We start from the raw sequence: 1,038,719 nt of genomic DNA, 5'->3' as shown, positions 1-1,038,719 counted from the left end.
GGCCATAAAAATAATAGTTTATCAATAACAAAACCTTTAAACTACTCTTATGTAATTAGATTGTATAAAGATTCTATTGTCCCAACTTAGTTTTGAATCCACCTTTTTTTTTTTTTTTTTTAATGTATCAGAAATCACAGCCAGAGTAAAATACAGGCCACTTTAAGTGACTATGGCAACACTCTCCATTCAGAACCTAACTTACAGCAGGAATGACTTTCCCACATTGAGATCTGCCGTCATCAGAGCTGTACTCAGAGAAAACAATGGGGCATTTATCAGTAGGAAAACAGAATTTTCATCAAACTCCTCATTTTGCCCAAGGGGCCATTTCCTTTGTGCAGACTGATGTGGGTGGTAAAGAATAGTCAGGCTTTATTAGACTATTACTCACATAATAGGATTTGAGGTCTGCTATTCAGCACCATTTCTAGTGTGCACTTTCCCCAAGGCTGAATTGCTGCCTACGGCCATTTTTTATTATCAGATATAATTGAAAATAAAAGAGAACAAATTTCCCTTATTTTCCTTGGCCCCCAGTTTAGTCCATCTTCTTACCTAATGCAGAAGGTTTATAGAGCAAGCATGCAACTATGTGCAACCTTCACATGTCCCATTATAATCTAGAATTCCTCCGACCTTCCTTCCACCTGTGACAAGTTCCTGGGTAGCTAACTCTTCAGATGACACAGACATAACTATGTGAGAAGGCACTCCACCTTGAGAACATGAGTTATTTGACACCTTGTATTTCAGATAGTCTCAAACATTCAGAAACTGCATACCTAATTCCCAATAAATCCGAGCCACCGACCCATTGTTCATCAGTCCTCAGCTGTTCCTGCCCAGTGTAGCTTTCTTCCATATTCTCTCCTTTGTGTTCCTGCATGGCTCTTTGCAAACTCTGTTGTCCTTCTAATTCCACTAACAGGTAACTCTTATCTCAGTACAGCTTGGATTTTAAAATGATCAAGTATGTTTTTAAATAACACACAGGTGACCACTGAATTTTAAATGCAAGTCCTGACTAAAGGAGGATATGATAGCATGGCTCTTACCACCTTTGTTACAGGGTCCCATTGCCCCTGAGCACAGTATGCTGTGATGGCTGCCTCAAATGCCCACTCGGTCGGTCAGCTACTGGGTGTACACAGCCCACCCATCTCAGCTCCCTTCACCAGAGTACAGGGAAATATCCAGCTCTCTCCCATACCATACTCAGGCTGTCAGGATAGTCTCTGCTTGTTCTCATGTGGACAGATTTACTCACATGAGAACAAGCAGAGACTATCTATTCAAAACTGACTATAATAAAGAAATCACTTATCATCACATGCATTTGCCAGTCTTAAAGACAGGTTATAGATTGCATAACTTCATAATAAAATTAAAGGAAGAGAAGGGATATTGATATGCCCTGATTGGAAATTGCCTTCAGGAAGATAGAGGAAGGCAAGTAAATCTGGGCATCCTATATAGTTTATAAAACTATTTGACTTTTTTTTTTGTGGGGGGCGGCATTGAGTTGAGTTGAGTGAGTTGAGTAAAAAGTGAGACCAAAAAATAAATAGATAGATAGATAGATAGATAGATAGATAGATAATAGGGAAGCTGACTGTCAGTCACCAGGTTTTAACTTTTTGGAATAGATCTAATCTATCAAGAGATGGATGGCTAGGACTGTAATATAATTTTGTCATTCATACATTCAATCTTTTTAAGGAGGAAATTACTTCTCTTTCTTTTGTATAAGTAAGAACTCTTTCTAGACTAAAGACACTCAGTCTTTCTCATATATATTGTAAACAATCTAAAAATGTTTAATGTACTTATGTAAATTTTGTACAAATATTCAGTTTTCACAGTCTCTGCTCTATTATTTTTTTATGTTCAAAAATAGGAAATTTGTATCCTTGTATTTCACCTGTATTTTCTTCTAGTACTTCTAATGGACAATTTTATTTCTTGCTTGCATTATTATAGTCTATATGGAATTTACACTGGCTAAAACTAAGTAGCAGTAAGTAGCTTTCTCTTTCCTCTGGGCCTCCCTTGGCTGTCCTACCTTCAAGGCAATCTTCAGGGGACCACTAAGTTTACTTGCTAGAAGGTGCAGTAAGTCCCTATACTATTGCTTTGTCTGTGGTGCTTGTTGCACTCAGTGAAGATGTTTGGGGAAGAGGTAGGATTCTTTTTGGCCATGAATCCTCAGAGTTCTCATCTGTCTGTCCAGCTCTTACCCCACCATTGAGGGTTTTCTTTATTTCCATCTAAAATGGATCTCTCCTTCTCCCTCTGCTACTGATGAAGGCAGCCATGAATCCCTTCTCTCCTATCAGATATCAGTTTATTAAATTTAGGTCACTAGACTTCTTTTAATCATCATATCTATAATAGGTTCAAAAAACAGTTTCTGAAAGCTTGCATTTTTCTACATTCTAAACAATAGAAGAATCCTCTTTTCAATTTTTATCCAATTGAATAGTGAATAGTCACAAAGTTATAATCTCTTACAAGTAGATATTGTAATTGTTTTTCAATGCTCTAATGAGTATCTAAGTTTAGAGTTATCTAAGCTGATCCAGGAGACTCTCATCAGAGCAGAACTGAACTTGATTTTTAGATTTTTATTATTAATGGGATGACTAGGATAAATAAGCAGGTTAAAGAAAAGGAAATATTTTAGGCGCCTTGATGGATCAACCTTGAGAGCATCATCTCATTTAACACTAATCACAACTCTGCAAGCGTACATGACTATGCTTCTTTTCTAGGTGGAAAATTAGATTTCAGATATTAAATTATCTATGATTAACACAGTGTAAATTGAGGAGATGGAATTTAAGTGCAGTTTTCTGTGACTTCAAGCCTTCTGCTATCTCTCCAAGTATGTCATATGTGTGAGACAGAAAAGTGTACGGAGACTGGGAAGGAAACTGTTCAGGAAGCAGTGGCCTACCACATGGATAAGATGGGATCAGCCCATGTGACCCTGGTTATTGATGTAAATGCTCAAAACTGCCCTTGAAGGCAATTGGTATCATTGCGGTTTCCTGCATGACAGTGGGAACCCAGGGAAAGTCTGTCTGAACACAGGGACAGAGATAAGATGAGATTGATTTTCTCTACACCATTATTTCAAGCCCCAAAGAACATACAGTTGAATGAGTGGTATGTGTTTCTTTTCTAATAAAGCTTGGACAACTTCCCCAACCCATCCAGACCAGAGCACACAGGCTACATATATGTGGCACTCCAGAGCTATCATTGCCTGGCCAGCGAGCAGACCAAAGCTCTGTACATGGACCTTTGCCAACATCTGGGGTCCTGACCTTCTCACTAGCAAATGCACGAGAGCTTCCCTGGGCTTTATGAGTATGCTGAGATGAGGCACATACTCTTCTTTAAACCAAGTGCAGAAATTATAGCTGCTATTGTAAATACATGCTGGGCTTAAAATTTGCTTTCACGCATCCCCAAATTGGGTGTCATTTTTCATACAGTTGAAACCAAAGAGGCAAAAATCTTAAAATTTAAAAGGATTTTTTCCACATTGTAAAACTCTTACTAAACACTTTTCCTTATGTTCGTGGAGAGTTAATGAACTTAATTATTAATATTTTGTAGCACAATTCAAAAACAATAACCCCACGTTTCTAAGTACTTCTCTGTGAGCAAAAAATAAAGCTTTCAAGTGCATTGTACATACCTTAAAATTGTATGTGCCCTCTGGGAAAATATATGTACTTATTCCCTCTGCATTCAGAGGCCCCCAGAAGCCATGTGCTGTGTTTGCCACTCTCACCATCTGCTAGCTGACACCAATCCCCTCTCTGGTTTCCTCCAGCAAGGCAGCCTTATAAGAACGTTTGCAGAACATTTGATAGGCTTTGGCAGCACAGTGAGATTGGGCTTCCTTCCTTTATGGCCTTGCCTCTGTACTAAAACTTTCTCAAAATTTGGACACCTTACACTTGGGGATGATAATAGCTTCTTGAGAAAGAAGTGAACAAAAACAAACAAACAAACAATCATTCTCCATGGGCCTGCTCTTTCTTAGGTGTTGTGGAGGTCAGCAGTGATCAGGATACCCCTCCCAGGTTGGTGTGGTATCAGTCAGTATACTGTCAGTGTGTGCCTTATTCTTTAGTACATATATTGATTGCACAACTGGGAAGCTGTGACAGAACTGATACTCTAGCAAACCTTTGCATTAGTGACTGAGGGACAGCTGCTGCTCTCCTGAGTACTGATTACTCTTTTATACAGAAGCCAGATGCTCAGCTTTGAGAAAATGTTTTTCTGAGTGGACCAGTGGTAGGTCAGATTCATTTCAACAAGGAGTGGGAGTGGAAGAGCTGAAGCATGAGGAGACCACACTCAGAAACTGTCACTCTTATCAGAGTGAGACAAAGGACAAATATGGACTCTGGAGAAGGGGCAGCTGGCTTCCAGTCAACCCCTTGCTCTTAGTAGCGATGGGTCTTGGCCAGGAACTCTGTCTCAGAAAACCTGGTTTTACACTTGCAACATGATGTGAGAGCACACACCTGGGGTTGTGATGAGCACTAACCACAATATGGTGAGGTGATGGAGTGAAAACTTGATAAAATGTAGTTAGGTCAGGGCACGTTCGTAAAATGATGAAATTACAGCAACAAAGAACAGATTAGTAGTTGCACAGACTGCCAAGGAGGGTGAGGGAAGATAGAGGGGATGCACCCCAAAATGACCAGCAAGAGGGACACTGGCACATACATAAACCTACCTGGCTGGTAAAAGCATGACACACATGCATGCAAAAGACATACAGGAAAATCAAGATGAGAAGCCAGCTGGATTAACATCAGTATCCTCGCTAAGATGGTGGGGTCTTCTGCACCAGCGTTAAAAAAACATCACTAGCAAAGGGAAGTGAGTGTCATACACAGTGACTCCATCTCCTCCACTAGTTCTTCCCAACAGTCCCAATTGAAATTAAAGATTAAGTATGTTGTATGTTTTTATTGCAGGGAATTTGTTAGATAACAGAACTTCTCATTCCTCACTCAGATGCCCTCCATTATCAGAGGACAAAATGTTCAACGCTGAGCCCAGAGCAAAGGCATAGACAGCTGTTTACCAGAAGGTATAGATCCGAGGCAGAAAATTTCCTCCTTTGGAGGCAAGCAACAATGTCTCCAAGATTTCTGGGACATCACCCCTCCCCCCACTGCTCTCTTACACACACACACACACACTACCCATCCACTTTCATAGGGTGATTTTGGAAGCAAATATTTTGAGATCCCATTTCATGGGTTATTAACTGAAATAAATTGTTTAGAATTGTGTATTTCTAAGATTGGTCTCATTCATAAACATTCAATATTTGTAACAAAAACGAAGCACTGGGCGCCCATCAAGAAGGAAGGCAGAAGACCCAGCCATCCATCAGAGAGATTTGCATACTACCATCAGTTTGCAGACACTCTAGCCTCTTGTGCTTACACTGGAGTGTCCAGGCCATGGGTTGGTGATTTTACCAGTGCACACGTGGGGTTGTTATTTAAAGCTCTCCAAGGCATACATCTGCATTACCGTCTGCCATCTCAGTTGCAGTTTTCATCTGTCTTGAGAGTGGGGGAGGGACACGATCAATTGGAGGGTGTGCCGAATGTGTGTGGAGGTTATAGGGAAGTCCGCAGCAGCAGCATCCTGAACTTGGGAGTAAATGTGCCTATGCAAAGAGATGTAGGGATACACATGATCTGATGATAATCCCTTTGGAATGTGAGAAATTAAACAACTAAAAAGTTTATAAAATTCCACCGGCTAGAATATCTTACAATAAATGAGTCTCAGAAATATCTCAGTTACCTATGGTTTAAATTTAGTGATAAATTTGACTCTGTAAAACTTTAAAAATCTAAGAGCTGGAGAGGACAAGAACTCCACAAGGAGAGCAACAGAACAAGAAAACTTGAAAACATGGAACTTCCCAGAGACTCATACTCCAACCAAGGACTATTCATGGAGATAACCTAGAACCCCTGCACAGATGTAGCCCATGGCTGTTCAATGTCCAAGTGGGTTACATAGTAATGGCAAGAGGGACTGCCTCTGACATAATCTGATTGGCCTGTTCTTTGATCACCTCCCCTGAGTGGGGAGTAGCCTTACCAGGCTACAGAAGATGACAATGCAGCCACTTCTGATGAGAACTGATAGACTAAGATAAGAAAGAAGGAAAGGAGGACCTCCTGTATTAGAGGACTTGGGGAGGGGCATGTATGAAGAAGGGGGAGGGAGGGTGGGATAGGGACAGGAGGAGGGAGGGGCTTATGGGGGATACAAAATGAATAAAGTGTAATTAATAAAAGTTAAATAAAAAAATTTAAAAAAAATCTTTCTTTTGTGAAGGTATCTACTAAGAGGTTAAAAAATAAGCACAAATTATGAGTAAACATTTGCAAACTAAATTTCTAATTAAGGACTAGTATCTAAAATATGTAAAGAATTTTGAAAATTCAACAATAAAAAATCCAATTAGAAAATGAGTGAAGACACAAAGATACACTTCACAAGAAAAATATATATGTGACAAATAAGTACATGAAATATGTTTAATATCACAGTCCTTTTAGGTGATGCAAATGAAAATCACAATAAGCTATCACTACATAATGAGAAGAATGTTTAGGAAAGTTGTGCTAGTACAAAATACTACTGAAGATAAGAGACCAGAACATTCACACTCCAATAGTGGGGATGGAAAACTAGACAGCTGCTGTATGGTATCATAACATTCAACATCTGATTGCCAGAAATTGTACTTCTGGGCACTTATCCAAGAGAAACAAAAGGTTTTGTTCACACAAAAGCCTCTACACAAATGTTCAGAACAGCTTTATTTGTAATAGCCAAACACTGGGGACAACCCAGGTGTGTTTCAGTAGGTGAGTGGTTAAGTGCATTGGTACCACAGAGTATCACTCCATAATAAAAAGGAAGGAAGTACTGGTGCAGGCACGGATGCATCTTCAGAGAATATGCTGAAAGAAATGCCTTTCCAAAGCCGCCTTCTGCAGGGCTCCATGCTGATCACATTGTTGAAACGACAGAGTCACAGGAGTCCAGAACAGATTGGTGGAAAGGGAATGGGTGAGTGAGAGGTCTACTTACATACATGCCTGATGAGGGAGCCATGTGATGTCAGATATGTCCTTAATATGATGACATCAACACCATGTGGTAACTCTTTTGATACTGTACTGGTCTGTCAAGGTTCTTCCATTGGCAGAAAACTGCCTGGGGATTATAGGGGTTCCTTCGGAATTATTTCTTAAAGTTGTATGCTAATTTACAGTTACCTTAAAAAAGATACTTGAAATGAAATCTTGAGCATTTTGGGAGAGTGGATCTCTTCCACTCATGTTTGGAATGAGGACACTGCTGATAGAGTGGGCAGCAAGGCTGTTGGTGAGGCGACAGGCAGCTGGCAGTAGGGAACTGCTCACTGTGCCTCCTCACGAGGACTTTTCACAAGCAAGCCTTTGGCAGCGCCATCAATTTCTGTTTGTTTGTTTAGTTGGTTGGTTTTGTTTTTATTTTGGTTTCGTTCTTTGCTTGTTTTTGTTGTCATTGGTTTTGCTTTTGGAGACAGGGTTTAACTGTGTAGCCTCAGCAATCCTGGAACTCATGTTGGAGACCAGGCTGGCCTTGAGCTCATAGAGATCTGCCTGCCTCTGCCTCCTGCTGGGATTAACGGCCTCCATCTTTTTACAGGAAATTTTTGTTGTGGTGGTATTTTGTTTTGTTTTGTTTTGTTTTACTATTAGCAAAGGGCATAAGCTGACCCAGAGTATAGGGCTTTCCTCTCCATAGGTCAGTGTGTCTTACCATCTTTGTTGGGCCCATGCCTTTCATGGTATACATGTACTTTCTTGGCTTTAGAACATCTTGTTTGCTTTCTTTGAAATAATACAGTTCTCTTGGCCTCCAAACAATGTGGGCAGAGGCTACTCTCCTTTACTTGGTGCTGTTTGAAATGCTCTTTGATAAGTAGTAGGACAGAGTGGCCAGGAACAGAGACTTAGCATCAGTGGCTAGATCCGAACCCTCCCATTGGTGATTGGTAACTGTAAAATCACTTTCATGTGAGTCTTCCAAGGTTGATGAGGTCCTGAGTTCTATGTGGCCTCATGTCTCCCTGAGCAAATCTGTAAATCTTTGAGACAAATGTGGTGATGATCTGGCACCTCGGTTTCACTCTCCTGTTAATATGGCGATTGCTACAGACGTTCATTTTCAGGTTGCTGGAGCTAAAGGGATTTGGAAGAATGCCTGGCACTGGGGAGGGTTAACAGTCTGTAAATGTTAGTGAGTGGCACTATCATTATTCCTTTCCTCATCATGACATTGTGCTCTGACTTAACTGACACCAACATGTGTATTGAAATTTGCTGTGGCCCCTCAATGACAAGCTGCTAAGCGTCGTGCCTCAGTGTCCATATTTGTGAGGCTAGGTGATCCCACCCGTGGAAAAATAAAGGTTTTAAAATCTGCCACTGAATGTTTAAGAGGATTCCAAGGTAGAGTTGGTTTGTGTAAATTTCCCTGACACTTACACTAAGAACTCAACATAGACTTCCGGGTGCTGTTGTTTGTAATATACAGTCATTGCTGCAGAGAACAGGAATGACCAAGCTAGTTATCGCTCCCTCTCCATCCCCCTTGCCCTGGTGCCTGAGAAACAGAACATCCCCATGGCAACCACAGCAGCTGGTCCCTAGATAAGAGGAGCTGGAGCAGGGCAACAGCAGCCAGTGCTGCTGAGTAGAGCCCCAGCCCAGGGAGGAGAGCTGCCTCTACCCTCTGTCTTCTCAGATCAGCACCTGCACTGATTGGTAAGTGCTTGGGATTTTTTTTACCCCAGAAACTTTGGTGATGAGAAAAAGCAAGCTTCCAGTAACTTACTGCTTCCTCGTGTTTGGTGGGACAAAGCAAAGTATGCTGGCGGCACTGAATGTTATTTATGGAGCAAGGCTAAGCTGGGGCTCCGTGGGGCAGACAAAGTCACAATTGTCACATCAGTTTTCTGAGAGGTGTGGTATGTCTTGGGTTCTGTGGTGGTCTGTGTTCTCCCAGACAAAACCATGAAGGTTGGAGCTGAATGTGGTGGGTCTTCTTACTCTCTTGAAGTCCTCGCCATCTGAGCGAAGGTGCTTGTCTCAGCTCATCCTCACATCTTACTTCAAGGCACAGCCAGTCCTTGAGGAAGACTGCAGGTTTAAGTCTTTCAAATGAAGAAATGCTATTTGCAGATGTGGTGATCTGGGGCTTGGATACAACCCTCAGTTCAAGAGAGGTTGGCAAAGGATATGAACTGCTCAAAGCCAGAGGGAAGGCTAACCAGATGCTGGGCTCTGGATACATTTTTTTTTCCAAAGCTTTTATTGCATCAAAAAAAGATAGACCTAATTGTTTGAGGATGTCCTTTAGAAAGTTATATGGTTAACAGAGTGTCCACCTACTCCTGAAACTTGCATCTTTTCATCCTGAGGCCTAGAAATGTGTGGTCTCCTTTTGGTTAATGTCTTTAAGTATGTTAATCTTATTAGCAGCTTTAGAAAAGGCTGGAACTAGGATGATATTGGTATGACAATTTAGATTAATTTAAATAAAGGTATTATACTTACGGGGACTAAGTGAGCAAAGAAGGCATAAAATCACAGAAGGGTCAGTATGTGACTGGCTTCTGGCTGGGTGCTGACCCTCTTAACAGCCCCAGGGAAGAGCCCCCTGCACACCTGCCTGCAGATATGAAAGCTCTCGCTTCTTGACATTTTGGCTAAGATCAAGAGTACAGACGTGAAAGCTATCCTTCACCTCGCTGCCCAGCTAGAGAGTGGGGAAAGTAGCCAAGACTGTTTTTGCCTAGAGCTGCCCCAAAGTGTGTCACCTTTGGAGCAGTTTTTTGTTTTTTGTTTTTTTGTTTTGTTTTGTTTTGTTTTGTTTTTGCTATGGGTTAAAATGTGTATTCTTGTGCTCTTCAGAGAGCAGGCAAGTGTCTGGGCCAGATTGTGATCGCAAACTGAGCTCCAGAGGCAGCACAGCTGTCCCCTTGAAAGTAGCCTGGGTGAGCTGAGACCAGCCTCAGCGAAGTGTGTGTCTGAATTTTCATAGCTGCGCCAACAGACAACTGGCCCCTGTCTTTTCCACAACTTAACGAGATACCTTCCTTGGTGCCTAACTCCTTAGGCCTCTGTTTCTAGTCTCCAAAGATTAGGTGACAGCCGTCAGCAGCACTGGCTGAGAAGTGTGATAACAGTTTATGGGTCTCCACTCCTTAGACCATCACTCCTAGTGGTGTTCAAATTTATAAGTATTCCAGTGAAAAGAAAAGCAGGGTCCATTACGAAAAGATTTGGTAAGGAAGTTGCAAGATTTTAACATGTGGAGTCCTGGAAATTTCCCCAAGGTCCTAAAGTTATACTGTTGATCTAGTACGCTTTCTATGGTCTTCCCACATTCTCTCAAATGTCAGCCAAGAAAATGATTCTGATAATCAGCCTTTTGTTCTCTGAGACATCTGGAAACTGAAAAGCAGAAAGGACGAAGGATGTTGCTGCTGTTGTATATAGTTCAGCATAAACTCAGTAACAACACCTGACCTGGAAGGATATGGATCTTCATAGAGTCCATCCTTGCACCCTTCATTGTGAATACTCGAATTTGGCTGTAGAAATAACACATGAGATTTCTGGGGAGATTTCTGGGGTTCCCCAAGGCCCTTCTAGGAGTCTTACATAATGAAAATGTCCTGATTTCCATAACACATTTGGCTTCAGGTGAGGGTGGGTGGGCCAATGCCAATACTCATCACTGAGTGAAAGTAAGAATTTAGAGACCCTGCCGAGGAAGTATGATGCAAGAAAATGGCAAAGGATTCACAAACCGCTTGACTAAAGAAAACACCCCCTAGTGTAAAATCTCCATGAAGAAGTGCCTCAGAAGGCCTCAACATTGGGGTTGGAATCTGAGCACCCAGGGGACCAATTATTTAGGTTTGAAAAAAAAAAAAAAAACTGGTTCCCCAGAAACTCCCAAATTACAGAAAGCAGCCAAGGGAGCTGTCGGAACCTTCCCTGGGCATCGTGGCAAATGCAGGGTCCTCCATGAAAACTGTTAGGGACACAGACAAAGCTAACAGGGAGATGTATGAGTAGGGTGGGGACCAGGAATGAAATAGATCCTCATCTTACCATTTAGGGAGCTTCCTTTTCCTCTAAGAATGAGAGTGACGAGCAGGGCAGGGCTGTGGTCACCTCACACTAAGACTCAACAGCCAGTGACGAGTGACTTCCATCAGTGAGATGACCCTGATTCAAGACACTCCATCATCATTATTGTTCTTTCTTTTTGTTGACGATTTGGTGACAGGACAGTCATAATGACATCAACCAAGATTAAAGTGTCGTACAATTTATTCCCGGTCAAAACACACCTCTGTCAAACATCTCTGATACCATTGTAACATAAAAATCCCAGATATGAACCGTGTCTCCTTTCAAAGAGTGTTCTAGTTCAACACATTTTAATCACACTGGCTTAAAATAGAATTGCTTCCTCTAAAGACAAAGCAACAGGAGTTATCTTTGAAAGGAGCCATCATCAGATTTGTAATGGGGCATTGCCTGCCCCAGCCTGTCTAGGGGATTCTGAGATTCCAAGCTGATCCTCTATGCTTCACCAGCCAAGGGTGGTGTGTTCCTGCTGTGATCCACAGCTGACGCAACTGTGTATCTCAGATGAAATCAGCTTTTCTCCAGCTCAACAGCTACATGAGAGTGAAGTTTCAATCGTTTCTTGGGATTTTTTAGTTATGCAGCTGGTCCTCACCGAGGGTCATAGACAATGGTACATGATAATAGCTATGGAATAGAAAGTGCCTTCAATGTGTTAAAAATGAGGCAATCCATCTTCATCTTCACAGGAGTTCTATGGGGAAGATGTCATTACTTCAAGTCAGTGTCACTTAAAAAACAGAAGTTCAAAGTAAATAAAGAACTACTGGGCTCACAGGACATGTGATTCCAGTACAAGGAGCAATTTGCCTTAGGGTGCAGAGGAGAAGGGTAGCATCATAGAGCCATCTGGGAAGTGTACAGTAAGGGCCCGAACTTTTGCAATGATCTAGTTGTGAGCACATGACTAATTGTAGGTCAGTTTATACTACCATTATTCCTACTAGACTTCAGTTTATTTTGAGTTTAGATACTTATCAGATCACTATGGGCTGATTTTCAACAGGCTAGAGATATTGCAGAGAGGAGGGAGTTTTGTTAAATAGGACCATTTTGAGTCTATCACATTTCCAAGAGCTCTCAGCATAGAACCCCTTTTTTTCTGGATGACATTCTCCTTTTCAAAAATACTAGCACAAAAATGTAGCTTATGGAAGGTCACAACTCACTTCCTTGTGGTTCCAAGAGTTGGCACTCTTTACCCAGACACTAAGAACAATGGGCTGAATTGATTTCTGCTGAAGGCACTCACACAATCTGTCTGTTAAGAGTGACACTAAAAGCCAGGCTCAAGTGATGAGCTAATAGCCCATCTGCTCTACAATGACCTCAGCTCATGGGGGAGAATCCCTCTGCTTCCCAGGGAACAGTGACTTAAACTTCAAAGGCTTCAAAGGCTCATTCTGAACTCCCAGACTATCACTGTGGATGATCTGTGGACCTGCCTGTTGCAGGTCCCAGTCTCTCATGAGAAGGGAGTTGGCTTGGTCATTTTAACCTTTTTCATTTTCCCCCACCCTACCCTGGCTATTATGGACAACCAGCAATAAATTATCCGAAGGGAACACAGGAAACAGACTCTCATGAAGACTTTCTCGAGACTCAGCTAATGCATCTCTCACTGTATCCATGCAGGGTTCCGCTTCTCCTGGACAAGACTGTAGCTAATGGATGTGAAAGTTCATAGATTTGTATCCCAGGAAAGATAGAAAGCTGGGGACAGGAAGAGACTTGCTTTTATTTCAGGAATCCCTATGAAGAGAATAAAAATATTCACAGAGATCAAGCTTTCCCTCTCTGGATACCTGCTACCCTCACAGAATGCATGAAGAGGCAGCTAAGTTATTTTATAAGTGGCAGTTATAAAGAACCAAGAGCCTTAGCTAACTCTGGGTTCAGAGGATTTGCTTTGTTTATACTAAAGTGTCTAGAATTAACTATGACTATATTTTGATCTAAACTTAACTAAGATATGTGACAACTAAACAAATTAAGTGAGCTTGTGCACTCCCATTCCTCATTTGTTATGTAGATACAATCATACTCTGCAGAACTCAACACAGAAAATACACATGATGTATGGCTGATGTTTTCTTTAACTCTTAGACAGCTTATTTCTAATTCACACTTGACTACAGTCTGCAACTCTTAAGTAGTCAAATAATGACAATTGATATATAGCACTTTATAATAGGGAGAGACACAAGTGTGTGTGTGTGTGTGTGTGTGTTGTTTGATTTTGGCTTATATTTAAAATTTAGTAATTAACTATAAGAAGAAGACATGAAAAATAGGATTGAGCTGGGACCTACAATAATAATCACTTGGTACTCTATATATTTATTAACTAAATGAGCCAATGAATGAACAGAAGATATGCTTATATACTTAGATACTGTTTTTAACTTCTCCAGTGCTAGAAAAGACTGTCTGTCTCTGTCCTGTGTCTGTCTCTATCTGTCTCTCTGTCTGTCTCTGTGTCTCTCTCGTTCTCTGTCTCTCTCCCAACGAGGATGTCCACTGAGATGATGACCACTGAGCCAGTGCAGCCTCTGGAGCTTCCAGAAGACATCTTGGTCAAGCTGGATCCTCACTGCAGCCACTCAGGTAAAAGCTCCATTGGGAATGTCTGTTCTGTAAGCCAGAGGAGCGTTCTTTGCCATACTGCTTCAGGCAAGTCAGAGAGAAGGCCCCCTGAAACGTGATAGCCTGTGCCTTCTGGTGGCAGTCTAGACCAGATGGACAGGCAACTAGCCACGGGTCTGTGGGGTCTGCCACGTAAATATTAGTTGAAGTGGCGGAGAGAAGTTCATTCGAATTAGAGACAGAGAAGCAGAGAAGCATTGTCCTGTGTTTTGGATCTGACAGAGTCCCAGGCAGAGCATTTTTGAGGCAATAAATGGAATGTGGCAATATAGCTTGTTTCCAGTATTTTCCAGCACACTTAAACCCCATGTGCAGTACCAATAAAATATTTCAAATATCTCTCTTTGCCTATCAAGATGGAATTTTAAATAGCCCTTTTCTGCTTTATTGTCAATCTGTTTCCTTTCCAGAACTGACTTTTTGCATAACCTTTGTAATGAAAACACCAGAAACATTTCTGCCTCTACCCATTTCTAAAAATGAGACACTCAGACTTTTGATGGATGGGCCTTTTGCATATTCATAGCCTTTGTTAATGCCTCATCTGGTTATGACTCCTCTCATCTCCCCTCTCCTCGATTGCCTTCAAGATATTTTATGTTCAGGATTTCTCCAAAAAAAAAAAAAATAGGGAAAATTACAATTGAAATGAAAGTCAGAATTGAAACAAATGTCTTGCTTTCTGCACTAGGTGTTAAGCAGCTCCTTGGTTTGGGATGGTAGCCCACCCCTAATATTGTCAGATACAAGCTATGCCTTCAGGATCCCCACAGCCGGGCAGCTCCCATCCTAAGCACCATCATTCAGTCAGCACCTATAGTTTGTCGAGCATGGGGAAGGAGTGATGTGGTAACAACTTTGAAGAATTTCAGTGTCAGCCAGGCTGACTATACAGCTGAGAAGTAGCTCTAAGACTTAGCTTGATCCTTATCAATAAACTGACTACATCTGCAAACTGGAGATGAAAGTGGAGTAACTGCCGGCTTAGTGTGGGGATTAAATGAAATTTGTTCCGGAATGGAATGAGTATTGAGCAACTGGCAAAACCAAGTACTGAGAAGCTGGGATAGACCACATGTGCAGCAAAATCAGTGAAATCTCCCCACACCTCCTTTTCTTATGTAGGTGAACTTCACACATCTCAGTGCCCTCCCGGAGTTCAAACTCAATAAGCCTCGGTTAGGTTGAGGCTGTTGGGTGACACTGTCAGTGCCTTCCACTTAAAGGAAAAGCTTATGTCTCAGGATCATGGAGAGAACCATCACATGTGATTATTGCAGTGCTTTTCTATGGTGATGGCTGATGATACACACACAATGGTTTGTGTTTACTGAACATTTCTAGTGTAATTCCTTAAACATGTGGACTATGAAGGCGCTTTCCAATAAACAACAAGCAAAAAGGCTATTACTATTCAGAAAATGAGAAAGGAGAGTAAGCGCTGGGTTAAAAAAAAACAAAACAAACAAACAAACAAAAAAAAAAAACTGCCAATGCTGGGGCCTCCTGCAGGTCTGCTGGGGGTTCCAGGTGAGCAGTGGCATACTGGGTACGATACTGAGCAGGTGACATGTATCAGACATACAAAACACATGCACACTGATTTAACATCATCTTCACCAAAACAATGGGGATGATGTCATCAGCATGTCTAAAAATTAAGTCCCAAATTCTCAGAATCACAGATTACTTGTTTCAGAACAATGGATCAGGGCTTGAACAATGGCAGAGAAATGCAAAGGAGAGTGGAGCAGACAAAGATGCCTGGGTTTAACACATAGCAGGAGTTTTCAGGAGCCATGTCTGGAGTCACCACCTGTGAGAACCTCTGATTATTTAACATAGAGGCTGGGCTGGAAGGGATCTAATAAAAAGAGGCTGTTAAAGTAAAGCGATCAGACAGAAAGCAACACCATGAAGAGGACACTTGCAAACACACAGGCAGAGGAAAGGTAGATGCTGAAGCCTGAGTGGGGCTTTTCAAGAGGACTAGGCAGCCCACAGAGGTACAGAAGGAAAGAGGTTCACTGTACCCTAGTGAAAAGTTGTAGGATCTGGGAGCATCTGTTGCCCATGGCTTATGGGCCTTTAAGGAAAGTGATTCCTGAGCAGAAGAGAACTGAAAAACTTCAGTTCAAGCCTGGTCACATTTTTCTGCTTGTCTTTGCCTTCATAAGTATCTTGATTTCTCTAAATTTAAAGTTTCACCAGGGGGCTGGAGAGCTGGCACTGGCCTCAGCCAGCACATAACAAGCAGTTCACAACCATCTGTAACTTCAGTCCCAGGGGACACCAATGCCCTCTTCTGACCCCTGCAGGCAACGCATGCACAGACATACATGCAAGCAAAACACCCCACACCTAAAACAAAAATAAATGTTAAACAGTTTTTAAGCCTTACCAAGTTCTAATTTCCTATTTTATATATAAACACATGCAAGTGAATCCAAGTCATCTACTGATAAGATAAAAAATAAACACTTTTCTATTTAGACCAAATGAGCTCTGTCTCTAACATCAAATGTGGTTAAAAACCAACCAGTTGTGATTCAAGAATCACTCATGTTATTCATTTTCCTCCTTGAAACCAGATGAGGTTTCTGACCAGTTCATAAAGGATTGTGACCTCAAAAAGAAGCCAAGAAAGGGGAAGAATGTACAGGCTACTCTAAATGTTGAGTCAGACCAGAAGAAACCCAGAAGGAAAGATACACCCGCACTGCACATCCCACCTTTCATACCAGGTAAGGAACAACCAAGGACCATGCATACAGATAACTTAGAGCCCCTGCTCAGATGTACCCATGGCAGCTCAGTCTCCAAATGGGTTCCCTAGTAAGGGGAACAGAGGCTGTCTCTGACATGAACTCAGTGGCTGGCTCTTTGATCAACTTCCCCTGAGAGGGGACCAGCCTTACCAGGCCACAGAGGAAGACAATGCAGCCAGTCCTGATGAGACCTGATAGGCTAGGGTCAGATAGAAGGGGAGGAGGAATTCCCATATCAGTGGACTGGGGGAGGGGCATGGGAGGAGAAGAAGAAGGGAGGGTGGGATTGGGAGGGGACAAGGGAGGGGGCTACAGCTGGGATACAATGTGAATAAACTGTAATTAATAAAATAAATAAGTAATAAAATTAAAACATATAAAGTCAAACAAACAAAAAAGAAACAAGACACACAGCACTCTGCATGGCTTCCAGGGCAAGCTGCCAGGTTGCACTGATCTCCAAAAACTTTTCTTTAAACCTTTGAGTTAAATTCTAAAATATAATTGGTATAGTGTGGTAGCATATGTGGAATACAATGTAGAAGTTTTCTCCCAGTAGCAGTGGAGGTTGGTGACAAAGATGCTAGGGATAAGGAGTTTCCCTGGGCTTTGGAAATTCATGGACAAAGGCTCACAATATCTGAGATCATCAACACAGAGAGAATAAAGTCCCCACAAGCTTCCAAAGGTACCATGAGCATCTTTAGCTAGCAGGCATGGAATTCCATCAGGATGGAGGACTGATGGAGAAGGCCACAAGAGATAGGTCTCCCCCAGTCAGTCACTGGACTATGGAAGAAACCTGAATATCAATGGAACCCCCAGACTTCACTGAGCAAGGAGCCCAGCAGAAAAGCTACAGCTAGCAACAATGTAATAGAAGGTCTTAGATCAAAACATTGGGATATGAGTCTGAGGAGTAATTGTGGAACCATTCATAAAGGGAGATATTAAAGAAATATGAAATGATGGTGAGAAGCCCAGCTCCTCTCCCTGTATGCAGTAGAGGAAGCAGCTTGGTGAGAGCAAGTGAAGGTGGACAAATAATTAAGGAATGGGGATGAACACATGTGACTCAGATCTTGCAGGCCAGAAATATCACCCCTCCTCTCTGGCTTTAGCTATGAAAAAGTCGGAGGTATTTCTCTCTCTCTCTTTCCTGAGATAGATAATAGTGGTGGCAATATCAAATTCTTTGGGCAAAATGAAATCAAGCATTAAGAACATCTAATAATAAAACTATTCTCACAGGAATTTTTTCTCCTCCTCCTTCTTTTTTAAAAAGCAAGTTTCAAAGGCCACATCATTTGCCTTCTCCAGGTACCAGCGCACCAGGTCCTTGTGCCCAAACCCTCGGCAGTAGGCTCGGCACACTTGACCCTGTTCCTCTTTCTGCTCTTCTTACCCTGCAGGTGTGATTTCAGAACACTTAATTAAAAGATATGATGTCCAAGAGAGAGCTCCAAAGGGCAAGACAGGCCCAGCTCTTCATAACACTGACACAGAACAGAAAAGGCCAAGGAGAAAAGACACACCTGCCTTCCACATGCCTCCCTTTGTTGCAGGTAAAAGGGGAAAAAACAAACAAACTGGTATAGAACATTCAGAGGAGGGCTGGGAGCAGGCTGGAGCCTTACCATCTGGAGGTGTAGGGGGCATGGCCCGGGTCCTGGCCTAGCAGGCTGGGTTGAGCTCATATGCCCATGTACTCACACTTACTGCTGCCTTCCGGGTTTTTTGCTCATTGGGAGTTCCCCAGGGGCTGACTTGGGGGTGGAAGAGGCTCAGAAATAGTTTGTGCTTCAGCAGACCTGGTCAAATTCACTGAGCCAGTGAAACAGAAATGTCAGTGGGACCTTGAAAGGGGCTGAAATTCCTGCTTCACCACCTTGCATGGATTGTGTGTGCTATGTCTGATGGAAGATTTCCCAAATTGTATGAACTAATTTTTAAGACATGAGACAAAGATGGAGGAAGAAAGATAAGATGGGTGTCAGAATACATGTCAGATAACACACAAAAGAAACGTACTGGGATACTGTCCTTGTCCCTGAGAACATCATTCACAAGTTGAGGAATGAGTGGGGAATGAATCAAGTGGCCTCACAGTTAAACCATGACCCTACAGACTTGGTGAAATTCCTCAAGTCAGTGAAGCTCTGCTGTAAGAACCTTCAGTGGGTGACATTGCTGCATGCTCCCAGCTGCCCTTGCTGTGTTAGCCGAGGTGCTTTCTTTCTGGAATCCTTTAGTGTGTAAAGAATTGGCAGTAACTACAATGCTAGTTAAGCTGAAAAGGACAGAGCCTTTGGCAGGCATTCAGAAAGACTCCTGCTAATTCTAATAAGGGTGCTGAGAGGAACTACAGACAAACACACCACAGAGACACCTCTCATTAACCCTTGGCAAGGGGAAACTGGACAAAGATTCCCTTCTATATCTCGTGCTAACTATATTACTCCCTTACATTAATGAGCTTATTTGACAAGTCCAACTGCCTGAATGGACCCTCCACAGAGAGTCCTCTAAGGCTTCCTTGCCAGGCCCAGGCTTTGTTAAACTTGGCCCACAGTTGCCAGTAATCCATCTTGAAAATTGCATGGCAGGGAGTGTTGGTTGATTGGTCAGAAACAGGTACCAAGACTGCTTAAAAGAGAAAAAAGTACTTAGTCAAGATTGGTGGCAAAAAGAACCAAATGAAATAAGGACAATGAAGCAGGAAATATTGAACTTCAACAGGAAAGTTTGGGGGTCAGAAATCAAAACAGTGCACTTACACAAAGAGAGTAGGACCTCCTTTGAAAATAGCACATGTCTCTTCTGCTCTGAGACAGCAATCCCTTAGTTTGGGTTATGAAGACAGGTGCCACCTTTGCTAGGGTTCACAAGGTTTGAGGAATACCCACTTAATGGAGATAGCTAAGTTTGGATGATGTCTAGGTAAGATCTTGCTTAGAATCAGCATTCTGAGCACCTCACAAAGACACAGGACTGGAAACCTGGCCTAAGACCAAGGTTTCTTGGCCCAGTGCAATAATACCTTACAAGGAGCCAAGTTCCCTAAACTCTAAATTCTGCTATACACAGAAAAAAGAGGTATTGACATTTGCTAGATCTTTACTATGCCTGAGTCTTGTGCTAGATGTTGGATGTGTAGGATTGCTGGGAATCTGAATGTTGCTCCAGAATTCCTACAGTGCAAACCATGATTTTAGTGAAGTTTTATAGGGTATTGGTAGAGCATTAAAGAATGAGGGCCTGAGATTGGGAGATGGCTCAGTGGATAAAGTGTAGGGCTTGAGTTTAGATCTCCAGACTCCAGCTTTTTTATTGTTATTATTATTTAATCTGGGTGTGGACATGGAGTCTGTACCTCCAGGACTCAGGAAATAAGAGGTGAAGGATGTCAAAGGCAGCCAGACTACTTAGCCTGGCTGAATTGTTAAGCTTCAACTTGAGACCTTACCTTGATATATAAAGCAAAGAGTGATGAATGGAAGACACTTGATATAAAACTCTTGCCTCCACACACATGCACATATGTACCTGCAAATATGTAGAATCACATGCATGTATACATACACATGAAAAATTAAAAGGATAACTGAATCAAAGGCCTCAGTCTCTCTTGCAGCATTGATTCCTGTAGGAAATGCAATTTTTTTCTCCCAACTGGGTAAGCTATAATTTGGGTGGGTTGAGTGAGCTCCTCAGTGGGGCCTGAAGACCAAGGGAAGAGCTCTGGCTGTAGTGTCCTCCCACGGACACAGTTCTTGCTCCTCAGGCCAATAGAGATCAGGAGAAAGACACATCAGGTCACTGGTTTGACCTTATATCCTCAAAGCGACAAAGACAGGAGAAGTGGTGGTGCGAGCATATGCCCATCCCTATAAGGTTTCTCTGAACGGGGTACCCAGAAAATAAAGACGGCTATTCTGAGCTTCTGTACTAGGCATTTTTTTTGACACTGTGACAAAACACTGGAGAAAATCAGAGTAAAGAGAGGAAAGTTTTGTTGGACTTAGATTTTCAGAGCTTTAGTCCATAGTGGCTTGGCTTTGTTGTCTTTGAGCCTGTGGCAGGACAGAGAGAGCATCCCATAGTGAGGTGCATAGTGGAACAAAGTCCTTCACCTTGTAGAGGCTTGGAAAAAGACCAGAAATATGGGATGGACATGGGAGGCCAATGTCCTTCAAGGATATGCCCCCCCCATGAGCAATACACTTACTTCTTGTTGATAGGTCCTGTATCCTAACAGCTCTACCCCTTCCTGTCATCAACAGCAATCAGGAGCCCCTTAAGAGGCCAAACATAATCTATTCCTTATCTGTTACTTGTACAATATTACAATCAGTGTTTCACTATGTTGATAGAAAATGCCAGCTTATTTTACACGTAATATTATGTTCTGTGCCCCTGTGGCAGTTTGTTCCACTTTACCATATAACATGATTCTGCTATTCTTGCTGTTCCAGGGCCTCTTCTTCACCCTCTGGCCCAGATTTTCAAGGACGACATTTCAAGGGCACCTAAAGTAACTAGAAAGTTGCTGAACTTAGGAATTTAAAGATTTTTTATTTTTGGCAATTTTAAATTACCCTAAATTTGACCTAATGTAAAGAGATATCCAGAAAGGAAGGATGGAAAGTTTCACCCATCAACATGACTAATTTTACATGCTCCTTAGTAAAAACGGAATTCTATGCAGCTGTTATAAGAGAAACTATCTCCAACTGTGATTTATAAGTGATTTATACAAAAGCGTGAGCCTCAGCCAGACTTGAAATTGTTTTTTCTCCTCCAATAAATACTAGCTAATTGGTTAAAAATATAAACAAACTAGGAATTGAATCAAACGAATAGTCATTAAGAGCCACACAGTCTTCATTAATTTGTTGCTGTTGAATGGAGGCCAATGCTGTAGAAAGGCCCCGTGTGGAGCACAGCTTCCAGTCCCCAGACTCAGATCTTTAGGAAGTGCTGCGTGGACTGGAAAGTCTCTAACGAGAGGAGTGGAGGCAGGCAGTGCAAGGATGTGGTGGGAACAAGACTGGGGACTAGAGAAAAATGACAGAAATAGCCAAGGACTGGCCTTGACTCAGGTTTGTCATTTATTAAATTGGTTCTACTTTCATGAATGGGAAGGAGCAACAAAGTTTACTTTGCTGGCCTTTTCTGAACTGATCAGCTCTGAAAAATGATAAGAAAGAAAGAAAGAAAGAAAGAAAGAAAGAAAGAAAGAAAGAAAGAAAGAAAGAAATTAAGTCACATCTGAATTTCACAGGCCAGTAAAGAACAACTTCATATTTTTGCCTAAGTAAGGATTCATCTAACATGTCTACATTTTGTAAAAATGGGGTTTCTTTAATTCTGTCTTCAAATAAAGAATTGCTCTAAAGTGCTCTAAATTGTGTGTGAAAATGCACAATACTCTAGTATCATGTCTTTACTCTGAAATGTGTGGGCTCTGTCATCCACGGGCTGACACTGGTAGTCGAAATTCAGAGCTCAACATTTTCTCTGGTGCTTTAAGGTTTGAATTTATTAGGCTGACTGTTCCTTTCAAAAGAGGAATAAACTAACAAATTGTGGAAAAACAAAATGAAAAAAATCCACCATGATTTAGTTGATCATAGGCATAGGCTTTAATTTTTTTTTTTTATACAGTATGTCTTTATGAATGTGGGTGGGCAGGCCGCAATGGGCCTATGGATATCAAAGGACAATATGTAGGAATTAGTTCTCTCCTCCTGCTGTATGGAGCCTGGTGACCAAACTAAGGCTGTTAGGGTTAATGACAAGCTCCTTTATTCCCGGAGCCATCTCACTGGCCCACAGATGTGCCTTTTGGCTAGGTATGTTACAAACATCTTACTTAAGTCTCTTCGTAGTAAGTGCTAGTGTCCCATTTTACACTTGAAAACAGAACATTTAGGTGAAACATTACCTTGCCCTGTTTAGATGAAAAGAGTGGCTAAACTGAAGCCCCCCAAGGTTGGCCTCCTAAATCTCTGTGCCTTCTGTCCCACCATAGTGCAAGGAAGGGAAGAAGGTGGCCTACAGGTTAGGCCTCTGCCTTCCCTGTGGCCAGAGTGGTGTTCTCCTAAACACCTTCTGCAAAGATCAAATAAGGCCACCTGGTTCTTCCCCCACACGGAAGCATTTCTGGGTCACTGTGCTTTTGAGAGCAGTCTTGGGGCTCCAGGGATGTTTGATGTTTCAATTGGACGTTTGTAATCGCAGGCCTACATTTTGTTTCTGTAGGTTTGACTCTGCTTGGAGATGAGAGCCCCAGAGTGATTATGGAAGATGAAGAAATGGAGGGTGACAAGATCACTATTTAAAGATACCTCCCCCGAGATCGTGTGTAAATAGGTTAGCTTGGTTCCCTATGGTGACCTAGAGGGAAAAAATAGATTTGTCTCTGCTCTCATTTTGTCCTAGTCTGACTCTAAGATCTAGATGCCTCCTCTCTAGGAGACTTACAAGTCAGGCTGCCGATCACCTGCTCCTCTTTCCTCGTGAGTTGCTTTCCAGCTCCACTTCTCAAACTTTCATTTTTCCGTGCAGTAAGAAGGAAAGTAATTTTTTTTTTAAGTAAGAGAAGTGAGAGTTCAGCTCTCAGTGTCTGCAAGCAAAGAACACAGATCAAGGGGCCCTTTCCTCCTGGCTTAGTAGTGGGAAGAGTCTGACTCAGTACGAACCATGCCAGCGTCCAGCAGGGCCACTGTTCCCAGCTAGACTGGTGAGAAGATTTGGTCTCTAATCGATAGAATGTTCTTATGAAATGGTTTTTCATTTCTTCCTTCCTACCATGAGAGTCCAACTGTGGCCACACTCAGAAGACCCTCATTACAGATGCTATAAAAGTTCACAAAGAGACAGCAGCCCACCAGGCCATAGCAGAAAACATCAGAGACAGAGAATGGTGGTCTATGTAGGAAGTCTGATATTTTATTGTTAAAAATGAGAGTTCCTAACTATATTGCTTGTCTTGACATTTGTGAACTGTGTCATAAGTGAGTCATCCCTAATAGTAGGTAAATAAATACCAATGACTGTAAGGAATTTATTTTTAAAAAATTTAAAGGCCAGTTGAAGGTTGTTCTGATATTTTCAGCATCTCATTTCTTTAGACTCAATACACTTTCTTGTATAGGAGATGGTGTTGACTGGTGAACATGGCTGTGCATTTAGCTACTGTGCAGCTGGCAATCGCTGAGTGTCTGTGGGGGCCTTGCATATGGACTTCCCCTATCAGACAGCAGACAGGGCAAAGGCAAGGAATATTACAGGGGAGAAAAGCAGAGGATCTAACGTTCAGACCAAGAGAGGGAGCATGGGACAGTTCCGTACATACTTGAGCTCCAGCTGTCAGCCTTACTGTCTTTCTGTCCCCCTTACGAAGGTGTAAAAGATACAATACATTTCAGAAATAAAGACACTTCTGCACACATCTCTGGGTCCTGAAATTTTTTCCTAGCACTCCACTTACACAGAATTATAAAAAACAAAGGTTGGAAACAAGAAGCCACAAACCTTGCACAGTTTGGCTTTCATTTGTTTGCATTTTTGTTTAGCCTGTAAAAAAAACTTTTAAATCCTTGAATTAGCTGTTAGTATTCAAGAATCAAATCCAAAAAATATCTATATGAAATTCTTGATTTTTATTTTCTCTTGGGAAAACGTTTGGAGAGCTGGCAGTCTAGGGAGGCTGGGCTCTAACCAAGGCATACCAACCCTACGACTATCGAGTTCTGTACTACAAAGGTTTCACACTCCCCATTTGGAGACCTGTCCTACCCTACTGACCCATTGACTTCACACTCCAACATATCTGGACATTTAGCGCCTTGGCATTAAAGACATAAAACATACCCCCAGGGATTTCTTGTCTTATTAATCCAAGCAATTCTAGTTTGGGGGAAGGAGCACAAGACTGTGACCAGATTTCTGACTGAAGCATAAGTGATGAAAAAGGCCACTCTAAAGATTTTTTAAGCAGTGCAAAGCAATTACAGGTAAGTGAATAGCAGCATTGGTGCACCAACAACAGTATGATTTGCAGAAGGTTTTGCACTGAGAAAACACAGATGCACTCTTGTCTTATTAGATTTTCAGTTTAAACACAGGGTACACCAGCAGCCATGCCTGCAAGGTATGCTTAATAACTCTAAACACTTGGCAAAGCACCCGTTATTTCTGGTGGAAATAAACTGGCTACTCTATGGGCGTGGACCTTGGATTCAAGTCCTAACTGTGTGAGTCTGAGCCAATCCCTGAAGCTCTTGAGCTTTAAAATTAGGATAATGGTCCTTATTTTATCTTCTTTGTAGTTTGAGAATCAGCCTGTAGACAAGGGGGATTGTAAGCTAAATTCCAGTCTACTGTGAGCTGGGAGGATTTGGGCAGGGACAGTGCCATTCTGTGGACAAACCTCAGTTGCCTTGGTGTTGAGGTGTGGGCAGTTATGAATAACTGATTTAGAGTGTAGAAAGGATCTTAAGTGAGGAAAGGCTGTCACCCGCGTAGCCTTCATTGAAATGTCTGCTTTCTCTTCTCTTCGTGGGAAGCTGGCCCTTGTGACAGAGATCCAGCCTCTGTGTGAATGGACAAAGCCAGAGAAAGTGCAGCCAAACCTGGATGCCACTGTAGTGATGTGGGTTGAAGCCAAACATCCGTCACAGCCCTTGTCTCATGTGGCCCTTTTCTCCCTAGTAGACTGGGCATTTAGTGACTAGAATTGTGAATCTTCTTGTGATTAGTTTTCTATTACAATGCACATTCCCTCTAATCAAATGATGGTGCTCATAGCAAATGTATTTCAAGCACCATTCAGAAAGCAGTCTCAAATTGGAGAAGCCATTGGCCAAGCATTCTCTCTGAGGTATCTTCACTGAACCCTAACTCACTGAGATAAGGAGACAACACACATAAGAGTTAGTTCTCTTTCAATGCACCATCCAGACATCTTTTGATGGTTGCTGGCTGAGGTCACATAGCCAGCTTCTAATGCCTAATTATTACTTGGAGGGATAGGATGGTGAAGAAAGAGAGCAGGGTTTTTTGTTTGTTTGTTTGTTTTGTTTTGTTTTTTGTTTTTTTTTTTTTTACTATAATTGGGTCAGTATCCAAGTTGTCCTCTTTAAAGAAGAGGGGCCTGAGTTAGCAAGTGATTGTGAAATAAGTTATTAAAGCAATTATTTCTACTAGATAAGAGGCTTGTCACATGACGGGTTTGGTGGAAACTATCATTTCTGTAAGTGAAGCTTCTTGCTACCTTGATTCATGGGTGTGAAAGTGAAACTCACAGGAGTATCAAAGTGAGTGGATGAAGCACAGGAAGAGGGCAGCTGAGAATGCTCTTGGGTTCCCTGACACCTGGAATCCCCTTCAGTCATTCATCTTTGCAGATTCCAAACACGCTCTGAACCCCAAAATCAAGCCAGAAGGCTGTGCTCATGTCTTCTTTGTCAAGGAGTCTCCACTGGTCCCAAGTTTACCGAGAAAAGGAAGCACCCCTCCTGAGGGCCAGCTCTCTTTCCGTAGCACCAGCCAGAGTCTTTAAATCCAGACAGCCTTTCGTAGCACTCAGAGAACTTAACTGCTGTAGGAAACAAGTTCTGCCCTGGAAGAGCCAAGATGTCAACTTACCTTCTCAAAGAGGAAAGAATAGGTGTTTCTTAAGATGAGAAAAATTCCAAGATACCCTAAATCTAATTCTAACTGCAGGAAAGTTTAGGAACAGAGAAAAGAGTCAATCAGCTAACAGTTCCAGGCAAAAACAACAGACGGCTATCCCATACTCCTGAATATGTGTTAAAACCTAATTTCCTATCCCAGACTGCATGTCAGGAGCTGTTATCATGTCTCAGAACTGTAACTAATCCAGAAAAGGATCCCATCTCCTTCTGAATTGTCCTTTTGTCCATATCTTTTACTTCATGCCCAGGGGCACCGCTGTCTGTCTATACAGTCAGTGCAGGATAGATTTCACGTAAATAGTACTTAGTTTTCAACTGCAAGTCTTCAATGCAGAAACATTCTTTTTTAAATTATTTTTATTACATTTAATGAGCTTGTGTGTATGTGTTTGTGTGTGTGTGGGGGGTGCCATTTCACCAACCCTTTAGAAACATTCTTACCTAGAAGCCCAAGGCACAGCTTTCCAACCCATTTTACCCTGTAGCTGGTAGCAGACAGAACCTTGCCCAGAACCAATTTATATATCAGCAATTTCCCCAGTCCTTCTGCCTTTTGGATCCTAAAGTAGCAGGTCCTTCAAGCAAGGTAAGATTCCTCAAAGAACTTATACACACTCACACACACACACACACACACACACACACATACAAACAGAAAATGAAAGGCAAATTTGTACTAATGCACCTCTTCTTTTTGATACTAAAGATCTGCCTTGTGAGCTGGCAAATAAAAAAAAAGAGAGAAAGAAAGAAAGAAAACAAAACTAAACTAAACTGTAGTTTTATGTCCTTGTAATTGTATGTTAGAGATACAGAGAAATAATATGTACCTCAATACATATCAGTGGAATTGCACACACTGTATTTCCTCTCAGGAAAGAAACTGTTCTCTGAGACCTTGTCTGCTCTTTTCCTACGCTTCTCGTGTACTCCTCAATAGCAATTTGTAAAAAGTCAAATAAGACCCCGGACACTGAAAGTCAAGAAAGTCAGGTGAGAGTCCAGGTCTCTGAAGTAGCTCAGTGTGGTCCATCTGTCTAGACTGTGTATATACTGTGTGGAATTCTGAGACCCTTCCTTTGAAGAGGGGCCCAAAGTACAATGGAGGCTGAAAGGGTCTTTCTGTGATCCAGAAAGAAGTCAGTTATGTAAGTGGCTTCTAATAGTAGCCCCCAGTTGGATATAAAATGCCCCCTATTATGGCTAGGTTGAATGCTGCATCTCCAGGAGGTGGCACTACTTTGGAAGGTTCTGGAAACTTTAGAAGATGGGGCCTTGCCCAGAGCAAGAATGTCAATATTGGTCATGCCCTTGGGGACTGTTTCTGGCTTTGGCATCTTCTTGTTTGCTCCTTTCTCTGGTTCCCATCTGTCATGAGGTAAACAGCCACCTGTTTCCATAATCACGATGATTGGCTTCACTATGGGCCCAGAACCAATTCACTAAGGATTTAAAACCCATAGTGAGTATGGGACCCTAAACAAGTCTTTCTTCCCTTGGGTGTTTTGTAAGTGGGGGAAACAACAATGAGAAAGGTAGCTAATGCACACTCTATGTCATGATTTTTTTCCTCTTTTTTATTTTTATTAATACGTTTATTCACTTTGTATCCCCCCTGTAGCTCCCTCCTTCCTCCCTTCACAATCCCACCCTTCCTTTCTCTTCTCCACCCATTCCTCTCCTCAAGTCCACTGATAGAGGAGGTCTTCCTCTCCTTCTTTATGATCCTAGTCTATCAGGTCTCATTAAGAATGGCTGCATTGTCTTCCTCTGTGGCCTGATAAGGCTGCTCCCCCTTCAAGGGGAAGTGATCAAAGAGCAGGCCAATCATGTCAGAGACAGTCCCTGTTTCCATTACTATGGAACCCACGTGGACACTGAACTGAACTGCCATGGGCTACATCTGTGCAGGGGTTTTAGGTTATCTCCATGAATGGTCCTTAGTTGGGGTATCAGTCTCAGAAAAGACCCCTGTGCCCAGATTTTTTGGATCTGTTGTTTTTCTTGTGGAGCTCCTGTCCTCTCCAGGTCTCACTATCTCCCACTTCTTTCATAAGATTCCCTGCACTCTGCCCAAAGTTTGAGTATAAGTCTCATCATCTGCCTTAATACCATGTAGGGTAGAGCCTTTAAGAGGCCCTCTGTGGTAGGCTCCTGTCCTAGTCCCTGTTTTCTCCCTCTTCTGATGTCCATCCTCTTTGCCTTTCTGAATGGGGATTCAGCATCTTAGCCAGAGAACTCCTTCTTGATTAGTTTATTTAGGCGTACAGATTTTAGTATGTTTATCCTATATCATATGTCTAATGTCCACTTATGCATGAGTACCCTGTGTGTCTTTCTGCTTCTGGAATACCTCACTCAGGATGGCTAAGATCAAAAACTCAAGTGACAACACATCCTGGAGAGGATGTGGAGAAAGGGGAACCCTCCTCCACTGCTGGTGGGAATGTAAACTTGTACAACCACTATGGAAATCAATCTGGCACTTTCTCAGACAATTAGGAATAGTGCTTCCTCAAGATCCAGATATACCACTCCTAGGCATATATCCAAAAGATGCTCAAGTATACAACAAGGACATTTGTTCAACCATTTTTGTAGCAGCCTCATTTGTAATAGCCAGAAGCTGGAAACAACCCAAATACCCCTTAGTTGAGGAATGGATACAGAAATTATGGTACATTTACACAGTGGAATACTACTCAGCAATTAAAAACAAGGATGTCATGAAATATGTCATGAATTTTTAATGCATAAGTATACAAGTAAAGGTATCAGAATTCCCAAGGGGTCAAATAGAATCAGTGCTGCAAGACACTGTATTTTTAGGATATGACAAACCTTCTTTTGTCTTCCGACACTATACTAGCTCTGGAACATCCATTCTTTACTTTGCAGCCAGAGTGAGACTTCCCATGCACAAATCTGATGTTGTTGGACCCCCTGACTGCCTTCTCTTGCTTAGAATAAGGGCAGGTATCTCAAGCTTGGGTCATGTGCCCTTGGCTCTGCTGTGAACTCTGCTGTGACATTGACCACTGTAGAGGATCCTTCTCTTTCTCTGCTTTCCTCCCAATCCTGCACCCGAGCTCCTCACCTCCCCCTCCCCCATACGAAGTCCTGGAAATTCTCCAGAGTCCAACAAGCTTCCTCTTCCTTTTCTTTTGACCAGACTAGGGTTCATGAATTTGCACAGTCTTTACTTCACAGTTCCTACTGCAGTTTGTGATTGCTCATTACAACTGGTTCACATTTACCTCTATTTCAATTTTCCACTATTGAAAACAGACGGAGAGCGGAGACACTATCTGCATTTGCAGCACTTGCTCCTATACTTGGGAAAAGATTTAGGGTAATGTAATCACTTAAAATGTCATCCAGTGAGTAAATTAATAAACTAACATATAAGAAACCAGGCCGGGTAGCTCCAGGTTCTATTACCATCTGTACAACTGCAGGATCACAAAGATGCTAACTCCTGCTATAGCCTTGATCATCATTGAGGATCTGAAGGCAAATGCCAACCAGAGCAAGCTGGTCTGCCTCCTGAACCCTCTGTCACCTCTAGAATATCAGAACGTTCACTCAGTAAATGGTCCTATTGAGAACATTTTCTCGTCAGGCAAATCTTCTTGCTCTGGGAAATCAATGATGATGCAACCTACCAACTTGAGGGCTCTGGTGTCATGGCTGAAAAATATTATCCCCAGCTGAGATGTGGCCCTCACATGTATTTCAGTTAGAAAAATCCAGTTAGAAAATTTTAGCACGGGATGAAAGGGAAGGGTGCAGTATCTAAAGCATTTGCTGTTGAAGGCTATAATTATGTAGCATTAGGATCAAAGGCCACTAGCTGATATATCAGAACTAACACAATGACAAGAGAAGGCTTAAGATATTGGCTTGACAATATAGAACTATTACAGCGATGTTAGTTAATTTTACATAGCTAAACCTAAAATATCTGATAGAACAACCTCAAGAAGGGAAAATTTGTCTTGGTTCTTGGTTTTAAAATGCTTGGTAGAGTTTTCTTGGTCCGATGTGCTTGATTAAATATTGCAGCAGTGGAAGCATGAAGTAGAGGAAGCTTTTCATGTCACAACACACAGGAAGCAGAGAGATAGCAAGGGACCAAGCTTTCTTTGGCAGATATTCCACGTGCATAGTATTTCTCCTCATCAGGAGATCTGTACTGCCCTGAACGTTGCACTCTCAAGTTCCACCCATTGCCTTCTCAGTAGCTTCATACTGGAAATCTAACCATGTCCCATGTTGCTTGAATCTCCAGGCATTCCTTTGAACCCTGACTGAAATTCTCTATGATACTACACCTCCTGCAGTTTCGTGTCCCTACAAAACTAGACTCTCATAACTGATTGCAAGCTCTGCATGTTATGAAATGTAGCCTAGGGAAACAACTTCCTGGGAAGCTGGTGAGGGCAGGGCATTCTGGAAGTGTGGTAAACTCAGGGGAAATGGGTTCATATTTTCATACCCTTGAGCACTCAGTGGGTGGGGTTTGGCCAGTTCATAAGATTCCTTAGAGCCATCTACCCATTGTCATAATCCAAAGTATTTGGTTTCTCTTTAATGGTGCTAACCTCTTCAGAAACAATTCCTTCCTTAGCTGCGTCTGTGCACAGGATTTTATGATCAAGACACAAGTTTTTTCAAGTTTATCTGTTCTACTGCTTTGATCCAAAATATCATAAATGTGGCTAAAAATAACCAGCAATAACCACATTACAGCCGGAATGCTGGTTGCTGTAACATTTCCTCCATCACATTAATTAAGCCATCAAATGTAAGCTTAGCCTCACACAAAATATCAGGGCAAAAAAAAATATAAACAAGTTCTGAGATACATAGTAATACTATGATCTTTAGTTTCTAATAGAGTTCTCATTCCTATCTGAACCTTCATAAGCCTGGCCTTCTATAGCTGCATTTCTAGTTGCATTCTACTCTTCTGAAATTTCACCAAAAATGTCCATCAAGGTGTTCTTTTTGAAGTATTCTCAGCTTTTTTTTTAAATTTATGCTGCCAAATCCTTCACATTCTTCCTACAAATTCTACCTATAAACCAGCTTACAAAGGGCTTATGAACCACATAGTCAGGTTTAGTCACAGCAACAAATGTGTTCTCTGATACCAATGTTATGTTTTGGTTGCTTCTGTATAGCTATGACCAAACTGTCTGAGAACAGAACTTAAAGGAAGAGCAATTTTTGTTTCAAAGGATTTAGCTCAAAAGTTTTATGGGTCTTTTAAGCCAAGTTTCTACTGAGAATTGGGAACAAAAAGCCAAACAGAAAGACTTGATTCTATACTGGTAGGCAGACCATTAAGGCAGCAGAAGTGCATGGTCGGAGATTCTTCACCTCATGATGGACAGGAAGCAGACATATTGGGAGAGATAGATAGGTTGTAACCTTCAAGGATACAGTTTCACACCTAACCCAGTGTTCTACTAAGCCTCACCTCTTACTTGTTGCTAAACATCCTGGAACAGCACCAACAGCTGGGAGCCAAACACCTATTACATGGGGCTACTGAAGAAATGCCACAGTTAAACCATGGTAACACTTTCAATTAAAGTCATACATGAGAACAGCTTATTTACATGTTATGTTACCACTGCATTAGCGAGTAGAGCCATCATTTTGTGTGTGTGTGTGTGTGTGTGTGTGTGTGTGTGTGTATGTGTGTGTGTTGTGTGTGTGTGAAAGCGCCTTTGTTCGGGATGCTCTGTTTCAAATTACAAACTGGTGGCTCCCCTGGGTCTCAGAACTCGACTCATGGAGTTGTAGCCCTAGACTGTGAACATGCTCACCTGATGGCGGTGGTCCCAAAGCAGTTCCTGGACTGCACAGCTGTAGATATACCACATAGGTGAATATCTAGAGCCCTTGGTAGTGTGTGAAAGAAAGGCACAGGATGGAAGCTGGAAGGGAGACTTAGTCGATGGAGATAGAAGAGTAAGTTCACCAGCAAATGGACGGGGGGTTTAAGGGTCACAGTGTACAGGGGCAGCAGATGGCAGTTACTGGGCTTTCTTTTGCTACACATGAGGACACACAGACAGAAGACAAGCTAAAGAGAAAATTCTGGTCCTCTTGGGATGAAACATAAGGAAAACTCCCATCATTTTCATCTTGGAGTTTGATGTGATGGTTCAGACACAGCATAAGGGAAAGAAGGTTCTAGGCTGTCAGTAGACTCCTAAGGAGACTATGAGCACGAGCATCGTACTGGACGCAGGACAGATGGGGGCATCTTCCACTTGTCCTCTCTGCAAGATGTGTCTAAAATGAGGAGGGATGCCTGTCTTTTGTACCAACTGCCTTTCAGTCTATGCTGGGAGTGAGAAGAAAGGAACCCAGGGCACAGACCTAGACAGGCACCTGAAGGAAGTGGTACTGTGTGCCATACTCTGCAGTTGCTAGCTGACTCTGGACACCCAGAATAAGCAAAATTCTCACAGCAAATGAAATTAGAAGTCATGCAGCTCTTCCCGGTTCCATTGCTCTAGAATTCTACACAGAAAGCAAGCAAGTGCCACACCATAGCCAACCTTATTCCACACCACTAACTTCTGCCTCACAGTGAAGCTTTTTGCTCCATTGTCAAGTGCTGGGGGCTTCTTTTGTTCAAAAGAAATCACATTTAGAAGTCTAACATGTGGAGTATATAAAAGCCAAGGTACCAACTTGGAGAAATGGGAACAGTCCCAAGCCTGCCCTCCATTTGGTTCCCTCCATACATACTTCATTTGGTGGCCTTTGAGGAAATCCTTAGCACTCTTCAGAGGGGACCAGAAAGCACCTCACTGGGTAATTAGGCAGATCTGTTCTTTCCTTCACTGACTCCAACCTGAGCATCCTCAGTTCACACACAGCCCCAAGCCTCCCATGTGGAGTGGGATGTGGGTTTTCATTGTGTGTGTAATGTATGGGTTTTAATATACAAGTTTGCAATCTTTGTTTTTGATCTACCATGTGCATTTCTGAATAGGAACAATGTCCCTGGTGACTCCTCACTCTGAGTAGCAGCCAAATCTGCAGCCAGTCTCCTGTAGAGCAGCGTAAAAAGCCAGCAATAAAAAAACTAACTAGCAAATCAACAGGGTATAGTTGTTGAACGAATGCACATTCATAATTTGTAACTGTGTAGCTATAAATTCCCTCCCAGAGCTTTGCTCTAACGACCTGAAACAGAGAGGATGTTTTTAGTTTTTCTGCATTTAGGTATTTGGTGAAGAAACAATATACATTTGCCAAAGGAAAAATATTTATACCTTTTATTACCTTAAGGAATTGCCTCAGATGACAGAAGCTGAAAAGAACTAAGGCCAGATTTCACTAAACCCTAAAATAGAGTTGCTATCAGTCCTAGATCATTTTACAGAAAAGTGAATATATTTGATTTGCCTCAGAGATTGAAGGACATAAGCCCTTTCAGTAAACCCTCAAGGCACAACAGCAGCTGCATGGAACATCCCACTAGGAGTTCCTCAACATCAGTGCAAAGCACAAGGAGGTTAGCAAAGAGGAGAATAGTCTGGGTCTTTTTAATCTCAAGTTCAACATAGGGACAGGAGAAATGGTCAGCAGCAGCGAGAACATTGCAGAGCAGAGGTTGTGTGAACTTTCCAGAGATGATTGACTCTCAACAGTACTTCTGTTATTGGAATGCTCCGTGCATTTGAAACAATAGTGATTAATAAGATTCTTCATTAGGGCAAAAGTGTTCTAATCAGTGCCGTCCAATACAGTAGGCTAGTAAGACTAAAAACTCAGAGTTTAGTTACAGTTAATGTTAACTTAAGTAACCTCATGTCAGAAGTGGTTACCATACTGCACAATGCAGATTTGGGACATAACTTGAGATTCTGTGGCTTGGACACAGAATCAGATATACAAGCAGTAGGTCTGAGAGAGTGTTTAAACACAAAGGACTTCAGGTTGGAAGGTATTTTAACATCCACATGTCACGGCATGTTCAGAAATGTCATTCGAAACACAAGAGAGGAGACAATAATGGAGTTAGGTAGGAGTAATGGCAGTGGCTGTCAAAGCTCTAAGGGAGGTGCACCAAATCTCACATGGATATGTGTTGAGATGCTCCTGGTCTTCGGAGATCGGGGACCAGACACTTTTAGGGTTAAATAATGAAAGTTAAGTCAAAAGAAGGTAATGCAAAATTAAGCTTCCTGATCACCTGCCTGGTGGTAACAGGTGATTTCAGCAGTGGGATAATGATTCTCCATTACAGGACCACACCCAGAGAGGAGGAAGGAGGGAGAATCTTAGGAAAGAAAAAGTTCTTGGCTTACACTTTGCAAATCAAGGTTGGGTAATAGGTTTACTAAAGCCCCTCAAAGTGCAATGTCATTCTCATAAGAGCTTCCTGGGGTGGGCCACTTCTGTAGCTGGATCTCTTCTCTCTCTTCCTTTCTTGTTCCTTTCAAATGTACATAGTTGTAATTCTAGACCCCTTATTAACCTGTTTCTTTCCAGCACTCCTGCCAGTGCCCACATCCTACTTGGATACTGAGGGCTTCTCACCTCCTGCTCAAGATGTCAGGTGTGAAACTATGGTCTCATCCATCTGACTTCACGGATGATGATCTTGTACTCAGAGTACTAAATTCTACTAGTAAGTCTTGCTAGCCATATCCCTTCAGCAAATATTTACAGAGCTCAAAGAATAGATACATGCCAGACAAAGTGTTATGAGGTAAACCAGGTAGACAAGCACCTTGCCTGCCAACTGGGCAGCTATCAGGCAGAAAACAATTCAGGGTACTGAAATGAAATTCTGCTGGCTACACAAGGGTTATGAGAACTCATAAAAGAAGGGTCAGACCTGTCTGGGAAAGGGAGGTAACCAGAAAAACCTTGCTTAAAGGATTAATATTCTAATGGGGCGCTCAAGAGTACAAGAGGTAAAGGAGGCGCAGTGAAGAGTAATTCCAGGTGATGGAAGAGCAGGTATTGAGGCCCTGTGAAAGAGGGAACTTCAGGGAAAAAGCCAAAGTGGGTCAGCCTGGCTGAGTCCAGAAAAACAGCTCCAGTGAGGCAGTCCAGGGAATGAAAGAATGAACTGGGAGCAGCTCCTGCAAACCAGGAAAATCTTTATCATCATTATTGTTAAGCTCTTTTCTAACTTCCATTTTCTCCCTTTCCTCTTGGTCCCCTATTACAAAGACATTAGTCTTTTTCACCCCTGTGCATCTCTTAGTGTGTAGTGTTTTTTTTCATTATAGTCACTCTGCCTTGTGCTTTGGGAGAATTCCTCAGTCTCACCTTTCGCCACTAATTCTCCCTTTGCCTTTTTATACCTATTCACCTGTCTGGCTGGAAAGAGCTTTTACGCCAACTCTGCTGTACTTTTCACCTGCTTTTAGAAGAGCTTCTACCTCAGCTCCTTATTGCTTGTCTTCTTGGGCCATTTATTAGCCTTGTTTTAAAGGCAGGCTCTGCTCATCCCTTAGCTTTCTTAAGCGGTAGAGGGTGATGCTTTTGTGTTGGTTGGTAGCTATTGTTTCTTGGTTATTGGTCAGTTGGTTTGCCTTCATCTAGTGCCTTTCTCTCTTCCCATGGTCTCTGCTATAGTCTCCTAGACAGAATATACTAAGAGCCAATTACAAATACCCAGCAATGCCCAATTTAGAGAAAATTAAGCTCCTGAGAGCTCTCTTCAAGTTATTCATCACAAGCCCAAATCCTGTAAACCCCTTTCACCTTATAGAGATCCACACAGTTCCCTGTGGTGTGTTCTCTTTCTTTCTGCAGTAAGTAATAAACCTCTAACTTCTTCAATGGACAGTAGATATCTGCCAACTTCTGCTACAGGACATACTATAAACATTCATCCTATCATGCTCTAACACACACTTCTTAATTCTGCTTTGTAATATAACTGCTACACTGTATTCCATTCAATGGATAGTTCACTTGGCGCTAAGATTTAGTTCTCCTTCAGATTCAGCAGTTTGTAAGTAATAAAATGGCGACTATCCACCCTCTTGGGTAGTAGATATTTTTGGTTATTTCCTTGGATAAGATTGATTCAAGTAGAATAACCAATACAAATCATGTGAGTTTGTTTTAAGATATGTTTTATATGTATGAGTGTTTTGCTTGCATGTATGTATCTGCAACACAAATACAATGTGTACAATGTGTACAATGCCCTGCCCTTAGAGGTCCGAAGAGGGTGTCAGATCCTCTGGAACTGGAGTTACAGATGGTCGTGAACCATCGTGTGGGTGCTGGGAACAGAATCCCAGTCTTCTGCAAAAGCAACAAGTGCTCCTAACAACTGAGCACCTCCGCAACCCCCTGTGAATGTTTACAAGGCCCCTAATGCATATTTGTCTTCCTCTTCCTTTTTTTAATCATTATTTTATTTTTTACAATTTATTCACTTTATATCCCAATTGTAGACCTCTCCCTAAACTTCTCTCAGTCCCATCCTCCCTCCTTCCCTCTTTCCCTCCTCTTTCCCCGATCCCGTTCTCATAATCCACTGAAAGGGGGAGTTCTCTCCTGACATTTGACCCTAACTTATCAAGTCCATCAGGACTGCCTGGATCCTCTTCCTCTGTGGCCTGGCAAGGCCAGGGGGAAGTTATCAAAGAGCAGGCAATTGAGTTCATGACAGAGGCAGCCCCTGCTCCCCTTACTCAGAGATGCACATGGAGACTGAGCTGCCTATTGGCTACATCTGAGCAGGGGGTCTAGTTCCTCTCCTCACATAGTCCTTAGTTGGTGCATCAGTCTCTGCAGGACCCCTTGGGCTGAGAATTTTTAGCTTTGTGGGTCTCCTTGTGGAGCTCCTGTCACCTCTGTGTCCTTCGATTCCCCCCTTCTTCCATAAGACTCCCTGAACTCTGCCCAAAGTATGGCTGTGAGTCTTAGCATCTGCTTTGCTCCCCTGTTGGGTGGAGCCTTTCAGAGGACCCTCTATAGTAGGATCCCACCCTGTTTCCTCTCTACCACTGTGTTTGGTGTCTTTCTTGTTTGCTTTTCTGAATGAGATTCAAGCATCCTCCCTAGAGTCCTCATTTTTGCTTAGCTTCTTTAGATCTGTAGATTTTTAATGCGGTTATCTTATATTATACAGCTAATATCTGCTTATAAGTGAGTATATGCCATGCATTCTGCTTCCTTTTACCGAAGAAGTAAGAAACAAAGATAGAAAATGGCATCTGCTAGACTGATAACTGTCTATAAATAGACACAAGACACCAGCCTCTTGACTCCGTGGTTTTCAGCCTACAGCTGATGGTGCAGGCATATGAGCCAATAAATAAAACTTTCCACATTGTATTGATTTCTGCTGCTGCCCCATCGCACAGTGGTATAGTCCATGAGCAATCCTCACGGACCTAGTTTCTCTGAAACCATGTGGCACTATAACCTCCCAGGCAATGGGGTCTAAGAACTATTTCTAAGGATTTTAGATTCCCAGGTTGCTTCAGTAGTAATCCTAGAGTCTGTGGTCTGGGGGAGGAGAGCATATAATTGTTATCTCTCCTCTGGGAAGGAAAACAAGCTAGCATTTTTCTCTCTGTGAAGACAACCAGGGCTCCTAAAGTATTACCTAACAGCCTCTGGGAGAGTCACTATCCTGCTTCTCCCATTGACTAACAAGAGTCATTCCTGGTTTACCTCAGTCACAATACAAGGACAGTGCTGCATTTCCTGTACAGATGTTTTTCACGCTTTTTTTATGTAATTTTAGTTATGCCAAGCAATTCTCAAAGAGTATTTAAGAGGCTTGTAACATAATTTTAAATAACAAATAGGCATTTGTTGCCCATATAACCAATGACTTAGTCTGACATTCTTATATTAACTCACTCGTGTTTATTCTTTTAGCACTTGAGTATGTATGGATTATTCCCCAATCATGCATTATTTAGAGGTGAAATAAGACACAGTCTCACCCTGAGCTCAGCTTAGAGGGGACCACCATGAATGCACTGAAGACAAACTATGTTTTTTTTTCTTTATTAATTACACTTTATTCACTTTGTATCCCCCCCCCCGTGGTTCCCTCCTCCTCCATCTCAATCCCTCCCTTCCTCCATCCTCTGCATGCATGCTGCTCCCCAAGTCCACTGATAGGGGAGGTCTTCTTTTCCTTCCTTCTGATCTTAGTCAATTAGATCTCATCAGGAGTGGCTGCATTGTCTTCTTCTGTGGCCTAGTAATGCTGCTTCTCCCTCAGGGAATCAGTTCATGTCAGAGACAGTCCCTGTTCCTATTACAGTGGAACCCACTTGGATACTGAACTGCCATGGGCTACATCTGTGCAGGGGTCTTAGGTTATCTCCATGCATAGTCCTTGGTTGGAGTATGAGTCTCAGGAAAGACCCCTGTGCTCAGATTTTTTGGTTCTGCTCCTCTCCTTGTGGAGTTCCTGTCCTCTCCAGATCTGTTTCCCACTTCTTTCCTAAGATTCCCTGCACTCTGCCCAAAGGTTGCCCATAAGTCTCAGCATCTGCATTGATAGTCTGCAGGGCAGAGCTTTTCAGAGGTCCTCTGTGTCAGGCTCCTGACTTGATCCCTCTTTTCTCCGTCTTCTGATGTCCAGACTCTTTGCCTTTCTGGATAGGAATTGAGCATTTTAGCAAGAGTCCTCCCTCTTGATTCGTTTTTTTAGGTGTACAGATTTTAGTAGGTTTATCCTATATTATATGTCTATATGAGTGAGTATATACCGTATGTGTCTTTCTGCTTCTGGGATAGCTCACTCAGGATGATTTTTTCCAGATCTCACCATTTACCTGCAAATTTCATGATTACCTTGTTTTTTATTGCTGAGTAATATTCCATTGTGTAGATATACCACAATTTGTGCATCCATTCCTCCACTGAGGGGCATCTGGGCTGTTTCCAGCTTCTGGCTATTACAAATAAGGCTGCTACAAACATGGTTGAGCAAATGTCCTTATTGTGTACTTGAGAAACTTTTGGATATATGCCTAGGAGTGGTATAGCTGGATCTTGAGGAAGCACAATTCCTAGTTGTCTGAGAAAGCACCAGATTGCTTCCCAGAGTGGTTGTACAAGTTTACATTCCTATCAGCAGTGGAGGAGGGTTCCCCTTTCTCAACAACCTCTCCAGCATGTGTTGTCTCTTGAGTTTTTGATCTTAGCCATTCTGATGGGTGTAAGGTGAAATCTTAGGGTCATTTTGATTTGCATTTCCCTGATGGCTAATGAGGTTGAGCATTTCTTTAAGTGTTTCTCTGCCATTCGATATTCCTCTGCAGAGAATTCTCTGGACAAACTATATTTATTGCTAAAAAAGTAAGATAAAATAGTAAGTTCTGGAACCTGAACGAGAGGTTGGATTGGAGTTACGTGCTACCAGGAAGGTCTCCACAAGAGAGGTGGGCAATGAGCTTGGCTTGAATAATTCAAATGAGTGAAGAGTGGGAAGAAGATTTAGTTCTTTCAGACTGAAGGACAGCTGGGTAGCAGGGGACTGAGGGATGCCTTTGCAACCTTTGGTGACACACCCTTTGAGGCTGGGCCTGAGAGTTTATACTCTGTGGTCAGTTCACACTGATGCTACTTTAAGCTTCTGATGTTGGATTTAGATTTGACCTTCGGCATGCATCTGAACCTTTCTAGAGTCTTGCTTGCTTTCCAGAAAAGAAAAAAATTAAATGGTCAAGATAAACTTCACTGGGCTACTGTAAAGACTACCTGTAAAAGCATGGAAGTATTTCCAACATGGGAAACATGGAGGCCTGAAATAGGCAAGCAGAGCTTGTAGGTAAGGTCATGTTCTATATCCTCTTGGTCAAAGGTAGCCTTACTCTTGAGCTGTCTTGGAAAATGTCTCTCCAGAGAGCCATGCTGTGGTTCCTTTATGGGGATGGCTCAGACTGGGTAGATTCCTCTGTTCCCCATCAAAGATTTTGCCCTGGCAATGAACCAAATTCAATAAAAACATAACCCACATTACATCACAAGCCTTTATAGAGAAGGCAATTATTAAGGGCCCGGGAACAGAGCAACAACAGCAGTATTTTGCATCTTACTAAACCAAACACTGCATTCTAACATTTTAAATTCAATAATAGCAGCAAAACCCCCTTAGCCTTGTCCTAAGAGCACCATAAAAGAAAAGAATGAAACCTGAAAGATTTTTATCTGGAACAGTGACTCTTCCACACTGAAAGCTCAAGGTAAGTACTTAGGAAAACAAGATAAGCTGGGTAAAAGATGCTTGGGATAAAGAGTCATGTGAGATCCTCCTCCTCTAAGCTGAGCTCCATAGCTATATGGGAGGAGGTTTTGTGGTGACTGAGCCCATTCAAGGATGCAAAGTATTCTAAATTTTCTTCAGGACTTTTCATTAAAAAAAAAGAAGAAGAAAGAAAGAAAACACATGAAAACAAAATTTGAGAACACAAGTGTGTATCTAGAAAGAACGTGCGTGCTGGAACTTCATGGTGAAACGAGGGAAGTATAAAGAATGACTCCTTCAGCCCAAAAGTGGGGGAGCTGGAGAAAGGGCTGGGTGGCTAAGAGTGCAAGTTGCTCTTACGGAGACCAGAGTTCAGTTCCCAGCACCCACACTGAACAGCCCACAACCATCTGCAACTCCAGCTCCAGGAGAGCAGACACCCACTGTACCCAAATGCACGAAATCCCACACAGACACATAATTATAAAATCCAAATAAAAAGAAAAAGCCCGACTTTTCCCACTGTGTGACAAATTACTAAGCTTCTCTTTGTTCTGGTGTCCTCCTCCATAAAAATGATTTTGTACTGGGTGAACTGAGGACACTTGGTAAATGTAACTGGTCATAAAGATGAGGTCTTCTACACTATGACACAGTAATGACTCCATGTGACCTATGTTTCAGAAAGTCAAGGCAGGTAGGGTGGGTAGGCTGTGATCTAAGCCTGGGGGAGACAGGTGAGGACATCAAGAAAAAAATTAGTAAGCCATCAGGAGTCTGGGTCTATAGGAAAGGAGAGCTGAAGGACAATGAGCCATATGTTTACTCTTCCAGGAACCCCAAACAGTCACTGTAAGAAATCATCTCCCAGACCATAAGTAAAGCACTGGATAGGAGAAAGACTGTGAGCTTTCAGGCAAAGCAGACAATGCAGGAAAATAAACCTTTCTCTGATTCTGCCCCGTCTCTGTGTGTGTTTGTATGTCAGGGTGTGTGTGAGTGTGTGTACTAATGGTTCTATTTCCCTGGAGGACACTAACTACACATTGACAAGACTTAAGAGTTTTCAGACCCACCACTTCTGTTTGTTCTGTTTCATGTTTGACAGTTAACATGGCTAAAATCAATAAAAAAAAAAAAAAAAGAAAGAAAGAAGGGGGAAAAAGCCTTGGGGATTCACAAGCACATGTTCTTGGATCCTATCCTCAGGAAAAAGGGTTTGACAAAGCCCTGGGGCTCCTCAGCTCAGTGAATGATAGCTGCCGAGTTAGGGAAGAGACCGGCCATCACTAAGATGAGGTTGCAGGTGCTCTAACTGTCTCAAGGGGGAAATCTCGAGATCTGACCTTAGAATTTTCATTTGTAAAGGTAACTTAGTGTGTGAGGTTATCTCAAGAAAAGGAAATTAGGAGGCTTCCCACCATTATCCACTTTCTTTTGTTCTTGGATTGGGGTGAGTGGTTCTGTCCCAAAGGACACATACATATTTATGAGATAAACTGACTTACGATGTCTAATTTGTTAGCTCTCAAATGCATGGAGATTGAGTGTCTCCTTGTTCTCTCCTAATGGTTCCTTTCCAATTACCTGCACCACATCTGAGCCCCGTGACCAAAGCGATGGCTTTGGGATGAGAGACACTCATTGATTAGAGATTTACACAGAACACTGTAAAGTTCATCCATTCTGTGTGGAAGTGCCAGTGAGAAAACTATGAAGCAAGTGATGGAAACAATTCAAAGGTCATGTTCACATTTGGTATCTTTTTGATGTTCTTCATTGAGAGAGAATTGCCATTATGGTTCATGTTAGACAGATGAGCAGGAGGCACAGGGAATCAAGTGACTTGTCCAAGATTGCTGAGGAAATAGGCAGTTATTCTGTAATTGGAACCTAGGGTTTTGCTTGTGAGTCCTAATGCATTACCACTTATAGTCCCACCTTTCTGAAATTTAGAGTGGTCCAGTGTGAACCCTTATTTCCTTAAAAAAAAAAAAACTATTCAAACCCTGACTATTAAGATGCATCTTTAATGCATACAAATTGTTTGGGATATTATGGAAACAATAGAAATACCCTGCCACTGGGAATTAGTGTACAGCTAATTTCAAGGGCTTTTATTGTACAGCTCTCCCCTGAGTGACTACTGAAGAAGTCATAGTGTGGTCTGACTGTAAATGAAGAAACATAGTTCCTGCCTTTAACAGCTTTGAGGGGAGGGGGAAAAGAAGGACATGGAGGGAACAGGAGCTCCACAAGGAGACCAACAAAGCTAAAAAATAAGAGCCCAGGGGATCCTGTGGAGACAGATGGACCAACCAAGAACATGGAGAGGACATAGCCAATAGGCAACTCAGTCTCCATGTGCGTCCACGAGTAAGAGGAGTAGGGGCTGCCTCTGTCATGAACACGATTCCTTGCTCTTTTATCATGCCCATGGTGATATAGCCTTGCCAGGCTACAGAGGAAGAGGATCCAGGCAGTCTTGATGAGACTTGATAAGCTGTGGGCAGATGGCAATGGTGGAGAACTCCCCCTTTCAGTGGACTAGGGGAAAGAGATAAGGGGGAAGAAAGTAGGAGGGTGGGACTAGGAGGAGTTGAGGGAGGGGGGCCTCAATAGTGATATATATAATGAATAGATTGTAAAAAAAAATAGAAAAATTATTTACTTAAAAAAAAAGAAAGTTAAGGTAATTCCTGTTGGTCAGAAAAACTCTCAGGATGCTGATCACCTTCTGAGGTCAATTAGCAGTTCAGCGAGAGTCTCCTGGCTCCTGCTCAAAGCACTCTCCACTGGTCCTTTCAATATAAGTCAAAGTACAATGATAATGTTGTTCCCAAACTGGACACTGTCACCCACTAGCAGATACTCCAACCAAGGACCATTCATGGATGTAACCTAGAACCCCTGCTCAGATATAGCCCATGGCAGCTCAGTATCCAAGTGGGTTCCCTAGTAAGGGGAACAGGTACTGTCTCTGACATGAACTCAGCAGCTGGCTCTTTGATCACTTCTCCCTGAGGGGAAAGCAGCCTTGCCAGGCCACAGAAGAAGACAATGCAGCCAGTCCTGATGAGACCTGATAGGTTAGGGTCAGATGGAAGGGGAAGAGGACCTCCCCTATCAGTGGACTCGGGGAGGGGCATGTGAGGAGATGAGGGAGGAAGGGTAATTTCGGGAGGGAGGAAGGGAGGGAGGAGGCTACAGCTGGTATACAAAGTGAATAAACTGTAATTAATGTAAAAAATAAAAATTAAAAAAAAGGCAGAGCTCCACAGTGCAATCTATGCAACTTGAGGATCCCCTCAGAGCCTCGAAGACATCTGCTCAGTCACAGCATGGATTCAGGACAAGTCAGAGGGGAGCAAAGTTACTGAGTTCACTAACTAGGATAAGGGACAGATGGACTTGAGAGGCAGGCATAGGGCAGCCTGTGTCCTGAACAGTGTAGAAGCTACAAGAGTGCCTGTGGGCTTGCGGAGTTTCTTCATTTAAAAGAGATGATCTATAACTAAGGATGAGGCCGGAAAGTGTGTTCATCTACACATTACCTTGTTGGGATGAGGTTTTCCTTTAAATAAAATAATAATGTGATTTGCGTGTAATAGGTAGGCAAAAAAAAAAAAAAAGTGTAACTGAGGTTAAAAATGTGAAGAGTAAATTGGTTCTGTTATACCAGTGCCACACAGCAGTTAAGAAACATGCTCTTATCCAGAGCACTGTTCATTGGCCATCAGGATGGACTTGTTTGCAGTGTTTTCAGGAATGAAGTATGATTTCTGTGTACACTTTTTTTTTTTTTTTGTTTAAGCCAGTTTCTCTATAGCTATGCCAAAAGTCTTGACTCAGAGACCTAAATTAGACCCTGTTGGGTGAAGGGCCTTTTTTCTTCCCCCACTCCATTGATTTTTTTTCCCAATCATTCTACCTTGCCTTAGTATTGTGGAGCCATGGGGTGCCACACAATTCTAAGTGAATAATTCTAAGGGAAGGAAAGACTGCGGCGGTTTTTTAGAGATATTCACTAGAATCCATGTGAACTCTTTGTTGTAGAAATTCCCCATTTTTAACAAGCACCATATTTCTTCTGATGACCCAACTCTCAAGGAGAAACCCATGTTCCATTAGAAAATAATTGGCTCAAGCTAAGGAGAAAACAAAACCCTATTTTTTCTTTCCACGTGTGTATACATATATACAGAAAGTTTTTTTTTTTTTTTCCAGATGACTGCTAAGTGTTTAAGATAGAACGTAAAATCTTAGGTTGTTTAGAACTAACTGGTTAAGAAATAGAATGTGAATTGCTTTTGGCTTGGAAGTCTGAGACAATGAACAGATTTAGGAACACCTAAAGATGGAAGCCTTGCTCCTCAAAGGAAGCACCTTTGCTATCAAAGATGAGCACAGTGGAAATGCAAAAGTCCCTGCCTCGGCAAAGTCATTGTTTCATTGTCCTAAGAACTCTGCAGTGCTAGAGGGTATAATGGCTTTTGCCATATATTCAGGGCGTTGGTGAACGGAAGTGAGGCAATGCTTACAAAGTAGAACTCCTGCCTCTGAATATAGACGGTCAATTTTCCTCTTCCTTCCTGGATCTGTCTTTGGGCAGGTATTTGTCTTATTTTCTTCTGCATCTTTGCTAGGTCATGATGGCCACAGAAATAACACTGTACAGACAGTCATCTGAGATGAACATCAACAACAAAGCCAAACAAACTTCATTTCTTCCAGGTCTTACACAGAGCGGTACTTTTCAGCCTCTGACCATGTGTGGTGGATGCCTTCAGGGGGTAGCACTTCTATTAATGCACACTCTAAGTAGTCTTTTCTTTACTCATGACTAAAGTTTTATAATGCAAAAGCTCACCATGCCTGTGTGTGCCTGGTCCACCATTCAACCATCTGAACATGGACTCCATGATGTTGAGCTAAGTGTGCTTCATAGTGTATCTGCTATCATTTATTTTCATTAGAACCTTATATTGTGCATACTCAGGACTGTAGCCCTTAACTGAGCATGCCCAGGGTCCCTAACCCTGAAGTGTTGTGTGAACATGTGTATCTACCTGGGTAGAGGTCTCTAGGCTTGCCTTTGAAGCTCCTTTTGTCATTATGATGGCAAAAACTGAAGATCCCCAGATAAAGAACTGGTTGTGAAGTTGATTTTTCAGTTTGTTTGTTTGTTTTTTAAGATGATGGACGAAGACGCATTATTCTTTAACTGTAGATTCCACAAGCTAGAACACCTTATCTCCCTCCTATTGAATAATCACATACATATCTGAAATGGTGTCTAGAGATTGGAAGGGCTAAAAACTCATTTGCTGACTTCCGTGGAACATCCCAAGCCAGCATCCATTCATGACCCTTGTCAAAGCACAGCTTTTCTTCCTACACATCAGTGCCACCTGCTGGATATATTATCACATTACACTTCTAATCTCCTGCTAGTGCCTTCGGTTAATGTTTGATAAACTGATTTGTAATTCGTAATTTCAGAGTACTGCAACCCTTAGGCAATGTTAAGGTTTATTTTGCTTTTTATAACTCCCAGATAAAATGTCATGGTGTGTGTATGTGCGGAGTATGTGTGTGTGTGTGTGTGTGTGTGTGTGTGTGTGTGTGTTTAAGAGAGCCATCAGGGTGAGATTCCAAATTATGAGAGTTGCTTTAGGGAAGATGCTCTGTGAAAAAAAATGGGGGGTGGAGGGAAGTGTGGTCAAATGGGATAGTGTTATGAATAGACACAGAGGTCAGGGCCAGACCAGTTGGAGCTGTAGGCATTTTAAAAGTGGACACTAAATGTAGTCAATGTTCTAATTACAAGCTAGATGATCATTACAACAACTCTCCAAATTTTAACCATAGCTGCGGGGAAAATAAAGGAAGCCAGCACCATTAACCTAGTTTAGTTTCTTTTTGCTCATATTCAATAGAATTGTTCCATTTGAAACTATCATCAGGAATTCGGCTTTTCAGTAGTTTGAGCTGACCTCTCAGAGTAATCGAATTTCCAGACTCCACATGGGAAGCCTCAGCTAACTCCAAAGTCATTGTGGAAAAAGAAGTCTGAACCTGATTTGCAGCTATTTCTCTGAAATGACCATAGCAGAGTATGATTTTAATCGTTACTTAATAGGGCACGATGAATGGAAGAGTTCAGCCTTGCTGAAGGATGTCATTTCAGAAAATGAGGTCATAGAAAACCTGAAAATCTCAGAAAATATGCAGTAGAAACTTGTCTCCTCCTCCAGCAGGCTGGACTCTTACTGCTTTCCTCGGGTCTCTGCAGTACATCCTGGCCTCTGTCACCTAACCCTGCTGGGTGCCTGGCATGACAGTGTTAGAGGATGTGGTGGCTTGAATGGGTTTGGCCCCCATAGATTTAATGTGTTTTCAATGCTTGGCCCAGGGGGAGTGCCGCTATTAGGAGGTGTGGCCTAGCTGGAGACATCACTGTGGCCTTTGCAGTTTCCTATGCTCAAGCGCTGCTCAGTGTGAAATGACAGTCTCCTTCTGCTGCCTGTGGATCAAGATGTGGAAATCTCAGCAACTCCAGCACCATGTCTGCTTGCACGCTGCCACACTTCCTGCCTTGATGATAATGGACTAAGCCTCTGAAGCTGTAAGCCAGCCCCAATTAAATGTTTGTCTTTATAAGGGTTGCTGTGGTCGTGGCTTCTCTTCACAGCAAAGAAACCCTAAGACAGAGGTTTTCTGGTCACACCTCCTTCAACTAAAAAAGCTGTTCAACAGGAAACCAGGAAGAGGAGTGTGTGAGGGAGGGGTGAGGCAAGCTGGATATGCAGCGTGCCCCCAAAAGCAAGCACTGGTTGAAAACAAATGAGGTCAGGGGAGGTGTTTCTGGGGAACTCGTGTCTACAGTATAAAATACCTTGAAAAGAAATCACAGGAAGCGATGGTGTATACCTGTAATTTCAGAACTAAGGAGGCAGGAGAAGGATCAGACATTTGAGGGCAGTCTGGAAAACTTAGGAAAACACTAACAAAAAAAAAAAAAAAAAAAAAAAACAAACTACCACAGTGGGGGAAGGCAATAATACCTTCAGTTGCTTAGGGAGGTGTCAAAATGGCGAGGGAGAACAAGGGCTTCAAAACAGGAAGACAAGTGTCCCCTGGCCCTGGTTTGCCTCCACAATTTGTGCAGAGCAGTGGAAAGCAGCTTTACTTCTGCAAGTGGTGGAGACACAGTGAATGAACGTGTGGAGCCCTGTCCTGTGGCAATCTCACGGGAAGCCCAGGAACTGTGTCTGCGTTCTTGAAAGAAAACAGGTTTCCTTTCTACCCTCCCCCTTGTCACACCTGTACACACATTCCACCCCTGTGAATGGCTTCAGTCGCTGTGAGAAAAGACCCAACCTGCCATGAGCACCTCAGAGGAGAAAACATTTGCTCTGGCTCCTGTTTTCAGCCCATGGTTACTTGACCCCACTGTACTGGTCATGAACTTTATGTACATTTTGTAATGTAATAAGCCCACCTATTATTGGATGTATTTGATCCATAAAAGCAATCTCAGGAAGGATTCATTCATCCAAAGTCACATAGTTCAGGCAAGTCATAAGCCACAGAACTGTGGACCCAGTCCAGCGATGGTGTGCTAGGGAGCTGAGGAAAGTAGCGGGACCCACCCTAGAGCCACCTGAGAGCACATTAACAGTGCAGGATCCGCAAACCATCCTATAGCATCTGCCTTGTCTTACTGAGCACTGTTGGTTTAGAGCCTTGACTGGCAGTGACTCCATTGCTCTACCTAGAGCTCACCCCACTCATGACTTTGGAAAGCCTCAGGACCGTCCAAATGTGTGGGTTCCTGCTCCATTCCAAAGCCAATCCTCTTTCACCAGCTGGCCCTGATCAAGGATGGGACACGGGATAGGAAAGGACCTAAGAACAGCTGGGCTATGCAACAGGTGAAGCTCACGAACATGATTGGGGGTGAGGGAGAGTGTCATGAACATGAGTGGGTGTGGGAGATGGTTCTCAGCCCTCCTAATGCTGTGAGCCTTTAACACAGTTCAGGTTTTGGTGACCCCGAACCATAAAATTATTTTTGTTGCTACTTTATAACTGTAATTTTCCTACTGTTATGAATCATAATGTAAACACGTATGCTTTCCAGTGCTCTTAGATGACCCCTGTGAAAGGGTCATTCTATCCCCAAAGGGGTCATGATCTACAGCTTGAGAACCATGGCTCTAAGGAATCTGAGAAATAAGCAAAGTTAGCAGCATAATACCAGCACACTGTTGTCTTCCACAAACCCTAAAATACAAAGATGATGTAACAGGCCTGGCAGAAATGAAGATGTTCTGGAGGAACGTTTGTGTCTCTCAGTCTATCAGACTGCTGAAACAATGGACCCTAAAGAAATGGGACTTACTCCCTGAAATCTCATTCTGGGAGAAGGACAGGGCTTCAGCTTTGTGAGACCACCTACAGGAAGAGACTGAAGCCCAGAGAAGGATGGGTCAGTGGTGGGCTGCTTGCTCTCTGTGCTCCATGGCTTTCCCGCAGTCTGTGTTGCTGCAGTTTGTGCTTACAGTTGTCACATCCTTCCTGACCACAAGTCCTTTTCTGTGCACAGTCTCACCCATGAGGGTATGAGCTGAATCTCTTGGGTAATAAGACACTCCCTTGAATGGAAGGTCTTTAAACAGAATAAATAAACCAATCAATCCTATCCAGTTTTACTTTGAACCTGGATAAAATTTGGAGAAAAAAAAAAAAAAGATCAGAATCACTGTCACAGCCAACATTTTCACCAACCAACAAACCTTGCAACCTGGGTCTTTGTAGATTGACCTAGGAGATTACCCAGATTAAACACCTCAAAGATACCTGTCAGCAGGAACTGTATTTCAATTATTTCCGGGTGTGGTCCCAGGAGAGACAACACAAGTAATAATTCGAGCCCAGGCCAGAAAATAAGGCCAGAAAGATTGGAAGTTCAAATCAGTGTTTCTAACCCTCCCTAGACTGTGTTCAGGCTTACCAGGGACAGATGACAGTTTGATAGAATTTGGAAAGCCTCTCACCCCAAAAGTCTTCTTGAGGACTTTGTCATGGGTAAGGGAGGTACCTACCTCAACTCAGAGGCCTTTCTTGTCTTGTCTCTACCTTTGGGGACTTCGGTTTCTTCTGACTTTCTATGTAGTGCATCCTCAAGAACTGGAAAAGGTTGAATCCAAATGGGGGGAAATGGCTAATATTTTACTGTGACATCATCATCTAGACAAGATGATGCAGATTTGGACAAAGGAAGAAAAGTTCTGTACTTGGTCCTGCTTGTTGTAATACCTACGAGGAGAAACAAAAGGCCTAGATCAGCAGCTCACTGTTTGAGGCTACAGCACCTTAGCAGGGATTCATAGACAGAGGCTGATAGTAAAGAGGCTGCTGGCAGTATAAACATGAAATTCACAGGCAAATGGAAGGAGCTAGGCAAAACCATCCTGAATGAGGTAATTCAGACTCCCCCTATCCCCCCCAAAAAAACCCAAATGTGATATATATTCGCTTATATGTGTATTGAATGATTATTAATATTTAATATTGATTCATATTATTAGTAATGTAGCAGTTACTCTTTAACCAGCTATTTACCCAAATAGACACACAGAAAAACTAGGATTTATTTAATTAGCCTAGAGCACAATACTGAGCAGTAATCACTCCATCCTAAAACCTCCAAGCTGGTATGGCTTCTTCTCATTCAGATTTCCCACATTATACTTGCTTTTTACTCATACCCTAGGTTGGGTTTATTTCTCCTGATTTTCCAGTCCTCTACTCATGGCTCTGTCTTCTACTTCCTCTCCTCTTTCTCCTCCCCTTGCTGGACCTGTCTGTCCCCCACTATTTTCTGCATTGCTCATCATTGGCTGCTTGGATTTTTATTGTCAATACAAAGAACAAATGATGGAGATGTTTACACAAACCTGAGACAGGAGATACTTAGAATAAACATCACAATGCCATGTCCTGTTGAAACCAGATAGTGGGGTAGAGAAATCAGCGTTTGAATAAACAAAGGTAAATGTATATTGTCCACACAAACATTATGCCAACATATGTGCTGTGAAGTCTTCAATAATCACGCCACAATCTGTGTAGACATAGAAGTTATGTATAAAGTAAAGGACTAGTGGGGAAGGATGGATCTCCCTAGAAAGGGGTAGTTATTGTTGGACAAGGGTGGGGAACAAGAACTGGAGGATCAAACAGGGAGGAGGCGAGAAGAAGTGAAGGAGAAACAGAAAGGGACATCTAAAACAAAGGGTCATTTGAGGGGTTATATGGAAGTCTAATACAGTAGAAGTTTACTGAAAAAAGATATATATATATGAAAGAAATCTAAATGGACTCTTCAAATAACAGGGAGATAGAGCTCAAACTCTTATCACCAAATGGAACTTCCATTTCCAGTAACAGGTTACATCTAATTGAGTTGTTGATCAGAGGGGCCCCTTTGGAACTCCCAAATAACCCAGGTTGTCGCTCTTCCCAAAGTGATGGTAAGGCCCTATTGCTGATGACAACACATACATAACTCATTAAGCATGGAGAAGTTGAGCTGATGCCTACCTAGAGCCTTCACCCTTACTGAGTAGTGTTCATGCTCCTGCATGCTACCAAAGGGGAAAGGTAAACACTAACACAACTACAAACTCTTCTACCTACAAGGGTGACCTGCATGCAAGTTGTGCTAGTGCAATGTGGCATAAATATTGTGGGAGCAACCAACCAAAGGGACTGGAAGACATTTAAAAAAAACAACCCCCCAAAACAAAACAGTCCTTCTAAGCATAGCAGGACTAAGGCAGCATGCACAGGGCTTGAACAAATCAGGCCAGATGGAGTCCCAGTGCTGAGAGGAGAAGAGAATGTAAGGCCCCAATCCCTAACTTTTAAGCTATCACCAATAATAACTCCTTTCAAACCAAAATATTAGCTTTCTCCAACAGTCTCACTGGGTATATAAAGCACTCTTAAGGGCAAGCCCAATGCCCGGCTATAGAGAGCCGTCAGAAAACAAACTCAAAGGCATTTTTGGAGATGTACTGTCTCATCTTTTGCCAGGGCTTTTGTAATTTTCCTTACAGGTCTTTTGCATAGATAGTATGGTTTCCAGTTTAGTGGGGTTTTAAGTCTGTATGTAAATGTGTACGACTCTGCCTCTCTGTTTCTTATGTTTTTTCTTCAGCTCTTTGTCTTCTGTTTGCCATCTCCTGGACCAGCTTGTCCAGTTTTGTTTTATTTTATTTTATTATTAATTTTAGATATCTTTGTGTTTTCTATCAAGAGAGAAAGAGACAGTGTAAATTGGATGGGATGGGAGGTTAGGAAGATTTGGGAGTAGCTGGTGAAGGTAAACCATAATCAATATATTTTATGAAAAATAATATATTTTAAATAAAAGAAAATTTTTAAAAATTAAAAAACAAAACCCCTGCTATTGGGACCACATGATGGCTCAACAAGTAAAGGTATAGGTCTCTCTACCATTTCTTCACCAACGAAAAATATCATTTTAAGTGTGCCTAACAAACATCACTCTTGACATTTTTTCTTCTTATTTGGTATCTACACAGGCCTAGATATTGTGTTGTTGAGGCTTAAATATTTTATTTTGATCTCATTAAGCATGCTAGCTTGGAAACACAAACTTTGAGAGGACTCCAGACACCCCAAGTTAACTTTTAATTTAGCTTTTGGGGATTCAACAGCAAAAACAAAATTATGTGGTTCAAGGGTCTCACAACCAATCATTATAGACACAAGAATAAGGCTAATTTATATACTTAACCATGGAAATAACTTATTTTCCCAATCATATAATAATCTATATCTTGGAGAACCCCCAAGCTTATGAAAGAGGGTTCTAAAGGGTGCTCACTGTGGAATACCAGAACATAGGAAAATAACTGCCCTCCATGGAATTCTAAGAAATAAAGCTTTCCTCCTCTGCAAAGAGGGAAACTACTGCAAGGGACAACGTCTAACCTCTGAAGAGAGGATGGGGTGTCAACCTGATGATGACAGCTCTTATTTAATCACTGAAGCTGCTCAAAGTTCCCTATGAAGCCCCCACTCCATGAAAGTGACTGCACATCCCCAATGAGGCACCTTAGGTAACTCTTGATGTGGCAGCTAAAATGGTAGGCGTCCCCCAACATTGGAGCCTTACTCTCTGTTTTAATCAATAGCCCAGGATCTTGTTTTAAATAAGCTTGTAACCAACCTTGGTTGGAATGCTCTTAAACCAATGGAATTGTTATTGTCATCCCTAGCCATGGTGATTGCCCTATAAGCAGCCAAGTAATAAAGCATACTATTGGGAGTCCTCATTTAAAATTTAGGGTATATTCCTAGACATATATTTTATTTCTCCAGCTAAAACTTGTAGCATGTAATTATTCGGGAGGCATATAAACTACAGCAGCTAAAGCAATGCTGCTAGATTAGACTCATCAAGGATATAAATATTGTGTGATGTTTGCTGATACCTTCTCAGAGTAGATAAAGGTTTATCCCAACAAAAGTACTAGAACTCAAGAACTTCTCTAGAATAAAATTCTGTCTTTGACTCTTCACATCCTTAAGAGCATAAGACACACTGCTTACACCAGTGAACTACAAAAGGGCAGTCTCTTCAAACAACAGAACAATGTCTTACCTTCTTACAGGCAAAGATTTACACACTGTCAGTAGTTGTAATCTTACCTTAGGTCTTGGTTTTTCTTCATTGTTTTTACTCTGTCATTTCTAGTATAATCCATTTTCAATAATAGCCATCTCATCCTAGTTGATTTCTTCTTAACATTAAGCATGTGTGCTTTGCCACATTCTCAATCAGGAGTCTAAAACCTTTGCTTCAGACAGCAGTCTTGAGATGAGGTTTACCCACCACAAGCAACATGACCGTTCTGAGGGGTACATGACATAGCACAACTTAAACAATCATTTCCTGAGTTTTAGTCATACACACTCTCTCCTTCTTTGAAAAGGGGTTGGCCTGAGACCTCATCCACGTGTGGCAGAGTTTCATTTCCCAGATCTTCCTTCCCCACTCTACACATGGACCTTCTCACAGAGTATCAGCTGTGAGAGTTCCAGGACAGAAGAAGGACATAAGCATCCCTAGGATTTGTCTCTCTCCAGAATCAGCTTGGTAGAGGGTTTCTATGAAGGCCAGGACACACAGCAGTGGTGATAGCCCAGGATACATCCTTGCAGCCCACTGGAAAGTGCTCTTTTAAAACTCTCTGATGTGTTGGAAGAATGTGGCAAAGAAGTCGGCTACTAGCTATTTCTCTAATATGGCAACAGAAAAAAAAAAAGCAGTCTTGATATAGGTGTATTATAACACATTTTTCTTTGCAAAGTAAATTACTATAGATAGAGACATAGATACATAGACAGATAGATATGTACATATACATATGCTAATGTATATCATCATTTGTTGTATCTAAGTAAAATATATTTGTATACTTTTAAAAAATTAAGGAAATAGTTGCCTCAGAAACCCAGATTATAAATCTTTTTCTAAAACATGTAGTTTCCATTTCTCCAGTTATGACAAAAATTGCAATACACTCTAGTTAAGCTGACAGAACCTTATTACTGTGCTGATTTGGGACACACTGCCAAAAAGGAGTTCAAAGACATAAGAAGCATTGCTAATATAAAGCCCATTTCCACATGTTTGCTTATCTGAGTTTTCTCAATGATCAAAATAAAACATATCACTCCAGTGGTGACAATATTCAGCAAGGAGAGTTAAATCGGTCAGGGACTTGCCTGGCAAGCATAAGGACCTGAGCCTGTGTAAAAAGACCAGGCATGGTGGGGTGTGTTTGTATTCAGACACTAGAGAGGTGGGGGCAGGTAAAAAAAAAAAGGCAGTACTCAGGGCTCGGTGGTCACAATGTCTACCCTTTAGGTGAACTACAGGCTGGTGAGAGACCCTGTCTCAGAAATAAAACAAACAGACCAAAAAAAGTGTTAGTTTGGACAACACCAAAGTTGTCCTCTGTCTTCCATATGCCAATGCGTACATGAGTATGCAGACCTGTATACACACTCTTAACAGCACACACACACTATAAAATAAGATAGATAACCATTTTATCAAGCATATGTATTTCTTGTGAATTTAACAATTTGCTTACCAAAATTTGTAATGTAATTTTGTTCCATTTATATTCATGTGGTAGTTTGCCTCCCATAGGCCCATATATTTGCATGCTTAGCACACAGTTGGTGAAACAGTTTGGGAAGGATTAAGAAGTGTGACCTCCTTGGAGTAGACGTGTCACTTGGGACAGGCTTTGAGGTTTTAAAAGCCCAGCCCAGTCTGAGTCTTGTCTCTACCTGCTGCCTGTGGATCATGATGGAAAGCTCTCAACTATTGCTCCAGCGCTGTGCCTGTCTGCTTGCTGCCATGATGATCCTGGACTATTCCTCCAAAACCGTAAGCAATCCCCTAGTTACATGCTCTCTTTTATAGGAGTTTGTTTAGTCAGGGTGTCTCTTCTCAGCACAGTACTCAGATCAGCAAATAAGACAACTCATCTCTTCGTAATTAGCAATACTGTTCTAGATTCTGCAGTCTAAGGTCTTTCAGTCCCACATTTTGTGGCACTGTGACTTTTGACCTCCTTTTGTGCTCATACATTGTCTTTTCTGGGTATAATTTCTGAGAAATTTGAAGCATTTGTATGCTCTCTTGGTAAACAAATTAACTATCTTTCTCTTAATTTTATAACTCTTCTATTCCACAGAATGTCTTAAATCATCAATCCTTTGTCACATTTTAACCTCACATTTTTAAACTCTAAGTTTTAACCTTTCTGTCCCAAAATTAATTCATTTAGGAATTTTTTTCAACATTGTTTTCTCATTCCTTTACTTCAATAATACATATCTTTCACATTATTACTTTCCCTTTTCTTTAAATTACATGTTCCCAGTTTGAACTGCTCTGTATTCTATCTTTTTGGTTTTTTGTTGTTGTTGTTGTTGTTTTCTGTTTTTTTTTTAAACTTTCATCTGGTGAGTTTATTCTCAAGCCATAGATTTTTGTTTCCTCTGTTTCTTCTGGGATACCTTTTACTTCTGTCCAACTTTCTCTTCTGGCTTTGGAATAATTTGTTTCTTTTCAGTAAAAATTATCTCAATGTGGCCAGGTTAAGCCAGCCATGAGTTCTGTAAGTTTATCGGTGCATCTTAGGAGCTTTGTTCACTTCGATATGTTCAATAGGCAGAGAGTCTACATCTAAACCCTTAAATTTAGCATTACTTTCTGCATTTTTTAAGCATGTGCTGCAAAAAAAAATGCAGCACTGTTTTGGCACCACTGATCCTGTGTCCAGCCCCACTGTTTGGCCTAGGTGTACTTACCAACTCTAACTCTATCTCCATCCCTGGAAGTGCACACATGACCCTTTTAAAGTGACATTGTTCAGACATTAGTTCAGTGAGAGATGGCAAGGAAATTTGGTGTAGTTGGGTTGAATGGCTTGGAGGTGGGAAATGGCAGCCAAGACATCAGAGAAGGAGGCACATGCGCATGCCTGATTCTCTCCCTATAAGACACCAGGCACAGTTAGCAGTTCTTTCTGTTCTCCCAAGCCTTCTTCATGTGGTCTGCCAGGTATTATTTGTTCTGAAGCTCGCTACACAGAAGATTACCATATAAATTCTACAATTGTCAAATAGATTAGTTGATTTCCATTCTGTCCTAAATACTGCTGTCTCTTTGCCTAGCTGCACTGCATATAACCATGTATCCAGTACCTTCTTAAGACATCCTCACCAGCAGCAACATCTTTCTCAAACTTCCTATTCACTTTCTGTTGATTCTACTTTCCAAGTTTAGAGCTCCACATACACTTCCTCCTCTGGTCTCAAGTCCTCCCTGTCTCTGGGAACTCCTTGCTGAATTGTCAGTTTGGTCTTGTTTCAGCTTCTAACACAATTTCTAATTGACAGCCACATGACTTTTGTAGCTTTGAATTTTATTCTACTAAAACTCTGTTAATATTTTTGTATAAAAAATCTTTTAATTACTTTTACTATCAAGTCCACAGACTCCAGTATAGCATTATCAAACATACCTACTTTTGTCTTTGCCGAACCTGAGGGGCTCACCTCATGCCAACATCTTAAGTGTTTACCACTCCAGCACGGTGTCTGCCTTTTCCTGCTTTCTCTTTGCTTGTGCTCTTTCTCCTCCTTAGAATGTGCTCCCCTCTTCTCCAGATGCCCAAGACTACAGATCTGTACTAAGATGAGGAAGATCATCAGGAATATAAGAGTTTATGATACTAGACCAATGGGGTCAACAACTGGAGTCAGTTGTATCAAATCACATCAATATCAAACAGCCACCTGGAAGACAACACACACACACTCACACTTCAGCACAACTGCAAACCTGAGTCTCTTTAGGAAATGTCTTCCAGGATCACAATACAAATAGTAGACTGACAGTAACTTGATAAAATAGGAGTTTATTTTTCTGTTACATAACAGTAAGACCCAAGAGATCAGCAGTAAGACCCAGATATTGGTGGTTCAGTAACATAAAATCAGGCTTTCTGTCTCGATGTTCCGTTTCATGCAATAAGCTACACTCCCAATTCCAGGTTTATCATCCTGTGTGGTCCTCCTACATCAACTGGATGAAAAACCTCAAAGAAGTAGACTGTCTTGCAGCTTTTCTAGAAAAGGAAAGCATGGGCAAAGGCTTTTAGAAATGGTGGCCGTGCTGGTATGGTGGAACAGGTTCTGGCATTCCACAAACCTGGAGGCCAACCCAGAAGGATCAAGAGTTTGAGTCCAGCCTGGGCTACACAGTGAAACACTGTCTCAAATCCAGAGACAAAACAAAACAACTCCCACCTTCAGAAACAGTGCTTGAGCTGACATGTCATCATACTAGGAATGATAAAAGAGAATTAGTGATAGTGTGTACAGTTGTTTCTATTTGTTTCCACATACATATATATTGTGGATAGTTTGTCTATTTGGAACTTTGTCTACTATATTTCTTTTAATTTCTATGGCTTATCTTCTACTATTTTCTGAAAATCAATTTTGTGAATTAATAGTTCTTCATATACGTGCATGTAAATACACACACACACACACACACACACACACACACACACATACACACACATTCAATAGCAGCTTCTTAGTGGAATAAATTCATAGCATTTGCACTATTACCAGAAATGCCAGCTAAGATCACAGGAACCCATTTCTCTGAAAAACACCAGGTGGCAGTAAAGCCTAAGAAGTGGCTGATTTGTCAGGTTCGTCCTGCATAATTGAATCCTAGCCATTTAAATAAACCAGGTAGGTTGGGCAAGTGGGTACATTTGCCAATTCCTTGAGCCACTAATCATTGTGGCTTCAGCCTCACTTCCAGAAATGAGAACAGCCTGAGTGGTGTCCAAGGATGACATTTTATTTGGCTTATTGACAGCCCAGAGGCTGCTGACCTTAAACAGGTGCCTATGTCCTATGGCCTCACTCGGTCCATTCAGGAAACGAGATTGCACAGCAACACTCTGGATTACTGCAAACCTCCACACACAGGCACCTCCTGAGGTATACACCTAGACAAACCGTCCTGTCAGTGGACTAGGATGTCCTGCCTTCTTGGAGGAATTTTGAATTTTAAAAAACAAAGCAGAGGAATATGGAACTTTTTTTTTTTTTTTTGACATAATGAAAGTAACCTGGCCAGTAGAACAGAGTGTTACGATAAAGGCAGAATCCTTTCTTGGATTGTGGGTGTTGATTGACTTTAGCAGATTGAACACTGTAGCAGATAGGAACAAGCGGCCCGGAGCTCTGCCGTGGGAAGACTTCTGTAGTGGTCTGAATGAGAATGTCCCCCGCAGTTCGAGTATTTTAATACTTGGACTCCAGTTGCCAGGACTATTTTGGTAGGTTCAGTGGCTATGAGCCTGCTGAAGGGAGTATGTCATACAGGGTGGGCTTTAAGGTCTCACAGCCCTGTGACATTTCCGGTCTGCTTTCTCTGGTTGGGGCTTGCAGCACAAGATGTGATTCCTCAGCTTCTGCTCCAGCCACCATGTCTCCTGTTTGTGCCCACACTTTCCCACCAAAGAAATTATACACAGGGAAGAGTTAAGATCTGTGAAATTCACTGACACCGTGCTTAACTCTGTAATTCAGTAGCTCTGAAGTTGTGGATCAGGACCCCTTTGGGGGTCACATATCAGAAATCCAGCATATTGCATATTTACATTATGATTCGAAACAGTAGCAAAACTTCAATTATGAAGTAGCAGTGAAATAATTTTATTGTTGGGGGTCACCACAACATGAAGAACTCTATTAAGCGCCATAGCATTAAGACAGTTGAGTGTACACCCAGTGCTCAGGAGGCTGAGGTAGAAAAATCTTAAGCGCAGGCCAACTTGAGATACATATAGGTACCTTATCTGAAAAAAAAAAAAAAATCAGCCAGCTCGCTAAAAACAAGCAAGCAAGCAAGCAAACAAACAAACAGAAAACCTGTCACTTAAAGAAAAGCAATAGGCTCACAAAGAGTTAAACACAAATCAAGGAAAACACCATTTTTACCTGAGAAAGTAAGAACCCATAGCCAAGAGAAGGTGAGTTTTCTGTTGCATTTTGGAGAACAAGGGGTTACAACAAGCAGAAAACAGAAGACAATTTAGAAAAACATTCATGTAAACAGAAGCAAGGACAGATCTCGCTCAGCTGAGAAACTTCTCTATGTGAAGGTTGAGCAGGGGGATAAAATACATATGCAGCAAGTAATAGGTGTCATCACAAAAAAATCCCTGCCCTTCACGGAAGGCACAGTGATGTATTCGCCACGTGTTTATTCACTACCTGGACCTGCCTGCTTTCCAAGCTTGTTAGTAACTGGATGCAAATGTTTCCTCTCTCATTTTTCTTTCTTTATGCTGGGTATGGTAAGGAAGTAGAGGGCAAGCGAGACCCTATCTGAGGCATCAGGATTACCCAGACCTCTCTCAGAACTTGAGAATGTGTGGTCAGGTGCTGCTTCTCAATCTATGAGGAGCCGACTGGATGAGGCAGCAGATGGCACACTTGTCTCTTCAAATGCAGCTTCTACCATCAGTCATCGGAAAATATATTTTCTGCTTCTTGGGAGGACTTGATATGTGCGCCATCCCTGGCAACAGAATGTTCTAAATTCTAAGGTATAAACTGAGAGATTGTGACAGAACCCTAGAGAGAAGAATCTTGACCAACGACAAATGTGAAGGCTAAGAAACATAAATGATAACATGACTTTGTGAATAAATAGCAAGGACAACGACAGTATCCAGACATGCAGACACCAGGATGAGAACAGTGTGGGATTTAGAGATGAATCTAGAATGAGGCTCCTATCCACTCTAAAGTTCTCAGATGAAGACATCCAACCAGTCGTTAAGGCAGATAGAGAACTACAAAAGTCAGGAGAAGGACTCATAGGTTTGGAAATCAAGAAAAATTAAAATTCTATGAAAGGATGCAATTTGTGAGGAGAAATTTGAAAGGAAGAGGGAGAGACATGGCAACAACACAGAGAAGAAAGGAGAGAGGAGACATGGAGAGTGTATTCGACATTGTCAAATAAGAGTGAGGGCTCACTAAGTGACATCATGAGGGCAACCTTGGAAAAGGTACAGGACAGTAAGTGGGAATGTGAAGACACTGTTTTTTTTTTTTTGGAAGGGTATTTATTCAAAAGTTGGGTTGGTTTTCTAGCTGATTCTCTGTGAAAGTTAAATGCAAGAACATTTTGGCAGCAGATATGGGTGATTGACTAAATGACAAAGACTGGCTTAAGAAAAAACATGACACCTCTGAGATGCTGGAAAGGGTGCCACAAAGTCATCTATCCAGGGTGGGAAGACAGAATCCACAAACAATGTTTCTCCACATTGACTGTATTGAGAACACTGGGAAAAGAATCACTCATTTGGGTTAACAGATGAGTAAAATACATTCAGTGGACAATGGCATACAGAAAACACATGCAAGATTTATATATGGCAGTATTAGCACAATCCAAGGCCTCAGCTCTGTACCTCCAAAGCACTGGTTCCTTGATGCCACAAGGAACCAGGATCTGCCAGTGATCCAATCCCATAGAAAAAGATACAACATTTACATGTAGTTTACATGATCCTCCAAAATAATATAAATTATCTCTAGATTACTTAAAATGTCTACTGTAATATAAATCATATGTAAATGGTCATTATATTTTATTGCATAGAGAATAAATTTTTTTTAAAAAGGAAATGTGCACATGTTTAGAATAGGCACATTTTTTTCCAGAATGTTTTCACTCTAAAGCTGGTTGAATCCATGAAAGTAGAACCCACATATACAGAAGGCTAAGTGCACAGCTTTAATAAAGGAGACAGTCTGAGTAAAAGAGTGAGAGAAACTAGCTGTCTGTTCTATAAGGGAGAAAAAAAACAGGTTCTGAATTTGGTGCTATAATGGTTTGTGTGTGGCTCAACTACAGAAAATTCAGGATACTGGCAAGCAGGTCTGCTACATGCAGAGGGACAACATGAAGACTGTGAAGCAACATTTTGGCATGGAGCCATGCAGTGGGAAGATCTCCATTTGATCTACTCTTTAACTTTTCTCTGAAAAATACCTATATATACAACTCTGTAGATGTATGTCCCTGTTATAGTGAGGTGAATCAAACCTAGAACCATATGCATTCCAGGCACATTCTATACCACTGAGCCACATACCCCACTCAGCCTGCTACAAAAATTTTGGAGTCTCAATTTACTAATCAGCAATTAGAGTGGTAAATCTTCCCAAACAGATTTACTTGTAGAAATTAAATATGTTAGTATATACTATCAACCTTGGATCCTGGCTGATACTCAGAAACAATAAATAAGCTTAAAATCTATTGCATGAGAGCTCTGTTCTGTAATTCTAATCTCTAGCATTTTGAGCATATTTATTTTTGCAGTTATATATGATTAGTATTCGTTTTCTTTAATGTCTTAGTGTTTCAGGTCTTTTAAACAGTGTGCTATGAAAGATATGGCTAAAAGGGTAGCAACTTATTTTTAGATGTATTTCTGTATGCCAAGCATGCTACAGGAAAGTCACAGAGAATTACAGCTGAACATGAGTGCGCAGGTCAGAACAGGACGCCATAGTTACCATCCCTTATCATCCCTCTAGAGCTGCTTTTTATAGCCTTTGATTATATTAAATGAATAATTAATACTTATAACTTATATCAGTCTTGAAGAGTGCTTCTTTCCACAATCCCATTTCAACCCTAGCATTAAAAATCTGGCTCTTGTTTCAGGTGGTTTTGCAGTGGTCACTGTGGTGTATACCCAAAACCATACAAGGAAGCATATCACTGTTCTTTCATGAAATCCCAAACCCCAGTTCTAGGACATCCTTCCATCTATCTTTCAACAAACTTCTTATAAAACAAGGCATTTATTCAGTACGATCTGTTAATTAGAAACAAATCAAAGATAATTGATCAGCAAAGCTGGCATCCAATGGGAAACAAGCTGGGGCCTTGCAGAAAAGTAACTGACCTGCCATTTGTCTCAGGAATAAGGGTGTAGATGAAACCCTGGACTTGAAATTAGGAGTTATCAACAATTCGACTATATCTTACCCCATGAAGAAACTGAAAACCATGACAATGGGAATCTGGAGTGCTTAGCATGTGGGCACATGCATGACAGGGTTTAGGCAGCTATGTGAGAAAGAAGATCAGTGTTCTTTTAGTACCTGTGAGTGGTGGTCACGGACCTGTCCTTATGTATATTGCTATACTAACTAGATGGAAAAGAAACTATGAGAATTTCTGCAGTTTATGGTGGTCAGAGGCTGGGAACAGAAAAGGGAGACTCTGGTAGTTATTCTGCTATTTTGTTTCAGGGTCTAGTCTTACCTAAGAACTGGATCATAGTAAAGGGAAAACTGCCATTGTGGAGATTCTGGGAATTCTTTGTTCTTTCAGAAATGAGACCTAAAATTATATCAATTGTTTTCTAGAGTATGCGTGTGTGCTCTAAAAATACCCAGAACTTGTGTCATGTGATGGATGAAAAATGGGTCATTCTACACATTCATGAGAATTTCAGGCTTAGTTTTGAAGGAGACAGGTGACAGTAGAAATCCTAAAAGGTAGAGGCAAATCCATCCCTAAAAAAAACCACAGTCAGTAAGACATCCTGCCCAAAGGGAGACTGTTTTTACTGTTGTCTGAATCATGCTGAGCCTTCAGGACAAGTCCTAAGCAGTAGACATGTGGGGAGCCTGGGAGAAGCAAGGCAACCATGTTGGGATTGAATACAGGGAAGCATGGATACTGTAGAAGACAATATGCAGGGAGGTGGTAAGGGATTCATAGGGAGCAGGATGTGATTAGTGACACACAGCTGTAACAGCTGGAAGTTCAAGAACTCTAAAATGTGTGAGACACATAACAAAGGAGTGTTGGGGTGGGGACATCATGTTTCTACCATATGGAGCAATTCATTCAAGCCTTAAATACAGGATGATATTCAAATAGCCACATGGGCATCAACTCTCTGTAATAGAAGGTGAAGATGATCACCTGTGTCATGTCAGAGAACCAGTGAGGGACACTGTTCCCTAACTGAAGGTCTAGTTTTTTTCCCTCAGGCTGGTTCTCCTCTCTTCTCAAGAAACAATACCTAATAATTGCAGCATGTTCTCTCTGGCCAATACCACACTATGCTGGTTGAGGTTTTACTATTATCCTCACTTTATAGTCAATGACAAGTATATGGGTGTTCCCCTGTTGAGTATTCCTCATTGCTGGGCACTGATGCTAGCAAATTAACTTATTGAGTCTGCATGGATGAAAAGATTACACGGATGGAATCATCTGCATACACAAATTCATAAACTGAAAAGGGTGAGTCTCACTATTCACTTTAACAAAAGAAGCAATTCTGAATACTGCTAAACTGGGGGTGGGGAGATATTTTTTAAGAAAACTTCAGAGTTCTAAAAAAGAAAAGGATGACTCATACACAAGAAGGTCCATTCAAAGTATCTTTTTTATTTGCTGTAAGAATATAATCTTCATTTCTGCATGTAAAATATCATAGGCATTTATAAGCAATGCAGACTCTCTACATGTGTACATTTGTTGAACTAAAATTTTAGCCAAGGTTGAAAATAAAATCACATCTTAAGAGAAAAGAACACAGAAAGAGCAAACATCCTTAACCCCCTCCCCCAAATAAAACAGCTATGAAAGAACAGCCCCACGGAAGCCTGAAACCTAAGGCTGAGAGTGTTGAGAGACAGGGAAGAAACATCCATAAACCTTGTCAGTAGCTCTGTGCATTCAACATGAAGCTCCTTCCTAGCAACAAGCAGGTATTACCTGTGAGTGAAACTAATAGAGATAAAAGTACATTCCAGCCTGCAGCTAGCTTTTCTTGCTCAAATACTAGGCAGGAAACTAAGAATTGTAATTGTCTTCCATAACAAAAAGTCACAGTGATTTCTAGCTTATATAACAATTACCTCAATAAACAACCTTGTATATGAGCTGCCCGACTGAACAGTGTCACTGAACTCTAGAGCTTGTTTCTTGGGTGATTATGGTTTATGGGAATGACCTAAACCTTCTGCAATCAAGTCAGGAGCCTGTGGCTACCACATAAAGCTCCTTGCTTTCCTAAACGTAGAGTGCTCTGGACTAATGCCACTCTGTAACTACTATTACTCACCAGGAGTGGCAATAGCATCCCCAAACCCATAGCACGAGCCCATCACAAAAGAAGAGGTTAAAGAAACTGTGACTTTAAAGCATCACACCACAAGGACCTAAAGCAAGTCTCACTCTGACCAGGTAGAGCTTAAACTTGCCCTACAGCAAACCTGAACCTTCTGATGACACTGTACACTCTGGAGGGATCAAAAGTTCTTCAGGCATGGGACTTCCCTTGTATTTCTATGATCTTAGTCTCAAAGTAAAAATTCTTGGGCAAGTTATAGAAAAACTAACAATGGCACACCAACAAGAGGTGGCTTAGAAAGAATTTTGCCCCACCAATAGTGAGGAGAGCAAGCAGGGACCCCCAAGGGCTTTGGGTAGGCAGGCTGCAGACTATATGAGCTGAAATTTAATTTAAAGGCATATTTATACTTAGGGTGACAAAGTTGGAAATAGGAATTAAAATCAGACTCAACTTGCCTCAGTTCCGACATAACCCCCTGTGGTAGATCTGGAGTCTTCAAGTCAGGCACTTTGCTGATGATTGGCTACTCTGACAGAAAAAAATAGATTGAATGAAATGTATGCCTAGAAATCCTCCAAAGTGCATTGAAGCTGCTAGCAATGAGATGTAATCAGAAATCTTTCTCTCTCTCACCTGGATCTATTTTGTTGAGCCTGAATTCTATAAAATCCATGAAGAAAACTACTCATTAGCCATTTTTCCTCTAAGATTGTTATGCTCACAAGCACAAGATTTGTTTTGAATGTGTTTGCACTGAAACCCACACATTTGCTTGAATTTTGACTATTTTAAATTTTAAATCAGTGGATTTAAAATTGGACAGCACTAACAGACATGTTAAGGTGGAACAGAGAAATTTCATGGGGTTGCAACCCTAGACAAAGATCTATAAGCAATTAAAGAATGCTGAGAGTGGGAGAAACTTTTTCCCAGGGAAAAGACACCAATTGATTACCCAACACCAAAGAGTCTGCTCTGAAAACATATACATGCAAGTAACATAGGGACTGAGCAGAGTGTATTTATATATTTAGGAAAATAGGTAATAAATGGTATATATATATGTATATGTATATATAATCAATTAAAATAAGAAAGGCCATGATTTTAAGAAAGAACAAGGGTATCTGTGTACATGAGTGTTTGGAAGGAGGGAAAATAATATATTTTAATTCCACAAAATAACATCATTTTAATTGAAAAAGTTATTTTTAGAAGAACATTATTTTTTACCCCTGATAGTTATTGAGGCAGTGTTCGAATAAGGGCAAATCATCTCTTGTAGATGAAAAACATGGCAGTAGGAACAGTTTTATTTTTCAGGACAAGATACATCATTTTTAATTTGGGTCCAACTTAAGACCGTTAAAAACTTATACAGTAAAAGCAAATAAATCTACCATTTACTAGCTTCTTGATGTAGTCTGTACAGTGACTGGCGCATCTGTAAGAACGAATAAGGGGAATCTCAAGCAGCCTTCACTTTGCCTCTCAGGGTCAGCTAGAGTAGTGCCAGCTGTGTGACACCCAACGCAGGTCCTGGTGCATCTAGCAGATGATGAGGGACAGGCAGGCAGGCAGGCCCTCCTGTGATCCCTCTGTTCTCCTACCTGCCCTATTTTTTGTTCCAGTGATGAGAGATGTTCTGGATCTTTTTCATTTTGATCCGCTGATCCAGCATCTTGTACCTTGCAGGATGGTCATCAGTTTTCTTAGGGACTGAAGGTGCATAGGAGCTTGATGCATAAGCAGGACGTTTAAAGTGACGCAAAGGAGGCTTGATGACTGGAGGCCATGGAAAGGAAGACAAACAACCATTAGCTTCAAAGAGCCTTAACTTGACACAAACATGTAGCTGCCTGCCTCTTTGGCTTGTATGTCTCCTCCAAGCCAGAAAACAAACAGGCTTGGATTTCTAAACTGATTGAAGAAGCCCAATATCATCTTAGTTGTTGACTTAAAATTCAATAAAAACAAGAAAGTGCTAGAGATGAGCCATGGTGGCCCAGTACATGAAGTTCTCTTGATAATGAATGGATGAACTTAGGGAAGGCTGTCGGGATGCTGGGATCACAAGTGGAAGCAGATTGACCATGGTGAGCTGTGATGTATTTATTTACAACATTTAGCATTGTGTGGGAGCTTAGTGGCACTTACTCCCAAAGCTCTAATTAAAAGCAGATCACTGAAAATACTTGCAGAATACTGATAAAGGTCTAATATCCAAAATGCACAAAGAACTCTAAAAATATAACAGAGGAAATCAATCAAATGCAAAAGTGGACAAAACAAACATACTTCTTACTACAGAAGATACACATACCAAATAAGCACAGGACAAAATATGAACAATGAAAAATTGCCATTAATACAACAACAGTATTTTACCATGTTCTATGTAAAGCCAAAATTCAAAACCCTTCGAATGACCCCTCCTGCTGATGGGAGTGAAAAACATTACAGCTGCTTTGAAAGACAGTAATTTCATGGAGCTAAAAACAATCTTTACCATAAATGTAATAATTATACTCCTATGATTACTCAACTAGTTTAAAAATCTATATTCACATATCCTTCAATGGTAAAAAGCCCAAATGACTTTTAATAGGTTAATGGATAAATAAATTATAATAGGCATGTATAATGGTACCTTAACTGATAAAAGTAAATGAGTGATCGAGCCATATGAAGAGGTGGACACATCTTAAATATACATTGCTAAGTGAAAGCAGTCAATCTGCAAAGGGTAAGCCTGCAGAGAAAAAAACTCACAAAATTATACAGACAATTAAAAGATCTTTAGCTACGACAGAATTAAAGTGAGGGGACAAGAATAAACAGGCAAGCAGCAGGAATTCCAGAGCAGTGAAACCATTTTATAGGATACCAGTAGATTCTGACACTATTTGTCAACACTCATAAAGTTGAATGGGAGGAACTCCTAATTTTTTTCAATTTTAAAAAGCTATAGAGGTTATGCGGGATCCCAGAACGCAAGTGCAATCTGGCAGTCCTGCTATGTAAGTAACAATGAACCTACAGGGGATAGGAGGCAAAAGGGTTACCTGAGTAGCTTCACACACAATCAGGCTCTAAAAGACCAAGAAGGCCAGAGTTGCTAAACACAAGCTCTATATTCTGGCTGATACAGTCACTTCTCAGACAAAGCTAGAGTAACAGTTCAAGTACCACCCTACATGTCTCTGAAATTGAAATTTTATATAAAAGGTGAGCAGGTGGTGAAAACTACTCACAAGGATGCTAGCAACTAAGCAAATGGAGGAGACTTGAATGGTCCACACATAATTGATTAGACTTGGAGACATCAATGTAGACTCATTGCCTTAATAGCAATATTGATGGCTACATAAAAAGGTGTTTATAGATCAGAGCACTTACACAGATTAGTGCACGCACATGCATGTCTTTATCAGACCTAGAAAAATTGCAGGCTTTAAAGCTATAGCAGCGGAGAACCCGCCTTGAATGGTTATTTTTACTTCAAATACTATTCTCCAATGAGGGAAACAGGCACTTCCTATAGCAATAGCTTGTTCTAGACCTAGGCACAGTGTACAAATGGCAGACTTGGAGGTTATTATAGAAACATATAATTCAAAAGGGGAAAAAAAAACCAGAAAGGTGGGGAGAAGAAGAGGAGGAGAAGAAAGAAGAGAAAGAAAAAGAGGAGGAGAGGAAGAAGAAGACAAAAAGAAAATGACAAATAACTCTAAATGAAAGTCACTTGGAGCAATGAACCGAAATGTGGCGTCAAAGCCATCCAAAATATGAAATACAGATATGTAAAAATGGGTTACACCAAAATTTGTGGGAAAACAGATGAATCTACTAGGAAAATTGCCGAACTATTTATATAGATCACTTCCCTTAAGGAGATGTAGAAGTTGTCAGTGTGGGCTGGACATGTGACATCCTTCCAAAAAAATGTATGGTCTAAGAAGGGACAAAAGAGCAGTCAACAGTGAAGAAATGTGACCAACATAACTAATCCGGAGACTAAAGTGACATACATCCTGTTAACAGAGCATACCCTTGATTTTATGTGACAGAAGTTAATATTTTGTGATGAAAATAGAATTTATACAACCCCATTCTAACAGTAAGCAAACAGCAGATAATCCTAACTGGTGGACAATCACAAAATACCTGACTGGTAAAGCAAAGAAGCCCAAGAGACTGCAGAGGGAACAGGAGCCTTAGTAGGCACAATGGCTTCATATAATGGGTCACCCTGAATGATCCTAGAACAGAGGGAACAGGGCAGCAAGTGACAAGCAGGGAGATGTGAATGGACTGAGATGATGATGGTGTGCATCACCTAGCCTGCAGTTCTGTGAGGAGAAAAAAAGTAAGACTGGTTACCTTCTCTCCTCCCCTCCATTTTAGTCTCCCATGACTCTTTCTCAATTCTCCTGAAAGTCTGTTTAGTTTATGAACACAGGGAGATAGATTATGTTGTCAGTAAGAACAAAATTAACATGATAATTAGGTAAAAAGTGTACAAAAGCAGAGTTGGTGCCAGCCAATTGCCCAAGCAATGACCCTGACTGCAGCCCACTCCACCCTTTCCTAAAGAGCAAAGGAAAATGGTACCAAATTAAGAGGACTGGGAGGACTTAAAGCCGAGGGACACTTCTGTTACACACCTAAAGCCATTCTCTGCAACACCCCTCAGCAAATAGCTCCCAACAGTGAGTACGTGCCTGCCTTTTCTGATGAAGCAAAATGGTTACACTCAGGGCTGAGCAGGTGGCACGGTGACCAAAGCTCTTCGAGTATTAGGACCAAGTACAGATCCGTAGTACCCACAACGAAGTCTGGCACAGCTACACACATGTCTATAACCCCAGGGCTGGTGGGGCAGAGACATGTCAATCCCACGGTCTCCCTAGCCTAGTCTAGAAGGAATTGCTATTCCTAGATTCACTGAGAGACCCTGCCTCAAAAAGTAATGTGGAAAAGAAGTGGAGGAAGAAAACTCAATGTCAGTCTCTGGTCTCCACAAATGTCTGCATGATAGGTACCCCCCCACACACACACACACACATATACCACATATACTCACAGAGAGTGAGACATGTACCATCAAATACAACGCATCAAATTGTCATGTCCAGCAAGATGGCTAAGCTACCAAGCCTGATGGCCTGAATTTAATCCCTGAAACCCACAAGGTAGGAGGAGGAAACTGACTCCTATAAGTTATCATCTGACCTCCATACCTCTGCCATAGCGCGCGTGCACACACACACACACTCTCTCTCTCTCTCTTAAATAAATAAAGAGAGATACATTTGAATAAATTCTCACATTTTATTTAATAACACACACTACTGTGACACCTTGGAAAGATGGAAGCATTTATTAGTAAAAATAGAGGTTTGTATTACAATATAATGAAAACTAACTCTGAATCTAAGCTAATTTTTAAAATTATTATTTTTGTTAAATGTATAACTGTTTTTCCTGCATCCATGTATGTGTAACACATGTGTAGTTGGTGCCCTCGGAAGCCAGAAGAGGTCATCAGATTTTCTAGAACTACAAATACAGACAGTTGTGAGCTGTCATGAGGGTGCTGGGGCTTGAAACTGGGTCCTTTAGAAGACTCTTAACCTCTGAGCTAATTTTCCACTAATTTAATCTTATCAGTATAAAGCATATTACCATGTGTAGAGGAAAATCTAAAAAAACAAATATTAGCTCATGACAGTGATTATGTCTGTGTAGCATGAACATTTGTTTTGATTGGCTAATGTCATTTTCTAATGTTTTATATAATTAGCTATGAGTGATATAATTTTACAAGAGAAACAACCAAGCATTTCTTCTCCGAAATAATCTATCAACTCTACAAGAATGCAGCTGAGAGAAAATTTGATAACCCAATGCTCCTGCCGTGTTCCCACTAGACCCCCAGAAAGTCTTATTTTTAAAGTTTTTGAAGTCTAAGATTTATATTTCCCCACAGTTTGGGGGAAACACATGCTGTGTGCTGCTTGTGTCACTGAAAAGAGCAGAAATTCCTGCTCTGGTGAGCAGTCATTCTGGGTCTGCCCTGAAACATGTGAGTCCTTTACAGAAAGGATACTGTGTAAGAGCTGCTGCTCCTGGGCTTCCTAACACCAGACCGAAGCTGCCTTGGAGTTATATTCACACAGCGAAGGCTGTCAGCAAGGGGCTCTCTCATAATGAGAAACCGGTCAATTTTAAGCTCTCAGAAAACACTTAATCCTATAGTAAAGTACCATAGTCACCACTATTCCCATTCCCAGCACATCTAGATCAAGTATAAAATATGACCTAGGAGGATGGAGAAGGGAGGGCTGAGAGCCTCACCTCAAAATCTCAGGCTTGGGCTCAATAATTTATGTCATTCGAGTCACAGTCCCTCTTCATATTCATCCTATTTTCCCAACTCAGCATGAACTCAACCAAAGTATTATTGAATTTCCCACTTCTCAGCATGAAGGAACATTTACCATTTGCTGGAATTCTTATTGTCAGAACAAAAACTCTGCTTGCCACTAGACTCACTGCAAATAGCTTGAACCTACTGACAGAGATCAGCTCCCCACCGAGCTATGAAATATGCGCATGCCTGCTGCTGTCACCTCCACTCAATAGGGGGTAAGGGAGGAGCTGTGCTCAGTGCTGTTTGCATACACTTCTTGCTTTTCTCCTATGCAGGGATGAAGATTTGGTGATAAGGCATGACAGCAGGGCAGGCACAAGGGTACCATCTTGAGTTTGGTGTGGACCTTTCTTCTGGGGTCTTGGTGTCCTCCTGAAGTTTTGTTTGTTTGTTTTTCTCATTGTTGAAGTGTTTCTTGGGTCTTCGAAGGAGCCTGATGCTCCTCCTTCCAGTAAAATTCCCTACAGCTGAACCCAATAGTACAGCCTCCCTCTCTGGATAGAAACGAAACAAATACAGGAACAGAACTCCACTACCCACGTGCTTTATCAGCATGGTGAACACTTCCTCTACCAGTGGACACAGAGAGTCCTTTCTTCTCTTATGGCAAATGACTTGCAGAAAAATATAGAATCAGCTTGCTGACGATTTTGACCAAGGCTTATATACCCGCACACAGTGTTAACTTAGGAGCCACTTCTGAACACACTTAGAAAAATACAACCCCAAGACAAAAACAACACGAACAACCATTATCTGCCATCCTTTATTTTACAGTTGTATGTGATCTTTGAATTTCATAAAACAATGCTCTTTCAGGAGCTTGAACTCTCACCTAGCCCTCACTGTTTTCATCAATATTACAATTCCTCCTTTACAATGACTCCCTTACAGCTTTCTTCTCTTCTACTACCAGCACTTTGTATTCTTTCTCTCCTTTCCCTCCTCCTCACTCTCTCCTCTTCTCTCCTCTCATAAACTAGTGCAAATAGTTTTTTCTCCAGGAAACAAATTTAGATTTGTTCACACATCAAAATGATACAGCTGTTGTATTCAGATATGATTATAAATGACACATAATGTCTAGTGATTGTACTAGGTAGCATGATGAGAATTTAATGTGAAGTAGCTTAATCCATGCTTCAGTTTACACCTGCCTATCCAGAAGCACAAGCGCCACTACATTACCAGGAGGGGGAACTGAGGTTTAATGGATTTATTTCGCAGATATGATGTGAAGGAAGTCTGGAGTCTTGATTCACATCCAAGTAGACTTCAGATCCTTCCTGGTACATGGAACATTATTTTGGCCCCAAATTTAGCTTTAACAATGGCAACAACAGGCTTAAAATGTCAAGCTAAAGCTGCTTGATTTAAGTATCACTGTTTGAACCTACATAATATCTGTGGCATACGCTGAGATCTGCCCTAACAATGCCTCCTTACAACAAAAGTCATCTGTGTATATGGACCCAAAGATCCTGGTGAAGGCCCTGAAGTAACTGTTTTCTTCTGGCACCTCACCTGTACAGGCTAGAATGCAGGCAGGTGTTACAAAGTCTAGGCCAGCAGAAACAAGTCACCACACCAGGCAAGCTTGAGAACTTTGGTGAAACTGTCACTGTTTTTCAGCCCTGTCTGCCAGTGAAAGCCACATGAAGGGTTCTAAAACTCTTCGTGTTCAGGTTTAGTTCAAGCACATAGAGCAGAATCTGTGGGGCAGAACTGAGCCTCCAATGTCTTTACACCACCACAACACTGGAGTTTGAGAAATACTATCTTAATCTCTCCAGGATTCTTCCCGATTTTCATCTTTTCGATCTCATTCTTTTGCAGTTCCACAATCTTTAGAAGGTGGCCAGACTGAGCTTTTGTTTTGTCTTCATGTGGTATGACTGCTCGGTTTCTCTTTCTCAGTAATGAAGACAAATTAACACTCACTTCAGAAGCCAATAATGAGAATGAAAAGAAGCAGGAACCCGAAAGCAGCCAGCACAGGGAGTGCTTTTTCCTGTCTGTGTCTCTGACTTTCCTGAGATGAAGATCTGGAACTGCCAGGAATATTCAGTAGCAGTATTCTTTTCAAATCTGGGAATTCACATACATCCCAAGATGTGAAAGCATTTGCATGAATCCAGGCTGAGTGGAATCCTGCCCTTTTGTAGACAAAGGATTTTGCAACATTAACCCAACCATAAAATTACTCTTAATCAACACACATTATATGAGGTATTGTCCAGAGTGACATACTATTTTTAAACAGTTTGAAGTGTGTTTCATATTAAACACTAGAAGGACCAACCCTGTTATCTATATTTTAAAAGATCCTGCTTTCCAAAACTACCTCAAGAAAACAAGAAGGCAACATGGTCTATTGCTTTTTATTTTTATTTTTATTCTTTTTTTCTTATCAGAGAAATGAAAAAGCTCTGTGAGGTTAAAACAGAAAGCTTGCACTCTGGGAAGCTATCTAGTGATTCTCATGTTGAGCCATGTTTAAGAGGCACGGTTGACCTGAATTCATTTTGAAGGAAAAGAGTCATCTGTGACACAGTCATGCATCGTGTAATGAAGCTTTAGTCAACCGTGGACTGCATATGGAATAGAATAATCATGCGGCCAAGGTATGTAGGAGCAGGCTGTACCATTGAGGTTTATGCAGGCACACTGTATGATAGTCACACAATGAGGTCACTTAATGGCATATTCCTGGGGATGAATCCCCATTGTGAAGTGGTGTATGGCAGTATTTAGGGTTAGAGAGACCTTTGAGGTGCAAAAGACTAGGTTTGCTTCATGCATTCAGATCTGCTCTTGTTGCTGATCACCAACACTTACATGACATAGGTTCTGTGCTAATAATTGAAACGGCTGGTGCTGAGAAATGTTTAATGAGTGAACTAACTACTGTGCCTCACACTCAATAATCTTCATAAATGTTGCCTTTAAAAAATAAATGGCTCACTTCAAATACACACTAGCTGGCAAGGTTATCTGTGTCGAAAGAAGCTAGTATTTTTCCCTTATTTCTGCAGTGTCTCCATACCTACAGTCATTGCCTATGTTTGCTTCAGAAGGAGGTCATCGAGTCCATTCCCTCAGGAGCTTCAAGTCTAGGGCTGCAGCAAACTTTTGCTTTACACAGGTATCGAGACCTGGCTTCTCTCTGCAGGTCTCAAAATAATATGGAAAGGCACTGAGGTAGAGTTCTCGAGCCCCTCCCCTAATGTACTGGTGAAGGGGAGGGAGCTTCATAAGGCTGGAAAGTAAACAGTATTCTAGCAACAGGGACCTTCAAACACTATGTGCTGCTTCTTATTTTTTTAAGGTAAGAAAACCTTCTCCAAAAAGCTGAGCATTTTTTATTTCATTTTCTGTTCTCATTTTGTTTGTCCTGGTACACACAAAGCCCACCTTCCACACTTTGACAAATGGAATTGTTCAAAATTTTTCACTCAATTTTTCTCATCAATATGTAGATTGTTTTCCCAGTTGGTTATTTAGATTGGAAATGTAAGGCTAACCAGGCCCTACCTTGTCCATGCTAAACTATTTCAGAAGCTTGTAAAGGGAAATTCTCCAGGGTTACACAGCTCTGGCCACAGAAAGGCATAAACTGTGAGCCTTGACTCAGATTTAGTGAGTGACAACTGCCAGCCTTCACAGGGAACTCAAGGTAAAAGTCAGCTGCATAACCAACAGTCATTTGATAGGACGCTTCACTCCAGAGCTATAAGCCTTAAAGTCACAGGTGGAAAAATGATCTAAATCTCCTGGCAGAAGACATGTGTGTGCAAAAGTGGTTCCAAGCACGGAATAGTTACCTGTAGCCTTTGCTGACAAACAAATCCACCGGTAATGAGAACAGGCTTGCCACTGCCAATAACAACTTTGGGCAAGCTATTCAGGCATTCATGCCTGAGTTTCATGAGCTGCTAAAGAACATGCTACTACCAATGTCCTCAGATAATTATCTGGTTTTAATATATGTTATTACTTTAGCCTTGTCCCTGAGGAATGTAAGTCTGTAATACATATGAAAGTACCTGTTTTTAAAAAGCTGTATTGGGAAGATCAAAAGTGACCAATTGAAATTAAATACTCAATAACTTACAATACATGTAGGTTTTGTTTGGGGAAAAGAAATATAAGCTTTCCATAATGTCTTCAGACCTTGGAGATGGTCAGGGCTCTTCGAAGGATGTTTCTACATGGATGCTTTATCCGTAGTCCCCTGCAACAGGACACAATAATGTCATTGGGAGCTGGATAGCATTTGATAAAGAAACTGTTTCTACAGCAGGCAGCAGGGATCAAAAGCAGAGCCAGATCTACTGCAAGACTACTGTGCATGCTGCAGTGTGTGCCAGGAGCAGCCGGCTAGATCTGCATCAGCAACCACGAGGCACCATACCTGTCCCCTCAGATCACTTCAGGAGGCACCCGAGGGAGATGCTCAGAGGTCACTGCTTTGGATAGGTAACAGTTAAGGCTGGTAGTGGTGGTAAACCTCTGAGCCATTCTTCAGGCAAAAGCCAACAGTTCCCTAGTTCTCCATCATGGATGTCCCCCACCGACAAACTACATGAAATTCAAAATTCTCATTGGGCAACAAATGAAGTGGGCTCTAGGGGAAAAAAATGTCTGCATGTGCTAGTCTTTTCAATGACAGCTCTACTCTGGTTTAGATGTGCAAGGGTTCCAGATGATGACGCCAAGCAGTTCTCTTGTGCTGAAGCTGAAGGATGAGCCTGATAGATAACTTCAGAACTGTACAGTCTTTTCTTTAAATGATTGTTTTTGGCCTGTTACAAATAACTTCCAGAATTCCTAGAAGACTCAGATCCTCATAGACCAACCATATCCGTAGGTTAGAAAGGGAACATGTCAAGGTTGTCAGGGAACATGTTAAATAACAGCGTGAATGAAAGCAAACACAATTGTTTTGCAAACAGCCATAGCTTTACGTAAACATTTTTTAAATGCATGGAAACATATACATGCTAACAAAACAACTGCCTATACTCTCCATACAGCTTAATACAACCAATGTTTTAAATATTTTTTAAGAGATTAAATACACGGTATATACTCACTCATATAGACATATAACATAGGACAAACCCACTAAAATCTGTGCATCTAAAGAAACTAAGCAAGAGAGAGGACCCTAACTAAAACGCTCAATCCCCATCCTGAAAGACAAAGAGGATGGACATCAGAAGAAGAAGAAAACAGGAAACAACCTAGGAAACTTCTACAGAGGGCCTCTGAAAGCCAGAAGAAAACAGGAAACAAACTAGGAACCTACCACAGAGGGCCTCTGAAAGCCTCTGCCCTGCAGACTATCAAAGCAGATGCTGAGCCTGATGGCCAACTGTCCGGCAGAGTGAATGGAATTTTACGTAAGAAGTGGGAAATAGTAAGAGCTGGAGAGGACAGGGTCTCCACAAGGAGAGCAACAGAACAAGAAAATTTGAACACAGGGAACTTCCCAGAGACTCATACTCTAACCAAGGACTATTCATGGAGATAACCTAGAACCTCTGCACAGATGTAGCCCATGGCAGTTCAGTGTCCAAGTGGGTTACATAGTAATGGGAAGAGGGACTGCCTCTGACATAATCTGATTGGCCTGCTCTTTAATCACCTCCCCCTGACGGGGGAGCAGCCTTACCAGGCCACAGTAGAGGACAATGCAGCCACTTTTGATGAGAACTGATAGACTAAGATCAGAAAGGAGAGGAGAACTTCCCCTATCAGTGGACTTGGGGAGTGGCATGCATGCAGAAAGGGGAGGGAGGGTGGGATCAGCAGGGGAGGAGGGAGGGGCTTATGGGGGGGATACAAAATGAATAAAGTGTAATTAATAAAAAATTTTTTAAAAAAGAGATTAAATAGGAGCTAGGGCTATGCTCAGTGGGAAAAGCGCCGGCTGCGTAAGTCTGAGGCCTGAGTTCAGATCACTAGCATCAGTGTAAAATGCCAGATATGGTGATATATTCCTGTAACCCTAGTGCTAGGGAGGCCTCCAGAAGAATGTCTAAGGCATCATAGCCAGCCATCCTAGCTCAGTTGGGAAGTTCCAGGTTCAGTGAGAGACCCCATCTCAATAAATAAGGTTGAAAGAGACAGGAAGACACCCAAAATCAACCTTTGGCCTCCACCCTCCCCCACGTCTGTCATCCACCCAACAGATTAAACACAGGTAGAATTAGTATTTCTTCTCCATTACATCTCTTTACATCTCCAAAGCCATCATCTAAAATTTGTTTATTTCTGTGCATATGTGCAAAAGATTACATTTATAGTCATAAAACAGTAAATATTTCTTCATGTTTTAAAATAAGACAAATTATTCTGGGTGTTATATAGCTCAACATCATGTGACACCATTTATAAACAGTCTTGTAACAACAGGAATAGAAAATAACTACAACAGGAAGATGATCAAATACCACGTGACACACTTGTACAGTAGAGTTATATACAAATGGTCTCCAGCAAACCAGCTTTGTATTTGAATAGTTTCTTTTGCCATAAACGAATGTAATAGGACTATAGTGCTAATGTGCCCTAATATACAAATGTAAAAGCAGAATGGAACCAGATTTGTCTTCCCCATCCAATCAGACGATCTCTGTATTTGAAAAGCCAATTTAAACAGAAGGCGATTAATCAAGGATTGCTACCTATTTACATTTATGGGCTTGTTTTGACACTATGAGCTTGTGCTGTACCAGCCATTCTGTATCCTTGACTATTTCCCTTCTCTGTCTACTGACTTCTTGCTTGTTATGTTTTTCATTTGGATCCCTGTTCTAGAGCAGGCTATTAGGGCCGCAGCGACTGCTGGGGTAGCTTATAAAGACCAGAACCTTATTTCTCATGGTTGTAAGCCTTGAATTTTAAGATTTGAGTTCCAGCACTGTTGGGTCTACGTAAACCTCTGCCTTATGTTTGGACTTCTTGTTTCATTCTCATTTGATGGTTTCAAAGCCCCTATCCCAACCATGGGGGTTCCACCCTTGTGACCTAACACTTCCAACTATCATATTATAAATTAGACCCCAACAAATAGAAGTGGGGCAGGACCCAAAAGTTTGGTTCATAAATATATTATAGATTGTATTTTAATTACTTTAGTGATGATCTTTTGTGTTATAAAGTCACAAAATTACCCAATTCTTTTCAAAGAAAAAAAAAGTAATTAGGACTCTCAATTTCACATTGCAATGGCTTCATGCAGTTTCTTTTTTCCTGTCTTACCACAATATTTCTATAGTTGCTCACACTTAGTAACATGTGTACTGACTCACGGAGTTATGTAGTTTCTGCACACTGCCCCCTTCTCCCTTCTTTCTGATATGTGCCCCTTCACACTCAGCAACGATGTAAGAATAAAGATTAAAGGCGTTTTTCCTCTCCTTCACTTGTTATGAATAAATGAGTTACTTTAGCTATCTTATATTGCTTGCTTCCCTTTGCCTGTAGAAGGTACATCTTCATTGCCTTCTGACATCTGCTGTATCCAGGTGGTTGTCAGTTGGTACTTGCAGCTTCCCTGAACATAACCAACCTCTGATTGCACTTAAGGTTTTTTCTCATCATTGAGGTCGTTTTGGAAACTCTCCTACAAAGGCCTTAATTTGACAAAAACAGCATTTGGCTGCTGTTCTTGTTGTTTTGGGCCTATTTGAATTCAGGTCTGTTGAATGTTGCTTTCCCATTAGCCTGTCTATCCTGACACATGTGCAGTACATCTTCTCTCTTCTATCTTTTATCAAATGGTAAATTATTTATTATAGAATTCACCCTTTTGATATCTGCCTCTTGTGGTTTTTCACATCATCACAGAGTTATATAATCATTACCATAATCTTGTTTTTGAGAGTTTAATCACTTAAAAAAAAACCATGCCCTTGAAAAGTTACCCAATGAACTTCTCTCCTTAACATCTGTCATCACTACCCAACTCAAGTCTCTGAATATTTCATACAAACAGAATCACAGACACATGGCTTTTGTGTCTGGCTTCTTCTACTGAAAGAAATATTCTCATGGATCTTCAGCACTTCATCAGCACTTCATTCATTTGTAATGGATGTGACATTTTGTTAATGCATTCTTCAGTTTCTGGAAATGTAGGTGGTGTCCACATTGGGACCATTATGGGAAATATTACAGTGAACATGTAGGAACAAGGTTTCCTATGCAAATTTGCTTATAATTCTCTTGTCTATGAATCCAGAATTATGGAGCCATTTGATGACATATAAGCTTTAACCTTTGCTTTTTTGTTTTTAGGTTTGAGACAAGGTTTTACTGTGTAGCCTAAGCTGGCCTGGAACTTGCTACGGGGTCTGGGTTGTTTCTAATACTTGATCTTGATCTCCCTTTCTGGGCCCTGTAGGTGCCAACCAGCATGTACAGCATACCTGGATACATTTGACTTTCTAAGAAATTGTAAAACTTTCTCAAATAACCTTGTTGTTATCTGGTCCTGCCAGCACCATGTAAGGATTCCAGTTTTTCTTCATCTTCATCTAAATGTATTCATCTTTTTTTCTTCCATTATATCTGAAGTCAGATTTCATTGAGTTTGATTTCTATTTCTCTGATTAATGATACTGATTAATCATCTAGTTATATATTCATTGATCATTTGTAGATCTGTGAAAAACTGCTTATTCTTTTCCTTGGTCCATCTTTGGCTTTTACTGTTGAGCTTCTGATGTACTGTGTAGATTCTAGAAATTAACCCCTAATCAAACATATTATTGTCAATATTTTCTCCCATTGTATAATTTGCCTTTTTACACAGTTAGTAACGTGATTGCTTATTTTGATGAAGCCCAATTTACCTGTCACTCCTTATGTTATCTTTGGAATTCCTGTGTTCTGTACTTCTTTCCACTTCACCTGCCCCCTATGGCAGGTCTGCATCCTGTCTATGGGTCGTAATTATTTCCATTTGATCCCTTAAACACTTCTGTCAGAGTGGGGCTTATGATGATGCTTTGCTTCTAAAGCCCCAATCATAATGGGAGGATTGCAGATTCACTTCCAGTGCTGGCCTTGTCTATTAAGAAGGCACTTGCCTGTCAATCCATTGCTCCAGGTCAGTAGCTCAAGCTAGAGCTCCAAAGAAAGGGCAGCAGCAGGATTTTACCCTGCTTGTCCCTGTGCTGTGTTCTGATTATGTCCCTCTCTGGATTCCTGAGTCTCAGAAGATTTTTTTAGTCCCTTTTGTATCTTCTTGACGCACCCTGCCTGGTCTGTGGAGCACAGCTGTCCTACTACATCAGCCCTGTGGAGTCAGGTACCCTGTGTGAGTCCCTTTTGTTTCTGGTTCCCAGATCTGTTTGTCTCTTTCTCTGCCTTTCAAGACTTTAATTGGTTTTCTGTTTTTCCATCTCTGTGTGTGTTTGGAGCAGAGGAGTATATATCAAGGAATGAACATCTCAGGTTATCCTGGCCAGAATTCGCAAAAGGAGTTTCACCAGATAATGACTGAAATGACTAAATCAAATAGTCTGCAGCTGATTGGTGTGATCATGCTAAATCCAGCCATGAAGATGGTATTAATGCTTAAACCTTAAAATCTTCAGTTACGTCGATTCAACTGACTGTATGATCAATGCTTTTTAAACTACTCTTTGTTGGTAATAGTTAAGAATTTTCTTTAATACAGCTATGATACCATCCTAAGCTCCTTAAAGTGGAGCTTGACAAGACACCAGCCAGATTTGAGTAGGGAGCCATAAAGCCATCTAAGTGAGAAGGAGGAAACATTCATAGCTCTTGATGTAGGAAGGGGCTGATGAGAGCTGACGATTATAATTAGCAAGGTGGAGGTATCTGCTAGACAATGTACCAACAACTGTGTCGTGGATTTTGAGAAGCATTTACTATACCCCATAGCCTTTAGAGATGGTCAGAACTAAGAAGTTAAGACTTTGGGACAAGATTAGAATAACAAACTCAGGTGAAAGACAAGGCATCATCATGGCATTTTGCAGGCTATCTTGGTGTTCAGATGAGCATGTGAGACCATGCCAGGTCTGCATATTCTTGGAGATGGCCAGAAAGACTCCTGACATCCTTCCTGGCTCAAGAATGAGATAACTTCTAAGGAGCAGACATGATCACTTTCCACTGGCATTGCTGGTATAAAGCTAGCTTCCTCCTGATGCTCAGAATTCTGAAGTGCATAATAACCAACTACACCAGGAACATAAGATAGTTTCAAACCAATTAATAAGATAGTTTCAAACCAATTAATTCTGAGAGTGCTCAGTCTCTCATTCTCAGAAACTTCATGGATACTGATGGGCATCTCCCTATCACCTTGGTAGTCTGGGGTCAGAAAAGAGTAAGATGGGTTTCACAGCAGAAAAGCTACCTATCAATAGGTAAAGGCACTTTAAATATAATCACTGCCATGTATCATTAATTCTACCAAGATGGTTTGGAGAGAGCTGCAAAGAGAAATGAGCCAAGAAAAATTAGTTTCAGGTAGTCACAGAAACAAGAAAACTCAAGGCTCCTCAGCAGACAATGACTGAATCCACAGGTCAGGCCTGTGCAGGGAGTTATGGAACATAAAGTGAAAAACCAGGACAAGGTGGATTATGTGTCATCTGTCTAGAATCCCACTAATCAGGATGTGAGCTATTATTCCACCTACAAGCAAGAAAACTTGTTAATTAAATTATTATACACCATGAATTACCAACCAGACTAATTTCAGAGGGATAAAAATATAAGACAATATGCTTCTCACAATGGATGAAATATAGTAGAAATCTAGAAGATAATTTCACATTAGTATACAGGTATTTGTAAGAAGATAAAGGCAAAGAAAAATGTGGATGAGATGTCAATTGTCCCATTAAAGTGGTAAATTATGGAACACATTATTCAGCATTGGCTAAAAGATAGTGAAACATACACATTAATAAATTAAGTATAATAAGAAATAAAAATTAATACTACTAAAAGGATTCATGACAAGAGCGCAAGTATCTACACATCTTAAAGCTCAGATTTCTATCCTAGAAATGTCATTCACTTCCTACTTAGACTTATGCACAAGAATGTAACATGATTATAATAATAAAATTCAAGCAGCACAAATGTAAACTTGTCACTACACATGTAAGTAAACTGATGTAATCATATACCTATTAGCCAATTATCAAGAAATTTGGTAAATTTACTAACATATAGAAAAATCCTCTAATATAACAGTAAATTTCAAAAGGGGAAAACAAAATTCTATATAAGATACAAATTGAACTCAAGAAAAGATGTGTAATAATACCTAGAAGGAGAGGGGATCTTAGTTCATGGGTAACATTAACAAGCAACACTAAGCATCTTTCCTTCCTATAGTGTTTCCTATTACTGCAAAGAAAGCTTACACTGACCATGTTTACCTTTTTACCATGTTTACTTCTCTTCCTCAAAGCAAACCCAGCTATGATTAAAATTATAATAGGGAGTGTAAGGCTATGCATGTCTCAGGGAAGGTAGGAAGTGCTAGTCTTCCCTTGCACCTACCAGTGATTATCATAGGTGAATATCTTCCTAGGAGGTACTAGAAGGGATCTGGGTCATATATAATTCCATATTTGCAACAGTAGGCCTTCACTGTGCCTGCTGTTAGCTATGGCACTGTGTCAGAGTGTACTAAAGTTAGAAGTGTCATTTGTAATCCTTAAGAGATGACATGGATGAGAAAACCAATGTTCCAAGACAAAGGGGCACAGATGAGGTTGCAAAGTTAATATGACAAGGCTGGATTTGAATCCAAGTCTGTCTGTCTATCTATCTATCTATCTATCTATCTATCTATCTATCTATCTATCTATCATCTCTATCTCTCTCTGCCTATTCATTTTCCCTGCTCTACCTGAATCTCAGAAGCAGATACTTCACAGCTTGTTCAATCTGTCCATTGCTGAATAAAAACAATTATCATTGTCTGGGAAACGGCTTGGCCACGTCTGGAAGAAACTTCCAGATGAAGGCAACAGACACAACACTCCTGAAAAGGTGGACTTGAACAGAGACTCTACTACAGCTGCTGCTCCCAACTCTTGCAACACTAGTGCTTTGTGTTGTCTGTGGTCATTGACATAATAGGACAATTATCTACCTACCAGGCAAGGTAAGGCGACTTGTGGAACTAGTGCTTGGAGCAGGTGAGTCATGAGAACGCTTCTTTGTACCTATGAATAGGAAAAAGAAGATAGGAAAAGTAAACATATGGGTCAGTTTGTACCAGCAAATGTTCATCTGACACAGAGGTCTGTGTCTGAAAATAGCATGTAGAAGTTGGCTGGTTAAGGTTACAGGTATGTATTCTATGGAGCAGAGAAGCAGAAGTTCAGCTTGTGTCTTTACTTAGTACCTCTGGATAGTAGCTTGCCAGGCTGGCTATCAATGCCCTTGAGCAGGCCACCTCAATATTAGCAGGGATTATTCCTAAATGTGTAGTTTCTAGAGATGCCAACTTCAGTGTTCTAGAGTGGATCTTATGATACTTTCAGGCCCCAGGTATTTATAATATGTATGTAGGGTGGAAAGCAACAGTTGGGATATGGAAAGTTTGGTATTTAGAACTGAGGAATCAGGGGTTTAAAATCTGTTTTGGCTTTGCTTTTTGATCACTTCTTTCTGGCAGGGCTACCTTGCCCATTTTCATTGGAAGAGGATATGCTCAGTTCTAATGCAATTTAATGTGCTAGGGTGGGTTGGGGGGGCTCCCCTTTTCTGAGAAGTACGGAGGGTGGTGGAAGGGGAAGAGAGAGGAAGGATAGGACAGGAAGGAGAGGAGGGAACAGCCTATGATCGAGATGTAAAGTGAATTAAAAAAAAAGGCAGAAAAAAAGAGTAAATGGTAGAGGGAAACCTTAATCAGAATATATTGAAATTAAGAAATCAATTTAAAAATCTGCTTTAGATATAGCTTATCCCTTCAATTGGACCTTAAACCATGAATGGGATCTGAGTCTCAGATCTTCACCTGGAAATGAATGAAGTTAACAACTGAATCCAAGTATTCTGTCAAGCCAAAGTATGTTAGGGCACTCAGAAACAGAGGAACAAGACTTACACTATGTTAGTAAGGTCCTGGAGCTTCCAGCAGATGGTGACTGACTCTCATTAGGAATGTCATTATCTTTCTTCATAGCAACAGTTGAATATGTTATGAATAAATGAAGAGGCAGCCTCCAGGATGAGGTAAAGGAGGAGGAGAAAGAGGAGGAAGAGGAAAAGGAGAAAGAGGTGGAGGAGAAGGAGGAGAAGTAGGGATATCAGAGACAAAACAAGGGAGACAGAACTGTTTGGCAAAAAAAGCACATTTCTTATACACATATATCTAACACATGTACATATCCACATACATATATATATATATATATATATATATATCAAGTGATACAGACATATATGTGGATATATAATGTTAAATATTATTTGCTTAGAGTTTTTTGTTACTTTATTTTGTCATCCACATTGAGGAGAAAGAGGCATGGAAGCCATAATTCAGTAGTAACCCTTCACTGAGCTGGCAGAAATGTAAGGAGAATTCTCATTGGTTGAACAATGAAATGTTTCACTGATTGTTGGTATAATGTTCTTTTGAAATGTATACATCTTACATTCAAATGCTGATTTCTCTCCCCCCCCTCTGGTTTCAATCCAGATATTGCATTATGATACTTATTCTAAGCATCCTATCTCAGCTTTGTGTAAACAGGCCAAAATAAAGCAACTAGCCACAATGTTGTGCAATGGGAGGAACCAGAGGACAGGAAAGAGGGGAGGAGCCAGAGGGCAGGAAGTGAGGGTGAGGAGAAAAGGGTGAGGGAGAGCTAGGAGAACAAAGCTAGAGGAGAGATCTTGGAACTACGTGGAGAATGAACCAGACCTAAGATTTCACAAAAAGCAAGTATAATGGGTAAAATCTAAATGTTAGGAAACTATGAGGGCTTGGAGGTTTACAAGGGAGTAACTATTGCCCAGAATTGTGTTCTAGGTTAAATAAACCCAGTCTCTGTGTGGTGATTTGGTTATACAGCTGTTTAGGATTAACAGCAGCATACTAAAAGATAAACCAATAGTAAATATTAATTGTCGTTTACAACAACTGATGTAACTCATGCTGGCCTTGACCTCAGTATTTCCTGTCACAGTCTCCTAAGAGTTGTGTCACAGATGTGTCACCATGTGAATCCAGAAAATAAATTAAGCAAAGAAATAACATAAGCCAATGTTATTCCTGTTGTGAGTTCCTGCAATTGCCTAAAATCTTGCTTTTCTATTGCTGTAACAAAACACCATAACTAAGACAAGTTATAAAAGAATGCATTTAATTTGGCTTACAATTTCAGAATATTATAGTTCATGATGGTGGAACAAAGGTATGGCAACAGAAATAGCTGTGAAGTAATATCTTGATTCTCAAGTAGAATGCAGAGAAAGAACACTGAGAATGTAAGTCTTTAAAAACCGCAACCCACCCTACAGTGATGCACCCCTTCCAACAAGCCCTTAATTCTTAATTCTTAATTCTTCCTAAACCATTTCACAAACTCCAGACCATGTATTAAAAAAAAAATGGGTCAGTGGCCCACTCATTCAACCACTACACTCATACTATTAGTAAAATCATACAAAGAGAACTGGGTGACTAGATGTTATGCTAACCAACTAAACCCTGTCATCACTGTCCAGGTAAAGATATCAAGATTCTCTGCTAAGTGATCAGCATCAAAAGAAATAGGACTTCTTCTTGATGTGTGGGTAAGCTGTGAGGTTTTCCTACCCTATAATATCCTGGCAAGGTGATAAGACATAGATTTTGGATGGTGCCAGGGACTGTTGTTTTGTTTTTAAAATTTTATTCTACCTTCCCTCAATTTCCCCAAGATACTCACACATCCAATATCATGTGTTCTCTCTCTCTCCACACACACACACACACACACACACACACACACACACACACATACCTATCTCTCAAAAGAAACAAAACAAACAAAAAGCATGGAGCCCAATTTGTTTTGGTTAGCTACTCCTGTGCATGAGGCCTTCCCTAGAGTGTGGTTGATACACTCCTTGTCCCTCCACTGATGAAAACAGATTTTTCCTCTTCCAGTAGCTATCCATGACATAGAGATGGCACTCTAGGCCCACTTCTCCTTTTCCATGCTTGAGTTTGTAGGTCTTGTGCATGGTGTCACAGTCTCTGTGAGTGGAAATGTGCATATATTCATTTGTGTCTAGAAAACAATTTCTTTTTTTTTTTTTTTTTGACATGTTAGAAAACAATGTCTTTCCTCGAAATTGTCTCATCTCTGGCTCTTACAATCTTTCAGCCTCCTCTTCCACATTGATAAACTGATGGAAGGGAGGAGTGACAATCCATTTAGGACTGAGTACTCCAGTGTCTTTCACTCTGTACATTGTTCAGTTGTGAGTCTCATGGTTAATTGCCATCTACTGTGAGAAAATGCTTATTTGATGAGGGTTGAGTAATACACTGATCTATATGTACGGCAATTTATCTTTAAGAGTTATTTTATTATTATGTTCACTTAGCAGAAAAACAGTAGTTAGTTCTTCCCTGTGGTTTGGAACATACAGAGTTTCAAATTTTTGGATTTATTAACAATGTCAAGTATTTGTTCCATCTCATAGAGTGGGCCTTAAATCCAATTTTTAAAAGTGGCTGGTTACTCCCACAACATTCATGCCCCTATTGCGCGGGGGGATATATCTTGCAGGCATAACAGGGCAAGACAGCGCATAGGTCCCTTCATCTTTTATTCTTGCTGGGACCATTTCAGGTTTAACTAGAATTTGATCTCCTTGATGGAGAATTTTATGGAAAATTGCCTTCCTCTATTCAAATAACCCACAGTCAAGATGCCCCAGCTAACGGATCTTAGCTTCTATTAAAATGCCTACTTCTGCAAACCTCCTCCTCCAGCTAGCCACTTATCTCAGCTTCTGTTAAACTGCTTGCTTACACAAAACCTCCCATGGTAGCTCCAGAATAAAATACCAAGATATGGCTTTGTCTTCAAAAGTCCCTTGCTCTAATCATTGGAGTATACACTTCGGTTCTGAATACCTGATTATAACTGAAATAAACACTTCTAGTTGGCTATAAACTATGTCTGAGTAGTCATGTCTGGTGGGATCCCCATCACACTGGCAGGTCACTATTGTAGCTTGCTGGTGAGATATGTGGGTGAGACGAATAATTACTTTTCTCCTCCAGCAGCGTGTATAGTGCCTTCCATCACTATCAGTGGAAGTCAGTAGAGGTGAAACTTCCAGTCATTATCAGCTCAAATTTTCCATGTTCTGTTACATAAGTATTGTGTTGTGTTTAGCCTTACCATCAGTTGTAGTGAGTAACCAATACTTTGACAATAACCTGTTATATTTCAGGCATCAATTCAAAATAGCCACCAATTAAAAATTATGTAACCCATCATGGTACTAGTGGTTTTATTTGGTAGTATATGATGGGTATCATCTCCCCCATTATATGGTGTGGTGGGACAGCCCCAGGCTGTGGTTCATTTGACCATCCCTGAGCATCTCATCCCTCCCTTAGATTCTGTCTCATGCCAGTAGACATGGTACCAGAAACTGAAAACTCATTCAGCCCATTGTCCAGATAACCTCTCTCTGGAGGCCTGGCCTTCTATCATGGCTATTAGAAGCTACCTCTTTACCACAAAAAAAAGGCACCTCTTTTGACAAGCAGAAAATATCCCTAGGCATGGTCAACCATCACATGTAATCCTTGACACAGGGCAGGAAGCCCTAGACAAGGCTCAGCAAGCACCCTCACATCCACAATGATAATAACTGGACCTGAACTACATGGAGAGGAAAGTGAGGGCCAGGATCCAATTGTGTGACAGGACTAAACACATTATATTTTGGAATGTGTAAAACCTTAGAACTTTGGACTTCAAAAGTGGTTGAATGCTGATTGTAGGACTGAAAGCTCCATCCATGAAGGAGCTTAGAAGACTGTAGTTCTGAAAGCAACATGGATGATGGAGGTCCAGCTTCAGAGGTTTCAGATGGGAACAACAGTAACAACTGGGTTGGAAACAATTCTTATGATATTTTAGTAGACACTGTAAATGCCCCTTTTTCTAAATATCTGCTGAAGGCTAAATTGATGACTTTTGGATTAAGTTTCTTAGCTGAGGAGATTTCAAGATTGTCTAATATTTACTGTGTCATGTGGTTATTAGTGATGACTCTTATGCAGTTCTACAATTTAAAAAAAAACAACAAGAAAAACAAAAATAAATACAAAATGTACAGTTAAAGGAAACCAGGAAATTTAATGTTGGAGATAAATTTTGTGCTCAAAGTGAAATACTTTTTTAAAAAAAGTATGATGCAAGACGTAATAAAGGAAGAGGTGCCTTTTGGGTAAGACCCCACTCAGCTAAGTTTCAAACTTAAGAAGCCTAAGAATGAAAGAAAAGAATCTTGGGGGTCACTTATGTATATTATCATGATCATCTGTCAATAGTGATACTTTGACTTCGCTTTCAATTTCTATCCCTTTCATCTCCTTTACTTGTCTTATTGCTCTACCTAGAACTAAGTACTATAGTGAAGAGATATGGTGAGAATGGGCAGCCTTGTCTTGTCTCTGATTTTTGTGGGAACACTTTAAGTTTCTCTCCATTTAACTTGATGTTGGCTATTGGATTTCTGTATATTGCCTTTATTGTGTTTAGGTATGTGCCTTGTATCTCTGATATCTCTAAGAATTTAAACATGAAGAGGTGTTGGAAACTGGAAGCAACCTAGATGTCCCTCAACTGAAGAATGGATACAAAAATTGTGGTGCACTTACACAATGGAATACTACCACAGCTATTAAAAACAAAGAAATCTTGAAATTTGCAGGCAAATGGGTGGAGCTAGAAAAGATAATCCTAAGTGAAGTAACTGAGACACAGAAACATGCACATAGTATATACTCACTTATAAGTGGATATTAGACCTATACAACAGGATAACAACAGGATAACCCTACTACAATCCACAGACCAAAAGAGCTAAGTAATAAGGAGGGCCCAAGGGAAGGTGCTGGAATGTCACTCAGAAGTGGAAATAGAATAGACAGCAGAAGTGATGAAGAGAAGGAACTGGGCAGGAAATGAAGTGGGGAGGAAAAACAAGAGTGGAGATCAGATGTGGAGAGAATAGGGGGGTGGGAGGTGAGAGGGCTGGAAATAAGAAGGGAAACTGAAGCAGACATCTCTTTGTCAAGCTGGAGGCCTGTGACAGGGTAGGCTCTGGGGAGAATCTGGATGTGACTCTAGCTGAGACTCCTAACAAGGTGAGGAGGGGGCCATGGAGACTGAAGTGACCACCTGCAAGCCAGGCAGAACTAGTGGAAGGAGAGGAACAACAACTGACCAACAAAATCTTTGATCCAAAAATTACCCTGAGACTTGCAGCCAAGCATGGGGCAGAATTTGGGGTTCCTGCAGAAGTGTTGGGACAAAAATAGAAGTTGCTGGAGGGGACAGGAACCTCACAAGAAGACCAACAGAGACAACTAACCCAGTCCCATGGAGGCTTTCAGAAACTGAGATATCAACTAAGGAGCATGCATGGTCTGGATCTAGACCTCCCATATATATTTGGCCAGTGGGAGGCTTGGTTTTCATGTGGGTAGCCTGGCAAGTGAAGTCGGGGGGGGCTGTTTCCATCATGGACTCTATTGTCTAGTTTTGGATCATGTCCACCTTTAAAGGCTGCCTTGCCTGGACTCAGTGGATGAGAATATGCTCAGTCCTGATGTTATTTGATGTGCTGGGGAGGGTTGATATGGGGGATGAGCTTCCCTTTTCTGGGGGCAAAGGGAGAGAAGGGGTAAGGAGGTAAAGGGGTGACTGGGAGAAGAGGAGGGAGGGGCATCCTTGAGATGTAAATTAAATAAACTGAAATGCACATAAAAGAAAGAAAAGTAGTATAAACAGGCAGAAAAATCAATACTAACAATTACAAATTAAATATATTTAAAGTACTAAAAGTCAATAAAAAAGCAATCAAGTTTAAAAAAAAAGAATGAAAGAAAGCTTATGCAACAAAATAGTAAAAAAAAAAAAAAAAAAAAAAAAAAAGAAGAAGAAGAAGTCAAAGTTTATGCAAATACATGGAGTGGGCCAAGTTCTACCCCAAGCAAGAAGAGCTTAGCAGGTTCCAGCCCAGTGAGTCTATGAGTGCAGAGTCAAGGACACCAGAGGAAAGAGGTCGTAGAATCTTCCTCTGCAGCTAAGGAAAGCCACCGACTGAGGCCAAGCTTGAGGCAGGGAGCCTCTTGCATGGAGTACTGGAGAGGCTGTGGCCTGAAGCTGTGAAAGTGAAGCCTTGATTGTGTTGGATATGTTGGAGATGACCAAAAAAGAGAATTGTGTAATTGTGTTGCAGTCAACAGAGCTGGAAGGAGTGGAAAATCCAAGGCCTTTGATTTGTGACTTTGGACTTTTAAACAGTCTTGAGACTGTGAAAGAACTGGGGGCTTTTGAAGTAGGACTAAATGCATTTTGCTTTATGATATGACTACAAGCCTCTGGGTGCCAAGGAATGAAATGTTGCCGTTTGAATGGAAAGGGTTTGATAGATTCACATATTTGAATGTTTGATGCCCTGTTGCAGTTTCCTCAGGGACTCCATATTCACTCTATCAGTGTTGTTCAGTCTTGGCGAGAGCTAGGTTGTTCAGTCTTGGTGAGAGCTGGGATTACAGTGCTGGATGCAACATCTGAGCCTTTTAAGCCCGGATGCAGTATCTGTGGGATGTGCTTGGCCTGGCACTTCGAGAGTGAACACTTAGTTAAGACACTGTTTTGAGCTGTCCAAAGGAGCTGTCTTTTTTCTGAGCCACTAATGTGCTTCGGCCTCACAGATGTTATGGATTGTTAAATAATTTCTGCTCATATATATTTAGGTTTCCAGAAACTCAGATCCAGTTTACAACTTATTGCTGAGAACTGGGAAGGCTCTTTGCCCTGCATTTCAACATTTCAACACCCCTCTCTCTCTTTCTATATATAAATGCATGTTCATGTGTGCATATATACATGCATGCATACACATATATGTGTGTAAACCAGAGAACAAAATTGGGTATCATTCCTTAATCATTGTCCACCTTGGATTTAGAGCAGAGTATCTCAGTGGTCTGGAATTCACTGAGTAGGTATGGTGGTTTGAATGAGAAGAGCCCTCATAGTCTCATATGTATAAACACTTGGTCTCCTGGTTAGTGAAGCTGTTTGGGAAGGATTAGGAGCTATGGCTTTGTTGGAGTAGGTGGGGTCTTGTTATAGGAAATGTGTCACTGAGGACAGGTTTTTGAGGTTTCAATACTTCACACCAGACCTGGTCTTGATCAGTCTGACTGTCTGTCTGTCTATCTATCTATCTATCTATCTATCTATCTATCTATCTATCTATCTATCTATCTATCTATCTATCTACCTACCTATCTACCTATCTATCTATCTAACATCTCTGTGTAGCTCCTTTCTGTCTCTCTCTCCCTCCCCTTCTCTCTCTTTTTCTTCACCAGCTGTCTGTGTATTGGGATATAAAGCTCTCAGCTACTACTTCAGTGCCATACCTATCTGCTTCCTGCCATGCTGGTCATGAAATCTACTACCCTCTGGAACCCAAATGAAATGTTTTCTCTTATAAAAGTTTCATTGGTCATCATGTCTCCTCACAGCGGTAGTAGGCTAGGCTAGGCCGGCCAGCAATTCTCAGAGTTCCACCCATTTTTACCTCCAAGTGTTGAGCTTAAGCATCATGTACCATCTTACCCAGCTTTTCTTTAACGTGAAATCAAACTCATGTCATTGTGTTCTCAAGGTGAATACTTTACCAACCATGCCATTTTTCCAGCTTTTATTCTGCTTTCTTAATTTAAAGAGTGTATTCAATTTATAACACTTCAGAATTCTCAAATATTTTATAAGAAAGATACACAAGAGAATAAGCAAGTACATTGGCACAAACTTTATTTCATTTTCTTCAAGCATTAAGCTTCAACAAATATCAATTTTTGGACATGATTTTGAGGGTCAAGTAAGAGCACTCATGTAAGAGTGTTTTGTAAACAATAGGGTATAATAGTGTTTGTCACTGTTTGGTATCTATTCAAAAGGATGTGTGTGTGTCAATGCTAATAATGCAATGCACATACAGAGATGGAAATATGTCATCTTTGGAAATGGAGAACTTTAAGGCTAAGAATGAAACTGTCCTTGATCTACAGGGAATGTTTAGAGAGTAAACAACCTAATCAGTCAGCTCAGGGCAGAAATGTCACCAGGGTAGCTTATGTGACAAACGAATAGCTTTCAGATATTTCAAATTAATGTCCTTGGCTTGTTCAGCTAAAAGGCAATGAATCCAATTATTCAGGAGACTGAAAATGGGACAGAGATGGAAGTGACAGCCAAGGCCTGCCACCCACAAGGTGAACACAGATATCTAAGCCTGAGGTTAGTGAGAAACCCCGGTGATTTGTGACTTAACTCAAGTAACTCATTTCCTTTCTACAAAACTGGGTAGCACAAGCCTGCTGAGAAAAGAATGATTTAAGTGCCCTGTGAGTCCAAATAGCATCATTATGAACAGTCTGACAAAAGCAGTATTGTTATAAATACAGCCAGATCCTACAGGGGAGCATGGGTACAGAAAGCCATGGTGGGAAAGGATGCTGCCATAGTGCACATTTTAAATCAATTTGTTTTACCGTGTTATATATCCTTATGATAGTCATAATTTTCTGGTCATTGTTGCTAAGCATATCTCCAACATCTCCATTTGGGCTATGGTAGTAGGCTGACATCTCGGAAAAAAATGATCACCTGTGCTGTTTTTATATCCTAAAAGAAAGGGCAGCAAGTCCTTCTTCTACTGGGGCGTCACTGAAAGTTTGGAAGGTCTCAAAGTGAACTTCTGAAAGGGTTGTTCTCCAACAATATATACCCAGAGCTCAACCTGCAGTGTATTTTCTCCACACTATGCTATCAGTTCTATGTTTGCTCTCACAAGACTTGTCTTCTCTGAATAAGAACCAGAAACAAGAGCTCTTCAGACAGCAGCTGAAATACAGCTTTTTAACATTTGACCGTGCTCTGGAATTGGACACCCCCACAATATTTGCAACTTTTGACCCTATAACTGAACATCTAGCAACTTGTCCAATGATGATGTTCTAAAATGTAACAACCTTTAATATACAAACAGATTCATTCTTGTTATTTAAAATACAAAGGATAAAATAAAAGCATCAGTAACAGTGATCAGTAACAGTGGTGGTTAAGTAAGCTGTTCTAGAGCTACAAGATGAAATGTTGTATTATGCTTATACAGAAATTATATTAATGAGGAGGTTTAGAAAACAGGAGATGCTTACACTCCAGTATTAGATGAATGGGTCATAAAGATAATTTAAGTGCACTGAATCTGCACCTCACTGTGTAAACTTGCACATTCCGGAGACCTTAGGGAAACATGGTGAGATACTGACAGTAATTAACTGTGGGATGAGATAGCACAAGTGGCTTTAAGTTCTTATCGATGATCTGATAACAGCAATTTTATTATAAGAGAAACCGATCCCACAGGGCAGAAGTGCATTGTTAAAGGCTATAATTCACAAGGCAAGTAGAGCCACACGGAGTAGTAATTGTGCGGTACACTCCGTCACCAGAAGGGGCGCCTCTTGGTGGCTGCTTTGCAGTTAGCAGCTGGGCACAGAGAAAGAGAAAGTTTAGAATTTGAAAAGTCAGCAGTCAGGAATATAATATCATTGTACTCAGTGAAAATAACTTGGAAGCCAGCCCAACTCAAGTATGGCAATCTTAACTTCTGGTAACCCACTTAACAGAAATTCCACCCCCATAAGGACTACACTGTCACAGCAGCCATGCTTTGTGAATATATAAATGTGTAGGAAGAGTAATTGCTCCTTGAGCATTAAATTACTCAGGATTCAAGAGAGTACAAGTGATGGAGCACAGAGTGGGCTCTGGCGGCCCCAAATTTGGCATAGAATGTGGACCACAACAACCAGCAACTGCAAGAAAAGAAGCAGCCCTTTCATCTTTTTTTTTTCAAATTTCAATTAAGAGGTTAACTAATAATTTTATTTGACAATTAGAGGAACATACAATTATTTATTACTAGATGCTAGCGGGAATTATACAGGAAGGATTATCAGGCTCTTTTGTGCAATAAAGATTTGCAATAAACAGATTTTTTTTTTTAACAGAAGTTTGGCACTCTGTTTTACATGAATCCCGTGCTTCAATTTTGCATTTGGAGATGTGATGTTACAGTGTGCGAACAACTTTCAGCACGCAGCAGCAGCACCATAGGGGACAGAACACTCTTCCTTAGAATGGATGGCCGTTGCCTTGCTCTGTGATTCAGACACGAAAGCTGAAGCCGGCATTATGGCTGCCTGAGACTCATTCACATCAGGAAAGTACATGCTGTTACACCACGAAGTAAAGACAAGCCATTTATTCTCTACCTTCCTTTTTAGAAAGGCGTCTGCAGTTCACAACCATAAGTTCCTTGGTTTCCCCCAATAGCTAGATATGTGGTGCAGTCTGGGGAAAAGTGGAAGACTGGCTGCCTTCCTTCCTCAGAGTTCTGCTAAATGATCCTGGCACTGTCTCAGACACTTGCTACAAGCCTAGATCTTTAGATTTTGCTGCCTGGATCTGAACACCAGCAAATTCTAAAGCTTAGGAGGAGTTTCCACCTTCCATTCCCTTACTACCAAGGCCACGGCAGCCCCCTGCAAGGAATGAGTCTACAGACTCGTGGTGAGGATATAACATCCAGAGGAGGAAAACCCTGTGATAGAAAAAAAAAAAAAGTTCTACAGTCAAGGAAGACAAAACAGTATATATTAACCTAGAAGGATTCAGCTTGCTCTCCCATTCAGATTTCCTTTTCCTTTGCTCCTCTTTACCAATCTATCCCTTCCTCCCCACGTACTTCCACCTAGCTTTAGACACTTAACACTTTGCTATTTGGATGACACTGGAAAATATGACACACCCACCCACCCCCATTATTTTGTGTTTCGTTATTTTGTGTTTCCTGTGTGCTCAAATGACAGTGCAAGTAGAATGGCTTATCTGAGCAGAAACAAGTGAAGAGACTTAGGAAATGCCAGAAAATTTGAGACAAGAGAGGAACCACAAAGGAAAGGACATGGAAGCAGGGATAAAATACTTCAAAAGTGAAGCTGCGGGTGTCGCTGAACAGGGGGCACAAGAGCTGGCAAAACCCTAGCCAAGATCTACAAATGAAAATAGCAAAAATATTTCAAAATTTTACAGCTTATAAAATTGTATAAAATAGAATCAGAGCAAGAAGAAAAAAAAAAAAAAGAAAGGAAATTCTCTACAGCCTGTTGCTAGACTCAATCACTGGATGATATGTATGGCTGTAGATTTTTACTGTAAAGCTATATACGCTTTAATGTGTGGGTTATTTTTTATATCATCACACACATTCCTGTTTGAAGACGAGGGTAGCAGTGTACAAAGCACCCTCCCTAGTGTAGAGCCCCTAAGAGGAGCAAATCTAAGCAGAGGTATGGCCCACCGAGCACTTAACAGCTACTCTAGTCACAGGGCTCTGGGGAGCTCACCTGTGAGTGCTTCTCCGAGTGTAGACGGCCACTCCCGTGAAGAGTGAACACACGTGGGAGCCTCAGAGGCAATGGCTCACACTGAGTACTCCTGAAAAGATGTCCCAGAGTGACACTGACTGCAGACTGTTACAGTCAACAATCACCCAGAAGGGAGGGGGATCCCCAGGAGAAACTGGGCAAGTGTGCCCCAGGTGAGCTGAGAGGTCCCTCCATTCTCACGGTGTCTGATTGCAACAGACACTTAGTTTGGGAGCGTGTGTGCCAGGGAAGCCTGACACCGCCAGTGTGAAGCTGCTTCCGCTTGAACAAAAGCCAGACTTAACGGTAACTCATGGCTGACATGTGTGCCAACGTTTTAAGTGAATATGGAAAACGGGCAATATTAGAAGATAAGCAGGACTTAATCTTTAGAGCTGACCACTCAGACCAAGTCTCTCGCTGCCCCTCAACCTTGCTACCTGAGAAAACAAGTTCTTAAATGAAGCTGTTCTTGCTCATCCCAGGAGACCTGGGGAGCACCTTCTGCATACAAATGTCCAATGAGAACCCACTCTTCTAACCTCACTAGACTCACAGTTGTTAAGCAATCTATTAAAATCTGTAGCTGGCCCTGGTTCCACCTTGACTCCAGTGCCACCTCTGTACCCACCAGTGTCTCTGCTTGGACATAGGGTAATGAGTCTCCTGGTTTGACAGGAACATTGTTGCTGTCATTACTGGTTTCTCATTATGCTCTCTTTCTCAGTGATAATGAGGCCTTTAATCACGGATCGCTGTTGATGGATTACAAGTATAATTTCCCATTTGTTCAAGAATAAGAACCAATAAAACATCATTATTGAAACATTATGTTCTGTAACACTCAGCCTCACTGCAGCTTGGCGCTGTGCCCACCACACTGGCAGAACAGACCATGCAGGGGTTTCTCTTGCTACGTGGATAGTATTTCCTATTTGTTCCAAGAAAGTACAAGTTTCAGCTTGGATTCTAAGTGGAGTCATGAGGATTTTATGCAGGACTGTGCCATCACCCCTCTTGGTTCATCATTCTCTGAAAAACTGCATTTCATTGGTTTGATATTTTTTTTGTTCTTTCTTAAATTTAAAGGCCATAGAAAATATCTTAATCTACTTTCATGCGCTTTTTAGCTCTAACAATTTCCCCTAATATAGCCTGATGTTTTCCATCTCTTGTGATAAACTATTGGTGTGATTAAAGTATGTCTGCCTTATGCATTTGCCATAATGCAAATCTCATGAATGCAGCTATGTGGAGAGAAGAGATGGTGAATATGTTGCAAAGAAAATGTGAACCTTGTTTGCTTTGAAGGGGACAGTGTCAGTGTGATTCTACCTGACAATTCTGCCCATGCTTCATGAATGTTGGCTGGGTGCCAGACACTATGACAGACCAGAACTGTAATTTTTGCAGTGTATGCGGGCATCTCAGAGTTAGAATGGAGTGTCCTTCAGGGAATGAAGCTACTCCCTCAGTCTCCTTTATTTGAAATATTATGCTACACTCAGGCTTCCAATTCTGGAACCTTCTCTGTCTTGTTATGAGAAAGGATTTTCTGTTTTTTATTATTTGTTTTTCCCATGTTCAATTGGGAGAACATTACAAAATATTTCTCATTATCAAAATATGTACTTAGAAATTAACAAAAACCAAAAGAAAATATACATTATCTATCCATCCATCCATTTACCCAACCATCTATATGTCTATCTAAGGCGAAGTGATCTACAAGAGAAGAGGGGGTTCAAACACCCAAATGCCAGAATGTGGGCCACAAATTTGTGCCCCCTGCCCTCTCTCACATTATATGACAACAGTACCTTTTCTTTCTCATGTTTGCCTTTTTTAAAGGCATGGCTAGAGGTGGGAAATACAATGCCTGAGATTCTGAATCTCAGATGAATGAGATGAATCTATAATACTAGATTGCCTCAGGCTTTGGTGTTAAGGATGACTTTAACAGTTAAGGGTGTTAATGTTATAGAATCATGTCAGGTTTCTTCAATGGTTTTTAAAAGCTCCAAGAACCAAACAGCCAGTTGAAAAATGTCCATTAATGGTTTAGAAATGCATCTCTTAATTGCTGCCATTAGCTATAGGCTAACTCACAGACTAGGAAAGGCAAATAGAAATAAGAAATAAAATACATAACTCTGTAGGGATCAGTCCTTTGGCCCAAGATCAGACTACAGTGACATAACTTGGATATAGGCTTGCTTGGTAATGTGAAGATGCAACTCAAATGTTGACTCCAGTTATCATGTTACACCTAGGAACTTGAAAAGCTGTAACTTATAACACCAGGTGTTATAAGTGAGCATGAGGCTACTGCTGTGTCCAGTTTCTCACTGTAACTCTGGTGTTCAACACTGTGCCATGTGCATAAGCCTGAGCCTGAGCAAGATGATTGATTGGGGCAGTGGGATAATGCTGCTTGCCTGTTGATGCTAAACTTAGAAGAAGCTGTTTCAAGAAAAGTAAAGCCCAGAGAAAACATGCTTTTTCCTGTGAATACTGACCTGGAATAATTATTCTAATGTGTTATCAGGTCTAGGAACAGTTCAGAACATAGTGATGTGATTTTTATGTTTTTAAACAAATGTCTCTGTGTTTTTATTCAGTGTGCCTTAACAATTGAGAAATTGAAAGATGAGACTAACTTAGCAGAGCTTTTGTTCATCCTGAGAGCTTGAAGAAAAGTGTGATGTGTGAGGCTCTCCTCCCATTCCTTTTCAACCGACTAATGGCTAACAACAAATTTAAATCATTTCCATTTTTTGTGGATTTTAGAAAAAATGGCTATATTCCTATTTTTTTTTCAAATATTGTTTAGTGCTATTTGCTAGCTTATAAAATGAAGCAGTAGGCATTCTGTACCACCTGCCCAAATGTTTCACATACAAAAATACAAAATAGATGTGAGGTAAAAGGCCCACATTTCAAGGACAGAAGCTGGCATACACGTGATTGCATTTAATTGACACACAGAGCCATTCTACCTTTAAGAGCACAGTTTGAAAGCCAGTGGCCCCTGGGTGCCATGCAGCTCACGAGCACGCTTTGTTTGACCAGTGCAAGGTAAGCATCAGAGTTAGATGCCAATGTACAAAACTCTGGAGGAGATTTACACAAAATCCCGCGTACCTGGGATCCCTGCTCGCACACAGCAAAAGGATATCCCATGATAGTGGGCTGCTGCCTTCTGAGAATAGCATCTCCCTCACCAGTTCCTCACCATCCTCACTCTTCCCTTACATCCAGCCTCACCAACACCTGACTATTTCCCTGCTTCCCAAACACCCAGACTCACTCTTCCTTAACAGCCACCCTCCCCAATATACAAGCATTCTCATACTTTCTTAATGTCTCACTGGTTTCAAGCCCCGGTTGTCCTGTGTTACAATAATTAGAAATTACATGGCTTCTTTTAATCATACATTTGGCCCTCTTTTCTCTGAAATCATTTTAATATGAAATCTCGTGTTTTAGTTAGGAAAGCAGGCAGAGCCATAAAAAGCATCAGTGTTGTGATGAGGCCAAAAGTACAACCAACAGAGAAAAGGTGTGTAAAGATCAGGTACTGTGTGCTCTAGGCAACAGCTTTCTCACATCTCCTGCTGAAGCCTGTTTCTGTCATGAGGACCACATATAGTCTTCTTTAATCTCTGAAGAAACACCAGTAACTTATTTTAGCAATATAGATACTATAAAATATCTAATGTAGAAGTGAAATCTGTGGAATTCATCTAAGTCCGTCACCTGGTTGACTTTCTTCCTGACATGACATGCTTTACTTTCAGACGGAACCTAAACTACATAATAAAGACATATCCAGATCAAACTATACGGAAAAATAATCACATTTTCCTTGCATTCCACTGGGTCCCACTTTCTGTTTGGCTTAAGGATAAACTATTTTTCATCCTTCCCTGTCATACCTTTTATCCTTATTTTCAATTTGTGCTATTCATCAACTCCTTTGTAGTGTTAAAATGTCACTAAAATGAAAAGTATTACCCAACTCACCTTTCTGATTCTGGGTCCCTTATCGCTTCCTTTTGTAAAGGTTTCTGAACTAATGAAGTTAACTTACAGATATCCAAAAGAAGAGGACCCGGCAATGGTCAGCATTTCAGTGACCTTTTAGTGATAGGTGCTTCCCAGTGGAAACACCGGGGAACCTACCTGGCAGTATGGTCAACATCTAACACTTTCAGGTTTAGATTCATGACTTCACAGATAATAAATTAGGCAACAAATACAGATTCCTATGGGATAATCTCCTCTTAAAAAACAAACAATTTCATATTATACAAATGGAAAAAAAAGCACATGAACGGATTTTAAGTCTTAAAGTAAATTGGAGACAATGAACATTCTGAACTGAAGAAATAAAAAAAGGTGCAGAGATTTCACTTTAGTTGTGATGAAGGCCAGCCTGGCTATATTCACCACCAGAAGCCAGTGTGAATGGCAACATTCTAAGTTAACAGCACTAACAAAAACAGAGAATCAGTCACTGGGGGGAGGAGGACTTCTCCAGGCCTTGTTCAGCACATCCAGGATGTCAGTTTTTCACTATGTGGAGAAAGCCAAATAATTAGTAATGGATTGTAAAATGGCTATTCATGTTTGATTTCTGCTGAGGTGAGGGTGGGGCAAAAGCAAAATAAAAACAAGCAAAACAAAGCAAACCTCAAATGGTTTTTTTTTTTTGTGTGTGTGTGTGTGTGTGTGTGTGTTTGGTAGAAAAAAAAATCCCTCAGAATTCTAAGACCACAAGCCAACCTCCAGAGGTCCCTGGGAGGAGACAGTATGAGAGAAGGCCAAATGTGGGACTTGGTTTTGAAAGCTGTACGCCTTCCCCAGTTATGAGTCTTTGTGGAAGAAGGAGCATGGAGAAGCTCAGCTAAAATGGCGGGAGACACACTGGCAGCCTCAGTCTATGTGGGGTCTTTTCTACTCTTCTGGATCTGAAAGAAAGAAAAAGAAAAAGAAAAGTGTCAATGCTGCCTTCCCTCCCACTCCACCCTCAGGCCTCAGAAGAAGGAAATCTGAGGACAAAAAAGTCAAGGATATCCATGGAACATTTCAGACTAGTCATGGCAGAAAACCAGTTGGGAGATAAGAGAGTTTCTCTCTCCAAAACAAGGTTCACTCTATTCACAGGGAAAATCTCAGAGGAAAACCTTAAGCCCTGATCCTGTGTACTTATAAAATAAGGGCTGTTTAAACTGGATCTATCGGCATTCAGCTCAGGCACTGTGGTTATTAAGTCGCTTTATTTTATAATGGAAAGGACAGTGGCTTATGAGTTTGGTAGTCAGAAGAAAATCAGATTGCTCTGATCTTGTTTTCATGCAAAGAGGAACTTTCTTGGAATATTTGCCCCATTTACAGAAGCTTCCCAAAAACATTCCAAACAAGAAACGCCCAGCCCAAGTCATCATGCAAATGGATCCAGAGTAAGAGCCTAAGAGAAAAGAAAGATGGAAACAGAATGAAATTAGTGGAAATAGACAACAGTGGGATTTTTTTTCACCTGGTGTACTCTACCCCATGTAACCTCAAGGGTCCTGGGGGAGAATTTTAAACAACAGTACCTCCTGCAGGACTGGCAGGCCCTGGTGTTACAGCAAGGCATTCTTCCCTGTGTAAAAAGTTGCCTTCTGTTCAGGGCCCCAAAGAAATGACAGTGTAGGGTTCTGGACTTGGAAGGGTAATAGCCTCCTCTACAGAAGGCTTAGAAGTAATCCCAGGACAAGGAAAGCTTCCCCTTCAAATTTAAAGATCCTTTCCTAAATAAGACTTAGCTGAAATTAGGCAGAAAACTCTGGGAGATAGGACAGCCCCTCTGATCTATTGTAATTACAGCCAATTCCCAGTTTTTCAGGGTCCATTGATCCAGACCTCCTGCTGTTCCTCTTTATTCAGGGCTTGATGTTTGCTCTGTTAACCCTCCATTAGCAACTGTACCCACTTAAAAGAAATTATAGAAACTCTCCCCACCAAAAAAATAAAAATAAAAAATAAAAAAAGGGCCAGTCCCTCTCCTCTGTTGGTAAGCACTGAAGACTTGGCAGAAAGGGAAGGAGACATGACAAAAACTAACATTAAGGATTAGACTTTTTCCATCGCTCGTACAGTTTGATCTACTAGGGAACTGAAAAAATAGATCCCTTGTCTGAATGCTCATTCCCTATCATTATCAGCTTAAGGTCATACATAAAAAGGTTCCCTGTATATGATCTCTCTAGCACTCATCACTTTAACAGATATCCCTGGGTCCTCTCATATAAAATCCAATTTTGTTTTGATGGATGATATAAGGTTGACGTTGATTGTTTTTTAATAAGACACCTTGGTTGGAAGGAAGCTGAGGACAGTTTTCTCAAAAGCATCATCATTAAATCTAGCAGTCCCTGCTTGGCCAACAAGGAGTGTGTCAGCTCCTGCTATTCCAAGTAGCCTGGGTTATCAATGGCCTGCTCTCTAGACGTGGTGCAGAGAGGAAAGAGGTCCACTCAGGGTTTTAGAGGATGTCAAAGGCCTCCAGGAGACCTACCCACCTTTCTAATCATTGCTTAAGTGTGAGACAGGATTGGGTGTCTCCTCAGGGGCTGGATTTCCACCTTCCTCTACTTTTGGGCCAAAGTAGGGGTGAGGGTGCAAATAAAGTGAATATGTCTAAGCTCTATGTGAGTTTGTTATCATTATATGAGACCAACAGCAAAAGACCAAGGGGTTACATTATCCGGCCATCATCCTGGCTTCAAACACATGCTTGCTTAGGGTAACTTCTGTTTAAGTTGTTTTACCCTAAGCTGCCCGCTTTTATAGCTACTCAGAGGATGGCGTTCTTTGACAAATTTGACTCCCTGAGAGGAGAAAATCATCTACTTCTGTACACCCTTTTGTCCTTTACTGCATGATGTAAAAGAACACGATGTGATATGACGATATTTTATATTCCCGTATAAAGGAGTCTTAAATTAGTCCATGCAACTAATCTCTGGAGACTGGACGCCTGCCACACGGGCATCTTGGATTTGTCAGTCACACCTAAGCCTCTCCTCTATTTCCTGTGTGTGCCTATGCATTTCAGATTTGTGTATTTGTTTTCAAATTAAACTGAGATTGAGAAAAAATATCAGCAGGACCATGAAGTGTGTGAAAAGAAGACCCCAAAGACACATTTTTCTCAGAAAGGTTGCTGAGGTTGGTGTAGTGAATCGTAATTACAATAGTTGCTTTAAATATCACTGACCCTAAATCCATGGTTGGCCCTTTGAAGGCCTGAAAAAAAAGTGTTAAATTCACTTGCTTTAAAAGGAATTATTTATGAACTAAAATGGAAACTAGGTCCGTGTTGGGATAATTAAAGGAAATATTTAGGCAAGCATTCCCTACCTGCTCCTTGATCTAAGACTTCTTAAATCTCACAAGGGGAAGCTTTGGTTAGCTTTTAATCCTGAAGCACAAACACGTGGCACAAGTACTCAGGTAAGTGTATTTGCTGCATGATGGCGGATAATGATATGTCAGCAAGTTCTTACAGAACTTGGGGGTGGATTTGCAATAGGGTGGCTTGCCTATTACCCTTCTTCAGCATTCTGTGGGCAACAGATGGCAAGTATGGCTCTTACAGCCATTTGGGTTAAATATCATGCTTTTAGGGAAATGCCAAAGGTTCAAACGAGTGTGATATAGCTTTAACAATGTGTTTACCATTCACATTGTTTATTCTCAGGTCGTCAGCAGAGCCTCCAACAGGCAGATGTCGTAAGAATCTGACCCTGGCTTTAAACAAAACACTGTAAACATAACTCATCGCAAACATATTTCTTTTGCATTTTCCTTAGTTTTGGGTGGTTTTCAATAGCCTGGTACTTCTCAGACCCATAGATGTAAACGGGGTTGGCTGAGGACAGATCACTGCCAAAATCCATATGTTTAAATGGAAAAATACCATGGCTGCCTCCATATGGAACCAACAAAATTTTCAAAGCCATGTAGCAAGTGACTGAAAGATCTACAAAATGTTAAATAGAAAAAAAAATGGAGAGGATAAACAGTAAAACAAAACCTGATTTTAACTGTCAAATAGAAATTTTCTGGGATATGAATAAGCATTTATTTTATGTTTTAGTAATAAAAATACTAAAAAAAAAACCCCATTATTTTAGAAATAGGTTTTAGACTCTACCCAGGTGTCTATTTCACTGTTGTACTCTATTGTAGATGTTTTAAAGGGTTATTTCCAGTGTGTACATTTTCTCTTGTACCCCCAGTAAAAGCTAAGACTGTAAGAGAATTATTCTAAATTAATTCAAGTGCATAGACTATCAATGTCACAGCACTGTCCAAACCAAAGTGCCTTGATCCCATATCCTAGGAGAGCAGTCTGACAAATGGATAGATGGATCAGTAGATGACAGAAAAAGATAAAGATGGGTAGATGATAGATGAATGCAGGACAGTGGCTTTCTAAAGGCTGACCTATGCCATTGTTCCACAGAATGCCCCATCTGACCCCAAACACAGAAGATTCTACAGTTCTTACACATGGGGGGTTCTTGGGTCTCATGCTTGCTCCCACTTCGTCTTTCTCTTTAATCTATGGCACCTGTCACACTACTGTAACTAATGATGGTGTTAAGCTTTCCTTTCCCTTTTTTGTTTTCACTCTTCCTTTGTGTAGCATGTTGTTTCTTTGAAAATCTAAAATGTCACTTGTCCATGTTCTGTGACAGGATTCAATGTGTCTTTTCCCTTTCTTTCTCTATCGTAAGTAAAGTGCCACATTTCCACTTGCCAAGCCCTAGCCACTCTCGCTGGGTCAGTAAAACCCGCTGAGCCCCACATTCACACCTGTATGCATAACACACAATCTCCACATAAGACAGTTTTCTTTTTGATGCTTTTGTGAAGGTTATTCCAAAGCACAGAATAAAGCTACAATGTATTGTAGCAATCTAGTGTTTAGAAACCCACATGCCCTCACTTGGAAATCTCCTTCCCATGATAGCTGTAAGATAAATACCAGGCTTGGGCATTGACATAGGTCTTGAGAATGTGGGTATCTAGCCAAGACATGGCATTAAAAATGTAGACAGCCTTGTGTCATTATATGCTATTTCAAAAGAAGCTGTTGTTTTAAAGGACTTAATCAAATCAGTAGAGTTCCTCTGGGAAAATGTACTGTTACTCTAATTGTTTGCACAGAACCTAACAAAATATATTTTTTCTAGAGGAAAAACAAATAAATGTGTATTTTGCTATTACTATTTTTTATATGTTCTAGACACCAATATTAGTCTTAAAAAAGGAAAATTTCCATCAAATATTTCATCTTCCCATACTGTCCTTTGCCACATACAGACCCAGAAGCTTAGATCCACATCCACAGCTTAGGAACCCTCTTAGGTCACCTGCCACCATTGCCTGGTAAGTTACTTTTTTATTACTCATCCTTCAATTCACTTGTTGCCATCTGTTTACTCAGAGGACTAGCTCCATGGCCTTTGAACGTGCTTTGTTTGCAAGCCACCTTTGCCTGTTGAGACACTCCTTTCCTCTCTCATCCTTCCCTCTGCCTGATGCCATCTCTATGCCAAACTTTAGTCCTGTGCTTTAGGAGCCATCTTTTCCTGGTCCAGTTAAACAGCTCATCCACCAGCTTTATCTGTCTTAGCTAAAATCATATAGCCCTAAAACACATATGTTAAAAAATCAGAAAGAGCACAAATAAATAAGTTAATGATTTACCATAAGAATTTGGGAAAACAAGAACAAACCAAGTCTAAACTCAGTAGATGGAAAGAAATAATAAAAGCAGGAATTAATAAAATAGAAACAAAGACACAATGAGAAGAATCAATGAATGTAAGAAACGCTTCTTTGAGAAGATATGATCAACGAAATTTTGGCCCAAAAGAAAGAGAGTACCCAAACCAACAGAATCAAAACTTGACAGGCAAACACAACAGATACCAAAGAAATAATATTATAAGGGAATACTTTAAAAACATCTACTCCAATAAGTTAGGAAATTTAAAATAAATTTATGGATATATTGATTTCTCCAAGCAACCAAGTTAAACCAAGAAGATATCAACAACCTTAACAGTTCCATAGCAAAGGATGGCATTGGAAAGTAGTAAAGGCCTTCCAGATTAAAAACAAAACAAAAACAAAAAGAAAAAATTTACATGCAAATGAATTCACAGCAGAGTTCTATCAGCTTTTCAAAAAGATTACAATGGATACTTTTTAAATTATTTAAAAACTGGAAACAGAATGAATACTTCAAAATTCATCCCTTGAAGCCAGTATTGTTCTAGTACCAAAACCAGGTAAAGACACAAATAAACAGTCACTACAGACTAATATGTTTGATGAACAGGGATGCAAAATTCTCACTAAAGTACTAGCAAACTGAATGCAGGCACATATGAAGAAGATTATCTATCATGATCAAGCTGGCTTTATCCCAGAATGCAGAGATAGTTTAACACATGTGAGCCAATAAATGTATCAACAGATATATAAATATATAACAATATACATATAATTTATGCATAATTTACATAAAATATAATGATAAATACATAAATGAACTTAAAGATTTTAAAAAATCACATGATCATCTCAATAGATGCAGAAAAGCCCTTGATAAAGTCCAATATGCTGTCATGATCAAAGCTCTAGAGAAAGAAGGCCAGGAGGGAATAGACCACAACATAATAAAGGCTATACATGACAAATTCGTACACAAAATCATCCTAAGCAGAAAAAAACTTGAAGCAATCCCATTAAAGTCAGGAATGGGACAGGGCTGTCCAGTAGCCCACTTCTTTTTCAGTAAGTGCTGATAACAATAGCCAGAGCAATATGACAAAGGAGGAAAATTAAAGGACACAGTTAGGAAAGGAAGTTAAATTTTATCTACTTGCAGACAACATGATATTATATATAACAGATCCAAGAAATCCACCAGGAAATTTCTAGAAACAATCAGTAACTTCAGCTAGCATTGAAAACAATAAATATCTTGGGATGAACTTCAAGACATATTATAGAGCTATGCTAATAAAAACAACATGGTATTCGCACAAAAACAGACATGTCACCCAGTGGAAGAAAATACACCCAAATATGAATGCTTGAAACTATAGTCATCTGATACAGATAAAAAGCATCTCCAACAAATGGTGCCAGAATAATTCACATGCAGATGAATAAACTTAGGCCCATACTTAGCACAAAAATTAGCTCCAAGTAGGTCAAAAACCTCAATTTGAAACCTGAAATGTTAAAACCTCTAGAAGAAAACATAGGCAAAATATACATGTACAAAAGAATTTCCTGAATAGGACTCTATTTGTTTAGAAATTAGGCTAACAATTAACAAAAGGGAACACATAAAACTAAAAAGATTCATTAAGAAAACAATCATTCAAATAAAGAAGAAGCCCACAGGATAGGAGAAAATTTTTAGCAGCTACATATACAACAAAGTATTAATACCCAGATATATTTAGAACTCAAAAAACAAAGAGTTCAGGAAACAAATAATCCAATTAAGAAATGGGTTAGGGATCTACACAGAAACTCCTCAATAGCAAAAAGAAAAATTTCTATGAAATATCTCAAAATGTTCATTATACTTAGCAATTAGGAAAATGCAAATTAAAACAACTCAGGGTTTATCCCTTCCAGTCAGACTGGCTGAGATCAATAAAACAACTGACACCAAATGTGAGTGAGGCTGTGGGGAAAAGGCAATGCTCATTCACTCTTTGTCAGAATGCAAACTGGTGCAGCCGCTCTAGAAATCAAATAGAAAATGATCCGAAAACTAAAAATAAACCCATGATATGGTCCAGTGTTGGGGCTTGGCCTGGTGCTATGTATTTTAATGTAAATTTCTGCCTCCCAAGATCTTGTCCCTGCTCAGCATATTCTCATGTATACCTGTCCTTGTTGTGTGACCCTTGCTTTACCTAATTTAAAACTGATTAGTTAATAAAAAAAAAATTGCTGAGGCTTGGGATTTGGCAGAAGAAAGGGAGGTGGAATTGGGGTTCACAGTCTGGAGTCTGGACCTCTAGAAAGACAAAAGGAGTCAGGATCAGAGGAGGGAAGGAGGAGGAGGCATGATTGGAGGAGAGGAAATGGACTGGTGCCATGGGCTAGCATGGGAAAGGAGCACATGGCCAGATCAGTGTGGATGGAGGAGGTGGAGACCATTTATAAGTATTCTGGGTCCATGGATAAGAGATAGCTCAAGATTGGGGGCTTGGAGGTGAAGTTAGGTTAGAGCGTTAATATCTGCAATGCCCCATTTTATAAAATGTTGTATTTTATAAAATACAACAGGTGTCTGTGTCTTTATTTGATTGATAGCACATTAGATAATATTGCCATAATAATTATAGCCTAACAATAAACATTTATTAGCACATACTTTCTAAATTTATCACAACAGTCCAGCTATATCAGCCTTTGGCAGATGCCCAAGGTAGTCAACATCCTATTACACAGATACTTGCTCAGCGATGTTAATAGCTATCTTATTTACAATAACCAGGAAGTGGAAACAATCTAAGTTTCCTTCAACAAGTGAATGTATAATGAAATGCAATATATATATACATTTATGGAGTAGTGTTCAGCTGTAAAAAAAATAAAATAAAATAATGTAACTTGAAGGTAAATGTATGGGCCTAGAGATGTTTATATTAAATGAGGTAACTCCTACCCAGAAAGACAAACATTTCATGTTCACGCTTATCTGTGGCTCCTGGTTCCAAATCTTCAGATATGAGTATATGATATGGAGTTACCCCAGAAGTCCAGAAAGTATAAAGGGACTGTGGGAGTGCTTGAGGGGGGAATAGCAGAATGTAAATGATATTAAAGGGGAAATGGAAAGGGCCTAACTAGGCAGATGGTCAATACAGAAAAAAAAGAAACAAAAGCATCAAGGTTGTTTGATAAAGCCTCAAGGAATTATTTTATATTACACACACACACACACACACACACACACACACGAACTTATGGCACTTGGGTTGACAATGTTCCTTTTAAGAACCATACACTAAGCAAGACCCCAATACCAGCTACAAGGACATCCTCTCATGTGGCTGCTCAGGATAGTCCAGATGGCTTCCAAAACAACATAGGTTATTGTTGTCACTGGATGCCTCTCAGAGGTTGAATGTAAGTTCCCATAGCTAAAGACACCACACAATTAGGACACAGGACTTGAATTAGTCAAGCTGGATCTAACCTGAAAGTCTACTTCCTATAGTCAGTCTAGCTTCCACAGTGCCAGAAACTATTAGGAAGGTGCCAAGGAAGGGAAGCAACTAAACAGTTCTACTCAACTTGTGACACATATGAACCACAATAATGACCATCATGGCACAATAGTGGTACTCATATGTTGATGTAACCAATGGCTTTTTAAGTGGACTTGAGATCTATTTACCATGAGGAAAATCATACCTATTCATAGAAACTTAGCCAACCACCTGGAGCTAGTTAGATCCTGGATCTTAGGAAAGAATGTACTGTTGCTACAATGGCGTAATTCCTTGACTACATTCTAAGTCCCATTTTCATGCACACTGGTAAGTGTAACTATTTCTTCTCATAAAATAAGCTTCTCTTTAAATAAAATGAAGACCAACCACAGAAAACCAAAACTGTACACACACAAAGATAAATGGTTTGTGGGGTGCTTAGCCCCAATAGATATGTCTGCAGCACAGCGGCTGCATCTATGGCTCAGGGAACATCACAGAAAAGAAAAGAGAAGATTGTAAGGGTCAGAATTCCAAGAAATCTTCAGTGTGATTGCCTCTGCTAGAAATGGATAGATAAATAAACCCAAATAATGATAATATTCGTAGATCTGCCAACACAGAAAAGGGAGAGTCTCATGGGGCTTCACCCCTAGATAAAGAACTCCAGACAATTAATGTCTACTGAGAGATAGAGAACTAGCCTCTTCCATGGATGAGTTCTAGTAATGGTTATTCAAGACAAAGTTGTCAACCCTGAAATCATGCAATAAGAACAACAAAAATGGGCCCAGCAGGTTGCATTTACATATTTCTGTGTATATATACAAACATATATATGTATATATATAATGTAACATTAATAATAAAAAAGGAGGCTATCAATTTGAGAGTGGAATGAGGACATGGGAGGATTTGAAGGGAGGTGACATGGGAGGAGCTACAGGGAGGAAAGGGAAGGGGTAATATAACTATATTTTAATTAAAAATGTAAAAAGTCAATATATATTTTTAATTTTTTTCTTTCAAGCCAGGCTCCTTAACAAATATAATACTTTTGATATATCAAAAGTATAATGAAATGCCAAGAAGATAAAATGAAACAATGAAGGTTTATATAACAATAATTGCAAAGTAAAGTGTTTTGAAAAGATTAATTTTGTCTTCAACAAAAAACACGCTATAGACTTTTGTTTGAGTTTTTTTAACTACACAGTTATTTGATAAGAGACTGAGTTCTAAGCTCTGGGACAAAAGCATGAATGAATGCTGTCTATTTTCCTTCCTACAACACGAGTTAGTTTTTAAACCACTAATCTTCCATCATACAACATACACACACAGACACATATATGCAGTGTATATACACTATGGTTATACATTTCTAAAGTGCAGATTCTACAGGGGAAAAATGTGTGCCATCTTCTGTTGTATAGTCTACCATTTATTCAATCTAAAATCATATTCACAATGCATTGATTTGTGGTGATTGTTAGCTCTAAAACAGCGGATGGGTCTGATTCAGCATGACTCATCAATGCTATGGCCAGGATTAAGTGTCAGCCCCACGTTCCTCTGATCCTAAGAGGGAATTCCATCACTAAAATAAGCTAAGAGGTTTTGCAGTCTCTGCCTGGCTACTTCTCACCCACAAACATATTGCTCATAGGTTTCTCAAAGGTTATCCTCAAACCACCAAAAGCAGATTTGTGAGTAACTGAGCACATGGCAACTCTTATTGCTTGGTCAATGTACAGTAGAGTTTCCAAAATGAATTAAAAAGTAACTAACAGTGATCTATACAAACAAAAATGTTTAGGCAACACAGTCCGGTAGAGACTCATTATTGAAGCATTGTCCTCACGCACAGCAAGCACCTAAAATCACACTGCAGTTCTTCCCTCCATTCACTGACAGGATGCTGGAGCACGTGTAGATATTAGCTATAGTGCTTGAGAAAACAAGACTGTAAAACACTTTCTAAAAAAAATAAAGTATTTCATGCTTTTTCATGGAAAAGCACAGCTTTCACTTACTGACAGTATCTTTAATTAGGTCAAAGGAGCTTTCATGGGAAAATGGCTAAGGGAATAGGATATTAATCAGAACATGTGTTGTCATGATGGCTTATCTTAATTGTGACACAAAGCACTCCAGATGTTTGTTCCCTCAGCCCACAATGATGCTGGCTTCTCGTGCTGAGGGAAACTCATTTATTAAAGAAATAAGTCTACTTTTTCTTTCAATATATAGAAATCTACAGCAAGACACTTCCTTAAAGTAAGAAATAGTTTTACCATCTGAGGAAGGTGCATGCTTCCTATTTTTAAAAAAAATTAAAAGATTGGCATAGCTGTTTGTGGAAAATAACTTAGAATATGTTTATCTTTATGGAATGTGCAATAGTGCAGAGTACTGAAAATAAGCTGAGTGCTCAAGTTAGTAACGGCTAATTTGCTAATTTTAAAGTAATTAGAAAGGATTCCAGGTCCCTGCTGCAGCAGCACCACCTTGAATGTGGGAGAAAAGGTCAGGGAACAGCAAGAGTTCCCAAACTTCTGTCATGTTGGCCTATTTCACACATCATATGATCTGAAGACACATTTATGGGGTACAAAGTTTGTGACAATATGGTCAGTAAAATCTCGTGGGAATCAAAACATCTGAGAACATCTGCCTTAAAGATAGCGAATTTTCATCAAGATTAAAAACCAGGAAATAAATCAAGAATGACTAAAAGAAGAAATAAGCAACACATTTGTACGAAAAAGATATCAGAAGGAGGTACAGAGGAGGCTCATATTCAGGACACTAGCACACAAGATGGCACAACCTCACTCTTCCTAGCAGGTGCATCTCAAAGGTAGAGACAGATACTGGGATATTCATCTTAAGGCCACCAGCGGTTCTCAGGAGTGAGGATGGAAGGAAGGTCCCCAAGAAGTTCAGTCAACTCCCTTTGATTATCAAATATAGTAAGATCCACTAAAAAGAAATATTTCTAATTTTATTTTCATATTTTAGGTCAAACTAAGTACTGATCTACATATTTCCTTGCAATTGATTCTCTAAATGTAGGGCTTTCATGGCCAAAAGGAAAGCGTAAGTGAAAACTTCAAATTCTTTTCCATTTCATCCTACCAAGAAGTGGCTTTAGTCCTGGTAAGAATTTTGAACCAAAATAGCATCAAATCTCTGAAACTTAATGCTCTCAGTCTTGCTAATTCCAAAGCAGGGATGAAGAACATGAAACACAGCTACTCAGCCTGTTTTTCTACAAGCTTACAAGCACAAGAGCATACTGAGTCCCTCTTGAGGCTCTCGCTGCTTGGTGTTAAAGTTGGATGTCAGGGACAGATGGTAGGGCTTGTCATTATTTACTGCAGGCAATGCTGTGTGACATCAGATCAAATTAATCACTGTGCCAACCAATTCAATTATTTTAAATACTTAGGAATAATTCAGTTTAGGAGCACAGTTAAAATAAGAAGGCTTTATAAAAATGATGAAATTTAACCCACAATATACTTGTAATGGCATCCTGCCAGTTATTTAAACACAAGTAAAATGGGGATTGGGAAGCAGCTCACTGCTAGAACTCTTCGCTAGAATGTACAGGCCCTGGGTTTGATCCTCAGCAATGATATTGATGATAATTATGATGATGATGATGATGATGATGATACCTATGCAGTTCAAATTCCCATATTAAAATTTAGGGGCTTGATTTGATTCTAGGAACTTGCTGAAGAAACTCAGATGGGAAGCATGGTCAGCTGTTAATTGTAGGGCTGGGCATGTGTCTGAGTGTTGTGTTTACAGGAGACACTATTCCTCCACAGGGGAAAAAAAGGCCTCTAGTATTCGAGCAATCTTTCTTATAGAGAGTTTAGCTGCGAAGTCACCATTTTGAATTGTACTTTATTTCTGCATAATTCACTTCTTAGGCACAATTATTCAAAGAAGGCTCACTCATTAAGCAAGTACTTTTATGTTTGCATGAGAAAGTTGGTGAGAAGTTAGAGGTATGAGTTCCCTAGGTATTATATAATAAGACAGCTGGAATGAATTTTCTGATTGCTTTAAAAAAGGAGCAGTTTAAAAACCAATTTCACATATAAAAGTAACGACAGTTGTCATTGTGGTTATAGCAAAAGGGGTTGACTCCCTCCCCAACCTTTATATTTATTTTTATTATTTTATATGTATGTATGTATGCCTACATATATGTGTACTCCACATGCATGCAGGACTTGGAAATGCCAGAAGAAGGTGTCTTATACCTAGGACCTGAATGGTGAGCCAACATATGTATGCTGGAAATCAAATCCTGGTCCTCTGCAAGACCAAAGTGGTCTTAATTGCTTAACCATTCCACCAGCCTCCATTTATTTTTTGAGACTGTGTCTTATATAGCTCAGGTTAGTCCTAAACCCAAGGATGACCTTAAACTTCTTTTTATCTCTTTTTCAAAATATATTTTTGTTTATTGTTTGAGTTTTTTTAACTTTATTTCATGTGCATTGGTTTGAGGAACTGGAGTTATAGACAGTTGTGAGCTGCCATGTGGATGGTGGGAGTTGAACCAGAGTCAGCTTTTAACCACTGAGCCATCTCTCCAGCCCAACTGTTTGAGACTTTATGTAAGTATACAAAGTACAAAGTCAAATCCATTCCTAACTCTTTTTAATAGGTATTTAAATTATTGCACTCAATATTTCTTCCTATTCCTCAATTTGATTACTCAGCATTTGTTCTTCAAAGACATTCTTTCAAACTATTCAGGAAACAGCTTATCATCAAATAGGATGTCATTAGAGAGATAAAATGCAAAGAAAATATGGCACCCTTCACAAAAACCACTTCCTTTATCTGAATATCTTGTCTATATATGAAAGGATGATCAGAACAGATACTATGTTACAAGCAAAACAATAAAGTTTGTATAACAGGTGAAGGTAAATGTGTCCATCTAGTAGATCCAAGTGGGAAAGGTAATGTAATTACAACCCCCAGCTTTCAGATGAGTGGAAAGCGGTTTCTGAAAGTTAAAGCTGTACCCATGAAATGCCTCACATAACAGGCCCATTCATGACAGTGCAGGCCCATTGATGAAATGCCTTGTATTGTAGGTTTATTCCTAACACTGAAGGCCCATCCATGACAGTGCAGGCCCATTCATTTGTGAAGCCACTCTACACCACAAACTCATTCATGATGTACATTGTGCTGCAGACCTATTCATGACACTGCAGGCTCATTATATTCTATCCTGCGTTGTCACTGTCTTTGGCACTTGTTCTTGATAGTGAAAACTGGAGTCTAAGAAAAGTGCATTGTGATTCCCAACCCAATGCTGTACAGATTTTCCTGTTTATTTTTACCAAAAGTAATAACTTATTCAAGCTTTAAAAAATTTGAAAACTGAAACATTAAATGTGTCCTACTTATGCAGCACGATCAATGGTTCCAAGCTCATATATTAGCAGTGTTACTCCACTAAATGACAATCATCAGTTCTAGGGCCAAGTTTTTATGAAGTTTGCAATAAAGACTGTTAGGCAGGAAGAGGAGGCATACAGAAAATGTGTGTGATGAGAAAGTATGCTGGAGAGCAAAAGACCCAGTGGGGATTTGTAACTTACTACAGAGAGATGATAGGGCTCTTTAACTGCAATGAGGTCGCATCCAGGGTAGAACGTGAGCAGAAATTAACAGAACCGCTTCCCTCCTGGCACAATGCTAACAAGTTTGCAGTAGTTGCACACTCTACGGCAATCGTGATGCGAATGACACTCTTACCATCTGTTTTCTTTGACTCATTTCCGGTGTTGGAGTGATCCTTCTTGTCTGCCTTATTTTTACCATCTTTCAAGTCACCTGAAAGCAGTAAGCATGACAAACTGAATGTGTGCAGCTGGGGAGGCAGAAACACTTAGAATCTGCCAGGATGAGACACAGTGCAGCAGAGAGGTGTGAGGGACTCTGCACCCTGGTTTCAGTATCTTTTGTAGCCAGGTGATAGGTTCTGAAAATTGGATGACAGTCAGAAATTAAAATTAAAATACTCGGTTTAGCTGTTAAGCTGTGAAGTGAGGGAAAACCTGGAACAGAGGTACGTTCTACTAATTAACAGCTAGCTAACTATGTTAGCTAACAGCTATGTTTTAGTTTCTTATCTGCAGAATGGGGATAAGAATGCACCTGCACCTGAGCCATCTAAGTGCTAAATGGGGCACGTGGTATATTGCTGGAAGGCCGTGCTCATGATCCTACCACAGAGCTGTTCTATTAATGAGGTTGTCAAAATATCATTTCCAAGGTTAAAAATACTACTCTCACAAATGTGAGCAAACATACGTAAAGAGCATATATAACTCACTGATGAGGGAATGAGAGAAACAAGATAATTTTAAGAACATCCAAGGAAGAGGGTATTTATGAGTACTTTAGAAATGTGTTAAAACATGTTTGCTCGTAACCAAAGAATAAGGCACAGGCTCTTCAGGCAATCTATATAAGCCAAAATCTCTTACTTAGAAAATAGATTTACGAATCAAGTACCAAGTAAATATTTTAAACACAATCGCATTCTCCAAAACCACGGGTCAGGAAGTTTTGGGCCAATGTGGTCAGCCACTGTAGAGCCAGTGACATTTTACTGGCACCTCGCCAGTATGTAGAAATGACATACCCATATCTACATATTGTCTGTGGCAATTTTTATTTTGTAACAACATTGTTGAATGGGTGTGGCTGAGAAAAGTTTCTTAGAAATATTGCTTATGTGGTCATAGGCAATACTACTAACAGAACAAGGAGATTTCCCTCGTTGGGGATAGTCACCGTTGCGGATCTGTTGGTAAGAGGAGCAACACTGATCAGGAGGGATGCTTTGCACCAGCCTTATTTCCAGGTTTCTGATATTTTCCTTACTAGTTTTACTAATGGAGCCTTTCTTTTTTGCCTGCATTCAGCCAGGAATACTTTATGACTCAAATACTGTGAAGTCACAGAAGCAAGAAGATCATAGCAATAAGTGCAGTGAGGAGAGGTGGCAAAGTACTTGGTACATATGCATTGAAATCTTATAACAACCCCCTTGTGAAGGAGCCACAGTGGAGAGTGGAGGAATGCACCACAGATGCCTCCTTCAAGTCAGAGACTAACCAACCTCACATTAAGGCGTTCCTTGGCAGCAACGTAGCCATAAGGGTAAATGCTAGCCAGTCCATCTGTGTCACACAGAGTGAACTGCCACCAGCACACATTCCAGACATGCTTCTGGCCTGACCCCAGATGTGTATTATCATAACCAGTGAAGCAATAACAGGCCATGTATATGGCCCTGATTCCAGAGGCCCAGGTCTAGAATATGATCTCTGAAGGCTCCCTGAGACACTCACACTGTTGGCTCTCTGTTGGCTCACACTAATGGCTCTCTATTGCCATTTTCACTTTAAAGGCCTTTTGTTTATAGATCTAGGAAGAAATACTAGGATAATTTGAGGGTATTTTTGGTTATATATTCTATAGAGTATATACATTTAATTTGACTAATATAATTAAATGAATTAAGCTAAACTAGTTAAATAAATTAGGAATCAACTAACTTGTAAGGTTTGCCTTTACTCTTAATTCTGAAATGAGAGAGACAGAATGGCTGGAAGGACTAAGAAGGGATGTTTGGGTCTGTTCAGGACTGGTTTAAGTGGAAGACATGATTATTATCCTTTGAATCACCAGTGAACCAAAAAGAGTTCCTCAGATTCCTATGAAGGAGCCCAACTTTTAAGAATGTTAGAGATTGACTGAGCATCTCAAGTCCTATGGTTAAATTAGTCCTTGGCAGTTTTCCACAATTCATCTTCCTCAGATGAACTTTGAATCTTCACACTCCTCATGGTCTGTGAAGTCCAAAGATTTACCATCTGACCCATTACAGAAAGTGTGTACCATCCCTGTCTTCTGGACAGCAGACAGGGCTCTGCATTCCCCTCATCTCCACCTCTTTCTAGTAGCACTGGGAGTGACAGGTAGTAAGCAAGAGCTGGCTATGGAACAGAGAATGTGGATTCCCAAAGCCAAGGATCTCTATTTGGTGATTTTTTTAAGTCTTTTAATTTTTGAGTTTCAATTTTTCATCTGTAACATGAAACTATGTTTATATTAGAATCTGTATGTGTACCTGTGTATACATGTATATGCAGGTAGGTACATGGAAGCACATGTATGTACATTCCTATGGAGGCCAGAACTCAACTTTGGGTGTTTTTCAGGCACCCTCAAACTTATATTTTGATTCAGAGCCTCTTACTATCTTGGCAACCATGATTATTACTGAAATCTCAGAGGAGGCTGAACAGGCTTGAATATAGTTTACACAGAGATAGAAAGGTTATACAGTTTAAAGTCTCCAAGAAGGGAGAAGAGTTGTGACTTGAATCCATATCTGTTTGCAAAGTTGTCTTCTTCTCCAGTCATAGCGTGACATTTGTAAACTCTACTTTCTGTCTATCTGTAAACAAAGGAACTGATTCCATGCCTTGACACTATCTTAGCCTCCTTGGCTGAGAAGCTTCTCTCCCACCGGACCCACAAACTAAAACTTTGAGAAACCAGAAACCACCTTCTTCTGAAGGCATCTCAACTACTTTCCTCATTTCACTACCTCAACGGCCAACAACCATCTCTTCCTTAATGTAGGAGTCTTGGGCATTTTGTCTGCTGCTTTCCTCTCCCTCATCTCTGCATGATGTGCACATTCCTTTAGAATTACATTTGAGCATGTCTACATCACCATAACATGACAGATGTCCCATAGCCTTCCCACTCCTAATACAGAGCCTCTGGACCTAATACAGAGTTGACATAAAGTTGTTAATAAATGTCCACTTCATTGAATATAAGAACTCACCAGTTGCCTGAAAATGATGGTGGCTTCTTGCCCTCAGTTCACCTGGACTATTTGATTTTAGAACTGGAAATCTGTATCCCAGGAACCCTTCATCTACAGCCAACCCAGGCTGACTTGATCATTTAATGTCTGTGGTTAGGCCCATGTCAATACATAGATACACAACATGGGAACAGGCCTCCTGCTGCCTGGAGCCTGGCCTGGTTAAAAATGGTGGAATATGTATTTGGGAAGGTTGACTTTTCAATACTCATTTTAGCATTTAGCAACTCAGGCTGTGCTAAACCTGTTAATAGAAATTTATATCACCAGGGCATCAGGGAAAGATCAGAAAAGTGTGTGCTCTTTCAGAAAGAAAGGTAAGCTAAGCTGGTGGCCATAGGACAGGATCCTGAGTCTATCTCTAGAGCAATGGGGAGCCATGTTAGCTGCCAGCAAAGGGAAAGTAACACCAGTTTCAATTTGCCACATCATTATCACCCCAAAGAGAGCCTTTTCCAGGCAGCCCTTCTCACCATTCTGCTGCTTTTCTCCTGCCTTGTCACCTTTGGGGTTCTTTCCACGAGGGTTGTCACCCTTGTTTGTACGCGTTCCATTGACTTGACTCTTTGCTTCTCCTGATGTCTTTTTCTCAGCTTTGCTGGCTGTGCCTTGTTCAGCTTGGCCTTTGGCCTCCAATTCCTTCTGCTTTTCCTCAGCAGCCAGGCGGGCCTTCTCTTCAGCTTCCTTCTTGGCTTTCTCCTCTGTATCCACAGCAATGAGAGAAGACAGAGAAAGAGAAAGAAAGGTCCACTGTTAGCAAAACTGCCTGTTTGGAAAAATAACCAACAACAATGATGTTCATGGGAACCAGTCCACTGAAATGGTGTAGGGGGTTTATTGAACATGTTATTTTCTTGGTTAATTCAAGTCAGATTTACATGTGTGTTTAGAATATCAATAAGATAGGACACTTGTAAAAGTACTGAGTTAGAGGAGGGTACCAGACAACATAATCATGGCAACGTAACAGGGATGACATGCACACTGCTGTTCTCACTGCTGTTAATCTTTAGCGAGTATGTCCTGATGCCAGTTACTATGGTCAGAAGTCTTCAAAGTTTGTTTCCATTCACCTTAAGATTTCCTTGTCACCCCATGTTATCGTCACATTGTAATCAAGGCAAAGAGACAAATACCGTCATTTGATGAAGTTTGCTTGGAACCCAGAACATTTACATTGACAAGTGGCAATGGACAAAAAGTCAGAGCAAATAACCATCACTAGAAGAATACAAACTCAAGGCAGAGTTTATGAAGTTAAAACTAGGAAGGGGTAGGTTATCTCTCCCCAAACTAAGAGAAAACTCCAAACTTGATGCCGAGGATCTGGCAACAAGCATGACAGAAGCATGAAAATGGTTATAATGAAGTAAGCAAATGGCTGAGATGATTTTGAGCATTGAAAGAATACTGTAGTAATTGAATACAAAGAGACAGGAAAAGATGAAACATAGTCAGCACAAGGCAGGAAGTGGCTTTAGACAGTGGAGTGGAGAAGGCTTTCTTGAGAAAACAGCATTTGACCAAATCCTGAGTGATGGGAAGCAGACCAAGAAATGAAATCCTGTAGAAACTTTAGTATGGAAGAAACTAAACATATAAATGCCACAAGAGAAACATGTTTGTTGTGTTCATGGATGTCAAACTGGTCCCCAAAAGGAGATTTGTCATAGTAAAAATGGAATAACCAAGGACAAGTACAGATCACATAAGAGAGGATGGAGGGCAAATAATAGGTCTGGAGTGAAGAGAAAAAATACATATATTATATATGTTATATATATTATATATATATTAAAGCCCCCTAACATAGCCAAATCCCCTGGAAGGGACTCTCCATATGGAGCTCATTCTAAAGATATATCTTTAGCTTCCTCTGCAAAAAGCATGATTGTATTTTTCTCTAGATAAGTGATAAACGTCTTACCTCTCATTACCAGAGGCTCTCTGTCTTCCCCCTTGGGTTAGTCTGGTTCTTTGAACATTTTCATGTAGTATGATTGCTTTAACCTAATAAATGTTTATTATATGATATTTTCTTTTGTGTTAGCTGTTAAAGAATTTGAGGTCTTGGACAGGCCCAGTTGTTAGGTTCACATAACTCTATGATTTGTATGTTATGGATGTTCATGGTGCCTGGCTTTATTTTTACTTTCCAGGCCTTGCATTCATTTATACCACTTCTCTTTTTTTTAATATAGTATGACATTTTTATCCATCATTTCATTGATCCAGCATCCATCCATCTCTAACCCATTCATTCTTTCATCCAAATCAATGACCTGGACTCATCTCAAATAAATTAAATCAGATTCTAAAAGGAGAGGGATAAGGATAGGCTATCTCACATCTTCCCTCAGGACCTTTGGCACACAGCAAGTACTAGGAAGTTCTGCTGTGAAGTCTAAGTATTTGCCATTTAGTGTGTTGGTCTGTCTCTTCAATAAGCTGTTTTACAATTTACAATGAAAAGGTATAAAAGTATTTCTTTATATAGAACAATCATAACCACATGTAGTATAATGTGTGTTTTGACTTCCACAGAAATGTACACTAAAAAGTGAAAGAATACCCTTTAAACCATGGTTGCCAAGCATAGGGCAGTCCTGGAACATTCATTCCTGTTTCCTTATACCTTTAGGTGCTTTGAGGATAGGGCCAAATGTCATGTTCACCACTATATACTATGCTTGGCATAGTATATAGAACACATGTGCTCCTGAGGTTTTGATGAAGCCCTGAGATGTTGTTCATGCATACAATTTACATGAACTACCAATATAACCCAACACCTTAGCCTGATAGAACACCAATGTATGCAGAGTCTCTGGTCCAATTCCAAAAGGAATATTTGGCAAACATTAGCTTCCTTGACTTATAATACAGATAAATAAAAAGTTACTGTTTTTTCCTCCTGCTATCAGTGCCTTTCTCAGCCATCATTAGAGAAGCTTCCTACTGTGGTGGGAACCACAGCCAGGTATCACGCAGAGTGAGAGACCTTGGAACATGAAGCCCTAAATGGGATGGCTCCATCAAATCCCTTCCCTCAAGGCTCAGGAGGAGCCAGAAAGAGTGTAAGAGCCAGAGGGCATAGAGGACACGAAGAAAACAATTCTCTCTAACTCAACATGAACAAAGTTTATACACACTCACAGAGACTGTAGGCAAATACTTTGCCTACAACAGTCTTTTCCAGGTCCTTTTGTCTATATTATGGCTCCTACTTTATTAATTTTATGGGATTCCTGAATGTAAGAATGGGTAGTTCTCTGATGCTTGTACCTTTACTCGGGCTCCTGTCCTTCTTTTTTGTTTGTCTTGTCCAACCCCAATGTGATAGCTTTTATTTTATCTTATTAGATTTTATTTTGTTATGTTAAAAAAGATGACTGTTTTTATTGTACAGAGGGAAATAGAAGCAAGAAGAGGCAGAGTCATTCATATATAGAATGTGCTATCAGGGAAGATTAGCTATGGCTACCTTCACAGAATCCTTACTGAATACAAGGCAAACTTCCAACACTCAAAATATCTCCAAGCTGAAAATAATTTAAATAAAATCTGAAGCTGTTAAACTTTAGTTTACTATGAAAGACCATAAAATATTATCTTAGAAAGAAAAACTCATTTGACAACTGAGTCAGACCAATTTTCTATGGGAGACATAGAAAAACAACTGAGAAGAAGGGGAGGAAACATTTGGAAGGCAAATCTGTTTTTGCTCAAGTGCAGCTGACATGAAAAAGTTATTTTAAATTAACAAACAGCAGTTCTTATTACATTATGATCAAATCAGATATGATCCTAGCTCACAGTATGAGTCCCTTCTTTGCAACAACCTTCTAGTAAACTCTAGCCATGATCCCACAATTCTCTTTGGCTTGTCCAATCACCTTCTGCCTCTCTTGCTTGTGCAAGTGTCATCAACCAGACTACACAAAGGGATAATACTAAAGCTAGACAATAGCAAACATACATAAGACTAAATTACATCTACAAGAGGTAGGAAATAGGAATCTAACTAGTCAACATAAGCATATATATATATATATATATATATATATATATATGTCAATTCCACTCCATACAGAAACAAGGAGGTCACTGAGAGCATGCCTAAGAGCTCAGAAGGTGTTCTTCTAGCAGCTGAGAGAAAATTTCAATCAATATTAAAAATCCAAAACCGAGAAAATATGTCAGTAATACATAGTGAAAGTATAATTGTTCAAATTGTAATGGATGTTGAAGATAAAAAACTTAGGTAATTATTTTAAAATAATGTTCTGGCCTGGAGACTTGATTCGGTGGTTAAAAGCACTTGCTGCTCTCACAGAAGAACATGTGTTGGCCTACCCTCACCCCTAACTCCATTCAGGAATCATTTCGAGGGGACCAGGCTCTCTCTTTAGATCCTTGAGAGCACCAGGCATGCACATGGTGCAAGACATATACACGGTCAGAACACGCAAGTACAAAAATAAATCCAGTAGTTAAAGAAAAATGCACAAAGTTAAACTGAAAGGGAAACAACACAGCTTTTCCAATCACTAGGCTGGAAACTTCATAGTATTCAACAAAAGCCAAGTGATAATAAGCAAACAAAAATGAATTCCCCAACAAGTGCAGAGGTTTTCACTATATATTGTGTATGATATATTATCGTGTTTATTGGGACTCACTGTCCCATAAAGAAACTTAAAGCAAGCGTATGGGAGAGTAGACGTAGGTGGTATAACCAGAGACTCACTAAAGTAAATGGCACATGACAAACAGGAACTGGGTAGAAACTGCAGGATACTTTGACAACTAAAGTACTATCTATATGTAAAAACCATTAGCTCAACCATGTTCGTAGCAGCTTTATTTGTAATAGCCAGAATCTGGAAACAACCCAGATGTCTCTCAACTGAAGAATGGATACAGAAATTGTGGTACATTTACACAATGGAATACTACTCAACAAGGAAATAATGAAATTTCCAGGCAAATGGTGGGAACTAGAAAAGGTCATCCTGAGTGAGGTATCCCAGAAGCAGAAAGAAACACACACACACACGGTATATACTCACTTATAAGTGAATATTAGACATATAGCATATTAAAATCTGTACACCTAAAGAAGCTAAGCAAGAAGGAGAACCTTGGGATAGACATCAGAAGGTGCAAACAAAGAACAAGACAGGAGGTCTCTGAAAGACTCTACCCAGCAGGGTATTAAAGCAGATGCTGAGACTCATAGCCAAAATTTGGGCAGAGTGCAGGGAATCTTATGAAAGAAGGGAGAGATAGAAAGATCTGGAAGAGTCTGGGGCTTCACAAGAACAACAGAGCCAAAATATCTGGGCCCAGGGGTCTTTTTCTGAGACTGATACTCCAAACAAGTACCATTCATGGAGATAACCTAGAACCCCAGCACAAATGTAGCCCGTGGCAACTCAGTCTCCAAGTGGGCTCCCTAGTAAAAAGAACAGGAACTGTTTCTGACATGAACTCAGTAGCTGGCTCTTTGATAACCTCACCCTGAGTGGGGGGACAGCCTTACCAGGCCACAGAGGAAGACAATGAAAGACAGTCATGATGAGACCTGATAGGCTAGGTTCAGAGGGAAGGGGAGGAGGACTTCCCCTATCAGTGTTCTGGGGAAGGGGCATGGGAAGAGATGAGGGAGGAAGGGAGGGCAGGATTGGCAAGGGACAAGGGTGGGGCCTACAGCTGGGATACAAAGTGAATAAACTGTAATAAATAAAAAATTATATTTAAGAAATCATTATGTAAAAATATCATTTGTAATTATATATAAAATCATTATGAATCATCAATAAGAATGTAGATATCTTAACGGGAAATGATAGTAGAGAGAAATAGACAGTTTTATTGTTCTTGTATCTGAGGGAAAAAAAAAAAAAAAACATGGTTTTTAAAAAGAGCCAGAGGGGAATTTGGTGTGAAAATATTTTAAAGTTCTTATCCTGTTGACAGAAGAATCCTATGCAGTCTTTTAAACTTTCACATTTATAAAAATATGAAATGCAGCAATGGCCTGGTACCCTAACACTCAATAGCACAATCATTGTATGAGATACAGTATCTGGGGACAACATTACATCAGAATATCCAGCAACAGGACAGGAAGTACACAGCAGGAAAAAAGCAGTAGACTGTAGGTGGCACTGCATTATAAACCTGACTTGTGGAGCAAAGTTTACTGTATCTTTATGCAGCTGAGCAAAACTAGGTTGGTTCAGAGTATCGGCAAGGGTTATTGACATTTGGATAGGGTGAAATGATTTTGTTTCCTTCTGCACATATATTTTAAAAAGTTCAGCATTTGCTGTCTAAACTTATTATTCCATTAGCAGGCAATCAATGTGTAAAAAGTACTAAATACAGTGTATAAATTAATAAATATAAATACAGACTAAAATTATCAAATTTTGTACCATAAATTTTAGAGTGAAAATGATACTTGACCTAGAAGAAAAACTATTCAAAATACAAATTAACTCTTTCCTAATAATTTGTTGGTTCTGGTCCACATAACTTTGTAAGGTTGGATAACGTAACCTAAACTTTATCCCATTCCCTAACAATATGTGTACACATGTCCCTGGAAGGGAGCTTGTCTCAAAATTAGAGTCCTTTTGGAAAGGAAAAAATCAGTAATAAGAACATCTTGAGATTATTTATTCAAATTGACCATTACCAATGTAACTGAAAACCAGATTTCTCCTTCATATTAGTTGGTCCATGAACAGCACCACTTTGAGACTGAAAGGGTGAGCTCACTTGAATGACACTATCACAACCAGTGTTTTAACGCTGTCACACGCAGCCAACCTTCCTCTCTAGTGTATTTAAATAGCAGCTACCTCTTACCAAGCACAAACTGGGCCAGCTTTGCTCCGAGTACTTTTCCGTGTATTCTTCAGTTCTTGGTACTAACCCTGAAATGTACATGACTGTGTCCAGAACAGAGTCTCAAAGAACCTCCCAGAATGAAACCAAGCAAGTGGAGATTCAGATTTCCATTTCTCTGCTAACTAAATGTGGTCCCCATAGCTAAGCTACATGACCCTAAGTATCTATAACGTAGGGGCTGAAGCTTGTTTGTTGTAGGATATTTAATCCTATTGCGAACCCAGAAACTGTAAACTGAAAAACCCTGTTTTTTTGTTTTGTGTGGTTGAGCCCTCTCACACACCTTTAATCTAAGAACTTTTTATTGTAAGCAGGTGATTATAGTGTGGTTCACACAGCCCTGGCACACAACTTTAATCCAAGAGCTTCTGTACACAGGATTTAAAAAAGTTAACCCTTGGTCAAGATGTGGAGCAAGAAACCAGCTGGCAGAGATTAAAGAGTAGGGGGGACTTTGAGTTGAGGGGAATTTAATACAGTGTGGAAAAGAAGAAAGAGCTTTTAGCTTAAGCTTTAGCATTAGCTTAATCTCTTTGGACTTTGAGCTAGCAAGCCTTTGGCCTTGGGTTTTTTTGGCCTTTTCTTCCTGGGCTGTCAGTTGAGCTAGTGAGGTGTTTGTTTTTGTTTTTGTTTTTGTTTTCCATCTGGACCTGAGCTGAGAAGGAAGGTCAACTAGGTGATTTCTCTGCCTCTCTGAACTAGCAGGTTTTCACCCCAGCATCTGACTCCTGCATCTTTATTGGTAAAATAGAATGGTTAGGATTTTCATTTTTGTTTATAACAATACTTGTTCCTTTTGCTTTAGTGTGCACATTATCTTTTTTCTTTTATATGTGTGTATGCATCTATGTGTGTTTGTATATGTGTGTAATTTCCTTAAGTACTATCCACCCCTACCCCAAGACAGGGTATCTCACTGATGTTCATGTGGGCTAGGCTGGCTGGCAGTGAGCCCAAGTAAACAGTCTCTGCCCTCCCACCACTGGGATTACAAATACTACCAGGAAAGTTTCTTACCATGTGGGTTATCTTCTCTGCCCCTCCTGTTCCTATTTTTAACATCCTTCAGCAAATCCCAGTGTCCTTCAAATACTACCCACTGGAAGTCTTCCCAAAGGCCCCAAGCACAGTTAGGGACAAGTCCCTTCATGCTGCTTAAAATAGTTTCTGTATCTCTACCTGCAAAGCTAGTGAAGTTCAAAATGATGAGGTGTTTATCTATCCTTTTGAAAGGAACAGTTATTCTTTGGAAAAGAAGCCATCTAATGTTTCCCCAGGTGAATAGTTCAGAAGGTAATTTCAGTAATGAAGATAATTGCAAACAAATGATTTTGAATGACCTCTTTAAATTGTGTGTTGTCACAAACTGGATGTTCAAGTGTAATGATCATGGTATAGTGTTCTTCCAACGGTGCAGTAACCTGCCAACACGGAGGATTTAAATGCTTGAAGTATTTGAATAGACCCTGAATGCTTACAATTAAAATATAGAACAGGTGTTGGCTCCTTCCATAGCTCAGGGTACAACATCTGTCCCCAAATGATAATGCTTTCATTATGCCCCAAGAGCCCATAAATCTAACCCCCTTGCCTTACCTGCAATGTTTTGTTTTTGCAAGATTTTGATGGCAAGTGTCTGGTCTTTGAAATAATCCAGCTACGGGGGGGGGGGGGGCGGGGGGGCGGGAGGGCACAGAACCTGCAGCTCTAATGTTAGGACTTAGAGTTGTCCCCTAGCTTTCATACACTGAAACCTCAATCCCAAATTTAAATGCTGATTGGAAGTGGGAACTTTGGGGCATAATGAGGACTAGGCCAGATCCTGAGGGTAGGGCCTCCATAGAGATTCAAGTTTGTACACTGGCTCTGTCTCTTCACAGGTTTGCCTTCTGCCAGGAAGCAAGCAGACTAGGTACCAACATCAGTCTCTTGATTCTTTGTAAACTAGTGAGTATCAAATATTTTGTTATAGCAACAGAAAATACACCCAAATATTGACCCTCGTACCCTCTTTCTGTATATGTTGACACAGGCAGTATAACAGTGCAAGTGCTGTTTAAGGACAAAGTCTCAAGAACCTTGGCTGCTCTGAGGGTTTGGGGCTCAGGGATGTTGATAATAAGTACAAGGTCTTGACTGAGTTCTTTCTTACCCATTGTATCAAGCTCTAACATAAGAGCCCCTTCCTATGAACCCAGCGGATGGGGATATCCATGACATCCTTTGGCACTGGGCATGGAATCTAGAAAATGGAAAGCATACAACAGGTACCAACAGACACTGACTGCTATTGAAGGCTCACCTCTGCAAAGCCCACTGCCAGTAAGCCCCATCACTGAATGTCAAGAGCCACATCACATCTTTGAAACCTGAGATCTGGCATCACAGATTCACATTATTCATAGCAGCCTCAGGCTGCCTGTGTGCATGTGCCTCTCCACCTAAATAGTTTGATCATGTCATGTGTGCCAATCATGCTCAGTAATGAAAGCAAACACGGATATTTGAACTAAGCCATGAATTTTTATATTTTCTGAACATAATAGCTGGAGTCACAACTTTTCTGGTCTGACTTTGATGAGATTTGCTTCAGGAAATTTCAGTTTACTTATAAGCTATTATCACCTCTCAAAAAAACAAACCACCACCAACACAACAACAACAACAATCAGTTCCATGGTTGGAGCAATGAGTGGAGGAAAACCATGAATATGGCAGGAAGCTCCTTTTATTTTAACACAACAGGCAGTAGCAGTTGACAGAGCTTTACCAATGTGAATAAGAGCAGAAAGGTTTTATGTTGTGGCAGCTGGCATGAAGGGTAAAACAAGGTAGCCTAGCAGAGACCAGGTAGTAGTAACCCCAGCCCCTGTAGAAGTCCACACTGGGCAAAGAGGTTTAGCTGTGTTGCACAAAGGCACAGGAAGGATTGGCTTGGAGGTCAGCCATATTCTGCCATACAGCCAGTGTTTGAGAGAATGAGAACTGTCACATAGGAGTACCAGTACCCAGCATCCAGCGCCCCAGTCCCTGGAGCAATGTGCTATACCTAAAAGGCCCATGAATCCCAGCAGGTAACCACTTGCCTTCAAGTGAATACTGGATTTGCCTGGATAATATCAGCACAATCTTCCTGAAGAGCACATTACCTTTGGGGACCTTGGCCCGCCACCGCTCCCGATTGATGTGCACCACTTCAGTCCAAGTGGCTTTAAAACTCTTATAGTCAACAGGGATGACGGAGTTGTTGATGGGAGCACTTCCTTCTGAGCCAGAGCTCTTGACACCTGATCGCTTTGCATCTGATGAGTTGATGCTGTTCAAACTGGAAAACAGAAGAAATCACACCAAAGATGAGAGTTAGTGTCAGTGTCTGCAGCATGCAAACAGTGAGAAAGGCCACAGAAGACTGGGTAGTATTTCCTGAGTTGCCATCATGAAACTCCTTGGCCCTGGGGTTCATGGAGATTCTGTTTCACATATAGGATGGTATAAAATTTTAAGCTTTGGCAGGGATAAAAAAAAATACCAACACTGTGTGTTCATGTGTCCCAGCATTCCTTACTTCCTTCTGTGTTGACTTGGCATTCTCTTGTCTGGTAACTAGGATCCCCTGGCATTTGTTTGTTCTGTACTTTGAAATGAATAAATTTAAACTTGGACTTTTATTCCCTTCAGGATGAATCTACCTCCCATCACACTGCTCTCTTTTCCAAGCTAGTCAGCAAACTGATCCTTTTTTTCTAGTCCTTCCCTCCTCCTGGACTCAAGATCCTTCTAATTGTGTGTGTGTGTGTGTGTGTGTGTGTGTGTGTGTGTGTGTGTGTGTGCATGCACGTGCCAGGGCAGACATGCGTAAGTCACAGGACAATATCCAGGAAATTTTTCTTTTTTGACCATGTGGATCCTGAGGATCAAACTTGGATCATCATGCTTAAACACACTGAGCCATTTTATTTGCCTTTAGAATTTCTCTAATTTCAGTTTCTCAAGCTCAGAAAATGTAATGATTTCCTTTTGCTTCTTAGAGATGGTGGATGACCAAACCAAACCAACGATCTAATTTTAAATGGGATATGTTGCATGTATCAGAAGGTAACAGTCTTCTGATAAAGTATTGCATATTCCTAAATAGCTATAATAGGTACTGTAATGAACCAGATCCACTGAATGATGGTGAAGAATCATTAGAGTTCAGTTTAGCCAGTGCCTGAACAGCTAAGATGGTATGTGGAATTACCAAGGGCTTCACTCCTCATTTTTAGCATCATCGATATAGATTCATTCATCTTAAGCATCCTTAGTTAGTTCAATTGCACATCTAAAATCACCTGGGAAAAGAGTCTCAATGAGAAATTATCTATGTCAAGTTCATCAGTTTGCTTATCTGTAGACATGTATGTGGGCGATTATTTTGACTACATTAATTGATGTGGAAAGATGGAGCCCATTTTGGGACTTCCATGGGCTTAGGTCCTGGGCTGTATAAAAGAGAAGAAGGGGAACTGGATATAAATATCCATGCATTGAGTCTCTTTGCTCTTGAGTATGGATATGGCAGGTAGCTTCAGGTTCCTGCCTTGCCTCTCCTACAATGAAAGACCATAATTGGGAATTATAAACTAAATAAACTCTCCCTTATAGTTGCTTTTGTCAGTGTTTTAGCACAGCCACAGGGAATGAAAGTAGGGCGCTGAGCTGACTTGTCAGAGACTCTGCTGGTTAATAAGCAGTGGGGTCAGGATTTTAAGCCTGAACACCGGCTATAGAGCATGAACTTTTCCTGTTCTATTCTGATGTTCTTATGCTTTATGCTGTGACCCATAGCACCTGAAAAAAACTTAAGTTTGAGGCAATTTTATATATATATATATATATATATATATATATATATATATATATATATATAATCTGTGCTCCACTTTCTTCCTGAGTTTAGAAATGAACTTCAGCCTCATTTCTTGCAACAACTCTGATCAAAAACGTGTTTGTCTGAAGAACCAGGAACAAGGGCTGCCGGTGCACAGCAGGAGCAGTGTAGCAGTCAGTGCTACAGGAAGCAAAATCTGCAGACAGTGGGGGCATCCCACTCTGGCCTTGTACCACCAGTTATGGGCCAGCTTAGAGAGCACAGAGAGCATCATTTCCAAATCCTCCAGAAAAAAAAAAAGTAGGAAACGTACAGATCGTTGTGATACCATGAATGCCCTCCACAAGAGATTTGTGTCCCCACTCAGCTCTCAAACTTTCCTACTGACCTTGAGCGCCTCTGGCCTGTCCCACCAGTCTGGGAGCTTTCATCGATTAATGGACTCACAATCTTTTCGGTCATATCGGTGAGCACAGTGAAGGTGGGTTCCACAATAAAGTCAATGAAACCTATAGAGAAGCAACAGTTGCTAAGATAACAATATGCTATCTGAGGGACCAGCCCAGGTTTTCTACTAGAAACCTACTAGTCTTTCCTTAAAACAAACAAAAAACCCAAACCACCAAAGAAAACACCATATCTATGTTTGAGCTTCAAATCAACCAAGAGCAAGTTGGTCTCATTCTTATTGGATGTCATGAGACAGTTTCATTTCCCCTATATAATTTCCTTAGAACTTTTCAATAAGTGATTCAATTAAATGCTTAAAAAATATAATTTAACACACTGTGGTGTGTTTTGTAAAAGGTTGAAGATAAATAATGGAATCCAGCAGCCCTCAGGGAATTTATAGGTAAGATGTAATGGGCACAAAAATGACCCTTAGAGTTCCTGCAGGGTTAAAGGAGAAGCCCAGATGAAGGTTCCTAGGAAAAAAATAGAAGAGAATGGAGAGGAGGCATTTGCTCCTATAGAGACGAGTGAACAGGAGTGTAGAGGTTGTGATAATTGAGCTGAGCTCTGAAGAATTGGTGGCGAAAAAGATGTGGCTATTCACTCTGGGTGGAGGGGGCTTCAGAGGTAGGAAAGCATGCAGAAGGTGTCTGAGCAATGATTAGGTGTACTAATGCTTCAGACTTGGGGAAAAACAGCTTGGAGAGGCCAGTTATCCATAGATCGAGAAAGAAAGCTCCTGGGGTTTAGAATCAGAGGAGTCCTGGGCTAGCCTGAAGAATTGTGAGTATCTTTGTGACTTTTATTTTTATATTTAAATTTTCTTTACTACAGTCCATGCAGTAAGAAGCATGGGAAGACAGTGAGGAGGAAAACATGAGGAGGGAAAATCTTACTCAAACAGAAGGGAAGAAAGCAAGAACCAGAGCTGTTGTAAACTGGGTACCAAAGACACACACACTGCAGACAGGAGGTGGCTTTGCTCTAGGGGGATTCCTCCAGGAGGCTTCACCAATCAGGCAGAAGAAATGAAAGAAGGCAGAGGACAGGCTGCAAGCTGCTGACGTGAGACACAGGAGGCAGAACCAGATGGGAAGACTTGATAGTGAAGGGCTGAAACTGGGTTAGAGTCATTAATGAAATGACACCCTTTAAGATGGCCATGCTGAGGAGATAGCAAAAGTTGGCCTAGAGTTATTATCTTAATAATTTAAAAAACCTAGGTGATTATTTGTGACATACTGAGCAAAAATAACATATACACTGGTACTGACAGGGACTGCAGTAACTTATCCATAGCTCTATACAAGGAAGAAAATTAAATATTAACCAGGGGAGACTGCCCACTCCTCTGAGTGGGTGTCTGGAAGTGCAAGAATGAATCTTTAGTTTTCACATTACTAAGGGGATAGTGATATGGTGCTGATACTCAACAGAGAAGGATGCTAAATATCCGGTAATATAATCCACAAAATAAGAACTGTCCATCCAATAAAGAAACTCTGGTAACAAAATCTGTTTTGTAGTTCACTACAATTTAATTGTGAACTCAAACTTCAGTATTTGATGACACACAGAATTCTTTGGATATGACCCCATTTCTTACAGGAATGCATAAGCATGTGCTATTCTTGGCCCAATATAAAATCCCTGCCTAATTCTCTCTATAATGTCTCTTTATATATCTTATTCCCTACTCACTATTTCTGCCATACTAGAGCTATTGAGAATTCACTGACCATATTAAACACCTTTACTCACTCTGCTTTCTCTATCTCTCATCAGTAGTGTCATTTTATCCACATCTAACATGTACCACTATCTATCACGACTTGCCTAGCTCAACTGTGACCCTTTAATAAATTCTCTGTGGATCACGTAGGCCTAATAGCTTAATCACTGTCTTGGTATTCCATTGTTAAATGTTAAGAACTCAACCTTAGCACCCACAATGCTCTAATGCATTTTGTTTTCCTAACATTTCACTACTGTCTAAGAGTAGTTTAATAATATCTTTGAGAGCAAGTACCATGTCTAGTTAGTTTTGTTGTTGTTTTTGTTTATAGCATCTATTTTAATTCCTAGCAGAGCCAAGTACCTAACAGGAATCCAAGACATATATCATGATGAAACAAATGAAATAATGAATGATCACACAAAGTTCCAGCAGAGGCCAGGCGTCGTGGCACACATTTTTGGGCTTAGCACCTGGGAGCAAAAGGCAGGAAAGTCAAGAGACCAAGATCCTTAGCTATACAGTCAATTCATAGCTGACCTGGGCTCAAGGTTAATTTTGGCTAAATGGCCAATACGTGCCTAGCCTAGATTACATAAGACCATATTTCTGCTCCCAAAATGCACAAGTAGAAAAGGCAGCAATTCCTTATTAAATTGATTTTCTTTTTAGTGATAACACTCTTTTAAAGTAGAGTTCACTCATGACATTTACTTCATGTGTCACTGTTTTCCTCTCCAGGGTTTTGGTAATGTGTGTGTTATGATGGTACTTTTTCTCTTTTCTCTCTTTCTTTCTCTCTCTCTCTTTCTCTCTCTCTCTTTCTTTCTTTTGGGTATGGAAGAAAAGGAGTGAGGAAACCAAAACAACTTAAAAGAACCCCCATCCCAGAAAGAAGGGTAGTCCAAAATGCAGGCAGATGAAGCATCAAGAAGTGAAAAGGCTGAGGTGACTTCTAGTATTGAAGCATGATGGGGCTGAAGCAAAATGGGTTTTCTCCCTATGGTATTCATGGTTATCTTCTTGGGAAGTTGAGGCTCCATTTCCTTTTTGGAGGAATAATGGGGACCCCAGATCATATCTGTGTAATCTCTCCTAGAACCATCCACAGTCCAGAAGGATGACAGGACTCCACTCTGCCAGAGGCTGAGAGCAGTAAGCCAGAGCCCCAGGGGAAATCCTCTGAGCCCAGTTGCCCTATCCACCACATATCTGTCATCTGATGCCCCTTCCAAGCAGCTGGCAAATACCTACCCACTTGTGACTGAGCAACCATGGTTGACTTTCTGTCACACAGAGGAGAAAATGGCAACCCCAGCTCTGCTTCTCTGTCACCCTAGAAAAATAGAAGGTCACAATAAACAAAAGAACAGTGGGTTGAGCTGCCCAGATTTTATTTAGCAAACTTAGCTACCACTTAGGCCATTTATCTTTATTTTAATTATTACAATTAAATTGTATAATAAGTCCTGGTGAGGCCTGCTCCTCTAAACAAAAGACACCAAGAATTGGTGGCTTCCGGAGAGCAATCATTCCTTCTGAGTGCAAAGGCTCATGCTGTCCTAAAGAAAGCTTCAACTGGGCAGCAATCGGTTCCCCATGGAAAACCAGGCAGCAGTCCATGTGTCCTGTGGCCTAGAGCCAACACCACAGTTAAAATGGCGGTGTTCCCTGCAGTGTTCCTGTGGCTACCTGAGCTCTTATTCTAGTCCAGTGGTGAGCAGTATTCAAAAAGAAAATTCAAACTCACTGATGTGGCTTTGTCCCCCTAACATCACCTAACTAAAGACACACACAACAACAGTTACGTGCTTATGTGTTTCCAGTCCTACTGCTTTGTCTATGGCAAAAAGTGGACTAAAAAGAAGCAATTATTAGACAACAATACAGCATAATTGTTTGGCCAAAATATTCATCACAGCAGCCAAAAAGTGCCACTCTGACACAAACACTGTGGGATGGAGATGGCTTTTAAAAACATGAAGCAAAAGTTTGAACTTTCTGTCATGTGCAGAGGAAGGAGAAGAATATTTCCCACATCCATCAGTGGGCTGTGTGCTTTCTTTCTTTTTTTTTTTTGTAGGAAGAAACTCGCTCAGGATAACACCTGTGAGTCTGTGCTTGAATCCTGCCTTGTTGCTGTAGGGTGTACAATCCTAGGAAAGTTGCTGCCCTTTGCTATTTCACAGTTTTTCATGTGTTAAATGTGGGATAATAGTCCCAATCTAAAGTGCTTATCATGAGACAAAAATGACAAAAATACATACAAGCAAATAAAATAACCAAAAGAATTGTTGTTTCCATAGAAGTAGCCATATTTGAAGTCAAGCTTGAGAAACACCGTGAATTTGTTCCAGCTGGCACACTCTAATTGTAATGAACATTACCAGTAAGTTAGCTGCACTCAAAAAAAAAAAACAAACCTTAATAGCAAGCAGCAAAGACTGCATCAACACCTAAATGCCTATTTCTAAGTAATGCAAACAAGGAGTTAGATAAGAATTCTCGTAAAGGCATGAGGTAGATTTTTCAAGAGGGGGCTTTATATTGGTCAGGGATATTGCATACTATGAGAGCCTAATGCCTACAAAGAGCCAAAAATCACATGACACTAATTCAGCATTTACAAAGCAAAAATTCCACTACATTAAAAGGAAAAAAAAATTATCAAAATACCTCTCAGCCCAAGACAGCTCCCATATTTAAAAATTACCTATATAATCTAAGTTATTTAACTGATACAATGGAGAAGGCAGATCGCCGTGGCTGAACATAAAGCATGTCGGTCAAGTGGCCCCCGCCAGCACAATGGACTCAGCTCTGATGACTGCATAGATGAATGGGCTGGGAGGGAACGGGTCACTAAGGGCTCATCTTTAAAAGGTATACCTCTCGTTTTCCGAACTTTCTTCACTGGTTCTCTTGGCTTCCTGATGACCGTATGGGAGCAGCATTCTTTTGCCCTGACAGCCTACCATAATGTTTCTGCTTTGAGAGAGAGGCCTAAACATAAAAAGCCAGCTAATCGTGTACTGAACCCTCTGTAACAAGGAGTCCACATAAACCTTCCCTCTTTTACATTTATGTTCTTAGGCATTTTGTCACAGAAGCAGGAGATTAACCATCACACAGATACATCTGCTTGTACACTGAAAGAAAGATGCAAAAATTTTCTATGATCCACAGACGTTCACAAAATGCTACATAAATTTAATTTAAACTCTAAACAATGAAAAATGAAGAAATACATCACTGAAAATATAGATAAGTTTGGAAAATATTCTATTTGAAGTAACTCTCGGTTAAAAAAAAATTTGAAAGAATAGCTATTAAAGACTGCTCTATGTCAGAAGCAGCAAGCTTCCCAGAAATAAACAATCACTTCTCAGTTTTTGTTTTCTAAACAAGCAAAAATGAAAGCAAATGAAGTGACTATCAAACTCAGAGAGTTAAAGAAAATAAAAGTAAATGAAATGAACAAAGACAAAAACAGTCATTAAGGTATTGCCAAAGAAAAACAGAAGCACTAAAATAACAACACGATCTTGAAGAGGAGAAAGGGAAAAAAAATCAACAATATATATGAAATAAAACAAACAGAGGAGGAAACACCCACAGACACAGAAAAAAATGAGACTAATTGGCTAGATGTTTCCAAACTGTAAAAGTGCACAGCAGTACAAGGGAAACAAACCCAAAGCTTTTCAGGACAAGATGGATTTACCAAGGCAACATACTTCTTCAAAGTCAGTGTTTCATCTAAAAGCACCCCACGACTGTGCTGTGGATTTTGTAAAACATTGTTATGAAGCTGAAGATGGAACTCTCTCTCTCTCAGAAGAGCAAGAATGGCACAAGGGCTATCTTGTTATTTTGATATATAGCCTAAGTTTCAGAAAATAAATATTTAAAGGCTCTCTGGTTCTACTGAGGTTTCCCATGTGAACTGTCTAATCTTAAAGCCATCATTAAGATCTAGGGAAGCATCAGTCTCAAAAAAGACCCCTGGGCCCAGGTATTTTGGTTCTGTTACTCTCCTTGTGGAGCTACTGTTCCCTACAGGTATTTCTATCTCTTCCTTCTTTCATAAGATTCCCTGCACTCTGTCCAGAATTTAGCTATGAGTCTCATCTATACTCTAACCAAGAACCATTCATGGAGATAACCTAGAACCCCTGAGCAGATGTAGCCCATGGCAGCTCAGTGTCCAAGTAGGTTCCCTAGTAATGAGAACAGGGGCTGTCTCTGACATGAACTCAGTGGTTGGCTCTTTGATCACCTCCCCCTGAGGGGTTCAGCCTTACCAGGCCACAGAGGAAGACAGCATGTATTTGTATTTGTCTTAAAGCAATGCATACTCATTAAAGACTGTCTATTCTTTTAGATAGCACACGACCCTGGATTAAAGGTGTAGTTAAATTTAAATGCACTTGAACAATAACTCCTAATGATTTCTTTACTCCAATTTGCCACATCTTAGTTTTGGAACATTGTTTCATGGCTCATCTAAGAAAGGATCCATTACTTAATAATGAAAGACACGAGTCAAAGATGATCAACTTAGTACTACAAGGCGCTACCAAAATAACCTTTTTGGTAACTCATTAGGGAAAAAGGGAAAAGAAAAAGGCCTCCTCAAATGACACTTAAACAAGAGACTGACACACAAAGTAGAAATGCCTAAGACAGAATGCATTTCACAATGTCTTAAGAATAAAAACTGAGGTAAAATTCAAGCATTACATATAAAAAAAAAAATAAAACAACTGGGGCCCCTCCCTCCAAACTATGTCCTCAATTGTCCTTGCCAGAGAGGTGCTAAAATAATTGATTTCCAAAGGATCACCAGCCCTGATGAGCAGCAAGAGGCAGGGTACCTGTCTGAAGAACTCCTCCAGGAGGGACATGGTCCAGCGGTGGTGCAGATCCCATGCTTTCGCAGGATGGCTGATGTCTGCTGTGTGCAGCATCAGGGATAAGGCTTTCGGCTTTTCAATTCTGCAAACCCAACACATGCAAGCACGTGGTGACCACACACCTCAAACACCGGACGTTCAAAATCTTCAGAATCCGCTCTGCTTCCCCACCCTGAACCCAGCTGGCACTGATGAGGAAATAACTATTTGCCTCTAAGCACTGTCACCACGTTGGTGAATGAACATTTCAGCACTAATTCAGCACTGAATCAGTCACTTCTCATTTGACCAGTTCGTAGAGTGGCTGAATTTTTCAATCAGGCAACAGAAATGTGACCAACTCTTTTTCTTTCTTCCTTTTTTTCTTTACCTCTATATTTAGCAGACCTTTGATCGTTTAATTACTAACAGGGTAATGATGCAAATTGGGGCTGACTGGCACCATGTCATATTTACCCCAACTCCAATTAGCCTCTAACTGGTTGTGAGATGATGTTCAAATTCTTTGCTCTAGACATCCCTACTTTCTGAGATAAACCAACACTACTTTCTGAGATAATACCCTGAAGGTGATGTGTTTTCAGTGCGTAAAATGTACAGATCTCAGTTCAAAGCCCTATGAGGACACGATGTCACAGGCTACTCACGCTTCTGGCTGCTGCAGGGCTGTCTTCATGGCTTTGATTTGCTGGAAATGACAGGACATATCTGTGGCCATTACCATCTCAATTACCAAGGTTCGAAACTCCCTTTTGAGAAAAGGCATGAAAGCAAAGAAAAAAAAATACAAGCTATTTTTTTTTGTCACATTTAGTCAAAATCAGTTGTTTCAGACATTTCAAATCTAATGTCAGTATTTTCAGTGTGTTTTTTTTTTTATGATGTGGGATATAAATGAAGGTTAAGGAGTACAGAACAATTTATTAAGAATATGATAGAGGGGGATAGAGAACGTGCTCTGTGGTTAAGAGTATTAATACCCCTGCAGAGGTCCCGAGTTCAATTCTAAACGCCCACATCTGGACGATCACTTCCTTGAATACTTGCACTCACGTGTGTGTATTCACACACAGACACATATACATGCACATGATTTACAAATAAAATAACCCTTTACAAAAGAGTAGGATGCATCTGTCATTTGGAAAAGTACCCTAGAGAGAAAGTTACAGTGAAGCTCTCATCTGAATTAAAGTGTTTGCTTCTCAGGTGGCCATCCACATACTAGGTGATGTAGATCTGGTTTCTTCTACACTAGTTTAGGGTGAGTACAATAAATCTTCTCTCAGTATCCGTGTGGAAGTCTCTGTATGGACATGGCCTCATTGTTTGAGAGGAAATATCCAGGAGTAAAATGGCTGCTCTGTTAGGATCCCAAGCATTTAGCTTTATAAATAACTGCCAAGCTCTTTGCAGAATGTCTGTTTAACTTTATATTTTTGACTACTGTGTTAAATTTTATTTTTATTATTCTTGCCTTGTGTCAGCCTTTAATTCTAGCCATCTAGTGGGTAGCATCTAGAGGGTGTCTCACTGTGGTTTTAATTTGCATTTTTGACCAAATGCTATCAATAAATATCTCTCATGTACTTTTACCATTTGCATATCATCATTTTTGGAAACAATGTTTCAATTATATTTACTTTACAGTTTTCTTTTCTTACTTTTAATGTACGTTGGTGTTTTGCCTGCACGTATGTCCGTGGGTGTATCTTAGCATTACAGACAGTTGTGAGCTGCCATGTGGGTGCTGGGAACCTGCATCCTTGGAAGCACAGTCAATGCTCTTAACCACCAAGCCATCTCTCCAGCTCCTACAACTTCTTCTTACTGAACGGTTAAGATGTATTATGCTCTGCATATAAACCCCAGCAGGATATGCATGGTACACACATTTATGCATGGTGCTCACACTTCTTCACTTTCTTCACTTACATCAATTCCCAAAAGTTTAGTTCTTATTAAGTTTAATTTATTATTTAAAAAAAAATGCTTCTTGCCTTTTGTGTTCTAAGAATAACACCTGTCCTGAAGATGTTGCTGTGCTTTCTGTAATGTTCTTGCCACTATCATTGCCTCTGTAGTACTGCGAACAAGCCCGGGATGCCTACTACTGAGCTGCGTTCTGGACCAAGTAGCCATTTCACCTGTTATGTTTTATTCTTCAGTCTGAGGCTTTCCCAGTTGGGCTATTACAGATTGCTTAGATGTTATGTTCTGCTTTATGACAAAATTTGAGTTGATTTTTGAGCATGGTTTGAGTATGAGTCAAAATCATTGTTTTCCACTGATATCTACCTGTCTTAACACCATTTGCTGAGAATAGTTTTCTTTCCCCACTGAAGGGTCTGGAGAGATATGTCAGTAGGAACAGTGCTCGCCAGGAAAGCATGAGGTTCCACGTGCTGGGTTTAACGGGTCATGTTTGTAACTAGCACTGAGGGAAGAGGGACTGGGACAGGAGGATGCCTAGGGCTTGCTGTCCAACCAGTACTACCAATTAGTGATCTCCAGGTTCAAGAGAGGGGCTGACTCAGTAAACAACCAAACAAACTGGAGAACTATCGAGGAGGGCATCTAACACTGACCTCTGACCTTCCTACTAAAGGATATTTAATTAGAGTACAAAGTGATAGCTGTCAGTATGGCCCTGTGTAAATGAGCAGCAGTGCACTTAGATTGGTTTTTAACCCACCCTACCCCCTCTTGCTCTTCTTTCCTCCTTTCCACATGGAGACCTCCTTCTACCTTTATGTCAAATGTGTGTTTTTGTAATCTAGATTCCACAGGCAAGAAAAAAGTTCAGTATCTACTTTTCCGGGTTTGGTTTATTCGATTTAACATGATGCTTTCTAATTCAGCTATTTTTCTATAAATGCCATAATTTCTTGCTTTTTTGGAGATAATACTCCACTGAAGGGGCTGGTAAGATGGCTTAGTGGGTAAAGGCACCGTCCACCAAGTCTAATCACCTGAATTTGATCCCACAGTGCATTGGGATCAAATGCACCCCTCCCACAAGTTAAGAAATATCATCCATTTCCTTTATCCATTCACCAACATGTGTGTCCAGGAGGATTCGTAGCTTGCCTCTGCGAACATGGTCACAAATAAAGGTTAGGGTGCAGTCTCTCTGTGCTAGTCTCATACATTTCTTTAGGGGTGGATCCATGAGTTGGAAAGCTGAGTCATATAGTTGTTCTGTTTTTAGTCTTCTTAGAATTTCCACACTGATTTCAATAAATCCAATCCTTTATCTACTTTCCTGTGCAAAAATTCTGAATGTAATTTCCTAATGGCTAGCCACTAGTCTATTATTTTTCACATCAACCTCATATTTAGTGGCCTTATAAAATTCATTAACAGTTTTAGTGGCTGCTGTAATAGTCTTAAGACTTTATGTGCAATCACATTTCATTTCTTAAAAAAAAAAATACTTTATGTTATTTAATATAGGATTAGGCATCCTAATATTGTTCCCAGTCTTCAGAGGGAAGTGTTCAGCATTTTACCATGACGGCTGTGGCTTTACATAGCTACCCCGTATGTAGCTAGAGATGCAATATGCTCCCCTTTGTTTCTCATTTGAAGAGAGTTTATATTGGATGAGTAATGACTTTTGTCAAGTATTTTGGATAGAGCTATTGAAACAAAAACAAATACATTCTTTGTTTTTTGTTGCTCTTTTGCTTTGTTTTGTTTTGGTTTTCTTGTTCATGTTTTTTTTTTTTTTTTTTTTTTTTTTTAATGGATGGCTCACTATATGGCTCTGGCTGGCCTGACATAGTTCAGTTTGGATTCCAACTCAGTATCCTCCTGTTTCAGTGTCCAGTGTGCTGGAATTACAAATATTTACCAACAACATTTGACTTTCTGTGCTTGCTCATTTGCTTTTAATATGGAGAATCATTTTAATTTTTTTGAGTGCCAAACTAACCTTGTAGTCTCAGGGTAAATTCTCTATAGTTATCAGGGCTCTCTGATGCTATATGTACGTGTGTGTGTGTGTATCACCATAAAATTCATATTTGTTTGTGATACAGGAAAGAGAGATCACATGTACTCTTTATAAAGATGAAAAGCCAAATTAGCAAGCTTTGGGGCAGTACAATGTTATGTTCATATGAGAGAGCAGTACAATGTTTAGGCATGGTATATTTCCTCAGTCCAAGCATGCCCCATCTGTCCACACTAGCCCTCTGTGGCTTCCAAATCTGTCATCTCACATTACCTCCAGTCATCCTTTGAGAGGTTGACGAGAATATTCATCTCTTCGTCTTCCTGCAGAAGGCGGTAGGCTGCACTCAAGTGGTGATTCTCCAATACAGATCTGTCATTGTACAGGATAGCTGGATCCGACCTGAACAGGGAAACACACTGTCCTTCATTTGGGATATCACTGAGAGCCTTTGCTTACTTTGGCAAGTTACTGTGTGTTACCAGTCTTTCATGTGTTTAGAAGTAATGTTGTCCCCATGCATTTGAGTCACTGACAACTCAAACTAGCATCCCACATGATCAGTAGATCACTATATAGGTGTGCCGTGAGCATGCTGAAACCTGCTTTATAGCCAGACCTCAATGACCTGCATCAGTGGCAAAAGTGACTTTTAAAAATGTCAGTGTGTTAAACTTCCTTAGGATTTCTGGAATAGCTTAATTTTTTCAAATTTTATTTAATTTAGTGAATACTCTGTTGAATTTACTTTAGTTGTAATTCTGTAAGTACATATCATCTGGTGGTTACTACCTGCAATCTGCCTCTGTAATTTTATTTTAAATAGATCTTCCACAGAAATGTCACAGATGGGTAGTTGAAGGCAAATGATATAATTTTAATATATCTGCAAAGATTATTCTGCTTTTAAGTGTTACGTAGTCCAGGATCGCACATCATTTTAATATCTCCATTATAATGAAAGCTTGGATTATCAGAGCTCATTTGTTTCTCAACTAGGCTACCATATTTATAGTGTTTTCTTACAGTCTCAGAACAACTAAGTCACAGGACTGTAAAGGAAGCCACAGTCTTCTGACAATAGGACTGATGCTCCCAAAGATAGCAAGTTACTGTTGATCCAACCGAGTCTAGGTTATCTTAAAAGTCCTAGGCTTAATTGACATCTTGTCTGTCAAAAAAAAAGGGGGTCTAACCACATAGTTTTCTACATGGGGATCACATGCGCTCAGGCAAACTAGACAAAGCTTTGCTGAGGGCCAATGTGTCAATGTTTGAATTTCTTTCCAGAGTTTGATAACGGTAGACATGTATTTTGTGGCACTAAGCTCTTGTTCTTGCTCTCCAAGCAAGCTCCATGAAACTGTCTTACCCACCCCTCCTCCTTAGACAGCTCTGAGTCACTGCAGTCTCTGTCCTTCAAGAAAAGCTTTCACCCTGTCTTCTGGGAATCTGCCTATATTTAAAGACCTTGGAACAGATGACGAAAGTAAGTTTCCAGCACCTCAAACTACTCTACCTGGAGAGAAGGAGTGAGGACTAAATAGAATGGCTTAAGTCCTTTATTTTGCTTTTACTCCCCTTCTGAACACAGCACAGAAAAGACTATCTTCTTATGCCATGGAGAAGGAAAGAGATAAGAGCATAGGCAAGAGTACCTCACCAGAAGCTCAGGGAGCAGAGAGTGAGAAGGCACCCATATTGTTAGCATCATAGAAGCCCTCCCGTGATTATCTGAGCTTAGTGATGTCATTTACATGACATCTGGGCCTCTATGCAACATGTACCACACCCAATAGAAACAGGCACAGTAGGCACAGAACATACATAAATAACGAGTAAACACCACAATAGTGAAGAGAGCAGGATCCACTTCAGATCTGAATAAAACATGAGAAAGATCAGCAGATGGCTTTCAAAGTGCAGTGTGCTCAATGAAGCCACCGAGTAAACACCACAATAGTGAAGAGAGCAGGATCCACTTCAGATCTGAATAAAACATGAGAAAGATCAGCAGATGGCTTTCAAAGTGCAGTGTGCTCAATGAAGCCACCCAGGCTTGTGTCTTGTTTATAAATTAATCCTTTCAAAATTCAAAACAGAGAAACCACATAAAAGGAAAATGACAAGCACAGACCCCACTGTCCTCTAAAATGACATCTCAGCGCCTCCTGCCTGTTCTACAAACACTTCTTCCCCCTCACCGAGTCTGAATGTGGAAGTTGTTGGTGGTTCCGGTGTGCTCATAGTCGTGGATGGCAGCCGAGAAGATTATTGCAAAGATCTCCAGCTCCGTCAGCCAGTTCTGAAAGGGAGATTCACAGCATCAGATAATCTGTCCTCCTCACACTGTGGCAGCATGCGAACCACACACCCATGCTGCTGCCTTCTACCCTGCAGCTGATGCTATCACTAAACAAGGTTTCTTACACATAGAGGTAGTGTGAGCTTTCCCTCATTGAGGAAATTGTGAACTTGTGGCTTGAGCATAACATGTGAGGTTGAAAGAACTATTTCTCTGATCTGACTTTCCAGAAAGGCAATGACAGTCAACATGATGAACTTTTAAATGCCCTCAGCAAATATCCCTCCAACTAGAAAATAAAATTCTTACTTCTCTTCCCTTTCCTCTTCCTCACCCTTCCCCAACCCTGAGAAAAATTCAACACATCACCCTCTCTCTTTCATTCAGGCAGGCATCATTAATAAATTTTAACATAATAGCAAGCACCAAGAGTAGAGGCCCTCAAGTCCAACTATGGGAGAAGCATCACTACAAGGTGCGAAGCTACATGTGCAGGACGAATAAGACAGTTGTTTGGTTTTTTTTTTCCCCGTGGATAAAATGATGCTTAGAGGATGTGACTCCAATCACACCCCTGGTAAAGGAGTTGATGAATTCTGTCCAAAGACAGCAGAATTACTAATGCCTGGAAACTCCTACAAGTACAAGCAAATTCTCTGGCGCTGTGCATTCCCAAGGAATCGAAATGTATAAATTATGGCTCAGCAACGTGTACTCCATCAAGTCTTCTAGATACTATTGATGCACATAGGTGTTTAAGAAGCTCTCTGTTGCCTCTGAAAGACTCCACCCAGCAGTGTATCAAAGCAGATGCTGAGACTCATAACCAAACATTGGGCAGACTACAGGGAATCTTATGAAAGAAGGGGGAAACAGTAAGATCTGGAGAGGACAGGAGCTCCACAAGGAGAGCAACAGAACCAAAAATTCTGGGCACAGGGGTCTTTTCTGAGACTGATATTCCAACCAAGGACCATTCATGGATATAACTTCAATAACCTAGAACCCCAGCTCAAATGTAGCCCATGGCAGCTCAGTATCCAAGTGGGCTTCCTGGTAAGGGGAACAGGGGCTATCTCTGACATGAACTCAGTGACTGGCTCTTTGATCACCTCCCACTGAGGAGGGAAGAGCCAGTCCTGATGAGACCTGATAAGCTAGGGTCAGATGAAAGGGGAGGAGGACCTCCCTTATCAGTGGACTTGGGGAGGAGCATGGGAGGAGAAAAGGGAGGAAGGGTGGAATTGGGAGTGAATGAAGGCTGGCTACAGCTGGGATACAAATGAATAAACTGTAATTAATATTAAAAAAATAAAAATGCAAAAAATAACCCCTCTGTTGATCATTTACCCAGGGTCCTCCTTCTTGCTTAGCTTCTTTAGATGTATAGATTTTATTATGTTTATTCTACATTATATGTCTAATACCCACTTATAAGTGAGTATATACCACATGTGTCTTTCTGCTTCTAGGATACCTCACTCAGGATGATCTTTTCTAGTTCCCACCATTTGCCTGCAAATTTCATAATTTCCTTGTTTTTAATTGCTGAGTAGTATTCCATTGTGTAAACGTACCACAATTTCTGTATCCATTCCTCCATTGATGGACTTCTGGGTTGTCTCCAGGTTCTGGCTATTATGAATAAAGCTGCTATGAACATGGTTGAGCAAATGTCCTTGTTGTGTATTTTAGCATATTTTGGATTTATGCCTCAGAGCTGTATCTTGAGGAAACACTATTCCTAATTGTCTGAGAAAGCACCAGATTGATTTCCAAAGTGGTTGTGCAAGTTTACATTCCCACAAATCCTCACTCAGAAAGGCAAACGGGATGGACATTGGAAGTGGGAGAAAACAGGGAACACGCCAGGAGCCTACCACAGAGGGCCTCTGAAAGATTCTACCCAGCAGCATATCAAAGCAGATGCTAAGACTCATAACCAAACTTTGGGCAGAGTGCAGGAAATCTTATGAAAGAAGGGGGAGATAGAAAGACCTGGAGAGGACAGGAGCTCCACAAGGAGAGCAACAGAACCAAAAATCTGTCCCAGGGGTCTTTTCTGAGACTGATACTCCAACCAAGGACCATCCATGGAGATAACCTAGAACCCCTGCACAGATGTAGTCCATGGCAACTCAGTGTCCAAGTGGGTTCTCTAGCAATGGGAACAGGGACTGTCTCTGACATAAACTCAGTGGCTGGCTCTTTGATCACCTCTCCCTGACAGGGGAACAGCCTTACCAGGCCATAGAGGAAGACAATGCAGCCAGTCCTGATGAGAGCTGATAGGCTAGGGTCAGATGGAAGAGGAGGAAGACCTTCCTTATCAGTGGACTTGGAGAGGGGCATGGGAGGAGATGAGGGAGAGGAGATGGGATTGGGAAGGAATGAGGGAAGAGGCTACAGCTGGGATACAAAGTGAATAAACTGCAATTAATATAAAAATAAATTAAAAAGAACCCCTCTATTGTCCCACTAAATGGACCCCCATCCCTGTGTACCCCTTGCTTACAACCCAGTACACACATCATCACCTTCAGGCCTCATAGGCCACCTGCTTGCACTCTCTGCTCAGTTTTGTAACTGATTGAAATGATGTTTGCCAGATTCAGCATAGTTACTCTAAACCCTCTTTTGATTAGTTGCAGTCATTATAATTTCTTAAGCAGGTGTGATATAAACCATTTAATTATGAACAATAACATATGAAGTAGGTGTTTCTATAGAACCCAAGTTGAATGCCTTGGACAGTCATTGACACCATGGCTGTCAAAACACATGTGACAACTGTGAATCCATAGAGAGCTGTAAAAATGTACACTGATGGTGTGATTTGCACTCTTTGGTCTCCAGTTGGTGGCACTGTTGGGGAGGTTTGGGAGGAGAGGCTTTGTTAGAGGAAGTCTATCCCTGGATTCAGGCAAGCTTTGAGAGGTTAAAGACCTGCACCATTTCCAACTGCTCTGAGGCTTTCGATTGTACATTTGCTCTGTTCTCCTGGTCTCATCCCCCAAAAGCATGAGCTGAAATAACTAAGTTGCCTCTGGTCCTGGCATTTTGTCAAAGCATCAGAAAAGTCACTAACATGCTTTGTATTTGTAAGTTCCCACTTCACTGCAAAGAAAAGAATGTCAAGGGTTTACATAGGGAAAGGGCTGGTAGGAGACAAAATGAGGACCCAAATCAGCCAACTCAGAAAAGAGCTCACAATGAGTGTATGAGATATATTTGTGTTACTTAAGTTCATGCAAAGTGATTCACTATGATCATGTACATTTTATAGTTCTCTTCTTTAAGTATTTCTTTCAAATAGTTAATTTTAGTTATTAACTAAGAAAATTCCTGCAATCTATGAAAAACTTGACTTCACATTACAGAACACGAAGTGGGAGGATTTAGTACTTTAAAAAATACTTCTAATAATTTGTAGCATGAAATTCCAAAGCAATTATCCTTTACATATTCAATAATATCCCTGACAAGTACACACTATGGTTCAAAGGAATGGAAAGACAAAACAAAAACAAAAAACAGCAGCAAAAGACTAAAAGAAAATTATTGAAATGAGATGAAAAAGCTATGCAGATGTGCTGGTAAGTGGCCTTTCGGGTGAACGTGCCCACTGCAAAGCCTGACAAGAGCTCAATATCTGAGATCCATAAAGGGAATTATCCTCTGATTTCCACACATGCACACACAGAGGCACATGCCCTGCCTAAGTAAATTAGGAAGTAAATGTAATTGATAAGGTATGGATGAGAAAAGGTTGCAGAAAACCTGAAACTGCCTTTCCACCTCCTCCCCTTAGAAAAGTTCAGCTGCAGAACTTATCCTAGGTGCTTTTTAAAATACTGTTTTTAAGGACCATGTATGGATGCAACCTAGAGCCCCTGCTCAGATGTAGCCCTTGGTAGCTCAGTGTCCAAGGGGGTACCCTAATAAGGGGAACAGGGACTGTTTCTGACATGAACTCAATGGCAGGCTCTTTGACCCTCTCTCCCAGGGAGAAGCAGCCTTGCTAGGCCATAGAGGAGGACTTCACAGCCAGTCCTGACGATACCTGATAAACCTGTATCAGATGTAAGGGAAGGAGGCTTTCCCTTATCAGTGGACTTGGAAAGGGGCAGAGAGGAGATGAGGGTGGGAGGGTGGGGTTGGGAGGGAAAGAGGGAGTGGGATACAGCAGGAATACAAAGTTAACAAACTGTAACTAATATTAAAAAAATAAAAATTAAAAAAAAAAGAAAATACTGTTTTTTTCCCTTTTTTTTAAATTTTTCATCAATTACACTTTATTCATTCTGCATCCCCCCATAAGCCCCTCCCTCCTCCCCTCCCCATCCCACCCTCCCTCCTCCCTCTGCATGCATGCCACTCCCCAAGTCCACTGATAGGGGAGCTTCTCCTCTCCTTTCTGATCTTAGTCCATCGGTTCACATCAAAAGTGGCTGAAAATACTGTTTTCATTCTTTGAAAATTCCGTATACTTACACAATAGGTTTTGATTATATACATCTACCACTACTTCTCCACAATTTCCTCTAACTCCTTCTACCTTGTCTCTCTTTTGCTATCATGCCCTTATCTTTAAAAAGATTTATTTTTGACTACATGTGTGTTGTCTGCATATGTGTTTGTACACTGCATGCATGTACTGCCCACAGAAGCCAGAGAGGCCATCAGATCCACCAAACCTGAATTTCAGACTGCAAGCCATCATATGGGTACTGGGAATCCATCCTCAGTACTCTGGAAGAGCAGCCCATGTTCTTAACCACTGAGCCATCTCTCAGGCTACCAAATCCTCTTTTCAAATATAGAAAGTCATTTATCTTTCATATCTTCATGACAGAACTAACTGTGCAGTTGTTATTCTCACTTTACATATTGAGAAAATGAGGACAGGGAAGACTCAGGATCTACCCAAAATCACACAGTTGGTCATGTGACAAGCCAAACAATGAGACTTTAGAATTCTCACCTATAATATCTAAGTTAAATTTCATTCATTTATAGTCTCCATTCATTTAATTTTCTCTATACTTATGTATGTATAACATTATACCACACCTCTTCTTGATTTATTTTTCTTTCTTTTCCTTGATAAAGAGTCTCAAACCACAGAACAGGCTATCTCAAAATTCACTATGTGGTGGAGTCTGGCACTGAACTCACAGAAATGTCATATTTTAAAATAAGGTGGTGGATGGGAATTATCATAGTGCCTAAGCAAGTCCAAGTCACAGATCATCAATAGTCCTGGCAGCAGAAAGCCTACAAAAGAACAGTTCCTACATTACAAACATGAGGCACACTTCGCTCCCACCCAGACACACTAACAGCTATTCTTAGTTATCACTTAGCTTTTAAGAAACCCAAACAGCAAGGGATCAAACAGGCACATAGCAAAATCCAAACTGTACTTTGAAACTCCTTGTAAAACTCAAGCTTTGTCAGTATGCATACTGACTTGGGGATAAGAAAGGTAAAAAAATGACATTTGGGGCAACAAAAATGATCCTTGGTGATGGGGAGAGCATGAAGTGGAGAAGGGCATTTTTCAGAAGCACCTGTCCATCTTGAGTAATGAAATGAGTGCCTGTACTGAGTGGCAATCAAGGCAGAAGCATCCTAGGAAACATCGGGAATTAAAAGCCAGAGTGAGTGAGGAATGTAAACCAACTCACCAGGCAGTGATGTTTACATCCCAGAGAGTAGCAGAGCCAGACCAACACTCTAGGAAGAACATTTGTCTGAAGAGGGAGGAGGGATGAAAAGGTCTTACAGCATGTGTAAATGACACAAAGGTAGAGCCTTATGACTTAGAACTGAATGGATGGTATGTATGGATAAAAGAAGTTATAGTCATGAGCATAACAGATTATGCATGGCCTCAAAAAAACTGAGCCAGTAATTAAATGTTCTCTGCGTGGTATCAGATGCTATCCTTGGTAAAAGTAAAGATAGAGAAGGTGGAAGAAGCCATTTTGAGCCAAATTTTAATATGGCTCAAATTTCCTTGTCTTTTCCAACTTAATTACTGTGAATGTAGAGGTTTTGTGTCAAAATATAAGCAATCAGAAATTTAAGTTCCATAGGCATTTTGTTCTAGGATTATCTGACTGTGATGTTTTCATGTCTTCCAAATTGGTGTGTTACAGCCAGTTCATTGACAGAGCTGCCTTGACACGTGAAGATAGTATATTTTCGACTGTGACATGCATGGCTCAGAAATGAAAGCTGTGTGCTTAGGTGTATTGGTGGGTGAGGAGAACTGTATACAACAGAGGCAATATGAAGGAAATGGACACAGGTCATTTTCCACTGCTGCAGGACATATTACTCTAAGGATGTCGTGGCTTTGTTGTGTGAACAGCAGTTTCTACTTCTACATTCTTACTCACTAATCACCACAAAAGATGGCTTTAAAAACATGAGGAAGTGGGAAATAATAGTAAGAGCTGGAGAAGACAGGAGGTCCACAAGGAGAGCAACAGAACCAAAAAATTTGAGCACAGGGGTCTTTCCTGAGACTCATACTCCAACCAAGTACCATGCATGGAGATAACCTAGAACCCCTGCACAGATGTAGCCCATGACTACTACCCACTTCAGTGTCCTAGTGGGTTCCATAGTAATGGGAACAGGGACTGCTTCTGACATGAACTGATTGGCCTGCTCTTTATCACCTCTCCCTGAGGGGGGAGCAGCCTTACCAGGCCACAGAGGAAGACAATGTAGCCAGTCCTGATGAGACCTAACAAACTAGGATCAGAAGGAAGAAAAAGAAACCCTCCCCTATCAGTGGACTTGGGGAGGGAAGTGTGTAGAGAAGGAGGAGGAAGGGAGGGGTTGGGAGGGGAGGAGGGAGGGAACTAGAGGAAGGATACAAAGTAAATAAAGTATAATTAAAAATAGATAAATAAATAAAGTGCAAGGTATATGTCTTCTCAAAAAAAAAACATGTAATGCACACACACACACACACATACACACACACACACAGAAGTGGTAGGTCATGAAAATATGTATGGTGAGATAAAATGTTTGTTATACAAACACAAAGACCAGAGTTCCATTCCCAACACCCAGGTTCCATTCCCAAAAGCCAGGTGTGGTGGCTGTAATCCCAGGGCAAGAGTGGTGGAAACAGGCAGATTCCTCCAGCTCACTGGCCAGCTAGTTTAGCCTAGTTACAAGCTCTAGGTCAGTAAGAGATCCTATCACAAAGACAAGGTAGATAGGATCCACTGAAGGGCACCTGACGTCCTCTGTCCTCCACATACATGCACCTGCACACACATTTGTGCATATATGGATACACTGCAAATAAAGGAGCACAGTACACCATTGGCTGTTATACCATTGAGGTTGGTGTTGACTTGCATTAGCATAAATGCTTCAGATTCTTCCTTTCAAGTCGATGAAGCTGTTTGATTCATGTTTATATCCTGCAGGATACTATGCACAATATGTACTAAAAATAGGCTGAATAGATGAGCTCAAAGCACTGCTCTGCCTCTGCTTCAGTCTGCACTACATTACCCTCGAGAATATGTCTGTGAGGATTATGAGGTACAAGGATTTCTCTTTCACCAGTGAAGTTGCCAAATTATGGCCAAATACTTAAATTCATAGCCATAAGAGTCATGTGTGGGAGACTAGAGACATTGGCTCACTGTTCAAGAGTACTTGCTTCTTTTGCAGAGGACCTAGGTCCTGTTCTTAGCACACCACCAAACTAAGCACTTAGTTCAGTTTTTTGTTATTCTGGATCCAGGAAATCTAAAACCCTCTTCTGAATGGGCATGCATGGGTACCAGGAATGTACTTGGAATGAATACATACATGCAGTGAAACATTCGTACACATAAAATTAAAAAAATAAAAGAAGTCAGAAGTCAGAAATGGGGCCAGCTTGGCTGTGCTGCTGTATTACTTTTCCAGGACTACCATAACAAAATACCACAGAAACTTATTTTGTATAGGTAGGAGCAGTTTTCCCAGGCTGCAAACTTATTTACATGAAATTATATTCTATTTTACATGCCAGGGTATAATTGTATAAACATTTAAGAAGACAATGCGCAGTTGTAAATGCTGTTTCTATGCCCTCAGATGAGGAGATGAGATGAAAACTGTTCACAAACCTTTCCAGTTCGTTCTGAACACTTTTTGGCTGGTTCAATTCAGCTCTTCTGGTCCAAATTACTTTCCAAGCTAACTGATTCAAACTAGCTTCTCTCAGAATCTCACTGAATTGCTCTACAGGGCCTCAAATGAATCCTGGCAATATGTTCTAATCTTCTGGCTACTTCTCATTCTCTGGCTCATCCTGTGTTCACCTGTATCTAGCTGGCTCTCTCTCTGTAACCTGTAAAACTCTCCCTGTTTAAAAAACAAAACAAAACAAATAAACAACAACAACAAAATCTTGGTAAAAAAAAAAAAACTCTATTCTTTCTCCCTGCACTGTTCTTAAGTATTCTCTCTTTCCTGAGAGTTGATTGTATCCTATCTCTGACTCATTCGATCAAATCTTTTTCTGAGTCATCACTTTGTCTACCCTTCAATTAGACATCACTTTCAAACATGGCTGCTTTTTTGTGTAAAGTAACCTTACATTCATTATTTGGGATTAAAGGTGTGTACTAAGGGTGTGTCTGTATTCCAGCCAGATTATATTGTAATCCAGAGTATGTCTGCATTCAGACAGATCACATAGCAAGTCTTTGGATGTTGTTCCTTGCCAGAACAGCCATGTTGCTGGATCAAAATTCCTCTTCATGCAGTAGTTCCTTTGTTAATTTCTATTTCTATGACAAGTATGCAAGATAAATCAACTTAGAAAGAGAAAAGTTTGATTTGTTCTCATGAATTTGAATCAGTTCATGACTGATTGACAGTTGTTTGAAGATGGTGACATACCACATGACAGGACAAAGCTACACACCAGTAGAAGAGCAAAGGGCCAGGAAAAGAGAGGAAGGGAGTTCTGGATCTCCTTTGTAACAACACTAATCCTGTTTCTGTGAGCTTTGCCCTTATTTTCCCATTATTTCTTAAAGTCCTTACCACCTAATACTGTCACCATGGGGTGGTTTAACCAAGTACCGAGCTTATCATAGTAAATGTTCAGTCCCTGTTCCTATTACAATGGAACCCACTTGGATACTGAACTGCATGGGCAACATCTGTGCAGGGGTCTTAGGTTATTTCCATGCATAGTCCTTGGTTGGAGTATCAGTCTCAGGAAAGACCCCTGTGCTCAGATTTTTTGGTTCTGTTGCTCTCCTTGTAGAGTTCCTGTCCTCTCCAGATCTTACTGTTTCCCACTTCTTTCATAAGATTCCCTGCACTCTACCCAAAGGTTGCCCATAAGTCTCAGCATCTGCATTTACACCCATAAGAATGGCTAATATCAAAAGCTTAAATGACAACACATGCTGGAGAGTTTGTGGAGAAAGGGGAACCCTCCTCCACTGCTGGTGAGAATGTAAACTTGTACAACCACTCTGGAAAGCAATCTGGCACTTCCTCAGACAATTAGGAATAGTGCTTCCTCAAGATCCAGCTATACCACTCCTAGGAATATACCCAAAAGAGGCTCAAGTACACAATAAGGAAATTTGCTCAACCATGTTTGTAGCAGCCTTATTTGTAATAGCCAGAAGCTGGAAACAGCCCAGATGCCCCTCAGTGGAGGAATGGATACAGAAATTGTGGTGCATCTATACAATGGAATATTACTCAGCAATAAAAAACAAGGTAATCATGAAATTTACAGGTAAATGGTGGGATCTGGAAAAGATCATCCTGAGTGAGGTATCCCAGAAGCAGAAAGACACACATCGTATATACTCACTCATATAGACATATATTATAGGATAAACCTACTAAAATCTGTACACTTAAAGAGACTAATCAAGAGGGAGGACTCTTGCTAAAATGCTCAATCCCTATCCAGAAAGGCAAAGAGGCTGGACATTAGAAGAAGGAGAAAAGAGGGAACAAGTCAGGAGCCTGATACAGATGACTTCTGAAAGGCTCTGCCCTACAGACTACCAATAATTATGCTTTTTAACTTGTAAGAACATTCTTTTTCTTTCATACTTATTAATTTCCAACACATGGAAAGCTCTTTCAGTTTTTCTTAGTATTCTATTCTTTTAAAATAGCATATTGCAGTCCATGGCATCTGCAGAAAAATGTTCCGTACTCATCTGAGGGTGTCAGGCCTGTCTTCATAGGTCTTTCTTAGTGTAAGGTCTTCTGCATCAGTCCATCAAACATCTTAATGTGAACACTTCCACATCAACCCATGTCTTCATGAGTCTGTTTTGGTGTGGAGAATTTTGTTTTCCTCATGTTTTCATGAAATAATCATTTAGTATGGCTGCTCTCCTGGGTAGAAACTCTTTTATTACATTAAACAAGTTCTCTCAGTAATGTTCCTGTGATTTTGAAATGGCTTTTTAAATAGTATTTTTCTAAAAAGAGTCTTTTAATAAAAAATAATATAGTGTTAATACTCTCTGAGTTGAGGCAAAGAAAATACTCAGAATTTTTGATATTTTATTCCTAGTCATCTTCAAGGTAAAATCTTTCTCACGTTTCAGAAGAAAGGAAATCCAGGCCCAGAGATCCAAGTGTTTTCTCACAGGTCATAATATCTAATAATAATTAGGCAGGGATTTATATCTAGCTTGTCTAGCTCGAAGGCCTGATCCTCCCACTGTATTCCAAGTTTAATTCAATGAGCTACTAGACAAAGCCTCCCAACAGACAAATGTACACTGGGTTGTGGCTCATTGCCACAACTAAGCAATTTCTATCTTGTGTTTCCTATAAACGGCCTGAAGAGACCTAAGAAAATGGATTGCTACTCTCTTGACCCAGAAAATTATGCAAATCAAGAGGTTCAAATCTTTCATTTTAAAGACACACCAAACCATCCTAGGTGACCAAGTGTGTGCCTATCCAAAATGCTATCTGCATCTGAAAGACGTCATTCTAAAGGAGCTATGTGAGCCATTCCTGCAATGGGTTTTCTTTGTTTTTCTAAGAACTGACTTTAATATTTCCAAACTTTCTTACTATTTCAACTTTTTAAAACAGTATATTGCATTCCTTGAGCTGTGTAGAAAAATACTCAGTTTCCATCCATAGGATAGTCTGAGAATCACATACTGGTGAAGTCAGAAGCCATGCTCAAGTCCAAACAGTAGGGTTTGACTTGTTGTCACATGGTGGGGTTGGCCTTGTGGCCACTGAACCATAAGCAGTGTCCAGTTTTTGCTGTATGTATTTAAAAATGCATGTGAGCTTACGGGGTTAAATGCAGATTTCCAAATTGTTGAATATAGCCAGGTCAATAAGATGTATACCAAACATACAACATTCATGGTCAATTTAACCCATGCCACACTAAGAAGAAACGAACTGTTCCTAAACCAGAGGAGAGGACCTAATAGAAGAAAAATATGACCCTGAGCAAAATGCAGAAACAAAAACATACAGCATGGGGATACATTCAGTGCACTAGAAACTGAAATAGAAGTGAAAGTGAGTAATTTCGATAGGTTTCTGAAGGTGATCTCAACAGAGAAAGGCATGGAAAGCCATTTTATTTGTTTACTTATTTCAAATTTTCTTTTTTCCACCAACTTTTATGCAAATTAAAATCAGTGGCTTATATGGAGGTAAAGCAGGCAAATGGGGCTGGTGGGATGATTCAGTGGGCAAAAGTGTTTCCTGATGAGCCTTAAAAGCTAAGTTCAATCCCTGGCCTCTGCAAGGTAGAAGGAGAGAAGTGACTCCTACAAATTATCTTCTGACACATGCACATGAGAACCTACACATGACAGATGGATGATAGATAGATAGATAGATAGATAGATAGATAGATAGATAGATTGATAGATAGATAGAAAGACATACAAACATAATAAAAATGTAAGGGGTCAAAGGCTCAGATAATTAACTCAAACAAGTCAGTTAATAAAATGGATTAGAGAAAAGACATCTAAAACCATCTAAAGAGCTGAAAGGCAGAGCCATTATAATGGTATTTCAAAAGATTAGAAGTAAAGATTGACCCTTAGCTTTAAAAAGTTCATAAGATGTGAATAACTAAAATGCTTCTGGAAAAGACCTTAATAGTTTAAGCAAATATCAGTCGAAGTTATGGTTGGCAAATCTACTGCACATAATTTCAGAATAAGTAAATATCATTGTTAATTAAAGGTTGTCACAGGTCAGGATGATTACTCTCTATGTGTGGAGATATATACTTAGTTCTAGTAGTTCTTCTTTAATTGGTCATGATCTGTTTCATTGGGCTCAGGAGGAGGGAGGACATCTCAGGTACCCCAAGGCTCTCTACAGTGATCAGGGGAGTACATCAGAGAACCCCAAGGCTCTCCATGATGATCAGAAGGACACTCCAAAGCTCCCCATAGTGATCAGGGGATGTCGGGAAATGGGGAGTTCACAAGGCAATGCATTCATTCCAGGCTCACCCTCAATCAAGCTGGAACACCCTCCAATACGGTGACTGTCCATCTCTTACTTACCGCTACTCCTGTCTTATAGAGGAGGTAATGCACAGTTTGTGTGACGTCAGCGGCATGCATCAGGTTATGGTAAGGATTTTTGTGCTTGCTGTACCCCACCTCTAGGGCCTCCACAAATGAGACAAGTGCAGAAATGGGGATCTGAAAGAGAACAGTAACAGTCCACTCACTAGGGACAGAATTACCTTAGGAAAAACACTAAGGTCCCTGCCTTGCTCATTCTGAGGGTTGTTGCAGATCACACAAGGAAGCTACAGTGTTTCACAGTGAATAAGATTCCCTGGTGAAACTGTCAGATACTCTAAAGGTTTAACACCAGGTCCCAGGTTAAAGGTCAGTCTTACAAACTATTCTTTGTTCCTCAGTTCAGGCACAGAAAGAACTATACAGATTCATCTCAAAGACATTTTGTTTAAAATGTAAATCAGTAGTTTTTCATGTGCACATAGGCAATCCTATTATTGGTGACTACTAAAGTTCTGTATTTCTCTGTCATGTATGTTTTGACCCTTTTTCCAGTCCCAAGAAGGGACAGATGCTATGCAGGACCCCAAAACATGTAATAAACCATGTTGAAGAGCTTATAAATAGCAACCATCTTCACCAGCAAAAGAAGGCATTCTGAACTGCAAGTCACCAATAATAAATATCTCATTGGCTGATTTTTAAAAATAGCCTGTTCCCCTTCCATACACATGGACTACCACATTGTGTTTTCCCATATTTCCAATGCATGCAATGACCCCTTGGGAAGAGCATGGCTTCAAGGAGTCACACCACCGGCAGCTTGCATGTGTTTCACAGTCATTGCATAGCTTAACTTCTTTGTGTCCTTTATACTTTCTCACAAGTGAATTAAGTACACTGCACATTATGGGTTCATTTCTCTTGAGACAAAAAGATATGCATACTTCCTCAGAACTACCAGTCCACTGGGACAGTATTTTCCACTGCCTTTAATTGTGTTTCCAGTTTAAATATGTGTAATATGCACGCTTTGTTTTCCCATATGACAGAGTGAAGAACTGCAAGTCTCACATACATGTAAGAAGACCCTCCAAACATTTATTATGCTAGTTGAGAGATTATAGTTATGATTTGGGGTAAAAATCTCCATTTCAAGGCTGGGGATGAAGGAAAGGCTGTGTGTTCCTAGAGACTGAAATGATTCAAAAGAAAAACCAAGAAAATTCAACTATAATAACCAAATGAACTCTTACATTTTATTTATTAGTGGAATTTTAAAAATGTAACTATGTCCTTTAGCTATAGAATCCAGGAGGCAAGAGAAAGGACTATCACCGAAAGTTCAAGGTCAGCCAGGGTTACTTTGCAAGATCCTTTCTTAGGAAATCAAAGTAATTGGGTAAGTAAATGTCTTTAAGAGAAGAGAAATGCTTATATAGACCTACAAGATATGATAAACATAATGAAATCTATACACCTAAAGAAGATAAACAAGAAAGCAGACACGGGGGTAAGATAATCAATCCTCACTTAGAAAGACAAATGGGATGTGCATTGGATGTATGACAGGAATCTACTGCAGAAGGCATCTGAAAGACTCCACCTAGCAGTGTTTCAAAGCAGATACTAAGACTCATAACCAAACCTTCGGCAGAGTACAGGGAATCATATAAAAGAAGGGGAGTTAGTATGATGTGGAAAGGATAGGAGTTCCTCAAGGACCAAATATGTCTGGGCACAGGGTCTTTTCTGAGACTGACCCTCCACCAAGGACCATGTATGGTTATAACCTAGAACCTCTGCTCGGATGTAGCCTGTGGTAGCTCAGTAACCAATTGGTTTCCCATAGGAAGGGGAACAGGGACTATTTCTGACAGGAACTCAATGGCAGGCTCTTTGACCTCCCCATCCCCCAAGGGAGGAGCAGTCCTGCTAGGCCACAGAGGAGGACTTTGCAGCCAGTCCTGAAGATACCTGATTAAACAGGGTCAGATGAAAGGAGAGGAGGTCCTCTTCAATCAGTGGACTTGGAAAGGGGCAGGGAGGAGATGAGAGAGGGAGGGTGGGATTGGAAGGGAATAAGGGAGCGGGATACAGAGTTAATAAAATGTAACTAATAATAAAAATAAATAAATTACATTTAAAAAGAAAGAAAAAAAAGAGGGCAGAGAAAAGCTCATTATCGTGAGCTTATCTATGGGATCTTGGGCTGCTCTGGAAATCTATGCGCCAGTGAGAAGCTAAGTAAAGATGGACATACAGCCTTTGTTCCAAGAAAAGTGTCTCTGGCACCTATATTTTCTTGAAGGCTTCTGGTACAGGCACAATGAAGAACAAAAGATACTGCCATAAGTTATCTATGGTCATGTAGAAAGCATGTGCTTCAATACAGCCCTTAAGATAGACTTCCTGTGTCCAGAGATCAACATTTGTGCTTTAAACAACGTGCATCTTCCAGAGACATATCCATCTGATGCATGAAGTATGAGATCAACTGTAGAGAGGCTCCCTTGAGGACCTAGCCTGACCTGAAGAGGCCATACAGTATGTTGGCTTGAGGGCTGACCCTGGAGGTGATTTATTCTCCTTATTTAAAGCAAAAAATTAATGTGACGTATGGGTGGCTGGGAAACACAAATGATCTGTCAGGGATGATAAGTGGGAGTTTTGTGCGAATGAGGTGTGGGTGGGGGAAGTTTATGAAAGCTGCTGAGCTTTCTGTCTCCACTGCTACCTCTCTGCCAAGAGTGGTCAGTGGTACACATATTTGTGATTAAATGAGATTGGTGGGCAGCAGCTGAGGGGAACTCAGCTACTGCAGGCACTAATTCTGAGAAGATAGGTCTCCACACTTTTCCAGTCCCTGCCTCCCAGCAAGACACACCATGCATACTGTAGAGAAAAGTGACCTCCACAGGGAAGAAACTACAGCTCCATTGGAATAATGTCCACAGTTGCCCGCAGCAGTTTCCTGTCTATTGAAAAGGATTCCCTTGGTCTTGACACAGAAGTTACATAGGGATGGACAAATGTGTTCATTTTCTCTTTTTAATGAGGTGCTGACCTTAAAACGGCTGATCAGGTCATAGCGCGTGAGTAATTCATAGAAAATGAATTTCAATGCATGATCTCCACTAGCTTCATTCAGGGAAAAGACATCGAAGGACCAGTTGTCCACATCCTGCAAGAGAGAGTAGGGAGAAAGCATATGAATTCACACCACCTATAGAACTGGGATGTTTGAGACTTCCTGTAGCCCACACCTGCAATGAAATAGGTCAAGACTCTAAAGCACTCTCAACTGCTTTCTTGTGTGGTAGCACAAGAACATTTACTGTTAAAAACATCAAAGACCTTTATTATCTAGCAGAAATATTGACAGGCGTTCTGACTGGAATCAGACAATTCTTAGGTGGCATTACTTGTTACATTTTACGGAGAAGAAAATGGACAGTTACCTAATTCCTCAAAGCCCTGTTGGAAGCACCAGCCTGAGACACAAGTGAGATGGGGACACATATGCTTTCCACACTGATGCCTCCTCTTAGGTTCCTTCCTTTAAGCTCATCAGCTGCCACCCCAAGTTCAAACCAGCTGGGGTACATCTCTCATCTAAACACTCCCCATTCCACTAATATATTATGTAATGACATCCCCTGGGCCCAGAGTTGGCACCATTAACTCATTTGAAAGTTCAGAAGCATGCATGATACAAAAACTGAATGCAACTTAAATTTTAATGGGTAAGCTGAAACCAAACAGAAAATATTCATTTCGTGAACAGAAAAAAAAAAAAAAGTTCTCTGGGGCCATAAATCTGGTGATATATTTCTCCAATTAGTATAACACTTTGGTGAAAGAAGTAAATGTAAAAACTGAACTGGACACACACCTCATATGCCTTCATAAAGTTCCTATTTGTTCATAAATACTGGCTCCAGAATAAATGTAAGCATTATCTTGTGTGCTTTTTGGAACAGCAACACCAGCCACTTGTGGACATAATAAACAATTGTGTGTTTAAATCATAGTTAAATCAACAGGGTGTTTCCAAAACATCCTGGGTATTCCTTCTATAGTTACAAGATGCATATTGACTTTCTCTTGATAAGACCCATGAGAGATCACAAAGACTGAATGAAGACCTGGAGTTGGATGGACCTCAGGTGTCAGAGACTATCTATATGGAAGGCTCAGTGTATCCTACAATGGCCCTGCAATCCCATCCCTGTGCTCCTGTCACACTAACTACTCCAGCCATCATGTTCAGCTCTAGACAACTGAGGATTCTCTCATGGAAACCAAACAATATAAAAGCAATGATAGAAAGGTTTTGTTTTAATGCCAAAAGATTTCAGATGGATTGTTTCTATTCATATTTAGTGGTCAACTCACTTCCCTTAACAACGATTACCCTTCAATTAAAATAATTAAAGCTGTGATGTGAAGTGTTAACACACAAAGCTCAAAGCTTCCAACCCTGGCAAAATTATACCTTCCCCAGTGTTATACAAGACAGCTTGAGAGAGACAAAGGGTCCAGTGTCAGGTGATGGAGGAACTACTTAATAGTCTCATTGGCAACCTCTTCTATGACCTCACTGCCTACAGATGACACTTGTAAACCCAATGAATCCAGCCTGTGATTCTTAGGGTACATCTCCTAAGTACCCAGTGAAGACCCAGGACATAGATACCAAACTTTACCCACAGTGTGAAGCTTTGCATAAGTATTATAATTGGTTTGCTGTGAGTCACAGCCATTGTCTGATCCAGACTTGAGGAAAAGGACACTGACAGCTCTAGGAAATGGGAAGGAGAGTGGGTGTTCTCTCTGGGCCTTCATTTCAAGGAAATCTTAACTGTTACTCTTGAATTTTATTCTTCTTCCAAGCCACTTATGGACTAGCTGAAAATACTAATTGAGAATGCTATAGGCCTCTGAAGGATCCTGAGCCTGGAAATTGCATTTTAATGAGCACCCAAGTTAAGTGCCTTAAACATGTTCTCTTTTACCAAAATTTGCCCAGGGACAATTCTAGTCTGGAAAGGTGGAGAGCATCTCAGTTAGCACAGCCTAAAGGAAGCGGGAAACTGTTCGCTTCTTCCAGTTTCAAACTGATCCAAGAGGCTGCATCCTGGGTCGCAGGACAACTGCTCTTCTAAAGAATGGGTCACTTCTACACCTCCATCCCAAAGGCTAGAGATAAACTGAAATTAGAAGGTAAGATGTTTCAGGTTGAGAAAGTACCAAGAGTGACATGCAGCCTAATTGAATTCTAGAACAAGTAGTTGTTAATTATTTGCTTATTTTGATGTTGTTTTATGCCATGTGCTTAAAGTAACTGCATCAGTTAACATGACATGACACAATGGTTATTTTAGTGAACAGAGATTTCTCAGTCTTTGAGAATTTTTTTTGAACTAGAAGCAGTCAGTACTGATTTCCATATAAACTTCAGCAGCTCAGTGCAAATAATCTTTTCCTCAACAGGTACAAGAAAGGAAAGGAGACTCCATCTCTGTGCTCCCTAACCCACTTCAGTCTTCTACCAATAAAAGGCAAGTATGGAGAGCTTTGTTCATGGTAGGAAGGACTTGAATTTTCTTGATCAACAGGAATGGTGTCAAGGGCAAAATCTTTGGTCTTAAAGCACACATCAACTGACACATGAAGGGCCACCATTTGGAGCTAACTGATCCCTGCTCTGACTAGTCCAAGTATCTTTCTCTTAGAAAGACCATGTGTACTTCTGAGAGTTCCTTTTTCTTAAGTGTCAAATAACAATTTGTCTACATAACAGGTTGCTCCACTTTTTAGTCTTTAGTTATTCATGGAAAAGAGACTCAAATTAGGAAAAAATACTCCCATTAACAGCTTACTATGCGTACTATCAGTGAGTGGCCTCATCTGTGTTTATGACAGAGGCAGAAATAAAGCTTTAAATAGTCCTCTAATCCTCCTAAGATTTACATTGAGTGTTTCAGTTCAATTATAAAAATCAATGCAATTTCATTGTGGGTACTAAGAAACAGGTCTCATGAAGTAGTTCTGCTGCCAAGCTGGGAAACATCACTGCAAAGTACAATGATGGGTGCATGTTTGAGGGCAGGGGGAGGAGGAGGGGCTCCTCATAGTATCCTTCCTTCTCTTAAGATAAGTCGAGGAAAGAAAAATGTAGACAGTAAAAAGAGAAACGTGAATCCTATAAACACAGTCAGAGAATGTCTCTGAACAAGAGGAAAAAAGCATGACTATATACTCAGAATGGCCCCTGTGGGGACTGTTTCTTACATGAAGCTATTTATAAAGCACTCACCACACCTACTTCCATGAATGGGTAATGTATCTTCTGAAAACATCATCAAATTATACTTGGTGCATGTTTCAGAGAAAGACAATACTAGAAGTCAGAATTCCACAATGCCGCTGCACAAAGGGACGGGTGCTAAGTGCAGACAGCATGAAATACTAACCAGCCCAAGATGCTGAGCCCTAGCAACCCCACCCTAGAACAAAAATGCACAAAGAACACTTCAGACCCCTGAATCTGACTCCATCCTTCCTAAAGGAACATGTCTCTGTGGGGCCTAGAAAAGTTATCATTTTCAGGATGGCTGGTGAGGGTTATCATGCAAGTTTCCTCCTGCTTAATTCAAAACCATATTTAAATGACTTCTTATGGAACCTTGGCTCCGTGAAAGTTTGGAAAAACAGCAGGATATCTGAAGAGGACAAGGGCTCTGGAGCAGACGATCATGTCATGAAATGTCACTGAGAACACACCAAGTGCTGGGAATACTGTGCTCAGGCCTCAACTCTAATCCTTGATACACTCTGATTTTATTTTTCTTCAAATTTTCTGGGTTGTTTTTTTAATGGGCTTGGAGTGAGCAGTATTGATATAATTACAATCAAAAAGTTTCTTCCTATGTTTAAATACTTTTCCTGTAATGTACCAGATCTCCTGTGGCTACTGCTTTATGAATCTCATCATTGCACATCACTGTGTAAAACCAAAATTCACACAGAGTTTAATTTAAAACAAACAAAAAAAAATGGGAGGTTAAAAACTGAGAGCACAGAACTACTATTAGAACTGATAAGAAAATAATAATGAAAGGTAGGAATAACAGAAAAGTACAGAAATGAAGCTCTATTGGTTTCTAAGGACAAATTTAACTGTAATCTATGTTTGTTTCTATTTACCCTAGATGCCTTCTCCTCAGTCTTACCTTTAATGCATCAATAACAGCTGGTGGATAGCTCAACCCAACCATGTTTGAGGTTCGTCTGTACATTCTGGCAAAGTTGGAAGAGAAAACAAAACGTGACAGCTTACAGCGACGTTTAGCACTTCAGAGATCTGCACACATAATGATAAGCAACAAACACTCAGGGTATCTGGTGACCCAAAGATCTTTAAACTCGAAAGTTACTCAAGTACCTCTGATGATGAATTCAAAAGAAATTAAGGCAACCTCAGACATACAAGCTACTGGAAACAAAATTAAATTAAGATTATGTGCCTCTTATTGAGCACAACAATACTGAAATGATAATGTGCTCTGGCAGCACTGGCTGAGGGATGGCAGGGACAGGGTACAGTACTGTATTTGATGATGGGCAAATGATCTGTGTGGAGGACACAACGGAAATGCTTCTTTCTAGAACCTCTAAAGGCAGCTGGTAAATGTCCCAGGTCAACTTTGAAATCATTACCATGAGATTTCTAAAATGTGTCACTGTGTAATAAAGAATAGAAAAATCAATGGGTCTATTTCATGTAGGGAACAATTAAGCATCAAAAAGCTGGTAAACAATGTCACAGAAAACTCAGAGCCCTTAAACAAACTGTGTTCTCCCTGGTTCAGCGACCTCAAAATACTACTGGTCTGTTTGGATGCTATCCATGTATTTGAAAAACATGGATCAGATGATTTCTGACTTTAAAAATGAGGTTGAACTTAATCTAGAGCTTCTTAAAATGTGAATTTTGAGCAAAGAGGAAAACTTGTCCTAGTGAGGTCATGGAGATTAAAATACCTGTTTCTACTCAGAATTTTGAGTTTTTATGAGAACGTATCAAAATTACATAAAGGAAAGGCTTGCAGTCACAGGACCTGGTATTCTTCTTGTTGTTTCAGCCCTTGCATAACAATGAGTTTCACCTTTACCTCTCCACAAATATTCCAGCTTGCACAGCATGGACGATGCTCTTGAACCTGGGCTTCTCATCGCTTCTCCTGAGCATCAACCCCATCTGCCGTGTAAAGGTAGAGGCCAGCCAGTCTCGGACCTCGGAAGGCACAGCATCTGACTGAATGTCACTAAGCTCATCCTCTGTGTCCAGGAGTCGCCTGGAAACAAAACACACAACCCAGGTATAGAGACTGAATCTCAGTCCAGAATTCTCTGTTGGAAATAGCTACCTTTCTCTACCCACCTGAAACTCAGGTACAAAAAAATGATGTAAAATGGGACACACCACAAGATCCAACTACACCTCTCTAAGCATATATCTGAAATATGTCCAGCTATATTGCAGGGACATTTGCTCAACCATGTTTGTAGCAGCTCTATTCATAATAGGCAGAATCTGGAAACAACCTAGATGTCCCTCAATGGAGGAAGTGATATAGAAATTGTAGTTGTAGTGCATTTACACAACAGAATACTACTCAGCTATTAAAAACAAGAAAATCATGAAATTTGCAGGCAAATAGAAAAGATCATCTTGAGTGAGGTAAGCCCAAAGCAGAAAGACACACATGGTATATACTCACTCATAAGGGGTTATCAGACATAAAATATAGGATAAACATACTAAAATCTATACTCCTAAAGAAGCTCAACAACAAGGAGGACCCTAGGGAAGATGCTCAATCCTCATTCAAAAGGGCAAACATGATAGACATAAGAAGCAGGAGAAGACAGGGAACAGGACAGGAGCCTTCCACAGAGACTCTCTGAAAGACTCCACTGATCAAGGTATCAAAGCGGAGTCTGAGACTCAGCCAAACTTTGGGCAGAATGAATGGAATTTTATGAAAGAAGAGGGAGATAGAAAGACCTGGAGGGGACAGGAGCTCCAAAAGGAGACCAATAGAGCCAAACAAACAAACAAAAAACACCACCACCACCACAAAAAAAAAAAAAAAAAAAAAAAAAAAAAAAAAAAAAAAACCCTGGGCACTAAGGGCCCTGCAGAACTGATACTCCAGCCAAGGAATATGCAGAGAGTACGTACAACCCCGGCTCAGATGTAGCCAATAGACTTGCTCTCCAAGTGGGGTCCCTAGCAAGGGGAGCAAGGGCTGTCTCTGGCATGAACTCAGTGGCTGGCTCTTTGATCACCTCCCCCTGATGGGGTAGCAACCTTGCCAGGCCACAGAGGAAGACAATGCAGCCAGTCCTTATGAGACCTGATAGGCTAGGGTCAGATAGAAGAGGAGGAGGACCTCCCCTATTAGTGGACTAGGGGCGGGGCATAGGAGAAGAAGAGGGAGGGAGGGTGGGATGGGGAGGAGATAAGGGAGGGGACCACAGCTGGGATACAATGTGAATAAATTCTAATTTATAATAATAATTAATATAAATATTTTTAAAATATTTAAAAAATGGGATACACATACACAGGTAGTAATGGACACACAGAGAGAAGGAGAGAAAGAGAGAGGTAGCAGTGTTTTGGCAAGGCCTGTGAAATCTTACACTGGTATGTCTCCTTTGCCTGAATTGGATATAGCCTAAAAGACACAAGTGTAAAAAAGTGCAAAAAGCTAAAAGCCAATCAATGTTAGTGTTGAGAGAAATGCATGAAGATAAAAATACTGTACAAATCACAGCACCTATGTACTTTAAAGCAATTATTTTAGATGATACCAACTGATTCCCTTTTAATTCGACCGGATATACTAGAAACATGAACTTCTACGTTCAAAGAAACTTTCCCAAACAGTGCAGTTCTTCACTTGATCCCCATGACCTAGGCTATCTGTGAACGTAGTGATCTGCCTGGCTTATTCAGACGTCACAGACTAGAAAGGAACAAATACAGTTATAATAAAGCCCCCCCCCCCCCCCAGTGAATGTCATCTACTTAAGCCCTACTCAAAATAAGCAGTTAAAGTGGACACCAATATAAAGCAGTTTTGTTGTTGTTGTTGTTTTTGTTGTTGTTTTTGTGTGTGTGTGTGGTTGCTGTTTGTTTAGATGTACTCATTTTGGGGAAAGGGGAAAAGATTGTGGCATCAAATTCCTGAAATTAGTAATGAATTGCATCATTAAATAATTTCAACAACTCATAGACTATAGTGAAATCCTTTCAGATTGAGTTCAGTGAAGCAAGACATCACTGATTCTGAGGAGCCTTGTTGGACTGGAGACTTTTCACAGTTGACATTCAACAGCTTCCAAAAGGAAAGTGTTTCCATTTCTTTCAAAAATATCAGAGATCAGACCTCTACTCTTGCCTGATGCGTCTAAAACAAAAAGGGGGAACTGTAAAGAGCTGCGGAATGCTGTGCCTTAAAGATGGAGCTGGTTTCCGCCTTCCACCTTCCCGATGGTGAGTGCTCTCTGTCACAAACAATTCCACATTTGGCTAAGGCTGAGGATCTGGCTTGCTTCCATGTATGTGGACCTATCTGCATTGCCCATGTGGCACGCCTGGGTTGGCTACCCAGAGGCTATTTAAGCTGTGGGCTGGCTTTCCCCAGGGTCAGATGATTATTCAAGGTTCCTGAATAAACTGCATTGAAAAAATAAATAAATAAATAAATAAATTTCAGTGCCTACAATTGCTATAGTACTTGTATAATTCAAGTGGAAATGTTTGCTGTGAGAAATACTAGGAACTTGATCACTTCAGGAACCTCCAGTTGCTGACAGAGATGATGGATTCAAACACACATTTTAGACTGACATGATGAGTACATAGACATCATAGTGGGACTCTATATCTAGGAAAAACTTTGCCAGGCTTTCCTAGCTGAGACTCCTAGATGCAGAGGACATCTAGGATGAAGGGCCACCTCAGCCACTTCCTAATCTGGTGGGACTTCCAGTGGATGGAGGGACAGCAACTTACCCACAAATCCTTTGACCCAAATCTACCTTGCCTCCAGGATGTGCAGGGATAAACAGGCCGGGGTAGGTTTGTAAGGTGGGGGTTTCTGTTTTCTGAGGAGAAGGGGGAAAAGGGTGGGAGGGTGAGACTGGGAGTAGATGAGAGAGGGGGCTATGATGAGGATGTGAAATGAATATATAAATAAATGTAATAAAGAAAAGAATTGCATTTTCTGCTGTTACACCATTTTATTGTCTATGTTGTAAGTTCTGTTGGACCTTTAATAGCTGAACGAGTAACAGTTCAAGTTCTTTCCCATTTCTTTGTATAAACTAATGTTTCAGAGTCAGTGATCTCAGTTTATGAGAGATTTCATGTCTTTTCACCCCCAGATCTGCCACAAGGGTAGGGGAGGGCGACTGGATGGGACACAGGGATAGGACTGTTTGGCAGAAAATCTAGCATTACTTTCTTAATCTCTTTTCTAACTTACCTTGTTTCATCGATATATACAGATTCAAGCACTGTGGCTGCATATTCCAGATTCTTCTTGAGATCTACCACAGAGGCCTCCCCTCGCTCTAACTGCTTGACCAAAGACCGTAACCTACAGGGGACCAGAGGACTTCATTAGAATAAAGGAATCAAAGAATAAATCTAAAACTATGATGACAGATTCTTTATAGTTTTGAACATCATTGTTTACTCCACTATATCTGAAAAAAAAGTTACAGTGCTAAAGTAGCAATTTATGAAATAACAAAACAAGAACAAAAATGTTCTCTAAACAGGCCCTGACCACACCCAACATTTTGCAGTACTCATTCATTGTTCTGGAGGTTCTAAATTACTGACAATTTTCTTCTTCTCAGATATGTACCTTTTAGTCCCTAATTGGCTATAGGAAAGACTGATAAGCAGCAAACACCACCAGACAAGATTCTCTGTTGAAGGCACTTTGTTCATCAGGGGATACAGAGAGCCATACCCCACAGCCTACAGATGTTTCAAGACTTATGGGAAGGTATGGAGTTCCACTATAGTCACAGAAGGCTATGAAAAACTTACATGCAAGCAAATTAAGTTAGAAGACAGGAAGAATGCCCCTAAGAAGAAGAGCAATAATGCAGTCATCAAAAATGGGGATGAGGAGGGGAGTAAACTGAAGCTTCCAGATCATTCAAGAGAAGAGAAGCACTTTCTCCCTACACAGAAATCACTGGAACAGAGAAGGATACTGTGTTTAAAGTTAACAACAGGCCTGCAGGTGATCAAAGTGCAATAATTGGGGCTGTAGAGGACAAACACCTATTCAGGTTGTTTGACAGACAATGGTATTAGAAAAAAAAAAAAAACAAACAGAACTGGAAGTCAACTGCGGGTTTGAGTTTTGCTTTGCAAAGTATCCACTATGTACATCAACTAAGCTAGATAACTTCTTTGAGGATTATAAAATAGAACAACATGCAACACAGTTTGAAAGTTGACCTAAAGATCAAATGTCAGTGATAACAGATAGACTCTGAAATTCTTGGTAATTCTGTAAGATGCTATTGATATAATTATTCTCATTATTGTTAGTCAAAGGTCCTGACCCTCACAGGTAACTAGACAAGAAAAGTCTTGGCGAGACACTTAAGATTTGTGTCACATCTCCATTTTATGTAAGTTTATGCAATCTCCCTCTCCTGATTTCAAAGTATCTACAAGCTTGCATTAGCAAGAGAGGATAGGTGATGAGGCCTGCCCTTGAATCTTGAGACTTAGGACACTTTGGCTATCCTAACACCCCAGTACTTGGCAGGCTTTACACTATTCTTCACATGATGTTTATGAAAATGACTCAATTTTTTTGAGAAAAAAATAATCCTTAAATCAAGCTTGAAACGTGGGCAAAAGAACTGGTTATCCAAGTATTAAGTATCCCAAGAATTTCAGTAGTTGAGGGTCATCTCTACTGTGCTGGCAGTGTCCAACAGACAGAGAGATCTCTGCAGGTCTGAAGGTGACCATCATCCTTGTGAGCTATACTTGTGAGCAGTATTAGGAAGTATACTAGACAGTCAGCACAAGACAAGATGTTGGCATGGGAGGTACTCTCATTCATACCCAGTGGACAGCCTGTCTGCCAAGGGATAGAGAGATTTCCTTAAGGAAAATCCTTAAGGAGCCCAGCTACTTTTGACTAAGACCAGATACTCTTTAGCAAAATACATTCCCAGCTAAGCCTGCTTCCAATGCGGATTCTCTCTCAGGATCTCAGACATGGAAAAACTGTTCCGGCTCTTAGCTGGAACAGTAAACTGAGAAAAAATTCAAACTTTAAAAACATTCTGCTTTGTTTTGGAGATTAAAGATTCTACCAAGAATTTAGCATGAATGTTTTGTTAGGTCCCATCTTAATCCTTGAAACCTCAGAGCAAAGGATAAAAATAGAAAAAAATGAGGGGAACTGTGACTAATAAAATAAAACCGGAAAGTAGCACCTTCTAGCAACATTTTCCAGGGGATTAAACAGAAGCAGCTTTAATGAAAATAAAAATGTGGTAGGCTAAAGAAAACACAGATAAGCAAGTAAGAACAGATCAAGTAAAACCATCCCCCCAAGAAAATGAAATGAAAAAAAAAAAAACCCTCAACATACACCATTATACTTTTTTATTCTAAAGAATAAGGACAAGACAGAACTTGGACAGGTTTAAGAAAAGAAAACATAGTACTTTAAAAGTAGCAAAATTTCAGGACTGAAGAAATGTCTCAGTGGTTAAAAGCACTGGTTGCTCTTGCAGAGGAGCTAGGTTCAATTCCCAGCACCCACATAGAGCTCACAACTGTTTACAACTCCTCTTCCAGGGGATCCAACAACACCCTCATACACACATACATGCAGGCAAAACACCAATGCATGTAAAATAAAATAAAAAATTAAAAGGAGAAAAATAATAATAAAAAGTAGCAAATATTCAAGCTGTCCTTAGGCTTCTACCCTATCACACACCAGAAAGCAATTTAACAGTGGCACCAACTTTTTTGAGGACAATGTGGTGTAATTAAAGACACCCATATGCTTGTGTAGAAGGATCGCAGTGTATATGTGTGGACAAATGCAAAATGTGCTAATTTCATATACTTTCCAGAAAAGAAACAATCAGCTGTAAGGCACGCTCTGCAAAGTGCTTTGCAAGCACAGTATGCTAGTGGTGTTCAGTTAAACGGCTCGTGGATGCAGAGCCTGGATTTATCTACAAACTTTAGTAAGCAGACGACTTTTGTAGAAGTGACCAATGAGACAGATGCTCCAAACACAGGGACAACGGAAGAGGAAAGTGAGCAATGTGAAACAAGCTCCCATTTCTATTAAAAACACCACCTGTGCAGCCCTTGTGGGGTAAATAACCAGAGCACAACTGAAATAGCGAAGTGTGTCAGAGAGATTGTGGCTCATTCCCCTCTTTTTAACCACTCTTGCTTCCAGGAAAGCACAATATCAAGAGACTCAAGCAGTCAGGAGCCTCCGGTTGCCCTTCCTTGGGAAGCAGCCCCAGCTGAAGGCACCCTTCATCTGAAGGCACCCTTCATTTGAGAGTAAAAGCACCACTCAGAATCGTCCCAGCAGGCACACGTGTGGGAAGCCCCAAGCTTTGCCCCAGTGTCCGCAGAAAGTCAGCTGTGCAGGGGACCAAGTTATTGAACTTCACACATCCAGAGAAGAATTCACACACAACGAAATTCTAGAACTCGAAAGGGTCCAAATATTGACATCTTCCCTAGTTTTCTAGGATCTGAGCTAGGCTGAAGATGCATCCTGGCAGAGATCATGAGGAACCTGGCAGGACCCGCAGGTTTGAAAAAAAAAAATCATCCAGCTGACATTCACCTCTTTGGATTTAATGATAAACAACACAAGAATATCCGACGGAAGAGTCAAAAATGAAGCTTTGTTGATAGCACACAGAATGCAGAGAAGGCGCTCACTGCCAGAAACAAGAAAACTTGCCAAGGGAACATCTGCTAGGAACTCCATAAAGTTCAGGAAAGCATAGATTTGTGGAGTAGGATTGATGTAAAAAAGTGAACATATTGAGACAAAAGAAAAACTTAAAGGGGGAAAAAAGACCATAGAAAAGACCATAAGAGGGTGTGTTTTGTTTGTTTGTTTAAAGAAATGGTTAGCCCTTGGTTGGAATATCAGTTTCAGGAAGGACCCCTGTGCTCAGATTTTTTGGTTCTGTTGCTCTCCTTATGGAGTTCCTGTCCTCTCCAGATCTTACTGTTTCACATGGAGATAACCTAAGACCCCTGCACAGATGTAGCCCATGGCAGTTCAGTATCCAAGTGGGTTCCATTGTAATAGGAACAGGGACTGTCTCTGACATGAACAGATTGGCCTGCTCTTTAATCACCTCCCCCTGAGGGGAAAGCAGCATTACCAGGCTACAGAAGAAGACAATGCAGCCACTCCTGATGAGACCTAATTGACTAGGATCAGAAGGAAGGAAAAGAAGTCCTCCCCTATCAGTGGACTTGGGGAGGGGCATGCATGCAGAGGGTGGAGGAAGGGAGGGATTGGGACAGGAGGAGGGAGGGAACCACAGGGGGGATACAAAGGGAATAAAGTGTAATTAATAAAGAATAAACATCCTATGTTTAGCAACTTTCTAAATGGCCAGCTCCCATTTGATACAACACCCAGAGTAGACAAACGCTAGACAAACGCTAGAGCTTCAGGCAACCGGGCTCACATAGTGTTGAGTTGGGACTGTTGACCCGTTGGCCCCTCGGTCGGTCTACCTCCTCTAGCTCTGTATTTCTCTCACTTGAAATGTGCTACATTGATGAAGCTGCTCTTCCTTAGGTAGAATAGCTTCAAAGTAGCTTCTCAGCTGCTAAACAAAAAGGACCACTAGTCTCAAAAATTAATATAAAGTTGCTTTAAAAACGGACCTTTCTTCATCTCATAGTGTAGGTTTCTTCTAGACCTGAGTCTGTTTCACCACTGGCTGTCTCAAAAGTAACTGGAAGCTTTTATACACCCATTTAAACGTATTTCTGTTAATCTTAGAGGCAATTTATTGGCGCAGGAAAACTTGGATAGCCTCATGTGTTTTCCTTCTGAAGTGTATCTGAACATTTTTTTTCATAGAAATTTATTCCACAAAGAAGCTAAAGGCCAGGTCCCATTTTAGGGGGCAGCCTATATTTTAAGAAAGATGGATATCCAGTCCATCTACAGGCGAGTGAATAATAAAAATGTGCTACATTTATACAATGAAATATCGATCCACTGTTTGAAATATGAAATTCATAAGTAAATGGATGAGCTAGAAAAATAATCAACCTGAGTGAGGTAACCCAGACCCCAAATGATAAATATTGTATGTTTTCTCTTATTTGGCTTTTAAGCTTTTAACATATGTGTTACAATGCAAACAACCACAAAGGTTAGATACACAGTAAGCGACCAGCAGAGAGTATGGTATGTCCAAGGAAGAAGAAATAGAATGTAGTGTTCCTGAGAGATATAGGGGAAAGTAGAATAGGAAGATTAAATGAGGAGGTAGATGGGAGAATGGGAGAGAAAAGTAAAGGTGGAAATATGGAAAGTGATAACTGATATTAAAGGCCTTATGAAAAACCATGCGGAAGCACATGTCTGTAGAGGCTTCCGTGTGTGTGTGTGTGTGTGTGTGTGTGTGTGTGTGTGTGTACTGTGCACACTTTAGGGGGAGAAAGGTAATCATCCATGTCACAAATCTACAAATGCTGAGGCAGCAACCTGCCTGCAATATGTATTGGTGCAACAGTGGCACAAATGTTACAGGAGTAACCAACCACTTTTAAAAAAAAATCCCATTTAAGGCCTATTCCATGAGATCGAACCCATACCTGACACCACTAAAATTTCCAAGAATCTCAACCCTTGCTTTCTTTTTGCCGTAGATGGGGAATTAACACAAATACCCACAGCTTACAATGTATAACAAGTGAGAGACTTGGGAGTACTCGGTCCTAAATGAGACGTCTTTATTGGTCACCCTCCACCCCCTCCACCCAGCTTTATGCACCTATACAGAAAAGGAGGCAGGAAGATTTTTAAAGGAAACAGAGTCCTCCAGAAACAACAGGACTGATACACACACAAACCCACAGAGACTGTGGCAGCACGAACTAGACCTAGGCCCTCTACAAAGATATAGCAGATGGGCAGATTAGGCTTCATGTGGGTTCTTTAGTAAGGGAAGTAGGGACCGGACATGGGCTCACTTGCCAGCGTTTTTATCACTTCCCCCTGGCAGGACTGTGTTGCCAGGCCACAGAGGAAGAGGACACATTCGGTCCTGATGCAACTTGATGAGCTGGGTAGGATGGGAAAAGGAGCTCCCCTTTTCTGAGCAAAAGGGAAGATGGAGGGGAGGTAGAGAGAAGGTGGAACTGGGAAGGAAGGAAGGATGGGGCTACAATCAGGATGTAAATTTAATAATAAAAAAAAGAGTTTCCACCTAGCAGTGTATCAAAGCAGATACTGAGAGTCATAACCAAACCTTCGACAGAGTACAGGAAACCATATGAAAGAAGGGAGAGTTAGCATGACCTGGAGAGGACAGGAGCTCTACAAGGACCAAATACATCTGGGCACAGGGGTCTTTTGTGAGACTATATCTCCAACAAAGGCCCATGTATGGAGATAACCTAGAACCCTGCTTGGATGTAGCTCATGGTAGCTCAGTATCCAAGTGGGTTTCCCTAGTAAAAGGAACAGGGACTATTTCTGACATGAACTCAATGGCTGGCTTTTTGACCTCCCCCCGACTAGAGGGAGAAGCAGTCTTGCTAGGCCACAGTCTTGCTAGGAGGACTTTGTAGCCAGGTCTGAAGAAACCTGATAAACTAGGGTCAGATGAAAGGGGAGGAGGTCCTCCCCTATCAGTGGACTTGGAAAGGGGCAGGGAGGAGTTGAGGGAGGAAGGTGGGATTGAGAGGGAATGAAGGAGCGGGATACAGCTGGGATACAAAGTTAATAAACTGTAACTAATTAAAAAAATAAAAATTTAATTTAAAAAAAATGTTAAAAAAAAAAAAAGACTGTGGCAACATGTGTAAGGTCTGCACAGGTTCAAGCCAGATGAGGTCCCATGACTAAGAGGGGGAGGTGGACACAGGGTACTACCTGTAAAATTTTATTTGTAATTGATACACGATACAAACAAAACAGTTTCCTAAATAGAATCTCATGGAGTATATTAACCACATTTTAGGGCAGGCCTCATGCCCAGGAATAGTTGGATAACACAATTAACATACACACACACACACTCTCTCTCTCCTCTCTCTGCGCATGGGGCAAGGATGTGACAGAGCCTTTTCTTTCTTTTTTACATTTTTCTTCAATTTTTTTGTTTTGATTTTCGTTTTTGTGGTTTTACCTTTTGTTGTTTTAAAGAGAGAGAGAAAACCATCAAGTCGGATGAGGATAGAGGTAGGGAGGGATCTGGGAGTAGTCAGGAGAATTGGAAAACAACTATTCAAATACATTATATGAAGATTTAAGAAGGAGAAAGCCCAAGCGAGGGAGGGGAAAAAGAAAGAAGGAAAAGCTATTGTCTTGTACCGAATCAGCATGTCAGTTATTTTTGCCTTTTCTTTATGCTTCATCCTTTTTTTGCAGAATTGTTAAAAACTGCTTCATTAAAAAGGAATAAGTAAGGACAAAAAAACAATATAAGTATGATTCAGCATATTATGTTCTATAAAAGATCTGAGATGCAAAACTATATGCACACACCTCAAATTATATTGAAAGATTCACTGAAGCAAAATCTTGGAGACTGGAAATACTTGAAGGTTGGAGCAGGTATTGATTGCAAGTGAGTAAGAGATATATTTTGAAGTTGGGAAAGTTGTAACTTTTTATTACTTACTTTTATTTCTTATTAGATAATCCCCAAGAAATAAAAATACAATATTCTTCAGGTGTGTGTAAAAAACAGAAAGAAAGAAAAAAGAAAAGAAAAGGAAAGGATATACAACTTTTTACTAGTTCTCAAAAAACTTCTAGTCTAAGTATTTAATTAGAATTTATTTCATGAGAACCCAAAATGAATTCATGAAGTAAAGAAAAAAGGATGGAGGGAGAAGCAGGGGAAGGGAAGATTAAAGGAGAGAGGGAAGGAGGAAGGAGAGCAAAGGAAATATACAACAATAAAAATAGTCTGTCAGTATTCATAGTTTCCAGCACTCCATCCATTTCTGTCATTGTGGCTGCCAGGATAAATGTACAACACCATTTTAGGAAGAGTTTGTGTTTTCAAGCCTTGGCATCATGCCTCTGTGTGGCTGTGCATCAAGTCGCTGAGGATGAGCTACTGCATCTTCATATGGGTTGTCTGTTTCTTTACACAAACCCTCTGCTGGCTGTGAGCTGCTTTCTTGCAAAGCATTTGATGGCCTGCAGCATCAGCTCAGCCCTATACACATTCAAGTCCAGAGCAAATTACAGAGACCCCTGACCTGAGCCAGTATGTGTGATGCATGAAGTTATCAGAGGGTTTAGATATAATAGGAGTGTGCACAAGGCCCTGTATACAAACGCTAGCAAGATAATGCTCATAATAATAATAGGGTATGTGAGAAGTCTTCACTAATTCAAATAATCAGTAAAGTATGCCTTCTAAAAAAGACATTAAAATAAGAAAAATACGTGAGAATAATTTTTTTTTAAACTGAGTTTCTCTCTGCAGCCTTGGCTATCCTGGACTCACTTTGTAGACCAGGCTGTCCTCCTTCTCATAGTTATCTACCTGCCTCTGCCTCCCTCAGTGCTGAGACTAAAGGCATACAGCACCACCATGCTCAGCTGAGAATAATTCTTAGAAAAGATTTAAAAGTTCTAAATATGGATCAGCAAAATGACTCATGCCCTGAAGGTGGTTGCCACCAAGCCTGATAGAAGAGGAAGAGAGGAAACCAAAAAGAGGAAAAGAAGCAATTTTATCCTATAGAGCTAGCAGGTAGAATGAGAACTCTCTCAATTTATCCTCTGAGGTCCACATACATGTTATGACATGCCCATGCACACTCACAAAAGAATAATTTATGATAAAAACACATTGCATAGACTTCTTAAAGAATCAATCAGCAAAATATTTTAAACATGAAATGATAAAATCCTGTATGTATAAGAAAACTGTAATATCTTACCAAAAGAATTTTAAATAGTCTAAGTGGAGTGATAATCCATGTTTATAGAAACATACCATGTTAGAAGAAGGAAGTCACCCTAAAGTTATCTGTAGATTCAATGGAATGCCTAGTACAGTTCATCTGATGAAAACTGAGAGAGTAAGTCTAAAATTCATTGAGAAATGCAGAGAAACAGACAATATATTTTAATTTATAAAAGAACAAAGTTGAAGGATTCAAATTCTCAAACATTTAAGATTTACTACATATCATTTAATTCTGGGCCTGATATCTCTGCCACTTCATTCTTTCAGTTTGTTTTACTCAGCACCAGCTAGTGAGTCAGTAGATACACATACTTAGTTCTGTACTAATCCAAGTACAATGTGAGGAGACAAACAAATCTGCTAAAGAAGAAAGAGAAAGAAGAAGAGGTAAAGGAGGGGGAAAAGGGATGGAAGAGTAGGAAAAAGAATATGAAGAGAAGAAAGGAGAGCAGATAAGAAGAGATGGAGCAAAGGAAGCAGGAGGAGAAGAGGGTAAGGAAGAAGGGGGAAAGGAGGCTGCTGCCATTACCAGATGTAAATTACTTTTGAGTTACCCTGTCTTAAAGCGATGCCTTGTGGGTGGGAGAATGAGGTGCATTTGTGTACCAGCTGGACACAGTGAGCAGCAATCACAGAAATCACCATTTGCTCCAAAGCAGCCCCACAGTCTTAGAGATTACAGGAGGTATTACAAGCCACTTAACATGTTAACCCATCTCGAGTTTCTAGCACTGATCCCACGCTTTGGACCTCTTGTGAAACACAGTGAGTGCTGTGGTTTAGACAGAAACCACCACCAAGTCATTTTGGGCTCATTTTGGTGAGGATGTGTTCCAGAACGTCTTTGAACTCATCACAATCATCACCTCTGTGCCTCTGGTTTCAAGTTATTTACCACACCCGGATTCACTGTTGGAGAAAGCACACTAGCATTGATCTGCAAGCCTCTGTCCTGAGGGCTAGCTCTCATATTATCAGAAGGTGCAATGCAGATGAATATTTGAAGTAAATATGCTGTACATAGACAAGGGACTTTTCAGCGATAAAGAATGAAGTTATGCCACTTGCTTGAAAAATAAGTGCACCTGGAGGTAGTTATATTAAGTGAATTAAGCCAGTCTCAGAAAGAGAAATGCATATTTTTCTCATCCTATATTTGATATAGATTCATTAAAATAACATGTTTATATGACATGATAGAAGTGAAATTGTCTAGTGGAACAAAGGAGACTAATGGGGAAGAAGAGCGAGAAAGGAGGTAGGAGGTCAGGGGAGCATATGCTCAATGAACAAAATGTACTTGCGTAAAAACATTCTTTTTAAGTAAAAATATTCTTATCTAACATAGTACATACAATGAATATACACAATGAAAATTTTTAATTAAAAATTACATGTATATACCCTGCTGATTTGAAGATGATTACACAAAATGTGTAAATATTCTTACATTGCTTTTAAACTCGCATGTGTGCACACAGGGTTAGAAGTAATTGTGGAGAATGGCAAATTCTGAACTTTCAGGTAGAAGATGAATGTCCTTGTTCAAAACAGCAAACAATATGTGTGTGTATGTGTGTGTGTGTGTGTGTGTGTGTACCCTTTAAAAGAGGTGTCATCTAAGATAACATACAAGGAAATACAGGCTTCATGATCAGCAATCCTGTGTACAGCTCCTTCCCCAAATATGCAGGCCTCCACCTATAGGGCTGAACCTGATTTACAACTCACTGTCTGCAGGCTGTCACTGAGAAAATCAGCAAGCCTTATCAGGACTGAAAAACTTCACAGGAAGGTGTTTGAGTCCATTTTATGATGTGAATCTATGACAGGGCCTATTCCATTGAAAGATAAGGCACTGTAACTGATTGTATACCACCCCACCCCTCCATCCAAGTCACTATTTAATAGAAGTTTTATCCGGGGCTGAACCCTACATGCTACAATACCAACTAGGCAAGATGTGGCAACTAGTGCAACAGTGGCTTGCTGTTCTAGGAGTAACCTGCTGTTCTGTTGATTGGATTTGAGCCCTGTTCCACAGGAGGAAAATAATGCTTGGCACTGAAAACATGGTTAAAACCTGTGGCTAAAAAAAAGCATAAGGCTGATGGGAGAACCTTTTGGTGTTGATGATATTCTCAAACTGCCTCCTAAGTATCTACGTTTTTATTCATGAAAACTTGTGTCGCTCTCAACCTTGGGCAAAGAAGCTTCTTACTCTGTTGGATAGTGGTTAATAAAGAGATACACAACTGTTCCATTCTCTGGAGTGAACTTATTTGCTACCCAAGTTAATTCCCATGTCACCACTACTGCTGCATTAGACTCCAACCTGTGGACTCTGGGTCTACCTTTTACTTAAGATTCCACCTCACAGCATGAGGGTTGTGTTTTCCAGGTCTAACCTCAGCAGTAAAAGGCCATGCTGAGTTCTGCAATAGCCAGTCTTTGCCTTGTTCTCAGTGTGGCAGCACTGAAGGTTCATCTCCCAGTATACAGTCATTGCACTAGGCCTCATAGGGTATCTGCTATGACTTTTTAAAGCCCTGGCTTTGGACGTGTCCTGCTTCCCATCACCAATTACCTTGCCCTGGAAATCTACACATATTTGATTTATCAATGAAAAGTCTGGTGTAGATTGGTATCTACATGTACTTTTTAGTCTATTGAATCCTTTGAGGGCAGGCGTTCTTAGGTCCAAAGGATACTATGAAGATATATACATGTAGATAAGATTTAGACAATTGCTACTAGGTAATACATGTTATATAAATGTTATATTTATTTTCCTCAACAAACATTGATAGTATTTTCCTTGAATCTTAGTATCATGGCTGCTGCTCTTTAATTACATACAGATGAGCAAGGAAAAGCATGCAGATTTATAATAATAATAGCACGGGAGGCTTTAGAAAAGAAGATCAAAAGAAATGCATTCTGCTAGGGTGTAACGAGGGGTGGACGTAAGTGGAGAAAGATGACTAGTGCACACAAAAATATGGGCTGATGGTCACAAACTGGGAGGACTTGGCTAGGCCAGAATGCTCCAGTTATTCTCTGTGTCTTGGGAGAGAATGAGCATTTTCCCCCTTCTGACAAAAGGAAGCAGCTTCTTGAATGAGGTTCCTGTGACCTGGCCCTGGGGAGGAAGGAGAGAAAAGTCTATAGAGCAACATCCCTGCCATTTCTCAGATGGAAAAGTGTTGTTATTTCATGGTCGATATCCTGAGCTGGGGTTATTACCACCACTACTTTATAACTAACATTTCTCCAGTAAGCAAGTTATAGGATCTCTGAGGATGAAGACTATGTCTCAAGCCAAGATGATCAAACAAAACTAAATGATACGGTACTTCAGAAAGGCAGCTGGAAATATTATGGGGACAGTTATACACAGGTAGAAAGTAAGGTCTCAGAAATCACATTGACTGCTTTGGGGTATAAAGTCAGTTAAAAGTCAGGAAATAAAACAAAACTGTCATCTACCCACAGTATAGGTTCTACAGTCTATTTTTCTTAATTATTATTACTCTTCTGAGGTGAGAAAAACCTATGTATTTATGCTGAATTAAGCTTATATTAAGTAAATTAACATCTGTGTAGGCACAAACAGGATAGCAGAACCTTGGCACTGTTTGTTTGTTCTTGTATTTTCAGTTATCCATGAGTCTGACTCTGAGATACAACAGAAACACAGACAGAGCCCACTGCCACACACTAGCTTACATACTAGAGACTGTGATAGGGAGTATTCCCTATTTGAGAATCAAAGATGTGTTTGATAATGCACTCTAAATTCCCAGAGGTTGGTTTTGAGGGGGAAAAAATAAGATTTTAGTAGCTATTGATTGCATTTCAAGGTCTGGGAGCTCCTTTCAGGATTCAGTGACTTTTCACCAATGCAGCCATCAAATGAGTTTTGCTCTTTAAAGCAAATTAATGTCAACCTAAGTATGAATGAGTCAGACCTGTGACTCTCCCAGAACCAGGCTTTATTATGTTGCTGACAGCAAGCCTTGGAGAACCCATTTTAGGCTTTGTGAATATGCTGTGAATAAGCCTGCTAGAGAAATGGTTTATTTAATGACTTAATGACATTTTCTCGAGACTGGGTTGGGATAAGTTTTTTTTTTTAACATAATGAATACAAAAAAATGATCGAGACATGGAAAAATCATGAAAATTGAGCAATAATGTCTTTCCTTCCAGCCATTATTATATTGAACGTATAGCAGAGACCTGGCACGCCATCAATCCTGATCCACACTGTCGTCCTCCGAGTTTCTTACTAGCAAACACTCTTCAGTAAAATACTCCCCTTCAGTCATGAAGCCTTATCAAGTAAACTCTTAAAAAAATACCTACACCTGTGCTCTGGAAAAATCCAGCAGGAAGGAAAAGAGTGAATAGCTAAGGTTCAAGTCATTATCTCACTTAAAACCTATAGTAATAACATAATAATGTTGAAGCTACCCAAGCCCCATTGATCTGTTAATGACATTTAGTATCGAAGACATATCCATTAGTAAGTCACGGAGATTTTATAAAAGTCAAGGTGATTAGACCCCCTTAATTAGAATGTAAATTTATTTATTGATATATCAAACAGATCTATGAGTTGCTGCTGATTTTTCAGCAAGCTCATTTTCTATTTCAGTGATATTAAATATTTAACAGAATCCCCTACCTCATTTGCAGTTACTGTGTGCTGAGCTCAAATGAGAGATGGTGAGGACAGCTGTTCACAGGTTCCTTTCAATCTGATTTCAAAGTTTTGGAAATGGAATAATTCATATTAAACAAAATTTACAACTAAGTGCCAACTGAGGTGAAATGTTTGAGTGTGTATTTATTTATACATATGCACAGGTTAGTTCTGTAGGCTCATAAACACCCATGTAATTTCTCACACATCCTGTTGTAGAGTATGTGAGGAGGCAGGCCTGAGAGAGAAAAGGGAGGGAAGGAGAGAAAGGAGAGAGGAGAGGAAGGAAGAGAGAAGAGAGGAAGGGAGAGGGAGACAGACAGAGACACACAGAGATAAACAGACAGACAGAATGAAAGACCGACACTGAGTTGAAAAACAGCTCTTCTTGTTGAGGTAGGGGAGACATAACGCCCACTGAACAAGCCATTTTCTTTTTTACGCCTCTAACTCCCAAGGCTCTTTTCTCCAACCTGGGGTGTTAGTCAGGTTAATCAACACCAGCCCGTGTCAGTTAGGCTTTCTAATTAGCATTGACATTTCTTTCCTCCTGTCATAACTTCTCCTCTATTGTTGTTGTTACATTGTCTTTTCATTTGTTTATTTTTTTCCTATTGCTAGGTAGAAAGGTTTTGGAGAGGAGCAAAGGTGAGCCCATGGGCTTAGTTTATTTAGTTTATTGCATGTAAGCAAGGGGCTGCATACAGAATATGGGGTTTCTTCTATTCCAGTTTGAGCTGAGACAGCTAACATCCAACTGGAGCACAGATGAGATAAGCTAGAATGGCATCACTCCTCTCATCTCCTCTCTCTTGGACCAGGTTATAAACAAATAATAATGATAATTAACAAAGATACAAATAAATTAAGCTGATATGAGACTGGAACTCAGAACTGGGTTTACATCTACTGCTCAGGCATGGAGGTTGACATGAATGTAGGAGACACAAAGCACTCTTGGAGACAAGCCCTCATAGCAGCTTCCTCTTCTTCACACTGCAGCATCCATGATATAATCTGAAAGGTACCTGTAGTTGTTGAAATGTGTTTTCTATATTAGTATGTGGTCTGTTTGATTACATACAGATGAGCAAGGAAAAGCATGCAGATTTATAATAATAATAGCACGGGAGGCTTTAGAAAAGAAGATCAAAAGAAATAGGTGACATTCAAATTCTTCATCTTGAGCGCGACAAAGAGAGGTATTCCCTCAATGGCCAGCGGTCTGGTGTTATCTGCTGAGTCATTCCTGGAAGTTGAGCTGACAGCCTACTCTTCCCACACTTCCAAGAATACATGAACACTTAACACTGTCTATCAGATTCTCCTCTTCTTAAAATAACTACAGGATTTTTTGCTGCCTGTAACTTAATTCTGGAGCAGATGTGGAGTAATGAATGTGAAAGTGGAAGAATAAAGTTCATTAAAAAACAATACCAATAGTCTCACAAATCCATGGAACTTTCCCTAAAACAGACCACATACTAATATAGAAAACACATTTCAACAACTACAGGGAAATTGAAATAACTCTTTATATTTTCTCTGACCACAGTAGTATAAAGCTAGACATGAACAACAAAAGAAACCACAGAAAATATACACAGTCATGGAATTTAAAAGCACATTATTGAATGGTGAATCAGTCATTGAACAAAAAAATCAAATGAAAATTAAAAATTCCTATAATTAAATGGAATTGAAAATATAACCAAATCAAAATCTGTGCCTACAATGAAAACAGTCCTAGGAGAAAGTTTATAGCTCTAAGTGCTTACACAAAACAAACAAAAACCAGAGAAAATCTACATTTTAATGATATACCTTATAAAGCTCTGAAAAACAAGACAAGCCAAAATCTCCAAACACTATATGAAGATAAAATAATTGAGATCACAGAAGAAAATCAATAAAATAAAAACAAACAGCCCCCAAAAGAAAAGAATACAAGGAGCTAATGAAATTAAGAGCTATTTCTTTGAAAAGAAAAATGAAGATGACAGACCCTTGGGCAAATTAAAGAGGAAATAAAGAAGTAACAATAAAATTGGAGATTAAAGGAGAGACATTACTATTAACAGTTACCAACAGAAATCAGAAAACCATAAAGACGTGAATGAAAAATCTATATTCCACTAAATTGAAAAAATTAAAAGAAATATATAAATTTCCAGATGAATGTGACCTATTAAAATTAAAACATAGATGGAATAAATGATTTCAACAAATCCATAACCATCAAAAAGACTAAAGCAGTAATACAGTTATCTCACCAGAATTCCACCAGAACTTCAAAGAAGAGCTAATGCCCATATTAATTAAATTTTCCCATAAAAGAGAAAGAAAAGGAATACTCTTCTTATAAAGTCTGTATTACCTTCATACTAAAGCCAGATAAGAGCCAATAAAAAAGAAAATTACATACTGGTCTTCCAGATGAATACAGATGCAAGAGTTCTCAAGAAAATATTTAGAAGCTGAACTCAGGACCACATCAAATGTTCATTTGTTATGATCATGCTGGATTTTATTAAAGAGATATGGGGATGATTCAACATATGCAAATGAATAAGTAAGTCATTGCAAAAATGGACCCAAGGATTAAACTCATGTGATGGTCTCAACAGACAATAAACATAGTAGGCCATTAACAAAATCTAATATCCTTTCATAATAAAAGTTATGGGTCTTAGGGTTGAGTCTGACATTTGGTTGGACATTCTCTCAGTCCCTGCTCTATCTGTTCTATTTTTGTCCCTGCAGGTCTTGTAGGAAAACACTAGGAGACTAAAAGACCTCCTGAGCTCATAGATCAGAAGGTTCACTGTAGTGAAAATAGTCATCCTACCAAAGCAATATTCAATGCAATAGCAATCAAAACTCTAGTGATATTCTTTATGGACAGAAAAACAATGAAAATTTATATGACAGGAAAAACAACAAAGGACAGCATAAACAATCTTGAAAAAAAATTGTGGAAGATATTGTCATACTACAGAACCATACTAATAAAAACAGCATGGCACAAGTAGAGAATCAGACACATAGACCAGTTGTGTAGAACAGAGGATCTACACAATTCAGCTGCCTGATTTTTTTTTTTCAAATGATTTCAAAAACACATAGTGGAGAAAAGACAACAGCTTCAAAATGATGCTGGAAATACTGGATACCAACATGTAAAAGGATGAAACTAGATCCTTTTCTGTAACCTTGGACAAACCCAACTCCAAATAGATCAAAGATCCCAACATTAGACCTCATACTTTGAAACTGCTAGAGGAAAAAGTAGAGACTATGTTTCAGCTCATAAGAACATCAATGACTTTCCATTTTCAGAATGTTTGCCTGCATTACATCTACACAAGACTGGATCAGTAAACATTCAGTAAACTTGACTGTGGAACTCATAAGGCTCTGCTCTGCCTGACTCAGGGGGCTAATAGCAGTCAGGGCTGTTGGATGAGAGGAAGTCACTGTCTTCAGTGATAGAGCCACAGGTAGTTTGAGTGACTTGCTTTAGTGAACAGCCTCAAATCCATGTCCAGGTTAATCCCGAGTTAAATTCAGCATGTCACAAAGCAAAACAAAAAGATATGAATGTGGGATGAGGACTTGGTAAGAAGGGGGATTTGTAGGAAGAATGAGGGTAAAGAGGGAGAAAAGGTGGCAGGAGGATAAAGATGCCGTGTGGGTAGCAGGGATAAAAGGAAATGATCAAGTGTAGAAAAAGGATGAGGAGGGTGGAAAAACCAGTGTGACTACAATGTGTAATTTCATGAAACTTTCAAACAACAACTTAACATAAAAGTACTCTTTTTAAAAAAGTATTAAGGTTTTGCCAAGAAAGCAAGATAGAACAGGTCATGCATCTACTTTAACCTAAAGGTTTAGTTACAATGTTGGACAATATTGCTGCTTAGTATTAGTAATGATAATAGTAATGACTTTAATTACCCAGTATCATTCCATGCTGTCTTTTCTGTGGAGTGTTTATTTGTGTGGGCACTGTATCAAATAGTTCTTGTGGGTACCTTGTTTAATACAAACATCTAAGATAAATATCAGTCTGATGACAAATGAGTGTTAAAATGCATACATATTTTTTCCAGGTTAAAGAATAGATGGGTGTTGTGTAGAACTGGAATCATGTCAGCCCTCAAAGCTCACCTCTGAGTGGCTTTATTATCTCACTTTTTTTCGTAGCTTATGAAATTCCACAAATGAAGAAAATCTGATTTGATAATATTTAACTTTTCTTTAATTACCTTCTTATGTGATTGCCTTGGCCTCTTCTAAAATCCTTCAGATTATATTGGACAGACTGAATTTACCAACCATGAGGAAATTCTCTGGCAGCATCAACAAAAATGAACCATGAAATGTAAAATCTCCCAGATTTTGCTTACAATTAGTTTGCCCTCATCATTTGCATAGTGACACTGTTTTTAGAGAGTTCTAATTCTGAATTTATACTGAAGAAATGTCAGCATAGAAGGTGTAACTTCACCAAATTTTCTGAAAGCCCGTGTGTGTGCATACATGTGTGTGTCTGTGTGCCGCTTATGTATGTGTGTGCATGTGTGTGCATGTGTGTGCATACACATGCATGCATACATGTATGCCTGAGTGTGTATGTCTATTTCCTTTAAGCAGCACAGTTCAAGGCTAAAATATGTCCTGAAAACTTTAATCTACAAACCAGACTTTATAAAACTTCCTTGACATCTTTTCCCTATAGTTAATCAAATTATATATAGGTTTTGAAAGTGAATGAGGATAAAACAAAGCAATGTGGGTGGACAAAAATGCATGAATTACATCCTATTTCTGGAACATTTTCACAGTTTTATAGCTGACAGCTTTACTTAGAGAAAAGGTTGAAGAGGCAAGTGAAATAGGGGTTTATAGTGAATGAAAAAAGATGTTAACCTTCAAAATATTAGTGCAGGATGGTTTATGAAACCAAGGTGTGGAAAATGATGTTAACCTTCAGGATAAGAGTGTAACATTGAGGATACATTTTCTAAGAAAACAATCTTTGTTATGAAAAGTCTTTGAAAGAACAGCATCCCTGGATTGCAGAGTTCTGGGACTTTGTTCACACACATAAAATCTCTGTTCAGTCTGAGGTTATGTGGTGACTGAAGCCAGAGGTGATGTGCTTTCCCCATTAGCTTAATTTGAACTTAAAATCACCGGTTCCCTTTCTTGCAGTCACCATTTTAAAAGTCAGTATGGTGGAAATTAATAAATCCAAGTTTTGGGAAAATAGAAAAAGAACAGCTCATCCTGGAAGACTATTGGCATTTTAAAGTACAGATGTGAAGGTTTCTACCATCTTGGATAGCATGACAGGAGATTTCCCTGAGCAGATGAGCAAGTACCAACGTTCTGTGAAATCAACAGTGTCTCCAGCTAGAGCAACCTGAGCACCTTGCTTGTTGCCCACAGGCACCATGCCTGGCAATAACCTAACCCTTGCCTTGAATCATATCAGGATGTTTTAGCAGGAGCTACATGAGAGCCACAGGCACCTGCTTACATGAAGGACTTTTCCTATTATTGGCATTCCTGCACTCATCAGCAGCTGTTCCTGACTTTTGGGAGCTCTGAGTTAACAGTGTTCCACTCTGATGCTCCTTCTTAAGGAGCACGACAAGGGTCTGTGCTCTGTCTGCTGAGAATCTAAGCACCACATTATATATGGTTACCTGCCCTAGGAAGAGCATATGGTCCCATTATTAAAATAATTTTTAGAATGCCAAGTATGAATTTGAAACACAGAACCACCAATAGTGATTGAGAAAAGCTTGGCACTCCTGGAAGTTCTTCATACACTGACAGAATACCCTTGGAGAAAACATCTATTTGAATTGCATTTGCTAGTTCAGGTAATATATACCTTACCCTAGTGCAAAATGCCTTAGCGATAAGAGAAAAATGAATACGATAGAAGTTGGTGCATCAAGGATCTAAGCAACCTTTGAGACATGTGAAGGAGGACAGTGAGGAGTTTAGTTAGGGCCAACCAAATTGCAGTGGCCATTTTCAGGCATGCTTCCTCATTCACACAAAATTAGAGCCAAGAAAAGAGAGAACAGTTTAATCCAAATGCTAATGGGAAATTTCCAAATATATGGCTCAATATGCCAGACTTACAGAAATAATCTGGTAGAAAATTTATCCTATCTTCTTGAAACATTTAAGAACAACATTTTCTGGTGTGTGTTTGTGTGTGTGTGTGTGCGCGTGTGTGTGGTACAGTGCATATATCCATACCTATGTGTGTATATGTCCACATGTATAGGTGAATATAATGTGTGAGCCTGTGCATAGGTGTTGTATCTCATTATTTCTGAGATGAAGGCTAAAATATTTTTTAACCAGAGTAGATGTCAAATCATAAGTGTTTCTAGAATCTCACTTAATTATACTTAGTAGCTTTACTTTCCTTTGAATCTGTCTGTTATTTTCAGTCACATGCCTCTGCCCATCAGTGAGGGAAATATTTAGTATGTTAAGTCAATAAATACTTATTACCTCTGTGTGACATACTAGTTAAGAGACCAGTTCATCCATATAATAAAATTCCATTCAGTCAAAAAAGAGAAAGAAGAATATTTCTACAGGATGCTTGGAAAACACTCCAAAAATATCTAACAATTCCCATGTATATAATGCTTGCATTTGTGTTATTAAAATTATTTATATTTGCATATGAACATAATTACGTGGAAACAGTACAATATACAAGAAACAACTGATAAACTAGGGGGTTGAAGAAAGCTCAATCTCTATCAGTATACCTGCAGTCTTTCACCATGTGCATCTCTTATTTTAATTAGAAAAAAATTATTCAAGTCACAATACTATTTTTCTAGGGCAAAGAAATAATTTTCACTAAAAAATAAAAGTGACTTCAAAGAACCATGTGGAAATGTCATAATTTTGAACAAGCAATCAAACATTTTTAACCTGAGGCATATATATATTCAAACAAAATTAGTATTAATGAAATAACTAGAATTCAGGAAACATTCAAGTAATCTGTCAACATGATCTATCTAACTACTCCAGGCCTGTACATTCAAAACTAGTCCTATCTTCATGAAATCTCTCTCTCTCTCCTCCTGCCCACCCCAGCTCACCTCTGGAGGAATCCATTCTTCTCAAAGTGGGAATCGTGTGGTGCACAAGTATTCTATTACACACTGTAATCTATAAGCTGAATATCAGGTTTTATACTCACAGTGGACAAACAGGAAACACTGTAATGGCCCTGCATGGACACCTATGCACATATGTATAATCATTTGTGTGTATGTTTCAATTATCTGTCCTCACATGATCTTTTCCTTCAGTAAGGTATTCACTGGCCTGTGATAGATTATAATGCTCATGTTCAAACCCACATATGGCACAGTTGTGAAAACTAAGGAAACTGAAGTACAGAACAGTCACAAATGTTTTTAAAATGAATCTTCTATGAATCTGTACATTGCACTGGACACAAAAAATCAACCACCTTATAATCACACGAGAAAATAAACATTTCACTAGTTTACTAGAAACTCTTGTCTGTGTTGTATAGAACACTGATATTTTCAATTTAGCACATTCAAAATAGGACCAGAAGTCAGCAATTAGATTTGCTGGAAGAAAAACCACAAGCTTTCTCCTTCAAATAAGTTGTGCCAGGAGCACAAAACAGTTTCAGTGAAAAGCATGTTACATAGAGAAGATTTTCTCTGTAGGGACACATTTCAGGGCACAAGATGTCACACAAAGAAGATTGCCACTGTTGGACACATGCTAAGAGAGAGCATGTCACTTGGAGAAAACTGACTCTGTGGGGCCACATGTGAAAGCAGAGCTTGTCACATGGAGAAGGTGGCCACTGTTAGGCACACACTAGGACTTAGGTTAACTATGGTGTCATGTCTGTTATACTTAACAATAAAGATGCTGATGACCCGAAATGAGGAGTCTTAGAAGTCCGCAGCATAAACTCTTGATTTCAGAAAGCGTGTTAACACAAAACTGAATCGTTATTCGAGTCTACCTACTTCTCTCAGCAAAGAAGTACGCCAAAACAGATGAAGAGCTGTTCTGTTTAAGTTTTTTACTTAGTTAGTTATTTTGTTACTTGCTTGCTTTCTTATTTACTTTTTTGGTATGTTATGTGCATGAGCGTTTTGCTCGTATATGCATCTGTGTGCCGCAGGGATCCCTGGCTCCCTTAGATGTCAGGGAGTCGCATTTCCTGAAACTGAAGTTATAAACAGTTGTCAGTCACCATATGGATTCCGGGATTCGAACCCGGGTTCTCTGCAAGAACTAAACATGGTCTTAACTACTGAGCCATAGCTGTAGCCCCAGACTGCTGTTCCTAAGTTGGAGAAATCTGCATTTAATGGTGTTTAACATTGTAACAACTGGACAATGTGAAGACATAGTGGCTCTTAGCAGAGACAGATCCTGGCACCGATCTTTCCCAGAAAAAGTCTTTGGTTTTGTTTGTTTGTTTGTTTGTTTGTTTCTGTACCATTACTTGTGTACAGTATTGTAGAAAAGGATCAAAATAGAATAAGAGTGTCATAAAGTAAAACTCATCCTTAGGGTGCTGCTCTCTTGCATAACACCAAACATTTGTTACACACTTCTTCAGCGTGGTGTCTATGCTTAGCACTGAAATTTGATATTTAGATGGAAACTTTCTTCTGATGGGATGGTATTTGATGCTGAAGTTAAAAAGACTGCTCACGTCTTGGGAACTTAATTAGGAATTGCTCTTTGCACGACCAAGTTGTTTTTTTATTTTTATTTTTTCTTAAAGTCCCACTACCTTGAGTTGAAGCCAGTCTCATTCATACAGCAAATCATCTGACCTTATCTAAACTTTAGAGTTTAGATAACTGGAGTTATTTGACTTGTATTACTGTGCTACATATAAGGACATATATATACCTCTTCCTTTGCCACTATTCTTTCCTTCTCTTCCTCTCCTCCTCCTCTTCTTCCTCCTTTTATTTCTTCTTCTGCATTTCTAATAGTTTTCTTGCATTTTAAACCAGACGTATAAAAGAATAAGTAAATCAGCTAAAACCACTTTCCCCATCAGAGAATAATCTACCCTTATAACAAAAGCAACAAGATCTTGTTCCTTTGTTCTCTTGTGGTTTATGGATGAAACTGCCAAATTCCCATATAGGTTCACAGATTCTAGGATATCTTGACACAAAGTAATGAAGACAAGACATCCTGTATAGCTAAAAAAAACCGAAGAGAAGTTTTACATATTGACCCAAAAACTCTTATTTTAATTGAAAGCAATGCTTTTAATAACTATTTGGCTGACAGTCATAGGCCGAGGGCCATTCCTTAACAAATCAAGTCCATCATTTTAGCTCTTCCCCTTGCCCCAGGGTACACTGTGCTACATTATGATATCTCTCTCACTGATTCATTCTCCTCCAGATTTGAGTTTTATACTCAAGTTCATACCCTTGAAAAGAAAACCTATAAACCAGTTTTTGGGGCAAAAGAAAATCATCAGGAAAGGCGAGGTCAGAGACTTCTAAAGATCCAAGGGCACTTCCATTCTTATCTTTTTTTCTCCAGCACCCACTCAGTGGCAGGCCCAGTACTTGATCGTGGAGGCAGATATGATAATAACTAAGACTCAGTCTCTTCTTAAAGAGATAGTTAAATCCAGTTAGGAATGAATAAGATTAATTGGTTAAGGTGCAATAAGATAGATGCAAATAAGATGCTAGGGAGGTTAGAGAAGAGAATTGTGAGATCCTCTGCACTGAAGCCTCATGGCTTCTTGGATTTTTCCTTGAGGTCTAACACCATCAAGAGGCCACTGTCATGCAATAGACAGCTCCAGAAGGAGTGGCAGCTTCACAATGTTTGCTGCACAGGGTATGGCTCAAGGAGAACTGAAGAAGTCTACACCTAACAGTGAAACACTTCTCTCTTCCTGTTTGGCAGTTTTGTCTGCATTCAACCGTTACACATTCCCTGTTTCACAGTGATCATATTCGATAAATAAAAATTAGCACATATGTCTCTTTTCAAGTGAAAAAGTATATGGAGCTTATTAACACTTGCCTAGAGGTATAATGACTATCTGGCTTAAGAGCTCACAGCAAATTAGAGTAAATTGAAAGGGCACAGTCAGAAGAACTAAAGTTAGGATGCAAGCAGCACAGGCACACAACAGGGACACTGTAAATATGTGTGCCATGAGTTAATAAATGACAAGACAGTTAATTATATTGCAATAAAAAGACAACAATTCATTTAAAGCTGACCAAAAGATGTCCAAGATCATATGTACCCCTTAAAGTTTCCTACAAAGCTAGCCTCACCTACATCTAGCCTTACCACTATTTACCAACACTAACGACACTAACCATCAAGGAGCTCAACTTTTTAAAATAAGTTATTAATTATTTGTTATTTCATACATGCACACAATATAATTTGATAATGTCCATGCTCCATGATTCCTAACTTCTCCCTTATCCACTCCCTCTCATTCCTCTCCTGATTTGGTAGTTTTTTTTTTTTTTCTAAATAACTTATGGAGTCCCAATTTGTATTGACCATATATGCATGAGTATGGGACCATTCAATAGAGAATGAGTGAATAATCTGTGGTCACACCCCTAAAAATTTTAAATTTTATTTAGCATATTTTACTTAAAGAATATGAAACTGATACCGCCAAGATTTTCCTCTATAAACTTTGTTTGTAAAATTCATTAAAACAGGTCCTTTACTTCTAAATAATATATCAAGAAGGAAAGTGTATTTTTTTTTTGCCTCAAAATCCTTTTTCCTTCTTCTTTAAACAGGTTATGTACTCATTTAAAACAAAGCTCCTAAGACCAAGAAGAAGGCTCTTTTAGTCTCCAGCCACCCAGATTGAGATCTGACTGAGCACCCTGGCTGTTATTCATCAGTCCATTTCAAGCTGTACAGTCAGAAGCCAACACCTATCAGAGGACTTACAAGCAGCATTAAAATTCTTACAAGAATGTGATTTTGAAAAATGGATATATTTTGACTGAACAGGGTCTATCCAATATCCTAAATAAAAATCAATGTGCATCTAAGATGTGTTAGCTCATGACAGAGAAGGAATGTGGCAAAGCAAGAAATTTATATCACAGCTATCAGGAAGCAGAGAAAGGGATATAGGAAGAACCAGGGCAATCTACAGCACCAAAGATACACACAATAACCTACTTCCCCAGAATCTCTACCTCCTTTTTTCAAACTTCCCACTGATGTCATCATATTATAAATAATCAAGGGGTTAATAAACGTACTAATCAAAATTTCTCACGATATAATTGTCACTGAGAATATTCTCACAAATACATTCACAAACATGTTTTATTGAGCTTCCTGGCATTTCTTAATCTTACTACAGTGATAGTAAAAACAACTCTATCGTAGCCTGAAGAGAGGGAGATGGCTAGGACAGGAGAAATTCCAGGGCGGGAAGTATGGAGCCTCCCTGAAGTCCCTTGTCACTATGTAGATGGACTGCAGCACTGTTTTCCCTTGCACTACAGCGAAGCCATAACCAGCTGTCTGCACCAGAACCAGACCCTATGCATACCTCCCTCTCTGGCCTGGTCTTCATGGACTGGGCACATACTCGGGCCAGGCTTTCTGATAGACAGGTGTGTGACAGCTGCTCACCCTCTGTGGGGAGGTGAATCCCCACAGAACACCTAGAACACCCTGGCTGGGTCTTCATCCTTTAATGACATAGACCCACTGGGTCACTTCCTTTCTCTTTTTCAAGGTTCCTTTGCCTTGCTCACTCTATCTCCCTATATAAACAGAACATGAGTACCTCTCCCAAATTATACCTCTACACATGAAGTCATTGTAAATCTCAGCTAGAAAATTCATTCTAGCTAAATCTCATTTATGAACATGTCAGATAATAAGCACCACAGAGGATATTTCAAACCAGAAATGTGATCTCAAACTCTAAACGCCCTCTCATCTACACTATCAACTGCACAAGAGCACCCATCCATAGCACTAGGCGTCTGTCCACCTGAAGCTTTAGGATGGAGATCTTAAGATGTCCTACAGTGATGCTCTGAACATACCAGCATAACACTAAAAAAAATGACAGCAGGTAAGTGAAGGTGGAGCCAACAAAGAGAGCCACTGTCATCAAGGTCTTGGAGAACAGAGAGGCCCTCATGGCTGTCACTGTCTCAACCCAGGGACAAGGCTGCTCTTCCTTTAAGGCGCTAATCTATTTGCAAAAGAAAGGAAAAAGTCTAATGGTCTAAAACCCACAGAAGTTAAGTAAGAAGATGGAAAATGTCATTTTGTTGAAGCAACAGAAGTCTGTGCAGGTTTAGCAGGCCCTATCCTCTGCTTCCTTGCATCACTGTCCATTGTAGTCTCTTCTCTGAAAACAGCATCAAGGCCTGTGTTCCTGCCATTTTTTATGGATCCAGGAAATAGGAACCATATACTGTTTGTGTCTTTGTTAATGTGAAAATGGCAAGTTCTTTGTCACACCCTTACGTTCCCCTCCTCGTAATGGTTCTTGATCTCAGCCTTTCAGAAATTCTGGGAAAAGGATGCTAGGAGAGAGTGTTGAGGATCTGGTTTTAATTTTTTTTCTCTACTGCTCTTTAAACCAGTGACATGGGCACATCCATGACCTGCTCAAGAGGTCATTTGTGATCTCATAATGAAACTATATTAATCATTCAGAGTTCCAAATTACTCAAAGATGCTATATAGAAACGTTCTAAAATTTCATCATACCTAATTTTGCTAAATTATGTCTTACAGAGCATGGGTTGTTTTTTTTTTTTTTTTAATGATACAAACACATACAAAATGTGAATAAATATTTAAGTAACTCTGAAGACCAGCAATCTACTTTTGGAAATCATCTAAGGAGACTAGACAATTTTCTTTTTGTACTCACCTCTTAAGAAGGTTGTGAAACATGGCTCAGTGGTTATGAGTACTTCCTGCTCTTGCAGAGTTCCCGGGGAGGTTTGCAGCACCCACACAGTGACTTACAAATATCTACAACTTTAGTTCCAGAGAATCTGATGTCTTCTTTAGATCTCCTCAGGCACCAGACATGCACATGATACACATATATACACACAGGCAAAACATTCATACAAAGAAAACTATATAAATTTAAAAGAAAATGTTAAGGAATAGAGCAAACATCCCACTCTCCTTTTTAGAACAAGGCAAACTGTCCTGAGTCTATTGAAGCCCCCCTTTCAAAGTTTGAGAGAGAATTCTACAGACATCAGGAAGTCTGCTTGGAGAAAGAAAGAAAGAAAGAAGGAAAGAAAGAAAGAAAGAAAGAAAGAAAGGAAGGAAGGAAGGAAGGAAGGAAGGAAGGAAGGAAGGAAGGAAAAAGAAAGACATACTAGAGTCAATTGTCCCACCTAAGTTCTCCTGTCAAAATGTCCATCCTATGTCCCTAAAATAGCTTTTCACCATTTCCAGCTTTCTCATACTGTTTTCATAGTTGCTCTTGAACTATGTGCAATTCTTTAGTTTTTTTAAACAGTTTTACTGCATTTTATTAATGTGTTTATGTATGTGTGAATGTGTGTGTGTGTGTGTGTGTACATCCATATGCACATGCCTGAGCTACAGAATATGGAGAGGGGTCACAGGCCAGTTTGTGGGCTCAGTTCTTTCCTCCTGCTGTCTGGCTCCTGGGGATCAAGTTTAGGTCATCACACTCAGTGGTTGGTACCTATATCCCCTGAGCAATCTCCTCAGGCCATGAGGTACATTTCTAAATTCATAACCCTCATAATTTAGAAGCCTAGGATGATATTGCCCAAACCACCAAACTTGCCAGATGAAACAGAGTTATAGGGTCTTAAAATAGACGCATATTACCCTCTTCTTATAATGAATGACACTGTACAAGTAAAAGATAGTTCAAAACGTTAGATGAATGTGAAGCAGAAACCGGAGTTCCTTCTTCCTGGGGCAGCTTATTTTGAAGTGTAGTAATGAGAAAGCAAGGTTTCACCTGGAGTAAAATTTGTTTTGATGGACAACTGCTAGCCTCAGGGTGTGTCCCAACATGAAAACACACAAATCTCTGAGTCCTCATTTAAATCTCATTCAGTAGGGTCTGCCTTCCCCTGTGATGGAAACTCTCTGTTGGCAACAACTTACTCCCGTTTTGAAGGTGCTAGTTTTACAAAAAGTACCTCATGAACAATTATAGCAGCAAGGTTTCTGTAGCACTTAAAATAGAAAGGGCCATGGGGGTGAAGAGCAAATGGCTGTAGCTTGGAAGTGATTCAGACAGAGCTGTATGAAAATTCCCTATGCTAGGGGTATTTCTTCATCACCACTACTTCTACCACCTACATATGCATATATGCACAAACACACACAAACACATACACTCACATGTCTACACACACACACACACACACACACACACACACTTAGAAAAAATGTGTCCCCTAACAGTCTAAAAACCTTTAAGGCTCGGGTCAAGAACTATAAATGTTGCAGGATTGGTTCCAGGTAAAGTAACAATTGAGAGCCATCTGCCAGGACATGTCTCCCAAGGACCCACAGTCTTGCTGTGAGGCTCACAACACAGACCTGACCTTGCCATTCAGTCATTGCTTTCCACACTTCTAGCCACTGGAAGTCTGGGAGTCCCTCCAGGGGACGGCTGCCATAGGGAAGTCTACACCAGATAGAAGTTGCACGGACACTTCATTGACTTACAATCTTTATGCAATAGATAAACAAACCTATTTTGTGTTTCTCCTAGGCAATAAACCCAGAGAGAGCTGTGTTTTCTTCAGAACTGAAATGATCAGTTACGTCTCAAGGTAGAAGCAAGCTCACCTGTAGCGGGTCATAGTCAACAGTAACTAGGAAGATAATTTTTAACTAATGACAAATTCTTCCAAGGAACTTCATTCTTTCCTTGGGTGTGTCTGTATACCCAGAGGTCTCCTTCCCAAAGGCATGTGGGTAGGGATTTCCATTCAATGAATAGGAAGCTATGCAGCTATCTAGCTCAGGATCAGAATGCAGATACTAAGATCAAAACCAATTCAAGGACTTTGTTGAATGAAAGAAAAGAAAACCATAGTGAAATGTCTCAGGTACCATAGATACCATTTCTTAAAGCTATGGTTGATGAGATTTAAAAAAAAATTTAAAAAAAGAACCTAAACAAGAACACAGTGTGTAGGATAAAGTTCACATTTGTCAGATCTCCTCTACTCTTTACAGGTGATCACACTGTAAAGACTAGTCAGGGAGTAGTCTTTTGGGGGTGGCTAAGTGGAACCCAGAGGAAGAAGATTTGAGACATTGTCCTGGCTATGTGAGATAGTGGTTGGCCATGTCTGTTCTGTGCCCAAGTATGGAAACACAGAATTACAAACATGGGCCTGTTAACCTTCATACCAGAGGATTCTTCAGCATGACAACAGTGGGGAAAGAAATCAAGGGAACCCCACCCCCTCACTCTGTGGTAACTTGACATTTCAGCTGTTGCTGTCCCTGCCCATGGGCACAGACCAATGGCCACTTCTCAGGCAAGAGCTACTCCTTCTTACATGGGTATTCAAAGGTGTTGGAAAAGACAGCATAGCAGTCAGGAGTGCAGTCTTCCATTCCAGGGGACCTGAGTTCAGTTCCCAGAACCTATGAGGTAGTTCCCAGCACCTATGAGGTAGTTCACAGCCTCATATAACACCAGTCCCAGGGGATCCAATGCTTCTGGCATTGTGGCTACTCAAACACACATGTGCATCCCTCCCCCACATACATATACAAATAAAATATAAATCTTTAAGAAAATTATATTGAGGACAAATCTACTCAGCAGCTCAAGGTCCAGCTTAATCACCTTCAGATTCCTTAAGAGATTTCCTCAAACGCCTGTTTCCTCTAGTTTTCATTCCTCATTAGTCATGCAGAAGAATCCTCTGGGCTGAAGGTTAACATACCTGTGTGTGTAATTCTGTGTTCCCATACTTGAACACAAGACAGACACGGCCAATGACTCTGGATTCTTCTTCAAACAGCCAGGACAATGTTTCAAATCTACCTCCTCCAGGTTCCACTTAGCCACCGCAACCAGACTACTCTCCCGTGGCTGGTAGTAGGAGGATGCTTGCTAAGTGAAGGCTCAGAGCTGTATCATATGCCAGCCAACCTCTGAAGCTCCCTTTGCTTCTCTGGCACAAAACACAGCTCAACATGAGCCTACAGGACATTCTGTGTCAATCAACACAGGCCTATAAGACGTTCTTGTGTCCAGTAGCCACTGGATTAAATATAGGCCTGTAGTTCAATTTTGCTTTTACAACCTAAAAGAATTTTTTAAATACTGTCCTTTCCTTCAAATTTTACATAATTGATGCCTCTATTTTCATGTTGCATGGATTTAAGCAGTTTCAAGAACACAAATGTCTACCATGTTTCAAATATTATTAAAGCTCCTATTTTAATACAGAAGATCAAACTTAGATATCATAATGCTCTAGTATCAATCAGCAATCACCAGCAACCAGATTTAATAATTGCCATCATGCACTTAACAATACACAACCTGCAACATTATTAAATAAACTTACTTTAAAACAGTTTTCAGTTTACGGAAAAACAAAAAAATATATAAATACAAATACAAAGAAAATAATTACTTCCCTTTTTATTATTTTATTTTTTTCTTATTTTAATAGGCATTTTATATAATTCTACCCATCTTCTCTTTTACATACATTGTGTTTTGTAGCACTTTAAGCCTTATTATAGATTTAGTTCATTTAATTGGTATCCATTTCCAAATAACCTGCCACAGTGTGTGGACCATGCTATTCACAACCGAGCGGAGCATTCCCATCAGCCCTGAACTACTGAGGTCATTCTTTTCACCTATACTTCTATTAGGATAACTCAGTACATTAACTGACACTATTATCGCATTAAACAGTTATCTTTTTATCAACTGAGAGTGAGGAAAATATTTCATTTTGGGCTCATAAATTCCTTCTTTGAACTGATTCCTTAGTGTTATTTGGAGTGCCTAACCTAGGTCCTTTTCTTGGAAAGGAGGAGCTGTTGGATATGAAAGCTTCACTCTGTCTAAAGAAGACTCTATTTTTCTACTTTAACTATCTTTATTTATTTTCTTTGTCAATAATAATGAGAGTCAAACCCAAGGGAATGAGTACTAGATAGTCCACCCTTTAGCAATCTCCTGGCCCCACCTTTATGTCTGAAGGATTATTTCACTGAATAAAAATTTCAAGGTTGATAGTTCACCGATTTAACAGTTTCAAGTATATAAATAAATATCTGTAAATGCAGGATAATTAATGTTTTCCTCACTATTCTCTGCGGAAAGAATGATACGCTCCTTCCCTTGTTCCTGTATATCTAAGTGTTCCTACAACCCTGCCCCAATTCTTTCAAGATTTTCTCTGTCCATCGGTGTTTCTTACGTTTGGCTATGACATATGGGTGTTTTTTTCTTTTCTCATTTGCTCTGCATGGCTTTCTCTCCACTCCCTGAATGACAGTTCCATGTCCGTTATTGTTTTTTTTATAATCTCCTCAGACATTCTGAGTTCAAATGTGTCCTCTCTTCATTCTTTCCTATCGTTGTCCCAATACCCCTGGACATTATCTCGTGGCTCTAGAATGTTGTACTTCTTCTCTTTTTATTTGGGAAGATTTCTAATGACCTATCTTTAAGTTCACCAGTTCTCTCCTTGAAGAGGTTAGTTTTAATCTCAACCAAAAAGACTTTATTTCTTTTAATGTGTTTGCTCCTAACATCAATTCCTTTTGGACCCCTTTAGTTACCATCTCTCTGCTTATATTGCCCATGTGTTCTTATAACGTAGCTGTGTTTTCATTCCCTATCCTGCTGATCTCATATGATGATTTCAGTACCTGTGTCATATATGAGACTGGTTCTAATGGTTGCTTTGCTTTGGGCACACTATCTCATTTCTTTGGTTTAAAGCAAAACATACTGTTACAGGAAGTAAGGGATGTAGTGAGTGGGCTTGCTCCTCACAGCTCTTCCAGCTTTAACTTTGTTCCTCCTGCCTCTTACTCTCTTCCCAAGCTGCAATGCTATGGAATTATTTCCATGACTCCACCTTCCCAACACACACACACACATATACACACGCAGGCCTGTTGGACATGGGCTTCCCCATGCGGGAGGGCCTGTGTGTTTTACATAGACTACTCCTCTTCTGCAGGAGGCTCTCGGGGATCTTTCTTCGCTATGAAAGCTTTTACCTTGTTTTATTATATCTGGTTTTGGGATATTTGCTTGTTGTCTTTTGGAGGCCTGCTCTATTCTGAAGTAATATGAAGTTGGCGTGTATCTAGGGGAGCAGAGAGGTAGAGGGAAGCTGGGAGGAGTGGAGGGAGGAGAAACTGTGGTCATGTTGTATTGTATGAGAGAAGAATCTATTTTCAATTTAAACAGGAGTAAGAGGAAGAAAAGGGAGAGGAGGAGAAAGAGAAGGAGAAGAAGAAGGAGGAGGGGGATTCTAGACGTAAAGGCAAGAAAGTGGAAAGGACCATGAGGCCTGAAGCCTCTAGGAATTTTTTTTTTCACCCAGCTCTGCACCCAATAGCCAGCAAGCCAACATATTAACCACCCTGCTTGGAGCAGTTGTAATCCAGTAGCTTCTACACCTGAGGACAGAAAGTCAGCAGAGACTTTCTGGATGGGCCTTCTCCTGTGGTTGCCAAGTGCTGTGTGTTGGAACAAAACCCCAAAGTTTCTCTCTTTAACTCCTTAGATCTATTCTCCTTTCCATCAATAGCTACTTATTTTACAAATTTTTGACAAATTTATATCCTGAAGTAATTTTATATCTAAAAGTGTTGATGTAAAGGCAGATTTTGTGATAGGTCATTTAAATTTACTGCAAAATAGTAATATTTAATAACTGATAATTCTGTTGATACTATAAAGCTGTGAAGATTTTCATGTAAGATGCTATACTCAGTTATGATTGAAATATTAGATGTTTATATAAAATCGCAGATAGCTGTGAAACATAAAACAAACGTTTAAGCCATAACACATAATGAGTGAAACAAACTGTTCTTATGCGTTTAATGGAGGGGAAAAGAGTGTATCGCTGAAAACAAGCCAGCCTGTGGCTTCTGTCTTAACTTTATTTACTATTTGAAAGAGGAAGGCAGTTTTTGAAAAGCTATTTCTGCACTCACTCAAAACACTGAGCCACCTCCTATTAGAATTAGGTCATTGGTCAGAGGTACAAAAGCAAATCACAGTTGAAGAGTTCAGCATGTTTTAAGGACAAGATCAAGTCCAGATACTGGTAGATTCATCTGAGTAAGTCCATTCTAGCTGTTCTGCTGAAAAAAAAAAAAAAAAAAAAAAAGCTATAAAAATGTGCAGGCAGTGGTGGTAAAATGAGATGGCCGTGCTATGAAATTTAACTCTGCTTGAGAACTATCTCCAAGTCTGAAAGGCTAACCCAGCAGTCTCCAGGCCAGCCAGGAGGTCCTGGATTTGTTGCTCCCCTCGAAAAGTACCTTCCAATCCTCAATCACAACATCTCTGATGAGTTCTTAATCATCTAGCTCACCAGGAAAGCACTTGGCATGTTTTCAAACATTCAATTTCTGAACAGTGAGTCTGGCTTTTCTAGAGTTACCAATTTTAGTGGCTCCCTTCCTTCTCAATAGCTTCATGGAGTTTGGAGTTGACTAACAGGAACCTTCTTATTCAGTGAGCACAGACACTGTAGTTGATTGGAAACCAGGAGAAGAAGCTTTAACTGGCAAACTGGGCACTCATCCTTCAAATTCCCTTCAATAAGAAGTTCGAAAAAGTATCCTTGCAAGTCCAAAACAATAAATTATTTTTATGTATTATTATTATGTATGTGTGTGCGTCTATGTGCGTGTCCATGTGTATGTGGAGTCCAGAAGAGGGTACTGCATTCCCTGAAATTTGAATTACAGATTCTTGTAAGCTGCCTGATATAGGTGTTAGGAGCCAAATTTGAGTGTTCTCCAAGAGCAGCAAGCACTCTTAACCATCGTTCTTTACAGAGCAGAAACAACAAAACAAAACCAACAACAAAACCCCAACATATAAGTTGTGGTTAGATTTGGATCTTTATTAGTGTCACTTGGAAATGATTCACCCTTCACATTTACTTAGGTTTGCGTAGGCTAACTGTTCAGCAGCCCAGGAATTTGGGGCATAAAACAGAGAGTCATTTGAAATGACCACTTACAGGACCTAGTTCTTAATGGTGAGCTACACAATGAGCTCACTATTGGTCGGAGGTACAGAATAGTGAGCTACAAATGGAGCGTCCACAAAAGCTTGCAGCTGTTATCCCAAACAACTGATAATTTATGTCTTAGTAGCTCTCTGCCTAGTTCTGCTCTCCCTGATTAGCTAGTATTTGAGTTTCCTGGGTATTCAAAGACATGGTGCAATGAAGTATGGCAGCTTTATACACCTGCACATGGAGCTTCTCAGCTTCTGCAAAACATAAAGGCTTTTTTTGTTTGTTTGTTTGTTTGCTTGCTTGCTTGCTTGCTTTTTGCTTTTTCAATCTCAGTAAAACTCGTATCCTTGAGCAGAGAATATTCTTTGGCTATTTCATTTGCTTTATTTTGGTTATTTTAGTTAGCCAAGTACTCAAGCTATCCTTTTACAAGTTAAAAAAAATTTAAAGCCCCCATTTAAAGATTTGAACCTGCCTGTGTGATCGGTGCACACCCAGAACAAACCAAAAGCTCCACAATTCCCTCACGGTGTTCACAGCTGAACAGAGCCAACAAACCTCATTGCTGTGGCTGCTAACTGTATGTTGACAGGGTCTTCCTTTGCTCGGCAGTCTCTAATAGGTCTTTTCCATGGTGGAAGTCTTTAATCTTACTTGACGTTGCACCAAACTAAGTCTCCTTTTTCTCTTCCTTCCTCTTCCTCTTCTGAGCCATCTCATCCTTGGCCATCTCTGTGAGGGATCTGGATTACCCCAGTCATGGGAAGCTCCTCCCACTTGTCCTGTGCCACAGGAAGGAGGCTCCATTGTCAACTCTCATCCTTCCTTTCTTTAATCTACCACAAAGAGAAACCAATGTCCAACCTCACTTGCCTCATCTGTTACAGAATCAGAAACAACTTGGAACATTAAAATAAAAGAATGGCCACAAGTTCACAAGTGCTGACAGCATGCTAGCTCCTGGGCTGAGTGGTTTTATCATTCCATAAATCTTCAAAGCAAACCCATAGATTTACAGATATCAGGGAGGGTAATCATACTCCCCCAATTGTACACTAGCAAGTAGCAGGGTCAGTACGCCAGTCTCTGCCTCCAATAACCTTGACTGATGAAGGCTGGTACTCAGCTCCATTCATTCTTTATATTCTGTCCCAGACCTCAGCCCATCGAATGATGCAGCCCATATTCAGAGTGGATCATTCTGTCTCAATTAAATCTCCCTAAAAATGCCTCACCATAGGTATGTCCTCCTATGAGAGAAGGAAATAAATCTCTGAGGAGTTCCCTAACCTCACCATAACTATTTGGGTTTCATTGGTTTGGCCTTTTTGTTATTGTTATTTTTATAGCTTTTAATTTAGATATATTCCAGTAAATCTATTCCATTATTAATAACAAGTTGACTCTCCAAGTTAGTCCTGTGCTTTATATACTATAAATAACAAGTATCAAGCCTCTGGCTTCCTAAATGAATTATCCACCTGTTATTTTCTCCAATCTATGTCACAACTTGGATTAGTATCCAAGTCTTGACTCTTTCATGGAAGAAATTAGAACAGACTTGAATAGAGTGTAAACAAGCCTGAATGGTAGTTCTTCATAAGCTTGGCCAAGTTACTGACTACCATCAAGCTTCAGTTTCCCCCATTTATAAAAGAACATCAACACATGTAACTCTGCCTTGAGATTTCATCTCAGGTCTCAGAGTCTCTTCACAGTTTGAATTTCTACCCAGCATACCCAGTGATGATTTGGTGAAAAGGAGCCTCAACTAAAGAACCTCCTTATCTAAGGAACCTCATCTCACAAGCAGATAAACCTATGTGGGAACAGCTGTGGTTGATGAAGCATGAGGCAGCTTGCCTTGGCAATCCTTCCTACTTGTTTGGATTATGTTATGTATAATTTTGTGAGTCTGCTGGTTTGTCACATATGATTCATCAAGCTGATATCATTTCATTAGGTGTTTTCCATAAACAGGGAAATAGGATGAGAGGCTTTCCCTCACTGATAAGCTGCTAACCTGCTAATCAAAACAAAATACTAAAACCCTACATGAGTCATTTTAAGTTTGGCCTTTGGGAGGCAAATCCCAGACAGAAGGTTCAAAAACACATTTTTTTTTCTTGTGTCTAAAATGCAGTGGGAGAATATGAAGGATACTGATTAGCTGTCTTAAAACAAAAAGCCCCAAATCCCAAGACATAACTCTACCACTCTAGCCTGATGTGCAACTTACTGAAAGGGCATCTAAAGGGAAATACCGGGACCAGATGGGATCTTGCTCAAATGTCTCATTTTGACAGAAGGATATTGAGGGCTAGAAAATTTGCATGATGCACTCAAGTCACTTTAGTATCATAGTAATTTACTATGTGGGGGTCCCAAGGGGCTCGCCAACCTAATGTTGCCTCACTAGTGTCAGAAGTTCAGTGTCTGCTCTTCTCCTCCACCATCTGTGCAATCATCCTTGAAGACCAAATGACTTACTTAGGTCACTGGGAGCATGCATTTCTGAGTTTACCTAAACACTGGGCCCCTTAGAATTTACAACAGTGACTATGTCAAAGGCCTCCTGCAGGGAGTTCAGGATCCTCTTTTCATTCACTTAATATGTTTCCAACAAGTGTCCATGTTTCCTTCTTTGGTGCATCTGGTCAGAGACAGTATTGTAGTAGGGCAAGAATCTTCTTGCTGATGTATTTCCTTTTTCTACCATAATAAAGATTATTCTGCTTTAGAAAAACAATACTGAAACTTATATACAGAAGTGTCCATAGGCAAACAAGCAAAGAAGTCTGTGTGGGCTTCACACTTTTAGAGATAAGAATTTGGGCTGGAAGAAAAAATAAAACTGACCCTACATGAGTTAGAATAGCTTGTACCTGTGCCTTTACTCTCATAATTCAAGATGAGGGTGATGAGTTCAATTTCAGAATTATTTTTAAGCTTCAAGTAGTTATATGTTTATAATCTGTTAAGCATGTTAAAATATGTTCAGTCAAAGATTTACTAATAAATGAACTTCTGTGAGTGAGTTTGGCTGTTCCTTTCATGAACAAGGTCCTATTTGATCTTCTCAACTGATAGAGACAATTTATGGGCAGTTTGATGACTGGAAGATGCTCTGGGCTTTCTGTAACTAGTAAGCATCACATTCGCCTTCAACATTATGCCAACTCCTGTATGACCTTAGTTTGCTCTCTGGTGACTCTTCTTTTCAACATTCTTGTCCATGACTCTGGCAGTAACCAAAGGGAGTAAAATTCAGATTTAAAAACAAAGTAAAAACAAAACTAAAACTTAACTCATGTGTTTTCCAGGAATATTAGAATCAATGACCAAATCAAAGCATGTACACTTTATCCCACCTATCTGTATTAGAGTCTTTCAATTGTGTAGACTAACTTGGGGCATAAGGTTAGTTCTTCAAAGGTCTGGTAAAACTGTGATGAATCTATCTGTTGCTTTTTGTTTTTTGTTTTAATTGGAAGATTTTTAATTATTACATCTATCTCTTGGATATTATGTCTATTTATTTACTGTATCCTCATTTAATTTTGGTAGCTCATATATACATAGAAATCCATCAATTTTTAATATTTTCATATTTATGGAATATAAATATTCAAAGTATATCATTAAGATTCTCTGAATTTCCTCAGAGTCTATGGTAATATCTCTCATCTGTTTCATCTATAATTTTATTCACATGTACCCTCTCTTTTTGGGTTAATTTGGATAAACATTTGTCAATCTCATTGATCTTTTCAAAGAAGCAACTTTTTGTTTCACTATTTCTTTATATTCATTTTGTTGTTGTTTCTATTTCATTCATTCTGTTTCTGATTATCTCTTCCAATCGACTTGTTTGGGATATTAGTGTTTTTTTGTCTTTCTAAAGATTTTGGGTGTGTGATTAAGTTCCTAATTTCTGATCTATCAAAATTTTTGATATAGGCACATACTGCTATAAATTTCTTCTTAGGGATACCTTCACTGTGTCCCATTGATTTTGGCATGTTATATTTTTAGTTTCATTCAATTTTAGAAATTAATTTTTCTTTCCTGACCAAACTATCATTAAATAGTATATTGTTTAGTTCCCACAAGTTTATGATATTTGTTTAGTTTCTTTTTATGTTGGCATCCAGTTTTTAGTCCTGTTGTAGAGCTGTACACCAGTGAGGTCCTATAGGCACCCATACATTAAAGCCCATCACCCATGCTCTTCACTGACCTCTAAACTTGGCAGTAAAACCCTGTTGCTGGAGACATATTTGAATCATGGAACATGAATAACTCAAGCTAGTACTGACATGGACGCTTCACCTTTAGTGGTTACTTTCACAGTGCTCGAAGGTACTATGCATACTAACAGGAGAGAGAATAATAATCAGTTTTACCCAGTTATGAACCTTGTAAACTACAATAATGACCAACCTTCCAAGGTATGCCCACTGATACACTAAGGGCCTAGACATAACAGGAATAAACAATGACTTTCTGATAATATTTAATGCCAGCTTTCTTCACAAGATGAAATGTTTACTTGGTACAGTGATTGGAGGCAAGAACCCGTGGCTAAACAGTTTATGGGCCATCAAGGAGAACCTACTAATCTCCTAGTATTACTCTGCTAGCGGAGAATAATATTATTACACGAATTCCTAATGACTTATTGTTGTATCTGTAGATTAGTGTATCTCCCAGCCCTTATCAGAAGCTTCTGTTTGCAATAGATGGCAGTTAGCACAGACCACAACTACTAGCCAAGGTACAGAGAATAAGATACTGCAGAATGGTCAGCCCTTAATGGGACACTGATCATACCCCCTCCTCCCAACATGCAGGATCGTCACAGAAGAGGAGGGAGAAAGACTGTAGAGCTCAAGGCAATGGATGACAAGGAATAGTGCCTGATGAACACAGCAGGGCAGATGCACTTAGAAACTCATGGTGACTGTGACACCATACACAAGACCTGTACAATGTAAGCCAGACAAGATCTCCGAATGAAGAAGGTAAGTGGGCAGAGTCCCTGTCTTAGCTATTTTTCAATTGTTGTGACAAATCATCTTAACCAAGGGAACCATAATTCCACCATTAACTGAGGAGCTATTGGCAATTGACTGCAGCTGAGAACACCTGAGTCAGTTTTCCTTAAGACTGTGACCACCTTGTAGGTTGACCATGCCCCATAGATGGCCATATGCTCAACAATATATGAGCAGCACAAATTGGACTTGATAGGCTTTTTTTTTTAAGTGTATGGGAAGGAAATGAGGATGGATCTGGCAGGGGATGGGAGAAGGCGTGAATACTCCCAAGGAATTAAATGAAAATAAAAATATTTCAAAATATTTATGAGCATAAAATTGAATGTCAGCTTGTCAAAAGCTTGTGCAGATGAAAAGTAGGAAACATTTTTTACTTCGGCTGTTCTCAGCTAGCATCTTATAACTGACATGTCCAAGTATGTAAAAGACATTTTTTTTCCTTAAGTACAAGTGCTATTCTTTTCTTTCTTTCTTTTTTCTTTCTTTCTTTCTCTTTCTTTCTTTCTTTCTTTCTTTCTTTCTTTCTTTCTTTCTTTCTTTCTTTCTTCCTTCCTTCCTTCCTTCCTTCCTTCCTTCCTTTCTTTCTTTTAACTTTATTTATTTGTTCACTTTACATCTCAATCGTAGTCCCCATCCTCCTCATCCTCCTAGTCCCACCCTGCTTCCCTCCTTCCCTTTTCCTCTCCCCCCTCCCCTACTACTCAGGAAATCCCCACCCCTCCATTAACCCACCCCAGCACTTCAAGTCAGATCAGGTCTTAGCATATCCTCTTCCATGGTGGCCTAGCAAGGCAGTCCCACCATGGAGAAATGATCAAAAAATATGCAACAGAGTCCATGTCAGACACAGCCCCCGCTCCCCTTACTAGGAAACACACAAAAATATCAAGTTGACCGTTGGGTATATATGTGTAGAGGGCCTAGGTCCAGTCCATACATGGTCCTTGGTTGGTGCTTCAGTCTCCACAAGCCTCCCCTGGGCCCAGGTTAGTTGGCTCTGTTGGTCTTCTTGTGGAGCTCCTGTCCCTTCCATGTCCTTCCATCCTTCCTCCAACTCTTCCATAAGGCTCCCTGCACTCCACCCAATTTTGACTGAGTCTCAGCATCTGTTTTGATTCTTTGCTGGGTAGAACCTCTCAGAAAACATCTATATTGGTCTCCATTTATGTGTGTCTTCTTGGTCTGGGTCACCTCACTCTGGATGGTATTTTTCAGTTTCATCCATTTGTCTGCATAGTTAATGATTTCCTTGTTTTTAATAGTTGAGTAGTATTCCATTGTGTAAATGGGTACACATGTTTCTTTATCCATTCTTTGGTTGAGGGATATCTGTTTTTTTTTCCAGTTTCTGGCTATTACAAATAAAGCCACTATGAACAGAGTTGAGCAAATGTCCTTATTGTATGGTAGAACATCTTTTGGGTGTTCAGAGGAGGTATGGCTGGGTCTTGAGGTAGAGATATTTCCAATTTCTGAGAAAACACCAGATTGATTTTCAAAGTGGTTGTACAAGTTTGCACTCCCACCAGCAATGGAGGATTGTTCCTCTTTCTCTACATCCTTGCTAGTATGTTCTGTCACTTGAGGCTTTTTGTTCTGTTTTGTTTTAATGTTTCCATTGGACATGGTTAAACTACACTTTATTTGGTACCAGAGTAAAAGGATGACTCCAGGGCAGACAGGGAAGTGGTAGCATAATTTGGCGTTTGGCTGAATTTCTGGAAGGCCATTAGTTCCTCTGCATCTTCTTTTTCTAGTTGTTACTTTTTATTTTTTTTATAATTTATTCACTTTTTATCCTGATTGTAGCCCTCTTCCTCATCTCCTCCTGGTCCCACTTTCAATCCCTCTTGCCCCATCCCCCTCCCCTAGTCCACATAAAAGGGGAGCCTCCTCCCCTACCATTTGTCCCTAGCCTATCAAATCTCATCAGGACTGTCTGCATCCTCTTCCTGTGTCCTGGCAAGGCTGCTCCTCCAGGAAGAAGTGATCAAAGAGCAGGCAACAAGCCCATGTCAGAGATGGTCCCTGCTCCTCTTACCAGAGAACACTTACCCATTCTAATGGGTGTAAGATGGAGTCCTTTTTATTTGCATTTCCCTGATGACTAAGGACATTGAGCAATTTCCTTAAGTGTGTCTCAATCATTTGAGATTCCTCTGTTGAAAATTCTGTTTAGCTCTGTACCCCATTTTTTTAAATTGGATTATTTATTTTGTTGATGTTTAATTTCTTGAGTTCTTTATATATTTTTTATATTAACCTTTTGTCAGACATAGGGTTGGTTAAGATCTTTTCCCAATCTGTAAAGTGCCATTTTGTTTTGTTGATAGTACCTTCAGAAGCTTTTCAGTTTCATGAAATCCCATTTATTAATTGTTGATCTTAGAGCCTGAGCTGTTGGTGCTCTGTTCAGGAATTTGTCTCCTGTACCAATAAGTTCAGGGCTAACTTCCACGTTCTTTTCTCTTGGTATAACTTTAACAACAAAGTAAAAGACCTGTATTACAATAACTTCAAGCCTCTGAAGAAGGAAATTGAAGATCAGAAGATGGAAAGATCTCCCATGCACATACATTGGTAAGAATGACATAGTAAAAATGGTCATTGTACCAAAATGCAATCTACAGACTCAATGCAATTCACATCAAAATACTAACACATTTTTTAACAGAAATTCTCAACTTCATTTGGAAAAAAAAAAACACAGAATAGCTAAAACAATCCTATACAATAACAGAACTTCTGGAGGTACCTCCATTATTGACTTCAAGCTGTACTACAGAGTAATAGTAATAAAAACTGCATGGTACTGGTGGAGAAAAACTGTCAGTCAATGGAATTGAATTGAAGACCCTGAAATAAACTCACACACCTAAAGATATGTGATTTTTGACAAAGAAGCCAAAATCATACAACGGAAAGAAGATAGAATCTCCAGTAAATGGTGGTGGTTTAAGCAAATATCTTCAGTAGGAAAATGCAAATAGATCCGTATTTGTTACCCTAAATAAAATTCAGGTCTAAGTGGATCAAAGACCTCAACATAAAACCAGGAACAAGCACTGTTCTTAAGATGTCTACCTAGTCTGTCAGTTCACATCAAAAGTGGCTGCATTGTCTTCTACTATGGCCTGGTAAGGCTGCTCCCCCCCAGAGGGAGGTGATCAAAGAGCAGGCCAATCAGATTATGTCAGAGGCAGTCCCTCTTCACATTACTATGTAACCCAATTGGACTCTGAACTGCCCTGGGTTACATCTGTGCAGGGGTTCTGGGTTATCTCCATGAACCCGCCAGAGAGGGCCTCTAAAAGGCTCTGCCATGCAGACTATCAAAGCAGATGCTGAGACTTATGGCCAACTGTTGGGCAGTGCGCATGGAATCTTATGTAAGAAGTGGGAAATAGTAAGATCTGGAGAGGACAGGAACTCCACAAGGAGAGCAACAGAACCAGAAATTTGAACACAGGGGTCTTCCCAAAGACTCATACTCCAACCAAGTACCATGCATGGAGTTAACCTAGAACCCCTGCACAGATGTAGCCCATGGCAGTTTAGTGTCCAAGTGGGTTCCATAGTAATGGGAAGAGGGACTGCTTCTGACATAAACTGATTGGCCTGCTCTTTGATCACCTCCCCCTGAGGGGGGAGCAGCCTTACCAGACCACAGAAGATGACAATGCAGCCAGTCCTGACGTGATCTGATAGACTAAGATCAGAAGGAAGGAGAGGAGGACCTCCCCTATCAATGGACTTGGGGAGGGGCATGTATGACGAAGGGGGTGGGAGGGTGGGATTGGGGGGATACAAAGTGAATAAAGTTAAGTAATAAAAATTAAAATTAAAATTAAAACAAAAAGATGTCTACCTAATTCTTCACAAAGAGATCTGGAATTAAATGTGTGAATGGCACTGGCCAAACTATATGGTCAGGTGCTACTGTTTGCATTGGTCCTGACTTCCTGCTGGAGCCATTAACTGGTTTATAGCTACCAGGCAAAACTGTACCCCTTTGCTGTGATCCCACTTCATCCCATTTGTCATTCAAGTCTCAGTTTCTTGAAAGATCCCACTTTACAAGAGCCCATTTCTTGCTTCACTTTTTGTTGTTGTTTGCTTTGATTTTTTGAAACAGTTGCACATTGTTTAGGTTGGTCTCTAATTGGTTCTGTACCTAAGGTTGACCTTGACCTTTTGATCCTCCTGCATCTTCCTCCATCATACTTCTCTGCCTGGCCCAAAATGTTTTAAAAGCAACTGCAGATGACACAATTTACAAGGTCAGAGTGTTTAAGGCTTGGTTGCCTGTTTCTCAAACTGTTTGGAGGTAGTGGAACCATAAGGAAGTGGAATTATTAGAAGGAAGCTAGATCATTGGTGGAATGCTCTTAGAAAATATATCAGGACTCCTCTCCCCATTCTCCTTCACATGTACTTCCCATCATGATATTACTTGTATTAACACAGGCCCAAAGCAACATGGCCAGCTGGCCACTGGCAAAAATATCTGAAGCTGTCAGTCAAAATAAACCTTTCCTCCTTTTAAGCTGATTTTCTCAAGTATTTTGACACAGTGACAGAAATCTGACTGATACAGCAGTGTTCTCCTTCAAAGCTAGGAACAATAGAAAGTGATTTAGCCTGGTAACTGTGCTGTCACTGGCAAGTTGAAATTGCTCCCTATAATTGATGACAAAGGAATTCTGTCTTTTCCTCTTAATGTGGTCACATGTTAAAAGGAAATATATTAGCTCAGCTTGCATACTACATTGAACACATTGGGCAGCTTAGCAAAGGTATGTTTTCTACAATTTGCTTCCAGAAGTAGCTTTGGTTGGTATGTGAGAATGGGGCAGAAGAAGGGCACATAACAAATAACACGTCAGCAAGCCATGCAGAAGCAACCAGGATGTGATACACACTTTGTCATATTTAACAAGTTGCCATTCAAAGGCTGAGTGATTGTGGGGAAATTTATTGCATATTACTTAAAGCACTCTTGCAGCCACCAAGCTCCAATGTGCTACACAGGAGTGCTAGATATACTAGCAAGCCACTGCTTTTCTAGTCACTGAGGCATTCTACACCTTAAATAGGTGTCAATATTTCTGGTGTAAAAATGTTTTCTTTTTTTTTATGGTTTTTTTTTATTTTTTTATTTTTTTTATCAGTTACATTTTATTAACTGTATCCCAGCCGTGTCCCGATCCCTCATTCCCTCCCAGTCCCTCCCTCCCTCCCTCATCTCCACCATGCCCCTTTCCAAGTCCACTGATAGGGGGGACCTCCTCCCCATTCATCTGATCCTGTTTTATCAGGTATCTTCAGGACTGGCTGCAAAGCCCTCCTCTGTGGCCTAACAGGACTGCTCCTCCCTTCGGGGGTGGGGAGACCAAAGAGCCAGTCATTGAGTTCCTGTTAGAAATAGTCCTTGTTCCCCTCACTTTGGGAAACCAATTGGTTACTGAGCTACCACAGGCTACATCTGAGTGGAGGTTCTAGGTTATATCCATACATGGTCCTTGGTTGAATGTCAGTCTCAGAAAAGACCCTGTGTCCAGATATATTTGGTCCCTGTGGAGCTCCTATCTTTTCCCCATCAGACTAACTCCCCTTCTTTCTTATGATTCCCTGTACTCTGCCAAAGGTTTGGTCATGAGTCTTTGCTTTGAAAACACTGCTAGCTAAGAGTCTTTCAGATGCACTCAGTCGACTCTTGTCATACATTCAATGCACATCCCATCTGTCTTTCTAAATGAGGATTGATCATCTTACCCCATGTCCGCTCAATTGATTATCTTTTTTAGGTGTATAGATTTCATTATGTTTATCATATCTTATAGGTTTATATAAGTGAGTATATCCCATGTTTGTCTTTCTCCTTCTGGGATATTTCACTCAGAATGATCTTTTCTAGATCCCACCATTTGCCTGCAAATTTCATGATTTCCTCCTTTTTGATTGCTGAGTAGTATTCCATTGTATAAAAATACCACAATTTCTGTACCCATTCCACCGTTGATGGACATCTGGGTTGTTTCCAGGTTCTGGCTATTACAAATAGAGCTGCTATAAACATGGTTGAGCAAGTGTCCTTTTTGTGTACTTGAACAAACTTTGGGTATATACCTAGCAGTGGTATAGCTGGGTCTGGAGAAAGCACTATTCCTATTTGTCTTAGAAAGTGCCAGATAGCTTTCCAGAGTGGTTGTACCAATTTACATTCCCACCAGCAGTGGAGGAGGGTTCCCCTTTCTCCACAACCTCTCCAGCATGTGTTATCGCTTGAGTTTTTCATCTTGGCCATTCTGATGGGTGTAAGGTGATATCTCAGGGTCGTTTTGATTTGCATTTCCCTGATGGCTAATAAGGATGAGCATTTCTTTAAGTGTTTTTCTGCCATTTGATATTCCTCTGCCGAGAATTCTCTGTTTAGCTCTGTTCCCCATTTTTTAATTGGATTACTTGGATTGCTGCTTTTCAGCTTCTTTAGTTCTTTGTATATACTGGATATTAGTCCTCTGTCAGATAAAGGGTTAGTGAAGATTCTTTCCCAATCTGTAGGCAGTCGTTTTGTTTTGATGACGGTATCCTTTGCTTTACAGAAACTTTTCAGTTTCATGAGGTCCCATTTATTGATTGTTGCTCTTAGAGCCTGTGCTGTTGGTGTTCTGTTCAGGAAGTTGTCTCCTGCGCCAATGAGTTCTAGGCTGTTCCCCACTTTTATTTCCAATTGATTTAGGGTATCTGGTTTTATGTTGAGGTCCTTGATCCACTTTGACTTTAGTTTTGTGCAGGGTGATAAATATGGATCTATTTTCATTTTTCTGCATGTAGTAAAAATGTTTTCAAGATAACACTGAAACGTGAATAAATTTATATAAAAACATTGGCAGGGCAAATTGTCTGATACTCAGGCTAGAGCCAAGTCACAAGAACAACCATGTCCTCCATGTCTTCTTTAGGGCTCAGTTTATTCTGACGGTCCTCTAACATTCACAGTCGACTCCTTTATAAATTATGCCATATTCAGACACAGTTTAGACTTTATTAAACACTGGCTTCAAACATATGTCCATCTAATGTTGTACAGCCAAAATGTTCCTAGAGATCTCTCTACGAACTGGTGCTTTTTTCATAATTTTTATCAGTTCTTTGTAAATTTCACATCACGTACTCCAACCCCACTCATTTCCCAGTCTTTCCATATCTGCCCTCTACCTTTTTAACCTCCTCCCCCCAAAAAAGAAAATAACAAATAAAGAATAAAAAATAATAAATGAACCATCTTGCAGTGGAAGCTGTGGGACGTCATGGTGTATCACACAGTACACGGTTTTGCCCAAACAGCTTTACTTGGCAAATGTTCACTATTGATCTGGTTCAAAGCCTCTGTCTTCCTCTACACTATCAATACTGGACCCTTACTAGGACTCCTGTTGAATATCCTGCTGTCCACCTGAGTCATGAAGCTCCTTCATCTTTGGTTCTACAGCAACTTAAATAAGCAGTTCAAAACACACTGTTTACAGAATTTTTGTGGCCCAATGCTTTGGCAAAGTTTCCTTTTGTAATCTGAGTATCAGCTTTGGTTTATCTACCTTGCATCTCCCTTCATCATTGAGTGTATCTGCTGTGTGTCCACCATAGCACCTGGGAAATGTAGACATTCAAAAGTGTCCTTTCTAGGATTTTTAAGTTTGTCTAAGAGTTTGTGATCATTTCAAAATAAAAATTAATGAACATATGAGAACTCCTTAGAAATTAAAATAAAAGATTGGAGTAACCACCTAATTTTGCCCAAATTGTATCAACTATATCAGTCAAAATACTGTAAATACTGGAATGTTGTTTTTGTTTTTTCTCTCTGGAATACTGTCCAGGAATACAGTCTTGGGGCTTGAGTGTCTTCTGTTTACACATTTCCCAGGAACAAGATCAGTGGCTTCAATTTTATCATCGCCTTCTTTGATTTGATCCAACAAACTGTGGCTTTGTGTCTGATACCTCCCCTAATTCACAAACTGCTAATTTCTGTCTGAAAATCAGAACCAGTTTGCCTTGAGAAACAAGGAACTAATTAAGTTTAAAAATGATATACTATTAATGTAGCTCAATTTACATCATCAGCATATGGCAAAAAATGAATTCAATCATTCATAACTATCAAATCATTTTAATTTATATCCTATATATAATATTACTACTAATTATATAGATAATATATATATACATAAATAATTGAGTACCCTAAAAATATCTAATAGAATACAGAGAGCATATTATTGAAATATCACTTTAAAATTAGGTAGGTCTAATTGCACACTATATATTTATTTCACTTGTAGTCTCAGTGTGTGTGTAATATACACTTTATTATTCCATTTCCATTATTCTGAGGAAATCAACCATTAATCCCATTTGGTGGATAAGAATGCTGGTGACATGGATGAGGAATTCAGTCAGTTGAACTGAGAAATGAGGAAACTCTTCTGTCTATCCAGAGCTCTATCCTGGATCATGCTGAGTTTGGCTAACACCTCTACTTATGATTGTCAACTTGGCATAATGAGGTACCACACTAATCTAGCTTCTACAATCGTACCACCACTAACCTAGCTTCTTTCTGCTAATTCCTTCTCTTTATAATTCTGTTACTTCTGAACAGTTTGAAGGGCAGGCAACCAAGCCTTTAATAGATGTCTAGACAGAAGTATTTCATAATGTATATGCACACATGATTATATATAAAAATACATATAACTTTTCTCAAACCCACCCAAGAATATTACGAATAATATATTCCCAGAAGCATTTTCTTTATCTATGCTGTCATCGATAAGCAGCTAACATAAATGGAAGGAGTTATTTACAAACCAAGTCTCCATTTGCTAACATGATCTTCAAACCACAGTTTAAAGTTCAAACCTCAGAGACTAATTTACAGCTAGCAGTCTCTATGAAACCAGGAGTAAACATAAAAATTAATTGATGGCCTGCTGCCTGTCAGCTTACAGTGGCCCCAACTTCATATACAGCTACCAGACTCCAGGTCCACAATATTCAAGATACCTTTTAAGACATGTTTCCTATAATATAACCCAAAGTAAAGACACATTTTATTCCAGCCGATTTCTGAGGACTTCTGAAATCAAGCTAGAGAAGCCTGGATAATATGTCAAAGTGTTACTACTTCTAAAATCTACACCGCTGATGCACCTGAGTACAAATGCCTTTTGAAGCAATCTCACCTTGCCTGCTAAATGATGATCCCAGAGAGGCTGTTCTGACAAATAAGTTTTTGGGTACAGTTTGAAACAGCTGAAACCCAAAGATTTTTAGTTAAGACATGTCAGGCTGTCGATACAATACAGAACGTAAAGACTACTGGTGATGGGGAGGACGGGCACAGGGGCCACATTTTCCATCCACAGAGAAGTGACTCACTTCTGTGTTTATTGCAACCTTGGAGCCTTGAGCAGGGGAGTCACAGAATTGGAACTAAATGGAGTTGTCTGAATTCTCTGGTGAAAACACTAAGGAAAACTTCTACAGAAGGAAGAGGAAAACATGCTTATTTCAGTAATCCTCATCAGGGCAGATAGCTCTGCTATAGATACCAACAGCATAAGGGTTTAGACACCATTGAGCTCTCCTTGTTTTGGTCTGTACCACATGATCTCACTTCCACACATCCAAGGGGCACAGTCTAAGACTGTACTGTGCTTCTGTGCTTTCTGCACATAAATATCAAGGGTGGCTAGAGGAGAGATCCACCTGGGTAGTAAAAAACAGAGCACTATCAGGCTACTAACATACAAACAGGCCCCTGAAGAGATAGCTCTTTCTTCCCTAGGAGCAGAGAAAGCCTGCTGATTCTCTTACCTATTTAAAAACTGTCGTGTTCATCTCCACAAGAAGACCAACAGAACCAACTAACCGGAGCCCGGGGAGGGGGACTGAAGCACCAATACTAAGGACCATGTATGGACTAGACCTAGGCCCCCTACACAGATGTAGCCAGTGGACAACTCAGGGTTCATGTGGGTACCCCAGTAAGTGGAACTAGGGCTGACTATTACATGAACTCTATTGTTTTTTTTTCCTCACTCCCTTCGGGGGGTGGGGAGGTGGGGCTGCCTAGCCACACCACAGAGGAAGAGGATGTGTTCAGTCCAGATGCAATGAATTGCTGGGGTGAGGGTAGGGGCTCCCCTTCTCTGAGGAGTAGGAGGGGGGATAGGGGAGACAGGAAGGGAGGGTGGGACCAGAAGGAGAGGAGAGAAAGAGGTTATGACTGGGATGTAAAATGAGAAAATTAAAAAAAAAAGTGTCTTGTTCATGAACACCTTTTGTGTTCTCCCTCTTCCTGAATGCAATGTTTTCTAAGTTCTTCATAGAAAAAAAATTGAAAACAAAGAGAAAAAATGTTCATTAGAAAAATAACTATTATTAATCTTTGACATATTATTAATTTGACTATTATTAATCTTTGAGAGTAATCACAGAAAAAACACAGTAACTGTCAAGAGTTATTGATCAACTGTCAAGTGCCAGGCATCCCACTAAGCATTCTATAGATACTGTCTTGTTCAGTCCTCACAATAATACTTGCTTTTGATAGGTATTAAGTGTACTTTACACATATTTGACAACCAGTGTCATATGCATTAACAGGCTATACTGCCTAGAAAATATTCTCTTGTTTGCCTATGGAATAGTTGATCTTCTTTAATGTGACACAAGTTAGTTTCATCTGGGAGGAGGGAACCTCCACTCTGAAAATGCCTACATCAGATTGGCTTGTAGGCAAGTCTGTGGGGATATGTTCTTGATTAGTGATTGATGTGGAAGGGCCATCCTACACTGATGGCCCCCTAGGCACATGGTCTCTGGTTTTTATAAAGCAGGATTATAAACCCATGCACAACACCTGCCCATGATCCTGTGGGGGTGCCTAGGTGGGTACCACTTTGAGAATAGAACGGGTGACAGAGAGGTAAGATTAGACCTCAGCAAAGGACCATAATGTCCTTCACTGCTGCTGAGGGCCATTAGTGGGTCAATGCCCCTAATGTAGCTGAGATTTGGGTTAAAGTCCAAAACCTGTGTTGTCACCTGACGACATGTGTATATTTATGGCCTGTACCAAGGCCTGAATCTGTGGCCATGTCTGTGGGTTGTTCCTCTCCCGGGGATCACAATGATATGAGCAGCCTGTGCTACCATCTGAGACCTTAGCAGTGCTCTAGTTTGGGTTGCTGCAGAGGGCCATGTCTGGGTCCATGACCTTAATGTGATCAGATCTGTGTTTAAGGCCATGGCCTAAGCTATCATTGAAGGTCATATAGATGTCATGATATGTGCTGCAGCCTGAAGCCATGTTAATGTCCTAAAGCCATGTTGATGTCCTCAGGCAAGGCTGCCACTAGAGGCCATAGTAAACTGAATGGCCTGAGCTGCCACCTAATGCAGGGTCCTTGATGCCACAGCAGGACATGTCTGGGACTGCAGTCTTATTGTGGCCAGGTCTGTGTTGATGTCTATAGCTGGTGCTACCACCAAAGGCCATGGATGTCTGTAGTCTGTGCTGCAGCCAGAAGTTATGTTGGTGTCCATGATCCCAGCTGCATGACAGGGCCTTACTCAGGTCTGTGGCCATACTGTAACTGGAAGTTCTGCTCATGTTCTGTACTGGTGCCAGAAACCATGTGGAAGCCCATGATCCATGCTCCTGAGAGCTATAAAAAGCAAATAAGCTACTTTTGAAGTGATATCAATGACTGCAGGTGCACAGCTGAGAAAAAGGGACATCAAAGACTTCTGTGATGACCCCCAAGAACACCCCAGAGTGCCCCCCAAAATAGTAACAGCCCAGACAAGAAGCCACCAAAGAGAACTCTTAAAAACTGTGGTAGGATGCTGGGATGCACCCTCCACAGTAGATGACTTCCAGCGGGGATGCAGGGAGGGAAGGACTCAGCTTCATTTAGGAGGCAGCCACTGAGAGTTGACCATACCCCAGTGAACATACCGACAACACAGATTGGTTTTTTGTTTTGTTTTGTTTTGTTTTGTTTTGTTTTGTTTTGTTTTTTTCTGAGGGGAGATAAAAAGAGTTGGGGACAGGGAAAGACTTGGAAGCAAATGTGATAGAGGTGTATGATGTGAAATCGCCAAAGAACCAATGAAAATATTTATGTTGGGAGAGGGGAACGTGGAGAGGAAGCCAGTTAGCATTGTTCTTCCATGGCCTCTTTTTTGGTTTCTGCATCCAGGTTCCTGCCTTGGGTATTTTCTACCACTTCTCCTCATTAGATACTTTTTTTCTATGACATCTAGTGTACATAGTTATGTTGCACAACATAATGCTTAGTATGTCTACAGGTGCGAGAAGATTTGATATATACTCCAACTTCTAACTCCCATCAGATTTGTAAGCTCCCAAGGGTCAAGGTTAGATATCACCAGAGTCTACCATAACAGTTTCGGGCATAATTCAATTTTAGACTGAGTCAGGATGTAGATACTGGCTGATAGTGACTATATTCTGACACATTTTTACCTCTTCCAAGGAAAACAATGGCAATAAACTAATAGACATCATCTTCTCTATCCTTAAGCTTTTAATCTTCCCTTGGAAATGTTTTGTTTGTCTTCTAAAACATTGTAGGCTACTGTCCAAATTATACTGAACTCAGAAGACTACAATACAAGAATACAAGCAAGTATTCAATTTGCCAAAAGAGTTTAGATACAATTATGTTAACAAAAATAAACTCAAAAGGTATGGCCAGAGCTTCTATCATTACTAGCTGCTGTGTTCCTTCATTACTTTTTCATAAATTTTATTTATTTAATCATTTCACATCCTGATCACAGGCCCCGCCTCATCTCCACCCAGTCCCATCCTAATGTCCTTTCCCCCTTCCTCCTTCTCAGAGAAGAGGAGGCCAAGGGGTACCAACCCACCTAGTCACAGCAGGACTGAGTGCATCTACTCCCACTGAGGCCAGACAAGGCAGCTCACCTAGGGGAAAGGGATCCAAAGGCAGGGAACAGAGTAAGAGACAGCCCCCACTCCCATTGTTCAATGGTCCCATATGATAACTTTGCTACACATCTGCTACATATAGGCAGGGGGCCTAGATCCAGTCCACGATGTTCTTTGGTTGGCAGTTCAGTCTCTGTCAGCCCCCATAGGCACAGGTTAGTTTACTCTGTAAGTTTTCTTGTGGTGTCCTTAACCCCTCCAGCTCCCTCTATTTTCCTCCCACTCTTCCACAAAATTTCCTGAGCTCAGCCTATTGTTTGGCTATGGGTGTCTGCATCTGTTTCCATCAGCTGCTGGATTTTCTATTGATTAATTAAATTAAAACATAGGAAAGGAGTCAAGGCAAAGTAAAAGCTTATTAACAAGAGACACAAACCCCTCCAGCAGAAGAGCCTCACAGCTGAAACCACTGACTCTAAGGCATCTGGCTTTTTATTTGGGTTTAGGTACTCTCCTGGTGACTGTCCTCTTCTTTTCTGTTGGTCCTAAGATGTCCACTATTCTAGCACAGGGATTGGGTCTCCTGTTTCTGATTCTATTTTCCATACTGATAGGGTCTCCCACACTGGAAAACAAATACAGAAGTGACTGCTGGCCCATTAAAAAAATTGTTGTTCTCTGTGGCAGGCTCCTAACTTGTACCCTGTTTTCTCCTTCTTCTGATGTCCATCCTCTTTGCCTTTCTGGATAGGAATTGAGCATTTTAGCAAGAGTCCTCCCTCTTGATTAGTTTCTTTAGGTGTACAGATTTTAGTAGGTTTATCCTATATTATATGTCTGTATGAGTGAGTATATACCGTGTGTGCTTTCTGCTTCTGGGATAGCTTACTCCCTGGAGACTATCAAAGCAGATGCTGAGACTTATGGCCAACCTTTGAGCAGAGTACAAGGAAGCTTATGAAAGAAGTGAGAAATAATAAGATCTGGAGAGGACAGGAGCTCCACAAGAAGAGCAACAGAACCAAAAATTCTGAGCACAGGGGTCTTTCCTGAGACTCATACTCCAACCAAGTACCGTGCATGGAGATAACCTAGAACCCCTGCACAGATGTAACACATGGCAGTTCAGTGTCCAAGTGGGTTCCATTGTAATGTGAATAGGGACTGCCTCTGACATGAACTGATTGGCCTGCTCTTTGATCACCTCCCCCTGAGGGGGGAGCAGCCCTTACCAGGCCACAGAGGAAGACAATGCAGCCACTCCTGATGAGACCTAATAGACTAGGATCAGAAGGAAGGAAAAGAAGACCTCCCTATCAGTGGACTTTGGGAGGAGCATGCATAGAGAAGGGAGAGGAAGGGAGGGTTTGGGAGGTACTACAGGGGGGATACAAAGTGAATAAGTGTAATTAATAAAAAAATTAAAAAAAGAAAAAGTATCAGGGGAACATAACAAGAGTTAGCAATGTATTTAATTTTTTTTTCTAAAATGAAACTTTAGGGTCAGATGTTAGCTACATTGGTAGAATACTTTGCAAACATACATGAAAGCCCTGAATTTGATGGCTAGCATGACAGGGGCATACAGGGGGAGAAAACAAGCATGTTGGCACATGCCTGTATTCCAAGAACTCCACAGGCTAAAAGCAAGATAATCAGAAGTTCAAGGTCATTCTCAGCTATATAGTAAGTTCAAAGCAAATGTATGCTACATGAGAACCTCCATGTTAGTAACTGATTAATTCATTAAAAATAAAAAATTAAAATTAAAAATTGTTGTTTGTTTTCAACCAATCATGGTGGACCCCACCCACTTTTTGGTATTGTAACTACTGGAGAAGAGAAAATTCAAGTAGAAAAGAGAAAATGTAAACTTACTATTATCCACTCATCCCCTTTCCAGGAGACCACAGCCAGAATCCCCTATCTGAGTGGTTCTTCTGGCTCCATAGGTAACCCTATCTCTTTGAGTCAAGAGATACTTCTTTACAGTTTCTGCCCTCACTGCAAACATCGAACCCTGATCTTGTTCCGATAGGAGTAAACATGGCACTATCTTCCATTTATGAAGCCTCTGTGTGCCTCACAGTCTTGGCAATCACTTTATTCTGCCCCTGTACTTATGAAAAGTCCTTGCAAAGTTCTTTGAACTATCTCTGTTTGAATCTGCCTATATCTGACTGATATTAAAATTTCTAAATCACATGTTGGTAAATAAGAGACACAGACACCAGTGTAACCCTTTGCCGATGTTTTGTAAAGCCCTCACTTGACAGTGGTAACCTAAGTGGCAAAAGTAGTTTATGAACAAGTACAACTAAGAAACTTCTTATTACAAAGGACAAGAGTATCTTCCACATATCACTGTCAAATTTAAACTGAGCTCCACCTCAGATTGGTCCAAATGCAATCTTGCAATCAGCAACAACTACAACTCAACTTTTATCTCTGAGAAATGTCTGTCTGAATTACTCTGATGAGAGTAAAGGAACACTACAGCACTCTTTAGAGAACTCTCTTAAAGTGTAATAGTTCAGTTTTCTTGAAACTGTTTATCACCAACTCCCAAGGTTGGCAAACAGCCGTTTTGAGATACCACCAGAGCCATTTCACAAACCATTATGTTCCACCATATTCAGTTAGGTTTGACAGAAGCCACTTGAGAGGTCTCATTTTCCCCTAGGAATTCCAAGTATAATTAGTAATCACTCATAGGGCACGAATAAGCGTGTAATCTCTAAGTTATATAGTAATTATATGAACATTTATTTGTACCCAAAAAGCTTAAAGGACTGAAAACATAATCCCAAATGGATGTGCTATATGTTTTTAAAGTCCAAATTCCTGTTTCTCCAGTTTTCATTTTCCCATTTTCTGCAGATTTCTTTTATATAGCTTTTGTTTTGGTGCACATTCTTGCCCTTTGAAGCTTAGGTGCCTTTAAAGGAACATTCAGAGTAATGTGCCACAGTGGCTCCACTTGACGGTGTAGGCAATCCTGATGATTTAAGGCAATTCCATAAGTGACCCCATTTTCTAGTGAGTCATTGCAAATTCCCCATTTTGGAATGGAGCCGTAAAACAGTAGTCTCGACAACTTCTCATCATCTAAGAAACTTCAGGCTGACAACAGGCACAAAGCATGCATTCTGAGAGCCTGACAGCTGCCATTTTCAGTAATTATGTTCTACCCATCTTAATTTCCAGCTGCAGTGTCAGCTGCATATAAAACTCCTACCTACTTCCTCCCCTGAACCCTGCACTGTATATGCATATAGCTGTAGAGTTCTACCCCAGATGCAAGAATACTCCTCCAGCAGTGAAATAAGTGTTACCCATTAGGAAGAAGTTCCCATAAGAACCTATGTAATCACATAGGTTCATGAAGAAAGAGGTAGTGACAGGCCTAAGTCATTGTCATCCAGGCCTCTTCCAATGAACACCCTGTTCATCTAACAGTCATGGTATTTCCTCCTGTGTTTAACATTGTCTTCCCAGTTGTCACCCCCTATTTAGTTATGTTTCTTACCTAAGACATAGTAGGCTCAAAACAAATATTTCACAAATGAACTACTCAACGAATTCAATGATAAGTGAATCCCATGGGAGTTCTGAAACATTGCTCATCTTCCATGTGATAAGCAGCTCTCTCAGTACTCCACACCAAATGTTACAGGCAGATGTTGCCAGGCCTATTTGGTCTACAAATAGACTAAGAAGCCGGGTTTTGGGTCCACTTAGCATTCTTGCTATTGGGACCCAGGCAACAAGATTGGTTTCTGGCTTATTCTTCCTCAGTTTTATATCTGTTTCATGTTGATTCTTTATGTTTTTAATTTCCCAGATCCATTTCAGACAGATCCCACTAAAATAACAATACCTGACATATAGTAATGTCTGGTAATCCCAGTAAGTGTTCACTCTCATGACTATGAACAATTTAACACACTGTGCCCTTGTCTGAGTGCTATGATAGAGATTTAAGTTGCCTGTTAACATTGCCATATGATTTTCACAAAATTATTTGAATTTGGATAGAATTGTAAAATTAAGTAATTGTAACAAACCAAAACATAAGGAGAAAAACAAACAAACAAAAAAAACCAGTATAGATAAGCCAATGAAATTATGGACTTATTTGTAGTAAAAAAAATAATAATAATAAGTATGAGACATAAAGTCCTATTTCCTTCTTTACAAGAGGAAAACCCAGGCCCACAGAGGACACACTCCTGAGCAGAGTCTGGATCACATACTTCCAACCTTCTAGGCTTGTAGAAGATAGGGAAGAAAAGAACATATGATGAAGAAGAGTAAAGATGAGGTTTGATGTAATCACTCCGTGGTGGAAAAAATCAAAAGATGACAAAATGCCCCCCATCAGTACTCTGTTTACAAAGCATCCCTTCTGTGGTGATTGTGATGTCCAACAGTCAGGATTTGTCAAAAGGTAGTAGATATAGCTCTATAATGGGATAATTCTGTCTCCTTCCCTGAATTCCTATGTCAAAGCTCCATTCTCTGTAGCTCCGAATGTGACTATATTTAGTAAGAACAATTTTAAAGGTATGATTAACTCAAAACAAGCTGTTAGTGTAGTAAATATCTTAACCCAATATAACCAGAGTCCTTTCAGATACAGGAAGCTTGAGTTTATAAGGGGATGACTGTGAAAGCAAGAGCGCAGATACCCATAAGCCAAGGAGAGAGATTCCAGAAGAGACCAATCCTGGTGGCTCTTTGGACTCCTGGAATTGTTAGAAGAACAACAGCTGCTATGTAAGCCTCTAGACTGTGCTATTCTGTTCATGGCAGATGTATACAACTAAAACACCTTAAATACTGTACCTCAAAATGATGCAAAAATTCCAAGTATGTCCACTGGACAGGAATCACTATAAAAAACAATATCTCTAAATCCTAGTTTTAAAGCCCTGCAGTGCTGACTCTCATGTATGCATATGACTAAACAAAAGTCCTTTACGATCACTGCATGCTTAATCCTTCCTCTTTGATATAGAAATGCACTATGAACAGCATTTGTTACTGAAAGGACCTGTGCAATGGCACCCTAACAATTACAGCATCACTTATACATGCTGTACACTTTATACCTATGTCAATGCTAGTTTGTCTTTAAATGTCACTTTTAAAAGTGTATATGTTCTCAGAGCAAGACCAGCTGTCTGGATACCAGTGTGGTTGTTGAGACCATAGCAAAACTCCCCTGTGACGATGATAATATGGAAGCTTGCTGGAAGACCATTAAAAAGAACTCAATGGATGGTGGGATTTGTAATTGTTGTGGTTCTGGGAATCATTGCACGATACTGCTACCTACAGCTGAAGTTGCTTTTCACAAAGAAGCTCTCATGAACTTTGGATTCAACAAAATAAGGTAAATAGGGAAATAGTAGGTGATATAGCTGAATTGAGATAAGCTGTAATACCCATTGGAGATCAATTAGAATTCTTGAGAGAACAAATGAAATTGAAATGTGATTGACATATTATTTCTTATTGTATTATGCCTTTAAGATTCAATGACAGCAAATATGAATGGGAAAAGGTTAAAATGCATTTATTGAGTCATCCCAATTCTTCGCAAATGATTTATGGTCTGTAGCAAGAAATTATATAAACATTTTCAAAGAAGCTGCCCGATGTAACAGAAATGGATGTTATAGAACATCCTGCAGATGCTTGTAGCTTCATTTAGTCTTATGAATCATTTTGATAAGTTTCTTGGTCTTGTGATTTTTATAATTCTCTTTGTTGTGATAACTCTACTAGCTTTGAAATGTATGCTGACTTATTTACATAAAACGGTTAGACAAAAGGCCACATATACTGTTAACTCTATAATCTCCAATATAATTGTTAGCTCTAACAAATCTGCTTAAAAAAAGAAAGTGGGATAATCTAGTAAAATGTATAGTGAAGCCTTTGTGTCTGACTTTGAGCAAAATGTTTCAACAAAACCCTTACTGTGTTTGAGTTAATCAGTAGAAGCTGAACAATTGTTTTGAGAGTGTTTGAAGAAATGTTGTCTCCCTGGAAAGTCTTCACTTGGTGCTTCATGAGAGCTTGCAGCTGCACAAACCTTGATCCTAAGACACTCCTGGCAAAGCTGGACTTCTTAATTTTGATTACGGCTAGCCATGGTAGAAAGGGACTGAGTTGTGTGAGTTGTCTGATATCTCAAGCAGCGAGGGCAAGATAACTTCGAACTTTTCTCAGTCCCAATTAATCTTGTGTATTTATTGAATAAAGTAACTAGATTGAGCTTGCCAGGGGTCAGTCTTTTCCAAGAAGGCTGAACCCATGTTCCTTTAGAAAATGAAGGCTTAGCATCTTGGTGAGTTTCCATCTCTCCTCTGGCACCTACGACCAATACCAATACAATACAATCAATATGTATCATACCAACCACTTCATAGATCCGTTTCAGCATGAAATGGTGTCATTGGATTTCTAAAATGTAAAGTCTAAAGTTTAAAGCTACATACACTTTTCTTTTTCCTCCTCCCTCTTAAGAACAATTAGAAACAGTCACAAGAGGACTCTCAAAGTGAGAGGAAGCAGACTAGCCTGAAACTTGAAAAATAGCACAAAGGACCATATCCTCCTGACCACTTACACAAACAATGAAGATCTTCCTCTGCAGGAAAGACCAAAACAGAGCCCATTAGCATTCTCTGTTCCTGGAGGTCTGATTCTTCCAAACTTCCATTTGATTTTGCCTGGCACACAGAAGAAACACCTTCTGTGTGTAAGGGTAGCATGGTCAGAAGTGAGCATATTGCCTAGTTTTGTTTTGATTTTGTTTTGTTTTGTTTTATAATTTGACACAAGTTTGAGTCATTTGGGGAAAAGGAACTTCAGTTAGAAAATACATCCATTAGAAGGCATACAGGCACGTCTGTGGGACATTAGAAATTTCCTAAAGTGTAAGTTAACTAAAAATTATGAATTGTGTACTTATCTGCATTTTATGATATGTCAATTGCTCCTCTAGAATGCTGTTTTCAAGAAAAAAAGTACGATAGATAGGGTCTTCCTGATGTCTTGGGATAAAAAACAGCTTAAGTCCATATAGAACATGAAGAACCATTTACAGCAGGTTCCTGCTTATCATCTTTTCTTGGCTAGTTCTGTGTTAAGCCACCTTTACGATCTGGGGGCCATTGTACTGTATTCAGTCAAAACCCTACAGTTTCCAGGACTACTTGTTCTACCCAGCTCTCTTTCTTATCTGCTCTGGAACCTTCTTGACTACAGTTGCCTGCAAAATATCAACAGAGGGGTTCAGTTTAACCTTGTCTTTCCATTCTAAGAAGTGTTATCAGACCCTGTGGATAGAATTGGCCATTCCCTCTTGTATTGCTCTAAAGCATCCATTCTTTTCAATGGCAGTAAATTCTTTGAAGATACCAAGAACATCTGCAGTTACATCAAAATGTCTATGTAGTATCAATTAGATTTGTCTCAGACCTATTATACAATAAATTAGTGAGAATGTATTGAGAACAAGGAGGTAATCTATTGTGGAAGAGAGGCAGAAGAATAAAGATACATCCTCAAAATTACACACTAGTGAAACATGTTGACAGCAGTAAAAAGAATTACTTTTACAAAGAAAAGTAACCATATATAGAAGAATGAAGGTAAGAGTCATAGCCAAGTGGTCCTGAGTTCAAATCTTGCTGTACTGCGTCCCAGGTGCCTGACTATTAAAGTTACTTAACTTCCTTACTGGGGTTGTGCTTTTGTCATGAGTGGAGTGAAACTGCATCTACCATGAAGATTTTTATAATGAACAGTTGATAGTAGCTAAATAATGCTGTGCCTTGTCTTCCTGTGTTTTGTTTTGTCATGTTTGGTTGTTGTCTCCTGGAGGCCTGTTCCTTTCTGAAGGGAAACAGAGAGGTTATGTTTCCAGGAGAGAAGGGTGGAGGGAGAAAACTGGGAGAAGTCAAGTGAGGGGAAAACGTGGTGGAGATATATGGTATGAGAAAAGAATCTTTTTTCAATAATTAAAATAGTAACTACAAAAAGACTCTTTACCATCAGCAGCAATCCATTAATGAGGGAGGAGCCCTAATAACCTAATATCAGTACTTGGACCCCACTTCCCAATACTGTCCCACTGGGGTTTAAGTTTTCAGCATACTTCTGGGGGGGGCATTAAAAAAATAGCTGTTATAATCAACTACCCCCAGTAGACTCCCAATATAGTTTACATATCTAAAGTGGAATAAAAACAGAGGCCCTAGGATTAAGTAATTCGATATATAGCTGTTTTATAATGTTGTGCTAGTTTTATAACATTGCTCTGGTGTTTTTCACATATTCACCCATTCCCTCCTCAACCATATGAAAGAGAAAGTATCACTGTGCTGTTCTTAAAGCAGCAGCCACCAGGGCAGTAAAGCATGTGTCTATGGCTACTCAGCCAATAAATAGCAAAGTCAGCGTTCCTACCCAGATAGACTTAGACTGAGTGTAAAGTCTATCTTATGTATTATAAGCAATACATAAGCAGTTCCTATGCTTATAGTTCTTGCTATATAATGTGTTATTTTCATACAAGTATGTCAAAATATTCACAGGCCTTGCTCTAATACCTGAGAAACAGAGACAAGAACTTTGTGATCCTAAGCATGAGCCACAGACAAGAAAAAGCAGGATGTGCTCAGTGCTGCCTGGTTATGGGACACAGTGCCTGTTGGAGGTTGGCCTGATGTATATTACCGGTCCTTAAGATCTGGTTACACCTATCTTTGTTTTCTAAACCTGCCTAAGACATATCTGATTGGTTGATTAAACAGCTTATATCTGGGCAAGGCAGAATGGGGTAGGCATGGCTAAGATTACTAGGCTTTGGGGATTCAAGAGAGAATAATGAAAAACAGAAAGACGAAGAGAGGAAGAAGGAGGAGGCCATGATGAGTGAGCCTGGAGAAGAAACCTTGTGGGGCTGGGAGGAAGGACTCCAATAATGACATGAAAAGGTCCACATGAAAAATAAAAGATTTATAAGATTATGGATGGAAGATAGTACGGTTAAGGAGGATGACATTGGATGGGGGCTGGGAGATAGATGGTGAAGTGATTCAGACAGTGTAGGTAGGAATACCTGCCCACCCCAAGGTAAATAAGGCAATTATAAAATCTAACAAGTGTCTGTGTCTTGTTATTTGTGATAGCAGGTTAAATAATATCACCATGATAATCTTAGGGTTAATAAACATTATATAGCACAGCAGCTTTTATTTATTTATTTATTTATTTATTTATTTATTTATTTTTATACAGAACCATGGCTCTAGCTGTCCTCTGTTCTGATGACCAAGAGCCTTATAGTTAGCCAGGGACTGGCTGCTTCTAACCATTTCTGTCATGTTCTACCAGTTCCCCAGGGCTGGACAGGTCTAATTCACTATTAAATTCTAGATGAGTCACACGGAAAAAAGCAAGTCTCTAGTACCCAGGATGAGTAATATAGGAAGTAATTAATTTTTAATAACTCATTTAATTTGAAGAAACATGAAGACTTAGCATGTGTAGATGATTTAAATTCTGATTTAATTTCTACCTATTAATATAGCTATGGTGACTAATATTCACACACGTACTTTGAAACAGCCTGCCACCTCCAGGTATTTGAGTTTTCAAGAGACTCAACAAATCTTGAGTAGCAAAATTACTATGTTTTTCCTATACTTTATGAGACCTTGGTGTTAGAATTCTAAAAAACAATCTGCAAATAGGTTTTGACTCTTGATCAAAACCATGATTAGATTTGCACACAGCTTGTTTCCTGACCAGCTTTGTCCATTTGTTACTGCCCATCTTTGTTCTTCAGTTTATAGCCTCTTGCATGGTGCAGTCAGGCATGCATCAGGGTCTCCTCTAATCTCTTCTAATCCCCCATACTTCTGTCACCTTCATATGAAAAACCTTGAGATTACACTGTGCCCATACAAATAATCTAAAGAGTCATACCACCTCCTGATCGCCATGTTTTTATCTATTATTTATTTATTTATTTATTTTAATAATTATAGTTTATTCACTTTGTATTCCAACTACAGCCTCCTTCCTCACCCCCTCCCAATCCCACCCTCCCTCCTTCTACACCCATGCCCCTCCCCCAGTCTACTGATAGGGGAGGTCGTCCTCCCCTTCCATCTGATCCTAGTCTATCATGTTTCATCAGGAGACGTTGTATTATCTTTCTCTGTAGCCTGGTAAGGCTGTACCCACCTCAGAGCTTTAAGATGCAAGATCTTTTTTGTTTCATGGGAGGCGAGGTAACATTCACAGGTTTCAGGAATTGGAATAAGACTAACTTTGGGAAGCCATGTTGATTCTTGAGACTTTAAATATTTATTTCCTCAGTGCTAGGGATTGAACCCAGGGTTTCGTACATGCTAATCACCAGCTCTATGGCCGAGACATATTCCTAAACCAAGAGCATTAGTGTCTAGTCTTTTTAGGTTCACTGAATGTCAGAAACACTGGAGACTGGAGGGAAAGCTTAGCTGGTAAGGTACTCCATGTATAAGCAAAACCAAAAACAAAACACTGAGTTTAATCCACAGGACTCGTGTTAAAAAGGAAAAAAAAAAATCAGGCATGGGCCCCTGATCTTGTAACCTCAGCTCCAGGAGAGGAGACAGGTGAACATAGGCCCACTGACCAGGCTATCTGGGCTATTCAGTAGCCTCAGAGCCCAGAGACAAGCTGTTTCTCCAACACCAATGTGGCTGGCTGCCTTCTAACAACACCTGGGATTGACCTCCCACTTCCACACGTATGTGAACACACATCTGCACACACTGTCCAAGTTTCTTCTCTACTGTGACAAAACTCTAAGCAAAAACAGTGGGAGTAGTATTTGGTTGACAGATTATATTGCCATTGGAAGCCAAGGCATGAACTGAAACAGAAGCCGTGGGGAAATGCCTCTTACAGGTTCACTTCCCCTAGCTTGCTCAGTTAGCGTTCTTATATAGCCCAGGCCAACCTGCACACGGATAGCCCCACCTGAACTGGCAGGTCCCTTTTACACCAGTTAACAATCAAGATTGGACCACAGGAAAATCAGATGGACGTGATGCCTCAACGGAGGCTCCCTCTTTTACTTGAGTCAACTTTACAGAACCTAACCGACACACACACAACCCCACTGAATGTTCAGTTAGTTTTGTAACTACGTAAGGCTTTAAGCTTACATAGTACCTCTTAATAAAAACTCATTCAGTTGGCATGGGAAGTGATTTAAAATCTTAAATGGACACAGGGATGGGCAATGCCCCTGTGATCCTAGAACTAGGGAGGCTGAGGCTACAGAACTTAGTTCAAGACCAGCCTGAGCCATGTACCAAGCCCTTGGCCATCCTGGGTTACAGAGGAAGACTAAGACTCAAAACAAACAAACAAACAAACAAAAAGCCCCACCACACAACACTTACATTTACACTATGCTTGTGAATATATAGATTTCTTAATCATAGAATTTTTTGGTACATAGGCCATAAATAAAATTGGATAACATGTATCACTTTTTTTGCTTTTAACATGTATCACATGTATTGCTTTTAATTGCTTTACCTTATTTTTAGATTGTAAAAGTTTTCCCTAAAAAAACTTCAAGTCAAATTATTTTGTTTTCCGCCAAAATATTTCAATAGATCCATGAGTTTAAAACACATCTTCCCAGATTCTAACTGTGGTGTTTTTAGTCATTAAAAATAATAACTTGGAAAACACAATTTACAGCTCACTCTGCTGCCTAAAACAAAGCCATTTTATATGTTCTCTTTAAAAGCACCTTGTTAAAATAATTTTTCTAGACAGCTCTGCTTGTTTGTTAGTTTAACTAGGTGACATTATGCATGGTTCTATCGTCACCATGTATCACACAGGAGATATTAGGGACTGTTCATCTGCATGTGTCTGCATATGCATTTATGTGTGTATATACAATCTTTTGATAGTACCTAAAAGTAAACAGGATTTTTTTCTAAATTTATATCTTACGGAAGAGATTTGACAGAACATTTTTAGAGCACATTTCACGTGCAAGCTTTTGTTCTGGGTCCCTCCCTTGAACAGCTATTCAAATGCACCATCACTTTGTTAGTGCCTTAAAACTTGCCTATTATGCTACCTAGGATACCAGCTGCACAGTGTAACTGTCACTGGCTCACCAGATGTTCCACTAAAGTGCTGAGTGGAACTATGGCTTCCATTTTCATCTACTAAAAATTATCTGGAGGCTGAAAGAGTCTCCTCTGGGGTATCCAAGATACCTGGGAGTGATTCTCACTAAGACCCCTGACAGGGTAACCTAGAAAATAGATGCTGAAGCTTGAAGCACCACAAACTCTAGAGTATAAATGAGTAATCCAACAATAATATCCCCATTATGCATTAAGCAGATGTTTAACCCAAAGCCCACCTTGTAGTTACAGCAAAGTATTTGGCACCGGAGACAACTGAGCAATGGAAAGACAAGGCTATACAGTCAACCTAACATGTTCCCAGGTAAGAAAGGAGAAGACACAGCATAGGTAAGTACCAGAAACAGACTCTGTTGCTAAAGACGCAAAGGAGTAATCTCTCTCAGAATTTGTCCAAGCTGGAGAAAAATAGGTTGGGTATTCCTTATTTTAAATGCTTGGGACCAAAAGTGTTTCCAATTTCAGACTTTTTACTTTTATATTTGTATAGACATAAGGAGATATCTTTGTGATTCATCTTAATTCTAAACATAAATGTTGTCTATATCTTAATTATGTTTCCTGAAGACAATTTTGTACTACATTTTTAGTGTTCTTTTATTCTGACTTGTCACATGAGGTTACGTGCAGAATTTTCTAATAATAGTATCAGATTAGCACAAAACTAAGATTGAATTTCACATTTATGAATTCAGATTTTTTAATTATGTCTATGACCCTATACAGGGTTTTCTAGGAGGAAATACTTGAAACGATACAGTGGGAGGATGGGAAAGTGTGGAAAGAGATACCTACCTAAGTATAAGCCTCACTGAAGAACCAGTATGCAACTCCTGGATGATCTGCAATTTCTCAAGTATACCTCAGGATCCCTACTCAGTGGAAGGATGCACAGAGGACTACACGACTTTTCAAGCAGGAGGCTGTGCTTGTGAGAACACCCCAGGGAAGAGAGGACAAATAGTACCATGGAGGCAAGTGGTGCCGAGCCACACCCGGATAACTCAGCCCTCTCCTACCCTCATCCACACCATCCTTCCTTAGTCTTTCTCCTTCCCTGGAGTGCGAATTTGCTACACTGTGGGCCCCTTCTTCACCTTTATTAACACCCTAACACTACATAGGAGAGAAAACGGGATAGAGGGGAAAAGGGGTGTAGTTTTTGTTAAAATACTCCCTGCTGATTGGGTCATTGAGTTCCTTGGGGCAAGTTTCATCTTCTCTGTAAGGATTTCTAATTTCTTCTTTCCATTTATTTGCAAATGGATACTTGACAAACAGCAACCAACAGCATCCAACCATGAACCAGCCAGCAATAGCAGCTCTGCTTCTTGGGGCCCTAGCACTTACACATCCTCTGAAAAGTTCCCAGTACTCCAAATGTCACACAATTGCAGAAACTATCTACAGCTAGCAACTCAATGCCTCTGCTAGCGCAGGTGGCAAATCATAGTCACCTGCCATAAAGCAGCCTCTTATCTCCACACCCATAATATTTCTGTGTTTTTTAAAGAAATCAAAATTCCCACTATACTTCTCCTGTTGTTGACTCCTTCCTTGATTTTACTTCTGGTTCTTTCTTCCCCCTATTTATTTGTTCCTTGTAAACAACCAGAAGCAACTCTGGTTTCCCTACCACCCCTTTCCCCTGCCCCTTTCCGACTTCACTATGAATCATTATTACCTTTGAATCAGGATTGATTCAAGGGCTGGATCCAATAGCCTGTGCTTAAACAGTGAGTGCATTTAATATTAGCATGTAGGGCTGGAGAGAAGTCTCAGCACTTAAGAGTGAATACTGCTTTTACAGTGGATTTGAGCCCATTTTTCAGAACTATAAGGCAGGTCAGAACATTACTCTAAGGGATCTAATGCCTTCTTCTGGCCTTTATAAACAATGCATTCATGAACACATAACCCACATACAACCTATATATATATACACACAATTTAAAACAAATTTTTGTCATACTAGTATATTGCTGTCCTGAATTTCTTAAATATTTATGATCAATCCTAGTTTTTCCCTGCAGCATTAGACTATGAGTATTACAGGCAGCCCTGCCTGGAAGATTTACCACACTAGATGGAGAAATCTAGAAACTTATTATTTGGGAAGGTCACCTTTGGGGTAATTTCTTCAATATTTGATTATGTACAGATCCTCTGTTACCTCCATTCACAAAAACACTGATGGCTTCGTCATATGGGAATATAACTTATTTTTCCTCCTTAAGAAATGCTGGTAAACCCACACATGACTATATTTCTCTGTTCAGAAATCCAGGAAGTCCACAAAGCCTTCATGTTAGAGAGCAAAGGCTCACTCACCTTCCCTCTCCAAGCTCATTCCTCAGACGTTCTCAAAGAAGGACGAACTTTACTTCAGACACTAGAGAGGGAAGTTCATGGAATCAGTAATAACTAATTCTTTTACTGGTCTCTAGGAAACTGCAGTCAATAGATGGGAATCTCTCTTCTGAGGACAAATTTACTGGTCCAGGTCCAAGAGCAAACCTGTCAGTCAACACCATCACACCAGCTTGATGAAGCAAGTCTCCATTGGTTCTTCCTCTGGGGTGGGTTTTTTCAATGCTTTCTGTTTAGAGTTCTGTGACAAAATGGTTCCTGGTCACATTTTTCACAGCAAGGCTCTTTATGTAATCTGATAAATTTGTAATTGACCGTGCTCAGAAAAATTAGTTTTCTAGAGCTTTAATTATTTTTCTAAAACTTCAAAAATATTGAACTTGAATTAAAAAAAAAAAAAAGGTATCTCAAGTCCCTGCTCTGGTCTCCCTTAGAACTCAGCCTCTCCTTTACATAACAACAGCTCCCCTCACAGCGTGTACAAAGTGTCTGACTAAAGTTTCCCCTCCCAACTCCATGACTACCTGGAAGCCTAAAGTGTGACTGTATTAGATTCTTGGTGGTACAGAAAGTTACCACAAACCTGGTGATTTAAAACAACAACAACAACAAAAAATTTATCTTGTTGTGGTTCTTGAAGAAATAAAATTACGTCATGTTCTGGGTAGACAAAATTGGGGGGCATCACTGGACCATTTATTTTACCAACTACAATCTTACCTGGGTATAAGATTTTTTATATATATATAGAGAGAGAGCTACTTAAAGACCAAGCTGTGAACATAGTGGACTATATGATACACTAATCCAAGAATTGATATCCATATAATTAATGGATGGTACTCTCCCCACCCCCCCCCAAAAAAAAAGACCCAGGTGATGGAGACGAAAGAAACTAAAGTGATGCAGCTGCCAGCTAGGAAAGCCAAGCCTCACTGAGAGCTGCCAGGGACTAGGCTAGGCAAGAAAGGGTTCCTCACTAGAGCTATCAGAGGAGCATGGTGTCTTGATTTCACTGGCCTCCACAAGTGTGACAGAACACAGGGAGCACCTAGGGAGTAGAGAATTTTAGATAAAAACTGACAATTATGTTGTATAAGCTCCCATTTTTCAAAATAAATAAAAATAAAAGTGTCCCAGTCTAAGACCAACTCTAGCCTGTCTTTAATGACAACATTCATGAAATCAAAGCAGTGAGTCAGCACTGTGTCAGCTGTTGAATGTTTGCCTTAAACAGCTCTGTGGACCAGAACACTCTCGTGTGGACTAGGTTGAACTCACTGTTATTTCCTTTACTTATTCATTCATTCACACACTTGTTTATTTTGTGAAATACAGGTTGTTGGTTTGTTTTGTTTTGTTTTTTTTAGTGGAAATTTAAATTACTTATTAGGAAATTCCCTATTAAATAACAACCAGTTCTTAGTAAACCAAGGATTTCAGAGGAACTTGGGGAAAGTAAACAGAGATACCCCTGGGACGAGCAATGTAAAGCACCTGTTTCTAGTGGGAATTAGGAACAAGAGCAGAATACAGGTCAACCTTGCCTCAGCCTCCCTCTGCCAGCAAGTGTCTGTGTCAAGTCCTCTCAAAGACCCCTTCTCCAAAGACCCTTTCTCCAGGAGTACTGGAAGTCACCACAGAGATCTGGAACTTCTAAAGTAGACTAAAAGAAACCACCCAGGAGATATATATGCATGAACTTGGGAACTAGGAAAAGGTCTCCAGCTGCAACTCCTCTCATCTCAACCAAATACCTGGTTGAAATATCTGAGAAAGCAAAGTGGGTAATAAAGCATCCATTCCAGTAAAACATCATATTTTTATTGTCCTGGAGAATGGTGTAGTAGCCCAGGGATAGGAAAGTAGCTTAAATGAAGTTATTTCTGGCATTATCAGTAATAAAATCCCCCTGATTGAAGCCAACTCCAGAGGTACCTCTTTCAGGACTTTCATGTCCACAGGTATGTAATGGACTTGCAGATGAAGGCTGGGCATCTGTGAAGGAGACTGACATTTTAACTCTGTCTTTCACCCTCCCCTGGTGCCCAGTTGCCTCCAGGACTGCCCATCACTTTGATTCTCTGGCTTCCTACCAAGTTCTGTTGTACACAGCAGACTGGGAAGAGTTGGACATTGGAGTAGCAGAAATTGCCCATCCCCATCCCTGTAATGGGATGACAGTGGCAGGAAGGGTCCTCTCCTGAGACAAAGACCCATCTCTAGCTCTGGGACTCTACTTCCTCTGGGGCTAGGGTAGGGGTGTAACAGATCCCAGCTATGTCTAGATCCTGGTCACTCAGATCCTTAATTCCCTTAATTCTGCCCAGCCTGAAAGTTCTCCATTTTGCCTTGAGGCAAGTCCCTGGACCCTTCAGGCAGGTCAGCTTTGATATTCCACCTCCATATGTGTCAAAAAAATGACATTAACGCACTAACCTGAAATTTGTATCTGAATATCTGTCTTCTACTTGGCCTTTTTGGGTAGACAGTATAAATGAGTTTTTACCTTTGTTCAAGTAACTTTGGATCCACCTCAGAATTTTTTTTAACTCTTTGAGAATTTCATGCACTGAATTTTAATCATATTCACTTTATAAATTCTTCACAATATTCTCATTATTCTTTCAGGAAGAATTCAGTTTCTTCCTTGCTCCGTTTCCATTTTAATAAGGCCCCAGGATGTGGCTCCTCAGAGCAGTCACCAGACTCTGCTTTCTCCGGGGTCTCTTGCTTACCATAGTGAAAATGAACTTAGAGACCAGCATGTGTGTATCACAGCCTTGTTCTGGCCAGCACTGCGTGGAGAGATCACAGAACCAGCCAGCATATCAGATTGCCTGTCCTGTCATACTTCCTTCCTCAGCAAAGAAAACTCAGGGATGAATTAATTCCACACTGGCTTGATTATTTAATAAGTATTTATTACAGGTTGTCCACTGGCTGGCTGGAAGGATGCATTTGATGACCTGATGCATCTCAGCCCCTCTGGGACAAGAGGTGTTCCTTTTTTGTTTTTTTCTCCAAACATAATACTTTATTGATTATTTGGTAATTTCACATAATGTATTCCGATCACACTCACTTCCCAATCCAAAATCCTCCCAAGTTGGACCATCCCTGATCTTGTGACTTCTGCCAAAAGAAAAGAAGAAAAAAATGGACACTAAGTACAATTTGTGTTGCCCATATACTCACTGGAGCAAGGTCAAACTTCTAGTGGCCAGCCCTATAAAGAAAACCGAGTCCTTCTCCCCATCTCTACCCTTCCCAGAAACCATCAGCAGTGGAGAGCTACACTTCAGCATCCCTATCGAAATACTTAAGGGCTCTTTTCAATGGCTTTTTCTCGGGGGAGTAGGGGGTGTCTCACATATTTTAATTAGTTAATTGATTGATTGATTCACTTTACATCCATATCATAAGCTCCTCCCTCTCCTCCCCCTGGTCCCACCTTTATGCCTTCTTCTCCCGTTCCCCCTCCCCTACTATTCAGAAGAAGGGAAGTCTCCTCCCCCACCCACTTCATCAATTTGCATCAGGATTGTGTCTTCTTCCCCTGTGGCCTGGTGAGGCAGCACCACTAGGAGGAAGTGATCAAATAGCAGGTAATAGAGTCCATGTCAGAGATAGTCCCTGATCCCCTTACTAGGAAACCCACATGAAGCCTGAGCTTCCATTGTCTACATCTGTGTAGGGGGCCTAGGTCCCATCCATGCATGGTCCTTAGTTGGTGCTTCAGGCTCCTTAAGCCCCTCTGCACCCTGGTTAGTTGGTTCTGTTAGTTTTCTTGTGCCTCCAGGTCCTTCTAGCCCCATCCCTCCCCCCGACTTTTCCACAACTCCCTGTGTTTCACCCAAAGTTTAATTTGAGTCTCAGTGTCTGTTTTGATCTGCTGCTGGGTAGAGCCTCTCAGAGGACAACTATCCTAGGCTCCTGTCTGCAAGCATAGAAGAGCATCATTAATACTCAGAGGTTGGCTCTCTCCCATCGGTTTGTCTCAGGTTGGGCCAGGGTTGGTTGGGCATTCCTTCAATCTCTGCTTTATCTTTATTCCTGAACATCTTGTAAGCAGTGTCAATTTTCGATCAAAATTTTTGTGAGTGGTTTGGTGTTGCCCTGTCTCCACTAGGAACACCTAGTTAGGTGATATGGAAAGTAGGGGAACAGAAAGATGTTACAGGTCAGGATAGATGCTGGGTAGATCAAAGAGGCAGGAAATGCTGATGGGTTAATTGGAAAGAGGCCAGACAAGACTTTCCAGAAAGAAACACTACACTGAGACTTGATTCTGAGTTGGATTTATACAGATGAAGAAATTCCCTTGATACTCAACTAACTTGGAGAAATGGCTACATCAGTTATAGTTACCAACAACAGAAAGATGTTTTCCATGACTGAATGAATACAAATTTGACTTGAATTCTACTACTCATAAGGAGAAATTATGTGCTTTGGTGAGTGTGACTATAGAATTTTATTCAATTTCAAAATTAAATGATCCTCTGCTACAGATTCACACTGAGCAGCAAGATGTGGGGAAATGAATTTAAATTAAAACTGTGTTTAAAAATCCAACACATCACTGCATCTTACTATGACATCTACTTAAACTGAGACTTCACAACTCTCTTCTTATACACAGGAGCCTCTAGCATAGTTGTTAAGAGAGCCAGCACCTCCTAACTCTCTCCAGACAGCTACTCAGGCTTTCTGCTCCTCAGTTCTGTCACTCCCCCCAAATAATGCTTAAGAATTTAGATGGAGTCATTTTAATAAATTACTTTAAATATACAAATGTCCTACTTCAAATTTGCAAAATTTATAACATATGTATGTGGATATGTATTATTGATCTCTGTTTATTTGTAAGCCATTTATTTTGAATGTGACAGGTATTTTCTTATGAACCTGATAATATTGCTGAGAACCTCAGACTGTCCTCTAAAGCCCATTGCATCACAGGATCTTTTTCACCACATAGCACCTCTCCAAGAGGAAAATACAAGCAACACAAACTCAGCCACTAGGTCGGCAATCATCATGAGCTTATCTGCAAAAGGGAAAGTCATAGGGGCACTGTAAAAGTCAAACAAAAGAACCTGTGTGGTGCTCTCCACCAGGCTTGATACAGAGCAGACACTCAGAAGACCATGTCTCCTTTCCATTCATCCCTTTTATTTCTGTATTGATTATTCATTATGGTGGTTGAGAGGAACTAGACCCCCTGCTCAGATGTAGCCCATAGGCAGCTCAGTCACCATGTAGGTTCCCTAGTAAGAGGAGCAGGGGTTGTCTCTGACATGGACTCTGTAGCACACTCTTTGAACACTTCTGCCTGGTTGGGGGTGGGGGGAGCTTTCCAGGTTACAGAGGAAGATGATGCAGGCAGTCCTAATGTGACTTGATAGGCTGGCATCAGATGGTAGGAGAGGAAGGCTCACTCTTTCTGAAGAATAGGGGAGAGGGATAGGGAAAGACATTGGGAGGGTGGGGCCAGGAAGAGATGAGGGAGGGGCTACAATCAGGATATAAAGTGAACAAATTATAAGAAATAAATTTAAATTATTTAAAAAACAGAAAACAGGTTGAGCAAGCCATGAGGAGCAAGCCAGTAAGCAGCACCCTTCTGTGATCTTTGCATCAGCTCCTGCCTCCAGGTTCCTGCCCTGTTTGAGTTCCTGTCCTAACTTCCTTTAGCAATATGAATAAATCCTTTCCTCCCCCCCCAAAAAAAAGAGAAAATAGCCCCCATAGGCACATTATGATTGAATGCTGGTCACAAGTTGATAGAGTTGTTTGGAAAGAATTAGGAGGTGTGGCCTTGTTGGAGGAGATGTGTTACTGGGGTGGGCTTTCAGGTTTCAAAAGCCATGCTATTCCAAGTTAACTCCTTCTGCCCCTGTCTTGTACTTATTGCCCCAGCACCATGCCTGCTTGTATGTTGCCATTCTCCCTGCTAGGATGGATAGGACTCTAACCCTCTGAAACTGTAACCCCAACATTAAAAGCTTTCCTTTATAAGCTCCCTTGGTCATGGTGTTTTGTCACAGCAATAGAAAGTAATTAAGACACCCTTCTTGGACTGTGTGTATGTTGGTAGCAACAATATAACACTAAAAACAATATAGTATTGAAAATAAAAGTGTATGTCAATGTGTGCACTCATGAGTATGTATGTAGTTATATATCAGTGATTTTGAATAAGTATAAAAGTGATAAATACATGATATGATACATAGAAAGAACTCAGTAAAAGGTTCTTGTCCTTTATTTTCCTGCCATTTCCAAGTGCCATCCTGTTTAGTTTGCTTCATTTTTCTCTGATACAATGTGAATCAAAAATGTTCTCCAACAAGCGTGGGGTGTTCATTTTTATGGATGGTGATGTGTTATATGGTTCTTAATTAATTCCATTACTGTTGAGGATAGTATGTACTGGCAGAGGAGTGTAATCTGCAAACACCTGTTTCTCTAAGCTGATAAATATAGTTTTGTTTTTTTTTTTTAAAGCCCCAGGGATAGGGATGAGTATGAAGAAAACATCATACTCTCTAGTGGTGTCTTACACAAGCCTTAGGCCCAAAGAAAAGGAGTAGCTGGTAGATGTTGTAAGACTAATTTCTCAAGGCTGTTCTAGGCACCAGTATATGCAGAGGAGAAAGTCTTCTCATATATGAATAGGATACTGGTGGATTCAGCTTAAAGACTCTAAGAAAACATAGCAGGATTCCAGGTTAGGCAAGAACAGTAATGTTTCCCAAGAGGACAAGGTACTAGTCATGGTATCAGGATGTTTCCAACATCAGGGTAAATTCAGCTAGCAAAACCATGAGAATTGCTTTCATCAGACATACACACATGGCACCCCTGAGAATGGCCGAAATATTTTTAAAAAGAACTTATTTGGACACAGGAAGGCAGTGTTAATACCTAAGTGGGTATGCAAGACAGAAAAATGTGAATTTCTTTGATGTGATTTCCTTGTGACTCCACAGGCTGATGAGACCCTAGCAGACTGCAGGCAGAGGAGTGTGCCTAGTACCACTGTATCAGGATGAACATAGAAGTGGTTTTAGTCATGAGAGGAGCTGGTTCTCAATGGCTTCAAGGCAGAACAGACTAAATGACTTTAAGTATAGCTGTGAACATTACTTTTTTAAATACTGTGGCACCACTATTAATAAGTGTGACTTTTAAGCAAGCGTACTGAATCCTTACTATTCACTGCTACACAGAGATAAAAATTAAGGCTTGTCAGTGCTTTCAGGATCTTAGATAAAAGATGCTGTATAAATATCAATTAGAGGCAACAAAAGTTCTACTATCTTCTCTTCTGTCTCGGCCTTGTATGTGGAACATAATGGTTTTGTTCTCTAATCCTTATACCATACAGTCAGCGTCCACTTGATGCATCATCTACAGTAATGGTACCTTGATCAGCTTCTTTTGACCATAGTTCTGGGATATTTTACTAATTTTATTTTTCACCCAACAAATACACTTTAGGGGGGTCTTCTAATACAATTCAAAATGCACCAGGTAGTATGTGAATGGTTTCACACTAAGATGATACAAAATGACTGCAAATGTCACCAATATAGAATTGTGTGTAAGTACATGTGTATCTATATATGATGATGCTATTTTCAAAATGACATTTGTATTGTTTGCTTTAAAGATTCTTTAAAGAATTTGGGAATATGTAAACAATCCAAGATTCAGCTAGACTGAGAAGGAGAACAAAGAATTTAAGAAGACTAGGATAAACCTACTAAAATCTGTACACCTAAAGAAACTAATCAAGAGGGAGAACTCTGGCTAAAATGCTCAATCCCCATCCAAAAAGGCAAAGAGGATGGACATCAGAAGAAGTAGAAACAGGGAACAAGTTAAGAGCCTGCCACAGAGGGCCTCTAAAAGGCTCTGCCCTGCAGACTATCAAAGCAGATGCTGAGACTTATGGCCAACCTTTGAGGAGATTGCAGGAAATCTTACGAAAGAAGTGGAAGTTAGTAAGACCTGGCGGGGACAGGAACTCCACAAGGAGAGCAACAGATCCAAAAAGTCTGGGCACAGGGGTCTTTCCTGAGACTCATACTCCAACCAAGTAGCATGCATGGAGATAACCTAGAATCCCTGCACAGATGTAGCCCATGGCAGTTCAGTGTCCTAGTGGGTTCCATAGCAATAGGAACAGGAACTGCCTCTGACATGAACTGATTGGCCTGTTCTTTGATCACTTCCCTCTGAGGGGGGAGCAGCCTTACCAGGCCACAGAGAAAGACAATGCAGCCACTCCTGATGAGAACTAACAGACTAGGATCGCAAGGAAGGAAAAGAAGACCTCTCCTATCAGTGGACTTGGGGAGGGGCATGCTTGAAGAAGAAGGAGGAAGGCAGGGGTTGGGAGGGGAGGAGGGAGGAAACTACAGGGGGGATACAAAGTAAATAAAGTGTAATTAATAAATTTAAGAGAAAAAAAAAGAAGACCTCCATGGGAGTTGGGAATTATAGAGAGTTGGGGCATATCTCACACCTCCAAAGTGACCATCTTTATATCAAGAGGGCAGGTATTCAGCTCTACATGCCTACTAATTCCCTGTTATAAGATGTACTATATACTATGGATCTGAGATATTAAAAATGAAATCATGCCAGGAGAGTCTTATGAAATCTTGAAAAATTAAGAATTATTACTGAATAACAAATATTGAGTAACAAATGCAAAATATAAAATTGATTAAAGTGACTGGAATAGAAAATTAGAAGACCAAGTTCTGCTGACAGAGCTCATAGTTAACTACTGCACAAGCTCAATATATCTTTCAGTGTTTCTTTATTTCCTTCCTCACAAACAGAGGAAAAACTCATGGACCAAAGCATCTTTTATAAACAAAGGAGAGTCTAGAAAAGGGGTAGAAAGCACCAAGGAGATGGAGGAGTAACACAGGCATTCAAAACAGAAAAAAAGAAGAGCAGAAGAAACTGAAGAGTTAAAACCAAAGCCTGAGGGAAATGCTCCTGGCCACACATAAAATTAAAAAGTCAGTCAAAAAAGTAAGCTGTTCTTTATGCCTATAATGGTGGTAACTGTGCCTCCCATTCTTGTTTAAACATCTGGATTCCCCACCATGATAACTTTTGCCACCTGTAGCTAGAAGATAGATTATAATGTTGTCTTATAATCTGTTGCACATTTAAATAAATTTTATAAAAATGAAAAATTGAAAGAAGAAAAAAAGGAAGAACACCTGCAGAAGGGCATTGGGTGAGGAAAGAGAGAATGGAAAACAAACCACTTGTAGAGTCACCCTTTTGGTCCCTATATTCTTTATAAATCACACCACGCTGTTATCATTATGCTTTTCAATTTCCTCACATAGAAGACATAATAAATTACTAATATCCATGGATTCGTAATGTAGCTGAATTAAAACTGAAATTAAAACACAAACCTATCCTGCTGTTTCCTCAGTGTTTCCAAAAACAATAGCCAGTGCTCCACACCCAAGCAGGCTACACACAGAGGCAGGAAGCAGTTATGAGATGCAATCTAAAGACCACTGCCACAGTGTTTCATCCCGAATTCTGTTTACGGTCCTGAGTAAGCCAACAAATCACCCTATATACCACTTATTTTTTTTTCTAGCTATATAACAGATATTATCTAACTACCTGTCATAAGAAGATAATGAAAAAAAATTTTTTAAATCTCAGGACACTACAGAACAAAAATTACAGAACTACTCTTTAAAAACAATCAAGCAGAAAGTGTCCATCTTGAAATTTCGCCACCATCTAAGCCAAACACAGGCTGGTGGATTTTCTTGTGGTTTCTGGTTGGTTTGTTCTGCCTGTGAATGGCTTGATCTACCCTAACACAGATACCCTGAGCAGCCTGCTTTATCCTGAGGGGGATATATGCTCAGCAGGATGGTCTTACTCTGTGCCAGGCTTCAGGGCCATCTGCCTCTTTGTGCACACACATACAACACACTCTCTACATCCATACAACTCAGTGCATTCACTGAGGGTAAAACCCAAGCTGAGAGTGCGAAGATGGAGACATGAGACGTCTCCCCTCCTGCAGAGAAGAAGACAACATATCGAAAGCTGTCATGATTCCTAGGAAGGCTTTTTGCTCCTTATGTGAGGAAATGATCTTCTTGCCCTTTTCACGGCTCATTCCAGTGCCAGCTCCGTGCTGGAACAGTGACTCATAGAATGAGGATATCTTGTCCTCCTTTGTCACAGCCTTTGTTGGTTATAAAATCAGCAAACATTTTCAAAGGTTCTTTTAAGAAAAATTTAAGAGACGGGAGGATCATGCACTGATAACTCAGTAAAGATTTCTCACACTATTGTCTCGAAGAAACTTCAGTGGGAGTACCAAAATGAGGCTATTTCACATCAAGGAGTGAAAACAGAAATGTCCTTTTGGAGCACTTTGACACAGAACAAGCCTAAAATTGAATCTCTACTTCTTTCCCTGTTCCTTCCATCTGTCTGTGTTCTATAGTCTGTGGGTTGTCTGAATTGCCTGTGTGAGTGTGTGTGTGTGTGTGTGTGTGTGTGTGTGTGTGTGTGTGTGTTGCACCTGCCCTCAGAAAAGGGCTTTTCTCTGTGTGGGGGAAGGGGTGAGTACTTCTTTACAGAGAGCTTTAGAAGTAGTTTACAAAGGAAGAAGTTACTTTGTTGACCAGAACATCAGTCAAAACCACAAGCAGATATTATCAACCTGCATACACACATTGCTTCCAACATTTACAGGGTAGTTGTCATTCAAGCTTACAACATGTTGCCTACTTTCAGCAAACAATTACCACAATGCCCACACAGGCACACATACATTATTCTGGGTCAGAGAAATGGAAGAGTACATGACTTATGTTTAAAGCAATGTCTTTAGCTTAAGTTGTAAAAAGCTGACTTCATTGAAAAATCTAAGGCATAGTAGGGTTAGTTACACTGTTTTCTTAAAGGCAGGCTAACTTTAAACACGTTAAGAACACAGCAGGAGAGCAGGCTAAGTATTTAGCTGTACGTGATTTTCGGTGTATTATTAACTTGACTGCAAGTACAGCAGGAGTTCTCTTTGAAAGTAAGAGATATTTTCAGAAAAATCTATCATTATAGGGAGGTGGGAGAATCAAGAAGGAAAATATCTTCTGGGTGGAGGAAATTTTAGTGACAATCATGTGTTAGCCAAACAAGGATATTCTGGGGCTCCTCCTACTAGTATCATCCATATATACACATGAAAGGATGGGACAGAAACCTTCTGTTCAAATTGCTTTAGAAACTCTCTGTTGTATATGGTTAGACTGGTGTCCCAGAAAAGAAATCTGTATAACTGTTTGAAAACTATTATGATTTCATGATTGGTATTTCACTTAAAAAAAAATAATCAGAAAGCTTCAGAAACAGTCAATGAAAAAACATGGGAACCACAGCCATTTTCTGGAGCCCCTCATCCACCTAGTTATTGTGTGTTTTATTTACTTTACATATGTTGTAATGACATGATTTCTTAAATTAAATTTGTTCTTTGACAAATCCAGTCATATACATAATAAACACTGATTATTCTCACACTATCTTATCTCCTCCAGTCCCTGTTAATCCCTTCCCTTCTCCACAATCTCATTCCCACATTCTTGCCTTTTTGTTTTGTGACCCACTGAACTTAAGCAGCCCTCTGATTTATAGATGAGGAAATAGAGGGAAGATCAGAAGTCAAACGTGCCTGCTACAGTAAGTAATACCAGTGTGTATACAAGGGAAGACAATGACTCCTACTCTTTCAGTCTATCAGTATCTTAATTGCTCATCAGTAATAGGAAAGGCCTCAAGATATTCTCCTCAATCCATGACTAACTGTGGACAGGGCCAGTCTGGTGCATGCCCAGTGCACACAAGAACAACTGCTGTCAGTAATGACTGTCATGGTGGTGCCACATCAGGAGAGAGTATTGTAGACCCTCTAACTACATGTTGGCTCTTATGTTCTTTCTGCCTACTCTTCTACAAAGAGCCTTGGACAGGGAGATATAAATATCTTCTTGCTTAGTACTAAGCCCTCAATTGGCAATTCTGTCAGACATGGACTACCTCTTCCTGTGGAGCAGACATTGAATTCAATTAGAAAGTGCTTGGTTAGCCACATAGCAATCATGCCACTATTGTACAGGGACACATGTCTTGGCTGGTAGGCTAGTGTTGTGGTTGGTAAGGCTCATGGCTGAATAAAAGCATTGATGCTTTTTCTCCCCCAGTACCCTGCACAGCGTCTTCTGCCACTTTGAAATCTAGTCAGCAAAAGAAATTTCCCAGCTAGTCTTCTTCCTTGGAACTAAAGTGTGTGATGGCTTCAACACTAGGGTAAAATAAGCAAGTTCTGGTGGATAACTAAGAAGGATGGCAAGAGCCAGTATTATTTTGAGGGCCTTTGGGAACAACAACCCCCATGGAAGTATCTAGTATCTGGCCCCAGGATTTTAGTTTAGTAACTACCACTTCTGGGAGCAGCATTATCTAGCCATGGAGGGCTACCCCTAATTCTTTAAGAAAGTGCGCTAATCTTTAATACAAATGATGAGTTTGTAATTTATATTCTTTTTTTGCAGAAGGAAAGTGGGAAAAAAGAGAGAGAAATGAGAAAAACATAGACATAGATGCAGAGTCAGAACTCTAAGAGATAACATGATTACAACTGAGAACATAACATATATGAATGTAATGCCAATAAATAAAAAGTTTTGATGATACAAAAATCTTGTTACAGTAGCTTTTATTTTTCTTTAGAGTTTAGGACTCATAAATCAACACTAGAAAAACTAACTTTTCAATTGGCCCACTTTTATAGGGCTTAACTTTACACAACCTGGCAGAAGGTAAGGATTAAATAAAAGTAATTCCAAGTTCATAGTGAACTACTTGTCAACTGTATTTGCATATAACATAGATATTATAATCTGTATTGGTGCTGTATATTAAGGGTGTTCATGCCCCTCTATGACTCCAGTATGACTGCTCACACTAGACAACACACACAGCAATCATCATGGCAGTGGCCAAAGTAGCTAGAAATCAATGTCCTAGCACACACATATATATGAGGTTACAAATGCACTATTACCTCTGTTTTGTAAATGATGAAAGTGAGAGTCAATGGTGTCATACAACTGGTTAAAAGTTAAAAAATGAAAACAAAAACATAGGGGAGGAAATCAAGCAAAATCCAATTTCCCACTGCTCATAGGCTTATCCTCAGTACCAGTCAGTTGATCCGACTTACTGCCAGACTGTAGTTCTGAAAATTCAGCGTGAAACTGTAATGGCAATGACTAAAAAGTAAAATTTCTATCAAATTTCAGCAGACTGTTGTAGACTGGGAAGGGTCTCATGGCCTATCCTTTACTACTGAGCTATAAGCTACCGACAGACTCTGGGAGAGGGGGAGCCATTCTTTTGCCTTGTATACACACTGGTACTACTTACTGTGACAAGCATGTTAGCCTTCTAATCTTCCTTCCATCTCCTCATCTATAAACCAGATGGCTGGTTAAATACAGTGGGTCACAAAACAAAAGTACAAAATGTGGGGATGAGATTTGTAGAGAATGGAGGGGATTAACAGGGGCTGGAGGGAGGTAAAAATAGGCTGAGATGTGAGACTAATCAAGTGAAACACAATTTCATTTCATGCATCTTTCTCTTCTGAGACTAGTGAAATCATCCTAGAGACACACACTTATGTCCATACATTCAAAACAAGAAGCCTGTAGGGAAACACACACACACACACACACAACACTCTTCAATATGCACAGAGAACTCAGCTAACCAGCATAAGAACAGGAGGCTTGGGACTGCTAGACAGCTGAGGACTGACAAAAAGTCTTGTAGCAGATGATAGGCTTCACCACATGATTTTGGCCCAATTATTGTTCCTCTGTGGGCTTTAGTTTCCTCGCTTGTGAAAACAGGATGGCATAGATATTTACCCCAAGGCTCTACTTCAAAGATCAAATGAATGCCGAGTAATCAGAATAGTAGCCAGCATAAACAGCAGTTGGCTCAGTGACTATTAGTTGTACGTTTGGTATTTGCATAATTCTTACATATAAATTACAGAACTTAAACACACAAACATACATACCCTAGGAATGATTTGCTGCCTCTTAAAGATAGTTTGCATACACTCCTACTGTATATTATATCGTTGATACTAAACTTAGTTGTGTGCAAATCTGTCTATCTCCCATCTAAATGGGAGATTCCTGAAACCAACACAGAGGTTGTTTTATACAATTTTGTATCCTCAGTTCATAAGTCTTGGAAAGTGCTTATGTGTGATTGTTAAAAATATCAAAGTAGAATGACAAATTTTAAGCCAGTTAGACCCACGGAGTAGTAACTGCAGGCAATATTCTGAAAATTGAAATTCAGTTTCTTTTCATTCTGTTGATACCTTTTTACATAGCTCTCCATAAAAGCAATATCTATAAATAAAGCTAATATATGCTTGGAGATCTGCTAATGTGATAAACCATCAGCCCTATAGCCTTTCTTGATATTCATTCAACTTCATTTCTGAAAAAGTTTAAGCCTGCACAGTCAACCAAATAAATTCATTCTGTCAAAGTACCCAGCCTGCCACAAACTTATTCAGACCCAATCAACAGATCTCTGAACGGGGAATGAGGATCCCATTAGCAAGTGCAATCACTGGACTAAGTTATCTTATAAAAGATTACTTTTATAATCTTATGAAAGATTACCTTAAGGCAAAAATACATAGAGATGCTAGCAATGGAAACTCAATTGTAGGCACTGTGGCAAATTCTACTGGTGTAATTGCTTTGATGTGTCTGTCTGGAAAATAGTGAGGTTCTGAGTTCTGAGAGTGAATTACAGACCCCATTCCATTTCTGAACAGGGTAATCACATTGGTTCTCTGCTGCAATTGTATAATTTGAGATAAAACACCCTACAGTACAAAGATTATTGTCTTTAAATGTGTCATTCATCATAGCAGCCAGACTTGTGTCTTGCCTAAAGCTAGTAATATGTCTTTTGGATAAAGTACAAACTTTGGAAGTTAATAATTCCATTGCATTGCATGGCCCATTCATTAAAGCATAGCCAATGGCTGGATTCAGCGGTCGTAGTGACTGTATCCAACTTCATTTACAAAGTACAGTTTGTGCCTGCAGAGGCAGGAGAAAAAAAGTGGTTCTAAAAGTTATTAGTTCATTCACTCATTCATTCATTCACGTGTTAAAGGTGTTTATTAAATGCCTGCTATGTATAGAACTATGTATAAATTCTATTGCCACTGAAGAAAACAAGACAGAAAAAAAAAAAAAAACCTGATCTTATTGAATTCATTACTGTTGACAGGTTAGTAAAAGAAACAGTGGAAAAAAGCACGCCAGTTTCGGGTGATGTGCTATTTCAAAGGAAGAGCTTTCTGAAGAGAGTGGGATGGTGAAAGGGCATCTATACCAAGACAGCCCTCTACATACAATTTTAAAAGATTTAAAATATATATATTTCTGGAACTGTGTGTGTATGTGTGCTTGAGCTTGTATGTATTTGTGTGTACGTGTGTGTGTGTGTGTGTGTGTGTGTGTGTGTGTGTGTGTGTGTTCACATGAGTGTAAGTATATTCAGAGGCCATGGACAGCAGATCCCTCTGCAGCTATAAAATTACAGGTAGTGATGGGCCAAACATAAGTGCTGGGAACCAAATCCAGCTCCGTAACAAAAGCAGCCTGTGCTCTTAACCACCTGGCCATGGCTCCAGCCATCTACATAGAATTTCGTATAGCTGTAGATTACGTGGAATACTGTGGATATCAAATCAGTCAGTTTGCCAGAAAGTCAGAATGGACCATAGGAACTCCTGCATGCATCTAAACACTTAGAACTTCCAAAAGAGATTGTCAAATTCCTGAGTGTAGTTTAGACTACAAAGTCTCAGAGGCAAAGTCTCAGTTACTCAGTTACCAGTGAATATCAGCTGCCCCTTGAGATATCTATAAACAAGGGCTGTTGAGATGATTTAGCAGGTAAATTGCTTGCTATGCAAGCCTGCACACCTGGGTTTAAGCCCCAGAAACCCCATAAAGAAGGAATGAGAGAAACAACTTTACAGTAATGCTCTCTGATCTCCACATGAAAACTACAGCATGCACAGGACCCCTGCCTACAACACACACATGAGAAAATCAAGCACAGCTGAAAATAAATTAGCACTAAAAGATTTTTTTTTTTTTGTCGCTCACAGGTTTTTTATAGGCAAGAGGGTCACAGCAAAGGTCAAGTTATTGAAACACAGAAGCCTCAAGCTGTCGTGCCTCTCCCTAAGGTCGGAGTCTACATTATTGAAGTCCGAGCATACGGTGAAGGAGGGGATGGAACACCTAGCTCCCAAATCAGGGTACCTTCATATTCAGGTAAGTTTGACATGGCAGGGTCAATTTCATGGACTTCACTGATGCTGGAGGTCCTAAATCTTCTCAACATTGAAGGATAAATGCACTAAAAGATTTTTAAAAATAGTTTAGGAGCTATAAATATGACTTAGTGGTTAAGAAGAGCACTGGCTGCGCTCCCCAAAAGACCTGGGTTTGATTTCTAGCACCCCCATGACATCTCTGTAACTCAAATCCCTGGAGATTGGAGGCCATCTTCTGGCATCTGCAACCTTCCGGCATGCATATATGCAAACAAAATACCCATGTACAAAAAATAAATATTTAAAGAATAGTCTTTAGAATGCTCATGGTCTCACTAAAGATAAATCCATTGGTTGACAAATTTACAGGAAGAAGTATGAACTCCAAAGGCAACTGAGAGCTCCTTACCATAACCATGCCCCATTTTGGGGAATGGAACCCTCATCTCTCTCATTCTCAGATCACTTATCTGGCAAGACCCTCCTTCCAGCTCCAAGAGATTGCCTCACACAGACCTGGTCAGAGTGAATATCAGGCACTGTCCCCTTTCATACATGCTGGAAAGGGAAAAATTTTTTGAAATTATTGCTGAATAAAGAACTGGGTCAAGTAGGGCTTCACTTCAGCAAGGAAACCTGGCTAATGGGAGAGACTGGGCCAGGCAGGAGCAGAAGGTGAAGTAAGATAGAAAAATTAATGTGATCTTCACTGGCCAACGACTTTGGAAGAATAGGCTAAATTCATCCTGAAACACAGTATTTTTTCTCTCCCTACACTATGAAAAGAGTGAAAGGTACACTCCTCTGAGAATAGAGCATGTCTCATTCCAATTTATTACCTGATTCTCATGAATGTATTAATTCATTGATTAATAAATTATCTTTTCATTTCTTATCATAATACAAGGTATATATTTTATAGTATGCCACAGAAAGGGTCTAAATACATACAATAAGTCAATTTCCCTTTAATATTATGAAGAGGATAATTCTCAATATATGAAGAAAACAATTCTAAATTTCCTCATAAGAGAAAAGCAAGGTCTCTTGATTTCATTAGTCAACATTTGTTTCATACACATCATCTTTTCAGCTCCATTAAAATATTCCTCTTCCCTGGCCTCTAAGTCAATATCCTTCAATCCATCACTGTGACCTAGGTCTTGCTGGTCCATAATACTTTAACAGGATTCAGGGCACTCCTAAAACATTTGAGTTTAGGACCACAGAATGAGGGCCATCCATTTAAAGTCCTTGGCTCATGAACTGTTATCACTGTCCCTACCTCGTCCTTTTTTGTTTCTTTAACTAAGTGTCACAAACAATAAGGTGATATTTTCTTTTTGCAGATCAATAATAGGTCCATTGTGCCTTTCCTGATTCCATTAATTCTTGGCAAAGCCAGTCATGTAATAAAGACAACAAGAGTTTCATTATGCAATGGGAAAATAAAATCACCTAAGAAATTACTTTTCAAACTTTTGTAGATCTTGAAATCTACTTCTTTACCTGAAATTCCCTTCCTCCTTTTCCCTGGCACATTCATTGTGGGAAGCAGCTTCACTTTATGGGAACAACACTCTCTAGAAAAATTAATGTGATCTTCACTGGCCAACAACTTTGGAAGAATAGGCTTAATTCATGCTGAAACACAGTATTTTTTCTCTCCCTACACTATGAAAAGAGTGAAAGGAAAGAAATGTTCCTGTAGTATTGGTGCTTACATAGGATATAAGCCATGGCTTGGATCCCAGATTCTTTAAACAATACAAGTAGATGAGCCAAAAGCTCTGCGTCCAGGCAGTGTCCCTCTGCCAGGCCTGTCATAGTTGGTACTGGTAGTACAAGATAGATTGGTGGCATCTTCTTTAAGATGATAAAAGTGCAATGTTGGAATAGTGTCCTCCTATTCACAGGTATAATAGGAAATGAAATTCCATAAATGAGTAAGCTAAGCCTAGAAAGGGAGGGAACATAATCAATGTTGAGAGGGTGACTTTGTGGCCAACAAAGATGACAAAGGAAGAGAGACTGGTGTATGCTTTGGAAACCCAAACCAGAGTGGGCCAGCATCAATTACCTTTACTCTGCCACTCTCCAGCTATAATATTTTAGTAAAACAAAAGTACCAAGAGTGTATTGTCAGGCAATCAGTACTGCAGGAAGAGCAACCTTTCTTTCTCCCCTTGCTGCATTCTGTCTAGGATGGTCCTTCATTCATTCCTTCTGTGACTTATCTTGGGTTTTCTGCTGGTTTGAATGAGAATGGTTCCTCTATAGGGTCTGTCATAGGAGATTTCAAGACATCCCAATATTGATTCTATTATGTGATTATTAGTAATCACTGAAAAAGAGCAAGTGGAACAAAAAGAAATATAAAATGTACAGTTAAAAGAGAAAAGGAGTACCAGTAAAGAGCACCTGAGGCAAGACTTGTGTGCAAGACATGAGACTAAAGAAAGGCCTGGTCTGAAATGAAACAAAAGGAGAGGTGCCCCCAGAACAGGACACCACCCAGCACAGCTTCCAACTTGCAAAAAAGAGAGGCCTGAGAAATTTTCTGTTCCTAGAATGCAACAACAAAGGAAAGCTTCTGCAAATGTAGAAGGCCAGACTCTACCCCAAGCATGCACTCGTACTTGGCAGTATTGTTCATGAGCTTCTGTCTTTATCCATTAGTGAAGGGTGTACATGTAAACAGGCAGTAGAATTTCCCTCCAGGGTTAGGGAGAATCATGGATGTCACACATGTGGCAGAGGAGTCTCTGTATGGAGACCTTGAGAGAACATTGTATAAAATTGTGAAAGTGAAGCTTGAATTATGCTGGAGACCCCAAAATGCTGGAGATGCTAGAGACATTTTCCAAGGAGAGCTGAAAACAGGGAGTAGAGCCAACCCAAGAGAAAGAAGTAAGTTACAGGCAGCAAAATTGGAAGGGTGAAGCCATCTATGTCCTTGAACATCGGACTTGGAACTAGAGCATTTGTACTTTGCCCTGAAGGGTTTCAGTCTTGCTTGGGTTCAGCACTTTCTCACTATTCCTCTATTCCTCCCTTTTGGAACAGTAATGTATTTTTTTGTGCCACTGCATATTGGAAGTATAGAATTTGCTTTGTATTTTACCGAAGATTACAACGAAAGACTAATTTAATTTTCAGACCAGACTTTGGAATTTTACACTGTACTGATCCTGTGGAACACTTGTAGACTTTTGAAGTTGGGCTAAATGTATTTTACATTATCATATGGACATGAGCCTTGGGGCCATATTGAGGGAGTGGATGCACTGGTTTGAAGAATGCCTCCTATAGACTCATGTATTTGAATACTTGGTGCCCAGTTGATGGAACTGTTTAAGGAGAATTAGGAAGTATGACCTTGTTGGAGCAGGTGAGTTACTGGGGTTGAGTTTCGAGGTTTCAAAAGACTCATGTGATTCCCAGCACTCTCTTTCTGCCACATGTTTGTGGATCAAGATGTGAGCGCTCACTATTCCTTCTCTCCGTCATTATAGACTCTTACCTCTTAATACTGCAGGCCAAATTAAGTACTTTCTTTTATAAATCTCCTTGGTTATGGTGTTTTAGCACAGCAATAGAAACGTAACTATGACAGGTTTGATAATATTCAAGCACATAAAGAAAGACTAAACTGGTGAACACAGAATTCTGAACGTCTTAAACAACAGTTTTTCATTAAATTTGTCTAATTTAACTCTATTGAGATCTAGGGGGCCATAGGATGAAAGTTTTAGAGAGTGCACAAAGATAATATCTAAAGCAATATATGCTCCAGAGTAGACACTAAAAATTATTTGAGTGCTGAAAGGTCATATTTAGTGTTTTTATAAACAACAACAAAAATATTATTTCTTTGAAAAGAATATCATAAGAAATAAAATGTAATAAATAAAAATAAAATGATCAACATAATAGAGAAATGTATAATAAAAGATTTCAGAGAAACTTTCAAAATAAGTGGTGGAAATGTATTGTTTAACTAATCATTAATTGAGGAATATCTACAATCAAATTATCAAAATACCATAGATCATCAGTTTTAGCCCGGGCTTTTAAAACAACTGGAGATCTGAGCCTGTGAATTCATGTGTATATAATGGTTAAGCAAAACAACAACATGGTTATGTAGTTGTGTCAATTAGATGTTAATTTACAGCAAAGTATCAATGACATGATATAAGTTATTTCACATAATATATATATATATATATATGCATTTATGTATGTATACACAGACATTAAATGAGAAGTCCAAAATTGTTTGATATGTAAGAATCCCTTCAAGTCAGGTAGTGAGGAATATATTTTCTTAATTAAGGTGTTTTTAAAAACAAGGTTATGGGGAATAATATGACTCCCTCCATTTTTGACCAAAATGGAAATTCATGGCAGAATTTACCCCATAAGAAATACCAAATACATAAAGGGCTTGTTTTCAAAACATTGGGCATTAGACCACTAAGAACAGATAATGAAATGTTTGTCTGAGACACATAAGACAAATAAGAAGAACACTGTGGCTGCTTCAACTTATTTCCTGGAGAACACTTGCAGGGTTTGGTTTAGTCACAAATGGGTAACCAAGGTAAAGATTAATGATTTCTAGGAGAAGATGACTGAACATTTCAAGGTGACTAAGATAGTCAGAATTCCCAAGGAAGAGTCCTTAAGAAAAGAGAATGACGTGAAGAAAAAACAAACATGAATATCAGCAAAATCTTCTACTCTAAAATATACCTAAGTAACAAACAGAAGTGTGTGTTTTGCTCATGTTCTACAGCAACCAAGCTGAGCAGAAATAGAGAAACTTTGCTCAAGCTAAAATGTATTTTTTTCTTTTTTTAATTTGTTTTTATTTATTACATTTTATTTGCTTTGTATCCCAGCTGTAGCCCCCTCCCAATCCTGCCCTCCCTCCATCTTCTCCTCTCTCCCTCTTCTCCTCCCATGCTCCTCCCTCAGTCCACTGATAGCAGGGGGCCTCCTCACCTTTCATCTGACCCTAGCCTATCAGGTCTCCTTAGGACTGGCTGCATTGTCTTCCTCTGAGGCCTGATAAGGCTGCTCCCCCTCAGGGGGAGGTGATCCAAGAGCCATCCACTGAGTTCACTTCAGAGACAGTCCCTGTTCCCTTCACTAGGGAACATACTTGGACACTGAGCTGCCATAGGCTACATCTGTGCAGTTATTTCCATGCATGGTCCTTGGTTGGAGTATCAGTCTCAGAAAACACCCCTGTGCCCAGATTTTTTTTTGTTCTGTTGCTCTCTTTGTGGAGCTCCTGTCCACTCCAGGTCTTTAGATCTCCCCCTTCTTTCATAAGATTCCCTGCACTTTGCCCAAAGTTTGGCTAAGAGTCTCAGCATCTGCTTTAATACCCTGCTGGGTAGAGTCTTTCAGAGTCCCTCTGTGGTAGGCTCCTGTCCTGTTCCCTGTTTTCTCCATCTTCCAATATCAAATGGCATAGAAACACTTAAAGAAATGCTCAACGTCCTTAGTCATCAGGGAAATTGCAAATCAAAACGACCCTGAGATTTTACTTTACACTCATCAGAATGGCTAAAATCAAAAACTCAAGTGACAACACATGCCGGAGAGGATGTGGAGAAAGAGGAACCCTCCTCCATTGCTGGTGGGAATACAAACTTGTACAACCACTTTGGAAATCAATCTGGCACCTTCTCAGAAAATTAGAAATTGTGCTACCTCAAGATCCAACTATACCACTCCTAGGCATATAACCAAAATATGCTCAAGTATATGAGGACATTTGCTCAACTATGTTCGTAGCAACTTTATTCATAATAGCCAGAATCTGGAAACAACTCACATGTCCCTCAACTGAGGAATGGATACAGAAATTGTGGTACATTTACACAATGGAGTATTACTCAGCAATTAAAAACAAGGAAATCATGAAATTTGCAGGTAAATGGTAGGAACTAGAAAAGATCATCTTGAGTGAGCTATCCCAGAAGCAGAAAGACACGCATGGAATATATTCATTTATAAGTGGATATTAGGCATATAATATAGGATAGTCATACTAAAATCTGTATACCTAAAGAAGCTAAGCAAGAAAGACCCTGAATAAGATGCTAAAATGTATTTTTCTGTTCCTTACAGAAATATGTGCTAGCATCAGATTTATCAGACTAAGACTAGCTGCTTTCTTCTCAAATTCCAGAATAAGACAACGATTCTATTCTTACGCATGAAGAGTCATGCACATTATTCTAAAGGTTATATGCAGTCCATGAAGGCAACACAAAGAAACAAAAAAAGCATACATATTGAATGGGAGAAACTAAGCCTGTGTTTTATTTACAGTCAACACACTCTTTTATATAGAAAGATTAATGGCACAGAAGCTACTAGAACTAATCAATTCAGTTAGCATACATAAAGGATATGAGATCATCATATTAAAATAAATTTCATTTTTGCATACTATAAAGAATTAGAAGTTTTAAAATAATTTGATTTATCCCTTTCCAGCCCCTTATTACCCAGGTCACCCCAAAGCCACACAGTTCTTTTACAGGGACCACCAACTCTTTGAAGCTTTTCTCTCTTCCTTTGGGACTCACCAGGCCCCAGAGGATTCCCAACCAGGGGCCCTCCAGCCTGCCCAGGTACTGTGGGGATAAAGGCATACTACCTGTACTCTCCTTCCCAGCCCCCTCTATTTGAATCACCCTAAAGCTTCAAAGCTGCTTCCTAGGGACTGCCACTACATCCCAGTAGCCCTGTCCTTCCTGTTCCCCACAAGGGACTCTCATCAAAGGAGAAACAAAATAATAGGCTATTTCAATTTTCTTGTATCTGTTGAGGCTTTCTTTGTACCCAACTATATGGTCAAATTTTCAGAAGGTTCCATGGGGTGCTGAAAAGAAGGTATACTCTTTTGAGTTTGGGTGAAAAGTTCTGTAGACATCTATTAGGTCCATTTGATTTAGGACCTATGTAAGTGTCATTATTTAACTTCTGTCTAGATGATCTGTCCCTTGGTGAGAGTGGAGTGTTGAAGTCTCCCACTCTTAAGGTGTTAGGATCAATGTGTGATTTAAGCTTTAATAATGTTTTGTTTACAAATGTAGATGCTCTTGTATTTGGGGCATAGACACTCAGAATCATGGTGTCCTCCTGGTGGATTTCAACAAAAAGAATATAAAAGAATAATTATAACTATGGCTAAACAATTCAAAGAAGATAAAGTCAGAGACAAGAATAAGAAAGTTAATCCAATATGAAAATGGATTTTGAATTTTTAAAGAAAATACAACTGGAAACAAGGCTGGAAATGAAAAACCTAATAGGCCAATCAAAAACCTCAGTGGAAAGCCTCACCAACAGAATGGATCCTGTCAAAAAACAGAGATTTATGGATAAAAGTCAAAGTAGAGGATTTGTCTCATTCAATAAAAGTCAATGAGAAGGTTTTTATAATGTAAATAGAATATGGTAGAGTTTTAGAACAGCGCTGTGTTGGCTAGCTTTATGTCAACTTGACATCAACTAGAATCATCTGGAAGGAGGGAACCTCAATTGAAACTGCCTCCATAGGATCTGGTGGTAGAGCATTTTCTCAATTAGTGACTGATGGAGAAAGGTCCAGCCCATTGTGGGTGGTGCTATCTCTGAGCAGGTGGTCTATAGGAATATAAGCTAAAAACTATATCCTCTCCCACTTGATTTTAGTCATGGTGTTTCATCAAAGCTATCGTAAATGTAAGAAAAGGACTTAACCTCCAAATTATGGGCATAGAAGAATACCACAGTTAAGGAATGGAGAGCATCTTCAGTAAATTCATAGAAGAAAATTCCCCAAACATAGAAAAGCAGGTACAAGAAGACTACAGCACACCAAACAAAAAAGAAAATCTTCACAAAATATTATAGTTAAGATATTAAAAAACACACAATAAAGAATAGGTGCAAAACCTGCAAAAGAGACAATCCAAGTTACTTACAAAGACAGACCCAATTAGAATAACAACATATTGATATACAGAAACTTTGAAAACTTGAAGAGCCTGGCAAGATATGTACTCCAGCTCCTGAAAGCAACATCAATCAAATGTATACCGAGAAACACTATCTATTAAATTTGAATATAAAGTAAAGGATTTATGACTACTATGATAGCTCTTCAGACAACATTAAAGGGAATACTTCAATTGGTTCTTTGAAATATGGAAATATTAACAAACCTTTAGCCAAGTTAACAAACAGATAGAGGATCCATTATTTTAAAAATATAAATAAAAAAGGAGACTACAAGAGACAATGGGAAAACTCAGAGAACCATAAGACCACACTTTAGAAATCTATTTTCTACCAAAGTTGAAAACAAAAACATAAATGATTTTGATGAATTTCTAGATATATAGTCTTCTTAAAACTGAACCAAGATGAAATAAATAATTTAAATAAACCATAACATCCAATAAGATAAAAGCAGTAATAATCTCCCAACCAAGGCCAGAAAGATTCAGTACAGATGCCACCAGGCCTCACAAAAAGAGCTAACACCAAATATTCCTCTTCATTTCATAAAATAGGAAATGAAGGAACATTCCTAATTTTGTTTTATGAACTTTTATTACCCTGAAAGTAAAACCAGACAAAGATTCAATGTAAAAAAAAAAAGTTTAGGCCAAGATCTCTGATAAAGATGAATGCAAAATTATTTTTTTTTAAAGGAAGCATCAAATTTAAAGAAAAACAACTTGAAAGTAACTGCAAACAATGGGCAAAGCAACTCCTGAAAAGTGCAAGGTGGTTACACTGAGTAGAGGGCTGGAGAAAAGGAACATGCCATTTAGCTGGGGAGGTTATAAATTACTTGTAAATGAACTTCTTTGAGGGTGGAGGGATCCTTGGGTCATTTCTGACAATCAGAACACACGTGAACTTCTCTCTGTGAATGTATTTGAGATGTAGTCAAATTGACAGCCAAGACTATCCAAAAAATACCCAGTGTTGTGGGTTAGTCTGGTGTTTGTATTTTGGTGCTAATTATTGGCCCTCAGGTCTGCTTACTGCTCTGTCCTTGCTGTGTAAACCTGCCTAAAACCTTATTCTTGATTGTTTGATTAAAAGGCCTAAAACCTGAGCAGGGCAGAATGGGGTAGGTGTGCCTAAGTTTTCCAGGTTTTGAGTTCAGGAGAATCACAGGAAACACACAGCCAGGGAAAGAGGAAGAAGGAGGACATTACAATGGGTTAGTGTGGAGAAGAAACCATGTGGGCCAGGAAAAAGGGCTCAATAATAGCATGGAAAAGCCCAGATGAAGAATAGAAGCAAATATTCATAAGATTATGGATGAAAGGTAGCCAAGATAAGGATGGTTAAGGCAGGTGGCATTGGATGGGGGCTAGAAGGTAGATGGTGAGGTCATAGAGATATCGTAGGTAAAATATCTGCCCAGCCCAAGGTAAATAAGGCAATTATAAAATCTAACAGCTGTCTGTTTATTGATTATTATAGTGAGTTAAATAATATCACCATAACAATTATAGGACTAATAATAATAAATGTAAATTAGCCCAATACCATTAATATTCAACAACACCACAGATAGAGTCCCTCTCATTTCGCCCCCAGGAGCCTACCCTATTTATGTCTCAAGCTGGTCAGAGAGATGCCCTTACCAACAGTTTCTCTTTTTTCTACAGGCCTTTTAACCTCCCATTCCTGCTCTTCCCAGGTCTGATCTCCACCCTCATATTTTTCTGTGTTTCCTCTCCTACCTTGTTCTCTCTCTCCAATTCTTATCTCTGTCTATGCTATTTCCTCTTCTGAGTGAGATTTAAGCATCCTTCCTTGGATCCTCCATGTACTTATCTTCTTTGGGTATGTGCCTTGTAGCATGTTTATCCTGGACTATATGGTTAAAACCCATATAGGCAGAAGAGGACACCCTCTAACTAGACAAGTTTCCTAGCAGAGGGAGGGGGAACACCAATCTACCCACAAAAACTTTAACTCAAAATTTACCCTGCCTACAAAATGTGCAGGGATAAAGATAGAGTAGATAGAACAGAGAGTGAGGAACATTCCAAACAATGCCTGACCCAACCCAAGACCTACCCCATGGGAAAGAACCAACCTCTGAAACTAGTAATGATACTCTGCTCTGCTTTCAGACAGGAGTCAAGCAGAGTTGTCCTCTGAGAGGCTTCATCCAGCAGCTCCTTGAAGCAGATGCTAAGACTCACAGCCAAACATTGGGTGAGGTATAGGGAGCCTTGTGGAAAAGTGGAGGGAAAAAGGGAAGGACCTGGAGGTGACAGAAGCTTCACAAAAAGACCAATAGACACAAGTAACCAGGCCCAAGAGGGGCCTGCTGAGACTGAAGCACCAACCAACAACCTTACATGGACTAGACCTAGGCCCCAGACAAAGATGTAGCTGATCAGCAACTCAGGCCTCATGTGGGTTCCCTAGTAAGGGGAGTATGGGCTCTCTCTGACATACACTCTTTTGCCAGCTTTCCAGCTACCTCTCCTTGGAGGGACTGCCTTGCCAGGCCACAGGGGAAGAGGACATGCTCAGCCGTAACTTGATGAACTGGGGTGATGGGAAGGGGGGGCTCCCCTTTTCTGAGAAATAGGGAAGGGGGAGGGGAGGCGGAGGGAAGTTAGGACTGGGAGATGAGGAGGGCTGGGGCAATAACTAGGATGTAAAGTGAATCAATCAATCAATCAATTAATTAATTAAAATAAGAAGAAATACCCACATATAAGTCTACACTCCTACACCCATCTAATTTTTAATAAAGAGACCAACAATGCACATTTTAGGAAAGACAGAATCTTCGACAACAAATAATGCTGGTCAAGCTGTATAGCTGCATGTAGAAGAACAAAACTAGATTCTTATCTCTCACCTTGCCCAAAACGACTCCACTGGGGTTTTTTGACTTGTTGGCCAGAGAGGAGCTAAAGACTCCCAAGCATTATAGGCTATTGAGAAATAGCCTAGTTTCCCTCAGAACTGGACAGTAAGACCCTAAGACATGGCATACTCAAGGCTTAGAAAGCAGAGAAATCAAACAGGTAACTCACCTGCTGAATATCTAATTCTGGATGGTGCTATTCACATTGCCAGAGAAGAAAAGTACTTATCAGTCTTACCTAGCTATGAGCCCTGAGAGCTTCAATCATGACTGTCCTAGCAAGTCACTCTCACCGGTACGGTGGTGGCATGGATATCATGAAAGTAACTAAACACTTTCTGACTGTATTGAAGTCCTGTTCTACAAGATGAAACCCGTATCTAGTACCACTATCAGGTAAAGAACTCATGGCTAGAAAGGATACATCATAAGGAAGAACAACTACTGTTTATGTTGCTAAGTGAACATGGTGTCACATTAACTCCTAATGAATTTATCATTACAAGAAAGATTAAGTATCTCTCAACACTTACTAGAGGCACATCTGTTGGCACTAGATGGCAAATAACATAGAGACCCATGACTGGACATGGGATGTCTATGTCATACACTCTCTTCTCAAGACTCAGAGATCTGTGAGGAAGAGGAAACAGAAAGAACATAAGAGCAATAGATGGTACATTACTACGAGAAAATAAAATAAAATAAAACGTCTTCTGGACACAAAGGGGCAGCTGCACATATAAACTCAAAGTTGTTGGCACAGCATGTACAAAAACAGTGAAAGCTCAACACAATCAAAGGCCATTGTGAAGAGGGGGGAGGTGACAGGAAATCCCACCCCTAACAGAGAGCTGATAGCAACTGATGGCTGCTGGAAGAGGGACATCAGTTCTCTTTAAGAATGTGGTAGAACAAACTCAATGGCCTGCTCTTTGATCACCTACCCCTGAGGCTTACCAAGCCATGGAAGAAGACAATGTAGCCAGTCCTGGAGAACTGATAGACTAGGATCAGAGGGAAGGGGAGGAAGACCTCATCTATCAGTGGACTGGGGGAGGGGCATGGGAGGAGAAGAGGGAGGAAGGTGAGATTGGAAGGGGACTGGGGAGGGTGCTACATACACCCTCGGATACAAAGTGAATAAACTGTAATTAATAGAACAATAAATAAATTTTTAAAAAAAGAATATCACAAAAAAAAATGAATGTGGTAGATAGGTCTACCAGTGTACAGCAAAAGGCCACATACCCAAGAGCATATGGACGCATAAACTATACTCACTTGGCTTCAAAAAAAGAGTGGGAGGAACACAGTGTTGAGTGGGTTAATGGGAAGAGATTTGGAAAGATCTGAGGGAGGTGTGAAAATGACCAAACCTATCGTACAAAATTCTCAAAGTCTAGTTTTTAAAATTAAATTAAAATATATATATATCTAAAATCTAGAAAGTTTTTTAGAAGAATTTAAAATGACAATTACTCTAATAATTATACCAGATGGTGAAAAGCAAGGAAGTAAGTCGGTGAGTTTTACTAAAAGTTCTAGAAAATCTTCCAATGTAAAAATAAATCTGTTTTATAACATCAAAATATAAAACGTCAATTAAGAAATATAATAATTTACCAAGCCACAGAGGAAGACAATGCAACCACTCCTGATGAGACCTAACAGCCTAGGATCAGAAGGAAGAAAAAGAAACCTTCCCCTACCAGTGGACTTGGGGAAGGGCATGTGTGGAGAAGGGGAAGGAAGGGAGGGATTGGGAGGGGAGGAGGGAGGGAACCAGCGGGGGATTAAAGTCAAGTGTAAAACAGTGCAACTTCATTTCAGAGACAATTTAAGAGGCAACTACAATGATGGTAGTTTAATGTTTGTGTTAATGTCCGTGGACCAGAATGGAGAGTGGTAAACAAACAAACATGCAGAGAAAAGTGTTTTTAACACAGGATAGGTTGCTGGGAAAGGATAGTCTTTTCAACAAACAGGGACAGATGGCTTTCCTGGTATTCTGTAATTAAGGTTCACCCTAATGACCTGATGTCCTTTTCAACAAAGGAGTTGAGACTACTGATATCCACATGTGAAAACTGTGTTTCTGTCAGCGTTCCATTAACATGAATGTCAACTCAACGGAGCATAGATCTGACCTGTGTCCCAAACTATTCATCCTTCCTTGTTGCCTATCACAAAGTATCAAGTCCTTAAGACACAATAGAAATTATTTCTCTCTGTTCTAGATATCAGGAATGAGAAACCACGGTGTTCACAGGGCTGGTTCTTTATGAAGGAGGTAGCAGGCACATATGCTACAGGTGTCCCTGCCTGGCTGGGACAGAGCCAATTCCTCTCCAGTCATCCCAAATCTTTGCATCATTTTCTGCAAGTGTCATTGTCCTTAAATTAACACGAAGGTATGTAGTGAAAGTTTTAGTGTCTTTAAAAACTCAGTTATGTAAACATGTTTTTGTTTTAAGTCTAGATATAGGATAAGGCGCTGCTTTGGACTGTCCACAGCAGCATACTATTTGCCTCATGCAGGCTTTGAGAGGGGCGTGATCTTTGCCAGCTGTAGACAGTTTAATTCTGGGGACTCTGAGAGGGAATAAATGCCAGAGCCCAGAGAGGGACAAGGGGGCTCCAAGAAAGAAGTAGGCTGCTGATGACTCCCTTACTGCTTCTGGCTGCTATTGATGCAGTTTGATGACAAGAACTTGGAGATCTCCTAAAAATGAAGGAGATCCTTGCCCCAAGGAATTGTAACCAGCAGGAAGTAGCTAAAGAGAAGTACAACCCCTCTCCACACTAACCTTCTTTCTCTACTACCTAGTGTTGGGGTGCTGTAAAGTATTGGGGTGGTGTAGAGAAAAAGAGATAGAAGAGAACCACAATAAAATAAAATAGATCAAAAAAGGCACCTTCAAAGTTATATTGGTTTAGGGTCACCCTAATGACCTGATGTCCTTCATTATATCTATAAATAATGTTCATTACATCTATAAATAAATTACTATCTCTAAATAATGTTACATCATACAACTTGTATACAAGATGGACAACAATAACCTTTTTTGCAGATAAAACTCAGAACAAACACAAAAAGTACAATCAATATTTTTTAGAAAAGTTGAAGTATGGACGATCAAATTTAACAACTTCAGCTCCTCAAGAAATAGGAGCAATGTGTGTCTTTCTGCTTCTGGGATACCTCACTCAGGATGATCTTTTCTAGTCCTCACCATTTGCCTGCAAATTTCATGATTTCCTTGTTCTCAATTGCTGAGTAGTATTCCATTGTATAAATGTACCACAATTTCTGTATCCTTTCCTCAGTTGAGGGACATGTGAAATGTTTCCAGCTGGTTGAGCAAATGTCCTTGTTGTGTACTTAAGCATATTTTGTATATTGGATAGAAGCAGAAAGACACAGATGGTATATACTCACTTATAAGTGGATATTAGATATATAATATAGGATAAACATACTAAAATCTGTACACCTAAAGAAGCTAAGCAAGAAGGAGAACCCTGGGTAAGATGAACAATCCTCTCTCAAAAGGCAAAAGGGGCAGACATTGGAAGAAGGAGAAAACAAGGAACAGGACAAGAGCCTACTACAGAGGGCCTTTGAAAGACTCCACCCAGCAAGGTATCAAAGCAGATGCTGAGATTCATAGCCAAACTTTGGGCAGAATGCAGGGAATCTTATGAAAGAAGGAGTAGATAGAAAGATCTGGAAGGGTCTGGAGCTCCACAAGGAGAACAACAGAACCTAAAATCTGGGTCCAGGGGTGTTTTTTGAGACTGATACTCTTAACAAGGATCATGCATGGAGATAACCCAGAACACCTGCACAGATGTAGCCCATGGCAGCTCAGTCTCTAAGTGGGTTCCCTAGTAATGAGAACATGGACTGTCTCTGACATGAACTCAGTGGCTGGCTCTTTGATCACCTCCCCCTTGTGGGGGAGCAACTTTACCAGGCCACAGAAGAAGACAATACAGCCAGTCCTGATGAGACCTGATAGGCTAGGGTCAGGTGGAAGGGGAGGATGACCTCCCCTATCAGTGGACTTGGAGAAGTCCACTGGGAAGGAGATGAGGGAGTAAGGGTGGGACTGGGAGAGGATGGGAGAAGGGACTACAACTGTGATACAAAATCAATAAACTATAATTTATTTAAAAATAAATAAAATTTTAAAAAAGAGATAGGGGCAAGAAAATAAAAGGAGGCTAGAGAGGCAGCAACTTACTGGCAGAATATGGGCCTATTGCATGTGGGGGGCTGGGTTTGACCCCAGCACTACAAAAGTAAAAAGGTAAAATTTAAACCAATCTACAGACAGATTGAATGAAAATATTTTGAAATCACATGTCTGATGAAAGATTCATATCTCAAGCACTGAACATTCAAGAACGTTTACTCAAAGGCAGAGGTGTACATGAAAGACAGAACTAAAAGATGTCACAGAAACACAAATCAAAGTCACACATAGTCAGAGATCCCTGGTCACTGATTACAATGGATAAGATGGAAAACTCTGGCCATGCCAAGCACTGACAGTGACATGGGGCAACTATAGTTCACCAGGACTTGTAATAGCATTTAGGGGGATGAAGCTTAGCAGCTGGTTCTGTGTTTTATTTGGGTTCCTTGTTTATTCATTTGTTTATTTGACCCTTCTGGGTATTTAACCAAGACCATCAGGCATGCTAAGGAAGTGTTCTAGCACTGAGGCATATCCCTAGTCTAGGAATTTCTTAAAATGTTAAACAAACATGTTGTTGCTACAAGATTCATTCTTTCTCCTTTTAGGAGTTTACTTTACAGACATGAACATTTATATCCAAACAAAGATTTACATATGATTTTTATAATAATTTTATTTATTATAGTACCAAAGTAAAAACAACCCAGATGTACACCAACAGTAAATTAAGATTCCATACTACAAGAAGTGAACCAACGATTCACGTTACACCTAGGATGACGCCTGAAACAGTTACCCTGCATAAAGGCAGCAAAAAGAGAACACATGCTGTGTGAATCTCTTTGTGTAAAATTTCGTAAAATGCAAGTAGTCTGTATTGCTAGGAAGCACATAGATGTTTGCCTAGAAATGGCTATATCAGAAAAGTGGCTCATTAAAAATGGTCAGTGGGGACTGGGGAGATGCTCGGCAGGTAAGAGCATATGCCGCACAAACATAGGTACACAGCACTCACTAAAAGATAGGCATGGCTGGGACATGTAACTACAGCATGGGACAGACACAGGAAGATCAATGGGGTTTACTGGTCATAAACTTAGCTCCAGTTTAGACAGTCTGTCTCAAGGGCATAAAGCACAGAGTGAAAGAACAGGGCACCCAGTGACCTACCCTAGGACATGAGAATGTACATGCATGTATATCCATGTACACACATATGCAAGGGGGAGGGAGAGTGTCACAGGAAATCTTTGAAAGTGGTTGATATAGTCAATACATTAATGGTTTTGATGTCTGTATATGTAAGAACTGATCGTATTACATATCATGTTCTATATATTCATATACATTCAACATTGATTTAATTTTTGGGTGGGGTGCATTTGTTTTTACTGTTTAAGAAAAGGTCACAGTACATAATTCAAGCTGATCTGGAATTCATTAGGTAAACCACATTGGCCTCAAATGTGTAATTATTCTCCCATCCTCTACTTTCTGAATGCTGGGAGCACATGTATGAATATTTACAGTGACACTGACTGAAAATATGCATTTCATACTCAGATGGACTATAGTTTCAAATCCTGGCTCTACCTTTTTCTAGTTTTGTTGTATTAAGCAGATTATCCTTGAGTCTCAGTTTTCCAACTATAGGTGTTAATTCAGACCATTCATTTTACCTTGTATTAATGATAATTAATTCAGATTCTGAAACCTAGACCTAGTAGATTATAGTTATTACTAATAAAACAATTAATAAAGCATTTGTTCCAATGTCCTGTACAAATAATTTGAACCAAATATGTAACTCATATCTTTTAGGATCTAGAAAGCTAACTATCTGAAGAGTCTGGTAGCACAGAATTATATTACCAGCACCCAGAAGTGGAAGCCAGAGGAGCAAGAGTTCAAAGTCAGTGTCAACTACACAGTAAATTACAAGAGACGCTGTCTCCATAGAACACAACTGAACAACTTGTCTCTTGCCAAAAAAAAAAAAAAAAAAAAAAAAAAAAAGGAGAAAAAGAAAGCTGAGTGAGGTTTACTCTTTCAGTGTTTCAGACAGTGCTAATTTCAATGAACTGTGTTAGATCAAAGGTCCATGGGCAGAAAGTAAAAAACATACATTAATATGAAATGTTTCCAAATCTGAGTTGTGACAGCCTCCCCCTGCTGGCTAAAATCATATGCTTTCACAGTTATGCAATCTCAGGAAATCCTGCTTCTTATATGCTACAAACTTTCTTCCACTTTTTCTTTTTTTAAATTTTTTATTTAATTTTTATTAATTATACTTTATTCATTTTGTATCCCCCCCATAAGTCCCTCCCTCCTCCCCTCCCAGTCCCACCCTCCCCCCCCTTTTCTGCATGCATGCTCCTCCCCAAGTCCACTGATAGGGGAGGACCTCCCTCCTCTCCTTCTCTCTGATCTTAGTCTATCAGTTCTCATCAGAAGTGGCTGCATTGTCATCTGTGGCCTAGTAAGGCTGCTTCCTCCTCAGGGGGAAGTGATCAAAGAGCAGGCCAATCAGATTATGTCAGAGGCAGTCCCTCTTCACATTACTATGTAACCCACTTGGACACTGAACTGCCCTGGGCTACATCTGTGCAGGGGTTCTAGGTTATCTCCATGAATAGTCTTTGGTTGGAGTATGAGTCTCTGGGAAGTTCCCTGTGTTCAAATTTTCTTGTTCTGTTGCTCTCCTTGTGGAGTTCCTGTCCTCTCCAGCTCTTACTATTTCCCACTTCTTACATAAAATTCCATTCACTCTGCCCAACAGTTGGCCATCAGGCTCAGCATCTGCTTTGACAGTCTGCAGGGCAGAGGCTTTCAGAGGCCCTCTGTGGCAGGTTCCTAGGTTGTTTCCTGTTTTCTTCTTCTGGCTTTCAGAGGCCCTCTGTAGCAGGTTCCTAGGTTGTTTCCTGTTTTCTTTTTATTTTTCAAAAAATTATATTTTCAGCTATGCTTGTTTGAATAAAGATAGTCCTCATCAACTTCTGTATTTGAGTACTTAGGGAATGGCACTATTGCTGGAGCGGATGTGGTCTAGTAGGAAGAAGTGTGTCACTGAGCAAGGGCTTCGGAGTTTCAGAAGCCCAAGCCAGGCCCAGCAGCTTCTTACTCTCGTCCCACTGTCTGTAGATGTAGTTGTGGAACTCTCTACTCCTTCATGCCGACATGTTTCCTGCCATGATGACAATGGTATAAACGTCTGAATATGTAAGCCAGAACCAATTAAATGCTTTCTTTTAAATAAGAGTTGTGGTCGTGTGTCTCTTCACAGTAATGGAACACTAACTAAGACACCAGCTTTGAAAAATATACATATGCATGAATTCTTTCAGTGTATAGTTCTACTTTTTAAAATTTAATTTCTCAAGTGTGTATTGATGTGTGTATACCACTTTGAACATGTAAGAGCCAGAGGGCAATTATAGGAGTTGATGGTCTCTTTCTACTCTGTGGATCTCAGGAAACAAATCAGGCTTGGATGCAGGCTCCCTTGGCCCTGAGTCATGTTAGCGACCCCATTAAAGTTGTAGTTCATATGAAGTTTAATTTAAGCTCTGACCAAAGAATGCAAGAAAGTGCTAATTTCTCTTCCTCTGATAGATGATTCAGGTGGGCCATACTCTGTGCAGAGAAGAACCAGCCTAGCAGCACCCTCCTATTTGTGAGTGGATGGAAGCCACATCTGGAAAGCTTTCTAAAGCTTTGCAATAATTGGCAAAGCAGTAAGACTCACAGTTCCTATATTCCTAATATTCTACTGATATCTTGAAAAGTGAAATTAGGAAAACTGCCATACAGAAAGCATTAAACATCAAGTCAGTAAATAGGTTAACCTGAAAATACTGAAAAGTGATAGTCAACAAAACAAAAGCTTTGTGTTACAATCTGATGCAAAAATATCACCCATGCCAAAATAGTTTCTGAAGTAGCACTGTTTTAAAGCTCACAAATATGGTTTAATTGCTAGCAAGCCTCTTTAAGACTTGTCATTTACAGTGATGTCTTTAGATATACATTAAAGGCCTTCTTTTTAACCGTGACATCATAAAGTGCACATTCATTCCTATCACATATATTTTGGAGCTGGAAAGTGTCAGAGACAATATCCTAAAGACAAGCTGATTTAGAACTCATTATGGAGGCTGGTTTCAAACTCACAGCAATCCTCCTGCCTTCGTACTCCTGAATGCTGGGATTCAGGTGTTAGGTCCCACATATGGCTCCCTGTCACACATTTCCCAGATTCAGTGACAGAGAAACAAAGTCTGCATAGCTGTATAGAAACCTCAGTTGCTTACACTGTAGTGTGTCCACCCATGCATTTACAATTTCTGAGTCTAACTATACCTGAAATAAGCAACAATAGACATATAGTAATATTCTGTATTCTTACTCGTTGTATTTTATATGCAGAGAAAAATAGAGATAAGTTAAATTTACAAATCCTGAATTCATTCTAATAAACTAGTAATTCTTATGAAATACAAAGACTTCCAAAATGTCTCAAAATTTTATGTCCTCTCAAAATTTGACACTAAATCCCAATGAACCAAAGCAGAGAAGAGTATAGATGCCTTAAAATCAAGGAAGTGAGAAGCACAGATACTTGTTTTACAAGATACAGTTGCTTAGTATAAAATTTCGGTTATGGTTTTGAAAAGCATGCAAGAACCTCAAGTTCTGGAAACTGCACAGTGATAAACTGTACTCAAAACAAGGCCCGGAAGAGTTCAGTGTGTGTCAGACTAATTTCACACAAATCTAAATTGTACTCTGGGGAGAAATCCAAAGCTTCCGGATGACACACAGATCCTACAGCAGTTGTTTGTTGTTTTCACTGCAATTGCCAGGAACACAGACTCCACGCCTGCTTTGCCCTGCAGAGCCCTTCAGACCTAAGTCTGTGAAAATGCTTGACAGCAGGGCAGCATGCCTCCTTGTTTCCACACACTCTGCTGTAGAAATGATAGGAAGGAGGGAAAAAACAGGAAAGCAAGGGAGTGCTGTGTGTTTACACCTTGGTCTCATTTCCCAGCTTGTAGTTTCTCTGAGGCTAACACCGAAGTTTTAACCCCCACAAGGAAGCCTGTCACTAAGACTACCTGGCTCTCAAGATCCTCTACCTCTCCGTGACAGTTCCACATTCGCAGTTTGAAAGGTTTCTTCCATTATGTTAAAATGAACACATCCCATAGACTTTGCTGGGTGGAAATGAATTCCCTCACACTGAATTTTGCACAAAGACCCAGGACACTCAGTTTCCAACAGCTTTGACAGCTTTTAAGGAAAATCCCCATCTGGCTAACTCTTCTCTAAACAAATTACACTTAGTGGAGATTCCCAGCCTGAAGTATAGTCTTTCCACAAGAACTTTTTCTGAGCTAAGAAGGGAGCAGAGATAAATTAAGAGCATATTAGATGTGCCATTTTATCATGTCTCTCTGCCATGTTCCAAGACACAGATTTAGATATGGCCTGGGTAAGTGAGCAGCAAACCAGCACTTATTCTCTGCTTCTGCACTCTTCTTAGAGTACATTTTTAAACTCAGAGACACATTCTTGGCTGAAGTACTATGCACACCAATCATTAATTACTTGGATGTATAATTGAATTTGAGCCCATCTCACTGTTCTCAGTTTATATCATGCAGACAGCTATATCTGTCAACACAATTTGGAAGACCATCTTTTGTAGATTTGAAGAGTTCTAGATCAGAAGCAAAAATGGGTCCTTTACAATGTGTAGCCATAAAGGTATACGTGTTTATCTGGCCCTGTCTTGAAAATGAAGGCTAGCTCACCTCCCTTTAAAATTTCTGAAGACAAATATTCAAAATAATTTCTGAAGATATACTTCATTTCCTAATGGTCTGGAAGATCTTTTAATTCCTCACACTCAACTTCAATATTAGATCAAATATCTTAGAGAGCTAATGTGTGCTTACTTCCTTCTATCTAAACCTTTGATAGCAGTGTTTGATGCGCGGGAGGAACTCAGAGGGGTGGCAGATAAGGAGGGAGAAAAGGAAGAAAAGGCTGAAGATAGAGAGTGAAAGAGGAAGTAATACAGGGAAGACGTAAGAACAAACATTGCTAAGAACCAATCATGAATCTGACTCTCAAGAAACCAGCCCTGGAGTAGCAAAGACAAAACTGTAACTCACCATCACATGGAGTAAAAATGTATCAAATGAATACAGAGCCAAAGTCTGAGGCAAACAGAACACAGCTATGTGATTTCCATCTGGGAAATGACAGAAGCAAGTGAGCAGAGGAGATGATAATTGAGGTGAGCTTTGAAGACTAGGTAGAGTTGAGGCAGGCCATCCTGAGAGACAAGGGTAAACTGTGGAGAGGTAGTAAACATGGGATAGACATGGCATAAGAAAAAAATAGGAATATGGATGAAGCTTCAATAGGATCCAGACTCAACTAGGAGTATTAGTGACTAACTAGAATATTATTTCAAGAAATAAATGAACCAGAACACAAGAGCAAAGAAGTGGATTAGCATAGGCCTGGCTCCTTGAAGGTGAAAAGAGGGTCCTAAATAGTATCTTCCCCAAAGCCCACCATCTGCTAGTGTCACTTATGAATCATACCTCTATCCTTGTATATGGCCTCATGGACAAAGTCTTCTCCCTTCAAAAATAGATGTATTTGAAAAGTAAAATTAATACAAAATTTTAATCTGTTTTGACATTTGCATATCACTTTAGCTTAATCCCAAAGGATATGGGACATCAATTTAAAACCCTTTTTAGTTTTGGTCTTCTTTTCTTATTACCAAAAAGTAATTGATGTAGTTTTGTTTTCTTTGCCTTTTTTTTTTTTCTGTTTCTGATATGTCTAACATTTAAAAGCAAATAAAACCAGGACTAACCTTGACATTTCCTTTTCTTATTTGTTTTATGAACTATTACTCAGTAATAAACAAGAAAGTAGTAATATGCACCCTTTTAATGGATTTAGCCTCAAAGACTGGCCATCCCGCTGGCTAAAGAAAGAGCAAAATACAAAAACAAAACAAAAATCCCACAAAAAAAGGACCCTCTGTCACACAACTGAATCTAGCAAAGATGTCAACTCTGAAACAAGACAAACATGGAGTCAATGCAGCAGGCATAGGAATAGGTGGCAGTCCTGACATTCAGCTTGCAGCTGAAGCCTCTTGTGACCTGTTTTGTTAAAGACTGTACTTGGTGTAAAATACCTCAGCTACTGGCCTTGCTTTCTGTTTCCTCTCTACAACGGCCTATCTCCCACCACACAGGTTGATTCATACGTAAGCACAAATGAGTGTCTAGACGTATACCAGGAGAACATAATCATTTTTTTCACACCAGAGCTTGTGCACAAATTTTTTTAGCTGTCTTGACAGTGATTAACTTCAGACTAAAAACAATCTACATGTTCTTTAATGAGTCAGTGAGTGATTAAACAAAAAAATATGCCAATACCATGGACTACTACTCAGTAATAAACAGTAAACAAGGTGTCAGCGTACATAAAAAGATAGAGCATGAAGAAATTATACAAAATGGGTTGAAAATATCTTATATATCATATGACTTCATTTATGTAAATATAGGAATTTTTTAAAGTATAAATGAAGAAATAAACAATTTTTTTTTTAGAGATTAAGGATGAGGAGAGAGGAGGAATGTGGTTATAAAGGAGTGAACCAAGTGAGTTTCTCAGGTGATACTGTCTTAGAGTCCTTTACTACAGAATGGATATTCAAGGTTACAAATATATGACAAAATTCTCCAGAGTTACACACATCCCAGTGAGCATGTGAATAGCCAGGAAAATATGTATAAAATATTTAAATTTTATCAATGCCAATTAATTGGCTTCGAGAATGCACTATAGTCATGTAAGCTGAAAACTCTTGGGAAGCTAGACAATGCTCAGAACTTCCCCATGCATCATTTTTTTAAAGGTAAAATATCCCAAAATACATCACCAATTAGCTTCATGACCCAGGAGGTTTCTTTGTCCTAAGATACACAGTGATCATTTACAATAAAACTGATTACAAAATAAGGACCATGTTGATCATTTTCTGAAGGAAAGAATCAAAAGGAGGGGGAAAGGTATACCATTATATGGCAAATAAAGTCAGTGAAAACCTGGTTTGGGTAACTTTTCATAAAATTGTCTTAAGCTTTCAATATACCTTTATATAATGGGGTCTTAAAAATTAACTGTTAGGTGATTATGCACATTAAGGAAACATATATGTCCTATATTATTGTGTACAATTTCTAGTATATGTAAATATACATATATATGTATATATATGCACAAAAAGAAGGAAGGGGAGCAGCAGGGAACAGTTAAGGGAGAGGGAGAGAAAGAGGAGAGAGAGAGAGAATTTTGTGAGAGGAGCCTGAAACTTAAAAACATTTTTAAAAAGACAAAACTTTCTTTTTTCTTAGCCTTCAGCTGCTACTGGACAGTACAGATTAAGCACAAGGCAGCATTCTTGTCTAGGTACTTCTGCAGAACATCTTTGCATAGTCACAGAGCTCTCAGAATCATGGAACCCATGTGTACATCAGACATGGGGCTGTGATGCTGCGTAACAAGACACATACTTTGTGCATTTAACACTAAAACAAACAAACAAAAAACAAAAACAAAAGCAAAAAAAAAAACCCTCTCAGTTTGCTGGAAACTTCTACTTCCCTTAGTAAATGTAGTGTTTCATCCAACCCTGTCTTGTGTATGGTTGTTTGGCCTGCGCTTTTGTCTCTGTAGCATGTGCATGCAGTATACACAGAGGTCAAGAGAAGATAGCGGATACACTGGAACTGGAGTTACAGGTGGTTGAAAGCCACAGGTGGGTGCTGAGAGTCAAACCCAGGTCCTCTGGGAAAGCAACAAATGTTCTTAATTGTTGAGCCATCTCTCCATTTTACCCAGTCCCCTTTTATTGAACTTCATGAACTGAAGCAAAGAGAACACTTGGAAACTGCTGTCTTCAAATAGTGGCTTAATGAAGGACTCCAACCAAGGGGCTTAAAATGAGACAGCCATCCAGGACAATGGCACCAAGGAAAAAATGACTCCAGAAACAGCAGTTGTCCCCATGGTAGGGGTGAACAGAGGAGAAACTCAGGAGCAAGCTCATACCAACCTCATGTAGGGTGACCTCCTTTTATAAGAGGTTTCCAACCTCTCAATGTGCCTACTTATTTCTATGAATTTGTGTGCCAGATATCAAAAAGACAATGGGTTGTAAGAGAGTAGACATAAAGACAGTCTGAAACCCAAGGCCAGGTCTAGGTAGGGTAGAGAAGTGGAGATGGCAGATAAGGAGACTCAGCAAAAGCCAACATGGTGTGGAGTACAGAATTTGGAGCTTGAAGACATTAGAACAGCTGCAAACCACTATTCAGGAGCATAAGGCCAGTTATTGGCTGTCTCAAACTGTCTTTCCCATAATTACAGTATCTATGTTATGAACAGAATTCCAGTCCACAACTGTGACATCAGAAGGATTGATTCCCCTCTACTCCTTTGTTCCCAAGTTTACAGTTTCCTTCCATCATAAGGAAAATAATCAGGGCACCTAACTAGTTGTACCATTTCTAGTCAACCAAGCTCTGGCAGCTTCCAATTCTTGGAATGTTTCCCCAGAATCTGCTCTGGTAGAAGCCCTTCCATCTGAAAGCTGGCTACACAAGCTGCCATCAGAAAGAAAAACATTACATGTTAAGGAATCCAGTATTCCCCACCACTGACAATTCACACACGCACACACACACTTACTCACACACATACCTACCTCAGTAAAGTTCAGAAACTATGATCAGAACCAAGCACTGAAGAGAAACAATAAATAAATTCAGATAAATTCTGATTGAGTTTTTTCTAGTTTAGACTAAACATTGCTAAACTTTGGTTTACCAGACTGAAGCATGTATTGTTTCTTACAGGAGGCCAAACTACTCATCCCTTCCAGCTTTAATGAAATTCTGGCATCCAAACCAACAAGTTATCTTGTTCTCGATAATCACATTAAGAATGGCTCAGATTTCCTAGAGCTGAATTCTATTGGATCAAAGAATTACACAGGCTTGGTTATATCAACGCAATATTGACCATTGTACATCTTTGAATGGCCAAATCCAAATACTGAGAGCACTAAACACTGGAAAAGATCTGGAACAGTAGGAGCACCACACACTGATGGGAAGGCAGAAGGTGGCAGCCATTTTGGAAGACACCTTGGCAGATTTCTTCAAAACTAGATTTAAGCTTTATCATATAATGAAGCAATTATATATCTTGGTATCCACACGATCTGAAGACTCAGATGTACACAAACCCCTGAACACATATTTTATAGAAGCTATATTCACAAAAGACAAAGCATGAGCTCCAGCACAATGTCTCACAGGCTAGTGAGATGATGGCTTGACCGGCAAGGCTTTTGCTGCCAAGTCTGATACCCTGAGCTCCATTCTTTTTTTTTCATTATATATGTCATGTTTTTATTATTAATATTTCATGAGTGCAATTACCAGTCATATATAGAAGACACAGTCTTGTAGGAAATAGCCTTGTCTTCTGGATCTTTTATTATTTTTTTTTTAAATTCTTTATCAATTACACTTTATTCACTTTGTATCCCCCCTGTGGTTCCCTCCCTCCTCCCACCCCAATCCCTCCCTTCTTCCACCCTCTGTATGCATGCCCCTCCCCAAGTCCACTGATAGGGGTGGTCTTCTTTTCCTTCCTTCTGACCCTAGTCAATTAGGTCTCATCAGGAGTGGCTGCATTGTCTTCTTCTGTGGCCTGGTAATGCCACTTCCCCCTCCCAGGTGCCCCTCAGTGGAAGAATGGATGCATAAATTGTGGTATATCTACACAATGGAATATTACTCAGCAATAAAAAACAAGGAAATCATGAAATTTGCAGGTAAATGGTGGGATCTGGAAAAGATCATCCTGAGTGAGCTATCTCAGAAGCAGAAAGATGCACATGGTATATACTCACTCTATAGAAGACCTACTAAAATCTGTACACCTAAAGAAACTAATCAAGAGGGAGGACTCTAGCTAAAATGCTCAATTCCTATCCAGAAAGGCAAAGGGGATGGACATCAGAAGAAGGAGAAAAGAGGGAACAAGTCAGGAGCCTGAATCAGAGGATCTCTGAAAGGCTCTGCCCTGCAGACTCTCAATGTAGATGCTGAGACTTATGGGCAACCTTTGGGCAGAGTGCAGGGAATCTTAGGAAAGAAGTGGGAAACAGTAAGATCTGGAGAGGACAGGAACTCTACAAGGAGAGCAACAGAACCAAAAAATCTGAGAACAGGGGTCTTTCCTGAGACTGATACTCCAACCAAGGACTATGTATGGAGATAACCTAAGACCCCTGCACAGATGTAGCCCATGGCAGTTCAGTATCCAAGTGGGTTCCATTGTAATAGGAACTGAGCTCCATTCTTAGGATCCACATGGAAGGAGGGAACCAACACCCACTAGTTGTCCTTTGACCTCCACGTGTATATTATGACATGTGTGTGCACACATACACACAACGTATATGCCCACATGCACAAGATAAATAAAAGTTTAAAGATGTCCTGCAGTAGGTAAGAAATTAAACTATAATCATCCAGACAATGTAATATGATGGCACATCTAAGAAAAGACCTTCCAATCCATGGAGGCACAGAGGAAACCTCAATACACATTACTGAGTAAAAGAAGCCAATTTGAGTGGTAGAACTATAGGACTCCAACTGTACAACATTCTAGAAGAGGTAAAACTATAGAGCCAAGAAAAGCTCAGTAGTTACTGGCAGTTATAAGTAAGGAAAGACAGATATAGCAGAGATTTGGGGCAACGATTCTTGTCTTGGGCATGTACAGAAATAATTTTCTGGCTTCGCAAGACTGGCCACAAGATATGGAAAGAGCCTTGTGCCTGACATTAGAGCAGGCTGTGAAAGATGCCTTCTACACAACCAGAAGAAAGGTGCAGTCATATCGTGAGATATGTAGACCCAGAGGGGAAAAAAATCACAAGACATGGCTTGTTCCCAGTTTATTATACCATTCAGCCATTTATCCTGCTAGGCTCCACAATTTACCTCCCTCTATCAACCTAAAAGCAGTTCCTTAAAGTCATTCTTTCAGCTCTTCACTTTCTCATGAAAGCTCCTGTGTTATGTAAAACACATATCAAGTAAATCTGTGCATTTTTCTCTTGCCAATCTGTCTTTTGAGACAGTAGCTCCAGCCATGATTTATGAAAAGAAAGTATTTTTCCTCTCTTATACTGGACGTAAATCAGATCTTGGTAATATCATGAAATAAACATAAAATGAAGCAATAAATCATGTAGTAACCTTGATACAAAGCTACAACTATCATTTGAAGCCTCTCCTCTTTCTTTGGCCAACTTCATAACAAACTTAGTTAAGAATTTATAATAATCCTGATTTAAATGAGTAAAATAAATGCAAGATGTGGTAGAAGCTATCGTCAATGGCTAATGTGAGTGCCCCTGTCCTTTCTCTTCCTGGGGATTCCTACAGGGGCCAACCTACTGGTAGTAGAGTTGGCCATAAGATGTATTTTGTGCAGAAAATTTTGAGTCATGATATAAGCTAAAACCAAGCAAAATCTTAAAAGGTAAACAACAAGTGAAATTTTTGCTTAGGTTCTCTGCCACAAAGAGCCACACATCCCATGTATCCTATGAGTTATTTTACAGCCCTGTATGTTGCAGATATAGGGGCAATGCATAGTGTTTGTATCAGCAGTCATGCAAACCAACTCCACCTGAGGGAGACTCAGTCAACAGCCTTCCCCCATGCTGGGAAAAAGTTTTATGTATATCTGCACATTCTTGATCTACAAATTTTGCTGTTCTTTGTGCTGCTGCAACTGGTTAGATATCAGTCCCCTCAGAAATAGTGAAATAACATTTTTAACATGCATCCACCTTATATTGACATGACAGTATAGTTTTACTTCCTTTTGAAGTTTATCTTTTTTATTTCAACTAAAAGATAATTACAGCAGACCCTCCTTTCCTTTTTTCTTTCCAGCCTTACCATGTCACCCCACAACCTCTACAAATTAATGGTCTTCCTTTCCACAAATACAAAAAGATAGGGGAGAGAGAAATGAATGAATAAATACAACCTGCTGGATTGTTTAGTGTTGTTTGTGTGTATATGATTTCAAGGCTGGACCACTTAGTAGTATAATGGATAATCAATTAGGGGGCTCATCTCTGGGAGAGACTAATTTTTCCTTTCTCTATAGTCTAGGGGTATTTTTGATATTTATATTATCCACATCATTGTTCAGCAATCATATTCTTGAGGTATCGTGGGCCTTGTCTACATTTAAATTTTTTCTTAAACATGTTAGATAGTTTTAACTATATACATTTTATCTCTTCCAACAGAGTCAATCTTGGCCCAGGGTAGCTCACAGAGACTGATGCACCAACCATGGACTCAACCTAGGATCCCTATATATACATAGCTGATGGGCAGCTTGGTCTTCATATGTGTCCCATAGAAAGGGGAAAAGGGGCTGTCTCTGACATGGACTATGTTGCCTGCTTTTCAATCATTTTCCCCTGGTGGGGCTGCCTCGTCAAGCCACAGGGGAAGATGTACTCAGTCCTGATGAGAATTGATGTGCTAGTGTGGGTTGTTGGGGGAGGACTCAGTTTATCTGAGGAGTAGGGGAGGGGAATATGGGGAAGAGGGAGGGGGAACAGGAGGAAAGGAGGGAGGAGCATATAATCAGGATGTAAATAAATAAATAAAATTTAGGAAGTAAAAGAAACCATCAAATTTAATGAATAAAAAACTTTTTAAAATAAAAAGTAATAATCTCATATTTTTCTAAAAGGAAAATGAAGGTCTATGGAGATTAACATCAGGCTTAAAACTTCACACTGAGTAATGATTCAGCTTCCGTCTAAGCTTTTTGTCCAGCAGACACCTTTTCTACCGTCTAAAGAGCAACTATTCTGAGAAAGGAAAGACCGATCAATGTGGAATTCGGATATTGTGAAGTCACAAAACCTGAAGGGCCTGTTCCCTTTTTCCATATAGAGAACTGTGGGACAAAAGCATACATATTGTGCCCACGTTGCACCCCTATTTATGAACCGAACGAGGAATGCAGCATTCTTACTCACATCTTGGAGTCCTGGGTTCAAGGAGAAAGTCAACATGAATGAGGGCCTTGGTGAAAACACAGAATCAATATACTGTCAGGACCCAGGAAATGGGCAAGGACACACTTCAATCTCTCCGGGCAATATAGAAGCATGGGCCTCTGCCACAAGGTCCAAGAGATTTGTACAGCAGAAAGGAGACGAGGAGGTAGAGTAAGAACAGAAGGTCTGTGTGGGATGTTATGAGAGACACTGGCCAGCAGATAGTCCTGCAGAGGTGGTACTGCTGTGTGGAGGAATTTCAAGCAGTGAAATAAGTTCTCTCTATCCTACACATCTGCAGACTGGGTCCTCGGCCTTTTAACCTTGGGAAATCCCTTTTGCTACTTGAGCTCATGGTTTCAAGTGAACTAAGGAGGAACAATATGGTATGTAAGACAACGTCCAGATCCAATAGCTACAGAAAGTCAAAAGTATGTCAAAGACATACTTCCTTGTATGGTGATCATGCTGGTATAGAATATAATCCCACTTATGACAGAAACCCAGAATACTGCAACAACTTAGGAAACCTGCAGGTAACTGCAAAGAGCAAAGCATATCAGGGATGTTTTCAGGTAGACCTCACAGACTAAAGAGAAAACAAAGGTATTTTCCATCACCTGCAGATGTTTAGGACATAACCCAAACAGGGGGAACAAAGCATAGGTTTTCCTTCATTTGTTCTGTTTCTGGTTAGAAGATATACTCCTGTCAAGAATTCTTCCCACTCTGAGAGTTTTCCCAACTTTCTGTCCTTGGCCGTTAACTACTTCTCGTAATTTCAAGACAAGAATCAAGTTCCCAGTGAATCTGTTCTCTACCGAAGATGTGTGAAAAAAAAGCCATTGACAGGGAACAGTAACATTTATTCCCAACACAGACATCTAAAATATAAGATGAAGTATGGATGGTGAGTCCCAACCATAAAGTTATTCTATTGCAACTTCATAATTGTAATTTTTCTACTGTTATGAGTCATAATATAAATATCTGATATGCAGGGTAGTCTGACATGTGTGAACCCCCAAAGCAGTTGCAACCCAAAGGTTCAGAACTGCTGTCCTAGAAGGAACCATGATTTCTGATTCCTTGATAAACTCTAACATTCATGTTCACATAACAGATATCCTTAAACAAACAGATAAGGACCTCTTAATACCTCCACGCAAACCCAGAAGGTTGGGGATAATCTCTACTCTAAGAATAGCCAAGGACCCAGGGCACCAGCGTCACTTATTTGAAATGCAGAAACCCACACCCCAAGCCTTTTGAGTCAGGACCCCCATATTCAAACCTGAGAAGTGCTGTTTATGAAAGTCCCAGGAGTAACACAGCAGAGAGCTGGGGAGGGGGGAAGAGTCCATGAACTACAAAACACAAACTCTGTTAGCAACATAGTAATTTAGAAGGCAACTTTTCAAAACACATTTTCCAGTCAGGTCACCTAGCACCAAAACTTCCTCAGGATGAATAAAGTACCGAATTCCCAGGCAGAGAGAAGTGGGAAGGAATAGCAAACCCATTTGATAGCATCATCAAAGGATTAAATACTGACTTCCAGAGCTGTCATAGGATACAGGATTCTCTGTGGTGATTTTACTGCTTTTCTGACTCACCCACAAGGAATGATCTTACAGAAAAGGGAGAGGTGACCCATGAAATATAGTCAATTACAGCTTAATCTTCCTCACCCTGGAACCCATTCAATAGCTTTAATGAACTTAAAGTCTGGAAGGCAGGGTGAAGAATGCATAACCTAATACAACTCATGCCACCCTGGCACACGGAAGCCCTGTTCCCTTTGTTATTAAGAAGTGCTCTCCCTCTAGTAAGTACTTTGGAAAGGGAAAAATACAAGAACCTGTTTTCTGTTATCATTGTTACTTGTTATAAAGCTCCAAAGAATGCATATCATTAAGGGCTAATTATAATACATGGCTTACAGCACCACAGTGAGCCTTCTTGACTGTTTCTACCCTGCAGCATTGCAAGAGCTATCCTAGGTTGCTTTCTGGTGCTATTATAACACTGACCAAAAACACCATTAGGAAGAAAGGGGTTTATCCATCTTACATTTTTCACATCACAGTCCACCACTGAGGAAAGTCCGGTCAGGAGCTCAAGGCAGGAATCAGCGGGAAGAACTGGAGAAGAGACAATAGAGGATGGCTATGGACTGTCTTGCTTTCCTGGCTTCCTCAACTACCTTTCTCATGCAGCCCAGGCCATCCTCTTCTGGAGGGTGACACTGCTCGAAGTGGTCTATGCATTCCTAGACAATTAGCAAATAAGAAAATTCCCCAGAGACCAATCTGATAAAGGCAGTTCCTCAGTTGAGGCTCCTTCTTGCTAGGTGATTGTAGCTTGTTCAAGGTGACAAAGACTAACCTGTATAATAGGCAAAGACCAAAACCCTTAACCATCACCTTGAAACCACACCAGGTTCTCTTCCCTTGTGAGAAACTGCTTTTTATGGAACATAGAGACTCAAGAGTCATTCATGTGACTTCCTTCTAATTCAACGTAGAAGAAAACCAAAAACTCACAGACGGATATGAGTTAGCCTTAAAAAGTAAACTATGACACTTAGCTTCATTGGTGCATTTCTGTGTGCTAGCTTACATCTAGACTGGACTTAATACATATGTTCCAATACTCAATACCAATACTTCTTATTAATCACTATTTTTAAATTATGGGTTGTTTGCACTAGAGGATACTAAATGCAGATGATCAGGTCAGAGCCAACATTTTTATGTTAAAAAAATATTATACTATTATCCACTTATAATTGAGTATATAGCATATGTGTCTTTCTACTTCTGGGTTACCTCACTCAGGATGGTCTATTCTAGTTCCATCCATTTGTCTGCAAATTTCATGATTTCCTTGTTTTTAATTGCTGAGTAGTACTCCATTGTGTAGATGTACCACAATTTCTGTATCCATTTCTCAGTTGAGGGCCATCTGGGTTTTTTCCATATTCTAGCTATAACAAAAAAACCTGCTATGAACATAGTTGAGCAAATGTCCTTGGTTGTCTCTGACATTAACTCAGTGGCTGGCTGTTTGATCATCTCCTCCTGGGGAGTACAGCCTTGCTAGACCACAGAGGAAGATGATGCAGCCAGCCCTGAAGAGACCTGAGAGTCTAGGGTCAGATAGAAGGGGAGGAGGACCTCCCCTATCAGTGGACTAGGGAAGTGGCATAGGGGAGAAGAGGAAGGATGGGTGGGACTAGAAGGAGAAGAGAGGGGATACAGCAGGGATACAAAGTGAATAAATTGTAATAATTAATTAACTAATTAATTAGTATACCATAGAATAAGACAGAGTAGACTTGGTTATGGCTAGTAGAATGAGTATTGTTTCACCAAAGTTTTATTGTCGTGTGTGTGTGTGTGTGTGTGTGTGTGTGCGCGCCTGTAAAAAAAAAAAAAAAAAAAAAAACTATAATTTTTTTTTTTTTAACCATAGGTCACAGAGTAAAAACAAGTGTAAAAGCCACTTGTTGCCCCATAGCGTTTGGAGAATTGTCACCAGGGGCCCACATATTTGAAAGCTTTGCCCCTACCCCCACTCCAGCTGGTTTGTGCTATTTAGGAAAGTTGAGGAAATGTTAGAGGCAGAGACTCACTGAAGAAAGTGGGTCACTGGAGGTGAACCTTGAGGCTTTATAGCCTAATTTGTCTCTCCTCTCCCCTCCTCTCCTCTCCCTTCTTCTCCTTTCCTTTTCTCCCTTACTCTCCCCTCCCCTCTTCTCTCATTCTCTCTCTCTCTCTCTCTCTCTCTCTCTCTCTCTCTCTCTCTCTCTCTCTCCTGCCTATGCAATGCTACTTTCTGCTTCCCACTCCTCTGGTCATACTCATGCCTTCCCTAGAAGGACATACCATATCTCCTTGAAACTGTAAGCCAGAATAAACTTTTTGACTTAAGATTTTTTGGTCAGGTATTTTTTTTTCCCCAGCCATAAGTAAAGTTTAATTAAGAGACACCTTTCATTAGAAAGGGAACGTTGAAGATCACAAGACACAGCTAGAATACCCAGATGGTCTATGGGTTTTAACAGCAGAAGATGAACAACTCAAGTCTTCTCATGATCCAGCAGAAAAGGCTAGAGTGTCTGGATACCCTTCTTCCTCCTCTTAGCCTCACCCCTAGTCATGACTCAACCAGGAACCATAGTGAGGAAGAACAGCATGCACATTTGCATCAATAGAAATGAAAATCTCGTATAAGGTTTCTGATTCGCATCAAAAGACCTGGTAGAGCAATTTGGACAACCTTTTCCTTGACACTGTTTTCACTAAGATTCTAATTATCACAAAGAGCAATTTCCTCACCTCCGTCCCACAACCATGCACAGCAGGTCCCTGCCATGTGTGACTTAAAGCAACACAAAGGAAAGGCACAGGGTTTAATCAGATGTACAAATCATCCTCCTCAAAATGGGTATGATTCACACTGATGAACTTCAGTGTAAACATCAAGTTATGGGCACACTTTCTGTTTCTTAATATCTTCAAGGTTGAAGGAAATCAAGGTGTCATAAGAATTAATAGTTGGCATCACAAAGTAAATCAGCCTCAAGTGAAGCAGATTCCATTGTTGCCTGACGCTACAAACTTTTACCCAAACTTTTCCAAGACTCGGGATTTCTTAGTTATAAAATGAAAATGATAATATATCCACCACCACAGAGGTGGTAGGAAAAATCAGATGAGGTAAGTACATAAATCATTTAGCCAATGACAAAAACACAATGGTCACCAGCAGCTGTGATTGTTACTGCCACAGTCATTGGTATTTCAAAGCAAAGTTTAGTTTCTCACCAGGTTAGTTTATTTTATTATTTTGCTTGTTTTGCAATCAATACTACTAGTATAGATTTTTTTTAAAAAAAAACTACATTTTGTTCCAAATGTTTGTTTTGAATAACTTGCAAATTAACAGATCCCCAAAATAAATTTTGTCAGGAACACTCCATTTTCTCTGAGGAGTATTATAATTCTTCTCCCTTTAAATGAGCTGCCAAAAGCCCAAACCAAAATTTAATGATAATAATAATAATAGCAACAGCAACAAAGAATTAAAAAAAAATCTAGACATGTATGAATTTTCATCTCTCGAGGCTTAGAAATTCAAAGTCACTAAGGAATCCAAGTGTTCTAGTGTGTCACAGCTCTTGTCTGTGACAGTGGTAGTTGCTGCTATGCTAGGAAAAGAAAGCACAACCCCATGTCTTAGCTGCATGAATCTGGTCAGTTGTGAAAGCCAAGTACAATGCAGTCAAGGCCTCTGCCAGTAATGAGCAGGAAGGGCAGCCTGGACTCCCAAGAAAATAGAGAGAGAGACCAGCTCTGAGGGAATTCAACTAGTTCAGAAGGGGGGCCTTTCTTACTGCTTTTTACTATAACCTTTTCCCAAAAAGATTTGCTCTGGAAACGAATCTTTGAAGATAAAACTTTCCTCCTTATGTTTTTTTTTTTTGTTGTTGTTGTTTTGTTTTGTTTTGTTTTGTTTTTAATGACTTTTCTTGTGTGTCCTTCTGCTTCTGGGATACCTCACTCAGGATGTTCTACTATTGTTCCCACCATTTGCCTGTAAATTTCATGATTTCCTTGCTTTTAATTGCTGAGTAATATTCCATTGTGCAAATGTACCACACTTTCTATATCCATTCCTCAACGGAGGGACATCTGGGTTGTTTCCAGACTTTGGCTATTTCAAATAAATCTGCTACGAACATGGTTGAACAAATGTCCTTTTTGTGTACTTGAGCCTCTTTTGGATATATGCCCAGGAGTGGGATAGCTGGATCTTGGCATAGCACTATTCCTAATTGTCTGAGAAAGTGCCAGATAGATTTCCATAGTGGTTGTACAAGTTTACATTCCTACCAGCAGTGGAGGAGGGTTCCCTTTTCTCCACAACCTCTCCAGCATGTGTTGTCATTGAATTTTTATCTTGGCCATTATCATGGGTATAAGGTGAAATCTCAGGGTCGTTTTGATTTGCATTTCCCTGATGGCTAATGATGTTGAGCATTTCTTTAAGTGTTTCTTTGCCATTCCATATTCCTCTGTGGAGAATTCTCTTTTTAGCTCTGTTCCCCATTTTTTAATTGGATTACTTGGTTTGTTGCTTTTTAACTTCTTGCGTTCTTTATATGTTCTGGATATTAGACATCTGTCAGATATAGGGTTGGTAAAGATCCTTTCCCAATCTGTAGGCTGTTGTTTTGTTCTGACAACAGTGACCTATAATATAGGATAATAAAACTAAAATCTATACACCTAAAGAAGCTAAACAAGAAGGAGGACCCTGGGTAAGATGCTCAATCCTCATTCAGAAAGGCAAACAGAAGAGACAATGGAAGAGGGAAAAATAGGAAACAGGGCAGGAGGCTACTACTCTCAAAGACTCTACCCAGCAGGGTATCAAAGCAGATGCTGAGACTAATAGCCAAACTTTGGGCAGAATGCACGGAATCTTGTGAAAGAAGGGGGAGATAGAAAGACCTGGAGGGGACAGGAGCTACACAAGGAGATCAACAAAACCAAAATATCTAGCACAGGGGTCTTTTCTGAGACTAACAAGGATCATTCATGGAGATAAACCAGAACCCCTGCACAGATGTAGCCCATGGAAACTCAGTGTCCAAAAGGGTTCCCTAGTAATGAGAACAGGGACTGTCTGGGACATGAACTCAGGGTCTGGTTCTTTGATTACCTTCCCCTGAGGGGGGAGCAGCCTTACTAGGCCACAGAGGAAGACAATGTAGCCAGTCCTGATGAGACCTGATAGAGTAGGGTCAGATGGAGTGGGAGGAAGACCAGAGGGGCATAGGATAAGGGAGGAAGGGTGGGATTGGGAGAGGGTGAGTGAGGGGGCTACAACTGGGATACAAAGTGAATAAACTAATTAAATAAAAATAAATTAATTTTTAAAATGGCACAAATTAAAACACACACACACACACACACACACACACGCATGCACAAAATGACTTTTCTTCCTATTAACAGTGTTAGAGGAGCTCCCTGAGAGCATGAATGTCAGGAAGGCTAAAGGAAGATGACTCCAGTCTACCAATACCATTAAGTCATCCTCATTCACTGGCTTCCACTAACCCAAGCACTATGATTTTCTTCTATGAATCTACTCCTAGTGTCCTCTATGTAGGAGCATATATGATGACTGGGAAGATAACAGTTTTCAAGTGGTTTCTCAGTTATCAGAAAGTTATATAAAAAGGTCTTGAACCTCTCCTCCCACAACCCGGCTCAGATTCCTAAGTATGAGATGACACTGAAGGATCAGCTTTCCACACAGTTCCCATTGTTGCCTCTGGGTGGTTCATCTAAGCTATGAAGCTCACTGGTATGTGCCTTTTTGTAAGGCTGTTTTTTTTTCTCTCAGGTGTCTGATACAATGCATCATGGAAACCATTTAAGCCTGGATTTCCTAGTGGGAAAATAGAGTGCTTAAGAGAACAGAACGGAGGGCTAGGGGCAGGCTGTCTCATCTAGGTGGTTAGCCTTTTCTTCCTTCACTGAAGAAATAGGTAATTCTTTTTATCTGTCTATACTTGGAAAAGATTCCTGGTTTCCTTGGGATGGACCATTCTAACAGACACATAGACTATGCAGCCCAAGTGGCCAGAATTTGCCTTCCCTTAGGCAAAGGTCTTTATCCATTGTCCTCTTTACTTTGCTTACAGTCCTTAGGAGAGTGATAATCTACTTCTCTCTGAGATAGCTGAGGCAGTGAGCCCATGACTAACAAATAAGGACAGCAAGTCATTAGTAAAGAAGTGAATCTTCTTTAGTTCAATATAACAAACCTAATTGAAGCCAGAGCAAGGACTGGGCCTCAGTTAATAAAAGCAGCATTATAAACTAACTACTCAGACATTGCTTCCCACATCCTCCCTGTGCCATCATCATGTTCTAGGGACTAGCTCTGGACATAGCTCATGCATTGAGCTTTGCCTGGTGAGCTCCCCAAACCTCATTGTCCTCATATCATCTTCACACTCTCAGTCTAGTTCCCAGTCAGCAGCTCCTGCACTGGCTGTCCCTACCCTAGTTCTACTTATGCAGCTTTTGTATCAGCCTAACCTGAGGCATGCTAGAATCTCATATATGTTACATACCCAAAGAAAGAAGCACACATGACCAGGTCACATTGCAAAAAACACAAACAATAGCAGAGGCCAATGCAGTATATCCCTTCTCAAACCCACTAGTCCTATAGAAATGTTCTCAGGTAAAAATTATCTAGATGGACCCAGAGCACAGACTTTAAAAGGACAAATTACAAACAAGAGAGACAGCAAAAATCTCAATAAACTTCAAGAAGATAATAACAAATGCCTGCATAATGTCCAAGAAAAAAAAAACATATGGCTGAAGTAAATGACTCAGGATTTGAGTAAATACTTGAAGACAAATCAAGTCAAAATTAAAAACTCAACAACATAATTAGAAAACTCAATGGAAAGCCATATAAGTTGAATGGATCAAGGAGAAGACAATATATGAGGATTTGAAAGTAAAGTGGAGGCATTAGACTACACAAGCAAAGAATAAGACAGTTTTAAACAAAAGATTTAAAAAAATACAGAAACTGTGAAACACCATGAGAAGATCAAATGCTTGATTTACATGCATGAATAAAGAAGAACTTTAGGTCAAGACCATACACTAGATCTTCCAGAAGACACAGAATAAAACTTCTCCTAAATCAGACGATAAAATACAGAAAAGATACACTTCTACAGAAAATATCCTAAGTAAATTGGACCAAAGAGGAAGCATGCATCTTTTTCTTAATATATAACAATAGAGACTAAAGAGAATAAAAATAATCAGAGAGGCTAAAAAAATGACATCTCTTTCATATCATGGAAACAATTAATCAAAAAGATATTACATTCCTAAACATACATGCACCTAATTCTGCCACAACAAAATTCATTTAAAGCATTCTGCTGGACTTAGAGATATAACTCCATCTCAGTAATATTAGGTGGTATCAACATCTCACTTTTCCCAATAGACAGCTAATCTGAACAAAAACATAAATAGAGAAACATGAGAACTCAATAACACTACACGTTTAATGGACTTAAGCAAATTTACAGAATATTCTGCCCAAGAACCAAAGAGTGTGCATTCTACTTTCAACCTATATTTTTGCTTCTCTAAAACAGATCAATCCCAGGACACAAAACAATTTTAATAAATTTAAAAAATGAAATAAATCTACATGTTCTACCTGACCACAATGCAATAACAACAACAAATTAATCTCTAGTAATTACTCAAACTCAGGATATTAAACAATACATTACTGAATGCTGAAAGGGTCAAAGAGGAAATTTTTAAAAACTAATTCCTAGAATTAATGAAAATGATAATGCAACAAAACCTCTGGGATACATTGAAAGCAGCCATGAGAGGTCAACACAGCATATATTTAAAAATGAGAAAGAGCACAAATAAAAGATATAATGATACATCTCAGGAATTTAGAAAATCAAGAACAAGCCAAACACAAATGAACAGTGTACAGCAATGGATAACAAAAATTAGAGCAGAAAAGAATTAAATAGAATCAATAAAAGAACATGAAGAATCTGACTCTAACTGCTAATTCTTTGAAAAGAGAAACAGGATGAATCGAACTTTGGGACAGTTAATAAAAATAGAATGAAACCACATTGTGATTTTTGCACTGCTTGAAAGATTTTGCTGGGATATATAATCTGTGAGAGAAAAAATAAACTTGGAGCCTGTATGTTGGAATTTGCTCCATCCACCCAAAAAAAAAAAAAAATGAAGACGTCACTGGCTCAGCAGAATCCAAAATGAACAGGGAAATAAACACCAAAGAAATTCATAAAACTATAAGGGAATACTTAAAACCAGACAACAATACTCTTTAAATTAGAAAATCTAGAAGAAATGAATAAATCATCAAATAAATATCCACCAAACTTGTTTATTTTACAGCCCATTCACTGTACACTATGAACAGCTAGTCTATTAGGAATAGTATGTACTTAGTAGCTGAAGAATTCTGTTAAAGAATGGGAATTGGATTTTAGCTTAGATCTCAGACTCCGAACCCACGCTCTGAAGGCCATCATGGCAATACCTTGTTTTTGGTCTCTTGGAATAATTATGCTTCTCCAAAGCTGCATAGAAGCCAATGTCACAAACAAGCCACTGATGCCAAGGATGGGAAATCACTTGTCCCATCGACCTAAAGCCACAAGTATTCTTTAAACAAGATTCTACACAAGAGACTAATGTGAGGAGATTTTCTTTTCATTCAAAATAATGGTGCCAAATGTGGAGCAATTTAAGCTTCACAATGGCTTCATCAGACCTCCTCTTAAAGTCCCCAAATCTTTCTTGCTGTGGTAAAATCAGCAGGGGAGGCAGATGCAAAGCAAACAGGTAAAAGCATAGAGTTAGCCTACCCGGTCGGGCACAACAGTTTTAATGGGGGCTGTGTTCACGGGCTCCCACAGCACCATCCCACTGTTAGCAGCGCTGGTATTATATATGAGGATCTTCCATTTCCAAAGAGGAGCAGCTATCCCCTGAAGGAATGGGGCTTCTGTTTATACATCAGTTGGGCACGCTCGACTTTATAAAAAAGGCTAGTTTTCTCCTTCCTTCTCTCTCTCCCCCATTCTTTCTTAATAACAGGCCAGGAGTGAGCATCACTAACTCTTGAAGATGGTGCTGTTACTAGCAACATGCCATGCTAGTAGTTATAGCATCCTCATGGCACCTCAACAATGGTACCTCGGATCTGGAACTACTGTGGATCCAGCCTAAGAGCAGAAGGAGAGGATTTCACAAGTGTATACTGAAGTTATCATCTTAAGCTCTTTAGTTACTATGCTAATTCTATAGAGCACTTCATAATGATCTGTTGATAGACACATCCTGCAGAGGAAGGGGATAATTATAGAAGTCAATACACGTGACTTCCATTGGCACTTAAAGAGGCAACAAGGCAACAGTGAGGATCAGTACCCTAGTGGAAGAGCATGCTGGTCATAGATTTAAGAGCCAAGAGCAGCTTGCAGGATGCCCCTGTTAGTCCTGTTTTCAATGGGACCAATCTTGAGCCCCAAGGAAGTGGGACAGGCACTAATTTCAACAGATAATTTTGTAGCCTGGGTATACTAAGGAAGAATCTGCTTAGTTTATATTTTGGCTTGCTTTGCAGCTACTAATCTTTGCTGAAAGTATTCTGGTAATATCCTTTCTGTTCCCCACATGTATAGGATGCTTTGTTTTATTGCCTCCTTGGTGAATATGCAATACTACCAACTGTTTCTCTTAAGATCTGTAATTTTATGCTTTGGGGAAACAAGCAGCCTAACATATGGAACTCAGGATTTCTGATTTTTTTTTTCAGGATAGAGTATGCAGAATGTACATAAACCAAAAAACAGTGTACTTTCAAATTACTTGAAAATCCCCTTTTGTGCATTATAAAAGCATTTAAAATAGTTTTTGTTGTGAAATTTAAGTGCACTTACCAAAACTTGAAAAATCTTATATTCTGCTACATAGGCTATGGAATATAATCAATCAATGTGATACATTGGGAAAATTATAAGCTAAAACAGAACAATTAATAATAGCTAAAATACTATGCATTTATTAAGTCATGAAGGTACACATAGTTTTGATCTTCATTCGTTTAAACTCATTACAGTTTCATAAGGTAAATTCTCTCTCTCTCTCTCTCTCTCCCCTCTTCTTCTCTCCCTCTCTTCCCTCCCTCTTTCTACCATCCCTCTCTCACATTCCTCCCTTTCCTTTCCTTTTCCCCTCCCTTTCCTTCTCTCTCCCCCATCCCTATGCTGTTTCTCTTAGTTGTGCATGTTGCTGTTTTTAGACAAGGTCTTGAATTGAGCCCAGGCTCAATTCCCAAGCTCCTACAATTCTCTCTTTGCCTCCCAATGAAGTGGGACAGTAAACATGTACCATCATGCCTTATTATCATTAAATTTTCAAATTATTAAAGTGAAGTTTCATTTTTTCATAATCTTGAATGTTCAAATGTGTGTGTGCAGGTAAGCAAACAGTATGTGCTTGTATGTGTGGAAGCCAGAGGGTAACAATGGGTGCCTTCTTCAATGGTTCTCCTCCCTACATATTGAGATAGGATCTACCACTTGATCCTAGGATTCTGTGATTCAGCTAGTCTAGCCAGCCAGTTTGCTCTGGGGATTCTTTGCATTCACCTTCAGGGTTACTGGAGTTACTGGCGGGCCACCAAGCTACCATTTGGGTACTGGGCATTTAGACTCTGCTTCTCACGTTTGCATGGTAAATGCTTTACCCAATGAGCCATCTCTCCAGTCCCAAAGTGAAGCTTTAATCAAGGTTTTCAACCTCAGCACTACTATATTTTATATAATTCTTAATTCTTTTTTCAGGCAGGGTATCAATACACTAGGTGCCAGTAGTCAACCTCAGAAGAGACAACTGGAGTGCCTAGTTGCTCTCTGACCTCCACATGTACATCACGGTACAGGCGTCCACCTACACATATTAATAATAATAAGTTAGGCTTAAAGAAAAGTGACAACTAGAAATGTCTTTACACATTGCCAAATGTCCTTTGGGATGACTTTCTTCACTCAGTTAAAAATTATTGACTTAAAGAAAGCAAGTAATTCATAAGGCCATGTACTTTATGAAACATAGGTCCAGAAGCTAAGCATCCTGATTCTAGAATTTATTCATGGACCAGTGAAATATAATTCTTTTTACACTGTGAAGAGTTAAAGGATATAATTTCTAGTTTAAAAGTAGAAAAGTATCAGAGAACATGGCCGCAAGTGCCTTCCCTTATGGAGATATCCTATAGCCAGATCAGCCAGGGCTCTGGAAAACTTTCTTTCCTAGGATAGGCCCCATGTAACTTATTCTCCTGCCCATTCTTTGGCTGTCTTTTAGTCCTATTCCATGTACCCTGAGCAATTTATTGAGGCTGATTTTATAGTTTAGTAAATGAGACTAAGCCCCTGCTCTCACAGAGCCACTAAACTTCAAGGCTCTCTTAGGTGGCTGGAGACAGAACACAGGATTGCTCAGGAGCTCTTGAATCCTGTGGCTTCTGAGGAATGGCCTAAGCAGTAAGAACTAACCACTATCCATGTACCAACATGGTGGTTTATATGTGCTATTTCTATTTCATTCTGGGCTCCTGAGAACCCTAGAAAGCAAATACATTTGCAGATGAGAGAAAAGAAAGCAATTCCAGTAGTTAAAGGGAACTGACACATCCCTGACATCACACAGGGTTACTGCCAGGACTCAAATTTCAGCCCAAGTGTCAAAAACGCCAACATCCTTATCATTACCCCCAAAATTTTACCCTACTAGTTTTGTTTTGTTTTGTTTTGTTTTTCTGAACAATTCCACAGATGTCCCTTTACTAAAACACATCCTCCACTTACACAACTCTATGCAGCTTGCTTGGAATTCTTCATTCTGATTCCCTCTCTGGCATCCAAAACTTAAAGCAATAAATGGTCTAAATTCTACCTGTGGTGAGAAAATGAAAAAAAAATCCAAGCAATGGTCTCATGAGTGTTGAAAAGGTGGTAATACATCAAACAGGATAGAAAATACAGTATAAATTTCCTTTTCTCTGTTTCTATTTCTATGAACAAAGAGTTATGTATTTTTGGATGGCTGATCACATGGCTCCAAAATACTTAAAGATGTTAAACAAAAAAATAGATGACTTGTAAAAATTAAGATGAAGTGGGTGGAGAGGAGAAATTTCCTTTGCTTGAATCACGTTGTGCAAAAATAGCTCTTAGAAGGTACCATCATTAAATTTTCCTGGGGGTTTCAGCTTCTAGGTTAAGAACAAATACAAAACCATTTCAAACATAAATTGTTCTTTTAAGGAAAGAACAAAGGAGGCGAGAGTGAAATGCAAAATAACTCAGCAGCATGCAAGAGGCCCTGTGTTCAACTCTGGGTGCCATACCAACTAGGCATGCTAGTATATGTTTGTAATCCCAGCACTGTAGAGGTGAGTGAAAGAGGAACAGAAATCTTCATTTACATAAAAATTTGAGGCCATCCTGAGATACTTGAGGCCCTGTTATTTAAAAAGAAAAGAACAACAGGAAGAGGAGGGAGATGTAATTTCAAAGAAACATCCTTCTGATCTTTAAACTTTCTATATATTTAACCTGCCTAATTTGAGGAAGGAAAAAATATTGTTCTAGTTAGAGTTGCCATTGCTATGATGAAACACCATGACCAAAAACAATTTGGAGAGGGAAGGGTTCATTTGACTTAGGCTTCCACACACAGTTCCTTGAAGTACCAGTTGATTCCACCCTTTCATATCCCAGCTTCTTCAGAGCTGCTGACAATCTTAGAGATATGCTTTGGGCCTCACTATGAAACCCTAAAAGAATGATTCTGAAATTCACTGTACAAAACATCACAGAAGAGCCAAGCGTTACAGAAGAATAGTCATGAGTTCCAACATTCCAAAGAATCCTCCTCAAATATGTGAAACACTGTCCTGAACATGGCCTCAGCTTGGTGGTCAGAATGAAGGAAAGTAAAGCCTGAAGCATTGTGGTATAGCAAAGGCCCTCTGAATTTCTACCCACCTCTTTTCATAGCCCCACAATGGAGAAACTGAAAGAGAAAAGCAAAGGCAATGATCCAGGCAAGGATACACTTCCACATTCTTGCCATGCCTGCCATCTGTCTTGCTGACCTCACAAGCCACCATGCTGGCCAGTGTGAGAGCCAAAGGAGAGTTTGGGTGTAGTTTTATGAAGTAAAATGCAAAACTATTTGCAAGCATGAGTCATTTGTCAGCCTGAGTTTATTTATACACAGAATCACTGACTTTAGTTCTGACCCATGATAAAAATGTATATATACATGGAGGGTTCCAACCTCATCCTTCTTAAAATCAAACATTTAAAAAATAACCCCAGGGCCAATAAGATGGCTTAGCAGGTAAAGGTACTTGTTGCCAAGCCTAATAACCTCAGTTCAGTCTCCAGGATTGACATGGTAGAAGGAGAGAGTCAATCACTACAAGCTGTCCTTTGAATTCCACATGTAGATCATTGCACATATATGTGCATGCTTCTGTATGTGTTCTCTCTGTCTGTCACATACATTCCCATCACCACCACCAAAAACATCAACAAATAAAATATAACAAATTTCTAAAAATAAATACCTGCAATGTCCACCATATTTCAGCACAGTACAATTCTCACCCCAAAATTTTAAATCTTGCAATTGTTCAGAGAACAACAAACCTTTAACTCTTGTACACAGGATTCAGTTGGCAAGAAGTGGGAGAGCAGGATACATTTTGGGTGGAAATATTTAAGAAGACTCTAAATGGGGGCTGGAGAGATGGCTCAGAGTTAAGAGCACTGGCTGTTCTTCCAAAGGTCCTGAGTTCAATTCCCAGCAACCATATGGTGGCTCATAACCATCTGTAATGAGATACAGTAATCTCTTCTGGCGTGCAGGCACACATGCAGGCAGAATACTATATGAATAACAAATAATCTTTAAAAAAAAAAAGGAGGACTCTAATTGAAAGACCATGCTTCTAAATTGAGTCCTGAAAAAAATGTAATTTAATCAGCTAATTTTTAAAAAATCAAAACTCTAGAAAAAAGGAAGACAAATACTTCATGTTTTCTCTCATATATGCTTTTTAATTCATTTTTTATTTTAATTCTTTATTAATTACACTTAATTCACTTTGTATCCTCCCTGTGGTTCCCTCCCTCTTCCTGTCCCAATCCCTCTCTTCCTCCACCCTCTGCATGCTTGCCCCTCCCCAAGTCCATTGATAGGGGAGGTCTTCTTTTCCTTCCTTCTGATCCTAGTCAATTAGATCTCATCAGGAGCAGCTGCATTGTCTTCTTCTGTGGCCTGGTAATGCTGCTTCCCCCTCAGGGGGAGGTAATTTAAGAGCAGGTCAATCAGTTCATGTCAGAGACAGTCCCTGTTCCTATTATAGTGGAACCCACTTGGATACTGAACTGCCATGGGCTATATCTGTGCAGGGGTCTTAGGTTATCTCCATGCATAGTCCTTGGTTGGAGTATCAATCTCAGGAAAGACCCTTGTGCTCAGATTTTTTGATTCTGCTGCTCTCCTTGTGGTATTCCTGTCCTCTCCAGATCTTACTGTTTCCCTCTTCTTTCCTAAGATTCCCTGCACTCTGCCCAAAGGTTGCCCATAAGTCTCAGCATCTACATTGAGAGTCTCCAGAGCAGAGCCTTTCAGAGGTCCTCTGATTCAGGCTCCTGACTTGTTCCCTCTTTTCTCCTTCTTCTGATGTCCAGCCTCTTTTCTTTCTGGATAGAAATTGAGCATTTTAGCAAGTCCTCCCTCTTGACTAGTTTCTTTAGGTGTACAGATTTTAGTAGGTTTATCCTATATTATATGTCTATATAAGTGAGTATATACCATGTGCATCTTTCTCCTTCTGAGATAGATCACTCAGGATGATCTTTTCCAGATCCCACCATTTACCTGCAAATTTCATGATTTCCTTGTTTTTTATTGCTGAGTAATATTCCATTGTGTAGGTACTTCCTGTTACCAGTAGCTGGCCATACCAGTAAGACTTGATCCAGCTACTACAGCCCAGGGACCTTGCTCTCACTGCCTAGTTCTTGTCTCCTGCTTGCCAGCTTCTCTGGGTCCACATTACATAGACTCCTGTTGATGGTTCAGAGGGGCTCCTGTGTGACTGAGTGGTGGTGGCCTGCTATTCAGAACTGTGACCAAAGCTGTCAATGCAGACTGCCCATCTTCCTCCGCTCTCTCACGTTCTGCTTCACCCAAAGTTATGAACCCTGTAGGTATTTTTCCTATGCTAAATGACTCAGACAGTTTCCTCTGTAGGTGAAGCATCATGTGAATCCATGATCTGTACTCTAACCAGAACCCCCTCCTGCCTCTCTCTGATCTGTCTGATCTGTCTATACTTGCTGTAATTGTAACTGTAACCCCAATTCTGTTGCCAATCTTAAAATATAAAGTAGACATGCTGTTGTGGATAATACACTACCTAGCTCATGCTACTTTGAGAATCAATTCATCATCCTCAATATGGGAAAATACTTTATGATATTTTAAAATAATTAACAAATATTTTACCTTTAAGAATATCCTTTTGGCTCTAGTGTCTCCACTAATTTGTAAGATCTAAATATCAGTACTACCAAATAAGCTTCAAAATGCAAGATTAATTATGCATATGTATAGAATCATGGGCCTTGATAAATCCTGTGTCATCTCTCCTACCTTTCCAAAAATCATTTCGGTTCACTGACATCTTTATTTACAAGGACACAATATAAAAGTCCACCAGTCTTTTTTTAGGATATCAAAATAACTCCAGTATTTACTGAAGGGCCATATTAAACCTGAGGAAGGATACCAGAGGCATCTGCTAACACTAGGATACAGCTGCTTAGCTGGGAGCCCTTCCCAAAGACTGCAAGACACTCACCTGCTCCCCTCCTCAGACCGGACACAGCAGCGAAGGTGACAGCATATCAGTGGATGACTCATAGAAGGAATGGATCCATGAAGGCAGAAATGGGCAGACCTGACTAAGGGCATCATTTTCTAGATGTAATCACTTACTGAACTAATTAAATTTGATTACCGAGCTTCATTGAAGTCCAGGAGGAGGAAAACACAAGACACTGGGAGGGAGTGACCCTTGATTAGCCCTGCAGAGGACAGAGGCCCCTCTTCAAGCTGATACAGATGTCGATATCCTGGGAATTCCAGAATATTTTAAACCATTTGCCTCTTTGAGGAAAGATCGAAAAATCAGGGAAACATACATTTGAAATATAGTTGAAAACAGGAAGAAACCAGAAAAGAGTCTAACTATCCAATCGAACTGCACTATGCCCACACTTTGAAGCCCCATGTGTGTTGTTTGTGATCTAGAGAGATGTGTATGTTATCAGAAATGCACCAATAGAGAACCAGCTATTCTAATGCCCTTCAGTCCTTTGACCCACCATATTCTATTCTAATTATTTTTGCTTACTTGTCTCACTTACAAAGTACACAGATCTGTTCAGGAAGGCGTTTTATTTCCAGGTTTTAGTAAGTTAGCAGAAATATCATTTTTAAATTAGAAGATTTTTATGAAGTACAATATAGTTGACTACAAATATGATTGTCAAAAATGTGAGGTTACTAGCTTATTAATTGTTTTGATTTATAAGTCAGATATAATCAGAAGCAGAACTTCTATCTAAAGTACCTAAGCAGAGGGGCAATTAACAACAAACAATAAAAACTATTACGGTAAATGCTACAGGTTTTCTATCAAGGCTGAAAAATCCAAATCTAATCCACCCTGGCCAGTCTGAACAGATAAATCCTGTGTCATCTCTCCTACCTTTCCAAAAATCATTTCGGTTCACTGACATCTTTATTTACAAGGACACAATATAAAAGTCCACCAGTCTTTTTTTAGGATATCAAAATAACTCCAGTATTTACTGAAGGGCCATATTAAACCTGAGGAAGGATACCAGAGGCATCTGCTAACACTAGGATACAGCTGCTTAGCTGGGAGCCCTTCCCAAAGACTGCAAGACACTCACCTGCTCCCCTCCTCAGACCGGACAGGATTTATCCTGTCACAGTGTAGACAAAGATTTGCCGTGTAGATACTGAAGGCACCTGGGTTTTACACATGCTTCTCCTCTTAACATTCTGACCAATCACAGATTAGATAATATCCTATAACATAAGAAAAGGAAAATGTGTGTGCCATGTGTGTACACACATGTGTTTGTTGGAACACTTCTGACACAGAAATTTTTACCAGGAGATGATACTCATCAGAAAATGTGAGATTAAAATGACTATCTAATTATATGGTTAATATTCACTTATAGGTGAGTATACACAATGTGTGTCTTAATTAAAATGCTTCTGTTGAAACCTCTGGAAAATTTTAATTTTATTAATAATTAATGCCTAAATATAACTATTTACATATGTATCAGTAAAATCAGTCATGGATTCAGCATGTTATATTGCATAGAAATCCCATTTTTCAAGGGCAGCCTAGGAGTACCAAATGATTTCTAGGTCTCTGTAATTATCGTCTCTATGATCTGGCATGCTGCCTCAAAGATACAAACTTCTCATCCTGATGACTTGAGGCTGACTTTTTTCTTTTTAATATTTAATTTTTATTTTTTCACAATTTATTCATTTTATATCCCGATTGTAACCCCCTCTCTCATCTCCTCCCAGTCCCACGTTCCCTCCTTCTTCCCCCCTAGTCCACTGAAAGGGAGAGTACTCCTTCTTTGCCACCTGACCCTAGCTTATCCAGTCTCATCAAGACTGTTGAGGCTGATTTTGTATTGAGAACAACCACATGAGAATTTTTCCTGAAAGCAGGTGACTCTATAGTTCTCTCCAGCTGAGCCTCCTGGCTAAGCCTTGTTCTAACAGCAAAAGGGAGAGGGAGCTCACTTTAATGGTGATGAGTCAAAATGTAATCCAGTGAGGCTTTCTGTGCAGAGACATGCTTTCCTCTGGCCTATCATGCCTTGCTAACCCATAAGGAACACTTCTAAGGCCATACATTCTGTTGGGATTTTGGTCTTGGAAGTGCTGAGCACCTTCCCATTGATGCTAAAAATGACACTGGGAACATTGCTTTGGACTAATATTTGCCTTATACTTTATGAACTACTTCAAGAACAATAACATCCTCTATTGAGCTAGACTGGGGTAATAATTATTTGAAAGCAAGTGTATGATTTTTTCTTTGGTATAGCTTTGAGCAATAAATGTGTAAGTGAAATGAAACAGCAAGAAAATTCTAACAAAAATGATTATTCATGTATGCTTGGGTACCTTCGTTGGGGTACAAATCCCACCCACACAACAGAAAACTTGAAAATCGTGCAAACCATTTAGTTTTCTGACATTAAACCATCAGTCTTGTTTGACTAAAAGTGCAGTGGAGATGAGGGACCAAGGCTGGCAACACAGCTCAGTGGATAAAGGTGCCTGACAACCCAAGGTCAATCCCCAAGGTACACGTAACGGAAGAAGATAGACTCTTACTGTCTTCTGGCCTCCACATGAGCACCATGCCGTTTGCATCTCCGTACATATATTCACAAGTAAAGAAATGAATAAAGTGTAAGGTAAGTAAATAACTACATTTAGAATTCAACAAGCCACTGTCACCCACAATGATACATTTGTCCCTAATATGATTAGAAAAGTTGATGAAAAATGGCTGTCTGAAATATTTTGTAGAAAACAATTGGAAATTTTTATTGCACTAACCGTTTTTATCTTGATGTAATCTGTTTAAATCTGTAATACTTAACTCAAATACCATGAAATGTCAACCCTAGTTTTCTAGGCTGAATTATAGACTTTAAACATTTGGCAAACAAGTGGCTCACCCATATCTATTCTATAGAATGTACTTTCCAAACTCAGTAGCATAGAACATTTTGGCACATGTGTGAATTATATCCATAATGATTCTCCTTAATGAAGGCCACTAAGACAGGAGTAGTTGATGACATTATTTATACAAAGTGTACTTGTTATAAATGTGAGCAATTTTTCATTGACTTCCATTCCATGAGGACACCCCAAGCTTGGCCCTTTGAGCATTAATTCATATTTCCTGGGAAAGGCCTAGGAAAATCCCATGACATCATTTAGTATATAAAATAGCAAGCCTATAGTTATGAAAAAAATAATTTCTGTTTCTATTTTAAGTAACTTGAAGTTTAAAAGCATAGGATACCATGGGACGTTCTTCCTGGTGCCATCACCAATAGCCTGGGGTGGGGGAAAATCAACTTAAAGGTTCAGTCTTTAAGAACAAGTTAGCAATACTTCATTCAGCATTTGCTAGGAGGAAACAATATTTCAGGAATATGGCAGATGAAAACAAAATACCTAAATTATTATACACTAGACATTTCCCACTAAATAAGGATGAAGGAGAAAAAGATGAAGCAGCTATGCCACATACAGAAGGCAGAAATCTCAGAGCACTGACTAGTATAAGGACCAAGTTTTGATCTGAGAAGAAGGAATGGCATAAGCCAAGACACAGAGGAAAGTGTCAGCATGTGCACCCAGCACAGCCACTCTCACTACATGCAGTATCTATTTGCTCTCCTCACTGTCTTCCTGGGAAATTTTACAGTTAATCTGTTTTTTTCCTACATCAGTCTAGAAAAGCTCCCTGACACAAATGTGGTCTGTACCCTTAAATAAGCCTCAAATAAACACATGAAAAGATCAGCAAACTCTTCTTAGGAAAGCATCCACCCACAAGCAGCTACAGCTACTTTTAGAACTACAACTAGAAAGCCACAGAGAATGTTTAGAGAGTCAGGAAGAACGTGGCAAGATATGTTGCTAGAGAAGTGAAAGAAGTCGCAGAAGGCCTTAAGTGCCACAGTTGTCCAATAGTTTATGAAAGCAAAACACTCAAAACTATGCTAGATGAACCAATCAGGCATGGTGGCTCATGGCTCTAATCCCAGCACTCAGAGAGCTAAAGCAGGAGGATGGTCATTAGTTTAAGGGCAACACCCACTGCAGAGTGAATTCCAGGTCAGCATAGTCTACAGAATGAGACCTTGTCTCAACAAAACAAAACGAACCAATGAATGAACTATTATGCATATAAAGTAAAGGATATACTAATTTTCTTGACTGTAGTACATTTTTTACCACTCATTCATATATCAGAACATCATATTGTACACTTTAAATACATATCATAGAAAATGTAAATCAATAAATCAATTCAACCTCAGCACACATAACAAGTTCAGTTTATTATTCCATTATTTAGAGGTTCCACCTATTTTCCCTGTGTTCATCACTTGTGTACCTGCCCAAATAATGCTGCCCTTCTGCATTAGGAATCATCATCTACTGAAGACCATTTCAATAGGAGATGCCATCACATATGCCTGTGAGAACTGGAATACACTCACAGACTGATAAGTCATACTGGAGCTTGCAAAGAATGCAGGTTAGAGTGCTGTATTTACATATATTTACCAGAGAGTACCAAATAGCTTCAGGATTCCTCACTGAAGTGCTTGCAAAGCACAACCCAGAGCGAGGCCCTTGCGCATGCAGTGGGTACTAGGAAAATATGAAAGATTCTTCTTCAAATTACCCTTTCTACAGTTAAATCAAAGGGCTCCCACTGCTCCAAAGAACTCTGTCCTTGTGCAGCTTCCTCAGTGACTCAGGCAAATGAGAATGCAAAGTGGATTTAAAGTGTCTGCGTTCCTGACCCAGGAAGCATCAGCTCCCAACTGCCCTTTCAACCCAATCCCTCCTTGCTCTAAGTTCTGGCAAAAAATCACCAGACAGCACAGCAGTGAATCCACAGGATCGACCCCCATGAGCTGTCTACAGACTGAGCAACACTACCACGCATGGTCAATTTCAGTTTACAGCTGCAGCAGAGATTGACAAATAAGGAAGACAACTCACTGAAGAGGACTCAGGGACTGTTTATTATAATTCCAGTGTGTCGCAAGCCAAACCTGGGAAGAGCTGAATCACAACTCAGCCAACCGCAGCCCCGAAGGTTGCCCTCTCCCAGAAAGGTGAGCTTACCTCTGGGACGTTTTCTTATATTTCCTCCTGTAGGAAGAGAAGCATAAATACATGTCAGAAAGAGCCTCTGGCAGACAGTAGAGGAAGGGATATCTTTAGCAGGGACAAGTATGTGTGTCAACAATTCTAGGGTTTCCTTTTATGTTGTGGTTTCAGAGTCTAGCTGCTAGTCTATGATTGTTGTCATGTTTTGGACACGCAGAAACACACATAGCTATCACAGTGAAAAGCAGAATTCCAGGAGCTCAATGGCTCTGCTCTCATGTGCTTCCCTTCTTCCTTTTGAAGACAATGTGAGATCAGGATCATGGTCAGACTTAAAAATAACAAGATTTAGCCTTTTCATTTACAAAATCTGTGGGGTTGGAACACAGTTAGTAGAGGCTTATAAAAAGTCTTTTGTCTTGTACACTTAATGGCCAATGAATATTAGTTATTTGTATTTTTTCCAATTGTTATCAACATCCCCATCATCAAGCAGTAAGTCCTTTAATGGGATGTGTGTGTGTGTGTGTGTGTGTGTGTGTGTGTGTGTGTGTGTGTGTAAATCACACTTAGGACCTCAACCATAATAATCATAGGTATACTACTGAACTTCACCCCAACCCCAAGACATGCTACACAGTTAAGCTATAAGATCAGAAATAGATTTTCAACAAAAATGAGGCAGCAAAGAAAGTCTAGATGCAAATGATAAAAGCACCATCCATGCTTGCTGAAAGTTTGGTTGAGGCTTTACTGGGAAACAGAATAGGCCCAGACATAGTGTATGCCTGCTACATCCTTGTCAGTTAGCACTGAACAAATCTCATGTGCCTTGGTATTCCTGACCCATCAAATAGAGATATGACATCTGCCTTGACTATTTCACCTACCTCATAGTGACACCCAAGAGGAAAATGGCCTTGAAAATATGCTGACCCAATATCCCAATGTTATTCATGATTGTGACAGTTTCTAAGACAGGAAAGAAAAAAAGAAGAGAGAAAGATCTAGCTCATCACAGCATCCCTAAGTTTTTCCTTTCTTGTCTCATCTATTAGACACTTCCCCAAATAAAGGCAAATCGAATACAAATAATGTCCTGGTGTTTGAAAGTAAATATTTAAGGCACAGAAAACACTCCATGGAGTCCATGGAGAAACTAAAGTAAGGCTGAAAAGTCACCCAAAGGCAAATAATATTAATAATAAGACAGGGACTCTTGGTCTCTGCTTAGAATCCCAACTAATTCATCAAAGACTCGAATCACCAGAGGGTGTCTTGGGAGATCTGAAGAAGGTAGCCTGTGCTGCTGGCTCTCACAGTACCTTGTGTTTTCTAAGAATTGTACAAAGGCACTGCTGGGAGGGGTGAGAGAATCAAAGGGAAATGGAAAGAAGGGCTTCATTTTCAACATTCTACTCAAAAATAACCGCTTGTATCTTGTTAATCCCCCATAACTTCCTGAAAGACTTCATTCTAGAAAGAAAATAAGGTGTGCATCTAAAGTGATATTTTATAATAGGAGTTGTAAAACACAGTTTAAGGGGTTTAAATATAATTTAATAACCTCACTGGCTAGGAGGCCTCGATTTCAGCTCTATTGTAAATTACATTTTAGTGTCCACATAAATGAAAAGGACAGAATAATCTCAGCTGGAAGTCAGATATTTAATTCCCCATGTACTGCTCCTGCCACATAGTGAGTATTCTAAGTATTTGGTTTTCTCTGTCACTGTGTTTGAGCTTGTGAGATTAGAAACCTTGTCACATGGACCTTTGCATCTATCCCAAAGGCTTGCACATCAACTGACACAGGGTCAGTAGAGTACAAATATCCACTGACCAAGCAAGGGATTCTTTGCAGCTGTCATCCACACATGTCCAAATGTGGCTTCTGCATTTGTTAGACCTATGGAGAAGGAGACGCAGTACCACCCCCTTCCTGACACTGCTCAATTCCAGAGTACTGTTCTTGTCCGTAAAGAGACAATGAGGTTTTCCTTTCTTGTCTTATCTATTTAGGCACTTTTCCAAATCAAGATGAATCCCACACAAATAATGTCACAGAGTTTGAAATTCAGCATTTAAAGCACACACATACACACACACACACACACACACACACACACACACACAGCAAACAAATAAACAAACAAAAAGCCCAAACAACCTTTCAAGTCCACGGGAAACACTCCAAGTCCAATACTCAGGTCATCATGACAGCATAGCTGGTAACCACACATTGAATCCTGCATATCCTCCAGGTCTTGGTTGAAGAATCACCTTCTCACAGGTGATACCTCACAGTCTCCCAAGCTGGTTAAGTGTCCATGCTCCTAATACAGTTCTTTAAGACTCCAATTGGTCCTGATGTATTACAATGATGGCAAGAATCTGTTCACTGCTTGCCAGCATCCTTCCCTTGCCTATCATGGCAGCTGTCTACAATGTTTTAGTAAAATGAGTAACAAGAAACTAAAATGCTTTTATTTCACTCCTTCCATGTAGTGAGGACAACTACATGGAAGGACAACTACTATAGCCATAGTTTCCTACACATAGGAGAAAAGTAAGGAGGGCCCTGGGAGCTAGCTCAGAGTTGGTGAGTCCCATTATTCATTCCATTCCTGGAACTGCAAGTAACTCATTCAAACCCTAGAGAGCTTCAACCTACTCCATACTCCATTGAAGTGCTGCTCAAAAAAAAAAAAAAAGTTACTAAATAACCAGTTAAATAACTAGTTCTAAGGCTATAGAGACTTAAAGAGGTTGATACAGACAAGAAAATTCTGAAGCTTTCAAAGATTGTTGAGGAGAATTATGCAAAGAGGTTAAGAGATTGCAGCAGGAAGCTTATATACTAGCAGAAAACAAGCCCAACAGGAGCAAAATACACAGGGTATTTCCATTCAAATGCAGGAAATGAGCTGGAAAAGAAACCTACGTTATTCCTGGCCTTTTGTTTCTGAAGAACTTCAGCAGAATTCATCCCTGACTCACTGCTTATTAAGAATGCTATTGTTTTGCTTTATTGAGTTTACTTTAAACACGAGTTGTGGAAACTTGAAACAATACGGCAGAATCTCACACTTCACACAGCTGTAGCTAAACTGAGCTGATGTAGAAGGGAGAGAAGGGCATGCTCTTCTTTGCCTTTGCTCTGGCATCTGGCTGAGCTGACAGTAGTGTGGGAGATGTAGAGCCCAAAATGCAGCAGGGCATCTTCATGAGGCCAGGCTAGGAAAGAACTCAACTTCATAAAAGTCCCAAGGGTGTTGTTATGCAAACTCTGCTCCACGGTCCACACCGCCCAAAACACACACACACACACACACACACACACACACACACACACACACACACACACACACATTAGGCAGAGAGACAAACATACATGAATGCCTAAACACAAGTTAGTTTCATTTGTTTGCCTGCTGTTATTTTATTCTTTAAGAGGCATTTAAGGTAATGTTTACGACTACTTCTCTATGCTCAAATTCTTTCTTGAACATAATGTGTTAACAGTTTATATTATTTTCCAACTACCAGTTTCTTTCTCCCCTGAAAAAAATCTAGGTAATATTAATAATATTTAATTTGCTGTGTGGCAGAAAGTTCAATATAATAAGTCCCATTAAGCAGGTGGCACAGAGCTGCACATTCAGTACATGCTCAAGAAAGGGTCAGCTGTTGTAGGAATAGCAATAATGTTGCAAAACTCATAACAGAATTATGATGCAATGTGCTTTCAAATTTTGTTCTTGGGGAGGATTGTTCAGTGATTAAAATTTTTAAGAAAAAAATTGAAAATTGCTTTTCTGGAATGGAAAAACTGAATACTTCATCCTCATCCTGGAATACTAGGCCCACAAAGAAAGCAAGTATTAATCTCAGTCCCCCTTGGAACTAAAAGCCTTCCTGGCCTTCACCCATGCTGAAAGGACCCTGGACCCTGCACACCAGTTCTGGCAATGTGCTGTAGCCCAGCAGAGCTGTACATCTCCCTTTGATCAGAGGTAGGCCATTGTTCAGAGGTATGTAAAAGAAAGCAAAACTAGACCTTTCCAATATGAAAAGAAAGTTTTAACAAACATTCATATTGTCAATAAGTCTCTAGACACTGAGCTTAGCATCTTACCTACACAGCAACCTAAAGTGTTCTCAGGAAGCTCTCACTCAATGCACAGTTGCCATGCACGACAAGAATGACTGACTAGTAAACCCCCATTTGCCTCTTACACAAACTGAAAGACCCCTGATGTTCACCAAAATTCAATGTTTGCTTAAGTTATATTTCAGTGAAACTGTGCTTTGTGTTATCAAAAGGTGGTGGTGGTGGTGGTGACGTGTGTGTGTGTGTGTGTGTGTGTGTACAAAACAGCAGAAGTAAGCCCCAAAACTTCATCTTGAAGGCTTTAGTTCATTTGGATCCAGCTGAATGGAAATGGAAGGTGAGAACATCATCAAAGAACAAAACACATTGATCTCAACAGTTTTGAAGGATCCCCAGAGCTCTTCATGACTGTCATACAGCAGGGTCATCTAGACTCTGAGCTTCATTTTTCCCTCTTGGCCTCAATCAAGAAAGTGGATGATGAAGCTGCACAATCCTAAGGTTTCCTTCTGATCCTAGTAAGAATGGACCTTCCTGGGGCCCAGTAGAGACAAACACCCAAACAGCAATAAACAACAGCTCTGACAAGGAGCAAAGAAGCTCTAAAATAATTTTGTTTGCTTGCATTTTTAAAGCTGGGAATTCCCAAAGCCAAAGGCACAGCTTTAGTCAAAAGAAAATATCAAGTACTCCAAATTCAGGCATATGATTCGAGAATGCTTTTTCAATACCCTATATAAGTGAGAATGATTGACGTTGTTGTTAAATTATGGAGCACCTGGGAGCACATTTCACTCTTCTAAAGTGTGTATCTGAGCAGAAACCATATGGCTACCTCAATAATGAGGTTTTAAAACAAGCTTAATATCTGAACAAGCTGAGTTTAAACGGCTGAAATGTTCAGGATTCACTTAAGGTTAAGAGCAAGGTGCCACCCATTTTGGCACAGTAATGTTGGGGGCATGAGAGATTGAATACATAGCCACACACCTACTAAGAAGTCAAATTCTGTCCTCGGAACCCTAGGTTTTCTTGGAGAGGGACTCCTAGCAGAAGGGATCGTGTCTTCATCTTTCCCTATGGACACCACAGCACTGTGGACAGACAGATATAGAGATCTTACTTCTCAGCCCTGTTTCCCTCGAGGTGGCAGAGAGGCAAACTTGGAAAAAAACAAAGAACATTAATAAGTAACTACATGTTCTCACAAGGCTGGATCACACGTGTGTCACTGTGGGAAAGTGAACTGAGACAGGATGTCACAAATGGCTGTGAAATGAGCCAAGACTAGCCTGGCCATCTGATCCTCTGGTTTTGTTTTGCATTGGCATGCCTGGTACAGACTGAAGAGAAATGAATATGACCAGATCCTTCTGTTGTTTTCTTAAACCATTTGTACAAACACTTTCTGGGTTTCTGATCATGAAAAGCCTGTATACATTTCTCTTTTCTCCCAATAATTCATTTCCAGAATGCACTCATTAAAACCTAGGCTTTTACAACTACATATACTGATTGTCTTCTGGCCTTTCCACGTTATGTAGCAAAATGCAGGTGAAAACGCAAGTGAATTATGTTTTCTCACACTTCCAAGTACCTAGAGGTGAGAGGTAAGATAAAAAGGAGAATCTCTTTTCTAGCGCAAATGTCTCTTTTTAATTTGTATTACCTTTGCTTATTTATTCATCCATGTGTGGGAAAGACACCGTTGCAAACAGTACATGTGTGGAAGAGGAAAACTGCTAAGATTCAGTTCTCTCCTCCTACAACGTAAGTCTCAGGGATCAAACTTAGGTCATCAAACTTGGCAGTTAGCATCTTTTCTTACTGAGCCATTTCTCCAGCCCCTAGTAAAATATATCTTAGCTGATGAGCTACAAAATGAAATTCTATGTGCCCAAAGACCTAAGGCAGGACAAATGATAAATAGTGAAATGACTGACACAGATTCACTTCAGCCTGGAGTAGCACTATTGTTAGTAAAGGGTCTTGGTCTTTGTTGTTTTCTAGAAGATATTTCTGGTGAGTTTTCTATAGGAGGAAAAAAAATGTTCTTAGAATTCATGCCCTCAAACTCAGCCCATTTAAAAAACAAAAAACAGATGCTCTATTCAGGACAGATGTATCTCTCATATAAAATTCTAACATGATTAGTCAAATGAGACCAAACTCAAATGAAGGAAGCTGTTACCTTTGTGGCTTGAGGTTTGGGATAGTTAAAGAGATGAATGGAGAGCTTATCTTAAATGGGACTATAAATAAGAAAATCAACCAGTTCTCTACTGGTAGCAGATCCTCTGGCTAGTGGTGGCCAGACACTAGATAATGAATAACCTTTGAGGAGAAGCTAATATATTCCAAGTTAAACAGCCACCCAGGAAGACTGTGTATATGTACCAGTTCAAACAGTGACTCCACTGTGTCCCTGTTGCATCTCCTACCCCTCACACAAGCCAATCTCTTTATTGTTCACCCCCAACAGACCCTCATCTGTCTTCAGACAGCTGGCCAGACACTGAAATCCAACTCCATTATTCACGCCTGCTTCTCTCCTGATCCTGGGTCAAAAAGTCTAGCTCTTGGATTACAAGGAGTCCCCAAATGAGACCTCTGCTCATAGAAAGCTGAGATATTCCCTTGTTTGGAGTAAGCTTTTCAAACAGAGCAAGCTGAAAACTGTAGCTAAAATTCTGTTGCTTAAATCTGGGCAGAGAGCTAATGAGTGGCACTAGGGATGAAAAGGGTTCTTAACTGAGGAAACAGAAAATAAATGCCATACTTGTAGAAATCTGGTAGTATATCTTTTTCATACATGAGTTGTACCACAACCATATATTTAAAAACACTTGATGTGTCATATGTGCAGTAGAGTCAAGAGGAAGGAAGCAGATATTTCAGTGACCTCACCCCCAGGAGCCTGGATCCTACTTAAATAACTGTCAGCAGGAAGGACTAAAAAGTCTGTTTAATATCTTTCATGGCACTGTCAAAGTGAAGATCAATCGAAGGGATTAAGACAAAGTCTTGATCTTCGAAGACACACCCCTAATGATGGAAGTATGGGTTTGTTTTTATTGAATTATCAGGAGCTGTGCTTCCAACTTCTACTTTGTTTTTCTCTCAAGTAGATTTTGCCACAATAAAGGCTATATATTCTGACTTTAGTCACAGACTAATTTCCTTAAGACTTTTTTGCCCACCCACTGGTACACCTGTCTTCATATTCTTCTTCATGGTCTTTATTAAAGCCTGCTCTTGGCTCAAATGCATTTCTGAGTAAGTTCCAGTGAGTTCCATAGGTTCTTAGAAGCAGGGGTCCTTCCAAATTCCTCTAAAATATTTGCATCTCTCTGGACACAATTCTGTAAATCTCAGGTTTAAAATTGGCAAAATGAAGTGATTTGTCTAAAACATAGGAAGCTAACAGAAGGATTCCTTGGACCCATCCAAACTCTTCGACCAAGTGGGATCAGGAAAGCCATGAGACCAGCATCTTTGGTTCTGACTCCACTGAAACCGTGCCAAGTGGTAGTTTGAAAGTTCTATCACTTTTGGAAACAACTCATTTCATACAGTGGGTATACAAACTGGTTGATAAGCCTAAACAATGTTCATGATAATCCCTATCTGATAAATGATTTCAAATTGAGTACACAAGACCCTAGTATTGGATGTATATACAGTCTTTATAGTTAGCAAACAGGGTCTATAACAGCAATCATTCAGAACTGTATACATTACTGAATAAAAGCTATTTCATTGAGCTTAAGCTGAAGGTATTACTGAAGCCTTCAGAGTCATCCTTATGATAGAGTCAGAGAGATGGAGTGAGAGTTTCATGACATCATCCAGACCTTTAGAGACAGATGTAGGGATATTGCTCATAGATCAATTCTCACGTAAAAAGCACTGAATTACTAAACCATAACTCAGGATGAATCCATATTTGGTATGGGAAAGCTAGTCAGATTTAAATATGAAATCAGTCAGGCAGAAATCATCATTTCTGAGAATACTAACTACATAGTATTGAGAAGAATGGAGGATTGGACTGATACATACAACCTACCTACATTAACAGAATCCACTCAGAAAGTACATATTAAACAGCATTAAAAACCATAAAGCACCAGAGAATGAATTATAAAAATTCACCATCAACACTTGGTTCTTTCTTCATATAAACAAACAAAGAAACAAAAACAGCAACAAAAAAGAGTCAGAAAAGTAGAGGACAAAGATGTTGGGCTATTAGTCTAGATTTAAACCCCTCTTAGGACATGTCTGAAAGTAGTAGCTTTCAAATATTAATCTTTCACAGCAGTATTGGCTAGTTGTGTTTCCAAAAATGTAAGAAGTATGCTGGTTATTTAAGAGTTTGGATTGTCTGGAATCTGGATAAATTAGATTACCTAGACCCCAGCTAGCTTATAAACCACCAGGCTGTTCACAGTGTGCTGGGCTCTGGGTTTCAGGCCTCAGCTGCCTGGGTCTTGCCCTGTACTTCCCAGAAGGTCCCTGATAAAAGTCTCATCCTTTCATTTCTTGGGTCAAAGTCTCCCCCTGCCCTTAAAATGCTAGAAAGGCCTCTGCCTTCTTCTAGGATTCTGTCTCCACTCCAAAGCTATGTTTGGATGGGTATTATACCAAGTAGATAATACAAGATTTTTCAAACAAGACTATGTGGTGTGGATACATCCCAGGGTTTCACATTATTTTGAACAAGGAAATGCCAATGAGAAATTATATATAATCCATAACTTCCTATATCCTATGTTAGGCTAAGCTATTGATTTTCAGCATATTCTCTCTTATTGTGATATCTACAAGAATAGTCCTTGAGCATCTTTCAGATAACACAAAGTTTTCTTCCTACCTTGTTGGGTTGTGCATTATATAACCAAACTGGTTATTTGTTTTAATCTGCCGACTCACTTATTAGCTCTTCATGTTCTTACTCACTATAGCTCCCTCAGTGATGTCCTTGAATTGCCTCACATTCAGTATACTCAAAAGTGATCCCATCACCTGTGTTCCCCATTCAGCCTGTTCACACCCACAACCAAGCCTGCAAACTTGAGCAAGTTCTCAGAGATTCTTCTATAGTGAAAAACAAATAGAGATCAAGATATAAAACTGGCTTCATCCTTACCCCCATATCCAAGTCTTATGGAGCAGAATGTCCCAGTGTCTTCAGGTCTATCTGTATAGATAAGAGTTTCCTATGTTAATGCTGAAAGATGACGCTAGATCTGGTCTTTCTGGTGTGTGGCTTCCCTACAGTCTTCTAGATCTCTATGCTGTAGCACCTTGTCTCGTATTTCCTTTTCCAAAGTGTCAGTTTTTGAGAAACTGAACTTTAATTCCTTCACATACTCTTCCCTGACACTTTTACTCAACCAGTGTCTACTTTGTAACTCAGATTGAATTTCAGTTCTTCACAGACATCTTCTCTGATCTTGGAGCTGGGTGAGATCCTTTTAACCATTTTCATGCTTTCTTTCTTTGTGATACTTATCAGTGTAAATAGCTATTTCTGGAAATCTTGCTAACATTTCTCTCTACCTTTAGACTGAACACTCAGGAAGAAAGCCATCTCGTTTCCTAGTAGATCTCTGTTACCATGCACACTGTCAGGCACAAAGGGATAAGACAATGCTTTCTAAGTGAATGAGCGATTGCTGAGTTCTCTGCAGATAGATGAATGAAAGCCATTATCTATGACTTTTAGTTTCATATCTTGTCTGAATTACACTCAAGCTTTTTCATAATTTTACCATGTAGAAAACTTCACATTGTGCTTTTTAAGGTTCATTAGTATTGTTTAATAACAGCTGTCAAGAAAACTTTAAAGAAGACTCTCCAATAACAGCATGAAGAATGTCAATTTCTTACATAGATTAACTATTCTTTCTACAAAAACAGTGTTCCCTTTGTTGCAAAATTCATCTTTTATTACTAATGTCAAATGGTGGTGGCCACTTTCAAAGTTGTTACAGACTGTTTTATATGCCTCATGTTGATCAATGATCTATAATTTTCAGTTCTCATTAAGCCAAGATGAAGGGTCTTAGATGCCTTTTCCTTCCATACATAAAAAACAGCAACAAAAAGCCATTTTTCTATATATACACACAAAATTACAAAATGTAAAGACAGAAAACTAGAACGGAAATACAGAAACCTCTCTACTTAGAGCTGCTTCCCAACTGAGAGAGTCATGTGCAAGTCATTGTCAAAATAACATGCACACAGCTGCCAAATATTGGGCTATAATTAGCTAATAAGACAGCACAAACAACTTATGATAAGAAGCAATGATGTACTACTGAATAGCATTAGTATTCAAGTGAAGAAAATGCACTCTTAAATGTGAGCCTCTAGCCTCACACTTGATAATCGTTCCTTTCTCCACTGGTATGCAGGAAGACTTCCTTTCCAAGTCCTTACTCTATTAGCAAGAGGAAGCCTGCTGTGAACCTCGCTTTGGTGTCAATATCATTCACTTAGCATGTAGCTATTGCCTTCTCTTTTAGGGTTGCTGTTTTTAACATTTTGCATATATAAGAGCTTTATGGGACTTGGACAAGGCATCTCAAACTATAATCCCAGCACTCGAAAGGCTGAAACCGAAGGATCAGGCATTCAAGGCCAGTTCTACCTACATAACAAGTTGCAGACCAGTCTGTGCTATATGAGATTTTTTTTTAATCCTTTCTGGTCACCCTAGCCAGACACTTAAGTTGTGTGAGGGCAAGGTTTTCTTTCTGATATCCTCATATTACCTTCCTAGACTGGTGCAGAGGATAGATCCAGTAAAAATATGCCAATCTACCTGACATTTTCAGTTAAGTAGGATACTTGGGGGACACATTCATACACTGAATACATGGTCTGGGAACAATAAACAACACATTTTTAACTAATCCATAGAATGGCTTCTCTGATGACAGCTAGGTCAGGGCTCGCTTCCCTGGGTCACTTACTTGAGTGGCTTTGATACAGACCCAAGAGTCTCAGAACCACAGCTCCAAGTCAGTTCCCTTCATATATATTCTAGGTTGTGGCCACCAACAGCCACCGGGACATTTCAGAGGCTACCAGGCAACATGTCAACACTCAAAGTAAGCATTCTTACCTACATGTATCCCAAGGCATATCCCAAATTTCCTAACATACCCAAGCCTGACAGGCTCAGGAAGTAATTGCTCCTTCTTTATCTCTAATCTAAATCTAAATTCTGTCAGTTCTCATTACTATCATGTGCCTCAGTGCAGCCATTGATCCCAGATGCTCTCCTGACCTCCAGTCTCACCTCTAAGCCCTGTCCTATACTTCACCCAGAGTTATTAACCTGAGAGTCGAATCTCACTGTGTTACTCAGAAGCTTCAAATGCATCAACACTTTGTTATAAATGAGGAGATAAAATATAAACTTGTTTCAAAACAAACAAAATGATTTCTCTTTGTGGTATGAAAGTGGGGAGAGCACAACTCCTTAAGTAGTGCAACCCATTCAAATATACATTTCTCTAAATTACAATTATGTTTAATAAAAAGTAATATTTTAAATTCCATTCTGCTCCCTGCCCAGCATCATCTCTCACTCCTTGATATGTCCAATAAGACTCCATTCCTGAATTCTCTCTATCCCTCATTATGCCATGATCCACACGAGGATGCATCCTACCTTTTAAAGCAAATAATAAGGCTTTTAAGGATCAATATGCAGAAGAAGTTATCTATGTTCTCTTCTAGGAGAACAGTGTTCTAGGAGCTTTCTGTCCAGTAGCTCCATGATAATGACAGCAAGGAAATCCAGCAGTGACCAGTCTTTTGAGAATTGCCGCTGGAGGAGAAGCAAAGAGAATCTCACTAGGTTCCATACTACATCTCTAAATGTAGCTTTACCAGAAACTCAAAACTCAGTCAAGCTTATTCCAGGCTGAAGTAAATTTTTGCCCCACATTTTGAAAAAGTCTTCTCTGAATCACTGTCAAAAAGCTCACATCAATGAAAGGAGCTTTCCTTGTGTTTTTTGAAGGCTCCCCTGATCTTAAAGATCCTCCTTGGCCTCCATGGCAGAGGTCACTGTCTTTGCATCTTCTTGTACTTACATTCATTACCCTGGGTATTGGTGCCAGTCTCTTTATGAGCTGTTAAGGTCCGATTGGAATCTTACCCACTTTTGCAAAGCAGAGCACGGCAAATGGGTTGGCACATAACAGATACCTAGTAAATGTTAGCTTAGCAACCTCCCGTTCCCTAAACACTAATCACACCATTAAAAGAAATTCAGATGAGTACAAAGAAAATACGTTTACACTAATCTGCAAATGAAAACACCTAGCTATCTTTGCCGAAGGCTTGCTCCCCTTCTACCAATTATCTGTGAGGTTTTAGTGAAGAATATTTTAGAAAAAGCAACCTCAAAATAACCTCAGCAAAACAGAACTTGACTGTTCCATGATCCAGGGGTCCCCACCCTACCTTTCCATTCCTGCTTCTCCCTGAAGGTTAGCTCATTGTTTTCTAGCATAAGAAAATTCTTCTCACTAAGATAACAGGAAATGAATCATGGCGGTCCACTAAAAAAGTCCAGAAGTGGACAGTATCAGTCTTACAGGGCCAATACAGAATGTCAGCAAGGGACTTCATGTCCCTGCTTAAGATCCATAGTTATTAAGACCCACTGACCCAGAGACATAAGATTCTAGGATTTATAACCCATGCTACAGGAGCCTGATCCTGTGATGTGGTCCAGGAGCCACATCCAGAGTAGGAAGCAATGCCTGTTACCATAGAAAGGGAGTGGAATATTGTGCTGGAGAGACAAAAGCTATAGTTGCCCTAGTCTACTAATGCATTTACCTGACTTTATAGCCATAAGTTACTTTAACCAATGCAAAAATACAGTATAAGACATTGCATAACAATAAAATTTATTATATTCCCTAATAGTTGAGCAAGATTAATGAAAAAGGGGTTAAGACATTATAATCTTGACAGCAAGTACCAAGGAATAAGTGAAATGTGTCCTCTTACATTCAGTTAAAACAAAGTGCAGCACAGGGGCACCTTCTTGTCATTGTGTGGCAATTTGGCAACAGAAAACTCTTGGTCAAGACCCAAGGTGCTGGTCAAGACTCACTTGCCCAAACTCAAGCGGCTATAAGGTCTCTCATATCATCATGGCACAAAGATATCCTACACTTACCAATGGCAGAGCCATTGTCAACAAGGGGACTTGGGTGGTGTGTTGAAATTCCATATCCACTCCTACATGGGCCAACAGCCTTTGGGTGCAAATGAAGTTTATGGAAAAATGAAAACGAGGTGACTCTCAGATGAATAAACCAACACCAACAGGCAACCAGATTGACTTATGAAAGCTCAGGTGTGCAGCATTTCATCCTTCTGACTTAGAGAGATATGAACCTTTGTGTAAGAGGTGGTAAAGCTGCAGAAAAAAGTCTAAGGAACTAAAATCACTGTGGACCTCTCTGCACTTCCATCCATTCCTTCTCTAGGAAAAGAGAGCCAACCATAGTAGTAAACGCTATAATCACAGATAGGATAAATGATATTTAAGACAGTTTCTAATATCCCATGAACTCTTTGTGTATTGACAATATTATAATGTTGGACTAAGAGTTTTTGGCTACTTTTGTACGTAAGAAACATACAAAATTTGGACATAGCAGCCAGCAAAATGAACTAAAGGAAAAACCTCCTTTGTATAACTTATATTCTAGCTTGAAAGGTAGACAATAAACACATCAAATGAATAAACACTATTCAGATGGAAATAAGTAGCAGAGGTGCTGGTGGCATTGACATGAAGAGTGCATTGTCCTCTGGATTTCCTGCATGGTGGCTTCTTTGCAGATAGCAGACTCAGCAACTTTTTTCCTGCTGGTAAAGACCACTTCCTCAGCAATTCAGAAGAGGGTGGTAGGATGGGCCGGAAAACACAAGCATGGGATTCATCCCTTAACCACAGCTTTGCTCATCTTATAGAGTTCTGACCCAAGTTTGGACAGTGATGCTCATTAAGCTTGTTTCCAACTAGCTCAAAAGACAGTATGTTGAAGACTGAGTCAAGTATATATTTGCTTTCATTTTGCACATTAAATAGTTCACATTGTAGTCTTTCTGGTTTTCATCATCTGTTGATTGAATACTTCTGTGTGTCCTGAACACAAGCAAGGACCAGATACACAAGATGTCTATCCTGGTGGGTCTTATACCTTAATGAAGGAGATGAAAATCTCACTCAAAATCAAATAGGGAAGGAAGCACCATGGAGATGAGTAAGCACAGATAATCCAGAATTCACATTGCTTTCACACCAGTGGAGTTAAATCTCTGCCCACCTGTGGTCACTTACAAAGCCCTGTCTGTAAGAGTGCCATGCTAATAAATTGGTGTGAAAATCTAACCATGGCTACTGGCTTGTTCTTTTTTTTTTTTTTTTTTTTTCAAAATGTTGGGGCAAAAAAAAAAACAGCTCCCTTTTTCTTGCTGACAGTCTGTAGTGTGGGCAAACACACACACACACACACACACACACACACATTCTATCACGGATTTCTATGGTGTAGATTATAAAGTATTGTCCCGAATTGTAGAAATGAGTATAATATTTAGATTGCCAGAGTCCTATAAACTCTTTTAGAACTACTTCTTTGTTTAAATAAATAGATAGATAAATAAGTAAATGAATGTGGTAGGATGAATGGTAGTAGAATCAGCATAGTGGTAAAAAAAATACATTATAGTAATAAATACCTTTTAAATTGTAAAATGGAACTAAAGAGTTTAGAGGGTTGCTGCTGAGCAAAAGGTTCTCCTCAGAAAAGGTGGCAAAGAGGAATTAGAAAAGACACACTAAGTGAAGAAACAATTTACACCTTCAAAGGCACCCCAAGGTTTAGTCTGATTTGAAAAACTAGAAAATCCAACTTGGGCTATATCACACATCACACTGTAACACTAAGGAGCGAAAGCTCTAGAAGAGGAAACTGAGAAAGCTACAAAGACGGTATGGTGTAAAGCTAAATGCTTGACACATGAGTTCCCACCTGAGCTATGCTGATCTGGCCAAACACTGTCTCAAGCCCCAGTAGCTTTGTGGAATGGCTTTAGTTCATAAAGCATCTAGAGAATCAGTTCTGGAGATGTGGCCAGGAGTCCCTCTGGCTGGAAAGGCAAGAACACCAGACTAACTCTGCTTTCAATGTGCATGCCTCAGCCTCAGCCTTGTTGTGTGGACATAACAAGCATGCTGTGTGTGGCACACTGTAACAGGCTAATCCCTCAGGACACTGACCATGAGCTTCCTGTAAATATAACTCTGAAAAGATCTTCCATATAAGCTGTCAAAAGAGCCTTCCAGCCAGGGACCACCTTTCTAAGTAAGCTGACAGTCTCCACTCACATCAGCTATACAAGCAAAAAACAAATTACTCGGCAAGGTGTCCTACAAAAATCAATGGCAATGAGCTTGCTTCTGTTCTAGGTAGAACAACTCTTTTCATAAAATATACCTCTGAATAGGGACCCTTTAAAGAAATGAACATAAACTTTACTTTCTTCCCCCTGGTAATTCCGAATATTCTGTCAGGATGTGTTCTCTCCTCAGATGAACTTCTTGGTTTGTTTCCTTTTGCTTCTTGACTGTGTATGCATGCTTTCAAAAGCAATGGTGGCAGTCACATGTCAAGGAGTCGTTTTCTCTCACTGTCCTTTTAAGTTCAGAAAACCTGCGGGAGGTTTTTTAAATTATGCCAGATCACTGAAGTCAACTATCCAATACAATAAGCATCTATCTGCTATGAACAGCATCAATGAGAGCTGTGTGTCCACTGAGGAGCAATCACAGTGGCTCCAGGCTGAAATGGCCAGCCTCACTCATCATTTATGAATGTTTAAAAAAGAAAAATCCTCTCTGAAGTCACCTCTGTCCTCAGTAACTAAACCAGAAAGAATGCAGTGAAGTAACTGAAGTTCAGAGCTCTCTATGTATTAACTCAAGTAGAATTCTGGCCAGTGGATTGAGAATAAACACCCTTTTGTACTGTTCCCATGTGCATCTGATGTTCACTTTCTCTAAAACAGCCCACCCTTCTCTTAAGCACATTCTGCCAGGAAGATTCCTAAGAAAATATCAGAACCTGGAGTGAGCTAGGGAGAGGGCAGAGAAAATTATCAACAAGAGTGTGTGTTAAATCTGAAGACTGGATGATCCACCAACATGTTTGCAAGCACTTTACAAAAAAAAAAAATCTAAATTCTAATTCAAACTCTCTCACAAAAGTTTTCTCCCTGAGTAAGTGGACTGGAAACACCCCATTGCTACTTGTACTAGAACTCTCTACTCTTGAGGGTATGCCCAGCCGCTTCCCAAAGGAAGCAGGATCTGGAAACAGCAAAGCATCGGACAGAAAAGCCGCCCTTTCTGCTTAGGAGGCAGGAGCCGTGACTGTAGTTTATACAGACAGTTGTGGAACTTCTACAGCTGAGTTCAACGGGCATGCAATGAGGGGTAAGAAGGCGCGACTACGGATTTGTTGTAAAATCGGGATGAGAGAGGGAAAGAGGGCAAAGGGAGTCAGTAGGTTTACTTACAGCCCGCGGAGACGAAGCCAGATTTTCTCGATCTGCTCAGGTTGCAGGTGTTTCAGAGAGTTGCTCTCGAATTCTTCAATCTCCTTGGTTGGAGACTCCATAGCTGCAGGTTTTCACTGGGGGTGAGGTGGAGAGAGTTTGTGTGGTCCCTTCCCAGCCTCTTCTCCTCTCTGAGTCCAGCCCAGCGAGTCTTTCAGCCACTTTGTCACTTCCCCTGCAGCGTCCCCCAGAGGGCTCAGAGCCGGCTGTGATCACAGCGGACTCCAGCCCCAGGTGCGCACTGGAGGCAGCCGTGGAAACCAGCCATGATACCCGCTACTGCCAGGGACAGAAACAAGGACTGTGGGTCCGTCCGGGAGAAAGCACCTCCGGTCTGTTCAGGTTCTTTCCCCTCTTAAACAAAGCCGCGGAAGCTACCGGCGGCCCCTGGAGGATTTGGAGGTAAAAGAAGAACTGGGTGGTGAGGAGGAAGGAGAAAGTGAGGAGCTGGGTGGAGTAGGATGAGCCTGAGCTGCAGGATGAGCCCCGGGTGCTCAGACCCCTGGCCAGCTCCGCCCTGCGCCCTGCCTGCCCCGCCTTTGTGCCCCTCACTTACCAACAGCCCTGCTGACAAGCAAGAACTGACAAGTGAGAAAAGTCTTCTGTCAGCACGGGGCTAGTGGCAAGGCTGGCGCTCCGGGTGCGGAGGGAGGGGACAACACTATCAGCCCGGCAGGAGTTTCACACCTGCCCCCAGCAGCCCTTGGCCACCCAGCCCTATGCCCTGCAATGATGGCTGCCTGGCCTCACTGCAAAAGGAACAGGGCTCCGCGCCCGAAGGAAGGGAAGAAAGAAGTCTGGAGCTTCCCAGCACAAAGACCTGGTGTGTTCTTACTAATGGGATTGATTCACGTTCTTATTCATATTCATATTCATATTCTCTCTCCCTCGCTCACTCATTCTCTCTCCCCTCCTCTCCCTCCCTCCCTCCCTCCCTCCCTCCCTCCTTCCCTCCCTCCCTCCCTCCTTCCCTCCCTCCCTCTCTCAAAAAACACAAATATTACAACAAAAGAGTTTCTTCAAATAGTGCCACACGCCTCCTAGGCGTCTCTGTTGGGCGCTGGCTAGGCAGCTGTTGAGTTTGGCAGTGTGTCAGCTCCACGCAGCTGCACCACTCTGCTAGATGGTCCCCTTGGTCATGCACAATGTCAATAACATAATTGCCCAGCAGAACGGGACCAGGTTGGCAGGAGGAAAGCACCTAGAGTTAGGAATCAACTTAAAGGCGAGGACAGCTTTTCATTGGTCAAGTAAAGCCCCATTCGTGTGACTTCGGCAAAGGAATGAAACGATGCTGTATCTACCTTCTACTAGCTCATGGCAACTAGCAATCATTTTCAGTAATTGGCCATATACTCTAGCAAAGATACCTAGATAGATCACAACAAAATCCCCCTCATCTGCCACAGATTCACAGATCATTGCATTAGTCCATCCTTAAAGGTGCTCAGGGAGTGCATCTTCACTGACTTAAAGCATTATTACTAGGCAAAGAGAACATTAAACAGCTGTGAAAAACATTAAACATTAGTGTGGAGGCCATTTTCCTGAATAATACAATTGCTTATTCACATTCACCCAGATGATAACAGTGACTTGGGAAATAATATGCCAAAAAGGAAAAAATGGGTTGGTAACTTGCTTGGGGGCTAGGAGACAGAAATGTGGTCCTAAAATATGGTTATTTCCATTAGCAGGGGCTGTCCAAACTCAGATATATAGTGATCATTCCAAGTACAGGAAACTGCCTCTGGTCCAAACACTGTGCTAACAGTTCTCTGCTCACTTAAGTCTGTGGGTCACACATTATCATCCCTTCACAGAGAGAAAATGGAAACAGCAGGACTTTACCCAATAGAAAGAGAACCAAATTAGAAACAACCAGAGTTGGAGCTGAGGATTATTATCCCGTCTTCACAAATGTGTCCCCAACACAAGGTTCCATTTTCTGCATGTTCAAAGTGACAGTTTAAGCAAAAATATTTCCTGTGTCCCTTCCACCTGTATAATCCTTTGAAACCATGCAACAACATTTAGAAAAGGGAAAGCAGATACTACTGGGTTTGATTAGGTCAAAGAAAGCCATTTTTAAAAGGAAAATGAACATGCCTTCCTTACAATCTAGCAGATGAGAAAAAAATACGAAAAAACTTACTAAAAATCTTCCAAGACAAGATTTTGTGTCATGTTAGATATTTTTAAAACTACATTCACATTAGAAAGTTGGTAAAGTACATAAATTTGCCTTATTTTAGGCCAGTGATGATTTTTGAAACTGGAAGTATCCTGAAAGATAAGTTCATTTAAAAAAAAATTTAACCAATAGAGTGTTTTAAATAACATTGATTTTAGAGGAGACTCTGATCTATTCCTTAACTTCAAACTGTAAAGAGGGAGCCACAGGAATTTTGTCCATTCTGTCTCTCTTAGCTCTCATTTCCCACTCTGACATACCACTTCACAGATGTGAAACAGAAGCCAAAATACCATAGACAGACTCAGGAATCCTTTCCTCTTTTATCCTAATTACGTTTTCTCTAATCCATAGTAGGAAATCTGTTTTACTTGACAAGTTCATGTTTTCTGTGCTCTGTTCTTTTCTCAACTTTAGCCGACTCAGAATGGTGGATAGCTGCAGCAACATGAGAATCAAACCTTCTCATGATTTTCTATATGAAAGAAAGTAAAGAAATAGATGCAGACTGACCTGAAACAAAGGTTTGGAAGCCATAATACTGCACACAACTTTATATCAGAAGTTAATTTCTGTCATGAATTACTAACTTAGCTTTGTAGTTGGACTCTGAAAAAGTCTCACAGAGGCAGCTCTTACTTAAGCACACTCACACAGACATCCAAATACAAATATATACGAATGTACATCATGCACATGCGTAGCTATATCCATGCAGAGAGCCAACGATTTAAAGCACTCCCCCAGTAGTCACGCAGTTACCCAGGTAAGCGCTAGCAAACATTTACACTAACAGTATGCAGTACCATAAACTAGTAGAAAGCTCCCTAACTTTTTTGTTCCAAACAAAGTTCAAAGGGGAGTTCTACAAATACTCATCAGGTGAGAAACCAAGCTTTTGTAGGCATGTGGGAATGATCTCCCAGATCACTTTCATCTCTAACATGTTATAATCATGAACATAGCACCTATCAGTTATTGAGAACTAGCATTTGCTATGCAGCTTGCATAGCAAGTTGCTCATATGCTCATTAAAACATCTATAAATTGAAACTACATTGAGGCTCCATCTCATCACTGATGGAATGGAAGTCATCAAGATAAAACAAAAACAAAGAATAGCAGGGAAGAAGAGAAATAACAACCCTAATATACAGTCACGAGGGAAATCAGTGTGGCGATCCCTCAGAAAGAGCTACTACACGACTCAGCTGCCTCAAATTAACACATCACATAGTACGTCTTTTTACTTTAGTGTTATCAATAAGAGATAGGACCAACCCACGTGTCCTTAGGCAGAGGAATAGATGAAGAAAATTTGAGATACATATGTAATAGAATATCACCTTCCAGAAAAAAAAAATGGATCAAGTAACTGGATATTATCATAATAAACAAATTAAGTCAGACTCACGAAAAGAAATGCCATGTTGAATCTCATTTGAGAATGACAGATTTCATACAGAAACAAAATTTTGTATGTTTATGTAAAATGAAAGCAAAAGCAAAACTGTCTGGTGGGATGGAGTGGACTAATTCGAGGGTGAGTGAAAGCAGTGAGTGAAGAGGACCACGGACAACTGAAATGTGAAACCTGGCAAGGTCCTTAGCAGTGTGTACAATGAATACATGCCAATAAAATGTTTCTGCATGGCTTCATTGTGCCCACTGACAGCAAAGCGCTGCCAAAGTTTTCGGAAAGATTGCAGCCAAGAATTTGAAGACCCAGAGCAGAAGGGAAAGCCCATGATTTGTTCTCTGCGTCAGTGTGGCTCCATGTGGATATGTAAAGAGACTAGTGGAAGGATGCCTGTCAGAGAACGTGGCTGCTGCAGCAGCACAGGTGAGAAAGCTCACTAACACTGTGGGGAGGATAGAGAGCTACATGACGCAGGTAACGTTTGAACTTGAGCTTAAATGTGGATAAATAAAAGTTGTTTTCGTGCAAGGTGGTTGAAGGCAGATGACTCCATAAACAGGACACATCAGGAAAAGAGGTGTGAAGAGCTATAGACGTAACCACTGACACAGCATAGACTACTGGGAAGGTCTGTCAACTCTTGCAGCCAAGAGTTGAACTTATGTCCTGAGCACTCTAGAAGCCAAGGGTGGTTCTCGGGAAAATTGTCATGTCATGTGTGGAGGGTGTCTACTAGGCACAAAGAACCTCACACACCTTCAACTGAGCTCAGTTCTTGAGGAACTTCCACAGGGTATGCTACAACCTCAGAGCAAAGCTCCGTTAAGAGGATCCAGCTATGAGATAGAAACAAGATCCTCAGCTAATGGTTGTCCATGAAAACACACACGCAAGTAGCATTATACAGACTGAGTAGCCTATAGTTAGGAAAAAAAAAAAAATATATATATATATATATATATATACACACACAAACAGCAATTAATGAAGAAAGAGGCCAAGAACTTTAAGAAGTCCAAGAAGGGGTATATGGGAGGATTTGGAGGACAGAAAAGGAAGAGAGAAATTACAATCTCAAAGATAGATAGATAGATAGATAGATAGATAGATAGATAGATAGATAGATATAAAATAAACAAATGTCAGAAAGGAAGGAAAGAGAGTGAGACAAAGAGTCTCAGAACCAATCAGAAAGTGCGAAGCACTACCTACCATGAGCCACAACAGCCAGCTACAAGATTAAGCCTGCTTGCTTAGACCACCTGAAGCCAGCCTGCATCCTTGAACCATTTTTACAGTTAGCCAGCGACTTACCAAGAGTACTGAGGAGGAGATTCTGAAGACATTTGGAATGTTGGAAGTAACAGCAGGCACCACAACAGCCCTCCTTTCTACACACACCGCGTGTGAGCCTCATTCCCGAGGCTCTTCTCTCCAGCAGTTCCCTCCTGGGACAGCCGGTGCCACCGCTGTCGCACAGACTTCCCCTCTGACATCTTTTCTGTTTGATTTTAGGATTCAGAAAGAACGGTGTCCCAAGAAACTATCACTACAAAAATGATGTAGAGAGGTAGTTCCCTGAGCCTAGCCCTCATGTGAAATGTAGCTCTGAACACATGCCTGTAGAGTGGCCCAGAGACAGGAGAAAGGAGATGGAGTTGGCACTGGGGTGATGGATCAATAGGTAAAGTGCTTCCCACACAAGAATGGAGACCTGAGTTTGAATCCCCAACATCCCTGTTTAAAAGAGAGAAAAGATAGGCGCAGCAATATGTGTCTATAATTCCAGCACTGGAACAGGAAAAGACCCACCTTGCGATTAAGGTGGAGAAGCAACTGCGTAACAAACCCCACATCAGTTTCTGGCCTACACACCCACACTCATGTGCACACACGCGAAGAACACCATGCTAAGCCCACATTCAAATAATTCTGTCCCATTTCATGAGTAATGTTAGGGACTTACAAGGCCAAAAATCTGTCTTAAGTTTTCCCTCTTCTCTTTAACAAATCAAGTGACAGGATGAAACATAGCATGTGACCCACACATTTTCCTTTCTGTGACAAGATGCTGCCCCTCTGAGGGAGATCACATCTCTCTAACAGGCTGTGCGGGCACATTACTACATCACTGTGCTACTAAGACAAATTTCTCTTCTCTGGCCTTAGCCAGGCTGAGCTAGTGGGGTCTGTGCTCACTTGCCCTGACTGGAGCAGCCTAGCCTATATTAATCAGGTGGGGTTTTTTTGTTTTGTTTTTTTGATTGTTTTGTTTTTTGTTTTTTTTTTTCCTGAACTCACCATGCTGGATCTAACCGTAGGAAATATATCCTTGGCTACTCAGGTTATCAACTCTTTTCCTCTGAACAAAGCATTTAGCCAGGGAAAACACATGACCTACATAGCCCCAATCAGCTCCTTTTAGGGAGTTTGATGTCATTACTTGAAGAAAAGGTATATCTCTTTTCTTTCAGATATAATGTAGGCTTGAGGCTGTCTTAGCACTGCCATAATAGATTCCATTCATGTAGAATGAGTATTTAAGAAAATTCCATCTACATATAGAAACAGAGAGGAAGACTGATGAAACAAAGAAAACAAAATGTGAAAGGTATTTCAGGACTCTTGATCCTGTCATACCTAAATCCAGAATTACCCCTGGACTTTGAAGTTGCATGAACCAGATTATAACCCCTTCTCTCTCTCTCTTTAACATTTACTAGCTCCAGTCAGATCCTGTAAAGGACAGTCATAAGGAGTAAAAGTAATGTCTGACCAATGCCAGGAACCCCAAGGCTCTTGTGAATAAATAGTCCCTCCCTCATATGACAGAATGCCAGAGAAGGAAACTGGAGAATGTACCCAAGGCAGATAAATTTAAGGACCCTTTGTTTTTTAGGTGGTAAGATGAATCTGGAATTTTGTCTCTTGATAACACCCTATCAAGCTATTGCCATGGAACACTGGCTTCTCAACACTGAATGAGTCACTTGTGACTCTCATCATCCTTGTGAGATCCTTTCAAAGTGCAATGGCTGAGACATCACCGCTCTACCCCTGCTCTAACTGAGACTGGGGCTTAGCTCCTCCCTATGATCCTCCAGCTACTGGCAGGCAGTACGATGGTGCCCTGTGGCCATTCTGCCTCTTGAAATACACTGCTAAGCCAGCAGAATTAACTTGGCTGTGCTAATGAAATTGAAATTTTGCTCATGTAAAAGTGCTGATGCTACTACAGTCAGCCGAATTCTGGTCCAAACGTACATAAATCAGCCAGTTGTTCCTTGTACAGCTGTAAAGCAAGTTTGAATATGGAAAGTCTTGGGGCTGCTGAAAGAGATCATGTCATCCATTCTCCTGAGTCCTTGGTTCTGCTAGGAAGTAAGGAGCATCCCTCAAGTTAAGTACCTACACAAGAGAGTGGGTAGTAAAGCTGGGGCAACAATCCATGTTCTAACCCTGGGTTCCCATGCCAAGATGGCTTCACATCCACCTAACACTTGGGTTAAATGGCATGCTCATAGGTAGGAAAAAAAAAGAAAAAAGAATGTCCATCGAACACGTAGGCCATTAGCAAAGGCTGACAGAAGTCTCTTGGAAAATAAGTAAACTGGAGTGTAGGGGTTCCGGGGAAGTAGGCGCTCATGACTTTGAGTAGGAAAGAACCTTCTGTGGTATTCACAAGTGGGTCAGGGCTTTGACAAGCCTGGACTGCCATGTTAAAGGTGATGCTTTCTTTGCTCTTGCCAATGAGCAAGCATTAGAATTAATTGAACAGGTATGTAGTCTAGACAAATTAGGAAAAACAATAAAAATGGTTTTCCATAATTTTCACAAGTCTACTAGAGGTAAAAATTTATACATTTTTACCTATATATCTGGGGGGAAATACCCTTCAAGAACACTGAGCTCTTTTAAATTAATTTGTTAATTCAAGAAACTTTTCATAATATGATCAATGCAATGGTCCATAAAAATGTTCCAGCTTTTATTCTACATAGCTTAAGTCTACTTGTATTAATAGGCCATAGGCAGATAAGAGGGCAACAGACAGATCATTGCAAAGGTAATAACTGATAAAATAAAAAATAAAGAATGTTAGGCATTGCACAAGCCTTTAGCCCCAGCACTAGTCAGGCAGAGGTGGTAGATCTCTATGAGTCTGAGGCCAGTTTGAATCTACATAGTGAGTTTTAGGCCAACCAGGAGTACACAATGAGACACTGTCTCAAAAAAAAAAAAAAAAAAAAAAAAAAAAAAGAGAAAACATAATATAAAGAATAATGGTAATGTGACATATCTATGAATGAGGTGACATTTCAGAGGTGGTTTTGCTATGTACTGGGTCAAAAATAAATGTCTTCAAGTATAATATCCAATATGCTTTAGTGGTTACAATACCCAGTTTAATTTCACTGTCATATCTGATGCTTTGGTGGGGATAGCTAGATGCCCTCCCCTTCCCTCCCCTCCCTCCCCTTCCCTCTTGTACCCCCCCTTTTTCCCTCTGGCATATTCCCTCCATGTATTGTAAAGATGTAGCTGGCTTAGACTTTCTTACCTTGCAGCTTGTTTGCAAGAAGGAAGCAGAAGCTGCTAGGCCTCTTAAAGTCTAGACTAAAAAATGGCATAGCATCTTTTCGGCTGCATTTGGTTAGTTGAAACAATCAGGAAGTTAGCTCTGGTTCACTGAAGGAGAAATGCACCCCCTTTCTTGATGGGTGAATATGAAGGAAGAGTTACTGATTTTGCACTGCTTTCTGATATACCTGGGCATCAAGGATGGCCCGTATGAGTGGCTAACATCCAAAAAACTTGGAGAGGGAATTGGCGGGATAACAAGTAGGAGGAAAGTCTCTGAAAAAAAGAAACAACATGTTTAAGGATCCTGAAGCAGGAAGAAACTTGATGAACTCAGAACCTGACCAAGGTAAATTGTATGCAAGGATGTTGCAAGTAGCCAGTAATTGGGGCTAAAGAAGAGACTTTTGAGAAATGGCTTAAGGATCTATTCACCAGAGGACTCCTGAGAGTAGGGTTCATGAATGCTCTGTCCATCACAGTTCATCCTGGGACTTCAGAGAGAATGACTGGGAAATTCATTTCATTTAAGGGCAACCGTTTCATTTACTATTAAGGTTGGCACATGAGAGACTCAGCAACAAAAATCTTACATTGGCCCTAGGGTTGCTGTGGGGCTACTCAGGGAAAGACAGTGAGTGACTGCTGCCCAAAGTCATCTTTCAGGGAATAAAGTTAACTTTCAGCTCTCTGGCAGAAGATGACCAGTCCTTAAGTCTTCCAAATGAATTAAATGTTAGTCTTCATGTGACTTAGCAAACAGGGAAATGGGAGATAGTAACTGCTCCAGACAGGTTTGTTTGTTTGTTTGTTTTGTTTTTCAAAATTGTCCTTAGGGACCTGTCAGTGGTCTAAACTAAACTCCAAGATTCTCAAAAGTAAAAGGATTTTAAAACTCAGTATAAAGGAATTAGATCTCATTAATCTTTTCCATATGCATGCTTGTAACAGGCCCTTGATAATAATAATAATAATAATAATAATAATAATAATAATAATAACAAACTCACAAGGCACCTTAAACATCTATAATCCTTATCACATATACATTATTAAAGTTGGTATTCGTGGCTATTTCTTCTTCTGGAAAAGAAGTTGTTGCACTAAGCAGGGACTGGGACTTGATTTGTGGAGAAAAACGGAATGTTCTAGGAACAATTAAAAGTAATTTGTATGCAAAGTGAATCTCAGCTGAAGGCTCTGAAGCTGTTCATACCACCAATACCAGCATGAGACCAGGGGGCCTCTCACATATAACTATATAGCTTTCTGCCACCTCAGCTAGATGTTACAGAGAAATAAAGTCTCTACAATGAGATTTAGGAAGCAGTTAGGGATTCCAACCAAAGCACTGAAGGGAAAGAGTGCTGAGTACTTAAAAGAAGCTCATATCGAGTCGATGACAACGCTGCCAGAAATCATTCTGCTCTCATTGGACAAAGCAAAGAGAGCCTCTAAATCACGCGAAAGCTCTCGGTTAACACTTCTTCTCCCTTACCCAGGCACAAAGAACATTTGTAAAAACGAGTCCTCATATATCACCTATTCAAATAACATTGTAGAAGAGCCCTTAGGAAATTATGTGGAACTCGGCCCCATCTGCCCTAAGTGTCCATTTGCAATGGTTACATATTTCCCATACACTCCTATTCCATACGTAACTCGACCCATCAGAAGCCAACCATTCTGTTCCCTAAGTCTGCTGCTATCATTTTGGACTTTTGACCCCATTTTCTGTTCGTTGGTTGCAGGTTGAACAGAACAACAACTAACTGGTCAGAGAGTAAATTCTAATACATGATTATTTTAAAGCTCCTGCACCAGTTAGAGTGAAAAGCAAACTCCAGAGAGATTTGGTGACAAAGGTCATAACTTAGGAGCTACGTTCATGGCTTTCAGAAACAACCTTCCCAACAAACTGAAAAAGTGCTATGTCAGAATATGGCAGGAAGACTTACATCACTGAGCCTGTCTGAAATTTTGATTAGCATGTCACTATGAGCCTGCCTTCTGTGGGTACTAGCTAGGTCTTGAAGCCATACCTGTAAAAGCATCATCATAAACTGCTTAGAACGTTAAAAAAAAAAAAAAAAAAAAAAGAAGAAAAACTTGCTCTGTAAAAAGCTGTGGAATATTTTACAGCTTAACGATTTCAGGAAATGATTGGGTTTCTTTCTTTTTAAACCAATTAGGCAGGTGCTTAAATCTGAGAGCTTATCAAAGCTTGCTCTTTAAAGTACCTTGTAAATGCCTGATTCTGGGCCTTCAGGCAGTGCCTCATACCACATCATTTTACACTTGCAGAAACTCAGATCTGCTGGCTGAGGCCCTTGCTTGGCATATTTTTTTCTTTTTGCAAACACTCGGGGCCAGGTTTTCTAATCAGCAGGGTACATATGCCATGGCAGCTGGAACCCCTGTGCAGCAAGGAGGCCTCATTTGTCCCAGCTGCAGCTAACTGTGGCACCAAATCAATATCCTGTCAGAGGGTGCTTTCTTGGCAGCAACTGCAATCGCAAGCACTCCAGTGACTCTGTGACGTAGCCAGGTATTTGCACAGCAGAGGAAAATCCCTCTTTGTGCCACTAGCTCTGACCTCACTCCAGAAGAGAGCACCCACCCATCTTAAATCACCCATGAAATGCTGCAGAAAAAAAAGCAAGGGGTGCCGAGTTCAGGCTAGGGGGAAGCAGCCCAGGGGGATGATGAAATGTGACTTGTCTCTTCACATTTCAAGAAAAGCTGGATCACAGGTTGGCTTGCCTCCAGGGGACAAGAAGACAGAGAATATCTTTCTTGTTCCCAGTAGACAAAAGACTGAGCAATGCAGCTTAAAGGAAAATTGCCAATATCAATAATGCATCGGGATCCATGGCTGACGTATTTTTCAGCTATCTTGGTAACTGGGCAGTTGTCAAAATATAGCTCTAAAAGGCCACGTGTGGACAGAGCCTCTACTGTTACTGAAAGGGCAGGTTAACCCGGGCAGCATCCAGAAGACACCTCTGTCCTGTCCTCAAGCATAAATGCCTTGACAAACACAAGTGGTGACAATGAGAACCATGGTAATAATCACTGTAGCCAGTTTTTATGCTGGGCACATTGTATGTACTGCTCTTTCTGCAAGCAGATTGGCCACAAAGTTCTCACACTGAACTTTCTGAAGCAGGTTCAAGGTCACTGACACAGTGGTGGAACTGGACATAACCCAAAAGCTGCATTGACCTACGGAACACTAGTGCCTCTCAGAAGCAGGCATTTTGGGTGTGAGTTCACAAGCTGATCTGATCACCCAAGTTCTCCATCCATAATGGGCTTTGTGATTACTGACCACTGCAGGCTGCTTTTAAACTGCTTCACGAACAAGAATGAAGAGACTAGCCCAAGGTTCCAGCTGTGGGCAGCAACCGTGCTGAAATTAAAAGGCAGCTGCAGTTCCTGCTGTGGGGACCATTTCAGTCATTTGCATGAGGCTCTTGAAATAGGCCCTGGGAGTCAGAACTCCACAGAGCAGCCTTGATGGTCTGAGGGACCCAGGGGATGTAGGCTGCACACCATCCATCGGGAAGTAACACACTCTGCCCCACAGTTTCCAGTAATGCAAAGAGTACAGAAGCATGGCAACTGTGAGTGAAACCCTTAAAGCAGAGTTGGGAACCTGGGTTTCAAAAAGCTCTGTACATCACTTACCGAAGACATTCTCTATCACCACAATTCATTTCCTTACTACTGCCTCAAAGCATTACTCTTCCTCCCCTGAAGGCCCGGGAACCACATACAGAAATTTTTGCTTGCTTCTATAAGGTAGAACAAAATAGTTTCTTAATATTGTCTTTGCAACTCTTCCCAATCAATCCATTTATGTTTTCTCTCTGGATGTCCACAAGAAATTAAAAAAAAAAAAATAAGAAAAAAACATGTTCCTAGAATGACCCCCTGGAAGAAGACAAATGAGGAGAGCTGGATTAAATGCTACAGAGCTGAAAACAGTACAGAGCCTTACTGTTAACAACACTGACCACAATAATTACAAACTATCTCCCTCTGGGGCAGCCCTGTCCACAGGCTTCCCAAGTTAGGACACAGAACACATTGAGTTCCCAAAGGCTTTGGCCTCTATGATCCAAGCTCTCTGCAAATTATTGAAATATTCCTTACACCTGTGCCTGAATTTTTTTGTCCTGTCATTCTAGCCATCTCAGAGGTGGTTTCATTCACATGGTGACAAATTTTTATCCCAGAGATGCAGATGGTAATGACCTTGATATGTATAGGCTTTCTTCTCATCACCCAGAAGCTGAGGGGGCCCAGTGTCAAAACCAAACAAAAGCTGTTGCCCACCATTTTCTATGTACTGATTCCATTTCCTTTCAGTACATACCAAGGATAGTGGTTCATTATGGTTGTTCTAATTTTAGATTTCTGAGGAATTTCGATACTGTTTCCTATAGTTGTAATAAATTCCTTCTACTCCACAGCCTTACTAGTGTTTGATGTATTTTTTTAATAGTTGCTATTTTGGCTTGAGTGAGATAGAATGTAGTTTTGTTTGACCTTTTCCTGATGATTAAAAACACTCAGCATTTTTTTCACATACTATTGGTCCTTTGTACTATTTCTTTGGAAAAGTGTCTGTTCAGACTGTTTACCCATTTCTTGTTTGGTTACTTGTTTTGATGAGGTTTATAAAAAAATTCTTTATGAAGTCTGGGCATTAATATTCTGTCAGATAAACAGCTGGTACAGATTCTCACCTACTCTTTGGCCTGTGTCTTCACTACAGAGTTCCCATCACTTTAGAGAAACTTTTTGATTTGGTATAATCCATTTATCAGTTCTTACTATTTTTACCCCTCGGCTACTGGATTTTCACTTAGGAAATCTGTTCTATTATCTTGAAATGTTTCTTTTGTAGTAATTTCAAAGTTGTATGCCTAGCATTAAGGTCTTTGATCCATTCTGCGTTACTTATAATATAGGGTAAGAGATAGGAATATAGTTTCTGCCTTCACCTAGCTATCTAGTTCAGTACACCACTTTCTGAAGACATTTAATCCTCTTTACAACTGTGGAGCCACAAAGACTGTGATCTTCACCTCTAGCCCCAGTGCCTTTCCTAGAACTTTTGTATTGAACACTCACTAGAAAACTTACTGTTATTTATAGATGAGGAAGCTGTGGACAGCTAACAGAAGAACTGGAATTTGAATTCAGTGCACCTTGATGAATAGTTGGTCAGATGCTCTGAGAACAAAGACACAAATAAAAATAAATTCTATGTTACACTGGTACTCAGGTCTATGGGGAAAGGGCAAAGTAAAGCCGGGACTAAAAATGTGTGAGGGGGCTTCGCAGAAGGGTCAAGAGGGATGGCCTCAAGGAAAAGGTGAGATGTGAACAAAAACTTGAAGAAAAGTAGAGAGTGAGCAGAAGAGCACAGTAGGTGTTAGTAAGAACTAGGCGTGCATGACAGTTCAGGGAACCAAGGGACAAACAAATCTGGGTCTGGAGGAACCCGGGATGTGTACAGAAAAAAAGATTGAGAAATAAGAAGACCGTGATCATGTGTCAGTCATTGCAAAGACTTGGGCTTTCACTCAGAATGGATAGGGGACTCCTTGCAAGGTCAAAAGCAGAGCAGAGACAGAATTCAACTTGGATTTGATTAAGACCACTTTGAGAGCTACCAGCAATCAGTGATCCTTGAGACAGAAACAATCAGTTTTTCCCAAGGAAACACCCCCTGACAGGTTATCCAGTCCCAAATGGTCAACCCTAAACAGACCTCAAGCAACACTAAATGGACTCATTGGGTTGTATGTATACATATGTTTATAATAATAACAATTAAAGAAGAAATTATCTTGAATTTGAAGGGAGCATGGGGGTGTTGAAAGAGGGAGAGGTGAAAACGCAGTGCTCATCTGAAACACTAAAAACAAAATAATTAAAAAAAACCTTTGTTTGCATTGCTTGTTGAAAACGGACCATGCCAAAGGCACAGGGCAAGAGCAAGCAGATAGGACAGTGACAGCATGCGGTCAGTCACAGGCAATGGAGGCTCAGCTGGGGTGGTAGACATGGAGATGAAGTAGTCTATCCGTATGTATAGAGAAGAGAGGAGAAAGAAGCTCAAGGAACAACCCCAGAATCTTTTTTGGCTTATCCCTGCACCCTGGAGGCAATCCTGGAAGCTGCTCATTCACTTGCAAGGCCTTGAGTCAAGGAAAGAGAAACAGCATGGTGTATAGCTTCCAGAGAGAGGCATTTGATGCTTCCTTTGGGCAGCTCTGAGATGTGAGGGGCTCTTTTAAAAGCCTGCTTGCTTCACTGGACTTCATTTGTGTAAAGCAAGCTTTGGGAAGTCCTCCTTTTGTGATGCCCCCCCCCAGCCTTGCTGCCTTCCACGCCGCACAGTCTTCTCTTCTGAGTTGCCTGGAATCACCCTGCTTGCTGCTGTACAGTGTGGCTTTTGCTCCACTATCTAAAGCAAGAAACACTGGAGAGACACCGAATTCCAGATGACAAGCCTCTTCTCCCGTCACTAACAAGACCAGCATTTTTGGATAACCTAGGCTACATACAAATGCAAGCCATCAGGTCTGAGCCCAGTCAAGTACAACTGTTGAAGTCCCTGCCAGAACTCCCTGATTGGCCAGGGAGACAGCATCTGGGGTGAAAGCAGAATTTGTGAGGCTTTGCACATGGTAAGTCTCCATTGACCTTGCTTTTAGAAATAGAAAAATGAAAAGCCAAACATGATAGAAAACATATTTCTACAAAGGAAGATTTTCTAACACATGTGCTGTGTACAAGGCACTGTGCTGGGGATTTCTGAAAGCATCATCTTGCACAATCTATACACCTTCCTGGGAAACCAGCATTGTTTTTCGCCGTTTCTCTGAAAAGCTTTGAAAGCTAAGCACTTTCCCCCAAAGAGACCCACTAGTCAGAGCAGATATCTGACTTCAAATTCCAGCTTTCTGCCAGCTACCTCTTACATGACCAACTGTCCATACCTTCAGCTCTATGTGGTTCCTGGGACTTTTGTTTTTAAATACATGGAGGTCTTAGGAAACAAGGACAAGACAGCCACCTCGCTGCCTCTTAACACTTGAAGTACATGTGCAGAACAATGCAATAGCTTCTTAGGGTCCCAGAAGATGATGTAAAATAAGTAACCAGGGGGCTCACCTTTCAGAAGAGCATATTAATCCACTCCATTCATGTCCATGTTCTGAAATCCCAAGAGCTGAGCCCCGAAAGGAAAATTCTACTGCAAGAAATTAACCCTTGCTTCCTGCACCATGATCCTCCAATTGATTCCTGCTAGCAAGCTTGCCAGTTGTGAAACAATAGGCTCTCTTGCTCTGACCATAATTTATGCTTCTGTTGAGTTGACTCCAGTCCAGGAGTCTAGCCTGGGATTGCATAGAAGGGTTTAGTAACAAAGGATCAGATTCAGATGTTTAGGGTTGTATTTTACTTCCTTGGAATTTGAGTCACACCACGGCCTAGGACTCCTCACTCATTCATTCCAGAAACACTGATGTCTACTTGTGCTACAGCTGGGGTCTTCACATGAGCTCTGCTACATAGCAAAAGGCTCTACTTTCAGGAGTGTTGTTGAAAACCTGGGGCCTGGCACTCTGAAGATAACACAGAAGCTTTTATCCTGCAATTTGATCAAAGAAACTGAGAGTAGATAATAAGACAAAGCCGACCATGGAAGTGCAGCCCTGGACACTCCAGACTTTAAGTAGCCAGCCCAACTCTTCTGGGAACAAGAGATCCTTGAAATAATGTGTATGCTCTAGAAGACCAGGGATAAGGTAGGCCCATACAGAATCAAGGCCCTCTGTTCTTGTCAAACACTGGGCAGACAAGAAGATACAAGCTGCTTGCTCCTCTCAATCCTGGATCACAAATTCAAGCTTTTCTAGGAGTTAAATCATTCTAAAATACACGGAAAGTGAGTCTCTCTGACTCTCCTTTTTATGTTCAGCCAAGTGTCCCATTGAAGTCCTATGACAGTAAATGGTTAACAACTGACTCTGGGCTGAGGCCTGGGCAGACTTGACTTTCAATACTATTTGTTTCCTGTAGTGTAAATACTGTATTCATAACCAGCTCCAAACCTCCAACCTAATCTAACTTGTCTTTTGCTAAATGAGTTCATGTGCATTTCTTAAGAGCAACTTAAAACTGTTGTAAAAGAGGGAAAGCCACTCTTTTGCATGAATAAAACAGCCTAGTAGGGGTCAAGAGACCGCCAACTGAATGACTCAAGGTGAGGTGCTCATCCTCAAGCCCTATAGATTATTCATTCATTTGTTTCAGTATCCTACCATGGAAAAGACAGCTCCACAGGCTCTGTCTACTACACAAGTTCAATAAGGGTATTACGTCTTTATTCGAGGAATCCCTATTCCCTGTAGTGTGAAATCACCAGTAACAACATAACACCGAAACCATCTTGGTCCAGAGCCGACTTTATCTCCAGCCTGTTGTCATTTCCACCTCTGCTATGAACTGTAAAATCGTATATAATTTGTAGCCACATTGTTTTGGAGTTTCCTTAATGCAATATGGCCCTCACCTACAGTAACCCCTCTTTGGAATGTTTCACTTTGGTGCCAAAAAAGCTTTTCCAGCTAAGAACTGCATCCCTAATACCTTATTGGCCTTAAAGTACATCCCCCTTTCTCCCTGTTTTCACTTTGTGCAGGATTACATGATCGTCATGTGTTATGAAATTATTAAATGGAGAATTCCAGAAATAATTCATAAGTTTTAAACTGTGTCCTAATCTGAATAGTATGATCAAGGCTCACACTATCCAGCTCCATCTTTCTGGCACACAAATCTTTTTCTCAAAATATATCTGCAACTTGTGTGAAATATGCATAGAACAATAAGATAATTTTTAAAAGACTTTATATAATTTTTACTACTTGTTCTATTTTTATATTTAACTGTTCATGTTAAATTATTGAGCTAGGATGGAAGGGGAGGAGGACCTCCCCTATCAATGGACTTGGAGAGGGGCATGGGAGGAGATGAGGGAGGGAGGAGGGGGATACAAAGAAAATACATGGTAATTAATATAAAAATCAAAACTAAAATTAAAAAAAATATATTGAGCTGGGTTTGTAGCTCAGTGACCAAATACTTGCCTTGAATGTAGTTTCCAACTTAAACTTTATCATAGGTATATATATACTGTAAGAGACATACAATAGAGAGGGATTTTAGTGTTATCTGAGTCTTTAAATATCCCGTGGCTGCCTTGGAGCCCCTACAGATAATGGCAACCACTGTTTCTTTAGAAGACAATCTATATTTATAGACTGTGAATAAACTGCTTGGAGACAAGAAGTAGGTTAAACTTGTCCTTCAGAACCCAACATGAAGTGAGATCACAAAACTAAGTGTGGATATCACAAAAACATTGGCAACAACCACTAAAAGGTATCTGAAGGCACAACAGCCTAAAACAAATCAGAATCAAGCATGTCATGACACTCAACAGTGTTGAACCACTCTCTCTCACATAGTCTCTGGGTGAACTCACCATGTGTGTGCTTTGACCTCATGACGTATACCACAAGTGACTATGGCCTCTATTGCCTGTGCTCAGATTTAAAGCTGCTGTAGTTATGAATTTCCATGATTTTACTGAAAATACAAAGTTTTCTGCCCTTACTAGAAACAATTATGGTGCAGTTTTAGAAAATAAGGGCATTTAAAGTTTCTTTTCTGTCATTCCTCAGACCTTAAGTATCAAATTTGTGTATTGTTTTGCTGGGTTAAATACTTGATTTTATAAATTGTTGTTTGAGTTGCTGACTTGAATTTCATTAAAAAAGATGTTTAATTGATTTTGGTTTAGGTTGAGTGCAACACTCAACCAATTCCTTTTTTCCCTCTTATAATTGTTTATAATTTATTCATTTTATATTCCAGTTGTAGCCCCCTCCCTCATCTCCTCCAGGTTCCACACTCCTTCCCTTTCCCCTCATACCTCTCCCCTAGGAAGGGGGGAGTTCTCCTCCCCTACCATCTTACCCTAGCCTATCAAGTCTCCTCAGGACTGCCTGGGTTCTCTTCCTCCTCATCAGGGGGAAGAGATCAGTGAGCAGGCAACCGAATTCATGTCAGAGGCAGCCCCTGTTCCCCTTACTAGGGAACCCACATGGAGACTGAGCTGCCTATGGGCTACATCTGAGCAGAGGTTCTAGATCCTTTCTATGAATGGTCCTGGTTGACCAATTTCTTAAATGGCCCTAAATGCATATACTTTGGCCAATTTGTACTATATGTTTATGCAAAGAAGCATTTTCCACAAATACTGATCAACTCTGAAAAAAAAAGTTGCAGATGCTCTGTACCATGCAGAATCAAGTATTTATCCAAGATCCAACTTTTCATGGAAAAGTAAACAAGTGCATCTACCCAATAGATTGCAAATTTGATTTTTACTTTTTTATTAATTTAACTTTTTTCTCTATTTCTGAAATTATAATTTCATTACATATTTCTCCTTTTCCTTTCTCCTCTCACAAACCACACCATTTTTCCCTCCCCACTCTCCTTCAAACTCACAGCCTCTTTTTTCTTTCTGTTATTGTGTGCATATGAGTACAGGTATATAATGCTACCTGCATATATTTTTATGGATGTCTTCTTGTCACTGGACAATTGGTGTGCTCTTCCCTGTAGAAGGCTACTTCTCCCAATCCCAGGTTTCCTCAGTTGCCTATACTTCTTTGTGAAGAATGGAGGCCACATGGGCTTTTCCCCATTCAGTTTGCTATGTTAGTGTGTGTCATCCTTGTTCAGCTCATGTTTAGGTGGTTATATTGCTGAGACTTAATGGTCATAGCTTGTGACATTATTAGTAGTAAACATAATCGCACAGCAAACTCCCTTATCTTCTGGCTCTTACAATATTTTTACCTCCATTTTATAGATGTATCCATTGAGATTAGGCTCTACAACTCTGCATTTTGATTGGTTATGGTTTTGTGTACTGGTTACAAAGAGAAGATTCCTTGATCAGGAGTGAAGACTACACTTATCTGTGGGCATAAGGCCAAATGTTTATAGATTGTTATTAGGGATTGTGCTGCTTTAATAAATTATTGGTTGTAGATTCTCCTTCAGTAATCATGGTTTCACTATATTTTGTCTTTAGCAAATGATAAAATCACATCTAAAAATAATGTTTTATGATTTATTTTTAATACTTATTTTACGAACCTATATGCCAGGTCAAGCAAAACTTTCTCCAATGAAAAGGGATGACAAGTAGTAAAAGTTAAAGCCCTGTTATAGAACATGTAGGAAGGTATAATAACTGCTTATGAATTTTCTTGGTATTTAAGGAGAAAAACAGACCCACTGTTCAAAAATAATTTCTCATATTCCTTGCCTGAAGATGGAAAACCTTCCCAGAAAGAAACTAGACAACATATAAATTTCTGATGAGGCTTCTCAAGGGTGAACATGGTGGAGTATGAAGAAATGCAAATTGTGCTACCTATAGAGGTGTTTCTGCTGACCTTTTATGAAAATACATAAAACTCCACCCTCATCTTCATGTCTTCCCTTTGGGGAGGGTGCTTGAGCTCCTTCCATTGAGGCAAGCCTCCTCTCTGGCCTTCTGTTGCTGTCACAGGGCACAGCTTCAGAGCTTGGACAAAATCACAGATGTCTTGACAAGTCAGATACTACCAAGTGGGACACAATTGTTTATCATCATAGTTCAAAAGCTTGATTTGGGTCTTAAACACATACAACTTCCTTTTATTCCCTACCCAACGCCTATAACCAAAATAATCTATAAATAAACAGAACCAGGAAGAACATCTCAGAAGTTTTTGTTTCTGGAACTTTAGAACAGGTAACTAACTCAAACTGGCTTTCCATATGCAAGTGTGGGTACATTCCCCAAGCTTTTCCCTCAGATGGGGACCTAAGCAAGTTAGTATCTAAGTCAACTCTCTACAGAAGAATAGTGCAAAGTCCCTCACATCTGGCTCTTCTCTAAAGTCAACATGGTCCTCGTGGTTATCAAAACTTCCCTCAATATTACACTACATAGAATTATTAACTAGGATTGTAAGAATAGTCTTTGCTCAAGACAGTCATAGAAATGCTAGGTTATAAAGTATGAAGATAGTGACTTTACTGACAACACTTGAGAGCTTAAACTTGAGGGTCCACAACTGGGCACAGTGTGAAGCATTTCCCACACTCCAGAAACTGTGGGAAATCTCCACTCATTCTCAAAAATGGAAAATCATCTCCAGTCCTTTTGCCTGTCTACCTTTATGAGCTCCTTCAGTTACTGAGCAGTGATGGCCTTTTGATCAATACTAGAAGAGAAATATTTGTGATTTGGAAAAATAAAACTCTAAGCCTGCATCAAAAAATGCTACGATGTTAAAGAGAAAATGTTAAAATATATCCAAAACAAAAATATTAATCCATAATTTAACAACTGTAGAAAGCATAAACCATCCAAATAAACTATTCATCCCACACACACACATTATCAATGCTCATATGGTAGAATGCGTGAAAGCTTAGAATTAGAAATACCTGACTTTCTTACTTTTCCTTTCACTGACTCCAAATTGGCCTTGTGGGACTTTTGTGAGAATCAAAGACTATTTCCTCAATTACAAAACTACCCACTGTGCTTTTCCATGCTATTCCAGCTGCCTGGAGCCACTAGCCCCCCCTCTCTGACACCCTTCCAGACATAGGTGTATCCTCCCTAGCTCCACTCTGACACTTCTATTAACCAGCTCCATCACCACTTCTGGGGGTTAGGGGAAGGTCTTTTCTGACCTCCATCTTCCTTCTCATGCCCTTCATCACAACCATCAGCGAGAAAGCAGTCATTTTACTTTTTGCATCTCCTTTTTACTGCATCTCATTATCAATTATGCTTACATTGAGAGAATTGGGTTGGTTTGATTTAGCTTTTGTGGTATGCTGTCTGCTCAGAAACTGTATCTTAACGGAGAACATTCCTTAAGCCCTGTCCCTCCCCGGGTGCCTAGCATTATAGAAGTTTCTCAGCCATCTCTGTATGTTTATAGGAAAGAATCAATCAGTAGGGAGGTGAGTCAACTTTTTCTTCATTCCATCAAACATTGGGGCGTTCTCTTTGTCATTCCTAAAGAAAAAAAGTCTCATTTGAAGAAATAAGTGGTATAAATTTTGCTGTTTGATGGGAAAATAAATCCATTGTTCTGGCTGCTACCATTAGTCACCCAGTGCTATAATTTAAGCTGTGGCATAGTGGCTTACAAATCTCCCTTACCTTAAAGTACAAACTCAACCATAGGCTTTGAGCAGCTGATCTTTGTTGCATTAAAGAAAAAGTAAAGATGGTATTTTACTAAGTTTTTCAGAAAGTTACATGAGTATGCCAGTTTTGGCTAATGCACAATTCTTGTAGACTCAGTACAATTCTACCGCCTTTACTCTGTACGACCCATCTGTAACACAGGACTTTTCCCCTTCACTCTGTATAGACCCATCTGTAACTCAGGACCCTTCCCCCTTTACCTACTCAGACCCATCTGTAACCCACAACTTTCCCCTTTGCCTGAAAGACCCATCTGTAATCCACCTCCTTACCATCATAAGGAAGGAAAAGCCTGAATACTAGGCAGTGAGCATATACACATACTTGTTTTTCTGCATCTCCTATTTCCTGTCCCAACCTTCATTTCTGCCTAGAGCCAGATGCAACAATCTTGCATTTTTCCCAGCACTTGAGTAAATGTGCTGGAGGAAAGAAAGAGTTGTAAAAACATGCTGAGATGAATGCTTTGAATCACCATTGCTTTGCTCTAACTAGTGAAATACCATGTGGCACAGAATACTGAACCGCCTGAGTGTTTTAGTCATAGCTGATGTCACTTCTCACTCTGAGACGTCAGTCTAGTAAGACATCAAGATGATTTCTTTCACCCTCTACACCACTTACATCAGTTGTTTCTTTCTTCTTGATGAAACATTCTTTTACTCTTTCAACAGTTATTGCAAACTTGCTTCTCCATACAAATTTAATATTAACCAGAAAGGTGTTTTTTCATAATGGACTCAGACACATGATGAAAATTTAATTTGGTCATTATTACAAACTCAAGATACAGCTCTTAGATAAAGGAAATGGAAAGCTGATTAAGTATTCAGATTTCTGAATCTATGAGTCAGAGTATGGTTGAAGATGTAAAAGTAGGCAGGAAAGGATAGTCCTTCTTCATCACATATTCAGTACTTCACACTAAGTGAGTACCTGCTGGATACACTTAGCACAGAGCATGGCCCCTTTGAGGTTTCTTGGGAACAGAAATGACATGTCAAGCACATCCAGGGCCTGACTAGGGGGCATCTTAGGAACGAAGGAAAGACAGACAGACATATGAATACATAGAAAGCCAGGGTCATGTGGTTTAGGCTCTCAACTAGTGAAAACACAGAACTTCAGGAGCTAGGCATGTTTACAATATAGAGTTAACTGAGAGGCAGGGTTATTGTTATTGCATACAGTTGAACAAGGAGGCAGTATTATTGCTTACAGCTGAACCAGGAGGCAGTGTGATTACATATAGCTGAACAAGGAGGTGGAGTTTATGGTATATAGTTGAATCAAGGACACTGGTTTAGCTATGTTGTTAGGAGCACTCTCTATGGTGGAAAAGTCTTCAGGCCATAAACCAACATGAGAAAGCTATGGTGGATTTTCTGCACTCACTGTCAACACTTACACTCTATTCCCAGAGGAAGGCTTTGCCATCTCTCCAAACCTGAGGCTAAGAGGTTCTTAGCATGGCCATGACTATGTCAACAATGCATCCACCCAGGACCTCATTTACTCAAGGTTTCTTCCACTCACTATACATAGTTCCTCCTAATCCAGAATGCTCCAGTGAAGACCCATTCATCTTCCAGGGTAGACACCCTTGGATACGGATTCTCATTCTGCCACTTTTCAGCCATTTCCTTGGTAATAAGGTTAACACTATCTTCAAAGGATTGTTACAAGAATGGGGTTAGCAAAGCCATGAGAAGCTCTTGAAGTGATGCCTACCCCACTAAATGTCAATATCTTTCTCAGTTTAGTGCCCATCTAGAAAAAGGAAACTGTCTAAGAGAGATCAGACTCATTCCTAAGGGTCTGGAAGAAAGACTGCTTCTACACTGTGGAATGCTACATAAGGGAGGCAGAGGGGCCAAGATGACTTTTGAGGTGATTGCTGTTTGGCCTTTGTGTTCTCTGGTGCTGTCCCCTGGAAACTGCAGGCAGAGACACTGCTGGCACAGGCCACTGAGAATCTGGTTCATTATCAGCAAATGCACTCTCTATGAACACAGACCACTCTGCTCTCCCTGGGTCGCTGCAGGTTTCTTCCAATAATCAAAGCAGTCAGGGCGAATGGTTCCCAGTGGAAACTGAGAAAAAACAACAAGGCAGACAAAGCCATGTCCTATTCAATAAAGGGAGGGGGTTCTACCTAGCCAGGTGCCAAGTGAGAAAGAATTGCTTTGGGCTGAAAGCAGAGGCTCCCGGAACGCTGGTTAAAAATAATCAAGTCAATTCAGGGTCATTTCACTTAATCCCTCACCCAAAAGCCCTCAAGAATAAAAATGGATGAAAGAATATGGGGACATCAAAAAGTGAGTGATTCCAGGGAAAGAAGCAGACAGTAAACTTTGGCCTCCTGCCGGGAAAGAGAATGCTTCAGTATAAATGCTTGTTCCTCCCCAGATAGGGAGGAGGCTTAGTCACACTGCACAGTCCCATGCAGACTTGAGACTGGGGGAGCCAATGCCAGTGGAGATGAGGGTGAGCATGAACTGAGGAGTGGAGTTTCAGCATGCCTGTTGTTCCCATGATGCTGGCAGACAGACAGAATGTATCCCCCACACACACCGTGTTCCATTAGAAAGGAGACCCAAACTGAGGAACAACAGCGAAGACGCAAAAAGGTGATGTGACTCTCCACAAGGAGACCAGCTAAAAATGCTGCCTAGCTATCTTACACAAGAAAGCCCCAAAGCTGATGGGTCCTACCCACAGATAAAGCACTCGAAATTAGCTTATGTTGCCCTTAAACACGAATGAACCATGAGTGTTATGTACCAAGAAAATTATTCGATATGTCAAAAACCAACAACAACAAAAATAAATAAATAAGTAAAATGAAATTTGGGGAGGAAAAAAGTCAATACAATGTAAGTAAGAAAGATAGATTTAAAAAAAAGCCTTTATAGAAAAACAATCACATCTATTCAGATAAGTGAAAATATTTCAGACAAGAAGCAGGAGAAAGACATTTTAAATAAAAGAAAATGTGAACTGTAAAAATTAAAGATATTGTACACAAGATAAAACATACCCACATAATAAATAGACATTAATGGGTTTAAAATCTAATATAAAGGAAAACAAAATCAAGCATGGAAAATAGTCCAAATGAACTCAGGGCATCAACATCTGACTGAGAGGTAATCCCAAGCAAATATGGAAGGAAAAACTTGTCACAGGAACCCAGCACAGTCACATGTCCCAGAACTAGGCTTGAGTCTCGAAGAAGTCTTCAGTATGCCTAGCATAAGAAGAAATAGGCCACCCTTAAGGAACATCAAAAAAGTTTAGAACACCAGAGTAAAAGAAAATACACTAAACTTTTTCCAAAGAAAAGATGTAGACGTTTCAATTTTAAAGATCAGGAATCAGAAAGCATCATAGCTCTCAACTATACCCAAACCTTAGAAGCAATAAAACAGAGGCCAATTGTTTTAGGAAAAAGATAATCTTTCTCACATAAAACTCAGTGCCTAGTGAAAATTTAAAAACAGAGATATGGATAGAATAAAGACATTTTCACACATAAAAGGCTTCAAAAACTGTACATGAGGGTCATAAGAGGGCTCAGTGGATTAAGAAAGGAGCTTGTCAGCCAACCTGGTTGACTCCCAGGACCTGTGAAAAACTGAAAGGCACTAACTCAACAAAAGTGTCCTCTGACTTCTACATGTGTACCATGTCATGCATGACCTAGCATGTGCACTTACCCACACGCACATACATCACGTGCACACACAATAATAATACATTCAATAAAGCTTTTTTAAATGCCTTCTTTTTCTTAGGTATCTATAGAGGATACATAGACTCAATCTTTTCCCTGAGTTAGATTTCCTACTTCCTCGGTGCTATGTTGATATAATAGAAACACTAAATAGTAATGAGTGTACCAGAAAGATACCCTAGTACACTGATCTTCACCCAAACAAAATGCCAATAGAAGATATGAAACATTAAGAAAAAATGACAATGATTCTAAGCGTGCATAATTGTGAAGAAGATGAATAAATAAAAAAAAAACTGAACTTCAGGAGCCCCTACAGTTCCAAAGCTCTCAGACATCCCTGTGGCTGCCTTGGTCAAAAGATGGCAAGACACACAGAAAGAAAGCATCTCTAGCCAAGCCCACACTATTCTTGCTCTCAAATTTCTAAGAAAAGTAGACATAATTTATTTCATTTTTCCTGAGATGTCAGACTGCAATGACAATGCAAGTGAGTAAAGATACACTAGCAACGGCCTTCAGGACGCTGGGGAGCAGACACGAGGGGCAGGGCAAGGACAATGTGAGTGAGTGGGGATGCACGATAGGCCTTCAGGAAGTCGGAGAGCAGATATGCGCAGTAGCTGATGCTGAATCCCCAAAACAGTGCCGTTGAGACCACGGGAAGATTTTCCTCTGAGAATTCAAAACTAGGCCAGGAGAAATAACCTACTATATTTTTATCAGTAATTCTGCCCTAAACAAACCTGATATGAATAAGACCAAGGGTGTTGTGGTTGTGCAGGGATTGTTAGTATATTTTGCAATATGAGTATCTATACAATGAAATATCTTAATGACAAGACAGCTGTCAAAACGTAAAATTCACTCATGTTTCACATATAGCTTATTCATGTGGCCTGGAGATAGTTTTATACAATTTTTTTTTACTGTGTATGTATTTTGCCCATGACCTGCCACATAAAGTCATATGTAGAACATCCTACATACAAATAAGATCCATGCTCAAAAATTTCAGATTTGAGAGCATTTCCTATTTCAGATTTGCGGTTAGGGATATAGAATCTGAAGACACCAAAGCTCTCAATCAACAACCACCACCACCACCCCCGCTCATCATTTCCTCTCCTCTAGTATTCAAAAAAGCAATTGAAATTTTAAATATGAGAGCCAATCAAAGAACAGCTTGGGAGAGAGAAGGAGGAAGAAAGAAATTAAGACAAAAAAAAGAATTCCTAGAAAATGAAAACAACGAAAAATCTATCACCTGCATACCTTACCATCTCATTAAGAGGATCCCTATATAATAGCAGGGGATCAAGTCTTAAAAACCACAGGTCTCAAACCCATTTAATAAGTGTCCAAGAAAACCCAATAACAATATAAGAAATACAAACAAAGACATTAGAGGACAGTTTAGCCACAAAACCACAGCAGCAATAATCACATCCAATCTCCATTAAGAATTAAAAGGCATCATAGTTCCTTGGACCTGGTACAATCATGCATTGCTCTCAGACAATTAGAAGCAATAGTAAAAGGTGAAGACTGCAACCTGCAGTAGCTAAGTAACTCTTAGAGCCAGACGCGGATAGGTCAGTGGTCTTGTAAATAGTAGATAAAGGATTGAAATACCTAATATCAATGTTTTGGGAGCTATACCAGCTTAGCATTTTCAAAACACAATGTCTATTACAACATATTGTGCTCTTAATATAAAATATCTAATATTAAATAATAATGAATAATTATCATTTAATTAAATGATAATGAATACTCAGAGAAAGAATCAAAAGGAAATAATACCCCAATCAAAAGTAAAAAATACCCCAATGAGGGAGAAGTGTTTTAAAGGACTTGTCAGTACAGGCAAGGCCAAGAAAAGAATTGCTGAGCCTGAATATGCACCTGTTAGTAGAGACTCCCTAAAATGTAAAACAAGGACCAAAAAGAATGAAGAGACTGGGACAGACCTGTGGGACAATTACAAAGGGTACAGGGTGTGAGTGATGGTGATGTCAGAAGTAGAAGAAGGAGGGAGAGAAAGAGGGGGAAGAGGAGAGGGAAAGGAAAACCAAAGTATATTTGAGTTAATAATAGCTGAGACCTATCCAAAATTTACGACAAACATCAAACCTTGGAGCTGAAAAGCTCAGAACATGAAGCAAGAGAAATGCAAAAACCCATACCGGGGCATGTCATAGTCAGGGTGCTCACGACAGAAAGCAAAGAGGAAAACCTGGAAGGAAACAAGGAGGAAAAACATCCTTACTTCCACAAAAATGGGAATGAAAACTGTATTGGTTCTGTTCCTCGCATAGAACCAAGAAGAGTCTGGGGAAATATTTGAAGCATTGAGTGAAAAAAAAAATGGGAAGACACCAACCTAGAACTCAAGAGCCAGAAAAATTACTGTCTAAAAATAAAGGGAAATGAGAATTCTTTAAACACGATACGGTCACCATAGACCTGCCTTACAGGAAACATTAAAAGAAGTCTCCAGAAAGAAATGATGTAGTCCAGAAACTCAGACAGTCAGACCTGCCTTAAGCAGGAACACTAGAAATATATAAATAAATATATAAATGAAGCTAGAACAGTAACTCCATTCTTATTCTTAATTGATCTAAGAGGCAAAATTGTTCCTATTAATAATAGTGATCCTATACATGGTGACTTCAGCTTGTGAATACAGGAAATGGATGGCAGCAGTACAGACAGCTGCAGAAGGGCAGAGCCAGGGCAAGGTATCTTCATGGCAGAGAAGATGTACAGAGTAATCTTCGGGGGGGAGGTGCTCGGACTAGTTGGAAACATACACTGCAAACTCATGGTCAAACACTAAAAAGATGTTTTGTAGTGTTGGAAGGTTATACCCATCCACGCCAGGCAAGTGCTCAACTGCTGAGAGAAAGCCACAGCACTTAAAAAGAATGTTTAAGAAGTAAAGTGGTCATACTAAGACAAGGGAAAAAATGAAATCACAGAAACTGTCCAACTAAACTCTGAGAAGACAAATAGGAAAGTGGGTCGGGCTGGGGAGACCAAAGCTCTAGCTCAGCTCATAGAGTGCTTGCATGGTCTGAACAAAGGCTAGAAATCGAACTCCAGTTCACATACACCTCCTGTGGCAACACACGTCTGTAATCCCAGCACTCAGGCAAAAAAAAAAAAAAAAAAAAAGAGAGAAGTGAGAGAAGAAATAGAAAGGGAGAGACTACAAGGAGGAAAGGGGGAAAATAAAAACACTAGCCAGAAGTAGAAAACAAAGGCAATGGGGCCAGGGAGGGTGAAGGTGGATGGGCACAGAGACAGACAATGGCCAATCAACCAAATTGATAAGCTACAAGATCAACGAGAAACTCTGTCATCTTGCACTGTCAGACTTCAATTTGGGTCCCCTCTGGTTTGGTCCATATGACTGAGCCTAGCCTGCAAAAGATGGCAAAAAAATGACATCTGAACCACTCAATGCACCATGCTGGCAAACTCAGGCTCAGGCCTTCCCTTCTGCCCAGCCTTACCCCCCGGCACATGAATTTTCAGATTCACCTGAACTTAACTCCATTACCTAAGGCAAAGTAAGGTCCCTCAGGCAAAGAAACATGTGAAAGATTAACCACAAATACTGCCAAAGCAGAGGCATGAAGAACAATGGACGCTCAGACTAGAGATACATTTACTCTGGGTAGTGTAAGTCAGTGAGATGCAAAGTTAGGAGAACACAGACACATTTATGAATCAGGCATTTCTTAACGAACATGTCTGTGACAAAAAAAAAAAATGGGGAAATACATAGATACCTTAAAAAAAAAAACTACTTAAACTATGGCACAGAGACATGACCAAAGAAATAAGCGTGACTTGAACAGGGCAGAATTTATAGGAAGGTATAGGTGCTTATCAGAGAATGGGGGAAAGACTATGAAATATTTTCTACTACTTTTCTTTTATGTTTAAAAGCACCTATTCCCACCTAAAGTCCTAAACCAGGGTTTCTCAATTACTATCGACATTTAAAACCAGATAACTGAATGGTGAGAGTTGCCCTGTTCATTGAAAGATTTTTAACATCACCCATGGCATCTACTGAAGAGGTGTCAGAGGCAACTCCCTATCTGAGATGACTCTAAATGTCTTTTGACAGAGTCAAGTATCTCTGAGGGGTAAAGCTTGTGTTCTACAGGAATTCCCTGTATTTGGCATATAGATGCCACCATGCAGAATTCATCCAGGCCATAAAGGTGCTAAAATCAAAGAGGACTGGTCTTTCCTTCTCTCTGGAAAGAGAGCCTTTGAGATGTATCTTTCAACATTTTAGGGTGTGAAAATATTTCTTGAAAAATATTTTTTGTTATTGATACAGTAGTTGTACAAATGGGTTTCATACTGCTCTTACACACACATACATATATATATATACTAAGATATTCATATATGTAAGTGATTTCACCTTCCTGAAACAATATTAACAGAGCCATTTTGGCTGGAAAGTAGGCATATATTTTTCCCTACTCTCTTGAGAAGACATTGACATGCTCAACAAAACACACTCCTTTCTTTTTAACTTTGCCTGGTCCACACTTGATCCTACAAAAAGAGAGTAACAGAGAACAGACTAGCACCCTCTGCAGGATCTTACATTTATATACTAGGACTTGAAGAGAACAGAGAAGCAGCCACACAGAATCATGAGACCATTGCATTGAAAGGGCAGGCAAAGCTGTAAGTCACACATAAAATGGAAACATCTTAAAAGGACCACACAAGCACGAATACAGAACTGAGACGGCACACCCATGCCCAGGTCAAAATGAGTCAATGGGGACCCTGAAACAAAGCTACAATCAAACACCTACCATGTGCTAGTGGATAGCTAGCACTATTTCAACCATTCAGAAAAGGGTTGTAGATGAAGAAACAGAGGTTTAAAAGAGCTACTCTTGGTCACAGTTCAAAAGTGATAGGCCCAAATGCAGCCATCTTTAACTCTTTATGCCAAGTGATACAGCCATGTATTGTATATGAACACACACATAGATGAGAGAGGACACAATTATTTCGCACACATATATAAGAAAGAGAATGCTTAAAACAGCACCTAACGTTTAAAAATACATGCTATCAGTATTGTCTCCACTAGGAAGCCGTGCTGCCATCACATAATGAAATGATGACAACTAAAGAATAATGAATGTTTCTCTTGGCTGGATAAAGGGAAAGAGAGGACAGCTCCACCGTTGTCCACACTATCCTCCCCTGGGCTCTTTCAGTCCTTACTTCTTTATTTCCCCACCTTCTACCTCAACCTACTTTAAAGTGGAGGACTAACCTCAGCTACAAACCACTGTGATTGGGGCCTATACTTAAGTCACTGCCAAAACAACTACCTTTTCGAGACATCTGCTTAAGCCGCTGAGAGGTTTCTGAACAGCTCAGCTCTCAGAAGCAGGTGGGGATGTAACAAAAGCACATTAGAAGATGACTTTAGTTGACTTTAAAGAAACTTGAAATCTTGAACTCTCCAGAGCAACTGCAGAAACTGCAAAGTAGTAACAAGCATAACTACATATTGGTTACAAATAAAATATCTCCTAGAAGAGAGCTGTTGTAGGATCCAAGAGAAGGCAGTGGGCTGACAGAAATTAATTTCCATAGGGAGCTCTTTCATATCCACCACAGCAGAGAGAAGGGTTTATGACCAGACTGTATGACAGGACTCCTGAGGGTGATGAGCTATGCCCATCCTTCAAGATATGACTCTCCCCCTAACGCTGGCAAGAGAAAATTCAAGGGCATCTTTGAAGCAGTATCAAAGGGAAAAACTTCTCAAAAGCCCCTAAAGACATAAGAAAATGAAGTTAATTGGAACATGTTAAAAGCATGTCACTGCTGTCCCACTGTCTCCAGATTTTCCAGCTTTGAATGGTAAGCATGAAGTGAGAACAAGAATATACATCTGCGATAATGAAGCCTTTAAGTAAGAATCCATATTCCAAAAACCTTCTAAAGAACAGTGCCCCCTTCAAAGCATCTGTGTGAGCTTATAATTGATTTTATTAACCTTGTTGGAACCCCTGTGTTGTCATAGGAAATGATGCAAGGAATGGGACAAGGCAGGCAAAAATAGCTTTATCCCAACCAGTTAATCTGATTGGGAATGCATGGTTGGCAGTTGGGTTCTTCTGGATCCACACAGACATTGAAAGCTGGCAACACAGCCAGTCAAAATCTCTTGAGAAAACTGAAGCTGTAGCTGAAACTTGGGGGAAAAGTTCATAGCTGAAAAAATAGGTGATGTGAATGCTCACTTTCCTAGCTAGCACAAGGACAGGGTATGTCACACTGACTTAAAAGGTCAGAGAAAGGGTAAGCAAAACAAGAGTCAGTATTAAACTCTAATAGCACATCTAACTGTCTATATTATAGGATAAGATGGGTGGACAAATAAATGGAAATGATTTTCCATTAATGTGTTCCAAGCCTTTTAGTGGTATCTTCCATAAGTGAGAGCCACTTACACTATTACTTCAGCCCAGAGAAGCTTGCAAATATTCTCCTCTGATTCTGAAATCATAATTCCACTTCAAAATGGGAGGGCAATTAGAAATCTAACCTTTCTAACATGCTGGGAATCCCAGTGTGGTAGAGTCTCCTGAGCATCTGCAGGTTTTCTCCTGACTTTGGATGCTTACTCAGATGCTGGGAGTACCGCCAGCCAGGTGTTTTCACCTCCAAAGTGATGTTTCTCTCCTTATTCTTCCTTATTACTTTTCTTCTTCTGTTTGTCAGCTTTTTAGTTTTTTTTCCCTCATTCTTCTTTGTACTTTTTTCTTCTAAAGTTTCATATGTGAATGACATAAATGGTCCAATCTCATTTTTACAGACATTTTGTCTATGGACCTAAAACATTTTGTTGAATTATTTACCTTTTTTCTATAAGGAACTAATTTTTATTATGTATAAAGCCATTAAATGTACTTGGTCAATTTCTGGGATTTCCCTTGGTTTTATTTATTCTTCACCCTTCTATACCTGAGTATATGCACTGTTTCAATTATTACCCTTTTTATAATACATTTTCCCAGTAACACAATCTCCCTCATTTGCCTATCTAGCTCTTCCTTGATAAGAGATCCCTGCAAAAATTTGACAATTTTTTTTTCAATAAACTTATGTAATCATTAATTTCTAGCATTGGGCTTATTCTCAATCCTGCTACATTTACTTTAGTAGTGGTTTTATACTTTTTGTGTGTATATTCTTAAATTCAATTGGTCAGTAGTTGTCTTTGAACAGCAATCATAACCAAGATTTGCAAAGCTGAGTTGACTGTGTCTTCTAATTTTTAACCCAGGAGGTCAAATAGTCTGAATGAGAAAAATGATTGGTCAACGACACTGTCATTGAATTTCTAACAGATACAAGTAAGCTTGTCAATTGTTTCTTGACCTTTGAGCTTCTTGCTTACTCTAGCTCTCTGAAGAAAGAAATGACAAGAATCTACACAAAACTAAAGAAAACAATTGCAAGAATTATGCCTCCCAGATGCACATAGTGGCACAGGCCTATAATCCAACCACTAGGGAGGCTGAGGCAGGAAGATGGCAACTTTAAGGCCTGCCTGGACCTTGCAGAGACTTTAAAGCCAACCTGGGATACATCCAAAAGGAAGAAAGAATGAGAGGAAAGGTGGAAAAAAAGGAAGGAAGGACAAACTATGCCTACATCTCCTCAAGGACTTTGCCAAATAGAAAGATAAGGCTTAAAAGAGGTCAAACCAGCAAGGCTATGCATGACTAAGCTGCCTACATGGTAGGGATGAACTGGAGTGGGTGAGAAAAATCCCCAGAGAATGGAATCCTAAAAAGAGATGAATGAGAAATTCAAGAGATTCCTTCAATCAAGAAAGAACCTGGGCCATGAAAAAAAGCATGAGTTCAGGATTAAATTCACCCTTTAATATGGCCAGAGGTGCTTAAAATGTCAAATTGATGTTTTAATTAAACATCACGTTAGGCAGCCCAAGTGTTTTGTAATTTCTGCACCCATATCTGCGGTGGGAAGCTCAGATGCTATTCAGTTTATAGAACATTTTTATATGCATTCCATCCCCTAGCACAGAGCTAAGTCCATGTCATTGCCGAAGGTTGCTCCTAACCTCCTAACTGTGCTCAGCAAAGCCCATAAGCACCCCCACTGCTCTTCTCAGGGCTGTGAACAGGAAGCAACCATAGCAGATGCATAGTACCCAGAGGCAGGTGGGGATCATCAGATTTACGCTTAGTACACACCCTAATGGGCTCCTCAGATGGCAGGGGGGCTGTTGATTCTCATATACATATGTAAAACAGCAAAGAGGAAGTGCCAGAATGTTTCTGGTCTCTGTACTTTCCTTTCTTGATTCCATCACCTGGGGTGAGATGTTGAAAATGCAGAAGGTATAGTAAGTTTCCATCTGTGAGAAGGATCCTTTACATTTCCATCTCCTTTGACATAGTCAACTTTTCTTCCTATCCAACCCAACATGGAAATTTAAAAACTCAAAAGAAAGGTATGGATCTTAAATAGCTTGGGAACCTAGGCTTCCATACTCTTTGGCCAAACTTCTCCGTTGCTAATTATGTAATCATCAAAACCACCTCAGATGTGATTCAAATTGTACAGTCCAACAGTGATTTCATGCCTGTGCTTCCTTTGAGACCTGGAAGCCCATGAATCTGTTATCTTCCAGATGATAAAACTGAAGTCAACACAAGTTGAGAGACTTGCTAAACATTGTGATCAAAGCCATAACTGGGACCTAAGTTTTTCAATGCCTAATAGCACTCCCTCACATTCTTAGGCCTTCAAGTCTTTCAACTTTATTGAACAACTGGTCACTTTATCAAATATATGGGTACACACACGTACATATTCATATGATGCCACCTCCATTCCTTATTCTAGCACATTTTCTCCACATTATCATCTTGATCATTCTAGCTAGAGGTCTATTTCTAGAGACAGCTAATATTAAGAGTATTCAAACTCCACTACTCACCTTCCCTTAATGACTAAATAAATTCTGGGACAATCCAGAATTTGGGGCGTGGGAAAAGGAACTTAGTGAATTAAATATCTAGCTCAGTCCTTCTTTCCTTCCCTTCTCAAGAGAAATGAGCATGACTTTACATCACTGGGGTTGGTCCTAATATCTCCTGGTAGGATCATGCTTTGGGAGACATTATCCAGAAGCAAGACAGAATGGACAGTGTGGCAACAAGAGGTTTCTACAACAGTTTCTTATCCAGATCCTTGGAAATCACATGAGTGCTTTGGGAAATAAAAGGCAGGGAGGACAAAGTGGAGGTTACTTGGCATCACCATGGCTGTGCATTCTGTCAGTAAAGAGGGATCCTCTAAGCCTCCCCAGAGACAATGTAGAAGCAAAGCCTAGTAGACATGATAAGCCAGGTCTTAACCAGAGCATTTATGAGAAGATAGATGGGTAGTGGCAGCTGTGGACACAAACCCAGGTTATTCTTCAACTGTTCAGGAAACACTTGGTGTTTATGTCCATGATCCTTGTAATAATACAGCAATATGGCCTACTTATCTACCCAGAACTCTTTTTAGAAGGTCTCTTCCAGGATGTGTGGGGTAGTACATGCCAAGTCAGACAGTATATGTATGAATCCTGAGGAGAATAAGGTACCAGCCTCAATGGAAGACTGAAAGTGATATTTTTATTTTGTGCTGTCTTCTCTCATATTTAATGCCTGCCTTTCACAGTGAATACAGAAATCTTTGGGCATCTTCTGTTTATATTTAATTTCCAAAAACAAAAACTCAAGGGTAGTCTCAAAAAAACTGGAAGCAAAGAAGGAAGATTGAAAACACTCCAATTACAGAGCCAAAGCTGCCAGTTGGAAACATACATTGTGACATTGAAAATCCCCACATTAAGCCAATGTCCTAAGTACATTTCCAGACTGGCCTCACTTTAGTCTCCCACTTCAACAGACAGAGCCATCTCAGAAAAGAAACAGTTTCATGCGAAATGTCACAGTTTCCATAACACCCAAAACTAAATACAAACAAACATTGTAAATTTTCCAAATATTGAAAGCTACACCGTTAAAAAAAAACTGACTCTCCCTCCCCCAAGGACCATCAACTGTCAATAGCTACTCAGCTAGGGGTTGGGACTCTCTCTTCTCTCTCTGACCTGGAATGATAATTGTCTTAACCTTATACAGTTCTTGTGCAGGAAACCACAACTGCTGTGAGTTCCTGGGAGCTGTGGTCTTGCCATGTCCAGAGGATACTTTGTCTCATTCTCCCTCACATTTGGCCATTACACTCTTCTGCAAAGGTTCCTGAGCCTTGGCAGGGTAGAGAGGGTAATATTTAAACATCCCATTTGTGGATGCACACTCCACAAACACTTATTCCCTGAACTTGGAGAATTAATTACCATTCACTGCACAGAAAAACAACTCCAATGAGGTCTGAACTGCACAAATCTCCTGGTAGAGGAATGCAAATTTAGAAAGATATTTGAGATTATGTCCATTTAGGGAAACAATAGTAATAGATTAATTTTACGAGCCTGTAAGCTTTCTAACAATGGGTTCTTGGGCAGATTTATACTGCCAGGCATGCATTTCCTCCTATGAACCAGGTCTCAAATCAAATTAGAAAGCAGTTGGTTACCCCCATAACATTTACACTATGATTATTGTAGATCACAGGGTTCACAGCTGGGTAAACCTTTCTCCAGAATCCTGCATAATCCCTGTTGGAGCTACACAGCTGGCCAGCTGGAAATTTCTAGCTGATACCAACTTAATTTCTCCAGGTTCTATGACCACTGTGTCTTTAGCAACAGTCTTGCCATCAAGTTCAAGTAGACAGCCGAGACTAGTTGCAATATCTATATGGGGAGAAGGAAGTCTCTAGGACAGCACAGACTGAAGAACTAGGATTCTAAGCTAGAGGGTCTGATTAGGAGCTAGGGTAGTCTGGTGTTACAGTCCTAGCTTGGACATAAACAAAAGTGCAATTTTAACTCCATGAATTTCTCTCTTGTTTCTCAACTTCAAAGTAATCGCAGCAGTCCTTTACTTTCCTAGCTTCCGATGGTCCATCAAAAACTCTGGTACAAATCACCCTCCAAAAATCCAGCCAGCAGGAAATAGACTCCTTTGTACTCTTTCTTTTTTCCATCTACCTCTTGTATAGGAGATAATGTAAAACTTAAATAGCATTATCATGCACATTATCTTGAGGGGGAAAAAGAGAGAGGCTGTAACCCGCAAAATAATAGTTTCTCAGCCTTTAATGCCTCCCACAGGGGAAGTGGTGACAATAAGCATAAGGACATCTCCTCAGCTGTCCTCCTTCAGTTCACATTGTAATGAGAATTATAATAAGTACACTATTGTCACTCACCTTTGTTGGGCATTTATAACTGTTTTATAATCGGAATTCTCTTCAAGTTGAGAAGGTCAGAATAAATCTGTGTAAATCAAAACTACCACATTCCCCACAGAGTGCTAAGATTTTCCATCTTGAAGGTTCCTCTATGTGGATCAGTGCATGTGCCTTTCCCTTAGGTACAATCAGTACCTATGGAGGTCTGATTGTCCTTCAAATGTTGCAACTCAATATTATTTCAGGGTGCTCCAGAAACTTTTACACTCACTCTCACAGTGAAAGCAATGTGGTACTGAATGATAGACAGATTTTTTCAATGAATAATTTTGCTCTTCAAGAGAGACTTTTTAAGTTATTTTTATGTGTGTGTGTGTGTGTGTGTGTCCCTGCATGTATTGGTAGTTGGGAGCTGCCTGATGTGTATGCCTGGAACCAAACCATGGTACACTGCAAAGCAGTAAGTGTTCTTAACGTCAGAGCCATCTCTAGCATTTGTTTGCCCTCTCTCTCTCTCTCTCTCTCTCTCTCTCTCTCTCTCTCTCTCTCTCTCTGTGTGTGTGTGTGTGTGTGTGTGGTGTGTATGTGTTTAGCACAAAAAACAAGTGTGCGAGCTGGTTCTCTCCTTCTACCTAATATATAGATTCCACAGACTGGATTAAACTCAGGTCCTGAAGCTTCACATTGCATGACTTTACCCACTGAGTCATCTTGCTAGGACCTAAGAGATATACTTTGGAATACCTGTTTCAAGACCCAGTTGGCGGTAAGTTTTCAGTAACAATTTCTTTCTTGTTTGGATAGGGATGGAAAGAATGGTTGAAAATTTAAAACCTGAAGTACTTATAAGAAATCAAGTGTTTGAAAAATAAAGCCGAGCCATGAGTTCTCATTAGCAAGTCTATCAGGAGACCAAGTGATTTCCTTAAACTCAGAGAGGATTAATTCACTCACTCTTTGCCTTAGACTAACTTATTTACAGCTATTTCAAACTGATCAGAAGCTGTGCCACCCAGCCTATCTTGTCTCTTGATTCTCACTACCCTACCTCAGTTTCTTCTTACCCTACCTATAGACCATAAACATTGTGCTCTAAATGGTTTTATAGCCATGTCTTCACTCATTCAACAATTTTTCAGCGAGTGGAGAGAAATACGTATTACCCCGTTTGTTGAAATGGTCTATCGGTACTTTCTAAAGTGTTCAACTTAGCCACCAGGAAATAAACATCAAAACTACTTTGAGATTCCATCTCGCTCCACTCAGAAACGCTATCATCAAGAAAAGAGAACAGCAAATGCTAGGAAGGATGTGGAGAAGAGCTCTTATTCACTACCTGGGGAGTAAACTCAGCACAGTCCTTACGGAAATCTGGCACACAAGATATACAGCTGGGGAACTTGGTTTGGAATATACTTTATTTCAGTGAGTTTCGATGTTAAGTGACTAACCGGAGTTGTTTCACAAGAAGCCATTCAGCCATGTTTTCGGGAGAAGGCTCTATAATCTGGTGGGATTGCAAAAAAGAGCCATCCATCATTCCTTAGTCATGCTTTAGTGAGACCTTCAGATTCTAAGACTCTACGGTGTTAAAGAATGACCCAAACATTCATTGTAAGGAAGTTATTTTCATTTTAAGAAAAGAAAGGTCATTTGGCTACTAAGAGCATATTAAGGTTTAAACTCCTACATGCCTGATAGCAAACCCCAGGACTTCTATGACCTTTTACAGCCCCTGACTCTGCCTCAGTGAGCATATGGCTTAGTAGATGAGTTGGAAGGTAGCCTGTTTCCTGCACTCAGCAGCTCCTTTCATATCAGCTGAAAAATAAAGTGATCTGCCTAGATGATCTCACCCAACACGGTTATAAATGGAAAACAATTAAAGCCATGACTCATTGCAACTTTTATTTTGAAAGAATTCCCTTCACACTTCATCTGACAGACAAGAAAGCAGACTTTAGCAGAAAGCCTGAAACTCCATCCCCATCAATCCAGGCCTCCTGCTGCCTTGCCTGACATACTAAGCTGGCTGGGAAAGAGGAGCTTGAACCACTATAGGAAAAACACAGGCCTTCCAGGCCTCTTCCTACCCAAACAATGCAGAAGCTGAACATCTTGACTTGCCCAGGCACCTCACTGCATCTACCTCAGAGTGGAATCTCAGGATGGCAGAAGCCAACCTAGCACCATTCTGCTGTTTTCAGCAACTCCAAGCTCTGCTACCTTAGAGAATGGTTAATTTGCTTGCCCTGTCTTGATTCTCATGGTTAATTCCCTCTCCTATTGATATGATAAGACTATGAAAGAGAGATGAAAGGGGAACATAGAAGAAGAGAAAGGGGAATTACAGGAGGATGAAGAAGAGGATAAGAAGGCACAGAGGTATACTTATGGTTTGTCCCTTCTTAAGAGCAACTAAACAACATTAAAATGGAAAATGACAGTAAGCTCAGTACTCCCTGCACAGGTCCTCAGGGTGGCAATTTCACTACTTCCTGAGAAGTTTACACTCAGGACTTCAGAAACGGCTGAACAAACTTCTTTAATAAGTGAATAAAAGCAAAGGCCAGATACTCATCAATGCAATTTCTCCACCCAGGGCCTATCAGAAAACTGAACTTTCCACCCATCCTTGCTCCTACCTGGGCATCATATGACTCACATCTGACCACTGACATGTGAACATGTTGAAAGAACACACACCTTTTCTTGATCCAGTCTCTAAAATATTTCATGCCTTTTATCATCTCTATTCTTTTGTTCTCAAGGAGCAACTAAGGCCTCCAAGATGGCAAAGCCAATTTCAAAAGACACTCAGACTCTTGAGTCCCTGCTCACAAGTAGCCACAGAGAAAAGAAGCTCAAACCACCTGGATGGTAAGCAAGTAATAAATAAGGTTTAAGTGTTTAAGTCAGTTGAATTTTACAACCGTTTTACATCAGCTATCTTGTCCTAATACAGAATATGGACAGATATACAGATAATGAATAGATTTGTGATGATGATGATGATAATGAAATAGGAGGAAGCTACATGATAGATAGATAGATAGATAGATAGATAGATAGATAGATAGATAGATAGTCATATGATCAACACATTCTAAGGCTATAGTGAAAACTGCAAGGTCCTATCTAGATGTGACAGAGACACAGCTGCATAAATTCTTAGCAACTGTGGCTACTTATATAGGTACTACACACAACTGGCCCTGTCAAGTCAGTCATGGTGGAAGAAGAGCTCATAGTGCCTTATTCATTTCTGAATTGTTCGCTACTGACAGACTCTGGGAGACAGAAAGCCATTGTCCTCATTTGTATCCTCATAGACTCTAGGAGATGGCAAGGCATTGCCTTCACTTGTACACCCACTGGTGAACTCAACAGACTCCAGAAAAAACTTCTAATCTCATAGATGTCCAGAGGGACACAAATAAAAACAAAATATATAAATACAGGGAAGAGATTAGTAGGTACGAGGAGGAGTAGATAAGTGGGAGGGGAGATAAAAAATGTGCCATATGTATTAGAAGCAATAAGAATGTATTATATACATATATAAAATGTCAAAGAACAAATTTAATTACAAAAAAAGGTAAAATGAAAAAAAAAAACAAAATAGTTTGCGTGCCTACAGTTTGTAAGGAAAGATATCAAGTCATAGCTGAACTTCAGAATCATTTTCTCTTAGTCTCTTTCCTTCCTTTATTACTTCCCTTTTCTGCAAAATTGAGACAATGAATATTTGTCTGTCACAGAAACTCTGCAACATGTTATATCTATACACTTAAATAAGAAAGTAGCTGGCCATGATGGCACACACCTTTAGTCCCAGCACTCGAAGACAGGGACAGGCAAATCTCTGTAAGTTCAGGGATACCCTAGTCTCTATAGGGAGTTTCCTATAGATAACATTATTGTATTCATAAATACATATGACACAAATATTATGCTGTCTCATAAAACCTAGTTGGAGCTTCAAGTGAATTCAGGAAGCCAAATGATGGCTTCAAGACGTTGTGTCCACCTGTCTCCCAGTACTCCCAACTTCTGTGTTAGCTTCATACTTGATAGGCTTTTCCCAGCATATAACAGGGCTCCAAAAAGACTAGGTATGCATCCTACATACTCAGCAACCTTACTGAAAACACAGTACTTCTTCCTCAGTAAGTCCCATAAACCTATAGGTTATTTCTGATGGGCCCAGCTAGAAGTGTTTGTCCATCTGCAATCAGTCCCCATGGCCAGTAGAATTCCATACTTCTACTGGTCCATCATAGGACCAAGGGGTGGGGCTGTGACCAAGTCCTATGGGCTGAAAGTCAGTGGACCACACTTCTCCAGATGGAAGCCAGGTTGTTGTTAAGATATCAAGCAAAGATACATTCCGGGTAGGAAATAAAGGTCTGAGAAAACAGAGGAAGTGGAATTGGAAGAACAGATGAAGGATAGAACAAAATGATGGAAAATAAAAACTAGGTACTAGGCCCTAATCCTTTAAATTATGCTCCAAAAAGCATGGATTTCACTCTTCTGGTTCCTACTTTTCAAGTATTTTCCCTACGCTATAAATGATGAATGACAATGTGAATGGGCATATACAGTGCTATTCACCGTTGTCTGTCCTTACCTCCCACACTAGACAGCAATGAGCACAGTGAACATTGCTCTAATTGGGTTTTAAAGAGTAAAACAAAAAGAGAATAAATTATTCACAGACTTCTGCTCTCTAATTATTAGGAGTAACAAATTATTTCAATTCCACACTGCCTCTCAATGCCTCTGTTGGAAACAGATGTTACAGGCGATGGGGAGCCAATGACGTCTTTTTAAATAGTAGAATCTTTTTTGTTTGGTTGGTTTTTTTTTAATAAAGATAACTCGTGGTAATGACGCGTAGTTGGACTGGACAAGGGCATTCTAAAGGCAGAATAGTCAGTGAGGAGGCTATTGCAGGCGGAAAGTGGGGGATGCCAAGGACCTAAGTGAAACAGATAGCTGGAGAGAGTGGATAATTACAGAGGTCTCACATGGGCGGTAACTGCTTACTGAATAAAGAACAACACTAATGCTTACATTTAGCCAACAGCTTCCAAAACATCCATTCTCAGCCCCTCACCCACTCACTGTTTGCATTGCCTATACACTTCCAAAAGAAAATGAGAGTACCAGAGATAAGGACTCCATCTAAGCAACTTCCATATCTAAGTTCAAAGGAGTGCTTTTTTTTACATCTGTTTATCAATTATACTTTAGAATAAATCTTAAAATAATTTATGATGATAATTATATCATTTAGGTTCTGGTTCTGCGAGCATTATCAGTATACTTATCATTGTAATTATAACTGAATTATTATACTGTTTCTAATAATGTCATAACAGTGCCTTCCATTTAATAGCACTTTCTTCTAGCACCTCTCATTTTATTTTCACCATAATTCTGAAGAAAGTATTAGTGCCCCATTCAAAAACTACATCAAGACTGGATTGCTCCAAACATGAACATAGCAGAAGCTGGGTAGAAACGGAAGGCTCTGACCATTAGAAGCTGTTGTTTCCATTTTGTTTTACTGCTCCCTGTTTGCAATGAAAGACATCTAGATCTTCAGTGTAAGAACTGGTTTGTCATCTAGCTTACATACAGTAACTGATGCTGGAAGCAATTAAGCTGTGTGCTTGGTCGCATGTAATAGGCTCCTCGTTCTTGGTCTGTTTCCTACTAGGAAGTGGATTAAAGCAGAAATGACAGAAATTTGAAGACACATGATGGAGATTTCATCCTTGTCTTTGCAACTTCTTTAGTTAGTTAGTTAGTTAGTTAGTTAGTTAGTTCATTGTGAGACAAGGTCACACTGTGTAACCCTAGCTGGCCTCCAAGGTGGACCTCATGGGATCAGCCTGCCTCTGCCTCTCAAGTGCTGAGATTAAAAGTGTGTACCACCATACCCAGCCTCTGCAGCTTCTAAACTGGGTATCCTTTGGTGGATCATGTTATACTTCTGAGCCATGTTTTGCTAAGATGTAAAAGAGGAATGACATTGATTCTCACTGGGAACAAAGCAAAAAGTATTCATGTCCCTACTTCAAGTAGGATGTCAGCCTCACAAAAGGCACACACAAGACCACCATAAGCACTGTCTGATTTAATGAAACAGCCACTTACCAAAAAGAAAAAAAAATCATAAAACTAGTCCACTTCAGCAGAAGCAGATAAGCACTAATATTCAAAACACAAAGAGTGCAACTCAGACACTCTTGAGAGGGGCTTCTCTCTGACATTTTTGGCAGCAAAGAGGTAAGTTTTATTTGAGATAATATGTTTGTTCATGAATCACTGTTCTTTCTGTAGCATTGTTTTCTGGAAGGCAAGTCCCCTTTGACACGAAGTTTCTATTTTCTATCCTTATGATTCTGTGTTAAATTATCTATATGCACAGAGATTTTTTTTTAATCATAGCATAATGGATAAGCATGAACAACATAGAATAAGCCAAATGTCAAATAATTGTGATGTGAGAAATTAAAGTCACATTTACATATAATGTGGTAACATGGAAAATATAAAGATCAAGTCTTCAGTAAAAACATTCGGATCCAATGTCTTTATGGCATAATTACAAAAATAAGAAGAGATGATAAAACTTCATGAATGAGGCCAGAATGACCACAGAGATCATAGGTAGGACATTTTCTCTGTTAAAAATGTTGTTTTATGACAAAATACCATTTTAAAAAAAGATAAACAAAAGGACTTGTGAAGCAATGCTTCCAGTCAGCTAATTTGCAGCATGACAAAATGTGGCAGCCATTAAATTGTAAGTAAAAATAGTCAGTGCCTCACAGGCTTTTGAAAGCATCCACATAGCACATTCCCAAAAGAAAACGTGATTTGCCTGCATTCTGTTGAATTGGCTTTTGGAGAAAAATGACATAAGGGACATTTGGTAACACTTCAGATATCTAAAATGGTATGGACATATGGCATCTCAAGAGGTGGGAGAGTCATTCTATGACCTTTCGAAGACTCCAGACACCTGCCCCAGATATACTATGCCCTGTGAGGAGCGGGCAGCAGAAACCATATCTGGTGGTCATGGTTAAGAAAGGTTTTTGTGATCCTTTAAAGAACGGTGCCTAGTGACGGCAGTGCACATCATGGTGATGTGAATGTAGGAGAAAGGAAAGCCAGAGAAGGCCAAAGCAGAAGCTGGTACAGGCCTCAGTCCTGCCACATAGCAGGTGGTCCAAAAAATCTAGTAATACACGCAAGGCTGAGTGCCAGCATGGGCGTTGGTTGAAATGTTACACAGCCTGGGTGAAGAACCACTGGAACAGAGGGAAAATAATAAATCCGAACAGTTAGACACCACAAGGTAGAGTCAAAGGCAAGGTTTCTAAAAGGGGAACGACAAAATTATATTCACTGGTGACTGCTGACAGCTGGTGGTGTGAGGGGTGCTGTTTCCAGTGTTAACAATTCATATGGTCTCTTCTCTCTCTCTCTCTCTCTCTCTCTCTCTCTCTCTCTCACACACACACACACACACACACACAAGCCCTTTGAAAAGGCAAACTCAATCAATTAATGGCAAAAACTTTAATTAATGGAGATGTTATTTTTAAACCTTCTATTGAAGTGATTATAACCATCCTCCTCCACTGTGTCCTCATTTTTCACAATGTGACCAGTAGAGTCTCAGCATCACAGGAAAAGGGTCCTGGCCAGTAGGGCAGTGCAGAAAAGGTCCATAAGTTGAAGACAGGTGCTCCCTGCTGGGGGAAGTGTATCTTGGCTTCCTAACTCTTCATCCCCACAGTTGAAACTTCATTCCTAAGCTAATAGCCAGGGAATGTTGGGCAGTAAGGGACTATGGCCCAAGACACCCTGTCACCATTGCCACAGTGACACTGGTATCTCAGAAATGATAGGAAAAAAGGCAAGCAGACTGATCCTGGCACCCAGCACAAGATGAGATTGTAAGAAGGAAGGCAGGAAGGAAGACCCCCAGCTGAAGATCTGGCCCATAACAACCACAAACCATAAAACTAAACACTACCACCAGGGAGGCAGTGTGATCCAATGGCTATGTATGGTTCTAGCCAGACTACCTGGCTTTGGATCTAAGATCGATGGGTAGTATGACCTTGGAGAGATAAATGTCTTTGTGCTTCATTACATATTATAGGAAGTTATAAAGTTATAAAAGCAAGTTATAAAGTTTTATTTTTTTTTATTTTTTTTTGACTTTTTTTTATTTTTTTATTTTATTTTTTTTTATCAGTTACATTTTATTAACTCTGTATCCCAGCCGTGTCCCGATCCCTCATTCCCTCCCAGTCCCTCCCTCCCTCCCTCCCTCATCTCCACCGTGCCCCTTTCCAAGTCCACTGATGGGGGGGACCTCCTCCCCATTCATCTGATCCTGTTTTATCAGGTATCTTCAGGACTGGCTGCAAAGCCCTCCTCTGTGGCCTAACAGGACTGCTCCTCCCTTCGGGGGTAGGGAGACCAAAGAGCCAGTCCTCGAGTTCCTGTTAGAAATAGTCCCTGTTCCCCTCACTTTGGGAAACCAATTGGTTACTGAGCTACCACAGGCTACATCTGAGTGGAGGTCCTAGGTTATATCCATACATGGTCCTTGGTTGAATGTCAGTCTCAGAAAAGACCCTGTGCCCAGATATATTTGGTCCTTGTGGAGCTCCTATCCTTTCCCCATCAGACTAACTCCCCTTCTTTCTTATGATTCACTGTACTCTGCCAAAGGTTTGGTCATGAGTCTTTGCTTTGAAAACACTGCTAGTTAGAGTCTTTCAGATGCGCTCAGTAGACTCCTGTCATACGTTCAATGCACATCCCATCTGTCTTTCTAAATGAGGATTGATCATCTTACCCCATGTCCGCTCAATTGATTATCTTTTTTAGGTGTATAGATTTCATTATGTTTATCATATCTTATAGGTCTATATAAGTGAGTATATCCCATGTTTGTCTTTCTCCTTCTGGGATATTTCACTCAGAATGATCTTTTCTAGATCCCACCATTTGCCTGCAAATTTCATGATTTCCTCCTTTTTGATTGCTGAGTAGTATTCCATTGTATAAAAATACCACAATTTCTGTACCCATTCCACCGTTGATGGACATCTGGGTTGTTTCCAAGTTCTGGCTATTACGAATAGAGCTGCTATAAACATGGTTGAGCAAGTGTCCTTTTTGTGTACTTGAACAAACTTTGGGTATATACCTAGCAGTGGTATAGCTGGGTCTGGAGGAAGCACTATTCCTATTTGTCTTAGAAAGCGCCAGATAGCTTTCCAGAGTGGTTGTACCAGTTTACATTCCCACCAGCAGTGGAGCAGGGTTCCCCTTTCTCCACAACCTCTCCAGCATGTGTTATCGCTTGAGTTTTTCATCTTGGCCATTCTGATGGGTGTAAGGTGATATCTCAGGGTCGTTTTGATTTGCATTTCCCTGATGGCTAATGAGGATGAGCATTTCTTTAAGTGTTTTTCTGCCATTCGATATTCCTCTGTCGAGAATTCTCTGTTTAGCTCTGTTCCCCATTTTTTAATTGGATTACTTGGATTGCTGCTTTTCAGCTTCTTTAGTTCTTTGTATATACTGGATATTAGTCCTCTGTCAGATAAAGGGTTAGTGAAGATTCTTTCCCAATCTGTAGGCAGTCGTTTTGTTTTGATGACGGTATCCTTTGCTTTACAGAAACTTTTCAGTTTCATGAGGTCCCATTTATTGATTGTTGCTCTTAGAGCCTGTGCTGTTGGTGTTCTGTTCAGGAAGTTGTCTCCTGTGCCAATGAGTTCTAGGCTGTTCCCCACTTTTTTTTCCAATTGATTTAGGGTATCTGGTTTTATGTTGAGGTCCTTGATCCACTTTGACTTTAGTTTTGTGCAGGGTGATAAATATGGATCTATTTTCATTTTTCTGCATGTAGACATCCAGTTGGTCCAGCACCATTTGTTGAAGATGCTGTCTTTTTTCCATTGAATGGAATTGGCTTCTTTGTCGAATATCGAGTATTCATAGGTGTGTGGATTTATTTCTGGGTCTTCTATGCGGTTCCATTGATCCTCCTTTCTGTTTCTATGCCAGTACCATGCAGTTTTTATTACTGTTGCCCTGTAGTACAGCTTGAGATCAGGAATGGAGATACCTCCAGATGATCTGTTGTTGTACAGGATCGTTTTGGAGATTCTGGGTTTTTTGTTTCTCCATATGAAGCTGAGAATCTTTTTTTCAAGGTCTGTAAAGAATTGAGTTGGTATTTTGATGGGAATTGCATTGAATCTGTAGATTGCTTTTGGCAGTATGGCCATTTTCACAATGTTAATCCTACCAATCCATGAGCACGGGAGATCTTTCCATCTTCTGATATCTTCTTCAATTTCTTTCTTCAGAGACTTGAAGTTTTTCTCAAACAGGTCTTTCACTTGCTTGGTTAGGGTCACACCAAGGTACTTTATGTTATTAGTGGCTATTGTGAAGGGTGTTGTTTCCCTAATTTCTTTCTCAGCCTTTTTGTCTTTGGTATATAGGAGGGCTTCTGATTTTTTTGAGTTGATTTTGTATCCTGCCACTTTGCTGAAGTTGTTTATCAGCTGAAGGAGTTCTCTGGTTGAATTTTTGGGGTCGCTCATGTATACTATCATATCATCTGCAAATAGTGACAGTTATAAAGTTTTAAAAGCGAGTCGGAAAATGCTTAACTCACAACCCCAAATTAAGTCAGCTGGTACCATCATCTTATGTAATATATATGTCATGGGTTAAGATGAGAAGGTTAGGAAAGAGAGACAAAAAGACCAATAGTATTGGACTGGTTGCTCATTGTTGAGGAATACCTCAGCATAGATGTCTAGCTGGAATAAAGCTAATTCCCTCACACAACACAGATCTCAGCTATACCTGTGCATCTTCCAAAAACATGAAACAGGATATTGGTGCTAAATTACATTGCCTAAAATTACATAGCACCTGCCAAAGCTACACATGGTACCCATGTTCACCAAAGCCACATATGGTACTCATGCTCACCAAAGCCATCCATGGTACCCATACTCACCAAAGACACACGTCGTACCCATAATCATCAAAGACATATGTGGTACCCACACTCCCAAAGACACTTGCCTCCCTCTGGTTAGTCTCTACAGACTTTGTAAATAGCCACCTGGACTCTAGCAAGGATAAACACACACACAAAGAAAGAGAGAGAGAGAGAGAGAGAGAGAGAGAGAGAGAGAGAGAGAGAGAAGCTTACACTGATTCTAAAATGAAGAGGAGGAAAGGAAACCCTCTTTTATGCATCCAAACCCTCTAATAAATAGTGAATAGACAAATATTGACATTGATTCCAACAGAACTCATCAGCTAATACTACAACTTTGTATAATTTCATTGAGAAAAAGTACTGGAGTCTCAAAATTCCTCCTCAAAGATAATTTATTAGGATTGAAAAAAGGTTGTGAACAAATGGTGAAGATGCCTTAATCAAACAATTGAACTCAGTGTCATAAGTAACGGGACCAACAACTAAGAAATATGTAGCATCACATGTGCATGTGCCATATTCCTGATGAATGGGATGACCATAACCAGACAAACCCAGCCTGAGGGAGATTCCAGATGAGGAACATTCTGGAAAAGAAACACATCACTAGGTTGCTTCAAAATGTCAGTGTCATGGTTCCAGAGAGGTGGCTAAGCAGTTAAGAGGACTTTTTGCTCTTTCTGGAGGACCTGAATTCAGTTACCAGCACCTGTATCAGGTGATTCACAACCATCTGTACTCACCTACACATACTCACATACAGACACATACAGTCACATAATGAAAATAATAAAAATAAATAAGTTATTATAATGTCAGTATCATGAGACACAAAGAAAAGATGGACAAGTGTTTAAAGGATTAAAGGATCCTAAAGAGACAAAACTATGGTGACACATCCAGAAAGATGCCTGGATCAAAGGAAAGCAACATTTATTTAAAAGGTATTATTGGGGCATTTGGTGAAATAAATGTTGAATGTACATGAGGAACTAAGAGTATATCAATTATTGAGGTCTCTGATAATGTAATTTGCCTTTAAGGTGCTACTTTATTTTTTCTGAAGAGATAAAGTTAAAACTGAAAAATTATACTGTCTACAGCTTTGGGTCAAGTGGTTCCAGAACCAGAGACAGATGAACATATGATGATGGATCTAAAACAAAGGACAAATGATAAAAGCCAGATCCAAGAATATAGACAGCAGTTGATTTCATCAGTCTTACAGTGTTCATAGATTTTTAAATATTGCCAAAATATGTTTTTGGGAAAAACAAACACAGAGCATTTCTTACATACAGGATGACCCAGAGTTAAATTTTATCACTAGATTATACACTGCCCTGGGAGACTCAGCAACCCAGGGAACATAACCCAGACTGAGGCACACACAATGCAAGCTCCTGTCAATCCTCTTGGCTGGCCCCTATTGCTAGAGGATGATATCATATTACAGAAGGCACCACACACCTTGGCTGTAAACTATAGAAAAAACAGACTGGCACTGAGCTAGAAACTCTTTCCAAGCTGGCTAGCAGTCAAAGGTCCAGAGGTTGCTGAATGGGCTGCTTATAGGGAAAAGACACCATCAGTTTTCTCCATTCAAGTGGTGAACTCTGGAAATGAGAAGTCCAACCTTCCAAGTAAGATATGACCATGTGCACAATAGTGGCTTGATTGTGGTAGAAGTGACCAACTGGTCTCTGATTGGATCTGATAGCTATTCCATGGAGGAGGCAGAGAAAGGGATAACCCATGCTTGGCCGATATAAGCCAGACCAATAGCTCAACTCTGGAGAGGTTGTTTACCAAAGCAGAGAGCTCATTACTGATGGTGAACTAAATTGACAAAGCCGCAAACTGACTTAAAAATATCTATGTTTATGCCCATAGACAAAAGCTGCTCCCAGTGCTAGTCAGAGAAGCCCTGACCTACAAAGAATGGTGCTGAACGAAGCAATTCATGGCTACAAGATGCAGAGAACAAGTAGTGATTGTGAGCTCAGCCTTGCAAAAAACATGTATACAACCCTCTCTAAGGCTCAGGGAATGTTGCAGAAGAGAGGTCACACTATATCTTTAGTGTGAACTCACTGCCAAGCCCACAAGGTTCCAACAAATAGGTCCAAACCCACAGTCACACAGACAGCTCAGATTAACCTCAGTGGATTATAAAACAAAAGGAAACAAACATGAGAGGGGAGGGGAGCAAACAAGACGGTTGGGAGATGGGCTGAGAGTGGTCAGTCTGTGTTGTACACATATACAACATTTTCTAAAAACATATTCAACTTTTTAAAAACTAGAAAATCATTACAAAAACACATACTTAAACAATGATAATTCACAACCCCACACATGCTGTTCTTATTCAAAGCCTGAGCTGTTTTTCATTAAATGAGAACAATGAGCTAATCTACATTTACAATCTTGGTTCCCCAAGCCAAGGTGGCTGTCTGAATCACACCTTCTTCTTCTTCTTCTTCTTTTTGCCTTTGGAAATAACACAACTCATTCTTTGGAGATGTTTATGTAACACCTGCCTTCAAGTACTTGATCCTTACTACTGAAACCTAGGTTGTCAGTGCTTCTAAATAGACATACGTGTCTGCAGCTCTGCAGCAGGTAGCAGTGCTCTCTCAACCCAGTATTCCTGAAGCCTGAAGACCATGCAGCCCTAGAAATCTACTTTTTGCCACAGTTAATAGTAATCAATAAGCAGGGAACTATAGCAGGGTAACAGGGAGGTCTAGTCGATGACTGTTACCTACTATGAGCTCTGCTCCAATCTATGGAGAGGTACCACTGCTTTCTACCTAAATCCGTCTCTGCATCTCCTCTAGGTACCACAGAACACACAGGTCACCAGACCCTGGGCAATTCTGCAGCTCCACTGCTGCCTAAGAAACCTTTATTTTGGGGCTGCATGTATAAGGTAAATTTAATTCCAAGCCTAGAAAAAAAAATCACAGTCTCCTTCCTGCCTTCCCAATGGTCTCAAAGAACAACAAAACATTTCTTTTCATGGAATAAAACTTTTCTGTGTCAGTCCCTGGAAGCATGATTCTAAAACCCTGACCAGGGGTGGCAAGGGAACCAAAGAAGGACTATTGACACTGAAAAAAACGACACAGAAACGCCAGAGTCGGGGAGGGGTGTGGCTAAGCCTACTCTAATGGACACAACAAACTGGAATGGCAGCGTGTTGTTCTATATATCACTGGGCATGGGTGGTACCTGGTCTTGGTAGGAGATGGCTATAGGTGAGCAGACTCATGCTAGAAAGATCTGGAAGGAAGAAGCTACAGTTGCTAGTTTTTGTATACACTTGTTCCCTCTCAAACACTCAAGGAAAGCTTTACCATCCATCTGTGCCTGACCTGGGGAAGCCTTTTCCATTCCCATGGGGCTGAGGAAATGGAGCCCTTTGATAGGGCTTTGCCTGTGTCAACAATATACATTCATTCAAGACTCCATTCACTCAGGCTAACTCTGCTCTCTACACTCCTTCCCTGGTAACTCGTCTCTACATTCCTTCCCTGTTACCTTCACTTACTTTACTTTCCCTTTGATTGTCTCTAGACTTTACAGGCCTCCTTTTTTATAACTTAGACACAAGTCAACAGCTCTTTCAACCTATACCATTTTCCTGTCTCCTGACTGTCTCAAACTATTCATCTTGCTCTGCCCTTTATGACAATCCAGAGCGGACTCATCCATACACCAACTAAGGTCTATTCAACTAGTTCACAGATCTATGTGAGGCTAGGAGAATGGGGCATACACTGTCTATGATCCAGTTCACTGTGCATCCTCACTCCTATACCAAGAGAGGATGCCACTGTGGAGGAGGCCTTGAGCACATGAATGGGGAAAAGCACAAGTGATGCAGAAAGACCCTAAAAGGGAACCTGCTTCTTTCTTCTAGTTAGTCAGATAGCTTTCCATAATGCTGTAGGAACCAGCATTTCAACTAAATAAAGCATTTGGTCCCATTATTACAAGGCTAACAACATGACTAGATCTCATGATGCAGAAGACAATTCAATTGCCAGTCGAGTGATAGCCAGATCTTCATTATCACAGAACAGAGAACTAAAGGGGCTTATTTTCTTAAATGGGAAACCTTAATTTCATCACACACACACACGCACATACACACACACACACACACACACATAAAAATATGCAGAAAGCTGCTAGCACTAACATATGGTATTGTTTGAGATATTTCCAGGGGCAGGTCCCTAATCATCAGGCCAATCTGTTTGTTTACCCATCCACCATTGTGACTTAGCCCTAGGCCTGGTGCTGGAAAGGGAAAGGCAATGATATGGGAGAAGTAGAGAGCCAGAGCCACAGCTTCTGTCTGAGGAGCTGCAGGGAGACTGGGAAACTGACTGAAGAGGAAAGTTATGGTTGAGGTCTTCTTATCCTCTCTGGAGATATACCTGCCCCCAGACTGGAGGCCCCACATCAAAGGAATCCAGTTTCATATACACTATTCAATATCTTTTTTTTTGGGTAATACCAGAAGCCATTCTTTAAGTATAATTTAAAATTCTCCTCCTTTATGTTGTTCTTTCTTTTCAATCAATGCTTTTAAAATCTCCTGTAGGAAAGAGAAGTGTAAGAAGTTGAAGAAAGTTTCAATCTGGTAATAATGCTACAGCCAATAAGATGCAACAGCATCTAATATAAAATATAAAAAGTAAATACACAGCATGGCCCAGGATTCCTACGACTATGGCCTTGGAGCTGGGCCCAAGATGCTGAGCTACAAGTGGCAGAGTGGTCCAGCAGAGGATCACAGCATGGCTGGTTATAAAGTCAAGATGAAACACATAAGAAATGTATCAGGAGGAGAAAAAGTGAAAGGAGCTGTAGAGTCTGGGAGAAAGTGGGAAGTGGATTTGACTCCTAGCAAAGGAGAAAAGGAAGGGTGGATGGATGTGACCTAGCTGCTGTGCTATACTAAAGAGACACACCCCCCCCAAGCCTCCTATGGAAGCCTGAAGCCAAATCCTCATCAGAACAGCATCTGCCAGAAGCTGCCATGATCAGTACTCTTGGAACAATAGCCTTAGCCATCATGGAGCCAATTGTTCTGCACAGAACAACAGGATCATGGCCTAAGCATGTTCCTATGCTGAGAGACGTGACAGCTAAATTCCACAGCAATAACAGACAAGGTCCTTCTTTTCCAAAGCTTCCAGTGCAAGGACCAAGAAGAACGCAAGGGGAGCAATGACTGTGATAGCCACACTTTTCCAACTTTTAACTGAAAAATCAGTAAAATGTCCTTAGGAAAAGAGACCTAAACCAGCATCACAATAAACACTTCTCTGGCCTTTGGAAGGCTCTCCCATGGGGAACCTAGATTTAACATTGTGTGTGCACAGATGTGTGTGTACACATTTACATATGTGTGCCCATGTACAGGTTACAAAAGTAAAAAGGTAGGTCTTAAGGGAGGTGAGAAATAGAGAGGGTAATAGAATACACTAACTGGAAGCAGAAAGTGGGTCTAATTGGTGGAAGAAAGAGAACCAGCTAGAGGAGGGAGGACAGTGGTAAAAGAACAAAATAAGAATAAAGTATAATTATATGTGTTTATATATGTGTGTATATGGGCAAAAAAGACATAAAGACATTACTTTGCATGCTTACCATAAGAAATTTTTATAGATAAATAAAAATGTTTTAATATCCTCAAATCTTTCTTTCATATCCTCTCTTGGAAAACTTGAGAAAGACCCTTCTGGTTACAGAAGACCATAGAGAAATAGAAATTCTTGAAGGCAACATTAAATCAGGGAAGTCAATGTCCCTGCAAATCCCTATAGGTAGCCAACACATGATGATAAGAGAAATCCGTGCAGCCAGACTTCCTGTGAACTAACTGGGCACACTAATCAGCGATTCACCTAGGGGTGGGGTTGGAAGCCCTAGGAACTCAGCCACATGCCATGCCCACCATCAACCGCATTTCCTGAAAATAATCAAGTCAGAAAATGACTTCTTGGCAGGAGTCCCTAGTGGGAAAATGACTGCCAAATGCCAAAACAAGGGGTTCAATGATTTCATTCAGAATGGAAAACACAATGGCATCTGACAAGGCCTTAAGCTCCTCCCATACTGAAGGGTTGGCTCCATGGGACTCTGCTTTTGGGAAATTCTTAATAGCCTATGTATAGAATCTAGGAAGTTAACACCAGAACCCAAATACATCCAGTGGGAGAAGCTCAACAAGCCCATGGCAAGTACAGAAAGTAAATGGGATCCTCTTCTGAAAGCATAGCCATTCAAACCCAGGAACTCAACACTAGGAGCCACATAGTTCATCAGATAACGGAGATGACTGGTACACACGGTGGCTTCCAGACTTCTACTACTGCCCAAAACACTGGGTCAGTATCCAACCTTACTTGTAAAGCACCAACAAGGCTCATAGCCCCAGGACCCAGGAACAGAAGAAAGAACTTGGGCATACAGCGTCAATGCAACCTCAAACTGTGTTTGGAACTCTGGGAAAATAAAGAACAGGAGGTTGTTAGTCTTGCTAACCCACTTCATCATAACAATAATTGTGGAAGCTTGTGTTTCCATTCAGAAAATGAGGCAGCAGGAGAAAAGGACTCCACACAGGTTCAAAACCACACTTTACAAACTCATGCTTGTGATATTCTAGGTCTTACCACTGGAAAGACAATTCTCAGATCACACCATCTCCTGGAGCTTGTTGGGAACACAGCCTCTCAAGCTAAATCAGGGTCTTCATTTAACAAAATTCTTCAAAGAATCTCTTTAGACATAAAGTTTGAGGGGCAGTGGGCAGTGCCTAAAAAGGCTTCTATCTAGAAGGAGGTGGGTGGAAAGCATAAATCTAAACTAGAAAAATACCACATGCCACAGAGCAGGTAGGGTCTGCATAACAGAACATTTGGGACAGCAAGGTATATATTCAAAGATCAACTCAGACTAGTACCACCAATCACATTGTCTTAATTCATAAAAGTTCCCAGGACCTGAAGGTCATGGTGATATGGTAGTGGCTGGAAATGGTAGAGAGATCTTGCCCCAGAAGGGGGACCAGAAGGGGATGGGGGAGGGTATTACTTCAATTCTTCAGCTCTGCTACTTGCTGATGACTTTGAACATATGATTTGGTCTCTCAACTTCTTGACATGTGCAGCTTAGATAACTACTCACTTTGATAAGGCTTGAGAGCCTTAGATGAGCAAAGGACTGCCTAGCAGCATGCAAGTGACAGATCAGACTCATTAGAATTTCCTGTTATTTTGGGTCCTCTAGTGGCAGGTACTGAAAAGTTTATTCAGACACAGTCCCTCTAGTCCTCACTGATTAGCCCCAGGTTCTATCTATTCTCCATTCACCTTTAAAAACTGCTAGGGCAGAGCATCAGACTGAGAAAGAGGTCACAAGGAACTTGGAAGAGAAGATCTCAGGCAGAGCTCCCAAGGAGTGTTGCCTTTCATGTTTCTACTGTCTTCCTCTCAAGAGTCTGGAGTTTTGAAAGTGGAGTTCTACTAAATGCTCACTGAGCTTTCTAGACATAGTAATCTAAGTCTGAAGCCACAGCCTCACCTTTGATCCCATCACCATGTATATTGTACACTCAAGGGCATGCAAAAGGTCCAGGAAACACTCAGCAGGAATAAAAACTGTCCTTTGTGAATACATGTTGGATATTACACACAGCTTGCCACCCTTGTGTATGCTCACTTAAGTCCTCACAACAATCCTGGACCCTATCCCCAGTGTGCAAATTAAAAGTTAAGGCCACTATGACTTTCTCCTTCACTTTTAAAAGGTTCTTTTTTTTTTTTTAACACTACTCTTAGTTCAAGATTGGCACGAGGGAAGATGTTGGCAACACCCCCCACTTACATGGTGTTTTCTTATTGAAGCAAAAATGAAATGTTAGGCTGGTTAGTGGTGGCATTCACCTTTAATTCCAAGAGGCAGAGGCATGAGGATCTCTGTTCAAGGCCAGCCTGGTCTAGAGTGCAAGTTTCAGGACAGCCAGGGCTACACAGTGGAACCATGTCTCAAAAAAATAAAAAAAGAAAGAAAAAAGAAGAAAACAACAAAAACATGAAATGTCCACATATTCACTAACTTCAGTTTGACAAGTAGAGAAAGAATGAAGAGGGAAGGGGAAAGAGGACAAGGGGAGGGAGATAAATGAAGAACCCCAAACAATAAAAGTGTGAAAGTAAAAAAAAAAAAAAGTTAAGTTAAGGCCAAATTATTAAGTGACCTATTCAGTAACAGCTAGCTATTTTCAAGTTCAAAAGGCTATGAACTCCCCCATCTTGTCCCATAGTTTTGGTGCACCCAACTACCAGTATCACCATCCTTGAAGCTTGTTTTTTAAGAAAGTGCATGGTGGGTCCTAGTTCACTCCACCATGGTGTAGTAAGCCCACAGTCCAGTTTAACAAGCCATACAGGTGTTTGCAAGGCACAGTCAAGCTTAACCTGTCAGAGTGGCTAAAGCGCTGACCAACACCAGCTGTTGTGGTTAAGACAGTGAGGTTCACCACACACACATACACAGAAAAAACATGTGATGGGTGTGTTGAAGGACTTGAATTAATCATCTTCACAGTTATATATCAAAATCTGTTTCCCCTCCCCCAAATATCTCTTTACATAAAACTGAAGTGAAAGAAGAAAAAAACCTAAATGACAGAAACAGAGGCTGGAAGTTATGAAACAATATGCCAGTGGTGAGAGCATAAGCCAAATATCCAATACAACTATAAGCTAACATCCAATACAGACACACCAAACAATGAATCTGTCTAATTAGTACATGACAGTGTCCATTCAGCTATGATGAAGTCTGCATCCCTTAGCACAAGTAAGAGCTAAACCATTGCACTTACCAGAGACAGCTAGGACTTAGATTTAGACAAGGAGTAACACTGCTTCCCTTCAAACCCTGGCACTTTCTTCATAAGACTACACTGAACTGTCTTCTGCAAGACACTGAGAATCTATCCTTCAGTACCCAGCAGAGAAGGACAAGACGAGGGTACCAGGAGATGTACTTAGACCTGAGAGGGCATTTGCACCCCCTCAGCTAGCAATGTACATCCTAGAGAGAGAGGAAGGGTGGTCCATTCATTTTCCAAAAATCTTGCTTTCTAAGTCTGAATGTCAAAGTTTCACTTTCAATGACACATTCTGTCATCATCACTAACTGACATAAAACATGTTGACCTTCAGTGGCAGTCCCAGGCTGTTTGCAGGTCAGGCTTGAGGTGGTAGATCCAGGAACTTGTCTTGAAGGTAGATTGCATTTATGAGCATGCTTCCAATGATCTGGTTATTTAAGGTGAGATTCCAAAAACTTGTAATCACTAGGACCTGAAGTAGGATCCTAGCTTCCTCCTGGCTACTGCCATTAGTGACAGCCATCACCCAAGTAAGCATTCCTACTAGCTTATATTTGAATTCAGTCCAAATCATAGGCTCTGCATCTCTGAGACAGTTTCTTCTTCTCTGCTGTAGTGTCATTGCTACTTTTCTATTGCTGTGGTAAGACACCGTGACCAAAGCAACTTATAAAAGACAGCATTTAATTTTGCTTATGGCTTCAGAAGGCTAAGGTCCATGATGGTGGAGTGAAGGAAGAACTGCAAGCTCATATCTTGAGTCCCAATCATGAGACAGAGAGAGACCCCAGGTATGGCATAAATCTCTTTAAACCTCAAAACTCACTCCCAATGACATACCTCCTCCAACAAGGCCACCCCTCCTCCAATAAGGCCATACCTCCTAATCTTTTCCCACTGACTGAAGACAAAGTGTTCAACTAAATGAGCCCATTGGTACCATTCTCCTTCAAACCACCACAAATGGGCAACATCTTTTAGGTTGGTTGTAAGCTTAAAGCAGAAATATGTCCCCACCTGAATGAGAATTCATGCCACACACTTAGGAAAAACAAAGGAAAGGCTCTTCAGTAATAGCACCATCTGCCTCTGGCTAATTTCTAAGGGAGCCAGCTTTCAATGGAAGATTTCAAAGATCTCGATAACTAATATCCACCTTAGGCTTACAATTCTACATATTCAAGTCTGGCCACTCAGGCAGATAGGACATTTACATAATTAAAGTATAGCCACAACTGTTTTTAAGTATGTCAATGCTGTTCTTTTTCAAATAGTTGCTACCCAGGGTCATCTTGCCCACTTACTCGGAAGAATTATGATTTTTCTTAAGAAGAGCACCAGGAGCTTTATAGCAGCCAGAACTTAACAAAGGTTGCCACCCTGCACTGCCCCCTTGAATTGCTCACCACAGACATATTTTCTGATAGAGAAACAGGTCAAATGACTGGTTGTGAGTCAAGCTGTCTCCTTCTGTTAGGAGAATGGAACCTAACAGCTGGTCAATCCTGATAAGCATGCACAACCCAGCAGCCTAAATATTACTTATCTCTAACAGGCCTGGTTAGCACACTCATTGTCTTTGGGATATGTCGAACGCAGTGCTTCTTGAACTAAATACTACTTTGTGTGACTTAATGTCTTCTATACAAATCTATTAGGAAATCATCTATGACATCAATTCTATATTTTAAGTTTCTTCTACATCGGGGTCATGCCTGACAGTATGAGGATATTTGTTATTGTAACAGGAAGCCTGGGAAAGACCAAAACACACAAACTTTTGAAACTTTTCTGAAAAGTCCCTATTCATAACTGCATGAACTCTTGCTAATTTGGGGAATGGATAATAAATTCTGACTTTATAGTACACTGTCCTTTTGGTCTAAGAAGAACTATTTGAATGAACACATTATACATCTACCAAGCAGATGTTGACTCTTGTCCTGGAGGTAGCATGTGTGTGTTTGCCTCCTCCTATTTGGAAAGAGCAAGGAAAGCTTGGGGGAAGGTGGAATTAAGCAGCTTCATTTTGAGTATCCACTTTATTTGAATATGTCTGAGTAAACATGTGAATTGCCAAATGCAAGGAACAACAAAAGCACTGTGAAGAGGATACGTGGATTTGGTTGTGTCAGCTAATAAGGTCATGAGGTCATACATAACATAACACTCCCCTCTTTCTGGCAGGTGGTGGAAAACAGAGCAGGATTAGAGCTGACACTCAGACTGTCAGCAAGCATGAAGCATCATGAAGAGCCCCAGGACTTCCTGAGAACTTGTCACATTAGGCTTATTGCCATTGCAGCTTAGATATTGTTTGATAATAAGGGCTGGTAACCATATTTCACGGCTCTGGATTCCAAAGGGAAAGAAATAATAGAGCAATCAAATCATCCTAAAGGATTCAACAGTAATGACACTGCGGAATTCTTGGAAGGATGGGTGTTGACAGTTCCTGGACATCATCTCCTCCTTCTCAGCAAACAAGACCCTCAGGTCCTCAGGTGAGAACCAGCAACCATGTATGTTTCCCTGAAGTTGAAAACTATGTGAGTATAAGGCGCATTTTCCTCTAGGTCACAGACACTGTGAATCAACAAGTTTTAGGTTTCCTGGGGACAAATATATTTTACATTTTTTTTCAAATAATTCTTATTTATTCTAGACAATAAGGTAACTTTTAGAAGAAAGCCATTTCCAGGATAGTGCTAGAGTTGGGCCAGCATGGATAAGGTGCTGGGACTGATCCCCCACAGAGAGAAACAGGGACAGACAGAGACCTAATGTTTGCCATTATGACACTGCTTAGAAAAGTTTGCCTCTTGTACGCGTGTAATGTGGTTTCTGTCCTTCTCATATCATTCATCACGAAGTTGGCTATCACACCTCCAGGTTGCTAGTTTTATTCTAAACAAAGCTTTAAGGTATCTATGCTCTTCAGAACATTCCTTTGAGCCACCTTAATGATTTCTTTTTTTTTTTTTTCAATGCAGTTTATTCAGGAACCTTGAATAATCATCTGACCCTGGGGAAAGCCAGCCCACAGCTTAAATAGCCTCTGGGTAGCCAACCCAGGCGTGCCACGTGGGCAATGCAGATAGGTCCACATACATGGAAGCAAGCCAGATCCTCAGCCTTAGCCAAATGTGGAGTTGTTCGTGACAGAGAGCACTCACCATCGGGAAGGTGGAAGGCGGAAACCAGCTCCATCTTTAAGGCGCGGCATTAGCCAGGAATCATACTATGCAGACTGCTCAGACCCTGAATAATCTTTTATCCAATGTAGCTCATGCCTTAGATGTACAAAAAGGAATTAATGCTCAACTAAAAGGAGGCTTAATGGTGTTCAATCAGAGGATTGACCTCGTGCAGGAGCAAAATGATACCCTATTGCAAATTGCTCAACTTGGCTGTCAATGAAAGTATGCTGGACTTTGAGTCACTAGCATACAACATGAGAATTTTCCCTGTGCTGCAAATCTGTCTAAACAATTGTCGAGCTATATTTTAGGCAATTGGACTGGAGAATTCGATACTACGATGGAGCAGCTGAGAGTGGCCATTGTCACAGTAAATTCTACCAGAGTGGACGCAGGACTAGCCACAGGATTATCATCATGGATTGCTGCAGCCATGAATCATCTGAAGGAATGGGCGGGCATGGGAGCGTTAGCAGGCCTTCTGGTGTTGGTCTCCTTGGTTTGCCTGTGGTATATATGCAAGATTAGCGTCTCACAACAGCGTAATGCAGCCATGACCATTCAGGCCTTTACAGCCATTGAAGCAGGACAGTCTCCCCAAGCATGGTTGGCTACCATAAAAAGCTAAAATGTTACGCTCAGGATGCGAGGCTAAGCACTGCACTCAGGGTCAGCCGCTTTCGACCCAGAGAAGAGCATGTCTGATTGCATGCGGGTTGATGCCCCAGGTCCTGCCTCTGAGAAAAAGGTATCGGACGGGTCTGATGCTCTTTGGGTGGATGACACCTAAATGAACATCAGTACAAAGTCCCAATTTATTTCTAATATCAGAGATCAGACCTCTACTCTTGCCTGATGCGTCTAAATATTTTACATTTTAAATTCATCTATAGTTTCTTCCACTATTTGAAATTAAAAAATGTGTATTTTTTTAAGTGGCATTATCTACAGGGTAACCCGATACTGCTTAGGTACCAATTGATAACTAAACTGAGTATTTTGAGTATGCTTGACAATTTATATGCAAAAAAAAAAGGTCTCACAACTGAGCCTATACCCACAGGTAACAACTGCACAAGGAAATGTGTTCCATTTAATATGACCACAGAAGTCAACCATCTTTAGAAGAATGGTTGCAGAATACCCAAAATACCACAGAACACCCACCCAAAAATGACTGGTTAATGCCAATGAATTTCTACCCTCAACTGATACGAAGGTGTCCTCTGTTCTGTAGTTACTAGGCCAAGTTTCACAAAGTACCAGAAATAAGTCCCAAACTTAATAATTTATTAGTAATCTCTTTCAGAAATGAAAACATTAGCATGGGCTATAACCAGTAAATCAAGTGAAAAGCCACAACCAATCTATACTTTTTATTTAAAAGCTTAAGGAACTACAGAAAAGAATAGGTAATGGCGATGAAGATGAACACACAAATCAGATGGTCCTTCTATGAGCTTAACCCTTCAATAGGTAATAAACAAGGCAAGGACCTGTTTTGAGATGGAGGAAGTGGTTATAAATACGCTGTTTATGAGCAGACAGGCTCCAAGGCAAGACTATATAACTAAGAAAGCCAAACAATGTACATGCTTCACTGCCTTCATTTGCAGAAAAATGCAGGTTCACAGGGAGAACTTCTCTTTCATTCAAAAACCTTAAGATGCAATAACTAAACCTTTTATGGAAATAAGAAAATCATTTGCCTGCAGTTTTTTCTCCCCAGTGTAGCCATTATGTTACATAAAAAAAATCCAGACAAAACCCCTATTCACACTTCTGTTCAGACTCATCTATAATTCAATCTACATAAGAACCTGAACACAATGAAATGGCTTTAACTAAGCCATTACACACACTACATCTATGCAAAAGACAGCTCATTTAAAAAACACTTCATAGAGTTGAAGAGTTGCCAGAAGTGAAGTTTACATGTTCCACTAACTGTTTGGAGATCAGGACAGTTTATGGTGACAAGAAAAGTGGAGCCAGTAAAGTTACTGTAACAGAGAAAAAGCAGGGAAGGAAAGACAGTTGAAAGAATTATGAAATCTCGGGAGGAGCAGTCCTGTTAGGCCACAGAGGAGGGCTTTGCAGCCAGTCCTGAAGATACCTGATAAAACAGGATCAGATGAATGGGGAGGAGGTCCCCCCCATCAGTGGACTTGGAAAGGGGCACGGTGGAGATGAGGGAGGGAGGGAGGGAGGGACTGGGAGGGAATGAGGGATCGGGACATGGCTGGGATACAGAGTTAATAAAATGTAACTGATAAAAAAAAGAAAAAAAAGAAAAAAAAGAAAAAAAAAGAATTATGAAATCTCAATTCCTGATACAAATAGCAGTGGATGTTTCGAGTCCCATTCATAAAAATGAATCCCTTTTTCATAACACATTCATACCCAGATTAACTTTTATTACAATGAATGAGAAGATCATAGATAGGATGTAATGAAACTGGAGTATGCAGTTAAAAGAAATTTTTAAAAAGGCCTTTCCAAAGAGATTTCAGGCTAAGGGGACAGGCACGGAACATCCAGCTATCTGGGGAATAACACAAGATCATATTTCATTTACCTCACATATTTCATTTATAGCACTTATGTCTCTCACAAGTAGAAACCTCCTCTGAGCAAGAGACAACAAAGACATAAGGCTAAATGAATCCCACCACACGCTTCATCTCTCTGCATTTATCCAGAGGCATCACTGTCCTTTAAAGCAAAATCATCAATTAACCCAATTCAAGTGCCAACATCACTGAGACCTGAGCCTCAGCACTGACATGCCAATACCAATAAACTACCAACAGAAATAAACCACAGACTTGATATTCACTATATTTGGGGAATATATCTGGAAAGTCCAACTAGCATTAATTTCAATAATACTTCAACAATGCTAATTCATACAGTACAGAAAAATAGTCATTTACTGCCCCTGAGTAGGCATCCAAGTGGACTGAGATAGCTCTCAAAATCATTAAGAAGGAACAAACTGGATTCTCATCCACCAAACCTGAAGGATGTCTTCACCAAAGCTTCTGGGCTATCCAGCTGTGGCAATTCATCTGCCAAAATTTCCTCTGGGGGTCGGGTATCCTGGACAATCGTTGGCCGTGGCTTCTCCTTGACATTCCCAGTGAGCCCATCAATGAAGGAGTTCCACAGACAGTTCTGTGACTTAGACCCTAAGAATAAAAGAGAAATGAATCACAGCTAACTGTGTGCTTATCATCACCACTCAAGATATACCAAGGAAGAGCAGGGGATGTAGACATCTCACATCACCACCTACATCACAGGGCTCCAAAAAATGCTTGGCAGGATATTTGTAGATAATCGAGAAACATTTCATTTATTAGTGCTAGCAGAAGACAGGCTAGCATTAGATACATAGAATTATAGTTGTTCATTGTGGGCATCCCGTTTCAGTACAGAGGAATCAGCTCCACGTGTTGGGTGGTACCACATGCATTTATGAAGATATGTGTTCAATAATAGTACTGCCATGTTACAGAACAGAGGGATTTTTAGACACAAGTCTCCCCTATGAGTTCAGCTTGCCTGATACCAGGTTTTGACACACCATTCTAAGGAGATACCTATCCAAAGAGTACCCAGCTCTAGAAACTATAACTCACTATCTTCTACAATATCAAGATTTGAGAAAGGCTATTTTGCATACTGATTGACTGACAGTCTAGTCTGCAAACATGTCAGACATGCAAGTTATGTGTAAAAGGTAAAATCAAGTAAAGATGAATGATGTCATGGTGTAGAGTTGAATTGGCTGAAAGATGAAGGTCAATATCACCATGCTAACTGTATGACACTATGATAAAAAGATCTCTTACAATTCAAAGAGATTAGAACTTTTGCTAGACCTCAGAGCCAGAATTAAAACTGCACCTGAGGTCACTTAAGACTTAAGACTAACTCACTGTGTACTCAGCCTGTTGTTTAATCTGCCTTGGAGAGAAAAAGATAATAACCAGCCTTACTTGCCTTGGATTTCCCATGTAATCAACTTTCCTAACCTAAGCTAAAGCATGACTGTGATCTCAACTTACGCTCTCTTTCATGCCCCTGTCTCAGAGAGTGATGCATATGTGTATGCATGTCATGAAAATCATTTGCTGAAAACAGAAAGTAAAATAAAAACAGCCTTATAAAATTAATATCCATTATAAATGTTGGCTGCAACATATGAATATTGCTTGATAAACAATGATGATTATAATATCGTTTGTTATCTGGGTCTGTTGGGGTCAGTTAGGGTCAGTGATTTAATCTCTTGTAAAATTCTGTAAACTGGTCCTTATTCCTTCCCCAATATGATACTTTCTGTGCTGTTTAATTAAAAAGAGAGCAAAGCCCTTTGTTAAAGACACCCACATAAGCACACATGCACACAAAGACACAGAGCCAGGAACAGATAGATCCACATGACAGCATTCATGCAGGCATAGTTTCAGACTGACACAACAGACAGGGAACAACAAAAGACACATACAGAGAGAAAAAGTAAAGTCAAATCTGGGTTCACTCTTGGTTAAATTATACCAAGTAAAAGTGCTTAATGATTCTTTTTCAATATTGCAACACTGATTGGTGACTCTGTTTATTATTAATGTATTCAAGCCAATACACTAATAGAACACAGCCCTGGTAGGATGTGACCAAAAATGTTCCTCTACCTCTGCTAGCTCTTCCATAACAATATGGAATCCCTGTCTATTAAGCATGGATGTAGCATCTGGAAACTCTGTGCTTCGACATCTGCCCTTCTGTCCCTTTATCATCTACTAACACCAACTTCCTCTTTACTGAACTTTCATGTTCCTGATCTCTATTTACTGCCCTAATAACCCCAACTCCCTAATCACCCAGGGGACAGGTCACATGGAGTTAAGTCTAAGCAACCCTTCTGCTCCATTGACCACAGAAATCACTCAATCTGGCCAACCCTGTGACTGCTTCCATGATCTCACTTCTTTCTCTCACAGAAACCCAAATCACAGTCCCCACTCACAGGAGCCTCTTCTCCTGCATCTGCCCCGTGATCCAATGCTTCCCCATATTGCTACATCGGTATCTATGAGTATAATGACAATTGTCTATACAATGTCAGTTCTTTCCTAATCTGTTGACTTCATCATTCTAAAAAAATAAATAAAAACTGTTAAAATACATAGACTAGTCATGGGATAAATATCAGACATCTGAGTTGAGGAGCCTTTTACAAAATATCTGCCTAATACTCTTTAAAACTATCACAGTTACATAGCATAGAAGACCTGAGAAATTGCCATTGTCAAGAGGAGTATAATGGACAACACTATACTATAACATGATTCTATGCAAAAAAAAAAAAATCTAAATACTATTTTTACTGCAGTTAATGATAACATGTTAATATTGATTCATTATTTTTAAAATATATATCATAGTAATGGAAGAGGATAATAACAGAAGAAACTAGCTATGGGTTCTATGCAGTCTTCTATATTATTTTATAATCTTTCTGTAAATTTAAGACTACTTTAAAATTTAAATTATTATAAAACTAAGTAAATAATTAAAATAGTAAGCCAATAAATAACTTTATGAGAAAAATCTTTAAGGAAATCTAGATTTTCCTCATTTATTTTACCTGAGAGCTAGATGCTTACACAGTGACCATTAGCTCACACGGGTTATGCTCTTCACAAAAGAAAGATTTTTATATTTGCGCCAAGACACTGTCAGGTGGCGCAGTCTTGCTCCTGAGGAATTACATTCATCTAAGAAAGCTTATCTTTTAACACTCCACCTATCAGAGGAAATGCTACTCTGATTCAATAAAGCCTCTTGATGGACCTTAAGTAATGTACTGGGAGGTGTCTGAGATACATCAGCTATGCCCATGCTGTGACAGAAAGATAGAGAATAGGCATGTATTCTCACAGAGCTATTTAGACCCTTGAAGACCCTAACCAGCCACCTGCAGCCCTTCACAGAAGAAATACTGGCTTGCTGTGTCTGAAGGATGTCTTTTGACATTAAGGTGAGAAGAATAGCACCCATCTGAGGGAAAGTGTCTTGTAAAGCTCCCTGAACCTTTATCAAGGACACCCATGACAGCAAATAGTTCTATTAATAACCATTGTCATCCATGGTGATCCCCTTGGGGTGTCAATTCCAACTGCTTTCATATCAGTCAAGAGCACATTAGGAACAGGAAACAGACTCACGTGCCTCTGAAATACAGAAGAGTTTTGAAGCCCTAACCATATATCTTAATATGATCTGGTTTATTAATGAAGACTGGTTCTATGTTAATTATATGTTAATGAAGCTCTGGCTCCAGGAGAAAGAACAAGAACAGCAGCTGCTACATAAAGGTCTTCCAATCAACTTCCTGGGCATTTTTCTCCATTCTTTCATTTTCTCATTCAATAAACATGCATTAAATTTCATCAGTGTGCCAGATCCCATTCCAGACCCTAACATAGAGAGATGAATGAGGAGTTAGGGATGTGAAAGGAAGTATTGGAAATCTTCAGTGGATCCTATTTATAGCTCTGACCAGACTTCTTTTTAATTTACTGGTGTGTCTTTGTAGCTCTGACCACTAGCACTAAACAGAAAAACACCATTGCTAGAAAGCAAACAAGGTGTAACAGGAACCCAAAGAAGGTTCACCTACGCAGCCTCAGGGACCTGGAAGAGAAACAAGAAAATGTGAGATAGGACATGAGGCTAAGGCCAGAGCAGTGCAGCAGCCAATCGAAAAAAAAAAACACATGCAGCAGCTCCAAGGCGTAACAGATCCATGCACTGAGGCTGGGACAGAGATGGGGATGTTGTCTAGAGGAAAATCCAAAGGCTTCCTGGGCCCTTTGTAAAGTTGCTTGAATAAAATGGTAATAGCCAAAAAATGAGCAAAGGGTGTTTTCGTAAGGTTGCAGTATCCTATCTGTCTTTCAGGGAGGAAACTGGTACACTGCAGAGCGGGGCTAAAGGAAGGTCTCCATGAAAACACACAGAGGTATGCTATGTGTAAGCAAAATAGCAAAGCTTAAAATGCATAAATGACTAATTTTTAAGTATAAAAAAAATGAATAAAAAATTCATAATAGCTTTCTACCATTTTGGTGAATCAAAAGGATCATAAAATCTAAGCCATTCTCTGTCCAGGTCCTGAGGGGAGAAGCAGTGGTGCCTCCAAAAACTGCACCAATAGAGAGAGGCACAGTGACGAGTTTAAGGGCAGATACAGTAAGATCAACAAACAGGGTTCACCTAACTTTCATCAGCAACTCACAGATCACCTGCCTTTCTCTCAAAAAAAACAAAAAAAAAAAAAAACAAAAAAAAAAACCCAATATATACTATTCCCCAGCTTTCCTTGCTGCTGTAGCTAGCTTTGTATTATAATTCTGCCCCAATTAAATATAATTGGAAATTCCCAAGGTTATCTCTTTCTCAACAAAAAGTTCAAATACTTAATACTTTAAATTTCTGTTCCCCTCTTTTCCATTTCTTCCTTCTTCCAAAAAAGTGAAAATAGTATTAGATGAGACCACCTTGTGAGCATGAGGTAATAAGCATTATAACAGAAGGCCACGTCTTGCAAGGGTAGTTTGGGAAACAAAAGAATAAAGTAGAAGCAACCGGAAGTGATAGTTGATTAGGCATAGATGAAGAAGAAGAAAAGGTCAAGACAGAAGCACTTTCTTTCTGGACAGCCAGGTAGATAGAGGTGCCATCTGACAACCCTGGGGCAGAGCTGCTTTGATACCATAGTGAAGGAGTTCTCTGAAGGGTTGTCCTCCAAAAACAGTTATGAAGCCTGAACATGAACATGGGAGTACAAGCGGAATATCTTCTCAGTAAACATTTCCAAGACAGCTGTCATTAAGATGTTCACATTATGAAGTAGAAAAAAAAAAAGGCCTTTCTAACAAACACAAACAAAAAGTTAGGAAGCAAAAATAACAAATAAACCTTTCAAGGGAGCATCAGAGCCCATTCTGGGGTAGTCTAGCCATTTTCTCACTTCCACAAGCTACAGTTAAGTAGCACTTGGGCTCCATTCATCCATGAAGATTTAGCTGTAAGACCTCAGCTAAGGTGCCAACTCCAGGGAACTCCAGGAAGCGGGTGGTATATGGAAGCTATAGGATTGTTTTAAATTTCTCTCTTAATTTCCTTCAGAAGAGAAAGAGTAACAGTGGCCTGTTTCCACTGAATACCAGGTAACACAAAATGGGGAGGCTTAGAAATCTGATGGCACCTGGAAGATGGCCACTGACTCAGTAAGGATCAACAGAAGAGGGACTTGTGCTTGTTCTTGGGAAAAGGGATGTATGCCTGGGTCCCCTAGTGCTTTCACACAGTGCTGAAGCATGTCACACTTCTGTTATGAATGTTTCAAAAACACACAGAAAACCTCATGCTCTCCCTTGCCTTCAAGAGAACATGACAATGCAGAAAACACAAGACAGCTACAGCTGGTTCAGGCTTTAGCCATTCTTGGGGAAAGTGAGCTGGGTTTCCCCTGTTCTTCATTTCCATCCTCTCCATAAACACTGTCAAAAGTGTTAGTTTTTGAAATTAGTAATGTTCCGTGGGTATCCTGCATAGTTTACCCAACCCATGTTATCACCTCTTTAATTATCTTGAACCTATTTTATACCCATGAAATTAAAGAAAACAGATGGGTAACATGATTTTTGCCTACAGAAAAATAACCTTGTCAAATGAAATACAACTAATTACTTCCTTGCAGATACTGACAAGTCTTGACAGTTTAATGTCTATTAAGCAAACTCATTTCTGCTTTCCTGCTGGTCTTAATTATCTTTCTGCCTTAGGTTTCTTCTCTGTGCTGGATACCTACATCATCACTACGACAGATTATCTGACATAAAGAACTTAAGGCAGAAAAGATCTGTTTTGGCTCATGGTTTTGTAGGGTTCATCCATTCCAACAGAGAAGGCACAGAAAAAAATTAAATTATGGTAAACAGGAAGAAGACGAAATGAAATATAGAAAGAGACTAGGGCAAGATATAGTTACATACTTCTCTTAGACTTGGAAGTAGTCATGAGGCAGTAATCCTAAATTGCATCTCATGTACGCTACAGAAAATTAGCAGCTGTAATGAGGATGCTGGGAAATTAAAGCTTTTATTTCAGAAGGAAAATGGCATAGGAAAAAAAATGGTGAAGGAAGAGAAGAGGCATGCAGCTCTCTCAGTATGAACACGTGATCACATTCAGTAGAAATTGAGAAGATGTTTGATGACTAATTTGATTTAGTAAAGAGTGGACTATTATTCAGAAAGAAAAAACACAAAATAAAATGTGAGCAAAATTAGTTTAATTTTTTTTAAAGTAAAACATGTATTATAGGCAACATAATGAAGAAGAATCAGGGATGGCCAAGTACATCACAGGAAACATAGTAAGAAAAGGACCAGGGATGGCAAAGTCAATCTCAGAAAACACAGTAAGGAAAGTACCAGAGATAGGCAAATATATCACAAGAAATGCTGTAAGAGGAGAACCTGAGCTGGCCAGATGCACTTGGCCGCCAAGAGGGAATCCTACCTAACACAAAGAAATAGGCCTTTTTGGTTCCACTAGTATATGTAAATGGGATGATTTCTGTGAACCAGAGAAGCCCTAGGCTAAAACAGGGCACTTGGACCACATTCAAATCTTGAATTGCTTTAACATGTAACTTTGCTCCAATTTCCTTTTAGAAAAAAGGTAGGGCAACAGCAGTGATCCCCACAAGCAGCAAAAGGTGGTGAGGGTAAATCATGGAACAAGAATGAAGCAAAGATATAAATACATCAGGGAATTGCCATCGTTATGGGAATTTTCAAAAACAGTATTGTACTTTTGTACTTTTCAAAAACAGTATTTTAGTATCTGCCTATATTCATCAATTAGACATATCTCTCCCAGACAACTTAATAATGTCTCTGAGTTGCCCTATCTCAGTCTACCACCTCAGTTTTCAACTAACCCTGAGGAGAGGTCCTCCCATCTGAGGTGTTCTTTTCAAATATAAGTCAAGAAATGCAGACATTCACCAACAAACTCCCATCTTAGCATCATACAGTCAAGGTAATTGTTATCTAGCCTACTCAAAGGCCAGATACAGAACAACCAGGAGCATCTCTGATATTCCAGGATACATTTCTTTTTTTAATATATATTAAATATATTTTAATATATTAATATATAATTAATAAAATATATTAATATATTTAATATATTTTAATATATAAAATATTAAATTATATGTTAAAATATATGAAAATATTAAATTATATATTAAATATTATTACTCACATTTTATTAACTCTGTATCCCAGCTGCATCCCACTCCCTCATTCCCTCCCAATACCATCCTCCCTCCCTCATCTCCTCCCTGCCCCTTTTCAAGTCTACTGATTGGGGAGGACCTCCTCCCCTTTCATCTGGCCCTGTTTTATCAGGTATCTTCAGGACTGGCTGCAAAGTCTTCCTCTGTGGCCTAGCAGGACTGCTCCTCCCTTGGGGGGTGGGAGGTCAAAGAGCCTGCCATTGAGTTCATGTCAGAAATAGTCCCTGTTTCCCTTACTAGGGAAAAACAATTGGTTACTGAGCTACCATGGGCTACATCCAAGCAGAGGTTCTAGATTATATCCACACATGGTCCTTGGTGGAGTATCAGTCTCAGATACTGTGCCCAGATATATTTGGTCCTTGTGGAGCTCCTATCCTCTCCATGTCATAGTAACTCCCCCTTCTTTTATATGATTCCCTGCACTATGCTGAAGGTTTGGTTATGAGTCTTAGTATCTGCATTGATATGTCCATCGATGGAGGAATGGATACAGAAATTGTGGTATTTTTACACAATGGAATACTACTCAACAATTAAAAATGAGGAAATCATGAAGTTTGCAGGCAAGTGGTGGGATCTAGAAAAGATCATCCTGAGTGAGGTATCCCAGAAGCAGAAAGACACACATGGTATATACTCACTTACATAGACCTATAAGATATGATAAACATAATGAAATCTATACACCTAAAGAAGATAAACAAGAAAGAAGACCTGGGGTAAGATGATCAATCCTCACTTAGAAATACAAAGGGATGGCCATTGGACGTAAGAGAAAACAAGTAACAGGACAGAAGCCTACCGCAGAGGGCCTCTGACTCTACCTAGCAGAATCTATTTCAAGCAGGCCAGTCTACATCTGTTTATCCTGCCTCTCTTACTCCTTCCCAGAAAAAAACACAAGGAGGCTCTTGTCCATAGATCTCATCTTCTTCGGCCATTCGACCAACCCCAGTATTCCCTGTGTGGCCCCAGAGTATGAGGTACCCTCCTCTCTTCTCAAAGTGTCTGTGTCCATAACTATTTCCTTTTTTAAAACTTATTTTTCTTCATTAATTTATTTATTTAATCACTTTACAACCTGATCGCAGACCCCTCCCTTCTCTCTGTAGGTCTTCTAGTGGTGTCTTTGACCCCTCTGGCTCCTGCAATCATTCCTCCCACTCTCTGCTGAACTCTTGAGTAAAACCATAATGTAATTAAAGGTATCAAAAATAGGGCAAGTAGGGCTAGATTCTAGGAAGATCTTCAGAGGATTTATCATTTTCTGAATTAGCCCTCTGAGAAACAGGAGAAGCAGCATCTGTATCCAGGCTGCCATTGTCTGTGGGCAGGTGAGCCACTCAGGTAACCCCTTGGCTACTGTGGTTCATGAATGGGCATGAGATAATTCCTCCATGGGTCAAGAATCTCTAGAGGGGGCTGGAGAGATGGCTCAGAGGTTAAGAAACTTGATGCTCTTCCAAAGGTCCTGAGTTCAAGTCCCAGCAACAACATGGTGGCTCATAACCATCTATAGTAAGATCTGGTTTGCAGGCAGAATGTTGTACAAATAATAACCAAATCTTAAAAAAAAAAAAAAAAAAAAAAAACAGAAAAGAATCCCTAGAGAAAAACTGAAAGAAAAGTGCTAAAAACAGGGCCCAGCAGAAGCAGAGCCAGGTCCAGTACATAGAGGTCCACAGTTTTACATTCTAGAATATAGTCAGATCCTCCCTGTTACTCTGGTCTTCCCTAAAAAGAGCACAGTGGGTCTCCACACTGTGTTATCCAAGCTCAGTCTGGTAGGAACTTTTTGGACATCTCTGAGAGAGTGGAAGCAGCTGCTCCTCTGTCATGAACGTGGGCAGAACAGTCTCCAGGGACACTGGATGGAAAGTCGTCTCTGACAAAAACGAGAACTAAAACTTCCCCCACTCCAATTTATTTTAAGCTGATTTTTAAAGCATGAAATGCTTCTGACTAAATAGAGACAAAAATACAGAAATAAAATCACGTGGATCTTTTCCAATAATATTAAAAGCACCGTGAGGGAAACCACAGGTAAACTAAGCTTTCAGGATACCAAAAATAGTGTGGCTCAGGTGCAGGAGGCAAGCAGCTCCATGGTGCCCACTCTATCTCATCTGCTCTTCCTGCCCCGACACCCAGCTGCGTGCTCCCCAGTTCAGTACCTACTCATCCCCCTGCCATAAATCCTTTCACTTACTTCACAATGACAGCTTTTCCTGTATCCCATAGCCCTGCCAGACTGACTGTAAATCCACTTGACTCATAAACTCCATTAACAGTTACCTGTAGCCTTAAGCACGGTAAGAGCTGTCAGATTCTGATGTGACACCATCCCATACTCTATATGCTAGGGTGGGAACTGCCTTAGTGACCCTCGGAGGATGGCTTGCTCAAGTGGCTGTTGAACATTAGCATGCTAAAGTCTCCAAGAGACTGAATAACCTAGACCTCAGAATGAGGGGGAAAAAAACTGACCATTTTAACCCAAAATTTTCCCTTTCCTCATCCCGGGTTCTGTGAGATATAGCATGGTGTTTACATTTTCACAGAAGAGCAAACACAGACACATAGTGTCTATCAAGAAAACGGTCTATGCTTCAGAAAGTCATTTACAAGGAGAACAAGGTTCAATGGGCAGATCCTTGACTCAAGCCTTGAGGAAATACTTTATAGCTTTAGAGAAGGGAGTGCACCTACCAGGAGGAGGAACCATGCAGGGCAAGTGTGATGGGCTAGGAACAGACATGGGTGGAAGCAAAGGAGAAGAATAAAAATCAGGAGTAACCACAGATTCCTTTTTGTCCTGTACTTAACAGAGGCAGCCTAATAAACAATCCAGAGAATGGAGCCAAAGGTAATATGGTGATTCTATTTAATTTTGACTTTCAAATTGGTTCTGAGTAAACAATTATGTTTAAAATGTATAAAATGTCTGTTGGCAGGGGCTGAGAATTTGGAGACTTGCAAAGTGCAAAGAAGGGAGAAAATTTAATTCCCCAGAAAGAGGATGAAAAATGCCTCAGTGGTCCCCAAAGTATATGCATTTGTATCCATCCTCTCCCTGGGATAAAGTTCCTCTCTGGGATTTTACTCATTAAAACTGAAGGGATAGTACAGAAAGCAGGAAAAAAGAAAAGCAATGGGAAAGTGCTGAGCCCCTGGACTCGACCAAACTCCTACAGCTCTGCCCAGAAATCTCTAACACCCCTAACACCCACCCAGCCAATCCCTGGTCGAGCTTTGTTTTTTAAATCAATTTAAGTAAGCCTACAGAGATAGGAGCTTCTTTACAGCATTTGTGTACTTTCCCAGTTGTCCTCCTCCCCACTTGCCTCCCTGTCCCCTGCCTCCCTCTTGCTGTTTCCTTGCCTTCATCCCTAACCACCTTCCATCTGCTGACATATTCCAGTATTCCATTATCCTCCCTGTTCCATCCCTTTTCCTTAAGATCTCTTCATCTCTTCATATTGTCTTCTTCCTAGTTTCATAGCCACACACACACACACAGAGAGAGAGAGAGAGAGAGAGAGAGAGAGAGAGAGAGAGAGAGAGAGAGATGATCATACACAAAATCTAGGCTCCACTAATCCTGCTGCAACTTGATGTGCCAGGGTGGGTTGGCACCCCTCAAAGAAGGGGAGGTCAAGTGGGGGAGAGAGTGTGACATTGGGACTGGGAGGAGAGAAGGGAGGCTGTAAAGAGATAAAATAATAAAAAAAATTAATGAACAAAATCTGCTCCATATATGGCAGAAACATGTGGCATTTTTCTTTGAGTCCAGATTATTTTATTATAATGACTTCTAGTTCCATCCATTTTTTGAAAGTGTGAACATTTTATTTTTCTTTACATATGGATAAAATATCAGTATGTGTATGTACCACAGTTCGCCATTTATCTGTTGAAAGACATTTAAGGTGGTTCTATTTTTCATCTACTATGAATCCTGCAACCGTTGACATAGATGTACAAATCTCTCTGTAGGGGATACAGGTGCTATAAGAGAAGAAATTGAGAAAATAGGTGAAGGGACTTTAACTGGGGAGGGGAAAAGTGAGGAATGGGAAAGATATAAACAGCACTCATATATGAAATTCTTTAAAATTAAAAATTAAAAAGAAATGTCTCTGTGGCAGGCTATAGTTTTTCAGGAACATAACCAGGAGTGGTATAACAGGGTCATACATAGGACTACTTATTTTTTAACATCTATATTAATTTCTATAATGACTGCAATAGTTTCTTTTTCCCAGTGTATGTGGGCTCCTCTTTCTCCCCATTGTCACTAGCATTTGCTGTCATTTGATTTTCTGATGACAACCACTCTAGCAGAGGTGATGTGGGATCTCAAAGCAGTTTTACTGTGTCTCCCTGATAGCTGTGGAGGTTGAACACGTTTTCAGATATTTTTGGCCAGTTGTATCTTTTCTTTTGAATGCTTTCTATCCAGCTCAATATTCCATTTACTTACAGGAAAGATTTTTTTTTTCTCTACGATTTAATTTAGGCAGTTTTTCCATGTATTCTAGGTATTAACCCACTGTCTGACAATATGGTGGGCAAATTTTCTTTCCCCATTTTGTAGGCTGTTCTTAACAGCAGTTGTTTTCTTTGCTGTATAAAATCATTTTAATTTCACTTAATTCTATTCATCAATTCCAGGAATTACTTCCTGTGCTATTAGTATCCTTTTCAGAAATTCCCTGCCTCATTATGGATCTTGAAATTTCTTTTATGTGTTTGTTTGTTTGTTTCATATTTTCTCTGCCAGTTTCCAACTTTAAGGCTCACATCAAGGCCTTTGGACCATTGGGAACAGATTTCTGGCAGAGTGGAAGATCTATCCAGTTTTAACAATGTTATGTTTTAAAGAAACTATCATTTACTGAAGTATGTTTCTTACACTATTGTCAAAAATTAGGCAGCAAGAAGATATCATGCTCTTGTTATGCCCGAATCGTAAGACACCAAAAGACCACCACCAAGAGTCTAGTCCGTTGCAAAACACATGAGGATCTGTTTAATTGTATGCTCGATGGAACATAGGATGCAAACGCCCTGTGGAAGCCTCCCCTCCCCCACCCTTGTCTAGGGAAGCAAGGTTTTTATGGGGCAAAACTGAAAGCAGGGACTTACATGCTTTGGCGTTACATGATTGGGTAAGGGAAATTGACTTTTGAAATGATTGGTCCACTTTAGGTGCCAAGACTGCAAACAGTTCTGGCCTGGTCATATGGGCCGGTTTCCTAGCAACGGTATAATTAGTGGGCAGGAAAGAATGAAGTAAGTCTAGTTATTTCCCTCAGGGCATTAAGGCTAGTTCTTCCCCAAAGGTAGCTGGACATGTCTCCACCTAGCTAGCCTTCATTCAGGCTTCTGCTTTAAACTTTAAAACAATGCCCACTGCTTTTTAAGTCTTCAGTCTCTCACTCTTGAGACACAGGACTCAGGGACCCTGAGCTGGACCTGACCTGAATGTCTTCTCCCTGAAGACTAGATTTCCTGGTATCTGGGAAGCTTGCAAAGGAGGGAAGCAACCAACATCCTATCAAGTTATGTGCGTATAACTACAACAACCAGCATGGCAAGATCACCCCAAAGGTGCGGTAGTGGTATGCATACCTTGGTGGTAACCATCTCCTCACTAATTGGACTTAAGATCCACTCAACCAAAGGTAAAATGTGCCTGGTACTAAAAACTTAGCTAACTACCCAGTGATAATAAAGTTGTGGATCTTGGAGGACAAACTACAACCACCAGTTTACTAAACCAGCATAATCCCTAACTATACTCTAAATATTTGTCCTTATGCCCACAAATAAGTGTAGTCTAACCTGCTCATCAAGGAAATTTCTCATTGCAACAGAGAGGCCATTACAGAAAACCAGACCACTCAAAATACACAGTTGTGAAACCCAGTCTCAATGGACAAAACAACTCCCTCACCCAAGCCTCTAAAGACATTGATGAAGATGGGGTATGAAGATTGTAAGGGCCAAAGGGTCAGAACTTTACTGTTAGACTGGGTTTCCTAGTATGTCAGAAGCTATGTCCATAAAGTCTCTTCAATATGACCATGAGCATGAGGCCTCCATCTTATACAAAGAACTACTGGCACCTAAGAAATGCTAAGAGTGGGAGGAATAATCTTCCCTGAGAAAGAGCATTCCTACTGGCTATCAAATACCAGCCCTGAAAAACTGCATACAAGTAATATTATACAGACTGAGAGGTTATATTTAGAAATATATATATATATATATACATATATGTATATAACACAAATTAATAAAAAATGAGACCACCAATTTGAAAGAGAGCAAGAAAGGGTATATGAATGGGCTTGAAGGAAAAAAAATGAGAAAGGAGGAAGGTATGCTTATATTATAATCTTTAAATTAAAAGAAAAAAATTTTGAGGATCTGGCTTGCTTCCATGTATGTGGACCTATCTGCATTGCCCACGTGGCACGCCTGGGTTGGCTACCCAGAGGCTATTTAAGCTGTGGGCTGGCTTTCCCCAGGGTCCGAGGATTGTTCAAGGTTCCTGAATAAACTGCATTGAAAAAAAAAAAAAGTAATGGCAAAAAATGTCTATACATATTCAGCACAAGCACAACTTTTATAAAATACTTTTGATCTTTAGTCACTTAACCCTGTGGGTGCTGCCTGCAGTTATCGAGGGCAGACTGTATAGATGTCCGTATTGTTAGTGGCATAAATATGGGTGATATGTGCTTGTGTGAAATGAATCCACATATGTAAACGTGTCAAGAGTACAGTGGAGTGGTCAGTATTCCCTGTCTTCAGCCATGACTCTGTTACTTGGATATATGTTCCCTTTTACTTATTTTATTGCAGTTTTGTCATTAGCATACAAGACATTAGATTAAAACATTTTTGAACGAAAAAGAAAAAGAAAAAATTTTTAATTTAATTTTATTTTTTTATTATTAGTTACATTTTATTAACTCTGTATCCCAGCTGAAAAGAAAAATTTTAAACGGCCCCTGTGTGTATACTTATTTCTGAACAGAAGTCTGTGTCAGTTTTCATGGCAGCACTCTACAGTTTTGTTTTTTTTTTTCACTATGGCTCTGCAGCCACACATAGAAGAATAAAAGGAGATCTCTCATTCTCACCAAATGTAAAAGTCCTAAAACTCTGAAACCATTAGAGTAAACAATAGGGAAAAACTTTAAGATACAGGTATAGGCAAGCATTTTGCCAATGCAAAACAAGGGAAACCTCATAAAATTAAAAAGTGTCTTTATGTAAAGCAAGCTATTAAATGAAGAAAAAGCCTACAAAGTGGGGAAAAAAACTTTTATGAACTATTATACATCTTTCAGGTGACTAATATTTCACATGGAACTCAAAAAAATAAAGCACAAAAACTCAAGTACCCCAGTCAAAGAATAGACTAAGGAAGCTTACAGTTCTCAAACGCTGAAATAGAAACCACCAGTAAACCTATGAGATGTTCAACCTCACTGGCCATCAGAGAAGTGCAAATTAAAACTACAGTGAGGGTCATCTTACCTTGGCAGAATATCTCACTAAGAAAAACAAATAACAAATTCTCTTGAAGATATGGACTAAAGGGGACTGTTTTGCACTGTTGAATCCGTTTGCATTCCAACCAGGAGGGTTCTCTCCAGCGTTTGTTATTTAGAAGGTAAACTTGTCCAGCCACTGTGTGACTAGAGGTAGTGTGTAGAAGAGGACCGGTGTGCATCATTCCACCATCAGAGGACAACCACTCTCTTAACAACGGGTGAATCTCATTACCTTTTTAATGAGCTCACTCTGAAATTGATTAACTCTGTTACTTTTCTCATCACTAATTTGTTTTTGTTTGCTGAACTGGCATTTGAATTCCCTACTTTCAGTAAGTTAGCATTTCTCTTTTACACTATTTTTTAATGGAAGAACATGGCTGTATGTCACCACCTAGGCATGTCAATTTAACCCTAAGGCTGTTTTCTAGAAGAAAATGAAAATGTCCTTTAATGAAAATGTCCTTCCCTATCTGCCCAAAAGCTGTCTATTTTTATATAACATTCATTAGAGTGGTGGTGAGGGGGTATATGTGTGGAGTCAGAAGACAACTTATGGAAGTTCATTCTTTCCTTCGACTAGGTAGGTCCTAGGGATTGAACTCAAGTATTCAGGCTTAGTGGCAAGCTCCTTTACCCACTAAGCCATCTTCCCCAGCACCTAGAAATTATTTGATTTTGAAAAGATATTTCAAATGTGTCTTTTCTTTTCTTTCCATGTGAGAGTTGCTGTCATCATTTAGCCTTTTCTTACTGTCTTTATAGGCTTTATTTTTTAGGCAGCAATATGCTTACATAAATGATCACTAATACGTAGTATTATGCAACCATTCTATGTTAACATTATTGTTAAAGACTAGTTAAATGGGGTTGGAGAAATGGCTCACAGTTAAGAGCACTGACTGCTCTTTCAGAGGACCTACGTTTAGTTCCCAGCACCCACATGGCAGCTCATAACTCTAACTCCAATTTTGAGCAGCTACATAGATGCAGGGAATTGAACTCAGGTCCTCTGAAAAGGCAGCAAGTTCACTTAACTGTGGAACCATCTATTTATCACCCTTGTTTCTTAAAATCATACATAAGGGTAAAAATGCTTTACTCTGCACCGAAGAATTATAACAGTTATCTTTAATTTCAAAAATGTATATTCCAGTTTTTAAATCTTTATATCAGCATCAGTAACTTACTAATATCCATTACTCTTGAAGTGAAGTGAATGGAATTACTTCCAACGTCTCCCCTCTCTGTTAACTGTTACTCTATGAACTTCTAGATTTTTGTTGTTGAGTTCTATGAACACAGAGATGCTTCACTGCTAAGAATTGCATTTTGCATTATACCTGTTTACCTGGTATTGGTGCTCAGTGGCTCTTTAGCATCATAATTTATATTCTATAGCAACACTATACAATAAGACAGATAAAAGCTACATGTGTCATTTTAGATTTCCTAGAAGCTACATTTATTAAAGACAAATAAAACTAATTTTAATGGGATACTTTCTTAAAGGCAATAACATATAATATTATCATACTAACATATACTCCTAAAACTCAAATATATTAATAATATTTCACAGTATACATAAATATACTATGCATATCTCAATTAAGACTAGCCAAATTTTATATTCTAAATAGCCATAATGTACAGAAAATTACAGCCTGTAGAATTTACTTTGATACATGCTATGATTCACCAAAGCATAACTTTGAGTAACTCTTTCCAAGAATGACATGTAACTAATGAGATATACACAAATAACAACTTAACCACAGATTTAGTAAATTTTAATTAAGTTCTGGTATGTATGTACTGTAAACTGAAGAGAGGAGTTAGGAGCTGGCTCTCGTGGGTTTTTTCTTTGTAGTCAGTTTCTTTATCCATATTAATGATTTATTTGCATTAGTTCTTTGTCTATGATCTCCATCTTTCTATTCTCAACATTTCTGATTCCTCATTTTATTCCTCACTGTCTTCCAGGTCATTCTCTACTTCAGTGTGGATTTAATCACTACACTGGGAACTTGTGTTCTCTGCATTGTTTTGTTTGTATCATGTCTAAAGACACTTGCTTCTTTTCTTTACAGACTTTTGCTGGTCAAGGGGCTGTGTCCTTCTGCTTCTAACGGAGAATACAGAAAATATCTACACATTTCTTTTGGGTCTTCTGTATTAAACCATTTCTGCATCAGTCTATCTTCTTCCTCATGATCGTTAGGATGGCATTTAACTCCCCTATTCCTTTATATTTTTGTTTCATTTTGAATTTATTACAATCATCCTACACTCTTACTTGTCATAACAGTTGTTTTCCACAAAGCAAAATTGCTCTGGGTTCTAATCACTACTTCATCTGCCAGATAAAATCCACAGAAAGAACCATGAGTAAGGGTGAAAAGCCAAGCCCATACATTGAGCAGGAAGAACAGAGATGGAATGTTTCAAAGCACAGCTTCACGGCCCTTCCTACCATGCAGAGATACAGTGTCTTTAAAGAGGTACGTGGTCCTACATTGTCTTCAAAGTCTATTTAAAAACTAACCTGAAGCAGCAGAACATTAGACAATGAGATCATCAACTCTAAGAGGAAAATTCTTGATTGTTCTTTATCTATGAGTTCATAGATAAAGTTGTTATTTGTGTATATCTCATTAGTTACATGTCATTCTTGGAAAGAGTTACCCAAAGTTATGCTTTGGTGAATCATAGCATGTATCAAAGTAAATTCTACAGGCTGTAATTTTCTGTACTCTTTATCTATGAGTTCAACAAAGTAGAGATGCAGACAAGATTAAAGGGCTATTGTTTCCAATACCATTCTAAAACTCTACTTGATAGACTTCTGTTAATGGTAGTGTAATATTTGAATGCATTGATTAGATAACTAGTTGAGAGTTACTTGAAAGCATTTTTTAAGGTTTTCTACAGTTAATATTTTCACTTGTATTTTCATTAATTCAGACACCGACACACCACCCCCAACATTTAGTGAAAAAATTTTAATGCATAGCTATCTTGAACATGTTAATGTCTGCAAAGCATGCAAATATCTAAGTCTGATCATCTGCTAGCTGACTCATTGGTAAATCTACCTATATTCCTTTGGGAAGTTTTGGGGATAATTTTTAAGTTTGTTATAAAAACTTGGTGGGAATAAATTCAGAGATATGGTACATTCAAAAGTACTTGGAAGAACATGTCACACTAACTCTAAACCTTAAATGCCATGTGTTCTGTGATCAAAAACAAGTGTTAGAAACTGAATGCTTGGAAATACTGTAAAAGAGACAGCATCTTTTTCTCCTTTTGGTCCAAAATTATATATTACTGATAACAAATTAATAAAGTAGGTCATATGTTGAAAATAAGCTACTTAACAAAAAGAATTGTGACTTACTCATCTTTGTACATCTAAGCCCAAGGTTAAGTTTTTTCCTATTTCTAAGCTTCCTGAATCTCAGACCATAGGTGCCACATGAAAATCTTGTATGAACATCTCATCAGCCTTGTCTTCCTCTCCAGCAGCTTCCAATATACTGGATGTACTCTCAGTTTCTTACTCAATCAGTTCGCCCCTTGTCCTGAATTCCTACCTGCCCTATTAGATTAGGAAAGTGAACTTCATGAGATTTATTGACTTGGAAGATAGACTGTCCTTTCTCCAAGGACCCCAAGAACTTCACCTGCCAATATAAGAATTTCAACAGTGCCCTTAATTGTATGAGCTAGTCAGCAAGCTGTTCACAGCTTAGCCAATGCAGGATGGGGTACCTCTGCCAACTAGGCTTCAACTCAAGCTTGGCCAAGACCTGATGTATGCCGTGTCAGGAACCAGAACAGCACTTCAATCTCCTGTCTCCCAGGGGAAAGAGCTGGTCAGAATGCTTGGCACATAGAAGATGCTCCATAGAAATGTGATCTTTTTAAAAAAGACATAACAGAAGGATCTATAACTACCAAGTCATAGTAATCCCATGAACCAAAGTAGCCAAGTGTAAACTTCTCAAAACTACTGAGGGCAGGAGTGAGTGGATTTCTCCTTTTGTTTAAAATCAGCACAGATCTGCTATTGCTCCTACTGAACATTTTTTTTAATCACATTAACCTGAAGCAGTGGCATAGGCCTGAAGTCTTGGCTACTTGGGAAGATAAGGCCTATGCACTTGATATTCAAAGGTCTCCATTGTCACCAAGATCCCTTGTTTCCCTGTAAATCTCTATTATCTTTCCATTCTACCTCTCCCATTAGCCCCAGCAACCTTGGCTCAGTGTCCTGTTTCTGTCATCCAACACTTCTAGATTGCTCTAGACATGGAGAACATTTGTAGTTATGCCTCCATACAGTGGATCAGCTTGTTTTAACCACTGTAATTTATTGGTGGAGCATCAAAGTTGTTGCATGCATCAACAGCATGCCCCTCTTGATTGCTAAATAATAAACAGTCTGTGGTATGAACTCCCAGTTTGCTTAATCACTCAGCCACTGAAATATCCCAGAGCTGCTTCCAAATTTTGGCCTGCTCTGGAGTGTGGTCAGTATACCAAGTGTCACACCATTGACTGAAACTGACTTTCCCTATCTCAGCACTAATAAAATGTCAGTAGCTCCTCAGCTTGAGATGGGATTCTATACCTACCTCACCTCTGCATGCTGAGATTTTATCTGTCATGAGCTTGTTCAGGTCTTGTAAACTGTCTCAACTGCTGGAGTTTATATGCTCATCTACCTGTTGTATCTGTAAAACAGTTTCCTTATAATCACCAACCATCTGTGGTTCTTCACAATCGTTTCACACCCTCTTCCACATAAATTTTTGAGCGTTATATAGGCTTCCAGTTTAGAAATGAGCTCTGTGAGGTCTCTTGTTCTCTGCAGGCTGACCAGTTGTGGGTCTCTGTGTTAACCACCGTCTACTGCATGAAGAAGCTTCTCTGATGAGAGTTGAGCAATGCACTACTCTATGGGTACAGCACAAAGTCATTGGAGTCATTTTATCACTGTGTCCATGGAGCTCCCCTACAGATGGCCAATATTCCAGTACAACTTGTTGAAATCATGGTGTTTCTTCCACTGAATTGCTCTTGAAGTGCTGTTGAAAACAAGTTAGGTGAGCTCCTACAAGTCCATTCCTGGATTTGCCATTCTCCTTGGCTGACTTGTGAATTTATCCCCTCACCTGCACCACTGGGTCTTGATTATTAACTCTTGCAATCAAATAGACTAGTCCTTGAGCCTTCTCAAAATTATTTCACTTTCTAGTTTTGTTGATTTTTCTAGATAAATTTCAGAATATATAAAAATCTAATTTATATCTATATAAAATCTTGATAGTACTTTGGTGGGAATTTTGTTAAATCTGGGTATCAATACAGGAACAACTACTGTTTTTAATATGTTATATCTTTCCATCTATGAGCATAGCATAGCAATGTGCCATGTAACAGTTTCATTAGTAACAGACTGCAGATACAATGGCAGTCCTAGGAAGGAATACCATAATGTCATCATTGTGTACACATCTTCAAGGTATGTGTCCACACAATGACAAATCGCCTAGCAGTGTGTTTCTTGACCACGTACTTATAGTTAAGGGGTACATCATTTGATGTCATGCACTTTGAGACTCTAGGGTTCTTTTCAGGAGTGTTTCAGTGTCTGTGAAAGTCTTGGGTCTACATCTTTGCATTCCACCTGGTTAGAGTACTTGCAAACATCATTGTCCCATATTTCTGTCTAGTGTACATCAATACAATGGGTTTTGTGTCTTAATCTTGTATGATATAACATTATTGAACCTATTAAATAGCTGTTGAACTTTGAATAGATGGTCCAGGGAGTTTCCTCTTAGAAACAATCATGTCATTTGTAAATGGAAAGCCTGTATTTTTTTTTTCTGATAGGCTTTTAAAATTTGTTTTTCATCCATCAAGGCATCAGCTATAACTTTTAAAATAATGTTAAATAAAGATGGTATAATAGGACATTTATTGTTATTATTATTAATTTATTCCTGATTGTAGCTCCCTCTCTTATCTCCTCCCAGTCCCACCATCCCTCCCTCTCTCTCCCTTATCCCTCTCCCCTAGTCCACTGATACTGGAAGTCTTCCTCCCCTACTGTCTGACCCTAGCCTATCAGGTCCCATCAGGACTGCCTGGATCCTCTTCCTCTGTGGGCTGGCAAGGTCACCCCACTATGAAGTGATCAAGAAGCAGGCAACTGAGTTCATGACAGAGTCTATCTATTTCCTCCTTATTAGGGAACCCACATGGAAATGCAGTTTATGGGCTACATCTGAGCAGTGCGTCTAGATCCTCTCTATGCATAGCCCTTGATGTATCAGTCTCTGCATGCCCCCTGGGCCCAGATTTTTTTTTTTTTCCTTTTTGGTCTCCTTGTGTGGCTCTGTCTCCTTCTTGTCCTTCTATATACCCCTTCTTCCATAAACTCCCTATGCTGTGTCCAAAGTTTGGCTGTGTCTCTGCATCTGCTTCAATATGCTGCTGAATGGAGTCTTTTAAAGGATATCAGTGGTTGGCTCCAATCCTGTTCCATCTCTCCTACTGCTCCTGGAGTCTATCTTGTATCATTTTCTGAATGAGAATTAATTTATTTTTTATTAATTACAGTTTATTGACTTTGTATCCCAGCTGTAGCCCCCTCCCTCAGCCCTTCCCAATCACACCCTCCCTCTCTCTTTTTTTTCTATACCCCTTCCATCTGACCCTAGTCTATCAAGTCTCATCAGGACTGGCTACTTTGTCTTCCTCTGTGGCCTGGCAAGGCAGTTCCTCCCTCAGGGGGAGGTGATTAAAGAGACAGTCCCTGTTCCTTAGGGAACTCTCTTGGGCACTGAGCTGCCATGGGCTACAGCTGAGCAAGGGTTCAAGGTTATCACCATGTCCTAGTATGGAGTATCAGTCTCAGAAAAGACCCCTGTACCCAGATTTTTTGGTTCTGTTGCTCTCCTTGTGGAGCACCTGTCACCTCCAGGTCTTTCTCTCTCCCACTTCTTTCATAGGATTCGCTGCACTCTACCCAAAGTTTGGCTATGAGTCTCAGCATCTGCTTTGATACCTTGCTGGGTAGTCTTTCAGAGGCCCTCTGTGATAGGTTCCTGTCCTGTTCCCTGTTTTCTCCCTCTCTTCCAGTGTCTCTCCCATTTGCCTTTCTGAATGAGGATTGAGCATTTAACCCAGGGTCATCCTCCTTGCTTAGCTTCTTTAGGTGTGCAAAGTTTAGTATGTTTAGCCTATATTATGCGGCTAATATCCACTTATAAGTGAGTATATACTATGTGTGTCTTTCTGCTTCTGGGATACCTCATTCATGATGATCTTTTCTAGATCTCACCATTTGCCTGCAAGTTTCATGATTTCCTTTTTTAATTGCTGAGTAGTATTCCTTTGTATAATGGTACCATAATTTATCTGTTCTTTGGTTAAGGGACATCTTGGTTGGTCTAAATGGATGAAAAACCTCAACATAAAATCAGACACACTAAGCCTGTTAGAAGAAAAAGTGGGGAAGAGCCTGGAACTCATTGGCACAAGACACAACTTCCTGAACAGAACACAAACAACACAGGCTCTAGGAGCAACAATAAATAAATGGGGCTTAATGAAATTGAAAAGCTTCTGTAAAGCAAAGGACACTATCATCAGAACAAAACAACAGCCTACAAATTAGGAAAGGATCTTCGCCAATCCTATATCTGACAGGGGGCTAATATCCAGAATATTTAAAGAACTTAAGAAGTTAAACACCAATAAACCAAGTAATCCACTTAAAAAAAAAAAACAGGGTACAGTTCTAAACAGAGAATTTTCAATAAAGGAATATTGAATGGCAAAGAAACACTTAAAGAAATGTTCAACGTCCTTAGTTTTCAGGGAGATGCAAATCAAAACAACCCTGAGATTTCATCTCACACAAATCAAAATGGCTAAGATCAAAACTTCAAATGACAACACATTCTGGAGAGGATGTGGAGAAAGGGGAATCCTACTCCATTGTTGGTGGAAATGTAAACTTGCACAACCACTTTGGAAATCAGTCTGGTGCTTTCTCAGGAAACTGGGAATCGTACTACCTCAGGACCCAGCTATACCATTTCTGGGGCATATATCCAAAGATGTTCTACCATTCAACAAGGACATTTGCTAAACTATATTCATAGTAGCTTTATTCATTATAGGACATTTTTGCTTGTTCCCAATTGTATCCCTCTTTTTGTTTTTCAGTTAACCATGGGTGGGGGGGCGGTTGTACATACTCTTATATAATCAACAGCCACCCTAAAATCTGAGATTATAGTGAACTATACTGACTGATTTTTAGAATAATCAATGATCCTGAGGCCCCCAGAATTAAACCCATCTGGCTGAAATCTATTATTCAAATGCATATATATTATTAGGGCTATTTGCTAATACTCTGCTGGGAATTTTTGCATCTGTAGTCTCTTCTAGTACTCTCTTTATGTGCTTTTGGCATCAACACAATGCTGATTTCATAAATTAGTCTTCATATTTTTTAAGAAGTGATGGAGAGCTGATGCTTATTTGCTTTGGTTTACAGCTTTTAGCCACACCATGTGTACCTCAAAATTTATATTTTGGGAGTTTCTAATGACATAATAGTGATAGTGCTATTGAATGTGTTTAATTTTTGATAAGTTTTGTAGTTCTGTAAGAGCAAAGCACATTTCATCTAAGCTCTGGAATGTATCTATGACAGAGATGCTTAGAGTATTCTATTGTCCTGATACCTACTGGTCATTATATTTTGTTTCATTTCTTATATTTGTGATTTTCTAGAAGTTTCTCAATCTTACAGATCTTTCAAGGAACCGACTCATTGTTCTATTGACCTTTTTTTTCTCACAGTCAAGTGTGGCTTAAAACTTGTAGATTTGCGGTACAAAGTCCCAATTTATTTCTAATATCAGAGATCAGACCTCTACTCTTGCCTGATGCGTCTAAAACAAAAAGGGGGAACTGTAGAGAGCTGCGGAATGCTGTGCCTTAAAGATGGAGCTGGTTTCTGCCTTCCACCTTCCCGATGGTGAGTGCTCTCTGTCATGAACAATTCCACATTTGGCTAAGGCTGAGGATCTGGCTTGCTTCCATGTATGTGGACCTATCTGCATTGCCCACGTGGCACGCCTGGGTTGGCTACCCAGAGGCTATTTAAGCTGTGGGCTGGCTTTCCCCAGAGTCCGAGGATTGTTCAAGGTTCCTGAATAAACTGCATTGAAAAAAAAAAAAACTTGTAGATTTGTTCTTATGAATAGAATTAGTTTGTTTCTTGACTGTGCCAACATCATAAAGCGTACTAAAGCAGCTATGTTGTCATTCAGTTTTAAATATAGAAGCTATATCCCTACTAGGACTGCTATCATAGATGTGATTTATCCTTATACAACACATCCACGTGTCTTTGTTTTTAATGTCACTGATTATTATTTCCTCTATGGTGTTTGATTTGGGTTTGTTTAGCTCTTCTTCAAAGTTCTTATGATTGACTTTGGTCTTTTCTTTTTTAATACATGTATATATTCAGGTTCAACAAACTTTCCTCTCAACCCTGTTTGAGCAAAGTATATCTTTTTTGTTTCTCAAAATGTCGCTTTTGATAACAAACTTCATCTTTATCCCAACTCAATAGGGCACGATTTTATTCTTCTTAAGACTTTATCATCATAATGGAAGTGTGTGTTAACCTCCAGTTCTTTGAAAGTCTGCCTCTTAGGTTTCTCTTACTGCCTCCATTATACTTAGAGATCACATTCTGTATAATTTCTATTCTTTTAAATTTCTAAGGATTCCTGTTTTGTGACCTAGGGTCAGCCTAACTTGGGATATATTTTTTGCATACTTTAGAAGTAAATGCATATTTGGAAGCTGCTGAATGAACTATTCACTTAACAATTAAATCTTGCCAATTGTTGGCAGTGTTAAGTTCTATAAGCTTTTTTCTGTATATTCTAGGTATGGTTCACAGAAGTATATTGAAGTTTGAAAATATGATTGGGTAGCTAGCTATCCATTCCTCATTTTAGCTCTGTCAGGTTCTGCTTCACAGATTTTACATCTCAGTCACCCGTACATAGACATATGAGACTGGTATCTTCCTGGTGGTCTGGGCCACTCCCATGACACAGTGTTTCTCTTAGACTCTTGATTGCATGTTCTCTAATGTCTCTTTGTGTCTCTTTCCTTTGCCTAATATGGCTCTATTTTTCTATTATTGACTTTCAACTTGGTTAAATGGTTACATTTCTTATAGGTAATACATAGTTGGTCATGTTTTCTAATCTGCTATGAAAATTTGTTCATTAATTGCTGACCATTTTCATACTGGGGACTTACAATTGTTTTGCTTGTTTCATCCTTCTATTCCTTGTATGACTTACTTGAATGTTTTTACAATTCCATTTTATCAATAGTTATCTTTTTTAATTTTTTTATTTATTACAATTTATTCACTTTGTATCCCAGATCAATAGTTATCTTTGTGTATAGGTTTCTAAATAGGTGTACAGGACATTGCATTATATATTGGATCTATAATAAATACTATAAATATTTTTTCTAGAGTAATTGTTTTGCCAATTCAAGTAGGAAACCCTTATGTCCACTTATATTCCTTTGTTTTCCAATTTAAAATATAATTATATATTTAATAGTACACAAAATAATTATAATATTTGTTTAATATACACAGAAACAAATCAGGCAATTTTGCAATTTTTCTTCAAATAGCATAAATAATTTAGAAAACTCCAAGATGAACCTTTATATCCTTGGACTTGGTATTTTCTGTCCTTCCCTTCCTGGTCTTACATGGCTCTCTATTTAAGTTTCTTTTGTTTAGGAACTTTCTTTAGCCTTCCTTCAGCCTGATTTTTTTTCTTTATCTTTTAACATGTAGATTGTTCCTTCATTCCTGGGAAACATCCTGTTGGTTGCTGTTTTTTTTTTTTCTGCATTGGCAGTTGTTGTTTTTTTTTTTGTTTGTTTTGTTTTGTTTTGTTTTTTTAATACTTGAAAATATTGTTTCTATGGCTTCTGGTAAATAATCTGCCATAATTCAATTGCTTTCCCTCTACCAGTCAACTGTCTGTTTTCTCTGGCCACTTTCAAGATTCCTCTTGAAATTGTAAAAGATTGATTAAAAGTGTTTTGGCATGGATTTCACTGGTCTTACTCTCTGACACACAAGCAGAGAAAGACAGGATGCTGCCTCATTACTGCAAAGTGAATGAATAAGCCCATGAGCCTCTCTGGGCTTCCACTGTTCCATTGATACCAAAAAAAGAAATAAAATTCTTTACTCCATGTGTGGTCTCTACTGATACAATGATAAGAATGACACCAAAGCTGCTGGCAATGACGTGCTAGCTCTTCACCAGCACCATCTGGTGGCCCCCAGCAGGAAGGCAGAGGGATGCTTGGCTCCTTTCAGATAGAACTAGAATGCAGAGGAAAGCCACAGCTTCTCCAGTTGATTTGCTCTGAGGCCACCTTCAAAATGGTGCTGCTGCACATTGCTACAGCTTTGTGAGGCTGGACATCTAAGGTTCAATTCACTCAGAATTTTTTGAATGAGAACAGTGGATGGGTGTGTAGGGGGGTATTTGACTACAACAGAGTGGTTATTTTCTCAAACACTTTTTTTTTTAATCTTACTAGGCTTTCTCTTTTCCACTCCTCACAGCATGGTGGTAGTGCCCTAAGCACATCCCAACCTGCAGCAGGTGGAAGCCACATTGTCCTTGATGGTACAGCTTACCAAGGTTCCTCACACAGTTTCTGCTACATTTGCAGGCCACCCGGTTTAAAGGAAGAAGACGCAGGCTTATGTCTCACTTGAACTAGAACATGTGGGGTGGAAAATATGAGAACACTTCTCTATGTTTTAAAAGTACAATTTAGGAGGTTTCAGATCCAGTTCCCCATACTGCATAACCCAAATCTTTTCAATATGTGGGCATTAAAACATGATGCCAGAGGGCACAGAAAAGATGTGGAATCTGTGAGTTACATGGATATTAAATTCTTCCTTCATTCCTAGAACCCATGAGGTTCTTTCTCTTTATTATAAAGTACTTTTAAATATTTTATTCAGTATTTCTTTATATGTGTAAAAAATGAAGGAGTTTTTAAGCTATCCAAATTTATCTCTTTCTGAAACTTTAAACATTGTTCTAATTTTTTTACATACCAGGAGGGTAGAAGAACACAACTAGGAGTGAAATAGTCAGATCATGAGGGCTAATATCCAGTATATATGAAGAACTAAAGAAGCTGAAAAGCAGCAAACCAAGTAATTGAATTTTAAAAAAAAATGGGGAACAGAGCTAAACAGAGAATTCTCTGTAGAGGAATATAGAATGGCAGAGAAACACTTAAAGAAATGCTCAACGTCATTAGCCATTAGGGATATGCAAATCAAAATGACCCTAAGATTTCACCTTACACCCATCAGAATGGCCAAGATGAAAAACTCGAGTGACAACACATGCTGGAGAGGCTGTGGAGAAAGGAGAACCCTCCTCCACTGCTGGTGGGAATGTAAACTTGTACAACCACTCTGGAAAGCAATCTGGTGCTTTCTCAGACAACTAGCAATAGCGCTTCCTCAAGATCCAGCCATACCACTCCTAGGCATATAACAAAAAGAGGCTCAAGTACACAATAAGGACATTTGCTCAACCATGTTTGTAGCAGCTTTATTTGTAATATCCAGAAGCTGGAAACAGCCCAGATGCCCCTCAACTGAAGAATGGATGAAGAAATTGTGGTACATCTAAACAATGGAGTATTACTCTGCAATGAAAAATAAGGAAATCATGAAATTTGCAGGTAAATAGTGGGACCTGGAAAGGATCATCCTGAGTGAACTGTCCCAGAAGCAGAAAGACACACATGGTATATACTCACTCAAATAGACATGTAATATAGGATAAACCTACTAAAATCTGTACACCTAAAGAAACTAATCAAGAGAGAGGACCCTGACTAAAAAGCTCAATCCCCATCCTGAAAGGCAAAGAGGAAGGACATCAGAAGAAGAAGAAAACAGGAAACAAGCTAGAAACCTGCCACAGAGGGCCTTTGAAAGGCTCTACCCTGAAGACTATCAAAGCAGACGCTGAGACTTACAGCCAACTGTTGGACAGAGCGTATGGAATCTTATGTAAGAAGTGGGAAATAGTAAGATCTGGAGAGGACAAGAACTCCACAAGGAGAGCAACAGAACCAGAAATTTGAACACAGAGGTCTTCCCAGAGACTCATATTCCAACCAAGTACCATGCATGGAGATAACCTAGAACCCCTGCACAGATGTAGCCCATTGCAGTTTAATGTCCAAGTGGGTTCCATAGTAATGGGAAGAGGGACTGCCTCTGACATAATCTGATTGGCCTGCTCTTTGATCATCTCCTCCTGAGTGGAGAGTAGCCTTACCAGGCCACAGAAGATGACAATGCAGCCACTCCTGATGATATCTGATAGACTAAGATCAGAAGGAAGGAGAGGAGGACCTCCCCTATCAGTGGATTTGGGGAGGGGCATGCGTGAAGAAGGGGGAGGGAGGGTGGGATTGGGAGGGGAGGAGGGAGGAGCTTATGGGGGGATACAAAGTGAATAAAGTGTAATAGATAAAAATAAAAAAAAAGAAAAATATTCAGATCGTGTCTTCCTTGACCTCTTGAGGTTATAAGGCACACTCAAAAAGTTCTAATCTGATACACACACACACACATACACACATATGTATATATATATTTGAGACAGTGTTTCTCTATGTAATCCTAGCTGACATGGAACTAGCTCTGTAAACCAGGGTAGCCTCAAATTCAGAAATCAGCCTGTCTCTGCCTCCCAAGTGCTGGGATTAAAGAAAGGCATGCAACACCACAACCTATACTGTTTTTCTTTATTACACATCTTTTAATTTCACATGTATATCTAAGAGCAAATACTGCTATTTCCCTTAGGGGAGCATAAACTGCTCTGCATTTAGGCAGAATGTAAGTTGAAAAAAGCAGAAGGTAAGATGCTAAGGACAAGGGAGTCTATAGACACCAAAGCAATGAAGAAGCAGAGAAGGGTGCTCTGCATGGGAGGACTGCAAGAGTTTACTAAGAAGGTAGAAGTAAATAGTAAGGCATGGAAGAGGGTGAGAAGAAATCAAGAGCTGGTGGGTAGCTAGTCAATGCAGCACTTTAAAGTGTGCCAGGTGGTAGGGCAGCCAAATGGACTATTAAAGAAGAACATCGAATGGCAGAGACACACCTAAACAAATGTTCAACATCCTTAGTCATCAGGGAAATGCAAATCAAAACGACCCTGAGATTTCACCTTACTACGATTCAAAAACTCAAGTGACAATACATGCTGGAGAGGATATGGAGAAAGGGAAACCCTCCTCCATTGCTGGTGGGAATGTAAACTTGTACAACCACTTTGGTAATCAATCTGGAGCTTTCTTAGACAATTAGAAATAATGCTTCCTTAAGATCCAGCTATAGTAGTCCTGGCATATATACGAAATATGCTCAACTACACAACAAGGACATTTGCTCAACCATGTTTGTAGCAGCTTTACTTGTAATAGCCAGAATCTGGAAACAACCCAGATGCCCTTCAACCGAGGAATGGATACAGAAATTGTGGTATATTTAACCAATGGAATACTACTCAGCAATTAAAAATAAGGAAAACATGAAATTTGCAGGCAAATGGTGGGATCTAGAAAAGATCATCCTGAGTGAGGTATCCTAGAAGCAGAAAAACACACATGGTATATAATCACTTATAAGTGGTTATTAGACATATAATATAGGATAGTCATACTAAAATCTGTACACCTAAAGAAGCTAAGCAAGAAGGAGGACCCTGGGTAAGATGTTCAATCCTCATTCAGAAAGGCAAATGGGATAGACATTAGAAGAGGGAGAAAACAGGAAACAGGACAGGAGCTGACCATAGAGGGCCTCTGAAAGACTCTACCCAGCAGGGTATCAAAGCAGATGCTGAGGCTCATAGCCAAACTTTGGGCAGAGTGCAGGGAATCTTATGAAAGAAGGGGGAGATAGAAAGACCTGGAGAGGACAGGAACTCCACAAGGAGAGCAAAAGAACCAAAAAAAAAAAAATCTGGGCACAGGGGTCTTTTCTGAGACTGATACTACAAACAAGGATCATGCATGGAGATAACCTAGAACCCCTGCACAGATGTAGCCCATGGCAGGTCAGTCTCCAAGTAGTTTCCTTAGTAATGGGAACAGGGACTGACTCTGACATGAACTCAGTGGCTGGCTCTTTAATCACCTCCCCCTGAGGGGGGAGGGAGCAGCCTTGCCAGGCTACAGAGGAAGACAAAGCAGCCAGTCCTGATGAGACTAATAGACTAGAATCAGATGGAAGGGGAAGAGGACCTGACCTCCCTTATCAGTGGACTTGGAGAGGGGCATGGAGGAGATGAGGGAGGGAGGTTGGGACCAGGAGGAAATTGAGTGAGGGAGTTACAGCTGGGATACAAAGTGAATAAACTGTAATTAATATAAAAAATTAAAATTTAATAAAAATAGTTCTATGGTTCTAAATTGTCTATATACAAATACCAGTGTGTTACTCTATCTTAGTCATCCTTTAATCTTCAAAAATGGTGTATGAAATTCTGCTTTGACAAATACACTTCTGTTACTCTTGAAGAAGAGAAGGTGGGGCTTTTGGTAAGATAACAGAGGGCAGCCAGCATATGTGATAGCAACCATGTTATTGAGGAAGGGGCCAGGATGAGTTCCTATAGTCTCCACCATCCTTGAAGCCCTCCAGTGTGACTAAAGTAGTAAAGGGGAGCATGCTGCTCCTGCTAGAGACAACTGACACTTGTTCCGTCCTATATGTAGCTGCACTCCTATGTGGGCTCCTATGCTCTGCTGCAGGCTGTTTGGCATACCGCGCTGTAACATACAAACCAAATAAAAGCCTACCCTGCTCGGCATCCCAGATCTGTCTCCAGCTCCACCAGTGTGTGGGCCTTCCAGTGGCCCCACTGACTGTTGGGCTCTGCTATGATAACATCCGCTAAAATTATCAGGGCCCACCCCAAGAGTCTCCGAGTCGGCGCATGTGGAATGGGGTCCAAGAATCTGCATTTCTAGAAACTTCCTGGGGTTCCATATGAGAGCCATGGAGCTGCCATGACCCTCAACTGTAGACATTCTAGAGCCACCATTGGAAACAGAAACTCAGATCCTGAAGAGTGGTGAGGAGAACCCAGGGTTCACCACAGGAATAGAAGTATTTAGAAATACTTTGGGGTGTGTGTGAGACATCAAAAGATCTCAAATGCAGCTCCTTTTCTCCCCTTCCCATACCTGTTTAGGGAATAATCCATCAATATAAGAGAATGCACTGATTCAACATTTTGACATTTGGGTCATAAGCATATACCTATGAGAGCATCATCACCATCAAGGTACATGCCCATGACCTCCAAAGTGGCCTCTTGTCCATCTGGACTTTTGTTTGTTTGTGATTTTTTGGTTTTGTTTATTTCTTGGGATTTGTGGCTTAAAAATGTAGCACTAGTTATTCCTTAATATGCTTTAAGTGTGTGCTACTATGCTGTGAAGAGCAGATCTCAAAGATTTGCTGATGTTTCATAATTGAAACTTTATACCCACTGAAAACTGCTTCCCACTGTCTCCTCTCCCCATTGCCCAGCAGTCAACTTCTCATCTCTGTTTCTATGAGTCTGTCATTTCAGCCCGTATAAAGCCTTACATGCAGCTGAGGCTGTCTTCCCTGGGTCCTTCATATCTCTTCCAGAACACACACCCCTCAGAATTCTGACAGCACAGCCACTAACTGCAGCCCAGATCTCAGTCTTCCTCTTCATCTTGTCCTCATTATCCTGGTTCCAGAATCCATCCCTTCCCATCTCGAGCTCCCATTGCTTATGACAGTCCTTCCTAAAGTGACAATCTAGAAAACTTCTCTGTACCCAAACATTCTCTGCCACCATTTGAGCATCAACATGTGGTAGGTGCCATCTTGGTCTCTGTCTCAACCCTGCCCCAGTGCTCACCCCCACCGCACCCTGCTGCTTCTCCTACACACTGGTGCCAGAGAAGGAGATTATTCATTCACAGCAAAGACCCTCAGTGTTTCCTCTAATTTCACCAGCCACCTCTCCTGATTAGCCTAGCTCCTCAACAAGAGATCTATCTCTATTAACATCTATACTTTTCTCTCCCAAATAAGATGTGTCAAATCTAAACATATTACTAACTGGCTTCAATTTCTCCCCCTGCTTCTGAAATCACCATTTTTCTTTTTATTATTACTTCATGTTTGAAGGTGTTTTGCCTGCATGTATGTCTGTGTGAGGCCAGAAGATGGCATAGGGTATCCTAGAACTGGAGTTTACATGCAGGTCTGAGCCACTACATGGGTTCTAGGAATGAACACAGGTCCTCTGGAAGGACAACCCATGCTCTCTTATTCACTGAGCCATCTCTCCAATCCAAAAATCACTGTTTTCTTTTTATGATTGCTCATCTCAGAGAGAAATCATTCTCCTCTCTTCTAGGGAAGCAACATAAACTGTAGAATAAGTGTCTGACAATGTGAACTTTGGGACCACTGTGTCCTCTGCATGTCTCTTGAGTGCCCTGGACTCAGCACTAGTCCAAAGCAGCATGCAGCCTCTTGGGGCTCCTGGACTGCTGAAGCACATGACAGTCTGGGCTTGTTCTGCCACTCTGTGGCTGTGCCTGAACATTACAAGTGGCCATTATTTCCTGACATGGGGAGGAGCTTTTGTTTTCTTAAGATTAAAGCTACTTTTCTCTACACATCCACCCTTCTGGTCCCTCTATACTGAAGATGGAAGGGCCAGGGTAATGGTGATAAAGCTCCAGCCTCAAGATGGCTACCCTCATGACAGGAGCTACTCTAAAACTATGACCTCAGCACTACTATTTATAATAAGCCACAGTTACTAGGGAGATACTCTGATTGAGGCCGGGTTGAACAAAAGTCAAAGATAGAGCTTGAAATGATGGGGCAGATAGAATCTGAGGTCTCCTAGGACCTATTCCTTGCTCCAGTGCTTCTCTGTCCCTCTGGATGGGTCCAGGCCTCACAGGAAAGGCTCCTGTTTGCAGTTGCATTGGATAATATGCCCTAGCTGGGCTTTCCACCTAGCTCTGTCTTGTTAAAGACAAATTCTTGTCTTATTAAAGAAAAGTTCCCCATCTCCAGAGAATCAGCCAGGTCCTCCCATCATCCCATATTGAATGCTTCATCCTACAGCTTTTCCAGCATGGCACACTAAGAGTGACAATTCAACCATGTTGCATCAAGAATATTCTTCCCTTCTAAATGCCACCCAATTTCCCCTCTCTCTAGTGCTTGCTACAACAAGAGGCAGCACCTAACATGCCCTCTGACTTTCTCCCAGGATATTGCACTCTGTCAAGACATTTTCCTTTTCTTCTCTGAGTTTGGCCTCAACTCACAAGATTGCTGCCAAAAAAAATTTCTTGTATAGATATTCCCCACTGGTATCCTCATTTGTCTTTAGCTAATTATCTGTCATGTGACATGTCATCCTTCCAAATCAGTCATATAGCTTAGAAGTTGTAGAAGTTGCCTACAAGAGAAATCACCCTTTTAGCCCATAAAGGGACTTAACTGCTTCAGGTCTCCTGGCTACATGGTTCAAGGATCCCCTTTTCTCTTTCCACACCTGTGACAAGTGTCAGGAACTCCCATCGAGGTATATCCTGCACAATCAATTTTCCACTCCAAATTATCTGTCTCCTAAACTGTTGCTCAAGAGAAGAAAAATACAAATAAAAGGGATAAAGACATATCCATCACCCTTACAGAAACACTTGCTTTGGAAATAATAGTTCCAGGTAGGAGGACAGTGAAAAACAGGTCCTACAAGAAGTGAGCTTTCATTGCAGTGTCCACAATGCAAGCACTTAGTGCTCTGTCATTAGCAGACATCATTACAGCTCTATAAAAACCATCTCTGGGAAATCCACCCTAAAATCTGAAATTTTCTGAAAAGAGTGAAAAGGCAGAGTTAGAGGAATCTCTATAAAAAGAAAAATCTTTTAATTTAATGTGTTACCATCACTCTGGTCATGTCACGCTCCGATCTTGTCAACCCCACGGGGGTAACACAATGATGAGATGGGATGTCAACATTTTTGTAAATGCTGTCACTTTCATTTTTCTTATTGGAAATCCAGGGATCAGAAAAACATAAATAAAATTAAGAAAAACCAAGTAATGCAATAATAGTGTTAGGGAAAAGAGGTCCCTACCTATTTTTATTTAAGATACAACTATTTCTCAACTTTGAAGCATAGAAGGTTTCAGAACTTCTCTACCCCCGCCCCCATGTTCTGGATCCAGCACTCCCCTCCCTGGCTTTACTCATACTCATTCATTCCAGGGCATCTGCAAACTTGCTGTGGAATTTACTGAGGGATTTAGTGATCACATGTCCATGGAAGCCTTTGAGAAGTCTTTTTTTTTTTTAACATTTTACCATTTTACAAATCTTTCATATACATTCTCTCATGTAACCTCACAACAACCCTGTGAGGCAGGCAGCAAATGTTTTCATGGTACAGGTGAGGAAAGTGAAACTCCAAGCCATTAACTGATCTGCCCAGGGTTCTACAGTTAGCAACAAATCTGTATGTCAGTCTTTGGCCTAAAATTCAGCACACAGCCTCCTTTTTATTCACCCCACCTACATCACAGGGATAATAAAGTGAGTGTAAGGCTCAAAACATAGCTTTGAGGGGAAAGAAATCCCTATATAATTACATACTGTAATCATCTGTGACTTAATTGCTCATCCCCTTTGCCATCCCAGCTTGTGCATGAACTCAGAATTTCATATTATCTCTCATCTGTGCTCAACTAGGGAAGGAAGAGAGGGAGGGTAAGCGTGTGATCCTTTAGAAGCTATGTAAATGATAAACAAGGTGACTGTAGCAGTAAGCAAACTGAAAACAACACCAGCAACCAGAATGCACTAAAGCACACACATAGCAAGGCAGCATTATTTTTTTAATTTTTATTAATTACAGTTTATTCACTTTGTATCTCCCCTGTAGCTCCTTCCCTCATCTCCTCCTTCCCCAAGTCCACTGATGGGGGAGGTCCTCCTCCCCTTCCTTCTGATCCTAGTCTATCAGGTCTCATCAGGAGTGGCTGCTTCCTCTGTGGCCTGGTAAGGCTACTCCCCCCTCAGGGGAGGTGATCAAAGAGCAAGCCAATCAGTTCATGTCAGAGACAGTCCCTGTTCCTATTACTATGGAACCCACTTGAACACTGAACTGCCATGGGCTACATCTGTGCAGGGGTTCTAGGTTATCTCCATGAATGGTCCTTGGTTGGAGTATCAGTCTCAGAAAAGACCTCTGTGGCAAGCACTTATTAGATGGGCATGATTGCATAGAAAGAAAACATGGTATCAGAGTTCATACTGGCACACACAATGGTATCTAAGGCAAAATGGTGGCAAAGAAGAGTTATTTGTTCTACATTATATAAAGGAGCAGAAGATGGATAGAAACCCATGAAAAAGCATCATACATCACAGATATGTCCAGCTGTCTACAGGAAATATGTGCTGTAAAGAATGAGTATGCCTGCTCTGCTCAAGTCCTAAACCAAGGACTAACACCATACTAAATTTCCTAACTAAACTACAACCAGCACCAAATGAAATGTCTTTTAAGGTGAAAAGTTATGTGACTCTTTAGCTTTTCTCTGAGATCTACTTTGGATTCTCCTGCTTTAAGAAAGCTATATTGAGTTTTTATTGGTGATTCTATGTGTATGTGTTTATAACATTAAAGTGTGATGAGTGAATTTAACATATTAAAACTTTGTGGCATCTTTTCAGGAAAGATTCTAGCTATACAAGCCATTCAAGTGATACAAAACTACTTTCAGCGTCTTTTCAACTAAGAAGAATCCTATTCAGCATGCTTCTCCTCCTGAGGTGGCTCCTACTGTGTGAGAGTTGCTTGCAGTTTTTATTTTCTTCTACAGAAGCTTCATGTTTCTCTTTCATTTCTGCCAATTTTAGGGGAAGCATCTCTATTTCTGGGTTTCCTGGGGCAGCAGCTCCTGAGTGATGCTTTTAAAAAGCCAGAGCACTGGTGGGCTTCTCCGGTTCTTCCTCTAAGGCTTCCAACACTTTTGTCAGCGTGTTTAGTACCCCGACTTCTCCAAGTACCTCCGGAATTGCCCAGCGACTTTGTAATGGACTTTAGTGACAGCCACGGTGGTGTAGCTGGAGCCAGACCACGGGCCTTTGAGAAGCTTTTGATGGCTACTTTCATACCAAGATCAAGTTCTGGATAAACTTGGTGGGAAACAGCATCCTGACTACAGCCTTGGGAATATTCCTGAGCTCCCAAAAAAAATGATCAATCCATTTGATGTGCAAACTGTCACTAAGACAGCAGTATAAGGGCAAAAATCCACAGCAGGGTGCCAAGATGCTTCATATGTGGATAGGACTAATGATTAGAAGCTTCCTCCCACCTCACCTCCTCCCTCCCTGCAGTGGGCTTCGAGGATACTCGTCTCAAACTGTACTGTGAACAACAATCAACTGGGGATTAGTTAAAATGTAGGCCTTGGTTCAGGATGTGTGAAGTGGGATCCCGGAGGCTCTATATCCCTCAAAAGCAAAGGTGAGACTTATCCTACTGCTCTGGAGGCACAGCTTCAAAGAGCAAAGCCATAGAGCATGGCCTGCAGACCACAGTTCCGAGTGCTAAAAACCCCATGGTCAGAAGGAGCCCACATGTGATATTAACCAGCAGGAGACATATCCTACATTACTGGTTGAATAAAACCTAATGGAATCATAGAGGTGAACCATGTGAATAAAGGCCTCTAGCAAACACGTTCTCGGGGAGCCCAGGAAGAGTGAAGGAAGATTTACTCACGGGAGAAGCGGGCAAGTGGTCTCGCATTCTTATCTCCTGCTTCATTTGCAACTAGAGGAAAAAACAGAGAACACAGTTGAGAACAAGCAGTGGTAGTCTTTAACATTACCCAGCTGCAAACCTCCAACCTACAACAGCAACTTGACTGAAAGATATGCTGATACAAATGGAGTACAAGTGTTATAGGAATAACAACTAGTCATAAGGCCTACTCCATGAGATATAATCCACACCTGACACTAGTGATGAAGCCAAGAACTGAACACTAGATAGGTCATGGGTACTAGGGGGAAACCTACCAGTAGTATTCTACTAAATGAACACAGAAATTAAATGACTCTTAATGACATATGTTATAACCATATATCAACTAACCACTCAAACCTCATCTGAGAAGCTTGGTCTCAGATGGTCACTAACAAAGAGATCCACAACAAGACAATATGCACACAGTGAGAGACCTTGGAGCACTGAGCCCTAAATGGGATGCCTTCATCAAACCCCATCCCTCAAGGAATCTATGTGGAAGCAGAGACAGAAAGACAGTAAGAGGTGGTGGATAACTGCAAGAAAAAAAGCATCTTTCAGACGTAACAGTGCTCCTGCACATATGAACACACAGAGACTATGACAGCATGACAAGACCTGCACAAATTCCAGACAGGCAAATGCCCAGCCAATAGAAGGAAAAGTAGACACAAGGTCCCACCCCTAACCAAGAAACTATTTACATGTGGTACCTGTCAGGAGAAAAATCATATTCTTCTATAATGAAGAATACTGGATATATCAGTCCTACTCCAGGGCAGGCCTCCTGAGTAGATAAGAGAAACAAAACAGACTCCAGGGTTTGTGTACGCTTCTTTGGTTGGTTGGTTGGTTGGTTGGTTGGTTGGTTGGTTGGTTGGTTGGTTGGTTGGTTGGTTTGGTTTGATTTGATTTTTTTCTTTGTTCCTTTAGGTTTTGTTTTGGTGTGTGTGTGTGTGTGTGTGTGTGTGAGAGAGAGAGAGAGAGAGAGAGACAGAGAGAGACAGAGAGAGAGAGAAAGAGAGAACATGAAGTTAGCTTTAGAGAGTTGGGAAGGAGTTTGGAGAAACAAATATGATCAAAATATAATGTACAAAAATTAGTCATTTTTAAAATGTAATTTTAAAAAAGAACAAGGCACACATGCTACAGAGTATGCCCATATTATTACTGACTGAGTCATAAGTGGGAAAAAACAACCTTCTTTTTCTGGGTTTTTAAGGCTTCATCAACACCTAAATTAGGATAAATGTGTCAGTCACCTTCATCAAAATATCTGAATAAAGCTGGCAAGAACTAGTACAACTTCAGCCTAGCAGGTTTAGAGAGGTTAATTGGATTACATCTAACAGATTCCACACAACTGGCCATCCTGCACCTCAAGCTTCCTTTAAAGTGCTGACCTCCAACACATTAATCCTCACCAAGCCGCTAATACAGAGCATGTTCTCAGACCCAAGGAAGCAAATCCAAGATAGGCCCCTCATAAGACCATGTTAAGCCTGACAGTAAATTCAGATGTTAACGAATAGGAGAGTCCACAAAAGGAGGCTTAGAGAAGCCATTCAGAAAATGTCTCTAGAAAATCCGGGACAGGAAGTTCCAAGGGTGGCTTTACCTTCTCCACTCCCTCTCCATAGTTTGTAACCGAGTGCATGGGAGTACACAGTCATTAAGTCTACAATTTATATCCCTATCACTTCAGACCAAACTACGGTATCTACTAAACTGTAAATGCAGGAGTGTCACTTGCCTTTTTGCTTTATTTTTAAAGTGTGTGTGTGCGCACGTGTTACAGTGTGTGAGTACGTACACACAAGTATCTCTATGTGTGAAGGAGGCAGCACACATGCCACAGTGCCCGTGTGAGGAGAGAGGACATTCCTCTCCTTCCACCTTGTTTGAGGAAGGACTCTGTGTTTTCCCACTGTATAGGCCAAGAGAGCTGGCCCCCGAGCTCCTGGGACTCTTCTGTGTCTTCTCTCCTCATAGGTGCACTGGGATCACTGAGGCTCCTGGTAGGCATCTAGCTTTTCTGTGGGTTCTAGGGACTCAATCTCAAGCGCTCATGCATGGTTGCACAGCAGGTACAGACCGAGCCATCTTCCAGCCATCGCTGAATTTAAATACCCTTTTTATTCCCATTAAGATTGATATGTGTTGTTTCGTATATCCACGAAAGACAGACATAAATATTTGTAATCTGCTTGAATGAAAAACAGCCCAACTAACAAGAAAATCCTGTTCTTTTAGATTAGAAAAAAAAATAAAAAAATAAAACAACACCAACAGCAGGCAGAAGAGATTACTAGTGGAATCATTGCTACATATGAACTTGACAGAGCAGGACATAACTTACAGCGTTATTCTACAAATGGTGAAAGGAGTCACATATTTCTCATAGGTACATAATTTAAAGTTCACAACATTTGTCCATTCAGCCTCACCCTCTGCGTTTCTGGCTTTGGAGTCAGCCTGTGGTGTTTCCACTTTTGCAGCATTATACAAAATGACCAGCAGGGGGTGGTGCTATCACACAAATACCAAAATCGGAACTGAACAACAGCCACACCAAGGACATTTTAACAGAAAAAGAGTCTCACCTCGAAGAGGGCATTCTATATTTCTTTTGTCTTCTAATGTTTCTGGTAAAACCACTATTGAGGCTAGTTTGCACTCCCATTCCTCCCTCCAGGCAAAGCAGGCCTGCAGCAGGGCAGGGCAGCAGCCTAACAGCTGGAGGCCTCCGGCCTCACTTCAGCCCCTCACATGAATCTGATCGGAGCTAGACATAAAGAGCATTGGTTTGATAGGCGCTTGGAAAATTTAGCCAATTCTCTAGAGCTTTCTAGAAGAAAATTCATGTTGTATCAAGAAGAGGGGTGGGGGGGAGAAGGAAGGAGCAGTTGGCTAGTTTTCTAGTTATGTGCTTCTCCAGCTCTTGAGTTCAAAGTGCTTCTCTTTAGATACTAAAAAGATAGGACAAAGTTTTTCACCACCACCCCCTACCAAAAACAAACAAACCATCAGAAACTGATGGGATACATTACAAAGATTGCTGGAAGAGCAATCTTTGAGCTGCATGAGCAGCATGAGCTCACCCTAACTGCTGGCCTTAGGAAGGCGCATTCTCTCAGGGCTTCTATTTCAGACCAGGTCTTGGGACTTGGTTCCTAGCTACCCTAGCCAAGGATGGGTATTGCTGACCCAGATCCAAGTTATACTGAGAGAGGCAGGCATCAAAATCTAGGTCATCAAGTTACCAAGAGAGTAGCTTCTACCCAAAACTGTGACAGCCCAGAATGACTGTGCTCCATGCCATGCAGATACCATGCTCCCCTGCTGAATGGTTTCTAGTGGGAGCCTACAACATATGATTCAACTCACTTAGCCTGAAGTCAGGGCCCTGGCACCCATTTCATCTTCCACTGCAGTGTTACTCAGATTTCTGTCACTATAACAACTGCCTGAGGTGATTCATTTACAAGCCCACAATCCAGTGGGCCCATTGCTTTGGGGCCTCTATTGACAGGTGGTATTGGCATGAGATCTTGGTAAAGCACAGTTAAGTCACCTCATTACCAAGAAGGATGTGGAAGGAGCCTGGAACCCACACTCCTTCAAGAGCATCCCTCCAAAGACTGAAGGCTGGCCAAAAGGCTCCACCTTAAAGGTCTCACCCTCCCCAGGAGTGCCACCCTAAGCACAAAGCCTTAGGCACATTGGTTTTTGCAGTACATGTCCAAACAATCATGATCATAATTCCTATAGCATCTGTCGATTTTACACCCTTCATGCGCTCTCTCCAAGAGGCCCCTCCTAAGTCTTCCGCAGACTGACCCCTACTCATCAGCTTGAGGTGTAGCTTTGTACCTCGCTGTACACCCCATAAATGTCTGCCTGTGTTTCACTTCATTCCCCTTCCAGACCCAGCGGTCCAACTTCAGCAGGCATTAGAACTGCCTTCAGGTTTGCTGAAATGAAGATTTATAAAAACAGTGAGAATGAAGTGTATCTAAGAAACTGCATTTCTGAGAAATTCCCAGCTGGCATTGTTGCCGCAGGTCAAGGATCAATTTTCCAGAACATCTGGCACAAGCTGTAACCTGCCCCACCCAATGCAAGAACTTTCACTTTTAATTTTAGTATTTCCATTCTTTTGATCAATGACTGCTACTCTGAATAATATGCTCAGTCGATGTTTCTGGAGGAACACAGACTGGATATATAAATGCCACGGACATCTAGATCAGTCTCCTCAGGCTGGCTTCCAGACAGTCTATTCGATGTCTGGTCCCTTTGGATCCACATGCTTGTTTTCAACGATTAGTTGTCCGGAACTGATAAAAAGTTAAGAGATTTCAAATATAAGTACAAGCTACTGGCTTCTTTAGGAATACAAGATCCCAGACCCACCAGCCAGAATTGGACCCATCACCCCAACAATGGACAGCTCCTTTCTCAGATGCAGCGCTTTTCTTGCTGTTACTGCAATTTTCATGCAGCCCTCATGGTCCAGAGATTAGTGTGAACAGAGCCTTTTCAAGGGCTTACAGAATAGAACAACAGTGCAACAGAGAAAAGTACTATAAAGAGTGATCATACCCAGGGTGGCTAAGCCCCTCAATTTCAAGACCATACACTTTTAGATAGGTTTCATAGCCCATTGTCTGCTGGCTTGGACACAGTCAACCTCCTCGACAAGCAGAAGAACCTTCATGCATTATTTATTTTGCATTACACACACACATAATATACATACATACCACACAAATACACACATACACACACACACAAACCATATAAACACACACCATATATACATATACACACCACACACATATCACACACACACAAACCACACACCTAACACACACAACACACACATATATACATATCACACACACATACACAAACAGCACACAGAATGTGAACAGACATAACACACATACACACAATACATACCACATATGCACACACACACCACATACATACCCACACACTCACACACACATCACACACAGAGAGTATACATACCACACATACACACAAAATGCACACACATTTACATATATATACTACACATACACACATACACACACACAAACCATATAAACACACACTCATATATACAACCACACACACACACACACACACACCACATACTAAGCTTTAATAGTAATTCCATCTAGCAGGTTAATTAGAGCTTGAATTTGGCGACTTATATATATAGATGACTGTAGGCATATGTACCCAGGCTATATACTGTTAATGCGGAACACACGGATTCTAGTTACGTGTGTATGTGATGTTTTCTGTCAGTGTCGAGGTGCCTGATAGCATGCATGTGTGTACAAGTATGGAGAGACAAATATAAAATATATTCTGCCACATGTAGGAATAATTGTTTTTCTTTGTGGCATATTTGAGAAAATTTGTTACCTTTTTATGTTTCTGAATAAAGGCAATGATTTAGATTGTTTATCCTTTTTATACTTCTGCATTAGGGCAATAATTTAGGGTAAGCATGTTTCATGTTTATAATCAGTAAAAGTATTTTAACAAAGGGCTAGAGAAGAGTTGTCTGTTGTTTTGCATATTATGATTGTGTACACACACATGTATGTACATATATAAACTGTGTTGTAGATCTGGATCTAAGACCAGCCTCTGATCATATATAATACTTGTCACCTACAATCTAAGACTCAAGAAATATGGATCTACTCTCCTTACAAAAGTTGCCCCATACACTCAACATTAGTGAATTTCACCCTGGTAGAATATTAGAATCACTTGGGGAACATTGCCAATTCCTTGTACCCAAACAACATCTTAGATCAGTGCTTTGGGGAGAAGACCCATCACTCTCTACATGGTTATTAAAGTAAAATTCACTAAGCATGTGTCTCAGAGTCTTCAAAACTAGTGCCCCATTCTGTTCTTTTAAAGATGCTATTGTGCATGAAGATAACTTAGAACCCCAGCACAGAAGTAGCCTAAGGGAGCTCAGTATCCAAGAGGGTTCCCCAATAATAGGACCAGGGACCATCTCTGACATGAACTCATGGGCTGGCTCTTTGATCACCTCCCCCTGAGGGGGGAGCAGCCTTACCAGTCTACAGAGGAAGACAAAGAAGCCAGTCCTGATGAGACCTGATAAATTATGGTCAGATGGAAGGGGGGAGGACCTCCCCTATCATTGGACTGGGGGAGAGGCCTAAGAGAAGAAAAGGGAGGGAGGGTAGGATTAGGAGGGGATGGGGAAGGGGCTACAGCTGGGATACAAAGGGAATAAACTGTATCTAAAAAAATTAAATTAAAAAAATTTTTTAAAGATGCTATTGTTCTGATGCTGTATCATGAGCCAAAATATGCCTCTTCAGCTGCTAAGGCCGCAGATGTGACTGTGAGAATTAACTGGCATATTCTCATCTGAATGTCTTCTCATAATGCCGCCAAGTGATTGTGCACATCATGTGTCCTGGGCATTGCCTGGGGGTGGGCCACAGAACTTGGCTCTTAGAGGGATGCAACAGCCTTGACAGACAGGCCATTTGGGTAGGTCTTTCCATCTATGTCTATACAAGTACAGTCAGTAGGAACTTGATAACCACACTGATCTTGGTCGAATCTCAGATCCACTGGAGCAGAGCCCCCGCCAAAGACTTTAGGTTTTAAAAAGTACACTAGAAGGCAATTGTGTATACTAATATCTCAGAAGTACCATCCTAAAATTACATTCACCTTCATCTTTGGTGTGTTTGCAATGTGTTTCTCCTAAAATAAATAAATCAATAAAATTGCCATTACACACATTTCAAAACAAGGACTTTGCATCGAGACCAAGGTTAGTGAGATGGTGGGAAAATGACCTCAAAGACATAAGTATCCCAACTCCAAACACCGGATGGAACTTTACTGTCTCAGACAAGCCACAAACAATCCAGGCCATTTGGAACGACAGCAGAGAGTACAAGAAAAGCTTGAGAACACCTAATAGTTGTGGCAGTAAACCAGGCAGGTGCACACTGCTTTGTAACCAAAACTGGAACCAAAAACACTGCAACCCTTGTTTTGAAAGCCCTGACACCTGGGTAAGCGTAAACGCAGCTGAGATACTGGCTACAGGGGCAAATACATAGTGAGTAGCATCCTCCGGTAGAGCCTGGCTTCCTGTAGGAGCATCTACCCAGGCCTGCTGTTTGCCTCGACCTCTGGTTCAGGCCTGGGGAACCTCTCCAGGTAAGCTCCTTTGGGAAGCCTCATAAGGAAAATATCAGAAACAGTGGATTTCCCATAGAAGAGAGGTTGGAATGAATGTCCAGGTACCTTCCCTAAGTCCCAATAAAAAGCCCAGAACTGCCCATGAGCCTCCACTTCCATTTGAAAAGACCCAAACAGCATCAGGATAACTGGATGGCATGCTGAGAGAAACTCCTTCAAGATGACTGCTAACTCCCTGGCTTAGATGGTGCTTTCTGAGTACAGACTCCCAGGACAGCCTCCTTTCCCTGCCCCTCTCACCTTTCTCTCTTTATTCCCTCCTGAAGCACTAATTACCCACAGTGCTTATTGTGTATCATGTCCTACTGTCTTTCTCCTTCCATTTTAACCCAAGACCCACATGAGCATAGAGTCTCTGCTGAATATGAAAAAAAAAAAAAAACTATTTTACTCAGTGCCTAAGGCCTGTGAACAATATTTATTTAATGGTCAGTGGTCAGACTCCCACATGCAGAGTGTGTCTGAAGCCAAGGATATTTGGAAAAGCACAAGCAGCCAGAACCTTTCAAAGACATTAATATCCTTGAACACCCATAAGCGCTCTAAGGATCCATTTATGATTGACAAACTGCAGATAAATGTGCACACCCCTGATCGTGGTCCCTGCCTTCGCATTAAATAGGACTGCCATTCCTCAGAAAGGATGGGTAGCTTTTCCAGGACCATGCAGTTGGGCAGCACAACCTCCATCCAAATTTGTCTAGAGTCAAAAAAAATTTTCATGTCTTCTCATGTAGCCTCTATGCCATCAAGAAAAAAAGATAGAGGTTTGATCTGGTAGCACTAGTCTGTAATTCTAGCAGCTGGGGAGGCTGAGTCAAAAGGATCATCACAAGTTCAAGGCCAGCCAGGCCTACAAAGTAAGGTCAAGGTCAGACTGGAAAACTTAATGACACTCTGTCCTTGTTCTCAAAATAAATTTTTAATTGGGGGACAAGATCTTGAAAGCTCAGTGGTGGAGCACTTGCCTAACATGTACAAAGTCTTAGGTTCACTCTCTGATACCAACAACGCAAAGGAGAAAGAGATAAACCAGAACCCTAGAGAAGCTGTCCTTGGAGAAGAGGCAAGCTGCCGACTGACCCTCTTCTCTCTTGTCCCTAGTCCCAGTGAAAGGCAAGTAAGAAGCAGACAGAAGAGTCAGGAAGGTCACCTGCATGGCACCTGATAAGTGGAAAATGCTCAAGAGACTATCAAGAGGAACACCATCTGTCCTGAGATGAACAGGATGACCAGTACTCATTCCAACAGGACTTCGAATCAGAAGCCCCTACAAAGAAGGAGGATCAGCATAGCATTGGTTCAAGAGCTGCAGCTACTAGATGTCTCCAGAATACTCGAGTAAGCCTTTCACAGTAGAAAATATCAAGGGAGAGAGGCAAGAATCAGAGGCATCTCCCATTGACTCAGTAGGGCTTGCCAAAGGTAGTCCATTCCCTGTCACAGGTGGAGAAAGTGGCATGGCGAGGGATCATGTGTTGTCTGAAACCAGACCAAGCAAAGATGAGGGTCAGATATAACACACACCCACGTCTCCTGCTCCAGCTCCAGCCTAGTGTTCTTGGAGAAGGGAAAGCACCCATCCCTCTTAGACACACCACCACCATTTTTCAGGTACAAATGGAAAGTTTGATTTGCCTCCCTCTGCCCCACTCAGTTTAAATACTGATGCTTGACAAACCTGGGGTCTGTTCACTCTGATGAATACAGCTGAACCTAGTGCTGAGTAAAGATTTATGAAGCAAAGACAGAGCTTGGTGAGGCATGTCTGTGACACTCTTCAAAGCCTGCCATAGCTGGGGTATGAAAGGTGACAGGGTAAGAGAAGTTGGGTAAGTAGAAAAAAAATCCCTGCCAGGTTAGACTTAACAGAAAAGAATATGATCGTAAGTGGATAATTAACAAAGATTGGTGTAGGCATTACTTTTTAAAACTACCTTATTTTGTTTTTTTCTGCCTCTTTCTCCCTTCTCCATCTCAATTCCTTCCAATACCCCAACACTTGGTAGGAGAGAAAGGGTAATGGGGAGAGGGCCTGTGGTTATCTACTTCCTTCTGTTTAGGGTCATCGGGTTCCTTGGGGCAAGTCCAATCTTTGTTTCAGGATATCTCCAACTTCTTCTTGACCAACTGCATCAACAGCAACCAGGAGCAGCAGAGGGGAGCACCAGCAATCTTCTTTCTCAGAACCCTTTCAACACTCTCTGGGCTCTGGCATTTATTCCCTCTCCAGAGTCCTCGGATTTAAACTATCTGCAGCTGGCAAAGAGCCCCTCTCAGAGCCAAGAAAAAGCAAATAGTTTGCTGCTGTGGAAAAACTGAATCTGTTCCATATCCCACACCTGCGTCTAAAACAAAAACATGTTTACATATCATAAACCAAAATGTCCATGACATTTCCCTCCTTTCTGTTTAAAAAAAAAAAAATGGCTCGGGAGGCTCAACAGCAAAAAGTATGAGCCATTCCAGAGAAGAACAGCCAAGAGTTATCAGGTTATCCAAAAAGTGTTTGATTAGTTGATCATCTCATTTAAGAAAGCAACATCAAGTCTCATTCATATTAAAAGAAAAGCCAATTTTTAAACAGAAAGGAAAAAATGTTGTGGAGGCTTTGTTTTATGATATGTAAACATATGTGTTGAGGGACTCCAAAAATGAAGAAGGCTGCTGAAGCTTCCCCTGTTGCTGCTCCTGATAGCTGTTGTTTCAGTTTGACAAGAAGAAGTTGGAGTCCATGAAACAGAGCTTGGTCTTGCCCCAAAGAAATCAGTGACCCGAGCTAACAATAGGTAGCCAGAGAGAACTCTAACCCCTCTCCTCACTAACCTCCTTTCTCTCCTACCCAGTGTCGGGGTGTTGGAAGAAATTGGGGTGGAGAAGGGAGTAAGAAACATAAATAAAATAGAGAGAAATAGCACATTAACAGATTGGCTTTTATAAAGTATATCTTCATGGTGGTTTAAAGTAGGAGATGCTATATAATGTAACTATGGACCAATTTACAGTTTGTTACCTTGTTTTGTTTTTTTTTTTCTCTACAAAACCTTCTGCACTTGTTGCTATTATTTCCCTGCCTTTCAGATGTAGAAACTGAGTCTTTGAGATCAAGATTACCTAAGACAAACTAGCAATGCATGTCTGAAAAATGAATTCAGTATCTTCTGCCAGAGCCATGAGCGCCCAAGTCCATCGGTGTTCGGTGGACCTCACTGACACACAGTGCAGGCTGACAGGAACACTACGTCTACTCTACCTCAAGCTGCAATCATGGCAGGCGAGGCTCCAGTGTTTGCCTGCTCCCTACAGAAACAGAGCCTAGGCTGCCCACTGCAGCCTCTGCCCCGAGACATCACTGTTCTCCAGGCCATTCCTCCCACTGCCGCATCCGGAAGTTCTAGGCATTGCCTCATTGTACCTTTCGGGCCAGTCTAGTTATCAAGCCACCTCTGAATCAGCCTCGTGTACAGAAGACCAATCTGTAGTGGTGACTCACTAGACTCCTCACTTGAGAGTGGCCGAGATGATGTGCTTTCTAGGCTCTTCTCTCTGAGAACAGTGGCAAAGCCTTTCAGAAGATAGGACTGTTTTCCTATTTGCTCAGCCTGGGTTGAAATGCAACATGGGCAGGGAAAAAATCAAAGAAGCCCTTGACAACCTGAGAAGACAACTGGAGACGTTACCTTTGTCACTTATTTGAGAAAACCTGAGTCATCTGAAAAGAACTGTGCAAACTCTTTCTACCCTGGTCTGGATTTCAGGTCTGCCTGTTCTTCTATGTCCTACCATATCCCATAAACTGCATTTTGTTTGTCTTGCTCTATGTTCCAACCCCTTATAGAACAAGGTGCAATGTTAACAAGAAGTGAAATCTGACTTAGTTTGACCACTTTGTTGCTCCCTTCCCTGGCTATTCTTTCTAAGTTGTTTTATGTGGACACTCATGGCTCCGATACTCAGATCCAGAAATCAGTTACCCTCTGTTTCGTCTTCCTAAATCCATTCCACCTGAATTGCTAGATGTAAGTGTGAATACATCCTCAGACACATCTGAGACCCAAAACCTTAGCCTCCTGTACTGTCCTGCAAATTGCTGAGGTATGAAATGTTTGGTATCTCTGTGTAAAATGCCTGACCACACCACCAGAACCTGACCTCAGGGAACCTAGGAGGACCTCACTGGCAAAACATCTTATGAACACTATTATTATCAATGTTATCCAAATGGTCAAGTGCTAAGGTCTCTGTGGGCTGCAGTGAGTAGTGCTATGAGGCTTCCAGGAAGACTGGAATGCATCAGATTTAAAGAAGTGGGGAGAAAGATGGAGTCTGTCGTGAGAGATAAGGGGTGTGTGATACATTCTTGGAGAGAAAGTAGAAGGAGGAGCACCAATTATATTGTAAATCACTCCTTTCACAGGCCAGAAGAGCTTTTCACTGGGGGACCAGAAGAAGTAAGATCACCTGGTGCTCAAATTCACTTGCTGAAAACTAATCTCAGCACAACAGTGACTGGGGTGAAGAATAATAAAAGGTGGCAGCATCTAGGGTCAGAACCCTTAGGACTGATGTAATTACCTAAAAGTTGTCAGGAAATAATTTGTGCTTGATGGCCCTTCATTAGTCTTAAAAGGGTCTCACCAAATGCTGGGCTCTTTAGCTTCTAGCCTTCAGAATCGGGACCCAGGTAAATATTTTTTTTCATTGTAAATTACATCAGTCCACAGTATTTTGTGATGGCAGCAGAAAATGAGCCAGTGGAAAGGAGGGTACCAAGATTTCTCTTCCCATTAAGGCCTTTGTTCCCCTTCCCGCATGCAATGTATGCTGGTGGGAGTGGGAGTTCAAGCAGCCATATCGGACCATGCTCTAAATTCAAGTTCTGCTGCATTAGGCCAGCCAGCCATCTCTTGAAAACTGCTAACCAACAGGTTCCTGTGGTGATGGCCATGAGAGTCCCATCCGGCTCTCCTGTCTGATTCTAGCAGCCACCATAAATAAGGGAATACCAGGATTCTACATAACCACTCTCGTTAAAACACCCTAGCTACCAACGCAAGGAACAGACGTTAACAAGAACTCACAGTATGAGTGAGAATAAAACATGCCAGCCTGGCTGTTCAAACTGATCTGTGCCACCCAGACGAAACAAAAAAACATCTAAAGAAGACAAGGAGAGACACTGACACAAGACTAATTTCCTATTTCATGTGACGTACTACTAGCAGATCTAACCCCAGAATTTCTATTTAATTTTCTCACTATCTCTTAAAAATATTATTCCTATTTTCTTCTTTTAAATTTTTTAATTTATTACAATTTATTCATTTTGTATCCCAGCTGTACCTCCTCCCTCATCCCCTATCATTCTACCCTCCCTCCCTCTTCTCCTCCCGTGTCCCTTCCCCAGTCCACTTATAGGGAAGGTCCTCTCTCCTTCCATCTGACCCTAGTCTATCAGGTCTCATCAGGACTGTCTGCATTGTCTTCCTCTGTGGCCTGGTAAGGCTGCCCCCCTACCTCAGGGTGAGGGTGACAAAGAGCCAACCACTGAGTTTACATCAGAGACAGCCCCTGTTCCCATTACTAGGGTACCCACTTGGACACTGAGCTGCCATGGGCTACATCTGAACAGGTTATCTCCATGCATGATCCTTGTTTGTAGTATCATTCTCAGAAAAGACCCCTGTGTCCAGATTTTTTTGGTTCTTTTGCTCTCCTTGTGGAGCTCCTGTCCTCTCCAGGTCTTTCTATCTCCCCCTTCTTTCCTAAGATTCCCTGCACTCTGCCCAAAGTTTGGCTATGAGTCTCAGCATCTGTTTTAATACCCTGCTGTGTAGAGTCTTTCAGAGGCCCTCTGTGGTAGACTCCTTGTTTTCACCCTCTTCCGATGTCTATCCCGTTTGCGTTTCTGAATGAGGATTGAACATCTTACCCAGGGTCCTCCTTCTTGCTTGGCTTCTTTAGATGTACAGATTTTAGTATGTTTATTCTATATTATATGCCTAATATCCACTTATAAGTGAGTATATACCATGTGTGTCTTTCTGCTTCTGGGATACCTCACTCAGGGTGATCCCTTCTAGTTCCCACCATTTGCCTGCAAATTTCATGATTTCCTTGTTTTTAATTTGTTGTAAGTGGTAATTAATATTTATTACTAGTTTTCTTTTAGTAATGCTGCTGTTAATCCTAAACAGCTGTATAATCAAATCACCACACAGAGACTGGGTTTATTTAGTTAACCTAGAACACAATGCTAGGCAATAGTTACTCCATCCTAAACCTCCAAGCCCTCATAGTTTCCTAACATTTAGATTTCCCACATTATACTTGCTTTTAGTGGTATTTTAGGTCCAGTCCATCTCTCCACCTAGTTCCAAGATCTCTCCTCTAGCTCTCTCTCCAAGCTCTCCTCGCCCTTTGTCCTCCCACTCATTACCTGCCCTCTAGCTCCTCCCCTCTTTCCTGTCCTCTGGCTCCTCCCAGCTCAACATTTTGTCTAGTTGCTTTATTTTGGCCTGTTTACACAAGAGTTGAGACAGGATGCTTAGAATGAGTATCACAATGAAATATCCGGATTGAAACCGGGGGGGAGGGGGAGAAGTCACCATGTGAATGAGCAAGGGTAAGGTGTGTATACTTTTTAAAAGAACATTATACCAACATTAATTGCTGAGTAGTATTCCATTGGGTAAATATACCACAATTTTTGTATCCATTCCTCAATTAAGGGGCATCTGGGTTGTTTCCAGATTCTGGCTATTATGAATAAAGCTTCTATGAACATGGTTGAGTAAATGTCCTTGTTGTATACTTGAGCATCTTTAGGATATATGCCTAGAAGTTATATAGCTGGATCTTGAGGAAGCGCTATTCCTAATTGTCTGAGAACAGGCCAGATTGATTTCCAAAGTGGTAGTACAAGTTTACATTCCCACCAGCAATGGAGCAGTGTTCCCCTTTCCACACATCCTCACCAGCATGTGTTGTCACTTGAGTTTTTGAATCTTAGCCATTCTATTGGGTATAAGGTGAAATCTCAGGGTCGTTTTGATTTGCATTTCCCTGATGACTAAGGATGCTGAGCATTTCTTTAAGTGTTTCTCTGCCACTTGATATTCCTCTATTGAGAATTCTCTGAATATCAAATGGCAGAGAAACGCTTAAAGTATTCCCATATTCTGTTGAGGAAGAGCTAAATGATTTGGTCTGACCAGGACTGGTAAATGGGCAGGCTGGGACTGGAATCTGGCTCTGCAAATCCCTGTCCTCTCTGTTTTGTGCAAACCACATGAAGACGGGCTTGGTTCAGCTAAGAATCACACGCTTGGATTCCCTATAACATCTCAAACAGTTGGGCCTTCAGCTCCTCCTGAACTGCCTTTAAGGTTCCCCCCTGAGTTGACCCTCTTTCCTGTAAAATAGTCCTCCCAACCTCAGGAAGTCCTTCTCCTACATGATGAATTCTTCACAGTGGCTTTCATTCTGTCCCTCACCCAGTTTCTGACCCTCTTTCCTTCTGACAGCCCTTCTCAGACTGGATAACAACTGTCATGGACTCAAGCCCCTGAGCTGTTTCTTTTCCAAGTCAGCTGTCTCTCATGAGACAAAAATATCCCACTTCTTTACCAAAGGAAAGTCAAGTCCCCTAAATCACTGGCAAAGGAATGCTTTATTTTTTTTAATGAGGCTGTGCAATGCATCCCTAAATGCCACTGATTTCTCCACTGTAATCTTTCTATTAGACTAAACCAAGTTCCACAGTACTCAGTCAGTCTTTTTCTAGGGGCTTCTTAGGAGCAGTGTAGTGCACAGGGACCATCTTTTACATCATATATCAATAAGACACTAAAACAGGCAGGCTTGACCAAGCAAAGGAACATCTGTGAAACTTTTTTTAAAGGTAAGATGTGTTCAGTCTACCTGGGCCTGCATACAAGGGTCTTTATTTCTATTAAGCTCCTGTGTCATGCCCTAGGACTCATATTTTGAGTCCCAAGTTGCTGAAGTACATAATGAACTTTGAGAAGGAAAAATCAAGTGCACATCTAAAGAGGTCACTGGAAAGCCCTTGATGACTTTGACAATACATGCTATAAAATTAAATATTCAATCATGCTGGTTTGTTTCAGCATTTTTTTTGAAGGTGGAGGAGCAACTTTATTAGAGTTTAAAAAGAAAAATTCTAGAGGGGTAAGCCAAAAGAATCTTAGCATCTGTGCAAAGAAGGAAGGTGAAGAAAAGAAAAAGGAAAGCATGCTCTTTGAGCTAAGGCAGCATGGTGTGTGGCCACAAGGTGGACAAGCAGTGTTATGCTGGAGAGGGAGCATTAGAGAGAGTAAAGCACAAAGTGTTAAGGAAAGTATACCTGGAAATGCAACAGAAAGAAGAAAGGTCATGCTTTTCGGAGTAATTGAGAAAAGCAGTTACCTATCTGTGTGGCTGCTGCTCTGTAAAGAGCTGTCTGTCACAGCAATCTCATGATAAAAAGAAATGCTATCAGCACAATGCTCAGAACCACCTAAGCAAAGATACTGGTCTGTGTGAGCAGCAAAAATCACCTAAAGTCGAAGATGAGATGGAAGGTGAAATTCTTCCACTTCACACATAGGATAGAAAAGAGTCAGGCTGCCAGATCACTGCCCACCTAAGTAGGACACCAGCAAGATGCAAAGTTTCATGTGCACAAGAAGCCCCTCAGATCTGGTATTAGAACTAAATTTCAGAAGCCAGGACTAACCTTATATAGATCCATTTTGATCCCAGCTCCTTGCAAAACCTTAACTTGTGAGACCTAGTACATGTGCAAACACACACACACACACACACACACACACACACACACACACCTCCCAGACATCAGCTCAGGCATGTGCTGCCAGCACTGTTATGTCCAGAATCATAAATCACCACATCGTTACCAACTGGCCATGGGCTGAACAGATCAAACTACATCAAACAAATGAAGCTGAGCACAGAACATTGTGCCCTTGGGCAGGAGCTCAGATGCCCACTAGACAGAGCCTCCCCTGGCAGAGCCATATCTTTTCATACTCTCCCTCGAGTCTAGTGCTGGCTTGACACACATGTGTCACTAAGGGCTGCTGAATAGAAACAGGAAGCCAGGCCTAGGCATAAAGACTCAAAGCCATGGGTGGAGATGCTCCATGCTCCTGGGACTTTCCTTCTCTGTTCACAAGTCAAAGCTTTCCTAGGGGACAGTTTAAGACATACTCTCAGCCTGGTGCTTTATCTTCTGGCCAGATGGAAGATTGGGGACCATCTGGAGGTCACAAACTAGAAGCAGGTAGTTGGTTTGGCAAGCAGGGCATTTAAAAATAAAGGGCATAAATTTGCTTTGAAAGACTTCCCCCAGTGTGTCATGAATTTCTACATTGTTCACACCTGCTCCATTCTAGCTACCCGCTAAAGGTCCCAGGAAGAGGAATTAAGGCTCTTAAAACAAGCAGGCCACTTTTCCCACAGACCTGCCAATCCCCAGGTTTACAATCTCAGGAAATGGCCCTGTCTTCTCTTCCCATTTCTGCCTAAAAGAGCTGACTGGAAATAATGGGATATTACTCTTGATTCCTTTCTTTCTTCATACCTGTACTCTATCCTACTGGCTTCACATGTTAAATAGACCCTCTCTTCCAGCCCTTTTTCTGGCTTGTCTCCTGGCCCAAGTCTAAAAGTGTCAGTTCAGAGGTCACATGGAGCACATGTCTCCGTGCTATGGGCCTCCAACACTTCTCACTAAGTGATACTGCCTCTGGACCCCTTCCTGCTCATCCTCCATCCTCCATTCTCCATTACTTTATTACTTCCCTACTCAAAGCGGCCAATCTTCTATCTGCCACATTTGCCAAATGCAGCCTCATCATTTCCCACACCACTGATGTAAACTATTTCAGAAGCACTGGCCTCTTATACCATTCCTTCCCTCTGCCAGTGCTGAGTCCAGCACTCTTACCAACAATCGTGAGAGTATGGCTGTTAATACTGCCACTGTTTAGATGAGGTAACTGAGGAACAGAGAGACTAAGTGACCTGCCCAAAGCCACAGAGCTGGCAAGTAGCAGAGCTGGATGGCAATGTAGACAGCCTAACCTAGAGCCTGGCTCATGTCTCTGCCACACTGCTTCTTCCAGTTCCTGTCTTGAGGAGACACTTCCTTCTCACGTTCTGGGACTCAACTCAAACAGCCTTCCTCCAGAGGGACTTCTCTGTCCACCCTTTGTCTCAACCACCGCCAGTGTGTACAATTAGCCTCTTTGCTTATTTGCATATTTTTCTATTCCATTCATGCAACCTGAGCATATATGCTCCCTGGAGGCAGCTTACCAGAGTCTTACTCTCTACATTCTAAGAATTCAAAACAGTGCCTGGCACAAAGTCCTACCCATCCAACAACTATTAAGCTACTTGCTGCCTAAATTGTGTTACTGAGTTTGCAGTCCTCCATCAGGTCCTATTCTGTGGATCATAGGCTCTTCCTAGCCAAACTTATGGGCAAGACAAAGCACGTGTGATAAATTCCTGCTTAAAGAGACCTCACCTCACCTCACCTCACCTCCCAGCCTCATCCCCAAGTCCTTGACCTCCTTGCTTCATGTCTGAATGCTGTCCTGCTGAGTCATTCTTCCCCAAAACATGGCCACCTTAGCTACCCATGTCTTGCTCAAGTCCTTTCTTTCACTTTCCTGCCCTCTTCCACTTCCCCAGCTAACAAACACCTGCATCTGAGTTGCACCAGAAGAAAGAATCCCTCTGTGATTGTGCTCCTATCTTCCAAAGCCATTTCCTACCACAATAGTGGAAAGACTGTGGGCTTCAGTGTCAGATAGCATGGCTAGAGTCCTGATTCTTCTGCTGAATTGATGGACTTCTGTGGGTTTCCTTCTTTGCATATAAAATTAAATCGGAATACTTCCCTATCAGGGAGGTACAGCACAGTCGGAAAAACATGGGAACTCTTGGCATCACTACAACATTCATTTCGAGAAAAGATTCAAAAAAAGATGAGTGTTAGATATGTTTCATAAAATTAGGAACCCGTTCATATCTTCACCACGGCTGGCACCAAAACCTCTGTGATCATGCACTGCAGTGGGTGCAAGGTGCCCTAGATTCTAGTTCCAGGTGCTCCTGGACCCAGGAAGTCCAGCCCTGTTATTTTTGTTCTATTATTAACAAAGGGAAAGTGGAGGGCTGGCTGGATAATTTTCATGTCAGTTTGACACAGTCCAGTGTCATTTTGGAAGAGGGAAGCCCAATTGAGAAAATGTGCAGCAGACTGGCCTGTGGGCATGCCAGTGGTACAGTTTTTAGTGATGATTAACATGGGTAGGCTTATCCCACAGAGGATGGTACCGCTCCTGGGCTGGTGGTCCTGGATGGTAGAGGAAAGCAGGTTGAGCAAGCCACGAGGATCTTTGGATGTGATCTCTTGCCAGCCAGATCACAAGCCAATAAGGAGCATTCCTACCCTAACTTTGCTCAGTGACTGACTGTGATACGGAATTGTAAGAGAAAAGAAACCATTTCCTTCCTGGGCTACTTTTGGTTGTGTTTTATCACAGCAATAGAAACCCTAACTAAGCCAGAGAGCTTTGTTATCCATGCGTAGGCTTGCCTGTGAAAGAAGACAAAGACCAGGGGCAGAGCACACAGTCATTCAGCTCACTCTGGATTACAACACTGACCTGTAGCTAGGAGAGGTCTCTCTCCAGAACAGTTCACAGTTTGAGGAGGGCATATGAGTGAAGGAAAAGATAGTCATTCTGGTTTCAACTCTGTTGCTTTGATAAAACATCCTGACTAAAAGCAACTTAGGGAAGAAAGGTTTATTGGCTCACAGTTTCAAGCTACAATTCCTTATGGCAGGGAAGTCGAGTCGGGAACTTCAGCACCAGATCTACAGTTGGGAGCAGAAAGAAACAAATATACCCACAATGCCTACCTGTTCACTTCTTCCAGCTTTCTCCCATCCTACACGTTGAACATCCTCTGCCTAGAGAATGGTGCAGCCCACATGGGCTGGGTCTTCCCACATTAATTAACAACACAATCCTCCACAGACATGCCCACAGGTCAATCGGATCCAGGTAATTCCTCAACTGAGACTCTCGTCTCTCTTCCAATGATTCTAGGTTATGGCAAGTTGATATTTAACCCTAACCATCACAATGATGAAAATTATGCTCACCAGTTTGGAGAAGTGTTAGGGTGGCCAGAGGAACAAAAAATCCTCTGGAATCTACACCCAAACTATACCTGGCCCCTCTTTATATGTTTTCATTGTTTCCACATCTTCTTCCATCCCTTTATTAGTTCCCATGAAAACTGTAAATGAATAAGGACTTACGGGATAGGCAAGACAGGGATGTATCTGCCTTCATCATATTCACATTCCTGGCTCCTAGCACAAAGCTGGCATGTAAGAAGGTCATGTGAGGACATTATAAATAATTGTGTATGTGTCACTGAAGAGATACTCTAGGCAAGACTTTATGCTGTTAAAGACATGAGACCTTTACCTCTAAGATGCCCCCAGAGAGCATGTCCCGGTAGCATTCCCACCTTGTAAAACCCCTTTCCCAAACCCAGATGGCCCTGCATGGCTGACCAAACAATGAGAAATGATCAATGCACAACTTCCAAACCTCATTGTGAACCATTTCTGTTCTCACTTCACTCTCTTTGATCACTTGTTCTCAAGCTCCAGGAAGCAATGCAAATAATCACCATAGTAACTGATGAGACAGCCCTGTAGACTGTCACAGGGTAAGAAACTGAGGCCTCCTACCAAAAGGTGGCCATCTATGAGAGTGAGCCACTTAGGAACCAGGTCCTCCAGCCCCATCCAGCTCATGCAGCCTGCTGAATGCAGCCCTTATGATACCCTCAACTCAGCCTCAGACAGACCCTGAGGCAAAGCCTTCTAGGTAAGCAGCTCTCGGATTTCTTCCCCACTGTGACGACACAAACTTTGTTTTAGGAGCTGGAGAGATATCTCAGTGATGAAGGATACTGGCTGCTTCTTCTGGACAACCCAGCTTCAATTCCCAGAATCTACATGACAGCTTACAAACATTAGTAACTCTAGTTCCAAGGGATCTGATGCCCTCTTCTAGACTCTGAGAGTTCCAAGCACAGACAAATGTGCAGGCAAAAGATACATACATATAACATAAAAATTAAAAATTAAAAAACTTTGTTCTAAGCCATTAAACTTTATAGAAGATAAAACAAACATAGGAACAGACCATAGGACTTCATGATAGGGTTGTGAGTAAAAACAAGGGCTCCTTTGGGCCCAGAGAAGCAGACATTGTGTTCCCTATGGAGGTGGGGGAAATAAGGAAAGCTTACATGTGGACGTATGTCTCAGATGACTGAGTACATGGTATACCAAGGACAATTATTCAAAGGATAAAAACCCATTAGAGGTGGAGTAAGACGGCTAGTGCCTATTCTACTGCTGATGTCTGAAAAGCCAGTGGACCCTCAGCAAGGACCAAAATAACCTTTATATCCCCCTCTAAGACAGGCCTTGGAGTGACCAGGTACTTTGGTTCTATCTCTGGGTAGAAAAGGATTAAGGATGGACACCAGGGACCCATATGAAAGGTTCCTAAGGTCACCTATTCTAGGAGTTTGGTCCCCAAACTCCTGAGCCTTCTCACTGCCTGGCAACCATGATGCCTCTCTGAGCCACAAATGATTATCTATGTCCCTAGGGCTCTCCTTTCCACTCTGCAGGGCAAGCAGAGGCCACATTCCAAGGCAGCTTGGCATGAACTCCCAGGCTAGCAGAAGATGATGGGGAGAGCTGTAAGATGGGCTCCCAAGCAACAAGCCCACAATAGAAGTACTCAGCCATGATCTGAGCCTCTGGGCTTCCAGGCCTGAGCCCACATCCCAGAAAGAGAACTCCTAGAGAGAATGGAAGTGCCCGTTTTCATGGTTACAACTGTCTGAGCCCTGTGACTTGTCCAAATCTTCATTCTTGCCACCACCCTGCACCACCCAGTGAAGCAGGTATTGCAGATGAGTACATGGAAATCTAAAGAGTTCAAGCAACTTCCTGAGGAGTACAGACAGCTATTGTGTAGAGCTAAGCAGGCTGTTTCCAGCAGAGGTGACATCATACTATACAAAGGCTATAGACTGGTGATTAAAACATCCCAGTAGAAAGGGGCTTCAGAAGAGCCTCTACTTTTACATGGTCCATAGAGAATCTTCTTAAGCAGCTTGATTTGACCCCACAACTGTCTGACTCCAAAGTCCTTACTCCCTCAAGTAGACTGTAGCTATTAGACAAACTCCAAGCCTTTCTGGATCAAATTCTTCCCAGTTCAGACAAGAAAGGCAGAAGCACAGAACTAAGGGCCATTCCCCCTGGAATGTGTGTTGGCACTTACTGATATCCCTCACTAACCCTTTGAATTTGTGGCCCAGAAGCCACAGTGAGTTGTTCACACAAAAGGCATGGCACAGAAGGGGCTTGCTTCCTGTGTGATTGCAGGCTAGTTTGTCCCTGGTGCAGATTGTCCAAAACACAACCAAAGACACACAGAGCTATGATAGATTATCCAGGTTCATATTCTCCAGGACCACCCCCTTTTGAATTGGGGGTTGGGGCAGTGAAAAAAGGGTCCCTAAGAACAACTGATAACTTCCTGAAGCCCCAGCTTTTATGATGGCAAGGGAAGCTGGCAGGAAAGGAGCGCTAGAGGCACCGAGAAGAATTTTCCATAGTGAAGAACATTACTCAGTTGGCTTCTCAGGTCCTAGGAGGAAACGCGTTGCTACGTGGGAGCTTCAAAGCCCTCCCCTGGGTGCTCCAGGCAATTCGCGTCCATGTTTGAGAAGACTCAGACTGCACAGGCCTCCCTGGGAGCATAAGAAACATGGCAACAACCCGCCAGAAGCAACTCAGCTCTGTCTAGGCTCCGGCCAGGTTACAAGAGCCAAGGGAGAGAATACAGAGAGGAAATCCGAGCACTTCATAGCTGTTCCATGGAAGACGACAATTAAAATGCGTTGACTTTCTGAGGCTGCCCATCAGCCTTGCCCCTGTTTTGATGTTCCCTTGACCACCTCCCTTGGGCCTTGCAACATCTAGCTTCCTTTCTGGACAGGGAGACTCAAGCATGTCCAAGTTGGACTTTAAGACTTAAAAGTCACAGAGACCTTTTGGTCTCAGGAAGTTGGTGACTTCCTTGAAATCCCTCAGTTGCTCCTTTCTTTCCCAACAGCGTGGGTAAGTGGACCTTTTTAGACATCCCCACCCTTTCATGAACTCAGTCCAATCACTTCCTGCCCAAGGGGTTGACAGGGACCCAGAACACAGTTTGTTAGGAATCAGGCAAGAAACAGATCCAGAAAACCATGCTCTCACAGCTCCACAGCACACACCTCACCTAGAACAGAAGAGCCATCTAAGGCTCAGAGATCTCTGTACGGCTGTCTTCTGAGCCAGCACTCCTTTACACTGGGAGTTGACTTCTTATAAACTGAGAAAAATCAGCTTACCACTGCACAGGCACAAAGTAAACCTCAAAGCCAGCATGTAGGGGCAGGTAAGCGTGACTATTTAAAAAGGAAACTCACTGAACTTAATCTTTTCATGATTTAATAATAAGCTTTAGGCTTATTTTGCAAGTGAATAGGATGGACATGCAACAGTTTGGTCATAACATAGAAGTCATTATCACTCAGAACAGTCTCCAGAACACAAGACAATGCAGGTGTTCTACTGGATCCAGAACCACACAGTAGATAGCCCCCTTTCAATGTGTGGAAGTAGTAAATACAGGGTTCTCATGGATAATGTTCACCAGTTGACACATTTCTGAAGCCCAAGCCTTTCTAAGGTCAAAGGGAATTATCAGGAAAGATGCTCAGAGCATCTGCAAGAGGGTCACCAATGGAAAGTAACTAAGAACTTAAAATAGAATGTAATCTATAGGTAATCATAGTAACCTATAGGTAATTTCACATCAAACAAAAAATGGTTAAAATGAACGAATTCCTAAGAGAAAAAATACAACATCAAAACAAACTCAAGAAGGGCCAGCAAGATGGCTCAGTAGGTAAAGGCACTGGTTGTAAAAACCTGGTGATCTGAGCTTGATCCCAGAACTCAGGTAACAGTAGAAGGAAAAAAAAAATCAGCTTCAAAAACTGGTTCTCCAAGCTTCACACTTATGCTCTGGCACACACCACTACCACCACCCAGGCAAACATACATACACATGCCAATACATTTAAAATTGTAAACAGCACACCCAAAACAAAGATAAAAGGAGCAATATCTAATGGACCTTGTATCTATAAAAAAATTAACTTTGTAGTAAACAATGATGCACACACAAAGACAGAAGAAAGAATACTATATTATGTTCAACTTCTGTCAAGTACTCAAGGAACAGATCAATCAATACATATAAACTAGAACAGAATCATCCTCCAAAGCTGGAAAAGACAACACAAAAATGAAAACTGACATATTAATCTTAACTATATGCAAAATAATATTAAGTAAGATATTAGAAAACCAAAACAAAAAGTTGCTTTTCAAATAACAACAAATTCTGGCAGGAGGGAAAGAAGAGCCTTTAAACACTGTTGGTGGAAGGGTAAGCTGATGCAGCCACTATGGAAACCAGCATGGAAGAGCCTCAGCATAACAGAAGCAGGACTGCTGTACAACCCTGGGATACCTCTCCTGGGTATCCGGGCAAAGGATTCCAAACCAGAGCAGAGATGCCTGCATACCCTGCTTGCTGCAGCTCTGTCTACAATAGCCAAAGTACAGAATGCGCTCAGATGATTGTCAATACACAACAAAGATACAAAACAAACACCAAATAGAATTGTATTCAGCTATAAAGAAGAATGAGATTATAACTTTTGCAGGGAAATGGAGGGAACTGGAGATGGGTGTGTTTTGCTAAATGAACCAGACTCAAAGGGACAAATATGATGCTTCTCTCATATCCGGAATCTAGAATATTGAGAAGGGGGTATAACATGAAATCAGAAAGTAGAAAAGGTACAATGAAGGGAAAGGCCTAATGGGAGGGAAAGAGAATGAGGAAGGTAATGAAATATACTCAGGACTATTCAGGGAAAGGAAAGGGACTAGCAAAGTGAAGTAAAGAATTAAGAGGCCCTGGGATGAAAAGAACAAGCTATAGTAATATATATAGATAAAAATGTCACAGTGAACCCCACTGCTTTGTATGTTAATCCAAAAATTAATTTTTCAAATGTTGATTCTATATATCATAAATGGTCATAGAAGTATAAGAATACCACAACCAAATGTATTAATTTAGATATAATTTGACATACAAAAAGGATCATTTCAATAGACACGGGAAACATTTTGAAGACACACTCACGATTCGAAGACATGATTGAAGACATGATTGAAGACACACTCATGATTCGAAGAAATAAGCAAAACAAAATGTAAGAGAAAAGGTCTGGTTTGAGTTGGTATGAAGCAAGTACACTAGCTTGATCTCTTCCACTGAGCACAGCTATAAAATCTAGACGGAAAGTGTGGAACACGTACTTGAGGATGCTGCAGCTAACAGTAGCAGGCAGATACAAGGGAAAGACCAGAATTCAAAGTACAGAAAGTTAGTCCTGGCTCTTCCACATCTTCCTAAACTGTAATTTGGCCTTATCTCTGGGCAGCTGCATCAGACATCAGCAGGAACGAAGAGAGTTCCACGCAAACCCCTCAGTTCCAGCGGAAGAACAGGAAATGGGTCACCTGATCAGACAGCCAAGAGGGAACATACTCATCTCCTTTTAATGCAACTCCACCATCTTACAGCCCCAAGGACCTGGAGACTCTGAGAGGGGTGTTACAGTCCCATGAAGGGAGTAAACCCAAACACTGCATTTTCTCCGTGTGTGTCCTCCTGCCTCCTGGCCTGGCACTCAGGTTGTCTTAAAAAATGTTGGCATGGACACAGAAAGTTCCATTTCTCTGGTAAGGGAGCCACGTGGCGGCCCTGGGGGGGCTAAACAGTATGACTGTATTTTAAGGGAAAGAGAGAAGCATGGAGAAGCAAATCTCTATGCTGGCAGCAGCACATGAATGACCTGACTGTGAGGAGAACACCAAAATACAGGAGTTGAACCAATAGAGAGACAGGACCTACCCCAGGTGGTACTGAGAGGCACGTATGAGACGGAGCCTCTGAAAAGGTTCTGCAAATGAAAGTAACATTTGACTCAAGACTTCATCTGCACTCAGGCTCATAACCACCAATACAAAACTATCAATATTTTGCATAGAATTTAAATAAAAATTCTCATCAAATTATACTTTAAATATTCAAGATAAAGTTTAAATTTTTCCTTTAAAAAAAGAAGATCAGTCGAGGTGCATTGGAAAAGATAAATAGCTTTGACACTGAGCTGACAAAATTGACTTAAAATTATCTGACAAAAATCTTGAAGCAACTATTACAAAGATATTCCAAAAACAAAAGGCAAACACTCTTAAAATGTGAGGAGATAAACCTTAATTAAACCACCTCAGAAAAAAACAAACTAAATAAAACAATGTTTTAAATGTTTGAACAACCTGTTTAAGTTAAGAAAAGGAAAATACAGAAATAAATGTCTTATTGGGAAAAACAAAATTCCCCAATTAGCATATAAACGGAATAAGCTTAGAAAGTGGAAAACAAATTAAAGCCAAATGTGAAAAAAGAAAAAAAAACTAATAAAGAGCAAAATACCAATATAATTGCAGACAGAAATACAAGAGAAAATTGACTAAACTATAGCTGAACTATTGGAAAGATCAACAAAACTAATGAACGTACAGTAAAAGCTTATGATGTTGTGACAAATAAGCTAGGAGACATAATTGCCACTATCAGGAGTAAAATAAGGGGCTAGTCCCTGCACATGTTCAAGATAATAAGCTACCCCTGTGCAGAGTTCTACTTCAAGTCACCACAACTAACCCTCAGTGGAATACATAACCTTAACTGTTGTCCTATTTCTATTGAGGAAACTGACTATGTGGGTAAAATCTTCTGAAACAAACACTGCAAGTCCAAAACTAAAAATAAAAAGCCTCACTGGAGAATTCTAGAAATCAGTCATAAAGAAAAACAAACATCAACTGCACATAAACCTCTTGTGAAACAGGCAAGGAAAGAAGAAAATTCCCAGTACAGCTCACAGGTCACAAAATCAGAGCGCAGAAAAGAAACTGTGGATCAATGTCCTCCCTAATGACAGATATAAAGACAGTTATTACACTGGGTGAAAAGTTATATTTTTTTCAGTTCTTTTTGTTTTGTTTTGTGTACATCTGAACCACAGTGTCCCCTCTCTCTACTCCATCCAGTCTCTGTCCCCTTCACCTCCCTCTTACTCAGATCCACTGGTCCTCATTTCTCTTCAGGAAAGAGCAGGCTTCCCAGGAATATCGACTGAACAGAAGATAACAAGTTACAATAACGATAGGCACAAACCCTCATATCATGGCTGGATGAGGCAAAATACAAGTATTTTAAAAAATAAATAAAATATGGCAAACTAAATTTGTCAACATGTAAACACAACAGAGCGTGCACGTGCGTGCACACACACACAAGATAAAGTTTAAAAAATGGGGGCTAGGTATATGGTTCAATGACTAAGGGCACTTGCTGCTCTCCCTGAGGACCAGGGTTCAAAAATCCAAGCTCCAGAGGATCTGATATTCTCAGTCTCCACCAGCACCCACACGTATGGCATAAAGGCGCACATATGACACGCACATGTACATAAGGCTAAAAATAAAATGTTAATAAAAATAAATTTTGTTAATTCTCAGTAAACTGCAAATGAAAATGTGCATCTATCTGACAACAAATGCCCACAACTAAAAGAATACTTACCAAGCCTGAGACTGAATGTTTACCACCAAGAACAGAAATGAGGTAAGAATGTTCACTCATTCTATACAACACCACGTTACAGGTTTCAGCCAGGGGCTGGAGAAGTATCTCCATGGTTGAAGGTGCCTGCACTCTCATAGAAGAGCCAAGCTGAAACCTCAGCAGCCAAGTCAGAAAGTTCATGGCTACCTGTCATCAACTCCAGGGGATCTAACATGGGTCCCATGGAACTGGCACACACATACACAAACATAAAAACAAATCTTTAGAGGCATAGTTGTTACTTTTTCTAAGTTTTAGTCAATTTAATAAGGCAGAAAGAAAAGAGAGACAGGGGGAGGAAAGGAAGAGAGTGGCTGTTGTTAAAAGGATAAGCTAAAATTACCCATATTCATAGACAACACAACTGTTTGAAAAGAAAATCTCAAAGATTTACTTTAAAATCTTCCTGGAACTAATAAGCAACGTTAGCAAAACCTAAAAGAAAGCCACTTTCCTCACCCTACACACACACACATACACCACACACACACACACACCCCACTGCCACCACCACCACAACAACACACAAAAACAATAACAAAAAAGGAACTAAAAACACAAAATCAATCATTTTATAAATACTAATAACAAACAACTGGAACACAAATTGCCAAATCAACTCACAACAGCCCTTTCCTAGAATAAATACTCATTTACACACCCACCAAAGCATGTAAAATTTGAGTGCTGAAAATGAAGATACTGACATAAGAACATACAATCGAAAAAAGAGTTGCCAGACTCAACAAAGGAGACTCTGGAGACTGACCTACTGACATAACATAAATCCAGCTGAATTCCAGGACCAATGTTAGTAAATGAATGCAAGCTGATTTAAAAATCCACAGAGAAATGAACAAACCAGAACATCCAAAACAACATGGAAGAAGATGACAGCGAAAGGAATTGCACGACCTGTCTTTTAGACTTAAAACACAGTACCAACAGTGTGCTATTATCAAAGAAAAATCACAGAACTGAACACAGGGACTAAAAAAAGAACCACACAAATTCTTCCCAAATTAAAACCCCTTTCAGGTGAGCATCTGGCACATGCCTGTAATCCTAGCTACTTTGGAGGCTGGGAAATACAGAGAGGAGCAAGAGTTCAAGGCCTACCTGAGCTAAAAGCAAGCCACTTTCTGAACCCTACGCACACACATACACCACCACCACCACCACACTACACCACACACAAAAAAACAATAACAACAACAAAAAAGGAAAAACAGAAAATGGTATTCAACGAGGGGATAGAAAGATATTCAAGAATTATGAGAACTGTCGAATAGCCATATACAGAAAAAAATTAGTATAGATTTACACATCAGGTATTTTAAAACAAATAAATTAAAAAAATATCATAAATCTAAATATCTATAGATCTATAAAATCTATTTAAATGTTAAAGACTGCTTAAATCCAAGAGAAAAGTCATGTTCAGGTATCAGAAGGTTCAATTCTTTGGTATCTGTAGACATGATACAAAAAATATGGTCCATAAAAAAAGAATAATAAATGGGACTTTCTCAAAGTCCCGGATGCTACTGTTTGGAAGACATTGGTTAAGAGAAAGAAAAGAGAAGCTACAAGCTGGAAGGAAAGCTTTGCAAATGACACATCTTACAAGTTGTAGTCTTCAGAATACACTCATCTTTAATTCTCAAGACTCAGAAACAGGAAAGCAACACAATTTCAAGAGCAACAAAAGATTTACACACTTTACCAGGAGACTGTACAACAGTAAAAGAGAAAACATCAAAACTGTATGCATCATTAGCCATTAAGAAACGGCAAGTTAAAACTGCCCTGTGATCCATTCACTGTGTGCCTCCTGTGTAACAAAAGAAGTTTTAAAATGGGCAGCACCAAACACCGGTGCAGACGGGAGCACCTGCAAGTCTCAGCCTGCTTCTGAGAACAAAAACTAGGACAGCCACTCTGGAAAAAGTTTAGCAGCTTCTTAGGAAGTAAAACACACCTACAGCACAGGAATTTGTCTGAAGGAAACAGAACGTTTGCTCACACACAAGTGTGCAAAATGTTTATAGCACCTCCATTCACAATCACCCCAAAACGGGGCACAATCTAAATTCCCTTCAGTGGGTGAATGGAAGACAAAACAAAACAAACTAAGAATATAATTCAAGCTGATTACAAAAAGAGCAAGCTGATGCAAACAATGGACTGAATTCACAGGTATTATACTGAAACGGCTGTTTGTTTTGTTTTTAAGCTGGTTTCAAAAGGCTATATACTATATGAGACCATTCACACAGCATTTCTAAAACAAAAATTAAAAAACTGTCAGAAAACAAATTAATGCCTTTCCAAGGTTAGGGATAGAGAGTCTGATTGTCAGTGGACAGTACAAAGGAGTCTTGAAGGAAGGACTCCACATCCCAGCTTGAAGTGGAACATACATAAATCTCAACATGAGCGGAGACAAACAGAACTATGAAGCAAACACTCTATGCTAATTTAGGACAGAAAACTGAAAGTAAGCATGAGGATGTCTTAAGAGACTCTGAATAGATGGTAGTTTCCTCAACCTAATAATGAAAATCTGCTAGACACTTGGAACAAACCTGGAAAATGCCCTTCAAAAATAAAAATTAAAAAAAATATATTTTTTTTAAAAAGCATGCCACCATCTCTTGTATTGAAACAGCAGTCCTGACCAGGAGAGCTCATCCCTTAAGAAACCCAAAAGAATCCAGAATGAAATAATTGGAGCAAATGTCCTTATTGTGTACTTGAGAATCTTTTGGATATATGCCTAGGGGTGGTATGGCTGGATCTTGAGGAAGCACTGTTCCTAGTTGTCTGAGAAAGCGCCAGATTGATTTCCAGAGTGGTTGTACAAGTTTACATTCCCACCAGCAGTGGAGGAGGGTTCCCCTTTCTCCACAACCTCTCCAGGATGTGTTGTCTCTTGAGTTTTTGATCTTAGCCATTCTGATGGGTGTAAGGAGAAATCTTAGAGTGGTTTTGATTTCATTTCCCTGATGGTTAATGAGGTTGAGCATTTCTTTAAGTGTTTCTCTGCCATTCAATATTCCTCTGCAGAGAATTCTCTGTTTAGCTCTGTACTCCATTTTTTAATTGGATTACTTGATTTTTGCTGTTTAACTTTTTTGCTCAACCATGTTTGTAGCAGCCTTATTTGTAATAGCCAGAAGTTGGAAACAGCCCAGATGCCCCTCAGTGGAGGAATGGATGCACAAATTGTGGTATATCTACACAATGGAATACTACTCAGCAATAAAAAACAAGGAAATCATGAAATTTGCAGGTAAATGGTGGGATCTGGAAAAGATCATCCTGAGTGAGCTATCCCAGAAGCAGAAAAATGCACACGGTATATACTCACTCATATAGACATGTAATATAGGATAAACCTACTAAAATCTGTGCATCTAAAGAAACTAATCAAGAGGAAGGACTCTTGCTAAAATGCTCAATTCCTATCCAGAAAGGCAAGGAGGCTGGACATCAAAAGAAGGAGAAAAGAGGGAACAAGTCAGGAGTCTGATACAGAGGACCTCTGAAAAGCTCTGCTCTGCAGACTATCAATGTAGATGCTGAGACTTATGGGCAACCTTTGGGCAGAGTGCAGGGAATCTTAGGAAAGAAGTGGGAAACAGTAAGATCTGGAAAGGACAGGAACTCCACAAGGAGAGCAACAAACCAAAAAATCTGAGCACAGGGGTCTTTCCTGAGACTGATATTCCAACCAAGGACTATGCATGGAGATAACCTAAGACCCCTGCACAGATGTAGCCCATGGCAATTCAGTATCCAAGTGGGTTCCATCGTAATAGGAACAGGGACTGTCTCTGACATGAACTGATTGGCCTGCTCTTTAATTACCTCCCCCTGAGGGGGAAGCAGCATTACCAGTCCACAGAAGAAGACAATGCAGCCACTCCTGATGAGACCTAATTGACTAGGATCAGAAGGAAGGAAAAGAAGTCCTCCCCTATCAGTGGACTTGGGGAGGGGCATGCATGCAGAAGGTGGAGGAAGGGAGGGATTGGGACTAGAGGAGGGAGGGAACCATGGGGGGGGGGATACAAAGTGAATAAAGTGTAATTAATAAAGAAAAAAGAAAAAGAAAAATAATTGGAGTTAATACAGAGTTTAAGAAAGGAAATCCACATGTGCTGGCAACATAAAATTTTCTAATTAATAAGAAAATGCCAGGGTCCCAAGGAATAAATCTAGTTAAGGTGTCATGAAGTCAAACATGAAAAAAAAAATGTAGACTCTTATTTAGAGATACTGAAAAGATTTACTCAGTACTCTGGTCCTACACTGGAAGATGAGAAGATACAGATGGCAGTCCTTATTAAATAACATTATATTGTAACCAATAAGTATTTTTAAAGACTAAAAATGGTGTCTGGAACATCATAAGTGACATACAAATGTTGTTGAATAAACAAACCAAAATTCCAATGAAAGTTTTCATAGAATGTGATGAGCCTGTTCGGAAAGAATCTGCGAGGTAGAACAATGATCCCAAAATAGACAAACCCATCTTGAAGAACAGAGGTGGGAGGAAGCATGCTGATTCCATCTGATATTAGTATTTAATTATGAAACCATTAAGATGATGTTTTTGTTGGCCCAGGAATAGACACACAGACTAATGGAGAGGAATAAGGCACCCTGGAATGTTTGATATACAACAGAAAAGACATGAAAAATCACTGGGTGCTGAAACTGTTCATTATCTGCACTTAGGGAAAATAAGACTAAGTCACAGCTTGTAATTTAAGGTAGAATAATGACAAACTATGAAAAAGTAAGACTTGAAAAAATGCTATATCCTCAGGGTAGGACAGGACTTCTTAAGGATGAGGAAAAAAAAAATGCCATCAACAAAAACACTGAAAGACAAGAAAGTAGTTAAAATCTTTGAAACATAAAGTACAGTGTGAGCCACATAGCAGAGCATAGCTCAGATATTCAACACAACATCAATACCCAAAAAACAAAAAGGGCTCAGTGAAAATAATGCCGATTACGGTCCTTTCTAAATCAGATAATGCAACCTGAAAAATTAGTAATAAGATGTTCATCGACGCTAATAATCAGAGAAATGGCAAACGAGAGCTACAAGAAAATAATACCAAATTAAGTACGGTGATGTTGTCAAGAGAACATAAAGGAAATGGGGCTGGGTAGGGACCACAGAGCACTTTGCCTGTATCTGCAGCCGTGACGGTACCTAGAGTGTCCCTCCTCCTGCAAAACGGAACAGTTGTATTTTCCTACCCCTTGAAACCAGGCCAGTACACACAATTTGCTTCTGCCAAGGAAATCCATGCAGAAGTGTCCTTTGTAAATGAGGAGCTTGAGAAACTAGAATACAATTCAGCATTGCTCTTTCCCTTTTTCAGTTTCTGAACATCTGACGGTGATGCTTAGGTTCCATTGGATTTCTTCAAATAATGCATAGAAGAGAATCTAGATCAGGATATAGGGAGTGAGAGGTCAAATTTTCTTGTTTGTTTACTTGTAGCCACTTAATTTGAAAGTCTTTATTTTATGTTTTAGTTTTGTTTATTTCATTTTTATATTTTTTACAGCTATATAGGCTGGTCCCATCAAATAATTTATATTTTATCCCTATAACTGGATGGTGGACATGTGAAGGATCATTTATTTTATCACTGGCTGTTCTTCCTGAGTCTAAAAAGTTTTAGATCAGCTTTAAAAACTGGAATATGCAAAATGAGTTCTTCTACAGGTTAGGTATAGAATGTATATGCCTTCACTCTTTTACTATCAATGGCTTCCTGTGTTGCTGGCAGTAAATTAAAAGACAAGTCACAAGCTGAGAATATAGCTCAGGGGACAATTGCTTGCCGAATAGCTTCAATCTCTAGTACTGCAAAGTGAAAGCAAGAGCTTTTATGGCAGAAAATAAACATGTTTAATGTTTCACATTAAATGAACAGGTGACCACAGAGGGCTGCAGAAGATATTGAAAAGAGATCTAACATATTCTGAAAGGATGTTTCTAGCTGGCTGTGGTGGTCTTGAATAAGCACAGCCCTTATGGGCTCATAAGATTGAGTGCTTGGTCCTTAGTTGACAGAACTGTTTTGGGGAGGATTAGGAGGTGTGGCTTTGTTGAAGGAGGTGTGTCACTGAGGATAAGCTTGGAACTTTCAAAAGCCCATGCCAGGACCAGTCTCTCTCTCTGCCTGCTGCCTGTGGGTAAGAATTAAGCTCCCAACTACTGCTCCAGGCTACGCCTGCCTACCTGCTGGCATGCTGGTCATGGACTGACTCACTCTCTGAAACAGTAAGCAAACCCCAATGAACCGTTTTCTTCTGTAACTTGCCTTGGTCATGCCTCTTCACAGCAATAGAAATGTAACTAAGACAGAAGTTGGTACCAGGGACCAGGGTGTTGCTGTGACTGACTTGACCGAGCTGCTTATTAGAGGAATGTGGACTTTGTAACTTTGGATTAGAAAAGTGGCTGAATGCTATAAACAGGGCTTAACAAGTTCATTCTAGCAGGAACTTGGAAGACAGTCATACTGAGAGAAATGTGGACAATAGAAGCCCAGATCAAGAGGATTCAGAGGGGAACAATATTAGTGACCGGGCTTGAGACCATTCTTGCAATATTTTGGCAAATAAAGTGGCTGCTTTCTGCCCTTTTCCTAAATATCTGCCAGAAGGTAAATTGAAGAGGTGTTTTTTTTTTTTTTTTAACTATTCCCACTGGCAGAAGCAGTTCCAAGACAGCTGAGTATTTACTGTGTCATGTGGTTATTAGAAACCAAGTCTCTATAATGAAATCGAGAAAGCAGGGCAAAAAGAAATACAAAATGTGCAACTCGAGGAGAAAAGGAATACCACGGAATGTAATGCTGGAGCCAAGTCCTGTGCTCAATTAGATGAGTTTAAAGCAAGTCTTGATGTAAAATGGAATAAAGGGAGCGGATCCCACCCAAGTAGTCCCATAACTTGTGAAGAGGCCTAAGGAATTAGCTGTTCCTGAAGGGCAACAACAAAGGGAATTTTATGTGATGTAATTCAAGAAGGAGGTCGTGGTCCAGACTAGCAGGCTGAACTTGGCAGCTTTGGCCATGTGGTTCTGGCTGTAGAGTCAAGAACGATACAAGAGTAGAGGGGTTGTAGACTCTTCCTTTGTAGTTAAAGAAAACTGCTGAGATCAGGCATGAGGTGGGGGAGTTCCTGCATGGAGGCCAGCAGAGACCATGGCATAAGGCTGTGAAAGTGAAGCCTGGCTTGTGTTGGAGACCCAGGTTGTTAGAGATGCCAGAACCATGGGATGTCTGCTAGTGAGAGCTTCATACATGCAGTGGAACCATAGAGAGAAATGTGTTGTAGTCAACAAAGCTGGAACAAGTGGGAGATCTGAAGAGCCAACTAGGTCCTTTGATATTGGACATAAAGATACAGGATTTAGAGTTTTCCCTGCTGGGTTTTAGTCTTGCTTTGTTCCAGTATTTCTTCACCGTACCCTTTAAAGGATGGTAATATATATTCTACACTGTGCTGGCTATTCATATGTCAACTTGACACTAATGAAAGTTATCTGAAAGGAGAAAACTTCAATTTTGAAAACACCCCTAGGAAACCCAGCTGTAAGGCATTTTATTAATTAGTGATTGACGGAGAAGGGCCCAGTCCATAGTAGGTGGTGTCATTCCTGGGCCTGTGTTCTATAAGAAAGCAGGCTGAACAAGCCATGAGGAGCAAGCCCATAAGCAGCACCCCTCCGTGGCTTCTGCATCAGCTCCTGTCTCCAGGTTCCTGCCCTGTTTGAGTTCCAGTCCTGATTTCCTTCAGTGATGGACTACAATGTGGAAGAGTAAGTTAAATAAATCCTTTTCACTCCAACTTGCTTTTGATCATGGTGTTTTATCATAGCAACAGTAATCCTAACTAAGACATACACATCTATATTGGCAGTATATAATATGCTATTTGCTTTTTGCTTTTACAGAGATTGCCTTGAGTCTCAGAAGAAACTTTGGACTTGAAACACTGTTGAGACTTTGAAAGGCTATGGGAACTTTCGAAGTTGGATTAAATGCAATTTGCATTATAATATAGCTATGCATCTATGGTGGTCAGGGAGTGGAAGGTGGTACTTTGAGAGCATGGCCCTATCAGGCTCATATATCTGAATGGTTGGTCCCAGTTACTGGAACTATTTGGAAATAATTAGGAGGTATGGCCTTGTTAGAGGAGGTGTGGCACTGGGAGTGGGTTTGGGAGTTTCAGAAGCCCATGCAAGACCCTGTATCACTCTCTTTGCCAGTTACCTGTGGATAAGATGTAAGATCTCAGCCAGTATTCCAGTGTCATGTCCGCCAGCCTGCTACCATGCTCTCCACATAATGGTCATGGACTCACCCTGTGCAACTACAATCATTGCCCCAATTAAATGCTTTCTTTTATAAGTCACCTTGGTTGTAGTGTCTCTTCACAGCAATGGAAAAGTAATAAAGACACTGGTATAAGAATATTTAAAAGCTACTGGGTAAAAGTAGAGAGATAGCCAAGTTTATTTGCAGTAAAAAGATAGAGCTGGTTGTTCAGAGAAAGAACTGAGGACAAGAGATGTTTGGCTGATGAGGCAAGAAGGTTTGTAGCAAAAGAGAATGGTTGAGTCAGAAGGTTTGTAGCAAAAGAGAATGGTTCAAAGAATCAAAGCCATATAGGCATTAGTGTCCATCATATGGAGGCTGATAGATTTGGGCTTTTTAGATTTGGCAGAAGGATTTTGTAGTTTGAATGAGAATGATCCCCATAGAATCATATGTTTGAATACTTGGTTTCCAGTTGGTGGAACTATTTGGGGAAGGATCCGAAGGTATTGCCTTGTTGGAGGAGATGTGTCACTAGAGGTAGGCTTTGAGTTTTCAAAAGTTCATGCCATTCCCTGTTAGTGTTCTAAATGTCTCTCTCTCCTACTGTTATGATGGTCATGACTCTAATCCTCTGAAATCATGAGCCAAATTAAATGCTTTCTTGGTTGTCTTGGGTATAATGTTATAATGGTTATAACAGTATATTATATGCTATATCTTGGTTATAATGTTTTCTCCATTGGAATAGAAAACTAGGACACTGGGATACCTGAAACAGGAAGTTACTTCTAGTAGATTACAGGCAGAGACGTTCACATAGACACATTAAAGCAGAGAACCCCGACAGTTAGGCATCAGGAGGGTGTGGCTTGCTTAAACCACACGGGTACTGTACCATCTAGCACTGTGAAGATATAGGTATTTTTTTAATGCTTCTGAGACAAAGAGTTTCCTAAAAATGAATACCTGTGAGTACTTCCACACAAAAATAATAAATGTCTTCCTATTCTGGCACACACAATTTGTAAGAAAGAAAAGTACTCAAATTAGTCCCTTGATTCCTTCAGGACCCTAAGGGGAAACAGTAATAGTGGCTAAACATTATCTGTAGTTTCCAGAGAATCACAAATTCCTCAACCTGGGGGACTGCATTTGGCTGGACTCAGAATGGTTCACATTGCATATCAGTCATGGGAGTATAAAGTTCCCTCTCCATCACAGAGAGCATCTTCTAAATCATGGCAAGGTAGGACTCTAGAAGAATCTTATTGACACCTAGAGGTAAGTCAGACAAAGCCTACGTTTAAAACCTGCTTCTTCCTGTGAAAAGTCTGTTTCACAGTTTCACTATATATAAATGGGGAAATGAGCCCTTAATGGCCCATGTGGTAAAGGCTTCATTCTCAGAGTGGAGTCCTGAGTGGTTGGTAGTGGCACCTTTCAGGGATGGGACCTAGTGGGAAATCTTCAAATCAGGGGAGATATGCCCTAAGGATATGGTGGGACCCTGACACATTCTTTGATTTCACTTTTTTAATTTACTTAATTTTTATACATTTTTAACTAAAACAGAATTACATCACTTTCTCCTTTCCTTTTCTCCTTCTAGCCTCTCCAAGATCCCCTTCTTCCAACTTCTCACATGCCCCCATTCATGCTGATATTGATAGCCTCTGTTTCTTTAGTTATTGTTGTTGCATACATACATACTCACATTAGTATATATGTGAATACACAAATATACATAAATACAAACTACTGAGTTCATTTTGTCATTTGTGTATGAGGTTTCAAGGTTGACCATTCTGCACTGGACAACCAATAAGGAAGCTCATCCCTGGAAGAAGCTATTTCTCTTTTCTCAGAAAAGAGACAGTAAACTCCTAGACAGTAAAAGGAGTAGAATCCTGTGACAATTTCCCCCTTCCACAATGGCATGTCCATCGATAGAACAGAATGTTTTATAGCACACTTTCAATCACTCAGACCCTCTTTTATCATTTTTCTCTGAGCCATAGATGCAGGAGCTGTGAAGTAAATATAGCCTCTGGGGCCTTGTGCCCAATTCTCACATTCAGAGTGTAATATGAAAACAGTGGTTTTACTTCACCACACACTCCAAAGCAGAGCCCCAAAAGCAGTTGGTTCCCCTGATTATGGAAAGGAATCCTTAAAGCTATGAGCTTTCTCCCCTCCAAAAGAAAACTTTTCCTCCTTATTCGTCACCTCAGATATTGGTCATAGTAATAAAAAGCTGACTAACGTTCCTTCTCTTCTACAAAAGATAATTGAAAACTGGGTCATACAGACCTGAGAACGAAAGGAGAATATTAGGATTCCTGCTCAGGAAGGACACTTAAGTGTGACAGTTTCTGAACTGAAGAATGAAACATGTCTCAGTCTCAAAAGCCTTTAGAGATGAGGATTTATGTGTAAGTGAGTTTCCAAGGAGACCATTTTTACAAAAGCTACTACGAGACACAAAGAAAGTCAAACCTGCCCCTGCTGTCAGCAAGCTCCTTCTGCATTGACAGATGATGAAAATGTAGGAGGGAAAAGCCCAAAAACTTGGGTATGAAGAAAGTACCCTCACATACAGTTTGTGGAAGGAATGGCTACATGAACAGGCAAGTAAGTGTTGTGCTTTGCTTCATGGAGATGAGGAGTCATGAAAAAATGGTCACATGGGGCTCTAGCAAAGAGCATACAAGCCACTGGGAATGCACTGTTGAACCTGAGAAAATAAGATGACAAGGAAAAGGGCAAGATCTTGACTAGGTCCCCAAACTATCTGCAGAACCAAGGAACTTACAGCAGGAACCACACATGAAAACGCTCGAGATTCCAGAACCAGCCACTTTGCCCTAGCTGGTCTTGCACTGAAGCAACATTTTGCCCTAACAGTGGATGTAGAAATTGAATGCACGTTGCTCCCTGTCTCTGTGAGTACTTACTCTTTCCCTCTAATCCATGGATCTTCTGTCTAGTCACCGTTTCTCAGTGAGTGTGCTGTAGAAACCAGCACAAGAGGACCCATGGGGAAAGGAGCCATATCTGTTTAAAGCTCATGGTACTCTATTATAAACAAATCTGATAGTGAAAAGTTTGAGAGCATGTGTGACTGGAAACTCCTTCTTCTCACCATCCATGAAGCACTGTGCTAGAAGGAACATTCTGGCAATCGATGTCATGGATATATTCCTTAACAATGGGGTTCAGTGGGTGTCATCAGCTGACATGTGTGTCCAGCCACCCACAGAGGAGACCCTGAGTTAAATGGCCTAGGCTCTGAGAACATAAGGGGATTGGCATTCTTTAAATCTGCAAACAAGGAGAATGCAGATTTTAAAAGACTATTGCAACATGAATGAACTGCAAATTCTGCAAAACCAAGAAAGGAAAGACAGGCCTGCAAGCTGAACGAAGGACTTCAGACAGAAAAGACAATATGGAGAGTATCTTTATTAAAACTAGGGTCATCTCCGCAATAATAGGATGTGACAATGAGGAAACACCAGTTTTATTCTTAAACACCAGACTGATTCAAGATATTCATTGTCTGGTTATGGCAGGAGGGCACAAGACACCCCTCACCTGTTTCTGGGCATTGACCCAGAAGGCCATGCCACCACAGAAGTAACTATCAATTGTCGATTCTACTTTAGCCTAACCTCAAACTCTTTCCATTTAAACTTCCTTTTACAACTGTGAGCTCATGTATCTACCCAACAACGCATAAAATGTCATTACTTTGACTTTGAAGATTAAAAAACCCAAGGCACAAAAATAAGTCAATCATCAAGTTTTAAGTATAGTGGAGTCACACCTTCTGTGGGGGTGAGGATGAGTGTCTAAAAATAGTTTTAAAGGCAAACTTCACATGTGTTTCAGGGTTGTCTTTGAAAATCCTTTAACTTAAGGTGCTTTGGCATCACTTATACTGTCCTAAGATATATGCATGATAAATGTTTACAACAGAACATTTACTAAAGGATTTAAATGCTTGATATAAATTTTCAGACTTCTAAATTATGCACAATATAGAAAATGGGGAAATTTTTTAAAGTTAAAAAAGAATGGTGGTGACACATGCCTTTAACCCCAGAGGCAGATGGATCGCTGTAAGTTCAAGGCCTGGTCTACAGAGTGAGTTCCAGGACAGCCCAAGCAAAGCACAGAGAGAAACCCTGTCCAAATGAGAGGGAGAGAGAGAGAGAAATGTGGAAAAATAGTTAAAGGTCTGTGAGTCAAATACACATGTAGTATTTCCTCAACACAGCCCAATGAGCTCAGCCCTGCACTCTGAATGAAGATTGAGCCACCCAAGACCATTAGGCCAAATGTCTGAGCTGAAGCCATAGATCAGTCTTACTTAAAATGATGGTCTTTGGGGAACAATGAGAAATGCACTGTTAAAAGTGGAGTCTCGCCTAGATAGATATCATGCAGACCCTAAGAGATGTCAGCCCAGGCTACTATACCCCGGAAAACTCTCAGTCCTCATAGATGGAGAAAACAAGATATTCAATGACAAAAAAAAAATTAAAATGATACCTACACACAAATCCAGCATTATAGAAGACACTAGAAGGGAAAATACAACCCAAGAAAACTAGCTACCTTCAAGAAAACACAGGAAATAATTAACCTCACTACAGTAAAACAAAAAGCAACCAAGCACACAACCTTATAATCACAGCCAACATTAAAATCAAAGGATCTAACAGCCACTGCTCATTAATCTCTCTCAACATCAATGGACTCAGTTCTCCAATAAAAAGACACAGACTAACAGAATGGATATGTAAACAAAACCCAGCAATCTGTTGCTTACAAGAAACATATCTAAGGCATGAAGGTAGACATTACCTGAGGGTAAAGGGTTGGAAAACAGCTTTCAAGCAAGTGGACCCAAGAAGCAAGCAGGAGTAGCCATTCTAATATCTGATAGAATAGACTTTCAACCAAAATTAATCAAAAGAGATGGGGAAGGACACTTCATACTCATCAAGGGAAAATTCCACCAGGAAGACATCACAATCCTGAACATCTATGCCCCAAATACAAGGGCACCCACATTTGTAAAGGAAACATTGATAAAACTTAAACCACATATAGATCCCCACACATTAATAGTGGGGGACTTCAACACCCCACTCTCAACAAAGGACAGGTCAACAAAACAGAAATTAAACAAAGAAACAATGGCTCTAACAGAGGTCATGAATCAAATGGACCTAACAGACATTTACAGAACCTTACACTCAAACACAAAAGAATTTACCTTCTTCTCAGCACCTCATGGAACCTTCTCCAAAATAGATCATATAGTTGGTCACAAAGAAAGCCTCAACAGATACAAGAAGATTGAAATAATCCCTTGTATCCTGTCTGATCACCATGGAATAAAGCTGGACCTCAACAACAACAGAAATAGCAAAAAGCCTACACATACATGGAAACTGAACAACTTGCTACTAAATGACTGGGTCAGGGAAGAAATAAAGAAAGAAATTAAAGTTTTCCTAGAACTCAATGAAAATGAAGACACAACATACCCAAACTTGTGGGACACAATGAAAGCAGTGCTAAGAGGAAAGTTCATAGCACTAAGTGCCTTCAAGAAGAAATTCGAGACAGCTCATTCAAGCAACTTAATGGCTCACTTAAAAACCCTAGAAAAAGAAGAAGCAGACACACCAAAAAGGAGTAGATGTCTGGAAATAACCAAACTCAGGGCTGAAATCAATCAATTAGAAACAAGTAAAACAATTCAAAGAATCAATGAAACCAAGAGCTGGTTCTTTGAGAAAATCAACAAGATAGACAAACCCTTAGCCAAGCTAACTAAAAGGCTGAGAGACACCATCCAAATCAACAAAATCAGAAATGAAAAGGGGGATATAACTACAGACACTGAGGAAATCCAAACAATCATTAGGACTTACTTCAAAAGTCTATATGCCACAAAATTTGAAAATCTAAATAAAATGAACAATTTTCTTGATAGATTCGACTTACCAAAGCTGAATCAGAACCAGATAAATCAATTAAATAGTCCTATATCCCCCAAGGAAATAGCAGCAGTCATCGAAAGTCTCCCATCCAAAAAAAGCCCAGGACCAGATGGTTTCAGTGCAGAATTCTACAAGACCTTCAAAGAAGAGCTAACTGCAGTTCTCTTCAAACTATTCCACAAAATAGAAACAGGAGGAACATTACCAAACTCATTCTATGAAGCCATAGTCACCTTGGTACCTAAACCTCACAAAGACCTAACAAAGAAAGAGAATTTCAGGCCAATCTCCCTTATGAACATTGATGCAAAAATACGCAACAAAATACTTGCAAATCAAATACAAGAACACATCAAAGATATCATCTACTATGACCAAGTAGGCTTCATCTCAGGTATGCAGGGGGTGGTACAATATACAGAAATCCATCAATGTGATCCACCATATTAACAAACTGAAAGAAAAAAACTACATGATAATCTCCCTAGATGCTGAAAAAGCATTTGACAAAATCCAACATCCATTCATGTTTAAAGGCTTGGAGAGATCAGGGATACATATCTAAACATAGTAAAGGCAATATACAGCAAGCCTATAGCCAACATCAAACTGAACAGAGAGAAGAAACTTAAAGCAATCCCACTGAAATCAGAGATAAGACAAGGCTGCCCACTCTTTCCATATCTCTTCAACATAGTTCTGGAAGTCCTTGCTAGAGCAATAAGAGAGTTGAAAGAGATCAAGGGGATACAAATTGGAAGGGAAGAAGTCAATTATCATTATTTGCAGATGATATGATAGGATATGTGAGTGACCCCAAAAACTCTACCAGGGAACTCCTACAGCAAAGTCGCCGGATACAAAATTAACTCAAAAAAATCAGTAGCCCTCCTGTATACAAAAGACAAAAGGGCTGAGAAAGAAATTAGGGAAAAAACACTCTTCACAATAGCCACAAATGACATAAAGTACCTTGGTGTAACCCTAACCAAGCAAGTCAAAGACTTGTATGAAAAAAAATTCAAGTCTCTGAAGAAAGAATTAGAAGAAGATATCAGAAGATAGAAAGATCTCCCATGCTCATGGCTTGGCAGGATTAACATAGTAAAAATGGCCATCTTACCAAAAGCAATCTACAGATTCAATGCAATTCCCATCAAATTATCAACATAATTCTTTACAGACCTGGAAAGAAAAATTCTCAACTTCATATGGAATAACAAGAAACCCGGAATTGCTAAAACAATCCTCTACAATAAAAAACCTTCTGGAGGTATCTTCATCTCTGATCTTAAGCTATACTATAGAGTAACATTTGTAAAAACTGCATGGTACTGGCACAGAAACAGAATGGTGGATCAATGGAACTGAACAGAAGACCCAGAAATAAACCCACACACTTATGGACATCTGATCTTTGACAAAGATGCCAAAACCATACAATGGAAAAAATATAGCATCTTCAACAAATAGTGCTGGTCTAACTGGATGTCCACATGCAGAAAAATGAAAATAGATCCATACTTATCACCCTGCACAAAAATGAAGTCCAAGTGGATCAAAGACCTCAACATAAAAACATAAAACCAGACACATTAAATCAGTTAGAAGAAAAAGTGGGGAATACCCTTAAACTCATTGGCACAGGGGACAACTTCCTGAACAGAACACCAATAGCACAGGCTTTAAGAGCAACAATTAATAAATGGGAACTCATGAAATTGAAAAGCTTCTGCAAAGCAAAGGACACCATCATCAAAACAAAACGACTGCCTACAGATTGGGAAAGAATCTTCACCAACCCTTTATCTGACAGAGGGCTAATATCCAGTATATATAAAGAACTAAAGAAGCTGAAAAGCAACAAGCCAAGCAATCCAATTAAAAAATGGGGAACAAAGCTAAACAGAGAATTCTCTGTAGAGGAATACCAAAAGGTAGAGAAACACTTAGAGAAATGTTCAACATCATTAGCCATTAGGGAAATGCAAATCAAAAGGACTCTGAAATTTCACCTTACACCCGTCAGAATTGCCAAGATGAAAAACTCAAGTGACAACACATGCTGGAGAGGTTGTAGAGAAAGGGGAACCCTCCTCCACTGCTGGTGGGAATGTAAACTTGTACAACCACTCTGGAAAGCAATCTGGTGCTTTCTCAGACAACTAGGAATAGCGCTTCCTCAAGATCCAGCCAAACCACTCCTAGGCATATATCCAAAAGAGGCCCAAGTACATAAGGACATTTGCTTATGTTTGTAGCAGCTTTATTTGTAATAGCCAGAAGCTGGAAACAGCCTAGATGCCCCTCAACTGAAGAATGGATGCAGAAATTGTGGTACATCTACACAATGGAGTATTACTCTGCAATGAAAAATAAGGAAATCATGAAATTTGCAGGTAATTGGTGTGACCTGGAAAGGATCATCCTGAGTGAGCTGTCCTAGAAGCAAAAAGACACACATGGTATATACTCACTCATATAGACATATAACATAGGATAAACCTACTAAAATCTGTACATCTAAAGAAACTAATCAAGAGAGAGGACCCTGACTAAAACGTTCAATCCCCATCCTGAAAGGCAAAGAGGAAGGACATCAGAAGAAGAAGAAAACAGGAAACAAGCTAGAAACCTGCCACAGAGGGCCTCTACTCTCCAGACTATCAAAGCAGACACTGAGACTTATGGCCAACTGTTGGGCAGAGTGCATGGAATCTTATGTAAGAAGTGGGAAATAGTAAGATCTGGAGAAGATAGGAACTCCACAAGGAGAGCAACAGAACCAGAAATTTGAACACAGAGGTCTTCCCAGAGACTCATACTCCAACCAAGTACCATGCATGGAGATAACCTAGAATCCCTGAATAGATGTAGTCCATGGCAGTTTAGTGTCCAAGTGGGTTACATAGTAATGGGAAGAGGGACTGCCTCTGATATAATCTGATTGGCCTGCTCTTTGATCACCTCCCCATGAGGGGAGAGCAGCCTTACCAGACCACAGAAGATGACAATACAGCCACTCCTGATGTGATCTGATAGACTAAGATGAGAAGAAAAGAGAGGAGGACCTCCCCTATCAGTAGACTTGGGGAGGGGCATTCGTGAAGAAGGGGGAGGGAAGGTGGGATCGGGAGGGTAGGAGGGAGGGGCTTATGGGGGGATACAAAGTGAATAAAGTGTAATTAATAAAAAAAAATGGAGTCTCCCAAAGTGATAGTGAATCCAAATCGCCCTCCCTTCCAGGTGCGTCTGATGCAGCTGAAGGTCCTCAGATCACACTTTTGAGAAGCCCTACAGTCAGCTCTAATGCCTGGTCTAGTACACTTTCACCTCACCCTCCTACCGTAGGCGCAGTGAGGCTATAAATACACCCAGTGTTGGTCGCTGATAATGCCATAGCCACATCCTCTTACCCAGAGCTAAGAAGCAACATGCCCACAGGCCCTCTGTAAGCATGCCCAGATGCTTTGGGTTGATTTTAATGATTAGGGACAGAGCAAAGCCCTTGAAATTGTAGAACACTTTCCTGCAAGAATTCTGCTTCCTATTTAATCCCTGAAAGCCTTTTAACTAAACGCACCCAAAGGCTGGGTACAAGCGCAGCTTTGGCTGCAACAGTGCATGAAGGCATCCAGTCACAGGTTCCCATTTCTGAATAGACTCATTCTCCTCCCTTTGACTGAAAAGCACATGACTCAGTGCCAGAGGGTGACGTGAGGACAAATCAAGCTGGATTAAGTCAAGAGCTTTAGTGAAGCATGATGCAGATAAAGAAGATGAAGATAACAGATTACACACAGAGAGAGACAAGGAGAGAGCACAAACGCTGAATTCCTTAAACTGTGTCAGTGGATTCTCACCCTGTGTTTATTCCCTCACCTCGAACCCCACCTCTCACACCTGGGACTGCTCCTAACCTTGCCCACACAGAGCTGACCATATGTAGGCCTAAAGTGGGAAGTCTGGGACTTAGCCCCTTACTCCATTTCTCACTCCACTTTCTACATTGTACCATTGAATCTGAAGATATGGTTCAGATCTTGAACACCTCCGAAAAGTCCATATGGTAAAGGCTTGTACTTCAGGAAAGTATTATTGGTAGATGGTAGAGCCCAGAGGGAGGTCTTCAAAGAGATGTGTTGTATGATTAATAATATTTAATGTTGATTCATATAATTGTTGAGGTGGCATTTATTCCTTGTCCTGCTATTATATAAATAAAAGCCACAAAAACCTGTTGATAATCCTTAATGCACTGGGGCTGGGCAGATATTAATCCTCTAAACTGTCTTGCCTACTTCCCAGCCAAACCCACCATAAAAACTTGCACGCATTTTCCATCTGGGACTGCTTCTCTTCACCATGCCAATCCTCAGAGCAAGCCCTTCCCAGCCATGTGCTAACCCATGATGACCCACTCCATTCTTCCTCCTCCATCCTCTCCTCCTGGTCCTTCTGCCACCCCCAAGTCCTCAAACTTTGGTTCCACCTACCTCTCTTTTGCCTGGTCCAGGCTGTCTGCCACTTTATTTAACCAATCATGAATAATTTGGGAGGCAAGACTTACACCAGGTCATTTTAGATATGTGAGAATTTGCTTGTCAACAGTAAGTACCTTGGGGGACAAGCAATTAATATTTGAATACACAGTAGCTCCAGATCAACCCAAAGAGACATGACCTTGAAGAGTAGTGTGAGACCCTCTCTGTTTCCCAACCATGCAATGAGCTACTTTCCTCCCTCATACACTCCTACAGTTAAGTAATACCACAGGACTAAAGCCAAGGGCCCACCAGGTATGGACTGAAGACTCTAAGGCTGTAAATAAATCTTTTCTCTCTATATGTTGCCAATTACCTCAAATTTTTGTCATCATTTTACCTCAGGTATTTGTTATATCATCACTGGTGTTTCTTAATCATCTCGAGAATTTCTCGTGACACTTTCCTAAGAAACTTTGCTATATTTTAAGCATTTTTTCCTAGAAACAAGAAGCCAACTGAAAAGGCAAGATTGGCCTTTCTCAATATGGAGTAAACATATCAGAATAAGAGGCACCGTCAATCTACTCCATTTCCCTAACCAGACACCTGGACATCCACCTTCCTTCATTCCTTTGATGTCACCTCCCATACCTAACCCATCATGAAGGCCTGTCAATTTGACATCTAGCCCACCTGTGTCCCTCTAGACTCCATTATCAGGGCAATTCTAGTCTCCTTCCTGGCCACTATGTATCTCTTCCAAATGTCTGTAGCCATCTCCTAACTGAATCTTGCCCCAAAATGCTTCCATGTCTGCACCCCTGCACCTTGCACCCACACAGTGCCTGGCTCGGGGGAGAGTTAAAGGTATACTGACCACGAGTCTATGAAAATTCCTTGCCCTTTCTTTGCTCTCCATTTTTTACCCTGCCTGTCTGTAAACTTTGGTGGCTATTTCTTATTATTAAAACACAGCCCGTGTTCCTGTGACTACTTGGCATTGAGCCAGTTTTGTCACCAGCTATCTTCTTTATTGTGACCTTCATTCTAACTCAGCCAATGTGCAGTTCTTGTAGTTTAGACTGTGCTGACTGATTATACTATAATGTGAAGGCAGCCCGGGGAATGGGGTACCTCCAGAGATAATGCCATTGTACCTTTCCCTTTGGAGCCAGGACCCATAGCAGTTATGAATGTTTTGGGCAAACTCTAGGAGGTTTGGTTGGTTGGTTGGTTGGTTGGTTGGTTGGTTGGTTGGTTCATTTGTTTGGGGGGTTTTATGTTTTTGAGACAGCATCTCCTCAGCTCACACTAGCTTGAAACTCACTATGTGAGTCTGACCTTGAAGTGTGCCCCACTCTTGGGTTTTCAGGGAGCAATGATCTAATCGTATATTGCACAAGATATGCAATCTTGCTTTCCCTTGGCCAACGTTTGTCTTGTTGTTTCTCATTTGTTTTTATTTTATGTGTATGGGTGTTTTTCCTCCATGTGTATCTGTTGCCCACAGAAGTCCAAAGAAAACATCAGATCCCCTAGAATTTCAAGTATATTCCATTGTGAGCTGTCATGAGGGTTCTAGGAATCAAACGAAAGTTCTCTGGAAAAGCAACAGTACTCTTAACTGTTGAGATATCTCTCCAGCTCCAGAAAAAAATGGGCTTTTAAATTAAGCTATCTTAATTTCTAAATTTCAGTCAAGCAAAAAGAAGAAGCAGTAGAGATCTGCCATTCAGTATTGTACATACAGCAGCTCAATGGGTTGTTGGGTTTGTTTTTTTTTTTTTCGGTGTTGGTGACTGAATCCAGTGTCCAACTATTGTCTGATTTTAAAATTATAACCAATGTAAGAATATAAATAAAGCATTTGTAAAGTATAATAAAAGAGACTTATTAGGAGATTTAAATTAAACATATTAAGTGCAAGCTACATTTTTCACCATTAATTTTAACAGACAGAAGCTTCTCAGATGGGACTGAGAGACACATTGATCTATGGATATAACAGAAAATCATTAGGATTTTATTTAATACTGTGTTTTTTTAAACAGAATATAATAGCAGGCTCTCCCCTAAGGCCTATTACCTACCTAGCCATAATTTCTTGGAAGATTGATAGTGCCAGGTTGATACCAGCTTAATTTCACCATGTTCTATGACTCAAAAATATGGTCTCCTGCATAGGACCTTACCATCATGTTCTGAAGCATAACAAAGCAGTGGCAAACGCCTGCAGTGCTTGGGGCACTATGATACCTCAACTAGCTAACAACTAGATGATATAAAGACCCACAACTGCCCAAGGTACAAAAAGTAGGAGACTACATATATAAGCATAAACAGATTGATAGACAAATTAATAAACTTTATGTATGTTAACAAACAGAGTTAACAATCAGTCTGGTAGTTAGTATTAGCTTGTGACTAGCTGGTTCCATTCTGTGTCTCTTCCAGTTCTTTGGATCACACCTTACATAGCACAGTGGATTAAAAACTATCAATGGTCATTCAGCATTTCCGTGAAAATTTCTGAGTGGAAAATGGCTTGGGGGGGCTGGGAGAACCAGTATACCTCTCACAGGTATATTGGTGAGAGGTGGTGTATCTTGGAGAGAATGAAATTAATATATGCAACAACCTATATATGAACTGAGCACTCTCATTCACTACTTAGAGTGATGATAGTAAGATCAGCTCCAGAAACAATTCCTATTTCCAGAAAATTAGAAAATCCAAACATTTTGAAGCCTTACTTAAACACAGCCCTCAAGGTAGCCTTCTTGGTCCCTGTGTTAAGATACTTCCTCTGCTTTTATAAACAGCCTTTCTGTGCTGCTCACAGCCAAAAAGGTCTTTATTGAAAGCCCTGATGAAGGCTCATCAGCCCTGTGGACCTTCCAGAAAACCCAGCTGTCCTACTCAGTGCAGAAGCCTTGCAGCAAACAAAACCTGAGTCAGAAAGTGAGTCTGCTTAATGATTTTATCGGTGCCCTTTCCTTGTCTCTCTTACACTGTTGGCTTCCCAAGGAGTCTTGAACACACACCATCAAGTGAATATGACTGGGGAGAGATAACAGTTCTGGAAAGGCGAAAGACAACCCAGACGAGAAGAAGGAACAGTGGCCCATGCTTTTACAGACAAAAACCTGTGACCCGCCTCATTCAAACCTACCAAACCTCAGTGCCTGCCACATAGCCTCTGAGCCTGTTTCCTCCTTTACAGGATGGAGCCAATAGTATCTGCTCTCAGTCACATGAGTACTGAAGATAAAAAGTAAAATGGTTTCAGTTTAGTTCAAGCAAACATGTCTGAGGCACAAGCAGTATGCCGGGCATCAAGGAAGCCTGAGGTCCCAGGCACAGAAGATGAAGGCAGCATCGTGTGATAATTTATGGACACACAGAGTACAGCCCAGCAGTGTCCACCCTGAGGGATAGGAACAGAGGTCAAAGAAAATCTCTTGGGTGAGCATCAATGGGAAACATGTTCCAAGCAGACCAGCCAAAGAAATCAATGCTAGGGAGAAGGAACAATTAGATACACTAGATTCAACACACAGCTCACTGCAGAGGAGAAAAGGGAGCAAGCAGTGACAGGGACAGGGGACAGCACAATCTTCCATACTTTCTCAAGGAACAGAAAAAAAATAAAAATAAATAAATAGATAAAACTCCTCCATTCACTCTAACTTTAGAATGTAGCCAGAAAGTTCAACAGCACCCTTCATCAGAATCAGAAACAAACCAAAAGAAAAAAAAACTGTTATTTTCTAGGCAGATGGCAAAGAAAACTATTTTCTCTACTTGTTAGAAACAAGGCCAGCTAGAGAAGTCCATCCAGAGTGAGTATGCACGTGCATTCATCTGTGTGTGTACACGCTTGATTGCTTTCGTGTGTGTTTGCTTATATGTGCAGGCGTGTGTGTGTGTGTGTGTGTGTGTGTGTGCTCATGTACCTGCACAGACTCATGCACTTATATATAAGACACTTATATACAAGAGAGAAAAAGGCCTCTGCAGAATAGCTGTCCTATCTAACAAAGACTGTACAACTCTAGAGCCAGTCCCAGGCTTCCCACAGGGGGCTGGTGGACCCTCCAGAAGTCAAATGCACACCGTCATGTCTGACTGAATAAACAAACTCAGAAACGTTGCTTTTGTTGTTGTTCTTCTTCTTAGGAATCTGCGGAAAGAAGCCAGCTATCCCTTCCCACTGGCACATATTTCCCAAAGGGCTCTGAAACCCATTGATAACAAAAAGTCCCAGAGGTTAGCACAAACACCAGTGTACGGTGACTGATGTCACCTTGCACGCTGTTAAGAGCATTAATGAGTTCACAGGGTCAAGGCCACTGGGATGGGAGAGACTATGATAAATCACCCAAGCCCCGCCTCCTTCCCTGTCTTCAGTGAGACAGCAGTGTACATAGGAGGCACAATGACCGGAGCCTTGTGAGTGTACAGTCCTCAGTCTGAATATGGTTGGGCTGTACTTAGGGTCTTTCAACAACAGAACCTCCTGGAGAGTCTTTTTTAAAGTTTCTCATTTGATGTGACTGGCCCCGAGAATTTGCATTTCCCCCCAGCTTTAAGTGAGGATGTAGCAGCTAGCCCTAGGACTACCTTTTCAACAGTGTCAGACTACCACTTGCTACTGCTACAACCTCTGTAAAGTTCCTGGAAGGTTCTAGGCCTGGCTTCCTCATCTTTTAAAAGAAATTTTCAGTTTTATTTTTAATGTGTTTCTAATTGAAATAGAATTATACAACTTTCTTCACTCCCTCTACCCCTCCCAGATGCCCTCCCCTAACTACTACCAACCCCCCAACTCTAAAGTTGATATCCTTTTTCTTTGTATATAACTATTATTGTTACATACATACACGTATGTATGTATGTATGTATGTGTACTCATACACTAGATGAGTTCATTTTTTTTTTCAGGACAGGGTTTCTCTGTCCAGCTTTGGCTGTCCTGGACTCACTTTGTAGACCAGGCTGGCCTCAAACTCACAGAGATCCTCTTGCCTCTCCCTCCCAGAGTGCTGGGATTACAGGCATGCACTACCGCACCAGGCTTGCTGGTGTTTGGGAATATAAGGTTTCAAGTTTGATCATTTTGCACTGGACAACCAACAAGGCAGTTCATACCTGGGAGAAGCTAATTCTCTTCCTAGTAGTCATTCGTTATTTGTCTAGGAGTGTCTATGAAATTTTCCTCCTTCCATATTAACATGTCCATTGATATTGCCATTCTTCCAGTCTTGTGTGTAGAGCCATTTGTAAGACAGACTGTTTTCACATCAGGTTTTCTAGTAGTCCACTCTTACTTCCTGATAATATTTCCTCTTTTCCCTCCCATGATCATGTTCCCTAAGCCATAAATGTGTTTTGCTTCATGTATGCATATGTACCATATGCATGTAATGCCCGTGGAGGCCAGAAGAGTAGATGAGATCCTCTAAACCTAGAGTTGCAGAATGCTGTACATCAACATGTGGATGTTGCGGATCAAACGTAGATCCTATGCAAGAGCAGCGAGTGATCCTAACCTGGGCCATCTCTCCAGACCTCCCCACTGTCCTCACCTTTTAGATAGGCATAACACCTGCTGCCTCGAATTCTTTGGGTACTGCATGAGAGGCCCTGTGTTTCAGGATCTTACATAAAAGAGGCGTTTGATCAATGAAATCTATAACTGTTACTGCAGGAAGGGCAGGGGACAGGCACTCTGTAGAAACCAGGGCCCCTGGAGAAAATATTATAACACAACACACACACATACACATCCTTCGTTTATTACAAATCTTATCAGAGCTCTAGTGTCTGCACTACTTGGGGCTTACTTGTTCTGAAGAACAAAAAAGAAGCCATGGCTGAGAGGAGCCCACACCTCTGTCCTGCTGGATTTCAGGCCACCATCAGTTAATGCCACTTCCATAAGGCAGAGCCACAGTTTTGTCCTGGGCATCAGAAACTGAGCTGAAAAGACTCCACTGCTGTCCCCGAGAGCAGCCTGGGAGTCAGAAACAAGAGAGTGACTAACATTCATTGTTTGAGCACCACACTAGAAACTGTATCAAACACCAGGAAGAAAAAGAGACCAATGCTGTTTGCAAGGAAGTGCTGAGCTTAGAAATACTCTCTGACAACTCTGTGTGTGTGTATATGATAGACCTAGAAGAATATATGGGAAGAGGAGAAAGGACCATAAACAGAAACAAAAGCGGGAAAGAAGGACAAGGGGAGGTGAGCCCTTCCTGCCCTGTGTAGAATTAGGCATGCATGTGCAGGACTGGGTGAGGCTGGTTCAGAGATGGGAAGGGCAGGGTGATGGTGGTGAGAAATTCCTCATGAGTGAAAAGGCAGACATGGCCTGTTTACATATAACCACTTCTGTTTTGGGTTAGGCACTGTGGTGACTGTGTGGGTGGGTCAGAGAGCCAAGGTTAGAGAAACCCTGCAGGGGACAAGAGATGGGAAAGGCCTGACCTGGAGTGAGGACATAGGAAAGGGGACAAGACAGAAATCAAAATGCATTTCACAAAACTATCCCCCCCACCCTTCACTAGTGTCATCCTATTTTACTATCTCACAAGGCAGGGCTCACAGGAGCTAATGCCTGAGAGCCTGCACAATGGACTTCCACAGGCAGAAGATCCCCCAAAAGATTTTGCTGATGTGGGTATAAGAAACAGGCAGGTTGTTTGATGGAGAATAGCCAACATCTTTGAGCATCCCTGCAGCATCCCAAGTCTGGCTGTCCTGTCAGATGCTGCTGTGGGAAGCCCAGAAGAGACGCCTGTGCCTTCTGTCCAGTGGCAAAAGCTTGGGCATCAACACCCACTGTTCCTCGGCCAGTGAAGGACCTTGGAGATTGATATTCATAACTCACCAAGAGGCCTGAGTCCCTGCTATGAGCAGCCAGTTCCTCCGCCAGTCCCGCCCAGGGCTTCTCTTGCTCACGTAGCCACTCCTAGCTACAAGCTACTCTGTTATTATCTTGCCCCTCACCCTGATGAGTTCAAGTCCTGTAGAGTAATGGGAGGACTATTAGGTGCAGAGAAAAGGGATCTTGGGCAAATCATCCCTTCTCCTCACCTCAGTTTCCTCCTCTTCTATGAAATGGAGCATTCATCTGGATGTCTATAGCATGCCACCATAAGGATTAGATAGAGCAAAGTATATAAAACGTTGTGACAGGGCTGGAGAGACACACAGCAGTTTAAAGCACAAGCCGTTCTCGCAGAGAACCCAAGTTTGCGTCACAGGATCCATACCAGGCTACTTATAACCACCTGTAACTCCATATTGACCATGTACTTCTGCTCTCTGCGGGTACCTGCACTCATTTGTACATATACCCACACAGACTCACAGGCATAACATGCTTAAAAATTTTAAAACATTCTGTGAACTGCAAGTCCATGTGTGATGGCTGTCATCGCTCCTACTCAGTTCAGACTTGTGTCTTCAGCTTCTTGCCATCCTTTATTCTTAAGGCAGCCGGCCCTGAGCTCCCTCAGGAAAAGTCTTTTAGAGGTTGATTGCTAAGGCACAGGGATGAAAGGCATTGGTCCATCTGTGCATCCGTGCTCTGCACAAACACGTGCAGCCTACTGTACGCACCAGTGTTGTCTGGCTGCTGCGGTTGACAGGCACACACATTCCCTGACCTCATGAGCTCACAGACAAGCCCCTCAGCCACTGTCTGATAACCAGCTACTGTGCGCCAGCATAAGAAATAAGTAAAGATGAAGGGAGATGAAAAAGTAAATATAAGTTACAGATAAGTTACAGAAAGACAGAAAATAAAGAAGGAATAAGAATGAAAAAAGATAACTTTTTGGATTTTGCCCCAAAACTTCGCTGGCTGGCTGAGTCTGATCAAGTCCATTCCAGGACTAGGCACAAGTACAGGGGAGAGTGAGAACTCAGAGAAGACTGACTTCAAGTTACCAGCTCCATAAGTTCAAGTCCCAGCTCCTCACTTCCTGTGTGACAACGGGAAAACTATGTGACTTCTTTGCACCTCGATTTCTTCTTCTGTAACATGGGTAGATAATAATTGACCTATTTTAAAGTGTTGTGAAAATTAAAATGGATGAATATTTGTAAAATGCTTAAGGGTACCTGTGACCCTGCCATGAGTTCTTACCATTATTGTAATTCTTACTGCATCAAACAGTTAAAGAGTGCTGTGGTTGGGCAGCCAGAAGGCAGAGCCATCCAAGTTCACACCCTGCTGAGAGGCTAAAACCTAGCATGGTTTCTGGTAAGGTTGTGGATCCAACAAAAGGGACTGTTCCAAGCCCACCAGACCCCATTGAGGGCTCTGCCTGCTGTTCTCTGACTCTATGCAACCACAATTAGATCTCTGGAAGCAGACACAGTATCCTCATTATAACCTGGCAGCGAGTCCAGAAGAGAGGCAGAGAGCAGCTATCAGGAAGCCCTCTCTGCAGCCAAGGACACAGGTCCAGCAGGCTACACACTGTCCATCCCATCTACCTGCTTGGCCAAGTTGGATAATCTCCAGTGAGCCAAAAAGGCAACTTCTATGTGGAGTTTCAGAGAGAGAAGATGAATGAACCAATAGCCCAAAGATGAGGACAAAATATCCCCATGCCTCCATGTGCCAGCCAAGCAAGTCTCTAGAGAGAACAATGGCTTCAATTCCAGACAACTGGATTCAAATTTGGTTTCTGCATCCCACCAGTTGGGGAAACATGAACAAATTCCCTAATCTCTTAGAAACCATGTGTCTATTTAATGAAAGAAAACCCCACTTCTAAAGATTAAGTCATATTCTAACACAAGGCCAAGCCTATCCTGGGCACTCAAAGTTGAGATGAAAGAGAGCAGCCTGGACGTAATAATGTTGTCCCCTCTTAACCTACAACATAGAACCATGAAGTCTTATAATGGTTCACTAACCAGCACATTTTCTACGTGTTTCTTTCCTTGCCCATGAGAGCTGGTAATCCCGCATGTGGCATAACCTGCGGCTTAGTGGTGTGCAGAGAGACAAAGGAAAGGGCATGCCTCTGGTGAATTCTCAGCTAACAAGCTGTGAGCATGCCCAGCAAAGCTGTGCCAGCCAGGAAAGTTCAAGACTTCGAGATCCCTAAGGAATTGTAATCTTTTCTTTAAGCCAGGGAAGTGCATGAACCTGCCTTGCTTTGAAACTCACTTACAGGTGGGAGCTCAGGAAATCTAACAGCCACCAGTTTCCTGAAACTATTTTGGAAAAGCTTGTAGCCTTCTATGTTTTCTTTTTTTTCCCTCAAGCCAAGTATGTTTCACTCAAGGGTAGCACACCCTCAAAGAATCCTTTACAAGCCAAAGTTCTTCCAGTGCTGCTAGAACCCAGTCACTTCCCCTCTCAAGTCTTAGCATTTTCATCCTATTGTTGGAAACAGTGGGATCCAAATCTCAGAGGAGCTAGAGGGGCTGAGGAAAGTGTGTCTTTAATGTGCCTGCATGGAGCAGAAGAGGGGCCCTTAGTAGATGCCACACCACACTCCCACTCTCCCGTGTCAGTGACTTATGCACATGGTAGAAAGCTGAGGGTTGCCTTGAACTCTTGATCTTCCTATTTGCAACTTCCAAGTACTGGGATTACAATATCCACTACCATACCTATTATGATATAAAGGGGATCAAGCCCAGAGCTGTGTGAGGTAGGCTAACACTCTACCAACTGAGCCATAACCCCAGCCTCAAAGACAAGTTTTGACACAGCCTTCCAGTATTCCGACCAGGGAGAAAGGGAGGAAAAATTGGGATAGTGGGGGACTACACTGCTACCCAAACTTAGGATCTTCTCAGCCCTCCCTCTGTTTTCTCTTTCCCTTCATCACCGCTTTGTTAAATCTTATTCACAGGCTAGCACCACTAGGCACAGGGCTTGTGGTGGTTAAGGCCCTGCAAAGCCTTTTCTGTAGGAAATACACTGACTTGACCCCAGTGTCTAACTAGATTTAATGTAGGCTCCATTCCCTGCCAGATAGGGTCCCAGAGCAAATTCCCAAACCTTTGAGGCCTCTAAACTTCAGGATAAGGAGCCTCTCCATGCCTGGTCTTATGTAAGATCTCATGATGTGTTCATCATCTTAGTTTAAAAAGCTAAATCAAACTAAACACTTTTCTTTTTTTTTAATTTTATTTTTTCTTATCAGTTACATTTTATTAACTCTGTATCCCAGCCGTGTCCCGATCCCTCATTCCCTCCCAGCCTCTCCTTCCCTCCCTCATCTCCACCGTGCCCCTTTCCAAGTCCACTGATGGGGGGGGACCTCCTCCACATTCATCTGATTCTATTTTATCAGGTATCTTCAGGACTGGCTGCAAAGCCCTCCTCTGTGGCATAACAGGACTGCTCCTCCCTTCGGGGGTGGGGAGGCCAAAGAGCCAGTCATTGAGTTCCTGTTAGAAATAGTCCTTGTTCCCCTCACTTTGGGAAACCAATTGGTTACTGAGCTACCATAGGCTACATCTGAGTGGAGGTTCTAGGTTATATCCATACATGGTCCTTGGTTGAATGTCAGTCTCAGAAAAGATCCTGTGCCCAGATATATTTGGTCCTTGTGGAGCTCCTATCCTTTCCCCATCAGACTAACTCCCCTTCTTTCTTATGATTCCCTGTACTCTGCCAAAGGTTTGGTCATGAGTCTTTGCTTTGAAAACACTGCTAGTTAGAGTCTTTCAGATGCGCTCAGTAGACTCCTGTCATACGTTCAATGCACATCCCATCCTAAACACTTTTCTTAAGGAAGACTTTGCTTGTTCTTACTCACTCCCTTGGAAATCCCTTGAGCACTTGAGCAAACATTATAGCAGCAGTACACTATGATGTCATACAACCACCCAAACAGACCCAGTTGGTCCATAGAAAGAGAGCACTGCCCTGGCCAGCCTCTCCTGCCTCAAGGCCCTCGGGACCCACTTCTGCACATTCACTTCTCTGTGTGTCACTAGATCAACACACAACAAATCCACAGTGTGTTTTCTTCTCCCCAGCCATGGATAGGTGTCCAGAAATTCTCCTTTTCACCTGACTGTTCTCCCAAGAAGTATGGCCAGACTTTGAGGACTGGATCAAAACCAGTCACAGAACCATGATGTACCTGTGTCCCATTGACTGACCAATTATCTCACCAAAGAGGACTTGAGTGTTTAGGATCCAAGCAGGAAACCTGTGAAAATAAGAGCCAAACTTGGGGATGATAGTGGGGAAGGAAAAAAAAAAAAAAAAGCACATCAGCAGAGTCAAAACCAACTGGAAGCAAAGAAACAAATCCATGAATGAGGAAACCTGGTTCCTCATCACATTGCCATGTGACCTTGGGAAACCTCTGAGGATCTTAGTCTCCCCATTTGAAAAATGGCCCCATGTAATCATCTATTTGCAGCACTATGCAAAGATTGGGGCGATGCACATGGCACAGGCAGTATGCAGAGCCCAGGATCATGAGTTACTTTTTCCCCTTCTACATGATTCACCCAGGTCTTTGTTTCCTACGACAATGGCCAGCCCATGGAGAGCGGTCTTGGATGGGCTCTCTCCGTGGACAGATTTCATCTTCCTCACACTTCAGAGACTGAGAGACTCTTAAAGTTGCTCACTGTTGGCTTCTTCGAGGAGAGGTAAAAAAATAATAATAATAACATTAACTTTGATCTTCTAATCACCTTTCCCAGAAGTCTGTCAGTGTTAACAACTATAGTAATGGGAATCAGAACAGCTAGATAGACATTCCCCTGAAGAAACGTTCAGATAGCATCAACTCAATGTTATATATTTGTAGGTTTTCTTTTAATGTGACACCAGGTTTAAAGTACTGTCTTTAAGTGCAAAAAAAAAATGAGAAACACTGCTATTTTAATGGTATCTTAAGAGTTCCAGTCTAGAAAGCAAGATTCGCAAATGTTTCCCACTGACCCTAGAGAAGTGACTCACCTGGAGCTGTTTTGGGTTTTCTAGATGTGACAACTACTGGTCAGTGAAGAATTGGCTACCATAGACCAGAACCTCCCACTCTGGATGCAAATGGGATTTTAAATTCTAAATTGAACTTTAAATGAGACATGAAAAGTGGTGGGGGATTTTTTGTGACATTTTTAATATTAATTTGTATTTTGTTTTCTTTGGTTGCTACCTCACTGTTTTACTCAATTCTAAGCAAGAAACCAGATGAAAAGAATCTGTGTCCCCTCTGATCTTTTGAAAACTCTTATACTCTGGAAAATTATGCTGATGGAGGTTGGATTGAGTGAAGAGGGGTGGGCATGAGGTACCTTGAAGAGCTCATGACCACACCATGTTAGGTAGCTCTGTTCTCACAGGTAGCTTCAAGAAGTCCCTGGTTTCAGACTCTGTGACACACAGAGTCCCCAAGTACTTAATATGGGAAAGAAACAGGGATGTTAACTAGACCCCCAGGGAGCAGGAAACTCCACATTCTGTGGGCCACGCGCCTTGCGTTTCTCATCCACCTGACACCGCTGTGGTTGCTAACATGGAAAGAGAGGCTCCTCTTTGAATATGCGGCCAACCGTCGGCACAGAAATTTAGCATGAGGCTTAAATTAATTTTTGGAAAATTGAGAAGTTTGACATGACAAGGCTGCTGCATTAGCTCACTCATGCCTTCTGTGATTACCACACAAGACCTGTTAAAAATAACGTACCTGACGCTGGAGACTCCCCAGAAACTTTGTTAGCACACACCTGTTCATCACCATCTTAACACTTTGATAACACAGGGTCTCCAGAACAGGTATTGTATTTAACTTTTTGCAAGGACTTCCAATTTACTTTTTAAATTTTTATGTATCTAATATGGAGAAATTAAATGAATCACCCAGATTCATTTAACATTTCATCCTACTTTCCTCTCATATCATTCTCTTTCCCCTTTCTACTCCCATCCTCCCCTTCATTCATTGTCTTTCTACCTTTCTTCCTGCCCTCCTATGTGTATGTGTGTGTATATTATGTATATATAATGTAATATGTATATTATATATACATAATATAATATATATTATGTATGTATATATTACATATATATATATACTTGGATATGTGTATGTGTAGATTTTACTAAGCCAGTTTAAGGTAAATTATTCATGTTATAGCTTTTTAGCCCTAAATGCCTATGTGCATACTTCCTAAAAAATGACTCCATCACAGCACAGCGAGCACCAGCACAGGGCCAATATCTAAGCTACCATTCCCGTTCCCACTCAGCTAGTTGATCTAATAATGTCCTTTAGAAACTTTTCCCCTCTAGTCAAAATCCAGTCTGAGCTTTGACCTTGCATTTAAGGGTCAGGCAGGTCTGGAAATGGAACATTTCCAAAATCTTCCCTTGCTTCTTTATGACACACTTTCTTTTCTACAACACATTTCACATGTATGAAAATGGGTATGTTCCTCATGTTGTGGGTGTGTGGTATGTCCTTGTAGTCAGACTGGGGTTTTGTATCCTCAGCCAGTGCTCTACATGGACACTGCTGTTTTCTTTCTCACAGTCTCACATCTATAAACACACAATATCCATCTGTCTATCATAACTTACTATAATTTTAATCTTGTGATCAAGTGGCTGCTGAATCATTCTTCAATATCCCTATCATTTTGGGTTTTTTTTTTCCTTGCAAAACATAAGACACATAAGGACCGCACAAATAATCTATGCCTCATCAAAATCCCACACATGCTAGTCTTTGCAGCCACAGATGACTTGCCTGACCCCATCTTTACCATGATGATTGCCCTCCTATGGTACCTCTATATCCCCAAATTGAGAATTTCTGGATAAAGAACCTTTGGTTTCTATACAGCAGTAATACAAGAGACATTGTCAGTGCTTACAAAAAGAGAAAAATGTCACATTTTATTAAGCATTACTATATGCATACCCTTTACATATAATGCCCCAATGAGTATCCATAAGTGTATTAACAGATTAATTAGTGGGCATACAGTCACACAGCTAAGGAACAACTCAGAGATTTGAGCCTAGTTGCACCTAACTCAAAACTCCTTTATACTCTTGACTCTAATGATTCATCCTAATATAGGGTCAATCTGTTAAGTAACCCTGAGTGTCCACAACGCTCAGGTTCCTCATGCAAGTATCTGTTCACAGAACTTCGGTGCAACATTGCACAGTCTGCACAATGCTCAAAGCACGGCAGGAAAAGGCCAGGCAACTACCCAAATGTATGCAGTGGTTACACTGCCCATGTTGACATCTGTCCTTGCTTGGTGGACAGATATCCTGAACTTGGTATATCTCCTTGTTCTGTGATCCACATTCCAGGGCCTACCATAAAGCCATCAAACAGCCAAGTTGTGGCAAAAACAAATGTTCTGCTTAGATTGCCTCCACACACCTCCCTCGCTTTTCCAAAGTACCCAACAGATGCTTGTGTTCCCACAGTTTCACACTACAACTTTTCCTATTTTCCTTTACACCAAATTACAGTTCCTGTGGAATCAGAAATGGCTGTGCCAAGAAGCAAGGGCAGTAGTCCAGTGTAGAGTGGATTCCACTCAAATATATAAAACTAACAGTAGCAGTGAGTTTAAGACTGTTAGCAAAGCAAAAAGAGTTAAGCTGTTAGTGGAGCAAGGCTGGCTAGAAAGAAACAAGTGAATTCATCTCACAGGATGTTGTGCTGTCTCACTCCCCTTAGCCTGTTCAGTATAAGATATTGACATGTAACCTCTCTCTGATGGTGAGGTTGGAGTAAAGCTCCACCCTTCAGCTCCAGGTGTCCACACCTGCCTCCATGTTAGTTCGTCAATGCATCCAACTGGTTCCCATCCGTTGCGTTTGGCTCAGCATCAAGCATGTAATCCAATCCAGGCCAACAAGACTTGGTCCAGGACTGTATGCAAGAGTAAGTGAGTTCTTTTATTTCTCTTAAGTACAGAGCAATAGAAGCCACCACATAGACAGGATTTACCTACAAATGAAACCAAGACAGGTGCAAATGGACTCAAGGGACAGGGGTTGGGGGATATAACTGGGTCACTGAGCCTCACTGTGACTACATCAATGCTACCCTTTGGGATTTCCTATTTTGTGACTCTCAAAATTAGATTTTATGCTAGAATTGGCTGAGTTGCTTCTTTGTCACATAAAACCTAAAAAAATCTGAACCAGAAAGATAGAGATACATATCTGAAAAGCTTTAAAATGAATTCAGACTGGTAGCTGTCAGAAATGAAGAACACATGGTATAAAATGAATTCAGAAGAGAAAAGACATCACTTCCAATAAAACAATCAGAGAAGGCAGTGTCACAAATTCCTAATCAATGTGTAGGAACACGTGGGAACTTCTCTTCCAACCTAGGGTGGGAGAGAAGGTGAACAAAGGTAAGCAAAAAGAACACGAGGCTGCAAAGACATGTAGCGATTTAAATTCAAAATTGCTGGCATTGTTTTGCTGATATACCTGCAGACCTGTCTCTAATAGTTAAAAAGACATAACCACAAGACCTTCATTACAAACCCCCAAATAATACCTCAATAAAGTCTAACCCCAAGTCTTTTCCATGCCCCAATGTTATCCAAACTGTCTTTGTATATTTGTTCCAGTAAAATCAGGATCAAACCAGCACTGGGGATTATGAATAGTCAGATTAGGATTTGTGAAGACAGACAAATTGAGGAGAGCAGAGTTGTACCTTGTTAATAAACAGGTAGAGGGCAGCTATGGAGACAGAGGGAGAGACATACAGGTCTGAAAGTATGAAAAAGATAACATTTCAAAGGGAGAAGCAAAGATGATGACTAAGTGTCTGCCTGGGATAAAGAAAGACTGAGCAGGTGATACCATTAGCAGAAACAGAAGAGAGATTTTGGGTCTAGGGACATGGCCCAGTGAGTAAAATACTTGCCACGTAAGCACAAAGACCTAGAACCCATATAAAGCTGGACATGGTAGCATGGATGTGTAACCCCAGTACTCTTACAGGGAATGACGAGGAGTATCCCCAGAAGCCTTTGACCAGAGAACTTGGAGTAGACAGCATCAGACAGCAATTAAGAGGCTCAATCGCAAATGAGGTTGACAACAACGACCAATACCTGAAGTTATCCTCTGTCCTCTACATGTATGCTATGGCACACATATACTCACGTATTACATGCATATCCTACACACAGATTGTACACACTCACACAGCATACACATATCATACACATACACACCATACACACAAACACTAAGGGAGACAAGAAAAGAGGATTAGAGACAAACAAATTATTCACTTTGCAAAGAATGTCCAAGAGACTTCCATATGACAGGCACAGTGCTCTGCCCGCAAGAGCAGCTGAGACCAGGAAAGCAAAAGCCCTAACAAAGTGATGGGTAATGAGAATAAAGCAACACAGTACAGGTTTTGCAAGTGAAAAGAATCCATATTTGCTGTGAAGAGACTAAAACCCATGCTGTGAAAGAGGAGCATGGGGAAGACATGAAGCACATGGCAATTCTAGCTCATTCCTTTCTTTAGATCACTCTTTTTTTTAATTCACTTTACATCCCTATAGTAGTTCCCTCCCTCCTCTCCTCCCAGTCCTTTCCTACCCTCCCACCTTTTTTCCTCTTTCTTCCCTCCCCTCAGAAAAAAAGGGAAGACCCACCACCACCAGCCCATCAAGCCACATCAGGTTGCATCAGGACTAAACAAATCCTCTTCCACTGAGACCCGACAAGGCAGCCCAGCTAAGGGAAAGTGATCTAAAAGCAGGCAACACAGTCCATGTCAGAGACAGCACCCCCACTCTACTTACTAGGGGGTCCTCATGAAGACCAAGCTGCCCATCAGCTACATATGTGTAGGGGACCTAGGTTTTTGATCACTCTTAAGCATTGGAATAATTTGCAATGTTCTACAGAAATGCAAAGCGAGGCACAGAGGGGCCTAATAGTGGTGACTGTACTAAAGGTAACAGTATGTGACCTTCAGAAAAGGAAATGTCAAACTGGAAGTACTTCCAGAATGACTGAAAGAGACCACCAGCCCCTGAGAGGCTTGTCTCTTAATGATATGAGTCTCACTAGGCCCAGACTGAAAAGAAAAAAAAAATGGGACTATGTCTTGCTTACCTCAGCCTGCAACTGCAGAGGCAGGGCTGGGCTGGGTTTAGAGACAAACCTGCATTTAAATGCTGGCTCTGCCATTCACTGAGAACTTTGGCCTCAGTGACTTTCCTAGAAATGGAGAAATAGGATGCCTTTCTCTGCAGTGTCACAAGAAATGAAAGCGCAAGTGAAATGTGTGGGAGACACAAGAAATGTTACAGTGAAGACAAAGTCAGAGCTCTTCTTGGACATGATGCATGCCTATAATCCCAGTACCCAAGGTACTAAGACAAAAGGACACTAAATTTGGGGACAGTCTAGGCTAGTTACCAAACACCAGCAGAGCACTGGCTATAGGGTAAAGTTATCTAAAAACAAAAACAAAATAAAAAGTTGGGCCCTTATATTTATTTCTTCTCTCATTTGTTCCAAAGAAATGATTCAAGGTAGCACTGTAAATATTTTGACTGAATCCTCAAAATGCAGGAGTAGGGTGTTGCGCTCCCACAGAGAAGATCAAAAAAGAAATTAGGGGAAAGTGCCTACAATGAAATTCATTAAGTTGTTTTTAAAATCAATTCTTTGAAGTTTGAGTTTCAGCCTTTTCCTTGGAAGGAGTTTGAAAATGCAGTTAGAATAATGGATGCTTCTCAGTAATAAATAGCCTCTCCAGCCCCTCATAATCTCATGTATGAAACAGTCCTAAGTGCTGGCTGGAGGTGGGGTAAGAGACACTCAAGAACAATTAGAACATTCAAGGATTACTGCTAGCTAGTATTTTGTTGACATGACACAATTTCAGGTCATTGGGGAAGAGGGAATGTCAATGAAAAAAAAAATGCCCCCAACAAATTGGCCTGTGTGCATTTTCTTAATTAATAATTGATGTGGGAGGGTTAAGCCTATAGTGAGTGTGCCACTCCTGGGCAAGTGGTCCTGAGAGGCATAAGAAAACAGGTGAAGCAAGCCATGGGAAGTAAGTAGCATAGTCCTTCTACAGAAGCAGCCACATTGGAAAAGCCCTCGGGACAATATAATCAATTTGTCATGTGTTGCTTTAGGTATTTCTTTATTGCTATGAAGTGAAATCATGACCAAAGAAACTTATAAAAGAAAACATTTAATTGGAGACTTGCTTGCAAGTGAATCTATAACCATCATGTTGGGGATCCAGGCATGGCAGAGGAGCAGTAGCTCAGAGTTTGCACCTAGCCCACAAGCACAAGACAGAGAAAGAAGCAGAGTCAACTGGGCCTTCTGTGGGCTTTTGAAACCTTAAACTACTCAGAGTGTGGCATATCTCCAACAAGGTTGTACCCTCCTAGTCTTTCCCAAACTGTTCCAACAACTGCAGATTAAGCATTCAAATAATGAGTCTGTGGGGGACATTCTCTTTCAAACTACAAGTGCACAACAAAAGTTCTAAACAAAATACATGCAAAAAAAAAAAAAGCTTCCTCAAGATCCAGCTATACCACTCCTAGGCATATATCCAAAAGATTCTCAAGTACACAATAAGGATATTTGCTCAGCCATGTTTGTAGCAGCTTTATTTGTAATAGCCAGAAGCTGGAAACAGCTCAGATGCCCCTCAACTGAGGAATAGATACAGAAATTGTGGTATGTCTACAATGGAATATTACTCAGCAATAAAAACCAAGGAAATCATGAAATTTGCAGGTAAATGGTGGAACTGGAAAGGATCATCCTGAGTGAGCTATCCCAGAAGCAGAAAGACACACAGAGCGTATACTCACTCATAAGTGAATATTAGATATACAATATAGGATAAACCTACTAAAATCTGTACACCTAAAGAAACTAATCAAGAAGGAAGACTCTGGCTAAAATGTTCAATCCCCATTCAGAAAGGCAAAAAGGATGGACATCAGAAGAAGGAGAAAACAGGGAACAGGACAGGAGCCTGCCACAGAGGACTTCTGAAAGGCTCTATGCTGCAGTGTATCAAAGCAGATGCTGAGACTTATGGCCAAACTTTAGGCAGAGTGCAGAGAATCTTATGAAAGAAGTGGGAAATAGTAAGACCTGGAGAGGACAGGAAAGTAACAGAACCAAAAAATCTGGGCCCAGGGGTCTTTTCTGAGACTGATACTTCAACCAAGGACCATTGATGGAGATAATCTAGAACCCTTGCACAGATGTAGCCCATGGCAGTTCAGTGTCCAAATGGGTTCCATAGTAATGGGAACAGGGACTGTCTGACATGGCCTGCTCTTTGATCACCTGCCCCTGAGGTGGAGAGCAGCCTTACCAGGCCACAGAGGAAGACAATGCAGCTACTCCTGATGAGACCTGATTGACTAGGATCAGAAGGAAGGAGAGGAAGACCTCCCCCATCAGTGGACTTGGAGAGGGGCATTCATGGAGAAAGGGGAGGGAGGGTGGGGTTGGGAGGGGAAGAGGGAGGCTACAGGGGGATACAAAGAGAATTAAGTGTAATTAATAAAAATTCAAATAAAAAATATTTTAAAAATAGAGTCAGAAAAAGAAAAAGGAAACAATGAATAAATAAATAGATAAATAAATAAGTGGAAAAAAGAAAAGAAAAGAAATAGAGGACACAAACTTGAGCAGGTAGGGATGGGTTGAGCTGAGGGTGGGATGACAATGATTGTAAGGATTTCTCAGAGAACTAATAAAATAAAAAACTTTAAAAATGAAAGTAACAAAGAATTTAACAGCACTTTTCAAAGCTCCTATATTATGACTGACCTGTTTTCACTCCAGAGATGTGAGGACAGTTCAACACATACAAATCAATTAGTGAAACATATCACAAATAAATTCAGGGACAGAATTACATGATCACCTTAATAAATGAAGAAAGCCTTCTGAGGAAATTCAGTATCCTTTTCTGGTATTGAAGATACAAGGAATAAAAGCAACATATATTAACATAATAAAGGCTATATTAACATTAAGTTGGGGAAAATGGTAATATTTATTTTAAACCAAGAGTGCCCCCTCTTTGGTATAGTGTTTATAGTCTTAGCCATGGCAATAAGCCAGAGGGGGAAATGAAGAAATATGAGCAAACTATAATGGGATATGTATATGAAATATGTGTGATAATAAAACCCATTACTTTGTATGTTGACAAAAATCAATCAAAGTATACCAGCTGGGGCTGGAAAACCAGGCCAGTTGATAAAGTCCCTACCATGCAAACATGAAGTCTTATGTCGGATCCCCAATACCCATGTAAAAGCCAAATCTCTAATCCTGGCATTCAGGGACAGAGACCGGTGGATCCCAGCATTCAACAGCCAGTCAACAGGTGAGCTGCAGATTCAATGAGAGATAAAGAGATTCTGGGTCAAAACACAAGGTGCAAGTGGCATCAACCTCTGGCCACCACATACATGCACACAAATATCCTAAACACATGTGTGTGCATATACATGTAGGCACACACATAAATGTACCAATAAATGAAAGATAGACCTTTCTACCAAGCAAGTAATTGGCCTAGAAGTATATGTGTGACTCATTTTTAACCAATGAAATTTATAACAGTAACTGCCGAATCAACCATTTTGGCAACATTCAGTGGGGAACTACAGAACAAAAGCTGAGAACTGAAGGCTACTAATAGTCAAATTATATTAAACATGACCAGGTGGAAAAAAAAGATATACTGGGCAGGTAAGTCCAAGCCCCACCTCAATGGGCTGGGCCCACCCACAACAATCACTAATTAAGAAAATGCCCTATAGGCTTGCCTACAGTCCAATCTTATGGACACAGTTGTAAATTGAAATTCACTCCTCTCATATACCTTTTAGCTCCTGTCAAGTTGGCATAAACCTATCCAGCACACATGCATGGCTTTGTTAGTAGGATGACAGCCACCTCAGGGCTCAAGCATTAGTACAGCTGAGTACGACCATTGTCAAAGGGTGGGAACCATCTTCAGTTGCAGGCATCCACTGGAAACACGATTCTCATGGGTGATTAGGGGATACATAGTTGAATCTACAGTAAGCATGAAGCCAACCAATTAATTAACTAGATACCTTAACTGTGGTGTTGGCCTAGTTCAGAGAAGCCAAAAGTAAAATGTCTCAAATCTAAAATCACTGATCCCCAGTGTCCCTCCCCATCTAATGCCTGTTTCTGCCTCATTTCCAGAAGACGTGAGCACCACTCTCATGGTGGAAGATGGTTGAATCATTAAACAGAAGTGGATGTACAGCTCAAAGCAGCAGGAAGGCGTGGCATACAGTTAAATCTCAGGGACTTCAGTAACACCTACAATGCTACACACATTTTCAGCTGTGGAACATTTTATTCAAATGAACTTTTACACAAAACCCTAAAATGAATATCTTAACATAGTTTATTTTTAAACTAAAACATTTCATATTTTTATAAAGCAAAAACTCTTCTACTGAACATAAAACTTTCAGTTATGGGTGGATAACAGTGTATCTATGAAAGAAAGCTAGCCACTTCTGTCCTGTATTGGTTACACATAATTAAGAAAGTGCTAACTGGTGATCCTAAGAAGGAAGGAATTTATGAGTAGGAAATTGGCATTGCTCTTCTAGGATCTCAGAACACTTTTCAAAAATTGAAATAATAGCAGGGCATGGTGGCTCACATCTATCAGCTCAGCACTCAGGAAGCCAAAGCAAGAGAATCACAACACTGGAGCCAGCCTGAGCTACACAATAGAATCCTGCTCCAAAAACAAAAGCAAAAAAAATTGAATTAATAGTAGCATTATTCTGACATCAATTATAGCTTACCTTGAAACCATAAATTGATGTTTATAATTGCCAATGTTAAAAAAGTATATCTGTGAGCAAATATATGCATATTATAGTGTTTAAAGTTATAATATATTTTATAACTGATGTTTATATTTCAATTTTTTTTATTTTTTTTTAGTTACTTTTAGTTATGGGGGAAGGCACATGCATGTACCATGGTGCATATGTGAAAGCCAAAGAACAATTTGCAGAAATCATTTTTTTTTCTTCCACCTTGGGTCCTAGGGATTAAACACAGGTCATCAGGCTTAGCAGCAAATGTCTTATCCTCTAAGCCATCTCACTGGTCCCACATTTTCATAATTCTTCAAGTCATCTTTATAAGGCCCTAAATATTCTATAGAACCATTTACAAATTAACACTCAAATCACATTCCTTCCTTTTACAGATGAAAAATTCAGTCCCCATTAGGAAACTGCTGTTTCTGTCACACATTTGAAGATACAGATGGAAAAATAGAAACCAGAACTGCGTGCCCAAGTCCAAAGGTGTTTCCACTAAGCACACTACAGTAGCAAATCAAGTATTGTTCCCTTCCACATAGGCCAAGAATGCAAATGCAAACAATTCACCAGAGGAGGCCAGGTACCTTGACATGGATTTTTGAAGAAAAAAAAAAATCTAAATAAAATCCCTAGCAAGGTAGTCACTCCCAGTCCTGGCAGCATTCCAGGCCTTGTGTGTCAGGAAGGCTCGTTCCAGGTCTCACACTCAGGTCTATCAGCCACAGCCAGCCTATTTGTATAACAGCTTCTTCACAGACTGAAATGCCCCATCCTGTAGGAAGCTCCTTAAACCGGAAAGGAAACAACACAAAACAGCTTTAGGAAGTCCCTAAAACCAGATTCACTAAGCACCTTCTTACCGGAGTAAGAAGTAAAAGCTGGGAGCCCCTCTTGGACAAGACAAACTGAAAAGAAGACTTAGAAAAGAAGCTAAAAAAAAACAACTCAGAGAGGCCAAGCTGGAAAGAAGACTCTGAGACCAAATCAGCTGCCAGAAGAAGCAGAAACCAGCAGAGCTACCCAGAAGGGGTTTAAACCAAAGTCATTTGGAAAAGACAGCTCCAACCTGTTCAGCTGCCTGCAGACTGTCCAGTATGCTCCAGTTTCCCAGCTTTTGGTGGGCCTTGGTGATGCAGCTATCTTTGAGTCTTTGTGACTCCTCTAATAACCCTTTGAGTCATTGGTTCACCAAGTTAGACTTCAGTAGCGTCCATACTTTGGTCTGTCACGTGTTCCCTATCTGGAGTGAATAGATGTGTGTTATATCTCCCAGGAAATGTTTGGTCACACAACACTCTCATAGCCAGGGCCTTTCTTTGTATTTCCTCAATGAAATTTCCAAACTAAAGTTTGAAGCCAATTGTGTTGGAAAAAAATGAACCACTTTCCTTTGTTTTTACCACATCAACACAGAAGATTTCTGTAACCTTATAGGGTATGGGAAGTCCCTACCAGCCAGCAAGTCAGCAGTTCTCAGAAGTGGACACCAACTGGTCAACCTCTAGTCCAGTTCAGTTTGGATACTATCTTTCTATGCTATCGGTTAAAGACTCAGTCCCCAACACTGAGAATTGCAAGTCCCATATTGTGTTTTATCTGTTCTGATGACTGTCTATAGATTGAGTTCTGCAACATTTTCCTCAGAAGCAACAAGCTTGTAGAAGTCACGGATGTAAAGGTTCAAGAGACATCAGCCTGGACAACTTACTAAGACCCCACCTGGGTTCTGGATATAGCTCAGTGGCAAGGTACTTGCCTACCAGGTACAATAGAATAGCCCAGTGCTTGCCTAACCCTGGGCTCAGTAGTTCCTAGAGCTATGGGAATGGGGAATATGAAAATAGTTCCAGAAAGGCACAAAGGTAATTTGCAATTAGAAATAAAATGAATGTGCTGGGCATGGTGACTTATATCTATAAGTATATACCAGTACTCAGGAGGCTGGGCAGGAGGATGTTTACAACTAAATGCCTATCTAGACTACATAGTGAGTTACAATGCAGCCCAGGCTATGAAGTAAGACCCTCTTTCAGGACAAAACAATAGTAATAATAAATAGGTAAATGTGGTTTAAATAATAAATGTAGTTATTGTTAATATAGTTAAATGGACAGTTGGCAGAAAGTTAGATTTAAAATTAGATTTTAGAATAAACTGTAATTAATAAAAATAAAATAAAATAAAATTTTAGGCTACATAGTAGGGTTTTTTTATTAATTACACTTTATTCACTTTGTATCCCCCCTGTGGTTCTCTCCCTCCTCCCGTCCCGATCCCTTCCTTCCTCCACCCTCTGCATGCATGCCCCTCCCCAAGTCCACTGATAGGGGAGGACTTCTTTTCCTTCCTTCTGATCCTAGTCAATTAGATCTCATCAGGAGTCTTCTTCTGTGGTCTGGTAATGCTGCTTCCCCCTCAGGGGGAGGTAATTAAAGAGCAGGCCAATCAGTTCATGTCAGAGACAGTTCCTATTACGATGGAACCCACTTGGATACTGAATTGCCATGGGCTACATCTGTGCAGGGGTCTTAGGTTATCTCCATGCATAGTCCTTGGTTGGAATAGCAGTCTCAGGAAAGACCCCTGTGCTCAGATTTTTTTGGTTCTGTTGCTCTCCTTGTGGCGTTCCTGTCCTCTCCAGATCTTACTGTTTCCCACTTCTTTCCTAAGATTCCCTGCACTCTACCCAAAGGTTGCCCATAAGTCTCAGCATCTACATTGATAGTCTGCAGGGCAGAGCTTTTCAGAGGTCCTCTGTGTCAGACTCCTGACTTGTTCCCTCTTTTCTCCTTCTGATGATGTCCAGCCTCTTTGCCTTTCTGGATAGGAATTGAGCATTTTACCAAGAGTCTTCCCTCTTGATTTGTTTCTTTAGGTGTACAGATTTTAGTAGGTTTATCCTATATTATATGTCTGTATGAGTGAGTATATACCGTGTGCATCTTTCTGCTTCTGGGATAGCTCACTCAGGATGATATATCACTCCTAGGCATATATCCAAAAGATTCTCAAGTACACAATAAGGACATTTGATCAACCATGTTTGTAGCAGCCTTATTTGTAAAATAAATTTTTTTAAAACTAAAATAAAATTAGATTTAATGGGAGCAAACATGAAGGTTCTTCTGGAGTGTTGAGAACATCTAAAATTGGGGAGTGTTAACACTACAGCACTCTGTAAATTTATTCAAAGTCACTAGAGTATGTTCTTCACATGGCTTAATTTTGTGGCAAATTATTCCAAGTCATGGTGTTCATAAATAACAAAAATAAAACAGATATAAAAAACAAAGTCAAATATGCTAGTATAAGTGTAGAATGGTAGAATAGCCACAATTACATTAAACAGCTTAACACTATAACAAAGTAGGGGTAAAATGGTTTTCACACTTGATTCTGGCAACTAGAAAAGCTAATTAAAAAACATTTTAGTGAGAAGTGACAATCAGAGAATAAATGTCTTACAAACCCCAAAAAAGATAAGAGGTAAACACGCAGTCCAACTGTCAAAAGCTCCACCCGTTACTCAGGATGATGACTACCTTTCGAGATATTTCTTAGCCATTTTTATCTCTTCTTTTGTAACTCTCTCTATAGCCCATTTTTCAATTTGGTAATTTGTTTTCTTGACTGTTTTGAGTTCTTTGTATATTCTGGATATTAACTGTCAGATGTATAGCTGGAAAAGATTCTCTACCACTCTGTAGGTTTCTTCTTTACTTAAGTGGGTATTTCCTTAGCTGTAAGGATGTTTTTTTTTTTTCTTTTTTTTTTTTTTAGTTTTATGAGGTCAATTGTTGGTTTCAATTTCTACACAAATGTGGTCCGATACAGAAAGTCATTTCCTGTACCTGTATTTTATAGGGTAAGTTTTTTGCTCTATGAAGAATGTTGTGGGTTTTTTGTTATTTTGTTTGTTTGTTTTTGTTTTGTTTTGTTTTGAAGGCACTACATCTACAAAGTGCTTTTGGTAGAATAGTCATTTCCACAATATTTATTCTTCAAAAAACCATGAACATGGGAGGATTTTTTTTTCATTTTCTAATATCTTCCTCAATCTTTTTATTCAGAGATTTTCCATTGAAGAAGTCTTCCACCTACTTGGCTAGGTTTATTCCTAGACATTTTATTTTCTTTGAGACTATTATAAATGGAAGTGTGTCTGTAATCTCTTTCTAACATATTTGTTGTTGGCGTATGTGGTGGTGTGACTAAGAATGGCCCCCATAGGCTCGTGTATTTTAATGCCTAAGTCATCAGGGAGTAGCACTATTTGAGAAGGAACTAGAGGTGTGGCCTTGCTGGAACAGGTGTGACCTCCTGGAGATGCTATTGTAATTTATTGTTAATTATTATTGATGTAGTTTAAATGGACAATTGGCAGAAAGTTAGATTGAAAATTAGATTTAGTGAGAGCAAATATGAAGGTTCTTCTGGAGTGTTGGAAGCATCTAAAGTTGGGGAGTATTAACAGTACACCACTGTGTAAATTTCTTCAGAGTCACTGGAGTATGTTCTTCACATACTGGGGGTAGGTTTTTTTTTTTTTTTTCCAAAATCCCAAGCCAGGCCTAGTGGTTCTCTCCTCCTACTGCTTGCAAATATGAATAGAGAACTCACACCTACTTCTCCAGCACCATATCTGCCTGCATCTGCCAGGCTTCCCACCATGATGATTATGAACTAAACCTCTGAAACTGTAAGTCAGCCCCCAATTAAATGTTTTCTTTCATAATAGTTGCTGTAGTCATGGTTTCTCTTTCCAAGAATACAACACTAAGACAGCATACAAAAAGCTGTTGACTTTTGTAAGATGATTCTATAACCTGTAACTTTGCTAAAACTGTTGATTGCTTCTATAAGCTTTCTAGTAAGAGTTTGGGATTTTCTTGTATATAATGTCATACCATCTGCAAATGGGGAATTTAGGATTTAGAAAACTAGAAAGTTGTAAACTTTTGCTCTTTGGGGTAGATGATTTTTTATTGGCATATATTCATTGTATACAGTGCTGAGTTCCACAAAGTTAATTTCTTCCAACTACATCATATATTTTATCATCTTCATCAGTCCTCCCATTATCCCCTTTCTTGCTTTCCTTCCTGTAGCATGATGCACAGTAGCATAAGAAAGGGCCTATATAAACATGAACAGAACAAGCATTCTGAAAGGAGGTCACATGCAAGTGTCTGTGTGTATGAGAGCAACTTTATTATCATGTTCGTGCAAGGCAGAAAATAAGAAATAACTCAGGGTGAACTAGAATTAAATATCTAGCTCATTACAAGCTAAACTTATCTCAAATATTTCAACCTAAAGATTCAAGTATTTAAAAATGTGAAAAGTCCCAATTTATTTCTAATATCAGAGATCAGACCTCTACTCTTGCCTGATGCGTCTAAAACAAAAAGGGGGAACTGTAGAGAGCTGCGGAATGCTATGCCTTAAAGATGGAGCTGGTTTCCGCCTTCCACCTTCCCGATGGTGAGTGCTCTCTGTCACGAACAACTCCACATTTGGCTAAGGCCGAGGATCTGGCTTGCTTCCATGTATGTGGACCTATCTGCATTGCCCACGTGGCACGCCTGGGTTGGCTACTCAGAGGCTATTTAAGCTGTGGGCTGGCTTTCCCCAGGGTCAGATGATTGTTCAAGGTTCCTGAATAAACTGTATTGAAAAAAAAATGTGAATGTCTATTTCTCTTTTATATATATTTCATGTACACATGACTGTACATGTGTTTGTAAGTGAGCATGTGTGTGCACATGTGCAGACAATAACATCAGGCATCATCCTTTATCATTGACCTCATTCATTTTTGAGACATGGTCTTCCACTGACCCCAGAGCTTATCAGTTGACTATCATGTTCCAGGGACCTGCCTGTTTCTGACCCCAGCACTTAACTTATACCTACCCCACCACACCCAGGATGTACATGGACTCTGTGGCTACAGCTAAAGTTCTCATGATGGCCTGATGGCCACATTCTTTACTTAGCCATCTCCCCAGCCAATGACACGTCTTTTCATCATCTTGTCAATGTAGGTATCTAGGCAAGTATCATAAATTAAAAAAAATAACTAAACCTGAACATCAACACCTGAAACAGAGATGAATGGCATCCTTACACACTATAGCAATATTTACATTAACTATCACCAAAGTTTAATGACCCGCATTCATAAAAATGTCATGTTACTACCTGACATGGTGACAATCACCTGAAACCCCAGAATTCAGAAGGCTGAGCTAAGAGAGTCACAAGTCCAGCACAATCCTGGGCTCTAGAACCAGATCCTTTCACACACAGAGATGCACACACACCACACCAAGTTTATGTAAATCAGAAAAAGACACACTAATTGAAAAACTGCTTTGAGCAAAAACATACTAATGTTAGGTTAGGTTAGGTTAGGTTATGGTGGTACACACCTACAATCCTAACATTCAGGACACTAAGGTGGAACTTTATGAGGCTAAGGATAGGTTGGAGCTCACAGGAAAACCCTGTCTTAATAGAAGAAAAGAAACAAAGTGAAAGAAGATATGTGCCATTTTGAAAAGAAATTCAAATGATAGACACGTGGGAAAACAGGTGCAAGTTCACAAAATTAACAGAACAGCCGTACGCTATTCCTTCACTCTCAAGGAGCCCGCTCCTAATGACTCATCATTATACCCATAGATTAGTGCACCTCAACCCTCATCAGAGAAGCTTCCATCTGCAATAGATGGTGGTTAACACAGAGAACCACAGCTGGCCAAGGTGCAGTGAACAGAAGGCTACAGAAAGCTCAGCACTGTAGGGAACATATCCTCCACACCCACTCTCCTCAACGCTCAGAAATCACCAGGGAAGATGGGGGAAAAGGTGGTAAGACCCAGAGGTGGTGGTGACTCCAAGGAAACAGTCTAGACAGAGCAGGGCAACTGCATGTTAGAGTGCTTGGGACAGCATGTACAGCACCTGTGCAAATCCAAGCCTGACCAACCCCAGCATGGAGAGGGGAACTGGGAGTGAAATCTCAGCCCCTAGCCATGGAGCTATTGGCAACTGATGGCTTCTGGGAGAGGAGAGAAGTTTTCTCTCAGAGTGTAGTCCCTGGTAGTCAGCCACTCCCCAGCGGAAAGCCACACATCCAAGAATATTTGAACAGTACAATTATGCTTGATAACGTTTCTTTTTTAAGTTTTAAAATGACACAGTGCAGGGAAGAGAATAGAGGTCCGAGAAGGGGAGTTCATGGAGGGTTAAAAATGATGAGAACATGCAGAAAAATATCAAAGAAATAATAAAATATGTATTAAAAAAAAGCAATTGGCCCCTTTAGTCAGGGATCAATGTAGAAAAGGAAGAAGAGCGATTACAACTTCAAAGAAGCAGCATTTGCCATAGAGAGCAGACACACGTATTGGCTCACAGAGACTGTGACAGCCTGCGCAGGCCTACACTCGCTTATGCCAGGAAGAAAACCCCAGGATGGAAGAGAAAGCACAAAGTTCCACTCCTGGCCAAGAGTGAGTCGCAACTGGTACCTGCTACCAAAGGGGAAATCAGTGTTCTTCAAGGAAGTGCCACTGGGCATATCAACTACACTCCAGGGCAGGCCTCGTGCCTAGGAGTAGTTGGACTACACAAACTGGACTCTGTTTGGGGGTTGGGATTGGTTAGGTGGTGTTTGGTTGTTGAATGTTTTTTGAAAGAGAGAATGTTAAGTTGGGTAAGTAGAAAGATGAGAGAAGATCTGGGAAGAGTTGAGGGAAGGGAATGAATATCAAAATATATCATATAAAATTCTTTAATAAATAAAAACATTAATAACATGAAAGAAACTAAAGAAAAAGAAATGTACTATTTATAAAAGGAGTGCAAATATCAATTGACACAGTGGAAAAATAGGTTTAAGTCACAAAATTAACTATTTAACTGTTAACTTTTAAAAAGTTGAAAACCAGGCTGCAGAGATGTCTCAGCAGTTAGGAGCAGTGGCTGCTCTTCCAGAGGACCTGGATTCAGCACCCACATGGAAGCCCATAACTGTTTGTAACTCCAGTTCCAGGGGATCCAGCACCCTCACAGAGACATACATATAGGCAAAACACTGACCCACATGAAATAAATAAATCTTTTTTTTTTTAAGTTGAAATCCAGCATCCATAATGTAAATAGGAAAATGTGCCTTCTATAGGGAATTACAAACAGATACAACACTGGAGAGGAAGACAGCATAAAATGTGTAATTCAAAGAGAGCATACCCCTCTAGCATAACTCGATAGTGTGGATTCAGCTCCCACCACCCAGCAACGTTATATCTGGGAATTTACCTGAAGGCAAAAAGACATCATAAAGATGTGGAGGCCATGAGACCAGAACATGTTCTGTAACATTGTTGGTGAGTCTTGGAAAGCAGAAGGGATATGAACACCCAAAGGAACCAAATCTAAGTGAACCATCCCACCTCTCAGAACACTGATACTTAAAAAATACTAATTGCACATTGTTTATGGGAAGAAAAGTAAACAATAACAAAGCAATGATAGCACGATTGAAAAAATGATCAGTGTACATGTTCATTAAAAACATTTTTATTCAGGAAGATGTTTAACAAAATGGTCACATTTTGATGTTGTGCTAGGATCCTGTATCTTCCATGCCAATCTTTAGAATCTTTTTCTATAATCAAGTGCAGCAGCATAATCATTGTTAAAACAATGACAGTATTTGTGATGATACACTGAAATTAAGCTTTTCCTTCTTTTAAGGAGTTCTGGCATGCTAGCTTTCTCTTCACTGTGGAAGGAAGCACCGTGGTTCCCATTAGCGGAAAAAAGATGTGGCTTGCCAGCACCCTGAGGGACTCTTCCAGTAGGGTGATTATAGCTGCTATGACAACAGGGAAGGATGTGACGTCACAGAATCATCCAGTGACTTCGGTATTCCTGTCCCAATGCAGAGCTCTTGATGCCAGCTGGAAATCCAGCAGAGACCTCATTAAGGGCATCTGCTCAGTAATTACCACAAGTTTCCCCTCATCACACATCCAGCTTTGAAAACAGCCCTGCCGTGGAACTCCAAAGCCTGATTCAAAAGATCCCCCAACCTCGCACTCTATAAAGCTCAGACTGACAGTCAGCAAGAGATGTCAAGTTCCAGCCATCAGTAAGTACAGCTTTAATCAACAGAGACCAGGAGGCAAGAAGCAGAGTACATTTCCTGAAGCCACAACACACTGAAGCCTCGAGGTATTTAACTAAGACATCTCACATTTCGTGTCTACAGCACATTTAGATAGTGTTTCCATTAAAGAAAATTTAATATGCCTCTAACATACTGGAGAGAAGGGCAAACGACAATGACTGTAAAACCCAGCAGAGTCAGCTTTGATATCGGAATGTATAATGAATTCTCCTACAAGGAGTACAAAGTCCCAAGACCCTAGTCACACAGCACCAGCACAGAGCCCTGCGTAGAGACAGGCAAAATATTCCAGGGGAGGTGAAGAGTTAGAAAGGGTTTCGAGTCCCAGCCTGATTACTGAATCTCATGAGCCTCAGCTCCCATACGTGTGAACTGAGACTAATAATCAACCAAAGGTTTGTTGAAAACTTGTGCCTCAGGTTCAAACAAACAAACAAAAAAACCAAACAAAAAAAAACCTCTCTCAGAAAGCCTTTATGGAAAATTTAGATGGATAGGTCAGTGAATTATTTGGTTTTTTACAAAACTTTAACTCAAAGATCTCTTGCATAAAAACCCCAGTACCAGAAATGAGTGACCTCATTGTTAGCCAGTGAGGTCTCACGGGCTATTGCCACTGCACTTGGCTGGCCCTCAAAACATAAGGTAAGACCTTATTGCTGAAGATATTGCATCCTCAAGTCATCAAACATGGAGACATCAAAGTGGTACCGATCTGAAAGCTTCACCTTTACCGGGTAGCCTTTATAGTGCTGGAAGGTGCTGTGCAGCTTCCAGAGGAGAAAGCAATCATCAGTCTTACTCACATGTGACCCCTTCAAGCTACAGCAATGACTGATGTGGCAAGACATTCCCACTGGTGGAATAGTGACACACACATCATAGGAATAACCAACCACTTTCTGACTGGATTTAAGCCCTGCTCCACAAGATGAACCCCATCTCTGTCACTAATAATTAGGCCAAGACCCAGTGGCTAAGCAAGACATAGGCCCTACTGGAGAAACTACTACTATTATGCTGCTATATGGATATAGTGTTAAACCAAATCCTAATCACTTATTGTTAGACCCATGAATCAATGCATTTCTCAGCCCTCATCTATTTGCAATAGACAGTAACTAACACAGAGACCCAAACTGGCCAGAGTGCAGAAGATAAGAGACTGAATAATGTTCATTCCTAAAGGAGACATATAGACCACAAACCCCCTCTCAAGGCTCAGGAATCATTGCAGAAAAGGAGGCAGAGAGAGAATGAGCCAAAAGCAGTGGACAACTACAAGAAAATATCTGGGCACAGGTGGGCAGCTGCACATGTGAACTCATGTGACAAAACCTATGCAAGTGCAAGGAAAACCAATTTCCGCCATGGAGAAGGGATTTGGGCACACAATCTCACACTAGTGGTGGAGAAAACACCAATGTTAGCTGTGAGGAGAGGGAGAGGCAGCTTCCTTCAAGAGTGTAGCCCCTGGTAAGCTGACCATGTTGCAGTGGAAGGACACACAACCAAGAATATTCGGGTAATATAAATTACACTTGAACGGTATTAAAAATAAAAAAAAGAACACAACATGGGATAAGTGTGAAAGGGGGGATGGATCTAGGAAGAGTAGGAGAAGCTGGGGTAAATATGATCCAAACACATATGAAACTCAAAACCCGTGTAGAACTAATGTTTTTTAAATTTCATATATTCATTCTCTAACAGACTGTCTTCCTTCATCCCCTGCTATTATGTGTCTGTGTTCCTCTCTCTCTCTCCATACTGCTATTATGATGCTAACATATGATACTGTTCATAATACATCCCCCCAGCCCAGAATGTTTCCGAATTTTCTCCTTGCCCACTCTATTCCCATCCTCCTTGGTTCAATGATTCCTAAGCAAGGTTTCACATCAAAGTTGCCCCCAAGATCTTCCTGAAGGAACTTGTGCCTGGGCCCCATTATCCAACCATTACATGTTGCTGATGGCTGCTAACCCACAGCCCCATCCCTGTAAGCACTTGAGATGTAGCTGATTCTTAGTTCTACAAAACTCAGTCCAAGAACTCTGATATTGCTAGTAGAGTTGCAAAATGATACAGTCACTTTGGCAGCTCCCTAAAAGTTACATGTGAAGTTATGGTACAACCCAGCAATTCTACTCCTATAGATTCATCCAAGAACTAGATACAGATGTCCATACAAGGTCTTATGCATAAATGTGTCCAGCAATATTGTTCATAATAGCCCCAAACTGGAAATAAGTGTGTCCACTAGATCAGTCCCTTGATCATGGGAATTTAGGAAAGGATATTAGCAAAGGTTATCTCTGGATAATTAGGGTTTCTTTTCTGAGCTCCTAAAATTAATATGGATCATTTTTACAGTAAATGAAATTAATAATGTTATTTTTATTTTGCTTTTTTAAAAATTGAATAGTTAGTAAAATGGACCACCTACTGATCTGGGAGCCTCTAGGACTTCAACATTGTTCCCAAGAGAAAATTAGTGTTCAGGGGGAAACAGGAAAAACCAGATATGAAGGAGGAAGGCTTTATACATGAGAAGAGCTAGCTGTTAAGTGATAGCAAGACTGTTCAACAGAAACCCACTGGTTCTCTATGGAGCATGGAAAGTACATGTTTATAAACACAACTCTGGTCTTACCACTTCCCCTTAAATTGGTTCATTGACTTTCATTGCTCTTGAAAAGAATATTTACTTACCAAGAAGGCCTTTAGTCAGACCTCTGTTCATCTCTCCAACCTCTTCCGGATCCTAGTGTCTCTGCTGCAAACCCAACAGATTGTTCCCAACCCCAGGGCCTCTGAATAGGCTGTGATTCTACTGGGATCCACAGTAGAATCAGTTGCTCACACACTGCTGTGTCCCACATAGCACCCAGATCTCTCCATCATCCAACATAAACGTGTATCACTAATATCTGTGGACCACAATGGACAGTAAATGCCAAGTCAGGGCCAGTCTTTTTATCATATTCTATCCTGGGACCCTACCAGGATAGCTAGGATGGCATAGGAACTCCATAAAGATTGGCTCAGTGAGCAATTGCCATGGTCAAGAGGGGGCATCGTGAAGTGTGTGCCCAGACATAAGCAAACTCTTCCTGGGAGGGTGGACTTGATCCCTCTGGCAAGAAAGAGAAGGCCATTAGAGGTTTTGAGCCTTGTGGATCAGGATATCTACAGTACTTGAGTGTAACTAGATGAGGTGGAGACAAAGACAAGAAAAAGAAAGCTAGGGTGGCTACAGGGTCTCTGGTTCGGAGGGCCTAACTCTCAGAACTGGAGGACAAGATTCATTTGGCTATCTCCCTAAGCATCCTCCTCCTGGGGAGGACTCAGGGCCCACCTACGTCAGCAGGCAACAAGGACACAGTTTTCCTTACAGCCAGCACACATGCAGGGGATGCTGGGATAGAATAGTGAATAAAAAACTACACAGTCACCCCAAAACAGGTTTCTCAAAATAGTAAGTCCAGGCTTATGGTCTTACACAGCTGGACTGAAATACATACCTTTCAAATGTTTTCATAGTCTCAAACAGTTGACCTTATAAATAACCCAAATGAGAAAGGAAGAAAATGCCCATGTGACAAAGTCGGGTTTCTCTTGGGCCCAGCAGATGGTTAGGAGCATGCTTAGCTCAGAATACCACAGGCTCTGTCTCCCACTGGCTGCTGGAGTCCCTTCAATACTGACTGACTTGATAAAAAGTTTTAAATATAAAGTAGTTTCCAACCATTAAAAATATCATGAGTCATTAGACACAGTGGGGCTCTCTGGGAAATTCTAAACTAATGACTTTAAAATAGAACTCCATTCCCTCTCCCACCACTACCTAAAACACACAGTTTAATTTGGGTTATCTGGGTCCAAAGTGCAAGTAAGACAATGCTTGATTTCTTCAGGGGCCACAGAGAGAGCAAAAGCTTTAGAGGACTAAAGCATCCTGCACTCAGTCGTGACAGGGCAAACACCTAAGCCCACAGAAATTCCTCCAGCTTTTGAATGAACTAAGGAGAGAAGAGAGGAAGGAAAAGAAGCTAGGCTCTCGTAAGCACTGACAGAGGTCGACTTACTGGTGTTATGTCATGGCATATGTAGGCAGGAGCATTCCTCCTTGACAATATTAATAAACAAGATTCAGAAATTTAAAACAATAGGAAAAAAATGGGCTTTCACAAGTGTTGACTGTGACTGTAAGAGCTGAACAATTCAACTTTGATTTTGTCTGAAATGTAGAAGGAATAATTTTTCCACCATGTGATACAATAAATTTTCAAATGATCTCTACTGGCCAAGACATCTGAATAGCAAGATACACAACTCAGCAGGCTCGATGTAGCTTTCCAACCCAGAATGCAAGATGGGAAGGAGAAGCTGAGCTGCACTGAACCCCCACTTACTAGTTTGACCTTGGGTAGGTCACTCCTCCAGCTGTCTGCTTTCAGCTTGAGGAATTATGTCACACTGCCTCTAAACAGCCCCCTCCTGTGCTTTGGTCACTAGTTAAGAACAGGAGATCCACTCAGTCTCTTTCTTGAATAGCATCTCTGGAATTCTTCGGAGTCACTTTGCCATGTATCGAGGGGAGGAAGCACTGCCAGTTGGAGAGGCAAAAACAGAAGTCAGAGACTCAACATAATTTGCTCTCAAGTAGCCTCAGCAGCAGCATGTGTGGCCTGACTCTCATGGACAGAGCCTTGCGTGCTTTGGGCCTTCATCCAACAGCACTGCCCTCTACCAAGTGAAAACCATCTCCCAACAGTTCTGCCTCCAAGCCACCTGGGCCCCTTGGGGGAAGGACTAGTTCTCACGCCAAGCTCCGGCTATAATCCAGAGCCCACCTGCCAACAGCCCAGGAAGTGCCAAGGAGTTCTCTCCAGAGCAGCTGGCACCAATTACCCAGAACCAGCTGGAAGCTTTTGGCTGGGGAAAGCCAGGCCTCCAGATCCCTGGCCTGGGTGAAAACCTTACCAGCATTTGACATAAGTGGCTGCCCTGGGCCTTGGGAGACAGCTGTGGGAAGCACCATGTGGGGAGGGAGACACATAGGGGTCTTGGAGTCATGCCTGCCTCCTGATTTCAGAGTATCTCCATCATCAGAACCAACAGCCTTCCATAATCAGACACCGGGACCGTGCTTGGTTCCCTCGTTACTGGCCTTGTGTTATCCTCCCAACAACAAAACAGAGACGTGACCGTTATCCCCATTACTAATGTTGGACTCGAGGCCACAGAGCAAAAGGTGCCAGGGCTACATTTAGAGCTTAGGTCTTCAAAGTAACTTCCTACTCCACCTGGCATCCCAACATAGGCTAGCTCACCACTGCTGGCCTGGCAATTAAGGTGTCACTTTGCAAAACTATCACAAATGACATGTCTTCAAAGGTGGTTAACTGGTTGCGGCAGCTCTTGGAAGCCCTCCAGGAATCAAGCATGTCCAGAAAGGGGGAGGACATCAGTACCCATGGGCACCAAGATGAACACTTTTTTGGAGGAAAGTGCCAGCATCAATACAGAGGCAACTTCTCGAGAAAGAGTTTATGGGAGTGTCTGATCAAAGAGGACTCAGAGCTGGTTGTTATCACTTTTATGAATAAGAATCAATCAGGAGCTGAGGATATATCTCAATGGCATAGTGTCTGGCAAGGCCCTGGGTTTAATCCTCAACACTGGAAAATCCTGTTGAGCCACAATACATATAATATTGAGGTCTCCAGAGCTTATTCTTCTGCCTTGACTGAAACTTCAGCAATTAAGGTATTTATTTAACTTAAAAGTTTGTTTTTTCTGGGACTGGACAGATGGCTCATTCAGTTAAGAGCACCATCTGCTCTTCTAGAGGACCCAAGTTGGATTCCCAGTATGCACATGGAGGCTCAAAAACAATCTGTAACTCTAATTCCCAGGGATCTGACACCCTCTTCTGGCTTCCACAGGTACTACATAAATGGTGCTGCACAGATTAAAATAGTAATAAAATCCCTTACAGTTTAAAAAAAAAAAAAACAGTCATCTGCTACCTCCACAGCCCTGGTTACCTCTCTCTGTATTAGTCTGTATTAGTTACTTTTCTCGTTGTTGTAACAAAATGCCTGACACAGGGCCCTAAAGAGAAGAAGGGTTGATTTGGGCTCACAGTTTGAGGACACAGCCCACCATGATGGGGAAGCATGGTAACTGGAGCTTGAGGCAGCTGGCCACAGTGCATCTACAGCCAGGAAGCAGACAGAGGTAAATTCTGTGCTCAGCTCAAATGCTCCCTTTTATGCAGTGTGCAAGCCCAGCCTAGACGGCAGTGCTGCCCACTTTCAATGTGTGTCTGACCCCCACAGTTAAGCCAATCTAGACAACCCCTCACAGCCGGGACTAGAGGTGACTGTCCATCCTGTCTAGCTGACCGTCAGTATGAACCATCATACTCTCCTTTAGTATTTCCCATTTTTTAAGAGAACATTCCTTCCTCCATGTGGGTTTGTCTGTCTGTCCCTCTGGCCTTCCGGAGGTGCCTTGCTCCAAGATGACCCATGAATCACCGTGGCCCAGCAAGAAACTGTTTCCTCTCTCACTGAATCACTCCCATCTGTGAGGGAGAGAGGGAGGAAAGAAGCTGGGGTTTGTCTGATCCAAAGCTTCAGAGCAGCCAAAATCCTTAGCTAAGAAGTAAAGCTCTAGGAAACTCTCTTCACCCTTCTGAGCCCCGGTTTCCTCCTGTGTCAAATGGAAATCTATATGTGAAAAACCCACAGCAAACATCATCCTAAATAGAAAAAAGCTTAAAGCAATTCTGCTGAAGTCAGGGATGAAACAAGAATGCCCACTATCCCAATTCCTTTTCAATAGTGTGCTCAAAGTACCAGCTGGAGCAATGAGGCAAGAAAGGGGAAACTAAAGGGCTACAAAGAGAGAAAGGAGGACTCAAACTATCCCTATTTGAAGATGACATGACATTACATTAGAGATACCCAAATAAACTACCAGAAAACTTCTAGAAACAATAAACAAATTTATCAATGTAGCAGGATACAATATCAACTTGCAAAAGTCAGTTGCTTTTTTATACACTAACAACAAACAAACAAAGAAGAATGGAACATACTCCCGTTCTCAATGGTCACAATGAAAATAAAATACCTACAAACAAACCTAAGCAAGGAAGCAAATGACCTCTACAATGAAACCATTGAACCTCTGAAGAAAGAGATAAAGATGCCAGAAAATAGACATTTCATGCTCATGGATTGGTAGCATTAATAGTGTAAAAATGACCATCCTATCTAAAGTTCTTTTCAGATTTAATACAATCCGAATCAAAACCCCTGTCTCATTCTTCATAGAAATAGAAAAAAGGCTATCCTAAAATTGATTTGAAAGCACAAAAGGTAGCTAAAGCAATGCTGAGCAAAAAAAGCAATGCTAGAGGGATTACTGGTCCAGTTTTCCAAATATGCCATAGAGCCTTACTAATAAAAGCAATATAGTACAAGCACAAAAACAGGCATATAGACCTATGAGACAAAATTAAAGATCCAAACATGTTTACATGTGTCTTTAGTCAGTTAATATTTGACAAAGATGCCAAAATCATATACTAAGGAAAATGTAGCATCTTCAGCAAATGGTGCTGTGAAAAACTGGATGTCCAACATGTAGAAGAATATATTTAGACCTGTGTCTGTCATCTTGTACAAAACTAACTCTAAATGGATCAAAGACCTAGACATGAAACACTGAAACTGCTAGAAGAAAGCATAAGTGGTACCCTACATGACAAAGGTGCAGCAACAGCAATCAGTCCCAATCTCGTGAGAGGAAGACCTAGAAGCTTTGCCAGCTATACATCTCCCAGAGGTTTATCATCCAAAATATATAAAGAACTAAAAACAAAGGACCCACTCAAATAGAGTTCTCAAAAGAAGAAGAAAAAATATAGCAAAGAAATAACTAAAAATCTCTTTTGCAACAGACGGAAACCATTACAGAAAGTACATCCAATCAAAATGATGTGCAACCCAGATCCAACTGATAAATCTACAGCACAACTCCTGTATCAGGGACCCTTGAGCAAGAGGGGTGTAAAGAATGAAAAAGCCATAGGAACAGGAAATTTTCTGTGAGATGGTGTCTCCTAGTAATGTCAGAAGCTGCACCCATGAAGCCCCACCAATGTGGTTGCATAAACATGAGCTGATCAAGGATTCCAATAGACATGTTAAAGTGAATGGAAGAAAGCTTAGGCCTCAACCCTACGTAAAGAACTGTGGGCAACTAAGGAATGTGAGAGCAAGAGAAATAGTCTTCCCCGGGGAAGAACACACAAATTAGTCACCCAGAACCAAATGGTCATCCCTTAAAGCATACATACAAGTGATATATACAGACTGAACAGCTTGTATTTATGTATTTCAGAATACACATGTACACACACACAGAGACCAACAATTAATGAGAAAAGGAGGCCGTGAATTTGAAAAAGAACAAGAAGAGGTATATGAGAGAGTTAGTAAGAGATAAATTATAATCTCAAAAAATAACAGAATTTTTGTTTTATTTTCATATTCTTCTCTCGTATATTACATTCCGACCTCCATTTCCCCTCCGTCCATCCAGCCCCTCCTCCCTCCAGCTTCCCTCTTCCCCAGATCTACCCACTGCCTCACCTCAGAAGAGAAGGCCTCCCAAAGACATCAACCAAACATGGCATAGCAAGCTACCATAAAACCAGGTACATACCATCACATTAAGGCTGAACAATGCAGCCAATGAAACTGAAAAGCTTCTGTAGAGCAGAAACCACCATCAATAAAACAAATAGCAGCCCACAGAATGGGAAAGGATTTTCACCAACTCCACATCTGGCAGAAGGCTAATATCCAAAATATATATAAGAACTCAAGAAACTAGACATTAACAAACTGAAAGAATTTTTTAATTTTTATTTTATTAATTGCAGTTTATTCACTTTGTATCCCAGATGTAGCCCCCTCTCCATCCCCTTCCAATCCCACTCTCCCTCCCTCTTCTTCTCCTATGCTCCTCTCCCAGTCTAATGATAGGGGAGGTCTTCCTCCCCTTCCATCTGACCCTAGTCTATCAGATCTCATCAGGACTAGCTTCTTTGTCTTCCTCTGTAGACTGAAAAGGCTGCCCCCCCTCAGCAGGAGTGATCAAAGAGCCAGCCCATGAGTTTCTGTCAGAGACGGTCCCTGTTCCTATTATTGGGGAATCCTCTTGGACACTGAACTACCATGGGCTACTTCTGTGCTGGGGTTCTAAGTTATCTCCATGCATTTTTTTTTAAGAAAAAAAAAAGTGTGCGTTGGATCTTGAAGTAGCCCCAAGTTCTGGCTTCTCTTGGGGATCTTAAAATGTATTTCCTGTGGACAGGAGATGCTTCCGCACTTTACTTTCTATGTTCACTAAGGTCTTTCCCCCAACCATGTTGGCAAGACCAGCCCAAAAGTCCTGGGATGGGTTGGACAGAGACAGAGAGCACAGAGATCACTCTGGGCTGAGAAATACCTGAACCACATGCACAAGAGGAGGCTGGGGTGCCTCTCTACAGGTGCATGAGCAAAACGCCCACTCCAGTGTTGGCAACCACATCACCCTGATCTCCCACTGCCCTTTGTTCCCCTTGGGTGGGGAATCCACCAGCAGACTTCTCTCCCTCAGCTCTGGCTCACAGGCCCCACAACCTGAAGGTGGGACAGGGTCCTTCATGTCATGCATTTTGGGCCATAGATTGCTATCTGAGGAAGCCCTGCTTTTCTTCCTGAAGAACAATGAAGGAAAGAAACAAATATCTGGGAGTCCAGCAGCAGTTGCTTGGGAAACACCCATCAGTATCCAGCTATAACCTTCACACCACTATCTTTGAAGGAAGCATTTTCTTTGCTACACATCCTCCAACTTCACAGTCTCCTACCTGCCCTTCAACCAGTTTCTTCTGACACTCTAGGAGAAAATACCATTTTTCTAGTCTGATAAATGAGCTGTGGGTAAAGATTAAGTGGGCCACGCTGGGTGGCTTAACAAAATAAGATGCCTCTGTGTTTTCGCAGACAGAGCTCTTTCACAGGAAGAAGGATCTGTTTGCATTGCAGGAGACAGTAATGATAAATCCACTTAACACCAACTCCAAAAGAAACCCAAACAACAAAGACAACGAAGACAAGAAAAATCTGTCAAAATAATAAGATCCTGCTCCACCACATACATACATACACACACACACACACACACACACACACACGTTCCCATTCATTTCATATTCAAATGCTCATTCCCAAGTGCAGCATCAGAGCCAACCACACACAGACTTCTGCACATGGCCTTCTATTAAGGTTAGTCACCTCCATCACTGGCTTCAGTTGCAGCCTCAACTGTGCCCTTCAGGTGGAAGGAGGGCTGGCAGTGCTTTCTACATAAGCCACTTGTTCACTTGTCCAGACCTCCTGAACACACACCCAATCCATGACCAGAGCAAGCAGGTTAGCAAACCCTGGTCTTTTATATCATCTTCTAGAGAGTAAGGGATTACACTACCTAAGCCCCTGGCTCTTTCAGGTTTTACTGGAATCTGAGTTGGTTCAGCAGACCTAACAACCCTCCCAGATCTCTCTTCATTAAAATGATAGGCTGGCCTCAAGGCCAACCAGAAATCCAATCCACCATGACAGCCAGTGTGGTGTGTGGAGAAGAGCCTGGTGGGAGAGTCAGGGCATGAGTGGTTTCAACTCAACCTCCTTCCTTCCTATATGACGTCTAGAAAGTCACATCATCTCAACATTTCTCTTTCCTTCCCTCCTTCTTTCTTTCTAAATTTTTTTATTTTTTGTTTCTATTTCTTTATTTTTTTTTTTAGAACTGGGACCATAGAGCTACCTTTCAGAGTTGTGAAAAATGATGGAATATGTCAAGTGAAGTACCAATGGAGAGCCTTGACCACACCCCAGAGCAACTCTGTCTGCAGAGCCCATTTTCAGTCAGCATTGACATCAGTTCTCAAGTGCATCTACAGCCTAAGTATAGGGTAGCCAAATCCAGCCCTCCAAAGCTTCCTCCAGGGGAATATTACTGGTGTTCAAGACCAGCTTTTACGATGAATGTTCAACTCCTCTGGCCTCTCTTCATGATCTTAGTTAGGGTTCCTATAGCTATGACAAAACACAAAAGCAACTGGACTCAAAGCAACCGGAGAGGTGGGTGTTTCATCTTATACTTCAAAACTAACAGTCCATCACTGAGGACTGTCAGAGCATGAATTCGAATACAGCAAGAACCTAGAGGCAGAAACTGAAGCAGAAGCCATAAAGGAACATTGATTCCTACCTTGTTTCCTGTGATTTGCTCAGCCTTCTTCTTTATACCTTTCAGGACCACCTACCCAAGAGTGGCCCCACCCCTACTGAGCTAGACTGCCCACATCAATAATTAATAAAGAAAACGCCATACAGATTTGCTTATTGGCCAATCTGTAAGAAGCATTTTTCTCAATAATAGATTCCCTCTTTTCAGATAACCCTAGCTTGTATCAAGTTGATAAAAATCTAACCAGGACACTATCCATAGATTCTGACCCCAGGCAATCCCACTTCCAAAAGTGCTATGTCTGTCCATATTCCCCTGGGGTATTTCTGTCTTGAGAGAGTCATAGGCCCACTGAGAACTAGAAGGGAAGTATACCTTCCCCAAAGAGAGGGCAGGGATCTTCCGGGTGAGTAGGGTGTTCACAACATTGACACAGGGGTGGCTCATGCCTCTCATCTACAGTGACCCCAAAATTCCCTATCACCATGGGCTTTCCTAGAAGAATCTCTTTAGTCTTCAGGGCTGTGTGAACTCTCTTAGCAAAATCCTTTGACCCAGAAGTTTTACAAATTAATAGGCTAGAGGAAGAGGTGGTTCCCATGACAGACGGTCAGATGGCTCAGAAAAGGAGTGATCTGGGGCCATCAGATCACTTAGGATTCTCTCTTACGTGGTATGGGGGACAGGGGTATACCCTGGTGTATCCTGCTGAAGCATAAGGTGAACCAGCAGCATTTTCAGCAGCATTCCTGACTTCTATATACCGATCTTTCAAGGAAAAGGGTCTTGTTTGGAAAAAAAAAATATGTGTGACATATCTGATAAAATCTACTTGAAAGGCTTTCAAATATATATGAAAATGCACACATACATGACAGATGTATACATGTATGTGTGACTATAAAGTATATTAGCTCATATCAATTATATAGTATTATATGATTAGCATATGTTATATCAAATAATTAACATATAAAAATTATATGGTGTATCTAATTAACACATACTACATAAATTAATGTTTTTGAAAATTCATAAGTGATGACTTCCCCACAGTAAAACAGTCAAGGAAAATGACAAAGCAATTTTACAAAATGGTAAAACTTGTTGAATTGAGGTACCACATTCCACCTCTCAGGATAAAACCCTCTTTAGCTACAGTGTCCAGCAATCATGAGAGCATGTGAGGATTTTGACATAGCAATGATGGGAGAGTAAGTGGTAATTCTTTCCAGACAGTGGTTGAGCAAAATACTTCAAAATTTCTAAAATTATGCATACTTTTGAATCAAGCACTTGCACTTCTAAAAGCTTAACCTTAAAAAGCATTACTAAACTGAATGGACTTGTTATCATTAACACTCACACGGCAGAGGAGAGTACTTATTTATTCCGTCAGTATTTCACATACTGTAGCTATTACCTGGAAAACACTTGTGTTTACATAGATCACCTTATAATAGAAGAAAGTATTCCTAGACATCCTCAAGGGTTTTGCTTTTACCATTGTTCATAATGGTGAAAAGTGAGAGGTGGAGTAACCCACAATAGGAGATTGGTCTACTTCTCATAGAGCAGGAAGCAAAACTAACAAGATATTACTGAATATGGAATTTCCAAACATTGTTAAAAATGTGTCTATGTAAAAAAAATTGGAAAGTATAAACAAGGAATATTAACATTTAGCAGCAAATAATAAAATAGGTGAATTTCGTTTAACCTTTTTTTAATATCTGTATTTTGTAAAATGTCCATATTAGCCTAAAAATCTAAAATTTCTTTTATCACACTTACTAATTTTTACTTTATAACATGTTTTTGTAGACATAGCACATAACCACAAGTGTGCAAAATATGTGAATAGAAGTACTAAGTATATATGTCTTCATAAATGCCTCATAAATTAGTTTAATGTCATGAAAGAGTACAATTATTATTTATTGAATTTTTGTCATGTAGCAGACACTGTGTTAAATCATATCATTTAATACAGTAAAACGCAATAAACACTTGTTGACAGGGGAGGACAATAGAGAAAAGATGAGGATGGAAGCCCAGCAATATGAATGAAGTTTGCAGCTGTCATCTCAAAGAGGCCAGTTCACTTCGGGGGGACCTTCTGACCAATAGACTATCGGGCTCTGCTAGACCATCTCCCGTAAATGGGAGGAAAGGAGTGTAGGCAAAAAAGGATCATACTAAGATTCTACATGTTAGGGAGACATACTTTTTTGGAGGATAAGGCCCACTGGGAATTACCAGGTAAAATGTAAAACTTACTATTGGAAGCTTTTCTACGAGAGTCAAGAAAACTGAAATTTACACGACCTTTAAATGAGACGATTTTGACCTTGGAAGCTTTTAGTTCATTTCTAAGAACCTTCCCTGAGCCCAGATTATGGCCTCAAGAGAGTGAAAAGTAAATAAACAGTGTCCTTAGAGTTTACAGTGCAGAGAGGACTACCCACAGGCTGCCACCAGCTGATTCTAGGCTGGCCAGCTCTGGGGTGAGCTCTTGGGTCTGAGGTAGGGGTATTTTTTCCCGTCAGGATGGGGAGTGGAGGAGGCAGCAAGAGAAGCAAGCTAACGAAGGATTAGGCATAGTTGCTCTGTGCCCACTGGGGGAACGGCATTCCTGGCTGCCAGGAACAACCTGGGGGAAGTGTCTGAAGATGTGATATGGTGTGTCTGGGGAACAGCACATATTACTCAGTTCCACAAACCCTGGACCAATTCATAAGGAGTGCAAGTAACCTAGAGACAAGCTCCTCATCGCTGGTCTCCTCATAGTCCCAGCCCTTTCCTGCTATCCCTCCAAGCAGGTGGAGCCAAAAGCAAAATAGCATATACCTTCATGTTCAAGGACGTTGTGGGGTTAAGAACAGATTGAATCAGGCCATGATGGCTTAAGAGCTCACTCAGATAAGAACTTGGGAAGAGCACTGTGTACCTGCTTCAGTTGTGCTGCTAGCCTAAGCTAACATTCCAAAACGAAGCTACCCCGAATCTATCTCCATCTCCCAAGAAAATGAAGAGGCCAGGCCTTGACAACCCGTTTCAAAACAGCAGAAACTCATAGTAAAACTGTGGAGAATAGACCTCTTCAAATGCTGGCCTCCAGTGAGTGAACTGTGTGGTCAGAAATCTGAGGATACTCCAGGCCCTTCTGTCCCTCCTCTCCTGGTGAACAGTTTGGAGCAGGTGAAAAGCAGAAATCAAATCATTAGAAGTCCCCCTTTCTCCTGAAACATTCCAGTCAGCAAGATACATCATCCCTCCCTGTCTCCCTGCAATCAGCCTCAGATTGCTCAGGACCTTTAATGGACCTTGCCCTAGGTCTCCTCTCCTCCTTCCTCTCCTCTCAGCTTTTGTGATCACATCTCCGTCTCTGAACTTCTGACTTGGTGGTCTGTGTCTACACATCTGTTACTCTCTGTGTCTGTGTCTGTCCACTTCCTTCGTTCCTTTCCGACTCCTCTTCCTCCCAGTTCTTATCTCCATCTGTCTCCATCCACTCCATCCACCTCTATCCATCCTCTTCTAGACCTTGTTAAATCTCTGCGAGGAAACCTGTGTAATTGAAAACCAGCTCCAGCTCGGGATGCCAGCTACAGCGATAGAGTGGCAGGGATACCCGGATCCGGGTTTCCCCGGGCAGGTCAGGATTCCCAGCGACTTCCTCCAGCCAGCACCCTCCAACCCGGATTCCCATGCCCACCCCCTCCCCGCTTAGAATCCGCCACCGGAGGGTGTGCAGGACGCCAGGAACGGCCCGGGAGCAAAGTTCTCACCGATGGTGAAGCTGTACCCGTCGATGCTGAAAGTGGCGCTTCTACATTTCTTGAAGCCTTCCTTCTTGTGGCTGGCGGCAGTCATGGCTCGTGTGTCCCGGGTCCCGGCTTAAGCCCGCGCCCAGCCTCCCTCCGCTGCACTGTCACCGCAGACCCGCGCTGGTTATGAGCTGCTAACACAGGCTGCAGGCACCCAGACCTGAGAGCTAACAAGCAAGGCTCCTGGTGGAGCCCCTGTGCCCCTGCCACTGCCCCATCCCGAGCCGGCTGCAGCTGCAACGGCAGGGGACTGGCGAGGCTGCGTGAGGCTGTGGGTTGGTCTGGGCTGCCGCGCCCCTTCTGCTCCGCTCTCTGGAGGCTGGAAGAGGTTGGGGGACCCCGAGGGAATGGCGGGGATTGAAGTCGTGCTTCTTCTAAGTATGTTTTCTCTGACAGAGTGGAGAGCTCCCCCAAAGCACATCAAGAGATGGAGAAGCCAACACCTTAGCCGTCAGACGCCCGCCCAAGTTTGCTCCAAACAAGGAAGTAGAACAATTGCCACGCCCACTTCCTCCCACAGCTGTCCCCAGAACTAGCCCCAAGCCCCTATATTAGCACTTTTCAGCAGTCCCTGGCCAGAGATAATTACCAAAGTAACTCATTTGTGGGTGCGCATTTCTACACAAAAGCCCTAAGACCTGCAGTTTGCAACCTGATTTAAACAACCCGTCTTCAGCCGCTGGCCAGTCTCCTTCAATTTTGAGTTTGTCAAGTGTGTTGAACTCCAGGAATTCGTGAAGGTAGAGATCTCAAGGATCCTATGGCTATGGCTGTACTGACAGAAGAGGAAACCGGGGCACAGAAGGGCTTGAGAAAAGTGCACACTTGGGAGTTGGAAGGTTCACTTTATGACTCCACACCGTGTGTCCTTGGGTTTTCCAAATATCTAGAATGAACACGCTTAGACAGACATGTGCTAGAGAAGCACAAAGACCAGAGCTGAGTCCCACAGAGGGACCCTTCCTCCCCACCAAGGTACCACAAAAGGAAAGACTAAGTCAGCCTCATTTGTTGAGCAGGAATATGTCACAATTAACAAATTCTCACCAACATTAAGAATCCAGCAAATGGATTTGCTGGATAGTTGCTAGGTAGTTTCAATAGATTTCAGAAGACTACAGATCAGGGATGCCATAAATCTCTTGAGCCCAGGTTAATTACTCCATGGCAATTGTCTTTCTTGGATCACCATGTACTTTTAAAGAAATCAGTTTGTTACGGCACAGTAGAGCCGGGACTTGAATGGGAAGTTCTCTTAGCGAAGTCCTAGAGACCCACTCACTATATTAGTTCGATGGTAAGATGAATTAATCATAAAGACGATGGGTGCCGCAAACCTCTTTTTTGATAGAATTGTCCATCTTTTCGCCAGAACCAGGAGTGCACCCAAGCCCTGCTGGTACATCCATGCATCCAAGCCACGATGCTTATCATGTGGCGATTATGTCTGGAAGATGGACGTGTGAAAAATAAAAATAAAAACTCACAGGCTGACCTGAGTGTGGTAGCTAGTTCCAACGCAAGCAAAGCAAAATGAGCCAAAGATGTTCACAAGTCCCACACTCACTGCCCAGGTCTTTCAGCGAGGATCAAGTGAGGAAGCGTGCCACACCTGGAACAGCGTGGGCATTCAGCCCGGGTCGTGCAAACACTGAGTAGAATTCTTGTGAATACAGCATGTCTCCTCATTATTGCAGTCACTAATTTTATAAGAGGACTTTATATGTAATGTTTATATTATGTATATGATATATATATATATTATGAGTGTGCATTTTGCATAGCAACCACTTAAAGTTTCTAATGACTCTCATTTTCCATACCTAGAACTTTTAAATGAAACATTTGCCTTCTTTTGTGTCCAGGAAAGTCCTGAAGTGAGGAGGCTGGACACGTGAATTAGCATCTTTCATAGTAAAATTATCTAGAGAGAAAAAAAAAAAGCCTAATGTGATGGAAATTTTTCCAAGTGAGTGAAATTAAAATGATATTTAATCACACTTAACAGAAAAGCTTCTTGAAATATAATCTATCAAAAATAATAACAACGTGATCATTTTTCTATCCCTTAAGTGTGGTAAAAATAACTTACCCGAACAATTAGAACTGTTTAAAAACTCTTTCTCCCCAGAATCCTTCTCTCTCTCCCTCCCTGGTTTTAGTGATAGCACACCTACAGAATTACTAAATTCATTGTCTCAATCCTAAAGCAGCCTTCTCCGTTCAGGGATCTCACACCAAATTACCAGACAAAGCTCAATGCTAACATTACGTAAGTCAGGAAAGAATGAGTTTGGGTCTGAAAGCAAAGGAAGCATAGGTTGTACAAATTCTCTCTCATAAGTGATCCCCACCCCACCCCAAAAAAAAGCCTTTTAGCAAGAAAACCAAGCTGCGGCAACCAAGCAGATGCAGTGAGCTTCTCTCCTTATAGTTGGAGCAGGTCTCATCAGATAAAATATTGAAAGCCAAGTTCACCCTGCTCTGTTTCTCTAAAGCCTGCACACCGAAGGCGGCTATTAGATTTTTAAAGGGTTTGGCATATTAAAAATATATAAAAAACCACAAAAGTTGAAAATGTGGTATACATCTGTAATCACAGCCTTCAGAAGGCTGAGGCAAGAGGGTTGCAAGTTTAAGACTAACATTTTTTTTTTCAATGCAGTTTATTCAGGAACATTGAACAATCCTCGGACCCCGGGGAAAGCCAGCCCACAGCTTAAATAGCCTCTGGGTAGCCAACCCAGGCGTGCCACGGGGGCAATGCAGATAGGTCCACATACATGGAAGCAAGCCAGATCCTCGGCCTTAGCCAAATGTGGAGTTGTTCGTGACAGAGAGCACTCACCATCGGGAAGGTGGAAGGCGGAAAACAGCTCCATCTTTAAGGCATAGCATTCCGCAGCTCTCTACAGTTCCCCCTTTTTGTTTTAGACGCATCAGGCAAGAGTAGAGGTCTGATCTCTGATATTAGAAATAAATTGGGACTTTGTACAGATGTTCATTTAGGTGTCATCCACCCAAAGAGCATCAGACCCGTCCAAAGATACAAAGCAAGACACTCCAAAAATAAATTTAAAAAAAAAAAACAAAGCCAAGCTCATCTTGAACTCATGACAATCCTCCTGCCTCACCTTCCTAAATGCTGGGATTTACAAATATACACCGTCATTCCTGGATTGCTCATTGGTTCTTAATTTTTGCATCTCTAGAAAAAGATGAAGCACTAGGCGGCATTTAGAAAAGGTTCTCTGGACATCCAGAGCTCGGCTTCTCCCTGGCTTGTTTTCTACTGCACAACTCCTTTCCCATTGGTGCTAGGCAAGGAACTAGTCTTTCCCACTCCTTCATTTTGCTCCCAGCAGTGCCCTCCTGCTGACTTTCAAACACCTCTCTTGAGCCTAGACTGCCTTCCTGAGCAGCAGATAGCTTGAACCCACTCCTGCAACTGGAATTCTATCTCCCGTTCCTCCTCCAGAGTTCATTTGGAACACAAAGTAAAGGAGAAAGATTTCATATACTTTCTCATGCCAGCCCCCCTTTACCAACCTTCTCCATCCTGTCCTCAGTAGGGGAGAATCTCTCACCTGATTGGTTGGAGTTCCTGGGCATTCTTTGAGCCAAACTCAGCATAGCAAAAGTCTCTGCTGAGCCAGTCTGGCACCTCTGCGATGGCTAGAAAAGGCTCCCTTCTTCCAAGAAAGCAGCCCCAAATTGGGACAAACTCAGAGTTCAGTGATTGAACTCCTGACTAAAGGTTGCACACAGTGGCCCTTTCTAATGAGTCAACTCTGAGTTCTGTCCATAATACTCTCAGAATATCGTCAAAGCCACATTATGACCTCCAATAGTGTCACTCTCATCCACCCTGATGTTTACATCAGACATTATTCTCATAGAATGTCCATGAAGTCCTGTCAGAACCTCAGTCTCAGGGTGCCTGACATCTCTCTGTACCTTTCCTGCGCTCTTCCCTGCATCCAGGCTTCCACTGTCTCCGACTAAAACCGTGACATTAACTTCTATCTACCCAGCCAGCTGGCCTTCCTACTCCAATCCATTAACCACCCCAGCAGCCAGGGAGATCTTTTAAACAAAAAATTTTAATATAGTCCTTTACCTAAAATACATCAATGACTTTCCATCATTCAGAACAAACTTTTAGAAGAAAGAAAAAGCACCTTTTTCTTAGAAAAAACTGGGGAACATATGCAATTTAGGCTTTCTCTGCGGAGTGGGAGCAGGGTGCAGAAGATGTTTTTAATGGGAGATAGAAGCTAACATGACAGTGGTGGGAAGCCAGGGATGGCAAAGCTACTGTTATGGGTACCTGGCATTTCATGCCCAGGTTTAATGCACAGGGCTGCCCACCTGATTCCTGGCTTGTTTAAGGGCATAATGTAGACACACCTCATAAACTCTTCCCATTGCCAACCTCCTGGAGCGGATTTAGACATTGCGTGTTTCCTGGGAATCAGAAGAAAACATTCTAGTGTCTATTGAGGACCTCCAGTTTCAACTCCTTTGTTAGTCTACTCACTTAACCTCCATACCAAGCATTTAAAGGAGCCTGGGAACCCTTCCCTGGATCCTCTACAGCTACCTGGTAGAAAAGGTGAGCCAAAGGAGGTGAGGAGCCTTGTGGAAGGATTTTAGGGTCTAGGCATGAAAGAATTATATTCTTTACCACCACATTCTCATAACCAGAAATTAGTCAGATCGCCCCCCATAAAACCACAAGTTGTTCTGGGAAATTAAGATTGGGGAAAAAAAAGTTTTGTAAACACATCCTTTGAAACCCTACCCCTTCCACCCTGTTGACTGAATCTGACTTTTAACTTGCCAGGTGGAAAGGTGGCTCTCAACCTAAGGCTGAGATAATAACATGACCCCAAACCAGAGTTTAAACTTTGGTGATTTTTTTTTAAGTTCAGACTCTCAGAACCAAAGCAGCTGACCCCATACTATAATAATATAAATTGGGGCCAATTTTTCTTGTAAACAACAACAACAAAAAAAAAGAAAAGTCTTTTATGTGTGTCCTATTACTGTTGAATCATATAAAGTACTTTAATGCTTCATTATAGCCTTGACCGTAGAAGAAAAGTCAAAAATATAATTGATTTGGTGGCTGTATATTGCATCATCTTATGACATGCAGTTTTCCTTTCTGTAACATAGATAGTCCAAAAGTGCCAGGATGTAAAAAAGCAAAGAAAACAGCAGAGAGAGGTTCAGCATATAACTTTAACTATTCCAGGAAAATTCTCCAAAGATGCTTGTCAAAAATCTGGGGAGCAAGGGATTAAAGTGCAGAACATCCAAGGTTGCAACCTGCATGGTCCCAGGTGGACAACTGAGCAGATAAAGCCGGCAAACATTTGTGCTCAGTCCCAGGGGAGAGAACTCAGTTTCTCAGGTGTCCAGCCTTTATCAGGCCACTTGTGCCAGGCTCTGTGCTTAAAAGCACCTGGATCTCATTTCAAGCCTCCAGTTACAAAGAAGGGGGTTTTGCAGCGAGGTTTTCCCAGCGCGGTGCTGAAATCTCTGGAGAAAGGAACTCACTTCAGTGGCAACCTTGGCAACAGAATCAACAAGGGCACCATGGAGGCTGGAAACCAAAGAGCAAAGGTGAACAGGCAGTCCAAAGAGTGACTGCTGACATGGAGGAGACCCTGATGGTTGCCAGAATGTCTTCTAACAGACACAGTCTCTTCTATCAGCTGCTCGCTGGCAACTAAATTGATCTAGAACTTTCTTCCAAGTTAGTGATTCATCTCAAACTTCATAGCAAACCTGTTCCTTAATTACCAGTACACTTTTCTACACGGGGTGTGGTTTCTGATGATGATGGCATTAATAGGAATGCTGGTATTTGGAAGAAAATGTCAGAACAAAATGTGAAGAAAAAAGAACAAACTACGAAATAAATTACAGTAATTTCAATTATTTTTAAAATGCATTTAAGAAAAATAGGAGGTTGAGAGAAAGTCACCTGGTGAGTGGAAAAGAAAGCAAGGGAGAAAAACTTTGTCAGTAGCTACAGTCCAGCCTCCCCTGGATCAAGTGTGGCAGGTAGGCAGTGGGGTCTGTGTGGTATGTGTGTGCACACGCACGTGTTTACCTGCTTCATGCTTTAAAAATGTTTAAATTGCAAACTTTAAAAAGGAAAGGGGACTTGACGGAAGGTGGAAGGAATGAAATCAGGTGGTCTTGGTATCTACAGTCTATTGCAGGAGCTGTAGCTGACTTGGATTCTGCAAGCCGGAGAGTTGAAGCTTGTCCTAATTCCTATAAACACAAATAGACTGTGCTCTGGCGGCTTCCCACACAGAAACATTAGCTAGAGTTTGATTTCTTCTTTGATGTGTTATTTCGGCTTGAATCTCAAATGGCCTCCATGAGCTCCTGTTTTGTGTTTTGATCAGTTGGTTCCTAGTTTGTGGCTCTGTTTTGGAGGTAGCTGGCTTACTGGTTCTACTGGGACACTTTGAAGGTTAAACTTACACCTGATTCCAATCAGCTTTCTCTACTTCTGGGCCTGTCAAGATGTAACTCAACCATACACTCCTGCTACCATGATGAACTGAAATGCTTCTAAAACCCTGAGTCAAAGTAAACCCTTCCTCAAAATAAAACCACACTCAAAGAAACATCTTGAGAGTTGGTTATCAACTCAGAAACAAAGATCCAAATTAGTTCTTCTGTTGATTTTTCTTTAAGTAAAATTCATTCTTTCACAATTTTATACACATAGATATTGTATTCTGGTCACTCTTACTCCATACCCTTTTCTAGCTCCCTTTCATCCCTATCCACTCCCACTCCTCTCTACAAGTCCCTTTACCATGATCACAGCTTTTTCTTTGTGTTTTGACCTACTGAGTTTATCAGGGCTACTTACATGGTCAGCTTACCGGTGGGTACACAAAGAACATAATAATACTTCCCCAGCATCCATCACTAGCCCCTCCTCCATCCTCTGTCATTCATGGGCTCAGTGGTGTGCATTCCCAGTAAAGGCAACTGCAGTTGCTGTAAGTTTTTGATGTCTAGAAGACAGCACTTCCCAGGCCTTCAGTCTTCCATGAAGCTTTTATACTATTTCCATCCACACTTCTACAATGTTCCCTGAGCCTTAGAAGTAGTGCCTTAACTATCCTGTTTAGGATCGAGGACACAAAACTCACTTATTCTCAGCCACTTGAGCTTGAATTCTCTGCATTCACTATCAGTCATTGCAAAGAGATGTTTCTCTGATCAAGGCTGAGGGAAGCATTTTTCTTTAGGTATAAACATAAATATTTAGAAGGCATTTTGATCCCATGTCAAAATAGCAAAATAAAAGTGATAAGCCTCATTCTAGAATCTATGATCTCCCAGGCATAAACTCTTAAGCAGGTTTGTTTGAAGTATCAGGCCTGAATTCTGTCCTGTGAAGCAGGCCTCAAATTCAATCAGTGTGGTTGGTTGCTGCATAACATTCATGCCACTATTGCACCATCTTGCCTGGCACATTAGTGTGCATCTTTCAGGGCTCACAGATACATAAGATCGTTGATGACTTTTCCACACCCACAGCCTGCATAGAAGCTCTGCCACTCTGAAAGGGAGGGAGCTTGATTTCTCTAGGTCCTGCAACCAATTATATATATATATATATATATATATATATATATATATATATATATATGGATGTGTGTGTGTGTGTGTGTGTGTAGTGTAGTATCTTTTGAAGTAGTGTCTTACTATCTAATTCCAGCGGGCAGCCAAGAGCAATAGCAATAACATGTGAAAAACCCTCTGTGGTCTTTCTAGCCAACAAATCGACACCTCTGACTCCAACATTTCATTTGTTCATCTTCTAAGATTGGCTTTCTCTACCCATCTACAGCATTTTGTACCACACTTTTTCCAATATTTTATTTTCTATTTATAAATAAATAAAATAAAAAGAAGGTCAGTCACAGGTAAAAGGACAACTTTCAGGACTCAGTTCTTGTCCTCCACCATGGGATCTGGGAACTGAACTCAGGCTGTCAGGCCTACACATATTTGTGTGGCAAGTGTTACCTGCTGAACAATCTCACTGGCCCTTAAATGTTATTTTTAATTAGCTTCTAGAGTAGTAGTAGCAATAGTATATGACTTATTTTTCTAGCTTTAGTTTTGGTTACCCATCCTAAACCTCCTTCTTTCTTTTGTCTCCCATCCCCTTCTCCATTTAAACCTTACCACCCGAATATTTGCCCCACTCTACTTTCATTCCACTTGAGTATTGGCTTTTGTTTTTAAACACTTTATAATATAAACTAAATATTTTAAACTAATCCATCCTAAGTCAGATCAGTGTATACTCTCACTAGAGTATGTAAGTTTCTTGGAGCTTATAATTATTTTGTCCATTGATGTATTTCAGATATGTAGAAAAATCCATAGCCCACATAGGTGGTAAATAAATACTTGCTGAATGAATGAGTACATGAATATTCTGTGTCTGACATTTGCTTTAGGGGCTAATAATGTAACTCAGTGATGAAATGATTACCTAGCATTTACTAGACCTCAGGTTCAATCCCCAGCATTACGAAAAAGAAACAAAGGAAGACATACAGAAATTAGTATGTCAGTGTTTCATCACATGCTGTAACCACCCCCAATGCCTCAGGATATTACTGTCCATGATTAGCACATTTGTCATCTAGACACTTCCAGGCTCCTGTTTTCTGGGGGGACTTGATTCTTCCGCATTACAACACTACCTAATGGAAATGTTCTGATGCCATACCAACACCGCATGACACAATGTGTCAGAAATTAACAAAATATTAGGTGTGCATGTTCACCATACAAGGGAAGCTGGTACTAAAAGAAACAGATTACAGACTTGTGTGATTGAAGCTCAAAATTATGATCATAAATTACAAATTCTTATTGTGTAGAGAAATCGCCGTCTCTACACTGACAAGATAACTGAAGTCTCAGAATCATAAGCAAATTTCTCCAGATGTTGATTACACTTCTGCCCAAAAACTTTTCCAGAGAATCATCGAGTGTATTATCATGATAAAAGAAGGTAGTTATAGTTGGCAGCAGGTGGGAGTCTCGATGGTTTAGCGCTGAGATGCATTTGTCAGGTATGTAAGTTACCAGAATGTACTTTTCCTGGTGCGGTAACTGCTTCCACACACATTTGGGAACCAACCTTCTTTCACAACGCTTCAGAAGAAGTCAGCAGAAACAGTTTATGAAAGTGGAAGGTGAGTTGGTTCCCTTTGTCTTCCTTGTGATTTCAGGGCCATCCTTCAAAGCAATAGGGTCTACGTACAGCCAGCACTCTGCACACACTTACAGAACTGACTCAAACACTCCTGGCACTTAGCATATGCTTACGGACTTGATTCAAACACTCAGCAACTCAAGCAAATCACAGGTAAATAGAGCTATGCAGGGTATAGAAATATAAGACACATTTTGGAAAGAATACAGAGCAGAAAAGGGCAAATGGGACATTAATTCAATGAGAGAATTAAATGAAGTAGGAAGAGTCAATTCATTCTGAGATTTTCTTCTTTTTTTAAAATTTCTATGACTTTATTGATATTCTTTTTTTAGTAAAATATCATTTTTTAATTTATTTTTATTTATTTATTACAATTTTTTTACTTTGTATCCTAGCTGTAGCAACCTCCCTGGTCTCCTCCCACTCCCATCCATCCTCCCTCTTCTCCCCCTCTGCCCCTTCCCTAGTCCACTGATAGGGGAGGACATCCTCCCCTTCTATATGACCCTAGTCTATCAGGCCTCATCAAGGCTGACTATATCATCTTCCTCTGTGGGCTGGCAAGGCTGCACACACACCCTGGGGAAAGTGATCATAGAGCTAGCCACAGAGTTCATGTCAGAGACAGGCCCTGTTCCACTTACTAGGGAACCCACTTAGATACTGAGCAGCCTATGGGCTTCCTCTGAGCAGGGGTCTAGGTTCTCTCCATGCATGGTCCTTGATTGGATAATTGGTCTCTGCAGGCCCCCCTGGGCCCAGGGTCAACTGCCACCTGTTGAGTGAGGTCTATACTATGGTTTCGCCTGAGGCTCAGAAATTCATGCTGCTGACTGAAGCAGTTTCAATCTTCTTCCTGGTTTGTTTCTCGCCATGTGTTCTCCTTGAGTAAAGGTACAGGAGGCTGTTCTCTGCCTCTCAGTCTCCTGTCTCACCAAGCATTCTCCTTTGATCAAGTCATAGGAAGTAGGTACCCTGGATTTTTCTGTGCAAGAGTTGACCAAAAATTCTCTGACTTCCTTGTCTGATAGAGTTATATGACCATGAATACAGAACAATCCTGCCTGTATCAGGAAGGAAGGAAGAGAAGGAGGAAGTGAGGAAGGAAGAAGGAAGGAAAGAAGGCTGCACGGAAAGACCTCAAAGCATCTTTGAGCAGTTTGAGCAGACTCTTCTTCCTTCCTCAGTCTATTGTTAGATTATAGGCCCAGTCTTATTTCTATGTGATTTCCTATGCTTCATCCAACCTATGCATTAAAAACTGGATAATTGACCCTCTATCTTTGAATCTTTGAGTTAACGTCTCTTTTGTAATGTAAACCATGCTCAAATACACTCAGGATATTTTTCTCTATTGATCTGTATGTTGTCATTTTATTTCAGCAGACTCAAATATGACTGTTTGAGAATTACAGCCTGGACTCTCTTCATTGGCCACTATGCAGACTCTTCTACCTGCAGAAGCTCATTTAGTCCTCACAACATTGCCATATCACACATAAGAAACCCCAGGCCAGCTTCCCTAAGGTGGCAGTAAGTTCTATAGCCAGGTCCACATCCTCTCTGGCTCCATTACTGTGTTCTTGTCTTTTGTCTTCTGGGAGGGTATAAGGTTCCAAACACCTTCATCAGAAGCCCTTCCACACAATCTTACTTTTTTTTTAACTTCCTCCTTCTTAAATAAAAGCCAGAGAGATAAATAAGCAGGGACATATGGGTTTCAGTTAGAGACCAGAAGCCAGCTCCCACTCCTTTCCCACCTGTTCCTACCTAGAAGACAGAACTGTACCTCTGAACTTTGCTGCCTTTATGGCCCTGGAGGAAGGAGGCTTAAGGCATCCCTAAGTCTCTCTGTTACTCATCTTCCCAAGCACATCAGGTGGACTTGGTCTTATCTCCAACATGATATAGAACCCTGGAAAGGGCCACACTCTCAGTGCCCTGCTACACAAACAGAAATGTAAAAACCTAAAGCTTTGGGAGATAACGCACCCAGAAGCCAGCAGCCATGCAGGAAACCTTCCCTGGTAGCCACCTGGATCTCCAAGACCTCTCAAAAAAATTTCCTCTAAGGAAGCGGGATAGAAATACAGCTGTCTAGAAGAATTAAGAGGAAGAAAGGGAGAAAAGACCAAGGGTACCCAGAGGCTCAAAGAGAAAGCTCTAAGTCAATCTACTGGGTCAGGCAAGTTCAGAACCAAACAGTACTCATTCTTCCCTGATTCTGATAGCTCACAATCTTGATGGGCTAGCCCACAGCCAAAGAGATAATAGAGTTCTGATAAGAAAAAAGGAGCTCACAATGTAGCTAGAGCCAGGCCTAGGAGATGCTGGTGCAGCAGGCCATTTCCTCACACAGAGATAACATTCACATTTTTCTCCTATGCATACAAGAGTGGTAAGAAGCAAGAGAAAGCAATTGCTCTTTTTTTTTTTCTGGTGTGTGTGTGTGTGTGTGTGTGTGTGTTCCTCTTTGGCTTCATTAATGTCACTTCAGCTCAGCCAAGGTCATGTCATTTTTATCCCATTCATATATGGATGCCATCAAAAGATAACAAATATTCTTCAGGCATCTTGCTAATTCGTGACATTGGGCTCTGTCTGTTTCCTCATAGGAACCAATCATCCTTCATGTTGTTGTGAACACTAAATGATTTCAATGTGAATGGTGCTTGAGACAATGTTTTTCATATAGTAATGACTCAGTAAAAAATCAGGTATAACTATGCCAGACACAGCAATGCTGTTTTCACATAATATCCATTGCAGTAAACTTTCATGCAACTCATTTGACAGAGTGGCCTGTGGAAAGTCTTACAGAAAAAAATATATAGGTTCATAAGGAGAAATAGATAACCCTAGCGCTTACAACTAGTTAGTGTAGTCTGTAATAGCATTCAACAGAACCCAGGCATCATAGCTAGTACTAATTTGTGCATAGTGTACTTATCAGGGAACCAAATCACTTCTCTCTGTGCTCTAAATGGAGTAATGAGCTTCCCTTTACCAACTTTCCCTGAGCCATCGCTGCCTACAGCATCAAGAACTCATTCTGGAAAACACAGGCTCTTCCCTCTAATCTCCCACCCAGTTGTAGTTCACTGGCCAGAATACACACAGCTGAGCTTACAACAGGACCACTGAGGTGGGTGGTAAGTGACAGGTACGTGACAGTAAGACTCCCCAGTACACAACACATGACAATGACTTCCGAGAAACACGCAGAAGGACACACCAGGAACAGTGAGCAAGTGGAAGTTGATACACAACAGGCAGTTCTCTCAAGCTGGGGACCTGATCATCACTTCTCACCAGGACAGAAACATCTCTCCTTCATCTGGCAAGGAGGTATGAGCAGGAATACAGCCAAGGAATCAGGATGCAATTGGTCATGAGGACATTGAGATGTCCCACCATGGATACAAATTGTCCCACAAAAGAGACCTCAAAGAAAGCCTTGATGAGGCACCCTGTGTGACCCAAAAGCCTGCCCCAGCACACTGTATGATAGGGAATGTCCTGCACCCTGCTTGACCAGCATCAAGGACCAGAGACTAAGGTTCTGCAACAAGGAGTCCAGCCCTTGCTCTGTGCTACCTGCAGTTGGCACCAGTACACCATGTTTCTAGGTTCCGTCACTCTATTAGGGTGCTTCAAGTTCAGAGTTAGGAAGAAGATCTAGAGAATTTGGAAACATAGTTTACTTACCTTGTTCTTTTGCAGCTGCCTGTTTCTCTGTGGTTTCTGTCTGGATGTTCCACTCCTCTGTCTTCCCAGTGCCAGTTTCTGTGGAAAAAAGAAAGAAAGAAAGAAAGAAAGAAAGAAAGAAAGAAAGAAAGAAAGAAAGAAAGAAAGAAAGAAAGAAAGAAAGAAAGAAAGAAAGAAAGAAAGAAAGAAAGAAAGAAAGAAAGAAAGAAAGAAAGAAAGAAAGAAAGAAAGAAAGAAAGAAAGAAAGAAAGAAAGAAAGAAGAAAGAAACAGAGACTGTAGGCACCTGCGAGATCCCAAGTGCTCCCAATGGTGGACTTCCTCAAGTGTCCAGCAGAGATGACTAGTCTCCCTGTCAGACTTGCATTCTTCCTGGGCTTCTCTGGCTTCCTCATAGCTGGCCTTCTATGCTCCCTTTGCCCTTATGTCGAGTGTGCCCCCAAACAGTAGCATCTGTCCCTTTGGTGCTACAGACCCTTTCTGCCTGGACAATAGGTAAGAGGACTGTTGCCAGCTGGCCGGTGGGCAAGCCACCGCTGAAAAAGGAACAGGCTAGCAAAGTCAAGGGATCCCCTTTCAGAGTCCCGAAATGGTCCCACATGACAGATTCCTACATGGCAAGGGCACTGCTCTAGAGGAGGAGAGGTGTACCCTTCATGTATTCTGTCATATAAACTCCTTTGCCAAGACTTGATGAGTGGATACAAGGAATACTGCATTTCAAGCGGGCAAACTATCTTAAAGAAGACAAGCAACATGATCAAGCTTCCAACTATGGCCACGATGTCATGAGCAGCAGGATTTGAACATGGCCGTCGGCAGACCTAGCATGGTCTTCCTCCCCACAATGACCTCTCTAGGGGTACAGTCCAAAAAGTTAAGAGAGGAATTCTAAAGTGAGCATGTTCCAACAGACGTATTTCTGAAGTTGGTATGTAATACACCAATTTTATGTGGATTAAAACTTGTGGTTTAACTGAGAATGGACCACAAAAGTTCATATATTTTAATGTTTGGCTCCCAGTTGATAGACTATTTAGGAGGTATTATGAGGTGTGGCCTTGTTGGAAGAGGTGGTCACTGGGGGGGGGTGGGCTTTAAAGTTTCAAAAGCGCATGTCAGGCCCAGTCTCTCTCTTTGTCTCTCTGTCTCTCTGTCTCTCTCTCTTTCTCTCTCTGCTTCCTGATTGTGAATCAGATGTGAACTCTCAGCTACTGCTCCAGTGCCATGCCTGTCTGCCTGCTGCCATCCTCCCCACCATCATGGTCTCAACCTCTGAAACAATTAAATGCCTTTTTTTCATACGTTGCTTTGGTCACTATGTCGCTTTACAGAACTTGGAAAATAACTAAGGCAAAACTATTTTTTCACCATTTTGTAGAGATTTTATGTCTCCCTAAGCAAGGATAAGGAGAAATCAATCATGCATTCTATAACCCCTAAATCCAAAAATAAATGTTATAGATAATAGTATACCATGACTCTGGCATACAGCAAACTTTCTGCTTATCAACAGGCCAGAATAGAAAGGCATAAGAAGAGTAGATCTCAGACCAGTTGGGTGAACATGAATTTGCTAAGCACCAGGTGATCAGCCTATTAACTAACAGGTGTTTTTGACTTGCCAAATATTTGTTGTAGTAACATTCTGTAATGTTTGCAAAGTTTGTGTCTCATTGAAACTACCTAATCTATATTTTAGTATGCTTAAATTGTGTGTGTGTGTGTGTGTGTATATATATATATATTGAATTAAAATATTGTGTCTATCACAAATATCAGAGGTTTATAAAAAGAGGATTTTCTTGTTTAATTAGTATATATTTACTTAACTTGCATGACCCTCCCCACAACAAACACATAGTCTTAGTCTTGCACACGTGCATTTTGAAAGGTCTCATCTACTGATACCCCAACCAAGGACCCTGCATGGAGATAACCTAGAACCCCTGAGCAGATGTAGACCATGGCAACTCAGTCTCCAAGTGGGTTCCCTAGTAAGGGGAACAGGGGCTGTCTCTGACATGGACTCAGTGGCTGGCTCTCTGATCACCTCCCCCTGAGGGAGGAGCAGCCTGATGAGACAGTCCTGATGAGACCTGATAGGCTAGGGTCAGAGGGAAGGGGAGGAGGACCTCCCCTATCAGTGGACTGGGGAAGGGGCATGGGAGGAGAAGAGAGAAGGAGGGTGGGATTGGGAGGGCATAAGGGAGGGGGCTACAGCTGGGATACAAAATGAATAAATTGTAATAAATTTAAATAATTTAAAATAAAATATTTAAGTGTAAAAAAAAAGTTTTATCTATACTCTTACTTTCACACATCCATCTCAATTTAAGTAAGTTTAAGGAACATCTCATCTTACATATAACACACTGAACTTTTGGACAGACAACTTTGAATATCCAGAGAAAGAAGGAAGCATGTCCCTAGCACATACTAAGCACAGAGGTCTGCTGAGTGTGCATCGGAGCTCTATTCCCCGTGGACTCCTCACCACAAGCAAAGTCACTGTCACCATCTATGTTTACAGCAGAGGAACATGAAAGTCAAAGCCACAGGCTTAGGTGTGCCACAGAATTAGGCCACACACCACAAAGTGGCAATTCTGAGTCAAGCCACGTTGTCTTGCCCCAGAGGCCGTGTTTTAGAGTGAGGAGAGAACAAAGGGTACTGGCACAGTCCAGCTCTGATTCCTCTTCTCCAGGAACTCCCAGGTCCTGTCAGCCAAGGAATGATTGATCAGGACAGAAGAATAAACATTTCAAAGAGAATTATGTCAATTTTAATCACTACGCAGATTCTTATTTTTAAAAAGTAGATGAATAAAATGAATAACCACATATTGTTTTAACAAAACCACAGGGCAGCATCACGCAGGGTTGCCTCTGATTTGCCAAAAGACAATGCAGGTGCATTCCAGGAGGATGAATAACTCACAAAGAACAAAACAGCACTGGGTGGGATGGGCTGCAAGGGGCCACAATCATTAAGTCATCCCCCACTGCTGTTAGACCATTGTCAGAGGATGCCGATTTCTCCAGGAAGCATAAAACAGATGCCCAAGAGTTACAGGGCATTTCTTTAAATTTCTTCCCTGCCTTCTCTTCAAGTGCACCTTTCAATAATTAAAATCTATTAAAGTCCTAAAGCAAAACACTTAGTAACACTTCAGCAGGTACTAGGAAGGAGAGAAATGGAATTTTGATAGCAAACCTGTTACTAACGTGAGAAGGAATCAGCTTAATGCTAATTACTTTTAACATTCAGCTTCTATATTTAGCAGATGGTCTAACTTTCAGAGAACAGAGTTCTTTCTAAGAATGCTTGCTGAAGTGCCCGCCCCATCTATCCACATGCTTCTAACTCTACAAGGCCCATTTAAAATCCCAACACTTGTTAGAATACCTTTACTGTAGCCCACAATGACTGCTCCCTACTCTGCCTTCATTTATACTTTTGTATCTATATTAAATGTGTTGTGTATTATGTGCATGCATCTGACTATATGAAGGAAAGGAAGAAAGACATACTAATGATGATGGCCAAATTCACTGAATGATCATTAAAGGCAGGTGTTTTTTTCTGTATTAACCTACTTCATTCTTATTTTCTATGAAGAAAGGTCCTTCTATTAGCCCCATTCTTCAGACACGATCAACTGAGTTTTCTACTGCCTTAGTTTTCTTTCTGTTGCTGTGATAAATACCATGACTAAAGCAACTTGAGAAGGAAAGTGATTATTGCAGCTTACACATTCTCAGTCATACTCCATCACTGAGGGAAGTCAGGACAGGAACTCAAGGCAGGAACTGATACAGAGGCCATGGAGGAATGCTTTCTGCCTAGCACAAAGACTGTTCTAGGTATGGACACTGAAAGGATAAGAAAGGAGTTCTAAGGTTAATGTTCTCTAACACAGAGACTTTCAAGCTACCATCCAAACCACCATTGGCCTCAGAGCTGGTTGGAGATATAGCTACACCGGCCTTGAGAGCTGGTTTGAGCTAGTTCCAAAACACTACTACATAAAGTACTCATAGTAAGTGTCATAATCACAACTCAGTAGCAGGAAAACACCCACCTCAGGAGAGAGAGGCTTGAACCATTCAGGATGGAAAGACTTATGCATGCTCCACCTTCCAGAAGGCCTCAGTAACTAGGCGCCAATCAAAGACAAAACCCCAAAGCAAACACAGTGATGATTAAACACAAAACAAGCAACAACCACAGGACCATATAGGGAGTCAGAAGAACAGTTCAAGAGATCGAAGCAAGCACCATGCTTGGGGGGGGGGTTAGAGTTCAGACCCTTGAAAAGAGATGTTGGATCAGGAGATACAGGACCTAAGCAGACCCTGAAGACAAAGAAAGTTTGAGCAAGGAGCCTTTATGTCAGCTCTCCTTCATAAGCTACCCACATCCTTGTCCCAGTACAACGTCCTAAGGCTCCCAAAGTACCTATTGTGACACACTGCAGCTATCCACACACCTGCCCCCTGAGCAGGCTGTAAGCTCCATTGGGAGCTGAGCATAAGGCAAGAACTAGCAAACATCACCAGCAAGTGAGTCAGTCTGCCCTGCCACCTGCTTATATACAGTAGGGAGAAAACAGCTTTTTATATTTCTAAGGGTCAGAAAATAAATTGAACAAAAAGAATAATATTTTGTAAATTACATGAAATTCATATTTCAGTGTCCATAAAGCTGTGTTGAAGCACAGCCTCGCCCACTCATAGAACACAAGCTGGTTTCGCTAGATCTGGAGGCCTGCAAAGCTGACACTGCCCACTATCCAGTCCCTCACAGAAAGAGTTTGCCATGTGACTTGACACACACGAGAAATGCAGAATAAGTGTTCATTAACAGTTACTTGACCCTAGGTCCAGCTCTAATTCTCTCTAATAGGATCCAGAATCTGGACTCTATATCTCCCACCAACAAGGCTTCCAGTTCCTCGAAGCCCTTTGTTCCCAGGAAGAACTCAGTTAATTCTTCCCAAATTGTTAGTTCTAGTCTGTCTTCATAAACATTTCTAAGTTTGTGGCTTCTGGAATTTGATCAGACATTCTACTGAAAGAAAAAAAAAAACAGAAAAGGATTCCACAACCCAGTCAGCTTAAGAAATGTTCAGCTAAACCACTGCACCCATTCCTTACTTTCCAGAGAGCCCCACAGAGCACTGAAATGCGGAGGTTCTCTGAGAAGCTCTAAGGCAGGAGCTTGCCCTAACCTCAAGCAACCACAGCACCTTCTCGTCAAGAATGAGGATGCACATCTCTACAGGGCTCTCCAGAGAATGAGCTGCTTTGCTCTTTCTTTCACTTACTGTGGCCACAGCACCACCACCAACTGTGGGGACGTCACCTACTCTCAAGCTTCAGCCTGGCTCACCTGCACAGCACTGCCATTGCACAACTCCCAGCGTGGCCTGTGCCTGTAAAGCCCATCACTTCCTGAACTGCTGACTCCCTCTTCTCCAAGCCCTCACTGAAGAAGTGTCACCTTCTAAAGAAGGTCGCCCTATTTAAAACTGCAAATGCCCCCCAGAACCCTCCACACTTATTTCATTCTCACAGACCACATTCTTTGCTTATTTTTTTAGACAGGCACTTGGGTCTAACTTGTCACATTAATGTGCTCCAAACACATATATGACACATAGGCTCAGTAAATATCTATACAGGTAGCCACTGATCCACCTCCTGGTGTTTAACCCACTGGTTTTAACTCAAGGTCTGAGAAGGTATATTAGGGTTCTCAAGACAAATAGAGGCAACAGAATATATCCATATGCACACACATAAATTTGGAAAGGGATATCTATTACAGGGGTTTGCACTATTAGAGGCTGATAGTCCACAATGGAATTAGAAAATTAGGGAACCGAGTGATTGTTCAGTGCAAGAAAGCTGGAAGCTTCAGAATAAAACAAATGATCTGTGTCCAGTCAAAGGCTGATAGCTAAAAACTTCCTAGAGAGTCTGCATTTAAAACCTGAAGAATCTGGAGTCTGATGTCCATCGACAATGGTGATAAGATAAAGAAGAAAACAAAACAAAACCATGGTTGTCCAAGAGGAGACAAGCAAGATCTCTGTTCTGCTTTCTGCTGCATTTTGGCTACCCACATTCAAAGCAGATCCTTCCCCATTTCCCACTCATGCTAATTATCCCCAGAAATACTCAACAGTAGGACTACCAGTTTCCTGAATGCACTCAATCCAAGTTGATAATGCAGATCCACTAGCTGGAGACAGAATACACAACTATGCAAATCTTGCCTTCTCTTTGGGTGAAATGGGAAAATCCTGAAGGGTTTGGAGTTCAAAAGGGAGAAAATATGACTTAGCGACCTGCTTAGCTGAGATCTGATCATTTTGAAAGTGACTACAATACCTCATACAAGATCAGAGTTGAAGAACCAAGATAGAGGGAGGTAGACTGTCATTGTAATTGATCATATCACACACATTTGGGGTGGTATGGCATAGACTGCAATTGTAATTGAAAGGAAGAAGCAACAGAATATGCTGGCAGGTCATATATGGCTAGGAGAGACAAAAGGGAAATCAAGGATAACTTCAAAACTTTTTGCCTGAGAAATTAGAAGGATGGAATTGCCAAAACTGAACTGGAAAAAAAAAAAAAGATAGAGGAACCAGGCTCTGGGAATGAAAAACAGAAGTTCCGCTTATTACTGGATCAAGGAAAACTGTCATTTAGACATTCAAACATCAGATATCATCCAATATTTAACAAGGACCTGCATATACAAGTCTGGGTTCAGGAAAGAGCTCTGGGCTAGAGATATGAGTATGGAGTCACTGGCACCTGAATATAGATGGCTATTAAAGTCATGATACTAAGTGAAACCTATGCAGAGACAGAACAAAGGACCAAAGTCGAGGACTGGGGTGAAGGCTCCATTGGCAAAGTACCTGCTGCACAAGCATGAAGGTCTGAGTTCAGACTCCAACACCCACAAAGCTGAGTATGGTGGCACACAGCTACAATCCTAGCATTGTGGGAGCAGAGGCAAGTGGATCTCCTGGAGCCATCAACCAATCAGAGTTATATTAGTTCATTGAGAGACTCTGTCACCAAAAAAAAAAAAAAAAGTGGAGAGTAACAGGAAGAGACTCCCAATATCAACTTCTGGCCTCCACATATGTGTGCACATAGGTGCAGGTATACTCACACCCTTGTAGGCACAGAGTTGCACACATATATATCCCCAAACAAGCAAACAAAAGCCAAAGACTAAATTCTAGAGAAGTGGTTTTAACCTTCCTGATGCTGCAACCCTTTAATACAGTTCCTCATGTTGTGGGGACCCCCAACCATAAAATTATATTGTTGCTATTTCATAACTGTAATTTTGCTACTGTTATGAATCATAAGGTAAATATCTGTTATGCAAGATATCTAATATGTGACCTCCGAGTGTGGTCACGACCCACTGGTTGAGAACTTCTGTTCTAGGACATGTGGCCATGATTATGTTGTGGGTTGGTCTGGTGCTATGTATTATAATGCTAATTACTGACCCCCAAGATCCGGTTGCTACCCAGATGAGCACATACACCTGTCTTTGTTGTGTAATCCTTGCTGTAAATAATTTAAAGTTTCTTGGTTAATAAAGTTGCTGAAGCCTGTGACTAGGCTGAAGAGAGGTAGGCAAAGCTTAGATTTCCAGGCTTGGAGTCTAAGAGAACCATGAGGCTGGGAGGTGGGAAGAAAAGAGAAGATGTAGCAGGAGGAGAGGAGGCCAGAGAGGAGGAAATCACCATGGGATAGTAAGGACCATGAGCACCAGGCCAATGTAAGTTTTCCCTGAGGAACAACTGATAGAACAGAAGCAGCCCAGGCAGGAACTATTATGGCAAATAACTTGGGGTGTGTACTGGAAAATAGCAAAATAGCTTAGAGGGTTGATACCTGCCCAAATATTGTGCCTTAAAGCTTTTATAAATCCAAGAGGCCTCTGTCCTCATTATTTGAGAATTAGCCAGGGTAGAGAAGCCTTCAAAAGTCTAATATCATAGTTCCACTATATGACTACTAGCTCTGGAGCATAGAAATGATGTAATAAGGAAACTGTAAGCAGCCAATGAGGAACCAAGAGACCAAGTGAGAAAGGGATATGGGTCAACTAAACACCTGTGGCAGGTCAAATAGCAAGAGGACTAACAATTGCCTACTGGATTCAGCTATAGTCAGGTCATTTGGTATTGCAACAGCTATAGTTTGTGCAGGAAACAAAAGGCAAAACCTCAGCAGCGTGGGTTTAAGAGGAAACGGGAGACAGGAGGGACACTGAAAGTGGAGCATGAGAACGATTGGGTGAATGTTGCTGCACATTGCTACAAACTTATGGGATGGGCAGCTGTAGGCAAAAGGCATTTAGAGGACACCTAGGTCAGATGTAATAGCATCCTGTGTCCTGCTGATGTGAAGAGAAGGATACAGAGGAAAGAAAGAGACAGTTGCTCAAGTGATGGTCCAATTGGCCAACAGAGATTTAGTGCAAATATATATGATGCTCCATGCACTAGTGAGGTTTATTATAAACTTACACGTCTCACAAATGTACCTTAGTGATATGGAAAAAGTACCTAGAAGTCATCTTCATTCCTACTCACGAGCCTCACCCATTCATGAGACACGTATGAACATACATTAATAAGCCTTTCCTTTGCAGGAAGACTGATACCAAGAAAAGAAAACCTGTAGGTATTTAAGTAGTTAAGTCCCTTGAATAAAATGCCATATAGGAATTTGCATTTAACCTACATATGTCCATCCTCTTGGTGCTTTAAATCATCTCTAGATTACTTATGACACCTGGTGACACAGGCCTGCTACTCCAGCTCCTGGGGAAACTGAGACAAGAAGATCACAAGATTAAGATACACCTGGGTTACATACTATGTGGGAAAGAGGCTGGGATGTGCCTCAGTGAAAGAGCAGTTTCCTAGAGTGTGTGAAGCTGTGAGTTAAACCCCAGGTGCTGGAAAAAAATAGCTAAGTAAATAGCTTGCAAATAATATTATTTAGAGAATAATGATGAGGAAAAAGTCTGCACGCATTCAATAAGAAGTAATACAATTTTTAAAAAGGTACTTTCCATGCATGGTTGACTCGGTCTTCACATACAGAGCCCACAGATATGGCTGGCTGGCAGGTTCTGGATGCTCCCACTGCTATTGTCTTTGACCAAGACAAATTGATTTCTCTATGGAGTACTGCCCAGTCTCTTACTTTTTGTTTTGTCTTTTTCAAAGAAACTGATTGTTGAAGCATAATAAATACATGTAAAACTCTCCAAATCCTAAATACACAGCTTGATTAATTTTCACAACCCAAACCACACATGGCTGTGGTTCAACCACCATCTAGATCAGGAGCTTCCCATAACCCCTGCCTCAGGCCTTCACCACCACCCTAAGGCTAACACTACTTGGGATTTTTACCGACATGCATTCATTTTCTCTGTTTTGAAATATTCTAAGTGGAATCATGCAATGTTTCTTCTTTTGAGTCTACCTCTGTCATTCAAAATTATGTCTGTGAGACACATTCATGTTTTAGAAATAGTTCATTCCTTTCCAGGATTGCCCTCCTTTGAGTGATTATACCAGCATTGATTTCTTCACACAGCTGTTAATATTTCAGTTGTTTTGGGTTTGAGCTTGTGTTGGCTAGTTTTATGTCAACTTGGCACAAGCTAGAATGGCACAAGTTTGAGAAGAAGGACTCTCAATTGAGAAAATTCCTCCATAACGGCAGACTGTAGAAAAGAAAAAGTAAAGCAAAACAAAACAACAACAAATAAAACAAAAAAAAAAAAAAAAGGAATAAACATTACATGCCCACTCCTCCAAAAAAGATCAGGCTGTAGGCATTTACCTAACTAGTGATTAATGTGGGAGGCTCTAGCTCATTGGAGGTAGGCAAATGATCCTGTGTCCTCTTAGAAACAAACCAGGGTGAGTAAGTGGTGAGGAGAAAACCAGTATGCAATACTTCTTTAGAGGCCCTGCATCATCCCCTGCCTCCAGGTTCCTGCCTGTTTGAGTTTCTATTCTGACTTCTCTCAGTGATGGAGTGTGACCTGAAAGTTCTAAGCTGAAAGAAACAAACCCTTCCCTCCCCAATTTGCTTTTGGTCATGGTATTTACCCCAACAATAGCAACCCTAAGTTACTATTAATAGACTGTTATGAACAGTCTCTAGCCCACCTATTGATGCACATGTGCTGGCATGTGTCTTTGACATGTCCTCAGGAGCGGAACTGTTGTATTGCTGCACACATTATCTTCAGCAGACATGGTAGCGCTTTCTGCTCTCTTCATGGCTATAGCAGCTACACTGGTCACGTTCTCATGCTCACTTAGTGCTGTGCTTTTGGGTTCTCCTCACCCTAACCCCCACCGCACCCCCACACCGCCTTGTAGCCACTCTGGTACGAAACCTTGCTGTCTTAGGAGGTTCTAGTTCAATAGCCTTTAATCTATTGTTTCCACATGTGTCTCCCTATAATCCACTCTCTAAATAAAGCCAGAGACATCTCTAAGCACAAATCTATATTCACTGTTGCCTCTTAAAACAATCCAGTGTCTCCTAAGTGTTCTCAGAATAAATCTGAACTCATGATCACAGCCTCCAGATCTCCACAGGTCCTGCTCTCCACCTCCTGTGTGATTTCATCCTGCTACCCACGCTCCATTCATGATGTTATGGCCAGACTAGCCTCCTCCCTCTCCCCAAGCTCTCTATCTCTTTGAGGGCTTTATGTATATTGTTCTTTCTGATGGAACACACCCATCCTCCATCTCTCATCTCCATCTCTACCCCACCTGCCTAGTTACTATTAATTCTCTGCCTCAAATTACATGTGAGGATTCTCACTGTCTCATGACTTAATTCCCTTGCACACACAACACAACTACACATATGTTCTTTTCTTTATTCATTTGTTCAAGCCCTTCTTTCCTCCACTACATTGTGCCATCCATGAGGACAAGGCCATGGCTCTCTTGGTTGCATAATTTTTTGGCAGCTAACATATTGAATAAATAGTGTCATGGTATGGAAGAATCTAAGCTAAGAAAATAGTTAAGCCCTTTCATACTGAGGAAAACTAATGAAGCAAAATATTCTGAGATTCTCTGAGGCAGTACATCACATATTCATTAGCCTTTTTCACAAAGCACCTGATATATGAGGTATACCATGCACTCTGCAACAAAAACACCTCACCGGTTGCTTTCAATTGTCATGAACTTATTATCAAGTATGTTCAGCCTCAAAAAGACCTTGAGAAGCTCACTCCCTGCTTTTACTTCTTTGTGTTAATGCACTTGTCTTTAGAGGTATTGCAGCATTTAACTTAATTTCCAGGTTTATTATTTCAAAAAGTTTATGAGCTCTTTTATCTGATAATAATGGTGCCAACACACTACTGGGGAGAAAAGATACTAGTCTTACACAAATGTAAATCACAGTGAAGGCTGGACTGGCAAGACAGGCTCACTAGGGCAATAGTGTCACTATGGGAGTGACCAATCACTTTCTGATAGTATTTAAAACCAAATCCATGAGATGAAACCTAGTCCTAGTACCATCAACAAGGCCAGTACCTTATGACTGGCTAGGTCATGGGCCCTAAAGGAAACTAATCTCATTATTCTGCTAAATGCACGTAGTAACAGACTATACCATAAGATCTTCTATTTTGTGAGACAAAGATTCATTGTGTAGCTCTGGACTCACTATATAAAGCAGGTTGGCCCTGAACTCACAGAGGTCTTCCTGCTTCTGTCTCCCACATGCTGAGGTTAAAGGAGAGTGCCACCACACCTGACCAGATCTTACCATTAGTGCATCTCTCAGCCATCCTCATAGAAGTTTCTTTTTGCTATAGATGGCAATTAACATAGACACACAACTAAACAACATGCGAGAATAAGAAACTATAGAATGCTTAGCAATGAATGGGACAACTATATTACACATACATATACTCAAGGCTCAAGGATCATCATGGATAAAGAGTCAGAAAGAGTATAAGAACCAGAGGGAATAGATATCTGTATCAAAGCAGTGTTTGCCAGACATAAAAGTGCACTGGGCCACATGAACTCTCAGTGGCTGGGACTGCACTCATGAAATTAACACAAGATGAATCCAGCCAAAATCCCAAAAGGGATGTGGGGAGGAATCTATGAAGTCTCATCTCTAAACTATTGGCAACTTATGGCACCTGGGAGAGGCAGTATTCTTCAAGCATGCAGGCCCTGAGAAGCTACCCATATGCCAAAAGGTGTTCCTACACAGGCTGTATTAAATGAATTCGATAGATATCTAAAGAGAGAGAATGCTCATGTGAGTGAGAAAGAACACATGAAGTTGGGAGGGAGAAGTGGTGGGGGATAGGTGAAGAACTGGATGGAATGGAGGTGTATTTGATTCAAATACAGCATAAACGTATCAATGCTAAAGAACTTTTGAAAAGAAAAAAAATGGAAAATTAATAAAAAAAAATGAAGAAAATAATTTTTCATGCTTCTTTAACAGGAAAACTGGGCTGATCTCCTTCCAGGCTTTCTTTCTTTTCTCCTTTGTTGTTAAAAGGCCCAGGAGAAGACTTGACTTAACCTACTAGAGAAATTAGGATGCTCTGGAGAGTCTAATTATTCAACCTCTTCTCATCCTCTTTGCTCAAAACTGGTAATGATGAACTAGAAATAGATTAGAAAAAGCTTCAGTTTAGAGCCTTGCTAAAATCATTAGCTCAAATCATCTTCCAGAGCTGGCCTTTGTCATCCCATTAGGGATGTGGAAAAGCCTGGCAGTACTAAAACTCGACAAAATTGCTTCTAAATAAAGAGGGCAATAAGTCTCTGGGAAAAACCATTGAGACTCAGAAGCTAAGACTGGCCCTCTTTCCCTGAGATAAAAGACTAGGTGGAAAGTCATCACGTGGGCATCCTTTCTCTGCTAGAACACCTTTAGTGACTCACTGGCTCTTCATTAAATTCTCTCTCTCTCCCTCCCTCCCTCCCTCCCTCCCTCCCTCCTCTCTCTTTCTCCCTCATTTCTCCCTCCCTCTCCCTCTCCCTCTCCCTCTCCCTCCCTCCCTCCTTCTTCCACACTGACACCCTAATGAGTTGCTGATGACTAGATGCTCAAAGAGCTAGTGAACTGTCCAAGGTTGTACATAATGAGTGGCTGATTCAAGATTGTTCCCAGGATCACTGTGGCCCTAAGGTCTTGCTCCACTATAAGGTCAGCCTTCTGCCTTGGGTGTGAACTACAAGACTCAAAGGAGGAAGAACAGAGGCCCTTTCCTGTGCTAGTTTTAAAATTGCTCATGGGCTCATGGTGCCGAGCTCAGATTAAAGGGAACTAAAGGGAACTGGGGAAAACATCCAATTAATTGAGATCATCACAGGGTTAGATTACTACTTAATAGATGATAAAAGCCCTGGGGACATGGCCTCAATACAACTGCCCTTTTTCAGATGTATTTGGATATCTAACTCCCTGGCACTACCGTTGATAAACTGGGTTAAATAATCTACACTTGGGTAAGGGGCTGTGCCGGGTCATAAGTCACACGCTACTTTACACTTCAGATCTAGGAACAAGGTCTGAGGCAGGGTATGGGGACAGGACTTATCTCTGGGTTTTGTTTGTCTCCACAATAAAAGTGCACGAGGTTGCCTAGAAATCATACAGATGAGAGGGAAACTGATATTAAAGAACCAAAACTCACATCTGCTGAATGTAAGGAGTTTTCCAGCTACAGTACCTAAGCAAGGATGGTGGTGCTCTGGAGGAGTTATCTATGTTACACATTTGCCTTCTCTTTTCTCCCCTGCCTTCTCATTGGGGGCAGGGGAGGGGCACTTCCATTCTTCATCTGAGGTGCCCTTCTCCTCACTGGTCTGCATTCCTTGAACACAGGCAAGACCATTGCCAAACACTCTAGGCCAAGTGTCCCTCAAACTCAAGAGGATCATGAACTCACTTACCAGATGGCAGTTAAAAGGAAGGTATCAAACCATTCTTGCAAACACAGGTGCCCTCAGCAGTCCTGACAGACCCAGCCTGAAGCACCCAATAGAGGCTGCATGGCCATCCTACATAAGACGTGGTTCATAACTGATATGAGAGCTGATTTAGTTCAGTCACTTACATCTGAATCTAGCAGATCTGAATGGAACAATGCAAAGACAGCCTGTCACTGCCTTCATGGAGTTCACACACACGAAGCAGAGAATGCAAGAGACATGTAATCACATACATCAAGCTGTGCTACAAAGGAAAGAATCAAGGGATTAGGAGGGTGTCGAAGAGAATCAGTAACTCTGAGTAGGGAATTTGATTCATGTTTTCCTCAGTTCCCCAGGGCTGCCATGCTTGGGAGGTTGGAAGCCAGGTAGGAGGCACAGAGGAGAGATGCTGTAGCCTGAACCACTGGGAAGTAGCAGAACTGGGGAAATATGATTCTATCAAATGTTGTTTTGCTTTGTTTGTTTGTTTGTTTTGGGATACAATCAAAAGCCCTTAGTGCTCTTGGGAAAATGAAAAATTGGGAAGGTGAAGAAAGTGAGGCAAGTCTATACAGGACTGGACAAGGTCACCTGAATTCTGAGTGTTTCTAATACTGAATAGATTGTCGTACACTATGATCTACAGACTGTGTGTCTTCAAACACGAGAGCCAAGAGGAGGATCCAGTTCCTCCCGTTGGTGAGTCACACAACCACAGGGCCACAAGGTAATGCCACCTACACATCAGGGATGACAGGGGACAAAAACCAGGCTTACTCTTACACACACACATTGCTACTCTATGCCGCAGCACCCAATGCTCTCATGCTTCTCCAAGCTCTACCACAGCTGAAGATAACTCAAGGTCATAGCTAAAGAATCAATGCCAAGGGCTGGTCTGATCCTCCAAACCCACATTTTAAAAGCTGTGTGCACCTGTAACCCCAGCACTAGGACATGAGATAGACAGATCTCAGGGGGCTGCTAGCCAGCCAGACAACTTAACCTAATTGGTGAGCTCTAGGCTAATGAGACACCTTGCAAAAAAATTTAAAAAGGAAAGAAAATTGTGATATGCCTGAGAAACAGTAAGTACCCAATGTCCTTCAGTGTCCACATGCATGCACATAGATAGCACTTGTACAAACACATATGAGCATACACACAGAGACACACACACACACACACACAAACACACATACATTTGAATTGGAGCCAAGCATCAAGTTAAAGCAGTAAGGATTAGAAAACAATAACAAAATCGTTATTTTTAATTATTAGTTCTTGAGCTTTTTTTTTTTAAGATTTTTTGGCCTCCGTAGACAATTATCATAGTTCCCAGCTTCAAACTTTAGCTTTTGTCTGTACAACGTGGTCATATCTGAAGGTTTATATAGGCCATGTTCTAACACTTTCGGAAGAATCTTTTTTACATGTGCATGTTCTCCGTGCCTGAGGAAATGTGCTGTTCATAATGCAAGTATGCAACCACACAAAGCAGTGAGCATAGCCCACAGCGACCACAGAATAAGGCTGGGAACTTGATTGTCACACCTGGTCTGTGTCTACGTGTTCTTTGATTCTGAATACCCATTTTAAAAACCCCCAAAACCACTTGAGTAGCAGTCTTGGTCATTAGAGAACAGTGTTGTGTAATGAAAAACCCACATGTTCTGTAGCTATACTTATGCTCCGTGTGCCCTGGAGAATTGATTCAGCCTTTTCATCTAATGTGAAATGAAAAAATAGTGCCTAAACTGGGGGGGCTAGAGTGAGAATTAAAACAACTTTATAAAGAAGAGCTTGGTGTACTGTAAGCCCTTAAAAAGTATCAGAGAGCTGAGGCAGCTTGGGAGCCTCTGAGTCCTAAATTTTAGCCACTGTGAACATGTTAATATTTTCTGTTTGTTCCACAGTTTAATCAGGAAAAAAGGCCAGTTCTTTATAATTTGTTTCATGGACTGGGATCTCTAGAAAATATTGGGGGAAAAAAAGCTCTGATCATGTCATTTCAGAAAGAAAAGTGTGGGAATCTTACTTTTCAATCATAGATAAATGCCATTTGCATGTACATACTAAATGTTATAATACAAATGACCTTTAGTTAATGTTTGTATAAAAAGAAAATTCCCAACAAGGAACAACAAGACTAAATTTAATTTAATTTTATGCTTTAATCAAATCTCTTTCAGTAGGGCTAACCCACTTCCAGTGGCAACCCATAATTGCTAAAAAAGAATAAAACTTAATTGTGATCAGCAAATTTTTGATAATTGAATATATCATATTTGCCTTTAAAATGTTTTCAACATTATCCTACTAACAGTTTAGAGATGGCTGACAAGAAAATAAACTTATTTTTTACCTGAATGTTAAAACATTTATTAACTTAAGTATGCCACAGTCATATAAAGGACATTAAAGTATAACCATAAAACTTATGTCTTCTAAAAACATTAATGATTTCAGAAAATGAATATCACTTTAAAATAGCATATTCTATGAAGAAAAACAGGTACAGTGTAATTTCAGCTTTCTAATAGATAGATAAAACTTGTTACCTAGGATTTTAGAAGTCTTTTTGTCCTGGGGGGGGGAGCTGAGGGTCAAATCTAGGTCCTTGTGCTTGCTAGGTAAGCGTCCTACCACTGAGCTAAATCCCCAACCCCATGTGTTTAAAATTTGTAAATCATGATGTTTATGTTCACATATATATGAAATAAGACTTCAGAATGCCAGCAAGTCAAAATGTTCATAATAATTCTTTTGAATGGTAGACTCTTAAGAGATACTTTTCTTTAAACTTTTGTCTTTCAAATGCAAAACACAAATAAATCAGAGTATAACAGAATAAATGGAATAAAAAAAATCAGAAGTTGGGAGCAATAAGAGGGAAAAGTGAATCAACTACAGAAAGGAAGAACAATTGGAGAGGAGGTAACATGAGGGCAACAAAGTATAACAATGCATATGTATGATGATGTCATGATGGAAACCTCCCTCACTAGTTGACTAGTTGACTAGGGCAAAGTTATTAGCCCTGAAAATCTTGCATACACAAAAGCACACTCAGTTAGTTGTTGTTGTTGTTGTTGTTGTTGTGTGTATGTGTGTGTATGTAAAACAATAAAGAAAAAGAAAAAGAAAATAGCAACTTGAAAGTGGTAGAGGTATACCACAATTTGTGCATCCATTCCTCCACTGAGGGGCATCTGGGCTGTTTCCAGCTTCTGGGTATTACAAATAAAGCTGCTACAAACATGGTTGAGCAAATGTCCTTATTGTGTACTTGAGAATCTTTTGGATATATACCTAGGGGTGGTATAGCTGGATCTTGAGGAAGCGCTATTCCTAGTTGTCTGAGAAAGCACCAGATTGATTTCCAGAGTGGTTGTACAAGTTTACATTCCCACCAGCAGTGGAGGAGGGTTCCCCTTTCTCCAAAACCTCTCCAGCATGTGTTGTCTCTTGAGTTTTTGATCTTAGCCATTCTGATGGGTGTAAGGTGAAATCTTAGGGTCGTTTTGATTTGCATTTCCCTGATGGCTAATGAGGTTGAGCATTGGTATATCTACACAATGGAATATTACTCAGCAATAAAAAACAAGAAAATCATGAAATTTGCAGGTAAACTGTGGGATCTGGAAAAGATCATCCTGAGTGAGCTATCCCAGAAGCAGAAAGATGCATACGTTATATACTCACTCATATAGACATATAATATAGGACAAACCTACTAAAATCTGTACACCTAAAGAAACTAACCAAGAGGGAGGACTCTTGCTAAAATGCTCAATTCCTATCCAGAAAAGCAAAGAGGCTGGACATCAGAAGAAGGAGGAAAGAGGGAACAAGTCAGGAGCCTGACACAGAGGACCTCTGAAAAGCTCTGCCCTGCAGACTATCAATGTAGATGCTGAGACTTATGGGCAACCTTTGGGCAGAGTGCAGGGAATCTTAGGAAAGAAGTGGGAAACAGTAAGGTCTGGAGAGGACAGGAACTCTACAAGGAGAGCAACAGAACCAAAAAATCTGAGCACAGGGTCTTTCCTGAGACTGCTATTCCAACTAAGGACTATGCATGGAGATAACCTAAGACCCCCTGCACATGTAGCCCATGGCAGTTCAGTATCCAAGTAGGTTCCATTGTAATAGGAACAGGGACTGTCTCTGACATGAACTGATTGGCCTGCTCTTTGATTACCTCCCCCTGAGGGGGCAGCAGCATTACCAGGCCACAGAAGAAGACAATGCAGCCACTCCTGATGAGACCTAATTGACTAGGATCAGAAGGAAGAAAAAGAAGTCCTCCCCTATCAGTGGACTTGGAGAGGGGCATGCATGCAGAGGGTGGAGGAAGGGAGGGATTGGGATGGGAGGAAGGAGGGAACCATGGGGGGGATACAAAGTGAATAAAGTGTAATTAATAAAGAAAAAAAAGAAAGTGGTAGAGGCTGAGGGAGGGAACTGAGAAAGACTGGAGGAAAGTGATGAATTTTATTTTAATTAAAAACATTTTAAAATGGAGAGCCAAAAATTGAGCCAAATTAATTTTTGTTCACTCTGTTCAAGAACTAAAGAGTTTGACAATGCTGCTTCCTCTCTGTTGTCACCCAGAGTCACTCATCCTTGTTCATTTTGCTTTGACATGATGTGAATCTTTGAACTTGTCAAACATACCAGCATATCAAAGCATCCAATCCAACTTTTGTTGCTGTTATTTTTTTAACAAGATCTGTCTTAGTTACTTTTCTGTATCTGTGATAAAACATTATGACTAAAGAGGCATATAAAGGATAGCATTTAATTAGGTTTATGGTTTCAGAGGGTTAGAGTCTATGATGGTGGAGTGAAAATCAGCTGAGAATTTGCATCTTTATCCACAGCATTGAAGCAAAGTCAGAGAGAGAGAACTAACTGGGAATAACAGGAGTCTTTTGAAAATTCAAAGCACATCCCTAGTGACACACTGTCTCTAACAAGGCCATATCTTCTCCAACAGAACCACATCTTCGAATCCTTCCCAAATAGTTCCAGTAACTGGGAAACAAGTATTCGAATACAAAAGCCTACAAGGGACATTCTCATTCACACTACCACAGAATCTCATGTAGTCCAGGCCAGCATCAAATTCATTATGTCAGTCAAATTATCCTCAGATTCACTATGTCAGCCAAGCCAAGCCATACTTAAAATCTTGATCCTCCCACTGAAGTTTTTAGTACTGAGAATGCAGATGTGGGCAACCAACCTGGTTGATAGGTACATTGATTGCAGATAGATAGATAGATAGATAGATAGATAGATAGATAGATAGATAGAGTTAAAGATACTAACTCTAAATCCCAAATATAAGGAAAAAACTGAATATTTGACTTTATTTCCCCAGTTACTCTATTGATCTCTCCTCCTCTTCTATATTTAGTTTTCTTCCTTCCCTCAAATAGTCCCCCGTCTCCTTCTATTTTATATATAGAAACAGAGGGAGAGAGACATGTATTTTTTAGGCAACGCTTTCCCTCTCTCTCTCTCTCTTTCTCTTTCTCTTTCTCTCTTTAACACTTTCTCTTAATGCTGGTTCACACAGTCAGCTGGAACACCCAGAAATGAATCCAACAATGAGGGTTAATACCTAAATTCTCCAGTGTACTGCATTTCCAATGCAAGAACAGAGCAAAGTGGTGTCTTCTGGACATGAAAAACCTGCTGCATATGAATTCAGAGCAGCTTTGGTGGGCTGCACAAGATCAAGCCTGTCAAAATCCCAGCATGAAGTGGAAAGGGGTCACTATTCTCCACCCCTATCTGAGTAGTTACGGACCATAGATGGCTTCTGGGAAAAGACAAGTTAGGTGTTTGTTTGTTTGTTTGTTTGTTTGTTTGTTTGCTTGTTTTTAAGGATGTGGACCCTAGTAAGTCAACTAAGCTATGGTTAATGGTCCTATAATCATGAGCATATATCCACAAAACACTAAACTCAATGGATTATAAAAAATATGACAGAAGTTTCCACCATGGCAGGAGAGAAGATCAGAGACTGCAAAACTGGTGAGTAAACAGGTAGCTAAATTTCAAACACTGACTTTATTGCTTCCCAGACTGGAGAGGACATCCCAGGAGTTGGGGACAATCAGATCCAGGCCTTCTATGGCTGTCCCCTGGGACCAAGAGTTATGAACTATGAGCCTCCTGCCTTTTACTACATTTGAGCAACCAAATATCATATCCCTCCCACTCCCCCGAGGACAGTGTCTGGATTCCTCAGACAGCATCTGAACCTCCAAACCAGTTCTTCTGGTTCTCTTGTGGAGACCAGGTGGACAATAAAATCATATGGAACCCCAGATCCAAGATGGTGAAGCCCAGACAAATCTGAGTTCCAGAAGCACACTGTCTGCTAGGACTGTAAGGCACAACTTAGCTGACTTCTGAGGAACTGGAGCCCCTGCAGCTGCCATCTGAGGCACCAATACCCTTGAGGCTGCCACCAGAAATGCCTGCCCCCTGCCACATCTGCCACCTGAGGTGGTCCCCCACCTCCTGCAACTTCCACCTGAGATGCCTGCATCCCCTCAGTTGCCACCTTAGACACCTGTACCCTGCCCTTCAAGGTACCTTTGCCTGGACCTTGTCTTGCAAAACACCCACCCCAGCATGCTCCATCCAAAATACCAGCACTCCTTCATGTTCCCCTGTACCTCTCTCAATATCATGAAGACTACTCCAAACTCCAGAGACAGGCAGATCCAGTTTTGGTACAGGTCTTCTACTTGAGGAGACCAGCAGGTTCTTACTGGATAATAAAGGCCTGAGAAACCCAGCAAGTTTCAAGAACAACTAGCCAAGGGTATAGACAATCAGATGGCTAAAGACCAGAGTAAGAACACAATCAACAAAGACAGGAACATCATGGCTCCACCAGCAGTCTCCAAAACCAGTGGATATCGTAATGCAGCTGAAACACAGGAAAACGACTTTAAATATATCCTTATGCAGTTGTTAGAGGCATATAAAGAAATAAATAAATCTCTCTAAAAAAAAAAATACAGGAAATGCAACCAAATAGAAACTATCAAGAACAGACAGGAAACGACAATAAAACAGTTGAAGAAACTGAATAAAACTGTTCAAGACCTGAAAATGGAATTAGAATCAATAAAGAAAACACAACTCAAGAGATGTGGAGATGGAAAGCTTAGAGAGGAGATCAGGAACCGCAGACGTAAGCATTACCAATGGAATACAAGAGATGGAGGAGAGAATCTCAGGCATTGAAGATACAATTAAAGAAATCCATGTACATCTCTCAAAGAAAATGTTAAAATGGAAAATTACCTGACACAAAACATCCAGGAAATCAAGGACACCATGAAAAGAAGAAACCTAAGAATAAGAGGAACAGATGAAAAAGAAGATTCCAGGCTCCAATGGCCAGAAAATATTTTCAAGAAAATCATAGAAAATTTCCCCAGGCCTATCAGATTATGTCAGAGGCAGTCCCTCTTCCCATTACTATGGAACCTACTTGGATACTACGCTGTCATGGACTACATCTGTGCAGGGGTTCTAGTTTATCTCCATGCATGTTTCTTGGTTGGAATATGAGTCCCTGGGAAGACCCCTGTGTTCAAATTTTCTGGTTGTGTTGCTCTCCTTGTCGGGTTCCTGTCCTCTCCAGATCTTACTATTTCCCATTTCTTACTTAAGATTCCATGCACTTTGCCCATCAGTTGGACTTAAGTCTCAGTGTCTGCTTTGATAGTCTGTAGGGCAGAGCCTTTCAGAGGCCCTCTGTGGCAGGTTCCTAGGTTGTTTCCTGTTTTCTTCCTCTTCTGATGTCTATCCTCTTTGCCTTTTGGGATGGGGATTGAGCACACCTCCCCCTGAGGGAAGAGCAGCCCTACCAGGCCACAGAAGATGACAATGCAGCCATTCCTGATGGGATCTGATAGACTAAGATCAGAAGGAAGGAGAGGAGGACCTTCCCTATCAGTGGACTTGGGAGGGGCAAGTGAGAAGAAATGGGAGGGAAGGTGGGGCTGGGAGGGGAGGAGGGAGGGGGGATACAAAGTGAATAAACTGTAATTAATAAAAAAGAAAAAAGAAAAAAAAAAGAAAATTTCCCCAACCTAAAGAAAGGGAGGACATTAAACATACAAGAGACTTACAGAACACCAAATAGACTAGACCAGAAGAGAAATCCCTCCCACCATACAACAATCAAAACACTAAATCTACAGAACAAAGAAAAAATATTAAAAGCAACAAGAAAAAAGGGCTAAGTAACATATGAAGGTAGACCTATCAGAATCACACTAGACTTCTCAATAGAAACTATGAAAGCCAGAAGGACCTGGGCAGATGTTATACAGACACTAAGAGAACACAGATGCCAACCAGGATACTATACCCACTAATACTTTCAGTCACCATAGATGATGAAAATGAGATATTCCATGACACAACCAATTGAAACAATATTTATGCACAAACCCACCCCTACAGAATATACTAGAAGGAAAAGTTTAACATAACGAGGTCAACTACATCCAAGAAAACACAGGATATATAGCTTCAAACAGCAAAACCAAAAGAAAACAAGCATACAAATACATTATCACCACCAACTCCACAATAAAAGGACCTAACAATTATTGATCACTAATATCTATCAACACTAATAGATTCAACTCTCCAATAAAAAGACAGAAGCTAACAGAATGGTTGTGGAAACAGGATCCAATTTGCTGCTGTATTCAAGAAACACCCTTTATCAACCAAGATAGACACTACCTCAGAGTAAAGGGTTGGAAAAAGGTTTTCCAAACAAAAGAACCCAAGAAACAAATTAGAGTAGCCATCTTAATATATAATAAAATTGACTTTCAACCAAATCAAAAGATTTAGTATGTTGAGGGCCTTTGATCCACTTGAACTTTAGTTTTGTGCACGATGATAAATATGGATCTATTTACATTTTTCTACATGTAGATATCCAGTTAGACCAGCACCATTTGTTGAAGAAGCTGTCTTTTTTCCATTGAATAGTTTTGGTTTCTTTGTCAAAAATCAAGTATTCATAGGTGTGTGGGTTTATTTCTGGGTCTTCTTTGTGATTCTGTTGTTCTACCATTCTGTTTCTATGCCAGTATCATGCAGTTTTTTATTATTATTGCTATGTAGTACAGCTTGAAATCAGGGATGGAGATACCTCCAGACGATCTGTTGTTATACAGGATTGTTTTAGCAATTCTGGGTTTTTTTGTTTTCCATATGAAATTGGAATTTTTCTTTCAAGTTCTGTAAAGAATTGTGTTATTATTTTCATGGGAATTGCATTGAATCTGTAGATTGCTTTTGGCAGGATGGCCATTTTCACTATGTTAATCCTACCAATCCATGAGCATGGGAGATTTTTCCATCTTTGGATATCTTCTTCGATTTCCTTCTTCAGAGACTTGAAGTTTTGTGTTTTTTTTTTTTTTTCAAACAGGTCTTTTCACTTGCTTGGCTAGAGTCACACCAAGGTACTTTATGTTATTAGTGGCTATTGTGAAGTGTGTAGTCTTCCTAATTTCTTTCTCAACCCTTTTGTCTTTCATATACAGGAGGGCTACTGATAAGAGATGGAGAGGGACACTTCATTCTCATCAAGGGAAAAATCTACCAAGAGGACATCACAATCCTGAACATCTATGCCCCAAGCGCAAGGACACCTACATTCATAAATGAAACATTATTAAAGCTTGTATTACATATTGGTCTCAACACATTAATAGTGGAAGACTCCAACACCCCACTCTCCCCAATAGACAGATCATTGAGACAGAAGCTAAATAGAGAAATTATGAAGCTAACAGAGGTCATGAATCAAATGGACCTAATAGATGTCTACAGGTCTTTTCACACAAACACAAAAGAATGCTCTTTTTTTCTCAGCAACATGTGAAACCTCAAAATTTGACCATATAGTCGGTCACAAAGCAAACCTCAACCAATACGTGAAAATTAAATTAACCCATTGTTCTTTATCAGATCACATTGGATTAAAGCTAGAACCCAAAAATAGCAGAGACAACAAAAAGTCCACACACACATGGAAACTAAAAACTCCCTGCTTAGTGATCAGTGGGTAAGGGAAGAAATTTTTAAAAAATTAAAGACTTCCTAGAATTTAATGAAAATGAGGCACAACTTACCCCAACTTATGGGACACCATGAAAGCAGTGTTAAAAGGAAAGTTCAAAGCACTAAGTGCCTTCATAAGAAAATTGGAGGGATCCCATATTAGCAACTTAACAGATCATCTGAAAGCTTTAGGAAAAAGAAGAAGAGGAGGAGGAAAAAGAAGAAGAAAACACACCCAAGAGGAGTACACGCAGAAAACTCAGGGATGAAATCAATTAATTAGAAACAAAGGGAGTGACACAAAGAATCAATGAAACCAAGGCTCTTTGAGAAAATCAACAAGATAGATAAACCCTTAGCCAAACTAACTAAAAGACAGAGAGATAGTACCCAAATTAACAAAATCAGAGAAATGAAAAGGAGGACATACCAACAGACACTGGGAAAATCCAAACAATCATTAGATCTTACTTCAAAAGCCTATATTCCACAAAATTGGAAAATCTAAAGAAAATGGACTATTTTCTTCAAGGATTTCATCTATCAAAGTGAAATCAAGAGCAGGTGAACAGATTAAACAGCCCTATAACCCTTAAGGAAATAGAAGCAGTCATCAAAATTCTCCCAACAAAAACAAAACAAAAAAAATTCAGGACCAGATGGTTTTAGCGCAGAATTCTACCAGACCTTCAAAGAAGAGCTAGCACCAATAATCCTCAAAGTATTCCAAAAAGATGGAAACAGAAGGAATATTATAAAACTCATTCTATGAAGCCACAGTCACCCTGATACCTAAATCATACAAAGACTCAACAAAGAAAGAAAATTTCAGACCAATTCCTTTAGGAACATTGATGCAAAATTACTCAATAAAATACTTGCAAACCGAATTCAGGAATACATCAAACACAACACCAACCATGATCATCCCAGGGATGCAGGCATGCTTCAACAACAACAACAAATCAATGTAATCCACCATATGAACAACCTGAAAGAAAAAATCTTATTATCATCTCATTAGTTGCAGAAAAAGCCTTTGACAAAACCCAACACCCTTTCATGATAAAAAGTCATGGAGAAGGTGGAAATATCTCCCATGCTCTGGATTGGAGGTTTTGTTTTTTTTTTTTTTCAATGCAGTTTATTCAGAAACCTTGAACAATCCTCGGACCCGGGGGAAAGCCAGCCCACAGCTTAAATAGCCTCTGGGTAGCCAACCCAGGCGTGCCACGGGGGCAATGCAGATAGGTCCACATACATGGAAGCAAGCCAGATCCTCAGCCTTAGCCAAATGTGGAATTGTTCGTGACAGAGAGCACTCACCATCGGGAAGGTGGAAGGCGGAAACCAGCTCCATCTTTAAGGCATAGCATTCTGCAGCTCTCTACAGTTCCCCCTTTTTGTTTTAGATGCATCAGGCAAGAGTAGAGGTCTGATCTCTGATATTAGAAATAAATTGGGAATTTGTACCGATGTTCGTTTAGGAGCTCCAAAACAGAAAAAAAAATCTGGGCCCAGGGATCTTTTCTGAGACTGATACTCCAACCAAGGCCCATGCATGGAGATAACCTAGAAACTCTGCACAGATGTGGCCCATGGCAGCTCAGTGTCCAAGTGGGGTCCCTAGTAAGGAGGACAGGGGCTGTCTCTGGCATGAACTCAGTAGCTGTCTCTTTGATCACCTTTCCCTGAGGGGGGATGCGACATACCAGGCCACAAAGGAAGACAATGCATCCAGTCCTGATGAGACCTCATAGGCTAGGGTCAGATGGAAGGGAAAGAGGACCTCCCCTATCAGTGGACTTGGGAAGGAACATGGGAGAAGAAGAGGGAAGGAAGGTGTGATTGAGAGAGGATGGGGAGGGGGCTACAGCTAGGATACAAAGTGAATAAATTTAAATAAATAAAAATAAATTTAAAAAAAAAGTCATGGAGAAATCAGGGATACATGGCCTATACCTCAACATAATAAAGTGTACATACAGAAAGCCGATAGCCAACATCAAACTAAATGAAGAGAAACTCAAAGCAATCCCTCTAAAATCAGAGACAAGACAAGGTTACCCACGCTCTCCATATCTCTTCAATATAGTCCTAGAAGTTCTAGCTAGAGAAATTAGACAAGTAAAGGAGATTAAATCAGATACAAATTAGATACAAATCGGAAAGGAAAAAAATAAAGTATTGCTATCCACAGATGATGAGAGTATATATATGCAGCCCCAAAAATTCCACCAGAGAACTCCTGCAGCTGATAAACTCCTTCTGCAAAGTGGCTGGATACAAGATTAATTAAAGAAAAATGTGCTGAGAAAGAAAGGAGGGAAACCAGACCCTTCACAAAAGCAACAAATAATATAAAGTACCTAGGGGTAACTAAAAACAAGGAAGTCAAGGACCTGTATGACAAGAACTTCAAATCTCTGAAGAAAGAAATTGAGGAAGATACCAGAAGATTTAAAGATCTCCTATGGTCATGGATTGGTAGAATTAACATAGTGAAAATGACTACCTTACTAAAAGCAATCTAAAAATTAATGGTGCTCTACCATACAAGGATACTTGCTCAACTATGTTCATAGCAGCTTTACTTGTAATAGCCAGAATCTGGAAACAACCTAGATGCCCCTCGACTGAAGAATGAGTAAAGAAACTGTGGTACATTTACACAATGGAATACTAGTCAGCCATTAAAAACAAGGAAATCATGAAATTCGCAGGCAAATGGATGAAACTAGAAAAGACCATGCTTAGTGAGGTAACACAGACCCAGAAAAACACATATGATATGTACTCACTTAAAAGAGGATTTCGTCATATAGTATTGTATAGACATACTAGAATGAGCAGAACCCAAGAAAATGAGTAACACAAAGAACTCAAGGGAAGATATGTAAATCTCACTCAGAAGATGAAATAGAATAAACAAAGCTCATGTTTGAAGAGCAGGAATAAGGTCGAAGAGGGAACACAGAGAGAAATAAGGGTGGAGCTCAGACCTGGGGAGAGTATGGGCAGGAGGGCAGAAGGCCTGCAGAGAACAAAGAAATGGTGGGTGGGGGCATCTCTGCAACAAGCTGCAGACCTAATTCAGAATAGGCCTGTGGGAGGATATGACTGGGAACTCTAACTTAGACTCCTAGTAGAAGGGGCCATGGAATCTGAAGAGGACACCTCTTATCTAGACAAGACTCCTAGTGGAAAGAGGAGATCACCAACACACCCACAAAAACCTCAATCCAAAACTTACCCTACCTACAAGAACTGCAGGGACAAAGATAGAACAGATAGAGCAGAGACTGAGGGACTGTCCAACCAATGCCAGGCCCAACCATAAGACCCACCCCATGGAAGAAAACCAACCCTTATCACTATTAACTGTGATATGCTTGCAGACAGAAGCCTACCAGAGATGTCCTTTTAGATGCTCCATCCAGCAATGGCTCGAAACAGATACTGAGACTCCCGCCAAATATTGAGTGAAGCATAGGGAGTTCACTGGAAAAAGGGGGGAGGGAGAATAAATGTACCTACAGGTGACAAAGTTCTACAAGAAGATCGTCAGAGACCATCAACCAGAGCCCAGAGAGGCCTATGGAGTCTGAAGCACCAACAAAGAACAATGCACAATCTGGACCTAGGTCCTCTACTTATAAATAGCTGATGGGCATCTTAGGCCTCATGTGGGCTCACAAGTTAGGGGATTGAGGGATATCCCTGACATCAATTATGTTGCTTGCTTCTGATCATTTCCCCCTGATAGGACTTCCCTACCAGGCCATAAGGGAAGAAAGTTAACTCAGTCCTAGTGTGAATAGATGAGCTGGGGTGTCTGGGTAGGGGGCTGCCCTATTCTAAGGAATAAATGAAGTAAATAAGGAAGTAAATATAATCAAAATACATTGCATGCATGTATGAAATTCTCAAAGAATTAATAAAAATATACTTTTTAAAAAAGATACTACCCCTAGTATACTAATCAGGCATGCAATCCTAACTGTCACCATGGTCCCAATTTCTTCCCACAGGACAGTAATAAAAGGTATCCAATGCCATCAAAAGCATAAATAATATAAAAATGACCAATAAACTGGGCTTTATTAAAATTTAAAGCTTTTGCTCTTCAAAAACCACTATTCAGAAAATGAAAAGATAAATCCTGTCCCAGGAGAAGATCTTTGTGGTTATACTATGGCAACTATTCATTTAGAAAGGCAAAGAAGCTAGTAGCTCCATGAAAAGACAAATAATCCAACTTCAAAATTATAGGCAAAAGACTTAAATAGACAATACATGAAGAAAACTATAGAAAGAGCAAATAAATGCATGAGAAGATGTTTGGTATCATGATCATTAAGAAAACAAAAGTCAAAACTACCATGTGATACAACCACCACACCACTAGCAAAATAGCTACAGTCGAAATGAAAGAAAAGCACATGTTCTGGAGGAGGGTGCAGAGGGAGCCTCATAGATTGTCAGTGGACTTGGAAAATGACACAGCCACTTTGGAAAACAGTACAGCATTTTTTCAACAACTTAGACACACACTTGCCAAGTGACCCAGGTACCTCCTAGGTACCCTGTACTGAGATTTCTTTTCTTTTTTGTTTTTCAAGACAGGGTTTCTCTGTATAACAGCCCTGGCTGTCTTAGAACTCTCTTTGTAGACCAGGCTGGCCTCAAACTCACAGAGATCTGCCTGCCTCTGTCTCCCAAGTTCTGGGATTAAAAGCATGTGCCACCACACCCAGCTGAGAATATTTGGTTTCTTTAAAAACACAGAAATGTTATTGGAATATGTTTTGTTTTAATCCCAGGTGTGGGATAATAAGCTGCTTCCGATTGTCCACAGCGGCTTACTGTGATTTGTCTTGTGCTCTCGCAGGGGTGTGATTTTGCTGGCTGCAAATAGCTTACGTTTGGAGTTCTGGGGACTCTTCAGAGGGTAAATAAATGCCAGAGCACCAAGAAGGGCAGTGGCTGCCATTCCTCCTCCTCCTGCTCCTCCTGCAACTATTGCTGCTTGTTTCCGCAACTATTGCTGTTTCTGTTTGCAGTTTGCTAGATTGCTGGTTGCTAGTTGGAGATATCCTGATGAAGAAGGTCAAATTTGCCCCAAGGAACTTGACATCCCTAATCAGCAGGAAGTAGTCTAATGATACTGATGCCACCTTTGCTCTCTAACCTTCTTCATTTCCTATCTAGTGTTAGGGGGTTGGAAGGGATAGGGGTGGGTAGGGAGGTAAGAAAAAGAACCCAATAAAGTAGGCAAAAATCCAGCTATGGTGCCTTGTAAAAATAAAGGTGAATTTTCATGCAAAGACTCTCAAACAATGGCTCCAAACCAGCAGAACCTCATCGTCTGATAGAAAATAAAAATGAACATACTCATCAACTTATAGACAATAAAAATGATGGGATATTCAGAATTAGGACCAGTTTCATCAGCAGGCAACTAGTGAAGTCACATTCACCCACACACCCAGAAAATGCCCACATGTAGGTCTTCATTTTCTGTGCTCACAATCTTGACTCCCTTAACTTTGAACTTATTTAACTTTGAACTTATGTCTAACAAGCAAGCATCAGACTTAAATTCTTAGCACGTCCCATCATAGATGATCCATTTTTTTAAAAGTGTTGGCCATAATGGGTTGAGAAAATGGCCTACATAGATGGAATAGGCCTAGTTTGACTATCTTTGCCCCAACTGAGCCACAGCATGTTTGTCTAGTGATAGGCCATGCACACTTAGTGAATTCTGCAGCTCCCATGCCTGTGGTAAGGATATTCATCTCACAAGTAAGACAATATTAAATATTATCAAAGTAATATTATTAAATAAAATTAAAGTAAGATAATATTAAATATCAGACTGAGACATGGACTACAGAAGATGGTGAGGAAGAGGGATTAACTTCAATTGAAAAAAATGCCTCCATCATACTGGCCTATCAGCATGTCTATAGGACATTTATTTTTTTTATTAATGATTAATGTGGGAGGGTCCAACCTATGGGGGTAGTATAACCCCTGGGCTGCTAATCCTGGGTGTTTTGAGAAAGCAGGATGAGGAAGCTATGGGGAAAGTAAGTAGAGTTCCTCTAAGGCTTCTGCTTCAGTTCCTGCCTCCAGCCTCCTCAGTGGTGATGGAGTGTGACTTGATGGAGTGCCTCCGCACTCAGTAATGGAGTGTGACCTGAGAGTTGCAAACTGAAATAAACCTCCTTTTTCCCCAAGCTGATTTTGGTCATGGTGTTGACCTCGCACAGCAATGGAAACCTTAAGACAGTTAGCAGCACCCATGTCGGGCAGATAAAAACCAACTTCCTCTAACTCTAGTTCCAGAAGTCTCCAAAGTCTCTGCTTTTGTGGACACCTGTGCACACACACACACACACACACACACACACATACACACACACAGTTATTTAGAATAAATCTTAAAACAAAAGAAAAAGACAGTAATCAGAAGTCTTTACTCCTCTCCTTGGTACTCCACCCACACATTTAGCCTGGTAAGGCCCCAGAGGCATAAAAGAACAGTCCAGGGAACTAAAGCCCAGGATACTCAGGCTGAGATGAGACACCAAACACCTGGGAAGGGCATTAGTACTGACTTTTCCTGAGAAATTAAGAAAAGGTAGAAGCCTAGTGGTCAGTTTCTATTACAGATACTGCAGTTCCTGTATTACTATAATAAGAAAGAAGCTAGAGAAAATTATACTTCTGTCTTAGTTAGGGTTTCTACTGCTGTGAAGAGACACTATGACCACAGCAGCTCATATTGAAATAAAATGTTTCTTTGCATTTAATTGGGGCTATCTTGCGGCTCAGAGGTTTAGTCCATTATCATCATGGCAGCAGCATGGTGAAGTACAGGCAGATGATGTGCTAGAGAGGGGCCAAGGATACACCTGTATCCTCAGGTCGCAGTAAGGAAGAATGAACCACTGAGCGTAGGTTGAGCTTCTAAAACCTCAATTTCTCCAACAAGGCCACACCTTCTAATGTCACCACTTTCTGCAAACCTATGGGGGGCTATTTTCACCTTGGTGGTGGCACCACTCACCTTCATTCCACCTCCCATAAGCCTGAGGCAGGAGGATCTGAATTCCAGACCAGCCTGTGCTACGTAGAGAAGCCTCTCAGGAACAGAATACTGCAAGAAAATGAAATCTGACACTAGTCTAAATTATCCTGGAAGCAGATTCCGATCCAGATGTGAAATAGTGAGTGTAGCCCAGTGGCAGAGTGCTTGCCTGTGCTAAGACTGTGCGGTCATATCTCCAGTTCTGAAAATACAGAAGGGGGCAGAAAGACAGAGCAGAGAGGGAAAGATAGTGCAGTCCATCCAATGTCTTGACTGAAGCCCAGTGAGACCTTCAGCAGAGGGCCCCACTAAGCTGGCAGTTTCCTGGCCTATGAGAAATGTGAAATAGTTTCTACACACAAGGGCGACTCCTTTCCTTTGTCCACCCTAAGCCACATCATTACAGCCAATAAAGGATGCTGAACTTGTGTGAAAACAAATAAAGTTTGGAATTTATAAAAATGAGACTATAGAAGATGATTTTCTCTTTCTCACATTCATCTCATTTTAACAAAGTGTGTTTTAGAGCAGAGTTGGGAACACTCATATCTCTGGAAGCCTGACTTCAGCACAACCTCCTCAGACCCTCCTGATTGGACCCCTGAGGAAGGAAACCAAAGGGAAAGCAGTGTTCAGTCCAGACATCGGTAGCAGGCACTTGCTGTTCACATCCTCCTGTCTTCTCCTCCTTGGCTGTCAAGGTCCTAGTCATAGCTTGGCTCTGCACCCTGATGGATCATTATGTATCCAAATCTCTCAAAAAAGGCAGAGCACACTGGGCTGCAGGTCATACCCTTTTGAGCTTTGATCAGTGCAGATACCTGGCCAGGTATAATCAATTTGGGAAAACGTCCTTCCTTCCTCAGTTACAGTTTTCAAAAGTTTGGGTGCTGTTTCCTAACTAATTCAGAGACCTCTGCATTCTCCAAAGCTTTGAAGAGTACAAAATCCACTCAGGGAAGGAGCTCATATTAGGATGGTCACATAACTATCCCAAAGTCCTGCCAGGGAATCAGAAGATCCAGATCCTTTCTGCATCATCTGCGCTCATTTGTCACAAGATCTCATAGAAGACAGTTCCATCAGTGTAGCAGCATCCTTAAAGCAGCCTTTCAAACAGACCACTATCAGCAGTCTACCAGCCAGCAGGCAAGATGGAAAGCTCCTGTCTCTGACTAGAAGATCCCTATCAGTACTCAAGAGCCTCACACCTCTTTAAGCTGTTTTTGAACTGCAAACTTTCTTGGCAAACTGCAAACTGCAAACTTTCTGGCTTCAGAGAGTAACTGTACACTGAGGGCTTTCCTCTTGTCACAGAACTTCAGTACTTGCTCACTAACAGGAACCATCTCTGACTTTCTCCTGCCTTCCCATTCCTGAAGCAGTAGCTGCCACAGTTCCTTCACCATAAGGCAGTGCTAGCTCAGTTGAGTATTGCGAGTCCCAAGTGTGAGAGTCGAATCCACACACATAAGCAATGTAGCTGCCATTGGTAAGGAGATCTCTTCAGAGACCACCTCAGTCCTAAGCCTCCCTCAGCCTCACCACAGACTGGAAATGAACAGAAAGTATGTGCAAGGGAGGGCTAGTCCATGTTCTATGTCTGTGCCATAGCATCTCACTAGCTGAAAAGACTTTGCCTGGGACCAAGTGACCTGGATCTTGGCACTCACTCCTTAAAGCGACATAGCTTTCCAAAATCTCTCCTACACTCACACTTTACCATTCCAGTCAACTTCTCCCTGTGTTTCAAGATCTAAGTGGTTACAACCCTCTAGCTTCCCTCATCTTCCCTCCCGTGGGCTTGTCTTAGGTGTGTTTGTTCATGATCAGATGGACAGCAAATTATGCTTAAACTGTGAGCCATGGCCTCATATGGGTAGTGAAACTGAATATAGGATCAAGAAAAATTTGGCCCAGATATCTCTCAGGTGAGAAATGGATACAGAAATTGTGGTACATTTACACAGTGGAATACTACTCCGCAATTAAAAACAAGGAAATAATGAAATTTGCAGACAAATGGTGGGAACTAGAAAAGATCATTCTGAATGAGGTATCCCAGAAGGAGAAAGACACACATGGTATATACTCACTTATAAGTGGATATTAAACATATAATATAGGATAAACATACTAAAATCTATACACCTAAAGAAGCTAAGCAAGAAGAAGGACCCTGGGTAAGATGATCAATCCTCACTCAGAAAGGCAAACAAGACAAACAATGGAAGGGGAGAAAACAGGGAACAGGACAAGAGCCTAACACAGAGGGCCTCTGAAAGACTCTACCCAGCAGGGTATCAAAGCAGATACTGAGACTCATAGCCAAACTTTGGGCAGAGTGCAAGGAATCTTATGAAAGAAGTGGGATAGAAAGACCTGGAGGTGACAGGAGCTCCACAAGGAGAGCAACAGAACCCAAAACTCTGGACTCAGAGGTCTTTTCTGAGACTGATACTCCAAACAAGGACCATGCATAGTTTATCTAGAGATAAACTAGAACCCCTGCACAGATGTAGCCCATGGTAGCTCAGTATCCAAGTGGGTTCCCTGTCTCTGTCTCTGACTATCTCTAACATGAACTCAGTGGCTGGCTCATTTATCACCTCCCCCTGATGGGGGAGCAGCATTACTAGGCCACAGAGGAAGACAATGCAGCCATCCTGATGAGACCAGATAAGCTAGGGTCAGAGGGAAAGGGTGAAGGAACTCCCCTATCAGTGGATTTGGGGAGAGGCAGAGGCGTGAGAGGAGATGAGGGAGGGAGGGTGGAATTGGGAGGAGATAAGCGAGGGGACTACAGCTGGGCTACAGAGTGAATAAACTGTAATTAATTAAAAAATAAATAAATTTAAAAGAAGAAAAATTTGGTTATTGCACATCAAGTAAATACTAATTCAAAATTAAACTCATAATGATTCTGGACATTTCTGGCAGAGCTTGCCTGTGTGAATCATCGTTCACTACAGTCTTGTTTCTACACACACACACACACACACACACACACACACACACTTTGACTGAACACCAAGAATGTTACCTTGAACACCTCATCTCATAGTTGAGACTGATATTTTTTAAACTACAGTGTTCTCATTGTACATACAAACTTCTGTGTTCTTACAGAAACAACAGTTTAATTGAAGAAAACAAAGGCTTTAATCATTTTTCCTTCTGTCATTCCTCAGCATGTATTTAGTTTACTTTGGGTTACATAGAATTAGAAAGTTTGGGCTTTTTTTTAGACTGCTATAGAGTTGCTGGCTTAAATCTCTTCTAAAAAAATTTAAGTGAATTTTGACTTGGGATTAATTTAAAACAATTTCTAAACTGATCCTAAACAGACTTGCAATTTTATACAATATATTGTGACAATTGCTGTGTTTGGTGTGAAGCAAGAATCAGTGTTAACAAGGACTAATTAAAACATCAATGACTGTGGAGAGTTTGGAATGTAGCAGGTCTGGAGTCTAATTACAGTGTCTCTTGGGCTATCTTTAGCCCCCCTAAAAAGTCATTCCTTTCCCACTTCTGTGTCTGACCTAGCATGATAAATAGATGAAAACCTCTGGAATGTAGTAACTTAATAAAATTCTGTCATCTGCTAATCAATGGACTAAGAATGTCATCAGATAGCAGCTGAGGTCGATATGCCTAGCTGTATCCCACCTCTCTGATGCTCCTTCCCACCAATGTAATTTGTAAATGCTTGATTTATGACTTTCTTTATCCTGCTGCTATACAACTTCAGGAAAGCGCTTCTATGGGGGAACATAGAACCAGGAGTAATCTGGCTTCGCATACCCAGGACATTCAAATTTGGCTCCCAAATAAACTATCTCTTATTTCCTTTGAGGTGAGAGCTGTGTTTGGGGATCATAATCAGCAAAAACTACAAATCAGTCCGTTCTGAGAAATGTTAAAGATGCTCCAGGTCCTCCAGCACCACAGCCCACAGCCAGGGGCTAATCTTTACACGAAGATTAATAAGCATGCCCATCTCAGCTTGCAGCTTTGCTTCCATCTTGAAGAAATGGTAAAATTATATTACACAAAAGAATTGTTTTAATTCCATTGTGGTTTATTAAGTAGACACTCAGAGGACGTCAGGTTCTGTCCAAGAGTGCACGGGCTGGAGAGGTGGTGTGTACCTTCAGTCAAGATCATCACATTGCACATCTGTCACGGTTTGGGAAAAGTCTGTCTTCACGGTGGGCATTGAATGTGTGTGCAAGAATTAGGTGACTTGCTTTTGTTCAAAGTAAATAATTCTGAGAAAATGCCAAATAAAACCTGTTGGAACTTAAACTTAACCCATCTGTGTAAATTGTGCTTTGTGGTGTTTGTTCTGGGGCCTGCCTTCAGAATGGAAATGTTTTAAGGGAAATTCCAATGTCATAAATTTGCAGCAGGGATGAAATTGTCAGGGAAGGCTTAGAGAAGAGATACTCAAATACGATCGGTGGGCTAGACTGGGTGCCCCACTTAGGAAGAAGCTCTGACATCTGCCTTCTCTTTGAACTCCTAAGGCAGCAAGCGCCTTGCCCATCTGAAATCAGGTACCAGCTTTTCTGTATCAACAGCGCCATCTGGTGATCACTTGCTTTCCCTGACACAATGAGTAGCCGGCACCTGCCTGGGAGCACCTATCTCATGCTGTATTTTCGGATTGATCCAGGTGGGCAATGGTCTGGACTTTTGATTCTGCCTAGCTGGAAAGGCATACATTGTTATAATCCAGATGATAGTGAATGTATCTTCAAGGTTTCAAGCATTGAAATTTAGTCCCCTTTTGAGGTGTTAAAAAAGAAGGAAATATGATTGGATGGCAATATTTAGAGGCGGAAGCTCTGGGAAGAGGTCAGAATTAAATGAAGTCATCAGGATGGTGCCCTTGTGACTAAATTCTAAAACGAGAACAGAAGATTCACAACTCCCTGCACTTTGCTACTGTAACCCTGCCTGCTACCTGGAAGGTCTGCCAGCAAACAGAGCATCACAGATTGACCCCTCAACTTCGCATCTCCAGAACAATGAGCCAAAACAAACCTTTTTTCTTTATAAAGCAACTCCGGGGGGCTGGAGTGATGGCTCAGTGGTTAAGAGAGCTATCGGCTCTTCCAAGGGACCTGGGTTCAACTCCCAGCACCCATATGGCAGCTCACAACTGTCCGTAAGCAGTTCAAGGTGGTCTAACGCCCAAACACCAATGCACATAAAATAAAATTAAATAAATTCTTTTTTTATAGTAACTCTGCCTCAAATACTTTTCTCTAGTAATGGCAATTCACAATATAGATTTCCTTAAGTACATGATGTTGGAAGTATCTAGTTCCATATGTGGTATCAATGCTTAGAAATTTGAGTTTTATGTTTAAAATTTGCTATTTTAAGGCTTTCTGACATGCAGTGAGGCATGTAGGGGGTGGGAGTTGCTTCATCAGGAGTCCTCTGACTATGACACTCAAAGCAGAGTGCTATCATCTCCCCAGAAGAAAGTGCATGGGACACCCCCCATTTTAACTTTTTTTTATTTCAGTTGTTGCCTTATTCCTCCTACCCTTCTTGAACTGTTGTCTGTCCACTGCCAAAGTGAGTCTAACACACGTCCACACCTAAAAACCATCCCCAAAACAAATCAGCACTCCACCATGCTCCTGCCAGAGTGATTTAACCAAATATATCCTGAAATGTCCCAGAAGGTGTTTGAAACTTCAAGTCACCTTGAAATTCCGGAAAGAACGGAATGTAGCTGGACCTGAACGAATTTAAGGCATGGCCCATTGAGCTGCAGGGCCTTCATCAACCAGAGGAGCCAAAACTGAGTGGCAATGACTATCCCTTTAGGAGATGCTGAGCTCAGTGGAGAGAATAGACTATAGCATATGATGGTTCTTCGGGGATGGAGCATGCATCCTCCCTGTTAGAAATGTCCATTGGACCCTCCTGAACTTCCTTTGCTGAGGTCATACCTTAGCCACACATCTCTCAATAGCTCTGTGCACTTACTTCACAATTTCAATCAGGGAAAGGAAATTATCCCTACTATTTTCTCCCGAGCCTTTGCACTTTCACAGCCATTTCCACTAGGCTGCGAAATCAAAACAGCTCTAGTTCAGCCTGGAAGGGGGCTATTCCATGACAGGGGATTGCAAGAGCATTTTCTTTTTACTTTTTTCCATTTCTTTATTTATGTCCTCTTTGGACAACCTTATCCCAGCCCCTTCCCTCCTCTCCTCTCAGTCCCACCCTCATGCCCCCCTTTCCTTCTCAAAGAAGGGGAAGCCCCAAGAGGTTCTCAACCCACCCAGGCACACGAGCATTTTCTTAATCAATAATTGATGTGTTGTATCCCAGTCTACTGTCTGTGGTGCCACCTTTGGGCTGTTGTTTGGGTGCAACAAAGAAAGCAAGCTGCGCAAGCCAATAGCAACACTCCATCATAGCCCTACAGCAGCTGCTGCCCCCATGCCCCTTTCCTGTCTGAGCTCCTATCCTGATTTCCCTCAGTAACAGAGTAACAGAGTGTGTGACCTGAGCTTTATAAGCTGAAATAAACCCTTTCTTCTCCAAGTTGCTTTTGGTCATGATATTTTAGTTACTAGTCCCAGGTCATAGGGTATTACTGCAAGAGACCTGACCTGTTTGGGGGAGGATACGGAAGAACTCTGGAACTTTGGGCTGAAAAGCCATTGAGTGCTCAGAGCTTCACCGGATGTTCTGTGAGAGCTTGGCAGTTAAAAATGCTGAGAGCAATTCAGATCATGGAGCCCTAGCTGTTGTAGTTCCGGCAGGAAGGAAAGATTCTATCAAGGCCATTCAAGTGGTAGTTTGAATTAGGAACCACTAAAAGCAAAAAAAAAAAAAAATCTATAGGCCAGTGAGAGTTGACATGGGTGTCAAAATGGGGAAGGACTATCTTTCAACAAATGGTTCTGTGACAACTGGAACTCCACAACCAAATTAACAGAATTGGATCTTTCCTCGAACCACATAAAAAATCAGACCTAAGATGAAACTATTAAACTTTTAGAAGAAAATATGTGCAAACCTTTGTGACTGTTAAATACAACACAATACATTACCAACAACAAAAATAACTATCTTTCATCAAATGAATAACTTTTGTACTTCAAATACTGTCATTAAGAAAATGAATGAGGGGCTGGAAGGGTGGCCCTGTGGTGAAAGGCACTAGCTGCTCTTCAAAAAGACCCTCGTTTGATTCCCAGCATCCACATGGCAGCTCATAATCATCTGTAACTACAGTTCCAGGGGATCAGATGCCCTCTTCAGGTCTCCTCTAGTACTGCATGCATGTAGGGCACACACATTGATACAGGCTGAACACACATACACAAAATACTAAAATAATGAATGTTTCAAAGGAAATATTTAAAAATCAAATATTAATAAAGGACCCATCTAGAATATTTAAAGAGCCCCTTAAAAATCATTAGTGAGAAGACAACACAATTAAAAATGAGTAATGATCTCAGTTCCCAATAGGAGTGAAGCTGATGAGTCTTTAAGTCTGTGTTTACCATTTGAGGCACTTCATCCTGAGTTGTGCAGTGCCTGTGCCAGCTTACAATTCCATTAGCAATCTTGAATGTGTCCATCTTTTTCAAACCTGTCCCTGTATTTGAAGGGGTAAGAATTATTGATTTTATATATCCTGGTTGATACGAGAACATGAAAAGATGCTGCATTGGCATGGAACAAACCCAAGATGGGAAGATGCCAGATAAAAGAAACTCAGTACAAGCCACAGTAGCCTTACTCAGTGTTCTGGGTTGAATGAAAATGGCTCCCATAGAGTCATAGGTTTGCATAATTCACCCCCAGTGGGTGGAACTATTGGGGGGGGGAGATTAAGAGGTGTGACTTACTTGGAGGAGGTGTGTCAATGTGGGTGTGCTTTGAGACCTCAAAAGACTTACACACTGTCAGTGTTCTTCTGCCTCCTGCTCTTAGATCACAATGTGAGCTCTCACTGTTCCTAACACCACGCTTTTGTTCTCCCAGCATGGACTACGCCTCTGAAATCATAATCTCAACTAAACACTTTCTTTTATAAGTTGCTTTGGTTGTGTGTTCTTTTTATAACTCTAGAAAAGTAACTAAGACAGAAGTTGATATCAGGAGGTGGGTTCTTGCTGTAAAAGACCTGATCATAATGATTTCTTTGGAGGAATATAAAAAACTTCAGTACTTTGGGCTAGAAAAGCAGTTGAATGCTATTAAGTGGGGATTACTGAGATACCCTAGCAGGAGCTTGGAAGAAAGCAGTGATAAGTGTGGACTATGGAGGCCCAAGTCAAAAGGCTTTGGAGGGGAATATTATCAACTGGGCAATTCTTGTGATATTTTGGCAAGGAATGTGGCTGCCTTCTGCCCTTGTCCTAAGAACTGACATGAGGCTACATTGAGGGGTAATGGACTCCCTTCATGAAGTACTCAATCAAGTGAAGAATAGAAATAATCTCTTTGTGGAGTAGACTTCAAGACAAGCTAATAGGGACTTTGTTACATGGTTATTAGTGATCTTTCCTATGCAGGTCTGTGATGAAAAGGAACAAAATGGGTAAAAATAAATACAAAATATAAAGTTTGAGGAGACAAAAAAAAAAGGTTAGGCTTCTCACTTTTCAAAGTAAAAGGCCTAAATAATTTTATGTATGCTTCTATAATGGGAAAAAAATCAAAGATGGTACAAAAAGGGGGTCAGGGATCACCCTAAATCGGTACATAAACTTAGCAGTGTCATCCATATGTTCTTAGGTGGTTCTCTAAACCAGCAGGTGGCTCGTCCACTGGCTTTAGGATCAGGAAGTAGAGGTGAGTAAAGGAGTAACAGAATCTTTCTCTGCTGTTAAGGAGAACAGCTGAGATCAGGCATATGGAAAGGGACTCTCTGCACAGAGACCCTGAAAAGCCATTATATGAAGCTGTGAAAGTGAAGCCTGGGTTGCATTATAGACCCCAAGATGTTAGCAGTTCAAGAACCATGAGATATCTGCCTAGGAAAGCTTCACACAGAGTGGAAACTGCCCCAGTAGAGAGAGGGAGAGGTGTTGCAAGAAGCATAACTGGGAGAGTAGAGCCATCCTAGCCCCTTGACCTTCATTGGTCATAGAGATTAAGGATTTGGAGTTTACGCTGCTGGGTTTCAGTCTTTCTTTCACCCACGCCCTGATTCCTCCCCTTTGGAATAGTAATATATATTCTGTAATATTTTATAGTGGAAGTATGTAATTTGACTTTTTTATTATACAGGAATTTACAATTAAGTGATTGTTTTAAGTCTCAGAAGAGACTTTTAATTTTGACTTTTAAACAAGTCTGAAAAACTATGGGGACTTTTGAAGTTGGACTAAATGCATTTTGCATTACAAAATAGCCACGAGCCAATGGGGTCCACAAGGTAGAATGTGTTAGTTTAAATGAGAATGACTTCCTTAGGCTCATATGTTTGAATAGTTGGTCCCTAGGTGGTGGAACTGTTTAGGAAGGATTAGGAGGTATGTCTTATTGGAAGAATTACACCATTCCAGCTGTTCTCTCTCTTCCCCTGCTTTCAGGTCAAGCTGTTAGCACTCAGCTTTTGCTCTGCCATCATGTAATCTAACTCTGAAACCATAAGCCTAAATATATACTTTCTTTCTAAGTTACCTTGGTCATGTGTTTTGTTGCAGTGAAAATACAATGTAAACAATATACTCAACTACAAAAAAAGAACAAAATTATGTCATTCTCAAAACAATGAGTAGATTCTGATATTATCATATTGAGAAAAATAAGCCAGATTCATAAAAACAAGCTGTGCTGGCTAGTTTTAAGTAACTTGACATAAGCTAGAGGCATCTGAGAGAAGGGAACCTCAATTAAGAAAACACCTAATAAATTGGGCTGTGTGTATGGCACTTTCTTAACTAGTAATTGATATGGGAGGGCCCAGCTCTCCCAATTGATATGGTGTCACAGCGGGATGGTGGTCTTGAGTTCTATAAGAAAGGAGGCTGAGCAAGCTAGTAAGTGCCATTCCTCCACGGCCTCTGTATCAGCTCCTCCCTCTAGGTTCTCTCCGTGTTTGAGCTCCTGTCCTGACTTTCCTCAATGGACTACCTTCCAGGGTATATAAGTCAAATAAACCCCTTTCTCCTCAAGCTGCTTTTGGTCATGGTGTTTTATCATAACAACATAAACCCTAAGACAAAAAATATTGCCTGTGAACCTAGATTTTTATGCAAACACATACGCATGCGCATACACACACACATATGCACACACATGACATGAAATTTTGAAAAAGTTTTAATTAAAAAAAACATAAAAAGATGTTCAACATGGTTAGCCATTAGGCAAACATAAATCAAAACCATAATGTGAGACAATGTCACGTCAGTTAGAATATATAGTTAATCAGACTGACCATTCCAAGCACAGGAGAGGGTGTGAAAAACTGAAGTGTTCAAATCCTGCTAGTAAGAATATAAACTGGCACAGCCACCTTAGAAATCAGTCTGGCAGCTCTTCAGACTTTAACCACAGTTACCATATGCCTCATCGATTCCATTTCTCCATACATAGCCAAGACAAAGTGAAACATACATGCATACATGCACACACAAACCTTACTAAAAATGATCCCAGCAGCATAATTCAGAAGACTCTAAAGTACAAACCCACCCAGTGTGGGTGAACTGATGACTAGATAATGGAATGCGGGAATAGCCATTCAGTGGGGTCATATTTCGCCATGCAAAAGAATGAAGCACTGAAATGAAGCCTTGAAAACCTTACACAACAAAGAAACCAGACACAAAGGATGGGTGAAAGGTAATTTCATTCATGGTATAATAAATTCCACAACAGACAAATCTAAAAGGTTAGAAAAACATTTGGTAAAAATATTGAAAGGAAGTGGTGAGTGAGTGCCCATGCTTGAGGAATTTCCTTTTGAGGTGCTGGAAATGCCTTGAGCCTGATGGTGGTGGTTGAAACATTCTTGAATGCACGGAAACCACTGACCTCTAAACAAAGTTCTTTGCCATTCCTTGCCTGGAAAACTGAAACCTATGTTCTTTCTGGTTGAATCTGGGTGGACTTGCAATGCAGTCAAGGAAGAGAGTGTCAGACTGTGACTTCCAGGCTGCATAAAAGGCAATGGGATGTCTGCTGGAATACTCACGTGTGCTATCCTAGAAGCCTGGGTAATTGAAGGCTGTGTACAGGGAGAGGGAGCCTAACTCTTAGTCCTCACAGCCAGGCTGCAAGCATGAAAGTGTGTGTGCATAGAGGGTTCCAGTCACAAAGCGGAAGTCACCCAAACCTCACTCCTCAGAGAGGCCCTGAGCATCACAGAACAAAGACAATCACTGCCGGTTCTGCCTGCCGAATTTCATGTCCGCTGAATCACACAGTGGTGACTGGTTTGAGCTATTACACTTATCTAACAAAAAAGTGATAAAGGAAAGCTTAAAAGTCTTGCTCAATGTTAAAATTGTTCTGAATCCCTGACATCACAGAAACTCAGTTTTCCTACAGGTCATCAGTTGATCTCATGTCCCTCTCTCACAAAAGCAGGCAAAACTGTAAGTCACACATGCAAATCCACCCCCCATACTAAACAAGAGGCACCCAATTCCCTGGAGACAAGTTCCCTAGATGTTTACATCTGTTGAGTCCTATCAGGAAGCAGGGAGGGTTGCTACAGAATCTAATGGGCACAGAAAAGGACCTGTTTCTACCTATTCCACAGTGCTAAGAGCTGCAACAGCAAAGACTCTCTCAAATGCCCGTGGTCCTCAGGTTGAGAAATCCTACTAAAGGATGTTCTTGGGAAGTTATGGTGCTACAATTTGGCTTTTGCCCTTGCTCACCTTCTAACAGCTTGTGCGTGGACCAGTGGTACACCCTTCCCTGAGCCTCTTCTGCATCCATTACATTAGGGCTGTAATGATATAGCCATCACTCTATGTGAAAAATGAATTCTTGAAGACCTGACCATTTAAACCTTGAATAATTCAAAGTCAACTCTGGCAAACAATAGCAAGAAGTTCTGCCTACAGCTGGCTCCATGCCATAGACATAAATACAATTTGTAGCTCCGTATGCTTGACAGTTTTGAAATTATATGATTCCTGATGGATTTTTACACTTGGGAGAATCACATTACTTTCACGTATAAAGCAAGATTTTTTCAATATTTTTTTATCATTTTTTTAATTCTCCTAGCCTATTCCATTTGGGCAGTTGAGTAGGTTAATTTGTGGTCTTTAGTCACAGAGCCTCATAACCCCAGAAAGGAGAGTTACTGCCCTTATTTGACTCACTGGGCCGGTAGCTTCTCTAGCCTTTCTCTCCCCCTAAACTTCAAATCATGTATTTTCCTTGGTAGGTAATCTAATGAACTAAACTAGCATGTGACTCTTTCTCTTAATGAACATAAAAATACACACAATTCCCCTGTGTGAAGATTCCATGCACCATCCTCACCATGGCGTCACTGTCTAACCTCACACCCCCATGCTGGGCACCCGGGCAAGCATCGGGCATTCTTGCTGCAGCTCTGTCCTCTCAGGACCTGCACACTCCCCAAGACAAGCCAGAGAATGGAATGCAAAGGAGTAGGCCATGATCCCAGAACAGGAAATAGCTAAGCAAAGTGGCAGATGCCTAGAGGTGGTCCAGTAGCCTTAAGCGTACAAGACTGCACCTCTGAAGGTATTCAAGAAGGATAGTCATCCTCCCTCACCTCCACCACCCTCCTCCAAATCAAAGGGGGTGTTTCTTCTGTCCCCCACAGCACAGAAAAGCCACAGTGCATTGCAAAGAATTGACCTGCAGCACTTGTCTTATTGGTGCTCACTTTATAGTAGCTATGTTAAAGCAGTACATGGCCCCATCATTGCTTATTTTGTATCCCAGTGGGGAAGAAGCTTTAGGCAAGTCTATGGTGGCTTTACCTTGTCATTAAGCATTGCTTCCCTGCCTTGCCATCCCTACATGTTTAGTCACTAATATGCAATATCTGTGACATTGAAATCTTAACTTGGCCAAGCCCCATTCGAAGTACTTGGCAACCATGACAAGTTAATATTGGCCCCATTTTAGGAACAAGGAGATGGAGGATGGAGATGTTAAATACTTGATAAATGATAGAACTGGAATTCAAATCCAGGCAAGTCTAGTTCATGCTCTCCCCCACTGAATCCTTTTTTTTTTAATCTTTTTTTTAACTTAAACTTAGTTTTTATAATTTATTCACTTTACATCCCGATTGTAGCTGCCTCCCAATCCAACCCTCTCTCCGTATTCCCTCCACTATTTATCAGAAAAGGGGACCCTTCCTCTCCGTCCATCTGACCCCAGCCTATCAAGTCTCATTAGAATTGCTTGAATCCTCTTCCTCTGTAGCCTAGCAATGGCCCCCCTCCAGGGGGGAGTAATTAAAATGCAGGCAACAGAGTCCATGTTAAAGACAACGCCTCTTCCCCTTACTAGGGAACCCACATGTAGACTGAGCTGCCTATCAGCTACATCTGAGCAGGGGATCTAGGTCTTCTTCATGAGTGGTCCTTGGTTGGTATATCAGTCTCTGGAGGCCCCTATACGCCCAGATTCATTGACTTTGTTGGTCTTCTTGTGGAGCTCCTGTCCACTTGGGTCCTTTTATTCCCACACACACACACTCTCTTTCCTAAGACTCCCTGCACTCTGCCCAAAGTTTGGCTGTGAGCTCTTCATTTGGTGATAGATGGACCACATGGATTCTACCATCTATCACCAAGTGAAGCAAAAGAGCAGAAGAAGAAAAATCAGAAATAACACACATGTGTGACACACATGTTTCTGCTTCTTCTCAGTGGCCCATAGACAAGAACTATAATTTCTGGGTCATAAGACAATAAGAAAGATAAGCCAGTCCAGATGAGGAAAGGGGAGGAGCACAGCACTGCAATTTGCACTGTCTGCACACACAGAGAGCAAGCAGTCTGCATGAGAACACAGAGGACTGTGTTTGTGGGACTCTGCATTTGACAGCAGAGCTGGGGGTGCTGCCAGTGAGAGTGCTCACAGTTTGATGTCTGCCCCACCCTATGTCCCTCTCACCTTTTCTGGCTCAGGCAGGTACAGAGATTATTTGAGATTCTTTGGGTTGTTTGGCCTGTAATTAACTTCTTAAACTCTCTGTGGCTCCCTGAGATCCTTACTATAAAGCCTAAACTATTTAAAGTGACTTGGCAATGCTTCCTCTGATCTTCTCCTTCCCAGCCCAGCTCAAGTAAAGTTCATGAAGTTCCATAAGTGAGGAATCCAGCTAACACTCCTTTTCATCTCTGCTGTGACAGGTCCCCCCACTCACTGTACCTTTGATGCCCAAAAGGATGCCCAAACTGCCCCCAGACTTATGCCCATCAGTTCATCTGTGTCCCACTGCCTAGCAAAGGCCTGACCAAGAGTTGAGTCTCTGGACCAGATAAAGGCTGATTCAGAGAACCAGGAAGAGTCCTTTAGGGATTACGTAGAATCTCAGCCACCACCCCTTGTTAACCTACCAGTATGACAGAGAGTTGGCAGTCAGCAGACTGCCAAAAATTAACAGCAACAAAAGGAAAAGAAAATGAGGGGGGAAGAAAAACCTCATGCCATAGGGTTAAAAGGGCACCAGCTGCCTAAGAATAGTGGGGACTCTGGTTAGTGGAATGGCCATTCTCTGATCCGCTCAGTTCTGGCTCCTAGCAGCTTAGTCTCCCCTTAGGAGCGCTGTGAGGACATCTAAAAACAACCTGCTGGTCATGTTAGGCCACAGAGGAGGACTTTGCAGCCAGTCCTGAAGATACCTGATAAAACAGGGTCAGATGAATGGGGAGGAGGTCCCCCCCCATCAGTGGACTTGGAAAGGGGCAGGGTGGAGATAAGGGAGGGAGGGTGGGATGGGGGGGGAATGAGGAAATGGGATACAGCTGGGAAACAGAGTTAATAAAATGTAACTGATAAGAAAAAATTTTAAAAAATGAAAAAAATTTAAAAAAAAAAAACAACCTGCTGATGGATTCTCCACACATTCATTTTCCCGCGCTTTCTCTCTGAGCTGCTGATGTAACAAACACAGCTGAGGGACTGCTGCTGCCTTAATTGAGCTGTTGATGGACAGCTGCATAATTTGGAGGCCAAGAATTTCCTCCAGCTGCTATTAGTGACTACCCTGTCTGGCTTCTGTTTCTAAGTTCATCAAACTCACTTTAATTCCGAGTCCAGAAATCCAAAGCCAGAAGGGCTCAGCTCTGCTCCCTGGAGTGAGCCTTTCCACAATCACTGGAGAAGGCACTGTGCCACCTTTGCCCTTTTCCCAAAGAAAACCCAGGAATGCACAGAAAATGGATGAATTGGAGATCATTCTGTCAGGCAAAATAAGTCAGACAGCCTGGAGGGGACAGGAGCTCCACAAGGTATCATATAATGCTAGATTCTAAGGAATCATGAATGAAGAAATAAGCTTTGGTCCACATTAGTCTATTCTAAAAGACTGACTTTAAACCAGCACCTGGTTTAAAGAATATCCTGGCATCCAGGATATTCTAAGTAACTTGAACCCCAGTTCATACAATCATACGGGCGTTGTAAAAAAAAAAAAAAAAAGTATTTTGAGAAGGTGAAAAAGACTAACAATAAATGAATGTTGTCACTAACAAGCTAAGTGACATATAAAAACCCATGGGAACACATAGGAGGAAAACATAAATCAGACAATTTAGAATACAGCTGTCCTTTAAGAAATGTTTCAGAGAAAGAATGTTTTAGGTAAAGGGAGAATCTTGTGCAAAGGCCTGAAGGGAAGACATGGGGCTCAGTCTGTCAGAAGAGAGCACATTGCTGTGTGATCACTGGTCAGGGCCAGACACAAAGAGGGTGAAATGAGCTGCACGGGTACTGGATCTTAAAGAGTTCAGTTACATCATTTAAGAATGATAGCGTTTTTCTTTTCATTTTTGAGACTGTAATTTAAGTACGTTTTCTGCTTTCTTTTCCTCTCTCTAAACCCTCTCCTCCTCTCCTTGCTCTCTTTAAAATTCATGCCCTCCTTTTTTTCATTAACTATTGTTCACACACACACATTGCTAAACACATAAATGCAAACCTGTTTTATCTGTCTAATGTTACCCTACGCATATATTTTCAAAGCTGACGATTTGGATGTTGGACAACCAGCTGGTGTACTGTTCCTTGGGAAGACTATTTCTCCCACTCTCGGCATTCCTTGGCAGACTCTAGTTCTTCGTAAAGCCCCCTGTCCACTTTAGCATCTCTGCTGTCATTCTCCATGTTCAGCTCATGTTTAGGCCATCATGTTAGTGAGACTTTATGGATGTAGCTTCCGACATTACTAGGAGACACAATCTCACATCAAGCTCTTTGAAAGGACGATGAGATTTAATGAGGACAATGGGGATCCTAATGTCCCTTTAAGATAGATAAATATAAGTGGGTATTTCTTCTTAGAGCTATGTGTCTCAAAATTTAATGTACCAAGGCACCACCTGGGAACTGTGTCACAGCAGACTCTCAATCCAGTAGATTTGGAGTAGAGCCTGGGGTCCTGCATTTTTAATGAATTCTCCCACAAGATACCAATAATGTTGGCCCATAGCTGACACTTTGAGCACTGAGGTTTTGAAGTGCTCTCTCTGACTCATTCCAGAAAATGGGTTAAATAGCATGACTGAGGGGGCAGACACCTCAGCTCAATGAGTGTCAGTGAGGAAGTAGGCTAAGGAGTGGCCAGTGGAGCAGAAATAAGGATGGATATGGTGGGACTCCAAAGGAAACAAGAAGACCAGACTACTGCTCTAGTTTCTAGCTTACATGTCAAAATGAATCACGGTGACCTTCACCAGGGCAGGGGCAGAGAAAGAACCACTGAAGTTCACAGAGAAGATGAATGCTGCACTCCTGAGGCTCTCCTGAAATTATTAAATATAAATACTAAACAAAAAGATTAATACATAGATTCTAAGCTCACATACCTGGGAGCCACTTTTTGTTTGTTTTTCTTTCTTTACAAAAAAGCCTAGAATTATGAATTCCTTCACTTTGAATACCCTTGGGTTCCAACATGGTGGGAAGTGAGCAGAGAATTCCATATCACTCTCTCTTATGAGCCTGACCATTCGCAGGCTCCTCGCAGCCAGTATCACTGGGACCTGCTGGAGAGCAAAGTGCTGATGGAGCTGATGGAGCTCACCTGGATCTTTGTACCTGCACACTGAAGGCCAAACCCAGTCTCCATCACAGAGTATTTGAGAACAGAAAATATGAGAAGACTATGAAGAGCACCTAGCAAAATGCCTGGTAGGGAATGGAGGGAGGGCGGGAGCAGTAGGATATGTACCATGCCCAGTAGACCTCGTAAGGGTGTGGCAGAACTCAAACCCCAGAAAATGGGTAAAGCACATGAATTAGAGTGAGTACAGACAAGAGCTGGTCCTATACAGACTATGTCTGAGACAAGAGGCACAAGGTCTGTAGAAGCAGGTATAGGACTCCAGCTTCTGTTAGACCAAGCTATTGACTTGATCTCTAAGGAATTCCAAGACAAGTCCGGGGTTTGTGCTAGACAGTGGGATACCCAAGTGACTTTGGGCATGGAGCTTTCGGGGTCTTTTTTCACACCGTCATGCTTTTGTTAGCTCACCTCTCTCTACTTTTCTCTTTCAAATCACAACTCAAGTAGTCAGTTCTAAGACTTCCCTGGCCCTCCCACTTGAATCTCCAAGAATTTTTGTGATGTAGTTTACCTGCATCAATTTGGTGTATATAATGGTATGTGTCTGCATCCTACAACAGGCTATAAGTTCCGCATGACCACTGCACTGGAGTTACGGGAGACAGCATCCAACAAACAGAGCTAGACTGTGCTGCAATTAGGCATGCAGCAGTCTGACAGACTTAGTAGTTGAAAATGACTCCTGGTACACCCAAAATGTCAATAAGGCATTCTTTAAGTCTCTTAGTCTTATTCAGGTTGGCATGAGAAGAAAAGAAATGCTTAGCGACAAGGATCAATGAGAAATGATCAGTCCAAAGAGATAAGCAAATACTAAATACTAAAGCTGACATTTCTCAAGAGCTATCGGGCAATCCCTGGTGGCCTAGGAATGACTTTAATGGGCCATAAGTGTACACACAAAAAGAAAGCCTAAAACCAGAATGGGTAAGAGGCTGGATTCAAGGCCTCATTAAATCAAAGACCTTTAAAACAAACAACCTCATCAGTGTTTTTTTTGTTTTTTTGTTTTTGTTTGTTTGTTTTTTAAGCCTTCTGACTATTAGATAGGAAAGGAAATTCAAAGGCTACTAGAGGAGAGTAGAGATTACTGACAAGATGTATATGGAAGATTCATAATGGACCTTACTTTTGGTTAAATGACACCAAGGGGAAGTGCTTTGATTTGGTTCCTTAGTGCAACACTGACACATTACTAGTGACTTGATGTTTATTATTAATGAATTTAAACCAGCTGCATATCACTAAGTAGTTTATTTGTGCTCTTTCTGATTTTTTTTTTATGTAGTCACTTGAAGCTGTATATTTCCCTTGTAGGAATGCCTTTAATATGTCCCAGAGAGATTGTTGTATTGTGCGTTCATTTTACTTTATTCTAGAAAATTATTTCTTTCTTGATTTCTTCTTTGACTGGTTGTTTGATCTCTATTTTTGTGTACTTACTAGATTCGTTTGCCATACATTTTAAGTTGTATTGTTTTATAATCAAATAGGATACACTGGATTATTTCAATATGTCTAAATTTGTTGATTTGTTTTATGTCACAGAATTTCTTTTTTATTTTTTATTTTTTAATATTAGTTACAGTTTATTAACTTTGTATTCTAGCTGTATCCCACTCCCTCATTTCCTCCCAATCCCACCCTCCTTCTCTCATCTCCTCCTTGTCCCTTTCCAAGTCCACTGATAGGGGAGGACCTCCTCCCCTTTCATCTGACCCTGGTTGATCAAGTATCTTCATGACTAGCTACAAAGTCCTCCTCTGTGGCCTAGCAGACTTGTTCCTCCCTTGCGGGAGGGGGTGAGGAGGCCAAAGAGCCAGCCATTGAGTTCATGTCAGAAATAGTTCCTGTTCCCCTTACTAGGGTACCCACTTGGATACTGAGCTACCATGAGCTACATCCGAGCAGGGGTTCTAGGTTATATCCATACATGGTCCTTGGTTGGAGAAACAGTCTCATAATAGACCTCTGTGCCCAGATATATTTGGTCCTTGTGGAGCTGCTATCCTCTTCAGGTCATACTAACTCTCCCTTCTTTCATATGATTCCCTGCACTCTGCTGAAGGTTTAGTTATGTGCCTCAGTATCTGCTTTGGTACACTGCTAGGTACCAAAGGTACTTTGCTAGATACTTTCAGAGGCCCTCTGTGGTAGGCTCCTGTCCTGTTACTTGTTTTCTCCTACATCCAATGTCCATCCCACAGGCCTGATATCCAGAATTTATAAAGAACTAAAGAAGTTAAAAAAGCAATAAATCAAACAATCCAATTAAAAAACGGGGTATGGAGCTAAAAAGAGAATTCTCTGTAGAGGAATATAGAATGGCAGAGGAGCACTTAAACAGATGCTCAACATCCTTAGCCATCAGAGAGATGCAAATCAAAATGACCCTGAGATTTTACCTTACACCTATCATAATGGCTAAAATCAAAAACTCAAGTGGTTATAATAAAAAAAAACTCAAGTGACAACACATGCTGGAGAGGTTGTGGAGAAAGGGGAACCCTCCTCCATTGCTGGTGGGAATGTAAACTGGTACAACCACTTTGGAAACCAATCTGGTGCTTTCTCAGACAATTAGGAATAGTACTTCCTCAAGATCCAGATATACCACTCCTAGGCATATATCCAAAAGATGCTCAAGTATACAACAAGGACATTTGCTCAACCATGTTTGTAGCAGCTTTATTTGTAATAGACAGAAGTTGGAAACAGCCCAGATGTCCATTAATGGAGGAATGGATACAGAAATTATGGTACTTTTACACAATGGAATACTACTCAGCAATTAAAAACAAGGAAATCATGAAATTTGCAGGTAAATGGTGGGATCTAGAAAAGATCATCCTGAGTGAGGTATCCCAGGAGCAGAAAAACACACACTGTATATACTCACTTATATAGACCTATAAGATAGGATAAACATACTGAAATCTATACACCTAAAGAAGATAAACAAGAAAGAGGAGCTGGGGTAAGATGATCAATCCTCACTCAGAATCTCTTTTAGAGATTTTTCCATGAGCTACTGAGTAGAATGTATGTTCTTTGGTGTTTGGGTGGAATATTTAGTAGATCTACATTAAGTCCCTATAATGTATGATGTTAATTAATTCTAGTATTTCTCTGCTTAGTTTTTTCTGGATGACCTGTCAGAGAAAGTGAAGTATTGACATCACTTACTCTTAACAAATGTACACACGCACACACACACACACACACACACACACCCCATAGACACATGAACACACATAAGATGTTAAGAAAAGGAGTTTAAGGAGCTCCCAAGGAGGCACACCCTGTCTCACCCGACCCCATACCCAAGCTAAGGGGAGAGTCTAGAACTACTGAGAATACAATCTTGGAGGCACAGGCTTGGGAGTGCCCCAGCCTCATGACTCCTGGCTATAAAGTCATCATACACCCCATGGTGATCATGCAAGTTTCTGACAATATTTCATTTTCTCCATGTAAGACAGAATTCACTTACTGTTACTACAGACTACTAAACTAATATATAGACCTTGTTTTAAATTCCAAAAGTGTGGAAGATATGTTAGAAACCATGCTTCCTGGCTAACTATGTAACCTTTAAAAATTGTTTATTCCCACCTTTCTCCACTGTGGACTTCTATTTCATGAAGTTTCTAAGATCTCCAAACCTTTCTGGGCTCTAACACTGTGCTAAGTAAGTCTACCCACCACCTCCTCCCTAAAGAAATAATCAGTGCTGGCTCCTGAGCAGTACTGGCAGTTAGGGTATGTTTCCAAGCCTTAAGATAGTGAGAAAGGAGAAGCCAGTCATAAATGTAAAATATTCATAGCGCTAAAATCACTGTCACTGTAATTGCTAAACAGGAGCTAAAGCACAGAAGTATAAAGGTTGTACCAATCACACTCTTCTCTAAATTAAAAAAAAAAAAGACATTGCCTCAATTTGTCCTTATCCAATTAACCGGAACCTACTCCAGGATTCAGTGAGATTCGATTTGCTGAGAACATCTTACCTTACATCCTGACACTAGAGCATGGTGTTGCCTAAATCTTAGTAATCACTTTTTTTATTATTATTTCAACAATGCAAGCAGTAATTATTCTTTGGCTTTGTTCTTCGAGACAGAGTTTTTCTGTGTAGCTTAGGCTGTTCTGGACTCACTTTGTAGACCAGGCTGGCCTTGAACTCACAGAGATCCACCTGCCTCTGCCTCCCCAAGTGCTGGGATTAAAGGTGTGGGCCACCACTCCTGTTATAGTAATTATACTTACTTAGTACACTCAGTGTTAGGTACTAAGAGGGGAAAGAGAGTGACAAAAAAAAATAGAGGAATCGTTCTTTTTTTTTTTTTTTCAAATATAACAAGACTAAGGAGAGGAGGGAGCGGGGAAGGAGGAGGAGGAGAACAAGATCAAGAATTTAAAGGTTGCCAAGGTTACCACCCCATTCACTAGACTCTTCACTATTCATCAAAGCTTTATCTGAGAATAGTGTAAGCTGGGTTGAGGTTTCATTTTTCCAGAGACATTCCCATTTCCTCTGCTTGGAGCCCAAGACACAACTAAGCAAGACAGACCTGTAGACATCAAGTATTAAAAGAAACTTTATTTCTACCACCTAAACCCGACAACAGGGTAACTAATAACTGCTTTTAGTTCTAACGCTGGTAAGCAATATCTATATTTATGTATATATATATATATATATATATATATATATATATAAAGAGAGAGAGATGGATAGATATAGATGATATAGATAGATATAGTTATAGATACAGATACAGATACAGATACAGATATAGATACAGATATAGATATAGATATAGCACTTCTCATCTGTCTGTGCCTCTCAAGTGGTAGACATCACTTTTCTTTAGGGAGAATCTCACTTTTGAGTAGGGCTTTCACTTTTCTTCTTCGGGAATCACACTTTCATGTAGGGCCTCAGTTCCATCTCCCCAGTTAACTCAAGACTAAAGCTCTGGCATTGTCTCCAGAACAGTTAAAACCTGGTTATGTTTGTTGGAAAGTTAATAAACAGTGATGTTTTTCCAAAAGGGTTTCCAGTCAGTGTATAATGTATACATGTGTGGGGTGCTCCTTAGAGCTGTTTTTCTTGGCTGAGCTAGGGAAGCAAGGATATGCACTCTCTGGTCAAAACCATGGTTGTGTATCCTAGATGTGAAGACCATAAGAAATGCCAGGGTAGCAGAGTGCAGCTTCCTAGATACACGGTCAGCGAGTGAAAGTACTGTGGTCTTCTTCCCTAGGAAAATATATAGTGATCTAATGAGAGTCAGTGATGCTTTATGTTAAACTGAGAATGTTCCAGATGAAGGCAAATGAGTCCTTTTCTTCCCTCTCTGCTCTTTCCCATTCACACAAATTAATGAAATTTGAAAACAGCTGGGCAAAGGCATGCAAAGGCTGGGCAAATTCAGATGTGTTGAATTTTAATTTCAACATCCTGTAACAAACCATTACAGATATGTTTCATATTTAATTGTGAAAAGAATTCATAGGCTATCAACTGGAAGAAAAGCAGTCAGACTAACAGAACACCATAGAAAACTCCTGAAGATGGTACTGGACAAGAAAAAGAGTAGAGCCTCAAGCTGTACACAGAGACTAGATGAAGTAAAAACAGGGTTTGACATGGTATTTTAGGCTGTTAAACTGGCATGCTGACACATGCTTGTAATCCAGCAGTGAAGGAGCCGAGGCAGGAAAACTACAAGTCCCAGATGAGACTAGGCTACATGGTAAAATTTTGTTGCTCTCCAAACCGCCCTCTCTCTCTCTCTCTCTCTCTCTCTCTCTCTCTCTCTCTCTCTCTCTCTCTCCTGACCTCCTTTGCCCTTGATCCTTGGGGGTTCAGCCAATGAGAGGTGTAAGAGATCAGAGGTCTGGGAAGAAGAGCTGTGAATGGTTTATCCCTAATCCTGAATAGTCTCCTCTTTCTTGTGAAGGGCCCAACTTTCTGATGTCAAACACCATTGCTGCCCCTCCTGCTTTTCCAATAACATCATCTGACCTGACAGAGAAGGCCGCCCCTCCTTCTCCTCTCCTCTCCTCTCTCTTCCCCTGGTTTATCCCAAAATAGATCCTATCTCAAATAAAAATTAAAATTATGAGGCATTTTTGGGTAACTGTGATGTGTGTAGGGATGGAAATGAGTTGGTTGGTTCTGTCCTTCTACCTTCACCTGGGTTCTAAGAAAGGAACTTGGGACATCAGCCTTGTTCAGTGAGCACTTTACCCGCTGAGCTATCCCTCTCATCAGCCCTAGGGTATAGCTCAACCCTGCTTCAAGCTTGTGATCCTCCTGCTTCTGCTTCTTTAGTGTATCCCACAGGTATAAGTCACCACAGCTGACTGTTTGACATTTTTGCCAGGAGCCTGCATATATTGTTTTTGTACATTTGTATACTACTTAAGTACTATATAAAATCTTATTATTCTTAATATAGTATATAATCATATATCTTGCCTGACAACATGACATACATAATATGTTGTTTATAAGTAATAATACATTACATATTTTAATAATATATTTGTTCCATTTTATACTGTTTTATGTTTTGTAACTATTATTTATAAATACATTTTCAGTTCATATGAAATACTAATTGTAACCATCCCAGTGGATTTAGAGTAAAAACAGCCCTCAGAAAAGAGGGACTCTCACCTTGTACCTAAGTTCCCATCAAGTCACTGCTTCCCAATAAAATAGAAATTCAAATTTCACAATAAACTCCAAGCTGACACCTATACAGCCATCAGTATTTGCCTTGTAAAATGCCTAGTGTCAGAATTATGCATGGATTCTAAAAGTGCTATAGCACAAACAACGTAGACACCATTGAAAATGGTTCCAAATGGCATTCATAAAGACGGAGATACCAGTAATTAAAACACATGTATAGATTCATAGGTCATAAAATGTAAGAGTTGAAAAATATTATCCTAAATTAATATATCCTCTTCAACTTAAGATTTCTAATTTCTTGTAAGTAAAGAAATAAAATAACCACAAAGAATATTCATGTGTATTTTTCTAGACTCAAGATTTTTTTCATTCAAGTAGGCCACAAAAACAAACAAACAAACAAATAAAACCGCTTGGGATCAATCCCAGAATTCAGAAGCTGAAAGGCAAATATTATGGGTTCAATGGCAACTTGGACTACATACCAAGACCATAACACAAAAAAAAAACTATTTATATTTTTAAGAATTTTCTCAATGGGGAAAAATGAGACCATGTTATATGTGGGGTATTTCATTGAAAGACAAGTTTAAAAGCAGTATTGAGTGTGGATGAATCCTGGGGCTCCCATTTACCTGTCACTCCTATGCTTCCTCCTTGGTTGACCCTGGGGATCCTGAAGTCCACTTGATAACAAAAAAGCACAGCTCTAGAACAGGGCTGGGAGCACAGCTGCCGGCTTCCCCTCTCCCCAGAGAGCCCACAATTAGTATGGCTGTGGAAAAAGTGACAGAGTGGAAAAAGCAAGGACTCAGGCCAGGCAGCTCCAAGATCATGTGACGGGTATAACCCCTATGGAAGGTAAAATTCTTCCACCCTGATGTGGACAGGCAGGCTACCTCTTAGGGGAGCCATGCAGAGGGACTGGGAGCCTAGCCACAGGGTGGACAGAGGAGGAAACTCTTAACTCTCCACTCTAGGATCTTCCAGATGCCCTTTGGCTTGACCATGCCTTCAAGCAGGACCTGAGAGTTGCTCAGGGGTAGACAGGTAAACAGGCACTGTGATGTGACAAAAGCCAGTTTCCTTTCCAGCAAAATACATTGAATATGTTTGATCTAAGATAAAGGGTTCTCGCAGGAACCATCTTTCAGGTTCCCTGGGATGTGGGCGAGGAGGGTGTCACAATGTGCTTTGGAATGACCTGAGCATTTATATTCAGGGGAAAGTTGGGGGCTTCTGTTTTGTTTTTAAAGCAAGGCAACTGCAAACACACACATACACACACACACACACACACACGGAACTGAGGTTCCTCTTTCCTCCATGTGTGTTACAAAGATTGAACTCATGTTGTCAGGTTTGGTGGCAGGCACCTTTACCCACTGAGCCACGTTGGCCCTTTTAGGTGCCAGGAATATGAACTAAAACAGGCTTCACTACTGTTTTTTTTTTTTTTTTAAATCACACATCTAGTAACACAAATATTATCTAGCAGTGTGTCTGTTCCTATCCCTGTGCTGAGAAAATCACACTAAATTCATAAACAACAGTACAATTGCATTGTTGGGGGAAAAAAAGTCTACATTTTACAGGTGAAAAAGCTGGTTCTAACGGTTTGATTAATATAGTCAAGACTACATAGTTAGTGAAGACAGAACCCAGACTTTTCTTGCCTCATTCCAGAGTCTGGCTCCTCCTATGAGTTCCCTGAAAAAAAAAAAAATCATGAGATTTTTATGCCATAATCTCATCTGAGTAAAGACCCTATTGTTTACCTAAACAAAAAAAGTGAGAAAATTATAAAGCAAGAGTAAAAGCCGTTTTGTTTGGAAGATCATGTTTTAGGAGGTTTTTTTGTTTTGTTTTGTTTTGTTTTTTGAGACAGGGTTTCTCTGTGTAGCCTTGGCTACCCTAGACTTGATTTGTTGCCCAGAAAAGGCTTGAACTCACGGAAATCCACCTGCCTCTGCTTCCCTGAGTGCTGGGATTACAGGCCTGTGCCACTCTGCTGGCAGTAGTAAACTTTTTGTTTTGTTTTTTGAGTCAGGGTTTCTTTGTGTAGCCTTGGCTGTCATGGACTCACTTTGTAGACCAGGCTGTTCTCGAACTCACAGTGATCCCCCTGCCTCTGCCTCCCAAGCACTGGGATTAAAGGTATGCGCCACCACACCGGTCCTTTTTCTTGATATTAGTTATACTTTTTATTCTTACTTCAACTTTCACCAACTAGAAACAATCTAACTCAATAATTGAATGTAATTCAGTTGAATTGAATGTTACCTGTCATCCACCTGTCAATGTGTTACATCTTACTTAGATCACATAAACAAAAACAATTATAAAAAATCTTCTTGCATGTGTCTGTGATGTGTGTCTGTGTGTTCACATATGTAAGTACATATGTGTGCTCCTGAGTGTAGAGAGCCACGGTTCACCCTAGCTATCTTCCTCAATCATTCTCCATTTTGTTTAGTGAGGTGAGATGTCTGGATGAACCTAGAGCTTGCCAAATCTGGCTAGTTTAAGAAGCCAGCCCGTCCTGGGAATCGCTGGCCTCTGTCTTCTGGAGGGTGGAGATACAGGTGGCCACGGCCCCTGCCAAGCTGTCACATGGGTTCCGGAAGTCTGAACTCTATTCCTCAAACCTGTGAAGAGATTCTTCTATCCACTGAGCCTTCCCAGAAATGTACTTTTAACCATGGCATGTTTCCAACAGTACTGCGTGCCTTCTTGCGTTGCTTTCTGTGATGGTAAGTTACCCATCTTTTGTCAGAGGGAATAGAATAATGGGTTTCTTTCTGACATGTACATAGTGAGTTTTTATTATATTCAGCCTACTATCCAATTTTTATTGGCATAGATTCATTATACATAGTAACGGTTTTCATAAGAACATTTTCTTGTTTAAAACTGTATCAGTGTGTTTGCGTACACGTGATGAGTGAGTAGGCAAAGGTGCGAATGTCACAGCGCACGTGTGCAAGTCAGAGGAAAAGTTCATAAACTCAGTTCTTTCTTTCCACCTTTGCATGGTTCTTGGGATTGAACTTAGGTCCCAAAATGGTGCTACAAACACCTTTTCCATCTGATGGCCCTGTAAGAACATTTTCACAAAGAGTACGCTGTAATTTGAGCATGTTCCTCGCCTACTTCCACATGCCTTTTCTCTCCCTTCTCTTTTCCTATTTGTCCCTTCTGTTTTCCATTCCGTGCACCATACACAGTTTCTTTTCTACTTTCACATCAGGTCTCTCTGTGTATGTATGTGTTATATAAATGCCTATTATATTTATATGTTCCACATATGAGGAAAACTAACAATATTTGTCTTTCTGAGTAAATTGATGACATTTTTTTTTCCCATCAGATTTGAGATCTAATGTCTCAAGTAGTTCAGCACAGTGCTTAAGCTCTGGGTTTATATCTCGTTCCAGCATTGTCTAGGCATGTGACATCAGATGATGTTCCACACCTCAGTGCCTCTGCCTGTGAACAACAGATGACAATGGGACCTCCCTGATGAAATACACTTCAGCATTGGGTGCCTGACCTATAAGAGCTTGTTGGTAAAGCCTAACATATTGTTCCCGCAAATATAATTATTTCAATATTTAGTTGTTCTTTTCTAATCATTAAAAGGAAATCAAGGGCTGGTGAGATGGTTCTCTAGACAAAAGCACTTTTGGGAGCCTGTCATCTGAAGCTATTCCCAGAATCCATGTGGTAAGAAAGAAGTGACTCCCTAAAGTTGTGCTTTGACCTCCACACATATGTGTGCTGTGGCATGCATACCCACACATATAAGCACGCGCACACACACACACACACACACACACACACACACACACAGAATAAATAAATAAATAAATAAATAAATAAATAAATAAATGTAACTTTTTTTAAAAAATCAGGAAAAACCTCAGAAGGCTAAATCGGGAGAATTTCAAAGTCAAGGTCAGCCTGGACTATATAGAGTTTATCTCATAAAATAAAAAAAATACAAAAAAAAATTAATGTGACCTCCAAATACTACCATCACATTTTAACAGAAAAAGCTAAACCAGTGCACACACGCCAGGAGGACTGTGGTAGCTTCCCTGTCCTCTGGACAGGATTCACAATCAGCATGGTAACTTAGATCCGAGTTTATTGATGAAAATGTTTTCAGAAAAGTTTAATTGAAGAGGAGAGACCCACCCTGAATGTGGGGATCACCCCAGGGACTTTGGTCCAGGACAATTAAAATGAGAAAGTGACCTGACTTCCAGAATTCATCTCTCTTCACTTCTTGACTGAGGTTGGCTTGAAAACAGTCTCTCTCGCTCCTGCTGCCTTCCCCCACAGACTGCACCGTGCACCCTCCTTCCTTACATGCTACCCTGTGTCGCTGCAGACTGTTAGCCACATTAAAGGCATCTTTCAGTGACCTTTTGTCAGGCACATTTACCACCGAAGCTAGAAAAGTAACTAGCTTAGGATAACATTCTTTGTTTCCTGGGCTGGAAGAAGATGCCCAGTTATTAAGACGTCGACACATAAGGAAGAATAATAAAGTCACAAACAACAGCCCGACAGAGCTGGAGAAACTCTCAAGAGCCCCGATGTGTAATTCCTTTTAGAACATGAAAATAAGGGCTGCTCAACTCCTGAAGTAGCTGGGCTAGAAGCCAAATCTACTGAGATCCCAAGGACTTAATGAACTGTATGCGGCTGATCCAACTATTTTCTGCACATACTGAATAGTCTTCAGCTTGTTGCAGTTTATTTGGAATCTCTGAGATCAGAGGGGCATCAAGCCCACGGACTGACCGGGCAAATGACAATGTGATGAAATCTCCCTGGAATCTCCAAGCAAGGTGGGGGAGTAGGGTGAGAAGCAACCATGGAAAAAAGAACTTGACACTGAATTTGGATTTCTAAGATCATTTATTGGGGTTTAGAAAATACCCAAAATATGGTACCCTGGAATATATTTTTAATTAAAGGCACTTACATGTTTTAATATTCCTTCCAGTAGATATGAATTTAGTTCATGAAAACTAGACAAGGATCCAAGGCTAACTGCTTCTTAGGGGAGTCTTTAGACAAAAAGGGAAATATCAGATGCCTTTCCCAGTACCTGAAGCACTATGTAAGTGACTTTATCTGAGTAAATTAGTCACATGCTGTTTTCCCTTTGCTAAGCATCATTCATTTCCCAAAGATAATCATTTACCATTGTCAGAGCATTGGGCTCATTAATTCACTTAAGATCTTTTGCCATAACCCACAAATGCCTCTCTTCTATGAGGAGGGTTATAGTAGTGTCTAGTTCCCACTGGGCTACATGTTAATCACATTTCTGTGACAGTCCCTCCCATGTTAAATAAAATTGTTTACCTTCTCCTATCAATCACCTATTGTCATCCCAGCCCATGTCAACATTAGGATGATCGTTCATATCAGCCCATATGAACATTCAGACAGTAGAAGACTTTTTCTTTACCCTGAAAAGTCCTATGTTCAAATTAACATCTTTCTAGTTATCACTAGAACATTTAATTAATATAGATGTAACTAAGAAAGATTTCTGGAAAACGGTAAATGTGGAGAAAGTGTTAGAGAAGTGCAGCCCCTCCAGCTGCAGAGACGATCCTCAGGGGCACCATTCCAGCCCCATCAGGAGAGTAAGCACTCAGGATATGGGGGAGGGGAGGGCCCACTGTCAGCTGCATACAGCTCCATCTGTCTGAGGAGACGTGCATGTATGCTGGAGGTTCACAGAGGTCATGAGAAACTCTCAAGAGCCCCGATGTGTAATGGCAACTCTAGACTCTCCAGGACAAGAGAACATTCCCAACCTACATGACAGCAGCAGCTCTGGAATTCAACTCCTTCCCTATGAAAAAATACTTAGTAATTTGATATCTTAGTCACTGTTCCATTTCTGTGAAGAGACACCCTGACCAAGGCAACTCCTATAAAAGGAAGTGTTTAATTGGGGGTTTGCTTACAGATTGTGAAGGTTAGCCTATAGTGGGGAGCATGATAGAATGCAGACAGACAGAAGTAGCTGAGAGTTCTATATCCTGATCCATAGACAACAGCAGAGAGAGACTGGCCTGGCATGGGTTTCTGAAACCTCAAAGCCCACCCCCAGTGACACAGTTCTTTTAACAAGACTACACCAAGAAGACCATACCTCCTAATCCTTCTAATTCTTTCAAACAGTTGCATTCCCTGATGACTAAGCATCAAATACATGTAACCTATGAGGCCATTCTTATTCAAACCACCATACTTATTCAAACCACATTTTTTTTCTTTACTAAAAATAAAAACCCCAAGTCTTTATAACTTATACACATGCTTGCAACATGCTTTTTTCCATCCGGGAACTCACATCCTAGCAGGATGCTTAGGTTGACAACCCGTGCAGAGCTGTAGGCAGAGGCACAGACATCAGGAGTGTGGGTACCAGTCTTAGTTCATACTTACTGCTGTGCAGTCTCAGCTAGTTCCCACTTAAACTTCTTTACTTATAAAGTGGAATGTCAACAGTATTATCTCAATGATTTGTTGGGGATTTCAAGTAAATTGTAACTTTTCAAATAATAGGAAAGTTAACTATAAATCTATGTCATTATTATTTTTAAAATAATTAAACTAAAATTAAAAACTTGTTAGCAATTATTTTTTAAATTTCTTTTCCTTAAGCTCAGGTTGTAGAAAATGGAGATGATGTCTAAGATGTGCTTATTTTAGCAGAACATAACTGAAATATTTGTTCATTAGCTTCATTCCCTCCCAATTCTGATTCATTGTCTAACTTTCTGGCTCCAATCGTTCCACGGAAACAAAGCTGCTATCTGGTGGGTACATACTACTTCAAAGCCCTTCAACACATATAATCTAACTTGATCCAGTTGTGACTTATTTCATCCATGAACAAATCATTTATACTTTCAATGGATGCTGTGAACACCAGAGGTGAAACCATTTTCAAAGATAAAGTGAATAAGATTCACCTCACTTTGTGGTTTTAAAATGTAGATTTCTGGTACTCACTTCTTGAGACTCATTCCATCTGAGGGGTCCTGAGAGGATGCATTCTAACAACAACCCAAGAAATTCTGGGGCAGGGGTTTTCCAGTATCCTTTGAAAGATAGTGCTTGTAATTTCCTCTACCAGGACTCACCTTGTACCGTGCATCTTTCTTTAACTTAGACTTATCATCTCTCTACCCAGATTACCAATATGAATCCTGGCTTTGCTGTTTCCTAGGTCTGTACTTTCAAGCAAGTTGTTTGACCTTTCTGAGCCTGTTTCCTAGCTGTGAAATATAGAAAATAGAAAGTGTGCCAATGGTCAGTGTGCAAAATATTTATGGTTTGTCCCTCTTCCTGAACACACATTGTGACATTCCCAACTTCTTGTGCCTAGATGAGACTGTTGCACGCCAAGAGAGCCAGTCAGCCATGTGAACAAGAGTGGATCTCAAAATCCTCTGCCAGTGGCGTTCAGTCAGGGACTGCATGGGGAGTAGGGAGCATTGGGGCAGGCAACATGGAATAAATATTTGTGGGCAGGCACACGTGTGACAGGGGCCACTCTGCAGGCATTGATGGAACTGGGTCCACAGGGGCCAACACAGGGTGACTTGACTCATCAAATTCTTACATCTCAGCCATGCAAGGGCAGACAGGCCTGACAAGATTTCTGAACAATTGATGTATCTTCAACATCACTCACTTCACCACTGAAAAGAATTACTAATTATTTATGTATTGATTTTAAAGACCTTTAATACTGTCAAATATAGTTGGAGGAATAATTTTGAATATAGGAATTTACTACATATTGAGTATTTTTAGCTTGGATATTTCTATTAATTAACCTCTCCCCACCAAGAGGCAGATTAAAATTAACACACATTGCAACCTAAGTTGATAAATTTGGATACATAACAGACAAAATAATTTCAAGGATGACATACATATGTGTGACTGTAGGTCTTCACCTCAGAAGTAGATGATCTAAGCCACACCCCTAACCACCCAGATAGCTTCTTATTTGTTCTTTGCCCACCTCGGCCTTCAGCTCCTCTGTGTTCTCTCCTGGCTTCCTCACTCCACTTACTGCTTGATTTCCACTGAACAGTCCTCATATCATAATTACATGAAGTGGCAGCCATGCTGATGGTATGGGCCGAGCACACATTTATAACTTATCAGGCGAGGTCCATATCATTTCCATTTCCCAGATAAAGACTCAAAGCAGTTGGTCCATAGAGAAAGGGACTACCAAAGCATGCATGACTCCAGATAACCTCCCAGAGCTCCTGGAACCACACTGTTAGGAAGAAATAATAAGGAGACTCCCGGAGGTCTAACTAACTGCAAGTGGTCTAGGAAAGTATGTAATGAATAATCTCCAAAATTTTACTTAAATCCCCTGTATTAAAGGGAAAACTACAGCTGCCTTTGCTTCTTTTGCTGTGATAAAACACTGACCAAAAGCAACTTGGAGATGAAAAGTTTTATTTTATCTTACAGTTTATAGTCCATCATGAAGGGAAGTCAGAGCAGGAACTCAAAATAGGAACCTGGTGCCAGAAACCGAAGGAGGGAATTGGAGGAATTCTGGTTACTGGACTGCCCCTTATGGCTTGCTCAGCCTGCTTTCTTATACAATCAAGACTACCTGCCCAGGGGTGGTACCACCCACAGAGAGCTGGGCCCTCCCACAGCAATCACTAATCAGGAAAATGCCTACAGATTTGCCTACAGGCCATCTGATAACAGCATTTTTCTCAGCTCAAGCTTTTCTTCCCAGATAGCTCTAGCTTGTGTCAAATTGATAAAACGTAACCAGGAAAATAGCCATCTATTCCATCTATTCCATCTATTCAGAAAATTATGAATTTGGGAGTGATAAAAAGACCTCTCTGTGTCTCTTACACTATTAGCACAGTAGAGATCACATGCATTCCCTCCCCCGAGTTGTCTACCCAGTAAGAACAACTGCTTTTTTTGTGGCTGGGACTAAGAACCTTGGTGCTTGCTTCCCTGAGTTGAGTCTGACTCCAAAACAAAATGGCTAGTAACTATCAGCAGAGAGAATCAAAGGAAACTGGTTCTGTACCCTCTCAGCTGTGCTAGAACTCTGAGTCAAAACAGGCCCCCTGGGGTGAGGGAAGAAGGAGGGGTGAAGGAGGGCAGCCCCTGGAGATGACTGCTTCATCCAGGAGCCTGGCACTTACTCATCACATGTCCTTGTTCTTACCAGGCCTCATCAGGATCGCCTGTCACTAGCCTCAGCCTTAGAAGTTTGTTCCTGTCTGTTTAAATTAACTCAAAATAGGGACACACACATCGAGAGATGCCCTGAGTCTTCAAGATGAAAGCAATTGGAGGTAGCCACCTACCCATCCACCCACTATTTTAAGATGACGAGCGTCCTGTTCTATTTTCATATTAGTCAGTCTTTTTAATTCAAATGAAAATTACCAAAAAAAATTAATCCCAACTTAAAAGCTTGACTGGCAAAGGTTCATAATTACTCTGACATATTAGAAAATGGCATGAGAGTGGTTGCTAAGGGACTAGGAAGGTGAAGAAATGAGAGTGGCTTCTCTGACTCCAGAGCATCTACCCAGATCTCAGAGAAAGAACTCATACTGATAACGGGCCATTTCTACTGCTGTTCTTCAAAGTGAGACCATTTGAGCAGCAGCAGCGGAAGCATCTGGGGACTTGTCAGACATACAGGTCCTTGGGTTGCTCACCTGACTTCCAAATGAAAAATCTGAGAGTGGTCCTAAAATGTTATCAAGTGACGGTAATACATGCTTAGGTGGGAACAGAATCACCTGAGAGAGTTGGTTCACATACGAGTACTCCAGTCCTATCCCCAAACCACCAGCCTGGGCTTCTGGAACTGTCTTTCTGGGTGAGAGCCACTGATCCTAATGTCTAAGACAACCTAGCCAGAGGCACATTGCAGTAATTTTCTTAGTTGTTACAAAAGATGTAGATGGGAGCCAGGAAGCAACCAAAATGTCTACAACGTGCCACTTCAAGACTGCAGCTTGAAAAATCTGGGTTGTACAGTGTGTCTGTCTGTCTGTTGGTGTACCTGTGTGTGTATGTTACTAGTAAGTGCACACACATGCATGCATGTATATGTGTGTGCACCAGCAGAGCAGGACCTTGGGTGCTTTCTTCTATCATTCTCTGCCATAGAAATCTCAACTTTTCAGATGGACTAGTTGGTCAAAGCCCTCTTCAGACCCATCTGTCTTCACCCCAATAATGAGGTTATATGTACAGCTATGCCCAGCTTATGGCTGCTGGGAATTCAAACTCTGGTCCTAATGCTTGCAAAGGAAGTGTTAGTATACATTGAGTCATTTCCCCCACTCCCAACCCCTTGGTTGTACTTTAAAATCAGTACTTAGAGATTGGGGGTATGGCTTAGGAGTAGAGCACTTGTCAGTCATGTGGAAAGCTCTTTGTCCCATCCCAGAAAGGAACCAAGGACATGAAAGAATGAGAGATTTAGCACTTAAAATACATACAAATGTTAAAACAGGATCAAAAGAATGGCAGGTGGAAATAATACAAATTTTAATGGCTTTCAGTTGGGTAGATATACAGATTATTAACCTTAATAAAATGACTTCCATGAACAGTATCAAAATACCTCTTCAACCAGAGAGGTTTCTGACAAAAGCTAAGAGCCACTGATAATCATCCATAGATACTTGAGCAATACACAGACAGCTGTGGGCAGGGTTTTCATTTCCCTCATGTTTGTTATTTATTCTGAGATATATTTTCACTGAAAATGAATCGAACTTTGACACCAAAGCTCTGAAAACAAATATGTAAAACACCTATGTTTGGAGCTTAGTAGGTGAAAGCAATGCTCTACAAGCATGAGGCACCAAGTTCAAATCCCCATGAACCCAGCAACAAAGTTAGACATCGTAACTCCTTCCTGTAACTCCAACACTGGAAGAGGCAGAAGCAGCTACATGCCGAGGGCTCACTGGCAAACAGCCTAGCTCAAGCAGTGAGCTTATGGTTCAGTAAGCGATCCTGTCTCAAGGCAATGACATCAGGAGCAATGGAAGAAGACACCCTACATCCTGCTTCATGGACACGCATCAGCACACACACCACAGAGTAAATAAATAAATAATGTGAACACCTATGCGTCTTGTATACCAGGTCCCCATTTGAACTTCGACACCTTATATCATTGAATTTTTATCACAAAAATGAGAGAGGAACCACCACCATCCTTAATGAATCAAACCTTAGGAGCTCAAAGAATTTAACTTTCCATGAGAAGATACAACTGACTCTGGACCCTGACTTTGGCTCTCCTCTAAGGTTCCTGGCTTTAATTGCCACTTCAGTAATACCCAAGGTGATCCTGTCTCCCTTATGTTCTGACACTCTCATTCCAGAACTTTCCACTTGTTCCAAAGCACTTTCCATTGTTTCCCTTCCCCACAACTAAGACAAAATCTTAAAGCATGCCATTAAGCAAGAAAGTACAGGAGTTATAAATGGGAAATAAACACACAGAATCTAACACATCAGCCTAAAGAAATGAGTATGTGTCTCTAGAGGCTTCCTGAGACTAGATTCCTGAGTTTGCTAGTTACATGAGTTGTTAGCCAACTCCCTGGGCTTTACTGTCTTCCTCTGCAAAGTGGTGATAAAAATTTCCATGTGGCATTCTCACTCATCAGGGTGGCTCATACACGTAAACACTTAGGATTTGACATACCAAGCTAATGTGCTCCTGGAGTTCACAAATTCTCTGTTCTTTTGCCCATTATCATAAATTTATAATGAAATCCAATGCAGTTCAGCCAAAGGCAACCTAATATCATGGGGACAACTCACCCCATTTCTTATTAACCTGGTTCACAAGCCTAGTTATCTAAATCAACTGCAGTTTAGAGATGTGACCTTTTCTTCCTCCTCCTCGTCCTTCTCCTCTTCCTCTTCTTCTTCCTCTTCCTCTTGCTCTTCCTCCTTCTCCTCCCCCTCCTTCTCCTCCTCTTTTATTTTTTTTATTCTTCTTTAAGGGACTTACTATGTTGTGGTTGAAGGCCTGGAACTTGCTACCTTGCCATGTAGATCAGGCCAGACTCAAATCCACAGAGATCTACTTGTCTCTGCCTCCTATGAGCTGGAATTAAAGGCTTATATGCTGCTGGTAGAACATGCCTATGATCCCAGAACTTAGGAGACAGAGGCAGGCAGAACTCTGTGAGTTTCAAGATAGCCTGTCTATATAGTGAGGCCCTGTCTCAAAGAGAGAGGAGGGGGAGAAAGAAGGAGAGGGATAGAGGAAGGGAGGGAAGAAAGAAAAAACAGTACATGACATGGCTCACCTGTACCTTTTCCTTTAAAAGATTAAATACATAAATTTAATAACTTTGTTTTTGCTTAAGTGATCTAAACTCAAAACACAATTTCAAATGCTCATGTTCTTCATAAAATAAAAATGAAAGGATTGGTAAAACTATTCTTAAGCAATAAAAAATTAAATTGAAAAGTACTTTCCAGGTGTTCTCATGGACTCTAGAATAGAAATTGCAATACAGAAAATCCTAGAAATTGCTTTATGGCATTATAAATTGTGCAAATTAATTACAACATCCAAAAAACTTATTTCACATTATCAAAAGTATAAGAAAAACTACAGTACTTTCTAGTAATGGATACATATATTTATAATGCAGCTGATACCACCAAAAGCTGGTACTGAAGCTTTCCACAAAAGTAGCCCAAACTTCATCTTATGCAAGTAAGGCACAAACCAGGGCACACTGTATAAAGACTAAATGTATGTTCACATGTTAGAAAAATACTCTAAATACCTTAATAGGACTTCACTTTTGTACTTATACGTTTCTGATCATTTTACCTCTAATACTTCCTTAGAGTTTTAAGATATAGGAGGCAACACAAACCGATCTGTACTCATTTTAAAATAATATTCTATAAGCTTAAAAAATAAGTACCTGTTCTAGGATGCTGATTTTAGCAGAACACAAGTGTCCTTCCTGATCCCTATTCTCGTGTTCTTTCCAGGGGGTGCATAAAGACATATCCTCTAGATGGAGGAAAATGTCCATAAAAACACATTTTACAGTGAAAAATCCTCCCCTTGGGATGTATATGTATCCTCTTTCCATGAAAAAGTTGATTGAAAAAGATAAAAGCTAACATGGACATTGATAATATTTTATAAGAAAACGCTTAGGAGCATAATTGTGGATGTATCCTTAGCACTCAGTAGATTGAAATGTAAGCCAATACTCCTCTCCACTAACCATAATCTCTTATTGTGAACAGAATCTATATTGCAAACCTAATCTACTGAATCCTTGAAAACGTAACAAGCAACCCCAATGAGTATCCAAAACCAAAGGAGAATCCAAAGGAGTATCCAAAACCAAAGGAGAGGCAGATGTGTCTATCAACCCTTTGTGAGTTACTGGTTTTACTGACCAACTAAGGAATTTACTTTCAGTTACACACACACACACAACCTGATCTAATTCAATGGATCCTATGACTATCTCAAACTAAAACTGTCAAAGTAGGTTCCCCTCTTTTCTCCACCGACAAGGTGGAAAGATTTAGTGCCTGTATAATGCCCAGTATTTGCATCGCATTGTACCATTTACAAAGTTCTGCTTGTATTGTATTCCAGCACATTAGTGAAATGAGTACTGCTGTCATTTCCATATCACACATGAATAAACTCGCTTGGGAAAGTATGTGACTCAAAATCACAAGAAAAGCCAGAGGCAGTAGCTTAGATTCACATCCTAGTTCCTTCACCAGTGAAACTTGGTCTTAGGTCAGACTTGCAGGAATTTTCTTACCACTACCTGATTCCGCTGAAAGGAGACAGGAAGAAATGCTTAATTCTTCTTTTTTCCTGTCTTTCTGTGACAAGAAAGTCCGCCCCCCGCCCCCATGGTGCTGGTACAGGCGGAAAAACTAGGAAAATGGGTCTTTAGGGTGTAGCTGTCTTCCCCTCTGCACTTAACCCCTATGAAAGAATGGCAGTCCTGAAATAAGCCTTACTGAACCAGAAATGAAACTTGACTAGGAAAAGAAGCCATGGGCAAGAAGACAAGAAAAGTGAAATAATGTTTGAAGACTGATTCTCCTTGTCTCCGAAGGCAAGAAGCCGCGCGCGCGCGTTCCCAGTAATCTCCAGGCAGGAGCTACTCACAAAACTCACCATCTGGACCATAGCTAGGGGAGGATTGGGACATAGTCGGCAATCGCTTCAGCACCGGAGACAGCTCCGCGCTCTCCAACTTCTGGAGCTCTTGCTGGCTGTGCCCGGCCGGCGGCGGTTCCCAGGCTGGTGAAGGTCTGGAGGAGCCTTGGCGCCTCTGGGTTCTAGAGTCTTTGCGAGAGGCAGGAGTAGCCAGCGGCACTTCGGGCTGCGGTGGCGACAATCCCGGCTGCACGACGGTGTTGCGGGACCGCGCCAGCGCGGAGGAGACAGAACCCATCCCAGCGGGCCAAGCCGAGATCCTCCGGGATCCGCACCCCTTGGCTGCCGAAGGCTGGCTGCCTTCCAACCCCGGGCGGCCCCTGGCAGACTGCGCCTCCTCTGACAGCCACAAGAAGGCAGCTGAGAAGGGTGCAGGGAGGGCTAACCGCTCCCCACCTGAGGTGGACTGAGAGTAATCTGGTTAGTGTCTGCCTTTCTGACAGTCCAGAATGAATAGGAACACACTGGGGATGGAAGTGCGAAGATACAGAAGATGCCCTGAGGCATTACCGGAGAAAAGGGCGTGGCAGTGAGGGGTTACTTTTCCTCCACTCTAGACTTGGTTCACTTGGGGCCAAAGGTATGGCGCATTCTTCCTTCCCAGCACAATCCCCAGAGAGGATGGAACCTTTAACGAAGGCAGAGGAGAAGCCAGCATTGTTTTCCTGTCGCTTTCCCCCTCCTCCTTATCCTTGATAGTTTCGTGCAGGTACATAATGAAATAGGATCACATCAACCTTACATTATTCTCCCGTAAGTCTCACATACACACTTTGTGTTCCCAATTTCATGTCTTTCCTTTAATAACCCACTACGTTCAGTTAGTGCTGTCCACATGTGCATGAGTGTGGGGCTGACCACTAGAGCATGGAATTCTCACCAATGACCTCTTAAAGCTAATGTCCTTTCTCTAGGCTTTGATTCAGTGATGAAACCCTGTTCAGTGTTGTCCCTGAGGCTAGCTTGCCAGCCACCCTCCCTCACCTGTTTTCTCAGTGCCCCTCAAGCTGGACATTGCCCCTTTTGTGGCTGTCAGGACTGCCTACCATTCCTTTTGGAGGTTGAGCCGGGTAATGAGAGTGAACCTAGAGAAAAGGTCATCTCAGTTACTTCTGTTCTTGAGAGCCAGCAGGGAGGCAGCAGCCCTGAGCACTCCCAAGGCATTAGACCAGAGCAGCCTGGGTGTTGTTGATAGCTTGCTTTTCTGGATGAGGTGAAGCCCCTGGCTCCACGCTGCTCTGCCTACAGTGAGGAGATAGTGATGCTTGATGTGTGACTCAGGAGTAGAAAGGGGCACCTGGGATGATATGCTAGCTAAAGGATGTTTCCTGAAAGGGAACTACCCAAGGTCACATAACCAACTAGTGATGAAAGTGTACTGTATGGGACTCCTTTTGCTAGATGAAGTTTTCTATCCAGCACTGGACTGTGAAGTAAAACAATTACATGTGCAATACACAACATATTTGAGGTCACATTGTGTAAAATGAGACAGACCTCCTCTCTGAAGACAGAGAGGAGCACTCTTTATGACACCATGCTATGGCTCTTGGCAATGCTCACCAATAAATGTAAAACAATATCATCCCAAAGATGGAGCCCAGAAACAATCAGATCAATAAATGGGAGAAGAAATGGGTTTTAGAATCTTCAACTGGCATTCAGAGGCAAATCGGAGGAGCAGCCAGGATGGGACAGCTCTGGGACACATGGCTTCTCTCTTTAGCCTTGTTTTCCATAGGTGGGAAACAGCCAAAATCATCATGCTTGAGCCAACATCACTCGAAGACTCTCCAAATAGTTGGGGCACAGCATCCATAACCCCCGCCCTTTATCTTGCAGGAGCTCAGGCAGTGTCTTATTCAGTCAACCTCAGGGAGCTGCCCTCTTGAGGCAAGCCAAAGGAATGCTACAGATTCTAACTATGAGAGAGAGAGAGAGAGAGAGAGAGAGAGAGAGAGAGAGGTAGATATAGGCAGAGGAACTGAAATGAGCATAGGGAATTGGCTCAGGTAAAAGTGATTATGCAGAGTAAAATGTCTCATGGACTGTAGTTAGCAAATTGAAGATCAGGAAGAGGTCATATATCGTTCCAGTCCAGTTCCAAGGTCTAAGAAGTGGCAGAGCTGATGGAACCAACTCTTTCACAACCATGCTTGATTTCTCTGAGAGCCTGGAGCTAAGTAAACAATGTACACACCAGCACCCTTTTTGTAGGAGAAAATATACATGGTTGACTGGGGGGGGGGGGTTATGTGCACCACTAAGGCGAGCTTGCTCTTGTTGAACAGCATTCTTTTATCCCGGTGTCCGTCCCCTGCTACCATTACCATCGCCCTCGATGTTTTTGGGGATTTCCATGAGTTAGAAACACCCCAAGTATTCTCCACAATTAGAAAGAGATCATAATCCAACATGAGGCCTCCAGTTGCCATACAAGGCTCACACTTTCAGGCAACCTTGGCCATTGCACCAGAGCTTAGGTGATTCCCACTCCAGATCATCTCAGAAGTATAGTGAGTGCTACCTGTACATCCCAGTCTTTCACTCCTTTTAACACTCTGATAAACTGTTGGTCAGCCTTTAAAGACTTCCAAAGACTCAGAATTTGGAAGCACAAAATTTGGTTACTATCAATATTTTTTTCTACTAATTCCTTCTCAACACAAATATTACACCTTTACTTTGAACAACTCAGAGAGGACCATTTGTCTCTTTACTTCGTGCTATGGTTTGAGTAAGAAATGTCACCCACAGTCTTTGGCATTCAAACACTTGATCCCCGGCTAATAGTGCTGATCGTGGAAGTTTAGGTGGCACAGCCTTACTGGAGAAAGTATGTCACTCATGGCAGACCATGAGATGAAAAACCCTCACCCACTTGCAGTTTGTTCTCTCTACTTAGTACTTGCAGTTCAAACTGTGAGCTCTCAGCATCTACTTATGTTGCTATGTTTGCTGCTGGCTATCAAGTTTCTCCATCACAATGGGCATTATCCCTCTGGAAAAGTAATCCAAAATAATCTCCTTCTTCTTTAATTTTCTTTGGTCATGGTATTTTATCACAGCTACAGAAAAGTACCTAATACAGAAGATGGTAAAAAAAAAAAAATGGGCTGTTGCTGTGTTTGGGACTTTGGACTAGAAATGAAGTCAAATGCTGTAAGCAGAATATTAAGGACCATTCTAGTGGCAGCTTAGAAGGCAGTACTTTTGAAGACAGTGTAGGCTTTGGAGGGCTGTCTTAGGAGGTCACAGAGGAGAACAATATTAGCAACTGGGCTGAGGACATGCCTAATATTTTGGCAGATTCTGGCTATTGTCCTTCACCTCTGCCTTGCCCTAAAAATTTACTTGATGCTAAATTAGAAAGCAATGGATTAATTTCTTTGATTGATAGAGGCAATTTCAAGGCAGCCTAATTCTGACTCTTTGGTGCAATTATTATTAAAGACTGTTATGTAGGTCTACAAATTAAAAAGAGAAAGGGGCAGAAAGAAATACAAAGTGTATAGTTTGAGCCAGGTGAGGTGGCACACTCCCAGCACTCTGAGAGGCAGAGGCAGGTGGATGTATGTGAGTTCAAAGCCAGCCTGGCTTACAAAGCAAGTCCAGAACAGCCAAGGCTACACAGAAAAACCCTGTCTCTCTCTCTCTCTCTCTCTCTCTCTCTATATATATATATATATATATATACAGTTCATAGAGAAAAGGCACCAGGAAACTTCATGTTATAGCCAACACTTGTGCTGAAAAAGATAGGATTAGCAGCAGTAAGTCCTGACCTCCTGCCCAGTACTGTAATCAAGAAAGGTGGCCACAGGGCAAGACTCCACCCACCCAAATCTCAAAGGTCCCACCCAACTAAGCCTCTAGCTTATGAAAGGAAAAAGCCCACTGGGTGTTCCTCTCCTGGAAAACAACTGCAAACAAAGGCTGCTGCTCAGGAGGTTGAAAGGAGCAGCATCCCTCCCTAGCTGGCAGCCAAACGTGGCAGTAGCATCCATATGATATTGGATTTAAAGACATAAATGATTTAAGAGTGAACTGGTCATCGATCCTTCCTCTGAGTCTTCAGAGAGCTACAGAGGCAAACAGAATGTGGCAGGGGATCCTTGCACAAAGGCCCTGAAAGGTAAAGAGGCAATAGAAAGCCGCTGCATGAAGCTATGAAAAGTGAAGTGTGGCTTGCAGTGGAGACCCCAAGATATTGGAAGTATTAGAGCTGCGGGACAACTCCCAAGGAAAGCTACATACAGGAAGTGGAACCAGCCAAAGGAAAAGATGTATGCTGCAAGCAGCAAAGCTTGAGGGGCAGAGCCACTTACGCCTTTTTAATACTAAAGCTGCAAGGCACCATATATGGAACTATTAGAGTTGGCATAGGTCTTAATCTTGCTCCGGTCTCAAATTTACTGACTACACCCCTATTCTCCCTTTTGAAAGATAATGTATAATCAGTACCTGAGAATCATAAGAAAAAGACCAATTCCACAATTTTTGAGCCAAATTTGAAGCAAACAACTTTTAATTAAATACTAGCCAGGAGGATGTGCTCTATCCAGGACCATTTTGGGGTTCCCAGGAAATGGCAACAAGTCACATTTCACAGAGGTTTAAAAATACAATCCCATAAGCCCACTGTATTTTCCTTTAGGACTGATCAGGGCAAGTGTATGACCTCATGTACTCCCTGCCTGTGTACCTTCCACCTCCGTTCAAACAGGGGCAAGTACACATCCTGATGTGTTTTCTGCCTGTGTGCTTTCTGCCTACATGTGATCAGTCATATCCAGAGCAGCTGAGTCAAACAAATTGTTTCAGGGAGTGAAAACATGTGGTTTGATATCTCTCAAGAGCCACAGCACCCAGCATTCCAGGAAATTATCTGTCCCTTGGTAAATAGGGCTTACAGGATAACTTTGTTCTTTGCAACATTTTAGATCAGAAGTATGTGACCTACTTTTTTTTTTATTTTACAGGGGCTTAAAATTAAGTTATCCCTTTGCGTTGTATAAGAACTTTGGGCTTTGGGCTTTTTAACAGTGTTGAAACTGTGAAATACTCTGGGGACTTACACGGCTGTATTAGATACATTCTGTATGATGAGATGGCCACAAGCCTGTGCAGGCCGGGAAATGGAATGTTGTCTTTTTAAATGAAGAATGTTCCCTCACCGTTTTGGGCATTTGGAGACAGGTGAGGTTTAGGTGGTGCAGCCTTGTTGAAGGAAGTATGTCACTGGACGTGGGTTTTGAAATTTAAAAGGCCTTGCCTAGTTCTTATTCATTCTCTATGCTTCATGCTTGCAGTTCAAGATGTCAGTTCTTGGCATCCAGTTCCTGCTGCCATGCCTGCTGCTTGCTGCCTTGTTTCTCTGCCATGAACCTTATCTCTCTGGAACTGTAAGATGAAATAAACTCTGCACGAGTTTCCTTGGTCACAGTGTTTTATCACAGCAAAAGAAAATTAAACGAACATACTTTTGCTATTGCCTCTCAAATGCCTTAGCACCTTACAAGCTCCATTCATATACCTGTCTACAACATTCAGGTCTGCAAAAGCTTTATCTACTTCATAAGGATAACGTCCCGTAATGGGACTCAATAAAACCGCTAAGGTTTTATACCAGTCTAGAGGTTCCCGCTGACTCATTTTTTACTCTCCTATGATCACAGTTTTATCTAGCCCAGTGAGCTAAGAACCAAACACATGAGACTGTATTTCTAACCAAGGACCACGTATGGATATAACCTAGAACCCCTGTAACCCATGGTAGCTCAGTATCCAAGTGGGTTTCCCTAGTAAGAGGAACAAGGACTATTTCTGACATGAACTCAATGGCTGGCTCGTTGACCTCCCCCACCTCTGAGAGAGGAGCAGCCTTGCTAGGCCACAGAGGAGGACATTGTAGCCAGTCCTGAAGATACCTGATAAGTTAGGGTCAGATGGAAGGGGAGGAGGACCTCCCCTATCAGTGGACTTGGAAAGGGGCAGGGAGGAGATGAGGGAGAGAGGGTGGGATTAGGAGGGAATGAGGGAGGGGGCTATGGCTGGAATACAAAGTAAATAACCTGTGATTAATATAAAAAAATAAACATTATTTTAAAAAGCACCAAACACAGCTTCTCTTATTCCCTGTTTCCATCAGTAATGCATGTCCTTCTATTTTTGTCTTCTGTTCCTGGATATTTATGGTGACTTCAGACTATAATATTCACTTGTTCTTTATGCCTCTTCTAAAAAATTCCTCCTAGTATCTGGAGTTGCACAACCTTTGCCTTGAGGAGTTGTGTCTTAATTATTTTGCTGAGTTTTTCTGCCTCTACAAAGTCAGGTTAATCCCATACATTAACATATCCTGATAGAAGAGTGACAGGCTCTTCTATTGTTTATTTATTTAAAAGTCTTACCCAATTTGTAACACGCCTCCATTGCTGATGGGGGTACAAACGTGTATAGCCACTGTGGAAATCAGTGTGGCAGTTCCTCTGGAAGATGGGAAAAGATCTACCTCAAGATCCAGTTGTACCTCTATAATATCATAGGACATTATATCATACAACAGAGACACTTGCCCAATCATGTTCATTCTTTCTTTATTCATAATATCTAGAGATTGGAGACAACCTTGATGTCTATAAAAGAATGAATAAAGAAAATGGGCTACATATATAAGCTGTGTTATTACTCACCCATTTAAAAATAAAACAAATAGGAAATTTATAGGAAATAGATGGAACTAGGAAAAATCAACATGAGGAAGGTACCCAAACCCAGAAAGACAAATGTGGTATGTTCCCTCTTATATGTGGATATTAGTTAGCAGTTAAGTCAATGATAACCCAGCCACAATCATAGGACCACAGAGGTTAGATATAGAGAAAGGGATGCAGGAGGAACAGATAGATTTCCCTAGAAAAGGTAAATAGAGTAGATAAGTATGGATGAAAAGAGCAAGCAGGGAGGGAAAAGGGAACAAATGAGGAAATATGAGGAATGGCATCTAAAATTAAGAGCCATTGTAGGTGTGGTACAGAAGCCTAATACAGTAGAAGCTTCCTTAAATATATACAAATACAAAGGTTATCTACATAAAATCACCAAATATTAGAGGAGACAGATCCCTAACTGCCCATCTCTTGTCACCAGATGAACCAGGAATTGGATTACATTTAATTGAGATGTTGGCCAAAGAGGTCCTTTGGGAACCCCCAAACAACCCAGATCATTACCAAGGCAATAGGTTGCTCTCCACAAATGACAGCAAGTCCCCATTGCTGAAAACCACAACTACACAACTCATTGAACATAGAGAAGTTGAGCTGGTGCCTACATAGAACCTTCACTCCTACCTGCTAGGGTCTTTGATACAGGAAAGTACTCTGTACACTACCAAAGGAGAAAGGTAAAGACCAGCCCCCCCACCAGGCCCTTTGATCTACAATGGTATCCTGTCTACAAGATTTGCTAGGGCAATGGTGGCATAAAGCTTGTGGGAGTAAGCAGTCAATATCTGATTGGACTTAAGGCCCAAGCCATGAGATGGAGCACTCAGGTGACACTGCTCAGATGTTCTTAGATGGCAAAGAACCTGAGACTAGATAGCTCAGGGACTTAGAACGAAACCAAATACTACTCTTCTAAAACAAAAAGCAAAAAAAAAAAAAAGCAATAAAGTGACTTCTAATGGCATACTGCTACACTCGTAGATCAATTCCTTGTTCTGCCATCATCAGAAAAGCTTCCTCCTATAGCAGATGGGAACAAAACCACAGATCCACAGCCAGACATTATGCAGAGAGGAGAGACCAGACATTCCGCTCTGAATGGGATCCCTTCATCAAATCCCTCCCCTCAGGACTCAGGGAACCCGTTAAAAGAGGAGGCAGAAATAGTGTAATAGCCATAGGGAATGGAGGACACCAAGAAACAAGGCCCTCTATGTCAACATGATCAACACACGTGTGAACTTACAGAGACTGAGGCAGCATGCACAGGGCCTGCACATAGCTGCACCAGATGAGGTCCTAGAGCTGAATGAAGAAGCAGCACCTGTTCCCACCCCTAACCCAGAACAATCTCAAATTGATAACCACTTGCAAATGAAAATTTAGTGTCCTCCAAGGGAGTCTCACTGAGGAAACAACCTGTTCTTAAGGATAAGCTGAACGCTCAGCAGTAAATGGCCAACAGAAAATGTGCTCAACAACATCTTTGGAGGTTCCTTGTGTCATAACGTTATGTCGGGGTTTTTCCTTGGTTCTTTTTCAATTGTATCTTATTTATTTTTATTTTATTTATATAATTTTTTCTTCTCTCTTTTTACCCTTACAGGTCCTTTGTGTATACATTATGGCTTCCAATTTAGTGTTTTTATAATATTCCTGAGTATATGAATGATTGGGTCTCTGTTTCTTGTGCTTTTTTTTTTTAGCTCTTTTCCTTCTGTTTGTTTGTTTGTTTGTTTGTTTTGTCTAATTCCTATATCTTCATTTCTGGTTTATATTATTATATTATTATATTGTTATTCCTTAGAAACCTGTTTCTTTTCTAATGAGAGACAGAGGGGATGAATCTTGATGGGGAGAAGGATGTAAGAGAAGTAGGGGGAGGGAAACTGTAATCAGAATATATTATGTAAGGAAAAAAATCTGTTTTCAATAAAGCCTTCCACAATTTAAGCAATTCTGGGGCTGAGTATTTCCTGATTAACATTTTTTTTTTGTGCTAGACCATCATTAAGATCTCCAACCTCACTTAGGATTACTGACTTTCACTTCTTTTCTATTAAAGAAAAGAACTCAAGTGTATCTTCTATCATCTCTACCATGTTCTTTTCCACCTCATTCTCCTGTGCTTTCCATGGGTTCCCAGTTTGGAGGTTTCAGAAAGGGCTCTTCAGCTTTTCAGCACTTGTACAGTTTTTCTGTTCTCCCAGTCATAAGAAAGGGAAATCCAACACTGTCATCTCCTCCTCTATATTATCAAATGTGGAAGACACTAGCCACATCTACATTTCTCCTTGTAATTCCTACTCTACACAAACAAGGTCTTCTGGACTCCCATCCCAGCCTCAGATGCATTTCTTACTACATATAGCATTGGTCATGCATCTCTGCAACTGCTTGTCAATACTTGTGACTCATCTGTGGTATTGGCAACAATTGAAAAAAACTGCTCTAAACCTTTAACAGATCTCAGAGTATCTCTATAAGGATCTCCACAATAGATCCCAATGATCAAGTAACAATGCCATCCCATGCCACTTAGAAGACTGCAACCCGAGGGTACCCACCACTGCCACTAATACTCCCAACTCCTACTGGCTCAGGCTTAGCTACACTTTTACTACTCATAGCAAGAACCAGGCAACTACTGCTACAGAAAAAAAAATGCACACTGCCACATTCTACAGGGGAAAGGACTGCCATATTGGAATTTCCTCTATCCTAGTGGTATTCAGCTTCCATCTTGCCATCCATATCCAGGACCATGAAATCTCTCCTTTCCGATTTATCTTTAGTCCTGTCAAATTCCTGTTTGGGTGCCAGATGTTACTGTGCAGCAGAATTCTTCCTGGGCATGGGAAGAGGACATAATACCCAGAGAGAGGAAGGAAGCGAGAGAGAGAGAGAGAGAGAGAGAGAGAGACAATGACAGACCAAAATAATAATTGCACTAAAGTCCAACTTGGTGAACCAATGAGTTTTTATTGAGGTTCCATCAGGAATATGGCTGAAGGATTAGTACAGGAGTGAAGATGACTCAGAAAAGCAGCTGGGTACCCAGAAATCCCAACCACAAAAACAATAACTCAGGAGATTTGCTATCTTAGAGTTGGCTCAACAAGTCTAAGAGGTCTCTGCTCCCAGTACCTTAGCTGCTCTGTCTTACCCCCCAACAGCTTTGTGCTCCTTTCATAAAGCTGGGGAGGGTCTTCTAAGAATCTTCCAGTTTTCCACTTTCTCAAACTTGGGACTTTTAGTTATCTTCTGAGTCTAAGAAGCTGCCCTCTCCCTCTCAGAATTTTTTTTTAATTTGGAAAAAAGATAAAACAAAACCTTCCATAAAAGGAAAAGTTCTGTGATCTGGGCATGGTGATGAAGGTCTTCATTCCCACAGGTGGATCTTTGTGGGTTCAAGGCTTGCCTGGTCCACCCAGCAAGTTCCAGGCCTGGCCAGGCTACTTAGACACTATCTCCACACACACCAAAGATAAACAAACAAAAACCAGTACAAAAAAATTGGAAACCTTCCACTTCATAATATATGGGTTTGAATGGAAGTATCATGCATGAGTGGATAATAGTTTTCTCAGGACCCACAAGTTGTTGTATTACCTACTTTTCTCTTGCTATGAGCAAGCACAGTGACCAAGACAGTTTATAGAAGGAAGGGTTTGAGAAAGGCTTACAGTTCCAGAAAGTTAAGATTCACAGTGATGGAGACAGCACAGCAGCAGGTCTGAAAGACATGGTGTTAGAGCAGCAGCTAAGAGCTCATATCTCAAATCACAGATAGGAAGCAGAGAACAAACTCAGATGGCATCAGTCTTTAAGCTCTTACAATATGCCCCAGTATTACACTTCCTCCAGCAAGACCACACCTGCTAAGCCTCCCCAAACAATGCCACCAACTGAGATCAAGTATCCAGATGCCCAAGACTAGGTGGTGCACTGCCATTCTAACCACCAGTTATTAAGTAGAAATCTCAGTGCCGGATGTGGCATGCCTTTCTATGAAGATTTTTTGTTTTGTTCTGTTTTGTTTTGTCAAAGAGGCCCCAGAAATCTCTAAAATAATATAGACTATCACCAAAGTCCTCAGAAACCTTACCTGAGAGTGGACCTTTCAGGTCACAATACCAATCTGCCAGGCAAGGCGTGCCCACGGATGCAATTGTGGCATGAGATTAGCCAACTACTTTCTGATTGTCTCTGAGGTCTTCTCCATAAGACGGAATTCATGGCTGCTGGTGTAAACCAGGTCAAAAGTTCCTAGCTAGGGAGGTCATAGCCCCTAGAGAAGAACCTACTACTGTTGTTTTGCTAAATGGACATTCCAAACTGCTTTATAAATATTCATCTTTGTATCCACAGGTTTGCACTGCTCTCAGTCTTGGTCAGAGATGCTTATCACAGTGGGAAGTGTGCGTTCCAGAGATACAAAGCTGGTGTAAGTGCTGAGAATAAATGACCTCTGAGTACCCATCTAAATATGTTATCTATACCACTCCCTACCTCAAGGCTCAGGGAACACCATGGAAAACGAGGCAGAAAGAATATGAGAGCTTTCGGATGGAGAGGACTGTAAAATGTTTCAAGCATGACGTGATCACTATACCCTTGGACTCATAGCAGCTGTATACAAATTTACAAGATTAAGCTTGTCAACATCTTAGCATGAACAGGGAGGAGACTTATGAGGTCCCAATTCAAACTAAGAACCCAAGGGTGGATAATTAATGCTTCAGGAAAAGAGAGGTCTTTATCAGTAATGTAGTCACTGGTAAGTTGCCAGTGCTCTAGTAAATAACCCTGCCTATGTGTGCAAGCGTGAAAGCACACACGCACACAAACACTCTCTCTCTCTCTCTCTCTCTCTCTCTCTCTCTCTCTCTCTCTCTCTCTCTCCTGGAACAGAGGTATAGCTTCACTAAGAGTTTGCTGCTGCTCCTGATGATGATGATGATGATGATGATGTCCTTCCAACTCCATGCATGGGAAGAACAGCCTTAATAAACTGAGACAATTGTCCTTGTCTTTTGTGTTTCACAAGCATTTTTAACACACAGAGGTACATGGCAGCTGGAGCTTGGTTAGAGAAGCTGCCAGGGAGCATACTGGCTATAGATGATATCATTCTTCTAGACCTGGAGTCTCTCCTCCCAAGCTTGTGACCTCCTCCAGCACGGGCAGGGAGCATTCCACCAGCTCAGCAGAGTTCTGTACTGAAAAAGACTGTAAAGATCTGATTCACCTGCCAGCATCCCACTTGGACCCAAAAGCCATCAATATGGAACATTGGGGGGGGGTGCTGACAGTTTTAAAAATGACAGTATTGAACTTTACTTGAGCTCTGTGCTTCTGGAAAATGATGTAGCTTAATACAGCCACCACTATTCTTAGTTAATTTAGTCTGTTCTGAAACAGGAAGCACTACTGACTATACTCAGTGGTTTCTGTAAAATTTGTTCCTCATGGTTCGGAGGCTGTGAGTCTAAAACTAGAAGACCAGCATAGTTGGGGGTTGGGTAAGGACCTTCCTCCTCATATGCCTTCACATAACTTTCTTTAGACAGTGTCATCTTTTCTTTTTGTAAAAAGCAAAGATCCCATTATGGGGCTTCCAGCTTCACTGCCTAGTCTAAGCCTAGTTAGCTCTCAAGGATCCTACCTCTAAATGTCACTACACTGGGGATTAAAATTCCAACAAATAAAATTTGAGGTAACAGAAAGTCCATAGCATTCTGCCTAGTTGTATTCTAGAAAACCACTTACTAGGAGGTGGGGGAGGTAATAATACTTTCCCCTTATTTAGAAAAGATTCATTATGAATGTTACCTTATCTCCTTGTTTTCCTCTAACAAGGCTCGACACAGACCCTCTCCTGTACTTTTCTTTAATTTCCAATGATGCACTGAATCTTTCGTCAACACTGACCTGTGGAGAAACCAAATGTTGCAAATAGAGAACCGAATTATCTTGGGCTTTCTTTAGTTCCCTTAATAGTGATTCATGTCCACCTCTGTGTCTGACACAATGTCCTTGGACTACCAAGTAATTCCATTTGGAATGTATCACCAAGGTACAATCTTCCATCAGCTCAAAAGTTTAAAATGTCATAATATATAAGACCTATAGCACAAATGTCCCTTCTTTGCTGAAACCCACCTATCTGGTATTCCCATTAATAGATTTCAAAACTGCCTTGATGTATTAATTTTTATATTCTATAATTGAAATAATTGTTGCCTTGAAATATGGAATTTAAGGTCATATGAATCTATGTTCCTGAACTATAGACATTCATATTTAGCTCCAAAATAAACATTCTTATTTTTTTGAGGCGTCAGCTGTGTTTTTGCATCAACAGGTTCAACAAAAACAATAGCTCCTAAAGGAGATTAAAGAAATTGGAACTGGTCAACATGCTAGTGACATCATAGTTCAAAATAGAGCCCAGCTCTCACTCTAGGATTCATCTACGTAATAACAGCCATCACTTTTCCCCCAACTCTTCATCTGTCTTGTCAGGTATTTTTTGTTGAGGTAGTATAGATAATTCCTAGGGCAGTTCTGGGGACTCCAGAAAAGTTGCAACCCAGGTAATGAATTGTTCTGAGTCATGTCAAATGTTAAGATCCAGGTTGTACCCTGACTCATGTTACACCATATTATATAAAACAATGCTTTTTCCTATCACCTTGAAAGAGTTCATTTTATAAGCAACTTCTGAATCCATTTTAAGGCTGGAGGATGTCTCTGCCACTTGGGTTGACAGATAATCGGTGCCATCTGTCTGGCACCATCCACATGGCACAAATTGATAAATGACCATTCCTCGGAGTAGAAAGGGTGTTGCCCTATAAATTTTTCAGGATGAATTGGGTCTCTAAGCACATAACAGGAAAACCAGGCACAATGACCTATCAGACACATGAGACTAAGAAAAGAACGCAACTCCTTCACCTCTGCCTTATGAAAAAGGTTAAACACTCAATGATGTGATGGCAACAGTTCCCAATAACAGGTCATCTAACCAACCCATATGTGTGTCAGAGGACCAGCAGGCAAGGAACTCCCAACTGTCCCAGCGGCTTCAGCTCAACTCAGCCCCCAGTGTTGATGCAGCCTATTCCAGTTGTCATCTGTCCATCCCTCTATTCACCTCTCTGGACTTGCCATACATCTGTCTGCTCAGACCCAGTCCTGTCTCACTTCACCTCACTCTAATAGCTGAACCCTGACCCTATGACCTGACTCTATCCCCCAACAGCAGCAGTAACTTCATGTTTTCTGCAGCTCAGCTTGTGAATTATTTCACTCCCAGGAAAACTACACTTCTATCCTTTTCCCAGATCTGACTTCTTGGGTCTTTTTTAAACTCCCTTCCTTATTAACTTTTTATTAAGAATGACACTCAGGTGGAAGAAAAGGAGGACCTCCCCTATCAGTGGACTAGGGAAGGGGCATTGGAGAAGAAGGAGGGAGGGTGGGACGAGGAGGGGGTGAAGGAGAGGGCTACAGCTGGGATACAACGTGAAAAATTGTAATAAATAAAAAAATAAATAAATTTTAAAAAGAAGTGGTAAAAAGAGGAGATTTAAGATTTATAGTACAAAGCTTGGAGTACTAATGAGACACTACAGCCATACACTCCCCACAAAGGCCCTAGAATTTGAGCAATCCTTTTTTTTATTATTTTTATAAAGATGGGGATGTATTTCTAAAAATGGGGAGATTAAGCAGCAGCAAAGACAAACAAATACATCCCTTTGTAAGTCAAAGTGTATTATCATAGCTAGGGAACACAAGCAGAGGCATGAGGCAACCGCATCATACCAGGAAATCATAAACGTAAACACTGTAGTGATTCTACCAAGAAATGGGGCCTCCCTGAAAGCTCCCAGGGGACCTAAGTAATGTTTTAACTCAAATCTAAATTTAGGTTTAAATTTATAATTGCTTTTACAAGCTAGAGGTTTTAATTTTTCTTTCCACAAAGTACACCTTAAATTATCTATTAACTTCATTTTTATTGAACTGAATTAAACTAGGGATTATCTGTCTATGTTTGAAACCAATCTTATATGAATAATGAATAAAAATGCCTCATTACAAAGGTAAAAATAAAGAACGATCCTAAGTCATTCTTAACCTATATGTACACATGTACATAGATAAATGAAATATGTAATATGTGATGTGCAATCTGAAAGTTTGGAATAAAAGAACCTCCCTGTCTCCATCAGGACTATTGAGAAAAGCAGTAGCATCTGCTCAATTGCTACTAAAGACACTGCCAGGTTTTGTGGATTTATCGCTATTCAATAAGTTCTGACATTGGGTAACAACAGACTTTTTTCCTATGTTTCTGATATAGTTTGCTGACTACACCAAAACACAACAGCAAAGAAGCAGCCTCCACTGGGATCCTGAAACGTTGATTGGCCACAAAAGTCTTTTTATGATCAGCCAAATACAGAGCTAGAGGTGGCTCCAACCCAATGGAAAATACAAGGGGAAAATCATAGAAAGTACTAGAGTCAGCACAAGTGCTGGTGAACAGAAGAAGACATGCACAGAACATAACCCTGGAGGGGAGAGGGAATTTACACCAAGGGGCATTACGGTAAGCCTCTGGTATGGTGCAGGAACAAACATCACAGCTGTTGCTCTTAAAAATAATAACACACAGGATATTTTTCTGCTACATGTTCTGTTGTTTAATTTGCCTTTGCAGTATCTTTGTGAATTAAAAAAAAAAAAGTTAAAAATATTATTCCTCCTGACAAAATAAAGGCTAACATAGGTTGTTCAGGCCTACGTGATGAACTGTAGAGTTCTGAGCTAAACAGTGTTCAATTATAAAACCATTATCTTCAAGTGTAATACAAATGTACATAGACACCAAAAAAAGGATTGGAGAATTATATATTCCAAATTCTATCCAGTATGGGACTTCTGCTAAATGTCTAACAAAAAAAGTAAAATTGACATTTACAACCCATAACTAATGCCTATGAGGAGACCACACTGCCATGCCCAAATTTTTTTCACATGGGTTCTGGAGATCAAACCCTCACTCCTGCAAGAACTTTACTGACTGAGCTATATTCCCAAGTCCCTAGATTTATTCTTGAAGGATATAACCCTATGAGAAATGATATGATATTTGAAATACATTCTGTTTTACCAATTAATCTAAAGGAAATAGAAGAACTGATTCTTATTAAATTCTCAGTTGTCACTTAAAAATCAGAAGAAATACTTCTTAAAGGTGTTCTTGTGGAAAAGATAAAGTCAATATACAAAACTAGAACAGACTTTCTTCAACCTCAAAATGGTGAGAGTGGAGTTTATTGGCCTAAGAGCTTGGTACCCCCAAATTCTGAAGCTCACTATCTGAGGGCTCTGGAGAATGCAACATACAAGGTCTGGGAATCAGTTTTTATGATAGAGAATGGAGAAGGGGTACAGTGGAAGGGATATGGGAGGGGGGGGACCTAGTAAACTGCTTTTCTTGATAAACTCCTTTTTTTTTCTTTTGTTTTATTTTTTAACTGCATGGTGAAAGATAAGTCAGATTGCCTATTTTTGACATTTTAGAGCTCCAGGGTGTGTGATGGGATTTGTCATGGGCAGTAGGTTCTTTAGTCTTGGGCCTGTTTATGGCCCTGGTTTGGGCTGGAAGATTTCCTTTGGTTCTTCTTACTTGTTCTGGCCAATGACTATCAATGACCCTTATAATAACAATAGAAACAAGTCAAGCAGAGAACACATGGAAGCTACATGCAGTTTATGAAGCTAAGTTCCGGCTAGCAGGACCTCGAGTGAGGTATACAAAGTGTGTCCAATCTTTTGACATTAAGAAATCGTTTTGTCATTTCCAAATGTATTGGGCAGTGGGGCTGCAGGTTGAATGTACCTAGTTGATTGTGAAATTCTTAGACAAACAATGGATTTCTTCAACAAATAAATTGCAAGCATGCTGTCAAAGTGGCCATAAGAATCTTATATCAACTACTTACATAATATCAACCAGTGGCTGGGTGTACGGCTTAGTGGATAAGAATACTTACTTGCTCTGCAAGCCTGAAGACCTGAGTTCAGATGCCAGCACCTATGTAAAAAGTCCAGCATTGTTGTGTGTTGACATGAGATTATTGTATAATTCCAATGCTGATTTCTGTTTATTTATTTATTTTTTGATGTTACTATTTTTTTATTAGTTACATTTTATTAACACTGTATCCCAGCTGTATCCCGCTCCCTCAGTCCCTCCCAATCCAACCTTCCCTCCTTCTTCTCCTCCCTGCCCCTTTCCAAGTCCACTGATTGGGGAGGACCTCCTCCCCTTTCATCTGACCCTGTTTTATGAGGTATCTTCACAACTGACTGCACAGTCCTCCTTTGTGGCCTAGCAGGACTGCTCCTCCCTTGGGGGGTGGGGAGGTCGAAGAGCCTGCCATTGAGTTCCTGTCAGAAATAGTCCCTGTTGCACTTACTATGGGAAACCAATTGGTTACTAAGCTACCACAGGCTACATCCGAGCAGAGGTTCTAGGTTATATCTATACATGGTCCTTGGTTGGAGAAACAATCTCAGAAAAGACCTCTGTGACCAAATACATTTGGTCCTTGTGGAGCTCCTATCCTCTCCACGTCATACTAACTCTCCCTTCTTTCATATGATTCCCTGCACTCTGCCCAAGGTTTGGTTATGAGTCTTAGTATCTGCTTCTGTCTGCATGTATGCCTGCACACCAGAAGACGACACCAGATCTCACTGTAGATGGTTGTGAGCCACCGTGTCATTGCTGGAAATTGAACTCAGGACCTCTGGAAGAGCAGCCAGTGCTCTTAACCGCTAAGCCATCTCTCCAGCCCCCAAGGCTGATTTCTGCCCCCCCATATCTGTTGCAATCCTTGTTCTAAGAATCTCCTCTCTCAAAGTTCCACAAAAAGAGCAACAGAACCAAAATATCTGGGTCCAGGGCTCTTTTCTGAGACTGATACTCCAACCATGAACCATTCATGGAGATAATGTAGAACCCCTGCACAGAAGTAGCCCATGGCAACTCAGTGTCCAAGTGGGTTTTGTAGTAATGGGAACAGAGACTTTCTTTGACATGAACGCAGTAGCTGGCTCTTTGATCACCTCCCCCTAAGGGATAACAGCCTTACAAGGCCACAGAGGAAGACAATACAGCCAGTCTTGATGAGACCCAAAAGGCTAAGGTCAGATGGAAAGGGAGGAGGACCTCCCCTATCAGTGGACAGGGGAAGGGACATGAGTGGAGAAGAGGGAGCGGGTGAAATTGGGAGGAGATGAGGGAGGGGACTACAGCTGGGATACAAATTGAATAAACTATAATTAATAAAAATTAAGTTAATTTTAAAAAGAAAAATCACTTCTTGTAATAAAAGAATAAAAGAAAGCAAATTACAACATTAAAAAAAAACCTCCTGTCTCAATGTTGTATAAATATTGCTCCCCAATTGTCCCCTGGTATGCCAATAAAGCAACTAACAACCAATTGCTGAGCAGGGGAGAGAATAGGGCTGGACTTCCTGCCAGCCAAGGGAGGAGTTAGAATTGGAAGTAGTGGATTCAGTCATGGGCAGATGGCCAAGAGGGACAAAGAGAGATTGCTCTGCAAGGAAAGCTACAAAGTACAAATATCTCTGGGATGTATACTGGGAAGAAACCAGATTAGCTTAGGGGAACAGTGATAGGTGGATCTTGAGGATTCACTAGCCACCTAGCCTGCGGAAACAATGAACAGCTGGTTCAGAGAAAAACCCTCTCTCAAAGCAATAAGCCCAACGGTATTTGCTTATTTTGTTTTTGAAAAGAGTCTTGATATGCAGGCTGAGTGGGCCTCAAAAGTGTTAGGTAATCAAGGTATGTCTCAAAAACACCATGCTCCAGCCCTGTCTCCTGAAAGCTGGCATTGCAGGGGGGATGTCATTATATCTGGCACATAGAACTATTCTTTCAGCAAGTTTATGGATATACTTCCAGGCAGAGCAGGCTAGAAAGGGCCCACAGTAAATAAATGGATGCCTATGAGGTCTGGCCATTGTCTGTTTGCCCAAAAGGCTGCATGTGCTTTTACTGTGATTAGCTTTCTGCCAAAGCCCTGTGCTTGAAACCTGCCAGCTATAAGAAGGCCCAGATTAATTGCTCTTAATTGTCACTACCATGTAGTAGGAAATAATGCCAGAAAAGGAAACCTAATGTCTATAATTCACAACAACTTAAAGGACAGCTGCATGTGCTAGGCTGATTCCACCCACCTGCTTTTGAGCCAGTCTGTATTAGGGGCAGGAAACAATCCTAAAGGGAACTAAAAGAGAGAAGACATATTGGTGATGTTATTTTTAATAATACATAATATTCTACAAATATGACCTGTGGATTAGTTATTTTTCTCATTGCTGTGGCCTGACAGAATAGACATACATACACACACACACACACACACACACACACACACACACGATGATAATACTCCTCCCCAGAAACATGGGCTCCACCCAAGTACTAGGCATGGGAAACCTTCTCTAAGTTCTTAGAGGAATTCAGGAGACTCACAACACATTGCAGGCCATTGCCATTGCCCTTGGGTGCCTCACAGAACCTGAATGTAAGACCCCATTGCTAAAAGTACCACACACTTTGGACACAGGACTTAAAAGAACTGAACTGTAACTGACCTGGAGGCCTCTTCCCTCAAAACTAGGTCTTATATTATCCAAAGGTTCTGTGCAGACTGTCCAAGGAAAAAGCAATTGCTGGTCTTATGCAGCTCTAATGGCTACAAACCACAACAATGACCAGCCTTGAAAGATCTCCAATGGTACAATAGTGGCACTTTTATTTACGGGTGACTAACAGCTGTCTAATTGGACTGAAGACTCACTTAATAGGAGGGGGTTTATGCCTGGTACTGTAAGCCCAGCCAACTACCTGTGGCTTGAGAGGCCACAACCTGAGATGAGAGCATACTGCTGCCACTTTCCTAAGCCAGCATAATTCCTAGCTGTGCTCTAGATACTCATCCTTTACCTACAAGTGAGTATACCTCACTAAAGAGTTTTCTGTTTGGAGTAGGTGACTATTATTACAGAAATACACAACTGGTGAAAATGTAAAAATAAATAAATGGCTGTGTATTGTTCAGACTCAACGGGCACATCTACAATCCAGCCTCTACGCCTAAGCCTCAAAAAACACCATAAAAGAAGGCATGCAAACATTTAAGAGGACCCGGATTCCTGATGCAAGATAGTATTCTCTAGACATGACAGGGAAGTTGCTGTCATAAAATCTCTACAATATGGTTGCCTAGGCAATGTCTGTGTAATAACAATACCAATTATTTTTCACATGCCAAAGTCAATGGGGGAAATTTCACCCCTAGTTGAGGATAGATAGATAGATAGATAGATAGATAGATAGATAGATACCCGATGGTTTCTGGAAAAAGGAGAATAAATTTTCTCCAGGGACAAGGTTATCCAATCCCAAGTAGACAGCCCTAAATATATACATATATGAGCAACACTGAATGGACTCAGTGGGTTCTATACTTAACAGCAATAATGCTATAAGAGGCCATAAAATTAAGAAGCACGTGAAGGGAGTGTTCCTGCAGGTCCAAAGCTGAAAGACTTTCATAACACAGGGCAACAACATGCTATCCTAGAGAAGTCCTGGTGAGGATTTATTCAGAGTACAGCAGAAGCCAGAGGCCTTGAACCAGGCCAATGACTTATTGCAAAGATGTGTGGGCAAAAGGGTATACTGTGGGACACACTGTGACACAGTACAGCTTCCATGATTTGTTTATATTTTTTGTTTTGTTTTGGTTTGGTTTTTTGTTTTGTCTTTTATTTTTTTCTAGGGAGGGAGGTTGCAAGGGCAGAGGGTGGCTACAAGGGGAGGGGGAGATGAGTGGAACTGAGGTACATAATGTGAAGTTCACAAAGAACAAAGGATTTTTAATTAATTAAATAATTAGGAATCTATTTATTTCAGTTTATTCCCTTTGTAACCCAGCTGTAGCCCCCTCCTTCATTCCCTCCCAATCCCGTACTCCCTCCCTCTTCTTCTCCTATGCCCCTCCCCCTGTCCAGTGATAGGGGAGGTCTTTCTCCCCTTCCACCTGACCCAAGTCTATCAGGTCTCTTCAGGATTGGCTGCATTGCCCACCTCTGTGGCCTGGTAAGGTTGCTTCCCCCTCAGGAGGAGGTGATCAAAGAGCCACAGAATTCATGTCAGAGACAGTCTCTGTTCCCCTTACTAGGGAGCCCTCTTAGACACTGAGCTGCCATGGGCTACATCTGTGCAGGAGTTCTAGGTTAGCTCCATGAATGGTCCTTGGTTGGAGTATCAATCTTTGCAAAGACCCCTGATTTTTTTGTTCTGTTCTTCTTGTAGAGCTCCTGTCCCCTCCAGGTCTTTCTATCTCCCCCTTCTTTCGTAAGATTCCCTGAACTCTGCCCAAAGTTTGGCTATGAGGAAATTTTTAAAAAACTAAAACTCATGTCAGGTGGACTTGAGATGGGGGTCACTGATGTTCCTCTTGCCACTGTGTCTATATTGAACAAGTCTTTTTATACTTTTCACTAAAATAAAATAAGTTCCCCAGTATTCTTTTCACTAGGCTCAGCTGCCTGGCACTCAGAGGCTTCCATGGTCCAAATAGATCCAGTTTTGGTTACTACTTGAGCCACTGACCTTGATTATTCCCATTTGATGTGAGAGTTTCAGGCATGCACAATAGAAGAATTTGTGGGCCATGAAGGCTCAAGGCAAGTTAGAGTTCCTACAGGCAATTCTCAACAAGATGATGTATGAAACTGTCAGGGTTCAACCTGAGCTGTAATGAAGACCCAACTATGTTGGAGATGCCAAAAATATGGACTGCCTAAAAAGGAACACCCCAGGCAATGAGGCTATCAGGATTGCAAGCAGCAAGAACATAGAAAGAGGGCTGTCCAAGACCACTGGAGATCAAATCACAGTACCACATGCTCTAGTGCTGAACAGGAAGCTTCAGGATTAAGTTTTCACAATAATACTTCTCATTCATGCTTAGATCCAACCTCCCTTGCTGTTCCCATGTCCTTCATTTTTGGACTGGGAATGTTTATATTTGTTGATTTTATATTATAAGTGTGTGACTTGTTTCCTATTTTACAGGAACTCACAGTGAAGCATTTGTCTTGGGCCTCCTAGGAATCTTGAACTTAGATTTTTAAATAATGTTAGTTCTATGAAAACCTTGGTGACTCGTGTGTGTGTGTGTGTGTGTGTGTGTGTGTGTGTGTGTGTGTGTTGTTCATGCCTATGAGTGAAGATGCAAAGAAAAGAAGAAGATGTCTTCTATCAATGACTCTTCTTCCTCATTTCTTAGAGCATGGTCTCTTCTTAAAACCAGAGCTCATAGTGGGGTCAATATAAATTTAACCTCAATCAAATTAATGAATATTCTTAAATACTGACTTTAACTAGACTATCAGGCAGCAAGACACAGAGATACTCCTGTCTCTACCCTTCATAGTACCTATAAGACCATACCTGGCTCACGTAGATGCTGGTATCCAAAGTCAGGTCCTCATGGTTTAGCAGTGTGTTGGATAGGTTTATTTCAACCTGACAAAAGCTAAAATCATCTTAGAGGAGGGAACTCAATTGAGAAAAGGCCTCCATAAGACTGAACTGTACGAAAGCCTGTAAGGCATTTTCTTTATTAGTTTTATTAGTGATGGATGGGTGAGGCCCAGCTGATTGTGGGTGGGGCCATCCCTCAGCTGGCAGCCCTAGGTCCTACAAAAAAAAAGCAGACTGAGCAAGCAAAGAGGAACAAGCTACTAAGCAGCACCCTTCCATGGCCTCTGTATCAGCTCCTGCCTCCAGGTTCCTGCCATGTTTGAGTTCCTGCCCTGACTTCCTTTAATGATGAACAGTGATATGGAAGTATAAGCCAAATAATTTTTTTTCCTCAAGTTTTTTTTGGTCATAGTATATCACCAAAACAATTGTAACCCTAAGACAAGCAGCAATTAAGTACTCTCAACACATTACACTGGCTCTCAAGCCCTAAAACCTTAGTAGCTCTTGAAAGACTGACTAAATATAGTTTGCATTTTGAGACTGCCATGTGCATTTGTGGATCCAGGACAGAATGCTATGGTTTGAATATAAAATATCTTCCACAGGCCCATGTGTTGAACACTTGGTCCTTGTCTGGTAGTGCTATATTAGAAGATACTGGAAACTTTAGGATGTGATACTGAGCTGGAATAGGTTACAATTAGGTGTGCTGCTACCTGTGCCATGAGGTAACAGCATCCTCTCTTCTTCTTCTGCCCTCTCTTTCCTTCTCCTCTCCTCCCCCTTCTTTTTACCCTCCCCCTCTTCCTGCTCCTGCAACTGCGATGTTCTGCCCAAGCACATAGGACCTCACAACCAAGTACTGAGCCCTCTGAAATGGTGAGCTGAAATAAATCTCTCCTTTCCTGTTCATGGCAGGTCGTTGTCATAGTGATGACAGGGAATACAGAATGAGATAATGAGACACATTATAAAGCACTAATTTGATATAATCTGCTGGCTTGAATCACTATTTTTTTTACATCCTTGAATTTTTTTAATTTTAACTTATGTATATAATGGTACTTCAAATTTATTATGATTTATAAACAACAATAGCTCCTCTGATGTTAAGTGCAGCACTTGGCTTATTGTTTAAAGCAGGGCTTCTGTGACCTGTACCCTGAATGTGAAACCCATTTCACTGGTTTTTCTGTATGGTAATGGGGGTTATCTTGCCTGTCTACTGTTCAGGTTCTTATTCTGTAGAGTAAATGTAGATAGTTTTCAACTGAATTCCATAAAAGGTTGATCCACAATGAGTATCCACAAACATTAATTCACAACTCATTTCCTCTTATAGGATCTCCAAGTCCCATATTTTTTGTGGTCCTCAGTAAAGCAATCTATGTAAGTGGTTTTCCCTATGGGCATCAACCAAGTTGGATCTTTGAACATTGCCAAATACTAGTTAAGGTGTTTAAGTTGTGGCTCAAATCACTGACAGAGTCTCTTACCAAATACCTGAAACACTAATATAAACTCACTAAGTAAACCACTCATTGTAAACAAGCCTCAGTGGAATATTCTTGGCCTGACCATCCACTATGGGAAAGGATGCTCTATGTAAATAGCTTTCTCTAGCTTGTGGCTGGATGGTCATCCTGGTGCTTAGTGTTTCTTTGTCTGGAATCTCAAGAGTCCCCATCTTAGGATTGTTAGGAACTCTACTATCACTCCTTTTGTAGTTCCTCCTGACATTAGTTTGAGAAGACAGAACATATGTTATCACCATAACACAGTGGGGTCAGTACATGTTAACCACATTCAAAATAAGAAAACAGACTGAAGAAAGTCTGCCTGTTCTGCTGCCTGTCCAAGTTAAGATGGGTTCAAATCTAGGTCTTTCTCACTCAGACCCACGCATGTTCTTACCCACAGTGCTGAGCTAACCTCCCACCATTTATCAAGTCTGTAGCATTTTGAAAATGACAGGATTATTTTAGATCCATTTCATTTATCCTTATTGTTTTGTCTGCTTTTTAACCTTTTAAAAACTTTTTTACCGATTTGTCTGAAAGCTGCTACTTCAAAATGGAAGTGAGGCCACAACAAACTATCAAGAGAGATGGTTGGAAAAAAAAATCACCAGTTTGGAGCTATAAAGAGGGAGGTGGTTCCCAGTAACCAAGAAGAAGGGGTATTTCTTAGGACAGATCTCTGTTCTAAATACGAGTATCTTTTAGAACTCACCCAGCAAAAATCTGTCTTCACATCTTACTGACCAGTTCCCTAAACAGTGACAAAGGACAATGGAATCCCCTGAGGAGTTTAAGACAATCCTAGTTTCTCTTCAGTAGCTGGTAATTTCCAACCAGACAAATTTGACATCTCTTAAAAGGATAAGATGGGTGATAACAACCCCATACCTACCACTAGCCTTCCTCTCCATGAACTTGGTCCTTCATTTATCAGATCCATTTGGTTTGTACAAAGAAGACAGAAGAATTCTCAATGAGAAGGACAGCTTTTTTTGACTACCAATTTCTGCTAGTTGTACCACTAAAGTTCTTGCCACAAACACTACCAACAGAATGCAGGAAATGTAGGTCTCCGTAGACCATCTCCTACCACTCACACCCAGGACGCAGTACTCAATGCTTCTCAAAAAAGGAACAATGTCACCAGTTATAGACCCTTTACTGACAATTCCATAGACATGAAAACAAAGAAGGGGAGACTTTCAGCACATAGCCCTCCAACTCACCATCTCCCTTCCACATCCTCCACAAAAATTGCCCTGATTAGTCTGCCCTTGCCATAAGCTTACTCTGCCCACTCATCCACGCAAAGGCCCAGTAGTATTTCATGGATCTGTGGCCAAATAGTCCCTCAAGCAAAGCAGTTAAAATTGTCATCCAGTACCACAGATATTGATAATCAGGAGAGCCAGAGATGGAAGTAAATACTGAAGTAGCAGTTTCCAGTAGGGAATACTGCAAGGGGACAGCTGCGCCTTTGCATGGGCAGCCATCTCGAGGTCACTCAAGAGATAACTAATAAAAGTCTTACCTCTCCTAGGATTAAAAGAGGGGGAGAGAGAAAAAAAACAGGAGGGAGGGAGGAGGGAGAGAGAGAGACAGAAAGGAAGAGAGAGAGAGAAAGAGAGAGAATTGGCCAGATGGCTAAATATGGCTGCCAGGCCTGACAACCTGAGTTCAATCCTTGGCTCTCACATGGTAGCAGAGACTGACTCCTGCAAGTTGTCCTCCACATGCACGTGCGCACACACACATATATCAATTGATATAACTTTTTAAATGCACATCAAGGGAGAAAAGGATGAAATAAGTTTGGCTTGGCATATCCTATTTTCATCAGCTCTAATTTCATGTTCAAACCTTTTTCTATACGGTTAATGTGAGCATTAACTATCAAGACTAATTGGCTGAACAGACCCAATGCCTTAAACTTTGTGAGACTTTGCTAAAATGAAGCCAATTATATAGGCTTCTGTCTAATGGACAGCCAGGTGTTGGCATTATTCTAGAATCTTCTGTTCTTGGGACCTTGCTGTGTTCCAGTGAGATCTGCCCAGAAAAAGCAGTGAGTAAAATAAATGATGCACTGAAGGATTCACCAGCCCAGGGTGCTGAGAACTGGCCCAGAGGCAACTCACACAGAGGGAGCACTTTCTACCCTCCCAGAGCCAAGAAGCGTGGTTGAATGGCATCTGTGGGAGCACTGGTTGGGAAGTTTTGGAAGTAAGCTCTCACAGGTATCCCTCCTTCTTTCTGCCAAAACATTGCAACTTAAATTATTGGCAATTTTTCCTGCCTGTGGGTTCTTCTGCTCCATGTCATACTGTCTGCTTCAATCAGGCCTTTTACATCCCACAAGTAATTCAACTAGACCTCACATTCTCCTTTCCACGGTCTTTCTTTTCATCTGGTGTTTTCAGATCTGGCTTTATCCTGTGATCTCTCTCTAGTAAGATAATTTAGACTTCATGATAGCATCATGATTGGGCTCCAGACTGTTCTTGCAGACAGGTCAGTGTACAACTGTGTATTCACCTGTGCTTATGTCCTGTCTTCTAATGTCTTATTAGCCAAAAACAGTCATGTAGCCAATAGGAAGGAGACTTCACAAGATCCTCAATGGGGACCCTCCATACTTGTCTATCATGACCTTCAAGCACTAATTGCTTTACTTATTTTTTTCTGGGGAATAAAACATGAAACCCTACAGACTAAAGAATCTCCAAGTCAGTAGAATTCTGAAGCTGACAATGAACATTGATTTAAATTAAAATTTTATCTTAGCTGTCAGGCATGGTGGTGCACACCTTTAAACCCAGCACCCAGGTGGCAGAGACAGGTAGATCTCTGTGAGTTCCAGGGCATTTTGGAATACTTGAGGACCTATTTCAAATACCAACGAACAAACAAAATACTTCCACTCAGATCCTGGTTGTGAATTTAATGCATGTTAGGCAATTTCTTTAGACTTTAGTTTTTTTATTTGTAAAGGAATACTAGAAATATTATCCAGTGACATAAGCTTTGTGAAAGAGCATGGCACAAGACTGTTTCATACTATGTGTTCAACATATACCATGAGAATGTTAAAAGACACAACTTTTGCCTAAACAATGAACATTACCCCGAAAATTGTGACACATTCTCATGGTATTCATTAGCTATTAAGGTTTGGTTTGGGGGAGAGTTTTTGTTCATTTGTTTGATTGGTTTTTGTTTGTTTCATTTGTTTGAGGGGGTGGAATTATTTGCCCTTTATTTTAGTATGTGCCTTAGTAACATTTCAGGAAAGAAAGAAAAGAAAAGGAAGAAAGAAAGAAAGAAAGAAAGAAAGAAAGAAAGAAAGAAAGAAAGAAAGAAAGAAAGAAAAGCAGCATCAGCCAGATGTGGTGCTACATGTTTGTGATCCCAGCACTTGGGAGACAGATGTAATAAGATCAGGAATTCCAGGTCATCTTCAGCTGTATAACAAGTCAGAGGCCAGTAGCCTGGGCTATGTAAAAACCTGTCCTATATTGTCCAAGCACTTTGAACTTTTTATGACATGCCCAATGCCAGAAAAATAAACACCAAATATTCCATTTTATTTGCAGGTCCTAGCTCCAAATCTTTAGATATGAGCATACAACTTGGAGTAACTACACAACCAGGAAGTATAGAGGGACCATGGGAAGAGAAGAAGTTTGAGAGAGAGGATAATAGGACACAGGTCCTATGAAGTAGGAAATCTGAGAAGGGGGAGGGGAGTTTAGCTGAGGTCGGGGGAGAAAAATAATAAAGAAGGAAAGAAGAAGGGGAACAAATAACACTAAGGATTTTTGAAAATGCTATAGGGAAACACATTATTTTCTGTTTACATAATTACATAACATGTAATCATATATACCTGAGTGCCCAAAAATATTAACTTAAAATGGAATTTGCTTTTCAAATTCCATTTCTAAAAAAGGATGAGAGAAAGTCTCGCTCTGCTTTGACTTACTGAAAACGAGATCCAGCAGGAGTGCACTCTGGCTGGGCAACCTGGATCCCAGAGCAGACAGACTCTAGGAGCCAGGTCTGCTGGAAATGTTCCTCTCTCTTTCCACAGGATTAATTAGGCCCCAGAAGGGCTCTGTGACAAACAGGAAATATAAAGTTCTTTTACCACGGAAGAAACACAACAGCAAAGCCCTGAAGCTGCTTGAAGTAGCGTTGATAGAAACCTTAGGCCCCCTCCCACCAAATTTCCTCCAACAGCCTTCTCCGAGGCCTGCATGTGTGCACAGGTTCCCTCACAGCCAGAGTGACTGCTTAGAACAGATGACATCAGGCTTCCATCCAGAGGAGGGCAAGTCTGCTTCACTTTCCTCTAGACGGTGCCCTGTTTTGCCTCCACTTTGCCACACACCTCAGGACACCAGCTTTCGTAATTAATGATGCTTTTCAAAGAGTGATAGCTCTGCTCCAACCAGCTGTTATTTCTTGCCTCTCGCCAGTTCACCATGAAGACTGGCAAAGAAATAATCAGCCTCGTGGGCCTGAGTTGTCAGTAAGGCTCCCATCACGCTGTCATTCTGTGGTATTAAGAACTCTTGTAATGAATATCTCAACCAAATGAACGGTCTCAGACCTTACCGGAAGCAGTAAGTGTACTGCTGCTGAGGTCAACTGAGGCTCAGTACCACTGGGAATCCTACATGAGACTGTGTGGTGTGCAACTTAGAGCCAACCTTCATCAAGAAACAAAGTTGGACTCCCTACCCATTAACTCCTGGACATTTAGGAGTTGCTCCTAGAAATATTAATTCCATGGCATTTCAGGTATAAGGTATTTATAAGGCCAGAGAAAAGCTTTAAACAGACCATTGCACTTAAGGAAGCAGCGCACCCAACGCACAGGTGACCTAAAGGGTCACCTGAGAATATTGCAGGGAACAATGACAGTACCCACTACCATTCTAGAACCCACTCTGCAGGCAGACCCCTCAGTTTTCATGTCTTCAATCTATCCTCTCCTCTTCCAGTGTGTGTGACCTGATGTCTATTTTACCTAGACGCTATCTACATGTAAGTAGGAGCAGGCAAGGAGCAGCTACTCCACAGCATACACTGAGCTACCCCAGCAACGCATCTGGAATGGAGGAGACCCATAATGTATGTACAACCTACCACAGGTCAGATGATATACATGTCTTATTTCATCTCAGAACTGTCTTGTATGCAGATGATGGGGGAGACGGGAACTCGGGCCAAAGGATAGCATCTAGTTCAGGTTACATTGCTTTTACGCAGAGACAGGAGGGCGGGAGGCAGGAATAGAGTCCCATTCCCATCCTTATTCCCACAGAGGATGAAGGAGAACCTTGTCTTCCTTGTCAACCTTGGACACAACCCAGATACAAACCCTCATGCTTGTGAGAACACAGAAACTTCAAGTGTAACCTGTGACTGGGAAAGCAGCTTTATTTCACTGGTACAGCCTCAGAACTTCTGGTGCAGGCAACCATTGTGAAACCCTCTCAAGACTATTGCCTTGCTTATAGATCTTTTTTCACCACCAGTGATTTAGATGGTGCAGATCTGCATGTTTTCAGAAGGTAGGAAGAGGGGTGTCCTCAATCAGAGCTGTACTCAGAGACCCCAAAAGAATATGTTCCCTTCCCATCACCAGGCTGAGGGATTCTCAGTTTGGCTCCATCAAACCCCAACCAATGCACAATTGGCAAAGCAACCTGCCCCCAAATTATCCATCGAGCACAAGACACTAAGTTCAATGCTGTGTAGCCTACATGCTGTTTTCCCGTGGAAATCTCTGATGCAGATGACACCCATCAGTGTTCTCTGATTACAAAGGGAAAACAACAACAACAGAAACAAAACAAAACAGAGGCTTCCAGAAATGACCAGTGTCCTGCTTTCCTCCTTCTCCCCAGTAGTTTAGATCCTTACCCTCCACAGACCTAGTAATGCCCTCACTAGGTCTCATATTATATACATACAGAAGTTGAGAGCTAACGAGAGAAGCCCACTGCTGTCTCAGACAGCTAGGAACATCACCAAGACCTAAACCAAGTACAAAGTTAAATTCAAAACCTGCAGCTCTTCCTCTAACATATGAAGAGAAGTCACTGCATCTTCACCAGCTGCAAAGAATATTTCCGTTAAATAAAGACACACAAGATTAAGAAGTTCCTAGGGAATTCAGAAAGGCCAGTCCTTCTGAGCATACAAAGTGAGATAAACCTGAGAGTTTGATAGGGTATATTTTACTAACGACTGAAACAGACCTGTTTGTGTGTAGCCGATTCCTTAATGCCTTAATGTATCTGCTGACTGCAAATCCCTTTGCACAAGAGGCCAGATAATTTTGCTGCTTTGAGTTTATCTGAGGAGAGCATGATAGGAAACAAGCCACAGACAAAAGCCTTTGCATATTAGCTTTCATCTCAGGAATATTTCCCACAAGCTGAGAAGTCAAGAACTCAAAACTTGTTTTGTTTGCCTATTAAAGGATCACGTTCTAAGCTATGACATATGAGAAGGTGAACTCTCATAAGAAGACTGTGTTGCACAAAAGAGCTGGACAAGTTTAGCAAGATCACCTGCAGGTGTTTTCCCCAATGAGCCATTCTCTGGAGAAGACTCCCGCATCCCTTTCCTGGGCAACATTCTTTCAGCTCCCAGAAGATAAAGGAACACTCATGTCATAAAATCTTTTCCCCTACTCAAGAAGCTTCTAGAATTAGCAGTTGTTACAGTTTCAGGTTACACCCCATTCACACTCCTCTCAGCCCTATGAGAAGCATCATGGTACAAAAATGGTTATGAGTGTGTCCAGCCATCCCAGCATCTACTATGTGTGTTAAATCTGACAATTATAAAAATAGGACATTCTCTCCAGCACTCTGAATGTTTGGTGTTCTCATTAAAATTGCTTTTGAAAGGGTGTTTTGGAAAGCAAATATGAAGTTTATCAAATAAATACTAAACAATCTTCAGATTCATTCATTCATACAAACAAGCTATTGAAGGTCTGTGTGGCCAGAAACCTCTGAGCCAACTATGGCAAGAATTCCCCAGACTAACTGATGTCACTTGCTTTGAAAAAATGCTGGACTGTCTTCAACCTGTTCTGAGACTAGATCTAAGACAGCTTTCTAGCCTGTAAAAAAACAGAAGAGAGGCAGAGAGAGAGAAAGAAAGAGAGAGAGAAGAAAGAAAGAGAGAGAGAAAGAGAGAAGAAATTCTCTGCAGAGCCTCGCTAGGCCAACCAGGACACAATAAGTTGCATTTGTATCTGCATTGGTTAGGCTTATACAAGCCTCATTCATGCATTGGCCAGGCCTAGAATGACACTCCATAAAACCCATGAGTTTCTTCTTACTCTGCAACACCCACCTGTAACCTATCACTTGAACCCGAATTGGCCAGAATTTCATGATTGTGATACATAAACAACTATATTTGCCTGAAACAGAGGCTTAAAAATGTAGCCTTGGTGTGGCGTCCCATCATGACTCTGTAGTTACAGCTACACAGGAACCAAGCAGGAAGATTATCTGAGCCCAGAAAGTCAAGACTAATCTGAGGCATGGACTCTGTTGCCCACTCTTTGATCACTTTCCCTGGCAGGGTGGTGTTTCCAGGCCTCAGAGGAAGAAGATGCAGAGACTTGATAAGCTAGGATATGATGGTAAGGGTCTGTGGACTAGGAGAGGGGGATGGGGGAACAGGGAGGCAGGGTGGGACCTGGAGGAGATGAGGGAGGGGCTACAATCAGGATACAAAGTAAATAAATAAAAAGTAAATTTATAAAAAAAGACTAGTCTGAGGAATTTTTTGACCAATTATCTCAAATATGTAGAGAGACAGAGACAAAGAGACAGAGACTGAAAGAGAGAAAGACTGAGAGAGACCGACAAAGAGAAGGGTGGAGTTGATTTGGTAGAGTGCTTTTCCAGAATGCACAAAGCCCTAGGCTTAAACCTTAACTTTAACCAGGCACAGAGGCAGAAATCAATAATCTTAAAGAAAGGACCTGGAAACAGAAGGATAGGGAATTCAAGGTCATCCTTAAATACATAGTGAATTCAAGGCCAGCTTGGGCTCCAGGTGACCTTGTCACAGAAAAAGAAAAAAAGAAAAAAAATTGAAAGACAAAAAATAAAAACATCTTTAGCTGAGCAGCAATTCAAGAAGACAGTTAAAAGTCAGAAGCAACCAGTCATTCCCACCTCCACACCCAAGCAATAAGTGATTTTTGTTATTTTCTATGTATGCGTACTTCTTGGGACCACTTACAATGACTTGATTGCTCAAAGGTAAAAAATTAGTTTCCAGGGCTTTCTACAAAAAACGAAGTGTTACTTTAATGTCGCTTTTATTGGTTTCTGCTGGTGATCTTTCACCGAGGCTTTCTGGACATGAGAATATGGGTATGCACCCCTACAAATAAATACATTATCTCACCTCATTCCCATGTAACCCTAAAGTACATGTCATCAGTCCACTTTACAGAGAAGATATTAAGGCTTGGAAACATTAAATGACTTCCAAAATCACACCACCGAAAAGAGAAAGTGCAAGAATTTGAAGCCAGAGCCCCACTTCAACCCTTTAAATTCTTTCCTAGGCCCTCTCTTCTCTGGCATTCCATCCAAGCTACATCTGTCTTCCTCCTGCTCCTCCCATACCATTTCGGCTCCAAAGCATCAACTTTTCTCAAAATGCCAAGAGCTCAGTGATGGAAGAGGCATCACCTCAAGGAGGATCGCACCTTCAGGGAAAAGATGGCTCTTTGGAAATGAAGTGTAAGTCCATCTAGGATTCCATAGAGAAACATAATTGCCCTCAGACACAAGTGACTTCAGTCAGTTGCTGGAAAAGAAGAGATAATTTTCTCCAGGGCAACTCAGTCACTACCAACCACACTGCCATTACCAGGAGACACCCTCTAGGCAACAACCATAGAGATAGAGTTGCAGAGGAGGCTCCAATGGCCTTAGCAATGGTCCAACACAACCCATGAATTTCTTCAGCAAGTCCCTCTCTGGCCTTCTTATAAAGTAAGAAACTGGACATCAAGGTGTTGTGAGCTCCCTTCAACTCATCATACTCTTCCCTTCACTCCAGGAGCCACAGGTCCAGAGTGTTATGCTTGGTCCTGGTTGTCAACCTGGCTGGATTAAAAGAGATCTAGGAATGGTCGGACACAGTTCTGTGTGTCTGTAAAAGGGGAGTAGAGACCCACTCAGACTGTGGGGGTCCCTTTCACCAAGCTGACATACTGATTAAAAGAAATTGGAGGAGAATAATGTTAACATCCCTGAAAGTCAGTCTCTCTTCTCACTGAGTGTGTCTGTCGCTGAGACAGCATCATTCAGTGACGTCAAACACTAGCTTCCTCAGTCTTTCAGCATGTACTCAGTATCAGCAACTCTCCAGAGGGCCTGTCTCCATGCCCACATGGAGTGCTGGAGTAGGGCTATTGAGGAAACCACTTTCTCAGAGTAGACAGTATGGTTCTCTGTCTCACCAGCATGCAGCCACCAAATATTGGTTTAACAGGAAAATCTGATAAATACCTTTCATAGTATGTTCAAATGCTCTATTCGTTTTATTCCTCTAAATAACCCTGAACAAATGGTATAGTTCTCAAACACTAGCCACTAGGATATCAGAAGCCATACTTCCTTTGGTAAAGTGTTCTTTCTCAAACTTAATCATTTACCTTCCCAGATGTGAAACATACAGAAGAAATTCTGTGTCTGTGGGGGCTTTCTTCACAGTGGGAACCCCCTTCTTCTACAGCCTCAGCCTTGATGGTGTGCACAGTCATTCTGGGTCACTCTGTTGGTGACACACTCTCGACTGACTCAATGTTCTCTACTAATTAAATATCACACTTCCAACTGCAATTACCAAGAGAAACTCTCCAGGCAATTCTGTAGAAGAATAAATAAGGCCTTTCCCGTATCTTACTGCCCTCATGAGATGCTGACCGTGAAACTAGTTAAAACCAATGACAAATCACACAGTTTTAAAAGGAAGCACTAATGAGCTTGTGAAATGCAAATTGGCCTTGGATTCATTACACAGCTCAGGCTGGTCTGAACTCTGATGATACTCCTACTATAACCATGTGATAAAAATGAAGATAATCTAAAAAGACACTCATGTCTCTCCGTCACACTATTAGAACAACGGACCACACACACACACACACAAAGGAAATTTCCCTCAGGAATATCATGCTGGAAGAAGGGAATGGTACCGTTCAGAAAGGGAACTTGTCTCTCTGAAAGACATTCCACACAGTCCTAACAACTTGGCAGACTGAAGCTCAGACAATGATGGACCAATAGTGTGAAGATCACACCCTGACAGACTGCTTAAGTGTGTGTAGCTTTTTAAGTAAAATGTTTCTTTTTAGGGGCCTTTATATGTTATCTTTTTAGCAACTCTGTTTGTGGGTTCTTCATTGGTTCTTCTCTTAATGCTATCCTAACAATGTCTTCATTGGCTCGGCTCAGTTTCTCCTGCCTCAATTGTCACCAACTGTCTTCTCTTCTCACTCTGCCAGCCCAATCCAGTTTCAACTGTCTCTTATATTCATTCTGCTCAATCTCTTTTCTTCTCTCTAGCCTTACTCAATTTTCTTTCTTTTTAAATGTCTTCTCTGACCCTACTTTTCTGTCTCCTGCCTCTCCCTCTCCCTTTCTCTCTCTCTCCTGCTTGAGATAGTGTTCTCCTTGACATAACTCTTCTGTTCCAAGTACTGAAAATTTTTCTATCAGTCCTTCCATGCTTGCATATTCTAAGCCAGGAATCTTCAGACCTTTTTGTGGGAGAGTGGAACTTTCAGCCCTCAACATCTGTTGACTGTTCCCCAAAGTCTAACAGCCAACTGACACAGAAGTGCTTAGAGTCATTTAAAGGGCCAGGCATGTAAAATACTTCATACTACAGATGTACATATCTTTGTCCCTCTATTTAAACATTGTCTTACCTCAAGATGGACTGGGGGCTTCTTCAGATTTCTTTGCCCTTCTTCTCGATGTAAAAACATTGAAGAAATCTGCTTTCAACTTTTAATTTTGTTCTTTTATTTGGCTTATTGAAGATGAGTGGCCAGCCCTGATTTGCACACAAGTTCAAGAAGGCTACCTCTGCCTCTCTGGTGTAGAGGATTATAGGAAAATGCTACCTTACCTGATTCATACCAGAGCAATTCAAGTTAAAGTGTTACAATCTAAGACCTATATATAACTGTGGAGTAGGAAAGGCACGAATTCTTGTTTTAGCTTTAAAAATGAGGAAACTACTATTCAAAGAGTATTAATGGATTATCTGAACACATTTGCTCTATAAACAATATACTAGGCCACAATTCCTATTGAAATTGTCTCCACTCTGATGGTTTTCAGGTTCTCTTCTATTGAAACAGAGTATAAAAGGTGATAGAAAGTTAGTAAAACACCATTTTAAAATATTAGCCCAAGGGCAGATATATTCCAATGGAACTATAAATGTGTAGCAGTCTACAGATACATGGATACGTTCTCAAGACCCTAATGGCACTTAGTGAGCAGTAGATTCCAAACACAGCATAGCTACAAATGGAAGGCTGATGGCTAGAAGGAAAGCACGCAGCCTTGAGGATAGGAGTGCTTCTCACCATCAACATCCCTTCTCCCACCGCCCCACATCTCCTCTTTCTGCCCCTCCTTCTCTCCCCCTGCCCCCATACCTCAGGAACTTCACTGGTTTTATCTTCCATGGAAATGCAGAAAACCATAACAGAGTCAGATGAGAGTGAAGAGAAAGACTAAGAGTAAGTCCAAAAGGTTTAACACAAAGGTTGTTGTTGCTCTCCACTAACTGATGGTAAGGACTTATTGCTGAAGACAAGGCCTACATATCTCATCAGACATGGAGAAGTGGAGCTGGTGCCTAACTAGTCACTCCTGCTGACTAGCATTCATGGCAGTAAAAAGTAATCTGCATGCTGCCAAAGGCAAAAGGTAATCATCAGCCCAGCAACAAACCCTGAAAACTACAACAGTGACCTTCTTCTGATATGATATGTTGGTGCAGTAGTGGCACAAGTGTTGTGGGAGTAACCAACCACTCTTTGACTGGATTTAAGTCCCACTTCATGAGATAAAACCCATGCTTGGCACTGCCAATAACTGGAGAATGGATAGGCCATAGGCCTAAGGGAAAACCAAATGCTATTGTTCTGCTAAAGAAACATAGCAATAAAATGACTCTTAATGACATTCTGTTATATCCACAGATCAATATTTTGTTTAGCCAGTGTCAGGGAGGCTTCTTCTTGTAGTAGTTAGGAACTAACCCAGAGATCCACAGCTGAACAACTTACAAAGAGTAAGAAACTTTGGAACACTCAGTCCTAAATGAGATGTCTTTATCAAACCGTTCCCTTCAGGGCTCAAGGATCTATACATAAAGGGGGCAGAAATATTGTGAGAAGCAGAGAAGATGGATGACTCCAAGGAAACAGTATCTTCTAGACACAGCAGGACTGACACACATATAAACTCACAGAGACTGTGGCCTGCACATATTCAAGTCTGATGAGGTTCCAGTCCTTAGAGGGGAAAGCATACACAGATTCTCATCCTTAACCAAAAGGCTATGTTTAGTTGATTCCCACTGGCAAAGGAAAAATCCGTTTTCTCCAATGGAATTTCCTTGGCTATGTTAACCATACTTCAGGGGAGGCCCTATGCCCAGGAGTAGATGTTCAACATAAAATAAACCCTTTGATATTCTTGTAGACTTTTTGTGTTATTTGCCTATTCTGAGCAGTTCTAGAGGCCAGCTCCAGCACACAGAGTAAACCAAGGTGGGTCACAGAATAGGCACGACCAGCTGATGCTGGTGTTTCCCTACATACTTTAATTCTTCATCTTTCAGGCTGGTAGCCTTGCTATTTGGGCCCAGTGGTTGTAGTGAGAAACTCTCTATACATACACTTTAACTCTTAAACTTCCAGGAACCTCTGGTTGCAGCAAGAGCCTCTAAAAAAAGAGGTAGCAGGGAACCGAACCCTGGACTCTCAGATTCAGGAGCCTTATCAATTGAACTATTCAAGCCATCTGGTTTTCCTGTCATCAAATCAGCTCTCTAGCTAAAACATTTTGTTTTTTAATAGCAGGAGTTCCTAATCATGTAAGCCAGATGACGCTTTTAATTCAGAGAATAAGAAATCTTTCAAAGGACATCTATGGTAGGCTCCCGTCCTGTTCCCTCTCTTCATCCACTTTCAGTGTCTATTCTATGCCCTACTGAATGAGAATTAAGCATCCTCCCTAGGGTCTTCCTTGTTCTTTGGCTTCTTTAGGTCTGCGGATTGTAGTATAGTTATCCTGTATTCACACGTCCCTGGTGGGGGTCGGGTCCTTGCCAGGCCACAGAGGAAGAGGATGCAGGCAGTCCTAGTGAGACATGATAGGCTGGGGTCAGATGGTAGGGAAGGAAGGCTCCCCCTTTCTAAGGACTAGGGGAGGAGAGTGAGGGGAAGAGGAAGAGTGGGACCAGGAAGACATGAGGGAGGGGGCTGTAATCAAGATGTAAAGTGAATAAATTATGAACAATAAATTTAAATTTAAAAAAAAGAAGATGCCTCAGCCATGACAGTTTTCTGATGTAAATAATAAGGGGTTGAAAAAAAAAAAAAACACACCTTAGTTCCTTTTAACTTAATGGCTTAGCGGAGAAAAACCGCTTTCTGGAAGCTAGAGACCTAACTAAGAAGGTAGATAAAACACTCTGGCCTGCTTATCACTTACTAAACTTACTAAACTTAGAAGCATGCAAAATGTACACACAGTTGGCAGACAAAGCAAGCAGATTTTTACAAACCTTATACACACATGCACACATACAGTCAATAGACAGAGAATGTTTTGTTTTATTGGTCTTTCATTTGTGTGTTTTGGTTTCTATTTTGTGTGTGTGCTTTTGTGGGGAGTGTGTGCGTGCGTGCGTGCGTGCGTGCGTGTGTGTGTGTGTGTGTGTGTGTGACTTCTTTTTGTTTGCTTGCTTGTTTTGTTTTGCTTTTATTTGTTTAATTTTTAAAGATAAAGGGCATGGTGTTAGGTGGATGGTGAGGATCTTGGGGGAGATGGGAGAGTGGAAAAGTGTAATCAGAATATATTGTATGAAAACATTTTCAATATAAAAAAAGGAAAATAAGCATGTAAAAGACTAGGCTTCTCTTCACCCCACCCATTTACCCTTCTGCCCCATTAATGCTAGCAAATAGTAAACAAATAGTTTGTAGGCATTTGCTGCCAATCTTGATTACTTAAGTTCAATCTCCAGGACCCACATGGTAGAAAGAACTGACTCCTTCAAGTTGTGACCTCTACTCAGACATGATAGCACATCTGCACATACAAAAATAAATAAATACTATGTAATTTTTAAAAATGTGCTTATGTCTCCCCACCAAAAGTAAGCCCAATACCGGATGAATTCTATGAAACTTTTAAGAAAGACCTAATACCAACACTTGTCAAACTGTTTCACAAAACAGAGAGGAAAGGAACACTAAAAAAAATCATTCTGTGAAGACAGTATTGCTCTAATACCAAAACCAGATACAGGCACAATAACATAGAAAAGATTTTTTTGGATGCAAGTTTCATTCAATATATAAAAATCAATAAATGTAATATATCAACACACTTAAAACAAAAAATGTGTAATCATTTTCATAGATGTAGGCATAACACTTGGCAAACTTTAATGTACCTTCATGATAAAAAAAAAAAGTCCTGAAAATACAACAACCTCAAAATTTGACAAACCTATAGCTAGCATTATACTAAATGGGGAAAAATGGAGTATTTCCACTGAAAGGTAAAATAAGACAAGAATGTCTACTCACTATACTCTTTTTTGTTTTTGTTTTTGTTTTTGTTTTTGTTTTTGTTTTGAGACAGGGTCTCTCTATGATGTAATTCTGGCTATCCTGGAAGTCTCTGAGTAGACCAGGATGGCCTCACACTTACAGAGATCCATCTACGGGGATCAAAGGCATGCATTACAATACTCCAATACTTACTGTACTTTTACTCAAAATACTGCCTTAAGAATTAGCTAGAACAGTAAGACAAGAGAAACTATAGTCTGATTTTTAAAAGAAGCTATCTGCAGATAACATGATTCTATACTTAACAGAATACATAGACTGCACCAGAAAACTTATAAATCTGATAAACACTTTCAGTAAAGGAACACGATATAAAATAGACATTAAAATCAGTGGCTTTTGTACATACAATAACAAGCTTGTAAGAAATTTCTGACTAGAACCCCAGTAGCATAGGATCATGCTTCAAGAATTGACAAATGAGCCAGGTGCAGTGGTGCACGTCTGTAATCCCAACACTCAGGGAGACAGAGGCTCTTGGATCTCTGTGAGTTCAAGACCAGCCTGGTCTACAAAGTGATAACAGAACAGTCAAGGTAACAAAGAGAAACCCTGTCTTGGAAAAAAAATTGACAAATGAAGTTATGTGAAATTAAAATGCTTCTTCATGGGTCTGAAGAGATGACTCAGAGGTTGAGTAATGTCTATTGCTCCAGAGGTCCCAAGATCAATTCCCAGCACTCATATAGCAGCTCACAACCATCTAATGTGTAATAGGATCCAGTGCCCTCTTCCGGTATGTACATGTACAGGAAGACAAAGCACCTATAGCTACAAAATACATAACTAAATAACTCTTTTTAAAAAATGCTTCTTCACAGCAAGATAAACTGTCATCATAGTAAACAGACAGCTTGTATACTTACAGAAAATCCTCACCAGCTATACCTCAGATAAAGAGCAAATAGTTAGAAAATATTTTTAAAAACCTACAAAAATTGGACGACAAAATATACAAAACTACCAGTTAATAAGTGGGACAATGAATAGAACAATCAGTCTAAGAGAAAAGAAAGAAGGGTATATGACCAATACGTATTTTTTAAGGGTTTAACACCTATAACTATCATGATAATGTAAATTAAAACTACTTTGAAGACCTAGAGGCCTGACCACGACCACAAGGAACAGGAAGGCAGAAGACACCCAGAGGCCCCCTTCCTCTGAGTGACCAGCCCCCCATGGACACCACTACAATGTGCAAGCGTGTATGTAATGAAGAGTGGGAGAGAAGTGGAGAGAGAGAGTGGAGAGAGAGAAGTGGAGCTGTTTGAGCTCTATGAAGAGAGGTGGAACTGGAGTGGTGAGGAACAGCCTGTGGTGAGGAGCCTGTCCCACCACCTGAGACTATGGTGATGTCCTGGACTGTGCTGCCATTGAGGGCCATGTCTGAGTCCATGACCATGTAGCAGCAAGGGTCTGTATCAGTCTGTGGCCATGTTACCAACAAAGGCCATACAGATGTCCCTGGTCTGGGCTGCTGCCTGGGACCATGTCTATATTGAAGGGTTATGCAGAGCTGGCCCCGCCCCTCACTGGTTGTAGCACCAGGGAGAGTGGGTTCTACACCCCATTTAGACAGCACAGTATAGGTGACTCGGTGGCAGGCAAGGATTAGCCAGCCTCGGGAAGGCATGGGCACAGGAGAGCTGGCTCTGCCCCTTCTCTGTCATGTAGTGGTGTGGGTAAGGAAGAGATGCCTTCCCCCACCCCTCACCTTCTGCATCAGGCTGAAGAGCTGGCTCCAAGGTCATAAGTGCCAGTAAGCTAACCCCACCCCTTCCTGGCTGCAGCGCTTGGGTGAGTTAATCAAGGCAATTTTGGGGTACAGGAAAGCTGTCCACCTGACCAACTCAGCCACCACCCACCCAGGCCCAGATCCAGGGCTTCGAGTTGGCCCACCCCGACATCTACACCATGTATGAACTGCTGGAGCTCAAGAAGGGGCTGTTCTTCATATCCAAAGCTGCGGGCTTTCTAAGACAGAGGGTAACAACAGACAGGAATCCCAGTATTAATAGTGTAGCAGGAGCCAGAGACCTCAAACCAGACCAATGACTCATTGCAATGAACATTTGCAGGTAAAGATGTGTATGGGCAAAGGATATACTGTGAGACACACTGACACAATGCAGTTTCCAGGTAGAGATGGTTTTCTTCTCTTTCTTTCTTTCTTTCTTTCTTTCTTTCTTTCTTTCTTTCTATTTTTGTTCAGGGTTTCAAGAGCAAAGGGAAGATATAAAGAGACAAGAGATGAGTGGGATTGGATATATGATATGAATCATGTACAATGAATAAATAAAAAGTTAAAAAAATAAAACTACTGCCAGGCATGTTGGAGCATGCCTGTAATCCCAACAACTGGGGAGGCAGAAGCAGGTGGATCTCTGTGAGTTCAAGGCTAGTTCACAAAGTGAGTCCAGAACAGCCAAGCAGAGAAACCTTGTCTCAAAAAAATAAAATCTACTTTGAGGGCCTGAAGAGAGATGGCTCAGTAGGTAAGAGCACTTATTGAGCAAACATGAAGATCTAAGCTCAAATCCCCCACATCCATGTAAAAAGCCAAACAGACACATGTGCCTGTAACTTCAGCACTTAGTAGGGAAGAGACAAAGGGACTGCTGGGACTTGCTGGCCACCATCCCAGATCCAGGCTTAGTGAGAGACCCTGTCATAAGAATAAGGTGAGGTGATCATTCAGAAGGACAAATGTCACAGACATTGGAAGCAGGAAAAGACAGGAAACAGGACAGAAGCATACCACACACGGCCTCTGAAAGACTCTACTGATTGAGGTACTGAAGCAAAGGCTGAGACTCATAGCCAAACTTTGGGCAGAGTGCAGGCAATTTTATGAAAGAAGGGGGAGATAGAAAGACCTGGAAGGGACAGGAGCTCCAAAAGGAGAGCAACAGAGAAAAAACAAAAAAAAGAGCCCTGGGGTCCTGCAGGGACTGATAACCCAACCAAGGACATGGAAAGGACCTAAAACCCTGGCTCAGATGCAGCCCATAGACTCAGTCTCCAAGTGGGGTCCCTTGTAAGGGGAGCAGGGGCTTTCTCTGGCATGAACTCAGTGGCTGGCTCTCTGATCACCTCCCCTTGGGGGGTGCAGCCTTGCCAGGCCACAGAGGAAGAAAATGCAACTAGTCCTGATAAGACCTAATGGGCTAGGATCAGATAGAAGGGGACGAGGTCCTCCCCTATCAGTGGACTAGGGAAGGGGCATAGGAGAAGAGGGAGGGAGGGTGCAATTTGGAGGAGACGAGGGAGGGGGCCACAGCCAGGATACAAATTGAATAAATTGCAATAAATAATAATAGTTTTAAAATCAACATTTAAAAAAGAATAAGATGAGGTGAAAAGTGGTACAGCAGGACATCTGACATTCTCCTCTGGCTTCCTACATACTCATGTACACTCTTATGTACACACTCATGTACACACACATACAGTAAATAAATAGATAAATAGATAAGAGACAGGTAGATCTACTTTGAAATTCAGCTTCAAATGTCAGAATGGCTATCATCAGGACAATAAATGCTACTGAGATGTGGGGCATGAGAAAGCCTTACCTCTTTCCTGCTGGTGGGTGTATTAACTGATGTGGCCAGTATTCGAATCAATGAGTAGATTTTTTTCAAAAACCTAAAAGTAGAACTACCATTTTACCCAGCTGTACCATTTCTGGATGTATATGTAAAAGACTCTGTAACCCCCCAGAAATATTTGCTCGCCCATGTTTATGGCTGCCCTACACAATAATGAGGGGAGGGATCAGCCTCCATGTCCCTAGTGGAGAAATGTAATGAAAATGAAGAATGTATTCATTGTTTTCATTGATAAGAAAAAAAATCAAATTTGTAGGAAAATGGATTAAGTTGGAAATTATGAATAGTTTACATGAAGAGTGAACAAGTTTGTTGAGAGATAACAAGCATTGCATGTTATCTCACATGCAGTTCTGAGTTTCTAAGCTTTAGACCTGTGGTGGCTCAGCAGGTGGCAATGCTGGCCAGTAAGCCTGAGCAATGGTGTTCTGTCCCTAGGGCTGGTGAGATTAGAGAGAACTAATTCCTGCATGCTCCCACACACAAACAAATAATGGAATGCATATACTTATGTGAGAATGAGTGTGGGTAGAGGTCAGGAAACTAGAAAGGGACTCATGAAAGAGGGGAACAAAGAGCCTTAAAGGACTCGGTAGGGAGACCTATAGAACATATGTTGTTATTGATTACTTGAAAAACTTAGAGAGCGCCATGCTTATTAAGCCAATTAGGAATATAGAGTCCTTTATTCAGAAAGCCAGTGAGTGAGAGCAAACAGGCTCCTGCCACAATAAACTCTTGCCACAAAGCCAGTCAAGGCAAAGACTTACAGTCAAAAGGACTGTAATCACCTCACACCAGGCACATGGCGTGGTGACTCTGTGTTCTTTAATTTTTGTTTTGTTTTTTTGTTTTTTAATCACATAGCCAAAATTTATTTCAAGGCCTGTGAAAACATTCCAACTAATTAAGAGAAGTGTACTTTTTTATACCACCTAAACAATGCAATTTTTAAAGTTTAGACAATTAACTAATCCATAAACCACACGCCATGTATTTCCAAAAGCAATGACTGTTTAACAAACTGTATAAAGTTTCATATATTTAATGAAGACATAATTAGCAGAAACCTATCCCACTAAATAAACACACACATATATTTTTGTATTTTCCATTTCTGTTTTTAATTTGCTTTACAGATCCACTGATATTTAAGGCTTCTTCTAAATATGGAATTTCCAAAACCAAAAAGTGTGTTTTCAAGGCTAGAAATGTAGCTCAGTGGCAGAGCATTTACCTAACATTTATAAGGCTGAGTTCCATCCTTCCCACACTCCCCCCAACACAAACACACATGCTCCATATATATGTGGGTGTTGGAAAAAATCCCTTCTACATATTTTAATGTATACCCTCCAACTAGACAATGTCGTCTCACCAGCAATTTGTTGCTATACATTGGACAATGACTCAATGTGCTGATGAGTACAAAGCAATCTATAATCCAGTTTCAGAGGTACCCAATTTTAACTTTCTGTCAATATAAACAAAAGAACTCAAGAAGCCAAATGTTAGAGTAAGGGGAAAAATGAGGGGGCTGGAGAGATGGCTCAGAGGTTAAGAACACCGGCTGCTCTTTCAGAGGTCCTGAGTTCAATTCCCAGCGACCTTGTGGTGGCTCACAACCATCTATAAGATCTGGTGCCTTCTTCTGGTGTGCAGGTGTACATGCAAACAGAATACTGTATAAAAATAAATAAATCTCTAAAAAAAAGAGGAAAAATGAAAAGTATAAATATGAGTAACACCTTCTACCTTATGAAGTTTCAAGGACTCTCTAGAGGGGCATTAAATTATATTTAAGTTGTAATACATATAGGGCTACACAGGCTTGCACTTCTTCTGAAAACAAAGGACAACACCAAAAAATAAGTCCTCTATTTCATCATTTAGTTATTAAATAGTTTTCCTAAGGGGAAAAGAAGTATTTGTGGGTTTTCTTTCAGAAACTGGTATAACCAGGCATAGTGGTGAACTCCTTTAATCCCAGCACAGACAGGTGGATCTCTTTGAGTTTGAGGAAATCCAGGACTACAGAATGAAACTCTGCCTCAAAAATAAAGAGGAGAAAAGAACAAAGGAAAGAAGGAAGGAAGCAGTGTGTATAAATGAATAACTGTGTGCAGTTCAAACCCATAGAAACCTACGGATATTTCTTTTGTTGTTCCTAAAAATGCAATGGAGATCTGCACGTGACCAGTGTTCACACAATGAAAGGCAGAATGGTAAAGCTCACAAAAGTTTTTATGTCTTTACACAAAATATTGCAAATAGATTTTCCTTCGTGGGTAATTTCTGTGTGATAGCTTCATGCCTAGCATGCTCACCAGCACACAAGGTTCTAACCATGAGAACTGAAATCCTCAGTTCTTTCTGGTGACTTCCTTTTTTACACACACTCAAAGATTTCGTTTCCATTTTAAGACGCTGGTTCATTTCTAGTGGTTCATTCTAATTAACATTACATAAGAGAATCTTGATTTCTGAATGGATTTTTTTTAACACTATAACATGGAGGATTTAGTAACTGAAGCTTAATAAAATAGACTCTCATTGTACTTTCAAACTAATTCACAGCTACCGAAAATTTTTGCAACTAAGATGAGACAGTATCCTGAGCAGTGAAACACTACAGCGGATGGATAAATAGGGTACCTCTCATCAGTGGCAATTCAGAAGTTTGCCATTAGAAATGTGGAAGAAATTGTCATCTTTGGGGTTTTAAAGCCAATCCTTTTTGTTGTTTGATTTTGGCGGCTCCTTTTTCTTCTTCTTCTTCTTCTTCTTCTTCTTCTTCTTCTTCTTCTTCTTCTTCTTCTTCTTCTTCTCTTCCTCCTCCTCCTCCTCCTCCTCCTCCTCCTCCTTCTTCTTCTTCTTCACCTCAAATCACTATAATAAGTGACCCTATAAAGAATCAAGGTTCTGTTCTGGTCTGAGGTAGCCAACAATGGCCACATTGAAAATTTCTTCATAGAAGTTGTGTGCTGTTGGTTTCCATCGACTTTTTTTACATTTTTGTAATATGGGTTTCAGTCTATTGTTCACCACCATTTTTTGGACATGTCCACTCCCGACACTGGGCCAACTATAATAAATCCTAGTGGACACAGCAGCTGGAAGACTGTTCACTACTTGTTCAGGAAAACTGGCTGTGGGAGGTCCCCACGCTTGGAGCTGGGCTGAAGCCATAGTACCTGGACTTCTGCCTCTCTGTGCCTACAGTGCCCAGTAAGTGAGGCGCCCAGGTCAGCAGGGACCAACAGAAGCTGGGCCATGAGTCTGGGACACCCTCACAAAGAGTGCCTGCTCACAGACCTTTCTCCAGTCTCCAGAACTCAGCTGGCTACGGAGGAGGTGAGGCTTTAACTATATGTTCTTTCCCAGCAGAAAAGAGGAATCTTTGACCTGAAAAAAAACATCTCAGAAACATCAAAAGTTTTTTGTTTTGTTTCAGAAGTGAGAAGTCCTTTTGTTTACATGTAGATGTGCCTCTGGTAGGAGAGGTATAGAGTCAAGATAACCTGACTCCTAAGCCATTTGCAATGTGTTGTGAAAGTGGAAAGGGGAACACTGGAGGGAGAATAAAAGACAGGTGAGGAAGGCAAAGAAAAGGAGTGAAGGAGCAGGTGTGGGGAGGGCAACCAAAACTAAGTGTTTGAAAATGCCATAGGAAAAGCCATTACTGTGTGTATATATGCTACCCTAACTAAAAAATAAGGCTACATTTTAATAAAAAGAGGCCTTTTAACAGTAAAAAGCCTCCATTCACTGAAAGTTTATTATAGACATAAACTATTATTAATGTTTTTATTAATCTTCACAAGCTAGAATGGTATTTAATTTTTCCCAATTTACAGGTTAATCAAAACCAACAAGGTTAGGAGTGTAACCTGTCCAAAGCCATAAAGCTGGCAAAGATTAAGGTCAGAGTCCTGAGTGACTCTAAGGCTACAGCTCATATTTATATTCACAACACCACATTCAGGCTGGAGCAGGGAGACTGAAAGGTCAGGACCAGCTTGGGATAAAAAGTAAGTTCAAGACCAACCTAAATAGTTTGGTGACCTCTTGTCCCTAAATTTAAAAAGATGCCTAGCAGGCATGAGGCATAGTCCAAGTAAAACACACAATTCTGCAGAAACTATGGATGCATGAATTAAAAATCTCCTTTTTATAAAAAGTATATACAGGGCATGGTGGTGAGTGCCTTTAATACCACAATCCCAAAGACAGAACTCTCTGAGTTCAAGGCCAGCCTGGTCTACATAATGAGTTCCAGGCCAGTGAGGGCTACATAGTAAGACACTGTGTAGAAAAATGTGTGAAACAACAGCATGAATTAAAACTTTCCCTGGCCTTTTGTGATCCAGCTTCGGGGGACCTGAAAACCACAGGCTCTACCAACTAACAAGTTAGTCCCACAGTGCCCTCTGGTGGTCAGTTGATATCATGAACGACTGCTTTGTTTTGTTTGAGATAGGAGCTTATGGCCACCCGGCGTGAAACTCACTGTGTAAAATGTGGTCTTGTTACAGTCTCCCTAGTGCTGGGATTAGAGGCAGGCACCACATCAACGTGCGTGGTTTCATGAATTTTTCTTAGATTTGAAAATAAAACCTTGATAACCAGATTCAGTCAGTATGACCCTCCTGTAAGTATATTTAGTCTGCTTTCTACCCACCTTGTTCCAACAAATGTCTCCTGATCTTACAGTCCTGCAGGCTGGGTCCACAGGACATGAATTGTGGCATTAGGCTGTCCTGAAATCACTAGTTAGAGACGTCAAGTGCTGTCTTCCTAACGTTAGATCCATAGAGCACGAGATCTGAACTCCTGACCTTCAGTTTACCCCCAAAACACAATCTTGATAACTGTACCTCACTGCACTGAAGGTCCACCAACCATGCCAGCAAGCTATGCAAATGCTGGTGCTGTTAAGAGAAGCTTAACGTCTGCTTTCTAACCAAGCAAGAAGAACAAGAGTCCTTGAAAACAGGAATTTGCATGACTTCCATGCTGGATGCTACTTTCCCAGAAGTGATTAGCTGTACATGATTGGGAAAGCCCTTAAAGTATCCATGACCCATCCACGTAAGGAGTAATGCGAAGGGATCTCGAAGGACTTCCTGGAGGAAAGGATACTACAACCAGTCATGAATAGAACAAGACCATTCACCCAGAAGTTCAATATGCACTAAGCTAAAATCCCTATCTTGGGAGGAAAGCCAGAAAATTCTGTTGGTAGGTCAACAGGTCATGGAATCCTGTTAGAAAGCTTGGGCTTCTTTATTAGAGATGGTAGTTTGCTGAAGGATTTGAAGATTAAAGTTACCTGACTGTGCTCTTCATTTCAGACCAATCACCCCCATGGCTGGGGCTGATACGACATATATGACAAGGTCAGGAGACGGCCAGGAGCCAAAGAAAGTTTATAGTGCAGCAGAGACGAGGCTACTAAGAGTCTCACAGGAACACATAGACTGATTAACTGATTTGTATAAACTTTAGAATTTTTCAGATTTGCCCAGTCTCAGAGTCTTGCGTAGAAGCGGATAGTCATAAAACAGCAAAGAGCAGAGCAGAATCTGTACTTCCTCCAAGCAACTCAGTCCCAAGAAGAAATTGAAGTAGTCCACATCTCTTCTTTCCATATTTAATCAAATCAATGTATGAAAGCAGAGAGCACCCAGGCATGTCGACGAATCTTCCAGCACACAAAAGAAAACCGCAGAAGTGGCAAAGCAGCATTCCTTCCTTAGTTCTGTCTTTTGTTCCCTTCACCTGCTAAACTTAAGCATGGACGACAGAGCATGGTCTAACATGAAGTCACTCCCAAACACCAGCTACCGTTCACTCGGTTTTCTGGGATCACTGAAAGCAGTTTGTATTTTGTCTCAAGAGGCTTTTTTTTTTAAGAGCCACAATAGTCCATGAATTAAAGGAACTTTCATTCATTTCCCACGCTTGGTTATACCCAGCTAGGTACATCATCTAAACTGGCATATCTGGGGATTTAGACCCATTAATAACAATAATAATGTACCCAACCTAAATAATATTCTCTTTTTTTTCTGTTTGTCTTTTTTTTTTTTTTTTTTACAATTTATTCACTTTGCATCCCAGCTGTAGTCCCCTCCATCATATCCTCCCAACCCCACCCACTCTCCCTCTTCAACTCCCATGCCCCTCTCCAAGTCCACTGATAAGAGAGGTCCTCCTCCCCTTCTATCTGACCCTAGTCGATTAGGTCTGATCAGGACTGTCTGCATTATCTTCCTCTGTGGCCTTGTAGGGCTGTTCCCTCAGAGGGAGGTGATCAAAGAGCTAGTTCATGTCAGAGAAAGTCCCTATTCCCCTTACTAGGGAGCCCACTTGGAAACTGAGCTGCCATGGGCTACATCTGTACAGGAGTTCTAGGTTATCTCCATTCATGGTCCTTGGTTGCAGTATCAGTCTCAGAAAAGACCCTTCTGCCCCGATTTTTTGCTTCTGTTGCTCTCCTTGTGAAGTTCCTGTCCCCTCCAGGTCTTTCATCTCCTCTTTCTTTCCTAAGATTCCCTGCACTCTGCCCAAAGTTTGGCTATGAATCTCACTCAGCATCTGCTTTGATCCCCTGCTGGGTAGAGTATTTCAGAGGCCCTCAGCGTTAGGCTCCTATCCTGTTCCGTTTTCTTTCTGAATGAGGATTGATCATCTTACCCAGTGTCTTCCTCCTTGCTTAGCTTCTTTAGATTACAGATTTTAGTATGTTTATACTATATATATATATAGCAGCTTTATTCATAATAGCCAGAATCTGGACACAACCCAGATATCCCTCAACTGAGGAATAGATACAGAAATTGTGGTACATTTACACAATGGAATCCTACTCAGCAATTAAAAACAAGGAAATCATGAAATTTGCAGGCAAATGGTGGGAACTACAAAAGATCCCGAGGTATCCCAGAAGCAGAAGACACATAGTATATACTCACTTATAAGTGGATATTAGACAAATAATACCCTCTTATTATCCAGTTTATAAGAAGAAAATTAAAAATTGAATCTTGCAAAGCAAAATGCAAAAATGTTAAATTTAATAAAATTAAGTATCTAAATGAAACTCCCTTTTCTCGGTGAGTTATAAGTCCAACATTCTGCTTAATGTGGTTGCCTGTGCCTTTAATCCCAGCACTCCAGAGGCAAAAGCAGGCAGATCTCTGAGTTCAAGGCCAACCTTGTCTACACAGAAATTTCTCAGGCCAAATACTGAATACTTGTTCATCCCACCCAACAAAAAAGAAAATAGCACTTACCCCTCTCCTTTGCCCTTTCCCCCTCTCCTTTATTCTCTTACTCTTCTCCCTCTCCAGTCTTTGTCCTTTATCCCTGCCCTCTGTCCCTGTGGGACAAATAAATGTTTGTGCTGAGAACTTGGTCTAAATTCTTGACTTAGGAGTCCTGAGCCGATACTTTTCCTTCCAAATTTAATTAACAAATATTTTCTCCTACACCGTGGCTCATCTTTTCACTTCTTGAGGTGTTCTTTGAAACAGGGCCGACCTTGTCCTTACAAGGGATACCAAGTTGGCCTTCCTACTCCGGCACAAGTGCTGAGGTTACAGATACATGCCATCACTCCTGAAGTTTTTCACTTTTAAAGACATCCAATCCATTTTTTGTTCCTCGTGCTTTGCTTTTTTTCACTTTATGAATTATTTTTTGTTTACATGTATAAGTATGTGTCTGTCGTGTATTTGTAGGTATTGGAGGCCAGAAGAGGGCATTAGATAGATTGAAGCTGGAGTTATAGGCAGATTTGAGTCACCTGGTATGGGTGCTGAGAACCAAAGTAGGGTCTTCTGAAAGAGCAGCAAGCACTCTTAACTGCTGAGCCATCTCCCCAGGCCCATGATTCCCTTCTTAATAGAACCAAAGATACAAGATTATCACCAGACCCAACTCTCAATTTAGAAGACAACTCATCCAGACAGCAGCTCACGACTCTATCAAGTAAAAAATGTCTTAGAACCTGAAACCTACCATTGTCAAAGCCATAGCAGACTCTGAATATGGTGAATACAAATGTAGGTCTGTCAAGTGTAAATTCAGAAGTCTGGACTCCTATAAGCCCACTGAGAACTAGACTCTGTCATGACCAAACTTCAGATGTGCCAGGAAGCAGCCTCTTTCTGCTAATCTATTTCTGTAACAGTAGCCCTTGTCCTAGTTCATACAATCTATTTCTCTCCTGCTTCTTTCATTAAGACTTTGTCACACTCCTGCTTCTGTTGCCCAACTATTTCCTCTGAATTAAAACATTCCTTCATGGAGGGAGGTGCCTAAGATTCCAGATGCTCATAAAATTCCTAAAAGTTACAAGATTGATAGAGCCCCTCCTCAAGGCTGAAAAGCAGGAAACAGTCCCTGTGGTGGCAGTCTCCAGTGGAAGCTGTCTGCAATCAGAGCAGGAGCTCAAGCACAGCTTTAATGATCATCACCTTGCCAGGGGCTACCAAACTGCCAAAGTGAAAGCTCATGCATGGCTAGTATCCAATTCAAAATCCTTCAAGCTTAAAACTACCCATCCTGCCCTGCTGGAACCTTCTGTCCCAGCATTTTCTCCATTTTAGTTAAAACCAGTGCTCCTGGTCCATGACTAAATACATAATTTTGAAGAGCCCAAGAGTCAAGGAGTGATTGTTGACTCAGCATATTTGACAGTATCTGGAGACCTTCCTATTATAATTGGACAGGCAAGAGAATAAAGGTGCTATTCTATTCACATTTCATGGTTAGAAATCTTGACCGTGCCAAGGTTGAGAAATTCAAAATAGTACCTATTCTAAATAAGTGGAGGATAAAAGTGTAAACAGAAGGGAATTAGATCATTTTTACTATTGCTAGAAAGTATATTAGGGGATCTAAGTACACAGTTCAGTGAAAAATGCTTTCCTGGCATGTACAAGACTCTGGATTTGATTCTCAGCTCTGAAAATAACAGACTAGAGACCTAGTTTGTCTGCAGGCAAGCAGAATCATCCATGTAGCCACATGGGCAACTATGCGACCTCCTATGAAGCATACTGTAGTTAAAAACAGCTGGTACTAACTTAAGCTACCTTCAAGTTAGCACCCTCAGGCTACAAGGTCCTAGGGAAAAAGGGGGAATTGGCAATTAACACCATGTTTCCCTAGTACTGAAAATAAAAAGGGTGGGAAAAGCTAGTGTTGCATCATTTAGCTTGTCCCAAAAGACAAAAGCAAGCAAGGAAACCAGTTATCCTAAAATTAGGCAATGTAATAGTTATTCAGTGTAAGTCAAACAATATTACAAGTAACTAACTTGTTCTAAAAATTTAAATTGTTTTTTTTCTTTTTTTTTAAGCAGACATAGTAAAATTCCTGGTAAGTTCAACGATTTAATGAAACTCTGAAAACATTTCTGATCAATTTGGGCCAGATGAAAGTAAGGCCTAAGGTAATATAATTACATAAAAGTACATTATATCAAAAATACCACTAAAAGACAAACTATAGGCTGGGATAGTTTGCAAACTATGTGAGAGTGATTTGATGGTTTGTCTTTTTTTTTTTTTTTCAAGATAGGGTTTCTCTGTGTAGTCTTGGCTTTCCTGGACTTACTTGGTAGACCAGGCTGACCTCAAACTCACAGAAATATACCTACCTCTGCCTCCCTGAGTGCTGGACAGACATGCACTGCCTCGTCTTAATTTTCAATCTGATGGGAATTACATTCACCATAGAAACAATTTTCTGGGCATGTCTGTTGGGGGTGTGGAGGGTGACAGATTAAGTTGAAGCATGAAGACCATCCCATGGGCTGAGGTCCTACACTGAATAAAAAGGAGAAAGCAGCCACTGCTCTCTGCTTCCTGGCTGTGAACACTGTGTGACCAGCTGCCCATGTTCCCACTGCTGTGACTTCCTGGTGATGACTTTCCTGCCCCTGGAACTACAAGGTAAAGCAAACCCTTCTTGAGCTGATTTTGTCAGATACTGTGTTGCAGCAACAAGAAAAGTGATATAAATAACCTCACAAAAGTTTTTACAAGTTCTTTTTTTTTTTAAGATAAATACGCAAAAGCTTCATACAAATTTAATGTGGCAGAGCATGCCTGTAATCTTAGTGCTGGGGGTGCTGAGGCAGGATTACAAGTTCAAGGACAGTCTGGAATGCATGACAAGACCCCATCTCCAAAAAGGGTTGGATTGAGAAGGCCTCAAGTTCATAAAATACAAGTTCAAATTATTTTTTTTTTTAGTTTTTAAATAAGGTTTTGCTTATCACATGGAAGAAACAAATAGAGCATAATTAAATGTTGATAAGAATAAGACGACTGAAAAAAACTGGCAAAAGTAGCATGACACAAACTTTCTGTTGGCAATATGACAAATATGCACTCTATGAACTTCCTCTAAGAAAAACAAACATTATGAAGATTTAGTGAAAATTATTGCAGTCAATGAGCATAGGCTAATTAATTTATAGTAAAAAACAATGTTTTATAGACATTGCTGCTGAAATATTTGACATGGAAAAATAATCATCATATAATCTTTTTAAAAATGTATGTGCATGGAGTCTAAACATTTAGGACAAGCAAGTTTTGTTAAGATAAACAAAACTTTTAACTTTTTTTTTTTTAACTTTTGTTAAAAAGTGTTTGATAGCGGTGTGTGAGATGGCTCAGCAGGCAAAGGCACTTGCTACCCAGGCTGATAACCTAAGCTCAGTATCAAGAACCCATATGATGGAAGAGAGGACTGACTCTTGAAAGCTGTTCTCTGACTACACACCCACGCACTCACACCCACAAAACACAAATGTTTATTGCTGTTGTTTTTGCTTTAAGTATAGGAAAAGATGGAACTGGAGAGATAGATCAGCAGTTAAGAACACTGTTGCTCTTGCGCATAAGCCAGCTTGTTCCCAGCATCCACATGAGGTCCACAACCCCTGTAACTCCAGTTCCAGGAGATCCAACAGTCTCCTGGCTTCCAGGGGTTCAAAGAGGTAAGAGGTACATAGACATACATGCAGGCAAAACAGTCATACACATTAAAAAATTTTTTCAAGCTCAGAAAATATATGATTAGTTTTCATTTACCTGCACTTCTACAATACAGAATGCATATTTTGTATTTTTAATAGAAATTAGTAAAAACTGAATTCAATGTAAAAAGTATCATTACAAAATATCAGAGTTTGAATTCAATTTTCTTAAGGAATCGTTAGGGTTTTTTGTTTGTTTTTGGGATCAATGCTATTTAAGAATCAAGTTCAAAAGCTGGAGAGACGGTTCAGACATTAAGAGCACTTGCTCCTCCTGCAGGGATCCCAGGTTCAATTCCCAGACCTGCAGGGACAGGGAATGATCCATAGTAACTCTAGTGCCAGGGGATCCAACACCCTCTTCTGGCTTCTGCAGACACTGCACATGAAGCAGACTTACATGCAGGGAAGATACTCACATAAAATAAAAATAAACAAAATCTTTTTTAAAAATCAAGAATTAACTTCACTTTTAGCAAAGAGGCCAGGAAGTACAGCCATTGGAGGACATCAGATCAGACAGACCTCTTCTGCCCCTTCCCACCCTCATGCCTCTGAGTAAAATGAGTTAACCCTGCCTCAATCAAATAATATAAAAGAGGAAGAAAATAAACAGAAATCAATGAAACCAAGTATCAAAGTTAACTATATTTGTTCCACTAGCTACTTCAACATAATAAATCAAAGCACAGTTAACCAAAAACATCTTTATTTTTTTAGTCTTTAAAAAAACAAGACAAAACAAAACTCTCCTTTTCCCAAAATAACCATGATTAGCTTAGAAAAATGGATGAATATCTTCAAAGTGTTTCCCTTTAACGGAAACATCATTTTATAGAATCTAAACATTAAAGTTTTTTTTTAAAAAGCCAGAATCTAGTGTAAGTCAAGAAAATCCACTCATACTTCAGGCCCTTCTCCTCCAGGAACCAGCTGCATTGGAGAAAAAGAGTTTATTAGTAACACCATCACAGCACCTAAAACCCCCCAGTGCTCCTCACAGACCAAAGCTAGCTTTGTCTCTCCCTCATCCTTCAATCCCATCTTCTCTAAGTCCTCAGTATCTGTTAGTAATCCCAACAACATCAATTCATGTTTAAGTGTTTCAACAATGATTCCTGATGAATTAAAAGGCTATAGATTCCTAAGGACCAATCTTGGGGTACCGATCACCAAAGGCTCTGTTCCCATCCTCAGCATGTCTAGCCCATGAACACTGTCAACTAAGCAGCAGTTTAAGTCAGTTCTTTAATTCCTGTGCCATAAAAGTAATTTCAAAATAAAACAGTTCTAATGTCTTACCATTGTTATGTTATTTCCGTTTAGTAAAATCTGATCTAATTTTGTAATCCTTCTTCCTTCTGGTGTAATTTCACTAAACAGATAGATAAAATGAAGTCAGGATAAACAAGTAATCAAAGGCAGCATTTTGGAGGCGTGTTCCCTCTCTAGCAGTTATTCCTGGGGTTAGGAGAATAGCTTGGTGGCAGAGCATACATGCAAGGCCCTGGGTTCAATCCCTAGCACCAAAGGTGTTGCTGTTACATATGAATGTGAACTTATATAATTATAATAATTTTCAGAAATACAAACTGCCCACTGAATAATGTTCATGTAACTATAATTCACCATAAAGCTTGTTCACACTAATTTCTTAGAAATTCAGGTATAATATTAAGATAATAATCCTCTAAGTCAACTTCACAACTACCAGTAAAGTTTCAGTATTAAGACACCTCCAACAAGTAATGTCTTTTTAATCAATCATACTAAACCTACTATGACGGTATAAATGACAATGGCCTCCACAGGCCCATATATTTAAATAACTTGGTTCTCGGTTGGTAGACTGTTTGATTAGGAGGTGTGGCCTTGTTGGAAGAGGTGTGTCACTAGGGGTGGGCATTGAGATTTTGAATGCCTAAACTATACCAGTTAGCACTTTCTCTGGCTGATGATTTGTCTCAACATACAAGCTACTGCTCCAGGTCCATGCCTGCCTGCCTGGCACCATGCTCCCCACCATGAAAGTCATGGACTATATCCCTCTGCAACTATAAGCAAGCCCCCAGTTGAACACTTTCTTTTATAAAATGCTTGGTCATGCTGTCTCTTCACAGTATTGAAAAAGTAGCCAAGGCACCTATCTTCCTCCCTTCCTCCCCAACTCTTCAATTTTTAATACTACTCACAACTCTGTGACATCTTCCAGCACCATATCTGAAATTTGGGGTTAAGAAAATAAACAAGGTTGAATTTATTCTGGTTTATGTTTTTGTTTGGTTTCAAACGTGTTCAACACAATGGTGCAAATTCTCTCAGCAAACACACCTCTTAAAATGCTACTAAGTCCCTGGAAAACAAAATTCTTCCTAATGTAATAACCAGAAACACATCATCTGCCTATAGTTCTTACTTGTATTAACACATCTTTTAAAAACCTGTACCATTACCACTTTTTAAAAGGATACTGACAAAGTCATCAAATCCCAGGAGTGTACCAACAATTTCCTTATCACTCTTCATCACAATGTGAATTCTTGATCCTATACACTTGTCCACAAGCTCTGTGGAAGAAAAAAAGTTTTGTTCTATCCATGATTATTAGTTCAACAAATATTTAAGCACTCACTATATTCTTATCATTAAAGGGAAGCAAATAACAGTCACTCAGTAACTCTACACCTTACACAAGCCTCTGTCCATTGGCACAAATGTTTGTCTTAGCCTTCACTTACCTCTTTTTTGCTGCAATTATTATGACTGATTTTATTTAGATTATTTAGTTAACACACTCACCATGAGGTGGAGATCATGACTGTTTTTCCTCATCTGTGTTTCTACCAATGAACAGTATCTAACATATACTGACTGGACTGAACACTGCAAAAACTTTCAGTCACAGCCACATTCACTAACTTCTCCAGCCCAAAAACAAGGAAGAAGCATTATCATAGACACCAGCTTTCCTTTCACGTCTCCTGCCTAACCTTTACCCTCTGTGTTCGGGGACCAGCCCGAGCACCTCAGCATTGCTCAGCACGAGGTTTGCCAGTGTTACATCTGAAAACAACGGCTGTAATTTAAGTTCATTATTCAACATTACCCTGGCACAGCGCGGGAACCGCTTGTTGAGTTGATGAATAACGAGGCTAGTTTCCAGATTTCTCATTTTAGGATTCACTGCAGACCGTGGCGCTCTGCTCACCCAACCAGATACAATACAGGGCCTACCTAATCTGGAGAGCGAAAAGGCCACCCTGAGTTGGGACTGCTGGCTATGACATCTTACTGGCGAGCTCGAAAAGGCCGACCATGTCTTTCACTGAGGACCTTCGAGGGCCACCGGCAGGCAAAACGGTGTCAGGACGGTCGGGTCGGTCGCGCCCGGAGGGGCGGCGGCCAAGCCTCGAACCCTGCAGCAACCCGCCCGCTCCCCAAGGAAGACTTACCTAGTGGCAGGAGCTGGGACGGGTTGGTGGTCGCGTTAGCCGCCATGGCCACGCCGGAAATGGCATAAGGACACAGGCGCAGACTTTAAAAGAGCGCGCTTCCGCCCTTTTCCACCGCCGGCTCAGACCAGACTAGTCGGAGGCCGAGCTTGCGATCGAGCGGGTCCAAATTTGCTTTTAAGTTCGGACCTCTGCTGTGCCACCCTCCCGACAGGCCCCTAAGGTGCCCGCGAAGTTTTGCCGAACTTCAGAAGACCACAGCACACAAGATCTCTGAGTCGGCTAGTTTTCCTCTGGAAGGTTGCATCTCAAGCCGGGATCTTTCTTCAGACCAATAAAATTAATTTATATTTCCCACCTTCAACTGGTTCTACGTTTTCCTCAACAACTACTCATTTTCTTAAGGAACATGGTACTTTTAAGGCTAGAGAACCGAAAACCCAATAAGCATCATTATTTTAAAATACTCTCTACTAGGTATTCACAAGTTTTTTTTTCTTTTCATTTTTTACTACTCATTTAATTTCTTCTTGTTTCTAGGAGTCTAGTTTATTACAAGCTTTTAATGTCACTATCAGTTATTGATTTACAGGCAACCACAGATATCATCACTTAATTTCAAACACATGTTGACGTCATCACGTTTGGAAACCATTCTAACACACTTCTGTTTTGGAAACGATTCAAAAGCCACTGTGTGGAGTATCCAGACAGAAAGAGGCCTCAGTAGCCAGCATGGACATCTTAGACCCTGGCACAAAATACGAAGCAAACACTAATGAGGGCTGCCAGGTAGCTTCGCGGTAGAGTGCTCTCCTAGCGTTCAACGAGGCTCTGAGTTTGGGCCTAACAGATACATTCCTTGCCTTTGTCTCAAACAGTCTAAATATGAGAGATGAATAATATTCATTCTTACAGTCTTTGATAAGCACTCTACTTCATTGAACAAACATCCTTCAAATACTGCTTTGACTAGCTGCTTGCTGGGTATATAAAACAATGTACAGAAAAGTCTTCTACCATGTGAGATGGAAGAAGGACAAACAATAAATTTTATGTGTATAGCACTATGGAGTTTAATATATAAAGCAATGCCTCCAAGGATCCCAGAAAACTCAACCAAACTCCCAGTTTTAAGACAGTCATGGCTTTCCTCCCACCCAATTTCCACTCCGTAAATCTTGTGTACCTGCTAGGTGCCGTGGCAATTACAAATACACTGACAGCCATCCTTTGAGGCAAGAATCATGATTAAGTTCCTTGTGCTTAAAGAAGTTAAATAACTGTCCCCTGACCACACATAACCACTTGAAAAGCTCCACAGAGGAATTGACAGGAATCTAGTCCAACATGATGATTAAGGACTGGTAAGGAATAAATTTTTTTTAAAAAGGGATGGATAAAGAGAGAAGAAGCAAAGTAAAGGAAATATTGAGTGCAGTTGGTATGTGTCACTTCCAACCTCCTCTTGATCTTGTCTTTAAGCCATATACATTTCTCCTAAATTCAGCATAAAACATTTCTTTTCGAATGTATTTCCTTAATAAACCTGATTACTTTTAAATTTAACTTTGATATTCCTCAGTGTCCTGGTAAAGATCTTACTCACAGATGATGACCTATCCTGACTTTTGCAGTACTGCTGGAGTCTATCACTGGCTGGCAACCCTGTTAATAGTTGTCAGTTACTTGGATGTATTTTTATATAATTATTCAACACTGTTACCTCTCCTTTAAAGACTGAGTTCCTCAAGACTAAGAATATTGGGACACAATATTAATGATTAAATAATCGTTAATATTATGATTAATGTAATTAGTGATTAAATTAATGTAAGTAATGATTAAATCCATTGGTTCTGAATTCAGTGACTTTTATTCAAATTCAACCTTCACAGTTTTTAAAAGCTTTAAAAATGTTTCTAAAATTATTTTTTGTGTGTACCATATTCGTGGACGCATGCCATTGTGTGATGTAGGTGTGTGCATGTGTGTGTGTGACAGGACAATTTGAAGGACTATGTTCTTTTCTTCAAACATGTGGGTTCTGAGGCTCAAACTCAGGTCAACAGCTTGGCTGGAAGCACCTGAGCCTTCTCGATAGCCCCACCATGATTTCTGCTAATGGGTACACTTCTTAAGCTTTTTAGATCTCAGTTTATATATTGGAAACAGTGGTGGTAATGGCAAATACAATGTTATTTTAATTAAATTGGTTATGTATATGGGTGTTTTGTTTACATATATGTCTGTTTTTGTCACTGTTCTAGTGCTGTGAAGAGACACCATATCCAAGGCAATACTTGAAAAAAAAACATTTGTACTTGGGAGGCAGAGGCAGGAGGATCTCTGTAAGTTTGAGACCAGCCTGGCCTACAAAGTGAGTTCCAAGATAGCCAAAGTTACACAGAGAAATCCTGTCTCAGAAATAAAAAAGAAAGGAAGGAAGGAAGGAAGGAAGGAAGGAAGGAAGGAAGGAAGGAAGGAAAAGAAAGAAAGAAAGAAAGAAAGAAAGAAAGAAAGAAAGAAAGAAAGAAAGAAAGAAAGAAAGAAAACATTTAATTGGGAACTTGCTTAAAAGCTTCAGAGGTTTAGCTCAATATCATTCTTGTGGGGGATGGCAACATGAATGGCACTGGAGCATTAGCTGAATGCTACATCCTAATCCACAGACCAAGAGAAACAAACTGGGCCTGGCATGGCTTTTGAAAACCTCAAAGCCCACCCCCAGTGGCATACTTGCTCTAAGGCCACACCTCCTAATTCTTCTAATCCTTTCAAACAGTTCCACTCCCTGGTAACTAAGCATTCGAATATATGAGCCTATGCAGTCCATTCTTACTCAAACCACCTGTCTGTGTACTTCATGTGTGCCATGGAGGCCAGAGAGGGCATCAGATCTCCTGGGACTTATAGTACAGACAGTTATGAATCCCATGTGGCTACTGGGAATCAAACCAGATCTTCTGAAAGAGGAGCCAATAGTCTTATCCATGGAACTATCTCTCTCACCCACTTAAAAGATTATTTTAATGATTAAATGAAATAACCTATGAAAATTGGTTAGGAAAAGATGTAATACATAGCAAAGTGTATTAAATTTGATGTATTGTTCCTTACTGATCTTTGTTTCCTAATACTTACATTATACTTAGCTTAGGTTAGGGGCTACATACAGGTAGCATTATTAATTGCTTACACTTTTATGTTGTTTGGGGGGTTAGTGAGGTGCCTCAATGGTAAAGGGGCATATTGCCAATCAGGATGACATGAGTTCAACCCCTACTACTCCAAAGGTAGAAGTAAACCCACTCCCAAAAGCTGTCTTTCCACTCTGGCCTATGTACTCTCACATGCAAAATAAATGTAAAAGAAAGGTTATTTTATAACCATAAACCACATTAAAGCAACAATTTATCTAGCTTGGTGCACTAAAACTACCACTTTCCCAGATATACTATGGGATCTAACCAATGATCTTTGAATTTATTCTATCTTATTTATTCCCCATTGGAATTTATTCTATCTTATTTATTCCCCATTAGATACTCTGATATGAATAAAATGAGCGCTGGTAATTTTCTTTTTGTAGTGCTGAGGATGAAACCAGGGACCTGGAGAGCCTACTGAGCTCCTGACATTTGTTGTTGTTGTTTGAGACAAGCTCTTATTAAGCTACTCTGGCTGGCCTTGAACTCACTCTGTAGCCCAGGCAGTCTTTGAACTTTCTCCTTTCCTGCTGCAGTCCTCCCAAGTAGCTGGACTTAAAGGCCTGCACCATCGGGCTCAGCAATAGTAGCAATTTTTAGTGCCACAAAAAATAAATAAATAAATAAAATTAAAAAAAAACACTTTTATATTCTGAAAAGCAAGCTTAGAACATTTACACAGGAGAATGAGCAAGATTACTGGGTCGGAGAAATTTTACTACATGATGCTCTTTTCTGAGGCAAGAAACGGCCAGCCAATTTCAGTGATTTGGAAAGAATGCCAGAGCTCCTTGTTTCAGTGTGTATCCTCACTTTGGTTCTTTCTTACAGAGCATGTACATATGGAATTTATGAATCATCATAATGTATATACATATATATCTAGAAGAGGCTTTCCAAACTGTTTATCTAAAAATATATATGTATATTCAGAAAAGCATTTTAAAATTTCCTCTGAATTTAAATGTCATTATATAAACACAACCAAAATTTCCTTTCAAAACAAAATACAGAAACATACTTGGTTATCCCAGTCCTCTACCAGTGAACACATGCTCTTAATATTTTGTTGTTGTTGTTGTATGTGTGTTTGTTTTTGTTTTTTATTTTTTGTTTCATTTTGTTATTTTATGTTTTTGTTTCTGTATTTCTTCCCAGACTTGAGATCCCCTCCCCAATACTTTTGACAATAAGAGATCTTTTTTTCAGCAAGACATTTGTCCTTGTGAATAATATCCTGCTAATTAATGTATTCTACAGTAATGTAATTCACTTAAAAATTAATGAAGAGTCTGGAAAAATGGCTTAGGTAGTAATGTGTCTTATCACTGATGCTGGAGAAACTGAGTTCATTATCTAGCACCTACATAAAAAAAAAAAAATCTGGGACTAGTCACTCATGTCTATAGTCCCAGTGCTAGGGACACAGAGACAGGAGGAGTCCTGAGGCTTGCTGGTCCGAGGCTCCAGCCAAACTGGTGAACTCCAGGTTCAGTGAAAGCCCTTATGAATAAACAAAGTGGAGAAGCAATTAAGGAAAGATGTCTGACACTGACCTTTGGACCCCAGAGGTTACACATACATGAACATGTACATATACACAAAAAATAAATGTAAGGAAGATGCTGTTCAATGAACCAGTTTGAAGACCATGAAGTTTTCTGTGTCTTTCCCTTCTTTGGTGTGCTGTATCTTCTCAAACCCTGAGTTGAAATAAATCTTTCTCCCTTACATCGCTTCCTGTCAAACATTTGGTCAGGTGGTAAATAAATACAGCATGACTTTAGGTGATACATTTAAAAATCATTGAAGCATAATAGTCATAAGTATTATTTAGTCTCACATGAAAGCTCGGGATGCAGAGTGACACCTATCACTAAAGGCATAGCTCTGTCTCCTGAACAGTGACGTAAATATTAATGTTTACTGGAGACAAAGATCTACCCACACCTTTCAAATAAATGTGTGAAGCTAGGCTTAATTTTAGCTATGCCAACTGTGGAAAATATTAACACAAGTTGCATCAAAAAACAGTAAAAGTTAGTTAGCATAAAAGGGTCACATTAATGTACTTTGTATACTGGAAACAGTGTAGTTTTCACGAAGCCATGGACACTGCCAAGAATTTTGTAATATAAAAAAGATATGGGTAGCAACATTTAAAATGAATAGTTTTAGAGGCATTTAAACAATTCACTTTTTGAAATTGTAGTACATTCACTAGATGATTTGAAAACCCTAGGCACAACAGAGCTATTTTGTGCTAATCATATTAAAACCTAGACGATGCAATGAAAATTGTACATATAGGTACAATGTATATTTTTATTGTCAAGAATATTATAATTCAAGGCTTAAATTGCTTCGGAGCTCTTACATTAATCTATATTTTTATTTTTGCAGGTATGAGATTTTTCTTTTAAAGTTTTATTTTACATGTGAGTTCTCTGTATGTAGGCTGCATGCCACGTTATAGATGGCTGTGAGAAACCACACGGTTGCTGGAAATTGAACTCAGGACCTCTGGAAGAGCAGACAAAGCTCTTAATCGCTGAGCCATCTCTCCAGCCCGACTGATATTTGTTTTTTTTTTAAATAAACAGTTCTAATAATCATGTGCCTTCTTTGTTTCTTCTCCCTGCTCCAGGTCTTCCATTAGATAAGTTTAGTCAGGTGTGCTCAGTTTAAACACTGACTACTCTACTCTCCCTTTGTTCTCCTTTTCCAACCACATTCTAAATTAGCTGATCAGGAGTAAACGTGAGGCCCGACCTCAGCTAAGACAAAAAAGCCAAACCCCACCACTACCACCACCGGCCATCCTGGGGTCATCCTGAGCGGGTGTGCTTGCTCCTATGATTTTTGGACTATGACCCTTCTGATCTGAAGTTATTATTATTTATTGTCGTTTTTCGAGATAGGGTTTCTCTGTGTAGCCATGGCTGACATGGAACTTGCTTTGTAGACCAGGATGGTCTTGAACTCAGAAATCTGCCTGCCACCACGTCTGGCCTGATTTGAAGTTTTAAGGCTTTGCTGGGTCGCTATACTTGGAGCAGCGATCTTTTACCCTGTGAGCGCATTTCTAACACTATGCAGCCTAAGTAGGCTTGAATCCTTGCAATCCTCACACCTCAGCCCCTCAAGTTTTGGCATTACTCACATGCAGCCGCCATATCGGACTGTACATGAAAAATTAAATGGAAAAAAATTCTTGAGTGAAACCAAAGGAAAAAAATTAGTAAGCAATTTAATTTAGACGTTAAATACACAAGATACCGAACCCCATCAATATTCCTCCTTGTTAAACATTTAAAACTCAAGGCTGAGAGATTCCAAGAAAGATTATTTTAAAGAGGAGAAAACACGTTTATAAATAAGTAAAACTGAAGGAGGAGGAAGGAAGGGGATTTCAAGAAGGAAAGGTAGATTTTAGAAGGAGGTAGTTTGACAAAGAACGTAGGGAGAAAGGAGCAGGTTCAACCTACAGCAACAGTCAGGCCCTCCGCATCTGCTCTACCAGTGGAAAGGGTCCCTGGTAGTTTGCATCTACCCTGGCCCCGCCCCGTCCTGGATGCCCCGCCCCCTCCGCTTGCCCCCGCCCAGGCCCCGCCCCACCGGTCCTGTATGCCCCGCCTTCGTTCAGAGGCCTCGAGTCCTGCGCCCAAGAAGGCCCCGCCCCTTCGGCCATACAGCCCCTCCTCGCTCCACCTTCTCACCAGCCGCCTCCTGGTCTGACTCCGCCCATGCCGCCTCCGACCCCGCCCGTGCCGGAGCCTCCGGGTCCCGCCCCGCCCCGCCGGAGGCGGCTGTAGCGTCAGGTGACAGCCCGGAAGCTGCGGAAGTGGATGAAGCAGAGCGGCCGAGGCCCGGTGGGGCTCCGCGGAGGTGAGGGAGCTGGTCGGCGGCCCCGGAGCCGGTGGCGCAGCGCACATGCGGCGCTCGGGCTGACGCCCGAAGGCCGCCGCTCTGGGTCGTCCGGCCCGGCCTCGGCGTTTGGAGTCGCGGAGCGGGCCTGCGGCGGACGCCCATGGAGAAGGCTGGGCGTGAGAGTGACGGCGCCCCCTGCGGGCCCGTCCTGCACATCGTGGTGGTCGGCTTTCACCACAAGAAGGGCTGCCAGGTGAGGACCGGCCCGCCCCTGCCCGGCGCCCTGCGCCCGGCGCGGTGGACCTCCGAGAACTGCGTGACGAGCTGCGGGGGTTCGGGTTTAGAGAGAGCGTGACGGTAGCGCCTTCTGTTCACTCAGTCTCCGCCAGCCTGCTGGGTGTCTACCCATAAAGGAAATCTCGGGAAAAACTTGGCGTTTGAACGCCGGGACGTGGTGAGCTGTGGGTTTCCACACGAATGCTCCGGCAGGCTTGCCGCACCCGGAGGCGCCGCTCGGGAGAATCGGCTTCCTTTGTTTATCTCTTGCAAGCCTTAGAATCTGTAGTTTAGGTTTGGCAACCGGCCCCGCCCCCTTCTCTTTGTGCGGTTTAAGATTTGAGGTTGTCCAGAGCTATTCTTTTCTTTGGGCTGACCCTCCAAATCAGTTGAAGTAAATAAAAATGTAATTTGCCAAGCAGATAGTGCAAACGGAGTAAGCTTTTTAGCTGGCTCTTTAACCCACAGTTTGAAAAGAACATTTGCTTCGCCTTGAAGGCAGAGGAGCAAAAAAGAACAGGGTTCTGTCTGAACAAACCCTGGAAGACAATGATGTCATAATGTGCTAGTGGATGATATTGAATTCTTAAGGTGTTGGAAAAAAAAAAAACGGATTACTACTAATAGATAACGAAGCATTTGGTTTCTTTCCTTTCACGGAGAATGTAACACAAGACTTATTGACGGAAATTCAGTTTGTTAGAAAATAACAAAAGTAGTGAAGACAGTGAAGAGTTGGTAGCGGGGTCTGTGAGAGAAGAGAGAGAGTGTGTGTGTCTGTGTGTCACTGTTAACTTCAAGCCAGGTGTGTGGCACGTGACACATCCCAGCAAATGACAGGCCGAAGCAAGAGGATTCTCTTAAGGTGGACAGGTTCTTTGATCCTGTCTCAAAGGAGAGACTATTTAAGATATTATATTCCTTTATCCTCAGTTGAGGAAGATAATATTGAATAAGACTAAAGAGAAAGTAGCATTATTGTGTGTGATATTAAGAATGTTTTTAAGATTTTTTTTTTTTAGTACTTCACGACTGCAGCTTTTGAACCGACTATGACTAGTTGCTTTATAAGATTCGGATTAAAACGACAGAACGACAAAAATCTTACTAAAGAGAAAAAAAAGATTCCTGAGGTCATACCAAAATCAGCTCTGGAGTGGGTCAGAAGTAATAACCTTGCTTCATGTGTTGTGTGTGTTCCTGTGGCAGTACAGTCATTTTGGGTAGAGAATGATGTGGAAACTTGCTTCAGAACTGCCCTGAATGGAGCTTTGGAAAAGAAAGAAAGCCTCAGTATAGGAGATAGGATAGCGTCTCCGAAGTCTTGCTGTCATTTTAAACTCAAGACTTAATGTTTTTTGCCTTTCTTACTTTCTTTATTGATAATACATATTTTTTATAAAGGAAGCAATATGTAGTGCTGCTTAAAGATTAGAGAAGAATGAACTGATTTTAAAAGCAACGATACAGAGCACCGTGCATACTCTGCCATTTCTTTGCCTTTGGCTTTTGGCTTCAGCACCCAGGTAAAAGTGACTGCTTTTGTAAATTAAGTTCTGTGCCAGAAGTCAGGAGGCCTGTAGAGCTGTTACTCCAAGACCAGCAAATCCAAATAGCTTCCTAATTTGGTTTTGTTTTTGCCAGATAGTATATAATGATTGCAATGAAACAAACAAAAGAACTCTAGTTGAGTTCTTTTTTTTTCAACTGATGCTTAAAGTAGCTTGATTTATTATTGCTCTTTTTAAAATTACATCTACCTGGGATATTGTAGAAACTATGAACCTAATCCTGAACTGGGAGAATGTAGCTCAGTGGTAGAGTACTTGCCTAGAGAACATGAGGCCCAGGGTTCAGGGTGGATCTCTGTGAATTCAAGGCCAGCCTGATCTACAAAGTAAGTTTTAGGACAACCAGGACTACAAAATAGAGAGACCCTATCTTAAAACAAAAATAAAGTTTTTTTTTTGTCATCATCCCTTGCTTATTTGTTTGTTTGTTTTTGTTTTGTTTTATTTTTTGTTTTGTTTGTTTGTTTTTCTAGACAACGTTCTCTGTGTAGTCTTAGTTGACCTGGGCTCTCTATGTAAACCAGGCTGGCCTCAAACTCACAGAGATCCACCTCCTCTGCCTCTCCAAGGATTTATATAATTTCTACACCTCTTCTAATTTCTCTTGTGTCCTTTCCTGTCCTCAAATTCATAATTTCATATTTGTTATTGTTACACATATGCAAACGTGTGCATGCACATGAGTATAAACACACATAAATTTAACCTGCTGAGTCTATTTAGTGTTGCTGGTATGTAAATGTGTAGTTGATCACTTAGAGTAGGTAACCAATCAGGGACTTGTCCCTGGAAAAGACTAAGTCTCCACTTCTCAGCTCTATTAATTTCCTATAGCTCTTTATCTATGGATGGAACCTTATGAGATTTCCCCCATTTGCTTGGCCATACCTAAGTTGTCATTGTGTAGGTCTCGTAGAAGCAGTCATGTAGCTGAGATTTCATGTATGCAGCTTCCCTGTTATATGTAGAAAGTTCATATTAGATGTCCTTGTCCTCTAACTCTTAGAATCCTCCTCCTCCATCATGTTCCCTGAGCATTAGGTGTAGGAATTGTGTTATAGATATATCAGCTGGAGTTGGGTACCTCATGGTCAATTGTCCTCTGCATTTTGACCAGTTGTTAATTTCTCTTCGAGTAGTGAAAGCAAGTCTGGGCCAACCCCAAATCAGATTGCTAAAATCTTTTGTTAAATAATTAAGTATGTAAGGCAAGTTCTTTGATTTTGTTCATAGTTTTAAAATTTTAAGCATTCAAAAGAAAGCAATTATTTTCCAAACCTTAAAATTATATTTTTAATTTTGTGTGTGATGTGCGTGGAATGGGGCCATGACCCATGTATAGAAATCAAAAGACAACTTTTGGTGTTGATTCTCTCCTTCAACATTTACATGAATCCATGTCTTCATACTTGTATTGTCAGGCTACAGGCACCTTTACCCACTAGGCCATCTCATAGCCTAAATTTTTTATTTTGGCCTCTTTTCTGATAGAGCTCCTATATACATACTAGCAATTCTTCAATTCTTGGATAAACTGTTTTTTACCAAACTATTACCTTTCTTTCTTCATTATGCTTTGACAGTATCATACAAGTATGTGATGTTTTTTAGGTCATTTTCATCCCCTCTTACTCTTTTCTGTGCCGTCCACTACTGTTGAGCCCCTTTCTTTTCAACAAGTCTTCCTTCTGTCTTCATGCTTTCTTGTTGTTTTGTGTGACCAACTGCACAAACATTGTTGGGGAAGCTATTCACTGGAACTTGGGCAGCTTAATGGCTATACCACTAAAGGAAATGATCACCCAGCAACTATAACTGGGGGCTTTATGACCCTCTCTCTAAGACTCTTCTTGTTGTTTTATTCTCGAGACAGGGTTTGTCCTGGAACTCACTTTGTAGACCAGGCTGGCCTCAAACTCAGAGATCTGGATTGTGTTTCTGTTTTTGCTCCCAAGATTTGTTTGTTTTTTTGTTTTGTGTGTATGTATGTGTATCTGAGTGTATATGTGTTAATCATAATCATGCCAGTACCAATGGAATCCAGAAGAGAATGTTAAATTTCCTGGATCTGGAGTTAGAGACAGTTGTGAGCTGCTTGATGTAGGTGCTGGAAATGGAACCTGAGCTCTTTGCAAGAGCAGGAAGTACTCTAAAATCTGAGCTATCTCTCCAGCCCCTATAGGTAGCTCTCTATTTCCAGGGGAAGAAAAAAGCAGAATTGTAAGACAGTTGTAACTTTGCCCCCGGAAATTGGGGTTTCCGTTTATGGGCTTTTAGATGTTTAATAGAACAGTTTAGAAACTGACTGAGAAGGAAATTTAAGGATCATTTGGAAACAAACAAAATGGTAGCCAGATGGAGGTGGAGAACACCTTTAATCCCAGCACTCAGGAGGCTGAGGCAGGTGGCTCTCTGAATTCCAGGACTGCCAGGGCTACACAGAGAAATCCTGTCTCAAGAAACAAAACAAACAACAAAAAACCCAGCATCAAAAGCTATAAATTTTGGCAGGTGCCATGGAAGGGAGATGGAAAAGAGGAAGAAAGTCATCCCTTGTTTTAAAACTAATTTTAATTTTGTTTTGTATATGCATGGAAGTTTTACTTTTTTTCTCTCTCTCTCTCTCTTTTTATGAAGAGCCACAGGGAACTAATGGATGCTTAGGGAGGGAGAATCAGTGTTCTCCAGGAACAAGCCTCAATAGGTTAGCCATTCCAAGTGCTCAGCCCTGAACACATACATACCAGCAACACTAGAGAGACTCCGTAGATTATATTTATATGTACATTTGTGTGTCTGTCTGTCTCTCTCTCTGTCCTAATAATAAAGACAAAATCCTGAGAGGGAAGGACATGGAAGGAGAGTGGAGAGAGGGTAGAAATTATGTAATTAAAGTACTCATGCATGACAGTTTTTGTTGTTGTTTTTAAAGGGCAGGGTATGGTGACACAATATCTTAATTCCAGCGCTTGGGAGGCAGAGGCAGACATTTCTCTGAGTTCAAGTCCAGTCTGGTCTACATAGTAAATTTCAGGTCAGCTAAGACTACATAATAAGACCCTGTCTCAAAAATAAATAAATAATAGTGTTGGTTTTTTTTTTTGTTTGTTTGTTTTTTTTATAGCAATCTGATAATTATAGTTTATATGCTGGAACAAATGAAAGTCTGGAATCTGTAACCTGTAAATTTACTTTAAATTACATACCATGAATTATTTCATGTCAAATAGTCTAACTTCAAGCAACTTTTAAAGGAATCAACTTCGGCCTGGGCATTAAGCCCAAGTCTTTAGGCTTGATACCTTTAACCCTCTGAGCCATTTCATAGGTCTTGAAAGTCATGCCTTTTGAACTAAAGTTCAAGAAACCAGGAGGGTTCAGCCTTGGCAGTCAGCAGACAGCTATAAATGAAGGTGGAGGAGTCTTCATAGAAAGTGACAGGCCTAGGGAGTCTAAGCAGGTGTGCTTACAGTTTTGGACTATATCCAAAGAGGAAAGAGAAAGGTAGAAAAGGAAAAGTTACACTGAATAAGTTAGTACTCCTTGAAGCTGGCAGACTTAGTAGTGCTGCTTGATGGAAGGGCTGTAAGCAGCTTTGCAGCGGGACTTTTGAGAGATGAGTACATGATCTCTTTAAGGGGATCATTTTTCCCATCTCCAGAGCATACCTTCAGGTGAGTCAGGTTTCCTAAGGCACAGTCTCTGGCCAGGAGATTGACAGACCAGCCACACAAGTGGAGGTTAGAAGAACTGACTTGGGCAGTCAGTTCTCTCTTTCCACTATATGAACTTCAAGAACTGAGTTTAAGCTTTCAGGATTGGCTACAAGTACCATTACCTGCTGAACCATTTTACTCGCCCTGGATTAATTCTTAAGAGAGAACAGTATAGAATGTTCTAATCTTTAGAGCATGTCAGAATGTCATATCTCCATCTAGGACCAGAGGCATAATTCAGATTCCAATATTTTGACCCAGCATAGCCTTCATCTTTTCATATCAATTTTAAACCCTAAGGAGTGGCAGTTGTGATGTTTTCTACTAGATTGCTAGGTAGGAATTAACAGGCTTGGAGGCTGTTGAGGATGGATCCCCTCCCTCATCCTCAGCTTTGGACCCCACCTCCTGTTTCTTTGGTAACCACTAAAGAAAGGCACCCCAATGCTGTACTTACATACATGCAGGCAAAACACCTGTACACATAAAATAAGAAAGAAAAAATATTGCTTGTGATTTAGAGCATCATTATTGTTTCCACTGTTTAGAAGCCAGCCATTGTCCTGTTACCATTTCATTATAAATAAGTAAAATAATTGGAATCAGGGTAGATCTGCCCACATGAATTGGTTATTTAGAGAGAGATACTTGAAGTTTTCTTGGTTTAGCTTTATCGTTTTGGGGGGACATTAAAATATCTCCTTCCCACTAGTGTATATTAATGCCTCACCATGTTTTTTGATCCCTAAATTTCACTTATATTTTGGTCCATGAACTTCTAATACTAGTAGATAATAATCGGTGTAAGTGTTTCTTAATCTCTGGAAGCTTATTATGTGTGATCTCAGATTCTTACCTTTTCTTCGGACCTATTATTAACTTAACATCAAACCCCACAGTTGAAGGGCTTGGTTCCCTAAGACTTATTACCTAGCTGTCCCTCAACCAAAGAATGGATAAAGAAAATCTGGTACATTTACACAATGGAATACAAATCAACAAGGACATCTTGAATTTTTTAGGAAAGTGGATAGAACTAGAAAAAAAAAATCATCCTGAGTGAGGTCATCTAAATCAAAAAGACATGTATGGTATATACTCATTTATAAGTGGATATTAGCCATAAAGTACAGGATGACCCATTCTACAGGATACAGACCCAAAGAAGATAAGTTACAAGGGGGGCCCAAGGGAGGATGCCTGAATCTCACTCAGAAAAAGAAATAAAATAGTCACTGGAGGTGGATGAAGGGATGAAGGGAGGGAGCAGGGTAGGAGAGGGATGGGGAAGGGAGCAGGGGTAGGAATTAGGAGTAGGGAGAGCAGGGGAGAGAAGACTGGGTGAGAGAATGGAAATCGGAGGTAGGGGCCATCTCTGGGATTTGCCAGAGATCTGAGATAGGGGAGGCCAAAGGAGGATATTACAGAGCCTGAAGTGGCCACCTCCTGTAGCCAGGCAGGACTTCCTGTATAAGGATGTGGACACCAACCCACCCACAAAACCTTCAAAACCTTCAGCTCAAAATTTGTCCTGCCTGCAAGATATTCAGGACAAAGATGGAGCAAAGTTTGAGGGAATGACCAACCGAAGACTGGCCCTATCCCATGGGAGAGAACCAGTCCCTGACACTATTAATGCTACTCTGCTATGCTTATAGACAGGAGCCTAGCATAACTCCTCTGAGAGGCTTCACCCAGCAGCTGATGGAAACAGATGCAGAAACTCACAGCCAAACATTAGACAGAGCTCAGAGAGTTATGTGGAGGAGTTAGGGGAATGATTGAAGGAGCCAGAGGGGTCAAACTCCACAAGAAGACCTACAGAGTCAACTATCCTGAGCTCATGAGGCCTCACAGAGACTAAACCACCAACCAGACACATGCATGGACTGTTCCTACGCCCCCTGCACATATGTAGCAGATGAGGAGCTTGGTCTTCATGTGATTCCCTAGCAACTGGAGCAGGGATCTTCTCTGACTCTGATGCCTCCCTTTGGATCCCCTTCCTCTAACTGGGCTGCCTTGTGTGGCCTCCGTGGGAAAGGATGCACCTTGTTCTGTAGGGGCTTAATGTCGCAGGGCTGGTTGATAACCAAAGGGCACCTCTTCCTTCTGAGGAGAAGGAGAGGGCAGAATGGGGGTAGGGATATTCGAGGGAGGGCTGGGAGAAGAGGAGGCTCAATCAGGATGTAAAGTGAATAAATAAATTAAAAAAAAAACAACAAAGAGCTATAAGACTTACTACAAATGCCAGTTAGAGGTGCCAAGGTTCTAGGCCACCTGAACCTCTGTTCAACTTGGCCCCAAATTCAAAGATTCCCAACCACCCTCAACTCCAGGATAGCTAGGTGAAGAGTGTTATATATAAAGCAGTGTATGAAGGAGAGACAGGGAACATCTATGCCCTCCCTGAATCTTCATGTACTTAGCAACTCAGGAGCTCTCTGAACCCCACGGTTAAGAGATTTAAAGATTTCATTACATAGGCATGATTGATTAACAGATTGGCCGTTTGATGATTGAATTCAAAGGTCAAAGGATAAGCTTGAAAGTTCCATCTTTCTAATCAAGGCATGGCCTTTCTGGTGACCAGCCCTTACCTTAAAGATGGCTTTAAAATAATCCTGGGTGTACTGGGACTCGTTCCAAATAATTTATGACTCAGGACGTTCCAAAGGTTTTAGCATCTTTGCTGTAGGAACCAATATTTTTGTTATGCTACATTTGAATAACAATAACTAGTTTATAAAGCTATTAAAACCTAAAATAAAAAGAGAATTGACTAAACAAATAAATAGTACCATGTAGCTATTAAAATTGTGTGTGTCCGTGTAGAAAGGAGGTTAACTGTTCTGAAATTGAATAGTAAAATTTTCTAGTTTTCAGATACAAGTATTGGTAGTAACTTTACCAGCAGGAAACAAGAATTCTAAAACTGCCAACATAAGGAAGGCAGTCTACAATTTACGAATAGATTGTGTTCCCAAAGTTGGCTATTTAAAGTCTGGACCATATTTTCCCATAGAAACTGTGTTACAAACAAACACTGTGAACCCAAGTCATCCTAGCATAGCTTTAATTTACAGAATTCTTGAGTATTTATAGCATCTAAACTATTTAAACATGCTTATGAGTAGGCAGCAATTTAAGTTACAACTAGACTTATTAAATCAGCTGGGAGTAGTCTATAAACCTTTTTATCTTTCTCCACTTCTGTGCATGAGTTTGCCGATAATCTCCAGTAGTATCATTCAGGGCTTAAGAGCATTGCTGTTTGTCAGTATAAAATCCTTCCTTTGAACACCATTTGGCTAACATTCTTTTCCATTTTAGGTTGAATTCTCTTACCCACCACTGATTCCAGGAGATGGACACGACAGCCACACTTTACCTGAAGAATGGAAGTATTTGCCTTTCCTTGCCTTACCAGATGGTGCACATAACTATCAGGAGGGTATGTCATTAAGTAGTAGACCAATTACTGGGTGCAGTTTTGGAAGTTTTTTTTTTTTTTTTACAACAGTCTTGAATACTTTGGTAAGTGAAAGCCTTTGGACCTATTGTGATTATTTATAAAATGTCAGTGTGTTGTTTGGAGGTGACACATGCACAAGAGAAGCTTCAGAAAGTGCTGGGCCTATTTTCATGATCAGTGACCCTTGGTTCTCCTGTCTAGAGCAGTCAGGTAGAGCTGGAGCAGGACAGCTGCTGATGGGGGTGTATCTCCAATTATATCATGTTGAGACTCAACTCAGTGGCAGAAATAAAGTTACCTGAACATGGCTTGGAAAGGTCTAGTTTCAGACCTAGTAGGTTGACCATTAGTCCTGTAATGCCCTTCCAGAAACAATGGAGATTATTTCTTCCACTCTGTAGCCATTGCTGCAGCCCTGTACTTTCAGCGTTGCTTGCTTACATGAGAGAGTTTGTATCCTCAGAAAAGAGTTGGTGACATTTTCAGTGAGTCTTCTCCCACCATGTGAGAGTGCTTTCCCCGACATAATGAAGGACTATTCTACTTTGCTTAAACTAGATAAAACATAGTTTGACTACTTGTTTTCCTAATGCATTATTTAATATTTCCCTTATATTAAAGTCAAATGTTACCATGCAGTTAAAAATAAACTTCATTACAGGGTTGATAACCTCAGATATGTTTCTTCCTAACTTTTTTATTATGGATGCTTTCAACCTAATGGAAAAGTTAAGATTATAGGAACTATTTTGCAAGTTTTCTTTATGTTTGTGTGTATGTTCAATTTTGTCTACTTTTTATTTTAAAGTCATTTGAAATAATGACACGTAACTTCTAAATAGTTAAGTATATGAACCTTCAAAGAATATAACTGTTTTACAGCATCCGGTTTTATTATCACAGCTAAAAGATTTTAACAGGACCTCTGAAAGGCTCTACCCTACAGTGTATTGAGGCAGATGCTGAGACTCATAGCCAAATTTGGGCAGAGTGCAGGGAATCTTATGAAAGAAGTGGGAGTTAGTAAGACCTGGAGAAGACAGGAGCTCCACAAGGAGAGCAACAGATCCAAAAAGTCTGGGCCCAAGGGTCTTTTCTGAGACTGATACTCCAGCCAAGGACCACTCATGGAGATGGCCTGGAACCCCTGCACAGAGGTAGCCCATGGCAGTTCAGTGTCCAAGTGGGTTCATAGTAATGGGGACAGGGACTGTCTCTGACAGGAAATGATTGGCCTGCTCTTTGATCACCTCCCCCTGAGGGGGGAGCAGCCTTACCAGGCCACAGAGGAAGACAATGCAGTCACTGCATTGCGTGGCTATCACTGATGAGACCTGATAGACTAGGATCAGAGGGAAGGGGAGGAGGACCTCCCTTATCAGTGGACTGGGGGAGGAGGGGTATGGAAGGGGAAGAGGGAGGGAGAATGGGATTGGGAGGGGAGGTAGGAGGGAACTACAGGGGGGATACAAAGTGAATAAACTGTAATTTTATTTAATTAAAAAAATAAAAATAATTTTTAAAAAGATTTTAACAGTAATTCCCTAATATTATCTCATATCCAGTCCATGTTCAAATTTTCCCAGTTTTTCCCAAAATTTCTTAAATTCACTCAAGATCACATGTTACCATCATTATTTTATGACATGACTTTTCTTTAGCCTGGAACAGTCCCTGTATTTATTTTCTACAATTGTACAGTCTATTGGACCTGTTATCTTTGACATTCTTAGGTTCTGCGATAGACATGTACTTATAAGGATTGGGAAAAAGTGATGCTAGAAGTATCACATGGTTCCTGAATGTGTCATCATTTTTGTGTTAATGACTGCATTGTAACTTCACATTTGATTTTTCTGTAATAAGTAATTAACATCACTCTTTACACTTTTCTGTGTATCTCTTAGATACTGTGTTTTTTCACTTGCCACCCAGAAATGGACATGGAGCTACAGTTTATGGTATCTCTTGCTATCGACAAATTGAAGCCAAGGTACGATGGTTAGTGATGAGCAGCAGCAGGAAAAAGTTCCTCAAGCCCATTCTTAGGTGTTGGTCATTTGGGGAATCATAGTCTTTACATGAGGGTGTTCAAATCCCATAGAACTGAATGATAGGTAATCATGAGCCACCTGACATGGGTTCTGGAAACAGAACTGGGGTCCTTTGCTGGAGCGGTGTGCACTCCTAACTGCTGAGCCATTGTTCCAGCTCCTAATTTTTAGGTTTTGAAGAACCTCTGTACTGATTTCTATAATGGCTATAACAATTTGTACCTTACTACCAGTGAGTAAGGGTTTTCTTTCTTCACACAGGTACCAGCATTAGTTATGTTGTTTGTTTGTTTTCATTAACATATTTAAATTTGCATATGAAAACTAATGAAAGAAGGCATAAAAATCACATTAAAAATTAAATTCAGTGTGAGTATAAAAAGATATGTATAGAAATGAACAAAAAGATAATATTGCAGCATTTTCAATAGCATTACTAATGAAAATAGGAAATACATCCAGAAGTAAATTTATTGATCATCAGTTTCTAACAACACATTAGTGGTGGCCTTCTTTATCTCTCCTGAAAAGTTTTGAAGTCTAATTTAGCAGCTGTGAATCTGGCAACATTAGTTTCTTGAAGGCTCCCATTTGCTTAGTAGGTTGATTCCCATCCTTGTGACTCTCAATTTTTGGATGTCTGACAGGGTTTTTTTTTTTAGGAGACAGCAAATCTTGTTTGTAATGCAGTCAGTTTTTGTTGGTTAGTTCTCCCTGATTGGTTGGTGTAGAGTGTAACTTGTACATAAAGCAGGTTCCATCAGCCTATAAATTCTGGGAGAGCAGGGATTGTCCCTTCACTATTCTACCCAGTGTCTAGCTCCTGACTTTCAGTGCAAGGCTGGCAGGTAGTTGTTCAACTGGCATATCTGAGATTCACTGTGAGATTCTTTAATTAACTGAATGCAAGATTTTTTATTTAATTGTTATGTTCATATAGAAAACTGTTGTGTAAATGCTGCTATGAAGTATTTCTAATAAATAACTGTTTGTTCATAATAGGCATTAAAAGTAAGGCAAGCTGACATCACCAGAGAGACTGTTCAGAAAAGTGTCTGTGTTTTGAGCAAGCTGGTAAGAGATCTAGTAACATACTTCCATATAAAATTCAGGGCAGAACCTTTTTAGAGTATGAGCTGTATGAGAATAAACGCTTGCTAATATTTGTTGACATTTGCTAGCATTTGTTACAATGCTTTGTAGACCAGGTGCCCTTGAACTCTCAGAGATCCGCCTGCATCTGCCTCTGAATGCTGGGATTAAAGGCATACACCACTAGACGCAACTGGTGGCACGTACTTATAATCTCGGTACTTGAAACAGAGGAAAGCAGATCTCTGAGTTTAAGTGCTGCCTGGTCTGAATAGTGAGTTCAGGCAACCATAGTTACAAAAAGCTTTGTATAATGTAAAAGTTGAGGTTTGCAAGATAGGATTTTATTGGGATTTTTATTGCTAGCCAAAAAAAGTAAGAGGAGAAAGAAGAGAAAGGGGATGGAGAAGTTTTTGGAGAGAAACTCTGAATAATAATAATTTATAATATTATATAATATACTTTTTTTTCTTGCATAGGCAAACAGGGTCTTACTGTGGTAGCCCTGACTGGCCTTGAACTCACAGAGCTTTTCCATCTACCAGTCTCTGCCTCTGTCTTTGCCTCTGCCTCTGCCTTATGAGTATTGGGTTAGTGATGAGCAGAAGCAAGAAAAAGTATGTTTAAAAGGGTTTAAAGGTGTGTGCATTACCATGCCAGGCCATATCATAATAACTCTAGTCATAATTTATAATAACATATTTTTAGAAGGACAGCCTGAATAATATTTATCAGTTAATTTGATATATAAGGCCAGTTTCCTGGAATAATATCACATATGTAAGTAGATTCATGCTGAGAGCCTTCCCGAGTAGTCGCCTTTAAAAGAGCAACTTTGGTAACAGAAACTGAGTTTTCTATGTGTATCAGGTATTAATTCTTACTACACATTTTATATAACATTGTCATTTTTTTTCATTTAAAAATTTTTTAATTATTATCATTTATTACAATTTATTCAGTTTGTATCCTGGCTATGGCCCCCTTCCTCATCTCCTCCCAATCTCATCCTCCCTCCCTCTTCTTCCCTATGCCCCTCCCCTATTCCACTGATTGGGAAGGACCTCCTCCCCTTCTATTTGACCCTAGCCTATCAGGTCTCATCAGGGCTGGTTGCATTGTCTTCCTCTGTGGCCTGGCAGGGCTGCGCCCCCCCTCCCCCCAGCGGGAGGTGAACATTGTCATTTTTATTTTCCTAACAATGTTGAGATATCTTTGCTAGTCTCATTTTACAAATAGACATATTTTAGAGTAATGATATATAATTCTCATATGTGATACTACTAAGTATAAAAATAGGGTAAAAATTCAGTTTAGTCTGCATCTAAAACAGAGGAATGAGAACAGGTTAATCAGAAAGATCCAGTTCATAGTGTATTGCAATATAGATATGAAAATCTAATGATATTGTACTTAATGATAATAACCATATTCGTGGGGATGGGGACTAGTTTACTACTAATTACTTCCATTCTAAAAGGAACATATAAATGAGAACATGTCTCAGGAATGTAAATAAAAAGGGTGGATATGATCCCTCTTGGATAGGAGAAATAAAAAGTAAGGAATTACTTTGTTCAAGTATACAAAATAATATGGTAGAAGACATAGATTAGGTACTCTCACCCTCCACAAATAACGGAAGCATGTGAATTTAAATCAAATCATGAGTGTTCAACTTAGTTTAAGAACCTGACCACTTAAAGATGGTTAAATGTTGACACAACAGAATAAAATGCAGTAGCTATTGACATTCTAGCTATGTGTCAGAGACTCTATTAAGTGCTTTACCTATTATTTAATCCTTAACACAGCCATAGAAGTTGCACATTTTTCGTGCAGGATCAGCTGGGTGAGGAGATATGGAGAAGTTAAGAGCCCTTAATTAAGGAACTGAAAGATGGAGCAGGTCCAAGAGTTTGAGCCTGACTCACAACCTTGCAAGATAGCTTTCACTTGCTGCCAAAGAGAATAGGAGATATTGCAGCTTCAGGTTCTGATATGGTTCCTACAGCTGGTAGTTACTAACTTTCCTTCCTAAGAGTTGTAGGAATATGTTTGTTGTTTACTATGATCAACCTAATGATGGTTTCTCTCTCTCTCTCTCTTTAGCCTCTCTATGGCTTACTTCAAGCAAAACTTCAACTCATTACACATGCGTATTTTGAAGAGAAAGATTTTTCCCAAATTTCCATTCTAAAGGTAATTAATTTCCATACAGATACGTTTGGCAGATAGTAGTTCAGTGAATCAAATAGCTCGTGAGGCAGTACTGTGAAGGATAGTCCTTGATAGTTTAAGAAAAACATTGCATGCAAATCCATTTGAAACTGAGGTGGTTGAGTGTGCTTAAGAGCATTTGATACTCTTGCAAAGGACCAACATTTGGCTCCTAGCACCTACATTGGATGGCTCACAACCACCTAGGATCTGATGTCTTCTACTCTGGCTTCCACAGGCACACACATGTACATCAGTAAAATTTTTAAATAAATCTTTATTTATTTTTTTAAAGATTTTCATTTAATTTTATTTTATGTTTATTACTGTGAAGGTGTCAGATCCCTTGGAACTGGAGTTACAGACAGTGGTGAGCTGCCATGTGGGTGCTGGGAGTTGAACCCGGGGTCCTTGGAAGAGCAGACAGAGCTCTTAACCACTGAGCCATCCCTCCAGCCCCAATAAATCTTGATTTAAAATATATCTGCATTAAACATTGAAGTATTGGTGAGATCTACTCAAGTACTAAACTCAAACTGTCTTTGATGAGGCAGTGGCTGTAAACAACTAGTATCAGTGTCTCTGATGAGAAATAGAGTTTTGCTGTGGCATTGTGTCTATAAATTTGGGTGTCTGGTTTCTAGTTCCTGGTATTTTATTGAGGAAGGGTAGCATATCTTTTTCATGACTGGCATTAGTATACAGTTCTCAGAATTGGGGCAGTTAGGAATTTAGAGAGGAGGTAGAGGGAAGATAATTTTATACCACTGTTAAAGCTCTGAAATGGAGCGGAAAAAAAAAAAAAGAATATCCTGAGTAGCTTTTGGTTCTTCTTGTTCATATACTCTCCTGATATTGTTCACATCTACAAGAAAAGGAATGAGTTGAGTGCTGGAAACTAGCAGGTTTCAGAGACCATGGTTGCTTACTTTAGTCAGTGGCAGAATAACCTTTACAATCCTTTTCTGATCATCATACTTCTAGGAGCTTAGTCTAAAGTGACAGTGAAAGGTTCTAAACTTGGTTTGCATTCCACAGGAGCTCTATGAACATATGAACAGTTCCTTGGGAGGGGCCTCATTAGAAGGATCACAGGTGTATCTTGGTAAGTAACTTACAGGTCAGAAGTTATGTCCTCAAAGTTGTCTGTTGCCAAACTGACTTGCATATAACTCTTCATGATTAGAACTATAAGCATATGTGCATTTCATTGAATACTATACAAATAATTAAATATTCACACAATCTTTGTATGGAATCCGAGTTCTTAAGTTTGCTTCTGTCTTAAAATATCCTCTTAGCCAGCATTCATACTGAGATGGATCATTACTTTATACTGGTAGTGATAGTAACAGGTATTGCACAGGTGAGTTTCAGCTTTTTAAAATAGTATTCCACACTTTCTGTTAATGCTAATCAGCTCAATTCCCAGTAGAATGGGGACCAGAATGCTGCTTAACTCTTGACTCGAGAGTCTTCAGCTTGCGGATATGTTAAATGTACACCATTTTAACAACTCAAAAATCCATTATTAGCTGAGATAGTCAATAAGTATCTTTTGTGGTAAAAAGTTATAACGATATGGTGATTTGTGCTATCTCAGTTTCCATTTCAGTGTGAAGTAGCCAAGTTGTGGTTTACTAGTATACTCTTAGAAAGTTTTCTGTTTTACTGTGGTAATTGGTAAACTCTGTGATTCTGAAATAATGGTATATGTAATACGATGACCAGAAGTCGCATTTAAATGACTGGCTGCACTATGGCATAAGCTTTATGGTTTTTAAACATTTGTGGTTTATGTGGGTAGAATAAAACTGTATCCACTAATAGTGTATAGATATAAGTGTATTATATTGCAGTATTATATTGTATATTATATATACAGTATTTAAAAGCCACATTTGAAGTGTTTGTTCAGTGACCACATGGCTAATGTGTTTGACAAGGCATATTTTAAAACTTTATTTTAAACATTTTCATTTTAGGGGAAGATTCTGTTAGTACTCCTTCTGAGAATATATGTATTTTACCATATATCACGTAAATGTTTGCATATGTACATATTCTCATTTGCTCTTTTAGATATTCTCTTCCTTTCACATTTAGCTCTCCTGTTTACATTATAGGTCTGTCTCCTCGAGATCTTGTTCTTCATTTTCGACACAAGGTGTGAGAGATATCCATCAACTTGCAATGTACTGAAATGGGAGAGTCTATTCTTGTGTTCCTTTGCCTACGCACTCAGTGGGTAGCATCTCAATCAGCTGACGGCATAATTCTGGTTTTGCTCTTCTAAGACAGCTTCTTAGCTGTACAAACCTGGAGGCGTCAGGAGTTTGTGTGTGGTAAAAGTCTGGGAGTACCTCTTGCTCAATAGGGTTTGCTTTGGATTTCTTTATTCTGCAATCTTAGCAATTTCACTTAGTATGGGTTGAAAGAAATGTGTTTCTGTGAAAGTAGAACTTTTTTCTACATAAATTAATTTTTCTTTTGTTGTGGTTTTTGGTGCTGGAGATTATGATCTTTATTGTCAAAGCGTAAGTTGTTGAGGACATACCACGGTAGTCACTTATCTACCAAACCTTATTAAATACCATGTCAGTGTCATGTATTCTAAGCTAGCCTTGAACTCACTGTGTAGCTAAGGATGACCTTGAATTTCTCATCCTCCCCATCCACCTCTGAGTACTGCAATTACAAGTGTGCACCACCATGCCTTGCTTACATGATTCTGGGAATCTGAACACCAGGCTGTCATGTATACGGTAGGCAAGAACATTACCAACTGAGCCGCTTCCTATTCTCAAATCTCAGCTTTTTCAGAAGCCTGAAATTTTTACAGCAGAGATAACACTACTTCTTCCAAAAATAAGACTATTCCAGTTAAAGGTTAAATGATTCACATTTTTAGAGGACATAGGTAATGCTTAATTTCAAGCTTGTAGTTTTTCATATATCTCAAGTACTATAATCATTTAATATTCTATAACATGATTATATTTGAGAAAAGACAATAAATGATTAATAGAGTTAAGTTCTTGGTTTTCTTATTTGTTTGTTTATGTTTTGTTTTGTTTGGTTGGTTGTTTTTTTTTTTTTTTTTTCTTGGTTTTTCAAGACAGGCTTTCTCTGTGTAGCCTAGGCTCACTCTGTAGAACAGGCTGGCCCCAAATTCACAGAGATCCACCTGCCTTTTGCCTCCCCAAGTGCTAGAATTACAGGTGTATGCCACCATGCCCAGCCCAAGTTCGTATTTCAACACTGCATTTCTTTTTCTTTCTGCAGGTCTTGATCCTGTTTAAGCTAATTCTTCTTGAAAAAAAGGTGAGATATAAAGGAAGAACAGATGTTTTATCTTTTATTGGTATTTTTTTTACATATTATGTAACATGGAATTTAATTATTATGACATTTTGTCTATCAAATAAAGCAATTATTTATTTATTTATTTTTTAAAACTATTTTAGGCATACAAATTTCTTTGCTCTTTCTGGAGGCATTTTGAGAATATATTCAATTACACCATCACCATAAGAAGTTTAAACTAATTAAATAGAAGTGTTCATTCACTCAGACTTCAGCATTGATGGTTGACTTGGTGCTTCCAGGGTATTGTGACCTCAGGTTTTCTCTTTGTCCTACAGTCTAGCTAGTTTTACTTAGAGCTGATCGCTCTTGTATGCATTAAACTGCCAACAGTAATTTGGCTATTTGCTTCCTCAGACACAGTACCCCTTCCCAAATCATTGATTATGAATTTGTTCCTTCATGGTGGTTTTCCTTCTTGCCTGAGGGCTATCGCCTTGCAGCCCACAATGGAAGTGTATCTGGCTTTAGGGAATCACACACCCCAGGAACCAGCATGGAGCTAATTCAACTTTAATTCCAGAGAACAATGTCTATATACTCATTGGTTGGTGGATGAGGGTCTCTAAGGATAGGTGTACATAATTGGTTGGAAAGAGGCACTTCAAGGATACTATTATATCCTATCATATGAATGGAATCACAGTACCTAATTATCATGTAAGCCCAGGGAGGAGAGAGCTAGCGGGGGGTGCTGTAGGAGGTCACATATCAAATATGGTTAGGGGCACTGTGTCTAAAGCACTCTCCAGATGAAGTCAGGCAGAGAGCAAGAGGCCCTGCTAGAAAGAGGGACTCCTGCACTTTCACCGAGCTCAAAATGGCTGGAAGGACAAAGAAAACTGCAACCTCAAACAGCAGGTTCATTTAGGCCCATCAGGCAACATGCCCACTAAATTCAGAATTGTTACCCAAAGTCTGCCTACATGAATTGACTTAAATTTCTATTCCACACCACTCTGTACTGCACAGAGATCGGATTGCCAAATACACACACACAAACACACACACACACACACACACACACACCTGGTCATTGTAGACTTCAGGTCAACAAACTAGGTCTCATAGCCTATTTTAGCTTACCACTTTCTTTTATAGAAGTTTGTTGTTTTTAAGAAATATTTTATTTGCATTTATGTGTGTGTACGTGTCTGTGTGTGGGTTTGTGCACTTGTAAACAGGTACCTACAGAAGCCAGAAACAGGACATCAGATACTCAGTAGTTGTGGTTACAGGTTACCTAATGTGAGTGTTAGGAATTGAACTCAGAGTCAGATCTTTTGCAAGAGCTGCAGTTGTTAACTATTGAGCCATGATAAGAGTTTTATTGGTGGGCTGGAGAGATGGCTCAGAGGTTAAGAAAATTGGCTGTTCTTCCAAAGGTATTGAATTCAATTCCCAGCAACCACATGGTGGCTCATAACTATCTCTAATGAGATCTGGTGCCCTCTTCTGGCCTGCAGACACATGTGCAGGCAGTATAGTGTGTAAATAAATCTAAAAATTAAAAAAAAGTTTTATTGGACAACAGGCATACCTACTATTTGCTTATTGTTTGTAGCTGTTTTCACCTTGTAGGAGCAGAGTTGAGTAGTTGTGAGAGACTGTATGGCCCACAAAGCAAATGTGTCTGACCCTTTATAAAAAAAAGTTTGCTAAAATTATGGTTTAGACTAATCAGAAGCTAATTCTGAAATACAGCTAGTTTTGTATCTTATATTAACTGTTCAGTGCAACTAAAGTAGAGGGATGTTGAGGGACCAGCCATGTACTGTGTTTGTTATAGCTCATTACTTTAAGCCAATTATTCCTTGCTCCAATAATTCTCTTGTAACGGATTTTTTTTCCTGAATTAATTCGAGTTGCATTCAACACTACCTGAAAGAGTCTCTCACAGAATCATTTAAAATTAGTTATAAATTATTAACCAACTATTTTGTATATTGCATGTAACTCCAAGCAATAAAAATATCCAATTACATTTTATTGTCAAGATGTTTCATGGCACATTAGGCTAAAAGTTATCTATCAAGCCTGTGATCCAGTTTTTAAAATTAATTTTTATCTAATGAGTATTAAGTGTTTTGCCTGTATGTATGCATATGCACTTCATGCACACATGTGTGCCTGATGCCCTCAGAAGACAGAAGAAGGCTTCAGATCCCCTGCAACTGGAGTTACATATGGTTGTGAACTGCTGTGTGCATGCTGGGAACTGAACCTGAGTCATCTGCAAAAGCAGTGAGTGTTCTTAATCACTGAGCCATTTCTCCAGCTTCTGTGATCTCCATTTCATAAACAAATACAGGTTCACTGAAACAAGGCTGGATAACAATCTACAATCTATTTTCAAGTTTCCCTAGATGTTATAATCTTCTTTTCTTTTTTCCTTTTTTGGACAGGATCTCTAATGTGAGAATTGAAATTTTATAATCCTGCCTCTAACCTCTGAATCTTGGGATTACAAGCATACATTACTAGTTCTAGTTATAATAATGTCCTTGGTAGCTTATTGCTTTTTCTTTCAACCTTAACATTTTAATTTGATTTGTTCAGAAGTAATGTAATTATAGTACACTATGTGAAATAAACAATTTTTGTGTCACTGGAAAAGATAAGTGTCATTGTGGGGCCTTAGGGAGAGTAGAATTTTATTTTAAATAGGATGTTAGGGGTTAGGGAAATGACATAGTCAGTAAAGTGTTTGTGATTCAAGCATAAACATCTGAGTTCAGATCTCCAGCACCTGTGTGAAAAGCTGACACAGTAGACTGCTCCTGTCATCTTTGCACTGGAAAAGTGGAGACTAAAGCCCTCCGTGGCTTGCTGACTAAACCTTCTAGCCAGTTGACTAAACCTTCTAGCCAGTCCTTAGTTCCAGATTCACTGAGAGACGTTGTCTTAAAAAGTAGTAAGGTGGAGAAGCAATTGGAAAAGATGCCTGATGTCTCACTCTAGTCTACACACACATTTAGATATGTGCGCTTAAAAACATAAACATAAAGCTAGGCATGGTGGCACACACTTTAATACCAGCACTCAAGGAGGCAGAGGCAGGCAGAACAATGTGTGAGCCAAGGCTATACAGGGAAACCCTGTCTCAGAGAAAACAAATAAACATGAACATAAAATAATAAATAATACAATTTTATTTTAATAAAGATTAAAATCCCAGGCATAGGACCTGGAATTAGATGGCTCAGCAGTTAAGAATACTGGCTATTCTTCCAAAGTCACTGGGTTTGATTCTCAATACCCACATAGTACCTCTTAACCATCTGTAACTCCAGTACCCAGGGTATCTGATGCTGATGTCTTTTTCTGGCCTTTCTGAAAGCACCAGCCATACACATTGCTCAAAGACGTACATGCAGGCAAAACACACATAAAGTAAAATTTAATTTTTAAAAATTCTGATGATCTGTTAAAAAAAGAAAAGGAAAAAAAAAAAAGAAACCTAGATGTAGTATCACAGGCTTATAATCTCAGCTCTTGAGAAGCTAAGGCAGGAGAAGTGTGACAGGTTCCAGACCAGCCTGGGCTATGGAGTAAATACCTGGCACTCACAGTCTAAATTTTATTTCTATTGCACTTTAGCCTTTGCATTTATTTCTCTAATAACTCTGGCCTATCCCATCAGTCTATTAGTAATTTTGGCACTTTTTAATTGATCTATGTATATATGTCTGTGTGGGTCTATGTGAATACAATTGGCACTTTTTAAAAGAATATAGTCAAGTATTACAGAATGAAATGTGTGATTGTTTTCTTGTGATTAGTTTCATATTAAACATTTTTATCAAGACATTGCAGCAGTGATGATGTGACCTCAGAATATGCTAAAACAGTACTGTTCTTAGTAATATGCAGTTTGATCATTTGGTTAAAGGTGACACACCACCTTAACCAATAATTTGTGAAACCATAAATCTAACATGTGAATATTCTGTTGCCCAACAGTCTACTGTGGTAACTTAGTGTCTGTTGTCAATGTTTTTTAAATTATATTAATTTTTTTATTTATTAAAACCTTACTATAAAGAACTTGAAACTTAAAAAAAATCATGAAATTAACCAGACACAAAGTTGTGTGTGTGCGTGCACACACGCGCTCCCATGGCGTGTGCATTCGTTTGTGTTCGCACCATGTTTGCAATCTCACAGTCACCACAGCATATGTGTAAAGGTTAGAGGACAATTTTTTGAGGCAGTTTTTTCTCCTTTAACTATGTAGAACATTCACATTAGTCTGAGGTCATCCAGCTTGGCAGGTACTTTGATCATTTGAATCATCGCTAGACCTCGTTGGCAAATTGTGCTTGAACTGTGGTGGGTGGGAAAGCTGATTTTGTTGTTGTTTTAAATCATGACTCATGGTTTTTTGTTTGTTTTGTTTTGTTTTTAAGAATTATACTCTTAGGCAAAGAATCCTTCCCTTATATATTATTACAGTCTTGTGAATTTTCTAATTTAATTTCATTTGAATCCATTTCAGGTTCTTTTTTACATTTCTCCAGTGAATAGATTGGTGGGTGCACTAATGACTGTGTTATCCCTTTTTCCAGGTAAGAGGATAGCCATAGCTTCTTTTGTTTAATGTTCTTGGAATTTAGACTTTTAGTAATAAAATTATACAAAAATAAACTATTAGGTTTAACATTTCCTGTTTCAGTTTTCTTTTTGGCAAAAGTTATTTTTTTTCTTACACTGTGGTTCTCTTTCCTTATTTTATTTTGATTTTTAACATTTATTGTGTATAGAGGGCAGTGCAAGTCATAGCATGCTGATGGTCAGAGAACAACCTGTAAGAGTGTTCCTTCCACGTGTGTGTTGTGGTATTGAACTCAGGTCTGTCTTTAGGCTTGGCAGCAAGCACCTTTGCACATCTTGTCAGCTACCATCTTTCTCTCTCTCTTTATTTATTTATTTTTGGTTTTTAGAGATAGGGCTTCTCTATGTAGCCCTGGCTCTCCTGGAACTCACTTTGTAGACCAGACTGGCCTCAAGTCTGCCTGCCTCTGCCGTCCAAATCCTGTGATTAATTCATTTACTGCCATACCCAGCTTTCCCATCCTGTTCCTTTATTTTAATAGAAATTTTCATTAAACAGGTGCAAATATAACTTTAAAAAAATTATAGGAAATTTCTACTATATAAAACAGAATAGACACCTTTTATTTTCTTTTATATTACAAGCCAAGCTGTTATTCGATATTTTGTATTTTAGGCATGATTGAGCATGGCCTTAGTGACTGTTCTCAATATAGACCCCGAAAGAGTATGTCTGAAGATGCTGGGCTTCAAGAAAGTAATCTCCATGCAGATGATTTTATTTCTGAGTCTACTTCTGACATTTCGAGTGCCAGCTTAGAAACTGTCACAAAAATCATGGCAGGAAACTATGGAGGAGACATTGTCCTCCAGTCGGAGAAGCCTTGCTTCCAAGTAGAAGATAACAACAACAAAGGACAAGAACCCAGTGATACTGGCCGATATTTGAAACTTCCACCTCGTCCATCTCCAGAGTCCTCAGAAAGTGACTGGGAAACTTTGGATCCTAGTGTCCTAGAGGATGCCAACTTGAAAGAAAGGGAACAGATGGGGTCAGACCAGACAAATTTATTTCAAAAAGACTCTGTACCCTCAGACAGTCCTCCAATTACTGTACAGCCTCAAGCTAATACCAGGCAGGTGGTCCTTATACCAGGGCTCATTTCTGGTTTGGAAGAAGATCAATACGGCATGCCTCTGGCCATCTTTACAAAGGTAAAATGCAGTATCCTTTATTGAGGATATTAATTGTAACTTTGAATATTTGAACACATATTGAGGATATTAATTGTAACTGTTTGAAGACATTTTTGGGGTCTGAAATTTGTCCTTGAAAACTAAAAAAAAAAAAAATACATAATGAATAGTGCTCTTAAATCTATGACCATATTAAGAAAATTATGGGGAAACAACTCAGGAGGTTTTAGGTGGAAAGAGTTTTTTGAACTCCAATAGGTAATGAGGCCAGCAATCACTGAAATAGGTCTGTTTTTTTTTTTTGTTTGTTTGTTTGTTTTTGTTTTTTGTTTGTTTGCTTGTTTTTTAATTATTCAGACTTCTCTTTGAAAACAGTGAACTGAAGTCCATTAACAAGAAGCCTAGGGCTGGAGAGATGGCTCAGTGGTTAAGAGCACTGTTTGCTCTTCCAGAGGTCCTGAGTTCAATTCCCAGCAACCACATGGTGGCTCACAACCATCTATAAAGTGATCTAGTGCCCTTGTCTGTCACTTATATACATAAAATAAATAAATAAATCTTTAAAAAAAAAAAAAAAAAAAAGAAGCCTAGACAATCCTGACTGGACTTAAACTATCTATTAAAATATTGTCCTTATATTGTGTAGTCCCAACTAGGTAGGAGACTAGGCAGGAAACTCACTTGAACCTGTAAGTTCAAGGTCAGCCTACACAACAGAGAAAGACTGTTTTAGAAAAAAAATAGTATAATTCTAAGGACTTGCATTTTAATACAAAAAAAATTGTTTAAATGTATAACGTTGTTAGTATACATATTATATGCTATAATTATATGCTGAAACTACTTATTTAATCATTTTATGACAATTCATTCAGTACAGGTATCATGATATATACTTATAATACTAGGAGGATTCCAAGCTGTAGTACAGCTTGGGGTACATAGCAAGATTCTAGCTAATAATAAAAACAAACAAACAAACAAACAAAAAAACACCCAAAAGTGTAACTTTGAAACAGCTAAGCACTATGTAATAAATCAAATTGAGTCTGATTCAAATTATGTCAGAGGATATCTTTTTGGGGGTGGGGAGGGTTCTAAAGGTTTTTCTGTGTAGCCCTGGCTGTACTAGAACTCACCCTATACCAGGTTATCCACCTGCCTCTACTTCTTGAGTGCTGCAATTAAAGGCATACAGAAACTACCCAGCTAGTATATCATATTTTAACATCAGTGATACATAAAGATGGTTCAGTAAACCAGTAACAATGATATCAAGATACATTCTGGGGCTGCTTCGTTTGAAATGTTTTTGGTTTTGTTTTTAAATTATTCAGGAAAAAGTTTCATTGTTATTTGTGAATTATTTTTCAGAATGGAACAGAAAAGGTTTCATTTTTATTTTTTACTCTTTATATATTTATTGTCCTTTATGGTAGGTGTCATCTTCAAAGGACAAATATGACTTCCAGGTAATTAAAGCAAAGTCTTATTTGTCTGTATACATTATCCATGTTTTATACATGAAGTAAAAGTTCATATAGAAAAGAAAGAAGGATGGGTATAGTGATTTGAATGAAAATCAACCCCAGGATTCTCTGGTATTTGAACATTTGGTTCCCTGGTGGCAGTTCTGTTTGAGGAAGTTTAGGTGGTGAAGCTTTGCTGGAGGAAGTATGTAAATGGGGGTGAGCTTTGAAATTAAAAGTCTCAGACCATTTACAGCTATCTCTGACTCTGTCTCTGTCTTTCTCTTTATTTTCCATGGAATATGTGAGCTTTCAGTTTCTTGCTCCAGCCACCTGCTTTAGTCATGGTGTTTTATATAACAGAAAAGTTGTCCAAGCAACTTGCCTGGGGCTAATTTTAAAGAAATAAATTAATTTCTTTGACAAGACAATTTCAAGGCAACATAGTATTGAATCGGGCATGATTGTTAGTGATAACTCTTACTCAGATCTGCAATTAAATTAAAAAAATGTACATTTTAAAGAGAACCAAGAAGCTAATTGATGGAGACAAAGCTTGTGCTGAAAGAGTTAAGGAACTTAATGCCATTAAGGAGAGGCCAGCTATAAAGGAAAGGGTGCCCTTGGGACAAGACAAACAGCTAAGCTTCTGACTTGTGAAAAAGAACCTAAAGCCTTTCCTGCTTTTCAAAAACTCTGCTCCTAATATAATTAGGGGGCGAGGGTCCATGCCAAGCTGGTAGTCAAACTTGGTAGTGATGTTCATGGGGTGCTAACTTTATAGATATGAAGGATACAAGAGTGAAGGGTCATGGTTTCTTCCTCTGTCTTCAAAGAGGTTTTGTGGCCTGCATGAGGCTGTTGAAGTGGAGTCTGATTATGCCAGAGCCATAGGATATCTGCCAAGAGTGAGCTGCATACAGGGAGTAGAACCAGCCCAGAGAGATGTATGTTACCAGTAGCAAAACTGTAGATGCAGAGTTATCTAAGTCCTTTGAACTTGAAATCTGCAACATCAGAAAAAGAACTTCAGGATTTGGAGTTTGCCCTCCTGAGTTTCAGTCTTGATTTGGACTTGTATTTCCTAACTATGCCTCCCTTTCCTCCCTTTTGGAATAGCAATGTATATTCTGTGACAAAATATGTCAAAAGTATGAAATTTGTGTTTTGACTTTATAAGTGGTTAAGAGATTCCCTTCAGATCTTTCTTACAAGAGACCTTAGATTTTTAAATAATGTTGAGACATTAAAAGACTATGGGGACTTTTAAAATTGGAATGCATTTTTGCATTATGATATGGCTGTGAGCCCATGGGAGCCAGAGAGTTGCAGTGTAGTGTTTTGAACAAAAAATGCTCTCCATAGTCTCAGGTATTTGAATGCTTATCCCCAGTCAGTGGTACCGCCTAGTGGAGGTTTAGGTAGTGTAGCCTGATTGGAGGAAATACGTCACTTGGGGCAGGTTTTTAGAGTAAAAGCCTCACATCATGGCAGTTTGTTCTTTCTGCTTGCCATGAAGATCTGTGCTCTCAGCTTCCTGCTCTTACCAGAAGGCCTGCCATGTACTGTCATGCCTCCCCACCATAATGGATACCCATCTGAAGTCTCTATGGACTCCAGTCTGAACCTTAAACCTTTTACTCTTCCTTTCATGAGTTGCCTTGCATGGCAACACAAAAGTAACACAGTGGGTACTTGACTTGAACATTTATGTCTTCCTGTGTTGTATATTTCCTGGAAAATCTGAGTTATTCAGCATCCTTAAAAAGCTTGCATTGAATCAATATTGCAGAATTAACAGAGAATGCCATTTTTACTCATTCTGTGGCCTCTCCTGGATTCTGAAATTATCCTAATTGGTTATTGACTAAGATAATTAACTTAAAACTGAAATCTGATGATCTTGGGAGAAAATTCATGTCTCACAAATTACTAAGTTCAACAAGTAGCCATAAATTGTGTTTTGTTTAAAAAATGATGAGTATGTATGTGTAGATCAAAGGGGACTGTGGACGTGTTATCTCTGACCTATGGTCCCCACAGATGAAGCTCAGTTTATCAAGCCAGGCAGCAGATACCTTTAACTGATGAGCCATCTCCCCAGCTCCACAAATTATAACCTTAATTTTTATGAGTGTTTTGCCTACATGTACTAGTTGGTTTTTGTCAACTTTAAAAACACCTAGATATATCTGGGATGAGGGAATCTTAACTGAAAGATAAGATTGGCCTGTTGACAAGTCTGAAGAGCATGTTCTTGATAAATGATGGATGTGGCCAACCCACTTGGGGTGGTGCCACCATTGTGCAGTGGTTAGGGTTCTCTTAGAAAGTAGGCTGGACAAGCCGTAAGGAACAAGTTGGTAAGCAGCATTCTTCCATGGCTTTTGCTTCAGTCCCTGCCTCCAGGTTCTTGCCCTGACTTCCCGCAGTGATGGATTGTGACCTTAGAGTTGTAAGGCGAAATGAACTCAAGTTGCTATAGAAACCCTAATTAATACAGACATTGTTAGGAGGTTCATGGGATTTTGCTGTGACAGACCTGTCCATGTTCTGGGGAGAAACAGGACTTTGGAACTTTGGTCTAGAAAAGCCTTTGAGTATTCAGATGCTAATGAGCTGTTATGGGAACTTAGAAAATGATAATGAGAGAAATGAAAGCTTCTTGGGCAAGTTTGAAGAAGAGTTCCTTAAAGACTGTCATGGCCATTTGTTATTTTGAGTTAAGATATGTAGATGTGTTCAACTGGGGTTAAGAATCTGCTACAAGTAAAAAAGAAATCAGAACCACTAAGTGGTTTGCTGGGACCATAGATAGTGGTCAGCTGGAGCTAAAGAATCAACTGTGATTAGAAAGAGAACAACATTTAAAGCTGGGCGTAATTGTACACACCTTTAGTCCCTTGATTAAAGAGGTAGGCAGGTCTCTAAATTGGCATGGTTCCAGTATAGCCTGGGCTGTTTCATAAAGAAACCTTAAAAAGTCTGTTTTCTCTGGGTCAGCACACAAGCTGGGGTCCAGAGGGGTTCAAGATGTCTTCATTGTGCTGGCCACTGAACTTGGTAAGTGTAAAAGTCTCCTAGGTGGTACTGGTTTTGAAAGCATGAAGAGGACATGGAGAGTAACTCAGGCTTGGCATGGTGAAAAGCCACTGGTGACTGTGTAGCCACTGGTGAATGTGCAGCCTCAGGTAAAGAAGCCACAGGGTTGAAGAGGTTATGGAAAGAAGTTGAGAGTTAGCATCATATGGTAGTGTCAGAGCCCCTGAAGAAAACCCAAGAGGGGCTGTTGGTGAAGGTGCAATCCATTTGCACCACGATACCGGCATTTTGGAGATTCCAGTAACGTGATGAGCATCAAAGACAGCTGTGGAGAGGAGCATTTGTGAGCCTGTGGAACATACAGTGTATGCTTCTGATGGCAGAGCCATCTTTTGTATTACACTCCATAACAGTAGCAAAATTACACTTAAAAAGTAGCAACGAAATAATTTTATGTTTGAAGATCACCACATGAGAACTATATTAGGAAGCATTACAAAGGTTGAGAACCACTGTTTTAGAGAGACTGAATTTTTTTTTATCTTCTTTTAAAATTCTTTATTAATTACACTTTACTCACTTTGTATCCCTCCTGTGGTACCCTCCCTCCTCCCGTCCCAATCCCTCCCTTCCTCCACCGTCTGCATGCATGCCCCTCCCCAAGTCCACTGATAGGGGAGGTCCTTTTTTCCTTCTTTCTGATACTAGTCAATTAGGTCTCATCAGGAGTGGCTGCATTGTCTTCTTCTGTGGCCTGGTAATGCTGCTTCCCCATCAGGAGGAGGTAATTAAAGAGCAGGCTAATCAGTTCATGTCAGAGACAGTCCCTGTTCCTATTACAATGGAACCCACTTGGATACTGAACTGCCTGTGCAGGAGTCTTAGGTTATCTCCATGCATAGTCCTTGGTTGGAGTATCAGTCTCAGGAAAGACCCCTGTGCTCAGATTCTTTGGTTCTGTTGCTCTCTTTGTGGCGTTCCTGTCCTCTCCAGGTCTGTTTCCCACTTCTTTCCTAAGATTCCCTGCACTCTGCCCAAAGGTTGCCCATAAGTCTCAGCATCTGCATTGATAGTCTGCAAGGCAGAGCCTTTCAGAGGTCCTCTGTGTCAGGCTCCTGATTTGTTCCCTCTTTTCTCCTTCTTCTGATGTCCATCCTCTTTCCCTTTCTGGATAGGAATTGAGCATTTTAGCAAGAGTCCTCCCTCTTGATTAGTTTCTTTAGATGTACAGATTTTAGGTTTATCCTATATTATATGAGTATTATATGAGAGAGACTGAATTTTTAAAAAGATGTTAGACTTTTAAAGAAAACCTGGAATTTTAAAGTATTGAGATATTCTAAAGACTGAAGAACTTTTGAAATTATTGTTTAGATTATGATTTTTAATATATAGGATGGACCAAGAAAGGAAAGGTTATGATTAATGAGTGATATGTTTGTGTGAAGTTGACATACCTAGACATACCTGGAAGAGGAAAAAAATTTTTTTTCTTTCTCAAGATGGGTTTCCCTGTGTAGCCTTAGCTGTCCTGGAATTCACTCTGTAGACCACACTGGCCCAGAACTCAACAGAGATATACCTGCCTCTGCCTCCATGTGTGCTAGGACCACAGGTGTGTACCACAGTGCCTGGCTGGGACATTTTCTTGATTAAACATTGATGTGGGAAAGCCCAGCCCCCCTATGGTTGGTACCAGACCTGGGCAGGTGGTTTTGGATTATATAAGATGAAGCTGAGCAAGCCATGGGGAACAAAGCAGTAACATTCCCCCATAGTTTCTGCCTTAACTTTACTCATTGATGGATTGTGACCTGACAGCTTTAAGGTGAAAGAAACCCTTTCCTCTGACTTGCTTTAAAGGTCATGGTATATTATCACATCAATAGAAACCATAACTAAGAAAATATATGTACATGAGCCATGTGTACCTGTGTCCAGGGAGTACCAGATCTCTGGAAAGTGGAATGACAGAGAGTTGTGACCCACCATTTCTGTGCTGGGAACCAGACCCAGGTCCTCTGCAAAGCATCAACTGCTGTTAGCCACTGTACTGTCCCTCCAACCCCAAATTGTGAAATTTCCTAACTGTCATTTCTGCGTCTTTCAGAGCATTGTTTATCAGAAGGCAAATGAACTGAAAAAGAATTTTGCTTTTGAGTATCAGGTTACTCAAAGTGATCTGAATCTTTTCAGTAAAGATTATCCATGTTAGTGATTAGATTAATGTGCTTTATGCCAGTACTATGTGATAGGCTTACCACTGTTACTATAATAAATACATCATTTTTCTTCTTGTTTTTATGTTTTATTGTTTGTTGAGTAAAACCCAATGTTGCTTTATCGTACTTCTAAGTATTAATACAGATCCTTTTGGTCAGTAATTTTGGAAGATGTTTTAAAACCAAATTGTCTTTAAGCTCTCTTCCTCCTGGAGTTCTTTTGCTTTAAGATTTATTTTTATCTTATATGTATAAAGTTTTGCCTGCACGTATATGTATGCATACATTGCCTGCTCAGGTCAGAAGAGGACTTTTTGTCACCTGAAGTTCAGGTGACATAAGGCTGTGAGCCATTTTGCGGTTGCTGCTAATAGCCTGTGCTTTGTTGTTTTTGCTTTTGTTTTGTTTTGTTTGAGATGTGGTTTTTCTGTGTTGCCCTGGCCATCCTGGAACTCACTCTATAGACCATGCTGGCCACAAACTCAAGAGATCCTCCTGTCTCTGCCTCCCAAGTGCTAGAATTAAAAGTGTGTGCTCTTAACCTCTTAGCCAGTTACCCAGCTCTTAGTATTTAAACTTGCATAAGGATGATGCCATGTCAGCCTGATAGACCAGATTTACTCTGTAAGCACTAGAGGTAATAGATTGTCAAATGTTTGTATGATGTTTTCCCGAGAGCTGATTTAAGAAATACACAAAAGTAACAGAAAGGCTGAGAAAATGATGAGTTTAGAAGCTATCAGGATACCCATGAAGTAATAGGAAGTAAATTGCGGGGACCAACTAGAAAAATTTAAAACAAATCATGAACTCATGCTCTGCTGCCCTGCTACTGAAGGAGCAGAGAACACTGAAAGGAGTAGGAGTGAGAGAGACTGAAAAAGAAAGAAATATTTTGGGCTGTGACAATCCAGTACTGAGGGCTTTCCTTCCTTTCCTCCCTGATTTTGTACTGGAATTGTGCACACTGGCATAGTTAATGTTGGGCTGGCTAGAAATGACTGGGATCCCTTTCTATTTAATTTCATGTGTCACCTTTCATCTCCAGTTACAAGTCATTTAGTAAAATGAGTTGTTGTACAATAAAAACTGTGATAAGTTTTTTTTCATAGCTAGGCACGGTGTTGCACTCCTTTAACCCCTGCACTCAGTGAGGCAGAGGCAGGTAGATCTCTGAGAGTTTGAGCCCAGTCTGATCTAGGACAGAGTTCCCTGTATCCAAAACAAAACAAAACAAAACAAAACAAAACAAAAGATTCTTCATTTTGATTTCTGTATGTCAATTTGAAAGAACATTTTTAAAAATGAAATTTAGTTACTGCAGCCATGTATGGTGTCATATGACTGTGACACAGCATGGTAGCTGAAGCATAAAGATCCTGAGTTTGAGGCCAGCCCAAGATACATAGGCAGATCCTGTTTCAGAAAATAAAAGCAAATGCACTTAACTTTTCAGCTTGTAATTGAATATATAGAATATTTTTTTTAATGTTTGGCTATTTGAAGAGATGAATAATTATATTATTCTACCCTACTTTTGTTTAATTCATTCATCCACTGGTCATGGCCTCCAACTCTTAGGTATTATGAATACTTTTGAGAATATGAATATGCAAATATCTCAGTGATGCTTGCTTGGGATTTTTATTTTTTATAATTTGTGTATTAGTGTATGTTAATCATACATGATAATTGTTCTGTTTCTTTGTCTTGCTTTATCACTGTATGCTGTCATTTCAAATTTGAGTATTAGTTGTCCTAGATAATTGAAAGCCAGGAATAGGTTTAAATGTGAAATTTGCTTCTGCTTTTTGGGAAAAAGAAAAAAGAAAAACAAAAACAAAACAACCTATATTCTTCAGCAAAACTGTATTCTACCACCTTCCAAACATTTTAGATCACTTGAATGTCATGAAAAGAAAAATGACACCACATTAAAGCTATTTTGAACAGATGTATCAATATGTAATATTATTTCCTCATAGCTCAATAGTAAAAATGCTCAGCGCACCTGCAATAAAACTATCAATGCACTGAAGATGTAGAATGTATGCCTGGCATGTGCACAATGCTGCATTCAATCTCTAGAGCCAAAAAGAAATATTTCCTAATCCGTCCCTTCTACCCATTTGCCTTCTCTAATGGCTTTGAACATTACTAGCATAGTATTTCCTTCTGGCCGTGTCTTATAGCATAAGGAAATGCATAGTTTTTCTCTGCCCCTTTTACACAATTGATAGCAGTCTGTGCCCATCTTTTTCTACCCCTTGATCACTTTTACATAACATTCCTGAGAGTTGAACTTCATCACTTTTTATAGTTTTAGAATGTTTTCATCATATGAATAGAAATTTATCTACTACTCTCTTCATGCAGCTTACAATGAAAAGTGCTGTATTAAAAATATATCAACACATCTGTTATGTCTGCAGGATACATTTAGCTAAACTACTGGGCAGAAGGATGTATGTGTTTTTTCAAGACAAAGTTCTTTGTACATGGCCCAGTTAAATTATTCACAGAAAAGGACATAGAAACTGTTGCTGAAAGATTCTGCATAAGAATCTTAGAAGTTTTCTGTAAGTGTGATGATTTACATACAACCCGAGGCTACAAACAGGATCAGAGGTTCAGCAGCTCTGCCCTGCCTTCATACACAAGTCAATACCACTGACCACGCCTTTTGGTCACCACAGCTTGCTTTTGCTTGATTGGTTTGCAGACTTAAATGCCTGCTGAGAGTTAGTGATTCAACTATAATTTTAAGACAGTGATATTTCAGATAGAAAGTAAATAGACACTACCAGTGTAACTTTGTCTTAACTACTTTGTAGCAAATATTTTGACATTTTTATGTGATTCTAACAATGGGAGAGTAAACTGCATGCTTTGCTATCCTCACTGCATGTTGATGGTTGTGTGCAGCTACATGCTTTAATATTCTTAACTGCTTCCTTTTAGACAACATACTTTTGTGGATGTAATGTTTTTAATTTCATAAATTTAAAAATCAGACTTTAAGTTGAACCAAGAATGAAGTGATCAAGTAAGACAGCCTTGCAGAGGTTTGACCATTCTTGAAGAAAATTAGCTAATCAGTGACTGGACCATTAGCAGTCAAGGCAAGACATTCCTCTGTGAATATTATTTTAGTGAGTCAAAGATTAACTGGGCAGGCAGGAAAGAATGCATATTTCTTTCACTCTCTGTTCTTTTTGCTTTTAGCTTGTAAAGACAAGTAGCTGTTTTTTTCACTTTTCTGTTACTTTCTGTTGCTCTTGTAATCCATAGGGATATTTGTGTTTGCCTTACATGGCATTGCAGCAGCATCATCTTCTCTCTGATGTCACTGTTCGAGGATTTGTGGCTGGAGCTACTAACATCCTTTTTCGACAACAGAAGCACCTCAGTGATGCCATTGTGGAAGTACGTTTATGTCTGATTGTATGAACTTGGCCTGCTGGTTCACTTATTCCTTAGGAACAGCAAAAATAAGAAAAATAATGTTTACTATATTCCAGTCATTTTAATTATATATATATAAAATATATATATATATATATTTTGATTGTTTGTTTGTTTTTTTGAGACAGGCTCTCTATATAGCCCTGGCTTTCCTGGAACTTAATCTGTAGACCAGTTTGGCCAGAGATATGTCTGCCTCTGCCTCCCAAGTGTTGGGATTAAAGGCATACCTTACTATGCCCACTTACTTGATATATATTAGCTGATCTGATTTTTTCTAACAGACCTATGATAGGTATTAGCTACATTTTGCATATACATAAGCTAAAGAATATAAGTCAAGTGATTTTCCCATTATCAAACAACTGGTAAATGCTGACTAAACCAGTCCTCATAATGTGGATTTTTTTTTCAGAATAATTTAAATACATATCTTGCTTAGTAGATATTCTATACCTTAACAATATATTTTAAATTTTTTTAAGTTTTTTTTTAAGACTTATTTACTATGTTATATACAGATCTCATTCTAGATGGTTGTGAGCCACCATGTGGTTGGTGGGAATTGAACTCAGGACCTCTAGAAGAACAGCCAGTACTCTTAACCTGAGCCATCTTTCCAGCCCCCTATATTTAAAATTTTTAATTATTCATTTAATTTCACAATTGAAAAATGTTGGGGGAGATTTTTAACTGCACTAAGTTTTTTATAACTACTAACAGAAAGTTAGTGATTTATGGGAAAATGATTGAAATATAACACATGAAAAATCCAAGATTCAAAATTATATTTATTATTATCCCCAATTTAAGTGAGGAAAAATATATATACCAGATAGGAAGGTACAGGTGGGAAAACCACAGAGTGCTTTAACATTTAGAAGTTGTTTGATAGATGTTTTATTATTTCATTCTTGAGTTTAAAGGTAGAGCAGTTGCTAAGTATGTGTAAGGGCCTAAGTTTAGCCAACAGCAGCTAAAGAACAAAATAAAACCTTGAAAGTTAAGAATTTTTTGTACATAAAATATTACAGAATTAAAAATATTTTGGAGTATGTATAGCCTCCAAATAGAAAAATTTGAAGGAATTATAACTGTTCTTTTCTGTGTTAACGCAAGGGCAAGTTTCATTGTCTGTGTTAACGCAAGGGCAAGTTTCATTGTATGTATCTATACTTCCCAAAGTATTTATACTGCCAAATATTTTTAATTTTATTTATTTATTTAATAATTTATTTAATTTTATATACATTGGTGTGAGGTTGTCAGATACCCTGGAACTAGAGTCACCAACAGTTGTGAGCTGCCATGTGGGTGCTGGGAATTGAACTGAGGTCCTCTGGAAGAACAGCCAGTGTTTGCAACGACTGAGCCATCTCTCCAGCCCTATTTTTTTAATATATATATATATATATAAATTACGGTTTATTTACTTTGTATCCCTGCTATAGCCCCCTCCCTCATATCCTCTCATGCCCCTCCCTCAGCCCACTGGTAGGGGAGGTCCTCCTCCCCTTCCATCTGACCCTAGCCTGTCAGTTCTCATCCGGACCTGCTTCATTGTCTTCCTCTGTAGCCTGGTAAGGCTGCTCCCTCATTAGGGGGAGGTGATCAAAAAGCCAGCCACAGAGTTCATATCAGAGACAGCCCCTGTTCCCCTTACTAGGGTACTCAGTCGGAGACTGAGGTGCCAACTACCAAATATTTTTAAAAGCAGGAATTACTTTTATAGTTCAAAGTCATAGTCTTAGTTGCATATATTTTTTCCCTTCAAGTCATTCTTTTTTTTAAAGACTTATTTATATGTGTTCTTATTTTCCTTGAATGTATGTATGTGTGTGCTATGTGCACACGTGGTACTCATGGAGGTCAGAAGAGGGTGTCAGATGCCCTGGAACTGATGTTATACATGGATACAAAGAACCATGTAGGGCTGTTAACCAAACCCAGGTCCTCTCCAGGAGTGACAAGTGCTCCTAACCACTGATTGAGTCAACTATCTTCTACTACGTGTATTTTCTAAAATTAGAGAAGGCATTTTTTTCATAAAAATAAAGGATATTGAAATATCAGTGTAAAAGCCTGCTCTTTCTTAGACTCCTCTTTTGAGAATAGTGTTACTCATATTTTTTTTTTATTTCCAGCTTCAATTCCCCAATAGTTCTTTTTAAAAATGTGCCACGGATATTTGTGTGAGTGTACAACTCTGACTTGTACCTGGGTACTTTTCTAGGTAGAAGAAGCGTTGATCCAGATCCATGATCCAGAACTTAGGAAGCTGCTTAACCCAACCACTGCAGACCTAAGGTTTGCAGATTACCTAGTGAGGCACGTGACTGAGAACCGGGATGATGTGTTCCTGGATGGCACAGGCTGGGAGGGAGGTGACGAGTGGATCCGGGCTCAGTTTGCAGTCTACATCCACGCTCTGCTGGCTGCTACACTGCAGTTAGGTAAGAAGCACTCAGCCACATCTCCTCTTATAAATTTTCATGTTCTTATGCATATGGAGGTTTGAGCTGTGTAAGAAAGAAGTATTCATTGTAGAAAATCACCTATTACTCATACAGACATAATGACTCTTTGACATTTTGAATACTTTATATTTTCCCAAACTTTTTTCTCTATGTATGTTTTGGACTTTGGTTTTATGGTTTGGGGTAGTCTTTACAAAAGTGAGTGTATTTAAGCATGCTTTCTGACCATTACTTTTTTCTTTATGGTAGAAATATGAGCATACGTTACGACAATACTGATTGTTTTCACTTTAGCTTGGCTGCTGATTATTTTGCATCACAGGAAATGCCAATATTTGGTAACTGTTTATAAATATTGCTTACGTATTTTCAAGTTATCTAAAGAGAAAAATTTAAAGGAATCATTGCAAAGCATATTCTGGATAATTAAACCTTCAAAGTTTTATGCCATTCTGAAATATGATACTTTTTCATTCCTAATTAAAAGAACTTCATTCTACTTAGAAAACAATATGAACTACAAGTGGAGCTTTGCAGTGAGGTTTTCTGCCTTGGAACTCTGGCAAATACTTGTAGACTTGCAGCAAAAGTAGATTTCAGAATATTTTTCATTGTCACTACTGAAAACTTTCCTTGCTTTTTTTAATAGCAATGAAATATATGCAGCATGACGTTTACCTTCTCATAATACTCTGTAAAAGTACATGTCCACGGTATCATGAAACATATTTGCATTGTTGTGTCCACAGGGCTTCTAAATCATTTCTACCATTGCCACCTGCTAGGGTAGTTTTAAGTCCAGGTTTCAAGGATGTTCTTCATTTTAAGAAAAACTAATGATCAAGTCCTCATTTATTATTAGTTGGGTATTTTTAAACGTCTGTCACCTCTACAAATATTGCAGCAAAGGCATCAAAATTAAATCTTGTAATCCAAATTTACTTACTAATCTAGAAAAGAGGCCCAGATATCTACCAGTTATTTGGCCTCATGAGTAGTCAAGTTTGTTTGTTTGGTTTTTTTGAGGCAGGGTTTCTCTGTGTAGCCCTGGCTGTCCCGAAACTCACTCTGTGGAGCAGGCTGGCTTTAAACTCAGAGATCTGCCTGCCTTTGCCTATGGAGTAGTTCTGAGATTAAAGGCATATATTCTTTATTGTCTGGCATTCAACTTTTTTAAAATTAAAAAAAAAATTAATACATGCAAGGTCTGTTTGAACACTTTATAGCTAGTAATTACTTATGGCCTTAAAAATAATCCCAGAAGCCAGACATGATGATACATGCCTGTAAGCACAGCACGCAGGAAAGCAGAGACCTTCCTGTGAGTTTGAGGTCGGCCTGGTCTACAAAGCAAGTCCAGGAGAGCCAAGGCTACACTGAGAAATCCTCTCATGGGGGATATATCATATATATATATCCATCCCAGAAACTTCCATTTATAGAATGCAGAATGAGGAAAAAAGACTCCATAACTTGGACATTCACTTGGTTGAGAGGCTGCATCAGTCTGGCTCAAGCCCACTCGTAAGCATGATCAGGAGAGAGGGAGCTGCAGGAATATATTGAGGAAACATACTTTTATGCTGTAGATGAAACTGTGTGTCTCCTAGTCCTTTCCTGGCAGTAAAAGCTACTTGGATTTTACCTTCAAAGCAAACAACATAGTCAGACATAGCCTCAGCACCTGCCTGGACAGAAAGAAGCCAAGACAGAAGCTTTACAAGACTTCAAAACCAGCCTGAGTACATAGCAAGACCTGTGTCAAAACAAAATAGCAAACCTGCATGTGTGATAAAGGCAAGGCAGTAGCTACTTAAATCAGTTCTCCAGACCTTTTCTGTCTTTCCAAGCCCAATAAATGCTCATTGACACTTCCCCGTGGTATGGATGAAGCCAAGAGTGACTTAGTGTGAATGTGAAAACCCTGTGATGCTTTAAGCATTTTGACGGTACAATGCTTAGATATTTAAGGATGAAGCACCAAAGAGTCTAAACAAAACATTTTAAAACATGGGTAAAAAAGCAGTTTACCTGCTTTTTCTTAACCTCATTTGATATTTGTGAAGATATTCTAACTGCCCTATCATATGCTTAAAGCCAGGGTGTCTTCTTACCATGAAGTCTGAAGTTTTTGTTCAGTAAGTGGTATGATTCTCATAGTGGTAAGGAAAGCACGGAAGCGTTTTGGTGTTTTAGAAAGCATGGGGAAATGTGTGGCTCAGTCATCTTATTTTCAGTTAAGAAAATGAAGTTCTGAGTGACCAGGTATTTGCCAAAGACTATATAGGTTCTTAACAGGATTTCTGGAACTAGACCCAAGTGTGCTGACATCTGTAGGTTGTGTCTCCACAATATGAGTGTATGATTTAAAACTATCTTTCACCCTGTATGGTTATTAATATTCATACCTGGATGGCGTGATCCAGCAACATTTTTCCAACCATTTACTTGGCAGATAATGAAAAGATGTTATCAGACTACGGAACAACGTTTGTTGCTGCCTGGAAGAATACTCACAACTACAGAGTATGGAATAGCAATAAGCACCCAGCGCTTTCAGAAATCAATCCAAAGTAAGCTCGTCCTCTAGGCTGATGTGGTGGAGATTGGTTGCTTTACAAAGTCTCTGCTATTGAGACAGTCTTGCTGTATAACCCTGCCTCACCTGTCACTCACCTTGTAGACCAGGATGGCCTCAAACTGAGAGCCACCTGCCTCTGCCTTCCCAGTACTCAGATTAAAGGTGCTTACTACCACTTCTAGCTAAAGTGCTATTTTTAATAATATGACCATACATTGGCTATTTTCATTGTACTTTGAACTTTTATTTTTTAGTGAAAAATGGACAAAGTCAACTTTGCATTCAGCACCATGTTATTTATGGGCTATAGTATATTGTTTTAAGCTAAAGTGAAAATATGATTTAAGTGGTGCTAGAAAGGATAAAACACACACACACTCCAATGTACAGATTAAACAGTATCAACTTCTAGATGCATTTTTGTAGGGGAAGTGGTTTCAGAACGTTTTGGAGGGAGGACGTCTATTATTTTTATATTATCTCAAATAAAATGAATAGGTTCAACCCTAACTTTAGTGAACTTTTTGGCTATAACAAAAACCTGTATTGCCATATGAATATATTAAAAACAATTAAAAAGTAGACTACATTTTAGTGCCATTTAAATGAAACAACAGCTACAAGGTCTGTGTGCTGAGGCCTGTAGAGGGAAACAGGTGAACTGGTTTGCCAGGGACGCTTGTCGTGGCTCCACTTACAACCTGGTCACCCTAAATGTCAGGCTGTCCAGTATGTGAGCCATCTCAGTCATTGCACCTGATGCTGTTAATCTGAAACAACTCTAAATGTCTTAATGCTGGTACATAGGCTTAACTAGAACAGACTTCAAAAGATAATGGTACCTAGACAGAATACATAAAGAAACTAAGTTTATGGGGCCTAAAAGCAGACTGGACTATAGCTAGGTGTGATAGCTATACTCCCATACTCAAGAGGCTAAAGTAGGAGAGTTGTAAGTTTAAGGCCAGCTTGGGCCATATGGCAAGACTTGTCTTCAAAAACAAAAATAAATAAGGGCACCAATAGGCATGCTAACACGGAAGGAGGAAATCTCATGGTGCCTCAAACCCAGACCAAGAACTTTAGGCAACTAAGGAATGCAGAGCACAGAAGAAGCAGGTTTTCCCAGGGAAGAACCCTCAAATATGGTCACCCTGAAGTCATATATGTGCAGTTAATATTATACAGACTGGGTGAGAGAGGTGTGTGTGTGTGAGAGAGAGAGAGAGAGAGAGAGAGAGAGAAAGCAATTAAAGAAATAGAGGCCATGAATTTGAGAGAGCAAGGCAAGTTACGTTGGAGGGGTTTGAGGGAGGAAAGAGGGGAATGTAATTATATTTTAATTTTAAAGGATAAAAAATCTCCTTTATAAAAGGAGATAAAAATATTTTTATAAAAGACACTTAGGAAAAAAACAAAAGAGATTTTTTTATATTTTTAAAACAAAAAAGGGCAGTTAGAGTAGTAATTAGGCAGTGATGATAGTAAATTTTAAACTTTTTCACCAGATTAAAAATGAATGATTGGGGGGATACAAAGTGAGTAAAGTATAATTGATAAAAGTTTTTAAAAAAATGAATGATGGTCTTCATTAATTATCAGGAAGCATAATTTGAAGCATTCCAAACTAATTACCTTGAGATCTGTCTGACACTTTTTAGCTTTTAGTAAGGAGCCCTCTAAAATACTAAGCATCAGACACAACTCAACCCTGAAATTAGACCTTTCTAGAAACAGAAAAAATGATTGATTAGGGATGTTTTTGTGATTTCCCAGTGTTTGATACTGAACTCAGGGCTTTGAACATATTAGGCAAGTGACACACCAGCTACAACCACGGTATGTTTGTATAATTTGTTAGATTAGACCTGCGTTTCATAAAAGAAAGAACTATTTTGTGTGCTTACTTTGACCCAGAACACTTTGCTGTCGTATGTAAAAACCACCATTTTCTAAGTAGCTGTTTCTCTTCCTTCGTAACACTGGACAGAGGGACCCTGAGTATAAGACAATTCTTGTCTATTGACCTGTCTTACAGTCTTAACTGTGCTTAAGTCTGTTGTATTAAATTAGTATTTACCATTGATATATCTTTTAGTAACGCTGCTGTTAATCCTAAACAGCTGTATACCCAAATCACCACACAGAGACTAGGATTTATTTAGTTAACCTAGAACACAATGCTGAGCAATAGTTACTCCATCCTAAACCTCCAAGCCCACATGGTTTCCTACCATTCAAATTTTACCATTTATACTTGCTTTTAGTGATATCTTAGGTCTAGTCTGTCTCTCCACCTCGTTCCAAGACCTCTCCTCCAGCTTCTGCTCTCCCTGCTTTTCTCTTCTCTCTCCTCCTCTTCTCTCTCCTCCTCCTCTCCTCTGGCTCCTTCCCTCTCCCTCCTAATCCTCCCTCTCCATTGCTCAACATTGTGGATGGTTGTTTTATTTTGGCATGTTTACACAAAGTTGAGACAGATGATGCTTAGAATAAGTATCACAATGCAATGTCTGGATTGAAACCAGAGAGTGGGAAAGAGAAATCAGCATTTGAATGAACAAGGGTAAGGTGTATACATTCCAAAAGAACATTATACCAACATAAGTCATAGATTTGGTTTGGTTTGATTTTAATAAATATTTTTTTCTTTGGTGTAGGAAATTCTTAGAAAACTATATTGCCATTTTAAGTTCTGCATTTTGAGTTGCTTTTCTAATAAACTACAGATTTTGCTGATTCAGTAGCAAATTTTCACAGACAATAGCACACACATACAGGGTGACCAGGATTAAGGTAGAGTCAGGAATGTAGCCTAAATCAGTTACTCACGTAATTTCTTGATGTGTTTTTTTAAGTCTGGGTGATATTTGGTCCCTACCCCAGATGAAGTAATTCCTATATCAGGGTAGTGTTAGCACCTCCATTCCCTGGCACACATGTGTCTGCTTCTAACCACATGAACCACATTCATTCATTGCACAAGGAAAGAAGGTAGAACTCAAAACTATTGAGTCACTTCTTGTAGAGTTCATATTCGGAATGATACACAGGTCCCCACTGTCAGTGTCAGAGCACTGTCCACTTGTGTCTTCCAAAAGGTTTACTAACAGTTCGCGTAACTGCTCTTTGTAGGTTTTTTTGATGATGTATTCATAGTCTAAACTTAAGCTTTGTTTTACAGCCATCCTTTTCAAGGCCAGTACTCGGTGTCAGACATGAAACTCAGATTCTCACAGTGAGTACTTAGAGAATATAAGGGAAAATTATTCTGTCTGAGTGTATGCTGTACGTTGCCAATTGGGTATTTTGTTTATCTACTTCCCAGTGTGTACAGCATTCTGTAGTTCAACGCTGTGTGTTTCAAAATGAAAACACTCTGTCCATATTCAGTAATACAAAATAATAGGCGGACTTGCCATTCTTATATTGATGACATCCTCTCAGCAAACCATATCTGTCAAGGAGATTTAACCACACATCTTTATGTTCTTAACTTTCACTCACTTCCCTGTTCTTTTAGTACATTCTGAAATGTATTCAGAATAATTTTACCTTTAACTTTTTTCAATACTAATTTCAGATGATAATACAGTAGTTTGGTTGTGGGTGTTCCTAAACATTTGAGATTTTTTTAAATTTTATTTCTTTTCTTAGTTCTGTTCAGAACAGTGAACGTGGCAAAAAAATTGGCAATGTCATGGTCACGACCAGCCGGAATGTGGTACAAACAGGAAAAGCCGTCGGTAAGGCACACCCCCAGCAGGAACTGCTTGTCATATGTATTCATTTTCTGACTTCAGTGTGGAGTTCACTAAAATACAGTTATAGAGATTTATGGATCACGTAATATCACAAAAGGGCTTTTGAAAGTTTTCAGTCTTAAAAATAAGAAAGGAATTTGTAAATAAGTAGAGGAGTAAAAAGAGACACCATAGATAACCAGTGTTAGGAGTGAAAGTAGTGACACCAGTATAGACTCAGAGGAACTAAAAAGCCAAAGGAAGCTTATGAATAATTTTCTGTCAACAGACTTGACAACATAGATGGACATATTGTTTGAAAAATACAAACTAATAAGGAATTTAAAATCAATAGCTGTTGATCTGCTGAAGAAATTAAGACCTGGTGCAAAGTTTATAATTTGATCTACATCCATGTTGGCTTTACTTTTCAATTCTCTTCTCTTCTTTCTCTTCTTCCTCCTATCTCTTCCCCTTACCCCTCACTTTCTTATTCTCTTCTCTTCGACCCTTCCCTCTTTTTTTTTGTCAAGACAGGGTCTCACTTTGTAGCCCAGATTGCCTCAAATTCTGGACCTTTCTGAGCATCCCAGCATCCCAGGTGCTGAGATTACAAGCTTCTCTTTGAAATTTTATTAGATATTTAAGGAAGAAATAACATAAATTATATATAAACCTTTCAGAAAGTAGTGAATGAAGTAATACTTTCCAACTCATTTTATGAGCCAGTAGCCAGTATTAAACCAAATACCCAAAGCTAGATAAATCATAGCATATACATATATTCTTCTCCACCCAGCATTATTCCATGTCAAGTCTGACTAAATTCTTTATTTCTTCTTCTCCCTCTTTTTTTTTTTTTTTGTGTGTGTGTGTGGGGGGGGTTGTTGGGTTGGTGGTTGTTTGGGTCTCACTCAGTGGTCCCGGCTACTCTGGAACTTGTATACCAGTCTGGCCTTGACCTCAAAAGAGATCTGCCTGCCTCTACCTCCCAAGTACTAGAATAAAGGTGTGCACCACCATATCCAGATCCTCTGTTCTATGTTTTTTAACTTGTTATTTTGATATAGTTTCAAACCTAGAAATCATATTAGTTACTTTTCTCATCACTTAGACCGTATCCAACAGAAGTGACTGAAGGGAGAACATTGCTTTGGCTTGTGGTTTTAAGGGGTACAGTTCATCAGATCAGCAGAGTCATGATGGAATTGATAACAGTGTGAGCCTGTGGCTGCTGCCCCTTACATCCTAGTAGACCAGGAAATAGAGAGCTGAAGCTGGAGCTTGAAAGAGATAAAACCTAGAGACCCCCACCCAAGATTACATTTCTGCTAAAAGTCCATAACCTCTCAAAAGCAGTACAACCATGCAGGGACGAACTGTTCACCCCGTGGGTGAGCCCATGGGCGACACCCATGGGGGACATTAATGTTTGAACCATAACAGAAGTAACTGTTAACTAACCCATATTAAACAAAACTTAAAAGCTCCAGTATAAGAATGCCTCATAGTGGTCTTGGTAGCTAACACTCCTTACACCTGTAGGAAGATGGTGTTAGAACTCTCTGGACTCATTTTAAAATACATAGAACACATAACCCTACCTCTAGGTTCATTTTATTGCCAGAGGAATGGAATTTGATATTTAAGCATTTATTTTTGTATGGTTATACATTTGATTTTTCTCTGGATTCTTTCTTATTTTGTTTTTTATTTTTTTATGGTTTTGAATTCTTTTAATGGAAAAAATTTAACTTCATTGAAGACAGATGGATCATTACAGTAGTGTTCCCCTTATCCAAAAAAGAGATCTGTTCTAAGAATCACAGTGAATACTCAAAAACATGGACGTGCCATGGTTTTCTTTATACATCCAACCTGTGGTAAAACATTAAAATATAAATTAACCACAAAAATTAACAGCTGTAATAGTTATAACAGTGTGTTTTAGTAAAAGTAATATGAATATATTATGTCACTCAAATTACTTTCACTTTTTCATTAAAAAAAAATCACTGTATAGCTCTTCTTTGGCATTGTTCAAATTGTCAGCTCCACTGCCCTTGCCCTTAGGGTTACTGGAATGTAGACACTGCGATACCAGCCATCTTATGGCTATATTGCTGTGATAAGTATGACCAAAAGCAACTTGGAGTTGAGGGGGTTAATTTGCCTTACATGTTCTGGGACATAGTCCATTCAGAGAAGCCAAGGCAAGAATTGAAGCCAAGACCATGGGAGGAACACTGCTTACTGGCTTGCACAGTGCCTTGCTCAGCCTGCTTACTTAAACCATCAGGACCCCTTGCCTAGGGTGGTACTACCCGCAGTGGGCTGGGCCCTCCTGTACCAATCGTTAAGCAAGAAAATGGCTTATAGATTTGCCTGCAGTCTGTTAGTTTCATTTTCATTTGCCCTTCTGGGGAAACCCGGGCTTCTGCCTGGTTGTGCTCAAGAAAAGTTAAGCAGTGCTGCGCAGGACCCGGGAGCGTTTGTAAAAGGCAGTTAGGGGTGCTGCGAATAGTGTTGCCTTCCAACAGTTTACCACCCCATTTTAAAACGGAGCCTGTGTTGATAACTGGCTCAGGGCTAAGCAGGTGACCAAACCGGGCTGGTGCCCGTGGCTTGCCCTCATCAGTGTGGGACCTGGACTGCAGTCACTTTTCCTTACTGTTTCCAGATAAACAGGGCTGCCCTTTCTCTGCTGTTTCCCACCATCACCTCTGATCTCAAGTTATGACAGAGAAGGGTGTGGAGAATATTCACCAGTGCTAGAAGTTTTGATGAAGGTCACCTTCCAGGGACTGGAGTGACTTATCCAAAACCTGGAGGTTCCTCCCATCCCAGGGCGTCCATGCATGAGTAGAAGACTCCTTACACTTCAGATGCCATTGAGTGACTCTGTGGCTCAGGGGACATATACAGCCAGCTCAGAAGGCCATGCGCATACAAGAGTACAGAGTCTCACTTTCTATTTCTTTTCTAGATAGATTCCCATTAGCCTCCCATCACCCTGGTCCCAAGCCATTTCCCTGAATGGCTTTGGGCTTTTCTGCCTTTAAAAAAAAAATAAAAATTCTTTCCTCCTGAACATCTCATTCATTTTTTTTAATTTTTATTATTTTTTATTAATTATAGTTTATTCACTTTTATTTTCTTATTAGTTACATTTTGTTAACTCTGTGTCCCAGCTGTATCTCGCTCCCTCATTCCCTCCCAACCCCACACTCCCTCCCTGGTCTCCTCCCTGCCCCTTTCCAAGTCCACTGATAGGGGAGGACCTCCTCCCCTTTCATTTGACCCTGTTTTATCAGGTATCTTCAGGGCTGGCTGCAAAGTCCTCCTCTGTGGCCTAACAGGACTGCTCCTCCCCTGGGGGGGGGTTCAAAGAGCCTGCCCTTGAGTTCCTGTTAGAAATAGTCCTTGTTCCCCTTACTTTGGAAAACTACTTGGTTACTGAGCTACCCCGGGCCACATCCGAGCAGAAGTTCTAGGTTATATCCATAGATGGTCCTCGGTTAAGTGTCAGTCTCAGAAAAGACCCTGTGCCCGGATATATTTGGTCCTTGTAGAGCTCCTATCCTTTCCATATCATACTAACTCCCCTTCTTTTTATGATTTCCTGCACTCTGCCGAGGGTTTGGTTATGACTCTTAGTGTCTGCTTTGAAACACTGCTAGGTAGAGTCTTTCAGATGCCTTTTGCGGTAGACTCCTGTCATACATTCAATGCACATTCCATTTGTCTTTCTAAATGAGGATTGATCATCTTTGCTCGTGTCTGCTTTCTTGATTATCTTCTTTAGGTGTGTAGATTTCATTATGTTTATCATATCTTGTAGGTCTATATAAGCAAGTATATACCATGTTTGTCTTTCTCCTTCTGGGATACTTCACTCAGAATGATCTTTTCTAGATCCCACCACTTGCCTGCAAATTTCATGATTTCCTCCTTTTTGATTGCTGAGTAGTATTCCATTGTGTAAAAATACCACAATTTCTGTTTCCATTGAACATCTCATTCATAATACCCCAAGTTTACTGGGTTCTTCCTCTGGGCTGGACACGGTGTTGAAAACTTTAAAGGCATCTTTACTGTCATCATTACTGTTGTTGATATTTTGAAGTGCTGCCCAACTCTGAGCTATATTCACAGCCTGTTCTGGTTTTAAGATAGAGTCTCCTTATGTAGTTTAGGCCCTGATGTCCCATTCTCTCAAATTTAGTGCAAGCCTGTAACTAGTAGCACGGTTTCTATTTCACGCTGAGGCTTAGGGAGTTTACCTTGCCATGCAACACGATCCCCACCCCCCAGAAAAAAAAGATTCCTTCTGTATAGATATGTCTAGGCTTGTGTCAAGTTAACAAAAACCAGCAACCAGCACACTTTGGGAGTCAGTCTGATAACCAGGTGTCTACCAAGCGACTAGAAAGCAGGAATGTAAGCATGCATACATTAGACAAAAGGAGATATGAGGAGAAACAGCTGGAAAGTGTGATGGGCCATCACTACTTAGAACAGCCTAAAATTTAAAATTTACAAATTATGTATTTCTAAAATATCTCATTGAACTCTTACTACCTGAATATTATTCAGATGATAGGGAACTCAAATGCAGGAAATGATGCCACAGATAGGAGGACAGCTACATGCTGTTGATTGAATCACACACAGATCTCTTCACCCTTTTCTATAATAGCGGTTACTAAAGTAATTTCACATTCACAGCAACTTCAGAGATAATATTCTTTAATACAAGAAAGACTTGAGGCCTGCAAGGCTCTAATACTTCTTTGTTTGATGTAAGTTTTAAATTCTCTTCCAGTATGTTACTATTCTTGTAGAGTAAGTAAGTAGTTACTCCACATTTAAGGTACAGAGAACTTGTCTGTATGTTTGTGTGTGTCTGTGTGTATGTGTTTTCTGACTGTCAGTCTGTCTACCTGCCTGCATGTGTATGGTTATGTGTAGTTTGTGTGGTACCCACGGAGGCCAGAGGCGTTGGATCTCTGGAAGTTGGAATTCAAAGCAGTTGTGAGTCTCCTGATATGGGTGCTAGGAGCTGAACTTGGGTCCTCTGGAAGAACAGTAAACAATCTTAATTCCTGAGGCATCTCTCCAGCTGAATATTTGACTTTTTAAGCTCTCCAGATAATTTTGATCTGCAGTCAGTTGATAGTGCTATGGATGTAAAATTGTGTTATTAACCCCCAGAGAAAGCCTCGTATGAGTTCCTATGGTAATACATTACTAAGTTTCCTTTAAGATATTCCCATGAAAAGAGATTATTTTGAACTAAAACTTTGGTGTTTGTCTTAGTAACTAACTATATCATTTTGCTATGTTTCAGTGGGTTAACCTTATTCATGTTTGTTGGGTTTTCATTGTCTAACAAAATATTAAATACAGACTGGAGATGTGGTTTCTTAATAAAGGATCTGTCTAAGTTCCAATTTTAGCATGCAAAAAAATTTAACCAAGCATATACATTTTTCTTTTACTTTTTCACACAGGCCAATCAGTCGGAGGAGCCTTTTCCAGTGCAAAGACAGCTATGTCTTCATGGCTATCTACTTTTACCACATCTACCCCTCAGAGTCTTCCTGAGCCACCCAACGGGAAGCCCTGAGTCCAGAGGCAGAAGCTGCTTTGTTGTCTAAGGTGTAATGCTCCCTTCCCATCTGCTGCTCACAGGGTCTCCTCCTCTGTTCATGGGTCCATACCCAGGGACCAAGATAAGAAACTGTTTACATGGACGGTTGCACTCTGTCGAAATGAATGTTGCAGGATGCTGAACAGATGAAATCACAACCATAGCAAAAATAGTTTTCCAGGTTGGGGGTTAAATTAACTACTTTTACTTCGTTCTGAGCCTAATTAATGTACAATGAACCTAGTGAATTTTAAGTTCTGAGATTGTACATTTGTTTACTTAGAAGAATTTTTATATATGTATATTTTGTTCTATTTTGCTGTTTAAATATTTAGATGGTTATTGTAATTTATAATGACTAAAATTAAGTTATATTGCTATTTTACTTTCTCTGAAGTTAGCCCTAAAATGTACTTGTAAGTGTAGGGACTATGCATTTCAGCCTATATTACCTTGCTGAGTTCTAGGGTGAACTTGTATGGGGAGGAGGGTTGGAGGGGACTGTCTACCCACTAAACATATTTACCAGCTCATTTCTTCCCAGAGCTGTGAAAGTCAAGAGGGAAAAGCTCTGAGGATAAGATATCATTTTAGATGATTTTCTTCCTGACAGAGTTGTTGTGAAGCAGTAAAGATGCCACTGTGCTTCCCTCCTACTGTCAGTGAACATGCAGGGAAACAGCAGTGGTGGCTCAGCAGCACTGAAGGGCTGGCACATGTCTGTAGAGCGGTACCTTAATGACCTACATGCTAGTTTGAGCAACTCCAGTTACATTGTAGTCTTAGCACTTTGTTATCTAAAATGTGTGCCTTGTTTCTTCATGTGAATGGTTGTCCATTGGATCAGCATAGATCTACAGGCTTTCTCTTAGTCTTATTCTGCATTGAGCCTTTCAGAAGCACTTGGTCCTCCTACTTCCCTGATTGACAACCCTCCTTTAGTCAGTTCTGCTACCTTCTAAAGAAAAACAGTGACTAGTAAAGGTTAGATATAAGCCACATCTTAGCTTACATTTAGAAAACCAAGAAATGGGCCATGGAGATTATTTCATGAGGGAAAGTGCTTACTGAGCAAGCATGAAAAGCTGAGTCTAGGTCCTGAAACCCACATAAAAAGCCACATCTGTAATCCCAGTGTTCCTACAGTGAGATGGTTGACAGAGTCAGGAGAATCTTCTAGAAGCTCATGAGCCAGCTAGCTTCAAATGTGCAGTGAACTGGCAAAAACAAGAGAGAGCCTGCCTCAAAACAAGGTGGAAGGCAAGAATCAACTCTTGAAAATTACCCTCTGACCTCCTTGTGTCATGCACATACTTTTCTTCACATATGTGCACACACACACACACACACACACACACACACACCTCTAATGAAAGAACAGTACGAAGCAAAAGAATGAACCCACACCCATCTCATGAGTCACTTGTTTGGTAAAGTACAACTGGTTTCATGTTACCACAGGCATGAATTTTCCAGCCTCTCATAGCTGGGTTCATGTGTTTGTAATGTATAACTGCCATTTGCTTTTCAAGGGATCCTGAATGGGTGTTCTCAGGGAGTACTAATGTCTTCAGTAACAGAAGGCATGTGGAATAACCATTATATCTACCTACATATGATTTAACAAGCATTGGGAAAATAAGCGGTCTAATTAAGGACATTGATTATATTTCATTTATCCCTTATGAGATGCCCTAAGGACTATGAAAAGAACATAGGGCGTAACCTAATATTTTTTAAACTTTGCAAGTTGGATTTTCACAGAAAACCACAATATAAAAACTACTCAAACTGAGCATAATAACTGGAGAGGATCCAGTGATAACAAATTAATTGGTTAATGGGAGACCACCATTAATTTGTTTCAGCCAGGGAGTATTTGAAAAGAGAAGAAAGTAAAGCCACACAAAACTGTAAAAGGCACTTTAATCAATATTATCTGAGACTATTGTTAATTTATTCTTAGATGTCATTCCATGTGGATGCAGCATGATGATACGCCCATGGTAGTTGACATTGTTAGGAGCCCTGCCTGGGTTACCCAGTAAGATAATGATTCATTCTTTAGTTTATACCAGGTTTGTATGTCTTGGGGAAATGTCTGCTGACACTTAAACAAAAGCAATGCAATACTCACCTTGAAATATACTTGGGAAAAAAAGTTGGACGAAAATTAACTCTGTTTTTGTATCACACTCCCTACTTGAGTGTATATGGGTCCCCTGCATAGGGTCTGACAGTCTTATCACATAGGTCTCTAAATTGCCAGCCTCCTGCTTCAATCTCAATAGCTGGGTTTTTAGGAGCACAGCACTATGCTAGGCCTGAGTGTATATTTTAAGTGAACCTTCACTTAATATAATTAAAAATATAACTCTTAAAATGGTCACTTAACTATCTTTCAGCATAAAATAACTTACCTTGGAATATAAACATTTTAGAATGGTCAAAGACCATACACCTCCTCCCTGTAGGTTTTTGACTTTTCAAGGCTAAAGGCCATTTTGTTGTTGACAGGGCCACTGCAGCAGCCAGTGTAATGGAGAACAGAAGATAGAGCCCTAGCCCAGTGAACCCACACATACCTTGTCTGCATTTTAGGCACCAGTGAAAAGACTAACTCTGATAAGTAGATTCCCTGCAGTCACTGGCATGGTAACCCTTGAATCAACACCAGGCCTTTTGACTACTGCCAGTAGAGTTGTGGCTGTTGGAGACCACACTTTGTTCAGTGATCGCCAGTGCTTTTGTGTCTAAGAACTGTTTATAACTAGACCTGAGTGAGTGATAGTCAACCAACACTTGTCAGATTCAGAGGGTGCAGACATTAGTGGTAGCTGCACTGCTGTCCAGGTGGTTTTGAGGAAACCCTTTATGATCCTAGTGTAATGACAGTGACTCAGAATTAAAGCTGTGAGCCTGGACTAGATTAGTAGAATTTCTGAACCTGCATGTAATAGAGGTGTAGGACAATTGTATAGTTGTATCTGATTCATAACCAGTATGAATTGTCCATCCCTAAATCCATTTGTGACTCACTAGCTCACAAGCCTGAAATCAGTTCTCTCTTTTTGCATTAAGAAACGGTTGGCTTTATTTGCGCAGCAAAGTAGAGCTCATGAAAGGACTTCCTCAGGACTTCCTCAGCACTTCTCCTTTCCAAGTTTTGTACTAAAGAGTTACTGTTTTTTAGGATAGCTTTCTTTGGAAATTTAAGGAAAAAGCAAATTAGGAAAAACAAAAATGAGAAAGTATTACATGGCTGAGAAATAGGCACTTAAATATAGGCACATCAGTATTTATCTTACTAAAGGTATGAGGTTAGAAAGAAGTTAGGATTGTAATTTGTTATTGGCATTTCTCATTTAAGTGATAACATTCTTTTCTTGGTAGGCAGGTTATATTGAAGCTATATATTCTATGGAGAAAATTTTATGGAAGTTAACCTCTTCCTCCTGTGGTGGTAACTTTGGAAGTCCTGCATGCCAGTGTCCTGATGTGTACCCACAGGCAGTGTCTGCTGTAACCTCCACAGAGGGCAGCCTGTTAGCATAGAAGCTGCCTGCACCACTTGTTAAAGTATTGGGGCATTGCTTGGGATTCCTGAAACAGCAACATTTCCACGCCCTGGTTCTTTAATGAGAAGTGGCCCAGGATTCATGGCTCTGCACGCCATCTATTGGTAGCTTTAACTATGACAGAATGCTCCCCAAATCACTTGAAGATGACTATCATTCCTCATAACATAATGTGCCACTAGGACTTTCTCATTCCAAGTCTTCTGACTTCATTACTTTGGAATTGTTTTTCCATAGTTTCCAACATTCCACAAACTTTTTTTCAGAGACAAAGTAATGTGTGTGTGTCTTTATTTTTTTTTTCATATAAAATAACTTCATAGAAATGACTTCCTATCTACGTTATGAAGAAGAAACTAGCTCCCTTGTATGGTATAACACTCTGAAATTAAAATATTGTGCATGTGTAAGGGGTTGGATATATTTTATAAAACTCTAAAAACATTTGTATTTCTGTGCTGTTCAGAAATTTACCTTTTTACTTATACTAATTAAAGATATAGAAAACTATATATTTAAATCATGTAAATGGAACATAACTTAAGGGGGTTTCCAATCTTATTTTTCATCAGCTTCTCACGCACATAGTATGCTGCTCAAGTTTCTTTTTTGTGTATTATAAACATTTGAACATTTCAAGTCAGGTACTGAGCCAGAAAAGGTCATTGAAGTTTTCAGAAAACTGCTTAGAAAACATTTTATTTTCTTGAAATACTATTATTTTATAGCTGGAAAAACAAGATTAAGTACTACATGTTTCAGTCCACTTGATCATCAGCTTCTAAATTTAGGAAGCATTTGATTAATGACTTGGTGAAGGCACTTAATGGTTGGAAAATAGTTTTTAAGGAAGTTTAGCTATAGCACATATTTTATCAGAGATTTGGCTTCTCTTTCCTAGCTTTGTAGTTTGTGCCGGTTCATTTCTGTTGTCATTTTTAAAACATCCAGGTTATAAATCATGTCTAATCATGCTGAACTGTAGAACTCCTATTGTATCTTTATTTTAAGCAAAACCTGATAATAAAATCCTGTTTCTCTTGCACACACTATTGATCTCCTAGATTTATCTGTGTGCTGTCTGTAATTTTGGCCTTCACAACTGGGCAACAGTGCATTCTTCATTGTCAAGAAAGCAGCACATAGGTGAGCCAAAGGACTTGATACCCTATTTAGCCTCCTCCAAACATTCCTTATGATGGCACCCTAGTTTCTAACTGGAACCTCTGCAGGAAGAGCCCTGTATATTATCTGTGGAACTCTGAAGGCATGATGCTATGTAACTACTAAGCAGGTTTGTGATGTAATCACCTCATGGACAACACCAGGGAAGCAGTTGCTGCACTAAAGCAGTCCATTTCTCTACTTGGATTGGTAAGGTTCAGAATATTACACTGAGGAGTCCAAGCACATTTTCTGTACACTGTAGCTCCTTTAAAACTGTTAGACAAAACAAGACCTTTGTGATACAGTTCTTGGAATAAACAGATAAATGTCCCTTCCTTGGGGATATGTGAGTGATGATGCTAGGCTAAGTGTTCTTTCATGTGACATGTGAGGGTTTTGGAGATGTTGAGATGACTGCTACCATTTCCTTCCTCTTCCTAATGACTTGCTCAATCTGAGTCTTTGTCCCAACCCAGATAAGAGCTGCCTGTCTTCACTCTGACAGGACAGTACAAGTTACAGTTAACCTAATCTGGTAGTGTGTGGAACAGACATGACCTTGGAGTCAGGTCTTTATGAAGGATAACCTAAGGTAGTCTATTCAGGGTTGTAAAACACTGACAAAACTACTGACCTGCCTGCCCAGTGGTAGCACATGCCTTTAATTCCAGCACTTGGGTGGCAGAGGCAAATGGATCTCTGATTTCAAGACCAGCCTGATCTACAGAGCAAGTTCAAGGACAGCTAGGGCTGCACAGTGAAACATTTGTCTCTAAAAACCTAAACAGAAAAAAATGCCCATAGTCTTGTGTTCACACATGAACACCAACAGGCACTCTGTCTTAAACTGTGTTGCCATAACAAAATACCCAAAATAGTAACTTGTGAAGAATAGGAAGTTATTATTCATCACCCTAGATGCCAAAAATCCAAGATCAGGTTGTCACTATGTCCATTGTCTTGATAGTTCTTTCAAAATGGCATCTTAATGCAGCATCCCCTAGAGCAGTGGTTCTTAACCTTCCTAATGCTGCGACCCTTTAATACAGTGGGAACCCCATCCATAAAATTATTTTTGTTACTTCTTTATAAGTACTTTGTTACTGTTGTGAAATGTAATGTAAATATTTTTTGAGATAAAGGTTTGCCAAAAGGGGTCATGACCCCACCGGTTGAGAATCCTGATCTAGAGGAACAAATAATGAGCACAAAAGGGATTAGAAATAATGGTTTTTATTTTTGTTGTTGTTTTAATACAAAGAAGCCCAACAGTGGCAGCACACACCTTTAATCCCAGTACTCGGGAGGCAGAAGGAGAAGGATTTTCTGTGAGTTTGAAGCCAGCCTGGTCTACACAGAAAAACCCTGTCTTAAATAACCAAAAAGAAAAGAAAGAAAAAATGATGGAAAGACTAAGCTTCTCCATTCTGCACTGTTTTGTAAGAGCTTGAGGACTGTGCCTAAGGACTGTACACTTACGCATTCCCAATGGGGATTGACCTGCAACAAGATCTTTCAACTGTAGCACACATGGATGTATGTGTTCTGCATGTGCTCTATGTTTCTTTGTCATTTTGTTTTACAAATATTTCATGTAATTCATTCTTCACAATGTCTTGAAACTAGCTTTTTTTTTTCATTTAATTATTTTTAGTTATGTGTATACTGAGGGGCAGGTGTTCACAGTGCCATGTCCATTGAGGCCAAAAGAGGGAATCCAGTCCCCCGAGCTGGAGTCACAGGTGGTTATCTGAACCTGATGGTGAGAACCAAACTCTGGTCCTCTGCAAGTGTCATATGTCCTAACTGCTGAGCCTTCTCTCCAGCCCATGAATAGATTTCTAAATCTAGTCATATTTACCCACTAACATTCAGACTTTGTATTTTATTTAAAGAAGACTCCTTGCCCCCAAGATCATGAAGATCTTCTACAGTGTTGTAGAAGTTATTTAGTCTTGCCTTTCACATTCAGAACTACCTGGAATTTCTTTAGAGCCGTGTGAATACAAGCTGTACAACAAAGATAGTGTATTTTGCTGCTTATTTCTCTGAGTAAGAACTCCCGTGGAGCTAACTTCTCATCACTGTACATTCATTCACATGCATGAGAGGAGCTTAGGATCGGAATAAGACTTAAAGAGTCTTAAAGACTTAATTCAACACTTTTACAACAACTTAATTCAAAATTTTTCTCATTTTGTTTCAGGTCTTGTATTACCTCAGTGCCACTTTGTGGAGATGGGTAAAGGGACATCGTTTGCTGGCTGACATCCTCAAAGTCAAATAGTCACACAAATGGCCAGTGTTTCTAAAACTGGCCTGGGCTGCCACAATCTTTGAGGGCCTTTTAACTATACCAGAGCCTTAGTTTTCCTCTAGGAATCTGATGATTACTTGAAAGTCACTGCTAACACAACCTGAGGCCCTCAGGCTGCATACTGAGGTCTGCCTTCTTTGTTTAGTATTTGAGTATCTGCTGTGTGTCATGCATGTTGCATGATAACGTGCACTATCTCTGGCTGGGTATAGCTTGCTGCCATAGATTGCCAGTTGGCCAGAGCATACTGACTTGTGAGCCAGAGTACTAAGCCAACATATCTTCTGGGGGCTATGGGGGAACTATTGGTCAGGGACAATTATGTGTCTTCCCCTGTGAGCCTGAGTCAGCCTAAAGGTTATGAGTTTTTGCATGGAGGAAGTTGAAGATGAACTTTTAAGACACTCAGGACCCTACAACTCTGAGACCAGCAGAAATGAGGACTAGGAAACGATATGTCATGGAGAAATCAAATGTTCATGGTGACAACAATGATCAGAAAAGAAATGAAACCTGAAAATAAGGCCAGGTAAGGACAAGCAAAGTCCCATCAGCTAGTCCCATCAGAATGTAAACAATGTGAAAGGTAACAGAGGTTTCTAGGGGCAGGCAGCATCTTAGGGAACTTCGTCAGGAGCTGGTCACCAGTCTGCTTTCACTGAACTATTAACTTCAGTGTTTCCCAGATGGCCATCTCTAACTCATCCACCATCCCAGCCTTTTCCACTGGCCCAATCTCAGCTTCCCACCAACCAAATCAAATCACCGGTGTCCCAAACCAGTAAGTCCAAGAACAAAACTTCCATGACTCTGTTCTCAGTCAAAATCCAGTCACTGAGAGAATATTGCTCCTCCGATTTCCCCAGAGGTTAGAAGGTAGGGTGACTGATGAATGAAAAGGCACTGTAAGCCATTGTAGATGTGGGGACACCATATTGAGGACTCCTGCATCTGGTCCAGCAGCTGTCTGCAGCAGAGCAGAGACCCTAGAGACATGGCTCTACCACTTACTGATATGCTCACACAGAAACTTCATCTGAATGCTTTACACTGGGGGTAGTTTGCCTGTGTGAAAAGTCCATCTACAGCTATCATCTGGATTCTTCTATCCAACCTAATCCATAGCCTGTTTTAAGCAGGAGCTTGTACTTCCTCTGGGGAATAAAGTGAGGAATAGACAAAGGAACAGTAACCTTCCCACCTACCTGGGCCAGCCCTGCCCCAGAAAGCAGTCACTGAGCGCTTTGCAGAGCCCTGAGGCACCATTCCCAGCTGCCCTGGCCTGAATTGGTTCTTTGTGTGATAGCATCCATCTATTTAGAAACTGAAGCCTCTGCCCTAGATAAGTCATCTGCGTTTGCTGTGTGCTTGCGAGATGGAAATTCCCAGGTAGACTTTTGACAACACAATCAGTATTTTTTCTTATTTAAACCACAAGGCTAGAGCCAGGTTTAGCTGTATAAACCTATAACCCCAGCACAGCAAAGTCCAGAAAATTGTTTAAGGCTAGTCTGGGCTACATAATGAAATGTCCCACAAAACCTACAAGACTAGTAGGAATTAAAATGGAATTTTTTAATCTCAAATGTTCATACATGCATGTGTGTGTGTTTTAGCAGCGTTTGAAGTGCATTTTTTTTCCCAATTGGGACATTGTGGACAATCTTCAGGTAGACAAGAACATAAGCATTCCTTAGTGTTCAGCAATGGGAACACTGTGCTTTGGGCATCACTCGAGTGTGGCCTAGGGTTCATGTACCAGGACCTTGGTCCCCAGCTGATGTGGAGCCTAGATGATGATAGTTCATAGGGGCTAGACTTCTGATAGCCATAGCCTGGCCTCAGTTCCTGTGACTCACTAGGCACAGGGAGTGCCCACCACAGGTCCACCTTCCCTGTGAAGGACAGAGAAAGTCTCTTCTGAAGCTGAGCCAAAGCAAATTTTCCTGTCATCTGTTGGGTCCTGTGGTCACAATGAGTAGGTAAGTAACACACGTACGCACACACACACACCCCTTCTGGTAGTTCCTTTTTGGCCTTTTAGCTACCTTTTAAAGATTTGTCTCTTTAAAGATGTGCTCTTCACCCAATGCTATGGGCAGACTTTCTGGTTTTGCCAAGTCAAAGCATACACGATTACTTAGGGATGGGGATGTACTCTGAAAAAAATTACTCTGTTACCATGACAGCATCAGAATACTTGCATAATCCTGTGAGGTACAGCCTACTATCCTCCCAGTGTGTGTAACCACACTGCTAACTGTTTGCTGGTTTGAGATACTTGAGTGTAGCTTAAACGTACACTTTTCCTGCTTCAGCCTCCTGAGTGCTGGACTTAGCTGGCTCTGCTCTGTTTTCATGACTGACATTGTAGTAGCATTGGCATCATCATAAGCATTTATTTCGATGACTTCAGTGTTCCTCAAAGGCAAGAGTTATTTTAGCTCCATTATACACATGTTGGAAACATGGTCCCATACATGACCTATCGATGTAAGAAATAGAACTTCAGTGTTGTTTTCTATTTGGGTGGAGGTACTCACACATGACCCAGCGCACATGTGGAGGTCAGAGGACAACTGGGAGTGGAATCCAGGAACTGAACTCGGGTTATAGCCCCTGCATGCATTGGGATTGTATATATTCCTGCATAGTCATAAACATTAAACATAAACATGAAATTGATAACACTCAGATATTGATCTTACTCCATTTTTGCCACATGTCTCAGGCCCAGTAATTACAATTTTACTTTCAGGTTGATTTTCTTTTTTATTAAGATTTATTTATTATGTATACAATGTTCTGCAGGCATGTATACCTGTATGCCAGAAGAGGGCACCAAATCTCATTACAGATGGTTGTGCAATTACATGTAGTTGCTGGGAGTTGAACTCAGGACCTTTGGAAGAACAGCCAGTGCTCTTAACCTCTGAGCCATCTCTCCAGCCCCTTCAGGTTGATTTTCAAAATTTGCTTTCACATATGGAAGAACATGTAGTATTTGTCTTTCTGAGTCTGCCTTGTTTTGCTTAATATAATACCTTCTAGTCTATGCATTTTGCTACACATCATGGGGTTTTAAAAATACAGTCAAGTAATACTGTTATGTATGTATGCAATGATTTTTTAGTCACTTACCTGTTCATTTGTACCTAGGTTTTGACCCCACATCTTAGCTGTTATGAAATAGTACAATGCATGTGGGCAGGCATGTACCATCACAGCAGCTCCTCTGTCTTCAGGTTTGATAATGTGTGTAAATTTGTGTGTCCTGGTATTTGGTCCATATTGATTTACAACCATTATATATTTACTATATTTAGGGACAGGGTCTCATTATCTAGTCCACGTTAGCTTCTGCCTTGTGATTGCTCTATACTGCTTCCTGAGAATCAGTGTCAGGTATGAACCATCATGCTCTGCTTCTACTATCTTTGATTAATTTATTCCTTGCTCATTATACAGTGGCCTTTGTCTTTCACTGAGATCTGTTTGGTCAGATAAAAGTGCAGCCACCCTGTTGGCTTTAGAAGTTCACTGCCATGTGCCTGGAATATCATTTTTCATCCTTTCTAGTTGTGCCTTGAATCACTACTGAATTGAGTTCCTAATAAGAAACTTCTGGATCTAGGGCTCTCTTAGTCATGGTTTGTAAGGTAGTCTCATAGTCATAATTGCTCCGGTTTTTGTTTATCTCAGATGTTTTTTTGTTTTTCCCCATTTTTTTTTTTTTTTTTTTTTTTTTGTAGACCAGATGACTTCAAACTCTCAGAGAGCTGTCTGCCTCTACCTTCCTGGTGATGGGTTTAAAGCTTTATGGCACCACACCTTCATTTCTTAAAGTTAACCTTGCTGGGTAATTGTTTCTGGACTTGAATGTGTTTCATTCCTTCTAGTACTGTAGGATTCCAGCCAAGAAATCTCTTTAGTCTAACAGTGTTGCCTTTAAATGTGACTTGCTGCTTTTTGAGATTTTAAAATTCCTTTTTCACACTAAACTTCAGGCAGTTTAACCATCATATGTCTTGGTGAGCATCTTTTCTGGTCATGTGTATTTGAAATTGTACAATCCTCCTGTACATGAATGTCTTTTTTTTTTCCTTAAAACTTAACATCGTTTCTTTTGAATTATTTTTCTAACATTTCATCCATTTAAATTCCTCTGGAGTCCCTTGCCAAAGAGCTACGATCTTTGGGGTGTCACACTACCTTGTGTTCCTACATAGGACAGGCTTCTTATAAAAACTTAAATCACTTTATTCATGAGTGTTTTCTTGGACATATATAAGTACATCAGATGTGTGACTAGTGCCCAGCAGCAGACACTGGATCCCCTAGAACTGGAGCTACAGACATTTACAAAGCACCATGTAGATGCTGGAAATCAGAGCCAGGTCCTCTTCAAGAGTAACAAGAACTCTGTTGAGCATCTTCCCAGCTCTGTGGGTATCAGGAACCTGGGGAAGGGGAGTGGGTGGCCACAGAGCTCATGCAGAATCCCGGCAATCAGACTTCGCAGAACAGACTCAAGATGCAGATCTAACTTTATTGTGTAGCCTTTGTATGACTGAAGGGCCCATCAGACCATCCCATGCTAGCCTCGAGCACCAATGGCAATTAGTAGGTCTAACTATAAGTAAATGTTGGGGTTGGGAGTTTACCTCAAAAGACTTCCATAAAAGAGGGGGAGCAGTCACTGGCCTAACCTCAAATCCATTCTGAGACTTCACTAGGAGTCCCTAGTAGATCAACACTGTGTGTAGTGGATCAGGATAGTTCCAGGAGCCATGAGAGCCATCAGCGTCATCAGAGCCATTGGGGCCATCCGAGTCCCTGCTGCCTTACTCGCCATTCTCTATGGGCCTCCATAAGCCTTACCTCAACACAAGCCCACCTTTAACATTTTTATTATTTGTGTGTGGGTACACAGGCCACAGCATACACGTGGAGGTCAAAGGACAACTTTTCAGGAGTCAGTTCTCTTCTACTACAGGTTCCTAAGACTGATCTCAGGTCATCAGACATGCGAAGCAGCGCTTGTACCCACTGAACCTGAAGCACCACTTTATACAATGAGGTATCAGTTTATTATACAATCTCTAAAAACAGAGACCTTGTAGCTTTTGGGGGAAGGCAGAGGTGTCTGTGATTAGCAGTTTTGGACACTGGATTCTGTCTTCACAGATTCCTTCTAAACCAGTGGTTCTCAACCTTCCTAATGCTGAGACCCTTTAATACAATTTGTCATGTGTGTTGACTCCCAACCACAAAATAATTTTTGTTGCTACTTGATCACTTAATTTTACTAGTTAGTATCTGTAACATAAATATCTGTGGTTTTGGATGTTCTTAGGTGACCCCTGTGAAAGTGTTGTTCAACCCCCAAAGGAGTTGCGACCGACAGGTTGAGAAATGCTGTTCTAAATATGCTGTTTTTCTTGCCCTATTGCCCTGGTTAGGCCAAAGAAGACAACCTGTGTGTTAACGGCATGATCTGGAGCTTTCTATTTAATTGTTAATTATGTTGGCCCCTGAGGTCTACTTACTGTCTTTTACAAGCAGACATTCTCATACCCCAAAATGACATTGGTAAACCTTGCTTCCAAAATTATCCCTGATTGGCTGAATAAATGCCTACAAACCTGGGCAGGGCAGAAGTGAGGAAGGCATAGCCAGTTTCAGGGCTTGAAGGTCAGAAAGATCAAGAGCAGGGGAGACAGGGTGAGATCATGGGATTTTACCACAGTAATAGAAACCCTAACTAAAATATGCCTTAAATATGTTGTATGGCTAGTTTTGTGTCAAATTGACACAAGCTAGAGTCATAAGAGGAAGGAGCCTCAGTTGAGGAAATGCCTCCATGATATCCAGCTGTACGGCATTTTCTCAATTAGTGATCAATGAGTTATTGTGGGTGGTGCCACCCCTGGGCTGGTGGTCTTGCGTTAAGTAGGTTGAAAAAAGCATCAGCCAAAGACCTTGCATAGAGAGGACCTAGACCCCCTGTTCAGTCTCCATGTGTGTCCTCTAATGAGAAAAGAGACAAGTCTCTGACATGAACTCACTTGCCTGCTTCCGTGATCACTTCCTGGTGGGGCAACCTAGCCAGCCCACACAGAAGACTCCAGGCAGTCCTGATGGGACCTGACGGGCTAGGGTCAGACTGTAGGAAAGGAGGACTTCCCCTATCAATCAGTGGACTAGGGGAGAGGAATTGGGGAGGACGAAGGGAGAGAGGCAGGAACCAGTAGACAACAGAGGGGGCTACAAACAGAGGGGGACACAGTGAATAAATTGCAAATAATACTACTAAGAAAGCAGGCTGAGCAAGCCATGGGAAACAAGCCAGTAAGCAGCACTCCTCCATGTCCTCTGCCCCATTTGAATTCCTGTCCTGACTTCTGTTAAGTGAAGAACAGCAATGTGATAGTGTACACCGAATTAACCCTTTCCTCCCCAACTTGCTTTTTTTTTCATGGTGTTTTGTCAAAGCAATAAAAACCCTAAGCATATGCTAAGGAATGCATGTGGTATTTCAGTGCTGGATGTTTTCCTAGTGTATGTGGGCCCTGGGTTCAATCTCCAGCACTTTAAGTATCCAACGGAGCTGGTCTTCCTTCAGGAAGGTCTGTAAAAATGACCAATAATGTCTGCAAAGACTGGTCACCTACAAATTCTTATGTAAGGCCTGACCAACAGTACTCAACTGCAATGCTTCATTTTTCTAAGAGGTGTAACTACAGGCCAAGCAACTCTGGCCTGACTATCTCAATTTTTTTTTTCATCCTCAGCAACGAGAAAGGCAAGCTCACCAGTGCATCACTTGAAGAGGCTGTCACCTTCAGCTTCTGCCCATTCTCTCTCAATGCGTTTCAGCTCAACTAGTTGCTTCTTTTCCTCAGCTGCTACTCTCCTTTCCTCCTCTGCCCAAGATTTCAGGTAACTCTAGCGCTTAGTTGAACTTGATGAGCGGAGACACTTGAACAGGAGGCACCATCTTGTCCGTGACCTTCGCGCCCGAAGATCCCTATCTCGACAACCCCAGTCAATTCTCTTTATCTGCAGACATATCCTAAGACTCCTATACCTCAAGCTAGGAATAGTTATTAAGTCCTATATATACTGTTTTCACACGCCGCCATTATAAAACCTTATTTTATAAATTGGAAACTAGATCAACAATTATGATGGAAACTAGAAGATCAACAATTACTTAAATGTGGTGCCTCCATGCCACAGTAAACCTGGAATGAGTTTTCTGACTAAAAGTTCTGTATCTTATTAAGTACAAACATGCAGCTTAAAGGGACAGTTTGCATCAATTTCAAACCTACAAACTGTTCATTTCTACAATTCTTTACTTAGACCAAAACTGATGTTGGATAACGGGGACTGCAGAAAGTGAAACAGCAGCGAAAGGGGACTCAGTCTGTGTGAGTTTGTATCTCAAACAGATTTTTGAGAAGCCATCTACAAGTACCTAAGCTGGCCAACAAAACCTCAACTGAAAGTGTAGCTAGAGCACTCCCATCACAAAAGAAAAAAACCAAAACAAACCAGATATTGATTATATACAATTTATTTAATAAATTAATGTCATTCAAAATACAGTGCCAGAGCATTATGCAGTTGAACATGCCAGCCATGTTTGTCATGAGGCACCTGTGCTCATGTGACATTGGTGGCGCCCCACTACTGCTAGTGGTTCCTGGGATTAATGCCAGAGCAGTGCGAGTATCTGCTCTTCTGCACAGTCAGTGCAGCCAATCCTGCACGGTGCAGCTTCCTAACCCTACCCCCCCCAAACATACACACGTCAGGTTAAAAACACACCTAAATAGATACCTACACACAATCACTCTACAGTAATGCTCGTTATTAAATTAAGATGTAATGACCTGGTTAATCCACTCTAAGTCTTTTTAAGATGGAGAACTACATCAGCAGCAGGTGGTTATATGCATGAGCCAACGTTAACGTAGTATAGAAAGTGGAGACATTTACTGATTAAAGCTCCACATAGACCCGCACAATGAGGGACTAGCAATTCACTTGCAAGCCCAGCAACTTAAGTCCACACCTGGTAAGTGACCAGCTGACTGGACAACCTGTATTCTAGATAGACAAGTATGTCAGTGGGAAGGGAATACATGCACCTATAGAGTAGTGAGACTGATCCTGCAGTCACAGCTTTCCCTGTGTAATACCATAGACGTATAGGAGATCTTCCTCAACAATAGTACAGGATTTATAAGACATTTCTATACCAACATGAACATTAGTGTTAAGTGCAGCAGAATTGTACTAGAAAAACTATATTCCAGGACTTTAGAAGTACAGGAATTCAAAACATATACTAAAATAATCTCGGCACAATTTTTGATATACCACACTAGGAACAGAAAATTACTTTTAAAAGTGAAGTTCTGGACTGTACATACACAGGGCTAACAATGTTAGATAATCCAGACTCTTATGCTCACATGATACACATAAAAGTTTATCAATTATCAAATAAGCTATTTCATATTACAGAAGCATATCTTTCTGTATGACACACTGATATATATTATACTGATGCAAATATTAAGTAGGGCATAAAAATAAAATGTATCAAAGATAGATTTTTATGTACTCGTACTTAGTCCTTTTATATCCTCTGGTTTAGCAAAGGATATCATGAGTCTGGCTTCTACACTCCCTCAACTCCCCTATACAGGGGGAAGTCCAACCATTTCTCCATCCAGTTCAAACTCCTCTGTTCCATCTGGTGAAAAAAGGTAAGTTGGTGGTTTCCATGGAGATTCTTCAAGACAGGATGGATAAAGTTTCCCCACAGTGCATCGAAAATCTCTCCCTAGGTCCCACAGTACACGTTCAGATATATGCTGCCTCAGAGACCACCGGTCAAGTTCCAGATCATACTGGTAGGTGACATATTTAGCTCGTTCATTTAAGTGGGTTTCTCGCATAAACACGCAAAGAGAATTTGAGATCACAACAGCTCTAACACAGGGATCAGAGTACCTTTTAGCAGGGATGTTGGCTGCCATTTTCCATTCATTTTTATTCACATCATAAATTTCCACAGTTACTGAAGACCCATCGACAGTGCCAGAGGGCAGTCTTATGCCAGAATTGGTAGCAATATGTAAGCCTCCGATATAGAAAATTTTATCACCAAAAGCTGCAGCTGAAGCAAAAGATCTGCTAGTCTGCCTCATGGCCATTTCTACCCATGAGTCAGATCTCGGAAAGTAACAGTACATGAGGTTTAATGTCATCACATAAATACAGTCGTGAACCACAACTGCTGCACTCCACTGCCAAGCACAAGGCAAAGGGCTCACCATTGTCCACTCATCCTTCTCAGTGTCATATCTTTCTACAGTCCTCCGATTAAGTTCTCCTCCAACACTATCTCCTCCGATTGCATAGATATAGCCTTCACAGCAAACCAAAGATGGCTTCACACGGACAAAAAGCATCGGCGTCTTTGGAAACCAGGTATTTTGTTGTGCATCAAACCAGTAAAAGCAATTCACAGTTCTGAAGGCAGTCTGCAGTTTACTTGTTTTACTGTGATTTGTTTTTGTGTTTTTCAGGGGCACTTGGCCCCCTGCTATGTAAATATCATTATCAGGGGTTACAACTGTCCCAACCTTATGCAAATCAGCTGGTGGGCTGCATAACTTGTAAACTTTTTCTGCCTGTGGGCTATAACAGACAGAAGAGTAGAGACTACAAGGATTTTCTGATGATGCTTCAATGAAAATCATCATCTCCTCTTTAGTCATCCCAAGTCTTGGCTTGAAAAACTTGGGCATGGACTTATAAAGACCCTGAACCACAACAGACTTGTCGTTGGGTGGGAGACCTTGAAACCATGCTCTCTGTGTGACTTCTGAAAGTGCATCAATTCTGATCTGGCTAAGAACTGAAGACAAATACTGGGATCGTGACTCGGTGTTGTACTCTAGCCAAAGCATTGCAGCTTCTCGGACTGTTTCTTCCTTTTCTACATTTAAATTGTCACTACTTAGAATGTCTATCAGTAGATCGTGGGACAGCTGCATGAATGCTTCCTGGTGATACACAGCAGTGAACTTGTGCTCCACCATTCTTTTAGCACTTTGCTTTAATTCTTCACAACTGAAGAGATCAGCAAAACTCAACAACCGCACACAGTTCTCGGCATTAATTTTTTTAATCAAATATTCTCGACAACGCTGTAACACATCTTCTACCTAAAATGAGGAAAAAAGGATAAAATATGAAAAAAATTTAAAAAGAAAAGATGCTAATAATTGGAACCTTGCACTTAGAGCCAAACTCCCACCCTCCAGTTTATTTTTATCTAAGATACAGGTTTCTCACAGCAGACTCTCCCATACTGTCAAGTTTTACCTCCAGATTTATGTTTGGGATAAAAGACAATTATTTTATTATTTCCTCCAATAATAAAATTAGCCTTCTAGACTATACAGTTTCCCATTTCTTCCTCTTGCCCAATGGCCTAATCTACCTCTTCTATTCAGGTGGGGAGTGAGTGGCACACATTGGTAATCTCAGATTTATGGAGCTATTTAAATTATGTAAATGTCTATTTAATGCTGGTTCCTGAGGTCTGAAAGTTCTCCCTTGATAGAAACTTTGTTTCTTTTTGTAGACAGGGTCATGTGACACTTGCTGAGGTTACCCTCCACTCTCAGCCCTTCACTTCTTCCCACCTATCAGCTGCTGAGAGGATGGCACTACCCCACCATGTCTGGGAAACACCAGTGTCCAAAGTATAAAGTATTATTCCAAAGCAGGAAAAGATATCATTATAAATATTAAGTAATTCATAGAATCTAAATTTGTCTATGAGAATTCTATCAAACATTAATGAATTTAAGCTTTAACCACAAACACTTTTTTTTTAAAAAACATTTTTTACAAGATTTCTTTATTATGTATACATAACTCTGCCAGCATGTACACCTGCACACCAGAAGAGGGCACCAGATCTCATTATAGATGGTTTATGAGCCACAACGTGGTTGCTGGGAATTGAACTCAGAACTTCTGGAAGAGCACTCAGTGCTCCTAATCTCTGAGCCATTTCTCCAGCCCAACCACAAACACTCTAAAACAGAAACTTGAAATCTAAATTCTGATGTGTCTTAGGTAAAGTATGAAACTGGTATGAAATTGTCTCTTTCTCTTTCAAGGAAGGGTCTCCCTGCATATGCAGAGCTTGGAGCTCCCTGGAGTTTCTAATTGTCCTGCCTCAGCCTCCCCAATACTGTGATTACGAGTGGGCACCATTATATCCAGCTTACTTAATTTTAATTTCTAGTTTCTATAATCGAACCAACACAGATTAAGACCTTGTATTTTTAAGTGTTAGCCCTGGAAAAATGGGGAGGGGGAAACAAGCTTAATGTTTCTACACCAATATGGCTGTTACTTTAGCACACACTTACCTTTTTAATTATATGCCTGTCATAAAACTACTTAGCAAATGAGAAAATCCCATTTTTTCATTTCACATTTTACAAACAAAAGTTGACCCATTTACATATGCAAAAACATTGCATAGATAAAGACATCATCAACAAAGTTCTGTTTCTTGACAAAATAAGCTGCCCCCCAGCACTGGGGAGCAGGCATGCTTTACCTGCAAAAAGCAAGCTGTTTCATAGAGCTGCTCTACAGTGCTGTCATTTACTGCCAAGTTTCCTGTGTATGCATAAGTTATTATCATCTGCAAGGCGGCAGCATCCACATTCCTCAGATGTACATGTGTCTGCTTGCTTTCACTTAGTCCACTCATGAACATGGCTCTATGGGAGAAATGGAAAACAAGCTTAATAAAACAAAACAAACTTGCTACCATAGGATGTTGACTTAATAAAATGTTAATTCAATTTACTTATAGAGAAGACTTTCAAAGACAATGGGAAAATCATATATAATCTGGCTGAAGACAAGCCAGACAATAAATAACTACTATGTCATTCGGATGGAGAACATCAAAATTAATTTATTCTTCATAGTCACAGACTGGAATACAATTCGGCAATAAAATAGAAGTACTGATAAATAATGAATCTCAAAAACATTATGTTCAGGAATACAAAGACCACATAATGTATGAGTTAATTTACATGAAATGTGAAAAACTATCAAGTGTATAGAGACAGAAAGACAACTAACTGGTAGTTACCTCAAGCTGCAGGAGGAATTGAGAAGTGACTATAAAAATGAACACAAAGCAACAGAAATGTTTTAAGTTAGACTGTGGGAATGGTACTACAATTCTGTCACCCTCAGAATCCAACAAGTAAGATGATTCCTGGATACAATCAGCACACAAAAACAAAGATACTAAGTCTGCTTTGTTTTGTTTTGTTTTTTTCAAATAAGGCATATTTGTAAAAAACCTGTACACATCTTTTTATTATCTATTCATCTATCAGCTACATACCTACCTGCCTATGTAAGCTGGCCTTGGATGTCTGAGTATCCTGCTTCTCCCTGTAGTTTCTGAGAGTATAAACACTCCGTTATGCCTGGTTTATGTGTGCTGGGAATCAAATCCTGGACACTTCATGCATGGTAGGTATATATACCTACTGAGCTATACTGCCATCCAGCCCTTCATAGGCAGCTTTCAATACCTCAAACAATGTAAATATACATGAAAGTAGCTGGATATAAAGTTTTCTTAGAATACTTTCTATTTGCAGCTGAATATATGGTAAGGAAGCTGCAGAGAGCTGACTGCACACTTAAAGTGGATAGATTTTATGGTATATAAAACACTTCACCTTTAAAAAGCTTACAAATCACTGAAGAATTTCCTAAAAAACATACACTGAAGCTCCATTACAAAAAGTATGCAGGAAACAATGCTACAAAGACTACTGATACTGTGGGAATACAGATTCCGACTCTTTTGAGACTGTATCACTGTGTACCTCCAGCTGTCCTGGAAACTTACTATGTAGACTAGAAGATCCACCAGCCTCTGCCTCCTGAGTGCTGAATTAAAGGCTACCTTGCCACTATACCCTGCTTGGACTGTAACTTTTAAAAGTCTACTTAAACAACCAAACTTGTTTTTATTTATTGTGCATGTCTACAGTGTGTAGAAATAGGGTGCAGGCCACAGTGCATGTGTGGAAGTCAGAAAAAAAGGTTCTGGGAGTCACTTCTGTCCCTCCATAGTATGGAACTAACTACCTCAAGTTGCACACTTGATGGCAAGTGCTGAGCAACCTTGTCAGCTCACCTACTAGAATAGTTATTAGCTGGAAGAATATTACTGCATGCACAAGCGGGGAGTGGGGGTGGGGGGTGGGAAGCCCCTGTATGGGGTGATTTAAGACTAGGTACCAAAACAGACACTAACTTGAATCCCTCAAAGAGATGAGGAAGACATCCAATTTTGATAATATAATATGGGACATAACCTCTCAGAGGCATAGCTGAATAAAGTCCATGCAGTATAGTAGAATATGAACTTTAAATGGGAAGGGCTGGAAGGGCAGTTCAGTGGTAGAGCACTATTTGTAACACACATGAGGCCTTGGGCTTAATCCCAGTCTCCCCTGCTGCCTCTGAGTAATCTTGCAGACACTGAAGGAAACACTGTTTTGAGCTTATATTAACCATGATGAATTCTTCAAGATGAACATTCTATACACAGACAGAGCTCCAAAGGTTGAAAACTAGAAAAGTGGCTATGAAACTAGAGCAAGCATCTAGCTGCTCTAAATAGATTATGCTAGGAGTGAATACAAAAGGCTGATAAAGCCTAGCTACTTTCTGAACAGGGAACAAGATATTGCAGAAAGTAGATAAGAGTCAAAGCTACCTGTTTACCTTCAATAAAATACCTGGAAAAAATGTTAACCATTAACAAATTGTAAGGCCAAGAAGGAAAATTCATCATTGGAAAAAGGTGAGTCAACCGTGCATATGTGGATACTAGTAGAGTCAAAAGGAAATATAATCACCAGTAAAGAATGCAAAAGCAGAGGAGAACTGGAGCTTAGGAGTTAATGCAGGAGCCAAGGCTCAGCTATGAAGTACCTGGTTAAAGAAGAAAGATCCCTCCCATACTACCGCCCCCAACCGCCCCCCCCCAAGAAAACGGAACCTAAGAATCCCAGCTTAAGAAATACACAACATAGCCGGGCATAGTGGCACACACCTGCAATCGCAGCACTTGGGGAGGAAGAGGCAGGTACATCTCTGTGAGTTCAAAGCTAGCCTGGTCTACAATGTGAGTCCAGAACAGCCAAGGCTACACAGAGAAACCATCTTGAGAAAAAAAACAAACAAAAAACTAGCAGCACCCCCACACACACCACACTACAGCATACATACAACAATGACATAGAACTCAGTTTGGTTTTTTTTTTTTGGGGGGTGGGGTGGGGTGGTGGTGGTGGTGAAATGTTCCTGAAAACAAACAAAACAAAACTATGAAATGTATGCAACACCACTCAGCACAACTGAAATATAAATATCAAACTGTGAAGAGTGAGCTAGCCAGAAGGCTGAGGCTACAGTTACAGAACTATAAGTTCAAAGCCAGCCTAAACTCAAAAATTCGGAAAGGGTCAGTGTATCTCAATGGGATAACTCTTGCATTGCCTATGTGACTGATACCCTGAGCTTAATCTCCAGTAACTATAAAGCAAAATAATAATAGTATAGTAATAAAATTAAACCTGTAGCCAGGCACAGTGGCTTGCACCTGTAAGCCCAGCATTTGGGAGGCTAAAGAGATCACCGTGGGTTCAAATGTGGGCTACATCAATTCTAAGAAACCACAGCTGTGAAGTCAGCAGAAGCCCCATATTTGGCCTCTGCTTCAGTTTCCATCTCCAGGTCCCTTGCCATGGCTTCCCTTCATGATGGACTATAACCTATGAGCTGAAATTGTACTCATCCCCTCTCCACCCCCCAGCAAAAGATACACTGCAAAAAGGAACTAAAGTTACTGGTGATTCCTAATATAGCACAAAATGAGCAATAAGGACACACATTAAAATCCAGGCAAGCACAGAGGGAACACAGGCACCAATAATGTCAATTAGGGTGGCTCATAAGTCCCACCTAAAGCTAAAGGATGAACAAAAATAAACATGACTGAGTCAAGAAAGTGTTCTTAGAAGAGACCCATAGAACATCTACTACCAGCTTCACCTGTCTGGTGAGGGGGAGGGAGAAGAGGGGAGGAAGAAAGAGAAGGAGGGAGAGAAAAACAGAGGCGAGGAGGGAGAGAATGAGAATATATGAATCATACTTAACACAAAACTCTCCAACCTGGAAATGAACTACAAGAACTCTTGAAAATAAGTGCAAGATAAGTGGTTTTTACATTCACTTCAGTAGAAGATAGTTATCTTAGGGCATAAAACATGGAACAAATGACTATACAGATGACAGTGAAATGGTTGATATTGTCACTAAAACACTCAAATTTTGTAAAGTAACTGCTTCCTGAACACCAAAAACAGAAGAAGCCTAGCCAACATGACCATGGACACATTACACTTAAAAGTGTAAATTTTAAAAATTTACATTTATTCGCTGATTGATTTACTGTGTGTGTGCGCGCGCGCACACCCCCGCCAAAAGGCAACTTGTGGGATCTAGTTTTCTCCTTCCACTATATGGGTTCTGGAAAATGTAACTCAGGTGTTAGGCTCAGTGACAAACATCTGCTTTGCCAACCTTTAAAACTGGCTTTTATTTTTTAATTTAAAAAAATTATAATTATGTAACTAGCTTAAGCACCACAAAAGTGCTGAGTCATTCTCAAGTAGTAAGTAACTCAATCACTGAGTATAAAAGATTCAGTAAATTTTATTTATTTACTTACTAGTAAATTTTAAAAAGATGCAATCATTACAAAGGAAAAACACTAGCTTAAAGGCAGAACTCTGGTTCTGGGGAGATGGCTTAGGAGGTAAAATGCTTGCTGCATATATATTGAGGATCTCAGTTAAAATTCCCAGAATCCACTTAAAGGCAGGTCCTATAGGATCTGTAATCTCAGTTCTCTACAACAGACGGAGAATCCCCATCAAGGCTGGTGGCAAACAGGGAGACACTGTCTCAAACAAAATGGGAGGCTAAATGGGACAACTGAGGTTTGTGCCCTGACCTATAGGCATATAGTACAGTCCCCTACATATCCTAAACATATACCACATATAAAAAAAAGGAAATGCATAATTAGTTGTGTATGTAACAACTCCGAATTCTAAAGACAGAATCCAGCTACGAACACCTGAGATATATTACTAAGGCATATACCATAATCTAGTCAGTACAAATAAAAGACACGAAAGGGAAAAAATTAGTATATTTCCTTCTTGTGGCTATAAAATTAGTCCAATCTCAAGGTCTTAATGATATGAAGTTTTAATTATACACATGTACTAGACTATTCTATGCACTCAGTAAATGTTAAGTGTTTGCTTTAGAAAAGTCATGTTTTCCCATAAAAGCATGGAAGCTAAAGAAGGGAACTATAAGGTAGAAAGACGGCTCAGAGGTTAAGAGCACTGGATGATGTTCCAAAGGTTCTGAGTTCAATTCCCAGCACCCATATGGTGGCTTATAATGTTATCTGGTGCCTTCTTCTGGCGTGCAGGTGTGCATGCAGACAAAACACTGTATATATAATAAAAAATCTTCAAAACAAAACAACACTGGCTGCTCTTCCAGAGGATCTGGGTTCTGTTCTCAGCATCCAGATGGTGACTCATAATCATGTGTAACTCAAGTTCCAGAGGATCCAACATCCTTTTCTGGCCTCCATGCCGCCAAAGATATATATGAACTTAACTTGTAAAAGGTGGCTTAAGGATAGCTCAACAGAGCTAGCTGCTCTTCCTGGGTTCAATTACCAGCACCCACATGGTGGCTCACAACCATCTACACAACCTAAAGTCCTCCTCTGGCCTCTATGGGCACCAAGTACACACATGGTGCAGACCTATATGCAGGAAAAACCACTGTACACACAAAATAGACAAATAACGAAAGGAACTAGCTACTAATAAATAATGGAAGCCTTGAAAATACTGTTGCATTTAAACCTGTATCATGACAGTATAAATTAAGATTAAAGTTGTTCCGTCTTCAAAAATTGTAACTCAGGAAATTAACTTGATAAATAAAGCACTGAAAAAACCAACAACAAGACTTGGCAGGTAAAGACCCTTCCTTGCCTGCCAAGCTTAATGACCTTAGTTCAATCCCTGAGACCCACAAAGTGAGAGAACCAACTCCTCCAGGTTGTACTCTGGCTTCCGTATATGAACTGTTCTGTGAACACACATGCATGAATGCATGCACATGCACACACTAAATATGATTAAAATGTATGTAACATAAAACATTTTTTTACAATCACAAAAATGAAGTGGTAACAGAAAATATTAATAGTTTTAATACTATACCAGATGTCTGCTAAAGTAACTACTCGATTAATAAACTGAACCAGGAGAATCATACAAATTCACAAAATAGAGACCAACCTGGGCAACAAAACAACTCTATGACTTTGCAGATGTTAATCAGGAACAAAAGCATAAAGTTCCAATAATGACTAATCAATTTGCAATTTACAGTCATTAAGAAGAGAGAACTTATGAACTCAGGTATCCATTCACTGAACCTATAACCCTGAATTGCTACCAGCAGCTAAGACAATGGTCTGAAAACAAAAATGACATCATAGTCATATGCAAAGAAAGCTCTTTAATATATAGCTTTTAAATCTGCACTGGAGAGCCACCAAAACATAATTTCTGGTGTTGAAATTCAGTAACCTTCATTTATAAAAAGCACCTGATTATCACAAACAGGCTTTGTAACTGAGAAGAAAATCAGTGTCTGAAATGGCATTACAAAACAAAACAAAACAAAACAAAACAAAACAAAACGCCCACAACATAAATTGAAACCAAAGTGACTGGAACCACACAGGCGACTGACATGTTGGACTCTGGTTTGGTGATGCTGTGCTGAGGAATGTGCCATCTTTACACTCTCTTGTAAATCAACCTCCAAAGTCAGTTTTGTCTCTCTTACTTACAGCTGCCACAAACAGGGAGCCAAAACAGATTTTTGTAACAGGAATACATTTAGTATACACTTTATTTTCTCTCACTCATCTCTTTCAAATGTTGAATAAAATGTCTCTTTCAAATGTTGAATAAAACTCACTTGAAAGACAGAAAAGGAAAGCAGCTTCTTTACCTTAGCTTCTATTCTCTAGAACCTTAAAGATGGAAAACATCCTGAGAGTTCAAAGTTTTATTATTTGTCCACAATGGACTGTAACCTGAAACTGAGCTAAAATAAGCCTTTCTCCTCTAAAAGAGGGAAAAAAAAAGTTTTATTATTCTAATGAATACAACTAAATAAACTTCCCAAGTTGTGAGACACAGAGAGCACCAACACTGCATGGAGTCTGGTAATGCTAAGTGTGTACCACAAGCATAATAGTAACCAAGTTATGTCCCTGAAGGTGGTACCTATTATTGTTTTTGTTATTTTTGAAGTGAGTATCTCAACAGCATCAATTATCCCCTAAACACTCTGAGTATAACTCTTCAGTTTACAATAACCATGAATTTCTAAAATAAGAGTAAATTATTAGTCTTTTTTTCTTTTCAAGAAAAAATAGTATTTTTAATTTTTATGCCACCCACAGTAAAACTTTAGTCAATTTCAACAATTTTTTGTATTTAATACTGTTGCAAAAACTTCATCTGTATTTTACACATATTAAAAATATGCTTTGACAAGTACTGCATCTTTTGAAGTAAAAATGTAAGTAAAACCCTGAGATACCTTAACATTTAAGCTGGGCATAGTGGTGCATGCCTTTAATCCCAGCACTCTCCGATGCAGAGGCAGGCAGACCTCTGTGAGTTCCAGGCCAGCCTGGGTCACATAGTGAGTTCAAGGACAGCCAAAGCTACACAGTAAGACTCTGTTTTTTAAAAAAAAAAAAAAAAAAAAAATTTAACATTTAAAAGATTTCCTATTAATAGACATCATCCCAGTCAGTGAGATGCTCAGTGCATTCCAGTGCTTGTTGAGCAAGCCTGGCGACATGAGTTCCTTTTTCAAAATCCACATAAAGGTGGAAGGTGAGAACCGACTCTAGCAAGCAAGCTGTCCTCTGATCTCCACCATGTGCTCTAACATACTTAAGTGTGCATGTATATGTACATGTGTACACATGTATATACAGACACATACAAACACACACTGAAATAAAGAAATTTAAGTGACACTTTTATTACAAAGTAAGTAAGATAAACTACTTACCTGAAATAGGAGCTACATGTTGCAAGAACCATCTTATGACACGGGAATTCAGTGCCCTCAACAATTAACACTATATCAGTAAACAACTGCTGTTCATAAAACAGTTTCAACTGTTCCAACAAGGAAACAGCATATTCGGTATTGATCTGCCTCTCCTCTTGAGTGGACATGACTGCATTCCATCAATATCTCCCAGAACAGAGCAGAAAAGTTTGTCTTGATGGAAGGTCAGATGAATACTTCAGAAATAACGGAGGGCGTCCACTTGCTGTTATCTGCAGCATCCAGAACCAGAACTGACACAACCACTACAGTATCTTGTTACAGGCTTACAATCTTTGCTAGGTCATCCTGCGCTACAGTTTTTCAACAGATTCTCGAGACATCCTGCTCAAATTTGCAACTGTGAAGCTCATGAATAAAAGAGAAAAATACAGGAGGTAGATTTTGTTGCAACATCTTATGTTCAGTAGGTTTTCTGCAGAACTAAAAAGAAAAAAGTCCAGTTAGAATACAATGTAAACATTGATTAAAAATCAACAGCTTTTGATAAGCATTTCATTTATGTGAAGTCATAATCAACTTTAGATATCTATAATATTTAAAATGACTAGGCTGTAGAAAATTAACAGTTGTACTTTAAACTTTTTGCCTTCCATACAAGATATAAACATTCTAGAAAATAAGCAAATGAATAAGCAGCCAATTTTAAGGTTCTTTAAAGAATTTTACCTTCGAGTTATTTAGTAGCAACACATGACTGTAACTTCTGGGAAAACCAGAACTCCAACAGAAGCCCTCTTTTGTGGTGGTTGTCACTCTTATGTTCATGAAGACTACACAATAACTAGATCCAAACTGTTATTTCTAAAGTCTAAGAAATTCTAATGTATACACATGTCTGTTTGTGTAGGTATCAAAGACATGTTTTAAGGAGATGAGGATAGTGCCTGGAGCCTTGCAACATACCAGCAAGCACTCTTCCACTTAGGCACAGCTTTTCCCTAAACTATATACAAGAAGTATGTATAATTTACCTATTTGTGGTGTTTTCTTGGAAATGTTTATGAGTCAGAATAACATGTTTTTCACAGAAACACTGTTACCATACAAACTATAATATTTTCTAAATTAATGTGTGAACTTAAGTTGTCAGAATTTTATAACAAGGTTAGAGTAAGTTACCCTAAAGACTCAAATAAATAAGCTACAAATAATCTCTGGGCATGTATGTTTGTGAAGGAGTTTCTAGATTAAACTGGTTGATGAAAAGACCTACTGTAAATGTAGGTCCCAAACTCTGGGGTCCCAGACTGAAGAGAAAGGAGAAAGGCTGCTGGAAAGCAATACTTGCTTCTCGCTATGAGGTGATGCGGCAGCTGCATTAACCCTTGGCCCCCATGGATTATACTCTCAAATTATAAGCAAAAATGAATTCTTCTTTAAGCTGCTTTTATCATGCATTTTGTTACATCAAGAAGTAACACCATTCAATGGGGAAAACCCACATCTATATTCTACTACATAACATTCACTTAATAAGAGAACAAAAGACTGGAGTCAGAATGATAGCTCAGTAGTTAAGAGCACTGGCTGCTCTTCCAGGACTAGGATTTCATTCTTACACCCACATGGCAGCTCACAATCTTCTGTAACTCCAGTTTCAGGGGACTGAAGCCCTTTTCTGGTCTCCTTCAGCACTACATATACATGGTGCAACATATATACAGGCAGAAACATCCATACATGGGAAACAAGCAATAGTGGGAATTTAAAAACAAACACAAATGAAGAGGGAAATACAAATAGGTGGCTACCCATAAGTTAACCCTCCAAACTACATCAATTTTAAATTAGATAACCCTGAACTCTAAAATTGGAAAGTAAAGTAATTTTAGAATAAAACCTGTAGGAATGATCATTGGAACCATTGCATTTTCCTCACAAAGTATTAATCATTCAGGATGTCAAAGAGATCATAATGTGTCTTCTGGCCAGAAGCACACAGCTGCAGGAACTGCTAATCTGATACAGACTGTCAAGTTTCCAGCAAGTTAACTATGGAAGTGACTAAAACAGGTGTAAAGGCAAAGTGAGACTGGGTCGCCTAAGGTTTTGAAGTTATCTAGATCTGAAAAGTACATCATAAATCTAAGTTCTACTATACTATAGTCGCTGAAGTTAATACCTAATATGACAGGCTACTACCAACTATAATGCAAGGTTCCATGTTAGTGAAGGTCTGGAAAAATTCGCATTCTAAACACACACCCACAGCCCCTTATTCAAAATTCTTAGGATGAGATATGTTTTAGAGTTGGAAGTTACACATTTATAGAGGTAATGTGATATATTATCATATATTAAAACTCTCAAGAAAGCTAGGGCAGCAATCTGTAATTAAACACATCATCTTTACCAACAGCAACATTAATAGCTGCCCTGTGATTTCCACATCTGGGCTGTGCATATACAAAATGAAGGATTGTTAACTGAGATGCCCAACACCAAGATTTTCTGTAACAAAATTCCTTGCTCCTTAAAGAAAACCCTGAACGACAGCCTACATACTCTGAGCCTGTACATGATAACCCATTTTAACTTTTGTCTTGACTGGAGCAAGAACCACTTAAATTAAGCGTGTAAATGAAGAGAGATGTCTGTGAGGGTAGTTCCTGAGGCAAGGTCATCTCTTACCTAGATGATGGTTTAATCCACTCATGGACTCAAAATCAGAAGACTACTGGGAGACAGTTGAACTGAGGGAAGTAGGACTTGGTTGGAGGAATAGGTCATGGGGATAGGGGTGTTCCTCGGGGTGCTTTACCTTGCCCTAGCCCTTTTCTGTTACTGCTTTCCATCTCCCACAATGTGAGCTGCTTTACTCTATTACTCACTCACTGTCATGTGAGCTATTCTGCCACCACATCCTCCAGCCATGATGGACCAAACCTCTCCTCCTTTAAAAAGCTGTTCTCTTTTATATTAATTATACTTTATAATTAATATTATAAACTGTAGCCTCCTCCCTCATTCCCTCCCAATCCCACCCCCTTCCCTTCCTCATCTCCTCCCATGGCCCTCCACCAGTCCACAGATAGGGACTCCTCCCTTTACATCTGACCATAGCCTATCAGGTTTCATCAGGAGTGCCTGCAATGTCTTCCTCTGTGGCCTGGCAAGGCTGCACCCCCACCTCAGGGGGAGGTGATCAAAGAGCCAACCAGTGAGTTGACATCAGAGACAGTCCCTGTCCCCATGTTGGATTATCAGTTTCAGAAAAGACCCCTGGGCCTTAAAAAAAAAAAAAAAAAAAGCTGTTCTCTGAGGTGTTTGACCACAGCAGCAAGTCTCAAACACTATCCTACATTATTTACCATGCAACAACACATTTTACTAGTTTTTTAGCAGCTGTTCTGCATATTATTCTATATTATATTTAAAATTAAAGGGACAGTGATACAGCAAAATCATAGAGTGCATTCCTGGCATATTCAAGTCCATAGGCTCAATTCTCAGCAAAGCAATAACAATAAACCATATATGCCTTCTTATCAATAGATGTTGACATTCTTTATTGCACAGTATTGAAGAAACTGTTTAGTTTTTAAAAGATAATTATTACTTAAAAGTAAATCAACTGTTGTTTATTATTTACTATGTGTCAATAACTAGGTCCCTTGAGAGTTGCCAATCACTAAAGCTCTAAAACACCAAATACACTTTACTATTAACTACAAATCACAGCCAAGACTACAGCTGACTTTTTAAAAAGTCCCTTTAAAACCAATGAGAGACACCATGGGTAGGCAAATGAGCATGCAAATAACTGTAAGAAAGAAGCTGGTATCAGAAACATTTGCCCTGAAATACAGCTTTCCTTTAACTGTCATGCTTTTCTAAGGGGAAATAGGGACAAACATAAGGCCTTGCAGCTGCTAAATAAGCTACTAAGAACACTTCCAGACGAGGGTTGTTTTATTTCAAGACAGGGTAAGCTTAGGCTCCAAAGTTGGTCATTTGTTTGCTGGGGTTTTTGCATTATTTGTTTTTTTGTTTGTTTGAGAGATCTCTATATACAGTCAAGGCTGGCCACTAAGTTGAAATTATCTTACTTCAACCTCCCAGGTTGAGACTACAGGCCCCATGCCACTATGCCCTGCTTAATCTTCAAATTATTGGCAAAGACATGTGCTACTTTACTCTTTGCCTTAAGAAATAGTGTAGAGCAAGTAAAATGTCTGGATCCAGCAAACATTTGTCTACTGCTAAGAGCGGCTCCTAATGGGAAGGGAAAATTTGTTCATTATCTATTTAAATATCCTGGGTTTGTTAACATGAAATAATTACCTAATTTTAAAACAAGACGTATTATTTCAGCACAAAGATAATATACTTTGGCTCTGCCCTTCACATCTCTGTCCCAAAGGTGGCATGAAACTAAATGGACTTGGTTTCTTAATATAACTCTATTAAAAACAAAAATCAAACAACAACAAAAAAGCCCTACAAAGATGACTATACCGTTGCTTTAACCTACTTTTGTTGTTAGTAGTGTGTGAGACAGGGTCTCAGGACATATTCTCAGGCTGGACTTCTGATCTTCCTTCCTCTCCTTCCAGAATGCTATTATTATAGGGATGTATCACAACTAATTTATGTAAGTCCAGGGCTTTCTGGATACTAGGTAAGTAAGTACTTTAACTCCCCAGTTGGTGTGGGATGAGCTGGATCTCATTATATAGCTCAGGCTACCCCTAGGGTACCTTTGCCTCAGCTCCCTGGGATGCTATGAACACAGGTGCTAGAGTGTCTTTACAATGTTTCAGGTTGAATAGCTACTGACTAAAATATTTAACTATAGTTTTTGTTAAAAATATTTTCTCTTTAGATCACAAAGACAAGGAGTGGCACAGCATTAAATTACTGAAAACTGAACTAGTTAGTTAACTTTACCTGCATATATTGTATTATACTTCTCTTCAAAATTCAAATATATTTTTGTATTGGTGGTTGGTTTTTTGAGACTGGGTTTCTGTAGCCCAAGCTGTCTGGAACTGAGTCCAGAATGGTCTCAAACTCACAGTAAACCTCTAGCCTTAGCCAAGGCTGGGACTGTAGACATGAGCCACCACACCTGGATGTGGTCCAACACCTTTTACTTATTCAAGCACTACTATTCTGGTTCAGTAGACTTTGGAAATAGCTTTCCATTTATTTGAGTACCCTTCATTATTAAGGCTGCAAAAAAAATTCAAGACCAAAGTGAAAGGAAGACATCCCTCCCCTAGATATATACTGTTAGAGATTCAAAAATACTTAGCAGGGAACCTGTTATCCCAGCCAATAGCCAAGGCATGAAGAATGCCCAACTCTAAGAGCGCAAGACCCCATGTCCAAACAAACAAAACCCTCAAAACAAAAACAAGCAAGCCAACAAATCCAACAAATACCCCCCCCCCATTACCTGAGTATAGTGGTGCTCACATGAAAGGCAGCACTGGGGAGGTCCTAAGTTTAAGGCCAGCTGAGGCTAGATTTTTGTCTCAAAATCAGAAGCACAAAGGCCAGGTATAACCGTGTACATTTTTAGCCTCAGCATGCCAGAGGGAAAGGTAGGAGGATCTCTGTGACTTTGAGGCCAGCCTGATCTATATAAGGAGTTCCAGGCTAGCCTGGGTTACATAGTGAGACCCTATCTAAAAACAAAACAAAACGAAAGAAAAAGAACAGAACCATTACTTAGAGTGAGCTGATCTAAAACTATTTAACATTGCTTTGTTTTATTAACTACAGCAATATTTACATACACTTGAAAAAACACAAGACATGTAAAAGACAAGTTTATACAAAGATATACTCCCATAATCCCAGCACTCAAGGCTGAGGCAGGAGGATTGAAAAAACATTTACCAAATATAAGGACTCCTAAAATGAAGCCAGGGCAAGAGATTGGCAAGTCACTCTACATACCGTAAGTTCCTGGTTAGACCGAGTTTATGTTTGTTGTCAGAACTGTCCATTTCACTTTGCTCTAAGGGTGTAACAAAATGTTGGGAGACAGTATAGTGGTAGAATGATTGTCTAGCATGCATATGCACCCATCCTCCAAGTGTTTAAGTCTTCAGACTGCAATATTCAAACTAGGCCTGAAAGTTATCTGCCAATCTACATAAATGAAGTTTTACTGAAACACTCAAAGTGGTAACAGTAAGAATGAATTTGTTCTACACATTCAAAATACCATACTAAAAATCTAGTTTTCATTGCTACAATTTTTTTTCAGTAAATCTGTAATTACAGAATATAAACAGGAGTAAAGCAAACTTTCAGATGTTAACCAGGTAAGACAGAATGTGAAAATGAGATGTGTGAAAATGAAGTGTAAAGAGGCAGGGAAGGCCAGACAGACTTGTTGACAAGAGCCTGAAATCCCCGAACTTGGGAGCTGAGACAAGAACGTCCTAAGTCCAAGGCCACTTGGGCTACACAAAGACTTCCATGCCAGCTTTAGCTAAGAGTGAGACCCCGTTTTTAAAAAATAAATGATGGAGAATGACAGTGTGAACAAGGCTTGGAGTTGCTACGTTATTTTAGACAGGAAAAATAAGTTTTAACAAAACAATAACAAGTTTTATACTGAGAGACATTTCACAGTAATAATGTTATTGTATGAAAACTGCTAATCATCTGGGAGATGGACCTCTGGACATGAGACCCTGACTCAAATAGCAAAACACAGAGTAGGTTCTAAGTGTTTTACCCCCCCAAACCTCCCATAGGTGAAGTGATGAACATATTAAATAACTTGATTTAATCATTCTACAATGTATACATCAAACATTAAGTTGAGGTTGGAGAGATGGCTAAGGTTAAAGGTTATGTTGCTCTTATGGGGACCTACATGCAGTTCCCAGCACCCACATCAGCCTCACAACTGCCTGCTATCTGACAACTCTAACCTTCTAGAGCACCTACATACATAAAAAAAAAAAAAAAAACCTCCAAAAAAATTACATTATATCCCACAAATACACACAATCACTTGCCAGTGAAAAGTAAAACAAAGGCTGCAAGAGTGTGGCTGAGTATTAGGGCACTGGCCTAGCCTGCATAAAGCTGTATAAAGTCTTGGCTTCAATCCCAGAACTGGAAAAACAACTAGAAACACAGAGAGAAAGAGGGAGGGAGGGAGGAAGGAGAGAGAGAGAGAGAGAGAGAGAGAGAAAGAGAGAGAGAGAAAGAGAGAGAGAGAGAGAGAGAGAACGTGAGAGATGGGTATGGAGCACAAGCTACTCAGGACAATAAAACAGGACACCAAGTTCTTAGCTTGGGGCACATCCTAAAACACCATCCAAAATTTTCTCAAAGAAATGATACAGTAATGAAGGTCTTCCTCTAGAATTTAGGCTATAGGTTATTCAACTGTAGGAAGTACATCTCCTGCTGCCATCTTCCAGCACTGCAAGTGACACTACAGAAGGTTGAAAACTTGTTGGAAAGGATCCAAGGCATTCTGGATGAGAAGTATTATAGATTGGGGGTGGTGGGGGTGGTAAAAGCACATAAGCTCAAACTACTTTGAGGGAAAGCCCACTTCTTCAGCTCACTAGCTTTGCACCTTAGTTTGCTCATATATATATATAAAAGGGAATGAAAATAGAACTCTTCTATGGCCTTTTTCAGGGATTAGAATCTCATCCTTGAACAATTCCTTAAACAATATATCTATCCCCTTTCCAGAGGCCAAATCACTACACTGTAACATGCCAAGAGATCCCAGTTACAAGTCATAGTCTCCCAGAGTGCAGCTCCCTCTTTTTATCTTTGATAAAACTTGCATTATTTTTGAGTTAGGGTCTCACGCTGTTAAGTCAGGCTGTCCTGGGCACTCTATATAACCCAGGTTTGTCTTGAACTCTGATCTTCATGCACTTATGTAAATTCAAGCAAAAAGACAAGTTCCACACTATAATACTATCAGTAAGTAACCAACAACCTATGGTGGAATAACTGAGCACAGGATGCCATTTTGGATTATCACCCCTTTACCTCTCTCTCCATTTTACTCAGTCTCAAGAAGTTGTACGAGAGCTTGGCTGATACAAAACCCACTCAATCCTTTCCATTAACATCGTTTTCTTGGGTCAGTTTCTCCAGCAACAATAGAAAACAATTTCTGACAAAAGAACCAAGAACTGTATTCATATACCTAATACTGCTTAAATCAACTTGTCGTTCCTAATATCCCAAGTTATGTAAGCATCATCTTAGATACTCAAATATAAGGTTTTAAGGGGCAGAGCCTCCCAACACTGCTTATAACTACTAAAATGTGACTCCTTACTTACACACACACACCGTGATCCTGAGTGTGCTCCCCTGCAGGCAGGGAGGAGAGATGAATCCTGCTAGCTCAGGCCAACCTTACGCTACCCAGCAAGTTCCCGTCACTTAAAAAACAAACCAAGGGCTGGGGCTTCAGCTCAGTAATAAAAGGTGGGGGGGGGGGCTTGCTTAGCATTCCCAGTGTTACAGAAACAAATAAATTACAAAGGTAAAATTCTTGAGGCATCAGGAGGCACTTCATCGATACTGGACTAAGAAAGATGGTCCCATTACATTGTAAGTTCCTTACAAAAGCATGAGGAACATCCTTCATACACCTAAGACTAAAATCAACCTGCCATTCCTAACACCTAAAGTTACATAAGTATCTATTTTATTCAAACTCCACAAAACTAGGAAAGACTGGTGTGTAACAGATTGTTTCGGGGCAGCAAAACCCATCATTTTCTCAGCCCCAACTGTCTTAGGAATGTGGCTAGGAAGGGAGATAGTCAATCAACTATTTTCTAAATAGGTTTCAAAAAGGTGAAAACCTGGTATCTTTTGGCTTTAAAACTGCATCCAGTAGAGCACGACAGGCTAGTGCTGGTCTGCAACCCCAGGCAAGCCTGGGCTAAAGTGTAACAGTCCACCTCAACAGACAACTGAAGTTTCTAAGAATTTAACATTTAACAAACATCTGAAACACTTGCCATATTCAAGGCCTAAGAAATGTTCTTTACTTCTGTTAGCTAAGGGATTGAAAAAAAAAAAAAAAACTTTGGTGGCCACAGATTACTCTGACTCCTTCTTGTTAGTTCTCCTATCTCCTTACGTTATCCGTAAAGTTCACATATTTTACAATACTCACTTATGGACATTAAAGGGGGAATAAGTACAGTACTTATCCGAACAGAGGAAATAACACGGTGGAAAAACATGGACTACAAAGCCAGCTCAACACAAACGCCATAGCTGCCAAGAGTTATACCCTCTTTAAGATTTCTGGCCCTGATCTGAAAGAACCTGAAAAAAGCACTAAACTTAACAAAAGAGCAAAGCAAAAAGGCATACTGTAATCAGATCGACGAAAAGAACAGCAACATTCCACACCAGACTGGGAAAAACAAGTAACTGACTTGACTCTTCAAATGGACCTTAGATTACAAAGACCCACTAAACGAAGGCATTCCCTCAACTGCAAAAGACCTGGTCTACATTACTCAGGTTGGGGGAAGAATTCACAACTTAAAAGCAACGAAGAGAGAAAAAAAAAAGCATAACGTATTAACTAGTTGCTTCACAAGAAGGAAAAAATCATCAGTCAGAACACACTGCTGATAGAGCTGTTCCTCAGTGTCTGCTCAGTGAGCCAGACGTACAGATTCATTTATAAACAACACGTGACCAGCACGATCTTCCCCCGTTTTTACAAAGCTGAAATAGCTGTTCACAAAGTCTTCCCAATTTTACTACCTTAATTTCTTGTATTAACTTAGAGGGACAACCAAAAAAAATTTTTTAGAGATCTGCAGCCCAGAGAATAGATACCCTTTTTCTTTAAATAGCTGTAAAAAGGAATCTTAAACTACTAGGCCAGGGATGTGGGGAAGGGGAGGGCGAGGGGGGGGGAAAGCACACATTAACTCAAAACAACAGAACTACAACAGTGCACAGTCAATTCCACGGTCTTCCGATTTATCGGGAGCTGAGAGTCGAGTTCAAACGCTCGATTTCGGTGTAAAGCAAACAGGTTCAAAGGGCAGCTTCCCCTTCCCCGCGCAGAGCACAAGCAGGACGAGGACGGCAGGACCTCAGCTAACCTGAGCCTCTCCTGGAGACTGCCGATGTGCCCAGGGGGACAAAAAAAAGACAGGACGCGGTCGCCCTTCGCCGCCTGCCGAGACACGCGCGGGGCAAAACAGCTCTGCCTCGGAAGGACGCCGCCCGAGCCCCGCGCAGGCCGCGCCGGAAACACCGCGCGCTCGGCGGAAGCGCCTGAGTTTGAAAGCCGCCGCCGCCGCCCCAGCCCACAAAGGCCGCCCGCCTCGCGCCCGCCCGGGCTCCCCTCCGCCCCGGCCGCCCGGCTCACCGCGCCGCTCCGCCGGGCTGCACTCACGCGGCCGCACGCACGGCGGGGGCGTGGCGCTGCGGGACCCGCGCCGCTCGCTTCCGCCCCCGCTTCCGTTTCCTCGCGCCTCCCGGGCTGGACCGTCACGGCCTGCCGCCCCGGCCCGCTCTAGCAGCGGCTCTGCGGCCTCCCAGGTGCCCGCGGCTGGACCCCGCCTTCATCTGGCTCACCGCGCCCTTTTCCTCTGCCCCACCGGAAAGCCAAAACAATTGGAGCCGCGCAGGCGCGGGAAAGGAAACGGAAAGCAGGAAGGGCGGAGGCGGTGCGAGGTGACGCTGGCGTCCGAGTCGGGGCTTCCCGGGCGGCCGCCGGGCGGCCAGGGCGCGTGCGCAGAGCGGCGCCGCCGGGCTGCCGGGGCTCAGGCGTGGCCCGGGAGAAGCCGTTCCGAAAGCTCTGTTCTGCTGCGCTAGGAGTTCTGGACTGCCGCAGTTGTCCCTCCTTGAGGCGTCTCCCAGAGATACAGACACTTGCAGGCTTGGTCAGGAGTGGGGACCAGTACCACACCCCCGGAAACTGAAGTTGGGGGAGGAGGACGTTGGGCCGTTTGCTGAATGGGCTGTTTCCGTAGTTCCATTCTCCAAGGCCCTCGGATTTTCAAAGCACCTTCAGTTTGGTAAGGCCTGGGAAGTATTGGCACCACGGAGAGAGCCCGCAGTTTGGAAGCGAATGGGTGCAGAGGACGGTTTCCACAAGTGACGCCTCCAAGTCAGTTTTTACTGCAATGCAGCGGCCACCCTCATGACCCAAGTTTCAAAGCAAAGCCTTGGAGCAAGTGCTTGTGGTCTGCGCCTGTTTTGTAACTCCCGTGGCTTTTGTTAGCAAAGAAAAAAGTTGTAGATTTGTTTGAAAGTACTTGTCACGGATTTAAAAAACAAAAGACATTCAGAATTGCGTACTTCCTAACGTCAACTGCTGGAACAAGACCCTTGAATTTGTAATAATTCTTTTGCCTCAGCCTCCCAAAGGCTGCGATTACAGGTGTGAGCCGACACACAACATATTGTAAAGCCTTTCCTAACTTACACTTCTGCGCCTTCACATCATCCTGAGCATACTGCTTCCATAGAACTTAACTCACTGTTGGTTTATTTCGATCTTTTCTTCCAACACTCCCATTCCCCTATGAGACTTTCATTTTGGTTACCAGGGTATTAAATATTTGCTGAATACAAGATGTTCGATTTTGAGAACTTGGGGGAAAAAAAAAAAAGCTGGGTGCAATGGCACATGCCTTTAATCCCAGTGCCTCACATGGATCTCTTTGAGTTCGAGGCTAGCCTGGTCTACAAAGTGAGGCAGGACTACACACAGAGAAACCCTGTCTCGGAAAACCCAAAAAAGAAAAAAAAAAAGTGTAATTTTATGTGTATGGATGTTTTGCGTGCCCTTGTGTCTGTATACTGCAAGCATGCCTGGTGACCCTTGGATGTCAGAAGAGTGTTAGATCTTCGGGGACTGGAGTTACAGTTAGTTATGAGCTACAATGTGGTGGTGTGGGTGTCCACTGCAAGAGTCTTAACATGCAGAGAAACAAACTGCAAAGAGGTCAGAAAGAAAACTCTGTTCAGTCTGACTTAGCCAGGCTAGATCAAACTTACCAGAGAATCTGATGCCAGGTGGTTAGTTACTATAATATTTAAACACAGTGCAATTTGGGGAAAAAGTTTCCTGGTGTGATATAATCCATGGTGCACAGAGATGTAATTACATTGAAACTCAACTCAAAAATACTTGTCATTTCTTCCAAGAAGATGGATGGGTTCTAGAAAGAGGCTACCAGTTTTAACTTTAAGGGCCTAAGATCTATTAATGGTCTCTGACCAAGACAGAGTTCAGCATACCTCCCCAAAGGATGGAAGGTAAAGATAAAAGTCTGGGAATGGAGAGTCTGTGATAACCACCCTGGGGGATTTGGGTGAGGTCTGTCTCTTCAGATAACAAAAGGTCACCAGGTCGTTAACAATATCCACTCCCAGATATCTGGTGGAATTCAAGTATTTCATTTCCTCCAGTGTGTATTCAACTTCCTCTTTCCCTAGTGCTTATCTGTGAGTACAAGGACCTTTGAGGCACCCAGCCACGTGGGTGCTGGGAATTGAACCCAGACCATCTGGAAGAACGGTCAGTGTTCTTAAGTGCAGAGCCATCTCTCTAGCCTCACATTTTGGAGAACTTTTAATCTTGACATGATTACAGATTTATAAAAAGTAGCAAAAATATGAGCCCATGATGGTTCAGCATACTAAAGAGACTGCAATGCAAGCATGGCAACCGTGGGTGCCAGCCCTGGAAGCAGAAGAAAGGTGGAAGGAAAGAACTGACTCTGGAAGTAGTCCTCTGACCTCCACGCAAGTGCTGTGGCACAAACACTGACCCTTCAAGAATCACACACGCATATACACACTCTAACAAAAGTAGAAAGTTCTTTGAAAACCCTTCACATGACTTCCCCATCTTAGATAACTACAGAATATTATCAAAACTATGAAACTGGTATTGGAATAAAGCAATTAACAAAACTGCAAACCTTATTTGGGCTATATCAACTTTTGTATAAACTCATTTCTTTGTTGTTGTTTGTTTGCTTACTTTGTTTTTCTGAGACAGGGACTCAATATGCACTCCTGGCTGGCTTATAGCAGGCAACTTGGTATTTAGACCAGGCTGGCTTTCAATTTACAGAGATCTGCTTGCCTGACTCTAGAATGCTGAGATTACAGGCCTGTGCCACTATGCCAAGATTAAACTTTGTATCTTTGTAAAATTTTCATTATAGGCCTTTGACCTATGAATCCTATATATAGACAATCAAGATTCAGAGCAGTTCTATAAATACAAAGAAATTTTTGTGCTATGTGTTAGGTGTTCACAATGATGTCGATTAAGTAGATTTTTTTTGTATCATTACAGGAAAACAAAAGAGAGTGGATAGTTACATTGTATGTGAATTCTGTTAACTGGTCTACAAAGTGAGTTTCAGAACAGCCAGGGCTGCACAGTGAAACTATGTCTTAAACAACAAAAAGCAAAAACAAAACCCTAAAACCCAACCAATCAAACAACCCCCCAAAACAAAACAAAACAAAAACCCAAAAGAAGCAAACAAACAAAAATGTTTAATAATAAATGTTCACTTTAAAGAATTTGGGGATAGTTTGTTATTACTAACTAATACATTAATGAACTTCGAGGATGCTCTGATTGGCACTAATATATAAATTAACACTGGTTTATACATGCAGCCAGCAAGTGTTGCTACATCTTCCTACCACTGGCAAGTTACGTTTACATCAAAACCTCAAGAACAAATTTATCAAGCTATAGCTGAAATCTTTGTTTTTATGCTTAGTAGTTGCAGGAAATTGTGGGATGTCTACGTATTTCCTCTGGCTATAAGATAGTATAGGATAGGATAAGCATCTCTAGAATGGAAAACCAAATGCAAAATGCTCTAAAATACAAAACTTTTTGAGCATATAAATGATACCACAAGCAGAAAAATCGTACACTTGAGCTCATGTGACAGATGGCAATCAAGATGAAAATGCACAAAAAATACTGTATGAAATGTTGTATTTTTAGGTTGCATATCAGCACATATCCATAGTCTCAGCTCTCAGAAGGATGGGGCAACGAGGCTCATGAGGTAGAGGCCAGTGCAGGGAGCATGCTGAGATCTTGTCTAAGAAAATATTGATAGATAAATATCTTCAAGTATGTATATAAGTTTTTTTTAAAGATTTATTATTTATACAACATTCTGCCTGCACACCAGATCTTACTATAGATGGTTATGAGCCACCATGTAGTTGCTGGGAATTGAACTCAGGACCTTTGGAATAACAGTGAGTGTTCTTAACCTCTGAGCCATCTCTCCAGCCCAAGATTTTTTTTTTTAATCACAAGTGAATTCAAGTTTGTATTTGGTGCCCACTATATATTCTAAAATCTAGAACAAAACAAAACCATAAAAATCTTAAATGCTTCATGTGCCAGGCATTTTGAGGTCTGTTTTAGTTTGCTGTCTGTCGCTGTGCTAAACACCATTACCAGGAACAACTGGGGAGGAAAGAATTTATTTCAGCTTACATCTTACAGTTCATCATCATGAGAAATTGGGGCCGGAGCTCAAGACAGCAACTTGGAGGAACTCTGCTCACTATCTTGACATTCATGTCAGATTTTGCCTGCTTTCTTTTACAGTCCCCCGGCTTACATAAGAAACATTCCCAGGGCTGACACCATCCTCAGTGGGCTGTGCCCTCCCACACCAGTCATTAATAAAGAAAATGCCTCACAAACTTGCTTACTGGACGAACTGTTGGATGTATTTTTCCAGTTGAGGTTGTCTTCCCAGATGACCCTTGTACCAAATTTTGGAAAACAAAACAGCACAAGGAGTATTATGGTTAATAATGTTTTGAGTCTTAGTCTTACTTTAAAACATAATTTGAAAGTCATTATATAAACACTGGGTCATGGGAATGCCTACAATCTCAGCTTTCAGAAGGCTAAGGCAAGAGGACTGAGAGCTTCAGGCCTGCTTGAGTTACACAGCAAGATTGTGTCTCAAAAACCAAAGGGCTGGAGATGTCTGTCAGTGGTGGAGTACTTGCCTGGAATGCACAAAGCCATGGGTTTAATTCTTTACATACACGCATACACACACACACACACACACACATTTTTACTCAAAACTTTTCCTCTAGAGAAGCGTAATTCAACAGATTACAGCAACACACTGTAGTCCCAGCTATGTGAAAGCTGAAGCTGAAACAGAAGATCACCTGATCCTAGAGAACCACAGCCTAGACAATAAAGTGAGACCCTGCTCACCAAAACTAAAAAACAGAGCCAGAGAGATGGCTCAGTGGGTAAAGGTGTTTGTTTATTCAAGATTCAAGTTTTATTCCTGAGACTCACATGGTGAAAAAAGAGAGCAGACTTCTACAAATTATCTTTTGATCTCCATACTTGTACATCCATGTTCATTGCCGCTCTATTCATAATACCTAAGAAACAGAATCAACCTAAATGTCTATCAACTGAAGAACAGATAAGAGATAAGTGATATTACAAATTACTCACCTGTAAAGAAAAATGAAAGCATGAAAATTGCAGGTAAATGGATGAAACTGGAAAAAGTGCTAAGTGAGGCAACTCAGGTCCAGCAAGATAAACCCTGTATGTTTTCTCATGTATGTTGTCTTAGTTGGTTGTCTATTACTGTAATAATCACCATGACCAAAAACAACTTATGGAGGAAGGGATTTTTTTTTTCCTACGTGACTCATTTACAGCCAGTCATTGAGAGAAATCAGGACAGGGACTCAAACAGGAGCAGGATCATCCTGCTTTGTAATACATCTGAGGACCACCTTTCCAGGGGTGGATCCCTGTCCCTGAAGTAGGTGCCATATCAATCATTAATGAAGAAAATGTCCCATAGACATGCCAAAAGGCCAATCTCAAAGAGATAATTCCTCAATTGCAGTTTCCTCTTTCCAGGTGACTCAGTTTGTGTGAAGTTGGCAAAAACTAAACAATGCATATGTGGATCCTAGCTTCAAATCTTTTGTGAGTTTAAAACTGAGATTGACAGTGAAATCCAGGAAACTAGAGAGCTGCTTTTGTGGACATGCTAAGGGAGGGCACATTAACATTGTAGGTAAAATAAAAGTAGAGGTGAAATATTGGGGATCAGAAAGGCTTAAGAAGGATGGGGATGTAGGCTTATTTTTAAATGTACTTTATTTGGGATTTCTAAATGCCTCTACCTCCCTTCAAAGACCTGACTCTAGGTAGGAGAAAAAGAAGGTTAGTAGGAACAGGGGATGCAGACCTCTTTAGACTCAGTACCTTGCTTGGGGCAACTCTAATCATCATCATCATCATCATCATCATCAGGATTTCAGAAGTTCAGCCAAACAGCAAACAGCAGCAGCGGGAAGGAATCAGCAGCAGCCTCCTCAAAGTGTTCTCCCTAGGAATGTCTCAAAAGCCCTCTCTCTCCTTCTCTCCTTCTCTTTCTCTCTTTTTCCCTCTCCCCTTCTCCCCTCTCTCTGGGCTCCTGTTATACCCTCTCAGAATATTTACAAGGATGTTTTCCAGCTGACAAAACCCACGACCCCTGCAGTAGGCAGTTTCCAGCTGACAAGATTATGTGCCCTCTCACAGGATGTTATCAGCTGTGGATAAAACTAAAAGCATTCCCACATCCCACGTCCCACACTTGGGGTTACAACAAAACCATACTTACATAACGTAACTAAAACCAAAACTTCCACTACATGGGGAGACCAGTGTTTAGAGGGAAGGGTTAACCAAAAAGAAGGATGCATGAAAAGCCATACAAAAGTTTACTATCTCGCAATCCAGTTTAGAAATCAGTTGAAAGGATAGTAGAATACATGTGAAATAAAAGAAGATGGGATACTGGGGATTAAAGGAATAAGCAGGGATAAGGGTAGGGGGATGGAAGGGAGGAGGGTGTAGTGAGAGGTCAAAGTTAAGAATGTATACAAAAGCCTTAATGTGATTCAAATAAGAATCGTCAACATAGGCTCAGAGATTTGGATGTTTAGTCATTAAAAAGTGTCACTGTTTGACAGAGATTAGGAGGTGTGGCCTTGTTGAAATGACTATGGTTTTGTTTGAGGAAGTGTGTCACTAGAGATGGGCTTTGGAGTTTCAAAAGCTTGAACTAGGCCTGGTGTCTGTCTCTTCCTGCTGCCTGTTAATTCTGCCTCCATGCTTCTTGCCAAGATAATATGGTAATGGACTAAGCTTCTGACTGAAAGCCAGCCTCAGTTAAATGGTTTCCTTTTTAAGAGTGGCCATATTCATGCTGTCTATTCAGAGCAATAGACCATTGATTAAGACAACTCCAAAATACAACTTTATAAAAAGAATTTGAAGTGCAGGGGTTGACAATCTCTCTCCCAGAAAACATTAATATTAAACAAGATTTCAGTGCTCAGAATGGACTATCTCCCCATGAGATATTGGTCACAGAGGCCACAGAGGTCTCCAAAGCCGCACAGCTATTACTGTTTCCCTTGGTTACCCATCATAACTGGAGTGGTTGAATAAAAATGGCCTTGATAGGCTCATAGGGAGTGGCACTATTAGGAAGTGTGGCCTTGTTACAGGAAGTGTGTCACTGAGGATGGGCTTTGAGGTTTCAGATGCTCAAGTCAGGCCTAGTGTTTCTCTCTCTCTTCCTGTTGCCTGCCAATCCAGATGTAGAACTCTTAGCTACCTCTCCAGCACCATGTTTCTCTCTGTGCCACTATGCTTTCCACCATGATGATAATGAACTAAACCTCTGAATTGTAAGCCAAGCACAATAAAATATTTTCCTTTATGGAGTTGCCATGGTCATGGTGTCTATTCACAACAACAACAAAAAAAAAAAACCCTAAGACAGGTTGCAAGACAGACAGAAACCAATGACCAGAAAGTTCCTCTCTGCAGGCTAGCTTTCTTAGTGCTGGAAAGTTCTATTCAGACTGCTGGTGAAGAAAAAAAAATCATTGGTCTTGTCCAAGACTGAACCCTGCCTGCTTCAATACCAACCCACCAAGCAAGATATGCCCACTAGTACAGTAGTGGCATGGCTGTTAGCTGGGTAATCAACATCTTTCTCATTGGATTTGAGGCCAGATCCACAGGAAGAAATTTCATGCCTGGCACTGTAATACTGATCAAATGTCCATGGCCAGGGAGCTCATAGGCCCTAGATTTCTACTTTGTTTTTCTGCTGCTGTCTTTTCACTATCATGGTAGTAACCAACATGATCAAAAGCAACTTGGCTAGGAAAGGCTTTCATTCATCATACAACTCCCAGATCACAATCCACCACTGAGGGGATTCAGGGCATAAACTGAAGGCATAAACATGGAGGTAGGAACTGAGGCAGATATCATTGGGTAATGCTGCTTTATTGGTTTGCCTCCCTCTGCCACTGGCTTTTTTTATGCACCCCAAGACTCTTGCCCAGGGATAGCATCCCTCACAATGACTGAGCCTTCCTCCATCAATTAAAAATCAAGAAAATTCTCCACAGGCCAATTTGATAGAGCCAATTTTTCAATTGGGGTTCCCTCTTCCCAGCTGATGCTAGTTTGTATCAAACTGACCAATATTAATAAACACAGTAGGGTATAATACACTATTGGTATGTTGCTAAATGATGATGCTGTTAAAGTACATAAAGTGTACTTATGCTTATAGACCTTGAATATGTCACTTTGGTCAGAGAAGCTTCTTTTTGAAGTGGGCACCAGTCAATGGAAAGATGCATAACTGGTCAATGTGTTGAGAATAAGAGACTTATCAGGTAACATTTTAGAAGAGCATGTAGAAAGAATATAAGAACCAGAGGATGGAGAAGAGTCCTGTGATATGCTGTCTTCTGAATATGGCATGGTTACCAAAATAACAGAAGCTATCACAGCAGAAATCACAGCAGCTATCATTATCTATACAAGACCTGCATAAGATCAAGTGGGCCAAAATTCCCACATAAATGAAGCAGACAATCTCTAGTCCCCATCCTCACTGAAGAGCTATTGGCAATTAATGATTGTTTGGGGAGGGAGTATCACTCGTCTTTAAGGATTCAGCCACTGGTAGGTTTTCCATGCTCCAGTGAGTTGCCTTATATTTGTACACTATGAAGTGTAAAGGGGCTATGTTGAAAATATTGAAGAAGAAAAATGAGGAGGAGTAAATCTTACCATATTTCATTGTTTAAGTGTATGAAAATTCTCAAGAAGAAAGAAAATTTGGGGGCTGGAGAGTTCTCCCAACGGTTAAGAGCACTTGTTGCTTTTTCAGAGGATCCAGGTTTGGTTCCTGGCACCCACATGGCAGCTTACAGCTGTATGTAACTAACTCTAGTCCCTATACCCTTTTATGACCTCCATGTACACCAGACACATATTTGGTGCACTAACACACAGGCAAAACACTCACTGTAACTGGCATTTACTATTTTTTGAGTTATTTTCCCCCCCACCCTTCTCCCTTTTCCCCCACCCTTCCTTTTCAACCCCTAATACTAAATATGAGAGTAAAAAGGAGAGAGAGAAAAGGAAAGAGATATTTAAACAAAGTCAGGGGTCAGAAAGGGGGCAACGTTATCATTAGATTACCTCCTGCTCATTAGAAGGGTGTCAAGCTTTTTGGGGAAAGTTTGATCTTTGTGCCAGGATATCTAATTTCTTCTTCTTGTTGTTCTTTGCACATGACCACTTAACAAACCATGACCAATAATAACCAACAACCAACCAACAAGCCCCTGGAAAACCAACAAGCCCCTGGAAAACCACCAGCCCCCAAACCCACTTATCAGGACTGTAGCATTTATATACCCTTTGGCAAATTCCAGAATTCCAAATGCCACACAATCACAGAAACTATCTGCAGTTGGCAAAAACACCTCTCTGCTAGAGCATGAAGCACATCATGGTTAGCTCCTGCAAAGCAGCCATATCCCTATACATGGGATTAAAACAAAACATGTATTTATAATATTTCTGTGTATTTTTTAAAAACAAAATTCCAAAATTCTCACTACAACTCACCCATAAAATAAAATAAATAAATCTTTTTAAAAATAAAGAAAAATTTAACATGAGAACCTTTTCCCACTTCTAAGTGTCTCTGTTAGACTACTAAGTTAGTTTCATGTTTTCTTGAAGCTCACTGGGATATCTTAAAAGTCTTTAAAATTCCCTACCTAGGTGGTCTCTAATATTAATTACTATCTGTACATTTTCTGGCTCTTTAGTTTTGACATTAGGTAAATTCTGGATGCCAGTTGGTTTATTGTATCATGTGAGCATTGAGGGATTAGGTGTTTGTTTTAATCTTTCCTATCTGGCTTTGTGTTTATCTGCCCAGAAATTTTAAACAAGCTGTTGACTTCCCATGAGCCTTCATTATTAAATGGTATCTCCATCCTGATCTGAGATGTTTGTAGCTGATGGGTTGCCACTGTTTCAACACTAGAGGGAGAACCAACTCCATGTTTGTCCTGATTCTAAAACTGTTGTACTATCCAGAATAAGCCAAAGGAATAATGGGAAAAGATAGTCTGCCCAAACAATAATTAAAGCTGGCCAGAATCCCTATGGATAAACTAATTCCAGGACCATTTGCTATGTCTGTGGCCACCAATTCACCTTGTACCACCATGATCCACAAGTGGCAGGAATAAGATGAAGGTCAACAATGTTATAGGCTACCTTATGCTTGGTTATGTCATGAGACTGCTACAACCAACCAAAAAGGATGCTGGATGGGACGGAAGTCTGGTAGCCTGAGGTAATGTATCTTTCCTCGATTTCAGAAAAAAAAAAAAAAAAAAAAAAAAAAAAAAAAACACTTTGTGTTGTTAAGCCCTCAAATAAGATTATTAAAACAAAAAAAATTAAATTAGCTTATAATCACATATGAAAATACCACCCATCACTGATAGATTTCCACAGGACCTAATAAGTCAGAAAATGAGCCATCCCATTTCCAAGACTCGATTTTTCTTTCTTTCTTTCTTTTCTTTTTTTTTTTTTTTTCAAATCCTTAATTTAATTTGGTGGCACAGAAACAAATTTCAGTCTCCATTTTCTTGCATATATAACATTAAGAACTTATATAACTTTTCCAAAATAAGAAAAGACAGATGCAAGAAATATATGATTTTCACCAGTAGACACACACACACACACACACACACACACACAAGCATGCAAGACTATCATTAACTCTTATCCTATCTCTTTTTATTCTATACAAGGGCAATAATGATTTTGACCCCCTTTCCTTTCAAACTGCCTGCTTATCTGCCCAAAGTTTCTGTAGCCTTCTTCCACACAACTTTCCAAAGCAGTAGCCTCATAGTCATTAATTCCCACCATACCCGCTTTTACCTTCAATATTATGCAGGCTTTGCAGATAACTGCTATGTGACTCTTGCTCCCCCTCTGTCCCAGATTCGTGTGCCTTTGTTCTCTTCATTTCTTACACGACTCAACCAGATATTCTTCCTAAGTGTCAGGTTCAAGAAACAGAGGCACCAATTTCAGAAAAGCTATGATAACTTGCTTACCTTCACACAGTCAAGCTGAGCAGAGCATGCTATGTTCTTTGGAAGAGTGGAAAGAAGCCAGAGAACCTTGATGAAAAACTGTCCAAGAGGCAGAACTGGAGTTGCTCCAGGATGCCATTCCTCAGCAAAGATGGTGGTGATGCTGGTGATGATGAAGAATGTGGCAGGACTCAACACCTTCTTAAACACACTCAGCAGGACAATGCCAATGCCACACGTAGAGGCCAGTCAGGCAATTCCCACCACCACTGGCTTTGTGATGCTAGAGGAAGCTTCAGCTAGCACAGGAGCAACACCTCTGGGTTTGAAGGGTTCCTGGAAGGGGAAGTGTGTCAGCAGAGGGCTGTGGCAGGTAGAAGTTTGTCCTTCATAGGCTTGGGATGACAGTGTTGGGAGGACACTCTGGTCTTTAGACTACCTTTCAGGCATGTCTAAACTTTTGACACTGTGAAATTGAGAGGATGACATAAACTCCATTTTGTCTCCATTTAAGGACCAGGCCTTACTTTAAATGAAAAACTAGCCCACAGGTCACCAATTCCAGGAACAAGACCATAATCCCTGCCCCCTACCCAAGAAGCAGCCCGAGGATAACCACAAGAATGGAAAAGTACCTTACCTCAGGGTGGTGCATCTATGCTGAGCAGCCCTCCGACCTTGTAGTAGAAGATTCATGGCACAGAACAATAACTAACTTTCCTGAGGTCTATAGATAGCTTGCTCAATGTTAGCTACGTTAGTCAGTCGATCATTTTGTAACAAGCTTGCGGGTGCTGAATGTCACCCAGTCTTGTAACTGCTAAGCTGGAAATTCCCAGTCCTTGCTCAAACCCCAATAAACTCTGCCTTGCAGCTGCTCGGGGATCTCCTCCCTGATCCACTGCTTTGGTGACAGTGGAGAGTACAAGCTTAAACATGGATAAAGCTCTTTGCTCTTGCATATGTGGTCCGGCTCCTGGTGGTCTTTGGGGACCCTAAGATCTGGGCATAACATTTGGGGGCTTGTCTGAGATCCCCAAGACACCTCCCACAGTATCCCCAGCACATGGAGCTGAACACTGGTGGGGGGCTATGGGTCCTGTCTATAGTCTTGGCACTTTGGGAGGCAGACAGGAGGAAAGAGTGGTTAGTGTATTGCCTAGCTTCAAATTTAATGCAAGAGACTTTGAAAAACAAAACAAAAACAAAACAACAACAAAAAAGAGAAAACACAGCTGGCACCAACCTCAAGTTTCCACTTGTGAACACATAGGTGGTTAATAACACTGGCTGCTCTTCTAGGAAACATGAGTCTGATTTCTAACACCCACTGTCTTACAGTTCATCTTACTGCAGCTCCAAGGGTTCTGATGCCCGCTTCTGGCCTTGGTGAGCACCCATGCACACATATCATATATACAGAGAAACACATACTCATACACATGATTATAAATAAAATGTTTTTATTTGAAAAGAACAGAGAGCAATAAATAATAAATCATGGCAGTGCTCTGCTTATTTTCTCTGCTTTTATACAATCCAGAATCCCGGAACAGAGGATGGAGGCACCCCCAGTGGGTGGGCCTTCCTATTAATCAAGACAATCCCCAACAGAGGTGCCCACAAGTCAACCTGATCTAGACAACCTCTCATGGAAACTCTTTTCCCAGGTAACCGCAGATGTGCCTGACTGTTAAAAGTAACCATCTTAGTGGGCTGTAGGAGAAGATGCCTTTAATTTCAGGACTCTGGAGAGGCAGGCACATCTCTGTGAGTTCAAGGCCAGTCTGGTCTCTATATTGAGCCACTATGTTGAGTATTGCTATATTGAGAAGCAGGTTTGTTTGTAATAGCCAGAATCTGGAAACAACCTAGATGTCCCTCAACTAAAGAATGTATATTTATACACTGTGGTACATTTATGCACTGGCCTACTATTCAGCAATTAAAAACAAGGAAATCATGAAATTTGCAGGCATATGGATGGAACTAGAAAAAATCATACTGAGTGAGGTAACCCAGAAGCAGAAAGACACATATACTAACTTATAAGTGAGTATATATAAGTGAGTATATATAGCCATATAGTATAGGATAAACATACTAAAATCTAAAGAAGCTAAATCCTAAAGAAGTTAAACAACAAGGAGGATCTTAGGGAAAGGCTGAAACCTCATTCAGAAGGGCAAACAGGATAGACATTGGAAGCAGGAGAAGATAGGGAACAGGGCAGGAGCCTTCCACAGCAGGCCTCTGAAAGACTCTACCCACCAGGGTATCGAAGGAGACACTGAGACTCATAGCCAAACTTTGGGCAGAATGCAGGAAACCTTATGGAAGAAGGGGGAGATAGAAAGACCTGGAGGGGACAGGAACTCCACAGGAGACCAACAGAGCCAAAAAAGAAAAAAAAAGTTTAGAAAGGTAGAAATCATTGTATTATAAATAAGTTTAAAAAACATTCTGCGTCTTTACTTTGTAATGCAGAAGTTTAATATAGTGCTTTAGATAAAAGGCTTCTGTGCTATAGACATGACATTTCATGAATTTCATCCTGCCTTCTGGTAATCTGCTAAGTGCTCCTACGTCCCTGTATTCAGAAGTTCCATGCCATCAATCTCTCCCTTTGCCTATATTCTTCATAAGCAAATAGAAAATTATTATAAAAATTTATAGAAGGGGCTGAAACCCAGCGATGATGATGATGACATAGTGTGAGCAGGGTAAGTCACTTTTTTTAAGGATGGGTGAGCTACAGGGATGGAAAGTGACCCAAATGAGGAAGACAGAGGCTTAAAATATTAGCTCACCATTGAAGGGCCTCAATTTAGGGCTGGAGATGCAGTTCAGTTGATAAAGTGCTTGCTTAGCACGCATGAGGCTCTGGTACAATTCATACCTTCCTTTACTTGTAGAGGTTGAGACTAGCCTGGCCTACATGAGGCTTCCTAAAATAAAATAAAATGCAAGTTAGGTAGTTACTTCAAAAGTATTTTTTTTTTTTTCTGCTGTCACCTTAGAAAATTCTATAATAAGATTCATGGGTATTGTAGATAAAAATATACTTTCTAAACACCGTTGTTTGGTTTCTTAATATTCAGGCAAGTGTTCACCTGCATGAATTGAGAACACTCTCCTAGTCCACACTGGGTAGGCAAAACTCAGAAGGTATGGATGGCTTCTGGCTTCAGGTTTCCCATGGAAAGGCAAAGAAATCCAGGCTGGGTTTTACTCCATGTTGTTTCCTGTTGCCACCTTCTCTGGGAAGAGTCCATCATCGTGCTGAGGCAAGGCATGGTGGCCAGAGAAGAAAGCAGAAAAACCACATTCTCAATGACAAGCAAGAGGCAGAGAACAAGCAGGAAGTGGGGCGAGATTATAAACACTCAGAGCCAACCTCTAGCGCCATACTTCCTCTAGCAAAGTTCTCCATCCCAAAGGTTCCACAACCTTCCCAAAGAGCACCTCGAGTCTGTGAAGGACATTCTCATTCAAACCACAACATATAGGATAACAGGTATAAAGGTTTTGTTCTCACTTCTGTCACATTGGAGGTGAGCAAGTTACTTTCATTTAGTAAAATTTACCTTTTAGACCTGCATTTCATAGCACTGTGCCTCATTTTTTATCACATTCTTTAATCCCCTCTTTCGTGATATTTCCTGAGCCTTGGTGGGGAAGAGGGAAAGTATAGATCTACAATGGCTTCCTTGTCCAGTAACCAGGTAAAGTTTGGCAGTCATAGTGAGACCCATAATACTTGGGGACAGCTAATTCTTTCAATATTGCTACATTGAGTGGTCTTTACAGAAAACACAGCTGCCTATGTGATCTTAGACCTGATAAAATCCTGACTTCAGCTTCAGTTTCTGTTCTCGGCCTGAGCATTAGTAGATTTTACAGTCTCCTCATTGATGTTAGCTGATCTTCAATGCTCCAGAGGCAAGAACTGGAAGTCTCTTGGGACACAAGTAAACTCTTGCTGAACATTCCAGCAGTGTGTTGTTGGGGTGGGAGCCCCAGTGATATCATGCTTCAGTAGCTCTATACCACCCATGAAGGCTATGATGGTTTGTCTGGATATGGAAATTCAGTGGTATTTGGTCTTTGTTGAGTAGCAAGTCTTTCAGTACCAATCAGGACTTCTAAGATATCCAGCCTTGTGGACTGAACATCTATTTAGCTACAAGGTTCTCAGCCTCTTCATTGTGAAGACAACTGTCCTGTCACCTGACTCTTCAGAGTCCTCAGAATTCCAAAATGTAAAATATCTTCAGCTGGCAAAATCACGCCCCTCCTAGAGCACAGAACAATTTTTAGTGACCTGATGTGGGCAATCTAAAGCAGCCCCATATCCCACACTTGGGATTAACACAAAGACACCTTCCCAACATGACTGAATTTTAAAACAAACCAAGATTCTCCCGTTCTATTTTAAGCCATTAATTGTACTGTGTTTAGTAAGAAACTGCAGAAGCTTTTTTAGATCAGTTATCAAGACTCCCCCCGCCCCATAACCTAGTGATTCTCCGTTGCTGTTGTGTGAAATGGCTCATACTTTTTGCTATGGGCCTTGAGCTGCAAGGCCCCCCATTTTGTTCCCCAACAGCAAGAAGTTGTCTTGGATATCTCTCTTGGACCTCTACTCATTGGTCCAAACCCTTGCCACAATGTCTACAAACCCAGGGAAACCTAGGTATTGCTTCTAGTTTATATCTTGAGAACCAATTGCCACTAGAAACACTTTGTTCACTTCTCTGGTAGAAAGGACCATATTTTAGTGTACTGGGAATTTTGGCATCTGAGGTTTTTGGCTCACAGTTTCTTTGTAAATGGCCAAATTTACTGCAATTAAAGCTCTGGGAATTTTGACATCAGAGACTCTTAGCAATAGTTTGTTCTGATATTAAGAGCCAATATCTGTCATGTCCTTTTTGAACTAGTCCATTGGTGCTTCTTTTAATGGTCTAAAAAGTCTTTTACCTTCAGTATTTGAATTCTCATACATCCACATCTCTATAAACACCTGTCTCGTATCAGAGTCTGATATAGCTTTGTTTACAGTTGTAACTAATCTTAGCAAGAAATCTGTGAAGGTTTTCCCAGAGCCTTGTACAATCTTAGTGAAGTAGACCTTTTCTTGGGCTCCTCAGCCTTGTCCCGAGCTCTTAAAGTCACTAAGTGACATTGTTCTATAACAGCATCATCAAATCAAATCTGTTCTTGTAAATCAAAGAACTGCCCTTCACCAAGCAATTGATCTTCAATTCCCTTCAGATTCATTCCCTTTGGTTTATTTCATTGTTCAATATTTAGGACTTCCTCCCTCTACCACATTAAGCATTGTAACTACTGACTGGCCTTTAGCACAGCTGTTACCAGACTTTTCCAGTCTTAGGGAAAAACTCTAGTCTGGGAAGCCCAGTTGCTTAATATTTGTTTTACATAAGGGGAATGCATTCTATAGGAAACCATAGCCTCTTTAAAATGCCTCAGATCTATCATTTCTATAGGATGCCAAGTTAATGCATCATAATCATGATCAGCACCATTAGGCATGTGCTGTACAATTACTGGGAAAACTGATGGTGATTTTGTCACCCATCCTTTGGCTCATGATTCACCCCTTTTCTTGAAACTGGCTGTTTTTTGTTAACTCTGTAGCTCTGCACAATCTCTTTCTCCTCCTGGCTGGCATAAACTAGGCAGCACAGGGCACCTGAAAAACTTGGTAACAGCAAATGTTTTCTTAATGTGAATAACCAAAAAATCAACTCAAAGTTCAACACACAGTGAACCTGAGGTGTTTGTGGCAGCACCTGTGTTCACCACTTAACACCAGTGCAGATGAGGGTCTGAACCTGCACTCTGTGCTGTTTGCCTCACAGCAGCAAACACATGCTTTCTGAAACATCCTGGAGACACTGTCTGACATGTGTGTTACCTGCACAAGTCTGTGTCATCAATGTTCTATCACAGATCAGGGGACGGCTCTTCAGGGTGAACCCTTCCCTAAGGAGCTCCTGGCAGTTCATAGTTGCTGGAGAAGGGAGCATCATAGCCAGTGGTAGGTTGTCCATGCTTACGGAAGCAACCCCAATTAAATCCAGTGAAAAGTATACACAGACTCCCGACACACACACACACACACACACACACACACAACACAACACAATACAAAGAAGAGACTTGAGAAAAAAGAAAGGTTTGGTTGAGGGGGTTGGGATAAGAGAGTATGATGGGAGAGAATGATCAAAGCACACTATAAACATGTATTTAAATTATCAGTAGATTAAGAAAGAATGTTTGATTTTAAGAAATGACATTTGAGCAGGCATGGTGATACTTGTTATCTATAATTTCAGCACTGCGAAGATGGAGGCAGGATGATCAGAAATTCAAGGCTAATGTAGGCTACATAAGACATTATGGCACGAAAACAAAAACAATAACAACAAAACACTGCTCTTGATGACTTTTGAGTTTTATATAAAAAGTTTATTAAATGAATTTTGTCTTTTGATTAAAATAGAATTTCCAAAATGACCCTAGGCAAGCTTCTGCCTTATTTTAGTTTATTCAAAGTGGTGTTTTTAGCAATGAAGACTTAAACATCAAAATATCAATTAGCATTGAAAAATGTTGATGTTGCTCTGTATCCTGCAGTATCAACTATTCAGCCAGAATTATTGGAGAAAAAAATAAGCAAATATATCTACCTCTTTATTTCACAAACTTGGTTTCATTTCTAATAAATGGTGAAAAATATATATTCAATAATTGTTTAAAAACTCTTTATGGCTTATCACTAGCAAATGTTTGATTTATGTACCTGTCTTCTGCATAATGAAAGGGATCATGTGTAGAAAAAGTTTAAGAATCTCTGCCATAAAACATTAGAAATCATTAGGTAGTGGTGGTGCATGGTTTTAATCCCAGCCCTTGGCAGGCAGATCTCTATAAGTTTGAGGCCAGCCTGATCTACAGAGTTCCAGGACAGCTAGGGCTACACAGAGAAACCCTGTCTTGAAAACAAAACAAAACAAAACAAAACAAAACAAAACAAAACAAAACAAAACAAAAAAACACAAGCAAAACCAAACCACAACATAAGAAACAAAACAAAACAGATCAGAAATCATTATGTCTCCTTCCAACTGCTCCTGGCTCATTAACATCTTTTTTCCAATCCTTCCATCTTCAACACTCTTCCTATGTTCTAGTGATCTCCTCTTCTCCTCTTCCTCCTCCTCCCCCTCTTTTTCTTTTCCTTTCCCCTCTCTTTCTACTGGGCATTGGATCCAAAGCCTTGGGCAGGTTCAGCATGCACTGATATATGTATACATCTCCTATTTTTTCTACTTTGAGGTGAATTCTCTTTAATAACTACACGAAAAGTCATGTGGTATCTATTCTTTTTGTTTGATTTGCTTTCCTTAATGTAATGCTCCCCAGATCCATCCATGTTTCTTCAAATGATGTCATTTTTTTTTATATAAACATGCAGTTGTCTGATTGAAATTGGGATTTCAGTTACTCAACTCAGTATGGAATAACTGGATTTTACGGCAGTTCCCCTTCTCCCCTGTCTTTTTTTTTTTTTTTTTTTTTTCTGTAGTACTGGCACTGGAGCAAGTGCTCTACCACTGAGCCATATTCCTAAACTCTTTCTCAGTTTCTGTTATGGGCTAGCATCCTGCTAAATTGTTTAGGCCAGACTTGAAGTGATTCTGTAGCACAAGCAGGCCTGGAACTTCCACTCTTTGGCTCCTGAGTAGCTTGATCATAGGCTTGTGCTACCAGCTCCACCTCAGACGGTAGCTCCACTTCGAGATTTTGAATAACCTCCCATTTTCCAAAATAGCAATAATAATTTACGCTTTCCTTAAGAATTCCCACATCCTCACAGGACATTTTTGTCTGTTTGGTGATAGCTGTTCTAACTGAGTTATATATATATATATATATTTTAAAAAAAATATGTGTATGAGTGCTTGGTCTGCATGTATGTCTGTGTACCGTGTGTGTACATGGTGCCTGCAGAGACCAAAAGAGAATGACAGATCCTCTGGAATTGAAGTTACAGACTGTTGCTAGCTACCATGTAGGTTCTGGGAAGCAAACCAGAGTCCTCTGGAGGAGCAGCAAATGTTCCTAACTACTGAAATGTTTCTCTAGGTCCTTCATTGCATTTCTTTGATTAGTGTTCTTGAACATTAAAAAATAAATCAAATACACACATTTATTTGTCTTCTTGAGAAACACCTATTTGTTTACTTATTTATTGTGGTGCTGGGGTTTGGCCAGCATCTTTTACAGATGTAAGACAGATTGACTCTGTCACCGACTGAACTACTTTCCAGCCTCCCTGAACCCTTTTTTAGTTGGAATATTTAGCATTGATTTTTTTGGGGGGAGGGTGTCATGAATTGAGATTCTTATATTCTAGAAATGAATCCCTTGCCAGAAGAATAGGATGCAAATAGGTCCTCCCATCTTGAGGCTGTGCCCTTTGTTGTTGCCTTTGCATGAACATGATTTAAAAAAAAAATACTAGCTTTAGATTTAATATAATATAATCCCCTATGTCTACTTTTACTTTTGCTTCCCGAGCTTTTGGAGTCTTATCCAAAAATTATTTACATCAATTCCTGAAGTGTTTCTTTATTTTTAAAAAAATATTTTCTATTTTAAAAAATATTTCCTATATTTAAAAAATATTTTCATACATATTTTTAAAAAACATATGTATGCCTTTATGTGTATTGTTGTACCACATCTGCAGTGCAGACAGAAGCCTCGTATCCCTTAGAAGTGGAGTTACAGACAGCCATCATGGGTGCTGGGAATTGAACCTGGGTCCTCTGGAAGCAGCCAGTGCTCTTAACTGCTGAACCACCTTTTCAGGGCCCTGCTTCCTGCTTTCTCCTAATACTTTCATGGCTTATCTTTAAGTCTTTGATCCATTTAAGTGGCCCTTTGTATACAGCAAAAAAAAAAAAAAAAAAAAAAAAAAAAAAAAAAAAAAAGGTTCCAGTTTATCTTGCATGAAAAAGTATTCAGTTCCTCAGCACCATTTGCAGAAGAGATGTTTTTTTTTTTACCCAGTGAGTGTTCTTGCTGCCATGTGGAAAATCAGATGGTTGTGAATATTCGTGCGCGCTGGGGATTGAACTCTTGTTTTACAAACGCTTGGTAATGGATCTTAGCTGGGAGTAAAGAAAGGTTTTGGTTGATTCGCTGATTGCTTGGTTCTAAAAGTAGAATGCAGTCTTGATCTTCAGGATCCAGGGGGAAAAATGTGGAACATTCATTTTCTTTTTCTTTGTTGATTCAGCCTGAAGCTAAGTTAGTATGGATCTTTCTTTGATCTCTTTTTCCCTCTATCTTTTGGTCTGTAACAGGACACACAGAATGTTTTTTAAAACATTAGGAAAATTGACAGCTAACAATTTTTTTTTGAGGGCCACCTGTAGCTTATTAGATCGCTGGGCTCTAATAATTAGCTCTATACTCATTTTGTAAATATCCTGTTTTCACTCAGATGTCTCTGAACCTTTGTTAACTCTCGGCTCACTCAGGTAGCTCTTGTATTCTATTTGTTTACATTTTTTTTTTGCACGTTTGCTCTTTTTTCTTTTTTTTTTTTTAATAAACTTGTTTGGTGCCCATCGTTTATTTTTCTCCTTTGTTGTGTCTTTCCTGGGGTTTGGTCTCTGGATTATCCGAAACGAGTTGAGAAAGCCCTGGTGATTTACTTTTAATATTCCGCAGTTTAAATAAATCGAGGACTCGTTTAGGTAGTGGTAGCTTGTGAGATCTGGCGCTCTAGCCAAGATGTCACATGTTTGGGAAGTAACGTTCACTAATCTCGTTAGTTCACAGCAACTCAGAAGCATCCAGAGGGATGGTTCCAGCCTGTTTACTGTGTACATCCTGTAACTGATATTTTAAAAAGACTCTTAGGTTTCTTTCCTTTCTCAGAGCAGCAAGGGGAAACGGGACCCGCTGCCACGTAGGAGTCTCCAAAGCGTCTCCTGGGACCTGCGGAGCTCAGACACGGGGCGGGGCAGTCACAGCGGTCTTCTGCTAGCGGGGAAGGCGGAGGAATTCCCAAGCTCCGGCATCCGGGCTGGTCGACGCCCCTCGAGCTGAGCGCGGCTCCTCCCCTCCCCAGCCTGGCGGGGGGCGGTCGCTGCGGCCCGGGGCGAACCGGGAGACCTTTCCACGTTTGCATTGCCGCGGTGCGCCCGGCCTTACCCCTCGCCGCTCCTGTCCAGGCCGCGCGATGGCATTCGGGGCCCGGGGTTGGCGGCCCCGGTCGCTGCTCCTGCTGCTGCTCTGGGTGACCGGGCAGGCGGCTCCCGTGTTGGGCCTGGTTGTGAGCTCGGAGCTGCAGATCGAGCGGAGCTTCGTGCCTGATGAGTGCCCGCGCACGGTGCGCAGCGGCGACTTCGTGCGCTACCACTACGTGGGAACTTTCCTCGACGGCCAGAAGTTCGACTCCAGGTACCCCGTGCCCCCTTCACTCCCTAGGGACCTCCACCAGCCTACCCCTGCCCCATTCCGCTCTCTTCCTCCCGCGGCCGCAGCGGTAGGTAGGTGGGACCTTGAGGTTGGTCCGGACAATCTCTCCTTTCCTCTCAGCCCAGCTCAGCCGCACATGCTTTCACACAGTCACGTAAAATGGCCACTCTACGAGACCTCTAAGAGTGGGTGATGCCGCCCGCCTCCTTCTTGAGGATCCTTCCTGACTGGTCGGTCCCTGGGTTTCATCCCTTGATTGTCTGGTCTGCCCAGCTGTAGCACTGGCTAGGAGTGTAGCACTGGGTAGGAGGAGGAGGAGGCATCACCTCCTCCTCCTGAGGCTGATAATTGTAATCTCAGTAGTGAACTGTTGAAGTGCTAGGCACAGTTCTGTTTTGTGTGTATACAAATATGCATGAGCTCATTTAAATCTTTTGTGAGTTTCCAGAAGAACCTTGCCTTCATATATAAATATATATATTTTAACCAACAAGGTAACCAAGACCAGTGATACTTGTGCAAACGATGGACTCAGGCTATGGGAATTCAAATGCAGTGACTATGTGTGTAAAGTCCTTTGCGCCTTCCGCTTCCGGTTTCATAAAAACTCCAGGAGACATGGCCTGGAGCAGCCCCGTGGGGCTTGTCTGCATAACCTGTCAAGTCTTGAGCTGACTTCAGCTTCACTTCTCTCCCTGGCTGCTGTTACTAACCCTATGCTGTGCCCTCATGGTGAACCACTCCACCAGGCAGCGAACGGTTGAGCCTCTGCTATGTACCTGAGTGGGCTTATGTACAAAACAAGCAGCCACCCTTGTTGTTTTTGAAATTCTAGGTATTGAGTATGTAAAAGCCATTTTGCTTCTCTGTACTATGTGGCACAAAGCAAGTGCTTAGATAGGGTCATCCTTTGTGGTAATTACTTTTTGGGAAGCACAGGGAGATTGAACCCAGAACTTCGTACATTCTAGGCAAACCTCTAATACTGAGACCTCGTCATAGAGTTGTTTCAGTTGTAGCTTTAATGAGGTATTCCCATGGCATTCAGGTCTCCTAGAATGTACAGGGCTGGTGAGATGGTTCAGTGGTTAAATGCTGCCAAGCTTGATGACCTGAATTCAATCAGTGGGGCTCACAAAGTAGAAAGGGAGAAATGATTCCCACAAGTTGACCTCTCACCTCCACACAATTGTCAAGGCACACCCTCCATAGAACATAATATGTTAAAAAAAAAACCCTGAAAAAATAGATTATATGATTATACAATTTTTTTGAACATACATTTTATTTGGTTTGGATATATACCTAGGAATAGAATTGTTGAATCATATGGGACTTAGGTCTAAGTTTTTGCGGCCCAGAACCTCCAAACTATGAATTGTTTTCCATAATTCACTAAACTGCCATTCCCTCTATCAGTGTTTCTATATCTTCATGTTCTTTTTCACATTTTTTAGTAGTTGTCTTTTTAAAAAGTCCGTTTTCTGGGCATGGTGATACATGCCTTTATCCCAGCATTGGGGAGGCAGAGGCCAGCCTGGTCTACATAGTGAGTACCAGCACAGTTAGGGCTGCATCTTGAGACTTGTCTCAAAAAGCGAAACAAAACAGAACAAACCCGCCTGGACAATTCCCAAATTACATTTATGTATTTATTTATGGTGTGTGAATGTGTTTGTGTGTACTCAAACTTACATGCCTGTGCATGCTGGGGTGCAGGTGTGAAGGTCAGAGCTCCGCAGGCCGGTGTTAATTCTCTCCTTTCACTGTGTGTGTCCTGGGGTTTGAATTTAGGTTACTCGACTTGCTGGCAGTTCCCTTTCCGGCTGAGCGGTATTGCCGACCCATCATCATGGCTGTGATCTTCATTCCCCTAAAGATGTCGAGCATCTCTTCAGTGCTCATTGGTTATTTGTATATCTTTGATTTGCTCCTTTCATTATAAAATCAGAATCCTTTTTGGCTTGAACGGAAGGTAATTAACAGTTCCCATTAGAACAAGTTCTACTCTCTAGGGATGGCTGCCACTGAGAGGCAGTATAGGTCAGTGGAAAGAGCACCTTGCTACTACCTTGCACTGTCTACCCTCAAGAGATCTAGTCTCAGACGTTTGGCTGTCATTTAGCGTAGGCAAGTTATTACAAAATGGTGAGACAGGCCCAATAAGAACAGCAGAGCCTGCCCTCTCCCAAAAGGGCTTACTTAGTTTTACCCCATGTCTTCATTTTCATCTCAAAAGAATTCCTCACAAGACGTTGAGGAAGGTATCTCATTACAGATAAAGAAACTGCAGCTGAGAATATTCAAATGACTTGCCCAAGACACCTTAGAATTAGGTGGTCATATGTGAATTTTAATGCAGGCAGTTTATGGCCATAATCTATGTTCTATAGTCTGCCCATAAATACAGTGGAAGAAATACAAGAAGCAATGGACTCACATAGAAGCCTTAATTATATGTTGTGTGTGTGTAAGAGGTGGGTGGTCAGGATTGAGTTCCTAGATTGCAAGGGTAAGACTGAAGGAAGAGCAAAATGCCCCAGGGAGGAGCTGAGGAGGAGGGGGAGTTGTTTGGGGAGGTGGCATGGCTGGTAGTAGGGTATGGAGGCAGGTGCATGGTGTTGCTGAAGGAGGCCTGGTCGATGCAGTCTGAGTAAGAGGTGAAGTAAGTTCTGTTGCTCTCCTTGTGTAGTTCCTGTCCCCTCCAGGTCTTTTTGTCTCCCCCTTCTTTCATAAGATTCCCTGCACTCTGCCCAAAGTTTGGCTATGAGTCTCAGCATCTGCCTTGATACCCTGCAGGGTGAAGCCTTTCAGAGGCCCTCTGTGGCAGGCTCCTGTCCTGTTCCCTGTTTTCTCCCTCTTCTGATGTCCATCCTCTTTGCCTTTTTGAATGAGGATTGAGCATCTTAGCTAGAGTCCTTCTTTTTGCTTAGCTTCTTTAGGTGTACAGATTTTAGTATGTTTATCCTATGTCTAATATCCACTTATGAGTGAGTATATACCCTGTGTGTCTTTCTTCTTCTGGGATAACTCACTCAGGATGATCTTTTCCAGTTCCCACCATGGATTTGGGCACAAGGGTCTTTTCTGATACTGATAACCCAACCAAGGACCAATCATGGAGATAACCTAGAACCCCTGCACAGATGTAGCCCATGGCAGTTCAGTGTCCAAGTGGGTTCCATAGTAATGGGAACAGGGACTGTCTCTGATATCAACTGGTTGGCCTGCTTTTTGATCACTTTCCCCTGAGGTGGGGGGGAGGGCAGCCTTACCAGGCCACAGAGGAAGACAATGCAGCCACACCTGATGAGACCTGATAGACTAGGATCAGAAGAAAGGGGAGGAAGACCTCCCCTATCAGTGGACTGGGAGAGGGACATGGGTGGAGAAGGGGAGGAAAAATGGGGTTGAGAGGGGAGGAGGGAGGGAGCTAGAGGGTGATACAAAGTGAATAAACTGTAATTAATAAAAATAAAAATAAAAAAAAGGTGAAGTAAGAGTGGAGCAGTGGCAAGCAGGAGAAGTAAGAGGAAGCTAGAGGTAAAGATTTAAAAAAAAAAACATTTTAAAAAGACTTTAAAACTTTTACCTGAAAGAATTATGCAGATTTATAGGAAACTGTAACAAGCAGGAACCAGCTTTGGAGGGATCTTGCTTCTGTCTATGAGGTTTGGACCTTGTCAAAGGATAGTAAAGAGTTTGAGACCTGGAACTCAGTGATTAGATGCCCTTTTTACAAGTGGTTGACAATGGGAAACTGAATGGAGAGGAAAGACACAGAGTAGCTGTTTCATTGTTTCCCGCTTAGGTCTCTATTCCTTTGGAATTTGTGGAATGTTAGGATATGAGTTTGATATTCTCTCTCTTTTTAATGAAAAAAAGAGATTTTTATTATTTTTAACTATGTGTCTGTGTGTGGATATGGGCATATGCATGTGTCCCAGAAGTATTGGATCCCCGAAAGTTGGAGTTAACAGGCAATTATGTGCTGGGAATCAAACCCAAGCCTGATTAAAGAGTAGTATTAACTTTTCCATTGAGCCAGCATCTCACCAGCCCGAAACTTTGGTAGTTATGCAAAGTATGTGTAGAGAGGAGAAATCTAGAAGTTTGGTTTTTGGCTGCCTTGGGGGGAGGGGCATTGCCAGAAGAAAGTGGCAATTGTCCATTGTCCGCTGATGAGATGGCTCAGTGGGTGAGGTGCTTGCTGCCTCTCCTGATGACTTACGTGCCCACACCCGCAGTAAGTAACTATTAAAAAAAGAAAAGAAAATGAGGACTTGTACTCGGACTAGAGTCATAAGCCACCAAGAGTATCTTGTGCCATGAGTTTTTTATTATTGCTGTTCTGTGTTTTTTTCTTTTTATGTATCTTTTTTTCATTAAAAAAATATTTTTGTATTCACTTTACATCCTTGTTGTAGCCCAGTCCCTCCACTCCTCCCAGGCCCAAGCTCCTTTTCTCCTTCCCTCCACTTTCCCCCTTCTCCCTCAGAAAAAGGGAGCTTCCTTTCCCATCCATCCCAACTCATCAAGTTGCATCAAAAATGAACATGTCCTCTTCCCCTGTGACCTGATAAGGCAGTCCTGCCAGGGGAAAAAAAACTGGACTCCCTACACATCTCCCAATGTTTGGCTGTGAGTCTAGTCTTTTTTGAGGTGCTTCTGGCCAGAGCCTTTTGGAGGACAACTCTGTCAGGCTCCTATCTGTAAGTTTAGCAGAGTGTCGTTCATAGTGTCAGGGGTTGGCACTCCCTGAAAGGGTGAGTCTTTGGTTGGGCCAGGTATTGGTTGGACATTCCCTCAATCTGTGTTTTATCTTTATCTCTGCACATCTTGTAGGCAGGGTCAATTTTGGGTCAAAGTTTTTGTGGGTTGGTGTTCCCCTCTGTCTGCTAATAGACTAGTCTAGTTAGAGGGTATCTTCTTCAGTCTCTATGGTCTCTGCTGGTAGGAGTCTCTGCTTGAGTACCCTCATATCCTCCCAGGAGCCTACCCTGTTTGTGTTTCACAGACATACCCCCACCCTCAGTTTCTCTTTTCTCTATAGGCCTTCTGTCCTCTTGCCCTCACTCTTTCCAGGTTTGATCTCCACCCTCTTATCTCTCTGTGTCCCCTCCCTTGTTCCCTCTCTTCAGCCATTACTTTTGTCTATTCTATCTCTTCTGCTGAGTGAGATTTAGGCATCCTCCCTTGGATCCTCTATGTTACTTATCTTCTTTGAGTCTGTGCCTCGTAGTATGCTTATCCTGTACTATATGGTTAAAATCCACTTATAAGTAAGTACATACCATCTGTCAGTTACTTTGAAGCCAATGGGGCCTTTTCTGCATATAAACATTCACAGTTACCAACTTGAGTGGATCTTCAGCCTTGGGCCACTGCTTTGAATGTGTCTTTGTTTAACCTCTGTGGGCTTGTTAATGTGCTCCTGTGTCCACTGTTGCAGATGCAAGCAAATGGCAGCTTTCATTTGCTGGTGCTGTGGCACTCCTGGCCAGCCCTCCCACTTTCATCTTAGGAGATCCATCACGATCCTAGGCTTGAGAGTAAGGGGAATGCACTTTTAGGGACTTTGATTTCCTTCTGGGACCAAAGTTGAATATGTTTTTACTTCCATTATCTTGGCAAAAAGTGCTTCTCACTGTTTCATTCACAGCCTCCAGATCTGTCTGCACAGCTGCAAGGTGCCGGCATTTGATTGATGGGTGCCCACTGCATGCCTTGGTTGGTAGGTCAACTTGTGCTGCTCTAGCTTTCAAAGGAAATGTGCCAAAGTCCCCTAGAGAGATTCTTACACAGTTCTGATTTTGTTGGCTCTGGGGTTTGTATCCAAGAAGAATTTGTATTTGCAGCAAGTTTCCTACTGATCCAGCTGTCTTGAAGATAGGACTTTGAGAACCATTGCTCAAAAGAACCATAGGTTTGATGGAGCTCAGTTCACTACATTTTCATTCACTTACCCATTCACTCATTCATTAAACAAATACTTACCGAGTACCAACTCTTCCAGGTGCAGGAGATGTAGCAGTGAGTACAACAGAATCCCTGACCTTAGGAAGCTCACCTTTCTACCAGAAGGACATATACATTCTATAAGTTATGCAGCAAAATAGAAGTTGGTGAGAGACAGGTAGAGCGGTGGGAGATTGAGGTGGAGGCGAAGCACTGAAGCACTAAGCTCAGAAAGGTGCGATGGCTTTGGCCATCCTGATAACAACTAGCTTCTGGACTCTATGGTAGACCCTCCTTGTCTCACATATGTCAGCTGGCATGCAGAGACTACCAAGTGAGTGGCAGACTCTGCCAGTTCCAGTGAGAAGGGGATTTCTGCCTGCTAGGGAAGGATTTGGGGAAGACGTGATGCTTGAGATAGGCCTTGACCATTGATAGAATTTTATTTCTTCAATGTAGAGAGTGTGCTTAAGAGAGAAAGAGACGTGTGCAAAGCCTGGGCATGAACAGTGCCATGCTCAAGGAACAGGAAAAAAGTCCTTGATGGTTGGATCAGGAGGCTGGAGACCCAGAGCTGGCCAGGTGTGGAGAGCTGTTCCATAGAAGCCCTGATAGCTATTAGAGGTCTTTGTGTAAAGGAGTAGAATTCAGGAGGTCTTCAGTGGATAGGTTATGAGTAGGGAACCCTAGTGATTAGTCTTGTTGCAAACTTATTTTGCATAATTATTCAGTTAAGTTTCTAATGCTGGGATATAACAGACTAAAAACAAAAAAAGCCACGCCCTTGTTATGGTTGAGGAAAGTACCAATTCCAGCTGACCAGAGCAGAGAGCATAGGGAATTTGTTGGAAGAATCTCAGATGCTGTGAGACAGACAGAGACTGGCTCTCCAGCACATGGCACAGGCGGGCCGTAGACAGCTTGCCGCCGCACTGTGCAGCACAGAGAGATGATGTCACCCAGGGGCCTGCCAGTCGTGGCTAGCCTTAACCTGGAGCCACCACAATGTGCAAGTATGAGGTGGTCAGGCAGCCCTGCTCTCTGTGGCCAGGGTGAAGACCCTGTGCCATGTGTGAGAGGGTAGGTCTGTGGGTGGCATTACAGTTCACAGGTTCTGTCTGTCTTCCTCCTCCTTTGCTGTGGTGGCTGGATTTGATTTGATTTGATCTCTGTGAGTCATAGGCATACGACAGCTTTGGCCACCAAGCCAGGTATCAAGCTAGGATGAACAAAGGACTGCCATCTGCTCTGCCCCTGACTGATAGAAGGATAAGTCTGTTTAAGTTGGTACCCAGGCTCATCCTTCTGTAGGTCAGGTCCTCAGAGAAGAACCACTGGGTTGGTAGCCCCTGGGATAGTGTTGGGGTGGACTGGGAGAGAACAATGATAAGCAGAGCTAGTCAGGGCATGCTCACACAGGCAGGCAGTGTTTAGAATGTGAATGTACTGTGGCAAGAATGGGGATGCTAGAGTGCTGCTGGTGAGCTTTGAGCCTTGGGCTTCCTTCTGACTTAGGGAAAGTACACTTCCTGTGAGGGTCCCTGGAGGCTATTGGCACATTGACAAAGCACACTATCCTGGGAAGATTTTTGATTCTCTCTATGGGGCATTGCTGGTTACTATACATTCATATGAATGGTTTGATTTGTGTCTATTTTTCTGACTGAGCCCTTGTTAAGAATTATCTATGGGAACCTGACATTTTTTTTTTTAATTTTTGGAATCTAACATCTTAATTTGTGCAATTACTTAAAAATAATACTCTGTAACAGGAATGTGACTGCTTGACTTTGCTTTGAAATTTTTCCTTTTAATATTTTAATGTGCTGGAGATCATCCCAGCTCCTTGCCTGCTCATTCTCTCCTTTTCATCTTTCTCGTCCTTCTTCACAACCTTTCTTCATTTTCCATCTGGGCAGCAGACAGGTAGCTTGCCAGATCATTTACTGGTGTCTTTATCCTGCCAGGTTCCATTAGCTGCTGGTAGACGTGGCTGCCTGGGAGAAATACTCTTGCACAAAGCGTCTGGTAAGCCTAGCCACCTCTGGGAGTGTATGGTGCAGAGAGTGGGGGGTAGGAAAAGTCAGACCTTGCCTGTCCTCTTTCTGCCCCTGGATCCATTCTCAGTGGAGGAATGTCATGAGGGCGGGGGGGGGGGGGGGAGCCACCCTGCCAGGAGGAGAGGTTTAGTTTCATTCCCTAAGGGCTCCTGTGTCGGGACCATGGTTGTCATGAGAAGCAGACCCCAGGTGAGGCAGCCACCTTCATTTGGCACAGGGAAACTGAGCTAACCTGGAGGTATGTTCCCAAGGTGGCTCCTGAATCCAGGGCTGCTTCTTGTGTACTTTCCGCACGACAGCCTTGGATATCCTTTTTTTGGTGTGTGTGTCATTTTGAGATAGGGCTGGGCTCAAATTTGACATCTTCCCGTCTTAGTCTCTTAAACATGGGGATTACAAGTTTTTGCCATCGTGCTTGGCCTGTTGATCTTCCAGTGTTGCCCATGTTTGGCGCAAATTCATGGGTTCAAGAGATCTTTGTGCCACTCACTATTGTGGCTGGGGTCATCTTTATAGTGTTCAGAAACATTGTCCTTAGGTTTGTAATGGTCCAAACGGAATCTTAAACTAGAATTTATTTATTTATTTTTCCTTTCTCCTAGTTGATGTGTATAATAGAACCGAGAGTAGAATTTTCTGCCTAGGGATGGCCGTTTTTCTTTTGTCTCTGGATCTGAGATAAGAATGGTTTCAGCAAGACCGGTATAAGCATATGCCACTGAATTTTAGTGTTTAAAAGTATTTATTGTTTTATTTTTATGTGTATGTGAATGTGCCTCAGTGTTCGAGAACCATGTGCATTCAGAGGCTTGTGGAGGTTTGCAGAGAGGATTGGGTCCCCTGGAACTAGAGTTACGAGTAAGTTGTGAGCCACCATGTGGGTAGAGGGGACCAAACCCAAGTCCTCTGCTGAGATAGAGTAGCAAATGCTCTTAACCACTGAGCCTTCTTCTCTCTAGCTCCATCAATTACTTTAAAATAATGAATAGGACACATAATAGAGGCTGGGGTCGTAACTCAGTGATAGAAATGTGAGGCAGCGCGCTGAAGAGATGTCTCAATGGTGAAGAGCACTGCCGCTCTTGCAGAGGACCCGGCCTCTATTTCTGGAACCCACAGGCCTTACAACCCTTTGTAATTCTGGGTGATCTGATGCTTCTTCTCGAATTCATAGGCATCAGGTACATGGGTGGTACACAGATATACACGCAGGGAAAACACTCATGCACAGTAAAAAAAATTAAAAAAAAAAGTGAGGCCATGGATTCAATTTCAAGCACAGCAAATAAATGATAGTGATATATATGCACTGGTTAGGTAATTTTAAAACTTAAAGTTCTACTGCCTAGCTTCTGAGGATTTGAGAAGGGGCTTCTGGGCAGGTGGTCCCTTATTGCACTGTGGATTTTCATCTGTCATGCTCCCACCTTTCCAGGTTCTCCCCTGATGGGACTTTGACCACATCCTGTGTTACATGTTCTTGGATCTGTCTTCCCATTAAAATCCACTCTGTTCTCTATTTGCTTTCAATTTCCCCAAGTTTTGTTGCCATTCCTGGGATGTTTTGGCCATTTTTATTGTTCCTTTAATCCCTTTGAAGGGGAAAGTCTGGGTGACTTTATGGACTCATTTTACTATTGCTCTTTTATTTGTTTCATTTTAGATTATATGTATGTGTTTGAATATAGACACTTTTGGGTACCCAGGGAGGCCAGTGTCAGATTCCCTGGAATTACAGACGGTTGTGAGCCACCCAACTGGGTCCTCTGCAATAGCAGAGGCTCTTAACCACTGCGCCATCTTTCCATTCGTCTTTTATTTATTTTTGTTAATTTTTTTTTTTTTGAAGGTAGGGTCTAGCCATGCAGCCCCGGACGGTTTCAGTCCTCCTCCCTCGGTTTTCCAGTGCTTAGATTACAGGCACGCACCAGCCCCCCGCTTGCCGTCTGTTCCTTCAGATGTTCTTTCTTGCTGTGACCCCACTTCAGCCTTTGTGCAGAGGTGCAGCCTGTGATTTACACTCTAAGAGCCGGCGTGCCAAGTGCTTATTTATGCTAAGTAATACGTTGCAAAATGTTGTGTACTTCTGTGTAGTAGACAGTTTACTGAGGTGGATATGGTGCGTTTTACTTTTCTCCAGCAATAGTGTCATGGCTGGATCTATTGGTTTTTGTTTTTCTTCCTTCCTTCCTTCTTTCTTTCTTTCTTTTTTTTTTTTTTTTAGATAGGGTCTCGAACTTGTTGGCCTTGACTTCTGATCCTCCTGACGGTTGGGATGACGGGTCTTGTGGTGTTGAAGATTGGGTCCAGGGCTTCCTGTGTGCCAGGCAAGCCCTCCACTTCTGAGTTACTTTCTGGCTAGGTCTCACTTCCCACTTTCTTAAGTGTTAACTTCATTTTGCAGCATAATGAAGGCACCCCCTTCTCAGCCCTGGGCTGCACACTGTTCCCTGTGCTGCGTCCATATATGTACCTGTGCAAAACAGCCCTTTTGCTATTGTTCTTTAAAAAAATAAAACTTACCATTGTAACCATTTCAAAGTATGTAGTAGTAGTGTGGATTACATGCATGTTAGTATGCAATAGATCACTAGGGCTGTTTTTCTTTTCGTTTTCTTAAACTCCTGTAACTGTAGATTCACCGTCAGTCCCTCCCCATTTTCCTTGCACCGCAGTTTCCTGGTAACCATATTTTACTTTTGTTTCTATGGGTTTAATTGTGTGTGTGTGTGTTATTTTTCAAACAGGGTCTCACAATATAGCTCAGGCAGCACTGGAGCTCACTAGGTAGCCCAGACTGGCCTTAAACTTGGGGTCTTCCTGTCTTAGCTGATCAGGTACTGGGATTATAAAGTCGTGTGCTATCATGTCTGGCTCATGTCCTTTGTGGAATCATGTGTGTAGTGTTTATCTTTCTTGGCTAGTTCATTTCTCTTAATGAAGTATCCGGAAGATACATAGGTAATACATAGCATACTATAGGATTTCTTTTATTTTGTTTATTTTCTTCATTTTTTCTATTTCCCCCACTTGTCAGCTGATAGACATTTAGATTGTTTTCGTTTCTTGGGCTGTAGGGAATATGTCCATGCAGATATCTCTGTGAGGACCTGTTTTTATTTCTTTTGTATAAATAAGATTCTTAGGTCTTCATGTATTTCTGAGTTAAATTGTTGGATTACATTCTTTTTTGCCTGGCCTCTAATTCCTTGATCTTCCTGGCTCAACATCCCCATTGCTGGGATGATGGGTGTGAAACTAGGGCTTCATGTTTTGTTCTAGGAGTCTTGTAGCTTTGGATCTTAAGTTTATGTCATTAATATGCTTTGCATTTGATGGCATAAGGCAAATTAGATATCTGTATTCTCTGGCATGCTTTATTGGGGCCTAGCATGTTGCCACCATATGGTCTTATCAACGATCTCTTGATCACGTATGAAAGAGTTCATTTCTGAGCTCTTTGTTCAGTTTCATTAGCTTCTGTAATTTAAATCTAGGCACACTGTTTTCATTATCATAGTCTTTTATAGTTAAAGATCAGAAGCTAGAGGGTTCTATATTTGTGCTTCTTTCATAGGATTATTGGCACTATTTGAGTCTTTAGAATTTTCAGGTAATTTTTCTCCTTCTAAAAAATGCCAGTAATAATTTGATAGGAATTGCCTTGGCTCTGTAGGTCACTTGGGTGGTTACAAGTTTTTTAATGAGATTAGGTCTTCCAATCTATGAAAACAGTATATAGTGTCTTTGTTTTTGTCTTCTTTAATTTGTTTTTGCTTAAAAATGTTTAATATTTATCATGTATATATACACATATATATGTATATAATATATATGTGTGTGTGTGTGTGTGTGTGTGCATGACTGTGCAGTGCACACATGCATGTATGGAGGTCAGAGGGCAACCTGCAGGAGTTGTTTCTCTCCTTCTACCAGTTGGGTTCTGGGGATCAAACTTGGGTCATCAGGCTTGTTTACAAGTGTCCTTACGGGGTAAGCCACCTTGACAGCCCTCTTCTATTTCTTTCAGCAATATTTTTCTAGTTTCAGGGTGTAATTCTTGGGTCCTTGTTTAGTTTACTTCTAGAAAACTTTGTAGATAGAATTTTTTATTATCTACTGGTAGAATGGAAACAGCTCAGTTTTGCTTATTGACTTTTGTATCATGCAACATTGCCAAAGTCTTGGAGAGAGAGAGAGAGAGAGAGAGAGAGAGAGAAGAGTGTGAATGAGCTCTTTTGGGTTTTCTACAGACAGTTTCTTGCATAAGCACAGTAATACTTACCTTTCCTCTGTCGAGGTTGGATCTTTCTACTTTTTCTTGCTGAATTGGCCTTGCCAGTTTTTTTCCAGGACTTTGTTAAATAGAAGTGGGAAAGTAGGCATCATTATTTTATTCCTGAGAACAGGGAGGAAACATCCGGTCTTTTCACCATTGAGTACAATGTCAGCTGTGCACAGCCCTTTCATTAGGCCTTCCTGGAACTGCCTGGTTGGGTGAACCATCTGTTTTCCTGTGGGACCCCAATTGGGACATCTATAAAAGGTGTGAATGTGTTGGACAGTGGGACAGGCTACATATGTGCTTATTCCAGCATTTGCAGAAATGATTTTCATGACCGGTTCTGGGCTTGATGCTTCGTATGAGTTTATGCCAGTTGCAATGATCAGCATAAATCTACCTAGGACAACTTCATTTTTTCCAGATGACCAGCCCTTTAAGCAATAGATAGCACTGGTCTCACATTGTTAGAGCCTATGTGTCTGAGTGTGTATATAATACATTTCGGCATCATTTTTCACAGTGCAGTGTGATCATAAAAGGGAGGCATTAACGCCATGAGGCTGACCATCAGAGGAATTAACAACACTGTGAGGCTACAGAGTTTCCAGAGGCCTATGCCAGGAGCTGTGAGTTAGACAGTCCTGGTTTCTTTGTTTTTTCTTTCATCTTTGTTTTTTCCCACTTGACTGACTTTTTGAGCTTGAAAAAATTTTAATGCCCAGGGTGCCTGAATGTCTGAGCACCTACTTGTATTATGTAAGAATTATGAGGATTCAAGGATTAGGAGGGTTCAAGCTTTTCTACTGGGCCTAACACATAAGAAATGTTCTGTAAGTAGTAGTTACTATTGAAAACGTACATTTCAGTTATACTGAGTGAGGTCAACCAGACACGGAAAGAGAAGTACCATGTGCTCCAAATCTTTAGATTTGAGTATGTAATCTGAAATATCTGAAGAAGTACAAGAAAGGGACGATGGGGGAATGGAGAAGGAAGAAACCGGGTCTATAAAGGGGCATAGTAGGAGGGGAATGCTGTGAAGAATAATGAAAAAGATGCGTGCATGGACTTTAGCATGGACAAGGAAGGAAGGTTAATGCGGGGGAGAGTGAAGAGGCAAAGGTAAATAGCACTAAGGGCGTTTGAAGAAAACCATCAAGCAACATGCTACTATATAGGATTACTTAAAAATATATAATATATATGTGCATGTGTATATGTGTATGTATGTATGTATACGTGTGTACATGCTCCCCTCAAGAGTTATGCATTGAACACAAATCCTGGTGCCAAGATGGGAATGTTCCAACAAATTGTAGGTCAGAAAAATTTAAGAGACTCCTGAAACAATATGGAATATTGCCATTTTCCTTCCAGAATTTGCTGTAAAACCCTGCTGCTGGAGATGCTACATACTTGAGATCAGGACATGGAGGAATATAACTGGAACCAACCTAGAAGGAAGGTGCTCTGCAAGCCACCAAGGGAGGGAAGCAATCAGTAGTGCTAACCAGTTGTAAAGCTTATCAACAACAACAATTACCAGCCTGGAAAGATATTTCTAGTGGTGTAATAGTGGCGCTTTTATCTTGGGGGTTACCAACAGTTGTCTCGTTGGACTTATGACCTGCTCAATAGGAAGGAATCATGACTAGTACTGTAAATCTAGCTAATTACCCAGGGCTGGAGAGGCCATAGACTGAAAGAAGAACCTGCTACCACCATTTTCCTAAACCAATATAACTTCTAACTGCATTCTAAACAATTATCCTTATACCCACTGTAGCTCTCACACCTTGTCAAAGAAGCTTCTTTTTACAACAGATGGAGACTATTTCAGAGATCCACAATTGGCCAAAGTGCAGAGAATAAGTGACTTTGAGGTGCCCAACCCTAACTGATAAATCTGCTGTACTTAAAGCTCAGAGAAAATCATGAAAAAAGACTGTAAGAGCCAGAGGCCCAGGATGCCTGCTATTAAATAATGTTTCTTAGGGAAAAGAAAACATATCCATGAAATATCAGCAGTATGGTTGCCTAATCAAATTTAGCGTAATGACAATACCAGCTGATATGTCAGGGTTGATGGGTGCAATGCCACAAGGTTTCACTCCTAGATGAAGAACTACAAGTGGTCAATGCCAGCTAAGAGAATTCCACAGGTGAGCTCCCACACAGGATATCCAATTCCAAGTGGTCAGCCTTGGGAACATGTTTATATAAGAAATGCTAAATGTATAAACACACACACACAATTGTACAGAAGTCTTAGGGCAAGGCATGGTCATGTAGGGAATCTGCAGAGTTTATTTCCTCTGGGACCTCTGGGAAAGGGGGAAGACTGAATCACAAAAAGGAGGGACATTGGCAGATGCTATGAAAGTGACACTTGGGAGGCAGAGGGTCTCGAACGTGGAGAACTTGGCTTGATCTGAGAAAGCAGAATTGGTAGGTGGAAATCTCAGTGCTGCGTTTGCAGAGAAAAAATTATGAGCTACAGAAAGAATGAAAGAACAAAGTTTGTTAGAACAAATAGCTCCCATTAAGGTGGCTAAAAGGGCCCTAGGGGCTACTAAGGAACTCTGGGTTGCCCTTTTTGTAGGCCCCTAGCTCTCTCCCTTCTGCACTTCCTTTCCTTCTTCCTGGTTGGTCTGGCTGGTACCCTCACCTGAGTAACTTCAACCCTCAAACCCCGTAGAACAAGAAGCAGCCCCTCTTAAAGGGTCCCACACCCAGTTTCCTCATCAGCTTCAGTTCCTCTGGCTCTTCTTCAGCGTGTACACACACGACAATAATAATTAGATAAGGGGGCATGAATTTGGGAGGTAGGGTGTGGAGTGGCTTGAGGGGAAAGGAAGGGGTAGGAGAGAAGGGGATACAGTGCTCTTGTATGAAGTTCTCAAAATAAGTTGGGGCCAGAGAGATGGCTCTGTGTTGAGAGCACAGGCTTCCCTTTCAGAGCACCCAGGCTTGATTCCCAGAACTCGAGTAGTGGTTTACAACTGTCCAGTTCCAGGGATCTGAGGTGGGTACCAGGCGTGCGTGTGGTGTACAGACATACGTGCAGGCAAAGCACTCATACTTGTAACATAAATTTTAAAAATAAAAACAAGTAAATAAAACAAAGCCCAGAAACACTACCTATAAGAGAAGTGCTCTCTCTCACTCTTTTTTTTTTTAGGGGGTGTTTAAAAATGGATCATTCCATAGTATCTGTCTTAATTAGGTTTCTATTGCTGCAATGTAACACCATGACTAGAAAGCAAGTTGGGGAAAGGGTTTATTTGACTTATATTTCCAGATCATAGTCCATCATCAGAGGAAGTCAGGATAGGAATTCAAACAGTGCAGGAACCTGGAGGCAGGAGCTGATGCAGAGGCCATGGAGGAGTGCTGCTTACTGGCTTGCTTCACATGGCCTTTTTATAGGACCAAGGACCATCAGCCCAGGAATGGCAGCTCCCACAATGGGCTGGGCCCTCTCCCATTGATCAGTAATTGAGAAAACGCCCTATAGCTGGATCTCATGGAGGCATTTCCTTAGTTGAGGCTACTTTCTTTCTGATGACTCTAGCTTTTGTCAAGTTGACACACAAACCCAGCCAGTGCAGTATCTATATATGTGTTAATGGAAAATGGTATCACTTTACATTGTAGCTTTGTTACCTACTGTGCGTCTGTGTGTGTGTGTGTGTATGTATGTGTGAAAGTGCATGCGTGCTTGCCACAGCACACATGCAGAGGTCACAGAATGTCTTGAGGCAGTTGGTTCTTTCTATCCACCATATGAGTCCTGGGGACCCAAGTTGTCAGGCTTGGCAGCAGGTGCCTTTGCCAGCTGAGCCATCTCATTGGCCCTGCCCCTCACTTATGTGACTGACCTTCTGTGTGAGTGTGTAGGAATTCTAAAGATGGCCACAGAAAATTTAACTGTACGTCTAACAAAAAATGAAGCTGGGGCCATACCCTTGAGTTGTTTCCACTGTTTATTAACACTGTTTATTTCCACTGTTTTTATTAAGTGAAAGAAAGTTTTCTTTCACTTAACTTCCACTATTTTTCGTTCATTTCCCCTTCCCCACCCTGACTCTTTTTTTGGTTCTACAGTACTGGGGACTAAATCCCAAGCCTTGCAATGCTAGACAACTCTTCCATCACTTAGCAGAATCCCCAGACCTCTTTCCCTTTAAATTTCGAGGCAGTCTTGCAAGGTTGCCCAGGCTAGCCTTGAACTTGTAATCCTTCTTTCTCAGTCTCCTTGTTACACATGGGCTATCAGTCACAGGTGTGCAGTTTTTTTTTTTTAATACAATGTTTGAAACTATTCGTCTCTCTGACATTTTTTTATTAAATTTTTATTTTTTACATTAGTTACATTTTATTCGCTTTGTATCCCAGCTATGGCCCCCTCCCTTGTTCCTTCCCAATCCCACCCTCCCTCATCTCCTCCCATGCCCCTCTTTAAGTACACTGATAGAGGAGGTCTCCTCCCCTTCCATCTGACCCTAGCTTATCAGGTCTCATCAGGACTGGCTGCAGTGTCCTCCTCTGTGGCCTGGCAAAGCTGCTCCTCCCTCAGGGGGAGTGGGGGGTGGTCAAAGAGCCAGCCACTGAGTTTATGTCAGAAATGGTCCCTGTTCCCATTACTAGGGAACCCAGTTGGATACTGAGCTGCCATGGGCTACATCTGTGCAGAGGTTCTAGGTTATATCCATGAATGGATCTTGGTTGGAGTATCAGTCTCAGAAAAGGCTCCTGTACCCAGATATTTTGGTTCTGTTGCTCTCCTTGTGGAGCTCCTGTCCTCTCCAGGTCTTTTTATCTCTCCCTTCTTTCATAAGATTCCCTGCACTCTGCCCAAAGTTTGGTTATGAGTCTCAGCATCTGCTTTGATATACTGCTAGGTAGAGTCTTTCAGCAGCTGTCTGTGGTACACTCCTGTTCTGTTTCTTTTTTTCTCCTTCCAATGTCCATCTCATTTGTCTTTCTGAATGAGGATTGATCATCTTACCCAGGGTCCTCCTTCTTGTTTAGCTTCTTTAGGTGTACAGATTTTAGTATGTTTATCCTATCTTATAGGTCTCTGACAGTTTATAAAGTACTTATAGACAGAGTCCTGGTCTTGGCCTTCATTTATCTGTCTCAAAGCACTTAACCGAGCCATCTCCTAGAACATAAACCTTTGTTGCTGAATTTAATGTTAAAGAACAATGGCATAAATCCCAGCCATTATTTGTTATTGATTACCAGACCTGTCAGCATTGAATAGTGTGTGCTCAGGAAACCAGACAACAACTTTCAGGACTTAGTTCTCTGCTTCTGCTGAGGGTTTGGGGGATCAAACTCAGGTTGTCAGGCTTGTGTAGCAAGCATTTTTAAGTGGATTTGCTGGCAATATTCAAGTTACTATTACTATATTAGTATGGTAATTATATATTCTAGATAGTAACTATAAAACATAACTAATCAACCCTGCATATACTGGGCAATGAGGACAAATACTGGCTCAGTACCTCCTAGGCAGGACTTTTCCTTTGCTGTGGTTTTCTTGAAGCTGCTTTCACAATGGCAGCTGACTATGCTTTTATTTCTCTCCCTGCTTTCTGGATGGTCAGCTATGACAGAGACTCTACCTTCAATGTGTTTGTGGGAAAAGGCCAGCTGATTGCGGGGATGGACCAAGCTCTGGTCGGGATGTGTGTCAACGAGAGACGTTTCGTGACGATTCCCCCAAACCTCGCCTACGGAAGTGAAGGAGTTTGTAAGTTTTCACTCTGTATTTACGGATACATTTGCAGACTCTCCAGCCAACCTGACTGGAGAATTTGGGATATTTAATACAGGAAAAAGAAAGGCCCAACACTCCAAAGCTAGCATTTCCATTGTGGTTTATATCTTAGATATGGATTGGGAGTATATAAGGAACTCCTGATGAGAGAATGTTTTTCTCTCTCTCTTACTTTAATTTTATTTGGAGGAAGAAACAGCACTTTGGAATTGTACATCAGTGATGGGTTTGGATTCTTTTGGCTTCTGTTCACATTGGCAGTAGTCATCAATTGACTCTTTCCCTGTGAACAAATGCTTATTTAACTGTTGGTCATTGACAGTAGACCAAAGATCTCACCTAAATCCAGCCTGGTGAACCAGTGGGTTTATTGGAGTAGCTTACAGAAGCATGGCTGAGGGATTATTGGGAGGAGTGTGAGTCACTCAGTGGCAGCTGTATCACTACAAAGCCCATTGTAGTGTCACATAAAAGTTGCTCAACATGGAAAAAAAGAAAAAAAAAAAGCTACTCAACAGCGGCTTGCTAGGGAATCTCTGAATTGCCAGGAGATGGCAGTCTTTCAGTGTAAACATGCTTTCATTTCTAGCTGGTGTGATCCCTCCAAACTCAGTTCTTCATTTTGATGTTCTCCTGATGGATATTTGGAATTCTGAAGACCAGGTTCAGATTCAGACGTATTTCAAGCCCCCCAGTTGCCCTCGGACTATCCAGGTATCTGATTTTGTGAGGTACCACTACAACGGAACGTTCTTGGATGGGACACTGTTCGATTCCAGGTAAGTCCCACTGTTGGCGGCAAGTGTGAATGCCCTTTGGTTTCTTCTGTCATGTCTTTGTCCTGTGCTCATTAGGAAACCAGAAAAGGTAGTCTGCCAAACTGCACCTTAGTATTAGATCCTGCCCCATGTGGTTTTGGCTAGTGTTTGATACTTCTCAGTGCCAGCATCAAACTATAACACCTTTGAAGAAATTTAAAATTCCATTTAAACGATTTAATGATTTCATTTAAATATTTGTAGCTCTCCACTCAAGTGAAGGGGCCATGTTTCCCAGTAAGGTCATAAGAGTTTGACTTATTTATATAGTTTGTCCATGAAAAGGGAAGGGGAAAATGAAACTATGGAGAAATATGAGGCTAGGATAAGGACTGGAGAATTCGCTGAGATTTTTTTTTTTTTTTGTCATTACAGTGTGTTCAATGAGTAGGATAGCTGCTGGTATAAATATGACTTTTTCATTTATTCCTAATATCAAGGGGATAAAAATGGGATATATGTTTGTTACTAGATATGAGTGTGGGCTCTTTGTTTACTTGAGATTTGGGAAACAAAAGTTCCAAGGGATGAGTTAGAAATGGTATGGAACTTGCTTCCCTCCTCTTTGATTTTTTTAAGTCACAATCGCATGAAAACCTATGACACGTACGTGGGGATTGGATGGCTGATTCCTGGAATGGACAAAGGGCTGCTGGGCATGTGTGTCGGGGAGAAGCGGATCATCACCATCCCCCCTTTCCTGGCCTATGGAGAAGAGGGAGATGGTAAGTCCTTGTCTTTCTCAGAGCTTCTTTCATTCATCATCTTCATATGTTTATTTCTATTTATGAGTGAGTGTGTGTGTGCCTCCCTGTCTGTCTGTGTACCGCATTGCCCACACAGGCCAGAAGAGGGCTTCAGATACCCTGAAGCTCGAGAGACAGGCTGTTGAGAGCTGCCAAATGTGGGTGCTGGAACCCAACCCCAGTCTTCTGCAAGAGCAGCAAGTGCTTTTGACTCCTGGGCCATCTCTGAGTCATTACTCTAGCCTCATCGTCCTTACTTTTCTTTGTATCGATTAGTTCATCTGTGTCCATTGAAATATACCGGACCTTTTGCTCTAGGCCAACACTACCACTTTGGTAGCTACTAGTAACCACATGTGGCTGTTTACATTTAAGTAAAAATGAATTAAAATTTGGTTCTGGTCACAGCCTCACATTTCAAGTGTACAAGAGTCACACATTGCTGAGGGCTCCTTAGCTACTACACAGATACGTTTTGTTCCCATCATTGCAGAGAGGTCTGTTGGACAGTGCTAGTCAGGATGATCTCCTGTCTGGAATTTGCATTTACTCATGGCCATTGGTGTTCTTGTTAAGCACTGTGTCCCTCCCTGTCTTGCCAGCTGCAGCCCTGGGCACCAGCTTCTTTCACTTTTTTATCTGTAAGCAAGATTTAATCTAGAGAGTTTAAAAAGCTATAAACATCAAAGTACGGATTTAGCTACTGATGTCTGAATCGATACATTTCCCAGCTTTTTACCTTTGTTTGCTTTATGAGTATGTTCTGCTTGGACAAACTCGAAGCATAACATTGGCTGTGGCTGTTGTGGACTTGTTAATGTGCTTGCCTAACATTCATAAAGCCCTGGGTTTGATCCTCAGCACATGGAGATGCCTGCTTCTAATTTCAGTACATGGGAAGTGAGAACGGGAGGATCAGGAGTTCATGATCATCCTCAGCTACATATTCAGTTTGAGGCCAGCCTTGGACACATAAGACCCTGTCTGGAAAGTAGAATAAAATAATTAGTGTCCTATGAAGAGAAGTAGGGTGTTAGCTCAGAAGTAAGGTTTGTTGATTATTCATATTAAATCTCACACATTTAATAGGAATGGTTGGACACACAGAAACATTTAGGCATTTAAGTAGTAGGCATATATGGAGTAAAGAACCGAAATGAGATCAGGATGTGGTGGCATACACCAGTAATAGCAGTTGAGAGTGAGCTAGAGTATTGTGAGTTCAAGGTCAGTCTGGAAGTAAGACACTACTTTAAAGAAACATGATAAAAAGGAATACAAATGAAAACATAGTTCTGTTGAAGAAGTTGAATGGTACTCAACTTATGATAACCAATGCAATATTTTTCACCCGCTTTCTGTGTCTGTAGAGCAAAGGAGAGAGGGACCTCAGGGGATGAGGCTCAGCCTTTCAAGGTCTGAGTTTAGCAGCCCAAGGAAAATGAACCCAAGTGAAACAATGTTCCTTTTAAACAGTTTTTCATACAACATTTTGACCATATCTTTTCCCTTCTCCAACTCTCCCCAACATCCTCCCCATCTTCCTACTCACCCCACTTCATGCTCGCTCTCTCAAAAAATGAAAATTAAAACAAACCAAAAAGAAAAAGATAAGAAACCCAACAAGACAAACAACAACAACAGATCAAAACAAAGCAAATAGTGAAAAACAAATAAACAAAAAACCACGTAGTCAATTTTGAGTTGCCCAAAGGTACTCTTTGGACATGGGGCCTGCCCTGGAGTATAGTTGATATTCCTACTAATGCTTCATTTGAGAAAAATTTTTTTTTCTCATTCAGTAGGTATTAATTGTGAATAGCTTCTTGGTTAGTGATAGGACTTGGTGATCACCTCCTCTAATCAGTGCTGGGATTTTGTCTAGTTTGAACCTGTGGAGCTCATGTGCTTGCTGTCACAGTCTCTGTGAGTTCGTGTGCATCAGTTCTGTTGTGTCTAGAGGCCACTAAGGAAACTTTCCTTTATTATCTTTATCCAAAAGCATAGGATACGTGAAGTTTGTTTTTACCTCCTGAGTCTTCTTCCCAATCCTGGAGGAAATGTTTCGATTCCAGGGGGAACTGCCGCACCATTTATGTGAATAGCTGATAGTCTGTATTGTTTAGAAGTATGTGCATTCAGTACAGGTAAAATCTCTTCATTTTTATTTTTATTTTTTTTTAGTGTAGGCTGAGCTTGAATTTCTAAGTATGACTTTGAATTCTCATCATCTTCCACCTCCTCAGTGCTGGATTACACTTGTGTGCCATGCTACTATGTCCGGTTTTACAGACGTAACGTGTTGTCTTCAGTGTTTTTGTGCTCTAAGATTGGCTGAATCCATAGAGGTAGAACCCAGGACTACAGCAGGTAGTCTGTATCCAGCATGTCCCGTCTTAGAAACGTCTACGAGTAACAGCACCATGTACAAATGACATGGAAAAGATGGAAAAACTGTTTTTGGATTATGTGTATTAATTTTTTTTGTTATATAACCTCTAGTTATATCTTGCTTTGGATAAAGAACATTTAAAAAATATGCTCTCAGTTTTAAAACACCAGGCTATAGAGTATTTTCCAGAGCAAATTCACAGTGGAATTTGCATACTTGAATGTTTACAATGCATTTGTGCTCAGACAGAACCCACAGGAGGTATGGATTTGGGTTACTGCCCACAGAGAGCTCCTCACTGCAGCCTGAGCATCTGAGGTGTGGTCATGGTGGTCTGATGTGGCTCCTGGCTGCCAGTCAGATGTTATGCTGTGTCCACTAGCCCACAGTTAGACACCAGGGTAAGACACTGCAGTTACACAACGTGGAGAGCAGAGCATTTGTTTCCTTTCCTTGAAAACTTAAAGGAATGTGGAGCACCAACACAGATGGTGGGAGTGGTCGTTGAAGCCCTTTTTAAAATTTTGTGTCTGGAATGACTTGTTCTTCCATTTCACTCTAGGGAAAGACATTCCTGGGCAGGCTTCCCTAGTCTTTGATGTTGCATTGTTGGACCTCCATAATCCTAAAGATAGCATTTCCATCGAAAACAAGGTAGTCCCTGAGAACTGTGAGCGAAGAAGTCAGAGTGGGGACTTCCTCAGGTACCATTACAATGGTACGCTTCTGGATGGCACCCTCTTTGATTCCAGGTAAGGAAACTACTTTTCACTCACCAGAACGTCTGACTAGGTGAAGTCTAACTAACCTCCGTTGACCATGGTCGAAATACACCATCAGTGCTGACTCAGTACCGGTCTCAGTTTTCAGATTCTGAGTTTCTTCCTAGGTGGTTACAAGGGTCTCTTAGTTTAGATGTTCCTGAAAGAAAACAGGAAGGGCTTACCCTAGACACCTGTTTATTCTTTCCCACTCTGAACCCCACTGCAGACTCCAGGACATGGAGTGATTCGAAGCGAGGTTAGAGAGATACAGTGGATGAAGAATCAGCTCTCGGTGCTGTCTTAGCTTCCTGAAGTTGGATAGCATTCGAGCTCTCTGAACATCAGCTTGAGTTTATGCCTTGCTTCACCATTATTCTCCATGATGGTTCAGCTAAGGTATTGGAAGTGCTGTGTAGATGTTGAGGGCAGCCAGCGGGAGGAGACTGCTGGATGCATTCAGCTCCCTTCTGAGTGCATGCTGCAGATGCTAATTACTCTCCATCAGCAATTACACAGATGGCTTCAGAGCAAAATGCACGTGGAAGCTGTGGCATGCCTTGTTTATTCAGATGGCATGTTAGTTTTGAAAGCACTCCTTTAGCTTCTGTAAACAAGTAGTGACAGACCCTCCGTGTCTCTGAGGTAATGAGCTTTCAATTTGTTCATGCAGCCAAAGCAGCAAAGAAGGATTTTTTTCTGTTGTATTATTTTTACTGGGATAACTCATTTTTCTTATTCTTAAAAATCTCTTCTACATTTTTTTAAATTAAAATTTTCTTATGAAAAAAATAGTAGTCACATAGTTCAGAATAGAACTAGGTCATAAACTAAGATATTCAGTATCTGTCTATTTGCCTCATTTGCCCTGTTCTTTAGAGTTAACTATTTTAATTAATTAATTAGTTAATTTAGATGTTTATAATTTAACTTATGTGTATGTGAGTATATTGCCTTCATTTATGTATGTGCACCTCACATGTTCCTGGTGCCCACAGAGGACACAAGAGGGCATTGGATCTCTTGCAACTGCAAGCCACCCTGTGGGTGCTGGAAACTGAACGTGGTCCTCCACAAGAGCAACAAGTTCTTTTAACTGCTGAGCCATCTCTCTAGCCCCAATGTACCCATTTTTATATGTAGAGGAATTTTAAAGTTAGAACATGGCTACTCTGGCAAGAGATCACATCCAAAGACCTTGTAGGTCTGTGTGATCTGGCTGTAAAACAAACGTGCCCTTAATCCAGGAGACAGAGGTGAGCAGATCTGATGTCAAGGCCAGCCAGGTTTCAGGTAAAGAAAAGCTTAGGTCCAAGTGTGGTGAATGCCTTTAATCCCAACAATGAAGGTAAAGTTAGTTTGTAGAAGGAAGCACCCATATTTGAAAGTGATGTTTAATTGAGTGGCAGAAAAAGTAACGAATTAGAGAAAGATTTGACAAAAGAGGATATATCTCCCTCTCACAAGTAGAGAGAAGAAAGGGAAGCTACTTTAGAGGCAATGCAGAGGGAGAGGAGGCAGTTTTTTTATTTTTTATTTTTATTTTTATTGTTTTAAACCAGGATAGTAATAGACAGACAAGTTGCAGAGAGAGAGAGAAAGAGAGGAGAGTGAGAGAACATAGGCGCAAACAGAATGAACCAGAGAATGAGAAGAAGCCAAAAGATTAGAAAAGATTGCTAGAATTAGTTTGAAGCCAAGCAAAGCAATTCAGAGGCTGAGAGAGAAGCCAGATTGAGTAAGTCAGCTGGGAGAGGAGTTTGAACCAGAACAGCTGAGTTGAACCAGGTAGCCAGAGCTCTGTAAAAACAAGAAAAGGTAAAGCTTATTCAGCAGTAAGTCTGAGAGGTTTAAAAACATTCTAGGCCTAGGTTAAACTGTTACAGAGGTTAGAAGCTTTCATGAGTTAGCAGACAGAGGCAGTAAGAGCCTCTGAGACAATTGAAGCAGGCAAATAAAAGTTCCTTTTAAATTTATAAGTTTCTCTCTTACTCCTCTTTTGCCTCTTCTCTTCCTCTTCTTTCCCCCTCTTCCTTTCTCCTCCTCTTCCATTTATTTCCCCCTCCTCTTTATCCTTTTTTTCCTCTTTATCGTTTTTAAAGTTTGTAGCTAAAGATACAATGCAAGCCATAAAAAATTTAATTTGAGATGGGGTATTTCTGTGTAGCTCAGACTAGTCTTAAACTCTTGAACTCAAGGTGGTCTTTCTGCCTCAGTCATCCAAATATTAGGGTTACAAGTGCACACCTTGGATGCGGCTTTAATAGGTTTTATATATCCAATGTGTATGTGCATGTGTGTGTGTGTTTTAATATAAATATAAGCAGATGCTAATGTTGTCTTAGTTTCTTCCCTATTTTTGGTTTATAGTATATAGGCTATGGTATGTCTCTGTGTATATGTATGTATATAACATGCCATAAAATATTACATACTTTATATCTAATTCTGTTCCTTGATAAAATTTTTTTCCATATCGGTGCATCGAGAGAACTTACTTAGTTTTTACGTCTGTGTAGTTTTCCCAGTGGGCAGGTGTAATGTGCTTATGTAATCACCCTTCTATTGCATTTGACTTATCTTTATACTTTTTTGTTAGAAAAAAATGTCTCAATGCATGTTTGTTATTTGTTTTAGTAATTAATAAATAGCTGTTGGGCTATAAAATATTTATTATTAGCCCTAAGATTATCATAGTGTTATTATTTAATCCGCTATCACAAGTAATAAGACACAGACACCTGTTAGATTTATAATTGCCTTATTTGCCTTGGGCCAGGCAGATATTTTTCTTACACTGTCTCAATATTCTCACCATCCATCTCCCAGCCTCATCTGGTCTACCTTCTATATATAATCCCATGGTATTGTTTGTATTCTCCATCTGGACCTTTTTTACGACATTATTCGAGTTTTTTCTCTCGTCCCACATGATTTCTTCTCCAGGTACCCTCCTTCTTCCTCTCCTCCTGTCTTTCTGTTTCCCATGATTTTCTCCGAAGCCTGGGATCCCTAGACACTCCTACCCCATTCTGCCCTGCCCAGGTAGGTCTTAGGCAGGTTTACACAAAAAAGGATGTGTATATCCAACAGGCAGTAACCAGACCTGCAGGGCAAGAAATTAGACCAACCTCCAACAGTTTTTACTTTTTACATTTCACCTTGCCTTTATTCCTAATTGGAATTAGATTTCTTTGTGGTTTTTTTTTTTTTTTGTTTGTTTTTTTGTTTTTTTTTTTTTTTTTTGCTTTTTATGACAGCGTTTCTCTGTGTAGCCTTGGCTGTCCTGGACTCACTTTCCAGACCAGGCTGTCCTCAAACTCAGAGAGATGTACCTGCCTCTGCCTCCTGAGTGCTGGGATTACAATCATGGGCCATCTTGACCAACAGAATTACATTTCTAATTAAAGACCATTTCAGTCTGATAGAGTGACAATGTGCCTGTGTTCCCAGCTACTTAGGAGGCTAAGGCAGAGGGATTACTTGTGCTCAGGTGTTAGAGGCTAGCCTGGACAACATAGGGATGGTGCTGTCAAAGGAAGGGAGGAAGAAGGGGAGGGAAGGAAGTAAAGAGGTGCAGAGATCATTTTCTGTACACTAGATTTCTGCCCTCGTGATGGAACTATTGCTTTCGCAGGTTCTGAATAGTTTTCCACTTGAGTACAGTGGGATCTTACCCATCCTAACCAATGTAATGTTCTGTTGTATAGATTTTGTTCTAAACTTATGAAATCAATCCTTTTTTGGTGCTACTTATGGCTTTCCTAGGGTTTGACATTTAAGAAGAGTTACAGTAATTGTTTTTGTACCTAAGTCTTCAAGTACATGATTGTTTCTAAGAAGACTCTTTGGATCAAAGGTTACATGTATGTGTAATTTTAATGTATTCTTAATCAAAATGGAATTATATAGCTTTCCTCTTTCTACCCTCTCATATATGTTTGGAGCTTCTGATATACACTCTCTGGGTACCATATGGAAGGCAGAGCCACGCCTCGTTGTCTGTGTCTTCAACCCTACCACCACTTGGAAGACTGAGGCAGGAGGATTGTCTAAAGTTTTGGTGCTAGACTGGTTTCAAAAGACAAAACAAAAGAACAAATTAAATTCAAGGGAAAAATTGTCCCTAAAGTTTTAATCTGAAGTTCTCTGATAGTTATTTGGATATTTATATGGGTATTTAATTGGAAATCTCTTACTATGTTTTGCCTATTTTTATAATGATGGTATTGTAATTTGTCCTTTTCTTATTGATTTGAAGAAATGAATCCTTTTGTGGTTGATTTTCATGAAATAATTTTTCTCTGTTTGCATTTTATTTTTTTAATATATTCAGTACTTTGGCTGTAATATGGCATGGGAAAGTCCTCTGGTCTTGCCTCATTGACATTCCAGGTGTAACCTACCTCTGGGTAGCATGCCTCCTTGATTTGGGAAAATTTTCTGCTATGATTTTACTGAAAATGTTTTCTATGCCTTCAACATGCCTAGATTTGGTTTTTAAATTATGTTCCATAGATCTTGAATATTCTATTCATACTGTGTTACTTAATCTATCTTTGATGTTGTCTGAATATTCTAATTCCTCTACCTTGGCTTCAAGCTCCGATATTCTGCCCTCCTCTTGGTACAGTCTGCTGGTGAGTCTCTCCAACTTATATCACAAACTGAAATTTTCATTTCCAGTATTGCAGTATCACATTTATGTGATGTATGTATCTGTATTTATGTTCATATTATGTACACATGAGTGCCTGTATCTGCAGAGGCCACATCCCCACAGAGCTGGCAGTACAGGAAGGTTTGGGCTGTTGGTCTGAGTGTTGGGAACTGAACTGAGGTCTTCCCTCTTAACCGCTGAACCACCTCTCTGCCTCGTCAGTGTTTCTCTTTATTAAGTTCCACTTTTGTATGCTGTATTGACTTCCTTATTTCGTTCATTTATTTATGTTCTCTCTTCATTTGTGAGTTTGTGTTCTGTTTGATTTTCTTGAATATAATTATTCTTTTGAATTTTTTGCCTGAGATTTCTTCTAATTCATTTTCTATGTCGGCCATCGTTTGGAATTAGTAAGTTTTGGTAGAATCAGGTTGATTTTGTTTTACATGGTCCTTATGTTTTTACACTGGCATTTGTGCATCTGGATTTTTTGTTGTTGTTGTTGTTTGTTTGTTTTGTTTTGTTTTGTTTCACTTTCACCTAAGTTTTTCAGTGAAGTGTCTGCAGTGCTTAAGAGCTACTGGGCTTCAATAGCTTGAGACGTTACTTTTCTCTACTAGAATGGAGCTGCAGGCACCAGAGTCAGTCCCAGTACTTGTGGAGAGTAGAATGTTATATTCCAAAACAATTACTGTGAAAGGGAAGGCCCACTATGAAATTACATGGTAAAGAAAACCCAATCATCGTCTAAACATTAGTTATTTTAGGAGGTAGGAAACATGGCTAGTACTTTCTATACTGTTGTAGTATTGGGTTGATAAAGATAGAGGAGGGAAATGCAAATATGTAAATACCAGGGGCAGACAGGGAACTGGGCAGGAGATGAGGCAACTCCCGTCAGTTCCACTGTGTGCAGCTGCTTTCCACACCCCCATTCCTCTTATTATATGACCATACAGATAGCAAGTACAGTACATTGTTTCTGTAGATGCTCACGTGTTCTCCGTTCCAGGAGAGCATATTCTTGGGCTGTGTCCTCAGAGTCTGTGGTTTAGCTCTTCTTGGGCATGGAGTTGCCTGTGGCCCTTTGGCATTGAGATTCTGAGTAATTTCCACAGCTGCTGTGGGTGTCCCTTATGAATGACCTCATCTTTTCCTGCTTCTTTCTCAGCTACTCACGGAACCACACCTTTGACACGTACATTGGGCAGGGCTATGTGATTCCTGGGATGGATGAAGGCTTACTTGGTGTTTGCATTGGAGAGAGGAGGAGGATTGTGATCCCTCCTCACCTGGGCTACGGAGAAGAAGGAAGAGGTGTGTATTAATCTGCCCTCCTCACTAACTGGCTGCTTCCTTATTGCTCAGGTCAGCACTTCTAGAGTTGAAACAAGGAAGCCAAACCCAGAATAAGACTCTTATCTCTGGGGAGGGGCATGGGAGAAGATGAGGGAAGGAGGATGGGATTGGAAGGGGTTGGGGAGTGGACTACAGTTGGGATACAAAGTGAATAAACTCTAAATAATAAAAAAAATAAAATGAAAAAAAGACTCTTATCTCACTGATAGCTTGCATTTCTAGAGCTGTTTGGTTGCAACTGCTTCCATACCCATTTTCCTTTTCTTCCTAAAAAATGTAAAATCTATACCAGCATTGAAAGAATTGTGCAGTGAATTGCTTTGTTTCATCAATTGTTAACATTTTACTAATGTATATGTATATATTATGATACATATTTCTTTTTATTTTATGTGTATGGGTGTTTTACCTGCATGTTTGTAAGTGTACTATGTGTGTGCTGTGTCTGCGGAGGCCAGGAGTGGACACTGGCCCTGCTGGAACTGGAGTTACAGACAGTTGTGAGCTGCCATGGAGCTGCCATGTAGGTGCCAGTATTCCTAACTAACAAGCCATCTTTCCAGCTCCTACATTTCCTATATTTTAATTGACTTTTATTTCTTTATTTGTTTTAAATTAAGTGGTTGAAAGTAAGTGTAACTCCACCCTCCTTTGTTTTTTATTTGAATACCAAGAAATTACCCCATTTAACAGTATAATTCAGCGACGTTAGTAAATGTGATGAGTTTTGTAGTAGTTATCTTAATTCTCCAAACATTTTTTATCACTGTAAGAGCAAACTTCCTTTAAAAAGTTGTAGAAATAGCTGAGTGCGGTGGCACAGGCCTGCAGCCCCAGCACTCTGGAGATGGAAGCAGGAGAATTGAGAATTCAAGGTTGTTTTTGGCTAAAAAATTTAAGGTTAACCTGAGTTAAATGGGATCTTGTTCCAAAACCAAACCAAAACAAAGCAAAAACAAACAAACAGACAAACAAAACAAAACCAGACAAAGTAGTTGCAAATAATATGCTAGCTTTAGAAGTAAAAAAGAAATTAAACAGATAAAAATAATACCTCCATATCTCCCCAAATCATATTATGAGTAGTTAATGCTATTGTTATAGGCATAGTAGATTAAAAATTCCATGAAACTGTGAATATTTCTTTATTAAAAGGGTATTTGCTGGTGTGATTAAGGACCTTGAAGCAGGGATAGTGTTTTAGATGCTCCAAATGGCTTTGAAATGTTTTGAGGGTGTTTGAGGGAGGCAGGATGTCAGCTGGGGGAGAAGGTGGCTAGCTTGAATCCTTCCTTGAGGAAGGAACCATGGTCACTGAGGTCACCTTTGGGCAGGGGAAAAAAAAGAAGCTCTCTCTCCTGCAGCCTCCGAAAGGAGCAAACCCCTGCCAGTGCCTTGAAATCATGCCTCTGACTTCCAGAAATGTGTATGCTTGCTTGTCCTCTTTCCCTATTTCTTTCTGTCCCCTCCCCTTTCTCCTGTATCTTCCCCTTCCTTTCCTGCCTCTCTTCTCTCTCCCTTTTTCTTACAGTGTGCCATAGAACGTGGGGCCCTTTGTTTTCTAGACAAGTGCTTTACTATTGGGCTTCATCTGTTAGCCCAGGTATTTTTTTTTGGGGGGGGAGGGTTTCAAGTCTCCAAATTTACGGTACATTTGTATTCAAGTGGTAGATATTTCTGTACATTTGTGAATATGTGTAAGTTAAAAGAAATGTTTGCACTAAGTATGGGGTATGTGCCTATGTCCATGGCTCTAGGGAGGTAGAGACAGGTGAATTGAAAGTTCAGGTCCAGCCTGAGCTACATAGCTAGGCCCTTTCTCAAAGATGGAGAGGAGGAATAAAGAAATGTCTACCTATATTAATTTATACTGAAAAGGAGATTATGTTCTCATCACGCTGTGCTGTAATTCCCTCTTCACCCAGTTTTCTGTGAACAATTTTATGTCAACAGGTATATTTTGGTTGTAAGACTAGCCTTTAAGAGCCAAGCCATCTCTCCAGGCCATCAATGGATAGTTTTAATAGCTACATAGCATTTATATACAAAACTGTTTTTTTACTATTGTTTTTTTCTCTTCCATTATTTTTTGCTGACTTGCTTAGATTTCCTTAGGCAAAGCTAATACAGTTTTTATCATGGTTTTATATTCTTTTTGCAGCTGGAATTCTGGCTGATTTCATTGATTGAATGTGCTCACTTTGTTAAACCTCTTCCGGTTTTTATTTATATATAATATGAATCATGGGAATTTTCTCCAGAGGTTGCTTCACGCAGGATCCAAGACACTTAGAAACTAGAGGGTACAATTGAGAAGTATTTTCCTCTCTGACTTAAACTTCTGATTTTCTGGGCCATAAAAGATCATAGCGTAAGAAATATGAGCTGGACCCAGGTGTGGTAATCCATGCTATAACCTCAGTACTTAGGAGGTGGAGGCTTAGGAGTTTAAGGTCATCTTCAGTGCTTTGATGAGACACCTTGACCACAGCAACTTGGAGAAAATGAGTTTATTTGGGGCTTACAGTTTCAGAGGGTTGGAGTCCACTATGGCAGAGTGAAGGCATGGCAGTGAAAGGGCATGAAGCCATAAACAGTTAAGAGCTTAGATCTGCAAGTAGGAGGCAGGAAGAGATAACTAGGAATAGCATAGGAAACCTCAAAGCCTGCCTCTAGTGACAACCTCCTTGAACTCCTAATTCTTCTCAGTCAGTTTCACCCACTGGGGACCAAGCTTTCAAACCATGACATTCAACTGAGTAGTGACTTCTAGGCCAACTTGGGCTACATGAGACCTTGTTTCAAAAAAGAAAGGAGGGAGAAACACATTTATAGGGAGAGAGAAAATAGGAGGAGAAAGAGGAAAAGAAAAGAAGAGAAAAAAGATGGAGGATACCACCAAGTGGTAAACTGCTTGCTTAACATATATGAGGCCTTGGGTTCAATCCTAAGTAATGAAATGAGTGAATGAGTGAATGATGAATAAATGGATAAATAAAAATCTAAAATAGGCCTTGTTCATGTCCTGTTCAGTGTTTTGATGGTACTCTTTTATACTGTGCCAGGTCAACCACACTCGAGTGGATAGTTTCTGAGTATTCTTATTTCATTATGACTTGAAGAATTGCACCTATCATAAACACACACACACACACAGATGAAAGCCATTCGCTTAAAGTATTACTTCCTTTTGGCTGCCCATCAAGTATGAGACTGATCTTTGCACAGAATTAAATGTGATTTTGGGAAACGGCCAAAGAATCATAAATGTTATGAGTAAGACTGCTGCATCCTGAATCACAGGTTATGATGGGGGAGGGTGCCTTGAAGTGTAAAACCCAGGTGTTCTTGGGTAGTTACAGCATCAGTGCTCTGGATTAGCACTCAGGGACTTTTCGGGGAGGGTTCTGTGGGTGTTCCCTGGAGCACTGGCCTACAAACACTGTTCAGCACACTGGAGTGCTGAGCACTAACAAAGCCTTTTTTTTTTTTTTAAAAAAAAAAGATTTACTTATCTCTTATTTATACAGTATCCTGCCTGTGTATGTGCTCGCATGCCAGAAGAAGGCACCAGATCACATTATAGATGGTTGTGAGCCACCATGTGGTTGCTGGGAATTGAACTCAGGACCATTTTGGAAGAATAGCCCGTGCTCTTAACCTCCGAGCCATCTCTTCAGCCATAACAAGATCCTTTGTAAGATCTGTGGTGCTCATAGTCTCTGCCAACAGTTTGTTTTGTTGTAGCTGTTTTACTTCTAGGACTAGTAAAAGGACTTCTGTAAACGTTCTGGGCCTTTCTGCCATCCACCATGTTCTGTGAGGACAGCCCTGGAATTAGGATGCTTTATGTGCATTTGCAGCTCTGAAGTGCAGCTTTCTTGTTAGAGAAGTGAGCTTCCCTGTGGTTTGCTGTTCCTCCAGACTCTTTTTAAGTACTTTTCAGGGAAAAGTAGGGTGAGGAAAATAGTTGTTATTTTACCCACTTTTATGTGGGATTGTATGCATGTGTTGTAGATGTGTGCACATAGATGTTTGTGCATATGTGTCTAAGTGGGTGTATACATGTATTTCTGTGTATGTGTGCATGCACATAGATGTTTGTGCATGGTGTACATTGTGTGGAGGCCTGAGGTTGACATTAGTTGTCTTTTCTTGGTTGCACTTCCTTGTATTTTTTTCAGACAGAGTTTTTCTAAGCCTGAAGTTCATTGATTTGCCTAGCTGAGCAGCCAGTGAACTTCAGGCTGAGATTGCAGGTATGCACTCTGTGCCGAGTTTTACATGTTCTGAGGATCTGAATTCAACTTATCACAGCTATGTGGCAGGCATTTTGCTGACTGAGCCATCTCCTGACCCCCTCTGGGACTTCTTGTTTGAAAACTGGAAATAGTTGTGGACAGTGTTGAAGTTTAAGTAGAGGCAAGAGTTATGTGTACCTAAGAAGTCCTGGTCAAGGTGTGGTTCTGCCTACGACTGTCTTGGCTGCAGCCTCTCCCAAAAGGTGATTTACTTATCATTATTAACTTCATCAGTAGCTGATGAGGACACAGCAGGGACTCTGGTCCTGAAAAGCCACCTTGTTTAGACGGCTCATTCAGGGACCCTTTATATATGAGGTGATCATAGACTGGCGGCCGCCTCACCAGTGGAGGTTTGTAGTCTAAGGAAAAATGAGCACATAGGGATCCTGACTGTAACTGGAGTGTCATCACCAAGCCAAGAGATAAAGATCTGAAGAACAAAGGACTCTTCATGTTGTTATCCCTGGCAAGGTCGCTGCCTAGAGGCCTTCTGGCCAGTGACCAAACTACTTTGCCTAACTATTGTGAAAAACAAGGGCTGAGTAAAGCTGAAATAGGGATCTGGTTGGAGGTTGATGTCAGTGCTCGGCTTCAATTTTGTTCTGTTTTAAAAAGATTTATTTATTTTATGTTTCTGAGAATTTGCTTGCATGCATATATGTGTGTGTTCCATATGTTGAAAAGCCCATGAAGACCAGAAAAGAGCATCGGATCCCCAGGATCTGGAGTTACAGACGGATGTGAGCCTCTGTGTCAGTGTTGGGAATTGAACCCAGTTCAATATGTGTATGGAATATGCCCATCCTGTGTAGAACAAGTTGGATGTATTGTAGATAGTTTCTGACTCTAGTAGGCTAATATAAGTGGGGTGTATGGTGCAGTTTGTTTGTTTTGAAATTTATGGTTGTTTGCTTTTTTTGAATGGTAAGTTGGACACTGATCTATTACCATTCTACAGTTCAATTTCCATGCTGCCTCTCCTGGTGGGAGAGAGAAAGCCTTTATTTTCATAAGCTTGAGTTTTCTGGTCTGTGTTTCACTTAGCCATGCCTTTTTTCCATGCTTAGTAATTGGGGGCAGTGGGTTTGTCTTGGGTTTAAATTCAAATTGTACTCATATTTGGTTTCATGACTTCCATCGACAGTGCATCAGTTTCCCCAAATACAAAATGAGATTAGATTACTCTGACATTCCTTTTCAGCTTCATTTTCCTAGTGCCTTTGGGTTTCCTAACTGGGTCCCTGTGGTCCTTACAAGGACATACCTGCTGGTACTGAGGAGGCACATTAGTGGGCTTGTGCATTGATTCCCTGTGTCTCTTCTTTAGGGAATATTCCTGGTTCAGCTGTGCTGGTATTTGACATCCATGTGATTGACTTTCACAACCCTTCGGACTCCATCAGCATCACTTCCCACTACAAGCCTCCTGATTGTTCGGTGCTGAGCAAGAAGGGGGATTACCTCAAATACCACTACAATGCCTCACTCCTGGATGGGACTCTGCTGGACTCCACGTAAGGGTAACTGGGAACTAGATGTGGAGAGAGCCTTTGATCATCGTCCTCTCTTTCTCAGATGCTGGGATTTGTTTGATCTAACCTTTCTTAATGTACAGTGCAAGCTTTCTCAGTGCTCAGTGCCTTATTCTGAGAGTTTCCTACTAAAGATCTTCCCCACTCTAGACTGTTTCTTACCTGGTGGAACTCTCTTTCTCAAGGTCAGGCCTATGTTTAATAACTAAACCCTTGGAGCCAGATGTGGTGACATACACCTGTAATTTCAGTGCTTGAGAAGTTGCAAAAGGTGGTAGAAAGTGACAGGCAAATACAGGAACATAGTGCAACCGTAAGTAAGAGCCAGTGTCAGAGTCTGGTACACAGGGCTTTCTTTGTCCTTTCCAGTTTCAGCATCTGTGTGCTTACTGGGGTCCCTGCACAGTGGCACAGGCTGAAGACTGTTTGCCCTGTCTGCTAGGAAACTCTTGTTTTCACTTTCACATCCTTTCTGTTTTCACAAACATTCCTGAATTCCCGGGAGGAATCACGGCTCCTGCCTCTTCAGTCTCCTAATACTTTTGTATTTTTAATCCCTGGGCTTTAAGTTATTTTTGTGTCTGCTATGATTTGAATACTTTAGGGACACCTGCTTTGCTTATTCATATTTTTTTGTTTGCCCAGAGTATCTGTAGCACAAAGGGATAATTTTTCTAAAATTTAGTTGATGGAAATAAAACCTGAAAAATCATAAAATAATGTAGGAACAACTTTGCTTCCTGCGACTCAGAATCTCAAGTGTGTCTGGAAATCAAGCCAGTGTTCTCTGGGAAAGAGTCATTTTCAGACCTTATGTTTCTGTATAAGAGCATCCACGTTAGTGCTGAGCCTGATTTAGATCTGAGTCCAGAGTTGGAATGCAGAAAGGGCTTTGTTCATATAAGTAAGAGCTGCTGTTTGTTCTGGGCATGGAGTTGCCTCTCTTTTCACCTGTCACTCTGCCTTCTAGCTCCAAGATTCTGGTTTTGGGCTCTGAGGTCCTGCATGCTGTGACACATTTAGTGTTATTTCATGAAATCCAAAATTCACTTTGTTAGAAATACTATTTTATACATCTCGAAGAACACCCAAGTGTTGCCAGGAAACAATGGTGCCCTGTCAGTCATAATCACACAAATGTTAGAATGTAGAGGGGAAAAAAAGAACACATTTTAGAATTGATGAAATAGATCCTTGACTTCAGTGGCCCTGGGCTAGGAGACAAAGGAATTCCTTCTCATTAGTATAGGACATGCTTTTGTGGGCCAGAGGTCAGACTTCCTGTCTAATGGAATCATCATATTCTTATGGACCGGGAGCCACAGGATTCAGGGAGCCTTCTTTTTAAGAGAAAGTCTACTCTGTGCCTTGAGAGTTATTTGTGTTACGTGCAAGAGCAATGGCCACATATACTTGATTGTCTGTTGTAAGATTCCAAATAAAGGAATTATGGAAGTATCTACCTTCCTGTTGCCACCTCAACCTACATGGGTACAATAAACATAGGCAGTTGACTGGTGTGGGTACGTGTTATCAAGGCAAGGGTTAGCTGCTTGTCTTAGGGTTTCTATTGTTGTGATGAAACCATGACCAAAGCAACTTGGCGAGGAAAGGGCTTATTTGGCTTATACTTCCATATGACTGTTCATCATTAAAGGAAGTCTGGACAGGAACCTGGATGCAGGAGCTGATGTAGAGGCCATTTGAGGAGGATCCTGCCATTGTTTAGGCAGGGAAGTGCACCATAAAGGCATGGGAATGAAACTTTGGTTCAGGTTGACTTCATTAACCTGGGTCAAGACTTTGGGAGTCTTGATAGCAGGTGGTTTATTTGCAACATATTTAAACACAGTATAGTTGGGAAAATTTTTTCCTGGTGTAATACAATCTCTGGTGCACAAGGAAGTGCAATTATATAGAAACTTGATTCAGGGTACATGTCATTTCTTCCAAGAAGCTAGGTTCTAGGGGTAGGCTACCTGTATTAGCTTATGGTTCTAGGGAAGGCTCTGGCCTGGTCTCAGTCATACAGATAGTATAGGGGTCAGTTGGGCTTTTAGCCACCTCTAGCCCTGGTTGTGGAAGCTTGGGGGAACCTCTGGCTTTAAGGGTCATTAAATTACTAGTCATCTCTGGTCTTGGTTGTAGGAGTTTGATATGGCCTGGGCCAACAGATAACACAGATCACCAGGCTATTAATCACTTCTAGTTCCCAGCTTTCTGGAAAAAGAGGTTATGCATCCTTCCTTTGAAAGAACAATCCCAGGTGCTTAACATTCCTGGGTTCCCTGGAGATCTGTAGGTGTAAGCACCTTAGCCTTAGGAAGGAGGGAAGGAAGTGGTTGTCCTGGGTTGTGGAGTCTGGGAGGCCTTGGGGAACTGTAACCCTAAGGAGACATCTGTTTCCTGTCACCACCTGGTGTTGGGTACCAAGGGACAGAATGATACTTCTTCCTTGGGAATAAAGAACATAGTACCTATTGTTTGCCTTTTGGGAAGTGGTTGGAGTGCTATGGGTTTTGAAATAGTAGGTTGATCTTTAGTCATGGCAGAGGCTATGGGGCAAGCATTTTTCCCCAGGTCCCTAGGATCTCTGAACTTTGTGATTAATTTACTTCTCAGTATGACCTTCACACACTTTTCTTTGCTTTCCACCTTTCTACTATGTCAAACATATTTATTATTCACTATTATTATCTCTATGTCATAGACAAAGAAGCCAAAGTTACATTTCCCAGGTCAGATGAAGCAGCGGTACCAGGATTCTTTGAGTGTCCTTAACAGCTGGGCCACCTCCCTAGCACCAGAACCAGGATTCTAACTCAGGCCTTGGATCTAGAATCCTGAGCCATATGCTTACCTGCCATGCTAGTGCTTTGGAGTTTGAGGCCATCCTGGACTACAAAATGATTTCATTCAGGGCTATGTAGTGTTTATAAACATATCAGTAATAAATATAATAAAAGCGAGCTCCTAACTACATGATATATATTATACCCTCATAAAATACCTTTCTACAAAGAAGTCCTTGGAGCCATTGGAGAGTCAGTTGTCACCAGGAGTATGTTCATGTAGCTCACTGCTCCCACTTCATTTTGTGCTCCCACTTCATTTCCCAGCATGCTCCTGCCTGTGGAATGGCCTTTTTGTCTTGATTTTTAATGCTTTTGTTGGTTTAGAAGAGGGCAGACTGGCTGTTTTCAGAATGTGTCCTGCTGTGGGTCTGTCTGACATTGCTTTAGAACCGTACACCTTGAGTAGAAGACCCTCTACCCCCAAGGATAGGACGCATTTCCTGCAGCCACTGATAGGAATGAATTTCTTCTCTCTTTCAGATGGAATCTAGGCAAAACTTACAACATTGTGTTGGGATCTGGACAAGTTGTACTGGGGATGGACATGGGTCTGAGAGAGATGTGTGTGGGAGAGAAGCGGACGGTCATCATCCCGCCCCACCTGGGCTATGGAGAGGCTGGTGTGGGTGAGTGGTTGTGTTCAAGAGTGCTGGGAAAGTCACCATCTGAACTTGGGGTTGTATGGAAAGTCACAGTATGCTTCTTCCATGTTGATACTGAAGGGTTTGTGGGTTCTTAGGAAAACTAAGTTTGGAGCATTTTTATTTTAAGACCCTGTGAATTTTATTGACCCATTTTGCTGTCCCTGACTGCCTTGAGAAAGAGCAAGAAAATACACCACTGGGCTGCAGGTTCATCTGGCCAGGCCCTCTAGGGCTTTAGGGTGGTTTGGAGTTTGGCTGCCTGCTTCTTCGGAGCTGTTTCCTGGGCTAGGTAGGTGCTGCAGTTCATTGCTGCTCACTGCTCTGAAGCTGTAAGTCAAAGAAGATGATGTACGGCAGAGATGCTTTTAGTTCTGAGGAAGCCAGTCTCTGGGTCCGTATAGTGGTTGTGTCTTGCTGTATTATTTTGTGATTCCAGAACACTCCTTGATGGTGTTTTCACACTGCTGATAGCCAAAGTGATTGGCATGCTGGGTTGACTTTCTCTTTTAAAAAACTTTAAAAAAATGTCACATACTGTCTGCTCTCATTTATCCCAGAAGAAGTGCTCTAAACCATAGGTGTGTATCCGTTAAGACTTTTCTTATGACATATAATTATACTATATACTACATGTAAAATATAATTTATTGGAAAAGCTTGTGTTTGGCATTCATGAGGGCCTGGTTTTAATTTCCAGCACCAAAAGTCAAAAATATAGATTATATTTTACCATTTAATGCATAATGTACATATTCATATACTTAGGGTACTTCTCTTGAGTCTGATTCTGTATACTGACCTTGAATTCGATGTACTTTTCAGGCATTATTATTGTCCTTAAAGTTCAGCTGTTAAATTTATCCTAAAATTCTGTAATTGGGGTTGGCAGACATGTCAGTAATAGCGAGCTTGCTGAAAATGTGTGAGGCCCTTGTTTGATCTCCCGACACCTCAAAAGGAAAAAAAAAGGTTCTATTGTCTCTACCATTGGCTTTTTTTTTTTTTTTTTTTAACTAAAAAAACCTAGCAGTGAATACTTCTTTTCTGTGGTTGTTACTGTTTTGACACAACATTTTCCTGTGTATCCCAGGCTGGCCTCAAACTTGTAGTCTTCTTGCCTCAGTCTCCCAAGTGCCAGGATTATAGACATGGGACAACATACCTGGCCTAAGAATTGCATTCTATCCTTCATTTTGTGATCCACATAAGCACACAATTGATTTATTTATGTGTATTTATTTATTTATGTATGTGTGTGTGTTTTCCACATGTGCGTGCACACAGTTATATACCAAATTGCTATGATGTATGTGTGGCGGTCAGAGGCCAAATTGTGGAGTAAGTTTTCTCCTACCATATGGTTCCTGGAAATCTTAATCAGGACCTCAGGCTTGGTGGGAAACACCTTTTTGCTGAGCCATTTTGTCTGCCCATGCCAACTAAACTCAGGCTATTTTGCCAGCCTCTGCATTTAATTTGCATGTAAACTGAGACCCAGGTTTCAAGAGAAAACAGCCATCTTTGCTGTATGGGATATTCAGGGATCTAGTTTATTTTATTCCTTAGGGGGGAAAAAAGTTATTCATCCTCCTCTGAGCTGATGGTATACCTCCATGAAGACACTAGTGCTACCAGTAGCTTCCTTGGGCATGGCAGCTGGAGACTGGGGAGGGCAGCACAGATGGGTGGTGCTAACCCCTGTCCTATGTTTAACGCCATGTTCTACTCTTTGGACTAGATGGAGAGGTACCCGGCAGTGCTGTCCTCGTGTTCGACATTGAACTGCTGGAGCTTGTGTCCGGCCTCCCGGAGGGGTACATGTTCATATGGAATGGCGAAGTGTCTCCCAACCTCTTCGAAGAAATCGACAGGGATGGCAATGGGGAAGTCACCCTGGAGGAGGTAAATGGCCTTTGTAGGAGGGTGAGAAGTTGTGTTCAGGCCTTCTGAGGGCAGGGAGTCCATTCAGAGTGTCAAGGACAGAACTGTCCATGCAGATCCTTTGTGATGGTGGTAGCTAGCACATGTGTTTTACACAAATCCTGACTTGAAGGAATGGAGTTCCTGAGAGGTGAAGGGGATGTCTAAGACCCAGATCTGGATTCAGTTGCCAGTCCCTGGGTACATGATGCTGCCCTGCCTGAACACAGCTTCTCCAGCTCTACCCTCACAACAGCCACGTGAACAGCATCCTTATGTTTTAGAAGCACCTGCAGAGAGTAGGTGCCCAAGCTCTCAGCTTCCCAGTGTTTGAGCCAGAGCCACAGCTTCTGAGCAGCCATCTTTTGTGCTGTCACAGTGTATGGAGTCAGAGCTCATGGGTGACTCCCCTCTTCTTAGCCAAGCATTCTCCAGTCTTACCCCTTTGTCTTTTATGCCATCAGCTTATCCAGGACTTGGAACATTCCTTTTAGTAGCACACATTTTTTTTTTTTTTCCATTTTTCTTTGTGTTTGAGGCATAGTCTCAGTGGGTTGCCAAGGCTGCCCTTCAGCTTGTGATCTTGTTGCCTCACCCACGTGTTGGGGTGATAGACATGTCCCATCGTGCCTAGTATAGGTATTTTATATTGCTGATAGTTTTTCCAGTGCTTTCATTTCTTGGCTTCTTCTTCTTCTTCTTTTTTTTTTTTTCTTTTTTCTTTTTTGGTTTTTTGAACAGGGTTTCTGTGTGTAGCCTTGGCTGTCCTGGACTCGCTTTGTAGACCAGGCTGTCCTTGAACTAAGAGTTCTGCCTGCCTCTGCCTCCCAGAGTGATGGGACTACAGGTATGTGCCATTGTGCCTGGCCTCTTTGCTTCTTTTAGAGCAAAACCCCAAGAGAATTATCTGTTCTACTTGCCTTTTATCTTCTGCTCCCACTTTTTATTTATGTGTGTGTTTTTTAGTGTATTCTTTTTTTTATTTGTTCATTTGTTTTGAGCTGAGGTTTTGCTTTGTACCTGAGGCTGGACGTGAACTCATGGTCTGCCTGCCTTAGCCTCCTGAGTGCTGGAAATACAAGTATGCATCATTGTGCCTGGCTGTATTTTGCTTTTGTGAGATGGGTTCTTTCTCTCTTGCCCAGGCTAGCCCTGAATTCTTGAGTTCAAACCATCTTCCTTTTAAGTAGCTGGGATTTCAGTTTTCCTCTGTGATCAGCTTTCCATTCTGTATTTTATGTGTATGGATTTTTTTTTTTTGCCTTTGTTATGTCTGCACCACATGCATGCAGGCCTGGAAGAGGGTGTCAGATCCCCTGGGACTGGGGATGTTGCAGATGGGCATAAGCACCTTGTGGCTGCTGGAAGTCAAACCCAGATCCTCTGAAAGAGTAACTAGTGCTTTCTCACTGAGCCATCTTTCCTGCTCTTATCTACCCTTTTTTTAAAAGCCACTCTTGTCAAGCTTTGTTTCTCTATGCTGCTGACCCTGGTCCTGTGTCTTCAGCACATGCTGCTGTGCATCACTGCAGGACTCTCTTTGTTCCCATAATGCTTGTCTGTTGCCAGTTCCTTCTCAGACCTTTTCTCTGCTGTATTTTGAGAAGGTCTCAGGCTAGACCTTGGACTATTTCTTATTCTCTCTAACTTCCTCCTGTCCTGGTGTTAACAAGTTCCTTGGCTTTACTGTTGACCGTAAGTCTTCAGATTTGCACCTTTAACCCAGACTTATATCCCCAATTTGTATTCATATATCCAACTACCTGCTTTACCTCTTCATTTATTGAACCTCAATCCTTGTCCTAGCCTTATCCTAAGGCTGTCTTTCCCTGAGCTTCCCCATGGCAGTCAGTCATAGCTCCTTCCTTCTCAGAACCTGCAGTAGCCCATCTTCAAGTCTCCCTATGGTTGTCAGGGCCCTCATCATCTGCTTGCTGCCATCTCCTCACCAGCGACTCTTTCTTTGCTTGTGTGGTGCAGTGCACATGTTCTGAGAGCCCACGAGGCAGGCTTATGCTCTCTGAACCAACAGCTCTCTATTTTTAGAATAGACTCAGACAAGTGTTTGGCTCATTTCCCGACTTCCTTCAAGTCTTTCTTTGCACAAGTCTCCCTGGCCTCAGAGGTTCTACTCTGACCACCAAATTTAACGTTTCACTCTCCCTACTTAACCTTATCTTGCTTTCTCCCTCCTCCTCTTTTAGTGGAACATTCCACTTTGTAACTTAAATAAAATTTACTTATATTCATGTGCAATGCCAATATCACAAAGGCAGTTTTGTTTACGATGTGTCCCATGAATTTAGAACGTTTGGCATATGGTAGATGCTGGTAGGTTTTTATTGTGAGTGAATGACTGTGTGGATGCAACACCTTTTTGGAGGTGTCAGCCTCAAGTTGGAAGCTAAAGCTGATCTGGTGGCTGAAGTATATTAGATACCTGGATCCCAAGGACTCTTGAGGTCCTTGAGTGGCGGGATTTAAAAATGTTTAAATATCATTTTGTTTTTAAAATTGTATGTGTGTAGGTGTGTGTGTGTGAATATGTGCATATTCATAACAGCACCTAAGGAATCCAGAAGACAGTATCAGATTACCTGGGGCTGGAGGTACAAGTGGTTGTCAACTATCCAGCACTGAGTCCTGGTAATTAAATGTCCTTAACTGCTGATCCATCTCTCCAGTCCCTAGTCCAGGGATTTTCACGTGCATCTCAGGAAAGAATCCCAGGTCATATAGTTCTCAAGAACAACTTGGTTTGAAGTACAGACTCATTTTTCAGTTTACTCACTCTCACACCACAGTATTTCAGGCTTAGTTCTGTATTCTCAGCGCTACCATTTCTCACAGTTGTCCTGTCCCCTTTCCAGTTCTCAGAGTACATCCATGCCCAAGTGGCAACAGGCAAAGGGAAGCTGGCTCCTGGCTTTAATGCTGAAATGATTGTGAAGAATATGTTCACCAACCAGGACCGGAATGGAGATGGGAAGGTCACGGTGGAGGAATTTAAACTCAAAGATCAGGAAGCCAAACATGATGAACTGTAAGCCTTAACACGAATCAGTTTGTGCCAAGGAGCGCATGAGACCAAGTGAGCTGTCATGGCAGAGCATCCTGTCATGGTGTGAAGGCTTCTAGGAAGGTATGAAATTAGCCAGTAGCAGGTGGGCCATGCAGTACCTGGTGCATACACTGGGGTGGGTTGATGTCTGTGGTGAGAGCTTGGGTGGATTTCCAGTGACAGTAAATAGAATCTGTGCAGAGCACCTTGGCATGGGACAGTCTGCACCGCCAACCTGGATTTATGAGTCTTCTGTAAGGTTATGTCACTAAAGGAAAATTATTTTGTAGGAGACATAGCTGTCTTGAAGGAAACAGAGGTTCCCAGGGTGTTTACCTAAAGAGATTGAATATTTTACTTTTTTTTTTTTTTTAATCTTGGTGTCTTTAAGAAATGTTTACCATGCAGGCAGTAAGTTAAAGAGCACACATGCTCCAGCAAGATTTCCTGACAGCAGCCATTGCTCTTCTCAGTGTTCCACACAGCTAGGCCCTTTGTGCCAGCCATCTCCTGTCATGCTTCTTTCAGTTCACTTCCTGCACTGGCAGCCCTCTGGTTGGTAGTATTACTTGAAGGTTAACAGGAGGCTCCTAGACAGGAAAAAACCCAGACCAAATGGAAGCTGCCTTAGCCCACGAGTAGAGGATCTGACCTGCGTTTTCTAAGGAGGGTTATCTGCTTGCCTCTGCCCTATCTTTGGGACACTATCCTATGGGGCCCTCTCTCTCTCCACTTTGCATTCCTTTGTTTAAGTAGATGCATGTAGGGCTTCTGTCTGGGCCTGGAAGTTAAGGTGAAATTAGTTGGAGCAGAGCTGTCAGGGTCTCACTGGTCAGCCAACAGAAAATTTTACTGTGACTGAAATGGATTTGTTATCCCAACAAATGAAGGTGACATTTTCTGCCATTTATTCATGTCTTGGAGGGCAGTTTGGGGTCACCTGCTATAGAAAAGCAATAGCATTATTCAGCCTAGCCCATTCCCAAACCATGTAGTAGCCATGTTCCTGCCTTCTGTTCTCTGCCCCCAAGTAGTATTGTCACTTGCCCTGAAGTAATCAAGGGTTTTCCTTTTGAAATGGCTTCCCCCCCACAAATTTAAACTGTTTTGTACTGATGTTGCCCTGAGATAGATCACGTGAATGCTGTGCACTCATGCAATGGAATTAATGTTGGAAACCTGACTTTTTTTCCTGATATAAAATGTTGAGTCATATCATCTGGCTTGTGGTGTTTTATTTGAAGGTGGAGAGGATCTTACAAGAATGCACTGGGCAGTCAGTTCCCTTGAGAAAAACTCAGCAGAACATGGAATTTATTACTGGGTACTGAATGGCGCACGGGGACGTCCAGGGGTGGTGGTGTGTGTACCCGCAGGAAACACACTAGATGAGCTAATGGAAAGGACTATTTGCAGGTGTGGGCAGGGCTCAGGGGCGCAGAAAGTGCTGAGATAACTGTGAAGATAGGGTTGCTTAGCAATGGCTGGAAGCTGCCACTCCTGGGCCTGCAGGTTAAGGTGGAATTAGCTGGAGTAGAACTGCCTGAATGTGTGTGTTGAGGCATATAGCTGTCCACAGAGCACTGGCTGGCACTGCAGCCTAGTGAAGAATGAGAGACGCCATCTCCTCTCACCCTCCTGTCTCCTGCCTACCACTGGCTCCCATCAGGTGAGCCCCAACCTAAGACAGAGGGAAAGGACCTTGGGGACTGGGTTTCTCCAAGCCTGGTCTCATGGAATATGCAATTTGTGAAGGGTGAAGTTTGGGGAGATGACTCAGTTGGCAAAGTTCTTGCCAGGAAAGCATGAAACCCTGAGTTTGATTCCCACAACCCACATGAAAAAGCTGGATGTGGTGCTGAGTGCTTATAATCCCTGTGCTGAGGAGGTGAAGCAGAACATCCTGGGTTACAGAGTAGCTACTACCAGGTTAGTGAGGTCACAGAGCAACATAGCAAGAGCTCTCTAACCTGTCAGAGACAGACAGACACACACACACATACACACACAGAGAGAGGTGAGTTTATTAGTTGGCCTCCCTGCAGGACTGTAACCCCAAGTACTCACTGGCTCTTTTGCTAGCCACTACTTCACTATCTTACTACTTTTCTACTTCTAGGACCAAGTATTTATGTTGAAGTCCCACCCCTAGGCTTTCCAAAGGAACTGGAGTCTTTGTTTAGAAAGAGAGTGCAGGCAATTCCACTTGACAATAGGAAACTTTTATCTTTTATGAAAATTGGCATTTAATACTCCATCCTTAAATTAATATTTTAATTAGCCACAGAATTATTGCTTGTAACCTAGCACTTGGGCATTGATGAGAGACTCTGGGTTAGTATTCATCACTGCATAAGCTGTGTGTAGTGGCACACACCTGTCATCCCAGCCCTCAGCCCATGAGACACTGGAAACCAGCCTAGGCTAGAAACTCATACATGTATCATAGAATGAAGAAAGAAACGAAGAAAAAGAAATCATGGCAGTGCTCAACAAATACTTGCTCAATAGACAGGTTTTGCTTTTGTTCCTAGGTCTCATGTAGCCCAAGCTGGTGTGACTTAGACTGACCTTAAACTCATTCTCCTGCCCCCTTTTCTCAAGTTCTTAAATTACAGGAATATGCTGCCATGACAGGCTGAATATGATCTTGACAACAGAATTTTAAAAAAGTTTTCCATTTCAGGTTTATTTTCAGTGTTTCACACAGAGTATTTGTAATGTTAGTGATGTAGACACCAACAGCTTTTCAGATACAAAGTGCTGGACTTTCTGGCAAATATTTTTTTCAGACAAAATAACCAAATAAAACACAATTTCAGGAGGTGGTGTTATCATACTCCACCCAAATTACAAAGCTAGCAGTGGTTAAAATCATAAATACTATCCCCCTAGAGAATGGCCTCTGAACTTCCACACACTCATTTGGAAAAATGCCCCAGAAAGTACAGAACACCAAACTACAAAATTCACTTTGGAAAAGGGAGTTATTTTTCCAATTCTGGTCTTAAGATCGTTTTTAATTGCTTAAAAAAAAAATCTGATGAGTATAGTGATGGAGACTGGAAAAAAGGGCTGCAGTTTATAGGTTCAACACATCTGAAGATCCCTCAGTTAGGGAAAGGGACAATGCCAAGAGCAAGGATGTGTTTCAATAAGAGTCCTTCCTCAAGGTGGACAGTGCTTTTTTCAGTTGCACCCGTGGGAGAAGGCTCACAACGGCGTGTTTATAATGTCTTCTGTAAAATAGAGTTGACGACCTCCAGGGATTCTTCTTGTACTAAAACAATGTCGTAAGAGTCCATGTATTTCTCTAAAAGCTCGTCTACCTAATCAACAGAATAGCAGAAATAAAATTAGCATGCAGAAGGCAAATAATTTCACTTTAACCTCATGATGCTAGATTTGTAGAATATAAATTTCATTTCATAAAAGTGTTGAAATATAAACATACTGTCAATTCTTTGTGAAGAATAATTTCTGATGAAGACATTCATTCACAGCGTCTTGCTGTGCAAGCTTAGCTTTCAACTCTGAGTCTTCTTGTGGCAACCTCCTGATGGCTGGGATGACAGGCATGCTTCATCATGGCTAGCTTACTCTCACACTCATGGACAGAGATTTGTCCACAGGAGGACTTTTCTCTGTAAATGGTTTCTTTCCAGTGCACTGGTTCTGACTGTGGGGGAACTTGTACAAGGAACACTTGGCAATGCATAGAGACGCTTTTGAGACTCATGATTAGGGAGTGCTGTCGACTGCTACTCTGAGAATGTGACCTCCACATATCACACAGGTCTGTGCTTCATACCTCTAGTCACTGCTGAAGTAGGAGGGGAAAATACTATCTCACATGCCTTTGGCATCCAATTACAGTATTTCAACCTGTATCTTTGGTAATTAATTACAATGTTTCAACCTAATTATTAAAAAAAAAAAACAAAGCTACACACTCACTCTGTCATTCAGATAACCAATTTTCAGAATGTGTTCAACATTAGCTACGCCGTCTGCCATCCGTAAGTCTCCTTGGGAGTCTCCCAGCAGAATGATGTTGCTGTTGTCTTTCAGTTGGCTGAAATAGTCTGTATTCTTCAAGGCACCATCATGTTTGTTGAATACATGAATTAGTTCTCCTTTGAATCCTTTCAGCACTCCCTATTAATAAATTTTAAATTAAGAAAAACTTTATTATATTTATTTATGGTATGTGTATGAAGGGGGTGCATGTAGCAGTGACTATTTGGAGGGAAAGGGGACAACCTGAAGGAGCTGGCCCTCTCCTTTAACCCTCATGACCTGGGAACTAAAGTCAGGTTTCAGGTTTGGTGGGAAGCACCTTTAAGTACTGAGCTCAAAATCTTTTTTTTTTTTTTTTTATAACAATTTATGGTTCTAAATAGATGTCACTATTTATCATATCTCTTTGACTTGATTTCAAAACATAGAGGTCCATCACATTCATTATGTGTAGGAAGGGCTCCAAAAACCAACATATGCTACAGCTAGTCAAGAATTCAACTTTCACTTTTCATTCATTTTGTTCCTAGCCAAAGGATTCCATTTTATGTCTTTTACTATTTGGAGTTTTTTATTTTATTTTGCTTGAGATTACCCAGCAGGCTTCGAGCTCATGATTCTTTCCTCAGCCTTCTGAATACTGGGATTATGTACATTCTCCACCATGCCCAGAACATTTTACAATACATTTGTTCAAAAAATGGCAGTACTAGTCACTGCTTTTTAAAAATCCCCCATTTATGATGTAATCTTCAGAGTTGCAACATTAAATTACTTTTATGTAAGTTTTGTAATTTTTTTTTTTGGGGGGAGGGATGTGGTTGAGACACAGTTTCTCTGTATAGCCCTGGCTGTCCCGGAATGAACTTTGTAGACCGGGCTGGCCTCAAACTCAGAGATTTACTTGCCTCTGCCTCCCAAGTGCTGGGATTGAAAGTGTGTGCCACCACCATCCACCAAGTTTTGTGAATTTTAATATAAAATGATTAACTTGTTAATAAAACTTTAAGGGCATAAAATACAAATATAACACAGAGAAATATAACAGCCTATGAACATAATATAACTTAACATCTACCTGATACTAATAAAAATATGTGTGCATTTACATGATTACAATATTTCAGACTGGAGTGAATTCACATTCTTACATTTTCATCAAAATCCATGAAGTTAGATACCACTTTGACATTTGGGTGATAGACTCCAGCCTGACGGATGACTTCTTCTAGCACATCACCGATACCAGCCGAAAATATGAACACAGGGACACTGTGCTGTTGAAGTTTACCGAAGAAATTCTCATATCCTTCCCTGCAAGTGGAAGCACAGGGTTAATAAGCAAGATGGCTCTTTCACTTAGAAGATATAAAGCAAAATATTTCTACCCATTTCTACAGACTGTATTCTCATTCCAAAACTCATTACCTTTGACTCTTTACTATTAATTATAACAATGCAAGTTAGATATTTTTAGACTTAAACTGAGCATGGATAAAAGCCTACAGTTTACACCATATATTGAAAAGCCAACTAGAGTGAGCTTGCAAGCCACCTGTTGAGGTCTTACTGTTCTGATCTTTTTACCACAAGAGTAGAGCAGCAAAACCTAGCTATATTCTTTTACCAACCACTGTACCTTTTTAAGCCCTTTTAATTATATACTTTAATTTTCTAAGTTAGTGTAGGAAATAGTGGACTTCATACATAAATATCACTATGTCCTGTTCACTCGTCCCACCACCATCCTTTCTTCTGTGGATGGCCTCCTCCCCCCCTCACCGAATAGTTCATCGGTGCTCATGTTACACACATACAGTTAAATTTAGCTGAAAGCAAATCTACTGTATTTATTCCCCTTCTCCTACCATCTCCTGTTCCTCCCCTCCATTTATACCTCTTCTTCTCTATACCTCTATGTTCTTATCAAATGTATGCTTATATATGTATACATTTATACTTAAGGCTACATCCTGAATATAAGAGAAAATGTGTGGTATTTGTCTGAACCTGGCTTATTTCTCTTAACATGATTACCTTCAATTCCATCCATTTTCCTAAAAAAATGACAATCTTATTCTTATTCATAAAAGCTTAAAATCTACTCCTTCCTTTTCACTCTTTTCCAGCTACAGGTTAAATTAAGCTCTTGGTACTCTTGTGAGTGAAACATTCAACAGTCTCTACTCTTTGACAATTGAATCTTTTCTTTAAACATAATCACTTCATCATCCTAGGGGAAAGGTGATTAAGTGATTGGGGGAAGATCAGTGGCAGAGCAATTGCCCAACAAGTGGGAGGCTCTATGTTCAATCCCCAGAACAAAGGGGAGGAAGAACAGCACTGCCACATTTGCCAATCAAGTTAAAAAAAAATTCAAGGCTGGTTAAACAGTACTGAAAATAAGCTTGATGATTTTCACACAGTTCTAATCCTCACTGTAAATACCAAGTACATGGTGTGCAGTACTTGCTACATAGACTAAGTTGGCTTTCAAATGGCTGTGATTTCCCTCACCTCTGCCTTCTGATGTAATCACAGGTTTCAACACCATGAAGAAAAAAAAAAACAAAAAACCTTGAAATACTTTACCTATATACTAAAACATTTTCCTTTTCCGTTAACAGTTTCAGAGCATGAGCATTCCAAACCCAGATTCATTTAAATTTAGATCAATTTCTGGCTTATAAAAATTTCCTTCAAATTTCAGATCTTTCAAAACTGTTTCCCTAAAGATTTTGAAAATCATATTGGTTATATTAGTCTGTACATTATTCTTAAAATTTTAAAAATTGGAGAAAGGAAATTTAAATCATCACATAAGTCTTCCAATGCTTTTACCACCCAGAGCAAATTTAACTGAAAAAAAAAAAAATTTTTTTTTTTTTTTTAGATATGGTTTCATATATCCCAAGCTGGCCTCAGATGTGCTTTTTCATTCAGGATCCTTCTCCTTCTACTTCCCAAATGCTGGGATTATAGGCATGTACTACCAGGTTAAAAAAAAAAAAGTTCTAAAATTTTAATTTATGGGTGTTTTGCTAGCATGTATCTGTATCATATGCTTTCCTGGTGCCCAGGGGCCAGAAAAGAGTGCTGGGTTCCCTGCAACTGGAGTTACAGATTGCTCTGAGCCGCCATGCGAGTGCTGGGAATCAAAGCCTGGTCCTTCGGAAGAGCAGCGAGTGCACTTAATTGCTGAGCCACCCCTTCGGCTCCCTACCATGCCAGTTGTGCTCAGATTTCGCAAGGAACTGTGGGCGTGCCAGGCATGCACTTGGCTACCTGAGCTACAATACCGCAAACCCCAACAGGTCTAACCTAAAATTTTTCCCTTTATTCATTTTGTGACACTGATATATCTTATTTTTTTTATGGAATAATGTGATAGCCTATCTTTAATTAAAACACACAATTGAATGTATACAACAGCAGTTAATTCTGTAGACAATAAAAACAACGGAACCCAGGAGACTTACTTGAGCATGACATCAGAGTCTGCCACAATCTCTGTAAGTTTGGCTTTTGGTATGCCTTGTTCAACAAGTAAACCATGTGATTTGGTATACCTGGAGTTTACAACCAAAGGAGGGGAAGCGATATCAGTTAAAATATTGAAACCATTACCTTTATTGCAAAGCATTCCTGAGTGAGTGCTGTTCCTCACTATGTGGACTCTTTGAGACTGAGGAGCTTAAAGTACGTGATAGTGTTGTGCCCAAATGCGCCAGATCTCACAAACTCAGGCTTAGTGTAAATATGTCAGTAAGGAGGCATGGGAACAGCTGTAGGCCTTTCCTCAGTCTACAGATAAGATTCAGTCTAACCTGGGCTGGCAAGCTTCCTCCTCCTTTCCGAAATAAGCTAAGTCATTCTTTCATTTTCTTGCAGCTTACGTTTTCATGAAATCTTGAAGTACTGGAATGCTGCCTAGTGTAAAAGAGAAATCTTTGGTAGGAAAATGTTATACGTAGGCTAGCCTGCGTCACTACTACACAAATAACCACAGCAGTGCGGTGAAATGAATTGACCTTTAGAACCTAACTCCTTACAACTATGAAAGCTCCCTTCTCTCATGAGGAACCAGAACCCTCACTCAATGACTGAATATCCCTATAGCATCTGAAGCAACACTCCTTCCTTTTCCTTTCTTCTTGTGAGAAGAAAGCTTAATGCTTTCCTGATGGTCCTGTACCTACTATGCAACCTAGGGCAGCCTCAAATTTGAAGCAATCCCTCTGCCTCAGCTTTCTAACTTCTGAGGTTACTGGTGTGCAAACCAGATTGTCTCTATGCTGGAGCTTATTCAACCCCAAATAAATCTAACTGCAAAACATTCCCTTTTCCATGCAGAAATCATTTTTTTTTTAAAGTATCCAAAACTAGCTCTAATTTTGATTCTATAGGCAGGCATTTAATACACACACAGATGAACTGTCCATGCTGCCTGACAGCTCTGGGGAATATTCTTGGTCTCTTAAAATTTTAAAGCAGATGTTGCTGCTCAAATCAAAGCACTTTCTGTTTCTTGGAATGCTTGTCAGAGGAGCTGGCTCTAATTTCTCTGTCATCCTAGTGGACTCCTGCACCTCTAAATTTGTCAAGATTTGTCTTGTTCTGGAGCACCACGCAAATCTCTCACTGTAGTCTACTTGCATGTTGCAGTTTGATGGACACAGCCAACACCAGAGGCCCAGTTCTCCACGTTAGGATTGGTGCAGTATGGATCCTTGTCCTTTTCTTTGTACTTAGATCATGTCTTGTTCTTGTAAGCTTTAAAATAAAGGTCTGGCTTTCAAGACTTACGTGCCAGACTTTTTAATCACACTCACTGCATATCATCTTAAGGCAAGCTCCAGGCTGTTAATTTCCTGCAGTGACTCAGGGATTTTCTGTATTCGTTATCTGTGTATCTTTCTATGTACATTACGGGAGGGAAACAAAGCCCTAGTTTTAACTGGGCCACTGTAGCATTAGCACTTCACTGCTCCCAGTGCTCGCAATGTACTCACCACTCGACCATGTAAGGGAACTTCTCTTCCACAGTGAGACCAGGATCAACTTCAATAGCGTAATATTGCTTCTTTAACTGCAGTAACTAAAAAGAAATGAATAACCTAGCTGTGAGGATTATACAGTTTTGTCACTTACCAGATTATTACAGAAAACAAGGCAAACAATAAAAACAATAGAAGGCAAAAAGCTATTTTTCAGTAAAAAAAAAGGGGGGGGGATGGTTTGATTTTCATTTATATATAATTAGATTCAACTGCAGAAGCCACCTTACTCCCAAGCCAGCAGTTCAGTGAGACCAAGCACTCCTTCAGAACGCCATTAGAAAAATGTGTCTATTTCCAGGCTCCGTTCCGCTGTGCTGTGGTACTGGGGACTGAATGTAAGGGATCACAAAAGTTAGGCAAGTGATCTCATTGATGCCACTGAGCTACTGCCCAGCCCTATTTTACTTCCTATTTTGAGTGAGGTTCTTTGCTAAGTTACCCAGGTGGTTTTGAATCTTCAAATCTTTCTGCCTCAGCATAAGTAGTGGGATTACAGGCTTGAACCACCAGACCTGAGAAGTTCAGTTTTGAATTCAAGGTAATTAATTTTGATGGGCACCAGGACTTGCCCTGTTAAGACACAGCAGGCACTCCAGGAACACCCTGATCAGTTTATGTGTGCAAATAACCATTAGACCAAATGGCCTCTGCCTTCCCAGTTAATGTAAGGAACATTACATGTTCTGATAACAGTTTCTAAAGCTGGCCGTGTGGCCAATGTTTGCATACCCTGCAATTCTAGCACCTGGGAGGTTGAGGAAAGGGGTGGGGGTGGGGAGGACAGGAGCTCCAGGTGTTCCTCAGCTGGCCAGTCTTGGTTAAATGAGATGCTGTCTTAAAAAAAAAAAAAAAAAGAAAGAAAAAGCTAAGATAGAATCCAAACAATAAACTTGATATTTATTGAATGCTTATTATGTGCCAGATATGGCTACAAGCAATTTGCATTCATCTCACTTCTCTTGGAGAGGGTAGGGTGGGGATGAGGCGGGGACAGGTCTCACTGTGTGGCTAAGGCTGACCCTAAACTTGAAACAGTCTTCCCTCTGTACCCTAATCTGGGATTATATGTGTACATCATGCCTAGCTTTTGACATTCATTCCTGTCAAAACAAAACAAAACAAAACAAAACAAAAATAAACCACCTAATTAGCTGAGGGGATGGAGTAAGATTTAACTGTGCATTTGTAATGACTTGATATTTACCTTTCTTCGACATTCATCTGTAACAAACTTACAGTTGTCAATGATATCTAGAGAGGGAGGGAGGAGAGGGAAGAGAGAAGGGGAGAGAGGGAGAAAAAGAGAGGGAGGGAGGGAGAGAACACATAAGCATTAAAGAAAATATTCTGGTTGATGCTACCAATAAAGATAACTTACTTTTATTTTTAAGAACTAAATCAATTACTGTGGTTACTGCAACTTTCAATGCTGTAATTCAAAAGGTATTGCTATAGGAAAAAAATGGTTTCAAAATCTGAGATTTGGTAAGTCTTCACATATTCCACTGAGTTAGACAGTTCAAGATCTTCAAACAGTCAATAGTATACAATTTCCATTTTCATCTCCTTTTTTTGTTTCTTTCTTTGTTATTTTTTATTTTTATTATGAGTTACATTTTATTAACTATATCCCAACTGTATCCTGCTCCCTCATTTCCTCCCAATCCCACTCTCCCTCCCTCATCTCCTCCCTGCCCCTTTCCAAGTCCACTGATAGGGGAGGACCTCCTCCCCTTTCATCTGACCCTGTTTTATCAGGTATCTTCAGGACTGGCTGCAAAGTCCTCCTCTATGGCCTAACAGGGCTGCTCCTCCCTTGGGAGGGTGGGGAGGTCAAAGAGCCTGCCATTGAGTTCATGTCAGAAATAGTCCCTGTTTCTCTTACTAGGGAAACCCACTTGGTTACTGAGCTACCACGGGCTACGTCCGAGCAGAGGCTAAAAGGCTCTACCTAGAAGTGTATCAAAGCAGATACCAAGACTCATAGCCAAACCTTCAGTAGAGTGCAGTGAATTATATGAAAGAAGGGGGAGTTAGTATGACGTGGAGAGGATAGGAGCTCCACAGGAACCAAATATATCTGGGCACAGGGGGCTTATATGAGACTGTTTATTCATCCTCCTTTTTTAATAAATAGAAGCAACAAATGCATCAAGAAGTTTATGATTTCCTTTCTGTTTTGAGACAGGGTATGTTGGGTAGTTTTTGTTAATGGGACACAAACTGTTGGGAAGAGGGAAACTGAGGAATTGCATCTAACACACGGACTGACCTGTGGCCACTGTCTGTGGGGCATTTTGCTTGATTAATAATTGAGAAGGCCCAGTGCATTATTGGTGAATCTAGCCCTGACAAGTGGCTCCTGGGTAGTATAAGAACTAAAGGTGAGCAAGCCACTAAGCCCCCATAGCCTCTTTCAGTTCCTGCCTTGGCCTTCCTCCACGATGGACTGTAACTAGAAAGCCACATAAACCCCTTCTTTCCAAAAGCTGGTTTTGGTCTCTTTTAGAAAGAACAGAAACCAAGCTAGGACAAAAGTCTTGTGTAGCCCAGGCTGATTTTGAACTTAGGATCCTTCTGCCTCCACAGCTTCACTGCTGGGATTACAGGCACAAGCCAACTATAGGCATTTTTTTCTCAATCATGGTTCCCAGTTTAAGATGTCTTAGAGACTGAACCCAGCGTTTCATGCTTGGAAGACTACCACTCTAAACTGAGCTACATTCCCAGCCCTGAAAGATACCGTTTTCTCCAGGATAATACTTATTGTGAAAATATGGAAAAGTTAACAATAACTGGTATTTTAGTATATGTCCTCTCAAAGTTTTATTTATTATTAATGAATTGGGTAAATGAGAATCAAGTCAAATCTAGTTCTTTTCATTTCATGTTGTGCTCTGTATTTTTCATGTAATTAAAACTCAACAAATAACATTCGCAATGGTTTTACAGTCTCTGGTATGTGGGTGGGGCAGAATTTATACTATTTTTCTAGTTTTACATTGTACATTGCCTTCCAAGCTCTTGTCATTATAAATGATTTCACTTCTCATTGTCAGAAGTCAATGTCAGGACTTCACACATTCTAGGCTAGTGCCCTATTAATGAGCTACATCCTTAACCCTGAGTGTGCCAGCTGGTTTTCTGTCAATTTCAACATAAGCAAGGGTCACCTGGGAAGAAGGAACCACAGTTGAGAAAATACCTGTTCGGACTGGCCTGTGGGCAAGTCTGTGGGGCATTTCTTGACTGATGATGGATGTGGAAAGGGCCAGCTTACTGTGGGTGGTTCCACGTCTGGCTGTGTAAGAAAGCAGGCTGGGCAAGCCTAGGGGAGCAAGCTAGAAAGCAGCACTCCTCCAGGGTCTCTCCATGAGTTCCTGTCTCCAGACTCCTGCTTGACCTCCTGTCCTGGATTTCTTTTATGATGGACAGCAACTGCAAGTAATTAATAAACTCTTTCCTCCCCAGGTTGCTTTTGGTTTACAATAGCAATAGAAACTTAACAATTAAACAACGTTTGATAAATGTTATTTTTTTTAGGTTATCCCAAAATAAAAAAACCTTTCAAGTACTTCTTGTGTAATAAATAGAGTATAAGGAGAAATATTTTTAAGTCTTCATATAGTCTGTTTACTCCCAAAAGCAGATTATGAAAATAGCCATTCACATAAGATAAGTAAAAGAATTCCTCAAAACATAACAAGAAAAAGCAAGTTTCTTCACTTTTAACATCAAAAGAGAAATACAGAACAAAAACCTCAGTCATCTCAGTGATAAATATTTATGATTACACTCATTTACTTCGTTAAGAATGTCACACTTACTATGACATGTTGGGCATCTTTTCCCATTGTAGGAAAACCTACTTAGTGTCATATCAAAGTCTGTTATTATCTGTGAGAAAAAGAAGGCAAAGTTGTAAGCAAGATCACCATAGTCATAAACTCATTATGCTAAAAAAACACAAATCCTGAGACTTTCAATTGAGGTTCCTTGGAAGTTCCTCATTTAATCCACGTAACACACTGACTTGACTGATTATTTTTTCAATTAAAAAATTACTAGTTGCTGGGTGTACTGGAACACCCTTAATCACAGCACTAGGTAGGTAGAAACAAGCAGATCTCTGTAAGTTCTAGGTCAGCCTGGTTTACAAAGTGAGTTCCAGGACAGCCAGGGTTGTTATACAGAGAAAGCCTGTCTCAAAAACAACAAAACAAAACATCTGGGTGTGTAAAAGTGAGTATGCCATGCTGTGGCATGTGTGTGGCCAGAGCACAGCTTCTAGGTCTGGGTTCTTGCCTTCCACCATGTTGAGGTGGGGTCTCACTTGCTTCTGCTGTCCTGCTCTGGATACTACTTAAAGAGGTAATAAATTAGCTTTCAGGCAGTTAAAATAGCAAAGGTATTCTTATGAAGTTGGAACAAATAACTTTTTAAATTACTTCCTGGGATGATGCTTGCCTATGATCCCAGCACCTGGGCGTTGGAAGCAAGCAAGCAAACAAAAACCATATATATATATCCCAGATTTACAGTGAGAGAGAAACTTGTAAAATTCAACTATCCCTCATAAGGTTCCATTTTAAATGGACAATGACTCATTTAATTAAAATATAGAATAACTTGAAACTGTACTCTTTCCCCAAAACATCTCTATATAGTATTAGTTATCTTAGAACTTAGTACAAAAAGCAAAACCAAAACCAACCAACCAACCAACCAACACCCTCCTCCTTTACTAAGATTTTATCAAAACAGGAGATTAATAAGCTTGCTTTTCTCTGCAATTGCTAGTTACTGGACTCATTGCTTATCCATGCCCTGAAGCACTCTATGACCAACGCCAGACACACGAGTCTGCTTCAACTTTTCTTTTTAATTGGCTTAATTTTTTATACAATATATTTTGATCATAATCTTCCCTTTCTTCAGCTCTTCGTAGATCCTCCTTACCTCTCCATGCTTTTGTTTTCTCGTTCTCTCAACAAACAAACAAAACAAAGACACTAAAAAAACAAAAAATTATCAAACCAGACCCAAACCTTGGAGTCTGGGTTGGGGGCTGCCCTGGAGTGTGGCTGACAGGTCCTGCATCCTTCCACTGCTGAGAACTGATTTTTCCCTCCCCAGCAGCTATCACTTGCAAATCTGCTTCAACTTTAAAGAGCTTAAAGTCACCTGAAGTTTGGCAGCTCCTCCTTTAATGAGACCACAGATAATTTCTTCTACTCTTGTAGGGTTCTTGATACGAACTGAGCTTTTCTGAAATTCTGGCATCTAAAAGCAAATAGAAATGAACTACTTTTACTTACTTTCCTCAGATCCTTTGGCATCAAGAAGAGTGTATTAAAAGTATAAAAGTGCTGAGGCATTAAAAAACACAAGAAACCATATAAAATTACGACTTATTTATGCAAGAAAATTTAAAGCATGTAACTGGTTTCCAACTAGAAAATTAAGAGAAAATTACATAGCATGGCAGTGCACAGCTGTGATGCATCCTGGATGCTGAGGCAGGAGGATCCTGAGTTTAAGGACAGTTTAGGGGAACACAGCAAGAGCCTTATGCAAACCAAACTTAACAAAAGGTAACCCTACATTTATGGTTTATTTACTTTCTTATAAAGTATAATGTTCTTATATAATTATACAGGTAATTTTTCTTTCCAAAATTTATAGAACATAAACCACTATCATTAATCAAAACTCTCTAGAATATTAGAGAATATTTGAATTTAATGATAATTGTTTCCTCTAAGGAACTTTTTGCCTAAGATTTAGTTTGTCTATGGTGGTATCTACCTTTTAACTCCACCACTTGGGAGGCAGAAGCAGACAGATCTCTGAGTGGAAGGCCAGTTTGGTCTACATAGCAGTTTCAGGCCAGTCAGGGGTACATCCTGGGACTTTGTCATGAAAAACCACACCGGGGCACTCCTTATAGTCCCACCTACTCAGCCAGTGGAAGTGGAGGACCATTTGAATACAGATGTTTGAGGCTAGCCTTGACAACATAGGTTGGTCTCAGTTTTAAAAATTAATTAAAACTTAAAAATAAAATATGTGAAAATACAAATAGGTTATATACAAATAGCATACTAAACTATGTAAGGTAAGCATTGTGCTGGATAGTTTTATGTCAACTTGCTGCAAGCAAAAGTCATTGGAGAGGAGCAAATCTCAATTAAGAAAATGCCTCCAGAAGATCCAGCTGTAGGAGCTAAACAATTCTCAAGAGAGGAATCTCAAATGGCTGAGAAATACTTAAAGAAATGTTCAACATCCTTAATCATCAGGGACATGCAAATCAAAATAACACTGAGATTCCATCTTACACCCATCAGAATGGCTAAGATCAAAAACATAAGTGGCAGTACATGCTGGTGAGGATGTGGAGAAAGGAAAATTCTCCATTGCTGGTGGGAGTGCAAACTTGTTCAACTACTTTGGAAACCAATCTGGTGCTTTCTCAGAAAACTAGGAATAGTTCTACCTCAAGGCCCAACTATACCACTCCTGGGCATATACCCAAAAGATATACATACACCCACAAGGACACTTATTCAACTTTGTTCATAGCAGCTTTATTCATAATAGTCAGAAACTGGAAACAACCCAGATGTCCCTCAACTGAATAATGGATAAAGAAAATGTGGTTCATTTACACAGTGGGATACGTCTCAGCTATCAAAAACAAGAACAGCTTGAACTTTGCAGGAAAATGGATGGTACTAGAAAAGATCACCCTGAGTGAGATAAACTAAACCCAAAAAGACATGCATTTGGTATGTACTCACAAGTGGGGATTAGCCATAAGGCACAGGCTAACCATGCTCCAATCCATAGGCCCAAAGTAGTTAAGTTATAAGGAGGACCCAGGGGAGGACGCTTGAATCTTACTGAGATGGGAAAATAAAATAGGCATTGGAGGTGGATGGAGGGAGGAAACTGGGTAGGAGAGGGGATGGGGAGGGGTGTAGGGATGGGGATTAGGAATAGAGAAAAATATTACATAATTATTCCTTATAAGCTTTCGTACAGATAACTAAACTATCTCTAAAATTTGAAAAGTTGCTTTAAGATAATTGATTCTTTTCCTTGTACTCTATTCCAAATAATTTACTAAATAATCTTAGCATAAGAACAGATATTTTTAAGGTAATGTAACTAATAGAAAGTTATATAAACTTCTGAGTTTGTTGAGATTTTAGGGTTGCTCAACAATTTTATATTGGGTGCCATTTTTTGTTTGAGCCCTACCACAATTGGAAGGAAACTGAAAGAGGAATATCCGCTTTAGGCAAGCATGCTGCACAGCAATGTCTTGGGCAAGCAACACAGAAAATCATGATTATCTTACATTATGATACACAGTGATAGTAAAAAGTTCCTTAGAGGAAATAACTCTATCACAGAATTCAGTATTTTCTGGGATTCTGTTTTGATCAAGAGCAAGCAAGCAGTATGTTAAGTTATGAATCTACGTAGTGTGTAATGGATGACCAGCCTTTTCTCCACTGTTATCACTGATACTAACATAGTCCATAAAAGCACTAGACTTAGGTTTTTATTTCAAGAGAATATGACCAGATTAAGTATGTCAGGTCCCACATTGTTCCTACATATACACCAGAGTTAAAAAGGCAACAACAAAACCCCCAAACCAAAATGCCAGAACATTTCCCAAAGACTGGAAGATAATACCAGAGGTATACAGGAAAGGAAAAGCAATCAAACATTGTTTGAGTCATTTATTTATTTTTTCTATTTTTGGGGGAAGGGGAGAGGAAAGATGCTGAGAACCAAGTCCCAAATGCATGAGTTCTATTATTTCTGTAGCCGTTACACACTTAGTTTTAAAAGCCATTTCTTAAAACAATGATAAGATCATTTGCAATGTATCAAACATTGGCACTGAGAACCAGACTTTCAAGAGTCTCAATAAGGGGAGGGGGAAATGGCTCAATTCATAAAGTACTTGCTGTAATTTCTGTGCTGGGATCCCTGGGCTTGCAATCAGCAAACTTTGGATTCAGTGAGAGACCATGGTTCACAAAAGTGAGGAGCAACTGAGGATGGTACCCAATGTTGACCTCTGGCCTCCACATGGATGCAGACACAAGGACCACAGTCCCCAGGCCTCAGTGGATTAAAATTTTTACAATGGATTAAAGGTTGTTGAAATATTTATTTAACAATATTTCCAGTACATAAGACAAGAATTAATTGGTATATTTCTTTCTTTCCTCATTCACCCTTATGTTTACATAATAAATACTGTGTGTCTACTTTGTGACACACCCTCCTGCTAGAGACTAGCTATCTACAGTGGGCCATATATATGGTGTGGACTTATATTTTGATGAGTACTAAGGACCACTGCTTCTCTGCAGGACCCCTTCTGAAGCTCCCTTACAAAAATCTTAGCTGGGAAGAGCATATATTGATTCAGGGTCTGAACTCATTGGAGCTGGTGAAATGGCTCACAACTGTAACTACTACTCCACGGGATTTAACCCTCTTCTGCCAGTCTCTGTGCCAACACTCACATGCAAGTACCCACTCTCCTACATACACATAAGTAATTTTAAAAATATCTTAAAAAAAAAACCACTCATACTAGTGTGAGTAAACAAAGGACTATGTTGTCATAATATTTTCACCAGGAAAATGGAGTGTTTTATTTCATACTGAACAAAATACCTTTCCTCAAGCAAGCCATACTCTTTAAGGTTAAGCCAACAAAAACAACACCTGGGTATGGTGGCACACACCTTTAACCCCACAGCACTTGGGAGGCAGAGGCAGGTAGATCTCTGAATTCAAGATTAATCTGGTCTACAGATCAAGTTCCAGGACAGTCAGGGCTACACAGAAAAACTCATGTTTTAGAAAAACCAAAGAAATAAAACCACTGGGTGGTGCCTATCAACCACCTGATTCTTTTTATTTATTTATTTTTTTAAATTTTTAATTTATTGTAATTAATTCATTTTTTATTCCAGCTGTAGCCCCATCTCTCACTCCCCCAACCCTCCTTCCTCTTTCTTCTCCTCCCATTCTCCTCCCCAAGTCCACTGATAGGGAGGTCTTCCTCCCCTTCCATCTGACCCTAGTCTATGAGGTTTCATCAGGACTGGCTGCATTGTCTTCCTCTGTGACCTGGTAAGGCTGCTCCTCTTCCTCAGCGGGAGGTGATCAAAGAGCAGGCCACTGAGTTCATGTCAGAGACAGACCCTGTTCCACTTACTAGGGTACCCACTTGGATACTGAGCTGCCATGGGCTACATCTGTGCAGGGGTCTATGTCCTTTCCATGCATGATCCTTGGTTGGAGTATCAGTCTCAGAAAAGACCGCTGTGCCCAGATATTTTGGCTCTGTTGCTCTCCTTGAAGAGCTCCTGTCCCCTCCAGGTCTTTCTATTTTCCTCTTTCATAAGATTCCCTGCACTCTGCCCAAAGTTTGGCTATGAGTCTCAACACCTGCTTCAACATCCTGCTGGGTAGAGTCTTTCATGGGTCCTTTGTGGCACCCTGATTCTAATCAGGAGTTCACGCACACTTTTACATTTGGTATACTATAAAACATTTTTTCTTTTCTTTTTTTAAATCAATTATAGGAACTGTTAGCCTCTTATTTATTTTCAGTATCAAGCAAATTGAGAACTCAACTTGCTTCAGAACTCTCACAGGCTATAAGATCATTCTTTCCCCTTCATTACTACATATCAGAGAGAAACAATGGCTGGAGTGTCATCCTTGCCTGTGCCTCTGAGAATGCACAACCATTCATTCCATGTAGATAAGCACTGAACACCATAGTGGCTCTGGAGGAACAGACTGGTTACAACAGGAAAAGGGCTGGCAGCGACACCCTCTATCAGGGTGGATGATACAGGTGAAAGAAATACAGAACAGTGGATGTGGCTCATGGGTAGAGTCCCAGTCAAACACCTGTGAAACCTAGGTTTAATCCCAGCTAAAGAAGAAAGGAAGAAACACATAGATAAAAATGACTTATACCATACTCCTTGGCTGAGACACACAGTTTAAGCTGATGTATATAAATCAAATATTACTGGGTTCATTAGAAGGTATATTCTTTATGGTTTATGAACTAGTTAAATAAAGAATAAAAGAGTATTTATTTATTTATGGCCTGGCATACCTTGTGTAGCTTAAGATGGCCTTGCTCTTGTGCAACCCTCCAGTGTCACTGTTTAGAACACTGGATTTTAGGTACATGCTACCATGCCTGGCTCCAAGAGTTTTATCGTCGGCAATATGGGAAGTTACGGCATTTTTTCTCCAGTGTACAGATGAGACATACTCCTTCCATGGCCACGTACCGCTCTATACAGAAGACAGTTGTTTCCCAGGCACTACCAGGAACTTCACACACCTTTTGCCACACATAAGGTTGGTAGTTTCACACTGTGTCTTTACATAATAGTTTTTTTTTTTTACATGATAGTCTTATGGAGTCCAATTGGCTTCAAACTAATTATGTAACCAAGAATGACCTTGAATTCCTGATCCACCCCCACCCTCCCCTGCCCAGCACTGAGATTACAAGCAGGTACTACCACATCTTGGTTTTAAGTACTGTTGAGGACTGACTGAGAGCTTCCTGGATGTTAAATAAGCACTCTACCAACTGATCAACATCCCCAGCCATTTTGCACCCTTGAAAAACTCCTTTTTATGTCTGCTTGCCTGACCTGCCAGCCTCCCCATCCATCCATCCATCCATCCATCCATCCATCCATCCATCCATCCATCAACCCACCCACCCATCTCTCTATCTCCTGTAGTGTGTGTAGGTTAGAGAACAACTTTTAGGAGTCAGCTCTTTCCTTCCATTACATGAGTCTCAGGGATTGAACTCAAGTGAACTTTTTGCTTGGTGGCAAAAGCCCTTATCCCTGAGCCTTTTCAGTGGCCCCGAATGCCTGTCCCTTTAAAGCAGACTTAAAATATTTCATTCTGAATGGCTTAAATAAGAGTGCCAAGGAATACAGAAAAGAATGAGAATCTGAGTGTGGTAGAGCATGCCTGTATTTCAGCCCTCAGGAGACAGAAGCAGAACCAGGAGCCCAAGCATCATTGGCTACAAAGTGAGTTCAACCATCCTGGGCTATGCAAGAGCCAGCCTCAAAAAACAAAACTCCAAACCAAACATACAAAGAAAAAAATAAAGTGTATGTAATGCTAGGCATGGAGGCATATACCTGTCATCTTAGTATGTCAGCATTACACCTGACAGAAGGATGGATACACCTGGTTATGAGAATGTATCCCTAAGATATACAAAGACTCTATCTTCAAACAAAGTAAACAAACAAACAAACAAACAAACAAAAAAAAACAAACCCGAAAAACCAAACCAAAACAGAAACATTCCCAGAACCTAGCCATCAGCTTATGTTAAGAACTAGAAAATGCATTACATTCTAGCAAAACAATTTCCATTATTTGAGAGTCAACTCAGGAAGTTCTTGAGATTTTATTCTCTGTGTGCCAAGCATTGTGGAAAAAAAAAAATCCTATGTAAAATCTCAGTCACACCATTACATAGTTAAAGAGAGAAGAGTGGAGAAGATTCAACCTTTACAGGTGGAGCTGGAAGTATGTGCATACCCACCATTTTCAAAAGGGCAGCAGACTCCTGATTAGTCATTTCTTGGTTATCCAATCTTCTGGATTTCCCTAGGTGATGTCACAGTAAGAGAGAAGGAAAAAAGGTACATGTGACACACTTACATTTGAGGCTCTTAATGTATGCTAATGACACAGGAAGATAGTATTTTAGTATAATTTAAATACCACGGATTTCAGGCTTCATGCTCAGCAAAGGAATTCCTCTATTAAGCAAAGTTTTAGGATGAAAATGTTGTTACCAAGAGTTGGAAACTCTCTTCTAAGAACAAAAATAGCACTAAGAGGTTTGAATATGGAGGTAAAATGGACAACACATTTGCAATAGCATACTCTACTGGAAGATTTGTTAAAACAAAAAAAACAAAAACAAAAAAAGACAGGGTCTCACTTGTCCAAGCTTGCTTTAAACTCCTGGGGATCGTCCGGCCTCAGCCTTCTTCTGCTCTGGAACTGCAGGTGTGAGCCACTATGCTTGACTTTGCAAAGATACTTTATCAATACTTCCTCTATACAAAGGGTGAAGCCTGTGAGAAAAGTGTGCTGATTGTGCCAAATTCATATAGGAATTAAAATAAAAGAAACATAATATACAAAGGTATTTTTCTTTAAAATTTTTTCAAACATATCTATTCACCCACTGTGTCTCATCAGTGTCACCCACATATGTACATGCACGGAGTTGTCAACTGGAGTGTGGGAATCTACCTGTGATTAAGCACATAAAGAAAAGGGATCTCCTCCAACAGCCTTCTTCCACTGTCAATAGCTCCTCAGCTAGAGGTGAGGCTGAGGGAGCCCTTCCAGCTCCGTACTAAATTTTCTTATGTTAAAATCTTCCTTCTTGTGTAAATCTGTGTTGTGTTTGCACTTAGCAAAGGATTTGGGACAATGCCAGTATATGTGTTTGTCAAATGAAATGAGCATTTTTAGGAGGCTGCTGGGTGAAGCTTATATTCATTAAAACAAAGAAAATATCTTTATCATTATTCTGGTTTTGTCTTATAGTATAGATCTTATAAAAAAATGACTAATTTTTTTTTCCCCATAATGACTTTGCTTTTACTTTACTCCAGGTAAATAAACATTTAAGGATCAAACACTCTGTTTTAGAAGAGCCACTTAGGGCCGGTGGTGGAGCTCAGTGGTAGAAACTTGCCTAGAGTGCAGTCATGGACTTGATCTTCAGCACAACAAACACATAAACAAATACATATTAAGAAAAAAGTCAGTGGGGGCCGAAGAGATACCTCAGCCACTAAGCATGTGCACTGCTCTTGGCAGAGGACCCAGGTTTATTTCCAGCACCCACAACTGACTATAAATTTAGTTCCAGGGGATCCTATATGCCCTTCTAGGGCACCTACACACACTTAAAAATAATAAAAATATTTATTTATTTTTAAAGAAAAATGTCATAAGATGGTCCTATGCCTCTTCAAAAACTGATGCTTCTTGAACTCTCACAAACAAAACAGCGATCAATAAAAGATTTGACAATGGTCTGCTTTCTTCCTCCACCCCCCTCCTCTGACAGGGTTTTGATATATAGTGCTGGTGTCTCCAAATTAATGGCAATCCTTCCACCTTATCGTTGTAATTACTGGGATTCTAGGCAAACAACAATCACACCCTGCAGCTGCTGGCTTTCAGTAAGTCACGTGCGCTCTGCTAAAGTCAACCCGAGAGCTTTCCTTCTTCCCAGTGCTTACTAATCTGACCGAATTTAACTTCCACTCATCAAAGTAAACCTGTGTGAACATGAAACTGCAGTCCCAAACCTCACTTTCAGACCTGTATGCTTACAGAGTGTAGACACACACAGGCACAGATGCCAGCATTCTGGGACTATCTGAAAGAAGATACTGAACATCAGAGCAGAGTATTTTTAACCAACGATCTGTAAACCTATACCTGGTGCATACAAAGTTCTAGCTTGTTCTGCCAATGTCATCTGTGGCAGATGTGGCTTCAAGACGAGAGCTGTTGGAAAAAACACATCAAGTACAGAAGACACGTTCAAAAATAGAAAGCTCTACCCTTGAACTATCTTCGATGGAAGTTTTAAAGCCTTTAAATCTGTAAGCTTAAAACATGAACTAGAAAATTATGAAAACTAGAAAACAATTACTTTGCGTACTTTCAGTATGAGCTTAAGGTTTCTAATGGTGTTAACACAAGAATGTGTAGAACAAAGATAAAGAATGAAGCAAGAGGTAAGAACTTCAGTTAAATTTGTTCCATAAGAATTTTAGTTACTGTATGTCATTCTGAAGCTGTAGTTTTATCAACAAAATGGGTATGTCTACATAAGCAATTTACTTTCTTTAAAACAAAGCTTAAAGCATCTGAGTGTAAACTGAATACTTTTAAAGGCTGTTTTACTCTGCTTTATAGGAAAGTAGACAATATAATTAATTAACATAGCATTTAAGTTATGACTGTGTTTTAATTTTGATGCTTGCAGAAACATGAAAATTACACTGATAAGGTAATAAAATTGTATGTAGTGAACTGTGTATTTCACATGAGGAAAGCTACATCTCCCACTCACTATAATATGGAAAGGGCTCTGGCAACAGTATTAACTGTCCCCGTTAAATTCATTGTTATTTATTGGACCTTTGTCAACTAACCAATACTATTTGTCTTAAGTTTGGTGTATTAAAATGTTAAATTTCTTAGGGTAATTATCAAATGGAAATAAAACTATAAATTCACTTTCAATAAAGGAGTGTAATAATTTCCTTATTGCATGTAAATAATTCTCCCCAGACAGAAATAAACATACACAAGGTGCAAAGTGAAACATTCTCGGAACAGACAATAAACAAAACTGAAACTGAACAGCTGAAGGTGTAGGAGGAAACAGGCAGAAACTACAGAAACTCAAAGGCTGTCTACTTCAGGATGGGCACTTTATGCTCATTTTCTAAAGTGGGAAAACAACAGTAGGATTTTATGAATAATTGTGAAAACAAATAGTAAGCTTAGAATGTAGTCCTACAGCCTTCCACCTATATTGGTTCGTACCAAAAGCACTTTCAAGACCAATAAGCCAAGCCACATGAAAATTATGTTGCTGGCCCTGAACATACTCTGGAGTTCTTCCTGTCCTATTCCTTCCTTAGAACAACAGCACAGGTAACAACAGTATCCACCAAACCTAAGTAAGCTGCTTATACAACAGTCTGTTGCATGGTCGAATTTTAAAAATAACCTATATTAAACTTGAAAAATGCAATTATTTAAATCTGATGCTGAGCCAGGCACAATGTACGAAGCAATCAGGAGGTTAGAGGCCAGCACAGACTAAATTATAAGACCCTGTCTCAAAAAGAAATCTGACATAGCCACAGTATTCTAGATTTTACTATAATATATAAATTCTGTGTTTTAAGAATGTGTTTTTGGAGGTTCTGGGTATCCAACCCAGTACCTATATATGGCAGGCAAATGGTTTACCACTGAACTACATCTCAGTCCTTACATGTCTGAATGTTAATTTTCAGTATGCTAATTATTACATTAGAGACCTAGTTTTCATCAATTCATAAAATACATCAGTATAACCTCAGTCTAGAAGATCCTGTACGACTCAAAGGCATGAAAATTAATCTTTATTACCAGCAATAATAGACTCATGTGGCTTTCTGCAAAATTAAGTCACATAGCAACTGGTAGTTGCTAGCCCCTTCTGAGAGTACTTCGTTTTTGCCTAACATCTGCATGTCTAAAATAAGAAATCTTTAAAATCTGACTAGATAAAATGTAGATGGTGGGTCTAAGATATCTCAAAGTTTTACATATTTATACCTTTGCAAACTACAAAGAATTTTACACTTTACTACATTAGACTAATCTACTTTTATTTTCTACTCTGTATTTTTAAATGGCCAAAGTTTCAGTAAGATAAAGAACCAAACAAGAACCACAGCAAGTTAAATACAAGAAACTCATGTCTTCCAGAACAGCGAGTACTTACTCTGAAGGTAACTGGACCAGCTACGGCAGCACCAGCAAAAGAAAATTCTTCCTGTCTGAGAAGCCCTAATATAGCACAAGGTGCAAGGAGGGCGGCTCCCAAGCCTTGACTAAGCCTTACGCAAACAGTCCTGTGACGCACACGGAACAGTGCTGCTGTATTATGCTATGGGTGACAGCCTTGCTGGCTCTCAGCTCGATACCATTTAGTTTACAGAACTTAACTAGCTGGGGAAACATGATGGCTAAGAGCAAGCAGCTCACGCTGCGAGCAACTGCTCTGCAACCTAAGAAGGAACTGTTAGGCGTAACTCTTAAAGCACTCCTTTCCTGTTTCCTACTGCACTGCACTGTGAAGTGTGCAGACTTCTGGTAGGTGCTATATTTCAAGACAAATGAAGTTTGGTTGCTGGATCCGGAAGGCAGATAGGGGGCTGTTTGTTGTTCAATTTGACACGGAATTCTAGTTGTTGTTGTTTTTTTTTTCTTTTTCATTTATTACAATTTATTCATTTTGTATAGCAGCTGTTTTTAAATGAAAACAGTTCTAAGAGTGGTGCGTGGTAGTGTGGGTACGCAACAGTGTACCTGTATCCAGTGTCACCAAACTGTATGCTTAAACATGATAAAATGGTACCTCTTGGATTATGCATATATTATTCCAGTGAGACTTCAAGTGGCTTTCACATTTTCTTCATATTTTCAGCAGCTTTTCTTAAATTTTAATAAAACTATGCCAAAAAAAGGAAGACTATTCTAAAACTGGAAAATGCAGGTATAATGGTGTCCACTTGTAGTCTCAGCTATTCAGAAAGTGAGGCAGGAAAATCACTGGGTCTATGTGGGCCAGCCTGGGTAACACCAAATGAAGGTTTTATTGATGTTATTAAAAAAAGAAGGGAATGAGATAAAATGTTTTTCTTTGAAAACAGAAACAGTCTAGCTTTTAAACTGAGCAGCTGGATGGCAAATACAAGAAACTCATGTCTTCCAGAACAGCGAGTACTTACTCTGAAGGTAACTGGACCAGCTACCAGCTAATACTGCACCAGGACCCGCTAGATAAGGTAGAACATGGCCTCTGGGAAGCTTTATCACCAGGAACACGGTTAAGCTGTACACACGTAAATACATTTTTCTTTTGTCACTCTACTGTGTTCAGAGAAATCTAATGCCATGGTATATTTTAGTAATTAAACTTTGTGAAGTAGCAAGCTTTCTTTCTTCTTTCTTTCTTTCTTTCTTTCTTTCTTTCTTTCTTTCTTTCTTCTTTCTTCTTCTTCTTCTTCTTCTTCTTCTTCTTCTTCTTCTTCTTCTTCCTTTCTTTCTTTCTTTCTTTCTTTCTTTCTTTCTTTCTTTCTTTCTTTCTTTCTTTCTTTCTTTCTTTCTTTCTTTCTTTCTTCCATTTTTCCAGAGAAAGGATCTCAATATATTGCTCAAGCTAGGCCCAGGTGATCTCCATGTCTCCTCAGCCTCTCCAGGAGCAAGAATTGTCAACTACAAGGCCACATTGCCATAAGAGCTTTTGGGCTGCCCTTTTTTTTTTTTTTTGGGTGTGTGTGGGGGGTGGTGGCAGATGGGGAATACAAGGTCTTGCTACATAGCACTGCATAGCACTGCCTGTCCTTAAACGTTCTATGTTTGTCCTCAGACTCACTGACATCCCACTACCACCCTGTGCTGGCTGGGTGTGCAAATCTGTACATCTAGTGGTCGGGATGGTGGCTTGTATAGGCCAGAGGTCATCTTCCGGTGTCTTCCTCAATTGCTCTCCTCCTTAAACAGAGACTGTCACTTGAACCCAGAGTTTGCTTATTCAGCCAGGCTCGCCAGCCAGCTTGACTTGCATCCCTGCCATCTGCCTCCTTGGTACTGGGATTACAGGTGTGCTACCTACCACACCTACTTGGCGTTTATGTGGGTGCTGGGACTCCTAATTCCAGTCTTGTGTGGCAAATGCTTTATCCACTGAGCCATCTCTCCAGCACAAGGCACTGCTATCTTATTATAATAAGATTTAATAAGGCTCATTAACAAAACATTTCTCCATGAGGAAGACCTATCATATGTAATTACTGATGGGAATTTAAGGACAGCAAACAAAAAAATGCTAACTAATCTGCCCTAAATTACCTTCTTTAACAAAGAAGTTTTGGAGTTATACTTCCACACCTTCTTAGAGAAATATTTAGAAGTATTACTGAAATCTGTAGATATAAACATTCCTTTGACATACCATTTAGTGCCTAATAATTTATACTACGGAAATACAGCCTGCACAATCAGGTTCTGTGTTTAATCGCATTTTTTTTTCCTGTACCTAACAGATCTAAGATGGTGGCACACAGGGGATGGGGAGGTGGTTCAGGTGGTAAAGTGCTCGCCTAACAAGCTGAGTCATCTGAGTTTATGTCCTCAGCATCTCCACAAAAATGGCACAGAGTGGCCCACAGCAGAATTCTAGTTCCAGGGAAGCAGAAACTGACAGGTCCCCAGGTGGTTGACTCGCCAGCCAGCCAAAGCCCAGGTTCACTGAGAGATCTTATGGATCTCAGAAATAAGGATGGATAGCAACTGTGGGAGACCTGACAAAGATATAGGTTGTAGATTTGCTTGTAGTATTTAAGAAACTTCAAGCATTTATAACAGCAAAACCTAGTTCATTCTTAACATAGAAGAGAGGTGGGTGTAGTGATAAGTGTATGTAATCCAGCACTTTGGAGGTAGAGGCAGGGAGATGAGGAATTCGAGGTCATTTTCCCATGAAGAGTTAGAGGCCAGCCTAAGCTACAGGAGATACTGTCTCAAAAACAAAACAAGGAACAGTAAAAAAATGTAAAACAGAGGATAGGTATGAGGTGGGGCTGAAGCTGAGAGGAAGAGTCTGTTTAGCATGAACAGAGCCCTGGGCCTAGCCCCAGAACTACGAACACAACAAAACTGAACACACTGTGGCACACACATGAAATACAGAAGTATGAAGCTTTTAGAAATGATCATTGCTGGATGTGATGGTTCAAGCTGGCAATCCTAGTACTTGGGAAGAAGGAGCAGGTGGGTTACTGTCCCAGGCCAGTAGATGCTACAGTAAACCCCTGTCTTAGAAACAAGAAAACAAAAGATTGTAAGTGGCTAAAATTTACTAGCTTCTGCTGTGGGTGTGGCTCAGTACACAGGATGACTGCACAGAATATGTGAGGCCTTGGTTTGAGTCTAAGCAGTGAAAAAATAAGTAACTAAAGAACATGAGTAAATTAGTAAACGTTACTGAATTCTAAGTATGTGGACATTCCTCCCCTTATATCCCTGTCACCCTGCATATCACATGTCACTATTCTTGTATTTCCTAAGTGAGTTAAGGTGTACAGCTGCCAAGGAGCAGCAATAGATCCAGGACAGGAAGCATAGGAAATCTAAAATAGGACACGTGATTGGATCCATGTCAGCACTAACAGCCCACTTTTATACAGAGTTTTAGAAAATAAATGATTTTCTTGAGAAATAAATGGTATGTTTAAACATGAGAGTTAGCAGCAAGTAGCATTAATCTTGTCCATAATCAGAAAAGCTGAAGAGTATCCTGGCCAATTACGTATCAAGACCTGTATCGGGAGCCAGATACTTCACAGCACACCCAATCTTCAAAGTAGAGGCAGAAGAACCACAAGTTCCAGGCCACAAAGGTTTCTGTAATGTCAGTCCTGAAACATCAAATGCCCTTGACAGGAGGTCTAATCCAAGGAGGTTAGATTGAGAGAAGTTGATACACCTTCCCATCTTTACAGTAAAGCAGTATGGAATCTGGGGAAACAAAGCCACTTACAGCCTTTATGTGTAATAAGACTTATGTACAGAAGTTTCAATTGTATGCCACAGAAAGTAGTGATTTAATGACTCCAACTTCTAGACACTTCCAATAGGACTGATGTTCATAGGACCATACAGAGACTAGTAGCACACACAAGACCTGCCCAGGTTTCAGCCAGAAGGGTTTTACCCCTAACCAAAAAGCTATTTGAAATCGACTCCCTTTGGCAAAGGGAAAAGCAATTTTCTCCAGTGATGTGCCACTGGGTATATCATGACACTTCAGAGAAGGGTTCGTGCTCAGGAGTAGCTGGCCAATACGAAACAAACTCAGTGGTATTTTTGTGGACCTTTTGTTTCATTTAATTTTGTCTTACTGGTCTTTTGTTTTTTTACTTTGTTTTGAATTGTGTGTGTGTGTTTTGTTTAGAGATAGAAAGGAAAAGGGAGAGAGAATATGAATGAGAATGGACAAGAACAAAGTAGAGAGAGTAGGGAAGTACAGGATCTGGAGGAGAGAAGTGATCGAAAGCTATTGTATGTAAAAATTATTTAAAAACAAATAAATAATTTTAGGGGCCGGGGATGTACCTGAGTGGCCTAGCATTCATGAAGCCCTAAATTTAAACTCCAGAACCACAAAACAAGCAACACAAGTTCAGTTTTATTTCAAATAGAGTCTCCACTGTTTTCTGAGAAGAGCTAGAAAAAAGCTGGAAGTCACAAACGTGGCTCTTGAGCAGTGGAGTGAACTTTCACCTCTGCCCTGTGACTGGCCTGGCTGAAACCACCCACTTCCCTCCTCATAGCAAGCACTAGATGAGGAATTCCCATGCCAAAGGACAGGACTAAAATATCTGCTGCCTTATTTTCTCCCACTCTGACACTGTAACTAGGCATTTGTTTATTTTACTAGTAAGTCTGGTTATCTTTATCAATAAAGAAAGTGATATCCACTTGCGTATTTGAGTAACTACTCAGAACTTTTCATGGTTTGCCACTAAAAAGTTTCTTACCGCTGGTCAGCCCTGAAAATACAAGGAGGACCGGAGTTCAGTTCCTAGAACTCCCATTTTAAAAGCTGGTGGTACACATTCTTGTAATCCTCGTAGCTCAGTGGCCAGCAGCTGAGCCTACTTGGTAAACTGGCTGGTGGGTTATAAGGAGCCTATGAATTCATCTCAACAGGTATTAAAACTTTTCCCAAAACCTCAACTAAGTGACTTGAGATTTAATTTCCTTTGAGAAAGTCAAACACATTCTTTAACAGTCTTTCTTTTCTTTTAGTTAAAATCCTTTGCATGCTTCATGCTAAATGCACCATGCCCTGGTATTTCTAGATTTATATCACTCAAATTGTTTTTTATCCATCTAATTGTAGTTGAATCTCTGTGCATAAAACAGAACAACTTGGACTTTCTACAACACACAGTTTGTACTCTGCTCAAAAGAAACACTACAGCTACAAATTGATATTTTGTATAGGGCATATTAAATAAAAATGCTAAGGTTTTCCTATTTGTGCATCCTACCTGATACACCTAAAAGGAGAACATAAGAGACACTCACACACAGCAAGATTTTCATGGCTCCCAACAGCAACAACAGAGAGCTAGCATGGCTTAGTGTAAAAAACGTGTTTCAGTATGCAGGAGGCCCTGGGAAGACTGCTAGCACTAAGACAATTCACACCTATACTGGCAGCCCAGAGGCAGAGGTCACTGATTTTACAGGCTAGCTTCGGCTACATAGTGAGACTATAACAACACAAAAGCAGAAAAAGTACAAGAAGACAGAACAGGACTAATTCCATTTATAGATTCTAGAGTCTTAAACACAAGTGACAAACTAGAATGAGTGCTGTAATAGCCAATAGCCAATACAAGCAAGTCAGAATCAGTAAGAGATTAGAGATGAAGGACAGGCTCTCAGGTGACTTTCTCCCATTGTTTTCTGTAGTGACTGTCACTAGCATTACCTAGAAGCAGAAACGACCTATGTTTCAGACAGCTAGAATCAGCTGAAGTTAACAGACAGTTGTGCTAATAATTACAGTTTTACAAGTTAGGCAAATAATGCCTAATGTACTTGGTCCTAAGTCCATGCCCTCCACCCAAAGAGATTTAGTTTCCATATCTAGGGCTTTCCAGTTTCAGTTCCACTGCTGTCTCTCTTTTCTTTCCCTCGCTTTTTATCTTGCTTCTTCCTCCCCCCCCCCCCCGCCCTTTTTTTTAAAAGACAGGATTTCACTATGTAGCCCAGGGCAGCCTTGAATTTACTACCTTCCTTCCTTAGCTTTCCAAGAGCTGAGATTATGGTGCACCCTATACCATACCTAATTCCAGTCTTTTTAGTTTTTCTTTCTTTTTCACACTAACTACTGTCAGGGAGTTTCAGTTTTACATTTCAGCATGCTATAAGGCTTAGGAGTTCTCAAGTAATTCCTATCTGCTTCTATACGAATCCATCTAGTAACTCATTTGTTCTTTTAGAATTCTAACAGTTTGACAAGACAGACCTTGACAGATGTACTAACTAATCATTGTTTCCGAGACAGCTGAATTTAAGAATATGGTGGCTTGAGGGCTGGGGCAGTGGCTCAGCGGGAGAGAACCCTGCTGCTGTAGCAGAGGACTGGGTTTTGTTCCCAGCACCCGCATGGCAGCTCACAACAATCTGTTACTCTGGTTTTGATCTTATGCATGCACATGCAGGCAAAACACTCACATGTATAAATAATACTCATATACATAAATAAACCTTTTAAAATGTATTTAAAAAAACTGACATTTGTTGTTTTCTCAACAGGCTCAAGTAATTCTGTATCTTAAGCTCCAAGTAGCATGCCACAATTGCTTAGATTTTGCTATTCTTTTAATTAGTTAATTAATTAATTAATTATGTATACAGTATTCTGCCTGCATGCCAGAAGACGGCACTAGATCCCATTATAGATGGCTGTGAGTCATTATGTGGTTGCTGGGAATTGAACTCAGGACCTTTGGAAGAGCAGCCAGTGCTCTTAACCTCTGAGCCATCCCTCCAGCCCAGATTATGATATTCTTAATGCTGTCTCCAACCTAAATTCTCAAATAGAAGGGCATGTGGAGCAATATAAATGAGATGGTGTGATGTGACAAGGCAGAGACAACTAGGAGCACAGAGATCCTTTCAGGCCTCACTATCTAATTCCACTTACTTACAAGGAACTTGCCAAACAAATTAGCAACCCCTCATCAATTGGAAGAAAACTTTGTATCTTTAGTATTTTAGTAGATTTTTAAAAATGAAAGGTAGAGAAGGCAAACAGCATATAAAACAAAATGACAAAAAGGCAACTAAGTCTGTCATAATTGGGTGTTGTCATACTTGTTTAAAATTTATATCTTAATGGTTAAAGCAACTCTGAGGGTTTACATAAGAGTACACACAATCTTCCAGGCATGGTGACTCATACCTTCAGCCCCAACACTCAGGAGGCTCAAGCAGGCAGATCTTTGTAAGTATAAAGCCAAGGCTACATACATAGTGAAAAGAGATAGTGAAATCCTGTCTTGAAAGAAATACATAACCCTCAGACAATGAATGAACACAAAGAAAAAAAAATTAAAATACTTATCACTAGGGTCAGAGGTAGCTAGCTCAGTGTACAGCTCTTGCCTTGATGCATGTGCCTCAGCTTCTGAGTTCCTTCTCCAGCAACACAGAAACAGCGCAGAAACACTGGAAAGCAGCATCCACTGTGGGAGAAGCCCGCCACCTGCTGACAGAACACTGCACTATGTAGCTGTTCCTGATGGCTGGGGGTTTTGTTGCTTGCTTGTTGTATTTAATGACTTTGTTTATTTAAGTAAATTGCTAACTTATTTGTTTTTTTATTTTATTTATTTTTTAATTTATATATTTTTAATATTAATCACAGGTTATTTACTTTGTATCCCAGCTGTCGCCCGATCCCTCATTCCCTCCTAATTTCACCCTTCCCTTCCTTATCCCTGTCCCTTTCCAAGTTCACTGCTAGGGGAGGTCCTCCTCCCCTTCCACCTGACCCTAGCTTATCAGGTATCTTCAGGACTGGCTGCAATGTCCTCCTCTGTGGCCTAGCAAGGCTGTTCCTCCCTTGGGGGGCGTGGGAGGAGAAGGTAAAGGAGCCAGTCATTGAGTTCATGTCAGAAATAGTTCCTGTTCCCCTTACTAGGAAAACCCACTTGGATACTGAGTTACCATGGGCTACATCCAAGCAGGAGTTCTAGGTTATATCCATACATGGTCCTTGGTTGGAGAAACCATGCCCTGATATATTTGGTCCTTGTGGAGCTCCTGTCCTCTCCAGGTCATACTAACTCCCCCTTTTATCATATGATTCTCTGCATTCTGCCTAAGGTTTGGTTATGAGTCCCAGAATCTGCTTTGATAAGCTGCTATGTAGAGTCTTTCAGAGGCCCTCTGCGGTAGGCTCCTGTCCTGTTTCTTGTTTTCTTCTACTTCCCATGTCCATCCCATTTGTCTTTCTAAGTGAGGTTTGATCATCTTACCCAGGGATCACTTTCTTGTTTATCTTCTTTAGGTGTACATATTTTAGTATATTTATCCTATCTTATAAGAACTATATAAGTGAGTATATACCATGTGTGTCTTTCTGCTCCTGGGATACCTCACTCAGGATGATCTTTTTTAGACCCCACCATTTGCCTGCAAATTTCATGATTTCCTTGTTTTTAATTGCTGAGTAGTATTCCATTGTGTAAAAGTACCACAATTTCTGTAAGCATTCCTCCATTGAGAGACATTTGGGTTGTTTTCAGGTTCTGGCTATTATGAATAAAGCTGCTACAAACATGGTTGAGCAAATGTCCTTGTTGTGTATTTGAGCATCTTTTGTTTGTTTAATTAAATTGTTAACTTATTTGTTTTAGAGACAGAATCTCACTATGTAATCCTGGCTGGTCTGGAACTCACAGAGCTCCATTTGCCTCAGCCTCCCAAGTGTCACCTGCCAGAGCATGGCTGAGGCAAAACAATGCCTCAGGTAAGATTCTCATACTACATTTACAGAACTGGTGAAAATGCCAGTGTTAGCCTGAGGCATGATATGTAGTTTGGAGCTACAGGGAAAGAAAAGAAAAAAGAAACGAGAAAAGAAAAAAGAAACGAGAAAAGAAAGGGCCACCTCACTCTCTTGGGTTCTGGTTTAAATATTTTGCTGGCTGACGCCCATGAACTTCAACATAATAGACTAGGCCACCTGGGAAAGGACAGTAATCATCTTTTTGAGAAGCATCACAAACTGTTAAATGGCTAATGAACCACAGTCCAGCTCCCTGTCACCCATGCATAGGTAGGGTTCCTTTCATCAGTGACTTTTCCTGATGCTTTGGTTTTACTGTTTTGGCTCTTGTTCTTCTTCCTCTTCCTTCTCCTTGTTATGCTGAGACAGTATCTCATGCAGGAGCTGATGTTAGCCTGGAAGGCATATGTAGTCTAGAGTAGCCTAGAATTTGTAGAAATCATCCTGCTTCAGCCTCCTAAGTACTAGGATTATGGTCATGAGACAGCAACCTAGCCTTGATAAATGTTTCTTGTTGAACCACAAGCTTGCGCAATGTACCCAGTAAGTCTCCTTTTCAAGAACAGAATTCTTTAGATGAGAAACATAACTATAACAGCATGTCCCCCATGTCTCTCCCTCACCCTGTCCAATTTAAACTTAGTTGAAGGTTAACTAGCTTTAGAGAACCTAAATCAATCCCAGTTCTTGGGAGTCTTAACAGGATTGCAAGTTTGAGGTCAGCCCTGACTATACAGTGAGTTTAAAAATAGTCTGGACTACATAGCAAGAACCTGTCAAGAAACAAACAAACAAACAAACAAACAAAAAACCCCCCAAAAACCACCAAATCACAATGTACAGTTATTGCTGAGGCACCTTCGGCACCAGCAGAGGCCTTTGGGCTCTGAAGGGAATCCCTTCTAAGTTGCACAGTGGGCAACAAAACCAGCCCTCAGCAGGCTTAGGCAGGATGACTGCAAATTTCAGAGCATATATGGCTGTATAGACCGTCTCTCAAACTAAAATAATGAAGAAATAACTAAATAAAAATTAAGATCAGATAATTATGGGCACTAGTACTCAACAGCAGAAAGTACTTGCTTAGCACACACCAGTCCCTGAGTTCCATTCCAAGCACGGCCAAATTTTATGTATATTAATTATCTCTAAATGATTTCAATGCTTAAATCACTTTTAAAGCAAGAAAGGCAAATAAGAAAAGGATTTTGCCTCAAAAAAAATCAACCTATAATAAAAAATGAGTCTACATATAAAAAAAAAAGAAAAGGATTTTGCGTTAAATCATACAGGGAACATTTCAGCTACTAGGAAAATTAAGGCTAAGTCAAAAACCTTTGTGAAGACTTTTTACAGTTCTACAAGTTGAAGCTCTGTTCTTTCTCTTCTTTTTCTCTCTCCCTCTTTCCCTCCCATTTTCTGAGACAAAGTTTCATATAGTTGGTGACGATCTTGAACCTGTAATGGTGATGGCAATACGAGTATGTGGCATAACACCTGGTTTATATGGTGATGGGGATCGAAACCAGGGCTGCCTGTATTCCAGGTAATGCTCTGCAACACAGCTACAGTCCCAGACTCCAAGATTATTTTAATTTCTGCTCCCCACCTCTAGATTTTAGTATATACTCAGAGAAAAACATCCTAGATCTTTATTATTTATAAAATCCATCCTAGATCTTTATTATTTATGTTATTTTAAAACACACACACACACACACACACACACACACACACAGATTCTTCAGCTAGTTTACTACCACACTTGCCATCAGAGAATGCAAAATAAAACTATATTGAGATTCCATCTTACCCCAATCAGAATGGCAGTCATTACAAAAATAGCAACAAATGCTGCTGTGGACAAAGAACTGTTGTCCATTCTGCTGGAAATGTAACCTAGCCCAGCACTAAGAAAATGAGTTTGAAGAGTTAAAAAAAAAAATCAACAACCCAAAAAACTGCAACCCAATTACAACCTAGTCCCCTTTGAACAGTGCAAATTATTTCCAATGAAGAATGCAGCAATACAGGAAAAAAAGAAAAGAAAAGAAAAGAGAGAGAGAGAGGGAGAGAGGGAGGGAGGGAGAGAGGGAGGGAAGGAAGGAAAGAAAGAAAAAGGAAGGAAATCCGACTAATGCCTGAACCCCAGGTGTAGAAGTTGCAATACAAAACCTAAGAAAAATGAAAACAAGGTAGCATGACTCTTTAAAAGTTACTAACCACAAATTAACATCCTCCAACAGGTATAAATTAGGTATAATCTTAAAGAAGGAATTCAAAAGGATGATTATCATCCTATCCTGATGCAGAGACTAAGAACAGAACAAATATTTCTCCGTATAATAAAGGCTAAATGCATTCATCTAGGACCAACCTTATACCAAAGGGAGGAAAAACAATGCATTTCCACTAAAATTAGAACTAAGACAGAAGTTTGTACTTTCTCTACACTTAATATATACAGCACTTTAAGTCTTAGCTTAGACAAAAGAAGGAAATAAAAGAGACACAAATAGGAAAGGAAGAAGCCAAAGTATCCTTATTTTCAGGGAATATGATTCTATGTATAAAGATTACAAAGGCCCCATCAGAAAACTCTTAGCATTAATAAGCACTTTCAGTAAAATATGGGTATACAAGATTAACACACAAAATCAGTAGCTCATCTATATACCAATAACAAACAGGCTAATAAAGAAATCAGGGAAGCAATCCCATTCACTGTTGCATCAAAAGGTGACACTTGCATCAAAAGGAGACACTTGTAGCTGAAGAGATGGTTCAGCAGTTAAGAGCACTGGCTGCTCTTCCAGAGGACCTCAGTTCAGTTCCCAGCACCCATACCCAGGCAGTTCACAAAGCCTGTAACTCCATCTCCAGGGGATCTGATGCCTTCTTCTGGCTTCTGAAAGCATCTGCACATGCAGACATGCACGCAGCCACGCACGCGCGTGCACACACACACACACACACACACACACACACTTAAAAATGAAATATTTTTAAAGTAAATATCTTGTAATAAATCTAAAGAATAAAGTGAAAGTTCTGACACCTTTAAAACCCAAGTGATTCTTTAAGCAGAGGGTTGGCTGAGCATGCATATTTGTATGTACTGTAAAGAGACTAGGACAGGCGGATCAAGTGAGCCCAGCTCAGACTATAGTCATAAGACTCTTCAAAAAATAAATAAAACCCAAGAAACAAAAACTTCAGACTGCTGGTTTTCTGCTTCAGATTTTATAAATGAGACAGGGCTACATAATTTACATTCCTTAAGTCACTAGCAACTGGGAGAAGTGCATTTAAAAATAATGCTCCCTGATCTCTGGTTGCCATGAGTTGTGTAAGCAGCTTGTGTGAGCCTTAGCCAGGTGGTAAACACTGCTCTGCTAAGGAAAGACATGTCTACCTTTCAACCCCCAATCAATGGTTATATACAAATGTTAATACAAATATGAAAAGGGGAAGGATGTAAAGAATGTTTGAATGAATTAAAATATTAGGAGTTAGCTTGAAACTAGTATTCACACAGATGAATACACAACAAAAGGAACAAGAAAGAAAAAACCAATTGTTTCAGGAAGTAATTCTAAACTCACTAGATAAGAGATGAAACTCAGCGTTAGTGCTGAAAATGTGGTTAGCTGGGCCATGAAGATAATGCAAAGGAAGCATGACAAATGTGACTTCTGAAACATTTGCTAATTTGGGGGTTCAAGATCATCTCAGAGGCTGGGGATGTATGTGGCTCAGTGGTAGAGTACTTGCTACAATAAGAGAGTGGATACAAAGACAGGGTCAATGTCAAGAGTTTAACATGCTTACATCTCTTACCTTTCTTACATTTTACATTTTCTTCAAACTTGACTAGTTATGGTTGTTACCCCTCATTTATTCTGCCACCAGAGCCATGTCCTACTTCCTTAAGACAGGTTTCTCACAAATTATATTTGTTTGCTCTTTTTAATGCCCGTGACCTTTGGGTTTACTTTTATCAGTACTTCCCTCTTCCTCGAACTTGAAAAATGTACACATTTCAATTTCAAAAGGAAACTCTTTATAAGAGGAAAAAGGAAACAGTTCTTAATTTTTAAACTTTGTTTCACCTTTGAACTCAGTTCTAAGCTGTAGTCTCCGAAAAAACATAATTACAAAATCATACACACACACACACACACACACACACACACAGCTATTGTTAAAACACTTAAACCTCTCTCAATTTCTCTCCTCTCCTTTTTCCACTCCTACTTAAGTCTAAAGCATGTTCTATCTTTTTCTTAATAAATCCAGCACTTAGTTCTTGCTGACTCACCCTAAAGCTATTTTCCTTGATGTAAGATCCTGGCTTCTTCACACGAATCTCAGTGAGTTCCTCTATCCAATCTGAAGTGAATCATAGTAAACACACACACAGTGTAAAATCCTGGTTCTTGAGAAGTCAACCATCTTAATTACTTTTCTGCTGGTGTGACAGAACAACATAACCAAGACAATTTAGAAACAGAAAGAATTTAATTTAGGGCTCATGGGTCCAGAGGGTCAGAGTCCATGACCATCGTGTGGAGGAATACAGCAGAAGAGAGGCAGGCAGGCTGGCTGGCAAGGCTTGCTGGAGCAGTAGCTGAGAGCTTACATCCGATGGACATGTGCAAGAAAGAGCTAACGGAAATGGTGTGGGCCTTTGAAACATCAAAGCCCATCCCTAGTGAAACACTTCCTCCAACAAGGCCATACCTCCTAATCCTTCCTAAATAGTTCCACCAACTGGGGACCAAGTATTCAAACATATGAGCCTATGGGTGCCATGCTCATTCAAACCACCACATAGGTTGACATGGATTTCTTTGTGAGGTACCTTTGTATCACTCAGTGTCTCTATTCCTGACTAGGCGTTTACCCTAGAGTTGGGGGTCCTGGTGGTTCCTCAGGCTTTCCCAGGATCCTGGTAGTCCCTCATGGTTTTTATTTTACTGCCAGAGCCCATCTGGACTCTTGTCCTAGTACTTCAGTTCTTGCCCTTTCTTCCTGGGACCTTGCATCATATGCAGCTAGAAGAATTAAAGACTTGAAAGCAGGGGAGATCATGGTGACAGCTTTTGGTGTATCCTTATGACTGAACTTTCTACACCTTTATCAGGTGTCAAGTTACCCAGAAGAAAGGGTCTATTTAAAAATGCTTATCTCTAAACCTCAGTTTCTAGGACACTACCTGGTCCTTCTCACCATCCCTGCTTATGCTAAACTATCAGATCACAGTTCATTTTCCAGAGTAAAACCAAATAATAGCACAAGGAACTAGAAGTGAAGCATGTTTCTGTAAATCATAAATTTTTACTCTGCAGTTATTTGTAAAACACATGCCTATTAAATTTATAGACTACAGCAATAAATTTCACACTAATTCATATACAGAGAAGAGTTTTTACAGAGTTCATATGTGTGAAGGCAGGTAAAAAATAAAAAAACAAAAACAACAAAACAAAGCAAAACCTGAAGTGAGATATGAAATAACCAATCGTGGGATAAAGCAAACAAAAAAAAAATGAGGCTTGTGTACACAGAATGGGACTGTAACCCTTTAACCATTTGGATCAGACATAGAAAGCATGTATGTATACATTCATTGTTCTCCATTATCTCCTGCTTTTATGTATGGACCCCATATGAATGCCTGGAGTCTGCAGGAATTGGAGTTACAGGCAGTACTGAGCTGCCATGCGGGAGCTGGGAATAGAAGACAGGTCCAGTGCTCTTAACTACTAAGCCATCTCTCCACTCCCCTTAAAATTGTTTTAAATTGTAATGCCAGGGATTGAACTCAGTTTCATGCATGCTTACCAAACTATACCCCAGGTTCTTTTCTTCTGAATTACTGTAGTAGTTAGACTGGGCTTATTATTCTTCACATTTCATATGGCATGACAAGAAGTCAACTTAAATTTTTTTTTCTTTATTAGTATTATTTACTACAATGTATTCACTTTGTATCCCAGATGTAGCTCCATTCCTCATCAACTCCCTGTTCCACCCTCCCTCCTTCTTTCTCCAGCAGATTCCTTCCCTAGTCCACTGATAGGGAAGGTCCTCCTCCCCTACTGTCTGACCCTAGCCTATCAGGTCTCATCAAGATTGTCTGGTGCTCTTTCTCTGTGGCCTGGTTAGGCTACCTTGCCAGGGGGAGGTGATCTCAGAGCCCACCACTGAGTCCATGACAGAGACTGCATTTGTTCCACTTACTAGGGAACCCACATGGAGACCGAGCTGCCCATGGACTACATCTGTGCAGGGGGTGTGGGTCCTTTCCTTGCATGGACCTTGGTTGATTCATCAATCTTTGCAGGAACCCCTGAGCCCAGATATTTTGACTCTCTTGGTCTCCTTGTGGAGCTCCTGTCCCCTCCAGGTCTTTCTGTCTCTTTCCTCTTCCATAAGATTCCCTGTACTCTGCCCAAAGTTTGGAGATGATCTGGAAACAACCTAGATGTCCTCAACTAAAGAACGGATACAGAAATTGTGGTACATTTACACAACAGAATACTACTCAACAATTAAAAACAACCATGGAATTTCTAGGCAAATGGAAGGAACTAGGAAAAAATCATCCTGAGTGAGGTAACCCAGAAGCAGAAAAACACACATGGGATATACTCACTTATAAGCGGATATTAGCCACATAATATAGAATAAATATTCTAAAATCTATACTCCTAAAGAAGCTAAATAAGGAGGATCCTAGGGAATAGGCTTAATCCTCATTCAGAAGGGCAAACAGGATAGACATCAGAAGTAGAAGAAAGGGAACAGTACAGGAGCCTTCCACAGGGACCTCTGAAACATTTTACCCACCAGGGTATTGAAGCAGATGCTGAGACTCATAGAGTCAACTTCTTATAAGCCACTCAATATACTATATAATCTAGCAGTTGTTGCACTGGGCTGTAAGAGAATTTGGCAGGAATATTTTAAAACAAGCTTCTAAAATGATTTCACACCTGTTTTGAGATTTGCTGATAAAGGATTTTCCAGAGCTGAGTGATTAGCACACAGCCTCATTCCCACCACTGTGGAGGCTGAGGTAGGAGTACCTTAAGCTCAAAGGCAGCCTGAGTTATGCAGTGAGGCACTGTCTCAGATATGAATAAACAAGCAAGTAGGTAACCGCCAGAAAATGCTTTATGTTCCACAGCTTTCATTTTCATTTAAGAAAAACAAAGCTAACTTCCTAAATGCGGAGTAAAGATGAGGCGAAGGCTGGTTTTAAGAGCCCTCAACACTGGGCCTGGGGGTACAGCTCAGAGGCAGAACGCTTTCCTAGCATACTGAATACCCAGTGCTGAGAATAGCAACAATAACACACACCTACACCCCAGTTAAAAAAAACAACAACAACAAAAACCTACAAAAGTTAAGGGCTGAGAGTAGGTGGGATATCAAAGGAAATGTGCTGCATACAGAGGACATGAGGAAGAAGATTCCATTTACAGGCTAGGAGTATATAGCTCAGAGCAGGAGATATATACCGGCCTCGCCATGTGTAAGACCTTGAGTTCACTCCTCTGTACCTCCAAAAATAAACAAAGAAACCATCAAAACCAGACCAAACAAAACAAACAAACTCCTTCTGCATGTACATGTGGGGGTCAGAGGACAACTGGCATATGCTGGGTCTCTCTCTCTACTGTGTGAGTCCTAAGGATAGACCCGAGGTCATCAGGCTTGATGATAGGCACTTTTACCTGTGGAGGTATCTTACTAGCTTTTCAAAAAGTCAGCTTTAAATATCTTGCAAGCAGCTGGTAATACCGCAGAGTGGTAGAGTATGTGCTTTCCATGTGTGAGTTCTGGGTTCAATTTTCTGTACAAAACAATGAACCTAACTAACTCACAAGTCAAGACTACAATTAATTTGTCATATAAGAAGTATCTAAATTTAAAAATTTCCACAATGTTGTCCCCTTTCCAAGTCCAAAGCAATAGCTAGCAGGCTGAGAAAGGAGAAGGAAGAGAACTGACCATTACTCTCTCTTCCATCCCTTATCACTGACACCTGTTAACTGCAGAGAAAATTTCTGCAGCACACCACAGAATGGGGGCATTGAACAAGCTCCCAGGTAGATGACATAGGAAAAAGGTTAATGGGAGGAGGGTGGATATAGGGAGATTGATCAGGAGGGAAGGAGGTTTTGGGGAACTTAATGTTCAGTCAGTCTAGCTAAGGCCACAGCTCTAGGTTCAGTGAGAGAGCCTGTCTCAAAAAAGAATGGAGTGGACAGCAACAGAGGAAAACTCTGTCGGTGCCTGGCCTGTATGGCATCTGCAAACATGACACACACACAATATAAAAAAAGCATAAAAAAAACTAATCTATAATATATAAGTCTTTTCATTTAATTAAAAAAAAAAGATAAAGGAGGGAAGGTTATAAGGGTGTAGAAACAGTAGGAGGGGCTTCCTTAGAGGTCACTTCCTTTCTCTTGGGAAAAACTGTTAGAGAAGGCTGCTCAAGGACAAACATTTGGGCACAATGATAAGAAAAAGGGAGGACTCGGACCTCTCCACCTCACCGCCAGGAAACTCCCAGCCTGAAGGGAGCTGTAGCCTGCCTCAATAAAAGCTTTTTTGTTTGGCTCTCTGCAAGAGCATTTCAATCTTTTGTTTTTCCTGCATTTCAGTTGGTTGCCTTTCCCAACAGATAAAACAGGAGGCACTGGCTGATAGGTTCAATCCAAGGATCACGAAAATGACAAGTCTGACCACTGGTCCAGAGCCTCATTACATCCTTGCTACAAAGATTAGCACAGGGAAGTACCCACGGGGAACTGCAGGGGAGGCAGGGACACACTACAGGCACATCCTGAGCCAAGTGTAAAGTGGTGCAGGTGAACTTTGAAGGTCCGGAAAAGGCGAGCGGAGGACGGTTAGATATACCTACATTTGGGGCTACTCTGCCTCTAGTGCAGCCTCTCTGTACCTCTTTCTCTGGATGTTCACGTAGCTTTTGCTTCAACACAGAACTTCATTTAGGCTGCATTGGGTTTCTATTCTAACACCACAAAGGACTTAACTCAGCCTGTAACAGTACCCTTCTTTTAATGACTTGGACAACAATCCCCAGATTAGAGAAGAGATGGATTTTACAAATTACGGTTTTCTCAGATGTAGTGAGGACAGGTAACCTGTACCAGGCCACACCACTTATGAGCTGAAAAGTAAGGAGTTTGGCTCTGACCTGCTTCGCCCAGTGTTCCCATTCTTTCTGGGCCCCACAAGGGAATCCAATAGTAATGCCTAATCTACTAACAAACTATCTATCTATCTATCTATCTATCTATCTATCTATCTATCTATCTATCTATCTTTTTCTTTTTTTTTAATTCTACTGCATTTTTATTTGATATTCTATAAAGCAACTAAGAATCCATGCTGCTGAAATGCATCCATCTTTGAAACCCACTGGATCACTTTTCCCTCCTTTCTTTCTTCTCTTCCTATCTAGAAAAAACACTATTTCAAAGTTGAGATGAGTCTTGGCTATACTATTACGCTGTCAGTTTTTAGATGCATAGTAACATTTTAAAAACATATGTGCATATACATTTACTTGTGCATACACAAGCATATATACATACACAGTAATATATATGTGTTTCTCAATTTACCTCTCCCCCTACCTTTTTCTTAAGTCTTAAAAACTATAAAGACATATATAGTTTAATAACTGAACAAATATTAAAGCTAAAACAGGAGACCAGGAAAATATGTATGTGGTAACAGGATGCTTTTGGTCAACCATATTCAGTCTTCTCTGCCACTGGAGCAGAGTCTCTGGATCAGCTGATTCTGAGCAGCTCTAGTCCAAGGAATGGCCACCTAGAACCAGAGACACAGGACCCAGCTCTGGAAAGATTCCTGAATTTAGAAGAAACATTTATTCTTGAGGACTGACAAGATCTCTCAGTGTTTTCAAAGTGGTCGTCATGAAGCCTGGCTGCCTGAGTTCCATCTCCAGGTCACTTGTAAAGGTAGGAGAGAATGGCTTTCCACAAAGTTATCCTCTTACCTCAACACATGGGTTATGGTGTATGTGTATGAACACACATGCACATACTATTAAAAAAAAGATTTACTCTTATTAAGCAGAATCTGTTAGATAATATTTAACCAACATCTCTACCAGATAGATGTTGACTCTAAAGTCATATTGTCCTTACAGAAGTTCTGCAGTCCATGGCCCTGTGCCAATGTGACTCCATCAGCAGCAAGCAATCTTTTTGTTTTAAGACTGCCAAGTTCCTGGATCCTAGTAAACAGTGTTTGGGACAAGACACAACAAGTATGAGCATTATAAATTTAAAATATGGCATTCTGCCCCATGCTTGGGAGGCGGAGGCAGGACAATTCTGTAATCCACGCTTGTATTCCAGTCTTGGCCACACAGCAAGACCCTATCTTAAAAAGCAACGCAAGGGCTGACAAGATGGCTCAGGGAGTAAAAGTACTCACACAGCACAAACCTGGTGATCTGAGCCTGGTCTCCAGAGGCTGTGTAAAGGTGAGGGACATAACAGAACCTCAAGTTGTTCTCTGATCTCCAGAAGCACGTGTGTGTCCCTTTACATATCATGCACACACATACAATAATAATTTTAAAAATTAAAAAGCAAAACCCCAATGTCTTTGACCTTGTTGAAATCCAAACACCCTAAGGAGGAGTTTTTAGATACAGCTTCTACTCATGAGAGGCACCAACCTTGTTTTGGACATTTTTGTTGCTGTTGTTTGGTTTGTTTTCCTTTTTGGCATTTTTTTTTCTCTTTTGGCTAACATTTCACTTAGTTGTGATTCAAATCAGCATATTTCTTTAAAAATACTTTGGGTTTATTTGTTGTATGCATACGGGTGTTTTGCTTGCACATATGTCTGTCCACCATGTGTGTGTCTGTTGCCTGGAGAGGTCAGCAGAGGACACTGAATACTCTGGAACTCAAGTTACAGATGGTGTGAGCCACCTTGTGGCTGCTGGGAGCCAAACCTGGGTCCTCTGTAAGAGTAACAACTGCTATTGTCCACTGAGCCATCTCACCATTTATCACCAAAATCTACCGTCGCAGGCTTAGCGGTACTACCCTGTGATCCCCTCTAATCTAGGGAGAAGGCAAAGGCAGCCAGGACAATTTACTGAGACTCGGTTTCCAAACACAAATGGAAATGGTCTTGTAAAGGGTTCCCTAGCATGCAACAGGTTCAATTTCTAGTAAATAAAAAAAATTAAATTTAAAATAAAATCTAATAAAAAATTAAAAAATCTATTGTAAATGTTCATTTGTAATGTTAACATATATTACTATTTTTACATACTTCTTTGAAAAAAAAATTTTTTCCACAGAGATTCGATGTGGTGGCACCTGAACTGCTGTCAAATTGTGTGACAAGCAACAGGAAATAATTCAATGCTGCTGCAGGAAACAAGCTGACAGTGTAGAAATTAACAACAAGTATGGAAATCTGGCCTCGATAGAGCAATTTTTTACTCCAACATTTTGGAGGCTGAGGCTGGAGGATTATCAAGTTCCTTCTAACCTGAGACACAACCAGAAAGACCCTACTTCAATAAGTCAACAAATCTAAGGACCACTGAAATGGATATAATTTTCAATTGCCTCAAAATTGTATCATTAAAATTTTTAATTAGCTGGGATATAGAGTTAATAAAATGTAACTAATAATAAAAATAAAAAAGAGGAAAAAAATTTTTAATTACACCTATTTTTTGGCGGGGGCGAGAAGGGGGTAACCAGGGCCAACCAGGTGGAGATCACAGGGTAATCTGTATCTTTCCATCATCCCATGTGTTCTGGGTATCAAATCTTGTTGTCAGGCCTGGAACCAAGTACCTCTTCTCACTGAGATATCTTGTTGACTTTTTGTTTAATCTTTTTTTTATCAACTTGTACTTTTTTACTAATTTATCTTTTCTTATTAATTACAGTTTATTCACTTTGCTTAATCTTTTAAAATCAAGTTGAGAGAGACAGCCTGGCCAAATAAGCCTGACCAACTCCATGATAGGCATTTTTTTGCTAGGCAAAACAGGCCTAAGAGTTACAGGGAAAAAAAAAAAAAAACCCACAGAAAAAGGGCAATCAATCAGAAACAGCCAAGACATCTGGCCTGGGGAAGACAAGGTTGCTTAACTACAGGTTTGAAAAGCACCTAAGACCTGACCTAAGTCGGAAGCCTCCATGGGCACCAGCCAACTGAGGTTACAAAGCCAAAATAGGAATTCCCCTTTCTGGCTTTAAAAGGGGCCTTTGAGCTCCCCTCGAGGTTGCTGCCCTGTTGTAAAGGTGATGATCCCAGCATGCTGGACTTCGGCTGAATAAACGCCCTTTGTTGCTTGCATGCCACTCAAATCATTCTTTCAACGTATTCCAGACCCTAACAAAGTAACCCCTCAACTCAGGACCCCCCTCCCAAAAAAAACCCCACAAAAACCTCAAACAGTTTTAGATCACTAGATGTACAATGCTAAAGGTGACTTCTGGTGGGGTGTGGCACATGGGCTGTAATCTGTAAAGCCTCTGCCCTAAAGGCCAGGTGACATCACACACACCCTAGATAATTAAGAAGATAGGGTTGGAGGACCAGTTCAGTCCAGGGGCCTGAGAAGGGTATAGGCAATATAACAAGACTCTGTTTCAAAACAAAACAACCCAAACACCTTTCTCACTCTTGCCATATCATTTACTGGGCAGTGAGTATTTAATTTTCAGCAGGAAAACATTTATTAACTTAATGGGAATGTGACAAAGAAATAAGACTCAACTATTAGAGCTCTTGGTGGTCAAACGGGAACAATATTGGCAACAAATAAAGTAGTATTGAACTACAACTCCAATATAAGGTAAATATCTATGAACCTGTATTGGTAGACAGACAAGTTTCCAGTACAGAATAATCCCAAGTAGTTAATGTAGTTTACTAGCAAGGATGTGAACTGTAACTCTGTACTGTAAAGGCAAACTTAATGTACTAACTTCCTTCCAAAGGGCACATCACAGAGGAGATGAAAAATAACTGACCGTGGAGAATGCTGACAAGTGTTACCTCAAAGACAGGTCAAGTTAGAAGTTAGGATGTCAGCATGCACCCTGCTATGTGACAAAAGTAACACTTTACTAGACACCCTCTGAGAAACTCACAACCCCTGGTAAATCGTGAGAAAAACTCCCAATGAAATCCGGCCAAGGCCATTCTACAAAATATCTAACCACAACTTAAAACTGTATGGGATGTAACAAATGAAGTCTGAGAAAGTGCCCAGGGAAGAAGAGATAAGGAGGTTGTGGGTGTAGGTCAGGGGTAGAACATGTGTGCAAGAGGCCCTGGGTTTAATTTCAGGAGCAGAGTGGTGAAAGATAAGGGGTCTTGATGACTAAGTGTGATGTGGTACTCAAGAGTGGCTCCTGGGAGGACATTAGTAAAAGTGAAGGAAGTCTGAAGAGGGATGGGCATTTAGTAATGTGTCAATATTTGCTTATTAACTGTATTAAATGAGTCATACAAGACGTTAATAACAAGGGAAACTGGTATGTGATATATGGGAACACTTGTTCACACTACTGTAAATCTGTATTGTTCTAAAATAAAATGTCTCGAGAAAGAGTTTGATTATGGCAAATTAATCAGTAACCTTAAAAGATTGCAGGTGTGATGAGGAGAAATACGGAGCTGGTCTGGTGCATGCCTGTAACCCTAACGGAGGCAGAACTGCAAATCCAAGGCATGGATAAACAATTTAGAAAGACCCTGTCTGGAAAGGGGGGTGGGGAGAGGAGGGCACTAATGAAGTGGGTATGCTTGTCTAGCAGGTGTAAGGCCCTGGGACTATACACAGTACAGAGGGTGTGTGTATACTGAAATCTCCCACATTAAGAAGGGGGAGATGTTACTATAGACTCAGGGAGCACACACAAGGATAATTAAATTCGAAAGCAACAGTCAACTTTGCTAAATGACTTGCCCTGTCTCTCTGAATACTTCTAGCATGGCTTCTGACTGGTTTCCTCTGGATATCTAGGTTGCTATGTTACTGGACATTTCCACTAAGGCATGCATAGCTCACCAGCAACTCCCTGATGTCTTTCAATTAAAAATGCCCGGGCAGGCAGGCAATGAATGTAATCATGCACTCAGGTGACAGAGGCAAGAGGATCACCCCGGGTTCAGCAGACCACAACCCGATCATTTTTTTCCCCCTAGCCTACCTTGATTAGGTAGTTATGGATTATCTGTGATCAAAACAGCAATGTTCAGTGGACATCCCTGGGTTGGTACAAATTCTATGAAAGGAGGAGGTAGGCAGAGCAGACCCCTAAAACGTGACTATTATAAAGGGAAAGAATCAGGGCCAGAATACATTATTTCTGGTCATCCATATACTTCTCCCATATAAAAGATCAATCAACTAAAATTACAAAAGTAAAAAAATCTAATTCTTTTAATGTTTTCTATTGAAAAGCTACTGGCAGGCCTGACACATATTACAGCTAATTTAAAACAATGCACTCTACGCACACGCAAAGGTGGACTGATTTGCACAGTACAAACAAACAAGGCTGGCCATCTGGCCATTCCTGATGGGCCTACATTACTTTTTACAATGAAAGCAAACTTTTTCCTTAAGATTTTGTGAAAAATCAGTCCACAGTTTAAGTACAGACATAAAGATAGGAAAATCAGCTTTTCTTTCCCCCCCACTGATGGTTTGTAAATTTTGAGTATGGAACAAAATACAACCACTAAGCAGGGCAGCAAAACTTCTGACACAAAATGTTTGCAACCAGAGGCATACAAAGAAAATGAGCTCTAATACCCAGGAACAAATGAATTAACCTAAAAATATTATTGGGAATAGTAATGGATGCTCAACTTTATATTTTAGTTACGGATGTTCACTTACACTCCAGTAAATAAATCATACTCAAGTCAGATCGAACAACAGAAACCATGACAACAAAAACCCTCAGCAAAACACATCCAACCTGGGAACAACAAATCACTTTAAAATACACCTCAGGTGTAATTCCTGAGACAAACGATTTTAAATAACTCTTAAAAGGCCATTTCGAGGATTCACGCGGCACTTTTGGAGGACGGACACCAGAACACTTCTTGGAGCGCGAGAAGAGGAAGAGCATTCAAATACTCGAGCAATTCCAATATCCGACTGGTGGGCTGGCATAGGAAAATGCTGTTTTCCTAACGTAACTCAAGGCAGCCCCGAAATCGCAAAAACGACTCCAGGACAGGAGACTGAATCGGATTAGCTGCACCTCTTCGAGGCGGTTGCCAGCCTGAGATTAGCTCTGGAGAAACGGGTTTTGCAGCAAAGGGTAGTTATGTCCGAGCATCTATTCACCCTACTCTTTCAAGCTGACACTGTCAAGCATCAGCACGCGTGCGGCCGGCCCACGCCGCCTCGGCAGCCCGCGCGCGAGAGGCTGCGCCTGCACTCACCATCTCGATGATCTTGGTCTTGCGGCCCGTCTTTCTCTTCAAGGTGAATATGTACTGGGCCAGCACCACGCCCGCCACCACCGCGCACACACTGGCGCTCGCCACCGCGCCCACCCGCGCCACGGCCGCGCGGTCCATCGACAGGCCCGCGAGCTCCCGGCGCCAAAGCCCAAGAACCGCGGGTACGAGCCCCGGGGCGCGGCCGCACGCCGCACACCAGTCTGGAGCTCCGCCCCCTCGGGGGAAAAGCAAGGAGGCCCCGCCCAGAAGAGGGAGGGGCGGAAACAACGGGGCAGGGTCAACCGGGCCCGGAGCCCCGCCTCTGCTCCGGGGGCGGGACTTTCTCTAACCTTGACTCCAGGAAACACCACAAGGACCCGGAAGAAAACCACGGTACAGCATCTGTAACCCAGAATCCTAGCATTCCAGATGCTAGGCTTGCCTGTAGTACACTGTAAGACCGTCCCAGGAACACAAGGGACAATAACCAAAGCTCTGTCCCAGTGAAAGAGGATTCAACCACAACCCTCTCAGAAACTCCCCCTCCTCAGCCACCATGGACTACGACGCCCAGCAGCCTTAGCGGCTCCGCGTGTGACTTGCGCAGTAGCATTCCTGGTTTGGAAGGACCGGTTTTAGGCTCCCTGGGGACTTCTGTGTGCGTTAGATCTTCTCTTCTCAGCCCCCCTACTCACCAGCTTAGAATACTTTTCTCAGCACTGTGAGCAGTCGGACTTGCAGTTGTTCTCATTTGCCTAGTTTCTTTCAAAGGATCGATACCGTTTCCTCTACTCTCGGAGTAGGTGGGGCGTGTTGGGGTGCAAAAGAGATTCTTAGGGTAGTGGCTCCAATTTTGCTGGTTGACGAGACCCTCTCTGCTTGATGTGTGCAGCTGAAGGAAGTCAAGAATGAATAGCTGTGGAGGAGAAAGAATTTCTTTTTAGGTTTCACTAACTGGTCTGAAAGCATATTGATATAAGACATATAATCCAGAGTAAAACAGTTTATATGAGTTCTGCAAATATAAATCCCACAAAAATATGAGATATAAGCTGGTCGTGGTGCAGCATGCTTCTAGTACCTGCACGTAGGATCTAAGGCAGGAGGACTGCTGTGAGTACAAAGGCCGATAAAACCAGGACCATGGACCATGACCCTGCCTCACAAACAACGTCGAAGAAGTGGCCAAGAGACTGAGGCTGACTTATATCATCTTGGGTTACTGAAAGAAAAATGTATTATATTTGACAGTTCTAGGGTGTGTGTTAATTACTTTTCTGTTGCTGTGATAAAACACCATGACCAAAGCAGCTTATAGAAGAGTTTACTTTGTCGAATGGTTCCAGAGGACTGGAAATTGTAATAGTGGGGACAGCGTGGCAGCGGGATGCTGGTATGACAGCATAGGAGAGCGCTGAGAGCGCACATCTCACCTTTCAACTTCAAGCACAAAGCAAAGGGGGCGAGCTGGAATGGTGCAGTCTTTAAACTCTGAAAGCAAGCCTCCAGAGACGTGGTTTCTCCTACAAGGATGCACGTCCAAACCTCCCCAAACAGCACCACCAGCTGGGGATCACGCATTCAAACATCTGAGCCTGGGGGAAACATCCTCATTCAAACAACTACAGAATTTAAAAGACATTAAAGAGCTTTTCCTGCTTGTCCCAGTTTTCAGTATCTTTCAGATCAAAAAATAATTACTGTAGTAAAGTAACACATTTTCTTAAGGCATAGTCTGACCTCCTTTAATCATATTTTGTAGTGATGTGGCTTGAATTTCAACATAATTAGAGCTAGGATTGCTTCTCTGTGTTATAGGGTTTTCTCTTCCCCATTCCTGGGGCGCTTGCAAAGCATTCTTTTTTTTTTTTTTACCTTTCAAAGAAATTTTATTCTTTTTTTTTTTTTTTCAATGCAGTTTATTCAGAAACCTTGAACAATCCTCTGACCCTGGGGAAAGCCAGCCCACAGCTTAAATAGCCTCTGGGTAGCCAACCCAGGCGTGCCACGTGGGCAATGCAGATAGGTCCACATACATGGAAGCAAGCCAGATCCTCAGCCTTAGCCAAATGTGGAATTGTTCGTGACAGAGAGCACTCACCATCGGGAAGGTGGAAGGCAGAAACCAGCTCCATCTTTAAGGCATAGCATTCCGCAGCTCTCTACAGTTCCCCCTTTTTGTTTTAGACGCATCAGGCAAGAGTAGAGGTCTGATCTCTGATATTAGAAATAAATTGGGACTTTGTACCGATGTTCGTTTAGGTGTCATCCACCCAAAGAGCATCAGACCCGTCTGATACCTTTTTCTCAGAGGCGGGACCTGGGGCATCAACCCGCATGCAACCAGACATGCTCTTCTCTGGGTCCAAAGCGGCTGACCCTGAGTACAGTGCTTAGCCTTGCATCCTGAGTGTAACATTTTAGCTTTTTATGGTATCCAACCATGCTTGGGGAGAATGTCCTGCTTCAATGGCTGTAAAGGCCTGAATGATCATGGCTGCATCACACTGTTGTGAGACTCTAATCTTGCACATATACCACAGGCAAACCAAGGAGACCAACACCAGAAGGCCTGCTTACGCTCCCATGCCCGCCCATTCCTTCAGATGATTCATGGCTGCAGCAATCCATGATGATAATCCTGTGGCTAGTCCTGCATCCACTCTGGTAGAATTTACTGTGACAATGGCCACTCTCAGCTGCTCCATCGTAGTATCGAATTCTCTAGTCCAATTACCTAAAATATAGCTCGACAATTGTTTAGACAGATTTGCAGCACAGGAAAAATTCTCATGTTATATGCTAGTGACTCAAAGTCCAGCATATTTTCATTGACAGCCAAGTTGAGCGATTTGCCATAGGGTATCAATTTGCTCCTGCACGAGGTCAATCCTCTGATTGAACACCATCAAGCTTCCTTTTAGTTGAGCATTAATTCCTTTATGTACAACTAAGGCATGAGCTACATTTGCAAAGCATTCTTAAAGGGCAGTATATAGAAAGAGAATTTCCAGAAGGCGGTTCAGAAGCTGGCATCTAATGAAAACTTACATCTGTAATTCAACGCTGACTGCATGCATGCCTGTATTGTTTACTTTTCTGTTGCTATGATAAAATACCAAGACCAAGGCAACCTATATGAGAAAGCATTTAATCTGGCTTGTGTTTTCAGAGTGTTAGTGTTCAGGATGGCAGAGGGAAGGAACAACTAAAAGGTCACAACCAGAGGCAGAGAGAGCATTGGGTATCAAAGAGTCTTTTGACACCTCAAAACCCAGCCCTCCTGACACACATCCTCCAACAAGGTCACATGTCCTAATCCCTCCCAAACAGTTCCACTCACTGGACACCTGGTATTCAAATATATGCACTTCTGAGGACAATCTCTTTCAAATCACCACTATGCCCTTTCTACTTTTGTTCTGTGAGCATACTACTCTGATGTCATATAATGCTTTTAAGGAAATACAAGTATAATTTATGTTAAATTATATGAGAATGTTTGAGAAAAAGGTACAAGAAATTCCAAATTCATCAAATCAAAGCAACCCCAAAGCCCAACAGTTTAAAATTCTCAGTGCCAGACAATCTGGATTTAGTCATGATTTGTTAGGCTACAAAGAACTTGCCATGGCACACCCAGTACATCTAGGCTCAGGCCAGTTCCCCTCCATGGCTGCTGATATCTTTGGTGGCCATCTCATGGTACTAACATCTCCAAAATGATTGGGCCTACACAGCAACACGGCCACACATTCCCCTATATTCTCTCCTTGGCTCTCTTCAGGGGCTCTAAGCATGTCTCCTGGTGCCAAGCCTCGGCTTCTCTTATTAACCCCTTCAATCCCGAGTCTTCTACTGCAACTGAGGCTGTGTTTTCACTGGAGGTCTTCCTGGCTTTTCTTCAGGGACTTCATCCCTGCCACATAGAACCAAGCCTCAGTGCTCTCCATGACCCCCTCTGACCTACAAACCCAGCACCATCTCTTACACATCACCAAATTTGGCTGGTAGTAAAAGATACAGCCTCAGTTACCTCTGGACAACAGCTTCTGGATGCTAACCCTGAAGAAATACTCTCAGATTTCACCTCTTCTTAATCATAGCTGATTCTTCAACCCCAGCTGACTAGTATCAATTGTCCCAGCAAAGCAAATGTTTCCTGTTAGTAGTTCTTAATTCAAAGCACCACACAAACAGCCCTGATAAAGGCTTTGAGGGACTCTCAAAATTCCACTTGAAACTTCACAAGCCAGACCTCCGAACATCTGCATTGCTCTATGAACATGCCTTGGCTTCCCTATCCCCAAGTTCCAAAGTCCTTCCACAATAGTCCCTCAAACAATATGATCAGATCTGTCCTAGCAATATCCCCTACACCGGGTATTGTTGGAACAGGCTAAAAAACTTATCTTAAGTGCTGACATTTTGACTTCAGACTTTATTTTACTGAAGCTGACCAACTCCCTTTCTTTTTTTTTTTTTAATTTTTCTTTTTCTTTTTAGTTACATTTTGTTAACTCTGTGTCCCAGCTGTATCCTGCTCCCTCATTCCCTCCCTAACCCCACACTCCCTCCCTGGTCTCTTCCCTGCCCCTTTCCGAGTCCACTGATAGGGGAGGACCTCTTCCCCTTTCATTTGACCCTGTTTTATCAGGTATCTTCAGGGGTGGCTGCAAAGTCCTCCTCTGTGGCCTAACAGGACTGCTCCTCCCTTCTGGGGTGGGGAGGCCAAAGAGCCTGCCCTTGAGATCCTGTTAGAAATAGTCCTTGTTCCCCTTACTTTGGGAAACTACTTGGTTACTGAGCTACCACGGGCCACATCCGAGCAGAAGGTCTATGTTATATCCATAGACGGTCCTTGGTTGAGTGTCAGTCTCAGAAAAGACCCTGTGCCCGGATATATTTGGTACTTGTAGAGCTCCTATCCTTTTCATATCATACTAACTCCCCTTCTTTCATATGATTCTCTGCACTCTGCCGAGGGTTTGGTTATGACTCTTAGTGTCTACACTGCTAGGTAGAGTCTTTCAGATGCCTTTTGCGGTAGACTCCTGTCATACATTCAATGCACATCCCATTTGTCTTTCTAAATGAGGATTGATCATCTTCACTCATGTCCACTTTCTTGATTATCTTCTTTAGGTGTGTAGATTTCATTATGTTTATCATATCTTGTAGGTCTATATAAGCGAGTATATACCAAGTTTGTCTTTCTCCTTCTGGGATACTTCACTCAGAATGATCTTTTCTAGATACCACCATTTGCCTGCAAATTTCATGATTTCATCCTTTTTGATTGCTGAGTAGTATTCCATTGTGTAAAAATACCACAATTTCTGTATCCATTCCTCCGTTGATGGACATCTGAGTTGTTTCCAAGTTCTGGCTATTACAAATAAAACTGCTACAAACATGGTTGAACAAATGTCCTTGTTGTGTACTTGAGCAAATTTTGGGTATATACCTAGGAGTGCTATAGCTGGGTCTTGAGGTAGCACTACTCCTAATTGTCTGAGAAAGTGCCAGATTGACTTCCAAAGTGGTTGTACAAGTTTACATTACCACCAGCAATGGAGAAGGGTTCCCCTTTCACCACAACCTCTCCAGCATGTGTTGTCACTTGAGTTTTTCATCTTGGCCATTCTGATGGGTGTAAGGTGAAATCTCAGGGTTGTTTTGATTTGCATTTCCCTAATGGCTAATGAGGTTGAACATTTCTTTAAGTGTTTCTCTGCCATTCGATGTTCCTCTTTCGAGAATTATCTGTTTAGCTCCGTTCCCCATTTTTTAATGGGATTACTTGGTTTGTTGCTTTTCTGCTTCTTTAGTTCTTTATATATACTGGATATTAGCCCTTTGTCAGATAAAGGGTTGGTGAAGATTCTTTCCCAATCTGTAGGCAGTCATTTTGTTTTGATGACTGTGTCTTTTGCTTTACAGAAGCTTTTCAGTTTCATGAAATCCTATTTATTTATTGTTGCTCTTAGAGCCTGTGCTGTTGGTGTTCTGTTCAGGAAGTTGTCTCCTGTGCCAATGAGTTCTAGGCTCTTCCCCACTTTTTCTTCTAACCGATTTAGTGTGTCTGGTTTTATGTAGAGGTCTTTGATCCACTTTGACTTTAGTTTTGTGCAGGGTGATAAATATGGATATATTTTTATTTTTCTGCATATAGACATCCAGTTGGACCAGCACCATTTGTTGAAGAGGCTATGTTTCTTCCATTGTATGATTTTGGCTTCTTTATAAAAAATCAAGTTTCCATAGGTGTGTGGGTTTATTTCTGGGTCTTCTCTTCGGTTCCATTGATCCTCCTTTCTGTTTCTATGCCAATACCATGCAGTTTTTATTACTATAGCTCTGTAGTATAGCTTGAGATCATGGATGGAGATACCTCCAGATGATCTGTTGTTGTACAGGATCGTTTTGAAAATTCAGGTTTTTTTTTTTCCATATGAAGTTGAGAATTTTTCTTTCAAGGTCTGTAAAGAATTGTGTTGGTATTTTGATGGGCATTGTATAACCCCCTGGCATTTATAAACAACTTAAGAATGTCCATGGTCTGAAACTCTAACATTTTAACTGTGGGTTCTGTTGTTGATAATCAGTCACTGAAGGAGACTGGCTACTTTTTGTCAGTTTTTCTTAGCATTTACTTTTAGTCCCCATCTCCATGTTACATTGGAAAGTTAGGCAGAAATACATTAATGGCCTTAGTATTAAACTCTGAATGCTTAAACTTTCCTTAATAAAGCAACCAGAAGAAATAAATTTAAAATATTTCTAAATCCTATATTAAAGTCTACCTCAGAAATAGCAGATATTAAAAATATCATAATCTATCTCCAGAAGACAACCAAAAGGCAATTAAAATCTCAAGCTTGTAACTGATAAGCAATCAGTGTTTCATCAACTTATCAGAACTCCATTGGTCAATGTCAAAACTCTGGACTTCTGAAATCTTATAGCAACATAACTACAACAATAGCAGAGAGAGGAGAGAAATCTGAAATATCTCCCATTTTTAATATGCCTCAAATCACTTTTCTGTATCTTTATAATTTATATTCATATATCTTAAGGCATTTATACCCTCCAATCTTTCTTGCATTTATCAACCTTGAAACATTTTCCCAGACCAAACAACATTCTCTATATTCTCAAAATCTAAACTCCTATATCCTCAGACCGTACATAAACTCCATTATCTTTCTATCCAGCCATTAACATAGATATAGATAATTAACATGAAGACATAATTAACATAATTAACATAAGACATAGATAATTAACATGAAGCCTGTAAGCAAGGCAACCCTGCTTGCCTTTTTTTAAATAGAAGACGTAGTACCTGGTAATTTTAGCTAACTAATAAATTAACCAATAAACTAACAATGGATCCAATTATCTGCTCTCTAGCTGCAAGGCTACCATTAGCTTAGCTTAGCCATTAATGTAATCAGGGACCTGAGAAGGATAAATATGTACCAATCAAAATGACAGTGACAACTAGTCAGTACATCACTCTAGGCAGCTCTCCCTGGCTCCTGTGGTCTCATGGCATCCTGAGCAGGGCAGTCCAGTGACCGGGCACAGAAGATGAGAAACTATTTCTGTGGAGAAAGAATGGCCTCACCTCACCCTTAGCAATGTGAAAAATTGACTTTCCAGGTGTCCATAGTTCTATCCACAGTTTAGGCTGGGCCCTAGCAGTGGGCCAGTTGGAGCAGTCTTGCCCAGTGGTTAGCATACCATAATCCAGAGTCGCATTGTGCCCAAATCTTTTTGGAGATCTTTGGGGAGCTATTGCCAGTATTTTGGGACTCTCTATCATAATAAGCTTACACATGTTAAAATGCCATATTCATCAGATCTCTGACAAGCATATCTGAATTATTCTTTATCTCTCTTTTAATTTTTTTATTCTAAATTGCATCCAATGAAATAGAATGTCATGATATCTAATTCTGGCATATTCCTTAAATAAATATTTTAAAACCATATTTATCTCAAGTAAATCTACATAGGCCAACTTCATAATTACCTATCCTAGGCTTAACTTTAAAAACATAAACAAAAGACTAGATAAAGTTCACTCTTATAACTAACTGCAGTCAGCAGCATAACTTCAAATATCTTTCTAAAATCAAAGCAAAACTTTCAATCTGATACAATACATAGAAGGGCTAGCAAATCTTTCTCATCCTAACATATTGCATTAAGACTGAACAGAAAAAAAAACATAAAAGACAAAAGTTTCATTTAGCACTAAATGGAGAACTAAACACAACTGGCAACCTTAGCAGAGATGGACAATGGACAATTCTGGCCATTTCAAACCTATCAGCCAGAAAGAAGCATCATTAAATCATTTATATAGGAGCTGGCAACCAGGCATATGTTTTTATAATAATTAACAGTGACTTGACTATAACCCTGTATAAACCTGGGCTAAAGAGCATAAGAAAACATTTTGCATTGAAGAAAGACCAGCCTCTTAAATGAAGAGCAACATATTTTACAGTTCTTTCTCAGATTGTACTTGCAGGTATAGAAAACAAAGCAAATAATTTATATCTTTTATAACATTCTATATACCTTCAGGTTAGACTTTTCCCAGCTCTGTTTTTCTTTTTTTCTTTTTCTTTTTTATTTTACCAGACAGTTTTCTTGATTTTCAAACCATATAAAAGTTTTCATCAGAATGCTTTTCATTATTTTATCATTCTGACATAATACATTATAAAAACTGCAATTTTTAAAAAATTGGCTCAAATAGTATAGCTTGGTTTCATTTGGTAAAATTAACAAAATAAATACCAAAGTTTTTTGTCTTCCCCAAAAGATTGAGAAACTCTTCCAAGTTCCCTGTTCGAATGCCCAACGTCATTATCTAAAATACCTGATAAACTTTAAAATATTTCATAGCCTTAAACATAATTTTTTAAAACCTGATTTTGCAATATTAAAATAAGGTACCCTTTTAAGGAATAAAGTCACAAAGTATAAAAGTCAAAACTAAATTTTATCAATGCAAACAATTCAGTATTTTTAAAATCAATACCAAGTGTATTATTTTGATGTTGGCTGCCAGCAAGAAAAGTTCTTGTATACAAACACATGGAGGTGCAGTTTCAATATTTTATGTAAACGGAGTTTCAAACCTTATTATTTTTTATAAACCTGTTTTTTAAGACAGGACAGAAACTATCTAAAGTCTTAATACATTTAATAATCAATAATCAGGCATCAAGATATATAGAATATAGTAAACTTATGTATTCAAAACAAACAGACAAAAGTATAAAACTCATTTTTACTTCCTTTAGCTGTAATTTCAAGGGAGGAACGTCTTGCTACCTGTTGAATCCAATTTTTATGATCGTAGATGCTTGCAGTTTTCTCACCTGAGAAGCTGCTGTTGCCCCTTTAAGAGCTGGCTGCTTGCACAGAAGCCTTAAACATTTCTCAAAACCTGTTTTATCCACTTCAGCAGTAGCATCAATCTTAAGGTTGGGTATTATAGGGGCTGGCATCCCATATATAATCTCAAAAGGAGTTAAACCTAGCTGGTAAGAGGAATTCCTAACTCTATAAAGGGAAAAGGAGAGGAGCATCACCCAGTCAGTGCCGGTCTCCAAGGTCAGTTTATTTTAGTTAAGGTCTCTTTTAATGCTTTATTTATTTTCTCTATCTGTCCTGAACTTTGGGGCCTATATCTCCAATCTGCACCAATAAACTTAACTACATTCTGACTTACCTTGGTCACAAATGCTGGCCTATTTTTTCCTATATATTCTTTCCTATTCTTTCTGTACACCTTGGCCAAATTGGTGAGCCGTCTTGTGGCTGCCGTGAGACCTGATGGTAGACTAGGAGACGCTCCTTACTTGAAGCCATGTTGTAATCCTAATTGGGCCTCTTATAGGGAAAGTAATCATCAATATGGGCTTGATCTGTGGGTGGAACTCCTGTAGTGTCTGGGACATTTTTGCGCGCCTCTGAAATAATATGTCTCTGCTCCTCTGTGGTAAACAAGACCTGTAAAAGCTGCTGGCAATTGTCCCAGGTGAGCTGGTGGGTAAAAAGAACAGTTTCAAAGAGATCAATCAAATCCCTAGAATTGTCAGGGAACTTGGCCTTCTGAGTTCTTCAGTTATAAACTGGTGATGTGGCAAAAGGCTTGGGTAAAAGTTAGAGGGGTGAGGTGACTTTCTCTGAAGCACATAATCACAATGGCTAAGGCATATACTCACAATGGCTATTCTTCTAAACTATATCTGAAACATTGTGGAGAATTCTCCCACCCGATTCCCATTGATTATTGTCAGGGAGATTGTCTATTTTCTATGAATCATTTATTCTGTATTATTTCCTGGAGGCTGTTGCTAGGAGAGTTAACTTTGTTTTCTGCCAAGTATACATTCTATGATATTTCCTGGTATCTGAATTCAGCTCCCAGTTAAGATGGCTCTTTATTTCAAAATGGAGTTATACTCAGACTATCTTAAACTCTTCATTATGAGCTTTATTATTAATATCAAGATTCTGTAAACAACCTTGATGTCCCTCAACTGAGGAATGGATAAAGAAACTGTGGTATGTTTACATGATGGAATACTACTCAGCTATTAAAAACAAGGAAATCATGAAATTTGCAGGCAAATGGACAGAACTAGAAAAGATTATCCTGAGTGGGGTAACCCAGACCCAGAAAGATACACATGGTATGTGCTCAGTTATAAGTAGATTTTAGCCTTATAGTACAGGATAAATATACTACAATTCACAGACTCAAAGAAAATAAGTAACAAAGAGGACCTAAGGGAGGATGCTTAAATCTGGTTTGTTCTTTTTTAAGTACTAGCTCATAAGAGCATCCTAGAAGTTCTTCCATTAAGAAAATATTGCATCAAAGCAGATACTGAGACTCATAACCAAACCTTTGGCAGAGTACAGGGAATCATATGAAAGAAGGGGGAGTTAGCAGATGTAGCCTGATGGCAGCTAGGGTCAGATGATAGGGAGGAGGGTTCCCCCTTTCTGTGGACTAGGGGAGGGAGATAGGGGAAGAGACAGAGGGAGGGTGGCACTAGGAACAGAGGAACAGAGACAAGGCCCTACAATCTAGACATAAAATGAATAAATTGTTAAAAAAAAAAACAAAAAATAAAAAAACAAACAAAACAAAACAAAAAAAAGAAGAAGAAGAAGGGGGAGTTAGCATGACCTGTCTTCTCCATATATATCTGGGCACAGGGGTCTTCTGTGAGGCTGTGTCTCCAACCAAGCACCTGCTCTGATGTAACCCATGGTAGCTCAGTATCCAAGTGTGTACCCTAGTAAGGGGAACAGGAACTATTTCTGACCTGAACTCAATGGCGAGCTCTTTGACCTCCCTCTCCTGAGAGAGGAGCAGTCCTGCTAGGTCACAGAGGAGTGTGCAGCCAGTCCTGAAGAGACCTGATAAGCCAGGGTCAGATGAAAGGGGAGGAGGTCCTCCTCTATCAGTGGACTAGGAAAGGGGTAGGAAGGAGATGAGGGAGGGAAGGTGGGATTGGGAGGGAATAAGAAGAAGGATACAGCTGGGATACAAAGTTAATAAACTGTAACTAACATTAAAAAATAAAAATTTGATTAAAAAAAGAAAATATGCAAACCCTTCAATTAGACCATATTTTTAAGAGTCTCTTTTCTCATTCAAAGATTAGAGTAATGCAGCTCACAAAGTACTTCAGAAGCACATTTTTTAAAACATACATCATCTTTCTGCAGTTGGTGTAATTCACTTAATATAATTTGTTACATTCAATTTCTTACAAATGGTATAACTTCATTCTTATTTTTTGGCTGAATGAAATGACACCGTGTATATTCATATTTTTTAACTCAGCCTTTTGATAAACAACCTTTGGACACCTAGGTCGGTTATGTAATTTAGCTATTGTAAATAGTGCAGCATAAATGTGGGCAGGCACATAGGTGTTCTTATATATTGAATTGGAGTCCTTTGAATGAATACACAGGAGTGGTATATCCAGGTCATATGGAAGATGTATTATTAAATTATTTTTGTTGTTGTTTGAGAAATATCATACTGACTCCCATAGTGCTGGACTAGGTTGTCTTCCCATCAAGATGAACAAGGATTCCCTTTTGTTAACAATCTCATTAGCATTTGTTGTGATCTGTTTTCTTTTTTTTAATTTTTAGATATTTTATTTTATTTATATATGAGTGTTTTATTTGCATGTTTACGAGTATATTAAAATGTGCTAACCCTTCTTGAATAAATGGTTGTAATTCACCATGTGGGTGCTGGGAATCAACCTCGAGTCCTGTGAAAAAGCAAGAAGTGTTTTTAACCACTGAGCCACTCTCTGCAGCAATGCTCCCCTCACGTGCTTTTTTTAAAAATTACTGTTCTGACTAGAGTAAGAGAATTTCAACGTAGTTTTAATTTGCGTTTCTCTGATGGCTAGCTAGGGTGAACACTTTTTCATGTGTTTATTTGACCACTTATAGTTCATCTTTTGAGAATCTTGTCCTTTCACTTTACTAGATTACATATTGATTGCATTTAGGGTATTGTTTGCTGTTGGTTTCTCACTTATACTTTTTATTACGTGTGTGTGTTCTCTCTACTCCTATATTTTCTAGGACTTTTTTTAAATTTATTTTTTTTAATTCTTTATTAATTACACTTTATTCACTTTGTATCCCCCCTGTGGTTCCCTCCCTTCTCCCATCCCAATCCCTCCCTTCCTCCACCCTCTGCATGCATACCCCCTCCCAAGTCCACTGATAGGGGAGGTCTTCTTTTCCTTCCTTCTGATCCTAGTCAATTAGGTCTCATCAGGAGTGGCTGCATTGTCTTCTTCTGTGGCCTGGTAATGCTGCTTCCCCCTCAGGGGGAGGTAATTAAAGAGCAGGCCAATCAGTTCATGTCAGTCCCTGTTCCTATTACAATGGAACACACTTGGATACTAAACTGCCATGGGCTACATTTGTGCAGGGGTCTTAGGTTAAAGCAAAGGACACTGTCCTCAGAACAAAACGACAGCCTACAGATTGGGAAAGGCTCTTCACCAACCCTATATCTGATAGAGGACTAATATCCAGCATATATAAAGAACTAAAGAAGTTAAATAGCAAAAACATCAAGTAATCCAATTAAAAAATGGAGTACAGAGCTAAACAGAGAATTCTCAATAGAGGAATATCGAATGGCAGAGAAACACTTAAAAAATGCTCAACCTCATTAGCCATCAGGGAAATGCAAATCAAAACAACCCTAAGATTTCACCTTACACCCATCAGAATGGCTAAGATAAAAAACTCAAATGACAACACATGCTGGAGAGGTTGCAGAGAAAGGGGAACCCTCCTTCACTGCTTGTGGGAATGTAAACTGGTACAACCACTTTGGAAAGCAATCTGGTGCTTTCTCAGACAACTAGGAATAGGGCTTCCTCAAGATCCAGCTATACCACTCCTAGGCATATACCCAAAAGAGTCTCAAGTACATAATAAGGACATTTTCTAGGACTTTTATCATAATTGCATATTATATTTTTCAAATCTTTTTTCTGCATTTATTGAGATGATTCATGGTTTTTGTCTTTAAGTCCATTTATTTGGTTTATTATATGTATTAACTTGTATATGTTGATCCATGCCTTCATTTCAGAGATAAAGCCAACTTGTTCGTGGTGTACACTTATTTTTTGATATATGTCTGTACTCTCTTTGCAAATATTTTATTATTTTTGAGTCTATTATCGGGGATATTGGCCAGTAATTTTTCTTTTTTTTGTTGAGTCATTATTTGGTTTGGGTGATACAGTTACACTTGCTTTGGAGAAGTATTTTGGGGGAGTTTCTTACATTGATTTTCTTTTTAAAACAATGTGAGAAGGACTGGCTCTAGATCTTCTTTGAATGTGTGGCAGAATGCTGCTGTGCAGCCACCAAGTTCATGTCAGAGACAGACCCTGTTCCCCTTACTAGGGAATACACTTGGAGACAGAGCTGCCATGGGTTACATATGAACAGGGGTTCTGGGTTATCTCCATTCATGGTCCTTGATTGGACTGTCAGTCTCAGAAAAGATCTCTGTGCCCAGATTCTTTGATTCTGTTCCTCTACTTGTGGAGCTCCTGTCCTCTCCAGGTCTTACTATCTCCCCCTTCTTTCATAAGATTTCCTGCATTCTGCCCAAAGTTTGGTTATGAGTCTCAGCATCTGCTTTGATACATTGCTGGGTAGAGTCTTTCAGACACCTTCTCTGGTAGGCTCCTGTCCTGTTTCCTGTTTTCTCCTTCTTCCAATGTCCATCCTGTTTGCCTTTCTGAGTGAGGATTGATCATCTTAACCAGGATCCTCCTTCTTGCTTAGCTTCTTTAGGTATACAGATTTTAGTATGTTATACTATATTGTATGTCTAAAATCCACTTATAAGTGAGTATATTCCGTGTGTGTCTTTCTGCTTCTATGATACCTCACTCAGGATGATCTTTTTCTAGTTCCCACTTTTTGCCTGCAAATTTCATGATTTCCTTGTTTTTAATTGCTGAGTAGTATTCCATTGTGTAAATGTACCACAATTTCTGTATCCATTCCTCAACTGAGGGACATCTGGGTTGTTTCCAGTTTCTGGCTATTATGAATAAAGCTGCTAAGAACATGGTTGAACAAATATCTTTGTTGTATACTTGAGCATATTTTGGATATATGCCTAGGAGTGGTAGAGCTGGGTCTTGAGGAAGCGCTATTCATAATTGTCTGAGAAAGCACCACAGTGATTTCCAAAGTGGTTGTACAAGTTTACATTCCCACCAGCAATGGAGGAGGGTTCCCCTTTCTCCACATCCTCTCCAGCATGCATTGTCACTCAAGTTTTTGATCTTAGCCATTCTAATGGCTGTAAGGTTAAATCTCAGGGTTGTTTTGATTTGCATTTCCCTGATGGCTAAGGACTTTGAGAATTTCCTTAAGTGTTTCTCTGCCATTTGATATTCCTCTATAAGATAATTCTCTGTTTAGCTCTGTACCTCATTTTTAATTGGATTATTTGATTTGTTGCTTTTTAACTTCTTGAGTTCTTTATATATTCTCAATAATAGCCCTCTGTCTGATATAGGGGTGAAGATCCTTTCCCAGTCTATAGGCTGTCGTTTTGTTCTGACAACAGTGTCCTTTGCTTTACAGAAGCTTTTTTGTTTCATGAGGTCTCATTTAGTGATTGTTGATCTTAGAGCCTGTGCTGTTGTTGTTCTGTTGAGGAGGTTGTCTCCTGTGCCAATGAATTCTAGGGTCTTCCCCACTTTTTCTTCCAACAGATTTAGTGTGTCTGGTTTTATGTTGAGATCTTTGATCCACTTGGAATTTAGTTTTCTGTAGGGTGATAGATATGGATCTATTTGCTTCCATTTAGACCAGCACCATTTGTTGAAGATTCTATCTTTTTTCCATTGTATGGTTTTGGCTTGTTTTTCAAAAACCAAGTATTCGTAGGTGTGTGGGTTCATTTCTGTGACTTCTATGTGATTCCATTGATCCACCATTCTGTTTCTATGCCAGTACCATGCAGTTTTTATTACAATTGCTCTATAGTACAGCTTTAGATCAGGGATGGACATACCTCGAGATGATTTGTTGTTGTACAGGATTGTTTTGGCAATTCCTGGGTTTTTTTTTTTCCATATGAAGTTGAGAATTTTTCTTTCAAGGTCTGTAAAGAATTGTGTTGGCACTTTGATGGGAATTGCAAAAAATCTGTAGATTGCCTTTGGCAAGATGGCCATTTTCACTATGTTAATCCTACTGATCTATGAGCATGGGAGATGTTTCCATCTTCTGATATATTCTTCAATTTCTTTCTTCAGAGATTTGAAGATTTTTTGAACATGTCTTTAACTTGCTTGGTTAGAGTCGCACTTGCTTGGTTAGGTTCTTTATGTAATTTGTGACTATTGTGAAGGGTGTTGTTTCTCTAATTTCTTTCTCGGCCATTTTGTCTTTGGTATACAAGAGGGCTTGTGATTTTTGGAATTGATTTTGTATCCAGCCACTTTGCTGAAGGTGTTTATCAGCTGACGGAGTTTTCCAGTTGAATTTTTGGGGTTGCCCATGTATACTATCATATCATCTAAAAATACTTTGACTTCTTCCTTTCTGATTTGTATACCCTTGATCTCCTTTATTTGCCTTATTGCTCTAGCTAGGACTTCAAGTACTATATTGAAGAGATATGGAGAGAGTGGGCAGCCTTGCCTTGTCCCTGATTTCAGTGGGACTGATTTAAGTTTCTCTCCATTTAGTTTGATGTTGGCTATAGGCTTGCTGTATATTGTCTTTTCTATGTTGAGGTATGTGCCTTGTGTCCCTGATCTCTCCAAGACTTCAAACATGAATGTGTGTTGGATTTTGTTTTTTGGCATCATGTGTTTTTTTGTCCTTCAGTTTGTTTACATGGTGGATTACATTGATAGATTTCTATATGTTGAACCGCCTCTGCATGCCTGGGATGATGCCTACTTGGTCATGGTAGATGATATCTATTATGTGCTCTTGGATTCGGTTTGCAAGTATTTTATTAGGTATTTTTGCATTAATGTTCACAAGAGAGATAGGTTCAAAGTTCTCTTTTTTTTGTTGTGTCTTTGTGTGGTTTTGGCATCAAGGTGACTGTGGCTTCATAGAATGAGTTTGGTAAAGTTCCTTCTGTTTCTATTTTGTGGAACAGTTTGAAGAGAATTGAAGTTAGCTTTTCTTTGAAGGTCTGGTAGAATTCTATGCTGAAACCATCTGGTCCTGGGCTTTTTTTGGAAGGGAGATGTTTGATGACTGCTTCCATTTCCATGGGGGATATAGGGCTATTCAATCTCTCTACCTGATCTTGATTTAATTTTGGTAAATGGAAACTATCAAGAAAATTGTCCATTTCATCTAGATTTTCAAATTTTGTGATATATAGGCTTTTGTAGTAATACCTAATGATTATTTGGATTTCCTCAGTGTCTGTTATTTTCTCCTTTTCGTTTCTGATTTTGCTGATTGGGATACTTTCTTTCTGCCTTTTAGTTAGTCTAAGGGTTTGTCTATCTTGCTGATTTTCTCAAAGAACCTGCTCTTGGTTTCATTGATTCTTTGAATAGTTTTATTTAATTCTAATTTATTGATTTCAGCCCTGAGTATGATTATTTCCAGCCATCTACTCCTTTCCGGAGTGTCGTCTTCTTCTTCTTCTTCTTCTTCTTCTTCTTCTTCTTCTTCTTCTTCTTCTTCTTCTTCTTCTTCTTCTTCTCCTCAGGTGGGCCATTAAGTTGCTTGAAGGCACTTAGTGCTATGAATTTTCCTCTTTGCACTGCTTTCATTGTAGCTCATAATTTTGGGTATGTTGTGCCTTCATTTTTTTCATTTACTTCTAGAAAGTCTTTAATTTCTTTCTTTATTTCTTCCCTGACCCAGCTATCATTGAATGGTGAGTTGTTCAGTTTCCATGTGTGTGTAGGCTTTTTGCTATTTCTGTTGTTGTTGAGGCCCAGCTTTAGTCCATGGTGATCACATAGAACACAAGGGATTATTTCAATCTTCTTGTATCTGTTGAGGCTTTTTTTGTGACCAACTATATGGTCAATTTTTGAGAAGGTTCCATGAGATGCTGAAAAGAAGGTATAGTCTTTTTAATTTGGTTGAAAAGTTCTGTAGACATCTATTAGGTCCATTTGATTTAGGACCTCTGTGAGTGTCATTATTTCTATATTTAGCTTCTGTCTAGATGATCTGTCCCTTGGTAAGAGTGGAGTTTTGAAGTCTCCCATTATAAAGGTGTTGGAATTGATGTGTGATTTAAGCTTTAATAATGTTTCATTTACAGATATAGGTGTTTTTGTATTTGAGGCATAGATGTTCAGAATTGTGATGTCCTCCTGGTGGATTTTTTCTTTGATGAGAATAAAATGCCCCTCCTCATCTTTTTTGATTAATTTTGGTTGAAAGTCTATTTTTTTAGATATTAGGATAGCTATCCCAGCTTGTTTTCTGGGTCCATTTGCTTGAAAAACATGAATCCAGCCCATTACTCTGAGGTAGTGTTTGTCTTTGTTGCAGAGGTGGTTTTTTTTTTTTTTTTTTTTTTGTTTTGTTTTGTTTTTGATGTAGCAGAACGTTGGATCCTGTTTTTACACTCATTATTTTAGTCTGTGTCTTTTTATCAGAGAATTGAGTCCGTTGATGTTGATAGATAATAGTGACCAATGAATGTTACTTTGTTTTTATTGTGGAGTTGGTGGTGTTACTATGTTTCACTGCTTGTTTTTTTTTAATTTTTTGTTGTGAAGTTATCTATATCCTATGTGTTCTTGGGTGTGGTTGTTTTCAGTGATTGGAGTTTTCCTTCTAGTATCTTCTGTAGGGTTGGTTTGCTGTGTAGATATTGTTTAAGTTTTGTTTTGTCATGGAATATTTTGTTTTCTTCATCTATGTTGATTGAAAGCTTTGCTGGGTATAGTAGTCTGGGTTGGTATCTGTGGTCCCTTAAAGTCTGCATGACATCTGCCAAAGCCCTTCTGGCTTTCATAGTTTCTGTTGAGAAGTCTGGTGTGATTCTGATAGGTCTACTTTTATATGTTACTTGGCCTTTTTCCCTTGCTGTTTTTAATATTTTTTTCTTTGTTCTGTAGATTTAGTGTTTTGACTATGATGTGATGTGAGGAGTTTCTTTTGTGGTCTAGTCTATTTGGTGTTCTGTAGGCTTCTTCTATGTTTATGCATATCTCATTCTTTAAGTTGGGAAAATTTCCTTCTATGATTTTCTTGAAAATATTTTCCAGACCTTGGAGCCTGAAATCTTATTTTTCATCTATTCCTATTATTCTTAGATTTCACCTTTTCATGGCGTCCTTGATTTCTTGGATGTTTTGTATTTGTAACTTTTCCAATTTTACTTTTTCTTTGAGAGAAGTATCAATTTCTGCAAGTATATCTTCAGCACCTGAGATTCTCTCTGCCATCTCTTGTATTCTATTGGTGATGCTTAACTTTGTGGTTTCTGATCTTTTCTCTAAGTTCTCCAGCGCCAGGGTTTTCTTGTTTGTGTTTTATTTATTAACTCCAATTCTATTTTCATGCCTTGCACCATTTCCTTCATCTGTCTGAATGTGGATTCCTGTCTTTCTATGATGGTTTCTATTTTATTTTTTGTTAGTTTCCTCTCTATATGGCACTAATTGTGTCTCTACTTGTGCCTCTAGTTGTTTGGCTGTATTTGCCTGTATTTCTTTGAGAGCTTTGTTCATTTCCTCTTTATGTGCCTCTATTTGTATTGCTATTTCTCTCATTTGTTTGTTTCCTCTTTATGTGACTGTAATAACTGGATAAGCATAGATTTAAAATCATTTTCCTGTGTTTCTGAGGAATTGAAATATCCATTGATTTTGAAGGTTGCTGGTGAAGCCATGATGTGTTCTTATGACGACCTCTGACCATCTGCTTATCTGCAATCTTCACTGTTTGTTCCTGGAGTCTGTGCTTCAGACTGGGTCTGTCTTTCTCTGGTGTCTGAAGTATTCTTCAGGAAGATGAAAGAGGTCGATTGGTTTGAGAGCGTGCGTTGGTGTTTCAGCTGTACCTAAGGGTGGACAATCTGTAGGCACAGATGCACAAATGTGGGCAGGCAAATGTGCACGAGTATGTGGTAGAGTGCCTTGAAGAACAGGGTGCTAGAGAGTGTAGATGCTTGGAATGTGGGACAAGGGGGTGCAGGCGCAGGAGGGGGTGTGGAAGCTGGTGCTATTTGTGGGTGCTGATCACGGGCTCAATGTGCATGTGCAGATTTCCTGAATACCTCAGGGGCCTACAGGCCTGTCATATTGGTTTTCTGGTATTCAGATCTGTGTGGGCTCCAGCTGTTGTTTGCCTGAACTTCACTGGTAGACCCGCAGAACAGGGGCTTCAATGTTGAGAACACTGTCCCAAGATACCCTATGTTGCCCACAATGGGGCTGTAGGTGTTATGGATCCAATGTGTGGCTGCTAGCATAGAGGGACCCTGCATCTGGCGCTTTGCAAGCACTCACTTGAAGGCACACTCACTCTCTAGCAGGCCCAATCGGAAAGCACAAGGATTCCCCCTGTTCTCTACTCTCAGATTTGATCCTGCCAGGGCAAATGCTAGTGTAGGTGATCCATCAGGTCAGTGGTGCTGCAGCCACAGAACTTGGGGGCTGGTGTAGTGGTCCACTGGTATTCCAGCCACTGTGGCAGAACTGTGAGGCCAGTACAGATGCCTTCTGGAAAGCCATGGAGAGCCTTGGACCTCCTTAGCCTGTCCAGCTGACAGTCTACTGTTACACCCAGTTTGCGAGCCCCCAAAAGATCTACAGGAATCGACTCCATTGCAAAACACATGAGGGTCTTTTTCTTGTAAATTACAAGTTGCAGCTTGGGCCCACAACGCTCAGCTCCCTGAGCACGCTACGCCCAGGTTAGTTGGATGATATATAGATTCTGGTCCCTCCCAGCATACCCAAGGCAGGGGCGATTCCTGCCTGGCAAGCATCTACTGGTCAAAATACTACGTTTTGAAAGTTCCCAGACCATAATGAGCTGGTGTCCCTCCCTAGGGGGATGGGCCAGTTTCCTAGCAACTGTCATCTTTAGTGGGTGGGGAAAGAATGCAGTAAGGTGGTCCTTCCCCTCAGGGCATTACTGGACTTCTCCACCCACCTACTTCCTGTCTTAATAATAGCTGCTAATTCATCTTTTGGTCTCTTTCTACCACTGAGGGACTGGGAGGCCTGCTTTCTCTGTCTTAGATCCTGAGCAGGGAGTTCTGTGCTAGGAGTCCTGGGCACTGTGGGCTGCCTCTGCTTTCTCCACCTAGGAGGGATTAGGGAGGTGCGTCAAAGGGAAGTGCTGGGAGATTGAGTATTCTCTGTCTCAGATCCTGAGCAGGGAGTTCTGTGCTAGGAGCTGCTGATACTGAGCTCTGTGCTAAGAGGCACTTGCTCTGTGCTACAAGCTGCAGGCACTTGCAGCTGCCTCCGCTGAGGAGGGAGTAGGGAGGCTTGTCGAGGGGAAGTGCCTGGAGATTGAGTATTTGTCACTTTCCTTCCCCGGAGAAGTCCGAGGGTGACCGGAATCCAAATGGTCTCAGCTCACATGTTGTCCCCTCTCTCCCAGGAAGCCTCAATGTTGATGTTCTGGGTTCAGCTGCTCCTCCACTCACTGATTTCGGAGTTTCATATCCTCTGCCTCTCAGAAACGGTACACGCTGGTTGCTGCCATCTTGCATCCCCTTTTTCCAACTTTTTGAGTTGTGTAATTATGATATTTATCTGTGCTGCTTGTTTCTGATTTTTAAAATTTTATTTATTTATTAAAATTTATTCACTTTGTATCTCTGCTGCAGCCCCCTTAATTTACCTCCTCTCGGTCCCACCCTCCCTCCCTATTCTCCCACTTTGCCCTTTCCCTAGTTTCCTAATGGGGAGAACCTCCTTCCCTTCTATCTGACACTAGTTTATCAGGTCTCATCAAGGCTGGCTGCATCATCTTCCTCTGTAGCCTGGCAAGGCTGCATCCCCCAGGGGGAGGTGACTTGTGATAACAGGCCTCCATTTGTTGCATTTGTGTGTCAGACATTTCCTACTCTCATTATTATCTTTGCCTTTATTGGTTGGAGTAGTGGGAGCCACGGGTCAAGAGGCACCAATTTTGTGTTTCTGATTTTTTTCAATTTTTAATTTTCATTTTTTTCTTCACAGTTTATTCATTATATATCCTGACTGAAGTCCCCTCCCTCAACTTTCCCCAGTCCCATTCTTCTTTCCCCTTCCCCTAGTCCACTGAAAGGGGGAGTTCTCCACTATTGTCAACAGCTCATAGCTTGTTAAGTCTCATCAGGACTGCCTGGATCTTCTTGCTCCATGGCCTGACAAGGCCACATCACCAGGGGCAAGTGATTTAAGAGAAGTAAACTGCGTTCATGATAGATGCAGCCCCTGCTCCCCTCACTCAGAGATCCACATGGAGACTGAGCTGCCAATAGGCCACATCTGAGCAGGGGGTCTAGGTCCTCTCCATGCATGGTCCTTGGTTGGTCTCTGCAGGACCCCCTGGGCTCAGATCTTTTAGTTTTGTTGGTCTCTTTGTGGGGCTCTTGTCCCCTCCATGCCACTCTATTCTCATCCCTGTCTTCCACCATAAGATTACCTGTGCTCTGCCCAAATTTTGACCCTGAGTCTCAGCATCTGCTTTGATTCCTTGTTGGGTGAATCCTTTCAGAGGACCCTCTATAGTAGGCTCCCATTCTGTTTTTTTTTTTTTTTTTCTACCACTTCTGGTGTTTATCCTGTTTGCCATTCTGAATGAGATCCTCCTAGGGTCCTCCTTAAGGAGTTTAGCTTCTTTAGGTCTATAGATGGTTATCCTATATTATAGCGCTAATATTCATTTATAAGTGAGTGTACCAAGCCTGTCTTTCTGTTTCTGGGTTACTTCAATCAGGATAATCTCTTCTACTTCCATCCATTTGTGTGCAAATTTCATGATTTCCTTGTTTTTAACTGCTGAGTAGTATTCCATTGTGTAGAGATGTACCACAAGTTTTGTATTCATTCCTCCATTGAGGAACATCTGAGTTGTTTCCATGAGTTCTAGGGTCTTCCCTACTTTTTCTTCTAACCGATTTAATGTGTCTGGTTTTATGTTGAGGTCTTTGATCCACTTGGACTTTAATTTTGTGCAGGGTGATAAATATGGATATATTTGCATTTTTCTACATGTAGACATCCAGTTAGACCAGCACCATTTGCTGAAGATGCTGTCTTTTTTGCATTGTATGATTTTGGCATTTTTGTTAAAAATCATATGTCCATAGGTGTGTGGGTTTATTTCTGGGTCTTCCATTTGATTCCTTTAATCTCACAGCCTGTTTCTATGCCAGTACCATGTAGTTTTTATTACTGTTGCTCTATAGTACAGCTTGAGATCAGGGATGGAGATCCCTCCAGAGGATCTTTTATTGTAGAAGTTTGTTTTAGTAATTCTGGACTTCTTGTTATTCCATATGAAGTTGAGAATTTTTCTTTAAAAGTCTGTAAAGAATTGTGTTGATTATTTGGTGGGAATTGCATTGAGTCTGCAGCTTTCTTTTAGTAAAATGGTTAATTTTACTATGTTAATCCTACTGAACCATGAGCATGGGAGATCTTTCCATCTTCTGATATCATCTTCTATTTCTTTCTTCAGAGATTTGAAGTTTTTTTTTTTTTTTCAAATAAGTCTTTGACTTTCTTGGTGAGAGTTACACCAAGATACTTTATGTGAAGGATGTTTCTCTAATTTCTCAGCCCATTTGTCTTTTGTATATAGGAAAACTACTGATATTTTGAGTTAATTTTATATGCAGCCACTTTGCTGAAGGTGTTATCAGCTAAAAGAGTTCTCTGGTTGAATTTTTGGGGTTGGTCATGTGTACTATCATATCATCTGCAAATAGTGATACTTTGATTTCTTCCTTTCTGATTTGAATCCCCTGGATCTCTTTTAATTGTCTTATTGCTCTCGTAGTGACTGCCAGAATTATGTTGAAGAGATATGGAGAAAGTGGGCAGCCTTGCCTTGTCCCTGATTTCAGTGGGATTGATTTAAGTTTCTCTTCGTTTAGTTTGATGTTGGCTATAGGCTTGCTGTATATTGCCTTTACTATGATCAGGTAAGTGCTTTGTATCCCTGATCTCTCCATGACTTTAAACATGAGTGTTGGATTTTATCAAATGTATTTTCAGCATCTAAGAAGATGATCATGCAGGTTTTTTTTTTCTTTCAGTTTGTATATATGGTAGATTATATTGATGGATTTCCATGTATTGAACCAATCCTGCATACCCAGGATGAAGCCTACTTGGTCATAGTGGATGATATTTTTGATTTGTTCTTGAATTTGGTTTTCAAGTATTTCATTGAGTATTTATTCATTGACATTCATAAGGGAGATTGGCCTGAAATTCTCTTTCTTTGTTGGATCTTTGTGAGTTTTAGGTATCAAGGTGACTGCGGCTTCATAGAAGTAGTTTGTTAATGTTCCTTCTGTTTCTATTTTGTGGAATAATTTGAAGAGTATTGGTGTTAGCTCTTCTTTGAAAGTCTTGTGGAATTCTGCACTGAAACTGTCTGGCCCTGGGCATTTTTGGAAGGAAGACTTTTGATGACTGCTTTTATTTCCTTATGGGATATAGGACTATTTACTTCATTTACTTGGTCTTGATTCATTTACTTGGTCTTGATTTGGTAAGTAGAATTGATCAAGAAAGTTGTCCATTTCATTTAGATTTTCAAATTTTGTTGCATATAGACTTTTTAAAGTAGGATCTAGTGATTGCTTGGATTTCCTCAGTGTCTGTTGTTATGTCTCACTTTTCATTTCTGATTTTGTTGATTTGGATAGTTTCCTTCTGCCTTTTAGTTAGTTTGGCTAAGGGTTTGTCTATCTTGTTGATTTCTCAGAGAACCTGCTCTTGGTTTTGTTGACTCTTTGAATTGTTCTTTTTGTTTTTAGTTTATTGATTTTACCCTCAGTTTGATTATTTCCATCCATCTACTTTTCTTGGTTGTGTCTGCTTCTTTTTTTTCCCCTAGGGCTTTTAGGTGAGTTGTTAAGTTGCTTGTATGAGATGCCTCGAAGTTCTTTATAAAGGCAGTTAGTGCTATGAATTTTCCTCTTAGCACTGCTTTCATTGTGTCCCATAAGTTTGGGTATGTTTTGCCTTCATTTTCATTGAATTTTAGGAAGTCTTTAATTTCTTTCTTTCTTTTTCCCCTGACCCAGCTGTCATTGAGTAGAGAGTTAGTCAGTTTCTATGTGTGTGTAGGCTTTTTGCTATTTCTGTTGTTGTTGAGGTCCAGCTTTAATCCATGGCAGCCTCTTGGTATAATGTTCTTGTGGAATGTATATAATTGATCCTTGTTCATTCAAATGCTGATTACTCCACCCCACTATCTGTTTTCAATCAGGACATTACATTGTGATATTTATTCTAAGCCACCTGTCTCAAGTTTGTATAACATGCCACCATTTGTTCTCTGTATTGTCAATTAGCAATGGAGAGAATAGGGTAGGACATCCTGGTCTAGAGGGGAAGAAAAAGAAGTGAGTCAGGGGGAGTTGGAGAGGAGATATCAACCATGAGGAGAGATGAACTGGACCTAAGATATGACTAAAAGCAAGTATAATGTGAGAAGTCTGAATGGGAGGAATCTATGCGGGCTTGGAAGTTTAGGATGGAATAACTATTTCCCAGAGTTGTGCTCTAGGTCAATTAAATAAATCCTAGTCTCTGTGTGGGATTTGGGTATTTATCTGCTTCAGGAACAACTTCTGTTTAACTAAAAGATAATTCAATAGTAAATATTCAACAACAGTGGCCTGATAGGATACAAAGGATTATTTCAATCTTCTTATATCTGTTGTGGCTTGCTTTATGACCATCTGTATGGTCTATTTTGGAGAAAGTTTTGTGAGGTGCTGAGAAGTAGATAAATTCTTTTGCGTTTGGGTGAAAGGTTCTGTAGATGTCTGTCAGGTCCATTTGATTAATGATATCTGTTAGTGCCATTGTTTCTTTGTTTAATTTCTGTTTTGTTGACCTGTCCTTTGTTTGAGAGTTGTGTGTTGAAGTCTCCCACTATTAATCTGTGAGGATCTATGTGTGGTTTAAGTTTTATTAATGTTTCTTTTACAAATATGGTTGCCCTTGTATTTGGGGCATAGTTGTTGAGAATTGTGTTGCCTTCTTGGTGGAATTTTCCTTTGATGAGTCTGAAGTGACCTTCCCCATTTCTTTTGATTAATTTTTGTTGAAAGTCTATTTTATTAGCTATTAGCATGGTTACTCCTGCTTGCTTCTTGTGTCCATTTGCTTAGAAAACTGTTTTCTAGCCTTTTACTCTCAGGTAGAATATCTTTGTGACTTAGGTGTGTTTCTTGTATGCAACAGATTGTTGGGTCTTGTTTATGCATCAATTCTGTTAGTCTGTGTCTTTTTATTGGAGAGTTGAGTGCATTGATGTTGAGAGAGGTTAATAACCAGTGGCTGTTAGATCCTTTTATTTTGATGTTGGTTGTGGTTGTGTGTTTGTGTGCTTGGCTACTTGTAGTTTTGCTGTAGTGAGGTTTTTTATTTCCTATGTTTTCCTGAATGAAGTGAGCTTTCTTGAGTTGTATTATTCCTTCTAATATCTTCTGTAAGGCTGGGTTTGTGGGTAGGTATTGTTGCAATTTGTTTTTGTCATTGACTATCTTGTTTTATCCATCTATGATGATTGAGAGTTTTGCTGGGTATAGTAGTCTGGGCTGATATCTAATTCTTTTAGGGTCTGCATGACAGTTGTCCAGGCCCTTCTGGTTTTCATACTCTCTGTTGAGAAGTCAGGTGTGATTCTGGTGGGTTAAAAGTTACTTGCCCTTTTCCATTTGCAGCTTTTAGTATTTTTTCTTTGTTCTGTATACTTACTGTTTTGATTATTATGTGGCAGGAGATTTTTTCTGGTCTAATCTAGGTATTCTGGAGGCCTCTTGTGTACTTATAGGCCTCTCCTTTAAATTGGGAAAATTTTCTTCTATAATTTTGTTGAAAATATTTTCTGGGCCTTGGAGACAGAATCTTCTTTTTTCTCTATTCCTATTTGTCTTAGGTTTTATCTTTTCATGTTGTCTTAGATTTCTTAGATGGTTTGTGTCAGGAATTTTTTAGATTTAACATTTTCTTTGATGGCTACATTGATTTCTTCCACTGTATCTTCCACACCTGAGATTCTTTGTTCCATCTCTTATATTCTGTTGGTTATGCTTACCTTTGTAGTTCCTGTTTTCTTCGCTAAGTTCTACTCCATGATTTCCTTTGTCTGAGTTTTCTTTAAATTTTCTAATTCTATCTTCAGATCTTGATCTGTTTTGTTGATTTTCTTCACCTGTTTGACTGTATTTTCCTGCTTTCCCTTCAATTCTTTCACCTGTTTGAATTTTCCTCTATTTCATTTATTTCCTTCAGTGATTTTGTTATTTCCTTTCTAAAGGTCACAAACTGTTTGGCTGCATATTCTGGTATTTCTTTACAGATGGCCATAATCCTGTTTGACTTTATCTTCCCCTATTTCTTTATGCATTTTATTTGTTTCTTCCATTATCTTCTTCATAAGCATAGATGTATGGTCATCTTCTTTAATTTTACTTATGTTAGAGTGTCCAGAGCTACTTGTCCCTGGATAACTGGGTTCTGGAGATGCTGTATCGCTTTAGCTTTTGTTGGTTGTGTTTTTTTTGCTGGTCTCTGCCCATCTGACTGTCTCAGGTGTTGGTTGTTAGTTTCTGGTGCCTGCTGGAATTCTGGGGTGGGGAGAATCCCCTTGGTAGGAAGATGGTTGTTCCTGAAGGAGGTATCCTCAGCTTTTTGGGTATGGTCACCAATGGCCAGTGCTTCTCAGGAATTGCAACAGCTCACCTGCATGGACCTGTGTGGTAACTGGGATCGTTGGTACTCAGGAGGGCTCTCCTCTCATCAAGAGAAGTCCTGGAGACAGCTGCCCTGCATTGTATTTCTTGCTCTGAATTGAGCGTGCTGCTGCTGCTGCTCTTGTACTGTGTTTGCTGGGCACAGCCCCTTTGAAGAACCAGTGAGCCCCAAGGTTTGTTCAGTTTAGCTAGAGAGACAGGTTGCTCTTTGGAGCAGTGTTTGGGGGTTGATCCTGTGGGTACCAGATGTCTGTAGGTCTGAGATTGGAGTTCTGTGCCCCAGTACCCAAGTGGCAATCAGTGGCAGGTGAGTGCAACACTCAGTCGTGTGGCAGGAGGCTAGAGCCAGTAACCTGGGGGGACCCAGAAACTTTTTCACTCTTCTGGGGATTAGCTGGGTGTCCAGAGGTCATACCTGATGTTCTCCTCATTGTGTGGTTTTTCCCGACAGGGAGACACAGTCTGTGGTGTTTTGAGGTTCACAGTTCAACTGGGTTGGTGAGTAGAGCACTCAGATGCAGGTGAGTGGCTCCATGCCTGCAACTGAGCTCCTGCAGGAACCCGGAAACTTTTCCCAGGAACTTTTTTTTTGGGGGGGGGTTGAGGGAATTCTGGGTGCCCTGAGGTCAGACCTGATGTTTTCTTCACTGTGGGGTTTCATCCCGACAGGGAAACCCTGTGTCTGGTGTTTTGGAGCCCACAGTTCTGTCTGGGACGGTGAGTCTGGAACGTAGGCATGTGGCTCTGGGCTGACAGCTTAGTACCTGATGGAGCCTGGGACCTTTTCCACGGATTGTCTGGGTGACCCGACTCCCACACTATGGGGTTTCCTCTCACCTGGGAAACACAATCATTGGTGTTTTAGGGCCCATTGTTAGGTCTGTTGGTTGTTGTGCAGTCACTGCTGTCCTGCTCATCAGATACAGTGTCCTCTTGGTGACGCCATCTTGGATTACTGTTTCTGAGTTTTTAATTTTTATTTTTATATTAATCACAGTTTATAGACTTTGTATTCCAGCTGTGGTTCCCTCCCTCATTCCTCCCACACCCCTCTCCAAGTCCACTGATAGTGGAGGTCCTCCTCCCTTTCCATCTGATCATAGCATATCAGATCTCATCAGGACTGGCTGCATTGGTCTTCCTCTGTGGCCTGCTCCCCGCTCAGGGTGAGGTGATTAAAGAGAAAGCCACTGAGTTTATGTCAGAAACAGAGCCTGTTCCTTTTACTATGGAACCCACTTGGATACTGAGCTGCCATGGGCTACATACGAGCAGAGGTTCTAGGCTATATCCATGAATGGTCTTTGGCTGGAGTATCAGTCTCAGAAAACACCCCTGGACCCAGCTATTTTGGTTCTGTTGCTCTCCTTGTGGAGTTACTGTCCCCTTCAGGTCTTTCTATCTCCCCCTTCTATCATAAGATTCCCTGTACTCTGCCCAAAGTTTGGTTATGATCATGCCTCAGCATCTGCTTTGATACACTGCCGGGTAGAGTCTTTCAGAGGCCCTCTGTGGTGGGCTCCTGTCTTGTTCTTTTTTTCTCCCTCTTCAGATATGCGTCCTGTTTGCCTTTCTGTGTGAGGATTGATGATCTTACCCACGGTCCTCCTTCTTGCTTAGCTTCTTTAGGTGTACAGATTTTTGTAGGTTTATCCTATATTATGCGGCTGATATCCTCTTATAAGTGAGTATATACCATGTGTGTCTTTCTCCTTCTAGAATACCTCACTCTGGATGATCTTTTCTAGATTCCATCATTTGCCTGCAAATTTCATGATTTTCTTGTTTTTAATTGCTGAGTTGTATTCCATTGTGTGAATGTAACACAATTTCTGTATCCATTCCTCCATTGAGGGACATCTGGGTTATTTCCAGGTTCTGGTTATTATGAATAAAGCTGCTACGAACATGGTTGAGCAAATGTCCTTGTTGTGTACTTGAGCATATTTGGATATATGCCTAGGAGTGGTAGAGCTGGGTCTTGAGGAAGCCCTATTCCTAATTGTCTGAGAAAGCTCCATATTGATTTCTAAAGTGTTTGTACAAGTTTACATTCCCACCAGCAATGGAGCAGGGTTTGTTCCCCTTTCTCCACATCCTCTCCAGCATGCATTGTCACTTGAGTTTTTGATCTTAGCCATTCTGATGGGTGTAAGGTGAAATCTCAGGGTTGTTTTGATTTCCCTGGGTTGATTTGCATTTCCCTGATGACTAAGGACTTTGAGCATTTCGTTAAGTGTTTCAGTATTCCTCTATTGAGTTCTGTTTAGCTCTGTACCCCATTATTTGAATTTGTTGCTTTTTAACTTCTTGAGTTCTTTATATATTCTGGATGTTAGCCCTCTGTCAGATATAGGGTTGGTGAAGATCCTTTCCCAGTCTGTAGGCTGTTGTTTTGTTCTGAGAACAGTGTCTTTTGCTTTACGGAAGCTTTTCAGTTTCATGAGGTCTCATTTATTGATTGTTGATCTTAGAGCCTGTGCTGTTGATGTTCTGTTCAGGAAGATATCTCTTGTGCCAATGAGTTCAAGGCTCTTCCCCACTTTTTCTTCCAACAGATTTAGTGTGTCTGGTTTTATGTTGAGGTCTTTGAGCCACTTGGAATTTAGTTTTGTGAAGGGTGATAAATATGAACCTATTTGCAGTTTTCTACATGTAGACATTCAGTTAGACCAGCACCATTTGTTGAAGACGCTATCTTTTTTCCTATTGTATGATTTTGGCTTCTTTGTCAAAAATTAAGTATCCGTAGGTGTGTGAGTTTATATGTGTCTTCTATGTGATGCCATTGATCCACCATTCTGTTTCTATGCCAGTACCATGCAGTTTTTATTACTATTGCTCTGTAGTATAGCTTGAGATCAGGGATGGAGATACCTTGTGACAATTTGTTGTTGAACAGGATTGTTTTGTCAATTCTGGGTTTTTTTTTTTCCATATGGAGTTAAGAATTTTTCTTTCAAGGTCTATAAAGAATTGTGTTGGTATTTTGATGGGAATTGCATTGAGTCTGTAGATTGCTTTTGGCATGATAGCCTTTTTCATTATGTTAATTCTACTGACCCATGAGCATGGGTGATCTTTCCATCTTCTGATATCTTCTTCATTTTCTTTCTTCAGAGAGTTAAAGTTGTTTTCAAACAGGTCTTTCACTTGCTTGGTTAGTGTCACACCAAGGTACTTTATGTTATTTGTGCCTATTGTGAAGGCTATAGTTTTCCTAATTTCTTTCTCAACCCTTTTGTCTTTCATATCTCCTTAGATGCTAAAGTAGCAGTTGAGAAAATCCAACACCCATTCATGTTTAAAGTCTTGGAGAGATCAGGCATATAAGGCACATTCTTGAACATAGTAAAGACAACATACAGCAAGCCTATAGCCAATATCAAACGAAAGGGAGAGAAACTTAAATCAGTCCCACTGAAAGCAGGAACAAGGCAAGGCTGCCCACTCTCTCCATATCTCTTCAACATGGTAATTGAAGTCTTAGCTAGAGCAATAAGACAAGTAAAGGAGATCATGGGGATACGAATAGAAAAGGAAGAAGTCAAAGTATCACAATTTGCAGATGATCTGATAGTATACATGAGTGACCCCAAAAATGTAACCAGAGAATTCCTCCAGCTGATAAACACCTTCAGCAATGTGGTTGGATACAAATTTAACTGTTTCTGATTTTTAAATGTAGGCACTTAGAGCTATAAATTTCCCTCAAAGGGTTGAGGAAAAAAATCCTAGAGATATTTTTCTTATTATTTTCATTTCCAAATAATTGCAGAAATTTTTATTATTATTATTGATTTTTCTTTTACCCCTCCTCATTCTTTAATGAACTGTCTAATTTCCATGAGTTTTTTATTTTCTAAAGATTTGTTTGTTATAAGATTTATTGCAGTGTGGTTAAATTGCATATGAGGAGCGATTTCAAAGTTTTTTATTTGTTATGATTTGTTTTGCATTTCAGTATATGGTCTATTTTAGAAAAGTTTCTATGTGCTTCAGAATAAAATGTGTATTTGTGTTTTGGTTAGAATATTCCCTAGGTATCTGTTAAGTCTGTTTGATGTAAGACGTCATATGTTTATCTGATGTGTCTGTTTATTTTTGTCTAGATGACCTATTTGTGAATGTTCGGTATTGAAATCACTATTTATGACTTTATGTTAATCTGTGCCTTTTAATCCAGGAGTAGATTTTTTTATTTTTATGAAATTGGGTTTCTAAACTTTAGTGAATATATGTTTAGGGCAGTAAAGTGAACTGTTTCCTCTGTTAGAATGAAGTGTCCCTCTTTATCTCATATAATTAGTTTTAGTTCAAAGTCTTTTTTGTTAGATGTTTGGATAGTGAATCCTGCTTTCTTCTTGATTTCAATTGGTTGGATTACTTTTGCCCATCCTTTTATTTACTGTAAGGTGGTGCTTATCTCTAAAACTAAGATATGTTTCTTGAAGGGAGCAGACAGATGGGTTTTATTTCTTGATCCTTTCATTCACTGTTTGTCTTTTGAGTGGAGAACTGAGGACATTCATGTTTAAATTATTATTGAAATGAATGTGTTAGTTCTGGCTACCATATTGTTGATTTTTGGTGTTGTTTTCAATGGTGCTTTCTGTTTTAATAATTACAGCTTCATTTTTTTTCACAGTCTCTCTGCTGTGTTCATTTCTCTCTTCAGCTCAAAATAATGCTTTCTGTATTACCTTAAGTTTTTTTTTTAATATAAAAAAGTTTTTTTTTCAGGCTGTTTATTTTGTGGAAAATTGTTCCTCTTCCTTCAGTATATTGCTGTGTATATTATTTTATATTGGATATCATTTAGGACTTGGGATGCATCACTGCAGGCTCTTCCTGCTTTGCAAGTATAGTTTGAGAAATCAGCTGTTCTTAATTAATAATTAATTAATTAACTATTTTCCTGGAATTAGTGACATTCACTTTTCTATTTGAAAGGTTTTCTTTATGTGATTTTCAATTTTCCTCTTAGAGCTTTCAACTCAATTTTTGTCCTGTATACTTAGTGTTTTATTTGTAAAATATATGAAAAATTTTGTTTTTGCTCTTTTTTGTGTGTTCTATGTGCTTCTTGTATTTGTATGGCTGTGTCTTTTTTTAGTTTGGGGCAATTTTCTTTTACTATCTTATTGAAAGTGTTGTATTTGCCATTGACTTTGGATTCTTCTCCATCAGATGTGCCTGTAATTTAAAAGTTTGATGATTTTTCATGGTGTCTCACATAAACAATGCTTTCGCTGCATGTACTTTATCAACTGAGTTACATCCCTAGCCCCACAGCCTGATTTCTGCTGATAATATATTTACATTACTTCACTTCTGTGTGCTCTTTAAGAATGATTACTTTCCCCAAGTGTGCATTTGGAGGAGGAGAAAATACCTTAATTTTATCAAAAGAGCTGTTAATATTTAGATAAGACCTTGAGGTCACTGTCAAGTAAGCATGGAGGCCACAACAAATGTTTTGGAAGCAGGAAGGATACTTTGGTAAATGTTTTTCTATTTGTTTTAAATAGAATATTATTTTTGTTACTTTTGTTTTGTTCACAAGATTGGGATCAGTTAATCTGTACAGACAGGTGTGTCCTGGGGATAATTGCTCATACATGGGAAACCCAGAGCTCAGCTGTTGCTGCTTCACTCACTGTTCTCCAGGAATTAGGGAAGTTAACTTCTCCATTTGTTGGTACTTTCTAATAACCTGAAAGACAGAACTGCCCTCTCCAGATGAGATGATAATTATAGGTCTAGAGGGAGATGAGCTGATGACATATCTTTCTTATAACTACATTTTAGGGCCTCATTCTACATGGATGTTTGTCAAAGGGCCAGCCTGGTAAGTGCTTCTTTTTCTCTTCATTAACGATGAGAGCTGAGAATAGATGGCAGAGTGAAGCAAGATTATCTGTAAGAAATGATTATAGAATTATCTGATTAGAATATTACTTTTGAGGCTTACTGTATAATAAGCACCCAACAGATGCTGGTAGATGTAAAGATATCAGTATAATGATTAATAAAAGCACAGATTTCACTTAAAATGATCTATGATTATAGTATATGTGACAGTGGAAGGGGGCTATTCAAAAGAGGACAGGGTCTAGCAAAAGGGTAGATAGGATAGGCTAACAGGGTGAAAGTCATTAATGGATATCATAGAGTGAATGAAAATATCACAAACCCCATCACTGTTTACAGTGAATGTACATTCATATATATAAATATTTATATATTTATAGCTCTAGATGCAATATTTTAAAGAGCATATGTGAAATAGGATTCTCCTGAGAGTGTACTGTAATAATTCTAAGAACATGATTCCATCTATTGCCAACTGTGTAAGTCTTCCATCCCTTTAACAAAACACCTGAAATTCATTAGAGGGTTAAATACAAAGAACAGACATTTATTGGTTTGCAGGCATATATTTGCAATATTAAGGTATATTTTAATTATATTTTATATTTTCTCATTTTAGTACTTTTCTAAAGTTAACTGATTGTATACATTTAATTATATGAAACTTGAGCTAGGAATATTCAACAAATATTAGCTAAGTTAGTGTTTATCAGTAATTATCTAGCCTGTTAAGTCTGTATATATTTAGGAATTCTTAGGAAAGTTTCAACTCATGTCCTAGTAAAACATAAGACATTGATAACATTATATATTACATTTTTTATAAATTTAGATAGATTTGTTTATTTTATTGTAATGATTTTTATTGTAATGATTTTTATTTTATTGTAAAGAAATAAGGTATTTCTTTTTGGAATATTCAAATGTATCTATAAGTCTCACTTCACCTATTTATTAAATCCATGTAAAGTTATTCTTACAAAAATGTAAACTGGATAATTTTCAGAAGATATTTGAGTGTTTAAAATAAATTCAGTTTCCTGAATAAAAAAAAAAAAAGAAAAAAAAAAAAGAAGCTAAATAACAAGGAGGACCTTAGGGAAGATGCTTAATTCTCATTCAGATGAACCAAGAATCTCATTTCTTTCTCATATTCTTTCTGCACCCCAATTTAAATTTTGTTTCTAGGATAAATTAAAAATGCTGTGTAAATAGATTTTTATTAATGATGTATGCATGTGAATATAAATTCTGATACTTACAATTAAACTATTCCCTTAACCTGTAATACTAATCTATAAATGGGAGAATGCATATTTCACTCTTTCTGTCTGTATTTCACTTTTGGTCTATTAATAATTTTGCTAATTTAATAAAGCAATACATTTTCTAGTGCAAAAAAAATAAATTCAGTTTTAATATTTCAAGTTTTCTAAATTGACCCTTGTAACACTGAAAATGATATAATATTGAGTATAATATTGATATAATATTGAGTGCTTTTCATTAAAGCCGAGAAATATATTTTCAATTCTCAAATAGTATAAAAATATTTAAAGTGAAAATCCCCAAGGTTTTCTTCAATAGTTACAAAATAAACTGCTCATTAAAATATGCATTCACAAAAAATGCCAAGTAGATTTAAGCTTAATATTATCACAAGACTATGTTTTCATTTTGCTGGAATATCTTTTACTGACGTGTATACGAGAATCAAATGGACAGTGAAGGCAGGTGTGGTGCTCACACCTATAATCTCAGTATTTTTAAGGCAGGAACATCCTCTGTTTGTTTGAAGCCACTCTGAACTACAGGTTGAGATCCTTATCTCTTTCTCTTAAACATACACACACGTACACACACACACACTTTTCCATTGAACACTTTCTTATCTTTACTTAACTCATGCCATGCAACTTGTGATGAATCTCTGAGCTTGATGGCTTCCCCACAGTCTCTGCAGGGACACTCCTGCTGCTGCTGCTGCTTCATCTCAGGGTATCATAAGTGTGAGACTGTAATATTCTAGTCAGCTTCTGTGTGCTTCCAGTCAGTTTTGTGCTTTTACCTGCACAAACCTCAATTTACAAAGAACAATTCATGCTTTTAAATTATTTAAGAGTAACAGGGAATATCTATGAATTAATGCATTATTAATAAATGAGCAGTATTTATTTCTGCTCTCCTTACCTGTTTCATGGAACTAGCTTGTGTGGCTAAGGTTTTTCACCTCTGGAGATTCCTGTAGAGTTATTCTCACTGTTAAAGTGGACAGTACATCAGGCAACATCAACTATCTTGTCACCTGAAAGCCACGTACTCACTTTTTGTTCTCTTCAGCAGTCATACTGCTTATAGGTCATTACTCACTAAATGTGTTAAAATGTAAAACAAATTGATACTTTTCATCTACTATACTTGCATGTTTTTTAGATTATTAAATCTCCACAAAGCAGAAGGTAAATATCAGCATAGTTCAAAAGACAAGACTGTTCTAAAATCAAATACTGTGATAATGAAGCGATAAAGTGGCCTTTCTCGGAAGAATGTAGATCTATGCACAAAGCAGCTCTTGGCCTCTTTTGCTGCAGGTGTCCTCAGACAGCTGCCTACACACTCTTTAGGTCTCCGTCAATCTAACAGTGATGGCCTCTCCATTATGATGAATGTTTATGGATACACTTTGGGTTTTATTACTTACAACTAAAATTACAATTTAAACTAATGTGAAAACCCCCAGCACTGTCATTTGTTTTGTTCCAAATAAAATAAATGGATTTTCTCAGTGCATGCATTTGTCAACAACTCTGTAGCCATGGTAGCTGTGGTATTTTCTCGACTAGTCTCAGCTTCAGTTAACTCCAGAGAAAGATGTCATTGAGAAGGTATGCCATTTTCTGCATGGAACAAACATTTAGAACTCAAAGGATATGAAGCAGAAAGGTTGAAGAATGTATCTTAGGGAAAAGAAAAGAAACATTCTAGAATAGTAACTTTTACCTCATATTATCATTGTTTTATATTACTTATATTGCATTTGCTATGTTAATAATTGTATATGAATAAGTTATAAAATAATACATATATGGTTTGTGCAATAGTAAATTTTAACAGCCACATACAACAGTGCTTCTCAATTGTAAAATCAGAATAAGGTTACTGTTTTATTAATTTAAAGATCAAGACTTGAATTAAATATTGAGGAGCTTTTTATCAACTATCTATCTATCATCTATCTATTATTTTTCATGTACGTGCATTTTGCTTGTATGTCGGCGTACCACTAGTATGCCATGTCAGAGAGGGCAATAGACTCCCCAGAACTGGAGTTACAGATAATTATGAGCCACCATGTCATTGCTGGGAACCTAACCCAGGTCCTCTGCAAGAGTTAAAAGTGCTCTTAACCACTGATTCCTCTCTTCAGTTTATATCCTGGAGCTTCAAAGAAAAAAGAACATTACTGTGCTCCTACTGTAAATGTATGTTGGTGAAAGAATCAGATGTTTGCTCTGGTGATTTGGATGAATTCATTCCTCCACTGGATTAAGCTCTTTAGGCATAAAAATATAAATATATATATATATAAAATCTGTGGCCCATGCTATTTCATTCATGGGGATGTTGTAGGATGGTCTCTTCTACTAACTTCTGCATTATTTCCATTATATGTTCATGCATCTATATATGTGAATTATACAACTGAACTTGAAAATAGAATTGAGTGCTTTTCCCCCTCACAGTCTGAATCAGTAGTCATTTCTATTTCTCCATCACAAAGCTGATTTTAAAATACTGAATTAAATTAGTTCAACAATAAATTGATCTGATTAACCCGGCCAGATGAGTTACATAAGACCAAAGGTAAGATTGTTGAGTGAAACTGTAAAAATGTCTGGGAGCTAATGGTGTGTAACACTTGGGACCTTGTTTTCCAGTGCATCAGAAGGAATCTCTTTTAAACAGAAATTCCCAAAGAGCGTCAGTTCATGGTCATCTTCAGCAAGTTCATGTTTGTCATAATGTGTGGAAAATAGTGATCATGTTACTGTTACTTCTTCTCTCTTGTTGGAGGCTCCTAGCTCCACATCTGAGGATGTAACTGCGTAGCCTGTAGTAACTGTGGAAATCAGAAAAGCAAAACGGGACCGTTGCCATGACAGGGGTGCCAGTGGGTGCAATAGAGAATAGAAGAGCAAGGTTCAAGTGTGTGATCAGGGAAATGGGAAACAACAGGGCTCCTTAGTGGGGAAGAGGGAGGGAAATACAGAAGAAGGTGTGAGGAAGTAAAGTAGCAGGATACAATTGATCAGATAGAGAAAAGGGAAAAATGAGAGAATGTGTGGATTCATAAGGGTGCGGAATGTAAATACAAAATAGGAAGTTAGGCAAAATAACCATATGTCTTTAGTTTTGTATGATGAGGATGTAAGATTTTGTGGAAGAATAAGCAAACAAACAAAAAGAGAATTGAGGTAAACCTTTTGCTGATTCAAATAGTGAGATTATCATGAATTATCGCTGTGATTCAATTAGAAATTTGAATGAAAAAATTGTTACTAAAATACATCATAGTAAAATTATAGACTATGAGTCTGACTCACCTGATTGGATTCTTTTAGTTATTTTTTTCTTCAGACTGACACAGTTTTGTTCAGTTGTACAAATGTGATTAACAATTTCTGCTCCTCACTACTATTTTAGGTGGTAACAATAAAATGAGGCAATTTAAATCAATAGGATTGGATTTTTAAAATTTTTACTTTTTAATATTAATCACAGGTTATTTACTTTGTATCCCAGATATAACCCCCTACTTCAGTCCCTCCCAATCCTACCCTCCCTCCCTCATTTCCTCTCTGCCCCTTTCCAAGTCCACTGCTAGGGGAGGTCGTCCTCCCCTTCCACCTGATTGACCCTACCTTATCAGGTATCTTCAGTACTGGCTGCAATGTCCTCCTCTGTGACCTAGCAAGGCTGTTCCTTTCTTGGGGGCTAGTGGAGGTAAGGGAGCCAGTCCTTGAGTTTATGTCCAAAATAGTTCCTGTTCCCCTTACTAGAGTATCCACTTGGATACTAGCTACCATGAGCTACATCTGAGCAGGAGTTCTAGGTTATATCCCAACATGGTTCTTGGTTGCAGAAACAAGAGGACCCCCTTGCCCTGATATATTTTATCCTTGTGAAGCGCCTGTCCTATCCCGGTCATATTAACAAATGGGATGGACATGGGAAGTAGGAGAAAACAAGAAACAGGACAGGAGCCTACCACAGAGAGCCTCTGAAAGACTCTACCTAGCAGCATATCAAAGCAGATGCTGAGACTCATAACCAAACCTTTGGCAGAGTGCAGGGAATCATATGATAAAATAGGATTGGTTTTCTAAAGTTGATATGCAGGTGCAATACAGGCACACAAAATACGAGTTCTGTATAGATATGAATGTGGATGCATTTGTTAATCTATATGTGCTATATATACGAGCGACACATGGAGGCTATATACAAATGTAGGCTATGATGGACAGCCTGGATCTTCAAAAGTTAGAAATACGGATTAATAAAAAATTAGTGAGAAAAATGGAATTATGATACAGACATACTGTCCAATGAATTACAAGTTTGATGAGTAATCTTTTTTTTTTTTCTTCAGATATAAGAACTATGCCTCTACTATGGTCTTCAGATGAATATACTTCTCACCTATGTCCTCATTAAAGGATGTCCTTTATATTCAAGCTGGGCTTGGAGTCCTGGCCAATTTGTTTCTCCTTTTTTTCTATTCTTTCACAATCCTAGGTCACAGACCTAAGCCCATGGACCTGATGTCTTGTCAACTAACCTTTGTTCATATAATGATGCTCCTGACAGGAGGAGACATTTGGCTTACAGACATATTTGAGTCACTGAACATTGAGAATTACATCAAATGTAAGACAACTTTCTACATACACAGGGTGCTGAGAGGCCTCTCTATCTGCATCACCTGCCTCCTGAGTGTGTTCCAGGCTGTTACTATCAGTCCCAGGAGCTCTCTGTTGGCAAATTTTAAACATAAGCTTAAAAAATACATGATCTATGCTTTCTTATGTATTTGGTCTTTGAATTTGTCCTTTAATAGTAACCTGATCTTCTATGTTGGTGGTTTTACCAATGTGAGTGAGACAAACCAGATGAAGGTCACTGAATCTTGCGTAGTCTTCCAAATGAACTATGTCATCAGGGGATTGTTTATAACAGTGACAACCTCCAGAGATGTGTTTCTTGTAGCAGTCATGCAGACCACAAGTACATACATGGTGATAATCTTGCTCAGACATCAGAGGCAATGCAAGCATCTTCATAGCATCAGCCACCTGAGAGTGTCTCCTGAGAAAAGGGCCACCCGGACCATCTTGCTGCTGGTATTTTTCTTTGTGGTCATATACTGGGTGGACTTCATCATTTCATCTACCTCATTCCTTGTGTGGATGTATGACCCCTTCATCCTGAATATTCAGAAATTTGTGATGAATGCCTATCCCACCATTACTCCTTTGGTCCACATCAGTTCTGATAAGAGAATCATCAATGTGCTGAAAATCTTACAGTTAAAATGCTACTAGATCTTTTTAAAGGATTTTTTCTTCTATTAAAAATAATGATGGGCTCTCTGGCCTCCCCACTCCCAAGGGAGGAGCAGTCCTGTTAGGCCACAGAGGAGGGCTTTGCAGCCAATCCTGAAGATACCTGATAAAACAGTATCAGATGAATGGGGAGGAGGTCCCCCCCATCAGTGGACTTGGAAAGGGGTACGGAGGAGATGAGGGAGGGAGGGACTGGGAGGGAATGAGGGATCGGGACATGGCTGGGATAAAGAGTTAATAAAATGTAACTGATAAGAAAAAAGTAAAATTAAATAAAAAAATAATGAATATATTTTTATTGATATATTGTGCCAGCGTGTATGCATGTGTGCATTCCAGGTGACCTCAGAGTTCTGAAGAGTATAAACAAGCCTCAATAGATACAAGAAAATTGAAATAGCCACTTGTAATTTTATCAGATCACTGTGGATTAATGCTGGAATTCAGTAACAAAAGGAATAACAGAAAGCCTAATAACACATGGAAACTGAAAAACCTTTCTACTCAAGGACCACTGGGTCAGGGAAGAAACAAAGAAAGAAACTAAAAACTTCCTAGAATTCAATGAAAAAGAAGACACAACATAGCCAAACTTATGAGACACAATGAAAGCGGGGCTAAGGGAGAATTCATAGCATTGAGTCCCTTCTTTCAGAAACTGTAGAGTTCTTATGCTAGCATATTAAAAGCATACCTTAAAGCTCTAGAATAAAAAGAAGCGAACACACCCAAAGGAAATAGATGGCCGGAAATAATCAAATTCAGGGATGAAATCAATAATTTAGAAACAAGTAGAATGATAGAATTAATGAAGCCAAGAGCTGGTTCGTTGAGAAACAAGATAGAGAAACCAGTAGTAAAACTAACTAAAAGGCAAAGGGAGAATATAAAAATTAACAAAATCAGAAATGAAAAAAAGCCCATATTCCACAAAATTGAAAAACTTTGTTTTTGTTTTGTTTGTTTTGTTTTTTGTTTTTGGTTGAGAGACTTTTAATAACTGCCACTATTTCCTTAGGGGTTACAGGACTGTTTAGTTTGCCTGCCCTTAATTTAACTTTGGTAAGTCCTATTTATCAACAAACGTATCCTCTTTGTTTAGATTTTCCAATTTCATAGAATATAGGCTCACAGCCAAACATTGGGGAATGTGTAGGGGACCTTGTGGAAAAAAGGGAGGAAAGAGAAAAGGACCTGGAAGTGACAGGAGATTCACAAAAAGACCAACATAGCCAACTAACCAGGGGCCAGAGAGGCTTACTGGTACTGAAGCAACAATCTTCAGGAACTGGACCTAGGACCCCTACAAAGATTTAGCTTATGTTACACTTAGGCCTCATGTGGGTCGTCTAGTAAGGGAAGTAGAGACTGCATTGGACACAGACTCACTTGTCCTCTGTCAGATATAGGGTTGGTAAAAAGCCTTTCCCAGTCTGTAGGCTGTCGTTTTGTTCTGATGACTGTGTCCTTTGCTTTATTGAAGCTTTTCAGTTTCATGTGACCTCATATGTTGATTGTTGATCTTAGAGGCTGTGCTGTTTGTATTCTGTTCGGGAAGTTGTCTCCTGTACCCATGAGGTCAATATGGGATGGGGTTGTAAGGAAGCGAGAAAGAGGGGGATAGGGAGATAGATAGATAGATGATAGATAGATAGATAGATAGATAGATAGAGAAATTTCTAAGGCTTTCCAAGAGCTAAAGTTGCAGAAAGAAACATAAATATCCTAAGTATCATTTCCAGAAGTTTAGAGGCCACCTAGGACATACCTCCTGTTGGGTATTGAAATCACTTACTGTTAATGGATTGATGTTAATCTGTGTCTTTTAATCCAGTTGTAAAATTTATTTGATATGAAATTGGGTGTTCCTGAATTTGATACAGTTTCATTTAGGGTGGTAATGTCTTCTTGGCCCACTCTTTCCTTGATTAGAATGAAGTTTGCCTCTTTATCTCTTCTGATTAATTTTAGTTCAAAGTCTCTTTTGTCAGACCTTAGGATAAGGACATCTGCCTTCATCCTTGTCCCACTGTAGCACTCTTGTCTATTCTTTTACTCTGTGGTGCCTATCTTAAAAATTAAGATGTGTTTCTTGAAGGGAGAAGATAAAGAGAATTTATTTCTTGATCTATACGGTTAGTCTGCAACTTTTGAGTAGAGAATTGGTGCCATTCATGTCTAAATTGTTACTGAAATGTGTGTTTTAGCTTTGGTCAACATGCTATTGATTTTTGTTTTTGATTTTTTTTTCACTGTGACTTTATGTTTGAATACTTTTCGATCATATTTTTTCACAGTCTCTCTGCTATGCTTATTATTTTCTTCCACCCCAAATAATGCTTTCTGTATTACCTTATGTATGGTTTGTTGAATATGATTTTTTTAGGCTGTCTATGATGTGGAAAATTGTTCCTCTTCTTTCAATCATAGCAGTAGTTTTGCTGGGTATACTATTTAAATCGGATATAATTTTGGAATTGGGATGTATTGCTTCTGGCTCTTCTGGCTTATAAAGTTTAGCTTGAGAAATCAGCTGTTCTTTCTCCATGGGATTAGTGAAGTTCACTTTTCCATTTGATGAGTTGTCTTTATTTGTGATTTGTGGTTTTTCTCTTAGAGACTTCCATCCCCTTTTTTGTTTTGTATGCTTAGTGTTTTAATGTAATGGAAGTTTTGGTTTCTTTGTAAACTCAGTTATGTTATGTAAATATGTTTTTATTTTAATTCCAATCGTAGGATTTCAGTTGAGCTTTTGTATGTCTGCAGCTGCTGTTAATTATCTCATGCAGGGCATCACCTTGACAGCTGGTAAATGCCTGCATTGTGTGGTACAGAGAGGAGTGTGTTCTAGGGCTCTGAGGATATAAACATGAGAGCCCAGAAAAAGAAAGTGTGGCATGTGATGTTGGCATGTGGCAAGTGGCAGTTTGAAGACACCAGAGATGAACGGTGTGGCTTTTGGAGTAGACAAAACCACTTTGGGCTGCAGTGGCTTGGAGGAGACTGCTGGCATTGTTTGCTGTTGATGGAGATTGGTGTAGCCCTAATAGAACCAATCAACCCTAAACAGCTAGGAGAAAGAATTCAAGGGGTCTGTACCCCTTCTCTCCAGTGATCTTCTCTCTCCTACCTAGGGTTGGGGGTAAGGTGGGGAAAAGAGACTTCAAGAACCACAGACACACAAAAATAATAATTTAAAATGATAGCTCCATTTTTAACTATAAGATGCATAAAAAACTTGCTTCTGTGCTTCTCTTTTTGTGTTCTGTGTGCTTCTTGTATTTGTATTAGCTAGTGTTTGGGCAGTTTTCTTCTTTGACCTTATTGAAATTCCTGTGTTTGACATTGACGTGGGTTTCTCCTCCCTCACCTGTACCTATAATTTGAAAGTTTACTTTTTTTTATGATGTCCCACATACAGAATACTTTCTAGACAAACACTCTACCAACTGAGCTATATTTCCAGCCCCATAGCGAGATTTCTGCTGATAATACACTCACATTAGTTCACATCTGTGTGCTCTACAAGAAAGATTACTTTGCCCAAATGTGTTTGGAGGAGATGATATTTTCTTAATTTTAGTAAAAGAGCTGTTACTCTCTAGGTTGGACCCTGAAGCCACTGTCAAGTAAGTATGGAAGCCACCACAAATGTTTTCTGAGCAGGAATGATACCTTGGGGAAAACTGAAATGCTTTCTACTTCTTTTAAATGGAATATTACTATTGTTACTTTTGTTTTCTTCACAAAGTTAAGATCAGTCAATCCACATAGACAGGTATGGCCTGCGGAGAATATCTCACACATGGAGACCCAGAGCACAGCTCTTCCTATTCTAATGTCTTCTTGAAATTAGGAAAGTTCACTTTTCCATTTGATGGCACCACTTTCTAACAACCTCAAGGTCAGAACTGCCTTCTCCAAATGACATGATAATTGTGGGTCTAGAAGGAGATGAGCTAATGACATTTCTTCCCTATAAGTACTTCTTAGGGCCTCATTCTCCAAGGATGTTTATGGGAGGCCCAGCTTGTTTAGTGTTTCTTTTTCATTTCCTTAATACTAAGAGCTGAAAGTCCAAGATTGAATGAAGCAGGCATTTCTGTAATAAGTGATTTGAGAATTCTATGATTCTGATATTTCTTTGAATCATCGTTTATCATAAGAAAAAACATCAGATGCTTCTAGACATAATGACATCAGTATAATGATTTATAAAACACAAAAATTTCACTTAATATGATCTTTGATTATAATACATGTTACAGTAGAAGGGAGTCTATTGGAAAGAGAAAAGGGGCCTAGCAGAAGGTCGACAGAGTGATAGGAAAGGCTACTAGGGTGAAGTCAATCAATAGGCATTATATATTGAATAAAAATATTATGGAACCCATCACTTTTTATAATGAATGTACATTCATATCTATGTTAAACATAGTTCCAGATGCAATATTTTCTATTTTAAGGAGCACATCTGACATAGAATTCTCCTGAGTGTATACTCTAATAATTCTAAAAATCTGGTTCTATCAATGTATTCCCAATTGTGTTAGTTTTCTATCCCTGTAACAAAACACCTAGAATACCTTACAGGACAAAAAACAAAGAACAGATATTTATTGGTTTTAAGAGTACATTAGTAATATTAAGGTGCATTTAAATTGTATCTTGTAACTTCTAGTTTTACTACTTTTCTCAAGTTAACTGACTGTATATATTTATTTAAATGAAACTTAAGCTAGGATTGTTCAATAATATTAACTAAATTAGTGTTTATCAGCAATTTCATATTTTAAGTTTGCATATACTTAGGAACTCTTACAAAGTTTCAACTCTTGGCTTAGTAAGACCTAAGACTTTTTAACATCCTATAAGTTTTAAAATTTTTACATAGATTTGTCTACTCTATTGCAATGATCCCCAATAAAGTAGATTTTTATTGGTACTTTATTTTTTATTTAAATTATTTTTTAATTTTTATTTATTTATATTATTAGTTACATTTTATTAACTCTGTATCCCACTCTCTCATTCGCTCCCAATCTCACCTGCCCTCCCTCATCTCCTCCCTGCCCATTTCCAAGTCCACTGATAGGGGAGGACCTCTTGCCCTTTCATCTGACCCTGGTTTGTCAGTATCTTCAGGCCTGGCTGCAAAGTCCTTCTCTGTGGCTTAGCACGGCTTCTCCTTTCTTTGGGGGTGGGGAGGCCAAAGAGCCTGCCATTGAGTTCATGTCAGAAATAGTCACTGTTCCCCTTACTAGGATACACACTTGGATACTGAGCTACCATGGGCTACCTAGAACAACTGAGCAGAAGTTCTAGGTTATATCCATACATGGTCCTTAGTTGGAGAAACAGTCTCATATAAGACCCTTGTGCCCAGATATATTTGGTCATTATGGATCTTCTACCCTCTCCAGGTCATATTAACTCCCCCTTCTTTTATATGATTCCCTGCACTTTGCCGAAGTTGTGATTATGAGTCTCAGTATCTGCTTTGATGCACTGCTAGGTAGAGTCTTTCAGAGGCCCTCTGTGGTAGGCTCCTATCCTGTTATTTGTTTTCTTCTACATGCAATGCCCATCCCAATTGTCTTTATAAGTGGGGATTGATCATCTTACCCCTGTTCCTCTTTCTTGTTTATCTTCTTTAGGTGTATAGATTTCATTTTGTATATCATATCTTATAGGTCTAAATAAGTGAGTATATATATGTGTGTATATGTGTATATGAGTATATACACACACATACATTATATATATAATGTATATATATATGTATATATATATGTACATATATATGTACAGATATATACATATGTATATATATGTACATGTATATATATGTACAGATATATATATGTATCTTTCTCCTTCTGGGATACCTTACTCAGAATGATCTTTTCTAGATCCCACCATTTGCCTGCAAATTTCATGATTTCCTTGTTTTTAATTGTGGAGTAGTATTCCATTGTGTGAAAATACCAGTTTCTGTATCCATTCCTCCATTGATGGATATCTGGGTTGTTTCCAGGTTCTGGCTATTAGAAATAAAGGTGCTACAAACATGGTTGAGCAAATGTCCTTGTTTTGTACTTCAGCAACTTTTGGATATATGCCTAGGATTGATATAGCTGGGTCTTGAGGAAGTGCTATTCCTAATTGTCTGAGAAAGCATCAGATTAATTTCCGAAGTGGTGTATGGGTACTTTAAAACACCTGGAAATCTTACCTAACTTTTCATCTTCTTTGAAAATATATTTTTTATTTATATGTGTGAGTGCATGTATGCATGTGTGCATTCCTGGTGCTCACAGAGGTCAAAAGAGGTCATGGGATCCCCTGGAACTGGACACAGAATGTTATAAGGAGTAATTCTGGTGCAACCCATTTTTTTTCTAAAACAAAGATTCTTCTTAAACTTTAATAGTTCAAGTATCAAAACAAGATTTTTTATATGACTTAAATAAAATCTGTGGTATTACTTCTACTTTTTATCATAAATATGTCTCTGATGTTGAGTTTACTCAAAGGTAGCTGCTTGTTGTTAGTGACTTTTAAGCCTTTCTTTTGAAAATGTCTTCATCTTCTCTAAATTGTAGCTTTAATTCTGCTAACTCATTAAAATTTATCTGGATCCTACTGTGAAGTGAAATTTTCCATTTTTTAAAGCAGGGTTACTCAATGAGTCTGCCATGAAAATTTCATACACTGTTTGTTTTCACTTTATTTCACCTACACAGCCCTTCACTCTGAGGTAGTGTCTATCTTTGTTGCATAGGTGTGTTTCTTGGATGCAGCAGATTGTTGGATCCTGTTTCAACAACTATTCTGTTAGTCTGTGTCTTTTTATTGGAGAGTTGAGCCCATTGATGTTGATAGTTAATAGCGACCACTGAACATTGGTTCCTATTATTGTAGAGTTGGCGGTTGTACTGTGATTCATTGCTTGTTTTCTTTCAATTTTTGTTGGGAAATTATCTGTATCCTATGTATTCTTGGGTGTAGTTGTTTTCAATGGAGTGGAATTTTTCTTGTAGTATCTTCAGTAGGGATGGTTTACTGTTTAGATATTGCTTAAATATACTTTTGTTGGGGAGCCAAGATCGCGGCGCTGGGAGAGCACCCCGTTTGAGAAGCAGGACAGCACTCTCTGTGCAGAGACCAGGAGACTGAACTCTGGGCCCTGAAACTACATCAATCGTGTTTCCTAGGTGAGGGGAGGCTCCCACGGCGTGGGAATCGGTCGGGTCCACTCACGGCTACCCAGCCAGAACCCGGAAGAAATCCCGGGTAATGCGGGCTTTGTGTCTCTGGGCTGGAGCTGCAAGCGTGCGTGTCCCAATCACTTTCCCAGGTTGATTCGTGGGCACAAGGGTATCTGAGACTGGGAGTCCCAGTCGAAAGAAAACCCCACGGGGAAGCAAAGTTGCCAGTCTGATCACGGGGCACCCAGTCTTTCCCCGGAAGGTCTCTAGGACGGCGGGTACCCACCACCAACACAACTGAGCTCCTGCCGCGCGCAGAGAGCTTTGTGCTCAGCTCAGCGGTACAGACAAGCTGCGCGCCCCAGTACAACAGGGACTGGGAACCCCTGTCCGGAGAGGACCCCACAGGGAAGGAAGAAACTGTGTTGCTGGGGTCACCTAGGGAAAGTCTAGCAGCCTGCAGATCGCAAACAGGTGAGTACACACAGCCATCACAGATCTGGGCCCAAACAGGGAGCACAGAGTGATTGGAAACTCAGCTCCCGCAGACTAGCAGGTGGGCACACGCTCCACCAGCCCAGAGGCCTGCTTTGTACCAACTACACCTTACAGGCAGAACTGTGTGCCCCAAGGCACCAGAGCAGTACTCACCCGCCACAGATTACCTCTTGGGTTCTGGGGCACAGAGCCCCAACGTCAGACCTACAAAGACCGGGAACCCTGAGATCAACCCCCAGTACTGCTCCAAGGGGCAACCAGTTATCCCTAACAAAACCGACCAAACCACGGGACACACAGGTTACAGCAGTTGATCACTAAATTTACAGCAAGAAACTCAGAAGGAGGGCAGCTGTCTCCAGGACTTCTCCCAGTGAGAGGAGAGCCCTCTAGACTAATCAGGACCACAGTTACCACCCAGGTCTCTATGCCTGAGGTGAGTGGTAGCAACTCCTGAAAAACATCGGACATCCAGTGATTATACCCAAAAAGCTGGGAAGGCTTCCTTCAGGAAAAACCATCTTCCTGCCAAAGGGATTCTCTCCACTACAACAGTCCAGGAACAACCAGAAACTAACTTCAAACAACTAAGATAGCCCAATGGGTAGAGGAGAGCGTAAAAGTTCAACCAACAAAAGCCAGAGCAATATGGCATCTCCAAAACCCAGTTATCCAGGGGCAAATAGCCCTAGACACCCCAGCATAAATGAAATTCAAGGAGATGACCTAACATCCATGCTCATGAAGAAGATAACAGAGGAAACAAATAAAATACAAAAAGAATTAGAGGAAGATAAAAACAAACAGATCATGGCTATCCGTAAAGAAATGGAGGAAATTAAAGGCAAGGAGATTATGGCCATCCGTGAAGAAATAGGGGAAGCTGCAGCCAAACAGTCTGTGGCCTTTAGAGAGGAAATGCTTAAATCACTGAATGAAATAAAAGAAACAGTGCATTGTTCAAACAAACAGCTGAAGGAAATGACGGAAAAACATGAAAATACAGTCAGACAGGGGAAGGAAACCAACAAAATAGCTCAAGACCTGAAGATAGAATTGGAAAAATTAAAAGAAAAACACAAATTGAAGAAATTGTGGAGAGAAAGAACTTAGGGAAGAAAGCAGGAACTACAGAGGTTAGCATAACCAATAGGCTACAAGAAATGGAAGAAAGAATCTCAGGTGTGGAAGATACAATGGAAGAAATAGATGTATCTGTCAAAGAAAATGTTAAATCTAGAAAATTCCTGACACAGACAGTCCAAGAAATTCAAGACAACATAAAAAGACAAAACCTAAGAATAATAGGAATAGAGGAAAAGAAGATTCCCTGCACCAAGGCCCAGAAAATATTTTCAACAAAATCATTGAAGAAAATTTCTCCAACTTAAAGGAGAGGCCAATAAGAATACAAGAGGCCTATAGAACACCCAATAAATTAGACCAGAAAAGAAAATCCTCCCACCACATAATAATCAAAACAGTAAGTATACAGAACAAAGAAAAAATACTAAAAGCTGCAAGAGAAAAAGGCCAAGTAACATATAATGGCAAACCCATTAGAATCACACCTGACTTTTCAACAGAGACTATGAAAGCCAGAAGGGCCTGGACGGATATCATGCAGACCCTAAGAGAACACAGATGTCAGCCCAGGCTACTATACCCTGCAAAACTCTCAGTCCTCATAGACGGAGAAAACAAGATATTCAATGACAAAAACAAATTTCAACAATACCTACACACAAATCCAGCATTATAGAAGACACTGGAAGGGAAAATACAACCCAAGAAAGCTAGCTACATTCAAGAAAACACAGGAAATAAATAACTCCACTACAGTAAAACAAAAAGCAACCAAGCACACAACCTGATGACCACAGCCAACATCAAATTCAAAGGATCTAACAGCCACTGGTCATTAATCTCTCTCAATATCAATGGACTTAATTCTCCAATAAAAAGACACAGACTAACAGAATGGATGTGTAAACAAAACCCAGCAATCTGTTGTATACAAGAAACACACCTAAGTCACAAAGATAGACATTACCTGAGGGTAAAGGGATGGAAGACGGCTTTTCAAGCAAATGGACGCAAGAAGCAAACAGGAGTAGCCATTCTAATATCTGATAAAATAGTCTTTCAACCAAAATTAATCAAAAGAGATGGGGAAGGACACTTCATACTCATCAAGGGAAAATTCGACCAAGAAGACATCACAATCCTGAACATCTATGCCCCAAATACAAGGGCACCCACATTTGTGAAAGAAACATTGATAAAACTTAAACCACACATAGATCCGCACACACTAATAGTGGGAGACTGCAACACCCCACTCTCAACAAAGGACAGGTCAACAAAACAGAAATTAAACAAAGAAACAATATCTCTAACAGAGGTCATGAATCAAATGGACCTAACAGACATTTACAGAACCTTACACCCAAACACAAAAGAATTTACCTTCTTCTCAGCACCTCATGGAACCTTCTCCAAAATAGACCACATAGTTGGTCACAAAGCAAGCCTCAACAGATACAAGAAGATTGAAATAATCCCTTGTATCTTGTCTGATCACCATGGAATAAAGCTGGACCTCAGTAACAACAGAAATAGCAAAAAGCCTACACGTACATGGAAACTGAACAACTTGCTACTAAAAGACAGCTGGGTCAAGGAAGAAATAAAGAAAGAAATTAAAATCTTCCTAGAACTCAATGAAAATGAAGACACAACATACCCAAACTTGTGGGACACAATGAAAGCAGTGCTAAGAGGAAAGTTCATAGCACTAAGTGCCTTCAAGAAGAAATTTGAGACAGCGCATTCAAGCAACTTAATGGCTCACTTAAAAACCCTAGAAAAAGAAGAAGCAGACACACCAAGAAGGAGCAGAAGGCTGGAAATAATCAAACTCAGGGCTGAAATCAATCAATTAGAAACAAATAAAACAATTCAAAGAATCAATGAAACCAAGAGCTGGTTCTTTGAGAAAATCAACAAGATAGACAAACCCTTAGCCAAGCTAACTAAAAGGCAGTGAGACACCATCCAAATCAACAAAATCAGAAATGAAAAGGGGGACATAACTACAGACACTGAGGAAATCCAAGCAATCATTAGGACTTACTTCAAAAGTCTATACGCAACAAAATTTGAAAATTTAAATGAAATGGACAATTTTCTTGATCGATTCCACTTACCAAAGCTAAATCAGGACCAGGTAAATCAATTAAATATTCCTATATCCCCCAAGGAAATAGAAGCAGTCATCAAAAGTCTCCCATCCAAAAAGAGCCCAGGACCTGATGGTTTCAGCACAGAATTCTACCAAACATTCAAAAAAGAGCTAACTCCAGTTTTCTTCAAACTATTCCACAAAAGTGAAACAGAAGCAACATTACCAAACTCATTCTATGAAGCCACAGTCACCTTGGTACCTAAACCTCACAAAGACCCAACAAAAAAAAAGAACTTCAGGCCAATCTTGATGCAAAAATACTAAACAAAATACTCACAAACTGAATACAAGAACACATCAAAGATATCATCCACCATGACCAAGTAGGCTTCATCCCAGGTATGCAGGGGTGGTTCAATATACGGAAATCCAGCAATGTGATCCACCATATTAACAAACTGAAAGAAAAAAACTACATGATAATCTCCCTAGATGCTGAAAAAGCATTTGACAAAATCCAACATCCATTCATGTTTAAAGTACTGGAGAGATCAGGGATACAAGGCACATATCTAAACATAGTAAAGGCAATATACAGCAAACCTATAGCCAACATCAAACTGAACGGAGAGAAACTTAAAGCAATCCCACTGAAATCAGGGACAAGACAAGGCTGCCCACTCTCTCCATATCTCTTCAACATAGTGCTGGAAGTCCTTGCTAGAGCAATAAGACAGTTGAAGGAGATCAAGGGGATACAAATTGGAAAGGAAGAAGTCAAATTATCACTATTTGCAGATGATATGATAGTATACGTCAGTGACCCCAAATACTCTACCAGGGAACTCCTATAGCTGATAAACACCTTCAGCAAAGTGGCCGGATACAAAATTAACTCAAAAAAATCAGTAGCCCTCCTATAAACAAAAGACAAAAGGGCTGAGAAAGAAATTAGGGAAACAACACCCTTCACAATAGCCACAAAGGTACCTCGGAGTAACCCTAACCAAGGAAGTCAAAGACATGTATGAGAAAAATTTCAAGTCTCTGAAGAAAGAATTAGAAGAAGATATGAGAAGATGGAAAGATCTCCCATGTTCATGGCTTGGCAGGATTAACATAGTACAAATGGGCATTTTTGGCTCTTGCCAAAAGCAATCTACAGATTCAATGCAATTCCCATCAAATTACCAACACAATTCTTTACAGACCTGGAAAGAAAAATTCTCAACTTCGTATGGAATAACAAGAAACCCAGAATTGCTAAAACAATCCTCTACAATAAAAGATCTTCTGGAGGTATCTCCATCCCTGATCTTAAGTTGTACTATAGAGCAACAGTTTTAAAAACTGCATGGTACTGGCATAGAAACAGAATAGTGGATCAATGGAACCAAACAGAGGAACCAGAAATAAACCCACACACTTATGGACACCTGATCTTTGACAAAGATGCCAAAACCATACAATGGAAAAAAGATAGCATCTTCAACAAATGATGCTGGTCCAACTGGATGTCTACATGTAGAAAAATGCAAATAGATCCATACTTATCACCCTGCACAAAACTGAAGTCCAAGTGGATCAAAGACCTCAACATAAAACCAGTCACATTAAATCGGCTAGAAAAAAAAGTTGGGAATACCCTAGAACTCATTGGTACAGGAGAAAACTTCCTGAACAGAACACCAACAGCATAGGCTCTAAGAGCAACAGTCAATAAATGGGACCTCATGAAACTGAAAAGCTTCTGCAAAGCAAAGGACACTGTCATTAAAACAAAGCAACTGCCTACAGATTGGGAAAGAATCTTCACCAACCCTTTATCTGACAGAGGACTCATATCCAGTATATATAAAGAACTAAAGAAGCTGAAAAGCAGCAAACCAAGTAATCCACTTAAAAAATGGGGAACAGAGCTAAACAGAGAATTCTCTGTAGAGGAATACCGAATGGCAGAGAAGCACTTAAAGAAATGCTCAACTCACTAGCCATTAGGGAAATGCAAATCAAAACAACCCTGAGATTTCACCTTACACCCATGAGAATGGCCAAGATCAAAAACTCAAGTGACAACACATGCTGGAGAGGTTGTGGAGAAAGGGGAACCCTTCTCCACTGCTGGTGGGAATGTAAACTTGTACAACCACTCTGGAAATCAATCTGGCGCTTTCTCAGACAACTAGGAATAGTGCTTCCCCAAGATCCAGCTATACCACTCCTAGGCATATATCCAAAAGAGGCTCAAGTACACAAAAAGGACATTTGCTCAACCATGTTTGTAGCAGCTTTATTTGTAATAGCCAGAAGCTGGAAACAACCCAGATGCCCCTCAACCGAAGAATGGATGCAGAAATTGTGGTACATCTACACAATGGAATATTTCTCAGCAATGAAAAATAAGGAAATCATGAAATTTGCAGGTAAATGGTGGGATCTGGAAAGGATCATCCTGAGTGAGTTGTCCCAGAAGCAAAAAGACACACATGGTATATACTCACTCATATAGACATACAACATAGGACAAACCCACTAAAACCTGTGCATCTAAAGAAACTAAGCAAGAGAGAGGACCCTAACTAAAATGTCCAATCCCCATCCGGAAAGGCAAAGAGGATGGACATCAGAAGAAGAAGAAAACAGGAAACAACCTAGGAACCTACCACAGAGGGCCTCTGAAAGCCTCTGCCCTTCAGACTATCAAAGCAGATGCTGATCCTGATGGGCAACTGTTGGGCAGAGTGAATGGAATTTTAGGTAAAACTGGGAAATAGTAAGAGCTGGAGAGGACAGGGTCTCCACAAGGAGAGCAACAGAACAAGAAAATTGGAACACAGGGAACTTCCCAGAGACTCATACTCCAACCAAGGACTATTCATGGAGATAACCCAGAACCCCTGTACGGATGTAGCCCAGGGCAGTTCAGAGTCCAATTGGGTTACATAGTAATGTGAAGAGGGACTGCCTTATGTTATCAGTGGCTATTGTGAAGGGTGTTGTTTCCCTAATTTCTTTCTCAGCCTTTTTGTCTTTGGTATATAGGAGGGCTTCTGATTTTTTTGAGTTGATTTTGTATCCTGCCACTTTGCTGAAAGTGTTTATCAGCTGAAGGAGTTCTCTGGTTGAATTTTTGGGGTCGCTCATGTATACTATCATATCATCTGCAAATAGTGACACTTTGACCTCTTCCTTTCCGATTTGTATCCCCTTGATCTCCTTTAGTTGTCTTATTGCTCTGGCTAGGACTTCAAGTACTATGTTGAAGAGATATGGGGACAATGGACAGCCTTGTCTTGTCCCTGATTTCAGTGGGATTGATTTAAGTTTCTCTCCATTGAGTTTGATGTTAGCTATAGGCTTGCTATATATTGCCTTTACTATGTTTAGGTATGTGCCTTGTATCCCTGATCTCTCCAAGACTTTAAACATGAATGGGTGTTGGACTTTGTCAAATGCTTTTTCGGCGTCTAAGGAGATGATCATTTGGTTTTTCTCCTTCAGTTTGTTTATGTAGTGGATTACATTGATGGATTTCCGTATGTTGAACCACCCTTGCATGCCTGGGATGAAGCCTACTTGGTCATGGTGGATGATATCTTTGATGTGTTCTTGGATTCGGTTTGCAAGTATTTTATTAAGTATTTTTGCGTCAATGTTCATAAGAGAGATAGGCCTAAAGTTCTCTTTTTTTGTTGGGTCTTTGTGTGGTTTAGGTATTAAGGTGACTGTTGCTTCATAGAATGAGTTTGGTAGTGTTCCTTCTGTTTCTATTTTGTGGAATAGCTTGAGGAGAATTGGAGTTAGCACTTCTTTGAAGGTCTTGTAGAATTCTGTGCTGAAGCCATCTGGTCCAGGGCTTTTTTTGGAGGGGAGACTGTTAATAACTGCTTCGATTTCCTTGGGAGATATAGGGCTATTCAGTCTTTCTACCTGATCTTGACTTAGTTTTGGTAGATGGAATCTTTCAAGAAAATTATCCATTTCATTTAGATTCTCAAATTTTGTGGCATATAGGCTTTTGTAGTATGACCTAATAATTGTTTGGATTTCCTCAATGTCTGTGGTTATGTCCCCATTTTCATTTCTGATTTTGCTGATCTGGATAGTTTCTCTCTGCTTTTTAGTTAGTTTGGCTAAGGGTTTGTCTATCTTGTTGATTTTCTCAAAGAACCAGCTTTTTGTTTCATTGATTCTTTGGATAGTTTTATTTGTTTCTAGTTGATTGATTTCAGCCCTTAGTTTGATTATTTCCAGCCGTCTGCTCCTCTTGGGTGTATCTGCTTCTTTTTTTTCTAGGGTTTTCAGTTGGGCCATTAAGTTGTTTGTATGTGATGTTACAAATTTCTTCTTGCAGGCACTTAGTGCTATAAATTTTCCTCTGAGCACTGCTTTCAATGTGTCCCATAAATTTGGGTATGTTGTGCCTTCCTTTTCATTGAATTCTAGGAAGTCTTTAATTTCTTTCTTTATTTCTTCCTTAACCCAGCTGTCATTGAGTAGTAAGTTGTTCAGTTTCCATGTGCGTGTCGGCTTTTTGTTGTTTCTGTTGTTGTTGAGGTCGAGCTTTAGTCCATGGTGGTCAGATAGTATACAAGGGATTATTTCAATCCTTTTGTATCTGTTGAGGCTTGCTTTGTGGCCCACTATATGGTCTATTTTGGAAAAGGTTCCATGCGGTGCTGAAAAGAACCTTGGTGTGACTCTAACCAAGCAAGTGAAAGACCTGTTTGAGAAAAACTTCAAGTCTCTGAAGAAAGAAATCGAAGAAGATATCAGAAGATGGAAAGATCTCCCGTGCTCATGGATTGGTAGGATTAACATTGTGAAAATGGCCATACTGCCAAAAGCAATCTAGAGATTCAATGCAATTCCCATCAAAATACCAACTCAATTCTTTACAGACCTTGAAAAAAAGATTCTCAGCTTCATATGGAGAAACAAAAAACCCAGAATCTCCAAAACGATCCTGTACAACAACAGATCATCTGGAGGTATCTCCATTCCTGATCTCAAGCTGTACTACAGGGCAACAGTAATAAAAACTGCATGGTATTGGCATAGAAACAGAAAGGAGGATCAATGGAACCGCATAGAAGACCCAGAACTAAATCCACACACCTATGAATACTCGATATTCGACAAAGAAGCCAATTCCATTCAATGGAAAAAAGACAGCATCTTCAACAAATGGTGCTGGACCAACTGGATGTCTACATGCAGAAAAATGAAAATAGATCCATATTTATCACCCTGCACAAAACTAAAGTCAATGTGGATCAAGGACCTCAACATAAAACCAGATACCCTAAATCAATTGGAAAAAAAAGTGGGGAAGAGCCTAGAACTCATTGGCACAGGAGACAACTTCCTGAACAGAACACCAACAGCACAGGCTCTAAGAGCAACAATCAATAAATGGGACCTCATGAAACTGAAAAGTTTCTGTAAAGCAAAGGATACCGTCATCAAAACAAAACGACTGCCTACAGATTGGGAAAGAATCTTCACTAACCCTTTATCTGACAGAGGACTAATATCCAGTATATACAAAGAACTAAAGAAGCTGAAAAGCAGCAAACCAAGTAATCCAATTAAAAAATGGGGAACAGAGCTAAACAGAGAATTCTCGACAGAGGAATATCGAATGGCAGAAAAACACTTAAAGAAATGCTCATCCTCATTAGCCATCAGGGAAATGCAAATCAAAACGACCCTGAGATATCACCTTACACCCATCAGAATGGCCAAGATGAAAAACTCAAGCGATAACACATGCTGGAGAGGTTGTGGAGAAAGGGGAACCCTCCTCCACTGCTGGTGGGAATGTAAACTGGTACAACCACTCTGGAAAGATATCTGGCGCTTTCTAAGACAAATAGGAATAGTGCTTCCTCCAGACCCAGCTATACCACTGCTAGGTATATACCCAAAGTTTGTTCAAGTACACAAAAAGGACACTTGCTCAATCATGTTTATAGCAGCTCTATTTGTAATAGCCAGAACCTGGAAACAACCCAGATGTCCATCAACGCTGGAATGGGTACAGAAATTGTGGTATTTTTATACAATGGAATACTACTCAGCAATCAAAAAGGAGGAAATCATGAAATTTGCAGGCAAATGGTGGGATCTAGAAAAGATCATTCTGAGTGAAATATCCCAGAAGGAGAAAGACAAACATGGGATATACTCACTTATATAGACCTATAAGATATGATAAACATAATGAAATCTATACACCTAAAAAAGATAATCAATTGAGTGGACATGGGGTAAGATGATCAATCCTCATTTAGAAAGACAGATGGGATGTGCATTGAACGTATGACAGGAGTCTACTGAGCGCATCTGAAAGACTCTAACTAGCAGTGTTTTCAAAGCAAAGACTCATGACCAAACCTTTGGCAGAGTACAGGGAATCATAAGAAAGAAGGGGAGTTAGTCTGATGGGGAAAGGATAGGAGCTCCACAAGGACCAAATATATCTGGGCACAGGGTCTTTTCTGAGACTGACATTCAACCAAGGACCATGTATGGATATAACCTAGAACCTCCACTCAGATGTAGCCTGTGGTAGCTCAGTAACCAATTGGTTTCCCAAAGTGAGGGGAACAGGGACTATTTCTAACAGGAACTCAATGACTGGCTCTTTGGTCTCCCCACCCCCGAAGGGAGGAGCAGTCCTGTTAGGCCACAGAGGAGGGCTTTGCAGCCAGTCCTGAAGATACCTGATAAAACAGGATCAGATGAATGGGGAGGAGGTCCCCCCTATCAGTGGACTTGGAAAGGGGCACGGTGGAGATGAGGGAGGGAGGGAGGGACTGGGAGGGAATGAGGGATCGGGACATGGCTGGGATACAGAGTTAATAAAATGTAACTGATAAAAAAAAAAAAAAAAAAAAAGAGGGACTGCCTCTGACATAATCTGATTGGCCTGGTCTTTGATCACCTCCCCCTGGGGGGGAGCAGCCTTACCAGGCCATAGTAGAGGACAATGCAGCCACTTTTGATGTGAACTGATGGAGTAAGATCAGAAAGGAGAGGAGAACCTCCCCTATTAGTGGACTTGGGGAGTGGCATGCATGCAGAGGGAGGAGGGAGGGTGGGATTGGGAAGGGAGGAGGGAGGGGCTTATGGGGGGATGCAGAATGAATAAAGTGTAATTAATTAAAAATTTAAAAAAAGGAAAAAAAAATTTAAGAACCTTAAATGACTTTCAAAAGTGGAGGAAAACATGGAGTTTGTCTCGCCCCTGGGGGCAATGGTCTCCTGAACCTACTCAGACCTCGGACACCACCACTGCTAGTTCTAGAACTGATGCAAGATGTTCCAAAAAGGGGGTTAAGGCTTCTCATAATATTTCCTATAAGCCCACACCTGTTTGTTTATATCCCCCATTTTTATTCGTTATTAGCCAGATAGAGCCAAGTGGTGATGATACTTGCTTTTTTTGCCCAATGCTGGAATGCTAGTGAATTTAGGTATGCCCTGGTTACTCGCATGCCTCACTGGGTGCCTGTGCCCGTTGATGCCCCTCACACTATGACTCTCTTCAGACAGAAAAGGGATCTTGGAATTACAGCCGCCATTGTTACTGCCATCTCATTGGTGGCTGTTGGAGCTACCACCGCGGCATTAGCCATGAGTCATACTGGGCAGACTGCTCAGACCCTGAATAGTCTTTTAGCCAATGTAGCTCATGCCTTACATAATGCATATATTTATCTGATGTACCTGTTTATTTTTGCATAGATGACCTATTTGTGAATGTTTGGTATTGAAATCACTTACTATATATGAGTTGATGTTGATCTGTACCTTTTAATCCAGGAGTAGATTTATTTTTATTTTTATTTTTATGAAATTGGGTTTCTAAACTTTGGTGAATATATGGTGAAGATAGTAATGTGAACTGTTTCCTTTGTGAGAATGAAGTGTACCTCTTTACTTCATTTAATTAGTTTTAGTTCAAAGTCTTCTTTGTTAGATGTTTGGATAGTGAATCCTGCTTTCTTCTTGATTTCATTTGATTGAATTACATTTGCCCATCCTTTTATTTACTGTAAGGTGGTGCTTATCTCTAAAACTAAGATATGTTTCTTGAAGGGAGCAGACAGATGGGTTTTATTTCTTGATTCTTTCATTCACTGTTTGTCTTTTGAGTAGAGAACTGAGGACATTCATGTTTAAATTATTGAAATAAATGTGTTAGTTCTGGCTACCATATTGTTAATTTTTGGTGTTGTTTTCAATGGTACTTTCTGTTTTAGTAATTACAGCTTCATTTTTTTTTGTCACAGTCTCTCTGCTCTGCTCATTTCTCTCTTCCGCCCAAAATAATGGTTTCTGTGTTACCTTAGTTTTTTTTTTTTTAATAAAAAACCTTTTTTAGGCTGTTTATTTTATGAAAAATAAAATAAACAATGCTTCAATGATAGCAGTATATTGCTGTGTATATTATTTTATATTGGATATCATTTAGAACTTGGAATGTATCACTGCAGGCTCTTTCTGCTTTGCAAGTACAGTTTGAGAAATCAGCTGTTCTTAATTAATAATTAATTAATTAACATTTTTCCTGGAATTAGTGACATTCACTTTTCTATTTGAAATGTTTTCTTTATGTGATTTTCAATGTTTCTCTTAGAGCTTTCAACTCAATTTTTGTTCTGTATACTTAGTGTTTTACTTGTAAAATATATGAAAAATTTTGCTTTTCCTCTTTTTTTGTGTTCTTTGTGCTTCATGTATTTGTATGGCTGTGTCTTTTTTTAGTGTGGGGCAATTTTCTTTTACTATCTTATTGAAAGTATTGTGTTTGCCATTGACTTTGGATTCTTCTCCATCAGATGTGCCTGTAATTTAAAAGTTTGATGATTTTTCATGGTGTCTCACATAAACAATGCTTTCTCTGCATGTACTTTATCAACTGAGCTACATCCCTAGCCCCACAGCCCGATTTCTGCTGATAATATTACATTACTTCACTTCTGTGTGCTCTTTAAGAATGATTACTTTCCCCAAGTGAGTTTGGAGGAGGAGAAAATGCCTTAATTTTATCAAAAGAGCTGTTAATATTTAGATAAGTCCTCAAGGCCACTGTCAAGAAAGCACGGAGGCCACAACAAATTTTTTTGGAAGCAGGAAGGATACTTTGGTAAATGTTTTTCTATTTGTTTTAAATAGAATATTATTTTTATTACTTTTGTTTTGTTCACAAGATTGGGATCAGTTAATCTGTACAGACAGGTGTGTCCTGGGGATAATTGCTCATACATGGGAAACCCAGAGCTCAGCTGTTGTTGCTTCACTGTTTTCCTGGAATTAGGGAAGTTAACTTCTCCATTTGTTAGTACTTCTAACAACCTGAAAGACAGAACTGCCCTCTCCAGATGAGATGATAATTATAGGTCTAGAGGGAGATGAGCTGATGAAATATCTTTCTTATAACTACATTTTAGGGCCTCATTCTACATGGATGGTTGTCAAAGGGCCAGCCTGGTGAGTGTTTCTATTTCTCTTCATTAATGATGAGAGATGAGACTAGGTGGTAGAGTGAAGCAGGATTATCTGTAAGAAATGATTATAGAATTATCTGCTTGGAATATTACTTTTGAGGCTTACTGTATAATAAGCACCCAACAGATGCTGGTAGACATAAAGGTATCAGTATAATGGTTAATAAAAGAACAGATTTCACTTAAAATGATCTATGATTATAATATATGTGACAGTGGAAGGGGGCTATTCAAAAGAGGACAGGGTCTAGCAAAAGGGCTGTTAATATTTAGATAAGTCCTCAAGGCTTGTCTAAAAGGGTAGATAGGATAGGCTAACAGGGTGAAAGTCATTAATGGATATCATAGACTGAATGAAAATATCACAAACCCCATCACTGTTTACAGTGAATGTACATTCATATATATGAATATTTATATATTTATAGCTCTAGATGCAATATTTTAAAGAGCATATGTGAAATAGGATTCTCCTGAGAGTGTACTGTAATAATTCTAAGAACATGATTCCATCTATTGCCAAATGTGTAAGTCTTCCATCCCTTTAACAAAACACCTGAAATTCATTAGAGGGTGAAATAAAAAGAACAGACACTTATTGGTTTGCAGGCATACATTTATAATATTAAGGTACATTTAAATTATATTTTGTATTTTCTCATTTTAGTACTTTTCTAAAGTTAACTGATTGTATACATTTAATTATATGAAACTTGAGCTAGGAATATTCAACAAATATTAGCTAAGTTAGTGTTTATCAGTAATTATCTAGCCTGTTAAGTCTGTATATATTTAGGAATTCTTAGGAAAGTTTCAACTCATGTCCTAGTAAAACATAAGACATTATATAATATGTTTTTTATAAATTTAGATAGATTTCTTTATTTTATTGTAATGATTTCTCATAAGGTATATCTTTTTGGAATATTTAAATGTACCTATAAATCTCACTTCACCTATTTATTAAATCCATGTAAAGTTATCCTTACAAAAATGTAAACTGGATAATTTTCAGAAGATATTTGAGTGTTTAAAATAAATTCAGTTTTAATATTTCAAGTTTTCTAAATTGACCCTTGTAACACTGAAAATGATATAATATTGAGTATAATATTGATATAATATTGAGTGCTTTTCATTAAAGCCGAGAAATATATTTTCAATTCTCAAATAGTATAAAAATATTTAAAGTGAAAATCCCCAAGGTTTTCTTCAATAGTTACAAAATAAACTGCTCATTAAAATATGCATTCACAAAAAATGCCAAGTAGATTTAAGCTTAATATTATCACAAGACTATGTTTTCATTTTGCTGGAATATCTTTTACTGACGTGTATACGAGAATCAAATGGACAGTGAAGGCAGGTGTGGTGGCACACACCTATAATCTCAGCACTTTTAAGGCAGGAACATCCTCTGTTTGTTTGAAGCCACTCTGAACTACAGGTTGAGATCCTTATCTCTTTCTCTTAAACACACACACACATGCACACACACACACATACACTTTTGCTATGAACACTTTCCTATCTTTACTTAACTCATGCCATGCAACTTGTGATGAATCTCTGAGCTTGATGGCTTCCCCACAGTCTCTGCAGGGACACTCCTGCTGCTGCTGCTGCTTCATCTCAGGGTATCATAAGTGTGAGACTGTAATATTCTAGTCAGCTTCTGTGTGCTTCCAGTCAGTTTTGTGCTTTTACCTGCACAAACCTCAATTTACAAAGAACAATTCATGCTTTTAAATTATTTAAGAGTAACAGGGAATATCTATGAATTAATGCATTATTAATAAATGAGCAGTATTTATTTCTGCTCTCCTTACCTGTTTCATGGAACTAGCTTGTGTGGCTAAGGTTTTTCACCTCTGGAGATTCCTGCAGAGTTATTCTCACTGTTAAAGTGGACAGTACATCAGGCAACATCAACTATCTTGTCACCTGAAAGCCACGTACTCACTTTTTGTTCTCTTCAGCAGTCATACTGCTTATAGGTCATTACTCACTAAATGTGTTAAAATGTAAAACAAATTGATACTTTTCATCTACTATACTTGCATGTTTTTTAGATTATTAAATCTCCACAAAGCAGAAGGTAAATATCAGCATAGTTCAAAAGACAAGACTGTTCTAAAATCAAATACTGTGATAATGAAGCGATAAAGTGGCCTTTCTCGGAAGAATGTAGATCTATGCACAAAGCAGCTCTTGGCCTCTTTTGCTGCAGGTGTCCTCAGACAGCTGCCTACACACTCTTTAGGTCTCCGTCAATCTAACAGTGATGGCCTCTCCATTATGATGAATGTTTATGGATACACTTTGGGTTTTATTACTTACAACTAAAATTACAATTTAAACTAATGTGAAAACCCCCAGCACTGTCATTTGTTTTGTTCCAAATAAAATAAATGGATTTTCTCAGTGCATGCATTTGTCAACAACTCTGTAGCCATGGTAGCTGTGGTATTTTCTCGACTAGTCTCAGCTTCAGTTAACTCCAGAGAAAGATGTCATTGAGAAGGTATGCCATTTTCTGCATGGAACAAACATTTAGAACTCAAAGGATATGAAGCAGAAAGGTTGAAGAATGTATCTTAGGGAAAAGAAAAGAAACATTCTAGAATAGTAACTTTTACCTCATATTATCATTGTTTTATATTACTTATATTGCATTTGCTATGTTAATAATTGTATATGAATAAGTTATAAAATAATACATATATGGTTTGTGCAATAGTAAATTTTAACAGCCACATACAACAGTGCTTCTCAATTGTAAAATCAGAATAAGGTTACTGTTTTATTAATTTAAAGATCAAGACTTGAATTAAATATTGAGGAGCTTTTTATCAACTATCTATCTATCATCTATCTATTATTTTTCATGTATGTGCATTTTGCTTGTATGTCGGCGTACCACTAGTATGCCATGTCAGAGAGGGCAATAGACTCCCCAGAACTGGAGTTACAGATAGTTATGAGCCACCATGTCATTGCTGGGAACCTAACCCAGGTCCTCTGCAAGAGTTAAAAGTGCTCTTAACCACTGATTCCTCTCTCCAGTTTATATCCTGGAGCTTCAAAGAAAAAAGAACATTACTGTGCTCCTACTGTAAATGTATGTTGGTGAAAGAATCAGATGTTTGCTCTGGTGATTTGGATGAATTCATTCCTCCACTGGATTAAGCTCTTTAGGCATAAAAATATAAATATATATATATATATATAATCTGTGGCCCATGCTATTTCATTCATGGGGATGTTGTAGGATGGTCTCTTCTACTAACTTCTGCATTATTTCCATTATATGTTCATGCATCTATATATGTGAATTATACAACTGAACTTGAAAATAGAATTGAGTGCTTTTCCCCCTCACAGTCTGAATCAGTAGTCATTTCTATTTCTCCATCACAAAGCTGATTTTAAAATACTGAATTAAATTAGTTCAACAATAAATTGATCTGATTAACCCGGCCAGATGAGTTGCATAAGACCAAAGGTAAGATTGTTGAGTGAAACTGTAAAAATGTCTGGGAGCTATTGATGTGTAACACTTGGGACCTTGTTTTCCAGTGCATCAGAAGGAATCTCTTTTAAACAAAAATTCCCAAAGAGCGTCAGTTCATGGTCATCTTCAGCAAGTTCATATTTGTCATAATGTGTGGAAAATAGTGATCATGTTACTGTTACTTCTTCTCTCTTGTTGGAGGCTCCTAGCTCCACATCTGGGGATGTAACTGCGTAGCCTGTAGTAACTGTGGAAATCAGAAAAGCAAAACGGGACCGTTGCCATGACAGGGGTGCCAGTGGGTGCAATAGAGAATAGAAGAGCAAGGTTCAAGTGTGTGATCAGGGAAATGGGAAACAACAGGGCTCCTTAGTGGGGAAGAGGGAGGGAAATACAGAAGAAGGTGTGAGGAAGTAAAGTAGCAGGATACAATTGATCAGATAGAGAAAAGGGAAAAATGAGAGAATGTGTGGATTCATAAGGGTGCTGAAGGAAATACAGAAATAGGAAGTTAGGCAAAATAACCATATGGATGGTTGGAAAAAAAAAACAGAAGGAATTATGCTGTTAATGATTTGCTTTTTTAAATTTTTTATATTAATTACAGTTTATTCCCTTTGTATTCCAGCTGTAGCCTCCTCCCTCATTCCCTCCTAACCCTACCCTCCCTCCCTCATCTCCTCCCAAACCCCTCTTTAAGTCCACTAATAGGGAGGTCCTCCTCCTCCTCCTTTCCATGTGACCCTAGCTTATCAGGTCTCATCATGACTGGCTGCATTGCCTTTCTCTGTGGCCTGGTAAGGCTGTTCCACCCTCAGGGGGAGGTGGTCGAAGAGCCAGCCACTGAGTTCACGTCAAAGACAGTCCCTGTTCCCTAACTAGGGCACCCACTTCGAGACCGAGCTGCCATGGGCTACAACTATGCAGTGCTTCTAGGCTATATCCATGAATGGTCCTTGGTTGGAGTATCAGTTCCAGAGAAGACACCTGTGCCAAGATATTTTGGCACTGTTGCTCTCCTTGTGGAGCTCCTGGCCTCTCCAGGTCTTACTTTTCCCCCCCTTCTTTCATAAGATTCCCTGTACTCTGCCCAAAGTTTGGTTATGATCATGCCTCAGCATCTGCTTTGATACACTGCTGGGTAGTCTTTCAGAGGTCCTCTGTGTTAGGCTCTTCTCCTATTTCTGGTTTTCTCCTTCTTCCAATGTCCATCTCAATTGTATTTCTGAGTGAGGATTGATCATCTTACCCATGGTCCTCCTTCTTGCTTAGCTTCTTTAGGTGTACAGATTTTTATAGATTTAGTCTATGTTATATGTTTAGTATTCACTTATAAGTAAGTATATACTGTATGTCTCTTTCTGCTTCTGGGATACTTCACTCAAGATGAACTTTTCTAGATTCCACCATTTCCCTGCAAACTTCATGATTTCCTTGTTTTTAATTGCTGAGTAGTATTCCATTGTGTAAATGTACCACAATTTCTGTATTCATTCCTCCACTGAGGGACATCTGTGTATCTTGAGGAAGTACTATTCCTAATTGTCTGAGAATGTGCCAGATTGCCTTTCAACGTGGTTATACAAGTTTACGCTCCCACCGGCAAAGAGGAGGGCTCCCCTTTCTCCACATCCTCTCCAGCATGCATTGTCACATGAGTTTTTTATTTTTATTTTTTATCTTAGCCATTCTAATGGCTGTAAGGTGAAATCTCAGGGTTATTTTGATTTGCATCTCCCTGATGCCTAAGGACTTTGAGCATTTCTTTAACTGTTTCTCTTCCCTTCTATATTCTCTACAGAGAATTCTCTGTTTAGCTCTTTACTCCATTTTTTAAATTGGATTACTTGATTTGTCGTTTTTTAACTTCTTGAGTTCTTTATATATTCTGGATGTTAGCCCTCTGTCAGATAGAGGGTTGGTGAAGATCCTTTCCCAGTCCATAGGCTGTCATTTTGTTCTGATGACAGTGTCATTTGCTTTACAGAAGCTTTTTAGTTTCATGAGGTCCATTTTGATTGTTGATCTTTTTTTTTTTTTTTCAATGCAGTTTATTCAGGAACATTGAACAATCCTCGGACCCCGGGGAAAGCCAGCCCACAGCTTAAATAGCCTCTGGGTAGCCAACCCAGGCGTGCCACGGGGGCAATGCAGATAGGTCCACATACATGGAAGCAAGCCAGATCCTCAGCCTTAGCCAAATGTGGAATTGTTCATGACAGAGAGCACTCACCATCGGGAAGGTGGAAGGCGGAAACCAGCTCCATCTTTAAGGCATAGCATTCCGCAGCTCTCTACAGTTCCCCCTTTTTGTTTTAGACGCATCAGGCAAGAGTAGAGGTCTGATCTCTGATATTAGAAATAAATTGGGACTTTGTACAGATGTTCATTTAGGTGTCATCCACCCAAAGAGCATCAGACCCGTCCAATACCTTTTTCTCAGAGGCGGGACCTGGGGCATCAACCCGCATGCAATCAGACATGCTCTCCTCTGGGTCCAAAGCGGCTGACCCTGAGTGCAGTGCTTAGCCTCGCATCCTGAGCGTATCATTTTAGCTTTTTATGGTATCCAACCATGCTTGGGGAGAATGTCCTGCTTCAATGGCTGTAAAGGCCTGAATGATCATGGCTGCATCACACTGTTGTGAGACTCTAATCTTGCATATATACCACAGGCAAACCAAGGAGACCAACACCAGAGCCTGTGCTTTTGGTGTTCTATTCAGGAAGATGTCTCCTGTGCCAATGAGTTCTAGGCTCTTCCCCATTTTTTTTTCCTAACTGATTTAGTCTGTCTGGTTTTATGTTGAGGTCTTTGATCCACTTGGACTTTAGTTTTGTGCAGGGTGATAAATATGGATCTATTTGCGTTTTCCTACGTGTAGACATCCAGTTAGACCAGCACCATTTGTTGAAGATGCTGTCTTTTTTCCATTAAATGGTTTTGGCTTTGTCAAAAATCAAGTATCCAAAGGTTTGTGCTTTCTTCCTCCAATCCCCCAAAAAGTAAAGAAAATAGTGTTTGTCTTGATAGCTGAGAGTTAGTTCTTTAATCCTGGATTGGAGTCCACACAGGGATTAAATAGAATAGAAACTGAAGTGGAAACCGTCTAGTTCCAATTGTAATCATAATGGTTCTACAATTAATAGGGTGTAGAAGGTACACTAATGGTCTCTAAGTACATCTGTGTCTTCAATTCTAGATTCTGAGAATATAAGATTTTCTGGAAAAATAAACAAAAATGATGAATTGAGATAGACTTTGGCTGATTAAATTAGAGAGATTATCATGAATTATGACTGTGATTCCATTAGAATTATGAATGAAAACGTGGATAGTTGCAAAATAGAGAATAGCATAATTATAGAATATGAAATTGACTCACCTGCTTTTTTGGATTCTTTTACTGATATTTGTCTCTAGACGGACATAGTTTTGTTCCCTTGTGCAATTGTGTATAGTATTCTATGTCCTCTACTACTGTTTTAGGTGTTAATTATATAATGAGGCAATTTATTATATCGAGGCAAAATATATAATGAGGCAAATCAATAGGATTGGATTTCTAAGCTATGAAACTCAGATGAAATACAGGCACACAATATATGCCTTCTGTATAGATATGAATGTGAATGTATTTATTATCTATAATTTGCTATATACAAGAGATGCATGGAGGATCTATAGAAATGTATGATGTACAGTTTGGAACATCAAAAGTTAAAGAGAGAGATTAATCAAGAATTAGTAGGGAAAATAGAAATTGATATAGATATACTATCCAGTAAATTACAAGTTTGATGTATAATTTTTTTCAGATATAAGAAGTATGCTTCCACTATGCTCTTTTCACTGATGTCTTCATTCAGGAATGTCCTTTATTTTCAAGCTGGGCTTGGAGTCCTGTCCAACATGTTTCTTCTTTTTTTTTATACCTTCATAGTCTTAGGTCACAGACCTAAGCCCACAGACCTGATGTCTTGTCAACTGTCTTTTGTTCACATAATGATGATCCTCACAGGAGGGGAAATTTGGCTTACAGACATATTTGAGTCACTGAACATTGAGAATGACTTCAAATGTAAGGCAACTTTCTACATACACAGGGTGCTGAGAGGCCTCTCTATCTGCATCACCTGCCTCCTGAGTGTGTTCCAGGCTGTCACTATCAGTCCCAGTAACTCCTTGTTGGCAAAATTTAAACATAAACTAAAAGAACACATGATCCATTTTTTCTTCTGTATTTGGTTTTTCAATTTGTCCTTCAGTAGTACACTAATATTCTATGTTGGTGCTTATATCAATATGAATGCAACCAACCAGATGAAGGTCACCAAATCCTGCTCACTGTTCCCCATGAATTACATCATCAGAGGATTGATTATAGCAGTGACAACCTCCAGAGATGTGTTTCTTGTAGGAGTCATGCTGACCACAAGTACATACATGGTGATTATCTTGTTCAGACATCAGAGGCAATGCAAGCATCTTCATAGCATCAGCCACCTGAGAGTGTCCCCTGAGAAAAGGGCCACCCAGACCACCTTGCTGCTGGTGGTTTTCTTTGTGATCATGTACTGGGTGGACTTCATCATCTCAGTTATCTCATTCCCAATTATGGAAGTATGACCCATTCATCCAGACTGTTCAGAAGTTTGTGATAAATGCCTATCCCACCATAACTCCTTTGGTACAAATCAGTTCTGATAAGAGACTAATCAATGTGCTTAAAATCTTGAAGTCAAAGTGCCACTATATTTTGTAAAGATTTTTTTTTCTCCTCCTTAAAAAATGATTCATTTGTTTTTATTTGAATGTACAAATGCTATGTCACCTTGCGTGCATATGTGCATTCCTGGTACTCACAGTTGTCCGAAGCCATGGGATCATCTGGAAGTGGAGTTTTAGATGGGTGTAGTTGCCATGCTGGTGTAGCAGCAGTATTTTTTTTTCTAAATTATAGATTCTTCTTAAATTTCAATTGTTCAAGTAGCAAAGTGAGAATATTCATACGATTTTAAATAATTTGTGTTATTACAGACATATATTCTTTTGACATTTCTGATGCCAAGTACTATAATGTTCTTAAGTTCATTGTGCGACATAAGTTGCTACTTTCACATAAAATCTCTTTTCTCATTTTTACTTTATATCATAAAGGTGTCCTTGATGCTGAGGTTACTGAAAAGAAGCTTCTTGCTGATAGTGACTTTTTAAGTCTTCTGTTGAAAACATTATACTATACTCTCAATCATAAAGAGTGGTTTAAATTATAGTTTTAATTCTGCTTACTAATTAAAATTTCTCTGGATATAAAAATAATGCAAATTTAAATTTTCCATTTTTGCCACATTTCCCCAATGATCCTTATATGAAAATTTCACATACTTGTTTATTTATTATTTATATAGACATACATGATCTACAATGCGTTTTTGTGAATGTGAGTATGCGTTATGTATGTGCACAGATGCAGGATATGTGTTCATGTACCTGTGGAAACTGATGCAATGTCTCTTACTGTACCTAGGGCTTCCCAAGTAAGCCAAGATGGTAGCCGTAGATATTATCTGGGATTACTATCATACTCCACCACTTAAAATTTATGTTTTTCTTTTATTGAAAAAAAAATTTTTCCATATAATATATTTTGATTAAGGTTTCCCCTTTTACTAGTCCTATCAGTTTGTCCTCTTCTCCTCTCCCATCCATATCCACATCCTCTCTGTCTCTTCTTATAAAACAAACAGATCTCCAAAAAAAACCCAATAAGATAAAACAAAGCTAAAAAATATCAGAATAGGACAAAGCAGAAAAATAAAAAGCACGATGATCATCACTTTTAATAGCTGAGTAATGTTCTATTATGTAAATGTAGCACATTTTCTTTACTCCTTCATCTGAAGGTAGACATCTAGTTGGGTTCCAATTTCTAGATATTATGAATAATCAGTCTTTGTAGTAGGATGAAGTGTCCTCTGGGTGTATGTCCAATGCTGGTATAGCTGCATCTTGAACTAGATCTATTCCCTACTTTCCCAGGAACCATCATATTGATTTCCATATTGGATGTACTGTTATGCCCAGTTCGTGAGACCCCGCAAGACCACCAGGAATCGAATCTGCTGCAAATACATGAGGCTCTTTTATTACCAGCTCGAGCCTGGGTAGTAGCATTCTCCCTGGTTGAAGAGGAGGAGTGCTGCCTGATGGTCTAGGGAGGTTTTTAAAGGGAAAAAAAAACAAGCAGGGAGTTACATGCCTTGGTGTTATATGACTGAGTAAGGGAAATTGACTTTTGAAATGATTGGTTTACTTTAGGCAGCAAGACCATAAACAGTTCTGGCCTGGCCATCTGGGCTGCTTTCCTAGCAACTGTATCTCTAGTGAGCAGGGAAAGAATTCAGTAAGGCTAGTTCATTTCCTCGTGTGGCTGGACATGTCTACACCTGGTTGGCATTCACCCAGGCCTGTGCTCCAAACCTCAAAATAATGCCCCCCCAAAACAATTTTCAATTTTTTGGTCTCTCATTCCCCTCTTCCCATGATCAGTCTTGGGTCTTCCAGATATAACACAAGGAGTCATATCTGTAAGATTTACCTTTCCACAATGGGATCTGATTACCATTAGCTGTATCACTCTCAAGCATTCCTTCATGAAAGCCATAAAGCAATTTAAAAGTCAAGGCCCAAAGTTAAAAATCAAAATGAGTAGGCATCCCATCAGGGTGGATAGAAGGGTAGGAAGCCAAGGAGAACTATTATATCAGAATTGAAATCATCCTCTGGAATCTTTTCATCTTTTCTCTGTAGGGTCTCTCCAGGCTCTCTGTTATTCTTGCGAAGGATTTCCTAATCATTCCTGACTGGTTTACATAAAAACAACATTTCTCTCTAAAGGCCGCACATAGCCCATCCCGTTGTAAAAATAATAAATATAAGCCTTTTCTGCTTTGCAACACTACTTCTATCAAGAATCAACATTCTTTTCTAAATGGGTGATTGAGTGCTCAAGGAATTGAATATCAATATCTGCCTTTAAGCTGTTATAATTTTGACTTTGTACATCCAGTGCTGCAATACCAGTTCCTACTCCAGCTAAGCAGATCCCCAAGATAATAGCTAATGTCAAGGAGCCCCTTTTGACTTAGAATTTCAGCCTGTTAGGTGAGATTTTGGGCGGAGGTCTCTTCTTTTGAAGTGGTTTCAGTGCTGACTATGGGGCCATTGACATCAAGGGGCTAGGAAGGCTAAAATGCCAGTCAAAGGCTGGCCAATGGGGCAGTCCTCAGAAGTGTCAATTCTTTGGTTTCTCAGTACAAGTTTGTGCTCTCAAGAGCAATTGATGAGTGTTCTCCTTACTTCACATCCTTGCCAGCATGAAGTGTCATTTATATTATTCAACTTGGCCATTCTGACTGGTGTAAGGTGAAATCTCAAAGTAGCTTTAATTTGCATTATACTGATGAGTAGGGATGTTCTTTAAATGTTTCTCAGCCATTTGAGTTTCCTCTTTTGAGAATTCTCAGATTTGGTCTGGACACCACTTTTAAATTGTGTTGTTTTCTTGATATCAAGGTATTTAAAAACTTTTAAAAAATATATATTTAGGGTATTAAACCTGTGCTGGCTGGTTTTGTCAACATGACAGAAGTTGGAGTCATCACGGAATTAGGAGTCTTAATTAATGAATTGTCTCCATGAGATCCATCATAGTGAATAAGGCATTTTCTCAGTTAGTGATCAAAGTTCATAGTCCTTTGCGGGTGGTGCCATCCCTGGCTGGTGGTCCTGGGTTATATAAGAAAGGAGGTTGAGCAAGCCAAGGAAAGCAAGCCAGTAAACAACATCCTTCCATGGCCTCTACATCAGCTCCTGCCTCCAGGTTCTAACCCTGCTTGAGTTCTTGCTCTGAATTCTTTGGTGATGAACAGAATTGTGGAAGTGTAAGCCAAATAAACCCTTTCTAAAAGGCTTTTTCTCTGCCTTGGTGATGCAGATACAGGACAGATTAAATCAGAATAAAAGGAGATAAAGGCAGTTTATTAGGAGGCAGCTCTTGCTGGGGGCAGGGCTGGGGTCACCAGTTCCACAGGTGGAGGTCAGCTGCACACTCTGGCAAAGAAAGTGGGTTTTATAAAGCTTAGGTGAGGAATGATGATGTGTCAGCTAGGAGCTGGCATTGTCCCTTATGTGGTCAAAAACCCAGCCCAGCCATTGGGAGGAAGCTTGGGTGGGTTGCTGGAAGGAGTTGTGACAGGTCATCCAGGAGTTTTCTCCCTGCAGGTGAAGTGAGGGAAGAATAGCAGATGGGGTTCCTTGGCTTGTGCAGGGGTAAGCAGGGGTTCTTCCCAAATATCCTGACTTTTTTGGGTATAGGTGTATTTCTGATCTGGCTACTTCCTGCAGGCATGGGACAAGGTATGTGTGTGTCAGGGAGTCAGGAATTTCTGGGCTGGTGATCAGTGAGAGGTATTGGTGCAGAAGCATTTGGTTAACTGCCATCCTGGAGACTTTGCAAATCCATTCCCAGGGGAAAAGGATAAGGCAAAGGTTTGGAAAGAAACATAGACAAGTGAGAACAATTGGTCCCATAACAGGGGCAAGCCTGCCAAATGAGGCCTGCCATCAGAGAGGAAGTGGGTTGTTTGTGCCATCTGAGGTCCTCGTCCAGTTTCTGGAGTAACTAACTATCTGGGTCTCTATCAGGCCTGACTTGTTGATATCCATGCTCTTCAGGACCACCTGGGGCTAACCACTTTGAAGATGTCCAGCATATAGATTTTGAGGAAACACTTGGACTTGGCACAGTATTGGAACAAATACATGCACACACACATATTATGAGAAGAAGATGACGTTAAAGTTAGATAGTTTAGGGAGAAAAAATAAGAGAAAATGTTTCCTCACAGTGTGGACTAAGTTCTTTAAAGGCCTTTTCAAGATGAAAACCAAACTTTGCTGTGGAGATCTCTGAGGTTGTTGAATGAAGCATTGAGAAGGCCAGGAACTCCTTTGTCACTCCAGAAACAAGACTTGTTGAGAAATGACTCGTATTCTCAACATTTGCCATGGTAAGGAAAGAAAAAATATTTATGTTCCACAAAGACTCAGGGTTCATTGAATACCAAGAAAAAGTGTGGTAGAACTTGAAGTGGCCTTCAGAGGTGAGAGCAGTGCTATGGAATCAGCTTCTTGCACAACATGGACAGTGTTTCCAAGTGGGTGGTTGGGAGCTGCTCTCTGAGGCAAAGACTCCAGGACATTGTGAGTTTGTGTTTCCCCACAAGAACTCATAGCAAGCAGTCTATGCCCTTTTTTTTAATTAAAATAAAAATACATCTTTCTGAATTAATGCAGGAGAAATGCTCTTTTTCTGTTGGCTCAGATTTAGCAGAAAATTGGCAAGCTCCTGTGAGCCCACATTTAACATGTTTTTGATACATTTGTTCCATCCCTCACCAGTGTCTACACAAGATAAATTTAAATAGGTTAGGAAGAATATTTTTTCTTAAGTGTACATTTGCGACTTTTAGGCTGTGGTTTTGGTAGTTGAAGGGGGAGAGCTCCAAAACCAGGGAAAGTGGGGAATTCCACCCTCTGAAATAGGCAACCTTAGACTGTTGATTGGTAGGGTGGTTTTTTGGAGTTTCACCCATGAGAGTTCTTTTCAGGTCCATTTCCTGAAACTTACACTCTTTTTTAAGTTTAAAAAAGAGTTACATTTTAGATATGTTAGCATCACCATTGTTTGTAATCTGTATTTATTTTTAAGTTCATTGACCTTACAAACAGAAACCAGTATAGATGTTCCTAAGCTTGGAAGCACATTTAGTTTGGATACCTCCACGGAAATGAGTAGTAGCTGAAGAGAAGGTTCAGAGAGTGGGCACCCAAAAATCAAGCCTTTTTTATATGCCTGTCGCTTACCCTCTTGCTACCTGGCCTCTTCCTATGCCCAAATTGTTACCTGTGCAGTAAGAAGAAAGGGCAGCAGATACAGAGTACATCACTCTCACATCTAGGTCCATAGGAGTTCAGAAATCAGAGCCCAAATGACCTTTAGAGGTAACCCAGAGTGAAGAGCATGTGACTGTGACCTTCAGATTGACAGTTTGTACATACGAAGCAATGCATACAGTTAGTGTAATGGAAGTTTTGGTTTCTTTGTATGTTATGTAAATATCCTTTATTTTAATCCCAAATGTGGGATTTAATTAGGCTATAGTTTGTCTACCCCTGTTAATTATTTCCTGTGGAGCATGGCTTTTGCCAGCTGGTAACAGCCTCCCATGTGTGGCATGGAGAGGAGCAATGTCTAGGACACAGAGAGTAAAAATATGAGGAGTGAGAAAGAGGTGGTGTGGTGTTTGGTGTGGTGTGATGAGGCATTTGGTGCTGGCACGTGGTGTGGAGCAGTTTGGAGTGGCCAGAGATGGTTGTGGTGGTTGGAGAAGATAGAAAGAGGAGAAACACTTCTGGGAACAGTGGTGTGAAGACTATTAGCTGAACCTGTGGTTGACAAAGATTGGTATAAAGCCCTAAAAGATCCCATTGACTCAACATAGCCGGGAGAAGTAAAGGGGTCTGGGCCTCCTTTCCCCACTAACCTTTTCTCTCTCCTACTTAAGGTTGCATGGGGGTGGTAAGTAGAAGGGAGGTAGAGGTCTAAACACCCCAAGTAAAGTAAAATTTTTCAAAAAGAGCACTACAATTTAGTCCTAGGTAGTATTTGAAATAGAAAACACCACCTTTGGGAAGGGAATCTGGCTCCAGCCCACACCAGTCTTGTCCCCAAGGAATTAGAAAATGAAGACTATAGGTATGATGTACCTAAGCCACTTGTGCTAGCTGCACTGGCTGGGTGGACCTGTCTGACATCTCTGATGCCAGCTCCTTCTTTGGCTGGTTGTCTCTAGATGGTGATCTCCTAAACTTCAATGAGGGTTTCCAAGTTCCTGAGCACCCCACCCCCGATCTTTCCTCAGAGAATCAATTCTGAATGAAAAGCAAGTAGCTATCAGCAAGGTGTAAGGGCCATTGCTAACTCTTTTGCCATTGTCCCCTCAGGGAAGTTCTTAAGCGAGATTAATCACCTCATGAGTCAGGGCTATTCCTACTGGGAAATTCAGAAAGTTCTGGTCATTGCCCACAACAACAATGAGATAAGCAAAAACACCTTCTGGTGTAGAGGTGACCTTCATTCACATTGCATTAAGATGTGTCTTTGTGAGTGCTCTCTGTCATGAACAATTCCACATTTGGCTAAGGCTGAGGATCTGGCTTGCTTCCATGTATGTGGACCTATCTGTATTGCCCCCCTTGGCACACCTGGGTTGGCTACCCAGAGGCTATTTAAGCTGTGGGCTGGCTTTCCCCGGGGTCCGAGGATTGTTCAATGTTCTTGAATAAACTGCATTGAAAAAACAAACAAACAAACAAACAAAAAAAAAAGATGTGTCTTTGTATATTCCTTGTTGATTGCAGAACCGAGCTAGGTGAGCTAAGTGCTAACACATTCTGGTATTGTAATTACTATTGAAGAATTTCCTCTCTCAATGTTATGTACAAATTGTTCTCCATCATCTCTGAGTGGTCAATAAAGAGCTGATTAGCCTACAGAGGGCAGGAGAGTTAAGGTGGGATCCAGGTCCCAAAAGGAGGGTCCCAGGTGGAGCAGGGAGAAAGAGACAGAGAGAGTAAGAGTGAGAGTGAGGAAGCCAGAGAGACATGAGGAGATCTGTTTTGGCGTACTTTTTAAAAACTCATTTATTTACATTTCTTAAATCTCTTTCTCCTTACTGTTAGTATTTAGGCAGCCTGATTCTGTGTTGCCTAGCAATCTATGATGTCATCATCTGTTGCCTGCCAGGTAGCCACACCTGGCAGGAGTGGTTAAATTTCTCCTTTAAAGGATCAGCCTGCCACTTTGTTCTCTTGCCCTCTTGCTCTCTTGTTCTCTCCCCTTTCTCTGTTGGTGCACTCCCTCCCTTCCCTTTATCATGTCTAACTCTCTCCTTCTCTTTTTTCATCTCCATCTATACACCTTTTCCATATAAAATCTGTTGTGCCCATCATCATTTCATTGGGCCTAACATTGATGTGATGGCCGGGAAGGGCTCTCCTGCTAGCACCTGGTCCGGCCATACCAGAAACCCTTACTTAGACCATGATGCCTGTAACAGATTTTTCTTCTGCTCTACCTATCGTTAGCCACTACTCAACCATATATGCCTTAAAAACTGCTCTTTCTCTCAACTGTCCGGCCCTTACTGTGCACAGTTGCCATGTGCTCAGAGCACCGGGTACAGGGCGCACATTCATGCTGTGCCATAATTGGCTTGGGAAAACTAAACCACTCATGCCAGATGCTGAAAATGCCACTTCAGACACAGACACAGCCTGCTTCTAAAGTGCTGTTAGGTAAGCAATTGCTGGGGACCCTGTGCACACACAGATGTCTGTAGATTGCACTGCTGCCTCAGGCCCAGGCCCCATGGGCGAGGTTTTAAATCTCCTGTGGAATGCCTGCCAGGAGAGGCTGGCTTGCAGAGGAGGGTTTTCAGTTGTGCAGACTTCTGATCAGCAATGCCATGTGCTCGAAGAGAGTTTTGAACCAGGCCAGGACAGCCATCCGACCAACAAGCACCTGGTCTCGGTATGCCATTATGGCCACACACTGCACATAGCTAGTTGCCATGTTGATTTTGGGATAAGGAGGGTGGAGCCACGGCTCCACTGTCATCTCCTCTAAGGACAAGCACATGGTTTCACCACCACGTTCACTTAGGGCAATCAAGGGCAGTCACATGATTGGCAGCCATCTTGGTTATAAAAACACAAAACAAAATAAAAAAAAAACGCCATAGTTTCCCCACTCCCACCTGCTTTTACTACTTTGTTTCTGTCCCACTGTTTTCAGAGCTATAAAACTGCAGTGTCTTGTAGACACTAAAAGGCCACTGTGTCCCTTCTTACCTCCATTCTAAAGCTGACTATCTGCCCCTATCCTTTCCCACAGATGAAGTTCGTGCTAGGAAAACTTGGCCTTACTGCTGATAAAACCCTGATACCAGGCACCCAGGTTCTTGGGCTTAGCCGGGCTATTTTGTTGATGAACCACTAGCTGCATGTCCATTTCCATTTCCTCTTTCTCATTCGAAGGAACAGCTTCCTCATAGTCTCTCCTCTTAGGGAAACCTCTGGTGTCTACACCTGTATTTGCCCTACTCCAATGTCTAATATCCAGTAATATCCAATAACACTAAGAGCGGTCTGTGAAGTAAAAAACAATTCCCTATTTCTCTTTTCTCAAAGTCTTGTCTGTTTCTCTCTGCCTGCTATCTCACTAAGTATATTCTCTGGTTTCATTTTATGCTCTCAAAAAAAAAATCTTAAAATTAAACTGTAAACTTTAAGGTTATCATGTGGTGTGAACAATTTTAATCATAATTAATTCTCTGTTTATTTTATCTCCTTTTAGACTAGGACAGCAACAAGTCTTCTTTTAAATTGGTATGGATTTTTATAAAAATTCAAAGTTATATTTTACAATATATATGATTCAACCCTGATTCAAAATAATTTTTATATAATGCTAAAGTTTCAAAGTTATAAAGGTCCATTCAAACTAAACTATTTGGATGTAGGCATGTAGCAATCAAGTAGCCAGGAAGGGAAGCCCCAAAACCAGGGAAAGGGGAGGAATCCCGCCCTCTGAGATAGAAAATAGGTGCAGTACTTCTCTGGAGCCCAACTGACCTGTCTTTATGAATTCCTAAATTAATAAATGCTGTTTCTCCTGCCATGAGCTGTCTATGATCCAGATTCACCACTAGGCTTTCTGGCTAATAGGTTTGTTATAATAAATTCAAATATAATTTTAAAATTGCTTTATACTGTTCTACTATATTGTTGGTTTTAAAACTCATAACTCAGGGTTACTACATACAAGTTTTTACCAATACTCTAAATTAAGATCTATTGTTTTTAGAGACATTTATTTACATTAAGGCTTGATCATTGTGCTATATCTTCACTATCAAAAGGTTAAAATATGCTTGGTCTTGTTTTCTAAAAATGGTAATATTATTAATCTATAGTATAGCCTTAGACTTTTATAAGCTATGAATTGTTTATATATAAACCATACAGAAAACTGTTATGGACTATATGTATGACTTTTAAGGCTCCAACTTAACAGAGACAAAACCTAAAGCCCTAATATTTGATAGTTAATGAATGCAAGTTAATAGTCAGTCATCTCATAGATGTTCAAGTCCTCTAACATGTCCAAAAATATATTTATAGTCCTATAGATGCAAACATGGCCTCACTGCCATCTTTAATAAACAGCTGAGGATGGTCCTTGAGTTACCATATAGGAGTTTGTAAAAATAATAAGGGACAAGCCTTCCTGACAGGCTCATCTACAACAAAAACTATGCTCCAGACTTTGGCTGCTGCTCTGAGGCTGTTGGCATTCCCACACAGAAGACAAGAGGTCTGCAATGCCCCATCCCATGAGGGTATAGCCAAAAGTCAATTATGCCAGGCGTTCATTTCAAATGTAGCCAAAGGGGATGCTGGTTCTGCAGCTCTCTCAAAAAATCATGGCTGCCTGCTGCCAGACTGGTTTCTGGAAGTCAAAATGCTCCCATGCAGGCTTGTCCTCTATGCCCAGCCATGGAGGCTCAACCAGCACAAAAGCCACAGACAATTCCAGCCTTTGAGCTCCTTGACCTGGCAGAGGACAAATGGCTCCTAGAATCATCTTCCATTACCCTTACCAGCCCAGGGTAAAATTGCAGGTCTGTTTTGGCCTCACACTGGGTCATATTGCCAACTTCTATCTTGGGAGACTTCAGCTGCCTTCTCAATTCTCTTCATATGCAGGAGAACAGGACTTGTACCTTCTAGAGCTGTTACTGTCAGGTCTAGACACAATATGCCTTGTTGCCAGACTCAAGAAACAGGCCTTATGTCACCATTTACCATCCCTTCAGGTAAAAAACAATAAATGTGCATAGCAGTCTCAGAAAACAGACTAAGAAAAATGTTGTTTGAGGGTCTAAGAAAGTGTCTGAACGTTGGTAAATGCAACTCATAAATGTTTGAGGGTCTAAGAAAGTATTTTAAGATTGGTAAATGCAAGTTATAAAGGTTGCAAGGTCTAAGGTGATTTAAGGTATCCAAAATAGATAAAAATGCTTAATATTTCCTCCTGTTGTTATGCTACTGTTATATTACCTGTCTAGGGCTTTGACCTTTATCAATAGAGCTCTGATGTATTAATCAACTCTAATACAGAAACATTCTGCTATACCACCCTCTACCATGGTTCCAAGCTCCAGATATTAAATCTCCTTTAAATCTCCATAATGCGTAATCATACTAAAGGTTAAGATCAAGTGAGCTTTTGTCCCTTCTACCTCACAAAAAGCTTCTCCTTTTTCATTGCTCACCTTAAAGAATGCTTATGCTGTTAATATAAATGTTTATATCCACTGCCTTTTCTACAATGTATATTTCTTTGCAGATTACAATTGTGATGCTAACATGTCTAAAATTTTATCTTCTTTGTAAAACTTAAAAATAATTCTTGTAAGCTGCAGGAAATCCAGCTGAATCCACCTCTCAGGTCAGTTGGGCTCCAGAGAAGTACTGCACCTATTTTCTATCTCAGAGGGCGGGATTCCTCCCCTTTCCCTGGTTTTGGGGCTTCCCTTCCTGGCTACTTGATTGCTACATGCCTACATCCAACACCAGCTAATTGGTGATCTTCCCTTCTGGTTGGTATCAATTCCTCAATACAGATTGCGACATTCCTATACCCAACACCAGCTGATTGGTGAGTCTTCACTTCTGGTTTGTGCAAACACTTCCCACTGCTCTCACCAACCTATATCCAAACCCTTCATCTAGGACTGTCTTCTACCTTGGGTAAGATTTTCTCTCTACTGACATGGTTTCTCTCCCTCCCCCTATCGCTCATCAAGAAAATCCTAGGGCTAGGTAAACCATGTCTGCTATGGGCAACTGTGCCATTGGTCTGTGGCCAATGCTGATGAGCCATTGGAACAGATTGTACCAATCTACTGAGTCAAACCTTGCTCTTGGGACCCCTTGACTCCTACCTGCCCAATGGGAATAGTCCATTCCTCCATATTCTCCTATGGGATGTCTTGTGGAGAGTTTCTGATTTCTACACCTAATACCCGCTTTAAGGGCCTCTATTATTATTATTATTTTTTTTTTTTTACTTTCAAAAATGAAATTTAATGCTTAAATTGTTTGTTACTTTGATTTACATTTGGGCATATATTTCCTTATTAGTGCACCTGGGAATCAACACTGTGGAGACAGCCATCCAACCATATGATCAACTGAATATGTATAAGGCAGACTGTGTTTGTAAATATGTAGATTGAAGGAGTAAACACCTTCAACAGCAGTAAGAAATCTGTAACTGATTATACATGGGGAGGAAGGCAAGTATCATGTCTCTTAGCAAACACCTTAAGGTTCTTGATAATTTCACTGCTCTAACTAAAGTCTGAAGTAGGAACTGATAGACCAGACAGCGGCTTTAAACAATAAAATGGAGCTTTGCACATGGAACATAGATACACAGATTTTTCAAATGTTATAAAGTGACCCAAGTACTATGGATAAATCTCAGGCTCATATTTCAGAGTTACATGTGTGAACTCTTTTGACATGTACCCAGCACATTTTTCTTTTCTTTCTATTGGAAATTTAAAACATATGAGGTCATTAGATTAAGTGTACATTCACTATATTTTCAGTGACAAATAATTGCTGAGTATACTTTTGTTTATTCAAAGTTAACATTATTATCATGTAGAAAATCCTGGGTTGAAAGGGTTTCATTTTATTCTTTTTTTTTTTTTATAGTTGAATTTTTCTTTTTTTTTTTTTTTTTTTTAAATGCAGTTTATTCAGGAACCTTGAACAATCTTCTGACCCTGGGGAAAGCCAGCCCACAGCTTAAATAGCCTCTGGGTAGCCAACCCAGGCGTGCCACGTGGGCAATGCAGATAGGTCCACATACATGGAAGCAAGCCAGATCCTCAGCCTTAGCCAAATGTGGAATTGTTCGTGACAGAGAGCACTCACCATCGGGAAGGTGGAAGGCGGAAACCAGCTCCATCTTTAAGGCATAGCATTCCGCAGCTCTTACAGTTCCCCCTTTTTGTTTTAGACGCATCAGGCAAGAGTAGAGGTCTGATCTCTGATATTAAAAATAAATTGGGACTTTGTACCGATGTTCATTTAGATGTCATCCACCCAAAGAGCATCAGACCCGTCCAATACCTTTTTCTCAGAGGCGGGACCTGGGGCATCAACCTGCATGCAATCAGACTTGCTCTTCTCTGGGTCGAAAGCGGCTGACCCTGAGTGCAGTGCTTAGCCTCGCATCCTGAGCGTAACATTTTAGCTTTTTATGGTATCCAACCATGCTTGGGGAGAATGTCCTGCTTCAATGGCTGTAAAGGCCTGAATGATCATGGCTGCATCACACTGTTGTGAGACTCTAATCTTGCATATACACCACAGGCAAACCAAGGAGACCAACACCAGAAGGCCTTCTAATGCTCCCATGCCCGCCCATTCCTTCAGATGATTCATGTCTGCAGCAATCCATGGTGATAATCCTGTGGCTAGTCCTGCGTCCACTCTGGTAGAATTTACTGTGACAATGGCCACTCTCAGCTGCTCCATCGTAGTATCGAATTCTCCAGTCTAATTACCTAAAATATAGCTCGACAATTGTTTAGACAGATTTGCAGCACAGGAAAAATTCTCATGTTGTATGCTAGTGACTCAAAGTCCAGCATATTTTCACTGACAGCCAAGTTGAGCAATTTGCCATAGGGTATCAATTTGCTCCTGCACGAGGTCAATCCTCTGATTGAACACCATTAAGCTTCCTTTTAGTTGAGCATTAATTCCTTTATGTACAACTAAGGCATGAGCTACATTGGCTAAATGATTATTCAGGGTCTGAGCAGTCTGCCCAGTATGACTCATGGCTAATGCCCGGGTGGTAGCTCCAACAGCCGCCAATGAGATGGTAGTAACAATGGTGGCTGTAGTTCCAAGATCCCTTTTCTGTCTGAAGAGAGTCATAGCGTGAGGGGCATCAACGGGCACAGGCACCCAGTGAGGCATGCGAGTAACCAGGGCATACCTAAATTCACTAGCATTCCAGCATTGGGCAAAAAAGCAAGTATCATTACCACAATTACTTGGCTCTATCTGGCTAATAATGAATAAAAATGGGGGATATAGACAAACAGGTGTGGGCTTACAGGAAATATTATGAGAAGCCTTAACCGCCTCGTTGGAACATCCTGCTTCAGTTCTAGAACTAGCAGTGGTGGTGTCCGAGGTCTGAGTAGGTTCAGGAGACCATTGCCCCCAGGGGCGAGACGTGCTCCATGCCAATTGACTAACTCCATGTTTTCCTCCAATTTTGAAAGTCATTTAAGGTTCTTAAATTAATTTTTTCCCTTTTTTTAAAAAATTTTTCATCAATTACACTTTATTCATTCTGCATCCCCCCATAAGCCCCTCCCTCCTCCCCTCCCAATCCCACCCCCCCTCCTCCCTCTGCTTGCATGCCACTCCCCAAGTCCACTAATAGGGGAGGTTCTCCTCTCCTTTCTGATCTTAGTCTGTCAGTTCACATCAAAAGTGGCTGCATTGTCCTCTAATATGGCCTGGTAAGACTGCTCCCCCCCAGAGGGAGGTGATCAAAGAGCAGGCCAATCAGATTATGTCAGAGGCAGTCCCTCTTCACATTACTATGTAACCCAATTGGACTCTGAACTGCCCTGGGCTATATCTGTGCAGGGGTTCTGGGTTATCTCCATGAATATTCCTTGGTTGGTGTATGAGTCTCTGGGAAGACCCCTGTGTTCACATTTTCTTGTTCTGTTGCTCTCCTTGTGGAGACCCTGTCCTCTCCAGCTCTTACTATTTCCCAGTTTTACCTAAAATTCCATTCACTCTGCCCAACAGTTGCCCATCAGGCTCAGCATCTGCTTTGATAGTCTGAAGGGCAGAGGCTTTCAGAGGCCCTCTGTGGTAGGTTCCTAGGTTGTTTCCTGTTTTCTTCTTCTTCTGAAGTCCATCCTCTTTGCCTTTCCGGATGGGGATTGGACATTTTAGTTAGGGTCCTCTCTCTTGCTTAGTTTCTTTAGATGCACAGGTTTTAGTGGGTTTGTCCTATGTTGTATGTCTATATGAGTGAGTATATACCATGTGTGTCTTTTTGCATCTGGGACAACTCACTCAGGATGATCCTTTCCAGATCCCACCATTTACCTGCAAATTTCATGATTTCCTTATTTTTCATTGCTGAGTAATATTGCATTGTGTAGATGTACCACAATTTCTGCATCCATTCTTCAGTTGAGGGGCATCTGGGTTGTTTCCAGCTTCTGGCTATTACAAATAAAGCTGCTATAAACATGGTTGAGCAAGTGTCCTTTCTGTGTACTTGAGCCTCTTTTGGATATATGCCCAGTAGTGGTATGGCTGGATCTTGAGGAAGCGCTATTCCTAGTTGTCTGAGAAAGCGCCAGATTGATTTCCAGAGTGGTTGTACAAGTTTACATTCCCACCAGCAGTGGAGAAGGGTTCCCCTTTCTCCACAACCTCTCCAGCATGTGTTGTCACTTGAGTTTTTGATCTTGGCCATTCTCATGGGTGTAAGGTGAAATCTCAGGGTTGTTTTGATTTGCATTTCCCTAATGGCTAGTGAGGTTGAGCATTTCTTTAAATGCTTCTCTGCCATTCGGTATTCCTCTACAGAGAATTCTCTGTTTAGCTCTGTTCCCCATTTTTTAAGTGGATTACTTGGTTTGCTGCTTTTCAGCTTCTTTAGTTCTTTATATATACTGGATATGAGTCCTCTGTCAGATAAAGGGTTGGTGAAGATTCTTTCCCAATCTGTAGGTGGTCGCTTTGTTTTGATGACAATGTCCTTTGCTTTACAGAGCTTTTCAGTTTCATGAGGTCCCATTTATTGACTGTTGCTCTTAGAGCCTGCGCTGTTGGTGTTCTGTTCAGGAAGTTTTCCCCTGTACCAATGAGTTCTAGGGTATTTCCCACTTTTTTTTCAAGCCGATTTAATGTGTCTGGTTTTATGTTGAGGTCTTTGATCCACTTGGACTTCAGTTTTGTGCAGGGTGACAAGTATGGATCTATTTGCATTTTTCTACATGTAGACATCCAGTTAGACCAGCACCATTTGTTGAAGATGCTATCTTTTTTCCATTGTATGGTTTTGGCGTCTTTGTCAAAGATCAGGTGTCCATAAGTGTGTGGGTTTATTTCTGGTTCCTCTGTTCGGTTCCATTTATCCACCATTCTGTTTCTATGCCAGTACCATGCAGTTTTTAAAACTGTTGCTCTATAGTACAACTTAAGATCAGGGATGGAGATACCTCCGGAAGATCTTTTATTGCAGAGGATTGTTTTAGCAATTCTGGGTTTCTTGTTATTCCATATGAAGTTGAGAATTTTTCTTTCCAGGTTTGTAAAGAATTGTGTTGGTAATTTGATGGGCATTGCATTGAATCTGTAGATTGCTTTTGGTAAGATGGCCATTTTTACTATGTTAATCTTGCCAAGCCATGAGCATGGGAGATCTTTCCATCTTCTCATATCTTCTTCTAATTCTTTCTTCAGAGATTTGAAATTTTTTTCATACAAGTCTTTGACTTCCTTGGTTAGGGTTACTCCGAGGTACCTTATGTCATTTGTGGCTATTGTGAAGGGTGTTGTTTCCCTAATTTCTTTCTCAGCCCTTTTGTCTTTTGTATACAGGAGGGCTACTGATTTTTTTGAGTTAATTTTGTATCTGGCCACTTTGCTGAAGGTGTTTATCAGCTGTAGGAGTTCCCTGGTAGAGTTTTTGGGGTCACTCACGTATACTATCATATCATCTGCAAATAGTGATAATTTGACTTCTTCCTTTCCAATTTGTATCCCCTTGATCTCCTTCAATTGTCTTATTACTCTAGCAAGGACTTCCAGCACTATGTTGAAGAGATATGGAGAGAGTGGGCAGCCTTGTCTTGTCCCTGATTTCAGTGGGATTGCTTTAAGTTTCTCTCCGTTCAGTTTGATGTTGGCTATAGGCTTGCTGTATATCGCCTTTACTATGTTTAGATATGTGCCTTGTATCCCTGATCTCTCCAATACTTTGAACATGAATGGATGTTGGATTTTGTCAAAGGCTTTTTCAGCATCTAGGGAGATTATCATGTGGTTTTTTTCTTTCAGTTTGTTAATATGGTGGATCACATTGATGGATTTCCGTATATTGAACCACCCCTGCATACCTGGGATGAAGCCTACTTGGTCATAGTGGATAATATCTTTGATGTGTTCTTGGATTCGGTTTGCAAGTATTTTATTAAGTATTTTTGCATCAATGTTCATAAGGGAGATTGGCCGGAAATCCTCTTTCTTTGTTGAGTCTTTGTGAGGTTTAGGTACCAAGGTGACTGTGGCTTCATAGAATGAATTTGGTAATATTCCTTTTGTTTCTATTTTGTGGAATAGTTTGAAGAGAATTTGTGTTAGCTCTTCTTTGAAGGTCTGGTAGAATTCTGCGCTGAAGCCATCTGGTCCTGGGCTCTTTTTGGATGGGAGACTTTTGATGACCGCTTCTATTTCTTTGGGGGTTATAGGACTATTTAGTTGATTTACCTGGTCCTGATTCAGCTTTGGTAAGTCAAATCGATCAAGAAAACTGTACATTTCATTTAGATTTTCAAATTTTGTGGCATATAGACTTTTGAAGTAAGTCCTAATGATTGTTTGGATTTCCTCAGTGTCTGTAGTTATATCCCCCTTTTCATTTCTGATTTTGTTGATTTGGGTGCTGTCTCTCTGCCTTTTAGTTAGAATTGGCTAAGGGTTTGTCGATCTTTTTGATTTTGGTTTCATTGATTCTTTGAATTGTTTTATTTGTTTCCAATTGATTGATTTCTGCCCTGAGTTTGATTATTTCCAGCCGTCTACTCCTTCTTGGTGTGTCTGCTTCTTCTTTTTCTAGGGTTTTTAAGTGAGCCATTAGGGTGCTTGAATGAGCTGTCTTGAATTTCTTCTTGAAGGCACTTAGTGCTATGAACTTTCCTCTTAGCACTGCTTTCATGGTGTCCCACAAGTTCGGGTATGTTGTGTCTTCATTTTCATTGAGTTCTAGAAAGACTTTAATTTCTTTCTTTATTTTTTCCCTGACCCAGCTGTCATTTAGTAACAAGTTGTTCAGTTTCCATGTGTGTGTAGGCCTTTTGTTATTTCTGTTATTGTTGAGGTCCAGCTTTATTCCATGGTGATCAGACAAGATACATGGGATTATTTCAATCTTCTTGTATCTGTTGAGGCTTGCTTTGTGACCCACTATATGGTCTATTTTGGAGAAGGTTCCATGAGGTGCTGAGAAGAAGGTAAATTCTTTTGTGTTTGGGTGTAAAGTTCTGTAAATGTCTGTTAGGTCCATTTGATTCATGACCTCTGTCAGAGTTATTGTTTCTTTGTTTAATTTCTGTTTTGTTGACCTGTCCTTTGTTGAGAGTGGGGTGTTGAAGTCTCCCATTATTAATGTGTGGGGATCTATATGTGCTTTAAATTTTATCAATGTTTCTTTCACAAATGTGGGTGCCCTTGTATTTGGGGCATAGATGTTCAGGATTGTGATGTCTTCCTGGTGGAATTTTCCCTTGATGAGTATGAAGTGTCCTTCCCCATCTCTTTTGATTAATTTTGGTTGAAAGTCTATTTTATCAGATATTAGAATGGCTACTCCTGCTTGCTTCTTGGGTACGTTTGCTTGGAAAGTCGTCTTCCAACCCTTTACCCTCAGGTAATGTCTATCTTTGTGTCTTAGGTGTGTTTCTTGTATGCAACAGATTGCTGGGTTTTGTTTACACATCCATTCTGTTAATCTGTGTCTTTTTATTGGAGAGTTGAGTCCATTGATGTTGAGAGAGATTAATGACCAGTGGCTGTTAGATCTCTTGATTTTGATGTTGGCTGTGGTCATCAGGTTGTGTGCTTGGTTGCTTTTTGTTTTACTGAAGTGAGGTTATTTATTTCCTGTGTTTTCTTGAATGTAGCTAGCTTTCTTGGGTTGTATTTTCCCTTCCAGTGTCTTCTGTAATGCTGGATTTGTTTGTAGGTATTGTTGAAACTTGTTTTTGTCATTGAATATCTTGTTTTCTCCATCTATGAGGACTGAGAGTTTTGCTGGGTATAGTAGCCTGGGCTGACATCTGTGTTCTCTTAGGGTCTGCATGATATCCGTCCAGGCCCTTCTGGCTTTCATAGTCTCTGTTGAAAAGTCAGGTTTGATTCTAATGGGTTTGCCATTATATGTTACTTGGCCTTTTTCTCTTGCAGCTTTTAGTATTTTTTCTTTGTTCTGTATACTTACTGTTTTGATTATTATGTGGTGGGAGGATTTTCTTTTCTGGTCAAATTTGTTGGGTGTTCTGTAGGCCTCATGTATTCTAATTGGCCTCTCCTTTAGCTTGGGGAAATTTTCTTCAATGATTTTGTTGAAAATATTTTCTGGGCCTTGGAGAAGGGAGTCTTCTTTTTCCTCTATACCTACTATTCTTAGGTTTTGTCTTTTCATATTGTCTTGCATTTCTTGGACGGTCTGTGTCAGGAATTTTTCGGATTTAACATTTTCTTTGACAGATACATCGATTTCTTCCATTGTATCTTCTACACCTGAGATTCTTTCTTCCATCTCTTGTAGTCTGTTGGTTATGCTTACCTCTGTAGTTCCTGTTTTCTTCCCTAGATTCTTCCTTTCCATTATTTCTTCCATTTGTGTTTTCTTTAATTTTTCCAATTCTATCTTCAGGTCTTGAGTTGTTTTGTTTACTTCCTTCACCTGTCTGATTGTACTTTCCTGTTTTTCTTTTAGTTCCTTCAACTCTGTTTCTATTGTTTCATTCAGTGTTTTAAGCATTTCCTTTCTAAAGGCCATAAACTGTTTGGCTGCAGCTTCCTCTATTTCTTTACGGATGGCAATATTCTGTTTGAGTTTATCTTCCTCTATGTCTTTACGAATCTTATTTGTTTCCTCTGTTATCATCTTCATGAGCATACTTGTTAGGTCATCTTCTTGGATTTCAGTTACGGTGGGGTGTCCAGGGCTACTTGCCCCTGGGTAACTGGGTTCTGGAGATGCCATATTGTTCTGTCTTTTGTTGCTTGAGCTTTTACACTGGCCTCTACCCATTGTGTTATCTTAGGTGTTTGGGGTTATTTTCTGGTGGTTCCTGGGGATCCTGTGGTGGAGAGAATCCCCTTTGCAGAAAGCTGGTTTTTCCTGAAGGATGTCTTCTCAGCTTTTTGGGTATAGTCCCTGGATGGCTGGTGTTTTTTCAGGAGTTGCTCACCTCAGGGATATAGACCTGAGTGGTAACTGTGGTCTTTGTTAGTCGAGAGGGTTCTCCTCTCACCCAGGGAAGTCCTGAGGGCAGCTGCCCTGTTTCTGGGTTTCTTGTTGCAAATTTAATGATCAGCTGCTGTGACCCAGTTGGACATCAGGCGCGCCTCAACTGTTTGTGCTTGTGTCTGGAGCACAGCTGAGTGCTGGCGCCTCGGCCCCACTAGACTGCTAGACTTTTTCTAGGGAAGGATTGGGTGATTTAGATCAGTACAGTTTCCTTCCTTCCCCGTGGATTCTCTGGAGACATGGACTCCCAGTGTCTTTTTTTGCTCTGGTGCACACTGCTCAGTGTCCGCCAGCTGGCTGGCCGCAGAAACTGCCTGTGTCTGGAGTACAGCTGTGTGATGGCGGCTCAGTCTCTGCCAGCTGTCTGGTGCACAGAAACTGCCTGTGTCTGCCTTTGTGGCTTTTGGGAGCCTGAGTGCCTCCCTAAGCTGGGTAATTTTCCGGGGACCTTTTCAGGTTGGGGGTGAGCTGAGTGCTCTGAGATCAGACCCGCCGTTTCTATCTCCGGAGGCGAATCAGGCGCGCAGGCAGGCAGGGCTCTGTGCCGGAACCTGGGTCCCCGGATTTGGCTTCGGGCTGGCTCCTGGGGTGCCCGTGGAACCCGCCCGAGTCTTTTCCAGGGGATATCTGGGTGACCTAAGGCCGGTCCCAATCGTTTCCTGTACCCTGGGGTTATCTCTCGACTGAAAATTCCAGTCTCTGATAGTGTGGTGCCCACGGTTCAGTCTGGGACCGTGACCAGAGACACTGGCTTGTGGCTCTGGGCTGGGGCTGGGGCTGGCGGCCGGCAGCCAAGCGTCTGGCAGAACCGGGATCTCTTCCGCGGTTTAGCCGGGTGAGTTAAAAGCTGATTGAATCCCCCACCGTGGGGTATCCTCTCACCTGGGAAACACAATGACTGTATTTTATGGCCGAGAGTTCTGATTGCTGGTCACTGTGCTGATCCTGCTGTACTGCTGCTCAGAATGAGAGTCCTCCCGGTGCCGCCATCTTGCCCCTCCCTCGGCCTCTATTCTTAATATGCCTCTGTAACCAAACTTGGCCTCAATTTCCTTAGATGGCAGATCCAAAGCAAAGCCTTTTTAATTATTGTCAATGATTGGGTAAATGGAGGTTCTCATGTTCAAGTCTCTTTGATCCAAACCTTCCACCTCTGTTCGCTCTCCCAAAAGTCTTAAATGTGCACCTAAAGAAATGTTCTCTATAACCTACTTAACTTTGTCTTCTGCCTATATATGTTTCAGTATCCTGCCAGACCCAGGTGTTTCCTACATCTACCATAGATGTTCCAGCCTGACCTCACAGACTTCTGTCAAGCTGGGACCTGCACTTTTCCTTCAAGCCATGGATGTTCTCATAGACCCTGGACAGCATCAAAACAGCCTGTTCTTCCTGGACTTGGTCAGCACTTCAGCCTTTTGACCTCCCTACAGTGCCTCTAGTATCAGCAGGAAGTAGCCAGAAGAGAATCTACACCCATTATTCACTTATTATTAACAAAAGGCTGGAATGGCGTGCTTCAGGTCCAGGACAAGTAACTCCAGGTTCTACCAGCATTCCTCAGCCCCTTCCTGGTGCCTTGCATGGCTGGCAACTCTCTACTGGCAACCCTCTACCCTGAACTTTCCAGGGCAGGGGCTTCCTCTCCTCTTCTTGAAAGTGAAATATGGACATTTGGTTGCTATTTTTTTTTCTCTGTCTCTCTTACCCACTTGCATGCAAACCAAGAGCTGCTTTCAATGAACCTAAAGTTATATAATTTAACTTACCTTACATGAGAAGCAGCCCAAATTTTTCATTTTTTAGTTATAGAAGAAGGGAGGAATGTTAGTATTTAGGCAGCCTGCTTCTGGGTTGCCTATAACCTATGATGTCATCATTTGTTGCCTGGAAGGTAGCCACAATTGACAGGAGTGGTTAAGTTTCTCCTTAGAAGGATCAATCTGCCACTTTGCTGCTCTCTTGCCCTCTTACTCTCTTGCTCTCTCCCCTTTCTCTGTCTGGGTGTCCCCTTCCTTCCCCCTATCATGTCTTGCTCTCTCCTCTCTCTCTTCATCTCCATCTAATAAACCTCTTTGATATAAAATCTGTTGTGCGCATCATCATTTCATTGGTCCTAACACCTACTCCACCTGAATCGCTTCCAACACCCAAACACCAGGTAGGAGAGAGAAAGGGTTAGTGGGAGAGAGAGCACAGTTCTTTTATGGCTCCTATTTGTTCCACAGTCTCTGTTGCTCTCATTCCTCTCTCAGCTCAAAATAATGCTTCCTGTGTTACCTTTTCTTTGGTTTGTTGAAAATATGTTTTTAGGTTGTTTATGATATGAGAAATTGTTCCTCTTCCTTCAATCATGTCAGTAACTTTACTGGGTATATTATTTTAGATTGGCTGTCATTTAGGTCTTGGCATGTATTGCTGCAGCTCTTCTGCATTTGACAGTTTACTTTATGAAATCACCTATTCTTAGTCCACTGTTTGCCCAGAATTTGTGATGTTCACTCTTTGTATTGATGAGTTTTTTTGTGATTTCCAGTTTTTCTCTTAGAGCTTTCAACCCAATTTTGTTCTATATACTTGGTGTTATAACTGTAAGATGCATGGGAAATTTTTTTCTGCTTTTTTTTTTTTTCTGTGTGCTTCTTGAATTTGTATGGGTGTGTCTTTTCTTAGTCTGGATCAAATTTCTTTCATTATCTTATTGAAAGTGTTGTGTTTGCCATTGACTTTGAACCCAGAGTCTCCATTACCTGTGCCTGTAATCTGAAGTTATTTTTTTTCTCATGTTATTTCATATACACAGTACTTTCTAGGCATGCATACTATGTTCCCAGCCCCACAGCCTGATTTCTGCTGGTAATGCAACTGCATTATCTTAGTTTGTTTGCTCTACAAGTAAGATTGTTTTCCCCAAGTGTGTTTTGAAGAGGTGACATTTTTTTAAATTTTAGCCAAAGAGCTGTTAATTTATAGGTGACACCCTGAAGCCACTCTCAAGTAAATATGGAGGCCACCACAAATATTTTGGGGTCAGGAAGGATACCTTAGGGAATCGGAAATACTTTCTCCTTTAAAAAAAGTGATATGATTATTGTTGCTTTTCTTTTGTTCACAAGGTTGGGATCAATTAATTCACACAGACCTGTCTGACTTGGAGGGAATAGCTCACACAGGAGAAACCCAGAGCTCAGCTCAGCTGTTGATACTAACTGTTTTCCTGGAATTAGGGAAGTTCACTTTTCCATTTGTTGGTACCACTTTCTAGCACCCTCAGGGCAGAACTGCCTCATTCAAATGACATAATAATTATGGGACTAGAGGGAGATGAGCTGATTATATTTCTTCCTTATAACTACTTCTTAGGGCGTCGTTTTATATAGATGTTTTCAGAGGCCCAGCCAGGTGAGTGTTTCTTTTTCTCTTCATTCATAGTGAGAGCTGTAAGTAGGTGTCGGAAGGAAGCAAAATTCTCTGTAATAAGTGATTTGAGAAATGTCTGCTTAGAATATTTATTTTGAGCTGCACAGAGTACTAAGCATACAACAGATGCTTGTAGACACAAACATATCAGTGTTACGATTAACAAAAGAACATAGATTTCACTTAACATGATCTTTGATTATATATGTTATACTAGAAGGGGGCTTACTGGAAAGAGGACAGGGTCCTTGTGAAAAGATGGATAGAGAGACAGGACAGGCCAATAGGGTGAAGATGATCAATGGGTATTATATATTAAATAAAAATATCATGAAACATGTCAACATATATATATGAATGTATATTAATATGAATATAATTAATATGAATATATATATAAATTAGCTCTTGATGCTATATTTTAAAGAGCATATCTGAAATAGGATTCTCCTGAATGTGTAATCTAAGAATTTTAATAATATGGTTCCACGTAGGTATTGCCAATTGTGTTAATTTTTTCATTCCTGGAACAAACATGAAATAACTTAGAATATGAAAAACCAAGAACAGGTATCAGTTTAAAGACGTGCACTGATAACATTAAGATACATTTAAATTATATTTTGTATTTAATCACTTTACTGCTTTTCTCAAGTTAACTGGCTGTATCCATTTAATTATATGAAACTTAAGCCAGGAATATATAATTATTAAATAATTTATAGTTTATCAGTGATTTTCTATTCTGATAACTTTGCATATAATTAATAACTCTTAGGAAAGTAAAATATAACATTGGCTTAGCATTAAATAATAAGTTTAAAAAACTTTTAGATAGGTTTGTTTATTCTATTGCAATAACTTCTAAAAACATAATTTTGGAGAGATTTCAAAAGCATTTGGAAATTCTCATCATTTATTAAATCTTTTAAAAATTACCTTTCCACAAAAGGTACACAGAATAATTTTTAGTAGGCATTTGAGTGTTTCATTTAAATTTTAGTTTTAATACTTCAGGTTTCCAAATTGAACTTTGTAACATTGTTATCAATATACTATTGAGCGTGCTTTTCATTAGCTGTGTGAAAAATATTTTTATTTCTCAAATAGTATAAAATTACTCAAAGTCCAAAATCCCAAAAGTTTCCTCCAATAATTACAAAATACAATTGTTCATTATAAAATATGCATTCACAAAAAATGTCAAGTAAGTTTAAATTTAGGTGATGAATGTCACACGTCCAGTTTTATTTTGCTGGAATATAATTTACTAGTGTGTTTGAGATTAAAATGGAAAATGAAGGCAGGTATGGTAGCACACACCTACAATCCCAGCATTTTCAAGGCTAAGTTTGATTGAAGTCACTCTGAGCTACAGGTTGAGATCCCATCTCTCTTTCCCTTACACACACACACACACAAACATATACACACATATCAAAATTAAACTGTAAAATCCATAATGTAGAGTTTTATCATTTTAAGCAAATGGAACAACATGATTCCAGTTAATGTCATTAAGGTACTGGGCACAGAGTATCAGCACCATAAACAACAAATGATAAAAACTTGAGTTTATGCTTGCAAGCATTATATAATTTTTAGTTTATTTTGAGTAATTAACATGAAATGTCCATACCAGTGCACTAGGCAAGGCCTACAGATCTGATCATGTCAACTGGAAAACAGAGGACACATTCTGCATTTTCCTAAAAGTTCATTTTATTACAAAACATTTTATATTAATCTTAGTTTTTCACTCAAATGATTTACAGGTATTCATGTTAAGAGCCCTGGCACACTATGCTATTGCTCTATTCTTAGTCTCAGTAGTCTAATAATCTCTCTCTCTCTCTCTCTCTCTCACACACACACACACACACACACCATGATAAACAAACAAACAAATAAACTTTTCTAGGAAACAGTTTTATATCTTCCCCAAATTCACGCCCTACCACCTGTGACAAAGCTCTGGACTGATTGCTTCCCCAACAGTCTCACAGTGACACTCTGTTACCGCCTCTGCTTTATCTCAAGGGAACTGGCTTGTGAGTATGCGATTAGAACATTCTAGTCAGGGTCTGTGTGTTTCCAGTTATACCTGCACAAAATCAACTTCCACAGAACAAGTCATAATTTAAATTATTTAAGAGTGTCAGGTAATAGCTATGAATGAATACCTTATTAATAAGTGATCAGTATTCATTCCTGCTTTCTTTACCTGTTTTATAAAGGTTCCATGGAGCTAGCTTGGGTAGCTAAGGTCTTCATTTCCTGAGATTCCTGAAGACTTAGGTTTGTCACAGTCTGTGGACAGTACAGCAGGCAATACCATGTATCTTGTCACCAGAAAGTCACATACTCACTCTATGTTCTCCTTAACAAGCAATACTGCTTTAAGGTTATTGCTCACTAAGTACGGGAAATCTTAAAATGAAAATGATGCTTTTGATTTAGTATATTTGTATGTTCCTTAGATTAGTAAATCTCCACAAAGATCATCATAAACTCATAAAACAAGACTGTTGTAGAATCAAACACTGTGATAATGAAGGGGTAAAGTGATATTCCTTGGAAGAATGTAGAGCTATGCACAAAATAATCTCTTGGTCTCTTTCCTTGCAGGTCTCTCAGACAGCAGTCTTCACACTGCAGTCTTTTGTACTGGGGTCAATTTAATAGTGATGGCTTCTCCACTCTTGTTCATGGTCATGGATACACTTTGGGCTTTAATACTTACAACCAAAATTACAATTTAATTTACTGTGAAAACCCACAGAACTGCAATTTTTTTTCAAATAATACAAATGGATTTTCTCAGTGTTAACAGCTCTGTAGCCATGGCAGCTATGGCCTTTTGTCCATTCTCAGCTTCAGTGAACTCCAGAGAAAGATGCCACTTGATCAATTAGAAGATGTGTCGTTTCCTGTATGTGATAAACATTAACAAAGCAATGAATATGAAATAGAAATGTTGAAGTGCATACCTCTGAGAAAAGAAAAACATTTAGATTAGTATTGTTTACTTTTGTTATCATTTCTTTATATTCATAATATTGCATGTGCTGTATTAATACATTTTGATTTATAATTCATAAAAATCACACATATATGGTTTATGCATTTGCAATTTTAAAATTAGAATAAGGCTACTATTCTTTCAGTTTGGAGACTAAGGCTTGAACTGACTATTATTACTGAGCTTGAATTTACTTATTTAAGACTTATTTATTGTATTTTACATATATGAGTATTTTGTTTGCATGCATGTCTGTGTACCACTATTGTGCCATGCAAGAGGGTAATGAATCCACCAGAATTAAAGTTATAGATGGTTATGAGCCACCATATCATCGGTGGGGATCCAACCCAGGTCTTTTGCAAGAGTTAAAAGTGATCTCTTTCCAGACAGATGAATTGGGATAAGAAAGGACACTGATCCATCTATACAGCCCATATATTGGAACTTTGAAAAGACATATCATTACTGTGCAGTGGCCTAAATGTATTTTGGTGAGAGAATCAGGCTGTAGCAATTGGGATGAATGCATTCCTTTACAGATTGAGTTTTTAGGAGCACAAATCATGTAAACATAAAACATGTGATTTATTATGCTATATTCATGCAGGTGTTATGGGATGGTCTCTTCCACCAATTTCTGCATTATTTCTGCATATACATGCGTCTACATATGCAGAATATACAAGTGAATTGAAAATACAAATGGGCACTGTTTCTCACAAGAATCTGGGTCAGTATAGTCATTTTCTATTTCTTTATCAAAAAGTTCATTTTATACTACTGAATTTAATTCACGTAAGTTGATCCTGCTAACCAAGCCAAATAACTTACATAAGCAGCAAAGGTAAGACTGCCAAGTAAAACTGTAAAGATCTCTGGGTGCTGGTGATGTATGATAACACTTGGGACCTTATTTTCCATTGCATGGGAAGGAACCACTTTTAACCAAAAATTACCAAGTAGCATCAGTATATGGTCATCTTTAGCAAGTTCATGTCTGTCATAATGTGTGGTAAATAGTAGTTGTCTTAACATGCCATATTCTCTCTTGTTGGAGGCTCCTAGCTAAACATCATAAAAAATGATTGTGTAGCCTACAGTAACTATGGAGACCATAAAAGCAAAATAGGACTATTGTCAGGATAGGGGTGATGATGGGAGCAATAGAGAGCAGAAGAGCAGAATACAGGTATCTGTCTGATCAGGGAAATGGGAAAGACAGGGCTCCATAGTCTGGGAGGAGGAAGGAAAATACAAAAGGTGGGAGGAAGGAAAAGGTGAGTAGCAGGATACAATTTATTAGATAGCGAAATTGGGAAAATGGGCGAGTTCTTAGGTAAGAGTGAGAAATGAAAATATAGAAGAAGGATGAAATTAGGTAAAATAAAAATATGGATGGCTGAAAAAACCCATAAAGAATCATATTGTTCATAATTTACTTTTGATTATTTATCCCCCCCCCAAAGGAAAATATAGTGTTTGTCTTTATAGCTAGGAGTTAGTTCTTTAATGCTGAACTGGAGTTTAAAAATGACAGGAACTGAACTGGAAACCATATAGACCACTTATAACCATAATGGCTCTACAATTAATAGGGTGTACACTAATGGTCTCCAACTGTATTCTAGATCCTGAGCATTGTAAAAGTTCATGGGAAAACATATAAAAGATGAATTGAGATACACATTTTGCTGATTGAAATAGTGAGATTATCATGAATGTTCACTGTGATTCCATTAGAATTAAGAGTCAAAACATGAATAGTTGCAAAATAGAGCATATTAAATTATATAATATGAGACTGAGTCAATTCATTTTTTGGATTCTTTTAGTGATTTCCCCCTCAGACTGACACAGTTTTGTTCAGTTGTACAAATGCGATTGATAGTCTGTGCTAATCAGTACTGTTTTAGATGTTAACTATAAAATGAGGAAATTTAAATCAATAGGATTAGATTTCTAAGGTATGAGACTCAGGTGTAATACACGCACACTAATTGTGCATTTTTTTTAGATATTACTGTGAATGCATTTGTTATATATAACATGCTATATATACAGGACATATATGGAGGATATATGGAAATGTAGGCTATGATGTACAGTCTGGGACATCAGAAGTTAAAGAGACAGTTAATCAAGAATTAGAGAAAATAGAACAATGATATAGGCATAGTGTCCATTGAATTATAAGTTTGATACAATCTCTATTTTTTTCAGATATAAGAAATATTCCTCCACTATGCTCTTAAGGTGAATATACTTCTCACTTATGTCCTCATTAAAAAATGTCCTCCATTTTCAAGCTGGGCTTGGAGTCCTAGCCAATACGCTTCTCCTTTTTTTCTATACTTTCATAATCCTAGGTCACAGACCTAAGCCCACAGACCTGATGTCTTGTCAACTGTCCTTTGTTCACATAATGATGACCGTTACTGGAGGGGACATTTGGCTTGTAGACATATTTGAGTCACTGAACATTGAGAATGACCTCAAATGTAAGGCAACTTTTTATATAAGCAGGGTGATGAGAGGCCTCTCTATCTGCATCACCTGCCTCCTGAGTGTGTTCCAGGCTGTCACTATCAGTCCCAGTAACTCCTTGTTGGCAAAATTTAAACTTAAGCTAAAAGAACACATGATCCGTTTTTTCTTCTGTGTTTGGTCTTTCAATTTGTCCTTCAGTAGTACCTTAATATTCTATGTTGGTGCTTATACCAAAATGAATGCAACCAACCAGATGAAGGTCACCAAATCCTGCTCACTGTTCCCCATGAATTACATCATCAGAGGATTGATTCTCACAGTGATAACCTCCAGAGATGTGTTTCTTGTAGGAGTCATGCTGACCACAAGTGCATACATGGTGATTATCTTGTTTAGACATCAGAGGCAATGCAAGCATCTTCATAGCATCAGCCACCTGAGAGTGTCCCCTGAGAAAAGGGCCACCCAGACCATCTTGCTGCTGGTGGTTTTCTTTGTGATCATGTACTGGGTGGACTTCATCATCTCAACTACCTCATTCCAGTTATGGAAGTATGACCCCTTCATCCTGACTGTTCAGAAGTTTGTGATAAATGCCTATCCCACCATAACTCCTTTGGTACAAATCAGTTCTGATAAGAGACTAATCGATGTGCTTAAAATCTTGCGATCTAAATGCCAACAGATGTTTTAAAAAACATACTTTTTCTCTTTTTTTAAAAAGGTGTTCATTTTGTTTGCCCTTTTGAGTGCGGTTTCATCCTCTTTGCTAAGGTCCTCGAGGTGTTTAGCTTTCTCATGACTATAAATTTTAGTATGTTTATCATATATTATATGGCTAATATCCACTTACAAGTGAGTATATACTATATGTGTCTTTCTGCTTCTGGGATAGCTCACTTGAGATGATTCTTTCTAGTTCCCACCATTTTCCTGCAAATTTTGAGATTTCCTTGTTTTTAATTGCTTATTAGTATTCCAGAAGGGAAAACAGAATAGACATTGGCAGTAGGAGAAGAGAAAGAAAAGGACAGAAGGCTTCCACAGGGGGCATCTGGAAGATTCTACCCACCAGGATATTGGAGATACTGAGACTCAGAGCCAAACTTTGGGCAGAATTCAGGGAATCATCTAAAAGAAGGGGATATAGAAAGACCCGGAGAGGACAGGAGCGCCACAAAGAGTCCAACAAAGCCAAAAACCTGGGCCCAGGGCATCCTGCAGAGAGTGATACTCTAACCAAGGACCATGCATGGATATGACCCGGAACACCTGCTCAGAGGAAGCCCATAGGGTGTTCAGTTTCTAAGTGGGTTCCCTAGTAAGGGGAGCAAGGGCTGTCTCCGACATGAACTTAGTGGCTGGCTCTTTGATTACCTCCCCCTGGAGGGTGCAGTGTTGCTAGGCCACAGAGGAAGATGATGCAACCCTCATAAGCTAGGGTCAGATAGAAGGGGAGGAAGACTTTCCCTATCACTGGGTTAGGGAAGGGGCATAGAAAGAGAAGAGGGAAAGTGGGTGGGACTGGGAGGAGATGAGGGAGGGGGCCAAGGCTGGGATACAAAGTAAATAAATTGTAATAAACAAATAAATTAAAAAAATTTAAAAGTGATTCATTAACTTCTATTTATATGTACAAGTGCTATTATTAGTTGGGTTGGTATTTACCTTATTTTTTTTCCTTAGGTAGTATTGTTTATAATAATAAGGGTCTGTATGATTAGATTTAAGCTGAAGGTAATGCCAGGACAGGAAAGTATAAGTAATTTTGGAAAAAAATGTCAAGGGTCTTTGTTCAGGAAGCTATTATCACAAGGTCATAAATTGCATTATAGCTTATTTGATTAACAACAGTGGAGAATTTAGGTTCAGGAAGAAAGTGGGGTGCAGCATATTGAGATGAAAGTAGGGGGCTGTTTTGAGCTATGGCATTGAGGAGGAGGCCGGTCTGTTGGAGTGATGCAGCTGGAAGAAGTTTTGGGCCCCATGGCTGTGGAGGTGGGGGATGGGGGTTGCAGAAGGAGTGGTCCCAGTAGCCCTACATTGGCTAAAGGGAAAAACAGTCTCTCTGGCCCAGGCATGCGCTTAAGGAAGCTGTAGTTCCTGGAAGGATAGGAGTGACCACATGTTGAGGAGTGTTGGAGAGGCTGGTGTGCTCTGTACAGCAGCATTGAGGCCCCTCTGCCAGGCCAGGGTGGACTCTTCAGAGTAGGCAGGACTGACATGGACTGAGTGTGCCCTTGCCCAATGGGTGATGAGAAAAGGGGTTACTGGGAAAAGGAGGGGGTTTACAAGAGCCAGAGTCAAGTGGAGGACATAGCAGGCTGAAGAATCAGAGTGTAGAATTTGGAATCAAATTCACAGACAAATCATCTGTTCATACTTTAGGAAGGTTAGATTAGCAGCTTGGTTTAGAGCGACCATTGTCTCTGATGACTGTGTTGTGGTGAAGAAGGGGAAGGGGAGGTGGGGCTCAGTCAAAGGAGACTAAGGTTTACTGTCCAAATCATTGGAGGCAACGGGGTCTTTCAGAGTGACCACCCTTGCTATTAGGACCTGACCTGTAGAACGTTGGCTACAGAGGGAGGGACGAGAGCACAGTTCCCAAAAAACCTGGGAATTCAGACCACTTGATCATATATGCCAATAGAAAAGTTTAAGATCATGAGGACATTAAAGTTAAGAGAGCCCTCTGGTGGCCATTTAGACTAGTTACTGAAGCCAGGTAACAGAACAAATTCATTTTGGGCTCAAAGTCTGTGGCAGTCCCAATTGGGAAATATTTCATAACATGCACCACAAGAGGACAAGAGGGACTGAGAACCAAGTTTAGACCCAGCATCGCTCATTTCCAAGCCTGTTCCGGAAACACAAGCACTATGATACCTGCAGTCAAACAGTGGGGAATGGGGTAGCATTGGAATGGCCGTCTCGTTATCCAAAAGCTCCCCTGAACAAAGATTGTCTTTGTTCTTGCATGGATGGGCTTTCTTGGCTTGGCTGAACCTTGGGGGTGGGGGGGGGGAGAATCTGTGAATACTAGATCTGGAAGAGGCATCCTGTACCTCTTTGGCTGTGGCTGGGACTTGACAACTCACCCTCAGTCAATGTCAGTGGGTTAGGGGCAGAGGGAGAGAGTGTGAAAGTTTCCCATGGGACTGGGGGCCCAGCCTACTGTGCTTGAGGCTCACCTCCTCCCAGGTTACAGCACCAAGAGAACAGGCATTGTCTCTCCCTTGGTGACACAGATACGGGCTGGCTTAGACCAGATTAAATGTAGATAAAGGCAGGTTTATTAGGAGGCAGTTCTCAGGCAGGTTCACTTATCTCACAGCTAGAGGTCAGTGAATTCTTGTACCTGGGCTAAAGCAAGGGACTTTTATAAAGAAAAGGTGAGGAAGGATGACTGTCAGCTAGGAGATGGGATGTTGCCCACATATGGTCAAAAACTGAGCCCTTGGGCAGGAAGTCTTGGGTGAGTTGCTAGAAACACAGAAACTAGGAGTGATGGTAGTTAGCCCAGAGTTTTCTCCCTGCATGCAGGGTTGAGGAAAACAAGCTTTCTTGGCTTGTTCAGGCAAGAGCAGGGATTCCAATCAAACTCTTTCTTTCCCAACTTGCTTTTTGCTTGTGGTGTTTTATCACAGCTATAGAAATCCTAACTAAGACAAGCTCTCTACAGGGTGTGCAGTTGTAAAAATCTTTTCCCATTCTGTAGCTGTGATTTGTCTGAATAATGGTGTCTTTTGTCATAGAGAAGATTTTTAGATCACAAGGTCCTATTCATTAATTTTTGTTCTTAGTGTCTGTGCAATCAGTGTTCTGTTCAGAAAGTTTCATAAGAGCCCTTGAATCACTGAAGGAAGACACCAGACTCAAATGGTATGCAAAAGCAAAAAGCACTTACTCTGCAGAAAGAGCCAGCATGCAGGGGCAAACCACTCAAACAAACGACCATGATGGAAGCTCCCAATCACTTTCTAAAGCCAGTTAGGGGATTCCCAGTCATGGTCATCTGACTTTTGCTAGGATTGGTTGGCCTCATGGTAAGGGGTACTTGTATATTCCTGATTGGTTCAGATCTTGGGGACAAAAGGTCACCTCATATCTAGTTTAGCCCCAGGCCAGATGTCAAGGCAGTCACTGACTGGCTGCCCATCTCCTGTGGAATTTTTTCAGGAACTCCTCAAGCAGTAAAGGGAGAAGGGTGGCAAAAACTTTGGCCTGGCTTTGGAACTAGAAAAGATCATCTTGAGTGAGGTAACTGAGAAGCAGAAAGACACACATGATATATACTCACTTATAAGTGGATATTAGACATATAATACAGGATAATCATACTAAAATCTGTACACCTAAGGAAGCTAAGAAAGAAGGAGACCTTGGGTAAGATGCTCAATCCTCATTCAGAATGGCAAATAGGATAGACATTGGAAGAAGGAGAAAACAGGGAATAGGACAGCAGCCTACCACAGAAAATCTCTGAAAGACTAACCATCAGGATATTGAAGGAGATTCTGAGACTCATAGCGAAAACTTTGGGCAGAGTGCAGGGAAACTTATGAAAGAAGGGGGAGATAGAAAGACCTGGAAGGGACAGGAGCTCCACAAGGAGAGCAACAGAACCAAAAAGCCCAAGGGTGTTTTCTGAGACTGATACTCTAACCAAGGACTATGCATGGAGAGAATCTAGAACTCTTGCACAGAAGTAGCCCATGGCAGCTCAGTCTCCATGTGGATGCCCTAGTAAGGGGAACAGGGGCTGTCTCTGACATGATCTCAGTGGCTGGTTCTTTGATTACCTCCCCCTGAGGGGTGAGCAGCCTTACCAGGCCACAGAGGAAGACAATGCAGTCAGTCCTGACGATACCTAATAGACTAGGTTCAGATGAAAGGGGAAGAGGACCTCCCCTATCAGTAGACTGGGGGAGGTGGAGTGGAAGAAAAGAGGGAGGGAGGGCAAGACTGGGAGGAGATGAGGGAGGAGCCTACAGCTAGGATAAAAAGTGAATAAATTATAATAAATAAAAATAAAAAATTTAAAAAACCTGGAAAAAAGAAAAAAAAAAGAAAGCCCTTGCTTATATCTATATTTTGTACTGCTTCCCTTACTTTTTCCTTTAATAGTTTTACAGAGTCCATTCTTAAGACACATGGAATTAATTTTTGTGCAGGGTGAAAGACAGGGCTACAGATTAATTATCTCATACATAGATATAAAATTTCCAGCACAGTTTGGTAAAGAGGCCAACTCTTCTCTAGTGTGTATTGTTGGCATCTTTGTCAACAATCAGTGCTTGTGAAAGGTTAGAGTTAATTCCTGGGGCTGAGGCAGAATCAAAAGACCATATTCCTTTCAGATAATGGGCCAGCAGCAGTCCCCACCCAGATAAAACTCAGGATATGACTGGAGTCACATGGCCCCTAAGAACTAGAGGTCAGATGTGTCCCAGGTAGCTAGGCCTGACCTTTAGCAGTCTTGGCGCCTAAAAATAGACCAATCATTTTAAAGGTCAACTTCCCTAGAGACCACCCCACTTGCGTTTTGTTCCTCTTACCCAATCCTGTAGTGCCAAGGCTTATACTACCCCACTGGCATTTTTGTTCCTTTAAAAACCTTTGATCTCCTGGAGCCGGGGGTCGCTTGTCTGTATGTCTTTGTAAAGGGCAGCCACCCGGCCTGAGCTTGTAATAGAAAGACCCTAGTGTGTTTTGCAATGGAGTCGATTCCTGTAGATCTTTTGGGGGCTCGCGAACTGGGTGTAACATTTGGAGGTCCCACCGAGATTCCAGGGCCCTCCAAGACCTCAGGACTGATCCGGAGGGTCTCATACTAGCTGGTAAGTGTAGTGTCTGTGTCTCAGTCTCCGTCTCCGTCTTTGTCTCTTTGTGCTTTGTGTGGTCTGCAGTGTTCCTGTTGGCACCTATCTTCTGTATTCTGTTCTGCCTCGAGGAATCTGTATGAGTGACTAAATGTGATTTAGACAGACATGTCAAACAATCACAGTCGCTGAAGTCAGGGAGATGTCCCCCAACTTCATCAGTTTCTGGAGGTGGTCCAGAACCACCCACCACTCTGAGGCTTCTGTGGCAGAGAAGCCAGAGTGGGAATCTGAAGGTCTGTTTGTACAACATCTTCCCCTGGAAGGGACTCTGGGCCGATCGTGGAGGAATTTTTGACAGAGGAGGCAAGACCCCAACAGCTCCTTGACTCCTTGCCCTGTTTTTGCCTTTCCTGTCACGAACGAGCGCTGGCCGAGTCTGTTTTTGTTTTTCTTTTGTGTTTCTTGCATTTGTGAGTCTTTGTGTTTATTGGACTGTGATGGACATTATGGAACAGACGACTTCCCGCCCCCTTGACTTGATTCTCATCCACTTCAAAGAGGTTAAGGCAAGGGCTCGCAATCTCTCCGTATATGTAAAAAAGTGGAAAATGATTACTTATTGCAGTTCGGAGTGGCCAACCTTCAATGTTGAATGGCCACCAGAAGGGACTTTTCATCTCCTGATCATTCTGGCCGTAGAGGATAAAGTATTTCAAAAGGCACAGGGACACCCTGACCAGGTTCCTTACATAGTAGTCTGGAAGGATTTGGTGATGAATCCCCCACCCTGGATCAAAGCTTTTTTTTTTTCCCTTCTGCTAACAATCCTCCTTTTTCAGAAACTCCATTGACTACAGATGCAGATCCAGGTCCCACAACTATATTGGTAACAGAGACCAAGATCCCTCCTAAGTCTTCTGCCCCCCTCTACCCTGTCTTACAGGATAGCACACCAGAGGATGAGATTTTTCCACCCCCACCTTATAGGCCTATTCCTCCATCCCGGGGACTGCCAGCACTGGCCCCAGGACCACCGCAGGCACCGGTACCTGCATCCCCTTTGCTGCCCGCCTGGGACCTATCAGACGGACCGGCACAGGGCACCCGGAGCCGGTGGCCTTCCCCAATTAGGGAACCAGAGGCAGATTCCACGGTTCTGCCTCTGTGTGCCACTGGGCCCACAGATGGACACGGGAACCAGCCCTATCATTACTGGCCATTTGCCATGGCCGGCCTTTACAATTGGAAAACCCAAAAATGCTAAATTTCCTGAGAATCCGAGGAACCTAATTGACCTCTTTGAAACTGTGCTCTTTACTCATCAGCCCACTTGGGCTGACTGCCAACAGCTTTTGCAGGTTCTTTTCACCACAAAAGAAAGGAGCGTATCCTCCTAGAAGCCCAGAAAAAAAGTTCCAGGAAATACTGAGTTGGTGTTCCAACTCAGAATCCAGCTGATACTGATGTTGGATTTCCTCTTACCCGACCTACCTGGGATTTGAATATGGCTGAAGGTAAGAGGCACCTCCTTCTCTACCTCCAGACTCTGTTGGCAGGTCTCAAAGTGGCTGCAAGGCGACCCACTAATTTGGCCAAGGTCTATGATGTTACACAGGGAGAAAATGAAAGCCCAGCAGCCTTTCTAGAAAGGATTATGGAAGCTTATAGACGATATACTCTTTATGACCCTGAGCATTCTGATTAGAAGTCGTCTGTAGCCCTGGCTTTCATTAATCAGGCAGCACCAGATATTAAGAAAAAGTTACAGAAACAGGAGAGATTAGGAGAAAAGTAGCTACGGGACTTAGTAGAGATTGCGGAAAAGGTATATAACAATAGGGAAAGTTCAGAAGCAAAGCAAATTAGGCCTGAGAAAAGGCAGAATAGGGACTTGGCTGAAGTACTCCTGGCTGTCACTGCCTCCCATCTAAGAGAGAGAAGACAACAACCTCAATGAGTAGCAGGAAGAAGGGAGCCAGAGGGATACTACAAACCACCATTAGGCAAGAACCAAAGTGCCTATTGTAAAGAAGAGGGACACTGGATAAAAGATTGTCCCAAGAAAAAGCTGCAAACTAAGGTTATGTTCGTGGAGAAGGTGGAGGACTGAGGGGGTCAGAGTTCGGATCCCTTCCCGAGCCCAGGGTAACTCTAAAGGTGGAGGGGAGACCCTTGATCTTTCTGGTAAATACTGGAGCCCAACATTGAGTGCTCCTGAAGGCCGAGGGACCATTATCTTCAAAGAAACCATGGGTTCAAGGGGCCACTGGCATTAAACAATATTCATGGACTACCGGAAGAACTGTGGACTTGAGAATGGGACGGGTAACCCATTCATTCATGGTCATCCTAGAATTCCCTTACCCACTTTTGGGGAGGGACCTATTGACCAAAATGAGAGCCCAGATACATTTTGGGTCAGAAGGAGCCCTACTACATGATAAAGGGAAACCTATCCAACCTGGCCTCAGAATGTGAATACAAATTGTATGAACAGCCCCTTGATTATGAGAAAAATCTGGATCTTTGGCTGGAGGAATTTCCTCAGGCTTGGGCGGAAACAGGGGGAATGGGACTAGCCAAATACCGGCCACCTGTGTTTGTGGAACTCAAGTCAGGGGCAGGCCCCACCCGGGTACTACAATACCCAATGTCCCTGGAGGCAAGGAGGGGAATAACTCCTCATATCCGTAAACTACTCAGTCTTGGAATTTTCAGGCCTTGCCAGTCTGCATGGAATACTCCCCTACTGCCTGTCAAAAAGCCTAACTCAAATGATTATCAGCCGGTGCAAGATCTAAGGGAAGTCAATCGGCGGGTGACAGATATTCACCCCACTGTACCTAACCCGTGCATGTTGCTAAGTTCCCTACCACCTGGAAGAGACTGGTACACTGTCCTAGACCTGAAGGACGCTTTCTTTAGCCTCCCCTTGACATCTAAAAGCCAAGAATACTTTGCTTTTGAATGGCATGACCCAGAGGCAGGCATCGATGGGCAGTTGACTTAGACGCGCCTACCTCAAGGATTTAAAAATTCACCTACCATCTTTGACGAGGCTCTCCATGAGGACCTGGGTGAGTATCGGGTTAACAACCCGGATGTTACCCTTATCTAGTATGTAGATGACCTCCTGGTGGCAGCCAAGGATCAGGCAAGCTGCCTGGAAGGGACCCAGAGGCTTGTACAAGTCCTGGGAGACCTAGGGTACCGGGCCTCAGCCAAGAAGGCACAACTCTGCAGAACTGAAGTAACCTACCTTGGCTATATCCTGAAAGCAGGACAACACTGTCTCTCCAAAGCCAGAAAAGAGACTATTCTCAGCATTCCAGTCCCAAACAGTCGCCGCCAGGTAAGAGAGTTCCTAGGGTCAGCAGGATTCTGCAGAATCTGGTTTCCAGGATTTGCAGAAATAGATAAGCCCCTTTATAAAGTCACAAAAGAGACTGGAAATTTTAATTGGACTTCAGAACAACAACAGGCTTTTGACCAGTTAAAGTAGGCCCTACTGTCAGCACCAGCTTTGGGGATACCAGATATCACTAAGCCCTTTCACCTGTTTGTGGATGAACGGAAAGGGGTTGCCAAGGGAGTCCTGACTCAGACATTGGGGCCTTGGAGATGTCCGGTGGCATACCTGTCCAAAAAGTTGGACCTAGTAGCAGCTGGGTGGCCCCCTTGTTTGCACATTATTGCAGCAATGGCACTACTTGTCAAGGACGCTGATAAGCTGACATTGGGCCAGAATCTGATGGTGACCACTCCCCATGCCACTGAGGGGGTACTCAAATAGACACCCGATCGATGGTTGAGCAATGCCCGCATGACTCACTATCAGACCCTATTGATTAATCCTGGCTGAGTTGTTTTCCAGCTCCCTGCCTCCTTGAATCCAGCGACCCTCTTGCTGGACCCAGAACTGGAGCAGCCACTGCATCACTGTGGAGAGATCTTGACTCAGGTACACAGCACCCGACGTGACCTAAAGGATGCCCCGTTGGCAAATGCTGAGCACACTTGGTTCACAGAAGGTAGCAGCTTCATCCATGAGGGTCAGAGGAGAGCAGGTGCGGCAGTGACCACTGAGGCTGAGGTAATTTGGGCTCAATCCCTTCCCCCAGGGACTTCTGCTCAAAAGGCTGAATTAATTGCCTTAACCCAAGCCCTTACTCTGGGCAAAGGACTAGCGGTCAATATTTACACAGACAGTAGGTACGCATTTGCCACTGCTCATGTGCATGGAGCCATATACCAAAAGAGAGGGCTCTTGATGGCTGAAGGGAAAGCAATTAAAAATAAAGAAGAAATTCCCAAGAAGCTGGCTATTATTCATTGCCCTGGACACCAAAAAGGCACCACCAGAATAGCCAGAGGTAACAATCTGGCTGATAAGGCGGCCAAGGAAATTGCACTCAAGAATCGGAAGCCACATCTTAGCAATGGTGTTGCCAGAACTGCCTAACCCAAATTTGCCAGAGAAACCAAAATGGGCCAAAAAATCAACCCATGAGTCAATATTTATAAATGGTTGGTGGCACTCAGTGGAAGGTAAGTTAATCTTACCCAACTCCTTAGTTAGAGTTATTCTCAGAAAAATTCATAGAGTCACTCACATGGGATCCAAGAGAATGGCAGGTGCTGTGAGACAATCCAAAGTAACTTTTAAAGACATGTGGAAGACCATTGATGATATTGTTGCTAATTGTAAAGCCTGCCAGCTGACCAATGCCACAAACAGACCACAACACCCTGGATCACACCTTAGAGGTAAGAGACCCAGAGCCTACTGGGAGGTTGATTTTACAGAGGTCAAGCCTGGAAGATATGGGTACAAATATCTACTAGTGTTTGTGGACACATTTTCAGGATGGACTGAGGCCTTACCCACCAAGAACGAGACTGCTCAGGTAGTAGCCAAGAAATTGTTGGAAGACATTTTACCCAGGTATGGCTTGCCCCATCTGATAGGGTCAGATAATGGGCCGGCTTTTGTGTGTAGGGTAAGTCTGAGTGTAGCCAAATGTATTGGGGCAGATTGGAAGTTACATTGTGCTTACAGACCCCAAAGTTCAGGTCAGGTAGAGAGAATGAATAGAACATTAAGAGAGACCTTAACTAGTTGACCTTGGAGACTGGCAGTGACTGGGTGATACTTCTCCCCTTTGCCCTGTATAGAGTTAGGAATTCTCCCTATCAATTGGGACTGACTCCTTTTGAGATTATGTATGGAATGCCAGCCCCCATTGTACCTAATCTTAAGCCTAATGCCATTGCTGAGATAGAAGAGGAAGACTTGATCCGAGTCAGAGCTACCCAATGGGCTCATAAACATGTTTGGCCTAAACTGCGTGCTTTCTATGAGGCAGGCCCGGTCCCAGAACCCCACAAGTTCCAGCCTGGAGACTGGGTCTACATGAAGCGGTTTCGACAAAGCACACTGGAGCCCAGGTGGAAAGGACCATACATCACCCTACTGAAGTACCCCGACTGCCATCAAAGTCGACAGAATTGCAGCTTGGATTCACTGCTTGCATGCTAGACCGGCCAACCCGTTTTCAACCCAAGAAGACTCCCTGACTCCTGCTGCCCCAAAATGGAAAGCACACTGCAACCCAGACAACTCCCTATGGGTCAAGCTATCCAAAGCCTCATCATCGTCTTAGGTCTGCTAACAGTATGTACTATTGCCTGGAACCCACAGGGCCCTGTAAACAATACCTGGGTCTTGTGGGATGAATATGGTAATGTCTTCGCCATGGCATCTCGGGCAGCTCCTCCCAAGACATGGTTTCCTGAACTGAGTTTCAATCTGGCACTCGCCATGCCTTCAGGATCCCATGCAAGGTACTTCGCTCAGGAAGTAAAGGTACACTTTTATATGTGTCCCTCCCCCGCTGATTCTCCATGGCTGTGGGAAAATTGTGGAACCTCAGCTGACTTGTATTGTGCAAAATGGGGTTGTGAGGAATTTGCTACTACTTGGAAACCGATTTCATCTGGACTTATCCAGTTCACTAGAGACCCCAAATATGATAATTGCCCATATGCAATTAATAGTGATTTGCCCCTACGTCCTATAACCCAACCCTGTAATCAGCTATTGTTTTCCTCCACAAAGAGGGAAGGAACTACCCCAACTGGCTGCAGGGGAAAAACTTCGGGCTGCGACAATGGAAGATGGGAAGGCATGGGGGAATAATACACCTCAGGTTGCTCCTTTCTGATATTACACCAAAGGCTCTTGGCTCTAACCCCGTCTTGCAGACTGTCCCCTTAAGCCTGATTACTACCAAAACTCCCAAGAGAAGAGAAACCCCAAACCTCCACTTGATCCTGCCCCCAAAACTAACCAGATTGAGAGCCCTTCCTTGGAACCCCAGTCTGACCCTCTCTGGGAATTAATGCTTAACACCTATGTAGCCCTAAATGGGACTCGCCCAGACCTCACTGAATCCTGTTGATTATGTTATGACTCACGACCCCCTTTTTAAGAGGCTGTGGCAGTCACTAGTAACTACACCCTTGCCACAGATATGACCAGTTGCAGATGGCAACCACCTCCACAGGCCAGACTTACTCTACAGCTAGTTTCTGGAAGTGGGACTTGTGTGGGGACAGTTCCGGACACTCATCAGAGCCTCTGCAGCCAGACTTTAACTCTAGGGGTAGGAATGATCAACATTTAGTACCTCCCAATAATGCTTGGTGGGCTTGTTCCTCTGGCCTGACCCCCTGTACCTATGGCAAGCTGCTCTCAGATTCTTACTGTGTTCTGATGCAATTGGTTCCCCAACTAATCTACCATAGCAATGAAGAATTCCTCATAGCTCTTGATTGATTGTACCAGGATCACATACAAAATAATAAGGAACCCATAACTGCTACAGTTATCACCCTAGCAGTAATGCTGGGAGCAGCAGGAGCAGGAACAGGTATTACTTCCTTGGCCCTCCAGGATAAGCATTATGGACAGCTGAGGCAATCTATAGATTTAGACATCCAAAGATTGGAGGGCTCTATCGAGGACCTTGAACAGAGCGTTGATTCCTTGGCAGAGGTTGTCCTCCTCTGCATATGTAGTCAATAGGAGTTACCAACTCCCTCATGTTTAATCATCCACTGAATATGGACATCATTCAGTCCATATGCTATGCACTGAAGAAATGACCCACCCTTAGTCCAAATATAACACTCAATTAACACTAACCTGTGTAAAGAAGAGTGCTAGAAAAATAATGCTAAAAATAAGGCACTAGAAAAATAATGCTCAAGAACCATATTTCCAGCATATTCTAAGTTATGTTTCCAGCCAGTCTAGTGGAATAGCTCATGAATCAGTAAACAATTGCACATCTGGCCATTTCTCCTTCCTTGCCAAATACACAATCATATGTAATTCTTAAAGGTCTACATAAGTTCCTTCACTCATGTCTCCTGTGGTTGTTCCAGAAAAAGGTTGCAATACTGTAGCTGTCTACTTCTACCAGTACCTAATCTTACATTCTTCTGTCACCTGGTCATGGTCACACCCCATAAGGCCATCAGTGGATGCTGAGTGACAGAAAAAATTGTAATAGGAGTAGAACCACAGGCATTCTTCATGACTAGCTGTGCCCTCAGAATCTGCTGAGGCCTTATCATGTGTACACCACTTCCATGTGATGGGCAGCCACTATGCACATGCAACTTCATAATTTGTTTGGTTAGATGGGCAGATAGAGTCACATGGTCGTCTGGTGGCCCACTGTCAAATGTTTGCTTTCTTCTAAGGTTCAACAAGGGGCCAACAGCTGTCTCTTAAAGGGAGACTGTCCACCTGCAGGTGATGGTAGAGACTTGGTCTCAAATCCTAAGGACTTCCATTGTGATTCACATATAGGGGCCTGTAAAACTCCAAACAAGAATCATATCGGCTACTGCAACCTCAGGTAAATTGGGTCTGTTATATTTTTGGCACAGTGGCAAAGGGGCCTGTGCCATTGTATGGACCTGTTGAAGAGTGTTATCATATTTCAGCACTATTCAAAGCTGGTATTTTTCCAGGTGTTTTGTATATGGGCAGGAGGAAAGCATCCAAGGAAGAAATGTATTGTTGCCAGAATCTGCTTAGGCCCACCTAGCATTCTGTTTCTTTCTTGTAAGTGTGAGGGACCAGGTGTAGCTACTTACCTTCCACATTAGAAGGAATTTTTCTACATGCTTCTCATATCAGAACTCCTATAAATTAAACCGATATAGAATGTCCTTGAATTTTGCTTGGAATTATTTTCCCATTTTCCAATGTGCATGTGTTTTATCAACAAGTTCCAAAGGCTGCTACTTTCTGGTAATTTGGTCCAATAAGCCTAATGCCATCCATATAGTCAACCCTCATTATATCTTGAAAAAGTGGCAGGGGCTCAAGATCCCTTTGAACTAATTTATGATACAGGGCTTGTGAAATAATATACTTTGAGGTAGAAATGTGGAGCTTTATTCCTGGCATTGCTAAATGAAATCAAATTGCTTTCATTGGGCCTTATGAGCAAGTTTTTTTAAAAATGTATTTGTGAGGTCACTATCTGCCTACAGGTATCAGGAGATTCATTAGTCTCAAGAAAAGAAATCACACCTGGCATAGCAAGTGCAATTGGAGCCACTTCTTCACTGTATTCACCATGTCAACAGTCACACTCGATGAGTGAATGCTCCACCGTGGAATTCTGCATCTGTTTTCTATACATGTCAAATAATGTACAGTGAGATATGTTTGGAAACATTACCTCTGCATCTTTTTAATTGTTGATGGTGGCATTGATTATAATGTGATATTGTTTTTGGTTAACTATTTTCCCTGGTAAAAGCAACTTCATTCGTTCATTCCAATCATAATAGCCTCCACAGAGCATATGGGGAAAAAAAGTGTGGATTCTGTTATGAATGACAATTCCTGAAAAGAGGCTGTGTCTGATTTTGAACCAAAATTTCTAGAAGGAGTCTGTGTTGGCAGAGACTTGTGGATGGATTGGAATTTCAGTACTGTGGAGAGATTGGACCTTGTAGGACCAGAGGCTCATGTCATTAGCTTGGGCCAACTTTAGTGTCTGGAACAACCATTCCTTGGCCCACTCTTTATCTGAGTTAATGCCTCATGATACTAGATTGAAAACCATTTTAGACGCCATTAACTTGAATTAACATCTTGTGATAATTTGTAGAAAACTATTAGATGCTATAATTGAGCAGAACACCAACTGCCACTAACCCAAGAGCTAAGGTCATCAGATAACATCTTGGGATTATGACAGGCTTCTCCTGTCTCAGTGTGTCCACCTTTGTCATATGCCTTCCAATGCATTTTTACATTTGCCTTGATTTATAATTCTTTTTGTTCTATAATGCTATAAAAACTTTATAAAATTGCTTCTACTTTAGAACACAGAATTTTGGGGTAGCCTTAATCTGTGTTCCTGCACCATAGGTACTTTTGAGGTGAGAGCTGTTTCTTTTCTCAGCACTGCTATCTTCTAAGACTATATGACTTAATTACATAACTTGGGATTGTGGAAATAACCAGAGCTTGAGTTTTGGGCCCTGTTGGTATAATGTTCTTTTGGAATGTATACAATTTACCCTTGTTCATTCAAATGCTGACTTCTCTACCCCACTATCTGGTTTCAATCTGGACATTGCATTGTGATGTTTATTCTAAGCATCAGCTGTCTCAAGTTCGTGTAAAGATGCCACCAATTGTTCTCTGTATTGTCAATAAAATAACCATCTCCATGCTGAGCAATGGAGAGAATAGGGTGGGGCATCCTGGAGGAGAAGGAAGCAAGTAAGAGAGTAGGAGAAAGATCGGCAGGACAGGACGTGAAACCATGAGGAGGGATGAACCGGACCTAAGATATGACTAAAAGCAAGTATAATGGGTAAAATCTGAATGGTAGGAAACTATGCAGGCTTGGAGGTTTAGGAGGGAATAATCCTTGCTCAGCATTGTGCTCTAGGTTAACTAAATACATCCTAGTCTCTGTGTGGTGATTTGAGTATACATCTGATTTAGGAATATCTGCTGATTAACTAAAAGATAAATCAATAGGAAATATTGTTAACACACAATACGGCTCCACTGTGAATCAGAACTTAGTCACGACTCCATTAATCACCTGATACCCATCTCTTGCCTTAACTGGAAAACCAGGATGCCTTTGAGGTCTCCTGGAATCATTGTTAGTTTAGAACCAGTATCTACTAGGCCTTGAAAAATCTGATAGTCTCTTTTTACCCACTGTAGACTCACCCAAGCACAGTCCTGAAGGAATTATTGAGAACAATGGGAAAATTGGCAATCACTAAGACTCTTGCTTCAAGCTGCCTGATGAGTGTGCTAGGAACTGAACTTGGGTCCTGCACAAGAGAGCAAGGACTCTAAATAACTGAGTCATTTCTCTTATAGAAGGACAATTAGATTTAAACAGTGAATCCACAGAAATATTCCAAATATCCTGACACTAAACAAACACAAAACAAAGGGACCTCAGGCAACCCCATCTCTTTCTCTGCAGTCCATCTTTTAACAAATAGTTCACCAAACTCTTGGTACCATGCTTATACTTTGGATGCCACATTGAGTAAATAAATCCTGTAGCCTTCCCTACTCTGCCAAGACAACCCTTGACTTACATACCCTGTCAGGTACCTCTTCATCTGTAAATCTCTTTCTCAAGGTCTTGGGGAGAATCTGGTCCAGAGACATCAGTTTATCAATCTGAATGTGTTAAAAAAACAGTGCCAAGACTCAGCTGCTCTACGTGACCCTCTCATACCTTCTAAACTAGCACCAAATGACTCTTATGCTACAAAATTTGGCTATCAAGCCAAGGTACAACCTTAGCAATGTCTGGGAAAAAGCTTCTGTGTACTGATTCTCAGGAAATATTTCCTAGAAGATTTCACCTCAACAGTGCTAGTCTCTTTCTAATCACCACTAATTCCTCAGCTCCTGTGGACAAGAAGTATTCCAACATAAAAATTCAATAGTTCTGATATGTTGTTAATCACAGCTGATTTTTCAGCCCCAGCTGGCCGGAACCACAGACTCTTTTTTTTTTTTGTTAAGAAAGTTAAATTTATATTAAATTATCACAAAGCTCTAAAATACTGACTATAGTGATTAAATAACTCCAAATGTCCAACCTCTTCCATGAGTGATATTAAAATCATTACACATGAGCATGGGAAAAACACTTCCATTAGTTTAGAACACAGTGATTTTGCCTCTTTTACAGAGTAAATCATTGCTCAAATAGATATCTCCTCAAATGTGCCCTTTCTACATTCTGAGCAGCCCAGATACAATAAGAACCTTGTCCCTTTCTACTCAGGAGGATGTCACTCTTCTGTTTTCTTCGTCCTCCTCAAATATGAATGTAAAACCTCATATGCCATCTCATTCAGTGTGAAATGTCCCTATTTCCCCTTAGAAGTGGCACTGTCCTTTTCTCAATTGATGTGCTGGAAAAAGCCTTCTTTGGTCTGGCCTGGCTATCTGTGTAGACCCAGATCTAGGCCTAGCTTACGAGAACAAGTTTAATGGTTAGACATCTGTCTCCTACTTGTGTAACTGACCAGAAAAAATTTGATCTTGGCCTGTTTTTCAAGCCTATGTTTTCTGCTGATCTCTGAACAGCAATAACCACAAATATGTTTTAAGTTGGGAAATTTCTCCTAAAAATCCTCCCCTCCATTCTCAGCTCCTGCCAATCTCTCCTGTTGCCTCAGTTTCTAGAGAGAAGAACCTGGACTGGTCCTTATTACCTTTCTGCTACTTGCTCATCACTTTGCATCTTCATTGGCATCTCTCCTTATACCTGGACCTCAGGGACTGATGGTGACACAAGAGTAGGTTTGAAAAAGCAAACTTAGACTCCCCTCTCTTAGAAGCAAAGCACAAACTCTTAGCTCCCATGGGAGAAGTTTAAAGAATCATGAAGCAAGTGGTAGCACTTTAGTGTATATAGAAGCTGAGAAGAGTTGGCAGATGAGCTGTAGCACCCTAGAGCCACAGGCTATGTTCAGGAACTTGGGTCACTGAGTACCTGACAATGAACTCAAGAGGGTCAATTTGACAATACATCTGAGCTCCTGGGTGTCCTGTGTCAGTCTCTCTAGTTTCTCTTCCTGACCATCTAGGAAAATTTCTAGTCATTCTCTGCTTGTTACAGAATTGCTTCCCCTAGAATCCCCAAGGATGGGAAAGAGAAAGGAAGAATAGTAAAGCTCAGGTAAGATATTATTCTTGATCTATGCAGAACTCCTTAAAGAGCTTAGAGGCCTAATTTCCAAGGCCCACCCAATTTTCACTCAAGCTCATAGTACAGTTAAATGCTTAGGAAGGTTACTGTCTGGTAGCAGCATCAGAAGAGAGTTCTTATGAGTGAGTTGCTGTGACAGGGACTTCTATTTATCCAATGTAGAAATGGCCCCAGACATTCTAGCAGGAAGAAGAACAGCTTAAGCAATAGCTACACTTCAGCTGTATCACAGCTCACAAAGCAGTGACTCCTGGGTGTGGAGAATGTCCAGTGTCAACAATGGACAAGACACCAGGGCTCAAGTGTACCCCCTGCAAAGCTTTTCATATTTGTGAACACATGAGGCTGTAGGTTTGCCAAACACCGAGGCCACCTATTCGTTTCCTTTTACCTGTGATTTCACTTCCAGCCCTGGCAGGCCAGTTTGAAGAGTAGCCATCATGTCAGCTGTGATGGGGAAGACTGAAGTCTATATCATTCATTGCTCTGGTGCTCTCGGGCAGGGACAGAGGGTTCTATGGCAAAGGGAGACAGAGCTCTGTGCTAATAAAGACTCATGTTGAGCCCAGCTTCAGGCAGCCCAGGATAGAGAGGTTCATGGAAAACTCCAGGCCTAAACTTTTTGAGATGTGCTCTCATTTCTTGTGGACTCAGGTGAGTAACAGGTTCTATGGCGGAGTGGGAGCAGTTTGGTGTGGGATGAGGAAGATGAGCACATGGGAAGAAGCCTGCTGTTGTGAAAACACAAGGATCAGGAGTCTATAGAGGAGAATGAACAGATAGGCAGGGAAGAGGATGTGAGCATTTAGACCTGGCTCTCTGGGGAGAGCTTGAGTTCATGTTTCCAGCCCATGACTGGCAGAGAGCCCCACCTTTCTGGAGCGGCTGCAGTGTGAACACTGCTCCACCTGGATTGCTCTTCCTGCAGCTGCTCTGTCTGTGTCATCTAGGGAGCCAGAGCTGGCCTGCATGGACACTGTATCTGTCTTCACACAGACATGCTCCTGTAGGAGGTACCCACAGGAGGTACAATGTTGCTATAAAGGTCATTTCAGTGTCTTCTCCAGAAAGGAGGGAAATTCTCTGTACAATCTTGTTCTTCTTCTTGGATTAGCTGTAGTCAGGTTCACTGTCTTTCTTACAGACAGTTGATTATACATGGCTGGTTTGGGAACCTTTTCAATTTCACTTCCTGAGTGGAAGTTCTATAGGAGGGTTGCTGTAGGCCAGGTTTTCTATTCCATGATCTGTGAATTTGAATTTTCTGTGTCTTCCAGAGGAAAAATTGCCCCATCCAGTGGGAGTTCAATGAGTTCCTAAGGAGGGGCGAAAAGAATGAAGCGGAGACAAGGAGACACAAAGAATGAGAGCAAGTCTATAATCTGATCTCGCTCTTCTTTATTTGAAAAATTTCACACAACTTTATAGGGAGAAGGCAGGAAGGGAAAATCTGTCAGCAATATAGTTTATAAAACATAATAGGGTGATTAATGATAATACAGAACACCGCAAGAATGTCTACTAAAAGTGATACTACAAGAATGTCAGCTAAGATATCTCAAAATGTCTAGCCTGATGCACAGATGTCTCATAGGCTCTGGAGACGTAAATCTCTCACATACAACCTTGTTGCAGCTGTCTGTAACTTTCCACTAGCTGGCCTTGGCTCCCGGCAAATAATCAGACAGAAGTTAGTTGAGATCATTACAGATGTGCTACTCAGGGAAGAGGTAACCTTCTTGTAGGAAGCATCCAAACCGAATCTTAATTCAAAATAACAAATAGCACCAATAGAGTCTTTAAACTTCACAAACACAGCCTCTATTGTCAGCACTGGTCTCAAGATTATTAGATTCCAAACAACAGAACAGCCTACTGAAATCTCAACACTGTAGTGAGAATTAGGTTTTCTTTAATAAAAAATAAAAAGATTATAATAATATATTTCCTTTATTTTTAAATTTTTCTTTTTAATTACAATGTATGCACTTTGCATCCCAGCTGTAGTCCTCTCCCTCAACCCTCCCAATCATGCCCTCCCTCTTCTCCCCCTATGACCCTTCCCCAGCCCACAGATAGGGGAGGTCCTCCCCCCCCCTTCCATCTGACCCTAGCTTATCAGTCTCATCTGGACTGGCTGCATTGTCTTCTTCTGTGGCCTGCTAAGGCTGCTCCCCCCACCTCAGAGGGAGGTTATCAGAGAGCTAACCCCTGAGTTCATATCAGAAACTGTCCCTGTTCCCCTTACTAGGGTAACCCACTCGGAGACTGAGCTGCCATGGGCTACATCTGTGCAGAGATTCTAGAATATCACCATGCATGGTCCTTTGTTGGCTTGGGATATCATTCTCAGAGAAGACCCTTTTGCCCAGATTTTTTTGGTTCTGTTGTTCTCCTTGTGGAGCTCCAGTCCACTCTAGGTCTTTCAGTCTCCCTCAAGATCAAGCTATACTACTCCTAGGCATATATCCAAAATTTGTTCAAGTATACAACAAGGATATTTGCTCAACAATGTTTGTAGCAGCTTTATTCATAAGAGCTAGAATCTGGAAACAACCCAGATGTCCCTCAAGTGAGGAATGGATACAAAATCGTGGTACATTTACACAATGGGATGCTACTCAGCAATTAAAAACAAGGAAATAATGAAATTTTCAGGCAAATGATGGGAACTTGAAAAGATCATCCTGAGTGAGGTAACCCAGAAGCAGAAAGTCAAACATAGTATATACTCACTTATAAGTGGATATTAGTTGTATAATATAGGATAAACATACTAAAATCTGTACACCTAGAGAAGCTAAGCAAGAAAGAGGACCCTGGGTATGATGATCCATCCTCACACAGAAAGGCAAATGGGATGGCATCAGAAGTGGGTGAAAACAGGAACAAGAGAGGGCCTACCAGAGAGGGTCTCTGAAAGACTTTACTCAGGAGGGTATCAAAGCAGAGGCTGAGACTCATAGCCAAACTTTGTGCAGAGTACAGGATGTCTTATATTTTCCTTTTAATCCCTAGTGTGGGGATATGGTGCTGATTCAGATTGCCCACAGCAGCTGACTGTTATTTGCCTCCTGCTCCATCAGGGACATGATTTTTTTCAGCTGAAGCAAGCTTTTGTGAGTGTGTGACTTTGGAATGATATAAAAGTGCAAGAGTCTGATGGGATGGGTGTTGGGCTGGTTGGTGGTAGTGTGATGTTGGTAGCTGTTGGTTGTGGTTTGTCAAGTAGCCATGTGTGAAGAAATGAAAAAAAAAAGAAATAAATTGTATATACTGAAATCAAAGATCAAATTTGTCCCAAGGAATTCTAACAATATTATCACCTCCGTTTTTTCTCTATCCTTTTCCTCTCCTACCTAGTATTAGAGGTTTGAAAGGGTAGAGGAAGAGAGTAGAGGAAGGTGAAAGGGAAAAGCACCCACAAACTAGACAAAAGTCTAGCTACACAATATCCAATGGCTTTTTTAATCCAAAGATCCAAAGTGCTTCCACAATCTTCCCCAAAGCACAAAGCACATGTCTCTCAAAGAAATACCTGATTATCCTGGTACCAGCTTGACTTGCTTAGGGCTACTATCAGTGTGATGCACACCATGCACAAAAGTAAGTTTAGGAGGAAAACATTGATTTGGCTTACTTTTCCACAGTTTAGTCTATCTCTGGAAGAATTCAGGACAGAAAATCTAGCGGGGCAGCAACCTGGATTACTGGCTTGCACCATGTGGCTTGTTCAGCCTATTTTCTTTTATAATCCAGAACAACCAGCCCAGGCATGGCATTATAGTTGATTGTGGTATCCCTGCTGCAAAAAGAGAGATATGGAAAAAGACACCTGACACATAGACACACAGACTCACACACACACACACACACACACACACACACACACACACACACACACATACACACAGAGAAAGAGAGAGAGAGAGGAGAGGAGAGGAAAGGAGAGAGAGAGAGAGAGAGAATAGGTGGGAGGGGTAGTAAAGAAGGGAGAAAGAGGGGAGAGGGAGATAGATAGATAGATAGATAGATAGATAGAGTACTTTCTAAGGCTTTCTGAGACCTCAAGTTCCAGGAGAAAGGCAAGTATCCTAATTATCACTTCTAGAAGTTTAGAGGCCACCTAGGACATACCTCCTGTTGAGTATTGAAATCACCTACTATAATGGGTTGATGTTAATTTGTGTCTTTTAATCCAGTTGTAAAATTTATTTGATATGAAAATAGGTGTCCTTGAGTTTGATACAGATTGTTTTAGGGTGGTAATGTCTTCTGGGCCAACTCTTTTCTTGATTAGAATGAAATTTGCCTCTCTTTCTCTTCTGATTAATTTTATTTCAAAGTCTGTTTTGTCAGATGTTAGGATAGGGACAGCTGCCTTCATCCTTGTTCCATTGTAGTACTTTTGTCTATTCTTTTACTCTGTGGTGCCTATCCTAAACATTAAGATGTGTTTCTTGAAGGTGGAAGATAAAGAGAATTTATTTCTTGATCCATTCAGTTAGTCTGCAACTTTTGAGTAGAGAATTGGTGCCATTCATGTTTAAATTGTTACTGAAATGTTCGTTTTAACTCTGGTCAACATGCTGTTGATTTTTGCTGTTGTGTTTGCTAGAATCGTCCAGAAAAGAGTTACATTGCAGGTTCACAAATCATGTCATGTGACTGGTTCCATGTGGAAGGTTTATTAAGGGAAGGGAGGAAGGGAAGGGAAGGGAAGGGAGAAGGGAAGGGATAGGGGAAAGGGTCACAGAGACGGTCTTTGGACAAGGCAGGAGAGAAAGAGAAAGGGGAGGAACTTCGAGTTCTCTTATGAGGTGACCCAGAGCATGTGCAGGTGGTTCCAGAGGGTCTGTAGGTGGCTTCACAGATGCCTGATATCTCATTTGTCAGGTCCCTTGGGGCTGGCAGTAGAGATGCCTGCTTATGGATCCCAACATTCCTCCCTTTTAGTTTTATTAAAAAGTGAGGAGCTAGAAAGGGGTGATGGTGGGGAGGGCATAGGGGCGAACTTTGCTCTTCAAGCTACTTCCTGCTGATTAGGGGCCTTGTTATTCTCAGGGTATACCTGATCGCCACCATCAGGGTCAATTGGGGGTCATTTTCATCTGGTTCTGTGGGCAGAGGCTGATAATCCTGTAAGAGTAACTGATTAATGGTTTGGTTAGAAAATTTTTGTATTTGTTGCTGGAGGAATGTAGAGAAGAAGTTAATTAAGCAGGGGGCAAAAAACAAAAGCAGAAAGAGGAGCAGGAGAGGTGTGAGGAAGGGCAGAATCCCTTTCCATATGGGGCTCTGGAAGGCCCAAGAGCTAGAGGCCTCAAGCTGTTCTCATTGGTTTTGTAAATCTGTCTGGAGTTGTTGGATTTTGTCTTTTACTATACCTGACTGGTTGATATAAAAACAGCATTCCTCCTGGAGGAAGATGCAAAGGCACCTTCTTTAGCTGTGAGGAGATCCAATCCACATTGGTTTTGAAGTACTACTGCTGCCAGCGAGTCAGTCTGTCCTTGGACGCTAAGTATTGTCTGAGCCACTTGCTGAAGATCCTGGATGAACTGGGAAGAAATCTGATAATACAAGATTAGTGAAATGGTTAGTTCTGCTGTCCTGGTTCCAACAGCTGCTGTGATTCCTGCAATAGCCAGGGAGGGCAGGATTTGAATTGCCCTCTTATCCTGCTAGGCAGTTATTGAGTCCAGGACCGGGATTGATAGGGGCTCTTTTTCATTGATCACCCCCAACTCAGGGAAGAGGAGTATGAGTATGCAAACTCCTGATGAACCAGCAGACAGACGATGGTAGATCTGAGAGCCACAAAGAATTGAGGTATTATTAGCAGTAGGGCATTGTGGTTTAGATGAGGTATCAAGGATTATAGTTTTATTACACTCTAAGGAACTTAGCATTCCTACAGAGTGTGTCCCGGATGCCTTGAAACAGCTTGTCATGCTGAATAGGGTGATATATGAAAAAGGTAGTGTGTTGTGGCAACATCAGAGTTGTGGCAGTTAGTAAATGGTAAAGTAAGGTTACTTTACAGAATTACCGTAGAAGCTGTCAGCAGTAATTTTGAGTTGGTCCCAGGTGGGACACACAGCCAGCAAGCTTTAAAATGGCCTGGTTGGATCACATTAAGGAGCTTGTAGGTTGAGGTCAGAGTCTGAAGTAGGAGATGAAATGACAGGTTTGTATTATTTAGGAGAGGAGATGTTAGAGAGGTAATGACCTTAAAGGAGTGTTTAATTACCTTCTCTACTTCTCCCATCCCCAGGGATTGGGTAATGGGACATATTTTCTCTGGATATGGATAATACGTATCAATAGATCGGGTGTGTAGTGGCGGTAGAGTTTTCCAAAGATCGCTACTTCTCATCTCGGATCCCATGGGTCTTGGATATATAAGTAGAGAGTCTTTTTGTACAGGTGAAGGAGCTTCTTCTGTGCTGGTGTGTGGATTTGGCAAGAACAATATGGGCAACCTCCATACCTATCTGGCCATTTTTTGCAATAATCTTTTGTTTGATCAAAGAGGAAGCAAACAAAAATTCTATCAAATAAGGGAGGTGGGATAGATGTGGGGGTGATGGCTATTTCAATCAGCTTCTGGTAGCCACCCAGAGAGCAATTTCCTGACCCTATTCAGAGAAACTGATTATTATCAATGATGGTTTCTTGAACCTCAAATTTCCATATGTAGGGATTACCTTGGATAGAAATAGGCAAGAGAGAGAGGAGGAAAAATACATATCCAATCCAGGAGGGTTGAACACAGCTCTTGTATTGAGGTCTCATTTCTCTGGAACCAGAGACAAGGTGGTTGATCCTGGCATTTTTTTGAAGCTTGAGGGAGTAGGGTTCTGTTGGATTTGATATGTAGGAGGGGGCATTATCTTGAGGAGAGGGGGTGAAAGGCTTGGGGTGGGGTAGATGAATCCAGTGAGGGAAGCCCTCAAGCTTAGCAGCTGTGAGGGTCACAAGAATCACCTTGAAGGGACCCTGCCATTTAGGAGAAAGAGTTGGGGAACTTTGGTTTGGAGGGGAGAGAAGGACCTGGTCCCCAATGTTAATAGGAGATGGACAGGGGTTAGTGTATGTCCATGGTAAACAGTGGTCAGTAAAGACTCATAGAAGAGAATGGAGATGACAGAGTAAGGGACTAAGTAGATGGTCAGGGAGAGGAGAGGATTTCGCTGAAAGACCAGGAGTTAGGCGGGGTCTCCCATACATGAGCTCAAAAGGTGAGATAGATAGAAGTTTTTTTTTTTTTTTTGCGAGCTCGTAGCCTGAAAAGAGCCAGGGGAGGAGTTTTTTTCTTAGAAGGTTAGTGATAATAGCCTTAGGTCTCCTGAGGCTCTTGAGAGGAAGTGGGTATTGAGCCTGGGCAATATATTGAGTGGGGTCCTGTAGCTGAATGACTACAGGGGAATGGTGTATTGCCACAGAGGGGTTTTGGACATCCCACACTTGGGGCTCCACTTGAGAGGCTGGTAAAGGAACCAATGTGTCACAACTGGTAGCTAGGGTAGCTAGGAGGAGGAGGAGGAGGAGGAGGAGAGAGGACACTGGCGAGCTTGTTGTCATGTGAATGTGTGGAGTAAAGGAGATAGAGGCTCCCACTTTGGCTAAAAAGTCCCTTCCCATTAGGAGAAGTGGACAGGTTGGCATTACTAAAAAGGAATGAGTCAAGGGGACACCGCTGAAATTACAATTAAGTGGTGGAGTCCCGAAAGGCTCCCTACCAGGTGGTCCGTAGGTGGCTTTGAAAGGATCAGACTAACTTTGTTACCTATATATCTTCTAAAGCCTATAGTTTTGAGTTTTAGGTCCAGGTTAAGCTAAAGCCTCTTAGTACCTTTCCAGAGAAAGGAGGAATGTAACCCTATCTGTGAGGACAGATATAAAAAGGTGAGCAAGCAATGACCTTCACTCATCAAAAAGAATGACCATACCCTTGTCTTCGAGATAGTGTTTCTTAGCAACCAACCCAGATGGTCTCAGTCCTTCTTCTGAGTAGACCCTGAAGTCCGGCCAAAAGCCTGCAGTCCCAATCTTCAAGGATGAGCTAACGACCCCCACCTTTAGTTTCAGTTGCATCCACAATTGGCAGGACTGGCCAAGCTTGAGCACCTAAGGCTAACCAATTATCTTACTTTATAGCTTCCTCATCCAATCCTGAATTGCCAAGACTGAAACTTCAAAATTTCCATCCTTTGTCTTTTAAAAACCCAAGGCCTGTCTCCTGGTACCACTCTTTGCTGACCAGCAGGGGTGACCCCAGTGTGCAATGGTCAAAATAAACCTCTTGCGATTTTGCATCGAGACCTGTCTCCTAAGTTCTCTTCATCCCTTCTCAAAATTAGGCTCATGCTGGGCCTAACATTATGGTGTGTTGGCTGGAAATGGGGGTACTGAGGAAAAACCTGGACACCGGCTATCAGAGGATTCATCTGAGCTCAGAAGTAGGTACCGTGGTTGTCCTTGTCCTTTGTCTCTTGTCTGTTACATGTTTGTTCTGTGTTCTGTTATACCAACAGTGGCAGTGTTGGGTTTCTGTTTGTCCTGAAGCTTTGTGTATGATCTGCTTGAAGCATTTGTAAGAGGGGTTCGAGTCCCCTGAATGGTTAAGGCCACTCACCTGGAACAGTCTCATTGAAGCAGACAGACAGTCATTAACACTGAGGCCCGAAGGCATCCTAGAGGATGCTCAGGCTGCCCCTTTCTGTGAACAGAGAGGAGACAAAGGGATTCTGCTCATCCAACCTGGATTGGGAGGGAACAGAGAGATTCTGCTCCCAGAATAAGTTGAGTCAGTGCCTGTGTGCCTACGCCGAATAAGGCAGAGACCTTTAGTCTCGAGGTCACAAACGAGACAGCTTATATTCTGGTTTCCTTACTCTTACTGTTTCGTCTTATTGTTTGTTTTTATTGTTGGGCTTGGACTGATGATATCTCTGGACGTATATTTTAACATGGGACAGGACATATCAACTCCTCTACTGTCTGCGCACCAGCCTTGCAGGGAGATTGCAGGAGCTCATACCACTGGGAGTTGCAGGGCTGTCCTCCTCCCCCACACAGGCCGGTGGGGGCAGAATGCACAGAGCGGGGCCATGGCATGGTGAGCAGGAGTAATGGGGATACTACATGTCTCCCTCCCCTACCTCAGGCTAGGCTGTGGTGGTGCTTGGAGAACTGGCTGGGAAGAATGCTCACACCCTCAGAATTGGCCTAAGACCTGCCTCCTCTGGCTGCTGAGCAGCAGTTCACCCCGCCCCCTTCTTCCTTCCATCCCTCCTCCCATGGGCTTCAGTCAGTGCTGGCTCTCAGACAGGGGCCAAAGGGATGGAGTCACTTCTGGTTCTAAAGATTAAACTGTTTGCACTGATAAATTTTGGTCTTATGGTTATGCTCTATAAATTCAGTCCTAAAGAAGATACTTTGTTTTGATATTGCAAAAACGAGTTTAAAAAAAGTTTAGATACTTTAGGTGATAAAACATTTTAAGTTTATCATGTTTTTAAAGCAATAACTCTTGGGAAGTCTAACAAAAAAAAAAAAAAAAAACAATTGAAACTGTTTCTTAACCCTTTCGGGAGGTTAAAAAACCTTGGTATTTATTTTATTACTTTTGCAAAGTGAAACTAAGCCATGCTGTTTGAGCCAACTAAGAAAACTGCAGTTATTACAGTGTATTGTGTCAGGATGGTAAAGACCTATGAAATAATTTAGTATATTCTAGACTACTGAAAGAACCCATAAGAGGAATTTTAATGAAAGTCTTTATGTTGTCTAAAAAGCAAGAGAGTAGGCAAAAAGACTGGAATAATAATAAAGAAAAGGGATAGCAAAGAAAAAGAATAGTTTGTCTAAAGTACAAATGTCTGGTTAAGTCAGAAGAATGCAGCTATGAATCTGAAGGTAAATTGAATGTTGTGGAGGGTCCGTGTGTATATGGGGCCAAGGGGCATATGAACATATGGATGATGTTTGCTTTGGTTCTTTATACCTGCAAATATGATTTGAGAAAAAAACTGTAAAATATGTTGTCCTTATGGCTGACAGGTTGGATATGGACAGAATAATTCATACAGCTTAAAATTGTTCTATACTGTTGTTTGTTCTGTACTGTTCTGTTAGGCAATTGGTTCTAAAACTTATTTGATCCCAGTGTGTAAAGCTTTTTGCTGTTAAGTTTTAAAGAAGGTAATGAGATTCGTAAGATTTGCTAGCCCCTTTATAAATTGTGCCCAATTAAAGGTCTTGCTTTGATTTTAGTCCAGAAAGAGGAGATTTAAAGTTACACTAAAGACTGAGCTTTACCCAGTCCCTTTGTTTAGGTTGTTTTCCTAAGGTTAAATTTAGGATGGTTAACCATGAAGTTTGCCTATATAGATCTACTTGAAATTTGGTTCTAAAACATGTATCTAAGAAATATGCCAGAATTAGAGTATAACTTTCTGTTTTATAGGATACAGTTTAGAGCAGATGATGAAAATAGACAAAGAGTAACTCAGATATGCTGGCCCTCAAGCTTGTCAGAGATCTGACGAACATGGCATTTTAACATGTGTAAATTTATTGTGACAGAAAGTCCCCAAATCCTGGCAGTAACTCCCCAAGGTCTCCGAGAAGATTTAAACACAACAATAGATGACTGCGACTCTGGATTGTGGTATGCTAACCTTGGACAATACTGCCTCAACTGGCCCACTGCTAAGGGCACCAAACCTGTGGACAAAGCCATGGACACCTGGAGATCCATTGTTTCACATAGCGAGAGGCAAGGTGAGTTCAATCTCTAGTGTTCCTTCTTTCCACAGAAGCAGCTTCTCATCCTCTATGCCTGATGGCTGGACTGCCTCTGCTCAGGAAGCCAGGAGACCACAGAGCCAGGGACACTGCCTAGGTGATGGACTAACTAGTCATCTCTGTCATTTTGATTGGTACATGGATTGGTACTTTTACTTATCTCATAATTTATCCTTCTTAGGTCTCTGATCACATTGACGGCTAGGCTGGAAGGCTAGGCTAAGTTAATGGTAGCTTGGCAGCTAAAGAGCAGACAGTTGGGTTCACTATCAGCTCATTGGATAGTTCATTAGTTAGTTAAAAGTACTATATCTTTTGTGTAGAAAGAAAAACAGGGTTGCCCTGCTCACAGGCTTTATATCAGTTGTCAATGTCTTATGATAATCATTGGATAAAAAAATATAAAGTTGGCGGAGCCAAGATGGCGACTAGCACACACAGTTTCTGAGCGGTGGGATACCTGATCTTCTGAGTTGGAGAATGGAAGGACCCCCAACCCAGGAAAACCACAGCGAGGCTTTCTGAACAACAGGGAACATCGCAGGAGGTGAAAACTTTGGCCTCCGGTCACCCGGAGACTTGCTTGGGGAAGGAGAGAAAGGATCCTTTGTTCTTGCGGCACTCCCTTCCCCCAGACCTCCTTCCTCCTCGGCACAGCGGCACAGCGGACTCATCTTTCTCAGCGCAGACCTAACTGCCTGGGGTATACAGCCGCTGAGACGGAGCCCCAAGCACTTTAGCGGCAGACAAAAGCCAGCAGCACGTGCCCCGGACTCCCAGATTCGCGCAGCGGCTGCACCATCCTCCCAGGGCACGAATCTGCTAGACACCATACTAGCTCCGCAGGATCGCCATCACTGACGGTGCGGCCCGCCCAATCCCACAGTGACAGAGAATACGCTATATACTCACCGAAACCAGGCAGAAACGTCATACAACCTGGACACACCAGGCGCTGGGCCTCCCAAGCTTGGAGAGCACAACGAAGAGATCCCAGGACTTCCCAGAAAGCTTTGGGACTAGCAACCCAGTCTCCAGTTACAGGGGGACGTGGAGGCGGAGCAGCACTGAACTGGCGGGGCACCACAGCCCTCCAGTTTAAGACTAACCGGGGCCAAACCAGAGAACAGAGAGCCTGGTTACCCCATCCCTGCTGAAGTGACCACCCTGAAATCTCCAGCTGCAGCAAGACCTCAGAACCTGGCAGTGACAGCAGCACAGAACTGGCGGAACACATCAAAGAAGCAGGGCCAAACCAGAGAGCAGAGAGCCCCGGATACCACGATCTCGGCCAAGAGACCTGCCTGTAAGTGAGTGCATCCTTGAGAATCTGCAGTTTCCCAGATCCTGGGTCCTTCTAAATCAGAAGCCAGGCATCGAACCCCCCTCCCACCCACATACCCACTTTGGGAAACAGAGGGGCACTAGGGGCATTGAAGTTCCTGCCCTGTGGGCCTGATTGAGGAGCTAAGACAGTTAATGCCAGAAATTGCGCTGCGATCATCATTAGCGCCTGCGACATATACAGTGCAGAGCCCCTCCCACACACTCAAGGGTTCAACATTAGCCATCACTCTGTCCCTCGAGAAACTCATCCACGCACACTTACACACACAGACACGCACGCGCGCGCGCGCACACACACACACACACACACACACACACGCTTGCATTTGCCCCGTTTGCGCTTGCGTACTTTCCTCCCACAGGTACAGCTAGTCCTCAGCACACGCTGAGAGTGCTCAGCTTCCTGAAGAACTCTCCAGACACCAGAGAGAGACAGCACCAGTCTGATCTGCAGAATCCAAAAACAAACAGGGAAGGTTTCAGATAAGCCAATGGCCAGAGGTAGGCGAAAGAACACTTCCAACATAAATCAGGACATCATGACTTCACCAGCAAACCCCAAAATCGGTGGATACACCAATTCAGCAGAAGCACAGGAAAATGATTTTAAAGCCATGCTTGCCCAATTATTTGAGGCTCATAAGGAGGAAATGAACAAGTCTTTCAAAGAGATGGCCAGTCAATTGGAGGCAAAGAAAGAAGAAATAGACAATATCCTTAAAGAAACACAGGCAAACATAGCCAAACAAATAGATACACAAGTAGAGGAAAAATTAGTGGCATATAAGAAGGAAATGAAAAAAGAAATAGAGGCCATCGTAGAGAGACAGGAATCCAAATTCAAACACATGAAAGAAATGGTGCAAGGCATGAAAACAGAATTAGAATCAATAAAGAAAACACAAAATGAGAAAACCCTTGAGCTGGAGAACTTGGAGAAAAGATCAGGAACAACAAAAGTAAGCATCACCAACAGAATACAAGAGATGGAAGAGAGAATCTCTGGAGCTGAAGACACACTTGCAGAAATGGATACTTCTCTCAAAGAAAAAGTAAAATCAGAAAAGTTCCAATCACAAAATATCCAAGAAATCAAGGATGCTATGAAAAGACAAAATCTAAGAATAATAGGAATTCACGAAAAAGAAGACTCCAGACTCCAAGGTCCAGAAAATATTTTCAAGAAAATCATAGAAGAAAATTTTCCCAACTTAAAGAAAGAGATGTCCATAAATATACAAGAGGCCTACAGAACTCCAAATAGACTAGACCAGAAAAGAAAAAAATATAAAGTTTATATAGGGTCTGAAGATATAGGAGTTCAGGTTATGAGAATCTAAAAAATATTGTTTGGTCTAAAAATTATTTTAGATAAATGCAAGAAAGATAAAAGTTTAAATGTATTAAGATATATAAATATAAATTATAATGATATAAAATTAATTTAAAACATTAAAAATGGAAGATATTTTAGACTTCTTCCTTTTGCTACTCTTTTGCTTATGTTGTTATAAGATTTCAGAAGTTCAGAATTTTGGCATTGATCTATAGAGTTCTGATAAGTTGATGGAGCACTGACTGCTTACTATTCAGTCACTTGAAATTTTAATTTCCTTTGCTTGTTTTCTGGAGATAGACTTAAGGTGTTTCTCGTCATGCTAAAAACATCTGTTTAATGTGTATATCTGACCCAAAAGCCATAGCTTTTACTATGGTATTCTTAATATCGCCATTTTTGGGGTAGACTTTGACACAGAAATATTGTAAACCTGTTTCTTCTAGTTTCATTGCTAAAAAAAAAAAAAAAAAAATCCAAGCATCCAGAGTTTAACAGGAAAGCCATTAATGTACTCCTGTTTAAATGTACAAAAGGTGGCTGAGCTCCTTTGATGGCTGATTACCAACAGGGCCCGCCCACAGTTAAAATGTTAGAGTTTCAGACTGTGGACGTGTCACTGGCCAGCAGTGAAACCTAAATACCACCTGTTGGGATCAGTAAGCAGGCACTTCTACAGGCAGCCCCATAGACCGGTTATCAGGCATTTGCGAAGACACCCTGACCACCTGGAATTATCTGCACATGCCCTTGATCACCCTATAAGAGAACTGGAACCCTCCCCTCTCTCTTCTTCCTCTTCTGCTCCCTGATTCTCTCTCTTTATCTCTCTTCCTCTCTTTTCTCCTCTCTTTCTTCCTTTCTCTGTCTCTGCTCCCCTCTCCCCCTTTCCCTTAATAAACCTCCCATGTGGAACCGATCTCATGGTGTGATTTGTGAACCCGCGTGTAACCTTCACATTTGCACATTTCCTAACACCACCTGAGAGAGGGCTGAGGAGAGAGAGACAGAGCGACAATGAGAAGGACATCAAGTCCACTCTTGTCTTTGAGATAGTGTTTCCTAGCAACCAACCCACATGGCCTCAATCCTTCTTCTGAGTAGACCCTGAACTCCGGTCATAAGCCTGCAGTACCAATCTTCAAGGATGAACTAACCACCCCCACCTTTAGTTGCAGCTACATCCACAATTGGCAGGACTGGCCAAGCTTGAGTACCTAAGACTAACCAATTATCTTACTTTATAGCCTCCTCATCCAATCCTGAATTGCCAAGACTGAAACTTCAAAATTTCCATGCTTTGTCTTTTAAAAACCCAAGGCCTTTGTCTCCTGGTGCCACTTCTTGCTCACCAGCAGGGGTGACCCCATTGTGCAATGGTCAAAATAAACCTCTTGCGATTTTGCATGGAGACCTGTCTCCTGAGTTGTCTTCATCCCTTCTCAAAATTAGGCTCATGCTGGGCCTAACAGCTTCACAGATGCCTGATGTTTGGTTTGTCACGTCCCTTGGGGCTGGCCATAGAGATGCCTGTTTACAGATCCCAACCGTTTTCTCACCGTGACTTTATGTTTTAATAGTTATGGCTCACATGTTTTCACAGTCTCTCTGCTATGCTTATTATTTTCTTCTACCCCAAATAATGCTTTCTGTATTGCCTTAGGATTAGGTATTACCTTTAGGTTTGTATTACCTTAGGTTTGGTTTGTTGAATATAATTTTTTAGGCTGTCTATGATGTGGAAAATTGTTCCTCTTCTTTCAATCATAGCAGTAGCTTTGCTGGATATATTATTTAAATTGGATATAATTTTGGACTTGGGATGTATTGCTTCAGGCTCTTCTGGCTTATAAAGTTTAGTTTGAGAAATCAGCTGTTCCTTCTCCATGGGATTAGTGAAGTCCACTTTTCCATTTGATGGGTTGTCTTTATTTGTGATTTGCAGTTTTTCTCTTAGAGCTTTCCATCCAATATTTTTATTTTGTATGCTTAGTGTTTTAATGTAATAGAAGTTTTGGTTTCTTTGTAAACTCAGTTATGTTATGTAAATAGGTTTTTGTTTTAATTCCAAGTGTGGGATTTTAGTTGGGCTTTAGTATGTCTATAGCTGCTAATTGTCTCGTGCAGCACATCGCCTTTGGCAGCTGGTAAACGCCTGGTACAGAGAGGGGCGTGGTCTAGTGGCAAGACCACTGGTAGAGTTGAACAGTACCTGAGTGGGGAGTAAGTATTAAAATAATTAAAACAAATCACACTACACACAAGATTGGCATGAGAGGGTTGTCAGTAATGACTGAAGCAGCCTGGGTTTATTCCAGGATTCATTCTTTTATAGGCAAAGCAAAAACAAGTCACACCAATACAAAAAGAAAAGTTCATGGAAAAGTCAAACTTTCTAAAACTGCAGACATAGTCCTTTTCTAAACTTCCCTATAGCAGTTTTTGTCCAAGGTCACACAGATAAGCTTTAAGAAACTTGGAACAAGCTTTATGGAACTTGGAACAAGTTTTAAGGAATTTGGGAACAAGTTTTAAGGAACTTGGCAAAACTTCCTCTTTTCTCTGTCTCAGGGTGAAGGCCAAGGTGAAAATATAACAAAGAAGCTTAACAAGCAGCTCCCCACAGTCTATGACTCTGAGGATATAAACACCAGAGCCCAGAAAAAGAAAGTGTGTCATGTGGTGTTGGTATGTGGCAAGTGGCAGTTAGAAGAGACCAGAGATGAACAGTGTGGCTTTTGGAGAAGACAAAAACACTTTGGGCTGCAGTGGCTTGGAGGAGACTGCTGGCTCTGTTTGCTGTTGATGGAGATTGGTATAGCCCTAATAGAACCAATCAACACTAAACAGCTAGAAGAAAGAAGTAAAGGGTTCTGTACCCCTTCTCTCCAGTAACCTTCTCTCTCCTACGTAGGGTTGGGGAAAAAAGACTTAAAGAACCACATAACAACAACAACAACAACAACAACAATAATAATAATAATAATAATAACAATTTAAAAAGGAGAGCTCCATTTTAACTATAATATGGATAAAAAATTTGCTTCTGTGCTTGTCTTTTTGTGTTCTGTGTGCTTCTTGTATTTGTATTAGTGAGTGTTTGGGCAGTTTTCTTCTTTGACCTTATTGAAATTCTTGTGTTTGACATTGACGTGGGTTTCTCCTCCCTCACCTGTACCTATAATTTGAAAGTTTACTTTTTTTTATGGTGACCTACATACAGAATACTTTTCTAGACAAGCACTCTACCAACTGAGCTATATTTCCAGTCCCATAGTGAGATTTCTGCTGATAATACACTTACATTACCTCACTTCTGTGTGCTCTACAAGAGAGACTTTCCCAAGTGTGTTTGGAGGAGGTGACATTTTCTTAATTTTAGCAAAAGAGCTGTTACTTTCTAGGTGGGACCCTGAAGCCACTGTCAAGTAAGTATGGAAGCCACCACAAATGTTTTGGAAGCAGCAATGATACCTTGGGGAAAACTGAAATGCATTCTACTTCTTTTAAATGGAATATTATTATTGTTACTTTTCTTTTGTTCACAAAGTTAGGATCAGTTAATCCACATAGACAGGTATGGCCTGGGGAGAATATCTCACACATGGGAAACTCAGAGCACAGTTGTTCCTATTCTAATGTTCTCTTGAAATTAGGAAAGTTCACTTTTCCATTTGATGGCACCACTTTCTAACAACCTCAAGGTCAGAACTGCCTTCTCCAAATGACCTGATAATTGTGGGTCTAGAGGGAGATGATCTAATGATATTTCTTCCCTATAAATACTTCTTAGGGCCTCATTCTCCAAGGATGTTTATGGGAGGCCCAGCTGGGTTAGTGTTTATTTTCGTTTCCTTAATAATAAGAGCTGAAAGTATGTGATTGAATAAAGCAGGAGTTTCTGTAATAAATGATTCAAGAATTCTATGCTTCTGATATTACTTTTGAACTGTAGTTTATCATAAGAAAACACATCAGATGCTTCTAGACATAATGACATCAGTATAATGATTTATAATGAGAGACCAAAAGATTAAAAATTAGCAGCTATTATTAATTAAGGCCTGAACTAGGTGGGTGGAGAAGCCTAGTAATGCCCTGAGGGGAAGGACCGCCTTACTGCATTCTTTCCCCACCCACTAGAGATACAGTTGCTAGGAAACTGGACCATCCCCCTAGGGAGAGACTCCAAGTCATTATGGTCTGGGGACCTTTCTATAGCCAATCAATTAAAAATGTAGCATTTTGACCAATAAATGCTTGCCAGGCAGGAATTGCCCCTGCCTTGAGCATGCTGGGACAGATCAAAATCTTTAAATCACCCAACTAACCTGGGCTCGGCTCCCACCATTTTGGTGGTGGGAGGTGTGGTCTCAAGCTGTAGCTTGTAATTTACAATAAAAAGAACCTCACATATTTATAGCAGAGTCTGTTTATTCCTGATCTTTTGGGGTTCATGAACTGGGCAGAACAGTTTGGGGGCTCTTCTGGGATCCCAAGACAACAGGAACCTGACCTGAAGGTTTTTATGCTGGCCCTAAGTGTCTAAATGTCTCTGTGCAATGTCTGTATGTGCAGTTCTTTCTGTTGTCTATTCTGAAAATTCCTCGGGGCTCAAGGTGTCAGTATCTGGGTAGCAAGACATGATCAAGGTGGACATACTGGTGGTCACAGCTGTCGAAGTTCAGGGGTATGTCCCTAGCTTCATCAGTATTTTGGTTGGTAATCTGTCTAGTCTGTTTTGTTTTTTTGTGTCTGTTGGGAGTGAAATTGTTAGACCTTTGCCAGACAGACTTCCAACATGGTGGAGTATGGTGACCTTGTACTCCCGGCTCCTGGGCAGGGCATAGTCACCCCTCCACACTCTAAGCTCTGGAAGGCTTGCTCTCACAGGCCCAGACTGCCTGGTCCCAGTGAGCACCACTAGGTGTCTCCTGGGGCAACAGCCCACTCTCTGTGTCTCCTGGGGTATCAGGGCCCATGCCTTCTGCACCCACTGGGGTGTAGCAGCAGGAAGAATCAGTATGTTACACCTGTCTCAGAAGAATCAGTTTTGGTCCCAGAAAATTTGGCCAGATGGTGAGTGTTTTTGTCTCAATATCTCTGCGCAGTATTTGTTTGTTTTTGTATGTACGGCCATCATGTTCGTCTTTGACTAATCTTATGCTCTGTTGGTCATGGTTAATATGATAAAAAATAATTGGGTATGTTTAAAGGTTAAATTCAAACTTGTTTAAAATGTATATGTGTGTCTAGGTGTTTATAAGGCTTATAAACACATGTTTAAAGGCAACAATATAGGTTGCCACGTGGTATGACTCCACCATCTTAAAATCACTGTGTGAAATGTGATGTGACTGCCATCTTGAAAAAGTCACATGATATGGTTAAAAAAAAAAAGAGGGAACCTTAGTTAAATAATTTTCGTTTCCTCCTAGGTTAAATGGATGAGTTATTTTAAATTGGTATTGGTTTTAGAAAATTAAATTGTTTGGACTGGTAAATTCTGGTTTTAAAATCTGGTTTTGAATTTTAAAATTATGGTTATGCTTTGTGACTTCTCTTCTACAAAAGGGGTACTTTATTTTGAAATTGCAAAAACAGGTTTTAGAAAATGCTTAAGGCTATAAAATGTTTAAAGTTTATCAGGCATTTGGGTATGACAATGATCTTGGGTAGTCTAACAGAAAATTTGAAACAGTTTCTCCATCCTTTGGAGGAGAATAAAAACTTTGGTATTTATTTATTTTACTAAATGAAACTAAGCCATATGGTTTGCCCTAATTGAGAAAATTGCAGGTTTACAATGTATCTTGTGGAGAGCTGTTTGCTTGTTAAGCTGCTTTGTTTATGGAAAAACATGTTCCCACCCTGGTATTCACCTTGACACAGAAAAGAGGAAGTTTCACCAAGTTCCTTAAAACTTGTTCTAAGTTCCCTAGAGTTTGTTTATGTGACATTGGACCACCTTGTCTACTACAGGGAAATAATTTTACAAAAAGAATTTGGCAGTTTCAGAACTTCTTTTTGTATTAATATGACTTGTTTTCACTTTGCCTATAAAAATCAAATCATGGACGCTGGGCTCTAGCAGGATCATGTCAGGATGGAAAGGATTTTGATGAGAGTTTTTGCATTGGTCTGAAAAGCAAGGGAGAGAGCAAGAGCTATTTAAAAAATAGCTTGTGTAAAGTAAAATGGCTGGTTAAGCGAAAAGAATGAAGCTAGGACCCTGAAGGTATGTAGAATTTTGCAGGTTAGTGAATGTATTATAAAAAGTCAGAGAGTTAATATTATTTGAGAAAAAACTGTATTTAAAATATGTTGTAATTCATTTAAAAGGCTGGTGATTCTTCATTGCAAAATGTTTTTTTTTTTTTAATGCTCTTTTAAGGAGAAAAAAAATTCTGACTGATAGGTTTGGTATGGCTAGAATAATTCGTATAGTTTAAAATTGTTGTGTACTGTTCTGTTATGCAGTTGGTTCTAAAAATTTATTCAATCACACTGGTAGAACTTCAGGTTATGGAAAAATTGCAAATGTTTCACAGGATTTGCTGTATCTTGGGAAATAACAATGCCATCAACAACACCTAATGGCTATGTTTGGTATTGTCAGTCATGGCCTGTGCTAACATGTGGACAGCCGCCATGTTGGTTCAGAGATAAAGAGGGTGGAGCCATGAGTTTGCAACCATCTTTGTTTAAGTCTCTCAGTTATGTTCAGTCCTCTGATTAGTGCTAAGTGCAAAACTTTTTACTGTTTAATTTTAATGTAAAGTGGTAGGATCAGCAAGATTTGCTAGCCTCTCTATAAACTGTATCTGATTAAAAGGTTTGCTTTAATTTTAGTTCAGAAAGAGCAGACTTAAAGTTATGCTAAAAACTGCAGTTGGTTAAGATGTTTAGTCTTACTTAGTGTCCTTGTTTAGTTTTTTTTTTTAAGGTTAAGCTTAGGATGGGTAACCATAAAGTTTGAAAATATATAGTTCTAAAACATGCATCTTAGGAATATGTCAGAATTAGAGAGTATTGCATTCTGTTTTATAGGACACAGTTTAGAGCAGATGATAAAGGTAGACAAAGAGTAACTCAGATATGCTGGCCCTCAAGCTTGTCAGAGATCTGATGAATATAGCATTTTAACATGTGTAAGCTTATTGTGATAGAATCCCAAAATCCTGGCAGTCGCTCCCCAAGGTCTCCGAGAAGATTTGGGCACAACATCAGATGACTGCAACTGTGGATTGTGGTATGCTAACCACTGGGCAATACTGCCTCAACTGGCCCACTGCTAGGGCCCAGCTTAAACTGTGGACAAAGCCATGGATACCTGGAGAGCTATTGTTTCACATTGTGAGAGACAAGGTGAGGTCAATCTCTCATGTTCCTTTTTCCACAGAAGCACTCTCTCATCTGTGCCTGGCTGGACCGCCTCTGCTCATGATGCCAAATCACAGGAGCCAGGGACACTGCCTAGGTGCTGAACTAACTAGTCATCTCTGTCATTTTGATTGGCACATGGATTGGTATATTTATTTATCTGATAATTTATTCTTCTCAAGTCTCTGAACACCTTGACAGCTAGGCTAAGCTTATGGTAACATTGCAGCTTAAGAACAGACAATTAGGTCCACTGTTAGCTCATTGATCAGTTCAGTAGCTAGCTAGAACTATGTGGTACTAGATCTCTTATTTAGAAAAAAAAAACAGGTTTGCCTTGCTCACAGGATTCATGTTAGTTGCCTGTGTTTTAAGATATATAAATGGATAAAAAATATGGAGCTTATGTAGGGTCTGAGGATATAGGAGTTTAGGTTGTAAAAATCTAGAGAGTGTTGCTATTTGGTCTGGGAAAATGTTTCAGGGTCGATAAGTGCAAGAAAGATTGGAGAGTCTAAGTAGGTGTTTTAAGGCATATAATTATGAGTTATAAAGATATAAAAATAATTTAAAGCATATTAAAATGGGGGATACTTTAGATTTCTCCCCCCTCTTTGCTACTCTTTGTGCTTATGTTATAAGATTTCAGAAGTTCAGAGTTTTGGCATTGATCAATAGAGTTCTTATAAGTTGATGGGTCACTGACTGCTTATTCATTCATCAGCTTGAGATTTTAATTTCCTTTGGTTGTCTTCTGGAGATAGACTTAAAGGTGCTTCTAGTCATGTTAAAAATATCTGTTTAATGTGTATATCTGACCCAAAGCCATAGCCTTTACTATAGTATTCTTAATATCTGCCATTTCTGGGGTAGACTTTGATACAGGAATATCTTAAACCTATTCCTTCTAGTTACTTTATAAAGAAAAATCAAAGCATCCAGGGTTTAGCACTAAAGCCAGTAATGTTTTTCTGCCTAACTTTCCAGTGTGAACATGAAAATTGGGGCTAAAAGTAGATGCTAAGTGTATAAAAAATGGCCAAGCTCCATTCATGGCTGATTACCAACAGCTATCCTCACAGAGGAAGTGTTACCGTGAGCACACTTAAGTTGTTTATAAAGGTTATAAAACAAACAGCTCTTTCAATGGGATGCAGTTTTACCTGTTACTCTCAGAATGTTATATTAGATTTGCTGAATATATATTTCCTTTTGTGTACCAAAAAAAATTCATATGAGTTTCAGGATGTGACCTGGATCTGGCATAGCTAAAAAGGATGACAGATGAGATTTTCTCTGGTCTTTCCCATTTAATACACAAATTTTAACTTCTGTCTCCAGTCTGAATTTGTCTCAGCACATTTTCACCTGTTTGACTCTGTTCCGGGATCAGCTATGGACTGCAAGCTGAAATCTGGACTTCCTGGAAACTGAGAAGATTGCTCCCTGCCTCTTCAGGTAGATCAACTAACTAGATGCTTGTGACAGCCCCATTGCCCAACCTTTGACTGGCATTTCAGCCTCTCTAGCCCCTGATGCTGATGGTCCAATGGTCACACTGAAGAAGCTCCAGAAGATGGATCTTCTCCCAAATCCCACCTAGCAGGCTGAAATGCTAAGTCAAATGGCACTGGCTCCCTGGCATTAGTTATTACCTTGGGCATCTGCTTAGCTGAAATGGAAATTAATATTGCAGCAACTGGGCTAAAAGCATAGAGAAAAAGGATTCTTATCCTTTTCTCTAGACAAGTTCTCCTTGGCTTACTACTCCTATATCCACCCTGAAGGGACCCCTACTCATTTTGATTTATATCATTGGGCCTTGTATTTTCAATTGCTTAATGGCTTTCATAAAGAAATGCTTGAGAGCAATACACTAATGGTACTCAGATCCCACTGTAAAAAAGGCAAATCTGTAGAATATCAGGGGTCATATCTGGAAGACCCAAGATTGGGTCTTTAAATGATCTTGGAAAAGGGGGAAATGAGAGACCGAAAGATTAAAACTTAGCAGCTATTATTAATTAAGGTGAACTGAACTAGGTGGGTGGAGAAGTCTAGTAATGCCCTGAGGGGAAGGACCACCTCACTGCATTCTTTCCCCACCCACTAGAGATACAGTTGCTAGGAAACTGGACCATCCCCTAGGGAGGGACACCAGGTCATTATGGTCTGGGGACCTTCCTATAGCCAATCAATTAAAAATGTAGCATTTTGACCAATAGATGCTTGCCAGGCAGGAATCGCCCCTGCCTTGGGCATGCTCGGACAGACCAGAATCTCTAAATCACCCAACTAACCTGAGCACAGGGCTCGGCTCCCACTGCTTAGGTGGTGGTGGTGTGTGGGCCCAAGCTGCAGCTTGTAATTTACAATAAAAAGAACCTCATGTATTTACAGTGGATCTGGTGTCCACCCTAGGGGGATGGTCCAGTTTCCTAGCAACTTTATCTCTAGTGGGTGGGGAAAGAATGCAGTGAGGTGGTCCTTCCCTTCAGGGCATTACTAGACTTCTTTTACCTACCTACTTCAGGCCTTAATAATAACTGCTAATTTATATTTTGGTCTCTCATCATAAATGTGTCCCTGTGAGAGACCAATGACTTAAAAACCAGTGGGTATTGTTGCTAAATACTGCAGTTGAGCCTTACCTGACTTTAAATCTGTTCTTTCTGAACTAAAATAAAAGCAAACCTTTTAATCGGACACAGTTTATAGAGAGGCTAGCTAATCTTGCTGCTCCTACCACTTGCATTAAAATTGAACATTAAAAAGCTTTGCATTTAGCACTAATGACTAAACATATCTCCGGACCAGCATGGCGGCTGGCCACGTGTAACCGAACTGAGCTGGAATCCCTAAACAAACATGGCAGCCAAACTACAGCTTCACGCGCTCTCTATTGCTGAACCATCATGGCGGCTGGCCATGTGCTAGCATTAGCACAGGCTGTGACTGACAATACCAAACATGGCCATTAGGTGCTGATGATACAGCAAACACTTCGGAGCTTCCATAATCCCCCACAACCAAAAGTTCCCAGTAATCGAACAAGCTTTAGAACCAACTGCATAACAGAACAATTTTAAACTGTAATTATTTTAGCCATACCAAACCTATCAGCTAGAATTTTTTTCTTAAAAGAGCATAAAAAAACATTTTGTAATGAGGAATCACCAGCCTTTTAAATGAAGTATAACATTTTAAAATACAGTTTTTCTTTAAATCATATTAACTCTCTGGCTTTTTATAACACATCCACTAACCTTCTGCGACATGCTATATACATTCAGATTTCTAGCTTTTCTTTTCTGGCTTAACCAGACATGCTTACTTTTTTGCTCTCTTTCTTGCTTTTCAGACAACATAAAAACTCTCACTAAAATCCTTTCCATTCTGACATGATCCTGCTGAAGCCCAGAGTCTACGTACGATTTGCTTTTTATAGGCAAAACAAAAGCAAGTTACATTACTATAAAGAGGAGTTCTGAAACTGCCAAATTTTTTTTAAAATAACTTTCCTGCATCTGATAACATAAAGGTAACAACCAAACTCTAAGGAACTTAGAACAAGCTTTAAGGAACTTGGTGAAACTTCCCCTTTTCTTTGTCTCAAGATAAAGAACAGGGTGTAAACATGTTTTTTTTTATAAACAAAGCAGCTTATCAAACAAACAGCTCTCCATAAGATACATTTCAAAAACTGCAATTTTCTCGGTCATAGTCATACCCAAATGTCTGATAAACTTTAAACAATTTTTTAAAACCCGTTTTTGCAATATTAAAACAAAGTACCCCTTTTGTAGAAGTCACAAGGCATAAACATAATCTTTAAAATTAAAACCAGATTTTAAAACCAGAATTTACCAGTGCAAGCAATTTAACTTTTAAAACCAATACCAATTTAAAATAAGCTATCCTTTTAACCTAGAAGGAAATGAGATTTGACCAAGGTTTTTCTTTTTTTTTTTTTTTTTTTTACCCATACCAAGATGGCGGTTACATTATAAAATCACATGGTGAAGTCAAGATGGCGGCGAGACACTGAGACACTTTAGACCACGTGGTAGCCTATACAATATGCGCTTATGGATCTAATAAGGCGCATAGGCACACATTTTAAACAAATTTCGTGAGGCCTTTCAGAACAGAAAACAAAAGGTAGACAAACAACACTCACTACACTTATGACAAAAATCAGGCAGACAGAAGACAACACAAACCGCGCGGTACGAGATCGGCGCCAAAGCGAACACAAACATTCAGATGGAGACCGTGTCGGAGGTCCGGTTCCTCCGTCTCCCAGATGAAGCACGTAGCCTTCTCTCAGGGGCGTCGCCCCAAAGAGTCCCACTCGGCTCGTGTTTCCAGACAGGAGGGAACCCAAGAAGGGTTACCTTTCAGACGGGGAAGCAAGTGATTCCCCTACCAGGCACTCCTGAGACGTCTCCCAGGAGGCACGGAATAGAAGTACGAGCCCGTCGGCTCCTTCTAGTTTCCGTCTGATACAGATGACCTGGCCAAGTCCAGACCACAGGGGGACTCGAACCCCCTGGAAATGAACTCACACAAAGACAGACCGTTTAACACAACGATACACAAGACTCACAGAACAAAAAGCTGGCAGATCTTACCTCCCGACGCTGGGTCGGTGGTCCCTGGGCGGGGGTCTCAGATCTCGCTGGGGCCTCCAAATGAAAGACTCCCAAGAGCCTATCTAGACGGGGAGACCCCGCTTCCCAAGGAACAGCGAGACCAGCCTTCGGATGCAAGCCGCAAGAGGTTTATTTTGATACACGGGTACCCGGGGCGACCAAGCCTATCGGAGGACTTGCGCGCCTCTCGGTTAGGGTGACGGGTTTTTATAGGGCTTGGGAGCAGGAGGCGCGGTTACAGAAGCGAGAAGCAGTTACAGGGTTCTGATTGGGTGGTTTGAACAAAGCCGTAGTTAAGTTACGTACCCAGAACAGGGAAGGCGGGAAGGCAGATTGTGAGCCAAGTCACGTACCCCCCCGGAACCGGAAGGCGGGAAAGAATGCAGCGAGGTAGCTCTTGCTATACCACGCCTACTCTACATAGTGTTAACGATTGCTGCTATCTTTTGGTCTTTCATTTCCCCCTTTCCTATGATCATTTGAAGACCCAATCTTGGGTCTTCCAGATATGACCCCTTGTATCTTATAGATTATTTTTTTATAATGGGATCTGGGGTCCCTTCAGGGTGGATATAGGGGTAGTAAGCCAAGGAGATTACAGGATCTCTCTAGGCTTTTAGCCCAGTTGCTGCAATATTAGTGTCCATTTCAGCTAAGCAGATGTCCAAGACAATAGCTAATGCCAGGGAGCCCCTTTTGACTTAGCATTTCAGCCTGCTAGGGGGGATTTGGGCGTAGATCCGTCTTCTGGAGCTTCTTCGAGCTGACCATTGGACCGTAGGCATCAGGGGCTAGGAAGGCTGAAATGCCAGTCAAAGGCTGGGCAATGGGGAAGTCCCAAGCATCTGGTTCGTTGATCCACCCGAAGAGGCAGGGAGCAATCATGTCAGTTTCCAGGAAGTCCAGATCTCAGCTTGCAGTCCATAGCTGATCCCGGACAGAGTTAAACAGGTGAAGATCTGCTGAGACAAATTCAGACTGGAGACAGGAGTTAAAATTTGTCTATTAAATGGGAAAGATCAGGGAAAATCTCATCTGCGATCCTTTTGAGCTATGCCAGATCGAGGTTACATCCCTGAAACTCATATGAAATTTTAGTACACAAAAGGAAATATACATAATTTTAAATACTCAGAAAAGTAACATATCAGCAAATCAAACATTTTGAGAGGAACAGGTAAAACTGCATCCCACTGAATGAGTATCAGTTAGCTGTTTGTTTTATAACCTTTATACACAACCTAAGTGTGTCCACAGTAACATTTTTTTGTGGGCATAGCTATTTGTAATTAGTCACGAATGAAGCTTGGCCATTTTTATACACTCAGCATATACTTTTAGTTTTCACTTTTACTTTTATGTTTACACTGGAAAGTTAGGCAGAAATACATTACTGGGTTTTAGTGCTAAACCCTGGATGCTTGGACTTTCCTTAACAAAGCAACTAGAAGGAATAGGTTTAGGATATTTCTGTGTCAAAATCTACCCCAGAAATGGCAGATATTAAGAATACCATACTAAAAGCTATGACTTTTGGGTCAGATACACACATTAAACAGATGTTTTTAAAATAACGAGAAGCACCTTTAGTCTATCTTTAGAAGCCAACAAAGGAAATTAAAATCTTAACCTGGTGACTGAATAATAAGCAGTTATTGCTCCATCAACTTATCAGAACTCTATTGATCAATGTCAACACTCTGAACTTTTAAAATTTTATAACATAAGCACAATAGTAGCAAAGAGGGGGGAGAAATTTAAAATATTTCCCATTTTTAATCTGCTTTAATTATTTTTTATCTCTTTATAATTTATAATTATATACCTAAAAAAAACTACTTTGACTCTCCAATCTTTTGTATTTATCAACCCTGAAACATTTTTTAAACTAAATAATAACACTCTAGATTTTTACAACCTAAACTCCTATATTCTCAGACCCTATATAAGCTCCCCTTATTTATCTTAAGACATGAGTCCTGTGAGCAAGGCAAACCTGTCTTTTTTCTAAATAAGGTATCTAGTACTCTGTGGTTCTAGCTAATGAGCTGATCAATGAGCTAACAGTCGATCTAATTGTCTTTTCTCTAGCTGCAAAGCTACCGTAAGCTTAGCATAGCCGTCAAGGTGTTCAGAGACCTGAGAAGGATAAATTATAAGCTAAATAAATACCAATCCATGTGCCAATCAAAATGACAGGGATGACTAGTTAGCCCATTACCTAGGCAGTGTCCCTGGCTCCTGTGTTTCAGCATCCTGAACAGACGCAGTTCTGCCAGGCACATAAGATGAGAGACTGTTTCTGTGGAGAAAGAAACGAGAGAATGGCCTCACCTCGCCCTTAGCAACGTGAAACATTGACTCCAGGTGTCCACAGTTTTGGCTGGGCCCTAACAGTAGGCCAGTTGAGGCAGTATTGCCCAGTGGTTAGCATACCACAATCCAGAGTAGCATTCATCTGTCGTTGTGCCCAAATCTTCTCGGAGACCTTGGGGGACCTACTGCCAGGATTGCGGGACTTCCTGTCACAATAAGCTTACACATGTTAAAATGCCTAATTCAGATTTCTGACAAGCTTGAGGGCCAGCATATCCGAGTTACTCTGTTTTTATCATCTGTTCTAAACTGTGTCCTATAAAACAGAATGCTATGATCTCTGATTCTAGCATTGTTTTAAAGGCTAATTAGGTGGAAACAACATGTCCAGTCATGCCTTGAGGGAAGAACTGGCCTTCCTGCATTCTTTCCCCACCCACTAATTATACAGTTGCTAGAAAACTGGCCCATATGACCAGGCCAGAACTGTTTGTAGTCTTGTCTCCTACAGTGGACCAATCATTTCAAAAGTCAATTTTCCTTACCCAATCATGTAATACCAGAGCATGTAAGTCTTTGCTTGTGTTTTTTCCCTTTAAAAACTCTGTACCCTAGACCTCAGGGCCACATTCCTCTCCTGTTTCCACAGGTTGTTTGAGTCCATGTTCAAAAGCATATACAATTAAGAATCCTCATGTATTTACAGTGGAGTCTATTTGTTCTTGGTCTTTTGGGGTTCATGGACTGGACATAACACCTGATGTTGAGGTTACTTAAAGGTAGCTCCTTGTTGATAGTGACTTTTAAGCCTTTCTTTTGAAAACACCTTCATCTTCTCTCAGTTCCCAATAGAAGTTTAAATTGTAGCTTTAATTCTGCTAACTCATTAAAATTTATCTGGATTCTAAAAGAATTGTGAAGTGAAATTTTCCACTTTTTTAAAGCAGGGTTACTCAATGAGTCTGCTATGAAAATTTCATACACCTGTTTATTTTCACTTTATTTCACCCACACATATTGAAATATTATTGGTAAATAAAATTGTCTATATACACAGGCATGATTGCAATGTGTTTTATGTGAATGCATGAATGAATGTACATATGTGCACACATGAAGGATGTGTGTTTATGTACATGCGGAGACACGGAGACAAGTTTGGATGCTTTTGAAAGCCATTCACCTCATATTTAATAGAGTGCCTGGGGCTTGCCAAACAGAGCAGGACGGTAGGGCAAGAGATACTCCTAGCTCTGCCTTTTCAGCTATTGGATTGCAAGTATTTACCATCACACCCCACCCTTTACAAATTATGTTGTCTTTTTCCTGAAGATAAATTATATGCAGTGTATTCAGATTAGGGTTTCCTTTTTCTCTACTCCTCCTAGTTCATCCTCATCTTCTTTTCCATCCAGATCCACACCCTTTCTATCTCTCTTCAGGAAATACAGTTTTTAAAGCAACAATAATAAAATAAACAACAGTAAGATAAACCAAAAATAAACAAATCAGAATAGGTCAAAACAAACAGAAGATAAAAAGTAGAAAAAGTACAATAACTACATACAGATACAGAAACACACAAGTTCAACACAGGGATCTCATTAAAATAGAAAACCAGAAGTCATATATGTAAAGGACATGCAAAGACTTCTTGAGTTCCTTTTGTGTGAGCCTCTTCTATAGCACCTGAGTTCTACCCTTAGGAGTGATTTGTTTTGCCAAAGAGATTCCCCTGGAGAAAACTAATGTTTCATTTGCAAGTGGATATCAAATAGAGATGATTTCTGCATTAGGGATGGGGCATGTATCCACTTCTTCTGCTCTAGAACCCCATAAGGTACAGACCCATACACTGTCATAGTCTGTGAGTTTTATGTGTGTCCATTGTGCTCTCCGTTGTGCTGTTAAAAGGCCTTGTTTCTTTGGTGTCCTCCATCCACTCTCATTCTAGTCTTTCAACCAATTCTTCCACAGAGTTTCCTTAGTACACAGGAGATGTATTTGATAGAGATATCTTTGAGCATTTCCAGGTCTCACACTTTCTGTACATTTTATAGCTATATTTTATTGTATTCTTTTAGAAGAATACTAGTATTTGGTTGTTACCTTGTTCCCTGGCCTATCTACTCGCAGATTCTTGACCACCTGAGCAGTATTCAGCATGGCTTATATTTCATGGAGTACATGCTTTAAGGGAAATCAGACATTAGCTGTTTGCTCCCACAAGCTTTGTGGTACTATTACAACAGCAGGTTATCATGGCAGACTAAAGGGTTTTTAGCTTGGTTGGATTACTTGATTTGTTGATTTTTAATATTTTATATATTCTGGATATTAGTCCCCTGTCAGATATAGGGTTGGTGAAGATCCTTTCCCAGCCTGTAGGCTGTTGTTTTGTTCTGATGATAGTGTCCTTAGCTTTACAGAAGCTTTTCAGTTTCATGAGGTCCCTTTTATTGATTGTTGTTCTTAGAGCTTGTACTGTTGCTGTGGTGTTCAGGAAGATGCCTCCTGTGCTAATGAGTTCTAGGCTCTTCGCCACTTTTTCTCCTAAGAGGTTTAGTGTGTCTGTTTTTATGTTGAGGTCTTTGACCCACTTGGACTTTAGCTTTGTGCAAGGTTATAAATAATAGTCTATTTGCATTTTTCTACATGAAGACATCCAGTTGGACCAGCACCATTTTTTGAAGATGCTGTCTTTTTTCCATTGTATGGTTTTGGCTTCTTTGTCTAAAATCAAGTATCTGTACATGTGTGAGTTTATTTCTGGATCTTCTTTTTTATTCCATGATCCACCATTCTGTTTCTATGTCAGTACCATGAAATTTTTAATTACTAGTGCTTTGTAGTACAGCTTGAGATTAAGGATGGAGAAACCTCTAGAAAATTTGTTGTTGTACAGGAGTGTTTTAGCAATTGTGAGTTTTTGTTTTTCCATATGAAATTGTGAATTGTTCTTTCAAATTTTGTAAATAATTGTGTTGGTATTTTGATGGGAATTGCATTGAATCTGTGGATTTCTTTTGGCAGGATGGCCATTTTCACTATGTTAATCCTACCGATCCACGAGCACGGGAGATCTCTCCATTTTCTGATATCTTCTTCAATTTCTTTCTTCAGAGACTTGAAGTTTTTTTTCCGTACAGGTCTTTTGCTTCTTGGTTAGAGTCTCCCCAAGGTACTTTATGTTATTAGTGGCTTTTGTGAAGGGTGTTTTTTCCATGATTTCTTTCTCAGTCCTTTTGTCTTGGGTCCACAGGAGGACTTCTGATTTTTTTTTGAGTTAATTTTGTATCCAGCCACTTTGCTAAAGGCGTTTATCAGTTGAATGAGTTCGCTGGCTGAATTTTTGGGGGTCTCTCGTGTATACTAACATACCTTCTGCAAATAGTTATATTTTCTACCATAATAACCATCACACATCAGCAAATAAAGCAAAATGTGTAGTGATTCTGCTATTAAGGAAAATTTCTGAAATCAGGCTGTGTCTGCTTCTGGACAAAAATTTTCTTGGAAGAAGGGTTTGTTTACAGAGACTTCTGTAAACAATGTGGATGCATTGGAATTTCAGTACTGTGGAGAGATTGGACTTTTGTAGAACCAAGGCTCATGACATCCTCTTGGGCCAATTGTAGCTGCTGTAGCAACCATTTCTTGGCCTATTCTGTATCTGAACTAATGCCTCATGATAACTGAAAAATCATTTAGAATATATTAATTTAAATTACCATCCTGTGATAATTAGTAAAAACCTATTTGAAGCTATTAACTTAGAAGAACACTAGATTACATAAATCCAAGACCTTAGAGAATCATGGGATAACATCTTGGTGCTACATACAAGCTTACCTTGTCTCCATGTACTCACCTAATTGGCATGCCCAACAAGGCATTTTAAACTTGCCTTGATTTGTAAGTTCTGTTGTTTTGCAAACCTGGAAAGACATTATGAAACTGCTTTCTCATTTTTTATTTTTATTATTAGATACATTTTATTAACTCTGTATCCTAGCTGTATCCTGCTTCCTCATTCCCTCCCAATCCCACCCTCCCTCTCTCATCTCCTCCCTGTCCCTCTCTAAGTGCACTGATGGGAGGGACCTCCTTCCCTTTCATCTGACCCTGTTTTATCAGGTATTTCATACCTGGCTGCAAAGTCCTCCTCTGTGGCCTGAAGACTGCTCCTCCCTTGGAGGAGTGGGGATGTCAGAGGGTGCCATTGAGTTCCTGTCAGAAATAATTCGTGTTCCCCTTACTATAGGAAACGAATTGGTTACTGAGCTACCACGGACTGCATCTGAGCAGAGGTTCTTGGTGGAGGGTCAGTCTCAGAAAAGACCCTGTGCCCAGAGATATTTGGTCCTTGTGGAGCTCCTATCCTCTCCACGTCATACTAACTCCCCTTCTTTCATATGATTCCCTGCAATCTGCTGAAGGTTTGGTTATAAGTTTCAGCATCGGCTTTGATACACTGCTAGAGTCATTTATACTGAGTCTTTTACTCTACACTGGTAGAGTCTTTTAGAGGCCCCCTCTGGTAGGCTCCTGTCCTGTAACTTGTTTTCTCCTACGTCCAATGCACATTCCATTTGTCTTTCTAAGCAAGGATTGATCATCTTACCCTGGGTCTTCTTTCTTGTGTATCTTCTTTAGGTGTATAGATTTCATTATGTTTATCATATGTTATAGGTCTATGTAAGTGAGTATATACCATGTATGTCTTTCTGCTTCTGGGATACCTCACTCAGAATGTTCTTTTCTGGATCCCACCATTTGCCTGCAAATTTCATGATTTCTTCCTTTTTGATTGCCGAGTAGTATTCCATTGTGTAAAAATAGCACAATTTCTGTATCCATTTCTCCATTGATCGACATCTGAGTTGTTTCCAGGTTCTGGCTATTACAAATAAAGCTGGTACAAACATGGTTGAGCAAATGTCCTTGTTGTGTAGTTGAGCAAATTTTAGGTATATGCTTAGGAGTGTATAGCTGGGTCTTGAGGAATCACTATTCCTAATTGTCTGAGAAAGTGCCAGATTGACTTCCAAAATGGTTGTACCAGTTTACATTCCCACCAGCAATGTAGTAGGGTTCCCCTTTCTTCACAACAGCATGTGTTGTCATTTGAGTGTTTGATTTTAGCCATTCTGATGGGTGTAAGGTGAAATCTCAGGGTCATTTTGATTTGCATCTCCCTGATGTCTAAGGATGTTGAGCATCTCTTTAAGTGTTTCTCTGCCATTCAATATTCCTTTACAGAGAATTCTCTGTTTAGCTTCATACCCCATTTTTAAATTGGATTACTTGATTCATTGCTTTTTAACTTCTTTAGTTCTTTATATATCCTGGATATCAGCCCTCTGTCAGATATAGGTTTGGTGAAGATCCTTTCCCAGTCTGTAGGCTGTCATTTTGTTCTGACAACAGTGTCTTTTGCTTCACAGAAGCTTTTCAGTTTCATGAGGTCCCATTTATTGATTGTTGATCTTAGAGCCTGTGCTGTTGGTGTTTTGTTCAGGAAATTGTCTCCTGTGCCAACGAGTTCTAGGCTCTTCCCCACTTTTTCTTCTAACTGATTTAGAATATCTGGTTTTATGTTGAGTTCTTTGATCCATTTGGACTTTAGTTTTGTTCAGGGTGATAAATACGGCTCTATTTTCATTTTTCTGCATGTAGACATCCAGTTGGACCAGCACCATTTGTTGAAGATGTTGTCTTTTTTCCAGTGAATTGTTTTGGATTCTTTATCAAAAATCAAGTATTCATAGATGTGTGGTTTTGTTTCTGGGTCCTCTATTTGGTTCCATTCATCCTCCTTTCTGTTTCTACCATGCAGTCTTTATTACTATTGCTCTGTAGTATAGCTTGAGGTCGGGGATGGAAATACCTCCAGATGATCTGTTGTTTTACAGGATCTTTTTGGAGATTCTGGGTTTTTTGTTTCTCTATTTGAAGCTAAGAATCTTTCTTTCAAGGTCTGTAAAGAATTGAGTTGGTATTTTGATGGGAATTGCATTGAATCTGTAGATTGCTTTTGGCAGGATGGGCATTTTCACAATGTAAATACTACCAATCCATGAGCACAGGAGATCTTTCTATCTTCTGATATCTTCAGTTTCTTTCTTCAGAGACTTAAAGTTTTTTTTCAAACAGGTATTTCACTTGCTTGGTTAGAGTCACCCCAAGGTACGTTATTTTATTAGTGTTTATTAGTGGCTTTTGTGAAGGGTGTTTTTTCCCTGATTTCTTTCTCGGCCCTTTTGTCTTGGGTCCACAGGAGGACTTCTGATTTTTTTTTTTAGTTGATTTTGTATCCAGGAACTTTGCTGAAGGTGTTTTTCAGCTGAAGAAGTTCTCTGGTTGAAATTTTGGGGTTGCTCATGTCTACTGTCATATCATCTGCGAATAGTGACACTTTGACCTCTTCCTTTCTGATTTGTATCCCCTTGATCTCCTTTAGTTGTCTTATGGCTCTGGCTAGGACTTCAAGTACTATGTTGAAGAGATATGGAGACAGTGGGCAGCCTTGTCTTGTCCCTGATTTCAGTGGGATTGATTTAAGTTTCTCTCCATTGAGTTTGATGTTGACTATTGGCTTGCTGTATATTGCCTTTACTATGTTTAGTTATGTGCCTTGTATCCCTGATCTCTCCAAGACTTTAAACATGAATGCGTGTTGGATTTTGTCAAATGCTTTTCCGGCATCTAAGGAGATGATCATATGGTTTTTCTCTTTCATTTTTTTTTAATGTGGTCGATTACATTGATAGATTTCCGTATGTTGAGCCGCCCTTGTATGCCTGGGATGAAGCCTACTTGTTCATGGTGGATGAAATCTTTGATGTGTTCTTGGATTTGGTTTGCAAGTATTTTATTGAGTATTTTTGCATCAATGTTCATAAGAGAGGTCTGAAGTTCTCTTTCTTTGTTGGGTCTTTGTGTGGTTTAGGTATCAAGGTGACTGTGGCTTCATAGAATGAGTTTGGTAATGTTTGTTCTGTTTCTATTTTGTGGAATAGTTTAGAGAGAATTGGAGTTAGCACTTCTTTGAAGGTCTGGTAGAATTCTGCACTGAATCCATCTAGCCCAAGGCTTTTTTTGGAAGGGAGATTGTAGATGACTGCTTCTATTTCCTTGGGAGATATAGGACTATTCAATCTTTCTACCTGATCTTGATTTAATTTTGGTAGATAGACTCTATCAAGAAAATTGTCCATTTCTTTTAGGTTTTCGAATTTTGTGGCAAATAGGCTTTTGTAGTACGACCTAATGATTGTTTGGGTTTCCTCAGTACACGTAGATATGTCCCCCTTTTCATTTCTGATTTTGTTGATTTTGGATAGTTTCTCTCTGCCTTTTAGTTAGTTTGGCTAAAGGTTTGTCTATCTTGTTGATTTTCTCAAAGAACCATGTATTGGTTTCATTGAGTCTTTGAATAGTTTTATTTGTTTCTAATTTATTGATTTCCACCCTGAGTTTGATTACGCATTCTGTTCCTCTTTGGGGTATTTGCTTCGTTTTTTTCTAGGGCTTTCAATTGGGCCATTAAGTTGCTTATATGAGATGTCACAAATTTCTTCCTGAAGGTACTTAGTGTTATGAATTTTCCTCTGAGCACTGCTTTCATTGTCCCATAAATTAGGGTATGTTGTATCTTTATTTTCATTGAATTCTAGGAAGTCTTTAATTTCTTTCTTTATTTCTTCCTTAACCCAGTTGTCATTGAATAAAGATTTGTTCAGTTTTCATGCAATTGTAAGCTGTTTTCTAATTCCATTGCTGTTGAGGTCTAGCTTTATTCCATGGTGGTCAGATAGAATACAGGGGATTATTTCAATCTTCTTGTGTCTGTTGAGGCCTGCTTTGTGACCAACTATATGATCTATTTTGGAGAAGGTTCCATGAGGTGCTGAAAAGAAGGTATAGTCTGTTGAGTTTGGGTGGAAAGTTCTGTAGACATTTATTAGGTCCATTTGAATTAAGACCTCTGTAAGTGCCTTTATTTCCTTATTAGGCTTCTGTTTAGATAATCTGTCTTTTGGTGAAAGTTGGGCATTGAAGTCTCCCACTATTACAGTGTTGGGATCAATTGTGATTTGAGTTTTAATAATGTTTCATTTATGAATGTAGGCACTCTTGTATTTGGGGCATAGATGTTCAGAACTGTGATATCCTCTTGGTGGATTTTTCCTTTGATGAGAATGTAATATCCCTCCTCATCATTTTTGATTAATTTTGGTTGAAAGTCTATTTTATTAGATATTAGGATAGCTACACCAGGTTGTTTTCTGGTTCTGTTGGCTTGAAAGACATTCTTCCAGTCCTTTACTCTGAGGTAGTGTTTATCTTTGTTGCAGAGGTGCATTTCTTGGATGCAGCAGAATGTTGGATCCTGTTTCTGCACCCATTCTGTTAGTCTGTGTCTTTTTATTGGCGAGTTGAGTCCATTGATGTTGATAGATACTAGTGACCAAAGAACGTTAGTTCCTTTTATATTGGAGTTGGTCATCTTACTGTGTTTCATTGCTTGTTTTCTTTTGATTTTTGTTGCGATATTATCTGTATGCTATGTTTTCTTGGGTGAAGTTGCTTTCATTGCATTGGCGTTTTTCTTCTAGTATCTTTTGTAGGGCTGGTTTGGTGTGTATATATTGCATAAATTTAGTTTTGTCATGGAATGTTTTGTTTTCTCCATCTATGTTGATTGAAAGCTTTGCAAGGTATAGTAGTCTGGGTGTGATTCTGATAGCTCTACCTTTATATGTTACTTGGCCTTTTACCCTTGCTGCTTTTTATATTTTTAATATCTTTTCTTTGTTCTGTAGATTTAGTGTTTTGACTATGATGTGACGTAATGTGTTTCTTTTCTGGTCTAGTCTATTTGGTGTTCTGTAGGCCTCTTGTATATTTATGGATATCTCTTTCTTTAAGTTGGGAAAGTTTTCTTCTATGATTTTCTTGAAAATATTTTCTGGATCTTGGAGCCTGGAGTCTTCCTTTTCATCAATTCCTATCATTCTTAGATTTTCGCCTTTTCATGTAATTCTTGATTTCTTGGATATTTTGTGTTTGAGACTTTTCTGATTTTACTTTTTCTTTGAGAATAGTATCAATTTCTGTGAGTGTATCTTCAGCTCCAGAGATTCTCTCTTCTATCTCTTGTATTCTGTTGGGGATTCTTACCTTTGTGTTCCCTGATCTTTTCTCCAAGTTCTCCATCTCCAGGGTTTTTCCAGTTCGTGTTTTCTTTATTCTTTCTAATTCTGTTTTCATACCTTGCACCATTTCCTTCATCTGTTTGAATGTAGATTCCTGTCTCTCTACGATGGTCTCTATTTTTTTGTTCATTTCCTCTATATGCCACTAATTGTATCTCTACTGTGCCTCTATTTTTTGGCTATGTTTGCCTGTGTTTCTTTAAGAATTTTGTCCATTTCCTCTTTCTTTGCCTCGAATTGACTGGCCAAATCTTTGATAGATTTGTTCATTTCCTCTTTAACTGTCTGAATTTGCATGGCTAATGCTCTGAGAGAATTGTTTGTTTCCTCTTTATGAGCCTCAAATAATTGGGTAAGCATAGCTTTTTCCTGTGCTTCTGATGAATTGGAATATCCATCAATTTTGGGGGTTGCTCGTGAAGTCATGATGTCCTGATTTATGTTGTGTGTGTTCTTTTGCTTACCCCTGGCCATTGGCTTATCTGAAACCTGCTCTGTTTCTTTCTGGATTCTGCAGTTCAGACTGGTATTGTCTTTCTCTGGCATCTGGAGAGTTCTTCAGGATGCTGAGAGAGGTCCTATGGCCTCAGTGTGTGCGTTGGTGCACTAGCTGTACCTAATGTGATGTTCCCTGTCATTTAGAAAGCCTCACTGTTGTTTCTGTGGCTTCAGATGTCCTTCCATTCACTAACTCAGGCATTCAGCTCTCCACAGCTCAGAAACTGTGTATGCTTGTCACCATCTTGGCTCTGCCAGTCCCATTCTATATCTATTTATTGAGAGCTAAGTACATTGATATTGACAGTTATTAAAAACCAAAAATTATTGATTTCTTGGTGGTGGTGGTGGTGGTGGTGGTGGTAGTGGTGGTGGTGGTGTGTGTGTGTATTTCCCTTTTTTTGGTTTTGCTGGTGTGAGATTATTTATTTACATATTTCTATGGGTGTAGTTAACCTTGCATTTGAATTTTCCTCTTAGGATCTCTTGTAGGGCTGGACTTGTAGATAGATACTGTTAAATTTAACTTTACCTTGCAATATCTTGTTTTCTCCCTCTATGATAATTGAAAGTTTTTCTGAGCATGGTCGTCTGGGATGGCATTTTTGGTCTCTTAGAGTAACAGGGATATTTGTCCAGGCCTTTATCACTTCTAGAATCTTTGTTGAGAAGTTGCGTGTAATTCCAACTGGCCTGCATTTATATGTTGGGATTTTTTTGCCTTTTAGCTTTTAGTATTTTTCCTTTGTTCTATAAGTTTAGTGTTCTGATTATTAAGTGGTGAGGAGACATTCTTTTCTGGTCCAATGTATTTGGTATTCTCTCAGCTTCTTGTACCTTCATGGCATGTCTTTCTCTAGGTCAGGAAACTTTTCTTCTATGATTCTTTGAAAATATTTTCTGGTCCTTTGACCCGGTATTGCTCTCCTTCTCATTATTTTTGTTATTCTTAGATTTGATATTTTCAGTGTCCCAGATGTCCTGTATGTTTTATGTTATGATTTTTTTATTTAATATTTTTTTGACTAATGTATTTATTTCTTCTATTATATCTTTTATGCCTGAGATTCTTTCTTCTATTTCTTATATTCTTTTGGTGATGTTGAAGTCAGTAGTTCTGTGTGCTTACCTAGATTTTTCATTTCCATAATTTTCTGTTTATGTTTTCTTTATTGCTTCTATTTTTATTTTCAGGTCTTGAACAGTTTTATTTGTTTTCTTCAAATGTTTCTTTTGTTTTCATGGCTTTCTTTAAAGGATTCGTTCATTTTTCTCATTTTTTTTCTTTTTCTTCAATTTAAGGGATTTATTCATTTTCTCTTTAGGGACCCCTGTCATCTTTATATAGTTGGGTTTCAGGTAATTTTCTTGTGATTCAGCTATGTTGGAGCATTTTGGTGTTGTTGTAGTAGAATTACTGGGTTCTGATGGTGACATATTGCCCTGATTGTTGTTGATTATGTTCTTAAGCAGACATCTAGGCATCTGGGCTCAGGGCAAGCAAGGTATGGGTGCCAATTTCAAGGTGCTATACAAGGTATAGCAAAAGTACCAATACAAGGATAAATTGTATACATTTCACAGGAACGTTATTACCCATTCCCCACTTCCTGTTTCTGTTTCCTCTCTGGTCTTCTGGCCAGAATAGCCTGTGGTTCAGTAGTAAGAAGGCTGTTCCCGAGTTAGGGGCTGGATTTCTGATGGCTAGTTTGAATTCTTGTCCATCACGGGATCCTTTGCAGGTGTTGGAGCCCTGGGTATGGTAGTAGGGAGGGGTGGGATGATTGGGGTGGGTTGGGTGGACATTGACTGGGAACAGTGCTTAGGTGGGTGGACTACCTAGGGTTCTGCTGGGCAGTGTGGCCTCTGGTCAAGGGTGGAAGGCATAAACTCCGGTCCAACAGGCTACCTCCACTGGAGTTGATGGCTGCATATAATAATGAGGTGGGAAAAGGCTGGTTGGAGGTATACTGGGCAGGCACTAAGGAATATGGCATCAGTGGGTAGAGGCCTTACCTGAGGTTCTGGGTACCTGAATGTCTTTGTGGAATAGGGGGGTTGTGGGCTGGGATATGGAGGTGGTAAGGGATTGTTTCCTAATTGTAATTTCCCTGTATCCATACAAATAGTGTGAATTTAAATTTCCTTTTTTTTTTTTACTAAAGTTACTTAATTAGTATTATATGAAAATTTCATGTACTTGTGTATTTGCACTTCATGTGCAATTATTGAAATATTATTTGTAAATAAAAAATGTTTATATAAACCTACATTGTGCAGTAATTTTTGTGTATGTATATATGCATGTGTGTGTGTGCACAGATGACTCATGTGTGTGCATGTACATGTAGAGGTCAGGAGGCAACCTTGGCTCTTTGTCTTTAAAAGCCATTTTCCTTGTGTTTTGAGACAATAATTCTCACTGTTACCTGGGGCATGCTGTAGAGCAAGATGGTAGCCCCAGGTATTCTCTTCTCTGCCTCTCCAGATATGGGATTACTAGTGTGCATCACAATTTCTCACTTCAGATTTTTTAAATTGTATTGAAAATATACTTTTTTTTCATACAATACATTCTGATTGAGTTTTTCTTCCCCCTAGTCCTACCAACTCCTTCCATGTTCCAACACATCTGGATCCACACTCTCACCATCTTTTATTAGAAAATAAATAGGTGTCTATGTAGAAACAATACAAGAAAATACAATAAGATAAAACAAGCAATTTATAATAAGACAAATCAACCAGAAAAGCCAAAGAGAAAGCACAAGAGACACTTAAATATGTGGAGACACACAAGTTAGCACAGATAGAAATCTCACAAAAACAGAAAAGTGAAAGTCAAAATATACATGCAAAAGACCTGTAAAGTAAAAACAAAACAAAGCAAAACAATATCCTGACTCAATGTTATCAGTCAAAGAACCTTCAAAATTCCATTGAGTTTGTTTTGTGTTTGCCATCTATTCTAGTGCATTGGGCCTAGTCTTAAGAGTGGTTTGTTTCCCCTGTGAGACTCCCTTGGAGAAAATTAATTTTTCACTTGTAAGTGGCGAGCAAGTGGAGATAGCTTCTCGGTTAGGGATGGGTCCTGTGTCCACTTTTCCCTTCAGCTCTAGGACCCTATCTGCTACAAACCTGTATAGGCCGCCCTGTACATGTTGTCTTATTCACTGAGCTTTCATGCTAGTCAGTGTTGATGTGTTAAGAAGGCCTTCGTTCATTAGTATCCTCCATCCCTTCCAGGTTTTACATTCTTTTTTTTTCTGTTCTTTTTTTTCATTAATTAATTCAATTTATGTAGGTCATAGGTCCCTCCCTCTTCTCTTCCCAGTCTCACTCACCCTCCCAAATCCTCTCTACCCCTATATCCTCAAGTTGTGCCTGATTCACAAGATCCCCAAATGATGACCAGGAATCAAATCTATTGCAAAACACAGGAGGAGCTTTATTCTTATCCCAGGCTGGGACTTTTACAGGCATTGATATCCAGCTGAGAGAGCTCTGAGCTCAGGATTGAGGGTGATTTATAGGGTAACAGTCCCTTCCAGTGTGCCTAAAGCAAAGGATTCAGCTTGGCGAGCTTCTATTGGTTAATATAGAAAAGGGGATGCTACATTTCAATACTATTTGAAGCAGGAAAGTGTCAGTATCATGAACGTTTTTGGCTTTCTTTGTTTTCTTTTGTGGGGGTGGGGGAATGGCCGGCCTTGGGCTTCAGTCCTGTCTTGGGCTGGCCTTTGGTTTCAGTCCTGTCCTGGAATGATAGGCTGTTGCTAGGGGAGCAGGGTGATTAGCTCAGTCCATGCTACTTCCAGGAGCAAGGCCACCTGGGCTGGTTTGTTGGCAAAGGTAACTCTAATGAGCAGAAAGCATCAAGGTCAAATATGTCTTAAACTTTTTAGCTCAGGATTCCAAAAATCTAGTTTTTAATTCTTGGGCTTTCATTCAGAATAGGGGAACCTTCTTATCCAGACACCCTAGCTCATCTATTCACAATTCCCAGCTATTCCACTCCTGGGCATATACCATAAAACAAGAACATTTGCTCAACCATGTTCATAGCAGCTTTATTCGCAGTAGTCAGAAACTGGAAACAACATAGATGTTTCTCAACTTAAGAATGGATAAAGAAACTGGGTTTTACATTCTCTACTTCTCCTTTTCCACAGAGTTTCCTGAGCCCTGGATGTAATGGAGATACCAAATTAGTGCTGTGCATATTGTCAGGCTGTGGGTCTCTAAGATTGTTCCCATTTGCTGCTGGTGAAAGCTTCTCTAAAGATGGCTGAGCAAGAATGGATCTACCCGTGTAGCATAATGTCATCAGGAGTCACTTTATCCTTTGTTCCGTTAGCAAAACAGAAGCATTTGATTTTCTTTTCGGCCCTGGCCTATTTATTCTCAGGTTCTTGGCTACCTAATTTAAGCTGCATCAGTTATGGGTTCCATCTCATGGAGTAGCGCTTAAATAATATATATATTTTTTATTTAAGGTATTGTTTGGTTACTCTCACAAGCTTTGTGCCACTATTGCACCAGCATATCTTGCAGGCACGTTAACATGATAGAGTGAAGGAATCTAGGCTGGTGTTTACCCTTTCTCTTTTGGTGGTATGCAGAGTACTTTCTAGTACCATGAATACTAGGCAGTAGATAAACTGGCTTAAGATAAGCACAAACTTGAGTTTTCCAATTTACATGACATGTGTGGGTTTTGTCTTCCCACAGTTAGCGTTTCCAACAGTTAGAGCAACCAATAATGTTAGCAGTGGCACTGGTTGTTTAGCCATTCCTGTGGTGTCCATTAAGTCAATAACTCAATGATGTTGAAAGGGTCAAACTAACTTTGTAACCTATATGTCTTTTAAAGCCTATAGTTTTGAGTTTTAGGTCCAGGTTAAGCTAAAGTTTCTTAGTATCTTTCCAGAGAACAGAGAAATGTGACCCTATCTGTGAGGACAGATAAAAAAAAAAAAAAAAAAAAAAAAGCGAGCTAGCAATGACCTTCACTCAGTAAAAAGAATGGCCAGACCCTTGTCTTTGAGATAGTGTTTCTTAGCAACCAACCCAGACAGCCTCAATCCTTCTTCTGAGTAGCTCCTGACCTCCAGCCAAAAGCCCACAGTCCTGATCTTCAAGGATGAGCTAACCACCCCTACCTTAAATTGCAGCTGCATCCACACTTGACAGGACTGGCCAAGCTTGAGCACCTAAGACTAACCAATTATCTTACTTTATAGCTTCCTCATCCAATCCTAAATTGCCAAGACTGCAACTTCAAATTTCTTGCACTTTTTCTTTTATAAACCTAAAGCCTTTGTCTCCTGGTGCCACTCTTTGCTGACCAGCAGGGGTGTCCCCATTGCACAATGGTTAAAATAAATCTCTTGCTTTTGCATCAAGTCATGGTCTGTGGGAGTTTCTGGCAAGGGCGCGTTCTTGAACTCCTGAGCTGTGAGACCCCAGGTCTTACAGTATAACCCATTACCAGTTCTAGATGTTTCATTTGGTGATGAGTGATGTCTATTTGGGGCACTGTCTTCTCTGTTATTTGGCAATTTCATTACATGCACACACATACGCACACATACATACACACACATATATATATATATATTTATATAAAATGTTATGGAAGATTTTACCATATTAAGTTTCCATACTACTCCTCAAATGTTCATTAGTTTTAGCTGTATCACCCTTTATTCACTTTCTTGTCTTCTCTTCCCTTACCATCCCTGTTTTACCCACCCATTCTGCCGACCCCAGTCTATCCATAACTATCTATTCTATTTCTTCCTCCCTGGGAGATTCATTTGTACCCCATAATCCCTTATTCTAAATCTAATTTTGTGGTTATATGGATTATAAGTTGTTTGTCAATGACTTAACAATGAAAATCCACATTTAAGTGAATAAGTACCATGTTTGTCTTTTGGGGTCTCTGTTACCTCACTCCACATGATTTTTTTTTCTAGTTTCATCCCATTTACCTGTGAATTTCATGATCTCATTATTATTGGATGCATTACTAATGCGTCATTGTGAAAATGTACTTCATTTTCTTATTCATTCATCTGTTAATGAACATCTATTTTGCTACCAATTTCTCCCTATTATTAATAGAGCAGAAATGAACATGAATAAGCAAGTGTCTCTGTAATAGAATGAAGCATCCTTTGCATATGGCAAATACTGGTATAGCTAGTTAGTTTTTGAGGGAGATAGTTTCCTAGCTTCTTGAGAAATTACCACACTGATTTCCATAATGGATGCACCAGTTTGCACTCCCACCATCAATGGATGAGTGTTCCCCGTACTAGACATCATCACCAGGATGAGCTATCATTTGTTTTATTTATCTTGGCCATTCTGACTTGTGTTAGATGAACTCTCGAAATAGATTTACTTAGCATTTTTCTGATGTCTAGGAATAATAAATAGTTCTGATTGATTCCCTGCCATTTCAGTTTTCACTTATGAGAATTCTCCAGTTATATTTTCATTATGTGCTTTAAATTGGGTTGTTTTCTTAATGTGTTGATTTTGAGTTCTTTATATATTTTGGATATTAGCTGTATATCAGATGATAAAAGTCTTTCCCTATGCTTAAGCCTTCTGCTTTGTTTGAATGATGGTGTGTTTTGGCATACAGAAGATTTTGTTTCATGAGGTTGTATTTATTAATTGTTGTTCTTAGTGCCTGTGTTACAAATATTCTGTTCAGTCTTTTAGTGTGCCAATGAGTTCAAGGCTATTCTCCTGCTCTCTCTTCTGTCAGACTCAGTGTATCTGGCCTCATGTCGAAGTCTTTGATCCATTGGTTTGAGTTTTGTGTAGTGTGATAAATAGAGATCTACTTGCATTCTTCAACATGCAGCCACTCAGTCTGACCAGCACTATTTGTTGAAGATGATATCTTTCTCTAGTGTGCTTTTCTGGCTTCTTCATCAAAAATCAGATGTCGATAGGAGTGTAAACTCATGTCTGTGTCTTCAGTTTGATTCCATTTAACAACACGTCTGTTATTTTGCCAGAACAATTCTGTTTTGTGGCTATACCTCTATAGTGTATGCTTCAAGCATTTTTTAATCACTTATATCATTAAAAAACTGTTTTAGCTATCCTTTAATTTTTGTATTTCCATATGAAGCTGAAAATTGTCTTTTTAAGGTCTGTGAGGAAATGTGGTGGAATTGTGAATGGGATTGAATTTAATATATAGGCTGCTTTATATATATAGGATGGCCATCTCTACTTATTAATTTTACTAATCCATAAGTCTGGGAGAACTTTTGATATCTTCTTTAATTTCTTTCTTCATGTCTAAAAGGTCTATTATATAACTCTTTTACTTGCTTGGTTAGATAGTTTATATTTCTTAAGTTTATTTCTTGGTCTATTTATCAATTCTGTATAGGAGGGTTGCTTGTTTTGTGTGTTAAATTTGTATCCACCAACTTTGCTGAAAGTGTTTACCAGCCTTAAAAATTTCCTGGTGGAAGTATTAGGGTCACTTATGTGTACTATCATATCACCTGCAAATAAAGATATTTTGATTTTTTTTCTTTTCTATCTGTATCTCCTTGATGTCTTTCAGTTATCATCTTGTTCTAGTTAAGACTTCAAGGAACATATGGAACATGTATGAATATCCTTGGGTTGTGCTCGATTTTAGTGGAAATGCCTCTGTCTCCATCTAAGTTGATGTTGGCTCTGAGCCTGTTATAAATTGCCTTTAAGAGGGTGAAGTGTGTCCCTTGTATCCCTAATGTATCCAGGACTTTACTCATGAAGGAGTGTTAGATTTTGTCAATGGACTTTTCTTTATTTAATGAAGAGATGACGTGATTTTTGTCTACCAGTCTATTTACATGGTGGATTACATGTATTTTTATTTTTCTTTTTAGTTACATTTTGTTAACTCTGTGTCCCAGCTGTATCCTGCTCCCTCATTCCCTCCCCAACCCCACACTCCCTCCCTGGTCTCCTCCCTGCCCCTTTCCAAGTCCACTGATCATTTGACCCTGTTTTATCAGGTATCTTCAAGGCTGGCTGCAAGGTCCTCCTCTGTGACCTAAAAGGACTGTTCCTCCCCTGGTGTTGGGGGGGAGGTCAAAGAGCCTGCCCTTGAGATCCTGTTAGAAATAGTCCTTGTTCCCCTTACTTTGGAAAACTACTTGGTTATTGAGCTACCACGGGCCACATCCGAGCAGAAGGTCTATGTTATATCCATAGATGGTCCTTGGTTGAGTGTCAGTCTCAGAAAAGACCCTGTGCCCGGATATATTAGGTACTTATAGAGCTCCTATCCTTTCCATATCATACTAACTCCCCTTATTTCATATGATTCCCTGCACTCTGCTGAGGGTTTGGTTATAAGTCTTAGTGTCTGCTTTGAAACACTGCTAGGTAGAGTTTTTCAGATGCCTTTTGGGGTAGACTCCTGTCATACGTTCAATGGACATCCCATTTGTCTTTCTAAATGAGGATTGATCATCTTCACCCATGTCCACTTTCTTGATTATCTTCTTTAGGTGTGTAGATTTCATTATGTTTATCATATCTTGTAGGTTTATATAAGCAAGTATATACCAAGTTTGTCTTTCTCCTTCTGGGATACTTCACTCAGAATGATCTTTTCTAGATCCCACCATTTGCCTGCAAATTTCATGATTTCCTCCTTTTTGATTGCTGAGTAGTATTCCATTGTATAAAAATACTACAATTTCTGTCTCCATTCCTCCGTTGATGGACATCTGGGTTGTTTCCAAGTTCTGGCTATTACAAATAAAGCTTCTACAAACATGGTTGAACAAATGTCCTTGTTGTGTACTTGAGCAAATTTTGGGTATATACCTAGGAATGGTATAGCTGGGTCTTGAGGAAGCACTACTCCTAATTGTCTGAGAAAGAACCAGATTGACTTCCAAAGTGGTTGTACCAGTTTACATTCCCACCAGCAATGGAGGAGGGTTCCCCTTTCACCACAACCTCTCCAGCATGTGTTGTCACTTGAGTTTTTCATCTTGGCCACTCTGATGGGTGTAAGGTGAAATCTCAGGGTTGTTTTGATTTGCATTTCCCTAATGGCTAATGAGGTTGAGTATTTCTTTAAGTGTTTCTCTGCCATTCGATGTTCCTCTTTCGAGAATTATCTGTTTAGCTCCGTTCCCCATTTTTTAATTGGATTACTTGGTTTGTTGCTTTTCTGCTTCTTTAGTTCTTTATATATACTGGATATTAGCCCTCTGTCAGATAAAGGGTTGGTGAAGATTCTTTCCCAATCTGTAGGCAGTTGTTTTGTTTTGATGACTGTGTCTTTTGCTTTACAGAAGCTTTTCAACTTCATGAGGTCCCATTTATTGATTGTTGCTCTTAGAGCCTGTGCTGTTGGTGTTCTGTTCAGGAAGTTGTCTCCTGTGCCAATGAGTTCTAGGCTGTTCCCCACTTTTTTTTCCAACTGATTTAGAGTATCTGGTTTTATGTTGAGGTCCTTGATCCACTTTGACTTTAGTTTTGTGCAGGGTGATAAATATGGATCTATTTTTATTTTTCTGCATGTAGACATTCAGTTGGTCCAGCACCATTTGTTGTAGATACTGTCTTTTTTCCATTGAATGGATTTGGCTTCTTTTTCAAATACCGAGTATTCATAGGTGTGTGGTTTTATGTCTGGGTCTTCTATTCAGTTCCATTGATCCTCCTTTCTGTTTCTATGCCAATAACATGCAGTTTTTATTACTGTTGCCCTGTAGTACAGCTTCAGATCGGGGATAGAGATACCTCCTGATGATCTGTTGTTGTACAGAATCGTTTTGGAGATTCTGGGATTTTTGTTTCTCCATATGAAGCTGAGAATCTTTTTTCCTTTTTTTTTTTTTTTGTTTTTGTTTTTGAATCTTTTTTTCAAGGTCTGTAAAGAATTAAGTTGGTATTTTGATGGGAATTGCATTGAATCTGTAGATTGCTTTTGGCAGGATGGCCATTTTCACAATGTAAATACTACCAATCCATGAGCACGGGAGATCTTTCCATCTAATGAGATCTTCTTAAATTTCTTTCTTCAGAGACTTGAAGTTTTTCTCAAACAGGTCTTTCACTTGGTTGGTTAGAGTCACCCCAAGCTTCTTTATGTTATTAGTGGCTATTGTGAAGGGTGTTGTTTCCCTAATTTCTTTCTCAGCCTTTTTGTCTTTGGTGTACAGGAGGGCTTCTGATTTTTTTGAGTTGATTTTTTATCCTGCCACTTTTATGAAGGTGTTTATTAGCTGAAGGAGTTCTCTGGTTGAATTTTTGGCATTGCTCATGTATACTATCATATCATCTGCAAATAGTGACACTTTGACCTCTTCCTTTTCGATTTGTATCCCCTTGATCTCCTTTAGTTGTCTTATTGCTCTGGCTAGGACTTTAAGTACTATGTTGAAGAGATATGGAGAGAGTGGGCAGCCTTGTCTTGTCTCTGATTTCAGTGGAATTGTTCTGTCCCTTGATGAGTGTGGGGTGTTGAAGTCTCCCACTATTAAGGTATTAGGACCAATGTATGATTTAAGCTTTAATAATGTTTCATTCACGAATGTCGGTGCTCTTGTATTTGGGGTATAGATATTCAAGATTGTGATGTCCTCTTGGTGGATTTTGATGAGAATATAATGGCCCTCCTTATCTTTTTTGATTAACTTTGGATGAAAGTCTATTTTATTAGATATTAGGATGGCTACTCCAGCTTGTTTTCTGGAACCATTTGCTTGAAAAACATTTTTCCAGCCCTTTATTCTGACGTAGTGTTTATCTTTGTTGCATAGGTGTGTTTCTTGGATGCAACAGAATGTTGGATCCTGTTTCCGCAACCATTCTGTTAGCCTGTGTCTTTTTATTGGTGAGTTGAGTCCATTGATATTGATAGATAGTAGTGACCAATGCATGTTAGTTCCTTTTGTAATGGAGTCGGTGATCTTACCCTGTTTCATTGCTTGTTTTCTTTTCATTTTTGTTGGGATATTATTTGTCTGCCCTGTTTTCTTGGGTGAAGTTGTTTCGTCGGATTGGAGTTTTTCTTCTAGTATCTTCTGTAGGGTTGCTTTGCTGTGTAGATATTGTGTAAATTTATTTTTGTCATGGAATATTTTGTTTTCTCCATCTATGTTGATTGAAAGCTCTGTAGGGTATAGTAGTCTGGGTTGACATTTGTGATCTCTTAGAGTCTCCATGATACTTGCCCAGGCCCTTCTGGCTTTCATAGTTTCTGATGAGAAGTCCGGTGTGATTGTGATAGGTCTACCTTCATATGTTACTTGGCCTTTTTCCCTTGCTGCTTTTAATATCTTCTTTTTGTTCTGTAGATTTAGTTTTTTGACTATGATGTGACTTGATGTGTTTCTTTTCTGGTCTAGTCTATTTGGAGTTCTGTAGGCCTCTTGTATATTTATTGACATCTATTACTTTTTTAATTTTTTTTAATTTTTATTTTTTCTTATCAGTTATATTTTATTAACTCTGTATCCCAGCTGTATCTCACTCCCTCATTCCCTCCCACTCCCACCCTCCCTCCCTCCTCTCCACCCTGCCCCTTTCCAAGTCCACTGATGGGGGGGGACCTCCTCCCCATTCATCTGATCCTGTTTTATCAGGTATCTTCAGGACTGCCTGCAAAGTCCTCCTCTGTGGCCTAACAGGACTGCTCCTCCCTTGTGGGGGAGGTGGGGAGGTCAAAGAGCCAGCCATTGAGTTCCTGTTAGAAATAGTCCTTGTTCCCCTTACTATGGGAAGCCAATTGGTTACTGAGCTCTCATGGGCTTTATCCGAGCAGAGGTTCTAGGTTATAACCATACATTGTCCTTGGTTGAATGTCAGTCTCAGAAATGACCCTGTGCCCATGTATATTTGGTTCTTGTGGAGCTCCTATCCTTTCCCCATCATACTAACTCCCCTTCTTTCATATGATTCCCTGTACTCTGCCAAAGGTTTGGTTATGAGTCTTTGTATCTACTTTGAAAACAGTGCTAGTTAGAGTCTAGTCTTTTTCTTCTATGATTTTCTTGAAAATATTTCTGGACCTTGGAGCCTGGAGTCTTCTTTTTCATCAATTCCTATGATTCTTAGATTTTGTCTTTTCATAGCATCCTTGATTTCTTGGATATTTTGTGTTTGGAACTTTTCTGATTTTACTTTTTCTTTGAGAGGAGTATCAATTTCTGCAAGCGTGTCTTCAGCTCCAGAGATTCGCTCTTCCATCTCTTGTATTCTGTTGGTGATGCTTGCTTTTGTGGTTCCTGATCTTTTCTCCTCGTTGTCCAGCTCAAGGGTTTTCTCATTTTGTGTTTTCTTTATTGATTCTAATTTTGTTTTCATGCCTTGCACCATTTCTTTCATGTGTTTGAATTTGGATTCCTGTCTCTATACGATGGTCTCTATTTCTTTGTTCATTTCCTTCTTATATGCCTCTAATTTTATCTCTACTTGTGCCTCTATTTGTTTGGCTATGTTTGCCTGTGTTTTTTTAAGGATTTTGTCTATTTCTTCTTTCTTTACCTCCAATTGACTGGCCAACTCTTTGAAAGATTTGTTCATTTCCTCCCTATGAGCCTCAAATAATTGGGTAAGCATGGCTTTAAGGTCATTTTCCTGTGCTTCTGATGAATTGGAGCATCCATCAATTTTGGGGTTTCCTGGTGAAGTCATGATGTCCTGATTTATGTTGTGTGTGTTTTTTTGCCTACCCCTGGCCATTGGCTTATCTGAAACCTTTCCTTTTTGTTTTTGGATTCTGCAGATCAGACTGGTACTGTCTCTCTCTGGCATCTGGAGAGTTCTTCAGAAAGCTGAGAGAGGTCCCATGTCCTTAGCGTGTGTTGAGGACTAGCTGTACCTTTGGGAGAAAAGTACGCAGGAGCAGACGGGGCAAATGTAAGTGTGTGTGTGCGTGTGTGTGTGTGTGTGTGTGTGTGTGTGTGTGTGTAAGTGTGCATGGACATGTGTCTCAAGGGACAAAGTGATGGCTAATGTTGAACCCTTGAGTGTGTGGGAGAGGCTCTGCACTGAATATGTCCCAGGCGCTAGTCATGATCGCAGAGCAATTTCTGGCATTAACTTCCTTAACTCCTCAATTAGACCCACAGAGCAGGAACTTCAATGTCCCAAGTCCCGGTCTGTTTCCCAAAGTGGGTATATGGGTGGGAGGGGGTTCAATGCCTGGCTTCTGTTTTAGAAGTATCCAGGATCTGGGAATCTGCAGATTCTTAAGGGTGCACTCACTTACAGGCAGGTCACTTGCCAGAGATCGGGGTATATGGGTTCTCTGCTGTCTGGTTTGGCCCTGCTTCTTTGATATGCTCTGCCAGCTCCGTGCTGCTGTCACTGCCAGGTTATGAGGTCTTGCTGCAGCTGGAGATTTCAAGGTGGTCAATTCAGTAGGGATCGTGGTAACCAGGCTCTCTGTTCTCTGGTTTGGCCCTGGTTAGTCTTAAACTGGAGGGCTGATGTGCCCCACCAGCTCAGTGCTGCTCCACTGCCAGGTTAGAAAGTCCTGCTATAACTGGAGACTGGGTTGCTAGTCCCGATGCTTTCTGGGAAGTCCTGGGGTCTCTTCACTGTGCTCTCCTAGAGCCTGGTGTGCCTAAATAGTGTGGCGTTTCTGCCTGGTTTCGGTGAGTATGTAGCATATTCTCTGTCACTGTGGGATTGGGCAGGCCGTACCGTCAGTGATGGTGATCCTGCAGAGCTAGCATGGCGTCTAGCAGACTTGGGCCCTGGAAGGATGGTGCAGTGGCCGCTCGGATCTGGGACTCCGAGACAGGTACTGCTGGCACTTGCGGCTAAAGGGCTTGGCGCTCCGCCTCAGCGGCTGCAGACCCCAGGCAATTACGTCTGTGCTGAGAAAGATGAGTCTACTGTGCCAAGGAGGAAGGAGGTCTGGGGGAGGGGAGTGCCAGGAGATCATAGGATCGTTTCTCACCTTCCCGAAACAAGTCCCCAGGTGACCCGACACCAAAGTTTTCACCTCCCGCGATGTTCCCTGTTGTTTAGAAAGCCTCACCATTGTTTTCCTAGGTTAGAGGTCCTTCCACTCACCAACTCAGTCGGTTAGCTCTTCCACAGCTCAGAAACTGTGTGTGCTAGTCGCCATCTTGGCTCCGCCCCTGGATTACATTTATTGATTTATGTATGTTGAAACAAACTGTATCTCTGGTATTAAACATACTTGATCATGATGTGTTCTAAGGTACCATTTTCAAGTTTTTTTTTTTTTTTTAGAAGTTTTCATCTTTGTCCAAAGAGAAAACAGTCTGCAATCCTTTGTTGGGTCTTTACATGGTTTAGGTATCATAGTAATTGGAAACTATAAAAAGAAGTGGGCAGTGTTCCTTCTGTGTCTAATATGGTGAATAATTTCGGGAGTATTGTGCCAAACTCATCTTTGAAAATCTGGTAGAATTCTTTCCTAAAAGATAATCAAAGCCTTTTTTTTTTTTTTTTTTGGTTGGGAGACCTTTGATTAGTGATTCTAATGCACTGTGGGCTATAGGCCTGTTTAAATTATAGATTTTGTCTTGATTTAACTTTGGTATGTGATATGTATCAAAAATAGCATTCATTTTACTTTTTTCCAATTTGGTGAAGTATAGGTTCTAAAAAAATGTCCTTATGTTACTCTGGATTTCCTTGATAGGTTATTCTGTCCCTATTTTTATTTCTAATTTTGTTATTTAGATTATCTTTCTCCACCTATTTAGTGAATTTGGCTAAGAGTTTTTTATTCTTATAGATTTTCTTTCTTATAGAACCAAATTTTGTTTTATTTACTGTGTGTGCATGTTTAAAGTTTTCATTGAGAGGTCATTTGCTTTTTTGGTTAGGTTTATTATTAGATATTTTCTTTTCTATGGAGCTACTGTGAATGGAAATGTCCATAAGCTCTCCTTCATGCTTTATTGCTGCTATGCAAAACTAAATAAATATTGGTTTGTTCAAGCTGATTTTGTAGGCTACCACACTGCTGAATTTGGTTATCATTTCCAGAAATGTTCTGAGAATTTTGGGACCTTTAACATAGAGTCTATGTCATCAGAAAATACGGATAGTTTGACTTCCTTCTGTACATGTATCCCTTTAATTACCTTCTTTTGCCTTTTGTTCCAGGTAGGCCTTTGTGAACCATGTTGAAAAGAAGAGGAGATAGTGGGCATCCCTGTCTCATTTCTGACTTGAGAAAATGCATTTAGAGTAATGTTTGCTGTGCTCATATATAACTTTTATGTAGGGGTGTGTTCTCTCTAATCCTATATTTTCTAAGACTTTAATCATAAATGCATATGATATTTTTTCTAAGCCCGTTCTTGCATTTATTGAGATGATCATATGTTTTTCGTCTTTAAGTCCAATTATGTGGTTTATTATGTTTATTGATTTGAGTATGTTGCCCAATCCCTGCATTTCAGAGATAAAGCTAACTGTTCATGAGGTAGATTTTTTTTTGTATGACTGCATTTTGTTTGTAAGTATCTTTTTGTTATTGTTGATTCATTACTTACTTTTGGCATTATAGTTATACTGGTTTGAAGAAATAGTTTGGTAGTGTTTCCTCCCTCTCTCTCAGCCTTCTCTCTCTTTTACTCTCCCTTTTACAAAAATTGTGTGAAAAGGACCGACTCTACTGTCTTTGAATGTCTGGTAGAATTCTGCTTTAGGTCTTTCGGGTTCTGGACTTTCCTTGGCTGGAAGGCTTTTTATTATTATTTCAGTCTCCTCTTTTGTTGTTGGTCAATTTAAGTTGCTGACTTCTTTGCTTAATTTTGTGATTTGGAGAATCTTATGTAATGGAGTACATGCTTTCAAAATGTCCTCTTACAATATTCTGAATTTGTTTGGTGTCTCTTGTAACATTTATATATTAACTTCTTTTTAAAAATTTTTTATTTTATGTGAATTGATATTTTATCTGCATGTATATCTGTGTGAGGGTGTTGGATCTTAGAGTTATAGACAGTTGTGAGCTGCCATGAGCATGCTGGGAATTGAACACAGGTCCTCTGAAAGAACAGTCAGTGCTCTTAACGGCTGAGCCATCTCTCCAGCCTCCTCCCTCTCATATTAACTTTTGATTATGTTAATTTGGGTCTTCTCTTTATTTCTTTTGCATAGTTATGCCAAGTTCTTGTCAGTTACATTTGTTGATTTTTTTTGTACTGTTTTCTTTGTTTCTGTTTTGTTGATTTCTGCTTTTTTTATTATTTATTCCTGTCAACTAGGTTGTATTTAGTTTGCCTCAATTTTTTGATTTGTATAATTATGACATTTATTTGTGATGTTTATTTCTGATTTTTAATAAGAGCTATAAATTTCCCACATAGTATTGCTTTCAATGTATTCCAGAATTTTTTGTCTTATTGTTTTTATTTTCAAATAGTTCCCAGAAGTTTTTATTTCTCCATTGATTTTTTCTTTGACCCCATCATCATTCTGTAATGAGCTGTTTAATATCCATGAATTTTTGTGTTTAATAAAGATTTGTTTGTTGTCAAATTTAGGTTTTATTGCATTGTGGTCAAATTGGATACAAGGAGTGATTTCAATTTTTTGTAGTTAATAATTTGTTCTTCATTTCAAGATGCAGTATATTTTAGAAAAATTTCTGTGTTCTGCAGAGTGAAATGTATATTCTTTGGTGTTTGGTTAGAATATTCTCTTTTTATCTCTGTGATGCACATTTGATGTATGACATCATCTTTTTATTTGATGTTTCTGTTTATTTCTGGCCAAATGACCTGTCTATCAGACAATGTTGCATATTGAAATTATTTACTAATTATGGATTGATATTAAGCTGTGCTTTTAAATCCAGAAGTTGATATTTTTAAATGAATTTGGGTGTTTCCAAGTTTGGTGTGTGTATGTTTTAGGTAGTAATGTTTTCTTGGTTAAGTGTTCCAGTGATTAGGATTTAGTGTCTCTCTTTGTCTCATATATTTAGTTTTAGTCCAAAATCTGTTTTGTCAGATGTTTAGGATGTCTATGCTATGGAAAATTTTTTTCTTCAATTACAGCATTAGTATTGCTAGGTATATTATTTTAGATTGAAAATATTTAGGACTTGCAATGTATTACTGTAGGCTCTTCTAGCTTTGAACGTTTACCCTGCTAAATCAGCTGTTCATACTGCACTGCTTTTTTGGAATTAGTGAATTTTACTTTTCCTTTTTTTGGCTTTTCTTTATTTGTGACTTGCAATTTTTCTCTTGTAATTTTCAATCCACTTTTTTGTTTGTTTGTTTTTGTATTCATATTGTTTCAATGATTCACAGAAGTTTTTCTTTCTCCTCTTCTCATTTTTGTGTTCTGTGTGCTTCTTGTATTATATGGTGTGTCCTTGTGTAGTTTTTTTCTTATAACTATATTTTAGGTTTTGTGTTTCCCATTGACTTATGACTCTTCTCCCTTACCTGTACCTACAATTTGAAGGTCTGATGTTTTTCATGGTGTCCCACATACACAACAGTTTCTAGGCATGCACACTGACAACTAAGCTATTTTCCCACTCTCACAGACTACTTCCTGCGATAATACAGTTACATTACTTTACTTACATGTGGTCTATAAAAATTATTTTTCCCAAGTGTGTTTTGAGAAGATGACATTTTCTTAATTTTCACAAAAGAGCTGTTAATTTCTAGGTGAGACCCTAAACGTACTGTCAAGTAAATATGGAGCCTGAAAGGAATGTTTGGGAAGAAGGAAAGATTCTTGGGGGAATCTAAAATGTTTTTCCACTTTTTTTTTTTAAATAAAAAATGGGATATTATTAGTCATAACTCTGCTTTGTTCACAGGGACTTGGGATCAGTTAATCCACACAGGAAGATATGGCCTGGTGAGAATAACTCACACACAGGAAACCCAGAGCTCAGTTGTTACTACCCCGATGGTTCCCCTGAAATTGGGGAAGTTCACTTTTCCATTTGATGGTACCACAGTCTAACAACCCAAAGCACAAACTGCCTTCTCCAGATGACATGATAATTATGGGTCAGGAGGGGGATGAGCTGATGACATGTCTTCCTTATAACTACTTGTTAGGGCCTCATTCTACATGGATGTTTGTCAAAGGCCCAGCCTGGTGAGTGTTTTCTTTTTCTCTTCATTAATAGTCAGAGCTGTAAGTAGCTGATAAAATGAAGCAGGATTTTATGTAATAAATTAATAGTGAATCCCCTGCTTAGAATTTTACTTTTGAGATGCATTGTAGTATAAACATACAACAGATGCTCATAGACATAAAGATATCAGTCTTTATAAAAGTACATAGATTTCCCTTAATGGGGTCTCTGATTTTATGTGTCCCTAGTATGGGAGCTATTGGAAAGAGGATGGGGTCAAGTACAAGGATGGACAGAGAGACAGAACAGGCTTAAAGTTGAAGATCATCAATGGGTATTATACAGTGAATGAACATGTCTTGAAAACCATCACTCTTTACAATGAATGTACTTTTACATATATGCAAAGTGGAGCTCTAGATTCAATATTTTAAGGAGACTATATTGCTAAGGTTCTTCTAAGTGTATATTCTAAGAATTCAAAGACTGTGATTCCACCTAGGTATTGCCAATTATGTTGCTTTTCCATCCCTGTAACAATAACTTAAAGGGTAAAAAACACAAATAACAGACATATTTTTGTTTGTAGGAGTACATTTATATTAAGGTACTTTTAAACTGTATTTTGTATTTTGTAATTTTCCTACTTTTTTTTTCAAGTTAGCTGTTTGTATGTATTTAAGTATATGAAACATATGCTAGGTACACATAAATAATATTAACTAATTTAGTGTTTATCCACTAATTTTCTAGTCTGTTAAGTTTGCATATACTTAGGAATTCTTAAGAAAGTTTCAAATCATAGCCTAGTAAGACATATGACATTATTAACAGTATATAATAAGTTAAAAAACTCATATAGATTTTTCTATGATTCATAATAGAGCAGATATTTGGGGGGATTTCAAAAGAATTTGGAAATCCACATTATTTATGAAATGTTTGCAAAGTTAATTTTACAAAATTTAAACTGGATGATTTCCAGTAAATATTTAAGTGTTTTGGTTAAAATGAATTCAGTTTTAATATTTCAAATTTTCTAAATCAAACCTTGTAATGCTGCCACCAGTATAATATTGAGCAAGCTTTTCATTAGCATTTAGGAAAGTATTTCAAACTCTCAACAAATTCTCAACTAGTATAAAATTATTTAAAGTCAACAACCCGAATGTGTCTTTCAGTAGTTACAAAATATGATTAAAATACGTATTCACAAAGAAATGCCAGGTAAACTTAAATTTAGGTCATGAATATCACAAGTTTATTTTTATTTTGATGGAATATCATTTACTAATATATATAAGATTAAAATGGAAAATGAAGGCAGATGTTGTGACAGACACCTAGGAGTCCAGCATTTTTAAGGCTAAGACAGAAGCAACATGGATTTGTTTGAAGTCAGTCTGGATGACAGTTTGAGATCTCCTCCATCTTTTTCTTAAACACACATGCACACAGGCACACACACACACACACACACACACACACACACACACTAATATAACAAAAATAAACTGGAAAAGAGATAATGTAGAAGTATAAAATTGTTTTGAAACAATGGAACAAAATGATGCTTGCTAATGTCAGTAACTCACTGGCCACAGAGTATCAGCAACACAAAAACCAAATGATAAAAACATAAGTGTATGCTTTCAAGCATTAGAAATTTTTCCTTTTGTTTTAGACAATTCACATTAAATATATGCACCAATGCAGAGGCAGGGCCCATGGATTTGATCAAGTCAATCATCAACCAAAAAACAGAGAACACGTCCTCCATTTTTCTTAAAGTTCCTTTTATTTCACAAATATATTTTATATAACTCTCAGTTCTTAACTCCTGTTGTGCAGCCCAAGCACAAAGTATGATATTGCTCTATTTTTAGTGTCAGTATTCCAATAACCTCTCTCTCTCTCTCTCTCTCACACACACACACACATACACACTTTTCCCAGAGAACATTTTTATATCTTTACCTAACTTATGCTATGCAACCTGTGATGAATCTCTGAGCTTGATGTCTTCCCCACAGTCTCTGCAGTGACCCTCCTGCTGCTGCTTCATCTGTAAAAGCTGTATCATAAGTATGGGACTGTAATATTCTAGTCAGCATCTGTGTGCTTCCAGGCACAGCTGCACTAAACTCAATTTCCAATCCACAATTCAAGCATTGAAATGACTTAAGAGTATCGGGTAACAGGTAGAAATTAATAACTTATTAAAAAGCAGTAACATTCATGCTGGCATTATCTATTTTATAAAGATTTCATAAAACTAAATTGATTGGTTAAGGTTTTCATCCTTCTAAGATTCCTGAAGACTAAGATTCCTAAGATTCTTGTTTCTGACAGTGGGCATTACATATGACAACACCAATTATCTTGTCACCTGAAAGTCACTTGTCACTTTACTTTATGGTCTCTCTGAGCTGTCACACTGCTTTATGCACATTATGCACTAAACATGGTAAAACTTTAAATGAAAATGATAATTTAAATATAATATATTTGTATGTGCTTTATATCATTCACTCTTCACAAAGCAGAATGCAAAGATCACTATATAGTTATAAAACAAGACCGTTCTAAAATTGAATACCATAATAGTGAAGAGGTAAAGTGATTTTTCTTGGAAGAATGTAGAGCTATGCACAAAGCAGCTCTTGGTCCCTTGTTGTGGGGTCTCTTCACACAGCTGCCTGCACACTGCTTAGTCTTTTGTTCTGTGTCAATTTAATCAAGATGGCCTCTTTACTATTATGAATGTTTATGGGTATACTTTGTGTTTTAGTACTTACAAGAAAAGTTTAGAACTTAAACTAAGGTAAAAGCCTCCAACACGGCAATTTTCTTTTAAAATAAAATATGATTTTCTCAATGTGTATCTATGTTAACATCTCAGTTTGTAGCCATGGCAGCCACAGTCTTTTCTGGTTCAGTCTCAGATTCAGTGAGTTCCAAAGAAAAATGCCACTTGATTAATGTATGTGAGAAATATTTACAGAGCAATGAATATGAAGTAGAGAGGTTGACTTGCATATCTTCAGGATAAGAAAAACATGTTAGATTACTGTCTTTTTCTTATATTATCATGTTTTAATTACCCATAATACATGTGTTATGTTAATAAATTATTGCTGTATAATTAATAATGAATCATTATATATGTATCTGGTTTGTACACTTGCATTTTAAAATTAGAATTGAGCTATAGTTCCTACAATTTGGAGACCAAGGCTTGAATTAAGTATGATCCTGGAGCTTTATTTGTTTGTTTGTTTATTTATTCATTATTTATTCATTTTATTTTACATATTTGTGTGTTTTGCCTATACGTAATATCTAGGCTCCACTGATCTGCCTAATCAGAGAGTGCAATGGATCACCATGAACTAGAGTTGCAGATGCTTATGAACAAATGTGTCACTGCTAAGAATCAAACCCAGGTCATTGCTACAGCAAAAACTGCTTTTAACCACTGAGCTATATCTTCAGCCCATATCTTAGAGCTTTTTAAAAGAGAACATCACTGTGCAGCTACTGTAAATATATGTTGGCAATGAAATCAAATGCTTGGCTCTGGCAATTTGGATGAATCCATTTCTCAACTAGATTAAACTTTTTAAGTACAAAATCATGCAAATATAAAGCATGTGGTTTGTGGTCTCATATTCATATCAAGAGTGGTCTCAGCATCTAACTTCTGCATCATTTTTATACATACATGTGTGATTACCCCTTACATGAGTGAACTTGAAAATATAATTGAGCACACATTATCATACAAGAATCTGATCCAGTGTGGTTGTTTTCTATTTCTCTACCTCAAAATGATTTTAAAGTACTTCATTAATTTAATTTGAAATGATAATGACACTGGTAACCAGGACAAATAACTGACACAGGCAGGAAGGTAAGACTGTTGTTGAAGCTGTAAAATGTGTCTGGGTGCTGATGATGTATGATGACATTGGTGACCTTGATTTGCACTGCATGGGAAGGAATCCCTTTTAAACACGATCACTACATGGTCATCTTCAAGTTCCTGCTTCTTATAAATGTGTGGGAAATAGTGTTTTTCTTAGTGTCACTTGTTGGAGGCTCCCAGCTCCTAGATATGATTATGTAGCCTGCAGTAAGTAACTATGGGAATCAGGAAAGTAAAACAGGACTGTTTCCAGGATTATGGATGATGCTGGGAGGAGTAGAGAGCAGAAGAGCAGGTACAAGTATCTGATCAAGGAAACAGGGAAAGGCGGGACTTCTTAGAATGTGTGAAGGAGATAAATACAGAAGAAAGACTAAGTAGGTAAAATATCAACATGAATGGCTGAAAAGCTGTAACTAGTCATTCTATTAAGAATTTACACTGCTCCTCTAAAAGAAAAAAAAAAAGAGAAACAGTGTTTGTCACAATAGCTTGGAGACAATTCTATTAAATGTGAGACAGAGTCTCATTAAGGTAATGGGATGGACACTAAAGTGGGAGACATCTAGGACCATTTATAACCATAATTAATGGTTAGGGAATTCATAGGATGGAAAGTACACTAATGGTTTCCAACTATGTACATGTCTTTAATTCCAGATTCTGGGCATGTAAGATATCATGCAAAAAGAAGCATATTTTTATTATGAAATGAGATAGACCTTTTGCTGATTAAAGTAGTGGCATTATCATGAATTATCACTGTGACTCCATTAGAATTATGAGTCAAGACATGGATAGTTGCAAACTTGAACACAGTAAAATTATAGAATATTAGACAGACTCACCTCAGTTTTTAAATTTTTGTGACTATTTTCCAGATCAATGTAAGTTTTTTCCAGCTGCACAAATGTGACTAATTTTCTGTACTCCCTACTAATGTTTTAGGTATTAAGCATAAAATGAGGCAATTTGAATAAATAGGATTGGATTTCTAAGGTATGAAACTCAGGTTCAATAGAGGAATACTCAAAAGATGTCTTCTGTATAGATGTGCTAGTGAAAGACTTTATTATGTCCAGTGTTCTATTTCTCCAGGTAGACACGTGGAGAGTATATACAAATGTAGGCTATAAAGTCTAGTATGGAACTTCAAAAGTTAAAGGGACAGGTTAATCAAGAGTAAATAGGTAAAATGTTATAATGATATAGACACCCTCGAGGTGGATCACAAGATTGACATATACTGTGTTTTTCTTCCAGATATATGAAATATCCTTCCTCTCTTCTCTTAAGATGAATTTAATTTCCTCTTATGTCTTCATTAAAGAATGTCCTTTATTTGCAAGCTGGGATTGGAGTCATAGCCAATATGTGTCTTCTTTTTCTCTATACTTTCATAATTGTAGGTCACAGACTTAAGCCCACAGACTTGATGTCCTATCAACTGACCTTCATTCACATAATATTGATCCTCACTGTTGGTGACCTTTGGTTTACAGACATATTTGTGTCACTGAACATTGAAAATGACTTCAAATGTAAGGCAACTTTCTACATACACAGGGTGATGAGAGGCCTCTCTATCTGCATCACCTGCCTCCTGAGTGTGTTCCAGGCTGTCACTATCAGTCCCAGTACCTCTTTTTTGGCAAAATTTAAACCTAAGCTAAAAAAATACATGATTTGTGCTTTCTTCTATATTTGGTCTTTCAATTTGTCTTTCAGTAGTAACTTGATATTCTATGTTGGTGGTTTTACCAATGTGAGTGAGAACAATCAGATGAAGGTCACTGAATCCTGCTCCCTCTTCCCCATGAACTACATCATCTGGGGATTTATTTTAACACTGACAACATCCAGAGATGTGTTTCTTGTAGGAGTCATGCTGACCACAAGTGCATACATGGTGATTATCCTGTTCAGACATCAGAGGCAATGCAAGCATCTTCATAGCATCAGCCACCTGAGAGTGTCCCCTGAGAAAAGGGCCACCCGGACCATCTTGCTGCTGGTGGTTTTCTTTGTGATCATGTACTGGGTGGACTTCATCATTTCATCTACTTCAATCCTAGTATGGATGTATGACCCATTCATTCTGACTGTTCAAAAGTTTGTGATGAATGCCTATCCCACAATTACTCCTTTGTTACACATCAGCTCTGATAAGAGACTAATCAATGTGCTGAAAAACAAGCAGTCAAAGCACCACCAGATTTTTTAAAAATAATTTTTAAATCATATTTAAATTTTTTCATTTTTTATTTATATGTGTGAGCGCATGTATGCATGTGTATTTTCATGGTGCTTACAGAGGTCAAAAGAAGTCATAGGATTACCTGGAACTTGACTTACAGATGGTTATAAGAAATCATTCTGGTACAGCCCCAATTATCTTTTTCTAAAATACAGATTCTTCTTAAACTTTAATAGTTCAAGTAGCAAACTTTTCATATGATTCAAATAAAATCTGTGGCACCACACATGTACATTCCTTTGACATTTCTAATGCCTAATACTATAAAGTCCTTAAGTTCTTTGTACACTGTAAGTTTCTATTTCCACAATAGAAATTTACTCAACTGAATATTAATATTTTAATGTCAGTGGGCCAAGAAACATTATATATAATATACAGAGGGAATAATATATATTATATATACGATATATTGTATGTAGTATAGTATTTATAATTGAATGGTAGATGTCTTAGTTAGGGTTATTATTGCAATTAATCACCATAATCAAAAGAAAACTGGGGAGGGAAGGTTTTGTTTGGATTATCCTTCCACATCACCATTTTTCATTGTAAGGACTCAGGACAGGAACTCAAAGAGAGCAGGAGCTTATTCAGAGGCGATGGAGGAATACTGGCTTTCTCTGCCTGCTTTGTTATAACACCCAGGACCACGAGCCCAGGGATGGCACAACACATTGGCTGTGCCCTCCCACATCAACCATGAATTAAGAAGGAACCCTATAGGTTTGCCAATAGCCTTATCTTGTGGAAACATTTTCTTAATTAAAGCTCTTTTCTGTCTATGATCCTAGTTTAAGCTGACATAAAACTATCCAACACAGCTGTAACATTTTGGATTACTCACAAGTAAATAACAGCACCCATAAAATAAAATGAATTCTCTTTCTCCTTTTTACTTTTTGTTGTAAAAGTATCCTTGATGCTGAGGTTCCTCAAAAAAAGATCCCTGCAGATAGTGACTTTTAAGCCTTTCTGTTTAAAAGGTTTTCATCTTCCATGAATTAGTCTTCAATAGCAATTTAAATCATAGATTTAGTTCTGCTTACTAATTAAAATTTCTCTTGATCATAAAAACAATGTGAATTGGATTTTCCCATGTTTCAAACCACACTCAGTGTGTCTTTTATGAAAATCTCATACACCTGTTTATTTGCCTTTCATTTCATCTACACTTATTGAAGTAGAATGGATGTTGGAAGTGGACTCAGAGAGGGAACTGAGGGAGAGAGAGCAATGAAAGTGAGGATCAGATGTGGGGGAGCAGGGGTGGAAAGTGAGAGGGCTGAGAGAAAGAGAAGGGAAACGGAGGGTGGAGGACATCTCTTAGACAACCTGGAGACTTTTGATAGAGTAAGATCCTGGCAGGATATGGGGGCAACTCTAGCTACAGGGGCCATGGAGACTGAAGTGGCCACCTCCTAGCCAGGTGAGACATCCAGTGGAGAGAGGGGTTCACCAACCCACCTATAATGCCTTTGACCCAAAAATGTTCCTGCTTATAGGATGTGCAGGGATAAACCTGGAGCACAAAAGAGGGAATGGCCAACCAATGACTGATCCACCCTGACACCCACCTATAGGAAAAAGCCAACCACTGACATAATTAATGATGTACTGTTCTGCTTGCAGACAGAATGCTAGCATGACTGTCCTCTGAGAAGCTCCATCTTGCAAGGGTTAAAAAAGATACTTAGACCCACAGCTTAATATTAGGCAGAGAAGTGGGGTGGTGGTGGGTGATAGAAGATACTGGAGGGGACAAGAACTCCTCAGGAAGTCAAACAGTGCCAACTAACCTGGCTCCATAAGGGCTTACAGATACTGAAACATCAACCAAAGAGCATGCATGGACTGGACCTAGATACATATGTAGCTAACAGGAAGCTTGTTCTTTATGTGAGTCTCTTAGCAGCAAGTAGAGCAGAGGTCATATCTGACATGGACTCAGTTGCCTTCTTTTGGATAACTTTCCCCTATCTGGGCTGCCTTGTCTGGCCTCAATAGAAGAGGATGTGCTATGTCCTTAGATGGGATGTGCTTGGGGTGGGTTTGTAAAGGAGAGCTCCCCTTTTCTGAGAAGAAAGGGGAGGGGTACAAGAGGAGAGAGGATGGGAGGGTGGAACCTGGTGAAAAAGAAGGAAGGGGCTATTATCGGGAAGTAAAATGAATAAATGAACTAATGTAATAAAATATGAAAATGTTCATGTATATATAAAAAGAAGTACTCCTGGTAAATAAAAAGTGTTTATATACACATACATGATGATGACTGAGCAAGACTCAGATCTAATATGAGTCCAGCAAAATGATATTAAGAGTAAATTTATTGCTATGTCTTTCAGTAGAACACTAGTATTTGGTTTTCTCCTTCCCTGGTCTATCTAGTCTCAGGTTCAGAAATACCCAAGAAGTATTGGCTGTGATTTTCATCTCATGGAGTACATGCGTTGAAGCAAATCATATATTAGTTGGTTACTTCCACATGCTTTGTGCTAGTATTATACCAGCAGGTCACCATTGTAGACACGGTTTTTAGCTGCATTTGTGTTTACCTTTCCTTTTTGGTAGTGTGCAAGTAAGAGACCAAAGTCTTAAAAATCAGTGGACATTGTTTTAAAGTTTAAAGCAAAGCAGAAGCCTGAAGGAAGGCTAGTTAGGTGGATACATGACCAGCCACCTTCGGGGAAGAAGTAGCCTTAATGTTCCCCTGAGGGGAAGAACCACCCTTGCTGCATTCTTTCCTGCCCACTAATTATACAGTTGCTAGGAAACCGCCCCATATGACCAGACCAGAACTGTTTGTAGTCTTGATGCCTAAAGTGGACCAATCATTTCAAAAGTCAATTTCCCTTACTCAGTCATGTACTGCCAAAACATGTAAGTTCCTGCTTGCGGTATTGCCTTATTAAAACCTTGCTTCCCTAGATTGGTGGGCCACATTCCTCTCCTGTTTCCACAGGAAGTTTGTTTCCCCTGTTTTAATGCATATTCAAGTTAAAAACCTCATGCATTTACAGCAGAGTCTCTTTCTGGTCTTCAACACATAGTACCTTCTAGTACCAACAACTCTGATCCATAGGGGTGAAGGATCTATATATTCTCTAGCTCAAAATTTCTATGTTCAGTGAGTTTTCTATGTTCATCAGTTTTTGGAAAGCAGACAAGAGCCTTGAGAATACTTTGGTTTGTTTGAAGGTTCCCATGGAGCCTCTTTGGTCAAGAACTCAATTAGATGTAATTGACTCCTGGTAATAGAAGCTTTATTTGGTGATGACAGATTTCATTAGGCACTTTATCTCCCTGTTGGGAAAACCTGCTGCTAAGGTTGTAGTAATTCATGAACAGAAAGCCCTGATCTTGGGACAAAGTGGGAGCTCCCATTGTCAGTGAAGCTCCCTCTTCTCTGCCTGGAGAGTTAGGACTCCCACACCATCTACCTGAGGACGGTCACATAGTCCTTAATAAAATTAAGGTTCAACTTCCTTTCTCTCAATAAGATTCCACCCAGTAAGCACCTGTGTTTCCTGGAATGCCTTTCCATGAAAATGAGGCATCCCAGTACCTTAATGCCTCAACCAATGATGTACACTCAGCTTCAGAAACCCCCTGCTCACTTCCCAATGTCCTATATTACCCTTGTTCACCCTAAATAAATTTGAGCTATTTTGCTGAAGTGGTTCCCACAGGTCATCCCTTTGCATCTTGTATTTGTGGGTCATCTGAACCCATCTTTACTGCTTCAGCAACCATCGTTCTTGTGAACTTATGGCCATGATATCCAAGGGCCAGGAAAAACCACATCTCCCATGTAATTTGGTGATCTCAGTTAGATCACATTCATATATGCATATGTGGTAGGAAGCTTGTACTGTATGTATTTGCATATGATCCCTTAAGTTTAAGTTCCTTCATTTTAGCTGTTCTTCCTGCATTTTCTTTCTTTCCTATCCTTCCCCTCCCTGTTTGATATTCCCATTTTTGTTGGACACTGCTGTTAAATTAAAAAGTTATTTTGTTTAATTATTGTTTATTGATAGAAATTTAATGCTATTTTGTTCCATTATTGTTTGATGTAAAGTTCTAACTTTATGGTTCTCATCATTATTCTTATCCTGTGTAAATTGTTAATGTTAAAGGTAAAAACATTTTTTTAAACAGAAAGTGGGGGTATAAAGTGGAAATTTTTAGGTTTCTTGAAGACTGGGTTTTGTCATGAGATGTTTTGTTGCAAGCTGACCATATTACATTTTCCCAGGTTGTCTTATGAGAGGGCAAATGATATTTTGCTCTGAGCACTCATATGTGAGGGGCCTGACTTTGGCCAGCTGAGAATATCTGTGGGTGGACTCTGAGGAGAGGACATATATAGAGGCCCACACTCAGTGAGACATCAGTGATTTGGACTGACATTGCTACATTGATCTCCATGCTTTGACACTTAAGTTCGTAGTAGAGG

General features: G+C 40.4%; 9 protein-coding genes and 3 pseudogenes across 23 annotated transcripts; 8 read left to right on the top strand and 4 right to left on the bottom strand.

Annotated features, from left to right (window-relative positions):
• Positions 1-8,735: 8,735 nt before the first annotated feature.
• Positions 8,736-24,152, top strand: Ppp1r17 (protein phosphatase 1 regulatory subunit 17). 2 transcript variants are annotated; one of them, XM_021647443.2, is made up of 5 exons: positions 8,736-8,888; positions 13,801-13,895; positions 16,526-16,678; positions 18,115-18,267; positions 22,967-24,152. In XM_021647443.2, the coding sequence occupies exons 2-5, from the start codon at positions 13,802-13,804 to the stop codon at positions 23,044-23,046; spliced, it is 480 nt and encodes a 159-aa protein (XP_021503118.1). In that variant the 5' UTR covers positions 8,736-8,888; position 13,801; the 3' UTR covers positions 23,047-24,152. The 2 variants fall into 2 exon arrangements, with proteins under 2 accessions (XP_021503118.1, XP_060235945.1); XM_060379962.1 differs by having other exon boundaries at positions 8,770-8,888; positions 13,703-13,895.
• Positions 24,153-63,766: 39,614 nt separating this feature from the next.
• Pde1c (phosphodiesterase 1C) lies at positions 63,767-594,205 on the bottom strand. 6 transcript variants are annotated; one of them, XM_060379957.1, is made up of 20 exons: positions 593,889-594,205; positions 418,907-418,957; positions 381,942-382,113; positions 167,218-167,331; positions 163,831-164,013; positions 162,889-162,955; positions 158,718-158,834; positions 155,687-155,827; positions 143,008-143,108; positions 141,077-141,205; positions 137,493-137,594; positions 136,807-136,927; positions 133,184-133,265; positions 130,130-130,250; positions 128,021-128,196; positions 118,424-118,651; positions 114,794-114,871; positions 83,071-83,139; positions 75,077-75,137; positions 66,121-66,252 (listed from the first exon to the last, which is right to left on the bottom strand). In XM_060379957.1, exons 1-19 carry the CDS (start codon positions 594,166-594,168, stop codon positions 75,124-75,126), a joined length of 2,346 nt encoding a protein of 781 aa, XP_060235940.1. In that variant the 5' UTR covers positions 594,169-594,205; the 3' UTR covers positions 66,121-66,252; positions 75,077-75,123. The 6 variants fall into 6 exon arrangements, 5 of the variants coding, with proteins under 5 accessions (XP_060235941.1, XP_060235944.1, XP_060235940.1 ...); XM_060379958.1 differs by lacking the exons at positions 75,077-75,137; positions 593,889-594,205 and adding an exon at positions 511,297-511,750 and having other exon boundaries at positions 63,767-66,252; XR_009590708.1 differs by lacking the exons at positions 381,942-382,113; positions 418,907-418,957; positions 593,889-594,205 and adding exons at positions 302,222-302,248; positions 318,951-319,873 and having other exon boundaries at positions 66,135-66,252; positions 75,018-75,137.
• Positions 594,206-648,114: 53,909 nt separating this feature from the next.
• Lsm5 (LSM5 homolog, U6 small nuclear RNA and mRNA degradation associated) lies at positions 648,115-651,051 on the bottom strand. 2 transcript variants are annotated; one of them, XM_021657880.2, is made up of 5 exons: positions 650,875-651,051; positions 649,894-649,989; positions 649,615-649,642; positions 648,725-648,797; positions 648,115-648,355 (listed from the first exon to the last, which is right to left on the bottom strand). In XM_021657880.2, the coding sequence occupies exons 1-5, from the start codon at positions 650,918-650,920 to the stop codon at positions 648,323-648,325; spliced, it is 276 nt and encodes a 91-aa protein (XP_021513555.1). In that variant the 5' UTR covers positions 650,921-651,051; the 3' UTR covers positions 648,115-648,322. The 2 variants fall into 2 exon arrangements, with proteins under 2 accessions (XP_021513555.1, XP_060235939.1); XM_060379956.1 differs by lacking the exon at positions 650,875-651,051 and adding an exon at positions 650,529-650,657.
• Positions 651,052-657,926: 6,875 nt separating this feature from the next.
• Avl9 (AVL9 cell migration associated) lies at positions 657,927-710,746 on the top strand. Of its 2 annotated transcripts, XM_021657868.2 has the most exons (16): positions 657,927-658,206; positions 666,850-666,970; positions 668,899-668,984; positions 670,048-670,119; positions 672,250-672,339; positions 673,396-673,462; positions 674,484-674,524; positions 675,643-675,681; positions 680,222-680,291; positions 680,954-681,492; positions 691,499-691,633; positions 693,906-694,125; positions 696,605-696,722; positions 699,912-699,965; positions 700,385-700,473; positions 705,984-710,746. In XM_021657868.2, the coding sequence occupies exons 1-16, from the start codon at positions 658,114-658,116 to the stop codon at positions 706,097-706,099; spliced, it is 1,950 nt and encodes a 649-aa protein (XP_021513543.1). In that variant the 5' UTR covers positions 657,927-658,113; the 3' UTR covers positions 706,100-710,746. The 2 variants fall into 2 exon arrangements, with proteins under 2 accessions (XP_021513543.1, XP_021513544.1); XM_021657869.2 differs by lacking the exons at positions 668,899-668,984; positions 670,048-670,119.
• Positions 710,747-720,751: 10,005 nt separating this feature from the next.
• Kbtbd2 (kelch repeat and BTB domain containing 2) lies at positions 720,752-743,100 on the bottom strand. 2 transcript variants are annotated; one of them, XM_021657870.2, is made up of 4 exons: positions 742,962-743,100; positions 732,542-733,027; positions 724,851-725,016; positions 720,752-723,435 (listed from the first exon to the last, which is right to left on the bottom strand). In XM_021657870.2, the coding sequence occupies exons 2-4, from the start codon at positions 732,709-732,711 to the stop codon at positions 721,900-721,902; spliced, it is 1,872 nt and encodes a 623-aa protein (XP_021513545.1). In that variant the 5' UTR covers positions 732,712-733,027; positions 742,962-743,100; the 3' UTR covers positions 720,752-721,899. The 2 variants fall into 2 exon arrangements, with proteins under 2 accessions (XP_021513545.1, XP_021513546.1); XM_021657871.2 differs by lacking the exon at positions 742,962-743,100 and adding an exon at positions 742,693-742,829.
• Positions 743,101-764,212: 21,112 nt separating this feature from the next.
• Positions 764,213-808,978, top strand: Fkbp9 (FKBP prolyl isomerase 9). Its single transcript, XM_021657879.2, has 10 exons — positions 764,213-764,602; positions 782,539-782,684; positions 783,301-783,490; positions 784,109-784,254; positions 787,230-787,419; positions 793,260-793,405; positions 799,079-799,265; positions 802,619-802,764; positions 804,521-804,684; positions 807,573-808,978. Exons 1-10 carry the CDS (start codon positions 764,382-764,384, stop codon positions 807,747-807,749), a joined length of 1,713 nt encoding a protein of 570 aa, XP_021513554.1. The 5' UTR covers positions 764,213-764,381; the 3' UTR covers positions 807,750-808,978.
• A 1,447-nt stretch (positions 808,979-810,425) lies between these two features.
• Nt5c3a (5'-nucleotidase, cytosolic IIIA) lies at positions 810,426-857,156 on the bottom strand. Of its 6 annotated transcripts, none has more exons than XM_060379954.1 (11): positions 856,895-857,026; positions 828,899-829,034; positions 828,494-828,558; positions 822,028-822,126; positions 820,671-820,740; positions 818,048-818,094; positions 816,796-816,881; positions 815,263-815,352; positions 812,935-813,097; positions 811,721-811,921; positions 810,426-811,092 (listed from the first exon to the last, which is right to left on the bottom strand). In XM_060379954.1, exons 3-11 carry the CDS (start codon positions 828,527-828,529, stop codon positions 810,991-810,993), a joined length of 894 nt encoding a protein of 297 aa, XP_060235937.1. In that variant the 5' UTR covers positions 828,530-828,558; positions 828,899-829,034; positions 856,895-857,026; the 3' UTR covers positions 810,426-810,990. The 6 variants fall into 6 exon arrangements, with proteins under 6 accessions (XP_060235937.1, XP_021513548.1, XP_021513549.1 ...); XM_021657873.2 differs by lacking the exon at positions 856,895-857,026 and adding an exon at positions 832,493-832,698; XM_021657874.2 differs by lacking the exon at positions 828,899-829,034 and having other exon boundaries at positions 856,895-857,024.
• A 38,804-nt stretch (positions 857,157-895,960) lies between these two features.
• LOC132652763 (putative vomeronasal receptor-like protein 4) lies at positions 895,961-896,890 on the top strand (annotated as a pseudogene).
• Positions 896,891-924,695: 27,805 nt separating this feature from the next.
• On the top strand, positions 924,696-925,605 carry LOC110543323 (putative vomeronasal receptor-like protein 4; annotated as a pseudogene).
• A 28,420-nt stretch (positions 925,606-954,025) lies between these two features.
• Positions 954,026-954,980, top strand: LOC110542657 (putative vomeronasal receptor-like protein 4). Its single transcript, XM_021629203.2, has one exon. It carries the CDS (start codon positions 954,072-954,074, stop codon positions 954,978-954,980), a length of 909 nt encoding a protein of 302 aa, XP_021484878.1. The 5' UTR covers positions 954,026-954,071.
• Positions 954,981-961,070: 6,090 nt separating this feature from the next.
• Positions 961,071-963,229, top strand: LOC132652846 (uncharacterized; annotated as a pseudogene).
• A 70,065-nt stretch (positions 963,230-1,033,294) lies between these two features.
• Positions 1,033,295-1,034,227, top strand: LOC110539468 (vomeronasal type-1 receptor 90-like). Its single transcript, XM_021626320.2, has one exon. It carries the CDS (start codon positions 1,033,319-1,033,321, stop codon positions 1,034,225-1,034,227), a length of 909 nt encoding a protein of 302 aa, XP_021481995.1. The 5' UTR covers positions 1,033,295-1,033,318.
• Positions 1,034,228-1,038,719: the final 4,492 nt, after the last annotated feature.

This window comes from Meriones unguiculatus, chromosome 3 (assembly GCF_030254825.1).
Source record: "Meriones unguiculatus strain TT.TT164.6M chromosome 3, Bangor_MerUng_6.1, whole genome shotgun sequence".
Classification (NCBI taxonomy): Eukaryota; Metazoa; Chordata; class Mammalia; order Rodentia; family Muridae; genus Meriones; species Meriones unguiculatus.
The sequence above is the reverse complement of the archived record's forward strand: the minus strand, read 5'-3'. Positions and strand labels throughout refer to the sequence as shown.

Bases quoted from the DNA above. Each gene is read 5' to 3' on its own strand.
- Ppp1r17 (XM_021647443.2), top strand. From the start codon at position 13,802: ATGTCCACTGAGATGATGACCACTGAGCCAGTGCAGCCTCTGGAGCTT. The intron at 16,679-18,114 runs GTAAGGAACAAC...CTTACCCTGCAG, and splicing joins CATCCCACCTTTCATACCAG to GTGTGATTTCAGAACACTTA. The intron at 18,268-22,966 runs GTAAAAGGGGAA...TTGTTTCTGTAG, and splicing joins CATGCCTCCCTTTGTTGCAG to GTTTGACTCTGCTTGGAGAT.
- Pde1c (XM_060379957.1), bottom strand. From the start codon at position 594,168: ATGGGTTCTGTCTCCTCCGCGCTGGCGCGGTCCCGCAACACCGTCGTG. The intron at 382,114-418,906 runs GTGAGTAAATCT...TTTTATTCTTAG, and splicing joins ACCACTTGCCCGCTTCTCCC to GGTCTAAGTCACAGAACTGT. The intron at 130,251-133,183 runs GTAGGTATTTGC...GCTTCTCTATAG, and splicing joins GGTTGCTCAGTCACAAGTGG to GTTTCATTGACTTTATTGTG.
- Lsm5 (XM_021657880.2), bottom strand. From the start codon at position 650,920: ATGGCGGCTAACGCGACCACCAACCCGTCCCAGCTCCTGCCACTAG. The intron at 648,798-649,614 runs GTGAGTAGTATT...CTATCTGTTTAG, and splicing joins CTGGAAGATGTCACAGAGTT to TGAAATTACACCAGAAGGAA. The intron at 648,356-648,724 runs GTAAGACATTAG...TCTCCAATGCAG, and splicing joins ACGGAAATAACATAACAATG to CTGGTTCCTGGAGGAGAAGG.
- Avl9 (XM_021657868.2), top strand. From the start codon at position 658,114: ATGGAGAAGGCTGGGCGTGAGAGTGACGGCGCCCCCTGCGGGCCCGTC. The intron at 670,120-672,249 runs GTAAGAGATCTA...CTCTCTCTTTAG, and splicing joins TCTGTGTTTTGAGCAAGCTG to CCTCTCTATGGCTTACTTCA. The intron at 681,493-691,498 runs GTAAAATGCAGT...TGTAATCCATAG, and splicing joins CTCTGGCCATCTTTACAAAG to GGATATTTGTGTTTGCCTTA.
- Kbtbd2 (XM_021657870.2), bottom strand. From the start codon at position 732,711: ATGTCCACTCAAGAGGAGAGGCAGATCAATACCGAATATGCTGTTTCC. The intron at 725,017-732,541 runs GTAAGTAGTTTA...TTTCTCCCATAG, and splicing joins ACATGTAGCTCCTATTTCAG to AGCCATGTTCATGAGTGGAC. The intron at 723,436-724,850 runs GTAAAGCATGCC...TCCTCATTTTAG, and splicing joins AAACAGCTTGCTTTTTGCAG to GTAGAAGATGTGTTACAGCG.
- Fkbp9 (XM_021657879.2), top strand. From the start codon at position 764,382: ATGGCATTCGGGGCCCGGGGTTGGCGGCCCCGGTCGCTGCTCCTGCTG. The intron at 764,603-782,538 runs GTACCCCGTGCC...CTGGATGGTCAG, and splicing joins GGCCAGAAGTTCGACTCCAG to CTATGACAGAGACTCTACCT. The intron at 799,266-802,618 runs GTAAGGGTAACT...TCTCTCTTTCAG, and splicing joins GGGACTCTGCTGGACTCCAC to ATGGAATCTAGGCAAAACTT.
- Nt5c3a (XM_021657872.2), bottom strand. From the start codon at position 857,032: ATGGACCGCGCGGCCGTGGCGCGGGTGGGCGCGGTGGCGAGCGCCAGT. The intron at 818,095-820,670 runs GTAAGTGTGACA...CTCCCTCTCTAG, and splicing joins AAGATGCCCAACATGTCATA to ATATCATTGACAACTGTAAG. The intron at 811,922-812,934 runs GTAAGAATGTGA...ATTTATTAATAG, and splicing joins TCATGGATTTTGATGAAAAT to GGAGTGCTGAAAGGATTCAA.
- LOC110542657 (XM_021629203.2), top strand. From the start codon at position 954,072: ATGTCCTCATTAAAAAATGTCCTCCATTTTCAAGCTGGGCTTGGAGTC.
- LOC110539468 (XM_021626320.2), top strand. From the start codon at position 1,033,319: ATGTCTTCATTAAAGAATGTCCTTTATTTGCAAGCTGGGATTGGAGTC.